Here is a 1,068,589-nt window from a genome sequence, read left to right as displayed (position 1 = left end):
TTCTTAAAATTCTATTAGGGCATCCTTTAGAACAGGGATAGAACCAGAACACAACAATGGTTTCAATTGAGAGTTGGATGAATTAATTATGCTCCACTTGTTTTGTATCCTCATGTTAGCACACATGCTACTCAGCGTAACACATGAACCTGACACTCATAGACAGCTACAGCAGAAATGGCCACAAACTATTAGGTACATATTGACATTCCCCTGGTAGCAGAAGCTGCTTCTGTATTCTTGAGTTGCCAGCAAATGCAGCTTTGTCTGCATGAGCAGGTTGTTATCGGCAACAAAGGCAAGACAGTTTGGTGTAGTGGTTAAGAGCGCGGGACTCTAATCTGGAGAGCTGGGTTTGATTCCCCACTCCTCCACTTGAAGCCAGCTGGGTGACTTTGGGTCTATCACAGCTTCTAGGAGCTCTCTCAGCCCCACCCACCTCACAGGGTGTTTTGTTGTGGGGATAATAATGACATACTTTGTAAACCACTCTGAGTGGGCATTAAGTTGTCCTGAAGGGCGGTATATAATCAAATATTATTATTAAAACCAGCGGAGGAGCATAATATGAATCAGTTCTCACTCACTAGTATCAAGAAGGCATTTTCTTTTAACTGCTAAGATGACACAGTTGGTCATGTGAATTTCGAGTATGCCAAACTTGAGTTAGAGGGCCGAAATAATTTCTTTTGATAACCTCAGTCAAATGGGTCTTGCTTTAGTTATCTGGAACGTTTGTTTTCAGACACCTCTGACAGGAGGGGAGTACCTTATTTGCTTGTAGCAAATGGAGGTCGAATGTGACCTGAGAATGGGAGGCAACAGTGGTTACAAGTCAGGACTTGGAGAGGATATGACTTAGTAGGTTGTGGACCTGTCTCTCTTTAAAAATCACTGACTGAGCTGTTCATTGTAAGGTGTGTACCATGAGCCAGCAAGAGGTAGCAATAAAATGGGTGTTGGACCACAACCAGGAGATCTGAGGTCAGATTTCCGCTCTTCATGGGGTATTTCCACACTTCATCTAGTACCAGGTATCTGACAAAGGGAGTTTGACTCTCAAAACCTTATACTCTGGAAATTTTGTCGATCTTTAAGGTGCCACTGGATCTTGTTCTACTGCAGACCAACCTCAAATGGTCTTTACACTACAAATAACCAAAGAGGAGAGGACAGCAGCTAGAGTCCCCCAGCAACCTCATTTCTCTCTCTCAAATTAATTTTTCCTTCCTCCATGGATACTCTGTCCACCATGGCTTAACTTCATGTCAGGAATGGAAAGTAAAGAAATGGACATGCCCGCTAGACAGAAGCTCTTTCTCACAAGAAGCATGTCTGCTAGTGCCAGTGCAGAACTGGTGGCAGCAACTACACACAATCCAGGCTAGGCCTGGACACATCCCAGCTACTGTCGTATCACAGACTTCTTCATTTGGGGCATTGTCTCCCCCAGAGACCTTGTACAGTCCAAGCGTACGAGTTGTCGGTTTCTAATACAGACTGCTGGTTCTATTTATGTGTATATCCTGCTATTCCAACAATCCTCTTCCAAGGTAACTTGCATCATCCAAGAGAGATGGAGCCTGCCTTTAGGTTTAGAATCTGCAAAGACAAGACGAGGAAAGGAAGGGAGTAGAAAAAAACGGGGGAGTTGGCCTGGGTGCTTTCCCCCTGCTGGTACTTTTGTATGCATGAAAGTGGTGGAGATGCTGTGGCTTAGTGGGAGAGAGTCCCTTTTGCCTGTAAGAGGGCCCCAGGTTCAAACCCTAAAAGCTCCAGTTAAAAGGGTCTGGTTGTAGGTGTGAAATATCTCTACTGGAGACCTTGGAGCCATTGCTTGTTTGAGTAGACAACACTGACCTCGATAAACCAAGAATCTGACTTGGGGGAAGGCAGCTTCATGTGGCAATGTGTGTGCATGTAGAACTATCCTATAGCCTTTGACTGCTGGCTTTCCCCTCCTTTCTGTACTTCCTCTCTCCTCTACTCTCTTCTGTCTGAGCCAATAGCTCTTTCCTGTTTTGCACTGGCATTTCATGCTTATTTTACTCTTCTCTACTCTGGGGCAAAGTTAAAGTTCTGTTTGTTATGCATGGTGGAGAATGGAGAACTAAGGAACTGGGGAGCAGCAGGCCAAGAGATCCAATGGGTGCCACTCCAGGGATTTTCAGGCTGCATCTCTCTGGTGGTAATCCTTTGACACAATCCTTTGCTAAGTGGGTGGGCCTGAAAAGTACAGCTCATCTCCTTGGGTAGTATCGTTATCTTTTGCTGTGGAGCACTGAAAAGGCCTGGTCTGCCTGCTGTCAGCCCAGGGTTTAGAAGATGCCTGAAGATTCATTGTATAGGCAACCTGATGACTCGTGCAAGATTGAGGGTCTGGGTTTTATTCCCTGTCAATTGTGGACTGGGTGCCTCTTGTCCCCCCGTCCGGGAGGCAGGATATATTCCAGGATCTATAACAGGGGTGGCCAAAGTTGCTTAATGTAAGAGCCACATAGAATAAATGTCAGATGTTTGAAAGCCGCAACATGATGCATTGAAGACTTCAGATGAAGAAGTGAATTGTGACATCACAGGAAGGGGTGGGGTTTTAGTGCAGTATACTGGAAGTGACATCATTGGAAGTGGTGGAGCTTGGGAGGAGCCATCACCTGACTTTTGACTTGGAAGTGACATCATGAAAGTGATGTCACATCCTTGCTAGGCATCGCCCCCGAAGTCCCCCAGGTATTTTCTGAGTTAGACCTGGAAAACCCAACATTTTTATTGAAAATATGAAAGACATGGAAAGAAAGAAGGAAGGAAAAAGAAAAGGAGAGGGAAAGAAAGAAGGGAAGGAAGGAGGGAGGGAGGGAGGAAAAGACATGGAAAGAAAAGAGGAAAGGAGGGGAAGAGAGAGAGGGAAATAAACTAAACATAAAATGTATGGCCACGGCAATATTCAGAGACCTCCGGGAGCCGCACAATATGTCTAGAAGAGCCACATGTGGCTCCCGAGCCGCAGTTTGGCCACCCCTGTTCTATAAGAACTGCTCGACTGGCTGAACATTCAAAATAGTGACTTGATCATTTCCTGCTAACAAAGGTAAGGAGTAAATAATACTAGAAAGTACGTTTGCCAAGCTTGTTTGTACAGGTGAGACTAGACTGTGCTGACTAGGCAGGTATGACTTGCTCTTAAAAATTCCTGTTGCACAATGTATGTATAACACTTGGTGCTTCCAGGATGTCCCAAACGAATGTGGGTCACATTTTCCAAGCAAGCCATTCGGCCACTCGCAGTCTCTACAGGAATGTTTTACTCTGTCGTATGACATTTGTGTTGGGGGCAATTCACGCATGTCAAATGGCCTACATGAGTGCATGAAACCCACATGCAGAGCAGCCTGTATGTGCTTATGCAGAGGTGCCAGCATATGATGTACATGCATATACTGGGACTGCAGTTGGTCACAGCTGCATTGTTTCTATACTGACGGGTATTTGGGTAGGAAGAAGTGTTACGTGAAACTCATCCAGACAGGTAGGCAACCTGTGACATGCTCCAAACCGATGCCAGGCTATTTTGCTTGGCATACAGGACTGGTTCTCTGCCCAGGGGCCAGATTGAGATCAAGGATCTGTCACTGCAGTTGGGGCTCAACCGGCACCCAGTGGGTTGGAGCCAGCAATCCAACAGGGGGGGATTCTGGTGGTTGAGGATCTTTCCTCTTCCACTCTTCGCAGCAATCCTTTCTGATGGTCTGTGGCTAAATTTATTTTCAGGAACTGGGAAATGGCTGTTTCTGCCTCTTTTGTCTGCATGCCCCTTTGATGGAAGTAAGAGACAGAACAATCCCCCCCCCCTTTCCAGCTGCAGCTTCCCAGCTTGCATCCATGTGGGTCCCACAACCATGGAAATGTCCTTTTGCAGAAATGGAAAGAGACAGTGGGGGGGGGGGAAGGAAATGCAGGAAAGATGTAAGATGATCCTTGAGGCTATAGATGGTTGAACCTAAACCAGTCTGTCTGGTCAAATACAACTCTCTTCTCTCCCTTTTTTGTTCGCTGGCATTGTAGCATCTTCATTGCTAGACATTTTGGGCTTTCAACACTCTATCCAAATTCCTACCGCTGGTCTAGCATGAGGGACTGGATATGGGTGGGTGGGTGTATGAGAGAGGGAAGGAGAACTGGCCATAGGGAGGGGGTGGGTGCAGATGGGTTTCCATTTTGGGTTAAAAGCAAGATTCTCAGCAAACTCTAAAGGCCGTCTCCTGGAGACATGCACAAAGACTATACCCTGGAAAGAGTATACTTTTGACTGTTCTTCCATTCCTCAGGAGAGCTGTATCAATGATATTAAATCAGAAAAAAAGAATTCTCTCTCTCCCCTTTTAAGCAAAGGAACTTGTTCCTTTGATGGGTGTTAATGGCTTTGATACAAAGGACTTTTGCTTATATGAAAGAGTGTTTCCGACTTCTGTGGATTCCCCTGCCTGCCACATCTTACTGTATTCATGAAGACCTCCCTAGCTCTTCAAGTGTTGCTTTTCAGAAGGTGCAGTGGGGACAGTAAGGCAGGAACGGCCCAGTCAATTAGCAGAAAGCAACTGGTAGGATCTTTGGCTCCAGTCTAGCAACAATAGCAAATAATAGCAAACAGTCTAGACACAGTGGGCTGGCCAGAACTAGAGTTGGTCCTGCTGAAAAAATATATGCAGCCTGAAATGCCACTCCCTAAATCTCCTTCCACCTGAATCCAGATGGAAGGAAGCAGGTCCTTTATGTTTACAGGAACCTGATCTTCTGAAAAAGGTTCTCAGCCTAGCAATATTTCTGAAATCCCTGTTTTATCTGCTGTGTTCAGTTATTGCTGACACAAGCAATGGAACATGAAAGAACAAGGTGGTGAATCAGTCTAGTATCATTTCTTGTGAAAGTAGGAATGGGTGTGTACTTACCGACACAATAACTTCTGCTGAGGTTAACATTCGTGGAAATTTTTTTACAGTAATGAGTCTGTCTTTCCTACCTGTGGTTAACAGAATGTTGAAATGGAAAATCACCTAAGAGTGCTGCATCATACAGGAGTCTCCACTAAGGAGATCCGACCCACAGAGATCCAATTCCAGGACTGCATTATTTTGAATGGGCTCAGTGCCTGCCAAGGATTTTGTTTATTACGTTTTGCTCCCTATCAGCGATCGCAACTGGGGCAGCCTAAAAACATAAGGAATGAGAAAGACATTAGAATTAACAAGTTCGGCCAATGTAGAGTTGATGTGCTGGGAAATGTTTCTTTGTGAAGAGAACCTGCCTGCTTTCAGAATTTTTTTTAAGGAGAACAGATATATGGTATCACACGATTGGAGTGTGGAAGGATTGTGGAGATTGGTTTGCGCCCTGTCACACTACCCAACCAAGTCTGAATCTTTCCAGGGTGGCCCAAGAAGCCCTTCTGCTGGGGGAAAGCACCTTGGGCCAAAGCAAAGCATCAGACTTGGCTAAGAAAAGTGACTGGGTATAAGCCGCTATTAATGTTTCAAAAAATCCTCAATATCACATATTGGGTAGAATCTAGATAACTCAGGGCCAAACTACAAGTGACGCCTGACACAGGTTGGACACTTGTCAGCTTCCCTTGAGTTTTGATGGGAAATGTAGGCGTCCTGGTCTTGCAGCTTGGCTCTCTGACTGCTGTCCAATGGACTTTTCAACTGTCACTTGTCCAACATTCCGCCAAGCTGCCTACATTCCCCATCAAAACTTGAGGGAAGCTGACAAGTGTCCAACCTGTGTCAGGCGTCACTTGTAGTTTGGCCTTCTGAGAAGAGTTCTGTTCAAGTACCATTCCTACCTCCTCCTTTCCTATAACAGCCCCTGTGTCCTTCAAAAGTTTTGAGCATCAGGGATCATCAAGAATGGTCTAAGATTTGGCATTAGGCGGGGCTGCAATTGGAAAGGAAAGTCAAAGATCACCCCCCCCCCCCCACACACACACACTATTCACAAAGTACTGCCTTCCACTCACACAAGAGGGGTGTGTGTTGCGGAACCAACCGCATAGGAAATGCAATCATCTAGGATACAAGAAACTGCCTGAATTATTAATCTGGACAAATAGCATCAAAGGCTCCATACGTGAGTTTTATTTGCTGCCGTTAAAACATGATGAATCACCATATTGAATTGTGAAGAAACGGAGCGGGCTTCTGAGGTGTAATAATCTTGATGAGCATTGGAGCTGGAAAGCAGTAAATGAATGGTCCCCTGTGGATTTGCATGAGGTTCTTTAATCAGTGTTGTTTTCTTTGACCTATTGTGCAAATGAAATACGTAATTCATCAGTACATGTGCAGCTCCCATCCGGCCAAATGAGGCCCCTCCCTAGGGCCATTTCACATTGTGAAAATAGCACTAGGGAAGCCCCTCCATGTGCCATAGTCCCAGTCAGAATGGAGCCCATGAGTGCCTGGGAAGTGCTGAAGTTTGAAACACACCTCTCCACCCCGCTTGGGGATATGCATAAGAAAACAGGTCCCAAGGCACCCCTCCCCCTGGATAAGGTTTAGTTTACCCAATGTTCTGTGGGTGATCTTTTGGGCTATAGGTTGCTTAACCATGCAACTAGTATGGGCTGCGACATACAGGTCTTTTGCTACCCCTCCAAATATTCTGGTCAGTATAATTAATAACAACAATGTTTGATTTATATACTGCCCTTCACAACAACTTAATGCTGCACTCAGAGTGGTTTACAAAGTGTGTTGTTATTATCCCACGACAATCACCCTGTGAGGTGGGTGGGGCTGAGAGAGCTCTGAAAGAGCTGTGACTGATCCAAGGTCACTGAGCTGACTTCAAGAGGAGGAGAGGGGAATCAAACCCAGTTCTCCAGATTAGAGTGCTGCCGCTCTTAACCATGACACCAAACTGGTTATCCAAACTACTGTGTAATTAGTCCCTAAATGGGTGTGTGTGGGGGGGGGGGGGGAGACTGACTTTCTAAACATCAAGGCCGCCTCACCCATCCTCAGATCCACGGCAAATTATTATCAAAACCAGCCCGCTCTTTCCTCTTATCTGCGCATGGGATAATGTGTCAGATATCATGCAATGTGTCAATTGCTGACTTCCCATCACACTCTACTGCAATTCCCGTGATTCCAGAAATGCAGCTTTATCTGGATAAGGGCAGGTTGACACATTGTGAGATTCCATACCTCCAGGGATGGGTGAGAAGGCGTTCCAAGAGAAGAAACTTGAAATGTTATCTTAATTTGTGAACCATCCCTGAGGCTGAGAGTAATTTAGACGTCTCACAGCTGTGTGTATGTGTTGGCTGTCTGTCGCCTCGTCTGCTCTAGCCACCATTAGCCAAATTGAGACACAATTTGCAGCCGCCCTCACAGTCCAGCAAAACCTGAAATATAAATGTGGTTTAAATGCGCCCCCGTGTGGTGAACAAACGACTTTCGATCAGGCTAGACAGAAATACCTGGTGGGAAATTGATAGTGTAGGTGGGTAGCCGTGTTGGTCTGCAGTAGAGCAACCGGATCTGGTGTCTGAAGAAAGGAGCTCTGAGAATAACTCTACTCAAGACATCTTACACGAGTAGGATCAAGTGAAAGATCTTACACTGGTTCTCCCATTGTGGATACACAGGCAATGCTAGGGAGACAGAGTACACTTGAATATAAGACTACACAGAAAGTTAGTCACTTGAGCATCCCTGTATAAGAGGTCTTGTGTACAGAGATGACTCTTGAAAGCCGGCACTCTGAAAATCTTGTTGGTCTCTAAGGTGCCCCTGGACTCAAATCATGGTGAGAAAGGGAGTGCAGGATTTTGTGAAAGCAAGAATGGGTTTAGGAACAACATTTTTAAAAGGAATCAGTTTAAACACTGGTTGTTGTGGATTTTCCGGGCTGTATAGCCGTGGTCTTGGCATTGTAGTTCCTGACGTTTCGCCAGCAGCTGTGACTGGCATCTTCAGAGGTGTAGCACCAAAAGCATCTTCAGAGGTGCTACACCTCTGAAGATGCCAGTCACAGCTGGTGGAAAAACGTCAGGAACTACAATGCCAAGACCACGGCTATACAGCCCGGAAAATCCACAACAACCAATGTTCTCCAGCCGTGAAAGCCTTTGACAATATATAGATTAAACACTGTTCCCTAACTATACTTTAGCCAATATTTTGCCTCTTGGGAGAGAATAATGTAACAAAGGAAGCTGATTAGACATTGGCCATTTTCACACTGCCTTATTTTAGCGGCAAGTTAGCGCTGTTCTGCTGTTTTAGGTGCACCTGTTCACACTTCTTCACAATCGTGCCGTGCACAATCCATGAACAGCTCACTGTCCTGCCGCTTTAACTTGTAAAGCTCTTGTGCCGCTATTTCAAAGTTGTGGCAGCTTTTTACCGCTATTCGCTTCATGCATGAGAACGCATGAAACTGCTCCCCCCCCCCGAGTAGGGCCACAAATGGGTACTTAGCCACGCCCACTGTTGCTGACCTTGAGTCAGACCAGAAGAGACAGTGGGTTGGCGCAAGTTTACCTGGGAAGTGTAGGAGGCTGCTGGCTTCCTCCAGAAAGGGGAAGGGGAGTGTTATGACCTTTACTTTCTCTACGGTAGATTTTGCCTTTTATCTTTCCCTTAACACCCTCTGGGTAGTTTGCTGCCACCAGGAATATTATATTCCAAGTTATTTTATTTAAGTTCTCCCTTTGGTAACGTTCCTAAGCGTCAGGCTCCTTCGTGGTTCTATGTGGCCCTGAGGATAGGAATGGGATAAAGCAATGACAGCTACTCTGGGATATAACAAAACAAAATAAACTTTTATTTAGTCAAGAAGCGTATCGGTTTCATAAAAGTAGTTCTCGGTTCTTAAAGTTACTTCATTTACTCTCATTCACACAGATCTCTTCTAAGGCTTCACACACAGTTTGCCGCTTTCTCTAACTCAATATTTCTCTCACAGAAATGCTTAAACTTCTCAGGCAGCACACAGCTGGCCTCTCTGACTCTCATTCACAGAAATATTAAGCCTGCTCAGGCAGCACACAGCTGGCCTCCCTTTCCCTGACTGAGTGTCCTTTCACAAACATGCTCAGTTCAGGTTCCACACAGGTTATATTTCTCTCATAAATCCTCCAGTATTCTCAGGCAGCACACAGCTAGCCTGCTTTCTTCTGACTGAATATTTTCTCTCTGCCCTGTCAGTCTCAACTGCATTCACTCCGCCCACCCTCTCAGTCATCAACCAATCATATCACTCACTCTTCCCTCTCTCACCCCCTCTTTTCACCTATCTCACCCCAAGCACTTAAAGACACATGCACCCATTTACTTGAAATCTTTACAGGGAGCCTTGCTTGCTGAAGTCTAGGAGACTCCTTCCCCGACCCTTCTCCCTTCTGTCAGAGCAGCCTGCCAGCTGCAGCCTTCTCTCGCTTGCTGAAGAGCCGGAGAAAGTTAGCAGCTCCAGCGGACGGATCTGCTGCTGCTGCCGCCCTGACATGCTCTTGCTTCTCCTACTCGGCGTCTGTCTCCATAGCAGCTCCCTGGGGGCGGGCAGGCTTCTGAAAAGGGTTTCCTAGGCAACTGGCTGTTGCCAATTTTTTTCCATTCCTTAAAACTCTTGCGCTATTGCAATGTTTTGTAAGGAAGGGGGCGGTGGGTGATGTTTTAAGCGATCACAGAAAGATCGATATAGCACTATTCTGTCTTTAAGAACCCAAAACATTTGTAGGTGTTACTTTGCTTTCGTCAGCGCTGACGTTTCTGAATCGTCCCGAGGAAATGGCGCTCTTTTGAGCAGCGTGAGAACAGAGGGAAGCACGACAGAATCGGTATATTCCTGATGGTGTGGACACGATTGTGAAAAACGGGCATCAGGAATGGTGCAATACAAGCGGAAAAATAAGGTAGTGTGAAAATGGCCAACTTCTCTGCTGTTTTGAGTTTCTCTCACTATACTTGAAAAAATGTGCACAGTCCACATTTCCAGTACAGGGTCCTCCAGAGTTTTGTTGCAGGGGGCATAGGGTTGGGTCCCACAGAACTGCTCTGCACATGGAGCCTTCCCTTGATGTAAAAGGCCTGAAGAGCTCCACGTGCCAGAAAAGAACACCACCGTTAGCACTGTGCGGTATTTGTTCCAGATTAAAAATGTGTCTCCCTCTCCAATGAGTCAGACTGAACAGCCTTCTACTATTTTTAGGCAAGCAAAGACTTTTAAATAAAAGGACCAGGGTGAAATATTAACTTGATGTCAAAGCTACAAGGGGCAGGTGCCCAAGGCACTGGGGAACCAGGATATGGTGGAGGCGGCCCCGAGGACACTTGTCACAGGTCCCTTATGCAGCTGTTCAGAGCTAAAACGACACTAGACTTCATTCCTTTTCACTTGTACTTACATCAAAACAGACATGAGCAGTCAGCATCACATAGCGTTTCCTCTTTTTAAAAATAATTGTGGACATTTTTTCAACAACTGTGCCATTCAACAAATGTTATGCATTTGACCTCTGCTACCATCCAAGCAATCACAAATTATGAGATGAGTAAGCAATAAAGTGATATTTGTTTATCTCCTTCTATGACATGCAGCAGGGTGGGAGCCTGGAGTACAAATGTGGTTTTTTAAAGCCACATTCTTCAAAAGGTGAATAACTGGCTATGACAAAGATGCTTCAGGACTAGGGCACCATATTCATTTTTTTAACTCATTTTTATCCCACCCTTCATCCAAAGACCTGAATGCAGCACACCTGAATCTCCTCTCCTCCAGTTTATGCTCACAACAGCCTTGTGAGATAGATTAGGCTGAAAGAGAATGGCCCAAGGTCCCCCCCCCACCATTATGTTTCATGGCAGGTTGGAATTTGAACCCAGGCCAATTCTCTAACCACTAAACCACATTGCCTCTCCCACTATGTTAGCTATCGTGTATCTGGAAAGCCAGTTTTCCTGTATGGTAACAGTGCTATAGAGATGATGGTAGGTTTCTTTCTTTGTTTAAAGCATCTACATGCCTCTTTTCTCCAGCGGTTCATGAATGCACGATGTTGCTTTATACTGAATCAGCCACGGGTCCATCAAGGTCAGTATTATCTACTCAGACTGGCAGCTGCTCTCCAGGGTCTCAGGATGAGGTCTTTCACATCACCTACTACCTGATCCGGAACTGGAGATGCTGAGGATTGAGCCTGGGTCCTTCTGCATGCCAAGCAATGCTCTGCCACTGAGCCATAGCATCAGCTGAAAGGAGCTCTCCGAAACCCCCCTAAAAACATAATTTTACAATTGAATCACCAATGCCAACAAATGCAATTAAAACAACAAAAATGGGCAGAACATCACACCCCTAAGGTCCAAGTTCACACGGCTGCCCAATGCAGGCTGAGAGCCAAGGACCAAGACCCTTTCCGCTCTTTCCAAAGTTGCAGGCCTCTGGCCACACCCAGGTTTAAGTACCTGCGAGTAGAGGCTGCTGCTCCTTAGCTAGTAGTCTTTCGACAGGCGTAAGCCACGTTTTTGGCCCAAGATTTTATTCATTTATATATTGGAATTATATCCTGCCCTCCTCGTAAGCGGGCTCAGGGCAGGTCACAACTTCATGCTACAACAATCATATAAATACCATAAATTACTACAAAATGCAATTAAAAACCATATAAAACAGTAAAACACAGTCCAACAAGGGCCTCTAAAATGTGGCAGGGCAGTAACCCCAGTACATATCACTGTGGGTAGGCACAACAGATCTCAGGCTTCGGAAGCAGAGCAAACCAGGCAAGGGGCTGGCAGGATAGTTCGTCAGCTCCTCAACCATTTTCATTGGCCTGGTGGAACATCTCCGTTTTACAGGCCTGGTGGAACTGTGTAAGTCCCACAGGGCCTGGATTTCAGCTGGGAGAGCGTTCAACCAGGCTGAAGCCAGAGCTGAGAAAGCTCTGGTCTTGGTCGAGGCCAGGAGAACATCCTTGGGGCCAGGGGCCACCAGCAAATCTTGGTCTGCAGAGAGTAACGCCCTCTGGGAAAAGTATGGGGAGAGACGGTCCCATAGATATGTATGTCCCAGTCCACTAAGGGCCTTGAAAGTTAAGACCAACACCTTGAACTTGACTCAGAATTCAACTGGAAACCAGTACAGTTGGAAGGTGTGTCCTAAATGGAGTTCCCGTAAGTACACGCACCGCTGCATTCTGGACCACTTGCAGTTTCCGGGTCACTTTCAAGGGTAGCCCTGCATAGAGAGAGTTGCAGTAGTCCAATCTGGAGGTGACGATTGCATGGATCATTGTAGATAGGTCATGGGCAGACAGCTAGGGATCAAGCTGCCGGACCTGCTGAAGATAGAAAAACGCAGATCTGGCAACCAACGAGACCTGGGCCTCCAAGTTTGCAAACCCCGGTGATTTTTTAAAAAAGTTTTTCATTTATTTCAGATAATTAACTCAAACAAAAGCATCACTACATCATATGACCATCCAGATCATATCTCTGCTGTCCTCCACTACTTCAGTCATCAATAATAATCTGGATCAGATATGAATTGAAGCACAACATCTAAATCCTATATGAGAGTAGCGTAATGGATCAACTATGATCAATTAAATCAAATTGTCATTAGAACTTGCCCATATATATTCCTGATCTTTTATTGAAATATCTTTCTGTCTATCATCATATTTAATAATAGTTGTTCTTAATTATTCTTAGTTTTCAGCTACATAATCAAAAAATATTTTCCATTTCCCCTGGAATTCTCGGATTGGCCTATTGTGTATATATGCCACTGATGGCTATCCCCAATGATTTCTTATGAAGATGCTGGTGGGCTGGCAAACCAAAAAAGGGGGGTGGCATCGGTGTTGGCAGGGGGGACGACAAGGGTTGTATTTAACCAGACACATCAGGAACTAGTAGAGTTGCCAGCTTCTAGGTGGTGGTTGGAGATCTCCTGGAATTACAACAGATCTCCAGGTGGCGGAGATCAGTTGACCTGGAGAAAATGGCTACTTCGGAGGGTGGACTCTATGGCATTACGCCATTCTGAGGCCCCTCCCCTCCCCAAACTCTGCCCTCTCCAAGCTCTCCCCCCCCCCCAATCTCCAGGAATTTCCCAGCCTGGACTTGGCAACCCTAGGAACTAGTGGAACCCCAGCTGTCCTGCCAGTACCAGAGGGCCTCACTTCAGACCCAGCTGGTGGCTGCGTGGGGCCAGGAACCGAATCCATTCATTCTCCCACACAGCTGGCTTCAGCTGTTCCCCAGGAGCTTATGTGACTCTGTTCTTATATGCAAGATCCCACTCAGAAAAATACCTTGAAAAATTTCCCCACTTGGTGTGAACATATCAGATACCTGCTTTCTAAACAGCTTTTAAGGAGCTGAATGGTATCAAACAGGGCTTTTTTTCAGCGGGAACGTGGTGGAATGGAGTTCTGGAACCTCTTGAAAATGGTCACATGGCTGGTGGCCCCGTCCCCTGATCTCCAGACAGAGGGGAGTTTAGATTGCCCTCCGTGCCTCTGGAGCAGCACAGAGGGCAATCTCAACTCCCCTCTGTCTGGAGATCAGGGGACGGGGCCACCAGCCATATGACCATTTTCGCTGAGGGTGATTTAAACTTTTAAAAACTGCCCCCTTGTTCCAGCTGACCCAAAGTGCCATCATTGGTCCTGGGAGCGTGTGTGCACTTTGCAATTACCTCCCACCAAGAGTTGCCCCCTGTGCTGGCAACCCACTGAGTTCCACCACTTCTTTTCCTAGAAAAAAAGCCCTGGTATCAAATTACCCATAATTTGAATGCAATATTGAGTGTCCCCCAGTCACTGGGCTCACGATACAGTTCCGCTTCTTGCTACAGAATATCCCCCCCCCCTTCTCTTGCAAGAACAGACAGCTTCCTGGCAGAGGAAAAGGTGTGGCACCCACCCAATTCTGTTTGTACCGGTAGCAAATAAAACAGACTGGAACGGAGCTTGAGAAGACAGCCTTGGATCTTTGCAAGCTCTTCTCCAAATGTCCCAGGCCATATGCTGCCTCCACACACTCCTCATATAGGTCTAAGATCTCCAGCTTTAAAAAATAATACTGGGCCAAGTTAGCAAAACTCAAAGGGATAAAAACTGGCTCAGGTGCTTGTGTTCTATATGAAAGTACAGATGGGAGAGAGGGGAGGGGGGGCTTGCCAAACAATTTTCCTATCGCAGCTGCTGCAGCCGCTTACAATACAAAACTAAGAGGTTTACACCTAAATATGTGAAGGTGCAATTACAGACAGCGGCTAGCCTGGCTTAGTGGAGGGAATTGCTGCTGCTCTGGTTGTTTGTTCTTTCCTTTTGACGGATGTGTGTGAAGCTTTTTGCGTTGCATGCTCTTTGACTCTTAAAAAGGGAGGGGGCAGCAGCTAGAAACTAGAATGTTATAGCAACTCACTGGTGACAGACATTTTGCAGGGAGAGAGGAAGAGTGTAGGCCAAGGCCTGGAAGAGGCAAGAGCAGGAGCCCAGAGAGCCATAGCAGGTGGTTAAATACCACTGCGGACAGAACCAAGAGGGGAAAACGTCACCATCTACATGCATACCCAGTCAGTAGTTCCAGACAGTTCAATTCCTGCATGAAAATAGACTTTCCAGGTGTTTAACCTGCAGAGAATGAACACACATGGATGGGGGGACAGGACGGTCACAACCGCTTCTGTCTCATTTATGCATGCTCATTGGAAATTCTTATAGAGCCTATATGTATCTGTCTCTCTCTGCGATGAGATGAAGGCTCTGCACTTCCTGTTGGTTTTGCTGGAACAAAAACCTGACTGATTTTACGGGTGTTTCTGGATCTATTTTGGCTCAGTCATACCTGCTCACAGTTTCTCTCCCCCAAAACACAATCAGGCCTTTAACACCAGCGTTCGTGCCTCCTGTTTCTCCAAGCAGTGAGAAATTCAGGGACCTTGTGAATTACCTGGGCTGGTTCCTGTTGGAGGCGAGAGCACTGGGTGATCTGCAGCATAACTGGAGGGCTTGTTTAATTTACTAGTATATACAGGTAGAGCACAGATGGGAGACACAGAGGCACTCTTATAAGGCAGCAGATCTACTATTCCACATCAGATCCCCAGAGAGAGATCAAGGGATCCTTCACCCCCAGGGTTCTGACTAAATCCACACGCACATACTTTCTGCTTTTTCCATGCAATGACAGCATTTGTGTTGATCCCGATATTACCAAGTGGTATTCACATGCCCACTCAAACAGCATGGTGCCTGTGAAAAAGTGCACTATAGGGCGGAGCATTACTTGCCATCACCGCTGACAAAAGCACATTAATGCCCCCCCCTTAAAAAAATGGTAAAGATTTGCGCTATATTGATGTTGCAATAGCTTGCAGATGGAGCCCCCTCCCCCATTGCTGCCTGCAATAGGCTGTTATTTTGCCTGCCAATTTCATTTAAATTCCCTGTCGCAGGCCCCCCTTCCCTCTGCTCTCCTGTCGCTGGTTTCTTGTCTCTCTTCCTCTACCCTCAGCATCCGGGAAAGCCAGGCTTGTCCCGTAGCTCCCTGTCACCGAGCGGTGGAGCTGTGCAAAGGCTGCCTGCCCCAGCTGCGTCCCTCCCCCCTCCGCCTGGTTTGCTTGCGATTCAATGGAGGGAGGGGGGAGGGAGGAGCGCCCACTTTTCTTTGTAGTAAACACTATTTTGAAACAGTGGCAGGCTGGGGGGGGGGAGAAATCTTAAGTGAGTGGTCCCCCCTTTTTTTCTTCAGGAGAAATCAGATAAATCAAGCTAATTAAAACCAAGCTGTGAATTAAGCATCCATTTTTTGTACTACAAATTGCAAGTTCTACGCTTGTCCCTCCCTTGGTCTCCATTAAAATCACCATATACATTTTTAAAAGGAGGGAGGGTGTGTGTGTTTTGCCTTTAGCTGCCAGCTCTCCCCTTTCTTTTACATTGCCCCTCTGCTCCAGGATCGAAATTGCTTTAAATGGGAAATGCAATGGGTTCCTTTTAAGCGAGAGATTGCAGTAGTGCAATTAACATTTTTTTTAAAAAAAAAGGCTGGGGGGGGGAAACTTCTGCCGCATCAACAGAGGCTTGCAGGATTCTGGTTTGTGGGGTTCTGAGGATGCACCAACCAAGAAAGGAGGAGTGGCTGAGTGGGCATTTTCTGGAGAAGCGCTTCTAAGCATTCTCATGCATACAAAAATAGTGTGAAAGAAACGTTTCAAAGTGGGAAAAGCAGAAAAAAGCCACTCTCAATGGAAGCGCAACAATGACAGGAGAATGACGGGATTGAGTGGATCAATTCCAAGAACGTGTGAACTGCGGTGAGTATAGCGCCACAGTGGCAATAAAGTGGCACTAATATAAGGACCTGTGGATTCACCCTCAGTCCCCTCCATCATCATAGCCTGGTACATTTCCAATGGAAGCATATTGATTGGGAGCTTTTTGCTGTGAGCTTGCTTTCCCCTCTGCAAGTGTTCTTTCTCCACCTACAAGAGCATCTAAAAGGTTCTATTGATGTGCTTATGGTACCAAGGTCTGGGCCTTGGTAGTTCACTTCCTGAATACAGCTGATTGTATCTTTTTATGCTTCCTGGATTTTGTCTAGGGCAATCTAGTTTTGCTGTTTCTGAGCTTTGCTTTGTTCTCCCGAGCCCCTCTTCTCCCTTTGCCACCATCATCGACTGCTTTATGATCATAATGGCTAAACCGAAGTTTTAAACACGAGTCCAAGCAAGCACCTTCTGAAGATGCAGCGGCCAGCAGCCAAGCCAGGAGCGATACCCTAGCTTTGTAGACCTCTTTTCCCTTAAACCTTGTCCTAGCTTTGCTATGATGTCTAGACACAAAGTCAAGCCTATTGTCCATCCCACCTAGCTGGAAAGAGTAGGTTCTATGTAGGTAGTTTTTTATTATAATGTTGCATTTTAATTTATGGCTTCTGTTTTGGTGTGCAGTACTGTTTCAGCGCATGGAGTTCTCCCACATTTGGTGTGATGACTCGGATGCTGACTCACCAGTCGCTATTCCATAGTTTTCCTATCTTGCTGCCTTCTCCACACATTCCTGATTTTGTATGCCGCATATCTTTCAGTGGCTTAATGTAGCTTTAGGCCCTTTCTCCCATCATTATAGCAAGGGCTTTTTTTCAGCTGGAACTCGGTGGAATGGAGTCCAGGAACCTCTTGAAAATGGTCACCTGGCTGGTGGCCCCGCCCCCTGATCTCCAGACAGAGGGGAGTTTAGATTGCCCTCCGTGCCATGCAGCGTGGAGGGCAATCTAAACTCCCCTCTGTCTGGAGATCAGGGGGGCGGGGCCACCAGCCAGGTGATCATGTTCTCCAAGGGCAACCCACTTTGTTCCACACCCTCTTTTCCCAGAAAAAAAGCCCTGGTTATAGCTGTTGCGGCTCTGGGACTGATCCTATGCCAGCCAGGGCAGAATGAACATCGCAATCGCTACGCATCCACTGATGCCCCCTGCAGCCTGGAAGCAGCAATAGAGTACTGCTGATGCCGAGCAACCGCTTCATTCTCTTCCCATCATCTTCTTCCAGGACCTGAACAATGTCAAGTTCTAACACGTGAACTGTTGACATCCGAGTCGAATCATAAAAGCCTCGGCATGCAGCTCATCATTTCCATGCACAATCAGTGCAGTGCATAAAGCGATGTTACAGCGACGGAGAAACGTGGAGCAAGAGTTACACACACTTTTGAGAATGGCCTGCAACAGATAATTGTTAAATCATTTTAGCTCGCAAGGATCTTATCTGGCCCTTTCAGGTTTTGAGCCATTCATTACGGTGGCACAATTATTTAATCATGGCCTTTAAAAAAAGCTCTTAAAATCAGAATTGAACAGAATGATTAAAAATTCAATTTCTCTACCGCACTAAATGGCCACATTCTCTCTCCGTCTCTCTCTCTCTCTCGATTAATATAGCAAAGAGAATCCTCCTGATGGTGGGATACAGACTGTTATCCTCTGAAATCACATTTACTTTCTGGATGATAAGCTGCACTAACTACAAATAGGAGCCAGACACAGAAACAAGGGTTTGACCAACACAAGAAAGCATCATTGAAGAATTAGGTGTCAAGTCATGTATTCCAGGCTATGTGAAAAGAGGAGCTTGCCAGTAATTTGCTTGCTAAGTTCTGCTGTTGCTGTTATGCTTGGCTTTTAAGGACCAGACCTAAGCCCCCTTGCACCAGCACAGGTGGGCAAACTCCTTTACGTGTCTCCCCCTTTCAGATTTGGCAGCCCCTGCTCCTCAGAGTTGACTCACAAATCCATTTTCAATGTAGCAAGTGCACCGTGATGTTAAAACCAATGTCTTTGTTATCTGGTCTTGTGAATATGTTGTTAATACTTAACTATCTCAGGCTTTGAAGAAAATGCACTGCCAAGAATATAAGAAGAGCCTCACTAGTTTGGACAAAGGTTCATTGGGTCCAGTGATCTGTTTTCCACCCAGCAGCCAACCACATACTTCCAACTGGACAGGAATGCAACAGCCCCTGTGCCTGGTGCAAAGAACGGGTTTGAGATCTCCTAATGTGGAAAATGCAGGGTTTTTTTAGGCAGCTGGAAAGGATCGAGAAGAGTATGGCTTCTGCAGAGGAGCAACATTCCTTTTCTCCTCAGGGTCTCTGAACCATTTTAGCTGAAGATGTGGATGCTGTTGCTGTAAGAAGCACTTGAGTGATACATAGCAAACATTTGGGACATTCCTAAAAAAATCCATGCATCTGACTCACCTGCTCAAAACCCTTATCCAGATTTCATGGAGTCTGCATGGTCAACAGATTCTGGCTTATGAAAGATGTAGAGTGGCATGATTGGTAGCACATCACCTTCTTTTTGGCTGTTTCCGCACTGCTTACCGACTGTCAGGGCTTGTCGCTGCCGCCACTGGGCGGGGCACCGGCTGGGCCGGCCCTGACATCAGAGGGGCACCAGGGATGCTGCAGGACCCTGCTCTGTGGAAGGAGGGGTGGTATACATCACCCTGACTCCCTCTCAATCCACTCGCTGGCCTGCTCAACCTGGCCTGCTTACCCCTGCATCCTCCATCATCTCCTCCTCCTCCCAGAACTCTCCTCCAAGCCTCCATTCTTGCACTACTCTGCTCTCACTCCACACTATCACTCCTTACTCACACCCACTACCACAGAGCTCTTCCCAGCCACCTTATATAGGGCTTCCTTTCCCCGCCCCACCCTCCTTCTAGGCTTGTTCCCTCTCCTGACTTGGCCCAGCTGTGCCTTCCCTCAGGTGTTTCCCTCCTACCACTAATCCCTTCTTGGCTTCCTTGCCTTGCTGGCAGGGTGGGGTTGAATGCGAGCCATCCCCAGCTGAGGTCTTCTTGGCCTTGCTCACGAGGAGCTGCCCCAGTAGGCTTTTGAACTGCTGAGCTTGCCTGGCCTTGCTCACGAGAAGCTGCCCCAGCCGGCTTCTGTGCTGCTGAGCGTGCCTGGCCTTGCTCGTGAGGAACTGCCCCAGCCAGCTTCCGTGCTGCTGAGCTTGCCTGGCCTTGCTCGCGAGGAATTGCCCTGGCCAGCTTCTGGGCTGCCTGCTCATTGATGCTGGGCGGGGCTACCCAGCTCCTCCCCCAGAATGCCTGTGGCAGCTCCACCTGGAGGGGCTTGGCTCCTAGCAACTCCTGAGCCAGGCTGCTGTCCTCTAGCCGGGGTGTGGCTCTACACTGTAGTGGCTGCTTCTCCTCCTTGGCTGGTAAGGGCTCTGTTTGGGCTGCTGCTGGGTCCCTATTCCTCCTGCCTTGGCCCTTTTCCTCTGTCCTGCTTAGCCCCCTCTCTTCCCCCTGGAGGGTGGGACTGGCTGGTCTCTCCCTGCTCCCTCCAGCCCTCTGAGGCTTTGGCCTTTCACCCCTTCCCCCTGGAGTGGGCAGGTTCTGGACCTGGTTGCTGGCTGGGGTGGTAGGGCCACTGCCTCCCGGTTGCCTCCCACTGCTCCCTCCTGGCAAGTCTGGGGCCTGGGACTCAGGCCCCTGACACCGACCACAGAACATTGTGTGAAGCTCCCGGAATGACAGTGTCTTCCTGGAGCAATTTCACACGAGAACTACTGTTCTTGTGAGAAATTGCACCAGGAAGCCGCTGTCGTTCCGGGAGCTTTGCGCAATGTTCTGTGGCCGGTAAGCAGTGTAAAAATGGCCTTTATTTCCTTTGGTGCTGGAAGGACAGCCAAAGAAGACACACTCATGTTAGTTTAGCTCTATAAAACAATACAGTATGAAATGACAATACAAGGGGAGGCCTTGGGAAAGGAAGGTGCTGATTTCACCTGTTCAGCTAATGCATGGTGGGAGGACTGTCAGATCATAATGGTATTGGGTGTTATGGAATAAGGAGGGAAGGTAAACTCAAGTGCTTTGCATTTCCTGTCCCTTCTGCATCTGTGTACATGCCATCAAGTCGCAATTGACTTACGGTGGCCCCAGCAAGGGGCTTTGGAAGCAAGTGAGAAGCAGAGGTGGTTTGCTAGTGCCTTCCTCTGCAGAGTCTTCCTTGGGGGTTGCCCATTCAAGAACTGACCCTGCTTAGCGCCTGAGATCTGACGAGATAGGGCTATGCCATGCCTCCTTCCCGCCTCTGTCCCTTCTAGAGCTTCCAGGATAGAATGTTTGCAACTCCCCAGTACAGCTGTGATTCAGAGAAGGCTGGGGAAGAGGATGCAAAGGTTACCTGCAAGTTGTTTCCATGCCACATCTACAGCTGCTTCAAGCATAATTCAGAGTTGGGAAGCAGAAGTAGTTCCTGACCCTTTCAGAGCTTTGAGTCAGTGAGACCTTAGACATTCCTATTCAAGAAGCTTGGAGAATACATTTTTGTTTGTTTGCCAAGGCCTAGAGCAAGTGTGACTCATTCAATGGAACTGTGCCACTAAGAAGCCACCAGTGCTTTGGAGCCCAAAACAGAAAGGAGGAACCTGAGCGCAGACAACTTTTAATGGCTTTCTGTTGCTTATCTAAATGAGCAAAAAAGGTAAAGGGGAAAGTTATCTCTCGGAGCAAAATGCTGATCCTCGAGATTTCCCCAGGGACAAATTCAGCAAATAGGAAAAGAACAGGAACTTTCCTTCCATAAAGCCAAAGGGAATTGTCAGTTCTCAGGCAGAAATTGGAGAACCCATTCAGGCAAGAAGTGGATTAGGCTCTCGCCTATCGAAAGGCACATATGTGTGTGTGCTGGCCTGTTACGGTGACTTTCAAGGCTTTCTCCCGCCCCTTTCATTTCCAGCTGTGGGAAAGATTGAAAAAGAATACATATTTTATAAACCCCTTTAGGTAAGGTCTTTCAGACGGGGCCACGATCCACCTTTTGAACCTGCAACCATCAACTGTTTGTCAGCTTCTGATATAGTATTCTTTTTCTGTGGGTGCACAGTCTATAATTCTGAGACAAATATCAGTGGTGCCCTTGGGAGACTTTTTCACTCCCAGATAAAGGTGGAGATAGATGGCTGTCCCCCCCTCCCCGCAATAGTTTAAAGACAGCTCACAGTGGTGTATACACACCTTCAAATTCACTAACTTTAATCTCCAGATCGAAGAAGACTTCTATGAAAGCTGTCCCCCGCTATGCTGTGGTTTTCAGTTGATTCTAAGAAAGATGTTGAGCTATTATGAACCATTTCTTGCATGATACAACATACAGCTAAGTAGATGTGGATCTAGTGACTGCCTGGACGGAGGATTTCTTGGGTGGGGAACCCTTCATACACTGCCTTGTAGGCATGATGGGTGGAAATCATAATAAAAATCAAATTAATACAATTGTTGTTCCCCCACCCCATTATACCCATAAACGTTTGAGATTCTAGAAAGCACACAAAAATGCTCTAAATATACAGTCCTGAAGTCACTGGGAGAATTGGTGGTGGTGGAATCTGAGTTCGTAGATCTCTCAGATCACTTAACTCTTCTGCACTCGATTACTGGTTACTACTTGTGAATGAAAAATGAAAATCCTGCCCTTAAGTCATAGTTGACTTATGGCAACCTCTGGTGGGGTTTTAATGGCAAGTGACGAACAGAGGTGGTTTGCCATTGCCTGCCTCTGCAACCCTGGTCTTTGTTAAGGCTTCTCATCCAATGCTAACCAAGACCAACCCTGCTTAGCTTCTGAGATCTCATGAAATCAGGCTTATCTAGGCTATCCAGTTGTGAATAGACTTCTCCAAAAAGCACAGGAGGTGAGATTAAAGTTATGTCTTTGGTGTTAGATCTGTGATGGTTCTTTCATACATACAAGTTGTCACATGTTTTCCAAAATCTGAAAAGTCAAATTGACTTTACGATCTCACTTGCATGAGAAATCCCCTGTGAAGGAATTTGGAGATTCCGTCAGTTCCAGGGTTCAGCAAATTGGCTTGATTCCAGCTCTTTATCAATTACACATAGGCATTAATTGGCTCATATTGAGCATAATCTAACTCCTACAGAAGTCAATGGGAAACGAATCAAGCCAATTGCTCTTGATTGTGAACTGAAACAAAATCTTTCATAAGTAACAAGAAACCACTCAACTGCTTAAAGAGTTCCACTGATATTCTTAATACTTGTCAAGTTGTGATTAACTCTGTCATCCTTTCTTCTGAGGCCTTAAGCAGAGCAGCTGTAGTGCTCTAAGCTGGTGTAGCCCCTGGAAGAAAGGATAAAGCAGATTTATGATGCTGGAAGTCATCTGAAGCGTTTTATGGAGAGAGCAGCTAACAAATATTTTAAAGAAATAAATGATTTACTATTCTTATGGAAGCTAACAATCCCAATCCCCTTTCATTGCAAAGTCTTGGTAGTTCATCAGCTCAGCAGCCCTAGCCTGTCCGCCTGCCTGCCTGCCTGCCTGCCTTTCTTTCTCTCTCTCTCTCTCTCTCTCCTTCAAGGTTTCAATCTAGTGCCTTAAACATCTGTAATAGATACTTCTCCTTAATCATCAAAGGCAGCTTTTTTTCTCCAGAAGATAAGAGCCAGTTTGGTGTGGTGGTTAAGAGCGCTGGACTCTAATCTGGAGAGCCGGGTTTGATTCCCCACTCCTCCACTGGAAGCCAGCTGGGTGACCTTGGGTCAGTCACAGCTCTCTCAGCGCTCTCTCAGCCCCACCCACCTCACAGGGTGTTTGTTGTAGGGACAATAATGACATACTTTGTAAACCACTCTAAGTGAGTGTTAAGTCATCCTAAAGGGTGGTATATAAATTGAATGTTGTTGTTGTTATTGTTGTTGTTATAACATCTTTCTTAGGGTAAACTGAAAACCACAGCAAAGCAGGGGACAGCTTTCATAGAAGTCTTCTTCGACTCACCCACCTCACAGGGTGTTTGTTGTAGGGATAATAATGACATACTTTGTAAACTGCTCTGAGTGGGTGTTAAGTCATCCTGAAGGGTGGTATATAATCAATTATTATAATATTATTATTATTATATTATATAAATCTATTATTATTATTATTATTATTATTATTATTATTGAAACTAAGTATTGGATCCCACAGGTTTGTTCCACTAGGGGAGGCACTTTCCTCCCTCAGAAGATCCTTCCCTCGATGCCAGACCCTCTCCCAAGCATCTTGCATCTGTGAAGCCTCCTCCTGCCAAAGGGATGTGCCTCCCGTAGTACAACACATCCACGGGGTTCCACTCCAGGCTCTCTGAAACTCAGAAATTCGTAATTAAGACTGAATCTGCATTACATAATGTCCTCCACCTGGCCTGGATGAGATCATTCTGTTTATTTGAACGAGGTTATATTATTTTATTTACTTCATTGGACACTCAAGGTGGCTCACCTCATTCTCTTCTCCATTTTATCCTCACAGCAACCCTATGAAGTAAATTAAGTTGAGAGTGTGTGGTTGGCCCAAGGTAGGGTTGCCAGCTCCAAGTTGGAAAATTCCTGGAGATCTGGGGGGGGGGGGTGAAACCTGGAGAAAGTGGGGTTTGAGGAGGGAAAGGACCTTGGCATGGCATAATTTGGCATAATACCTCCCAAAGTAGCCATTTTCTCCAGGTTAACTGATCTCTGTGGCCTGGAGACCAGTTGTAATTCCGGGAGATCTCCAGCCACTACCTGGAGGCTGGCAGCCCTAGCCCAATGTCACCCAGCAAGTTTTCATGGCAGAGTGGGGATTCGAACCTGGGTCAACCAGATCCTAGTCTGACAAATATGAACTTGTCTTCTGCCGAGTTAAAATGTAAGTTCTTCCCCATGGTTTCTCTGATCGGCACCACAGTCTTTCCCAGTCATGCAATCTGAGAGCTTTCAACTAAGGACACCAGAAATTTGAAACACTTTCCCTGTTTCCTGAACTTGATCTTAACTCTAACAGCATGGTACCAATATTGTAAAAATTTGGTTAAAACCACATGTTGCATCGAAATGTTTCTGCAAAGGCCATTTGTTGCATATGTGGACCTGCCATAGCCAGTCAACTCCATTTTCTTGAGGGGAACTGATTTCTGAGGAAGTATTGTTTATATAGAACATTTTAATGCTGTCTCTCCAGGAAGCGTGCTTGAGGCAACTCGCAAGTCAAACAGGATTAAAACATGCACGCTAGTTTCTGGACTGGAGTACCTCACGATGCTGTTTTGCACATAGAAAACCGCATTTCTAAAAGAAAGGTTCTAGCCTCGGTTTCTACCGGCTGTGCTAGTTTTCTTTGTGCTGGGAACATTTTGTATGAAGGAGCATTCAGTTCAGAATGTCCTGTCTTTGTAACAGAGGCGCTAGTGCTCAGTGCGCATTGCAAACAAACATTTTACATGGGCTTCCCTACCTGCAATCCTGCTGCATATGTACACATTTAATGAACTAGGAACAAAAAAGTAAATTTGATTTCTGAAAGTACTACCGAGGACTATATAATGGCAATGGGCTGCTTGCCTTGCTCTAGGTACCAGACCTCCTTTGATTCCCCTGAGGCCTGTTAAATTGTGCCCCCCCCTCCCCAGTCTTGACCCATGCTGGTAGAGATCAGAATGTCAGATTGGGACCTGGGAGAGCTGGTTGCAAACCATTTTGCTATGATGCGCTCTTGGTCTGTCACACTGTTTCTGTGTAATGTATCTCACAAGTAACGTTTGGACAAAATGGCAGGGGCAGAGGGAACTATGTGTACTGGTGCTCTGTTCCTCGCAGAAAGGAGGACAAAAATGGGTCCACAGAGAGACCCCCTCAGAGGTTCACGCTTCTTTGGTGTTCCTCAGTCATTGAACCAGGATGAAAAACTAATGTTTTTATAGGAAAAAATCTGCAGCGACCACATTCTCTTCCATGTTCCAGATATATCATTTTATAATGCAGTATTTTGAAATACCACTGGAGGGCCACGTTTACTACAGAAAGGAGAAAATGGTTGCGCACAAAACAGTCCTGGTGGAATGGAAGTCTGAGTAAATTCATCGGTTCTGTTTAAAAACCGAGGGTGTGACATGACCTTGGTTATTAGCTGAATATACATAAGGAGAAAAGAACAAAGGGTAGCTATCATGCTGAATCGGGAGAAGATGCACTAAGACCTTCCATTTCATCTGATAATATTTGTAATGCGGGAGAACATCATTGATTTTGCAACGTTCAAGTCTAGTAGCGCCTTAAAAGATCGACAAGATTTTCCAGGGTATAAGCTTTTGAAAATCATGCTCCCTTCGTCAGACCCCTTTTTTGAGGTTGATTGATTTCCATTCCACGCAGCTGAACATGGTGCCTTCCACGAAGGGAGCTTCACTCTAGAAAATTCTCCTATTCATGCTGACAGTCACTCTGATAGGAATGACGGGTGGCCCTCACACTACGAACAGTGGATATTCATCCTCTTCTGTACCTCTTGCGGCTTGAGGGTTCCTCTAAGTCAGTTCTGCAGAAGTGAGCTGTCACTCATGAAAGCTCATACCCTGCCACAAATTTTGTTAGTCTTATAGGCAGGGCTTTTTTTCAGCAGGAACGTGGTGGAAAGGAGTTCCGGAACCTCTTGAAAATGGTCACATGGCTGGTGGCCCCGCCCCCTGATCTCCAGACAGAGGGGAGTTTAGATTGCCCTCCGCGCTGTAGCGTGGAGGGCAATCTAAACTCCCCTCTGTCTGGAGACCAGGGGGTGGGGCCAGCAGCCATGTGACCATTTTCTCCAAGGGCAACCCACTGAGTTCCACCACCTCTTTTCCCAGGAAAAAAGCCCTGCTTATAGGGGCTACTGGACTGGACTTTTGCTCTTTTTCTACTGCTACAGACCGACGAACACAGCTACCCATCTTGATCTATTTCCATGGAAGTTCTGGAATAGGGCTTTTTTGTGACTTAGGCTGTCTCTTTGCGATACTATGGCAAACTTTCTCCAAATGACCTTTCCTTTTCCACTAGGGGCACTCAGCATGACTAAACCTACAAATCTGTGGATGATGGTAGTCTCTGCAGTGGTGATAAGGGGCATACACGTATCGTTGTCGCTGACTGCCTGGTCCCCTGCCCTTTTGGGTTCTGGCAGCCTGCTGATGTCTGCATTCTAAGGTGTGTTTTGGGTTCCAAGTTGGATGTCTTTTGCCTCTTGGCCTGTGGATTCCATTCTATAGATTCTTTGTAAAGCTGTCTTTAAAGTCAAATCTGGTAAAGCCACAAAGCAGCGTTGAATAGCTAAGCATCCTGTGACCCACACAAGCTGGTCTTGTGGCATGTTCTCCAGCGCAGTTCCAAATGAACAAGTGGATGTAAGGTATTTAAGAGTCTCTCTACATGAAACGTCTTACCCAATAACACTTGAGCGTAGAGAGACACAATGTTAGCTGAAATGCGTAGTTTAAAAAGACAGAGCCGTCAAAGATTGCTCCTCAAAGGGTTTCTTCTCCTCCCCAAAGTGTTGCTCCCAAAGCAGTTTCCCCTTGGGCTCTGAGTCATGACTTAAGTTTAAATCATTGCACAATTACAGAAGTCATCATGACTGGCCTTTTTCTTTAAAATTTCAGCTTAGGATGTTTATCAAGGTCCTTCGGAGCTAGCAGGTCCCTGGTGATAAACCCATAAATGGAAGAGCCATAGACACTCAGTAAGATAGAGCTTTTCTTTTCATTACCTGTCACAGAGTAGGTTTTGAAGGCGTTCAGCGTGTCTGCTCCAAGTTCCTGGCTTAGGTCAAAGGCATCCATCTTCCCAAAATATGTCATGATCTGCAGAGACTGGTAATAGATCCAGAGGAGTTAGCCGTGTTAGTCTGTAGTAGCAAAATCAAAAAGAGTCTGATGAAGAGAACTTGATTCTCGAAAGCTTATGCTATAATAAAATTGGTTAGTCTTAAAGGTGCTACTGGACTCTTTTTGATTTAGAGACTGGTAAGTTCCCCCCTATTTTCTCTATATGATATGAACTGTAATTTTCTTTCTGGCTCTGTAGGGGGAGCTCACACTCCCTAGCTAGCTGCTGGGCAGATTTCAGGCAAGGTAAAAACTGAGTAGCCGCTTTACTGAGTTCTCAGAGCAGAAAACCCCAATGCTATACTTGTCTTGCTTTGCATATATTTATCGTTCACGCTTCCTCTTCCCTCCAGACATCAGCCACAGTAACAGGCCCAGTGGAATGATGCAAGATTTCCTTGGCTGATAGGGACCTATGCATCATTTGCACACTGGTGGTGGCTTCTGCTATAGTTTTTGCTTCTCCCCCTATCAATGCCTTTGCTGAGAGAGGAAAAATGGGAATTATTTTAACTCTGTTGCCATATGTTGTAAGCTGGGCCTAGCTTATGAGTATTTGGAACAGAGACCAGACCCAGCCTTCTGGTAATGTTTTAACCCCACTCCCAACAGTCTGGTATATCTCCTGTAGAGCAGTAGATCAACTTTTAGGTTACCTCAGTGACCTTGGGCCGGTCACACATGCTCAGCTCACAACCTATCTTACAGGGTTGTTGTGAGGATAAAATGGAGGAGAAGAAAATGATGTAAGCCACTTTGGGTCTCCATTGAGGAGAAAAGATGGAGTATAAAAGAAGTAAATAAACGGGGCTCTTTTGAATAACTGCTTTATTCATGGCTGCCAAAATGAAGAATAACAGATTCCATAGCATGCTGTCCAGCCTCTGAATAGATGAAGAAACATTCCTTTCACAAAGGAAAGGCACTCCACGAAGGTCCTAGGACACTTTGAAAATGTCTTGTTCTGGGAGAGGGAACCCCTGCATAGGGTCATATAATCAGAGGCATTTGATTTTTGTAAATAAACTTTTGCAACTTCCAGTTATGAGTGTGCAGCCATTGAAAACACAATTTTGCTCCGAGTCCTTACTTAAATAAAGCCATGCTTAGCAGTGACAGCATTTCAGAGTTGTAGAATATTATTTCTGTAAATTAGTGATCTTTAATAATGAAGCGAAGAATTCCTGCTGCTAAATATTCTCTTTTGCCTCTCTCTATAAGTCACAAAGTGATATATCAAATTATATCTAAGTAGTGCTGTTTTACTCTGCACAGGAGAAGGTATTCACCAAATCCTGATCATCAATCCTACATGGCAAAAAATGTAATTTTCTTTCCACTGGCGACAAGGATACTTGTAACAAGGACTCTTCTATTTAAAATATGATAGTCAGTGGATGTGTAGAATACTTATCCATGGGCAACAGACCATCCACAACTCAATATTAGATGCTACTTGTAGACTTGGTTATGTGTTACCCACTACTGTGAGATAAATTTCATGTCCTGAGTTTTTCCCCTATTAAATATTAAAATGTCTGATTTTTTTGACTTCTTGAGTAATGAGGGAATCTTGATCTACATGCATACAAATTTCAACTGCCTGGGAGTTGTGGAAGTACCTTCACCATTTTGATACATTCTTCAAGTCCCCCATTTTGAGGGAGAGGTGTCTCATATTCAGCCTTTTGGGGATAATCAGCGATTATCATAAGCTGCGGCTTTGTAAGGGTTGAGTGAAATATGTTGGAAAGTTCTATGGTTCTGGTGGTGGTTTATTTTAACAAAAAGTACCTGTGGGATGCCGAAAGGACCAATAGCAGGAAAGAGGGCCTACTTCGCTCTTTCCCTTCTTGTTCTTGGTTTTCAGAACTGGGCCGTTTCCGCACAGCTTAACCCGGAACATCGTGCAAAAAATGCGGAAGATCACGTTTTCTCGCGCGAGAAAACACGATCTTCCGTGTTTTTTGCGCGATGTTCCGGGTCGTTCCGAGGGAAGGTAAGCCGTGTGGAAATGGCCCTGGTCTTTCCAAGCTGCTTTTCTTCCTTGCAGAAAATGATATGTCCTCTGATCACTGTTTTTGTTTAAAGTGGAAAACCGTATAAAGAAAAATCAAGTAATTGGGTATATTTTGGCCTTGTGTGGAGGAACTCTAACAATTCTGATACTTCAATGAGAAGTCCAAAGTTTCTTTTATATGAATATAGGCGTGTTAGCTACAATGACCCCCTTCCACTAACCAAGACATCTTCCTTCACCTAAAGGAGTCACAGCAAAAATCCACAGGAGCCTTGGCACCTTAAAGGCTAACCATATTTTTATTCCTGCGCAAACTTTTATGGAATAGAGCCTGCTCCTTCAGATGCAATGAACACATTCCCCTCATTGCCTTTCAGGGAGTAAACTCTAGTCTGCAAAAGGTTAGGCTAGAACAAAATTATTTAAGTCTTTAGGGTACCACAAGAATCCTGTTTATTTTGACTGCAATGGTTGGCTACTCCTATGGAATTCAACTGGAATTCCTATTGGAGGAAAATCAAAAAGAGTCCAGTAGCACCTTTAAGACTAACCAATTTTATTATAGCATAAGCTTTCGAGAATCAAGTTCTCTTCATCAGATGCCTGATCAAAAAATATATGACTTAAAATAATGAGTTTTGATCAGGCATCTGATGAAGAGAACTTGATTCTCGAAAGCTTATGCTATAATAAAATTGGTTAGTCTTAAAGGTGCTACTGGACTCTTTTTGATTTTGCTACTACAGACTAACACGGCTAACTCCTCAGGATCTATTGGAGGAAGACTCTTTTCATCAGATGAAAATTCACTTAGGATGGAGTCAATCCAATCCACAATGTCCCTATGCCCAAATTAACCCAGTCTTTCTTTATTACAGAAAGCAGGATACTGGCAAATGTCGCTATCTATATTTAGTAATCAATATTTGCTAAATTCATTATTATAATTGGAAAGCTATTGTGATTGTGCTGATTTTGTTCAATTAATACTTCTTCAATTAATGGCGTGCAAATTAATTAATCTGTGCTCATTATTCATTTTCATTTCCCAGGGTATAAAAACATCCCAGATTCGTAAGATACAAATGGATCCTGTGCACTTTCACACACTTTTCCCTTTGCTTTCTTTAATTTTCATTGACTTAAAGAAAAGAATGTACAAGTCTCACAAAAACCAGTTCCTAAACAATAGAGTTGGATGACTGACAGCAATAAGGAGTTAAGTTTGCTTCTTAAAAAATACTTAGTTCCAGTTTCTCTATATTTATTGATAATATTTATATACCACCTTTCAGTGGGAAAATAATATCAAAAATCAAAACTAAAATTAAATATATTATTAAAAATTAATCCTATCTAAGTCTGGGCTTGACTCCACAGTGGGGATTGGAAAATCTGCAAAATGGGGCTGCACACAGAAAATGAGCAGATTTGCAGAAAAACCTGAAAAATTAAAAAATGTGAGTGGGTAAAAGCCCCTAATCTTGAAATAACCGCTGCACGAGATTTCATATGATGGTTCTATAGAGAATGAGGCAGGAGGCAATATGGAGATGTGAAGTGAGGGTAGACGGAGCTTCTAGTAGAGGCAGTGGGGAGATGGAAGGAAGGAACAAGGTGAGGGTGGCTGGGCTTGAAAGTGTCTTGCCCCAAGCACCCCACCCCTGCCAAATACCACAGCAGCCAGCCTTGGACCTGTGTCCTCAGAACACTGGGATGGATTGGCAGGATATAAGACAATATGATTTCCCCTCCCCTGCAAATCTTTGCTGATCTCACACCTCTCATACATTATTCCAAACCTTTGGATCAAAACATCTACACAATAGGACCAGAGATAGCAAAAGGGGGGGGGGGACACGGGTGAGTGCAAAAAAAAAATGAAAATGAAAATGAGGAGTGAGAAGGAGAAATATGACTTAACTAAAGGAAAAAGTTTCATGCTGGTAGCTATGTTGGTCTGCAGAAGAAAAGCAAAATTCAAGTCCAGTAGGAGCTTAAAGACCAGGGCTTTTTTTCAGCTGGAATGCAGTGGAATGGAGTTCCGGAACCTCTTGAAAATGGTCACATGGCTGGTGGCCCCACCCCTGATCTCCAGACAGAGGGGAGTTTAGATTGCCCTCTGTCTGGAGATCAGGGGGCGGGGCCACCAGCCATGTGACCATTTTCTCCAGGGCAACCCACTGAGTTCCACCACCTCTTTTCCCAGAAAAAAAGCCCTGTTAAAGACCAACAAGATTTCCAGAGTATAAACTGATAAAGGGACCCATGTGACAAAGGGAGCACTGGCTCTCAAAAGCCTTGCACCCTGGGAAATTTGCTGGATTCAAATCTTGCCCTTCCAAAGAAAAAAAGGAACCACAAAAGGATATGATGAGAATGGGATGCTTCAGAAGGTATGGAATGTTGAGGTTTATTTAAAGGGGGAAAAAAGGAGGGGAAAATAATCTGCTCAAACATCTGGGAGTTTAGAGAACCCTGTCGAGGCAGATATTGGGAGTGAGGGTATTTCCATACTCTCTTCCCTTTCCAAATTTTCTTTAGGGGCCCCTAGACTGCTGGGAATCTACGCACAATTCTCTCATCAACACACCTAGTTTGGCACTTCATCACTATTAACTTCAGATGGATTTAACATCCAGCAATCCCATTCTTTGCTGTCCAGCCCATGACACCTATGAACTGATTGCATCAACTCCAGGGCTACTGCTTACTTTCCAAGCAGCACATTATTTTGGCCCTGACAAATATGCCAGTGCAAATATTTATGATTGGGATGTCAGATTAGAATTTGCGGTTGATGATTAGCCCTGTTCGTTTTCTTGGGTGATTGCCTTTCCTTTTCCCATTTGAGGTGTCTTATTTTCCAAAGCAAAGCTCCAAACCTGTCTGCGCTAGTCCTGTTCATCACAGCCGATTTAGGCTGAGCTTGGATTAAGAAATGCCAGTCCATTAAATGAAATTGTATAAAGGGAAATTGTACTGTTTAGCAATCAGGCCTTCTCCCTGTTGAATAGTTACCAAATTGCAGTCGCTGTAAAATATTAATTTCTTCTTGATACTTGCTTTTAGGGATGCTGTACCCGGTTCCAGTGGAAAGCTCAAAAATTTCTAATATAATATGAATGTTAATAGCAATCTCTAAGGAATGACTACACAAATTTAATTTCCATTGTATATTACTGATGAATATATTTGTGCGCACGTGAAAGAAGAGAAGCTACACCCTCCACCAAGAGCCCCCTCCAGTTTCACGGTAAGGATAGGGTTGCCAGCCTCCAGGTGGTGGCTGGAGATCTCCTGGATTGACAACTGATCTCCAGGGGGCGGAGATCAGTTGACCTGGAGAAAATGGCTGCTTTGGAGGGTGGACACTATGGCATTATACCATTCTGAGGCCCCTCCCCTCCCCAAACTCCACCCTCTGCAGGCTCCACCCCCCAAATCTCCAGGAATTTCCCAGCCTGGACCTGGCAACCCTAGGTAGGGAGACCTGCAACCCTGTCCAGGTTGGACCGGGAGAGCTGCTGGAATGATAACTGAGGTCCCAACCCCAGAGATCAGTTCCCCTGGAAAAAATGGCTGCTTTGGAAGATGGACTCTATGGCATTATACTCTGCTGAAGTTCCTTCCCTCCCTAAACCATGCCCTCCCCAGCCCCCCCTCCTAATCTCCAGGAATTTCCCAACTTGAATTGGAGGGGGCTGTATTGGAACTAACCAGCCAGTTCTTTAGGTACGGGATTAATGTGTGATATACTTTTCCTCCTTGTATTCTGTTGGATGGCTAGAGATTCTAAAACATCTACAAGCTTCAGAAAATGAAGCCTGGTCATAGCACATACTTCCTATGATCAACAAGGCAATTTCCCATTAATTCACTGAAGAATTCTACGGAGAGTTTCTCTATTAGGCCATTAAGATGACGCAGGTAATTTCAAGCCAATGCATCGACTGCAAACGGTGAAAAAGAATGTCAGCAAAATAACCATTCATTTTTTTTTATTTTAGAATTGGGGGCTCTTTATCGTTTGTTTCTGTGTCTTTAAGACACATTGCAATCATATCCTCCAAGGTTTATTTATTGCCAAGATAGCTAAAGCATCAAATGAAAACTCTGAATTTGATAGTTTATCTCAGATCTTGCATTTCTAGGCACTGACTCCCCCGCCCAACTCCTGCACCTTGTGATAAAAATCACAAAGTCTGGCAAGCTTGATAAAGTTGCAAAGTAACAGCAGAAAATTGCACATGGATGAGATGGATAATTCAAGTTCAGAATCAGTAGGTTAACTTACTAAAAAATAACCCCAATGAGATGTGCAGAGTCTCTGCTAAAGGGCTTCTGTGGAGTAAGGCTCAGATCCTTAGTTACCAAAGTAGGAAAATGTCCTTTAACCATCTATTTCATTTCAGTCTCACCCTTCACAGAACCCAGGGGCAGCCTACACAGTTCTCCCTTCATTCAGTCCACAAAGCAGCCCCATCAGATTGGCTAGTCGAAGGTTGTGTGAATAGTCCATAGTGAGCCATTGAATGTCATGGCCAGAGTGTTGTAGCAGTTAGAATGTCAGACTCTCTGCCTAACCTACCTCACAGGGTTTTTGTGAGGATAAAATAGAAGTGGTTGACATAAGTCGCTTTGGGTCCCCGTTGGAGAGAAAGGCAGGTTATAAATTAAGTTATATAAATAAAAATGGAAGAGGTAGAATTTGAACTCAAACCTTCCCAGTCTGATATTCCAAACACTGTACCTCACTGGCTCTCTAACCAAGAAAACCAATGCCTGATTCCGTGCTCACTCTGAAAATGTGTTGTTTAGGGAAAGTGTAGTGAAAATGCAATTAAATTTTCCCAGTTGGGGAAGAACAATGAAGATGATGATGGGGCAGTAAAAGTGAATTTAACTGTGAGGCTGCGCCCTACAAAGAGAATATAGCAACATTCTCCCCAGCCATGATGTCCTTTCCAAGCTAGAAAAAAGGAGTACCTTGTTTGGCCACATTTCAACATACGTCAGTCATTCAGGGTTTGCACCCTCCTTTACAACAACCAATGAAAATAGGGCAGATAACGGGGATACAGAGGAGAGGGCAGGTTTGTGTAAAAATTGCCCTACGCTTTACACAGAAAGAAAAGAGGAGTGGTAGATAAAATTCCTGACTACCCCATTTCACACTTCTGGTTAGGGTTTATACCAGATTCCCCTCCTACATAAAAAGCTCTGTGCAGTAAACTACCATATTGAGGGGGAGAGCTTTCCCTGATGTGCTAGCTTTCTACATGTAAGGGATTTTTTTCCAAATAATGGGGAGCATGAAACATGCAATGTCTTCCCATTTGCAGCCCGAAGTAAAACAAGAACCCTGCCAAGTCACTCTGCCAACTCCGTTTGCATAGCACGCAGAACCGTAAACTACCTCTTTCCAAAGGTCATAGTTCCAAGTGTATTCCTTATACAAGTGTTGGGCAGTTTGGTGTAGTGGTTAAGAGTGCGGTACTCTAATCTGGAGAGCCGGGTTTGATTCCCCACTCCTCCACTTGAAGCCAGCTGGGTGACCTTGGGCTAGTCACAGTTCTCTGGAGCTCTCTCAGCCCCACCCACCTCACAGGGTGTTTTGTTGTGGGGATAATAATAACATAACTTTGTAAACCGCTCTGAGTGGGCATTAAGTTGTCCTGAAGGGCGGTATATAAATCGCATGTTATTATTATTATTACTATATTAAATGCTCTGTGACCCAAAAATTTCTGAGACACCAACTGATGTCAGGTGCCAATGCAGGAAGAATATACGCTAAAAACTTTTATCTTGTAGCCTTAAAAAAAAACCTGAACAATTATTATTAATTGAATAATAACAGTGACAACATTTGATTTATATACCGCTCTTCAGGACAACTTAACACCCACTCAGAGCGGTTTATCCTCATGACAATCACCCTTTGAGGTGGGTGGGGCTGAGAGAGCTCCTAGAAGCTGTGACTGACCCAAGGTCACCTGCAGTGATGAAGAGAACTGCAAGAAGACATTCCTTCATCCCTTTTCCAGAAGCGGAGCTGTGTGAGAGTAAGGGGGATTTTGCCCTCCTAGGTCACTGGGACTTTTTGTCTTTGCAGGTACTAAACACCAGGTGTAAGGGAGGAAGAGGAACACACGGAAAAATCAGCTCATGTTGCTCTGTTTGGTTGGATACAACCCAGTGTATATGGAAGGTTTAAGAGCAATTTATATGGTGAACAGAAACAAGTGTTTTTCCTGAACAGTAGCCCTTCTGCTGTAGGGATGTTCTAGGATGCACCTGGAATTTACACGAAGCAATAGTGATGGCAGCCCACAGGCTGGGCCAGCACTCGGTGTGGACTAAACATGCCCCCTAAAACATTACCCAGAATCCTCTGCAACACAAAAAGGCTTCTGGCAGATGTCAGTGAAGAAACGGAAGGCAGAAGATTTGCAAATCACCAGACGCGGGGATCTTTTGAAGTTCCTTCCCACCTGACAGGTCTTTAATTTTATATCAAACACGTTTCCTTCAACGTCTTAGAGCGTCTTTCCTTCAGTGCTGTTCAACTAAGTCAACTTGTTTTGCTTTTATGTTCCTCCTCGATGCTCATTACCTGATAACATTTATCCCTCAATGACAAACACCCTTTACTGAAAGACTAGGAAGATAGTAATCTATTAAGAAGGGAACGTTACATGTGATTATTCTTGGATATTCTCTTTCTGGACTGCTATAAACTGGTGACAGAAACACCTTTTACGGCTCTCTCTCTCTCCCCCCCGTCCCCTTCTCCCCCTCCTCCTCTGGGATAAAGATGTCTGTGAGAGACAGAGGCAACGGTGAGTTCAGGAGCAAGGGACTTATGTGACTTCAGTATATGAATCACAGTTGCTAGGCCTTCTCCATAAAGAATAAGGATTTTTTCCCCTCACTGTGAAGCAGAGCTTTTTATATCAGCGCAGTATTTTTCAAAAGGAATGAGATTGTGCGGGCCACAGTAATAATGAAAAGGTTTTCTTGCTTTGGGCTTCATTTTCGTTTTATGATTACCTGCCTGAAAAGGGAATCAGTCATATCAGCAGGAAACTGTTTCCCTTTCTCATTCTTCCCATTCTTCCTTCTGCCCTGATTCACACATCACAGAGTACACATGCTGAGACCGAGGTCCCCAATCTGTGTTGAATCACACGTGAGTTGTTGTGAGTTCTCCACAATGCCCTTGCACATAGTCCCCTGTTTGGATCATGACTGTGGTATGTATGGAGAAGGGCCTCTCGGTACCATTTTTTCCAACCTGCAGCAGTCCCCACGGTGTACTGTTTGGGTCATTGGGAATCCCATGTGTACATGGTATTTTCCCAATGGGCCAAAAGCACTCCCCTGGACTATTTCAGGTCAAGAAAATGGTATGGAGGGGAAAGCTGAAACATTTTTTCCATGTGCTCTGCAGTTACAGTCCAAACTGGACTCTGTGAGCTTCAGAACGAAGAGGAACCAGCAACTCACGTAACCGTAGAAAAGAGTAAGAGTCCCGTAGCACCTATAAGACTAACAAAATTTGTGGTAGGGTAGAAGTGAGCTGTGGCTCAGGAAAGCTCATACCCTACTACAAACTTTGTTAATCTTATAGGTGCTACTGGATCTTGCTCTTTTCTACTGCTATAAACAGACTCACGCAGCTACCCATCTTGATCTATCTCACATGTGATGTGACTGTAACACAGAAGCCAAGTCTGGGCTCCTAGACCCAACCTGTGTATACTGTAATGTGTGAATTGCTTTAAACACGATGGTGAGGCCAATGCACTCGCCTATGGGACCCTGTACTTGCATAGCATTTCTTTCAAACTGGGTCACTACCCATGCAAAACACTAACATGGCTGTATAGCTGCTCTACATGGGTTGTGGCACAGTTTAAACAAGATATCGGGTGAGCATGGGTGAGTTCTTTGGTCATGCCAGCATCAAGTTTAAACCAAGTTTTATATACCCAAAGTAAGGCTGCTTGATCAGCCCTGCCGCATGGAAATGGAACGAACCAATGGAAGACAAGTCACCCTGCTTTGATGGACTCAACAAGGCACCCAGTTGGCAAGAGAAGCGTGGCTTTAGTGGTTAGCCAGTCCATGCCGACAAGTCTATCAATGAGAAAGGTGTCATACACAGATTTCTTTTTAGTAGACCTTTCCCTCTCAGGCGTCTCGTTTATCACTGTCTCCCTGACAGGAGCTCTGCCCTGTTATCCTGACTTGTATGTCATTTATCAGCGTTAAGTACAACAAAAAGAACATCCCTTTAAACCCTCTTTAACTTTTCACATGCTTCTACCTTTGACTAATGGGAGCTGTCTCCATAGACCCAAATATCCCATTTTCTTCCTTTTCTTTTGATTCTGTTAGTCGCACAATCATTGATTAAAATGGCAATAAGGACTCTTGGAAATCTAAGAACGATTATATTCCTGCGTGGGTCACATCTTAAACAGAGAAGGAGATAGATTTGAGAAGAAGTGTTGTAAAATGGCCTCCTTTGATACCCTGCCAACCAAGTAACATTTTCTAGATCCACTTAGGCCTATGTTATCTAAGAAGTAGCATGCATATTTCTCGGACTGTGGAACTCCTATAACTTAGACATTACAATAGAATACTCGGTGGAGAAAATTCACATGGAATGCCTTACAGGTGCAAGCCACTTTTCTTGCTTGCCACTGCATTTGCACTTTTGGAAGTATTTTGTTTTATCTAAAGGACTTTCTATAACTTTTTTTACTTTAAACTATCATCCAGAGTCAAAACAGAAAAGGTAAATTGCACCCAAACCAGCTTCTTTAAAAAATGCCCTACATTTTAGTTTCAATTTTGCTGTCTCCAGCCATATTATTCCTCTGCACCAGCCATGATTTATCACCTCTTGCTACTCCTATGCTCTGTGGCAGTATTTTAAAAGAACGGAATCACAGCTAGTTTTCCATGTAAGCATGCTTAGGACTTTCAACACTGAAAGAACTTCTTTCCTCTATTTCCACAGATTTTAGCAATACAATGTTGGCTGTAGAAGCACACACACACATGGCGAGAAACAAGGGTTGTCAACTTTTCAGTCAACTCCTGTGCTTAACAGCAACTTGATCTTCGGTACTTACTAGGTGACCTTTTCCCTCATATTTGGAAATGTTGAACCTGTCAATTCCTGCACAGTATGCATTTCATATTCCAAATAGAACTGTAGGACCATTCAAAAGGGTGACAAAAGTAGGAGAGAGAGAAGTCACCGTGCCAGGCCTGGGGGCTATGTGACTTTGAGGAATATGGTGGCCAAATCAAAGGGCATCTTGGCTGGGGCAGAAAAACAGCATCGTTCTGTGCAATGTCACCTGATCGTTGTCATGACTAGACATTCTGGACCTTTTGGAAGCAAACTCCGCCCATTATAAGGAGCTGCAATCACCAGGCTTAGCTCAGCACAGATTCCAGAGGTGGTTGGGTGGTACCATCTTTGACAGTCAGGATTAGGGTTGCCAAATCTTGGAAGGTACAGATCTGGCAAGGGGGCCCAGCTGCTTCAAGTGGGTGCCCACCTACCGTTTATGGAATGGGAGGAGGAAGGGGGAGGCAGCAGGAGAAATTGTACACACTGTGTGTTAGGGTTGCCAGGGACCTGAAGTCCCTCTACAAGGGATCCCCAGGTCCCTGTAGTCTCCTGGCAGGGGATTGGGAGCTGGTACTTACCCTGGCTTCCTTTCTCCACATGCGTGCATATAGTGTGCATACATGCTCCCAGCTTGCATGATGATGTCACTTCCACGAGTGGTGTCATCACGTGGGGTCAAAGTGTGTCCCCAGATCAAAGGGGGCCCTTGTTGCCGCTGCTGGCTCTTGCTGTGAGCGCGGTGGCGGCCACAGCCACCGCCACACACTCGCTTGCATTTGGCACACAAGGGCCGCAGCGGCGGTGGCGAAACCTGGTGGTAGCGGTGGTGGTGAGAGTGAGTGGCCACGCTCGCAGTGAGAGCCTGCTCTTGCTGTTGCCACTGCCTGTTCTTGCAGTGCGGGAGTGCACCCCCTGCCTGGGGGAGTGCTGCGCCACCTGGGGAGGGGGCTCCCCAGGGAGCGTGCCCCCCACCAGTAATGTAAGTGGGCATGGGGGGAGAAGGGTGGGATCTGGGGATCCCCTGCCCCCTGTGGGGGAATGGCAACCCTACTGTGCATGTGTACCTGGAGGGTACATGTACTAGGAAGCAGAGCCACTTGCAGCTTTCCTGTGCATGTACAAACAGCAATACGTATATGCAATCATAATGAGAGATTATTGATGCATATGGGTTACATTTCCCCCCCCATATGGAAGCATTTCCTGTAGGAGAAGTATAACATGAGAATCAGTCTTCAGAGCAGCTCACAAGTCCTTAATTCTTATGCTGAATGCCAAAAGTTGATCTGTGCTATGTGGTCTTAGTGCCTCGGACTGATGGGCTGGTATGGTGCTGAATGATGCAGCTGTTTTCTTTGGGTATGGGATCAGAGGAGGAAGAATGCCAGGTTTGGTTGTCACATTTTTGATTGCACTTGGCTAGCAGAAGTCCAGGGTATGAGCTTTCAAGAGTCAAGCTCTCTTTGTCAGACTCCCCAAATCTTATATCCTGGAAATCTTGTTGGCCTTAGGTTGCTACTAGACATGAATCTTTCTGTTCACTGTAGACCAACACAGCTACCCACCTGAAATCAGGTTAGCAAAGTGAAAGCAGGATGAGTTTCGAGGGTCCAGAACACATTTTATATGCCCTCTTGTCTCTTACTCCATCACCAACTTCGTGGAGATAACGGCAGATCCCATGTCCCCCCCACCTCTTTCAAATTGTAATCTTTCTCCCTTAGTTGCAGCTGTGAGTGGGAGCAACTGCAAGCGTCATGGGAGCAGGAGTGGGCAAGCAACTTTAATTAAACACCGCTAGGCTGGAGTGCTGGGTTTTGTTATTCATGCGGCTTTATGATGCATTTTCATTTCGCCTACCAAGAAATAAGACGCATGCAGAAATAGAGGAAGAGAACATTGAAGGTTATGAACCAAGCCAATTAAAACCAAAGTGAGGAAATTCAGACATTTGGAAAACTAACAAGTACTTTTCGTCTTCAAAGTGATCTTTGGGCCTTAACTAATTATTCCTGGTCACGTTTCCTCCCAGGGTGGGGAAATACCACCTGATCTCAAAGACTAGGCAGCTGCACACCTTTCCGGATCATCTGGTATCTCCGGACAACAGCCCCCAAACCTCTCTTCCAGTTTCCGGGTTGCGCTTACTTGTTCAAAGGCTGAACACAAGGAAAACAAAACCAGGAGATTTTCATTTACTTCTTTACTGCTTATATGAGCAACAGCCATTTTTTAAAACAAATCAGGTATGTCAACCAATGTTTTTGCAGAGCAAGGTCTGAGTCCAGAAGCACCTTAAAGGCCAGCTAGAATTCCAGGGTATGAGTTTTTGAAAGTCAGAGCTCCCTTCATCAAATACCAGGAGTGGGAAAAGAAAGGTGTCCTTGTAATCCAGGCAGAGGGTGGGAGGGGTATTGTAAATTAGAGTGTCGGGAAGCTAGGTATAATACATGTAGTTAGCGTGATAAATCCTGGGTTCGAAGTGCCATTCATTTCTTTATTTACGGTCATTTGACGAATCATATAACACGGTTATATTCAAGGTATACAATGAAACAAATAAAACAGTTGAGAATTAAAATCTAGTTACAGTGACATATAATTTCTGAGACCAGTATATTACCAAGCAATATCTGGCTATTTGATAGGTAATCTTGGCATTCTTATTGAATATGAGATATTCAAGTCTAACTTTTTCAGTGAGACTAGAGATTTGTGTGAAGTGCAGAAAATTAGCATCTGTAATGCAAGAAAACTCCCATGTCCTAATTCAATTCTATGCCTCGATTCATTGTTCCAAATTTGCAAATAAACTCCATTTCAGCAATCTCCCATTGCAATTTTCCTTGGAAGTTTCTCTGCTTGAAAACGGCTACTCTTAGGTCAGCGATGTAGTTTAAAATGTTCTCTCACTGTTTTTTGAGCGTTGTGATTTTTGATATCAGATTTATATCCATTTATTCTTTTGCGAAGGGACTGACCTGTTTGTCCAATATAGAGTTGAAGGGTATTGCTGACACTTAATGGCATATATAGTATGGAAGATGAACGAGTGAATGAGCTTGAGATGGTATAACTGGTGTTGTTCGGTCCAGTGATTGTGTTGTTGGAGCAAATATGGGGGCAGAGTTGGCATCTTGGTTTTTGGCAGGCCCTGGTCCCAGAGTTCATCCATGTTGGGAAGTGCATTGTTGTGAGTGATAGATCCAGAGGAGTTAGCCATGTCAGTCTGTAGTAGCAAAATCGAAAAGAGCATCTGACGAAGAGAACTGTGATTCTCGAAAGCTTATGCTACAGTACAGTTGGTTAGTCTTAAAGGTGCTACTGGACTCTGTTCGATGTTGTGAGTGAGGAATTGTTTAAGGTTGGGGAGCTATCTATGGGTGAGAAAAGGTTTGCCTTCCAATGCCTGTCCACTTAGAATGTAGCGCTCTAGGAAAACAAAGATGAGTGAAGAATTCAAAACTGAGCAGGGCTGAAATGAGTCAACCGGGAAACCTTTAAAATGGTGCGAAGCAGCGTAAGACAGGGTGACCAAAGGGCAATGTGGTTACAGTTCCTCTCCAGGCTCCCTCTCCAAAAACACCAAGAATTTCCCAACGTGGACCTGGCAACCCTAGGTTTATTGTAGTTTTATTTAGGGGGGGGAAACCACAGTTTGTTTGGTATTTCTTAGCTACCATTTTGGAAGAAACGTGGAACCGGGACCAATGCATCCATTTGGGTTGCCACAAGGAGGCTGCTTTACACATATTTATTTACTGAATTGCTATCCCACTCTGTCCCCTGGGCTCAGTGTGATTTACAGCAGGTCCCCCCCCACAAATGCAAATACTTCTTAGATTGTGAAATCCCTGGGAACGGTAGTTTAGGGGATAAGAGGCCGATTGAAATAAAGTGACATTTTATAGATGCAAACTCTTCTATATAAAAAAGAAGAAAACCCTCAGAGATTCATGCTGTGCCATACATAACCAGTCCCAGCATCCTTCAGGGGGACCATGCTTGTCGGAGGCAGCCACCTGCTAAGGGGCTCTTTGTTGAAGAGGTGTGGCTGAATGGGCCAGGCTGGGTGTGGAGCAGAAATAATTTCCTGGTCGGTGGAGGTGTAATTCTGCCCAGGAGGAAGGAAGATCTCCAACCCCAGAATACTTTCCTCCCTGGTGGCAACACCAGCTGTCAGTGGGATCTGTTAGAAACAGTTCAGGGGAGTGGTCTGGTAGGGAACAGAGCTGTACCCCTGGGGTTGCCAATTCTGGGTTGGAAAATTCCTAGAGTTTTGGGGGGTGGAGCCTGGGGAGGGCAGGCGTTTGGGAGGAACTGCAGCTGGTTACAGTGCCACGGAGTTCACCCTCCAAAGCAGCCATTTTCTCCAGGGGAACTGACCTCTGTAATCTAGCGATCAGTTGTAATTCCAGATCACAAGGCCCTACCTGTAGGTTGCCCAACCTAATCCCAGGTGTGATGATGTTTTTGGAGCATCTGCAGCCTGTTTATGGAATACTATGGCCAAGAAACACCCTCATTCCTGGGCACCTGACATTGTCTTTGGTTGTAAACATGGCAATTTGGTTACAGGGAATTGTGCAAGGTGCACTAGCTTGATATGATTGGACAAGCTGCAGCATGGTTGCTACAGTTGTGAGCACTGGGAGTTTGTGCTGTGTCTCATTGGGGTAGAAAGGTGCGATGTATCTCTGGCTATGGCATAGAGTTTGGCTCACACTCTGCCTGACTTTTCTGTGTTGGGCTGGTACCTGTAGATTAAGACATGGGAGTTGGAGAACTGCATATATACTGTAGCAGAATGCACAAGATACATGACAAGGGACTCATTCGCTGAAGAAGTTAACCAACCCTGATGTGACAGCTAGTATGGTTCAAGTGACTAAGAATGTCAAGTGTCAAGGAGGAAGGACCTGGTTCACAGCTTGTATTATTGTTGGAGTTTTGTGTATGTTTAATCCCTTCTGCCAACTTGTTGCTGACCCAATAAGCCCTTGGGAGCTCATGGCAGCCAATATATCCAACGTCGGGGATGGGGAAGTTGTCACCTAAAGCCCCCTGGTTTCTCTTTGGCTGTTGCAGGGAGATGTATTTCAGCAGCAACGTAATAGCAGAGTTGTCTGGAGGATCAGCCTAGAGTGGCACTCCTGGTTGCCTGGTAACCACTTCTGGCCTCAGGCGGCTCTTAAGTTGACCCAGTAAGAACATGGGGGTTCAGGGCTGCTGGGACATCTATGTTTTTACCGATGATCTTACGCTTGCACTGTATTCACTTTTAATTTTGAAGAGCCTTCTTGAGTATGTTTTTCATGAGGAGGCAGCACAAAAATGAACCAGAGAAATAAATAACAAACAATAACCAAAATGTGGTTTATAACAACTTGGCTCTTGATGGTTTTTGTGGAACCAAGTTCTGTGCCTTAAGTACCATCACTGAATTTGGCCTTCATTGAATTTTGTGGCTTTCCATATCTATTAGTTGGGCAGGAATAAATTTAACTGGTGTGTACGCACGTGCTCTTTTTATATGGGCATTCTATGACACAGCAGTACAATTATGAATAATATCGTGTCTTAGCTCTTAGTGTATTATGACTGTTCTGATTTCCCACTTCACCTAAATGCTTTGAGTATTTTGCTTTCTCTGGTTTGTTTAATCTTTTGATGTTTCAGCTCACTGTTGCCATGATCTCTGCGGGGCAAGCTCTATAGGGCTCTGAAAGTCAACGCACACAGGCAGTTCATGCAGCAGCAGGGATCCGTGTGGATGACAATGTGAAGGCAGCCTATGTTATAGTTGCAAGCTGAAGTGAAGTTAAGCATTACAGAATCTACTTTAGAAGAGGTCCCCTCAAGTATTTTAAGAAAATTGTTTGCAGATCACGGTAATGCTATTTACTGGACATGCTGTCCAAAGCTGAGTATGCTTTTGAACAACTGATTCTCTCTGCAATTTTGAGGATCAGAGACCTGCTTTAAAATGTAATTTGGAGATTCTTAGGAGGCTAGCAGTTCAGTCCTAAACAGAGTTATACCCTTTTGAGGCCATTAGGGTTGCCAGCTGGTAGGAGATGGGGATGGGGACAGGGTGGGTGCGGTCATTGCAGTAGCATGACATCACATCCAGTGAAAACCTGGAAGTGACACCTGTCAGGAGGTTGGCATCTACCTTCCTCCCCCCCTCCCTCCAGGGGAATGAGACAGCTGCAGTTTCTTTTCCCTTTCAGAGGATGTTTAGCCGGGAGCGCTGGGAGCACTGACAGGGGGGGTCAGTACTTTGAACTACATGTACTACTGTATGTTGATAATGTGTCATTCCTACAAAGTCTTCGTTATACCATGAAGTGGATTTTTATAATAAATTTTAATTAAACCAACCAGTGGAGTTTTTTGTAAAATATCCTGGAAGGGTCCTTACAACACCATGCCACTCTAGGAATCACCAGAAACTCTATGGTAAAACCCATGGTAAACCCCATAGAGTTTCTTGCTAGAGTGGTGCGATGACATTTCAGGGTTTCTTCTGGAAGTGATATCATGCTGTCATAATGGCAGCAGCTTTGAAATTTTTTCTCTTGCCAGTCAATGGAGCAGCCAGAAATGGGGGTGTCCCAGCGGGAGGTGTCCCACCATAGCAGGAGATTGGACAACCCAGAGTCCATTGAAGTCAACCAGCTTAGAAGGGTGCAGCTTTGCTTAGAACTCCACTGTAAATTCTGTACCGGACAGCAGATTCTATGCATGTGTAGAAAATTTCAGGTTCACAGAAGACTTCGCAGTATGAAGTGGTTGGTTTACTGAGCAGCTCAACCCATGTAATCTTGTATTACGCTTCCAGGAAGGCCTAGGGTTGCCAGGCCTCTGCCCTCAATCCTTGGGGGCTTTTACGGGTGGGGCAGAGGGAAGTATTGATCAATGTTAGGATGTCAATAATACTGGGTTTTAGTTAAGGCATGTTAACTAAACAAATTGCGCACAGAAAGCTCTCATCCAAGTTAGAGAACCCAAAACTGTTTATTTATCTAAAGAAATATATTAACATAAGTTTAGTGGAGAGAAAGAACTAGTAACTGATCTAACTAGCTAGGATGGCTTTAGATTAAAAGTAGGCCATCTGTCTCAGGAGGAGACACCATGCTGCCTCTCCTGGTGCATGCAGGGAAGGAGAGAGAGAGAGAGGAGGGGGAGAGAAGGGAAGGAAAGAAGTTTCCCTGGCAGGAAGGAGACTGATGGCAGCCTATCTATCTGACTCTATGGTTGTTGCCTTCCTTCTTCTCTGCTGGTGGAACTAAAGGCCTGAGCAAGAGAGATCGCCAGTCCCTTCTTCTAACAAACAACACAATGCTTTAGGAAGTCCCCCAAACCCTATGGTTTTACTCTGTGGTTTTACTGATGCATACAGCTTTCCCTATTGACCTCACTATTGGCCTCCTCCCTATATATAATAAGTATCGTAAAGTCTATAGTGGAATATACATGTATTGCACTCTGTTTTAGCATATTAAATTATTCAGCATTCAGCAAATATTTTGCTTTTCAAATTTACCCTACATATCAAAAAGATGTGTTTAACTGATAACAGCTCCTTTGGAGGCAAGTATCAGTAATGTACAAAGAATTTTCCAAATTACTTACTACATGAACACGCGACTGCATCTGAGGGATCCCTCGGATCTCTGTTCTTGGAAATCCACTTTGAATGGGATTGCCTAAATGCAGGCTTGACCAAGGTGATCACTTGCTCCACAAATGGCTTGCATTTGGATAGCGTGTTCTCGTACCCAAATGCATGATCAAATAGGGGGCCATATTGTGTTATTTTGTACCGTTCTGGTCTATTAGGTAAATATTATCTTCCTTGTGGGTTTGTTATAGCTATACTGTATACACACTTTCCCGATAAGCCATATGGTCTTTTAGATAAATAAAATGTGTCTCCAGAAATTAGAAAGCCATGCAGCCCCAAAGCTGAATGGGATCAAGGAAGCCATTGTTTCTGTATCGGTAGAAGAAACTATATAATATATACAAACTGCTTTAACCCTGTGTTGCTATATATGCCTCTAAAATATATGTTTTTGTAATGCTTTATATGGGCTTCAAAATCCATCTTTCCCTAAGACGCAGATAACTTGCTTCCTGAGGATGTGAACAGTACTAAACCATCTAAAGAAAAGTGTGATTATAATTGATAGCATCATAATCTCAGAAACCTCTGAACTGGGGCATGATTAGACTGAACCGCACAATGCTGGGGGTAGAGGTTGCTGTGTGTTGTAGTCATCGCTTTATAAAAGGATATGAACCCTGAATTCTACAACTTCTGTAAATCATGCAAATGATGCAAATTAGCATAACTATTAGGCATAAATCTGCTGGTTTTACCTATGTAATGAAGTCCCTAACTGCTTGAAATCCTGCTGAACTGTTATCTTTCACTGTCTTCTGCCAATGAGTATTCAATTTCACTTTGCATTCTGATAGACTTGGAACTTTAAAATAAAAGGTGAGATTGTGTCGTCTGAGAGAGAGTGGCAGGCCGAAGGCACCCAGTGAACTTCCATGACAGAGTGGGAATTTGAACCTGGGACTCCTAGATCCTACACCTTGCTGGCTCTCCAAGTGTACAAGCTATAGATTGTGCTATGGAAACTAAAGTGATCCCGGTGCCTCACATATATGCCCTGATTTCTGGGGACAGAAGCACTAGCTAGCATTGTTGTTCCCACAGTTTTTTAAATCTATAAGCTTTTGGTGCAATGAAAAGTGAAGTTCTTACCTATTGATTTGTTTGTTCAACTCTGAATTGAACCATGGCCAGTGTCATATTAGGAAAACTGATGCTGCCTTGGCTCTTCCCTTAACATTATATCCACAGTGATTTTTTTTTTTTAGAGAAAATAAAAAATTCAAGACGAACTGAGAAAATCTGGAAGACGGGAAAAGGAGATCAAATCTGAGGTTGATTGTTCTTTCTGAAGAGTATTGAAGGCAAAAATATGGCTCTTGACTCTCTATGGTCAAGAAACTTTTCAATCCAAATATTTTCCATGAAGTGTGAGATTGAAAGTACACACAAGTTTATAATCCATAATCCAAGAAAATAATTAAATTCCTCAGCTTTACATCTGAAGAAAAATATCTTGTTAAGTAAGACTTTTAAGACAAATAAAGTAAACGAAGTGTCTTATAGTTTACTACATGTCAGAGAAAACTGTGAGGTGTGAGTTATAGATGACGATACATATTCGTTATGTATGATTTAAAAAGCACTCTGATACAAGAGCAAGATTCAGGTCTAACTACAGGCCAATATGGCTACCCACCTGGAACAACCTGATACAAGGAAAGTAAATGTGTATTTCTATGGGTGAAACTGCAATTACACAAGTTGATGAGGGCAATTGTAAAAAAAAAATAAAAAAATTGCTATCTATTTATTTACAGAATCATGTCCTGCATTTCTTCCCTTCCAATCATCAGGGAGTCAAGGGGGCTATTTAACATTTATAAACTTTGCTGCCTTACTCAACTTGCTAAAATTTTACAGTGAAAATCTGGACCAGAGAATCAACTGAAACCGTATGGATAAATATGTTCCAAAAAACATGAAGAGTCTTCGCTCCAGAGGAAGTGCGTTCTCTCCTAGTGAGATGAGTGATTGACATCCATTGTGTGAATCAGACTTCTTATGGAATGAGAAAGTATAGAAGTTTAAAGATCTAAAGGTTTAAATTAAAGTACCTTGGTATGCTGCATACAAAGAATAGGTTTATTGTTTGACCCTAACTTCTGAAACTAGCTTTGCTACTCCACAGTTAACAGGTGTGGGGTGATGAGTCTGAAGCAGGGCTTTTTTTCTGGGGGGAGAGGTGGTGGAACTCAGTGGTGGAACTCAAGACCGCACAATGACGTCACTTTGGGTCAGCTGGAACAAGGGGGGAGTTTTTAAAAGTTTAAATTGCCCTCGGCAAAAATGGTCACATGGTCAGTGGTCCCGCCCCCTGATCTCCAGACAGAGGGAAGTTTAGTTTGCCCTCCGCGCCGCTCAGCAGCGCGGATGGCAATCTAAACTCCCCTCTGTCTGGAGATCAGGGGGCGGGGCCACTGGCCATGTGACCATTTTTAAGTGCCGGAACTCCGTTCCACAGCGTTCCCGCTGGAAAAAAGCCGTGGTCTGAAGTTAACCAGAGCTCTTTAGGTCCCCCTAGACCAGCAGGGGCAATAGGAAGGAGAAGCTACTTGTACTGCATATGGAAGAAGGAGATTCCTAAAGAAAATGTGACTGCCTTCCACAGAACTCTTCCCAAACTACACGGTGCAGCCAGGTGCGTGGTAATCTGCCATCTGTACATATTCTTAGGAATTGTACAAATGTTGCATTTTTAAGAAAACGGGACTGTTTCTGTTGTCCTGTTACAGGTTCACTTTCTCTGTTGGCCTTCTTCCACTTACAAACTAGCATTTCAGGGGGATGCAACTGCTAGAAATTATAAACCTTTCCTCCCCACCCCTTCCTGAGTTACTGCTAGGGTGTGTTTATGTAGCTAGCGGTGACATTTATTGTCTAGTGCCTGAAACATCAATGAGATAAAATCCCTTCCTATCCTCTGCCCATACATCACTGGAACAATTTTTTTAAGTTCAGCAAAGGGGGAATGTGTATCCATATTACTGCACGAGAACCCATGTAGTTTTCTAAACAAGGGGAGGGGGGGGGGAAGAAACTATAAAGCTAGCTCTGTCTCCTGAGCAATATCCCATTTTTCAAAAATCTTTATTGTTCTTTGAAGGCTGTACCCTCTAAGATATAGTTTCAAAGCAACTTTAACACAATGTGTGTGTGAGAAAGTGGGGGGCTGGGTAGAATTTCTTTTGATGGGGGACTAAGTATATTGATAACAAAACTCTTCCTGGCTTCTGAAGAATATCTTGACAGATATTCTGTTCTCGGGTTCAGTTCACATTCTCAGTACCACTATTATAATTTTATAATTTATATGCGCCAAACAAAAGCACTTGAGAATATATTAATGCCCTTGTTATTCACTTGGTGCCGAACTTCTAAGGAGTAGTCATTATCTGGGGGGATTTTAATTAGGCAACCGGCTCTTTAATTGACAGGAAGTTCTTAAATTCTCCCTCTCTACTTTCCAAAAAGTATAAGAGAAGATTCCTTAAACGTATCACAAAATTGCAATTTGTCGATGTGTTGCAAGAGCTCCACCAGAGAGAAAGGATCACACTTTAGGATATAAGTGGGAACTGCTGTGCAAGAATTGCCGTGATATGGATAGAGATTGAATATCTCTTCGTGATCAAGAGGATTGGGGTGGAGGGGCGGGGAGCAATATAGCAGGTTCCTGCTACAGTTACCGAGCCGGTTTGACAAAATAGCAGAAATGGAAAAAGATAATCTTACATGTTATATGAAAGAAATGACAACTTACAAAAAAGACTACTATTTCCTGGGAGGACTGAAAAGTCTTGATTCAAAAATAAGATATATTTAGAGAGTTATTTTTCTAGAAGTCAATTATATCAGTGTTCAAAGCAGCAGGGCACATGTAGTGAGGCTCTGTGTGTGTGTGTGTGTGTGTGTGTGTGTGTGTGTGTGTGTGTGTGTGTGTGTGTGTGTGTGTGTGTGAGAGAGAGAGAGAGGGGGGGGGGATGGTTGCCAATTCCAGGTTGGGAAGTTTTGGATATTTGGAGTCAAAGCCTGAGAAGAGCAGAGTGTGGGCATGGGAGGGATCTCAGAGGTGTATAAAACCATGGTGTCCACCTACAAAACAACCATTTTGTCCAGTGGAACTGATCTCTGTCGTCTGGACATCTGTTGTAGTTCTGGGAGATCAGACCCAGATGGGAACCCTAGGAGAGAAGCATTTTTTTCAGATTCTTCACGGGTTTAGAAAACCTCCCCCAAATCTGCAAGGGTGGACTCAGGAGGAGTCCACCACTAGAGTTTCAACATTTCAGCTCCGTCTAATTTTTCCTAGTGGCTCAGTGCGTGAAACAGTCTGACCCAACTTTCAGAATAGAGACGGGTTGTGGTTAATAGACAATGGATTAGGACACCTGTTGATTTCCTGATTTCTAGCTCACATTCTTAATCCATTTGGAATTATATTAAATTGAGCTAGAAGTAGATATTTGCATATTTTTTTCATTTTGTTTTTATCTTAATACTTTTTAAAATGTTTAACTTTCATTCTTTGTTCTGTTTGTTGTTTAGTCCATTTATTCTGCAACATCTTTATTGTCTGCCCAGTTGGGCTGAAATTCTCAGAAATGATACCTCTCACACAAAGGATATTCCCTACTAAATTTTGGCCTAGTAGGAGACGGACAGAGTCCATGTTTTATAAGCAATTTAAAATCCTCACTTGCACAGCAGGGAAAGCAAAGCATTTGGCAGCCCAAGAAAATCACATACTGGAAGTGAACACAAATAACTGGGGACTTTCATGAAAATCTAAATATAAACACTGGGAGGGGGTCTATTCCAAATCAAAATGGATCACGTTGGCCAAGGGGGGCGGGCAGTAATCCCTGCTTCCCCCTATGCTAGGGTTGCCAGCTTCCAGGTAGTGGCTGGAGATCTCCCAGAGTTACAACTGGTCTCCAGGCCACAGAGATCAGTTCACCTGGAGAAAATGGCTACTTTTGGAGTGGACTCTATGGAATTATGCCATGCCTAGGTCCTTTCCCTCCCCAAACCCCACTTTCTCCAGGTTTCTCCAGGTTTCACTCCCCAGATCTCCAGGAATTTCCCAACTTGTAGCTGGCAGCCCTATCCTATTCCCTGCCTCTCTCTGCTCTAGCATGTGAAGCATTTTTCTCCCAGCCCAGCTCTGATTTTGGAAGTAAGCCAGACTGAGACAAAAATGCTTCAGACACCTGAAATCAATAAGATGGTGGGCAGGATGGGTCCGGGTTTAGTTCCTTTTGTCCATTTATTGCAATTTTGTTTAAAAACAGAACCCCTTCTTCTGCTTTCTTTACAGGTCTCCCCAACTGCTGCAAATCATTCTTTGGTGGATTTATATTCAGAAATGGCACAGGGAGAGTGGTTGAGCCCCCCCTCAACTGCCCCATTTGCGGCTACTTATAAGAAATATGGAAGAAGCCAAGAGATGCGGCTTTACCACTGTGCTGTTGCATGTCTTCTGGTTTGCCGCTGCTCTTTTTTGTTACGTTTCCCTCTTTGCTGATTGCAGTGCATGCACATTGACTGGCAGCATGATAGGGGCTGCCTTATTGCTGGCGGGGCAAGAGAGACATTTGGCCTCCCTTCCAGTCTCCAGCACTGCCTGCTTGTATGCCCATTTACACAACAAAAAAATTGCCCCTGTCCCTTGCAAGCATAGCTGGAGAGAGCACCCAAAAAGAAGCAAACAGGTGCCATTGAGCCTATTTGGGATCCAGTCAAAGCCCACCTCCCAAACCAGCAAAGTCATTGGTGTAAATGACACTTGGGAAGACTGACCTATCAGTGAAGTGGTGGGAATATCTGTGTAACTCTGCTGGTTGGTAAATCCCCTTGTCACTAGTATCTGCTCTTCTTACTATCCCCCCTTGTTCTAAACTTCTTGAAGCCAGAATGAAGGCCAGATAAAGATTTTTTTCCATCACCAAATGTTATTTAATGTTCCCATTTGGATTAGTTACAGTAACAATGTTAGAGAGCCAGTTTGGTGTTGTGGCTAGAGTCTTGGGGCCAAGCTACAAGTGACGAATGACACTTGAATGACAAGTGTATTTCTCCCTGTTCACTTGCGCTCCACTCAATCCACTTGCCGTTCAAGTGTCATTTGTCACTGGTAGCTTGGCCCTTGGACTAGGCTCTGGGAGGCCCAGGTTCAGTTCCCCACTCCGCCATGGAAGTGTGCTGGGTAGCCTCAGACTAGTCACACAAACTCTCAGTCTAACCTACTTCACAGGGTTGTTGTGGGGCAAGGGGAGAATGGAGGAGAGAAGAATGATGTAAACTGCTTTGGGCCCCCATTGGGGGAAAGGCAGCGTGTAAAGAAAGGGAAAATAAATAAAATAATTTTAAAAATTAAACAAAATGGTGTGATTAGTTTGGATTTTGATTAGTAAAATGTTTTGATTGCACACCCCTAGTTCAAAGCCTTTCACAGTTCTAGGATGGTTTGCACACTTTATACATTTCTCGGCTTGCCAGGCCCCTCCCCAATCTCCTTTGTCTGCCCCTAAATTGAGAATGCTCAGCTGGACCTTTCCTTTTCATAATCCCACTCCACCCACCCCCGTTTCAAAGGTGTCTTTTTATATGTATAGCTAAATTAATTTCTGCAGCACACATTGCTGAAATGGAAACTTAGTGCCACCTTGATTTCCCATGAAGATAGAACACATGCTGTTTGCTAAAAGAACATGCAAGGTTGCAGGACATTGTGGAAATCGGATGCTAATTACAAGCCCAGATGGGGAAGATGGAGAGAAAGAGGAACAATGGCTGGGGAGAGAGACGGGAGACGCTGGTTTCCCCCCGACCATTCTATGCAACTGTCAATCATTTTGGAGTATCTAAATAAAGTCAATCTTTCTCTTCCTAGATTTTTAAAAAAATTGATCACAATACTTAAAGCAGTATCTGTTTTATATTAAACTTCGTCATTTAAAAAAATGAAAACAGGAGAGGTGTGACCTGTACTGATAAGTATTGGATGTGCACACCTGATCACGGGTGGAGCAGTTCAGGATGTAGGGTTGAAAAGAGAAATGAGAATTTTTTTTTTCAAATGGCCCTTGTAAAAAATCTGCCACCCATTCTAGGCCATTATCAAGAGGACAGAGAAAGAGAGATCGAGCATCCTTGACTTCTGTCTCTTGTAATGTCTTGTTTGGTTCCCAGGACCTCGGAGGGCTGCTGCCGGAACAAAATAAGCAATGGGCTTACGTGGCCAGCAGTCTTGCTAAAGGTAGCTTTGTTTGTTCATAATTCAGAAAGGACAGCACAAATTCTGGAAGGGCATGGTATCAAGACTGGATGGTCCAAACTGCTGGAAGACTATGGCTGATTCCGCACACGTTGGATAATGCACTTTCAATGCACTTTATCAATCGTTTGAGGTGGGTTTTTTGTTCCGCACATGAAAAAATCTGTTCCAAATGATCTATAAAGAGGATTGGGAGTGCATTATCCAATGTGTGCAGAATCAGCCTATATTAGAAAAGGTAAAGTGAAAATTTGAAAAGGTTGCTGAAGGAAGGAAGGAATTGCTGAAGGAATCATTGAAGTGTCAATGCAGAATATCACAGTGCAAACAATCTCCCTTTTTGCACAATGCCTGTACCATATTTACAATGTTGGCATTTTTTTAAGGAGACAGCTGAAAATGTGGATGCAAAACTCAGCAGCAACGCTTTGCGGGGAAAGATTGAATCCAATGTTATCTACAATAAAGGAAACATTTGGGTTTGGTGGCCTTCGATGTTTTTCTCTTCCTACACTTTTTTTTTAAAAAGTCAAATCAATTTTATTTGAATGTGTACATGCGCGCCTATCTCACATTCTTCGATAGCAATGTCATGGTTTCCTCCCCCACCTTTCCCAAATTTTATCCTCAGATGCAAATACCTGATAGTATACTGAAAAGACATACTTTTCCCTGTGTGCACGTTTGGTTGCTTAAAAGGCAAACCAATTTAACCTGCCCACCTTCCCCTTTGGAAGGAAACCAAGCCCCAAAAAGGAGGTAATTAGCACCCACTTGATAATGCATAGGGGGCTATGTGAAAATGAGTTGGACCCTGTCCTTCTACTACTGGTGCCTTCCTAAAGTGAATGGACCCTTCCCCTGATACGAAGCTTTTCTGCCAGTGGAAGAGCCTTTTGTATCAGAAGAAGGTTTCTTGTGCCATAGTGAGAGCCAAGCTACAAGTGACGCCTTACACAGGTTGGACACTTGTCAGCTTACCTCAAGTTTTGATGGGAAATGTAGGCATCCTGGGCCGATTCCAGACGACTAACCTGAAGGCGCTGCATGCCGCCATGTTCTGGATTGCGACGGGGAAAACGCGAAATATCGTGTTTTCTCGCACGAGTTTGGCGCGACGTTGCGCCAAACTCGCGCGAGAAAATGCGATATTTCGCATTTTCCCCGTCGCGATCCGGAACATGGCGGCATGCAGCGCCTTCAGGTTAGTCGTCTGGAATCGGCCCTGGTTTTACAGCTTGGCTCTCCATTACAGCTGCAAGACTAGGATGCCTACATTTCCCATCAAAACTTGAGGGAAGCTGACAAGTGTCCAACCTGTGTAAGGTGTCACTTGTAGCTTGGCTCTTAGGCTGATCTGTTGAATGCAAACTTACATTTGCAACACAGTTATAGTGCAATCCTAAGCAGAGTTTTACACCCTTCTAAGCCTGCAGGCAGCAATTCTTTCCTGAACCCAGCTGATTTAGAGTAATCATCTTTTGGGGCTTTGTTTGGCGATTCATGTTATGACGGAAGAGATTGCTAAACTCTTTGAGGCATTGCAACCTCAAAGAAATAATTTCTGATTGTCTTCAAGGCTCACTCCACTTCTTGATCATTCCGCATGAAACAACTGTGCCTCTTCTGCACAATGTTGGAGGATATACAAGGGGCCTGCAAACTGTTTTTCCCCCCAGAGGCCACATTTGATGTGAGCCAGGGCACATGGGTCAGTAGCACCGGTTCCACTCACCAAGACATTCAACATGAACTGAAATGCTAGCAACGGGCTCTTTAACCCCTCTTGCCCTGAACCAGACAAGGGGAAATGGGTCATGTGAGGTGTGGAATAAATGGGGCCTCTGATGAAGTTTCTGTTGCTGTTATACTGAAGAAGAGGGTTAAAGGGCCATTTGACTATGCCACAGATTGAGTTAAGAGAACTGGTTGAGCTATATGGGGAGAAAGTCGGGGGGGGGGGGTCCTTGGAACCCAGAGTAATGCTTTGGGCCAGATGGGATGCCTCTGGACTTGCCATTTGCCTCCTCTCGCTTCTCCTTGTCTTCTGACTGACAACAGTCAGTCAGTGCTTTTGCATTCCTCCCTTGTCTTCTTACTCTAATGCTGTTACATATTCTTATTATCATTATTAATTAGATTTTTTCCCCAAAAAGGAAAGAAGCAAAGACTTGATTAGCAAACTTCTCAAATTGTATCTGCTCTTTTAAACAGAAAATTAGAATAAAGAAGTGGGTTAATTATAAAGAAGCAATTTGCTTAATTATTTGCTGGCAAGGAGAATAGCAGTCCTTCATCACACCCACTTCCTTTACAGAATATGAAAAGAAGGCTATTCCCCCCCCATCACCCCATGCCAGTTTTTTGGTTGTTTCTCTGCCTTCCGACTGCTCCATCATGGCAAGAAATGTGGCCTCAGTTCATTTATGCTGTAGGATAACCAGGGTTTTACCTTGTCCTATCTTGTGTCTAGCTTCTGAACGGGCAGGTGCTGTCTTCACATGCTGGTGGAAGACAATGTCAGAGGGACACAGGCAAATCTCTCTGGGGAGATGGACCTGGGCTCTGATTCAGTATAAGGCAGCTTCTGGTGTGTTTTGTATACGTACATGAAATTGCTGGAGTGAGGTCCTCCAGGATGTGGAGAGAGAAATGTCATCAGTATGCTGATGACACCCAGCTCTGTTTCTCATTTTCTGCTCATCCAGGTGAGTCTGTGGGCATTCTGAACAGGTACCTAGACCTGAGTAATGAGCAAGATTGGGATTTAGCAACTGAAACTGGGCCTAGCCTCTGAAGAAGGAATCAGTAGTTTTGTCCTTTCCTGGACAGGCCCGCTGCCCATCGAAAAGTTCAGGTTCATACAACTTGAGAATCCTACCAGCCTCAAAGACGGATGTGTCCCAGCAGCAACCTTGCTTTCACTTGATGTCCCAGCAGCAATTGTTTTGAGAAAGTTGGCTCCTTTCCCAGTGAGCCATATTTTGGTAACATCCAAGTTAGCCAAGTGGGTCTACCTATGAGGTCTGCAGTGAAACCATGGCCAGATAATTAATTAGAACCTGCAGAGCTGATTGCATCTTACCAGTGATTAAAGATTGATATTGGCTCTGCATTTTTTTCTGGGTGCAGTGCCTATAAAGCCTCTATAGCTTTATACGTATAAAACCTTAAACAGTCTGGATCAGGTATCTGAAGAACCACCTTATTTTGGGCAGGCTCTTCAGCTAAGGTCATATTCCTACTGCTGCTATCTTCTCAGGTGAGATGGTTGGCTACCAACAATGGTTTTTTCTGTTGTGGTGCTCTGCACCTTTGAAAGCTTTTCTGCACACCAGCTAGATTCTCAGGTTACTAGCTTTTTAGATACCAGTTTTTAAAGATACCTTTTGCTGGGATTTAATTTTGGAAGGTTTTTGTTATGATTTACTTGCTTTATTTCCCCTGTTGCTGCTTTTTTAATCTTTCTGTAATTTGATTTGTTTATATTGCTTTGAAATTGGCAGTTGCCTTGGGGGGCAGTTTGGTGGAAAGGCAGGATACATTTTTAAGAGTAAATGACCTCCGCACCACGACTTCATCTCTACTCTCCCACAAAGGCCCCGATCCTCTAGCCGTTTTGTAGCTTTCTCTTTTGTGAGCTGAAACATGAGCAAAGGGCTCTAACCCCACAGACCCAATGTGAGATGCTTTGGCAAAATCTTTCTTTTATTATATACCCACAGTTCAGTTGCATTTACATGTTATTTGACTTATGAACAGGAGTGAGCAGGTAAGTCTAGAAGGGGAGGACTCTCTTTGCCTGTGTCTAAGTTTATGCAGCAAGAAGGGCCTGAACCAGGGCTTTTTTTCAGCAGGAACGCGGGGGAACGGAGTTCCGGAACCTCTTGAAAATGGTCACATGGCTGGTGGCCCTGCCCCCTGATCTCCAGACAGAGGGGAGTTTAGATTGCCCCCCACACACACCGCCGAGCAGCATGGAGGGCAATCTAAACTCCCCTCTGTCTGGAGATCAGGGGGCGGGGCCACCAGCCATGTAACCATTTTATCCAAGGGCAACCCACTGAGTTCCACCACCTCTTTTCCCAGAAAAAAAGCCCTGGCCTGAACCATCTTATTTCAGCCACTGCAGACATTCAAATATGGCTTCTATTTTTAAAAAGTAGCTGCTGAGCAGGGATATGAGCCTTGTTGGAGCCTGTAGTAGTAAAAATAGATCTTTGTGAGGATAGCAGCTTGATTGGCCAGGATATGGAGTGCTATTGTATAGCCTTTTTTTAAAAAAAATCACATTTAAAAGCATCTAGCCAGCATTGTTCTTTTGATGTCCGGAAAGGCCCATGGGATATGAAGGGAGAAACATCAATGGAGGCTGGAATTTTTAATTCTTATCCTCTTGATGATGATTTTCCAGCAAAAGAATTGCCCTTTACTTGATGCTACATTCAGCCAAGATATTTGTAAGTGGCAAGGGAAAAGATTAAAACATAACCCTTCCACTTAATTCTGAGCTCTTTCCTTTAAGCAAACGCATTGCAACTTGATTGCATCTCTTCAGAGGGAGAGCCCTGATTTTGAACTGCATTGTCGATTTTTCTTGATTTGCAGGCTAAAGAGCTGAGGCCAATTCGTACTTGAAATGGGTTTACTTGTTTTTTGGGGACAGATGATTTCTTTCTCTCTGTCTCTCTAGGGAATGTAGGTAAACACTCCCCCCCCCCGCCTTTCCCCCCTAAGTTCTGCTGATCACATAGTCCTCAGCTCTTGGATCCCCCCTCCCCTTCAACCCCTGTGGCGAGAGAGATTGGAGTAAGAGTTATTCCTCCTGACCTCTCCTGAGCTCCCATTGAGCTAAAGGTCAAAGGTCATTTTCTCAGACTCCCTGTGGAGCAGCAAACCAAAGGTCATTGCTTCAACTCCCTCTCAGAGTGGGATGTGATGATGTATTTTTTTCTTTTTTCCCCCTCCCCCTCAAAAAACCTCCTTTCTTTTTTCTTTTCCCCTTTTTAAAAGAGAAGAGCCTGTTCTCTTCAGTGGTGTGTGGAGATCAGGAAATTGGAGCTACAGGCATGAAATATGTCCCCTTCACCTTGCGGCTTGAATATCATTTTAACGACGGTAAATATAGACTGCTCATCTGCTTGATGAGCCGTATTCCTCTTGTAGCATAAAAAGATACGTTCCAAACATAATTTGCCCCCCTCTATCTTCCCTTCAAGAGAGATAGGCCTAGTCTTTGCTATGGCCTATGAAAGAGTTGGTTTATATTTGTTTCCGATTCTTAAAAACTGGATTTACTTTGAGATTCTCTTTATGCAGAAAACTACGTTTCCTGCTATGCCCCTGTTCAGAGCTCCTTCTGCTTTGCATCAATGAGCTTACTATGAAGGAAACACTCTTTCCCATGAGGGAAGAAGAATCAAAGGTTTTTCTTCTCCCCTTCCCCCCCTTCCATGTTTAAATTTAAAGTATCTCTCCCACCTCTGCTTATGTAAAAAGGAATACGTAAATGACATAAGACTGTAAATTTTTGTTTTGTTTTGGCCAGTGGGGGAAATAGGCTGAACAGACGTTCTCTTCTTGAATAGATTCATTTGCGGAAGAAGGGTATCAACGGTTATTTCCTCTGATCCTCTCCTCTCAAAGACTCCATCAATGCCATAGCCCCATCTGCGATGGTACAGACAGGCAAGCTTCACCCATCCCCTGTCTTCCTCTTCCCCATCCCTCACACACAGAGAAAGAGAGACACAGAGAGGCTCATGTGTTGGTGCTCTTCTACCTCTCCTATTTTTCTCTCTCCTAGATGCGGTGAGAGGAACTAATCACAGGGCATTAATTACCTGAAGGGGCCCCTTCTCTCTTTTTGAAAGGACACAATGACTAAAGGGCACTCTTTTGTCCCTTCTGTGAAGGCTTTCGTCATTCTGACAGAAGCATCTAAGGCAGAGTGCTTTTGACCAGGGAAAGATTGTGGGGCAAAATACATTAAAAGTGAAAGATGGTGTGTGTGTGTGTGTGTGTTACAGTTTGCTTAGCCCAAAACTGTGGGAATTCAGGATGTTCAGCAGTCTAACAGCAATGTTCTTGTTTACTTCTGAGGTATAGAAATCAAGCTAGACAGACATTGTGTGCACAAAGGTTCAGCATATCTAGGTAGCACTGCAATATTATGAATTAACTTAAGAATTTTTGTGTTGGATCAGACCCTCAGAGTTTGGTGACTCAAAGCGTATGGCCTGCTCGGCAGATGGGAAAGGGCTATCCCCTATACACAAAAGTGAATGTCTTCTGAACGTCAAGTTTTCATTCAGCTATCTTGGCTGACATCTGTAGACTGGCCGGTATAAATTAGTGTATTCTTTTTTCAAAGTCATCTAAAGTAGTGGCTATCACCACATCCTGTGGGTAGTGAATTCCATATAAACAGGGAGCATGCACAATGTTGCATGGAAAAGGAACATTTGGGAATAAGGAACAATCCTTCAAAATAAGGTCCAATAGATATGTAATCTTGTTCACAGCTTGAGGTAAGAAGAAAGTCTGTCTTGTAACAGAGTTAGTAATCAAGCAAAGGAAGGGATGACCCTGTAAATGGCTAGAAGGATCTGTAAAAGTCCGGAGTAAATGAATAATATTCAGAATTTGGCATGCAGTTTCCAAGTTCTTGGGGAGCAATGAAAACCATTTCCAATACGTGAATCAGTTATAGGAATCAACCAAACAGTATGAATCTGCACCAAGAGACAATCCTTAAAATAATGGACATATGTTATTCGCACAACTCTTATTTTGGGGGGGTTGGGTTGCTTTTACACTGAACTGAAATTCTAAGACTCAAAAACATGTAATACATGAACTTCTTATTGTCCCATAGATATAACTGAGGCTTCTAAGAAGATGTTCAACATGTAGTTTTACATACCCTAAAAAGGGAGACTGGGAGTGGGGGGCATTGAGAAAAAGACAAGAGAACTACCTTATGGATGAAAAAAAACCAGTTTAATTCATGAAAGTAAGAAATTGAACTCATCATGAGCTGAAATGTACTCTTATGGTATTGAGTGAAATCCCTTCTCACATTTTACACTGCTCATATACACAGCACCTTTTACAAGCAATTAAATGCTCAATTAAGTGGCAAATAGTACATAAACAGGGACCTGAAAAAGATTCTCATGGGGGGACACGTGGGCCCAGGTTGAAAGGACATTCATTCTCTCCCTCCTGCAAACTCTTGTCCCATGTTCTTCTCCAGAATGAGCAAATGGCTTTTTCTAACCTGACCTTTATCCTCTCCAGCTAGTCCAGCCTCTACCATCAAATTATATTCATATATTTGTTAAAGTATTTATATTCCACCAACTGTTGTGGCAGAAGGCAACATTGAAAGACTAGTTTAGTCATTAATCCATTGCAGCAGCTTGACTTGAGCTGAGGGATGGGGGCAATGTGGTGGGGGAACACTCAACCAAATCAGTCAACTTTGGGGTAATGTTGGAAAAGTGATGACCTAATCTTACATCAAGGTGACCAGAGTAGCCTGTCTTGGACTGAGTGGAGGGGAACGTGCTATTCAGGGAAAAGGTGTTCCCTCCAAGATTCTCTAAATTATCAAGAGCTTGCATAGACTGCTGACTTTTTAAGAGCTGAAAGTGGCTTTGTTGGCCATCTTGTCCAACCTCCTGCAGAATGGATAATCCAAAATTATGGGCTCTGCAACAACAGCAACAGCAACAACGCTTATATACCACTCTTCTAGACAGATTAGTGCTCACTCAGAGAAGTGAACAAAATCAGTGTTATCATTATTCCCACAATACTGCTGGGGAACTGGGGCTTAGAGGAGCGGCTTACCTAAGGCCACCTGGTGATCTCATGGCAGTAGTGAGATTTTAACCAGCAGTGTGCTAATTTGCATCCTAACCACTTAACCACTGTGCTACAGCAGGCTGTACCAGAACGTTCAGTAAGGGGTAGTGCCCCCCATAATTGGTTCTACATATGGACTGTTTTCACCATAGGAAGTTCCTCCTAGTTTTCAACTGAAGTATACCCATTAGAACTAGTCTTGTCTTCTAAAACAGCAGGAATGGGTTTTGCCTTGTTCCATCAGACAGCCCTTTGGCTATTTTAAGAGTGCAATCAAGTTTACACCCTGTCTTCCTTCTCCAAGCTACACATATCCAGTTCCTTCAACCTTTCTTCCTAGGAAATGTTTTCCAGACTCCAACTTGTCTTCATTGTATTCTTCTGAACCTGTTCCAATTTAACTTGCTTCATCCTTGTTGAAGTGGGGCACCCAGAATTAGGCACAATACTCCGGCTGAGGGCTGACTAGTGCAACAAAGCCCTCTCCCTTCTTCTCCATTGCCTGATATTCAGCTGCTCTCTACATCCCATCCTTTCTAGAACAGTTTTCAACCTTTATTAGGCCAGTTTCTTTTTTAAAAAAAAACAACAACCCTCCCCCTGGTCTGTTGGGTAATTTTCAGTTGTGTTTTTCTGCATATCTAGGAAAGTCCTCCAAGCATTTTTATTATTTATTTACTTAAAACATTTACAGATCCATCCGTCTCCCAGAAAATGGGGACCCAAGGCAGGTAACAGCAATGCAACCAATAACACCCTCTACGAAGAATGATCAATAAAATAACTTTTAAAATAGGTTTCCTTTAGAGAAACACTCTCCCAGATGAGCCCAAAAGCTTTCAAAAAAGCTGTCATACCTCCCCTCCAAAGCTACACAAGGGACGTGGATCTTCTACTGTTCTATGGGAGGCGAGGCCATAGCATCATCATCCACACTCTTGCAGGGGTTGGAACCACAAAAAAGCATCGCTGTGCTGAGAAGAGGTGATACTTACAACAACAACAGCAGCAGCAGCAGCAGCAGCAACAACAACAACAACAACATTCGATTTATATACCACCCTTCAGGACAACTTAATGCCCACTCAGAGCGGTTTACAAAGTATGTTACTATCACCCCCACAACAAAATACCCTGTAAGGTGGGTGACTTGACCCATACCAGGAAAGATGGTCCTTCGGGGGATGGTCCCCAGGTCATGAAGGGCTTTAAAAGTAAGCATCATCACCTTGAACTGGACCTGGAAACCAATAGGCAGCCAATATGATCATAAAATAGGTAGACTGTATCCTGCCGTAATCCTGCTGAGTCAGTTGAACCTTGGGGTGGGGCAAGGTGAGATAGCTGAAGAAAGGAAAAGTATTGGTGGGTGTACGGAAGAATCCATTCCTGGGTTTGAAGGACTGCATGTCCATTCTAGAGTTTCATAATGTATAGGACTACTCCAACATATGCCATAATCTTAATTCAGAGCTTCTCGTGGCAAGTTCTGTACATTCAGCACTTTGGAGTAACGTGTCCAAGTACAGCACAAGTTGCTGTTTTCCTTACACTAACTTCTGATGTGCTGGCCTCAACTCTGGATCATGGTTTACATTAGAACGGGGATGCTCTTTGTTATACATTGGGGACATTAGTCATTTGCCACATAGCGCACATGCTCAAAATTTACTGGACTGAACTTCAGTTCCCCAGCAGCAGTGCAAGAATGTGTAAGTGTGATGTAATGAACCAGGGTTGCTTGATCACCTGGCAGCAAAGCTCACATCGCAGGTGGTGATCATGGTAACTGAACATTTGATACCCTGGTTACCTGTATCCAAACATGTCCAATTATGGGGGAAAGATGACTGTGCATATGCTGTTAAAACCAAAAAGAGTCCAGTAGCACCTTTAAGACTAACCAACTTTATTGTAGCATAAGCTTTCGAGAATCACAGTTCTCTTCGTCAGATACAATAAAGTTGGTTAGTTTTAAAGGTGCTACTGGACTCTTTTTGATTTTGCTATTACAGACTAAAACTTGTTTAAAAAAACTTTACAAGACTAAAAGTGATACCGCTCAGGGCTTGTTGCATTTGTGATGCTATGTTCCTCTCCTAGCACATACCACCTCCAGTGGCAACTAAAAGCAAACTTTACTGGAATTTCTCTCCAACTGGAGATAAATTTGTGCCAGTGTTTACCAAAGTCAGTCCCCTGTGCTAATCAAGATGATTACATTTGGCATCACTTCCACTATGTGCCTGGTATATAAGGGCCCAGGGATCTCCGTTGCTACTTGTATCCAATGAAGGGAGCTTGACTCTTGAAAGCTTATACCCTGGAAATTCTTGTTGGACTTTAAGGTGGTCTTGGACTTGAATCTTGCTCTTCTACTGCAGACCAACACCAGATCAATCATATAAATGATGCTTCTGATTGTGCAGGTGCAAAGAGGGGGTGATCTGAGAGTGATTCCGTGGTTCTCAGATCTGATCACTTTAATGAGCTGAGCATGAGCCTGGGGGACACATGCCACCTTCTATGGTGATCAAACAGCACAGGTTCAAGAGAAGTCACATATTGCAACATACAAGTTATACAGATAGCTCATATACCAAGGTATGACCTGGCCATGCTCTTGTAACACATCTGGCTACTGCACAGATGCCAAGCTGCTCAACACAGCATGGGAGTCAAATACTGAACCACAACTGCAAGGAGATTGGGCAAAGGAAGTTGACTTGTGTGTAAATGAAAAGTTTGATCAAGGTAACTTCGGCTGGTGACTGTTTGCCCCGAAGTGCGATGAACACAAACGAACCTGCTCCAGAACTGGGAGTTGGGAACAATACAGAGGGAAGCCGTAGGGCTTCCCATCCCTCCCCCAAAGACCAAAACATCTTTTTCTAGTTTCATAGTTTTTCCACACGTAACAAAAGCGATGAATGAGCTGTTGGGATGGAGAAAGTAACATTATGAATGTAGAGGTGCCGAGACTATTTGTGATCCCATTTTGAACATTCACAAAATGAATATTTTTCAGGTGTTCGGAAGCGCTGCTCACAATTAGCAAACAAACTGGTCCAAACTGAAGGATAATTAAGCATTCCTCAAATACAAGTGCAAGAAATGTCAGTGTGAGCTACTCCTGACTACCTTCTATTGGTTATGAATACCAATATCAATAGGAGGGACAATTGCTTTCTGTAACGAACAATTTCTACAGTGTCGCATTTGCTAATACGTTTCAACTCGGCGCTAATAGCCATCTGGATGCTTACCTATTTTCTTATCCTCAGCTTGAACTATAAGTAGAAAAAAGTCTTAATATGACATATTCATTCTCCTCACAACAATCTTGTAAATGGCCGCATCCAGCTCCTTACTGTTCAGGGAATGGAAAATTCTATGAAATTGGTAGGGTTAAAGGCACACATTCTGCAATAGACTTACATTTTTCAGTTCTGTGGTGGGTGTTCCTTGGCGTACTTTCACTTGATGAGTATTTAACTTTTTGCTATGATGAGATTACGGAAAAGGACACGTCCCCACCCCTAAGGAAGTTTATTCCAGTTATTATTGCACAACATCTCAGTGCGGTGCCATGGATTTTAGCTGCTATTGAGATTCTTTCTTCTCCAGAATGAGAAGTGCAAACCCACTTTTTTTTAGAAAAAAAGTTTAGAAGTTTAGAAAAAAAAGTTGGGATCCTTTTGACTTCTAACATTTTTTTAATCATTCTAAGAGGATAGGAAATTCATTAGCTTTAAGTTGTATGATTCTACCAGCTCATTAGAGTGCCCTGCGCTTTCCAGAGAAGGGATGGCTCCCAGCTCTACGGTGAAGCTGTCAAAGTTAAGGATGTGAAGGTATGGGACCACTTAACCATCCTGTGAGGCACTGTCTTATTTTTAAGTATGCAGACCAAAGGATTCATTAGATTAGCTTAATGAACAGTCGTGGGCCTGATGTACAAAATCCCCCATTTCATTAGTGTCTAATTGCAACCAAAATATGCAATTGCCAAATAGAGCTGCCCTAACAAGAAAATAAAATGTAAATTTCAGTTTATAGACAGCAATTATGCTTTCAGAGTTCCTGTTCCTAACTTTTCTTTTATAACCAGGTGGCATAAACATTTTGATTTGGGTTTGAACTCTTCAGATCTGTCACGAGATCTCTGAGCTCTGTGAAAAAGGATAAACACAATCATTAGATCGACTTGGAAGTGGAGTGATTGCGTCCAGAATCTTCCATTCTTTTCGTGGTGTTACGAACTACTTGGTAATCACTCTCTTTCATCTGTGGCATTGAAAAAGTCACTCCATGAAAAAACACATCATGTATAAAATATGTAGGGGAAACTGAAAAATGTATTCCAGACATTCCTTTGACAGTCTTTGCAGCTTTGGTCAATTTATACTTCATCTGGAAAGTTCTAAATAGGGCAATTGGTCCCCAAATCCATTTTGAAGCATCCTTAGCAAATCTTATAATCTCAGCATCGCTAGTGCAAGAATATGGGAACTCGAGTGGAATTTAGCAGCGACTTTTAGGCGAAGGACCAAGACATTCAGTAATAACCCCTTAGTATCTTAGCTTCAAGTAATGTTCAGGTAAAGATGAATGATTACTTTTCATTTTCCCCCAAAGAGATGTGATGGAAGATAAGCCATACAGCAGGATTTATATGTCTACAGTCCCACAGCCTACCATGTATATATGGAATGTTTGTTAAGGCTATTTGCAACCCAAGCACAAATATTTTATGTGGCACAGTTCTGTTTTTCTTAAGCAAAGTATATTACAGGTATTTCTAATGGAATAAATCTTGAACGTCTTTAATGATTAGGGGTGGTTTGGGGCAATATATTCTGAAAACGCACCGAAGTACTTGAACTTTCTAAAGAAAAAAATAGTAAAGAGTCCAGTAGAACCTTTAAGACTAACCAACTTTATTGTAGCATAAGCTTTCAAGAGCCACAGCACTCTTCGTCAGATGCAGCCAAGAGCGCGGGACTCTAATCTGGAGAGCCGGGTTTAATTCCTCACGCCTCCGCTTGAAGCCAGCTGGGTGACCTTGGGCTAGTCACATCTCTCTGGAGCTCTCTCAGCCCCACCCACCTCACAGGGTGATTATTGTTGTGGGGATAATAATGGCATACTTTGTAACAGGGCTTTTTTTCTGGGAAAAGAGGTGGTGGAACTCAGTGGGTTGCCCTCGGAGAAAATGGTCACATGGCTGGTGGCCCTGCCCCCTGATCTCCAGACAGAGGGGAGTTTAGATTGCTCTCTGTGGCTCGGAGGGCAATCTAAACTCCCCTCTGTCTGGAGATCAGGGGGCGGGGCCACCAGCCATGTGACCATTTTCAAGAGGCACTGGAACTCCATTCCACCACGTTCCAGCTGAAAAAAAAGCCCTGCTTTGTAAATTGCTATGAATGGGCATTAAGTTGTCCTGAAGGGCAGTATATAAATCGAATGTTGTTGTTATTATTATTTTGCTATTACAGAATAACATGGCTAACTCCTCTGGATCAAAGAAAAAAATGTGGCTTAGATCTGTTAGTAAACATCTTCCAGTGTCCCTAAGTAGGCAAAATAAAGCAGAGCAGCGTTTGTGGAGGCATGCATCTCCTTCCTTTCCCTTTTTGCCTAACTTTTTCTGTTTTAAACTTACCAGTTCTGCTCAGCTGAAGGGGATATGGATTATGATTTCACCTTATTTCCATATGTCTTTGTACAATTTCTTTTCTTTGTTCTCAGCAATGTCATTTCAGGACAAGCGCTGCATCACGGGAGGCTTGATAAACCATTAGCATCCCAAGGAGAATACCGCTAAATTGTAATTACTGTAGCAGCTTATTTTTTTCCTATATAAAAATGAAGGAATCAACATAGCAAGCCTTTCGAAAGCAGATCTCTGATTTGTAAAGTGTCACGTTTTGCATTACAGAAGTATGGTTATTTTGGCCTTATTGCTTGCCTGCACAATACAAGGGCACCGTCACAATTAAGGCTTCAGTAATGGATGGTACTTTTCCTCCCTTCAAAAGGGACTATTTCTATGGTTCTGTGGTGTGGCATAAACACATTATAAAATATTCTGAGAGCACTCCACAAACACTGATGGATGGCTAATGCCAAAGCCTGCATCCATCTTCAAGGTGTATGACTTAGAACGCCAACTGCTTTGGGCAGAACCATTGCGATTAAGCTCCATAGCAATTGTCCACAGAGCAGGCCTAAAATATCTTTTAATTGCTGCAGAGGGCTAGCAATTTGCACGAATGGAAGAGCTGACAGATTTCAAGTTTACATAGCATTTCATTCAGAGGGTTGACAAAAATAGCTTCAGACGTGAGTGTGCATATACAAAGGCCCTTCCCCTGTCTGTATATTCGTGTTTGGTGAAAATTCCAGTAGCATATGAGTTGAAAACCTGGCTCACGAGTCCGACAGAATTACCGGTTGGTTTGACAACATTTCAGTCTAGTTTCCCCTTCGCCGGATTGGCTCTCTGGCATCAGAAAGCTTGATGCTGGATTGGCTGCCTCTGCAGCTGTTGCTATGACTCTGTTGTTGCTAGGATCTATGCTGTCTCTAAGCCCTGCAGGAAACATGTAATGAATTATGGATGGTTGATTTTCTCAGAGAGGCCTGATCTGTAATGCAGATGAGCTTCAAAGACCCCCTTTTCTTCTGGGTTCTTAAAAAAAAAATCGGAGTTTTAAATCAGAATCTGGCATTTACGTAGACCCCGTCACAGTAGTAACTCCTGAATACTGATGCTAATTCTTATGCAAAGCGAAGGCCAAAAGGTCACTGTCTGTTATTTGTTCAGGAAAATCTTATAGGATTTACACTGAACTCTAAGATCATATGGGTATTTTATTTTTAATTTATTATTATTATTATTATTATTATTATTATTATTATTATTATTGCTGCCGCTGCAGAATGCTGCAAGCATCAGAAATGGATTTGTTTAGCAGTCAGAAAGAAAATGGCATTTTTTATATTGCAATGTTATTTTCAGCAGGGGCTCCAGGACTCGGTTTGATTGCAGACTAGCTGACCGAATGTCTACGTCTTCTGCTTCCTCAGTCAACAAAATGGTTGCCCAAATGTGACCCAGGATGTGGATGTTCCCAGCATGTGCTTTGATCAATAACATCCATAGCTTTGCTGTGGAGTAGATGTGCTCATTCAGCTATTGTGTTAAACGTACAGAACACACCTATTGTTGTGGGGTGGAATCTTCTATCTGATGCATGCAGTGTAAACAATATACTTGACACTTCAGATTTAGGAAGTGCAGAGATTTCTTTGATTGAGTCATTTCGTTTTCCTTACTGTTGACTGTTAAATAGTGGGGCAACTAATGTTTTCATTAAAATGATTTTTAAAAGCATTTGCCCTCATCTAATAATAGACTTCATATACTTTGTCCTTATACTATATCTTTCCAAAAGCCCTATGAGGTAGGATAGTATTCACCATATTGTAGATGAGGTACTGAGGCTGAGAAAGGCTAGTCAAACACCAAGTAGTGCGTGGCAGAGAGGACGCTCCAACCAAAAGCTTCCCAGCCCACAATATTCAGCTGCTATCTCCAGGAATGGATACATGTTGCAGCCAGGGCCAGATCTAGGGTTGCTGGTGCCCAGGGCAACCCTAGCCTGACTTCTCGCATGCGCGCGCAGTGCACACGCGCTCCCAGCACTGCGCGATGACGTCACTTCTGTGCACGGGCGGAGGCAATGTGCAGGGCTGGAAGCCGCCCGCGCCATTTGCCTCCCCACAGGACAGGGGGCAGCTGGCCACCCCCTGTCCTGCGAGGTAGGCAATTGGCGCGGGCGGCCTCACAGCCCCCGCGCTGCCTTTTGCCTGCCCCACAGGACAGGGGTCAGCTGGTCACCCCCTGTCTTGCGGGGAGGCGAACGGCGCAGGCGGCCTTGCAGCCCCCCGCGCTGCCTTTTGCCTGCCCCACAGGACAGGGGGAGCGTGGCAAGCCACCCGCCCCCTGTCCTGCGGGGTGGGCAAAAGGCAGCATGGGGGGCTTGGAGGCTGCCAGCTCTGCTGCCCGCGTGCTCTTGGCAGCTGGCAGCTGCTCCCGGCACCCCCTCCTTGGCGCTGCTGGGGGCAGACTACCCCCCTGCCCCCCTTGATCTGGCCCTGGTTGCAGCTACAAAATGAACATGAAGAAGGGGGGAAAGGAGGCAGCATTGTGCTTTCTAACCTAGTGCTTTATTGTGTTTAGTGCAATTTAAAATTTTGCATAACAGCATTATGGGCAAAGCTAGAAGTGACGAATTACACTTGAATGGCAAGTGAACAGACTCATTTGTATTCCTCCCTGTTCACTTGCACTCCACTTGCACTTGCACTACGTGATCGAGTAGAGTGCAAGTGGAGCGCAGGTGAACAGGGAGGAATACACGTGAGTCTGTTCACTTGCCATTCAAGTGTAATTCATCACTTCTACCTTGGCCCTATGTTAAACGTGAGAGTTGCTGAGGGTGTAAACCATAAACACATCTTGCTCTGTTGATACTGTCTCCCCGGTTTGGCCCAAGGTTTTCAGGGCTTGGGAGCTAGGCAGGGCTGGCCACAGTCAGTAATTGGATAGGAGATCACCAAGGAAGACTGGGATTGCTATGCAGAGGAAGGCAACAGCAAACCACCTCTGCTATCTCTTGCCTTGAACACCCAATGGTTGGGCTTGCCATGAGTTGGTTGTGACTCAACAGCACATTCTTCGTGCCTTGAGTTGGATGGCCCAGGCTAGTCTGATCTTGTCTGATCTTGGAAGCTAATTAGGTTCTAGTTAGAGATGGGCACGGACATAAAAAAATATGAACATGATGTTCGTTGTTCATTGCCATCCACGAACAGGGACTCACGAACAACCACGAACATGGCCCTGTTCACGAACATGTTCGTGGTTGGCTGTTCGTGGGGGCCAGCAGGCTCTCCTCCAGCCATCATCCAAGTTTGGTCAAGATCCCTACTGCACCACTCCCAGAAACCTGACCTGAGCATGCACCAGGAAAGGTACCAATAATAAATAATAGCTTGGCCTCAGAGCCTGGCAGCAGCCCTGGAACTTGAAGAGGTAGATCCCTACCGTACCACTCCCAGAAACTTTACCTGAGCAGGCAGCAGGAAAGGTACCAATAATAAATAATAGCTTGGCTCAGAGTCTGGCAGCAGCCCTGGAACTTGAAGGGGTAGATCCCTATCCCACCACACACAAAGAAAATTCAAGCTCCAATGCACTCTATCATAATGCCAACAGCAACTGTCTCTCCCTCTCCACTGCCTGCAAACTAAGCCAGAGCTGGGAGCCCCCCTCCCCCCTGTTCTTTGCTCCCTTGTAACAAATGTGGAGCTCCACACTTGAAAGGAAGACCTGCCTATCAAGCGAAATTGGGCTTAGATTGGGTTTTCCAGGGCAACAGCAGGAGTTCAGACAGAGTTCAGACAATCCCTGCCTAAGTTGCCAAGAGAATTGATTGCAGGTGCCAGACTGTCTGGCTTGACGAAGAGCAACGAATGAGGCTTGCAATGACCACCTGTTCGTTTAGAATGGGGTCTAACGAACAGCTTGTTTGTGAACAGCAGATTGGGCTGTTCGTGGCTTATTTTGGTTCGTATTGCTGTTCGTGCCCATCTCTAGTTCTAGTTAGTACTTGGATGGGAGACCACCAAGGAAGTCCAGGGTTGCTGCTCAGAGGCAGGCAATGGCAAACCACCTCTGTTTGTCTCTTGCCTGGAAAACCCTATATGGGGTTGCCATAAGTCAGCTGTGACTTCAGCACTTTCCACTACCGCCTCCCCATATCCCCTGCAATTGCACTAGCTGCCAAACCATAGACTGTGAAACAACCAACAGTGCTAGTATGCTGGTTGGAAGATGCCAAATACCCCATTACACAAATGGGGCAGGAAGGCAACTGTTCCAGTATCGGTTCTTTATGATAGCTGGATCCCACCTATGCTGTGGCTTAGCTACAGTGCTACTGTAAACATGATAAAATGGTGCCCCAGGAGACAGGGATGGATAGAGTTGCCAACCTCCAGGTTACAACCTGGAGGACGATAGCTTTGGAGCATGGACTCTGTGGCATCACAGCTCCACTCTCTTTCCTCCCCAAACTCTGTCCTCCCCAGGTACCACTCCCAATTTTCCAGGAATTTCTCAAGCCAGAGCTGGCAACTTTAGGCATGAATAGGGCAAGTTGTACTTTAGATTGTGCAACTGGTCTCAAAATGGTGGTGTCTTAAGGTTTAATTTCTCTGCTGGTGTTCCCCAGAACTACCTCCCTCCATAGTTCCCCTCCTGCCACCATTTGGTTCCTACTTTCACTGCACATTCCCCTATTTATAAAATATTCTCTTTTCTTAATATGCTTTGTTTTCACTCTACTTCTTCATATGCAGGCAGAGCAATGAAGGTGCTGCATTTCCATTCGCTGTAACTACTGAGACTAAGCTTTAAGAAGATTATTGAGCCTAATGCTTGTGAAATATTCTGTCCTACAGTCAAAGTTTACCTCAGTTTTACTTTCTCTGCTTACCTATATACCAAACCCTGCCTGTTCAATAAACCTGCTGTTTTCTTTTGAACTTTACTCAGCCTCTAGTGCCATTTCATTTAAAGAAGACGTATGCTCTTGCTTCTCCCCTACCAAATATTTGGGCTGGGATATAAGCAAAAATATATATGTTTTAAAGTGTGGGACAAAACAAACTTTAAATTATACCCAGAGACACGCTACTAGAGGCTGCCCAGCCACAGCAAGCAATCTTGACCATTTTGGAGGGAAAATCTGCCTCACAGTGGGGGAGTGAGTGGAGCTTATGTCATACCTCACATAGGGAAGAGAGAGAGCACTAAACCCTTCGGTCTCCATTAGGTTTTGGTAAATCCAAACGGGCTTCCTGACTTTGTTGGTAATATTTTATAGTAAATAAGACATATTTTTAAAGGACATCTTTTCCCTTTAAATGTCAAAAACAGAGCAGGGGGAGGAAGTTTCTGTTATCTGTTGGGTGAAACCTCCTCTTTCTTTCCCACATGACCCTGAGGCAGATTGAGGCAACAAGAGTCTTCAATTTTCATTTTATAGATGTACTGAGATATGTCTCGTTAAGCCTGGAACATACAAAATATTTTCAGGCACTCCGAGCTGTAAGAGGTTCTGGTAATTGGTTAGTAGGAGTTTTCATTTGTTCTGTGAGGCTGAAGTTAGCCTGTCTCTAATTTGAGGTGCAGCTGCATATTCAGGCGCTTCAGGTGTTATTAGCTCAAGGCCTCTAGTGCTGTGCAAATTTCCTCTCTTCTCTGCATAGACAGCTGCATTGTCTGCCTAAACCGAATTGGGATCATAAGGTTCTCCATTTTGATGGATGGTAGTTGGTTCTTTTTAGGTTTTATTTCATAGAGTTTGACACCTAGTACATGACAGTACCAAATTTTCAACTTGAACTTACATGCTCAGTCTTGGCCAATATACAGTTTAATGAACTTTTCCTTTGCACAGTACAACTTCTGGATGATTTTCCCGTGGTATTTGGTACTTCTTTCCTTAAGTCGTATGGTTCTTTGATTCTGTCATTATTTTTTTTAGAAATGAGTCCCTTGAGTACACTTAATTCCTCTTCCTAGTCACCTTAAGCTCGGATCTCTTGTGGAACATCTCCTCTGTCCAGCCATGCAAAATAATAATTTTTAGAATATGCACAAGTCCGTCATTTATAGTGGATATTTAACATACTTTCAGAGCAGTTCTGAGAATGGCTTCTTACTGGAATAGGAAGCATTGAACATAGAAACGAATTTTGAAGCAGTTGCATGGCGTCCACTTTGGTTGTGGGTTCACTTCAGGGTGATGTTCATTACCTTTAAAGGCTTCATAGCTAAGGGACCACCTCCCTTGAGATAGATGCTTTTGACTGTTGTTTCCTCTTGGGCACATCAGTTGACCTTGGTGAGAACATGTAGCTATTTTGTCTTCAGTAACGTGGTCTTGCAGTTCACTGCAGGCTCCTCAGAAGCAGAGATCTCCACTGCATCTACAAGCTGTCTGATCTTCACAGCAGCATAGAGGTCAAGTTCGCAGTTCAGCATTTGCTGGGTTGAGGTTCACATGTTAAGCCATAGCCACAGAGAGTATTGCTGGTTGAATCAGCAGTGCTCTCTGTTAGTCTCTGGCTTAAATATCCTGCAGAGGTACAGGGTTGCCAAATGAAGTCTGGAAAGTAGCAGGAGATGGAGGGGCAGGTGGAGTGGCAATGGTGACAGAGAGAAGTCACTTCTGGGAAAACCCATAAGTGAAGCCATGCCCCTCTAAGAATTGCAAGAAATTCTATGGTTTCCAATGATTCTAGAAAGGACCAATGTTATTTTCAGGTTGCCCCCAGAAGTGATGTCATGCCATCTCCCCGATGACCTCCTACTGTCATTCCCGGAGGCAGTGGGAACCAGGAACAGGGGACAGGAAAACTCCCACTCCTGGCTGGGGCCTGGCACCCCTGCAGAGGAAGAAGCCCCACCTATTCTTGGATTCTTTCCCTACAGGGCTTGATTGAGGTGAAGTCCTGTAGGGCATGAGCGGTGGCAGGAACACAGGCCACCAGCCCAGCACTTTGTCACCACTTTCCTGCATCCTTGTGGGTCTGCTGTCTTTATTTTTCCTGCTGGGTGGGGGAGAACCTTGGCAACAGTGGTCTGGGATCTGCCCCTACAAGGAAGGGGGCTGGCTGCCCTGGACTGTGGCAAGTTGGCAACATCATCTGTAGCAGGGCTTTTGACTAAGGCCTTGGATCATGGCTCTGGGGCTGGGGAGAATCCAGTGGTGCCAGATGTTCCCTGAACCCCTCAAATTTTCACTGGGTGGTTCCTGGTTCATCCTGGTCATTCTTGGACAAGGAGTCATTCCTAGATCTCAGTGTAGCTGAGGAGGGGTCCAGATAGTAGCTACCCTGCAATCATGCAATAGATTCCTGGTGGAAGTGTGCCCCAATCCCAATTTATTGGCCTTCAGAGAATCCTGGCTGTTCTGGAGGGTCTTCTGGTGATAGGATTTTGTATGGTGACTCTGAGATATGCTTTTGAGCGGTAACATTTTTAAAGTCTTTCTGGAAATGATGTTTTAAATATGTTTTTATGAGTGAATCTTAAAGCTATTTTTATACTCAAGTGTAATTGGTGTTTTTAATGGATGTTGTTAGCTGCTCTGAGCTTTTTGGAAGAGCGGGATGTAAATACTTCAAACAGATAAACAACTGAACATTTGCTTCCTCAAAAATTTCTTCCCTTTTCTAGTGAAGTGCTGGCTAGAGTATCAGCAGTTGTATCCTGGTGTGTATACCACTTGATGTTTCTCATGTTAGAACTGAAGCCATTTTTTAATTCTAGATTATATTGAATTACACAAAGTTCTTTCTGAAACTTGCTTTCATTCCTTAGTGATTGGTTTCTATAGCTGCTGCTTTTCCATGGAATCTTGGGCACCTAAGTCCAGTTGACATCTCTTTTCCCAGTTGGGTGCAGTTCTTTGGAGTGGTTGTTACTTTTGGGAATCATAAGCAACTGCTGAGTAGAGATGGGCATGAACCAGAAAAAAAACGAAACATGCGGTTCATGGGTGCAGAGGAGAGCAACCGGGATGCTCAGGGGCCTGGAGACGAAGCCCTACGAGGAAAGACTGAGGGATCTGGGAATGTTCGGTTTGGAGAGGAGGAGGCTGAGGGGAGACATGATTTCTCTCTTTAAGTATTTAAAAGGCTGTCACTTAGGGGAAGGAAGGAAGCTGTTCCCATTGGCAACAGAGGATAAAACTCACAATAATGGGTTTAAACTACAGGAGGGAAGGTACCCGCTGGACATTAGGAAAAACTTCTTCACATTAAGAGTAATTCAGCAGAGGAATCGGCTACCTAGGGGTGTGGTGGGTTCCCCCTCATTGGCAGTCTTCAAGAAGCAGCTGGACAAATACTTGTAAGAGATGCTTTCGTTCCAGCATTGGGCAGGGGGTTGGACTAGATGGTCTGTAAGGCCCTTCCAATTCTATGATTTTAAAAATGTCCTTTTGTTTATCCTGTACCTGTTGCTCACCAAGTACATTGGGTGGCCCCTAGTTCTAGTATATGGAAGAGACAAAAAAGGCTTCCTCTTTATCTACCCCCATGCATAATTTTATACACCTTTATCATACCTCCCCTTTCTTTTTTTTTAAACTGAAAGTCCTAGATTCTTCAGCCTTTTCCTTCTAGGAAAGCATCCTGCTTGCCCTCATAGGGTATTTTAATTGCCCTCTTCTGTACGTTTTCCAGCTCTGGAATATCCTTTTGGAGATACAGTGATCTGATAAAACTCCTCATCCTGAGCCAATAAGTCTATTTTTTAAAATTATCAGTATATAAAGATGCTATAAAAAAAGATCATACAAAATTACATGTTAAAATATGGCCTTATTCCATCAACAATTTAAAAAACATATAAAGAGGAATCATGTTTTCACAAATTTATCAGAGTGAGTGCATACATTTTTATATTGCAATGAGAATGAAACATTCTAAAATAGAAGCAACACATTTTGATATCCGATAGGCAGTTATGCATTATCAAGCAATTATAATTAGACTGACCACCAATTTGAAATCAGTTCTGAATACAGAAATCTCAAGCCCTAACTAGATACAGAGCACCTTGTTTTTTGTAGAGTGAGTTTCCTAGCACTGCAGGGGGCCAGTTCTGGCCAGGACCACCACCAACCCAGCAAGGGGGGAGAAGGGGGTCTTGCCTTTCCCCCATAGTGCTTTGATCCTAACCAGAATGGTGCTCCTTTGGTGCTGTTAAAAGGAATTCCACAGTGGAAACTTGCTACAAAATAGAGGTGCACCAGACATCCCTGGAACAGATTGGGGGGAATAGAAAAAGAAATTTGTATCCATCTAACTTCATCAGCTGTCAAAGAGAATTGTTAAAGCCATATTGTGCTGGTATTTAACTCCAGACGTGTTCGCTCACGTTTTTCCTATGCATTCTGATATTTGTTGGTGATATGGGACGTCAGAAACAGATCTGCAATTATTTCGTCATGTACTTTGATTTAGCAAAACTCTACGTTATCACACTCGGAATAACTTTGCTCGGGAAGTGACTGAGAAGACTGATAAATGGAACAGCCACTCAGCTGTTTTATCCCTGAGCCTACGGGAGCATTGCCCCTGCCTCCAGTCACCTTTCAGAGGGGGGATGGAACATTAGAGGGAAAGAGCAGCAACAGCAGTTCAATTCAGGGCTGCCTCAGCGAGAGAGTGGACAGTTTCAGGGCTTTTTTTCAGCGGGAACGCAGTGGAACGGAGTTCCGGAACCTCTTAAAAATGGTCACATGGCTGGTGGCCCCGCCCCCTGATCTCCAGACAGAGGGTGAGTTTAGATTGCCCTCCGCGCCGCGCTGCGGTGCGGAGGGCAATCTAAACTCCCCTCTGTCTGGAGATCAGGGGGCGGGGCCACCAGCCATGTGACCATTTTCTCCAAGGACAACCCACTGAGTTCCACCACCTCTTTTCCCAGAAAAAAGGCCCTGGTTTCATGTATGGCTGTGCCAGGTATTGTGGCAGAGTAGTTTAACTCTACCTCTGGGAGAGGATAGAGTTGAGAAGCCCTCATACCCCTTAGTCTGACTCTTGGGAAAGGGCACACTGTTGTGGGTGGAATCCAGTATGTGCGAAAGGTTTTGACGTGGTGGCTAGGCAGTGAAAGCCTGTTTGTACTTTAAAGTATTAAAGGGAATTAAAATCACAGTCTGAAGCCATAACTTGCTTACATTTGTGTGCCTCCGCAAGGTATCTCCTTTGAATGTTGGATGGCCTGGGCTGCTGATCTGTTCTTTGTTATTTTTGTAAACATCCTACTTCTGTGATCTCTGAGTTCTTCTTTACCACAAAACGTACCTCATAGCAGCAAACCCAAAGCCTTTACACTCACTAACATAAGAACATCTGGCAAGTGAGGGGAAAGTTTACATTCCAAAACAAACCTAGTTCCCCAAAATTAAAGGAGGTTGTGTGGGTTTCTCTCAGTTGGAAAAAAGGCCTGTCACAGTGACTTTCCCTTGAAATCTAGGGCTGAATTCTGTACCATCCAAGAAGCAGATTTTTTTGGAAGTAGTTTTGTCCCACCTCTCCAGAGGTGAGTTTAGGGTTGCCAGGCCATGCATGGCACCTGCTAGAGCTGGGGGGGGGGGGTAGGCAGAGGCATAAATGGCATCAGTGTTATATACACCGTTATGTCACTTCCAAGGAAAAACAGATGTGATATTACATTGCTCTAGGAATTATTGGAAACTCTATGGTAAAACTATAGAGTTTCTGGTGATTCCTAGACTGTCATGACATCGCTTCTGCGTTTCTCCAGAAGTGACATCATGCCATGTGCTGCTAGTGTTTTAATTTTTTCCCCTGCTGTGGCCCCTTGGAGTGGCAGTGGGCAACAAGGGTTGCTGGCAGGAATTCTCTCACCATAGTGGTAGACCTGGCAATTCTAGGTGAGTTGGAACATTACAGCAGCCTTGGAGCAAGCCGAGGCTGTGGCTACAATGACAATAGGTGTAGGCTCGACCACCATTGTCACCACAGTCCAGATCCAAACCAAGTAATGCCTGCAGCCAGCCATCACTGAATTCACTGAATGGGGCGGCGTTAGACTGGGCTTTCTCTTGGCTGCCAGTTGTTCTCCAGAATGTAACCTACCAGGAAATTTCATTTAAGATAAAGGGCTAGTCCCTCAGAAGCAGCCACAGAGCCTTGAAAAGTCAGTGTTGAGGAACCACATAGATAAAAATCTGAGGGAAATATAAAATTGCCTGTCTTTGCCACCTGTATCAGTGAAGCCCTCTTCTGGAAGCAAGAAGAGAGGCAATTTCACCTCCTTTTGCTATGTTGAGTAGCTTCTCATCCCTGCCAGTCCCCCACCATTTCTGAAACTCACAGGCAGCTGCTGAGAGAAGCACAAAAAACTCTTTCATCAGTCTTTTATGCCACTGCCCCATCCAGCTGAACTCAAATGAGTCAACTGTATTCTTTGGATTAGGGATCGTATTTTATTTGGATCCTCGTAAAATCTTTCTTTGGTCAGATATATCTCAGGGGTCAGATATAGCTCAGCATAAGAAAAACTGCCACCGTTGCCAGTTTTCCTTATGCTGTATTCAGTTTCAGCTTCCTCGAGGAACACCTGCCTGGAACTTGCTTCAGCCTCTCATTATGTTGTTGTCTGGATTTTCTTCACCACAGATTATAATTTATTTATTTATTTACGTCATTTGTAGTCCGCCTTTCTCACTGAGACTCAAGGCGGATTACACAGTATGAGGTTAATACAATCAGTATCAAGTACATTTCAATACAATACCATAAGGTAAAGTTTAAAAGACAGCATTAGCAAGGGTCCAAGACAGAGTAAAAAAATACTGGAGCCAAACATAATCAATTGTAGGACTAACATTAGACAACATGGAGTGCTGGTTGTACATAGGAGTACGTATTTAAAGCAGTAGATAATATATAAGGCAAAAATAGTGATGAAGTCTATGGTCCCTAATTCATTAGCGAAGCATCTTCCCTACAATACAGCCCTCCCATTTGAGTAAAAAGCCTTTTTGAATAGTTTGGTTTTGCATCATTTATGGAAAACCATGAGAGTGGGGGCTCTTCTGACTTCCTCAGGCAGGTCATTCCACAGGATAGGTGCCACCACAGAGAAAGCCCGTGTACGGGCTGCTGCTGACTTCACCTGTGTGCAGCCTGGCACCTGCAGGAGACCCTGTTCAGATGAGCGAAGCTGCCGTGGAGGGACATAGGGAGGGAGGTGGTCCCGTAGGTATGCCGGACCAAAGCCATGAAGAACTTTGTATGTAACACCTTGAACTGAGCACGGTAACTGATGGGTAGCCAATGGAATGACTGTAGGATGGGAGTGATGTTCATGCTCCTGCTCGCTCCTGATAACAATTGAGCTGCAGCATTTTATACTAATTGGAACCTTTATAGAACATGTGACACTGTCATCAGCACTCGCCAGTGTCTGGGGGAATCACCCATAGGTACATTTCTGGAGCTGAAGATTACCGAACAGCACAGCACTCTTGTAAATCTTACCTGCAAAAAACAGCAGGCATTTTCCTCATACAGTTGAATTTCCCTAAATCTGCTATTTGCATCAAAGGCTGGAAATGGTTTTGCTCCTGCTAACATTCTTCAAACAGTAGTCATTGAAAATATTCTCTTAAAATTACATTGTTCATGTTACTTGAATTCAAATGTATTCTTACCTAGAATCTACCAGATTTGTTTATAGATTGTATCAACTCACACTGTATAGTCTTTTGCCCTGATGGTCACATTCAGATAATAATAATAACAACGTTTGATTTATATACCGCCCTTCAGGACAACTTAACATCCATTCCGAGCGGTTTACAAAGTGTGTTGTTATTATCCTCACAACAATCACTCTATGAGGTGGGTGGGGCTGAGAAATCTCCTAGAATCTGTGACTGACCCAAGGTCACCCAGCTAGTTTCAAGCAGAGGAGTGGGGAATCAAACCTGGTTCTTCAGATTAGAGTCCTGATGCTCTTAACTAGGGCTGCTAATCCCCTGCCCGGGGCAGGGGATCCCCTTGTTCCCACCTCCTCCCCCCGACTCCACTTACCTGGCCAGTGGGGGGCATGCCCCCGGGGTGCTCCCCTGGGTGGCATGGCATGCCTCCATGCCCCGCCACGGTGTGCCCACGTGCCCTGCAATGGGCCCGATTGGGGCCGAATTGGGCCCTCAGGAGGGCGATTCAGCCCTTCAGTGAGCACACGAGTACATGCGGGGCTGCTCTTTGACCCGCATGATGATGTCACTTCCTGGAAGTGATGTCATTGCACATGCGCAAGAGGGGACAGTGACAGCTGCAGTGGGTGAGTGCCAGGTACCCAGTCCCCCACTGGGGGACTAAAGGGACTGGGCAACCCTACTCTTAACCACTACACCAAACTGGCTCTCTCAATTTTGGCCCCAACTGGGCTGAATTGGCCCCACCTAAAGCACGGGAACACACCTGCTGCCAGCTTGATATAATCACTTCCTGGAAGTGACATCGTTGTGTTGGTGCCAGGAGAGCACATGTGTTTTGCACACATGCCAGGATTGACCTCCCAATAAGTGCCAAGTCACCCCCTCCCGCTGAGAGGCTATAGGGACCTAGCAACCCAACTTTGTATGATATCCCTTGGTGTAGACTTGCTTGCCAACCACTAAGTGGGGCCTGGAGTTCTGGAAATACAGTTGATCTCCAGACTACAAAGATGAGTTTCCCTGGGAGAAATGGCAGATTCAGAGAGTAGACACTATGGCATCTTGCCCCAGCTGAGCTCCCCAAACTTCCCCCTCCCCCTAGACAGTGCCCCCAAATCTCCAGAAATTTCCCAACCCAGAGTTGGCAACCCTGGTGGAAAAGCTAGTGGGATCCAACCCATGGAAAGTTGTGGCAGTAAACAATCTAGGCCTTAAAACACATCTGTAATTTGTATCAGCTATCCCATTTATTTCTAGGGCTGCTTTTTTCCTTTTGAAAAATTAAATCAGTGCTTTTTGTATGAAATTGTCAACTAGTTACAGCCATTAGGCTCAGTATAGCTTTTGTATCAAAATCTACTACCTGGTATTCCAGCTGTCTCATCTCTCTATCTGCAATACAGATTACAATTACCAAACGTGTGCCGTCTTTTCTGGAGTGAGCTATCAATCTAGTGTTTGAATGAATGTTGAAGCAGTCCTGCTTGCAATGCATCACAATGTGTTTCTTTTTTAAAGACGTGATGTTAGCTAGTGCCCTGTGTCAATTCTGAAATTCACTGTTTTGTGATCATTTATTAGACGACCCCCACACGGCTCATTTTCCAGAACTGAAGCCTTTAGTTTAGTAATGAATAAATCAGGCAGGTTTGATTTGTTTCACCCAGTCTCTACCTTGAGATTTTCTTTTTCTATTTTTATAAGTTTTCGCAAAGTTTGCCATCTTTTCCGCTCCCCCACCCCGCCCGTTTCTGCTATTGCTGATACAGAAATGTAGCAGGCCTTTGCCACTGGTTGAACCCAAACCCAAAAGCATGTGGGGGGGGGGGTTATCAGGAACTTGGAAGTGTATTTCAGAGTGATTCCGCACACATTGGATAATGCACTTCCAATCCTCTTTATAGATCATTTGGAATGGATTTTTTTGTGTGCGGAACAAATAATCCACCTCAAATTATTGAGTGCATTGAAAGTGCATTATCTAACGTGTGCGGAATTAGCCTCAGAACAGCGTCGGATGCCCCCTGTGGAAAAACAGGAAGTAGCAGTTTTTGCCTATATGTGCAACTGTCTTGGGTCGCCTGCCCAGTAAGGCTTCTCTTTCTGCACTCCCTAATTCTCACACACTTTCTGGGTGTTGCCACCACTAACAAAGCCAATTATCGGGTAGATTCCACTTATTTGTATTTACTTGATTTCATTTATACCTTGCCTTTAACCCCAATAGGGAACCAAAACAGCTTTCATCAGTCTCCTCTCCTCCATGTTTTCCTCAGAACTCTGTGAGGTAGATTAGGCTGAGAATTTGTGACTGGCTCCAAATCACCCAACAAGCTTCCACGGAAGAGTGGGGATTCAAACCTGGGTCTCCCAGATCGTAGTCTAGCAAGTACACCACACTGGCTGTCTTGAGAACTTGAACTCAGTCACCCTCTGCTGTGTTGCTGCCTTAAAGCTCTGTTGCATTGCCGCTTCAAAGTGGCTGTGTCCCCCTCACTTCTTTATTCATTGATGAGGGGACAGACATACCTGGCTGAATGCTCGAAGGGAGTAGGGTTAATTGCTTCCCCTTCCCTATTTTCTCCCCAGTACCTGTGGCTTGGTGTGGGTCAGAGATTATACTGCACTGAAAACGAGAAGAAGTTGTAATGAGAAAATAACAAGCACGCACAGCATATGAAAACACATCAGACTGAGCAAGGATAAAAAGAAATGAGAATAAAACACCTCCTCTAAGCCTTAACTCTGTATATATCCCTATAGATGGTAATTATAGATAGGCAATATAATTCTTGAAGTTACAAGGAATTAGAAAACTCCCATTACCTTGGGTTCAGTATCTAGGGGTCATCCCCAGGTGATCATGTGCTCGTGGCTACTTCCTGGACTGAGGATAGACTCTTTGGTGAGTCAAAATCGCCAAAAGCGGTTAAGGGAGAAAACCTTAGCAGGGCTACTCACAAGTGAATGAGATCCAGCCCTCAAGTCAGAGTTGACTAATGGCAACCCCTGGTGGGATTTTCATGGCAAGAGACTAACAGAGGTGGTTTCCCATTGCCTGCCTCTACAATCTTGGTCTTTGTTGGAGGTCTCCCATCCAATTAATAACCAAGCCTGACCTTACTTAGCTTCTGAGATCTGACAAGATCAGGCTCACCTGAGCTATCCAGGTCATGGTATATGCTTCCATATTGTTTTTGTAATCCCATACTCTTTTACTGCTCCAGTCATTTTATTCCTGCTGTTAACTTGCATTTAAATTCTGTTTTTATATTGTCTGTTAGTTGTTATTTTAACTCTGCATTTTCTTTCTAATGGTTTAACTAAAGAATGGAGGCCTGTGCTTCTTTGAGTAATTGTGGGTCATAGTTAAAGTGGGGCTCATATGGCTTCTTCATGAGGAATTTGCATGCGCTCCAGTTATAAACATAATACAGAAGTGTGAAAATGGGTAGCATAGGCATGTTTTGCCTTGTGGGAGCCTTCTTTAATCAAGTCTGGCAGTGGTGGGCAGTGTGAGATAAATAAGAATTCTTCTGGCACTTTCGTCCAACGGGGGATGAGACTGATTTCGAAAGCACTCTGGTTAGATTCCTTTGTCCCCATTTCATTGTTGTTTCTCTCTCGCAAGAGTGAACTCATGTGTCTTTATTTATTTATTACAATATTTTATTCCGCCTTTCCCTTTGTGACCTAAAATGGCTTACAATGTGCAATGAAGACAACAGAATGATTCATTTAATCCTAATTTTTTTTCCTGTAAAAATTAACACATATTTTGATGGGTCTGTTTTTGTGACATTTATAGATACCAAGTGGATCAATGGTGTACCGGCAGCAGTAAAAACGAGACAAATTCAAACTAATGTCAACAAACAAATCAGAAAGAAATAAAAATGGTTGCATCAACTCGACACGGGACCTTTAGCTATTTCTATCATCTTGACATCCCTTAGTTACATTCGTTTCCCTTCCAACAATAGCTTTAGACATTGTTGCTCAGTCTGCTTGTGGCACATATAAATTTTCCTTGCCCATAAACTATACAAACACCATTTAATCCATTAGGGAATGTTCAGTATGGTTCATGTCTAGATCTCAGCATGAAGTTCGACTAGATTCCCTTTGAGGAATCCTTCCAGCTGTCAGATTCAAAAGCACCGTAACATATTTTTTTTAAAAAAGACGTCCCAGCAGTCTGTTAGCTTCTACCAATTTAAAGCTGTTGAGTATACAGCTGTAAGCTTCCAGCTCTATTTCTGTATTCCTAGTCAACAATGAGTGAAATGCATTTCCATTTTTAATCCAGAATGTCTGCCGGACTACATATCCCCCAACATGGTTACACTGTTTTGGGACTGCGGCAAATTTTTGCCTCCAGATCTCCAGATGGTTACCTATATGTTTTTTCTTTTTGAGGGGGGGAGTGATCACAAGGTGCATTTCCTCTCTCAGTCTCTGAAAATCAGTCAGATGGTATTTTTATGTTTCAGAAAGTTCCTCGTATTCCTTTTCTAGCACAGGTGTGGTCCTCAGTTTCATGAGCTAAAGAGAATTAGCCCTTTAGATATTTGTGGCTTGAAAACTAAAGTTAAAGTATGTGTGTCAGTACAGGGGGGGGGAGATAGATTTGGGGGGGGCATAGATGTTCAAAGGAAACTGATCTTCCTATCAAAGAGCCAATATTAGCAGCCAGACCCCTTCCTCTCGCTGAAGGGCAGTTTATAGATATGATATCATAAACTCCCTCCCTCATATGTCAGAAGCACAACGCACTGTATGGCACAAAATGGATGCCAGCCAGGTAAGAGCCTGGAAAAATATTTTACAAGGAGAGTCAGAGCAGCTGACTGACTAATGGCCCCCTCCACTCCTTGGAGAGATGCATAATTTAGGACAGTGAGGTTTCCCAAGAAACTCTTCACTAATCTCATCCATGCCCAGCCTTACTTCATATCACCCATTTATCCTAATTAAGCAACACCTAACACTATTCACTGAACATGGTAGCTTTTCCCATCTGTAATCAAAGGGTCATGAAGCACTATTTATACCTATCGGCCCCCTCAGGTGGAACCCATCAAGCCTCTCCCAACTCATTATCCACCTCCAAAAAACCCATTAAGTTATTGTTTGTCCCTGGGGCAACATATCAGTTTGCCCCAGGGAGCATTTTGCCATGTAACTGGGCTCTCTAACTACCAGTGGCTGTGTGTGTATCCTTGGATCCATATACCTGCCCCCAAATCTATTTGGGCCTTCTCTTCTTCTTTGTGAAATGCTGGTTGTGCCTCTGTGGACCTCTATCTTTGAGACTGGTAACTCTAGCTTTTCCTGAAACTGCTTTCTCACCCTTTCCTCCCTGATTTCCTCTTAGTTAACCTCGTATATGTGCTGTGTGTGATTGTATGTTTACCTTTTTATTTCTCTTTTAATTAAAAAAACACCTTTCCAGTTGAACTTCTGGCAGCTTTATTTCAAGAGTTCTCTTAAAGGAATAATCCCTGTAAACATAGGTGGAAAATCCCAGTTACCGCCCCCCCCTTGCTAGTCTTTACGTTAATTTCTCCAACTAATTAGGAGACTGCCTATTTGGGAAACACCAGTGTGGTTTAAATATTAGAGTGTGAGATTAGGATCTGGGAGACCCGGATTCAAAGGCCCACTCAGTCAAGTAAGCTTATTGGGAGATTGTGGGCTAGTTGCTGTCTCTCCACCTAACCTACCCCACAACATGGTTGTTAGGAGGAGAAAATGGAGGAAGGATGTAAGTATGTTTGGGTCTCCATGGGAGTGAAAAGAGGGGAATAAATATCTAAATAAATGAGTCATAATTGGTCTTAATATTCATGTTCTGCCACATACATTCTCCCAGGATAATGTATGCGGGTTATCTAGTTTGAGTTAGCTGAGCTTTCCTACTAGAGACTCATCATTTTTTGATGTTTTCCTTGACTTTATAGATAATATTTACAAGCCTTTTCTATTTTTCTTTACGCCTTCCAATTGGTGGAACTTAAAGCTCCATATGTTCACGATTCTTCTGCAGGAGGAAGTGGGTGACTAGTCAGAGCTATGAAATGGAGATAAAACACATGATTCATACACAGATGATTCATATGTCACACTTATCTTATTTCTAGATATATTAAACAAAATGGCTCTGTTTAGCACTAAACTGATAAGCACCAAATACATGAAAACATGCAATACTGTTTTCCTAAATGTGCAGAAGACGCTATCTCCAAACCGTTAGATGTATAGATGCTTACAGGAGAGATGTAGTTTCATTCAAACTGCAGATTTTTAATTTTTCCAAGAATACTTTGAGTTGCGGAAGGGCAGGAAAATTGGGGCAGATAGGAAGAACCAGCATACTACCATTGTTTACTTCCTTGCAAATTGGGCCTAATCTGTGGGTGATGCAAGAAGAGGCTGGTTGTGTTTAATAATAACATTCGACTTATATACTGCCCTTCAGGAAAACTTAACACCCACTCAGAGTGGCTTACAAAGTGCTTATTAATTATCCTCACAACAATCACCTTGTGAGGTGGGTGGGGCTGAGAGAGCTCCAAGGCTGACCCAAGGTGAAAAATCAAACCCGGTTCTCCACATTAGAGTCTTGCCATTCTTAATGACTATACCTTGTGTGTAATGCTTACACCAGAGGTGCCCTAGTTGCCACGGATCTATTCTGCTAGCGAAGGAGCTTTCCTTCAGCTGTAGCATAGTGGTTAAGTGGCTGGGCTGCAAGTCAGCACTCTGCTGGTTCCATGACTGCCATGAGCTCAGCAGGTGGCCTTGGGTGAGGCACTCCTCTCGGCCTCAGCTCCCCAGCTGTATTGTGAGGATAATAATAATATTGACTTTGTTCACCACTCTGAGAGGGCACTAATCAGTCCAGAAGGGCAATATATAAGCACCCTTGTTGTTGTTGTTCTTGTCCCTGATACAAGGTGCAGGGAAGCACTTTTGTGGTAGGAATGGTCCTCATGAAGCAGAATGGATCTTCAGCAAGAATGTAATGCCATAGAGTCAACGCACCGGGAAGCAGTCTCTCTACAGCACATCAAAAAGTCTTTCTTCCTTGTGTTTTCCCCATGTCCCTGGGTTATAGCAATGATAGCATACATTGGGAAGAGAAGTTTAGTCAACTGATGTTTCTCTGATTTAATTAGAATGTGACCATTTTTGGTGTGAAAAAAAAGTGGATATCATTCCTGCCCATACCCTTTTCCTTTAAAAGTCAAATTACAGCACAGAGTGGTTCGGATTAGCTAGGGCATGTGGGAATGGAAGAGTTTACCCCCTCAACCGTGGCTGCAATCTGCTCTGGGGCCCCGCGTGGCTCAACTGCCCTTTAACAATTGCTGAGGATCTTCTCCTAACTTGTCTTTCCAATGATTTGTGTTTTATCGCAAAGCCTCCAGCTTGGCAATCCATCTTGAATTGTTTCCATTTGCATAGCACCATCCTGGGTTTCCTTTAGCGGCTACACTGGTGTTATAGAATGTTAGGCCAAACACGTGACCGAAATATTGTTGGGAAAATGGGTTTGCATCATGGGCCCACCTGGTTATGAATTCTTTAAGAATACTGTGCTGGTATTCTAAGATTAATAACATTGTAACAACAGATTTGTTTGTTAAACAACAACAGAACATTACAAACCATTCTCAAATTCACTGTTGATCTTTGGTTCTGATTTCTGTCACCCTCCCCTTTCTATTCCTGGTCTGAGTGGGTAGACAAAACTTTTGCACAATCTGTAATTGCACAGTGCTGCAGCTGATGAGATTACAAAGAAGTAAACAAGTTGTTGGTATTAGAAGGGGTTTTTTTAACAGTAACTTTTTAAAGGCACACATTGGCCTCAGTGGGAAATTTACGTTGGGCAATACAAAAGGCAGGAAGATGCAACAGAAGCGCTCATGACCACTGCAGACGATTCTGAGTTCTATGATACAATGTTCTATGATACATTATTTTGAGTTTAGTGATGTTTCAGCAGAAGGCACTGATAGTCGCTATCTTTACCATGTTCCCCTGCTCTCAGCAGTCCATTTTGACCTTGAGGAAGCTGATTCTGCAGGGTCTAGGGCAGGGCTTTTTTCTGGGAAAAGAGGTGGTGGAACTCAGTGGGTTGCCCTCGGAGAAAATGGTCACATGGCTGGTGGCCCCGCCCCCTGATCTCCAGACAGAGGGGAGTTTAGAGGGGAGTCTAAACTCCCCTCTGTCTGAAGATCAGGGGGCGGGGCCACCAGCCATGTGACTTTTTTCAAGAGGTTCTGGAACTCCGTTCCCCCATGTTCCCCCTGAAAAAAAGCCCTGGTCTAGGGACTTGTGAGGACTTACAGCTACAGTAGTTGGAGGCTGCACTGAGAAGGCAGAAAGGGGCAAAACTGCCTCCTGTCTCTTGCATCAGCAGAACTGGTACTCAAAGAAGAGAGAGGAGGCAAACATTTTACCTTCTTCCCTCCTTAATCCAGTTACTGGCCTAGCTCCTGACTATTGGTCCCTGCTGGCTGGGAAGACCCCAGGAATCAACTTTCTGGGGGACAGAAGACGCTGCAAGGTCAAAGGGAATGTGGGAAGGATCCTTGAATTTTGTGCCTATAGCTGGTGGTTGCACCCTGGTTTCAACCCATAGTCCATGAATGTAAAGCATTGTCCCTTCCTATTGGGTTACCAATAGGGAACGTACTTTGGAGTGCACTCAACACTCTTCCCTTAAAATTGCAGTGTAAGATGAACAGAGCCTGTTGAGGAAGCTTGTTTGCCATTCTAGGTAGTTAGTTTGCCATTTGCATCCAACCCTTTGATTCCCTGGACCACAGTTTGGAAGCTGGGTCAGTTTTGCAGTTGACTTGGGCTGATGGGACCAGGGCTGGGCACTACTTCTTGCCAGATTCGTGCCATCTAGGAGCTGGCAATCCTAGACAGGATTAAAGAATGGATCAGGGATAAAACTGTTGTCGAGGGCAAGGGTAAAAGTGTCTGATTGAAAGGTTTGGAGGGGCTCTTAGCCTCGTTTATCTGGAAAGGGGGCCTCAAGCAAAGTTGGCAGAGTTTTCCTCTTATGGATTAAAGTCCTGATGTTCTGGGGGTTGGGTACTTATGGAAGGCACAGAAGTCAGTGTTGTAGGGCAGCGGAGAGACTTAAAACTAGGGAAACACTGGTAGTGCTAAGCTTGAAGATGGATGAGTGTTGAAGTAAGTGATCTTTTCCAATGGATATAGGGAGACGGAGGCAAAAGAGACTGAGACAAGTTGTGTGGATTACCTGCTCTTAACCCTTCCAGTGGTACTAGTAACAATATTTTTACTTTGTGTATATTCTTATCTGTCTGGCCTGATATGGGATGTTTCACTTGGGTACATAATTCCATGGCTCTTCTCAGTGGGTGTACTAAATTTTGAGTACCTGAAAATATGCATATTCAGGGAGTGAGACGGTGGTAGTGATAAGCCAGAGGAATTGTTCTGCAATTATTCAAGGTATGTTGGCCTACCAAATAAAATCAGGCTGGGGTTGGAGAGAAGCTGTTAGCCACACTTCTGATTTATGGTCTGTAAACATGAAAACATGTGCGGGCTGCCGCAAGATGGATTTGGAAGAAAATATATTGAGCATCTTTTCAAAGAGCATGCTCCTCACCAGATCCCACACATGTGGCTCCTTTGGCTTTTGTCTTGTCTGCTTTTTCCAGTGTGAAATGCTGTGGGGTTATGACAGTGGCGTATGTACAAGAAAGACCTTTCTAAAGTATCCTCTTGCTTACATCATTACTGGAAAACAAGAGTGTATAAAATCCTGTTCAGAAATTCCTTGATGAAATGGGAGCTTCTCTGTTGTTATTGTTTTTGCTTGTCACATTAGGGTGTATCCCCCCTTTTTGCTCCCTCCTCCTACCGTTCACCTCCCCCTTGCAATTGTGACGGCTTTACAGTCTGACAATAACACTGCCTACGCAGCTCAGCTGAAATGATAAAAAAGAGGATTGTGTGAGAAGGACTGTGCACTTGAACAGCCTCTGTGCAAAGGCATATTTTGTGTGAATAAGGAAGGTTAGGATTAATTATTAAGAGAGAAGGTGTTTTGTTGTCTTTTGTCCTCACTTTGGCAGACAGTAGTCACAAAAGTGCATTGTAGGAGAGGTTTGATACTGTGTGAGAATTTGCACCTTTCGCAAGCTAAGGCAGTTCTGAGCTTTTTCTTCTTCTTTCTGGCCTGACATTTCGGGACTTCCTTAAGGCACCAGAGAGAGAGGAAAAAAAGGGAACCTGAGAGGAAAATAACTGGAACCCCCCAGCTATTCCCCTCATATATACAATATTCAGGACATCTCCATAGATAACAGATAAAGGATGGTACAAAATGGCTGCTTTTCTCTCTCCCTTTTATTGATCGCTGCCGGCGCAGCTGGATTTTCCCTCCCTTTTCTAACAGTAACATTTTAAAGTGGTTCATTCAGGGGTGCATTAGAAAGCTTAACAAAGAGAAGGGGCAGCAATCCTTGTCTACCTTGGTATAATCTTGGAGGCTTTCCCCCTTTCAGCCCTTTTTGAAATTATTCCCTTTCTCTGCCTGTTGTACTGGCTGGAGGTGTGTTTGTTTAAAATTGCCTGCCACTCCATTGTAGACCCCAGTTTTTGCTTCGTATTGTTCCTTTCCCGGCTTCTTGTTGTCACATTGCAAGTTGTGTTCTCCTATCAGCACCTCTTGATCTTTGCTTCTCTCTCTGTTGTCTGAATAAAAAGGTTGTTGATAGAAGGGGGGAGGTATTCCCCAGTTGAGCTTCAGCAAAGAAATCTCAGCAAGTTTACTTTTTGGGGGGGGGGGGAGAATACTTTGAATGGTCTGGCTCTTTGCATTTTGCTAGCCTCATAATGTTTACATACAACATACACTTTAAGTTGCATTTCAGGTGTTTTCACTCAGCATCCAGTTTCTTGGAGTTCTGAATGACGTGCCTGGATGAAAAAGGCTATTGTTGATACTTGATGCTTTGTAATTCTCATGTCTCCAGATGGTCCCAATCCGCAGAAGCAGATTCTCCTCCCCCACAGCTCAGTTGTCCCTTGCTCTTATGCCCACAGCACCAAACCTTCTCCACCACCAAGCTGACAGATTGTCATTTTTGTCACTTGATCCTAAATCTATCTTCTTGTACAATTCTGGAGCTTTGCTTCAGCTTGTGCAAGATCTTACCCATCCTCCACGCTATGATCTGTACTTTTATGACTGGGGAGAAGAGGCACAGTTCAGGTAGAGCATGTACTTTGCACATAACAGGTCCCAGTTTCAATCTTTGCAATATCTACTCTGGGACCTTGGAACGGGAGAACTCTGCTTGAGATTTGGCTCGGGAATAACTACAAACCAAAGTTTGCAGCTACATGAATAAGCCTAGAAGTTCACTTGTGCAATCCTCCCTCCCCTCGTCCTTTAGTACAAAGAGACCATTAGTAACTTCCTCTTTCATGGCAAAAAAAATAGTTTTCTGCTATTGACTGAACTTGCAAACCAGGATTACAAACAGTACTTGGTTCCCAGTTTCGGACCCTAGTTTTCAGGGCAAATCCAAACTACTATCTGTTGCCAGTCCAGGGCTGGGAAGCTGAGGGGCCGGTGTGCTGGGACGTGGCCATGGGTCTATGTCTGATCTCTCAGCGACCACCTCCTCCTGCAGTGCCTCTGCAACTGGCCGTGGGTCTGGGTCTGGTTCGCTGGCTGCCTCTTCCTCAGAGGAGCCCTCTGTGTCTCTTTGCTCTGCTGGCCTTGGCTGGTCCACAGCACACATGCTCTTCTTTTTCTCTTCACTATAAGGTTTTACAATGATGGGCCTTTAGACTCGGGATAGACTAGGAAAATGGAGAATTCTGTTTACTAGCAAGTAACCTTCTTTTCTCCTTCATGAAATGCTTTGGAAAGAGGCTACCAAAGAACACTAATGAGCGGTAGCACACTCTTAAGATTTGAGGGACGCTTAATTAAATAAGAATCGAAGCTCGACTCTCAGCTATCCAACCAAGCACTGGGAATCCAGGGAGTAAAGGCATTACAGGCGTGTGAACAGAATGCTGAGTGAGAGTTAAATATAGTTCACAAACAGGCACACGGAGGCCACTGAGCATTCCAGACTTCTCACCGAATGCACTCTGCATCCACCTGATGCCAGCATGCCTGCTGATCGCAATAATCGGGGTAATTCATTTGGAAACATCCAGTTGAATAGATCTGCTGTTTGGGTTCTTCCTAAAAGCTGTAAACAGAAAGGTGCCCAAATGTCAGGATCCTTTATGCAGGCGCGGCTCATAATGAGAGGCCTCGCCTTTGCACAGGGGGATGTGAGGTTTAATTGTCCCAGAAGTTATTATAATACAGTGGGGAGTAACTAGGCTACACCTAGGGATCAAACTGGATGAGATATTGGGAGTTCCCTCACCAGAACTCACAGCTTTAAAAAAAAAAATTATCAGGTGAGTGAATCTGATTCTGATAGAGAATCTTAGCACTTGGGGGTAGGGTTGCCAGCTCCAGGTTGGGAAATTCCTGGAGATTTTGGAGAAGGCAGGGCTTGAGAAGGGAGGGACCACAGCAAGGTGTTATGACATACAGTCCACCCTCCAAAGCAGCAATTTTCCCCTGGTGAACCAATGTCTATGGCCTGGAGATGAGTTGAAATTCCAGGAGATCTCCAGTCACCACTTGGAGGCTGGCAACTTTACTTGGGGGACGGGTAAGCCTTTTTCCATCACAAATTTCTCTATCTGAAATGGGGTCATTTCAGAATGGGAAATCAGCACCGAGAGAAGGCTTAACCCCCCCTCCCGTCCTCTTTGAGTCGCAGAATGAGTCCCTTTATAAAAAAAGCTGGGCGCTCTAGTCATGGAACTCATCTCATCTGAGCTTCTGTACTCGAGACATCTTATATGAGGATGCTCAAGTGTAGGGAGACGCAATGTTAACTGGGAAGTGTAGTTTAAAAAGACAGAGCTGAAGGCTGTCAATTTCACCTCTCTACACAGAGCCCACAGAGATCCTTCCTCAGAGAGTTTGTTAATTTCATCTTCGCATCCTCATAGGTTGGACATAGGAAACCAGGACTTTTTTTGCCATCCTAAAGAGTAGGAAAATGCAGGACAAGCTAATGTACTTGTTTCTTCCATGCCTGAGCTATCCTCCTCGCTATCTGTTGCGTTGGTGCTGATAAAAATATTCCTCTAAGGGTTATGCCAGATGCTGGAAGATTTGTGAATGGAACTGCAGTGAATTTCAACGGCAGGGGTGGGAGTCACTCAGATTAGGCCCGTGGCATGAGGCAGTGGGGTGACTCTTCTTCCTTGTACTATTTTCTCAAGCTCAAGCACTCCCACCCCACCAGAGATGTTATTTGCCATGTTGGGGGATCATATAGGCAACCTGTATATTTCCCCCAGTGGGGCAAACAGCTTTGGGAATCTGCTTGAAGACAGAGCAAGCAGTAATGCCCCTTTAATACAGTGGGAAGGAAGGTTGCTGGAGGCAAAAAAATGCTGGAGATCAATTTATTAATCTTTCAGCATCCTGTCTAGAGAAGTCCTATGCTAAAAAAATTATAAGGACCTGTTTGCTTTGAATATCTAAGAGAGCCTTAAATCGCACAGGGAGCAAAAGAGGATGTTTGAGCACAGAACAGAGGCGCAAGTGGTCTAGCCATTTTAGTTTTAGTTGCCGTGTGCAAACTTTTTGTCTAAGTTTTTAGTGGAGTCATGTTTTTTTTTGGTTTTGCTGGTTTCTTTTGTGCGTGTATATGTGTAGTTACTATTGACATGCTGCCAGCAACTGCATGTGGTTGTAAATTATTTTAATGTGATTTTAATGGTTTCAAGTGTTTGTTTAATTGTGATTTTAATGGTTATGTATGGTGCATGCCACCTGCACTTATACTGGATATGTTTTAAAACCCAAATAATGCTAAGTTGAACAACTGCTACTTTCTCCAAACATCTTCATAGACCTAGGGTGCCTCAGGCACACCAAAGCAGTCTTCTCCTCATTTAAACAAAAGCCTCATGAATGATATAATTTTTATAACTTAGCTTTGGATCAGTGCAGCTTAAGATTGCCAGCAAAATGCTGGCAGCTGGCAGGAGGCTGGATGCAAATCACTGTCACTCGAATGGTACGATGTCACTTCCAGCGCAAACTTGGAAGTAACGCCATCACATTGGAGCAACCAAAGAGTTTCAGTGGAATCCTAGAACATCAGCCCAACATGATGACATCACTTTTGGATTTGTGTTGGAAGTGACGTTGTGCCATCAGAGTGATGGTGATTTCCCCCACATTTTTTCACCTGCTGCCCTACCAAGGGGTGGTGAGGGCTGGAGGGCTGCCACCGGGAGACTTGACAGTCCTCATGCAGCTACCTGAAGCCTTTCCCACCCATATAACTCTAGCTGCATAATTCTTCATGCAAATGAATGTGGTGCATAATTCCCCGGCTGAGGCTTAACATGCATAGCCCTAGTGGTTGCTGGGTATTTCCCTGGCAATTGGCACTATTTAAAGACTCTATCTGGGGCCTAATTGCCTGGTATAGAGCCAGTACAATGCAACAATTAGAGTGTTAACCTGGAGATTCTTGCTGGGTGACTTGGGACCAGTCACATATGAGTCTCTCTACATGAGACGACGCGGCGTGTGTTCGTCAAGTGCAGGGAGAGGCACGTGTTCTTCACATGTCAGATGTCTCATGTAGAAACACTGTCAGCCTGACCTACCTCACAGGGTGCTTGTGAGGATAAAATGGAGGCAAGAAGATGCAATAAACTGCTTGGGGTCCCCGTGGGAGAGCAAGGCAGGGAACACATGAAATAAATAAGGTTTTTACTCAGGGTTTTTAAGAAGAGCTTTGTGAGTCCTTTATTTTTGGAGGAATACATTGCAATTAAGCCAGGGAAGAAAAGCATTTCATGACAGCTGGTCGTTGATTAGAAAGACCTTGGTCAATGGTCTTTCCAAAACAGTTTAACCATAAGGCAGAAAGAAGACTTAAGAACCCTTAAGGGATATGGGTTAGGCAGTTAGAGCTGGCAAATTAACCTGTGCTGTTGATAAGAAAGGTGTTGGAGATTTGAGAGGGAGAGAGAGAGAGAGAGAGAGAGAGAGAGAACTGAGAGTGGAAGCAGCTTTAGTCCTTATCCCCAAATGATTGGATATAGCGGGCGGGGGGCGGGGGGAGAATTCTGCTTTCTCTTTAAAGTATATGACATCCTTGTGGGAGATTTCCTAGATTCTAGTAAGCTATTTTTACCCTGTTTGGAGAAAATAAAAATGGCCTGGCCCTTAGCAACCCAGTTTGCAGGCAGAAAAAAAGGTGTGTGTGTGTGGGGGGGGGGGGGATGAGGGCCTGTCACATGACAGGAAGAGAGATCGTCTCTGAATAAAAGGAATGGGAAAGGAATAAATACTGAGATAATCAATTCCTCCAGGCTTTATTGCTGCTAGCTGTTGGGGCTTCTCCTTAGAGATCTCTCACCGCATTGCAGGCTCGAGCTGTAAAACGCCTTGACATTTGGAAGGCATAGCAGGAAAAGCAAATGGCAAACCAGACCCAAGCTGATGTGCAAACTTAGGAATTTGGATCTAATATTGGGCTACTTAATTATAATGAGGTAGGTTTTTATCCTGCCTTTCCACCAAAGAGGTTGGGGGAGAGGCACTAGTTTGTCTCCCTCCACCGCTTTATCTGCACAGCTTTCTGAAGAAGAATAATTGGCCCAAGGTCACCCAGTGCTTTTCACAGCAAGGATTTGAACCTGGGACGTGGAACACTAACCATGCTCATTCTCTGGCTATAGTCTTAAGCATGCTTAATTTCAACGTATGCACCAATTAACACCCGAGAAAACGAGAGCAGGAAACGATTGCTTAAAGGACTCCATTGATGAACAACCTCAGTGAAACTGCAAAGAAGAAATAAAATAAGGAACTGATTGATTAAATGGACGATTATCCCTAATGGCATGAGGCAGGGGGAAGCATGGTTTTATAAGCAGAAAACTCCCAGATCCCTTTGCACAAAAGCAAGGTAAAAACAGGGTGCTTCTTATAGCATTGTTGCGCTCTCTCTGTCTGTCTTCTCATTATCATCCCTCTTGTTCTGGCTGAAGAGGTCAAGGTGGGGGAGCAGAAAAGGCAGGGGAAGAGAGAAGACAGAAGCAGTGGAGCAGTTGTTTCTGGAGGCATAGCCTCTGCTGAAAATGAAAGTAAAAAGAGGCCTTAAGGGTACCTCTTAAAGGCACTGTGCGGCAAATTCCTTTGTCTTAAAAGGCACTGGGGAAAAAAAGCTTGGAATTTTGGATGAATCTTAACGTCATTCCTGGTTTCTCATGGCTGGCTTGACGTCGGAATGCCCCTGTTGTTTCTCTCCGTTTTTTTCCTGCTGGCCTTTGAAATGCCAACAGGGAATGGGGGTAAGTGGTAGGTTGTTGATAGGTCAAGATGAGTAGCTGTGTTAGTCTGTCTGTAGAAGCAGAAAAGAGTCCACTAGCACCTATAAGACTAACAAAATTTGTCATCGAGTATGAACTTTTGTGTGTCACTCAGCTCACTTTCATGAGTTAGTCTTGTAGGTGATACTGGAGTCTTGCTCTTTTCTACTGGTGGGTTGTTGTAAGAATAAAATAGGGGAAGGGAGAACAATGTACGGAGTCCAGAGATCCTAATTCTTAGCATTTTTATCCATGAATGTTTGAAATAGTTCTCATAATTCTTGTTGTAATCCTTACAAACAGCCCATTAAGATAGGTCAGCAGTATTATTAGACAAGGAGATCTACTTGGGAGGTAGCTGTGTTGAGGCTGAGAGAGAGTAGCTTGCCTAAGGGCATCTAGAGAATTCATAACTGAGATGAGGGTCAAATCCACATTCACCCATTACCCGTATGTTTATCGGATATCTTCCGTTTGCCTCCAATCTGCGATTTTTTCCTCTTCGTTCACACTCCTGCTTCCAATCCGTCTTTCTCGCACGTCCCTCCGGTCACACCGCTTGAAAACCGCTTTTTGGGGCGGGACCTTTTTTTCCCGCCCATTTTTTTTATTTTTTTTAGTGCACTTTTCCGTTATTTCGATCTTGCCTTATAAAGAAACATAATTGAAGATAATGATGCCTCTCTTTCCCCCACTGACAGCACTGATGGCTCTCTCTCGTTTCTTTTTTGGAAATTTGGAAGCATGTGGGAAGCTTTCGTGGGCATTTCCTATGCAGGACAGTTCAGTGCCTGAATTTTACTGAAGTTTCACTTCCTTGGAGTGTCATTATTTCGATATTTTGTAATTTCGATATTACAGTAATATAAAATAAAAAAAATAAAAAACAGTTAAAGAGGAAGTTTCGCGAGTCCGTTCTGAGGATGGATTCACCCCAAAATGATTTTTCAAACTACCAGATTTGATTCAGAAACAGCATAATCAATAAATCCAATGCTATGAAGTCAAAAACAGTCTTTTGCAGACTACGGAGCACTTGCAAGTTGAATCAGCCAATAGGAACTCTCGGAACAGCCAGAGAGACAGGAAGGGGGGTGGTTTTTAAAAAAACCACGTAAATTGCGCATTGGCCCGTTCACGGCCACCGTGAAACTCCCGTTGAAAACCTGTGACCGCATATTCAGGAGAAATGCGAATGAAATGCGTCTGTTTAATGAGGTAATGTGACCGGCACTCGGGATTGCGTGGGGAATGCGGGGAACATGCGACTTAGAATGAGTAATGTGGATTTGCCCGAGGTTTGAAAAGGGGACGTAGCTGCTCCTGCACATAAGTGTCTCACTGCACCTCTGCTAAGAACACTAGCAGGGCCAGTAAAACAAAGAAAGCAATTAAAGGGCTTGGCAGATTTTCTGTCCAAGACCTAAACTGGGATACATAGCTTAAATCCATGAACCCAACTTCACTGAAATCATTGGAGGTGTTTGACAGCCCTAAATGGAGCTGAAGATATGGTCCTTTGCCCCAGAGCAACTACTAAGGTGTGACGTGACCTGTATATGCACCAGCCAGCCAGTCTGCCTGGGTTCAAATTAGCCAGGTCACGCACTGAGTAGGACACTTGCCCCCTAGAATGCCTATCTAGTTAATTCCGTTCATTGGTCCATTTGAGAGCCAGTGTGGTGTTTTGGACTAGGATCTGGAAGTCCAGGTATGAGTCTCCATTCTGCCATAGAAATTTGCTGAGTGACCTTGGGCCAATCACATACTCTGTCTCACCGACCTCATAGGGTTGTCGTGAGCAGGGGCGGTGCAAGGGTCTGCCATGCTCGTGGCCGCCACCGGCCCAATTGCTGCGGCAGGCGGCCTCCGAGTTCTCCCGCTCAGTTGCCTGTGCCGCCGCAAATGCCTGCCCGCGGTGGCTGCGCCTGGCCGGGGGCTTGTGCTGGCGGTGGCAGTGGCGCAGGGGGGAGGGATAGGAGGCCGCTGCTTTGTAGCGCGTGCTCCCGCCCGCCACGCCTCCTCTGGCGCTCCCTCCGGCAGGATAAAATGGAGGAGAGGAGAATGATGTAAGGTACTTTGAGTCCCCTTGGGTAGAAAGGCAGAGTGTCATTGAAGGGAAGAAATAAAAGCTCAGCCTTGTCAATTCCAACTGGCAGCTGCTCTCTAGCATCTCAGGCAAAGGCCTCCCTTACCGTCTTCTACCTTAGATCATTTATCGAGAGATGCTTGGAATTGAACTAGGGACCTCCTGCCTGTAAGCCACATGCTCCGAAACTGAGCTATGACTCCCTCCCCAGAGCTTTGCGGAAAGCTTCCTTTGCTACAGTTCTGTCTGCTAGGCAGCTGGTACAAGCATAGCAGCCCTTCCAGAAGAGATGCAGGCTGTGGCTCCTGATTATTTAAATATGCTGCCTACTTCCCCAAGCTGTGAAAAGCAATCGGTGCTATTTTAATAGTAGAAAAGTGGGGGGATAATGCAAAATTAAATGACTAAATGAAATCCCAGGAGCAGCACTAGTGAGTTTAGTTCCTTTTATTGGAAGAGTGCTGGATACTTAGGGTATCTGTCATATTTGGATTATTTGCAAATATGCAAGCAGAGCATGAGTGGAGGTAAACAGGCATTCCTCAAAGGCGGTGGAACTGGTACCTCGCATCGGATCCTGGAGAGAGCCCGTGCTTCATCTGCAGCTCTCACTGTTCCCTCCTCTGGCTCCACATTCCAAGCTGCCAAAACTGTGCGTGAGAAGCAGCAATGTGCCAAGCTCTCGTCTCAGGCTCCGCTCTTACAGGCAGATTGCCTGTTCAGGGGACCATCTGCAGTTCTCTGTCAAGGCAGGACTCCAGGCTTCACTTTAGGCAAAACTACAATAGCCTTTTCACATGACATGTTTGGAAAAAATGAATGTATTGGAGGGTGGTGGGTGGTGGAGAGCAGAGCTTTGGCATTAACCTGCACCCATGTGCATTGAAAGGCGTGTTTAGGTCCAATGCATATACAAGTGTGTGCCAATGTGTATGCGCATCCCCATGCAATCAGGGTGGAAACCTAACAAAGTAGATTTCTGATTGGGAGGGAGGGGATAGTCTTGCATACATACACTGTTAGTCTGTAGTAGCAAAATAGTAAAGAGTGCAGTAGCACCTTTAAGACTAACCAACTTTATTGTAGCATGAGCTTTCGGGAGCCACAGCTCTCTTCGTCAGATGCATCTGATGAAGAGAGATGTGGCACTCAAAAGCTTATGCTACAATAAAGTTGGTTAGTCTTAAACAGGGCTTTTTTTCTGGGAAAAGAGGTGGTGGAACTCAGGACCACTCAATGACATCACTTTGGTTCAGCTGGAACAAGGGGGGAGTTTTTAAAAGTTTTTTCAGCTGGGCCTTTTTTTCAGCTGGAATGCAGTGGAACGGTGTTCCGGCACCTCTTGAAAATGGTCACATTGCTTGTGGCCCCGCCCCCTGATCTCCAGACAGAGGGGAGTTTAGATTGTCCTCTGTGCCCTGGGCAATCTAAACTCCCCTCTGTCTGGAGATCAGAGGGCAGGGCCACAAGCCATGTGACCATTTTCAAGAGGTGCCGGAATGCCGTCCCACCGTGTTGCAGCTGAAAAAAAGCCCTGGTCTTAAAGATGCTACTGGACTCTTTACTATTTTACTTCTGTGCACATAGAAGCAATGCACATTTTCCAGTGAACATTAAGCTGGAGCTTGCTGACCCAATCTTCTGCCCTCCATGGATGATAATTCTCTCTGAAAATATTGCCAGAAAAGCCAGACTTGTTCACAGGAATCTGGTAGCGAATAATTCACAACAATATGAAAAGCGCTCTGCGCAAGCTTCAAAGCGCTCTGCTTTGTTAGTACTTGGGGTGCTCAAAGGCCAATCTCTTGTTCAGAGGCACGGTGCTTGGGGCAAAGTTCTGGCTTATAGTAAATGCTGAGTAAATTACCAAATCTATGTTTGATTGGTTGTTATAATGTAGATCTTAGAAGTTTAATTCTCACCTCTGTTACTTTACATTTGTACATAGTAACTGTTGTTTGGTACTTGTTTGTGTATTATTTATCACTCATTACTTGTTAAGTTATACTATCTTGTAATTTGTTATCTGTTTCTTATCAATAAAAATATTTTTTAAAAAAAACATATGCAAAGTGCACATGCACACTCCGAGCACTTGTGGGATGATGTCACTTCCAGGAAGTAATGTCATCACACAGGCCACGGGTGTGCTCTTGTGTATTGTATGGGGCTAATTCTGGCTCAGGAACACTCCTGCAGCTGGTGCAACAACATCACTTCAGGAAGTGACGTTGTCGTGCCCCACTAAGGGCGAGCGTGGTGCACACTTTGCCAGGTTGCCTGCCGGTGGTAGGTGATCTCTGGGGGGCTTGCTACCTCCCACTGATCACCAGAGATTGGTGAGTGACAGAGGAAACCTCCAAGAGATTTCCCATCACCGGCAGGCAACTAGGAAGCCTTAGGTGGAGGCTGTAAGCTTTACTACTGCATACCGTCTGTTGCTGTAAGTATATTTCTTTTGGGTAGTTTCTGCATTGTTTAATGTGTCATGTTACAATGCTTGTGTTTTGTTCCAGTATTGTTTCAGCTCTGTATCAGGTTTATACTTATTTTTTTTTCAAATTTCTGCAATCCATACCCTGTTGTATTGTTTATCGAATATCCCAGATATTGATTGTATTGACTTAATACTGTATAATCTGTCTTGAGTCTCTGCCGGACAACCCAACACTGACAGGTGAGTAGGTGTGGCATGTGGGCAACACTTTTGCTGCCAGTCATGCCCTTGCTGGGGATGGGGTGAGCATTATGGCCACTGAACAGGTGCCTTCCTCTATGGGCTAAGGGCCGTCCAGCAATATGCCTTCATTGCTAGCTCTCTGCCCTTGTGCACTGTTGATAGGTCTTTCCTCCCTGTCTGCTGGCCTCTGGTGGGGAGAGTGGAGTTGAGCTAAGGTCGAGGGGTGGTGATTGGCTGCCCTGTATGTGCCACTCACTGGGGCGTCAACCGCTACTCTTGTCTGGTGGGTGTTGTTGGGGTTACTATGGTTTCCAGCATGCTTGCTACGCCATCTGCGCCTTGTGGGGGGCACATGTTGTTATTTCCCTTTGTGGAATGTTCACGGGGGATAGAACAGTGGAATTGCTTTTGTGGCAGCAGCTGCCCCTCTGACTGGTGCAGAGGCTCTCAGGATTGTGCTGCCTGTTATTTTCTTTCTTTCATTGCATCTGAGGAAGTGAGCTCTGACTTATGAACTAGTAAAGAGTCCGGTAGTACCTTTAAGACGAACCAACTTTATTGTAGCATAAGCTTTCAAGAACCACATCTCATCTGACGAAGAGAGCTGTGGCTCTTGAAAGCTTATGCTACAGTAAAGTTGGTTAGTCTTAAAGGTGCTACTGGACTCTTTACTATTTTGCAACTACAGACTAACATGGCTAACTCATCTGACTTATGAAAGCTCATGCTGGAATAAATACTGTTAGTCTTTAAGTTACCTCTGGGCTTCTGTTTTGTTTTGCTACAATAGACTAACACAACAGACAAAGCGGAGCAGCCCTCAAGAGAGTAAGCCAAAAAAGCAAAATAAAAGGGCTAACCAATGAAGAAATATAAATGTTTTTCAATTCAATTTTGTCAAGGAATAAAGTGCATAAGAGTGCAAATTGCTAGAGAGACATACAGTCAAAATTTACAGCATAGCAGAAACAGCAGCAACCAACAGTAGCAGCCTAGGGAAACAGTCAAGAAATTCACACCAGGGCACAACCACTAAAGCCCAATGGTGCAACAATGAGAGGTACATGTATACAAAAATATCTCTAAACCATTTTTCTTATCAAACTCTTATAATTACAGGTGCAGACAGGCAAGAAAAGGGGAACACAAGAACCCTTTATTCCTTGACAAAATTGAATTGAAATACATTTACATTTCTTCATTGGTTAGCCCTTTTATTTTGCTTTTTGGCTTACAATAGACTAACAGGGCTTGGGAAATATTTATTTAGTGTGTTTTTATCCTTTGTTCGCCCAAGGATCTCATGATGGCACACATTGTTTCCTGCCAATCCCATTTTATCCTCACAACAACTTTGTGAGGCAGCTTAAACTGAAAGTAACTGGTCCAAGGTCACTCAGCAAGCTTTCATCGCAGAACGGGGATTCGAACTCAGACTTCCCAGATCTTATTCTGATACCCTAATCACATTCAACCCCAAAATGAAAATGTTTCATAGGAGGTTTTTCTTTTCATTATTCACTCAAACATCCAGTTTTTCCATTGGAAAAAATTTCTTGTGGGGGCACCTTTCTCTTGCCTCCTTCATATCTTTAATCCTTTCTACAGGAGAAAAAAAGTTGCAAAAATGTTAGAATGTATACAATTACAACTCAGGCAGCATGCAAAAGCCCCAAGACTTTTTATTTGGAAATTAAGCTCTGGCTGTCTGAGAAACTGATAAATATTTACATGGCAGAAATGGTTCCATTCCCGGGCAGTAATTAGTATACAAAGTGGTACATCCAGCTACATCCACTTAATGCTTAACGTGAAATCTGTCAGCTGGATCCGATTTCCTGAACGACCTTGCGGCTTATATCCTAACCTTAGCATTCTCTGAGCTGTAAAATGCAAGAGGCATCTTGTAGGATGCCTCTAAAATAGGCTCAGCTTGTCTAATAGCCACGGGCTAGTCTCCATGTGGACCGACAAATCTGCCCTAGGGGTCAGCAATGGCTACTATTTAGGGTTCTGCCAAGCTGGGTGAAGCCCCAGATTTTCAGAAAAACCTTCGTTTGTTTTTAAAATAAACCTAATTTGAATGTAAGCCCCTGTCCAAAATTTAATAGTGATATCCTCTCAGCCGACTAGGTTTGCCAACCTCCAGGTGGGCCCAGAGGCCTCCTGGAATTACAACTGAACTTCAAAGCCCAAAGGTCAGTCCCCCTAGAGAAAATGGCTGCTTTGGAGGGTAGACTGTATGGCATTATACCTCGCTGAGGTCCTTCCCCTCCCCAAACCTCCCTCCCCTGGCTTCACCCCCAAATATCCAGCAATTTCCCAACCTGGAGTTGGCATGGCAACCCTATCAGACACAGACCTTGCCAAAGTTTTTTGGGGGGGAGGGGGGATTTGGGCAGCATTTTAGGTTGTTGTAGCAACCAGAATTGGCACAGGAGAATATGGTGTCCAGTAGGAGGATATGGGGAGGGATATAGTTGCTACTCAGGGAAGGAGGTGGGGTGAGGAGAGAGCTGTCAGGGAGAGGCAAGCTGGAGTGGGAAGTAAGGGGTGGGAGAAAGTGAGATTTCAAGTCCTTGTGAGCTGCCACTTATCCAAGCTTAAACTACACGCTGTGTCTTGCGTGCTTGACTTGTCTCTCAGTCTGTGGCTTGGCTCACTGTCTTAGCTGCTCTGCGTGCCTTTTTATTAGTTCCTGATTTCTGCGCGTGGGACAGCTGGCTATGGATGATGACTGCGAATCTTAATTTTTTTGAGCTGTGCCAGGCAATTGGCTTTCACTGTTGATGTGGGATGATAAATGATCTTCCAGGCAGTATTTCACATCTGTGCTATTGAGAGGGGAACCCCAGTGTTTTTCCTCGAACGGCTTCAGCAATACGGAGAGTTTTCCTGTGTATCTGTTTTCTTGATCTAAGTTTTGTTTTTTTCTTCTGGAATCATTTTTTGTGCAGCCAAGTGTGAAATGTTCCTTTCACACAACTTGAGATAACGTTTCATATTTGAAATAACTACCAAAAAATGATTCTTTATCCGCAGTTTCTCCTACAGAATAGAACACCCATTTCAATTATGTGCACTGTGGGAAAGGGATTCAAATTTAGACTTTAGTTGCTGAAACAGGGAAATGAACTAACAAGTGCAGTCCCAAAAACACTTTCCTGGGAGTGAGCCCCATTGAATAGACCTGAGGAGGCTTCTGAGAGTCCCTCCACATGAGACTTCTGACACATGAAGAACATGTGTGGGAAGATGCAAAGGTGGCCGGGAAGGGTAGTTTTAAAAGACAGAGTCAGTGGCGGGACAAAGGCTTTGCTATACACTGGAGCTGTGTGAAGGGGTTATGAAATGCCAGAAGGGAAACTTCAGCCTATGATAACCTCTCCAGGACCAAGCCTGGCTCTGGAAGGCAACTCCAGCCCATTTCCATTCCTTGCTGCCCTCTGGTTGCCTGGAAAGGTGAAATTGATAGAGCCTTCAGGGAGGCAAAGATGAAATTAACAAACAGGGCTCATTTCGAGGGGGAACGCGCAGGAACGCAGTTGCGGCAGTTCCCCAAAGGGGTCACATGTCAGGTGGCCTCGTCCACCTGACTCTTAGCCATTTTGGGCCTGTTGCAGCCCGGATCGGGGCCAAAACGGCCCGGATCGGGCCTCTGACAGGTGGTGGATCATTCTCCCACTCAGCAGTGGACCGATCCTGGCCATTTTGGGCCCCTTTTCGGCCATTTTCAGCCCCCTGTTGCCATTTTGGGCCCAATTTCAGCCCTGAATGGGCAGGATTGGGTCCAAAACAGCAAGGATAAGTGATGTCAGGGGGTGTGGCATATGCAAATCAGTTACGCTAATGACACACTTCTGGTGATGTCAAGGGGTGTGACATATGCTAATGGGTTATGCTAATAAGTTATGCTAATGAGTTCCTCCAGCTCTTTTTCTACGAAATGACCCCTGTAAACAAACCCTCTGAGGTGCTTTCTTCACCGGCTCTGTCCTTTAAAACTACGCTTCCCGGCTAACATTGTGTCTCCCTACACTTGACGAACATGCACCAAGGCTTCTTGTGTGAAGAGAGACTGAGAGCGGAACTACAAGTGACAAAAGGCACAGGTTGGACACTTGCCAGCTTCCCTCAAGTTTTGATGGGAAATGTAGGCGTCCTGGTCTTGCCGCTTGGCTCTCCGACTGCTGTCCAATGGACTTTTCAACTGTCACTTGTCCAACATTCCACCAAGCTGCCTACATTTCCCATCAAAACTTGAGGGAAGCTGACAAGTGTCCAACCTGTGCCTTTTGTCACTTGTAGTTCCACTCTGAGTAGACCTGCTTAGGGCTGCTCTCTAGCAGAGCAATCCTGGTGGCTGCTCTAATAGAGGCAGACGGCCACCAGTGCATCTGAGGTTCCGCTGCTTCATTTCTCATGGACACATTCTGCAGGAGGAAATAATATGCACCCCTCCATGGGGCACAGATGGCATAACCGGCAGACCAGAGTCCGTAGCAGCCCCAGCAGCACCCACTAGCCAGGCAGTGGCGCACAAAGGTGCAGCTAATCGCCACTTGCCAGTCTGGCCACTGCCCCTTTATTGGAGGTGGGGGAGGGGGGGTGATTGGCTGCAGCTGTAGTCAGCATCTTGTGCTACGGCAGGCTTGTGGGGGCGGGGGGAAGGCATTTTGAGAGCCTTTGGGCCATGACATAAACCGGTTAATTCTTGATGATTGCCACTTCTGTGTACTTTTGGAACTATTATCATTTGACTGCGACTCTTTGAGAAAGATATAGTTTGAAACGGGCCAATAAGGATCTAGATATCCCATTAGAGAATCTACGACTTTCCACAGCCACTTGAGAAGATCCCACAAGCTTCACGTTCTCCTTGATACCCTGAGAAAGAATGCTTTTGGACTTTTCTCTGTTTCATTATTTATGACTCTTGGATGATATTGGAATATGTTCTGAGGATTTTCATTGTTACATGTTGCTCTCTATGCACTTTATATATCTTATGTGCAATATATTTACCTTTCAGTAATTAGCACTTTAGCACTTGCACTTTGATATCCTGTATGTACTTCCTTTTGAAGCACTCTTAGAATTCACTCTCTTATGGTGCAGAGAACTGTTGGGTATATTTATAGACATTATACAGAAGGGTCATATTGTATTATTCTCCGTATCAGTTTGTAATATATTGTATTAATTTCTATCTTTAATATCCTTAATTAGTACATCACGGGTCTCTTTGCTGCATTGTTTTTTATTTATTGGATTTTTAGCCTGCCCTCCCTGCAAGCAGGCTCAGGGAGGGTCACAATCACAAATAAGATACAAGAAGTAAAACCAGTAAAATAACATCTCATGGATATCCACATTCCAAATGGGACACCCTTCCCCCTTTCCCCGCCCACCATACACAAGGGAAGAAAAGGGTGGAGGTGTGGGTTGGTGAACCTCCAACTCCTCAAGCATGGGGAGGCAGATGGACCATATGCTCCCCCCCACTGACAGGAGACCAGCAGGGAGGCTAATTAGATGGATCCAGTGCTGGCCTCAACCATATCCCTGGCAGAACATCTCTGTCTTACAGGCCCGCCGAAAAGATACAAGATCGTGACGGGCCTGAGTGTCTTCTGACAGAGATGTTCCACCAGGTTAGGGCCAGGACAAAAAATGCCCTGGCCCTGGTCGAGGCCAGCCGAGCCTCCCTGGGGCCAGGGACCACCAGTAGGTGTTCAGGTCTTTATCCTGAAGCACTGTGATAGTTACTGAAAGCAATCGGACGATTCTCAGGGAGGGGGAGGAGAGAAATGTTCTGGCTTGTATCCTATGACAGTGCTGAGCCCAGTCTGAAGGCTTCTTCTGGCCCCAAGAGCTGACAATGGTGTCTTAAATCTCCTCCAGCAGGGGACGCCTCCTTGGCTTGAGGGACAGTTTAAACTTGACTGAGGAGAGTGGAGGATACACGACACAAATATTTGCATCTTCTGGTTGGTTTGGAAAACCAGACTGGATCTCATACTTTTCTTGCTATATTTCCAAATTTATGTAGCTCCCCTGTCGGAATACATTCTTTTCCTATTGAAATTAATTGAATTGAATTAAGTGATTAATGGTGCATCTTTCCAATTAGGGGGCTGTTTTTATTCCATCTCAATTAGACGTATCCTTGAAGGAGAATAAAAGAATCTCTCAAGGCAGAAGGAGCAAATAAATGAGTTATAAAAACTCACCATCACCGTTTGTGCTTAATGGTTATGTACTGCTTCTTTTGCAAGATTCTGTATTTGGAGAGTGTCATATTTAATTTTTTTTTAAAGTCGTGGCTGTGTAGAAAGGTCTTCAAAGACATTTTTGTTATTATTTTATTGCCTTTCCAGAGCTTGCATATTGTGAGAAGAGTAGAATTAGGGACTGGTGCAGGAGGTGGAAATTGGGCTGTTGTGCCACCCTAATTAGCTAGTTGGTGCCATTCTTGTTATAAATGGATGCCTTCCAGAACCCCAAAGAGAGACCCAGATGCTGCTTTTTCTGCCTAATCTGCACCCTAAAAATTATAGTATGTACAAGCAGTAAAAGAAAACAGTCCTAACACATCAGAGTTTTGTTTATATATTCTCACTTTAAGTACTAAACTATGCATGACATTGGATAGCTGTAGTCAATTCCCGGGAATGTAACGTTGCCTTAAAAAGCAACGTGTTGGAGCCTAGCTGGGAATAAAGAGAGAGACAAAGAACCCAGGATTTTTTGCAGAGGCAATTTGGCAGGTGTGGGAAAGATTAAGTGTCCTTTCCCCCTACCTATTAATTTTTCTATGCAAATACCCCTTGCCACTGTATTATTACTACAAGGGAAACGCAAGATAACATATATGCCATTTCCAAATGCCCACTCAGGGAACGCTGGCGACATCTCCATTTGCAAAACAGTTGTTGGCTGTTTGGCTTCCGTTTTTTGGCGCCTTTTTTGTGACCGTAAAAAGTGCGTTCCCAGAAAAGGCGCCAAAAAAATGGAAGCCAAACAGCCAACAGCTGTTTGGCAAATGGAGACATCTGGATTCCTGGAGAGAAGCCACCAGCATTCGGTGAGTGGGCCGTCCCTTTATGGGCATGTGGAAATGGCCATCATTCTGCCCTACACATTTGCAAGGCTTGAATACATGTATACCAAGTCAGATCGTTGGTGTGTCAAGGTCAGTGTTGTCTATTCTGATTGGCAGCAGACCTCCCGAACCACAGGTGGAGGTCTTTCTCATCACCTGCTACTTAATCCTTTTGGCAGGAAATGCCAAGTATTGAACTTGGGACCTTCTACATGCCAAGCAGATGCTGTGGCATTAGCCGTGGCCTTTGACCCATTACAGTGGCTCCTCCTGGAGGCAATTGGTGGATTCTATGGATCCATCACAAGTGGTCTTGGCAAATGTTAGGAGAGGTTTCCTGTCCTTATATGAATGTTTTTTGAGTTTCCTTAGATAACTGGTGTTTTCTGAATGAGCCTTGGGGTATTTATGGTTTACATTTGTGTTCCACCTTTCCTGTAAGGAATTTATCTTGATGAACAAGATTGAGCTGAGGTTGAGCTGAGAAGTGAAGGTGACCATGTCTGTTCATTGAATATCTTTACTGTTGATTATATTGTTATTTTGCTCAGTGAATGTCCTAGCTGTTTATTATATTGTATTATATTATATTGTCTTGTACTGTGTAATTCGCCTTGGGTCTCAGCGAGAAAGGCATACTATGAATGCATGCACGAATAGCTGAACAGACATTTGAATCTGGGTGTTCCTAGTTTCGGGTGGGTATCTGTGTTGGTCTGCAGTAGAACAGCAGGATTTGAGTCCAGTGGTACCTTGGAAACTAAGATTTTCAAGGTATAAACTGTTGAGAGTCAAAGCTCCCTTCTTCAGATACGTTCCTAGTTCTTCAACCTTCTGTTTACCATATTGGCTAACATGAAATGTTGATGATGTATGTTGCTTAGCTAGAATGGACTAGCTACCTGGGGACTCTTTACTTAACCCCAGGGCATATTGCTGGAGCCAATTCACACAAATCTTTTTATGTGCTTACAGCTTATGGTGACTGCTTAGACATTGCAAAAAGTGATGCCATAATGAACCAATCTGAAAAGTGGTTGTCGGTGCCTCCTTCACCTCCTTCACACATGGGAACCACTTCCCTGTGACGCTATCCTGTATGGCTTTGGCATATGAATAATGCAACTGTCTGGACTGAGCTGCTGGTATGGATTTTTGCCACCATCATCAGATTCCTTCCCAGGGGAATGGTTATCAAGTGTGGAACACTCAACACAATTGGGTCTTCCCATGTGGATATGATATTAGCAGACACATTGTATGTGAATGGGAACCCACAGTATGGAAGCAAGAGTCTGCTGCTGGGTGTGAAGCTGACTTTTAAGAAAAGATCCTGTACCACATTACATGAATGTGCTTTCAAGTTGCAACTGACTTATGGTGACCCCAGCAAGGGGCTTTCAGGGCAAGTGAGAGCGGGACCACAAGTGACGCCTGACACAGGTTGGACACTTGCCAGCTTCCCTCAAGTTTTGATGGGAAATGTAGGCAGCTTGGCGGAATGTTGGACAAGTGACAGTTGAAAAGTCCATTGGACAGCAGTCGGAGAGCCAAGCTGCAAGACCAGCATGCCTACATTTCCCATCAAAACTTGAGGGAAGCTGGCAAGTGTCCAGCCTGTGTCAGGCGTCACTTGTGGTCCCGCTCTGAGAAGCAGAAGTGGTTTGCCAGTGCCTTTCTCTGCAGTGTCTTCCTTGGTGGTCTGCCATCCAAGTCCTAAACCATCCAAGGCTCCTTCCACTCTGCTTAGCCTCCAAAATCTGATATCAGGCTATACCGTGCTGCCTTCCCTCCCCTTGTGCCACATTAACCAGTTCCTGCATTGGGCAGGGGGTGGGACGAGATGGTCTGCGAGGCCCTTCCTACTCTATGGTTCTAAGTAACAATGGCACTGTAGGATGAGCTTTGGTAGCAAAAGCCTACTTTTATCAGATGCACGGAGTGGCCGATTACCACTGTGGTTATTGTATACGTAAATGAGTCAGGGAGTGCACCCTCGTACAAGATGAGATGAAAAAGGGTCATATCCTGAACATCTGTTTTAACAGCCTTGTCCAACAGTTTGCTGTAGCCTTTTTATCGCCATCTGCTAGTTATTAAAAAGAAGAAAGATTGGACTTGGTTGCAATCTACCAAGTACTACTGTAGTGGATTCCTTGTTCCTTTGGGGTTACAAAACTCTTAGTTTCCCAGTCTTTACTTTTTTCCCATCAAAGATGGATTTCAACTGTAAGCTGCATTTCAGCTACCACCTCTAGCAGATCATGTTGCCTTTGTAAATATAGAAATCAGGGGTGAATTGAGATGTTAGGCCTGGAGAAAGCTGAGCCAAGCGCACCCTGCACAGGGTGAGCCTACACCCGTTGTCACTGTCAAATGGGCCCCCATGGTTTTGTTGGCAGAACAGTGGCTATTTCCTAGCCAATAGTGGCCCTTCACAGCAGTTCACAGGGAGCTTTCTCTGTAAGTCAATGGGCCAGTCTACCCACGCAAGACATTGCATTTTTAAAAATCAGAAGCAATGTTTACGATTGCTTCAGTAATTGCAATGCACCTTATTTTCCTTGGACTGCCTTATTTGAGTTTGTGCATTCAATTATAGGAAGTTCAATTAAAAATGTTTCGTGCCTCAGCCCACTCTAATGCTCCTTTAAGTAATGGGAGTTGCCACTTTGAAGCAGACCTGAATGAAATTGAAGTCTAAGCCTATGATTAACAGAATTAATTATTAAGCATTGGTACCATAAAACGGGGTCTCTGAATGTATTTTAAACTCTCCCCGTAACTATCATTGTTGTTATGCTGTAATAATTTTGTATTCTGCTTAGTGTTTTTGAAGAGCAGCACATGATGGGGAGGGGAACATTGTACACCCTGTCTTGAATGTTATGTTAGTACTTGTGGATGGTTTCCAATGAAGAGACTGGCTCCAACATGCTGGCTTGAGTAGTTGTGAAGTGAAAATGAATTTTGTATAGTTCATGGACTCTTCAGAAAATGTTCTTTTGGTAACCTTGGTCATTTTTTTCCAAGTTCCTAAACTACATAGACATAGACAGAGAGCTGTTGTAGCATGGTGGTTAAGTGGTTGGGCTGTGAAACAGTACTGTGGGGGTTCGAATCCCACTATACTACTGTCATGAGGTCAGGTGGTGGCCTTGGGTGAACCACTCCTCTCAGCTGTATTGTGGGGATAATAATAACTAGATTATAGGAAATCTCTCTTATACTATTCCTTTGAGAGTGACCTTGCAAAAAAACCCCAAACCTTAATGCTTCAGAGCTCCACCAGTGTCCCAGCCAAGCACACCCCTTCCGGTCGAAGGTCTAACGCACAAAATTGAAGCAAGCTGCCTCAAATAATAACAACACTGACTTTGTTCACTGCTCTGAGTGGGGCACTGATCTGTCTAATCTGTCTAGAAGAGCAATATGTAAGTGCAGTTATTATTCTAATATGTAAGACAAGGCACACTGTCAGAAAGTGATATGGCAGATCAGTTTTATTTATGTATTTAGATATGTATACCCTGCCAGTTCGGAGTAGTGGTTAAGAGCGGCAGGACTCTAATCTGGAGAAACGGGTTTGATTCCCCACTCCTCCACTTGAAGCCAGCTGGGTGACCTTGGGTCAGTCACAGCTCTTTCAGAGCTCTCTCAGCCCCACCCACCTTGGAGGGTGATTGTTGTGGGGATAATAATAACACACTTTGTAAACCACTCTGAGTGTGGCGTTAAGTTGTCCTGAAGGGCAGTGTATACATCGTATGTTATTTTTATTATTACAGCAATTCTTCCTTCTTCCATTTCATCCTCATAACAACCACCTTGTGAGGTAGGTTAGGCTAAGAGAAAGTGACCAGCCCAAGTGCACCCTGTGAGTTTCCATGGCAAAGAGCAGATCTGAAGCTGGGTCTCCCAGATCCTAGTCACCGTTGTGCCACACTGGTTCTTATATCTCTTGCTCATTCTTGCCCATGCTTGAACCCTTGCTCCTGGCAAGAGCTTGCTTCTTGCATCAGAGGAAGTCTCCACTGTGAGCAAAATGGATTCAACTCCATTTCTTTATGGGTGCTGATAACCATGGTTTTTGCCTGCCCTGCTTGGCAGCCCATAGTCATGCAGGAAGAGTTTGCACTGCCGAGCCTTCCCAAATCTGCATCACCTCCTTCCAGGAAACGGAACCCTGCTGGCATCTCGCTGCTCATCTTGACAGTAAGAAACCTCCGAGCGAGAGTCTGGGCATGAGGGATTGGGTGTACACTCTCCTCTGAGTGGTAAGAGCAGAAGGAACGCTTGACATCTCTGCGTGCTGTTTTAAACATTAGAAGTAGCCTAGCGTGGATGTATATCCCTTGGAGAAATTAAATCTAACCATTGCAGGCAGATGTTATGAAGTACGTGGGGGTGGTGAGAGAAATGAAAAGCATATAGGTCTAACATGGGTGCAGAAAAACATTTAGCCTCAGGAAGAATCCAGATCAGAACAATTCAGGGCAATTGTATTGCTGTATAAAACCTCTAACAATTTTTGGCAAACCAATATATTGATACCACACTCATTGTAAAGACATCAGCTATCATAACAAAAGTTGACATGGGGATACATGCTAAATGGCCTTTCATTGCTTGCCCTTACCATTCAGCATATGCTAGATGGTTCAATTTTTTTAAAGGACTTGTTTTATTTATTTTGGTAAACATTCTATTAATTTCAATTTAATATGTAGGAAAGCATGCTTCTAATCTGCTTCTGGCTAAATCTCTTTGAAACTGTCATTCTTTCTGAAAGTTACTAGTTCAGTGATCAGGATAGAAAGAGGACGAAGGTTTACATTACTGTTGTCACAAAATATAATCAACTCTCATACATATGTGTCTTGAGAATTATTAAAGCGTAGCAAGCAAAGTTGCCAAAATAAGAAATCTATTTCTGGTGAGAATCATCAAAGGATGTAATAAATGAGTAGGAAAATGCAGAGATGGATCTAATTAGCAAAACTAAAATTGCAATCCAATCCTCCAAATAATTGCCATTAGAAGCAAAATCACATTCCAAGCTTGAGACGCATCGCGGCATTTCCCCCCCTCCCCGATTGTGATTGGCATAGCTCAAAAGAAAGAGATTTGTTCCTGTTCCTTAAAAAAAAATTGCAATCATTTAACCCCACAATCAGTAGGATCTGCCCGTTTCAGAAACTGCTTTGACGATAAGGGCTGAAAACCTGCATGCAATTTCACTGTGGCTCTACAGTCTTGCAATGTTTTCCCCTTTTCATTTGCATAGTAGGGTTGGTTCTACTTGTTGTAACCCATAAGTTCCTGCATGAAGATGTGCCTTTTTTTTTTACATTTGCCAGCATTAAATATAATGGCCCAATTAATTTTAATATTTGCCAGCCTGAGTCTCTAAGTCCATCAGAAGAGATGTCATAGAATGAAAATACTAATGGGATGTGTGCCAATTTGCAGTTGAAGTAAGGCTGCTTCTAATATAAGCTGGAGAGCTTTTGTATTAACCTCTAACAATGGAGAAAAATCAGCCCATTGCAGCTGATTACTTAAGCCACCTCCAGTTACATTCACACAACAAATTTGAATTCCAATCATTTTGCATACTATTTCCACCTATGTAATTGTCTGCTGGCCCCTTATTATTTATTATGCAAAAGTGAGGGGCGCTGCCTCCCTCTCTCTTTTTGAAGCGTGAAGAATTGAATGATTTTGTATGCAAACAGTTAATACTCTCTTGTGTATTCCCGTTCTGTATGTGTTGATAAATTCACTTAGGATGACTGACAGTCTGAGGGTTTTGGGGGTCAGATCGGTCACTCTTTCCATGACACTGATGAAAATGATAAACTAAATGCCAGAAGTGTCCCTGGTGCCTCATAGGATGAAATGTGTAAAATGTCAGTGTCTAGCCAGTGTCTATTAATAACTAAATATGATTGCGTGTAATGAGCAGATATTTTCATGTTGATTGAAGTATGATTTCTTTTGATCTTCCAGATGTTGCTGCTTAGAAATTCATATTGCTCTTTTGCTGCTAAATGCATAATGACCTTTTAAAAACCTTTTAAACTTTTTTTGTTAAAAAAACCATTATTTTCGATGTGGAAGTCGACCCGGTGAGCTGCTGTTTCATGTAGGTTTGAAGTTCTCCCTTCTTTTCTTTTCTTCAGTTCTCTTTCCCCTTTTATGTCTGTGTTTTGAACATTCTGTTTTGCCCTTTCTTCTCTTTACCAACCTTGCTAAACTATGGCTGTGAACATGGAAAGTAGGAGGAAATGCATTTTGATTAATTCATTTGTTGGGTATTATATTTTTCATGTTGGCTAGAGTCAAAATGGGCCTCAAGATCTCCCTGAGGTTGGATCCTCAACAGATCACCACTAGGGCAAGAGATCTGGAAGATCAGAAGCTTCAGTACTCATGCTAGGAAAGTTGCGTGCTTTGGGCATGTTCTTTTTTTAAATTTTATTCACAGTTTAAACAAACCAGTTCCAATTTAGGCAAAGCAGGGTAGAAAATCAAGAAATGGCATAAGCAGTTCTGCAGCACAATCAATGCAAAACAACTAAAGGCCTAGAAAGAGAGGATTGTTTTCATCTGGCTCTGAAAGTTCAGAATGTTTGGAACCAGGTATGGGGAGGGCATGTCACAGTTCAGACGCAACAGAAAAGACCTATTTCAGACATCTTCCCCCCCTTGCCTCAAAAGGTAGCGCACACACAGCAGCATTTGCTGCCAACCCTGCTGAGCCAACGTAGAAGGGAGGAGGTACTCCTTCAGATGCCCTGGTCTCAGTCTGTGCGGGCTGGCATTCTTTCTGACCTCATTTACTACACTCCTTCTGCAAACGCAAGTAATGTGCTGGAATTTTTTCAGAGAATGTCAGCACATCTTTGTGTATGTTTTTTAAAAAAAAGTAATTTATTCCACATTAACTTAAAACATAACCATATGGGCATGTTCTACCAAGAAAAATACAGCCATTTTGGTAATACAGTGCATGCATTCCTATAGTTGTGTTATATACAACATAGCATTGCAGTCACATAATCCAGTGCAAAGAAGATTGATATTGTTGGGTGGCTGTTAAAATAGGAAACATTTTTATTGCCAATAGCAAACTTTTTCAACCTGTGCCACTTCTCTGTTTCCGATATATTCACACACTCCAGGCCTCCACCTTGCATTGAGGCAACTGGTGAGCAGGCGTGGCAGAAGGAACAGGAGTAGAAGAGTCTCCATGGAGGCATGACACCCTCCCTATGATGGGGAGCTGTCCATCCCACTGTCCATCCCAAACTTAATGGCCATATTTCTGCCATAATGTAAATGCTGATGTTTGTGATGAGTTTGAGCAGGCACAGAAGTCTACCCAGGGTCCATATCTTTGTAGACCTCACACCAAATTCTCCCAAACACCAGACAAGGTGGTAAGTGAGGACTGAAGTAGGTAGAGGCTCACCTACTGAAAAGTTCTCCTTCAACAAACATGCCTACAGAGCTTGTCACATGCTAAGATGTGCACACATATAGTTTGTGCACTTTTTGAGTGTTTGTGTGTGAGTGCATGCGTGTGTGTGTGAGTGAGAGAGAGAGAAACATTCGTATGTGGAAAATTTTCATCAAGGGATAGAGTCAGGCTGCTTTTATTAAAGCATAGATATAGTTTACTAGTGAATAACTATTCAGAGCAAAATCATCATAGCAAATCAAAGCTCAGAACGCCACACTTCTCAGAGATCAGGCCGTCGCAATGACAGCGGCTGGCAGTGGCTGCCTGGGGCTCCTGTCTTCTGGGTGTCAGGTATACATAAGGTTGGGGCTGTTCTTTGAGTCTCCAGAAGCAGGCGTGCAAGATCCCACTACCTTTTTATTTTTCTAATTTGTGCTGATTGTGATCAGTGGCCAGCCAAAGTAGCGTGTAAAACCTGTTCTGTCGTCTGCTGGCTGCCAGATTTTGCTCGATGCCACTCCATATCATTTTATGATTTCCAGGTATGTTACCTGACTTCTGTTCAGCCCTTCCAGTCTGATACCTAACACACAATTCATTTCTCTTTTTCCGTTTATAGTTCTGCCTTTGACCAGGCATGCCAATTCCAGCATCAATATTTGCCATATTACTTTTGTTCACGTGTCTTCTCAGTAACTCTGGGTAACTCATGGGGGGAGGGGAGTTAGGGTTGCCAATTCTGGGACAGGAAATTCGTAGAGATTTGGGGTGGAGCCTGGGGAGGGCAGGGTTTGGGGAATGGAGGGACCATTGCAGGGTATAATGCCATACAGGTTACCCCCCACCCCGAAAGAAGCCATTTTCTCAAGGGGATGTGAGCTCTATTGTTTGGACATAATTTGTAATTCTGGGAGGTCTCTAGGTCCCACCTGGAGGTTGGCAACCCTAAGAGGAGGGGAAAGGCCTGAGATGATTGGCGCTGTCACAGCTGATAATTAAAGTTGCCAGGTCCCCTGAAGGAGGAGGGAGGAGGTGATGGGGTGGGGGAGGGCAGCAGGCACTTAACCTTCCGTCTCCTCTTTCTGTCTACACATCATGTGCACGTGCTCCCGCATTCTGTGCGATGACATCACTTCCACTTGCATCAGAAGTGACATCTTAGTGTTCTGGGCTGGTGCAATGCCGTTGCTTTCGATGTAACCGGAAGTGACATCATTGCGCCAGTGCAGCCATTTGCCCAGCCTGCCTGCTGATGGCAGGCAATCTCTAGGTGGCCTACCTCCTCCCGCTCCTCACCAGCAATCAGCGAGCAGAGAGGCAAATTGCCAGGAGTTTGCCCACCGGTGGCGGTCATCTGGCAGTCCTAGCTGATCATTGTTTGGTGAGCGCACACCTAGAGGCCATTCTCACATGACAGTGCTTCCCTAAGGAGGGCCCAGTGTCTTTATCACTGCTGACGCAGTGCTGCAACAACAGGGCTTCCAGTTCGCAGCTTTCCCCGTATTTTCCCTTCCCCAGTCCCTGTGGCAGCCATTCTCCTCCCCACCGTGCTATGGTAGGAGCAGGAGGCACTTTTTTTTTTTTTAGTTTTTAAAAAATTAGTAATGGACATACAGATATACCATTATATCAATATGCCAAGTGCCAGTTAAAAGAAAAACCCTTGGGGAAAAAACCCATGCTGTTACACCAGGTTGTGGGGGGGGGGGAGCAATGGCTGCTGTGAGGACTGAGGCAGGGGGGAAAGCCGCTTGTGTGGATGGGGCTGGGATAATGCAGACTTTCCAGCTCACGCAACAGCCAGCTTGGCTTTGGCACAATCATTTCCAAAGCGTGCAGCAAAGCAGCATTCCGAACGATTGCACAAACGGTACGGAAAAATGGCAGTACAAAGAATCACCACTATGCTGTGGGAAAACAAGGGGGAAACCCCCCCCCCCACTTCCCAACATCAAACTTGAGGCAGATCGTTTATAACAGTGTGCTTCTAGACAGATTAGTGCCCACTCTGAGCAGTAAATAAAGTCGGTGTTGTTATTGTCCCTGCAATACAGCTGGGGAGCTGGGCTAAGAGGAATGGCTTACCCGAGGTCACCAGCAGAGCTCATGGCAGTAGAGGGAGTCAAACCAGCAGAGTGCTGCTTTGCAGCCCAACCACTGAACTGCTATGCTACAGTTATTATGTATGGAGACAGCTGTAGTCATGCGGACCAGAGACTGCTATGTATCTGGAACTGTGGGCCATGGCCAAACCTGTTAAAAGTTAACAGTTAAACATATGCAGAATGGTCTGCTCCATCATTACAAGCAAAATCAATAAACAATCTAAACTGAGATTTATTAAAAACGGTTAGGAGTAAATTCTGTTCCCTTCCCTCTCCAGTAAGGGGTAGGGAGGACAAATATTCTTTATATTACATTCAGAAGAGCTTTATTTCCTTGCCTTCTGCCGATATGGCTGTGGGGGAATTTAATAATTGTTTCAGAGTTATAGGAAACAATCCATGTTTAATTTGTTTCCACAAAAGAAGTCCTTGCGGTCACAATTACGTAAGGGATGCTCACATATTGTATTTTCTTTCCCCCCCTCTTAGCATTCCTAATCTTGCCTATCGGTGAAAAGGGTATTTAGATTTCAGAGATAGCTAAAAGCATAACTTTTCTTTCTCTCTCTTTTTCTTTAACAGATTGGTTCTGCTTCCCCCCACCCCCCAGTAAGAACTAATTTTAACAACAAAATGTTGAGATGCAGAGGTTGCACAAAGAGAAGCCACACAACTCAGGTTGTTGATGTGCACAAAGTTGAATGAGTCCATCTTGGGGGCCACCCACCACCCAGCCAGCTCTCAGGGATAGTCTTTTGGCTTTTGAGCGTGTGACGTTTCAGAAGTAGGTCAATGTGACTTTTCTGTTAGAAGGGTTCTTTGAGCCTCTGTTTGACTGCTCATGTTATGCAAAGCATAGGATCAGGTCAGCATGAGGGTGGAGAAGTTAGTGTTGGCCTAGAAACCAGGAGCCCATGTTCAAGTTCCTACTCAATTATTAGGCGAGGCATGCTCTTAAGCTACCCCATGCAGTTGTCACGAGGATAGATGGGGAAGGGAGAGCCATGTATGTTGCCCTGAGCCCCTCAGAAGAAAGGTGGGGCAGAAATGTAGAAGGTGGCTTTTTGTGTCCTCCTCGTGGCTTGGAGAGTGGATCTGTCTGCGTGCTAAAACAGCAGGAACTACCTGCGGCTCTAAGGGAGAAACAGAGTATCATCTACACTAAATGGCAGCAGCTTTCCAGGGTCTTCTTGAACTGAGAGTCATCTTCCCTAGTGCTTAGATCCTGCAGTTGGAGATGTCTAAGACTGAACCTGGGGCCTTCTGCATGCCAAGGACACGCCCAACCAGCAAGCTCTGATTCAGGGAGAGAGAAGCCGCCACATGGATGGTCTGCGGGGCAATTGAAGGCATCAGGGGGAATGAATGGAGTGGTTTAGGAGCCCTGTGGACTTCTCGGGTGTAGAGGGTGCTAGAGGAGAAAGGGAAGTGGCTGAGATTGAGAGACTCTGCTTTGCCTGCAGAAGGTCCCAGATTCACTGCCCGGCATCTCCGGTTAAAACGACCAGGTAGGACAAGATGTGAATGATCTGGGCCCTGCGGGACCTGTTCCAGTTCCACAGGGCTTGTAAAACGGAAATATTCCACCGGGCCTTTGGCTGAGAGCCAGCAAATTGTTCTTTGCAACTCTCCCCTCCCCTCATCTTGCGCTCCTCCGGTGGATGCCCTGGGCTGGCGCCACAGCTGTATTCGTGCTTTTTAGATATCTATTGCAGCCTATATTGTTCATGGAATCCGTTTTTAAAAATATTTTTGTATTGTGTTTAGCTTTTAAATATTGTTTTTTAGTTATTTAAATATGGTTTTAATGTATAATGTTTTCTTTTGTTGTTAGCCACCCTGAGCCTGTTCGCAGGGAGGCTGGGGTATAAATTTGATAAGATAAAATAAAATAAATGACCACAACCTGAGAACCTGAATAGCCTCTGTCAATCTGAGTAGACAAGACTGAGCTTGATGGACCACGGGCCTGATTCAGTAGAAGGCAGCTTCATGTGTGCGTGGAAGGCTATGTAGGTCTCACAATGCCTTTATTTATTCTAGTTACGTCCCCCCTTTCTTTCATCATAAAACTTAGTCTGAGAGATAGTATGGTGCAGTAATTTGAGTGTCAGACTAGGATCTGGAAGAGGCAGAGAGAAAGAGGTAGTCCCCTGTGCAAGCACTGAGTCGTTCCTGCCCCATGGGGGGAAAGTCGCATCACGACATTTTCTTGGCAGACTTTTATTACAGGGTGGTTTGCCATTGCCTTCCCCAGTCATCTACACTTTACCCACAAGAAACTGGGTACTCATTTTACCAACCTTGGAAGGATGGAAGGCTGAGTCAACCTTGAGCCGGCTATTTGAACTTGGCTTCCGCCAGGATCAAACTCAGGTTGTGAGCAGAGCTTGGGCTGCAGTACTGCAGCTTACCACTCTGCACCACAGGGTCTGGAAGACCTGCATTCAAATCCCTGCTTTGCCATAGAGCTTCTTGGGTGACATTAGACCGAACCTGTCAGTCTCTCAGCTGTAAGCTACCTCGCAAGTTTGTTATTGTGAGGAAAAATGGATGCTCCCCTCAGTTCTTGGGAGGAAGGGCTGGTTCAAAATGCACTTGATAGATTGGTCAGTCCAGGAATTGACTACTCTCAGACATGCTTTGCCTCAGCAAGGTGGCTGCATCAGGTGCACTCTGACGCCCTGGGACCCAATTGGACTCCTCCCTTCCTAAAAAAATCTGCGTGCAAAACAAATATATTTTGCACTCTGGCATCTGTCCTGAGGACAAAATGTCAACTAAGAAGCATCTCACAGCCCTGAATTGTAATTAATTAGTGCCATTATTGTGTTTTCCGTTTCACCCAGTTATAAAAAATACTCTCAGTTTTGAAAAGTACCATTCTGACCCTGAAAAAACAAACAAACAAACAAAAAACTCTTTTGCAAGAAGTTCTCACCGTTCTCCCTCCTTTCCAAAGCCATGTTCTGCATGAAAAAACTCTGGGCCACCTGGGAATTAGAAAGGCACTTAATTAGGTAGAATTCATGAAGCTGGCAAAGAATGAGTGGGTGAAGGTTAGACCCATGAAGAATATTGTTTTGAATGACACCAAGACAGAGAAAGTGAGCAATGCAGGGAAAGCCAGAGAGAGAGAGAGAACGCCTCAAGACTAAGGGCAGACCCCTCTGTGGGGAGGCATATAATGCACTATTAGAAATTGCTGTGCTCTCGTTGCACTGTTAGAAATGCTATGCTCCAATATCATGCCAAGGATAGCAGGGTATTGTCCTGTGGTACTAATGTCAGATTTTGCTTATGGACAGCCAATGACATGGACTGTAAAAATTACTGTGGCATACATGGCTTGGCCTATTTGCTGGCCGTCCCTGCTCACTACCCCACTGTGAGATAGATTTTCCCTCCAAAACCGACGAGGTTGTTTACTGGGTCTGGAAAGCCTTTGGTAGCTTGTATTCTGGTGTAACTTAGAGTTCCTGTTGTCCCACACTTCAAGTATGTATATATAGTTGGATTATTGCCCAGCCCAAGTTTAAATAGAGGAAAAGCAGAGGCCCACGTCTCCTTTAAAATGAAATGGCACCAGACGCTAAGAAAAGTTCAAAAAGATAACAGCAGATTTATTCACCAGGCAGGGTTGGTATGAGGATAGACAGGGAAAGGAAAACTGAGGTAAATTTAGGTTTGTTGATCAGAATACTTCACTAGCATGAAGCATAATAGTCTTCTTCAAGCTTAGTTTCAAATATTTACAGTACTTAGATGTGAGAAGTTGATATCTTAAGACTTAAGTTACTTAAAGCAAAGTTCCTCCAGAGATTTCACTTTACAGCTTAGGTGTACAGACTTCCACATACAGCACTCTTTTCCTTTTACTCCAGACCCAGGGTACTCCACAGAGCCAAAAATCCCTTTCCAGACACTGATCAGGAATTATTCGTCCACTAAAGACATAACCCTGTTCTCTTGGCTGAGAACAGGGTTACTACCCACTTCCTCTGCCAACCACACACTCCCAGTTCTAGCTTGTCTGAGTAAAATTAGGGCTGGCTTTCCCACTTTAGTTCTTCAACTAAAAGCTTTTTATTAACCATAAACTGTCTCAGTAAGGGCCAACTTTTCTTTTCCTCACACAGAGGAATCTCAGCCTGATCCTCCCTGGTCAGATTCCAAGCATCAACTCCCTCCTGACAATCCTGTCAGCTCCAGCTTGTTGCCTTCTTGCTGGCCAATCATAGAGAGGGGAGAACAGAATGCCGACCATTCTCCCTTCAGGCAGTTGTTTTAACCCCTCCTGCCTCTCTCTGGATGCAGCAGTTGGTTATCCTGGCATTTAATGACCATTCTGTCACACCTATGCTCAGTTGGAACAAGTCAGTGACTATCACAGGCTGATCAGATGCTCCTGGGAATCTCCTAAGTGGTGCAAAGTGTAAATAGCGACACCTATTGCTTGCCTCCAACATTTGTCAATCTCTGGTTGAGGGTAGCCGGCGAAATAGTTGCAGTGGAATTAAAGGCTTGTTCCCTGATGACTCGCCAGCCTCAGGATCTTCAAATGTTGCATTCTGCTTGGCTGATTCCTTGCATACAACTTCTGAATTCTTCTGAAAAGCTGCTGAGTTCTCCAGAATGGCCACATTTGTCTTCTATGGCCATGGTCCTTGCAAGCTGTGTAGATGCACATGGCACAACTGGGAGATCCTTTGAAGTTTCAACAGCTGATCTCATTGGCAAAGAGACAAGGAGCTCCATGCTTTAACGCTGGCAAGTGGTAAATACCTGAAAGAAATATCTGTTCCTTTGGCATTTTGCTCCTTATTTCCATGGTCAACCCAGGGACTAGGGGCGCCTAAGAACTAGATGATGATTTTGAGGAGGCAGCGATGATGATGATGATGATGGTTTTAGGAGCCCACCATGCTGGGATCTGGAGGAAGACTTCCTTTCATTGGTTCCCCTCTCTTAGTGAAACGCAATGAGATTCTGCAGTTTCCAGGTCAATGGGCTATTTATACTAAACCTGGGCTGAAGTGAATAATTGACCTATTAACATGTTGTTCATGCACATTGGCAGAGTTCACCTGATAGGGTCAGTTAAATATCTCAGACGTTCCTAACCCCAAAGAAATATGTGCTTTCATCCCCATGCATCCATCATCTCTCTAGAAAGTTTGTTATAAAGATTTCCTAATAGTGCCAAATCAGTAACTCCTGTTTGATTGAAGGTGAAGAATATTTCCAGAGACCCAAATAATCCTTGGCCTGTTTCCAGACTTTCGCCCCTCTGTCAAGCTGTGCTTTGAATTGCAAAAGAAATGAAGAGCTGTAGTTGCGGCTTGGGAAGCTGACTTCACCTTTTTCCTCCTCGCTTCAATACGTCCTATTTTAGGACGTGGGTGTGGGGGCTTCATTTTTTAAAAAAAGCTTAGGGGGAGTGAAGACTTTAGAAACGTGAATGTAAAACCTCAGGGCCACTACCTAGAACAGGGGTGGGCAAATTGCGGCCCACAGGCCACATGCGGCCCACTACAGAGTTTTTTGTGGCCCGCCAAGACAGTAGAAAAATGTGATAGGGTACATTTGTCTCATTAAACTGATTCTAAAATTAAATGTGCTTGCAGCTATAGATGATATGAAATTAGCACAATAAATAAATTGAATAAAACTACCACTATTTTATTTAATTTATATTTATTGATTTTTATGATACAATTTATACCTTTTCTGAAATGCAAAGTTAACTAATGAATGCAATCATTTTAAAAGGTGCGGCCCTCCGCTAACCTCCGCTCCCACAAAGTGGCCCCCGAGCCAAAACAATTGCCCACCCCTGACCTAGAAGATCACCACTGGTTACCTGTGCCCGTGGCCCTTTTGCCTTTTATGGGTTTCAGGGAGAAAGAAAGAAGGAAGGAAGAAAGGAAAGAAGGAAGTCCTTGTTGTGTGTATGGATGTTAAGGACTGGATTATGATGACCCTTGGTTGTTTCACATTTTTTCTGCCAGCATGTCCCATGCACAATGCTTTTCTAATATAGCACATGGATTTGTGTGAGAGAGGCCAGGGATGCCGGTGTGGTGTAGTGGTTAAAGTGCTGAACCTGGATCTGGGAGATCCAGGTCCAAATCCCTACTCTGCCCCCAAAACTCGCTGGGTGACCTTGGGCCAGTCATACACTCTGATCTTAATCTACAGCACAGGGTTGTTGTGAAGATAAAAAGGAGGAGGGTGATGTAAGCCAGTTTGGGTGGGGAAAGGTGGGTTATAAATGAAGCATATAAATGAATGACCTTTCCAGTTATTGCATTTGTCTGATTTCCAGGGGTCATTTCGTAGAAAGAGAGCTGGAGGAACTCATTAGCATAACTCATTAGCATATGCCACACCCCTTGACATCACTGGAAATATGTCGTTGGCGCAACTGATTTGCGTATGCCACACCCTCTGACATCACCTATCCTGGTTGTTTTGGACCCCATCCTGGCCATTTAGGGCCAAAAAGGGGCCCCAAATGGTCAGGATCAGGCTGCTGCTAAACAGGAGAGTGATCCACCACCCGTCAGAGGCCCAATCCAGGACGAAACGGGCCCAAAATGGCCGAGAGTCAGGTGGGCGGGGCCACCTGACATGAGGCCTCTTTGGGGAACTGCCGGAACTGCGTTCCTGCACGTTCCCCCTCGAAATGGGCCCTGCTGATTTCCCTTCCGATGTGCATTTGGCAAACTCTGTCCTCGTTGAAACTATTGTCTAGCACGATGCTCAAAGAGCAGAACGACATGGATGCGCTTGAGATGTTGGTCTCTTGCTACCTGGCTATATTAAGCCAATCCCATCTCTGCACATTTGTGGGCCAGTATTGATACAGGCAGAGTATCACAACATTCTTCAGCTACATACTATTGTTACTCTCAGACCTTTTCACAGATCATAGGTCTTTGGGATGCACACCTAAGGATGTAAACAGCAAACACAACAAGCAGAAGAAGGTAATTAACTCCAGTAAATAGAAACATCCAAGCCAGGCACCTGCAAAAATAAAGCTCAGATGCTAAGCGAAGTCATGCCGTATGATAGATGCCACCACAGAAACGGTCCTCTGACAGTGGGGGCATCTGAAGGGGGCTTTCAGTAGATGATGTCAGTTTTTGGATAGGCTCATAGAGGAACAGGTGGCCCTTTCAGTAATGGTCGGAAAAGGCCCTCAGGTTATGTGTCATGGATTATCAGCTCCACCTCCCACTGAATGCCTAAGAAGACTGCAGAGACAAATCCTAATTATTAGAGGGCCAGTATGCTGCTTTCATTTGCCTTACCCTTGACCCTGGGAGAGAAAGGAAATCGGAGACTGGAAGAACATTTAGAAGTGCTTTGTCTACACAGCTAATTATTCTGAGTGAGATGCAAAGTTCCAAGGGACTGAAATGTGGACCAGTTCAGGATTTTGTGTGTCCCCCCCACCCCGATCAAGTCATGCACAGATCATCCATGGCATTGGCAACTTCCTGGCATTAGGTTCTGGTCATGAACGATGCGCATCAGTGTATCAGTGAACATAGGCACCCATGCTTATTATTACAAGAAGTTCTGTAAACGGAACTGTTGTCCCTTTTCCAAGGTCTCAGGTGGCTGAGTGGTTTCAAAGTGAGTAAGAAAGACTCTTATAAAATAGAAAAGATGCTACCAAGGTACTCGCTTTTCATAAAACAGAATTATCTTCTTTTTTTTTTTTTTTGCGGTTTCCTCTGTTTTGTTAGAGTGAATGGTCTGATGCAACCATTGTCACACTGGACAAGTCACAAAGCTGGCTTATCAATGTTTGCACTGAAAATGAATACCTATATAAACCATCAGATAAGCTCATTCTTTCCTAAAACCCTACAAACAGCAGCAAATATTTCAGACCTAAGTTAAGCCATTGTTCAGTCCTGGAACAAGAAGTCAATGAGCATGTGCAGATTGCGTTTCTACACAAAAGACCTGCCATTCACTCATCTAAGTACCTTTCCCTTATAATTCCATCTGAGATCCATAGAATTTTCTATTGTTTGTTTTTTTACAAACCTGCCCATTTATCCTTCCACTCCGCTCAGCAAATCTTGGAGTTTTCCACCACCCTAGGGACCTTTCCAGCCTCCTTAGGCAGGCTTCAAACTTCACTGAGCAGAGTGGAAAAGTTACAAGTCGGCACCCCCCACAGAGCTGCTAGAGACATGACAAACAGGCAGCGACAAGCGGAAGTAACTCCCACTGTTGCGTTTCCTTCGTAATGTAGGAAGTGGGAGACACATGCACCTCCCCTCACCTTCATGTTTGGTCTGTGGAGCTCAGATGTCTTGCTGTGGGGAAGAGGCAAACGTTGCTGCAGCTTTGTGAGAGAAAGTGCGAAAGGAGGCCTCATCTGTCACAGCTCCTTGTAACATCCAAAACAGCTTCCATTTCTCTCTCTTTCTCTCTCTCTCTCTCTCCAAGCCTTCAAATCAGAGGCTGAAAAGATGCCCTGGTTTAATACCTAGACCCAGGGCTTTTTTTTCTGGGAAAAGAGGTGGTGGAACTCACTGGGTTGCCCTTGGAGAAAATGGTCACATGGCTGGTGGCCCCGCCCCTGATCTCCAGGCAGAGGGGAGTTGAGATTGCACGGAGGGCAATCTCAACTCCCCTCTGTCTGGAGATCAGGGGGCGGGGCCACCAGCCATGTGACCATTTTCAAAAGGTTCCGGAACTCCGTTCCACCACGTTCCAGCTGAAAAAAAGCTCTGCCCAGACCGTTGTTCAGACTATTTCTGAGTACTTTTCTTCTCCCGCCAATATACGTCCAAGTTTGCCGAATAATGTATGTGCAGATATTAACACGAGTGCAAGCAGGTATTAACCTAAAGGTCCCTTCCGCCTTTGTGATTATGTGTGTAATCAGTAAGAAAAATGCATGGTGAACTAACCCCCACAGGTCACGGTGCAATTGCTGTAATTTGGACGCTGGAGGTTCAAAAACCCAGCAGAGGTCCAGGGAAGGAAGAGTTGTACCAAGAAGGTAGGCGAACAGAGTAATCCGAAGAAGTAAAAGGCCCACTGAACAGGCCTCGGTGGGATTTCAAGTAGATCTGCTCTGGATTGCACTGCATGACGACTTCTGCTATGAGCATAAAGCAAACTGTGCTGAATCCCACCGGTGAAATAGAAGCCATTCTAGAACAGCAACATGTTTGCAGCATCATTGTTGTTATAATTTCCTAACTGGAGATCAAGTTGGAAAGATGGCAGGAAATGAAGCACAGAAGTGCCTGAGGTTTAAAAAAACAGTGTTTTATGAGGGTTTTTTTCTCCCCTTACTTGCCAGTTATTTCACAGCTACTTCGGCCCATGTTTTATATAAAGTGGTTGATGTTGGAACTCTTTGTGCATGTACCAGAAGAGAGGTTGGTGGAGGGTGAGAAGAGGTGGAGAGGGGAATCTCCTTAGCATACGGCTTATTAGTATCATCAATCATCAAGGGTGTCATTTCCAAACTCCCTCTCCCTCACCTAATTTGCTAAACCTAATTCTTTATCACACCACAAAAACCAGCATGAGAGATGGAAATGATAATGAGAGGTGGCTTGCTCATCCATGCCCTTAATGTATAGCAGCATTGCGACTTTGCAAGAGTGGGGCTGGCGGGCAGCGGGGGGAGAGGATTGGTTTCTTGCTGAGTCATATCTCTCAGGAGAAGTCTGCCAAGCTTCATCTCGTTGAGGTCACCAGCTCAGTCCTGGCTTCCACTTGGCTTTCCTAGGCAAGTCTGATCTTGTGGGAGTTGGAACGGGAGTGACGTCACTTTGGCATCATCATAACTCTTTCTTTTCTCCATGGGCCAAGTGGAAGAAATTGCTTGCTCGCTCCCCACGCCCTGGGAGCTTTCACGTGAACAAAAGAAACGGAGCAATGGAGAGAATATTGGGCTCTTTTGGTATCAAGAAGGGACCTGGATAAATTAAAACAAGAACAAGGTCCTTGAGATGTTCTGACTCATAATGAGATTTAGTTTGATGAGCTTCCACATTGGAGCCAGGTTAATGGTGCCATCCTAAGCAGACTCTTGTCCTTCTAAGTCCCATCGAAGTCGCTGGGTTTAGTGGCTTAATTTGGGTGGAAACTGGCATACATCCACATGCACCATCCTTAGGGCATTTAGTATGACGTTAAAAGTCGTTTCACAGCTGGCTTCCATAGGCATCGGAAGATGTATTTACGCAAAGATGATGCAGCAAACACAAGAATGAAAGCACACTTATCTGCTATGACATCATATCCACAGGGAGCACAGCCGAGCATATGTCTTTGAATTTTTTTGCTGGTTGTTAAGGGCAACTCAGTGCGCAGATTAATGCAAGAAATTTTAGCAGGAAGAGAAAGAAGTAGTTGCATCTCATTAACCAAGTAGTCCCTGTGTCTCCAGGAATATTTGCATTTGTGTCTAACAGGCAGGCAATAGTTTGATTAAAGGAGCGTGTGATGACAGTGAGTGCTAATAGACAGGAGAAACGCAAGCTGGTGCAGTTGGGGAAGTTCAACGCTTGTGATCCACTTGGCGCAAAGCAGCTAGAACCTCTTACAAAAAACAGTCCTTGCTGAATTCCCCATTAAGCCTTGAAAATAGGTAATACATATGAGGGGGGCGGATTTATGTTAACCGGGATTAGGCTATTGTCCAAAAATGAAAATGTCATTTTGTTCAGTCATGTTCAACAAGGGTCAGTTGGTGTGGCCAAAATAACAAAGTAGTTTGTGGCACCTTAAAGACTAACACCTTGGTTGTGGCAAAAGCCAGAATCTGCTTTGACAGATGCATACTTTCTCTGAGCGCAGCTTTTAAAAGTGGGCTTGGACTCTAAGTGCCATTTTTGATGTGAAGGAAAGGTGGGGCAGGGGACAGAAGCACCGAATTACATGTTCTGCAATTCTTCATCTCAACCTTTTTCTACAAAAAAGAAAAGTCATCACAGGAGGCTGAAATCAAGAGCGGAGGACAGCAGGGGTGACACACTTTGCAGAAAATCCGTCTAGCTGGTTTTCTTCTGCTTATGAGGTTGGGAAGAACTTCTCTGTGTGGTTAGGAAAGCAACTCAGGATTGTGCAGTCTTGAGCAAATGGTCTATTTATTTATTTAGATAATTACGGAGCTCTTTTCTCCCCCATGAGGATCCAAACTAGCTTACAACCTAACTTCCCCCTCCTCCATTGTATGTCCTCATAATAACAAACCATGTGAGACGACAGGTTAGGCTGAGTGTGTGTGGCTGGCCCAACGTCACCCAGTGAGCTTCCGTGGATTCGGACCTGAGTCTCCCAGATCCTAGGCTAACACTCTAACCACTATACCATGGTGGCTTTTACATGCTGGCCCTTTTCCCCCACTGCCCTCCGCTGTGTCCATCCTGTGAGGTTTAGAGCTCTGTCTCATCCTAAATAGATCTGAACTCTCAGGGCAGGAATGCGACTTGCACTGAGGGAACTGTGAAAGTGTGCTTTGGATGAGACGGAGTAAAAAAATAAGTTAAATGTGAAAGATCTGTGTTAAGCATCTCACGAAGCTTTGATTTGCAGCAAAGGAACTACTGGGGGGGTTGCAAATGAGACAAGAAGAGGGTTAATGGGGAAGGAGGGGATATTTTAACAGTCCTAGTATATCATTTTCCTGATCTATATCACCCTTGCTGTTTCCCTCAAAGCCCCCAAAAGACAAGTATCGATACTCTTTTATTCCCCAGTCCCTATCGGCAGAGCTAATAGCAGCTTCCGGGGGTGATTTAGATCCAGAAACGGTGCAGGGGAAAGGGGGTCAATACCTCTTCCTTCCCAGTCTCTCTTCTGATCTGAGGTCAAGTCCTGGGAGCTACTTCAGAGGATTTAAAGATTCACCATGCTGTCCTGAGCAGAGTTATACCCTTCTAAGCCTATTGACTTCAATTCTTGCAAAACGGATCTTGGGAACGCAATCCGTGTAGAAATTCCACTGGACAAAATGAAACAGACTAGAGCTCAGTTGTGCACTTAAGGAAGTGAAGAGGCTGATGTCTGTTCAGAGTTCATGAGGCCCTCTCAAACTTCTCTTCTGCTGCATTATTAATTTTTATTTGTTTAGGGATTGTATATATCACTTCTCCAGAGACCTGTCCCAGATGGCTTACAAGTAAAAACAATACTGCAAGTCCATAAAAACAACATAAACTATCAATATTCAAAACAAGCCACTAAAAACACTAATAATATCCATAAAACAGACCTCTTGAAACAGACCGTAAAACTGTTAAACAGATAAAACCTTTTAGTTAAAAACCTGGGTAAAAAGAAATGCCTTCAGAACAGTACAATAGGCTCCCTAAAATGCATGTATTCCAAAAGCGAGGTGCCACCACTAAAAATGCCCTGTATCTAGTTGTCATTTATCCTACCTCTACAGGCCTCACCTCTGCATCCCACCCCAACTGAAGCCTGGCTGCGGTATATTGGACTAGATGAAGTTTCCAGGCACTTTTCAAAGGCAGCCCCACATAGAGTCATCTAACCTGGATGTGACCAAAGCATGGCAAATCATGGCCAGATCACACTTTTTGTCCTAGCTTACTAGCTGAAGCTGATAAAAGGCACAATCATAAACAAGCCAGTGGCATCCCCAGGGCTTTTTTTCAGCAGGAACGTGGTGGAATGGAGTTCCAGAACCTCTTGAAAATGGTCACATGGCTGGTGGCCCCGCCCCCTGATCTCCAGACAGAGGGGAGTTTAGATTGCCCTCTGCGCCGCTGAGCGGTGCGGAGGGCAATCTAAACTCCCCTGTCTGGAGATCGGGGGAGGGGCCACCAGTCATGTGACCATTTTCTCCGAGGGCACTGAGTTCCACCATCTCTTTTCCCAGAAAAAAAGCCCTGGGCATCCCTAAACTACCCACCTACTACTTGTATGGCTCTGTTGCCCCTTTTCCTTCTGTTCCTTAAACAGGAAGAAGTCCATGTCGGTATTACAGACTCCTCAGATCTCGATGTCTTTCAGAAGAGGCCTGATAGGTTAGTGATTCTAGCCTCATCGGCTGTGTGATTGAAGGATTTCATGACCAATTAAGTCCCTCTCCCAATCCGTATGCATGGAGGCTGCCATCTTGGCTATGCAGAGTGTGTTAAAGTCATTCAGGGTCTATCAGTAGGCAGCCGTTCCCCCATCCAGTCTTGAAAGCTGCCCCAGTAGTACTAAGTGGCTTGCCAGTTGTGTCTCAAGGCTGCACAGCCAGAGGTTTTGACACACGGCACCTTGACGGACACAACCCTCCCTTGTTGGGCCTGGCAAAGGTACACTGGCCTGGCAAGGAAACAGAAGCCAACAAAACGAAGCCAGTCCTGAGGCCAGCAGGGGATGACCTTTGCAAGCTTGCATGTAAGTGCAGGCTGCCGCCGGGCGTGCCATTTGACCATCAAGACCTGCACCCAACAGTCAACATTTTTAACGCCAACACAAAGCATCCGTGCCAGGCACTATTAATAGGTCTGCCTTTCTGCACCAAGGGGGGAGAAAAGGAATAGGAACCAGAATACAAAGGAGCTGCTAATTAAAGAACACGGTTGCTAGACGCTCATCGTATATATTAAGGGGAAAAAATAACTGGAGAGAATGAAAGGTTTCATTTTAATCAAGCCGGAGCCTGATAGCAGACGTTAATGGGGAAAGAGTTTGAAAGGAACACGTGCTTTTAAATGTGGATTGCTTCTTGGGACCAGCCCCCATTTTGTGCTGGTGCAGTTCTTCATTATTTACAGGAAAGAGAGGGGCTTACTCCAAAATTAGTTGTTATTGAGGTGTGTAGTCTAGCTTAGACCGAGAGCTCACAGATGTGGCTGCGGTCAGACGTCATGAAGGAACCAAGCGAGTGGTGATGTGAGTTGCCCGAGATCATACCATTTCAGTCCTTGGGTTTGCATAGTCCCTGCCTCCTCCTCATTTTTTCTAAGTAGACTTGCCTTGGAAGAAAGCATCAGCCAAGGTTGGGAACCAACTTCCCTCGCTCCCAGTTTTCTGTTCTGGCATGTGGCTTGCAGATACACTGGCTTGGCACTTATTCCTCTTGGCCCAAGCATAAGTTCTCAGAACCTGATACAAACTTTTACCTCCCTGCCCTATCCTCGCTACCCCGCTAATAATCCCATCTCATGCATCATGAAAAAAGTTTCTGTTTTCCTTCTGTAGTGAAAGAAATAGATTATAACAGGCTTCATCCAATCAAATCTACTTTCCATGCCAGAGCCCTGCCTGTTGGCTGGTAGCAGAACTGACTACTTGTAGAGGGGAGCAGAATTTTTTTTTTTTGCTATGTAAGCATCTTGAGTTTTTTTTAACCTCTACCACCACCAGTCTTCTTGATAACCCGTTAAAGCATCTGAGAGTTCTATGGTGCACAGTTTAAAAAACCAAGGGGAAGACACCTGCTGAGCTCATGGCGATAGTGAGATTTGAACCAGCAAAGTGCTGATTTGCAGCCCAACCACTTAACTACTATGCTTCAGCAGCTCGCTCTGTTGTGGCACACTCGTGACTCCCAGAAATCTTGTCGCCTGGAATAAAAGTTTAGTGGCACTCAGTGTTTTTAATTTGTAGCTTTTAAGGTTTGAAGTCTTCATTTTATAGATTGTGTGTCTCCCCCCTCCCCGCCCAATTCTTTGAAAGGAACTCATTTGCTTGGCTGTGTGTAATGGCTGATTCCCTGTATTAGGGGCTTGATAAAACAGATTAGCCACAATAGAATGTTAATCAAGGGCATGTTTCAAAGTTAGTGCTTTCCAGATGTGTTCTTCCTTTCCCTCATGGTTTGTCGAAAATTTGTCGCTGCTTGTTGATCCACTGGTAGTCAGAGAGGAAACCAGGCAGCCTGAAAGATTAATGGGTGAGACAGTAAAGCAAGACAGAGTAATGGGACAATACAATTATATTTTGCTGTGTTGTCTTCTTGATAGCTGCGTCTAAGTGAGGGGTGACTGGGAGCGGGAATGTCCAATTAGATTTACAGGCTCTAGAGATGGTCATTTTATTGCTAGATTCATTGTCAGCTGAGCCACGAAGATTCCGAGGATGAGATGAAAGTGTGTAGAACACCCTGAAGTTGTAAAGGAGAAGCTGGTTTGTCATATCCAGTTTGCAGAGCTGTGGATACTGCAGCCAGTCTTTCACTGTAGGGATCAGCCCCTGGCAGCTTCTGGGTCAAATTTAACCTACCAGTAGGTAAAAGTAAAGGTAGTCCCCTGTGCAAGCATCGAGTCATTACTGACCCATGGGGGGATGCCGCATCATTCACGAGGTTTTCTTGGCAGACTTTTTTTACGGGGTGGTTTGCCATTGCCTTCCCCAGTCATCTACACTTTACCCCCAGGAAACTGGGTACTCGTTTTACCGACCTCGGAAGGATGGAAGGCTGAGTCAACCTTGAGCCGGCTACCTGAACCCAGCTTCTGCCAGGATCAAACTCAGGTCGTGAGCAGAGTGTCCGGGGTCAGCAGCCCAGCCCCTGGACTTGCCAGGAGGCAGCGGTGGGGGGCAGCCGGGAGACAGCAGTTCAACCGCTCTGACTGGCAAACAGAGCCGGAACCTGCCTGTGCCAGGGGAAAGGGGCCTGGCCCAGGAAATGCCAAGAGCCAAGCCCCTCCAGGTGGAGCTGCTGGAGGCACTCTGCTGGAGGAGCTGGGCAGCCAGCCAAGGGGCCACAGCTGGGCCTGCCTTCAGCAATCAGCTCAGCCAGGGAGGCCTGGCAGCCAGCCAGGGGGCTGCAGCTGGACCTGCCTTCAGCAATCAGCAGAGGCAGGGAGGCTTGGCAGCCAGAGAACAAGGCACAGCTGGTGCTGGTCAGTGGAGCCAGATCAGCTACCCCAGCTGCAACTACTTGGGGCAGCCCAAGACCAGGCTGGAAGGAGGGCGGAGCAGAGAAAGGAAGCCCTAGGATGGCTGGGAAGAGCTCTGGGGTTTGAGTAGGAGTGATGGAGTGGAGCAGAGCGAGAGCAAAGACCAGGAAGAGAGTGGATGGAGAAGAGGCCAGAGGCCAAAGGGGGTGAGTGGCACAGGTTGAGCAGACCAGTGAGTGGATTGAGAGGGAGTCTGGGTGATGTATACCACCCCTCCTTTCACAGAGCAGGGTCCTGCAGCATCCCTGGCACCCCTCTGAAGTCAGGAGCAGACTGCCCAGCGCCCCGCCCAGCGGCGGCCGCGGCAAGCCCTGCCACAGAGCTTGGGCTGCAGTACTGCAGTTTACCGCTCTGCACCATGGGGCTCTTCTTCTGCCCGGTGGCTCTTCTTCTGCCTTTACCTTTACCTTTAACCTACCAGTAGCTACCTCAAAAGTAATGGGTGGGGGTCATAACATTTGCTAGCATTCCACTTCAACCTTCTGGTAAAACTAGCTGCTCATTTAAGTATTACTTTAGCCAAATTTTGAGGCTAAGCTAAGATGTTTTGGGGGTAGGTCAAGGAGATGTAGAATGATGGGCCTAGAAGTTGACCATCAGTGGAGGAACAAAGGAGGGTCTCACGCTCATCCTTTGCCACAGACATTTTGCAGTACCAGAGGAAGAGGGTTGCCAAGCTAGAGGTGGGCCTTCTGATCTTCCAGGGTTACAACTGTTCTCCACACTCCAGACATCAGGTCCCCTGGAGACAATGGCCGCTTTGGAGGGTAGACTCGGTGGCATTAGATCCTGCTGATGTCCTTCCCCTCCCCCACCCTCCCTCCAGGCTCCACCCTCAAATCTGCAGGAATTTCCCAACGAGGACCTAACTACATGGCACATTTTTTCTGGATATGTCCCTGGGCCAGTAGGCATATTGTGGAATTAGGGTTGCCAGGTCCCTTTAACCTCCTGGTGGCAGCGGGATGGGTGGGGGGGGGGGATGACCCCGCACTCACCTTTGTGTGCATGCTTCTGGTGCAGCGTAAGGATGTCACTTCTGGGAGGCTGCAGAATTGCTCCCGTGTTTTGTGCTGGGCCAATTCTTAAAGAATTGATCTGTTTGGGGCCTAAATTAGTTGGGTACAAACGGCAGGGGCTCTCCTGCAACATGCACGATGATGTTATTTGTGGGAGTGATGTCATCGCGCAGCACCAGAAGTGCACCCTGGGAGGCCTGTTCCCACCCTTTCTCCTCCACCGGCCGGATGAGTGTGGAGCTTGGAGATCAGTTGTAATTCCAGGAAGACTCCCCTTGGAGGTTGGCAATCCCACTCCTAAGCATACTAGAAGTTCTTCCTATCAGCCCTTTGTGCCGTCCTGAAGAATTTTGGAATGCAGAGAAGCTGCCACCACGCTTCCTCTCCTACAAACAGCTTGAGAAGGGCTGTGCAATGCTTCAGCATCCCTGAAGCATGGAGACCATTAGAACAGAGCATTAGTTATGTTTGTGTTGCTTTTGTTTTGTTAGATTGCTCCCTACGTATTAAGCTCACAGAATTTATTAGGTTTTTTTGAAAGGGGGCAGCTTCGCACTTTAGTGACAGATGTTGTTTCTTTCCTGAGCTCTGAGGCTGTGATGAACCCGGCAAAGCCTTCTCGGGTGACTTCCAGAAGCCGAAAGCTTTTGAGCTGTCAGTCGTAACCAGCTTTTCGTTAATTCTCGTTTGACGTGGTGTCTGGAGCTGGGCTCTTGCCTTTGAAGAAGCGAGGGCTCACAGCAGGCGGGAGCCGCTTAATCGATCGGCAATCCTGGTCACCCAGAAAGAGTGTTAATTGGCCTGGTTGCTTCAAGCATTCGACATGGACTGACCTAATCACCAGCAGCGGAGGAGTCGATGTGCGATGGGAAGGGGGGAGGCAGCGAGGAAATTGGAGCTGCGTCCTGTGGATCTCTTTGTATGATGAAGGAACTGGCCAAGATGAGCTGAAGAAATATGACAGAAGGGGCAGAACTCTGGGCAAAAGGATGGGTCATGGGTGGCTACCCAACGGTATGGCTGCCAAAAGCGGAACGGGCAGAGGGAGCTCGCGGAATGTGTGGACATGGGCTGGTGGCAGTCTGCAGGCCTGGTTGTGGCCTCCATTTTTGCTTGCCTCTCCAATGTTAAACTGCTGGCACCGCTTCAGCTCAGTAGACTATAGCCATGCACCCCCCCAAAGGATGCAGTGGCACTATTTTGTACGCTGGTATTGATGCATCACACAGTTGCCACTGGTCTAAGCGTAGGTGGCAGTTTCTGGATTGTACACGTCCCAGGGAAAGACTAAGCTGCTGCCCTGGAACACCAGGGCATTTAGAAAGGCAGGCTGGTGGTCTCCTCACAAAGGGGGGGGAGGCAGGTTTTTGCATACAGTTGCCCGAGAGACCAGGAACACCTTTCACCCCAGGTGGAGATGACGTCCTGTGGGCACCTGAGCCCAGATGAGCATCGTGATAGCAATCGTGCCTCTGGATGCTGTCAGCTATGTGCACAACCTTGGCTGCAATCCCAAGAACATTTCTTTGGGAGTAATCCCTGCTGAATAACATGGGACTTCCTTGAGTAGAAATTCTTAGGATTGCCCCTTCTGTTTAGCCACCACCATTCTCAACGGATGCTGTTGAGTTGGGAAAGGATTTGTGAGCAGTGCAAGAAAGATGACAAGCGTTTCAGAAGGCAAATTCTGCCACCTCGATACTAGGGCACTTCTGATATGCCCGTAAATCCCCAGTACACTCAACATCCCTGTTTCTTTCCGTGAACCACATGTGCAAAGGGATGCTCGTGCGCTCCTGCCCTTTCCCTGAGAGGAACGGAGGGGGTCAGAGGAGCTGACAAGTTGGCGCTGTTCAGATTGTGCTCCTATGAATGACTGAAGCATTAACGTGCCTTTGCAACCTGTTCAGTCTGAAACTAATGTAAAACAGTATGAATGTGGAAACAGAATATAAAGGTATATGGCATATTTAAAATAATTATACGGGCATTAATTAAAAATGTCATAGTAACAACAATAAATAAAAGTCATAATTACAATCATAGTAATCGTTAGTTTATAGTTAGACTCGTCATTGTAGCCCCTTCTGCACTGTGGACATAACTCCTCACCTGTCCCTGAAGTCAAGTCGAAAGGCATGGCATCGGCTTGTAGGTGGCCGTTCAAACCTCTCATGTTCGGTCCGCCTGGCCCCGTCCCATTTTTTTGTCATATTTGGGCAGCTCCATTCCGGCTCCTTCTCATGTTGAGAGCTGGAGGGCAGGGGGATGGACGGATGATGACAACCTGCTTGCCTTCAACAAGGAGGCAGTTTAAAAAAAACTTTCTATTTGCAACACGTGGATGGAAAAGGGATGAAATTGACCAGCATCCTCTATTTAACTAGGAGGTGAAATTTACAAAGGCCAGTCAATTTCAGTTGTTGATCTCTCTGCAAAAAGAATGAAAAGGGAACTTCACCCTCTATGCTTTCAAACCAGCAATTCATCGCTCCTGCACTGGACTTAACATTTGAAAAATAAAGAGGAAAGAGAGCATGGGAGGGGAGATGGAAAGTAGGGGAGAGGGAGTGGCTGGATAGCCAAGAGTAGCCAATCACAATGAAGTAGGCTGGCAGGGAATGAGAGAGGGAGGAAGAGGGCGGAACACCCCAAAATGGAATGAGGAGTGTGCACTGTGCACGGGAGGGGGAGGGGACAGCAGACCACAACGTAGATTTTTTTAAAAAATGTTGTGGTATAAGTGCTTCCAAGAAAGTCGGGGGAAAGTCGCATAGTGGCTGGAGTGACTACTCATGGCGGCAAATCTGGTGCAGATGCTGTATGGGAACGGAACCTGTGAAATAGACCTGTGCAGACTCGGCTTGTGTCTAATATGCCCCACTGAACCCCTTGTGGTGCCCCTTTGTATGATCTGTTATCGGGGACAGGGACAAGGGAAGCGAAAGGAATCTTCCTTCTGCAATAGTTTTGCCTCTGGGCTGCCATTTGTGCAACGTCTAATTCCTGATTCAAAATGCATTTAGGGCATTGCATATTTATATCAGATATTTTAAAATGTTCATATATCCTGCCTTGGCTGTTTTGGTTCTCTGATTTGTGTTGTTTTGTAGATAGGGTTGTGTTGTGTTTGGATGTTGTAGGGTTTTTTTCCCCCTTCTAGTATATTATTTATACAAACTAATGTGCATTTTATGGGGAAATTTTGGTGTGATGGAACAGGACAGAGCATAAAAATACAGAATCATGAATTTGATTTGCCAAAGGGAGAAGCAAAATTTAAATGGGGATTTTCAGTTCGAAATACTGGAGATGAGAAATTCAGCATCACCTCTCATTTGGGCAAGCGCATGTGCCTTCTGGCATGAACCAAAGCCCTCCTACGAGTGCTTTTTCCTCCTACTCTTTAAACTTCCCAGCTACATTTTTAAGAGTTCTGGTTCTCATGGGAGTTCATTACAGTTCAGAACAGTCAGGAGCTTATTATATTTCACGGTGTGTTGCACTAGTTGCCTCAAACACTGCTTTTCCAATACAGCATTGTCTCTTATTAAGACATTAGTTAGCAGATTAATTAAGATGGCAGTTCGGTGCACATATATGTGCAAGGAAGCCCTGTTTGAACACAGAGGGACTTTCTTCTGGGTGAGCATGCACAAGATTAGGTTGAGGCATTTTTGGTCATCAGAAGTTGCATCTAACATAGAATTAAGGCCCGGTGAAGATACCAAAGAAGAACGATACCAAAGTGCTCAGCTCGGCATTGCAGTTATGGGTGGCACATCTCCTAATGGCATGAAATGGTTCCTAATGGGATGAACCTACATCTGTTTCCAGAGCTAGGTTATCTTGACAGGAACCACTCTGTTCAGAGAAGGCCAACGTGTAGTAATGACCCTGAGATATTCTTCAGAAAATTTAGCAACACATCCATACCTTCTAGGTGCTTAAGTACTGCTGAGACTCTAAATATCCCATGATCTCTGGCTCTCCAACTGGGAGATGGACCACCTAGCGTGAGTGTGGACTGCTCATCCTTAGGCCATTTGCAGTCTCAAGTTCACCATTTATGAACTACAAAACTGTGAATCTAGTTTCTCGTTATTGTTGGAACAAAGTTTGGGCTCATCTGTTGTGTGCTATAGTTGAAGTTAGACTAGAACGTGCCCTTCTTATATTTCCACCCACGCCCACCACGCGAAGCTTTGGAACAAGCTCAATCCGCGCCTGCAAAAAAAAGGGCTCCATGGTAGCTCCCAAATTGCAACACCAGATGTACAACTCCTGAGGAAGGGAGCACTGTAGGAGCATTGCGACGACTCCATGCGCATGATATACATCTCAAGGTGCTCTTCGCCATCTGTTGCATATGGCATTGCAGTCCTTTTTTTAAAAAGAAAAAAATGTACTGCTTTAGTTATATTTAGAATGTATAACTAACGACACTGGAGTCCTTGCCTATAAATGGGGAACGAAAACACATTTGCAAACTTTGTATTTGCAGTAAAAGGCTGTGACTGACAAATGTAGCCGATTCAGACAGCCTTTGGATGAACAGAGAGCAAAGATCTCTCTGGATTTTTTTGAAAAATTTTTTTTGCAGGGAGAAGGTTTTGCCTATGAAAGTCTTGCAGATATTTAATGGGGGATAGGAATAGATTAAGGAACTTGATCAAACCGATAAGACTGGAAGGACCACATATAACTAAATGGAAGAAACTCAACTGAAAAGCATATGAAAATGACATGGTCTTGCCCTGTAGCAAGAGATTAGACAGATTCATGGAGAGTAGGGCCATCAGTGGCTATTAGGGAATTGCTCAAGGGAACGCCCCTGGATAGAGGCAGCAAACCTCTGGATATACCAGTGCTGGGAGGCAACATTGAGGGGAGCTCCGGGCCTCCGTCCCCTGCTTGTTGGCCCTTCTGGGTAACTGGTTGGCCACTGTTTGAAACAGGGCGCTGGATTGGTCCACTCCAGCAGGGTTCTTCTTATGTTCATGTAAAGCTAATTCTGGGGAATGGGCACGTCTATGTCACAAATCGCCAGGAAATTAAAACCAAGATCCTAAGTGCCTGAGTGCACAATAATGTAATGGTTAGAGTGTCAGACTAAGATGTAGGAAACCCAGGGTCAAATCCCCACTCTGCCATGGAAGCTTGCTGAGTGACCTTGGGCCAGTTGCATACTCCCAGACTAACCTACCTCACAGGGTTGTTGTGAGGATAAAATAGAGGCGAACTGTGCAGGCTGCTTCAAGTCTCCTCTGGGGAGAAAGGCAGTGTATAAATGAAGTTTAAAACATTTTTTTAAATGTTGGGCTCCATATGCCATGGAGAACACCTTCCCTATTGAATGCTAAGTTCAGAAACCTGAGCGCAAGTTCCTGGCACTTTCTGTGTTTTGTATGGAAAAGCAGCATATAAAGTTTTTAAAAAATGATGGGGTGTGTCACGTTGCTGCTTTTCTTCTGCTGACCTTTCAGCAGCCTCTTTTGTTTGCAGGCTCTCCTGCTTGTCACTCAGAAAAGGAATGTGCCCCCCCCCCCTTAGACCACCAATTGCTCACTGGGTTCTTCCTCGTTTGACTAATGAATTGGTACCCCTCTCTCTCTCGGGTTAAAAGAGCTTGTCGTTCACAGATGTGATATTTTCATCCACAGCCCTCCTGCAGAGGGAAGGGTGAACACGGCTCCTAGGTGATCAGCTGTCTGCCAGCTTCCCATTGTTCCCGCACCTGAGACCCGTGCAGGACAGAGGGAGACTGAGGCTTACGAAGGCCGTCTTATTAAATCATTGTATCTGGTTCCTGTTCTCTTGCGGCTGGTTTCCTGGTTATATTTCCAGCTGGGGGACTTCTGCTTCATGGCATCGTTGACCACAGTGGGGGGTTTCCCCTTTCAACTTTTACTGGGGAAGTTGGATTCTGCACCACAGATCCTTCCGCTCCGCCAACAATATTGATTTTGTATTGTGGTCTGCTTAGTACGTTCACAATGCAATCCTAAACAGAGTTACACCCCTTGTAAATCCATTGACTTCAGTGGACTTAGGAGGGTGTACCTCTGCTTAGGATGGTACTATCAGTATGGCTTTACAGGATGGACACGAGTGTGGATATGGCCTGGAAGAAATGATTCGTGTTTACCTATAACGTCTGAGAAGGTATAAACTCAGGGACTTCATGCTTAAAAGATCCTGCAGGCGCAAGGCAGCAAGCCCCTCACTTCCCGAGATCCCCAAACATAGGAATGGCCCTTGGGTTCAAAGCACCTGAACAACACACTCTTTTTGTGTGCAAAAGCATAAAGCAGCTTTATTCTTCCACCATGAACTAAAGTCCACTAATGCTTCGAAGAAGGGGGCTTTACACAAATCTTACCTGTATGTCTGAATGAAAGTCAACTTGGCTAGAGTCAGGTGTCAGAATTAACTTTAGACTTAATTTTTCATTTCACGAGACATATATTTTGTGACTCTGCCCATCCTTAGAATTCTGTAAATGTGCATCTATTTTCCAAAAGCTTTCAAAAATGATTTAGGTTTTGTTTTACATAGGTAGGATGACTATTGTAAGGAAATGGTTCAGAAAGATGCTTTGGTAAAGGGACACTAACTGCAAACTATACTACTCTATACTGTCTGTTGCTGTAATTAACATGTCATGTTTTAATTGCTTATGGTTTGTTTCAGCATTGCTTCAGCACTGTATCAGATTTTGGCTTGTTTTCAGATATTATATTGACTTGCACTGTATAATCCACCTTGAGTCTTGGAGTCGAACCACACAATACGAATTACACGAGACTGAGCGAGTGTCAGGAGTCCTGTCTTACCCCAAATGCCCATGTCCAGCATTCTATCGACAAGCACGTGTCCTGGTCCAGGCACGCATTCAAAATTTTATTCTCCAGTATAGCCACAATGGTGCGTGTACGCAGTCACCATCAGTCAGCAATGCAGAGCATCCTTATTTCCTATATCTTCTGCTTCCTATCTGTGCAAAGTGGAGATGCATGATGGGATATCTTGGAGGTATGAGGAGAAAACCCGTGCCACAGCGAACACGGGTTCGATGGAGATCCTGCAGTCCTGGCGCATGTAGTTGAAAATAATGTTGGAACATGTGTAAGTAAGTTTTCGTGTCATTCACGTGTAATTCGTATCGTGTGGTCTGGGTCTCAGAGTCTCTCTACACAAGACATCTTACACAGGGACTCTCAAGTGTAGGGAGATGCAATGTTAGCCAGGAAGCATAGTTTTAAAAGACAGGGCTGGTGGAGATCGCTCCTCACAAGTTTTGTTAATTTCATCTTCGCCTCCCCAGAGCCTCCATCAATTTCACCTCCCCATCCCTGAGATGAAGATGAACTTAACAAACCCTCTGAGGGGTGATCTCTGCTCCTCCTAATGTGACTGGTAGCTGCAATAAACTATGCTTCCTGGCTAACATTGCATCTCCCTACACTTGAGTGTCCCCATGGGAGATGTCTTGTGTAGAGGGACTCTCAGTGAGAAAGGGGGACTATAAACAAACAAACCTCTTCAGCATAAAGGGGGCCATTTCAGATGGGTGAATTATTGTTTCCTCATGAAGCTGTGTGGTGTTAGTACCATCTGATCGAGTGCCATCACATTTATGGGTGTTTTGCTTGAGTCAGGGTGGTGGAGTAAGAGACTGTATCCATGGGGATACATTTCTTGGATGGTTTCTTTACAGTGTGTGAACTGTCCCCATATCTTGTTTTTGACCTAGCTCTTTTGAGAAGATCACTTTGAACATGGAAGGGGTGGTGGCACTTCCCGTAGTTTGGCACAATGCTCATCACAGCTGGTGCCAGATAATTCACAGGACTATGCAACATATGTTTCTCAAAGTCAGTGCATTCTGCAAGCCAAGAACTACAGTCCCAGCATCCAGCTACAGTGCACTAGATCTGGGGGGGGGGAGGGAGGGAGGGGGGTTATCCCTCATGTAACAGAGGCTAGAGCTTCTTAAACTATTCTAGGCTGAAACCTATGATTCTCTTCTACTGGATCCTATGACCCCATGTTGCCCCCAGAAGAAACTTTTCTCTCTTAGAGAATGGCAATTCACCATTGTGGGATGTCTTTCTCCTTTGAAGGAAGATGTGACAAAAGAGAGCCGTAGGATTTATTACAGCAGACCCGAGTCATAGGATGGAACTCTGAAATGTTAAGAACTTGCATGGGCTGCTGGTGCAGCCATCTTCTTACAACCACGGAGAAGCTTAATTGTCCTTCTCGACGGCAAGATTCTCAGGGGTATCTGGCTGTCTACTTTTGGGAGGGAGGGACCAATCCAGCAGGATGTGTCGTAGGGTCTGAATTGTCGAATCATAGCACAGCAGTAACAGCCCCGCTTCATAGCCACGGAGAGTTTGGAACCCTCAGCATACAGGTAAAACAGGAAACTCCACACACTTCTTTAGCTTCCTCGCAAGGCACCCAGGAAAGCCGCTCCCCGTTTATCACCTTGCCACCCACTACTACAGCAGCATGATTTGGTGTCATGGAAAGGTGGCCAGGGATGGAAGCTGCTCTGTCTTAATCTGGTTAAAACAGAGCATGAACAAATGTTCAGAAGACAGGCAAGATGAATGATTAGAAGAGGTTAAATACATCCCACTGTGGGGAAATAAAGAGATTAGGACTGTAGCAAGGAGGCAGATGAGAACCCATCTATCATGTTGCGATGACATAATGAATGGCACCAAAGACTGCAGGATAAACAATTCTGGGTATCTTCTGGCAACAGGAGCCAAGTTAGTCCTGTAAACTATTTGGGGTTTTCCCTAAGGGCCCACCTGCACTGTATGTTAACTCCTGGCTGTTTGGCAGTGTGTTTATGCTTGCAAAGACAGGGCAGCCATTGCTTACATTTGCCTGCTAGCCCAGGTTCTCTGGTTGCTGCAGCTACTGCTGCACCTGTCACTGATGATGGTAGCTATTTTATACACAAGAATTTACATGTGTGTTAGGAAAAAGCAAACCAACAACCTAGATGCCACAAGCAGCCATAGCTACAGGACCTGGGAGAACTATTGCAGAAGGAAGAGACAACAGGAGTAATTCCTTAAGCTTTTGGAGGAAGGAATGCTATTGGGCCTACCCATATGTATCCCAGCAAACAAATAATGTTCCTGGCACTGTTGGAGGAAAAACAGCTCAGGGAGGGGTGCTTAAATTCCCTTTTTCATTTTCTGTGGTCCTGTTTTTATCTGAGCACCACACATGCAGGAATTGAGGTGAACCTCTAACTCACGTAAGAGGCCCAGAATATTTCTCATGACAGGGTCTGCCTGCAGGCCTGTAGGAGCCAACCAGCTTTGTCTCCCAGAACCACCGATCACATTCTTAGAGGGCTATATCCATAAACCTGCAACTTCACCTGACACGTTACAAGAGCTACTGAAAAGTAGGGTTAGATCAGGATGGGTAGCTATGTTAGTCTGTCTGTAGTAGGAGAGTCCAGTAACAGCTATAAGATTAACAAAATTTGTGGTAGGGTATCAGCTTCCGTGAACCACAGCTCACTTCAGACACCATATATGAAGAAGTGAGCTGTGGCTCACAAAAGCTCATACTCTGCTACAAATTTTGTTAGTCTTATAGATGCTGCTGGACTCTTCTTTTCTACTGAAAAGTAGGGTGTGTGTCTGTTATATAGTTTCCAGTACTGATTTTCAGATAGAAGCTAGCAATTCCACTGGAGTTTTACAAAATATCCTGAAAGACACACAGATTCATGTGCAACTAGATTCTTGTCTACTTTGTTCAGTGGCCATTTTTCTGGCTGTTGCAGTTTTAGTGACCTGTCCTGCAATTGGCTGTTGCTTCTTTTTCCTCCTCAATAAAACACAGGCTAGGATCATGTTGGGAACAGGATGGCGTCATGTTATGCAGACATTCAGTTTTGCTTCCTCATGATGTCACGGAGGACACGGGGGGGGGTAGTTGTGAATTTCCTGCATTGTGCAAGGGGTTGGACTAGATGACCCTAGAGGTCCCTTCCAACCCTATGATTCTATGAAATAGACAAAGGTGCATGTTTTCCCAAGTGGTGCTTAAATATCTCTGAAAAGGAGAGCTGCTTCTTGACATTATCTAAAACATTGCCAGTGTAGTAGTTTCATGTGAGTTTTAGTGACAAGCGATATGCAAAGGATCTCATGTATCTGTTTCCAACACTTCCAAGTAACATGTAGGACACAGAACTTGCACCTCCTGAAGACATGTGGTGGTCATGCATTCCCCACCCCACCCACCTGTGGAACTATGCCCATTCCTTTCTTCGCATGTAACAAGCTGCATTGCAATTATCAGCACAGCGAATAGCCACAAGCATGATTTATTCTTACTGGAGCTGAGGAGCAGAGATAGCATCACATTAGTTGGTGTGCGAGATGTTTCTCCTTATCCACCCCCCCCCATGCACGACAAACAATTTTGGACAAGGCAGTATAGTATGTACTCCAATGCATGACTTGTTATGCCCAGGTATGCCATTAAAAAAAGGGGGAGGGGGATGCTATCTTATGTTCACATACAAGCAGTTACGTCCAGTAAAATTTGGGGAGGGGGGTGTCTTCCATTCAGTGTCATTTTTGGTTAATTTACTCTTTCGAGCAGGCAAAGTACTTTCCTATGCATCACAGTAGCAGTCATTCATGCAAGCATTTTAATCTCCATTCTGCAGATGAGAAAAATCAGGAGACAGCATAGGACATATTAGAAAGGTGCGGAATAGATATCTTATCAAGGGACTTCATAGAATCATAGAGTTGGAAGGGGCCATACAGACCATCTAGTCCAACCCCCTGCCCAGTGCAGGATCTTGATTGGACTTGCTTGATCTCAGTGGGCTCAGAAGGGTGTAACTTTGCTTAGGATGGTGCTTCAAGGCTTCTATACCTGCTAAAGATCCATCAATGATGCAGAACATGCCTTGGTCTGGATGGGGCAAAAAATCAGCTGGGAGCCCACCTACGTGCTGCTTTGCTCTCCTTTGGAGAAGGGCAAGATTTAGAAGCTATTGAATAAATAGCATCTGGGCACCTCTTGCAGAGGGATAACACTCTAGAGAGCAGATGATAACATGATGGTAACACATCACAGAGCTGTTATAAAAAGGTTTTAGCAGGTATATACAGAGGCCCGTGGCGCAGAGTGGTAAGCGGCAGTACTGCAGTCCAGGCTCTGCTCACGACCTGAGCTCGATCCTGGTGGAAGCCAGGTTCAAGTAGCCGGCTCAAGTTTGACTCAGCCTTCCATTTTTCCGAGGTCGGTAAAGAATAGATGACTGGGGAAGGCAATGGCAAACCACCCCATAAAAAGTCTGCCAAGAAAACGTTGTGATGCGACATCTCCCATGGGTCAGTAATGTCTCGGTGCTTGCACCTTTACCTTTTAGCAGGTGTATGTGACGACAGTTAAACCACACTGATAAGGAGGCTGCTGTTATTAAGACAGTTTGGCCTGTGCTAGCCCAATCATTTTAATGGACTCACAGACATCTAACTCTGTGAGGCAATCTGGGTAGGATCATCTTGCTTCCCAACAAGGCTACAGATCATTGACAAGATCAAAATCTCAGAGCTAAAGTTTCGGATTACTGAAAGAATGAAAGCAATTTTTGAGGCTGTGGCTGAAGACCAGCTTGCAAAAGCTTGGAACACCTGACTGGAAAGATGGCCAATTTTGTTAATGTGTCGAACTCTATGCTATAATCTCTGGGACTGTGGCACACAGCACAAGCCAACTCAGCAGCATGTTTCAAAACAGCATGAGACTAGCACCAGGCAGCACATTATTGTGTCAGGAATATCACCCATTACTGCCACGAGACTGGTGCTAGAATTTTGCCTCCAAACTGCAATATGTTCTTGTCTTCTCTTTGAAGTGTTATTGATGGCCACAAAACATTGAGAACTTCCCTCTGTCACACCCAAATGCAAGACATGCCATCACTATTGCAAGACCTATTAGCCAAGGGAGACTGTGCTAGGTGCAGGTTGCTTACAAACCACAATTATTAGTTTGTTCAGCACACACCATCAGTGCTGCACATCACTGAAGAATCAAAGAGCCAAGCTACATGACCAGTAGACATGCATGGTGAAGCTTTGACTGGAACGTGCCACGTTAGACTCCTTGGGGAAAATCAAGGTTCAAACACAATAGTAAGAAATTAAGGGCAAATTGAAAATAAGGAAAACAGGCTTTACCGTACGCATTTACCTGACGTGCTAATTTGTTTGTGCTTTTAATGCAGGAACGGATTCAAAACAGAGTCACCTGGTTACTTTATGAAGTGGCATAGTACTGGGGGGGGGATAGCTGCACCGTGTGATTCTGTCAGTGGTGCCCTTTGATTCGTTAGCAGGCAATTCACCTGTGGGTCTTTCACCTATCACATCCACTTGGGGGTCCTGGTGTCCAGTCCCCTGTGCATTTCCTTCTGCTGTTGCACTGGTGCAGAATGGCCACCATCTTCCAACTGGCAATGTTCTATTGCCACGCAAGCACGCCTGCAGAATTATAAGGAAAGACAGGCAGGGACCCGGGACTCGAGCAGCCACTGGGCATAGCAGATGCAACAGCAGTACAAGGAAAGGGAAAGCTAGCCATGAAGAGCAGGTGGATGCTTTTCAGGCAGTCTTATGGCGTCTATTGCAGTCTCGGATTATCGCAAGTCCATAAATGCAGTTTGAGAGCCCTCGATCTCCTCCTGACTTCAGAGCCAAATACCAGACTTTCATTTTGCATATTCATTCAACGCCACAGACAACGTAACTTTATTCACACATGATATTTTTACAGAGGTAGAACAAAATACTTTGTATAATATATTTTTGAAATTATATACAGATAAATAATCTCAACATATTTAAATGAGCAAAAGAAACCTTTTGAAAACTCAACAAGTTATGTGGTTAGGTACAGTACAAAGAGCATGCAGATGACCCATTAGGTGCGACCCATCCAAAGAGTGGCTGCTGTAGCAATGGAGGCTGTGCAGGAATTTGGGACCGGATGTGGATGGCTCAGCAGCCATGCTTAGGGGATCACACCCAGTGACAGCTAAACCCCTGCTGGTATCACGTTGCATTAGGAGGCAGCAACTCAAGAAACATGTACAATACGTTTAATTAGGCGAAGCATCTTGGGTTTTATTATTTTCTGAACTTGGGATATTGAGTTTTTCCAGAGGCCTAAATGATGAAAAGATTTTCAAATGCCCAATGAAATGTTTAGCAGAAAAGCATAACCACCCAATCTACAAAAGGTATGTAAAGCCTTTTGTGTAGAGTTTCTATGTAAACTCATAGAAACTCTACACTTGGAAAAGTGAATGATCGCAGCTGTCTCTCCAAGGAGAGTTTAGAGGGGGACATGTAAATGGAAAAGGCAGCTATTGTTCTGTAACAAAACTCATCAAATACTTTTGTTTTCTCTTCCAATAAACAGGTTTTGTTCCTTTTTAAAAATTAATGTCTATTTCAGTAATTATGAAGTAGGGTTGTTTTATATTAATGTTCTACTTGATTAATAAAGCACAAAACCACAAATTGCAGGTAATATTGCTGTCATTCCTCAGTGGGTTGTGCTGGGGTAGTATTATGCATGCAGTTTAGGAGAGATGTGCAATCAACATTTCCCCCTGGAGTTTTAATAACTTGGGGGGGGGGGGAAATTAAGCTTCACTCGTTTCTTGTTGTCTGGCTTTCATGGCTTTGCAACAAAAATCCATTCTGGGCAAACAATCGGCAACAGTCCCCAAATAAAATCTGTAGGTTATGGAGATTCACAACAGTTTTAATAAACTTTGATTTGGACTTTTGTGAAACAGATTGAGAAGTCTTGAAGGCAGATGTGATTCCTCCTGACAAATCTAGCATGAGAAGTCCGTAACTTCCAGTCAAGGAGTGGCAGCTCCATGAACCAGCCTTTAGGCCAAGCAGCAACCAAAACGAAACATTAAAATACTCTTCCCTTTGGAACTGGACTCTGGAATTTGTACACCTGACATATAATTACAATTTGTACACTGCCCTGCAACCAGAGCATTGCACATAGCTGGCTTGAGTCTCTTGCTCCTCTCTGTGCCCATGAGAGAATCTAGATGGCCAGCTAGCAAGTCTGGCAGGCTCTTCTTTGGTCATCCAGGCCAACAGATAACAGAAGGAAACTATGATCTGTGGGTAATGCTCACAACTGGCTGGAATTGCTTTTCCTATATTAAAATGTCTTTATAGCGAGATACAAAACACTGGCTGCAACAGCACACCTGGTTAAGGGATGAAGAACCACTGAAGTGGTCTTCATGCAACTAGGCAAAAGCTTGTGGCTGAGGGAGGCTGCATGTAAATGATACCGCTGCAAGGATGTGCTTTTGTCCTCTGCAATTGGCTCCCTAAATGTTGTTTAGGGATATATTTCTTTGATATGCAGCTGGCAGATGGTTGTGTGACCTTCACACACAACTGCCAACATCCCAGAAATGCAGAGTCCATTAAAGCTGTGCTGGGGGAAGGGACTTTTGGAGCCCCCTGACTTCAGTTCCAGAGGCGGGCCTCCCACTACTTTTGCTGAGTCTATCAAGAGTACAGCAACAGCTCTCACGGAGGATGCTTTGGGATGTGCCGGTTTAGGGTTGAGAGCCCACATTTTGTGAAAGCGAGAACCGCTTCTACTGGATCCTGCCTCCTGGGCCCCTGAGATGCTGCAACACTGCTGCAGTTTGAACTACCGGCCTTGACTCATCTTTGCAATATTTACCTGGTTTGCAGTAAGATGACAAGTTGTTGGAATGAAAATAAGTGTTGATCCACAAAATTGGGGCGGGGGGGAATTGGCAAATAAAAAAGTGGTTGTAAAATACAGATTGTAAAATACAGATTACAAAATCCTACCATCTGTTTTAATGCAATTCTCCATGATCCTAGGTTTATAAAAGGAAGACAGTTAAAAGATAACGCAAGATCAACACAATTACCATCCAGAAGAGAGACCAGAGGGAAAGGGTTATTGCTTCGGGGAGGGGCAATGGCTAAAAGGAAGTTTTAAGGGAAGCCTGAGCTTCTCAAACAAGGGAAGGGGCAACATTCATGCTTTGCTTGTGGGCTTCCCAGAGGCAGCTGGCTGCCCCTGGAAGAAACCGGATGGTGGACTAGGGAGGCCTTTCTCTTGACCTATCAGCTTTTGTTACCTTCTCATTTGTACTTATTAGAGGAACCAGGAAAGGAAAATCCCCAAGTACCTTGTGCTTTGCATTTAACCACTTGCATGGAAGTTTGAAATAATGCAAATTTTATCAATTTGCCAGAGTAGAAAAATCCAAAATATCCATGGTTTTGGATGATATCACAACTAAGAAATCCTCTCAGCCGCTGCAAGCCCAAACTGTTTTAAGACATTTAAAAACTAATCACACAGATTAGGTAGCTATTAAAAAAGTCAACTCTGACCATTAGTCTGAAGTCTGGGTAAACCAAACTTCAATCTAAATTGGAGATGCTGTAGGCTGTTCCTGCATTGGGCAGGGGGTTGGACTAGATGGTCTGTAAGACCGCTTCCAACTCTTACATTTTTATCAGTATCTGTCATACTCCTTGGACTCAAGTGTCCAATAAATATTTAGGCGTCAAAGTGTCAGTCAACGATGTCAAAAATAAGGAAATAATTAAACATTGGGTTGGATCCTACTAACTGCGACTGCCAAAAAGCTGGTGCTGGAAGTCATGGGAGCCTTGTGGACAGAAGACCAAAAGGCACCAGGGCCCTTCTTTCCCTTCCATGTCAGCAGGGCATCTGCACAAGTGAAAACTTCACCGTCAGAAGAAGGCAGAGGGCCGGCCTCCTCCCATCCTCTCTCTCCCCCCATGCTAGCCCCTCCCCGTGCTTCATGGCAGTGCATCCATGAGGTTTCTGCAACCACCATCACCCTTTGGGAGGTCTCAGAGAGCTACTAGCAGAAGAGGACAAGATCTGCCTTCTGCAAGGTGTAACCATTACATTCAATGGTGGGGAAATGAACAACGAAGCAGATAAGGGTTGTCATGGGTAGGATGAACAGGCATAGCATTGTTTTATACACTAACAGTGCAATCCTATGCAGAGTTACTCCAGTCTAAGCCCATTGACTTCTATGGATTTAGACTGGAGTTGCACACCATAGGACTGCACCGTAATAGTGCTGATCCAAACACTTTACTGCATGTATTGTCGAAGGCTTTCACGGCCGGAGAACGATGGTTGTTGGGGGTTTTCCGGGCTGTATTGCCGTGGTCTTGGCATTGTAGTTCCTGACGTTTCACCAGCAGCTGTGGCTGGCATCTTCAGAGGTGTAGCACCAAAAGGTGCACCTCTTTTGGTGCTACACCTCTGAAGATGCCAGCCACAGCTGCTGGTGAAACGTCAGGAACTACAATGCCAAGACCACGGCAATACAGCCCGGAAAACCCCCAACAACCAACTTTACTGCATATTTGTATAACACAGTTCATTCTGTGATCCAGCAGCAGATGCTTCACCTGTGCTGTCTTACCAAACGTTGATAATAGCATCTTTCGCTAGTTTAAGGGAGAGAGATGGGACTGAATATACCTCCCCTCCGACCCGTTTTTCTTTTGAATCACTGAACTCCTGATTGGTCCTATTGGCAACAATTAAAACTGGGTCGAGGTGTGCAAAGGACTGTCCACCCATTGCACCTGCCTGGACAGTGGATCGGATTTATGCAAGTGATAAATATGTGAAGCATCGTTCTGTTGGTGTATGGCTAGCTCTGCCTTACTGGTTTCAGCCACTTTGGGCTCAACTGGAATTTTGGGCCCAACTGGACCCTTTAAACCTTTGTGTTGGGAAAAAAAGAATAAAAAGTGCAGTAGCTCAAGCATGTTACCCTGCTCTAGGAAATTTTCTGGTTAGGTTTGAATACAGAAATATCAGCCATAACATCTTTAAAAAAAAAACCCCAAACAAATCCAACTAAATCAAATGTGGCATTTGAAAAATATGTAGAATTTATTAAATGTAAGGCTTGCTGAATAATGTGGGAGCAGATGCAAAAAGCAGTCAAGTGAATGTTAACTACTTAACTTCCTTCGGTATGTTCAGAAGTTTGTTTCTTCTCTGCCTTAGAGTGACATGCTCACCCCCCTTGTAAGCAATGAACAGCCACCCTTTTTAGCTTTACAGTTCAGCAAGGATTTGACCTTGGGATTCTCATCTCAAAACCCAATCATCTAGACAGTGCACCATGTTGGCTATTACTTAAACGGATTCACCTGGATTCAGTAGGCAAAATCTATACACAGAGCCCCCTGCCTGAACTGGACCTACACACCGGTGCTACAGACACCCAGGCCAAATGCCCACATTGAGTAAATTGGTGCATCCACACTGTTTCCATGCTACACTGAATAACGGTCAGGGCTTTCACACCTGATGATGCCAAAGAAGTTGGGAGAGGCTACTGTAGGGCTGGACTGAAGCTACCACCATTCCACGAAGGGGAGCCCAGCGCTGATCACATTTGAAGCAGTATGCAGGCATCTCATTTCAGTTCACCCTATGTCTATGCATCAGAGTTTTTGGGCTGGTTTGCATTAGAAAAGATCAAATAAAACTGAACAACATATGTTACTAACAATGGCAATGAAACTGCTATAAAACCAACTGAAGAAATGTCCTCTAAATGACAACATGGTGTACAGCCGGATTTTATACACGTTGACCTTGAAATAAGTCCCAGTCTCAATGGAGCTTATTCCCCAATACATATGCACAGAATCACAGCCAGATAATTTTGCACCTATGGTGCAACGGGAGTCAGACTCCTTAACTACAGGAACAAAAAGGCTATTCAAACATTTATTTGAATAGTTGGTTGAAGATAACAAATTAGTTTATGTGGACCAAAGAGATAACAGAGGGTAGTGTGCTCAAATCAGAGTTCTTGAGGGCCAGAAGAGAATCCAAGAGACTATATTTACTTTTTAAAAAGAACATGCGTGAGGGAAGTGAAACCCTGCTGGTCGTTGCTTTGCCAGAATCCATTCATTTTAGCATTTCCCCCCAATCCTCCTTGCTTCTTTTAATGGAACGAGGCTGGGTCAACAGTGCTTCTAATATTGGAGCACAGAAAGGTAAATGGTGGATCCTGGAATAGAAGACTGCCCCCTCCCCAACAAAGTCCCCTTCACTTTCATCATGGGAAGTCAGGCCTGCAACGTAAACAGACCATGCTGGTCCCATTTCAGCTGTGCTGACCAGCAGGGATAGAAAGGGGCTGGATGGTTAAGATGTGAAACAACAATTTACTAGCTGCCCCTCCAAATGTGAACCCTCAATAGGCCCTAAATTTATTGCTGTTATTTAATGAGAAAATAACAGGATGTTTCAAGATCATTCCATTTCCTAACACGAAGAGCCACATTTGCTTCTTTGGAAAGTGCGTTTGGATTTGCATATTGCTATGTAAGTTTGAACACCCCCGCCCCCCACTGCATATTGTTTATCTCCAGTAAATTTAATTCCAAATGCTGGCAGATACTGTTTCAAACGATTTTGCCTTCCCCAAACTCCTGTTCTGTGTCTGCTAAAAGTAATAAAATGAAACCTGTTAAGCTTAAATTACCTAATGAAAAGGCCATTTTCTTATTCATATCCCATTACTTTGTTTTACTTATTACAAAAGCAGCTCTAAAATGCTGATGCCACAGAATAAACATGAGGTTAAATGTACAGTGAGCAAATGGAATGGGGGGGGGAGAGGAGGAGGAGCCTGCCTTAATGGGCTTTACAATACTAATGTGGCGATGAAATGTGCAAGCCAAGCACTTAACATGTGCCAAGAAAAGTGAACAGAAGTGTACACAGGGAAGTTATAACAACACATTGGGAGCTTTTGGGAAACAATCCTTTTAATTCCTAGTAAGCATCTCTTGCATTCATGCTTACACTCAAAACATTGAAGAGAAGGGGTTCAAACCTGCAAGCACAGCCGGTTGCACATCTTTCTGTTTTTCTCAAGGGGATTTGCATGGGTAATGGAGACCAGATGCAACAGCTGTGCTTGGAACATGCCATGCGGAGAATGCTTTTGGACATTATTGGTGCATGTTGCAGGTCAGCTTGGTGGATTGTGCTAAAAAACTACAGACTTCTTTCCTTTCTGCAAGGCACTTTGCTCTTCCTGTTCTAGCCAAATTAAGCTAAATTGTGGATTTTTTAAAATCTTTAAAAGACATTGAGAAGTACGAGATCAATCCCAGCCTCCTAAAAATTAAAAAAAGCCTATTCAAAGGGAATTAATGCATTATTTTATAATCACAAGCAGCAATCTTGAAAGCAGTCACTGGCAAGTAAAAAAGGTTAAATTAATATGGCTACTCATAACAGGATTCCAAAGCAAGCAGCGATAGCTCTGAATTATTCTGCAAATTTAAATGTGCTGAAACAACTTCATCGTTTGAAGACCTGTGCTAAGCGATTTATTCTGATATCCCAAAAGCTATTTGAAGAATCCCTTTGCTGGTATTTAAAAATGGGATATAGTTTGATAAATGAATATTAAGAAGATAAACACACGGATAAATGCATTTTCTCCTCTAGCTCTATAAAAATAATAATAAAAGCATTAACATTGAACAAGCTACCAACAAGGGCTTTCCATTCCCATTGAGAAGTACCATTAATGCCCCTCCCCCCATTATGGCAGTGATACACAAAAAAAGTCTGCTGTGCTCTCTGGAACCTTGGGCGCCTGGCTAATGTGACCGACTTTGCCTCCAAGTTGTGATATGGACTCAGATTTGCCTCTATTCATTGCACAAAGTTGAAAAGTAAACAACAGTTAAGAAAAGCATCCGCTCGCCAAGGCGCAGCGTGAAGCAGCACAGCCTCTTTATGCGAGATGTCGGACCTGTGTTTACTAACATGCGTGGCATTGTTCTGTGGGCTTGCCTGGCCTTTGTAAGAACAATCCCATGGTTTTTTAAAAAAAATTAGGCCCCCTGCTCCTTTTATTCAGCTGTGAAAAGTTACAAAACGTAAGAGAACACTATGTTGCCAAAGATACATTGAATGCACTGCTTTGCCCACAACACTGCATATTTCCTAAGAACAAGGTGTACGTGTGCTTTTGACATGTGAAATTTAGGACTTCAAGGCTGTGAAAGGAGCCAGAGGGATTGTTCTTGTCAATTAAACCAAGGCCTCGATGTATTATTATTTTTGAATATCATAAACAAGAACAAAATACGCATGTTAACTGTTGAACTTTAACCGGCAATAGAAGTTTGCAAAGACCCTATCAATATGCGGTTACGATAGAAGACACACGGTTAAGGTCAGGTCACGGTTTCCAAGAACATTCACGGGGACTGAGGATAACAGAACAGAGAGATCCGTCCAGGAACCTCCAAGGACAACGAGCTGCTCACTGCGGAAGAGCCTTGAGGATTGCATTCACTTCTTCAGCCACTGCTGTCAAGGCAAACTCAAACTGCTCCTGTGGAGAGATCAGTCATAATCAAAGCTTCAGAGCATTTCCAGAAATCTTGTAGAATTATTTACCAAAAATAGCTAGGGCTAAGTACAGAACAAAGCCCAAAGAGAAAGGGACACAAATGGCCTAAACAACATACGAAGTTCAGAGGAATAGTTAACAGCAAGTTAAGTGGGAAGCTCCATTAGTATTATTCAAGAGAAGTAATCAAGACTGAACTTCTTCCAATGTGTACAGGGAAACTGGGCTGAAACTTACTTTCCAAATTCCATGAAGATAGTTTCTGGTGGCTATGTTGGTTTGCAGTAGAAGAGCAAGATTCGAATCCAGAAGCACCTCTAACAAGAATTCCAGGGTATAAGTTCCCTTTGACTCTCAAAAGTTTATACCTTGGAAATCTTGTTGGTCTTCGAGGTGCTACCAGAGTCAAACTCCTTGTTCCAAAATCCTTAATGCATATATATGCTTAATGTTTTATCCTGCATCCCAATTTTTACTAGAAAAGCTCTGAGTAGTTTTGTCGGACCTTTCTCTTAGTCACTGATCACACGAACTGCATCCCTTCCAAATTCAACAATTCTACAGTATCAGATATTTCCATACTACTAACTGCTAGGAGATATCTAGAAGATGTGTAACTTGTACGTTTTCCAGAAGCACTCTGTTCAACTCCCAGAAATGCATTTATTTAAATGGAGTGTGGTTTCCCTTAACCGCTAGAACTCAGATGTGTACCGACCCGTCAAGGGCAGGGACTGTTTTCATATCTGTAGTGAAGGGCTGCTGCTGCTTGGTTTATTTTTGGTTGAAAGTAAGCTAGCACTGACCAATCACCATTTGTATTTTTTTTAAAACCTATAAACCATGGAACATTTGAGAAGTATTTTAAATGTTTGTCAATTCATATGAGTGAAGCTAGTCACCCCACAGAATATTTTCCATAAAGATTTATTCTTTTCAAGTTTTGTCATATAACTCAAATGCATCTCACTGCACATACATCATTTCATGTGGGGACCCATGAGATTTGCAGGGGGGGGGATTCCCATCCCCCCCCGGCTTGGCCAGCAGCTTGCCAGCCAACCTGCCTACCTGCAGTGCTCATGCAGCGGTGGCTGTTGCCTCTGCCCACCTGACTCACATGGAGGCAGGGGAGCAGCAGCATCCACTCCTACCCTGTCTGCAGTAGCACGGGGTGGTGGTGGTGGTGCGTGGCTGCTGTTTCTTCTGCCTACTCACTTAGGTCATGAGGTGGCAGCAACAGCTCTCACTCCTCCTCTCTGCCTGCTTGCTTGGACAGCAGTGCCCACTCTCTCCTGCCCTGCTGCCCACTTCTGGCCCACAGACCCACATGGTCTGCACAGGATTTCACTTTCACATTTTTCTACAGACTCCTAGAGTAAAATACCCCCATCTGAACCTCATCATTCTCTGGGTTTATCCATCTCCATGGAGGCCTGGTTCAGAATTACATGTTGATATATTTCTGTGTCAGTCAAACTTAGAAACAAAATATTTATATTGTTATTATTTTCAGGAAGAAGGGTGTAATTATGGGAAAGAAGTGAAGGAAAAAAGGACTTTATCTAACCATAGAGAATGTACACTTTTGGTTAAAGACGTAATATTAAACAGAGTGTTTTCTGTGGGTTCTAGAACTTCAGATTTGATTTGATTTATTACATTTATAATCTGCCCTCCCCATGAACGGGCTCAGGGCGGATAACATCAATAACAAATTTATAATAAATTTACATAAAAACTGTAATTTGACAGTTCCATAATAACTCTATGAATACAATGTTTTCTCCATACTGTTTAATAATATTCCTACTGCATAGGAGAAGTAGCAATGATTTCATTAGCATTTTGTAGCCTATATGCCTGAGTCAACTAAAGTGAAACATGTTTAAGACTCAATTGGGTGTAAATTTCTGATGAAATCAGTGGGACCCAAAAATGCTTGTTTGGTTGGATTGCGCACTATAAATTCTTGTGATTACAGAAAACTACTTTGAATGACCCAAACATCCAGTGGACTATGTAAACATGGACTGTCGTCTGCTGGAAATTCAATGTCACGGCTGTTTATTTTGCCTAGAGACACACACTAATTGGCATTTCTAACCTGATTTTTAATCCATTGTTTTAAATTACTCCAAGAGGCTCAATCCCTTATTTGTATTCAGCTGGGAAAAAACATGGTTTGTTTAAATCTAGCACATGTGCAAGATTCTCTGGAGGCTGCACACTGTTGGCACACAGCCAGATATTCAAAGTTTGCAATGCCCTTGGCACAATTAAACTAGTTTGGGCAGTTTTAACAAGGGAATGAGAAGTCAACAGCAGACAAGCAAGCTGAGGTAAACTTTGAAATGTTTTATCAGATCATATTATCCCAATAACAGTACTGATAAAGTCCTTCCAAGCCCATTATAAAAACAGCTACAGTCCAGAGCTGACCCTGAAGCAGATTAATGTTAAAACTAAGATGAGCCCTTGATCTGCACGATGCTCATTAGCAATATTTCACATTACAGCATTTGGAATATTTTAGAAAGGAGTGCTGGTTCTATGGCTAACTGCTCCACTGCACACAGTTATTCACCACATTTAGACATTCTCTGTCTCTGTCATCAACTAACTTTACTTTTCCAAGTCATAGGCTGTTGAGGTTGTTATTACAGTTTCCACTACCTCAGTTTCCTCTGTAACACACATCAAAATCACTTTCCAGGAACATTACTACTTCCATGGCCTGAAATCTCTACCCATAGCAATGTATTTCATTTAAGATTTCTTACTTATTGGAACACATGCTGTCTTTGATAAACAATGCAACACATCATGTAAGGCAGCGACCCTCGCTATGGTGCCTGATGTGCCCACATTTCTCCCCTCAAACTATTTCTTTCTGAAACCATGTGCCAGTTCTGGCTTCCCCCCCACTTCTTTGGAGCAGTAGGCACTTCAGAAGGCCATAGGAAAAATTACCTTTTGGTCTACAAGAGCATCCACGCAGAAAAAGCTGCCTCCATCATAAAAAGGTGCTTAATTTGAAACCTCCTAACACTTTGTAATTGCCTGTCATGAAAGCCATTTTGTGATTTGTTCTGGCTCCAATGGCAGCCATTTTGTAGTTGCTGTAAAATGTCCAAGGGCTCAAAATGGTTGAGGATGCCCGGCCTGAAGTATGAACCACCAGAAGCTGGTGGTTTGGAAGTTCGTATCTGTACTGGCAATGGTGATTATACTAAAACTGAACTTTCAATTTTTGCAGATGAGATTGAGAAAGAATCAGATTAAAAACAGAAGTTGTAACATTGGCATTCACCTATGGGTGGTTTATGACTAAGTAAGAGTGAACATCCCAAGAAGTTAAGAAACAGTTTTAAAATTCTTAACCTCTTATTAATTTGGACTAAGTATCAATTACATTGGAGTCCACTAAAATTGGCAAAAGCTTACAAAATAAATGAGATTTATTGGTCACAAGAAATTTTGAATCTGGAAGAAAAAGTATATAGATACATTTTTGTTCATGACTGGATACATAAAATTGTACAGCAAAATTAAAGTTGAAATGAAGAGCTTGAATCTCTCTTGACTTGTTTTCAAATTAGGATGTATTTGTATTAAATTCAGACAACCTTTGAGAAATAAGCATTACATATTTTCATCTAAGGTTTATAATATTCTCGCAATGTGAGCTTACCAAGGTTAAAGAATAAATGGTAAAATAGGCTCAAAATATTCGTGCAAATATACCCATGGGTATTTTAGAACCTCTTTAGACAGCAGGACAATGGGTTGTAACACACAGATCTATTCCACTAACTGTCTCTCTTGTCATCCAGTGCGAGACAAAAAGGAATACATTCAGTGTTAAGTGCTGTATTAATATGCAGTGATTTAATATGCATTGAATGCAAAGAAGTATGACCTACACTTTCCTACTTCTGACCCTAATAATAGTAACAGTATTAACAACAACTACTACAATATACGGACTATTTATACTCAGCGAAGTTGTTTGTGAGAGAAATAACCCACTTTTTGAAGTTTAAAAGCATGAATTTCCTTTTGTCATCTGTGGATTGCTGTGTTTTATACTTTATAATCCAGCTTGACATTAAGAGACGTTACAAGGGAGAACAGCATGTGCCAAACAAAGCTCCCTGTGTTAAATTATGTCTTTTCATGCTTCCCGAAAGAAAAGAGTTTATATTATTTAAAACCTATGTGGATTAAACTGCAGTACCTTTGTCTGGACCATACCAGGTCTCTGGTCTCTCAAGTGCTCCAGGGTAGCAGCAATATCAATCTCTTTAGCACCTGCAAAAAGCAAAAAAACCCAAAATTTAAAAAAAAATCCTGCCAATTGGGCTGAGTTCAAAGCAGTGATAACGTGTGCTGCATCTGTCAGTCTCCTACTATTGGATTCCCTTTGGGCTAACAGCCCAATTGAAAATTATACAGTCATCTCTCTGCAGACTTGGCAGGCTGCTCCAAAATTGGCATTTGGAGATGGGGAAGGGTGGGAGAAGGAAGGGAAAAGCCAAGGACAGAGCTTTGATGAACACTAGTTATTTTTTTAAAAAACAGAGAGAATTCTTAAGATGTCTCAGAGAAGCATAAAATATATTTATTGTAAATTAAGAATGCACTTCTAAAAAACCAATTTGTAGTATTTCATTATTCCATTACTTGATTTAAGACTTGGCTGGTTGTTTACAAATTTCACTGGGTGTGTGGATATAAATAAACTGGAAAGATTCTTCAGTGATAATTTCTAGGGTTTTTTTCCCAAAGGTTATTGGATCGATCACTCAGGTTTTTATAACTTGGTGGTTTCTGGCACACTGAAAATGTCTTCTAGATACTATAACGATAACCTAGGAATTTTCTCATATTACAGATAAGTAAAACAAAAACTCCTTATTTGAGGTGGATTCAGACGGATAATTTATGTACATGATTAGGATACGGTAATTTCCTATTCGTGATCAATTTATCATGTGACAATTGAAAGCACCACTGCATTGTATTTGGTCACATAGACGAAGAGATTGTGTGGATTCACTTTTAGGCTTGTTTCACACAGTGCAAAACCCATGGCTTATTTTAACTATGAATGGCTTGTGAAGCTAGGATTCAGCTCACAGACAGTTGCTCCAATCCAGATGCCGCTCAATAAATCTTGACTTCTGTAGCCTGGGAAGGCACTGACATAAAACACAGCCGATTTAAACCGAGATTAAGCCAAGATGAGTGCGTTCAAACATCATGCAAGACCAGAGCTAAAACCAATTGTGGTTAATAAATCCAACCTGAGATCCAGGTTAAATGGGTCCTAACTAACCACAGATATTGGAATAGCTTGTATTCAGATAACCACCCTAACCATAGTTTAACTGAACTACTCTCCAGAGATGTCTAAATCAAGCCTGAGGAGTGAGCTTTTAGAGGAAGTTGGTGAAACGTATCAGAAAAACTCTATCAATGTGGGCTGAATTATTTTCCTATGAAGGGGGAAACAGTTTCACAAGTAAGCTCTCCTCACATTTCTTCTCCTCCCTGTGTAGCCATGAAGCATGAAAGGCTCACAACAAACAACAAGCTGTACTGCTTACAGTTCCCAGGAGAATTCACATAGTTGGCCAAGGAGGAGGGATTGTGTGCCAGGCAACCACATGGTACCTTGTGTAGCAGTTAGGTAATTAACCTGTGATGCAGAACTTTGCTGGTTCTAATCTCACTATGGCCATGAACTGACCAGGCGGCCTTGGGTAAGCCACTCCTCATAGCGCCAGCTCCCCAGCTCCATTGTGGGGATAACAACACTGACTTTGTTCACAGCTCTGGGTAGCCACTAATCTGTCCAGAAGAGCAGTATACAAATGAACTGTTATAGTACAAAATGTGTAAAACTCCTAGTGAAGCCTAACATCATTTTTAGCAATCTCAGTCCTTGACAGGAGCCAACTCCTCCTGTGGAGCTGGTGTGGTGGATAGTGCTGGAGGGAGACCATGGAGATTTGGGTTCAGGTCACCACTCAGCCGTGAGTTTCCACTGGGTGGCGTTTGGCAAGTTACTTTGTAACAGCCATCGTTGTATTGAGGACACTGGAATAATGCTACATAGGTGATCCTGAGCTTCACGAAGAATCGTAACCTCAGAAGCCTCCCTAAGGTAGGGGATTGAATTTGTTCTCAGTATCAACAAAAGACAGGCATAGGCATTAAGGAGAGAAAAGAGACTTTGTTGGGAAGCCTATGAAACACAGCCAGAGAGCCGCAACGTGTAATGACATCAGTGCCCTGTATGGCATACGGCTGCTCCTCTACACGTTCATTTCAAGGCCTTGGCATTGCATTGGTAGGACTGCTCATAATGCTCTTCCCACCATCCCAATTCCAGCTCAGTGATGATCATGGGAGCAACTGGTCCTGCCATATGTTACCAAGCCTTCCTCTGTTGGAGTAGAAGCACGGGATTTGCTTGGAACTGATGGCAGAGAGGACACTACACCACTGCTGTAAGAATACCACCATTACCCTTTATTCTGATTTTGTTTTCACAAAAGGATTAGAATTCAATGTTGAAATGAACGGCAGTAAAAAAAAAAAAAGAGCTCAGTTAGTTGCTTGCTATTCAGGTTATGCTAAGGGTGCATATTTTACTTACAAAGTAATTTTCAAATGCAGCTTCACAGACCTAGCAGATGTGGATCTGGACTCAGAAGACCTGGATTTCAATTAAATCCCAGCTCAGAGTCAGATTTTCCCATGTTTCCTGTCGCTCAATCTGCATTTCAGACAGCTGCAGAACAGTCCAAAGTGGTATCAAGCAAACAAGCTCTACTGTCAACACCAGAGTGCTGCTATTTTTTAGAAAATGTTCTTTTGATTTAAACATGTGGAAAATGGTAAAAAGGCTTCTGGATGGGCTTAAGTGTCTGTGTGATCACGTCCAATTTGATAACACCCCACCACACTAGTAAGCCGAAGTTGTGAATACCCAGCCAGCTAGCAAACAACACTATCAACACATTGACTGTTGGCTCAAAGGCAAGTGAAGGAAATTTTAAAATGAATGTGACCTTCCACAATATACAAGTTAAGTGTACATCTTTGTGTCTACTCTCGATAGTGATATGCTTGGTTCTCCACCATCATCACACCTCCAGATAACCATCCAGTGGAGCTTCTCTGGAGTGCGAGGTAGATTACTTCTTCAAGACTGCGACAACATAAACTCAGTGGCTCACTGTGACATTGGCAAAGCATTCTGCAGACACTGCTTGCACCCATTTGCCTCGGATGCTACTCTAGTGCAGTCTCAGGATGCTATCAGAGCAAAGCTGAATTTTATTTACTGCATTTGTTTGCCACCTTTCTACCCAAATAGGATTCCTTAAGGTGGCAAACATTTAAAAATTTAAAACATTTTAAACAATTTGAATTTAAAATGTTTTTAAAAAGTATAAAAATAATTCAACAAATGCACACACATACACACACCCCACCAAAACCAAGGAGAAGGGCCAACAGCAGTTACTGGGGGTATGCCAAATGATACAAAAAAGTTTTCACTCACTGGTGGAAGACAGCAATAGTGGGAGACAGACAAATTTCCCTGGGGAGGGAGCACCAAAGTTTTGTCATCACAACCAAGACCACCATTTCTCAGATTGCTACCTGTCTAGCCTCAGATTCATTTATTTATTTTCAATTTCTAGTCCGCTCTCCCCACACTGGCAGGCTCAGGGCGGATTACATTCATATCAGGGCGGATTACATTCAGGGGGCACCTGAAGCAGGGCCTCCAAAGATGAATGGAGTGTATAGGTAGGTTCATATGGGAGAAGGCAGGTATGGCATCTGAGCAGGTTGTGTTTGCCTGGATGCCTTGCAGCATCACAGCCTGAGAATGTGGGCAAACTCTGTGGAGGCTGATCACATCCATGCTTGAGCTTGCAGCAGTAGCTCAAAGTATTTTATATGTTATCACACACACGGGACTCCCTTGCCTCCTTCAGCACGCCTGTGTCTCGGCTGTGCTATGGAGGCTCTCTTTGGATCTAGCAGCTGTTGGCGCAAGAAGTGATACTCATTGCATCCTACGCTACCTGCCAGATGCGAAGTGAATTCTGCAGAGCACTGGCCACCCTCATTGTACCGCACCAATCCCTTGAGTGGGCAGAGAACTGGGCCCTTGCTCATCTTGGCCTCCTTACATCTGGCTAAAGGGAGAACTTGTTTGCTGGATTGCCCTTCACTACAGGAGAGTAAACAACCTACCAGGCCTGAAGGTGGTGCTGATATGATCACTCTACTGCAGATTAGTCACAAATATTCCCCACTACCTTGTGAAAGTGACTGTACAACTTAAGCCCCTGAGGGCTTAAAAAATCTAAGAGAAAAATTGGTAAATTTTCGGGAGCACTAAAAAAAAATGCTCTTGACCCATTTTCCTTTTTGATAGGAAGGAATTACTTCTTAAGATTTTTCTCACTCAAGAAGCATGATGTGAAAAAGTCTGAGGACTGGAAATTTTGGTGGAGAAGTGAAATCTTGGTTTGTTAAGAAAATACTACAGAACATTCTTCTAATTAAATTAATAAATAATGCAGATTTTATCCCCCTCTTTCCTCCCCCCCCCCGAATTTTCCAGAAATTTTACATGCTGGCTGGGTGCCCGTTTGTTTTGATTTTGTCTTTTGGGGCTTTATTTCTTCCTCTTATTTTCTTCATTTTTACTTCTTTAGATTATATTCACTAAATTTAGTAAGCTGCCTGAAGAATCCTGATGGATATAAATAGTTTAATAAATAATTAAAAGTTTATTCTCTATTTTCAGCTAGTAACTTGTACATGGATGCTTAGGGGTGGGCAATGGTCCAAAGATATTTTCTCAACTCTAGAAGCAATAGCTTTAAATGAATTATAGTCTTTAATACTTGTCATCATGAATAACTAACCAGCCGCTGTACATTAATTAAACACATGCATTAGAGAAGAGCAATTTCTATTTTAAAATATAAGAGGAATGGATTTTGCCAGTACACAGCATGCAGATGGTGTGGATTTTAGTCTCTAAGGTACATGCTACAGACTGGCACTATAAATTATTAGCTGTCTATGATGGTGCCCAGAAATCCTAGCTGTGATCTGCATACCATCCCAACAATAAACTGAATTCAGGCTGTAGCTAGGTAGGTAAAGACTGGCTTCTTTTTGGGTGGCTCCCCTTAACTCTATAGGACAAAGTAAATGTGATGTAGGTTTGAAGCTGCAGTGCAGAGCAACATGTGCTCACCAGACCTTTATGAACTGGGATACCAACGGGGGAGGAAATTAATGCCTGTACATCAAGGTGTGTGGGAGTCCCCCAACGTGAAGTTTCTGAACTTTAGCGATTCTCCTGCTTGCGTACACATCACCTCATAACGACAGTCATTTTACAAGAGAGAGTCCTGACCTTGGCACATAGACAAGAGAAAATACATGGCAGTCAAAGACTCTGGATGAGTCACAACTAGGTATGTGGAAGAGCGAAATAAAAACAGGCACCCAACTACGGAAAGGAACATGCAGAACCTGGCTTCTGCCCATGGATCATTTGCTGGATCAGGAAGTGGAATACAAATAAAACAGGCACGCAGATGTTTATCTGTAGTGCATTATTATCAGTTGGATGTACTGCCTCACCTACATTTCGGCGTAACTAGAACTGGAAGTGTTTACTGTCAAGTACAATCAGCAGCTGTGCTTATGCAGCAACTCACAAGAACTGACCAAGTCTTATCTTATGTACCAATGCAGCACAGGGTGGGGAAACGGGAGCTTGAAGGGAGATGTAGTAAAAAGAGGGTTGTAAGAACAGGGCTGTGGGGTGATGGCTAGGGAAGAAGCTGTGAAGAGGGGCTGGCAGAAGCCATGCAGAATGGACAAGCTGTGGTAGGAACTGCATGACGAAGCTCGCAGTTAGGATTTCGAGCAACCTCCGTGCTGCAGAAAAGCAAGAAACGTGTTCACTTTAGAAATCAGTGAAGGGCCACGTGGCCAGAGCTCCTGTCTTCAATCATCTTCCACAAGATCCTTTCCTCTTTTCTTGGACACCCTACCCCATCCACAAGCTCTGGATAAAGAATTCCAAAATTACACTGAATTTGGATTTTTCCATTGGTATAAAATCGAAAAATTTACATTTGTTTCCACACAAGAACTTCAAGTTTTCCTCATCTGTCTGGGTTGATGCATACAAATACTCTGGCTGCAGAATTCGGGACAGGAGTGCTTTGATCTGGATTTTTTAAAATACAACTGTTCAGTATGTTGGGAAGTAGATCTTGCTGCCATTTGGCACTCCTTATTGGCATACAAGCAGATATTCTATGAAAGCAGTCGACTTGGGGGGATCCTTCGTCTAACAATGACACTTAATTTACTCTGATTTCAAACTGTGTGTAGCCGAACTAACGGTTGGCAACTAGGTGGTGTTGGCAACCTCTGTGTAATGTTCACAGAATATGTCAATTACTTCCTCCAGGGCTGAATGAAACTGCAATCGGTTGATGTTCAATGGCGACATAATGCTTTGAAAAAGACTTGATTCTGTGAAAATATTGCGTATGCATGTGATTTGTTTTCCCACAGTTGTGATAACTAGAGGTATTTGCTTCTTATTAAATAGTAACATTTCTTAACTAGCCCTCACATGTAGCTCTTCCAGGCCACCCAATACCTGCTATGCAGCAACGCTAGTGCACTCAACTACCATAAAATTGAGCCAGGAGAGTGCAGGATTAGGGGTGTGTTCTGTCACCGGCGGACAGAAACATCATTCTTTAAAAAGGTTTGATTTGAAAATGCACCCCCCTTTTCCTGCAGTCCCTGACAACTAGATAAGAGAATCTCCAGAACAAATAAGGAACTACACAGAATACAAAATGCAGAAATTTTAGACAAACGCAGGTTTTAAAAGGAGCTATAAAATATGAACATTCATCCTGTTATTAAAAATGCCTAATTAAGTCAGTGCCACCAAAGCACACAGTATCTTTAAGGATCAGAAGACTATCTTGAGATCTATTCAATGTTCCCTTGAAACTTGATGGATTACAAGCCCAACGTTGAGAAAACTGTCTTCCCTTCTCCCTCGAACTTCTGCACAACTGCCTTCCACTAACAGCACACAGTTTCTTTTTTCTGCCTATTTTAATTTGCCTCATATTCCGACACTTCTTTGTATGAAGAAACGGTGACCAAATCCTTTACATGCTTGTCTGTTCTGTAGCTGGAGCCCCTTGACCTCTTGTTCTCAAATTTGTTACTATCTCAAGCAGCTTACTGACAGTAATTCATTCTTTTCAGAACCTTCTAAAGCTGTGTGACCCCCCCCCCCACCAAACCCTGCCAATGGTGCAGCCTACGTCTAATTAATTCGTGGTCCCCAAGCCTTGGATAAATAGGCATAAATAAATATAATTTCTTAAAGCTTATTTTTCTTTGAACATCAACAAAACTAAAAGGGAAATCTTGATTTCCCCCAAGAAATATCTGCCAATACAAACCTCAAAATTTAAAGAGGTTCATCAAAAAACTATTTGGTTTTGCTTCCAACCATTAAATACATGATGGCCAATGCTGCCTTTGAGAAGTTGTTGAAGGAAGTGCAAACTATTTATTTATTTACTTTTCTACCCTGCCTTTCTTCCGAATGGGGACCCAAATTAGCTTACATTGTTCTCTTCTCCTGCATTTTATCCTCACAACCACCCTGTGAGGTAGGCTAGGCTGAGTGTGTGTGATGGCCCAGTCTCTCCCAGTTGGTTTCCATGGAAGAGTGGGAGTTTGAACCTGGGTCTCCCATATCCTAGTTTGAATCTCTAATCACTACCTCTTACTGGCTCTCATACAGCTCTGAGGTTGATCTTTCTCAAATAATTCTATATTGCTTAATCTCTCTACAATTCCAACTCATGTTTCTGCAAATCTACTGGCTTCCCCATACATTTTTATCCCACCTTTCCTCTAAGGAGTTAATTTTATTCTCAGCCATCCTGTTAGGTGGATTAGGTTGTGTGTATGGCTGACCAAGTGTCACCCAGTGAGCCAATAGATGTGGGAATTTGAACCCAGGTTCCCTCAGTCCTAATCCAATGTTCTAGCAACTGCTATACCACAAGTGTCCTCTCCACTTTCTCCGTCTGAAATCACTTCACCAGCTGCAGCAGGAGGAAGACTGTCAAAGCTGAGAGGAATGAGATGGCAGTGGACTTTGCCTGCAGTACCTGGGCCTTTTCACTTGGGAAAGACCCTTCTGGGCTTTATCGCTATCAGAACAAAAGCACAGCAGTAAAGTTTCTCATCAAACATAAAAATAGGTCATCACTGACATGGGTGGTGGAAAGTCCTGTCAAGTTGTAGGCAACTTATGGTGACCCCTCCTGGAGTTTTCAAGGCAGGAGACTAATGGAGGTGGTTTGCTATAGCCTGCCTCTGCATAGCAACCCTGATCTTCCTTGGATGTTTCCCATCCAATTTACTAACCAAGGCCGACCCTGCTCGGTTTCTGAGATCTGACAAGATCAGGCTAGCCTGGACGATCCACATCAGGGGCATTATGACATTAACAACCAATAAACCAATCCTCCCCATTCTCTTCCTTTGTGGGTTTGGAAATTCTGAATGCACACCAGCACCCTGGGCCATGGTACAGATCCAAAACACTCCTATCTTTTGGGGAGCATCTTGCTAGTTTATTATTTAAGTATTCCATGGTAGCCCATCTGACACATTATCATGTGGAGATCTCACAGAAAGTATTATCTGAAGGCATGCTTTTAAACTACGGAAAAGGCTATTAGGAGTTTCTTTTCAATGGCAAACATGTCCTCTTCTATTAGGGGTTGTATTATTTAAATCTAAAACCAGCCTGCAGCTTCACTACTTGCATCCAAATATGGCTTTAGGCACAACTTTCATTGCAGCCAATTATCTGGTGGGAAAGCCTGCAACAGTCAACAACATTGCATAATTGTGTTAAACTGGCTTTGTCACCAGTTAACATTACATTAAATGCAGCTCATTGGCAAAATGGCCTCATAAATATATGTCTGGGTGTGAGTGAAAAAAAACCCTAGTTTTACTAAGCACAACCACAACATTTCAGACAATATAAAAGTCTTTACTGAAGAGCCCTTAAAAATGCCTAAATCCATGCTGCCCCCACTCATTTCAAAGATTTTCCACTGGATAACTGACTGGGTCTAATGAGCTACGAAGTTCAAGGCTTAGCAATTCAATAAAAATCAAAACCTAGAAGGCAAGACAGCTACTTCTTCAACACACCAGATTCTCCCCCTTCCTCTCATACTTCTCAGTAATTATGCCTGTGCCATCCCTTTGAAATATCAGATCAATACCGCTACATATCCTCCGCCCCCCCAAAAACCTACATTGTAAAGTATCTTACCGCCATAAAGTCTATATGGATGTTTATCTTCAGCCAGGAAATTGGATACATCAAGAAAAGTCCAAAAAGTTATTCTAGGTTTATACCACTGTGCATATTAATATTCTTTCATCAGCAGCATAATTCACTCATAACTCAAGCCAATGCACATGAGACAAAACCAGCATGCAATTGTATACAGGAACTGAACTGGGAAACTGGGAATCTGGCTTTTAAGTATTGCTCTTTCAAAATGAAGATTAAATATGATAGATTAACAGAATAAACATGTACCATGAATACAGCTGTGCAAAATTTCCTACTTCGCACAGGAGGTTAACTCTATTATTATGATTGTATTAATATAGCACTGTCACTGTATGCAGCACTGTACTGCATAACACACGCAAAAGACTGTGCCTTTGCTCAGAGGATCTATTTCAATAGTGCAGCAAACAACAAGGGATAAATGTGGACAAACGCCTTTGCACACACTTAGGCTTCCTTTCAGCAGGGAATGAGGATTAAGGACTAGCATCAAAGGCTCTGTGGAAAAGGTGGCTTTTGAAGAGGGATTTAAAGGAACAAGCACCACACAGGTATCCTGGGAAGGAATTGCAGGTATAAGGACAAGAAAGATGACAGAACTGGGTGGTAAGAGGCAAGTCTTGCATCATTCCACTGTCCATTTCAGTAGCTTAGCCACAGCCCAGATTTAATTGCAAATTTGGAATCTATGCTCTCATGCAACTAGTGTACAATGTAATCGGGATTTCACAAACTATGTGAATTGTGCTCTCAATATGGCTGTTTTCAGCTACAGAAGGAAGAAGCTGGAGTGGGAAGTTTGGCGTGGCTATGATGGAAAGTGCCCTCGAGTCACAGCTGACTTATAGTGACCCTTGTTGGGGTTTTTAAGGCGAGAGAAGTTTGGTAATAAGGTATTTATTATCTTGTCCGATACAGAAAAATAATGATATTGTTACTATGGTTGAGAATGGCAATCTGAATCAAATGCAACTCAACACAAGGAAAAGGCTGTAATGTTTGTAAACAGAAAGAATACTACAGTCCATCTGAATGAACCCAAAACTCACTCTCACACATTCACAGCCTGCAGGAAATTCTTGATACATTTAAAAGCTCTAGCTCTCCATAAACACAGCCTGCAGTGCTCTGAGTGACGAAGAAAACTAAACGTTTAGAGAGAATGTGTGTATTCAACAGAGCACTCCTCTAGCCATCAGGAGATCTGTGAAGGTACCCATTGCCTTTTCTCAAACACAACACAAAATACCCCCAATGCTTAATATTAGGGACTACTATGATTGGAACTAAGAGCCAAGCTACAAGTGACACCTTACACAGGTTGGACACTTGTCAGCTTCCCTCAAGTTTTGATGGGAAATGTAGGCGTCCTGGTTTTACAGCTTGGCTCTCCATTACAGCTGCAAGACCAGGATGCCTACATTTCCCATCAAAACTTGAGGGAAGCTGACAAGTGTCCAACCTGTGTCAGGCATCACTTGTAGCTTGGCTCTAAGTGTTCCTGCGTAAACTAAACATGAATGAAACTGAGTCATTTGCTTAAGAGAATAACTGGATGTGTAATATTAACTGAAATAACTTTTTAAAACCAGAAATTCTACCAAATGTGAAATTATTGAATGGTTACTCTTTTAAAACATAGGAAAGATAGGACTGACAATATAATCAACATGTTTTTCCTTCTTAAATGCTGCAAAGGAAAACAGGCATCCATACTTGTTTCCACTGCAGCCAGCTTGGAGAAACTACTTGAAATGTCGAAAAGTAAATCATTATGTGAAAAAGGAGCCCCTTCTCCTAAACATGTACTATTTAAAGTGCCACTGAACAGCCAAAGCATTTTATTGATTGCTTTTTACTTTCTCACTGCTGAAACTAAGTGGTCCCTTATTTACTCTGATTTTAAAATGCATTATTGTCTGCTTTCTAATAAACCAGAGTGTGGAACAAGAACTCAAATTATTCTAAGTTTATTCTTTAAAGTCCTTTAAAAAAACCTGAAGGCCTTAATCCTTAAAAGCCTTTTTACAAAACATGTTAGCAGATGCGGTCGTTGCAGCTGGGCCTGGATTGAAAGTGCACTTACATTTTTATGTTTAGAAATGAAGGGCTCTAAAGTTAGCGCAGGCACCACAGAAAAGCACTGGCAATGGCATTCTTTGGTACTCGTGCAATTCATTCTTTAAGAAAAGGAAATGGAAAGAAAGATTTTGTGTCCTGTACTTCAGGCCTTTGATCATTTGATGAACACTGGAACCTCAACCTGGGCCTCAACCTTCTCAGGCCAGACAAAGGGGGCCTAGGCCTCACAGACTGGGCCTAGATTCCTGTCAGAACAAAACCTTTGGCTGCCTCACAGTGTGACAGCCTGGGAAAGGCCCACCTCAGCAGGGCTGAGATGCCCGGTCTGCCCTTTGATCCTTCATTTAAGCGCCAGGTCAGAGATTTCAAATTGCACACCCCCAATGGCAGAGGGGAGCAGGTCAAGAACAAAATGGGGCTGACCAATCTAAAAAACCCTGCAACTCTTTTCTTTGGCCTGTTTCACATGACTTGCCTCACATTGTGGAACACTAAGCCCACACTTAAAATGGAATTTGACATTACATGGTACAATGGAGTCAATAAATGGCATTCTTTTGCAACAAAGTCAATCCTTCTCTTTAAGTGGCTGAAAGCATGAAGCTAGAAAATACTCTACATTTACTTCTCTATGCAAGAAAATTGTATGTATCATCCAGACTTGCTTTCATCACAGCCTCTTCTTGCTGAAGACTGAAATGAGCTCAAAAGTGGCATATCTGTATTTGCCTCCACCGTGACTTTTATTTAAACCTATCAAAATGTCACTTGAAATTTACATTTTCCAAGTTGCTGAAATGCCCTTTGAATGAATGCAAAAGGATTCTGAATGAGCTTTAAAGATGAGAAAAACTGTTGAAATATAGTCAATGCAGAATACTGGAATACAACTAGCTTTTTTTCCTGTGACTACCAAGTTTTGTGGGCTGCTTCTGGGCTATTCCCCCCACCCTATTCTCAAACAGCAACATGCCCTTTAACTAAAACAGAGAAAGCCAGTATGTTGGGTAACATAGGGTATGACTTGGTGGGTCAGAATGTGGACTCTGTCAGATCAGAGAGCACATGCAGAGTACATAAAACATGGGGGGAAAGGAACCTCTTGGATGGAATTTGACAAAGCAGATGGAATATTATCTAGTAACCTCATTAAGTGACTCTGAGAAGACTACCTGTGTAAAACCAGACCCTGTATTCAAGATAATCTCAAATGCCAGTAAATCTTAATTATCAAATATGTATGAATACATGAAGCTGAGATAGAGCATGTTAAACCACTGGAGAAATGGCGACAGGAGTTCAACAATGGAACCCAACTGGCTAAGAGGGAGGCAGGCTTTCCCTCACTAGAGATCTTTGAGCACTAGCTGAACAGTCATCTGTTGGGAATGCACTAGCTTTGAATTCTCTGCATTGACCAAATGGCCTGTAAGATTTTTTCCAATTTTAAGTATCTAGGTTATCATTGTCTACCCTGACTGGCAGCAACTCTGCAAGGTCTCAGACAGAAAAAGGCTCTGTCCAAAATCTGCCACCTGACATCCTCCAACCAGACATGCCAGGAACAGAAGCTGGGACCTTCTACATGCAATGTATCTGCTCTCCCACTGGGCCACGGCCCTTCCAAACAGTAAAATTTCCAGTAATGAAGAGGAAAACACTAGAGATGGCAACACACACAAACTGTATACTATTGCATCAGTGTTTCAAGTCATATGCTATGCATAATTTTTTTACTTTACAGAATTTTATCATGACATGAAGCAATTTCATGTAACCGAAGCTCTACCTATATGACTCTAACAACTGGGAGAGAAAAAAACCCTAATTATTCAGAAAGAAATAATAAAATAAACCAAGGGGGGTGGGGGAAATGGTTGGCTGTTGGTCCCACAAATAGATTTTACCACAGCAAACAATGAAGCACAAGAGGTTTCAAAATACAGAAAGCTTACTGTTGAATAAATTTAGAGAAAGCCTTACCCAATTTCACACAGATATTTTACTGGTTAATTGGAGAGAATCTGAGGGTGCAGAGGAGAGATTGAAACTGTTCCATGCACAGATCGAAGAGTAGATCAGACTCTACACAAACTAAGATGTCACAAACTATATATTCATCCTTTTTACTGTTTTGCAACCTGAGAGATGGCATACTCAGTCGTGGCACCAAGGTTATAGAGCTCTCTCTCCTGGGATATTTGTCTGTCCCCTTCTATCACCTTCTGCCAGTGAGGGAAAACATTTTTGTTCCACCAGGCATTCCCTCAGCGATCCCTCCTTCCTGTCTTCTGTTTTATTTTGCTATTTTAGGTTTTAGCTCTGATTTTAACTATTTTTATGATGTATTTTTATTGTGTTTATTCTCACTGTTAGCTGCCTTGGTGGCCCTGATTGAGTTAAAAGGCAGGATATAAACACTGTAAATAAAATAAAATTCACATGCATAATTTGAAAGTGTCTGCTTTTAAAACACAGAAAAAGAGCCACAAAAGAGGGGTTCCTGCGAACTAGAAACTGACAGGTAGGGTCTGCTGCTTACTTCAAGTGAATACTGTGATGGTTTACTACTTAAGCAAATACCTCATGTAAATGAAAATGGGGACAAGGGAGAGAGAAGCTGGAGAAATATGTCCCAGAGTGTAATATGAAAACATTTCAGAAATGTTCAAGATGTTCAGTTCTCCCTTGTTCATTTCTATCCCTCTTCAAGCCAGAGAAGCACTTGTATGAGAGTTACGATCAGGTGACTGTCAACTTGCTGCACAAGACATGGAGAGTTGAACACCTTCAGATTTATGCAGCACGAAATAAATGTTTATTCTGTACTTCAGAACCTCTCTGCCAATAAAAGTTATGTAAATGGTAAAGGTACAAATCCTGTATTTTCTAGCAGCGCATGTGTAAGACCCATTCATGCACAGATTAGGGGAGTTGCAATTTTCCTTCATTTTTAATCACTGTGGATATGAAAAAATAAAAAGCTCTAAAGAACATTCAGGCAAGGGTAAAATTTGCCTCTAATCTATTTGAAGCCCTTCTGTGAATACTGCGCCTGTGTTGCCATGACAACGCCACCACATCTCTGAACTCAAAAGCAGCAACCCTTTTGATTCTCACCTTTGGCCATTTTATTGAGAACCATGTCAATTAGGATGTAGGTTCCACTTCTTCCTGCACCATCACTACAAACAGACAGGGAAGGGGGGGAAAATCCTGATCAATGCCATGTGCACAATAATTCAGCAGAAATGCAGTTACTGTTGATGTTATATTGGAAGCATAACATAGGGAGGGGAGAGGTAATACGGTGAGCTGGAGAGAAGGACAGAAAGAAGATATATAGCTACACAGGGGAGAAGGGAAGAAATATTTCATTATCTGTATATGAACTGTATAGCTTTGCAAGATACATTTGCTTCTTTAAAGGCAACAGTGTGCATATTTTGGACACAAATCTCAGAACCAATAGTTTTAAATTGTAATGAAATTTAAAATGCTAGATTTTTGAAGACCAATTTTTAAAAATCAAGTCTGTCAACCAGCTAGAGAAAAAGTGAAGAACAGACCAGCATCTTTCTCAGATGATTACTTTTTCTTGTGTTTGAGCTCACCAGAATGGCCGTGGCTTCGCTAGTTGACCTTTCAATCACCTGCCTCTCCTTACACTGCGAAAAATCTTTTGTTATTTAAGGATCATATTATTTCCTTACCAATTAATTGGATACTTGCCACTTGGGCCTGAAAAAAATGCCACTTTTTTTCCTTTTCATCTTAATACGGGGTGTTGTGATGAGCAGAAAAATTTCATGCAGTGTCTGAAAGGATTGTTTAATCTTCTAAAGGCTCTAGCTTTATAAACAAGCACACTCAAGAAATCTGAATCTATGACTCGGCAATGTGAGGAAGCCAAGATCCCTCAACTGAACGCAGTCTGCTTTGCTGTCAGAAACCTGCACATGGTCGGCAATGTGAAAGTTTTGGTGTCCGTTGGTGGCAAACATAATCAAGATTTTAGGCAATCAATATTTCTTGCCCTTTCCTCTGGTTTTAAAGGATTATATTTGTAGGAAAAAATGAATAAGAGAAAGAGAGAGAACTTGAAAACAGTTTTCTTTGGATAATTTCCTTCACCAAGAGAAGTTATTGATGAGTTGACAGGTGAAAACGACATTTATGTTGCTACTATCATTTCAATTTTTTAAAAAATTTCAGAGTAATTTACTAGACAACATTTTTAGCCCTCAGAATTAATGAGGCTAGAGAATTCCTGAAAGCTGCTGGGGGATTAACGTCAACAGAAAAACCAAAGCTTGTTTTTAAAAAGAATGTGATGTATACGTTATAATTTACATAAGAGACCACATATCTCTCCAAGTTATAGTAAAATAAACTGACTTACAGAGAGAAAATTCAGTCATTGGTTTTACTGGATCCTTGAAAACAGCGTAATTCCAAGACTCTGCTGAGACTTGAAACTGACATAACCAGAGAATACTAAGGCTTTGTAAACAGTGTTATCCTTTCCTGTAACAATTTCTTAACAGGTTTACTATAAACGCATTTAAATTTGTCAGAAGTTCAAGTACCAGAATGTTGGGGGTGGAGGTATACTATTTCTAGCCCAAGCCACTGGTCAATGGAAGTGGCTTTGGCCAGTGGTGGGACAACACACAGGCAGAGGAGGCGGGAATACCCAAGGCCAAGGTTCTTTCCAGCTGCCCTGCTTGTGTCAAGGGCTTTGGCACCACCAGAAACCAAGTAAGGTCACTCCTCTATTCCTGTGTTTCTAACATCACTCTCTTATGGGGCGAAAAAATAAAATGGGTTGCGTGCATGAATTATTAAAAAAACGCCTTTCCCTCAAAGCAATAATACATGGTCAAATGGTGAAAATTCCTTTATGATTTGAAAAAAAATGTTTGAGGGCTCTCTAAGACAATGAGCCGCAGAGCATATACCAGTCTACAACTTGAAGAACCGCTGAGATCCAAATGCATAATTCTGAACAACATTTGCAACACTATGTTTTTCAGAAGAAAGCAAGTTTTACCCTTTGAAATGTAAGAAATCTCTGCATGTACTAAAGAGCAGCAAATGTAGCACACGTGGCCAAAACAATAAGGAATCTTTTTGGAGGGAGGGGATTGCCCTCCAAATACATCCATAAAATTAGTTACACCTTTAGTTCAAGTTGTATGATTTCTTTATTAGCCTCTTTGAGGCTAACTTTAAAATGGTACTTGCCTGCAATGAACTATTACTGGACAAGAACGACCCCTGTAGCACTTGTTTACTTTTCTGTAATAAAACAAACACAGGTGTTAAGAAATACATTACTTCCCAAGCTGAGACTGTAGGCAAAAATAAGTATATTTTTTTTACCACCCATAAAAACATGGTTTGAATTATTCACAAAACCCAACCCATACTATAATCTTCAGGTGAATCATCCCTGTGCAAGCTTAATTCGTTCACTGGGACAATGGGTGCCATCCTCCAAACACTGCTCCTACACAAGATCTATTGGAATAAATCAAGATTTCGCCGAAGGCACAGTGCTTAGTGAATTCTGCCCTACGCCAGGGTATGCTGTTGACAACAGTAGCCTTAGCAAAACATGTGTGTGTGTGTGTGTGTGTTCCATTTCCTACTGATCCTCCGTACAGTAATACAGACACACTTGTACCATATTAGACCCTGTGAAAGTTCACTGATACATATTGGGATATTCCAAGTGGACCTTTGCACATCAGCACTTCTGCTCCCGTTCTTATACTGAACAAAGTACTGGTGTTTCCCACACACGTCAATAAAAGCACTTTTATTATTTCTCACATCTGAATGCAAAAAACCTACATTGGCTAGAAAACATGTTCTTCTTGGCTCTAATCCAACACAGCATGGGCACAGCAGCCAAGATTGTTTACATGGAAGCCTTCCCCCTTTATTTGCAACACTATAATCCTCCTAACAATTATTTCTTCAGTAGGGAAGGGGGAGAGTAGAATCAACCTTCCTCCCCTGCGACCATGTTTGCTCTTCAGCAGGTGATTGGTGGGATTTGGCTTTTTAAAAAGGATCATGCAAAATTCCGGCTTGCTGGTTCAGGAAGGGGAATTGGGGCACACAGAATCCATTTTTGCATGCAGCTAGGTATAAGGCATGCAGAAACCATTTTTCATGCATGTATGGCCCCAGGTTGTATCAAGGCACTTCTTTCTGTCCCTCAAGAACTTCATGCATGTACACGGACTGTGCAGAAGAGGTTCAAAAATACTTCAGTGTGAACCATCACTGTCATGTTATTTCGGAATGAATACATTTTAGCTATTGTTAAAAAGGATATTTTGGGTGTTAATATAACAATGCTACAATGCTACTGAGGCTGACAGCTTTTGTACTCAAGTAAATGCATTTAATAACAAGCTATAAAAGCTATATTCATATCAGAGGGGAAAATAACAGTTGAATATTATAAAAACACTTCTTATACTAGTGAATTAGAAACTGGTTAAATATATTTATATGTACCCTTTACCCCCCAGCTCAGTGAGTAGCCTTTGGCAAGTCACCCTCAGGCTTATGTCCCACCTATAAAATGAAAGAGGTAAACTAGTTTACAAAGTTATTGCAAAGATATGAATGCATTGTTAGTTTGTTGTCTGTGCAGCTACCCCAGTCTAAGCTTACCAAAATCAAAGGGCTTAGACTCAAGTAACTCTGCACAGGATTGCACTACAAACATCACACACTTTAGAATGATATATAATGAATAGTAAAATTGAAGTTCAAGAGTTGAGATTTAAATGTTAAACAAGTTACTCATCTAGAAATGTCAATTATAAACCATACGTTGAGTAGGCAAGGCACACGCTACAAAACACCTTTTTGCTACAACGCTATTTCAAAAGAGGAAAAGAACACCAAGTTATATGAAGCAGGACTGAATTGTTTTGACTAGAAATTTTACCAGTGCTAATTCATTTCTACTGGTCAGTTACATAGACTTTTTTTGTTTCTTTAAAAAAATTACTTCCGGGTACCAACTGTTTTTTTAAAGCCTAAATACATTTATGAAATCAACAATCTTAATTCTCGTTGAATCCAAGTGTGGCAAAGTTCGATGGTTTTAAATAGCAACACTTGGAATTTCAAGAATTTACAACACAGGAAATGTCTGAATGTTTATTGTAAATAATCTTCATAACATACCTTGGATTTAGATATGAGCCTCCGTTTTAAAAGCTATTGCACTGAGGTAAGGATATCCAGACTACGGCTAAAACTCAGGAAAAACACCTGCTTTTACATCTCCACTGGACCATCCATCCCTCAGCTTTCCTAGTTTAGCTCATAATGCTTAAGAATTACTGAACTGTAGTTTACTGTTCACGAGTACTCTGTGGTCTCACGTGTTTCCTCTTCTTCCTCCCGTGGTTTTGGGGATTGGTTAGGATTACAAATACAACCATAATGACTTTTTCATTCACCATATTTAACCCAAATCAAAGTGAGCAATCTCACTTCTGACCAACATAACTGTGTAGACCTAACATTACTGGATGTAGACCTAACACTAAGCAGAGTTACCAACTACTAAACCGTGGATTATGATTGGGCAGTTTTACACCTGCACCAAGCTGCTTGCAAATATTTTCCTTATTATCACGACACTTTAAAAGCATCATCTGGTCTCATAAACATAACCCTGGATAAAGATGTCTCATTTTCCATTTGGTAGCCTGTTATAATAATAATAATAATAATAATAATAATAATAATAATAATAATAATAATAATAATAATAATAGTGTACTTATATACCACTCTTCTAGGCAGATTAGTGCCTCACTCAGAGGGGTGAACAGTCAGTGTCATTATTATCCCCACAAAACGGCTGGGGAGCTGGGGCTGAGAGAAGTGGCTTACCCAAGGCTACCTACTGACCTCATGGCAGTAGTGGGATTTGAACCAGCAGAGAGCTGTTTCACAGTCCAACCACTTAACCAATAAGCTACAGGAGCATAACAACTGCTCATTACCACAAAGTGGAAGCCAATTTACACTCTATGTGATGCTACAGTTATATCAATGTGTGTTGTGTTAAATGCCTAAAGTGAGTCTCCAAAGGCAAATAAATGTACAACAGGATTTCTCCCGTTCCATGAGTGTTTGTGGATTTGCATCTCCCCTCTGCACTTTACATGTTTACACCAACAAACAGCAGTCAAACATTAGTGTAACTGCAAGCACATGTGTTAATTGGGCAGCAGTGCTTCTTAAGAGTCTGGCTAGGGAGAGGCAGGCATTTTCCCTTATATTTGCAACTCCAATATTTCAATGTATTTATCCAAAACTGACATGGGACTATCTGTGGAGTAGTTAAGGCATTTAGTTGCCATGTTATCCTGACTTCCATTTTTATTGACACCCATTTAAATACCTTAACCACCATATATTTCAGAAAGTGCAAGAAAATGACAAAGGGTTTCACAAAAGATCGCCACTGAAAAATAGTTTTGGAACCTTGAGAAATATACAGCAGTGCTAGTTCATTCATAGTTTAGTAGAAGGGGGGGAAATCATAAGTAATGCTTCCGATTGTTTAATATACAAATAAAATGCATACATACATACATACACACACAGAGGAAGAATTAACTAGGAAAGAATGATTAGTAATACAAACCAACCCTTCGCTCATTGAGTGAAAAAGAAATCACCATGCAAACCATCAGCAAGCATAGGTCAGAGGTCGTTAGAGGCTCAGAAAAGGGGCTTCCCACATTGTCCCTGCAGCAGAGTCACAGTTTCCAATGATCACTTTTGTGACTATGCAACTGGGCTTATATTACTAGCTGCAACATCACAAAAATGACACTGGCAACCGCTAATTAGCTGGCAAAATAAGAATTTGACCATTTTTAAAGTGAGCAGTGTTAGTAAATGCCATTGCACACAGCAAGCAGTGATAGCATAATATATATTTTAAGCAAAGCCCTCACATGTGATGCTAATTATCTTTTAGCTTCGCAGTGTCTCTTTTAAGTGTAAATGTGCTCCCTCTGGGCTCAAGAAATATTTAATTACACATTAGCAGTGCGTGACTAACAAGCTAGTCCAGAGTTAAAGAGACTGGTCTATTGTTGAAAATAAAATTACGACCCTAGAACGATGAAAACTGACCAGTGTTTTGAGGAGGAGGAGCAACTTCACCTTTCGAGTGCTGCATTGTGCATGGCTATTTTAAGCTTAAGGAGTGAAGAAAAGTCTGTCTTCAGTCACCTACTGATACCTGAGAGCACAATATTTTTAACCGACAAAAGCTTTTAATGCCCTAGCCTTGATTCATCTACTCAACACAGGATCATCTGAAGCCCTGCCCAATACAGAGGCACAAAAGAAGTGTTACGCTCGCAGTTTTCAAAGTCTTGCCAAATTAGCTCCAAGTTAGAATGCAACATTCCCATCAGCAGACGCTGGGGCAAGGTAATTTGGGGGATCCAGGGTTTTTCTTCCTGGTTACAATGCAGGGTTGGTTGTGTATATCTGTAACTTCATAGGTATGTGAGTATATAAATATACACACATATACAAATATATATATTTGTATATAAACATGTTAGATACACATCAAAACATGGACATTTAGAGGATGGGAGTTATACTGTGTAGCATAGTGTAACTGCCTCAGTGTTTATTATGTGGACTTTTAATAAATAGTTTAATTTTTTGAAAACTGTAAAACATTAATCATCAAGATTGGCAAGGGCAGAGCGTTTACTCCTTTTGCCAGTGACAAAATAGGTTCCTTCTGTACTACTACTGGAAATAAGAAAATTAACAGATTCAAAAAACTACTCTCTCTAGTCTTAAAACACCTTGTGTATACAGGAAGGATCGCACACCAAACATCCCCAAAAGACTTTATATATGTAAAATGGTTTTATAGGTTAAAAAAAAAACAACCCTGTGGCTATCTTTTGGATGAAAAGCCAAAACATCAGCCGTCCTTGAACTAACACATTTACTGGTCTGCTTCAGGTAAAGAGCACATCGACAGAAAAGACTTTCAGATTACATCGAAATTTATTTCACTTGTAGAATTAACTGTGTTCTGACCATTCTGTCCACTCCTTAGTACCACTAGCACTGAGGTGTTCTAGTTCCCATGAAACTTCATTTACACATTAAATAACTCTGAATGACACCTTCTGGATTGTGCCCATTGAGGGCCATAGCAATACTGCTGTTCTGCATCTAAGCGATAGATAAAGGTTACTCAGTTAAAACAAGCACAATCTACTGGGGGGGGGGGTGGTAGGGAAGGAGATCAGGTAATGGAACACAGTGACAGACGGCAACCACTTCACTGCTGGTACTGCAAAAATGTAACCCATGCATAAACCGGAAGACTGTAGGTAGGGTACTACAGTGCAGGGAGCCCTGCTCCAAAAGTAGAGGCGTGTTCCACCAGTGGAAGGCTTCTTGTACCAAAAGAAGCTTCCACTGTTAATGGAAGAGAACTTTAGTATGGAAAACCATGGGAAACAACAAGAGTTGTCCTTACAAATGATGCCCAGGAAACTGCTCCCAGGCTTTAGACAAGCCTGGGGGCATCTCAACCCTACTAGGAATTTTGTACTTGTCTAACTATATTATGGGGGAGATGATGGTCATGTGACATCCCAGTCCATGGGAGGGTACCTAGTAAGTGCACAAGCACACCTTCAAATGCCATTCCAAGCAAGGCTTCACCCCAGCTGTCCTGTTGCTCCAGCTGGATCCTCCGTGCTGGGAAAGGAGCAGTGTGTGAGAGGTTGCAGGATGCCCCAAGAACAAGTAGGGAGGCATCGCCTTGTCAAGCTATGTAACCAAGTGCCATTGCTTTGGCAAGGGGGCTCTGTGCACGTATTACATATGAAGGCAGATACCTGCAATAGCCAGTCAAGATCTAACAGGCTCTGGTGACTATGAAAAATCAGTACCTATAACCTAATGCACACATGGAACACCGTTTCAGATTCCAGATGTGTGTGTTAATGATAGTGTTACAGATTCAGCTTGCCATTATGCATTGAAACACAGAACCCTGCACTGTCTCATCTTCCTGTGGCTCCCCTGTTCCCATCTCTGCAGCACCAGCTCAACACTCAAATGATTTGTTTGTCTGGGTCTGAGTTATAACAGGGGATTATATCCTGCATGTCACTTTAAAACGTGAAAACCCCAAATTTGGTGGGGATAGTAATAATCTCCCAATGCCACGATACAATCATAGATAAGACGGGTTATCTACGAGGAACCGAGTCTTGTGGTACAGTCCAGGACACATCTGCCCCATCAGCCCGCACGCAACTCAGTAATTTTAAAGTGACGCCCTGCACTTGTACGTGGCGCTCTTCCTGCACTTCAGCTATCCATACTTCATGCCGTACCTGCGAAAATCCAGTAGGGACCTTGTGGAACCAGGAACTTTCTGGTCATGCCAAGTAAGGAAGTGGAATTGGGTCACGGTTCGAGTCTCGTTGCTTTCGAGATTTTTCAAGTAAAAGCTTCTCACAAGGAAGTCCTCGCACCAGATGTGCTCGGAGACCAGGTTTACCTATACATCACATAAAAAGGTGCAAACCAAAATTAAATAAGGAATAAAGAGCTAATGTAGTATGAACTTCATATATCAGGCGTGGCTGAATTTACTGAAGAGCTTGAATGACGTAATTTTCAGAAGTTCTAGAGGTACAAGACATATAATCTGGAATGACTGACTGTCTTTACAGACTGCCAATCAGAAGGAGTGAATTTTTTTCCCGTTTCCTGCTGTAGTCAGAATAGCTACAATTAAATCAGTCTGTTCTCAGCTAATCCAAGGCAGCCACTGTTTGACAGAATAGAATTACTCAGCAGAACGGCCTTGGGATAAATCAGGAAAAGCAGGGTTACAACATTTCAAATAAGTAACCAAATACATTGCCCAATGCCACCAAATAATTCTGCATGGCCCTCCCAAATACGGTGGCCATTTCTATTTGCAAGGAGATCCCACCGCTGGTTTCACCACTGCTAACCCTGTTTCATAGCCTGGCTTCTGAGCACAGGTGGAAATCCTTTTAATTTCATGAATGGGTAAATAAAACAAATTTTAAAAAAAGCTTATGAGGTAGCCAAGCTGAAAAGGACTGCTGCTCTATTAATGCTTGCTTTTCCAGTTAAAAACGCGTCCAGGCTTCCAGTGAAATTAAGCCACCTTTCTGTTTGTTTTTCACCTCCCAAGTTTTCTGGTCCTGTTCAGGGTACTCATGAGTCTCTCTGATCCTCCCCTCTTCTCCCCTCCCATCCAGTTCTTTAAGCCCCTCCCTTTGATCTTCTCCTTCCAGCCTTGGCAAGAAAAGAGACCACAGCAGAACAGAAAGAGGGGTGAGCATCTCCTCAGCCTCAGTGGGTTGACTCCTCCCATGTCAGGAGCTGATTGCCAGGTCTCTTGGCATTTGTGGGAGCAAGGAGCACCACTGTAGGAGTTGCAGTTGTGTAGGCTTCTAAAATGAACTTTCACTGAAGACCAGCATGCAGCTTGTGAGCCAAGATTCAGTCACTATTGAAATAAATATATACAAGCTGATGAGCAATCCTTTGGGAACATCCCCTGCATAAGACATTCATTTCTATGCATTGGACTGTGCCACAGGACCTCTTTTGGACTGAAAATGTAATAGCATTTAATTGCATATCAATGTGGAATGTACTATTTATGGGCTATATAAGAACAATAGTTTGGATTTATTTGCTCAGCATTCAAATGTTTTGTTGATACTTCGCTTGGAGGAGAACAATAGCTTGGATCCTAACCCCACTCTTTTGTTTCTGCAGCACTATGAAGGCAGTGCTTCAATAGCGGGGGTTTTTTTTGCAACGCTACGCGTCTGCCACTTACTGCAATAGAGCATCACTTCCAAAAATGGAAGGGCTAGCATCCAAGTCAGTAGTCATTATTGACCACAATGGATTACTTGATGGATTGGGACCAGCCCTATTCAGCAGACTTATGTGAAAGCTGCTCTTCAGCCCTTACTTAGTGATAGCAGCTCCACAGCCTCTTCTAGAAACTGACTCAATAATTCCAATCATTTTAAGATGCCAATCTGGTATGTGGAAGAGAATGATAGAGTTGGATGATTTGATTCACCTCTGGCTTAGGTGTGAAATTCTATGAGCGGGGGGGGGGGGCCTCATGGGCATGTCACTATTAGAGAGCCAATGTGGTATTAGTGGTTCAACTGTCAGGCTAGGGTGTGAGTTGTAACATTATAAGCACAGTTACTGTTATTTTAAATCCCCACTCTGCTACAATGCTCACCAGATGACTTCCAGCCTCCTCGGCCTGACTTGACCTGACAGTGTTGTTGTGGAGATAATGGGGAAGGAAAACCTTGTAGGTTGCCTTGGAGGAAGGACATCACAACCCAGTTAAAACAGAATATTCCATTTTAATCTCTGTTTACAAGCAGATCACCACCTTATTAGGACTGAGCCGAAAGGCTTTAATATGTTTGGCCCACACTTTTGCCGTTGATGGAAGAACACATCTTTTCATGTTCAGGGTCCAGGGTTCAAGTGCCAACCCCTCCAATAAAGGCTCTTGGATAGCAGGGCTGGGAAAGAACTCTGCCTGGGGTTTGGAACACTACTGTAAACTGATAATACTGATCCCGAAGTACCAGTGACCGTTAGGATATGACAATTTCATCTTTTCATAGTGTAAAGTAACACCCTTAGTTAACATTGCTTTCAAATGCAGCACAGGCCACTAAATTAGACCAAAATCAAAATTAAATCTCCTTAGAATTGCTAAATCCAAGCACTCTACCTCAACCTGTTTACACTGGACAATCAGTATCTATTTAACAGACTACCAGGCAGCTTCCCCCCGCCCCACATCCAGGTGAGCCTGATCTTGTCAGATCTCAGAAGTTAGTAATTGGATGGGAGACCTCCAACGAAGATCAGGGTTGCAGAAGCAGGCAATGGCAAACCACTTCTTTTAGTCTCCTGCCATGACACCCCCACCAGGGGTCACCAGGGCACTCTCTACCACCGTTAAAATAAGCAGAAGTTGAGCATTATGGTCCTAAGAAATGGCTTATTACCCTCAGAAGCATCATCTTCCACATGAACATACTTATACAGGTTAGGAGGGGCTGTGGCTCAGTGGAAGAGCCTCTGCTTTGCATGCAGAAGGTGCCAGGTTCAATCCCTAACATCTCCAGTTAAAACGATCAGGTGATGTGAAAGATACCCTGGAGAGCTGCTGCCATTCTGAGTAGATAAAACTGACCTTGATGGACCAATGGCTGGTTCAGTATAAGGCAGCTTCACGTGCGTTCAAATACTATGACATTCTTGACAGGCCTTACTTCGAAGCATGTCTTTGGTTCCAGTTTGATTGAAAAAGGACACGGAGCTGTGCCCTCTTTGAAGTGATGTCCACATTATGGAACTCCCTTCTCAGGAAAGCTCACTGGGCAAACTCTCTAACAGCTTTCTGGCAACTTGTATGTTTGTCCTTCTAAGCTTCTGAGAGTTTGTGAGAAGGACCATCAGCCGCTGCTTGACTGGGACTGTGCATTTGCTTCTCTTTTTGCTGTCTTGGTGCTTTAAGAGTTAGAATGTTTTGTTTATTGTTCCTTTTACTGTATTATGATCCACTCAAGTGGAATATTGACCCCTAAACATATCAAAAGAGATGGCTGATATGAAGGCGAGACTGAGTGGGAAGGTGATTCTTCAATGCTATATTCTACTCGAATCATAGTCAGTATGGACTCAGTATATCTTAGTCAACTTCTGCACTGGGCTTGCATTGGGCCATCAGCGAAGCAACCTGGACCTGACCCTGCTTGATGTCCACAGGATGCTACTGTAGTTTCTCTCTTTGGGTCATCAGAGCTACATAAATCTATAGATTTGGGATGGAAAAAAAGCTAAACAACATTTAAGTTAACTATCAAAATGATAAGCAGGCTTTAAAAAAAATAAGCACTAGAAGCTGCAGCTGCTGATAAATATTTATAGGCATAATATTTTCTTATAATGTATAAATTTTAATTCCATCCTTGTTTGTATTTTAAAGTCTTAGGGGGAAAAAAGCATTCTAATTTGCAAGCCTCTTTGGCCATGTACATATTTAGAATCTGCATAGAACTGCTTCTTGGCTAACCATGCTATCAAGATACGCACAGAATTTTCAATGAAGCTGAAATGATTCAAGTACCACAAGATTGCATTTTATGGTAGACCTCGGCTCAGTTTGCAGGTCAAATCCCATTAAGCAATATTTTGCTCTGTATGAAATCAATCCACGCACTTACTGTCAGGTTTACAAGCAGATATTTTGTTTAAGTACCTCGTAGATATGGTAGAGGTTTGACCCTTCATCTGGCCAATAGTGGTAGCACTGTTTGACTCCGTTTTCAGCAATGGGTGTCAGCATGACAATAACGACACAGCCGTTTTCCCAGACCATCTGCAGACAAAGAAAGACACCGTGGCCACACTGTGACTGCCTAATTACTGCATGACATGTATAATTACTGCACTCAGACACACAATCGAAATTTATTCCATTCACAGGAAATGTATTTCATTTTCATTAGACATTTTTCTCTGCAGCTGCTTCCAAAGCTCTGAATAAACTGACATCATATTTTGCATGTTTACATGAAATATTAAAGAAGTTCCAAAGAATACATTCAAATACTGTTTCAATAGTGTCTATGCTTTTCTTTAGAATTATCTTAGGCCCTTTTCCCATTTTCATGCTCCCAATTTACAGAGGAAACAATGGATAACACTTTTTAAAAATCTGCTGCATCATTTTTGGTATGCAACCCCAATATGGATGTGTGTAATTAACAAGATAGCAATAAAATCTGTCATGCTAAATCAAATAGAAGTGCTGCTTGCATTCTTAGCTTCCTTTCTTCTAGATCCTTATTTTAAAAGGAAAGCAGTTGAGTCGTCCTATTAACAGAATTGCCATACGTTCATACTGAAACAAAACAAACAAAAATGCCCAGGAGCCTCATGGGGATATTTTAACTTTTAAATAACACCTCTCCAATCTGTACCATTCTAGCAGGTCAGTAAGTCTATTTATGAGCAAATTTAATCTACCAGTTTCAGATTACAATGGATATATACTTTCAGAACAGTAAAATACACATCTGATATAAAAATAATATAGCCAACTATCTAGACTATGTCCAAAATATACTGACATCATGAACATATAAAAACAGAACAATTTTAACAACGCTATGTTTAATAATTTAGCATGGTCCCAGAGCAAGCGAACAAAAATCGAAGGCACCTCCAACTGAAGGTCTGTTGGATGTTATTCACAGAAGCCGCAAAATAAGCTAGGATGGCATATCTGTGCTGCAAGCACAGCCTGCTGTGGAACAAAAACCCTCTTCTGAATTAATATGGAGCACATAATCACTAAAAGTCTTTATTATTATCGTGTACATTGATGCTATATTTGAATGCAACTTTCATTGTCTTTTTATTAGCATATAAAATTACCCCATGAAAAGGAAACCGATCTTTCTGCAAATGGGTTACTTTATTTTACAAAAATATTTATAAGCAAATGCATTGAGATGTAAATAGAGTAAACAAGGGGCATTTGGAGAAGCAGCACAGAGATGTTGCACTCAATTACAGGCTTCCCTCTTTGTGGTACATGGAGGTTTTTTGGTCCTAATTTCATTTGCTTTATGTATAAGAAAATGAATCCTCTGTTTTAAAAAAAACATACTAACATTTAATTGTATTTACACAAAGAAAAAAGGCACACATATTGTAATGACAGATTAATTTCACATTCTTTGTTGTCTTGAGATTTTCCTACTTTTAGGAGGGGAGAAGGAAAGACTCAACTTTATTTCTTGTTGTCCCCGAAAAGGCCTTCTATGACTACTCTTTGCTCCCAAATGACTTTTTTTAAATAAAAATCAATTTTCCCTTCAGAGACTTGTCTTAGTGATCCCACTCCCGAAAAAAAACTATATTAAAAGACACTACCAGTGCATTAATTCACACACTTCACAGTTTTAAACTATGTATCTCACTTAAGGTATCTGCGCTTCGCAAACCCCTCTAACGAATTGTCCCTGGTAGTTGGTGCCTCTATCATCTAGCAGTTTAATGTGCCTTTAGAAGGTACAGAAGCTCAATGAAGCCATTACAAAAATGAGGAGAAACACGGTTTTTATGAGTGTAATAAAAACACAATGATCTAGGTCATAAACTAATCATTGAGCAGTTGCTTGTGCCACCCAAGTGTAACATTATAAAAGCCCATTCGTTTAGAGGGAGGAAAAGGAACCCCTTACAGTCTGGCAAGCCCCATTCATTGGCTTCAAAAACATTTCATTACAGCGAAGCCATCTCAAATCTTTGAAAATTATCTTTAAACATAAATTCAAATGAAAGTTAATTTAAACAAACAATTTTAAAGTTACTCTAGGGTACCATTTTTCCCAAGTCGTTTTATGAATTACAGGCCATTCAGACTAGCAAGACAACTGAATTCCAGCAGTGGAATTCTAGGATATTATAGTCATATTTAACACTGGTATCAACAATGTTTTTCCATTTTGTCAAGAGAATTATTCCCCACTCATGCTGCTCTTTCCTTTGTGCACCATAAGGCTCTCTCTGGCTTGATACAAAATGATACCGCTCCATCATTTATTAACGGCACAGATTTTATTTATTAATTAAATTTATCTGTCACTCCATAGCAGCACTCTGAGTGATTTCACAGAGCAGACGGTATGAGGCCTCTTTCTCCTCCCTACCCCCCACTTTCTGCTACCTCAAAGTACCTGCTTCATATTGGTTCATTGTAACGTCGGTCTCTCTAATGCCTTCATTTTCTACAGGAGGGTACCCTCATCGCAACAGGGCACCAACTGGACTTTTCCCAGTCAGGCATACTAGCCGTTGCAAATTAAGAAAAGATGGCAGCAACTGGATACCATATTCTACTCAGATACTACATTCAACTCCTTTTGCTTCCTTCTCCCACCTCTAGCTCCTGCCGTGCTATTCCCTACAGCTAGAAAAACTTTCCCCTCTCTAGTTATCAAGCCACCTCAATCTGCTATTTTTTTAGAGTGAGTCCAAAAATGCTGGCTAGCCCAATTTGCTACACAAATGTACTACTTTGAGAAGGATAACTTATTAGAAAATACACTAAGGTCTTCTTGTGCACAAAGCAAACATCTTATGGAGAACTCAGATGAGGGGAGAATCTCTCAAACAATTTCTTAACACATTATCCAATCACACTTTGCATTTTAAAGGGGGTCAGTTCATAAATTCTCTCACCAAGTCCGCTCTGAAGTGATGTAGTTCAGGTGACCTCAGAGTAGACTTGATATGAGAATTTATTAAATGACTCTAAATTTAAAAGGTCATCAGATAATCTACAAATGCTGTCTGTGGTGTTGGCTCATATACAAACACAAGTCATCACTTAATTTTTCAATGCGTTTGTGAGCCAGTATCATAGACAGAACTCGAAGACTGCTTCATCAGAAGGGGGACTCCAGGGGTCTGAGGAAGGTCACCAAGGCTATTTCTCTCAGAGATTTCTACGTGTAAACTCACAAGGACCATGAGGCCTCCACACACACACACACCCCTTCTGTGTTTTCTTTCTCACATCCTCAGTAGAAATGTAAACTTTTTGGAAACATTGAAGCCATGGGGGAAAGCCCCACTGAAAATTTTTTGAAAAACCTTTAATATACGCAATGCTTATTTTCCTGTGAAGCCTAAACATGTCATTGCTTTATCATAAAATGCATAATGTGAAACAGTTTGCATAAAAATTTTTACTATTTGGTATATACATGGAATATGAAAGTATAAATGCCTTAGTTTTCTACAAGCAAAATTGCCAATATTTCCAATACTTGCGAGAGACAGAGAAAGAGCTGTAGAACTGCTGCACACCAACTCTAGAGGCAGCAGGAGACATAACATCCTACATAGTCCTTTTCACTGGAAAAGAGATCATATAGGGAGGTATGACTGAAGATATACATCTCCTTCCAAAGCTATTTAAAGCCTTCAGTAGGTTCCAAAAGCCAAGAAACACCACTCCACATTATCAGTTCCCTGTCTTAGGTTTGTCTAATTGGGCCTCATCTATATTCTTCCTCCACAGTACACTGACCAGGGCACTGAATTTGGAATTCCACTGCATATTTTGTAAACTTTCCAAGGATTCCTCTGTGCTTCCAGTAATGCCTGCTTTGCCTAAGTCCTTTGTCCATTTCTGCAGTAACGTCTTTTCTGAAGCACTTGAGCTGCACCTGCTCTGTCACTCAAGTGTCACCTGATGCTCCTCATTAGTTAGTTCTTTGTCATCCATTTATTATACAATTCAAATTCATAAATTATATATTCATATATATTATTGGGAAGAATGGTTTGCTAACCGTAACTGGTGTTTTCCAAGGGGTCATCTATTTAGTCACGTGGTTGTTGTGGATTTTCCAGGCTGTATTTAGTCACATGATTGGGAGCTCAAACGTGCATGGAACCTTGACTGGAACTATTAGAGCTGAAGATTTTTTGACACTTCAGTCCAGCCAGACAACAAAGGTACATTACACCTGCTAGAGTGGATGGAGCAGGCCTCTTGCTCAGTTTTTTCCACAAAAATGCAGCAAGCAGAAAAGTTCACCTCTTGCAGGAAACGAGGGCAGGACATACACAATAGAGGTGATCACCGGAACACCATGTGTATGCAACCTCCTCTTCTTCATAGGCTCTATGCATCAATCAGTTAGGAGAATATTATCAAACTACTCTTATCTGGAGGTCGGAACACAAAGTCATGCACAGATCAAAATAAAGACTGCACTCCCAAATGGAGCATCTCTTCTGGCCCTCACGTCCACTGCATAATTGTTTTTAAACACAGTACTCTGTAGCTGCTTTGCAAAGATTCAGCAATAAGATGTCTCTGGGGAAGTCACCATGGGCATGCTAGAGTGCACTCTATCTGCGGAAAGGGATGTTTGGCGAGTTTGTAACACAGCTGTATGAGAGCAACAACTCGGTAACTACAACGTTGCATAGGAAGTTTAGAACCCTTCCCAGAATCCTCCTATCTTTATTTATAGCCCACCTTTCTCACTGAGACTTGTGGTGTGGACTATGGAATGTAAAACAGTGCAATCAGGCAGCAGAAACCAACCAATGAAGAGCGCACTAGGACTAGGATTAGTTAATTAAAACAATGTGAGCAACAAACTATCTGCTATATACAGGCTGAAGGAGAACACTTTGTAATGAAAATGCCTTCTTTCCCTTGCAAAAATTTCTCATTTTTTTGTAGGTGACATTTGTTTTAATACTAAACAATGCCTCAGAATTGAAGGGAAGGTCTTGTGTTCTGCTGCTAGTTATTCAGATCAAACTGTATGTGATGCAAGAGTGTGATGTTGAGTTTCAAATACAGCAGCCAACTGTGTTTTCAGTTTCCAATGTCTTGAGATCCAGTGGATACTAATGGGTCTGAGTACAGGATGCATCCCGATTTTGACAATACAATGATCTCTATGAGTGGGCTCTGGAGTAGTTGGATGGGTCGTGGTCCCAACTTCTCTCTCTTGGAGCTGGCATTCAATCCCTGTTCAGAGTCCCGATTCGGTTTCGTTTTCCCAGCCATGTCGGACGCTCCTCTCTGCAGGTCCGGGAGGAAACGTCCAAGCAGCCTGACCGGGCGGTTGACCTGCGAGGGTTAATCCCCAGGACTCCCAGTGAGGGGGTCAGGGTTCAGAGCGCGGCGGGAAGAACCCCCTGAAAGCAATGCAGGGGGTAAATTGCCCATTTGCTCCAACGGAGGCCGGCAGACTTGCGCAGCACATTGCATGCCGCTGGGCCATGGAGAACGGCAATAAGCAGATTTAAGGTGAAAACCTGTAAGTAAGCGAATCCCTTCTGATTTCTAAGCGTATGCGAAGGATTGGTGGGAGTTGAAGCTAAGAAGGCTCGGATTTCTTCCCCTTCACGGAGTTTTGGAACTTAGCTGGCGCCCCCCCCTAAGATGGCGATGAAAAAGCAGAGCCCTGCGATGAGTAAATCGGTGATGGCGATGTTACAGGGGAAGGGGGAAATCCTGGAAGAGATGGTCAGACGAGCGGTCTTTGAAGCTATGCAGCCCTTTGCAGCGAAGTTAAATGAAATGGGGCAAAAGATTGATTCAGTGGAAAGCGAAGTGAAAACCATTAAAGAAACAGTGTCTGGAGCAAAGCAGTCTGCACGCGAAAACGTAGTACTCATTAAAGCAACAAGTAAAGAAGTAAAGCTCTTGGAGAATCAAATAATAGGATTACAAGTGGACCGTGCCGAAACGGTACTGCGTCTTCAGAATGTAAAAGAGGAGCAAAGTGAAAATTTAAAGGATTTGGTGTCGGAACTTTTGGCGTCATTCGCAAAGGCAACTAAAGAAGAGTTAAAAAGCAATATTCTGGAAGTCCGTCGGACATCTTCAAAATATGCAATGAAGCGTCAGCTGCCTCGCGAGATTATTATTGACTTTTCATCTAAGAAGACTCGGGACACCATCTTATATAATTCGTATAATGTGGACTTGGACTATCTGGGCAATAAGGTTAAGATATTGAAGGATGTTCCATTTTTGGCTCGTAAAAGAAGATTTAAATATAAAAGACTTGCGGCTTTCCTGAGGAAATGTGAAGTAAAATATAAATGGTTGTTTCCGGAAGGCATCTGGTTCAGATACAAGGATCAAACCTACAAGATAACATCGGAAGTACAGCTGAGGGACTTTTTGTTTAACCATCAGGAGTTTCAGCAAGAAGAAAGTCCAAAGTCTGAAGGAGAGAGTGGGGGGGAGGAGGGAACGAGCGCAGCCTTTGTAGCTGCGCAGAGAGAACTAAGACTGAGACGTGGGGGGGGGGGGGAGACCTGATCCTGAATGTAGTCTGTATTTTATAAGATCTACCAATCTGACAGCATATTAGAAAGTTAACTTTAAAGAAAAATTGCAGTATGAAGGGAATACAAGACATGTAGATGTAGTGTGTGTTTTCTGTTTATATGTTGCTCTTCCCTTTTCCCCAGTCCCCTTTTTTCCTTTATATTTTTGTAGTTTTTGTAGTTCTCTATGTTAGAAATTAAAATATATATATATATATATATATATATATATATATATATATATATATATATAAAATCCATGTTCAGAGTCCCAATATACAAGAAACAGACCATATTTTCAAGCAAGTAAGAATTACACGAGAAGTTAGAAAACAGGCCCCTCACTGATAAGCATATTGCCTGTAACAACCAGATTCTGGAGAAAAATCTCAGAAATGAAAGGCGCAGTGATATCAGTCTTGGCCATGATCCTGAAAGGGGAATCGCCAGGATGAGCATCAATTCAAAACACTGTACTGGGCTGACGGTTCAAGATACATGAATGTCCAGAGACATATCTTCAGTTAAACCCTCTAATACTGCACTCATAATTCTGTATCTCAATAAGCTGAAGTATGCATTCTGGGATTTGATCAGAAATTTCTAACCTCAATTGCAATGCGAAAACATTGAGGAAAACTGGGTTGGGTTTCTGTCACGGTAGATGGGGGCGGAGCAAACAGTCGTCCCATTAGATTCACTGGTATCAATGAGTTCAGTTGTGATGACTTAAATTTATCTTTGGCTTTCTTTTTTCTTCTTAAAATCCAAAGATGATTCTCCTGGCAGAAGAAGTTCCTTAGACATTTTAGTAATAACATCTGCTTTTGCTACATGGACAAATGGTGAGTATCAAAAGTTGGCTACTCCAGTTCAATAAGGTCTCATGATGTCAGGATCAAGACCATGTTCATTTCAATAGTCAAGAAGGGGCTGATGGAACTAAGTCAACCAGTGTCTAGGATGACTGAAAACGGAGAGCCTGGGAGAGTCTGGAAGAAGGAGCCCATTTCCAAAGTCAGGTTCATTGTCTAGAGGATGGATCTATCCTGATGGGGTTTGCTTAGTACATTTTTTACTATGTTGGCAAGTCTCAACAGGTTTTCCTCTTCTAAACATAGTAGGAAGAAATCATGATGCCCACGGTGGTTAATTCCCCACCCACACAAAATGAACAACATTTAAAAGTTGTCTGCAGCTCCACAAGGATGCAGAATACCAAAATGAAAGGATCTGAGAAGAATCGAAAATACCCCTTTTGTGCAGGAGAAAATACAATCAGTTTAATTGTTAGCTTTGGGACAGAAAGTTCCTCACAAAGCATCTGCTGCAACAGCTGACAGACAACTGGGTGGCACTGCTTCACCCACTCTGGGCATGTTCAGGGGAACTCTGCTGTCCAGATAGGCCGAGCCAGCACCAAAGAACCAACTGAAGTTCTGCACATTGTAGAAGCATCATGGAAGGCACAGAGACCAGAATTTATTATTCTCCTCCACGTTTTCCTGTACATATCAGTTCTACATGCACACACACACACACACATATAATCCCTAATAAAATTCTGCAGTTAATAAATGAGTAACATCAGAATTAGCCTTTAAAATAATCAGTTTACAAACAATTCACGCTGACAACTGGACCCACTGTTATGATGTTCCTAATACTGGTATTAGTAACTAAGCAAATCATCATCATCATCATCATCATCATCATGAGACCATCCTCTCCCCATCCTGTGACTGACCCAAAGTCACTCAGCTGGCTTCAAGTGGAGGACTGGGGAATCAAACCTGATTCTCCAGTTTCGAGTCTACCGCTCTTAACCACTACACCAAACTGGCTCTCAGCTTAAGGTACAGCTTAAGTAAAACGTTCTTTCTAGTAGGCTTCTAAGCCTTGATTCAGCTGTATTTAGCCAATGCAATAAATTAAACATGTTGGTGATCTCACTAAAGCATGCCTTGGATTAAAACTTACCAGGACTGAGCCCAAAGGCTTTAACCTACTTATAGCATGTGATGTGTCTTCTAAATATTTGTCTGTAGTATATGTTTTTTATTTTGCAACTGGTACTAAGCAGCATGTATAGGTGATCTGAGGGGATGCAAAAGGGTAAACAGATCTGGACCTGCTGCTCACAAACAAGATCAAGAGTGGAAATCAGCAATCAAATGGGTCATTATCTGGCCTTTACTCAAAGCTGTGTTCATAACCCTAGACTTGATCCCTCAATTTCTGCACAACCATGCGTGGTTGGCCTATGGGACCCATCCTGCTAAAGGGCTAGAGGAGCTAACAGGGCCTCGAGATTATTACATTGAATTACTAACAGAAGAAGAAAAATGCACTGCTCGTGGTGAAGCAGGCCATGAATTCAGGCATAACTCGGTTATTTAGTGCATCCCTCCATCTAATATTTGGAGAAATTCTGTCTGACTGAAACCATCCTCTCCCCCTGTTCTGCAACTCAGTAGATATTTCTTTTCCTGACAGACAGAAAAAAATATGGTCTCAATCTATTATCACCATGAAGAAAGGAGGAGGATAAACACATGATTTATTCATTCATTCATTTATGAACGAACAGTACAATGTACAATCTTTCAAAGCAGCTACACGAAACCCACCCTCTCACCTATTTTGAAGCAGGATTTTGATTTTGGAATAATGGCCTCATGAACTAGCATTTGTTTTGTTCATCCTACTTTAGTTAGCACAGGCAACTAAAGTAGGAAGATCATCTGGTTTTCCAGGCTAAACAGATCATCTGGTTTTCCAGGCTAAATGTGACAACAAGCTCACATTTTATATCAGTGCTCATAACTATAAGATAACAACCTGCAAGTAGAAATCTAGTTGGTCTTTACAGTGCTACTGAGCCCGGATTGCACCAGTGATGTCATTTCCCACAAGCTGCACACTGTAATACTCTCTGATGTCATCTTTGTGGTAATGTCCACAGATTGTGGCTTATTATTTAGGGTAACGACTGGACTTCATTGCATGGCCCGTACTGGAAGGTGGCTTTATGCTGACCTCATGCTATCAGTCTGAAACTTCATTAACAATACTATATATCCTGAACAGGATTTAAGCCATACTCTTAAAAGCAGAGTCTTTATGCACCTATATAATGTCCTAGTACGCACATGCAGGGCTTTTTTTCAGCTGGAACGCAGTGGAATGGAGTTCCGGAACCGCTTGAAAATGGTCACATGGCTGGTGGCCCCGCCCCCTGATCTCCAGACAGAGGGGAGTTTAGATTGCCCTCTGCGCCGCTATCTAAACTCCCCTCTGTCTGGAGATCAGGGGGCGGGGCCACCAGCCATGTGACCATTTTCTCCGAGGGCAACCCACTGAGTTCCATCACCTCTTTTCCCAGAAAAAAAGCCCTGCACACATGTAACACAACCCTACGTATGTTTACTCAGGAATATGCACCTGTGTTCAAACTCTCTTTTGTAACAAATTTCACAGATATCTCTTGAAGCAAACACAGTAATAAGTTTTGTGACACCTTAAAGATTAGTGTTTGTTGCCCCACTACATACATGTATTTTGGTGCAGAGAAAAATATGTGAAAGTGGCGTCAATAGACAATGGAACGCAAGTGGTATGGACTGAAAGATCTCTAGGCCCAAATACATATAAGATGAGTATGGTGACCATTCATAGCAATATCAAATTAGTAAAGCTGCCTACAACTGCACCCTTTACTGGAAAGTAAGCCCAAATGATATGCAGAAATATTTCCAAACAAGCGTGCTCAGGATTGAGAGCTTTACCTGACAAGGTGAACGAATAGAAATACGACAGAAATAAACTTTGCATTTAAGGTCCCCTTTCTTGTGCATAAAAAGAGATGCAAGTATTCTCTTTTGCATGAGAGAAAGCTTAAATCATATCCATAATATGAACGACTAGCCTAATTAGGAGACACCTATTCTGTACCAGAGGGAAGTCCCAGCAATGTGTAAATGTATCTAGTTTCCAACAGCTCATTATCAGTCAGCTTGCAGCAATGTGCTTGTGTTAGCAAATACTTGCAAAACTAGAACTCACAGTAGTGGTATGCTGATGACATTTTCCCACCTTGTGTACACACATAATCATTGGACAGGTACTATGCTAAGTGCGTACTTTAGCTATAAATGATTGTAGGCATGCATAGACTGGAGAACGCATAAACAGTAAGCCCGTGTCTTGAACAGAATCTCACACAAGGAGGAGTTTTACACAAAGGTATTCATAAACATCAGTGCCAAAAAAGCATGTCTTAAATGGCACCATACTCAAGGCAAGCTTGCTATTCTCTTTAACCTCCTCCTATGTGAAAAGCAGTCAAGTATTTTAACACTTTTCATAAAATCAATGCACAACTGTCTCTCCATATTTGCTGTTAGGGGAGTGGGACTGTGTCTGACGTTAAGCATCTGGACAACTTCTATAGCCAACTGAAATACCCAGGCAGATTGCACTATGTGGAACATGTCTGTGGTAGCCCCCAACTTACAGAATGGCCTGCCTGAAGTGGTCAGGAAAGCTCCCACTCTCCAGCCTTTCTGCAAACCAAATTCAAGAGGTTATAGGGCGGTGTCATAAGAAACAGCTTAAAGAGATGCCTTGGTAAAAGAAAAGGGACTACAGACTATGCTATTATGTACTGTCTGCTGGCATAGACATGCTCTTACTTGGTAGTTTCCACATTGTTAAAGATGTCACGTTAATTAGTTATGCTTTGTTTCAGAAAGGTTTCATCTCAATGTTCAGATTTATGCTTGTTTTCACATTTTCTGCAACCATATCCTATTGTATCTGTTCACTGAATGTTCTAGCTGTTGGTCATATTGTATTCTGCTCAGTGAATGTCATAGCCGTTGATTATATTATGTTGACCAACACTGTGTAATTCACCTTGGGTCTCAGTGAGAAAGCTGGCTTATAAATAAATTAGTTAATGATGGTGATTATGAGAATTATTTATTTGAAAGCAGTCCTACTTCAAAATCTCTTGGCATGAGGAAGGCCAGAGAAAGCACACTGAAGCACGTTCAGATCACAGTCTGTTTAAATTCTCTCCCTGATCATGTACTTTAGTAATCTGCCCCCGGCCCCTACCCCTTCCTTTCCCATCTTATAGAAGAACTCTGCTGTCATTGCTACACACCCCAAGATAAGATACACAATGAATAGGGTTGCCAGCTCCAGACTGGGAAATTCCTGGAGATTTGGGGTGGTGGTGGTGGTACAGCATGGAGAGGTTTGGGGAGGCACCTCAGCAGGGTATAATGCCAGAGTCGGCCCTCCAAAGCAGCCATTTTCTCCAGGATTTCTGGCCTGGAAATAAGTTGTACTCCTGGGAGATCTCCAGCCACCACCTGGAGGCTCAAACAACAAAGGGAGAGACTTGGAAAAGTTGACCACTAGTATGATAGTCTGGGGAACGACAATAAATACCAATCAAAGGTTAAAGTTAATTTTAAATTTTTAAATTTTCAAATAGTGCAAAGTGCAAAAGTGCAAGTGCATAATAAATACATTAAATAAACAGTACAAACAGGCAATACAAGAATATATACACGGTCTGTCAGTCTATAGATAACCATTCAGTATTCAACAGTAAAAGTTCCAACTGGTGAGAGAGGAGTTCGCAGATGTGAAAGAGATGAGTATATGCCTCCTGCGTGTTGTAAATAGATGACCATCAGTCCAAAAAATGTGCTTATATACCTCACTTCTGGACAGATTAGTGCCGACTCAGAGCAGTGAACAAAGTCCGGATTGTTATTATCCCCACAATACAGCTGGGGAACTGCTGCTCAGAGGAGCGGGCAGCTTACCCAAGGTTACCTGCTGAGGTCACAGCAGCAGTGGGATTCGAACCAGCAAAGCGCAATAAACCATATGCTCAGGACAATCATCTAACAACCTTCCTCTGAAATTCCAAGAGCTGTACTAAGCTTTGTGAAGAAGATTTCAGGGGAAGGTGAAAACACACAATCCAGTACTTGTCCGTTTCAAACTGACTGTGATTGTAATTGTACTGTCACAAATACTGACTCTTGCATAGAATTCATAATTGCACAACTATTCTGGAGGAATCTCCTTTTTTTTAAAAAAAAAAGATCTAATCACTGGTAGGATTGTGGAACTTAAGAAAAGTACACTGGCATATTTTGCTAAGAACACAGCATGTAGACACAGTGCAGGTACTGCGCGCTATTTCTCAGAGCTGAGACCAGTCTCTTCCGATAGCATCCAAACATGTTGGCACGTGTAGCTTTTCGGCATTTCTCTTTGTTCCTGCAGCTCCACCGGACTCCCAGAAAGATAATTCATGGGGTTGTGAAATCCACACAGAGTAATAACTGTGTGAGGGAGCTGCAGTGAGGAGGGGAGAAGGGGGAAAATGGCCACCTCCTCTCTTTTCTATCAGCAGAGAAGCGCTTCCAGAAGACACAGGAGGAGCAATTTTCTGCCTTCCCTCTTCTCCATGCAGTGACCCAACCTGCACACCCATTCCTCTGTGTTCCACGACCCTAGGGATGATCGTTCTAGGGAGTGGAAGAGACTGCAGGAACAGAGAGGGATGCGGGAAAAAACAGTGTACTAGGAATACATGGTTGGATACAGGCCGATATTCTATAGGATTAAAACCGAATGCAAAATTTCCTCATCTGCAAGGTCTACTTTATAAAAATTGCTAAAAGATAAAAGCAGGTTGCCCAATTTGAATAACTTATTACAATTGTCTTATTCAAATCTGGTTGTTGCCAAATGTGACATTTTAGTGATTTTAAGACACAGGGAAACAAGACTGAAAACAAAGCCAATGTCAATTTAGCTGCAGGGGAAAGAACAGACCACTTAATAGTTTTGATCATATTAGCCTCCAATTTGCCAGAATTTTCTGAAGGGAAAACATTTCTTTATCATGACCTCTCGGTTCATTACATGTTCTTTGCTAGACTAAATAAACAAAACCACGAGCAACTGCGTGGTTTACTGGGGGTGGAGAATGATATGGCCAATCAGAGGTGTGCTGTTGCTCTTGTGGAGCTTGGAAGTGCTGCCAAGCCTCTTACCTAATGCTAAAAGGGAGGTCTTCCATAGGATAAAAGTGCCAAACTGTGTTCTATGATCTTTCTAGTGAAGAACATCTTCTACGGGTCTTGGTGATGCTCAAAGGTTTGTGTGCTTGATGCTGTTTCCAGCAATGCTGTCCCATATTGGATGCACTTGGCCTTTTGTGGCATTTTTTCACACTTATATTCAACCACATTTGTAGGTTTACACACAAACTTAACACTGCATCCACGCACAAACTTTGATCTTACATATATACAGGTACAACCCCTTATTTCCTTTCACATTTACATAACTCTGGTACAGAAGAGAGAAAGAGATGCAAATAATAAAGTCTTTTACCTGCCAGAAGTCTGTGACTGTAGAAGGCAGGGGGCCTTGAGCAGCGACGTATGCTGGGTTCCGAGGGTCATGGTCCATCTGAAAAAGGGAAAAAAAAAATAAAGCTAGCATTCAAAGAAAGCCAGGCTAGAAGTTTGCTACAAGGCAGGGGAAAACAACATTTTCACATTGTCTTAGCTACCTATACCAAGGCATTGCCTTTATCTCCTGAAGTACTCAAGTATTTTCTTTCCCTAGAATAACAATTCCTTTCCCCACCAAAATAGGGCTAGTAGTCTAATACTAAGACATCTGACAAGCCATGATCTATGTTCCGAATATGTAATGTGAGATCATTTAAGGAGCATTTGTTAACAAAAAGCATTTAGTCAGAGATTCTAGTCTCATAGCAACCTACAAGCCACTTCAAACATTTTTTTTCTCAATACAGGGCATTAGGAATGCTGGGCACATTTAAGTATCTCTTCCATTTCCACCACAGCACTCAACAGCACATGCATCTAAAAACAAGCCAAAGCTGGAGAACAAACTCAATTCTGGCCTTTTCTGGTCAGTTCATTTGTTTAAAATGCAGGCTTCTAACCCTCCATAGAGGAAGTTCAGTTTAAAGACCTTAATTATTACATCTATTTCAAAGAGTGACTGAGCAGAAAAAAAAGAATCCTCAGAAACAAAACCATGAAGAGTAAATAGGATTAAGTGGTTACAATGAGTGTTTTCAAACTGATGGGTGGGTTCTCTGGTCCTAAATCTTTGGCCTCATTCTCGTGATAAGGATGAGATCTGCTGATGGGAATTTAAAAAACAAAAGCTACCACAGAACTCCTATTGATCACAACCCACAGCTTACTCAGAATTTTAAAAGAAAAACAAAGAGAACAAGGCCAACCTCCTGCATGAACACATCTAAATTATTTCAACAAGTACTCCTGACTAGCTGAATTCTCCCCCCCCCCTCCAAGTCACACAAAAACCTGCACCCTGGTGTTACCAAAATGCTGAGCCATAGTAACTGCCTGCATAATTAGCAACACCTCAATACAGAGTGGTTAGAACCATACAAGTCCATTCCAAGAGCCAATCAACATGAGAAATTTGACTTGATTAATTTATTTATTTTAACTGGAATGGAGCCACTGGGATTGCCCATGGGACAAACGTCAACCCAAGGAGGAAGGCTGACAGAGATTTTGATTGACAAATTGCATGAGGTGGGGAGAAAGGATTTAAACTTCCTTCCTCCAGTGCTATGGCAAGCAAACCAGCAGGCTCCTTCCATGTCTTCTGCAGTTAAGGGGGGACGAGATCAGGGAACACAAGCATCTCTCTTATAAAGTCTACCTCAGCCTTCACTCAAAGTTGTGTGACTCACTACTGTCAAAAACTTTTTACTGTTATTATTTATATAGCAACATCAATGTGCTATACAAGATTACAAGTCCCTGCGCTAGAAGCATATACTCTAAAAGTTTACCATCTCTTTATATATAAGAGCATCGATACAATGCTTCACCCTAGAGCTCATTTTGGCATGCTGGAGATTGTGGTCTGGAAACTTCTCTGCACTCATTACACTGCCCAGGATGCAAAGAGCCATTTTATGTCTCGAGCATGCTCAGTGGGATTCTATTACTTTGAACACTGAATCCGCATACCGCACCACAAACTTCTTTTGAAAATCTTCTCAGTCTAATTTGTTGTGCAACGTACATGCATGTCCACAGTGTGTGTGTGGTGCTGTTGCTGGAAAAAGCAAGTCTGCTACTCATTTGAATGGGTAGTTCCCTTGATTTAAGGAATGGGGAGGGGGGAACCAATCATGAAGCAGCTTCAGTAATTGATTATTTCAGAGAAGAGTGCAATTACATGCTGTGGCTTCCTACAGGCAATCATTTAATCATGTTTCAACTTCAATTTTAGCATATACATTTTGGGATAATCCTATTCCTTATATGCCCCTATTTGACTTCCTCCTAACCCATCTACCATCACCTCCCTGCCCAACACATGCTTCCTTAAGTAGATGGAAGTGATCGATGCAGAGGCAAAAAGTGGAAGTATACAGCCCCGGCTGAAGGGTGTGTGGGCCACGGAGAAGGCTTAGCTGGCATTGGAAGGTCAGGCTGGACATACTGTAGGGCTAATTATTTGTTTAGGAAAGTTCTATGTCATCTCATCTGAGTCCTACTTGATCAGCTTACAATTAAAATAAGTTAACCATTCATAAACAATCCATTAAAAATATAAAAAACATTATTTACAGTTTAGATACAACAGTTCATCATATGGAAAACTGCTCTTACAGTTGATCACTTCATGCCGCAAGCAATGGATTGGAGGTAAATAATTCTTACATCAAGGAAATTAGCTTGATAAGATTGTGTTCTACTGAAACATTTACTGTATGTATCATCTTACTTTAACTGCAGGGTCTTTGTAATCAACTCTGTGTATTGGTCATGGTGTATAATGCCTTAGACAGTTTTCAGTTTGCATTGTTTCCTAATTTCTGTAATCCTAGTTCTAATGCATTATTTAGTGAATGTCTCATGTTGTCATTTTTTAAAATATATTTTGTAATCTGCCTTGAGTCTCCGTGAGAAAGGTGTGTTGTAAATGAAGTAAATAATACACAAGCTGGTCTGCCCAAACCATTCCCCTCATGGCAAAGTGTTGGACTATGTAGATTTTTGTGTCTTCCTATGAATCTACATGTCACTGTTGCTTTACAAATATCCTAGATAAATGCTAATGCTTCCGAAGTATTAACCAAAATGAAAGAGCCAAACTTCTTATTAAAAAAAAAACATTCAAGCTGTGTGTGGACAATAAAAGAGGACAGGCAAAGCAGAATCAGCGATGAGCTAACTGGCACCGTCACCGAAGAAATACGTCTAAGCCCTCCAGGAAGAGGCCACTCTTGGCTGTACAGTATAAATCAACTGCTGTCAGAAAGCTGCTGTTTGGAGCACTGCAGACATCATAATGAGGAAGGACTGGTCAAATGTGTCATCAAGTTAACAATAACTCAGACGTTTGCAATTATTACACATTCCCCACACATTCTGTCGTACGGATAGCTGCTATGGAGAGGGCTTATGTTGGTAAGGATTGCTATGGTGCAAAGCAGTAACCGGGTCATTTTTTGTTTGTATGTATTACATCATTTCAATGAACGCAAATTTATAAATTGCCTGTTGTCTACTGCCAATGCTGAGCAAAACAAACAGGGGAAAGGTTATCAGCCTTGCTTAAAAACTAGCAGGGCCTGGTGTGCATATGTTCTCAGAGGAAATCCAAGATAGCAGAAAGCTTCCTTTTGTGTTAATATGCGAGTCTGCAGACTCCTGCCAAGATTAAAGTAACTGAAAAATGGACTAATGGGTGCCCTTATTAATTTCTGCACTGCAAAATTCCGAAGACTACATATATTTGGGAGGATTTGGAGATGTAAACTTTAACAACAGGCACAACCCAGTTCAGCAGAAATGTGAGGATCTCAAGGGATGGGCAGCCCAATCTTCTCAAATTCTTTTTGATCAACTTGCACAACGGCAGCTACAATGACACTAAATACTTGGCAAATCTGTTCAATTTTGTCCCAACTGGTATTAAGGTGTTTTTTTAAAAAAAATGGCAAGCATACATATGTGAATCTTGATACAGGCTGCAATGAGAAGTTCATGGCCCCAGGATGTTGCATCGTAAGCTGTGCCTGTTTTCTTTTATCTCTATTCCTGCCATCACCACATCAAGAGTCATCCATATTTGCTACTGGGGTGTTAGTGAAGCCAGCTGGGTGACCTTGGGTCAGTCACAGCTTCTAGGAGCTCTCAGCCCCACCCATTTCACAGGGTGATTGTTATTGTGTGGGTAATAATAACATACTTTGTAACCTGCTTTGAGTGGGCGTTAAGTCATCCTGAAGGGCGGTATATAAATCAAATGTTATTATAAACATCATCCAGCAAACTAGCACTCTAACTGGATCATGTCTAAGAGCCACCAGGATGGACAGGCAGGCAGCAAGCAAACAAGACAGACAGCAAAGTAATTCAGGACTAGCAGCATGCTCAGGAGAAAAGCCCAAAGTGGCATGAAGCAAGCAGGATCAAAAAATATATACAATGATCGGCTTCAAGGAAGCAGAGCTTGGGACAGTCAAGAAGTTTCATCCAAGACCTCCTGGCCAGCTTGCTAGTTGCCTCTTTCTGCTACCAGTATGTTGAAATAAAAGAACTGGATGTGGTCCTATCTCACAAAGGCAAGCAGCATATATATAGTTATCCTTACTGCATGAGAGAAAGGACAAACGAGAGAGAGTCAAAAGAGTCCTGGACAGGAACATGAGTCTCAACTAGACATGGGCACGAACCACAAAAAATCCAAACCATGTGGTTTCTGGGTTTCCAGGAACACGAACTCCCATGAACTGGGGCAAGTTCCTGAACCAGTTCGTGGTTCATGGGGTTTAAATGCCCCATTCCGGCTGCTTAGCAGCCGGGAAAGGGGCATTTAATCATTTAAAGGGCCCTTTCCTGCCACTTGCAAGTGGCAGGGCCCTTTAAACGGCCCAAATCCCACAACCCCCAGCCCCCCGCTCCACACTTACCTTGTCTTCTTCGCAGCCGCAGCCTCCTCCCCCTCCTCCCGCGAGGGGCGGGAAGGCCGTTTTCGGTCTCCTTTGCCACCCTGAGGGCCCGTGAGGCAGCGGAGAAGGCCGAAAATGGCCTTCCTGCCCCTCGCAGGAGGCCATGGAGAAGATAAGGTAAGGGTGGGGCTGGGGTGGGTGGGGGCTGGGGGTTGTGAGATTTGGGCGTTTAAAGGGCCTTGCCACTTGCAAGTGGCAAGAAAGGTTTAAATGGCCATTTCCCCGGGGAAATGGCCATTTAAACTGCCCTGTAATACAAACCAAATGAACCAGCAGACCAGTTCGTGGATGTTCGTGGAAATGAGCTTTCACAAACCACTGGTTTTTTAGGTTCGTTTTCAGGTTCGTGCCCATCTCTAGTCTCAACTGTACTTCATCTGGGGTTGGTGGGTGAGGACGAAGGCACAAGGCTCAGGGACCAGGGCTAAGGGCAAGTACCAGCAGCTGTACCACCACAGCCAAGCTCTGGTCCCAGTGTCAGCTGTGACCTCATACTGCTGATGTAATGAATCTTTCAGCCAATTTTTATAAATCACAGCAACTTTTCCCAGGCTGCTGGCCCCAGTTATGCCATTTTCCTTACATTTGGGTTAACCAATGTTGGAAATTTCTGTCAGTGAAAATCTAGGGTATGTATTCTGATTGTTAATAAATAGACTTTTGAACCATCACCAATGCTACCTCCGAGTGAAGAAATAGTAAAGAAAACATTAAAATGACAAACTGGAAATCATTTGCTTCAATAAGATGAGGCTCAGTGAAAAAAGTATCAACCATTTTCTGGTATAACACAGTCTGCACGTTTAGGTTATATTAAAAAAAACTGGTCAAGCCTGGCTATTTATATTACAAAACAGCAGTGTAATTATGAAGGTCCTGCCACAACAGAATTCTCATTTGATTCTGCAACACAGCCGTTACAACGATTAAGGTTACATTCAATTGCTAATTCCATGGTTCCACGTGGTAATAAACAGAATCAAGGATCACAAGAACCAAAGCACAATTAATGGCTCACATTTTACTTACTATTACTGCATTAGGAAAAAGAACAAACCAAAAGAACCATCTGTCTTGTTCCAGCGTATTAGAAGAGAACTCCTGCAGGGGATCAGATCAAACCACCCCCAAATCCAAGATGTTTTAATAGCAACTCGTCCAAGCTTCTCTCCCCTCCTAATTAAAGTTGATTGACAATTTCCTAAGATTGGAGGATGCCACACTGAATACAAATACACAGTTATAACCAGTCCTATCTGAATTTTAAAAATATGTCCCTTCTTTATGCATTTTTTATGTTCCCACTAACTTCATGCTAATCATGTTTTTATTTTTAATTGTTATTTTATTTTTATTGTTATTTTGCCTCTTCGTTTTAACACATATCCTGAATATGTTTTGGCACTGAGAAATGTCAGCTTTATTTTAAAGAATTCACTTACAATAAGGATAAGATTATTGGTTATTATACTGGAGAGGAAACTGAAGTATGTTATTATGACATCATTCCTCTCATGATGAAACTGTAGGCCAACAATATATTTCTTCTGTGTGATCGAACTTGAATGACTTCCAATTTTTTCCCAGTTATTGTATAGAAACTAGATGAGATCTTTTTCAAAAACTACTGTTCTCTCTTTTGGAGACCTGTAATACTTACGGCTAAGAACTGGCCGAGCTTACTCTTACATATTCATGTTGGCTTTCAAATTCATCTAACTCTCCCTGCAAAGGCTGTCCACCATCCTGTTTTAGTTTGTAAGGCTGACTGTATAATTAGAAATACGTTTTTATTTTAATGATGTTTTTAAATGTTTTATGGAAATGAATTTTATTGTATTTTAATATGTTGTGATCCGCCCTGAGCCCTCTTGAGTGGCGGGCGGAATAGAAATGTGAAAAACAAAACAAAACTGAAAGCATGTTTATTTTAAATTCATATTTACACTTAACAGGTACCAAACAAACACATTTACCAATCTCTGTCAAATTTGTTTTGTTTAAATCTTCTGGCAACCCCAAAGAGAGTTTGGCTTCCACATTGCCAGGATTTATCATTTTAAGATGTACAACTTCTAAGAAGTGGGGAGAGTCACAAAAAGCATCTCCAGCTGGTATACGACTGCTTAGTCATCACTTTCATCCCTCCGTTTACAATAAAAATGACACAGGAGACAGAACAATAATTGGCACCTGTCATTACTCTTGAATAAAAGTACTAAATTTTTAAATCCTTCTTTTTAAAAATTATAATGGATGAAAGAAAGAAATCTGGTTTTGAATGTCATTATGAATTTCAGTCTCTATTCTCAATGATAAAATTTGTATGCTGTGTTTGAGCAAACTGTCATGTTAATCACATTCCTCAGTCTGGCAGCTTCAATAATAAGTATGCTGACGGGTAGTATTTTTTTTCTTAATGTAGTAGATGGGCTCCCCCCTCCCTTTCCAACACCCTAAAAGGAAAAACAGAATTCCCATTTACTTTCATGACCTCTGATTTAAAAGCAAAGATTGCACATTATTTACTACTGGATGATTTCCCTGAAATTTAATGAGGGCTAAGTACAAATATGACAGATGTAATTATCACAGTTTTATTCTGCACAGTCAGGGTCTCCTTGTGTTGTAATTGCGAGCTTTTCATTGAACTGCTGGCAGCACAGTTATTACCGTAGTATTTTATGTTATTTTGGAGAATGAAAAAGAAGACTTCCAGCTCAAATTCATTCCAAGGAATTTCTAAACATTCCTTCTGCCCAGCTCTGCAATATAACACTTTAAAACACACACACACACGCACACGCACACGCACACGCTGTTTTTGAGTGTACAAAGGCTAACCCCTGGATTCTCATATGCTGGGAAGGATGGGAAAGTGGGGGTGATGGTGAGGGGAGAGCATTAAGGAGTTTTGAGGGGGGGGAAAGAACTATGTGGGCAGGTGGCCAACTCATTGTCTAGCGCAAAAAGGATTTTTTCCTAGCATGTATTGCTTTACTCATTTAGACTCAAGCCAAGGTTGAGTGAGCCCCAGCTGGAGGCTGGACCACTGACCCTGAAGCTGGAAATACACAACTATAAGCACACCCTTGGAAGCCTCCCTTTCCGAGGCCAGAACATAATTGCTTTATATTACACTCTGGCTTCATCAGGCAAACTCACATGCTGAGGGGTGGGGAATAAAACTTTCTAGTCCAATTCATACTTTATAACTCTAGCGTTATTAATTCTCCCCTTGGAATTCATGGCAATTTTCACTTCACATCCAAGCGCCTCATATATGTCATGTTATTGGTATGATAATTACTGGAGGCTACTTAAATTGAATGGCAACATCTTTATTTTTAGAGCAACTAGTATGGTAAGAATATAATCCTATAAGAATTCAGACATCTGCTATGTTTAGTTGGCCAGTTTCCCCCCTAACTATGAACATAAAAAGGCAAACTTTTTGTCCCATTAATTGGAAAGTAAATAGCTGTACAAAATTACATCATTTTGGACAATATGAAAGTTGTTCAAATTTTTTAGAAGACAGTCCTTGAGAACATACCAAAAATCATAGCGCTGAAGAGCTAAACTCCCTCCACCCCCAAGATGTAATCAAAACAATAAGGGCTGAATGTGTGGAATCCTTACTCTCTCCCCCAATGCATGCTATACTATGGGAAACAATTTCCAAGGAATGGGAGGGAAACACCACGATTAGTAGATTTCAAATCAAGATGAAGTCATTGCTTTAACATACCCCATTTAACCATTTGCTTGATACCATAATGGCCTGAAGAATTTTTATCCAGGTGCAACAAAAGGGGAGATAGGACCAACTCCATGTATATGTTTAACAGAAGGATTGGAGTTGTTTCTTGCAGCAATACAGGTTTCATCAGCTCGATTTTGATGGGTCTAACAACTATTCTGTCATGAAATAAATATGCAGTTGCTACTCATTTGTTGTAAAGGAGCCACGTTTTCACTAAACACTTCTGTTGAAGAGATACTAAGTTATCCTCCCTAATGTTTTGGGAAAAAGGTCATTCTTACCCCCACTATGGGGAAGATGAAGCCTAATGAGAACAGTCAAACTTAGCTTAATGATCAATCAAACTCTCAAGAATTTTAAAATCAAAGAGTCCAGTAGCACCTTTAAGACTAAGCAATTTTATTTTAGCATAAGCTTTCGAGAATCAAGTTCTCTTCGTCAGATGCCTGATACAGAGACTGGACAAACACAGAAGCTTCCCTCTCTTGCTCTTCTGTGTTTGTCCAGTCTCTGTATCAGGCATCTGACGAAGAGAACTTGATTCTCGAAAGCTTATGCTAAAATAAAATTGCTTAGTCTTAAAGGTGCTACTGGACTCTTTGATTTTGCTACCACAGACTAACACGGCTAACTTCTCTGCATCTATGACCATGAAGAATTTTAAAGGATCCTTATTATACCTAGCTTTCCTATCAGAAGCAGGTACACAACTAAATGGCAGACTGCGAGTCAATAAGTCACAGGAAGAAAAACGTGACAGGTGTCACCCTGGCAAAACAGTAATTTTAGAGTCGGCACTTAATGCCTGAAGTAACAAAGCTCTGCAGCAATCAAAAACAGTTTTGAAGGAAAAGGTGAACCATTTCCAACATGTCCTACTGGTTACCAAAACTGTTATCACATGGATGCAACACTGATTACCCACAAAAACATTTTCCTCAGCACACACTTTTTAAAGGATTGTGAAGAAACAAAGCTGCATAAAGATCCAAAGCACAGCTACCATACAAGAAACTTGCAACAGAATTAACCTTTTACTTCATAGGAGGGAAAGTAGTTTCATCTTAATTCTATACTTACAACTGGACTTGCGTTGATGTAATCTGAATTATCATGGCTGTTTTCAGCTTTCAAACATATCCTGCAATGATCATCTGTAGAAGCAAAGAAGTAAACTTATTTATATGCATGTGTGCTCATGCAAAGGGAGATCTTTCAGTGAATTTTTCCATCAGCACAAAAAAGCCCACATTCTTTGCTCTTAGCTTAGCCCTCTGTTATCAGCCTTTTAAGGAATTAGTGTGTCCCATTTGGTGCTAAAAAGGCATTTTATCAACAACTGCTTGTATCTTCAGTTGGATGCTTCCAGTTTTTGCTTCTTCCTTCTCAAAAGTCAAGGGTGCACCACTTAAAACTTGCATATCTACTCACAGTTTCACAGACAATGCTTACAAGTCAAAGCCTTAAAGATCATGTGAAACAGACAGATCCCTCCCCTTTTTTGTAAACATCCAGTCTGATGAAGCACTCTGGAGAAGTTGAACACTGTTTTATGCTAATATTGGTCAATACTAATAAAAGGTGTGACATGACTTATTTTTGAACTTCTAGAAGTAGACTCTGAAAGACAAGTCAGGTAACAACATTAAAACATTCTCACTATATCGACAAGTAATACCAATTCACCTGCTCTGGATAGCCAAATTTAATTTTAAAGCTCTACAGCTTCCTTCATTCTTGTTCTGTTACTCAAGCGCTAAATAGGATGTATAAGTTCAGAAATAGCAAAACATTAACACAGATGATCCACGTGCCACCACTACAATAAAATTGGTTAGTCTTAAAGGTGCTACTGGACTCTTTTTGATTTTACTCCTTGGGTAGAGCAATCTATAGGTATGTTCTGGCAACTTTTCTGTGCTTTTCTGGGATCTAATGAAGACTGAATAAAGATACTGCATGGCTTGTGACAATCTTCTGATCCTCTGAAAAAACCCCATGCAGATACACTGTAAGAAAAGGGATGCTTCAGCTGCCAGAGATTGCTCTTGAAATTGAATCTAAATTTGTTATGGGTATCCCAAGTTCCTAAGCTAGTTTTAGTGGTTACATTTTCTTCACAGAGCCTCTCCCAAACCATTTAACTCACTGTTCACTAAGGTTATTTGAAACATTACACTCATTAGTAAAAAAAAAATATCACTATTCCTTAACAAGAACATTAGCACCAACAAACTTATCTTATACATCTTTCCCTAGTCATCTGTTTATGAGCAAGAGAACATTTGAAATATGGTTGTTAGTAATGAAGTTTAGATTAAAAGCATTTCCTCTCAGAGCTCATATTTACTTCAGTCAAGAGGCATCTCAGGCTATATTACTATGTATTCTAAGATCTGATTTGTGGTATAGGTTTCTCATACCTAATGGGAGTCACTGAGATGTGCTACTCTTAAGTTTTACAAGAGCACAGAGCCTTCTAAGAGCATGTGCACCTTGGCCCTTCTTGGCTTTGCTTCTCATCTTAAGCCCAATATGGGGAAAAGCACCTCCGTAAGTTTATCTACAGACTACAGAGCCAAAAGGCACTAATTCAGCACAGCTGAATATCAGATGAATGGCTTGAGCCAGTTCTAATTACAAGCTGCTGACATTATTCACTTTTTGCATGGATGTGATTCTGTCCCAAAGTCAAGCCACTCTGAGCAACCAATATTACCCCAACCATATGCTGGAAGTATGTGTACACAGTTGAAATCTACACAAAAACATTATCTGCAATCATTGGATTGAGAAGCCGTGCAAAGGAGCCACGTAAATTTGCAAGCAGCCATAGCATACAGAGACAAAAAAGTATGTTAAGAAGTATTTACTGCTGGAATTGCCTTCCACACAATGACCAATATTTGAATACACCCTTCATCCACCACTTGTTGATAAAAATGCTCTGTCGGTCAAAGAGGAAAACTGTAAGCAAAGCACTCATGTTAAGCTATACCTACAGGCAACTACATCTTGCGACCGGTTCTTCTGGACATTTTCTTCCTTATGTGCAATGGTGGTTGCATTGGGCTCAGCCTGATAAGCACAAAGGGCTTCCCACTCTTTCTCCAGACGATTCTTGTTCTTTAAGTGATCTTCCATATATGACTGAAATGAGAAAGTTCCATTAGAAGCAATGCTCTTTATGTGTTGACACAGAAATGTTCCAATACACATATGAATGAGTTCAAGATCACTAAAATACTCTGGTCTGGTTTCAAAGAAATGTCTGACTAGCTTTGCACACCAAAGAGAGCTCGGGGATTGAATTTCTCAAACGGCATCAAACACATCCCTATGCGGCAAAGCACTTTTGAACCTGAGAGGACTTTTTATACCAGCATGTGATGCTGCAAGGAGATGTACTATTCAGTGTCAAAATTTCCAAGGGTATATATAAAAAACCTTGGGTGCATCTAAAGTTACATCTTGGCCTCCCAGCTTGTGTGTAACTTTGAAATAGATGCTAAAGTGATCCAGCTCTGTGGGGATACCCTGAAGTTCCAGGGCTGAATGCATGAAACTCCACACATAACAGTAAAAGCAGGGAAAGTAGAAACAGGACCCATTTGCTCTTCCAGTTTCTCCAGTTCCATGTTCTTTGACATTAATGCCAAACATTTAGTACATACTGGAAAGGCAGGAAGAAACATGGCAGACAAAAGGCATTAGTAAGGAAAAGCAGAAGAAAATGAAAGGAAAGATCATATGGCAGGTATCTAACACAGACAATGTGCAGTCCTCTGGTAGTTAACAGCAATACAAGAAATATTTATACTGCCTGGTAGGCTACCATGTTCCTACTTCCAGCCAAACAATTGATATCCAGGACCTTCTCCTTCATGGTAAGGATGTAGGATATAATGCCAGCCAAAGAAATGAGAAATCAAGTGCATCAACCGTTCTAATTATTAATTAATACAAAACTACCAGATAACTTTACATAAAAGTGTGGCGTGTGAATGAAACACATGACTACTAACCACTGTAGTCGGAAATTTCTTCTGATTACCAGATACTGGAGATTAACAATAACTGATGGATTAAGTCATAATACCCTAAAAACTGTACATCATTAGGCCACTGTTTTTGACCAAACATGTAATTATTATGCTTTTAACGATATCCCAGTCTTTAAAATATGCACTTAAAAATGACTACTGATTTCAATAAAACTTGCCTTCAACTAAACATGCTTAGAACTTGTCAGGCTCCGAGGTACAAACGTCGGAGCCTGGGGGAGATGCGCCCTCCAGGCTGGCCCCGTCTTCATGACAGCTGTTTGAAGGGGAGGCCTCAGAAAAAGAAAGGAGGTGGGTTCTGTGCACCCTGGTTCCCTCTCTCCCCCATGCTGGCTACTCTTGCTCACTCTCTTTCTCTCAGCTTCCTCCAGTCTCCGCTACTCACTTCTCATCAGCCTCCCCTCTCACCTCTGTGCTTACAGGAGCCACTCTGATTGGCCGCCTGCCTCCCCCCCAGGCTCTGACCCATCCCCTTCTGGCCAGGTGAGCTGACAGTGAATCCTCTCCAATGGGAGGGCCCCATTGGGCCAGCACGTCTCCCTCGCTTTCTGCCCTGCTGCCTAATGGGGTGGGTGTTGTAGAGTGGGGCTGGTGGGGCCCCACTACACCCGTCACAGCTGGGTCCACTCTGCTGGGACGCCTCCCATCTCACTCCCTCAGGCAGCCAATGGTGGCAGGGCTCCTGCGCCTACTGGTAACTTGAGAGGCTGCCTGCTGCTCGTCAGCCCCCAGGCTGCCTGAGGCTCTGCAGCCGCTGCCCCGGCTGGGTGGCCTTCCGTTGGTTCCATTGGTTCCTGCTGCCTGATGCAGCTTCTCTCCCTCTCCTCAGCTCTCGCCGAGAGTAGATGGGTCTTGGCCCCCTCTCCTCCCGTTGCTGGCTCTCCAGGTAAGTCCGGGGGAAGGGGGCTCTGCTTTCCCGGACAGAACTGCAGTCGATGTAGCTGTCACTCCACCTATGCTGATATATTTGGTATTCCCCCCCCCCCACATACACACACTGCCACCACTTCAGTAAAATTGTGATCACATCCTTGGAACAATCAAGGTGATTTTATTTCTTGCAAATCAAAACATGTGTTTGCTGGCATGAAAATGCTGTCTGATGTATCAGTCTAATTTTCTGTGAAACATTCAACCACATTTGTGAGCTGGTTTATGGAAATCATATCTGCCAAGGGCAGTCAAGCTAAAAACAGAGGCATTTGTGGAACTGAGGGAAATGCAGTAGAAGAGGACATTTAATGCCATTGAGCTATTTTGGATTATAAGATTTATTTTAGTAGAGGCTGGAAAAAATGCTAGTGCTTGGATACCACAGTGACAGGTACATCTTTGGTGTTTTAAGGTATCATGGTACCGCATTATTTTGATGTGAAAGGATTATCCTATTAGAATAAAAGATATTTGGCACACATAAAAGAAGAGACATTTATTAAGAGACATTTGCAGAGATTACTGAATGATCCTTTGTGAAAACAAAAAAGTTATATAATATTTTCAGAGCTTAAACTTCATCTGGCTTTCGTTGGGCCAGTAAGCTCCTGCATCTGTACAGCATCCTGTATTGCTATCAATGAAGGTCGGTGGTTGGTTCATTGAGAGCCAAACGTGTTTTCAAAGCTGTGAATTTCATGGATTGAATTATCTTTTTAGAATAGCTTGCTTTCTCTGCTTTCCCTCTGTAGTTTTCAGAGTTCGCATTTCAAATGTTCTTCATGCATGGTAAAGATTTAAATACTAGCAATTTTCATGAGGTATTTTAATAATTCAGTTTTATTTTAGGTGTCTGCGTTGTCAATATTTTAGTATAGGCTTGGTGGGGTGTGTATGTATATGCCCCTAATCTTATTTTTATTATTCACAATTAATGTTTAAGAGCTTAGTTTTACATTATTCACAATATAGGGTTAATGCTTGCATGTGCTAACAATATATTTGAAAAACAAAGCACAGAAATCAAAACTTTCCCACATAATGTGGCAAATTCTGATAATGCATACAGGAGTATGTTCTAATATCCTGGCATGGAGCAGGATTCACTGGGGCAGTGGGGGGGGGGGGAAGATAACTGTGAATTTCCTGCATTGTGCAGGGGGTTGGACTAGATGACCCTAGAGGTCCCTTACAACCCCATGACTCTATGATTCTAATCTCCATCCTTCCTTCACAGACACACAAATAATTCTGTTACTGTATTTTAAAAATTGTGGTTGGTGGAAAAAAACACCCGATTGTATCAAACACCCATGGATGGCCATATGGTGGGTGGAACCCCCAGGTTTGCACTAAGAACTTAAAGGGGGGGGGGTTCAAACACAAACCAATTTAAGGTCTCTAAGATCTCTAACCAGTTAGATTGTGGTTGCCATTTTGGATAGATGGGCCCCCCAAACCAATGAGAGAGATGCTGTGATAGCTCAGCACTTTTAAATTATTTTGTGTTTTATTTAATCCTTCTTGATGAGGAGGAAGGCCAGAAGAAAGAGCTGTGCACAGGAGAGGAGACAAAGCTGCAGAAGCTGAGAGAGGAGGAGGAGGCAGGGAACCAGGATGGAACAGGAAGGCAAACGTGGGAATAGGAGCTGGAGCAAAAGGGGAAGGAGAAGGAAGGGTGGGAAAAACAGCAGCTGGCAAGGGAGAAGGGGGAGAAGCAGAGGCACCCCCCCCCCGGACACACAGGGAGCCCTGTAGAATTTTGCATTGTTCATATTATTTGGAAACCAATGCAAAACACCATCATTCTCAGTATTTAACACATCCAGAACAGAATAAATTATCTACTTCTGCAAACAAGTAATTCGGAAACACGGACAAAATGCTGTAGAGGAATAGCCAGAACTAATATTGTCACACGTGTAATGGAATTAAGGATGGAGCAACAGCAACCACAAAGTATTACAAAACAAATCACAGTGACCTGTTTTAGCAGCACCTTTAGCATAAGTTTAATGTACCAAAATAATTCTCATTTTTCACATACGCATGTGGTTGTTTGCATTCACGTTCAGTTACATCTCAGAAGACTGTAGCTAGAAAGAAGCACCTCTCTGAAAGTACCCATTTCATACCACTTTCAGCCTGATTTGTTTCCACAGACCATATGTGCTCGCAACTTCAGTGCTGGCCTATTTCCACCCACTTACATGGTTCACAGTGTTCATCCTTAGAGCACAGGAGAAAACTGTACATGCTTTCCCTTGCTTTGTCCACTTTCCAAATTTCTGGTTGCAATGCAACATCAGAAGCTATCACACAGGCACAACTTAAGAGTAACCAAGACACCTGTCTTGGAAACTTTGCTTTTCTACAAGGATGAAGCCCATCCAGTGGTTTAGAGGGGGAAAATGCGTATTGCTCTGCATAGCCATTATGCTCTAAAGATAACTGATTACCAAGACAAGGATTTAAAATACATTCAGACTAAAATAAATCTGCAGAGATTTTTTAAAAATATAGTTCCAGATAGAAAAACAAAAGAAAGCAAACCTTTAAAATGACAAGAAAACATGCTTGTTGATAAATCGGAGACATTAATCTCTAGCTATCCAAGCATCCTCAACTCCTAAACTAATTTTGGCAGAGAGAAATTTTATCTATCCTTGTGGGAACTTCTGGTATTATAACCCTACAAGTCACACATCAACTTGAAATCCATTTGCTAATCAGAATGTCATCATCCATCTTTCCAAGTTCATTAACAGCGTATCAAAATACACAAGCCTGTTTCACGAAGCAGCTCACAACAGGGTGGTTTGGATACCATCATAAGGCTCCCCTGCACAGACCAATGCAGCTGGTTTCCCTAAAGTGCCTGCTTTGAAGTTCCTCCTTGGTGAAGGATTGCAACTGTTGCAGCTCTGCCAATCTCTAGAGTTCTTGCTATAAATTGTAGTTCAAGGCTAGTTATAAAATTCAGTTTTGAGAGAATATTGCCTTCTATCCAGCTAAGAATGAGTTATAATGAAGCTGTGCACGTATTACATCATAGGTAACAATGCTAAGACACATTGATACTGGTGACCCTGGGAAACAGATGGGGATTGGAGTCATGCTTCTTGTCCTCAGATCTGAATCTTTAGAGTGCTTCCAGACAGGAGGATGTGCAAGTGTCAGACACTGAATCAGCATGCCTGACATCTGCTAGCCACATGGGGACTGTGCCAATCCTCACGAAGATAATTTCAACTCCGGTGGATGAAAATCAGAACTTTAGGCTCTGGAAGTGTTTTACTACCATGCTAAACATTTCTGAGCTGGCAAATACGTTTTGCTGAGCTACCTTACCATTTCGCTGAGGAGGCTATCATTAAAAAGCACACTTTTTCCTGAACAAATAGGGATTGCCACAGCAGTGGACTCTGCCCAGTGTTAAGCAGGGGAGCTGTCCTTGGTACCAAACAAGGGAGTGAAGCTCTAGTTGAGACGGTGGCCTGCCAGCACAAGGGCAGCTGAAGCATTATTGATAGCAACTGTAGCAGAAATCATTTTAAAATCTCAAACAGATCCTGCTAGTTTGCTAGCAGTAGCTGAGTAGCATCTGGGCTGAGTTTTCCCCCCCTCTGCTTGTAGGTACTTAAACCTGGGTGTGGTCAGAGCTGCCAGCCCTCGAGTGAGAGTTGAAGGGCTCTTTGCCTTTGGCTGTTAGCATGTGACTTGTGGCCTAGCCCAATGAATCATGACTCCTCCTTGGATGTGTTTGTTTTATTTGTTTCATTTATTTATATTATATGGTTTAAACTGGTTGTTTTGGAAATTTCTGTTAACTACCATGGGTTCCTTTCAAGAGAAAAGTGGCAGAGAAACGCCCAAACAAATGAGTAAAATTGGCAGGGTTCAAATGAAATTGTATTGGAAGAGCCACCACAACGTTTTATGTGAGTGGGTAGCAAGAGCTCTGTATCTTAGTGCAGAACCTTTCCAGCTTCAAATCTTTGTCTAAGTTGAGAGGGGATGGGAAAGTATGTGATCTTAGGAGAGAGACTGTGTTCCACGCAGCAAGATGAAATTAGTGAATTATGTGGTGCTGCCTCTTTAAAAACTGAACAGAGGTTATAGAGGATACATCCAACCTTGGGGTGCTGGTTGGATCCAGGGAACATATTATACCAGTTCTCTGCAGCTGATACTGGAATGCTTTGGGAATGACTCAGTTAACATAAAAAGCCTGGTGTGCTTGAGAGAACATAATCTTCCCTATGAACCTTGGCAGAGGCATGACACAGAGCTTTTTCTGTTGCATGCCAATTGCAAGAAATGTTGAGTGGGGTAGAATTTTGTAATTGGCATTTTATTAGAAAAACATTTCACAGTATTATTTTACCACATGCAAGCTATTATCTAAAGTGCCACTTACTTTCTGTCTCCAAAATTGGTTTCTCGTATTTGTTACAGACCTCAGAACTCCCTAGAGTTTGCAGCTATCACAGTCAAGCAGTCCAAACTAACAAGAGGAATATCTGGGCTCAATATCACCTTAAAGACCAACTAGATTTCTACGGGTCCAAAAAAACTAAGAATGCATCGGACAAGAAACCACTCTTTCAGTCATTACGTCACGTTATGACCTTTGCATTCTGAGTCAAAGTAACAATGAAATCATTGAACCTGTGGCTTCTGCTAACTATAGTTATGGTTTCAGACCTATAGAGTTTATGACTCCTTGTCCGTTTCTTACTAAAATCCAAATTCCTTAGACATGCTAGACTACTGGCATAGTGTCAATACATACATAGACCTGTTGCTACTGTAAACTTTAAACACGGGGCCAAAAAGCTGATGGCTCACCTCTCCAGAGATCTTTGGTTTGCTCTGGTGCATTCATTCCACCTTAGTTCTGAAATTATGCTTTACCGTTTCTCCTATCCCATTCATATTCACATAAAATACTCTGGGGATTTTTAAAAACTTAATTGATTAAACCTGCATGATACAGGACATCACGGATCAGATGCCCAAATGGTTACTTATTTTTTTAAACCTGGGCAGCAACATCAGGGATGGAGTGAAGGCAAGACTGTGGGCAGGGTAAAGATGGAAAATGCCAGTAAAAGTCACAAGTGGTTTTCTTTTCTGATCACTCTGGATTCCCTTCTCAGTTGTTAAACAGCAGAGCAACATCCCACCATAGTCTGTTGGTTCAGACGTAACACCAGTCCACAGCTTAGCTTCCCTAACTACAATTTTGCTGAAATGTACTATACTTGTATGTTATGCACAGGGTTTCCACACTGCAAATTCTTGTGCTTCACAATTCCTTGTATTTTCAGGGATGAATGTGCACATGAATCCCAGATTGTACAACCATGATCCCAACATGACATGAAAGGCTATTTCAGGTTGACTGGAATAATACACTAAGAGACCCTGTTTAAACCCAAGTCCTAGGTTCTTCAGTCAACAGGACACTTCTGGGAAAAAAATGTTGTGATTTTATCCCTGTGGAGCATTGCTAATATTAGCAAAGTGTGATGTCCCAACTTCCCATATAAAAGTATGTCATGGAAGCATAGACAGTGCTCCTGCTTGAGAAGTTGTGTTTCTCCCACATCCAAACAAGCAACTTCTCCAGTTCCATTTTGAGTCTCTGGACAACCGTACCTGTTTCCACAAATGAATTACGTGGATCTCTTCTGATTTTTAGCCATGTGAAACATTTGTGAGAATGATGCATTTGTAGATTAATTGGAGTTATCTCTAATTTACTATTTAGAAAGTTCAAAATGTCCATTTGCGATCACAAATTATCGAGGGCTATTATAAAAAAGATGTTACATTGGACTATCCGTCTGACTGCATATAAGCATGTACGATCATTTGCACAAGAAAGAGGCAGCACACACTTTACCTCTGTAGAAAAGCTTTAAGAAATATCCCTAAGCTGCACATGTATTTATGTATAAAGAAGTGTGGAAATCATGGTTCACCCCTATCCACTTCCTTGAGGCACCACCATCAGATTTAGCAAGAGAAAGCAACTCTGAGGGAGTACTGGGTGATAAAAGCATAGTATTTTAGCTGTTTCCACCTTCACAGACTTGGCACAGGATACTAGCCTTGGGTAAGGCCCAAGATCCTGCTGGTTTCTGGGCTTTTTGCCAAACAGGAAAATCACCTGGCAGGTTTGGCTGCTCAGCCAATAGGGGACCAGCTCAGCCTGATTAATCCCTATTCAGAGACTGACCAACTCAACTAATAAAGATTCAGCACAGGAGGGTCTGGATCTTTTGCAATGGCTGTGGCTCAGCCACAGATTCCAGGAAGAGAATACTGTGAACCTTATCCATCCAAGCACCCAATCTCAATTTCAGGACTACCTACAGGCTAGCTCATTATATTATCACTTTCCTTAGTAGGAGTCTATATTTAATCCCCGCTTTATATGTTTTTAAATTTGGGGGAGAGCAAAGTACTTCCTGACAGAAAAAGGGGTTGAAAGATTTGTAGGACAGGCTTTGACAAGACTGTGCACTCAGAGGAATGGAAAGGAGGAAACACATCTCTGGATCGTGTAGAAATAGCCCAGGCTTTCTTAAAAACTTCAGCATGTTGCTTATCCAGAATAAAAGCTTACTTCCCTGGTAAACAAAGGAGGCTACTGCCAATTATTTTAGAAGGAACGCATGGAATCGTAATCATTGAACTTATTTGCCCACCCTCATGTAGAAAAGATTTAGTGCCTCCAATGGTGACATAAATGGCCTTGGGTGCTGATGTTGCCGAGGTAAGGTGAAACTGCCATAGTTCTGCCCAGAGCACCAAGCAGTTGATAAGACAAGTATGCAAGCATTGCTCCTCAGATGCTGCAGAATTTAAAGCTTCGAGCATCTTTTACTGCTAAGTAATATTTCAGTTTTCCGATTAAGACAAGAGGGGGTGGCAATGTTTATTGGGCTTCATGCTTTTCTGAGCAAGGGTTGAGCTAAAAAAATCTATTAAACAGGATTCAGACTGAAACCCATTAGCTCATCTTCTGCATCTCACAGATGAACTCATTCCCCAGAGGCAAATTCAGTAAATTAGCACTTTTGTCATAAAGTGTCATTCCCCTTTCAACGTATAATGCAGGCATTTTGTATAAACAGAAAAACCCTCCTCTTTCCACAATTTGTGCCTTCCCCACAGGACCTCCTGACCCTTTTACAGAATACATTAAAAGCATTAAAATGTGTATCCAGAGGTCACACCAGAAGATGTTATGTATGACAGCACAGTGTTTTCTGTACTCTCTAAAAAGCATCACAGACACTGACTGTTAATTCCGCCCACTGTTATCTGGAGAAATAGTGGCCATACCAAGCTTCAGTTTCACTTTGCTTATGATTCATTGTACCTGACCATCTTTAAAGCACAGTCTCAAAACTTGATGGACAAGCCAATATCTGACTAGTGACCAACCAACAAGGTGCCAGGAGATTCTTCGAAACAGCTTTAATTGTTAATCATCTGGGGGGGGGGGGCGTGAATCAGGGCCAAGGCATGGGGAAAGGGAGCTCGACTCTTTCCCTCCTTTTCCCAATCTCAAAAAAAGCCCCCAGCACTGCTAAAGCATAGGACAACATACTGGCAAAAAGTGTATCTCCCTCAACAGGATAGATAGTAGGTTGAGGGTTGGATGTTCAGTTGTATTATCCTATGTTTATTAGGGATGGTGATACGGATGCCTTATTAAAGTTATGACTTGATGATCATCATCATACTCTTGAAGGCAATGCCCTCCCCACCCTAAAATTCCTAAGCAGTCAGGTTCAAGCACACAAAATTAAGCAAGGCAACAGAGGAAGGAATTGCTCTCCTTAGCTTCTCTCACATCAGAAGGGAGCAACTGGGCTGTTATAGCTAAGACTGATTTAGGAATCAGGTAAATTTTCAAATGGGGCAGCACTGAAAAAAAAGACTACCATATACTAGTATCACCTATTTGCAGACACAAAGACTATTAAGTGAAAAGTATATTTAGGAAGCACCACGTTGCTATGTGGCCTTTGTTTAAAAAGCATAATTGCTGTGTCCTCTAGGGAAATCATGTTTTTATACTGAAGACATAAATGTAAAGTACATTCCAAACTAAACAACACAATGAAATATTTACGCTAGACGGCAACCTGTGTTCTATTTACCTAAATTAATATACTGGTGATGCTGCGGCTATTGCTGGCTCTGCTCTTCGTAATGCTCTGATAATAGAGTTTTGCAATGTGTAAAAGGATTATTTCAATCCAATCAGCAGGTGCTGGGATCAGTGTATGTCAGACAAACACTTACTAATCTCCTTTCTTACTGTTCCCAGCTGCCAAAGGTGCTCAGTGAAATCTAAATGAAATAGCTTGATACAACCTGGTTGGGGCTGGTGCAGGGCTTTGCCCACCCCCCTTCTGAATACCTGAAAATTACATTTATACTAACCACTATTAACAGTTTAAAGGTATGGCATTGGATAGATTTTCTCTTAAAAGGTGAAAGAGAAGGGGCAACTGCAAAACTTAGTACTTAAAAAATGCACAATTATAAAGCACTTACACTTCATAAATACCATTAAACAGGTAAGCAAATTATAATCCTTTTACAGGATTATAATTTGTTGACGTGAGCTATTGTTGATGGGAGCAATCCACCAGAAATATATTTTATACAAAATGTGGTTAAAATGAATGAGACTGGCACAAAAAAAAAAAAAAGAATCCCTTATTCATTACACCTGGTATCTCTCAGACCTTAAATAATCCAAATTATGCAATGAAGTTTTATCCCTGCAATTACTTTGCCTGAAATAAACCTTGTACAAAAGAGAAGACAATGATCAAAAAAGGGAAATACGTCTAACCTTTTACAGGCTTTTTGCAGTTCTTTTCATCTAACAATAAAAAAGCAAGCAAAACATCACTTTTAACAAAACAAGGCATTTTCCACAGGACTATGGATCAGGGAACCAATAAAAGAAAAGCAAATGGCACAAGATCTCTGAGTGGTCAGGGTTAAGCTATGATCCCAAACCGAACTTGGTTGGTTGCAATTTTATTTTAAACAATTATCTTACTCTTTCTTCTTAATTATTGTTTTCATGGCCAAAGTCATAAGCAACAAGCCATCACTACAATTATCTTACTCTGTTTATTTCCTAATTAAATACTAAAGCCTAATCAGGGTGGATTGATTTAAATCAAGCTGACACTTTTGAAATCCAGGGCTCATTTCGAGGGGGAACGCACAGGAACGTAGTTCTGGCAGTTCCCCAAAGAGGTCACATGTCAGGTAGCCCTGCCCACCTGACTCTCGGCCATTTTGGGTCCATTTCGGCCTGGATTGGGGCTAAAACAGCCCGGATCGGGCCTCTGACAGGTGGTGGATCACTCTCTCGCTCATCAGCGGCCTGATCCTGACCATTTTGGGCCCCTTTTTGGCCATTTTCAGCCCCTTTTTGCCATTTTGGGCCCAATTTCGGCCCTGAATGGCCAGGATTGGGTCCAAAACAGCCCGAATAGGTGATGTCAGGGGGTGTGGCATATGCAAATCAGTTATACTAATGACACACTTCCAGTGACGGCAAGAGGCGTGGCATATGCTAATAAGTTATGCTAATGAATTCCTCCAGCTCTTTTTCTACGAAATGACCCCTGTTGAAATCTATATATTTTCCTGCACAAGCGTGAATACTAACTGGCCACAAAAGGAAGTCAAACATATTCGTTTCAATACAGAATGTCGAGCATAACTCAGAACCTTGGGTCATGAAGCTCATATGTCCCCTGTACTGCAGAATTATTTCTGCTTAAAAACAAGAGATAGATTTCTATTTGCACATGTGCTATCAAGAATGCCAGCAAACTAACCTGCTTGAAAGGTAAGACCTCAATCCTCTGCATGCTTAAGTGGAAGCAAATCCCACTGAACAAAACATGTCTCATTCCTAGGTAAGCAGGCACAGAATTAGGCTACAAGGATCCAGAACTTTCCAGGAGTGAGGGCTGGTAGTAACAGGTGAGACAGAGCTTTGCAATGACAGTAAATATCCATGCTGCTTATTGAGTAAATAATAAGTATTCACAACTCAAGCGCCAAACAGATTGAACAGTTCATTCAGAGCCAAGCTACAAGTGATGCCTTATACAAGTTGGACACTTGTCAGCTTACCTCAAATTTTGATGGGAAATGTAGGTGTCCTGGTTTTACAGCTTGGCACTCCATTACAGCTGCAAGACCAGGATGCCTACATTTCCCATCAAAACTTGAGGGAAGCTGACAAGTGTCCAACGGGTGTAAGGCGTCACTTGTAGCTTGGCTCTCAGATGCCAGGAGGAAACAGAATAGGTGCATCTCCCATATGGGCTTTGTAAATGATCCAGGTGAAATACAGGGAGGCATCTCATGGATCCTGATACCTTTCATGAGTCACTGAGTTATATTAGGAACATTATAATCATTATAATGTGTCATTTCTAAAGCTTGACCTTATAAGTCAGATATCTTCTTTTCCTGTTCCCTCTTTGGCATTGAAAAGCAACCTTTACATCCAAATCTATACACACTAATGACTCATTTTCATTCTCTTAAAATTGTAGGCTGTGTTAACATTTAGATTTCCTTCCAAACTGGTGACTTTTTAAAAAGAGGCCATAATTAAAGTGTTAAAAAAAATCCAATTTTTAAAAAACCATCCACCCTTTATTTAGGATTTGCTTCTTTGGGGCTTCTACCCTGCCACTCTGGTAACATGTACATCTTGGAATTGTGGAACATAGAATAACAATGTGACTGTCCCACATGAATGTCACTCTCTCTCAGCCTGGAAATATTCAGACAGGAAGGACTACGTCACTGGCCATGTCTAACCTGCAGCAATTGTGTGAAGAAAATGCCATGAAGAAGCCGTTACCATGCTACTAAGAGCAAAATATAAAGCTCCAATCAACGTTTTTACAAGAGTTAGCTAAAATGGTTCTCAGCATGTATTCAAACCTCTTTCCATTTTACTTATGGCAATGTGATTTTTTTTTGTAGCCCATGCAAACTTATAGCCATGCAGCCACAGCTGAGCAGGTCCTTCTTGTGAGCGCCAGCAATATGTGCAGAACTCATCACAGATGAGGACGTGGCATTCACATGTAACTGCTTGAAAAGCTGCCGCTGGAAACAGCAATGGATGATACAGATATGTGCTATAGATCCACAGGGTGGCACATGGCAAAATTATGCACTACTTGATGCAAGATTTTGATCTTTGTACAAGAAACAAAACCACAGACACTTCCTCAAAAGTACAAATTATACAACTGTTTTGAAACCACTCAGTGATACAGAAAAAAATAACCACGGCAACCAAACAGAAAAAGTATGTAACAAGAAAAACGCTGGTATATTAGGTTGGAGGTGGAAAAATCATGTTTAAAGCACCACTTAACCGTAACTACACCGGGTAACTTTGATCACATCACTGTCTTTGTCAGAAGTACCTCATGAGGCTGTTGCAAGGGGGGAAAAACTGTGCACCATCCTGATTTTTTAATGCAACAAAATGATGTTTATTGAGGGTCTAGAAAATTGTTTCAAAAAGCCAGATAAGGTCTCATCTCTTAAGCCAAGCAAGCCCCTCTCTGCCAAATCCCTGCATTTGAGACTGTGTCAGATCCCCATGAATGGGGTTTTACGCTTCTGGAAGGAAGAGTGGATACAGATGTTACTGGAACACAACATATAGAACATTTGTTTTAATACTCTAAATATTTCAAGGAAAGGTGTCAAAATTGCAGCCTTGTAAAAGAGCCATGATCTGCGCTGAAATTTTCCTGTTAAAGTTTGAACAGAGGGACATACTACAAGTGATAGTGGCCACAGGTCTACTCTGGTGCAGTGACTCCCAGGAGCTCCCCCAACCTTTTCAGGTGCCGAACAGCCCCCCATTGTTGTTTCACCTGAAACAACATTGTTTTCAGCACCTGAAAACAAAAGAGGAGGAACAAGAGTACTTGGGGCCTCTGCAATCTGGACTGAGGCCCTGAAGCAATTTTTAAAGAACTACAACTGCTTTTAAAATGGCTTCGGCAGCCAAAAGGTAGACCTGTAGCTACTGTCACTTGTAGTTTGGCCCACAGTCAAGATGGTTGAAGAAATGGAACAAATTGTTTGCTCAATGTATTCATTTTGATAACCTGTAAATATATGTAAATTAGCAAAGTATGCATATAAAATGTGGGCAAGACAGAATGAACCATAAATACATGACACTTGATGTAAATCTGACTAATTCAAAAGGTATTCCTCCTACTCCAAGTGTTCAGGCAGGGATACAAAATAACATGATTTTGCATTATTCTCAAAAAGAATCCTAAAATGTAGATTTGACTGACAATCACTCTGATCCACACATAACTTTGGGCCTCCCTTCCAAGCCCAAGAGCAGCCTGAATAGCCCAGCTTGAAAATTAAGCAGGGTTAGCCATGGTTAGTACTTTGATGGTAGACCACCAAGTAAGTCCAGGGTTGCTATGAGGAAGGTGATGACAAACCAGCTCTGCTCATCTCTTGCCTGGAATGCCCCATGCCGGGAGTTGATTACAACTCAGCAGTTTGTTCTTCTTCTTCTTCTTCTTCCAAACCCAAACATACTGTGCACACATGAAACCAAGTACTTTGCATGGAGTATATAGCAGAAAAGCTTCATTCATTCATTCATTCATTCATTCATTCATTCATTCATTCATTCATTCATTCATTCATTCATTCATTCATTCATTCATTCATTCATTCATTTTTAGCTCACCCACCCCACTAATGGGCTCAGGGCGGGGTACAATAAAATGCTCAATGTGCATTTAAATATATATATATAAATAGATTTTAAAATGCAGAAAACAAAAATACATAAAAGAGCATATCAGATGGTGGCCCCCTCCAGTCTCCCCAATCCAAACATAAACAAACCAAGAGGAGTGGATGGGGGCCACAGTTTGATAATACTCTGGTGACAGCGCTTACAGGGGGCAGGTGATTTTGTCACACACACACACACACCCCCGGGCAGGAGACCGGTAGGGAGGCTCCTAAGCTATCAGAAAGTCAAAGACTGGCCTCAACCATATGCCTGGTGGAACAACTCCATCTTACAGGCCCGCCGAAAGGACAATGTCTTGGCGGGTCCAGGTGTCCTCCAACAGAGAGTTCCACCAGGATGCAGCCAGGACTGAAAAAGCCCTGGCCCTGGTCCAGCCGGGCCTTCCTGGGGCCGGGGACCACTAGCAAGTTGTTATTTGCTGATCTTAATGCTCTCCAAGACACACATGGGGAGAGACGGTCCCACAGGTATGCTGGTCCCAGTCCATTTAGGGCTTTAAAGGTTAAAACCAAAACCTTGAATCTAATCTGGAACTCCATGGGAAGCCAGTGCAGCTGCTGCAAGATGGGAGTAATATGTGCCCTGTATGTATATAAGTATGTCCTGAAAATAAATACTATTATCCCACGTGTATGTATCTGTATTGTGAAAGGTGAGAAAAGGTATAATAAAATAGCTTAGGCAACCATCTCCCCAGGTTATCAGCACACTCATTTCCAGCATTTCTCCCATGTTCTGGAAGTGTTCATTCAACTCATTATACATACAATGCAAGGGAGCCCCAGGACCTACCACAGGGAACAGCATTTGAGTTTTCAGAAGGAGCCACATTTGTGCACGTTACAGGGCAAGGAGAGAAAAAAAGAGCAAGGGACTGTCCAAAGCTTCAGTAATGAGCTGCTGCATTAATGAAAGAGGTCCTATCTCCCTACTGAGGTTAACTGTAATCAGAGTCCAACTTCTCTCCCCAAAGCAACAACCTCAAATGTCTTTCTGGACTGGAATACAACACTGTGAAAAATGTTGACTCTTGTTCTGCTTGAGCCATCTGGAACTGTTGGCAGAACAGGTACTGTACTTAGATCTGTTCTCTAGCTATCACACAGTATAGTGGGATCTGTACAGTTTGGTCTCCCGACCCACCTGAGAGAACTGCATATGCCGGTAGTCCTGCTCTGCAAGTAGCAGTTTTAGGCAAGATCCCTGTGGCTTTTTCCAGTTAATTGTTTTTATTCTACCTTCTACCTACTTTCAATTTGGAAACAAAAGAAAGGCAATGTTGAGTACAAAGAAAATGGAGGAATTAGAAAGCCATTTTTTTAACATAAAACAAGCCATAAATAAGAGGAAACACTGTTTTATGAAGGCAGCTGCTAACACACGTTAACAAAATATATTGTGTGAGCTAATCCCTTCCTTTCAGTTCCACTAGACGCAGAAAATACATTTTTAATTAACTCCAATTATTTAAATGAAAAAGTGGACTAGCATGAAAGAGAAGTTTCCCTCAAACTCAAAGCTTTTGTTTAAACCACACAGTAGATCACTTTTAAATATAAGATTCAATGGATTTATAATCTATGCCTCAGAATTGCTTGTGCTCTGTTTCCACACTTCTTCAACTCTGTATTGGACTTCTGCTGGCTTTATACCTTTGTAAATTTGTCCTATTGCATTGTTTATTGAAATGTCTTTGAAACTGACTGTACTGACTCACACTGTGTAATTTACCTTGAGTCTCAATGAGAAAGGCAGACTATAAATGACATAAATAAGTATGTGTTTATGTGGGGATATGGCAGATTTAAATGTTATGACTGCGGACAGAGGTTGCCAAGAGATGCCTTCCAGATGGGAGAAGCTCCCCACAACATAGACATGTTGTTCACTTGTATGTTGTTCACTGTCCACTTCCACCCAAAAAGCCAATATCATGCATGTAAGTGTGGATGAGTGATTTTTTCCCATTGTGCACCCTTTGAGACTGCAATCTGAAGCAAACATTCTTGGAAATAAATTCCATTGAAGTAAATTGGATTTCCAAAAACTGTACTGAGATCAGAGAGTAAGAGCTCTGTGCAATTTGAAGGTTTGCATGTGCTTTCACGACTTGACTCATTTTGTTTCTCTTTTTCTTCAACTCAACTGGCAACAGCTTTACATTAAACCAAATATAATACTGAATTCAATTTCTCAATTCAAAATCACATTTAATATTGATATATGCAATTACACAAATTATTATAATTATAGTTCAAGTTCCTCTCACTGAGTAGAATGCCAATTATTCAGACATCTAACCACAAAGATGGCAGCAGTGATGCTTTTTATCTGCACTTTTAAGCCTTGCACACACAAAAACAGAAGCATTGTCAGTATCTAGATTCATATTGCCCCAGAACTTTACTATTTCTCCCCCACAAAATTGGGATCATAATTTTTGGCTATTGTAGGGGTTTTCCTTCTACTTTAGCCTAGACATCTTTATTCCATACTGTGTTTCTCTCCTGCTACACATATTAATACACACACGCACAAACACACAAACACAGCAAGGAGCTCTGCAACAGAGCACACATGAACAGCTTCAGTCCCCATAAAATATTCATTCATTTGAAAAATATTTGCACCCTGCTGTCAAAGTTAGAAAAATGCATACTGAACAGTGGAGATGGTTGTTCTAATGGCAAACAGTGTTCCAGAAACCTCTTTCAGGCAAAACGCTTTCATCGAAATTATTTTAATAAGAAAGATTTAACAATTTCAACATTAGCCACTAATCCTCTTTCATTTGAAACTATGCTGATAACAATTTTTGCTTGTCATTCAAATGGTAAGTAATAATTACAGATTTGGGGCTTCCATCCCTGCTTCATTAATACTAAATTGCATGGAAGTCTGAAATGAAGTCAGATATGATACATCTCAAAATGCAATTTCCATAGCTTTCCATAGTTATGTATAATTAATTACAGAGTTAATAAGAATATGGTAAAGAAATGGAGTTTATTCACCCAGGATACCTTCTTTTATCAAATTCCTTTTGTGCATTTCTTTCTTTCTGAAAATCTAGGTGACAATAAGATCAGAACTGAATGTGTATATTACTGGCAGCAATATTCAATGATGAATTTGTTCCCTAATACAAGAATAATGAAAGGGGGGGGGGGAGAAAATTTGTACTTGACTGACAAGAAGGTCCACTAATTCATTCCAGCAAACTGAAAAGATATACTTACACAGTGCAAACCTAAGCACAATTTCCTGGGAGTAAGCCCCATTAAGCAGACTTGAGTAGGATTCTGAGTAGACCTCCTTAGGACTGTTCTCTTTGGCTACAGTCCTAAGAACACTTTCCCGGGAATAAGCCCCACTGAATAAAACAGGGATTACTTCTGAGTAGACCTCCTTAGGGTCTGCTCCCTAAATGTACTTACAATTTTAAATAGTGTTATTTTAAGGTAAAATATTAACAAAACAGAAAGTGTCTCTAATCTTTTTTTTAAAAACCCTCCAACTGGTTTCAATTTTGCCTAATTTTCTAGATCCAAAATTATAAAGTCAGTAACTAGAAGCTCCTGTGCGATGGCCAGCCTTGCTTAGCTCACTATCGACATTCTGAGGCTGAAAGAGGAGGATATTTCTGTATATATAAGGAACTGGCAGCCACAACAATAATTTGGGAGAGGAATCTTAGTCCACCAACCCCCATTTGCTTCTTAAAGTCATTGTCCAATAAAAAAATTGTGACAACCATAGTTACAAACTATTTTGTCCTTTGGGGATGAATACTGTAACCATAAGTTTAAAAGACTTGTACCCTATTTGTCCATCATTCCAAGCAGCTGAAAATGAAATGAGGCTTTCAGAAAAGAATGAGTAATTTCATCAAGGAAGTATCTTCCTACAACACCCCTATGGACCTCTGTCTTAGAGAATACCCCTTGACCAACATTCCTACAGCATTAACTTTGTTCCTTTTTCTGGTGCCATTTAAGAACACGTACCTTCTCTTCATTCCTCCCCATGGCATACAACACTTCTGTTCAGGATTTTTAGAAACCTTAGAACATCATCATGAACTGCTAACATTTGCAGACCTCATAGTGTATAGCTAATTCAAAAAGGAGACACATTTTAGAGCTGCTCGCAGAGCAATTTTTTATGATTAAAGAATCAAATTGGAACATGAAACTCCTCAAAAGTATTGCCAAGATTGCTCCTTGTCAACTTCTCCTGTGTTGGTAAAAAGAAAGGAAATGTAGCCTATACTACTGTGTACTATCTGTTGCAGTAAGTATGTTTCTTCTGGGTAATTTCTATCTTATTTAACATCAGGCATAATTGCTTATACTCTGTTTCAGCACTGTTTCAGCTCTGAATCCTATTTCTGCTTTGCAAATTTGCACTTGCTTTGCAAATTTGCATTTGCCTACCCTTTCAGAGGGGTCCCCAACCTTTTTGAGCCTATGGACACCTTTGGAATTCTGACACAGCATGGAAGGGGCAGCCCCAAAACGGCTAAGATTAGCTTACTGTGCAGGAGGTACAGCCAGCCACAAAATGGCCGCTGCAGCTTACTCATAGTCACACTGTGTAGAACCTTCTGCTACAGTGGCAGCTGCTTCCAAAGCAATATTTTAAAAAATCTACACAGCCAATCACAGCTCCAATGACTAATCAGAAGCCTGGTTGGGCAAGAGCCTGCTCACTTTCTAAAAACACCTGGCGGGCACCATGGTGCTCACAGACACCATGCTGGGGGGGGCCCCTGCCCTACAGCATTGTTTATTGAATGTCTCAGTGGTTGATCCTATTGACTTACACTATGTAATCCACCTTGAGTCTTTGTGAGAAAGACAGACTATAAATAACAAATAAATACATTTCAGAGCGGAAGATCAACTAAGAGCCGTTATAAGAAACGTTATTTGCATACCTGAAATTATAACTTACTATTACTGGTAACTGACATGATTAAAGTTTCTGCAAGCCAAGACTGGCTGTTGCAAGTCCTTTATTAGGAAGTGGCACACACAAGGCCTTTTTTAATGTATTACCATAAATATAGTCTGCCTTGAGTCTCAGTGAGAAAGGTGGACTATAAATGATATAAATAAGCAAGCAAGCACATGTGCATGCTTGGATTACTGGCAGTTGTTCTCATCTATCAAATTCTTTTCTGTAAGGTATCTCTAAGAAGCCCGTTAGTCCCATAAAAATCTTTGCCTACAATTCACTCCACATACCAGTTAAACTAGCATCCCACCTACCTCTCCAATGTATCTTAACGGAAAAATCTGATTTTTGTTTTTTAAAGAGCCGTATTTGGCTCTGCAGCACAGGTTGCAGCCCTGTGTATACTGTGCATGCATACTGTCATGATTTCAAAGTTCATATTCTTCAGAAGTTCTCATTCAAGTTATTTACACAGGACAGTAAAATCTTTCACGTAAGAGGAATGAGCCCCAACATGAATGACCCTTCTTATACAGCATCTAGGCTGGTATATGAATTAACAAGAAATACAAATTGCTATTTTACAGGCAACTACTATATGTAACAGTCGTCACCTAAGAGAACATCTATGTTTTAGACTACCTCCCCACCCGTGTCTGATCATCACCTCTTTAGTTTTACAGTCCACAACACAACACAGTACTGGAACCAGTAAAGAGGGTCTCGCAAGACATACGTGCAATTCAGGACTCCCTCGCTTGAGAAATAATATTCTGAAAGTTGCAGATCAGCTGACTTGGGGCCATCAAAGATGGAGAGATTTGGGAGCAGAATTCTAAGACTTGTTAGGTTTTATTTTGATATGTAGGTTTTAAACCCAATGAGCGCTGGCCAGCCAAAATTACGAAGTCGCGTCCCAATGATTTCAATCAGCAAGTTTACCATGTACTTAAATTAAATGGAGAGCCAGTATGGTGTAAGGGTTAGAGTAAGATGAAGATTTGGGAAACCAAATCCCCACTCAGCCATGGAAATTCGCTGGGTGATCTTGAGGCAGCCACATCCTCTCAACCTAACTAACCTCACAGAGTTGTTGTGAGGATAAAATGGAGAAGAAGAGAATGATGTAAGCTGCTTTTGGTCTCCACTGGTGAGAAAGGTGGGGTATAAATGAAATAAATAAATAAAATAAAATTCTGCCCGGGGAAATCAACTTAACTTAAAAGTGCTCAACTTCTATTGTGTTATACACAAATTTCATGGATGCAGCGAGTGCCAAATCCAATGACCTACCACTGCTTATCCCAGCAATCTTCCTTATACATGGTAAGTGGCTTTAAAAAGGTTGATTAGGTCACAAGTTAATTAGATCTTAGCAAAGAGGATGGCAATATGCTTGAGCCTGTTATTGGTGATGAGGCACATAATACCATCCATGTGCAAACTTCAAAAAAGGACACTCGTAAAAGAACTCCTAATGACTATGTCACAATCCTAGAACTGTCATTCTCCCAACTTTTGCCACTGACTGAGCATGTCCCAGAGGCAATCCAAGACTTCTCTGTTTCAGCAGGCATTTGGGGGCCAAGGAAATGTAATTTTTAAATAAAGTAGAAAAGCTGGAAAGGATTATTACTAATAGGCCTCTATAAATTGTGTTCACATCTGCTGTGCTACTGGTATACTCAAGAGACCACTTTGCTTAGTAACAGAAATTATGGTGGGGAACATAAAGAGATGTTTTCTGGTGTAGGGCTACAAGTTTCCCAGTATGAGAGGGAGCTGAACTCTGAAAAGGGAAGTGTTCTGATGCTGGGGAGAAGGACCAGTGGTGTGAACTGAATGGCAAAAGCCAAAGGGCTCTTGGCCCTTGGGTCACAGCCTGTGACCTGACAAGACCAATCTGGTAGGTACCAATCCAGTCAAGGATGTTTTCTGTACTTTTTGCTTGTATCTTTACAATGTCTTTTGTTTGTTTATATTTATTTAAATTTTGCTAGTATTTTACTAAACCATTTTGGGTACCATTGGGGAAAAAGTAGGATAAAAATATAAGAACAACAAGAAAACCAGTTGAAGTGGTGCACTGTTTTAACCAACAAATATAGAGGAAAGGAAAAAAAATAATCAACCCCACTGTGAAAAGCTGCTTGGGATCTATTCCTAATTGTAGAAGAAATTAAAAAGAAAAAGAATCACCATTAGGTTTATACTCATGAGGAAATGCCACAACTATTATATAGAACTAAATCAATAACCCTTTAGTCCTTAATTTAAATTTATACTGCTAAGCACTCTAAAAAATGTAGAAAAACAGTTACCTCCCACAATTAAAAATACAGAGTAGAGATGGGCACGAACCGAAATACGAACCAAAGTTCATGATGAACCGGGCTGGTTCATAGTTCACGAACCAGCGGTTTGTCAGAGTCCATGTCTGATGACCTGCCACAAACTTTAAGCTGGTTCAATTTTTGGTTCGTCACTGCAGACAGCCTGGCGCTGATCCATCAGTTTCCTAGGGAACAGGGGATGGACTTCCTGCAGACCTTCTGCTGACCCAGAAGTGGCCTTCTGCTGACTCGGAAGTGACAATTTGCTGACCTGGATGTGATGTTTTCACAAACCAAGCGAACTGGTTCATGAACCGGGGCAGGTTCGTGAAAGTTCGTGGTTAGTGAAATGTGACAAACCACAAACCGCACAGTTCGTTTTTTTCCCAGTTTGTGCCCATCTCTAACACAGAGAGAAATGACAGCTATTCCTCAATCTTATTGTGCCTCCAAGTTGACAGCCAAAGCTGCCAATTCCAAATAATGGTAGAAGTCAGTTTCCCTTTCAGGTAGATAAGAGCAAAGTATAATTTATTTCTGGGTCTTTCTGCTTGGCTATCAAGGCTATTAAAATACAATTTCAGACTAATGCATCCCTTGTATTCACTATATATTTCTATTTACAGCTACTAACCCCACCCCCACATACTAATGAGGTTTTAATTACTGCATGCTTTACAACATTTATATTATATAGGCTCTTTTCCCTGGGTCTACAGAATCATATTTTCAAGATTTTCCATTTCAGCTTTCATTAAAAAAACAAAAGATGTAAGTATATTTGAATATTACAAAACGTAAGCATATTTGAATTATTTTATTCATGTGAACAAGGTATGGGGTTAGAATATTACACCATTTCTTTTATCTAATTTTTAATCACGAAGACTTGATATTTTCAATGTTCAGTTTCAAATTCAGAAGCCCTCAAAATACTACAAAAAACGAACAAGTCTCAGAAATATAACCTCATTCAAATTTGTTATCAGCTATGAGAACAATATCTGCATATTAAATTCCAAAATCATCCCAGAGTTCCAAAGTTGGTACCTCTATGATGTGAAAGAATACAAGATATACTGATAATTAGGCAATGACTGGGTGATTTCCCAAGGGCAATGAACTGGTACACTGGTTTGTGGACTGGTCCAGTACTGCTAATGCAATGGTCAAGTGGTAAGTCTGTGGTCAACTGTCAGTTTCATGAAGCCATGAATATCACTGAGTTAGTATGCAACTTGCCCCTTATTTCATTTTCGTATCACTGACTAGGAAGGGCAAGAATCAGAGCTACTTACTCATAGTTCTGCAGCCACCAGGGCAAACCATTAGGAGAAGCATAGCAAAGCTTCTCCTAATGGCCAACTACAGTCATGTCCAAATGAACACAAAACAGTAATTGGTGGCAAGGCTCACGTCCATTACCATTTGGATTTGTTTTTCTAATCAACAAATATATCAAAGTTATTGATGTTAGTATCTCTTCTGCTGTTCTAATAAAATTAATGTTTTAAAAGTACTTCACCTGTACCTGACAGAGTTGCCCAAATCTTTTACCACTGGCCAAATACCAACTCCAGGTCAGTCTGGTGGGAAGGCACTAGCCGTAGAATCAAAGAAAGAAGCTGCGGGATTGAACCCAAATTTTTGGAGGGAATGATGCTGAAGTCTGTCTGTCTGCGGACCAGTAAGAATAACTCACTCTGAGGAAAAAATGCCTATTTGTGAGGACAAGCTGGAAAGAATGGCAACCTGCTGCCCATGTTTTGCTTGCCTGGAGAGAAAAACAAAGGCTTAAGGAGGTAAGGATTTCTTCAGTTCAGTGCATGCCACGAGCAATCGAGAATGGGCATACAAGAAGAAGAGAGGAAGAGACAAAGAGCTAATGTCTGAATTGTAATAAAAGTATGTGACGTACTGGAACATGTATGAAACATTCAGTGTATTGCAATATGCTTTAGGATAAAGTTCACTGGCACTTTAAAAACAATGTGATATTCATACAAAATAATAAAGTTACTCTTACATGCCTTTCAAAAGGATACTGGAAATCCCACCGCTGGGTAAAACACCATCGGTTAAACTTTGCATTTAACATTCTTCTTGGTACTGAAGCTAAAGAAACAATTTTGATTTTGACCTTTTGTCAAAAGTTGTTATTACTGGCTTGCAATAACATCAGATATTTTGTCTGCTATTTCCTTTTCCACACAGATCAAGAGATACCGAATACAAATTCCTTGAATTATGGATATTTGCTTCTTTTAGAACCAATTGGTTTAACTTCACCACCCCCACAAACAGACATTTTCCTTTGTAGTTCTAATTCCCCAGATGCTGCATCATTTCATCAATCCTTCTTTAAAACCTCACCTATCTAATGCATAACACATGTATGGTTGCTAAAAATAAATAAAACGTTACATCAGGTCATTCAAGGTTGAATTGCACCAGCTGAATGCTGGACAAAGAAACAGTGTTACTATATTCCTAACCATTTCTTAATACAAGAAACCTGAAAAACAGTTTCACTTCTAGTTCCTCACTCAGTTTTGTTGAGTTGATGTAATATTAACAGAAAACGTTAATATTGAAAACAAAACTGTAGGCAACAAAAAGCAACGGAGCGAAGAGAACGGTGGAGCTGCGGGCTTAAGCCAGCAGCGCTGCCGCCACTGGGCACTCCATTCGCCCGCTGCAGGAGTGGCCAGGGGATCCCATGGCCGCTCTCACAGCGGGGCAAAGGGAACAGCGGGGCTGCCGGCTTAAGCCCGCAGCCCCACCACTGCCGGGTGCTCCATTTGCCTGCTGGAGGAGCGGCCAGAGGATTCCCTGGCCACGCTCGCAGCTGGTGAAAGGAACAGCGGGCGCTCCATTTGCCCACTGTGGGAGCACCCAGGGAATCCTGCAGCCACTCTTGCAGTGGAGCGAAGGGAATGGCGGGGCTGCTGGCTTAAGCCTGAAGCCCTGCCGTTGGAGTGCGGAAAAGGCCAAGGGTTTAAATACCCCTTTCCATGCCCCTGCACAGTGGCACGGAAGGAGCATTTAAACCCTGCCAGCTTTGATCAGCTGGCTGGCGGGGAAGTCCCCGCCAAGCAGATGATCTGGGGGTTTAAATGCCCCTTGCTGTGCTGCGAAGCGGCAGGGAAAGGGGCATTTCACCCGGCCGGCTTGGTTTAACACAAACCAAACAAACCAGCAGAGCAGTTTGTGGAAGTTCATGAAAACGGGGCTTCCATGAACTGCAGGTTCATGAATCACGAACCGGCCCAGTTCGTGAAGAACTTTAGTTCATTTTGCAGTTTGTGCCCATCTCTACTGATGACAGATTTACAGAAGTTCTAAAAGTTTGATGAAACCAAGCACTGTTATATAGTCCACAAGTTATCCAAAAGAAAATGCCAAAAGGGCATGCTATACAGCACACAGAGAATCCCTTAAATAAAAGAGCAATGTTCACATATGGCATCGTATTCCAAACTTTTTTTCCCCTTCCTGAAAAGCTGGCACATTGCCCACCCCCCAATAACTTTTTGAAACCAAACAGAACAAGAAAGAGGGAAGGGAAAATGAAAAGAGAAAGACACAGGCAGGGAAAATGAAGGAAAAAAGACAGCAACAGTTGCGAAAGTAGGAAAGAAGGAAAAAGTGAAATGGAGGTGCCTTTGAAAAGAAGGGGAGAGTAAGGGAACGGTTTCTCCTTCCAAATGATTTGGGGCTAGTATTATTTTGCTTTCCTAAACTCTAATCAGGTACTGAGTCTCCCTCTACACCCCCATTATAATCAGTTCTGGGCCCTCTGTGACCAAAGGATTCTTGTCCTTATAAAATCTGCTGAAAGTTCCACTTCTAATTTACTGTTACAGATATGGATTTTCTGTACAATCAGCTTATGGGCTGTCCCACAGCCACAGCAACAAGCAGGTTGGAAGTGGGTGGAACAAACAAAAGCACAGGAAACATTACATATGGGAACAAATGCAGCTCAAAACTGGCTTTTAAAAAGATCGGGGGGTAAAAGTGATCCCCAACGAACCAAAGAACAAACAGGAAAAATGTGAGGTGAAAACCAATGGCTGATGTGATATGCAGAAGTCAGGGGATAAACTGAAGCAGTTTGGTGCCAGAACTGACATGATAATGCTGTGCAGAAATGCTTTATATGAGGGGTTCACACAGTGGCTGCTCTGTAACTTCACAGCTGTTGCCTCAGGAACTCTCATTATTTGCAATAACATTCTGGAATAAGGTCCAGAGTGCAGTCTTCATATCATCAATATACCTGACTTGGACTTCAGTTTGCCTGGTGGCCTTGTGTGCATTTGCTCTGCCTCAGTTCAGTCTGCAAACCCTTCCAATCTCTTCGGCCTGGCTGAGGCCACATCTCTGTCTGACAGCATTCCTGAATGTTACCTTCTGAAGAGCCTATGCTGAACTGGACCTTCCAGAAGAGTAGTATGGGACAGGAGTCTTCATCACAGGTTTGTTACTCAGGGTAGATGAAGAATGACACTGACACTAGCAAACAAGAACTAAAGCCCAAGAATCCAGGGAACTGAAGTAGGACACAACAGAGACCAGTTGTGTGCTGCAGCTGCCACTATAATGGGATTGAGAAGGAAGGACAAGAAGTCTTCACAAAGAATTGGAAGAAAAAACTGGGAACCTGTCCTGTGGTTTGCTGTGCTGCCTGCAGAAAAGGAGAACTGTGCTGCCAGGAAGGACTAAGTTCTGCAGGAAGGGCTGCCAGGAAGGGCTAAGGGTATAAAGAGAATTACTCCCCTCTAAGCCCATTTCAGTCAATGGACTCGGAAAGGTGTAACTCTACTTAAAACTGCACAGTAAGCAGACGTGCTTCCTCCAGTGGAGGAAGTCTTCAAACCGTGCTGAGCAGAATGGTAGGAAGAAGCCACTGTTTTGAGTAGAGTTCAATTTAAGTTAATAAATGCCTTTCATTACTTAAATAATCAGTGCCATTGTATATCCACAATATATAAGGTTATGAAGATTGCCCAAAAAAAAGCAACATGCATCATTTTATACTCCTCCTCATCTCTTCCTCATCTCTTATTTCTTTATCAGAAAACCAATATGCCAAACTGCACAAAAAAGAGTTCCACACTGCACAGAGTGTGTTTAGCTGCAGGTTAAAATATAAACCATTCCACAGCCCAAGAGTACAAAAACATCTCTGACACTTCTGAGCAATCATTCAGTTACCCAGGCAGATGGAGTTAGGCTGCAAATGGACTTAGACCTGGACCTTTTCCTTCTTTCCCTATGCCAAATCTTGAACATGCATAACACAAAACCAGGCAACCAATTTTGACTCTGGTGTTTAGGAATGTTAACATTTCTTTTACATCCCTGTAAGAGGCTGGCACTTAAAACTTTGAAACTGGATGTTAAAATACCTTATTCTAGATTCTATTTTTTTCACCAACAATGATTCTCAGCACACCCAGAGTGACCAACGAGTAACTGCAGCCAACCCACACACATTCCCTGGATGCAGAAGATGGAATATCAATTAAGTTCTCTTTTCAGAAATAAATCACTGGCTTTGGAAGCCTATTTGCTTACTTATAAGACAATTCCTTTGAAATCAATGGAAATCGCTTCAAAATAAATGTGGTTAGAACTGAGACGCTGATTTTCAGATGCAGTTAAACAAAGAATGTTTTAACCACAAAGCTGACACTTCCCATCTATTTCGACAAGAAGCTCCTTTAAAATGTCAATATTTTGTTACATATTCACAGCTCCTATAATATTCATAGTAAGAACAAATTTGTTCATCAACAGGTACCAGCCATGCCGACTAAATGGAAGTCTCCATATTCAGAGCCAAAAGCCTTGGCATGCTGCCATTAGGAGGACCCGCCCTCAGGGGAAGATATGAGTCTCTGCGCTGTCTGTTGGCCTGCCAAGGAAACCTCTTTGGACACCACCTTCAACAGGACGATGGACTAGACGGGCCACTGGGCTGCTGTTATGTTTTTATAATCACAACGGTGCATTTGTTATTTTTTAAAACCACTTAATTTTTTAAAATGTTTTTCCCCGTATTAGTATTTTTACTTCTTTAAAAAAGAAAAATGGGAGGTGAGTGTTGTTTATTTCATGCTTGTCATTTTATCGCTCACAATTCAGAATGGAAGCTATGGGTAAGTTGAAATCATCATTTCAATGGGCAGTACAGAAATCTTGCCTTACCAATATCATGTGACCTGTGGAGATGTCCATGTTGGACTGGACCGGTTCCTCACACCAGGATGAAGTGCTGCTCCGTGCAGAAGGACTTGGGATGGGCCCATCACTGAACTGAGAAGATATGCTATTGATACGAGAAGTATGCACAGGCTCAGAGTGATCTGATGATTTTACTGCCATACGCTGACGGCACAGCTCCTAGGAGAGAGACAGAGGGAGGGAGGGAGGGAAAGGGAGAGAACAGCGTAGGATTAAGATGCAGCATTTAAGGAATACATCTGTTAATATACGCGCTGAACAGACATGGATTTCAATCCTACACATAAATGCACTTCTGTTACTCCCCCTGAAGTCTATGCTCACGTTTATTTCTATTTAACTATTTGCATCTTGCCTTGGGAGAAAAAAAATCCTTCAAACCAGCATTTTAACTTAGCTTTATGTAAGTATTTCGGGGAAGGAAAATCCTGAAAGACAAATAACTTTATATACTACTCCTTATATCTCATTAACTTCACCCCATACTTTATGATACTACTGAAATTAACACTACTGTAAAGAAAGAAGAAAGAACAGGATTTAAGCTCAAATATGTAAAACAGCAAACAAGGAAACAAACAACTTCTCCAATGTGGATTCTGGCCAATAGGCAATTACATTTTTCTTCATTAAAGCAGTCAGAGCAATGGCCTTGGAAGTTGATGGTTGGCTAAGCATGTGGCATGAACAATCAAGAGAAAACTGACCTCTCATGTGGAAGAATAAAAGCAAGTCAGCCCACACCACTTCCAGTAGCCAATTATACTCAACATCCAGAGGTTGATTTACATATAAACAGGCAGTAAATTTTAGCAAAATACATTAATAAGACCTATTAAGAAAAAAAATCCCGTGCTGTTAAAGCCACAATGCAAGACATACTAGCCCAAACTTAAGCACTCAATGGCTTTGTTGAAGGTTTGTAACATGTTAGGTTCACATGACAAGTTCTTAGTTACTTGCCTTGGGCTAACAAAAATAAATTCTTTAAAAAGCATTAGTACCGCTAACAAATGTTGATTTTTTTAAAAAATCACATAATCACAACAAAGAACTACAATTCAGGAACCAATGGGATGGTTTAAAGTAACATTCTTGCAAAGAGCTTGTTTAATTTAGCTATGTGCTCAGTTCCTGGGCCGAATAACCTGCTCTGAAGCTTTCCAAAGAACAGCACGTAACAAAGACCTGACGCTGCCTTTCTTTTAAATCTTCCATTTCAAGAACTCATCATTCAATTCATGATACTTTAAATATTATGAATAATATTGACACTCTGAGGAAGTTAATTCCCTGGATCTAAATGGGAATTTTGCCATGAATTAACTGCAATCAGCACTTTATTGTAAAACATTTCTAACCCGCCATTCATCACATGCCCGAGGTGTCTACAAATAATTCACCCATGTATAGCTATATCTTCATATTAAAACAGTAAAGAACAGCAACTGCACAAATATCAAATACTCCTCAACAAAACCCACAAAAAGCCTTCTGAAATTGTTCTCATTCCCTCCCCGCCCCGCCAATCAAATGACCAGCAAGAAGAGCTCTATTGGGCCTTACAAGAAAGTTTACTCCATAACTGAAGGGCTGTAGCTGAAAAGGCTCAATAACTGGTTGTGTTCAGGCATGTCACTAAGACTGGTCCGCAGAACTTCACTGGCATGCAGGCTCCCAAGGAGAGAGGTGGTCTTTCAGAAACCATGGGTCCTAGAGTATGACAGCTGACCTTTTCTCTTTCCTGTCTGGGGAGATACCATGGCTCAGTGGCTGAGCTTTGCTGGTCCCAAGTTCATTCTCCAGCGTCTCCAATTGACACAAGAGATCTCTACCTGGGAACCTGGAGAACTGCTGCCTGACAGAATAGGCAATGCTGACTCTGACAGAGCAATGGGTGTGACTCACTAAAAGGCAGCTTCCTGTATTCATCAGCTGACGCTTACAGAAACTCTAAATAATCTCCAAAGGTATAGTTGTGTTAATCTACTGCTGACAAACCAACAAGAGTGTTCTGTGGCACCTTATGTACTAAGGAAGTTATTGTGGCAGAAACTTTCGTAAGCCAGAGTCCACTTCATCAGATGCAACCGCACTGAGTCAAGGGCATCTAGATTGCACACCATCACCATTCTTGAGGGAAATCTGTAGGCAAATATGTAACAGGCTCTCTCAAAACATATGACTTCCCAACTGAAAGCGATGTATTAGAGAAAGTTACACTTGCAATTAGGGGTATGTGCCCGAAAAATATTCAGGTTTCCCCAAAGCGGGGAAACAACCTAAATCCTAAAGTGGCAAACTGCTTTGGGATTCGGGTGTTTAAATGCTTCGGTATGCTCTGTAAAGATCTGGGAATCTTTACAGAACACACCAAAGCTCAAAGCAGCGCTTTTCTTGCCGTTTACAAATGGCAAGAAAAGTGTTGCTTTCAAATGGTGGCTGCTGTGGGAGGGGAGGGGATTCCAGTGTCATCAGCTGAAAAAAGCCTTCTAAATGCCCAGCATTTAATCGGCTGGGGCCAATTCGGGAACCCCCAATCTTTCTAAATTGGCCCGATTCTGAATCGGAAACCTAAAGCACACACCCCTACTTGCAACTGTGCTGTCTCCAGCTAATCCACTCACAGCCCATGTTGGAGTCCAGTACTTTTGTGTGGATTAGTGAAAGGTATTTATATGCTAAGGATCGCCATTCTTCCTACTTCCCAGATTGCCTGGAGGTGACTTCCAATAGACATGTGCAGGCATGCTTCAAAGCATTATTTGGACCCTTTAGTTACTGATATATATATCAGTAACTATTTTCAGATATATATCTGAAAATAAAAGCAAATTTTAGAGGATTCCATTTGTAATCTGTATGGAGAAACTGTTGCATGGTTGAACATTACATACTTTCATGGACAAATTACTGGGTGAAAACCAAATGGAATTTTTACAAGGTGAAGCTTATCCCATAAATAGCTGCAAAAGAAGATTTCTTACAACAAGCCAGTATGTGAGATAATTCATAATCAAACTGAGAACGGTCAGAGTGCAGTCCTGTGTGGTGTTAGTCCGTCTAAACCCACTAATTCTGTTAGGATTAGAGAGGAATAACTTTGCACAGGACTGCAGAGTAATGTAAGGGCATTTACTTCCATTTGTATCTGTTCTTACTGTTTATGTCCCGCCTGAAGTCATAATCATCCATTTTTTACAACAAGTTTCTCTGGTAATTAATATCTCGCATTTATACAAAGAATAATGGGGTTAGAAATAGCATGCTATCCAAATTTTAAGAAAGGAGTTCTATTCTATCTACAAATTTATCTGAAGAAATATAAATGAATTATGCTGTTTGGGTGGGACAAGGGAAGGAGTTCCTATTTTGTTTTTGCACTAGGTACAAATTAATCAACTGGTAACAGATATTTGGACAATTTATTTTCTTACTGTAAAGTTTCAAATAAAAATCCAAAATAAAAGTTTCTGTGCCAGCTCTCATCGAGTTGCATACACAAGAAAACAGAACCAGTCAGGAATAGAAAGGCCCAAAGTACAATGGATTACAACACAAACAGCACAATCCTGAACAGAGTTAAAACTTTCTAAGCCCAGTGATGCCAAAGGGCTTAAAAGGGTGTAGCTTTTTTTTTTTAGTACTGCACTGAAAGTGATACACAAGCTTTAAAGCAACAGGTATCATGTTTCCTCTTTTCCATCTTCATTAAAAGCAAAACAGGATCTCCTGTCTGAAGAAATATGAAATAAGATGTCCACAAATATCACTGACACGTCTTCCTTCCTGTCCAATGCTATCCATCTTGTCTCGTGTTCCAGCACAACCAGAGAGTTGAATGGCCATTGTCAAAAGCAGCATCTTCTAGAAGGCAGAGGCAGCAAAACAGAGGGGAAGAACTCCTGCCTGTTGCTCCATGCAACGCAATGACTGCCCCAGGGCAGAGGCGGGGTGCCCTCTGCCCGTGACTCGTAAGCCCTGCTCAAACTTCTGCTGCTACACAGCAGACAGCAGAATAAAACTCTTGATCTCTTTGCCTCTCTAAACTTGAAGGTTGATTTCTTTAAGGGTCAGGTCTCTCAAAATATTTTGAAGCAGCTACATTGGTTGGGAATGCTGGCCACTCCACGAGGCTCAAAGCCAACTGGGTGACCTTGGGTCAGTGACAGCTTCCAGGAACAATCTCAGCCTCACCCACTTCACAGGGTGATTGTTGTGGGGATGATAACAATATACTTTGAAAACCGCTCTGAGTAGGTGTTAAGTTGCCCTGAAGGGCAATATATAAACCGAATGTTGTTGTTGTAGGGGAAAGAATGCATTTTTGCTTGCAACATGCATGCAATATTACCCACCTGAAGAGGGAGGCAACAATACAGCTGAAGTAATATATTCCCGTATTTCCTATTGTGGTTTACACCTGTTCAGTATTTTAATGGTCTGATCATTAAAACCATGCCCTCCCTGGCAATCAAAATTGGGGTCATAATATCCTGGCAGGCTCTACCCATAGTACAAAGGCTGCACCCTATCACTATCATCAAAAGCCAGATTCTGCCCTGGTTTCATTCCTGACTTGCCCCAGTTCTGCCTTCCTGGCTCCACTAGTCTGTCCCTGACCGGGCACCATGTTCTCAAAATCATATATCGACAAACTTACTACTCTCAAAGAGATTTCCCCATTTCAAAAAAGTTAGAGTAATTATATGGCATGGCTGTGACCAAAACTCAGTTTCTGGAATAGCCAAAACCAGATATACTCTGTTACAGCCAGGGCAGCAGCTACCAACTCTCACTACCTGTGGCAGCCATGCCACAGGTTGGCCTCCTGTGTCTCTCCTATCCCCTGTAAACTACTGGATACGTCTCCACTGGCTACTCTGAAGTAACCCCACACAAGCTCAAGATAGAAGAAAGTTCACTTTTCCTACCTGATGCACTATGGCTTTAGTTAACAGTTGATGCACACCTGACCATTCCAACTTAACTACATTAACACATTACCAGCACTGCCAGTCTCTTCTATCTCACAGACTCACAACCTCTTTCAAGCAAAAAGTTCTGTTTGGTTTACCTTGCTATGAAATATATAACAAGAATACTTGGCTATCTTATACATACTCTTATTTGCATGCAGTTCATTTACAGGCATCATTTATGAATTAAATCCCATTATAACATATAATGTAAATTATAGTATGTAAGAACTAATGTTACTGTGTGGCAAAAACTATCACAATCAAATATTCTGGAAACTGCATTCAATGAGCATGGTGTTTCATTCAACTATAAAAAAACTTTATTTTAGATAAAGATAACTGGCAATATTTTTTTAAAAAAATGTCTGTCGTCTCTTTAGACTGGAAACTGAACGCACAACTGTGCAATTTTCCACAAAATTGATAGCTAGGCAGAAAGAAAGAGCTATTAAAATGAATTTCTAAATAAAGTGCAGCAAGCTTTATGCAACGCTGAAATGAAAAGTAGTCATCTTTTGCTCTCAGACTAATATCCCAACTTGTTTAAATATACTTAATCTGTAAGCTGCCCCCTTTCTTTGTTATGTGCAATTAAGCAATAAGACAACATTGGGATTGGCACTGGCTACTTTATAGTCTATGAACAGAAGCTCATGAGATTCACTGCCAGAAGGGACTGACAAGGACTAGGCAAGGCTACTATAAGCAGCCTCCTCTGAAGCCTCTTTCCCTCAAAAGATAGACAAGACTGCTTCTCTTAAGACACCGGAGAGAAATAGGATTAGCAAAAGCTCCCCTAATCTTCAGAACAAAATGGGCACAGGTTCTGTATGTTGCTGGTCAGGTGCTCTTCCATTCAGCTGCCACTGCTACCTCTCAGGCACAGTCTAAGTCTTCTGCTTTCATGACCTATATCAGCGCAGGCATTGTATGCACTCCCACAGCCCTCTGAAAGTGAATCTCATCATTTCAGCAAAGGTTTCAAGCCAGGTCCAATCTGGATGTGCAGCCTGCAGAATGCCACAAGCACCAGTTCTTTCAGGACGTCCCTGCTCCCTGACAGCAATGTGCTTTTAGCTGCTACATGCTTTCACAGTAGATGACAGCCATCAAGTTATCACAAAAGTGTGGAGAAAATGAGAAGGAAAAGGTAGAAAAGATTTTATAGGAAACAGACAGGGTTTAAACCTCTAGCTTCTGGAAAAATCCACTAAAACCACTTGGCTTACAAAAAAATATATTTATCACATACACTTGATTGTAAAATAGAGGATGGCGTTATTGCTGAAAACCAATCCCCCCGCCCTTGCTATTCTTAAATCTGAGGTTATACATCACAGGAACTTCTCAGCTCCATCCCTGAACAGGTTAAGCCAGAACATGTGAGTTTCAATCTTACTGATTTAAATGGGGCCAACTGCCCTGCATCCCAGAACTCTGGCTTAACTGGTTTCCACCGTAGTCTATAAAACAACATAGGTTCTCAGAGCTTATTCGCGTTAACGTTTTTTCAAGAAATCCGCTTAGCAAATGCTGCATTAAAGAGCAGCAGCACCTTGTGCTTCTGACATGCTATCAGTAATACGTATCACTAAAATCAATGTCTGCTTGGCACAACTAGGCAGAAGATTTTAGTAGGATAGAACCAGAAAAGCCTTCACATGCATCTCTTGCATATGAAAATATTTGTGTTCAAGAGGAGACAAGAGAATGTCGAAGAACAACAACAAATATCCTACTGAGATCCAGTTTGGTGTAGTGGTTAAGAGTGCGGGACTCTAATCTGGAGAACCAGGTGTGATTCACCACTCCTCCACTCGAAGCCAGCTGGGTGACCTTGGGCTAGTCACAGCTCTCTGCAGCTCTCTCAGCCCCACCCACCTCACAGGGTGTTTTGTTTTGGGGATAATAATGATATACTTTGTAAACTGCTCTGAGTGGGCATTAAGTTGTCCTGAAGGGCGGTATATAAATCGGTGGTGGTGGTGGTGGTTGTATGCAAGACACTGGAGTTGGGGCCTTGGCAATACTCATAATGTACTGGAAATTTCCCAATAAATCTTTTCCATTTGTATGCAAATGCCCCATTCATTTGAACCATGTTTGTACAGAACCAGTTACTAGTGATCAATTCAATCCTCCAGTCCTACACAAGAGTAATATTAGATATGGATATAACCCAAGCAAAAGCCATTTTAAAAAGAAAATCCTTAAACCAAGTTCTTCCTCAGTTGAATCAAATGTTCTCAGGCTGTACGGTCCTCTTCTAGAAGGAATGGAGACTCACAATATGGAATGAACTGTTCACCATCATCTAACTTGAAACACACACACATAGTTTTAGCCAAGTCAGCTTTCCAGTAGCCAGCCTCCTAAGATCAGCCTCCTAGCTGTCTCTCCAAAAAGAGCCACGCAATCAGCTAATCATGGATAGATTACATCCCTAAAATATTACTATAAATTTTCCTGCTGAACTATGCAACTACAATGTGATCTAATAGTTTTTCCATTCTTTGAGTCTGATCATTCTTCCATACCTCAAATGAGTATTTGCTGGTACTTACTAAGAGAGTTGTCTAACAGTTCTTGTTTCTCTGTCTTCTATGTAGTTTCTTCACACCGATTACATACAGATGTTCAAGCTGGTTGCTGCTTCATCCACACTAATTACTTATATGAGGTTTCAGCTGCAGGATCAAATCTTAATTCCTGTGATTTTGCTTCAGTGACTATCCATTTTCATTCTGCACTACATATAACCTGGGATGTTCCAAGATCTCACAGTAAGCAATGGGAAAGGTGCCCATCTCACAGTAAGCAATAGGCATGGTGCCACTGCCCATGTGATCATTCTGTCCAACTACTTGGCCATCTGTGAAGTGATCTCAGCAGTATGGAACTTTATCATAATGGAATTTCTGCTTGTCTGACAGCAAAATAATCAGCTAGATGTTTCCTATATTCTGAGGTGGGAATGCCCTTATGTCAATTTTGGGTATGAAGGTTATCGGTATGGCCTTTGAGCCTATCCAGATGATTGCATTTGCTTCATCACCTCTACTTCCCCCAAGAAGAATATTGAATATTCCCCTCTAAGAATATTGTTGAGTAATTCTTGCTGCATTCTTCTTGCATGTATTCTCCATCGTGGTTCCTCTGCTCCTTCGGCTTAAATGGCAGAGTGGTTAAAATGGCAGAGTGGTTTTCTTTATGGCAACTGATACAAATTTTCCCTAGAACTTGACACAAATCTCCCTTCACATGCTGCAGTGCACATCTTTTACAGAGTTTATTCTATTGTTTTGTATTTTTATCTTGTTACAGACCCTTGTTGTATCCCATTCAGTTTGGCTGTTATTGGGAAGCATTTTTTGTGCGTTTTAGATCTCTCAGGCACTCTATCTATTCTTGTGGCTTTTCCTAGAGTTAAATGGTCTTCCTTGAGCAGCCTTTCCTGTAGTTCTTTGGAGTTTGAACCCATAACAATGTTCTTCGTTCAGCACATTTCCCTCATCTCTGCAAGCACAGTTTAGTAATGGCAGCTTGGTCACCCATTCATCGTTGCTATTAGACCCTAGGCTTCTCTCAAAAGTTTTCCCTCTGCATTGAGGTGTTTTTCCTTGGTCTTCAGAAGCCCTCAAGAGTTCAGTTTGTCTGAGTTTTTGTGAGGGTGTATTTCCACAAACTTGCCATTTGAAGCTTTACAAATCCCTTCCCTCTTGCCCAAAACATGTGAGAAAAATGGCAGCTTTTGGGGGCTGCAGCCCTCTTATCTGCAGCTGGTCCTGCAGCTACCAGCTTTATTAAACCCATTCAGTCTTACCCAGTTCTCTGCTGGGTTTCCACTTTCCTAATCCAGAGTGACAAATTTCATATACTGCTCTGTGTGAAGGCCACAGTATGTCCCACTCAGATGCCATGAATTGTCTTTTGCTTGGAGGAAAGTCCCAACAGAACAGAATTAATAGAACTTTATTTAAACATCTGCACTTTTAGTTCCTAGTCTTCTTTGGCTAGGCCAAATGCAGCCTAATCCGTTCTCCAAAAACTAGCAATCTGGGTCATACTCCTTTCTCTTAAAGGAACCACACACCAGATAGTTATTGATCATATATAACAGCGCAAGCACTGCATTTAAGTCTCATCCAATAAATTATGTTTCAAGATACAAGCAAGGGTTTTATTTTTGTTAGCGTAACTCACACCGTATCTATTAAAAGATCCCCCAATCAAACTATGAGGTTTGTAATAATCCTACATTCATGTGACAAACTATGAGGTTTTTTAAAATGTCAATATACCATGGCAGATAAAGTACTCTATTCTAATTGCTTGTTTGCTAGCGCAGATAAGAAATCAGCATTACCAATGTTCAGCATTAAGAAATCAACATTACCAGAAATTCTAAGAAGCGTACCGTGCTGCCACCAAATCGTGTCATGATCTGATCCAGCCAACTGATAATGCCAGTGGAACCTGGCATATAATTCTTTACAAGCAATATAATTCTTTACAAGGAGGACAAAACTTTAGCAAATAGCCCAGAGCAACAGATCAGCTACCAAACTTGACTGGCCACAAAAGACACAAGTATGAAGAGGTGCTTTTGGAGAATGGCAGTAGTCTTAGGTTCACTAGTTTGGCACATCTGGCACTTACAAACTTTACAGTACCAATGCACTGCCTTGGTCTATCCATACTACAGATGAAGGAAAGAATGGGTTGTGCATGAGTTTCACAGTTCACACAAGGGAGATAATCAAAAGAACATAGATGAATCTACCATCTTGTTCTCCAAGGTACTGCTTTCTACATTTTCAACAGTCCACGTACGAACTGGAAAATCAGGAAGTCCTGGATACAAATATCCACAGTTTTTCCAGAAGTGTAATTATAGTCTAGGGCATTCTATTTATCTCTTCAAGATGCAAATGCCATCACTGGCTGAAAGCCTAACACAGTTCTCTGATGAAGCACTCAAACAAGAGGTAAGTCAAGCAAGAGGGAACAAAAACGCCAGCAGTCTATAAATAGTCTGGGACCAACAGGGCATACACATGAAGCCATTCTGGTACAGAGGTTAGACTGCTGGATGAGAAGGATCAAATCCTCAATCAGCTCAGCAGGTGACATGGCGCCAATCATGCTCTCAAATCAATCTCAGAGTAATTGTGAGGATAAAATGGAGAAGTATTGTGTAAGACACTCAGCATCTTTGGCGAAAGGTAAGATAAAATTGTGCTTGAAAAGAGACAGACCTTGGAATTCTGCCATACATAGAAATTTAAATCCCTTAACAAAAAAGTACCCCTATGCTATTTGCATATTTTCACTTTCATATTATAGTTCTAGAAAGTGTAAAGGCTGAGTTTGCATCTAAGAGTTGTGCTGTATGACTGCCAAGTTGTGCTGGAAGACAACTGGATATGGCTAAGAAAAACTCATTTTTTTATCTTAATTTAGGATTATAATACAGATGTCATTTGCTGAGCCACTAGAGAACAGTTACTGAATAGTATCACTAGGGGGCAGCAAGATAAAAGTTTAGGTATCTTGAAAGACATTTTTTAAAAGTGCAAATGTTAATCCAAAATTTCCCCATGTTTGTAATTTGCTCTGGTGGATATTTCTACTAGACATAATTATTTTCATCTCCCACCACATCACACATGCCATGAGCTACTGAAAAAGTATATAACTTAATTGTACAGGGTCCTGCCACCTTAAAGCCTATTTAGTATTTTTACATACAGAATTTTGCAAAATGGCAGCCACTATAATCAATTATTTGATAATCAGTTGGCACTCATTCAGGAACTGAGTAAAAGTGAGCCCATTCCCAGGATACCCAGAAGAAAGAGACTCTGCCTCCTGAAGGCAACCGTTTTTTAAAGATCTACATTATATTTCTTCTTCAGCGCCAGGTCGATCTAAGATGGATCCCAAACCAAAAGAAAAAAAACAGCAACAGAAGATATTAGAAACAAGAAAGATTTAATTGACAGGCATGTTTTTAGGACACCTTTTCTCCAAGCAGCACTTCAATACAATATGACTTCATTCGACAGCAGCTCTTTCGTATCTAAAGCAGAGAAAGTTTTTGTCGGAACTTGACTCCAGACACTTGAAGCCAGACTGTACCTGGGACCTTCTGCATACAAAGTGCCAATCACCGATCGACCATTTTTATAGTTTACCTATCACCAATATATGCCAAGGCTATGTAACTCTCTCCAATTATAGAAGGGACATTTCACAGGAAAACCCCAACCCAGCAGTGGATGCAACAATCCACCTCTCATGGCTCCTGCGTTTTTAATTAATCCACTTAAATCCCTACTTCCTCTCACTACACATGAAGAACCACAGCAAAGCAACTCAATTCCACATATACGTATTATAGTCCAAACATATATACCTGTATATGCATTGAAGATGCTTCAGAAACCAAAATCTGTAGCTACCCCTCAGCTAAGCCCAAGAGTTCAGTGCTTTCCCATTTAAGATACTTTGGCACAAACATACTGTCTTTTTCTTCTCACCTTGAAAAGTCCAAAAGCAAAACTCCTTATACTTCCCATTCCTCTTCACCCTCTAGGTCAGCATAGAAGCTGTCTAACTTTATAGGATTTTTACATGCACAGTCTTTCACACTGAATCTACCACAGATAGGAGGCTTATTTTTACCAATTCTCCTCATCTGCAAATATTTAAGCCTAGGCCTGGCTAGAGGCACTTCTAGCAGGGGAAGAAGTTGGGAACAACCTACTAGCATGCTAGCAGCAGACGAGTACCACCTTGGCTGACTTCTATCTGCAGGCATTTAAGCCTGGGTGTGACCAGAGGCATGGAGCCCTCTGATGTAACTGGAGTTTCAAGGCCAAGGACTCTTGGCTGACAGCCTGGAACCTACAATAAAGGAGGAACCCACACAAATTAAAGCCAACATAAGAGAATACACATGAGTGGGATACAATGACAAATACACAAATATAACACAGTCAAAACAATATATTGGAGTAGATAACTCTCAACATGAACCAAAAATCAAAGAAATTAAACGCAATACTGAATCGTACAATAGCGTCAAAGCCCAATATAACTATACACGTCACACAGAAAATCACAGTGTAACGAAATACACAAAGGAAGATATCCAACAGGTAAGCTCCCAATAAAAGATGGAACAGTCAATGTAAGTCCCAATAAACTCTATATTCTTTTTCTTTCCAGGTGGAGCTGGTGAAGGTGGGATGCCCACGATGCCCTACAGGCAGGGCCAGCTTGAATCCGCTGTTTCGTGTCTGTAACCTCTTCAGGGGCGAGAGACTTCCACCAAAGCAATAAATAGTAATAAATATTATTCAATGTTAATCATCATAATCAATTCCAGAATAGTCACATCCGGCGTCCTCACATCTTTGTTGGGTTTTTCCCCAGGGAGAAGAGCAACATACAAATAATAAAGAGTAAATACCTAAATAATTTCTAAAAGGAAAGGTGCCAGAGCTCAAGCCCATGTGCCTGCCTGGAAAATGTTTCCCTAGGTCTCAGATAAAGAGAAAATAATGGCTAGGTATTCTGAACACGCTTGTTTGACCAGGTTATATTGCTTCCAAATTTCAAGAACGAGCCCCAGTTTTGGAAACAGCCTCCAGAGCTAAATCCTGAGGAAACCCAGCTCAAACTGTGCCACCTTTACAAGGGCCAATCTACACAGCTATTTTGGAAACTTTATTCCTATTCTTGTAATGATTTTCTGCAATGGACGGAAAGAAACACCCAAATCAAGTTGGCTTCCTCTGGATCTGATCAAGTATGCTTGGGAACAGAAGACTAAACTGAGAACAGACATGTCAGAATAAATTTTTTCTTGATGTAACCAATTCCAAAGAAAGCATTTGTATCCATGGTTTCAAAAGCCAGAGGAGGGTTTTCCCTGGGGAGCTGCTTACACATGCCGGTGAAACTGCACTCTCTACTACGGCCTCTCACAGTCCACATTTTTGTAAGCACCTAACAAGGACCAGGCAGACTGCACAACCGGCTCATGTTTCTGCAAGAGAGGTTCCTGCACATCCCCTCCGTTAATTTCACACGATTTTTGTTTCATTCAAATAGAAAGCCCCTAGAATATATGTATCTAATTCATTTATACCCTACTTTTCTCCCCTAATGGGGACCCAAAGTGGCTTACAACGTTCTCCTCTCCTCAATTTTATCCTCACAACAACCCTGTGAGGGTTAGGTTAGGCTGAGTATGTGACTGGCCCCCGGTCAGCAAGCAAACTCTATGGCAGAGCAGCAGATACCAGATCCTAATCCAACACTCTAACCATCGTACAACACTGTCTCTCATATAGAGAAGTATGTCTGTTCTTTTGACCTCTTAACTCATGCATGAAATTGCTATATCTTTGCCTTAGCAATGTTTTGTAAAGTTCCACATAACCTTGACTTTGGAAAGCTCTTTTTGCCAATTTAGATAGACTATTCATGAAGAACAACATAAATATGCATAGCAAGCAAAAGAACTCAATCACAATACTACTTTCTAAGACATGATAACAGGATAGAAAAAAGAAGCATACATGCAGACCAGGAACAATCATGACTATCCAAATACATTCAACTCTAGAGAAAACTGTTTTTCTCTCTAGTTGCATCTTTTTCCCCCGTATGTTTTTATAGTGCCGCAAAACCACTTACAAAACCTTTCTGGATACAGGCATTTACATAAAATCAATAAAGATGTAGATGGAGGCATCATTGCCTGATCAATCAACTCAAAATCTATAATTTGTCTGAGCTCTGTTAACAATCTACCAAAAGTTGGGAGGACATGAGCAAAATGGGTTCTTATTCCTTGGGCAAGTGTTCAATGATTAGAGGGTCAAGAATGGAGGACCAGGGTTTCCAGGCCAAGGCTGACAACAAGTGGGAGGGTTGGGGGTGGGGACATGGCAGAGGGTGGCATTGCAAGCACCACAGAGTTTCCAGTGATTCTTAGAGCTACCCATCGTCACTTGTCACCCTAAATATTGGTGTCCATTGGTGTACTGCAATCTAAAATCGGAACTGTTTGCAGAAGAGAGATGGTCATTTAGAATCACAACTTCTAGCAACAGAAGAATGTTGAACTGGAAAGCTCTTTCCCCATCTACCAACTTAAAACAGACATCACAAAAGATAATAGCAAATGTGAGCTTTGACAACATCCTCTACACAGATGCAGAACAAACCAGGAGAACAAAGATTTAAAAGACAAAAAGCCACCGTATTCTAAACAGCACTGGACTGCAAGCTCAAAATTACTACCCATATAATAGAGAGATTGTTGCTGAAAAAAGTCCAGCCTTATACAATGCATACCACGCAGAAACAACAAGAGTATGTGAGAGTCTGGGGGTGGGAGAAATAAAGGAAACCTCCCAGGTTGTAATTGAAATTCCCAAGCTTGCTCTAATTCAACAACTCTCTATGCAATTAGGAACATAAGAAATTGCTTCAAAAAGCCATGAGCTGACCTTGTACTAAAAAGTGTCAGTCAAACTAAAAACAACTCCAAAACTGCCTGCTATACACTATACTGTGTTTTGTTTCATTTTAAATTCTGTTTCAAACTTGGTTTCATGTTCAGAAGACTCTGCATCACAGAATCAAAAGTCTTTCAGAGTATGAAATACGTAGATAAAAAAGATTTTGGACAGTGTTCTTTTTTTTTTAATGTTCCTATGAAGGACATGGGATTTCTTGCTTTGGTTTTCCTATGACATCACATTACAACCAGGCTCCCCCACCTCATCCCATATATCAGGATTTCCATCCATGGCAGGCTAGTCCACTTTCATTGCAGTCACACTCAAATAAAACCCACATGGCCTTCCATTCTCATGCCTCTTCCCAGATTTCATACTAGGCTCTGATTTCTTCTATGAATAACCTCTGGCCACCAAAACAGCGCATTTCTCCATATTAACCGCCTAAAGAACAGCAATTTCTTTAACAGGATATTCTGTTCTACTTAGTGGTTTCCCCTTTCCTTGTCCCTAAAATGTGCATGTCCAACTCATACAGGAATGAACTCAGAAGCCTAGTCGAGCAACTGGTACAGAATATGCTTACACTCCACACTGGAAAGGAAAATTAAATTCACCAAGTCTCTTTCTTCACTGATATGAACTCACAAGTGATGCTCAGCTAGCAAAGTAAATGAAGGTGGGACCACACAAGAGGGTTCCATAAGATGAAGCAAGTGCAAAAAAAAGTTCAACCATCTGGTATTATGTCAATGAAGCACTGCTCTTTTCTAGGAAAAGCGAGCATTATGTCACCAAGGAAATACTGTCAGGGCTGGGCTTGCAGCAAAAAGTCTGCGCAACACACACAAATTACCAGTTTTCAGAGGGATACAGAAAACCAGATAGTGGTTCAGAGGAAGAAAGCAGTGAATAAGAGAAGCCTTTGTGGTAGTTCCTGCTGCCGATTTGCAGGCTACAGTACAAAAGTTTCTGGAGCTTATAGACAGCTGCCATCTTTTTGGTCAAGCTGGACAAACTCAGGTTGTTTGGTTTTTTTTAAAAAAAACCACTTGGAACAGGTACTCAGTGGGATCACAACAGAAACCAGAGGAAAAGAAGCAGTGAACCCATTGCAAACTTCCAAGGCTGCACTGCCATGTAAGCCCCATTTCCTTATATTCTGAGTCGGCTGTGGTGGCAATGCAGAAAAGGAAGCAAATCTGATTGCACTGGATGTTAAAATAAAGAGGGCAGGCCCTGACAAGAACACCAATTTTTTTCACAAGGGAATGAAAAATAGCCTTAGCTTAGCAGAGCCAGTCTGGAAATGTTTTCATAGAACAGACACAAAATTCCATTTGGTTCCTAGCATTTGTATTCCTCGGGCTCAAGGCAAGTAACATGTTATAATACTCAGTTTCAGACATTATCAGTCTGAAGAATGAACTTTTTAAAAAGTGGCTGAAATATCCACTGGTCCGTAACACAATCCTTGCAAACAAAATGTCACATGTATGCCATAAATTCTCATTTATTTGTCTCCAGCACAAGTTACAGAGGCTAGCAAATTACTACATTCAGAAATGCCTATGTACAGAAAATCCGATTTATTTACCAATTTGGTGGTGTAATTTATACTAAAATAAATTTCCTTCTGCACAAACAAATACTGGTTTTCTCTGTACACTAGTACCTTATTCAAAATGAACCCAATTCTACCAATGCTTCCTCTCCCAAAATTTATTCTGTGTAGTCTTCTTGAATCCATTGTAATGTATTTGAATGATGATCATTCAAAACCAGCAGCACTCCACTACTGAATATAAAATACAAAAATAAAGGCTTCCTGGCCACTGGAGACAGTATTATACTGAGCATGTCTGGAATGTTTTAGCACAACACCCATACAAATGTAAAACAGAATATGTTTTTGGAGGGCGGTAAATTTTTGAAATGAACATATTATTGTATTTGCTTCTTAATGTTTTATTCCACAGAAGCACAGATTATCTAGATAGGATAATACTTTCTTCGTTGATTTGCTGGTGTCTCTAAAATACTTAACGGTGATATCACATAGAAATGGATTCTTTCTTACCAAAATCTTATTCTTCTCACTGACTGCATAACAACACCAATCACAAACAGAAAGCTCTGCTGGATCAGACCAAGGTGGCATCAAGTTCTAGCATTGTGACAGAAGATAAAAAAAATTCCTTCAATACACTCTCAAAGGAAGGAAATTTATGTGATCGACATTTTACTTCACATGTCCTCATGCTACCCTGCGATCAATAAGAACAATCTATGCACAGGTCTCTACAGCTGTTCAGCTATAGAAACACAAGACGGTGCACAAGAAACGTGTGTGTGTGTGGTGTGTGTGTGTGTGGTGTGTGTGGCGCTCCTCTGCATCCAGCATCCCATTCAATCCTGTGTATAACCGTAGGATCCAACTGCACAGCTGAAACCTGCTGCTCTCATGGAACCATCCTGCCTTCTTCATTCCTGTTGGGGAAGTGAGGAGAAGCCAAGGTGCCCATTTCTTCACTCCGGCAGCACATCTGTTAAGATGGTTTGAGAAAGGTGAGGGAGAGGTATGAGCACTCAGGTACTCGTGCATTTGGAGATCAGGCTTAGTTTCTGCAGCAGATCCAAGAACAGTGAGGACGTCTGGCAAGTCACCAATGGGGAACAAATGCAGCAAATGAACGATGAATAGGGTCACTTCCACCCTCTAACGCCAGAATCTGTAACGTATTCCCTACATCTCTGAATTCATGTTCATGGGCCATTTAATTTGAATACTGCTCTGTTATTTCTTTATCTTACTGGCAATAGCCAAAAGTGACACATTAGGAACCAACAAGATTTTTAACCTGCCTTTCCTATGACAGATGCCAAGCCCCACTGAAGTAGGAATACAAGCTACTTTTTCCAAAGGAACACGGCTGATGAAGCAATGAAGACTAGAGATTTTAAAAGGCCCTAAAGGTGATGTACACTGGAACCTGTGACAGGCACTCCTCTCTCGTTATCTTCTACTTCCTTTGCTGAAAATCAGAAATATACAAGTGCAGACATCTCATTTTCCCTCCTCCCTACACATCAGCAAACCAACCTTTATCTACCCTCCCAACCCTGTCTTCCCTCCCCCAAGCAGCCTTCGCCTCAAGCAGATGTCCCAAGTATGTCCCAGGAAATTTCCAGGAATTCTCCAACCCAGAGTTGGCAACTCTAAGAGTGGGTCTCCGGATCCCAATCTGTAAATCTAACCACTACACTGACTTTCATGGGGTGGCTTCTGTTAAACAGCTGCAAACAATCAGACCTGGATGAGTCAGGCAAGTTGTGTGGTACCAAGTCATCTGGTGGTTCTGCTGGGCCTGTCCCAGTGAATCTGCTTTGTAAGGCGAATATGGCCCTGGGAAAGTGCCCTGCCCCCTCGCCTTGTTTTTTACTGACAGAAAAAAGCTGGAAGGCTGGCAATACTGTTGCAGTTGCCTAACAATGGCCACTGAGTATTATTTGTTTCTTAAAGCCACAGGCACTGCTTTTATCATTTTGCAAGTTTTAAACCCCCATTTTTTCCTCCTGCAAACCTGGGACATTTTTTAGGTTTGTAAAAAGATCTGTCTTGTCTGTTCATGGCGCCAACCTCTAAATTTAAATATCCACAGATTTGGTTATGCTGAAAACTAGATATATTGACAAGCGGGGACCGGCAAGGACTTGTGGGGTGTGCATTTCCTCCTCCCTCACTATTTCCTCTTTCCCGGAATTCCTCAGAGCCTCTCTCGTTTTCCTGCTTCCTTCTCTCCTTCCCATCCATCAGCCAACCTACCTTTACCTGCCCATCTTCAGCTTTCCCTCCTTCCTTCCACCTGGCAAACTATGGCCCAACTGTGCAATGCTGGCTGCTGGATCAGGCCGAGTTCCACTCGGGGAAACCCACAAGGACTTGCAGGGGGCATATAACTTTCACCTCTACTCCTGCACTATTTCTTCTTTCCCTCCTCCTGGCAACATCCATATCTTAATCTTTCTCTGCTTCTTTCTGTCCTTCCCACCCACCATCTGTCCATATCTTCAGCTATATTTAGTATTCATTTATACCCCACCTTTCTCCAGAACGGGAATCCAAAGCAGTTTACATTGCTCTCCTCTCCTTCATTTTATCCTCGCAACTACCCTGTGAGGTAGGTTAAGAAGAATGTGTAACTAGCCCAAGATTGCCAGTGAGTTTAAACGACAGAGTTAGGATTTGAACCTCCCAGAGTCTAGTCTGAAACTCTGACCACTGCACTACAATGGAATGAATGCTGTTGAACAGTAGCAAGCAGCCAGTCCTGAGTGAGTCACGCAAATTTCTCGGTGGTTGCTGCTAGGCCTAGCCCTGATGGGTTCTCCCTCAAAGGCCAAAACAGCCATAAAAGGCCCTGCCCTCTCTTCTTGCTTTTACTTATAGAAACCAAGAATTATGGGCTGTACTATTGTGGTTATCCAGCAATGGCCACTGGGCCATTCATTTCTTAAAGCTACAGGTGCTATTGCTATTATTTTGGGTTTTTTAATCCTTCTCCATGTTTGTTTGTTTAGATTTCAGCTTTTTCTGCAAATCTGGGTGTTTTCCTCCGATTTATAGAAAGATCTGTCTTGCCTGTTCATGGCTCCAATCTCTGGATTTAAGTAACCACATTGGGAATTAGAAATACTGATGATCCTACTATGTTCTCACCATGGCCAATTAAATTTCTCCCCCAATGTCTCTTGGTATGACAAACACACTCTTCATATGTGATCTGCAGATCTGGCTAAACAGTATTAGGAAGATAATGGACAAAAGAGACCTCTAGTTTGACCTACCAGGCCACTTATTACATTTACGGCTAATACTGAAATTGATGTACAGACACCAGGAGGATGAGATGCAGGTAGAAATCCAACGCTACATGATGTCACTGTTAAGGATTTTGCAAAACAGTCCTAAGCAGAATTACACCTTGGTAAGGCAGATGAACTAAATGGGTTTAGAACGGTACAACTCTTCTTAGTATTGTATTATCGGAGTCCTATATAAAAGGTTTGTCAAGTGTGACTCCTCTCCACCCCAGTAACAGTTTTTCCTCCCATCTATGTCACACATTTCATGATGCTCTGCCTTGCCTTGTTACTAATGGCACTTACCAGGCAGCCAGAGCCTGATTACAACCACTCATACATTCTACAACAAACTAGGTACACTGTCTTAAATATACCACCAATGTATTTTAGTAGCTTAGACTTCTGTATCCTGTGGATGCAATGCAAGTTACTTTTATTCAAACAGGTTTAGAATTAGGAAAGAAAGGGTAGAATAATATATATATATATTTAGAATATTTTGACACCTGTCCATGAACTTGCCAGAAGCAGCTTACAAAATAAAAATAATAAAAAGAAATTTATTTTGGCTATTTACCCTGAGCCCTTGGGATGGATAAAATTGACAAAATAAAATGGTGGTTGCTTCAGGGAGCAGATTCCTCCCCAAGTCTGATCTCAATATCTCTTGAGTTGTACAAAGTTCCAGTTGAGAACATGATTTACTTTTCACTTCCTGTACAGAAGTGTTTGAGGCACCTCCCCTTATGCACTTTTTGAAAAATAAGTCTCTACCAGTAAAATACAATATGGTTGCTGTGCAAATACATTTTGTATCACATCTAAAAAAAGAAGTCTACAACTCGTACATCCTCCAGACTTTACGGTTTCCATGGAGAAGCAGCAAGTATATAAACCTCTCGTGCTTTGAGGCCACAGAACACACATTTCAGGACTTCCATTATCACACAAAGAAAAAGAGCACTGGGATAGGAAGAGGATGGGCGCAGGAGGACAACAGAGGAAAACAAAGAAAATAGGCAGAACGTGTGGAAAGAAAAGGAGAACAGTCCAGAGAAAAGTTACCTTTTTGCTGCGCGCAAGCAGGTATCACCCACAAACAGATGCCCACATATCAGTCTGTAACTTTGTTATTCAGACTGAATCCAATGTACAGAACCAGACTAGCATAGCAGAGGTAGCCTTCTATTCGAGACGGTGGCTTTGAACCACAAGAAGTATTTTTTTTTCAGTATATGAGCATTTGAATATTCAAGTCCCCCTGTGCAGTCTGAAGTAACAGCTCAGCAAAAGATATCATGTAAGGCATGTATTTATCATGTATTCTGTCTCCCAGTCAAATAAGAGGTCATTTGAAAGGGGGGGGAGGGGATCCAGAGTGATGCAAAGAAATATACCCGTTAACACAGACCAACAATGGACTATATGAATGCACTGCAGAAGCAATCACATTTCAGCCACTACCCCCTCCTTCCCTTGCCCCAACTTTGCTACTCAGTCCTTTCCATGTGATGCATGACATACATTATGAATGACCCCTCTACACACACGCGCGCGCGCGCGCGCGCGCGCGCACACACACATACACCGTTGTGCTGTAAGCAAAATCTTCACTGCCCTGTTCCTTAATAGCAGCTGCTGAAACAGTCACACAGATAGATAGGCAATTAGCCATTTGTGTCAGAAAGAGGGGGTTAGGGGCATGCAGAAAGCGTCAGTGCAATGAGCTAGAGCAGAGATCTGTCATCTAAGGAGCAGCCATCGAATCAAGCATAGAAATCAAACTAACAGCTATTGCAGAACAAAGTCCCAGTGGTTTCTGGCAAACTATTCACAGCCAAGACTATAAGTTGGCTACTCTAGCCTGCCTGGAGGAGGGAACAAAGAAGAATGCCAACTCGTCTCGTACCAGCTGCTTTCCCCTCCTGTCACCAAGAGTAGGCCAAATTCAGAAACAAGAACCTCAGAATGAGGGAATATTCTTTTATGAACAAAAAAATTCAAAGACTGACAAGCAACAAGCTGTACATGCCAGATGCAGAGACAACCGAGGGTGGGGGGAGAGGATTTAAGCTAAGATTGCAAGCCATGTTTTGGAATGCTGGGAATACCAGCAAGAATTAAATGTTATTCAATTCAATTTCTACTCCCGTTTGTTGTCCTTATGACATTACGTTCTTATACAACATAAATATTTATTTGTTCTGTGAGGGTCTGGCACTCACTGGGGATGTAAAGCACTATCTATGTTAAAATTGTTTTTGAAAAATTCAATAATAAATAATGCAATGGGGCAAAGCTGAGTTTCTTTAAAGTGCCGATCTCCAAGAGATTTGCCTCATTTGACTCGAGCCAATTTCTTTGTCCTAAAGAATACTCTCAATTTGCCTTTGAAAAGACTTAGAGAGAAGGCATTCCCCCAAGCTATCCACCTGCATGAATTCCCATGTTTTAACAGAAGGGTACTAAGCAGGAACTGTACCGAGAGCACACTGTGCACAGGGTAACACTGTCACCAAAAGGCAGTTTCTGTTCTCTTTCTGTCCTAACAGTTTGACTTCTTGCAGTTTCCTTTTATATCCTTCCTACTCTGGAGACAGAGGTCTGGGGGAAATGGAAGGCAAATGAGGACAGAAAAGCAACCTCAGGCAAACGTAATTCTCTGACCAGGGTTCAGTATATCTATGGACCCCATCCCTAACTGTGTATATAAAGCAATGGGTTGGAAGACTACCATGTTGCAGAAGTCTGGCACGCTACTGATATTTGGCCGTGTGAATAAGGTTACACAAAGGGATGAATGGCTTAGCAGAAGGTCAGGAAGTCTCTAGTCAAGAACCAATGGGCTGAAGACCAAATAAAATATATAGGACATATTTTCCTGTACAATCTTGAAATACAGCTATCTGCAGAGAACACCCATACTGGTACTTAACAAGCCAAATATTATTTTCCACTATAATGCAACAGATGCTTGACATATTACTGGTAGCTTTCTGAACTACTATAACCAATTGACACATAGTTTGGGGTTATCTGTGTCTCTATCTTAGTGTAAAACAAAACTAGACATACCCAGAGGCCAAAACTACACTAAAAAAACCAAAAAGTCTAAGTAGCACCTTCAAGACATTTATTGTAACACAGGTTTTTGGAGCCAGAGCTCATTTCATCTGAAACATGATGTCATGTATATGAGGAAGTGGATTCCAACTTGCAAAAACTTACGTCACAGTGCACTCATTCGACTTGAAGGTAGTACAAGACTCTTTAATAGTTTAGTTGCAGCAGACTAACAGAGTTATCTCTCTGGAATTAAACAAACAGTTTATATCCCAGAGCAACATGTAACCCTAGTAGCAATGACCTTAGCAGACACACACAACACACATCCCAGTCCTCCTTCTGAATGCTTCTCTGTAAGGTTTTCCATGGGCTCAGCTGAATTCATATGTGATTATTTGAACACCATCCATAATGCTGAGCTTTTCTACAGGTCTCCAAAGACAGAACAGTTCTGTGAATCACATGTTAAACATCAGCCATTTTGAATATTCCAGGTTGTCAAATGTCGTTAGTTCAAAATGCTATTTGAACTTGCCTGGTGATTTGATGCAACTGCCAAATGATCCTATTTTCTGTCCAAGTTTACACAGCTTATTAGATTCCACTGCTTTTACAAAGCTGTTTCACTTCTGTTTTAGCGCAAGCTGACGTTTTATCACACAAAAGGTATATAATTTGCTCTGCTCCTATGAAACACATTCAGTGGACTACTTGTAGAAAAATGGTGTTCTCTAACATAACAGGCAATATATGCATATTTGACAAATCAAGGCTGGTAAGAAGGTTAAACACAGAAAACTCAAAACAATGTATACTATTCTATGGATAAATTATTCTGCATGTTATCTGAAGAAGAGTGATAGCTTAGAACAAAATATTGAAGTGAGGACTGGCTATTAAATTTGACAAGAGATTTCATTTGGTTTTCAATGAAAACAACCCGAAGTACTTAAAGGCAATGTTATTCTGAGATCACTTCCCTATTATTTCCTTGATCAGGCAAGGATTTATAGTTCTGTATTACTTTGTAAACCCAGCCCCATTGAGCTAATGGTGCTGAAAAATTTTAGTGCATGAACTTAAAAAACTCAACTGAAAAATACTGATTGCCATCAAAGGGGGGGGGGCTATGACAGTAGCCTTCTTTTCACCAGCTCCGTTGGGAAATAAGAATCTTGAACACAGGCCTCTGGAAGTACAAAACGATGTATCAAGTTTCATGTGCTTAGATACGATATTTCCCAACTTCTATTAATTCATATGCTGTTTCCTTACAGAAGAAAATAAGTTTCTCTTTGCTGAAGCCCAATGGATACAAACAACCCTAAGAGAACTGAACCAGCATAAACATAATAAGGGAAAAGCTTAGTGAGTCCAGCATCATTCTATTTTAACATCCAGACTAATCTCTCACTGGAACAATGTTTCACTGCTAATTACTAGTTGCCTGAAAGATTATGCTCACTAATAAAGTTCTCCAGTACAAATATAGAGCAAGCTGGATGATCAGGCATCTCCTTGCCCTGCACAATGCTTCTCCGTGTAGGGGCCAACAGCCAGAGTACATCTGGAATCATGTTTCTTAGAACAGATCCAGCTGAGCATCCCTAAAAAGCAGCGATCACCAACAGCTTACTAACAACAAGGACAATGAAAATATGCACTTACTGAACATGGTTATATACTCCCTTCCTTGCACTTCTTGCATGAACGCTTCTCTGTCCTCCTACCTTTAAGCACCCAAAGCTTGAAGGCATGCAAATAAAGCCTGCTCAATGTGGTAAAATAAAGAGCATGCGCTGAAGATTCCTTTGATGCTTTCACAACAAAATCAGAGAAGGAAGACTGGAGTTCACATAATATTAAACGGAGCTCTTTCAACAGCCACCAGAAGACAGTTAGCAAGAACTTAAAAGAACTGTATGTATACAGTGGGGTGGAAGGAGGAAGAATCTTTCAGCGGTCTGGATGCAGTTCCGGACGTAAATCAGTTGTTATGTGTGCAATTAAGCAAAGATGTGGAAGTATTAAAACGGACACAAAAGTGGATGTGCCTAACACGCACGGCATTTAACACGAGTGTGATAATTCACACTACATATTGTGTTTCACATGGATTGTAGGAAAACTGGATCAAACCAGATTTTCCACTGGTGAAAAAGGACTGCTCCAAAGCCTACGGGATCATGAAACCGTCATGTACAAAAGCCATGTTGGATAGAGGGTTATTAGGGAAAGGAATTGGGTAAAATTGAAGAGGAAAAGCTGGCTGGATCCCTGCACATGAACTCAAACTACTTCTTGTCTACTCCCTAAAAAGACAAAATTTCTGTTACGTGCATCTTTATCTTAAACAAAGCAAGACAGACCAAAACTCAAGAACTATGTATCTGCCAACCTTCTGTTCTAAGAATACAGTTCCAAATGCTTAAAGTGTCATGTAACCCTGTGGTTTCAAACAGCAACAGACAACAACTTTCTGATGGTTTGCAGATTTGGTTTCTTTAATTTATTACTAAATAAAGTTTTAAATGCTTTGCACCTCATTTGCCAAAAGCAGCTGGATACAGCACATGCTATTTATGCAAAAGATTTCTGTAAGGGGAAAAATTCAACCAATCAGTATGTAGTAGATTTATGTTCCATAACATTTGTTATGGCTCAACAACTATGGTCTGTGTGTGTGATCATGCCTACAATTAAGCTACTGGATGCTATACCAATGTCTTAAAGATTTCACCCTAAAAATAAAGTCCTGAAATAGGAGCAGGGTAAATGTTCTTCCGTTACAGTTTGTCATATTTCTCTCTCTCCCTATTGCCACAGTACATGGGTTAGAGGCAAAATCTCCAAAAAGAATAAGGAAACTATGAACACAAGAGAACAAAGGTGGAGCAAAACCTCTCTGCTGAAGCCCCATGGCTGAATTAGGAACCCAGATGAACAGTTTTGTGGAGGGGGCACAGAGACACACACACACGTAATTTTACGGAGTTACTCCAATTCAGTGATTTAAATGTGCTTAGACTGAAGTAACTCAGCATAGGGTTGCACCGTAAATACATTTTGGAAGGTATCTGAGTGACAGTCACTCTAGCACTGTTCTTGCCAATCACGACGCAAGCACTTTACTTGCCATTTTCTACCTTATTTACATCATATGGAAAAACATGGATTAAATATTCAAGTGTGCTGCAGCTGTGTTAGCAAATACACATGAACACAAACATGCAATTCTCAGTCTGAGATTTATATTCTTAAGGACAGATAAATGAAGAATATTTAAAGATGCCTCATAGAAGGACTGGATTCATGCGTGTTGTTCCTAGATTTCAAGATTTCCTAGATTTGCATTTTCCTTGCTGCACCTATGCTAACATGCCTCATTTTTTCAACACCCCTCAAGGCAAAAACAGAAAATGATTACCTGTGCCTGCACTTCCTTCACTGGATAGAAACCCCATTATGCAAACATTCATTTTCCTATGTTCCCTATAACTTAGCTCACTGCATGTCACTCAAGTTGCCCCAGGTCAACATAAATAACACTCCCATTAATCCAAACTTCCAATTATGCAAATGCTTTGAATGGATCTCCCCATGGCTATTTGAATACATGACGTTGTTCTGTACTTGTTTTGATGGTGGGGATGGGGGGGGGGGGCGGGGGGGCGGGAAACGCTCTCCATTCCCTCCAGAGTTTCCTTAACATCAGGTCAGAGCAACATCACACAAAATTAGTAAATAAGAATGCCTGCTTATTAAATGAAGCTAATAGGATGTAAACTTTGCTACTAACTTTACCTGCGAGAGATTTTTCTAGAACACATTCCTGAACTATCATCTGATGGAAGCAGAAAAGGCATTAATGGATACCATGAAGACTCAAACTCTCTATCTGGGCAAGGTGGGAAAAAGTCTTGACCTCAGTTCAAAATTAATTACATTTAAATGCTAATTAAAAAATAGAATTAAGGACATTCATTCATTCTTAAATCTTATTTTAGCAATTTAAAAGAGATTATATATGGGACTGGAAGAAATGAAGCTTAAATTTCATTTAGCATCTGGATTACAAATTCCTATTAAACAAACCAGAGCTCATTATAAAATCAATATCAACTTAACCAGTGCGCCCCAAGAGAAATAGCAAAAAGGTCACTCCCAGAAATTCAAACAATTTTCCTGCTGGAAGAGCATGATTTTAATTACAGATATTATTAATTAGAACTGTCAAAGCAAAGAGTATCCTCTTACTTATCACAACTAAAAGTATGATTTTTCCCCCAGATTAAATTCATATACATTCAGAAGAAATTGTAATTCTTCTTTAATTGTGAATAGCAACATTTTCCGTTATAAAATCTTAGAAAATGTTTTTACAGGAAAAATAGTTCAGCAATTAGTTATTATGGCTACACACATCGTTTGAACAAAAGTGCTCTCACTGAAAAGTCACCCTTTTATCGCCTTTGATAAGGTATTCTTTCCATATTTTGACTTTAACTGCTTTTCTCCTCACGCTCAAAACTTGAATTAAAAACCTTTTCTTCTGAAATGCTAATATCCTGGAACGTGTTTGAATTCATCACTCTCACTAAGGATTTCAACAGGCATGCAAAGTTTTACACATATATACACCCTGTTCCAAGGGGAAATCGCACTTTCTAAAAGGTGACTTAAGGGCAACAACAACAACAACAACAACAACAACAAATAGAGGAAGAAAAGTGGATCCATCTCTTTGAGGTTTTATAAACTCAACTTTCTGTACAAAAAGACACACAAGCAAGTGTATTTGGTTTTCAGAGAACACAGCAGTAAAAATAAAAATGAACAGCTTTAGATTCAAAGAGTCACTAGATATTTGAATACACAGCTTATTGCCCCCAAAGCATACCCGGAGCATACATTTCTGAATCTCCTCACAAAACTAAGGAAAATTCTACAGGTATACTAAGATTTGTGGACATGAAACTGTATCATTTGTCCATTCATACATTATTTAATATTAAATAATATATCTTGTTTCCACACAATAACAAAACATTGACCATAATATTTTTTGAAATTATATTCCACAGCTTTCCAACAACAGTAAGCAGCTCCAGAAACAGCGTCCTGTATACAATTAACAATTTTAAACCAAGCAAAATGCCACACCACTAATAAGACAGGCACATAAATGTACAATAAAAAAATCATCCTAAAAGATCCAATACAAGATCTAAAGGTTAAAACTACCAAGATGTCAGTGACATAAGCTGCCAGTTGTTAACCAATGTTTCAGAAACAGCACCATCTTTATCCTACAAAGGCTGTGAAATTATTGTAAGCCATCTATAACGTTTCTATATATTACAGGCTTGGCACAGGTCTGTTGCCATTGTTCTCTGAGAAACAGGCCTGCTTTTAGCTCCTCTAGCTCCTGCAAATTTATCAGCATTATATTCCACTTTATCTGAATAATGGGAGAAACTGACAACAGCTCAGGTCAAAGGTTCTTTTCATATCAGACCTCCATGAAGTCAATGATTCAAACAGAGGAACACCTTCAGATAACTGTACGCCTCATAAATCGCAAAGATTTTTTTTTAATATCTACAAAGCAGTGACAGATTCTGGATATTAATGTTATTTTTTTCCAGAGGCACTGCAATTGCCAACTACTCCTTTTAACATTTCTAATTACAGGCACATTTACAGCGAGCCACAAGAATAGACAAGATTAATAACTAGCAATAAAAAGCTGTTACAGTCTATCTTGGGGAATATTAATGGACAGAGTCCAAGTAAGGCATTGTTTAAAGAAAAAAAAACCACCTCGACTATGAATAAACAAAAGCAGCACTCCCTTGTGTGTGGGACAATAAATAACACTTTTAAGCGTCCAAGGAAAAGAACAAATGGAAGTAGTGGAGAAACTGGTCTCTTACCTGATAAGCAGCAGTAGCATCTGACCCAGAATCAGAGCCCAGGCTTGTCAGCTTCTCCTTCAGTTTGTGATGTGAGCCGTGGCGGAGGCAGTAGATGACCCCAGAAGCCACAAGGATCCCAAAAATGCAAGCAATGGAGAGGAGGGTTAGTATGATGAATTTGGTGGCATCTTCTTCTTCTCCGGCATGGTGGGGCAAAAACTGCAGCTTGCTTTTCTGTGTAAAAAAATAAGGGAAAAGAAATGTTTTCAGATAACAGTAAGATAAAACCCCTATAACCACTGGCAGTGAAATTCTTTTCACCCAAGATGACATTGAGAGAAAACACCACTGTACCATTTTACTGCAATTCAAGCTTTCTCCATATTGCAATTTTTCTTCTGCTTTTTACATTTGTTGCAATGCATTCCTGTGCTCTGGAATGGCGTGCAACTTAGCTTGCAAGCCAATGTTAAGCAGGTTTACTTCCAAGTATATCCCACTTGCTTCCTACTCACTGGATGAGCGCAAAGAGGCAGCCCAATTTCACAGATGCTCATAAAGTAGTACCAGAATTCAATGATACTTTCTCCCAAGTTAAGCATACACAGTGCTTTAGCATTTAACTAACTGGAGCAAAACAAAAAAATAGCCAGCATCACCATCACACCAAAAAATTAAAACAGATTTTCCCACTCAGTTGAACATACATCTATTTCTTTAATGCCACATACCTTGCCATATTTCTAAAAAGCTAGATATACTGTCCAATAATACAATGGAAATTGGTATGAGGGAAAAACTGACTTCCAATAACAAAATTGCAGGGTTGAGATAGAGATAAATGTGTTCTACGGTAGCTAAGGTTCTTCATGATTTATGTAAAAATGAGAAGTGAGTTTCTTCTTCCTGGTAAGATCAGCCATCCTGAAAATCTCTCCAGCCAGCTCCTCAAGAACTTCTCCCCGTTCCCACTGTGCTTTCATTTCAGTATGGGGGGGAGGGGGGGAGACAGAGTTTTCAAATCGTAAGGAGGGAATCCAGAAGGCTTCCCCTTCCCCCAATAGAAACATAAGTTCAAGTCGAGGGAAAAAGTGGAGGTGGGGGGGAGAGGAAAACGTTTCCAAAGTCCTCCGGACTTTTTTTTTAAATTAAAACAAAACAACAGAGGTATAATTTTTATGCATGTGCAGCCATGGCAAAGAAATCCTGGCGCTGCTTTTCAGTCGTCTCCATGCACTCAAAAAGTTGTCCAATAATTTCCTCTCATTAGCTTCATTATAAGCTATATTAGCAACAATTAAAATCGCAGGCTGGCAATGAAAGGCCCAGCCAGGCAGGCAAGCTTGCAGGCGCGCTCATTTGGCCCGCGCTAGACAATTACCCGGGCAATGAATGGCAACGCACGCCCCGGCCGCGACAAGAGGCGAACGACTAGCCAAGTCCTCGTGGCGCGGGGAAGCGAGATCGAAGCCCGTCTCTCTCCTTCATTCTCGCTCCCCCCTCGCTCGCTCGCCGCCGCCGCCGCAAGCCCTCCCGGCCGGTCCAGCCATGTCCCGAGTCGGGCCCGGGGGGCGAGGGAGCGCTTCACGCCGCCGCCTCTCGTCGACGGAAGGGCGAGCCCGTCGCGAGCCTCCTAGCTGGAGCAGCGCGGGGCTGGCGGCACGGCATGGCTTGGCACGGCGGAGCGCAGTCACCCGGTTGCGCGCAGGAGCGGAGGGACGGGGCTCGCCAGCTGGAGAGCAAAGCAGCCAGCGAGTGACTGAGTGACTGGCGGCCGGCGAGGCGAGGCGCGCCCGCCCTCCTCACTGGATGGCTGGCCCCCCTCGGCAGGGCGGGGCTGCCTCCGCCAGCCGCGCGCGCCACTTTCGCTTTCGCGAGGAAAACGCGGCTCCGCAGCCAGACCGGCGGCGCCCGCTCGCTCGCCCGCCCGCCCCCTTAGCCAGCGGGAGGAGCCTGCCCCAGCTGCACCTGCCTTCCCTCCTTCACGCGAGGCGGGCGCCTCTCGCCCCGGCACGCCTGCCCCGCCCGTCCTCAGGGCCCCTTGCCCTTCCGAGCCCCGATGGGACGTTTCGCTTCGCAGGCTGCCGGGGGAGAGGAGCGCGCAGAGCAGTCCCCGCTGCGGATGCGAGTCGGGGGACCCGGCAGCCGAGGAGACCTGCCTCAGGGCAGGTCTGCGCATAAAGGCAGCTGGAGGCCTTGACCGTCCCTTACTAGATGGAGCCCGTGCTTTCAGCCGGCCGTAAGGCCTCGAGCCCTCTTGGGAGCAAGCCGAATCGGATCCATTGAATTCGAACGGGCTTCCTCCCGAGAAAACAGCGCGATCTGCGCGTGAGGCTGGTTCCCGCGCGCGCGCACTTCTAGAAGGCAGGACAACGCGGGGCTTCTTTACGCCGAAGTCAGTCCCGCTCTCTGCAGTGGAGGGCCTGGGGCCGCAGCCTTCGGGCGTGGCGAGCCACCGGCTAGACGATTTCGGCGTCCAGAAGCGCCCTCGAACTGTCCGCGAGCCGGGGCTGTTTTCCCAACCGCTAACAGCGCAGAAAGAGGGCAGCGGGGCCTCAGGCCAGGTTGGCGAGGTACCTCCCCGCCGTCCAATTGCAGACTCTCGAGAGACACCGCGCAGAGAGGCCAGCGCTTGCGCTCCGGCGGGTGGTGCCCGTTGGACGTGGAGTGTCCGTCCCGTCGGTAGCCGCTTCTTTGAGAGCCCCGTTAAGCTTCATGCGATTTACGCTCGAGTAAAGTATACATGAAAAGAGAGTCGCCTCAGGAGGAGCTTACCTTCCACCCGCGCCTTTCTTGGGGAGAGGCTCCACTAAAGACCCCTCCCTGCTGAAAGGCGCCCGTTGACGGGGCCCCCTCCGGAGCTCCAGGCCTGCCCTTGGCTGAGCCGTTCACATTCTGCTGAAAGGGCCCCGCAGCCCCCTCCGGCGGGGGAAAGGTCGCCATCTGCATCTCAATAGGGCCGCTTGAAAAATGATCCTGCCCCCGACTGCAGCCCCGGCCTCGCCCGCCGCCCTGCTCTGCCTCACAGCGCCCTTCATTGGACGCGCTCCTGCCCGCGCCAACGTCCACGCTTGCCGGGCGGCCCAGCTGCTGCCCAAACACCCCCGGCGCCTTCTGCAGGCAGCTGCGCGGGCCCAGCAATCCCCGCGGCCGGGCCCAGGCTGCGGCCGAAGGTCCCCTCCCGCGCAGGCCATGCTGTCCAGCCGGACTGCCTAAGCCCGGCCTTGGAGACGGGCAGCTGAGCGGAAGGGCCGACTTGGCGGAGCGGGCGGCTGCTCTTCCAAGGGAGCCGCTGCGCTTCCAAGCGTAGAGCTCGGTGACTCTGCCAGACCCACAGACCCTCTGGACGGGTCGTTGAAGGGTCTCTTCCTGTTCCAAAGCCCAAACACAATCTGATCCTCCCAGCAGAGCGGAGGGCTTCGAGCTTTCGACAGGAGGTAACAGCTTGCTTTGGAGAGGATCGCACCTAGCGCCAGGAAATTTACTGCCGCCTACAGGTGCATGAGATGGATCGGGTGAAAAATGGGCAACCCGGTCCTAAAAGTTTTAACTCCCTGCCCGCTCTACGTGTTTACTGGAGGCAGCGACTAGAACGTTGGTTACTCTCAACAACAGATTAACAGGATTGGGTTATTAACTAACTGCTGCTACAGCAGAGACTTTCCAGTAAAAGCGCGGGGAGGGGCGAGCCATTGTGGGTTTCAACCCCACATCCTTGCCTATAGGAATCATTCGCCAAGGGAAATTTTTGTCCTAGTATGGTGGATGCAGCCTTAGGCCCAATGTTGTAGCCGAGAAATCTGCACCAAATGGCTGCATTTGACTAAGAACTCAGAAGGGAGTCGTGTTGGGCCGCCACAGCGCAAATGTACAGAAGTCCAGAGGCACCATGTTAGTCTTTAACTAACCCTCTTGGTCTCCTGCTGTCTTCAGAAACCTTACAGAGGAGGAAGCTTTTGCTTTAGATATGTTTGCTTACTCTTCCATAAAGGCAGATATGTCAGTAAAAGCTGCCATCACAAACAATCCATCCCGGGACACTGCGACAGCGTTAGTTAAATCTTTCTCCCAGCATCACGTCTCCGTCTGCATACTGGTCCCAGCATGTTACCCAGCTGTTCTGAGAATCAAAGGTCGGAAAGCAAAGGCGGCTTTAAAAATAGATTATATTGGTTTGTGTAGGACAGGTCCCTGGATGGCTACCGGCGCAGATAACTACAGAAAGCCTCCACAGCCAGAAGCAGCCAACCTCTGAATACCAGGAGGCAGCATCGGGGAAGTTTCTTAGCCCTCCAGGACAACCGGTTGGCCGCTGTGGTTGCTGAACTAGATGGACCATTGGGTTTGATCCACTAGGCATCTCCTGGTTCTCATGAAATCGCTGTGCGAAGCAAACGCGTCCCACCCCTCATAAACCACAGTCATAGGAAGCAGCCCTTGTAAATGAAAAGCAGTCGCCCCCTTTTCATGGCTCTCCCTGTCCTACCCTCACACAATCCTCAGCACAATACAAAACAAACGGGTTTCTACCTCGCCCTTTTGACCACACAAAGAAACCCCGGAGGAAACACCTGGTTGGAGGGGATTGCAATTAAGCCAGGAGAATAAAGCGCTGCCAAAGGCACGAAGTAAACAGCTAGACTAGGCTATTTCTTTTCAGTCATTAGCTGAGTATTGAGAGCAAATCACTTTACCTCTTCCGAGGTACTGCTTGTAAAGAGCTTTAATTTGTATTATGCTGCCCCTCCCTCCAAAGCGAAGCGTTCAAATTGCTTTCCAGATAGACTGTTCCAAGGTTTAAAAATGAGGCCACCGCAAGTCACTTCAGGGCGTCAGATCGCCGCCGCGGGCACGCAGGAACGCTACTGCGAATTGCCCGGAAGTTTGAAGCGGCTTCCAAAGAATGAGGATCTTTCGAGTGAACCATCTGAGGGGGAGGAGGAAGAGCGGGAGGAGTTGACATAATTAAGCAACGTTTACTCTTGGATGCTGAAGGGAAAGTTTCCCCTTCCTCTGCCAGGCAGAGCGTCGGGGGAGGCACCTTGCGCCAACCCTTGAAGCTGCAGGCGCAGCCGGCTAAGAGGAGGTTGGAATCGGACCCAGTTGTGCATCTTAGAGGGCGAAATCCGTGTCAGAAAGGCGCAGCGTTTCCATCCTCCACCCACCTTTCCGCCTGAACGCCCGGAGTCTCCCCGTTGCCGGCCCTGTGTCCTGGGGCTTGGCACGTACACGGTCTTTATAAAATAAAAATCAGGTCAGATCAGGGCTCGTTCTTCGAACATTCCCTTCTAGGATGCAAACGGGGAAAACAAACACAACTGTGAAGATTTGAAGAGTGCGGTGCTCTCTGAAAGCCTCTGCCAAGTTCACGATAGCGGTTAGACGAACGCTGGAGGACAGCTGGGATAACCCGGGTTCAAGCCTATCCTCTCCCAAAGTTCACTGGGTGATTTTGAGCCAGTCACACGCTCTCTCAGCCTAGCCCACCTCACAGGGTTGTTGGGAGGATAAAATCACATATACAGCCCGAAGCTCCTTGGAGAAAAGGTGGGATTTAAAATGTACTCACACACAGACAGGGAAAAGGCTACTAGGGATCCCCAGCCCCCACCGCCGCAGCACCCCTCTCCGTCTGCTCCGCCCCTTCCCTCTCAGCCCGAGGCGGCTTGTTCCAGGTGTGGCTGCCCGGTTCGCAGGAGTCACCTGCACTCCACGAGGATCCGAGTCGACGCCTGGCTCTGGTTTCAAAGGAGCGCTCGCCACAAGAAAAATCTTCCCGACTTCCCGTTGAAACAGTCTATGTTGCAGCAGGGAAATGCAAGTTTTCCATTTAGGCAAAGCCCGCCAGAAAGGGTCGACCTCAGGGCTCCGGGAGTTACCTTCCCATTCTGCCCCAAGGGGATACTAGACGGGGCTCTCCTCTCCTTCAGAGTCTTACTCCCACCCAGGCCAGAAAAGTAGCACGATCCACCTCCCGCCAAAAGTTACAAGGCTTCGAGGTCTACTTTGCAGGTGAAGACGACTTTTGAAAGCCCAGGCCAAAGGAGGGCGGGAGGCTCATCTCCGGGCCCGGGTCTGCAGCGCCTCTCGAGCGGGATGGCCACCAGGCCAAAGGGCTCCGCTCCTCCTCCCAGGCCCGCCGATGTTGCAAAGGCGGCGAGCCCGGTTCCTTGTTGGGGGCCGTGCGCACGTGTCTCGAGCCGGAAGAATCCAAGCCTCGCCCTTAAGCGAGGGACTCGGGGACATGCCCGGAGATCGATCGGCGGGGTTACGTTTACTGCCAGGGTCGCGTCGCTCTCGGCCTTGGGCAAGGAAGCGCGAATGGGCGGAGGACACGAGGAGCAGGAGGGCGGCAGGAAACCTTCCCGCCAGTGGGAGGCCTCAGAGGCAGTTCTGGGGACGCTGAGGGCGGCCCTGCCCGCCGGACACAGCCCAGACCGGGGCCCCCTCCACACACACCCCTTGGAACACAATCTGGAGGACAAACAATTGCGAGGCCTCCGGCTGCGGCACTCGGTGCAGCAAGCGCCCGCCCCCCCCCCCCCAGCTGCGCGGGCTGCGGCGTCTGGCTGCCGAGTCCAGCTCAAGAGCCTCTTGGCTCAGGGCAGGCGAGGTGAGCGGGAGGGAGAAGACGGCCCTTGACCTAGGCGCCCCCCTGCCAACTAGCGGGTCTCAGCCCGAGGAGAGCCCCCCCCCTCAGCCTTTGCCTTGCAATGGGGAAGGGGTGGTGGAGACTCTTTCCATATGTATGACTGTGACAGTTACAGTGGCTGCGTGTGGCTAGCTGAGACTGGGGCGGGGGGGGGGGGGAGTCAAGGAGGATAGTGGTTGCATAAGGAAGCGGGGGCTCCACTTGCACTCTTTTTAACCTTCAGGCCCAACCAATATGCCCATCAGATCAGCACCCCAGCTGGCAAAGTCAAGCAATGCCAACAAGAATCACCTCCTAGTTGATTGGCAGGCCGTTGAATGCTTATCCTCAAGCACCTCTGCCTACATTTTAGAGCCCAGCCTCCAGGGATCTCCCCCCAATCCAGGATCAGAAGGTGTGGGTGGTATTCAATGTCATCTGCATTGGCGGGATCATAAATACAACATCCCTGCCTTGCATGGCAAAACAAAAACACTGGACTCCTCAAGGCCCTGCAGTTGACATTCTAGTCAAAAATTTCAATTAGCAACATTTTCTGCCAGGGCTTAGTACCTGGAGACACTCTTCCGCCCCACCTCACTTCCCTTCCCAAAATCATTTCCAAGCTTTGACTTCTACAAGGACAGGTCTTCAGGAGCTGAGCCAAAATTATTGAGCTTATAATCAAGCAAAGTGAGATACCTTCACCCAGTGCCACTGTGCTCCTGTAGGCTGCAACCCTCTCCCCCACAACTTCCTCAGGAGTAAAACTAAAGGACCTCAATGATGACTGCAATCCTCATTATCTCCACAAGCACTGCCTTCCAAGCCAAAGCAACAACTCTTGGAAAACACTGAACAGGTATTTTCACACAGGTGAACACATGGAGATTTGAAGAACTCTGAAACAACTCGTTATATTATGGATAGAAGATGTAGAATCTCACCTTACATATGTATCAGCATTAAAAAACAATTCCCTCCTTAAAAAAAATTTAAAAGACGCTGCCCTTCTAAGCAAGCTAACTTTATTAATGAAAATGCTATTCAGTGAAGAATGATAGAATTTCAGCCTTCAGACTTCAAAAGCCATTGCTAGGTTGAGATAAGGACAGTCTTGGTTGGCAGTTACTACAGGCAGTCTTTCTACTTCTGTCAAGAAAAATGCATTTCCATATTCCGCCCCCCCCCCCCCACACATACAAATTACTTGGCAGTAGAATTTAGCTGTACATATTGCATCAGAGGAGTTTTTACATTTTTTGATAATTCTCTGTTGATTATTCTTTACAATAGGTACAACTAAGATTTGAACACAAACAACAATGAGAAGTAGGAATCACAGTAAGCAGAGGTATAAAACTTTAGAATATGATTTATCTTAAAATGTGACAGTTCTTTAAAAAAACTTAATGCTATTTTTAATTTAAAATACACTCCAGAACCTAATAAATGGGAGAAGTCAGGCAGAAATAATCATGTATTAATTCTCTGCATTACAAAATCTTTTCAGAAGCTATTATCAGAGCAAGAGGCATTGTGGCTGAGATTCAGGGTGGGAGAAATCCTTTGTGCAACTGAAAGCTATTGTTCCTCTGTGCTGATGAAATTGTACTTGCAAATCTGCCATTCAAGGAGGCCCCCCAAAAAAGAGAAGGGGGGAAATGTCCCGAGCAGAAGAAAAGGAATGACAAGAAAATAATTATTCTTGACTATAAAATTGTATTAATATACATATGGCCTCAGCAGGATTTTAAAAAATCTTTTAAATTTTTTTTTAGAAAACTGACATTAAAAAAGAAACTTAGACATTATCTATAGGATTATTAATAATAATTTAACATCTAAGCATATTGTTCGGGAAGTTTCTGCAGAAATCAATAGGATTTACTTATTAGGACATTTTAGATGGAGTTAAATGAAGAAAAATGCCTGTACCTTAAATCTTTAAGCAAAGTAAGTAAAAGGTCAAGTAGTTGTGTAGACGGAACAAAAGTGCCCACTTAAACTTTTTTTAACAGTTTATGAAAGATATGTGAAATCATCCTTACAATAAATACAAAGAAAAATGAGCTCTTAATTGTCTGGCTTCTTGTTCTTTACATAAAAATATATTAGTATCTCCTACATGCATTTTCATCTGGCAGGAGATTAACCCATTAGCTTCCAATTGTTCTAAGAACAGCATCAACTGACAAGTAGATGCATTTCAGATAGACATACTGTGTAAGCAAGCTCTCATCACTTATACTTAAACAGAAAGATATCGTGGTTAGTTTATTAGCTGCCACATCCCTGAACATGAAATAGGGGTTTTGTGTGTGTTTCAGATGTGATGATTCTTTAGTATTGGCAAAAGGATTGAATGTAGGGTGGGAGAGAGCATCCTTATAGCCTTTCATTCCTCTGATGCTGCTTCAGAATTACTTTTAGCAGATGTCAGTTCATCACCTGAAACAAGGTCAATTTAACGCTTTTACTTGGAGAGGGAAAGAGGGAGACTGCAATTGGATGGGAAGGCACTCCCCCCCCCCTTTTAAGACTATCCAGGGGTTGGAAAGATTAGACAAAATCGACAGGCACAAAAGGCAGATGGATTTCTGGGAACTCTTGCTTATTCAAATCACTGAGAGAGGTCATGGTGAGCGCCACAGACCTATTCATTTGGATGGGCACAATGATCCTTCCTCAACCTTCAACCCCACAAAGCACTAAGGAGGGGGGGCTTCTCTATCTTTGAGAAGGATTAATATCCCCCAACAATGAAGGAATCAAACCCAAGGATTCAGCCAAGTTTCAAAGATTCTAGGATCAATGGGAGCTACTTTCCTCTTGCCTCCTAAAGGTAAATAGTATTGTTTAACAAGAGAAAGGGGGGAAAGGGAACACAGCTACAAACCAATGTTGTTAGTCTTTGTAGGGAACTGCATCTTGTTAGACAACAAAATGTAAAAATGTTAACAGCTGCCCAAAGATTTAACAGAAAGTTGGAATTGAAGGGTGGGGGGAGGTGACAGTATTGTGGCAGGAAGAAATTTCACACCCTCCTAGAAAAAGAGATGAAACAAAGAAAAAAGTATATAAAAGACAGGTGTGCATATATGTATGTGTGCAAACTCTAAAGCCAATCCATGATGTATTAAAGCCTTTGATTTCAGCTGAAGTTTCATAGACTTCATCAAGCCTAGATCTGTTAAAACTCCAGCATTTCTTAAGTGGTACCTGCTTCTCCAGCTGCTCATATAACAGATCTCTTTTGTCACATGGACTGCTACATTTTACTATGAAGTGTACGGAGACATTTCAGCATTTCTCCCTCCAATAGATCAGAAATATAGGTAAAGAGAATTTACTCATACTGCATGGAGACATATTTCCCATTACACACAGGGTGTGTGCTTTTATCAATACATGCCATTTGAGAGTATGTGCATATATACAGAGAGTAAAACTTGTAAATTTTACACACTTTGCAAGGACACATAACATTAACACAGAAGATACTCCTGATATCTGCTTTCATTATTTTCTGTCATCTTGTCAATATCTTAATTGCCTAAATATGCCTCTCACTCTTAAGATCTCTATCGGCAAGCATCTTTCCTTTTTAGTTTAAAAAACAGCTTGCCTTTTGCAATTTTTCTCTAAAATGGAGCTAGCAGGTGAAAGGCTGTATCTGTATGTTTAACATATAAACATGAGAGAGAAGGCTACGTATTTAAACCCCCCGGCCTCTCTGCCATTATTTGTGCATTACACATTCCCAGAGCAAAAACCTTTGAATGCAAATCAGCGGCAGGCGTTTTGTTCCGAAAGTAAAGGTTGCGAGTGGGCGAGAGTGGATGCGGAGCCACGGCCACGCCGTCTAGAGAGGCTCTCGCCCGCAACTCCCCGTTTAGCTCCCAACATGTCAGCAGCTAAATTTAAGGAGCAACGGGAGGGCGCCTTGGCTTTCCGTCTTGCCACGGAGCCACCAACGCAGCGGAGGCGGCCGGGCCGAGCCTGGGGCTTCTCTTCCAAGGCGGGACCAGAAACCCCGGGGTCAGCAGGGGAAGCCACACAGCTGCAGCTTCGGGGTCCCTCGCCCGGGGAAGCGATTAAAGTAAGAGCTGAAGCAGCTGTCGAAGACTCCTCAGCCCCTCCGCAGCCAGGCGCCCGACCCCCGAAGGAGGCGCAACTCCGCGCAGCCGAGGCCCCAGCGCCAGCCTCTTCCTTACGCGCCGCCCTTCGAGGACGAAGCCCGCCCGCCCAGCCCACACGCCTCGGGCCAGCTTTCGCGCCACACGTGGCAGAAGGCCCCAAAACGGCGCCCACCGGGAGGCCCGCCAGCGGCGCAGCCTGTGCGCAGTCCCGGGCTCCTCTTCCTGCCCAAGCGCCTCTTACCTGCAGCCATGCCGCCGCCGCCGCCGCCGCCGCCTCCTTTTCTTCGCGGGCGACACAAAGGCGGGAGGCAGGCGCCCCCAGGCCTTTCGCCGGGCGCCTCAGCCCTGCCCAGCCTCACCTGCCAGCCGGCCGCTGCCTCCGCTCCGGCCCGCCTTTATATCGGCCCGCGCACAGCCCCGGCTGGCGGCGGCGGAGCACATGGCCCAGCCAGCGATTGCCATGGCGACGGCTCCCTCCACAGGTTGCTGCCACCGATTGGCTGGCCAGGCCGGGACTCCGCCGGAGCCGGCGCGAGGGCCTCTGAATGGACAGCGCCCCTGTCACTCCGGGGGGGGGGGGGAGAGCGGCGTCTCCGGGCGGCCGCTGCCCGCCCCGACGCGAACCCCCCTTTTCGTTGGGGCGCCGCTTGTCGAACGGAAGCTGAAGGGGAACAATGGGGGAGGGGCACCGGGCTCCCCCTCAAAAAAATAAAATAAAAGCGGTTCCGGCGCAAACGCCAATTTTTAAATTGCGATTTGCGTGAAAATGTTGCCTCAAAAATGCCCGCGCCCGCAGTTCTCCTCACAAGGAGCTTTCCTCGGAGGGGGAAGGCGGACGAAGGAGGCATTCAAGCCAACCGCGCCGCGTCACGCACTGACGTGTTTTCACTGGGATACCAACCCTTCATCTGCTGTCAGAAAGGGGCTTCGCCGCCGCTGCATTAAAGTGTCAGGAGATCCGTTAGATCTACTGTTAGCGAAACTGTTCGATACTATGGGGCGGGAGGAGGGTGGGGGAAATCCACCTAATTTTATCGCTGCTTTGGGGCTGGTTAAATAATCCCAGAGGGCAAAACTAATTTCATTAGCCTTGGGAAAGCCATTCAATAGCGAATGAATACTACTATCTAATTGATGTAGGAAATGTCCTCAGCGAGGAGTTGTATTCTCAAGCCTTCCCTTGGTCGCCTTCCACACCTCTCTGGTCTCCACATATGACATTGCCAGCCCCCCCCCCCCCAAACAAAGGGGCCCAGGCAGTTGTCACTGTTGCCCATTGGCTAAGACATCCCCTGCAAACATGTATATTGTGGATTTGAGAATTTAATATTTAGTCTACTTATCCAAGCTAGCAGGAGCCACAGACTCCCATTAGCAGCTAATCAAGTCCAGCCAAGTGTGGGCTAATGCAGAGCTCCCTGGGATCCACCTGCATTCGAGGCCCAGTTTAGCCATGAATACTCGGGTGTAATTTTGAGCAAGTAACTCGCCTGGTCTTTTTCTCTAAGAGCAGGTCACTTAGGATAGGTTACTACTTAATTCCATTCTGCATACTTCTCAAAAGTCCCTGACTGTGTCCCCAGTCTGAACCTAATTTTCAAAGCTGTCCCACACTACCCTGGCATATTCTCACTAAGTGTTCTTCTGCCTCTGAATTGCTCTGCAACTGTGTCTAATGCCTCCTGTGGAGCATTGTGGCGCTTGCCAAACCAACAATGGAGGGGCCTTTGCTCAGCTGTGCTCCTCACATTGATTCTGCAAACTGGACCCAGAGTTTTCCCCAACCCCCCTCCCATCTATCCATAAGGAAATGTTTGGACAAGGGTGGAAAGTCCAAAGGCTCTCATCGTACCCTTCTTTTGTTATGTCTCAAATTTAAAGGGATTCTGCTCCTCGTTTTAGAATACAGCAGGATGAGAAATATTGGTTTCTGTCAGAGAAAATATACTTAATTTAAAAAAAAAAACTTCTACACAGAACATAAGTTGTTCAAGCCTCAATGATCCCACATGCCAAGTTATCCGCATTCATTGTGGCATCTATCAAGCAAACAGCATTTCCATACTTCAGAACATTTTGGGAACCCTGCAAGTTTCCCAGAGTGCAATATTCGGCCTTTTCCACCTCAGTGGAGTAGAGGCTGCCCCCATGATCACAATCAGTGGTAAAAGCCAAGATCAGATTTTTTTTCTTATCCAATGATAATGCTAGAGGAGTAGCTATGATAGTCTCCTACGACCAAATAAAATAGGAGTCCAGTGGTACCTAAAAAGACTGAGAAAATGTATTTTAGCATGAATCTCTGTGAGTCAGAGCTCACTTCATCAGATGCATGAAGAGGGGGAGAGCCACTGGATTCTTGTATTTTGTTATTCTTACACTGGCACTGGCGGCACTGGTCTGAGGGGGCTTTTTTTTCTAATGGGCTCACTGTTTATTCTGCACTTTGTTAATGGACAGTTTTCCCTAGTGATGTCTAGGTATGACTTTTAAACACATACCCTTTTTCAAGTTTAACACTTCTACAACCTACAATGGTGCAGGAGTGAAGGAGGGAGGGGACAGCTCCACAGGGTAACATCTGTTTGCAGAGTGCCTTTCAAAATCCCACAGCTGCAGCAAACAGGAGAAGAAAGGAAGAAAAGAAATGAAGGGGGGGGGAAGGAACTCTTGTCAGATGCAGATGACAAGTCTTTGGGAGGCCTCCTTAGTCTCCAGCACTCTTGAAACCACCGAGTTCCCCTCCCACCTCCCCCCCAGGCCTATTGTTTCCCCCCTTTGCTATGACAGCTGGAGATGGCAGGCTGGCAGGGCAAAGCAAGCTTCTCTCTAACAACCCCTCCCTCCTCTCCCCTTTGTAGGCCCCAAGCGGCAGGAGGAGGCATCTAGGCCGCCACCGGAGGACTCACCAAAGCTACTCTCTTCTCCACCATGCCCCCAATAATTAGCCAGCCTCCTTCTCTACGGGCAGGCTGTTGTGGGATAAAGGGGCCATTTCACACAGGCGACATAACCAGGTATGGAAAAGTGCAATGGGGGAAAGGGAGAAATCACAATTTTATCCCAGAGTTGGATTAGGGGTTTGTTTGGTAATCTGCATTGTTCTGCAGTTCTTACTGGTTGCTAAAAAACCATTCCTCAATTGACTGATGTGCAACTGAAGGTGCAAAACTGTTCTTTCTCTGTTCAAGGAGCTTGGCGAGCCTGTAAACAGGCTTAAACTTTGGCCCAAGTGTCTCGAGATGAGTTTGTTCATGTCATCACAAATCTAAATTAAAGGAAAAATCCAACATAAAAGTCTAAAGCTATGTGGAGGAATTGGGGAAAGAAGCCTCCAAGACACACTGGCAGTAGAATTTCCTCCAAGGATCTTTTTCGGCATAAAATATTCATCTCACAGAATCGCCTGTTTTATGTATGTGAGGAGACATCAGCCCTTGGCCATGCCTTAACAGCCCCAGTTGAGAGCTTCACTCTTACCACCTAATGCTCACACCATTTTGAGATAAGCGAATCCCAATAAAGTCATTTTATTTAATTTGTATTTATTTATACAATGAAATACATTAAAATGAAGTCACCTTGAGAATATGATTTATGTTTCTCACTCTGCAAGACCAACCTTATCAGCCCTAGAAACTGAGGCTTGGGGATTATCACAGTCAATATACATCACTATAAAGGATATTAATGCTATCAGTCAGTAAAAGACCTTGGTTGATTAGTCTACTGCTGTATGATCAATTAGTTCATTCGTCATTTTGTAATAATTATTTAAAGTCTCTTGAGGCAAGGGCCATTTTGAGGAGATTTGATAAAGGAAACAGTTTCCACTTGACTGAAAAACTCATATAAACAATGTGTTTGAAGTAACTATTTCAAGGTATTCTGGATATAGAAGAAGCAGATTCTTACAGTTCCCTGGCACTCAGCATTCGTTCACAGGGGAAAGGCTAGATTAAAATCCTATATTTAAAAAATTCAAGTTAAATCTACAGGTAATGAATCAATTGCTTAATCACATCAGACTAGTCAACTAATGCTTTCAGTCTCACTGATGAAGAAGCAGAAGGTTTGAATTATTAATAGGTGGTGTTTGCGTGCACATATGCACATGCATGCACACACATACTGCCAGCACATACTTGCAAACTCAGTGCAGAAACATAAACACACATTCTTCTGTTACTATCGCCAATAATGCTGAACTACCCCCCTCCTTCCTTTCTTGGCCTGTCATGCGGCACTTAGAAGGTAGCAGCCTTTTTACCAATGATGCCCTTTGCCCTCTACGGCTGATTTCACGTGTGCTATTTAGTGCTTCTGAGCATCTCTCTTGATGTTGCTGTACTGGTATGGAAGACAGAAATACCATTTAAAATATGTTTAAATCAGGGCTATGGCCATGTGGGAAGGTGGATTTCCAATCGCCTTCCAAGGCTGTTGTGCCTTCGTGAGCCTATCTGAAGCTGTTTTAAAACTTTCTACCACTGTTTCCCCCCCCAGAGTTGTATACATTTGGGAATGGCTTTTTAACTATTTTACCCTTTCCGTTCTGTCTGAAAGTGTCCTTTGGTCAATATTAGCAGATGCTTTATTTTAAAAGTTAGAAAACAGTTTCAATTTGTTTGTGCCACTATAAAAACAGATCCCACTGCAATATTCCCAGCTTGCAGTTCTTGAGGAGGGAAAGGGGCAGAAGAGAAAACACAACGTTGCCGCACAGAAAGGGAGCTCGGTAGTGGTGGCAGAAGCCGCCATCCCCTCTGGGTGCTGGCTATGCCCTCCGCAGGATGCCACTCCTTACACTGACGGTTCTCAAACTTTTTGAAGTGGGATCCAAAATCTATCATCAGTCAACAATGAACAGTTTTTTCTTCATGTTTAGTGTGTATATAAGTATATACACTTACTGATTGGCAGGCTGTATTTCACGACCATTTTGCACTTTATGCAGAGGCCATCCCCCCAACTTGCCTTTGAGACTCTCAGCGCTTTCTCTCCCAGCCCACATGCCAGTGAACCATGAGTGTCCCTCCCCCATCAAAAATGTTTAGGCTTGACTCCGGGGTTATTTTAGAAGGAGATGTCATTTTGCTGCAGTATTTTTCGAGTGGAAGGTGGGTTGCCACTTCCTTATCCCTCTGCAGAACAAGCTGCCATATCCTTCCAATGACATGTCACACCACTCTAATCTTAAAGGCTGTTATCCAATCATTCTCAAATCACTTAGGGCCAAACCAGATATTACATGGAGCTCTGAGTGCCCCTTTCCTCCACCTTATTTCTGTTAACCGAGAGCAAGCTCGCAGACTGAAGGAGGAAAGAGGGGTGGGGTGGAGCTGCTTAACTCTTTCCCCACTGATAACTTTAAAACTAAAATGTTCTTTTCCCAAGATGTATTTTCATCTGCAAGGAAAAGACAGGAATACCATAGACATTTTTCTTGTGGGTAGAAAAACGGCTTGGGAGAGGGCAATTTTAAGCTGAAAAATTAACAAGGGGGGGGGAGTTAAGCCACCTTTCTCTGACTGCTCTTCCTCTGCTTAGACCAGTAGCTTGCTTTTGATTTTTTTAAAAATGAGGAGGGAATTAAGGACTCTGTGTCATCTGGACTGGAACAGACCCATCAGCTTTGGTGAGGTTGCTTGCTCCATGAGAAGGTTGGAGAATGGCAGCAAAATGCCTTCATGACATCTTATTATTCAGAAAAAAACAGGGCGAAATATGTTACACCACTTTTGGGTAACACAGAAATGAATGTGTATTATTAATCTAAAGATGGTGTTTGCTGAAATAAATGCTAGCTTACTCAGGGTTAAATACATAATAGCAACAAACACACACCCAAACAGCAAATGTTTGTCTGTGGCAATGACTGTTTTAATAAAGGCTCCAAAACCACTTGACCAGTTTATACCAACAAGATGTAATTTGAAAGCCCGTGGGGTGTAGCCCTACATATTAATTTAACAGAAGCAGTATTCTTTCCAGTACTAAAGTCTCCCCGTTTCCCTGTAAATTCCAGCCACCTGCCTCTGGGCTGTACAGTTCTCTTTTGACATTCGAACTCAAAAGCCAACGGAGGCCAAAGGAGGTCATGATGTTTCTGTCTGCCCCAGCTTACAGCGATTGCTAGTGTGTAATATTTAAACAGTTTGAAATGGCTTTTAATTTTTTTTATTTTAAACTTGCAATTCAGTTGAAGTATATCACTGTACTCTAGATATTAGTGAGCATCTTCCTATCCACTGACCGCCCCCCCCCCGAGATGGTTGGCAGCTAAAAGCAGGTGATGCCTGCGCTCCCCCTCCGAGCTTCCAGTGGGGTGAATAGAACACGCTTCAGATTCTAGCTGACATTCAAGCTCAGTATATTCCTTTAGATTACTTTTCTGACACACAATAAGCATGCCATTTCCCTTAGTATACTGCATCTGCGCCACAAAACCATTATTCTGATGTAAACTTTTTTCTTCTGTACCAGCACAGACAGCCATAGCTCAGCAATGCTCATGCAAACCCAGGAACTATATGCTACCAACATGGAACCAAACCACGCTTCAGAAAATTCTGCAACCGGTGTAAAGGGGCCATTTACACGTGTGGCTTGAGATATTTAGCAAATGGAGGACCAGTCCACTAACTTACGTATTTTGAAACATTTACATTTTATATTAGAAGCTGAACTACAATTATTTGCCAGGAAACCTACCTACCTGTGGTGCAGTGCTTAGAATGCCAGACTAGGACTGAAGGAACCTGGTCTCAGACAAGAAGCTCGCTTGGTGACCTTGGCCCAGTCTTCTTCTGTCAGCCTAGTAACCAACCACCACCACCACCACCACCACCCAGCACTGAAGTCAAATATTTTTCTGGTAATCTGTTGAATGTGCTTCAGTTGTCAGAGGAAGAAAAAGTAATAATATGTTGACAACAAACGCCCTAACTGTTTGCTACTATAACTATCAGATACAGGATAAGGGGATGTTACTTTGGGGAGAGAAAGTATTGATTATGGGCAAAGCAGGCAACCTGTGTGAAAGCCTGAAAGGGGTTTTATTCTAGTTCGGTCAAGCAATCTGTGTGAAGCCTGAACTGTTTGTGTGTTTCTGGTCAAAACAGGCATGCTGTGTGCAGCCTGAGAGCATCTGTGTGTTTCTGAAAATAATTTATTCTGTCAAGTTCAACGAAACTGCGTGTTTCTGAGAGAGTCTGTATCTGTGTCGTATTCAGAGAAATTCTGTCTTAAGACCGGCAAACTGTGTGTGCACCTGGGAGAGAAAGTCTGTGTATATCTGAGTGAGAGACTAATTTATCTAAGTCAGGCAAGCTGTGTGGAAAGTCCTGTGTGAATCCATGTAAGTGTAGAGTTTATTCTGTTAGAGAAAATCTGTATGTAAAATTAGTCTGTGGGACTGAACTTGTGATTATATATCTGTCTCTGAAACCACCAAGCTTAAGCACTATTCTGAAATCGATATGCTTATCAAAACTCTCCAACCATCAAGCTCATGTAACTTCAAATAAATGTAAGATCCTTTATTTTCCTCACAACCCCCCTCACGTGCTAACCGTTCTTTCACACTACCATCTATAACAAAGCCTCCCTGTATTACAAGTTAAAACAAGGAGGTCTAAGGCAAAAGTCTTTGGTGGCAGCAAACATTTTTGTGGGAATCAGAGAGGCAGCAATATAAAGGTCACACAAACACAAAAGGGAAGTTGTTCTTGAGGTAACAGCTTGGATAAAGTACAGATCACCTAAGCTCGGTGTGAGTAGAAATATAAGGAGTGTTTATTAGGACCAGGGCCCTCCTGATGTATGAGATTAAGGTAAAGTAAGGAGAAGCTGAATTTAAGGTCCAAAGCCAAAGGTGCAAGGTGTAAAAGGCTTGAAGACAAGCAAACCAATACAGGGTGCTAATAAAAAATATAAGCAAAAATGGATGGATCCAAGGTTAGTTTCCATCAGTGGAAAGGGAGGTGATTTCACTGATTTTACCTTCACACTGTAGACCCTGAGTTCACACTTCATGATGTTCTTGAGTGTCTTATCCCCCCGGGATATCAGTGGGCTGCATCAGACGGGGAGAGGCAGAAAAATTCTGTTCTGCTGATGGAAATGCCTTCCATGAGAAGAAACTGGACTCTGGAACCAACCCACTGAGTAGGACTGAAAAGAACCGAGGGTGGTATCTGTAGTTCGCCACGAATAGTGTTCGCCGGGTGGATGTGTGCACTGCATTGTTGTAAGCGAACTCAGCCAAGGGAAGTAGAGCCACCCAATCATCCTGCTGGTAGTTGGAAGAGGGCAATTTTAAGCTGAAAAATTAACAAGGGGGGGGGGGGAGTTAAGCCACCTTTCTCTGACTGCTCTTCCTCTGCTTAGACCAGTAGCTTGCTTTTGATTTTTTTAAAAAATGAGGAGGGAATTAAGAACTCAAAGGCGGCTTTGATTGCAAGTAGCTCCCGCTCCCAGATAGTATAGTTCCTCTCTGCTGGGGTGAGGTGGTGGGAGCAGTAGGCAGCGCTCTGTGGCTGTGGGCAAGCCTAGGAGGGGGGGATTGGAAACTCCTAGCTGGGCTTTACCTGTTGTGTTGGAAATACCTGACTGAGCTTCCTCTAAGGTGTTGGTGCTGGAGGGTGCCGGTGGCTCTGCCTCAGCTGCTGGCTATAGACTCTGATTAGCCAGCAGCTGTTCTTCCTGATCACCGACTTCTGCTGAGTCAGGGCTGTCTACATGGAGCTCCTCTTCTCCTGAGGAGTCAGGGCTGGTTACACAAGGCTCCTCTTCTCCTGAGGAGACCTCACTTTCACTGAGCCCAGACTAGCCCATGACACTGTCTCTGTCCTCACTATTACACATCACAGGCACTTTCTCCCAAAATACAGGCTAAGGGCTCTGTAAATACCCACCCATGGATAGCCACAGACTCTTTGGTAGAGGCCTCCCCTTGTGTACTTCAGGTATTTATTCCTAAAACACCAGCACATGGGGCTGAGTAGTGAAGGAGCAAGGGCAGAATTCTGCAAAGCCTTTGTTGCCTTTTCAACTGAGAAAGGGGAAGGATTTAATATGGCCACAATGAGTTCTGCAGGCCTCTCAACTCTTTATTCAATCCAAAATGTGCCCCTTATTAAAAATTAGTTGCTGGTCAAGGCCCTGGACCTTGGAACCTGAGCCTTGTAGTCTGATATTTTAATCAAAAAGAGTCCAGTAGCACCTTTAAGACTAACCAATTCTATTGTAGCATAAGCTTACAATAAAGTTGGTTAGTCTTAAAGGTGCTACTGGACTCTTTTTGATTTTGCTACTACAGACTAACACGGCTAACTCCTCTGGATCTATGATATTTTAATCTGATCTTAGCCTAAATCTTTCATCCATTTCTGTTTTATTCAGTCTTCAAGAATGCCATATTATTTGAATAAACACCACTGATTCCCTGGCACTAGACAACAGATAGTTTCAGTCTACAAACATTTTCAAGAGATGCCTAACGACACGGAGATTTTCTTGCTCATACATGAAGCCGAAAGGCCAGAACAGCCCTTAAGCACCTTGACATTGTCCCTTGAAAGTAGCATTCTGATAAAACACAGCTTGGGGAAGATTGTCAGTGGTACACAATTGTCCTGTCTTTAGAGAGATTTCCCCCCCCAAAAAGGAATAGCTCCCCCCCACCCCTCCATGATCAGGGAGTGCAATCCAAAGAAATGTAGGCTTACAACCCATTGCAATCAGTGAGATTTACAAAGAGAGTCATGCATTATTTCCTATTGATTTCAATGGGAATTGGGTGCACATCATTTCTTCCAGATTGCTACCATGCTTTTCAAATTAAAAAAGGTCCGTTGGGCATCTGCTATTCCTTCCTTTATGAAATGACTTACAGGCTCACATAATGAAAATTTCCAAGCAAAGGGGCAAATTCTGGCCACGAGCCAGCTAAAGTGAACACTATTAGTCCCATTGATTTCCATGGCATTGGCTGTACAAGTGCTTAACTTTGACTGGCTCATGTCCAGAATTAGCTTTTTTGCTCTGAATTTTCATTATGAGTCTGTTTCATAAAAGATAGTAGCACACAACCCATGGGCTTTTTTAATTTAAAAAGCAAGATAGGATCGTGCCAACCTTGGCTGGATGGTGCAATTTGCTTTTAGTATTCTTTGTAATATAATATCTTTCAGAGGATTATACTGGTTATCTAACTTCTAGACCACATTTCAAGATGGAGGAGGTGTCTTGTTAGTAACTGAAACGTTTATTAAACAACACTTCAAAAATATAGTTTGTCTACAATACAGCTATAGTAGCTTTATGTAGCCCATCATAAACACTATAAGACTTACTAGCTTCTCTGATTGTATAGCTATATTATGCATTTTACAATAGTTACACTCCATGAAAAGTGTAAGATTGGGATCTGAAGAAACATGTTTAGAGCCCCTGGTGATCCCTTTGGTGGTAAAGGCCTCCTTTTGATATCAAAAAGATCCTTTTGCAGCAAACTGCCAAATGGAAAGACCAGTCATCTCTCTTAGTGGTGGCTCTTCGTGATTTTATTTAGTCAATATAATCCACCCAGACCAAAGAAAACAATTATGCACTGCTACCCTTCATTGCCACGCAGAACCACACAGAGAAACTACTCTAAAATAGACAGATTTTCCCTTGACAGGATTTTAGGTAGGGCTTGTATAAAACTCTCAATAACCTAGAGTAAACTGAAGGAGGCAGCATAGGAGGCGAAGAAGAGGAAAGGCAGGTCGGGAACAGAAAGTAAGAACCAGCTTGGGTGTAGGAAGAGTGAAGAGGTCCATCAAGGATTCTTAACCATGGTGAATGAAGGGAGCCTCCATATACTGAGTCCAGAAATCTCTGCACACCCATCCTGGGAGGCAACAATTAGGGGAAAGACATACCCTCTATGCCCGGTTTGGCCCTCCAGGGCAATGGGTTAACCACTGTGTGAAGCAGGATGCTAGACTAGATGGACCACTGGTCTAATCCAGCATGTTTTACTGGACGCACTAAATTTATGGAAAGGAAAAGAATCCCAGCTTCTAGGCCAACCGTGCAAAATGTGAAGTGGTGACTTGGGTTTTAATCCTCTAATTTTTACTTTAACAAAATGCCCAAATAACTGACGATTTGTCTGCTTAGGCAACTCAGCTCCAACATATGTCAAAGGTCTGCATTCTTAGTTGCCCATTCTGCCATTGCTGAACAAGGGAATCTATTAATCCTCCTGTAATCAAAAGGTGCCCAAGTCAGTCTCAGGGTACTTAGTGTGGAAGGCGGGGAATGTTAGAACTAAAGGCATATTTCTGGTCCAAGAATCTACTGAAAAGTCCACTGGAAAAGTGGGCAGTTTTGAATAACATGCGATTTCACATGGATAAGTGCTGGGTTCTCCACTTGGATAACAAAAATGCAAAGCATGCAGACTGGATTGGTGGATACACTGGGTAGCAGTGGGTGTGAACAAGAACTTGCGGAATGACTGGATGGGAAACTAAATATGAGCGGTCAGTGTGATGCAGCAGCAAAAAAGGCGAATGCTGTTTTAGAGTGTATCAACAAAGACATAACATCCAAACCACAGGATGCCATTGTCTCACTATATACCACATTGGTCAGGTCCCATCTGCAGTATTGTGTGCAGTTCTGGAGGCCTCACTTCAAAAAGGATGTGGACAAACTGGAATGGGTGCAGAGGAGAGCAACCAGGATGATCAGGGGCCTGGAGACCAAGCCCTACAAGGAAAGACTGAGGGACTTGGGACTGTTCGGTTTGGAGAAGAGCGGGCTGAGGGAAGACATGATTGCTCTCTTCAAGTATTTAAAAGGCTGTCACTTAGGGGAGGGAAAGGAGCTGTTCCTGCTGGCTACAGAGGAAAAAAACCTCATAATAGGTTTAACCTACAGAAGGGAAGGTACCGGCTGGACATTAGGAAATCTTCTTCATGTTAACAGTAAATCGGGTGTCTAGGGATGTGATGGGTTCCCCCTCATTAGCAGTCTTCAAGGAGTGGGCTCCTCCTTCATTAGCAGTCTTCAACGAATACTTGTTAGGGATGCTTTAGGCTATTCCTGCATTGGGCAAGGGGTTGGAGTAGATGGTCCGTAAGGCTCCTTCCCACTCTATGATTCTATGTATTGTTTAGGAAATAATTAATGGATTCAGGAAATTAGAAATAAGATTTAAAGTGTAATCTAGGAAAGAGGTAAAATGCAAGATTTATGTATATTTTAAAAATCTGTCATGTGCCTTGTTCCAATTGCTTAAGCTAGATCAAAGTCCCTAAACCCCGTAACATAATAAAATATGAATATTAAACAACAGTGAAATCAGTGGGTTGGAGAACACAGAGAATTTATGCATGACAAAGAGAAACTATCTGTTTATATGAACCTGATGCTGAATGAGGTTGTTTTCCTATTTTGGTGACCACAGGCAGTTCAAAGCTGGTTGACTCAAGTTACTATGGTGACACATGTTATACCATAATAGTGTGAGTTGTATGATACCAGGGTACAAGATGCCACATCCTATTATTACTAAGGCTGTCAAATTAATTAGCGAAGCCCAGATCCATGTTTCATTATAGCGTGTGGACTTTTGCACTGATAATAGCCCTTTATGGCAAGCACAACCCATTGCTGGTTTTTTTTTAATGTCAGAAGAAGGACTCGAATCTGATCAAGGATCAGTCATGGGTTTGATGTTGTGACATTCTGCACATCAGAAACAGTGGCTGCAGCAGGTGCTACAAAATCAATGCAAACAGTATGAATATGAATCTGATACTTGACAAAGGGATTTTTAAAAAAAATATCTGATTTGGATATAGCCCTTGAAAGCCTGGGTTCAAATCCCATATTTTCCAGAGAGACATTTTGAGGATACTCTGATGGTATTTCTCTTTCTTTCACCTCTATGTTTGGTGTGGGTCTTGCTTCCCAAGCAAGTGAAATTACTTAACAGCCCTGTGCCAGCTGTGTGACTGAAGTCCCCATTAGCCCCAGTGTCCACATGGCAGAAACTGGTGTTTTCCTGTTTTTTAAAAAATGTCCAATACTGCTTTAACATTTTTTTTTGGTTGCAGGAGTCACAAATTCAAGACCACTCAGTTCTCTTGACACCTATCAATCACAAAAGCATGATCTAGAGATGTTTCCTTCCTCTCCCTACATAAAGCAGCATATGGGTGGATGACATCGACACTTCTATTTCAAGGCAGTCATTCCTTATCATTAATTTAGTTACACATTACAAAACTTTTTTTTTTTAACCAACAGTCCATGGAACTGTTCCTGAGAGGGCAGACATGTCACAGTCATCTTTGAAGAAAGGATTCATCAGCCTAAAAATACCATTCTAAAGATGCTGATTTCAGAAATGCCATTGAGAGATTGACTTTAAAATTAGATGTCACCATCTTCTCAAAGCTAAATTACTTTTCTTATTCATGCTGGGGTGATATTAGAGTCTGACATCCCTTTTGTGCATCCCCTCCTAAACTATTAGTAGCTGAAAACGGAAAGCAGGACCTTAAGTCATTGAAAAGAATATTAGCAGAATAGCCTGGAACATAGTAAATAAATATTTGCCTCTTATTTCCTTCTGTAACACCTTTCAGAAATGAAAAGTGTAAAACATTTAAAGAATGTTTTATAGTTTTTTGTGGCAGAAACCAGCTCCTACATAGGAAAGAGTTGGCAGCTCTGTTGAGAGGAAATCGGTGCGGTGGGATTTTATGGTCAGTGTTGGACCTGGACTGCCAAGAGTTGAATGCTGCTCAGCCATAATGTTACCAAGGAACTTTAGGTCAGTCACTTTCTCACAGTGTAACCTACCTCACAAGGTTGTTGTGAAGATAAAATGGATAACATCATGTACACTATGCATCTTGAAGGAAGGACAGAACAAAAATATGATATATACTTACATTAACAACATTATTTTGGCTGTCGCCTCTCCAGATATCCATTTCAGGTAATTCAGAACAGAAATTAAGATAACAACAAAATGAAACAAAACCAGATGGCGCTCTTCTCTGTACAGCAGTATACAGTTATCATGGATCCAACCTGCATGAGCAGCATATAAAAATCCGAGCCAGTCAAAATAAAACACAAAAAAGTATAGGTAAGAGGGATCGACCTGTCTACAACAGAACTTGGGCCTCCCACTCCTGCCAGTCCTAAACCGTTAATTTTTTTTTAAAATGTAAGCAAACATAAGCAAACATAAGCAAAGCCATGTTGGATCAGGCCAGTGGCCCATCCAGTCCAACATTCTGTCACACACAGTGGCTAGAAATCCAGTGCCATCTAAAGGACTGTCAGTGAGGCCAGGACACCAGAAGCCCTCCCACTGCCTTCCTTCCAGCACCAAGACAACAGAGCACCACCTCCCCACAAAGAGAATACCATCTATCTCCTGTGGCTAATAGCCACTGATGGACCTCTGCTCCATATATTTGTCCAGTCCCCTCTTGAAGCTGGCAATGCTTGTAGCTGCCACCACCTCCTGTGGCAACGAATTCCATGTGTTTATCAAGAATCTGCCCTTTGAATTTTGCTTGTAAGCAAACTGGCACGCACTGAAGTTCTTTAAGAATAGGGGCGATAAGTTCTTTATAGTACACCCATTGATAAGCTTCATTTTGTACCAACTGAAACTTTCAAACAGTTTTCAAGTGTAGCCCCGTGTATTGCACACCACAGTATTCTAACAGGCTTATTATTGAACAAGTGATCAGAAATAATACATTTCTAATACAAATAATTTATAATTAGATCATAATTAATCATAAGGAGTCTTTCCCCCCAAAAAACAGATTAACTGTCTGCCAACATTGCCCGATGTATTTATTGATTTTAAATAGATATTAGTACAAGGCTTTTAAAAAATGAAATTATTTTATGTACATTGCTGTACATCATTTCCGAGGCTTTCAAACAGAAAAAAATCATGAACACTGAAAAAGTAACTGTATACTGACTTGCAAGATGCGTAAAATAAAATCCTTTTTTTTTTCTTTTGCCATATTATGGAAACTATTCTAAGAAGCGTCTACTGCTTTTGTCCTGTGCAGTTAGTTCCACAACTTGTCTAGCTTTGGGTGTCTTTTCCATCTGGTTTCTATTACACATCTTTTGCTGCAATTCACTTTTGTCTACTTACTTGCAAATCTCCAACTAAAATAAAAGAAACCAGGAAATTTGGGAGTGTTATTTATTCATTTTAGCATAATTCAATCTCAGTTTCATTTTTCAGCCTCCTGCCTCTCTCTTTCCCCATCATGCTGAAACATCAGATAAGTTTTGCAAAACCAGGATGTGAACCACTGATCTTACAGTAAGAGAGTTAAGGATGCTAACTAGTCTTGAATTGAAAAATAAAATGTGTCAATTACACAGATCTTCATAGATTCTTTTCTCCGACTCCTTTAGTGCAAGATTTACTCCTTATTTTAGTGCTTTACAACTTGATTGGTAGCTGGCTGAGCAATCTACCTCCTGGCAAAAACTTATGTACAGTCTAATCCCTGGGACATTCCAATAGCACCAATTAATATACAAAATCAGGATGATTTCTTTTACACATTTCATGAGAGCTTGGAGATAATGGCAAGAAATGCTGCTGCTCTAATAGCGTACGCCTAAGAACACTTTCCTGGGAGTAAGCCCCACTGAAGAGACCCAACTAGGATTTAGGATGGCATGGTAAGATAGCCAATTCAGATCTAGTGCTGTTCCATTCACCTACCTCAGTTTGGAGCCATCAGCAGGATCCAAGATTCAAATCAGATTGCATTCAAAGACGAAGCTTCAGAAAAATTAACATAAATAACCTAGCCCTATGTAACATTTCCGTATGAAATGCTCAAGCGCCAGCTTTAAAAAACCAATGCATGAGATAAAGGGGTCTCTCTAGAAGATGATAAAGACAGACAGTGGGGTTTCAATAAAAACTAAGAAGCAACAGGTATTTTTCCAGTGTTTGACAAACTCCAAGACTATGTGCAACATAAATTAATAGAAATACTTCTCATTGGTCACCACTTCTGGAGATGAAGCATGAACTGTTTTGTAAAGGAAAAAGGAGTAGACAGATTACGTGGGTGGGACATACATGGCTGATCATATGTGGGAATAGGGAAAATAAGATGACATCAGCTTAATACATACATCACCCCAGTTTTCTCCACCAATATATTAATGTTGTCTGCCCGCTCCCACCCCAGGGGATGTTTTTGGTCAGGATTGAGCAATATGTATTGCCACCAATTTTATTGTGAAACTGTTTTTTATGCTTTTAATGTTGATTTTATTGTAAACTGTGTTGTGATCCACTCTGAGCCCATTCACAAGGAGAGTGGATAACAAACAAACAAACAAACAAACAAACAAACAAACAAACAAACAAACAAACAAACAAACAAACAAACAAACAAACAAACAAACAAACAAAAATAAGCACTCCACGGGTGTGTTTTTCAAACCCCTTTCCACATCAATTTGTGGAAGCACACACATGAGCATGCTCGCACGCACATAAAACCTTAGCAAAGCTATAGAATCCCTGCATTTTCTGAATGATTTAGAAACTGTTTGTTTTTATAGATTGACATTTGAATTGATATTGCTTTTGTTTTTACTGTTTTTCTGCAATTTGCTTTTTGTTTTACTGTTTTAGTTGTGAGCCACCTCACGAATACAACTAAAATAAAACTGTAGCGTCATCCTTCTTGCATCCTGATTCTTCAAGTTTACTCAGAAGTAGCCCCTCTGAGTCCAAGGGAGCTCATTCCCAAGTAAGTGTGCATAAGATTGTGGCCAAGCTCTTGATTACAGGTATATCTTTTTGGAATGAGAAGTGCTATACTCATTTGAAAGAAGAGGATAAAACTTCAGGTTCTCCAGTGCTGGTCCTTCCCTGGTCTCCTTGCCCCTACTCTGTCCATCTTCTGCAAGTCCCACTTCGTGGAAGCAGAAGGCAGGAAAGAGACAGGGAGAAAGAGAAACTGTACAGTACAGTTATGCACATCATATGGTGTCTCCTGGTGCATTAGACCAAACAGCTTTAAAGTTCAAGGCTAATTCAAATTGGATATTAGAAACTCAAAGTCTCAAAACATTTGCACCAAAGCGAGGGGATTACACTCTTATCTTACCCTTAGAAAAGCCACTGGTTATTTTATTTTATTTAAATTCGGTCCTCCAAACGTGCCTGTCTGAGGTCCTGTTGTCTGCTTGGTTGCCTATTGTCAAAAGGTAAAACGTCTTATGGTATTGAGAAAAGGATTTGCATAAATTGCTTTCACCTGCTGGCCAGCCCAGGTTAATGAAAGTGAAAGGGGCACAGAGGAGAGAAAGACTCCAAAGGCTTTGTGAGACTAATCTATCGTAACTCTTTCAGCGCCACAGATTAATCATTGTCTTGAGTGTTTGGTTTTTAGTGTTAGCTTGCTACACCAAAATCAAAAGAGGCATCACTGCTCATCTCACTGGGAGCAAAGATTGATCAAACAGTCTTTGGGGCTTATTTTTTTAAAAAAATCCCAGATTTTCCTTATGGCTTAGTGTAAATGGGAGGCATCTCTAACAAATTGGCACTTGGTGGCTCAGGTGGATCTGAAACAGGCATAGGGAATGAAGCAAAAGTGATACTCAGATTCATATGATTCATACAGTCTAGGTTTCCTTAGACAAAGCCACTGCTGGGGTTGCCAGGCTGCAAACCAGAGATGCTCAATGCACCTTGACATTTCCCAAGGCAGCAGAAGGCCACACAGACATGGCTTTCCATCCTTTCTGCTGTCCGCTTTGCCTGCTATGTAACGTATCTAGTATGGTGTAGCAGTTAGAGTGTTAGAATAGGATCTGGGAGACCCAGGTTCAAATCCCTATTCTGCCACAGAAGCTTGCTGGGGTAACTTGGGTCAATCATACTCTCGGTCTAACCTACCTTATAGAGTTGTTGTGTGGATAACAATGGAGAAGAGGAGAATGATGTAAGCCCACTGGGGAGAAAGATAGGGTAGTAAATTTTTTTAAAATACTATCTGTTAACTACAGCAGCCAGGGAAGGGGGCTGCTAGGAGAAAGAGACAGCTAAGGCTTTTTCTCCCTGTCACTCCTTTCTTCCCCTCCTCCTGTGAGCAAGTCCTCCATTGCTGCTTGGCAGTCCTCACCTGGTTTCCAGTTTGAATTCTGAGCCCGTTCCCCAGTTGTAAGTATTATTCTACTGCTGCTGCGACAGTTCAAAATAGAGATCCTTATATTTGGAATGCACATAAAACTCTATTGTAGCGACGTCTGCTGCTTTTCTTCTGGCAGGAGTCCTATGTTTTTAATGACTGCCTGAATGGCTGTAGCTTTTCTCAGTATGGAGAGAATGAAGGGAAAATCTTCACCTGTCCTGGAGCAGTTTGAGGCATAGGAAGCCTGCCAAGAAAAAGTAGCATCCCTAATTTCGGTACTACTGATAATCTCCTCCTTTCTCTCCACAATAGCAGACAAAGAATCTAAGTTGATTTAACGCATGCCTGGCAAAAGAACCAAAGATTTGACCCATAGCTTCAGCCATCGACACTGATTACAGTTCATATTCTCTATATTTATTCCAGTGAATATTTACATGCAAACATCCAGTCCCATCCTAAGCTTGGAAACCACATCATACATACATCCCTTTATATTTACTCCAGTGCATCTGCCTCCAATGCCAATGTAATAATACTGCAATACTGAATTTTTAAAGCCACAAACAATCCGAGTGCACCTCTTGTCATGTCCTATTCCCACCTTAAGCACATGTTCTGCTGCTGCAGCCTCTAGAATCAAGCTGTAATCTGCATGTGCACAGAAGATGTGTGTGTGTGTTATAAATTCTAAACTCACGATTAAGTACCTCCAGTGCTAATGAGATCCAGTAGTGTGATCTGGACTCTGGAAAATGTATGCTGTACGTCAGGTACTGATTTACTGCGTGGCCTTAAGCAACTTAATATTTTCAGCTTCAGATTCCTCTCAGTAGGATAGTGAATGACCTTACAGGAGCATTTCAATGAAATCAACATAGTAAATGCAGTGCGTTATAGAAATGCCTTCTACAAAATGTATGGCTAGTAGTTTTGAATCACTATGTGAAATGTATCTCTTCCTTCTGCATACTATCTGACCAAGAACATTCTCTAAGTCTGCATGCCATTTATGAGGTTTGTCTTCACCTCTTTTCTTTGTTCTTGACCCATCCTCCGCTTCATATTCCTAACCTTCAGCCTCACCATACTCTTTCTGCCTAGGCTTCAGCATAACCCAGATTTCCCTGATCTAAAACCCAATAGGAAGTTTATTTCTCTGGGCCAAACTGACCTTTAACTTTTCTCACATAATCTGCACTATTTATCAACATTCTATGGCTGACTATTCCTCCTCTACTTTTTGAACAGTTTATGCACATTCACCATCACAACCAATGACAACAGAAATCTTATGGATAGAAGGCAACTGCCAATTTTAACATATTTTGTATGTCTATAATTCAACAGAAACTGAGGGACATATATTGGTCAGTTAAAGTGCCATCCTAAACAAAGTCACATGTCTATTGAAATTAATTGGTTTAGAAGGGTATAACTTTAAGACTGCACTGTCAGCTACCCATCTTACCCCTTTCTGTGTATTTCACTGATAGTTTTTCTTGTAATTTTGGGACTGTGTGATATATTATATAAATAAAAATCAGGGATAGAGTTTCATGCTGTGGACCACATATAGCTCTCCAGTCTCTTTTGTGAAATCCTCTAGGCTTTAGACAAAACTCAAAGAATCCCTATTGTCTTATTATCATTACCAACCAATGTCTGAATATTTAACAACTGTCAGAGTGATTTCTAATTAATTTTGAGCTGTATACAAAGGGCTCTATTTTGCAGTGGTAATGTTTGGTACAAGGGCTTTAAAGAACCCAGGAGTCAATTAGAGCTATCATAATAAGGGAGATTGTGCTGAGTGATTAATTCAATTCAGGTAATCAGAATGAAAAATCTGATTCCCCCAATGATGAAAGCTGATGCAGAAGCTATTGTGGGTTTTGTTAACTTTTTGGGTGAGAAGTGCTGTGGCTGACGTCTGCTTAGAAGTGAGATCACTTGGCCCGGTTGTCTTTCCTCTTGCCCCCCAGGGTTGCATCCCACAGATCTGTTGTGCTAGCAGAAGCCCTTTCCTGCAGCAGAAGGAGCCTTCCTCCAGGCAAGACGTTTTGGAAAGTGCTTGCAGAACTGGTCCATGGGAGCCAACTCCTAGACTTCTGCGACTGATGAGTGAGGTACGTATTGTGGAAATAATATCCCTCCCATCACTCTAATATGTTTAGGGATTGATTTGATGAAGCAGTGGCATTTTGCCCATGCTCAGAAGCATTTTCTCTTTCTATTCATACAGTCCAGAACTGGCACTTGAAAACAGATTCTTATGCTAAATACTGGTGACCGTCAACTCTAATCTGGAGAGCCGGGTTTGATCCCCCACTCCTCCTCTTGAAGCCAGCTGGGTGACCTTGGGCTGGTCACAGTTCTCTGGAGCTCTCTCAGCCCCACCCACCTCACAGGGTGTTTTGTTGTGGGGATAATGATAACATGCTTTGTAAACCGCTCTGAGTGGGCATTAAGTTGTCTTGAAGGGCAGTATATAAATCAAATGTTATTATTATTATATTATTAACTCAAATTAAGTCCCAATGTATTGATCAAGTATTTCTTTTCTTCCTTATCTCTCATGTTACCAAGAAGCAATATACCCAGCCAGTAAAACACATGTTGTGGGGCCAGCTCGAAGGTGAGGGGTGGGGCAAGGCAAAGACAGAGACAGAGACAAAGGCTGGAGAAACAAGGCCACAACTTTATTGTTTACAGTGGAAAGGAGAATTGGCATAGCGTAGGGCGTGCATCCAAGCATCGTCTGCCCCGTCTGCCAGACAATGACCCCCTTGCCCCCTAAACCTGCCAGCTGAGGGGGGGCACCAAGGGATGACAATAAGAAGGATTCCATGTGGGCGTAAACCATGTGGGCATAGGTCCCTTGTCTTCTGGGAGCGGACATGTCCTGACACCTCTGAGTGCGCCAATGGTCCTGCAGGTACATGCCAAAGCCTTCACTCCCAGTGGCATTGGAGTGCATCTGCAACTCAGCACTGGTGTCTCAGGTGTCCTGCCAGAAGGAAACACCGTTGTACCTACTACGGAATGACAACCAGTCCCTGAGATCCTCCCTCATGCCCTTAGGATCCTAGATATGATGATGTGGGGAGGTGGCCCCGGATATGACCTTGGCCAGGCAAGCACTGAAATCTCTCCCCGGGGACACCACCTGACAGGAAAAGTTTAGGAGCCCCACCAAGAACTGCAGCTCCTTGAGTCTGCATTTTGGACTAGATAGGGTGAACCTTCTGAGCCTCTGGAGGGCCTGCAGCTTGTCTGGGGGGAGGCAGGAGCACCCTGCCACAGAGTCCAACTCAATAACCAAATATGTCAAGCAGGTGGCAGGGCCCTCGGTCTTTTCCTAGGCCAGTGGGATACCTAGCTCGCCTGCGAGGCCTGCTAAGTAATCGGCAGAGGTCGTGCCACCCGCTGGCCCCACTATGAGAAAGTCATCCAGACACTGAGTGATGTAAGGGCACCCCATTCAATCTTTGGAGGCCTAAAAAAGGCCTGAAAGCCTTGAAGGCCGCACAGGTTACAGAGCATCTCATGGGCATGGCCTTGTCAGCATACTAGCTGTCACCAAATTTAAAGCTCAGCAGGCAAAAGTTGTTGGGGTGTACTGGCAGCAGCCAGAATGTTGACTGCACATCACATTTCACCATAAGGGCCCCCATGCTGCAGGCCCTAACCAGGTGCATGGCATGATCAAAGGCTGCATACCGCACAGAGCAAAACTCCAGGGAAATGGTGTCATTAACAGGTCCACCACAGGGATAGGAGAGGTGATGGTACTCCCCTGGGGCTTTTTTAGGGACCACCCCGGGGGGGGGGGAATTCGCAGGTTTGGGAAAGGTGGGAAGACTGCCCTGGAATCCATCCCCCCCAACTGCCCTGGAATCCATCCTTCCCCCTTCCCCGGCAGAGAGCACCAAGTAAGGACACCGCTGCCAAATGTAGTGGCCTCCTGGCAGCTGGTAAAGACCTGCCACTGGGGCAACCGCTCCATCCAAGCATTTGGCCAATAGCCAGGCACATTATCACTGCCACCGTCTCTTTCCACTCGCTGCAGCCCCTGCCGCTCACTGCCCCACCACTGCCATTGCTGCCTGCAGGACAGGAACCACTGCCTGCTCTGGCTGTTGATCAGCACCGACTGCAAGTGAGGCCCAGCCAGCTCCTCCTTATATGCCCTGCCAGTGGACTCAAGTGAAACCTGCACTTCACAGGTCCAGTGGCAGGGCCTGCCCCCGGTGCACAGCCAGCTTACCTCTGATTGGCTGGATGGGGCAATTCAAACCTTTGGCTCCCGTGGGGCCCACAGGGGCTGCTGGGAGCTGGCTGGGCCAGGCATGGCAGTGGCCGTTGCCCCACACCCCATTCCCGCAGCCTGCAAATGACAGCCCCCAGTGAGTTCCGGGGCCTGGCCATTACATTATCTGAAGCAGAAGCATTACCTCATAAGAAAACTGCCTCTGCAGAAAGACATCCTGCAGGGAGGATGCCGTTACCTAGCAACATCTGAGATGTGATTAACTATTTTGAGTTCCTCTCTTTCATACACACATTTGTACCCTTTCACACACATATGTGTACTCTTTTTTCCTTCTCCCTCCCAGATAAAAACTAGCTGTGACTTGCGCTCCGTTGCATCTTTCTCCTGACATATTTTTCAACCAAAAACAGCGTCAAGAGGCTGAAAATTAGAATGGAGGAACAACAGATGGAAGGGAATACTTAACCCTTTCCTCTGTTGCCATTTCTCCTGCTGAAGTTGCTTCCCTGCCTCTGCACAAATTTGCAGCCTCCTGGGCTATTTGAAGTTGAAAAAAAGTTGGAGGAAAGCTGTGCCTCACTTACAAACATAGTCAGGCTGGTCCGTAATGAAACGTCAATTACATCCAGAAGGTAAGAATTTCAGTGTTTGTGTTCTAAATGAGGGAAATGTGTTGACTTCTTGGACACATCTCTTTGTTATAAAAAGAAAACATAAAATATACATGATATACTAGTAAGAACGTTTACCAATAAACAGATCTGTCCATTGTAGCAGGTAATATACTTTATATAGCGGAAAAATTAAGCCTGCTCTAACTGAATGCCAGAATTGTTATGTTTTGCCCAAATAAAGTCTCTCTCTACCTGTATTTTTCCTGCCTTGGGCTACACTTGCCAAACATTGTGTAATTAATACAGCATCATCAGACAATTAATTAACTACTATGGCTATGGTGACTAAGATGGCCCTGTAATTTCTCTAATGTTAGGGATGCTTTAGGAGATATCAAAGCATTGTTTGGGGCAAATATTCAAAAACAAACTTCAATTACTACATAGCGATAAATTCATGTTCAGTCTTACTGTCTGTTAACATACCATGCTTATTTGAATAATGTCCTTAGGATTGCACTGCTAAGAACTAAGGGGAAAGGAGACCGTATGGTATCCACCCCCTTTATTTATTTATTTATTTAGACTTATATTCTTCTTGCCTTGCAAGTGGGCTCAGAGCAGATTACAACCATAATATAAAATAAAAACATGGTAGCATAACCAATCAATGTACAATATACAATCAATCAATATACATCAATATACAATTTGTTAAAAACAGCAGCACACATACTTCACAATCGTCCAGCATCAACAAACCTGTGGGGCAGGGTGAGCAGTTGCTAATAAGCAGCAGAACCAGAGAGGCATACGCCTACCCCCCAGGGCAGGAGGCCGGCTGGATGGCTCACCCACCGCAACCACCATATACTTGGTGGAACATCTCTTGTCTTTTTTTATATATAAATGATTTTTATTGGATTTTATAGTGGGGAAAAGGGTTACAACAAGACAAAAAGGTTTCAATAGCAGATTCGTGTACAAGACACATATCCATCCATCCATAAATACAGCAAAACATTACATACCCAGTTTACGCCTCTTCTACCTTCAAGCTTCCCTTTTAATCTCTGCAATCATTATTTACATTCTATGCTTTCTTAACCACTTTACTTTATTTCTTAATTCATTTCTAATAATTCTTTCCTTTATATATATTATGCATAAATCACATTTCCAATCCCTTACATTTTAACTGAAATTGTTAATCCCTTAATCATTCCAGGAGCAGGAGATAAAAATAGAAAAACAGAGTATAAGCAGAAAGATAAATGATTCTTATTATATATCAATATAGGAAAAAGGAACATTTTTATACCAGTTTTCCCTCATTCTCTCCTCTATTTTAACCCAGCCATCTTCACTTATAAATTGGAATTTTCATAATTGTGAGGTTGGGAAGACCAAATAAGTGTTTGGCTTAAACACTAATTTATATTCTAGAGAGGGTAGGTCTTTCATCTGTTTTATCCAAGCCATCTACATTTATATATTTGAATTTTCATAATAGTAAGACTGGGAAGAACAGGTAAGTATTTGGCTTAAGCACTAGTTTATATTCTAAATAAAATAGCTAAAGTCTAGGAAGGATTAAAGAATTCCAAAGACCCAATTATCACATTATCACTAATCCATTAACAGTAAATATACAAAATCTAACATGTTACAGAACATCTACACTTTCAGTAAGTCTGTATTACATATCATTAAGCATAGAGAGGGAGCCTAAATCATAATCTATGTTTCTCCTTCTTTCTCCCTTTCAAACAAGAAACAAAAAGAGAAGACAAAAAGCTCCATCGGCCCCCCTCTCTTATCCCTTAACACTATAACCGGTTAGAGAAACAGATAGATATAAAAAGGTTAAGCCTAAATTATTGCATCACAATCTGGATTTCATTCTCGTTTTTTCTTCTTCCTCCCTGTAAAATGGTACATCAAGTCTTTTTCCCATCTGCGCCCCCAAAGACGACTCTTCTTATCTTCTAACCAGTTCTGGAAGGGGTTAGTAAGAATAGTGTTAGGTCTCTGTTTATTCTTCTTCTTTAAGATATGTTGCATTCTTTTCTCCTTATTCAGAAACGGTACGCTGGGCTTCTTCTTCATGGGTTTGCTTCGTTGCCCCTCCTCTTTCTTGTTTATGCCTTGTCTTTTTACAGAGACGTACTGATGTGTTCCTCCATTTTGCAGGCTAAACTTTTCCTCATTCCGTTCTAGTTTTCTTTCAGCTAGGTCTGCCCCTTTAGAAATTTCTTCTGCCTTATCATCTTTTATAGTGTTTTTATCCATTTCCACTCCAAATATCATATCTGCTTTAGTTATTAATTCAGTCATCAATTTAGCAATTTCTTGCAAGTTGGAAAATACTTCTTCTGAGAAAGCCATTTCAAAGTTACTTCTAAGTGTTATGTCCAAACTCTTGTCAAAGTGGTAAAAAGCTTTGCTTTTATTTATATTTTCAAAGGATTTATTGCTTTCCAGCCCTCTGCTGAGAGTTTTCTTTGCAATCAATCTTCCGTGCCTTCCTCCCTCCTCCCAGCCTTCGCCGGGCAACTGCCTTGCAATCAAGCTGGTTAGCCCTCGTAAAGTCATAAAACAATCTTCTTACTTGTAGGGTTGCAATGCTCTGTCTTCCAGTTGTCTTTATTTGTCTTATCAGGAATCTGCTTTGTTTTCGCTTCAATTCATTTTCGCTTGTCGGACTTTCGGCTTTTGTAGCTTCATAGCCATGTTGGCTACTCCCATGGTCCTTGCTTTTCGAACCAGTGTGGGGGCTTCCCAGGGGTTGCCAGTCCCCTTGAGCTCTTCCACCTTGTTCCAGCCTGCCCCCCTCTCCGTGGGGGGGACTTGGGGGCCCGAATTCTTGAGTCCCAAGGAACCAGGAAGCTCACGGCAGAGAGCTCATAACTCAGCTGCCATGCCTTTGCTACTCCATCCTGGAAGTCGAACATCTCTGTCTTAAAGGCCCAGCAGAGTGATAACAGATCCTGCTGAGCCCAGGTCTCCACAGACAAAAAGGTCCACCAGGTTGGTGCCTAGACTGAGAAAGCCCTGGTCCTAGCCAAGGCAAGGTGAACCTCCTTGGGGCCAGGGATCACCAGTAGACATTTATCTGCTGAGCAGAGCACCCTCTGGGGAACATATGGTGAGAGGTGGTTCCACAAGTATGCCAGTCCCAGTCCACTAAGAGCCTTAAAAGTTAGAACCAAAACCTTGAACCTGCTCTGAAATTCCACTGGGAGTCAGTACAGCTAGAACAAGACTGGAATGTGACTGGAATGGTGTCCCGGTCAGAATATGCACAGTCACATTCTGGACCAGCTGCAACTTCCAGAGCAGACCCAAGGGCAGCCCAGCATAAAGCGAGTGAGTAGTCCAACCTAGAGGTGACCATTACATGGATCACCGTAAGTAGGTCATGGGTTGAAAGGTAGGGAGCAAGCTGTCTGATCTGGTAAAGATAGAAAAATGCCAATCTGGCAACTGCTGTGACCTGGGCCTCCATTGATAAGGAGGCATCCAGGACCACGTCCAAACTCCTCATTGTCAACACTGGCACAAGCGACACCCCATCAAGGGTTGGGAGTTGGATCCTGGAATCTGACAGCCCACGACCCAGGTGCAGGACCTCTGTCTTCGTGGGATTCAGTTTCAGACGGCTCTGTTTTAACCACATAGTCATGGCCTCCAAAGCCCTAGCCAGGATGTCTGGAGCGAAAGTCAGTTCTTTCAAGGCAACTGTCTCACCTTCTTCCACCCAGGTCTCGGTCACACATACCAGGTCCATATTATGCACTGCAAAGTACTCTTGCAGTGCTCTGGACTTGTTATTAATGGACCTGGCATTGCACAACATCAGTGTCAGAGAAGGGCTTAATTTCCTAGCCCCACAACCAGCATGCTTTGGGATGTGGCACAGGTTGAAAGAGCACCGAGTCATACCATATCTCCGTGCCCTTCCCTTCCATGACCTTGCCCTTCCATTGCCATACCTCCTGCGCCCCCGAATCATTGGGATTCCCAACTCTATGCCAGCCTCCTCACCAGTAATTGCCAACACCACCCACACCTACAGTACTAACCCATAACAATCCACCAGATCACACCACTCACTGTAATAACAGTAACCTACCTTAGCACTTTCACTCTTAAATAAAACAATTCACCCAACTCTCCCTCCCCACCCCATAGACCCGGCAACATAAGGCCACAACACTCACAGCTCAGCAACCAGTTGGACAAACCAAAAACAACGAAACCACCCAATCCATCCAAGTGTATACACAAACAAGAAGAGGACAATATATAACATCTAATATACATCCAACATAAACCAAAACGACAAGAACTAGGCACAAAAACAAGGCAGTGTCAAACCGGCGACACAAACAGATGAGACTAAAACCTCAGACAGCTGGAAGGACTCCACAGCAGCCTAACATGTCACTACTATTAATATTTTTCAAATATTAAGTAAGTTTTAATATGCATACTTGTAAATATATTAGCATATGCCAATGAGCAATAAACCTTTTCACCCAAAGGGGAGATGGCAGCCCTTTTAAGAATTCAAATGAGATTCTGGTTATTATTTATAAGCATTTTAAAAATGGCTCAGATTTCCTAACATGAATGCCAGATCTCTGGGGCTAATGAGAAAGTGAAGGAAGAAAATGCACCTGCCCAGGCTTTGTACGGCACCTAAAATGTAAAGAATATTAAAAGGAAGGAGGCAGCAACAGCACAGACACAGAGTGGTCTTGGGGGACTAGGCAATGAAAAAGGTTTGCATGAAACCCAATCTCTATAGAGCTGATGGCAAAACCAGTTCAGAGATTCCGTGTATGTTTTTTTAAAAAACACATTGGATTAGGTATTCTCGTCAAACATTTGTGATTCCAAAAAGAAGGGAGGAATGCAACCAAGATACAGCTTACGAATTTACAGAAACAGTATGGCCAGTGAAACATCCAGTACAGTCTGTGTGAATGGATAGGACTGGTCCAACTGCTTTGTGTAACATGAAAAAGACACAACCCCCCCAAACTTCCTACCTTTCTTTCCTAAAACTATGCATTAGTAAAAAACGAAGCCATCCTTCTAATTAATATCTATTTAGCACTAAAATTCTGTGAGGTGATGTACATATACTCATATTTAACACTATAACACCATGGCTGCTTTAGTTCAGAAAAGAGTGTTTTCACTCAACTACTAAAATACAACAGCAATGTCTAAACCACAGATCAGCTGACAGGATTAAGAATCACTGAAATGTCACAAATAGAGATTTTAATGTCCTTATACATGCTGATATTATGCCTCTGACATTGTCACAATTGTTGTTGGTGTTTGGTGTAGAAGCCAGTTCAGTGTAGTGGTTAAAGTGGCGGGACTCTAATCTGAACAACCGGGTTTGATTCCTCATTCCTCCACTTGAAGTCAGCTGGGTGACCCTGGGTCAGTCACAGAGCTCTCAGAGCTCTCTCAGCCCCACCCACCTCACAGGGTGATTGTTGTGAGGATAATTACACAGTTTGTAAACCCCTCTAAGTGGGCATTAAGTTGTCCTGAAGGGTGGTATAGAAATCAAATGTTGTTGTTGTTGTTAAACTCATGAAGGCCTTCCCCAAAGGAAGTCAGCAAATGTCTGTTTTACTTTTTTGCCAGGCCATTGGTCTGTTTGGCTCATTATTGTGTGACTGTACGTCTCTGGGTCATTCTCAACCCTGATGCACAAAATATCGTAACAAGTTAGCAAGGGGGGATTCAGCTCTAGTCCCCAGGCTTGGTCTCCCTCCCTCCCTCCCTCCCTAAGCCCAATAAAATGCACAACTTGTGCCACTTCTCATGTATCCCTGAACAAGCCTCAACTTCCTGATTTTGCTGATGTTTTTTTAATCCACAAACAATATTGAGCACAGAAACACAATAAGCTTGCTTCCAGTTCTAGCTGCCTCAGGAGCCTTTACTCAACAACATCCTGAGGGGGAACAAATGCTGCAATACATCTGAAGGTCAGTAACAAGTAAATGTCCTTGAAGGCTTTCCTCTCACATCTGTCTAATATGGCTGCTGCTAGTGAGCTTGGATGCCTAGCTGAGGCAGAGCTCTCGGTACATAAAATGGAATCTGTCACAAGAGAATAAACTCGCTCCAGGGCAAAAAGAGGCCTGTGCAGCGGTAGATTAAGAAGACCTCACACCTCTCTGCCCCCCTGGATCATGCTCCATCTTCACAAAGGGACAGGCAGGCACAAAACAGAAACAGACACCCGTCCTTTGCTTTGCCGATCCCACACCTAGAGTGCTGAAAAGCAGAGCTGCCAGGCTCGCCAGATCACACCTTTCAAAATGCCTGGGACTGTCACGAGCAGCATCCCTGATTTCAACCTCCTTTTGAAGCTCTTTCACTGGTTATGTATTTGCAGTAAAAATCTAAGCATAATTCTAAGCATGTATTCCTGGGCAAGAGCCATGTTTGCGGCAGCCAAGGGACAGAAAGGCCGACAGCACTTTAAAAGCTAACCTTTATAATAGATGGAGGTTTCATAAGCACGGCTATCTTCCCTTAGGGCAGAATGACATGTTAGCTGTAATTCTCTGGTTATTTTCCCCAAGGTATTATTATTATTTTTTAACCAATTGAGGCCATAGGGCTGTGATTTAACAGGACAGTTTGGTGTGGGGCTAGTTAACTCTTTCCCTATATGATTTTTTCCCCCACTGAAAATGACCCCCTTTACTTATGAACACTCAGAAAATTTTCCAAGTGAAGGTAACAGTAACATGGAGGTAGTCATTTGCAGGAGGAAAAGGGTGCAAGGGAGACAGAGCCCTTCTTCCTCTACAATGCTCTTCCCCTTTAAATCACAGCCTGCTCTATTAACTAATAGAAACCAGCCTTTAAAGAATAATAAGAGAGCTACAGGTTATTAAGATTACCTTTCTTCATAATTGATGTATTAACCATGGTTAACTGTCAGCGCTGGTCATGACCTGAAAAATCTGCTTCCCCCCTCCCCTTTTCATTTTCGTGACATCTGGCCTGATGAAGAGTCCTAGTGAACTTGAAAAACTGCACATTGTTGTGTGTCGTTGGGTTGGTCCTAATAAAAGACATGACAAGGTTTGTTTTCTTGGCTTCTTGGTCACCTGTCATCCCACATGGAACCAGCTGTGCAGTCTGGTTTCTGGCACCATAAACATGGATTTCCTTGGTACGATTCCAATGTTCACACTTGCATGCCACAACTCCCACTTGGGTGCAGAGGCATTGGCACCTTGGGTACTGTCTGCTGCGTCTGTTTCTCATCTTTGCTATCTCTGTAGCCAGATTCCAGGCATCCAAGGAACAACACCATACAGGTGGAATGTGGTAGCTTTTCATACCAGCACCATCAGCCCCTAGGGGAGTACGTGCTGGCGTGGCAGTGAACCTACATCCAGTGGTGAAGGCTCTGAAAACTGGGTTTCAAATCTAACAATGTAACCCTAAACAGAGTCATACTCTTCTAAGCCTACTCTTCTAAGCCTAAACAGAGTCATACTCTTCTAAGCCTACTCTTCTAAGCCTAAACAGAGTCATACTCTTCTAAGCCTACTCTTCTAAGCCTAAACAGAGTCATACTCTTCTAAGCCTACTCTTCTAAGCCTAAACAGAGTCATACTCTTCTAACTTCAGTGGCCTTAGAAGGACATGACTCTGCTTAGGCCTGCACTATAAAGAATTGACTTCTGCAAAATGTGGACACGAGTAACTAAGTAGAATATTACAGCAATGATATAGCCACCTTGATAAACTTTCTCCATCCAATAATTCTGCTATAACAGCAACAACATTTGATTTATATACCATCCTTCAGGACAACTTAATACCCATTCAGCATGGTTTACAAAGTGTGTTATTATTATTATCCTCATGACAATCACCCTGTGAGGTGGGTGGGGCTGAGAGAGCTCTGAGAGAGCTGTGACTGACCCAGGGTCACCCAGCTGGCTTCAAGTGGAGGAGCGGGGAATCAAACTTGGTTGTCCAGATTAGAGTCCTGCCACTCTTAACCATTACACCAAACTGGCTCCTACACCAATTAGATTAGAGTTCTGCCGCTCTAGTCTTATACCAAACTGGCCATGGAGTAGACTTGTAGAAGTCTGTTCCACACAAGTAGGACAAAGAGGCAAGGTAAGAATAAGCACAGGAACATGGAAGTCTGAGAGAAGTCAAGCAGAAAAGGGTGAGGGGGGGAAGAGCTTAGAGAGAAACAGGGCCTGGGAACAAGACATGGGCTGCGCTTTATTACTTACTTCCTACCTTACTATCTTTCTCACTAGACTCCAAGTAGATTACACAGTGTAAGTTGATACAATCAACATTAAGAGACCTATAATAAGCAATGAACAAGGACTAGGATTACAGACATCTGAATAAGCAAAGGTCATTAGAAAAAATGGTATTTCATCAGTAGAAAACATGACACAGAAACTGCAGGGAGGGAGAGAACGCTGAAGACTGGGCAGTGACAAACCATGTAAAAGGGAGGAGATGGAGCAACTCAAGAAGGTAAAGAGGTGCACAGCCTGTGAGGGAAAGAGGGTGGTTATTCTAGGGGCAAGATTCCAACTTCTGGAATGCCCTGGCTTGATGCCCCTTAAAACTGCAGGCTTGACACTGAGCAGGTTGTCAGTGTGTGTTCATCTGAGTACTCGCAGAGGCAGCAACGGGAATGGAAGACTCATTAATGCTAAATTAAGCTTTCTATCATGAATCTGAGTACTAGACTCCTGTCCTTTGCCATATGCTGTCCCCCTGGAGAGATCGCCCATCCTTAATACTCAGTCAGGAAAGTTCAAATGATAACAGCATCCCTTTTACCAACACTCCCGTTTTTGGAGCTCCAGGAACTGAACCAAGGCAGATTTGCCTTGGTTCCTACAAGGCAATGCTAACAGACGCTGGTGGTTTCTGGAGAATATGCACCTTCTGTTTCTACATGGCGTATGCTCTTGAATACCAAGAAACTAATCTAATACCACCTAAAGCTCCATTCACTCGTCAGCTTTACAGCTGTCCAATCAGCAGGGTTTCAGAGCCAATGTCATGCTGCCCTGCAAAGGAGGAAATCAATGGGGGTTAAAAATGCTCACATGGAGGCTTGGTGTTGATCCATGCTGCCATTAATTTAAGCCATTTGGGAAGGCTTAAAAAGCAAGCTAATTATTTTCTGTTTGCAATTCTAGTGCTGGGCTAATACACAGAGCAGTAGCTAGTCTATAAGGAAATGTAAACCTGTCAGTTGACTGCTAAGTGACCCAGCTTATACAGCCATTGCAATTAGAAAGTTATTAAGCTCCAGTTCCTTCAGCCAGGGCTACATCTGAATGGCTACGCTGCTAATACAATCCATTAGACTGTTCCCATTTACAGCTGGGCTGGAGCACTATCAATTTTTAATAGTATTAGCCCTGGACAATAAGCCAGTACAGCCTGTCTAGAGCATTAACCCTCAGCTTAACGATGACTAATTAAACACATACACTATACAGTATTTTCCTCCCCTCTTCAACATGTTCATGACAGTTTGCTGCTTTGACTGAAGAGGCAGGTCGCCTGTCCTCAGATGCGGGCCAGTATTAGGTCACAGTGGTGATTAAGTGGGAGCACCAAGCCCACTTGGATCTAGAGCTGCGCTGATCTTGGAGAATGTTTGCTTTCCACTATGCAAATACCTCTCTCGAAAGGTCCACATTTTCCCCTGTCAGAGCACCACTTGGAATTGCTCATGTTTCCTGGGAGCTGGTGTGTGTTGGAATGGACTGAGAATTGGTCAGAGATTGAACAGTTCCTCTCAGTAATGATGCTTACTCTCCCTGCGGCCCTAAACTGAGTGATGTCCCTCTAAGCCCACTGACTTTGATGGCTGTAGAAGGGTAGAGCTCTGTTTAGGATTGCAGGTGACCTCAGACCGGATTTCACAAGACTGATGTGAGGATCAAATGGAGGAAGGGGGTCCCCTATTTTCTGGGGTGGAAAGGCAGGAGAGAAATGTACTCCATAAATGGAAATAAATGTCAACAATAGGAACTGCAGCAGCAGGGGGCGGGGTGGGGGATCATTGGAACTTGCCGCTGAAATTTTGCTTTGGACATGCAGATTGTAGCTCTTGAGCTGATTTTAGTCTTTTTGTAAACTGCCTTGAACCTATACTGGGAGAAAGGCAGGCTAAAAGGTTTTAAATAAGTAAATAAGTGCATGATGGACATTTGAAAAATATTCTGGGGCAGATCATTCCAGAAACCAGGCTTCAGATTCATGCTAAAATTGGCCTGTAGTTAGAGCCAGGGAAGATGCAGTAGATCAAAGCTCTGTCTGCTCCGCAAGCAGCTTCTCAGCATAAAGAAGGTCTTTTTCTGAAGCTGGCCAAATAAACACTGAAGAGCAATCATTTCTCAAATGGACAATAAAATATCCCTTGGAACCATACGTGAACGAAACGCTTTACAAACGCTCCTTGATCGTCAATGGCAACGACAATCGCCAAGGCTGTTCAAGGATCCACCTTGGCTCCCATCAAGCATCCATAGAAATCCTGCCCATTCATGCTGCTTGCGCACTTATTTGCAATAACTGACCTCTCCACCTCAGAACGGCCTTTTCCTGTTCATTGGAAAACAAAGAATTAGCAGGGTGAGTGAATTTTTGCCATCCAGCTCTGCCCGGTCTCATCTGAATCAATGGAAGTGCTGTGTACTGGGGCTCGATGAGCAACTTCCTGCCCACTGAGCACCAAACATCAGCAGTCCAAGTCTCAAGAGGATTGCCCCACAGCACGAATGGCAGACATTGGGAAGGCCTGTTCATCTGGCCACAAACCTCAGTGGGACAGCACAGGAGGAGGGTCTTTTTTCCCTCCTCAGTCTATATGGGAGAGATCTTGGGGGGGGGGGGGGGTTGAGAAATGCACTCCTTACAGCAAACAACCCCCCCTCTCATTTTACCCCCTCTTCCAGTATACTATAACTTATTAGGGGTTCTGTGCCTTTGCAGCAATGAAGAGTGAGATTAATTAATATTACTGGAGAGAAATAGGTTGATTTCCCCAATAAGGGCATTTATTTAGGATCAAAGTGGTCAGTGTTCTTAAAAGAATATAGCATCATGGACAGGATGGGTGTGAGGTGAAAGCAGGAGGCTGCGTGCCGTACAGTGGGCACCCCCCAGGCCAAGGCAGGCCTGTTTCCTCTCCTCCGTCTGCTTTCCTTCTCCTCTAACATCTAACTTGCACCCAACTTTCAAAGCCTCCTGTAGGGTAATTGCCAACCATGTCCCTTCTAGCTTCAGTTGGGCTAGGGCCCTTAAATGTTTGTAATATCCTGAAAGGTGGGGAGGGGGGTTGGAGCCCCTTGGTACAACCCCCCCCCCACTCTAATCTCTGCTGTAAGGAGCTCATTCGGTTAATGTTTTATTTTATTTACTTCCAGGGGTCATTTCGTAGAAAAAGAGCTGGAGGAACTCATTAGCATAACGGATTAGCATATGCCACGCCTCTTGCCATCGCCGGAAGTGTGTCATTAGTATAACTGATTTGCATATGCCACACCCCCTGACATCACCTATCCTGGCTGTTTTGGACCCAATCCTGGCCATTCAGGGCTGAAATTGGGCCCAAAATGGCAAAAAGGGGCTGAAAGGGGGCCCCAAATGGTCAGGATCGGGCTGCTGATGAGCGGGAGAGTGATCCACCTCCCATCAGAGGCCCTATTTGGGCCGTTTCGGCCCCAATCCAGGCTGAAACGGGCCCAAAATGGCTGAGAGTCAGGTGGGCAGGGCCACCTGACATGTGACCTCTTTGGGGAACTGCCGGAACTGCGTTCCTGTGCGTTCCCCCTTGAAATGATCCCTGTTTACTTCATTTATACCCCACCTTCATCCCCAGTGAGGACTCAGAGTAGCTTATATCATTCTCCTCTCCTTCATTCCTCACAATAGCCCTGTGAGGTAGGTTAGGTTGACAGTCACCCAGCAAGCTTTCACGACAGAGTGGGGATTCAAACTTGGGTCTCCAAACCCTAGTCTGACACTGCTCCTTGCCATGGTCCTCCTTTCCAAAACTGATGTTCAACTGTCCTCAGTGTTGTGTGATTCATCAAGTTCAGTTGGCAAACATTAAGTTTTTCAGATATGAGAAACGGCACCTTCAACATTCTGATTTTTTAAAAAGATCTTATTAGCAATAGAACAAGACGTACCCTGATTAGCAAGAATTTATTAACCACAAAGTTTATTTGATGTTAAATATTTATCCTTCCCTTCTAGCGATGGTGTTGCATACATTTGCTGAGAAACACAGGGTTTTCAAACATTTCATTCCAATTTTAATTATTATTTGTTAATTACAATTCATTAGTATGTTAAAGGGCTTTCCTTTTGGGTAGATGCTCTGTTTTGCTTTGGTGGCATGATATAGACAAAAAAACTAATCTGTGTTTAGCAGTGAAAAACTTAACTAAGCCTGTATTTACTTTATTGTCTAAAATAATAATAGACAATCATTTGAGTTCTTGAAGATGGGCTTTTACAAGTCCTTTGAAGCATAATCCCATTAGTGTTAATTTGAATTAAATCAAGGGAAGGCTATGAGCTGGAATGGTTACCTCATTTCTTCCGGTTTTTTTCCTTCCCAAAGGGAAGCAGGCATGTGCATTCATAAACCAAGAAGTAAGAAGTTCCTCTAGGCCTCTGTCCAGTGACTAGTTTTGCAAGCAAGTCAATTTGAGGAACAGTGTGACAACAACTGCTGCCACCACCAGTCCCTGCATTGACCCTTCTGGTGAAAGCACAAATACAAATTCCATGCTGAGTTCTCAGAACTAAGAAGAGAGGCCTGATCAGTATTGATCCCTTTGTCTATTCCATAATTATAATGGCCCACACACACTTACACCCATGGCCTCTCGTATCCACCAGTGAAACTCCATTACCTGCCCTCCCTTTTATGGCTTCCTTCACCATAATCCTTCCCCCACTCCATGGGATTATTTTAAAATTGGAATTTTCTAAACATTAAATTATGCAGAATATAAACAAATATATGCACCACTACTGTAACATGCTTTATATTGGGCTGCCCTTGAAGACAACCCAGAAATGACAACAAGTTCTGAATTTTGGGACTCCAATTAGTGCCAGGAGCTATTTTACAAAAACAATCTCACCTATTTTAAAATAGCTATTTTGGCTGTTTTAATTCATTTCAAGGTGCTAGTTATAAATTTTAAAGCCCTTAATGGACTAGGACCCACATATTTGAAGGACTCTCGCTCCCCATATAGCCCTGTGTGCCATCTGTGCTCTTCTGGTTAGCATCTTAACAGATGCCAACTTGGCATGTGTCAAAGCCCTCTCCTCCATTATAGAAGTTCTGGCCATGAGAATAGGCTCCTTCAGGAGGCGAGGGGGGCACCACCTTTAGAAGTTTTTAGAAGGCACTGCAAGGCTATTTTCTTGGAGAGGGGGATAAATGGGCTTTTACTGTATTTTGTATGGTTTAACTTTTGGAAGCTGCATTGATCCCCAAGGGAAAGGAAGGGTATAAATAATTCAATCAATAAATAAATGCTCATGTGATAATATATCCTGGATTTAGAATGGGTGTTTGCTCGCTGTGACATTTGGGTATGCTTGGGTACAGACCTCTCAAAACTCCAGAAGGAGACAGAACTTTGAGACGTGGCTGTCGAGGAGCTGAGGCCATTCAGGCACATACTTTGGAAGGTATATTAAACTGGATAGTGGCCTAGAGTCCCCCCCACCACCAGCAGTACCTCTTTCACTTTGTCAGAGTATTGCAAAGCAATCAGATATACCACCCACATTCTTTCCCCTCTCTGGTCGTGGACACTGTCGAGTATGAACAATGTAACATTCTGAGCCAGTTACTAATGAATAACTTAAATTTTTATAACTTCCTCCAGCAGCACTTCCAAGGTTGCAGGATGGGGGGCAACCAGTGCAAGTCATTTCATATTATAAAATATGCATTAAAATACAGACTAAATGGTTTCGGAGAAGTGAGCACTACAGCACACAGCAGCAGTATCCTTCTGGATCCTGTAGAACGTTCTGTGCATGTAATTTCTCCCCCACCAGGCACAGGATCGTGCATCTTGTTGTCCTCCTTGTCTCTTAAGAGAGAAAAAATGATGGGGATGGGAGCAGGCATTTGTGGGTTTAGCATAAGACACAGAGGGCCTTGCGAGCATTGGCTGGCTTAAGGACTCTCTTCTTCAGGTTCTGTGACAGATGCAGGGCTTTTTTTCAGCTGGAACGTGGTGGAATGGAGTTCTGGAACCTCTTGAAAATGGTCACATGGCTGGTGGCCACGCCCTCTGATCGCCAGACAGAGGGGAGTTAGATCTAAACTCCCCTTTTCTGGAGATCAGGGGGCGGGGCCACAAGCCATGTGACCATTTTCTCCAAGGGCAACCTACTGAGTTCCACCACCACTTTTCCCAGGAAAAAAGCCCTGGACAGAAGTGATATGAAAGTAAGGTGTTTGTGCCACACATTATGCCATGTTTTTCCCTGAAAAAGAAACATTTATTTCCTTCCCACTCAAATGCTTAATAGTTTGGCAGCAATCAATCAGAGTCATACATAATCAATTTGAAAAACTAAGTCTAGGAAATCAGGATACATTTTAGCGAGTAGGAACAGGAGGCAGACAATAATCCCTTTTGCCTTTCTACTACTAATGCAGTGGGGTTTATTTTGAATGATGGCAGTATGAGTTTAAATTAAATGTCAAATATAATTTAACTTTAAAGCATGAAGTGGCTGACTGTGTTCGTGGAAGAACTGGCAGCCCTCCTGAGTGGTTAATTGCCATCCACCCAATAATGAGCTATAAAAAGATCACTCATTTTCACTAGTGAGCGTTCAGTCTACTTCAGGAGAACAATCTTAAAATATTTTTTAGAACAGAAAATAAGCCAGGCTCCAGACATCTTTGCTGCCTGAAGACTCTTCTACTACACTAACATTCCAAGTTCGCAAGAACAACTTTTACAAGTTACGGGGAGGGGATTCTTTAAGGTGACTAATGCAGGGATAGGAGGGTGGAAGGCACGATAGGGTCTCTGGAGGCTTCTCCATCAACGATCAGTGTCAGGAACTTGTGGAGGGAAGGCAAGGAATGACTACAGTTCATGACAACCTAAAGGGGTGCATGTTTCCTATTATTTCAGTGCAAATGTGACAGGAAGGTACTCTCAGCACCCTTTGTTCTTTTGAAACCACCAAGTGGCAATATAAACTGGTGCACGAGTGAAGGTTTTTGTAACAAACTTTCTGCTTTCATTTACTCCCAAGGGATTACCTGTACAAGATGTTGGGAGACCAATAACCAGCTTTTGATGGTTTGTTCAATGGCATATAGCAGCTGTGTTCCCTTGATGTGGCTTGGCCCAAAGTATCTGTGAGGGGGACTTAATCCTTTCCCCCTGTACTATTTTCCCAATTCAATTGCTCTTATGTATTTTTTATTTATGTATTCATTTAAATTCTTTATAGCCCACCTTTCTTGGTGTATGTTTAAAGAGTCTTTAAACATACACCAGGAAATGCTTTCATTTCCAGAAGGGATAAATTATTATCTCTGTGAGCTTCTGGTGATGGAAAGTGGTAAAAGATGGATTTTGCTTTGGGGGTGGTGGAACAGGGCTGAAGAGGTGAAGTTCTCATTATGGTCTAGTGACTTGGAACCTGAGCCAGTTGGGTAAATCTCACACCCTTGTGGCTCAACTGAGATGCCCATGAAGCCCATTCAGACCTCCCAATGTCTCATCCAGTTTGGTCTTTGTGAGAGTTCAGCCGTTATTCCCTCTGACTCCTGCCCATCTGGTTGCTCCACCCTGAAATATCTATGACATTTATTAATTAATATGTAAAACAACTCCACACTCTCAAGTATCTGTTATGTGATATTTCTTCCAGTTCCTTGTGTCTCCCCAAACTCAATAAAATATATATCTCACTGCACTTTTACTGTCTTTTTTTTCTGCAGATGACCAGCTTTTGATTTTTTTTGTCCCATCGTTTTGTCTCTAGTACTGAATTCCTTCGCTTTCTCTCTTTTAAGTTCAGAGCTTTGTCTCCTTTCTATATGCCTTTACCCATGTCCATGTGTTTTTATTCATTTTTTGGCTTTTATATGTTTCTTTTTTTAAAAAAAACAGGTGCCTATAAAGACAAAAATAGATAAGAGATCAAGGTAAATTAAAATCTTCTCTCAGTATAAAGTCTGGATCAAAGCATCAACAAACATAAAACTTTTGATCCAACTGACCATTGAGAAAGAAAAAGAGAAGAAAGTCAGATAGATGAGTAGAAATATGCAACTCTGTGAGTCTGCGTGTGAGCAGAGGGAAACCTTCAGGTTATTCCAAATCCTGCTGGGAGCTCAATTCCCCCAGACTAATAAACTAAGCACATGCCCAGAGCATTGAAGATGAAATTGACCAAGACTTTCACTGGCTTGCTCAATTTCACCTTCCATATACCAGGTGAGCAGTAGGTCTGATTTAAACCTGACACCAGCTTAGGCAAAAACCCTTACCCATAGGTCTTTGCGTTCATATAGTATCTGGTTCACACTGGGCTGTCACAGCATGTGCAACTGATTTGACAAGTAGTCAAATTTATAGTACTCCTTTCTCACTGAGACTCAAGGTGGATTACATAGTCAATACAATAAATTACAGAGACATTTCAATAGGGTATATAAATTTGTGAAGATTTGTGAAGATTTCAAATTTGTGAAGATTTGAAAACAAGCAGAAATTCAATTTAGAGCTGAGGAAACACTGAAACAGAGCATAAGCAAATTCTTAGCCTGACATATTAAACAACACAGAAATTACCCAGGATCATATTATTGTAAATTTCTTTATCATAGCCCAACCTGGAAATCCTTAGTTTGTATGGAGGAGCACTGGAGTGGTTCGAACTGGCTCAGTGATAGATCTCATATTTTGTACACAGAACCCCCTAGGTTCAAACTCTTCCATATACAGTTTAAAAAGAACCTCAGGTACCAGAGTTTGGGGGAAAAAATTTCTCTGCCTGAGACACTGGAGCGCCACTGCCAGTTGGAGCTCAGCATTCTGATCTACCAATAATCTTACATGGTATGAGGCAGCTTCCTATGTTCGAATTGCTTATACAATCTAGAAGTCACTACTGAAGTTCAGGAGACCAGCAGATCACCAGGCAAGTAGCCGAGTTCGGAACCTCACAGGATATCAAGCAGACAGAAAGTAAATGGGGATAGGCAGTCCATATTTGAGCACAAACTGCTTGTACAGAAGCCTAGTTTAAACTTGCTGCCGTACTCGGTGCTGAATTGGCCTGGTGTCTCGTTGAAAGTGACTTATTTTTGCCAGATCATGCATTGCTAGCATATTGTAGCCTGGGCAGGCATTGTGCTATCATTATATGCATAAGTGGTTGAAGGCCTAGTTTTAAAACTAGATGCTCTTGTGTGCAACACAATATGGGAAAGTTCTTTTTGCCCACCCAGCATCTTATTTATTTATTTATTTAAAACATTTGTATGCTGCCTTTCCACCCAAATAGGGTCCCCTAGGGAGCAAACACTAAAATGTTTTAAAAATTCATTTTAAATAGTTAAAAAACAATATTTAAAATAGTATAAAGTAATTCAATAAATACATACACAAACACACACAACACTAAAAAACATGGAAGATGGCCAATAATGGTTATTGGAGGGTATACTAAATGAAACAAAAAAGTCATCACTTGCTAGGGGAAGACAGCAATGTGTGTGTGGGGGGGGGGCAGATGAATCTCCTTGGGGAGGGAATTCCAAAGTTTTGTTGCCATGACTGAGAAGGCCCTTTCTTGGGTTGCGGCAGAATATGATGCAATACTCTTTCAGATGGTTGTCATCCGGTCACACCACCAACCGTCATAAGGTAGTACATAAAAACTACTTATCTATAGGGAGTGTATGAAATCTCTGCTGCAGAGAATTAGTCAACAGACTGCAGCAAGTCTGATGGAGAAGCAACTTTACCTTTTACACATCTTTATACAAACTATTTTCCCTCTTTTTTTCCAGTAGGCCCACACTTGGGAGCGAAAGAGTCTCAGCTAAGTATACACTGGTATAGGGTACTGGGCAGTATGTCCTTCTGTGGCTCTGGCGCACTGCTGGATTTGAGCAATAAAAGGAGAATTAATTCTGTCTCTCAAGAACAAAAAAGACAAATACCGCTAAGACACAACAAGACCCTTGGTAACCAGATATACCATGTGTGGTTTTTTAAAAAAGCAACAACTCTGTAGGAGACATTTGCCCTTCTTGAGTGGCTGCAATGTGCATGGAGTTGTGATGCTCTATGAGCAGCCCGGGATGCTTCCATTCACTCTACTGGTGAAGAATGCTCCATTCACTGAACACACCCAGATAATGGAGCAGAGCCTACAGAAATCAGTGTGTGTGTGCAGGTATGTGTACGCATGCAGATACACAGAACAGATCAGAGCATTATGTATAAGCCCTTGTGAGGAAGCAACAGAGATCTTTCTATTCCAGTGGTAGTCAGTTGTTGGGGAGCCACACATGATTCTTTGACATGGAGCCTGTGGCTTTTCTGAGCATCATTCCCCAATGTGGCACCTGCCCCGTATTTCAGGAAAGTAGGCAGATCTCGGCTTATAGTTGGCTTCTGATTCCCACCATGAAACATCCAGCCACCACTAGAGGAATAGGTAAGCCATGATCCAAGAGGCCTCAAGTCAGGGACGAAAGCAAATATGGCTCTTTGGGTTGATGGTAATTGTGAATGTGGCTCTGCACAGGCCACGGAGTGAATGCCATCACTGTCAGACAGTTTATGGATAATGGTGTGATCAAAACTTCTAGACTCAAGAAGAGACTTTATAGGGAGGTTACTTTATAGGGAGGCTGAATGCCCTTGGTCAGATGGCCCAGGAGCAGCTTCCCTAATAATAATAACAATAACAACAACATTTGATTTATACACTGCCCTTCAGGACAACTTAACGTCCACTCAGAGCAGTTTACAATGTATGTTGTTATTATCGCGATAACAATCACCCTGTGAAGTGAGTGGGGCAGAGAGAGCTCTGAGAGAACTGTGACTGACCCAAGGTCACCCAGCTGGCTTCAAGCAGAAAAGTGGGGAATCAAACCTGGTTCTCCAGATTAGAGTCCGGTAACTCTTAACCACTACACCAAACTGGCTCTCTAACAGGATATGATGTCATTGTCACCAGCATATTGTGTTGCTAGCCTAGGGCAGCTTAGCTTCCAATAGTAAAGAAACTAGAACTCAAACAGGTGTCAAGGGGATTTTAAAAATACGAAACTAGCATCAGGAAATGAGAAGTCGCACCACAGGGTTCAGTCAGATGAAACCTGAAGCCTTGCACCCCCAGTGTGGCATGGAGAGAGATGGTAAGAAAAAAACTGTATAAACATGAGCTTGATGGGGCCAGTGGATAAAAACAACCCTAGGGCAAGACCCCACTTTTTAAGGTGATATTTCATCACCTGTGCTGCTCTTCAGGCCTAGGATGCTACGTGTGCACAGCAGCACAAGTTCTTGTTTGCACTATCACAACTTTAGGGGGAATCAAAGGAACAGCGTACCAAGTTATGCTCTTAAGCATAGGATGTTTCTTCCACTGAAATCTCTGGGACTTCCAAGTAAATATGTGTTTAGTACAGAGGTGCCAAAGCTTTGATAGGGTGAAAGTATTAGGGGACTGCAGAAGATTACAAGGCAGAAAAACTCCATTCTCAAGCGATTAAAAGAGCTATTCTCTTAGTTTGTTTCTGCAGTAAATAAAACATCATTGGCTCCTTTAAACCATTCATTTGAATCAAAAGATTCATTTGCATTTGTTTATCTAATCCAGAAAGAGCCTACTATAATAGAGCACATTCTCACCCTCAATAAGGCTATTCTTTGGAGCAGAGCAGTGTGCCTCTGTATCGTCCTCGTGCTCAAGATAGCTTTTGGCAGAACTGGAATCTGCTCCACAGATGAAACCACTGGGTTTTCTTATTTTAAGTTTGTTAGTTGAAACAATATCATAATCTCATCAGCAGGAAGAATGGTGGATTAAGGGTTCTGGCAGTGGATCAGGGAGAATCCAAACAGGAATTATCAGTTTGATAGCACTGCATGAGGCCAGCATACTTTCAGACATTACAGTAGTCTAGATCATGTATCTATCTGAATGCTTGAAGAAGCCAACTGGGGCATACCAGTTTGATTTACATGCATTGTGGGTCACATTTGCACAGGGCACATCCAAACACGTATAGACGTAATCTGGGGCCCTCTTTTTCCCATGGAAACTCAGAGCCAAACTACAAGTGACACCTGACACAGGTTGGACACTTGTCAGCTTCCCTCAAGTTTTGATGGGAAATGTAGGCATCTTGGTCTTGCAGCTGTAATGGAGAGCCAAGATGTAAAACCAGGATGCCTACATTTCCCATCAAAACTTGAGGGAAGCTGACAAGTGTCCAACCTGTGTAAGGCGTCACTTGTAGCTTGGCTCTAAATCAGTGTGCAGTTCCCTGTGTACATCCAGCTGTTCATAGGTTCTGCACATGGTGCACCTTGAACACATGGAAGTTGAGGGGCTGTCCAAGTGGACACAACCCAACCAGCTTCCTCCTCAAGCTCAATGGAAAACCTGAACTGAGCTGGGATTTTCTTTGAATACAGAGCGTTTCCTAAAGAATTGGCCAGGCTTGAAAAAATTTGGTAGCTCACCTTTGAAATGTAGATTATTGGGAATGAATTTTCCTATAGAAGTCCTGCCTGCTTTCCAATGAAACGCACCTGCAGCCAACCAAATCACCTTACAACTGCAGTTTTGCCCTATGAGGAACAATATTGCAAGTGCATTTGAGAGTATATACAGTGATATTCTATCTCAAGTAATAGATACAAGGGGCAAATGGCTACACTTCAGAGAAGGTGGGCTTGCAAGAGGGAGGCAGGCTTTGTCTCTGAAGATCCCTTCTACCATTTGAACCATCCCTATTTTGAAAAAACAAAATCTGGCTCTGCTTTCATGCATGAGAGGAGGGAAAATTCACAAGTTTTAAAATTAGCCATAAAACAGGTGCATAAAATTTGCACCTATGGGGGGAATTATGTAATTTGCTACTAGAGACATAACCAAAACATGTATGTGCCTATAGTATTTGTACAACTAGAAATGATACAGTATTCACAACAGAAATGAAACCTTCCTTTGGGACATGCCCCATTTCTCCAGATATAAAGCAGAGTAGAGATGACCCCAAGAGGTAGTAGGTGTTCCTCAAAGATTTCCTGCCACCCCTTCTGCTTTCCCAACTTTCATTCTATTAATATCCTGAATTAACATTTGATTTGCCTCCATTCTATAACATAGTATTTAACATGCTTAGCAACGTGATTGCTCCTGAAACAACTGGACTTTCATACTCCTGCAAACTATGGACTTAGATCCACCAGAGTTTTTCCAAGGGTGCAAGGATTTCTACCTGCAAGCACAACCTGTTCCACAGCATCCTGAAATCCACCCCTCATCCAGTTCTTGTTCCACCAGCAGAACAATGGACCTAAGTCTATGTTTTGAGAGTCGCATCTGCTGCAGCACTGCATGTTTAGAAACGGTTGTACCGTCAAGACTGAAACAGAAGCTTAATGGAAAACATGCAGTTTCTGTGCAACAAGTGGGAAACAAGTGTGTTTTTATTACAAAAAAATTAAAATCATGTCGAAAGACCCAAAGTATTGCGGGGCTGCGACAAAAAATGTCAAAAAAATGAAAGTGTCTGCATGTGTTGGGGTATTCTTATTCTTACCCTGCCCACTTTCAGCTTAGTTTATATTTTAGGATATTGATATGATAACAATGCACTCCAGAGGATGGAGTTACAGTGAGGACTTCCACAGTATTGCACAGATGGAAGTTTTCAACCATACTTCACCCTGGACTGTGAAACTTCCAGTCCTATATAAAAGAACGTTTTGATGCCAGGTAGTGAGATCTTTTTTTCAGCCTTAAACGGTTGGCTTGTAGTAAGCAATGCATACTTCGGAGTGAGTGACAGTTGAGCTCCCATCTAACTAGTCTCCTTTCAGATATTGTACACTGATCTGAAGCACCCAGTCCTTGCTTGATTCTGGGGAGGATTTTGTGTTGTCTAAAAGTACCCAAACCTTACTTTGCCCAGTCACCCCTCCCAGATACACACTCTTGGGCAATGTGTTTTGAAACCACAGCTAAAAGAATGAAATTACAATGCAGCCATGCAGTTCTAAGGCCCCAAGCATACTGAAATAAAGCCACATACGATTCATGAGCAGTGTGGATTGCACTGCCATAGAGAAAACTCATGGAATTAGAGGCTGAAAGCTTCAAACATTTACTTGGGAGTAATCCCACAGTCTTCTATACTGTTACTCCAGCACAGCATGTAGAAAAGTGTCCTTATTGTGTTACTTATCTTGATGGGGTTTGTTCTGCTTACAAGAAGAAAAAAACAATAACAACACAGGAAGCTTTTGCTTTAATTGCCCGGCTTTCTTTGGTAAACAATGCAAAGTGATTAGAGATGTTTTTTGGCATGCACAAGCCCAAGCCACCTAGTGAGAGTTCAAAGAACAAAGCAAATGCTCATTGGAAGAAATTACTCAGCTAACTAAACTTGTGTATCCCGAAGCCAGCCATTTTTCCAGCATCTCTGCCCCATTTATCAATGCACAATTACTGTCACCATTGTGTGGTGTCATTAGGCGTAAGGTTACAAGTGCCAGTCGGAATAAAAAAAATTGCAGTTATGTTGGCATAATTTTTCATTATCATCTTCATTAACCAGAGCTAGTGGGACTAAGAGTTTATCCTTGCTCTTGTCATCGTCATGACAACGCTTCCAAAGCTTGTCTGCAGAGAGTCCACCCAATACAAAAAAACCCCCTGAATGTCCTCATTATTCCGCCTCTCGCACGCTCACCCATGCCAAGGGTGATACGAGTTGCAGAGGGCCCTTGATTTATCCCCTGTGATTTCTCTTGACAGCCTGGTATGGTGTCTCGGCTTAAGGCAATCGGTCTGATTTCACAGTTTAATTACTGCTAATCTGAGAGGGAGCGTGGCCAATGCTAATGAGCCAGTAGCAATCAAAGCAGTAATGGCTAAACTCGCCCTGTTTCATTCTCCCCCTCCCTTTTGAAACAAGCAAGACACAGCCCCACCCTGCTACATACGGTGATGAGGGAAGCAGCCTGACAGACAACGTGTTTGGAAATCATTTCAAGCTGGAGCGCGCTTCCTCTGGCACCGCCACTTCTCTTGGCATGGCACTGTTGAAGAAGAGCAGTGTGAACTGTTGTCAAGATGCTGCCCATATTCTCCAGGGCACACCCCCTTCTCAGTCTCACAGAGCCTAATGTTGTGGGCAGCCACTACTGAAGAGTGACGAGCTTCCATCGCTTCTTTACGGAGAAGCATTAAGGAAAGCGCATTACTGGTGCAAAGGACGGTGAGCCACGAAGGAAGAGACATTCTGCATATCCCAAGAAGTTTGTTTCTAACCTTTGGGGCACTATAAAATCACTGGCCATTTTCCGACATCACTCCTAAAATGTCTTTTTGAAAAACTGAACTGGGAAATGTGACATCAGCAGAGGCCACAAGTTACAATGTAGATGTGGAAGAGAAGCCCTGTGAGCCTGGCGCAGCAAAATAAAACAGGAGTCCAGAGGCACCTTAGAGACTAACAATAGCATAAACTTTCGTGACTCACATCCTACTTCATCAGATTTGACTTAGTCTAGTTAGAGTGTATGCAATGGTAAAAGACCACTTACTTGTAAGCAGGAGTTTGTGAAGCCCAGTGAGATTTTTTTTAAAAAGTCTACTTTTTAAAGTAGTCAGTAAACATAGACCAACGACGCTGCCACTCTTTTCCTCCTAGCATTGCCTGAATGGGGAGGATTTAGGCCTTGATCCTGTCAATCAGAATGCCTGCACGTGCTCATACTGATGCTGCAACCCAGGGTCAGCAGTCCAGACGGGTGTTGCTGGGCCTCTGGCAAAGTACGGGGAGCAGTCCTCCTCTATGCTTTTGCTGCCTTTTGGGGCATGCAAGCAGTGACAGAAACAAGGAAATGGTGCAGCTCTTGCTAATCACTTGGCCTTTGCCCGCTGAGCCTACAAGCAGATTGGGTCAGGAGGGAGGACAAACAAGTGGGCAGCACTGAGACTCACTCCCCCCCTTTCCTTCTCTCCAGGCGGAACATACTAAGAAATATTCTGGCGGTGGGGTGGGGGGGTTGATTGATCCCTTTCTCAAAATACCTTCTGCCTGAATCCCAGCAGCACTTGGAGGAAGATACCTTGATGGAATGGAATTCAGGCAGAAGGTATCAAGTAATTTATCAACAAAAGAATGCATTTCTTATTGATATGTTATTTTCCCCAAGTCTTAAGTTCCACCCCACAGCTCAGATGAATAGCATGTCTGAGAATCACACTCTGGCATGGACCTCTGCCAGCTAAAGGTAACTTTCAGAGTAGGTATCTGTCTACACTTATGTCACTGTGGTACCACCTGTATGAAGAGGGTCCAGCCAGGTTGGGCCATCAAACAATAACTGAAACAAACATTGTCAAAGGAATGTATAAAGCTACATTATACTGAATCCATTCTGTTCAATACTGTCTACTCAGTGACTCCCCAAGTCTCAGGCAGATAAAAGCCTTGCCCATCATTGAAGGAACTGGACGCTGGAAGGTCAAAGGAGTCTGATATGCAAATGCCTTCGAATATTTGCTATTTGTCAAAGTATAAAACAAAAGGAAGCTCCCTTAGCAACAAACTGAGTAATCAAAGTGGAAACCCACAACTAAGGGATACAGTCAGTCAGGTTCTGAAATTCTAGAGTATTAAAGTGGCGCAGTGCAATGAATAAATAACAATACTGTTATAAGCATATCAAATCACATAAACAAACAATGTGCAATAAACAGCTCAAAGTCGGCCAATACAGAAATATCAAATGGTGCAATCAAGTTCATATCAGAGTTCAAAGCAGAGATGAAACATAGACAGCAAACCAGAGAAGCCGTGAGGACCCCTCGTTCCTGTTCAAGGTAAGTTCTTAGATAGATGTACTCTTCTCATTTTCTTTCAACAGGTGGAACAAGGAGATGGAACACACTGCAGGACCGAGACCCGACAAGGAACCGGTCTTCAACAACGCTTGTTTCCAGATTGCATCAGGGGCCAACAGACCTCCTCACCAAACATCTCTGAGAACACTGCTGCCGCTGTTACAAACTTCAGCGGCAGTCTGTCATACCTCTCTTAATTGGCCATGTGCCAAAGTCAGGATTGGCCAGGACTGGAACCAATGAAGTCAGCCTCACCAGGTAGAAAGCTGAAACGGCAGGGCCAGAGGTGAAGTCTGACACAGCTACGTTGAGTAGTTCCTGAGGTCTGGAGACAGAGGCACAGTCACAGGCAGGCAGGGCAAGCTCAGCTCAGTGGGGAGTGGGCAAGAGGTATGAGGCACAGTTATAGGCAGGGAGGGGTTGAGTAGAAAACAGTGGTGGTAGCCAAGCAAGGGGTCAAGGCCACCTCTACAACAGGTTCAAGAGCAAGATCCTTTCACAATGAAGAAGCTACTAGGAGTGAGGAATGAAATCTAAAGCAGAGCTTATACAGCACCAGCCTGCTCTGACCAACTCTCCCACTCACATGCCTCTGCTAGTCTGGTCTGGGCTGCAGTTCCAGGAGTGGGCATTTGCTAGATGGCACTCCAAGCTCAGACTGGCTGTTTCAGATGGGGATATGTTGGCACAGGGACTGAGGCCTAAGGTGTTGGTCCTATGGGACCTGTCCCAGCACCTTACAGTAGCAGGACAGGGCCAATGGCTGCAGTTGGAGTGCCACTTTATCTTGCCTAGGAATTGGTTGAAATATATGACTTGACAGCTGTGATGAATTGCACATTTTAAAAAATAACCTGGGAAGGCTGTACACACTGCTGCAGGACTATTAAGGGTTAATCCCACACAGAATCAGAGAGCTTTGATTGACAGGCTACTCCAAGGAATCTGATTGGGTAGCCTGAGCTGGAAAGAAGAAGTTCTGTTTTCAGTCCTAGCACAGAGAGAGGTTGAGATGGAGAGATTGAGTGTGAAGAGTTGGAGACGGAGTCCAACAGAGAGCAGTTTTAACACCAGCAGAGCCAGGGAAAGTTGGCATGGAGGTTTGGGAAACAGGTGCAGACTCCTATTTGGGCCACAGAAAAGTGATAGATCATCTAAGGAGAGGAGATTTCCCCTACTCAGCCCAACGGAGGAAGCTCTGGAGAGTGGAGAGATCCCTGGTCCGGTGTGGTTGGAAACTGCCTGTGGAGACCTTCAAAGTCAGTTAACAACTGAAGGAAAGCACTGGTGTGTGAAGAGAAGGGAACTGGGATACTAGAAAGTGGGTACCAGCATCCCCAACTCTAAAAGAGAAAGGGAATACTAAAGAAAAAGTTTACTCAAGGGCTTGGGAAAAAACAAGGGAACCAAAGCCTCAAAACAGAAGCCTCAAAATAGTATCTGTGAAGCCTCAAAACAGAAGCCTCAAAACAGTATCTGTGAACAGCATATGAACTGAAGTCTGTGCATGCTCTGATTTGACCTCAGAGAGAGAGAGAGAGAGAGAGAGAGAGGGAGAGAGATGGTGATTTATCTCAGAAATTTTCAGCCCCCGATTTCACCTGACCTTTCCCGTCTACAATAAATAAACTAGTTAGTGATTTTTGGAATTTTAAAAAATGCCTCTGGTGCCATTTTTGTTGTCTAAGAGTGAGGGAACGTCATAACAGCATTTACTTACTTATTTATTTAATTCGACTTATACTCCACTCTTCCCGCTAGTGGACTCAGGGCGGCTTCCAACAAATATATTATTAAAAATACAATAAAACAGTATAAATAGTATAAAACCCAATATTGATACACAATCAGCAGCATAAAAATCCAGGCGCCACCAAACAAATCTGGCCACTACAGAGTCACCACAACCACGGGTTCCACCATGCTGTACCTCCAGAGTGGCTGCAAAAGGAGGGTGTGGCAGTCAGAAAAGGGGACAAAAAAACCCCTTTCAAAGGCCCGGTGGAACAGCTCCATCTTGCAGGCCCTGCGGAACTGTAAAATGTCCAGCAGGGCCTGGATCTCCATTGGGAGAGTGTTCCATCAGGCCGGGGGCAGGGCTGAAAAAGCTCTGGCCCTAGTTGAGGCCAGCCGAATGACCCTCGGTCTGGGGACCACCAGAAGCTGTTTATCCGCAGAGTGCAAGGTCCTACAGAGGGCATAATGGGAGCCTCACCAGGTAGTGGGCAAGAGGTATTATTTTATTCTTTTATATTACTTCATTCATATCCTGCCTTTCTCTTCCACAGGGACTCAAAGCATTTCTCCTCCATTTTATCCCCACAATAACTCCATGAGATAGACTAGACTGAGCGTGTGTGACTGGCCCATGGTCACCCAGCAAGCTTCTATGCAGAATGGGGATTCAAACCCGGGTGTCTCACATCCAAGTTTGATACTTGAACTGCTGCATACCACTGATTCTCCACACTTAAAGAATGAGAGGTTGTTTCTAGAATTCCGAAGTTTCTGGTTAAAAAAAATCAGTTGTAGCTGGTCCCACCACCAATGTTACAGTTCTCTACGTATACTTCGCATATGTGGTGCATTCTGTTCAAGGTTTCATTATCTCAGGGTGGATTTTTCAAGATCGCTGTCACCCATATCACTCCTTTTGCAAGCAAGACTTTAAACACCATAGTACACTTTGAAGGGTAAGAGGTTAAAAAGCTGTTAATCAAAGGAGATGTTCATTACAAACAGATAAAGCTTTTGAATTTAACTATTCTCATTCAGCTTACATGTTTCTGACCTTAAGAATGATCCATAATGATTAATACACAGTTAGACTTGCCAGCAGCATTACAGATGTTCCTGTTGGTTATTAAATAACTTTAATAAGCTCTTTAAAGCCCCTCTTGGAAATCTGGCAACTCCGCTGGGTGTGGAAGACCAGCTACAGTTCTCCTCATCAACTGCTCCTTTTACATGTGAGTGGGGTTGGGACAGTATTTCGTGATATTGCACTATAAACAATTCTGGTATTCTTTCTCTAGAATTAAACAATTGTTTTTTCCTTGGACTCCAAACTGCCCTTGTCATTAGAAAATTTGTAACAGCACCAAAAGGCATTGCAGGGTATTGCTGTTTGACACTATATTAAATAACTGTTCCAGTTTCCAAAGTACTGCCTGGCCCCTACGCATGTTTACTTAGAAATAATAACCCTTGCTTTGTTCAATGGGGCCAACTTCCAACCATGTATGGCTAGGACTGCAGCCTTGGAGTTAAACTGAAATCTTGCCCCCAGTGATGGATTCTGAGTTGATTTGAATTCCGCTACAGCCTCTGTTTCCAAAGTGCAGCCATGCAAAGCAAAGTATGTATAGTAAAATGACTGCGGTGGTATTACTCTCCCCTCTAACAGTCCCATATAAGAACAAAGCCCTACACTAGAATACAAACTATTTATAAACTAAATAATATTTGATGGCTGAGCTTTCATGCCTTTGCTTCTGTTACCTTTTGATAAATGATCTGTGAAGCAACTCTAACACTTAACAAACAGAATTAGTTTGCCACTAAATGTCTGCTATGGTAGATGATTCCTTCCACAGAGACAGCACATACCACTTTCTTATACTCGTTTTCAATTATTGGTTTCATTTTATCTTTCCATATCTGTATTGCTAGTCTCTTAGTGACTATTACATGTAACTCTGCTGAACCACAGTTTTTCATATTTATTCGGATTTCTCTCGATATTCATCAAACTCAAAATTACATGATTGGGTCACAGTAGAATTCTGGCTGATAAGAAAAATAAAATTAATTCCCCCAAGTTCAGTTCAAAACATAGAGTTTATTAAACAAATTTAATTAAATATTAACAGGAATAACAATCATTTCTGCATAATGCGCAAGGGAGTGAGATAACCAATGACACAACAGCCTTGCAGAAAATACTAATTAAAATACCTGAACAGAGCTAATATGATGAAAAAATCCCATCTTTCAATAAGTGCTTATTTTATCTAAGGCGTTCCCTTTTTCCATCTCTCTTTCTGGAATTAATTGGAGCTTCCCTATCTTTTTAAATGTTAGGAATAAAGAGAAAAGACTCTGTGGACGTGTTTCTTTTTGGGCTTGAGTAAACAAATGTTTTATTGTCTATTTCTGTAATATCATCTTAAGCAACTGAAGTACATCAAACTATTTTTCTTATCAGTCAGAATACTATCGTGACCGAATTGCATAATTTTGATGTTGATGAATATCAAGAGAAATACTGCCAACAAGAAGCAACCGAATGACTGATACCATTCAGGGCTGGCATAAGGTGATTCTTCTATGGATATCATAGCAAAAATATGCGGAAAGTTCTTGCCTTCTGATACAATATTTCCTCTCTAGTTCTGCTCGAAGAAGTAAAAATCATGGGACAGTCCTCAGCTTAACTATACGGTTTAAGTTTCGATTCCAAAATTCTGAATTCCTGAGTGGTACAAAAGGTCAGAACAGGAAAGGCCCAGTCACACAAAGACAAAGTGAGCGCTCAATTTCTGACAGGTGGCTTGGTCTAGCTTGGCAGCCTCATTCTTTCACACAGGTGCCTACACCAATGAAAACACACACTGGAATGTACACTGAGAAATGTAACCATCTATCTTCTGAAGTCCCACATGGCAGTCTGTTGGTATACTAACACATGCACATGAATTCACATACATGGGAAGTGATGTGCTCTTTGTCCCTTCTTTTAGTCTCAGATGACAGGGGAAGTGGAAGGCTAGAGCTCCTTCTCCTCCTCCTCTCCATGTTTTCAGCCTGTTGGCTTGAAAAGAGAACATCAGAAGCCTCCTTCTCAGAGCTAAGCTACAAGAGACAAATTACATGAGGACGCGCATGTGAAGGGAGTCGCAATGTTAGTGGGGAAGCTGAGTTTTAAGAGATCGGAAGACTTTGTCAATTTCTCCTCTCTACAGACCAGGGAGATCTAGGCTCAGAGGGTTTGTTAATTTCCTCCTTGCCTCTGGAAGGCTCTGTCAGTTTCACCTCCTTTTCTAGGAGGCAAAGAGGAAATAAACAGACCCTCTGAGGAGCAATCTTTGCTGGCTCTGTAGACAGCGGAAATTGACAGAGCCTTCCGATCTCTTTTAAAACTCAGCTTCCTGGCTAACATTGTGACTCCCTTCACATGCGCATCCTCGTGTAATTAGTCTCTTGTAGTTTAGCTCTCAATCTCCGACAGCTAGGCTTTAAATACAACTGCCTTGACCACCCCCACAAGACTTCTTTGTCTTCGGACTGCACCATTTCTGCTGCCTGGGCAATGATGGAATCATGTCCATCATGTTGCTGTTCCTTCCTTCAGGTAGCTTCTTCCCCAAATCATTTTTTTCCTACCCAAAACAGGACCAAAATGCCTAGTTTTCTCCTCCTCATCGGAGCAGGAGGCATTAGAAAAAGCTGCCTACCTCACAACCTCCCAACATTTTGTGATTGGCCTCAATACTTCAGGCAGCCATTTTGTGGGGGCACCCACTCCCTGTTCACAACATTCTAAAAGTGCCTGCAGGCTCACCAAGATTGAGAACCGCTGTAGATGATCTGTTATTACTTGGTGCATTTATCCTTCCTCTTTTAGTTGCCTTTTAAAAAAAGTTTCAGGGGCGGCGGGGGGGGGGGGGGGAGCCACATTGGTCTGCAGTTGAAGAGTAAGATTCAAGTCCAATTGAGTCTTAGAAACCAACTATATTTCCAGGGTATGTACTTTTGAGAGTCAAAGCTCCCTTCATTAGATATAAGGAGAGGAAAAAGGCAGGAAACTATAATCCAGGTAGAGGGTGGGAGAGTATTGCAACTTGGAGTGTCAGGAAGCTAGCTAAATAGTTAAAGACTCCAGTAGCACCTTTAAGACGAACCAAGTTGGTTAGTCTTAAAGGTGCTACTGGACTCTTTACTATTTTGCTACTACAGACTAACACAGCTAATTCCTCAGGAAGCTAGCTATAATACATGTTGTAATTAGCCTGATAGAGCAGGGATGAAATATACAGAAAATTAGCATCTGTAGTGCTAGTTCAACCCTGTTCCAGACTTACAAATGAACTCAGTTTCAGCAATCTCATGTGGTACTTTCCTTTTAAAGCTTCTCTTTTTGAGACCTGTAACTTTTAGGTTAGCCATGGAATGTCCTTGAAGATTAAAATGTCACCCACTGATTTCTGAATATTGTAATTTTTAATTTCAGATCTATGTCCATTTATTTGTTCATCTTCCAATGTTATATACACCATCAAGTGTCATTGATACCCTTCTACTCTCTTCGTTGGATAAACAGGTCAATCCCTATCAAGAATGGTCATAAATCTGACATCAAAAATCACAGCATTCAGAAACTAGTGGATGAACTTTTTAATCTTCCAAGACATTGCATTGCTGACATAATAGTTGCAGTTCTTAAACAGAGAAACTTGAAAGCGAAATTACCAAGCGAGATCGCTGAAATTAAGTTTATTTGCAAGTTTGGAACAATGGACCCCCCCTCCCCCGGACTGAACAGGGATATAGGATTTTTCTTGCACTACAGATGCTAATTTTCTGCACTTTGCAGCACTGCTTTATTAAGATCATTATAACATGTATTATAGCTAGCTTCCTGACATTCTAATTTGCAATACCCCTCCCACCTTCTGCCTGCTTTATAAAAACTCCTATGTTTTTCCACTCCTTGTATCTGATGAAGGGAGCTTTGACTTTAGAAACTTCATAGCTTGGAAATCTAGTTGGTCTCTAAAGTGCAACTACACTCAAATCTTGCTGTTTTAAAGAAAGCTTTTAAATAAATTTTGAATGTTGTTTCAGGGGACATTGTGGCATTATTTTTCTGTAAATAATGCCAGCCAGCCAAGGACAGTTGGGGGAGAAGGTAATATAAATCAAATTATAATTAGAAAGTAGAGGATGAAAACAGCATACAACAACTCCTCAGTAATACACTGTTGTCTACTTCCTACTACATCAGACCACAGACAGGAATAAGGTCCTTTCTTTGGTGTGCTGTTAAGATAGTTGAGGAAGTGGGACCTGTTCCCCAGGGATGTGGGTCTGAGCTAAGAGCCACCTGATCCCTGCATAGTTGATTATACAGGAAGCTACCCCACGGATATGCCCAAGGAGGCCTTGGTGTGCATGTACTAAAAGTGGTTTTTGAACAGGACAGAAATGTCCAACAGAGTCAACCCATGAATTGTCCCAGTGGATCTTGCCATTTTAGAAAACCTGCAATTTTATTCCCCTTTAATATTTCCTTTTTTCCAGTTCAGAAAAATCACTTCTTCAGTGCGCAGATATTCTTATTAAAACATTTTGACAAAGCTACTGGAGGAAGAGTTCACAGAAGCAGAGAGAAGTCATGGAAGAGTCAATGAGCAACCTGCCTAGCAGCAGAAATGTGAGAGCTCCTGGGAATCGGTTTAAAATTTGGAAGAGAGGGCGCAACTCACACTCTGGCGGAGGAGCCAGCAAGCAGATCTCTTTCAAGCAGTAATTTCTCAAATGATATTCTGCTCACTGGCAAGCTCTGGTGTTATTGAAACTGTATTTCTTGAATTGTTTGAACTGGTCCAATTTCTAACCTATAATAAAGCTGCCGCCTTCTGTTATTCTAAAGGAAAACTGCTGTTGTTTTTTTTCTCTAGGAAGGGGGTGAAATAGCAATGGCTCTGCCTCTCTCTTGAAATAAAGAAATCAGAGAAAATAGACAAGACAAAGAAGGATGGGGTTAGATTTGAGACAAACATAGTAAGGAACAATACCAAGAGAAAGCAGAAAGGGAGGGGGAGAAAAGCCTTCAGGCAAACAAACAAGAAATGCGCCAGAGGTAAAAGAAAAGGGAGAACAAAACAGAGTCACATTTCATCTCTGCAACTCCAGATAATTCCCTCTCCTGTTAGAAAAGGTCTTAAAGGATAACTGTACCAGAGAACTCTCAATTCAACTTGGGTTAGCAGTGCTAGAATGATTAGGAGAATTCTAATACAATTTCATTCATTGCAGTCAGTGAAGCCAGAAGCCCATTCGAGTTGGGCCGATAGGATACAATCCCTGAAAGGTAGAGAAAAGGATATCATCTAATATTGATATCCTCCACCAATTGGCATTGCATAAAATAACAGGAGTCACACGAGGGCTTGGCTTTCATTTTTACAGGTCACCAGATATCAGGCTATCATTTGCTTTAATTCGCTGAAATAGGTGAGGCGTGGATTTCAAGCAGAGGTCTCAGTGATGTGCCGTGATTAGGGGTTTTTAAATTTAGACCCCTTATAAGAGGACTGACCTTGCAGACTCAGAATTCAGCATCTTAAAGATATGTACATGTGACTTGGGACAGGGAATGTATACAAATCTATGTAAAGGCCATTTTGTGTCTTCACTTTCCACTTTCCAGTTGGCTTAGCTCTATTACCTTTAAAAACTTATCTATTTATTGCGGCCACTACTAAGTTTCTACTGGCTACACTGTTATTTTACTGAAAGCTAGGTGGAGCAAGCTAGGTACTTGCTCTCTTATAGGCGGTATATCTTACCATTTGGGGCACATTTGTAAATAGTTACTATTAACATTATCTGCCAACAATTAAGAATTTGCTTTTTATTAATTGCTTGCATTTTGTCTGATCAATCCATTTTTTTTAAAAAGTGCAGATATGGAAAAACTTCAGGAAGGTTCCAGTCTGAGAAAGTAGAAAGGCACAATTTCTTTTGAGCCTGGTGTAGTGGTTCAGAGCAGCAGGGCTCTAATCTAGAGAGCTGGGTTTGATTCCCCGCTTGAAACCAGCTGGGTGACCTTGGGTCAATCACAGCTTCTAGGAGCTCTCTCAGCCCCACCCACCTCACAGGGTGATTGTCATTAGGATAATAATAACACACTTTGTAAACCGCTCTGAGTGGACATTAAGTTGCCCTGAAGGGTAGTGTATAAATTGCATGTTGTTATTATTATTAAATATCAACTAATTTGCAATTTAATAAGCAAAGGCCATTGATAACAGCAAAGTCTGTTTTTAATTTTTTCCACATCATCCAGTTTGGGAATATGGGATGTTTTTGATTATATTAACACACCAAAATGCCTTAAAATCAGACTGTCTGGCATTACAGCCCTGGTGAGCTCCCTCTCCTCCCCAAGCTCCGTCCTCTCCAGGCACTGCCCTCAAATCTCCAAGAATTTCTCACACCAGAGTTGGCAACCCTAGTCCACCAGTATTGTGAAAGACTAGAATATACCAGACAAATGGACGGTGAACACATTCACTTGCCCTTAATCATATTAAAGCAGGCTACACCCACACTGGATTGGTCACATTACGAATTCAGGAGTTAAATGTCATGATTCCCCGATCTGGTAGTGCAGAGGGAAGGCAGGTTTCACCACAGTCCGCCACTTAATAAAATGGACGACTTTGTCGTCTTCATCCAGTAAGAGACTGAAACCCATCAAGGCTATATCCCTCATAAAGTAAAAGGTATTTGGAGGGCGTACTAAACATCTGGGATATTTACCTTATTGGGTGAACATATGGACTCAGCTTAATGTGGCTAGGAAAAAGAGTGCACAGTTCTCCTGGAAACTGTTTGTGAACCAGAAGTGGGATCCATACTCAACAACTATAAAGGTGACCGTCCAAATAAGGAAATATTAGTCAATTAATTGCATATGTTTTAGCTGATTAAATTCATAGATTAAGACAGTAATGCTAAACTAGAATTCTACTCAGGTTTATTTAGTGGGGCTTATTCCCAGGAAAATGTTCTTAGGACTGAACTGTAAAACTGTATCAATTTGTGCATAAATTTGTCCCCACTCCTCCACTTGAAGCCAGCTGGGTGATCTTGGGTCAGTCACAGCTTCTAGGAGCTCTCTCAGCTTCACCCACCTCACAGGGTGTTTTGTTGTGAGGATAATAATAACATACTCTGTAAACCGCTCTGAGTGGGCATTAAGTTGTCCTGAAGGGTTGAATGTTGTTGTTATTGTAAGGAAAAATAACACTTCTGATGAAAAATCTTACTTTGTTTTGACACGTGTATATTACAACAGGCACAGACTTAGAAGAGGCATTCATATCTCTGTAGGGGAGAAGGGGGAATGCCTCTATTAAGATGGAAGCTTCCACCTGCAATTTTTGTTTAAAAAATCCTTTGTAGTAAAGAAAAGCTACATTTAAAAAAAATCTGTTGCCCATTTAATTTAAACAATTAACTGACTAAAAATTTCTTCCCCAGAATTTACAGATGAAAGGACACAGGCAGCTACTTCAGCTAGAAGTCTAAAATGGTTACTGGAAATCTGTTTTTTTTTCACCCTCCTGCAGTACAATACTTAGCAGTTAGAGTGTCATACTAGGATGAGAGAGACCCACATTCAAATCTGTACCCTGGAAGTTCATGGGGTGATCTTAGGCCAGTCACATACTCCCCATTTTGCCTACCTCACAGGGTTGTTGTGAGGATAAACCAGAACATGGGGGAATGATGTTGTAAGCTGCATTGGGTGCCCACTGTGGAGAAAAGAGGGGTATAAATATCTAAATAAATAAAAAATAATAAAGGATGGTAGATTTAAGAGCACAGAAGAAATTATTTTAAAAAATTCAGCCAAGATCATTTTGTTCAATTATGAATAAGGTAAACAAAAGTATCGTTACATCCCAATGTGTAAGAAGTGGGATTATTGCATTGATTTTTTAAATGCCTGTATACAATAGCCATTTCCATTTAGAGGCAATTAAACACCTGTGAGAAGTAAGTCCTCTCCAGTTCCCAAGACATTCAGAAAAACAACCGTGACCCCAGAGACATTTTTATATTTCTGTATTACGCGTGGTGAATGCTGCCCTCTGAAATCTGCTGGGCTATATGCCAGTATGACGTAAGATGACTCGATGTTTTCATAAGAGCTGTTCTCTTCAAAACCTATCTTCCTCTGAATTCATCTTTCCTGAGAGAGCAGCAAAATGTCACCGCTTTTCATAGGACGTATTGATATCACCGACGACTTTGCTTTCCAAGTGTCTATGTGGAAATAAAATAGCCTGAAAGAAGAGCTGTGCGTGGCACAGCTGAGCAGCGCTCACATGGATCAGCAGCTGCACTGGAATAGCCAGAATTTAATTCTAATGTAATTAGAAAACAGCTGTGAAAGAGCAGGTCTATTGTTTTCCTGGCAGTAATGACCACTTTTCAACCAATGAAGAGGAGGAATCAAATCTTTCAAGTTTGTAATATCTGCAGTCAGTGTAACAGCTAAAATAATGCTAATGATTTTAAATCTCCCTTTTTGGCAGAATGAGTTATCGCCAGGCTCCTTGGAATCCTGCTACGCTGAGGAATCCTCACTGATTTCATCACCATCCTAACCCCTTGCTGCAAGAGCGAAATCAGTCACAGGGAGGCAGGAAGAAATGGCTTGCAGTGACGCCTCCCATTTTCTGCTAGAGGAGTGCCAGCTCCTCTCATCCAGCTCTTTCAAAGTTTTGAGGCAGGGTGACAAAAACAGCGCAGCTTTCCCCATGTGCAGCAGTGCCTCTTTGCTGAGGGTCTCCTTGCTGAGGGTCTGAGTATCTTGTCAAAGTTATAATATCTTTGGCAAGTAAACAACTGAGTTTAGGTGGCATGACAATAAAAATTCATATTGTATGGTTGACAACCATAGGATTGCCTGAAAGGAAGGAACAATTGAAGAACTGATGGCTTGGAAGCCTGTGGATTGCATTAGATCTGCCCAGATGGGCAATCTCTTTTGGCACCTGCCGCTTCCTGTTCCCATTAATGTGCTTAGCACCATTTCTCTGCAGGCTTCTGGTGTCTCCCAGAGCAGAAGTCTGTGTTTCCACATTGTATTGCATATGCATAAGGATCTCTGCACATATGTGGCATGAAAGAAAACATGGGATGATGATGATGATAACTGCACTTATATACTGCTCTTCTGGACAGATTAGTGCCTCACCCAGAGTGGTGAACAAGTTAGTGTTATTATTATCCCCACAATACAGGTAGAGAGCTGAGGCTGAGAGGCGTGAATTACCCAAGGCCACCTACTGAGTTCATGGCAGTAGTGGGATTCAAACCAGTGGAGTACTGATTAGCAGCCAAACCACTGTGGGGGGAGGAACTACTGGGAGGAGCAGATAATGGCCAGGTAAGCTGGATGGCTTGTCCCAAAATACAATTCAGTAAGTTACATCAGATCAAGGTGACTGAATTTACTAGCCAGGGAAAACACAAACAGCTGATGTGTCAAACAATTAAAAGGAATGTCTTCCATAAAAATTCTATTTCAAGTTGCTATAAAACCTCCAATATATTTATTGATTATTTATTCAGACAATTTTACACTGTCTCTTCATATAGCCTACTCAAATCAACATTTTGACCCAAAAGCTATCCCATAACAATTAGGAAAATAACAAAGAATAATTTCTTAATCAAATGATCTTTTGAAGGGAAGGCAACATGTAGAATTTTGTTCATAAAAATTTTCTGGAGTTGTATTACTAAGAAGTGACATTTATGCAACCTTCAGATGAGGAAGAATTTTTGGTTTGGCAAGGATCGTGGTTGCAAAAAGTTGGTGAGGGTCTTAGGTCTGAGAATTTTTTACATCTACATTTTATTAATATCAATATATGCATGTCAACCACTAAAATTTATTTTCAACAACTTATTACATACATTGCTTTCATCATCATTTAATTCCCTAATGTCCCCTTTCCCTTTAACAAAGTCCTTGCAATTACAAATACTCTGTACAATTCCTACCAATTAAAACCACTGGATTTTAAATGAGCCTTTTATACATACAACCACCACTCATACCTCCAAATGCACAGCAAAGAGATAATTACATACACTGGATGGATGGATGGATGGATGGATGGATGGATGGATGGATGGATGGATGGATGGAGAGTGAGGGAGAGAGAGAGAGAGAGAGAGAAAGTGAGGGAGGGAGAGAAAAAGGAAAAAAATACATTCCTGATGATCCTTAACAAAGCCTTATTTTTATGCTGCATGTGTTTGCACAAAGTTTTTGTGTATTTTGTTATTCCATATTTTGATTTTACATGGCACTTCACCCTTGGTTGCTAGGTCCACTAACTCTAATAGCTATGCCTTTTAGATACTTTTATCATTTCATTTCTGCACCACTGTCTGACCTTAAGCCTGTTGTTCCTTCTTTATATTTCAAATATCTGGGATACATTCTAATAGTAATACTTTGAAAAGTCATTGCCCACACATTCCTAGGGATAGATTAATAGGAAAAAAACCCTGTACACTTTTTTTTTAATATCAAAGGGGCTGCTGGGCATTAACTACATGTTGCTTTATGTATTTTGTTTGATTGTTTTATCTTGATATATTGTAAGCTCCCCTGAAGCTTGGAAGGGCATGATATATCCTTCCAAAGAAATAAGTGGAACTCCTGTGCTTCTTAGGATCTGGCATCTTAGAGCAATAATCGCTTCCTGGCTCATTCTGTTGCATTTTGTGATAGCGGCTCCACTGCCTCCGGTGAAGCAGAAATAACTGCAGAGGAAAAGGAGGAGGAAGATGAAGAGAAGGGAAGGGAGAAGAGAACAATATTCTCAGGTGAGTCAGAATGATGAAACAGATGAAACTTAACGCCCACTCAGAGCAGTTTACAAAGTATGTTATTATTATCCCCACAACAAACACCCTGTGAGGTGGGTGGGGTTGAGAGAGCTTCAGAGAACTGTGACTAGCCCAAGGTCACCCAGCTGGCTTCAAGTGGAGGAGTGGGGAATCAAACCCGGCTCTCCAGATTAGAGTCCCGTGCTCTTAACCACTACACCAATAGTTATATTGCGAGTTAATCTGCAACAACCACCCCAGAACTCTTTTCAACTTCTGATATGTTAAAGGTATGAACAAGGGACCAAAATGCAAAAGAAAAGTAACAATAGCCCTTGACATGATCAGAGGCCTTGAATTATGTCCAGGGGGATTGATAATCTAACCATAGCAATGGTATCTTCTGTAAGCGGAGATAACACTTAAATCCTTGTGCCAACTGAGTTGTTATAACAGAATAATAATTCTTGAACCCAGGGCTTTTTTTGGGAAAAGAGGTGGTGGAACTCCGTGGGTTGCCCTCAGAGAAAATGGTCACGTGGCTGGTAATCCCACCCCCTGATCTCCAGACAGAGGGGAATTTAGATTACCTTCCGCACCGCTCAGCGGCGCGGAAGGCAATCTAAACTCCCCTCTGTCTGGAGGTCAGGGGGCGGGGCCACCAGCCATGTGACCATTTTCAAGAGGTTCCAGAACTCCGTTCCACCGCATTCCAGCTGAAAAAAAAGCCCAGCTTGAACATTATCTGTGTAAATAAGACCTGTATGTCATGTACTGATGGGCTATTAAGTATCATCATGAAGATCTGGCTTCTCTCATAGACTGCCAAAGCATGTCTGATGAAATGGGCTGGAACTGCTATTAAAAACCACTCCAATCTTCTCTACATTTAATGTATCTTGATGTGCAAATAGTAACTTTGCTAACAGTATGGATGTACATTAACTGAGCACTTGCAATTTATAGGGGAACATCTGAACATTTACCCTTATTAGCTTCATCACTTTTACTTTTTGTATTCTGGAAAGCATAGTTCTGTGGCTAGACACTTTCCAACCTTAACAGAACTGACATGGGACAGGAACACCATCCCAAAGTAGATTAAATATATAATCTGGTAATCCACTCCCAGAAGGCTCTTACAAGAGAGCGGGAGAAAATGCGCACTGGGTACTTAAAGAAATTACCCAGAAAATGCCTGTCTGAGAGAAGAGTGAATATTATTTCATCAGCAAGATGTACAAAAGAGGGGGAAAATACAGAGAAATCTAAAAGGATGGATATAAGGAATGTCTTGTTGTTGCTGGACCAGAAAAATGAGCCTATGCCTGATCTGTATGGAAAGAAATCTCATAAAACAAAGAACTTACATTAAATGGAATTTGGGGGCATCTTGTTGTGGTGGGGGGCAGCAGAGGGACTGGGATCGATAGCTTCATGGTGACATTTATGAGTGAAAAAATGAAGTATTCTATGCTGAAGACAAATATTTCTTGAGAAAATTAATCAGAGAGGAGGATTGAATCTCATTTTCAGGAAACAGGTAAGATAGCTGAAGGAGAAGATAACTGGCAAGGAAATTGCCACAGACTGGGAATTTCTGGAAACATTTTCTTCTGGGCCCTTTTTTGCATACTGTTGGCTGCTTAGTCTTGCTTACAGAAGTCTGGTAAAGACAGTCAGTCTAGTAACGGAATTCCTCTTGTTCTCCAGCTGTGAAACTGCCCTTGCATTTTACAGAGCCTTCACTTACGGGTTGACACACTAGACCCAGAACAGAGATTGGACCAATTGCACTGGATCTAGGACTGCAGTTGGATCAATGTGGGTTTCCAGTGGCTATATCTGTCTCACAAAGGTCATCACCATGAGAAAAGAGGAAAGTTGTGTGTGTGAAGGACTTCTCAGTTTTAGGTATAGTGATTCAGTTCCTAATGGGGCTCAGATTGAGCCTTTAGCATTGTTCAAAATTACCAATCAAAATAATAAAGAGGGACTTACATGTAATTCTAGCAATAGTAGTAGTTTGGAAAGCCATCAGCTGGACACAACTGAAACAGCATTTGCTGGACTGTGAAATAAAAAATGACAAGCATTTCCAAGCGGAGAGGCACATGCTTTACTTTTCTATTGTTCTTTTCCTTTTAAAATATAAGGTCCCGTGTTTTGGAGAAACGCGGCTTGAGCTGGGATAGTGTGCTGGTTAGTGAAATCAATTCCGGCCTGGTTCCATCTCTTTGCCTTTATGCTGCTGGTTCAGCACACATGTTTGTGACTGATGGCAAAAATGAAAAACTGCAGCTTGGTTGCACAGACAGAAAACAGAGCTTGGCTGAATGCTAAGCCTGTGGCTCACAATGCTGGGCTCAGCTAGAGCAAAAAATGTCACCACTCTCTATCCAGGCACAAGACTCCAGATAAGACACTCACCCTGCAAAAAACTATTTTGTCACTGATTTTTGTTCCACCAGCACCTGAACCATCAAATGAGTATTTACAAAAGCAGCACTGCTGTTGATTTGACCACTCATGGCAGAAATGCCATTGGCTGCTAAGTATCTTTTGCAGCGTGGGTGGAAGAGAGTGACAATGAGTCCACATGCTCAAAACATGCTGTGAGTGTTTGAAGGACCAGGTGTAACGTATGCCCTTCATGCTTATTTTCGTTCTTGTTTATAGATTATATTTGGATCCTGCTTTGCAGCCAAAAAGTAGCTTTAAAATGGCTCTCAGGAATCAAAAGACAACACAAATCACAATCAAAAATTCAATTAAGAATGTTCCTTGGCAAGGGATTCTCAGCTAGCTGCCTTCTGCCTGCCCTCTGATGGTCCCTTGATGCCAGTTGGAAGCTGGAGCAAGTCCAAGCACAATGGATGCTGCTTCTCCTTTTCCCTTGTTCAGAGACTCATGCCTGACAGCTGGTTGAATTTCTCAAAATTTGGCCCTTTGCACACTAGGTTGAGGTGCTGCTCTTCTGCAACTGACTGGAAGCAGAATTAAAACTGTAGTGTTATCTTGCCATATTTCTCATTTTAATTGTCTAATCACACAATGAAAGCCTCAGCCATAGCAATCTTAAACAAAAAAAAGGGAAGGTCTGAGCATTTGCCTGTTAGTTTGTTTTTCCTTACCTTTTCTCCCCAAAGAGCTAATGCAAGGGTGCCAGTGGTTGCTCTTTGGCGTAGAGGCAGTGGTACTTAGTGATCTCAGGGCCCTGAGCAACAATTCAGAATGGCGCCTCAGGACCACTGCCACTCGACCGCTGCATCCCCACAGGGCCAAGAAAGGGGTGGCCCTCACCCCATGTGAGGTGGGCAGGAGTCCCAGATGGGAGAGGCACAAGTGGTGGAAGGACCCTGCTGTACTTCTTCCTCCCCTCCTCCTTGGGGAGTGGGGCATGGTTGGTTGGAGCAGCTCCCCCTGTTGTCCATTGGCTAAGACTGCCCCTGCTCAGAGGCTCCAAGCAAGGGAGCACAGGAGGGTAGAGAGGCAGGAGGACAGAAGGAGGGAGGTCACTGAAAGGCTAGAAGACAGGAAGGCTGTTTAGGGCAACAATCCTCCTTTTCTGCCTTAGTTGGTGCACTCATCCACTCCTTTCCTCCTCCCACCACCATTGCTACTGTTCCAAGGAGGACTGAGGATATTTTTAATAGTTTCCTATGGGCATGAGCAAGTCTGCACTTTTACTCATAATAATACTTTAATCCATTCACTTAGGCAACCTCTGTGCCCTGATCTCAGATTCCCAAGCCATTACAAATAAATACAAGTAAATAAAATGTTCACCTTATGATGGTGTGCTACATCTAATCTGTGGGAACAAACACAGTTGAACACATCAGAACTATTCAATACAAACCCTAGTCATTACTATCTCAGATTACTAAGTATGCCCCATGTAGACTTTTATTGATGTAACCCTGTAGAACTAGTGCCAGTGGGTAGCTTTGATTGTGGGGTCTGGGGTAAGACATGATGACCACCACTGTACCCCCAACCCTATATGGTCATGCACAAAGCTAGCACATTATTGCATCATTGTGCCTATATTTAACTGCATATCCAGTCTGCCCTCCACTCTCCTTCTTCCATGAGATTTCAGTAAAAAATACATCATTTCAAAACTTTCAATAATATTACTATTATGAATAATAATGGCTAGTAACATTATAGCCATCATCACATCTTGTAGCAGTAAGTTTCACAGTGTATGAGGTAGCATTGCTTTTGGTCTATCATAAATCTATTGCTTACCCATTTCATAAGTTCTAATGTTATGGAACAGGGAGTACAGTTTCTCTCTATCAGTCATAAAAAGTCTGGGGGAAATATGGGATACAAATACTTTAAATAAATAAATGTAAGGGCAGAACAACCCGTGTCCAGGCATGAGAGTGTTTGTCCAGGACAAAGGTGCAGTCCCTCCCAAGCCATAATATGGCCTATTTATGTCAGTTCAGTAGCAGACAGTTTTCTTTAACACATCATCAGGTTGTATGTTTGGGACAGAATCATTATTTTGTTAATTGTAAGGCTTTAATGTATATTTCTATGCATTTTATCTTGTTGTGAGTCACTTGTAATAGAAATAGGTGATAAAAAAATTCTAAAATAACTACAGAAATAAATTATATGTTCGAGCGCTAGCAGTTTGACCTGTCACAGAAATGTCATTTGGGCTATGAGAGCAACATTTTCACAAGATTGCCAGGACAGGATGATCGAAACAATCTTTTAGGCATGTCAGAAAATATGCCCCCCCTTTTTAATGCTTTACCATAAACAGAGATTGCAAGTTACCACATGACATCTGTGTGAAGCTCTTTTTAAATTTTGGGGTAAAATAAGGGACCGAAGGTGATTGAGTGAACAAAAGAATGAATAAACAAACGTTCCAAAATTCAATTGTACAAAGATGTGGATAATGTGTAATGAGGATTTCTATTTAGAAAGAGAATTGCAATCCAATAAACAAGAGCTTCTGATGGGTCCAATTTTTCACCAAGACAATGTGTGCTATTACAAAATGTCCAGAGAGACATTTTTTCCACTTCTTTTATTTCTTTTGTTTTTATTTACTTCATTCATAGCTCTCCTTTCTTGCTGAGACTCTCTGTTCATGGAAAAGATTAGATTAGTGCATTGCTTCTATGTTCCCTGCAAAACATTCTTTGGGTTGAGGTTGCTCTAACTGTGTATTACCCGATATTGTTAGGATTTTACTGTTATTTTTATTGATTACTGCTTTCACTGACTGTTTTAATATTTTTAAGCTACCTTGAACTCAAGAAAGGCAGTACAAGCTGAAAATAAACAAATCTAGAGAAAAGTTTCTTGGGGAAGCTTAATGGATGGCAGGATCTACTATCCTTTCGCCAGGCCTGCAAGAAAGAGTTGTTCTGCCAGGCATATGGCTGAGGCTGGGCCTCTGCCGGCCTGAAAAAAGGGGCAGGGCTTTTTTTCAGGGGGAATGCGGGGGAATGGAGTTCCGGAACCTCTTGAAAATGGTCACATGGCTGGTGGCCCCACCCCCTGATCTTCAGACAGAGGGAAGTTTAGATTGACCTCCGCGACGCTCTAAACTCCCCTCTGTCTGGAGATCAGGGGGTGGGGCCACCAGCCATGTGACTATTTTCTCCAAGGGCAACCCACTGAGTTCTGCCACCTCTTTTCTCAGAAAAAAAGCCCTGAAAAGGGGTGCATAAAATCTTAACCCTCCCTGTGAAGGCTGTCCACCATCCTGTGTAGATGAATTTTTAATTGTATTTTAATATGTTGTTATCCACCCTAAACCCGCTCGCAGGGAGGGCAGAATAGAAATTTGAAATAAATAAATAAATTTAGGCCAATAATGTGACATTCCTGCTTAAGGTTAGGTCAGCAAAGAACGTCCTGCAAACAATTAAAGCAATATTTATAGAAAGAAAGTCAAGAATCATCTTTGTCATGCAACAGAAACATAGCAAGAGACAGACTATCACCTCCACCCTGCCACCAGTCCTACTATGGAACTCTCAATTTTATGTTTCTCCTAAACAGAAGCAGGCTCATAAACCATTCTATCTGAATATTAATTATTACTTTTTTAAGAGAATGCTGAGGACACCTACACACTCTTGGCCCTTCCATAACTGATTCCTATTGATGCAGTCAAGTGTTGCTTTAAGGCTTACACAGGCTGCCAAATGAGGGCTGAATTATTCCCCGATGAATCCCAGATAAAAAGGGGAAGGCAAGTATCAAATTCCTTGTAGATTTCCTGGCAATAGATTCTAACTGTTCATGATGACAGCACACTGTTAACAGTGGCTGAAGCCAAGCAAGTAGAACATATGAGGGGAAAAAAAAAACAACCTTCTAGAAGAGAGAGAAATATTATTGGTCTATAACTACCACACTCTCTACAGGAGCCTTTCCCTTTATAGAGATAATAATCCCTTCCTTCCTACTTGTTGGCACCTTTCCAGAAGCTAAACCACAAGCAAAAAGCCAATGGAATGCAATGTTAACAGGCTCAAATAATTGCATATTTAAAACACTCAAGCAGGTTACAGCTGAGCCAAGCCATGTGAGGCCAATCTGCAGCTTCTATATAGCTCAGCAGATTTCTTCCAATATGGGCCTGTGAAGGTAAGCAGTTTCCTGAAGAAAATGCTCAAGGCTTGTTTACGCAGTTTAGTGAAGCCAGTTTACCGGCTGCAATTTGGTTGCACTGTTACTGAAAGGAATTTTTTTTAAAAAAGGTACAAGTTGGGTTTGTCTAAGTTAAATTGCATTTCTAAGAAGAGAGGCAACCATACCCATTATGCCTTAACAAGGTCCAGCAGCTGAGAAACATCTCACTTAATCTTAGTCAACTATGATGGATGCCACTCTGTCTGTTGCACTTTTCAAGGGATTTATCAGGTATCAACCATACCATTTAAAGTTTATACAAGACAAGCAAACAAATGGTTAAAGTTACTCAACTCTACTTCTCTGCAGCATTTATGTACTACTGATGCAAAATAGAACATGGTCTCAACCACATTGGGGGACAACTGCAATCACATTCCTGTTGAAGCGGGACAGAGAGGGGAAGAGAGGAACGCATCAAACCTAGTAGCAGATGACAGCTGAAGAAGATACAAAGCATGAAAGAGCAGGAAGGGACCGAACCCAGCATGTGTCATGGAGGGGAAAGAGGCAGGACAGAGATGGAAGAGAGGCTGTCAATGTAATTAGACATCCAAGAAATTATACTATGCTGTTGAAAACTGCAAAAATTAAAGAATACCCCTCATAAATTTCTTTGCTTGAAGGCACTTCAAAGTTGAAAGGAATTGTAAAAAATAATGGCTTGTTTCTTAATAGCTTCTTTTTATATTGTTACATTGTTTTAATTGTAAGCTGCCTCCAGCAGGACTCTGAAGCAGCAACATAGAAATACCATAAATAACATAAAGCAAAGGACCGGCAAGAATTTGTGGGGAGGAGGCATCTCATTTTCTCTTTCCCATTATTTCCTTTTTCCTTTCCCTGGCACCCTCCATAGCTTCTTCCAGTTCCTGTTTCCTTCTCACTTTCCCACCCACCAGCCAAACTACTTTTATCTGTTCCCTTGTCTTCAGTCCTCCCTCCTTCTCTACCCATGGCAGCCTTTACTGAAGAAAACAGTGATCAGTTACACAGTGCTAGTCGCTGGGCTGGGCCCAGTTGTGCAGTGGGGAACTTACAGGACCTTGAGAAAAAGGGCACCTCATTTCCCCCTGCATCCTCCTGCTCACGGTATTTTCTCTTTCCATCCTCCAATTCCTCATCCTTCTTTGATTCCTTCTTTCCTTGTACAATGTATGTCAATGAGCTTGAGAAATTGTATATGGCATTGCATGAAATTTAATTGTTATCAGTGTGTGTTAAAGTGATAGATATTGTTGGGTATACCTCCGGCTAATTAGAGTACTGCAGCTTGCCGGTGGCTGATGTAAAAATTGTTGTAACATATTGAACTATTTTGAAAAGCACTTATTGATTTCAGAGCACTTTGCGCTTTAATAGAAAAACAGAAAAATATTTTTGATATTACAACAGATTGTGTTAATTTCATTTACAGGGACCTTAGTAGTTTTGTAGTGGTTGCACAGTAGCAAGCAGCCAGGCTTGAGTCATGGAAGTAGCATGGCAGCAAGTTGCCTGGTGGTTGCTGCTGGGTCTGACCCTGATGAGTCCTCCCTCAAAGGCCAAAACTGCCCTGGAAAGGGCCTTCCTTCCTCTCTCTCTCTTACTAACAGAAACCAAGCCTTGGATACTGGCAAACTGTTGGGGTTGCCAAGCAATGGCCACCAACGGCATCCGTTTCTTAAATGTAGAGGCATTCCTTTTGTAATTTCTGTTTTTAAGCCCTATTATCTTTATTTTTTTAAAGATTTCAGATTTTTCTGCAAATCTCAGGGTTTTTCAGATCTGTCTTCTCCATTTACAGCTCAGTATTCTCAGATTTGGTGAAGTTGAAATTAGAGGATATGATATGATGTATGATATGGTATGATACATGCCTATTAATTCCAAGTTAATCCAAGCTTCTAAACCTGCCTATTAAGGTAAATTGATTTAGCCTGCTGTGACTTAATTTCCTTTGGGAAGTATTTTTATGAGTTGGTTCATAAAATGTTTTTGCAAGAGGATGGGTACATAATTCAAATCCTCATTTCCATCCGTTCTATCTGGATGGTCAGGTACAAAGATGGTTTAAGATCTGCAGGCTAACATTGCACAAGTCTTCAGTACTCTGTAGTGAAGACAAGCACTAAATCTAATACATGGTAAACCCTGGATTGGCTCCCAGATCAAAACCCGCGGACCTCAAAGTAGAATATGAGGAATGTGCAAAGTCACAATAATTAGTTTACTTAATTTGTTATGTATGCTAAACTGGTGAGTTCTGCATGCAGAATTGGGGAGGGGGGGCTCAGAGAGAATATACAATAATTTGCCCAGTTGTCAGAGGTCTCCATGCCTCTTGTGATATCCTCTACATCCTGTTATACTGCAGGCATATATTTTCTTACACGTTTCATGCAGCATTTGTTTTCTTACTGCTGTTCCATAAATTGCAGTGTGTTGCAAGTAAATATCACTTAAAATGTCCACGTGATGGTGCAGATTGTAGAAAAGTAAACTCAGAAGCGTGTTTTGCAAGCACAAAGTGGCTTTAAAATTTTGAAGCCTTAACTATTTTCTTTCTTTTCTTTTTAAAAGCTACTGCTGATATGAAGATAGCATTCCAAGAAAACTCTGATTAATATTCCTTACTCAAGAGATATTTACATGACACAACGTAATGGCTTAAGATAATACTGTTTAAAGTTTCCTTTAGCTCCCATTATCATGGAGCAGGGTTGAATAGTAGTCTTTAAACTTAATTCACTTGTTTTCATCATTGCATATAACAGGCTGGGTATTATCTAAGTAAATGCACTGGTAGATGCTATAATAGTTTAAGAGAATTCTGCAAAAACAAGCCACATTCCTACAGTGTTACAATTTAAATTGATATGATAAATATACTTTTCTATTAGGAAAATAAAGAAAAGAAAATATTTGCAAACTATGGATCCAGCCTTTGCCAAGGTCCGTAACCCAGAATCTTTTATAGTCATGGGAGTCATTTATCACAGCCATGTTTGGATTCCTGGGGTTCATGTGGGGACTGGTCAGGATCCATGCACATACCTAAAGCATTTATGTACAAGCATGAGGCTGCCAAGTTTTGGTTCCACTTGCATCCCTCAAACTGTACTGCTTCCTGCACTGGGGAATCTTCAGACCCTCATCTCTTGCAGAAGCTTAATGTTGGGAAGGAAACCCAATTTTGCAGATCTTTGGATTTTAGCTGCAACTTCGGGCCATGGTTCCCCTCTCAGATTCACGAAGGTGGAGGAGGGTGTCCTTGGACCTGATCCTTGCCTGAATCTCCTTCTCCACCAGTGCAATGCTTGGCACTGAGCAATACCTTGGATTCTGCTGTGGTGTTAGCAGTCTGACCCCTCCTCCCACTGAGGGGACAATAAATAGATATGAAATTATAAACACCCTTCCTCATATTCCATAAGTGCAAGACACTGCCTGGCCTGGAATAAAAGCAAAATGCATGCCAGTCAGGTAGGAGCCTGGAAAATATTTTAGAAGGAGAATCAGAAATGCTGGCTGACTAAAGACCCCTCTATGGCCCCTATAGATGCATAACTTAGGATAATGAGGTCTCCCAATGAACTCCTGACTAATCTCATCCACACTCAGCCTCACTCTCCCTCACCCATTTACCCTAATTAAGCAACATCTAATGCTATTCACCCAACCTGGTAGCTTTTCCCATCCAGTACTCACAGAGTCATCAAGCACCATTCACATTTATAGTCCTCCTCAGCCTAACCATCAAGTCTCTTCCACCTCATTATCCACCTCTGCAAAACCCATCAAGTTATTGTTTTGGGGGCAAGATTATCAGCTTGCCCCAGGGAGTATTTTGCCCTATATCTGGACTCTCTAGCCACCAGTGAATGTGTGTGTGCCTTTGGATCTGAACACACACACCCAAATCCGTTTGGGTCTTCTCTTCTAAGCCATGAAATGCTGGCTGTTTTGCTGCTGCCTCCGTGGACCTCTGTTTTTGAGACAGAGGTAACTGTCGCCTTCCCCCAAACTGCTTTCTCCCCTTTTCCTCCCTGATTGTCTCTTAGTTAGCCTTGTATGTGTGCTGTGTGTGATTTTTGTGTTTTCCCCTTTATTTCTCTTTTAATAAAAAATATTTCCAGTCGAACATCTAGCTGGCTTTATTTCGAGAGTTCTCTAAGGGAATAATCCCCGTAAACATAGGTGGAGAATCTGTTACCACCTCTCACTTTATGTCCTTTAAGCTGATTCCTCCCAACTAACAGTGGGTAACAGTGGTTCCTGGCCCTTCAACCATCAATTTTGGTGGTGTGCTGGGAAATGATGTTGACGTATACGGGCCCATTAAGAACAAGGTTTCTCAGGATAGGGGAAAGAATGCACTACGCTTGCTGAAGACGGGGGCTGGAGAAGGAGAAAGAGAGCAAAGGAAAAGGATGAGATAGGGTCTGGAAAGATTGCTGCTACGTGTCCTGTGGGAGAAGGTAGATGGGCTTCCTGGCCTTTGGAGAATCTAATCTCCTATCAGGTCCCACAGCCGTAACTAGGGACCTGAATGTGTACAGAAACTTCATCAAAACTGGCTTAAACCACAGAAACCAGCCTTTGTTATCTTTTGTGACATGGACAGTATGGTATCCCCCTCCCTGGGGGCATGTTACACAGGTAAATATCTTTTAGCTAAATTTGAAATACAAATAGACCAATGTTGAGAAACTCCCTACTTCCAGCTTCATTGTATTTTATAGTTGATTAGACACACAAAATTGCCAACTTTAGATGAGGCAGGCCAAAACAAACTCACAAACTTGAATCCAGGTTTTGAAATCGTTTTCATGCAGCTCTCTGTGTGTAATGTGCTGTCAAGTCACAACCAATGTGTGGCAACCCCATAGGGTTTCCAAGGCAAGATGCACACAGCCTCTGGATAATGGTCCTGCTATTCCTTAATGGTCTCCAATCCAAGTACTAGTCAGGGCTGACCCTGCTTAGCTTCTGAGATTGGACAAGACCAGGCTAGCCAGGACTGACCAGGGCAGAGCATTGAGCTCTAACAGTATAAAATTTGAAGTTGCACCTGACAATACGTTCATGTATTCTGATGTACCACAACACACAGACTGGAGAGCACAGAGGAACATATCGGCATGTCTTGAGGCTTGATCTCCATTCTGTGCACCCTGGAGCAGAGACAGTTGGTGGCTGATTCTGCACATGTTGGATAATGCACTTTCAATGCACTTTAGCTATCGTTTGGAAGTGGATTTTTTGTTTCACACTCGAAAAATTCAGTTCCAAATGATCTCTAAAGAGGATTGGAAGTGCATTATCCAACGTGTGCGGAATCAGCTCATGTCTGCTCCCTTTCTCATTTTTTTTTAACTAAGCAGCATCCAGGCAGCGATCATTTCACATTTGCACATATACCCACACTCATCTAGACACTTTGCTTCCTACATGAAAGAATTGCAGTGTTCACTTCATGCAGCATCTAGCACTCATTCCAAGTGGTCTCTGGAGCTTTAGGAAAGCACAGGATTGGTGGAGTTGAGCCATGAGCAACCATCAGGCACGTGCTTTATAATCAGAAAGTCCCACATTTAACACCTGGCATTTCCAGTTAAAGGAGATCAGGTAGCAAGTGTTAGGAATTACTTTTCTCTGCCTGAGATTCTGGAGAGCAACAGCTAGTTCAGAGTAGACACTACTGAGCTCGAAGACCCAATGGCCTGACTTGGCATAAGTGCAATACCCCTACACACATATAATGATGCCTGTCCCTTCCTGCTTTTTACTGCACTGGGTTCTTTGAAGAAACCAGGTCATCTTGCAAGTGTCTTAAGTTCTACACTGTAAGTGCACCTCGGGTGAAGCAGCAATCCTTTTGCTGTGAATTTGCCATCTTTCAATGTAATTATATGTCCCCTTGTTTTTGTGCTTTGGGACACAGAAAAGAGCATCTCTCAACCTATCTTCAGTACCATTCATCATTTTCTATACATTTATCATGTCTTCTCTTATTTGTCTTTTTTCCTAGAGTTAACAATCTCCAGCCTTTCAGATCTCTCATCTAGGACAGTTTCTTCAGGTCCTAAGTAATTTCTTTTGCTGCAGCTGCTATTGCCTTCTTCTGAACCATTTCTTTGTCAGCAATATCCCTTTTCTGGTGAACTGCAGCACACACTGTATTTCAGAAAAGCAAATTCCTGATTCTTCTAATGGTATTTTCATCATGCCCTTACTATATCCCAGATATCTTCCAAATAATTCAGCTTCCTTTTCAGATAGCAAGCAGACAGAAGTCTCAACCAAGCATTTTAAACAAGTTCTTGGGTCCCCTCAACTGAGTTGCAGACAGATATACAAAAGGAGTGATTCCCAATGAGGTATTCATGGCTACCATGGTGCCCTCTGACACGTCTCCTCGCTAGTGTTGTTAAAAAGAATTCTCTTAATTCCTCTTGATCCACTTTTTTCCTTGAAATCCAACAATCCATTATTGTTCCTCTTTTTAGGAATCCAGAGTCTGTTTTGATCACAAGAGACATTTGAAGACAGGAGGAGCAGGAAGGGAGGCTCTATACAATTTCAGAATTTCGTTCTGCAGATGTTCAGAGGCAGCCAATGTCTTCCCAAACCTAGAGCACGCTGTTGTGTGTAACATCAACAAAACAAAACAAAAACAAACAAAAAAAAACTCCCTGTAGGGGCTGAAGTTACAAATTTCCCGTAGAAGTGTAACATAAAACTACAAAAAGAAATAAAAGAAAATGAAAGAGAAATTCATCTTTTGAAAGAGAATAGGAGGAATCAATGGCTATTTCTAAATAAGTGAAATTCAGAAAAAGAAACTCCATTCCCTATAATACCCCGGCACACAGCTGCCAATTCCCCCAAAGCAAAAAAACAATCCAGGCTTTCCTGCCCTTCACTACACTGGAGTAGTAGAAGCTTCAGAAGAGCCCAGGGGGCAGAACTGTTGTGTGTGCGGGAAACACTCAACTGGAATTAGCTGCCTTCTTCATAAGACGGTCTGTGGCTTGGAACTTCGCAACGTTTTGTAGAACTTTCCAACATTTTGTGATTGTACCTAGACCCCGTGGCAACTCTTTTGTGATTGGTCCCACCCCAATGGTTACCATTTTGTTCTAATGTCCACAGCCTGTAATCAAAATTCTACACGTGTACAGGTTGGGGGGCCCTGCTCTAGGGCAAAGTGGAACTGGCCTGAGAACATGTTAATCCATCCCAGGATTTGTTTTCAGGGCAGAGAACATGTGTTCAAGCCACAATCACTACATTTAGAATGTCTGTCTTTAGCTTTAGTCTGGGGCCAGGATATTTAAAGGTCCAACTTCTCACATGTGAACCTGCCCGCCAGCAGGTTTGTTCAGTAGTTTTGGAAACTGTCACCACTCAGTAACAAAGAGCAAGAGGTACTGCTTAAGCATAGCGAAAATTACGGGAACTGCATCAAGACCTATGTAGTTTGCCTGATGGAGAACTGCACAGAGACGTGCAGTTGTATTTTCATGTAGCTTCCAAACAACTGTCTGCACATGCAAAAAGTAGGGGTTTAAAATTATTTCATTTCCGTGCATCACTATGCCATATTTGTATACATTTCATTGTACACATTTCAGCTGCCCCCAGTGACTCCAACTGGCAATAGCACTAGTGTGTGCAGGGCAATTGGAAAGTCAGTTTGGCAGGAGAGCAACAGCACATCACATTCTTATGCCCCAAACAACACAGAGGGGGAGAAGAAAAGGAAATGCTTGCTTCTGTGTATTTTGTTATCCAACAACACGATCTTAGGCTAATAGCTGTCTGGATAATTGGCCTATTTTTAAATTTAATTTTCCCTCCCTGTCTTTCTTGCATCCATCCTTTAGAAACACATAAAGACAGTGATGCCATTTATAGATAAATTCAATACAAATCTGTGGCGTTTTTGTATTAGATGTTGTTTTGAAAAACCCATTAGCGGACACACCACTGATTAAAGAAAAGCAGATGAAACTGAACCAACAGAGAGAGAGAGAGAGAGAGAGAGAAAATAATCCTCCAAGCCCCCTCTGTATGTATTCCCAGGTGAACTGGATGGACTCTAAAGAAAAATGTGTATTTTAATAACTTTTAAATCCCTATTGCTCTGACACCAGCTTCAAAACAAACAGCGAAAGAGGCTCAAGAAAGCACTGTAACCTTTTCAATATTCTTCATTAAACTCCACCACGTATGGCCCCCTGAGTGAACTGCATCATCCAATCAATGGCACCAAAGCCAGCTCTGATTTATGAAAGACCTCACCATGGAGTCTTCATATACTATTTATTTAAGCACCAAAATGTCTTACCTATAGATCCCTAAGTAATTACACACTGAGAAGGCTCACACAGCAGCTTTTCAGCATTTCAGAAACAAAAAGCCATTTGCAACTGAATTCAAGCTTATACGACAGACTTTAGGTGCATTTGTGTTGGGTTTTTAACCCGACTAGCAGCCTCGTTATGGGAGGGGGAATGATACACTCTGAAAATTGCTAGCAAAAAAAAGTGTGAGTGTGTGTTTGTGTATGTTACCATCACAGAACGGACGCAGTGAGACAAAATCTTTTTGATGCTGTTTGTCAACAGTTAAGCCTCCCAATTTTTCATTCCAATTTTCTCCTTTCCCCTTGCTTTGACTGTTTTACTTAGATTGTAAATCTTTTTGGTAGAAGGGCAAGTAATTTAATTGTTCTATAGAGCACCTAGCACACCTGGCCTTTAAACTAAATAAAAACTATTTCCAGCTTGAAGTACATACTTCAATAATAGGGGTGCCACACACAGAGAAGCGAGGACATGGGGGTGGGGGGGAGAGGGGAGCTGTTGGCAACAGTGTGACATTACTTCCAGGAAAACCTGGCAGTAATATCATGCCTTTCTAGGAATCATAGGAAACTCTTAAGATAAAACTGGAAGTGATGTCACACTCCTGGCCTGAAGACCATTAATTTTTTTTTTTTTAGAGTGGTGGCAGGGAACAGGAGCTGAGGTGAGGGATCCTCCACCCCACCCCCACCCCCACCCCCACTAGGGGGCTAGCACCCTTGTTCAAAAGTGATTATATGCAACTGGGTGGACCCAGCTCGCTCTGTCATTCTATCTTACCCAATGACTCATCTTACTACAGCCCATATCCTACATGACTTTTGCCCATCCAGGTCCTATGATCCTCAGTTTATCCCTTTTTTGTGGTAAAAAGGAACCACTCCTTCCTTTTTCATTAGCAGAAAAGCTGGTTGGATTCAACCAAATATAAGAAATGCATTCCAGGAGAACAGCTCAAATACAAAGAGAACATATAGTCTACTTTAACCTCTCACAACTTTAGTATTATTATTTAGAGTAATAGTACTGTGGCAGTACTATTACAGTACTATTACAGCAAATTGATCACTAACCACATTTCTGCTGACTCCAATAATTTTGAACTAGCAATTTTCAAACCATACAATAACAGTGAAAGACATATTTTACTGAAAAATAATATTTAAAAACTGCTGTTTCCCCATTATATCTTAATAATCCCTTCTCTTCTCACTCTTTGAGGTCCTTCTTGCTCCTCTGTTTTCCGGTAACTCATCTGTTTACCACCCTCAACCACATTCTCTCTCTTTCTCTAACTGCTATGGCAGGAGTGGCTCATACAAGTTTGTCTGTACGTCTTGCTGTGAAGAACTTATGCGAGCTTGGTGGGGAACTGTTTCCAAAGCACTTTTTTGGACTATGGACATAGTTAGCCAGCACCCTATTTTGTTTTCAGAAATAAGTACGTTTGCATTTCCCGCACCAAAGCATGACACTTTACAGCCAGATTTGTTCTTAGCTTGGTATATGACTGGCCATACCAGCCATGTTCATGTTCATTCCAGTACTGTTTCTACCAGGAGTGTGGTAACTACCCAAGCAGAAAGCTCCTCCCACTGGCTCTACCCACAACCCCCTTCTCTTGTTGCCTCCTTGACCTTGTTCATCCCCACCAGGAGCATAAGATGAAAGCAGAGGTGCAATTCACCACTCTGCTGTGACAAGCAGCAACAGATCACTGGCGACTGACTCCCAGTTGCCTCTGAGTCTCATTTCTGCTACCACTAGAGCCGGAAAAAAATTACACTCAAAAATCCTTTTTACGGTTCTTCTTTCCAAATGTTGATTTCAAATATTCTCCAGATAATTTCCAGCTGCTCAAATATTCTTCAAATATGTGATAACTGACATCTAGTGGTATTTGACTTCTCACTCGGGAGAGGTATTACAGGCATGCTAAAGCCCCAGAACCATTGCAAAGAAATTAGTCAGTGGCTCTCCTTGGCACCCTCTTCGTGGTAATCCCTGGCACCATGGGTTTGGTTTTAAGAGTAGGGAGAACCGTTTCCTGAACTGGAATTATTTCCTCCCATTTGCAAAGTGACTCATGAAACAAAGTAGGGAGAGAAGATACATTGTCGAAGGCTTTCACGGCCGGAGAACGATGGTTGTTGTGGGTTTTCCGGGCTGTATTGCCGTGGTCTTGGCATTGGCATTTGCAAGACCATGGCAATACAGCCCGGAAAACCCACAACAACCATAGGGAGAGAAGCATATCAGTAGAGGATAGGAGACATGAACCAAGTTGCTGGGGCTGAAACCTGAGGCCCACAGATTCTGTCCGGCTGCCCTATGTGGTGGCAAAGCCACCTGAGCGAGAGCTTGGAGCGTTCCTGGTCTTGGAGTTCTGGGACTCCAAAGTGAAGGCTTACAAATGCTTGCTGTTCAGGATAGGACTTTGCTTGGGCAACGGCGTTCTTCTTTTAAGCCTGACAAGATGAAGAGACAACGGGTAGGCAGAAGGACTGACCTGAGAACTAAGCTGTCCCCTGTTTGGGATGTGGTTGCACTTCCCCTAAAGGAGCAGGTCCAAAGTTGGACCTGGGCCTCCTGTTGGATAAGCAGATGGAGGCTGTAGCCCTGAGTGCCACCTGCAGCCTTTCCTGGCTGAAAGAGAGCCATGTCTTGGTAACATCTAGATCAGATTACTGCAATGCACTCTAAGGGATTGTCCTTGAAGAATGAGTGGAATCTACAACTGGTACAGAATGCTGGGGCCAGAATGTTGACTGGAATGGGTTGTGGGGACCATATCTCTCCAGTCTTGGTCCATCTGCACTGGCTACACTTTGCTTCTGGGCCCAGTTCAAGGTGCTGGTGCTGACTTTCTGTCAGGCTTCCCCTGTTCAGGATCAGAGTCTGGAGCTGCAGCCCCTCTGGGGTTTCTTTATCTAGCTTGGTTGTGACCAGGCCTCAGAAAAGGAGAGGAGGAGGGTACCGGATTCACTCTTCTCCCTCTCTCACTAGTGCTCTTCCCTCGCTCCAGACTGAGGGAAGGGTCTAGCTCTTCCTCCCCAGCCACCCTTGGACCTGCCCTTTAAGGCTTCCCCTGTGGGAGGTCCAACCCTGGGCCCAGGGCCGGCGCGCCCATGGAGGCCAGGTAGGCGGTGGCCTCGGGCGCGTGTGCACGGGAGGGGCGCTGGAGGGGGTGTTGGGGGTGGAGGCGCGCGCAGCGAAGCTGGAGTGACTGGGCTGCCATCAGCTACTGCTGCAGCCAGCCAGCCAGCCCCTTGCTGCCGCCGCCGCCACACATGCCAGCCGGGCACAGCCTCTGTGCGCCGCTCAAGCAGCGGCTTGCGGCTTCTGCGCCCAGCTGGGGCGTGCGGCGGCGGCGGCACGGAGCTGGCTGGATGGCTGCAGCAGCAGCTGTAGCCAGCCCACGCCAGCTCCGCTGCGCGCTCCTCCACCCCAGCTGGGCACAGAAACCGTGAGCTGCTGCTGGGGTGACGCACGGAGCAGCCTCCGCGCGCCTCCCCAGCCCCGGCTCGCAGCTTCTGCGCTCGGCTGGGGCATGTGGCGGCGGCGGCACGGGGCTGCCTGGCTGGCTGCAGCTACTGCTGCAGCCAGCCACCTCAGCTCTGCTGCGCACTCCTCTGCCCCGGCCGAGCGCAGAAGCCATGAGCTGCTGCTGGGGCGGCGCGCGGAGCAGCCTCCGCGCGCCGCTCCAGCAGCAGCCCGCAGCTTCGGCGGTCGGCGTGCCGCCCAGCCCCCCTGCGGCGCGTGATGACGTCTGCGATGATGTCATCACGCCGCGCAGAGGCGCAAGGCACGCTGCCGCAGGCGCCAAAACCTCTGGCGCCGGCCCTGCCTGGGCCTAACCAACCACCCCCTCCCAGGATGGCCTTCTGGGAAATTGGGCCAATGGATAAGCTTCCCTCAGTTCCCTCTTATTTCCCTGTCTCTCTCCATAGGATGGGAGGCAGGGCCTTTGTGGTCTTGAAGCCTCTCCAGGGGCTGCCACTGAGGCTTCCTGATCACCCTCCCCTGTTGGCAACATGGTGTGCCGCACCCCAAGTGGGCATGAAGGAACCTGCCTCTGGCTCTCCTCTCACTACAGCCTGACACCTGATCACAAACCCGGCTGTGGCATCAGCACCCACAGCTCCGCTTCTGCTGCTTTCTCCAGCTCTGCAAACAGAGAAGGGATTCCCTGCAGCTTGTTGCCACCACTGGCTGGCCAGGCCCTCACCTCAGCATCGGCCCTTCCCCCTGGCTCCCCTGGCACTTCTCCTCTCTGCTGAGTTTGTGCAGGACACTCTATTGCTCCTCTGGGTCTCTTACTGTAGCTGCCTCAGATGGGGGGCAACTGGCTGGTAAGTGCAGGGACAGGAGGGTCGCCCCCAAGTGATCCAAGAAACAACTCAAGGAAGGTCCTTTTTGGTCATGGCACCAAAAATATGGAATTCCCTCTCCAAGGAGAATCATGTAACCCCCTCTCTCCTGAAGTTCTGCCGGTGGGTGATGCCTTTTTGTTTCTTTTCCATACTGGCCTTTCTTTCTGTTTATGTTTTAATTGTTGATTTATATATATATATATATATATATATATATATATATATATATATATATATATATATATATTGCTTTTTAAAGTTGATTTTTAATGTCTTTTAACTGTTTGCTGACTTATGGCCCCTAATTAGTGGAAGGAATGATAATAATATTTTAAATAAACAAGTTCATCAGCTGATAACGAGAAATGAAAAATGTGTTTTGATTTTTAAAGCTCAACAAGAGAGGCAATGCAGTATACTGGTTAGAGAGTCAAACTAGGATCAGGAGACTCCAGTTAAAATCCCGACTCTGCCATGGAAACTTGCTGGGGAACTCTGGGCCAATCATGTACTGTCAGCCTAAACTTCTTCACAGCGTTGTGGTGAGGATAAAATGGAGGAGGGAAGAATGATATAAGCTGCCTTTGGACTGGGTTGTCACCAGTATGTGGGCGTAATCCCCAAATATCTCCGTGCTAGGCTGAATTTCAAAATATTTATATCTCTGTCATATAATTATGTATACAATTATGTTTACAATTACATCAGTACAGAATTTCTCCGCAAAATAATACAACTTTCCACAGACTGTTTGCTGTCTGTGGTAGTTGGAGGTCTCTAATTGGTGTATGTGTGGATGACACCCAGCTCTATCTGTTGATGGACGGCCAGTTAGAAACTCCCCCAGATTCCCTGGCTGGGTGCCTGGATGCCGTGGCAGAATGTTTGTGTCAAAGTTGCCTGAAATTGAATCCCCTGAAGATGGAGGCTCTGTCCCTGGGCCATGGGTAGGGTTGCCAGGGCCGCTCAACCTCCTGGCGGGGGACTGGCTCCTGGCACTTACCTCTTGTGGTGGGGGGTGCATGTGCACAAAGCACGATGACACATCACTTCCAGAAAGTGACATCATCATGCAGGCCCTGGGAGCGTGCCCATGCCCCGCAGGGGTTTGGATTGGGGCCACTGCAGAGCGTGGGAGTGCTCCTGTGCTCCGCAGTGGCTCCAAACTGGCCCATTTCAGCCCAAAGCGGTCTCATTTCGGGCCTGTTTTAGCATGGATTGGGCCCATTTTGAGCTGCTGCAGAGCATGAGAGCACACCTGTGCTCTGCAGCAGCCCAAAATGAGCCAGGGGTCTGGCATCCCTAGCCATGGGACAATGGATTTAGGAATCTGGCTCCCAACCCTTGACAGAGTGCAGTTACAGCCTTTGTCAATGGTGAAGAGCTTGGGTATACTCCTGGATGCCATGCTTTCTATGGAGGCCCAGGTTGTGGCTGTGGCCAGATCTTCATTTTTTATCTTCAGCAGGTCAGGCAATTAATAATAATAATAATAATAATGGTTGTTGTGGGTTTTCCGGGCTGTATTGCCGTGGTCTTGGCATTGTAGTTCCTGACGTTTCGCCAGCAGCTGTGGCTGGCATCTTCAGAGGTGTAGCACCAAAAGACAGAGATCTCTCAGTGTCACAGTGTGGAAAAGAGTCCACACTGTGACACTGAGAGATCTCTGTCTTTTGGTGCTACACCTCTGAAGATGCCAGCCACAGCTGCTGGCGAAACGTCAGGAACTACAATGCCAAGACCACGGCAATACAGCCCGGAAAACCCACAACAACCATCGTTCTCCGGCCGTCAAAGCCTTCGACAATAATAATAATAATAATAATAATAATAATAATAATATTATAATAATAATAAACATTTGATTTATATACCACCCTTCAGGACAACTAAATACCCACTCAGAGCAGTTTTCAAAGTATGTCATTATTATCCCCACAACAAACAAATTGGCGCCCTATCTCTCACCCCAGGACCTGGCTTCCACGTAACAGTCACCTCCAGGTTGGACTATGGTAACTTGCTCTATGCTGGGCTGCCTTTGAGCTTGACCCAGCTACAACTGCTCCAGAACATGATGTGCCTCTCCCATTAAGCCCCCCGCAGATCCTTGTGCTCTGCAGATAAGCAGCTCTTGGTGGTCCCCAGACCAAGGGACATTTGGCTGGCCTCTACTAGGGTCAGGGCCCTGCAAGTCCTAGTGCAGTTCCACGGGGCCTGCAAAATGGAGATGTTCTGCTGGGCCTTTGGCTGAGAGCCAGCAAATTGTCCCCTTTCGTGACCGCCAGGGCCCACCTGTAACTGCCCTGAGCCTATATCATGGCTGCGCCCATGGTTTTATAGTAGTTTTACCGTAGCCTGGTAATGTTAGAGGCACCTGGATTTTAGCTGTCAAATTGGTTTTATATTTTTATGATGTTTTAATTGTACATTTTGTTTTGTAAGCTGCCCTGAGCCCATTCATGGGGAAAGTAGGGTATGAATTGAATAAAATTGAATAAAATTAAATAAAATAGGGGCCCCATGGGGAAGAAATTCAGGGTATAAATAAAGTAAGTAAGTAAATAAATAAACAAAAAACTTCATATAAGTGTCTCTTCCCTATACTCATTTTGGAATTATGCCAAAAATCAGCACAATATTTCAGAGAATAACTAAAAGATTGCTATATTCTTACTCCTTCAGGCAAAGTATATCTGTTTCATGTTTCCAGAAGGAAAACATGCACCATAATTTCTTCCGATGTCTTGTATTTTTTTTAAATGCTCAAACAATTGGTTCTATGAACATGGACTCCAATAATATCACCTACTAACATGCTCGTCCATCACTTTGGAAATAGCAATAACTCTTTTTCTCCCATAACTAGAAGAACTGCACTGTATTTATCAACTTTTAAAGTGAACTTGCCAAAATGTCATTTTCTTGATTAGTTAAAAATGACAGACTCCCTGGTGTAATAGAGGTCCACAGCACTCTCGGTAATGGACATTTCCAGGAGACTAATCATCCCCAGGAAATGTGAACACTTTGTAAAGGGTTCTGCTTCGTATTTAGACAAAAAGAAAAGTTATATCACAATTGCCGACCAGGCTGCCTATTGTCCCCACTACGTCAATGTCTTCTTTCACGGTTTTTGGAAGTGCTTTTTTATTTAGTCAAATGGATTAGCAACCCAGTTGTTTTTTCGTGTTGGAGATACAGACAAACAATCTGAATGGAGCTTGTACTAACAAGACATCGGTCTTTTCCTCACTGGGCTTTATCATTGGTTCTGGCCCCATTCTGCACTGATTTCTCTCCAAGGTTCTTCATGCATGGTCAAAAGACCTTGGTTCTGTCTCCAAACTGCTTCCCAGGTTTTATTGTATTCTGCACAGTGAAAGGCTACATCAGCTGCAGAGCTGATTTCCCCCGGGTTTTCTGCACCCCGAGAAGTCAAACCGGGGCTTTTTATGAAGTGTGGAATGCTTTTTTCTGTGTGAGGCCTGCTTTTCACACTCCCCTTCATCCCCCGTGTTGATTGGTTGAACAGCAACCAATCTAGTTTTTTATTTTAATTTTTTTAAAGCAACAAAGTAGCAACGTTGGTGCATTAAAAAAAGAACCTTGCAAGTTTCCTAAACCTATCAGCTGCAATATGGCTAAGAGAAATTTTAAGAATGGGTTAAAATGTGTGTTGTGTGTACAAACTAACTTTGGCAGTAAGAAGTAGATCCCTTAAAAAAAAAACAGCCAATGTTGTAACATTTCAAGGTTGGTGCACTGAAAAAAAATCTTAGAAGTTTTCTTAGCCCATCAGTTGAGGAAACTGATGTATCTTTAGCTGATCAGCTGATGAAACTCCTCAGCCGATCAACTTACGAAACAGAAAGCCCACAGCAGAAATGGGGCATTTTTCTAGAGAAGAAGAAAAAAACATACACCACTTTAGTTCAACTACCTCAAGTATGAAATTGCAAAGGCCCAAAGTGGATCCAATCCTCGTGGATCGAATACCTAGACAACCGGTGTAAGTGTGCATCTTGAAAACACCATTTATAGAGTATGAGTCCGTTCTGATCAGAACACCTGTGCCTCCAAGAATGGTATGCAAGATAACCACTACCGGGGCGAACCATGCTGTTTGTTTTGTTTGTTTGTTTGAAATAAGTGTATCCCACCATTCTTTCTGAAAAGGGACCCAGGGTAGATAACAAAAAAAATTGTGTTAGCATATGACATCCTTGTCCACAGTTTCTCTGTTCCAAATCGCACCCTTCCATTGTGGGGTTCCAAATTTTGATCTCTTTAGAGATGGTTTAGGGGTGCAATTAGGATGGGGAACAATTAGAATAAGAGAAATGGTGTGTATGTGGAGGTGGGTGGGATGTTAATCAGCCTCTCCCCTTGCCACCTCTCCTGCTCCAATGTCCCCCACCTACTTTTCGTTTTAAAATAGTTTTTAAGCAATGAAATAAGAATACCATCACATCCGTGCTACCTACATTAATGTATCACATGCAGTTAACCCCTAAATCCTCCTTTTGACCTTAGAGAACCACGGCTGTTATGGGATTATGTGTCATGCCTTGCGCTCTGAGACCTGCTTCTCTTATAAACTGAACCCACAAATTTGAACTAGTAGTCGACAGAGCTAAAAAAAGAGGGCTACTGTGGAATTGTGGCTGGGCTGTTGGGCTGGCACTCTGGTTCAAATCCCCTCTTAGCTATAAAGCTTAAAGCATGATCTTGGACCAGTCATGCTGTCAGAGCTTAACCTACCTCGCAGGGCTACTGCAAGGATAAATGGAGGGAGAACCCTGTATCCTGTCCTGAGCTCCTTGGATGAAGGGTAGGATAAAAATGTGACTGCACGGGCAGAGCTACGGGGGACTTTGCTCTGCTTGCTCCTGGCTGCCAGCAGCTCTGCTAGGCAGCAAACCACCAGGAATTTCCCCAGTAAGTTAAACTACCAGTCCATCCCTGCTGCCCAAAAGGGGTAGGTTTGACACTGGCCTTTAACTTGCTGGATCATTTACAAGCACAGTGCCTCCACCTCTCATAACATCCTGATAATATCTGCCTTCAGAGATTTTGGGAAGCATCCCTGTCTACTAATAAATAATCTGAACCACAGCTGTTTATTTGTAAGGTTCAACAGTTATCCCCATAGCACTAAATGGTTACTTTTCTGTTGTACCACACTCACAACTGAATTTTATGAAATAATTTCCTACTGAAATGCTTGCATAGACTCTCTTTTATAGTGCACAAAATAATATTTGTGATTCATAGTTCTGCTAAGAAGTAGCTATTTTGTTGTTGCTGCTGCTGAAGAATTTATTAATTCTTTATACACAGCATATGGAATTGTAAGAGACTCCATAAATATATTTTTAGTATCTATTTGGCTCAATGCCATATTCAACCAAATGACTATGAATTGTGTTAAGCAAAGTAGATACTAAAAATACTATTATAAACTACTGCGTTGCCTGCCATCTCAACGGACTTCAGCTATTTTGTACATTATTATACAAAATGTGGTACATTATTGAACATTGCTGTATATTATTATATAATACATATATATTGTTGCCAAGTAGGCCCCCTCCCCTGCTTTGAAGCCTGCTATGAACTGTGTTAAAGTTTCCTGCGTTGCTGTTTTACTGCTACACCAAAGACTGCTTTGCACGTGTGTGTTCTGGTACACGTGTCAGTTTCCTGCCTGCGTGTCAATTACCTTGCTGCTGCTATAGACTGTGTAGTTTACTGACTCCATGTTTGGTTGACTGCACAAAAAGGACTCTCTTCCTGGGCAAGCCCTGCCCTGGCCTATATCTGGAATTCCCTGTGTGCGTTTGGACTCTGTTACAAGTGTGCCCCGTGCCTGCATTGCCATCTGCCACGGACCGTGCCTGTTCCCTGCCTTGGACTGTGTTTTAAAGTGTTGTTCCCCCTGCCTCCATGGAAGCCTGCCTCATATGGGCCCAAGCCGCTGCTAGCAGCCGGGCGCCTGCCGGGGAAACCTCCAGCGAGCCTGGCTAGGCGCTCCCTGGTCAGTTCCCGCCTGGAGCCTCCCGCGGGTAGGTTGCCGAGCTTGCCCTCGCTACCGGGCAGCCTGCTATCCAGCCCCAGCTATGCCCAGCCGGCATCCATGTTCTCAGGCAGCCAGAAGACCCTGGGAAGAAGACTGCTTTGAGAAGCCATTTCGGCGAAGCGGGCACACCACGTCCGCAGCGAGAGCCCCTCGCCCCGCTCTGCATATCTTAGGAGCCGCCCCGGAGAAGGAACTAAGTGCCGACCATCCCAAGCACTTAGAGAACGCATCTCAAAGAAACCTCCGCATTCCAAAGCTGATGACATCAGGACAAGCCCTGTCCGCTGGAACATCCTTTCAGCCCACTTGGATTTCCCCCTCCCTCTTTTGTCCCCTCTTCCTGAGGTGTCACTTATCACAATCTGATTACCAAAGTGGCCCATCCAAGCCATTCAGTTGCCCATTAGACCCTTTGTTTTAATCTGTGAGAACCACCAAGTACAGCACCAGCCCCAGGGTACGTTTTGGGGTATTTAAGCTGGTCTCTCAGACCACTCGGTGCTCAGGCCATTCCTATCCAGACTTCCTTGCTGTCCGTCTGTGGTCCCAGTGCTGGCATTGGGCCACCTCGCTGTTGTGTCTCTGCTTCGCTTCAGGATAAGTGAGTATTCCCCCTATCATCGTTGGGAACCAGCTAATGCGAACGTCTCTGTATTTCCTACTCTGTATTTCTTAGACCTTGTATGTTCTTTGTATGATTGTGCAAGCTAGGCTTACGCTACACTCAATACACGTGTTTGGACCTTACTCCTTGTCTGCCTCTTTTTCACTAGAGTGTCTGGGATCGGGACCTCCGTAAACATAGGTTATGATCCTCGCTTAATATTAATAGTTACAGACTGCTACAGCTAATTCCCCATTATAATAAAGAGCAGTTCTGGTAACAGTTTACTGGTGGAGAATGCGGGCATAACCCAGTTCGTGTGAATACACGTGAGTCGACACGCGTGTCTTCATCGAACTGACTTAGAGGAAAATTTTCCAGACCTCTGTGTAAAGAGTGCAATTTAGCTCAGGGAATTAAAAGTGTGATTGTGTGTGGCTCTAGCGAGCAATTCTATCTTGTGGGTTGGCTTTTCCCCCATTTCCTCCTTCAGCCAGCTTTGGACTACTTGCCTTTTGTGGTGCACCGCGAGGCCCTCCAGCCGTTATAACCGGTGTACTGTGGGTGAGGACCTCTGAACTGGTGAAGTTCCTGGCCACCTTCCGGGCCGCCTAAACGCGTCTATGTGGGTGGGATCCCAGAAGTAGGCTCTATAGATTTATATATATCCTGAAGCAGCACATATAAAACTCTTTTCCGCCCTCCCCCGTCTCTCCTAAGTCCGTCCAAACCCCGTTCCTGCCAGCACTTAGGCTTCAATCCCCGCTCCGGAGGAAACGTGAAGGGATCGATAGTCCGTTCGTTCGTTCAGTCAGTATAGCTTTGGGAATCTGAAGCCAGGTTCCTGAAGCCCCGCGGCAGCCGGCCGCACCGTGCTTAAGAGTTTTAAGTTAGACTCTTGGGCGCCTTTCCGCTTGCGAGTTTTAAGTCAGACTCGTGGGCGCACCTTGCTTGGGAGTCAGTGGGACTCTTGGGCACACTTTTGCTTGGGAGTTGTTAGAACTCTTGAGCGCACCTCGCTTGGGAGTACAGTAAGCTTTACTCCTGAGCAATTTTGCTTGGGGACTTGCAGAGGCAGTCCTTGAGCACATTTAGTCTTTTGGTCGAGGCTTGGAGACAGTTTAACCGTTTGTCTCTGAGCACGAGGCCTGGGGACACTTTGAGTTTAGTTCTTGGGCTGAGAGAGCTTGAGAGCATTGTTGGCTTCTAAGCAGAGGCTTGGGAGCATTTCTGGTTGCCTAAGCAGAGGCTTGGGAGACCCCTTAATTGCAGCTTCTGAGCAGAGGCTTGGGAGCACTTCAGTTTCCGAGCAGAGGCTTGGGGACACTTTTTGGTTTCCGAGTATAGGCTTGGGAGACCCCTGAGCTTTAGCTTCTAAGCAGAGGCTTGGAAGCACTGAGCGTTTTTGGTTCTTGGGCTTAGAGAGCTTGAGAGCACCCTCTGAGCCAGTACACTTTTCCTGGTCCCGTGGCTTGTAGGCAAGCTTGAAACGGGAATAGGAATTTTCTCTTCTCCCCCGGTGGAGAAGAAACGAGTGTAGGACCCTTAAAATACCCTGTAAACCCTAAAAGTAGAACCTTAAAACCCCCTGGTAAAAACCCTTGAGGACCTGAGGGAAGGATAAACCTCCCAAAAGGAACATAGAGAGGAAGAAGTTGTTAAAACCCTTGAGCAGCTTTAATCGCCCCACCCCTGGTGTCGCTGATCTACTCTTTAACCTCCCCCGAGATCAGCCTTAAACGAAAGTAAAATGTACCGGGCAGCCCCCACCGTGCCCCGCCTGGAGAAGTGGCTAGTTAAGAAAGGAGATTGCCCTTGGGAAGCTGGTTCCTTCAAGGGACCCGACCCGCTCCAGATAGTCAGAAGCGCCTTCCAAGATTTTTGCGAAAAGGAGAAACCTAGGTCTAGCAAGAAAGATAGATACGGAGCTTGGGCACTTTTCACCGCCCTACAGGACAGCGTGTCCCTAATTAATAAGCTACAGATAGCTCAGGAAGAACAGGAGCAGGAGATAGAAAAGCTAAGGAAAGAAAAGAAGGAACATGAGGAAAAAGCAGCCGAGTGGCGTTCAGAACGCGTTAACTTCATGCTGGAGAAGCAGGGACTAGCCGCTGCCCTCCAGGACGCCCAGCACAAGGCTGAAGTAGCCACCGCTCGTGCTGATATGGCTGAGCACGCAGTAATTGAAGGTCAGGAGAAAATTGCAAAATTAACCCATGCTGCCCAGTTCATGGCAGAGCAGAAAGTTGCAAAGATAACCGCAGCAGACCACTCCGCTTGTAAGAGGGAGCTAGAGGCCCTAAAACAGCACCTGGGGATGCAGCAGGCCGTAATTTCCGCCGTGCATCCCGCAGCCCTCTTGGCCCTCCCCGAAGGTAGTACCGACAGTTGGTCACCTCCTTCGTCCCAGCCCGAGGAAGCTCCACAGCCCCTCCATCCGATAGCTACCAAAGAAATTGTCACCACAGACGATGATGGCAGGAAGACAGACCGAATAGTTAAGGAAACCCGCAATTGGAGGCCCGATGAGCTCCAAGCCATAGCGGACCGCATGGGACCCCTGAACCGAGATTCAGCTATACAATGGTTTGCACACGTGACCATGTCCCAGCCCTCTGCCAGTGGCTCCGATGTAGCTCAGCTGGCTCGCCATTGTGCCAGCCCCGAAATAGTCACCTCTCTTAACGCATATATTTCCAACCGGAGACTAGCCACTCGCAGTCAGTATGGTGCCATGAAAGAATTGTGTGCCTTCCTGTGGCCCACCAAGAGTTTAAAGGCCCTATATATTGCAGAATCTCAAAAACCCGGAGAGGATCCAGAGGCATATTTAGCCAGGAAACAGCTCCTAGCCGAACTAGCAGACGAGGTAGATTTAGATTTAAGTGACATGCCGGACTTCGACGACTTGGAGTTCAGGAGAGCAGTCATAGATGGACTCAACAGCACCACTCGCCTAGCCCTAGCAGGAGTAGAGCCCGGGAGCATTACATGGGGAGAGCTGGAATCCCGCATCAGGAGCATTGCTGGCCTGTTGCGAGAGACCGGCGCCATCCGCCATGTGAAGTCCCCAGCCTCTCGTAGGAAGGAAAGCGAGCCGATTAGCGCGGTTACCTATGCCAATCATGGCCCTCACTCTCAGTACCGACCACAGGGACGCAGCCCGTATCCGGAGGCAAGGGGAGGAATCCTGAGGGGAAGGAGCAGCAGCTTTAACCGGGGAAGAGGACCGAGGGACTACCGTCCGGGAGTTTCCTTTGCGCCTACCCCGAGTTACAGTTCCTCCTCCCAGCAGGGACCCCACGAGCCCCGACTACAGGATGCACCCATAGCCCCTTCTCACTCGCGAGCATCGCACCCGTACCACCATCAGGTCTACCCGCCTCCAGATCAGTCTAATGCTTGGGGAGCATCGCAGGGTGACCACGAGGGCTACCGGGACCGCGGCAGCACGCCCCAGTCCAGGGACTCCCTCCGTTGGGAACTATGGATGCGCCTCAAAAATATTGGAGCGAACATGGAGCTCTTCGACGGAAAGCCCACGTCCGTTCTAATGAAGGCGATCATGGAATGGGAAGACCAGCAGCAGCCCCCAGTACCTCCGTCGGCGCCCCCTTTGCCGCCAGACCCTCCCTTCTCGAGTCCCCCGATAGCTGCGGTTCGGGAACGCCCGAGCCCCAACAACCCCTTTAGAGGAAGCGCCGCTTCCACCGACCAGAGTGCAGGATCAGCATAGGGTTGCCCCGAGTCCCAGTCTCCTTCCGTGGGCATAGTTGCCAAACTAAAGCTGGACACATGGGGGAGACCGACAGTAAAGGCAGGGATCGGGACTCCCGGGGAAAAGAAGAAGCCTGCCACTCTCCTCATAGATACCGGAGCTTCACTTAATATACTCCGGCCCACCTTTGTCACAAAGGGAACTCAGACCCCCACAACCATGCAGCTCGCCGGTTTTGGAGGCGGCACGCAGGAATCCCCGGTCTGGCAGGATATCCCCCTCTCCGTTGGGAGCCTGGCCACCCGGATTTCGGCGTGCGCAAACCGGGGAGAAGACGATGGACTTTTGGGCATGCCATTTTTCCGTGCCGAGGGACTGACCATTGACTTAGCGAACGGGCTCCTGTGGCGCATCCCGGGAGGCCCAGACTTTGTTAATGCAGTCCATCGATGCGCAGCCCTCAAGGCCCCCCTTCCTCTCGCCCCCATCACAGGAGACCCCTGGGTTCAGGACTTTCCCGAAGTGTGGGTGACAGACAAGGCCGAGTGTGGGATAGTGAAGGGCGCCTGCGTCCTGATTGAAGGAAAGGACCCCCCTCCCCAAAGACAGTACAAGTACCCAGCAGAAGCTGAGGCAGGGATAGCCAAGACTATAGAAGGACTCCTTGAGTGGGACGTCATACTCCCGATGCAGTCCATCTGCAACGCCCCATTGTGGCCAGTTCTGAAAGCAGATGGAGTGACCTGGAGAATGACGGTCGACTTCCGTGCCCTGAATGCCACCACCCCTCCAGTTGCCCCGGTTGTGGCCAAGTATAATGAGATCCTAACGGCCATTGCCGCTGGGTCACGGTTCTACTCGGTCATAGACCTGGCCAATGCTTTCCACTCCATCCGGTTGCATGAGTCTTGCTGGTACAAGTTCGCGTTCACTTTCCGCGGCCAGCAATACGCATTCAAGCGGACACCCCAGGGATTCCACTCCAGCCCCAGCATTTGTCATGCCCATGTAGTTCAGATGTGGGAACGCCTCCAACCCTCCTCGAGGCCCCACGTACTGAGCTACGTGGATGACATTTTAGTCCACGCCCCCACGGAAGAATTAGCCCGCCAAATCACCAGGGAAGTCCTGGAACTCCTCCGCGAGACTGGGTTCAAGGCAAGCAGGGAAAAGGCCCAATTGGTTCAGACCAGCGTCAAGTACCTGGGTCTGACCCTGGGACCCGAGGGTCGTACCCCGGACGCCCAGCGAATGGAGGTCATTTCCAAGCTGCCTGCACCCACCGATGTCCCCTCCCTCAGAGCCCTTTTAGGAACTTTTAACTTCTCACGAGACTTCATTGAGTCCTTTGCAGACAAAGCTCGCCCCCTTTATGCTCTCCTCAAGAAGAACACTCCCTGGGAGTGGGGACCGGAGCAACAGACAGCCTTAGCCGAGCTAAAGCGCAGCCTGGCCGCAGCCCCGGCCCTAGCCCATCCAGATGTTACCCAGCCCTTCTTTATCCAGCTAGCAATATCAGACAAGAGCATAGGAGCCACGCTCACCCAGCAGCAAGCGGGGACCGCTAGAGTAGTAGCCTATGCCTCTCGCAACCTAACCGCAGTAGAAACTAAGTTTAGCCCATGCGAGAAGACATGCCTTGCCCTAGTTTGGAGTCTGACCCATTGGGAATTTATCATAGGAGGCTCCCGCACCATAGTTCAAACTACCCACACGCCTCTCAAATATATTCTGTCTGGCAAGATACAAGACGGACAAGTTTCAAACGCCCGCATAGCACAGTGGACCCTGGCCCTAGTCAACCGCGGAGTGGAATTTAAAAAGGAGACCACCGAGCCACCAGCCCCCTATGGCCTATTGGTAACCGGGACCGAGCACGAGTGCCCCCTGGACCCGCCACCACAGGTTGTCTGGCCAGTCACTTGGGGAGTCCCGCTAGAGGAAGCCCGACAGAACGGCTTCACATGCTGGTTCTGTGACGGCTCCTCCTTTCACGTTGGAGGCTCCCCTCGGACAGGCTACGGCGCCGTGCGAGTGAGCGACGCCCACACTCTCAAAGGTCCAGCCCGCCCCCATTCCAGCCAAGCGGCTGAGGTGCAAGCGCTTCTGGCAGTGCTTGAGTTTGAGCCCCCAGAAAGCCCACTTGCCATTTATACAGACTCGGATTGGACGGCCAAAGCCGCCACGGTCTGGCTCCCGGTGTGGCAGAATCAGGGGTGGAGAGCCAGCGATGGGAAACCCGTAGCCCACCTACAGCTATGGCAGCAGGTAGCAGCACTCCTCCAGTCCCGCTCAGGCCCAACACAGGTGACCCATGTCAAGGGACACCAGAAGACAAATTCAGAGACCGCTTATTGGAACGACCAGGCAGACCTTGCAGCCAAGGCAGCCGCCACTGAAAATGCTCCCCTACCGGAATCAGCCACCGACTGTCCCCTCCGCCCTGTCACCACTCGGGCACAAGCCCGCAGCCAAGTTCAGGGAACCGCAGGAACACTAGACCTAGCACAACTGCAGCAATCTGACCCAGAAATAACTGACCTTCTAGCCGCAGGAAGGGATCAGACAGGGAGACTCATGATCAGAGAAGAGGAAGACATAGTTTGGGCAGTAGATGCAGCCGGCGAACGCCATTGGGTAGTGCCATTGGAAGTTAGGGCTGACTTAATTCAGTTTGTCCACGAGCAGGGACACCGAGGCAAGGATCTGACTCTGGAAAGGGTAAAAGAGGTTGGTTGGTGGCCTGGCATGCGCACCGAAGTAGCGCAATGGGTGGACAACTGTCTGTCCTGCGCTATGGTCAATGCAGACCCCACCGGACCTAGAGCTCCCCTCCAGCATCAGAGAATTGATGGACCCTGGGCTCGCATACAGATTGACTTTATCGGCCCTCTTCCCCCCACTGCTCGCGGCAATCGCTACTGTCTCACTGTCATTGACCCCTTTAGCAAATGGGTCGAAGCGTTTCCGTGCAAGAGCAACAATGCAGCCACCACAGCCAAACTACTGTTCAATAATGTCTTTTCAAGATGGGGCATTGTGAGAGTCATGGACTCTGATTTAGGCTCACACTTCATCGGAGAAGTAACACAGGAGCTTTGTAAAGCACTGGGCATCCAGCAACGCTTCCACATAGCCGGCCACCCTCAAGCTTCAGGCGCCATAGAAAGAACCAACCGGACCCTCAAGGAGGCTCTCCGCAAGATGGTTCGCTCCTCCGGGAGAGACTGGGATGAAAAACTCCCCATAATCCTAATGGCCATTAGAGGCACTACCGCAGTTCACGGGCTCACACCCCATATGGTAATGACAGGGCGAAGAATGCAACTCCCGGAGGCCTTCTGGCTAGATACGCAGCTCCCTTCCGATATGCAGCCTGTAGTGATTAATGATGCTTGGGTCCAGGACCTGCTCTCATCCATACACGCCGTCCACATGCAAGTGGCCCAGAAGTTGGGCACAGCTCAGAAGGATATGGACCGCAAATTGGGATGGGTCAGGAACCCCAGGCAGTGGGAGGAAGGACAGCTCGTTCTGTACAGGAAGTTTTCGCAAAAGGCGCATTCACTAGCAGCCAAATGGCAAGGCCCAGTCCCTATCACAAAAAGAGTCTCCCCAGCTGTCTATCAGGTAGCCATCCAGAGAAAGACAGGAGGAACGTGGCTAAAATACTTTCATGCCTCTCAATTAAAAGAATGGAAAGGGAAGCCGCTGCAAACCGCCCCCCCTGTGTATGACCCTGGGGGAACCACCACCAGCCCAGCCCCCCTCTGCCCAGTGATTCGCCAGATATCACTCCACCCTGGGCCAGAGATACCGTGTGTCCCCTTAGACCAGACTCTTGTAGCTTTAGAATAAAAGAAACAATAGAATATGTAGATATCGGTGTAAATGTTAAAAGTTTTTCCAGTTCTATTCTTTAACTTCATTAGGCGGGCCCCACAGTTGGGACCCTTAGGGAAAGACACGGCAATCAAAGCCAAATAGGACCACCACCGAAAGTGATTCTTAATTGGATTGTAAGCCGCATGTTCGGAAAAAAAATTGCACAGGCAAAAGAGATTTGCTGTGTGGAGGTGGTTGGAGAGGCTTTAGCCCAGAAGTGAATGCAGTCTTCCAACGTTGAAACCACCAAATAAGGTGATTTCTTTGTTTGAAAACATTTCACCCGCCGTGCTGGTGAAGATCCCGCATCTACGTAGATTCGGGGTCTCACCTGCCGGACCCACGCTTTCGCATGATGGTCGGCTTTGGCTTTGAGGGCCGTGCCTCCCCTGGAAAAGGTTCCCCAAATAGCCCAACATCCCTCTTTTACTAATGTTCATATTCGTCATGGTGAGTTGCTATACGGCGCCACCATCTAGTACGCTTTAGTGCAAAAGTAAAAGACCCGCCAGTATTCTGTAAATATGTGCCCTCTGGAATATGTTATTGGGGTGCGTTCGCCACGCACTAGGGGCAGCGTACCTCATTTACATAGCCAGAATCCCCCGCGCCAAGATGACCCCCGAATAACCCAGACCCAGTGGCGCCGGCAGATCTCGGCCGTCTCCGCCGCTTTTCGATAAACGCCGCCGAGCACCTTCGGCTCCATTTCGGCCCTTTCCGCCAGCAGCCGCCCGCCCCACGTAATCTTTTCCCTTGCCCGTACCGTATAAGGGAAAAGAAGGGGGGGAGACATGTTGAAGTTTTAATGAAGCCCTGCCAGGCCTTCCAAGTGAGGGCAACCCGAAAGTACCCCACACCCGTATGCTTCTTGCTCCTTATATTTTTCTTGCTCAGTGTATTTTTCCTTTTTGCCCGGTGTATCGTTTTTCTCTTAACCAGAAAATGGGGCCTCCCGAGGGAGTCCCTCCAAAAATTGCTAGTCCTGCAAACATATGACGAAAGCCCATTTTCGAAAAATTAAAACAAGGGCCCCCGTCTGCAGCAACCCTTATAGTTAATGTAAGCCGCTCTCTAGTTTTTTTCTCGCTTTAAAACGGCAAGGCCAGGCCGAGCCGGACCGACAGCTCTCAGCCCGCAAAATAAAAATAGCCCGCCACCGAGCAAGGGGCACCTGAAGGCCACATAGCCTAGGCACCCAGGGACCCCTGGGGCGAGTTTGCATAATCCCGCCTAACGCACAGCCGACCCTTGCTCGACGCAAAGACGTCCCCCCTGAAATATACATGCCTTAGAAAGAAACCTTCGCACAGGAGTTCCCCAGAGCAACAAGCTGGAAGGCTCGCTTAGTGCTCCGGGACTTCTCGTTCGAACCCCGCTTAATAGACAGTGCTGGCAGAAAAATGCCCTCCCTCTTTTTCCCTGCTTCACTTTATTTCATTTTGCTGCAAGAAACTCAGGGAACCTGTACTTATATCCGCAGGTTTCCCCAGGATATTCTCACCACAAAAGGAAAAGGAAGGCCAGGAGATGAGGCACCTGGCTACTCTGTGTTTGCTCGTACTGGCAGGCACCCTAACAGAGGGACGCCCGTCCAAATTAATGCCCTACCCCCACTGGAGATGTATCAATACCCTGGCAGGAAATGAAATGATGGTCTGCAAAGTTGTGCAGCAGAGCAATATGACCACCCCCACGGATCGCACAAACTTCCGCAGCTGCGAAGAGCAGTGGATCCGACCCCCAGAGCTTGTTATTTTATGTGTGGGAGTAAAAACTCTGTCCCAAGAATTAGTCTGTTACTCGCCTACTGATACGGTTTCACCTCTTGCTCCGATTCCTTGTATGTTTCTTCCCCGTATAAGGCCAGCCCCCACCGCAGTCCCGGTGGTAGACAAATATACCACCCCTGCCAATTTCGAAACCTCGCCATTTGTTACTGAGGCTCTCGGACCATACTGTGAAGTTATTTTAGTGTCGGCCGCAGTATGGAAGGCAGGAGACCCCTTTAGAATGACCATCCTACTAGGCACCACTACCACTGAATCTGCATCGGTCACTATCACGCCCCCTTCAGGCACAGTTCTCTCCTTCGCTATAGAACGCTGGGAGAACCTGACCTGGATTGTAAAAGAGGAAGACCTAGCCAAACATGGCCCACCCGATTGGATTCTGGTTCAACAGACGCCCGAATGCCAAACCAAGCCCCTAGTAGAGAAATTTCACCGGCTTGGGCTGCTCTTTGTAAATTTGACTCATGAACCAGGCAATTATTCCCTGCTGATCCAGACCCAGGAGACCCACACCATCCAAATTGACCCTTTGATTGCTAGCAATGAACAATTAAGCCAAGGCGGCACGCATATAGTGGGCTCCCATGTTTTGAAAACTGACATTCGAGAGAGAGTTCTAGTCCGCCCGCAAATGTCTTTAAAAGAGATCCGCATAGACTTAGCTGAACTAAATGCAACTCAGAGGCTGCCGCAGTGCGCTCCCTATCTGGAGGCCGGTAGCAAGGGTTGGAATGCATGGCTACAACTGTGGATCGATCCCTCCCCCTCTCTCTCACGTGCCAGACGAAGCATTGCCGACTGGACTGCTCCTGCAGCCGGAGGCTTAGCAATCATGGATTCGGTCAATATTGAGACTCTCGCTAATAAGTTTGCCCATGTCACGACTAGCATCTCCGACTTAGGTAAACCGGTGGTGCAGTCCCTAAATTCCATTTCGAATGGGCAACACGAGATCAGCTCCATTTTAGTTAACTGGGAGAGTCAAAGTGAAAGAGATTTTTCTCTGCTGCTCAAAGGGACACAGTCTTTTGAACGCAACGTGTCAATAGCCATGGCATGTATGCAAGCCCAACAATTAAATCAGGCTGTGGCCATGGGGCTAATTCGGCAAGCCACGGACGGGCATTTGCCCCTGGAAATTAAAAGATTGATTATGCCCAAATTGTCACCCATAGAACTGGAGCTTGAATCCTGGTGGTCTCTTGTAAATTCCTCATTCTCACCGACCACCCAGGAGCTTAAATTATTTTTATTAACGGCCAGTGCGCACGAGTCATTCCATGTGTATCCAGTCGTGCCTCTGGGACTCCAAGTCAGCGACACCGAAGTCCTCTACGCCCGCCACCCCGACCATTGGGCCCGCTTCACCCCGACCGGATGGCAGCTCGTCAGCCTCCAAGGGTGCCAGCATCGAGACCAGACCGGCTTCATTTGCCAGGACCAAGCCTTTGCACCTCATCACCCCTGTGTAGCCCCGCAAGTCGACGCCCTCAATGAGTGCCCTTTCGAGGTCGTCCAGGAGAACAGCTCCGCTGTGGTCTACATTGGGAAAGGATGTGCCTGCGTGCGAACGGCCTGCGACTTTGTGGTCCTGAACTTGTTCCAGCTCAAGCCCGTGATCCCGGGAGTCAATCGCTGCTTTTGCAACCTGTCTTCGGTGGCAGCCTGCGACTTCACCTACACGGTACCGGTCTGGACCCAAGAAGAGATCCTGGTGGCACCCTCCATCTATCGCTATGTGAAGCCAGTCTCCCTTGGCATCGGTCTGGAATTGATCCACGAGCTCCTGGCCCACCCGCAGCTCCACCGCACCCTCCAGAGCATCCAGAGGGACGGGGACACCACTGCTTTGGTTGTGTCCCACAACGGAAAGGAGATTTTGGATCTTGTCCAGCGGATTAAGACCACCGGCGAGCACTCGTGGTGGGAGACCCTCTTTGGTTGGAGCCCCACTGCCACTGGAATTTACAATTTGGCTTTGCACCCGATCGTTGTGATTTTGGCCTTTCAAGTCTTGTTATGTGCCTCATTACTTTATCTGGGCTGTTGGAGCCGCCGACAGCTCCAGCAACTCCAACTATCCCACCGCCTGGACCATTACAATCCAGACCTACTCTTGCCCTAATGGTGATTCTTGGCGCCCTCCTTTAACCCTTGTTTATTTGCTTATGTTATTATGAACTATGCTTGGATTTTGTTATGTGTACGGATCCTGCACCGGCCCCATGGACGCTCTGCTGCCGGACACCGCTCCAAGGCCCTCTTGTGGACTAGGGGGGGACGTGTTTCTCTGCCTCCCAGCCCACGGCCCGTCTCCAAACGACCGCCAGCGGCACTACCTCCATGAGGACTAGAACTGTGTGCCTGAAGCCCTTCTCGCCGCCTGCCGACCCTGCTCTGCGGATTGACGCAGACAGCAAGGGGGGGTGGAAGTGTGTTTTGGAGCACATGGACTAAGTTTGCTTGTTCCTGTATATATGCAACCCAGTCCAGCAGCTGTACTGCGGACTGAGCCGCCTGTGATCTTTGTTACTCTATGGTTTTATGAATTTCCCTCCACTGCTTTTATGAATTTTAACTCCCATGAATTTAGCCCCGAACTAGCCCCTCTCTCTATCTATTGCAAGTGCGCCCATGAACTTTATCCCTATGAATTTGATTTTAACCTCAGGAATTGCCTTTTTAACCCGACTCCCTCCGCCGAGGTAATTCTAGCATATCTATTATTTTATGAATTTGGTTTTAACCGGGACCCCTCCTGAACGGTCTCTTTTAAAGGTTATTTTATTTCTGATTTTAAGCTCGATGAATTTGGTTTTAATCTGACTATATGAGTTGGTCTTTTAATTGCAGAGTGTATTTTTCTGGCCCCCATGAACCCTTCCGCCGCTTACCCCCCCATGAATTATTTCTCCGCACTTGCTTTTACTATTGCTGCTATCATCTATGAAATCGGTTTTAACTTCCTGAATTATCATTTTAAACCCTATGTATCTATGTATTTATGATTTTAACCATTTATGAATTAGCCTACCCTCAATGAATTATGCCTTGCTTGCACATTTCACTTTACCTTGTATGAATTGCTTTTAATCCTACATTCATGAATTGAACCATGAATTGTCTTTGCTTTTAAATCCTATGCTTATGAATTAATCCATGTATATGAATTACCCCTGGTTTTAATGCTTTTAACCCACCATGAATTCCGTATGAATTACCTCCCGCCATGAATTGATCAATGTACCCAAACATGAATTGTTGTTGTTTATATGCATGAATTGATCATTGCTGCCTATTACTATGAATTACTATTGCTATGAATTATTACTATTTATTCTGACGGTTGCACTTAGCACACCCCCTGGTGTGAACCCAGAGACCTGCAGCCCATTGGCTGATCTAAATTGCACTTATTCGGTTAGGTGGTTCTCCAAACTAAATTTTTGAGTGACGCCTCCCCCTCCTTCCCTTCCCACTCCTTCTTCGCTCGAAGCTCGACCACCGGACATTGCCGACCACCTCACCTTTGAAGTCAAGTTCGGAGACCCGCGCGCCTGACGTCCCGGGGTCTCCGAGGGGGGGAATTGTTGCCAAGTAGGCCCCCTCCCCTGCTTTGAAGCCTGCTATGAACTGTGTTAAAGTTTCCTGCGTTGCTGTTTTACTGCTACACCAAAGACTGCTTTGCACGTGTGTGTTCTGGTACACGTGTCAGTTTCCTGCCTGCGTGTCAATTACCTTGCTGCTGCTATAGACTGTGTAGTTTACTGACTCCATGTTTGGTTGACTGCACAAAAAGGACTCTCTTCCTGGGCAAGCCCTGCCCTGGCCTATATCTGGAATTCCCTGTGTGCGTTTGGACTCTGTTACAAGTGTGCCCCGTGCCTGCATTGCCATCTGCCACGGACCGTGCCTGTTCCCTGCCTTGGACTGTGTTTTAAAGTGTTGTTCCCCCTGCCTCCATGGAAGCCTGCCTCATATGGGCCCAAGCCGCTGCTAGCAGCCGGGCGCCTGCCGGGGAAACCTCCAGCGAGCCTGGCTAGGCGCTCCCTGGTCAGTTCCCGCCTGGAGCCTCCCGCGGGTAGGTTGCCGAGCTTGCCCTCGCTACCGGGCAGCCTGCTATCCAGCCCCAGCTATGCCCAGCCGGCATCCATGTTCTCAGGCAGCCAGAAGACCCTGGGAAGAAGACTGCTTTGAGAAGCCATTTCGGCGAAGCGGGCACACCACGTCCGCAGCGAGAGCCCCTCGCCCCGCTCTGCATATCTTAGGAGCCGCCCCGGAGAAGGAACTAAGTGCCGACCATCCCAAGCACTTAGAGAACGCATCTCAAAGAAACCTCCGCATTCCAAAGCTGATGACATCAGGACAAGCCCTGTCCGCTGGAACATCCTTTCAGCCCACTTGGATTTCCCCCTCCCTCTTTTGTCCCCTCTTCCCGAGGTGTCACTTATCACAATCTGATTACCAAAGTGGCCCATCCAAGCCATTCAGTTGCCCATTAGACCCTTTGTTTTAATCTGTGAGAACCACCAAGTACAGCACCAGCCCCAGGGTACGTTTTGGGGTATTTAAGCTGGTCTCTCAGACCACTCGGTGCTCAGGCCATTCCTATCCAGACTTCCTTGCTGTCCGTCTGTGGTCCCAGTGCTGGCATTGGGCCACCTCGCTGTTGTGTCTCTGCTTCGCTTCAGGATAAGTGAGTATTCCCCCTATCATCGTTGGGAACCAGCTAATGCGAACGTCTCTGTATTTCCTACTCTGTATTTCTTAGACCTTGTATGTTCTTTGTATGATTGTGCAAGCTAGGCTTACGCTACACTCAATACACGTGTTTGGACCTTACTCCTTGTCTGCCTCTTTTTCACTAGAGTGTCTGGGATCGGGACCTCCGTAAACATAGGTTATGATCCTCGCTTAATATTAATAGTTACAGACTGCTACAGCTAATTCCCCATTATAATAAAGAGCAGTTCTGGTAACAATATGTTGTATATTTTGTACTAATGGTTTAATGATTATAGCTTAAAATATAAACATGAGGTGCCTGATTGCAAGAAATCATACTTATTGTTTTTCTCTAAACGTTGCCTATCACAGTCGGCAGGGCCAGCCTTTTCAAGGCTGAAGGAACTATGGCAAGACACCAGCCACCCCCTTCAGTCTGGGCCGATTCCACATTACCTTATCTCCCTTTTTTCTTGTGCAATGATTGCACCGTCCCTTATGGTGCGTTTCTCACTCGGTTGTCCACATCACCCTTCTAAAAGCGGCTCTCTTGCGCAAAACCATGTTCACATCCCCCTAATCAGCGCCTCTACCGTGCAAAACAATGATCACATCCCCATTTCAAAAGACGGGATAAGGGGCGGGGAAAACCCGACCGGTTTCGGGTTTTTCTTTTCTTTTCTTAAAAAAAAGGGGGAAAGGACGATATATCGATGCGCAATTATCTTGATTTAATGAAGACACGTTCCCTCCCTCGAATGTCATTGGTCAGATTGTCCCTATTACCACAGGATAATTAACGGCCAGCGTGAAGTGTGAAATAACCATGGGAAAGGGGGTTCGGTAAGGATGCCCTGCAGCAGGATGCCAGAGCTGAGCTTCATAATTTCTTTGCAAACTTGGGAGCAACGAAAAGATCGGCAGCACATTCCGTGTTGTCCATCACCAGAGAATTGATTTCGCTGACCCGTGAATGAATAAATATTCATGGTTTAACGATCAAAGTTACTACTGTGCTATTAGAGTTCTAGGCAGTACCTGAAAATGAAAGCAATATAATGAGATGTCGACCTATCGACACCGTAATTTTTTTTTTATTTTTAAAAAGGTTGGACAAGGACGGGGCGTAAAGTTGATCCTTAATTTGGAGGTGAGTCAGGAGAGGATTTGAAATCAACGGGGGGGGGAGTTCTTACTCGAAAGAAAAAAACCGGTGACAAAAGCGCAATAGGCTGGGGCGACGCAATGACGATTTAATGGCGACTTCAAAGACGACGCGTGTGAACTGATCAGGGAATGGCGTGGCAGAGGCGAAAAACTGACGAGATCTAAGGTGGTGTGGATTCGGCCCTGGTTTAATTAATCTGGAACAACTGCTGTCCATTAATTCCATGCTTGCCATCTTTAATGTAGCTTACCAATACACTCCACCCCAAAATATGAACATACTGATTTCAGTATGTTCATTAAATGGGTATAATTTCTCCTTCTGGATCTAGCTTCAGATGCAAATAGTGTTAAAAAGAGCCTCCCATTTCCAATGAGTTCTTCTGAAAAGTCCTTGTGGCCATCTCTACATTGTTTTGATGATATTCTTCAGTCTTTTATTCCCTTGCTTCTTGCTTCTTTTGGCACCATTTACCTTTTTCTTTCTTTATCCTTGCTATTATCAACAACATGTGTCCTTGCTGACATTTTACCTGATTGGTTGTAGTCAATCCTGCTTTTGTTGACAAAGCCACAATAGGAAGTGATATGTCAGAATCACATGTAAACAAAATCATGTGGGTAGCAGCAGCCAATTATATTAAAGGGCAGTGAAGGCAAACAAAGCTACACACAGTGAAGGCAAAGAAAACAGCATGAGAAGAAGAACAAGAAGGTGTTAGCAGAGGGCACTGAACAGCATCCAGAAACAAAAATGGTGAATGAGGTGAGCTTGTCTATATTTAATAAGTTGATTTCAAAATGAGTATAAAAAATAAGATTATAGATATTATTTTTAAAGTCCTTCCATAACCCGTTGCTGGAATGACAACAGAAAACTTGAGACTATTCAGCACAGTCTTTGTTGTGGGTATTTAAAATAAGCAAAGGAAATTTTTAAAAGTGCAAATGAACAGCAAATACTGCCATTTAAGTGGGCAGATACTTTGGAGTCATTCAGCCTAACAGCCTGATCCCACATCTGAGTGTTCTGTCTTTGAATTGCACAGGATCAACCTCTTACTGTTTCAATGTCAAAATATGGCATCATGACACTGAAAAACTACCCTTTGGCACTGCTGTGCCAGTCCTATCCTCAACTATGCCATATCCCCACACATCGCAGTGCAAAGGCCATTATACTGTACTGTCCCCTTATCTTCCCTAGCTCACATTTTGGGCCCGTAAGCGATGCAGAGGCTCTCAAGTATTTTGTAGCCAATGAAGGAATAGGAGTTTCCTGTCAAATAAAACAGACCTAGCAGAATTATTGCTAGCCAGAGTCCCCAGAAGTGTCAAAACAAATGTTCAAAGATGCATGCACGTTGTCGGCACTTAACATATTTGTTACAAAGAATACTGGTGTAAACTCCTCCTAAAGTCTGCTCTCAGCATAGGTAAGGGTTGAGGAAGGTCACTAGGACTGAGAGAAACACATCAGCCAGACTGGAGAACAGGAAGGACATGTCTTAATGGGCTGGGAGGAGAAGGACACGGGAGGAGGAGACTGGGTGGAAAACATTAATACAGAGATGAGCAACTGGAATAATCTCTTTACTTTTTCCTGACAATGAGAGTAGAGAGACATGGAGGCAGAAGAGCAACAGGAGGTCTCCAAGCCTGAGGCACGCAGAAGTCTTTTCCGCAGTCAACAACGCAAATCCCAAAAAGTCTGCGTAATTTGCTGGATTGTGACCATCCTCTATAGCCACGATGTATTTCAAAAGCACAACATGTCTTATTCTTATGTAGTCCTCTAACAGCTTTCTTCTGGTGTGTTTGTGGATTATCCTTTATTCTAGGTCTCAAATATAAAATATTCAACCCATTCATGAAAGAATTTTTTAACCTTTTTATTTACAAAGAATATAGCTGTCCGGTATGCATATTTTACATATAGCCATGATTGAATTTTTCTGTTCATAATCTTGTATTTAAGTGGGTCTGGATGATTTGTGACTATGCAATAGCCTAGCAACATGAGACCATATTTATTCTTTCCGCTTTCATTGGGAGAGTCCACTCCAGTTTCTTTTAAACAGACAAAACAGACACTGAATCTATTATATCAATATGTTTTAATCCTCTGCTTGGATAAAGTAACAATAGCTGTACATTTATTATTACTTAGCTTACAAATGCATATCATTAATCCACTCCAGCAAGGTATCATGGTCTCACTAGAATAGCAGTACCGCATGATACTTTAATGTGCATCTCTGTACGGGAAGAAGGAGAAATCCCCAGCACTTCACCTGCTATGCAGAGAAAATGGTGGGTAACCAGGTGCACTGAGAGGGCACATCTGTAGCCAGCAAGAAAACCAATGTTGTGATGGAAAAGGAAAAAAAAGAAATAATCTTCAGAAAAGCACACAAACCATCTTTTATCCCTAGCAAGAGAATGACTGCAACTTGCCATTTTACAGCATTATTGATGAATAAGACTGGAGGTACATCTAACTAAAACAGCATATTTTCGGAATGAGTTGAAAATGCAGGGAAGAGCTAAAGTTCAGCAGCTGCTTTATTCCCCTAAGAGATGAAAAGAAAACCCTGAAGCTCCAGAAAAGATCTGAGCTTTGGAAACAATAAGATCATTCCTTCCGCAATTTCACCAGGTGTTCAGTTTTTTTGGTTCTATTGGTGGTACAAATCCATGTGCTTCATAATATGACTAAGAAGGAATATGATAGAAGCTTATGAATTATGAAACATATGGATAAAGAGAACTTTCTTCCTTTTACATAAGACTGCAATCTGGGTCACCAAAAGAAGTTAGCTAGCAGCAACAGATCCAGGACAGATTTCTTTACACAATGCATAAGTAACATATGGAGTTTACCATGGTGGCCACACAGATAAATTTTTAAAAGATTAATTGATGGAGAACAGGTCTAGTAAAAGTTATTTACCATAATAGCTACATGGACTTTCTATGTTCCAGTAATGTATGCCTCTAAATCCAAGAGTGAAGATCAAATGGGAAAATGTCTTTACCCTCTCCAAATTTCACTGGAAACAGACTAATAAACTATGCTGATTATGTAATTAACATTAACAATTCCATGGCTTTGGAAGTTTTTATATGAAAAAGGGCATGGAAGCAAACATTGACGACAAAAAAGGGGCATTTCAGTGGGTGCCCTGGGAGTTGGATGCAGCATGAGGGGGAAGTTCTTCCACTTGCATGGGGAAGGGCATCAGCTTCTGCTGATTTTCTCCTGCCGCTGCCAACTCCTGCACTGCCTGGAGGGTTCATTTCCAAACAGCTTTTATGGGAGAGGGGCTACAGAGAGGAGGCGGCGGTGGGGAAATCAGATTCTGCAAGTGCAAGTCCACTCACAGTCCCCCCCCTTGATTACACTCTATCCTAGTATCCCCAAACAAAACTGAAATCTAGATTTTACACCAAAGTTTCAACGTTCTGTTTCGTTTTACATTTAATTCGTATGTAGGTAGCTAAAGCTTTCATTACCGCTTAGAGTAAAAATGTGACAGGCAGGGCTTTTTTTCTGGGAAAAGAGGTGGTGGAACTCAGTGGGTTGCCCTCGGCGAAAATGGTCACATGGCTGGTGGCCCCACCCCCTGATCTCCAGACAGAGGGGAGTTTAGATTGCCCTCTGTGCTGCTCAGCGGGTTGCCCTCAGCGAAAATGGTCACATGGCTGGTGGCCCCGCCCCCTGATCTCCAGACAGAGGGGAGTTTAGATTGCCTGAGCGGCGTGGAGGGCAATCTCAACTCCCCTCTGCCTGAAGATCAGGGGGCGGGGCCACCAGCCATGTGACCGTTTTCAAGAAGTTCCGGAACTCCGTTCCCCCGCATTCCTGCTGAAAAAAGCCCTAGTGACAGGCAATGGAAGGCTTGAGACTTTTATTCATTTTCACACTTTTTTTTTTGTACTGGAATGTCTCTTGGCACAAAATAAAAGGGGTCCTTTTTCTCTCCCTTTCATCATGGTTTCATGAAGACAGAAATATAAATATAGCTGCAGTTCAGAATTAAAGAAGAAAGGGAAAAGATGCTGCCAGACTGGGGGAATGAAAGGTGATTGTTCTTTCCCACACTATATCATCACATTTGGATAAAAGTTCAGAACATTTCCTCCATTATAAATTAAGAAATGATGAAACATAATGAGGGAGGTGAGAAAAAAAGATTTAAAACGTGTATCAAAATTTTAATGGGCGATATTAAGAGAAAATAAATGCCACAAAAAGACTTAAAACTGGTCCTTGATAGGTTCTGCTGTTTGATGTGTCTGCAATACATTTGTTTATGCTTTCACATAGGAATATATTGGCTGGCACAAAAAGAAATCATTCATACCCTCTGTTAACTGAACCAGAAAGACCAAGAAAACTGCTGCATTAGATTAAATATAATTGGATCATTTATATAAAACATTTAATTTCATCCTATCACCTCATCATTCTAATCATTATCTTCATCAGATCAATTTCATCATACCACTTATAAACACAATTTGCTAACCAAGCCGTTTGCGACGCAAATAATTGCACACTGAGACTGAGTATATGTGATTTTTAAATATCCAATCCTTCTGATTTTTCAAATGATGGCTGAATTCTGTTGGTTTAGGAGTATGCATGCTTTTGTGTTACATAGAACTCCTTCTCAGAGAGAATGGAAAATTCACTGAACAGAGACATTGGACAAAGCACAAATTGAGGGAAGCAGAGTATCATCCAATGTAAAACCTGATGGGGCTGGCCAGTGGGCTGGGCTAGGACTGGAGAAACCTACCTGCAAATCCCTTATCTGTCACAAAGTTCACTTGGTCTCTGAACTTCCCAGTCTGACCTTCCTCTAGATCAGGGGTGGGCAAATGGCGGCCCACGGGCCACATGCGGCCCGCTACAGAGTTTTTTGTGGCCCACCAAGACAGTCGGAAAAATCCGCCTTGAACTGAGATATAGATGATATGAAATTAGCACAATAAATAAATTGAATAAAACTACCACTATTTTATTTAATTTATATTTATTGATTTTTATGATACAATTTATACCTTTTCTGAAATGCAGAGTTAACTAATGAATGCAATCATTTTAAAAGGTGCGGCCCTCCGCTAACCTCCGCTCCCACAAAGTGGCCCCCGAGCCAAAACAATTGCCCACCCCTGCTCTAGATAGTTGTCATAACGATAAAATGGAGGAAGGGTGAACAACTTAGTGCCGCCATGAGTTTACTGGAGGAAGAGGAGAATATAGGATGGGATCCCAACTAAATTAGTAATTTCTACCAATCCCCCCTGCCTGTTGCTACTGTCACAGGGTCCCCTATCCCCCAGCATTTGATGCAAATCAATGGGCTGCAGTGGGAAAGGAGAGGCAGGAAAATTACATTATGCTAATGGGAAAATATAGTCTGGATCTGTGACAGAAATACAGGCAGTAATCTTATTTTAAATACTTATAATCAGGGGTGAGCTGGAGCTACTCAGCTTATATTACATTTTTTGGTGCTGCCAAAACCCACCGCTTTTCTATGATTTTTTCAACATTCCTCATGAAAAGGTTTACCTTTTCTTTTTTGCGTGCTTTTGCTCTTAATTTTAATTGTTTCATCATTGTTATGTGGCATTGCTCTGTCATCCCGTTCACCCACTGCAAAGCCCCTGATTGGGTGTGATGACCAGGAGGATGTCACTTAAGCACTACCCACTTCCTGAGGCCCTGAAGTCAATAATGATATAGAGAAGGGGTGGGCAAATTGCGGCCCGCGGGCCACATGCGGCCCGCTACAGACTTTTTTGTGGCCCGCCAAGACAGTCAGAAAAATCCGCCTTGAACCGAGATAAAACTGATTCTAAAATTAAATGTGCTTGCAGCTATAGATGATACGAAATTAGCACAATAAATAAATTGAATAAAACTACCACTATTTTATTTAATTTATATTTATTGATTTTTATGATACAATTTACACCTTTTCTGAAATGCAGAGTTAACTAATGAATGCATTAGTTTTAAAAGGGATGGGAGATGGGATGGGAATTTTAAAAGGTGCGGCCCTCCGCTAACCTCCGCTCCCACAAAGTGGCCCCCGAGCCAGAACAATTGCCCACCCCTGATATAGAGCTTGTTTGAGATTGGAGAGGTGCTTAACACTGTGATACTGTGAGTTTTATTAGAGTAGCGTGGGTAACTTACACAAGACCTGATGGGACTTCAACAGTAAAATTTATATGTATAGGTACTGCTAGTAATTTTATGGTAAAAATCAAATGCGCTATGTTAGAGTTTAATCACATTATGTATTTCATACGAATTTGCAGGCTTATTTTCACATTTTCATTTTGAAATCTTGCTACTTTCCTTGAGTCCATGAGACGGAGCAGGTAAGAAACATGCACGCTTTTTTTCTTTGGCTTATGCATGTCTTTAAGATGCATATACCATTTTGCTCAGTCATTATTTCTCAGTGGAATTAAAATCAAATTCAGATTAATACTTCAGTCAACATGAACTAAGGCCACCTCTTTACCAAAATGCATTGAAGAGTTAAATGAATGTTTTGCAAACACCGTGGGGTGGAGGAAACTGTTAAACAAGGAGCCTCTCTACACAGTTCATTTGCTGTAATAGTGATGGATGCTCCCTGGTCATATGAAGGGCTGGGACTGCAACTTGCAAGACAGTCAGCATTGACAATTTGCTCTATTAGTCTTCTACGTCTCCTGTGGTATGTATGAAGTACAAACATTCAGGTAGGATTTTAGCATATGTTTTATATCTGTGGGAGAATTCAAGGGGGAAAAAATGTGGTCTGAGGGGTCAACCATAATTGTCTTGAAGCTTACAAACAACTTTGGGACATGGTGGAAGAACATGCTATTCTCAGACTGAGCTGTAAGTCAACATTGCTAATATGGCAGGTGTTTTCTGCAAACATAACAATAACAACAAACAACAACAAAAACAGTGTGCTTATATACCCCCCTTCTGGACAGATTAGTGCTACAATCAGAATAGTGGACAAAGTCATGTTATTATTATCTCCACAGTAAAGCTAAGGAGTTGGACTTGAGAGGAGCAGCTTACCCAAGGCCACCTGCAGAATTCATGATAATAGTCGGAGTTAAACTAGCAGAGTGCAGATTTGTAGTCGGCCACTTAACCACTATACTACACAGAAAAACCTGTTCCCTCTTCAGCAAATGAATATTTATTTATTTTATGTCATTTATAGTCTGCCTTTCTCACTGAGACACATTTCCATAAACAATACCATAGGGTAAATAGATAAAAGTTCACAAAGACACAGCATTAGCAGGAATCCAGTACAACATAGTCTGAAGTCTATGGTTCCTAACTTATTAGCAGATCATCTGAGGTCCCCTCGTACAATACAGCCCTCCTATCTGAGTAAAAAGCCTTTTTGAATAATTAAGTTTTGCATTTTTTTGTGGAAAGCTAGGAGAGTGGGGGTGTTCATTCCAAAAAATAGGCACAAAAATCGCTGTTTGGGCTCATTATCGTGATTTTGTGGAACAGTCACACAAATCTGGGAATCTTTGGCATTATGAGAAACATTCACCTGAAAAATTCATGTAATTTTTCGTATTCGAGTGCTTACCATCAGCAGCAACTTGTTTTTCTTTGATCCTCCAAATCTCCCCAGCGTTTGCCCAGGGAAGGCAGAACCTCACAGAGCTGTGAGTTTGGCTAGCTTGTTCTGTTTCCTTCCCTTGTTTGTGGGCATGGCCCTTCTCTGCAGGTAGGATGCTTGGGGGCACCTTGTTCAGGGGCCCATGGAATTGGAACCCTTGGACCAGTCTGTTTGAAACTTGGGGGGTATTTAGTGGACAGGCCCCACGAGCTCCCCTGTAATGTTGATGTCAATTGGTTGAAAAACAGCCATTTCAGCCTGCTCCATGGGGGATAATGGAACACAAATAATTTTGGTATCACAGAAAACCTGAACCTGGATCGTGAAACGGTACCAGGGGACCCGAATACTATCGAATACCAGTATTTTTGCCCTTCCTGAAATCCAAATTTTAAAAATACTATTTTTTTCAGGAGCACGTTCCTAGAAATGATCACATCAAAAAGGGGTGAATGTATGTGTCAGTTCTCACCGAGAGGGATGCTTCCTAAATTGGTACTGTTTGTCCTCAATACTGTCAACATATAACCAATCTGATTGGCTATGTAGGATGGCATCACTATTCACTGCATGATCCTTGATCAGCTGGGACTGCCTTAACTGAAGACAATTCAATAAACACAAGAAGAAGTGGTGCCAAAGAAGTAGCAGAGAAGGGGGAAGAATGACAACTAATAGGTTAAAAAAAAGAAGAAAAGATAATGTGCTTTCAATTCGAAAATCGAAATGGAAACACAGTATCTGATTCTCATTGGCTTGGCATATCAAAAGGACTAATTAGATTTAGTTTTACTGGTTTGTAGCTCAAGCTGCATGGGCACCTTAAAAACATGTGTCTTCCCACTTGGTAATTTATCCGCTGCAGTATTACCCGTTAAGGTCTACACAGTCTTATAACCATATATATGCTGCTAAACATTAACATTAGTCTCTATTGTCATTGTTTTATTTAACTTATTTCACCTACTCATAGCATGGGTGCCTGAAAATGTTTTTACATATTTTCCTATTCATATTTCTTTAATTTCAAACATGTCTATGCCACCTTTCCACCTAATTCAGGGTCTACAAGGTGGCGAATTTAGTTCTTCAAATTATAGTGGATCAGATAGATGCTGCATCCAGAAAATGCATATCTTTAAGCTTCTTCCATAGAGAAACACAGGAATATTTTTCTGGGTAGAAATACTGTCAGTAGCAAACTGCTAAGAAGTTCCTAACTGATAAAACAGTCTGAATTCCTGAATATCTGACAGTCTAGATGACTCTACTAGGCCCCAGTGTCAATGTCTGAATATATTTCACATGTAGGCTTTGGATTTCAATCACATTCACCAAGCACCAAATGAGCAATGCTTGGGAGTAACCCTAAGCACACTTGACAGTAAACAACATCAGACACAGTGTAACTTTTTCTGAGGACTGTAGCTGCTTGACCCTTCTATATTTAAAAAAATGTTTATTGTCTTCATTTCCATTTTACTAGTCCACATTGTACAACATACCCAAACCTAGTGTTACCATAAGGGCTAACAAATGTATTCATAAAGGAAGTAATTCATCTTAAATGGTGCCCAGCTCAACTGTTTCACTTGCAAACTGAATAACAGGTAGTATTAAAAAACTGGCTTCATGTCTTTGTACAATTTGGATATGATGTGTCATGCTGATAAACACATTTATGCTACCATCTTCTGAACCATTATCTATACAGAAACCTCACTAAAGGGATGGCATTCATGCAATCTAAACTGGATGAAGAACTACAACCACATGGAAACAATAATGAATTTCTGCATCTCCAAACCTCATCAATACAATTGACCAGACTAATTCAGTTTTACATATTTCTTAGCTGACCAGAAAGATGCTTTGGGGCTTATATCAAAGAGCTATTTATGGGATATTCATGTTGTAGACAGACAGTATAATCTCCTTTCTCCGCAGCTGACAGCACACAGAGATGCTCAATGTGTAAAGCTCAATGATGTACAAGGAATTTGTCTGGTATGAGATAACCGGTCCTTTTCTGAACCCTCTCCTGATGGATTGTGGGAGGCAGGCAAAATAACAATCTGCTGCCCTACTGATATGTCATTTCTGAGCTCTAAAAAAAGGAGATCCAGGACGTTATAAAAGGTGAAATCATTTATAACAAAGTGGCCTTATTTAGAAAGAAAAAGGGAAAAGGGTAGATGTGAACATGACACATCAAATGACTGATGCAAGACTACAAAGGCATAGTTGATCAAAATGTGCATTTCCATGGGCTTTAATACCAGCAGCTTTTATGTGCCTAATTTTAGGTCTCTGCATTTGAAGAAAATTGTCATGATCCCATCCTTGACAGCTCAAAAGCAGAAGATGCCACCCAGACCGAGCAAACCCTCTGTGGTGTAGCATTAGAACAGCTCTCTAATAACAATGACAGTGTGAAGGGTTGTTTCAGAACATGTACAGAGTACCATTCTCTCAACCCTGGGAACTGCTACAAGCACTCTTACAACATTAGGATGGATTTCTGCAGCTGAGAGCATGACTTAGTATAGTAGCATGCATGAGCCTGGCCAACTCTCTTTTTAAAAAATCAGGCATCAGCTTCAAGAAAACCAGAGTCCTGTTTCTATTGTCATCCATTTACACAGGTGTTTGCTTTTACAATATCAAAATGTGTTAATCTTCAAACTTTCTCCAATTACTCTGAGTGAATATGACAGGCTACTTCAAACATATTTTCCTCTTTACAGGAGCTAGGCTTCAATATCCACTTGAAATGCTGAACTTCAAACCTATTTACAGTATTTCCCTGGTTTGATTTCTTATTCGCGCCCACTTCCTACACATACTTATTTATTTAGTACATTTCTAGACTACCTTTCAACCCTATCCAGTCCCCAAGGTGGTTCACATTACAATTTAAAACCAAATCAGAAATCATTAAAATAAATAATGGAAGCCATGTTCCCCCCAGCAGTAGCTGCAACATCTAGTACAGACCACTAACAATCTCCCATTCTAAACTAAAAATCATTTGGAACAGCTAGCTCTTTAAACCAGTCTAGATGTCCAGTGGGGATATGGTCACTCTCAACTCCTGTGGGAGGACATTCCCTAGATAAAGGGGCCAGCACCAGAAAAGGCCCTCCCTTAGGTTCTATCCAATCCACCCTCTCACCCCCCCCACACACAATGACATGGGGAAACAGTGATGCCGCCCCCCAAAAGGGAGGGGCTTGAACTGTGTTCATTGTTGTACTTGCTCAGTGAACATCCTACCTGTTGATTGTGTTGTATTTCACTTGCACTGTGTAATCTGCCTTGGATCTCAGTGAGAAAGCTAGACAATAAATTAATTAATTAAATAAATAATATTTATTAATTATAAGATTTATAACCTGCCTTTTCTGCATTTGAGGTAGCCATTTTGGTGTAATGGTTAAGAGCATGGGACTCTAATCTGGAGAACTAGGTTTGATTCCCCGCTCTTCTCCTTGAAGCCATCTGGGTGACCTTGGGTCAGTCACAGCTCTTCCAGAGCTCTCTCAGCCTCACCCACCTCACAGGGTGATTGTTGTGAGGATAATAATAACACGCTTTGTAAACTTCTCTTGAGTGGGGGTTAAGTTGTCCTGAAGGGTGGTATATAAATCTAATGTTGTTGGTCTTGTTATAACCACCATCATTAAAAATATAACATCTTGAAACCATAAAAAGAGCATGAAAACATCCACCTGTAACATGTCACAGAACATTACTAGGCTCATCAACTGAAAAATATACAAAATTAGGAGAGAACCTCAATAATCCAAGTGTCTTCTTGAAAGATTTGCACAGCTTCCTAAAAGATGAGGAGGCTTTATGCACCTCCTTAGGAAGTCTATTCCATAGTATTGGCACTCTAGCCAAAAAGGCTCTAGATTTTATGGAAGAAGTGTGAATCGACCAGGCAGAGGGACCAATTAACAGGCACCGCTTGGCACTCATGAGCAAGTGGGCCAGTGCAGGGAAAGGTGGTGTTGTGGAAAATAATCACTCAATCCAGGTAAAAGAAGGTGCAATGCTTTATTTAAGCAGCTGCTGTTCTACCAAAATGGAGACCTACAACTATGGTGCAGTTATCTTTTAGAAAAAGCAAGCTAGTTTTCCTTTGTTTATCAAAGTAGGAAAAAATGAAATCCTGCCCTCAAGTCATAGTTGACTTATGGCGACCCCTCGTGGGGTTTTTATGACAAGATACTAACAGAGGTGGTTTGCCATTGCTTGCCTTTGCAGCCCTGGTCTTCGTTGGAAGTATCCCATTTGATTACCAACCAAGGCAGACCCTGTTTAACTTCTGAGATCTGAAGGCACATCTTAATAACACACAGTTGGTTCATTCATAGTAAAGCAGACTTCATTGGCAGCATATGCTTCTGATGTCTGCTTACATGCAACTTAATACTTTATCACAACAGAAGCATAAAAAGGGGAAAACAGTAAGACCATATGTGGTCTACAGCCACCTGTTTATCTAATTTTCTCATACTGCTATCTATGCGACTTTCTCTCTTCCCCCATGAAATGGCTAGTTTCTAATAGATTGTAAAATGGTTTCTACAATGGTCTATTAAAGGGAGATGTAATGAAAAGTAGATTTCAGCAGGGAGAGAGGATTAGTTCTGTATCACCACACCAGCCCTTCCTGTCACTAGTCTCCAACACCACCACCTCCGACTTACTCTGATGAGAAAGGTGGTGGTAGAAAGACCGCACGGTAGGGTCAGCCTCATGCATCAGCTTGCACGCAAGGCAGTATTCAGTTGGTGCTGGGAAGTATACGCAATGCAATTCTCAGTGCCTCCCAGCTGCTGCCCCAAGGATTTGTGACATTGTACACCGATGATGGGGAAGCATGGGCATTACATTTTCTTCTCTATGCCAACACTAATGTTAGCAGTCAGGCTTTCATCTTTCAATCTGGAATTGCAGTGAGTGATTCCTACCAGTGTCCTTCCTTGCAAGATAAAGTTGGGGAAAGGAGAATGTGTAGGGGGACGGGACGGAGGCCTGACATGGTGCCAAAGAGGAAATGCAATCCTATTTGGAGCAGTGCTTCAAAGAAACGATTCAAGGGAAGCCCAAATTAATTATTTTAAGTCAGGGTCATTTTGAATGGGGCTATGAGAGCTTGCCAGTCACAAAGAGGATATGCTTTTGATTCACTATTAAATGACAATTGCCTTTTTAAAAGACTGGTAAATATCGCTATTGCGGTACAGTTTCCCCCACTCCTTCAAACCAAGTCTCTTATTTCCATGTAAACTGTAAGATGATGGAAAGACTCTGCCTTTTTAAAAAGAGGAAAAACCCTGTAAAGTGCCTAATTAACTATCTGAGGTTAGGAAACAACAATAGCCATTCTTAGGCTGAATCATCTTTTACCAGACTGAGCAACAGAAGAATTCAGTCCAACTCATCACTTTGCATACTCTTATGGTATAGTAGCAAACATTCAGTTGTTGTAGTCTTGCCAGAACTGTATTGGCTTTAGTATGTAGTAAGGGAATCACATTGTGAAACCATTTGCCACATAAACCCCCTACATGTAGAAAACTAGTGACAAGGGCTCCAAACCCAAACCAGCTTGTCCTTGACAATTCCAGGCAGACATGTCCATACTCAGGGTCTACTGCAATAAGTTTCCAAATTATTGGGATAAAAAGGGTCGCTCGTGTTGGAAATAGGCAGAAAACATTTAGGGGACAACTCCAGAAAAAGTGTTTTGACGGCCAAAGTAGTGTTGAAACGCAGGTAGGTTCCCTTTGAGAGAAACGCTATTTGTTTCACACTGGGGAGACAACGTTGTCTAAATTGAAGGTATCCAGCCTGTACTAGATAAGGTTGTACTCCCGCTAAGGACCAGGTTTGTAGTTTGTGGGTACTTTTAGAGCCAGCATTGCTTTTTGATTTACAGTTAGTATCTTCAGAGAAGAGTACATTTTTGCACCTTTGGTTAGTTTGCTAGCTGTGCCCACACCTGGAAAAAAATGATCTCGCTGCAGTTATCCATGTTCTAGTAACAGTCAGATTTCATTACAGTAATGCTCTGTACATGGGATACCTTAGATATTTTAGCTAGTTTGGACCACAGCTGTTAAATTGTTAACTGGAACTCATCATAATTGGGAGATCCATTTGGTATCTATGTTGGTTTTCGGGTTCTAGGCAAAGTCTACTGTTGTGCTGTAAATTCCTTTTCATCTTTCTTTTTTTTAGCAGCTCTTCAGTTTGTGTTATATTGTTTTAAGCTTTTTAAAATGACGACTTTTATTGGGGCTTTTAATTGATTGTTTGTATGTTAATTTGGATCCTGTAGTCAGGGCTGGCGTGCCCATTGAGGCCAGGTAGGCGGTGGCCTCAGAGCGCGAGGGCAACAGAGAGGCGCTGGAGGGGGTGTCGGGGGTGGAGGCACACGCTGCGGAGCTGGCGTGACTGGGCTGTAGCTGCTGCAGCCAGCCAGCCTCGTGCCGCCGCCGCTGACACACACCCCCAGCCAGACACAGCAGCCACGAGCCGCTGCTAGGGCAGCGTGCAGAACACGGAGCAGCCTCTGCCCGCCACCCCAGCCATCCACTGGCCAATGCCCTCGGCTTGCGTTGCGTGATGACATCATCACGTGATGACATCATCACGCAGTCCATGGCGCGCACTGTGCACGTGCACGTGGGGGGGGGGGTTGATGCAGGCACCAGAAACCCTGGCGCCGGCAGTGCCTGTGGTAGGAGAAAGGCAGCATAGAGTATTTAAAAAACATATATGAACTTATACAGATATAGTAGCAGAGGTCAGCTGACTAAATCCCCAGGAACTACAGTGTAAATAAATTCCAGACTTTCATTAAAGTTTAATGACATGGCCATCTCTGTTGAAAGAAGTACTATCTTTAAAGCCTGCATCAGAACTAGAACCCAACCACAGCATTTTATATATTTACTAGTAACAAAGCCCACTGTGGAAAAAAATACAAGGGGAAGGGAGGCAGGCAAGCATTGCCTCTTTCTCCGTGACTGATCCTGGCAAGGTAAAGGGGGGGGCAGACATTGCTGCCTGCTCTGCACCTGATTCCGTTTGGTGAAGGGGGGCAGGCATTGCCTGGGTGCTCCTGATTCTGGATGGGTAAAGGTAGGGGTGGGCATTGCCTCCTGCTCTGGGCTTCATCCCGACTGGGTGAAGGTGGGGGGGGTGGGCATTACTGCCTGAACCACTCCTGATCCCAGCTGGGCGATGAGGAGTTGTACATTGCCTCCTGCTCTGTGCCTGATCCTGGCTGGGTGAAGATGGGGGGGGGCAGGTATTGCCACTTCCTCCGCTCCTGATCCCAGCTGTGTAAACTGGGGGTGGACATTGTCTCCTGCTCTGCATCTGATTCCATCCGGGTGAAGGAGGGGCAGGCATTACTGCCTGCTCCGTGCCTGATTCCGTCTGGGTGAAGGGGAGCGGGCATTGCCATCTGCTCCACTCCTGATCCTGGCCAGGTGAATATAGAGGGTGGTCATTGCCACCTGCATTGCTCCTGATCCCGGCTGGGTGAAGAGGGGTTGGACATTGCCTTCTGCTCCATGCTTGATCCCGGTTGTGTGTATGGGGGGCGGGCATTGTCACTTGTTCCGCTCCTGATCCTGGCCAGGTGAAAGGAGGGTGGGCATTGCCTCCTGCTCCGTGCCTAATTCCGTCTGGGTTAGAAGGGAGCAGGCATTGCTGCCTGCTCTGCATCTGATTCCAATGGGGTGAAGGGCGGGGAGGCATTGCTCCACCCCTGATCCCGGCTGGGTGAAGGTTGGACATTGCCTCCTGCTCCGTGCCTGATCCCAGCTGGGTCAAGGTGAGGGGCGGGCATTGCCACCTGCTCCACGCCTGATCCTGGCTGGGTGAAGGGGGTGGGCATTGCTGACTCACCTGGGCTTTCCTCCACAGCAGCGCCCTCTGGAGGCACACCAGGGTAGGAAATGAGTTGTCTGGAACACAGAGAGCCTTTTATATAGTAGGATAGATTCTGAATAAGGACTAAGCTTCAGTAAAATGCAACTGAAGTTTCCCTTGCACTGAAAATACAAACAGGGAAAAATTAGAAAAATACAGTTCATTTTCCATTATACTAACCTTTTGGGATTCTGTGCTTCTGAATCACATACTTTCCTTGCTCATGGAGAATAAAAAAGCCAGCACTGACACAGAAAAAAAAATATTCCCCTTGACTCATGAAAATATGCCCTCTCAAGGTCATGCTCAGATAACTGGTATCAGCTGCAAACCTAAATCCACAGGAATTGTATTGTGGATAAACAGAATCTTTTTCATCAGAGCTCTTCTACCTCCTCCTCTTCCAGCCACTGTGTAAAATTCTTTGTAAAATTTCAAGGGGGGAAAGACATGCAGAGAGGTTATTCTCAATACAGAATAAAGCATCTTTTTTACACCAGGCCAAGCATATTGTAGGCACCACACACTAGACAAAGAAACACAAACTAACCCTGATATGAGGGTCCATCTATTGTCAGAAGTAAAAGAGAATGACTTAATCCTGAAATTAATTTTGAAGTTACAAAACAGAAACACCCTTTGCACTGGGTAGAGTGTCAACCCTTTCATCTTGATTATTTATTATGTGTTAAACCATTAAGTCACACCTCCCACTGTGCAATGATTGAGTTCGTGGTGACAAACACACTAGCAACAAATACAATGAAAGCAATTGATGTTGCTCTAAATATTTGAAGTTGGATTATCACATGCAAATTGTGAATGCTAGTCCATTTCCAATACATTTAATTCAGATTATAAATGGGAGCCCCTCCACCTTCGGAAGGTGACAGACTCGAAGCACACATTTAGATATTTTAGATAATCTGAATTATGTTTCCTATGGTAGCTGAAGCAGCACGTTTTGGACCAGCAGAACCTGTAATCTTTGGTGCAAAGGTTTTGACTGATGTGTTATTTCTCAGACTCACGTTTATTACATGGCTGTAGAAGCCATTTCTTTCCATCGTTTTATAGCCAATCTGAAGTTCAAGGCACCCGATGTTCTAGTTATTTGCTGGAGTCTCCCATTCTCTCATGCCAAAGTGTACTGGCTAATATTTACAAATTTTTGTTCATGGTCCACCTGTTTTTTTCAGCATTGGTATCTCCTTATGAAAGATGGTCTTTTGGTTTGTACTTCTCTGGCATTCTGTGCACATCCCAGCAGGTGCATTATTTTGGAGAAGAGCCAGAATGCTTGCTAAATGGACCCAGACAATGACGTAATCCTTGATGATCCTCCCCTTGCCAGGAAGTGCAAAGGATATGATCAAATGGTAGTCATAGAAGTTGCTGTTTTCCTCTCTTGACAACTAGAAGGGGTCCTTGTTTTACTGTTATAATTGAAAGTACAGGACTGTGGACAATGAGCACCATATAATTGGTGAACAGTAATTGCTTGATCAAAATGTGCCTCTGGTTTGTTCTTGGCTTTTAGTATTGCACAAATCTGACAGGCTTGCAAGTAATCACACAAATCCTAGTGGCAGCGCAGAAAACATAGTTCAGAAGCCCTGGTGGAAATATGCTAAAGAGCACTGGCACAAGGATACAACTTCATTTTGCTCCACCCTGGATTCCAAAGCTTTCAGACATGGATCCACCAAATTGTATAGAACTTTGCATATTGTTGCAAACTAGGGGACAATCAATCTTCCCAAGAACTTGCAGAATCCCACTCTGCTCAGTGTATTAAATACTTTGATGAACTCAGCAAAAGCAAAATAGAAAGGCTTATCCTGCTCTCTGCTTTTCTCCTATAGCTGGTACAGATGGAATAGCCTATCCATAACTGATCCCCCTCTGCTTTGAGATGGCACAGGACGTCCCAAGGTCACTCTAGTGTCTCTTTAGCAAATGCTTTCCCCACAGTGACAAGGAAGAAGATCTCATGGTGTCTTATAGTTTGCATGTGCCGCACTGTATTTAAAAGCCTGGCGTATGGAAATCATACTTCTGTTCACCCTCACAGAGAAAGATTGTGGACTCACAAAAAAAAGTTAGATTGCCACACTTAAGAACACCAGCAGTGATGTGACCATTTTCAGTTAGAGCCACTCATCCATGATAGATGGCAGGCACCCTTATTTCCTGATTAGACGTTTCCCCTGAAGGATAAACTGGATACAATAATGGTGACACTATGCGTTCAGTGCTGTCTCTGGTGTGACCCAAGTTAATCAGGGAGCTGCAGTTGTAACTGCAAATTTGTAACCCTCAAGTCCCAAATCTACACAGTACAAAGAATCAGTGGATGATTCAGCAGCACACTTCCTTATTATGTTGAGTGTATTGCAAATCACTACATTTCTCTGTTACCTAAACCAGTAATTCAGGACAAGCTCTCCAAAGTGCATCTCTAAGCTCAGGTAACTGCCTCCCTATTTAGCTTCTGGTTTTTAAAAACATGCATGTCTTCACCCAGATCAAGAACCTCACTTGCATCTTTGGAATAACAGGCTCATAGCCTTCTGGGTACGTACTTATTCCTTTGTTACATAGCTTGGATTGGTCTAAATGACAAGCAGCAAGCAGCCCCTGCTGCCTTACCTCTCTGGCCAAAGTTTTACATTGGTTCTTTAGATTAGTGTCATCTGTATGTAGACACACTTAGCATGTGAAGTACATTTTCCACAGGGAAATATAGCACATCACACAGAAAGTGGAAGCTAGCAGAATGCAGCAACGTCTTACAAGATTGTCTAGCTAACCTTACCTCAAGGAAGTAACTTTGCTATTGAGTCAAAAGAGTTAAGAATCACATCTCTATGTGGGGGAGAGACTGCTAAATATTTATTCAGGTACAAAATATTTATACTTACACATTTCCGCATGAGCATTGTATAAGGGATTTTTTAAAACAACTACAAAGTGAATTCACAAGGATAGGGGGAAATCATTTTGTTCTTGTTATGGATGGAATAATATTGAATATTGAATATTGAATATTGAGCCATGACGTTATGCTGCTTTCTTGAATAGTATTGATCATTAACTTGGCACCAGAAGAGACAGAAACTGGTCCACATGGTTAACCTACTTCTATGACTGCGACAGAACAATATGTAACACTATTCTTCTTGTAATTATAGTTAATGATTTATGCAACAATGGAAATGAGGTAGCAAAGCAATTTGTGCCTGGGCTTCAGCTGCAAAACTTTTCAAATTCACGTCTCAAATTGTGATCTGGCTAGATTAAAAAAGTAATGTAGTTATCTTCTCTTAGGTTCCATCTTCAGCCCAGCCTCTTCCTCACTATTATCCCCAACTTGTTCTTTGCATTACGAAGAATAGCACAGTGGGCATCTAAGAATGCTGTGGAATTTAAAAGCGTCATTTTAAGACCAGGCTTCCAAAGTATGAGTCATACTTCCTTGAGAAATGAATTAGTTACTGAGAATAGCGGGTGAGGGTAGCGTGCTCTTCTCCCTGACCCTGATCTTGGCCGGGATTTAGTTTACTTTCTGACCTACTGTGGCGTCATTTTGATGACACCCTCAGCAACAGGATTGTGAGACCTGCATGGAGTGCAGCTATGCAAGTCAGAAGGCTGCATTGGGGAGGGAGAGAAATTGCTCCCTTCTGCCCCTTCCAAGCTCTACTCAGGAAAGAGGCAGGAGGGCAATGTTTCACTTCTTCTCCCTCCACACTCCATCCTCCCAACCCCCATGGCTATTACTCCTCAAGGGTCTTGCAACCCCAGAAAAAAAAATCAGAAATGGCTGTGGGCAGGGACAGCCAGGAAGACCTGTGGCAACCAGCACATTCTACTCGAGGCTTGTGGGGTCCAACTCACTAAGATGTAGAAGGTAGCTCTGCTTTGGCTTTACAAGGCTAAAGGTAATATTAGAAAGGGCCCTCAGGTAGCTCTCCTTCCATTTTCTCCAGATGAGCGGTAATGGGTTCTATCTTCCATATCTTCAAGAGTTGATTGTTCAGTGTTTTAAGTCAGTTGGACAACCCTTTTTTATGAAAAGATGTTTTACAAGTGGGGGACCTGAGAGGACTGGCAGGAGAATTTCTTCTGCTCCCCACACTATGTTTATTTTCCCTCCTTCCCTCTCCCTCACAGCCCCCACAGTTTCCTCCCTCCCTCCATTTTCTCCTCTTATCTATCACTTTCCATTCAGCAGGACCAGTCCAAGAACTTTGGTGCCCTAGGTAGGGAAGCGATGGTTCATCCTCCTCCTTCCCCCACAGCCAAGGGCAATGAGAAGCCATGTTCATCTTCCCTGCTCCAGGGCAAGAAGCCACCACCTGCCTTCTTTAAGCCCCCACAATAAGGTGAGGCACACCATAGGGAAGCAGTTGCCCCTCTCCTCATCCCTTATACACCAAGTTAGCAGTGAGGCTGGGCAGTGGCAAGGCAAGGCGGTGCCTACCCTTCTTGTCCCCTGGTTTCTTCATTTAATTTGAAGAAACTTCTCCCCTTTCTGTACCTGGCTCCACTGGATGCAGAATTCATCCAGGTTCAGAATTAGATATATAGATTCCCTCAGAGTTCCAGTCTTGTAGGCCTTTGAAAACACAAAGAGTCCAACATGTTTCACAACAAATTAATATATAGTCCTCAGATACTCACTGGGTTTCAGCCTGGCCTCTCAAAGGTCTCGGTGACCTTTGGAAGACACCCAATTGTGAGTACTCTTCTGGTGACCTGCTGCCTGAAATCTATCACTCTCTGCTGGTAGCCCAAATGTGTTTAACTTAGCTTCTCTTGCTGGCAGCTTCTGCCTTCTGGACTGGCTTGCTCTATGTCATTAATTGTTACTACTGTTTCATACTATTTTATACCCATTATACTAAGGTGGTGGCCTCACTTGAAAATTAATGCAAAAACGTATTAGCCCAAGCAGACTCGGATAATGGGAGGGGGAAGAGATTGAAGATTTCCAGCACATTTTCTCACTCAGGATTGGACCTACTAAGGAGTTCAATTTCAAGGGCTTATATTTGAGAGAATGCAAATGTGGTATTTTTACTACTGATGAAATACCAAAGTCATATGCTAGCTAGCATGAGTGAAAAAGAGCATTGGTGTTCAGTTAAACATACTGGGAATTTGTGATATATTTTTTATTCCTAGGGATTGTACTTTGCTATGTGATCCTTGAAGTCAGTTGGCCTTGGGGAACCTTGACAGATTCATTATAACAAGAAAGATGGTAAATACCATCGGAATAAAAGAGAAAACATAAAAGAGAAGCAATGTCTAGGTAAACTTTTCAGAAAATAATGCATTTTGCATCCTAAAGACAGGCTTCTCTTTTTATACACAAAACATTACCGTACCATTTGATAATGACCTATCAGAACCTGTTCTTTGATTAAAGGCAGCTGCTTTTGATTACAATCAATGAATCGTTAATTTGCGCTCAGCTACAAAACAGTTGGATTCCATCTATTATTCATTCTTGAAGCAGAAATTCTATTTAGACGGGAGTTCTGAATTTTTACTAAAGCTTTTGCTCTCTTGGCTATTAATAATTTTGTTTTGAAGTTGGCTCTCTGAGGCTCCATGATGGCCTTCCTTTGTTATGCTGAAATTCTGAAATAATGCATTCAGCTGCTGCCCTGATCGGCGCATCCATCTCCCTGGCCGTATGTCTTACATGGTCCGAGTGAGGCTTCTGACAGTCATGTGATACTCTTTTGATGCTTTTAAAATCCCCAGCAATTCTGGTCCAGTACAAATGAGCCACTTTCACAAAAGACTGATGCATGTTCGTTTGTGAATAATTTGTCTCAATGGCACACTGTCTCACCAAATATCACAAAACAATAAAAAATACATAAAATGCATCTGTAAGATTCACAATGTCAGTCCCCTTCTGAATGTGATTTATTTATCCTGTAGTATTTTCTTCAAGTTGAAAAGATATATTGCTGCAGTCAGACCAACCATCTAACTCACCCTGCATACACACACTTCTCAAAATATCATCTTTCATTAAGAGTTCCTGTTCGTATGATTGGGGAGAATGCTTGAAAATCTGCAGGCTGTTTGTATGATAAACACTAAGGATCCAGAACAAAAATTTACACTGCAAGAGTTCATTGGCAAGAGTCCTTGGTTCTAATATATTCTGTGGGTGAAAACAGACAGCTAATTACTGGCTTTTCCCTTTTTAAAATCTTCAGTAATCAAAATGTGGAGCAGCGGCATTATTCTTAAATGTATTTATATATTTTAAAAATGCAAGATCAAGTTTCTAAAGATGTCCTTTAGCGATACCGGTATTTGTTCAATACAAGATGTGAAAAAATGCCAACAGCGCCTCCATCTGCCTTAGAGCCAAGCTACAAGTGATGAATGACACTTGATTGGCAAGTGAACAGACTCACCTGTATTCCTCCCTGTTCATTTGCGCTCCACTTGCGCTCCACTTGATCAAGTGGAGCACAAGTGAATAGCAAGTGAGCAGGGAGGAATACACATGCGTCTGTTCACTTGCCATGCAAGTGTAATTCATCACTTGTAGCTTGGCTTTAAGTCTGTCATAAAAGAATGGCAGGTTAAAAATTACTTAAGCAACAAGTGGTGAATCAAATTCCCTTCTTTATATTTATTTGATTTTTATTCCACTTTTTCTGCAGGCACCTCAGAGCGGTAAAAATGAACACCCCTCACTTTTATCCCTGGTTTGTTAGTCTGGAAGACTGTGATTGGTCTAAGGTTACTGATTGAGGATCCTGATTAAATTAGAATTTTAATCTAGGACTCCCCCATCTTAGTATGACACCGCACCCACAACACCACTCTGTCTCTTAGGATTCTAACAAGTTGATTTTATTTTTGCAACCCAATGGAGGATAATTGGGGATTGTTGCAGCCTCTTTTCCATATTAGAAAAGCAATGCTTGCCCAGCTGAAAGGTAGATGATCATCATCAGCTGCCTAATTTCTTGCGGACACATAGACTAATCTTCAAGTTCTTTTGTGGTGATGTCCATGGAGATGTTTGTATTTTTTTAATTGCCACTGATCAATAGCAGAAACACACACAGAAGGACAAAACTGAGATTTGTCTACTAAAACTGCAAGTCTTTCGAACAAACTGAGACTTAAAAAAAAACTATCTGTAACCTAAAAAAGGTCTGACTCACAGCAAGTGTATTAAAAAGCACAAACAGCATATTTTCCTCAGATATAACAACTAGGGTCCTAATGTGCCAGTAGATTCTGGAGGATATCTAGGCTGTGCGGAGGCAACTGCTCAAAAAATTTGGTGTAATAGTCTGAGCGAGTGTGCCTAGTGCCTGGAACATCTCATATTAGATAGTGCTACACTCAATACATTGCAATACTTCAAGAATTCAGAGGAATGTAAGAGCATAATAATTGCTTTGCTTGACGCATTAAGTACAACATTCTGCTTCCAACACTGGTCAACTAGATGTCTCCTCTGGGAAAAATACAAACAGAGCAAAATGGTGATAGCCTTCTTTTGTTTCCAGAATGTAGTAAACAGAGATATAGTACCGCTATGGTTGCCAGCTTCTACGGTTGCCAGCTCCAGGTGATGGCTGGAGATCTCCTGGAATTACAACTGATCTCCAGAGCCAGTTTGGTGTAGTAGTTAAGAGCACAGGACTCTAATCTGGAGAGCCGGGTTTGATTCCTCACTCCTCCACTTGAAACTAACTGGGTGACCTTGGGTCAGTCACAGCTCTCTCAGAGCTCTCTCAGTCCCACCCTCCTCACAGAGTGATTATTGTTATGGGGATAATAATGACATACTTTGTAAACTACTCTGAGTGGGCATTAAGTTGTCCTGAAGGACAGTATATAAATCAAATGTTATTATTATTGCATGTTATTATTCCAGATGACACAGATCAGTTCCCCTAGAGGAAACAGCTGCTTTAGAAGGTGGACTCTATGCCATTATACCCTGCTGAGGCCCCTCCCTTCTCCAAACCCTGCCCACTCCATGCTCTGCCCCCAAATCTACAGAAATCTCCAGGAATTTCCCAACCTGCAGCTGGCAACCTTAATGTCATGGTAGCAGGCAGACCAATGCTCCCTCAATTTGTCTAATTCTTTTTTTAAAATGCCATAGAATCTAGTGCCCATGTAAATTCCATAAGTGAATTAAGAGTTATGGTCTATCTAAACATGTATTGAACTATTCACAGGAATGGGACACATGTGCAGTGGTTACTTTGTGGAAGGGGCAGAGTCAACTTTAAGGGGATACTTGGTTAGTCTAAAGGAATCCTGTTGATGTGCAGAGTGGGACATGGTGGCCTTGCAAATCACATACAGCTCCAGCATTCTTTCTTTTAAAAGCTAGCTTGTAAGCATTTCCATATTAAAGGACATGCTCTCAGAATTAGAGATGGGCACGAACAGCAATACGAACAAAAAAAGCCACAAACAGCCCAATCTGCTGTTCCCAAACAAGCTGTTTGTGAGGCCCCATTCTAAACGAACAGATGGTCGTTGCAAGCCTTGTTCGTTGCTGTTCATTGCTGTTCGTCAAGCCAGACAGTCTGGCACCTGCATTCAATTCCCATAGCAACTCAGGCAGGGATTGTCTGAATTCTGGCTGAACTCCTGCTGTTGCCCTGGAAACCCCAATCTAAGCCCAATTTAGCTTGATAGGCAGGTCTTCCTTTCAAGTGTGGGGCTCCAAATTTGTTACAACAAGGGAGCAAAGAACAGGGGGGAGGGAGGCTCCCAACTCTGACTTTGCAGACAGTGGAGAGACAGTTGTTGTTGGCATTTTGATAGAATACATTGGAGCTTGAATTTTCTTTGTGTGTGGTGGGATAGGGATCTACCCCTTCAAGTTCCAGGGCTGCTGCCAGGCTCTGGGGCCAAGCTATTATTTGTTATTGGTACCTTTCCTGGTGCCTGCTCAGGTTAGGTTTCTCAGAGTGGTGCAGTAGGGATCTTGACTTGGATGATGGCTGGAGGAGAGCCTGCTGGCCCCCATGAACAGCCAACCACGAACATGTTCGTGAACAGGGCCATGTTCGTGGATGTTCGTGCGTCCCTGTTCGTGGATGGCAATGAACAATGAACATCATGTTGTTTGTTTTTTCTGTTTGTGCCCATCTCTACTCAGAATTCAAAATGCTGAACAGTTTTGGAAATTCTGATTGTAAGAGTCTCAGTGGAAACGTCTAGGGGCTGGGCACGACTTTTCTAAAAAACCAGACACATCAGTATTATTAACCATCACTTTTTTTGAGTGGTGGCAGTGGTACTCACCTGTACCGGCACCTTTTTTCAGGGCTCTGTCAAGTTCTGATCCTCATGCACTGGCCCACCCCACTCAGCCAGAGAAAGAGAGAGGGGACCCTCAGGAACAGCATAGTGGGGGTCTGCATAAGGAGGGGGGGGACCAGTGCAACCTTATATATAAGTACTAGAAAACAACAGAAGCACTGGTCTTAGATAAGTAGAAGTTCTGCCATTAAAGAGTCACCAGGCCTGCTGGCCACACTGGATTATGCAGAGGCATCAAGGACTCTGATCCTTACGAAAGAGAACATTTTGGATTCCACTGTGCTAGTTCCCTAGAACAATAGCTGTGTTACTAAATGAACCATACATTGAAAGGAAGAATAAATGTAGCAGTTCAAGGTTCTTTCATTTTCTTGAGGGAAAGCTACATAACTCTCTCATCTTATTGCAGAGTAACAAAAGAAAGGATGAGAAGAAACTGCGTTATGTGCTCAAAACACCTCTGGGAAACAGAATGGCTGAACGGAGCTGCACAGTAGTTCAGCTATAATGGACTGCAGCTTCAAAGACTGCATAGGCTGCGTAAATGTCAGATTTCCATTACTGGCAGCGTGAGGTCTTTGCAACAGAATTGTTTGTATTAATGCTTCACGTCACCGCTTGCTCTAATTACTGCTAAAATACCATCCATCATGGCAGGTATCTTCAGCCTATAAACACACCCTGAGAGCAGAGTACAGCACAGGTACATTCATGCACAGAAACAGTTATTGATGGCAGTTGCACAACCAAAGGAAAGGAGCATGAAAAGGTTGATGTAACACCTCATCAAGTGGCAATACGCTGGTTATACAGGTACTAGACAGGGTACAGTTTCATATTGCCAAATATCCAGCAAATGGTGCTTTTACACAGAACCACTGCAAGACAAGTCACAATAGACTCTAATAGCTGCATGGAAACAAGAACGCCCAGATTAAATACTTTATTGCTGCTAATGCATGCAAGTGAATAGAACTTACATGTTATTTTCAAGAGTCCCCTAGTGGCAGGACCAAGCCAGATGGCAATCTCTCTGTTGTTTTTCAGAGGGAGAAGATGAGAAAGGGTCTCAAGCTTTCATCTGCTGTGGAACTCTTAGGATGGAGCATCTGCCTGCTCATATTCTCGTATAGATGAAGCTAATTGGGGGGGGGGGGGTTGAGTCGTTTATAGATCCGTTTCTTTTAGAATATCCTGCATCTAGTTTTCAAAAGTTTCTAAATATTTGTTTCATTGTCATCTTTTTGGTTTTCATAAAGGTTGTTTCTTGACCTAAGCTCAAACAGGTCATGTTTTGCAGAGAAAGCTTATGCTAAAATAAAATTGGTTAGTCTTAAAGGTGCTACTGGACTCTTTTTGATAGGTCATGTTTTATATCCAGATAAATCCCAGTCTGCTTCTCCACTGAAGAAAGGGTTGTAGTCAGGTTAAGTGGAGAACTTAGCAGCATTAATCAGCATGCTGACATTATGATGCTCCAACCCTTTTGTGCAATCTCACCCAATAATCTAATAGTCTAATATAGATGATGAGCAGAAAGAAGAAGCTGTATATCTACTATATTTACCTGAAAGGAACATACTCCTGAATGTAAGACGACCACCCACCTTCTTTTTATAACATACTTGAAAAATAACTAGTCTTTCACTGGAGTATAAAACAAAAGCTCCTATTATATCTTTGACTGCACCCTGTATGGTGTCCCCCCATAGGGTTCCTCCTTGAATGCAGTAGGCACCTCTGCAAAAGAGAATAGAAATTCCATGCCTTGCAGATAAATTACTTTAAGGACATATCCAGCTCCTTTCTGAACCTTGAAAATGGCAAAGTACTTTAGGCATGATGTATTGTCAAAGGCTTTGACGGCCGGAGAACGATGGTTGTTGTGGATTTTCTGGGCTGTATAGCTGTGGTCTTGGCATTGTAGTTCCTGACGTTTCGCCAGCAGCTGTGACTGGCATCTTCATAGGTGTAGCACCAAAAGACAAAGATCTCTCAGTGTCACAGGCACTGAAGATGCCAGTCACAGCTGCTGGCGAAACGTCAGGAACTACAATGCCAAGACCACGGCTATACAGCCTGGAAAATCCACAACAATCATACTTTGGGCATGATTCGTTATTTGTGCTTATGTTTTACTAAACTGGGTGAATGACTACCTTATTCTTGAACTTGTCCTTGTAAAAAATAGGTACAGCTCTTAGAAAACCAGGTACTCATTCATGTTGATTATTCTTCAACAAGTAGCTCTTTGATTTGTGGAGGTTTGTAGAGACACTTACCTCCTCTGTCCCATTCTCACAGTCCTTTAAATATGTTTTTAATGATCCAACAGCCTAGTATGGGTAGTATGGGCTTGGGTGCTAGTGTATATTTCTGCCTTACAATATATGGGGTAGTTTGCTGCATAGGGTAATTTGTTCATGCGTGCAAACAACCCAGAGATGTAAATTTGTTGTTGCTGAAATAGCAATAAAAGCAATCAGGAGCCATAAAAGATGCAAGACAAAGAAGTGGCAGCCTTGAAAAATAGGATTCTGGTAATTGCAAACAGCAGGGAGGGTACTGGCCATGAGGCTGAAAAGAAACAAACATTTTCTATCACCGGGACTAGATAAGCAGTATGGCAAGGGATTGACAGACTGGCACCGCTGAACTGGTTTGGGAGGAAAAAATGGGTTGAGAGTGATTTATTTTATTGCAGCAGGGAAACAAAAGCATATGAGAAAAAAGCATAAGCATTCATGTGGCCGTTTGGGATTTTATATCTAATATCAAAGGAATGAATCACAGCAATAGTTCATGGCTTGGTGCGGCATCTTCATAGTACAGAGGTAGGCGTTTTTGTTTCTTGTTTAGAATGTCATCTGCAGATCTTGGGCTATTAGACAGGGACATCTTAGACTCACTTTAAATCTGTGATTTGACAGAAGGAACTGTACAGACTTGTCCTAAACTAATTTCTCCATCCTTTCCCTGTCTAATTAATAGTGGGGCTGAGAAAAGAGCCAATCGCTGGAGCCTCAGGGAGCAATCAAGGCACTAGGCTGTGGTCTTCTGGCTTTTCTGCCTTTTTCCCCATTTTAATTTGCTTTTCAAACAGGAGCTGCCATTTTGTCTCAGATCAGATGTCACGCAAAACCATGGTTTCATTAACACTAACTGTGGTTAGTCTGTGCATCCAGTTGTTGGTCACGCCACTAACTAAGGTTATTTAGGATCCAACATATCTTTGAAATGATAATTTGAAATTGGTTTATTAACCATAGTTATTTTAACTAATGTTTCACATGAGGCATAAATGTGGACAATCTGGCTTTATCTCCAGTGGTGTTCTTGACACAATGCAGGCTGGAATACAAACAAGGTCCTTCAGAGGAAACAGAAAATAAGGAAACGAGCATTTATTGACACAAACCAGGAATTGAATGATCGTCTGTGAAATGAATCTTAATTTCACAAACTAACTAGGATGCTCAAGAACCCACTGGTTTGGCTTATGTCCAGCTGGCTTGTCTCGAGCAGAGAACCAATTGCTTGGCAGGCAGTTTGGTTTGTTCACAGGCAGCTCAAGCCCATTTTCCAGATTACTTTCCTTGCATACACAGTGCACATTACCTCCTCCTGATATTACTTTTTAGAAAAAGAAGCCTTAACTGCTTGGTATTCATCTATGGCTGTCTGATCAAAGTTAATAGCTGCCAATCTAACTGAATTATTCGCACAAGCATATTTTCATACAGTCCTGTGGGAGCTGTAGTCTTACAGCAGCATGCCCGGCTGTCATTTAATTACCTGATCATCCACGATCCTGGGGGGAAATCAATTTGACCTACTGTGCAGGTGCAAAACCGGCTGCAAGGCAGAAGGCAATGAAACTCTACCACCACAGCTATTGCACAAATGCAAAGTTGTTTGGCGTGCTGCTTGAATTGGACAACTGTGAGATAAGATCCAAGGCTCGGCTCATGAGTGACTGTGGCTTTAGAAAATATATTTGTTTGTTCAACATGTTTGCTACAAAGTTCTCAGTATGCCAAAACTAGCCATAGTTTTTTGTTATGGCTAAACGGAACCTTTGTGCTCAGTTCAAATGCCTCTTACCAATTAGGGGGAAATATCATTCTCCTTTATAACGAACCTTTATTTATGTTTTGGATTTTTAGTTTTCTGCTAAGAAATGACTTGGAGATGATAAATAGTGATGAAAGAACATTGGTTACCAAAGGTGAAAAAATGTTTGTTGGTAATAGAAATAGAGCTGTGGATGAAGTAGTATTTTTATGTTTACAAATTGCAGAGTCAAAAACTTGCTCAGGAGCCCGGTCTTAAAGAAGAGCCTTAAAAGCTTTAAATAAAGTATGGCTACATCTTCAGAGGAACTGAACTCGTGCACAGAATTTTCATGAGAGATTTTAGGAGCTGACTCTTTGGAAAACCTAAGATCTTCTGGAGCCAAAGGACACAAAGATTAGGTCATCTGATCATCTAGATCAGTGGGATTTTTTCCCATATGTTTCAGTGGCGCTTGTGATTTCTTGTCATAAATATATATAGTCTAATATTTTCTGCAAGGAGTCCTGGCAAGAAAAAGTGCAATCTCAGAGAAAGTTAAGCATGCTGATGCCCCACAGAAATCAACAGTTGTGCTTAAGTGTGATTAAGCACACTTAACTATTTATTTAAATACTTTATTTATACCCTTCCATTCACTCCAACGGGGACCCAAAGAGGCTTACATCATTCTTCTGTCCTCCATTTTATTCTTGCAACAGCTTGTGAGGTAGCTTAGGCTGAGAAGGTGTACTGGCCCAAGGTCACTCATTAGTGGGGATTTAAACCTGGGTCTCCAAGATCATAGTCTGAAATTGTAACCACTACGCCATACTAGCTCTCTTTACTGTGGTTGTGCCCTGGATCTGCTCATCCCTGATAGAACTGATGTGAAAAAATATCCCTGCTGTGGCCCATCTTTTGGTTTATTGGAAGCTTAATCACTGCCAAGTTCCTAATTTTCTGGCCTCCTCCCACCCAGTATTATATACAGACCAAATCAGGGTCAGTGACAATAACTTTGCTTTCAGTCCAAGCTGCACAAGAAGAGGCATGAGTCTGATATAATTGTCAGTGGTTTCATTGCCTTTCTATGTAAAAGACAATAACAGGAGATGTAGAATACAGTGACGCTTCTCACTGGTCTATTGGTGGTGAATCAGAATGCAAGATCTGGAGCTTCAAAGAACTTCTGGGGGGGGGGGGTGGAATCAATACAGTAAGACACTCTGGCCATACATTGGTGTAGTGGTTAGAATGCCAGACTAGTACCTGGGAGAACCAGGTTCAAATCCCCACTCTAACATGGAAGCTCTCAGGGTGACCTTGGGCCAGTCACATACTCTCAGCCTAAAGTACCCCACAGGGCTGTTGCGATGTTAAAATGGAGGGAGAATGATGTAAGCCACTTTGAGTCACCACGGGGGAGAATGGTGGGGTATAAATGAAGCAAATAAATATTATATGTGTATATTTTTATGCATAGATTTGTTTTAGATGTATTTCCAGCTTATTTTATTACCCTCGTCTAGGAGAACAATCTCAAGTCTCAACACAAATAACCATTCACCGATGCCAAGCAAAGATTATAAAGAGCCTTGCGGTTCTTCTGGGTGGTTATGTTTGCAGTTATTAGAGAAACTGGTGTTTTTACTCACACGTTTGCTACTTGGTCACAAGCTTTTATTGCAAGTCTTAATTGAAACTAATAACCTCTCCCAACCTCTAGGGAAGATGCTTGCAATATACACTGTACTGTACCTCCATCTGCTAATAATGTAGAAGCCGTGTTCTCGATACATTACAGTGCAGACATACAAATGCCCCAGAGGTAAATGTAAATGGTTGGGTATGTAATATATCAGTAACAAACAGGAGACTATGAGATCAAGACAACATGTTCTAGTCCTCTTTTTGGTTAAAAATTGGTACTTTTATTTGCTTGAAATTAGTGTGGCATGTCAGCTCTCACCCCTAGACTGTACTTTGTTAATATGTATATATAATTGAGAAAAATAAGGTAAATATATCCCTGTGCCTTCATGAATTTAAAAAAAAAACTGTTTTGCCAGCCTGGAGAAGGACAAACATTTCATAGAACAGAACCCTGCAGGAATGTATGTGTGCTCATTCCCTGCAGTCTGCCTTGAAAAACTGGGAAGATCCTTTTAAAACAGAACCTAGAACCTAACGGCATGAACATGAAATGTAAGCTAGTGGGCAGGGTGGCAACTAGAACCTTTCCCCTTTCTTATCACATCATGGTAGTCCAGCACAATGCTATGATATCAAAAAGAAAAGCCAACAAAATCGCTGAACAAGTAAGGCGTGGAACAAGTGATGTTCATCCAATTCTACAAGGCAGTAACATATTCCCTCCTCCCAAGCTTTCCTTATCCATACAGGGGCTAGGCAGTAAGTAATACAAGGCCTTGGATTCAGTGGAAGGTTTACATGGGCAGAAGAATTTCTACCTGTGGAGAATGACTTTCTCATCTCCCCCCAAATTCTCTTGCTGGGCATTCTCTGTCCCTCAAGAGCCACAACTCCAGAGCAAACAAGAGTGAGGGATGGACTGGCACCCTGCCCACTGCCTCCAGAAATTCTTGGTCCCCGTCCTTGATTTTTGCCCTGGGCCCCAGAATCACTGACTGCCCCTGGGGGGAAGGAGAGAAAGTCATGCTTCATGGGCAGAGATCCTTCCCTCTATAGAACCACTCTACTGAGTCCAAGGCAGGGATTAGAAAATAGGCAAGGTGCACTTCAGTTTTTTTTGTTTTGCCTTGTCACATTAGACGAATGTCAACCATTCCATTCCTTAGTTGTTCCATCCATTTTTTTGCACCATGCATTCCCTTCTGTGTCCCTCCAATGAATCGCTGTGAAACTTTGTAAATGTGCACACAATATGAATTTGGTATTTATTTTATATAGTTTTATACATATTTCTATCTCTTAAGGAATTTAGAAGCATCCTTGATGTGTGCGTACATCAGATGTATTGAGGGATATAAGTTTAACACTGTACGCAGAGCTTTGTTTCAAGTGAGTAAGAGAGATACATCCTTTGACCAGTACTGAAAAAGGAGAATTACAGTGGGAAGAAATAAATTTAAGTCATCAAGTTGTGGCAAGGCTGACTTCATGTGCAGAACTCAGCATGGATTGGGTTTTTGCTCACTGTGGTGGTCAGTGGCTTTTTGAGGGCTGAGTTCTGCACATGACATCATGTACATGACATGGCTGAGGCGGTTATGTGGAGTTTTATTGTATTTTGAATATTGTATTATGAATTTGTAAGCTACCTTGAGCTATGGGAAAGGCAGAGTATAAATATTTTAATAAAACAAAATAAGAAGGTTATGTGGCACCCATGCCTGCAAATCAACACTGTACATATGTGTGATGTGCTCTCAAGTTGCTTCTGAGTTCCAACTACTATGCCAGAAATGCTCATGAGAACAGGTTGCCAATCATGAAAGCATGAACTTCCCTTCCAACAACTCCTTTGGCCTTTTCAGTCCTTTGAATTCCTCCATTCTCCATTTGAATTCCTGTCACAAATATATCTGCTTAGAAAAGTTTCTTAAAAAGACAGCCAAAATGAATCTTTAATTCCAAGTCATCTTCCTGCAAAACAGTAGATAATGTAAGATGTACTCAGCAAGGCCTAAACCTGTTCCAGGCCAAGAATTCTTCACTTGTTTTTAGCCAAATAAACAATATTGTAAAAAGAAGAACAGTTGTGAGACTAATTCTATTTGTATAAATAAATGTGAAGCTGTGGTCTGGAGATTAGCACAGCCATTAACTATCCAATTTGGACACCACAGCAAATTATAGTTAAAGGAAACCCAGAAATGGATAAAGGAACTGGCATACAAACCCATGGCACATTTCTGATCCTCCAAACCATACCCAGTCCAATGGATGAGATGGATACCATTTGAGTACAGTATACAAGCCCCAGTGTTTGGTAGCAAAACAGGTGGTAGAGAAGTTAATGTAACATGGAACTGAAAGAATCCTTTCCACTGCCTTACCAGCATTCTAGAACCAAATCTGGGGCTTATGTTGGCATCTTGTCCATTGCTCCCTCTTTAACTATAATGTGATAGAAATATGCAAGGGTGATGTAATCCAGAACACATGTAGAGCACTGAACATCAGGAGATACACTACCGGGCCTTTTTTTGAGCCAGAACGCTCCGGAACGGTGTTCCAGCATCTCTTTAAAATACCCATGTGGCTGGTGTTACGTGGGTATTTTGGCCATTTTGGGTGCGGATCGGGCCCCAAACAGCCTGGATTAGGCCACTGCTGGGAGGGGGAGGGTTCCCCCACCTGGCACTGGCCTGATCCTGGCTGTTTTTGCCCCAATCCAGGCCGTTTTGGGCCCTAAATAAGCCCCAAATGGCCAAAATGGAGCAGAAACGGCCTGGATCAGGGCTGAAATGCCCAGGATCGGGCCAGTGCCAGGGAGGGGGTCCCAAAATGGCCAAGATTGGGTCCAAAATGGCCAGGATCGAGCTTGAAATGGCCAGGATCAGATCTCTGCCAGGCAGGGGAACACTTCCCCGCCTGGCAGTAGCTCAATCTTGGCCATTTTGGGCCCAATTTAGAACCAAAATGGCCAGGATTGGGCCACTGCCCAGCCGGGGAGTGCTCTCTCATGTGATCCAGGCTGGTTTGGGCCCGTTTTGGCCCAATTTGGGCCAGAAATGGCCCAGATTTGGCTGCTATGGAGCAGCCTGTTACGGGCTGAATCGAATCCCCCCATGGAGCACAGGAGTGCTCCCGGGGTGGCTACACCCGCATGATGATGTCATTTCCCTGAAGTGACATCATCACACAGTCCTGGGAGTATTGTACTGAGAGGTGCACCACCTCCTCCCAGGAGTTGCCCTGGGTGTGAGTTCCCCCACCTCTTTCTCCAGAAAAAAAGCCCTGTACACTACCATTACCCTAAACAGTAGGTTAGAGTGACCGAGTTAATTTCCCTCTAGAGCTGGAGGTCTCAACTGAATATATACACACCAACTTTGTTCTTGTAGAAGGCAAATTTACTATTACCCCAGATCAAATAAAAAGTCACCCCATTCCACTATTCTGTTACAATACATTAAGGAGTAAAGAAGAAATCTATGGGCTGTACTGTAAGGGTTCTACCTGCTCATTTTCTGATTTTCACACAACACTTAATGGTACAGGAGACTAGTCAGAAGAAGGCTGGCAAGCTTATAACAACCAGCATTTTGTAGTTGGGAGGTTTCTTACCCTGTTTCTCTCAACTCTTTTCAGAAGGGAAAGAGATGGGAAGCAACTGTGCAGCCTCTCTCTATAGTTGTCAAAAGAAATTTTGAACATGTGTTACCTTTATGCCATTCTCTTCTACACAATTTCCTAATGCACCAGAAGACATTCTTTTTCTCCTTCAGAGATGGAAATACCACTACGTAGCTACACTTTATTTTAAGAAAAGAAGCAGAACTGATGCCAGCAGAAATCTCAGGAACTGTATGATGCAACTGCAAGTAGCTTTTAAAAATATACGACCACCTTCACCCTCTCTATTTTAATAAGGTGAGCAACATTTGTTTGCTTAGAAATGTGCTCTAAAGTCTGGCATCTAAAAGAGGGTCTACTTAAAAGTACGAGCCAAAAATCCAAGACTTTCATGTTAAATTGCTGAAGAAGATACTACTGAAAAACTCGAAAGTTTTCACCAATGATTTTTTATAAACTCTGCATTTGTGTGAGTTGCTTTAAAAGCAGCATTTCCATATCAAACAAATCCTGGCATGGAACCTTTCCTGCAAAACACAGAAGGCTGTAAATGCACCAATTTGGTACAGATTTCAAGCATAGCAGAAGATTACATTTATCAGTTGCTGAGCTGCCTTTTCAGTGAAAACACTGAAGTCCACAAGTGAGGTTGCAAATTGGAATGTGATGCAGGAAATGGCTTGTCAAACTCATCACTACTTTGTACCCACCCTGCTGGCATGGTACTACAGCTCCTCCAACGTTTGTTTTAGGAATGCTCCAAGCCACAAGTCTGCAGGACTGCGATCCAGTGGTTTAAAGCCCACCCTGCTTTAAAACCACTGCCGTGGGTGCTGGTATGAGTACTGGAATGCTGTAAGAAGTTACTGACAAGGAAGGGTTCCCTCCACCCCACGTTCTTACTTCCAGGTATCAAAAAGGTGGTATTAGAGACAGAGGAAGCTGGCAGAGCATCATTCAAGTATGCTGTTGGTCAGTCAAGTTGCTGCTCTGTACAAAGCTCATCAGCTCAATGCATAGAGACCACAGAAAAGTAGCTATGTACATTGCTCTGAGCTACTAGAGGAACAGTGGGATAATAATGTATGCGACAGAAGAACAAGGCCACAGAAATGGGGATGGAGCCCAGATGAAATGTTGCTGGCCCTGAACGTTATGTTACATATAAATGTTGTGTCTGTATACAAAAGAGTAACTTCCTTTAATAACAGTTAGTGGAGGAGTGAGGAAGCCACCAACAAAGAGTAGATCTGCCAGTGACACCCACAGCTGCTCAAAATGGCAGTCAGCATGTCAGCAAAGAACAGGAAAGGGTCAATTTCCCACATCCCCCTGTAATTCCAGGTATTCTGGCATGCGGGCATTTTCTTGGGACAGCAAAAAATAGACACAACTGACAGGAAAGGTAAGGTTGCATTAACTCAAACAAAAGAAGAATATACATGTATCTGTGCATTTGATTGATATATATTCCTCCCCTCTTCATATACACAGGATGAAACCGCATTTAGTTGGCTGGGATGATTGACTTGATCCAGGGATACCCACAGCCGAAATGGATCAAAGTTTGCATACTTTGACAAATCAATGCTGATTATATTATTATTTTTATAATAGTTATAAACATCTTTTCAACAGACTGTTCATTACAAATATACAACGATGTGACCCAAAAGATGAGTTGGAAGTGACTGATTTAAATCTGTTTCTGAGGCTGCGTTTCTCTGCTTCTAGTCAGTACTGGGCAGCCTGCCTGGGAATCACGTTATGTTCCTTGCAGCACATTTCTGTGTTTATTATAAATACACTAGTTCCTAAATACCTAACGTTCTCAGATTATCATGATTAATCAAATTGTGAAAACCATTAAGTATTACCTGCCCTTCGACACAGAAGAGGTTAACCTACATGTTTGTTATAACTGGATTTTATATTGAGAACAAGGACCTACACTCCCAGTTGACTTTTGTTTACTAGATTATCACCTACTTCAAGAAGCCCTTTGAGAAAAGACAGAAGCAGGATATCAATTTTATTTTATTTTATTTTAAACTGAAGGTTTCCTAGAAGTAGCTGCTCTTGTAGGTCTTTTTCAATTAAATGATTACTGAACAACATCAATTCAACCCCCACACCTCCAGCATTCCCGTGGTTGCTGCAGCTACAACGGGAGAACATTTGGCTTCTGCAAAGCTCACTAAGCACGTGTGTGCGTATAAACAATTCCAGACCTTAGGGAGACTGTTCACTAGTCATTTGTCATCAGTTATTTTTTTATCGGGGTTCTACGGTATAAAATGCATGGTACTTGCATGCCCTCAATGTTCCTCAGTTACGACAGACCCACTACACAACTATATTCACATCGGACACCGTGTCTCTTACAAGTCAAATTCAAAACCTGCCTGCAGCCTCTCTCTTAATTAAGAGTCAGTTATTTCTACAAAATTAGATTGCCAGAGACACCTGTGCCAACCCAGAGTGGGACAAGTCAGGCGCTGATAGCAGGATAAGTGGCTGTATCACCTATGGATATTTTACTTTTACTCTTGTGTAAAAGATACAGTGGCACAGCACCACTGGGAACGAGCCCACACTGCTGCAAAAAGCTTTGCCTCTGGGCCATAACAATGTGCGTGACAGAAAAGGAAGGGAAACAGAGCAGAGTTTATTCTCAAAGCCTCCTATGCTGTATTTTAACCAATTAGGACAGCCTCTTCCTTTCTGGAAAAGCTCTCCAAAATCACTCTGTCAATCTACAACTACAAGGGCTCATTTCAAAGCCTGCAAAAGCTGTAAGTTGTCTATGGATCTCAGAATGGAGAACTGCCTCCTGTTGCCTCATTGATACTGGCGGCACGGCCCATGCCTTGCAAGGCTTTCTTTCATATTACAGGCTATGACAGAGAGTAGTCGGACCAATGGCTGATTAAGGATTTTTTTAAAAAAAATATTTTATTAAAACAGAAAATAGCATTGAACTGTAGAATAAATATCAAAAGCAAACTATATAACAGAAAGTGAAATTAGACAGTAAACATAACATCAAAAACAAAATATGTAACAAAGTATTAAAACTACATAATAAAAATGTAACATTAGAGAATAGACATAATATCAAAAACAGAATACATAGCAGATTATTAAAACTACATAATATTTCTCCTATCCATGCCCCACTTTTTAAGTTAAAATATATTATACTTGCCATTTTATATTCAATCTTTTTTTTTTAAAAAACCCTATCTTTCAGCTACATAGTAAACAAAAACCCTTTCAATTTTTCCTGACATTCTGCAATTAGCCTGTTATGTATATAAGAAATTAATTTAGTCATTGATACATAAACATACAATTTATTCATCCATTCAGTTACATCTGGGCAAAGTTCCGCCTTCCATTTTGTTGAATATACTACTTTTGCCGCTGTCATCATATTTAAAGAGTTCACTGTGTTCCTTTGTAATATTACTTAGTATAATATTTAATAAAATATTTTTGAGTCTAGCACAAAGCAGAGCTTTAATATCTTTTGCATCTCTTCATGTATTTTTATCCAAAATCTTCTCACTTTCTTGCATGTCCAGCACATGTGATAGGATGTTGCATCCGTACATTGACATTTCCAGCACTTTCCACTATAGTTATTAGTTTTTGCAATATCCTTCAGAGTAATATACCATCTAAAAAACATTTTATACCAGTTCTCCCTTAACATTTGAGAATCCATAAATTTAATTTCTTTAGTTCATAAAGATCCCCATTGGCTTAAAGAGATATTTTCTTCAAAGTTTTGCATCCTTTTTATCATACAGTTTTTAACTTGTTCTGATTCTGTTTTATGCTGCGATAAGATTTTATATACTTTTCCTAACAAGTATTTTGGATTTCCACTGATTAGTTGTTGAAACACTGTTTTTTTCTCTTAGTCACCACCTTTGCTCTTTAACAGCCCAATCCTAACCCCCCAGGCAGCGTCATCGCTCATGCGCCGGTGTGAATGGGGTGGCACTGCACAGCTCCCTATGGATTTTTGCAGAATAGTCCCACCCACCACCCAAGCATGGCAAGGTGAGATACAGCGGCCTCTGGGAGGGCGCGCCCCCACCCACAGTTCCTGACAACCCTGCTCACACCAGCCAATGGCCACACCCCTCCTGACATTCAGATGAGGGGCAAACAGCACTGCAGCCAATGAAGAGGGCCAGGCTGGTGGCTGCAGCTTGGTGCACCTGCAAATACCCGCTGCTGCTGCAACCACCAAAAGAAAAAGGTTCCCCCTCCCTGAGAAGTAGGGCCACATAGTAGGGAGCTGATCTCTGTTGCCTGGAGATCAGTTGTAATTCTGGGAGATTTCCAGCTACCACCTGGAGACTGGCAACCCTAAGTAGTCCCCAGGTTCCGGAGAAGCAGGTGGGGAGGAGGCGGGGCCATCAATGAGTGACAGGAACGCCCACTGGGAACCATGTGGGAGGCTGGGAGGCCATTTGGAAATGAGGGGAATGCAAAGCTCACTCAGACTTGCTGCTGCACAACTTGAACACATTACTGCATCTCTACAAAGCGAGAGCGGGGGCCAGACCTTGACAGCCGTGTTTCAGTACTGGGGAGATGTCCCCCCCAGAGTGAACTGACAGACCCTCCCCATGCCAAGTCCATCCCTGCTTCCGCAAACACCCCCCCGCCCCCTGGCATCTGCTTTCCACCTGCAGCGACCATCTTCCTGACTTGTCAGATGCCAGCAACTCAGACTATCAGAGAATGAAAGTCCTCAGTGCCTCCCCCCCGCCTCCCCGCAGACATTCATGGGCCACAGTTCAATTCCCACCCCTCTGCCTGAAGTTACATTGGGGGGGGAGGAAGGGGGCAGGGAGGCTGGTTGGGGTGCCACTTGATACATTTGTGGGGATGTGTGAGAGGACATGTGTGACAGGGTGTTGAGAGAGGGGCTAATGACGACTTCCAGTTTGGGATTCATGGAGGTCTAATGCAGCTCAAAGAGCTGGGCTGTCTGTGCCATTGTTTGTGGAGGCTGGAGGGGCGCAAACTGCCTGCAGCCCCCTGTTCCCAGGCAGGGAACAGGCAAGTATGCTCAAGAACCTGACAGCACATTGATCTCGGGTGTGAGGGGGGTTCTACACAACAAGCCCCCTTCCACTCTTGAGGTCCCACCCGAAGAAAGGTTTGCTAAAATCTCTGCAGCGGCTCTGGAGTCAGTTTCTGGCATAAGACCTACATGCCCAAGCTTCAGTAGACCAGGAAGGGAATTGGAATTGATCGGATAATTGAAGCAGCGATTACAACCCAAGAGAAACGTCTAAGAAGGTAAAGATTGCTATCTCTCAGTACGGGACAGATTATAAAAAGGAGTAAAGAGATAAAGTCGATTTAAAAACTGCAAGGGACTTGTTACATATAGGAGAGAACTCCAGCAAGTTAAACTTTAAAAAAGTGACATTATAAAGAGAAATAAATGCGGAAAACTGATTATTGTTTACATACCTGCGGCTAAGAGGAGATAACAAACTGTGAGAAAGTTTTAACATCGCGAGAACTGCCGTGAAGAAAGGAGGAATAGGAAGTGCGTCAAATCATAGAGAGGCCGGTGAGAAGCGGTTTCCTAAAAGCGGAAGTAGAAAGTTGCCATCTTGAAGAAGGGCAAAGCTGTGGCTTCAAAGAAAATGGAAGTAGGCCATCTTGGATGAGGGTAAGGGTGATTACTTCAATATAAAACCATAGAGAAAAGACGCCCGACATTTTGGACCGCGCAAGCATTAACTTTTAAAGAATAAGCTGAATTGGGACATTTAAAATTAACAGAAAGGAGTAAATTAGCGCCACGGAGTTGAGGAAAAGAGCGAACTCGTGGGAGCGAGGCAGATCTAGCCCCATGATGTCAAAGAAGGAGTGGCAAACTGCGCTGGAAAACTTGGACAAAAAAGTTTCAGAAGGAAATAAAGAGCTTAAAGAAATGATGCAAGAGAACTTCAAAGATTTTAAAGAGGCACTCAAATCGGAGATGGCAGAACTCACAAAGAAAATTGATCAAGTACAGAACGAACTGCAAGCTACACAGCAGAGAGTAAATTTAGTAGAGAATACAGTTGACACCTTAACAGACGTGCAGAGAACAGAGATGAGAGGAATGAAGGGAAGAATGGCCATAGCTGAATGTAAACAAATGGAAAAACAACTTAGAATGCGCGGAATTCCGGAGATTACAGAAAAATCAGCTCAAGAACAGATTTCAGAAATTTTGGCAGGCTACCTGGGAAGAGAGGAAGAGGAGATTGCAGCTCTCCTGGATGTGGCATACAGAATTAATTCAAAATGTGCAGCACAGAGGAAGTTACCAAGAGATATGATTGTGCAATTTACGACCAGAAGTATAAGAGAGACAATTGTAAGCAAACAATTCCAAGAACCACTAGAAGTCAATGGGAAGGTGGTGAGAATCATGAAAGAATTGCCCAGATTGGTGTTGGTGGAGCGGAAGAAATACAGAGAGCTGGTCCAAATGTTAAAGGACTTGAAAATTAGATATAGATGGGAAATACCGGAAGGACTGGCATTTGAATTTGGTGGAACAAGGAAGAACATTAGATCTGGCCATGAGATGGAAGTTTTTATTAGGGACAATGAAAGGGACTTACCAAAAAGTATAAGAATGTAACCATGGAGTGTAAAATTATATCCTGGAATGTGAATGGACTAAATTCACCTTGTAAACGTAAGGCTATTTTCCATTGGCTTCTAAAACAAAAATGTAATATAGTATGCTTGCAAGAGACACATATTAGAAAACAGGACTTAAAGTATTTAAAATTGGCAAAACTGGGAAATGAATTTGCAGCTGCCTCCAAAAAGAAGAAGAGAGGAGTTGCACTCTACATAAAGGAGGAGCTGCAGCCAAAATTAGTTTTAAGCGATGTAGAAGCCAGATATTTAGCGGTGGAAATAATTTGGAACTCAAAAAAGATTTTGGTGATTGGAATTTATGCACCGAACGGCGCAAAAGAAAACTTTTTTAAGGACTTGCAAGGACAACTAGAAGAGTTGACTTATGACCAAATAATTATGGCGGGTGACTTTAACGGAGTTACAAGCTTGGAAGAAGACAAGAAATCTAAAATTGCACAGAAAAAAAGAGGACTTTTGCCAAAGTCATTTTTTGCAATCAAAGAGCAAGAAAGTCTGGAGGATGTATGGAGGAGACAAAATCCTAAAAATAGACAATATACTTTTTATTCTGCAAGACATTTTACACTATCAAGAATTGATATGATCTGGGCTTCCAAAGACTTGACGTTGTGGACTAGAGATGTGGAGATTATGCCTAAGGTAGGCTCAGATCATAACCCAATTATGTGGAGATTCGGGAAAAATATTTTTAAAAGAGGATGGAGGATAAATGAAGACTTGCTGCAGATAGAAGACAATATGGCGTTGCTGCGAAAGGAGACCAAGTTCTTTATACAATATAACATAAATAAGGATGTGTCAACTCACAAGGTATGGGACACCTACAAAGCGGTAATTAGAGGAATACTGATGGACTTAAACGGAAAAGATAGAAGGAGAAAAGAAGAAAAAAGAAAGGAAATAATGGAAAAAATTAAAGCCAAAGAGATGCAACTTAAGAAAAGACCAGGGAAGAAGCGAATATATCAGGATATAAAAATATTGCAGGAGCAATTGACGGCAATGAACAACAAAGAATTGGAGTGGAATTTGAAAAAAATGAACCAAAAAACATTTGAAGGTGCAAACAAACCTGGCAAATACCTAGCTTGACAATTGAAAAAGAAAAAAGAAAACTATAATTAAAATCCGAGAGGAAGATAGAATATTATTGGACCAAACAGCCATCAGTAAAGCCTTCTATAAATTTTATGCAAAACTGTACCAGAAAAAAGACGTGAATAGGGGTTCAATAGAGGAATACCTGGAGAAAATGAAACTACCAACGATGTCGGAGGAATGGAAAGAAAAATTAAACAGAGAAGTGACAGAGGAAGAGATAAAAGAGGCCATCCAATCAACGAAATTGGGGAAAGCACCAGGACCAGATGGACTAACAGCAAAGTTCTATAAAGTGATGGCTAACGAATTGGCACCTTTTTTGAGAGAGGTAATGAATGAAACTATGCAAAGCCAAAAAATTCCTGATTCATGGAACGAAGCTAACATATCACTGATTCTGAAAGATGGACTGGACTTGACCAATGTTAAAAATTATAGGCCAATTTCGTTATTGAACAATGACTATAAAATATTTGCAAAAGTTTTGGCAGAAAGAATAAAAGGATGGCTGGTGGAATTTATTGCAGAGGAACAGGCAGGATTTTTACCTAATAGACAAATTAAAGACAATTTAAGGACAGTAATAAATGCTATTGAATACTATGACAAGCATTGTGATAGGGAAGTTGGTTTCTTTTTCGTGGACTCAGAAAAAGCATTTGACAACCTGAACTGGGACTTTATGTTTGCCACTATGGAAAAGCTGCAAATGGGAGAAAGGTTCATACAAGCGGTTAGAGAAATTTACAGAGACCAAAGTGCAGCGATTGTAGTGAATGAGGACTTAACTAAAAAATTGAAAATAAGCAAAGGAACAAGACAGGGTTTTCCTCTGTCTCCATTGTTGTTTATTCTGGTTTTGGAAATATTGATGGTTCAAATACGAGAGGATGATACAATCCGAGGTATAAAAATAAAGGAATTTTCCTACAAGGTCAGAGCATTTGCGGATGACATAATGTTAATAGTAGAAGATCCAATCGAAAACATGCCAAAGGTAATAGAGAACATAAAGCAATTTGGAGATCTAGCTGGATTTTATGTGAATAAAAAGAAGTCAAAAATACTATGCAAGAATATGACCAAACAGAAGCAACAAGAACTAATGGTGACAACGGACTGTGAGGTAACTAACAAAGTAAAGTATCTGGGTATCGAACTGACTACGAAAAATATAGATTTATTCAAAAACAACTATGAGAAACTGTGTATACAAATAGAGAGAGACTTGATAAAATGGAATAAATTGAATTTATCATGGTTGGGAAGAATAGCAGCAGTAAAGATGAATGTTTTACCACGAGTGATGTTCTTGTTGCAAACAATTCCAATTATTCGAGACTCAAAACAGTTTGATAAATGGCAAAGGAAAATTTCAGACTTTGTGTGGGCAGGCAAGAAACCACGCGTGAAAATGAAAGTATTACAGGATGCAAAGGAAAGAGGTGGCCTCCAACTGCCCAATATAAGACGATATTATGAAGCAATATGCCTGGTATGGTTAAAAGATTGTATAATGTTAAAAAATCGTAAATTGCTGGCCTTGGAGGGACATAAAAAACTATTTGGATGGCATGCCTACATGTGGTATGATAAAGTAAAAGCGGACTCGATGTTTTTGCACCATTACATTCGGAGAATCCTCTTCACAGTCTGGAAAAAATATAAGGTTTACATGGAAGATGGAATTCCTTCATGGGTGGTTCCGTATGAAGTAATAGATCCGAGAACTGTCGATAATGAGCAGCAACGTCTAACCTACAAGGAGATAACGGGATTCGGTTTCGCTTTCTCAGCCATGCCAGACGCTCCTCTCGGCAGGTCCGGGAGGAAACGACCGGGCACCCTGACCGGGCGGCTGATCTGCAAGGATTAGCCCCCAGGACTCCCAGTTAGGGAGGCAGGGTCCGGGACGCTGCGGGAAGAACCTCCCGGAATCAATGCGGGGGGGGGAATTGCCCGTTTGTCCCTATGGAGGCCGGCAGACGTGCGCGGCGCCTTGAGTGCCGCCGGGCAACGAGAAACGGCAAATAAAAGAAACGGGCGGAAGCCTGTAAACAAGCGAATCCCTTCTGTTCTACAAGCGTTTGTGAAGGAGAGGTTGATCTGAAGAAGACTCGCTCTTCCCCTTCGGTGAGTTCCAGGATCTGGCTGGCGCTCCCCCCCCCCAAAATGGCAGCAAAGAAGCAAAGTCCCGCTCTCGGTAAGTCAATCTCGGCTACCTTACAGAAGGGAGAGTCGCTCGAAGAGTTGGTGCGCAGGGCGGTGGTGGAAGCCATAAAACCCTTTGTTGACAAGCTGAACGAAACTGATCAAAGGGTGGGCTCAATTGAAAGCGAAGTGAAAACCATTAAGGAAGTAGCGGGGGGGCAGAGAAGTCTGCTCTGGAAAGTGCGTCACTTGTGAAGGCTACGAAAAAAGAGCTGAAGTTGGTGGAGAACCAGCTGATCGGGCTACAGGTGGAACGAATGCAGACAACTTTGCGTCTCCAAAATGTGAAAGAGGAGGAAAATGAGGATCTGTGGGATTTGGTCTCGGAACTACTGGCGACACCCGCGAGGACAACTAAAGAAGAGGTTAAAAGCGCCATTTTGGAGGTCCGTCGGGCTTCTTCAAAATATGCAACAAAGCGACAGTTGCCTCGCGAGATCATTATTGACTTTTCATTTAAAAAGATTCGGGACACTATCCTATATAACTCATATAATGCGGATTTGGACTTTATGGGTCTTAAAGTCAAGATTTTAAAGGACGTTCCATTTCTAGTCCGGAAAAGACGTTTTAAGTACAAAAAGTTCGCAGCTCTTCTGAGGGACCATGGAATAAAGTATAAATGGTTACTTCCGGAAGGAATATGGTTTAGACATAAAGATCAAGCCTATAAGATACTATCAGAAGATCAACTAAAGGATTTTGAGGATAAAAACCCGGAATTCCAGTGTACCAAGAACAAAGAAAAGGAGAAGCCTGAGGGGGGGGGGAGGAGGAGAGCACCGCAGCTGCGGTTGCACAGAGAGAATTGCGTCCGGGACCCAGAAGGGGGAGGAAAGTTTAATTAGAATTTGGAATGTATAATCTGTATGATTAACCACCCCATCATCATTTTATTGAGCTATTTTTTTCTATTATGGCAGTATGAAGGGAAAACATTGAAGTGTAGTGTTGAATGTAGTTTATCCTTCCCTTTATGTCCCCTTTTCCCCGCCCCTTCCCTTTCTCTTCATCCTTTTCCTTTCCTTGTGATAGTCTTGTGTAGTGTTATTGTAGTGTTGTGTAGTATACTGAAAAATAAAAAATTTATAAAAAAAAAATAACCTACAAGGAGATAACACAAGTACAACATTCAATGTTAAGAATAAAAACAGAAGAAGAGTTGTCTCCTTGTTATGGATGGTTTCAATATAGACAGATCAGAGATCTTTATAATTCGGACTGCTTAAAAGGAGGTATAAGAATGGAAAATTCTGCACTAGAAGAAGTGATGTTACATGAAGGCAAGAAAGAAATATCTAAGATTTATAAATTACTTCTGAAATGGCATACGGAGGATGAAACAGTTAAAACCCAGATGGTGAAATGGGCAATAAACTTTCATAAAGAAATAACAATGGAGGCGTGGGAACACCTGTGGAAAAATACACTGAAGATTTCAACTTGTATGAATATTAAAGAGAACGTATACAAAATGATCTACAGATGGTATTTAACACCAAAGAAAATTGCGCTAGGGAATACGAATATGTCAGATAAATGCTGGAAATGCAAAAAGCATGAAGGATCATTGTATCATATGTGGTGGACTTGTGAAGTAGCTAAGCAATATTGGGGAGATATAATTGAAGTAATTAATGAGATTTTACAAATTCAAATAAATAAGAATCCTGAATTGTTGCTACTGAACTTGGGGATGGAAGTTGTTCCAATGCAGTATAGAACATTGCTATTTTACATGACTACAGCGGCAAGACTTTTGTACGCACAGAAGTGGAAAGCACAAGAAATACCAACCGTAGAAGACTGGATTTATAAATTGCTGTACATGGCAGAAATGGACGAAATGACAAGGAAGCTTAAAGACAATATATTGCTGATTGGGGGAAATTGAAACAATATTTAGAGAAAAAATGGGATGTGAAAGGAGAACTGTGGCAGTTTGAGAATTTTTAAAGGGCGGTGTTGTAAATGGAGGAGAGAAGTGACTTTACCATTAAGGGGGAAATTTAATTATAACAATCTAAGCTAATATTATGATTAAGAAAATTTGATTTAGATTATATAGTTTAACAAAGGATAAGTAAAATGGATACATTAGAAAATTTATACTATACATTACATATATTATGATGTTTGGTGTTAGTATAATACACTGTATACTATATTGGGATGTTATATTATAATGCATGCTAGGTTATATTGTATGGAATAGTATACAACAAATACTATATTGATAGTATATTTGATAGAGAATATGCATAAAAGAACTAGAACATGCTTAGAGTAAGAGATATTATGATCTATGTGTTGCAGATAAATATAGGTTATGTTATATTACAATGCATGCTATGTTGTATTGCATGGTATAGTATACAGCAAATACTATATTGATAGTATATTTGACAGAGTATCTGTATAAAAGAATTAGAATATGCTTAGAGTAAGAGATATTATGATCTATGTGTTGCAGAAAAATATAAGTGAAATAGAATTAAGCAACAAAAGGGGTAAGGGTTGGAAAGCTGTTGGAAGTCAATAGGGAGGGGGGAGAAAAAGGGTGGGGAACAGAACTAATTAGATATGAAGGGAATGTATGTATCAAATTTGGAAATTTAAACTCACCAATAAAAATTAAAAGAGAGAGAGGGGGGGGGGGCTAATGACAATGTCAGTCAGGCATGCAAACACAGAGATTTGTTGTTTTTCTACTTGTTTTATTAAACTGGAAAAAGTGCCATTGTTTCTAGGCTGGAAAGGGAGCCAAGGCATTTTGTGTAGCCCTCCTTCTGCACTCCTAGAGGTGAGGCTGAGATGTGGACTGCTTTGAGATATTGCTTCCTCGGCTGGATCCGAATGTCACTCGCAGAGGATTACCGGGGGGGGGGGGCGGGGGGAGGAAGCAGACGTGCTCGGGACGTGCCTGCAAGAGAAAGACACACGTGGGCTTTGCCTTGGTCCATGGCCGAGGCAAAGCCCACACTCCAACATCTGAGAAGATGCACATAGTAAAGAGCAGTAGCGGCAGCAGCTGTGACCAGCTGATGCAAGACCCTCTGGCAAGGATGCACTTTGCCTTGGGGTGCTTTTACCCTTAAGGGAGAAAGCGAGCAGGTAGTTACAAACACTTGGTCAAGAGTAGTTTTCTGGGCAACTGCTTCTGGGGCAGGCAGGGGCTGCCACCACCGTTCTCTCCCCTGCCAAGGCTAGCGGTCAGGCCAGTTCAGGTGATGGGGCAGCCAGCACAAATCAGCGAGATGGGTTAGCTCCTTCTTATCTGTAAGTGCTACCTCGCTCCTTACTGAGATGGAACTTAAAAGTTCAATAACCTGCATGGAAACTTGAGTGGTTATTGTTAGCCAGACATTCTGGACTTTGGTCTTCTTCCCTTGAGCGAGTGCAAAGTTCTCCCACTTTTCTTGCAAGGTCCATAAAGTGCACTCAGTGCCCGCCACTGTGGGTACCCTCTCTCCCGCCGCATGTTCAAAGTACCCATGGCAGAAGGCAAATGGGCAGAGCTTTCAGCCATGTGCTCTCTTACCTGAGGTCACGGGCAGCATGGCTGGATGTTTTCTAGGGTGCGTCTGCAGGTGATTGGGTGTGAGGAGGGGGGGTTCATCTACACTGGAAGTGCACACAGATTGGTTCAGCAAACTATGCTCTTTCAGGCCATGGGGGTGGGGCGGGGTGCTCGGAGAGGGGGATGAATTTTCCCCGTTCAATGGGTGCCTATGGGCTATGCCTTATGTTTTCGTGGCATAGCTCTTTTGCGCTGCTGGGGGTGTTCTGTCAGCTGGAAGGGCTTAGGAAGCGACCTAACTCTGGTCCCGCCCTCCACCCCGCCCCCTCCTATGCCGGTGCTGGGCCCTGCGCCACTTCTCCACCTCTGTCCATCCCCCTTTTGATCTTGGCGGCAGTGGCGGCCTGCCAGTGTTAGCACGCCTCGTGCCACCGCCAAAGGAAAGGCATTTACGCCCACCTAGGAGTTAGTTCCACCGGCGCTAGCCTTAGTTTGGTCCCTATTCACTTTCCCCATCCCCCTTAGGATTGAGCTGCCTATTTGGACACCACTTCATGGTACATCGACCATGGAATGTTTTTCCCATGAGCTTGAATTTTTGCCATGTTTTTTTTATTTTGCCATGCTTGTCCATCATATAGTCATAATTTACATCATAGTAGGCGTCTATTGGTGATGTCATTGGTGAAGTTGGTGGACTTATAGTGCATTCCTAAACAGACTTACTCCAGTCTTAAGGTGGAGTAACTGTTTTTAGGATTGCACTTGGTCTGTTTCTACATTGAAATCATATTCTTAATAGTGTATTTCTCAAAATATGAGTGCCATCTTGTCTTTGAATAGTTTTTAGCGATTACATAAAATCCATAAATAATTATGAATTCCTTCCTTGGTATCAATTAGCTCCAATATTATATGTCTTCTGTTCAGATATCTAATCCAACCTGTTATCCAAACGAATGCTGCCACTTACGGTACAATTTCATATTTGGTACCGTCAATCCACCATGGCTTTTTTCATCTTGTAATATTTTGAATCTTATCCTTGGTTTCTTCCCATTCCATACAAAGTCATTTATCCTTTTTTGCCACCTTTTAAAAATCTTTTCATCTATATGAATTGGCAACATCTGAAACAAGAAATTCATTTTAACAGCAGAAATTCTCTCTAGCCATGAAATATTCAATTTTCCCCATCTTTGTAAATCTTAAATGATGCCTTCCCAAACTTTTTGATAATTATCTCTGTATAGGTTATTGTTTTGTCCCTTCACATATATTCCCTGACTGATAAAGGGCTTGATACTCCAGATAGGTGGCTCACTTATAACAGTAACAAACCTAGTTGGATTTCAGGTGGGCTGTTGAAGGACCCAAGTCAGAGCAACTACAGGTCACTCAGCTACCCCAAGAAGGCTGCCTCCCATGCCACACTGGTGAGGTGAGGGGTAGCAGCCACAGCGACACAGTGAGAGGAATCTACTCCCATCCTTAAAACTGCTGCTCAGGTTAAAGGTGGGCTCCAGAAGCAGAATTAGAAGATTAGAAGAGTCTCTCCCAATCCTTGCCACCTCTATGAGGTGTGCTGGACCCAAGCAGCGGCAGCGGCCCCCTTAGGTCTGTGCCACTGCTGCACAGGTCCAGGACAGGCTAGAGAGGAAATCCTTGTATTTTATAATCCTCTTTCAGCCTTTTTTCTTCTCCCCAGCTACAATGAGGGACAGGGGTGCTACCCCATCCCCAACAATCAGGACGGGGTGGAGCTTTCTGAAGAAGTGTGGTCCCTCTCTGATTACAGTCAGCGATGGGGGGCAGGAAGCAAGAGTGCCAGCTGGCAGCAGACCAGTTCGGGGATGAAAGGTTTGCATTAAAGAACAAAAACAAAACCCTTTGACTCTCTGTTTGACTTGTCCTGGAGGCTGCTCTTGTTCTCCCCTTGACTGTAATCAGAGAGACTTAAGGAAACTCCACCCCATTCTGAAGTGGGTGGTAGTTCACAAAGGAAGAGAGCAGAGTCCTTCCCTGATTATGGCTGGAGGAAAGGAGGGAGGGAGGCTGGCTGGCTAGCAAGGTACAGCTGGGGTCTCAGTATATACTTAGCCATTGAGTTACATCTCCCAAATACTGCTGATCTTGAAGGGGGAAACAATAAAAAGAGATGGTTGTTGTGGGTTTTCCGGGCTGAGAGATCTCTGTCTTTTGGTGCTACACCTCTGAAGATGCCAGCCACAGCTGCTGGCGAAACGTCAGGAATTACAATGCCAAGACCACGGCAATACAGCCCGGAAAACCGACAACAACCATCGTTCTCCAGCCGTGAAAGCCTTCGACAATAAATCAAAAGAGAGCCAGTTTGGTGTAGTGGTTAAGAGCACGGGACTCTAATCTGGAGAGCTGGGTTTGATTCCCCACTCCTCCACTTGAAGCCAGCTGGGTGACCTTGGGCTAGTCACAGTTCTCTGGAGCTCTCTCAGCCCCACCCACCTCACAGGGTGTTTTGTTGTGAGGATATAAACCACTCTGAGCGGGCATTAAGTTGTCCTGGTGGTAAATAAATCGAATGTTATTATTATTATTATTAAAAGTTTTTGCCCTTTTTTGTTGGAAGAAAATCATTGGTTCAAACATAACCACTAAGGCAAAAAAAAATCTAACTATATTTTAAAAGCAATGTGATATTACTTTCCCTTCTTGTGACCACCAAATGGTTAGAGGCATATTTTACCGATATACTCTGATGGTGGTATATGTGGTCAATCTCAGTTAGTCTGCTGATTTGCTTCACACACTAGGAGGGGGATGGAGGTCATATTTTGTAGTACTGGGGGGTGAATAGTTAATCAAAGACTTAAAATGACATACTTCTACTGATGTCTATAATCTCTAAAATCAGCATATTATGTTATATGGAGCACAACAGGATCTTTTTTTTTTTTTGGATGGAGCAAACAAACCATTGTGCTCAGTGCAAGATCTCCCCCACCCCACCATGTTCCTAGCATTTTTGGAGCATGAATGGTAATGAGTTTGCTTTGAGGGAGCAGATGCTGAATTTAAATAAAGAAATGGAGTACTTTCCTTGTGACAATGAATCACACATTAAGTGCAGCATAGGTTTGCCGTCTTGCCAAGAAACCCTCAAAAGGAAAACTAGTCAATTATGAGGACGATGTGTGTGTTTCTGTGTGAGTTTTGTGCGTCTTTCAAAGATATTGCAAATCAAGAAATAGTAGCCAAGCAGTGTTGCCCAAGGTGTAAAAATGACAGCATGCGCATGGCTTTGGTTAGAAGGTAGCTCTGATATTAGCTCACATATTCCTTATTTATTCACTCCAAAGTAAAACTTTTCGTGAATGGTTAAAGGAGAAAGAGAAGAAGTAAAGAAAAGCATAATTGCAAAAAGTAGGCCTTGTTTCCATATGGAGGCAAATGCGAGAAAGCAGATGAAAATTACACAGATACACAACTCCCACTTCAGCTGTAAATGAAAATGATTCCATACTCTTTACAATGCAGACATAAAGAGAATATTACATTAGACCAATAAGGCATTTAAGCAGTTCCAGATATATTCTCAGACACTTGTTCGATTTGTAGAACACTCAGAATTGGTGGTTAACGCAAACACAAAAGCAGTCTGCAAGTTTTAATGTTCTGATTATATTGGTGCGCTTGTCAGGCCAGTTACATCCTGGCTAAGAGTCTTTGTATTTCCAGGCTGAACAAACTTTGCCTTCACCTCATGCATTATTCAACTGTAAGTAGGAAAATGAATGAAACAGATTTTTAAAAGTGAGAGGTTTTTTTTAAGGGGGAAAACCCACTATAGATAAGTAACGGTTACTCATTTTCTCCCTACAATTTATGGAAAAATTGCACCTTTTAGAGAGCTGGAGATGTTCTTACTTGTTATTACAGGAACACCTTCAATTTTGCACATTTCTCCTTGCTGACTTGCTGTCCGCAGGGTGCTAGTAGAACAGCATATGGCATACTGTGGCCTCACCTCCTCCTCTAACAGAGAGCCATATTACAAGCTCTGGCAAGCAAATACTGTAAGGATCACACAGAAAGCTGGGAATTTGTTTCTAGTCAAGGGTCAATGAAGGATATTTTAGAGTTCTAGGAGTCTTTGTATTAGTTTGATGGATCACTTAAGAAAGTGACCTAGATTTTCATCAATGCTAGTTTGGAAAAACTTATTTAAGTTTTATAGAACTTACTAATCACTAATTCTATTATTTGAAAGACTGGGAATCAGTGTCCCCAATGTGTATATTCCACAGGGACTCTCACACACTATTATTAGAGCAAAATTTGAGCCCTTAGTGAGTTGTGTTTGTATTGTCATTTTCAAAGAAGCATGGCTGGGGCTACATCCAACAGATGTACTGGTTTATATTTAGCTTGAAAATGAACTGGATGTTTCATGACTCCAGTTTTCCATGGTCAAAACAGATTTCAGCACATCTCAGAGCTGTGAAATCTGCCTGTTCTCCTTTAGCTCTAGAAGCTGATATTTCCTGAATTGTTATGCTCTCTATCTCCCAGGCTGCCCAAGACACTCCACCTGCCACATTGGCAGAATTTGCTTCCTGTAACTGAACACATGGCCTAATGGTTTGGAAAGTAAAAATAAAGTAACAGATACAGTTTTAATGCCACAAAGCTCTCTTCCTCCTACATTAGCAAATGTTTTATTTGTACTAATAAAACACCTACTCTTTTGAGGACAATGTGGAGTGTTATATACAAAATGATACAAGAATATAAAAGAGATCTACCGGGGGAAAGTATCTACCTTTTGGTGTCTGTCTGAAACTGAATGCATGTGGGAATCCTTATGTAACTGGGGTTTGTGGGAGATGAAGATTTGCAACCCCTGGAACAATCTGCTTTAGAGATATTGACACTTACCTTCAATATAGCTGGCCAAAGCCAACAGATAATGGTGTAAACCAACAGTAAATAGACTGCTGCCAATACCCTCCATGCACGCCAATGAACTCCTTAGCAGCCTGGAGGACCCTCCCAGACCATAACTTTTCATGCACTGCTAACTAGTCATGACTACATCGACACAGCAGGCATGTTACTTGACTAGGAAGAGGCACAAGGGCTGCAGGCTTAATCAAACAAGGCCAATTTAAATTCATAAGGAGGTTATGATTCATATTTATTATTATTACTTCGATTTATTACTTCGATTTATAAACCGCCCATCCTCAGGGGCTCTGGGCGGTGAACATCAGTTAAAATCAATAAAAACAAAAAAAACCAATAATTCTAAAATCAACATACAATAACAATAATAACAATAATAATATGTTGAAGGTATATTAGGCCATGTCAGTGATGCTATTTCAGAGTAACTATTAACTGTTGAGCAAACTGTCCTCCTAGCCGAGGCTCCTCTGCAAGTTCCTCTGAACATTTTGCATATTTATTGATATGCTGTGATAGTGATATGATATGACATGACATGATGGTGGTGTGGGTTCATATAGTCACAAAGAGACACATAACTTTATAAAGAAAACGACTAAGCTAGAATAACTGAGCGGCTGGCAGTACAAGAAGAGCTGGGGAGATGTGACAACTTCAACTAAGCTAACAGACGGGAAATCACTTGATTTGGTCTCTACACATCTTTAAAATCATGCTCTGTGAACATTGTTATGACAGTGAAAAACAAGATTTTTTCCCTGTAAAATTAAATGTCACTCTTGATAGCATAATATCGGAAACATCATCCTTCCAAGTCCACACCAATACGTTGCACAGAAAATTAAACTCTCTCTGTTTATTGAGTGGATAATGCAGTCTTCAAATGTGTGAGAACCCCTGCTAGGTGAGAAATTAAAAAAGGGAGTGCTATAAAGTCTAATGGTATGTATGAAATACAGAAAAAAGGTAACTTAATTGGTAATCAGAAGAAATCATAAAACTAATCATGCAATTAGTGTATTAAAAAGCCAGCATATGAGGTGTGTATAATTACCAGAAAACAATGCCACGGTGGCTTCTAGCATTAATGAATTAACAATTATGTTGGGGAGGGGAGGCAGGAAGGAGGAAAGGAAGGAGAGTTGTAGAAAAGGATATCCAGTTTTACATCCATGGAAACTATTTATTTGCTTCCTTCCCCAATTTCAATTCTATGTGAGGAATTCAGTGTTAAAAATATCTTCTTCGATCACTAGGCAAAATGCAACGGGCACTTGCCCTGCCAAAAGCCACAGGCAAGGGATTAAGACTGAAGCTTGAACCAGAATGTGCTCCTCTCATGCAGGAAGTGTTCTACAAGGACCACACCATTGTGTTGACCCATTTTTCTTTGGAAAGGAACAACTGAGTTCAGTCTGCCCTCTCTAGACACCTGCTTCTCTACCCTTATAAGTGAGAATTAGGGATGTGCATTCAGAAGATACTTCCAATCCAAATATATATTGGAAAAACATCGGAGTTTTTTGATATCTTGGGGTGTCCAGATTGTTATTTGGGCTCCTTGGAATACCAGTAATTGGGTCTCAATATATCTAGAAATATTTGGGAATATTCAGGAATACTCAGGGCTGGCATTTGAAGGCTCCTATGCCTGTTTTTCTTACGTTTTACAGGTTTCCTGGACAACAGGAGGGAAAGTGGAGGGAGGAAGCTATCCCAGGCGATGAGATCAGATGTTAGGGGGAGCACTGCTGTCTGCCCAATCTGGACAATTCTCTCACAGCCCTCTCTGGTTCTCTGAGCATGGGCAAAGAGGATAAAATGGAGACCCACCCTGCAGCTTGACTCCATTTAAGAGCTACAGTTTTGGAGACATGCTTGAACTTGCTGCTGCTCTGGTCAGCACCTTTTCTGCTGCCTGCCTAGGATCTGTGCCTGGACATCTTCAGGACTGGTTTGCCCACAGTGGACTTTGTTTAAAATATTATTTCAAGTTTTTCAAGTTGTAGTTGGAGAGGGGAGCCTTTGTTTTCTTTCTGGTTCTTTAAGAAAAATTCCTTGATCTTGTGCTGTTTTTAAAAGACCTTTAAAAGGTGCGTGCTGTCTTATTGGGTTCTCTTCTCTTGGCTAGTTTTAGAATGCTTAACTGCTTTGTATTTTCTCTGTTTCTAAAAGGTTTTTAATTTTGGGTTTTTTGCTGCAGGGGGCCTCCTGGTTGTTACTGCTTTGAAAAGTTTATCTTTTTGCATTCTTCTAGTTCTGTCTTTTAAGTTGTTGTTCTATAGCTGTTTTAAAGAACTTTCTGGTTTCTGTTTTTGGGGGGGGGAGCGGTTTTGTGGGTTTTTGACGTATTACTGTTAGTTTTTAAAGTTTTATTTATTACAGCAAGTCGTGGGGAAAGTTTCTGATTTGTTTATATTTATTTGTTTATACCCCACCTTACTCCCCAATGAGAAGCCAAAGTGGCTTACATCATTCTCCTCTCCTCCATTTTAATCCCACAACAACCATGTGAGGTAGGTTAGGCTGAGAGCATGAGACTGATCCAAGGTCACCCCACAAGTTTCCATGGCACAGTGGGGATTTGAACCTACTTCTCTCAGATCATAAGATGGCTGCCTTTCTGGACCCAGGTGTAGGATAAGCAGATATTCTTCCAACAGAGGCTGCAAGATGGTGTGGAACCTCATCAAGCAGTGTGGAGCCTACTTGGAACCTCATAAAGCAGAAGATCTGCATGTTGTCAGCCCTATGTGACTTGCACGTCAAGAGTAGCCTCACCAAATGTGTCGGCCAGCTCATTCACTGCAGAGGTGATCTCTCTCAGCAGGTCCAGAGTTGGTGGCTAAGAGGGGCACACTATCAGAAGGAGAAGGGAGGAAGCAGTTCAGCTGCTCCACCACTTTCTCTTCTGGGCAGCCTCCTCCCTTCATGGCAACTCACAGGATGGCCATGGTGATGGAGGCCATTGGGGAGGCAGTTGAGACCAGTGGAAACATGAGGAGCATGGGCAAGGCTTCAGTGGATGCAATGGTGAGGGAATACCTATCTGAACTATACAAGTTGCATTCCACCAGTTTGTTGAGCTACTGAGCCAAGAAAGAGACTGTCTAGGTGGACCTCTCTTTTCTTGTACAGCACCTTCTCTTGTGCCTTCTGAGAGCATGCCTATTGAGCGAGTTTTTCCCCAGACAGGTGACATTGCCAGTTCACATCACTTACACCTACTCCTCTGGATGGCTGAGCATTGGTCTTCCTGACGGTCATCTTGCTACCATTCATCTACCCCACACTGCTTTTTGAGAGCAAGTGAAATTAACACATGCCTGTACCTGAATCCTCTCAGTCTGTGTTGGAGACTCAGGGAAAAAAAACACTTTCCCTCAAACTTAAAAATTAAAACTCAGAAGTAAAAAGCAACAGCAGAGAAGTTGTCTAGTTTGACTGATATGCCATAAAATCTACATTCCAAATTGTGGTCTAAAAAACCCACTCAACTAAACCTTAGTTGCTGTGCATCATGGGGGTGGGGGGATGTGGGGGAGGGGGGCTCAGCACTCTTGGCATAATTCTGTGCAGAAACTAAATACTTTGCAAAAAAAAGCTGCTCTTGCCACTCTCCTAAAGAAAAAAATCCACAAATCCACTGGAACAAGAGATGTTAGGAAAGTGGAAGAGTTTCTCAATTTAAATGAGCAGCACCCATGAAAGCACCTAAAATGAAGCTCAAGCAGGCTGGACTGGTGTTGTGTTTCTTCTTTACAGGGTGTGGAAGAAAGAACATGAGCACCAGTGATGAAGGGCAGCTGCAGCTCCTGGGGCTCCTCCTGTAAGCCAGTGATGGTATAAGCTGCAGGCGAGGAGAATCTGCGTGCCCCTATCTCCTTCCTCTTCCTTTCTGAGGTCTTTGTTGGGGAAATGATGCTTGTGTTTGTGTGTCAGCTGCTTTGGTCCTGGCTTGCCAGGTTAGTTTGGCTTGGATTCTCTGGTTTGATGTTAGTTCTTGTGTGTTTGGTTGTTGGATTCTTTGCCTGGGAGAAAGCACGGATTCTCCCCTCCTGCCCCCAGGAAACAATGGAGACAAGTAGGATGGCTGGAGGCTCACAGAATTGGATTCTTTGATCCAATTTGCTTGAAACTTGCTGGGGGTGGACATAAAGGACTAGGTTCTTTGCAATTTCGGTGGCATTTTCTTAAGCTACTTGAGCTTCCCCAAAACAGTCCCACATAGGGAATAACATACCTGAAAAATTCCAGAATTCTGCAGAGAAAAACCTAAATCTGAAACCTGAAATTGTTTTGAGGATCTAAATAATCTAGAATACTGGTACAGAAACTGTTCCCATAATCTGAATTTTAAAATACTGATTTTTTTTCAAGTGCACATCCCTAATGAGAACAGCACCAAAAAGGAAGCTAAACTCAAACACCGCTCCCCAGAAATAAAACCAAACCACCAAACCATGAATCTGAGAAATGATACATGACCTCATGGTTCATCCAATTAATAAATGTTAAAATGTATATTTAAAAAACCCAGAGACTTTATTTCAGAATATGCCTTTAGGGCATGTGATGCTCATTATTAAGTCATTGATAATCTAATACAGCAAGATATTAATTTCTTGATATAAAAGGTGCAGAAGAAACTGAGAAAACTTACATATTCTCCCCACTATTCACATGCCAAATCATGTTTAAGCATTCTAGAGGATTCAGGGCATATCTTACACCAACAAAACCTGCTGAGAAAAATATCTAATAATCAGGCCTCAGAGAAATGAAGGCTCCAGACTTACCTGGGGCCCGGTTGCTGCCAGTGGATGGGAGGAATCGGGGGACGTGGTGGCTGCCATGTGCGCGGGCTTGCCCGGCATGTCCTGGGTGGGCCTGCGGCCAATCAGTTCAAACCCTGGGCCAACCAATCACGGGCAGCCCAGGGCCTGAGCTGAAGGGGGCGGGGACTGTAGCGGACCTCTGAGCCGCAGTCTTCACCTAGGTCCAGCCCAGACAAGAATCAATTCACCTGTATTGCATTGAGTTTTCCAGGGATGTTCTTTACATCAGCAGCGGCATCATCATGAGTTTCACCGTGGCTGGTTTTTTTCACACATGCATTATAATTTTGTAATGTCCCAATGCTGTGGCGTCCCTATTCCTCAATACTTTCACTATCCACAATTGTACTGATTGGACATTGCCATTCCCACAATAATATTTTCAAAATTATCAAGAGGTGGTTGGCTGTTGAATTCTGGAGGGAAACAAAAAACTACTTGTGAGCAACTCTTTACCTAACTGACTTCTCTGGCATCCACTGGAGCGGTTGAAACCTTTTTCGTTATCAAGGTGTCTACTTGGAGGTTATAGCAAATCATGGTGGTTCCCAACCCAGTTATGACATCCTTGATATAGGTTATCCTTATCTCTCCAAAGAGCACCACGGATGCCTGCTCTCTGTTTATGAGGCAGGTTTGTTCAAGAAAGCATGCTCTTATCGCAACCTCCTCCAGGACAAAAATAACACACACTCATGTGAACTGCAACCAGAGCACTCGCAGAACAAAGTATAGACGGTATGCTCTTGCAGGAGTATGTGTTCTCCATTGCTATTGGGTCAATCTGCAAAGCAAAAACTGGTAGGACAACCTTGTGCTTCAAATCTGAGATGACCAACAGTGGCTTGAAAAATTCTGGATGACCTAAATTTTATGGAGGTAATGGTTGCATTAAGAGGAATGTTACTGAGTGAGTCAACCATGATGCATAAGCCCATTCCTATGGAGGAATGCGTAGTGATTGCAATATGGTCCCTTGCAAATGCCAACATCTACACAGAAGTCAAACAACAGTTCTGGCAATCCTCAGTGGTTTTATACATGCATCTCCTCTGAGAATGTGATGAAGCTCACAGAAAAACAGAAATAATGCCAGAGAGTTGCCAGAGCAGTTGTTACGGGCCACAACCTACTGTACAAAGTTTATGCTTTCTTTTGTCATATATAATCACCCTGGCCATTTCTGCTGCTGTGAAAAGTCTATTGATGTCTACTAAATACCAAAGGTTGCTGGATGCAGAGTAATGTTTGAGTAAGGATAATGATGTTATAATGTTATACTTTTAATATTTTTTAAAGGAAGGGAAGGAGGGAGGAATGGGGAGGGGGGATGATGGGGTGGTTGAATACTGAGGATCCACCAATCGCTGCACAAGGAAAGGAAGGGGAGGGGGAAAGGGCAAGCTGAGGGGTGAACTGACCAAAGAATTCTGCAAGTTAAAAACAAGACTTTATAGTATTTTAAATGAAATTTTGGGGCAAATGTTGCCACAAAAAAAATTGGGGAAAAGCTGGAGAAAAAAATGAATATACAGCTGATGCCATCTTTTTATCGTGTGGAAATCTAAAGAGAAAGTGAAGCACAACGGACCCTGCGCTGCCATAAGTTGACTGGGCAGAAACCCCCTGGGTCTCAGGATCTAAGTAGACATATGTATTTCTGCAGATCCTAGCCTTTTCCAGACTTTGTTATCCAGGGACCTGATCCAGAGGGGGACCACAGGGCCTGGGGAGTTTAATCTACCCTTCAGAGCCACTTTCCTGACTAACAATAACCCCAAGGAGCTGCTATTTGCTTGGTTATATGTAGCCCTGTGAGAAAGCTTTCCCAGTGGGGCAAACAGCATGTAATGTTTTGCATCTAAATAGTTTGAATTTTATTTCTGCTTGCTAGTGGGGGGGGGGTTAAAATGGTTTCTGTGAGTTTAAATGCAGGCCTCTGAGGAAAGAAGGGAGGGTCTGGGGGGGATGGAATGTTATCTGATTGGACGGTGGCTGTACCCGAGGGGGCGGAGTGAACTGCAGTTTTTTTACTCAGTATGTTGAGGGGGAGGTTTTCAGTCAGCTTTTGTTTATCTGAGAGAGATATTTAACAAAAATGTTAAAAAATAGAATTTACTTATAAGAACATAACTGTGCTGGTTGCAGAGTTTTGGTAAGTGTATTGGTTTCAGAAGAGTTCTTAAGCTTGGTGGTTCAAAAAAATAATTATATCCTCTTAAAAGTATATTCACAGACTCAGCCACACAATTTAATTTTTCAAACAGATCTTATGTAGCAGACTAAACTCACTTTTCAGCCACACAGACATAGATTCACTCCGGCCTTCCCACACAGCTTTGCCTGACCTAGATAGATTAATCTCTCTCTCAGACAAACTGACCAAGGTGCACACACAGTTTGCCTGACTTAGCCAGAATCCTTTCTCTGAGACCCCCAAAGACTGACTGGAAATTCTTCCCTCAGTTCTCTGACTAAAAATTGCAGATTACTCCGCCCACTAGGGTACAGCTACCGTCTCATCAGAACAGACTGCATTCATCCGCCCAGGCCCCCTCTTTTTTCCCCAGAGACCTGCATTTAAACCTACAGTAACAAACATTTTAAAAATCTCACATTAACAAGCAGACATAAAATTCAAATGAAATACATTACATGCAAAACATGACACCCTGTCTCATAACTCACAAATCAGCTTAAATACAAGAACAGTAAACAGCTATTGTGATGGGGCTGGGGGGCTGGAAGTGAATGTGGCAAAGCCACATACTCCACTGTAAACTCTTTGAGCACCTGCGGACAAGTCTCACACTTAGCCTAATTTGCCTGTCAGGATCGTTGTAGGGTTAAAACACTGCTTTGAATTCCTTGGAAGAAGGAAAGGATATAAAAATAGCACAACATGTAAAAAACATCAATTCAATAAATAAAAATAACACAAAATGTAAAAGATGTCCCTTGAAAGTTGCAACGAATTTCTGGCACATCCTTTAAATTAAAATTCTCAATTCTGAATACAGAAATCTGTCTCTATTGTTTCACTGGTTGAATGCTGAAGAGGAACACTTACGCATGTAAGGGTGAAAGCAAAAGAAAAGATTGTGTCACTGCATCAAAGATGGGAGTAAAATGAAAAGTAACCAATGTAGAGGACGCAAGTCTTTGCAAATATAAATACATGCAGTGGAATGTTGGTATTCTGCCTGAGGATGTTACTCCTCTTTTGTGGGCTTTGTGTGAACTTTGATCTCCTTGTTTTTACAAGACTTACAAGCTTCCTCCTTGCCTACTTTACCTGCATTGTTGTTGCTGAGGAAAAGAATTTTTAAAAAGCACCACGCTTATTGGTCACACAATTGCCTACAAGAAGAGCTGAGACTATGCTGCCATCTACAGGAGCTGGAGAGATTTCCAACTACTGGTAGTACTTTGGAAATGTTTTTCTGCTGTTTATAGAACAGTATTCTGCCCCATTCACCTAAGGAGGGCCAGCACCGGTTACACCAGCGTGCAAAGATGAGCAGGGGATGTGTTTGGACTGGTCCGCCTGCTCCAACATTATCTGAATGGCTGGACTCCACCTACAGCACAGGCTACCCAACATACCTCAGTCATTCTACTATAGATAGGCCACAGTTGCTCCAGCCAACCACTGTAAGAATTTGCCACATTCAGGTTTCATCCATATGAATATGAACAGGGAGCTTGGTTAGCTCAAAGGCTGCCCAAAGCTTCTACTACTCTACTTTCATCTAGAATATATGACCAGTCTTTTGCATCTAAGATGTGTTCTGGTTATTGCAAATGGATATGAATGTTTTTCTCTGTTTTAAGACTAACCAACTTTACTGTAGCATACGCTTTCGAGAATCACAGTTCTCTTCATCAGATGCATCTGACGAAGAGAGCTGTGATTCTCGAAAGCTTATGCTACAGTAAAGTTGGTTAGTCTTAAAGGTGCTACTAGACTCTTTTCAATTTTGCTACTACAGACTAATACGGCTAACTCCTCTGGATCTACTCTCACTTACAAAAACAGTTTTGTTTAATCTAGCTGCTACTGTGCAACATCCTTAGGTGTCTCTGCCATTAGATAAGGCATGCCCACTGATGTCGCTGTGTAAAAGCTACAACAGAGAATTCCCAACAATGTATTTTTTTTACTAGACTGAAATTTGGCATGTGAACCAATAAGTCCTGCTTAAATAGTCAGTAGTTTGAGAAAGGTGTGTTGTGTGAAGTATTGTAGAACTATGGCAATAGAAAGGAGCCTGTTCTGAGGTGAAGGTCACACGTCAGTATATGCACCTTCTTGATGCCATGCAATATTTGGACATGCAAGGTCATTTTAATTTGGAAGAACCTTAAGTTATCCCACAATCATTTTGATTCGTTTAGTCTCATGCCCTTCCTGTACAACCATGTGGTTTCTTAGTTTCAGGGAACACCATGTTAAAGAGTGACTGCATCTAATGTTATGTTTTGGTATGAAATCTGTAAGCAAACATCCATCAAGTTTCCTTTAAGGTTATTGTTAAGTAAGGGTTGCGTTATGCAACTCAATGCAACACGAACACCGTCCCTCTTTGAGCCTAGAGCAGCTTGTTCGCCTTTGTGCAAGGACATTATGCCAATCACTTCGGCTTGAGATTTAATCACAAAGCTGATCCACTTCATGATGGCTTTTGAAAAGCTGGCCTTGCAACAGCAGGACCCCATCTCTACCATGGAGTAGTAACCCAGGGCCTAGGGCTAGATACACCGCACAGCAAAGCAAATTGATAGGGGTTATTTATTTATTTATTTATTTGTTCGCTTTTTAGCCCTCCCTCCCCGCGAACAGGCTCAGGGCAGGGTACAATAAAATGCTCAATGAGCATTTAAAGTATAAACATATATAAATAAGATTTAAAATACTAAAAACATAAATACATATATACCTAAAATAGCATATCAGATGGCAGCCCCCTCCAATTTCCCCAATCTGAATGTAACAAACCAAGAGGAGTGGGTGGGGGCCACAGTTGATCATATTCTGGTGACAGCACTTACGGGGGGCGGGGGAGATGACTTTGGTTGTCGAACATATAATTGTGGGTTTGAGCGTTTTTGTGTGGGAAGCCCTTTCCACCATCCTAGATATATAGTAGCTTTTTGTGATTATTCTACAGTTAGAAGGAAAGGACTCCGAAATTTTTTGGAGGTGTAGCCATGTTAGTCTGTTGCAGAGAAAAATATATATATATATATGTGTGTGTACAAGAGTCTTGTGACATTTTAAAGTCCCAACAAATGTTTATTCAAGCATATGCCTTTTGTGGACTAAAGTCTGCTTTGTTAGATGCACTCTGTGCAGCGCTATTTCTCTACTTTGGATGTTCCAGAGACCTGGCTGATCTCTTGGCACTGAAAGATATTCCAGAACTAAGCCACAGTGAGCATTGATTCGTGTTAAGCATGACGGGGGCTACAAATTGCCCATTTCTGCTATAAATGTTGTGTTTGGTTTGTGCCTTCATGACAAGGAGAATAAGCAAAGATGGCATTCTGGTTTCACCTGTGTCCTGGGGCATCTGAGGCAATGAGGACAGGCAAGAGGGGGTGGCAAGAGGCATCATACTGTTTGAACTGGTCAAACCTTATACGAGTTTGACCAAATGTGACGAGCTGGCAAAACAGATTATATTCAGAGTTGTGATGTGCCCCTGCCCCAGCCCCAGCCATCGAAGTGCAAGACATTTTCCTCCCAACACACTCTACTTTTGCAGCTACTTTGTACAGAGGTAATGAGAAGAACATAATGTTTACTGCAACAGAGGCTCAAGTCTAGGAACAAACCATTAATGTTTACACCCAGATGTGGATTCAGACTGGCAGCCACCAAGCCAGGAAGATATCGCTCTCTAAATCACATCGCGTGTAGGCAGAAAAAGACTGGGAGGCCAGATGAGAAGCCCTGCTGGCACAGAACGGGTAAAGGGAGAGAGATGGATTCTAAGTGGAGTGAGTTTCTTACCAGAAGTAAATTACCAGAGGCACTATCACGATGAGCAGGAATCATTGGTTGGGCTGATAAAAGAGAGGTGAGGCACAAAAGAAGAGCTTTATCATGTTAGAAGTTGTATTGTACTAGGACACCAAATTGGGGGGAGTAACAAACTCCCCTCAAGATAGGGATAAAATTCAACAAGATCTGAACACACTGGAAAAGTGGACAGATTTGAATAACATGTGATTTAACAGGGATAAGTGTCAGGTTCTATACCTTGGTAACAAAAATGCAAAGTATGCGTACTGGATGAGAGAGACACTTCTGGGTAGCAGTGCATGTGAACAAGCTGGATGGAAAGCTAAATATGAGCAGTCAGTGTGATGCAGCAGCAATCTTTGGATGTATCAACAAAGGCACAACATCCAAATCACAGGATTTCATTGTCCCACTATATACCGCATTGGTCAGGCCCCAACTGGAGAACTGGGTGCAGTTCTGGAGGCCTCATTTTAAAAACGATGTGGACAAAATGGAACGGGTGCAGAGGAGACCAAACAGGATCAGAGGCCTGGAGACCAAGTACTACGAGGAAAGGCGGAGGGCCTTGGGAATGTTCAGTTGGGAGGAGGTTGAGGGGATACCGGATTGCTCTCTTTAAGTATTTAAAAAGTTATCACTTAGGGGAGGGAAGAAAGCTGTTCCTGTTGGCAACAGAGGATAAAACTCATAATAATGGGTTTAAAGTACAGGAGAGAAGGTACTGGCTGGACATTAGGAAAAACGTTTTCAAATTAAGAGTAGTTCAGCAGTGGAATCGGCTACCTAGGGATGTGGTGGGTTCCCCCTTATTGGTAGTCTTCAAGAAGCAGATGGACAAATACTTGTCAGGAATGCTTTAGGCTGTTCTTGCATTGGGCAGGGTGTTGAACTAGATGGTCTGTAAGGCCCCTTCCGATTCTATAATTCTATGAGGATATCAATCCTGAATGCTATAATTAAGCTACCTAAAACATATTCAGTGCCAAATGGAGAAAGCATGACACATGGATAAGACACTGGATTAGCACCCATTCTGTCTCAGCCTGATACTTACATCTATCAGAGTAGTTTTCCTTTATATATTTGTGGCTTCCTCTCCTCTTCTTTGCTATGGTTGTAAGGAGTATCTTTTTGCATTTCATAGTGCTTAGAAAAATGAGGTCCATAAGGAGCCACAATGAGATAAATCAGCCATCTTCTCCGAGTGAGTATCTCTTAACATCCTGTTCCTCAAGTTCTCAATTTGTAATAAAGAATATCAGGCCCCAGTGGTGCAACTGGGCTCAGAACTAGGTCAGCTACCTTCAGGTGAGAAGTATTCAGGAGAGAGTTTCCAGCCGCTGTTGCAAATAGAATTTGCCAAAGTGAGAGAGCTTAAATGACCTTGCATGGACACCTGTTCTAACCTGCTTATGCCCTGCTGAATTTCACATCAGCTGACAAACCTAGCTCCTGGAGTTCAGACAGGGGCAGGAGAGTGAGTCAGAGGCAGTCTGTAGAAATAGCCGCCAGCACAGAATCCTATCATTGTTCAGATGAGTCAGAAAAGCCTGACCTGGAAGTATTTATAGGGGTCAGGAAGTATTACCTATTAGGGTAAAGAGATTTCCTTGCTAGCGTGGCTGATCTCCCAACATTTCCTCCCTTTGACCAGAGCTGGTTGGTGGTGTGCGAGGTGAATCTCTGACGCGCGTTCCTGAGCTTGTAATTCTTGATCTGCTAAAATATTGAGTCCTTCCTGACATCAGATGAAGCAGAAACTTTCTGACATTTTGCTACCTGTACACTGCATGAAGAGTTGGACAAAGGGGAATTGCAGGACAATGTACTGAAGAAAGACAACATCCTGCCCGGCTCTAATCAGTTCAAAGTTACCATAATGATAGCTTCAGTAACAGCAATGAATTTGTAGACAAATTCATTATAATATGGCTATGAATTTGAACTTGTATCAATTTCATACTTGAGAGTGCGACGTTTGGCTTTTAGCAATAAACTTGCTTTATATACAAACCCAAAATGAAGGATTAAAAAGACACACCGTCATTTACTCCATCCCCGCACAAGGAAGGGATTTCTGGCCAATGCAATATAAACAACATAGCAATATGTTACATAGCAACTGATACAAGCAGTGCAGGCTAATTATTCTGGGAAGAGGTACACCATATGTTCTAAAATGTTGTTTATTGTACACTGAAAAGGTCTCTTTATATATAACAGAGAAAATATTGTAGAAATGCTCTCTCAAAAATGCACGATCAGACCAAAGGTCCATCTAGTTCAGCTTTCAGTTTAAAATAGTGGCCAGGGCACAAAGAAAGCCTCCCTCCCCTACCGTTTCAACCACTTTCTGCAATTTCAGACAATGTATCATAAAGTTTTCTAAATAATGCATTTGAATGCAAATGAAAGAAACAAAACTACTTGAAGGTGAATAAAATTTAAAACGAACAAAAGCTGTTTACACTTCTAATAGGATTTACCTATCAATCAAAGCTTATATAGCATTATGTAGTGTGTAGTTTATGATGTGAAGTTAGTATAATGTCACATGTGCTGACCATACACTGCTATTGCTTTGGGGCATCCTGCCCTAAACAGTTATGTACTGGTACCTTCAGACTCCAAGTGGGTTTTTGACTGCATTCGTCAAGATCTGAACTGCATAACCATCCACACCCCAATATTCAAATGTTTAGAAACACCATTTTGTATTCTGAAAAGCTTTTTTTTAAAAAATGGCAGATATCGTTGTGGCAGATCCTCTGAGCTAGTCCATACAATCAACACTGTATATGGATGGATGCAAAGAAGGAAGCAAGAACTAGCTGTAGAAACGAAAAATAATGTTTTTTTTAAAAAAAGTAAGCATTGAATTTGGAGAAGACAAGGTAGGTATTTTGTTGGCCTAACAGAACTTGGTATGGTAAACATGCAAATATCACAGACCTCTTAATCAAGAAATGTATATGCAGGATGTCATATTCTTTCAGTAGCTAAGCTGATCCACTAAAGGATATTCTGTTACCTACTTTGTATATCCAGTCCTTTGGGACCAACATGGTGGCCTCTGTCTATTGAACACATTATTGTTGATCAATGCTGTATCCAATTAGCACACGCACTCAAGAGAGTAGAACAGAGATACAATCAAGAGGGAAAAAATGACAAGTTTATAGGCAGAGCAGCACCCACTTGTACTGTCCCCGAGGGATTTGCTACACAATGTGAAGTGACAGCGCTAAACCGCTGAAATCTCTCATGATGAGTTTCTACACAGTTCAAAATGAAATGCATGCAGTACAGTGAAATCCATATGCTACACAGTGATGCATAAACCCCCAGTATGGTGAAACCCATCTGTTGCATTCAATGGTTATATTTAATAACTTAGAGGTAAAGAAAAACTCTGTGCTCATCAGAAAATATATCATTGCCACTTTTTTATGCATTCCCAAGGATTCGCAGAAGTTGTTCAACTGTCATATTAATCTGACCTGACCCTTCTAATGAAATCAAAGCTTTGAGGCATAGTGGCAGTGGTAAACAATAATTACAACTCAGTTCCATGTACTACATCCCAATGCTAAGCAGTTCATGCACTCTATGCTATAAAAATAATTACAGCACATTTAAAGCATTACCTGTTTCAGCATATGATAAATTATATTTTCCTCTAAACAGCAAATGTCGCTAGGTAATAATGTCATTTAGTTGCATGACACACAGAAATTCACCAGTTACAGAGATTTTTCTAAGCAGCGTAAACATTTGAACATGGGCTGTTTTTCAAAGTGTGAAGTGCACACTGTCAAAATACAACCCACAAGATGCTTTATCATAAAAAGGTAACAAAATAAGTGCTGTATATATAATTGTTCAAACATTTACTTAACACAACCTTTATGCTAAACTATAAGTATACTACTATACTGATAATCTCATTTTTTAAATAGTTGTCAGGGAAGCCTTAAAAGACATCTGGCAGAATCTTAACTGATGTACATTGTAACCTAGGACTGACAATGTGGTGACATTTCCCTATCATTCCCATGTGATTGAATTTTGTTGTGACAATGCCCCCGTATTTACATTTATATTTTGCCATATTTTTGAATTTGAACTCCCAGCTGGCCAGCCAAGCCTCACCTGCTCTTTAAATGGGCAGGGAGATCCCTGACAAGCAGCTGATCATTTAAACAGCGGGGCTTGGCTGGCCAGCCGGGAACTCCTGGCCGGGCAGCCAAGCCCCGCTGTTTAAATGATCAGCTGCTTGTCAGGGATCTCCCTGACAAGCAGCTGATCGGCAGGTTTAAATGCCCCTTTCCCTGCTGCTGAAAGGGGCATTAGTGTTTACGAACCAAACAAACCAGTAGACCAGTTTGTGGAAGTTCGTGGAAATGAGCTTCCACAAACCACTCGTTCACGAACCATGAACTGGGCCGGTTTGTGGGAGTTTTTGGTTCGTATTTCGGTTCGTGTCCACCTCTAGTCCTGACGAATACACTGTAAAGGGCACATGTGACTCCAATTCTGCAGCAGCTGCACTGGCTCCCCGTGGAGTTCCAGATTAGGTTCAAGGTTTTGGTCTTAACCTATAAAGCCCTAAACAGACTGGGACCGGCATACCTAAGGGACCGCCTCTCCTTGTACATACCCCGGAAAGCACTTAGATCAGCAGAAAAACACCTACTGGTGGTTCCTGGCCCTAAGGAGGCTCGACTGGCCTCGACCAGGGCCAGGGCATTTCCGGTCCTGGCCCCAACCTGATGGAACTCTCTGTCAGAGAAAATTCAGGCCCGCCAAAACCTTGTGTCCTTTTGGCGGGCCTGTAAGACAGAGATGTTCTGCCAGGCATTTGGTTGAGACCAGTATTCAGATCCACTGATTGGCCTCCCTGCCTGTCTCTGCTAGTGGGGGACAATATGGGTCATCTGTCCCATGTAGGAATGGTGACTAATCGTGCACCAACTCACATCTCCACTCATCTCTTCTCCTTATGGACTGCAGGGAAGGGTGAAGGGAATCTCATCCTGGGATACTAGGAACTTGGTGTAGAGCTTGTTTTTATGCCTCTGAATCTGATTTTTATGATTATCCGATGTTACTGTTTTATCAATGTATTTTTATCTGTATGTTGTAATCCGCCCTGAGCCTGTCCACGGGGAGGGCGGACTATGATGATGATGATGATGATGATGATGATGATGATGATGATGATGATGATGATGATGATGTCTTCCAGGCACAATTAATGAGAGCCAGTAGTTATATCCAGGAGATGCCTATATAGTTTGTGCCCTACATATCTTAGAAATCAATTTTTCTGGTATACTCCATTATGATCTTAATGATCAGCACTGAGTTCCCTCTTGACTGTACTTCCTCTGCACCGTATATAAATAACAAATTGAGAAGTATGTCCTTGTGGGGCCTTGGTTCTGTAACTATGGAACTGCCTTCCCCTAAAAGTTCATCAAAGTTCAATACTGATTTTTTTCGGTAGGGCTATAAAACTTGCTTGCTTGGGCTAACTTTCCAGAAGGAAATGGGTGTGGGTAGTTGAATTTTGCCTTTAAAAACATTTATTTCTTTATTTTACAGTAAGGGTTGCTAGGTCCCTCAGGGCTGAAAGCCTCAATGATTCCCCTGGTGGTGGAATTATTGAGAGGGCAGGCCAGATGGGTCTTACCCCCCTCCTCCATGTAGTGCTGGGAATGATATCATTCACTAAATTTGGGGGCAATTTTTACTGAATTACTCCCCATCACAACCCATTGCTTCTGTGTTGCACCAGAAATGACTCCAATTTCAGTATGAGCATGCCCTGGAGTTTCCAGCCTCATTCCCATGCCTCCCCCCTTCCACAATCCAGGCCAGGTGAGAGGTGGTGGGGTGGAAGCTGAAAGCAGGGGATCTCCTTTCTCCACCAGGGGACCTGGTAACCCTATTTACAGTGTAACTTTTTAAGATTGTTAACTACCGCAAAGTACCAATAAGACTGGATAAAAAAGTATAATAAGAAAATAACTACAGATTGAAAGTACATTCAGGTTTCATGGTCATGGGAAGACTATGTTGAACTATACTGCGAACCTCACAAGACTTCTGAGTTATAATGTTCAGACAGCACGGCTACAGAGTCAGCAACTTTCAAACAATCCCACAAAAGCAGAAGAACATAGCTGTTCTGTTCTCAAACAGTAAAAGCTCCTAGTGGTTTTAATAACATGGCCTGTACTTAAGGCCGTAAGGGAATACTTACCATGCTGCAAAATAAACTGTGAAAAGGCTAATGGTAGAGGCACGCTCTCCACATATCAGATAATGATGATAATGCAATAATATAGATAATAACAGTACAGTTCAATAATATACATAATAGAGTGAGACTGTGTAGAACAGGGTTACCAACCTCCAGGTGGTGGCTGGAGATCTCTCAGAGTCACAGCTGATCTCCAGGGCACAGAGAGCAGTTCCCCTGGAGAAAATGGCTGCTTTGGAGACTGGAGTATATGGCATTATACCTTGCTGGGGTCCCTCCCCTTACCAAACCCTGTCCTTTCCAGGCTCCACCCCCCAAACCTCCAGGAATTTCCCAACCTGGAGCAGGCAACTCTAATGTAGAAAGGCATTATTTGGGAATGCTAATTAATAGCATACCTAACATGATGCTTCCTCTAAGTGAAGCAATGTACTCTAGCACAATTGATTGGTCTACTACTAAGAGCCCACATGATAGCTAAAAGGACTATTTTAGAGATCGAGCATGTAGTTGCACTTGTTTGTCAAGACCAATATCGTGCAAACACAAGACAGATTCCAGATGAGAAATTCATTTTAAATATAGCTCCTTGAAAAGTTCAGTCCCAAGTAATGTGCATTGACAAAGTTAAAATGAGACAGACATATTCCACATGCTGTGCCCCAAATTTATATAAATCATCATTAAAATTAGTAGAGATCATCCTGGATCTAGTAAATTGTGACTGATAGCAGCACACCTACTCCAGAGAATATCAGTCAATGCTTGTGGCCAGAACACATGCTGATAAAGAGTTCAGCATAAGGAACCGTTTTGGGGTGAAATCAAGCACCAAGTCTCTTTAAGTATAATTGTGAAACCTATAACCCGTGATGCCACAGACTATTAACTAATCACTCCACTTTAACAATTGTCTTGTACAGAGGTCAGGTAATTCCTGATGAGAAGCACAGGTTGGCTGAGTGAGGCCTATTAGAGAAGAGTGATTAGTTTTATTACTAACGCCCCTGTGGTAACATTTATTGTGCAGGAGTTTCTGTTCTGGCTGATTTTATACTAGGTACTAAATGCTGACCATGTTGTTTTTAGCCAGATTTAAAAAAAAAAAACCTTCAGAACACTTAATGAAAACGCAATCTCTAGGCACATCTTGTTTTTCTATTGGAGATGTAGCTTCATTTAATATTATGTAAGAAGAGACCTTAAGCGATGGGATCACAAGAAGCAGCCAGATTTGGCCACTGCTAAACAAAATTAGTAAAATAGTTCAATACACAAGAACAGTGGTGCAAATCCATTATAAAAATTATGGCTCTGATAATATGAAGATCAGGCAGGACTTGAATGGGAAGACTCTTCTTCACTGAGCTAACCCTTATGGCAAAATTGTTGAGATTGCAAAGTGGAGAAAGAAAGAGACGATGCTGACTACCCAGATACAGCATGGCTTTACCCCACCTGCTTTTATTTACGGTCTGCCAGTTTTCATTTACCCCAATATGTAGGCTCTTTCCTTTGCTATGTTGCTAGACTCATAAGGTTGGAAGGGGTTTTACAGACAACCTAGTCCAACCCCTTGCCCAATGCAGGAAACAACCTAAAGCATTCCCCAAAAGTATTCGTCCAGCCACTCCTTGAAGACTGTCAATGAGAGGGAACCCACCACATCCTTAGGTAGCCAATTCCACTGCTGAATTACTCTTAACCTGAAGAAGTTTTTTCTAATATACAACCAGTAGATTCCCTCCTGTAGTTTAAATCCATTGTTTCAAGTCCTATCCTCCATTGCCAACAGGAACAAATATCCTCCCCTCCCCTAAGTGACAGCCTTTTAAGTACTTAAAGAGAGCAATCATGTCTCCCCTCAACTTCCTCCAAACTGAACATTCCCAAGGCCCTCCGCCTTTCCTCGTAGTACTTGGTCTCCAGGCCCCTGATCCTGGTTGGTCTCCTCTGCATCTGTTCTAATTTGTCCACATCCTTTTTTAAACGAGGCCTCCAGAACTGCACACAATACTCCAGTTGGGGCCTGACCAATGCGGTATATAGTGGGACAATGACATCCTGAATTTTGGAAGTTATGCCTTTGTTGATACATCTCAAGGTTGCATTTGCCTTTTTTCTGTGGCATCACACTCACTGCTCATACTTAGCTTCCCCATCCACCCATACCCCAGGATCTTGTGCCCAGGCACAGAATCCAGCACTTATCCCTGTTAAATTGCATATTACTAAAATGTGCCCACTTTTCCAGTGTTCAGATCACACTGAATTCTATCTCTGTCTTCAAGGGTGTTTGCTACTCATTTGGTGTCATCTGCAAATTTAATGGGTAATCCTTTCGCACCCTCATCCAGATCATTTATAAAAATATTGAAAAGCACTAGGACCAGAACCAAGATCTGTGGTAGTCCACTGGACACCTCCCTCCAGGGCTACTAAGAGGACCCAGAGGAACATGAGAGGCATGAGAAAAAGTACCACTAATGTCTGACTATAAATTCAGTGGCTCTGTTATCGAAGAGATGACAGTGTCTGTCAAGATATTTAAAGTGATTTACAATTTAAAATGTGGAAAGACTAAACAATAAGCAGCAATGTGATTGTGAGACATTCACTACTTCTCAGCCTATCCTACTTCACAAGTTGTGAGGATGTATGCTGCCCTGAGCTTCTTGCAGGAAGGATTTATTTAAAACATTTCTATGCCACCTTTCCAGTCAATTCAAGGCTTTCCAAGGTAGCAAACATTACAACAAAACATTAAAATATTGGAGACATTAAAAGCATTTAATTTTTTCCTCTTTTTCATATTTAAAATATAAAACACAAAATAACGAACAATAGCAGAAATTGTCTCAGGTCATTTGTTCAAGTGCCGATGGTATAAATTCCCTGGCCTAAATAATGCTCTTGTTTTCCCCTTAGGTCTTTCAGTAGCCCTTTGGAAAAGTGCAAGGGGCTTGCCATAACTGCATTCTCGATCCTCTCAAGCCTTCTGAAGCTGATAGCAGGAGCATCCTGACCTGGACTTCTTCTCTCCTATATATCCTAGGGGAGAGGTCCACAAGCTTTTTTGATCCTGCAGGCATCTTTGGAATTTTGTCAGAAGGTGATGGATACCACCACAAAATGGCTGCTATGGGAGGTGGGCCCAAGCGCAAAATGGCAGAGGGAAACCCAAAGTGAGGGAGAAGAAACCACCTCTTTAGCCCACGCCTGACCCCTTTGTCAACTCAGATACCCCTCATCCACCTCCCTGCTACTAGCACACTCTGGCGTTGGGTGGGGGCAGCAAAAGGATGAATGAATTGCTTTTAGTCTGGTCGGCTGGCTTGCTCCAGGAAGCGAAGGGCTTTGGTCTCACCTTACATGCCAGCTGGATTTCTCTCATCCCCTGGAGCAGTGGCTGGTGCTCAGGACATGAGCATGCTGGCAGGCTTACTTGGGGGGAGGGTTTTTCTTTCTCTCTTGCCTGAACAGGGGGAAGGGCAGGTCTGGGGTGGGGGGAGACGGACAAAACTGCTACCCAAGGAATGGGGTTTTTAAAATCTTCCAGCAATGGCCTGCAGACCAACAGTCCCACCCACCCAAAAGATGGTTGGGGAACAGTGTCCTAAGGATTTCGCTGGTGCAATAGTGGCGGGGCGGTGGAAGGATTTCCCTCACAAAAACTTCATTGCCCTGCAAATGAGCTTTCTGATGAGTATGCTCAGATTCAAAGCAAGTCTTCCACTAAAGACAGTACCCTGTGTCTTCCAAATCTTCTCTAAACCATGGAACATGGGGACTATGAAACAGAGGGAAGGGATAACACAAAGTGATTCAATCAATTTTTCCCATCAGACATTCTGGGTTGTAAGAAGGGTATTGACCAAATCAAAGCCACCAAACTAATCCTTACTGGCTCGCCACATCTGAGAAAATTCACAAGAATTCGATAATCTGGCCATGACACCTGAAAATAGGACATATTTTCAATTTCACCAATCTCTTGCTCAGTGTTGAACAATAAATCCAGCTTGTGCTATGGTTGCTGAGGTAATCGAGAAGTCTTGACTTGACAAGGATGACTTGGCATATATATTGAAGTACCTTAATATTAATTTGAGGACCTCCAACACCAAGCTCAAGTTCACCTTCACCAGCTTAGCCAAGGGGCTTACCGGGAAGGTAAACTGATATAAACATCAGAATCCCTAATCTACACCGGGTACCTAAACAAGGATAAAGACTCCTGTAAGACAACACATCCTCCCCATCTCCTAATATGAACTTGATACTTGGATGGAATATTTTTTAAGCTGGTGAAATATCTGAGGAAAGGGACCCCAAATGTGGTTAGAAAAAAGACAGCTGCACCACTAAGGTCCAGTAAGAGAAAAGAAGAGCAAGATGCAATAGGAGAGTTATCTACTGATCCTTTTGGATGCAAACACGTTTCACAAATGGCTCTGTCAGGGGATCTTAACCCAAAACTTTTCCAACTCTCACCTTGCTCTGCTGACATCTTTCTTGTTGCCCACCCATCAAGTGTTTTTAGAAAGCGGGTGGGGTCAGGTGGGAGATCTTTTCCAGAAAGGCTTCTCGTTGGGCACTGGAGATCTGATTGGCTATGCAGACTAAAATAATGTTGCAGCAGCAGCTGCCACCACAGGGTTGGTTTTATTCTCCCTCATTCCTCTTTCCCAATGTATTTTTAAAATCACCTCTCTTCTCCTCTGCACTTGGGATTCCTTTGTGTGTGCATAGCTCTACCCTGGCAAAAGCCATTCTGTGGCTGGCTCCACTTCCTGCAGCAGCCATTTCGTGGTTGTGCCCACCACCCTGTGCCAGAATTCCAAAGGTGCTTTCAGGTTCAAAAAGATTGGCGATTCCTGTCCTAGGGCCCAGCTGCATGTGAGGATTTTTGACAAGTCAGGTCTGGGTCCCGCTTTTTCTAAATGTAGGCTGGCTGGCGCAGGAAGAAGCAAGTTATAAATAATAAAACATGCTTGGTATGCAAAAGGTACTTCTGAAGTCTGGAGGGGACTGTGGAGAGTGACCATTAGAACTTTTCCTCCATGGATATTTATTGTGAACTGCAGACAGTCTGAACTGCTAACACTATTGAACTGACTTTTCCCAAGCACATCCTGTTCATTAATGAAATTTGTGCTAGCAGAGTGATCTGAACTATCCATACCAGGCAGGGAATTTTTCTTCCCTAAGGACTAAAAGAGTTGCCATTGTACAAGATACAAATAAAAATAAAGGAAGATTCATTTTAGAGGCAAAGTCACAGGAGAGTTACAGATCCTTAACACAAAGTCAGTGAGTGCGGAAAAGAAGAAAGCCCCCTTTAATCACAGCAGGGGCAAATTTGCTCTTCCTGAAAACTGCACCATCAGCAGTGTTACCCTTGTGCAACTAGTATTGAATGGAAGATGAAAAAGAGGCGGTTTTATATGTAGGAAGCTACCTGCCAACTTTTGCTCAGAACATGGGAATTCTGTAGTTACTTAATAATAATAATAATAATAACATTCGATTTATATACCGCCCTTCAGGACAACTTAATGCCCACTCAGAGCGGTTTACAAAGTGTTATTATTACCCCACAACAATCACCCTGTGAGGTGGGTGGGGCTAAGAGAGCTCAAGAGAACTGTGACTCGCCCAAGGTCACCCAGCTGGCTTCAAGTGGAGGAGTGGGGAATCAAACCCGGCTCTCCAGATTAGAGTCCCATGCTCTTAACCACTACACCAAACAGGGACATTCTTCAAACTGTGTTTCTTGTAGAAGTATTCACCCTCCTGAGCTTTAGAAGTATTAAAAAAAGAAAATACAAAAATCTTCCATGTAAGAAGTTATGATTTACAATCTAAAAAGACATCAAAATCAAAATGCCCTATAATCCAAGGCCAAACAGTCTGTTAGGGAGAAGGCTAACGTAAACAAAACCAGTTCATGTGACGGGCAAAGACTAAGGAATCCTCGCTTGTAGACAGGTCTGTCAGCATTATATTCATACTAGATATTGTGACTGAGATAAAGACTGCCTAACAATACATCCAATGTACACCATTTTTGTAAAAAAAAAAAAAAAGTTCTAAATAAATTGGTTATTGGTAGAGTCCCATCCTAAATAGTTACATCCTTCAAAGTCCATCGAAGTCAATGGGCTTAGAATGGTGTAAATCTGCATGGAACGGCACTGTAATTTATCTGCATATGATTGGAGAGTGAGCAAAAACACATAAGTTATGACCACATTCCAACACAGAGCAAAACGTTCTCAAATTTGTGTTGAACTATTGCATAGGATAAGGGGTATTTAAGGAGGGCCTTGTGTGGGCTGTAGTCCTGCCTTTGCCCTCCAAGATAAAGGGGTGGTGACTTCCTAAATCTCACTTAACAATATTCTTGGAAAACTCAGGGCTTCTAATATGAACTGAGTGGGTTGAGCTTGCCAAGAAAACAAGACAGAACGTTGCACTGGACCAGATGGCTGAGGTTAAGTGGGCCTTCCTGCGGAAGAATTGGCTGCTCCTTACTGAGGTGGTAGAGTCTATGGACAACTGCTTTGACTCCACATCTTTAGAGAACCCCTGAAAAATATCTGGCTACGACGGCGCACCTAAGGAATACAAAATTAAACACCTGTGTGCCAAACACCTGTATGCTGGGGCTGCTGAACCATCTGCTGTACACACCACATGCTTTTTACTTTATTACCTTTTTTTAGGATGTGTTGTCAAGGGAAATCATTAGAAAGAGAAAGTCTGCAAAAAGAGATGCTAGACAGCAATGCCAGCACAGATTGTTCAGCAAAGGATGCCAGGCTTGCCAACAGACATTGCCTGTCGTTTTTCTGCTGAATCTACTTACTTATCAATAACCTATTTGCATATAGAACCTGGAAGAGCCATTACTGCAGTTGTGGCACAAAAAGAAGAAAGATATCCTAACAAGCAGATCTTCAAACTTTTTGAAGTCTCATTTGCACTTGCATCTTCAGCTTCACAAGAATTCAACACTTCCCATTTTCTGCAAAAATAGCTGACTGCCGATGACATTAGTCTCTAAGTACAGCTCTAAACTTGTAAAAGCTTATTTGGGAATCATTAACTAAGGCTGTCCTGCATGGCTCATTATTATTGGACTCCGCCAGGATCATAGCTGCCTGTCCCTAGCTGCTTGATTCTGAAAATTCAGGGCATAGCAATGTACCAGGTAGTAATAGGGAACTGTTCATGGCTTCTCATTTAGGAACACATTAATATCTTATGGCTTTAAACTGTTGCCTGTAGTCAGATCTGGATTTAAAAATAATTATGTGATTTATATTCCTGATCTGGATAGCCCAAGTGAGCCTCATCTTGTCAGATCTCAGAAGCCAACCAGGGTCAGTCTTGGTTAGTAATTGGATGGGAGACCTCCAACGATGATCAGGGCTGCAGAGGCAGACAATGGCAAACCACCTCTGTTAGTCTCTTGCCATGAAAACCTTGAAGGGTTCACCATAAGTCAGCTATGACTTGAATGCGCTCCCCACTACAACATATCCTACTATATAAAAGGCTAACCGTGTTCCAGACAACTCACTTCCTACCCTGGTGTACCTCCAGAGGGCGCTGTTGTGGAGCAAAGCCCAGAAAAAGCATCCCATCCCTCCAAGAGTGTGCTGTGGCGGGAAGCGCAGGCGCGGAGCAGGCGGCAACGCTTGTCCCTGCCTTCACCCAGCTGGGATTAGCAGTGGAGCAGGTGGCAATGCCCACCCCCTGCCTTCACAGAGCTGGGATCAGGAGCAGAGCAGGTGGCAATGCCCACCCCCTCCTTCACCCAGCTAGGATCAGGTGTGGAGCAGACGGCAATGCCAGCCCCATCTTCAGCTAGCTGGGATCAGGAGCAGAGCAAGTGGCAACGCCCGCCCGCTTCCTTCACCCAGGTGTGATCAGGCATGGAGCAGGGGGCGATGCCCACCCCCACATTCACCCAGCTGGGATCAGGAGCAGAGCAGGTGGCAATGCCCGCCCCGCGCCTTCACCCAGCTGGGATTAGAAGCAGAGCAGGTAGCAATGCTCCCCCTCATCTTCACCCGGCTGGGATCAGGAGCAGAGCAGGTGGCAATGCCCACCCCTTTCACCCAGCTGGGTTCAGGGGTGGTACTGACAAAACCAAAGGGCACAGCAATGTAATAGGACTAGGATTGACAGACCTTCCACGGAGAAGGTACAATGAACTGTAATTAAAGTATACCGTGCCAATTATTCACAATTATTCATTCATTCATAAATCCACGAAGTGCTAAGTTCTATCTGGTTAATAAATAGTAAAGAGTCCAGTAGCACCTTTAAGACTAACCAACTTTAGTGTAGCATAAGCTTTCAAGAACTGTGGTTCTCAAAAGCTTATGCTACAGTAAAGTTGGTTAGTCTAAAAGGTGCTACTGGACTCTTTACTATTTGCTACTAACACGGCTAACACACACATAAAGTGGGGTACACCATCCCTTGGAGAATACTGCATATTGCCTGTATAATTAATATCAAGCGATCTAACTAAATATTGATTTGGATGTGAACTCTATCTGGATAGGGAATCATTGGATTGTAAAAGGTTGTTTATATGGGATCAGGAGTGGAGCAGGTGGCAATGGCCACCCCCTGTCTTCGCCCAGCTGGGATCAGGCATGGAGCAGGAGGCAATGTTCAACCCCTCTTCACTCGGCTGGGATCAGTCACGGAGGAGGAAGCAATGCCCACCTGCCCGCCCTCCCCTTTCTAGAGCCCGTTGTATTTTTCCCCACAATGGGCTTTGTTGCTAGTGATTTATATAAGAATTAAAAATTAGTGATTCAAAGATCAGAAAGACAGGTTGTTATACACATTACTCACGGCACTGCTGGAGAGAACCATCTAAAACTACTTTGTACCAGAAACAGATAAATAGACTGTTGTTATCTTCATTTCGGCTAAGGAAGGACACATCAAACAATACTTTTTGCCTCCACAAAACCCACATGTGGTTCATCTTTGTACAACATTTGGTACAATTAAACAGTTCCAAAAATTGTTTTGACAGCTGGGTGGAGTAAATGGAGAACAGGATGCTGGAGAGTTTTGGCAACAGCTTGCATGGTAAGGGCATGGAAAGAGTTATGGTGAAGATGGGTAGGTAGGGTCACGTTATGGTGTGGCATGAAGAACTGACTGTGGTGAAAAGTCCTTCCCTCTGACAGTTGGAAGCTGTGCTCTCCCTCCTTCTCCCCCTCCATCACATCAGGCTACACCACAAATTGTGCCAGACAAAAGTGGAGACAACCACGTGCCGTCAGTCCCTGCTACTCTTCAGTTTGATGAAGGCCAACGTCAGCTTTCCTCACTAGGTGGAGCTGCAACATCTCCAAGGAGAAGAGCCAAGAATTCCCCCAGTCAGTTTGTTGGGGAGGGGAGGAGGGCAGTGACATCAAGGCTGAGGGAGTCCAGTTCCAAACAGCTTGGCTGGGGATGATTCAGCCAACAAAGTGGGTCATTCCTTGCCCTCTTTAAGCACCTTGCCATACTCCTAGTTTGAGTAGAACAGAATTTTAAAAACCCATAATTTATGTGAACATAAGTTGCCATTCTTTGAAGTGACATATCACAAATTAAAAGCTAGGGTTTTAAAAAAAAATCTTAGGTGGGGCAAAGCCATGTTTTAATTTAATTTAATTTATTGTATTTATATTCCGCCCTCCCTGCTTTCGCAGGCTCAGGGTGGATAACAGAATACAAATATACACATCATTAAAAACACCTTAAAAACACAATCATCTCATCTACATCTATTACATACAAATAATTTTAAAAAAATTTTAAAAGCAGCACGTAGCAAAAGTTTAGTGTATCACACAGCGGTGTTACCAGAGCAAATCCATACCGTAATAATAAGTGTGGCAGCAGCATCTGCGTTCACATGGGGGAATAGTTTAACCCCCCCCCTCCATGGGGGGGGGGTGAAGGAGTTCACCCATAGGCCTAAGTCTGGCTTCAGTCTTGCACATAGTCCTCCTGATCTCTCATCATGTTTGTCCTGTCTGTTTTAAGCAGCCCATCCTTCAACACAGAGGGTTGGGAGATAATTTTCTTTCTCTAGCATGCTTGAGAAACAGTGGCCTCTGGCACCCTCAAGACTTACAACAATTCATTGTGGCATAAGCTTCACAAGACACAATATGTTACTATCACCAAAAGGCAAAATCAAGAGTAAGAGCAGCTCCAACAACCATAGTGATTTTTTTCAGAAAACTCCATGCTAGACTTGTGAATTTGTGATACGCAGCATATGTCTAGGGGATCACTATCTCCACTGCTGCTTACTCCGGTCAGGAAAATTTGCAGACATGTATCCTCCCCTACCAACAGTGGACCAGAGGGCAAATGAATTGGATACAAGATAGAAGGAGCTGCTGAAGGAGATAGAAGATCACTGGTCCACCTGCTCCGCACTAACTGGCTGCCAAGCCTTGACCTCCGAGGTCCTCAGACTCCAAGAGGTCAGGATTGGAGGGCCAACCTGCACATGACATTGGGAATCTATGATCAAATCTCCTCAGGTGTAACTTACTTGCAAAGAGCAGTCATGTGGCAGGGTTCAGTGCAGATGATGCCTGAGGAGCAAGAAAACAGCCTCCCCCCCCCCCTTTGGACTGTCTTTCGTCACAGAAAGGGAAGGCACAACAGAACCCAGGATTTATGTTCTACCTGGACTAAAAGCATCCCTTGGGAGCATCCCTTGGAAAAACAGCACAGGGTAGGGAAGAGTTAAAATTCCCCTTTCCTGATATCACATCTATATCCTTTCCCCCTCAACAGCTGCTTTTTGAGGCTAAATATCAGGGGACAAATCAAAGATTTCTAGTGTCACAGATGCCCTACATATCTGCAACCTCATGCAAAGTGTGTGTCCTTTCAATGAGCTAAAGACAAAACATTTCTTTTTACACACAGGCTTTTAATTAGGGGTTTTACCTTTAGCACTGTTTTTACAATCTGCTTCTACCCCAAGAGCCTGTTAGGAGATTCTTTAGTCTGCCAATTTTTTATGCTTTGGGTTTTTATGTACTTTTATGCTTTGGACATTTATTAGTTGGCCTTTAAAGGTTGTTGATTTTAATGATGTTGTTTTAATGGTTATATTGTGTTTTATTTTGTGAGTGGTCTCAAGCAGGTCTCTGAAGAGGCAGCATATAAATATTTTAAATAAATAAATACACAGAGGCCTAAAGTAAATGGATGACTTTTTCATGGTATAACCATGTCTGCACATGGGCACACAAATGTGCATAGAGATACAAACAAAAAATACCCCAAAGCAAAAATATTGTTGTTACCCTCTCATTTTTAAATCATTCATATTTCATTAAGTATTGTGCAGGCTGGCTTTTTATTTATAGTAATTGTCAACAAACGCAGGTTAGGGAAGGAACATCCCCCACAAAATTTTTACTGTGTATTTATTCAAACTCTGAGCAAAAGAGGATTAATGCTACACAGCTCTGTATTTCTTTAAATACCTTGTGTTTCTAGGAAGTGGATTCTTGAAAAGTTAGCACTTTCTCCCAATAGAGAGACATGAGGAGAGAGAGGAAGCTACATAATATATATACATGCTCATGCATGTCTCTTTTGGGGGGGTGTGCGTGTGCGTGTGTGTGTAGTGTTGTCTGTAGTGTTGTCTGTAGCAGCAGATGCCAGCAGCAACATCTGATGCACTGGCCACCTCTAGTGTTATCCCAGCATGCTCATGGCCTCGAGGACTTGGAGTGGGTCTAATTTCCATATCAAACCCAATTTAGATGAAACATCTTGGTTTTAAAAAGAGGGGGGGGAGGAGGGAGAGAGCGCCACTGCATCAATAGCCCCTTGATTAGATTTTTATCTCCTGAGCAGACAAATATGAATATTTATTACCATGAATGCAGATTTTTTTTTTTGCTCTTTCCATTGCTCTGATCTTGAATATTATCCACCACTAATTTTTATGAAAATTTGGGCAACATAATGTTTTCACATAAACTGACAGTTCTCAAGATAATCCTATTATTGTCTGGTGGAAAAATGACAGTTTCCACTTATTCATGTGTTAACGAGGGATTAAGTATTGTTTTTCATCACCATAATCTACGATGGACTGAAAATTAAAAATTGAACATTGTATAGGAAAGTAGAGCTTTTGTGCACCAGAATTTGTTTGCATTCTCTTTAGGGGAATCTGTAAATTAGCAGTTGAACTACCTCTACTTTTTACATCCTAGCTGAAAGTGGCAACATAAAAACATCAATAGCATTTATAAAATTAATTCATTATTTTTCCTGCTCATTGAGAGCAACACACATGCACAAGATGCATGACTTCTCACAACAAAAAAAACTGTTTTTGGATGAGGATACCATTAATTTTCTTTCACATACAAAAAATTTGACGCTGGGTTACGTAATTGAGTTTGGCAGCCAAGTGAAGCCTCTCACATCACCAAGCCCTGCCCAGGGGAGGGAGTAACTCAGGAAGCAGCTGCAGCTGAGACAGGGCTCCAGGACGCTTCTTGATTGGGTGAAAGGGTGGAGGGGAGGAGCCAGCCATGGGAGGGGATTAGAAGGGTGGCCTATTTAAAGAAGGATCTGTAGCAGGCCAGAGAGGATAAAGTATTCCTACTCAAGTAATGTGGGAGAGCTGATGGTATAGAAAGGTGGAGGAATCAGGCTGCCATTAAGGTTGCTACTTCCCTGGCGGAGGAGCCCCTGCCACTGCTCATCTGGCTGACGGGGGGTGGGGAATAAAGGGAGAAATGGAGGTCTCACAAGCACACATTCATGCTAGTGCAGATGCTCTGCCATCATTTCCCTTGTCACATGAGTAAACTTCTGGTCACAGCAGCACAATGACTGTATTTCTCATGTTTCTTTTATGTATCTACTATAAACATATAACAGATATATTTCTGTAATCTTAAAGTAGTTTAAAGTTGTATAATAAAGTATACAATCATATAACAAATTTCATTAGAACAGCCCCATTAGCTTCTCTAGTATCTGACACAAATATCAAACAGGCGGCTTTGCCTCTTTTTCTAAAGGCCAGAAGAGACATAGGTCGTTTCTAGGGGTGTGCAATTCGGGTTTCTGAAACCCGAAAGAAACCCGAAACAAACTTGTTTCGGGTTGTTTCAGGTTATCCGAAACGTTTTGGGAAACCCGAAACGTTTCGGGTTAATCGAAAGAAAATAACCCGAAACGTTTCGGGTTGTTTCGGGTTTTTCAATGGGAAAATGCCTCCGTCTTCCCGGACGCCTGGGGGAGGCATTTTCCCACCGAATCATCCCAAAATTGGTGGGGACCTTCCTCTAACCCCTCTCTAACAAAACCCCAAGTTTCAGACCGATTGGACTTTGGGGGGGCCATGTTATGGCCCCCCAAACCAGGTCCCCCTATCCTCACATAAGAAAGGGAAGGATGAGCATATTGTTAGCTTGCTGCTGCTCATCTTCTTCTTCATTATTTCCTATGGGGAAAAAATGAAGAGGCAGGCTTCCTTTGCCAGGGGTGGCATTTTGCATGCAAAATGCCCCCCAACCCTCTGGCGGCCTTCTCCCACCCTTCCTCCCACCCCCCACCAAGGCTCAGCCTGCTCCCACTTGGGGGGGCATTTCATGGCCTCCCCAAGTAGGTGCTCTTTTCTCCACCAATTCCACCTGGGGGAGGCTTGTCTTGCCAGGGGTGGCATTTTGCATGCAAAATGCCCCCCAACCCTCAGGGGCCCTTCTCCCACCCTTCCTCCCACCCCCCTGTGTCTGTGGTTCAGGTGCTCTTTCACAGGGTCCAGCTGGCACTCAGAAGTGTGCCCACCATTGTGGCACCCCTGGGCTGTGCAGAATTGCCCAGGGAAAGAGAGTTTAGAAGTTCCCAGCATAGGGAACAAAGGGAGAGGGCTGGCCTTTGCCTGTTCCTGGGGTTATGGGTGTGGGGCTGCTGGGGGTGGATTTGGGTCTGTGAGGGGTTAATGTGGGGATTTGGGTCTGTGTGTGGCAGCTGGGGGGGAATTGGGTTTGTGTGGGGCTGTAGGAGGTGGACTTTGGGGGCTGAGAGCACCTACTTGGGGAGGCCATGAAATGGCCCCCCCAAGTGGGAGCAGGCTGAGCCTTGGTGGGGGGTGGGAGGTAAGGTGGGAGAAGGGCTCCTGAGGGTTGGGGGGCATTTTGCATGCAAAATGCCACCCCTGGCAAGACAAGCCTCCCCCAGCTGTAAGTAGTAGAGAAAAGAGCACCTACTTGGGGAGGCCATGAAATGCCCCCCCCAAGTGGGAGCAGGCTGTGCCTTGGTGGGGGTGGGAGGAAGGGTGGGAGAAGGGCCCCAGAGGGTTGGGGGGCATTTTGCATGCAAAATGCCACCCCTGGCAAAGGAAGCCTGCCTCTTCATTTTTTCCCCATAGGAAATAATGAAGAAGAAGATGAGCAGCAGCAAGCTAACAATATGCTCACCCTTCCCTTTCTTATGTGAGGATAGGGGGACCTGGTTTGGGGGGCCATAACACGGCCCCCCAAAGTTCAATCTGTCTGAAACTTGGGGGGTTGTTAGAGAGGAGTTAGAGGAAGGTCCCCACCAATTTTGGGATGATTCGGTGGGAAAATGCCTCCCCCAGGCATCCGGGAAGACGGAGGCATTTTCCCATTGAAAAAGCCGAAAGTAAGCCGAAACAAGCAGAAACAAACCCGAAAGCCGAAAGCTTTTGCCTGTATCCGAAACAGATTCTTGTTTCGGGTAAACCCGAAACAAGAATAACGAAACAGTGTGCCTTTGCACACCCCTAGTCGTTTCCACATGACCTTAATAGGACGGCCTGCTAATGGAACTTTGGTGGGTTATTTCACGCATTGCATACGTCATCGTTTCCCACGTGTGAGCAGGTCGTGATGATCCCGGTTTCTAAGCGACTTTTGTGAAACTTGTTTTGTTCCCTTTTCATTTTTGATGCTGGTTTTTTGGCACAATTATCTACTGTATCAATGCCCCTGGAGGCTTTTTTTGCTTCAGAAGAGCCCTCCCACAAATCTCCAACCCCTCCTCTCACCATTACCCCTTTTACCCCCAGACGCATGCAAGCATCTGGCTCGCATACACAATCGTATAACCCCGTCCCCCCTTTTAAAACTTTTTAAAACAGTTCTTGCGCTATTATGATAAAGGGAATCACACTGCAGTGCTTGCTACATTGGCTCACTTAGCAATCGTACTGTTAATTACAATGGGCCCTAGCAGCAGCAGCACCCCCCCGCACCTCCCCCAGCAGCATCGGTTAAAGGGGGGATTGGGGAAGAGATCAGGGGCTCCTCTTCCTCTGGCCGCCACTTGGCTTGTGCACAGCCCTCCCAAGGCCCTGCAGAGGTGGTGGGGAGCCATGCCCCTGGCTGCTGCAGGACCTTGGGAGGGTCTAGCCGCCGCGCTGAGCCTTTCTGTGTCTCTGGAAGCCCAAGGAGGCAGCAGGGATGCAAACCATTTTGTTCCTGACTCGCTTCTTATCCCTGTGTACTATGCCTGCACAGGGATAAGGAGTGAGTGGTGTTTGCTTTTTATATAGTAGGATATGGAATCATGTGATCGCGCTACTCTACTGTTTGCATATTTATGAAACACTTTTGCATTTAAAACTCTGAGTAGGAAATCAATGGTAGAGAATGCTGTACTACGCATGCCCAGTTTTTACAGAAGCTGAAAGATGGGACAATGCTATAGCACAATCCCGCATGTGTTCAAAAAAAAAAATAAAGGAAAGTTGGCCGGGAATGTGCCAACATCAGTTGTGATGAGCAGATAAAGAACACATTTTCTGTTCTGGGACCTTTTTTCCCTCAACAAACACCCACAAAACACGCAGGAGGACAATGCATGTGAAAGATGAGTTCTCAAAGCAGGTTGGGAAAACACAGCTTTGGGACAAGGGAAAACCTGAAAAAAATGGAGCATGTGGAAGGGCCCATATACTGGGAGGATTCAGCCATCATCATGGTTTGGCCACTGCATGCATAAACCTGGGCAATCCTGACTATACTTTTTTTAATTTAAGCAATAAACAGTAAACATAAAAGTTAAGAAAAAATGCAACAATCTAAAAAATCACACTAACAGTACATATACATATGAAATAACAAACTGGACAAGCAACTAATAATAATAAAAAGAAAATACAATTTAGAAATATTGGGTGGGGGGAGAATAAACTACAAGTTGAGTTCCAATTTTCTCCGTGACAAATATATATCATTTTCAAAGTCTTGCTTATTCTGTGTTAAACATAAGAGCTCTCTTTTTTCTATTGTTCATGATTCTTAATCCATAAATCCAGATACCATCAAATCACTGTTAACTATTTCATTTAAAAGTCTATAAACGGTTTCCATTCAGCCAAAAATGTAGATAATGTCTTTTCTCTGATCAGTGAAGTAAGTTTTGCCATTGACACAAACTCCAAAACTTTTTATCCACCATTCCTCCATTGTAGGCACTATTGGAGTTTTCCATTTTTGTGCATACAGTATGCTTGCTGCCATGATCATATATAAAAACCTATATCCTGCTGTTACAGTCCACTCTCTGCCTTGCAACAAAACTCTGTTTAATCATGGTTTGGAATCCTGAATGGGAGGGAAGAGTGCAAAAAGAAAAGATGTCATATAGACTAGGATTTGCTGTGAATATGGAACTGGACACATCCAAGGTGGCAGGGGACAAGGGGAAGATGTAAAAAAAAGCATGAGAAGTTCTGGGTTCATTATTATAATGCCAACATAATGCCATTTTTTTACTCCTTCAGGAAAACCATTCCACAGTCTTAGAGCTATCATTCTGCAGAATGTGCAAAACAGAATTATTTGAGGGAGCATTTTATAAAGGGATTAGAACTGTAGTAGAATGGAATAGAGCAGGCAGGGCCGGCATGCCCATTGAGGCCAGGTAGGCAGTGGCCTCAGGGCACGAGGGCACCGGAGGGGCGGTGGAGGGGTGTTGGGGGCGGAGGCGCACTCCGCGGAGTTGGCGTGGCTGGGCTCCAGCTGCTGCAGCCAGCCAGCCCCGTGCTGCCACTGCCACCGCTGCCACACGCCCCCAGCTGGGCGCAGCAGCCACGAGCTGCTGCAGGGGCAGCGTGCAGAGCGCGGAGCAGCCGCCGCCTGCCACCCCAGCCATCCACCAGCCAATCCTCCTGGCTTGCACTGTGTGATGATGTCATCACGCAGTCCGTGGTGCGGGGATGGCCACAGGCGCCAGAAATCCTGGCGCCAGCAGTGAGTGCAGGTGGGTGCTATTATAAAGGAACAAGATTACAGTCTACTGCAATGATTTTTCTAGGTACCATCTTGCTTTTACTGCATTGTCTTCTACTTTTATAATTTCATTATATCTTGCTGAGGCACTTGTGGTTCGCATTGCCTACTAATTCTGTAATCCTAGACCAATTGACTAGGATTTTGTTCATTGTTCATTGACAGTCTAATGCATTCTTTTTTATTCTGTAATCCACCTTGAGTCTCAGTGAGAAAGGCAGACTATAAAATGAACAAATTAACTAAAACAGTCCTCACCATAATTGGTCTTTATTATTAAAAGGGAGCGTGAAACATGGGATGAGTTTAACATGTGAAGAGGGAATTCCGAAGAGTTCTCTGAAGTACACATCGGATGAAACTTTATATGCTACTATCCTGGAGGCAATGATTCCCTAAAGCTTCATTTCAGTTATTTCCCCAAGGCTGGAAAAATGGCAGCAATGCCAACAGAACCATGAAAGTTGTGTTGTCTATTTAAAATCCAGATGCATTGATGCAGCTCCATGTAGCTAGCAGTTATGAGAACCATCTCTTTTTGAGGAGTTGGCAATTTTTGCCATGCCAGAATAAACTCTTGTTTTGGCTGGTGTGGTGAAAAGTCACCAGAATCCAGAGAGGCCCAAATTTAATTCAAGAATCCTTGCGGTATAAAACCATACATAAGCTATGATGGGCATGCCACATGGAACTACCAGATCACTAAATTCATTCACCCTGGAGATTCTCCAAAGACCAAGTCTGAAAATATTCCAAAAGCAAAGTAAGAAGTTTTATCCTTAACTTTTACCAGACAAGGATAAGGAAAGATGTTATGTTAATGTTACCTGTCTTGAATACTTAGGGAAATCAGACTGATGATAAGTAAAAGGAATATGCTACAATAAAAGTCTCTGTGTGTGTGTGATGTGCTGTCAAGTCACTTCTGACTTGTGGCAACCCTATGAATCAACAACCTTCAAAACATCCTATCATTAACAGCCTTGCTGAAGTGTTGCAAACTGAAGTCCATGCCTTCCTTTACTGAGTCAATACATCTCATTTTGGAGATACCTCTTTTCCTACTGCCTTCCACCGTTTCTAGCATTATAGTGTTTTCCAGTGTGTCTTGTCTTCTCATGATGTGACTAAAGTATGGCAGCATCAGTTTCATCATTTTAGCTTCTAGGGAGAATTAAGGGTTGATTTGATCTAGAACCCACTTTTTGTCTTTTTTGGCCATCCATCATGGTATCCATATCTAACACCACCTTTTAAAAGAATCAATTTTCTTCTTGTCAACTTTCTTCATTGTCCAACATTCACATACATACACAGTAATGAAGCATACCATTGTACGAATTATCTTGATCTTGGTTCCCAGCAACACATCCATTAAAATACTTTACTTTCATTAAAAATAAGGAAGTTTGCATAAGAATTCATAGAATGTCTGCCCTTATCTAAGGAGAGAACACAAGTTTGCAATTGCCAAAGAGTATTGCATGTTATTTTAATGAAGTTGTATGCAGGCACGACTTTTAATACTGAATGGCATGAGTACCAATGAGCATATTGTAGTGCAGCAAGCCTTGTTCTGACTGGTCTCTTGCCCAGGTTGATTTTGGTCTATGATGAGGTATGTGGGAAAAGTTAGTCTGCTTATTGCGAGCTAAACAGCATACTGGTCACATAAATCTAATGCACAGCCAGAGTCAAATTTCCAGGCATGTGCATTTGTCCTTAATGACAGCTAAGTAGAATTTAAGTGTGTTTGGAAATATTTAATGAGCATTAATTTTCTAAATGTCATTTTCAGTGTAATCCTAAACTCTGTCTCTGACTACTATGCCTTATACCAACATATGTTGCAGTATTCAGAGATATTCCAGCACCAAGCAGTGCAGGCACCAAACTGCTGCTGGGTCAGTGTTACCCTAGCATCATCATAGACGTAGGTGGCATTAGGGGAATGCTGGGAGAGGAGAGGGGCTTAGATGGCATCCTAAGCATCTCCAGTCTGCTCTGCATTTCCTGGTGTTGGGGAAATATTATGCCTCCAACAACCCCATTGTAACTGAAAAAATTCTGATAGAAATCATAGAGAATGAAAATACAATTTCCTCTCAGCCTGTCACCATGCCCTTCGGTCATAGCACAGCTTAAGATACTGTCTATGCCTGGAAGTGATCAAAACTCTCTCAAGCACTATATAAATCCCCATATCTCAGAGGAGAGGGCATATAGCATGGGGCTTCATCTGCTGTTGCTCACACTTAGAACTCACATGGAGGGACTTTAGTGGCTTCTTCTTACATGGCCCCTTCTTACATGCCCGGGGTAATGCCAATCACCACCTTGGGGGTAGGTAGCAATTTTCTCCAGGCCAGTTCGGCTAGGGATCCTGACAGTGTTTTGCCATCTGGGCATGGAGCAGGGGGCGTGGGAGGCATGGGAGGGAGGTGGTTGTGAATTTCCTGCATTGTGCAGGGGGGTGGACTAGATGACCCTGAAGGTCCCTTCCAACCCTATGATTCTATGATGCAAACTGTAGAAGAAGGGTGTTTTGTACAAACAGCCAAGTGATTCTCTGTGTCCCCATATCTATTCTGTGTATTGTCTCAACCACTCTCTCTCCCTCGACAGCTGCTAGTAGTAAGTATGCACAGTGCAGAAAGGTGGATCTTGCAAATATGCAAGTCGTATATTACCATGTTGTCAGCAGACTGCCATGCTGGTTTAATCCCCCCAGAAGTGGGGGACACATTGAATATAACCACTGTCTTGGACAACTATGTTACTTCACACTAACATTTCCTACTGCTCACAAGACACATCTATCTGTCTGTCTGTCCATTTAACCACATTTATATCCCTCCTTTGTCCCCAAAGGGGACCCAAAGCAGTTTACAACATTCTCCTCTACCCTGTGAGGTAGGTTTGACTGAGAGTTTGTTGTGACTAGTCCAAGGGCACCCAGCGAGCTTCCATGGCAAAATAGGGATTCGAACCTGGGCCACCTAGATCCTAGCCTGTCACTCTAGCCCCTACACTATGTTGACTGTCACTTATGATGCATATTGCCTTATAGGATCAGAACTTTATGGAGCAATCCCAACAGAATGTGCAGACAGAATGAACGAGAAGGAATGGATAAAATTAGCTCAGTGGGTACACTATGTCTCCCAAAATCTGAGCCCCACCATTTGGGACACATACACCCCCCCCCAAAGGAGAGCAGGGATCTGAGGGAACTGCAAGAGCAGTGTAAAGGGTTTTGGATCCCACTTGCTGTTTGTGGCTAGGAAAAGGGTTGCCAACACATCTTGCCCATTAAACTGAAGCTTAAAATGTGGAAATGGGCTGCTGAAGCTTTTCATAGCACAGAGGTAAATAACATCACTTGGTAAATAACATCCCATTTAGCCTCCATTAAGCCTACTGAGGAACATTACACATTACGTTCTCAGTACTCATTACTGTACTTACAACACAACCAATAGCTAGGGACCAGTCTGCAACTACCTGTTCTACTGTGGAGTGCCAACTTTCTTGTTCCAGTATGGTTACAGCACTGTGAAAGCAAGCTAGGTAAAAGACAGCTCTTTGACCTGCCCAGTTTCCCCTCCCACAGACATGCAGTGATCTTGCTTCCCCCCTCTTTTTTTCTTGTATATTTCTGAATTTTTATTATTCTTACTTTCCTCCCTTCTCATATTTCCTGCTTTAATTCTCCAGCTCTACTTGCACCTCTTGGAGTGATTCCTTGCAACTTGTGCCAGTAACGAGTATGTTTTGCTTAATGTAACAGATAAACTCTCATGGCTTCTCCTGCAGGATTCTGGGGAGTGCAATTTGGTGTAGGGACTAACAAAATACCTGTTCAAAATCCCCAGCCCCTCTGCCCCCCCCAACTGCGGGGTAGGTATGCATTAGAAAAACAGTGACTCTAACTCCATATTTCCCCAATCAGCTACAGAATGTTCTTGAAAAGTACTTTGATAACAATGGGATTTATGGTGGAGATCAAAAGCATAATATTGCCTTAAGAGGTCAGTTATTTCTCTTATTGCTGTAGATAGTTCTTATTGAAGCTAATAAGTGTGACATGAATGTTCTACAAACAGATTAAAGCAAAACCATCAGAGAATCACAAAATAACAAGACCAAAAATGCCTGTAGGATTATCAAGTACAACAGTGCCAGAGGGGATGAGTGAGAAGGATAGCCATTCAACACCCTTGCAACATATTTTCTATAATAGCATGTGGCCAAGACTGAAAAGTGGAGAGGAAAGGGTAGGGAAGTTGTCACCTATAATAAAGTCAAACTTTTGTAATTGTAATTTTAGTAGAAAATTTAAAAAAACACAACTCAATATGCATTTATTCAGTATCTGCCCTTCTAAATTAGACATTTACAGTGCCATTTTAAGCACAGTTACACTCTTCTAAGGCTGCTGAAGTCAACAGTTTTTGATGGCTGTAAGCATTTAGCACAGCACTGTTAAATTTTAAGGTCCTTGGGGTAGGGGCTTATAAGCATTGTACAAATGAAACAGAAGCAATCATCATGCCTGAAGAGGCCATGTGTATTTATATGGCACTGTATTACTCCTCCCTCACAATAACATCTTTGTGCCTGTGAAAACCGTTTCAGGAATCTTAAGACTCAATATCCCTCTGGGCTTCTCTCACCATCATGCTAAAACCACCACCTTGCAGAAGAACATTGGAATGTCTATCACATATCTGTCCTCCAATGAGCTTAGGGCAGCAAATATTCTCCATTTTGTCCTTACAACAACCCTGTAAAGGAGTTTAGGTTGAGACTGGCCCAAGATCACCCAGTGAGTTTAAGGGCTACGTGGGGTTTTGAATCTGGACCTCTATCTGATAATCTGACCACACTGGCTCTTAGCTCTATCTACACCATGCTGGAATTTTGGGACTTCAGTGGGAAAAAACTATCCATATGCTATACATCCTCCCTAACTATGCATAAGCATAGCTAATTTTAGAGGATCACAAGTTAAGCATCAATATTCCATGCTATCTTGGTTTTTAAAAGCAGGTCTCTTGATTTTAATTCTGCATTCATGCTCCAGCACATAGCTCAGATTGTGTGCTAGGTTTTAATGCGCTTTTCTTTTGAACTCTTTGCTTGCTTTCAGTTGAAAGCTAAAAACTAAGAGCGCAGTACAGCCTTAAGACAAAACAGCATCTTACATCAACATATATTGCATGTATTGATATTTTTTAAATTAAAAAAGCAAAACAGGATGTATGCATTCCTACAGCCACAAGGCATACCTTCCTTCGTTCATTTTACATGATACTGAATAAAAATTGAATTACTGTTGCTACCATAGCAACTGCTCAATCACTTGGCAATTCTGCTACTTTAAAATCACACCCCACTCCCGTACAGGGGAATTCATAAGCCAACATGACACTTCACCACTGGGCTTTTTACAGTGTTTCGAGAGCACAACATGTATCGAAATACATCAATAGCTGCCTGTGAATTTCAGGTCCCATTTATAACTTTTTATCACCACAGTGCTTTGTCATTTTTGTTATGCAAAATATACACCAAAGCAGATGCAGGGATATGGGAATCGAAAGATAAGAGCAGAGATTAAAGAAGACAACCAGTTACAGTGCTGAAACTGCAGCCTGTCAGTCACAAGTCAAAATACGTCATATGTGCAGTAGTTAAGAAGGATAAACACCAGGATAAGTGACAGAAGCGGTTGCCTAGGATGGGCGTGCAAGTAGCTTTAAACACAGTACAGTTATCTTGGAAGACACTGTCTCATTTGTGTGTAATATAAAGAAGCAACCTTAGTACTTGCAGGATTCTAGTTTTCATATGTCATTGAATGCATAATCCCTCCAAACTAGATCTCGTGGATTGAAATCACTCCGGTCCTATTACCAGTGCAATGACTGAGACAAAGGTACTTTCACATGTGAGCCTTATAGGCTGATCTTATGTGAGATAAAAACACTTCGCTGAATTGGGCTTACTTTGAGATAAGTGCAGATAAGACTACTCTGATTCAGCCCCCCTGGCTTAAATGAATTTTAAATATAAATAAAGAAACCTACATCAATTAAAACATAGATCTAATTTTAAACTAGCTTTATGTTCTCTTTTCTATGCTATATTAATCCCATTCACATATAGAATAAGAGAGGCTCAGCAGTACCAAGGGCTGCATAAGAAACTGATTTTTTTACCTGAAGCACCTCAGTTTACCAAGTGTATAGAGCAAGGCAGCTCTTGGTTAGTACCTTCATAAATTGTATGCTTCTGGCATATTGTTTATTTCTCATATTTCTATTCCATCTTTCTATTCTATGAAATTTCTAAATGGAAAACATTAGTATTCACATTTTAAATGGAGTAATGTAAAATACATCCCCCTCCCCCTGCCCCCAATCTGGAAGATTAAATAAACTGCGACTATCTTGTCTAATTGTTCCTGGCCTTTTCCTCTTCCATTTTTGTTTGGAGTTTTGTTTTATGACTAGAACTTAGTTCCTCAGTAAAGCTTTCAATCACGGCAGATGTATTAACTTCATTTTTACCAACATCTCTTGTAAGCAATAATAAAAAGGTGAGTTTAAACATCATCAACACTTATTGAACTTACATTTACAGTTCTGAAAATTCTGAAAATTGTCATACAGAATATTTGCACCAATTTATCTTATAGCCACAATAAGATTAAGCTCTATTTTTGTTATCATACTAAGAGTCGATTAAAAAAATTAATGAAAAACATGACCTGTCATGTGTAGGATCCAGTCTAAACTAACATACAAAGGTTATGGTATGCTAAACTGAGACTTATGAAAATAAGTCTCACTAGAGCTGACAGTATGGACAGCACTCTGGGTCTGTTGTTTTACTAGGAAATGTAAAGATGGGCTTACTTATGTTCTCATGGGGTTTACATAATAAGGTGCTGATACATGACTGTGACTTCTTATTATCCGTGTTAATAATTTTCAATGTGGTATAATACAGAATATCATAATACCTTGAACATATGCTTTCACAATTTTCTGCTATGATTCAGATTTCCTTGTTTAATTACATCATTGCAGCTAATAATCTGACAGTGTGTCTCAAGGAGACATATACTCCATCTCTGAAAATTCCTTGCTATCTCCTTTAAGCATAGATGTCAATTCAGAAGAGGTCTAAGGAGCGCTCCTATTGACTCCAACAAAATTAAGTATACATTGAAAAGTTGCTAATCTACTTAAAGGCCTGAGAGTTAATTGCTCTTCTCTCTGACACCCCAGTCCTAAACACATTATCTGGAAGCAAGGCCTATTGATTTCAGTGGGATTTGTCTTCAAGTAAAACTGTTTAGGATTGCAGACTCAAAATTATGTGCTTGCACACATATGACAAGAGGTGATTTTCTGATACAGAGCCTCTTATCCTAACAAATGGGAAGACAAGCAAATATCAGCCTCAAGCCATTTATTGTATTCTATATTTTAACATTTAAATACATTTATGGACAACTTCTATTTAGAACAAATAAGAAGAGACATTTATGTCTACTCTGTTTCCTGGAAAACACCAGTTAGGAAGAGTTTAAGGTCCCTTTCCTTCTTTCTGCTGTCTCTTATCCATCTGGCTATAGTAAACTCTGCAGTCTTTTAGCCCTTTAATAACCACGATCATTTCAACAACTACCACATTACAGTACAGAAGAGCTTTGTTTCTGTACTTACGGAAAATCCCCTGTTGGTCTATTCTCCTATATACACTTAAGTGGAAAGTATGTCCAAGAGCTAGAAAGACAGTTGATTGACTGCTACATTTTACAATCTCAGATGAAGACTGCCATTTTCCTATTTATCCCAGAAGGCTTTGGTGCAACTTGAAACTGGCTGAAACCTGTTATACCCAACACTATCTAACCCAATTATGTCTGCAACATAATAGCCCAGTCTAAAGATTACAAATGGAAGATCATAGATCTTTCAATTATGGCCTGAAACATCTTTTAATCTCTATCTTCCCTCCCCCTTTTTTGTATTGAAAAATCTAGCCTGATGGAAGAGTTCTGGAGAACCTGAAAGCTTGCACACTATATGGTTTGGGGCCAACATACCTGAAGAACTGCCTACTTTATGAACCTACCTGACCATTGTGGTCATCTTCCAAGGCCCTGCTTCTGATGCACCTGCCTTTTGAGATTAGGTGGGTGGCAACCCAGGAGCAGCCCTTCTTGAGTGTGGCACCCAAACTCTGGAACACACTCCCCAAAGAGACTCATCCGCTCCCTTCTGTCGCCATCTTTTGCCAGCAGGTGGAGACGTTTTTGGATCATTTGTTTGTCAGAGTCCACAGCAGACCTGCCTTACCCAAACCCTCCAACTTCACTGTCACTAAGTCCAACTGGCTGGAGATGCCACAGTGGAGTACCACAGGAGTATTAAAACTTGAAACGTGAGGATGGGCCTTCTAAGAAGCACTCCTTGGCATGGAATGGTGAAACCTGGTTGGATCGATCCGAGTAAGGCTAAAGTCCAATAGCTCTTTAAAGACTAACAACATTTATTTCGATATCAGTTTTCCTGAGTCCGAACTCACTTCTTCAGATAGGCAAAGAAAAAAATCATTCTGGGAATTTTGAGAGTTCTTATCGAGAACATTATGGGCTTGGCGAAGAGTTGAAGTAGAGAGCCTCTATCTGAGCCTGCTCCAATACTGAATACTTCATTCTGGCTATACTGGGAACCAGTTGTCAACCTTAGAGCTATCCAAAGTCCTGCAGCTTTCCATCTGCTAATCCTGACTCCTCTTGCGCAGTGATCCCACCTCTTAGGGTTCCTGCAAGAACTTGGGTTGTTCCTGAGGGCACTCAGCCGCATAGGATGCCTAACAGGATTATGATGATTTAAATGAGCATTTTATGATTACTGTACATTTAACCAAATATAAAAGCACAAAATGATTATTAGCTAATAGATAACCAACACTTTTATCCTTACATTTAAGGAAACCACCTCGAATTTAGATCTCTGTGGAACCGGGGAAATAATCAGATACTTTTATTACTTTGCTCTTCTTTGGGGAGATCATTTCTGACATATAAAAAAGCTTGGACAGCATTTCTTAAAGGCCATAGAGCTTTACTCATACAACTGGTGGAATGTGACACTATTATGACAGATGCAACAGTCTAATAATCAGAATTTTTAAAGCCCATAGGTTGATTAATGCAGACAGTTCACCTACAAACATCCACGAGAACAGGATTTCACAAAAGCATTTAGATAATGAGATGTACTGTCGTCACCTACCTCCCCCATGCCAATCTGCAAAATTTTCAGTCCTGTTGTTTTTTCAAGCTTCTCTTTGTTGTCAGCTGTTAGGAAAAATTAAGATTTGACACCGTTAAAAGTTCCCTGTGATTGGGCTGAGTTTGCATCATGCACATCACTGCTATAACAGTTAGGCGGTACAAAGTGTATTGCCTCATTTGCCCTGCAAGATGAGTTAGTATCACTTCAATTTTATAGTGAACTGATACAGAGAAAGAGTAGATAACTATTGAATTCAGAACTGAATCTCAAATTTTGCCTGGGACGAGCTGAGCCTGATTTGGTAACAGGACTTCAAGTAAGCTGTTCATTTGCTCATTGGTCCTGATGTCATTACCTGATGGAGCATACAAAGTGCGCACAAAAAAACCCAACCCACAGTAATGAGGTCTACAGACCCATACAATAATTATACAGTCGCACAAATGTAACAAAATAAGCCAAACACTTTATATATATATATATATATATATATATATATATATATATATATATATATATATATAGTGTTAAGTAAGCACTATAGAGAATGCACAAACCAAAAGTCCTCCCCTGACAGGGTGTAAACGTCCTAAAAGTAACTTTCAAATGTTGTGGAAGGTATTCCTTTCTTCTTGTCTGCAGTGGTCTATGACGGAAACGTTCCTGAGACCAATTCCCCACCAGGAGAAACCGCAGCTGAGATGTCCAACCCTCAGGGAAGACCACAGACCACCATGCGCTCAACAGGGCGCAAGCTGAACTCCTGTTTTGTAATCTCTTTTTCAAGAGTGCAGTGCAGTTGGTGGCTGTGCAGTTCTGCAAAGTTACATTCATTCCTCCAATTCCATCTAGATACCAGATACAAAGTGGCTGGTGAGCTTCTTATCAGGCAATGATTGCATGAAAGCTCAGAATGTATATACTGGACAGAGCTTTTTTTTCAGTGGGAATGCAGTGGAATGGAGTTCCAGCACCTCTCATGTCCAGTGGCCCCGCCCCCCTGATCTCCAGACAGAGATCAGTTCCCCTGGAGGAAATGGCCATTTTGAAAAGGGGCCGATGTGTTTCTCCCTCATTTCCCTCTTGAGAGTTCCACCACCTCTTTTTCCAGAAAAAAAGGCCTGATACTGTACTTATACATATGGCTATGATTTACACAATCATGGTAGATTGAATGATGGCTACAGCAGAAGATTTTTTCTCTCCTGTAAGTCATTGCAGCAATTTAGTGTTTTCCTACAATGCACTCTGTATTCTGAATATTGCTTCACCATTCCAAACCCTTGCTTGGATTCAAGGTGGGAGAGGATTGGCCCAGTAGGGACTAGAGATGGGCATGAACCTAATTCTGAACCAAAATTAAGCACAAACCAGGCCGGTTTGTGGTTCGCGAACCGCGGCTCATCAGATGCCATTTCTGACAAACCACCATGAACTTTAGGCTGGTTCATTTGGTTCGTTTTTTGGTTCGTGACTGCAGACAGCCTGGTGCCAATCAATCAGTTTCCTAGGCAACAGGGAATGGACTTCCTGCAGACCTTCTGCTGACCCAGAAGTGACCTTCTGCTGGCCTGGAAGTGATGATTTTCTGTCCTGGATGTGACGTTTTCACGGACCAAATGAACTGGTTTGTGAAACAGGGGCAGGGTCGTGAAAGTTCGTGGTTCGTGAAATTTGACGAACCATGAACTGCATGGTCCAGTTTTTTTCTGGTTCGTGCCCATCTCTAGTAGACAATCACAGTGATTATTTAATCAAGAGCAAGATGGCTGGATATTGAACCTGAACTCTTGTCAGCTGTCTCCTCCCTGTCCTCCTTGTGCATCCCACAAGCACTAAAATCCATGCAGGTTGTTTCTGAGAGATCAGTACATGGAGAAGGAAACAGCACACTTTTGCATAAACTCTATAAGGAGCACCTCTACTGCAAAGGCAGGTTGTGACTGGATTTAAGAAATTTTTATGCCACCTCTCCCAAGTCTTGAGGGATTGAGCCTGCTACACATTGAGCCTGCTACACATGCTAGAACAGTGTTGAGGAAGTGGCAGCAGGACTCGAAGTAGAGCTGAGCTGATGGTATCCATGCTTGGTATTCTAGGGCATTGATTAGCCTCACCTGCCTTGCAGCCAGCCATTCCATTCCCACCATCATCAGAGTCAGCCTCTGAACTGAATGGCTCTCTGCTTTCTTCACCGTGGAACTCGAGTGGTCACTTGCCTTGATTGGGCAAAGAATCAGTCCTAGGGAGCATGGGCCTCAACTGAAGCCTTCCAGTGATCCTCAGCAGGTCAGCAGAGGGGTGTCACTGAGCATATGAACTGGGTTTAACCATGTTATTAATTTCATCCAGGGAATCATTTTGGCTCTAGAGTCAAGAACTGGAGCTTTCTGAAATGCAGCTCTTTGCTTCTCCAGCTTTATTGTTCTTCTTGGCCCTATGGCCCTGTGAATAGTCCTCTCCCATTCCAGATCTTATGTTGTAAATAAGCACATATCTTAGTTTCAATTTTTCCCCTCGCTTTTGAGTTCCAAATGTGCCTGAGAGCTTTTCTGGACCACAGCCTAGAAGTGTAGATTGATAGATAATCCAATTCAGTATTGCTATTTAGTTATTTATATAGTGTTTCACATATTCAAATGCTAAACTAACATCATTTTATTTGTTTATCCTTATAGTTCCCCAGAGAGATAGCTAAGTAAATATTATTAAACCCTTTTGTTCAAAGAGAAGGGCAAACTGAGGCAGAGACATGCCTCAACGCTCCTTGGCTGCTCAGAATCAATGCTGGCACAGGGATTAGAAAGCTAGGCTTGTTGAGAGACTGATTTTCAAACCGTAAGCCTGTGAATGCTTTCATGTATTCCTTGTAGTGAACATCTATGCATTTCCATCTGTATCAATCAATGACCAATAGGTTTACTATCTTTACAAACAGAGGAACAACAGAGAGGAAGGTCCACTTAAGTCCCATTGATTTAAAATTTGAAATCCAGGCCAGGCTTCTGAGCATATCTGTAAGGAGGAGAACAGAGTCTCCAATACATTGTTAAGGAGATGAGGAATAAAGTTGTTTACATACATCTTTGCTTGAATGTTTTATTTCCTGGACATTAGTATTATACAAAATAATTAAATGACAATAATCATTCAAAGTCAGCTTCAGAGAACATTTGAGGGCACATATTATGCTCATAAATAGATAAAGCACAACATATAGGGATGTAAGAACCTGACTTTTGCCAATTTACTTCCAAAATGTGTTAAATTGGATGAAAGAAAAAAAACCCTTAAATTGTCTGTAAGCAGCTCTGGCTTCAATATCATCATCTCTCTAGATCTAATGGTAAAGCAGTTGTGCCGTATGCTGCTCAGAAAGACAACAAAACTTGGCCACCCACTGATAAAATAGGAACCTCTCCTGCCCCTGAATATGTTCCAAGAACATGGACAGTGGTAAGCAGTTGAGTCATGAAAAGGGAAAAAAGGAGGGGAGGGCACATTACTCCATTCAAGCCAATTCCAGAAGAGTCAGATAGGGGGGCTTTCAAAATGTCCCCCCCTAATTTCTCACAGACCCCCACTTCATACTTTTTACAATTAGTATGGATCATGAAAACAACACAATGGAAACAGACTGAAAAAGAAGGGAGGTAAGTGCATACTTGGAGGAAGTCCCAGGTATCCACAAAAATATTAGCCATGGAAATCCCAAAAATGGAGTTTAAGACAATTATGCCTTCACAAAGCCATCACACCACCATAGAAAGCTAGGCAGGGTGACAGAAAAACGCCAGAGCTAGCCATTCTGTGGGGCTTCACTTTATTACATTGCTCTGCATTCAGGGCCGGCGCCAGAGGTTTCAGCGCCTGCGGCGGCGGGCGCGCACGCGCCCCACGGGAGGCGTGATGACGTCATCGCAGACGTCATCATGCACCACAGGGGGGCTGGGCTGCGCGCGGACCGCCGAGCACAGAAGCTGCGGGCTGCTGCTGGAGCAGCGCGTGGAGGCTGATCCGTGCGCTGCCCCAGCAGCAGCTCACAGCTTCTGCGTTCGGCTGGGGCGGAGAAGCGCGCAGCTGAGCTGGCGTGGCTGGCTGCAGCAGTAGCTGTAGCCAGCCAGGCAGCCCCGTGCCGCCGCCGCCACATGCCCCAGCCGAGTGCAGAAGCTGCAGGCTGCTGCTGTAGCGGCACGCGGAGGCTGCTCCGTGCGCCGCCCCAGCAGCAGCTCACGGCTTCTGCACCCGGCTGGGGCGGAGGAGCGCGCAGCTGAGCTGGCGTGGCTGGCTACAGCTGCTGCTGCAGCCAGCCAGCCAGCTCCGTGCTGCCGCCGCCGCGCGCCCCAGCTGGGCGCAGAAGCCGCGAGCCGCTGCTCGAGCAGCGCACAGAGGCTGCGCCCGGCTGAGGTGTGTGGCGGCGGCGGCAGCAAGGGGCTGGCTGGCTGGCTGGCTGCACCAGTAGCTACAGGCGGCCCTGTCATGCCAGCTTCGCTGCGCGCGCCTCTGCCCCCAACACCCCCTCCAGCGCCCCTCCAGTGCCCGCGCGCCCGAGGCCACCGCCTACCTGGCCTCCATGGGCGCGCCGGCCCTGTCTGCATTGCCAATAGAGACAGGCACAAAAAGCAATACAAACCAAAAAAAAAGCCATGAACAGCCCAATCTGCTGTTTGTGAACAAGCTCTTCGTGAGGCCCCATTCTAAATGAACAGGTTGCAAGCCTCATTCATTGCTATTCATTGCTGTTCATCAAGCCAGACAGTCTGGCACCTGCAATCAATTCCCTTGGCAACTTAGGCAGGGATTGTCTGAATTCTGGCTGAACTCCTGCTGTTGCCCTGGAAACCTCAATCTAAGCCCAATTTAGCTTGTTGGGCAGGTCTTCCTTTCAAGTGTGGAGGTCCAAATTTGTTACAACAAGGGAGCAAAGACCAGGGGGGAGGGGGGCTCCCAGCTCTGACTTTGCAGACAGTGGAGAGACAGTTGCTGTTGGCATTTTGATAGAGTGAGTGCATTGGAGCTTGAATTTTCTTTGTGTGTGGTGGGATAGGGATCTACCCCTTTGAGTTCCAGGACTGCTGCCAGGCTCTGGGCCAAGCTATTATTTATTATTGGTACCTTTCCTGCTGCCTGCTCAGGTCAGGTTTCTGGGAGTGGTGCGATAGGAATCTTGACCTGTATGATAGCTGGAAGAGAGCCTGCTGGCCCCTACAAACAGCCAACCACGAACATGTTCACATGTTCATGAACAGGGCTGTCAGTCTAGGGAAAACAGGATACGTTGAAGCCGATTCCCCCCTTGCAGCAAGAAATCCAAGCTCTCTTGAATCAAGGTTTTTTATTGAGAAATCATAATTAAAGCGTATATATGTCCATAGGTTACATAGAAGCAATAAAAGTGTCTGGCTGTACACAGAACTCTTGTTGAGAATGACGTATGGCATGCTTGCTACAAAGTTCCAGTCCCTCCCTGCGAGCCCCCCACCCTCAATGCTCAACCAGCTGGGTATAGTCAGTGGGAGAATAGGAAGGAACTGTCCCAACGTTGCTGTGGTGAGCCATCCGAGATAAGAGCGCTGTCTTCCAGGAGCTGGATGGCCTATGTGAAAAACTACCCACACACAGACAGAGGATGACTGCAAGTCCTCAAAGATGGAGGGACTGTGGCAACAGACAAGGGCCATTTTTGTGGTTGTTTGTGAGTCCCTGTTCGAGGATGGCAACGAACAACGAACATCATGTTCATTTTTTTTTCTGTTCATGTTCATCTCTAATTGCCAAATCAGGTCAGATCCAAGGCCCATTATGTTACTCTCCCCCCGACCCCCGCCCGGTCTTGAGGAAGTAGTTTAGTTGATGGGGAAGATGAGGCACTTCTCAATTCCTGCTGCTGCTGCTGAGGGGCAGCTATGGTCTTGGTCCATGTCCAAGCAGTACCAGGTTAAGCAAGCAGGCAGCCCCACAGACATCTTCTGAGAGGAATAAGGAAGAGTTGTGGTCGGGTTGACATGTCTACAGCATGCAGGCTAAAGTGGGAGACGGCTGCAAGTTTCATGCACAAGCTCCCCCAAAGCCTTTTCTAATCATTCCCATTTTCTTGTGTTAAGAAATCCTTTTCATTCTCTCTTTTTTTTCAAAACCCTCCCTTTAAAAAATTGAGTATATTTGCATACAACCTATATGAGTGTATAGTTAAGAAACTGGCAGAATTTTCGCAGAGTTAGATAACTGCTTGGTGCTTTGTGTGTAAGAATGCTTTTGGCTGAGAGTTGTATGTTAATGACATATGTGAGTAGAGTAGTATATGAGCATTGCATGTGAGTAATGTGAATAAGTATATTATTCATTCATTTATTTATTTAGAAAATTTATATGCCACCACCCCAGAGACCAGACTGGGCTCACACAGTAGAGTAATAGAATAAAATAATAAAAACACCATAAGAAACCATAATCAGCTAGGGCATAAAAGCAACCCAAAACAATAGAATCAGCCTAAATAATGTTCAGAAAACAGTCTTTGGGCAAGAAACATATTGTAAAACTGTCAAAAGATGGAACCTCTCAGTTAGGAACCTCAAATGCTAAAGCACAAGTGTTATATGTTTCTGGCACATAACACAAGACACTGACCAATGGAAGCTTCTCAGCCATCTTCAAGGTTAGTTCCATGTCATATCCATTACTATAGCCCAAGATGGAAATGACATTAAGCACGGATCAGCATAGTTAGATCAACAGAGTCAATATAGGAAGACAGTCTATGTGCAAGATAGAATGCGGTGTGGAGAGGGCGCGTTTTCCTATTTTTTCCTTCAGCAGGGCAGGAACAAATCCTAAGCTCTTCACCTGGTCTATTAAAGAATATTGGACCCCACCAAACAATGGTAAGCAACAATTCTGCCTTTCCAACCAACAGTATCTCTGACCTGTCTGGATTCAGTTTCAGCCTGCTCCCCCTCAGTCACCTGACCACAGTCCCAAGGCTCAGGACAGTCACAGCAGCTTCTGGAGGCTCAGGTAAAGAAAGGCAGAGCTGGGTGTCATCTGCATACTGATGACAGCCAAATCAAAAACTATGGATAATCTTATTCAATAGTTTGACATTAAAGAGCATAGGAGATAAAACAAAGCCTTGCAGAACTCCACACATATTTCCCAGTTCGCTGACACTGCCTCTCCAGTGGAAACTCTTTGAATCCTATCTTTAAGGAAAGAGCAAAATCATTGGAGATATATCCTTTTCAAGCCTATCACAGATTCCAGACAATTCAATAAAATGTCATGGTTGACGACTATCAAATGCCAATAGATCTAACAGAATCAACTTTATCCATATGTAAACTGAGATCATCCACCAGAACTACTAAAGTCAATTCTGACCTATAACCAGGCTTGAAGCCAGATTGAAAGAGGTCAAGGGCAGCTTTTTTATCCCTGAAATCAGTCTGCTACCATACAGTCAATTATTAAAAAAGGAAATCAGACACTGCTCTACCACGTCCACTTTAAGCAAGGGAGGTATCTTGACAGGTCTTTCCTCAGTTGTTTGGAGTTTATCCCCTAGACCAAAGACATGATTTAGCCAGCCACAATGGGTGGGAATCTAATTTACAGGCGGTAGACTTCAATGCCCATAATATCCTGTCAACATCACCCAGGGAGACCAATATGAAACTCTTCTCAGAACTCTGACAAGTAAGTGCCACTGGCACCTCCAATATAAGTTGCTGGTTTCTAAGTCACACTGGACTTCAATTGTCATTTGTATTCAATTTTGCTTAGTGTGTGTCACTTTGGGAGCCAATTTTTGGTTGAAAGGCAGGAAAAAATATAGTAAATATCTCTTGAACACACTTTGGAAGAGTTGTAATTCTAAGGGGTATATTAGTAATTGTGAGAACAAATTATAACAAAATGGAGTGGTATTCACCAGCACAGATTAAACTATCAAAAATTTTAAAAAGCACAGTGCAAGGAACAGCTATGTATAAACTGATGAGTGATCTTGCGTTGTAGATTTCTTTCTGTTCCAATGCCAAATACATCTTAGAAGATAATTGTTTAGCAAATTAATTGCGAAAGAAAAACTATTCTGACAACCTTAAACTCCAACAAAAATAAAACCCAATGCTGTGGCGTAAGATTTTCTTAAACTTTTGAAAGTATAGTGGGGTGGTAGCAGCAGAACAAGCCGGGTGAGCTGCTATTTTAAGATGGCAGTGAACAACATATGAAGTCACTTTTTGTAATCTCCCCATGAGACAAAAAGAGTTTCTGAAAACACAAAAAGAAGTCCATTAAAATTAAATTCAGTAGATGAAGGATATGCAAATTACCTGAAGAAGTGGAACCCTATAATGTTCTGAAAATTCTGCAATAGCCTATTTAATTAGTATTTTAATTTATCAGAATAATTCTTTGCACTTGACAATTTATGCAGCATTCCATATAATTAAGCACGTAGCTATAGTGGAATAGTATCGCCTGCTCTCTCTATACCAGTTATTTTAACCTGAAAGAATCTGTAGAAGTCTCTTCTGTGATCTAAATTACAATGGGGACAACTTAATGGCTTTGCTCTATTAAACAGCACGACTAGAGGGTTACTGAGCACTGAGAGAGGTAGAGGTTGCCACAGCTCAGGGCTTCAGTCCCCTGAAAGAGATCTGAGAAGCACTTCCTGAACAACACAATTTATATTGGGTGAAAGAGACATTTTCCACAACAACAGCTTCAATCTTTAAACTGCTTTACATCATAAGAGTACTTCAGTGGGGCTACTCTGCAGTGGCCAATGCAACTGCCATTATCAACCTGGCTCCCTCTACATTTCGAAAAAGCATTTTTTCCCCTGCATAACTAACCAAGCAAAGCCATGCATTAGAGCAGGCAAGCAGACCTTTGCATCCCTTCCAGATGTAACTTCTATCATTCTATGAAATCAGCAGAAGTTTTAGTGTGTGGAAACTACATTAAGTAATGCCTCATCAAGCAGTTCTTGGGTACTAAACGCTCCGGGTCATGATAAGCAACAGGAGCTTCCTACCATATCGCTTAATCTGTCAAAACAATTCCATTTATGCCCTGCTGACATATTTGTGTAAGACTAGAATGAAATTCACACTCTTTATTGCAAAAGTGAAAACCAGGGTCAAAGAGAAGAGAAAGAAATCACTGACATTTCAGCATCCTTTGGGCGTTTACCTTGTAGGAGAAGCTGAAATGTTAGGTATATTTGCTCCTTTGGAGTAAACAGTTGACATTTGTATAGCACTGTTTATTTCATATGAGGAACTGAAATTGCTCGACAAACATCAACTTAAGCATTCAAGTCCCACAACATCTGGTGGTAAATGTAATTTAAGTAATACAAATTTGCCGTACCAAAATTTCTACTTTCTAATTCAAAAATCTGCTCAGGACTGCTCAGGTCACTTTTTCCCACTAAAGTGCCCTATTTACTTGAAAGGAAGATTAGATCCCCTCTCCAATGTGCCATCAAGAAAAAGAGGGGGGCATCTTAAACTTGCATACAAGTTCCAGTCAAGTACAGCAATGAAAGAATTTGTGTGATACATTTTTAAAGGGAGATCGATCACATCACATACAGGGTCTTCCTTTTAAATAAAATACAGTACATAATCGCAATGTCTCAGTCTGACCGTCTTCACTGAAAGTATCAACACAGGCAGCCGAATCCCTTAGGCACACTTGGGATCCAGAAAACCACATAGCCTAGTGGTTGCAAAACAGGCAAGGCTATGGAACAGCTTGTGGGCCTCAGAAGCAGTGAGAACTGAAGCCAAATTAGGGATTATGGGGCAGTGGCACAGACTGAAGTTATAGACTGGGGGAGAAAGTATGGGGGCCAATGGGGCAAAACGCCAGCTCTGGTACAGCACCCAACCACAGCTGTAGTAATTAATACCTCTATATATCATTAGCTTTCTCCTAAAGATTCGTTGTTGTCTTCTTCCATGATCTTTAGATTATCTGGATGTAGCACATCCAGATAACGTACCAAGATCAGTGCTGTATTACTGTGATTAATAATTTTTAAAAACACCATAAAGCTCTATGTTACAGATGCTGAAATGACAATGTGGCTGACTTAAATGGTCAGGACCAACGTCACAATGCTTCCTTTTTCTATATCCAAAGGGATTATTTGTCAAAGATGAGGCCAAAAGGTTGCAAAGGAAAGCTACCTGCACTCCTCACTTTACATTCAAGCCAAAGGAAATATGCAAGACCTTCCTCTCACTTGTCTGCTTTCTAATCTCTGGCAAACCCGCAATGAAAATGGTGGCACAGAAAGGCTAAGCCACACAGTAATAATGGTGACAGCCTTGTAAATGTTATGTCAAATCCAATTTTCGAGTCATTTTTCTAGTGGTTTTAATTAGATATTTTTTTCAGTATCTCTTGCATTAATATGTTTTTTCATAGCAATGCATCTACTTGCAGTGTGCTGAATTTTTTTTTGCTGTGTTATTTAAAATGGGATTTTTATTTACTGTACTTTTCAAGCTCTGTTCCTATAAAGGCTACTACACTGTTACTACCCTCCTCCATCATGCCTGGATCCCAAAGCTGAGAGCCCCAGTCCTCTAGCTGCTAACTGCCAGCTGAGAGTAGGTAACCTGCTGAGAATCCCCTCCCCAAGAAACATTTGCATTGAATTTTAATCACCATTTGCATTGGGGTTTTTTTTTTCAATCCTGTGAGCACCTTCAGAACCCAATTTGTGACTGAAATGTGGGACTTTTTTTAAAATGCAGGGATAGTTATAGAGAAATCCTTCCACTGCCATGCACCCTGTTTACACTTAAAACTTGAGAACACACCACAGTTTGCATGCCTTTCAGTGTTCCTTCCATATGCTCACACCTCAAAGCTCTCCAGCATGGACTGTTGCCAACTAGTTAAGAAATCTGCCAGAGGAAAATAGGACATGCACCAGGGAGCCTTTTAAAATGCCAAGTTAATAATGCTGGACAAGTATTGTATATATTTATTTAAAATATTTATATGCTGCTTTTCACTCAAAATAGGGTCCCCCAAGGAGGTGAACAACAAATAATTAAAACATTAAAATTACATTTAAAATATATAAATACAGTAAAAACCTACTGACGTATAAAGAAACACACATATACACACAACCAGGGAGGAGGGCCAATAATGAAACAAAAAAGTCTTCACGTGCTGGTGAAGCCATTTACAGAGGGAGACAGGCAAATCTCCCCAGGGAGGCAGTTCCAAGTTTTCAGTACAACAACCAAGAAGGCCGTTTCTCGAGTTGCCATGTAGCCTCAAATGGCAGGGGCATCTGAAGCAAGGAGGCTGGAGTTGATGGGTAGATTCATACCCAGAACGTGGACAGTGGTGGCAGAGGAAGCAAATACGTTATGCTGCCCATGTGACACCCCCTTATTCACATAAAATGTGCAAAGTATGCAGCTGCCTAATGGCAAAGTTCAGTCTTTATGCTAGTGGCTACCCCTAACAGCCATAAGTTCAGCTGTCAAAAGAGTGCTAGAACCTGTTGTGCCAAGGGCTTTCTTTGTGCATTCATCTTCTATGCAGGAAGCATACTTGTTCTGAGGCTGGTTCCCTTTTACTCAGTCAACAGACTGGTATGTGTGTGCAGTTGTGATCAGGCTTCAGTGGCTGAGGAGCAGCCACTATATTTATTTATTTATTTGATTTGTCTACCGATTTGATTCTTCTACTGCTTCTCGCACCTCACAACTTTTTCTAATATATACCAACCCAAGTGCGCAGAACAATAACCAAAGCTCTCTCACAATGCGCCTGGATGATTCAATCATAGACTCAGGAATGGCAGTCAGCCCATCTCATGGTTACTGTCAGATCTAAATCAAGTTGCCCCACATCCTAATTCAGAACCATCTCCGGTATCCTGTCCAGCACATTTCCTGGCCATTTTCAAATGCCTGTCACAAACCCTCATCTGACTCAGGCTTGGGCTGACCTTCCTCTACTTTAAGGTAAAACTTCTCCTCTCTAAGCCTATGAAGCTGAATACTGGGTTGGGAAGCCTTTAGTAGCGTGGTTGAGATTTAGCTTCAACTTTCTTTCTTGTCCTACCCTTCAGGAACATATAAGTGGTATGGTTACACAGCCAAGTCCAAGTAGGGGAAAGATCAGGGGTTTGCACTTCCCTTAAACAGAAACTGGAACACAAGGCTTGTGGAGATTCAAAATGAAACAGAAGATTTATTTACAAGTAGGTAAAATAAGAAGGCCATGTAGGCAGGTGTTTAAAACTGTGAAGTAACTTAGAGGTTAATGAACACTTCACTGGTGTGAGACACAAAATGGCATGGTTCTTAAATTGCTGGCTTGTATGAGAGATGTTGGTATTATCAAAAGTTGTTATAGTAAGCTCTTTCTGAGATTGGCACTCCTTCAAGTTAGGTGCTCCTATTTTCACACACCCACACAGCATGACTTCCCCTTTTCTGCAGACCTTAGGCTACTCCCTTTCAAGATACTGGGCAGGCATTATAGTTATGGCCCAGCTATAACCCTGTTCCTATGGCTGAAGGGGAGACTCCTTTTTACCTACTTCCTTGGCCCACTACAATTCCCAGATCTCTTGTGTTTATACAGAAGTTAGTGCTGTCTTTCCCACTTTAGTCCAAGGACTACAAGTGCTTCATGAATGTAATGATTTTTCCTTAAAAAGTACACCTTCCCCTTCCTTTCTCACACAGAGGACTCTCTGGCTGACCCTCTCTGGTCAGAAGCCAGACTCCAACTCCTTCACTCATCAGTTCACTCCAACTGTCAACCCCTCAACATTCCATCACCAACTGCCATTTCAGGCAAGCCACAAAGGGGGGGGGGAGGACCTGTCATCCTCCCCTCTTTACTGCCTGGCAATCCCAGCATTTGAAGCTGAGTCCATCACAGCCCCTTTTTACCACCAGAGGACTGAAGTACCCTATCACAACCTGTATCATAGATTCCCACAACAGAGATCTTGGATACTAAGACTGCACCAATCAGAATGAAACCAAAAGTTGCAACCAAAAGATTTGGCCCAGTACCATCACTCGGGTTGCCAGCCCCCTCAACCTCCTGGGGGGGGATTGGTGCCTGGCAGTTACCTTTCCGGGGGGGGGGGTGCGTGCATGCAAAGCACGCGTTCTCCCTCAAGCATGATGTCACTTCCAAGAAGTGATGTCATCATGCGGTGCCCCCCCCCCCCCCGGAGCGCGCCCATGCGCTGCAGGGGCTTGGATCAGGGCCGCTGCCTCCACAGCAACCCAAAATGGGCCCGATCTGCACCAAAAGGGGCCCAAAACAAGCCCATTTGGGCATGGATCAGGCCTGTTTTGGGTCGAGCGCTCCTGCCCTCTGCAGCGCCGAAAACGGCTCCATTTGGGGGCAGATTGGGCCCTTTTTGAACCACTGTGGAGCGCAGGAGTGCTCCCACACTCCGCAGCGGCCCCGATCTGGGCCAAACTTGGCCGATCCAGGTGGCTGCTGCGCATGGGAGCGCACAGCGCTGCAGGGGAGCAGGCACAGAAGGTGCACCCCCCGCCAGCCAGGTAAGTGGGGGCAGGGTGCACCCCCCTGCCAGCCAGGTAAGTGGGGGCAGGGTTTGAGAGGTAGGAGTGGGGATCACCCACTGGAGCGCCACTGGTGGTATGGTATCCCTAACCATCATAGACCCTCATTCTGCTCCAAGCTAGACCAATAGCAGCCTCTTCTGTTCATACCCTGGTAAATACAGTGCAGAAAGGGGTATCCCTCCATCTTTGTAGTTGGTACCCCTCCAGAACCTCCTTCTACCACCAAGAGCATGAATTCACTGGACACCTCTTCTTCAAGGCTGACAGAATCTGATTTCTTCTCTCGTATTCTGTTCTACTTCTCAAATTTAACCTGGCATGTCTTTCTGCTTGTTTTCCATGCCTTAACTCCGCAATATTTCCATTGTTTGTCAGTGTGCCTTACTAAGGAACAGCAAAGCAAGAGGGCTGCAACAGTGGGAGCAAAATAAATAAATAAACCCAGTGGAAAAATCTACACATTTCCTAATATACCATTAAAAACAGATAACCATAAATTAGCATATAGATATAAAATATTAAGAAGGCTCTTTTGGATTATGCCTCTTTTATATCTTAAAGTTTGCAAATTTCATGTCTTAGAAAATTGGTTTGGTGTATTCTGAATGCCCAGCTGAGGGTATTTCAGACGCAAAATTATTCTTTTCAAAGGCTGTTCAGCACCTTAACAATAGGAATAGCTTACATCTCTTTCAGTGCAATCCTATGCAGAGTTATTCCTGTCTAAAACCACTTATTTCAAAGTACTTAGAGTGGAGTGATTTTGTATAGGATTCCACTGTCTGGTTTTTATTTTAGGGGGGGAAACCCCACCAAATCTGTATATATTGCTATATTTGTGGGGGGAATCAATTATATATCTAAGCTCTAGGTTCAGCTTCAAAAAGCACTGAACACGCTGAGAAAGATAGATCCATACCTTAAACTGGAAAACAACAAACAATTTTCTTTCACTATTTTATTTTGCAGCTGATCTATTCCAAATTTCCAGGTCTGTTTCAATAACACCCTAACCCCATATTTGCTATTCATCTGTAAGAACATTTATTGTCATTCCTCTTGGCAACACCAAAATCAGCCAGAGCTGGGAAAACATTTGCAATATTTCAACTGACTGCTTTACTAAATCATGAATAACACAGTTAATGCACAAGGTCACCCACTTGCAAAATCTATTTGCTATATCCTCACAAAGAGAACAAAAATATTTATTACCGATGATGCCATGAGTAACAAAATCTGCCATAAAGCTTTTGGATAAAAAATGAAGATGAGTTGCAGTGTGCACGGTTTCTCAAAACACCTGAACATATTATTCCCCTTCCTCACAGCCTCACCTTAATAAAGACTTAAGAGGCTATTTTGCCAGAGTCAAAAGGATTTATTTCAAATCAACAAATAATGAAAAATTCAGTGTAAATGTCTTGCATTTCAGATGCACACACGTGTATCCTTGTTCTTCAATAATACATTCTTTATACATTTAAATACAAACTGACTCCCGTAAACACACATGCACAACTGCTGTTTGACGCTTAAGCCATAGAGGCCTCTTCTTCATCTCAGTGCATTTAGTGGGCTTTGAATTAAGTTGGAGGAATACATACAGGACACAGACAGGCACTGGGGCAAGGAGGGTGAAATTGTCACCAGCATATACATATATCTCCATATTCACTTCTATACACAAGTAACTATTCTAAGGAATAATTAAAGGTAGTGAGGAGTAATGGGAGATGAATACAGCTTTTAGGATGATTCCCTTCATTCTACTGAAAGCAACTGAAGAGTCTCGTCCACCCCCTGCCCCCCCACTCCCCAGCTGGTGTGGCAAGAGCTCCCCCTCCTGTTTTGTGTTACCTTCAATCATTTCGTACTGCTATAACCATCTGCAGCGATGTCATTTCACTGCAGCAGAAAAGCCCCCACATGTGGACTGTGCTGGACATTCAAATGGGAACTAGTCTTTAAAAGTCAGAACAAACAACACACGCAGAACTATTTCATTTAAATACAATTTAACTGGGGAACTAGTGAGTCTTTCTGTAAAGAATGTACAGAAATCACAAATTGACCTCAGGAACAAGGAAATGACCCAGATGGTAGACACACGATCGCTCCCAGACACCCTCTCTCAAGTGTGAGAACCTAGGTAGCCTCTTGATTTACTAAGGTGCTGTGAGCAATGAAAAAGCAAGGGAGACGGCTAGAGCGACAGTGGAGAAAGACTTCGGACTAATCTAGCAGGGTACAAGTGAATGCTTATTTTGAAGGGTACTCTTTGGTGATGGTGGTGGTGGCAAAGAAACAACAGTTTTCCACTATCACCACACCTATAGAAGGCAGGCCAGCAGAGCTGTTCTGGGCGGCCAGAGGCCTACTGGGATCGGGCCTTCAAGTAGGCTTACCATGCACCTTCTGATGGCAGGCAATCTCCTGTGATTTCCATCGTTGCTCACTGCCGCTCAGAATGGTGGTGGGAGAAAAATAAAGAAAAAAAGCCTCTGGCCAATGCCAGAGGATGTCACTTATAGGTACAACCCAGAAATGCCAATGGGTAGCTCTAGGAATTGCCATAAACTCTAAGGTAAATCTTCCTTTTCCTTTGACGTGCTATCCTTTATTTACACCCTGCCTCCTTTCTACACTCAGAGAATCCAAAGGATAAAATTTTGTTAGTATTTAATGGGCCACAAGGTTGCAACAGAGTAACATAGTTATCCCTGTGGAATTATTCCTTTGTAATTTTTCTTTCCTGTGAAGATTTTCCAAGTTTTAGTCTCAGAAAGGCTATGATTGTAGCATACAGTGTTTTTACATTATTAATTTTGATTGCCAAGTAAACACAAGTAAAAGTTTGTTCTATACTTATCACTTTCCTTTCTATTGAATTGGGGGGAAGCAAAAAGTCAAAGTCATCCAGGACATGAAAAATCCCCAGGCCTTTTCGTTTCAACATCAGAATGCCTATGTGCCCCCAAGGCACGTGGGGAAATAAGTAAAATCAGCACCCCACTAATACTCAAACCCTGAGAAGTTTTTAACAAGTGCCTGCCTAATTCTAAGCGCATAAAATATAAAGTTTACCATAGACAGAGTGACACATCTATCATTACAGGTCAAAAGATATAACAAATGGAAATCATGTGAACAGCAAGGAAACCTGCTCAACAAAGGTAGTATAAAGTTAGCTCTTATAGAAACCACAACTAAATACAAACCACAACTAAATACAAAATGAGGTAAAGTTTCAATTACAGCTCTACCACAAGGACAGAGTCCCTGGGGATGGCTAATACCCTTGCAGCAACCTGACAGTGCTGTGAGTGGTAAAGTGTTTCCTCTAGCCAAGAAAAAGAGATGATGAAAAGTTGGGACTGTTAAAAAAGTAAAATAACTCAGCAAAACAGGAAAAAGAGGGGCTGAAAAGCCCCAGAAAAAGGTAGAACTGTGTCTTCTAGCATCTAAATTGATAGCCTCCTGATCTAATCTCAGCGATTCCAAAACTTTCTCTCTAACACTTGATAAATCAGTAGAAGAAAAGGACAAATTAAACCCTAAACTCGACAGTTTATCCTCCATTAACTTATCCTAAAATGATTTATGGGAATCAAGCTGGGTCCATTTTAAAAGCTCAGGTAAAAGACTCACGATTAGACATGGGCACAAACCAGAAAAAACCCGAACCATGGGGTTCGTAGTTCATGGGGTTTCCACGAACCACAAACTGGCATGGAACTGGCCCAGTTACAAACCAGTTTGTGGTTTGTGGTTCATGGGGTTTAAATGCCCCTTTCTGGAAGGGAAAGGGGCATTTAATCTTTTAAAGGGCCCTTTCTTGCCGCTTGCAAGGGGCAGGACCCTTTAAACTATCAGATGGCAAGCGGGGGAATCCCACCCTGCCGCCTGCCAGCTGATAGTTTAAAGGGACCTGCCACTTGCAAGGCAGGGCCCTTTAAACGGCCCAAACCCAAGGTCCCACCCAAGGGAGGATACAACATCGATAGTGTCCTCCCTCACTACCGATGTTGTATCTGGGAACCCATTGCGGATGTTGATTGTGGAGAAAGGAATACACTGGAAGGTCAGACGTGGCAAATTGGCTGAATCTGAACCCTCTTGATAAAGCCCTGCGAAACAGGAGAATTGCTAGTGCCTGTTGAGTGTCTCTCAGCAGTTTTTGGACCCTGTCTACACTAACGTTGGTGGCCCTCCTCTACAGCGTTGCCTCATCAATTCTTATTGAGAAGAACAGAGGATAAAATCATCCAGCATAATCCACCTCTGACTCATGCCCAGTTCAAAGAACTCACCACTGCTGCACTACATGGTCAGACAGAGCCTCATATCTCTGGGCTCACTACTACAGAGGTGAAACGTAAGACCAGCCCTCTCCAATTGCAACACATATGTGCATGAGTTACCAAAGGGGGGGGGAATCAATTTTATGGTCCCATTCCTCATGTATCCCCTACACACACCATGCTTAGGTACTGAGTACAGGAAAGAGCAATTCTTTCTCCAGGTGAACTCACAGCAATTTACTGCATACTCAGGAACCCCTGTCACTATTTCAAAATCGCTGCTTACCAAGAGGCCTTCAGTCCCTCCTACCTATATTCTCTACTATTCTATTAGCTTGCAATTACTAGGTCTGGCACTTATAATTCTAACTAAAGTCAAATAGATTTGGTATACCTGATCTACTAAGTCTGATTTGATCAAATAATGGGTACTATGTGCAACATCCACTTTTTCTGCAATTAGCTTGCACAATTAGATACAGAATTGGGGTTTTTTAGACACAATTTTGCACTATTATAGTTCTAGGTTATAGTTTACCATTTACGTACATGAAGACAAGAATCTTACCTCTTTCTATGATCTTCAGGACTGGGAAACTAATTTTATCCACCATGATGAATGCAAGGGGAGAAGAGGCACTTCAACCACTTTTGGTCTAACCCCCCTACTCATATTTCAGCACACAAGTTAGGAAATAAATAAACCAGCAATCTGATAATATAAAATGCAATATGTCACCTTAAGTTAAAGTAGAGGAGAGACACTTCCTTTTTAAAAAAAATACAATTTAAGGCATGGATAATTCCAACAGGTCCTCTTGGTGTGGTGACTAGTTACTACTTTTTGTCCAGTGATAATAAACTAAATACAGAGTATTTGCAGAGTGCTGTGTAGAAGATACACCTTTAGACTCATCCTGCAACATTATTAGAACATAACGTATTTAAGAAATTTTTTTCATTTCTAGCTAAAACATTGTTTCATCCAATTTGAAAACTTTTTTTTTTTGGCAACTGCAATGTTAAAGTTGAGGGAAAGTAAAATTTTGATAAAGCATTGAAAATCTGGAAAAACGTGATTCTCAGTGACTCTCTAAATATGTTTTTAATGCACAGCTTGAACTTGAGTTGTTCAAAGTGAAGCCTCACCTTTGGTGTGGAACATAAGGTGCTTTAGATAGAAGGGGGAGCAGCATCAAAGGGGAAACAGGCTTTGATGGCACAAATTTTATGCAGTGATTTCCTGTTTTTGAAGGCTACCTCTACCTTTAGCAGATTCAATACAAGGTTTATTTATCTTTTTAAATAGATGGTACTGAGTAATTTTAAGTCCCATCTTTAAGAAAATGTAATCCTTAAGAGGACTATTACAAAGAAATTATCACCAAGCATGGAAGAGCAGCTCAGAGGCAGATATTATACAGTCCAGAGGTCACTTGGATTGGAGAGTCTTTATTCCCCAAAGACATATTAGGCACGCTCTATAAAAATATACAAAAGACTATGATCAAATGTCTAGTTTCAAAACAGGGATTTTGTTAAAATGCACTGAATACCTTGTATTAGCTTTTATTCCCATTCTCAGAAATACCATAACCTTTTTTCATTTTGGGATATTATCTTCATAGTGCTCGATGGTTAAGATGCTAATCCTTTTCTAGGATTTCTTTAAGGGTAGCTCATATCTTTATTCTTTCTTTTTTATTATTAAATTGCAATGAAGTATTACGGGCCTTCAAAAGACCTTCAAAGAAACTAAAGGCTTTGCTGCCATAATTAGGCATCTGGTTCCATTTTAAAAATGGTTAAATAATAATCAATAGAAACATGAAGTTTAAATAATTAAAAGAAATCTTTAAAGAAGTTACAGCATTCTTCATGTGCTGAATGTTTTATGTGAATATTCTCTATGTAGAGTTCTTACCCAAGTCTTCAACATGTAAATCCGGAGTACTTTGATAGATTAACTTTAGTGCAAAAAATACTGTTGAAGAAATTAAGAGTTTAGGGCAGGGTGCAACAAATTCCGAACCAGAAAAATGTCATGAACTGTGGTATTGCACTGATGTTGCAAGATGACCCAGTTACATACACAGCTAACTTACAAAGGGTGGCAGTGTTGTAGTGCCCACGGCAAAGTGAGGTAGTCGCTTAGTAGGGCACCCATTGCAGGCTTTTAGTGTCCACTGCTGTTTTACTACGTTTTTTAGTAACTATCCCCTCCTGATCTGAGCAGCAGCTGCCTGCTCAATATGTCTGCATCTCCACACTACGTAGGCGGCACCTTCCCTCTTCCCCATCATGAGTACTGTGAGCTGATGCGGGGAGGGAGGAATATAAATGTAATAAATTAAATTAAAAATTAAATCACTGGCTCTTTCAGAGAGCAAAGGTGACACTCAGAGCGACTCATTCTGGTCAACCGATGCATGGAGCTTCTGGAAATACTGGTCAATGGTTCATCTAGGACTTCAGCCCCAGGACCAGTGATGAAGAGCTAACCTGAACTGAAGGAAGTATATCACTGCCTACCAAAGTGGCATGCTTACGGTTCCATAGTACTGTGCTATTCAGTTGGGAAATGTTATTAGTTATTAGTATATTTTGTAAAACGATAATTTGTTTTTTATATTGTGTAATACAGTAAACTAAGTAATGATGAAGGGTTTGTGTCCTTTGCTCTTTTTTTTAGCTTACACAGTGTCAGTAACTATTCATCATTTTTAAAAAATGCATTTGCTCTACCTGCAAAAGGGAGGGTGAATGCAACGCAGGGGGGCCAATAAAATATCTTGTCCCAGGGCTCCAAAGCCTCGTTTATGCCACCAACTGAGTTACCAAAAGCTTTTGCGTAGTAAACAGTTGTGGCCCTGCACAGACAACTTGTTTGCATAGTGAGTCACCACCCTGGAGAGCACAAGTGCACTAGTCCTGTCCCCAGCCTCTGGTGCAATCACTGAGGGCCAAGCTACAAGTGATGAATGACACTTGAACGGCAAGTGAACAGACTCATGTGTATTCCTCCCTGTTCACTTGTGCTCTGCTTGTGCTCCACTTGATCATTACGTGATCAAGTGGAGCGCAAGCCAACAGGAAGGAATACACGAGTCTGTTCACTTGCCGTTCAAGTGTAATTCATCGCTTGTAGCTTGGCCCTCAGTGGCCCGCACGTTGCAAACACATGGAGGAATTGCATATTCCTCCATCCCATGATCCAAGATACTGCTTTGTCAAATTTCACTGATCATGGGAAGGGCACATGCATTCAGGCGCTTCCTCTGTGTGTTCATGCGGCAAAGACAACTCAGTGATTTCACAGAGGTAGGGCCAGGATGCTTGTACCTGTTCTTCCCCCGCATACGGTAAGTCAACATGCAGACAGGTCATCTGCACAGGGTTTAAGAGGGAAGGCAGCACAGGACAGGATGGCATAGTAAGGTAAGCTGAGATGGGGCCAGAAAGCTGAGGAGCACTCACCATATATGTATACATTCAATTGATAATTTAATGATCATGGAACTTAATAATTATATCTGGCCATGTTGTGGCACAGTGGAATTGCAACTGGCTGATATCATAGTCGAAGTAATTTCCCTCAGTGACAAAGCCCGTATCCATATGTTGGCACAAGCCTCTTTGTATGCCATTGCAGCTGCATGTATGTGTAACCCCGCCCTAAAAATAAGAGTGGATGGAGTAGTTCCATTTTCTTCTCTACCTTTCCCAAGACCTAGTTTTAGCGCCTGGTTTTCACTGCCAGCATAGCCCCTGGGGTAGCGCACAAATTCTCTCTACAGGAGTCATAAATGGCAGCGGCCATAGTACTGTGCTATTCAGTTGGGAAATACTAATTAGTAAGCCAGGCTGCCTCAATCCAGGAAGTATACAGACTGGAAATTATCGCTGCTGCTGTAGAACATCTACAGTACTACAGGAAAAGGATTACAAAAAATCAAATCTGTGCTAAAACACAGATTTAAAATATGTATTTTAAATATGCCACTGTTAAGTCACAGGCAGATAAAGGAAAAAACAACATAGATCTATCTCAAATAAACATAAAAGTTATTGAATTAAAGTCATAGAAATTACATTATAAATAAAAGATTTCTGGAGGCCTGCTTAAGGATGAACAGGAGGGAATGCCAGGATGCTGTTAGCAATGCTGTGAGAAACAGCATGATAGAGAAGGACCTCTGTCAATGCCAATGCAGGAACAGATAGAAGGAATCCTTAAAGAGGACAACAGCAGGAAACTGAAGGAATGTAGAACGCCATTTTAACAGTTAACCTGGAACAGCAGAATGCCTAGACTCATTCTGGACACACGTCTCCTATTTATTTGTATTCCTGAAAATGTCATTGTCTCTGTGTATTTTGTTCTCCTCAGAATTCTCCCCTTCAAACAGCTTGTCTCTTTTTCTCTCACTTTGCATTTCCTCTTTGGCCATTTTTATCCTATACACATTTTCCCAAACAAGATAAAAATCCATAAATTAGGCTTCCAAAGAATGTTGTGCCCTATGTCTCTGTCAAGAGTGATCACAATCAAATGCTTGTTTCTGGAGACAGCCTGTCAGCCAGTACAATTACAGAAACTCCAGACTCCCCCTACAGTAGCAGATATGGTGTGAGATAGATGATGGCTACTGCAGAGAGGAATGGTGCCATATTTCTTAATGGACACTAAAAGCTACAATCAATTATTTGGCATGTTTAATGGGTTAGTTCATTAATCTCAGATTAAAATTGCTAATGAGATTCAATCAAGACCTATCTCTGGTAAAAAGGTCTTCAGGGTTAGACCAGCATTTAAACAATCTATGCACATCTCTTGATTCAGATATATATAGGAACCGGAAAAATAACTGGAATAAGCCAGTGTTGTGGTTGCTTAGCAAAGGCCACTGAGGGCATCCATTTCTTAAAACTACAAGCACTCTTTTCATCATTTGGGGTTTTTTTTACACCCTCCCTCTCATGTTTTCGCGGATCATGGAGCCAGATAGACAGATAAGAAATCATATAAAGTACACAGACACACTTGAGCATAAGAATCTTATAGAAGTTTCGATTGCCTATATGAACATTATTGATTCTTTATTAATTCCTTTGAAGCCCCACCTGGAAGTACGGCAACCACACTGATGGGGCTGAATTTTGGACTGGCCAGCAATCCATACAGTAACATCAGGGCTGGCGCCTCCATTGAGGCAAGCCCGGTGATCGTCACCAGCACTGAGGTGCCAGAGGGGGCAATGGGGCCAGGGGCGCGCGCTGCGGAGCTGGTGGCAGCAGCATGTGGGCGGCTGACCGGGAGGGATGGGAAGCTGCAGGCACGCCGCCCCAGCCACCTGCCATGCCTGGCACGTAGCTACTGCAGCCTCCCAGCTCTCCTGGGCTACTGCCACCAACACATGCCTCCGGCCGGCAGCAGCAGCCACGGGCCAGGCATGGCAGGCGTCTACTGCAGCGCGTCGAGCAATGGAGCGGGAGGACTGAGAGGATGCACGTGCGCCTCCCCAGCCACCTGCCATGCCTGGCTGGGCCGGCAGCCTTTCAGCCCTCCCGCCCAGCTGCCTGCTGCCCCGCAGTCCAGGTGCATGCGCGAGCGAGAGGAGGCAGGAGCAGTCCTGAAGCTGCCCCCCCATGCCTCAGATGCCAGAAACCCTGGCGCTGGCCCTGAGTAACATCATTTCCTAAACATGAGATTTGCTCAACCATCACACAGCTATCTCTGAGAAGAAGACCTGAAAGCCCAACTCCATGGCCGTTTCCAGATGGCTTACCTGAAGCTGTTCCATGCCACAATGTTGTGGATTGTGCCGAGGAAAACGCGAAATATCGCGTTTTCCCCGGCACAATCCACAACACTGCGGCATCGAGCGGCTTCAGGTAAGCCATCTGGAAACAGCCCATGAGTTTTTGGGAAATAAAAATAGACAAAGCAGCATCAAGTGTTTACATCATTTCAACTCTGAACATCACTCTTTTACCACATTAATGAGTACTGGCCTGTCAACCACTAATATTTCCTAAAAATTCCTGCAACAGCAGCTGTGCTTATGTATCAGAGAAACAGGGTTGGTCTTGCTTTGTTAGAAGAAGGAACTGGCGATGTTTCTCGCTCAAGCCTTTAGGACTGTCAGCAGAGAAGAAGGAAGGCAACAACCATAGAGCCAGTTAGATAGGCTGCTGTCAGTCTCCTTCCTGCCAGGGGAACTTCTTTCCTTCCCTTCTCTCCCCGTCCTCTCTCTCTCTCTTCTTCCCTGCATGCACCGGGAGAGGCAGCATGGTGTCTCCTCCTGAGAGAGATGGCCTACTTTCAATCTAAAGCCATCTTAGCTAGTTAGATCAATTATTAGTTCTTTCTCTCCACTAAACTTATGTTAATAATATATTTCTTTAGATAAATAAACAGTTATTGGTTCTCTAACTTGGATGAGAGCTTTCTGTGTGCCATTTGTTTAGTTAACGTGCCTTAACTAAAACTCAACATGTTTATCAAGTATCGTATGCGGCTTTCATTTTACTGTACCCATAGCAATGGCTTTAGAGCTTTTCCTCAGATAGCATAAAAGTGTGTCTAAATTTTTTTGGATAAAGAATTTAAAACACAATGAAGTTTTTTCTATGGGTTGCACTTTATTTTCGTCACAGGTGAGCATGCGGAGCTTAGACAAAACTATGACTCATCTTGCATGGCAAAGTATCACATCAAGTAGGAGGATATAATGATTAACAGAATTTGAATAAACTGGTCAACTTTGTATTATGTGACCAATACAATTGTGTGTGGGTGTTTAAATTATAACCATAACATAAAATAATCATAACTCATAAATTAAAAAAGTCCTGTATACCTCATTTGGTATACCACAATTTGTATCCCTTTCAATAGTTATCTTCTGCACACATGACCAGTGCTAGAAAGAATACGCTGAGAATGAGAAGCTTGTTAATTCTTTATCAAGGAAGATAGTTCTTGCTTGCTTCTAACCATGAATACTGTACCAAAATGCTGCTTTTCCAGAATTATGCAAAACATTATGCAAAACATTTATCTCTGAAAAGGCAATCATCTCCACAATTTCTTGAGTCAAACCCTTTCCACAGCATGTTCGGTAGCCAGAAGGGGACAGGGAGGTCAAAATGGTCCCCAAAAGGCCCTCTCCCACCATCCTTGTCAACAGAAGGGAAGAGGGAAGGAGCAGGCTCCACGTAGCTCCCACCCATGCTGGTTCCCATGAAGCGTGGGCCACCGGCTTGTGGTAGCAGCAGCTCCCTTGCATAAGGTGAGGGCTGCCAGCTCACAGTGGCAGTGGCTTCTGCCCATCCTGTGGGGAGCTGCCGCACAGTTGGGGTGGCCCCAGCAGCCCCCTGAGACTTTTGCTGGGGGTCTTACTGGCAAATGTTATCATGTTGGTAGGGCACTGTTATTCTCTTTGTACAGAAAAGGAAGCGAAGATGAGCAACAGTAACATGGCCAAAGCTCATGCTAGAAGCATGACTTGAATCTAGTTCTCTCAGATTACAGTCATATTCTTGATCCTCTGGACTACATTGGCTTTCAATTTCCCCAAAAAACAAACTAGATATCATTTTTTAAATGCGGCAGTAATCTGTTTTATCAAACACCTCTAATAATGGACAAAATGAGTTGGCAGCAGTCTGTTTGGAATAAACGGAGCATATCATATGTGTGACTTCTTTCTGCATGGATGGAAACTCTGAATGGAAGATCACAACTGCTGCCCAAGGGCAGAGTTTGCCTGGCCAATTCATTTCTCATTTCCTGGATTTCTTGTTACATACAGGCTCAAACTGTTAGCAGTGTTTGCAGTGTCCATATGGGTTTTCTTTCTACTCCACAGTCACTCAGTAATCACCACGATTGGCAATATTATTAGAAATAATAGAAGTTGCTTATTTATGGTAAGCTACAATCAAACACTGCACAATGTCCTGACAAAATATCTTATTCGTAGTTTCTGATGTACTAGTCCATAAAATATTTCCAAGGACTAGATGAGACATGTATTTCCTTCTTAGATCTTAGGATGAAAATACAAGTCAGAGTTGCCACTGAAAATGGCATTCCCATGTCACAATCTCCCCATTACATCATTTCAGTAACATCTAATTTCACATCCCATGACAAGTCACATCATGCTCTTCTCTGCCCCAACCCCCAAGCAGCAGTTAATGATGTGGAGTGTGGGTGGGTACACATATGACAAGATGATGGAGGTAAGTGAAGTCATACATTACAAAGAGAGAGGGGAGAATGTGCCATGGGGGTGCCATTTTTGGCAACAGCTCCACGTTACATGTAATTTCATCCTTAATTTGAAGCCTGCTGAATGCATTTTGGGCCACGGTCTTGCAATAAAATGGATTTTACACAACTCAGATTTATGCAGTGCTTATCTTGATGATGATGTAAATTCACTGTGATTTGAAAAACCATAAAAAATTGTGACTCCAAACAGTAAACTGTGAAGTTTTCTTTGAAGCCTGCCTGTGAGGCTAATTTTATTAGCTTTATACATTCTGTTGTTTTGAGATATAAAGCATTTCTTGCTTGATGCAATAGAAACCTTAGTTTTATATGCTCCTACCCAGACTATATCCTGCTGTACTATTAATTTGCCAGGTTACCCCTGAATTCCCAGGTTAAGCAACTGGCCTTATACAACCTGTTTATTTCAATGGGATTTACATGGGAGTGGTGTTTGGTAAATTGCACGTGGAACCAGGGCCGTCGTCACACGGGCATCTCATCCATTAAATTTACAGCATATAGCGTCCTACCTGTTATCGGCACAGTAACGTTTCTTTGGGTCACCTAACGGCTCTTCGCGCTACCAGCTGTCCACACCGAAGCACTCTGTTCTGTTCTCTCTAACCGCGCAGAAGCAGCTCCTCCCCATTTTTTTTTTTATTATTCTGGCGTTTAATTCCGCTATAACGGAATAACAGCATATAAACATTCCGTTAGAGCAAAACATTACGACCTTTTTGTTTTACCAACTTTGAAATTATATAAATAGCCCTTTGCCCGCAGAAAACTCCCTGTCTGATGTGATCCCCATCGCTGAAGACTCTGCCATGGCGATTGAGTCATTTTTACTTCAGCAAAAAGTTTGCATTGTGTTATGGCGTTATGGCGTTATAAGGACATAATAAAATAAAAAAAAGGGGAGTCGCAGGAAGAAATGGATTCTGGGATTGAAGGGAGGGCATAGGATGTTGCGAGGCGAAATACATCGATGCGAGGCATTCACACTGAGGCACAAAATAGCGTGACTATCAAGCGCAAAGCAGAAGAGAGAAAATCGCTACAGTGTTGGAATAAGGTGGGTGTTTGCTGGGAAATAGCGCCATTTTAGCGCTAAATAAAAGCCCGTGTGACGACGGCCCAGATTACTTTTCCAGATGGGCTGCTGAGGCACTTGGTAATTCAGTTTTGTTTTTTGCACATCAGCACTTTACATTCTGATCAATGGTATGGAAGTGACTGATGTTTCAGAGTTTAAACAGTGCTTCAGGGAGCATATAAAATGTGTCCTGCAATTCTTACTTTTGTGAAAGTGATTTAGGTACAAGACGGTTGGTGACACTGGCCGTTTCCACACATCTTACCTACCTGTGGAACATCACACGAAAGACAGGAAGACAGCATCTTCTCATGCGAAATTGCGCCAGGAAGACGCTGTTATTTGGGAGTTTTGCGCGATTTCGCGCAAAACTCCCGAATAACAGCATCTTCTTGGCGCAATTTTGCGCGAGAAGACACTGTCTTCCGGGTCTTTCATGTGATGTTCCACAGGTAGGTAAGATGTGTGGAAACGGCCAGTATCACCAACCAGGAAATAGTAGTGTCTAGAACGGTATTCAACCTAAAATGGGAGTGTTTTGGCCGCATGAAAGGATTTAGACTGGCCTAAATTGACCTGTATAAATCTAAACCACCCTAGATTTCTAAGGCTGTCACAAAATTCAAATGTCTGTTCCAAAACTGATGATACCCAGTGTTAAAGTTTTCCTCCCAATGCTGCCTTTCTTCCAAGCTGCAAATGCACTTCCAGATGTCAGCAAGCAAAATTGCTGCAATGGGCCAAATTATCTTCCTGTCTTAGACAGATCAGTTTTGATCTCTGAATACGAGTTTCCCCACAGTTCAGTTGGTATCGTCACATTGAACTGAAAATACAGAAGGGCTGAGATGAAGTGCCTCTAAGAAAACAAGCTGTGGGCTGTTTGAAATGATTTCCAATATTCCACTCTCTTGAAAAGCAGACATTCAAAAAGTGTCCTTTACTGGAAACTGGGCACCATTTTCCCTAGACATCAGCTCTTTGTTGGACGTTGAAATTAATAATTTGCAATATGCCAGCATAGCAAAGGACAAGAGAAGCATAAATAAAAGTGGGATCAAGACTAACGTACAAGAATGAGGAGGAAGTCTGCTAATCCAACTGATTGCTATGGATCCAGCAGACACACCGCATCACTGGTTTTCAAATTTTCTATGATAAGGAAACATTTCTCATCATACCTGCCAAAGAACCCCTTACATATTGTGGAAGATACTTGAACATGTTGTAGAGTATTCAGTTGGCATAGAGAACTATTAGCCTAGTCTACTGTGCCTTATTTCTGGCCTGCATGAATGGAGAATGCCCAGGCAAGCCTGATCTTGTCAGATCTTGGAAGCTAAGCAGGGTTGGCCTTTGTTAGTAATTGGATGGGAGACCAGGGAAGGCCGGGGTTGCAGAAGCAGGCAATGACAAACCACCTCTGTTAGTCTCTTGCCTTGAAAACCCCCACAGGGGTCACTAGAATAGCAATTTCTACCACTACCATGAATAGAGAATACGAATATTGAACATTTTATTTATTTCACATTTTATTAAGCCACCTTTCCACCCAATGTAGGGTCCCTAAGATGGCAACAATAAAAACATTAAATCTGAATTAACACACACAAATATATTTTAAAAATTTAAAAACACATAAACTCATGAATTGGAGGAAGGGTAGATAAGAATCAATGAAAGAACACTAGACAAAACAGAAAAGTCCTCACCCACTTACAGAAGACGATGATACAAGGGGAGAGAAAATCATCTCTCTGGGCAGGGGATTCCATAATTTGGCACCACGACCAAGAGGGCCCTCTCTTTGGTTGCCACCCATATAGACTCAGGTGGCAGGTGCACCCAGAAAAGGGCCTCCAAAGATGGCCACAATGTGGTTGGGCATGTTCAGACAAGAGCAGAGAGCTATTTATCAGGAAACAGGAATCAAGCAGTTTGACCATTGGCAGGTAGCTTGAGTTTGTTAGGCAGGTTAACTTTCTGCCTGGCTTTCATTCACCTCTAATGGAGACTGTTCCCTAGAAAACATTAGGCTCTCCCACAACTGAACATTGCAGTTAAGATCAGTAATGTTGGGTACTTCTCAAGCTGTCTTTTGGAGAAGCCTAACTGCTATTTCTGGTCTTATCACTGAGGAACTCCTAATAATCTTCAAAAAAACCCTCAAGGCTCCCCAGAATAGTTTGAATTCCACTGGACCAGATGGAAGGCAACATAGCCAGCCAAGCTACTTACGTGGCATAACATTCTCCAGCCCATATATGAGGGGAAATCAGAAGGGAAAACAATATCAGCCAAGAAGAATAGGCTTTCTCCTGTAGACACTTATCCATCATGGCCCCCATGGTGGGGGCCATGGTGAGCGGAGCCCCCTCCTTGGAGATATTCAGGAGCCACTGCAGGGCTTGCTTATTTGCCAAGGCTTTCGAAGGAGTGTGAAGGGCAGGCATCTTTTAAGGGTGAGAGGGAGAGATTTTTATCTTGGTTTTAATTTGAAAAACTTTGAATATTTGTAAGCCACCTTGATCTACCTGGATGTAGAAAGGCAGGGTATAAATACTTCAGTAACTAATAAATGAATACGTTTTCTCCTGGTTGTATTCTCCTGGTTATATTCTAACAGGTGGCACTGTTAGAACACACACACACCCGTATTTTTTTGTTTAGCCTACTAAATTAATTCTGTATGAACTCTGGTTAGGATTCTAGGCACAGAATGGTCCTTATCGTTTCTTACCAACAATTGAGATCTAAGAGCAATGGAGAAGATGGCACAATGGCAGATCTTTCAAGATTGGTTCACTCACTCATCAGAAACTGCGTATCTCTGGTACTAATTCCCTTGCATTTCCCCAAACTCGACACATTCAGTTCAAGGCATCTTGCCTCAAACTCCCCTGTATGACATCACAGCAAGACCTCACCACTACGTCTCTATAGACAAGGTCGTGCATATGGTTGAAAACACGCCCTCGGGAAGTTCAGGCCCAACTCATAGAGGGGTTTCAAGAGAAGAATCAGAGGCATGACTTTGATAGGGGAAACAAAATGATAACCAGTGGAGCTCTTGCAAAATTGAATTTATGGGCTCCCAGCAACTGACATCTGGAAACAATTTGGTTTCTGCATTGAACCACCTGAAATGTCAGATCTGTCTTCAAAAGCAAACCCATAGGCAATGCTGTACCAAGGCATGCACCACAGTGGCAAAATCCTTTGTAAAACATCCTGTTAGTTTCTTGGCACTCAAGACAAACAATTGATTTTATCCAATACGTGGCTTCCAGTTCTTTCCTCTTTTCTTCACCTGACCAATCAGGTGACCCAGATAATTTAAGGTGAAAGTGACAACAAAAAGGACAATTATGGTTTTGTTTATTTAAACAGTGTCAAATGGTTCCAGCCAAAGGAAATTTGCTGCTGCCAGGATGAAAAGCTAACTATTTAAACTTAATTTGATATTTAATTTCCAACAGCCTGAAAAGCATTCTGTTAACTAAAGGCCAAGTGATACTCCAGCAGAAGGAAACAGAAGACAATATGGGTAGAGAGAGAGGCTTTTAAGTCCTGCTAATGTGAAAGGCTGTGAACTATACCATTCCAATTTTCACCTTTCAGTTCAGTATTCATGTAGATCTCTTTTGCAGTGCACTGGAAAGGGAGATGCCAAAGTCACTCTTATATACAGGTCTTTTCCCCACAGTAGCAGACTTCAAAGGAAAAGGTTTACAGATCTACTTACAGGTGGTTAGGATCGATTTAAGAGCATGTGAAGGCAATGGGCCTTGACTGACCTCACAGATTAATCATGCTGTTTCATTTCTGCTGCTCTGGAAATCTTTGATGTACCTCTCTCCCCTTCACAAATCTCATGTTCAGTTGACCAAGCAGCACATGGAAATTGACTGTCAGCAACTGGGTCGATAAAAATTCTTAATCATCAGATGATTTCTTCATCCACCGCGCACAATATAACATCCACACACTTACAGTATGCAACAGGAGTTAATTCAAAAGGAAAGTGACATGCAGAGAGGTAAATCATAACTGGTTTGCTTAGTTTTGTGAAGAGACGGTAAATTACAATGTACTGGTATTCCTTATTAAATAAAGTTGCTAAGTTCCTGCTGGTTAGCTAAACAAAAAGGGCCATCCGAGAACACTCTCAAGAAGTTCCTGCTGGTGGCAGGGGATCCTGGGCTACCAGCAGGCCCTTCCTGCCACCACTCTGCTGGCCAGTGGAAGGAAAATGGCAGCAAAATGTGGGGAAAGGGGGGGAGATGATGGACAGTGTCCTGATACATAGGCAACGGAGCTCCCTGTGTACCTGGAAGTGATGTCACCAGCTGCATTTGTTGAATAAGAATTTAAAATAAGAGCACCCCTGCTGAATCAAACCGAAGGCCCATCTAACACAGTATCCTATTTCCAACAGTACCTAAGCAGCCAAATAGTTCGGGAAGCTTAAAAGCAGTACATGAAGGCAACAGCGCTTTCCTTTGCCCCCCTCCCCTCATTGGTATTCTGAGATATAATGCCACTAAACATGGGCCTCCATTTCAGTATAGCAACAAATAGCCATTGATATGACTATGTAACTTACATTCGTCTAATCCCTTTTTAAATCCATTTGAAGTTAGTAACTATTATGTCATTATCTGGCAGCAAGTTCTATACACAAATTATGTGATGTGCAAAGAAGTTCTATCATGGGGTGATCCTCCCCCCGCCCCAAATCCTAGTTCTCCACACAAGATTCTGGATGAGCAGAAGTAAGCAAAAGGATTGGCACAATCCCAGTGTGACTTGGGGTTGCCAGTCTCCAGGTGGTGGCTGGAGATCTCCCGGAATAACAACTGGTCTCCAGGTGACAAAAATCAGTTCCCCTGGAGAAAATGGCTGACTTGGAAGGTGGATTATATGGTATTATATCCTGCCGAGGTCCCTCCCCAAACCCTGCCCTCCCCAGTCTCCACACCCCAAATCTCCAGGAATTTCCCAACATGGACCTGGCAACTCTATATCCTCTGAAAGAATTACTGAAAGAATTACTGAACGAATGTGCAAGCTTTCAAGTTCTGTCTTGTTTATCTCCTTCAGTCTTAAAAATAAAGCTACCAAAAATTATGATCCCATCTGTCCACAAATATCTAGTCATTTGTGGCACACTGGTAATTTTAAAGAGAAAAATTAGGAAATAACAAAGAAGACAGCTTCCCAGCCTAGTAACTGGGAAGCAGTTCTTATCCACCGCAGGATACCAGGAGACAGACTGTTTATAAACTTGCTTTATCTGTCAAGTGCAAGGGTCTAAAGTAAGGGTCCCCAAACTTTTTGAGCCCGTGGGCACCTTTGGAATTCTGACCCAGAGTGGTGGGTGCAACCACAAAATGACTGTTGCTCGAGGCAAAGAGAATTGCAAAACAGTAAGGACTGAAGTTATGCATAACTCTAATAATAACTCTTCAATATTTTAGGCAGAAACTTTGATTAACAGGATGCTTTATAAAATCAACATATTGTTTTAAAATGTTTTCTTGCATACACACAGCAAAGATCTTTGGGCTGTAGTGGCAACTGCTGCCAAAACAATGTTTTTAAAAATCTGCACAGTCTATCAGATCTCGAATGCTAATCAAAAGCCCTGCTGGGCAAAAGCCCCATCTGCCCCCGCCCACTTTCTAAAAACCCTTGGCAAATGCCACAAAAAGTGTTGGTCTTTAGATCCCTGGACTAATGTTACAGAGATATCACTTTGCAAAATCTATGTTCATATTCCGCTCTAAATAATGTTTGCAGGCAAGAAGAAAAAGAATAGAGCTGTTTGTTGTTTCAGAACTAGCTTGGCTGTAATATTAATTTCCTGATGAAGGAGGCTTGAAGGAGCAAATAATTATGATTTCCTGTTACTACTAATTAGATTTCATTTACCTTTCCTATTTAGCTGCTCCAGGCACGTCTTGTCATTTATTTGGAATTACCTTGCAGTACTTTTTCATATGTATCAATAAATTATCATACTTAATTAAGCTCACATAGGGTTTTTTTGGCAAATGAATGTTTGCAACTCCAGGGGTTTTGTGCTTGGGCTGGGGAAAGTAACAATGTTCTCCTACCTCTCCTATTTAGCAGGCAAATGAGAAGTGGTGGCTACATTTCAGTATGCAATATATGCATTTCATGTTAAGAGGAGGATGAAAATTAAAATGCTGAGTTACCTTTCATTTTCACCACTTGAATAACTGTTGAAAAACAACTAATTAACAGGATACCAGAAAGAACATATGTTTGCTGCCGGTAAACAAGAGTACATTCTCAAATCCCCAAAGGGAATGGTACAGAATTCCCAAAGCTGCACGTGAGCCTCCACATTTCTTTAATATATATATATACCCTTAAAGGTATTCTCAGACTAAATTAGAGGATGGCCGCAGGCGATCATTTTTATTTTATTTATTTTACAAAATTTATTCACCACCTTTCTGTCCTCATCAGGGCCACCAAGGCAGCTAGCAGATTAAAAACATACATTAAAATTACATTACCTTTGTTTTTTAGATCAAAAATATCCTCCATCTAGGAATTAATGAAAAAAATGTGCAAGCTATCAAGTTCCAGACAACTCTGTCTTGTTTACCTCCTTCCACCTAAGCCGTGTTGGGAGGGAAGGAGCTTAGGATCAATGATCTACCACCCGTTAGAGCACTCTGCACCCCCGGAAGGAGCCTCCGCTGAGGCTGCCTTGTCCATCTTACAATGCTTAAGAAAGGTGGAACAGAAAGACCTGGGCCGATTCCAGATGACTAACCTTAAGTCGCTTCATGCCGCCCTCTTCCAGATCGCGACGGGGAAAATGTGAAATATCGCGTTTCCTCACGCGAGTTTTGCACGACGACGCGGAAAACTCGCGCGAGGAAACGTGATATTTCGCATTTTCCCCATCGCGATCCGGAAGAGGGCGGCATGAAGCAACTTAAGGTTAGCCATCTGGAATCGGCCCTGGTGGCTTCCTGCACGTTTCATCAACAGGGGTGCTAGATGAAAAAAGCTGCTGATGTTGCCGCCACTTGAGCACAGGAAGATGCAATACTTCACATGCCTTGAAAATACATTGTCAAATCCAGGAGGCGACTGTAGCCTTGGAGATTCTCTTCCCCGATGTGGGAGTACTGTGACACACGAGCAAGGCATTCGAATTCGTAGGGGGTCCCTCCTCTTAGGGTAACGATGCAGGGCTCTGCAAACATACTGCTTGTACCACCATTTTTCTTTTTCATGTACTGGGTTTGGACAAATATGACTTGCTGGTTAACACAGAAAGAACAGCTGACCTTAGGAAAGAAGTGCAGGCTTAGGGGAGAACAATCACATCCTGCTGAAAGGTACGTAACTCTTCCCTCACTAACAAAGCTGACGGTTCTGAAGTTCTTCAAGCTGAAGTAATTGCTGATAGGAAAGCAACTTTCCATGAAAGTAACTTCAGTTCTATTTTCATTATAGCTTCAAAGGGAGGTTGAGCTATCACCTTCAGTACCCTGTTCAAGCTCCAAGTCCGAAACTTGTGGCAAACAAGAGGAGATAAATGAGACACTCCTTGCATAAAGTGTCTGATAAAACTGTCGGAACAGAGAATTTTTGTCATTGTTCAGCTTAAGAACAAACAACAAGGCTGATAATTGTCTTTTCAGTGTGTCTGGATAGAGGCCCTGACACAGTCCATCATGGAGAAAGAGGATTATGTATATCTCAGAAGGAGAAAGAGGATCCAGGCCTTTCTTCTACACCACCTGTGGAATGCCATCTAGGAGATCTCGTAAATGTGGATGGAAGATGAGTCTTGGAAAGTTAGCGTGACCTCCACTACTTCCTGGGGGAAGCCCGTGATTTCTAAATTTCTCCTTTCAATTTCCACAGGGTTAGTTGTAGCCATTTGGGTTCCAGGTGAGAAAGAGGACCCTGTTGTAGTAGGTTTGGTGATAGCTGAATCCTCCAAGGCCAAGTTACTGCCATGTTGACTAGATCCAAAAACCATGGTCTTTGGGGCCAGAAGGAGGCAATAAGAATTACTAGGGCCCTCTTCCTCCAAACCCTGTTGAGAAACTTGGTAGTCAATGAAAGGATGGAAAGGCTTACAGGAGACCCACTGGCCATGGATGAGTTAAACCAGCTTCTCCTGATGCTTGAGATTTTGAATTGAGGTGGAAACCTGGGAATTTTGCAATTTTCTGAAGTCTTGAAAAGAACTATGCAAGGATCCCCAAAGTGATGTACCACCAATCTGAACTGTGGAATTCAGTGACCACTCCCCTGGGTCTATCTGCTGACTGCTCAGCCAGTTGGCTTCTGTTTGAGGCGCTCTGGAGATGCTGAGATTGAATTCTTGCAAGGTATTTTTCTGCCCAATTCAGGAGTGCACGGTTTTGCTGTGACGTTGCCTGGCTTGACTAGGAGGTGCCTTCCAATAACTTAATGCTTGAAAGCAGCAGTGCCAACCTGACTGAACACAGCTCCAGCCAATTGATGCTGCAGTTCCCTCAACATCCACTTCCTCTGGTTCAGCTGACTCAGGCAAAGGGCTCCCCAACACCAGAAGACTGTCATTGGTTGTTAGAACCAGGGGAGCTGAATGAAAGTCACTCCCTTGTCCAAACTATGCTGGTTGCACCTCCAAGTCAGGGATCTGTGTGACTCTGGTGAGATTAGCATTCTCCTGTGATGATGACTTAGAATGTCCTGTTGGAAAAGAGAGTCCATAGAAGGGGACATGGATAGAAATAGACCCATTGAACCATGTCCACGGCTGAGGCTATGATGCCCAGAATATTGGGTAAAACCATAACATCCTCTGCCTTCTTGGAAGCAGGTCTCTGAGCACCCTGGATTAGTCTGGCCTGTTTCTCCTCTGTAAGGAAAACCTTCCCCTAAGAGGTAACAGATAAGAGCCCCGTGGCGCAGAGTGGTAAGCTGCAGTACTGCAGCCCAAGCTCTGCTCACAACCTGAGTTCGATCCTAGCGGAAGCTGGGTTCAGATAGTTGACTCAAGGTTGACTCAGCCTTTCATCCTGCCAAAGTCAGTAAAATGAGTACCCAGTTTCCTGGGGGTAAAGTGTAGATGACTGGGGAAGGCAATGGCAAACCACCTCGTAAAAAGTCTGCCAAAAAAAATGTCGTGATGCGACATCCCCTCATGGGTCAGTAATGACTCGGTGCTTGCACAGGGGACTATCTTTACCTTTAAGAGGTAATAGTCCTTGCTTCCAAATGGATAATGTCTTCTTGAGTCAGCATTATTTATGCCAATAAAGGTTGCTGTGCTGTGTGAGTCAGCTTCAGATGGCTCTTAGGGACATTTCCTAGGAAACTATGTTGAAGCAGAAGGTGTAAGGTCTTGCCTAGATCCCACTGAGTGCTCTCCCTAGACAAGGATCATATCTTTTTTGAAAACCTAGCAGATGAAGAAAGGAAACGCACTGGTAGTGCAACACCTTGGAGGTAAAATGAAGAAACTGCCTAAAAGTGGGGTGTATTGGAACATGCAGATGCATGTATATTTCTCTGTCGATTGAGATCAAAAAGACACCTTGGTAGGGAGCTTCTAGAATGGATCTGAGGAATTCTATTCAAAATTGTGTTTGACTATCATCTTATTGACAGATTTCAAATCCAGGATTGCTCTCCATTCCCCTGATTTCTTTGGTACCGAGAAAAGGATGGAATAGATTCCCTTGAAGAGCTGATCCTGAGATCGGTTCTGCTTGAGATGCACTATGGCCTCAGACTTCAGGGAGTGATGTATTTTAAAATAAACAAATAAATAGTATCACAGAGGATTCCTGGATCTGGGAGAAGGGGCAAACGTAAAGAGAAGATGGTTTGTAACCTGATCGAATATTTTTCCTGACTCATCTGTCCTGTGGTGCTAGGCATGGCTGAATCACTTCAGCTGCGCCCCAATAGTACAGACAGGAGGAGCTGTACTTTTTGCTGAACTAAAAATTGTCTGTTCAAGGTTGATTTGTTCCTGTTCCAAGGTGGCCTGTATTGGGTTTTAGTTAAGGCACATTAACTAAACAAACTGCATGCAGAAAGCTCTCATTCAGGTTAGAGAATTAATAACTGTTTATTTATCTAAAGAAATATATTTACATAAGTTTAGTGGAGAGAAAGAACTAGTAGCTGATCTAACTAGCTAGGATGGCTTTAGATTGAAAGTAGGCCATCTCTCAGGAGGAGACACCATGCTGCCTCTCCTGGTGCATGCAGGGAAGAAGAGAGGAGAGAGAGAGAGGAGGAGAGAAGGGAAGGAAGGAAGTTCCCCTGGCAGGGAGACTGATAGCAGCCTATCTATCTAACTGACTCTATGGTTGTTGCTTTCCTTCTTCTCTGCTGGCCGTCCTAAAGGCCTGAGCAAGAGACATCACCAGTCCCTTCTTCTAACTGCCTGGAGCCTCTGTTGTCCCTATGTAATTCCCCTTGAAGGAGGAGTGAAAGGGACTAAGAGAATTTGCAATCTGTTCCAAGTCCTGTTCTCTAACTGAGGAAGAGGAGCTAGCTGGGACAGCCTTCCTTTTCCTCCTTGGTCTCAACTAACACTTTCCCCAGAGCTAGATCCACAAAAAGCTTCTGGTCAAAGAATTTTTCTGTGGGGAGACTGGACTTTGATAGAAAGTCAGCCTTCCAATGTTTAAGCCATAAATTGTGGCGAATGACAATCCTGTCTGCTTGAGCTTAGGCACTAAAGTGAGGAGCATCCTGAGAGTCGTGTGCCACGAATTCTGCTGCCTTATTGATTTTTAGTTTATGCCTTTTGTGGGTGAGGGATCTGGATTCAGGTTTTGCAAAAAGTTTTCTGCCCATATTAAGAATGGCTCTGCAGAAATTAGAGAGGACTGCAGAGGTCCTAATAGCCAGGGAGGAGGCTTTACAGTATTTCTTCAGCTCAACTTCATTTTTCCTGTCTGTGGGATCTCTCAAGGCATTGTTTTCATCTTTAGATACAGCCACTAGGCATTGTTCAGGGGAACTTTTAGGTCCTCTGTAACCGAGTCAGACAGGAAGTAGATTTTTTTGACTATCACAAGCAAACTGTTGCTTGCCCCAGGAATGGCCCATTCAGACCTCACAAACTCCTCAAAAAGCTCAGGGAAGGGGTAGATAGGGAAAACTACTACAGAATTTTTAAGGCCTTGTTTACCCTGGTTAGAAGAAGCAGATGATTTAACTTTATCTATGGGAGCTTGAATGAATGAATTGGGGCAAAAGTCTGGGGAAGTACTCTGTCTGGAACAATCAAGTAGAGGTCTCAGGGGTCGCCCTGACCACTCCCCTTCCTCCTCCCCAGAAATTATAGATTCCATTTCCATTACAAAGAGATGTTTCTCATCATGGCCTGTAGATGGCAGTAGCGACTCCTATTGTCAGGTTCATGTTGCTTTCCCACCAAAGTGGAGGGTGACTGAAATCCCTTTTGGTAATGGCCCATTCTGTTGGTGACCATCCTGGGGCCTGGAGAAGAGTCTGTAGAATCAGCCAGTGAAGAGGCTGAGAACACAGCACCCCTCTGTGTGTCTGCTGAGGCTTCTTTTTCGCATTTGGGAGACCTCCTGAGGAGGAATCCAAACATTTCTCTTATGGTGCCTGCTGTCCCACTTTTATGTCATGGATTTTTCCTGATGATGAGTGGGAAATTGCCAAGGCAAAAATCCCTGGAGGCCAAGAGCTGCTTATGAAGCAAGAGGATTAGGCAGGCATGGTAGAAACAGCATTTGAGGGAGACCTCTGAAACCCTGCTGTGACCAATCGAAAAGGTACTCAGAAAAGGCAGGCCAGTGTATTGAGCAAACGGCAGCGTTCCCATAACTTTGGGGGGCAGCCCTGAGGAAGTTGTCATGGCTGTGCAGCTTTGAGCCACCTGCAGAGGCCCTGCCAGGCCTTAAGCCTCTCTGTTTCCAGGCTACACTCCCAAAATCTCCAGGAATTTCCCAATGTGAGAAGACTCTCCGAAGAAGCAGCAACAGGCAGAACATCACCTCATGATATAATCCAAGAGCCTAATGGGTTTTGCCAGCATATTTTGGGGGCGGGGGGAATCCCATTTCGCAATAAACTTCCACAAAGGCTCATAAGATCATGTCACCTAGCTGGTGTGGCTATGACGGTCAAACGCCGTCATGTGATGATATTCTGCCTGTTGCAGCTTCTTTGGAGTCTTCTCACATTAGGAGGAACTTTACCTGAAAATAAAGACACCTTTTATAAACAGACTTAACAGCATTGGTATAGGACATCTACTCCACGGAGGTCTTATGGGATTGTTCTTCACCAGTTGGGATTGTTCAATTTCTATATAATTGTTGCCGGTTATTTATTGTATTGATGGTGATATTTATTGACATATTTATTGACATGAGTAGTATTTATTGATGTGGAATAACCTGTAAATATAGTGGATATTTATGTGTATATGTACACATACATTCTTAACCTCCGGATAGTTTGTGAGATGGGAACATTTTTGGCACCCGGAGGAGCCCTTCTATAGCGTTTGTGTATTTTCCAACCCTACGGCTTGGCCTGGCATGGTTCTGAAGTAGTGTGCTGCAAAGAACCTGCCTTTGAACGAATCTTGGCCTTCTTCCTCTTGGTCACTGCAGGCAGCTGAGGTGGTCAATGGATTTCAATCTTAACTGCCTTTGGCCCGGTAAACGGAGAAATAAATCTCTTTCGCTTTCTCTATCTTCTTTTTGGCCTACAAGAAGGAGCTCTCTAAGCAAGCCTCGCCGGGAGCACACAATAGGCTGGGGAAGGTCCGCCTCCCACTGATCTTCTTAAGGATCAGCTTAATTAGCATAAACCCTTGGAGCAAGTAGGACGCCTTGTCCTGGAGGTTGACTTTTCCCCACTGCAGGAGAATATCTTTGCAAGCTTCAAAATGGCTGAGGTCTTTCGAATCAGTCTGCTTTCAGCACAATCATTCCTTAGAGGGGCATTGGGAGCGCATTCCTCCATCGGCCCACCCCCAACATCACCAGCAGTGTCAGCTACTTTCCATGAGATGACTCCCAAATGATAGATAACAACTGTGGCATATAGAAGGGTTTTTCTGTAGAGGCCTCCAACAATGGTCTGCCTTTTCCCTGGTGGCTTACTTAGTCTTATTATTTTATGAAACATTTTAAGGCACTTTGGGTTAAGGCCTGTAAAGTAATTAGGGTTTTAGCATATGTGATGTTTCAACAAAATTTTAACTAGAGAGGCGGGCAGATAGCCCATTAGTCTCACACAGAAGAGGACCCAGACACAGCGGACACTTATGCTTCTTCATTCATTGGTTCCAAAGAATGTTCAAAGTACCTCTTATAGATAGGACGATTTATACATTTTATGAAAATTAAACTGATTAAAGCCAGGAGAGAAAATTCTGGTTTTTGAGCAACGAAATCAATGACAGGTAGAAACAGATTAACCCCTTTTTCAACAGGATCTGCTTGCCATCACACCCCGAGTGCATAAAGTCCCCTGTGTCCCAAGAGCACACGGTAACAATAACTGCTTTTCTACCAACAGTCACATCTTTTTGCTTTCTCCCTCTCTTTCTCCCTTCTTCTCTCGTTTTGCAGTTTGTCTTTGTACAGAGCCCCAAATGAGACAGAAGCAGAAGAATCAAAGCTCTGGATTCAAACACATTTGTAAAGTCTCCCTTGCACAAACAACAATTATAGCAAGGGAAATGTCTCTCTCTTTGATATAGCGTTGTGGAGCCTGTCTATCGCTTTCACTTATTGGATGAATTGTCAGCTAGAAAAATCAATGAATGGACGGACCTTTTCCGTAAACAGCACAAACTGCCAAGTAAATATTTCATATTTGTATTGCCCCAAAGAAAAATAACCTACTGTACCAGTAACACGCAGACGTTTCTTTGATTGGTAAAAAGGAGTTCATAACCAAACTGTTTAAAAACTTTTAAAAACTTTTGAATGCATAGTTTGTGGTATTTTAAAACTTCATTTCTCATTACATCAGTTCCCCAATTTCTGAAAAATCTGAACCCTTCTTGACACCGTTCTCCTGACAGCCAAGCATTGAGGCCAAGCTCATCTGCCTTTCTAGTTGGCTCTTTGAATGGAACAAGCACCATTTCTTAAAATATTCCTTTAGAGGCCATTCCTTTAGAGGTTTTAAAGACAAACAAAAATTGAAAGCCTGTATAAAATCTTCAGCTTCCTTTCTCTTCTTACCCCTTTAATTTATTTAGGTTTCAGTTAAAGTGGAGTTAACAGCCATTAATGTTGCACTTCATTTACCATCACTGAAATCAGTGGCAAACCTCCTATTTGTAATTGTCTTAGTTAAACCAGCCGAGTGTCAATCTCTTGATTTAAGGAGGATCACCATATCTCGGAACCTTTTGCTGTAGCCAAACTGATTTAAACAGTCTGAAGGTACAGCTCAATAACAAAAATAAAAATATGTATTCTGCAAATTAATTCCCAATTGTGCTGTTCCAGTAGTGATGAGTATGTTATTTATTTATTATTTCCTTCATTTCTTGTCCATCGCTTTCATAGAGATTCAAGACAGATTATAGATAATGCAAAAAACAGTATACTGCATATAGTGAACTATGTGATCAAACTGGATTACACAGATTAAAGGAAAATGATATAGAAACAGTATAATTTGTTGCATATACTGGAATTTGCAATTAGAGAACACTGAAGAACAGACAGTATAATACATCCAGTAAATAATGCAATATAAAGGGGAAGGGGGCAAAAAAAGAGAAAAACTGCCTAAAGGTTTCTCAGGTGATTAAATTAAAACTTACAATGCTGTAAACCTTCCCTTTTGAGTTTAAGCCATAGGTGTGTGGGCCACGGTTCTCTGAGGGCCTCAGCCTTAGGCATACCACCAGCAACACTGCTCGTCAACAGAAGTAAAGCTCCCTCAAGGGAGCAACCTCACCAACAAGCATCGCCTCTGCCTTGTGTGAATTGAGCTTCAGCTTCCTCTTTGCCATTTGACCCGGGCATTCAGGCACCAGCCTAGAACACGACGCAGCAGCAACTGGTGGCTTGTTTAACGTAATATACAGATGGGTGTCATCGATATACTGATGACAGCCAACCCCAAGGCTCTGATCTAATTGAGGGGCTCAACACAGATGTGAGACAGCATGCAAAAGCAACAACGGTAGTGCAGGCCCCATGGTTCTGACTCCACATTGTCTATTACCGCTTTTTCAGTTTGATCCAATAAAAAGAATTCAAACCGCTTCAACACAGAGTCTCGTACTTATCTCCAGCTGTCTCAACCTTATGACATGATTCATTGTATCAGAAACAGCAAGAACAGGGAGGCATTTCCCTTTACCCAGTTGTAAATGGAGATTGTCCACTAGTGCTGCCAAATTAATTTCTTCCTGAAGCCAGTCCTAAAGCAAGATTGGTCAAGGGCAGATGTGTCATCCAGATAGCCTGGGAGTTGCTTAATCTACTCAATAATCTTCCTGAAAATGGGAAAATCAGGTCTAGGTAGCTGTGAAGGCTCCCTTTTGGATTTTTGGGATGATCTGGATCTCTGCTCAGGAGCTAATCTATAATAGGTAGACTATAAGCCTCTATTTCACACTCTAGCTGTACCCCCTTGGACTCTGGCCTCTCCTTTTTGACTGATGACCCATTGCACAAAAGATGTGGGCGGTTGCAATATTTCCGTTTAATGTGGGAATTCTAGTATTTGGCGGTAACTGTGTGTACCTGATATTAGCATCGCTGCCTGAATGGATTACTATTCCCCTCAACGAAACAATCTATGGGTTCACTGTATTCCAGGTCTCAGTACTCTTTCCAAATATTCTCAGGAGCCTCATCATTTTGTAACTCGTTATGTGTGTCATCCTCTTAAACCAGATGCAAAACTTAACTCAGCAGATTTCTTCTTTAAGCTCAGGTTTCCCCACAGTAAATCTGAATCAGACTGGAAAGTAAACCTCATATATGTTTTGAGTACACTGGTGTCTTTCTGATAGACTTGGTAACAAAATTCTACAAACCAGAAGCCTTCCAACCAACACTAGAGCACAAAAGGAAGGACTTGGGATAAATGCCTAGCCCGCATTCTGACTTGAAAATATAGTCACAACTAGACATGGGCACGATAAAAAAAAAATCCCGATTTAGCTGATCGTGATTCCACGGCGCCGCTGAACCCAGCTACCTGAACCTCACCGATCAAGTCCCGTTTCCGATACAGAATCGGGAATTGGGAAGGCCGACAAGGGAGGGCGCCCCGCGGCTTCCAGCGCTAAAGGAATGGTGGGTGAGGAGGATGGTGGCCGCCGGGCCCGGCAGGCCCATGGCGGCGGCGGTGAGCCGCCTCTCCTCAGGGGGCGGGGGGTCTGTCCCCACAGGAGTGTGCCGGTACTGTCATGGGGGGGGGACCAGAGGAGATAGCTCCCTATTCCCTAATTCCCTATCCGCTGAAGCCCAAAGCTAAAGCTCCCTCTCTCTCTCTCTTGCACTTTCTCTCTCCAAAAGCGGCAAGCGAGAGCTTGCCTTTGGCCCACTCCACCCGCGAGTGGAAAGTGAAACTTTGTTGCGCAACACATGGCTATTTATAAAGCCTGGGTCTGCTACGCAGGAGGGCTGTGTTTGGCCGTAAGAGCTGCCTGTCAGGCTTTGCAGGGATGAGATTCGAGTGCCCATGGCTACCGAAGAACACCCCCTTCCCCCGCCCTCCCCTCTCTTCTCCCAAATGGACGAGATGGGCGCGCGCTTTTCTGGCTGCTCCGTGGTTGGAAGGAAGCCCTGCTGATCAAGGAAAGGTAGGCTTCCATTCGCGTTTCCAGGGCGACAGAAGGAGGGCAAACAGCGGGGGACTTCCTGTTTCTGAAAAACAGCTCCGGCATTCCCCAGGCTCCGTTCCCTTGGGAACAGATGGCTGGCGCCAGACTGTCTGCAGACTGCAATCCCGAACGTAAACCGATCGATCCGATCGAGACCCGATAGAGCGCTCCACCCGAGTGCTGAACCGTGAGCCATGGACGGAATCGATCAGCCCGGTCCCGATGGCGCAAACGCCAAAATTGGGGCAATTTTCAGTCCGTAATTCCGATCGTGCCCATGTCTAGTCACAACATTAAAACACCACTTTTTAAAAAGCATGTTTCATATTCTACTGTGTCAGCCGGTGGAGTTTTACTGGAATCACATTTTTAAAAATGTCTTGACCTCAGGAAATCACCACTTTCCTGCATCATTCTGTGAAACACCAAATGAGCTGTAGCCAGAAGTGGTTTCTTAATTTGGTCTCATCCTTCCCATTCTTATTATTCTTTTCTTCTGGCATATATTTTGCTTGGCATCTGTATGATTTTCATTTTTATATAGAAAAATTAAACTATTCAACCAAAATTCTAATCTCTTCCCACATTCTTCCTCTCTGCCTCCTCATTTTCCTGGAAACTGAAGAAGCAGCTTTCTCATTAAATATCAATTTACAACTCCAAAAACAGGAATAGATCAATGCAAGTTATCTGCATCTTGCAAGTTCTAACACATCTTCCTTTCGTCGCTTTCAGACAAAGTGGAGGATGTTATGCAGAGCATGTGGTCTGCTTTCACAAATAATTTCTATGGAAAACAGCAGTCAGGCAGTAATACATACCCAAGGTGACCTCATTACTAAAATTTGTTCCAGTTGTCATTAGACATATCACACTGTGTCAGTCAAATCGAGAAAGAAATAAGAGATACTGACACGTAGCACCAGTGATTAGAGACGAAAAATACTGTTACATTTTAAGAATCCCTTGGTGGGTGAGGAATCTGAGTTTATGATTCAATCACCCCTGATCCCTAGGATCTTCTTGCTCTACCTTATACCCATTTCCCACCAGCTGTTTCCACCCTCCACAAAAAACAGCATTTCCTTCAATGGTGCCACATTTAGGACAGGACCTTCTCTTGGCCAAGGCTATCAACTTCCCAAACCAGTCCTGCCTGGCTAGCTGGTAAGATAATTTTGTTGGTGCTTAATTGAGTTAATGACGTACAATGTGCCTTGAGGAAGAAGACTTCTTCCCAGGAAAGAAAAGGATTGTGCACAGAACGAATGATAAAATGTTGAGTCTATTACCACTGCCTACTGTCCCTTCTCGGGGGAAGAAGCACTAACAAAGCACAAAGGATTTTTCAGTTAACATATTTATGTCTTGCCTTTCACTAAAAAGTCCCCAAGATGGTGAACAAATTCAGTTCCAAAAAATATCACAGATGACTACAAAACTGCAAACAATAAAATACTCAAAATATGATCAGAAAAACAAAGCAGCAAATAGCCTTAGAATAAGTCCTCCTGTTTAGAAGGGAGGAAGTAGCAGCACTCCCTTTCTGCCTCACTTCTGCCATTCATGCAATTCACATAGTAGAAAAGAGGTCGCCTTAACAAACCCACGGATGCCCCAAGCCAAAATATTCAAGCATCTTTAGCTTATTCAAGCAGTTCACTGAAGCCAACAGATGCAGCCCCTTATGATCCAGAAAGCAGCTGATCATGCACGGAAGAACAGTGTAAAGGATAAGGGCCAAGCTACAAGTGACGAATGACACAAGTTGGACACTTGTCAGCTTCTCTCAAGTTTTGATGGGAAATGTAGGCATTCAGGTCTTGCAGCTTGGCTCTCCAACTGCTGTCCAATGGACTTTTCAACTGTCACTTGTCCAACATTCCAACAAGCTGCCTACATTTCCCATCAAACCTTGAAGGAAGCTGACAAGTGTCCAACCTGTGTCAGGCGTCACTTGTAGTTTGGCCCTAAGTTAAGAACTCTAACTCAAGAACTGACATGGTTCAGTTGCTCCTGGGCATCTCACTACCTAATAGCCTATTTATTGTGATTGCAGACAAACAAATTAACTTATTTTTTGGCTTTACCTCTCATGTTTAGATGCATTTTTAGGGAGAGAAAAAATCTACACTTCAAAACTGCCATTTGTTTGAACTCCCGGTTGAAGCTATCCAGTGTACAATCAGAATTGCATTCAGATTAGCTGGAACTGTGTGGATGAAACTGTAAGTTCAATAACTGAAAACTGAGCAGAGGACCAATATGTGCTGAATCTGTTGCTGATCTGGATGTCTACAGGATGAAAATGGCCAATCAAATATTTGTTTGCTTTCCCCACATTTAAAAAATAAAGATTGCTTACACATACAAAAAGAGCATGTCAGGGGGAAAGCCGGACTTCTAACCTTTTCCCTGGCATGCTTATTTTGCACATGCTTTTCCCACAGGCTCATTGAGACGCTCAAAAAAATATATGGCTTAATTTCCCTTTAGGAAACTTACCAAGAGACTTCCCTAATCCCTAGTATTTAACTGTACATTGAATCTGTGTTGAATTGTTTGAACTTTATGGTAATGTTTTGCCATATAAGTAATTTGTGTTTTGTTTCTGCTGTTAATGCGAGTGTTTTGAATATTTGTTTCTGCAGTTAAAAATGCAGGCCTCTAAAGCAAGAAGAAGGAAGGGTGGATGGGTGAGTAAAGCATGCTATGAATAGGTGGTAGCTGTACTCCGGGTGTGTGGGGGGGGCAGAGTGAACTGCACTTTTTAGTCTGAGTGCAGAGGGGAGGTTTAATCAGTCGAGTTCAGCCTGTTAGAGTGTAGTTCAGTGAGTCTGTATGGAAAAGCCTGAGGAAACCTGTGTCTGTGTGGGTGATGGAGTGTTTATTCTATTAGTGAAGAATTGAGAGAAATAAGTCTTTGTGACTGTCTGTTTATTATTTTTAATCTAAGTAGCAATTGTGTGTAAAATTAGTCTTTGTGAATCTATCTGTGAATAAACATTCAAGGCAGGGTTCCCGGATCCCCCTACCCTCCTGGTGTGAGGTAGGAGACCTGGTACTCACTGTTCTCTTCCCCCCCCATTGTGTGCATGCTCCCGCCCTGTGCAATGATGTCACTTCAGGTAAGTCATCATCACACAGGGCAGAAGACACCCCTCAGAGCACTCATGCGCTCCACAGGGGGCTGAATTGGGCCCGATTCTGCCCAAATCCAGCCTTATTTGGCCCAAATCCAGCTTAATTTGGAGCGTGGGAGTGCTGCCGTTTTCCATTGTGGCCCGATCTGGCCTGATTCACTCCAAATCCAGCCTGATTCAGGCCAAATCTAGCCTAAATCAGGCCTGAATTGGGCTGCTGCAGCACATGGGAGCTCACCACACCACCTAGGAGCGCCAGCCAGGTAAGCGGGGGTGGCGGGGGTGAGCGGGGGATCCCCCACCCCCAGCAAGTACTGGCAACCCTAATTCAAGGATCAATACGTAATTTGAAACCTGATTAACCTATTCTGATACCAATATATTTATCAATACTCTGCAGCCATTACGCATATGTACTTATAAATAAATTCTATTTCTGATTAAGCAAAAAACCTGTTTCATCTGGAATATAGGGTCCCTCTTTTTTTACCTCACAGCTACTCCACATGCTGACTGTTCTGTCATACTACCATCTTTAATTTGTCTTCCTATAAATTCAAGACAAAGTGAAAGAGAAGGCAAAAGCCCTTGGTGGCATCAGAAACCATTTTAAAACAATAAGGAAAGCAGGGAGGCAGCATAACAGCAACAACAACATTCCATTTATATACCGCCTTTCAGGACAACTTAATGCCCACTCAGACCGGTTTACAAAGTGTGTCATTATCATCCCCACAACAAAACACCCTGTGAGGTGGGTGGGGCTGAGAGAGCTCCAGAGAACTGTGACTAGCCCAAGGTCACCCAGCTGGCTTCAAGTGGAGGAGTGGGGAATCAAACCCGGCTCTCCAGATTAGAGTCCCGCGCTCTTAGCCACACATAATACAGGCCATTTCAGACCTTTATAGCGTGGTGTCATTATAGGAGATACAATACATAGGTCACAAAAAGAGGGCAGAAATGCCACATTTACCATTATTAATTTCAGGTTTTCTATCAACAATCACTTTGGGAGGTTTCTTTTTTAAAGTCGTAGTATTCATGCACTACTGTGCATGAATAATAAAAATCATATTCATTGTTCCATTATATAGGTTTTTTGAGGTGAGCTTTGAGAGCATTGTGATAATCTGTGTTTTAAGTATCTGGATATTGGGAGGTAGATTTTGATGTGCAGACTATGCTTGAGCGGGTTTTATGCACATACAGAACATTGTCTATTTCCATGTACCTTTCTTTTCCAGGGTGCATATGACTTTCTTAAATTATTTCCCACAGATACTGCTGCAGAGTTCATGATTTTGTTGGCTAATGAAGTAGTTTCCCTGGATGTCATTGTGGTGTCATTGGGCTTGGTGTGGCCTAGTGGAATGCTGGAAAAGTAGAAGATTTTGTTGCTGCTTACTGGTTTTTGATAGGGTTGTTGTTTTGCATTTCCTGACAATACACACAGTGTACAAAGCTTCAGTGATATTACTATAAAAACAAAATAAAGGGTTGTCCGCTAGTGATTTTTATATAATAAGATTATAATATTCCTTTTTTAAAAAACAACAGCCTAATGCTACTATATACAAGCATAAGATGTTGAAATCTCAAAATTAAAAGCATTTTTAAGAGGCTAAAAACTGTACATCAAACAATCTCAAAATTAAAAGCAACTTTCTGAGGTTAAAAACTGCGTCAAGCAATAAAAAAGGGGAAACAATTGTTCACTGGATACAAACAAGTTGCATGCTCAGTTCAGACCTCCCCAAAGCTTGTTTACTAACAGCTAGGTCTTGTTACAGCAATTTCAACCTTTTGTGAATATATGCAAAACAGAATATTTGCATTTGGCCTTGAGCGATATACCTGCTGTGCAAAAGTGGTCTCTCCGTAGTTTTGAACATGCTGACAGTCTTCACTAACTAAGCCTTTGAGAAAGCATAAAATGCAAACAAATAATAAACCAATGACAAATTATTACAGATATTAGAAGTAACAATGACATAACAAACAGTAAAAACTTGAGGAAATCCTAAGCTGTCAAGTGACCTTTAAGTAACAAGGAGAAGATTTCTTAATCGGAGAGGCATAAGAGATTTCACATCAACATAGTGGCAGAACTAGAGTGCCAACTACATTACAGCAGCCAACAGAACTGCCCACAGGGAGATGTTTCCTACAGAGGTCTTGCTCCCCAAATCTCCTGTCAATTTTATTGATGCCCTGTGAAGAGTAGAACCCGTACCCTCTTACGTAATTTCCCTCAAGCTTTTCAAAATACTTGATCTGTTTGAGCGATTTATTTGTTAAATGAAGCAGACCCAGCAAGTCATTCAGCTGTGGTATGAATCTGGCTACACAGCAATCAGTTTTAAGCTCCCATGCATCAGAGAGACTCTGATGTTTTTAAAAAGAGCCACATGTGTCTTTATGCAAACATGCATTCTTTCTATGAAAAGAAATTACAAACATTATAAAAACATTACAAAACTGTTCTAGGGATGTTGGGAAAAGAGGTGTGCTGCTGATGACTCATGGGTACTAACCAATAAGCAGCTTCACAGTCAACTTTTCCCTGGTTTGCTTTAGCCACCAAAATCCTGCATATCTGGGGTATTCTTTCAGAGACCATGGCATGACAGAATCTGGGTTTTAATGGCAACAACAGCCAACAAATCATTATCATTCTTAAAAGGTTACATCTGTCTGCTTCTCAAGCATTCTCCCTTCCCCCTAGTATTAGTATTAGTATTAGTATTAGTATTAGTATTAGTATTAGTATTAGTATTAGTATTAGTATTAGTATTAGTATTAGTATTAGTCTACTACTGGAAAAGATGTCTCACAGTAAGAGTTTAAACCACTGGCATTACTTCTGGTTGTCACGGTTATTTGAGGGACTGAGATTTTTTTTTATTTGTATTGTATTACTTTCGGCTGTTACCAAGAATATCAAGAACTAATACCAACTAACACAAGAGGGTATAGAGTTACAAAGTATAGACAATACCAGAAAAACAAGCTCAAAGGCACATGATTGCTTTATATTTCCATAAAACTGCAATCAACACAGCCATAAGACAGGACCCAAAAGATTTATGTTTCAAAAAAGGATGTTGCTTAGAGGAAATGCCACTTATATGGAAAATGAATGGGTACCTCTTTGCATACAAGATGTCAGGTTTGGATATGCCTCTAAGTATGTATTTATATTTGATGGATTAATTTTTCCATCAACAGCAGATCCCCTATCCTTTGATATCATATTGTTAAGATAAATGAGTCACTACATTTTCATTGTCTTATAATTTCTATATGGTGTTGTCTCCAGTTTGTTGATATTTCTTCCTACCATTTACACTAGTCAAATGGCCTTTGCCAGATTCAGAATGGTCTAACGGATTTACAGAATCTCTAGGCAAAACAGAGATAGGCTAATGAAAGGAAGATGAGGCTGGAACTAGTCTGAGCCCCCTGAGACAATGGCAGGCTCATCAGTGATGGAACTAATGTACACAAGAACTTTAGACTAGAAGAGTCTAGTACAACCAAGGCACCATTACTATTATGCTGTATATTGTGACCTAATCAAGTAAGCAAGGCTATAGTCTAGGCAACACTGACTTTTTCTGTTAACTCTAAACACCAGCTCTCATTCAAACAGGCCAATCAAGCCTCTTTCATGTCTTGAACTCCACCCCCTTCCTTTTCTGATTGGAGAAGAGACAACCTACCACTCCATCTTGCTCTTCTTACTAGGCCAATCAGAAGTGCTTTATTTCAACTTTCCCAGACTTTATAAGAACATAATAACATTCAATTTATATACTGCCCTTTAGGATGACTTAATGCCCACTCAGAGCAGTTTACAATGTATGTTATACTGAGCACATTGTGTATAAGGAAACAAGTATTTATGAAGCAAAGTTTTGAACGATCTGGAAAAATGCCCAGTAGGATGAGTCTAGGATCAGAGAAGATGGTTTGACCCATTATTTTGTTCATTTCTTGATCCTAGAACACTCGGTTTGAAGAAGCCATGTGCTAGAAATATTTATATTTGAAAACACAGATTTACAACTCTCTTGTAAACATCTGGACTGGATTGGTTTGGGGAACACCTGCTGCTACAACACTGCTAAAGCTATCAAAGTCTGGGCCTGGTCTGGAAGGAAACCCATGTAACAGAAGGATAGAAGCATTAGATACTTAAAAGATTATTTATGTCCATGTACTTCAGTAGGACAGGAGACCTGATAATTAAATTCAATTTGGTTATGAACTAATTGATTAGTGTAGGACCAGTCATTCTCTCTGAGACCTGGCACTGAAACCTGGAATAATGAAGGGCTGTTATGAGTGTGGATTATAAAAACAGTGTTGCACTTACCTGTAACTGTTGAGTATCTTCTGTGCAGACACACATTGGGACTGCGCATGCACAGGCCAGCTGTGGATAGATTTTTCTAGCTTAAGATCTGTTAAGGGGGCGCTCGCCCCTACTGCGCATGCGCAGTAGCATTCTCCACAAAATGCGGTTGTTGTTGGAATAAATCACTGTAGCCCAATTTGAATAGAAAGAGTGAAGAGTACTTGCAGAGGGAAAAGGGGCTTGATACTTTGTATAGTGTCAGTTTGTTTATCTATTGCTATTGAACTGGCCCCTACCTGCTGTGAATGAACATTCCTTTTGTGTCAGTTAAAAAGGTATGTTACTGTAACTGTCTATCTTATGTTCAAGTCATGAACAAGTTTTCTCTCATTGTTTGTTGTTTGCTTTACTGTATATAGTTATTAAATGAAGTTCAGTATTATCTGAACAAATACGTCTAAGAATGATATTCTCACTGGATTCAACTATTGACTCTGATATAGATATATCTCAGAGTCAATAGTTGAATATATATATATATATATATATATATATATATATATATATTCTTCCTCTATATATAGAGAGCGAGTGAGAGGAAGAAGGTGGAATATCTTGCACCTGGTGAGTGAAGGGATAGTCCCCCATAGTATTCTATAACGTCTTCCTCTGGAATTATGGGTGGTGGGGAGGATCTGCCCCATTTGCTCTGAGAGGCTGAGATCAAACATTTCCTGTGCTTGATCTTGGCTTTAGCCTTTTTGGGAGGGAGCTCCAAAGTAGCCCGACCCATTTCCTTCGGATCCGAAGGGTGACATTTCCTACTGTCAGGAGTCTTTCCACTCACTAGATCACTAGTTGTGGACCAAACTTCCATTGGGGATCTGCTCGGAACCGAGGGCTGTTTCTTCAGATCTGATCGCTTCAGAATGGCTGATGCTGACTATGGCTGAGGAGAGTGCCCTTTTACAGTAGATTTTTTCTTCACCGGTTTGTCAGGGCTCAACAAGGATTTCTCCTACAGGGCAGCTTTTAAGCAGGAAGCCTAATCACTTCTGGCCTTGGGGGTGAAACTCTGACAGAGTTTACAAGTAGAAACATTAAGTCCTTCCCCCAGACATAAAAGACAAAAATCTTGGCCATCTGTGTGAGTCATCTTTGTCCCACATTGTTGGCACTTTTTAAATAAGAAAGATTGAGACATTTTGGAAACAAGACAACTAAACGCTAGAAACAAACCTCTTTCGAGGGCAGTGAAAGAAGAACTGAGGGAAGCTGGAGGCGCTCGCCCTAGCAACCGTGTTTTAGCGGGAACGCTACTGTGCATGTGCAACGGGCAAGCGCCTGCTCCCTTAACAGATCCTAAGCTAGAAAAATCTCTCCGCGGCAGGCCTGCACGCATGCAGTCCCAATGTGGGGCTGCATAGAAGGACGACGACAAACAGTAAGGTTATTTGTAGCAGGCAGAGCACAGTTCCAAGTCTTACATTTTCCCAAGAGTTTAATGAAGGTAGTGACATCACCTCAGAGATAGGATATGAAACCGAGGGATTTCCCAGTACCATTCCCATCATTAGGAAGGCTGTGCAGGAGAAATCAGAGCTGAAGTATTGCTCTGAGTAGCAAGCCTTGTCTCTCTGAAGCCCCATGGATCCAAGAATTAATAGAAGTAGCTTTGTACCAGGAGTAAAAAAGTTTGTGCTGATTAGCCTCGAGAAGGGTACCAGTATAACAAGGTTTGTTTCCTTTTTCTCCATGGACTCTCTGATAGTTGTTTGCTGCTGAAACTGCTCTTGAAAGAGCTAATACTAGCTTTTAGAGCCAACCTGATGGATTTGGTGGTCCTCTTAGACTGGAGATACTCCCTTTCCAGACTATGACAACTTGCTGAAATGCCATTCAGTCAGGATCCAGAGGCACATATGCGAAAATGCCACATACATGGCATATTAATAAAAACACAGATAGTGGCTGTAATCTAAATGAAACTTATCATCATCATTATTATTAACAGTAATATCAGTATTACTATATCTAATACAGAAAGAGATGGCTTGTGCCAGTTACAAAAGTAATCCACATCTGATGGTGGCTTCTACACCCCCAGCTGTACAGAAAATATGGCTTTTTAAACTAATCAAGGAGAAAAAAAATACTCTACAAATAGACTAAGTGTGATGTTGAAGATATAGAATACTGAGAGCAGTTCAGCAGGGGTCAAAAACACACAGGGAGATCAGGAAATTGGCCAAGACCCAAGCTTTTAGGTATCCAAGACAGCAACAAATGTTTTTTTCCAGCTGCTAGTTAGCAAGCTGGCTCTCTATTTCCAGACATTCAGTCCTGCCACACTGATCCAAGCTTCAGATATCCTGAGGCTATAGTACTATAACACATTCTGTGTGGAGCTGCCCTAGAAGCTGATCTGGAAACTGCAGCTGGTACAAAATGTGGCAGCCCTTTGGTTATCTGGAACTAGCTAGTGGACTATGCTAATCCTATTCTGAGATCCCTTCACTAGCTTACAATTTGTTTCTGACTCTAAGTCAAGCTTCTAGTGCTGCTAGTGCTTAGCTTTAACGCTCTTCATGACCTGGGGCCCACATATCTGAAAAACCGCTATTCCCTGCATGTTCCCTTGTGCCAGCTTCGATCTTCCCAGCAGGCGCTACTGCCGGTACCCGCTTTATCCAAGGCACATTTGGCAACAGCCTCAGCTTGAGCCTTTTCAAAGGCCGCCCGAGGCTTCTGCCCTCCTGGTTTTCCAGCGAGGCTGCCAAGAGCTTTGGGGGCAGAGGGGGGATACAGTGAGTGGGTGGCATAAAGTGTTTATAGACTGGTTTAAATGTTTTTATATCTTTTTAAAATGTTTCTTTTATTTAAAAAATTTACATTATTATTACCCACCTTGAGTCCCAAAGTGCTCAGGAAAAAGGCAGGCATATAAATATTTTAAATAAATCAATAAATACATTTGTTTGATTTCAAGCATATTGAGTAAGTTATGAATTGTTCTGATGATCTGTAAAGTCTAGCTCTGCAACTTGGATTTTTGTTTGTAATAAGCAAGTCAAACATAGTTTAGGTACAGCTAATCACTAATCATTCTCTCTGTAGTGGGATCCTTTTCAAAAGTAATTTTGCTTCCTCACAAGACAGAAGATCCTTCTTCTGTTTCAGGGACACTGTAGTGATATATGAGCAAAGTTGCACCATGCCAAGAGATGAGTGGCTGGCAAAAATGTACGAACAAGTGAAGTGAGGAAACTAAGCAATATTCCCCTTATGAAAGTAATACATTTAGCCATGTCCAGGCCTGTGTAACCCTCATGGATTCTTTATCACAATATTGCTGTATCTAAAAAGCATTCAGAGAGTACTGTAGAAAATTGTGAACAGATTTGATTTCAAAATGCTACGATTCACCAGCTCACGAGCAGTTTAATAACTTCAAATGCACAGGGGAAATTCTCCCACCTGCTAAACTTTTTAGAACATATTTCCAACATAGAAAGAAAGAAAGAAAGAAAGAAAGAAAGAAAGAAAGAAAGAAAGAAAGAAAGAAAGAAAGAAAGAAAGAAAGAAAGAAAGAAAGAAAGAAAGAAAGAAAGAAAGAAAGAAAGAAAGAAAGAAAGAAAGAAAGAAAAGGGGGGGACATATGGGATAATCCTTAGACAGGTGCATCCTAAACAAGATGTCCGGAACAACTCTCTTTTTCCCAGACTCAGCAGCATTTCCAGAGGCTTTGTGAAATTTTTGGAATTAATCCAAAATATCAAACACTTTGAAACTCAGAGCCAGTTTGGTGTAGTGGTTAAGAGCGTGGGACTTTAATCTGGAGAACCAGGTTTGATTCCCCACTCCTCCTCTTGAAGCCAGCTGGGTGACCTTGGGTCAATCACAGCTTCCAGGAGCTCTCTCAGCCCCACCCACCTCACAGGGTGTTTTGTTGTGGGGATAATATTGACATACTTTGTAGACCGCTCTGAGTGGGCAGTAAGTGGTGTATAAATTGAATGTTGTTGTTGTTATTGTTAAAGTATTCTTTTGACCAAACTAAACAGCAATTTCTTGGTTTCTAGTACAATTTCCAGTGTACATAAGTTGCAACCTGTTCTTCTCAACATTTTCACATTCGTTTGCTTGCCTTTTGTCTGGATTAGGACCTTTCCAAGGCTTTATTCCTTTCACATACCACAGAATATAAAACGAGGGAAATTAAGTTTTTGTGTTTTTACTTCATGTTCTTAAGTGTTGTGTGTAATACTGACCATTGTTAAACTGCTTTTCAATTTCTCCATAGGAACATCCTTTCTTCAACTGCAAAGACGCATGGAAATGTTTAGGAATACTTCTTACAGGAAAGTACTTCTAAGTAAGAATCAAACAACTGCAGTTGACATGTGTGTGCTTTTTGTTTTGTTTCAGTCATTTTTTTAGCTGAAAATAATCTGAAAATAAACTCAGCAGCACTACAGCTTTGATGTTACAAATGCAAGCTTCCTGCTGGGTAGCCCTTTACAATGTTCTTCTGGTAGCAGTTAATTGCCAAGCGACCAAATAGTTATATTCATACAGATTCCTCTCCTATCTGTCACAACCTCACAGAATGGTGAACACAGATTAATGCAGACAAATTTTATTCTATTCACTTGTCTCTAAATATTCTGCATCAAAGGCACCATACATTTTACTGGACCAAACCAACACTCTCCCTACTCTTTCTGGATTATGATGACTCTGGGAGGCACCCAACTTTCAGGAATGAATAAAAAATGATCTCAGTATTCTTGCTCATCTAAAGCTTTGGTCAGAAAGATGTAGCCAGGACCTTTCCCATACTCAGTATGTTCCCAAGCTCAGGATACTGTGAATATTCACAATGGCCATCAGACAACCCCATCAAGTACAGGGAATCCCTATACTGACTGATGAGAAGGATATACTCTAGAGGTGGGCACGAACTGAAATATAAACTGAAGTTCATCACAATCTGGGCCAGTTCATGGTTCGTGAACTGGCGATTCATGGGAGCTCATTTCTCATGAACTGTGACAAATTTTAGCCCAGTTTGGTTGGTTCATATTTCGGCTTGTCACTGCAGACAGCCTGGTGCTGATCAATCAGTTTCCTAGGCAACAGGGGGGATGGGCTCTCTACAGACCTTCTGCTGACCTGGAAGTGACGTTTTCATGAACCTAATGAACCGGTTTGTGAACTGGGCCAAGTTCATGGTTCATGAAATGTGATGAACCATGAACTGCACGGTTTGGAATTTTCCTGATTCATGCTCATCTCTAATAAACTCTACACAATCCTTACATTTCCCCACTGCAAACACAATAATTTATTTTTCCTAGGAGCAAAACAAAGCCCCCATATGCATAAGCTAAATTTCCACCTCTTTCCCCTATACTTCTCAGTACTTACCTGAGTCCACACCAACCCAAAAGGTGAGGTTATTATGATACTGTAAAACTGATCCTATATTGAGGAAGCATTTGATAGAAAAGAATACATCCCTTGTCAAGAAACTCACAAAAGGATGCCCATCTTTCAAGACATTGAAAAATTCTTAAGCCTTACAAGCTCAGAAGTGGCCAACTAGTCACTGCATATAAGCTCAAGTTGGTTGTCAAGTAGCATCACAAAGAAGAACAGCACTAGAATGAAAATAAATAGGCAGTGAGGCCCTCACTTATCTGTTCAGATACAATAGAAAGGAATTACCAGCACTGGGACAGTACTATATCTAAGTGACTTCTAGCAGCTTTGCAGCACTGAGATTAATACTGCTTTCAACAGGCTGTTGCAGTTTTCATCTCCTGGCCTACCAACATAGGGAGAAAAGAGCAGATCCAACAAGAAATCTAGACTTGCCCAGTGCACAGCTATTAGACAGGGAATCAAGGCTTCTAAGCTATTGATCAGGCAACCAATGGGCTTAGGGCTGCTTATGACTGCACTTCCATCCACAAAATATTTTTAGCCACATGAATCCTTTGCCAAAGAGCCATCCCTTGCATTATTTTTCATTAAAAGAGTCCTCAATTCACGTGCAGTCTGTTCTTGCTTGGTGCACATGAATGCCACTTTCACGGGAACTCCCTTTGTGTGATTGTATCTACAAGTGAGTCCAGAGGGCAGAACACCAATTCAGCTCTGTTTTTGCTGCAAGAACAAGTACTGCAGGCTTGCTTGCTTGCTTGTTTGTTTGTTTGATTGTTTGTTTGTTTCACATTTGTATTCTGCCCTCCCCGCGAGCAGGCTCAGGGCAGAAAACAACATATTAAAATATGAAATACAATAAAAACAACATATTAAGATACAATAAAAATCCATACACATTTAAAACAGGATGGTGGACAGCCTTCACAGGGAGGGTTAAGATTTTATACACCCCTTTTTTTTCAGGCCGGCAGAGTCCCAGCCTCAGCCATATGCCTGGCGGAACAACTCTGTCTTGCAGGTCCGGTGGAAAGATAGTAGGTCCTGCCGGGCCTTGATTTCAGCAGACAGATCGTTCCACCAGGTGGGAGCCAGGACCGAAAAGGCCCTGGCTCGAGTTGAGGCTAGGCGAGCCTCCTTGGGGCCAGGGACCACCAACAGCTATTTTTCCCCTGATTGGAGTGTCCCCCGGGGAATATATGGGGAGAGATGGCCCCATAGATATGCTGGTCCCAGTCTGCACAGGGCCTTATAAGTCAATACCAGAACCTTGAATCTAATCCGGTACTCCACTAGCAACCAAAGCAGCTCGCGTAAGAACGGTGTTATATGTGCCTTATTTGGCACTCTTGTAATAACACGCACCACTGCATTTTGTACCAGCTGTAATCGCCGGGTCAGGCTCAAGGGCAGCCCTGCGTAGAGTGAGTTACAGTAATCTTTGACTTGCCAATTTGCATTTCTTTAAGGTGTGAGAAAGTGTCAAGATCTGCATTTCAATGAATGGATGTGAGGGAAACTGGGATACTTTAGCAGTTGAGGAGCAATTGATATCTGTCGTGAGTCAACCTCAGCCTCGACTGGCCACCTTACCTATTGCCCCAGAGTCCTCCTCAGAAGATGAGCAGGAAGAGCCAGCAGAGGCTACTCTAGAGCCAGAGCCAGCCATGGAAGAGCCAGCAGGGTCTATTCTGGAGCCAGAGCCAGCTGCTGCTCCAGAGGAAACTCAGCAGGAGCAGCCAGAAACCTCTGCGCAGAAACAAAGACTCCTCCAGAGCAAAAGAGAAGCCTGAGCTTCCTGGGCCAGCAGAGAAGAGGAAGAATAAAGCAAAGGCAGCTCTGTGGGAGCCGCGAAGGAGTGCTCATTTGTTGGCTCAACACCAGCTGGAGCTATCAGGCAAAGAGACAACACCTGCTCCTCATTAGGACAGTATAAGAGAGAGAAGCTGAAGAAGCCAAGTGTGGAAGCAAGTTCATTCACCACTCCCTGCAACCAGAGCTCTGTGCCAGGAAGCACCTTGTATCTTGCCCTGCTGAATAACTTACCAGACTCTGACCTTGGCCTGCCTCCTAGACTCTCCCTGCTGCCTGCTCCTCCATCTGATGGACTCCTTGACTCTGACCCCTGGCTTGTTTGTTGGACTCCTGCCTGTCTGCTCTTCTGCTGGAATGACACCTTGGCTCTGACCCTTGGCTTGCTGTGACTACTCGCTTGCCTGTTCCTCAGTTGGACTGCTGCCTCTGGCTAGGTTGCGACAATATCAAACCTGTGAATATATTCACGTGGAGCAAATTGAAGAGTGACTGTGCAAGGAAGTGCATGGAAAGATGGAGTGGGGACACATGAAATGAGATTCATTTGAGCATTCCTAGGTATTTAGGAATGTGTATTTCCACCCTAAGTTTACAACGATAGGCATACCTGATGTAGAAGAAAAATCCTGCCACATACCCCCCTTTCCTTAAGAGCCACTACTTAGCACACTAGTCAGAAGAATAATGTTTATGAGACCAAAAAATAAAAAGATGAGATGTAGTAGAGCCCTATTCCATCTAAGGGTTAATTTGGAAAATAAATGCTCAGCTTTCTTAACAAGGCACACCTGGTTCAAGATACTGTTGAGAACAGTGTTAATTTCAGGCTTGAAGGAAGAAGAAAAGAACAGTGATATGGTATTTCTGGAAAATTTACTGGTTAACTTAAGGCATTCATTGGTTAATTTAAGTCATCTGGTAGAGTAAGCAAAACCTATATAAGCAGGAGTCAGTTTGTATTTTTTCCACACTCATCAGACACACATACCTTGTTTTATGGGACACCACCTCTATCTCAACCAAGGGTTACACCTTGTTGGCCTGCATGCTTATCTTACCACTCAATGTACTGCTCTATTTTGTGGGGTAATTTACCAGCTGAGCTCCAAGTACTCACTGTGTTATCTGGACAGATAGCCTTATTGTTTTTAACTGCTAAATGATATGCTGAGATTGTACTGGCTTTTAAATGAATTTGTTTAATTGTTAATTAATAAAGTTTTCTTTATTTCTGAGTTAGGCCACCTTGGGACCCAGGAAGGGTTTACTGGTGTCTTTGCCAGGTTTAGAAAGGGCTCCTCTGGATTGCAGGCATTAGAACCAAAACAACAGACCTTACCCTTTGGAGAGTTTAGACTCTTCCAAGGGGGAAAAGTCTTCACAGGGCATGACAGGACTCAGTTTTATTGATTATCTGTACCTCTAGCTCAAGAACTCATTTTACATATTGTAAAGCAACACAGAGGGTTATTGGCCACATGTAGAAACTGAAAGCATGTCCTCACCTCTGTATGATTTTATTTTGTATATTTTATCTCCTGTTGTGACCCGCCCTGAGCCCGCTTGCGGGGAGGGCGAGATGTTGTTGATGTTGTTATCATTATCATTAACAGATTAACAGTTGTGCTGGTTCCAGAAAGGAGGCTTTCAGGAGTCCCAACATTTTTCCTTTCAGGAAATAACATTTTTCAGAAGCATATGCAAAGTGGCTGGGGTTTACCACTAATGGTGCAATCCTATGCATGTTGAATGTGTTCCTCTGGTATCTCCACATGACAGGGAAGAGCAACATGCTGAAGCATCTTTAGAAGAGGATTCTGCCTTGCATTTTGTTCATGCTTCCTTGGGCCCTTCATCTAGCCTTTTTTTCAACACCATGCCTTTAGGCACTCAACAGTACTGTACCATCCCCCCCTCCCATGGAGACTGGTTGCATGGCAGGAAGTAACTGGTATGATGCTACGTTCTAATTTGCTGGAGGTGTTCAGCTGCTACAGCTTGACCAGTAAGTACAGTTCTTAAGCTTGTCTCCCCTGCAGGGAAGTCACGATGACTCGATTTACTGATGTCAAGAAGAAAGCTGCCAAGCCAAAGATCTGCTTCTTGCCAAGCTGTTGCCACTGAAATAAAAACTGCAGATCTGTCATGCACTTTTTGCTGCTTCAGTTCACATGGAAAGACTATGACTGTTTCCTATATATGCACCACTACACTGAACCAACATCTATGGCTTGGAATGTGTTTTTTAATCAGGCTCCCTGCTGTTGCATGTCACATCCTCTTTCATTCTTCTATTCCATTTCTATGCTGTCTATGCATATGCATCCAGATGAAGATGATTAAGCCTTAGCGCACACAGGTACTGCAGTTCTTAAAGAGTGAAGGTATTTCTTCGACACTTACAAAGCTGTATAATACTCACTGTATATCACAATTGTTCAGAGCATAGAAACATCACTGGCTGTTGTTACAATTGAATCAAAGGCTGTGTTCAAGTATGTGAGTAGGAGGGGGAGGGTCCCCTAGCATGCACACTGTACATGTGTAGCTTGGCTTGCTGTGTTGAAATGCTCACTGTTATTATAGAGTTACTTCACATCTTGAGTTTAAACTGCAATGTAAAAATATCCCATTGAAAAACTAGTAATCTTACCATCTTCATCTTACATACATGACTAAATTTCAATTGCCAGTTGTAGACATACCCTAACAATTTTGATAGGGATGTGCATCTATGGGGAAAACTGGTTTTTTTTTTAATTTGGATTTTAGGAACAGGGATCATACTAGTTATGCTAGAGCATTTAGATTCCTCATACTGTTTCGGCATTCTGATTCAGGGTTTGGAGAGGGGGGGGTGTTTCCAAATTTTTGGACATCCATTATTCCCTGTGGGTGGCTGGAGGTGATGGCATTTGAAGCTGGATGGTTGGAGTGGCTGTTTTTGAAGGAAATGACACCACAATTGCAGGGAACCTAGTCCTGCCTGTCCATCAAAGAATCCTCATGTTTCAAATAAATCAGTTCAATCAATCAGTTCTATGGGTCCCTGAACAAGGTTCTCTCAACCATTCCGTCTCCATTGTTTCCAATGGGGGGAAATTCCATGCTTTCTCCAGGGCAAAGAAGTCAATAGCCAAACACACCAGAGCAACCAAAAGCAAACAGCAACAACAAGGCCAAATGAAGCAACATCAAACCACAGAATCCCAGCAGAACTATGTGCCAATGGCAAGCCCAGCAGAACCAATGTCAAACTGAAGAATCTACCTTGGACCCCCAAACCCCCACCAAATGCTTTACAAATGAAAAACCTTTTAGAAATAGAAAAAATATTTAGCAGTTAAAAATGCTAAAACAAGCAATAAAAGGGAACCCAACAAAACAGCACAAAAGAGAACCCAAGAAAACTATTTTTAAAAGGAGCCAGAAAGAAAACAAAGCTCCCCTCTGCCAACTACATCCCAGCAGGCCAAAAAAAAACCCAGAAAAACTTGAAACAATGTTTTAAATAATATTTTAAAATAAAGGGCAAAACTGTCCTAACACAGAACAAGAAGAAGGTCATCACAGGCAGAAGAAGACAGCAGAATTAATCCAAGGTATAGATAGATCAGTGCAACGGCAGCACATCATGTCAAAAAACATCATCCTAAAATGAAATAGAGCTGCAGCCAGATCTCCTTTTTATTTATGCTCAGAGAACCATGGAGGGCTATGAGAGAATCATTGTGATTGGGTATACAGTTCTGGTGCTCCCCATAATGTGTGATCCTATTGTCTGGGAGAGCTGTCTCCCTCTCCCCTGCCTCTCATTGCCCAGAAATCCTGTTAAATGGGGGAAAAACCAGGCCAGAGAACCTTGAAACCCAGGATATTCCTGAACATTTCCCAAAATATCTGGGCTCGAATACCCAGGAAACCTGACACACCCCAAAAATACAAATAAGGAATTTTTCAGATATATATTTGGACCAGAAACACCTGAATGCACATCCCTAAATTTTAAATAATGAAAATTTGAGTACATCAGAACTCTACATGCACTGCCAACGTCAAGAAGACAACTAATAAATGAGCTGTGCTTGCCCCAGTCTCAGAATTAACTTTATAACTTCTCTTAGCTAAATTAGAATTCCAGAAAAGTAGAGCATGATGTAAACTTCTGGAACAGAGGACAGGAAAATTCACTTTCCTGTGTACAGGGCTTAACTATACATTACAAGAGTCACAAAGCTGACACCATTTCATATCTTTTTGCTCCCTCTTTCTCATACCATCCAGGTAAAAATACATCATGCAATGTCACTGTGATCTGTGCTTCCCCCACACCCCACCAATGATGTAAAGAACAACTCTGTTTCTGTCATAATGTCTAGTTTAGTCCTCAAAATGGAAGCAGAGGAGCTGTGTATGTGTGTGTGTTTGTGTGCAGGTGAAAGTCTAATTTTGTTCAGTAAATACCAGCATCCTGGCACTCCTGTAGCTACACAGCTTGCAGCTTATAATATTCATCCAATAGTTACCTTTTGAGATTCTTTTAAATCCCTTAAGTGTAATTACTAAATTTTCTCACCGAACTGAAAGCGAGAGCATCCTAACAGGAGTGTGAAAGGCTAACAAGCTCGAATTCTTTTGAGGCAACAAGCAGCATGCCACAATCTCTTGATGTCAACGAGTTGGTGGAATTGTTACCAGTTCAAGAAGGCACAGACCCACAGGGTCTTTCCTTTTATACATTCCCTTCAACTAAGGTTGTAGTTAAGGCCTCATATTCCAGCTGAGGCAAGTGGGATGAAATGTCAGAATTTCACTCACTGGGCCCAGTAACAGTAGAGATGAGAGCTTTTCTGTACAGCAAGCAAGAATTAACATTTAATAAGGAGAGTTAATGCCTTGATGTTCTTGATGTTTCAGAGGGGGGGTTTTGTGTGTGTGTGTGTGCGTGCTGTAAATAAAGCAATAGGCACACCAAACTGTGTCCTGAAGTGAGCAACTACATATCTAATAAGAACTCTACTCTTTATACAGCGGACATGCCTGTTGTAGGCACACCCAAGTTACATGACATATGTGTATCTTGAAACTTTAGGGTTAAGCCACAAAGGGAAGCCCGTTAAATGTGCTACATTTGTGCTCAAAATGTTCATACACAAATGTCTGGAACAGCCCTATTAAATACCCATGAACAAAAATCGGAGACAAGCAGGCAACACGAGAGAAACTATCCCTGCAGAATCTCTTCTTCTGCAGCTCTCTCCACCAACATTTTCCTAAACAGCATTTTAAACATATCACATTCCAACTTCCCAATCATCTTCAAAATTCTTCGAAAGGTCAATTAATTGTACAAATTATCAAATTTACATTAATATGTATGAGCACTCTGACATTTTCCATTTCGGTACTCCAAATTTCAACACTTACCAATTCTGAGTCAATATTTTTTCAATACTTTGTGCAATTCTAGTTGTTTAAACTCTGTGAGGCACAATCAACTGAGAAGTTCTCTTTCAGACGATCCCCATTGTTTAACAGAGCAGAGTGTTCCAACAGAAGAAGTACTTGGGAGAAAAGGGACAGAACCCAGCAAGCTGATATGATGGTAACAAATGCAACCAGATATGTTTTAACTCAACAGGAGGTAACAATATTAACAACATGAAAGCTGTAAAGTATGACAAAAGCAACCCAAGTAAAAGCCATGACTTGTTTTAATAATAATAATAACATTCGATTTATATACCGCCCTTCAGGACAACTTAATGCCCACTCAGAGCGGTTACAAAGTGTTATTATTACCCCACAACAATCACCCTGTGAGGTGGGTGGGGCTGAGAGAGCTCCAGAGAACTGTGACTCGCCCAAGGTCACCCAGCTGGCTTTGTGGAGGAGTGGGGAATCAAACCGGGCTCTCCAGATTAGAGTCCCGTGCTCTTAGCCACTACACCAAACTGGCTCCTTTTAGAGGTGTGACTCCAGTCTTTACAACAAAGAAGTCCTTTCCCTAATCCACCATCTCCGCTTCCACAAGGCTCCTTGAATGCAGCACAAACATGGTAACCATGAAAGTAAAAATTTTGTCCTAATAATATAAACAATATATTCCTAAATTGTTAGTTTTCAGTCATTTGAAAAACAAGACATCATTCCAAATATATATTTTATTTTTCATTCAATAGTTTGTAATATCAACAACCCTAGGAAACTTTGGACCACCTTGTTATAAGCTCATGAGGATTGTTTTGTAGTGGATCTGAATTGGGTCTGTTGTGAAATGGCAACATGGATTCTCCAGTATTTCAATACCGATAATTAGGGAAATTATTATTTGCATTTTTAAAGATCTGGGACCAAATGAACAACAATACACTTAAAATGGCCTTTTCAACGACAGATACGTTCTTAGAAAATGATTGTGCCAGGCAATTATCACAGTAGCACTGGGTATCTGACCAGGAGCTGCTAGGCCAGGCAGTGATGACACATTCCATCTGTCTATAAGGTTTGTTAGTAAGCCTGTTCCCTGATCCACTCATTCAGTGTCCACAGCTAAACAAATTCATCCCTGTAGGAGTCCTAATTTATTCTTTTCTATATCAAAATGAATCCTGGTCCGCCTGCTCACTTTCTTATCAACCTATGAAACTCCGCCCCTGCCTCTGACATGTTGCTTCATCTCCCTCCATTAAGATCAGGTCCTTTCATCTTCATCATCTTGCAGCATCAGCTGTTCCTGAGTAACTGAATAATGATCACCGAAATGACAACAGAGTCACTTCCTTCTGCCATTGAATCAAAATTATACCCCTCCTCCATTGCTGTTCAACTAACTAATATGATGGTCAGCATTGGCTCTATAGCTATAGGTTGTAAAATGTGGGCAGTTTATGGCTGTCATAACAACTACTATACAGCAAAACAACTGTTAGTGTATTGACTTCAAGATGTGGTTGCAGATTTTACGAATGCTGACTTTTATGTGGAATCATGTTACCACCACTCCTACACTGCCCTTAATTTGCATGCACTTTGTTTCCGTGTGCTGATCTATGCAAAATATTACAATTTGTTCTTTACTTAGTACTCCACATTCTCTCTGGAGGTTCCATAAGGACTGCTGATTTCGTGTTCTTTCACAAGAATCCACAGGATTACAATAGCTGAAGAGAGGAAACACATGGGACTTAGGAAATCAGACGTGTGTTTCTTTCTGCTCCATCTGTATTAGTCTGAGTCCATAAATATACTGTTCAGTAAGGTTAACTGAGCTGCAGATCTCTCAGTAGCTCCTGAGGATAGACTTGCAGTTCCGAAACAGATGGTAGGTTAAATAGTCTCAGCTGGTAAGACTTATGACTCTGGCCTTTCCCACTTTATTTCCCTGTAGTACAATGCATGGCCATACTGTGACAGGCATGTTTTCAGTAATGTTCACAGAGCAAAACAAACAGACATAAGTCCTAAGCACAAAGATTCGTCTTCTCTATACCAAAATTTCAAGCATTCTTTGAACAGCAGCCATCTTTCTGTGCCAAAACAAGCTTGCTAAACTCACATCTTGAAAATAATATATTTAGATTCACAGTAATAATACATGGTGTTTATAATGTATTCAGAGAGTTCAGAGTGATTCACATTTGTTATTTTCAGTAATGTGCTTAGTTGATTTGTTCCAATTAATTACTTAATTAATTAATCGAAATGTACCATATTAACATACTTTACCTTATAATGTTAAGTATACAGAATCTTAACGGTGATTAATCAGAGTGCACATAGTCACCCAGAAGAACCTGCCCCATTAATATTTACCAAAGAAAAACTTTTTCCACATTAGCATCCCCCATAGAAAGGTTTTCCCACCACAGACTTGCCATCATAATAATCAAATCGGACTGTTAGAACTTCCCCAACAAAATTGCCCATTTCCACCATACCAAGAGTGCCTCCAAACACTGCCAGTTCCACCTGGACGCCTTCCCTCTTTCACCTTATTCAAAGGTTTTCTGAGGATCTAGAACCAGACACTCCTCCCCTTCACCCAGGCAAGTTATACATAAGAACTCCACAGCTTGCTCCCTTTTTCTTGCGAAGGGTGGGGAAAATGCATCCTTGTTTTCTGGCATTGCTGCCTATCCTGTAACTGAGGCTGCCGTCCGCTTCCAAAGTGGTTGCCTGATTAGGATTTCACCTGTCTTTTGAGCCGTGGCATGCTTACTGGCATACATTATATATACCTACTTCTTCTCCTTTTAGGTCATTTGCTCCCTAGAGCCTTGGATTCCTGCCTAAAGATTCAGATCTATGTTTGGACCTACATTTAGATCACTATAGCCATTTCTGGTGTATTTCTCTTGTTTCCTCATTGGCCTCTGGCCAACCCTCTTGAGTGGAGTAATTTGGACAATGTTTAGATGCCATTAGTGACTGTTTGCTAATTCTCCAGCCCAGATATTTGTACTGCTTGCATTAACTATTTCTCATTTCACACTATTTTGATTAGCAGTGTTCTTTCCAAACTTATAGCAGATCCTATCCATTTAGTCTAAGATCCTTTATAGTGTTGTTCAGGGCCTCATCTACATTTGATGGTATTGTTTAAAGCCTCGTGTAGAACTTAAGCCAGCAGCTCTTAGAAGTGAGAGGTGTCAGAAGGAAGGTTTACTTCTCACATTCATGCTACTATTCTGCGAATTTGGACTTGAACTGGGAAATGGTTCATATTCACACTGCTTCACATCTAGGGCAGACACGTCTTCCAACCACATACACTAATAGGAACTTCTGCATGCAAACCATGTTCTCTACCATTGACAGATGGCCTTTCTCTTGCTAAAACATTTTTTTAAAATACTTTATTCCAGCATATGCTTTTATAGACTAGAGAAACACTTCTTCAATTTGCTTTTAAACGTACAGCCTTTGGGCCACAACAGACAAGATGCTATGAGTTCTGTAATCAGGCTAACTGCAGCTGCTCAGAACCCCAAATTAGACTGAGCGGGGACAGAGAAGGGGTTTAACCTTAGTCTTGTATGGTTTTACCAATCAAAACTCTCTCTTTGCCTGACATTTCCTACCCACCCCTCACCAAGGCTATTGAAATCATGTAGAATTGGTCCAGAGGAGTTAGCCGTGTTAGTCTGTAGTAGCAAAATCAAAAAGAGTTCAGTAGCACCTTTAAGACTAACCAATTTTATTGTAGCATAAGCTTTCGAGAATCACATTCTCTTCGTCAGATGCATGGAGGGCAGAAGGAAACTGGCCCTCTTTTCTTTCTGTGACAAAGCTCAAATTGGTATTATAGCCTTACATGGCAAGCTTCTAGAACACTAGGAATATTTCATTATGGATCTTTTAACACCACATCATTTTCTCCTTATCTCAGATCCATACTTGATTAAGTTGGAATTTGAACTAGGGCCTTGTGACTATATCAGCCCTCAGTTTTGAGTATAGGTCTTCTGAACACCCATTGTTTTTACCATTAGGTTAAAAGTCAGACATTTAATATTCACAGTAGTGTGTGATGTGCAAATTGTTTTCTAGTTTTCTGCAGTGTGCCCTGCTTTGTATCCCTAGAGAATAGAATATTTGGGGCACAGCCTGATAAAAGTCTGCTCAGCTAACTGCCTGCCTGCCAAGATCAGAGACTTTAACATATTGCACTAAACCAGTTTGGTAATGATATAATCTGATCTCTGTGTGCCACCAGAATAAATTCAGAGCAAGCAGGGACAGTGTCATCCCTGTTTAGTGGGTTGGAAGAGCAAGTTGCCATATTTTAACCCTTCCTCCTGAGATCTATTTCCTAATCTGAAAGAGATTTAAAGGCCTTAAAGGGAAACAAGCAGCTGCTATTCTCTACAGTTTTTAGGGGCTCCAGGTCATAATGGTCACTTTTCCCTCCACGCATTAAATAAATAGCAAAGCTTCAACTTATTATTCCCAAATTTAAAATAGTTTTCTATGGAGACTAAACAATTCTGCAATTTGAATTCTTTATTCAAGCGTCGATCTCACCACAGCTTTCCTCCCACTTTTCCCCTCTCCTTTTGCCTTGTTGCTGATTACTTTACAGTGGCATATGCTGCAGAAGCATTCCACTAAACAAGCTCACACTGTGTGGCTCCCTCGGTTTGAGTGCTCACCAGGCACCTGTACTGCATGGGGTTCTGAGGAAATCATGCTCTGGAAAAATATCCAGTCTATATCCAGTCTATTATCTATACTATCAAAATCGAAGGAGGAGATCTACCGCTTGCAATTATTGCTTCAGAGTTTGCTGTTGCCTCAGTAATTGTATATGATGAAGTTCTGTTAATGGTTGTTCTGCACAGAACCACAGCAGAAGTGAAACTCTTCTTAGAATTCAACATTCACTTTGCAGTCCACTGCAAGAAAACCTGTGTAATTCAAATTGGTGCCAGCAGGAGCAGTGTGGAGTTCAAAGAAAGCTCTACAGAACAAGTTAATTTCAAAGGAGAGAAGATGGAGGTCTCATAGAGCCCCACCTCTGCAAGGATCTGGCTTTCAATGATCCCACATTATATCTGCCAAGAGCCAGAGAAAATGTGAGAATTGAGGACTCAGAGAAAAGCAGCAGCATCAGAAGCACCCTCCCTTCTGTTAAATGGCGGCCGGGGGGGGGGGTTGCTTTCTCCCTCTGCCTGGAAAGAGGGGGAAAGAGGTCCATTGAGCCTATGGGATGCCTTCTCTTCCAGTGTGGAAAAATATGCAGGGAAAACTGTCCATTAAGCCGATATCTCAAGCTTATCACCAAGTTACATATTTCTATATTGCATACATGGGGGGCCCACCCAAGATAAATCCTGCACAACTGTAAATAACTCCGGTAGCTGACTATTTGTGCACAACGCAAAATATGCCTGTAGTTCTACTAAGGGCTTCTTCCAACCTATCTGCCTGTACCCAAACGTTAGTCTACCAGCCAAGAGAGCTTCCCTCATCCAATCTCCCATTCAAAAACAGATGATTAAAACACATCAATTTGCTTCATGAATGCAATGTGTGTGTGTGAGAGAGAGAGCCAAGCTACAAGTGACGCCGTACACAGGTTGGACACTTGTCAGCTGGGAAAAGACATACAGGCAGCCCATTTATTAGAACTGTATGTAGAATGTTATTCCATTGCAGCCCAAATCCACCAAGAGACCGGTCACGATGTGAAAAATGACATTGGACTTGGTGGGCCACTGGTCTGATCCAGCAGGCCATGTCTTACATTCTTAAGAGTCTTGCAGCACCTTAAAGGCAAACAATAAATTTGTTAAGATGTCAGAAGACTCATTGTAGATTTATATGAGTAATTTGGGGAAAAATCCAATGTAATTTCCATGACAAAACAAATGTCAGTGTATATTTCTTACCTACTTCCTCAGTAATTAACAAAACATTACAAAGATTGATTCAGGCAAGGTATTCTGCTCCACATTTACTATCATTTTATGCATGTATAATGACTAGAGCTTTTTGAAATATATATAATGACATTCAAAATTCATAACAGAAAGTATTAAGATCCATATAGATTTTAAAAGGATGTTGCAAAATCTCCGAACACCAGAATCCATACTATAATGCACAAAGAGATTGTGTGGTGGCCAGTGAAACCTCTGACAGAGACTGGCTGAGCCACCTGATGCCACAGAACATTCATAAACATTCATTGAAGAAATTCAGCTTTCAGTAAGATGTTTGCATACACACCGGCCTCTGTGAATTTGGTTGGGAAAGTTTTTCATGTTATGTTCTAGAAAAGCAAATTTCCTGCAGAAGAGAATTGTCTTCACAATCCTGAGCAAAGAGTTGTGTAAATGGTGATGTGGTGTCACTGACAAAAAGTGCCCTTAACTCATACCACCCAGCATACTTCAGAAGAGAAAATGCCTGCAGAAGGGGTATCTTTAAAGGGTCTACAGTACATGGGGGGACATTTGGTGTCGCATTATGAATGGCTCTGTACTAGAGAACAGTTTCCTGCAGCGATACAGACATCCCAGGACATAATATGACACTAGTAAGTCAACCACTGCTGAGGGCCGGGAACAACACTGATGAAATATCATCGCTGCTGTAACTGTTCCCCTGGCAGGGTCTTGTATATATGATCCCTTGCTCTCATACCCTTATAATCTACTGAAAGATTTTGACCATTAACAGCAAAGAATCTCAAGTCTTCTATAATTGAACCCAAAGTGCAAGATCTTGCCAAGTATTCCTCGGGACTCAGTTTGGCTTCAAGCAAAACGCCCTCCAAGAAACATAAATCTATACGCAGCAAAATATATCCACTTAATGAAAAAAGGTTTGTGTTCTACTCGGGCAGACCAATGAATAACTGGAAGATTTTTCAGACTGAAGGGGGAAAGTTCCAATCCAATTCCCTTCTTAGACAGATGCCAGTAAGTGGAAGCTGATTACATGGCAGTGTTCCGATTTGGTTTAATTTTTGAAAAGGAGTTGCTTCACGGAGACACAGAAATTGCCCTCTTATGACTCTTTTCCCCCCCCTTCTTTTGATAGAACATTTTCTACTTTAGTCTCATGTAATCAAAAAGGATAGAGAATTGTTAAGGGCCGCAGACTGGAAAACCACAAAGAGGGTTTATATTCAATTTACAAAGTATAAAACTGGTGATTTATTTTGTGTTTTATAAGAGGCAAGGAATAGCAACTAGCTAGCACAGCCCCTAGTTTTGGACAGACACCTCAGGCTGTGGTGAAACATGACCTTTTTAGATATCCAGCTCAAAACACAGAGGGAGCAAATAGAAGAACATCTTGACCTTTTCCCATACATATCACTAAAATGACTGTGGGGCAAATGTCTTCCTCTCATGTACACCATCACCCACTATGATACATAGAGCGTAATAAATAGAACTATTATAGGGCTGCATTTGTGGCAGAAATGGGAAGAGAGGCATTATAACAAGAGTCTTTTAGTCTTTCCTATACTGTCAGTCCTTGAATCTTGGCACGGTGAACGCAGTAGTTGCAAAAGACCAGGCTGGGGAACATGCAGAGATTATGCGTATTGACATGCCCAAGTGCACCACATGCACAATACAAACATTTGGAGATGTGCACTAAAGCTCCCAAGAATACACCATATATTGTTCCCAAAGATCCACGACTTCTTAAAATGCCTTTTTGTGTGATCAAGAGGCACCCAGAGAAGGCTCAGAAGCCTTGGAGGACAACCTAAGGATCTTACCCAGTATCTCTCTTCTTATACAGCAAATATGAAAGAACTATCATGTTCATAGAAGAATTCAAATAAATGGAATTTATCAAAAGCTTGATTCATGTTAGGTAATCTGGTAGTAGATCATCTTCATCCCTAAATGGAAATACAGAAGAAATGGTTTGTACACACATTGCCCTGAAAACAAATGCCTAACAGCACAGCAAATTTATGCTGAAACCACTTCCACCATACTTATAGAGCATCCATTTGTCTTCACCCAGCAATTTGGCCTTCACATGCAGCAGATGAGGTGACAGAGTGCATAGCTGAACAGGCTACACCATTTCATATCATATTTTTAATGCACTGCTATATTAAAACCTCTTTGCAAACAGTAACGTAGCACAACAGGCAAAGAGATGGGCTAGAACTAGATATACCAGCTTTCCTACTTTGGCAGCCTGAGGTCCCTGCCACCACTTGCTAGGGTAGAGGGGGGAAATGGGAGGAATGCTAGAGCACAGCCTGAAGAGATGGTACAATTCTGGAGGATGCCAGACAAGTAGGTCCCTCCTCCCAAAACTCTCCTGCGGGTTGTCAGCCTCAGAGCCAAACTACAAGTGATGTCTTACACAGGTTGGACACTAGTTGGCTTCCCTCAAGTTTTGATGGGAAATGTAGGCATCCTGGTCTTGCAGCTGTAATGGAGAGCCAAGCTGTAAAACCAGGGCGCCTACATTTCCCATCAAAACTTGAGGGAAGCTGACAAGTATCAAACCTGTGTAAGGCGTCACTTGTAGTTTGGCTCTCAGGCTGATAACCCTAGCTAGATCCCTTTCTCCCTGTTAAGCAAGTTTTCTATTTGCAGGGAGGGTTTTGTTTCTGATTACATAAAAACTGAAATCCACTACGTCCAGTCTCTAATGGTTCAACTGCAATCCATTCTTCCATTTCAGCATTCATCACCTCATTTCCATCTTATTGTTCTGCACATATAGACCTTAGATTCAACATTCATCCTATTTACTCACAACTACGGTACGAAAGAAAAAAAACCAGTGGTAATCTTTGCCACTGTCTGGCTCAAGAACAGCCATATTCTTCCTCAAAGGTTTTTCTTACAATCCATTATCAGATATGCACATGAGGACTCATAACAATATGCCAGCTCGACTGTCAGCAACAAGACTAACTAACATTGCTTATTGAACAGGGGGGCATAAAAAGATGTAGGAGAGGACTGCAAGTAGGTTGGTACTGGTGTTACAGGGCCATATATCACAAAATAGTACAGTCAATGGTAGGAAGTCCAGGGGAAAGTCTCAAATGAAAATAAAGCACTGCGATGGATCTCATGGCCTTAGCAAAAAGTGGTCCATGAGTACCAGTAAGCATCTTGATTATTGTTTCTTTTCCTATAGTCTCATATTTCAGATTGCTTTAAAAATCCTCCCCATTTTCTACTTCTTTTCTTTTCGAATGAAAAGGCAGGATGCATTTTTCCAATTAAAGTTTTGAACTAAATGAACAATAAGGACATATCTGGCTGCGGTAATTTCTAAAGATTAAATATTCTCATTAAGAGCACATGGACTTAATTTCAAATAAATATATGTGAGATTGGAGTGTTAAGAGAGATTTTGTGGTTACATACCCTGGGGCATTCTTGATGAAAAGCAGGGTACACCATATGCAGCTAAGCTAATGGAAGAGGTCAGAGGTTCCGAGGAGAGAAAGAAATTTGTGTTCCTGTTCCCTGAAAGGAAAATAAACTGGTACTTGCTGCTGTCTAGTCATCTGCTTGGTTTCAGGATTGTAGCTTTTGCTTGCTTCAGAGTTCTGAGAATACAGCAGATCACTCCTTTGAAATGCTCAATCCTGTTACTCTTTCAATGCTAGGAATAAAATGAAACTTTTCATGAAATATATACCTGTTCTTAACTAAAGAAAGTTGGGTCTTTGATCCTCAAAACACGGGTTCAAGTCTCAGCTTTTCCATTGCTATTCAATTGCATGGCCTTCTTGAAGTCAGTTAGTTGTTATTTGTACAACTAAGGAAAACAGTGACAGACAGACTGGCACAACAGTTTTTCTAAGAGCCAAACATGATGTTGTAAACTGCTTTTGGTCCTACTGCAGAGAAAAGCAGGGTATAAATATCTAAATAAAATAAAATATATAATAAAGATTACAAAGTACATTCAAAGTGCTGTATAATTTATTTAAATTATAGCCTGAGGAGTTATATGCTTCTTTTTTGAAATGCTATGTTCCATGCTGGGACAGCCTACATTGTTCTCCTCCCTTCCATTTTATCCTCATAACAACCTTATGAGGTAGGTTAGGCTGAGAATGTGTGATGATCCAAGCTCACCCAGCGAGCTTCCGTAGCCGAGTGGGGAATCAAACCCTGATCTTCCAGATTCCAGTTCAACATTCTAACCACTAGGGGTATGCACCAAAAAAATTCTGTTGATCCAGATCTGGGTTTCAGGGAAGCCAAAAAAACAACAACACCAGTACCCCTGAAATAAAGGGTAAAATTCTCTAATCCAGTTCTGCAAGATTAGAGAATCCCAAATTTATCTGGCCATTGTTTCCTATGGTGAAAAATATCCAGGTGGCTGGGGTGCGTGTGGCATTCTTCAAGCAAACTCCACCAAGTTTGGAGGGAGCCTACTCCTGACTGTCCATTAAAGACCCCCCACATTTCAGGAAGATTGGACCCTGGGCTCCAATTCTATGGGCTCTTGAACAAGGTGCCACCGGCCACTCTCCCTATGGTGGGGGAAAAGTTCAAAGCTGGCTCTAAGGCAAAAACACACAGGGGCAAGGCAGCCATTGGCCAAAGGTACAATCCCAATGCAAGCTGAACCAAGAGAAATCCCCACAGAACAAAACTGAACCAGGGGACCCCCACCAGACCATGTGCTGCCTGAATCCAGCCACTCCATTGTTTCCTATGGCAGGAAAATTTCCAACCTGACTCACAGGCAGAAACACACAAGGGAATGGCAGTCACTAGCCAAAGGCACAATCCCAAATACAAGAGAAAGCCCAACAGAACCAAACTGAAGCAAGGGAATGGAATCCCCCCCAGAACCTAAGTGGAACAAGGGAACCAACATCAAACCAGAGAATCATGCCAAACCAGCGAATTCCACCCAATCCAAACTGAAGCAACAGACATTCTTGCAAGCCCAACAGAACCAGTGCCATTCACAGAAACTTCACAGAATCCAGGGCCAATGCGGGAACACCAGAGAACAGAAGCAAACATGTACCCAAACCATAACCTGCACAGCACCAGAGGCACCAAGCACAAGGCAATGGCAAACACAGAGTTGTAACCTAGAATAAGATGGATCCCTCTTGATTTCAGATGAGAGGGGTAATTTTGAGAAATCCAAGTTTCCCTGTCTCTAGTCTCTGCAGTCTGCTCTGCAGAGGAGCCTTAGTGCTGCAAACTGTGCCTGCAGCAGCCCTTCATCACTGGCCTTCTGTTCTCTCCCACCCCTGCAATGAAAAACTTAACAATACACACAAGAACAGACAGCAAAACCCAACTCTTATCAAGTTAACACAGTAAAGCAAAGCACCCCCTAACACCAATTAATTAAAACCCAACACAAGGCCAGCCAAACCCCTACTCCCAAAACAAGGGGGGAGAGTCTTAGGTGACTCAAAAACCAGGTGAAGCCAGATGGTCTTCCCCAAGCAGGCAGCACAGCAGCAGCAGCAGGACCAGGCAGCAGGGCAGGCAGGCAAATCCAGTAATACAAGACAAAGAGAGCTGTCCAACATAAGCAAGAGCAGCCAGCAGCCATGCTCTCTCCAGTTTCAGATCCTCACAACATGGAGTCTGTTCTGAGCCAAGACTGCTTCTTTAACTCTTTGGAGGCAGTCTGAAAAAGGCTCTCTCTGATTCAAGAATCCCTATTGGCTAGACAAGGAGAGCACCTGCACTGATTGGCCACTCAGTCCCCCTCCCTGCCTCATTCCCCCCTCCCTCCTGCCTCTGACTCATCCTCTCCCTTCTTCCCTCTCTGCTGCTGGAAAGCCCAGGAAAGAGTCAGCCAATCGGCTGAAACTGTGTTTGGCTGGGTTAACTTAACTTGGCTACCTTGACCTGGCTTCCTGGATCTGATTCCTGGATCCCACACTTCTACTAACCACTACACCATTCCAGCAATGTCATGTTACAGCTAATGACCAAAATTCTAACAAAACCAAAATTATAACTGGCCTCATGACAGATTCCAAATAATGGATGGAGAGATCCCTAAAGTAAATTCCCTGGTCAAATTTTAATTCATGTCAGTGCACGTGGTCTTTTTCTTCCCTTGTAAGTATGTATTTCCATGAAAGAGAATACATCTACTATTTTTAATTTGTTCTAATATCATTGTTACTGCTGGTTTTATTGATTATGGCTTGTTTACTAATTAGTTATATTCATGTACACCCTTTTGTGAAACTTTAAAAAAAATCAATCTACAGCAGGAGAATGCTAGTACCATCTATAATATATGCTTAACTCTGAGGTATAAAGCAGCATCAACTTTTTCTGAAGCAAAGTAGCTGCATCCAGACCAATGGGGTCTTCTTCGTTTTGGTGGGGGAGGGTGCAATTGTTGTCAACATTTATGTGATCGAAAATGGCATTCGTACTACGTTCTGCGATTCATCCCTGGTTATATTATATCGTCTAGGTGAGGGGAGAGTTACACAGAAGCCTATACCTAAGAAAATAAATAAAAAGAGATACAATTTTTGTGTTATTCACTTCACTTCTCTCTCTTCTTGCTTATTATCTCAGCCTTCCTCCTTCAGTATCACATCTCGTTTATTGCCTTGTATTGAATTCATTTAATACATTTGTAGCCCACTTCCTACCAAAGGGTTCCAAAATGGATCAAAAAAAGAATTCAAAAGAAAATTTTTAACAGCAATATATCTAGAAACCATTGCTAGTACTACTAACCACCCTTATTTTTTAAAAAAATATGAGTTTGCATTAGTTCATCTGTAAGCTCATCTAAACAGTTTTACAAAATCTACATTTATTAAGAAAGAAACCCTGTTTTTAAAACCTTAATCCACAATTCTAGGAAGCGTAAAGATAAAAGGAAAAACATAGATCTTATTCCTAGGAAGCATTTAAATTAAAAGAAATACAACTAATATTCTGGTCTGTATATACCCTAAATGGGCAAACCAAGAATGAGGACCCAGTGTAGCATAGTGATTTAATTGTTGGACTAGAACTGGAAAAATGTGGGGTTTGAAATTCTTGGGCTAAGAAATTCATTGAGTGGCCTTGGGTCAGTCACTTTCAGCCCATTCTACCTCACAGGGTTTTTCTGAGGATAAAATGAAGGAAGAACCATGTGACCAATTCCTGGTGGAAGGGATAAAAATTAAAGGTAGCCAAACACATCCGTTTTGGTCTTCCCTCCAGTAAAAAACACTATTTTAATTAAAAGTACAAGTCTGTCTATGAAATTCAAACCTAGAGAACAGGAAACCCTTTAACTGAGCAAACTGAGAATTTGTTCTGAACTTTACATACAGAAGCTGTGATCTCTGAACCCTAGAGAAGACAAACATCCTGGTGTCACAAATTGCCATTTCTACTCTGTGCAGCAGGGAATGACAATTTTTTTTAATAAAAAAAAAATCTCAAGCGACAATAACAGAATCTAGGATATAATCACTTAGCTGCTGCCTCTGACCACAGAGGCACAATAGTACTATCCAGCTGAGTTAGTCCCTGAAGATCATTAGAAATGAGTACCAATAAACATACACACCACCATCAGATTAGCAGACAAAACGGTAACCATGGTAACCATGGGTCAAGAGAGCTCGCCTGCATTCAACATTAATTTAAATTTTTTCCCCCGTGTCTCCTTGGAGTCAGTCCTGTGAAACACAAGTACTTGCAGCTCTCTAATCTGTGGCTGCCTTTGAAAACCCATCCAGCATACACTAAACCTGAGCCAATTAACATTAACAGAACTGGGTGAATTGCAGAGAATCTGGCAAGGCTGTGTTTACCAATTAGCCCCCACCCCACTCCCCTGCAATCCAAATCTTGCACACCATGCAACAAAATAAAACAGCTATGCTGAATATGAAACCGTTAATTGCATTTCCAGAGACGCACAGCTACAAGGTGAAACTAATCATACACATGATAACTGAGTTTTGCCACCTACAGTGCCTCAGCACTGGAGTTCACTAATCTATTTCAAAACAGCCCTGGAATCTCTTTCTCTTTTTATATGGAAGCCAGGCCTTGGCACACACTCCGGAACATGTGAGAGGGTCACAGCTCTTTAAAAGAAAGCCCCCAAAGAGTTACATGAGTTATTTCAGCAACCCAGATAAGCATCCAAGTGGCGAGATTGTGAATGTGCTTTTTAATATAATATATTAGTATGTAAACCAAGAAGACATTACACTGGACAATCCAAAGGCAGCAAGCAACACATCAGCACTTTTCGTTCCCCTGACTAAGAAGCACATACCAAAAGAATAAGGTATTATGATACAAATGCTATTTGTATCGTGGACACTACAGGGGAATCTTAAACAGCCTTGTAAGAAATCACCTCTTAAAAATCCACAGCATCCATTGCTGTTGATAAAAGTTTACAAATATAACAGCATCTCACATTTAGTTCTCTGGGCTTCTTTGCCAGTTTCCTCAGATTAAACTAATTTTGGTGCCTGAACTCTTCCTAAAAATCACAGTAGATCTCCATCACTGAATATGTCCCATGAAGAGGACCTGGTACCCAACTCAGAGAGGCTGGCCTATGACAAAGTAGAGAAAAGTAGAACACGTGACTCTGTTCCAGACCCAGTACACATTTTATTTATGTCAGAGATTACTAGTATGAATTTATTTGTTTTAGGAGATGATTCTATTTCCTCTTCCATAATAAAATGCCTCTGTGTAACAAAACCAGATATATTCTGAACTGCATGAAAAATATGATTCCTAGAACACTGAAAATTGGATCTGTAAATAAATTCCTTAATTTTAATATGACACTATGGAACTCAAATCATCATAAGGAACAGCTCTTGAAAGAGCGTGGGTGCCTAGATAACACAGCAGCTAAAAATGTTTAGATCTTTATATCTATATGCTGTATCTCTTAATATTTGGCCTGTTTGTTTTATTGCTGCTGATTCTTTTAGTGCCAATTAATTTCAATTTATCATTTTACTGTTGTTCTTGCTATTTTATTTTAAACTTTATTTTGTTGTTCTGAAGCTGCTGAGAAATTTACTGTTCTTGTGGTTATTTTAGTGTAAATGATGTCTGTTTTACTGTAGATATTTCAATTTGAGGTTATTTTATGCTGGTATTTAAAAAAAAAGTTTGAATCATCTTTAAACCAGCTTGAATGCCTTTCATGGGCACAAGGGAATGGAAATAAATATAATAAACAAACTCTTTTTTCAAGAATATTAAACATTGTAAAAAAGCATGGGGGCTTCTTTAGGTTAGCAGTCAGTTTTACAAGTTTTAATGCTGCATTTTATTATAGAAAAAAATCTCAGCTGATGAAGGTGTTATGTTCATATCCAGTCCCTGTGCACTCACCATCCATAGCTGGGTATCCAGTGGTGCTAGGACTCCATTTGAAGCCCAAGTGGTTTCTGTATCCGAGAGTATCAGAGGGTATAATTTGAATGCTCTGATTTTATAAATCAAGCACTACTTTTGCTCCTGGTGCCACTGCCAACGCAACATCCTCATTGTCATCCTATCCCCTCAGTGAAGTCAGTGTGAACAGGACTCCCACAGGTGTTGGTGAAGCCATTCAAGTGGCTGTAACTTGCCACTAGCCTTTTAGGACACGTGCACGTGAGAGGTCTTTTGATGGTTCTAGATCAACAGCGACCCAAATCACAACTAAACTTTACTGCTTCAAAGATACATAAAACCCCACATGGAGTCCCTGGTCAGATGTTGATTTCTGTACTTGATACAAGGAGGGAACAGCTACTGAGCTTGCCCTTGCCCTCCCCAGCCCCCCCCCCCTCTGCTCTTAACCCAGTACAGTGATGACGACGACGACGACGACAACAACAACATTCGATTCATATGCCGCCCTTCAGAACAACTTAATGCCCACTCAGAGTGGTTTACAAAGTGTCATTATTATCCCCACAACAAACACCCTGTGAGGAGGGTGGGGCTGAGAGAGAGCTCCCGAGAACTGTCTATGACTAGCCCAAGGTCACCCAGCTGGCTTCAAGCAGAGGAGTGGGTAACCAAACCCGGCTTTCCAGATTAGAGTCCCATGCTCTTAACCACTACACCAAACTGTACCTGGGATCTCCCAGAACCTATCTATGCCCCTATTCAATCCTGGGATACACAGTGTGTCATTTCACTCCCAGCCCCAGATGACTTATTTACATCAAACTCAAGGAAGCATCTTGGCTGGTAAAGAAGAAGGAAAAAACTTGATGTTTGTCTCAGTTAAGCCTGAGGACTCTACTTCTAAGTGAGAACACAGAAAACAGGGTTGCACTTACCTGTAACTGTTGTTAATTGAGTAGCCTTCTGGACAGACACACATTGGGACTGCACAAAAGCCATGAAGATGAACCTCTGTTTCTTACCCGTCACCAACCAACTAAGGGCACTCCCTAACTTGTAAATGTCTCAGCACAAAAGACAGAAGGTGTACCTGGAGAATACCCAATGATGTCAGATGCAAGGCTCTCAGCCATGGCTTTGTTCTTTTAAATTCCTGTTAAATTCAGCTAAGGGTAGACCTTAGCACTGCTGATGGTCCTTATTAGGATTATCCTTAGCACTGCTAGTTTGATAATTTAACTCAGGGCTTCCACTGAATCTCTCTTAAATGGGAAGCTCAACTAGCTCCCATACATCTCAACACCTTCCTGCTACTGGGATCTAGCTTCCTGGAATATGTTTACTAGTTTCTCCTGACTAGTACTAGTCAGCTCCATCCAAGCCCCATTCAATTCTTCTTCAGTACTCAGCAGGCTCTCATCTAAATTGACGCAGGACAGAAAATTCACAAACCAAGCCTTCCTGTTGGAAAAGCAGATTGCTGTGGTGAACAAGAACATCTTCTATCAGCTGCACCTAGTTTGACAACTGTCAGGATCGTGTTTGAGCTACACTAATTCTTGTTTTTATAAACTTGTGGATAGACTAGTGTAATGCTCTCAGTATGGGCTCCCCTTGAAGAGGAACCTAGAAACTTCAGCGGGTTCAGAATGAGGCAGCCCAATTATTGTCAGGAGTTAGCTGATGAAAAAATATCTTGTGATGCTTAAAACAGCTACATTGGTTGCCAGTTTACAAAGTAAACTGTTTCCAATACAAAGTGCTGGTTATGACCCTTGAAGTCCTTTAGAGTATGGTTGCCTGGACCCCCTACCCAAAAAGCAGATGTGCAGGGGTGCTGAACCTCTTCTCCTGGTAAGCTAGGCTTGCCAACCTTCTGTCCCCCATTTGCTGCCCCTGGCCCCACTCACTTAGCCAGTTGGGGGGGAGACAAGGGGGGGAGAAACACAGGTGTGCGTTTCCATGCTCTTATGTCACATTAGAAAATGTTGTCATTTTCCAGTGTGATGGAGGAGCCATGGGGTGCACTGAAGCCCAGTTCAGGAAAAATCACCTCCAAATACCACAACTCGCAAGTGCAGGAGTGTTCTCCTGGGAGATAAGTATCCCATTGCCCCCCCAGGGTCGCCAGATCTACTTCCCCTCCCAACAGGAGGGCAGGGACTAGGGTTGCTAGATCGAGGCTGGGAAATTCCTGGAGATTTTGGGGGAGGAGCCTGGAGAGGGCAGGGTTTGGGGAGGGGAGGGGCCTCAGAATGGTATAATGCCATAGAGGCCACCCTTCAAAGCAGTCATTTTCTCCAGGGGAATTGATCTCTGTCACCTGGAGATCAGTTGTAATGTCGGGAGATCTCCAGCCACCAACTGGAGGCTGGCAACCCTAGCAGGGACCCAGTGCTTACCTTCCCTGTACTGCTGGGATTGTGCATAGCCCTGCACAAATGAGTTGACATCACTTCCAGGAAATGAAGTCATCACGCAAGACTGAGGAGCTCGCATGCACTTCACAGTGGGCCAATTTGGGCCCCAAATGGGCCCAATCAGCTCATTTGGATCCAAAATTGGCCTGCTGCAAAGAGTGGGAACACTCTTAGGGCAACGTGATGATGTCAGTGACATCGTTGTGCCAGCCCCAGGATTGTGCCTGGGAGGCCCGTTCTCTGCCTTTCCCTTCGCTGGCCAGGTAAGCAGTGGGGGCAAAAGGTAGGAGTGTGGGGTCCCTTGGCCTCACCAGGGGAATGGGATCCCTATTGCCCCCCCCCAGACGCTGCACAGAGGCTTGGCAGGCCTGATTGCATCACTTCCAGTTATCTCAGCAGGCATAAAATACAGCATTTTTGCTATATTTGGCATTGCTGAAATGCCGTAGCTTCAAGTTTAAAGCGGAAGTGATGTAATTGGGCTTACAGAGCCTGCATGCGGCATGATTCAGCCTGCCTTCTGGGGGGCAGAGCCTGGGGGATCCCTTGCCATTGTGAAGGACCTGGCAACCCTACTTCCCAATCTAAACCCACATATTTAAAGGACCATCTCCTCCCATAGATCCCCATGTGCCAGCTAATGTCCTCCGGCTTCCAGTTTCTGGTGGTTCTCCCATTTAAGGTAGCTTGCCTGGCATCAATCACAGCCTGATTTTTTCTCCATTGTAGTTTCCACTTGGTGGAACAGGCTCCCTGAGGAGATAAGAGGGGTGCTGTCTTTAGAAATATTCAGGAGGTGATGTAAGTTCATTTTATTTGCAAGAGTTTTTAACGGGCAATAAACTTCAGGTGTCTTTGAGGGGAAGGGGTTATTTGGTGTTTTAATCTTGTTGGTTTTAAATTGTGATGCTTCTAAAATATGATTTGTAAGCCACCTTGATGTAGGGTATGATATATCTTAGGAATGGTCTTGAGTCTGATTAAGGAGTGAATGAAGAGAGTTTATTCGGGAACTACAACTTTGATAGAAAAAGAAATAGAATATATGCTAACTACTTCACTAAACTAGGAGAGAGGGACTTCCGGGAAGCAGCAGGAAGTAGCCTAAGAATACCAATCTGGAGACATGCAAGAAGGACAGAGGAGAGGCAGAAAGGAGGATTTTATTTTGCTATCTAACTGTCAGATTTGCTGCCCCCTGCAGGTATTCAGTGTCTTCTGCCTTCTCTGTACACAAGATGTATTGTATTTTCAATATTTGAGCCATGAGGAAAGGAGGGATATAAATACTTTAATTAATAAATAATAACAATGTATGCCATCCTCCTCGCCTTGAAGGAAGGCAGGATAAAAAATCCTTACTAAATAAATAATGAATCTGGTTCTGCAAGTGTTATTTTCTAGCTGGAGAAAATGGGGTTAAGATGAAAAGAGGCACGAACTGAGTCGCCACCACGGCCTTTTGTACTGGGCTTGAGAAACAGGCTACAAATGACTGAAATGATATTTGCACTAATACACATTCTTAATGTATGCACAGCTGAGCATTAGGTTCACTTCTCACATTATGCATTTACAATAGGCTGTTTGTTTAAAAGGCTTTAAAGAGTAATGATCATCATAAGGGTCAGAGAATAAACGTGAGGAGCTAAGCAACAGCCTCAGCGTCAAGCAATAATTACACAGCCAGGCCGTACGGAGTGATGAAACGCAACCAGTAATTTAAAATCCAGAACAGAATTTCCCCTTCATTTTATTCACCACTTTCCTCGCTATTCCATTGTCTTTCATTGTGGGGAGGGAGTGATCATTATTGACAATTTATATGGCATTTTGATGTCAATAGCATTTGGGGGGGAAAGCTTCTTTCAAAAGATCCTCTGCTGCTTTAAAGCAAGTTTAGCTACTTCAGTATGCCAAATGCATATCACGCTGTGAGCCATCACAGCAGTACACTGGTATTGATTTAGATAGAGACCAGAAGATTGGCAAAGATAGAAAGGGCACAGTGTGCTTTCTGATGCTTATGCATTATTTAGCTTTCATAGTTTCATCTGAAGTTAGTGCCCACATAGATTTTTAAAAATGACAGAAAAGCTATGTCTATAGGCAGTAAAGCTATATCAAACGAGAAAGGTATCCTGTAACTTGCTTGTTTCTGTGGCTCCTAGGAAAATGCGTCTTGAACGGCACATTGGCTTCATTTTCTTGAATAATATATTCCAAGCTAGTGCCACATTGTGAAACCAAACCAAAATAAAATCTGGACAATAATGATGAAATAATAAACCAATGAGAACAGAATTGTCATATATGCCTGTCTGCATATCTGCCATGAATGTATTCTGTGTTATGTGCTGGTCTTCTGAGGGCATGAGAAGTTTCTTACTGATGTTAAGGCAGTAGGTTATTTCACAAGTATTTACTGTCTCTTTCCCCGCTGCCTCCAGAAGTGTCCTTGAAGGCTGGCTGTGGCCAGCTCGAAATGTATCCTTCTTGGGAACTGAGATTTCATTCTTTGTTCTGTCTAGCCTAAACCTAGCTTCTCCCTTTCACCCCACCCTGGCTCTTTTGCGCCCAAAACTTTAACAGTCCTTATCCTGATGGCAGGAACCTTCCCTATAACTAACATCACCAACCCCATTTACGGCACTTCTGCCAATTCACTTGTCTGAGCATGTTGAACTTGATGGATCTCTAATAAAGTTACTTCAACCAATACACTTGCGTGTTTGTTGTGGAGAACTTGGGGATTCTACCTGCCAAGGACTGACAAGAATCCTGGTAGATATATGGAGAAGAGAAAAAGGGAAAGGGGGTTCCAGTTGTATTTACTGGGGCCATGAAGCTCTGCAAGAAGTTCTACAGACAGCAAAGGAAAAGGAAACTACTAAAAAAGAAAGAAAACAGCAAAATACAGTCCTTTGCAAGCTTTTTCTGCCTGACATAAAATGGGGCTTTTGCTACTGATTAGTACAGAACTAATTCTTTTCCTCCCATTAATCTGTTTTTTTAATTTTTTAAAAAAGGTTTCCCCCCCTTATTTGCTGTCTATAGAGCTTCCTAAAGTGGATGCCCCCATTTGGTTTCAGATTGGGACCAAGTCCTCTTGTGATACTGCTCTGGAGATGAGACCCCAACTGCACTGGCAGACATTTGTCATTGTACTAAACCCAGAGGCTCCTCCACAGAAGATAATGCTATTAAGCTACAAGAAAAAATCTCCCACTCACTCTATTTATCATATATTTTTTCAGTGTTCAAAGTGCAATGTGCTTCTAATAAGTAGTACAAAATACATACAATAAATAGCGTAAATACAACTTACATAAATAACATCAATACATTTCCTAAAGCATAGTAGCTTAAGATAAATCATCAGTACAATCCGTGTCAATTTCAATGGTTGTTCCTTGCTAATTCTTATCAAATGGCATCTGTCAATGGAAGAAGGACGTACATCCGGTGGATGAATGTATGTTACAATGATATAATTGCCCTTGAAAAAGCTCCACGAGTGAAACAAACATGGCTAGCAGTTTGTTGGGCAGAGCTTTCACTGGTGGTGTGCCACAGATTGAAATCTACTGAGATACCTGAGGACACAAAGAACTGTTATCATATTGATGTTTGAAGGACTTTTAACTGAATTAGACCGTGGGAGCTACAGGAAGAACTTGGATTGTGAACCTTATAGTGGATAAGTAATAGATAATTTGGTAAGAATTAGCAAGGAACAACCATTGAAATTGACACGAATTGTACTGATATTTATCTTAAACTATTATGCTTTAGGAAATGTATTGATGCTATTTATGTAAGTTGTATTTAAGCTATTTATTGTATGTATTTTGTACTATTTATTAAAAGCACATTGCACTTTGAACACTAAAAATAATATATGTTAAAGTGGGAGATTTTTTCTTGTAGACATTTGTCATTATCAAATGCTGATGGGATCCCTTTGCCAGGTGGTCTTGCTCAAGCTACCATTGAAGAGTTCTGCATGTTCTTGTTGACAGGAGACTCCATTTGTGCTGCCTACAAGCTATGAGAACTTGATAGGACAGCAGCCGTTTCTGGAGTGCTCTAGCAACAAGTCTTGCCCTGTAATCACAACTTGGATGTGTCCAGGAAATGTGCCATGGCACCAACATCAGTTTGACCTGTGAGTTTCCTTCTGCCTGGTTGATCATCTCCTTGATCATAATCTGCCCTTTCTTTGGATAGAAATACCTGGCTGAGTTGTGTACTGTGTTGATTTGTACATCCATAGAGAGCTTAGGAACCTCAAACCTAGATGGAAAACTGCAAAATCAGCTGGTTGGAACAACTCTTCCTCTCCTTGTCTGAAAAGCTAATGACCTCAATTGAACAACTTCTTATGCCACAGAGTAAGAGAAGGTGTGGTAAACCAGCTACAAGAGGCTGACATCAAGCACTTTCTAATGTAGAGGGACTGGATGCTGCAATGGGCATCTAGATGTACCAGGTATTAGATTTCTACTTTTTTAAAAAAACTTTTTTTAAAAAAAGGATGATGTGGACAATTATAGGCCAGTTTCCAAAATGCTGTTTGGGGAGAAGGTGATGGAATAGCTCCAGAGGTTTCTGGATGACACATCTGCCCTTGACTTAGTTCAGTTTATTTTCAGACCAGGGTTTGGTTTGGTTGCATGGATGATCAAGGGCGTATGAAAGTTAGACTGGGGACATTGACCCTGTTAGAATTGTTAGAGCTATCAGTGGCCTTTGATATAGTTATTATTCAAGATCATTATTCATTGGTTGGAATATGGAGCAGCTCTTTGGAGGTTTGGCCCTTTGGAGGTTCTGCTGCTCTTTCAGCTGGAGCAGCAAAACTAATGGGATAGAATCTGTCTTGGGGAACACCTCAGGGTTCCATTTTGTCACCCAATATTTACATGACCATTTTGAACTTTGAGGTTGGTTGTCATCAATAAGTAGATGATACCCAACTCTATATTTCATGAGTGAAGCCTTCAGATGCATTTGCGTTAGCTAATGAACTAATGCTTTGAGGCTGTGGTCCAGTGGCTACAGCACAATAAGTTAAATCCAAACAAGACAAAGCCAATGCTGGTTGGGAAGACCGATACTTTGGAGAGAATTAATCCATTTGTTTTGGATGTGGTAGAGTTGACATTTACATAATAGGTTAAAAGCTTGAGGGAGCTCATGGACCCAATCTTGCTGTTTGAAAAGCAGGTTGGTGTGGTGGTCAAGAGTACTTTCTATCAACTGCATTTGGTTCACCAACTGCCTCCATTCATAGACTCAGCTGACCATGCCAATCTATGTTTTTTCTCACCTCAAAATTTGATTACTGTAACATGCTCTACATTGAAGACAACCCAAAACCTACAACTGATTCACAATGCAGCAGTTAGGGGATTGCCAATAGGAACACATCTCATCTATTTTAAAACTGCTCCATTGGGTGGTATTTGTGCCCAGACCGTCTCCTGGACTTACCCGGGCTTCAGTAGAGGGCCATAACCCTGGCCCCATTGTTCAGGCCACCAACCGCTCCTATGGCCACCATGACAGCAAGAGGGCTAGCACAGCTGTGCCTAGCAATGTGTCTGCACATCGCTGAGCAGTAGCTTTAAGGAGCTGCCAGCAGCAGCTGCTGCTGTGACAGATCAGCCTGGATGTCAGGGAAGGCTGTTGGGCATACATGTAAGAGACCAAACAGTAGGCCAGGGAGGAGACTCCAGGCTACAGAGCAGAGGTTTGGGAAGAGAAGAAGAGGAGGCAGAGCAGCAGCAAAGTACAGTTAACTCCCACCCCTCACTGCATCTCTGGCCTTTGCCATATCTGGGGTCTCAGCTGGAACCATGGAGATGGACAGGGAGGACCTGGCAGTCACGGCCTCCTGGATCCCCACAGCTGCCAATTTGTTTCTGAGTTAATTCAAGATGCCAGTTATGAACTTTAAAGCCTTTCATGCCCTAGGACCTATATATCTGCAGGATTGTCTCTCCCTTCATGCCTTTGTGCCTCAAATGTGGTCTTGTGTTGCCACCTTCTAGTTATTTCCCAGCTTAAAGTGGCCTGCTTGGCATCTGCTAGAACCCACTCCTTTTCTGCAGTGATTCTCATCTTGGGGAATGGGCTACTGGAGGATGTGGGGAGCGCCATCTTGAGAGGTTTTTAGGAGATGCTGTGAGGTCATTTTATTTTCAAGGGCTTTTAATGGGGGTTTTTTTGCTGCAAGCGTTTTCTTGGAGGAGGCATTAATGGGGCTACATTATATCTTCTATATTTTTAATTCTGGAACTACAAATTGTCTTAAAACACAAGGCAAAGCTGGGATGAAAACATTTTAATAAATAAATAAACAGAATGCAACAGCAGTTTCCAGCGTCAACGTATGTGCTGCCAATCTTGTCTCTTTCAAGAATCTTTCAACGATATGTACAGATTTTCACTGTACACACATATATAACTTTAATAACAGCCTAGAAGTATTTCCTCCTTGCATTTGCTGTACTGGCAGGGCAACATAAAATATATAACCTGGAAAAATAAGAATATGATCAATTTTAGGGTACATATTTTGGCAGAGTAATTCAATACCCATTTTGAATAGAATGTCCTGAAGCTAACATTTCCTGTTACATTTTCCCACAACAAAAGTTGTGTTCTCTGTGACCAAGGAAAGCTATTTCATATGTCCCACATTTACCTTTATTGTCTTAAAATATTAAAATATTCTTAATGCATGAACACAAAGAGTGATGTCTGCTTTTGACTCTAAAGACTTCAGATAAAAGGCAAGCACGTCATTCCCCCCCCCCCTTGGACCCCTACAGCAGCTATGTGTGCATGTGCCTTCCAAGTGGTATTTAATCTCAACTGGAGGTGATGACTAATTTGTTAAAGAAAAGAGTTTAAGAAGCAATAAATCAAGTATACAGGGAGCTTCGTTACAGCAACTACCCTGAAACAGCAGTTTGTGGAAAACAAAGATGATGACACTGTTTACAGTAACAATATTTTAAATGTATTAATTAAAACAGAGTAAAACTACAAAAGGGAGAGGTCCTTTGAAGCTGGAAAGCTCTGAATGCCACAGGAAGCTTTGAAGTTTCTCAGCTGCGTTTGTTTCTCACTTATAATACATGAGGACACGATGCAACAGCTAAGCTTTAACTTCCAAGGGCCATTATCTACTGGTTCCACCATTAATGAGAAATTCAGTCTCAAACTGAAGAGCAGAAGGAAGGGTCATTTTAGGTACTAGGCAGTCCTCGGATTGTACAGAAAAGTCAATTTTACCACATATGTGATTTTGTCGCAAATATGACCATAGACATTCCTGGCTGCCACAGCAAAATCCTTCTCTGTGCCAACTCATACATCCCTCCATTCCCACTTCATCCATCCTGGATCTCTTTGTTCCTGGTCTTTCTTTCCTGTGAAAATGTACTTTCTCTAAAGCAACAGGCCCTCCTTTTACAGAATATACTCTCTTATATTTATTTTACACATATATTCATTGCCTTTTCAATAAATGTGCTGTTCAACATGACATGCAGCAATTTTTAAAAACTCAGATATGGATTAAACTTACATAGCAGCAACATAAATAAAGCAAAAATAAATTTAAAATGTAGCTGTCACAGATGCAGCTCTGTGGAGATCCCATGTGTTGCCTGGATAGTTTTAAAAACATTTGAAGAAATCTGACTAGCTTTCCATATTTAAAGATTGTGTCCATTTTCCCTCTGACCAAGGTGACCTAGCCACTCTCCATTATTCCCTATGGTGGGGAAAATCCCAACTTGTTCTCAGGCAGAAACACACAGGGGAAAGGCAGCTAGTCCCAAATGCAAGTTCAGCCCAAAGAAAGCCCAACAGAACCAAGCTGAAGCAAGAGAGTGAAATCCCCCTAGAACCAAACTGAAGCAAGGGGACCAACATCAAACCAGATAATCATGTCAAACCAGTGAACTCCACCAAAGCCAAACTGAAGCAAGGGGCACTGTTGCAAGGCCAACAGAACCAATGTCACTCACAGAAGCCAGGCAGAAGCCAGGGGAAACACCACAGGACAGAAGCAGGCAGGTACTCACATCATCAGCCACACACCAACCAACAGAAGCGCCAAGGACAAGGCAATGGCAAGCAAACACAGTTGTAACTTAGTATAAGATGGATCCCTCTTGGCCTCATAAAGTGATAGGGAGGGATCATTTTGGGAAACCCAAGTTCTACTCTCTAGTCATTGCAATCTGCTCTGCAGCTACACTGCCATTCTCACTGGCTCAGAGGAGCCTTGAGACAGAGCCCTTCATCACTGGCCTTCTGTTCCATCCCACCCCTGCACTGAAAAATGTTAACAATACACAGAACAACACAACAGCGTTCAATAGCCAGTAGCTTCATTCTGGGTGTTTCTGCGGGTTTGCCTCTGCTTGCTATGGCACATGGTGGGTCAATTTCTCTACTTTCCCTAATATCTCTCTCTGAATCTTCCTGTTCCAGTGGCAAAAGAACATTTCTTGTACTGCTTTTCTTAATTTTTCTACAGATTTCTGCCAAGATCCATGACTGTGCAGACTAGGCTGGTGCTTTGGGAGTTGGGGTGTTCCAGACTGGAGTGTGCATTTTACAGTGTGCCAACTGAAAGACCAACTGCTCAACTCTCCAGGGGAGCAGGTGAATGTGATGAGGGCTGACAGTGTCACCCACATGAGAACAGATATGCTTGTTCTGAATGCTCGTCGGAGGACATGAGAGGAGCCTATGAGTTCTGAGAGAGACGTCTGGCCAGACTGCCTCTTTGTCGGCCCAGTAGCTCAGAGGACAGATGGAAAGCAACCCTCAGGACTCTGCCAAATCCTGGCTCACATGCTTCACATTCTCACAGGGGCCAAACACCTCCCCAATGGCATCCATCTGCATGGACATCTCAGTAGTGGCCATGGGGGGAACCTGCAAAGAAGGGGCAGTGCAGGGACCAGCACAGCTGGTCCCATGCCCATCCCCTCTGCTGGCAGGGTACTCCAACTGGCCTGGGCATGCCATGTCCACTGAAAGAGCTTATCTCTCAAGCTGGTGAGCTTCTCAGCTTGTTTGGCAATGCCACCTTTGATGTGTGGGTTGCACATAGTCACCAACATGTATAGCTCCTTCTCAGTGAGAGGTTGAAGGTGGGATCAGACGCCTTCTTGCAGCCTTAACATGAGGGCACACATTGCTGGAACAAGGTCTGCATGTCCTGTGTCTGAGTCCAGAAAGGAGGCCATTTTCCTCTGAAGTCTCTAGATCAGAGGAATGACTAGATTCAGGGTTGCTGTGTCAGATGAGACTGCATCAGTGAAGTCCTTAAAGGGCCTAAGGACTTGACTGTCTGGGATACGGTCAGCCACTCTTCTTGGCTCAACTGACTCTCCTCCCTCCCAGTGTTGCTCTCTGAGAGCCACATTGTGAAGGTGGCCTCCACCAAAAGCTCGAGCATGTATGAGTGGAAATCCAGCGAGTGCTCACTCAGGTGATGCTCCGGTATGCTTGTCAGACTCAGGACTTACTTCTGGCATAGTTGGTGAGTTGCTTTCATACTGCACGAGAAGTGACCTGTGATGCGCTGGCATCTCAGTAGGCACTGGAACTCAAGAGTTGCAGTGTCCAGTCTAGTTTCCACAGGCCGAAACTGTATCTGACAAATTAACTTGATTAACCTGGATTACTCTGGCCCTTTTGATCCAGCTCTCTGGATCAAATCCGGGGTCTGTCATCTGACCTGGCAAAGCCGTATTTAGCCAAATCAGAATAAATCCAGTTACAAAAGCTGGTTAAGAAAGCCAGATCTCACACCCCTAATTATATATCTGTGGTTTGCAAGGTGGACGCAAGCCTCCAGTTGGATGTCAAAGGCATCTGTAGCTGATGCAGTGGGGACAAAAGGAACTCCTGAGAGAGCACAAAGATATTTGCCCACTCTCTTCTTGAAATGGTGAATCTGACCAGCTGCACTTATAATTAAGAATTTTTTTCCTAGTATCAAATAAAAGCATATTGCTGTGAAATTTATACACATCCCCTTGAGTCTTATTGATTTGGCAGTATATTACCGTGATTCTCTTTCTTTTTAATATTGAATTACAATTTTCTCTTCACTCTTATTTTCTTAATAACTAAACACAGTTTCTTTCAGGTTTTTCACAAAACATTTTTTTTAATTCTAGGGATGAACAATAACCGTTCTCTACTTGGGAAAAGGGCCCCCATTTGGATACTTGTTGGAGGGTATGCAAATAGGGTGAAAATTTTTGACTCTTTAATGAAGTCATCAACCCCCCCCCTTTAAAAGAGGCATTCTGCAGCAGGATACATGGCACATTCCCTCCTCCTTTCTTGGCAAAGAGGGAGGAGGAATAAAGATTTCACCATGGAAAATGAACTTTTGTACCTTCCTCACAAAGACACTTTTCCTTGCAAAAAACCAAGCCCCATGAAAATTTGTTGCAATTCTTATTAGACTCAGTTGTTGCTCCTTTCTAAACCTCCTTAAATTCAAGCACTATTTCCTACTACTCACTGCTGAGAGTTATCTTTAGTCATAGATAATCACATTTTATTCAGACATGCAACTCATCACCTCTAGTTGCCATGGTTTCAAACTGACCCCCCCCCTCACACACACACACACCACTGCCCCTTACCTCCATTTAACATGGCCCGGTGTAACAAGCTCTGGGTTACTTTTTAATGTGACTGAGAGGAAATTCACAAACAGGAGAATACCTGGAAGCATTTAAAGGATTAAAATCCTTGGCAAGATAGTGTTTGAAATGTGTATACATTATCTCATGTTAATATAAAACATTTTTTCATAAAAATAGCTCCTATTCAATTCCATTTAAGCTACATTAAATAAAACTTCTGATTTTCAACAGAAATCTGATAAACACCGTCTGCAGAAAGTTGGTTGTTTAAATCCTATTGATTTGCAATGAAAATCCAGTGTGACTAACATTCTCTGGATGGCACTGACTATTTAAGAATAAGTCTTCTTCTTTAAAAAAAATTAGGAACTACCATTCTGGTACACAACACAAACATCTGGGTCCAATAGCACCTTAAAGACCAACTAGATTTCCAGGGTCTGAGCTTTTGAGAATCAGAGCTCCCTTCATCTGACGAAGGGAGTGCTGACTCTTGAACTTACACCCTGGAGAACTAGGTGCTGCTGGACCCGGCTCTTGCTCTTCTATTACAGACCAACACAGCTACGCACCTGAGACACAAAACAAACAAAACCTACAGAATTCTCAAGTAGTCACATGGCAGACTCTAGAATGCTGCCAAAGGCTGGGTAGCCACCATGCTCACAGGAAGCTATAGAAGTTTGTCTCGCTGAAATGTAGTGGTTTTGGCTTCTATAATACGTTCACCATTTTAAAGGTTCCAGCTCAACTTGGCATGGCATGGAGAATATTGCCTTTAATTAAAGCACTGGTTGAAATAAATATTTTCCTTTTTTGAGTCTGCAATTAGTTTGAATACAACAAGGAATAAAAATTCCTATTGGTGCTTCTATCTTGGCTCTTGCAAGTTTTTCTTGAGATGATGCAGTCAATAATTTTGGGGATGTGATATTTTTTTGAACGGGTACTTTTTTTTTTGCTTGTAAGTGCCATTCTTTAATGGACAATGGCCTTGCCCAGCTGAGAGTTGTCTGGAGTCTGTGGCAGGGAACTCCTTTTGCTTCCAGTTCATAACTTCCAAAGAATTAAGCCATACTAGGATAGTACAAACTGTCTTCTGATTAGGGAACAATCAGAAATGCAAATCAAATACCTATACTGTACCCTATTTAGTATAACAGGAATTGTGGAAGTGGCGGGGAGGGGGCGGGTAGGAGGAGATTCCCTACTGGCCAGAATCCAGCATTTAAATTAAGAACATTTAAGCCCACTGAAATCAGAATTGGATTGTGGCCATTACGTAAACCATGAGAGTTCTTTTGTTCTCGTCTTTGTCATCATTCTCAAAGTTCTGAATGTCTGCAATTCTTCATATTTACGCATTTGAATGAATGTAACATACCAATTATAAAGTGTCTCAGCTGGTATATTCCCTTCATTTCCCCACTCACCCATCTCCAGTGCTTTTTTTTTAAAGAAATGAAGTTCACAGAAGAATCCAAATTGTATATCATGCTGATAAATTAAGGATGCCTCCTGTAAACCTTCACAAAAAATACATATGGAACCATAAACAAACAGACAAGGTGCCAATCTTCAATAAACAGATTTTCATGCATAAGCTAATTCAGAAGCACAAAAGCTTAAATTTAAATTCTTCTCAATGACTACCTGAATAAAGATAGAGGAGAGGCAGAAAGGTAATGTTACTCATGCATGAAGTGAGAGAATGAATATAGACATTTGTCTCTCTTTGTCTCTGAAGAAAAACTATTGACAAGAGATTCCCCCATCTGCATATGCAGCTGTCACGTCAGATTAGCTCATCAGGTAATGGAAATTTGGCCTCTGATCCAGAAAAGGTCCCTTTGCACTAAAGAATTGAGACTGTTTCAAAGAGATTGTATTATCTTAGACAGCAGGATTAAATTAATATGGGAATGACTGCTACTGTAGGAACTTTTTTGTTAAATATATCCTAATGGTTATTATGCATAGCATCCACTTCTCATAAGTGATCTTATGCGACATCCGCTCAGTGCTTTTTGACCTTCTTCAGAAACCAAAGGGGAAAAAATGCAAAATATAATATATTGTGGCGGTGGGGGGAGTGAGAGAGGGGAGTTCAGACAGCAGAAAATATTATGAAAACAAAGGTTCCATACAACCCCAGGTTTCATACAAACATGTCAGTAAGAGACAGTTTACCAATGTTACTGAGGCTGGCAAGTAATGAAAAATAAAATCCAGATTGCCAAATGGCCAGATACTGAAAACAACATGTTTAATTCACAGCCAGTGTCATTGTAATATTTCTCAATTTGGGCATTCTAAAAAGTAATCTCAGGATGAAATGCATAAAAGGAGGTGCACATACACAGCAGCCCTCTCTACAGAAGCGATGGGGAAAATATCACATGCTAGATAGAGTCTGCAGGGCACATACAAGGCCCCAGATTAGGAGGACAGCAATCTCTGCTACAGTTTCCTCACAGCAAACGTCAACATGCAAGACTGAATTGTGTGAAGGCAGGCAATTCCTTGCATTATACTGGCAAATCAGGGATACTGTACACAAAACGAAGGCCGTTTCCCCATGTCCTAAAAATAGCGCCCTATTCACTGAACACTGGCGGCTTTTCTGCACGATTTCTGACATCACCGTGATATCAGAAATCGCGCAGAAAAGCCACCAGCGTTCAGTGAGTGGGGTGCTATATTTAAGACGTAGGGAAATGCCCTAATAGAGCATACCTAGCAAGAATAGAAATGTCAGACAATTGAAGAGGTTTTTTATTTTGTGAGTACATATAGCTTAAGATTTGTTTAATCTAAAGTACTAGATATGAAACAGTGATTGTTACTGAACTGCTTTATGCAATATACTTTTTTAATTATGAAATTTCTCCATACTGCATTATCTAGGATCAGCAATTTAGAATAGTCTTCTGCCAGATTTCATATTAAAATTTTGAACGTGCTTTAATTAATTTCCTCTGCAAATGAAACAAAACCAGTTTTAGAACAGTTTTGGCTGGACAGCTTACTCACTAACAATGATTTGTAATCAATATACAATAACATTTTCAAAAAGCTGACAGGAGCGGCATTGGTTTATTGTTGCCGTTCTAATTGCTGCCAGAAAACCAATGACTGTGATAACAGTAGCAATGATAAATGACAGTGGCCATATTTTTACTTAAAATGGCTAAACGACAACAGATTAAATATTGGCCCAAGCTCATCAAATCATTTCAAGGACCACAAAATTGGATAATTATTAATATTGTTCGTGTAAAAGGGATAGTTAAATGTGATCCATGACAGTGAAGATCCCTTTAAGATAACTTATAATGAACAATGCAGGCCTTTCCACTGTGGGAGGAAGGCCAAAGAGCTGCAATCATTTGCTAGCAGAGTCCTAAAATTTTCCCTCCCAGTGCTTTTTATTGCAGAATGCAGGATACCACCTTGTGCCCATCCATTCAAATGTGTGATTCATCCTTTCAGAACAAAATGGAAGAGATGAACATTATGTAAGCCATTTTGGTTTTCCATTGGGAGACAGGCAGGATATATGAAGCAAAAAAAAAATTATTGATTACATGGCAGTGATGTTTAAGGGACAATCTCCATCAACTTCCAACTATGTTTGCATATTTTCATGCCTGTTCACTTCCATTCTTCTCCAAATAATCTTATCCTCTGGCACCAAAGAAAACAGTATCTTCAGTAGGTAATCCCAAAGACAAAGTTCATACAGAGAATGTAATGGCATTTACATCAGGGCACTACAGTTTGGTGTAGATAGACGTTTAAGAGTGACAGGACTCTAATCTGGAGAACCGGGTATGATTCCCCACTCCTCCACTTGAAGCCAGTTGGGTAACTTTGGGTCAGTCACAGCTTTCTCAGAGCGGAACTACAAGTGACAAAAGGCACAGGTTGGACACTTGTCAGCTTCCCTCAAGTTTTGATGGGAAATGTAGGCAACTTGGCGGAATGTTGGACAAGTGACAGTTGAAAAGTCCATTGGACAGCAGTCGGAGAGCCAAGCTGCAAGACTAGGATGCCTACATTTCCCATCAAAACTTGAGGGAAGCTGACAAGTGCCCAACCTGTGCCTTTTGTCACTTGTAGTTCCACTCTCAGAGCTGTCTCTGCCCATCCACCTCACAGGGTGATTGTCGTGAAGATAATAACACACTTTGTAAACTGCTCTGTGTGTGGCACTAAGTCGTCCTGAAGGGTGGTATATAAATTGAATGTTGTTGTTGTTGTTTTTGTTGTTGTTACATAGCCACTGGATATAACTAAGTGGTGATGCCACCGAATACTTAACACATATTGCTTTGGGAGATATTTCTGTCTAGTGGTAAAAACAAACATCCCCACCATTTTTTCTTTGCAGTGTCATAGGTCATTGTGTTTCACAATACTAAAAACATCCAGAGCTTGAAAACACACTCCCAATATGAGAATGAATATTTCTTTTGTGTAGATTCATCCCTCTCCTTTTGCATACTGAATAACTCGTACCAGTATGGTTCCTTTACAAACCTACAATGCATTTTTAGTTTGAAACAAAAAATGTTTTGAACCTAAGACATTAGATAACTAACAAACTTTCATGAATTTTAAAGGAAAAAATTGAAAATTAACTTTTAACATTTTTGTACCTTGGAGTATTTTTTAATTCCATGAATATGTCTTCCTTTGGTGAGGTAAATATTCTCCAGGGTAACAGGATGAGTCTTCAAGTCGTCATGAAGGGCTGTAGATTCAGGTCCAGTAGCACCTTGAAGACCCTCTAGATTCCAAGCTTTCGAAAGTCAAGGCTCCCTTCTTCAGAAAGCCTTAATTCTTGAAAGCTCCTGTCTTGGAAATGTAGTTGGTCTTTAAGGTGCTACTGGACCTGAAGCTTCTCTCCTACTACAGACCAACACAGCTTCCCACCTGAAACTATCATGAAGGGTTGTATCTCTGCAGAGCATTTAAAATGGTTCCCTGGATAATAAACTTATGGGATAGAAAAACTACCCAAAGATACTGGAGTGGGGGTGGGGGGTCTACCATGTTAAATTTTTTTGACAGAAAGTAAACTGTATGCATTAAGTCACTGTACTATGGGGACATTGTTTACTATTGTAATGTCCTAAGAGGAAAAGGTTCTCTTTTCTCTGCATTCTACCAAAAAATTACAAATGAGGTAGCTAATTCATCCCAAGGGCAGGTAGAAGTTAAAAACAAAGGGCAAAATCCAGACAAAGCAAAAGCTCTTTTGTGTTTCACTTTAATAGAAGAGCACTCGTTTCCATTGAATTCATGGGTTTAACATTGGCTGGAGAGCGATTAGAGGAAAGTTTCTAGGAAAACATTGCTTGTATACATGGCATGCCTCTGGTTAACTGAAGTGTTCATTATGATTAATGCTTTTGCCATGAAAGCCAAATTAATGACTAATAAATGAGATTTTTAAACTGAACTGATATTGTGAACATCTCTAAGTCACACTCTCTCTGTAAAATCAAGTCACAATTCACAAGGACCTTCAGAGAATAACAACTTGTGGATTTAATTACAGATAAAAAATGGAACTGGCTTCTGTTAAAAAACATGAGAAATCATGACCTAAAAAAAAAAAAATTAAAATGGAACAGAGCTTGGGAAATGATGACGACTGTCCTCAAAAGAGTCAATTTGTTTGTCATTTTCTCCTTCCTGAAAAGGTTTTCTCTCAGGGTGGGATTGTAAATGAATTTGCCAAATTTATTCATGAAAGGTTTGCTTATTTTTATGGCATACTGGCTAAAGAGAGAACTATTTTGTACACTGAAGATACAGAAGCGGTGAATCCAGCTTTATACACGCAGCCTTGGATTCAAATTGCCTCTCGTGTGATTGGAAGGCACCTCTGCTCCTACTGGAAGGGGGGGCATCACTGATTTTCCTGCTCTGCTCAAAGCAGCTTGCGCCATGCTGCATGCACATAATTCTCAAGAGCATTCTGATGCTCTGAAGGGGTTAGTGGGGAAGTTCCATCAGACAAGGAGTCCTTTTTGAATTAAGCCGACATAAGCCATTTTCACACGTCTTACCGGCCACGCAAAATCGCACAAAACTCCCGGAACGACAGCGTCTTCCTGGTGCGACTTCCCATCATGACTCCGGTTTGTGGCGCGAATCGATTTTACGTGGCCGGTAAGACATGTGAAAATGGCCTTATTGTCCTGAAGGGTGGTATATAAATCAAATGTTGTTGTTGGAAATGTGCACTCAACGTGTCCTCTGCTTCTATACTGTTAAATTTGCCTTGGATTAGGCCATTTCCACACTTCCTTATTTTCGCGGCAGGTTAGCGCTGCTGTGCCATTCAGGACGCATGTTTCCACACGTTCCCGCAAACCATCCACGAACATCCCATCTCTCCCTCGTGAAACTCCCATGATTAATTCGTTCTCCCTTTCTGCGTTTTTTTCCTGGTACTCACAGGTTTTTGCCACTTTTTCCACAATTCGTGAGAAACCTTTGTTCCACAATTTTTTTAAAACCGTCACAAATGGGACGTTTCCCCTCCCTTCCTTTTTTCTTTGCCTGATCACTGCCCATGGTCAGCTCATTAGGGCTGTCATGGAAACCTTCAGGCACCAATCCGTTTGTGTCCACTTGCATTTTTTAAAAAAAGGGTTAGAATTGTGCTACTGCGTTTGGTAGTTTGCCCCCGCTCATTGGAAAATTATTTTTTTAAGGGGCTAGAATTGCGCGATCGCGTTCAGCCATAAACAGACTACGTTTTCCAGTCCCCCCGCCCCCCAAGATCTCTCAGTTGCTGGTGATGGAGTCTGCTACCTCTTGCCCTCGAAAGAAAAAAAAAAAGCATGCCTGGGATTACATCGGTGCTGACAACACAGCGCCATCTGAAGAAAATGGTGCCATTTACAGCGCTGTGGGGACAAAGCGAAGCGGGAGAGAAGTGGCATATTCCTGTGTGTGAACTGCTGTGTGTACAAACCGCAAAAACACACATGGGAAATGGTGAGAGAGGAGAGTGAAAATAAGGTAGTGTGGAAACCGCCTTAGAAAACTTTCTTAAGCAAAAGAAACAGCAAATCCAGCATGATTATTTTCACAGTCCTACTGAGAGAGTTCACATGGCAGACTCTCTAAACGGGCCAAAATATAATCAATTATCAACATAATCAGTACATGAACATTATCAATTGTGGCCCCATTGCAAAAGCTAACACACAATCCTGAACCTATGGTTGCCAATCTCTAGGTGGTAGCTGGAGATCTCCCAGAATTACAGCTGATCTCCAGACCACAATGATTAGTTGCCTGTTTTGAAGCTTACAAATGATTTTTCTAATTTTTCATTGAGAACTCTTCAGATCTCAGCCTTTGTTGCTGTTACCAACACCTCTTCCTTATAATGATCTTTAAGCAGCCACACATATTGTTACAGTTTTTTTAAAAAAGTTTCTTATTATTCAGGAAAATTCATTAATTAGGAATACAGAGCGTTATTTTATGCTAGGTTCACCTTTACATATTTTACAATTGTAATGAGGCGGGTGTTGATTGAGTGCAAAACGTATTTAAATTTAAAAGAAATAATGGCACAATCTACCTTTAATAAGTGTTAAAGTGTCACTACACACTATTCCACTTATTGATCTGCCTGTGTGATGCTGAGAAGAATACGCATGCTAATGTTACCCACACAGCGATCCCAGCCAACCCTAGGGCTCTCTTATTCATATTACTACGCCGTGGTGGCTTATTACTGAATATATTATGTTTCTAATGAGTGTGTGAAAACTGGCATGCCATTCAGCAGAATGTCCTAACAACATATGCTACAAAATATATATTTACTGAGAACCAAAAACCTGCTTCTGCTATAGGGACCTTCTAATCTGTCACTTTACAATGAAGAATTTTATGTCATAAAACAGTCGTCACTTTTTAAGGGGCAGGTCCTCTGCTTGGAGAAGATGGTAAAATCTTAGCAGGTAACAGAGACAAGGCTGAACTGCTTAATTTATGAGAAATGCAGAACAAATTATATTAAGAAGGAAAGTTTTGAGCAGAGTGCCTGCAAGTCCCTGCGCTAAACCCAGTAGTATTTAGCATTTTCACAAATGATGAGAAGTCCAGGATAAGTAAGGAGATAGTTTTCTTTGGAAGCGGGATCTATCCACTTCTATCCTGACAGTTTTATGAATATCACTAACATTTTTTTGTGTTATCATATTGTTTTGTTATTGATAATTTTATATTGTTTTATTATTTTATTGTGTGAGCTGCATTGCTTTTCTAACCCAACCAAACAAGCAACAAACAAATAAATATTAAATCAGTTCAAGTCTCAGGGACAGATGAATTACATACCAGGGCACTGAATTAGGTTATAGATATTATTTCAAACCCCAGTCTTTGAGAATTTTTTGAGAATAGGCAAGCTGTTAAAAACAGGAGATTTTTATCCCAACCATCAAAAAAGGAAAAAAGGTTAATCTGGGAAACAACAGATCAGCCAACTTGTCAATAACTGGTAAAATTCTCGAGTAGAATATTAATTGGTTAATCTGTGAGCATCTAGAAAAGAATGTGCTGATTATTAAGCACTGGCATGGGTTTATCTAGAATAAGTCATGCCATACCAACCTTCATTGATAAAGTAACCAATTTAGTAGACCAAGGGATTGGTGTGGATGTCTTGATTTCAGCAGATATATCCTTAGAGACAAGATGGTTAAATATGGAATGAATTATACTACAGTCAGTGGACTCATACTTGAAGTACTGTACCCGATGTATGCTTCTTAAAGGCTTTAAGTCCACTGTGAGGGAGGTCTTAAGTTAGGGCTGCCAATATCCCCTGCCCCCACCCTCCATCCCCACTCAGTTTACCGGCAGGGTGGTGGAAAGTTGGGGGAACAGGCCTCCTGAGATGCCATGATGATGTCATTCTCAGGAATGATGTCACCCTAAATGGACCAAATCAGCCTGCTGTGAAGCACAGGAGCGTGCTTGGGCCCTGAGAGATGATGTTTCTTTGGTGTAGTGGTTAAGAGAGGGGGGACTCTAATCTGGAGAACTGGGTTTGATTCCCCACTCCTCCACTTGAAGCCAGCTGAGTGACCTTCGTTCAGTCACAGCTTCTAGGAGCTTTCTCAGCCCCACCCACCTCACAGGGTGATTGTTGTGGAGATAATAATAATATACTTTGTAAAGCACGCTAAGTGGGTGTTAAGTTGCCCTGAAGGGCAGTATATAAATCGAATGTTGTTGTTGTTGTTACTTCCCAGAAGTGACATCATCATACCACACCAGGAGGACATAAAAATGTAATAGCCTGGCAACCATGTCTGCCCTATGATGGTCAAATTTTTTTATAAATGACTTAGACAAGGACATAGAAGGGATGCTTATCAAATTTGCAGATGACACAAACCTGGGAGAAACAACTAACAATACCAAAAAAGACAGAGTCAAAATTCAAAATCATCTTGACAGAATGGATCACTGAGCCAACACACACAAAAAATGAATTTCAACAGGGATAAATCTGCAGTCTTACATTTAGATTGGCTGGAGTCTGAGGCTCAGCCCCCAGACTTGCCGGGAGGAGGGGACAGGAGGCAGCCAGGAGACAGGTGCCCAGCCACCCCAATGGACACCCAGGGCCAGAGTCCACCGGCACCAGAAGAGGGAAAGAAGCACCCAAGCCTCAGAGGGTTAGACGGGGCAGGTGGAAGCCAGCTAGCCCCACCCTCCAGTGGGAGGCTAAGAGCCCAGGCAGGGAGAGTGGGGACAGCCAGGAGGGGATCAGACCAGAGAGAGAAAGCGCAGGAAGCAGGGACAGCCAGCTAGCAGCAAGACAGCCAGCAACCTTACCTGCAGTAGAGGAAGGGCAACGCAGGGCTGCGCCCCAGCCTGCAGGCAGGCTAGAAGAAATCAGCCAGAACCAGGTGGGGCTGCCTGAGGCCCTTAGTAGAGAGAGCTTGGCAGCTAGCCAAGAGAGCACAGCTGTAGCTGCCCAGGGGCCTGAAGCTCAGAGGAGGCTTCGCAGCCAGCCAAGACAGCATATATGCCCAAAGCTGCCAGACTAGCTACCCCAGGTGCAGCTGCTTGAGGCAGCCAAGGCTAGAGGGCAAACGAGGGGTGTGGCTGGCAGGTGGAGCCAGGAATGAGGGACAGGATATAAGGGAAGTCCACCCACAGGGTGGGGTGGGTTGTTTGTTGTGTAGGAGTGGAGTGTGGAGTGTGGAGTGTGGAGTGTGGAGTGTGGAGTGTGGAGTGTGGAGTGTGGAGTGTGGAGTGTGGAGTGTGGAGTGTGGAGTGTGGAGTGTGGAGTGTGGAGTGTGGAGTGTGGAGTGTGGAGTGTGGAGTGTGGAGTGTGGAGTGTGGAGTGTGGAGTGTGGAGTGTGGAGTGTGGAGTGTGGAGAGCGGAGAGCGGAGAGCGGAGAGCGGAGAGCGGAGGAAAGAAGACAAAGATGGAGAGCGGAAGTATGACTGACAGCTGGATGGGGACAGCTGTCATGGAAGGTAGCCGGGACAAGGTCAGGTTGAAGGGACCTGCAAGTGGACTGAGAAGGTGTGAGGGTGAGGTATACCCCCCTCCTTCCACAGAGAGGGATCCTGCATATTCTCTGAAAGTCCTTTAAGGCTGAAGGCAGGCCGGCCGGCATCGCACAAGGCAGCACCCTTGGAAGAACCTGACATACATAAAGTCAAAGGCATAAACAAGTATAGGATGAGAAAAACTGACAGCCATATATGTGAAAAAGATCTAGGTGTTTAGATCACAAACTAAACATGAGCCAGCAGGGTAATGCGGTTGCTTAAAAAGCTAACACAGTCCTAGGCTACATTAATAGTAGTATCCAGAGCAGAAGAACTAAGTGTTTCACTCTGTTCTGAATTGGTCAGATCTTATCTGGAGTAAAGTTTCCAGCTCTGGGCATCACATTTTAAGAGAGACATTGACAAACTAAAGTGTCCAGAAGAGAGCAACCAGTATGGCAAGAGATCTGGAACCCAGGATCTACAAGGAAAGATTGAAAGAGCTGGGTCATATTTAGCCTGAGGAAGAGAATACCTGATCAGTGTCTTCAAAATATCTGAAGGGCTCTCACAAAGAAGATGGAGCAGACTTGTTCATTTATGCTCCAGAAGGCAGGACTAGAACTGATGAGTGGAAATTACAAGGAAGTAGATTTTGGCTAAATGTTAGAAAAAACTTCCTAATGGTAAGAGCTGTTTAACAAAGGAACAGATTCCTTTGGGAGGTCCTTTCCCAATTTTTTTGGAATGTGAACAGCTGGCTTCAAGTGGAGGAGTGGTTTTCCCAATGTGAACAATCCATAAAATCATGAATGGGTACCAACTCACACTTTAAGTGTTGTAGCACTGCCTCTAATGACGGAGTCTTCATGGGTTTCATTTTATTCCTTTTCAATTCTGAGTTCTAAAAAGACTGAGTGAAGTCTAGAGGAGGAATATGGGCAGTCATTCATTACTTAGCTCTTCTCTTATGGACTGGGAATGAAAGAAGGAGCAGGAAGAGCTGACAAAAAAAATCATCTTTAATATCTGAGCAAAACACATGTGCCAGATCACCATATATATTAACATGCAGGTCTCACATGTTTTCATACAGAGAAGTATGATTTGCCTAAAGTGGTCATAAATATAAATAAATCATGTGTACAGATAAAATTAATCTAAAAAACTTTATCTAGGGCCTAAGCATTTTTAATTTCTCAATCATTCTCTCATCATGAAATATATTGTTACTACCATCCTGTTCTCTTCCTCCAAATGAGGCAGCCATGTCAACTATAACAAATAAAATAGCACCATATTAGTGACTCTATTTTTTGCAGTGAAAACATATAATGAAAAATGGTTTCCACAACTTCTAATTACAAAAACATTAGCTACCTGGGTCTTCTCCAGCTGAGCAGATTAGCATAGATCTTATATGCTGACAGATATGACCTTCTCTCCAGCAAACACTTGTCAAAAGTAATTACCTGGATGTTTAGGAAGGAGTAATGGGGAAGGCACTTCTGCCCACCTTTTCTTCTTATTGATCTAAAGTAAGTAGAAAGCTTTGCCAAAAGGCACCTTCTTGAATTTGGCATACAAAAATTTGTTGCCAGTCTGTTACAGTTTTAATGGGGTATTATATATTAGCTGCATGATCTCCTGCCAATCAAACTTGCCTTTACTAAGGGAGATGGATAGGAAGACCTACTAGCTGGTCCTTCAAACTCAAATGACTGTATAGTTCTATGACTGCTGTCATCATGTTCCTGCACAATTGAACTAGGCAAGAAAATGAGCCTGGAGCAATTCATGTAATTATATCTTACACTTCTGTACGCTACAGACTTCAACCTAAGAATCTTTATTCTGTAGATGTTTTTTTCTTCCTCCTACAACACCCTTGTACAGTTTCATCAAGACCCATCTTGCAAATTATTGTACTGCAAGAAGAAAATAAGGAGTGACTTTTTTGAAAACATACAATTAACATGGACATATTTATAAACAGAGCACTTTTACATGGCTACACTGAACTGAAGGGGCATCCAGTGAAGCTCAATAAGTTGACACTTCAGATAACTAGGATTTGAATATTCCATGCTGAGCTGTTCAGTTGTCCATTTCAGGCTACTGTCCAGATGTTTTCTTTGCTAAGCATGATGAATATTCCTTATTGGCCTTGGACCCACATACCGGCAGGACTGCCTCTCCAGCTCTGCTCTGCTGCAATGCCTTCACTCGCCTGAACCAAACCTTCAGAAGCTGCTACCCTGCAAATGGGTAAGATCAGCAACTGCCTGTTCAAGTGCATTCTCTGTGGTGGCTCCAGCCTTATGGAACAGTCTGGCCAAGGAGGCAAGGAAGCCGCCCCACCACCACCATTTCTGTCATTTTGCATAAAAGTGCAAAAAAGAAAAGTTTAGGAGGGCATTTTTAGCAAGCAATTTGAACTGGATTATAACGGAACAGCTCTGGAGGCCAATTTTATAAGGGAATAGGGTTGTAGTCTGTTGCAATGTTTATTGTATGTATGAGATCCCTTTTACTGCATTTTATTCTGTCTTTGTTACCCACCTTCTACGTTATGGTACGTCATGCCTTACCCAGTTTTTTGTTTGCATTTTTATTTCAATTCTGCCATCCTCTTCCTACTGCATTGTTTATTGGCAGTCTTTCCTGTTTGTTTGGACTGATGTTTATATTTTGTGATATGCCTTGAATCTCAGTGAGAAAGCAAATAAATAAGCAAATAAATAAATTGATACCCTTTTTCTGCAAGTGTAACCAGCTCTTGTAGTGAGGGATATTGCTCTCCATTAAAAGGCCAAAGATCGTAGAAGACTGTGGTGCGGTTAGTAATTTGGGAGCCTCTGATTCTGTTGAGGCTAGTTGACTATAGACCTGGTTGGGGTTTTTTGGATGAGAGACCACAAGCAAGATTAGGATATATATTTAATAAATATCTGTTAAAAAACTGTAGAGGCATCTCCTTAGGGAAACCTGCCAGTGCCCATCCCTTTCCTTTTGATATTTATTAGTTTACTGTGTATTTTTCCTTTTATATTATTTATACACACTTATTTTATTGTAAGCTACTTTTGATACATGTATAGAAAAGCAAGGCAATAAATCCCTAAGTAAGGCAATAATGCAATATTGAAATGCTCAGGATTGCAAAGAGAGACAGCAGAAAGCAAAAACAGCTGGTGGCAAATGCTGGGGGGATGTGGAATAGATTGGCCACACTGCTCTAATTGTTTTAGTCACTATCCAGAAATTCAACTTTCTCTTGTTTTCTATGAAAAACTCCTAGGTACCATGTCCAATCAAATTATTATAATGAGAAATAAGGTTTTGGTTTCTCACTCGGTATCATCACACTTGTGCCATCTGTTTTAGTAGCAGCTTGACTGCAATAAGTCCTTTAGCTAATGGTTGTTAGTGAAACTACACATGGGCAAATTGTACTGCAATGCCATTTTAGGAATGAGGCTAATTAGGCACCACCACACAAAGATTCTGCAGATGTTGCTTATGCATCCTTTAAAGCAATGTTTCAGTCATATAGTTTTATAATATGTCTGTTATTTGCCCAAAAACTTTTGGACACATTCATCAAAGTCAGATATTTACAGGCAAACTTCCAAATACCTAGTAGGCATAACGTGCCACAACTCAACCAACCACTAGGCACTGCCCTTGCAATGTTCTGATTGGAAGGGAAAAATTCGCCAGGAAATCAGTACAGATTCAAACTGAAATGCAAGCTCATGCTGTATTGCTGGTAAATATTGGAACTTGGGAAAAAACACGCAGATTTTTTTTCAGAGAAGGGTTTTTGTAACTACCAAGCAGCCAGGAGTAGTGTTTCTCTTCTATAGAGTCTCAAGTAAGACCTTGAATTATTTTTGAGATTTTTATGACTCATGATTTTTATTACGCACACCCCTATTCAACACAGTTACACTGATGGATAGTGACAAGATCCTGGCATCTGTGAAGGCTACTACTTGTGCACTGGATTCTTGCCCATATGGCTTCTAAAATCTTATAAAGACCACATATATGAACATTTAATGTCTATCATAAGTTAATCACTAACTCAGGGCACCTTCCTTCATCCACTCAAAGAGGCGGTCATCTGTCCACTACTTTAAAAAACCATCCACAGCCTTATAGTAACATCTTTTAATTGCTGTATCATGTTCTATATCATGGAATGTTATTTGTTTTGCTAAAATGTGCTTTGCTAAATCGTTTCAGTAAAGGACTGGTTACAACTGTTTATGATGACAACAAAAAGTTACAAGTTATGTTCTATTGTGATAAGAGTTAACTTACTAAAAGTAGGGCACAGAAGAACTAAAAGGCAATAGATTAAGTTGCTATTAAATCAAAACAGTTTTGGTCAGATAAACAGGGGACAGAACAAGGAGTTTGTAATCTATAACATAGAAGACAGAGGGTTGAGAAAAGCTATCTCTGTCATGCTCAAATTGTTTTTCAATGCTTCTTTGTCTGCAAAGAGTATATAATGTGTTCTGAGGATGCATTCAGGTACCTTAGCATCTTTCCAGTTACTCATATGCTGGCTTAAGAGGCAAGGTCCACAGCTGCGTATCTTATAGCCCCATTACTCTGTACATATCTCTGCTTCTCTGAATAAAGGTTTTTTTCAAAGATTGCTGTTTCTGGGTTCCTGTATTTAAACTGCCACTACACTAGAAAAAATGACGCGGCCAGCTCTGTATTTCTCTATCCAAATCCCTGTGATGCAGTAGAGGTCCTGAATCTCTGCTTGACAGCTGTGGTCAAACGGCTGAAAGCAAACAAATTGAAATTGAACCTAGACGTGATGGAACTGATGCTGGTCGGAAAGGAAGAGATCTTGAAGGACGTTGCACTTCTCACCTTTGATGGGGTTCAGTTGACCTTGCAGATGTGGTTAAGAGCCTAGGGGTTATACTGGTTCCAGCACAACTGCTAGAGAAGAAAATAAATGCAGCTGCAAAAAGGCCTTCTCCCAACTCAGACTAGCCTGGAATATAGCCCCCTACCTTAACACAGCCAATTTGGCTACCCTGATTCACATCACAGTTACAAGAAGACTAGACTACTGTAATGCACTCTACATAGTCAACTCAGATACTCCAGCTGATACAGAACAACACCGCTCATTTACTATATGGAGCTAGGCAGAGCATGCATATTACTCCCCATTCTGCACTCCCTCCACTGGCTACCCATCAGTTATCAGTCTCAATTCAAAGTTTGACTATCACATACAAAGCCCTTCTTTGCCTTGGCCCTTCATATCTGCAGGACTGCCTCTTCGCATATTGTTCTACCATGGCAGCTTGTCTCATCTGAACAGGGCCTTCTGCAGATACAACCTTGCAAGTGGGTGAAATCAACAGAGCAGCCTACACATGCACTTTTTCAGTGGTAACCTCTACATTATAAATAGTCTGCTTGAGGAGGTCTGCTTGAAGAGGGCAGGAAAGCTCCCATTATCCTTGCTTTCCACAAACTATGCTGAGTTATTCAGGAGGGCTTTTTTAAGACAGATAATAGGGCTGTGCTGTAAGAACGGGCTCAGAGAGATGTCAGATAGGGACACTGTCTGTAGACTATTCTACTGGGTACTGTCTGCTGATATGGGTATGCTGCTGCTGGGTATGATGTTGGTTTTAACTCAAATTTTTGTGTGATTTTAATGGTTGTTTATAAATTGATGTATACTAATGATTTTAATTATTGTTTATAAACTGAAGTATATTAACATTTTTTATTGTTACTGGGATTGCTGTACTATAATTCTGATGTTGGTATTTTTGGCTGTGAGCCAATACAGTAAAGCTTATGATGATGATGATACTTCCTCCAACTGCTCCTACTGGGTAGTTTCTAGCATTAAAGATGTTATGCTTGATTACTTGTGCTTTGTTTCAGCAATACTTCATCTCTGTATTTCTCATTTCTGCCCATTTCAAATTTCTGCAACCCATATCCTATCATATTTGTTCACTGAATGTTCTAGCTATTGATCATATTGCATTTGTTCATTAAATGTCCTAAAAGACTTGCACTGTGTAATCAGCCTTGGGTCTCAGTGAGAAAGATGGACCATAAATAAATTAAACAAACATTAAAAATGCTAGATAGATGTTGTCATAAAAACAATATACTGCATTCAACATATTTTGTGAGCACATAAAACAAATAGTACTAGATGGCAAAAAAACAGAAGAAAAATGTAAAGAAAAATGTATAGCAGTAGCTTTGTTTTCATCATTATCTTCATGCCCTGCCATTTTAATTATCTAGCTGTACCAGGGCAATCTTAATAAGCTTATTCTCTCCTTGAAAGTAGTTGCAAACTGGTATGAAGAAAACATACCCCTAGGTGACACAAACTTCAATCCAATATAATTTGCAGATACTTAGACTGTTTAAGGATAGGATTCCCAAATGTAACTTCTATATATGGAGCAATTATGAAAGTTATAATTACACATAATACATCTGTGGGATCTGTAGGGCTGTCTCAAATGGAGAGAAATTTTGTCTTATTGACAATAACTACCAAGTTACATTATTTTAGCCATGAAGTGGAACAAAAGGAAATAAAAGCCACAGGCATTATCAGAATGTGTAATTATATTTATTTATTTGATTGTTGCAGTTATTCATGACACTGTCTCCAATCAGATCTCAGGAGGTAATGTTAGGAGTCAGACCCCCCTCCCCACACTGAAAGGGCAGTTTATAGATATGGAGTATCATAAACCCATTTCCAGAAGTCCTAGGCACTGCCTGGCCCAAAGCAGAGCTGATGCCAGCTGGCCTGGAGACTAGAAAGTTACCAAGATGCAAGTCAGAGGCAGGATGACTGACTGACAACGCCATGCAGCAGAGACAATGAGGCTTCCTGAGAAAACTCCCTGCCTAATATCATCACCACCTTCCTTTACCTCCGCTCACGCACTTATCCTAATCAAAGCTATTCAGCACATCTGATACCCTTTCCATCAGGTACTTACCAGGTCATCAAGCAAGTTATTGTCCTACTTCCAGACAAGCCATTAACCTATTGTTTTTGGGAGCAAGATGTCAGCCTTGCCCTAGGGAATGTTTTGCCCTATAACTGGGCTTCCAAGCCACGTGCTTTGGATCCATACTCCCACCCTCAAGGCGCCTTCTCCTTCTCCCCATGAAACGCTGGTCATTTTGCTGCAGCTCCCACAGACTCCTCCTTCTCCAGGACTCCCTAACTACTTTCTCCCACTTTCCTCCCTGTTTTTCCTAGTTAGCCTTGTATGCATGCTGTGTGTGATTTTCTGAATGTTTGCCTTTTATTTTTCCTTAATCAAAAACCTTTCCTGTTGAACATCTGTCTGACTTATTTGCAAGGTCTCTAAGGGAATAATCCCCACAAACTTTGGTGGAGATTCCTAATTACCCCCTCTCGCTTGTCTCCTTTAATGCTAATTCCTCCCATCAATTCAGGAAACCTCTAATTGGGCAACAGTAAGGCTGGTGACGATTTCCAAGATCTGCATTTTTCATGGGACCAGTCCCATGCCTGAAAACCTTCTCTTCTTCCCCTACAAAGCAAAAATGTGGGACTGGATAGCAGCAGAGATGGTTCTTCACACATACTGCAAATCCTGGAAAATGTCACAATCCTGCATACAGCAGCCAATCTGCAGGGCCCATTGCCAAAACCAGGGGCTGGTGAGGTTCTAAGGATGAATGGAGGAGACATTGTAATTAGACATGGGCACGAACAGAAAAAAACTGAACATGGTGTTTGTTGTTCGTTGCCACAAACAACAAACTAACATTGATGAACATGATCCTGTTCACGAACATGTTCATTGTTCGTTGTCTGTGGGGGCCAGCAGGCTCTCCTCCAGCCATCAAGATCCCTACTGCATCACTCCCAGAAACCCTACCTGAGCTGGCAAGCAGGAAATGTACCAATAATAAATAATAGCTTGGCCCAAGAGCCTGGCAGCAGCCTTGGAACCTGAAGGGGTAGATCCCTATCCCACCACACACAAAGAAAATTCAAGCTCCAATGCACTCACCCTGTCTCTCTAACAGCAGCTGTCTCTCCCTGAAAGCCAGAGCTGAGAGTTCCCCTCCCCCCTGGTCTTTTCCTCTTGTAACAAATTTGGAGCTCCAGTCCACACTTGGAAGGAAGACCTGCCTATCAAGCTAAATTGGGCTTAGATTGGGGTTTCCAGAGCAACAGCAGGAGTTCAGACAGAGTTCAGACAATCCCTGCCTGAGTTGCTATGGGAATTGATTGCAGGTGCCAGTCTGTCTGGCTTGACAAACAGCAACGAACAAGGCTTGCAATGACCACCTGTTTGTTTAGAATGGCCATCACAAACAGCTTGTTCAAGAACAGCAGATTGGGCTGTTTGTGGGTTTTTTTAGTTCGTATTGCTGTTCATGCCCATCTCTAATTGTAATATTGCTTGCCATCCAATATTAAAAATATTTATTGTACATAATCCTGATATGTTTTGAATGGTGTGCTTTGTTTTTTATGAACGCATCTACCCATAATACAATCCAAATTATTTTCAAGCATCCAGCTCAATGCTGGCAATAGATGACATCCGATATGCTGGGAAGATGAAATATTTCCTGACGCAGTTTAAAAATGCTGCCCTTTCCTCCTCCATAGCCTTTACAGTTTAGTGTAATTAATTTTATTGAGATGTGGTGGCTATCTAGGGTTAGAAAGCTTGGTCTTTGAGCAGAGAACAAATTAACAAAATGCATACAAGTTATATTTAAAATCTTCAAGAGCTTGTGAGCTAAAAAGCACCACCAACGAATAGTTACTCCATTTCTTAAGCAGTATCTCTATACCAGAAGCAATATCAAGTTCCTAGAAGAAATTCTACCCCATTGCTGGGGTGGGTGCGGAGACTCTGATGTAAAGAAATAAAACAATACTTTGTACAATTTTTATTGTTTCATTCGTCTGTAACAGAGTTGCACTGCTTGGGACCCAGCATGCCAAAAATACTCCGCAAGCCATGTACTATATGGGCTGTTTTCACACATCTTTTCCCCTCACGCAAACCCTGTTTCGTGATGCGATGGCATCAGAAACTGAGCCATGAAACAGAGTCATGACAGGGAATCGCGCCATGAAGATGCCGTCGTTCAGTGTGTTTTGTGCGATTAGTCTGCTAACTACTTGGCTGCCCTCTAGTTTTTGCCCTTTCTGGTGTCATCAGAAGTAAGTTCAGCAAGCCCTTGATGGGCTGGTGAGTTAAGTGACGCTTGATAAGTCACAAGTTTGTTCAAAGCTAGGGTACAAATAAAGAGGTGCAGCACTCTAGCACAAGAGATTTTTAGCAATGGAATGGATGCACAATATTATAAAGATTACAACTGGCAGCAAGAAAAAATAACTGGGAGGGTCATTAGCTACATTTAAATGCTGTATATATTTGTTTATTTATAGTCCACTTTTCTCAAATTTGCAAAGATTTAAAACCAGCAGAAACCCACTACAGAGTTGAAGAAATGCTGAAACAGAGTACAAGTAATTCTACAATTGACATATTAAATAACATAATCAAAAAGAGTCCAGTAGCACCTTTAAGACTAACCAATTTTATTGTAGCATAAGCTTTCGAGAATCAAGTTCTCTTCATCAGATGCATGATCCGAACTGGTCAAATACAGAAGAGGAGGGATGAGAGGGGAGAAAGAAGGGGACATATATTACAAGGAGACAGAATGCAATTAGCGTGGAGGCAGTCAAAACATTCCTTTGCACAGGGAATCTGTTACCTGTGATAATGTGATAACCATTCATAGTCTCTATTCAGTCCCAGCTTGACAGAGTCAACAGATTCCCTTTACAGAGGCATGGTCTGGGGGAGCCCAGTGACGCCTGGTGTGGGCTTTCGGGGATCACAGTTCTCTTTGTCAGATGCAGCTGGCAGGGAGAGCTGTGGTCATCGAAGGCTTATACTACATAGGAATTGGATACTTTCACTGCTACAAATGAATACAGCAAACTGACTGCACACCAAAAGGAGATGTTTACATTTCCAAGCAAAGGAATGTTTTGACTGCCTCCACGCTAATTGCATTCTGTCTCCTTGTGATATATGTCCCCTTCTTTCTCCCCTCTCATCCCTCCTCTTCTGTATTTGACCAGTTCGGATCATGCATCTGATGAAGAGAACTTGATTCTCGAAAGCTTATGCTACAATAAAATTGGTTAGTCTTAAAGGTGCTACTGGACTCTTTTTGATTTTGCGACTACAGAGTAACACGGCTAACTCCTCTGATTAAATAACATAGGAACTGCTCAGTAAGATCATACTTACAGCAATAGAAGTTTAAAGTCTATAGTCAGTCACTCCCTATCCCTTTACTAATGCATCTTTTTGAGACCACTTCATTATATTACAGCCCTCCTATCTGAATAAAAAGCCTTCTTAAATCAGTTTTGCATAGTGTGCAGAAAGTGAGAAAACAGGGTTAACATACCTGTAACTTATGTTCATCGAGTTCTTCTGTGCTGACACACATGGGGACTGCGCAGGCGCAGGCCAGCCGCCGGAGAATTTTCTAGAGCTTCCAAGGCTCCGAAGGGGCCGTCTGTCGCGCGCCTCAGCGACCGTCTTCCCGCCCAAACGGTCACGTGATCCTACAGCGACCAACGGCCCCTTCCCTCAGTTCTCCTTTGCCGCCGCTTGACCAACACACTTCAGCCATAACACCTTAAAAACACCAATATCCGTTACAGCCATCACAGTATTGTGCATTGGAGTTCACAGCGGGGTAGGAGGGAGGGTTGTGTGTCAGCACAGAAGAACTCGATGAACATAAGTTACAGGTATGTTAACCCTGTTTTCATCTTCGTTCTTCTGTGCCTCCACACATGGGAGTGTACCAAGCTTCACACAACAAGGAAGGCGGGGGTGAAGTCCAACACAATTTTATTGAACAAACAAGAACAACAACAAATAGATATGCATATATACATCTATGTAAAAAACTGTGTAAGGACACATAAATACTCAATATTTACATATATATACACCCCCAGGTACATATACACACACTTTCACTCAAGGGTACCCAGCAGGTACGCCAAGAAAGTCATCCCAAAACTCCCTCAGGAAAAGAGGGAGTGTAAGACAGCCTTGGCCACAGATACATCCTGCTCCGCATTGACATCAACGGCGTAATGCCTGACAAAGGTGTCTGCAGAGGACCATGTGGCTGCTTTACAAATGCTAACCAGGGGCACCCCCCTGAGGAGTGCCGAAGAGGATGCTTGGGACCGCGTGGAGTGGGCTCTGACATGGAGCGGGCAAGCCACCCCTGCCAGGGAATAGGCCTTGCTAATGGCCGTCACAATCCACCTAGACAGGGTCTGCGAGGAAGCCCTGTTACCCTTGTCCTTGGCCCCAAAACAGACAAACAGGTGAGGACAGGTGCGGAATCCCTTCGTCCTATCAAGGTAATAGGCTAGGGCCCTCTTCAAGTCTAGGGAATGGAGGGCCTTCTCCCCCTTAGAGGAAGGCTGAGGAAAGAATGCAGGCAGTGAAATATCCTGCGAGAGGTGGAAGGCGGACACCACCTTGGGCAGGAACCCAAGGCAGGGACGCAGGACCACCTTGTTGGGATGAAACACAAGAAAGGGAGGGTCAGACCGCAGTGCAGACAGCTCACTGACCCTTCTGGCCGATGTGACGGCCACCAAGAATGCTACCTTGTAGGATAGCATATCCAAGGGACATGTAGCCATAGGTTCAAATGGAGGCAACATGAGACGTGAGAGCACCAAGGACAGCGGCCACTGAGGCACTGGCGCTGATACAGGTGGGTAAAGATTGTACATGCCTTTAAGGAACTGGCGGGATTGTGGGTGAGAAAACACCGTAGCACCCTCAACTCGGGTGTGAGCAGCTGATATCGCTGCCAGGTGGACCTTGAGGGAGGAAGCCTTCAAGCCTAGGCCACGCAAGTGGCACAAATACTCGAACACAACCCCCAAGGGACTGTTGTCAGGCACCACTCCTCTGGCAAGTGCCCAGAGCTCAAACCTGCGCCACTTGGCCGCATAAGCGCGCCTAGTGGATGGCCGACGAGCATTCAGGAGGACCTTCTGTACCTCGTCAGTAAAGCCTATCGGGGAGGAACGATCCGCCAAGCCGTTAGGTGCAGCTTCCTGGGATCGTGGTGGACCAGGCTCCCGTTTAGGAGAAGGTCTTGCCGAGGGGGCAGACTCACATACGTCCGTTGGGACATCTGCAGGAGCTTCGGGAACCAAACCTGCCGCGGCCAGAAGGGGGCCACTAGGATGCAGTCCGTCCCGTCCTCCTCTATCTTGCACAGAACCCTGGGAATCAAGGGGAATGGAGGAAACATGTAGTGCAAGCCCTGCGTCCACGTAAACTGGAAGGCATCCCCAATAGAGAGGGGGTCGCTCCCTGCCCTGGAACAGAACGTGTGGGCCTTGGTGGTCGCCGCAGTGGCGAACACGTCTATCACCGGATGACCCCACATCCGGAAGATCGGCCCAATGCACTCTCCGTTCAGTTCCCACTCGTGGTCTAGTAAAGGGGCCCTGCTGAGGGCATCTGCCCGGGCATTGTCTGACCCAGCCACGTGTATAGCACGGAGCGACACGCCGTTCTTGATAGCCCACTGCCAAGTGAGTGTGGCTTCCCGGCACAGGGCCATGGACACTGTGCCCCCCTGCTGATTCACGTAGTACATGGCAGTCGTGTTGTCCGTCTGCACCAGGACATGACGATTTCTCAGCAGTGCTGTAAGAGACACAAGTGCGAAACGAATGGCCCTTAGTTCAAGCACATTGATATGGAGGGTCTTTTCCCTGTCAGACCAGACATCTTGCACCGACACATCACCACAGTAAGCCCCCCATCCCAACAGAGAGGCATCAGTGGTAACCGTGATGTCATGGTGTTGATACCCGAAAGGGGTCCCTCTAAACAAGTTGTCATCAGACAGCCACCAGTCCAAGGAGGAGAGGATGACCCTCGGGATAGAGAATTTGAGGGACGGAGGGTGCAGTAGAGCATCATACCTCCGCACAAACCAGTTCTGGAGAGGGCGCATACGCAGCCTAGCGAAAGGCACCACAGAGGTGGCCGCTGCCATATGCCCTAGTAAGCACTGGATAGTGCGCACAGACTGGAACCGGTTCCTTTTAAACATGGACACAAGACCCCTCAGGGACCGAGCCCTCTCCAAGGGGAGCAGGGCCTTACCCTCTACAGAGTCTAAAAGCGCACCAATGTAGGACACCTTGCAGCTGGGCACCAGCTTGGATTTCTCCAAGTTCACCAGGAGCCCCAGGCGTTGGCAAGTGCTAAGTACCAAGCCAATGTCCTGCACCAGCCTAGACTCTGATTCAGCCACGATGAGCCAGTCATCGAGGTACGGAAAGATGGTACAGCCTTCTTCCCGTAGGAAGGAAACCACAGGGGCCACACATTTAGTGAACACTCGTGGGGCAGTGGACAGGCCAAAGGGGAGCACCTTATACCGGAAAACCCTATGCCGGTAAACAAAACTCAGGTACTTCCTGTGCTCCTCCCGTATGCCCACGTGAAAGTATGCGTCTTTTAAGTCAAGAACCGCAAACCAATCCCCTTGCTTCAGTAAGGCGATCACCGCCGCCAACGTAACCATTTTGAACTTGGTCACCTTGAGGAAGGCATTAAGGCCCCTCAGATCTAAAATGGGACGTAAACCCCCATCCTTCTTAGGGACCAGGAAGAACCTAGAGAAGAAACCCTTTACAGAGTCCTCATAGGGCAATTCTTCCACAGCACCCTTGGCCAAGAGCGACACGATCTCCGCATCCAGCTCGGCCATAGTGTTATTGACAGCTGTCAGGGGTGAACTGCATCTAGGCAGCTCAACGAACTCCAGCCCGTATCCCAGTTCAACAATAGTTAAGACCCATGAGTCAGATGTTATTGACTCCCACTCAGAGAGGAGTGGACTAAGTCTGTCCGAAAAGTTCGGGGATACGGCTGGCGCGACCCGTCAGTACTGCCTCCCGGCGCCCTGCTGATCTTTCTGCTGGGCCGGTTGCTGTGCCTGACGAGGCTTGAAGGGCCGACGCCTCCTCTGCTGTTGTGCGGGAGGGTAAGGCCGCTGCTGGTAGGCAGGATACTGATGGTAGCCCGGCCGCTGCTGTTGGTATCTGCCCTGGTAGTGGTAAGGGCCAGACCTGGGAGCGTACCGTGACCTGGAGGAGGGCTTGTCCGCTGGAGCCAGACCCAAAGACCGCGCCGTCTGCCGGTCCTCCTTCTTTTTCTTCAGGGTCTCGTCGGTCGACTTGAAGAACAGCGAGTCCCCCTCAAATGGCATGCTCTCCACCCTGGAACGTACCTCTTGGGACAGGGCCGTAGACCGCAACCAGGAGTGGCGCCTGAGGACCACCGCCGACGCCATACCTCTAGCAGCAGTGTCAGCAGCGTGGCTCCCAGCGTTCATCTGCTGCTTAGACAGCCTCACAGCCTCTGTCTGCAGCAGGGACACCACAGCCTTCTGCTCAGGAGGGAGGTCTCGTGTATAGGATGCCAACTTCTCCCAGAGGTACAGCTGGTACCCTGCCATGATGGTCTGATAGTTGGCAATCCTCAGACCCAGGGAAGAAACAATGTACTGGCGCCTGCCCATGGCATCCAGCTTCTTGCCCTCCTTATCGGCAGGCACCGAGGAGTGACCCGATCGCCTGGGGTTGAACTCCTCTGTGACCAAGGAGGAAGGTGGAGGGTGTTTCACCAGCGCCGGCCAGGTACCCTGCTTGATCTTGTAGAGCTGCTCAATCCTCTTGGATGTTGGAGGCTGATCACAGGGCACCTGCCATACCTTCTCCACGATTTCCTCAATACCCTCGAGCATGGGGAAGCCAACGTACGCCGGGTTGTCTCCGTAAATGCGTTTGAGGAGCTTGTCCTTGGTCTGGGGAACTGCCGAGGAGATGTCCATCTCGAGAGCCTTGGCCATCCTTGCCATCTGGTCGGCGTAGATGCGGAGGTCCTCGAATGGCGAGTCCGCCGATGGCACTAGCTCCTCAGCCGGCGATGGTTCGGACCAGGACTCCGACTGGTAGCCGCCAAAGCTCTCCACATCCTCCTCATCGGAACCGAGCTGGGATTCCGGAACCTGGAGCGGAGGGGGAGCCCACGCCGACCTCGATGTCGAAGGCCTCGGTTCCGACACGGAGAAGCCCGCAGGTGCCCCCTCCCATTGGCAACGGTATGGCGAGGGGAGGTAGGAAGCCTGCCGATGCCGGGACGCAGTGGACCGAACTGATCGGACACTGTCCCCGGAACCATGCCGCTCACGACCGACCGGAGGTGGAGACGGACGGGCAGGCGACGGACGGCTCCGACGAGGAGACGGGCTCGGTTCCAGCCTCGGCGACCGAAGGGGAAGCGATGGTCGGCTCCGACGGTGCGGGCTCGGCTCCGGCCCCGACGAGAACTCTGCGGGCACCGTCTCGAAGGCCATCGGATCCGGCACAGGAACGGTGATGTCTTCTGGCTCCGGGGAGCCCAGGTGAGGGGAAGGCGTGTGAGGAAGCACGATGACCTCCTCCTGAGGAGCGGGACGCGGTGACCGATGGTGCTTGGTCTTTTTCTTCTTCTTCGCTGGTTCCGAAGAAGACCTCGGAACCGACACGCTCCTCACCTCCGAAGGGGACCTCGGCTTCGACCTCTTAGGCTTCATCGGAACCGATCTGGACGTCGGTTCCGACCGGGGACTCGGTACCAGGACCCTCGGTTCCGACGTAGGTCTCGGATCCGACCTGGTAGATGACGCGCTACGGGGCGGCCGCACCAGTCCCTGCGCTGGAGAGGCCGCTCTCGACGCCGAGGTACTCGGGGGACGCGGTTTCGACCCCGACCTCGCGGAGGCCACTGAGCCAGCTCTGGAATGCCGTTCGGCAGAGGGGCTTGGGCCGGCCTTGGAGGAGGGCAACGGAGCGCCTCCGGACATGACCTTCTGCCACAGGGAGGAGTTAAGACGGGCCTTGCGCTCCTGCCGGGCCTTGCTGGTGAAACCCTGGCAAATTTTACAGGCCGTCACATTATGGGTCTCCCCCAAACAGAACAGGCACAGTTCATGGCCATCGGTCTTGGCCATTTTCGTGTGGCATTGGAGGCAATGCTTGAAGAGAGCCTTTGAGGCCATCTTCAGGGGCACGCGAAAGGAAGGTCAAAAACAGTCCGAGTCAAATTACCGAGTCCACAACAAAGTCCAAAACGAGATCCGAAGAATAGTCGAGGTCACGAAGTCCGAAGTCAAAAAGCCAAGCAATCAGTCAGAATAAAGCACGAAGCACAAAAAAGCACAGAGCAACGAAGCTCACGTTCTCTCCAAGCGGCGGCAAGAAGAGAACTGAGGGAAGGGGCCGTTGGTCGCTGTAGGATCACGTGACCGTTTGGGCGGGAAGACGGTCGCTGAGGCGCGCGACAGACGGCCCCTTCGGAGCCTTGGAAGCTCTAGAAAATTCTCCGGCGGCTGGCCTGCGCCTGCGCAGTCCCCATGTGTGGAGGCACAGAAGAACGAAGATGAATAGAAGCTTTCCTAACCTCTTCAGGTAGACCATTCCATAAAGTGGGGGGAGCACCACAAAGAATGCACGTTTACAGGCAGCTGTTGATTTGCCCTTGTGCAGGGTGGCACCTATAGAAGGCCCTGTGCAGATAAGCAAAGTTGCTGTGATAGAACATAGGGGAGAGGCAGTCCCATGGATATGATGGACCTAGGCCAGGAAGAACTTTGTAAGTGATAGCTTCTTTAGAAGGTACTCCTCAGCTAGCTTAAAAAGGGCTACATTCCTAGGCCCAGAGGTGACCCAGCCACAGAGGCCAACAAGCAATCGTCTAGGACTCCAGATTTCTAGAGGGAGGGGGCTGGTGCAGTAAACAAAGGTCTTAGAGGGGGAAGAGAAAAAGAGAAAGAGAGAGACCGCACTGCTACCAATCATTTTGGAAAAGATCACATACGCAGTTTATGACAGACATTAAAAAGGAAAATATAAACACAGTAACCACATCAATTTTTGATAATTTAATATGACATTTTTATGTTACTCAGCAAGCATATGATAAGACATAGGAGATGGGGTGAAGCTAGGCCGGCCATTCTTAGACAAGTAGAATTCCAGGCACGATTTCTGGTAGGCACAACAATTTACAATCAAGGCTAGACTCCAAATGACTATAATCAAATCTACAGTCCTTTATCACAGCTGTTTTTTTAAAGAACAAGTTTAGTTGTTGATCTATAGTGCTTACTGTCTATGGGTCATGGGAATTGTCAAATTAACTTGACAGTACAAACTCATTTGTATCCTATTCCTAAAGTCCGGAAAGAAAGGCTTAATTGTAGTAATACTCCTTTTGTGCCATACAGCTAGCTTGCAGTCACTGTTGTCAAATATTCATTTAAGAATATTTAGACTACATATTTTCTCTCTCTCAAACACAGCTCCATGAGCTCTTTCACTATGAAGTCCTGGCCTTATGCTCTGTTTAATTCTGTTCTTCTGCAAACAAGGAAGTGTCAGGCAGTTTTAATTGAGCCAGAGATGTTACACTTAAGTTTCCCATTGGGCCACCTCCCTTTCAAACGTCTATTTCATTAAATGTCAATCTTCTGGTGAGAAGAAACCTTCCTGTTGTTGGGACTGTCGCTCTTCATTCAACAGTCGGTAGAGAAAAGGATGTATTTAACAATATGGATTCTTACCTGCAGCTTTGGCAACATCAGCAGTGGTGATATTATGACCATTTGAGTACATTTTGAAGGTCACCGCAGGCCCCAGAATGCTACAACAAATTGAGTTGAGAGACAAGATTGGTAACCAAGAAACACAGCACAGATTCACATGTTTTCTCCTTTTATTTTGCTTTATTATGCCCTGTTACAAAAAAAAAAATTAAAAATTCAGTCCTTCTGAAACTATGGTGGGTTCAATTAATTTTTGTTCAAAAAATGTACTGGCTTCCATTGGTACCTTTTATTGGGAGCTGTTATGGTTTAGTGATTAGAGTACCAAACAAGGATCTGGGAGAACCAAGTTCAAATCCCCACTGGGCCATGAAAGCCAGTCAGTCTCTCCATCTCACCTTCCAGGACATTAAGTTGCTGACCTAAAAGCAGCAGTTATCCTGCAGAGGAATTTCAAAGGGAGATTAGAAAGAGAGACTGCTGAGTTGCAACTGATAGCAAAGCTCAAGACAATGCATCAACCTGGACTGAATCGAGACATTGGCTTCCTGTCTCATTACCGATGCTAATTTCTCCACACCCACTACCCCTCTGCATATCCCATCCTATTCAATCACGCTTGCCATTGTCATTCCTGGCTATTATCATTTGGCTTCTGCAATCACTCCACTCTCCAAGATATAAGGACAGATGGACTCACATTCTAACTGTATCTGAAGAAGAGACCTGTGGCTCACGAAAGTTCATACCCTGCCACAAATTTTGTTAGTCTTATACGTGCTACTCTTGCTCTTCTTTATCTCACAGGAACTGTGAAAGTTCGTGCTCAAGGGAGGCACCCATTCCCTCCTCCACCCCCAATCTATATGCAGGAACCTCTTCATACTGGTCTTCTGGTGTGTATATTCCCCTTTCAGGAGGGGAGAATGCATTGCAGCTTCAATCCAGTGTAGCCCAGAGATATACTGAACAGGCACACACGTAAGATTTTCATGACACAGTTCAGTTCTTGCAAAAAAAGGAAACAGCTAAAATTAGTGTTAAAAACTACTACAGGACTAGTCACAAATGACCACGTGCAGGGCTCCAGCCAGAGTCAAAAAGCCAAAATTAGGTCAGAATGCCTTATTTCCAGGACATCAGAATTATGTCAAATAGCATCTGATTCCTCAACAAGGGCTCAGCAAAAAAGCTACATCAAAAACTGATGGTAAGCCAGAGGTCTATGCCTGATGTACATGTTTTATCTACAGCTAACATTATTAGTGCACAACGTGTATTAACATAGTGGCTACTAAGCCACAACTGGTCATTTTCTGGTTACTATTCCCTGGAATTGAAAACAATGGAAAAACTGTCAATCAACTAAATTTGGTAAGTGCTCCAGATGCCCCAAATAGATGCCTCAAATATGAAAAGAAACAAAAATCAGCTCAAACCTCCCAGCCTGCAAAATAAAATAGAATTGTGGGAGGAAAGGGGCTTGACATAACCCCTCCTTCTTTACAATAAAATGGGACTGGAAATAATCAGATTTTCTTAAATTGTGGAGTACTCAAACTTCTCTTTCAAATCACTTCCGATTTTGGAGTCTTTCTACATAACATCATAAAATATATTTTCAAAATCACAAAAACTAGCATTGCATTTATTTGTTAAATGTGTATATATATATATATATATATATATATATATATATATATATATATATATATATATATATATATATATATATATATAATGTATATATGACTGCACATGCTCCAATGTCCCCATTTACCAGGGACAATCTGTATTTCTTGTTAACTATCCATGGTAAATCTCTGTCTCTATTTTGTCTCAATATTTGTCTTTGGGGGAGATTTGGAGGGTGCCATTTAAAGTACCATTACTGTGAGTTGTTAATGTTATCTTCAGGATTCTGCTCCCTCTCCGGGATCCCTAGAAGTTACATTTCTGAGAGAAGAGATGGTGGGTGTACTTTGTCTTTAGCATGCATCTATGTAACCAAATGCATATGAGACACTAAGGTGCCGCACACATACTGTACAGCCTGCTATTTCACATGCCGATGAGACAGGTTATTAAAGGGTATGTGAACATAAAGTTTTTTTTAAATATGTCTTTCCCTTTAAACTTTTCACAACAGCAAGTACAGCATGTTCTTGATTGGGGAAACTGAGGAGAGGCTGAAGTTTGAATCTCCTCTCCCCTTCTCCCATAGCACCCATCCAAATTGGGGTGGGGGGAGAATAAACTTTTTAAATTAATAATTGGTCTAGTGTAGCATAAAAAATAGCCATATTTTTATTGATCTGTAACAGAATATTTGAACAAAATAAAACAAATGATTGACAGAAATACTATCAGCCCCTTGAGGTATTTATTCATTTATACACTGAACACACAGAGAGAGGAGCCCCACTCCAAGTTTCACACATTCAGTGAGAAATTTGAACAGACTCCCACAGGCAAATTATGTGTTTTAGGCTCTGTTGATGCAGGTGGGAGCCCCACTGGGGAAGACAGTACCTGATTACATGGAGGAGCCTTGAATCCTTCTGCTGAACACACAGAGGTCGGGGCAGGGCCACTGGATAAGATCCTGGTCTCCTCTATGCGCATTCATTGCACATTCACTGTACATGAAAAGAAACTGTTCTGAACACCTGGTTTTACAGCCTTTGGCACGTGCTATCTCTTGGCCTGGTGTGAGGTGCGGTGGGCAGCACAGTCACGGGGCCTTGCATGCTGTTATTGGTTTTAGATCATATATGTTAAACAGCAGTATTTTTGTCACATTATCCCTGCCCTTCAGTCAAGGAATGACATTTTTCAACTTCACAGCAATCCTGTGAGTTTTTAAGCCATAAGATTTACACAATGTACTTTACAGCAGAGTAGAGATTTCACCACAGTTAAAACTTGAACTTTACTCTGCCTGATGATAATTCTAACACTGCTGGCATTTGACAGATAATATGTATGAAGAGAGATTGATGGAATGATATCACTGAACATTGTTTACATTGACAGTAGCGATATGTGAAACACTGCTGCTCACTGGGGCTACTACATCACTGTGAAACCAGGTTAATATTAACCTCTTAAATATTAAATCTCCCTTAAACGCACGCGACGGTGCACGACCTGATGCACTTTATTGCAAACAACTCATCCTGCAAATCATCCATGAGCCTGCTGGTTAGTAAAGAGCTTTCTTCTTATTTGTGAAAGCCTGTATCACACAACAGTTGGACAAAATGTGCAGATGAAAACAGATTGTAAATTTAAGACAACAACACAGAGTCAAGACAGTCAAATGAATTGAAACACTCAAGAAGCATGGCACTGCTGTGTATTTGCAATGACAACTAAAGGACCGTAATTATGTCTGTGAATTGGATGGCAATGTCAGATGCATTCATCCATATCTGCCATAAAACATTTTTTGATTTTCATGAGTTTACACCCATTTAACAAAGGCAAGGTGTTTCTTTTTTAAACACTCCTAGCCTAGATTATTGTGCAGCACATCATTCTGACTGCAAGGGCGATAAAGAAGTAGCCCTTCCTTGCCTGTTCAACATGCCATGTTTGTTTCAACGATCAGCTAAATACGTTGCTGGGCATGCACAGATGAATTACCCCCTCTGTTGGTGGAATTGCTGCTCTTTTAATTTCAATAATGTTGCCTTCAGCCATGTTTTATTTTTTAAACAAAAACATCTGAAACATATTGCAAACAGTCACTCTTACACGTGGATGGTTTATAGTCAGTTTGTGAGAGATGACGTTTATGCTGAAATTACTTAACTCTAGAATCTAGAGGAAGGATATCATGCTCCTCCCAGTTTTCTCCTTTCAAATACACATATGAATAAAATGTATATAATAGTAGTAGTTGCTATTATTATTATTGTTATTATTTCACTATTTTGTATATGGAATGGAAATATATGAGGTCTCATGAACAAACAAATGAACTGGGGAGAAAGAGAAGGAGTTCTCTGACATAATCAATATGGCAATGCCTGCATTGCTTTCATTCGCAGGGTGACAATTACCATAATGCACAAGGGTATTTAAATTCTTATGGATTATAGATTGAACTTTACATGACCACACTTTCCCCTCTCATAGCTATTAGTCCTTAGTTATTAGTAAATGTAAAAGAAATATCACAGTGAAATGCAGCTAATGTCTGCCGTATCTCCTGCATCTCTCCCCCCTAGGGAATATAAGGATTTGAGAAGCAAGAAGGGTGGAATAGTCACATTTGTTATAGGTAGGTAGGTAGAAATTTTGTATATGGCCATTGGCCTTTACAAGTTAAAACATACAACCAAAAATTTAAAATTTGGGGGTTACAGACATCTTTAAAAATTTCTCAATTCACAATCAAATTCAAAATTTACCATTCAGTTCTATTAAATATTTACTTGGAAATGAATATTGTTATATCAGTATAATGGTATAGCAATATGTGTATCATTTTCTGTGAATTACAGCTTTTATAAACATGTACGTCTCTAGCATTTTTCCTTGAGGAGATATAAGGCAAGTTTCCACAATGAAAGGGGCTAGAGATTTTATTTAATGAAAGATAAGAATTCACAGGAAATGGTCTACAGATTGTCATAATATCATATCAATATAACAGTAGTCATTTGCAGATAAAAACAAAAACAAGAAGTCCCCCCGGGGTGGGGCAAATGGCTGCCAAGGAGCCAGGGACCATGGCAGCCAGGGGCCATGGGGCTGCCATACAGGTAGAATCTGAACGTTCTTATCCACGTAGCAGTCATCCAGGCTTCACTGCAATCTTTCCCAATTTTTTTCAGAAAACAGGCAGGGCTGCTGAGAGCCACCATGGGCCCCAGACAAAAATTCTATCTGGCACCCAAATCCTGATCCAAAAAAACCTACCATAACAAAACAAATCACTTGGTTTTCTGTTACTGTGAATATAATAATAATTTTTCACTAGGTAGGTAACATTAATGGAAAAGGGACAGGATTATTAAAGAATAGTTTTTACATAACATGATATTTTACACAGTGCACATTGCAATGCGATCAGGGCCGGCACATCTATGGAGACAGGTCCTGCAATTGCCTCGAGGCGCAGAGCCGCCAGAGGGGCGCCGGGGGCGGGGGCGTGCACTGCGGAGCAACTGAGCAAGAGGGCTGGGAGGACACATGCACACCAAGCATTCCCCCAATCTCCTGCCTGTTGCCTCACAAACTGAATGTAGCATCTCCTACATTTCCCAAGAAAACTTGCATGACCCTCATCTTGTTTGATCTGGCTCTAAGTTGCCCCATGCTGCCACCAGCACACAGCTGCGGGCTAGGCGCGGCAGGTGGCCGAGGCGGTGCGGGGCAACTGAGCAGTCTGTGTGTGTGTGCGTGTGCGCACATGCGCATGGGGGCGGCGACAGCCCTGAAGTTCCCGCTGGCCTCAGGCGCCAGAAACTCTGGCACCAGCCCTGAATGGGATACGGTGCCAAACAAACATACCAACAAATAACAAGAATAAGCAGAATCTGGAAGACTTCCCAGCCAAGGGACTCAGCCAGAACACTAATGTCCACTATTAATTAAAAGTAGGTAAAACACAATTTGCCTGGGAATAAGCTCCATTGAAGGAATTTAGGCATCAGTCTCTCTTGAGAAGTACTAAACTGCAAAAATGCTTCAAAAACATTTATACTAACTAGAAACAAAAAAGCACACTTACAACAACCTAAGAATGCTTAATCAGGGTAGTGGGAACTGAGGAAATGTGAAAAGTCAGTTTTATCATCCAGGGAGAGGAGGCAGGTGAGCCAAAAGGGTGATCTTCCTGCAGCTGCACTAACTTTAGAAAGCGATGCTAGTCCCCGGATAGTCAAATCCAACTAGATCCAGTTCTCTTTTCCTGGCCATCCCCTCCCTCCTCTCCTACTGCTGCCTCTGTAAAAAGGAAAAAAGAAAAAACAGGAAAGCAGGGACTAACTGAGCAACTGAAATTACCCTGGAAATAATGTCCAGAGTGGTCCATTCCCTGCTCCTGATCAGATTGAAGGTACAGAGACTCAGTAGATCAAAGGGTACAGAACTGACTACTTGTTTTGGGAGCAATCCTAAACAGGTATCCTTAAGTAAGTTCCATTTTATTCCATAAGGCTTACCCCCAGTTTACTATTTCCTTTGCATATGAGCTTTTTAAAATTTAACATATAATATTAATTGATTACATGGTACCATAGCATTTTAATGGGAATTACAACTGCTTTTCTTCCTTACTAACACACATTTTTTCACGCATTTAGCAATATCTGCAATTTGAGAATTCACTTCATGCATCTGATGAAATAGAGTCTAACCATGAAAATGGGAGCCACAACACAGGCGCAATCCCAGGCAGGTCTACTTAGAAGTAAGTCCAATGTTATTCAGTGGGTTTTACTTTCAGGAAAGTATCCTTAGGAGCGCCACCTACATCTGTTACTTTTTTTTAATGGTGGCACTAGAGTCCTTCTTGAGTTTGCAACAACAGACTAATATGGCTATCCCTCTAGAATTCCCCCCCCCCCCCAATTTCCATTTGTGCCAAGATTTCACTAGGACTTCGCCTAAGAGGTGTTTTTTGGGGGGGGGGGCATTAATAATTCAGTAGCACACTTAAAGATGCAGAGGAAGCTGAGGGATTCGCTGAATAATATTTTTAATTCCCTCTGTAGAAATGAGGATTGGATAACTACATGCCCTGTGCCTTTCACAAAAATAAGAGCCATGCAGAATCACACCAGCGGTTTCTCTAGTACAGCGTGCTATTTCCCACACTGGCCAGCCAGATGCTTCTCACCAGCAGGGAAAGACAAGAGCCACCCCAAACAATCGCCACCCAAAATTGGTATTCAAGAGTATACTGCCCCCTGAACACAGAGCTATTTAGTAATAGTTAAGCTAGAGTATTATTTGCTTTGACATACACTAGAACGAAGACATTCACTAATATTCACAATACATGTAAAGGGTGGAAGGAGGAGAATTGGGGGATCATTTGTTGATAGATCCTTGGGAAATTTGATCACCACCACCCCCTTTTCGGTTCATAATATGAACAGTCTTTCTTTTCTGTTAAGTTTTTTAAAAAAAACTTTCCAGCCTAGGAAGAGATAGGAAGGAGTGAGGCTGGAAGGGGAAGGGGACAAACACAGAATTATTTTTAAAAACGGGCAGAGAGGAATGAAGACATACCAGGTTGGATGATGGACTTAGCAACATCCCATTTCCCTTCAGGCTCCTTGTACTTTGCAACACCTGGAGAACTTTTTAAGAAAATTGCTGGCTGTAAAAAAGAGCAGCAAACACCACTAACCAGAAAGTCTTATCACTCTGCTCTGTCTGATTGTCCTGCTCTGCCCCAGTGACAGAGCACAAAAAAGCTTAAAATGCATTTGCTGAATGCAAGATGATTCCACTTCAGGGGCTCTCAAGAGCTAATAGGCCCAGGGAATTGTGTCCCGTTAGCCTTCCTCTCTCAGTGGCCCTGCAAACAGGTTGGGGGAAGGAGCCAAGAAAAGCCATGGAAATCCCAGGAGGTGCACACATGCACTATAATGCTGTAGAGAAGCAGGGAAATCTCCACTTACCAACAACATCTAATCTAGTGTCTTTGTGGAAATGGCCTGATTGAAACTCTCATAATATAGTTACATTACATAAATTCACACCTCTGTAAAACAATTCAAAAAGTCAGCAATTCAAGAAGGTCTGTGCAGTATCAATATCCCCCAGTCAGGCCTTTGAGATTCCATTTTATGATGGACTAGCCTTATCAGTTCCTCCTACCTTATCTCAATAGAAGGAATCACCTTGGAAAAGCAATTGCAGTATTTGAACAGATCTGTGATCCCTTGAGCCTGATATTACTGCACTTTTTGCAAATGAGTTCCTCAGAGTGACCTATAAAGCAGCCTATTAATAAATAATTTTGGATGTAATTAACCACCAGAGACAATTAACACTTGCCATATTTTCCTAGTTCACCTATTAAAATTAAGCTAGCTGCCACAGTCTGCATTTTAAAAGACAACTGCGTTGTATATTTGACACATGATAATTTAAACATGAAATGAACTGACATATCAGTTATGTATTACCATTCCCAGATCCACTTACAAGGGGCTCTCAGTGGTCAGTAACCCAGGCATGGGCCAGATCTATACCTACTACTAAGCTTCAATAATGGAACATCAAATGCTCCCAGACTAAACCAATTGCCAGTCCTCTGAAGTGTATTAATGCTTCCAAGTTCTTAGGGAATTTTTAAAGCTAAGAATATATACCACACAAGACAACTCTATATGGTTATCTAATAATGCCATGGTGGGGAAGTCCATATAGCTTAGCAATTTATCACATTTTGTATTCGGGTTCAGACCTTGACATCTCCCTTTAAAAAGGATCTCTCATAAGTAGGGCTACAGCTCTGTCTGAGACTCAGGACAACAGAATATACAATACTATATAAGAGAAGCCAATGGTCTGGTAATGCAATCTGGTATGTTCATATGTTTACAAGAAATAGGTTACAGAAAAGATCCAGCACAAGTTGAGATGCCAATGCAAGTTTGTCAAATCTAAATGTGAACATTTTAGGCTTCCCAGACTGACATCAGCCATGAGTTTTAGTTATGATGTAGTGCCTCAGGATACTCTGTTGCCAGATGTACCTGGAGTGCAGAGATCTTTGACTACACAATACTGAGATCTCACTATGAAGGGAACAGTTTGGATAACAGATTACTCTGAACTGCCTGTGAAGGCCGTTCTATAAAACTGAAATCTCATCATAAGTCGATCGAGAGTTAATTCTTCATGTTACTAAGTCCATGTGGCAGACACATGGCCATCAGAAGGACTCTGGATCAGACTGTGCCTGGGGTTCCATGCTAAGAACTCGGTTCCCCAATACAGGGGCTCAGTTTGGATTGGGACTGCAGTGCACAAAGAGAAGGGACTTTTTCTTTCCTTAGCGAGCTGCTATTTGCCAGTTGGAGAGTCTTATATGTACTGCTGGTTACAACACAAGTTTCCCCAATGAGGCACATAGTGCTGTTTCAGGTTGGTTCACCTCATGCATCATGGTCCTGATCCAGTTCAGGTACCTTCATCCCTTCATTGCTATATAAATTATGGAGGTGCAAATTCAGTATATCCAGTTTAAAAATATACCAGAAAAATACTTGAAGGGCTGCAATATAGAGGATGGCTCAGAGTTGTTTTCCACTACCCCAGAAGCTTGGACCAGAACCAACGGCTTGAAATTAAATCAAAAGAGCTTTTGGCTAAACATTAGGAAGAACTTCCTGACAATTACTGCAGTGGAACAGGCTTCCTCAGGAGGTGTGGTCTCTCCTTCTTTGGAGGTTTTTAAGCAGAGGCTAGATGGCCATATGACAGCAATGCTGATTCTGTGAGCCTGGGCAGATTGTGAGGGGGACAACAGAAGGTGCTGTATCAGTGCTTGGTTTTCGTGGCCCTTCTTACATGCCCAGGGTGGTGCCAATTGCCACCTTGGGGTTGGGTGGCGTTTTCCCACAGGCTGGTTTGGCTAGGGATCCTGGAGGTGTTTTGACATCTTCTGGGCATGGAGCAGGGGTCAGTGGGGCAGTCGGGGGAGGGTATTTGTTAATTTCCTGCATTGTACAGGGAGTTGGACTAGATGACCCTAGAAGTCCCAATTCTATGATTCTATACCTATTTGGTATTATTTGGGTGTATCTGGATATATCTGTTTTATTTGGGTATATTTGGATAAACTGGTATTTACATCCTTGAATTATAGGATATATTTGCAAATATCCAGGAATTGCATTGTAAAGGAATTGCATTATTCCCCCCATTTGCAGGTTTTCCCAGGCAAAGGGGGAAAGGGGAAGGCATGGCTTGCCAGTTTGGCTGCTCGGATTCTTTGGTTTGATGTTGGTTCTGTTGGGCTTGCATTGGGCCTGGCTTCTGTGAGAGACACTGGTTCTGTTGGGCTTGCAACAGTGCCCTTGATTCAGTTTGGTTCTGCTGGCATTCTCTGGTTTGACATTGGTTCTGTTGGACTTTGTTGGTCTTGTTTGCATTGAGAGACATCATGCTTGCTCTTGTATGTTTGAGCAAGACTCTTTTTACCTGGAGAAAGCGCTGGATATTTTCCCCCCATTTCAGGGAGGACTAGGCTCCCTGCAATTTTGGTGTACTTTGCTTGAAAAATGCAACCCCCAGCCCCTTGGAAATATTCCTCATAAGGAATAATGGAGCAGAATATATTTGGAATTCTGAATAAAACCCAAATTCGACTACTATACCAGTATTTTTGGACCCAAATATCGGGAATACCAAATACACATGGTATTCCAGAATCCAGATACCCAAATCAGAAAAATACCATTTTTTAAAGCGCACACTCCCGATTTAAACTTCTTCAAAGCAGTATCAAAGAATCCACAAAGGTCTCTGTATTCAAATAAACTCTGTCAGAAACTGGAAGCTAAGAAAATTGAAGACCTGTTCAAGCATCATACCTGAAACAAAATTATGTCGGGAATATTTTCTTCAAGGACAGGTAACTCAGAATACATATGTATCTAATACAATATATTTCCAGTTACATATAACATATCTGTTGAATGTTCTCATGTGAGTTTGCAGTGTATAAAAGTATATTAAAATTAATCAAGATATGAGTGCTATTATAACATATTGGCTCAGGTCAAGAACACCTGCAATTTCAATAAAGTAAAATATTAATGAATACCAGTTTATAAATTGAAGTTCTGGTCTAATTTTTATTCTTCTCTGAATGTAATGTCTTTGATGATCACTCAAGCCACATAAATAATTTGCAGGGTTTTCAAATGATTTTTCTATTAATCTCTGACAAGTTATAAAACTTGACATTTTCATCACACTGAAAGTGCAAAATTTGTCAACATTGCTGTCATGAAAATTAGGTTCCTAACAAACAAAACTTAAAGAACAAAACATGAAAGAATGGGCTTTGATAAATATTTTATTATCTCTAGAACTCTAAAGCAATGGCACTTGAGCCACTTAAGCACCATACATTTACCATAATGGGGGAGGGGGGCTTGTTACATTATTGTTGAATCAGTGTTCACGTGGAATGGGTGTCAGCGGGGAAGAAAGGTAAATGCTAAGGGAACTTGTCATGGGATCAACATGCACACGAGGAGGAGAAAAGGATACAGTGAGGGACTGGGTTGTTCTCTTAGAGTTTCCGCTTAGAACAATCCTGCTACAAGTCTGGCTTTTTCCTGTTTTAATAAGAAGCTGGTGGCAATTCTGTCAAACCTGAAGAGGCTGAGATAATCTTGGTTTCTCTCATTTCAAGTTTTGTTTGTAATCCATGACAGCCAGGTGCTGAATTTGAAGGCAGGAGAGATAACTTTCCCCAATCAGCATCCCTATTTGTGAAAACAACACATCCAACCTGCTCTTATATGCAGAGACCAGTTTTATTTCCTGTCAATAAAGTTTGGCCAATTTTTCCCCATCTGTACGGTGTCTGGGGTGGTTCTTGCCGCGCCGCTGCACTCCCTGAACCCTTGCAATAGGCTGCAACCCAAAACAAAATTAACTTCACCATACCTAAAATGAACAAGATGCAGCAGGAAACACTCCCACCTCTGATCTTCCAAATTTGCATGCTGGCTTAAATAAACAGGTTTCTTACCATTCTGCACTCAAGCTACTGATAATTTCCTTAGATGTTCACCTTTACAACCTACACTTGCCTCATGTCATAACCTCTTAGCATGATGAAGTGGAAACACCAAGCACTGCAGCAGTGTTTAGGTGCCAGATAAGTGGGTCTGATTAAATGGCTGATTGGGTTTTTCAGGTGATGGCAACATAACAAGGGAAAACAAAGAACACCACCACCAAAGGCTTTATGCTTCCATTCAAGCCACTTAGTGCAATCCTAAATAGAGTTATTCCCGTCTAAGCCCACTGACTTTGATGGGCTTAAACTGGAGTAACTCTGGTTATTGTTACTGTTACTGATTTGCCAGTTCAAGAACATATGACTCTTTCACAGAAGATCAGGCATAAGAAAGGAATTATACAGTTAGATGCATATCTCTGTGTAGTCCAACAGGCTGAGTCAATTATCTATATATAACATTTCCCCACATATCCTAAAGGCATTTCATTAAATGCAACCCCCAGTGATTTAAATGGGACTTCCAAAGAAGTACTTAAAATAAGAATATTGTACACAAGTTTTATGTTCATTTTGTCATTTGTACTGTTCACAGCAGTACAACATGAAGCAGGATTAGATATAGGCAAGAATCTGCTTTTGATATAGCTATTACCAATTTTAAAAGGTCCCCCTCCCCCCCCCAAAAACCCTTCCAATGGAGAGGGGAAATGGCAACTGCTGGGACTGAGGTATGGAGAATGGCATCATTGAGGGCAGGACCTGAAAAAATAGACACCTTCCCATCCACATAACATCCCATCCAAAGATACTTGGCTGTCATATTTCCCAAAAGATACTATTATATCACGTTATGGAAAGATCCCAGAAAAATGGTAAAAATACAGAAATAGGATGACTAGAATATGACATCATGTGTATATTCCCAAAAAGGGTGCTGCTGAAAAGAAGCTAAAGCAAAGCAAATGTCCCAAGAGGAAACAGCCCCTGACAGTGCAGTCCTAACCAGATTTACACCCTTCTAAGTCCATTGAAGTCAATGGAGTTTGAAGAGTGTAACTCTGCACTGGATTGCACCATGAGCAATTGTAGCACTTCAGGCTGGAACCCTTTACTGCTCCAAATGAAAGGAGAGATGTTGGGACAGAGCCTGTCATATATTCTGAAAACCAGGCTCCTTGATGTTAAGTGTCAGGAACAGGATGCTGTTAAATTATTGTGAAGGAAAGGTGTTCTGAACATGGCTGGAGGTAGGGAGTGACATGAACACATTAGGTGATCTTAGGTAAGCTGCTACTTCCTAGCCTCAACCCCCTATCTATAATATCAGGACAATCATCATGGCCTCTGTATAAACTGTTATAAAGGTTTATGAGAGAATTATGTAAGGTGGTTAAGTGTTGCACAAATGCTAAGGATGATGATGGTAATTCCTCCTATTATTGAGATGTAGAGGTGGGCTGGGAAAAACCCCACAGGCTGTTGGGCCATGGGCCATCACATTTTATGGACCATGGACCACGAACTTTTCACAGATCCGCCTTGGTTCATGGAGCGGTTCGTTGGTCCGTGGTCTGTCACCTCCAGGGCCTTAGCTGAAGTCAGCCCCGCAGGGGAGCGTCCATTTCCGTGCTGTGAGTGAGTGAGGGGCGTAGAAACAAGTGCTTTAAACCCTGTGCCTTGCTTCAGCTGTCAGGCAAGGAAGTCCCCACCTGTCAGCTGAAGCCAGCCCCATGGGGGAGCACCTGGTTCTGTGCCCCTTGCGAGCAAGGGGCACAGAAATGGGTGCTTTAAACCCCACACCTTGCTTCAGCTGGCAGGTGGGGAAGTCCCAGGGAAGGCGCTGGGATGTCTGGATTCACGGACCAAAGGACCGACTCAAAAGTTATTGGGTCTGTGGAAAATGTGCATCCCACGACCTGCCGGTTCGCGAACACCGAACCGGGCCAGTTCAAATTTTGGTCCATTTTCCAGTCTGTGCCCACCTCTGTTAAGATGACCATATGCTGAAGCAGCCAAGCACATGCATATTCATTACTCTTCTGCGAAGATTCCTAAGGAGTACTGTTAGGCTGAGGAATTGTTTATAGGACTATGAATGCATATTGATTATTTTATCAGCTAATACAAACTAAACACAAGCATACAAGAAGAACATGGGGAAATCCTTTCTGAGCTTAGTGCAATAATAAAATACGTAGCCAGAAAGGCAAGATGACATAAACTGCTTTTCCCATAAATTTTCTCATGCCATCAAAAACATACATGCAATCATCAGCAATATCGATGAGGTCATTAAAGCCAAAAGAGTCTTTAGTGGGAAGGTGAACTCTCTGAACACCTCACTACATATATTCCATCAATATGAACACTTTTGTCATAATGCTTTTGCTACCCCTTAGATAATTTAATATGTTGTCAATTATTCCAGTATCATTTCATCCCACAATCTAAGATTTAGGGTTGAGTTTCAAGATCAATGCCAAACAATAAAATCATACAACTATTTCAGGCTGTACACATTCGCAGAACAGATCCACTCAGTCTTAATCCCAACACCCCATGTTGCCACTGTGCTAGTACTATTTATGACATTTATTACATGGGAGACCCAAGGTGGCATACACAGGTTCTCAGACAATGACCAGACACAGATTTGTTAGCTTAAGTAAAGTTGCAGCAACTATACCTTGGGACCATATCAAACAATGTCAGAAGACTTTTATTACACAAAGTTCAAAGTAGGTTCATCCAGTCATTGACTGTACGTGAGACAAGTAATAGCAGTGCTTGGGAAGAATAATTGTCCAACACCTATTCCAAATCAGTATTAACAGAGTTTGATGAGCCTATTGTGAATTTTCAGGTGGCAAAGATAGAGTTTGCTTTGAATATCTGCACAACTCTTTGTTCTTTAATGGCTTTTCATCAAATTCAATTGACTTTACCATTGTATTTTAGGATACAAAATGCAGCCGAAACAAAATCCTATCATAAATCCTATCATAGTAAGATCTAGAAGCCCAGCTCTAACAAAAGAGAACACAAAATGATTTTGCAGTCCTACATATTGCACCATTCAATGTTTTACATATATTTATATATAATTATACATATTTATCAGTTCATTGTATGATGGCTGGAGTCAAGAAATACTGAGAAGGGGATAGTTATAATGCAACTTGCAGTGAGAACCGCTGCATATGAACTAATAAAATATTTCCTGATCTTGCCACCTACCTTCATTCCATATTGTACTGGCCTAGCAATCAATCACCAGAGGCCACAGACACCCATAATTGGATTATAAAATCAAACTGATTGTTGCTTTATGTCTGCTCGCATAATTACATCAGCATGTTAATATTCTTTTAATGGTCCCTAATGATGTAATACAAAATAATGGAATTTGTTTCACAGCTACATAACCATTAACAAAACAAATTAAGCATAACTAGTACTTCCATTTTTTTAAAAAAAAATCTCCAGAACTGTCACCTAAGATGCTGGACACTTGTTTCCACCATCTTAATTATCTGATTATTTATTCCCCAAATATCTACATTATCCATTCCACAGGACAAATGAAACACACGCAAGGAAAAACCTCAAAATAACCTTTGAGGGCAATAGCATGCTAGAGGCATTGTCTAAGAATCCAAGCCATCAGTTAGATGGCATGTTTGAAAAAGAAAGAAAATATAAGCTGCTCACCAACATACTGCCCCAGTTTATCACCACAATCAATTAGGAAGGAAGGAAGCAAGAAGGAAAAAGCAAGAAAGCAAGCTAGAAAGATGATTCTGTTCCTTTTCTGTGGCAAAATATATAGGGGCAATAATTAAACATCAGAGACATGACACCAAGTAACGTTCTTCCCATTTTAATTTCTGCTTATGGCAATAGCCGTAGGAGCAGTACTAAATGATAGATAGATAGATAGATAGATAGATAGATAGATAGATAGATAGATAGATAGATAGATAGATAGATAGATAGATAGATAGATAGATAGATAGATAGATAGATAGATAGATAGATAGATAGATAGATAGATAGATAGATAGATAGATAGATAGATAGATAGATAGATAGATAGATAGATTGTTGAGAGGGAACAACAGAAACACATACTATAGCACAATAGTCTTCAGTTTGAACTTTCTGTTGATTATCAACTACTTTATTGTTCTGTACCAGTTTCTATTTGCTTCCTCTCACCCCAGTCTCAGCTGTTTTTTTCTTGCTGTTTCTCAATTTGCTGCCTATTGCCTCAAATCTAAGCTGTTGTTTTCTTTGCTGTCCTAAATTGTTGCTTCTCATATTCTTAACTACGCTGTGTCTCCCAATCTTTTTCTTTAACAAATCTCCAGTGTATAGTATACAGCCTATTTCTAGGGTTGCCAACGGCTTGGAGAAAAAAATGTCACATCCCCTTAATAAAGGCTTAATGAAGTATAATTTACTAGGTGATCTTATTTGTGCCCATGCCATGAAAAGCTTCAAGTCTGCCCATTTCCACACATTAATCTCTATTAAAGGAACAGGGCATTTTTCTCTAGGTCTGTTGGCAACCCTGCCTATTTCTCCACAGTCAGCTAGGAGAAAAAGCTATATTCCCTGCTGGTGTCATTATATACTTGAATATAAGATATGCCTTGCTGGAGCAGGCTGAATGGCCACACAGTCTAACACAAGGGTCCCCAACTGTTTTGAGCCTGCAGGCAACTTTGGAAATTCTGATACAGGCTGGTAGGCGCAACCACAAAATGGCTGCTACAGGAGGTAGAGCCAACCACATAATGTCAGGGACTGAGGCTATGCATAACTGTGACAGTTGCTCTTCAACATTTCAAGGAGAAGTGTTGTTTAACAGAATGCCTTTTTAAATTGACATATTGTTTAAAATATTTTCTTGCATACAAACAGTAAGTATACTTATTGAGCAAACCCAGAAACTTTCATTTGGCGGTATCTGTTTTCATTTTGGAGGCATCTAATGAAACTTTTTCTAATGAAAAAGGAAAGGAAAAAATATTTCCTTTTCTGGCTTTCCCTTTTACATGAGCCCTTCTATCACGAGACCAGCCGTTTTTAACCTGCACTATTACTTGTAACTAGAGATGGGCACAAACTGAATGATGAACTTCAAAAACCCATGAAAATGGCGATTGCACAATCACGATCCGGTGGTTCGTGATCGGCCACGGCCAACAAACCAGCGTTCGGAAGAAGGCTGGTTCAGTGCATTCGGTCATGGTTCGGGAAGCCAGACACTCAGGTGCCAGCAATCAATTCCTCTGGCAATGGAGCCGGGGGAATGCCTGAACTCTGTCTGCGCTCCTTCTGTCACCCTGGAAACCCGAATGGAAGCCCAGCTTAGTTGATCGGCAGGTCTTCCTTCCAACCACGGAGCTGCAAAGTGGTTACAAGTTGGGAGAAGACACCCAGGGGAGGGAGAGGGAAGGAGGTGTCCTGCAGCCACGGGCACTCCAATCTCATCCCTGCAAACCCTGATAGGCAGCTCTGATGGCCAAACACAGACTTCCTGCATTGTTCAATGGGACCTGTGCTTATAAATAGCTATGGTCTCCCAGGCTGGGTTTCACTTTCAGTGAGCAGTGGAGTGGGACAGAGCTCTTGCTTGCCACTTGCTAGCCTTTGGGGAGAGAGACTGAGAGTATAACTGAGCTTGGATTTTTGTGGGAGTTTCCTGGGGGGCCTTGGATTGGGGAGAGTATAACTCCAAGATCCCTTTTGCAATCTGGTCCAAACTTGGGTGATGGATGTAGGAGAACCTGCAAAAGACTCCCCGGGAATATGGGCTCTGTAAGTGCCATGGGGGCCGTTCCGCACCCCACGAACCACGAACCGGTTTGGCAACGGAAAATGTTCGTTACGGTTCGCGATCTCGGGATCGTCGTCGGCACCGAACCGTGAACGGCTGGTTCATTAAATTTTTTTGGTTCTCGCCCATGTCTACTTGTAACAATGACAGTTGGTCCTGGGAGAGCTCCTTGCACATGCGTACTGCAAGAGTGAAATTCTGGTCAGATTTTGATAGAATGAATGTTAAAGAGAGACCAAAATTGGATGTAGTGATGTAGTGAATTATAAAAATGCATTCAAATTAGGAAGATCGGATGACTTTAATAAAAGTTCCAGTTAGATTCATTAAAAGTTTTAGCCATACAGCCATATTATGTTTCATCCCACTGTGTTTTTAGAATATGTACTTATTTATTTATTTTAAAAACATTTGTATGTCACCTTTTCAAACTAGGGTTTCCAAGCCAGTAACAACAAATATGAAAACATTAAAATAACTTTTTAAAAACATATATAAAGACAATTAAAACATACAGACATATAAATAAACATGAAAACCAGGGAGGTCAGTAAAAGTTTACTGGGGTTATGCCAAATGAAACAAAAAAGTCTTCATCTGCTAGCAGAAGACAATGACATAGGCACAGTCAAATATCCCTACGGAGGGAGTTCCAAAGTTTTGGTGCCATTACTGAGAAGGTCAGTTTGTCACCCATCTCAGATGGCAAAGGCAACTGAAACAAAGCTTCCAAAGATGACAAGAGTGGATAGGTAAGTTTGTATGGAAGAAGGCAGACATTAAGGTATGCTAGTCCCAAGATATATAGGGCTTTAAAGATCAATAACAGCTCCTTGAATTGGGCCAAGAAGCAAATTGGGAGCCAATGTAAATGGAACAAGACTGGAGTGATACGGTTCGCCATAATGCTCTAGCTGTATTCTGTCCCAAATGCAGTTTCCAGTCAATCTTCAAGAGCAGCCTCATATACAGTACGCTGCAGTTATCTAATCTAGATGTTACCAGGTCACGCACCACAGTGGCAAGATCTTTCCTGCCCAGGAAGGGCCACAGTTGGCTCCCTTGGCTATTTGCACAGGTAATGTATTTCACATAAAGCCAGCATCAGCATTATACCATAAACATTTTTAAAAACTCAAGAAGACTCACTTGGCCTCACACACTTTCTAAAAATATTTGGTGGGCACAATACTAGTATATAGTACTATATATATTAGTATATAGTTAAACCCCCTCCAAAAAAATGGGGGGGGGGGTATTCACCATCTGTTGAGTCAGTCTGGTCTACTTCCCCCCTTTTCCCTTCCTTTCTTTGTGGGATTTATTCCACCTAACCGTAGTGGCAGTTATCTTGACTGCTGGATCTATCGTGTCCCATTACTTTTTACTCTTCCCTGGGATCTCCTTGCTTTCTATAAAAAAATGTAATCTGTCCCATTGAAGTTCCAGCGGAGGGTATCCCATAGACTCGTAGAGTTAGAAGGTGCCTCCAGGGTCATCTAGTTCAACCCCCTGAACAATGAATTTCCTGAACAGGAAATTCACATCTACCTCCCCCTCACTCCCCCAGTGACCCCTGCTCCATGACCAGAATATGGCAAAAATACCCTCCAGGATTCCTGACCAAACTAGCCTGGAGAAAATTGCTTCCTGACCCCAAAGTAGCGATTGGCATTACCCTGGGCATGTAAGAATCTCAGCTGCATTTCTCTTCAGGACAGGTTATATGGTTGTCCTTATGACACTGTCACTTATACATTAGCACACCCAGGGAACACACACATCACCCCCCCTTCCACATTCTGGAATCATGGGTGTATGGTAGGTCTATATCTATCCTCATGTTTGTACAAGGGAATGTACCAGTATTCGTCTATGTGTTTTTCAATGTATTCTTTATAGTTTGCACTCTGATTTCCATTCTGCTTTTCATTTATGAGCTTGTAGTAAGAAAATCTCACCCTGTTGTAGCTTATGGTATGGGACTTGGGAAGGCTAGTTCATTAAGTGTGTTGTTCTGTAACGTTTGTAGTGTGTTGTCTAGCATGTGTTTTTATTGCTCTCATCTGTCTGACAGTAGTAAAGCCTCTTTATGATCACTGAGTGTCATGTCTCGTAAAGTCTTTGGTTTGGTTAATTTCCCACTGTGTTAGTGGAGTCACAGGATGCCAGCAAGCCTAGGGTTCTCCTTCCCCTCCCTTCCCCACTCCTGCTGGAATTTCCCAGTAGCGAGAATAGGACCCCCCACTGGTCTCCAGTATATATAGGAAGAGAGCCCTGCTTTATGTTAACCCTTTGGTTACCATCCTGCTTCCTAGACGTACTCCTGTCATTAAAAGAAGAGGTGCAGACATGGGTAGCTATCCCACTATCATTAGACTTACCATCTGCCTGCTTATGGCTGGCAATCTCCTGGTGATTCTTTCCACCACTGCTCCAAGTGGCAGTGGGAGAAAAAATAAAGAAAAAAACATTGCTGGCCCCCTGTGCCGGTACTAGGAATCGCCAGAAACTCTACCATAGAGTTTCAGTGATTCCAAGACCTACCCATTGACACTTTCAGGTTGTACCCAAAAGTGATGTAGTGACATCACTGATGTCACACACAAATGCCCGCCCTCCCAAACCTCCTCCTGGTTGCCAGGTTTTGCCCAGCAACCCTAACTATATAACTCATAAACTCTATGAGTAAAAGTATACTTACTTAAAGTTTGTCTGCATCATCAGAAATCCTTGGTCAATGTACATTCTAAATCACACATACATATTCACTTCTATGTGTGTAGCTTCTTGCTCACAAGTTATATCAAATGTGTGGAGACGAGGGGGCAGGGTCAGCAGTTCTGATTCTGCTCCTCCCCTATGCACACGTACTCTTGCCCAATTATAACTTGTACACTATCCTCTTGTCATTGTCACTTTCACAGTATGTAGTATGAAGATACACTTCCTTGACCAGAGACTGCTTCCAATCAACTTCACTAAGTGAACCTGAATTCAAATGGGTACCTTCCCTCCATTATGAAAAATGTATTTATTTACTTCATTTACTTTCCCTGCAATGAAGAGCCAAAGCATCCTTCATAGTTTATCTTTCCTCCATTTTATCCCCACAACAACCCTGTGAGTTAGGTTAGGTTGAGAGGATATGACTGGCCCAAGGTCGCCCAGCAAGCTTTCATGGCAGATGGGGATCTTCCAGATTCTAATCTGACACTGTAACCACTACACCATGCTGGTAAGGAGAAAAAATTCTTTCTCTGTACCATATACAATAAAAACCAGTTCAGTTCAACACAATTGCATGATGAGCGTATTGTCTCTCGTGTTCAGGACAGCTTCTAGTCCTAGAAGGAAACCAGACATTAACAAAGGCCCCAGTCTCTGTGTACATACTTGACATCAGCAAAGGCCATCATCTGCAGCTTCAGAAGGTCCGCAACTTCCTTTATTAACTCCAAACCCTTTTCCTCGCTCAGAGGGCTGTTGAAAGGAAGTAAGAAAACACAGCATTACAAAAACGGAACTCATCAATACTTGAGAGGCTAAAAGTCCCAAAAGAGTTATCACCTTGGCCTGTTAGGTAGTTTGAAAACTAGCGCTTACTGTATTCCTGTCACATAGCAATTGTGATATCGAGGGAAATGGGATCAGGTGCTTCCTCAGGCATGATGAATCACCTGAATTTTCCAGCAATAAGACAAACAATAAGGTGTAAATGGAATTGTTAGGAAGTGTAATGGGCCCAATGATGCAGGGACCAGTTCATCTTGGTCCTCAATAAAAAATGTAATACAGTTTTTTTTAAAAAAAAGAAAAGAAAAGGAAGAACAGGCTAGGGGAGGAAGACAGCAAGATGAGGTTGGAAACAAAACAACGAAAGTCAAATTGCAGGACTCGGACACAAATGGACATGGGAAAACATTTTTTTTTCGAATTCATTAGTTTCTGCAATGAATTCTTGCCTAGTGAAAGGATACAAAAACATTAGAAATTCAAGAGTAAATAACAGAGCTAACTTTACCATCCAGAAGGGGATGATTCAAAGAAGGGAATTCGTTTGTCTCTGTGCATGTCGTGCTCAAGCACTTACTTTCAATCCTGTTAACCCTCCTCTACATCACATTTTCTTGAGTTAACATTTTAACTGGAAAATGAGATTGTAATCAAACATAAGAAACATTTTTCTATTACTGCTTAAGAAACAGATTTAGCTGCAGAACAAAACTTGCACGAGTAACCAAAAACAGACAATTTTGGTGAATGTCCGTAAACTCAGAGATAATGCCAGAGAATGCTGACAGTCACCTAATGAGATTCCAGAGCGGTAGCTGCATCGCTCTGTTGTAACAAAAACAAAAAAGGAGTCTTCTTGAGGCATCTTAAGAGAAACAGATTTATAATGGAATAGATGCCACAATAAATCTGTTCATCTTCATGGTGCTGCAAGACTCCCTTTTTATTTTTTTTTTCTAAATGAAAAAATAACTGGCGCTCACCTCTATATGTTTGACAAGCGGGGATATATATAAATGCATCCTGAAAGTTATATTTTTCAGACATTTTTCAACTTGAATGATAGAATGCTTCACAAAATTAGCATAAAGTGATCTTCAGGAAATAAAATCTTGAAAATCTTGAAACAGGAAATAAAATCTTGAAGTACTTAAGGCACAGTTTCAGTACTTAAGGCACTGAAAATTGGATCTATCTATCGCAAAAATGGTGTCAATGTTTTATAACTAATGAGAATAAAAGCTATAAAGAAAAATATTTTCTTATTTATTACGCAAATTATCCATAAGGCATGAGGTCAAAACAACAAGGCTACATCTTTGTATATTCAAGCTCTTATTTTTAAATGATTGCTATACAAACACCTCCCACAATACCACCAACATATCTTTTCATGAGCAAAACACATTACATCGGCAGCACTGAGTGCATTTTGCTTACTAGCATGCACTGTGTTGATCTCAACATTTCGTTTAAACCACTTTAAAACAAACTTATATAGTAGCCAGAGGGTATGCCTATTTATATAACAGGATGTTTTATTTGGACCCTGGTTAGCAGAGCAACACTCTTGCTTCCTTCCAGATCTCATACAGCCCCCTACCCTAAAATACTTAAGGAACACCCTGTTGTATATGCACAAATGTCCCCCAGGGCATTTTAAATTAATGCATGTGCTGATTGTATTATACAGTGAGGTTCTTGTGTTTTGTTTTGTTTTTTAAAAGGAATTTGAGTACTTTTGTAGGGGAGAGTACCTGGCTTGTTCAAAAGCCACCCTTGAATTTCAAGGGTTGGTGGTGGGTAGAATTCTGATTCTTCACAAGTCATCATGAAAGCAGGCTGTCAAAATGGCTCAGAGGTTTGTGTGTTAATTAGATACTTCACTCTGAGGACAGAGGTTCAAATGTGTGGGAGATGAGAAGTGTCAGAAATTGGAGTGGGCTTCTTCTTCTTTTGTTAACACCGTAATAGTATTTGTACCCAAAGGTGTAAGGAAAGTCATACAATATGTTAGTGGCATTTTCCTTGTTCTCATATGTACACCATAAAGCTCATAACTATAATAATTCTGCAGTCCAAAAAATCAAAAGCGAATGTTAAAATGACTTGCAAAAACAACAGTGGCAAACCTTATCAGAGCATTTTGGTGCTAAAACCCACAGGGTTTCCAACACCCTCAGGAAGACAAGAAGAAATGATTACAGCACTACAGCTTCACTACACTGAAAGCCATGGTGTCCAGTCACCCTTACAGAATACAAGTAAGTGTAAATTAAAGACACACACAAGCAGATGTACTCATGTCTCTCTCTACAAAAAAAAAATCACAGCTGAGGAACCATCCTTCAGTGCTGGGCAACAAATCCTCAGAAACTCTTCTGTTACATTTAGAATCAAGCGGAAACAAAATCCTCATTCCCTCTGATCCCATTTGTGAACATATAACACAACGGCTGGCTTCTATGCAACCATTTTTTCATTTCAACCAGAGCTAGTTCCATGTTTGGGGGGAGCTATCATCAAGATGCTGTCCAGAACACCTGCTTCCAAGTGAAACTCTGGCACAGTAAAGGAAGGTAGCAAGCAAATGGTGACTACTGTTCTTAATCGCCACTGCTTCCCACTCAATAGGGGTGTGCAACCCGAAAAGATTCTGAAGTGGGGAAAAGATCCAGAAATCCCCAATCAGGTTTCCAGGTTGCTTCGGTATGCTCCGTAAAGATTTGGAGCATACTGAGGTGACGGGGGAGGAGGGAGGCTGCCCCCACCCTTAAACACCCACACCCACCCTTTAACTCCATCCCCCACCCCCCACTCCACTTACCTTGTGCAGCCAGCCAGGGCCTTCCCTGCCACCACAGCCGGCACGGCTGGCTGGCAGACAGGGCCTTCCCTCCTGTCAGCACCACAGCCGGTGTGGCTGGCCAGCAGAGAGGGCCTTCCCTCCTGCCAGTGCCGCGCTGGTGTGGCTGGCCGGCAGAGAAGGCCTTCCCTTCTGCTGGCGCTGTGCTAGTGCGGCTGGCCAGCAGAGAGGGCCTTCCCTCCGGTAGCCGCTGCGGCCGCCATGGCCAGCCGGCAGAGAGGGCCAGCCTTCCCTACTGCCGGTGCCAGGTAAGTGGGGGTGGGGGTGGGGGTGGGGAGGAAAGGGTGGGAAGGACTGGTTAGGTTTAAAGGGCCCTGCTGCTTGCAAAAGGGCCCTTTCAACCTAACCCCCTGGGTCCCCCAAAGCTTCCCGAAGCATTCTGAATGCTTCAGTAAGCTTTGCTTCGGGATTTCCAAATCGGGGCCAGCATGTTGGCCCCGATTTGGAAATCCTGAAGCTTTCTGGATTGGGTCCGATTTGGGTATTTTACCTGAATTGGATTCCCAAAGTGCAAACCCCTATCACTCAACCCCCTACTGCTAGGAGCAGCAACTGCTACTTGCTTGCCTGCTCTCCCTGGTTGGTAGCAGCCATCCTTACCACCTTGAGTAGATAGCAGCATTCACCTGCTACTGCTGCCTGCTCCCCTGCAGAAGCAGCAGAGAAGAAGCAACCACCTTTGTGGTGGTGACAAGGGTTGCCAGCCAGCCCCGCCCCCCCACCCAGCAACCAGTAGGATGGTGAGGTGGGGCAGCACACATTCATCCTGAGGTCTTCTTTGCATGTATGCATTAGCATGCATGCACTCCCATATCCCGTGTGATGATGTCACCAGTGATCAGCAGGCAGAAAGGCAAATTGACACTGAGAGATCTCTGTCTTTTGGTGCTACACCTCTGAAGATGCCAGTCACAGCTGCTGGCAAAACATCAGGAACTACAACGCCAAGACCACGGCCATACAGTCTGGAAAATCTACAACAACTAAAGAAAGGCAAATTGCCAGAAGTTTGCCTACCACCAGGAGGGAAGAAGGAAAGGCAAGCCATATAATAGCCAGTGCCAGATTAGGACCTGGGAGACCCAGTTGAAATCTCCATTTTGCCATGGAAGCTTGCTGGATGACCTTGGGCTAGTCACACACACTCAGCCCAACCTACCATTGTGAGGATAAAATGGAGGAGATGAGAACAATTAAAACCACTTTGGATCTCCATTGGGGTGAAAGATAAGGTATAAATGAAGTATAAGTAGTCCTTCCAGTGGGGCACAATGTCACAAGTGCCACCACCCTAGGGTCGCCCAAACCGGGGCGGGGGTTGTGGGGGAAAAGTGCATGACGGGAACTTATCTTGCAGTGACGCATGCACAGACTCTGCAGGACTTCCTTGTCGCGCCAGGAATGATGTCATTCCTGCCATGATAAGGGAGTGAATGCCCTGTGTGGGGGGTAATTTTTATCAAATCGTCCCTGCATGGGGGCTTTCACTTCCTCGTCACATTGGGAACTCAACAAGGAAGTCCTTTGGAGTGAGCAGGAGTGCGTTCCAGAGCTCCCAGGCCCATTCCCTGCACCTTTTCCCCCCTGCCAGCCAGGTAAGCAAGGAGGGGGAAGAGGCTGAGAGAGTAGACCCCAGCTCCCATTGGGGGAACTGGATACCTGCACCAGAGAGAGAGTGGGGGGGAGAGAGAGAGAGAGAGAATATGCACACAAGTGGTAATCACCTCTGCTGCATAACAGTAAGCCCTCCTCAAGGCTATGCGGCCTTGGCAGTTGTCCAACAATGCCTGTAATTGATGGTGGCCTTGCTTTTAACATCCACACAAGCCTTTAAAAATAATATTGCTCACAAAATTGTTTATTGGGTTATATTTTTACGTCTTTTGTCAGCAGAAGGAAAAAGATTTTTGCAACCCCCCCCCCAAATCCAACAATATTAAGATCTATTAAAATTGTAGGTTTTGTGTTTGGGATTTTGCCAAAATTTCTATTGGTAAGTGAATGTACAAGTCCTCCCAGTAAAGAACTAAGAAACCATCTCCACCTGCTACCACTTTTGTTTTGTGCTAGATTTTTTGTCTGATATAGTGATCATATTGTGTACATTGTTCCACTGAACGTGTAAAATGGAATATTTCAGAAGGGTACTTTTATTCAGGCGCAAGGTTGTAGTAAAATGGGACAGCACTTTTATAAAGGGAATATGAATGTAGTCCCCCCCCTCTGTTTATTGTATGTATTACCTTAATTTTATTGCAGTGGTTTCTTACTTCTTTATTTCTGCATTTTTACTGCCTTGTTTTCTAATTTTTCAATCAAGTCTTGTTGTGTTTACTGTATGTCTTTTGTAGGTTTTGTTGCACTGCTTATACATTTTGTAATCTGCCTTGAGTTTCAGCAAGAAAGGTGGATTACAAATAATGTCTATGAATACATAAATATTTCTAAGGTGAATTAGATTGAATTCTGACAGTTGCCTTGCTTTTAACTAAACTGCTGCTATTACACCAACAAGACTGGTATTAATATTTTTTTAAGGAAGAAGGAGAAGTAAGAAGAGATGGAAAACACATAACAGAAAGGAAAATAATATTCACATATTGATTTTGTGATATTGTGGAAACTTTACCACTCACTATATATAAGATCACTCTTTAGCATGCTCAATAAGAATCTCTGAAGTCACCATCCATTTTCTTAAAATACATTTTCCTTTCTGCCCAGGGGTTATTATTGTGTAGCTCAGTGTTTCATTACAGAAACAACACTCCTTAGCACCACTCCATTATCCTCTAATACATTCCCTCTGTCACTAACAGTCAAAACATATTTCCAGTAGAAAGGCTGAAGACTAGCAAATAATTTATACTGAACCAACAAGAGTATATGTGGAAGCTTTTATCTTCTGTGATTTTAAAAAAATGTATTTGGTTTAAACCACTTAAAATAAGAAAAACAAAGATGTAAAGCAGAGTACAAAGTTTTATAATACATATGAGAAAGAGAAGGGGTGGGAAATAGTGACATGGACTGCATTCTTTATCATGTTTCCATGTAAACATGGTATTAGAAACATTTTCTTACCATATTTTTCCTATTGTTAAAATATTCTGCAAGAAAGTCTGATCTACCTTCTATTTTTGTATCACATAAAGCAACTTTGGATTCTATATAGCTACATGGTTAGGCATATCTCTATGGTAAATAGATATCAAAGCATATATCTATGGTAAATAGATATCAAAGCATATATCTATGGTAAATAGATATCAAAGGGGAAGAGATTTTTTTTAAATGGACACACAACATAGCTCAAATGAACTATCAATATATCTCATTTTCAACATGGCCCCACCTATGGATATTTAAAACTGGAGTTTGGGACCATGAACAGACAAAACAGATCATTCTATTAACTTGAGAAAAGTCTCAGGTTTGGAGAAAAAAATCTTTTAAAAATACATTGTGGGGTTTAAAATCCCTCAAAATAAGAGAAGCAGCGCCAGTACCTTTAAGAAAAGAATGCCCTCTAATGGCCAGGGTGGAACTTGCTAGGAAGTCACAACAATATTGCCAGCCTTCAAACCTTGGTTTCTGTCAGTAAAAGGCAGAGGGGAAGGGGCCGGACCAGCAGAAACCACTGGGCCAACTACTACCATGCAATTTGCACAACTCACCCAGGAGTCACAGTGGCTACATCTTGAGACCACTCAACTTCATGAGCCCAGCAGCTGCCTCTACACAACTAGTGTAACTTGGCTGGGCCCAGCAGTTACCACCACACAACTCACCTGAGCAACTTGCTACAGTACAACTTTTACAACTTGGCCAGACTTTTCCCAGGGAGAGACTGCCAGAAGAGGGAAGAAAAGAAAGCTGAGAGCCAGTGTGGTGTAGTGATTAAAAAGCACATATAAATTCCTCCCCTTTTTTCACAGCACAACTTTGGACTTGATTTGCTCAATCAGCAGCCTGGGCAAATGGAACTAGTCATACGGTTCTTTGAATCCAGGTTGACACATACTTAAAACATGGAACATTATCCAATAAAGAATATCCAACAAGGAATAACATGTTTGGGGGGAAGGTTAAATACCACTGGTATGTAAGTAAAGGTCCAATTTGGAGATAGAGATGTGTAAGCTTTTCCACAGAGAATGAGAACAAAACATAAATATGAAAAAGGAAAGATGGCTAGAGAGGCATTCCAGAGCAAGCCTGGCAGATTTTACTGCCCAGTTCTCAATATCTACTGAATTATGACAAAAAGGGGGGGGGGGAATATAAGTGAGTATAAAGCAATGCCAAGAATGGCATTTTCCCTGCATTTCCCAACACACTTGTCAAAACTGTCCAACGTAGTCATCCATTTGGTAAGGGAAATACTCATTCAGTTACACAGATGGCTTGATTGTTAGCGTATGCCAAGCCTGCTGTCGGTCCAACAAGAACAACTCACAATTCCGAGGAAAGGTTTTACGTGCAGACTAACAAGCAGGGGCTCTCATTTGTTTTCCCTCCTCTTGATTGCCAAGTGACTTCCCCAAAAGCCACTCGGTACACTGTAAAAAAAAAATCTCCCCTAACATCCTAACTTGAATTTCTCTGCCGTCTTTCTCAAACCATACGCAGATCCTGGGGTCTCAGTGACAAAACAGAGAATTACACCTCCCGATAGGTCTGTCAGGTCAGTTCGAATAATTGATTCCCTGAAAAAGTGAGAAGTAAAACCAAAACATAGAAATAGATGTGACATTGAGCTTTATTCTCTTTCATCTTTATCTGAATTCTTCAATGTCTGTTTGCACTCAAAAGCCTGAAACATTTTTTAAGAGCAACTAGATTGCAATAATGTTTCAACATAGTTTGCCATATGCAAAACAATATGTTTTACTGGCATCAGCTCTGAATGCAAAAACGTTTATATTGCGTCTCATACATAATTGGCTCCACCCTCTATAAGACATAAGCCTCAAATGCTGCAGGGCTCTCCTCTACAGCATCTTTCCAGCGAGAGGAATGGTATTTCTGTTGGGCTTGTCATTGGCCCTATGATTAAAAACTCAGAAGCAGCCAGAACTTTGAGAGAGTTAAAGAGGAAGATGGAAAAATCACATTCCCAGTGCCTCCCTTCTGTCACCTCAACTGATTTATTTTAGCATTTTAATTGTGAATTTTTACATTGTTTTTATTATAATCTGTGGAAGCTGTTATGGCTGAAAGATGGTCTATAGATATAACAAGTAAATAAATAAAAAGCATAATTGCCCACCCCACACAAATAATGATAAAAATAATATCCCCTCCCCCCTCACAGATACAGATAATATGCAGCCAATAGATTTTCATTTGCACATATGCAATTGAACTGGAAAACATCTCTGTTTTCTTGTAAACATTTTAAGAACTCCCACTTTCATTTCTAAAAGCATTAAGTATGTTTCTAGCCCTTATGGTTGCAGATTTTTTTTTTAAATCCAGTTGAAAATGCACCTCTAGTCTGAGTATATACTTTTGTAGATCACAATCCTGAAGAATTTGTCTAGTCATATTATGAGTAGACATGGGCACGAATGGGGAAAAAACCCTGAACAGGCTGTTTGGTGTTCGTTCCCGACGACAAGCACAAACAGCCGACCGGACCCAAACATGTCTCGTTACCAAATGTGTTTGGTGTTCGGTGTTCGTCGGCACCAGGGCGGCCCCCTTAGCACCTAGAGAGCCCATATTCACAGGAAATGTGCAGCAGACTCTTCTCCAGCCACCACCCAAGTTTAGTCAAGATTGCAGTATGGATCTCAGAGTTATACATTCCTGGAGGAAGGGGGTAGAGCCCTAGCCCAACACTCCCAGAGATCTGACCAGATCAGGCACTAATAAGCAGGGTGAGCCCTCAGCTGAGGTGCCCACTGAGCTTGGCCTCAGGGCCTGGCAGCAGCCCTGGAACCAGAGGGGATAGCTCCCTTTCCCACCCACCACACACAGAAAAAAGCCCAGCTCCAATGCACTCTCCCTCTCTCTCTCCCAACAGTCTATTAAGAGCTCTGTCCCACTCTACTGCTTGCTGAAAGTGAAACCAGAACTGGGAGCGCAGCGCCCTTTTTTAAGCTGAGGACTGATTGAGAAACGCAGGGGGCCTGCGGTTGGCAGTCAGAACTGCCTAACAGGGTTTGCAGGGATGAGATTGGAGTTCCCATGGCCACAGAACACCCCCTCCCCCTCCCTCCCCCCTGGTGTCTGCTCCCACATTACCAATTGTAACCGATTTGCAGCTCCACACTTGGAAGGAAGACCTGCCCATCAAGATAAGTTGGGCTTTGATTAGGGTGTCTGGGGAGACAGAGGGAGTGCAGACAGAGTTCAGGCACTCCTCCCCTCCATTGCCGAGGCAATTGATTGAAGGCATCTGAGTGTCTAGCTTCCCGAACGGCAGCTGAGCACAATGAACGAGGCTTGCACCGACCGCCTGTTCAGCTGAAATGGCGCATCACGAACAGCCCGTTTGCGAGCAGCCGAGCGGCCTGTTTGTGGTTTTTTTCCGTTCGTAATGCTGTTCGTGCCCATGTCTAATTATGAGCATCCATAAGAAGAGTCATAGCAACATAGAGCTGGAAAGGATCTCAAGGGTCATCTACACAGTGCAGTAGTCCTTCTGGAACAGACCAGTGGTCCATCTAGTAGTTCCACACAGTGACCAACCAATTGTTGTGAATGGTCAACAAACAGGATACAGAGGCTAAGGTCTTCCTCTGATATTGCTCTAGCACTGGTATTCAGAGATTTACTTCCTCTGTATGCCTCTTTAGTCATCATGGCTAATAGCCATTGATGCATATCCTCCTGAATCTGTTTAATCATGTTTCAAAGCCATCAGTGCTATTTTATGTATGTATGTATTTATTTATTTTGTTTGACTTATATCCCACACTTCCCGCAAGCAGGCTTAGGGCAGCTTCCAACAAGAATATACAATTAAAAATATACAATAAAACCTCATAATAATATAAATCAGATAACATGAAAGAGAATCCAGATGCCACTAAACAATCAGGCTACTATAAAACACCATAACCACGGGCACCACCATGATGTGCTAGTGGTCTGTGGACATGAGTTCTATTGTATGAAGAAGTACTTCCTTTTTGTCTGTCTGGAATCTATTGCCTATCAATTTTGGGGGTACCTGAAATACAGTGGGAATAACATTTGGGAAGGCTGCAAGTGTTATCTTAATTTTTAAATTTTAGTCCAGAAATCACAAAAAAATTCTTGTAATACTCTGAAATAGCCTCCCTAACACAGCTATGGGACCAAAGCAGTTCATTAACTTGTTTAAAGATGAGGTTTGACATATTTATCAAGTATAATTTATTATCTCTATACTGAAGCCTCAGTTGTATATGCTGCACAACTAGTTCAGCATATTCATTGTGGGTAAAGCACCGATTCATTACTGACCCATGGGGGATGTCGCATCACAACATTTTCTTGGCAGACTTTTTACAGGGTGGTTTGCCATTGCCTTCCCCGGTCATCTACACTTTACCCCCAGGAAACTGGGTACTCGTTTTACCAACCTCGGAAGGATGGAAGGTCAAGTTAACCTTGAGCCAGCTATCTGAACCCAGCTTCCGCCAGGATTGAACTCAGGTCATGAGCAGAGCTTGGGCAGCAGTACTGCAGCTTACCACTCTGTGCCATAGGGCCTGGAGTTTATCATACACTTAATTAGGGTGTTTTAAAATGAGCATTTTATCTTCCAAAGTATTGGTTGGTTTGTTCTGATTGTGACACAATAAAATATGAGCTTTGTGGGATAATTAGAGGGTGGTTGATATATAGGAGATGTGGTAGCTTCAAGGACCTCCAGTTCAATGGCTCTAATTGACAATTTGGAATATTTTAGCATACAGTTGTTCTGCCACACAGCTTGTGCTGATATCTTGTTTATGCCCCTCTCTCCACATAGGATCATTCAGGCACATCTTCAGTCCACAATGATGGCAGCACAATGTCGATATCTATATTTGCTGTTACAAGCTGTGATGACTGCCCTTTTAAAAAGCTTAGAAGTGCTATACAAACAGCTGAAGGACTGTGAAGGGTTAATGCTTCATAAAAACAAAAAGCTTTGAGTGATAGACTACTCCAAGGAATCTGATTGGGTAGCATGAGCTGAACAGAGAGACTTCTGAACTGGATGTTGATTGATTTAAGTTCTAATTGAGAGAGGTTGAGTACTGAAGATTCAGACCTGACTGAGAACAATTCAATACAGACAGGAGAACTGGGGGAAAGTTGGCAAGGAAGTTTGAGAAGCAGGCGCAGATTTCCATTCGGGCCAAAGAAAGGGGAAAGATCTTCTAGTGAGAGTCAAACAGGGAGTTCGCTCTGAGAGAATGAGATCCATGGTCTGGTATGGCTAGAAACTGCCTTTGGAGACCTTAAGGGTCAGTTAAAAACTAAAGACGAGTGTTGGTGTTTCAAGAGAAGGGGTTTGGGTACTGAAAAGAGGGTACCAGCCTTCTGGAAACCTTTCATTGAGAGACTACTGAATGAAAGTGTATTAGTGTGTTTGGGAAAACACTGGAGCAAAAGCTTCTCAACATAAAAATGTAAGTAACTGTGACGAGCTTAAGAAACTCTCATTGGTCTGAAACATTAGACCTTAAGTCTTTTCATGTACTGATTTTACCTCAGAGTTATCTATACAGAGTTACCTCAGAAATTTAAATATTTTGTTAATTTTTGAATTTAAAAATGCTTATAGTGCCATTTAAATTGTTTAAGTCAAGGGGGGGGAGTTTATACAAGCACTCAGGCATCCAATAAGGCACACCCAAGTTCTTGCATACATACAACTGATGACGATGATGATGAACTGAAATATTTGATTTGAGTGCCCCTGTATCACAAAAGCCTTTTGAAAGGAATTCAATTCCAAGACCATGAAATGCCCTGTATGCCAGTCAGCTAGTTCTACAGGTTCACTATGCTGCATGTTCAGGTCTTTATATTCAAGGCAACTTTGTTTTGCAGCTAATTCTTCCTGCACTCTCAATTTAGCATTAACACAATGAACTGCCATTGAGATGCTCCCAAGGAGATGTACCTGCAAACAAGCACTTTTTATATTTTCCACTGACTACAGCTTTTAGTTAAAGCAGACAAAAAGAAGCCTATCACAAAAAAATCAATGTTGAACTTCATTATGAAATTAATATTCCATCTAACTCATCTTAACTCATAGTAACAAAAACAAAATGCTAGCGATTTCCAGCTTGATCTACATATAACCTCCCATTTTCTACACTAGTTAAATCTTGATACATTTTAAATTAAGAGTTAAAACAGTTATTAGATGCAGCCCTTCACATTTTATCAGGATGTTCGTTTGATAACTTAGTTGCGCCACAGCCAGACTTCTATTACCTAAGATCTCAAATAAGTCTATGGTAATGATTTTAAGAACTCTTCAATTTAGGTGCATTTGACTCCAATCCATTTTTCTCCAGCCATGTTCTCTCTAAGGCTTTATTAGCTACTGAACATTCATAAGCTTACTTCTGTTTTGACAAGACAGCAAATCTCTGCTCGCCACATTTTGTGCTCCTACCTTCCTTCTCTTCCTTCCCTACCACAAATAGGTGTGAAATTTAAACCTTTTAACTCAGACAGATTCAAGTCCAGACCAATTTATAAAGCAGATGACACTTTGCAAAAATCAATTTCAGTGGTCAGAGTATGAAGGTCAATGGAGATTACGTATCATGGAAAAGGGAAGAGGAATGCAGGAGGGAAGGAGGGATTGGTTCCCCTGAGCTATTATGGAAATGTGACACCACGCCAAGGCAGGCTGTGCTTGGGATTCTCACTTCAAACACAAGCTAGCTCCACCTACAATGCTGGCATGATTAGAGGAGTAAAATGGGAATAATAACAGAGGACTTTATTCATAGGATTTTCCTTTGCATTCTATTATTTATTTCCAGTCATGTAAAACATAGAGCAAGGGCCAATGTACCTGACTGCCCTGATCACAGCAGCCGCATTTCTCCTGGGCTGCATGGCAGGATGCACAGCCACAGCTGTTGCTTCCAGCAAACAAGTCTGATGAACTGATTCACCACAAGTGGGGATCTATCATGGATGAAGACAGGCAAAGGGGTTTCCATGATCAGAGCAATCAACCCTTAGAACCTTATTTTATATATAACTATCACTAGTAACAGGAACGCATAGTGGAAATGTTTATCTGCCCATTGTCCTGTAAGATTTTTTTTAAAGGATAGGCTAGCCAAGCGTGGTCCAGTTTCTTATGAGGAAACATATGCTTTAGACCCTAGTTGCTCACAGACCCCAGTTGTTAGGGTTAGGAAATCTTTAATCAAAACTCAATATAAACACTTTTATATTCAGGAAAGTCTGCCAAGAAAACATCGTGATGCGACGTCCCCCCAGGGGTCAGTAACGACTCGGTGCTTAGGTAAAGGCTTTACCGTTACCTACATTTGACAATATATTTGAGACCAAAAACATTTCTTGTTGGTTTCCTATCATGGAAACCTGCTTGGTGACCTGCAGGACGGTCAGGCAAATTCACCTCATTGGCCTCAACCAGCCAACAGGCTGCTATCTGGGAAACTCTAGTTTAGCAGGCTATTAGACAAGGAAGACATACCCTTGGTGAAGTTCCATTCCGTTAGTGTAATCTGTGTCATACGGTCACAAATGGAAATATTTGGGAGTAGGCAAGGATTATATTTATCAAAGGAAATGTGCTACACACAAGGAGAGCTTGTTCGATGATATAAACATGATGTGGGACTATCTGCAGTTGGAACAATTCCGTAAATCTGCATGGATCAGACAGTGAAATCTCACGAGTCTGGTTAACAATTGGTTTATTATAAGTGGGAGGAAATCCTAATACTTTAAAAACATTGTCCTTAGTTTATAATTGTTTTATTATGTCAACTGTCCTGTGTTTTCAAAGGGCAGGATAAAAAACTAGGCCTGGAAAAGTTTACATAAATTACTCGACTTTAAGAAGTTTGCTAAGGAAAGTTAGGGAAAGCTTTAGTCTCGGTATTCCCAAACACCATTGCCAGGCCATTGCCAAACAGTAAGGATGAAGTGAGACCCTCAGTAATACAACTTCAAGTCTTCTATGGGCTTCCCTTGCTTTCTGGGGAGATGCAAAAAATATAAGCTCTTCTTATTCGATGTTGCAAGAATACAGTTCCTCTTTAATTGTTCTCCTGGGGGGTGTTGCTATTTATCTAATTTATATGAGTTTGTGATAAAAGAGTTGATTTATTTTGCCACGAGTAAACAAAATAAAATGTATTCCGTTAACAAAAACAATACCATAATATATTCAAGTAAACAGCACAACACTACTGTAAATATCTCTAGACTGCAGAGGACTGGAGGCATGCAATCAAAGGTTTGGTTGGTTAGTTCCATCAATATGAGAACTTCAGCTTCTTTGCTTCTGCAGCATTCTGGCCACTTGCACTTTTCTCTACTAAATTTCTCTCTCTGATTTCCTTCACTGCTCTGTTTGCTAATTCTAGCCTCTTTTTATTTCCTCCATTTCTTTGTATTATTTTTTCAAACTCTCCTCTCCCTGCCTGCCCTCTTGGCTGGCTTTGGCCTGTTCATTTTTGGGGCACTTTTCTGCTATTTTCCCAGGACCCAATTTTTTTCTGCCGATGTTTCTGCCAGCCTTACCTACAGAATCAGAGAAGCTCAGGCAAGGTCCTTCTCCCTCTCACACTGTGAGAAGAAAATCTGTGGGTTTTAACTTCATCACCACCACCAAACAGCTTCATTATTACAATACAGACATTTGGCTAACATACACAGTGGCCTTTACCAATGACTAAAGCAGGGTTACAAGGTCTCTCACTATGGTGGGAGACCTCCTGCTGGCAACCCCCACTGCCCACAGCCACTGGCATGACAGCATTACATCAGAAACTCTATAGTTTTACCACAGAGTTTCTATCAGTTCCTAGAGTTATTATGACATCACTTCCAGATTTCCCCCTGAAGTGACATGACACAGTGGCGCTGATGTTGTCCCCCGTGTCCCTGCCCCCCATTTAGAATTAATCATGTATACATTAATAGTAGTCTGAACAGGCATATAGTCACAGTCAGCAAATTCTGTGCATGCCCCATAATTTTCCAATGAATTCCAGGATTCTATGACAAAATTTGATTCCACATGGAGGGTTTTTTCCCCTTTCCATTTTCATCTCTAGTCATGCACCTCCCCTTTTTTGTTTCCTCACAGCATCTTTACACAATTCAAGAGCACCCTGTTTGTTTCTGTTCGTTTGCAAAAAACTCTACTTTTTCTAAAACCTAAAACCCCCTGATATTTCCTGGCATGGAATTGTTGAGATGTTTTTTTCATATGTTCAGAAGGAAAGGTACACCTTGTGTTTGAATGGAAGAAACACCCCCTTTCCTGTCTGCATTTTCACAGTGAACTGCACTGCCTTGGTGCCATTGCCAACACCAACAAAACTGAGCTTTTAGTATTTTTTTTGTCTTTGAAGAACAGGGCAAAAATAGTGCAAGAACTTTGCCTCGGTAGGATATTAATTTATGAAACACTACTTTTTTAATTTCACAGTTGTCATAATACATAGAGTAACCATATAATGGAAAGAAAAAAGAAGAATCCATACCATGAACATGGAAAAACGACATCTGCAGGAAGCAGCAGCAAATATAGGAAATTACCCATTTTGAGTGGTGTTCTACCCTTAATAAAGTGCTGAGGCAGCACCCGAGAGGATTTGCCAGACAATTGCCTACACTAAAACTGTCAATTCGTCCCTAAGATTAGTGCTGATGGTTAGTATGGATCTGTATGGATCACACTGCTCTAAGGATCTGAAAGGTCAATCAGCAAACAGCAGGAGTAACCTCTTGTTCTCACTGCTGCCAAGAAGGCTGCCATTTTGACAAGTCTTTATACTATCACAAATCTTTTCTTTGAGAACTACAAGAAAATATTTATCTCTGCTCCATGACACTATTAAAATCTTTGGTCTTTACTATACAGTGAAGTAATCTTAAATATCTCCTTGGAGCATGATGAGTCCGGAGCCAACACAAAAGACTGAGAATCCAACCGTGAATGAATCCCCTCTGACATCTTTCTAACTATACTGCTGAGCACAATTTTTTCAGTCACATTTGAGATCACAAGGTAAAAAGAACTCCGAGCTATTAACCTCAGTGCATGAATATATACTTTTGCCAACAGAGGACTATTTTCTGCTGGAAGAGTTTAGTTTCTTTATTAAAAACAGCTTTGTAATAAAATCCTGACAGGCAGAACCACAAGGCACAGCTTCAGTAGGGCAACAGGAGGTGATCCTAGGAATAACAGTGTTAAAAATGGAGACACTTTATCTAGCACTGTACTTCAGAATGTGTGTTGGCTGCACATGTTATTGCAGTGTTAAAATATATTTTATATTTCCAGAATTCTGAAAAATTAAAACTCTGCCAGTTTTTAACTCTGTGCTTAGTCCTGGAGATAAGAATCATATTTGTTTGTTTTAGATCTTTCTCATGTCATCTACCAGTGAACTCCAGTGAATTCCCAGTAGTATTCTTGCGATTTTAAAATCAAACCACATCCTCTCCCTGTTCTATCCACATAACTTTGGGATACTTTACAGATTTAGCATGCACAATCATGGTGTACTTTGTAATGTATTGAGAAATGGGGAAAGATGATGCATAGACTTCTTTATTCATTTTATATAAGATGGGAAGTCAATTATGGCCTCCTAAATTGGAAGAAAAGTCTGCCTCTTTCTCACAGATTTCTCTCAGGTATACCAATTGTGCACTCTATTCCATAACATCTGATGCAATCCCTAAATTGAAAAGTGGTCATAGATGCAGAGGAGTTAGCCGTGTTAGTCTGTGGTAGCAAAATCAAAAAGAGTCCAGTAGCACCTTTAAGACTAACCAATTTTATTGTAGCATAAGCTTTCAAGAATCAAGTTCTCCTCGTCAGATGCATGGTACAGAAACTGGTCCAGTTTCTGTACCATGCATCTGACGAAGAGAACTTGATTCTCGAAAGCTTATGCTACAATAAAATTGGTTAGTCTTAAAGGTGCTACTGGACTCTTTTTGATTTTCCTAAATTGAAAAGATACCAGAATATCATTTATGGCCACTAAACATGCACAATATGATAGCTAAACAAATATTAGATAATTAAAAATTTGAGAATTCAGTTTCATTCCTACAGTAAAACAAAGATTTACCTAGGAGGCCCATTTGTGGGCCATGGAGTGTGAGGATGTGATACAGGGTGGCTGCCATTTCCTCAAGGCCCAGCAGCTCCCAGCAGCCTCTTCCGGGTTGCACAGGCAGTCAGTAAATTCAAATCACACAGCCTGCCAATCAGCAGTGGGTTGGCTGGGCTTTCGGAGCATGCCCTGCCAATGAATCTGGAGCTCACAGTCTCCAGTCAGGCCTGCCAATCAGGGATAAATTCCTGAGCTGGCCAGTCCCCTCCAGCACTCAGCTTTGACCAGATTCCCATTTGTCCCTCCCTTGGCTCAGAGTTTTGTTTTCAGAACTTGGTGTGGCTGAGATAATTTATTCATGGAGGGGAATCTAGGTTCTTCAGGCAGTTCTGGAGATTCTTTGGGATTGTTTCTCTTTGCTTTTTCACAACTTCATAGGCAGTTTTGGCATTGGGCATGGATCCTTTTGGGGAGAAACATGACCTGCGAGCCCAATTTCCCCATACTTGGGGATCCCCTTAAGGGATCTTGAGGGTTACGCATTGCAGAGACAAGCCCAGAAGGGGGCCTTCTGGGTTTACTCACTCCCTCGTGGCAGGGAGATCCACAAAAGGTTTCTGCCCATGTGGAATCCCATGGCCTGTCATCCCATGGTTTCCCCCTTTAGCAGGTGGGCTGAAAGGGTGAGGGTGGTCATCAATCAGCAGGTGGGTCGGCCAGTGCAGGGATCCAGCCCCTTGCTGCACCAGGGCTCCATAAGCTGTAAACCAATAAAGTTGTGACCTTTTTAATTCCAAGTCACCTCTGTGTCTTTGTGCAACCCACCCTCACCCCCTCACCTTTGGACCCACAAACACAAGCCATCATAAAATGGTGATGATTCATCCTGCTATATTTGTTTTAATTGCTCTCTTTACTTTGCCATTGGTATTAAATTTTGTTTTAATTGCTCTCTCTGCACTGCCATTGCAATTAATTTTTTCCTGCAGTTTTAGTATTGTGATCTTTTACTACTTTTATTGTGACACTGATGTTTCTAACATTTCTAACATAACTGCCTTGACAACCTACTAGAGGCTAAAATTAGTAGCATATAAATCTGACAAACAGTACACACACAGACTCATAAACACGTCATATTTCACGCACATGCACAAACATATTCAGTTCAACTGCACTACGACACTTACTCTTTTTCTGTCACAATGTAGCCATATTCCTCTTCTTTAGAAGACTTTACATTGAGCTGTAGGTCTTCTCCCAGGTTATTTTGCATTTCTTCATAAGTTCTTTCATCTTGAATCAAAGTATTCTTAATCCAGTGATGATGCTCCATCAGCTCTTTAGAGTTTGGTTCCAACTCTGCTTTCTTTTCAGCTATCAGTTCCCTTGAGAATGTTTCACTCTTTACATTTTCAATCCCAGCCTTCACTTCTTCAGAGGAAGAAGAGGAGAAATCTAAATCCTCTGACTTCTTGATTTCCATTTTAAAGGATTCTTTGGGCAAAGGTTCTGTAGGTAAATTTTCCTTAGCCACATTCTTTTTCAGGAAATTGAGTAATTTTGCACCCAAATGGTTCTCCTATATTAAAAACAACACAGTGATATTTCCATTTTAGTTCCTGAACATGTATTCCGGGGGATACTGATGTGTAATTCATGGATACAGTCCTGTAAATCTCATAGTGACCCTATAGCAATACTAAGTATATGAACACTTATTTAAGGTATACTGTTGCAATATATGTTCTTAGATTAGGGTGTATATTTAAAGATTTGACAACTGTTGGATTCCCTAGTTTTGAAACAGAAAGTAAGAACATCTGGGAAAGCATTAATATTAACTCTTGTCTTGGTTGGACAGTAATATGCAGGAGTCCTTGACTTCTCTGGCTGATCCAGTTCCAGTCCTGCTGGCCCCAATGGTATGAGCCCCAGGCTTTCCTTCATTCAGACCCTTAATTTCTCTGTCTTGTTGGTCTTATTCAGCCCTGTCCTGAAGTGAACTCTCAAATCTTATCTTAGATCTTATCTCAGGGAGTAAATAATTAAGATTAAACTCAGATTCTTTCTTTCCTTATATGTTTAAAAATGATTTTAATTCAATTAAAATGCAGTGTGAAGTTCCACCCTAGTGACACATGGTGAAGTCAGACGACTCCTAGGAGGGGACAGGCACAGCAGGGAAAGAATGACCACCCAACAACCTATTCAGAGACCTTGGCTATTCCAAGGTATGTTGACATTTCCTATCATACCAAGTAACTGCAACCCTTTCTACTTATTTATTTATAGCAGCACACTGAGATTTTCCAAAGAAATCTGCTGCCTACTCACCTCCACCAAGAGACATCATCTCTACTTAGATCTCTTTGGCACACAAGGAAGCAAATGAATACAATGTAATTTTGGTAAATAAGGGATAGAAATCAGACAAGACACTGGGAATTTCAAGTCTGGAGCTTCCAGATGCTTTCAAAACCCAACTATCAGGCTCGTAGGGATACAATTTGGATTGGGACCATGGTGTGAGGGGAGAAAGGTTTAAAGCCCTCTCTGTGCTATTTTCCCAATCTAAAATAGTCATCAGGAGCTGCTATCTTCCTCACTGGGATAAATACCAGGCTCACATATCTACATTTATGATTTCTCAACAAGGCAAAAAGCAGCTGCTGTGGATAATCTTAGATTGGGAAAATACTGCATTGGGCTCCCATGCATCTTATAACTGAATTTTTTAACAACTGGAAGCTCCAGACCCAGAAGTCTCAGTGTCTCATCTCCTTTGACCTTCATAGGGCAGCAAGAGTCATTTATTTTTATACATCAAGTCTTGGATTTACCATTCAAGAGCTAGAGCGGAATTACATTTAGCATAATTTGCAAGACTAACACAAGTTTGTTTTAATGAACTGCGAACATATATATTACCTCCTTTTTATTCTTGACATTTTCTTTCTGTGTTCCGGCATCTAAAGGAACATTGAAAAAGCATTTACTGTACAACACAGAACATTATGTTTAACATAGATGCTAAGGCTGCTTTGCTTTCTATACCTTATACTTTTTTTTTACTGTACATTAAACATTAGGAAGTTGTAGCCAAAAGATGAAAGTAAAAGCATAGATCAGGTTTGTCACTTTGACTCCATTTGGACAACTTGCTAATGGAAGATCAATGGAAACAGTACAGTAAGAGTGCATTATATTAATTAGTTCAATAGCACAGCTGACAATTTACCTCTGTTTACCAGCACCTTAAAAAAAGATCAATACCATGTCTTTCACTAGCAAAGAAATGATGTTTACACAAATAAATGTGAAATGACAACAGATTTACAGCTCAGGCTCTTTTCAGAAAAATGGGATTGTGTGTGTTCTGATCATTTTTTATTTTAATAAAGACAGTACTTAAAACAAGGATTGGGCCACAAGAATTATACACTGCTAAATACTGAGAGACTGCCAGTGCCTGATCTAAACCCATTAATTTCAATGAGTTTAAACTGGGGTAACTCTGCATTGGATTGCACGGTCAATTGCATATTTCAAGGTAAGAACAGCAAACCTTTGTGATAACTGCATGTAATAAATGTGGATTTTAATGCACCTGGGTCCAATATACTTCCATGTTTTCCAGAATGACCTACCAATAGCCCTCTTCAAAATCCATTACATATTGTATTAGCAGCAGATATAGGTTTATCCTCTGGCCTCTGTCCAGAAATACTGTTCTGGATCCTGGCACATTAAGATACATGTACCTATTTGATCAATGTAAGATCAGAGCTGTAGATTTTAATAGTATCAATCAACTTATTTGGGAATGAGATGGGAGAATGAATTCAGGGATATAGATTACTACCGCCAGGGTGTAGAGGTTTGGGAGTTGGTTTGTTGCTTAAACCTCATGATATATCAAACACATTTGTTCAAATAATGTATCTGCTCTGCTATTAAGTGATGAATTAAGTAGCTAATACATACAGTTCCTTAATTATTTTAGCAGCTCATCATAAAAACAAATCCTGACTCAAGTGAATAAGTATGAAAATCTGGCTGGCAAAATGCATTTTAATACCACAGCTATAAAATGAATTAAAATGATCAGTAAGTTATTTCAACCAACTAAAATATGTCTAGACAGCAAAAGAGAAATTTACATTCTGAGAATAATATTTAACTTAGGGCAGAGCCCACCCACCCCCACTCCCTTATGGAATAGTGATGGTGGGAAAAGCACACAAAGGTGTGCTATTGGAGGGAGTTGCTTAGGTTCCACCACTTGCTGATTCTTCTTGGCAAGTGCCCTCCCAAATAGTTTTATATAATTTTCTTCCAAGACAGACTTCAGAACTGGGTGTGTGTGGGTGTGTGGCACTCTCTGTGTCTGTGTGTGAGTGAGTGTGTGTGTGTGTGTGAGAGAGAGAGGGTATGTACAGAGGAGAATAAATGAGTATATTTAATTCAGCTTGTCCATCTTCCAGATGGGCGAGATGCAGAAATTGTAATCCAATCTGGGAAGACATCGTTTTTAACCAGAGAAGCAATTTGTATTGCCTGCTTAGCTAGAGTGGCAAGTGCAACTTAGTTGGACCCTGCCCTGGTAATACAGTGCAACAAATGCCAGAGATTGCTAGCTGGCAGGAAGGCAGAAGAGGTCAGCAAGTAGTAGAAGAGCGGGGCAGTGAACAAGCAGTGAGAAAGATAACCAGATAGGCTTTCCTTGTTTGAAACTGTTTTAAGGATTGTCAAACAATTTAATTTCTTTAGAAAAGCCAATAGAGGGAATCTACCCTGTTGAATCTAGTACCTTGCATCTGATAACCTTCTTCCATTAATCCTGTCTCATATTCAGCTTTTCCTTCTGCATTCACATCCTTTCCCAATGTCTCTTCTTCAACATTCCCAGCAGCATTTTTCTTTTCTTCATCTGCATCAACAGCCTCAATGGCATCAGCAATTATATCAGCCATCTCATCCAGCTCCAGTGGGTTCAATTTATCTACATCCACATGATGTTTCTTCAAGTCCCTCAGAACATCTTGAATAAATATTTCTTAGAAAAGGGCAGCGGGAGGAAGACAGAAACACGAACATAAAGATCATGTACAAGGGAAAAGAAAGGCAAAGCATGTTCTCTCCAGCTTCAGTCCAAACTGATTCTCTTATTGACTATTCTCAGTGTATTCATAAATATTTACTTGGAAGTATTTTTTAATTTTTTTCTATTTCTTATTCAAATTTAATAAGTTCAATTATTCTGTGCATACAAGTTTTATTAATTCATGGAAATGTCTTCTTATATAAATCTTATACAACTTATTGAGTAAGTTATCTCATTGGACCAAGCATGGCCACTGGAATCACTGATTTAGGATAAATCGTTGGTGAAACAACATTTCTTAGATAAAATGTCACATACCAGTATGTCTTATCTAGGTGTGACTATATCTCTGGGACAAAACTGCTGCATTTAGTATTGTCACATAACTGAAGTCCTTCTTTTCACCCTACATCATGACTTGCAAAAAAAGATTTACAAAAGGAGCTAAACTGTAGAAATAAATCACAGTAATCCTCAACCAACATTGCTAGTACAGATTAAAAAGTAGAGACTGTATTAGAGCAAATACATATAAGGAGGATGGCCAAACAATGTACAGTATGGCTGCTGTAAAAATGGGCCAGAGTTCTTTGTATTAGATCAGTTTAAAAGACTATTAAGTAAAATTACAAACAAGCTGGACCCATTTTATACTGAGCAGTCACTGGGTGATTCCACATGAATGGTTTTCCCTGCTTCAGCTTCTAAATGACCTTGATTTTTTCTTGTGTTTCCACACGTGGGAAGGCAATCCTAGCAGCAGATTCGAAGTCACTGCACGTTTTATCTGTTTTTTTTCCATCCTGCTTTCCCCGACTTATTCGTCCATGCGCAGCAGATTAGGGATTTTAATCATGCGGAATTCTTTATCCGATGTTCTCCCCACCCTTGCTCTTTTCTCTTGCCCTTTGAATCAACTTAATTTGATTGGCCAATCATGTTTTCTAAGCTACACCCACTACCTTTTCCCTTCCCCTCTTTTTTTTTAAAAAAAAATGTAAAAAAAAGTTGCAACGTTTCTACAAATCTATGCAGAAACATATCCTGTGTCACATGACAACAACTGACTAATAATGGGTCCATTTTACAACACGCCAAATTTGTTACTTGTTGCTTGCTGACAGCTGACAGTTTCTGAGGTAGAGTGAAAGTGTGATGGAGGGACTTCAGTGTTCAACTAGTGGTCTAGGCATTTCATGGAGGGAGAAAGAGACCGTCCTCAACACAACACCTATCACTAAACCACACCGCGGGAAAGCGGGAAAGATAGACGCGGGGTCATTGGTAACAATTTTCTCTCCAAATGTCAATAGCCAATACTCTTCCGCAATATCGGCGGGAAGTGCTCTGGCCTATCCAATATGTTTATTTGATGCAACGTTTATGTGTAGCAACTTTTTTTGGGGGGGGAAATAAAAAAAAATGAAGATGTGCATCATTCGACACTTCCCCCGGAAAAAACGATGAGGAATCGATTTTTATCCTGTCAAAAATTCCGCATGATGGACTTTGAGCCGATGAAATGTGCGAAACAAAAGCCTAATGTGGAATCGGGGAGAAGTGGATTCGTAGGACTCCACCGTGGCATGACTGCTCAGAAAGTCTGATCAAAATTGATCATGCGGAATCCCCCACTGAAAAAACAGAAAGCAGCAGGAGGATTTCTGGATATCTCCGCCCAGCTTCCAGGCACCACCAATTGTTACAATGAATTTCAGGAATCTGCCCCAAAGGACACACAGCTTCCAATTCTGCCTAATATGACATCCCAAGAGAAGCATTCCAACAGACCTCTCTCAAAAATAGGCTGTCAGCATCTAAACCCAGAACTAGTTCTTTGGAGCTCTCAAGTAAGGAGTCCAAAATCCATGCTACATCAGTCGAACAACTACCTAAGATCCCCTCCAAGTCCCCAGCTGCGCAAGACAAGCAGCACAAAAAGAAGCTGTTCAACTGAGACTTCCATGCTTTAACCTCATGTAGTTTCAGTTTGTGTCCTTAGAGTTTCCAGCAGTCATTACGCTTGCCCAGAATATATTTGGAGCACCTTTGGAGCTATCAACAGAGTTCTCACGCAGCGCTCTCCTGGGTGCTGAAGACTCTGCTGTTGACCATGGAATCTACTACCCTTTGCAGTCTATCTGCTAATGCTTTCCTTATTCTGTCTCAGATGTCATCCTCCATTTATGTTCTTTGGTATCACAAAAAAAAGTTCCCCCATTCTAGCCACAGTTCAGCAGCTTTGGCATCATGTCACCTTGGTGTCTGAGCCCTCTACCAGCTGCTCATCAGCTTTGCTACTTTGGCTGAGCTACCAAGATGTTTTAAAATTATATTATTTTAGTCTGCCTTTCTCATTGAAATGCAGGTAGGTTACAAAGCATAAGTCAATAAGATCAATGGTTCAGAAATTGAAAAAACAGATTTCTGGATTGCAGAAATTTGAAAATAAGCAGGAATCAGATACAGAGCTGCAATAATGCTGAAATAAATCATAAGCAAGTTAACATGGCATTTGAAATGATGCAGAAACTACCCAGTAGGACCCACTTGCAGCAACAATATGGTCTACAAAGCATATCTCTGAACCATTTCCTTACAGCACAGCCCTATGACTGGTGTAGAAAAATCCTCCTGAATAATTCAGTTTTATGTAATTTGCAGAAAGCCAATAGAGCGAGAGCTTTCCTGATCTCTTCAGGCCAGCTATTCCATAAGATGGGGGCCACCACAGAGAATGCATGTGTACAGGCAGCTGTTGATTTTGCCCATTTGCCAGGTGGCACCTGCAGAAAGCCTTGTTCAAATGAGTGAAGTTGTTGTGTTGGGAGCATAGGAAGAGAGGCAGCCAAGTTAGATCCAGCTAGGTACACAAAATCTCCAGCCCGGCTAGGACATGAATCTCGATCATGGAATTAATGTAAATATCTTGGCTTTTTTTTCCTGTAAAGCGATTAAACATAATTAAATGTACAAATTGATTATTATAACCTAATTTTCATCAGTGTCCACAAATAAAATATCAGAGTGATTATTTCTAACCAGGTCCTTCATAGCGATTGGTAATACTAAAATCCTTTTAAAAAAATATTTCTGGACTAAATTGGCTCTTGCTAAAGAAGACTTTTCAAATGAGAATTTTAGCTACATTTTGCTCTGATATGTCAACTGTAGATGGAATGGGGGAAGTGAGTTTATCAATGACACCAAAGAACATAAATAGAAGATGGCATCTGAGACAGGATAAGAAATAGCAGGTAGATTGGATTTCTTAGAAATGTATCTACAAAGAAAATCAAACAACAGACTTCTAAACATGTTATTAACAGAAGTCTGAATGGGAAAATACTAAGATACTGCAGATGAAATATATGTTAAGTAAACAAAAGTAACTGCAAAACTCTTAAAAACTGTGGATTAACTGTGCAAAAATATTGATACTAGACTGGGGATAATTTGGGTTCTTAAACTCACCCACATTTTAACTTAGAGTAATTGCCATTAATCTTATATAATTCTAGAATCATTTTTAATTTGCAGTCTCTTCTTTGTACTATTAATCTAGCTGATTTTCAGCAGAATGGTGTAAGATTAAAGAACAAGGGAGTCCTGCTCTGGGCATGTTTGCAAATATACACACTTGCTTCTACCTGAATTCTTGATATCTTTCTTCTCTCTTTTAATATTATAGATATAGTTTGCTGCAAATAATAGAATTAAAGTGAGTCTTCATTTTAAATCTGGCACATAAAAGTCACTTTAAAAGGTAAATTTTACCATGCAATTAACATCCCTACTGAAATCAATGGGCTAAGGCTGGAGTAACCCTGTTTAGGATTGCACTGTTACTTGTCCCTCAGAAAAAAAGCACAAATGTATAAAGCATATCTGCCTGGTCACTAGAAGCCAATTCTTTATTTTCTATAGGAGAGCAGTTATCTGCCAGAGTCTCTGATAAATAACACATTGCTAGGGAAAGACTTTGGGCTTCAGCCACCCTGACCATTTGCTCTGCATATAAACATAGAACTTCATAAGGAGACCCTGAGGATGGTGCCACATTCTCATCCAGTGATAGTTCCAATACTTTAGATCCATTGTCAGATGGTTCTGGATGGTAATCAGCATCCTCTTCTTCAGAATCATAAGAGTGCTGAAGTTGAGAAGGAGACAGAGGAGGGAGCCAAGCTTTTCCCCACAATGTGGATGGCCTTGGATCCAATGCATCAAACCCATGAGGGCCTCCAGCCCAATGACAGTGATATGGGAGGGGAATACAACAGGACAAATGGTGCTTACATTGAATCAACCGCTTCGGCTCCGAAGAATGAACACGCTTGGATCCACACTCACTGTTTTGACTTGGAGTCGGGGACTGTGCTATAGGAGTAGCACCTTGGATCCAACCAAAAGACTCACCCACTGGAGCCAGTTCGGCAAATGAGGTGGATTCGAAGCCATCTTCGATGGTCCACAAGCTGGACTCCACCCCCAACAAAGCCTGATCCAGCCCTCACGACTCACTTTCCAATGCTGAGAGTCCTGAAGAATGAAGGTGTGGCAAAGGAATCCTGGGAGGAAGCATAATGACTTTGTCCTCCGAACAATGTTCCTTGGATCGGCTCTGATGCTCTCAGCTCCGTTCTTGGCTTCAGGTAGACTTTGACGAATGCTTTGTCTTCTTGGGCTTCTTTGTAGGCGATTCTGACGAGGACCTCGGTTCCTAGGTAGTATGCGGAACCAAAGCTTTCAACACAGTCGGATCCAATCTTGGAGTCAACTGCACAGAGGTCACGGATCCTGCTCTGGATTGTTGATCCAGCGTCACTGTTGCCTGGTCAGCTCTCTTAGAAGAATCAGCTGAGTGCCCTTTAGAGGCCGATTTCTGACCCGTTATCGGGTTGGCTCTGGAGAAAACCTTATTCCACAATGCAGCCTTGAGGCATTGGGCCCTCTCATTCCTGGCCTTAGTTATAAATTGTTGGCAAAAGGAGCATGCGCTCACCTTATGCCCCTCTCTCAGGCACAGGAAACACAGGTTATGGTGATCCGATCTGGTCATCTTAATACCTCACTGGGTACACTGCTTGAACAGCAATTTCTCCGACATTATGGAGGACTCACCACAACAGCTCCCGACTTGTTCAGCTTGAGACAAACCATGGTCCAAACTCACCAAGGCAGAATCGGGATTCTTAAACAAAGTTAAAGTTCAGTCCAAAGGTCATTAACTGAAGATATATGTTAGAAGATTGATGAATTAGAAGAAGCACGAACAAGCTCGAAGCAAAGTTCCTCTCTTTGCAGCAGCTAAGAGAGAACTGGGTGGGGGTGGGTCGCTCCTCCTAGGTCACATGACTCGTTTTAGGTGGGAAAACCGGTTAATCTACGTGACCAGGGAGAAGTGGCCCCTAATGGAGCTCTAAAGAAGCTAAGTTTCTCCATCGGCAGGCCTGAACATGTGCAGTCCTAATGTGGGGATGCACAGAAGAATGAAGATGAAATGTTAATTACTTGTCCCTCAGAAAAAAAGCCCAAATATTTATAAAGCATATCTGCCTGGTCACTAGGAGCCAATTCTTTATTTTCTATATGAGAGCAGTTATCTGCCAGCAGGGGCGGCGCACCTATTGAGGCCAGGTAGGCGGTGGCCGCAGGCGCGGGGTGCCGGAGGGAGCGCTGGAAGAGGCGCGGGGGGTGAGAGCGCGCCCCCCAAAGCAGAAGCCTCCTATTCCTCCCACCCCGCGCCGCCGCCGCCGCCAGCACAAGCCCCCGGCCGGGCGCAGCCACCACGGGCAGACATCTGCTGCGGCGGGGGCAACCGAGCGGGAGAGCTCGGAGGCCGCCCGCCGCAGCTATTGGGCCGGCGGCAGCACGTGCGCTCCCGTGATGACATCACGCATGACGTCATCACGCAGGCAGGTGTGCACGTGCTCGTGCATGCGGGGGGGGGGGGGGCGCTTGGCCGGCCAGCCGCGAGCGTGGCAAACCCTAGCGCCGCCCCTGTCTGCCAGAGTCTTCAATAAATAATACATTGCTATGGAAAGAATTTATCTCACACAAAAAATTTAAATCAGGCTCAATGTAGAATGTCACCATTGTGTCCTGTCAACAGTCAGTTAAGGCCAACAAGGCAACCAGTCAGGTAAGTAAGGATAGATAGTTTTAGAACAACTCAATCTGCACTTAAGCAATGGATTGAGCCAAATCACAATCTGCTTTTGAGAAACTATATTGGCCCCTAGTGTTATCTTTTTATGCTGTACTTTTTATGCTGTACTCTGAGTAGCTCATGGCAGCAATGCATTCCTCCACTTTATCTTTACAATCACAGTGTAAAGTAAATTAGACTAAGAATGATCTGCCCAAGGCCACCCAGTGACCCTCACGGTTGAGTGGGAATTTGAACATGAGACTCCGTAGACCTAGTCTGATGCTTCAACTACTACTACACTCTGAACTGGTACCATCCTTGGGCCATCTACAGTAGTGATACTGAGATGTGGCAGAGAGCAGCAGCTCCTTCCATAGTGGTATCAAACAGTGAGGTGGCTAGATCCTGCCACCAGAGTCCCAGCTTGAGATTCAGAGTGCCTTACACATCTTACACCAAAGACCAAGTGCATACATTGTTCAGTACAGAGAACGATGCAGGATTTTTTTTTAAAAAAAACATTACTTGATAGTGAGCTTTCTCCCCTGCAAATTGGTTTCAGTAACGTTGCATCATCCCAAAAAAGCTGGATTGCTGAAGAAAAACCTATTAGTACAAACTTGCCATTTCATTTCCCTTCATTTTCAACTTATTTTCCATTCTTTCTATCAGGCTTATCAGTCTACTTCTGCAGGTTCCATAGTGTACAGCAAAGCACAGTCACAGTCTCAAGCAAAATGAAAATAAGGGAAAAGAAAATCACACAGGAAAAAATGAATTGCCAACGGCCCAACTTCAGAGTCCACTAAAAGACTTCTGGTGGATTTTTCTGGTTCATTTAATATAAAGGAGATAGAAAAGCTGCCTGCCTTCTCTGATGTATGTGTTTTTCTCACTCTAGGCAGCTGCCAGGAGTGCCTGAAAAAGAAACACCCTCCTGAAGATAAGCTCCTTGTGAAAGGTGACTGGCATCTTAAGGAACCACTAGGTCTATAATACTGGAGTTGTAGCCATGAGTTGCAAAAACAACAAACAGGAGTCTAGTAGCACTTTAAAGACTAGCACATTTATATCCCAGCATAAGATTTATGGACTAGAGACCATTTCAGATACATATTTTAAGGTACCACAAGACTCTGTATGTTTAGACTTAGAATATTAAATACTGTTATCTGCTGTACAACCACGGTTTCTGATCACTGAAAGGCTAAGAGCAACCAAAGATGCAACTGAGAGCAGTTCTGGACAATGTAGTGTATTAAGTATACCAGAAAATATGGTAGAAAATGACTAGACTAAAGGTTTCAAAAGAAAATAAACTATTAAAGTATAAAGGGACTTAAAATCTAATGAGTTTCGTAGTATTTTCTACAGATGATTTGTCTGGAAATTCCTTGGGGATTTTGATTAAAAAAGATAAGCACTTTATTTTAACTATGGCTAGGTTAGTATTCACTTGACAGATGATCACACACAAAGGTGCATATCCCACTGTCATTTCCCCTGTCTCTTGCATAGACACCCAGCTGGTATCTTGGCCTGCATTATGGCAAGGACAGCACCAGGTAACAAGCAAGGATTAAGTCAAGATCTGTTCATCATGTAGAACCTACTTATAGCAAAAGGAATCTGCTAGTTAGTTTTGAATTTACTAAAAATGACTAAGTACCCTTTAAGCTATTGTTTAGCCTTAGAGAAAATCTCATCTATATCTGGAGGTAAATACATTGGTCGCTTAGGCACCCAAGAGACAAAACAGAATATGCATGAAAGAATTTCAGATGGTTTATAAGTTTGTATTCAAAAGAAAATGTTAAATATTATATTCACACAATGAAAAGTTACTCCTGGATACATTATACCCATGGAAGCTAAATTGGGAAAATCCAGTATATTTTGCAGCACATATTGTTCAGTGTGAGTGTTAAGTACCTGTTCTCTATTGATTCCTGCAAAGAAAGGAGAAGTAGGAGCGGGTATGATAATGAAAGCAATATGGACTGGTTTGCTTTAATAGCAGTCCTCTTTCAGAGATGTGCAGTGCCACCTAGACTTTGCATAAACATTTGGTTTTTGAAACCTATTACTAGGCAGGTACTCATCTATGAATGCTGTCACTTTGAGCATGAACACAGTGGGCTCTCTAACGAAATAGCAACATTTCTGTAAGTTTCATATTTAAGAGAAAATAGATGTGTGAAAGTGGTATGTAAAAAAGCCTATTAAAATACAGCATACGTAACACACCATTTTGTGATGAATGAACTAAAATGTCACACATCATATTAATGTTAATTTACAAACACTGATCATCAGTTTTTCCAACATTCTGAACCATAGCATTAGTCCTTGGTTGAGATCTAAGAGAAGTTCCAACAGCCAGAACTACCCAGGCTCCCCGTTTTCTCTCTGCATGTCCCATCACTTGACATTTGATTCTTCATCCCTTCTGTCGATGCTGAGTGTATGAACTGACCCCGTTGAAAAGAACTCAACTTAAGAGGAAGTCAAGTGATGCTTGGTGTTGTGTACAGCCTCTAATGGTGGCTTTGCATATGCAAGTTATCCCTTAAAATTGTAGTCACTGGCTGAAGAGATGCGCATGTGGAGCAGCTTGCTAAAGTAGTCCTTGTGATTTTTATTTCAGCAGTGCTTTTTCCACTGTACAAGATGTTCTAGAATCCTTCATTCATCTTGATGACAAACCATGTGAATTAGAGTCAAATAAAATGTGATGACAAAAGATATGAGAATATTCTCCCCCCTTTTTAAACTTCAAATTGCAAGTATGCAATTGCAGCTTTTATAATCTAAATTCCCTCACCCCAGGCTATTATTTGTGCCACAGAGAAAAGTGTATAGGTACCCATATAGTACCAGTATCTATCCCCCCCCCCGCCACCCCAAATCAGGCAGCCCTAAAGGGACTCAGATTTCAAAAACTACATGGGAACAAAGACCTAAACTCACTTCTCACCACACAGCAGCCTGGTATTCTCCTGCAAAGAAATAATGCGGGGGGGGGGGATTCACATGGCAAAAATAGTGCAGATGCATAGAGTTAAAAATCTCTCTACAGGGCTGGAGCTCCTGTGCAACTGCATTTAAAAAATTAAAAATAGCAGAATTCCTATTCCTGGATCTCCGATTGTCACATCTAGCTTGGTCCACAGAGACTTCAGGTATCTGAAGAAGGGTGCTCTGACTCTTGAAAGCTCACATTTTGAATATCTTGTTGGTCTCTAACATGCCACTGGACTCATATTCTGCTGTTCTACTGCAGACCAATATGGCTACCCACCTAAAACTATTATTTTCTAGTATTATTATTATTTTATTCAATTTTATCCCGCCCTCCCTGCAAGCAGGCTCAGGGTGGGTTACATCAAAATAAGATGCAAGTTAAAATCCAGCTAAAAATATACAATCATAAAATACAAATTTCAATCCCCAAGATGATAGTCTTCATTAACACAACAGTCGCCCCAACTACACAGGGGGGAGGGAAGGGAAAGGGGGGAAACAACATTCCAAGAGAAGACTGGAAAGGAGGCTCAACAGATAGCATAGAAATGGCCTCAATCACATGCCTGGCAGAACATCTCCATCTTACAGGCCCGCCAAAAAGATAGATGGTCTCGGCAGGCCCACGTGTCAACAGACAGAGAGTTCCACCAGGTGGGAGCCAGGACTGAGAAAGCCCTGGCTCTGGTCGAGGCCAGTTGAGTCTCCTTGGGGCCGGGGATCACCAGCAGATGTTTATCTGCAGATCTAAGTGCTCTCCAGGTCCATACAGCGAGAGGTAGTCTTGCAGGTATGCTGGTCCCAGTCCACTCAGGGCTTTATAGGTTAAAACCAACACTTTGAAGCCAGTGTAGCTGCTGCAAGATGGAAGTAATGTGTGCCCTATATGGAGTTCCAGTTAGGACACGCGCAGCAGCATTCTGAACCTGCTGCAATTTCTGGGTCAGACCCAAGGGAAGCCCAGCATACAGCAAGTTACAATAGTCCAACCTGGAGGTGACCATTGCATGGATCACTGTCGAAAGGTAGGGGGCAAGCTGCCTAACCTGCTGGAGATGGGAAAAGGCAGACTGGGCAACTGCCGTGATCTGGGCCTCCATGGAAAGGGAGGTATCCAGCATCACTCCAGGGTGCCTGACTGCTGGTACAGGTACAAGTGGCACCCCATCAAAAGTTGAGAGCCAGATTCCTGAACTTAATGACCCCCAGCCCAAGTACAAGACTTCCATCTTCATAGGATTCAGCTTCAGTCGACTCTGCTTCACCCATCCAGACACGGCCTCCAAATTAATACCTCCAGGGCCGAGGGGCTGGCCATTCATCAACAGATACAGCTGGGTGTCATCAGTGCACTGATGGCAGCCCAGTCTGAAACTTTCTGCCAACTGAGCGAGGTGGCACATATAAAGATTGAATAGGAGAGGGAAAAGAATCGCCCCTTGCAGGACTTCACACACCAATGGGTGGCATGTTGATAACTTCTCCCGAAGCGCCACCCTCTGTCCTCAACCGTGGAGAAAGGAGACAAACCACTGTAAGGCCAACCCTTCTATCCCTACATCAGTGAGGTGATGAGTCAACAAATCGTAGTCAGCTGTGTCAAACGCTGCTGAGAGATCTAGCAGTACCAACAGCACTGGCCCAACTCAGTCCAGGGTCAAATCCGCATTCACCCATTACCCGCATGTTTATCGGATATCTTCCGTTTGCCTCCAATCCGCGTTTTTTTCCTCTTCGTTCACATTCCTGCTTCCAATCCGTCTTTCTCGCGTGTCCCTCCGGTCACACGGCCGATAGAAAACCGCTTTTTTGAGCAGGACCTTTTTTTCCCGCCCATTTTTTTAAATTTTTTTGAGCGCACTTTTCCGTTATTTCGATCTTGCCTTATAAAGAAACATCATTGAAGATAATGATGCCTCTCTTTCCCCCACTGACAGCACTGATGGCTCTCTCCTATTTCTTTTTTGGAAATTTGGAAGCATGTGGGAAGCTTTCGTGGGCATTTCCTATGCAGGACAGTTCAGTGCCTGAATTTTACTGAAGTGTCACTTCCTTGGAGTGTCATTATTTCGATATTTCGTAATTTCGATATTACAGTAATATAAAATAAAAAAAATAAAAAACAGTTAAAAAGGAAGTTTTGCGAGTCCGTTCTGAGGATGGATTCACCCCAAAATGATTTTTCAAACTACCAGATTTGATTCAGAAACAGCATAATCAATAAATCCAATGCTATGAAGTCAAAAACAGTCTTTTGCAGACTACAGAGCACTTGCAAGTTGAATCAGCCAATAGGAACTCTTGGAACGGCCGGAGAGACAGGAAGGGGGGTGGTTTTTAAAAAAACCGCGTAAATTGCACATTGGCCCGTTCACGGCCACCGTGAAACTCCCGTTGAAAACCTGTGACCACATATTCAGGAGAAATGCGAATGAAATGCGTCTGTTTAATGAGGTAATGTGACCGGCACTCCGGATTGCGTGGGGAATGCGGGGAACATGCGACTTAGAATGAGTAATGTGGATTTGCCCCAGGTGTCTGCGAAGATCGTCTGTGAGGTCGACCACTACTGTCTCCGTCCTGTGGCCTGGACAGAAGCTGGACTGAAATGGGTTCAGGGCAGAGGAATCCTTCAGGAAAACCTGCAGCTGTTCTGCCACTGCCCGTTCCATCACCTTTCTCAGAAACGGGAGGTTCAAAACTTGGCGGGTACTGGATGGGTCATTGGGGGCCTAGAGAAGGTTTTTTCAAGAGCGGTTTCACCACCACTTCCTTAAGCACTCTCAGAAATACTCTGGAGCTCAAAGATAGGTTGACAATGGCCTCCAAAGGCCTAACCACCAGAGTTTCACCCTTTTAACTTCATTGACTTCAATGGACTTAGAAGGGTATAACTTTTCTTAGGAATGAACTGTTAGCAACTTACACTAATTTTCCTTTGTCTGCAACAGCAGGTTTCAAACTTTCTCCTTGCAGTTTTGTCATTGATTTCTTAACTCCTAAGAAAACTTTGTGAACCTGCCGCATAACCCTTTTGGCACCTCTTAGATTCTTAGATATGGATTCATGGAAGACAGGTCCATCAGTGGTTACTAAGCCATGATGACTAAAGCAAACCCTCACATCCACAGACAGTAAACCTTTGAATGCTAGGAGGCAATATTGGGGGCATTAGCCTCTATATTTTGTTTGCTGGCCATCCAGGGCAACTGGTTGACTGCTACATGAAACAAGATGGACCACTGGTCTTATCCAGCAGGACGCCTCTCATACATTCTTATACTTTCTGTATTGTGGAGGATTCTGGGAAGAATCCTAGGGTGCAATCAGAGGCATTGGTAAGGCCTGTTCAGCATCACCAGCACCCCATGTGGACTGACACTGTATACTCCAAATCACGCCCTGTCCCTCTTGTTCAACTGTGCACTGAAAGGGAAGGAAAGATGAACAACGATGGCAAATTGTCTTTTGAGGATGTTTGTCTATTATTACTCATATTCTCCTTCACTCAATAAACTTTCAAGAAATCATAAAGTTTTCAGAGTGTAAGCTTGTGAGAGTCAAAGCTCCCTAAAATCTTGTTGAACTTTAAGGTTCCACTGGATTAAAATCCAGCTGTTCTACTGTGGACTAACATGGTGCACAGTTCCCTAGAACACAGTTTGAAAATCTCGGGTCTAGGACATCAGATAAGAGATTGATAAATAACTAAAATAAATAGATCCCTTACCATCCACTCCAGTTAGAGGGGCTCTCACGTCACCCTGTGCAGAGCCAGGTACTATCAATACAGATCCAGGCCTTTGTTGAAATGATGTTCTCATCTTAAAATCTCCTGTCTTCTCCTTGGGCAATGTTCCATCAAGGTGGTCCATCGGGGGAGGCTTGAGCATATTGTTATAGGAGGAAATTGCTTTAGTCCTGCTAAGAGAAAAACTTCCATCAAGGTTGTTAGCTGCGACCTTTTGACTGATGTATGCATTTAATGCTGACAAGAGTGCCTTTCTATCAAACTCTTCTTCTGGCTTCATTGGAAACATATCTTTCTGTGGTTGGTTGAAGGTTCTCATTGGGAGGTTTTCAGTATATTTCAAGTGGGCTGCCGTTGAATGTGTCAAATCAGATGCTCTTCCTTTAGAATTATGTACCATATAGTTAATTATAGGGTCAGGAGGGATGGTATCAACCTAGAAAGAAAAAGGCAAGTTGCATTTTTCTATGCAGACCATTTCTAATTAGTCAGCATGAGAACTCCATAAAAATACCTATCATTGATGCTCCCTGTTTTAATCACATATTTAAGCAACGTCTAGTTACATGTTACATCAAAGTACAGCTGGATTCTGCAACCTATCAATTATGCAAATTGTCTTGATTCCTAATTTGTAGTGGATCACAGGAATATTCTGCTCCTCCTCTTCAAATGGACATTTGCCCTGCTTTCTGGCTATTAGAAACCTTATTCAGTCTTATCCATGGTTTTTGAGGTATCAACAACAACAACATTTGATTTATATACCGCCCTTCAGGACAACTTAATGCCCACTCAGAGCGGTTTACAAAGTATGTCATTACTGAGAGAGCCGTGACTAGCCCAAGGTCACCCAGCTGGCTTCAAGTGGACGAGTGGGGAATCAAACCCGCCTCTCCAGATTAGAGTCCCGCGCTCTTAACCACTACACCAAACTGGCTTTATATACCATGCTTTGTATACATTACCAAATCTATCTTGGCATACATAAGGACTATGAAGTTACTTTAGAAATAATGGAAGCTAAGCTTTGCAGTGGTCATGCCCACCTTCCTTAGAATTGAACAACACAGCTGTACAATGCTGGGGAAGGGGAAGAAGAAAAGCATCAATATCCTGGCTCCGTTCTAGTGCAAACAACATATGATCTCTGTGCACCAGTAACAAAGGATCCTTACATTAAACTCTGTGATCAATGTCATACTATATTCAGCAATTTTTAAGAAACCAGAAGTTCAAGCAAAACATCCCAATAGCTATTAGTGTGATAAATAATACATGATCTATAATAATAAACAATTTCTCAACATTTTAAAAGTATGAAGTGTTTTCTTATTTCTTTCCTCTCTATTCAAAAATGTTATTTTCAGCTGACAGTTGAACCAAACTAAGTGCGAGATCTAGTATACACTGTACATTGCGGGGAGGGGGTGCTGCAGCCATGAAAACACACTACTATAACATTTTCAAGCCAAAGATCCAAACATTATATGCACTGGGAAACAATTTAGAAGTGTACAAAGTAAAGATGTCTCACACAGGGAACCAAGGAACCACATGTACAACAGTTTCTCTTTAGCCTTCCTAAATGGTGCTCATGAAGATAAAGAGACTTTCCAGAAGGGCTTTCAGTGCTGTTGGGAAGGAAACATGGCAGGTACTTTTTACCTACCCACAAGGCTTTTTGGATCCTTTCAGTGCTCTGAGTGCACAACTTTAAATAGCCAGCAGAAGATGTGGAAACAGTATCTTAGCAGAGAATTTACAAAAGATACATGCTAGTTAGAACGTTGGATTTTAAGCAAACCCTTTTTTTAAAAAAAAAAGTCTGGGTACTCTCAGGGCTTGGGTGATTAGTAATTTCTCTACCTCTCTTGAAAGCAAATAAGTCTCTCAAGAAGAATAACAAAAGAATCATCTTATACAAATTGGGTACAACTGTCAATCACAGCCCGGATTGGTAACAAGAATGCTCCAGCAGTCTCTTACCAGGCTGATAGGAAACAATTTATGTTCTTTTTAAAAATCCGTATTAAAAATATGCTATTAAGAGCAGTAGCCCTAGTCTGAAAGCATCCTCTCTTTGGTAGCCAATAAAAGGTCACAGTCTAGAATCATACACAACTGGAACTTCCGATATTAAATTTAAAGCCGCTACTAGCCATGATGCTCTATGGATGGAGACAGCAGCATTGTTCTGTTCCTTGGCATCTTTGTAGTGAAAGCTCTAAACAACAGTCTGGAAAACAGACTGGAAATCCAGTTTAGCTGAATTCAGAAATGTCCAAAAAAGACTTAATTGGATCATACCACTCTGTCTAAAGTTAGCCAAGTCTGACTTATTTAAAATCAGGAGTGACTTTGTTTCACAGCAAGTCTCCTCCTCAAGGCCAAAGAAATTCCTAGGATAAAAGGACAAAATCCCCATGGGATGCATATAAAAGATGCAACCTGAAATCCCAGGTAAGACATAACATGGGTAAATGATGCAATCCTAATGTGTTCTTAGACCATTAAGAACAATAGTAATAATTGTGCAGCATGTTACATTAATCAGCATTTATTAGAATTTAGCATCGTATTTCAGGCAAAGACGACAGTATAGAAGAACCATTGTATGGAACCTAGACTCAACTTCCAAACATAGTTATTTTTTAATCAAAGAAATGGGATCACAGCCTTTTTGTGCTAGGGCCATTTCAGCGTTGCTTTATGGTAGCTGAATACTTTTGGACCCGACTACTCTGCCTTACTTCAAAGTTAAAGGGGTTTCACAGGATAACCCTGCAGCAGACCTTTTCTTTTTTCTTTTGCAGTTCTGAATTGCCATTGATGACAGGGATTTGTGGATTCCTTTTGCTGGCATCTCTGGTTGCATGACAATGGCAATAGCTAACCCTACTGGATGAGGAAGCAAAGGCAGGCTGGAGGGAAAGGAGGGAGAGGAAAAGCAAAGAGATATCCTGTGAGCAGGCATCAAAAGAGTTTGGATTTTTGAGTCAGAGAGCAAAGATATCCGACAACGGGGTGGGTGGGGGAGCAAAGCAGTTCTAGTCCTAACACGGAAGCTACTCCAAATCCGATTGCACCTGAACAGAAACAACTTTCAGGTTCTTGTTCAAGCAAAAGACATTCTTTTGCAGAGAGAGCTGCTGTTCAATCACATTTTGCCACCATCTTAAGATTTTTTAAAATTGTTTGTTACTTTTGAGTTCTTCATTGTATTGACCAAGGACAAACTTTAAACCTCTCATTCTAAAGAATGGTCAAGATGGGCAGCTGTGTTAGTCTGCACTCTGCAGCAGTAGAAAACAACAAGAGTCCAGTAGCACCTATAAGACTAACAAAATTTGTGGAAGGGTATGAGCTTTCTAAGTCACAACTCAAAGTGAGCTGTGACTCACAAAAGTTCATACCCCGCCATAGTTCGGTTAAGTAAACTGACCCTTCAGAAAGAAAGTGTCATCGAAGTGCACAGTACTTTATCCCTTGCAGACTATTGAATATTAGACTATCCACATCTAAATGGGAAAAATTGATTTTTTTCCAGACACTATCAACTACAATTATGGTACACAACATAAAAACTGTTATTACCAACAGTTAGCCTTCTGAAGTCTCTACAGATCATTGAAGCCAGCACACTTTCATTAAAAATGCCATGAGTTAGAATCATAAGCATACCTAAAATTAGTGGCAAGCAAACTAAATCAATGTGACTTCTGAAAAATCATGGTCAAGATATTCCTGTGGTCATGAATATCCAGACCCACAAATGTTGGCTTTTCGTCAGCTCCTATGAAGACTCAGAGTGCTTTATCACAGAAAAAGGAGTTCCATGCACAAAGGCTGTATCCAGATTTCATGTACAAATCGGAGTTTATTTGTGATGGGATGAAACTGGTTAATTGTGAGGCTTGCATGTCCCCTGTCCAATCCCTTCTCTTTCTGCATGGCATACCAAAAGTGAAAACAGAACAATATTTTGTGAAATCTAAACATAGCTACCTTGACAAACTGAGGCTTGTTTCTTTCCCAGTAAGTAGGATCCTGATTATAATAATAACAGTGTGCTTATATTATATACCACTCTTCTAAACAGATTAGTGCCTCACTCAGAGCAGTGAACAAAGTGAGTGTTATTATTGTCTCCACAATACAGCTGGGGAGCTGGAGCTGAGAGGAGTGGCTTACCCAAGGCCACCTACTGAGCTCATAGCAGCAGTGGGATTCAAAGAGCAGAGTGCTGACTCACAACCCAACCACTTAACCACTATGCTACAGCAGCTCTTGATTACTGGGGGAAGAAAACAAACTTCCATTTGTTAAGGCACTTGCATTCAGATGTATTGTATGATTTGTATATGACAAAGGAAGCTTGCACTCTTGAAAGCTTATACCCTGGAAATCTTGTTGGTCTTTAAGGTGCTACTGGACTTGAATCTTACTATTCTATTGCAGATCAATGTGGCTACATTCAGATATTATATCCAGCTGGAGGTAGGTTGAAGACTTCCATCTTCAGTACTGGTGCATTATGCAATAGGAACAGGCACGGGAGCACACCAGCCCAACAATAAATCAACTTGTGCTTGTCTCAAACTATAACAATGGACTTCAGCTGAACTAAGATGATTAATGTGCAACCTCTGTGTGAATCAAGGCCACAAGGACCCAAGTTGTCAAACTACTGTTAACAAACATTTGATCTAGGAAAGGTTTGAGATTAGCTACCTGAAGCACAACTGGATTTATTAATAAGGTTTCAGTAAAGGATTGCCTCACTGTAGGTGGATTATTAAAACTCCCTCTGGAAAATAAAGCACAGAACTTTTTATTTGATTGAACACAAATCTCTTTTTCTGTGGGACCAGCATAATCACCAACTCTAAGAAATTCTGCCTCTTTATAAATCTCCAGCATCCAAAATATGGAAGATGTTCACCTATAGGCATGCAGTGGCCATTCTTCCAGCAGTGAAGAAATGTGATTTCCCATGCTTTATTTATTTAGATATTTATACACTGCTTTTCTCCCCAAACAGAATACAAAGCTGTTTGCAAAATTATTCTGTTCTTCTCCATTTAGCTTCACAACAACTCTGTTAGATAGATTCGAATGAGTGACTGGCCCAAGTTCACCCAGCAGCCTCCCATGGCAGATTGGAGATTTGAACCTGGTACAGTGTGGCACATGCGGAAGACAACTGTGAACTCAAGGAGTTAGTGGTGTGCCACAGTGTGTGCGCCCAGAGTGCTTTGCAGGCCAGGCCTGAACATTCTGTTTTGGCAATGTAAGATGTTTTTCTCTCTTAAAAACACATTTTCCATCTCAGTATCCACCTTATCAGATCACAATGTCCTGTCATTGTATTGGGAAGTGGGATGTTTGTGAGTTAAACCATGCACCTGATAAGAGGATCTTTAAAATAAAAAAAAAAAAGAGGATCTTTTAGGATGTTTGCCATGACTGTATCAGTTGGCCTTGAATATATCACTTCTCTCCAAGTCCAGTTATTGGGAAACAAGTACACAGCTGCAGCCATACAGCTTCTATATAAGGCCAAGTCCACACATCTCAAGTCTGCCACTTTTTTCCCGTCCGTTATTCGCTTCTCAGAGGGCTGTTCACATACTCTTACCTCAATCCTGCCATTCTCTCGCGCCTTTCGCGTTGTGCCTCAGATGAATTTGTCATGCGTTCAAATGCTTCTTTTGCGCGGTTCTTACCATGGACTTTGTTCATATTATATGACTCATATAAAGACTAGCAACTGTTTCCTTCTACTTTTCAACAAGGGCCGAATCCACGCTTCTCAATTTTTCCGCTTTTCCCCCACCCATTATTTGCTTCTCAGAGGGCTGTTCACATACTCATTTCTCAATCCCGCCATTCTCTCGCGTCTTTCGCGTTGCGCCTCAGACGAATTTGTCATGCGTTCAAACGCTTCTCTTGCGCGGTTCTCACCATGGACGTGGACAAATAGAAGTGTTTCACAAGGAGAGCGCCCCCTTCAAACCACCCCACTTCCGTGTTTGCAGCCTTTCCGGAACACCATCCCTGTTTGCCGTGCAATTATCGAGCTTTTCCACTCTCTCCACAGCATGCCTGCCTGCCCGCCCTTCCCCCCTTTTTTAAAAAGGGGACTTTCCCAGCATTGTTGCACAATCCTGGCCATAAATCTTAATCGGGGTGCTCCAAAATCCCCGCGGAGACATCAAGGGGTGGCGTCATTTCCATTTCCGTGTTATTTTTAGGATGCTGGAGAGTTGGAAATATCGGTGGCTGTTAAAATTAATTTTTTTTTACTGTTGAAATTACTGTTATAGCGGAAATCCATCATTCTAACATTACATTCAAGTGTCAAATAATTAGTCTGCCCGTTTGGAGAGTTTGGATCACCCTCACCTTAAATATCAGTTCAAATTAGCCCGCCAGAATAATGGTCCAATGGATTTCAAAGAAGAAGGCATAGAATAACATTAACCAATCACAGGCATCATAGGGGTGTGGCCTCGCCATAGCAATTTAGCAAAAAACCGCTATAGCGGAAATCTGATGAATTTTTTTTAAAAAAATGAACGTGATGTCATCATCTGTGACGTCGTATCTAAACCCGCCCCATATTGCACGATTCTACCAGGGATGTGGATGAAGTATAGTGCGAGGCAGCAGCAGTAAGAGAAGGGATGTGAACACGGACTGGGACACTGCGGGATAGATAGAATCCAGCGCGATTAATGCACATGAAAAGCGGAAGGTAAGGAAGTGTGGATTCTGCCAGAGAACACAGTAGAACCCCAGATTGTGATGAACGAGGGGTGCACTTGTGGTTGTTTGCTGGGGTTCCTGAGAGCAGTACAGGGGTGTAAGCATACTATCTGTTCTGTACATATTCATTTATTTCTTGTAAAATCATTGGAAGGATTTAATAAATCTGTTTTCCTTCAACACTTGTGTGTCTATTGTCTTCAGTCCAAAAGAAGCATTGCCCCTTAGCAACACACCTGGGTCTCTCACATCCTAGTCTAACTCTCTAACAAGTATACCATTCTGGCTCTCACTTTTGTGGCATGAGGAGCAGAATTACCATTCACTCTATTATGCAGTGTTAGAATAGAAAACCCAAGAGAACATAAACTCCATTAATTTTTACATTTGCTTCCTTGCCCCTCCATCACAGTGCTGAGAACAGTGTTTTAATCCCACAACAGCCCTGTAAGGGTGGAGTTGAGAGGCTACCAGTGAAATCTGAAGCAAAGTTCCTCCAGTCTAAGCCCATTGTAAACAATATGCTTAGACTGGAGTAACTCTTCTTCAGATTTCACTGTACAAGAGCAATCCTTAAAAGAGGATTGAAGCCTATGGGTTTAGCAGGGTATGACTACACTGTATTTTAATCAGATTACCTAGGGAGCAATCCTAACCAATTCGACTCAGAAATAGAATTTTATTCAGTGGGGACTAATCCCCAGGAAAATGGTCTCAGGATGTCAAGAACTGTGCATAAATTCCTATGTCTTGCAAATAAATAAATGTAGTGTGTTTACCACATGGTTGAACTTTTAGGTTTGTATTCATGTCCACATGTGCAACCTTGTAAATCTCATAAGATGCAATCATGGATTCCTTGTGCAAAGCTTCCATCTGAAGAACTGGGCAAAATTGCACTCTTCTACAGGTTTTATTTTTACTGAATTGCTGCTGTGATTCTGAGAACTGTAGCTCACACGGTTCATATCTCATCTTCATGGCTACTTACAAAAATGCTGATTGCATGAACTAGTCTGGACTAAATTTTAATTAAGCAGGTTTCTTATTATCTCTAATTGTTTCATGCAAACTTCAGGGAGTGGTATAACATTAAACAATGAACAGTCATATTGAGCGATGGCAGCAAGGAGATCATTAATATATCATGAAACCACTAGTGGTTTAGGAGAGAAGACAGATCATCATACTAAGAATCTTACATAACCTTTCTCTGTATAAGATGTACTGAAGCTTTGAAATATTTTAGAACCTACTTCAGAGAAGCCCATATGATGAAGGTTGTTAATTAACACCCTCTAGTTAAAAGTGTTGCAAAGCATATAGATGATCAAGCAAAAAATGGTTCTAAAGACTCTCTTTTGATCAAAACTAGTAATGCTTTCGCCTCTGAAGCCTGATTGTGCAACTGCTGCATAATGGGATGTACTGGAGGCTGATTGCTCATCACTTGGTAATCCACTCTGCTATAAATTGCAGTTAGACTAAGATTCAGCTGGGAACCACTTGCTCTATCATTTGTCCTGCAGAAAGGAAGGCACATAAATACAGTTTGCTTTCTAGAGTACTGCCTCTACACTGTTGAACTGAAAAGCCAATATATCAAATTGGCGGTCCTCCTGACTATTCTTCTTTTAGTATTCTGGAACATTTGCATCAATCAAATTCTTCTGGGTTGTCAAGTCTTCTCCTCTGGAAGTTTGGATTATTGCTACCCCACCCCCACCCCCGTCCCCAGCCTGACTACCATCTCCTACTGTGAATTAGGTTTACTATACAAGGTATTCACCATCCATGTACTTGAGCCAGCGCTAGAGAGATAATTTATGTAGGACTGCTATAAACATCACTAGAGAACTGGGGGGAGGGGGAATCCATTTCCAGTAACTCAGCCTTGCTGTTAGCCTCTCACTTACTTTTCCAAGTAACTTGCCACATATGCTATTCAAATATCCTGGTCGGTGGATATGTATAATGTTTTTCATTCATCTTTAACTGTAGCATCACCTTATCATTTGTATGTATGAATGAATCATCACAGATTAAGCTCTACAAATGATGGGCAGGTAAAAATGTGTGTGTACTGATAGATTTTTAAAATACTTATCTGTAATGTTGGCCGTCGTCACACGGGCTTTTATTTAGCGCTAAAATGGCGCTATTTCCCGGCAAACACCCACCTTATTCCAACACTGTAGCGATTTTCTCTCTTCTGCTTTGTGCTTGATAGTCGCGCTATTTTGTGCCTCAGTGTGAATGCCTCACATCGATGTATTTCGCCTCGCAACGTCCTATGCCCTCCCTTCAATCCCAGAATCCATTTCTTCCTGCGACTCCCCTTTTTTTATTTTATTATGTCCTTATAACGCCATAACGACATAACACAATGCAAACTTTCTGCTGAAGTAAAAATGACTCAATCGCCATGGCAGAGTCTTCAGCGATGGGGATCACACCAGACAGGGAGTTTTCTGCGGGCAAAGGGCTATTTATATAATTTCAAAGTTGGAAAAACAAAAGGGTCGTAATGTTTTGCTCTAACGGAATGTTTATATGCTGTTATTCTGTTACAGCGGAATTAAACGCCAGAATAATTTTTTAAAAAGGGGGGGAGGAGCTGCTTCTGCGCGGCTAGAGAGAACAGAACAGAGTGCTTCGGTGTGGACAGCTGGTGGCACGAAGAGCCGTTAGGTAACCCAAAGAAACGTTACTGTGCCGATAACAGGTAGGACGCTATATGCTGTAAATTTAACGGAAGAGATGCCCATGTGACGACGGCCGTTGTGTTAACTGGCATCAAATTTCCTTTCCATTAAAAGTGGAGAACAACTGTTTGTCTTCCCTTACCAATTCAACAACTGTGGGTGATGCCTAATTTATGCTTGGTTCCTGTTGCTGAGAAGGAATTGGCAAGTTGGTCTGCCGGATAACTGCACAGTTCAGCTGTTTATCTCCTCCTACTCCTAATCTAGCTAGGTTTAGACACCTGGGTAGAGAATACATTTTTTTTTAACATAAGCCATTACACCTGAATATTATCCAGGGACTTACTACTTATTAATTAGATGGTGCTTTTAATCAGTGCCCAAAGCTACTACTTAGCACTTATCATACTTAGCCTGTGCATCACACTATGTCTTTAAAACACTTTACAAACTGCACTTCACAAATTCCCTGTGAGCCAAGGTATGTTATCACCCCTCCTTTATGTCTACATGAAGATTAACTTGTACTGTGTATATCATTAGTGCCACTTAAGGCCCATAAAATGAATTTTGGGGAAATGTATACTGCAAACAGAATCAATTCTCAATCTAGACAGAGCTCTTCTGCAGGAAGAAAAAAATAGTGCTGCTTGAAAACTTGTACACCACCACAATGGCAGAAGTGTGTCTTGTATTAGACCAAGTCTTCTCTTCCACATGCTTCTCAGAGAAGCTTTCTATGTCAAATGACAAAACCACAACAGCTCCTTCAGGCATATTCCTACCAGGATTCCTCACTTTTTCAACTCGCCAACAGCAATTCCTTGCATTGCGCTGGAGGTCACTTGTAAGGCTTGCCACAACTTCTGAGGGTGGCTTATTATTTATTCAAATCATTTCAATCCTTGCTTATGCACCAAAGGTGCTTAAGCAGGCTTACAGACAATTAAAATAATTCAAAAATATTAAAATATCAATATATTATTAAAATTATTATTATATTATTAAAATCACATTTTAAAAAACAATAATATTGGGTGTTACAGGGATCTTATGACATGTGGAGAGGTTAGAGTTGCCAATATCCAGGTGGTGGCTGGGGATCTCCCAGAATTACAACTAATCTCCAGATGACAGAGATCAGTTCCTCTGGAGGAAATGGCTGCTTTGGAGGGTACACCCTATAACATTTTACCCTGCTGAAGTCTCTCCCTTCCCCAAACCCCATCTCTCCAGGCTCCACCCCCAAAATCTCCAGCAATCTCCTAACCTGGAGCTGACATCTCTAGGAGAGGTCTCCAAAGCACATGCAGAGCTAAGTGTGCAGTTCTTTGAGGTACCGCCAAAGGGTACATACCATTCCTCAAGTTTCCTTTCACACATTTTGCATCATTAAATCTAGGTATATCACCTGTCCACAAGTGGCAAGTCACAGGAGCTGCTTGCACAAGGAAGGGGGGGGCATACTGGTATGTCATCATTTCTAGCTTGCCTCCTTTACCAGATTTAGATGGAGCGGGTAAATACAAACTGGGTAAGAGGAGGGGGAAGGAGAGGGGAAGCAATAAACAGGAGAAAACAATAGATAGACAATGTTAAGGTACATTCACTGCTTCTTCCTGTGCTGCTACCATAGCCATAGCCACTGGCAGCTGTTGTAGCATAGTGGTTAAGTGGCTGGGCTCAGAGCCGGCACTCTGCTGGTTTGACTCCCATGACTGCCATGAGCTCAGCAGGTGACCTTGGGCAAGCCACTCCTTTCAACCCTGGCTCTCAGATGTATTGTTGGGATAATAATAACACCAACATTGTTCACTGCTCTGAGTTGGGTACTAATCTGTCTAGAAGAGTGGTATATAAGCAAACTGTTGTTGTTCTTGGTTCAGGTGCTGATGGCCAGGAGTTTTTATCATACTTGTAACCTAACTCGGACCCCAGTGAGAAAGGACGGCTATGCATGAAAATAAATAAATAAATAAATAGTGGTGCCCACCTCATTGTGCCTGTATCTGGTCATACAAGCCCTCCTTTTGTGTGCATGTGTGTCTTTGCCATCATGGACTGCACTTGAAATTATAATCTCCATGTGAAGAAAAGCATGTACTCTCACTTATAAGCGCAAAGCAAGTATTTATTTTGCAGCAAGGGTCAGGATGGAAGCTGCAAGACGAGCAGCAAGAGGTAAAAGGTTTTCTGTCACAATTAGACATTAAAAACCCTCAGGTGCTGTCCGGGCTTGCCAGATCAGATGATTAACATGAAACATTCCCATCAAAACCAGGCAGAGTGCCCAGCTTTATCTTTTTTGCAATGCAAAAGCTGAAGTGGCAGATAAGATATTTGTGTAGCCTTGGGGAAATTCTCTGCAATTTGGGTCAATAATATTTATCATCCTCGTATTTATTTTATGCAGAGTTTTCATTCTTTAGTACCCCTAAGCAACTGCAAGCAGAAATGGATATACTTGATAAATAAGAACTTCTGGTTTTAAAGTTGTCTGATGCAGCCATTTACCAGGAGACCAACATAATCCAGACTTGGTACCAGATTTGTCTGCATTAGATCAAGTAGAGTAATGCTGCTTTACATTAACATTCCAGATTTTAGATGAGCAGGAGTTTTATACTCTGTGAGTTCTTTTATTAACATATCACGATAAGCATCACTTAAGAAAAGTGCATTTCAAACTAACATAAAAGCCAATTTCTTATCATAGAACCTAGCAGCAGCAGCAGCAGCAGTAGTTTACAAATGGATCCAACATCCAAAGAAAACACAGCCTCTGTAATGCCACAAGATTAGGAGAGTATTAAGTTAAAAAACAAACATTTAAATAACACTGGGGTGATTACTACTGAGGTCAAAGATTGCCCAGCTTGACATTTTTTTCCATTTAAATTATTCTAACCTCATACTGTAACTCTGTATTTAACCAAGTTTTGTGCCACTATATTTTTCAATGAATTGTTCTTGTATTGATAGAATTAACAATCTGGACTAGAGACATTCCCCTAGATTTTACAGTATGAAGGAATGTGTAATTTGCGGATCTGCTCTTGACCTTTGTTCGAGAGAGAACAAGGCTTGGCAACTGATGTACAGGATGCTTTACTTGCTCTTCATACTGAAGTTGTTTTCAGCCATTCCTCATTCTGGTGGTCTTTATCTGCTTATCCAGAATATCACAGAATATCACACCATACAATTTAGTAGTCCCTTCTCCCATATTCCCCTGCCTGCCATGGAGAAAAACAAGACTTCTGTTTCCCTGGCAGGTGGTATCAGAGAATGGATTGCTAACAGAAGGGAGGAGAAAGTTTGCCTGAATCTCTGCACGGGAACTTGGAACTGCAGTATTGCAAGGCTTGCCTGAGACGGGACCTGAAAGCCAATGTTTTGGTAAAATCTCAAACCTTGTGAATGTTCACAGCATTTCAAATCTCTAAATTAAGTTATGTGAAAGGAGAAAACTCACGAAGGTTGGGCAAATAATAGCAGGAACAGTTTGAACTCCTACAGTGTAATACTATTTCAAGAGATTCTTTTTATTTCCTTTTTGCAGCCTTTGTGTCCCAGCTGCAGCTACAGCTTCCCAGTAATCCATGTTAGGGGGGAATTTTGCCCAATGGCTCTCCCAAAAATTGCAGCAATGAGACTCATTAGCTGAGTCAGAATGTACCACAGTAACACATCAAGATGGTTGTTGTGTACAGCAAAACAACAGCACGGACATTTTCCTTTGGTACTCAAAAAAGCTTTAACATCTTCCAACAAGATCTGGATTTTCTAACCCAACAAAATAAATATCCTAGCTATTATTCCAAAGGGAGGCTCACTCCAAGAAAGGAGTGGAGTTTTCATACATATTTTGAAAATATGGCATCTTCAATCTGACCTAATACTTTCACAAGCTTCCCATCACTGTATTGTTTATAATGGCCCCAGATAACCCAGGTTGCTTTAGGGTCAGCCAGAGGCAAAACAATAATGTTTTCCATTGAGGACCTGGTGCATTGGCTCTGAGTCCATCCTGTAAGTTTATAAAGAGCTATTTACAGATGGGCATGAAATAATGGGAGCCAACACCAACACCTGGATAATTCAGGAAGAACATCATATATTTTACAGCAATCTATGGGTGCGCAGTGCCCCAGGGCAAAACACACTTAATCACAGAGCAGGCAACCAGTGAGATGCAAAGAGTCAGGCGTCCTCAGTCTGAGCGTCCCTGTATTCTGGGTGAAGCCACCCTGGCTCTGAGCTCTGAGTAGGGTTGCCAGGTCAAGCCTGACAACTGGAAGGAAGGTTGAGGATAGGGACATGATGGGGCTGCCATTGCAAGCATGACAATGTCACCTCCAGCTTTCTGCCATAGAGTTTCCAGAGATTCCACAGCTACCGATCATGACTTCTGAGTTTTCTCCAGAAGTCACGCTCGCAATGGTACTATTTTTCAGATTTTTCTGCCACCGCAGTTCCAAGCAGGGGTGGGCAACAAGAGTTTGAGGGAATTCCCCACCCCTACTTGGGGTTTGGCAGCCGAGGTGTCAAATTGCAAATTGCTGAGGCTCCTCCTTGCCAAGCTTTTACTGGTATTCAAGGGAGTGTACCATGTCCCTTCTCCCTAGCTACAAGGTCTTTGGGTCAAGGATAATAGGACCCCTCAAAGGGTTCCTGCCCCAGTTACATGAGGCACTATAGCCCAAGCTTCTGGTATCTTTCATCCATAAATTGATGCCTCAGCATGCTCACATAACCTATGAAAAAAACAAGTTTAAGTGGTATGTATAATACCACTTAAACTTGCTTTTTTCATACTGATCTTGCCATTAGATGAAATTGATGCCAAAAGCAACTACCTCACTAGGTCCTGGATGGGTCCACACTTGCAACCTTCAGAGCAGAATATGCAAGAAAACCTCACTAGCTAGCAGCAAATTGGGCAGGTGAGGCAACCTTCCCCCCAATGGGCCCCCAAACAGCTGACCAGCTTCTGGCCACTCTGAAGTGTGGGAATGGAGGTTGGGTGCCATGTTGGAGGTGGGTCAGAGAAGCAGGGAGCAACATGCTGGTATTTTTAATAAGCCTTTGCCTGCATGCCTCTTATATGGTGCACCTGCATGCACTGGAGCTGCAATGCCCACCGACTCCCCTGCCAGCAATCCCCACCCACCAACCCCTATTGAGGGTGGCAGTTTTAGCACTGTTTTCAGCTAGACAGCAAGCTCAGATTTTTGAGAAGAAAAGATGCTTAGATCGTTTCTGTGAAAGCCCAGGGAATCACAAGGGAGATGACAAAAAGATCACCAGGCTCAGCTAACATAACCACCAGAATGCCAAATCTCAGTGCCTGTAGACTCGTAGCAAGTGGGTGAGATGGAGGAATAAGCTGTTAAAAACCGATGTACTTCAAAGCTAGGGATGATCAGAGCCAAGAGATGCTGCTCTGAAAAATAATAGACCTAGGAATGGATCAATTCCACTCCATCAAAGCTCTGGGGAGATTATTGGGTCTGAAGTGGACTCTGCCATCTACTCTGAGCAACTGGATTGCAGAGACTGGTACAGTTAGGATTTTTAAAATACATACTCCAGAACAATAGGCAAATCAAAGGTCAGAAAGAATCCTCAATTATGCCCCTTGGGGGATAATTAGAAACATAGATACAAAGACTGATGTTTCCATAGGATACCCCATTTCTATACAACATACTATTTTTATAACAAATCCAAAATGCGCTATATGTAGAATATTCTGGTTCTACCCCTGAAGCGGTGCCATCCATATCATTCTATTCCATCCTGATTTGAAATCAAAATGTAATTCAGTACATTTGGAACCTTAAGGGAGACGACTGATGTAATAACAACACAGAGCTGAACTGGAAAACTGTTCTCACTCTCTTGAGATCAAATGTACTTATTCCTCTCCAAGGCTAAACTCTGGCTGCTTTTGCAACAAAAGCTAACTGCAGAGCACTTATTGCTGTCCCCTCTTGACATCTTCAAGAAAGCTCACACTCCTCCTGAGGATTGCTAAATCTGGCTTTGAAAATTCCTGGAGATTTGGGGGTGGCGTCTGGGGAGAGTGGGCTTCTGGAGGGAGGGCCCTCAACAAGGCAAAATGCCATAGAGTCCAACCTCCAAAACAGCCATTTTCTCTAGGAGGTGAACTCTATAGTTTGAAGATCAAGAGATCTCCAGGCCACATCTGTAGGTTGACAGCTCTATTCCTTCCTCCCCAAATTTTAAAGTTTTATACTTTTACAAATGTTAAAAGCTAATAAATATTTCAGTGAATAAGATGATGAATGTGTGATCAAATATGCAAACCAGCTTGGCATTATGGTAAGAGTGTCCCATTAGACCTTGAGAAATTCAGATTCTAATTCCTGCTCTTGGGCCTCTCATTTTCTCTCAGTCTAACCTACATTACAGTAGGCTTTTTACACCACGTTTTTGTTCCAGCTTGGCTTAACTGTGTTGGTTTCTCCCCTTCCTTGTGTGTATATGTGCCATGAAGTTGCAATAGACTTACAACGACTCCAGCAGGGGGCTTTCAAGGTAAGTGAGAAGCAGAGGAGGGTTTGTCAGTGCCCTTCTCTGTAGACTCTTCCTTGGTTGTCACTTGTTCCATCTAAGTATGGATCCTACTTAGCTTCTGAGATCTGACAATGCAGGCTCCTCCCCGCTCCTTACAAATATAAAAAGGGGGCAGCCATCTTTAAATATAGGGGAGAGGCAAGACTGGCAGCTCAGTCTTTGGTTCAATGATGTGCACATCTGTCATTTCAGCTGCATAATCAGCTCATCCTATGGCTGAGGATAGTGCTATAGTGCTGTGAATTCTGGCCCTTTTCACATTACTTACTGGCTTCTGAAAGATCGCTCAAAACTCTCGCGAGAAGACGCTATCTTCCGCGTTTTTTGCACTACATTTCGTGATGTTTTGGAAGCCAGTAAGTAGTGTGAAAAGGGCCACACTCTCTCTTTCAAATTCATCCTAAATGTAGTGTCCAATTAATCAATGATTTCCTTGGTTTTCACTTTCTCATTGAACAGTCTCAGAGTTATAGAGTGACATCAAGAGCAGGCATTTCACAGGAGCTTCTCCTTTACATGCTTTAGTTCCACTCTTAACCAGTTTATTTCTAAAAAATTATGTTCACATTCGCATGATATCAATTAGAAAGCAAGAATCCAAAAATCAGCTTGAAAAAGAAATATGATTTTTGTATCATGGGATTAAAATCAGGAAAATTCTTGAGGAATTCACCATTTAGAACATACTTTTTCTTTTCCACTGGAGGAAGGGAAGAGCAAGATGATCCTGTTGTCTCAAACAGATTGCTTTATTCAAACCAAGACATGTAGTTTGCATTTCTAACATATTCTTCTCTTTTGTTTTTATCTATGTTATTACTACTGGCACTACTGCGAAAATTCTGGGCATCCCATTGTCCATATGTTTTAAAATGCTCATCAACAGTTAAAAAAACTACAGGATTTTTGCTCTTCATTCTCATGCCTTCATGCTTCCAGGAGCTTGTCTCCACGGCAACACACAATAATGCTGGTGAGGGGTGCCATCACGGCACTCTTCCCCACCAAAGATCTCAGTCATATAGATTATTTATGAATTCATATGACATCCCCAGCATCACTGAAATACCCCTTGGACAAATTCTCACTTTCCAATTGCTTCAAAAGAACAACATCCTTAGTAAGTGTCTCACTACTGTTTCAAAAAAAGCTGAGCAAAAAGCACCAGAGGTGAATGGCACCATTAATTAATTCCTTCAAAAAAAAGACTCCAGTATTTCTCAAGTTTCTTTAAGTACTGTAAGCACACCTGTTGTCTTGCTCCAAAAATCTCACTCTATGCAAGCTGTTAGAAACATTTCTTATACCTAGCAAAAACAGCTTGTTATACCTAACTGTTTGTAAGGATATTTACACATAATAATAACATAACAAATGAAATATGTGAATGTGCCCTCTCCCTCTAAGCCAGATCCAAGTGCTCTGTGCCACAGCTACTCCCCTCATTTATGGGCCCCAGCTACTCCCTTTCCTCTCCCTACTTCCCCACTACATCCCATTAGTTTATTAACACCCAAGACACTTCTCTGCTCACCCCTGCTGTGATAAAAACAGTAAAAAGAAAATACTCTTCTGTGTTTACCTGGGTACTATTTATTTACTAAAAGTTATCTGGAAGATCCAGATCAAACTCAGAATGTGAATGAAACAATGAAACAAGTATTTCCAGCTTTGCCTTTGGGCCTGGTCACTCAATCCTTGAAATAAATATAACAGCTAGCTACTGACCAGAAAGCAATGGGCCTCTTACTAGCTTGCAATGCTGCAAAACTGCTGTAAAGTACCATAAAGCATTATGTTGGAACATGTGTACTTCCATTCCACTGTGGATCCTGACATAATGCAATAGCCCATCTAAGTCTCCCTCAAGCTGCAGAAGGGCAGAAAAACTTAAAGGTGAGTAATATGTAGTCAGTATAGGGTTGCCAGTCCCCGCTGGGGGCAGGGGATCCCCTGTTCCCACCTCCCACCCTGCTTACCTGTCCAGCAGGGAGGAACCCACCTCCTGGGGCTTCTGCATGCCGCAGCAGCCTGATTCAAGCCAGATTCAGCCCAAATTGGGCTGTTGTAGAGCACAGCAGCACTCCTGCATGCCACTGTAGCATGATTCAGTCCAAATCCGGCCAAATCCAGCTACTGCACAGCGCAGGCTGAATCGGGCCCAATTCAGCCCCCTGTGGAGCACGGGAGCTCTCCCAGGGCAGCACATGACCCGCGCAATAACATCACTTCCCGGAAGCAGCAGCATCACATGAGCTGGGCGCACATGCGCGCAGAGCATGCACAAGTGGAAAGATAAAAGGTAGGTAACAGACCTCTGACTTTCCACCCAGGGGGTCGGGGGGACTGGGCAACCGTAAATCAGCAGCAGCTGAGGACAGGGAATGAATAGTCCTGGGATAGAGAGGTGAGAAACAAAAGCCACTAAAGCCCAATAACTGTGATTTAATTAACATTACTTACACTGTGTCCAGCTTTTCTCTGTAGTCATTAGAATTACACATTTTGCCCTTCACAAATAAATGAAAACTAAGATTTGGAAGGTACCAAATTCTGACAGTATTTATACAACACTTTACCTGTGTGCTCACTCAGAGCACTTTTTAAACTTAATTTCCATAATTCTGCCAGCAGCTTTCTGGGTTTTTTTCTATGTAGTTTATTCAATGTTATTTTGATAACTGAAGAGACATTTCTAGTGTTTTTGTTGAGTACAGATTGCAGTCAAAGAATTTCATTTCACAACTCAGGCTCTTCACTATTGTGATACACCAGCCCTGACTATCACTCTCTCTTTTTTCAGTCGCTATTTTTATTTTTGTTTTTTCTGTGGCTTTACACCAATATTGGAATCTAACAGCAGCATGAAAGAAGAAAGAAAGAAATGGAAAGAGAGAAGAAAAGGAAAAAAACATTTTTAAAAACTTTAAAAGAACTCTCTGAAGATTTCACCTTGACTTTGTTGCCCTTGATCCTTGAATATAAATTTGGAGCTCCAGACTGAGAGAGAATATCCAGGTAAGCAAGGTATTGCTGAGGTGACTTAGCAAAGTTCACATCTTTATCCAGACCCAAACTTCTTCTGTTGCTGTCTACATTCTGCTTTGAGGTCCTGCACATCAAAATCAAAAGAAAAAATGTTATCTATCTAATGAAAATATAACAGCGCATAAATTAAAATGATCATCACTTTAAAATCTATAGACCCTAGCTGTATTTCACCAATATTTTCATATTTCAGCAAAAGCAACAATTTCAATCAATTCTATAAATTATCTACCAGTAAGCAATTTAAGAGACGATACTGGACAGGTGTGTTTTAACACTGGAGGGTTGATAATGGACATTCTTAAATGCAAGAAGGAAGGCTTTGTGGACTCTCTGCAATGAAAGACATTTCCAGTATCAAACGGGTTGTAGTAAGGATTGTAATTTAGAGACACATCCTTATAAAAAATAAGGATTTGCAAAGGATCCCTGCTGGCTTAAGTGAGAGGAGCTGAGACAATAGAGTTGGGAGCATCTGGAGAAGCAGGGAAATACAGTTTGGGCAACAAAACATTACATTTACTTTTTCTTTAGGGAGTCGATCATATATTTGAACCCCTAATTTATCACAAGAATTTCAACTGAGATTTAGTTCACACAATGAATATATTTTTTTATCTCCAATAGTAACAAGAAGAAATACCTACTAGAGGAGATACTATATCCTAAAGCTCTCTCTTTGAACAAAGAGGCAGAACAGAAAAGCATATACAAGTGTATTGAAAAGAACTATTACGTTGTTTATCTGTGACAAGAATTTTTATGACTGCTTTATGTATGCCTGTTGCGTGTGTCCATGTCTGTCTGTCTGACTACCTTTTATTAATCCTGTATTTCCTACACCTCCTCTCCTCTAGGAGACACATACACAGTAGAAAACTAGCCTAATAAATACACAGAAGAGACAACGCTGCTTTCTATCCAAGTTTTAAGGACCACTATGATCTATGAGGAGCCCCAGTATCCAACTGTACCTTTTTGTTCAATTAGAAAGAGGAAACAAGGCTTTATCTGGACTTTCTTCCCCTACCCCACAAGAGAATGTCACAGCCCATTTTAGAAGAAAAAGTGAAGACTTTTAAAAATTCCAACAGGTATTTTCAGATTTTTCGAACATGGAGGTGAGCTTTGAATTTGTTGTGATGGTAGGGTTGCCAGCTCTGGGCAATTTCTGGAGATTTGGGGGCAGAGCCTGAGGAGGGCAGATTTTGAGGAGGAGAGGGAGTTCAGCAGGGATGTGATGCCATATAGGCCACTCTACAAAGCTGCCATTTGATCTCTGCAGTGTTGGGAGACCATTTGTAATTCCAGAAGGACTCCAGGCTCCACCTGGAAGCTGGCACCCCAGCTGATGGAGATTTTACTGTATATTTAAATACATTGATTTAATGTTGCTTTAATTCTGGTGTTGTATTTTTCAAAAAAGGTATACAGTGTTTTCATTTTTAAAGACAGGTAATTAATACTTTTTGGACAAATAAAATTAATAACTAGTTCCAAGATGCTATGATACCTTGGACAAGAAAACACTGCAGGCCAGGAAGGAAATATGTTGCATCTAAAAGGCAATTTCCAAGCAAAAATATCTATCTTCTACTCAGTTTGTCTCTGATAGTCACACTTGTCATTTCTTCACCATCTTAATGGTTCTTCAGTTCACCATCTTATGAACAGTGTTTTGGTCTTGCAAGATCTGTCTCCATAATCATCATCACAGCATTATGGTACATAAAATCATTGAACATTTACCTTGGCGCATCCGACTCCTCTGATGAAAATGTCCCAGAGTGCCAGTCATGGATCTTATGGAGATTTGAGAGTTCACGGGCAATAATGTGTTGTGTGTAATCATCTTGCCAGTTAAAACCTGGAAAATAAAGCCATACTAAATACAGTTTTAGACACTTGATATCTAGGCAAAATAAAAAAAAATTAAAAATCTCAACCTTATATTACATATGAACTAAATTTAGTAAAAGTTCTGATGGTTAGAATATTATTTTTGACTTTCTACTTTTTCAAAGAACTACAGGGTCCCTTCTCCGGGAAGTCATTGTGCTAATCAGACCTTTCTAAGTACTGTACTGTAGTACTGACATACTGATGCTTTTAAAATGCTCTCTTCCAAGAAGACAGTAGGTGTTGTGATGAGGATTAAAAAGGAGATTATATTTCATGGAATTTTAGTGTTGTTTAGTCACTAAGGACCTATAAATTATCATTATAGGGATATTTATATCTATTTACAGAACTACTTGACAATCCCTGAGCCAGAAATAAAATACAAGGAGCTTCAAAATTGAGTTCTGATAGATAACAAAAAGTTACTTTTCAAAGATAACTAATATGCTATCAGCTTCATAATATAAATTCCAAATATTGTCATTCCTGTGTGGCTTCCTCAGGAAAACGTGTATACTTTTAATAACTCAATATGGAAAGCATTGTTCTAGTGAAAACAATTATAATGGCCTGTAACACATTGTATCTGGGGACCAATTTGTGTTTTCTTTACACTCAATTGTTATGACAAAGAGCTTTAAACAAGGGCAAGGTATCGTTGTGAAAGCAAATTCCATGCAATTACGCATTAATTACATGCACCACTGCTCACATAGTAATTATACTTAGAATAACCCTATAGCTCTAAAATAATTGTTAGATTTGTAAATGTTATGATTAATACTTTTAGTTTATATAGGCTTACCACCTCGGAATTATCTATAATTATTTTGTATCTATCTGTATTACATCACATAATTGCAATTATTGACATTCTACTTTTTAGCCCACAGTAAATTATTACTCTCTAGTACAGGTATTTTGGGGTTAATTTTCTTTTGTCTATTGATCTGAAGAAAGCATTTGCACTTTATAAAAAATTACCACATAAGCAATGCTACCATTCTAGTTTAATTGCTCTGAACAAGCACCATAGATTACCTGGAAATTCATCCTATTGATTCCATTGGGATTTATTTCTAGGTGACCACAAGACAGTTCTATACCTTTTGGCTGATATGCTGAAAAACAGCAATAGCCGTCTCAGTGTGCTCCGCCTTATAAAATGTGAGCAGTACATGATGATTTCATGTATATCAGCTACATGATTTCATTGCTTCAGTATACATGCTTGAGCAATAATTCAGGCACTAAATTCAGAAAGTGGAATCAATAGGGATTACTTCCAAGTACATGTGTTTCAAAAGTATACAATTACTTTTAAAATGTAACTTTCATTCAATGAGTTGTTGGAGCAGATTTGTATAACGATATTTCAACTAAAACCTTCATGGTGTCTAACAAAAAGTTCATCAAGAATCAAAATGCAAATTAAATGACAATAGCAAACAACAAAAGAAAGCAGTTTGGCTCAGTCAGAACAGACAATAACACTGCTATCGATGCTACAATGTTGCCAAGATTAATACTGCTAAACAGCTACCCCCTTTTTAAAACAACTATCACTTTTTTAGCTTCCTATTTTTAAATTTGGCCTTTCCTCTGAGAAGCTCAGGCTTATCAGGAGTCATCCCATTTTACCATCACAACAATGCCATTAGATTAATTAGGCTTGTTGTTACTGGTCCAAATTCACTCAGTAAGCATTGTTGCTGAGCTGGAATTTGAACTTTCTTGGTCCAAGTCTAGCCACTACCCCACAACGGCCTGCCTGTGGATGCGATCTTCTCTCTTCTTCACCACCATCTACTGGAAACAGCTACCTATATAGATTGCCATTAAAATATCTTAAATACGAGGTTGGTAAAATCTTTTTTTGAAATGTGTGAATTTTAATTTCTATACTCAAAACTATAAATCAAAGCAAAAGTAATCCTTTTTGGAGAGAGAAATATATTTCTATAAGCATCACTTTTACAGCCCCATCATCAACATATAACTTGGAAAGTACATGTTCCACTGAAAATATCACTAGGATTGCAGCGACGCCTAAAAGCTATCATGAATGTCAGCTACATCCTTTCATTGTTTCAGTTAGAAAAAAAATATTACTCATACCATGCTCAATAAAATAGCTCACACAAGAGCATTAATACCAAGTTGGGAACTGCACTAAAAATTAGGGCTGAGAAACAGCAAATGACGCTGCTTGGCAATTTCCTCTCCCCTTTTGTCTCTGCTACTGCTCCTAGTGGCGTGCTCCTGGCCCAGGACTCAATTACAACAATTTAACTCCGACGGCTGAGCAGGATCACAGTAGTGCTGTTGTACACATATTATTTCCATGTCACTAATGTGGAACTGTACAGTGGGACACAGAACTACCAATTAACTATCCCTACAGGAGTTCCACCTACACTGTACATTTCCCAACTGGGAATTCCCACAGATGAACAGTGCAAAACTACATACGGTGGGATCTAGTTAAGACAATGGTTCTGTCAAGTTATTAATTGTAACAAAAAGTTTAAACCAAAATACTGCAGTTAAGCAGAGAAGCTGAAGAAGGAAAAGAAGAGAAGGATGTTAACCTCTAACCTTAAATCCAAGTGTGTGATGTTGCTATATAACTTTCACTGCCCAGCCTTATGTCTTTTGTGTCTTGGCTTGCTCTGTGGAGGAATTTTTACTTGTATTTTGGGGCAAACTTTATGCCCCCATTGTATAGCTAACATAGAACCGCTTATCTGTAGGGGCGACTGTGACAAGTTGGGATAACAGGAGCAGGTGCTGAAATATTTTTGGTGAGAAAAACCTCATTTAATCCTGGGCTACTGCTCACACTACACCAAGTAGGGGTGTGCAATCCGAGTTTGGCAACTGGTTTAAAAGCCATATTTATGTTGATCTGGCATAATCCAGCTAAGCCAGATCAAATCTCAGAACCTCAGATTGGATCCTGGCACCTTGACTTGCTGGGCCAGATTATTCAGCCATAGCCTGCCACAACAGAGGCTGAGCAGCAGTGAGCAAGAGGGCTGCAGAGTGAATGGAGGCAAACTCCACACCACGGCAGGAGAATTGGGTGAGGCTTATGGGGCGGGGGGAGAAAGCAGCAGGCAGAGTGGATTTCCATCCCATCCCACCCCTTCATCCCTACCCAAACTCTCTTCAAGCCACTGCCAGTCACCTTTTAAATTCCGCAGCTCAGCAAGTTGCACCCTCCCTTTGCTTGAGTAAAGGGATTAGCCATGGGATCCACTGGTTCAACACTGATTGGGATTCTCTGGTTGGACAATTTTCCCTAGGCCAGTTTGGCTAGGGATCCTGACAGTGTTTTGCCATCTTCTGGCCATGGAGCAGGGGTGACTGGGTGTGTGGGGGCGGGGAAAGGGAAGGGGAGGTAGTTGTGAATTTCCTGCATTGTGCAGGGGGTTGGACTAGATGACCCTGAAGGTGCCTACCAACCCTATGATTCTATGCTTCTATATGCTTGAGAGGGAGTTTTAATGTTGAACCACAGAATCCCAAGCAAGAAGGGAGGGAAAGCCACAGAGTTTAAAAGCCTTGGAAATGTTTCCTCCGTATGTAACAATGAAGAATGGCCAAGGGTGGTTTGTTCAGGGGACAACTTGGGATTCATTCATTTTCCCCAAACTGGAAAATTCATTTCCAGATCGGGGAAAATGTGTGAAGATCTCATTTTCATTTTGGTAGATGATGTACTTTGCATTATACATTATCATATTTCAGATCTCAAGGTCATGGAGCAGTACTCAAATTATTTCAGTACCCTTCTCAATGAGGGAGGAAGGGCTGAATGTCTTATTTCAATACTTATTTTGAATTTCGGGGGGGCGGGAACCCTTGACACTACAACTGATTAAAAGATCTGATTGCTGAGGAAAGAAAGATTAGGAATCTATTAAGTTCAAAATGATATTACTCGATCTTCTTGCCATGGATAGATCAGAAGCATTTCTCCAGTTTATGTACTCTTCAATCTTCCTTTTTTTAAAAAAAAATTTTTATTGGTGAGTACATAAAATATTATTCAGTACACAAATTCCCCATCTTATCTAAATTATGTCAGCCCCCCTTCCCCCCCTCCTTACTGACTTCCAACAGCTTTCCAACCCCTAACCCATCTTATTACTCAAATTACTCTTAACCATAATTTTTCTAACTCTTATGTATGTTATATCACTTATTCTAAGCATATTCAAATTCTTCTATATCTCCAATTTTCTAATATATCAATCTGCACTTCACTGTTTAAACTATCTATTTTTAATACAATCTCCTTATTACTAATATTAGCTTAGATTAATTAATAGCTAAGTTTCCCCATTAATGGTAAAGTTACTTCTCTCTCCCCTTTATAAAATCACATATTAATAATTCTCAAACTGCCACAGCCCTCCTTTCACATCCCATTTTTTTTTCTAGATACTGTTTCAATTTCTCCCAGTCTGCAATATATTCTCCTGGATCAAGATCTTTGAGTTTTCTTGTCATTTTGTCCATCTCAGCCATGTACAGCAATTTGTAAATCCAATCTTCTATAGTTGGTATTTCTTGCACTTTCCATTTCTGCGCATACAAAAGTCTTGCTGCTGTAATCATGTAAAATAACAGTGTTCTGTACTGCATTGAAACATCTTCCATTCCCAAGTTCAGTAGCAACAACTCTGGATTCTTATTTATTTGGGTTTGCAAAACCTCATTAATTATTTCTATTATATCTCCCCAGTATTGCTTAGCTAACTCAGAGGTCCACCACATATGATAAAATGATCCTTCATGCTTTTTACATTTCCAGCATTCGTCTGACATATTTGCATTTCCAAGCGCAATCTTCTTAGGCGTTAAATACCACCTATACATCATTTTGTATACATTCTCTTTAATGTTGGTACAAGTTGAAATCTTCAAAGTATTTTTCCACAAGTATTCCCATGATTCCATTGTTATTTCTTTATGAAGGTTTATTGCCCATTTCACTATCTCGTCTTCCGTATACCATTTTAAAAGTATTTTGTATATTTTTGAGATATCTTTTTTGCCTTCTTGTAAAATCACTTCTTCTAACTCCGAGTTTTTTAGTCTTATTCCTCCCTTTAAGCAGTCTGAGTTGTAAAGATCCCTAATTTGCCTATATTGAAACCATCCATAGTGAAGAGATAACTCTTCTTGTGTCTTTATTTTTAATGTTCTGTGTCCTATTGACATTATCTCTTTATAAGTTAAACATTGTTGTTCATTATAGACAGTTCTCGGATCTATTACCTCATATGGTACCACCCATGAAGGGATACCACTTTCCATGTAATTCTTATATTTCTTCCAGATTGTGAAAAGGCTTCTTCTAATATAGTGATGCAAAAACATAGAGTCCGCTTTAACTTTATCATACCACAAATAGGCATGCCATCCAAACAACTTTTTATGTCCCTCCAAAGTCAGCAGTTTACAGTCTTTTAGCGTTATCCAATCTTTTAACCATGTCAGACAAACTGCTTCATAATATAATCTTATGTTTGGCAGTTGCAGCCCCCCTCTTTCTTTCGAATCTTGTAATGCTTTCATTTTCACTCGGGGTTTCCTGCCTGCCCACACAAAGTCTGAAATTTTTCTTTGCCATTTATTAAATTGTTTGAAGTCTCGGATAATTGGAATAGTTTGCAGCAAAAACATCACGCGTAGTAGCACATTCATCTTCACTGCTGCTATTCTTCCCAACCATGACAAATTTAATTTATTCCATTTTATCAAATCTCTATTTGTTGCCACAGTTTCTCATAATTATTTTTAAATAAATCTATATTTTTTGCAGTCAACTCAATTCCTAAATATTTCACTTTATTAGTTACCTCACAGTCCGTTATATCCATTAATTCTTGCTGTTTTTGCTTCGTCATGTTCTTACACAATATCTTCGACTTCTTTTTATTCACATAAAATCCCGCCAAATCACCAAATTCCTTTATTTTGTCCATTATTTTTGGCATATTGTCTATTGGGTCTTCCACTATCAACATTACATCATCCGCAAATGCCCTGACTTTGTAGGAAAATGCCTTTATTTTTATGCCACGAATTGTATCGTCCTCTCGAATTTGAGTCAGCAAAATTTCCAAAATCAAAATGAACAACAATGGAGACAATGGGCAGCCTTGTCTTGTACCTTTACCTATTTTCAATTTTTTAGTCAAATCGTCATTAACTACAATCGCTGCACACTGGTCTTTGTAAATTCCTTTAACTGCTTGTATGAACTTTTCTCCCATTTGCAGCTTTTCCATAGTGACAAACGTAAAAGTCCCAGTTCAAATTGTCAAATGCTTTTTCCGCATCTACAAAAAAGAGACCAACTTCCCTATCACAGTGCTTATTGTAATATGTCAGGTCCAGTGTGTATTTAAACTGTACTGACTCCATTTTCTAATGTTTCTAGTGTCTAAGTGCTTTCCCCGCAGGTGCACCAGTTCCCAGGCAGCTCCCAGGCAGCTTTCCCACCGGAGGAGACTGTTTTGTCTAACACCGTTCCACCAAGCATTGGCCTTGAAGGAGAGCAGCTTCCCAAGACTGAAAGATGTTGTTTTGAGAACTGTGGGGGGAGGCTGATGCAGATGGGAACTGTTACTCTGTACCTCATGCTTTGCCCTTCATTGGTAACAATGACTGTGTACCATCCTGAGTCTTCTATTCAGGACAGTGGACTATAATGGACCTTTTCTGCAGTAAAGTTTCCTTATTCAATCAATGGACTCTTGTTTGCTTTTGAAAGGGAACCTGTAGGAAGAGCCTTATCTAGCCACAAGCTGACATTTTGTTACCAATCATGCCTGAGTCGGGCCCAGCGGAATCCAAGGTAGTCCCGGACAGGGATCCTTTGTTTGATCCGTATGCGTCCCCCGACAGTCAAACAGCGCAACCCCAAGAATCTCAGGAACCGGTGCCAGCCGGGGCCGGAGCTTCGACTTCTACACCGCCTCTCATCGACCTCGGCAGTGAGGGGACAAGGCCGACGGCTGCCACTCTCCCCTTGATCTCGCTACCCACCCCGTCGGAGTGGGGAGCCAGACCCCGAGAAACGCGAGAGCGCCGGGCCGGAGGACTACATCCAAGAGTTTCGATGGACGGACGCCGAAGCCTAGGGACTGTCCCTGAGCTGGATAGCAGCCAACCGTGGCTGTTTTGGAACAGGACGACCGAACAGACGGACGGGAACACATCCCGCCGCGGCGCCCTGAGTTGGGATTATTCGGAACTTGCCCCATGGAAAGAGCCAACGGAAGTTCCTGAACAAAGTTGGGTGCAAATGCAAAGTCGCACCCATGCTGTAGATTCCGGCATCTCGGCAGTGACGGGTCTAGCCAAAGGAATTCTAGCAGCGAGATCGCGAGTCGATCAAGGAGATCCTCCGCCTTGGGGGCCGTTTTCCCCGGTGAGTACAACCGAGGGAGGTTCCGTGATGGGGCAACCGGGTCCAAGCCGAATGCAACAATTGGAAGCTAGGCTGATCGATATGGAGGAAAGTTTGGCTCATGCCATTCACCTAATCTCAGCGATGGGGGCAGGAGAGAGAATCTCACCTGAAGAAATGGCTGTACAAATCGCCACCCTCCAAAGCGTTATGTCTTATCCAGTGGAGGACGCCCCGCAGCAGCCGCTGCCTTCGGGAGAGGAGGAATCCTACCCTGGAGAACCGGGAGAACCGCCCGCGGAACTCCCTAGAATAGACGAAATTCCGTCTAGCGGGGATACTCCAGCTGAGGTGCCTGGAGAGACTCCAACGGAACCCCCTAAATCGGACGGGGATCCACCTCCCGAGGAGACTCCAGCTGAGGTGCCTAGAGAAGGGGAAGAAGGGCCAACCCGTCCAACCGAGACGACGGTGATACCCCCTCCCGCTTCTCCAATAACAGTTCGGCCGGATCAGACGGAAGAGCCTCCGGCCCCTCCTGGGGAGGAATTGCCGCAACAACCGCTAGAAGTGGTTCCCATTCAGCAAACCCCGAGGGACGGTCTACCAGCGCCACAAGACCAGCCTCTGCTTCCCAGAGTCACGACGCCGGGAGGGGCAAGCCCGCGCGGCCCACCACCCATCAGGCCTTCGCCGCTGCGGCCCCTTCCGCTTCGACCGCAACTAACCCCTTTGCAGCAACCGATACGTTTGCCACTTGATCAGCCAGTATTACCACCTCCGAACCAACCGGTGGGGCCTACACCACTACGACCCCACCAACCCGCCCCTCAGCGGCCGGTCATCACTCAACCGCACCGGCCACCTCCACCTCAACCGCTACTGCCAGCACCTCCGGTATTGCCGCCACCAGCCCGACCAAGGTTGCAGCCGCCTGCCCGACCATGGCTACAGCCACCGGCCCAGCCGAGGGCACCACCGCCAGCCCAGCCGAGGGCACCACCGCCAGCCCAGCCAAGGCCACCACCGCCAGCTCAGCCGGTGATGCCGCCGCCAGCGCAACCAGCGCCGCTACCACAACCGGGTCCCCCCGTACCTCAAGTGCCATTGATGCTTCCGACGGACTTCTACCCAGCACCGGCTCCGAGGCAAGACCTCCCGATGGGCTGGGTGAAACTGGAAGCTACTTTTGATGGGGATCCCTCCAAACTGGGATTTTTCCTAGTGCAAGTCGTGCAATTCTTCAACCGGTGGGGACACCTCTTCGGCAGCGAGGCCAGTCAAATTGAACATCTCGGCTCCCGCTTACAAGGCAAAGCAGCGGACTGGTATGTAGGACTATACAATATCGGGGCCCCGGAACTCAATACTCTCCAGGGGTTGGTGGATGCTATTCGAGCGCAATATGAAGACCCCTTAGAGGAAACCAGGGCCCGAACAGAATTGCAAGCCATTAAACAGGGCAGCATGTCGGCGAGGGACTATATTACGAAATTCCGACAATTGGCTGCCAAATGCCCTAGGTGTGAGGAGTCCACCAAAATCATCCTGTTCAAGCAAGGGCTAAACCCGAGACTTCTGGACAGAGCCCTTATGCAGGACAATCCCCCTACGTTGTTAGGTTGGATCCAACTTGCATGCGAAGTTGAAAATCGCATTTTGGAAGTCCGTTTGGTTGAACAACAACAACAAACGGGACAAAGAAGACCCTTGACTTTACAGAAGGCAGGACGGGGAGCTGGGTATGCCACTCGTGGAGCGAGAGATGCTAGATGGCAACAAGGGCTGTGTTTGCAATGCGGACAAGCCGGTCACTTTGCAGCACAATGCCCCTACCGGCCTGTGCAGAGACCTCCGCTTCAACTACGGCGTCCAACCCTTGCTCCATTTCCTACTCTCCAACGCCCGATTCCCGCGCCACGCGCGAACAGAGGCCGTGGCGCTTCCCAAAGGCCCGCCTCAGAAAGAGGACTGGAAGCGGAAGAAGTTATGGAATACGACCCCACTTCCCCAAACGCAGAGGTAAATCCAGAAAGCCCCCAGTCGGGAAACGAGATGGATCTGTCGTAAAAGGGCCCAAACGACAGATCCACCCCAAGCCCGTCCCTGCGCGGAACCGGCCACCTGGGTCCATTTTATTCATGCCAGTGACTTTACTTAACCCGGAGAGGAAGATGCACATCCGAGTGCAAGCCCTCATCGACTCGGGTTGCTCGAGAGACATCATTGCCCCAGCCCTAGTCAACGGACTAGTTCTACCAACTCGTGAATTGCAAAATCCAGTGATTTTTGAACAAATGGATGGCACCAATATGAACCCTGTTACCACTGAAACCATTCCAGTAATTACCGGCATGGGCCAACACTGGGAGAAAAGGTCTTTTGTCATCAGCTCCACTGCCAAATACCCGTTAATTCTAGGCAGCAAGTGGCTATGTGATCACAATCCCTACATAAATTGGGCAGAAGGATGCATCACTTTCAGTCACGCCAACTGTAAAAACCATCGCTGGAACCAAAACTGGGGTAGTGATCCAACTCACAACGAGAAGGCTCTTCTCACCCAAGAAGAAATAAACCAAATACCCGAACCGTACTGGCCCTTTCTGAATGCTTTCTCCGAAGAAGAAGCTGATACTCTACCCCCGCACCGACGAACTGACTGTGCGGTGGAAATTGTACCTGGAGCCTCATTGCCCAAAGGACGACTCTATCCCATGAGTCTCCATGAACGAGAGGAGCTCCGAAAATTCATCGACACCAATCTTCAAAGAGGGTTCATCCGCCCAGCCAATAGCCCCCATGCCGCTCCGGTACTCTTCGTGAAGAAAAAAGATGGGGGACTTCGGCTGTGCACGGACTTTAGAGGACTTAATGCTGTGTCTACCAACAACGCCTATCCCATCCCGCTCATCCGAGATCTTCTCAACGTCGTGGCCCAAGGTAAGATCTTTACAAAATTAGACTTAAAAGATGCTTACTTCCACGTCCGTATCAGGGCAGGGGATGAGTGGAAAACCGCATTTAATACACCCCTCGGACAGTATGAATATTTAGTTATGCCCTTTGGATTGGCGGGAGCCCCGTCTGTATTCATGTCCATGATAAATGAAGTTCTGCACGAATTCCTCTATAAAGGTGTAGTGGTGTACCTTGATGATGTATTAATTTATTCGGACTCGGAGGAGGAACACGTCCAAATGGTGCAAAAAGTCCTGTCCACTTTGATGCACAATAAACTTCCCATTAAGCTGTCCAAATGTGAATTCCACAAAACTGAACTCACTTACCTTGGGTACTGTATCTCCCAAGAGGGGTTAAAAATGGATCCAAGAATGGCAAACTCCCACCACCCGCAAAGAAGTGCAGTCCTTCCTGGGCTTTGCCAACTTCTATAGAGACTTTATAGCAAACTTTGCTCAAATCACGCTCCCCTTAACCGAATTGTTAAGGACAAAAAATAAAGGGGACCAGGCTAAAAAACCCTCCTCCAAAATACAATGGACATCCGATTGCCAAACTGCTTTCGAATGCCTAAAAGAGCAATTTGTAACAGAACCCATCCTCTGCCACCCCAACGAAAATTACCCTTTCATAGTGCAAGTCGACGCCAGCGATGCGGCGATAGGAGGGGTATTATTGCAGAAGGGGGAGGATGGGAAACTACAGCCTTGTGCATTCCTGTCAAGGAAATTTTCAGAAGCAGAAAGGAATTGGAATGTGTGGGAGAAGGAAGCTTTTGCAGTAAAAGCGGCCCTCACTAACTGGAGACATTGGCTGGAGGGGGCGCGATATCCCTTCGAGGTCTGGACAGATCATAAAAATCTGGAGGCCCTTCGCAGCCCTCGCAGACTGAATGCCAAACAATTGCGATGGGCAGAATTCTTTTCCAAATTCAACTTCACTTTAAATTACCTCCCGGGCAAAACTAACTTTCTTGCAGACGCCTTATCGCGCATGCCCCAACACAAGAGCAAACGGGAGGAGACTGTAGACACGGTCTTCTCCCCTACGCAATTGGGAGGCGTGGTAACCACCCGCAGCCGCGCAAGACAGCCCCTCCCGCATAACCAGGAGTGGAAATCGAAACTTAAAACTGAGGTGGAAAAGGAGGGGGATAAAGTGCCTAAAAGCAAACTGGCTCAATCCCCACAGGGGGACTGGCTAGCTGGAAGCAAATTTTATGTCCCAGACAGCCTCCGACGGGAGGTATTACAACGATGTCACGATGCCCCCACTGCTGGTCATTATGGGTATCTGAAAACGTTGCATCTAATACAACAGCAATTCTGGTGGCCGGGCATGCGCAAAGACATTTCCCAATACGTTAGCTCCTGCCCCATTTGCCTCAGCGCCAAAACCCGGAAAGGGAAACCTCCAGGCCTCCTACAACCATTGGAAACGCCTAACAGACCGTGGGAAATAATATCTATGGACTTTATCACTGATTTACCCCTTTCGAAAGGACATAATTGCATTTTAGTCGTGGTAGATCTGTTCTCCAAACAAGCTCATTTTATTCCATGTACTGCTATACCCACCGCTCGAAAACTAATCAGATTTTAGAACAGTTCCTTCGTTGCTACATTAATTTCCAACAAGATAATTGGCTGGACCTTCTTCCTTTAGCCGAGTTCTCATACAACAACAGTGTGCATGCTTCCACTGGGGAGGCCCCTTTCAAAATTGTATATGGAACTCACTTCAATCCCTTCCCGTTGGACACTCCCCCCCTCCGTTCCTCTAATTCGCCTGATGTATCTTCCTGGTGGGGGGAGGCCACGCAGCAATGGACTCTTATTAAAAAACACCTCGAGAAAGCCAAACTGGATTACAAAAAGTACGCAGATCGCCATCGTGTGGCCGAATGGGATTTACAACCTGGAGATCATGTTTATATTTCCACCAAGAACCTGAAATTAGCTCAGACAAGCCGCAAACTAGCATTAAAGTTCCTTGGGCCTTTCCCTGTGCGCAAAGTAATCAATAAAGTGACTGTTGCTATAAATTTACCCAAGAACTTGCGCCATGTTCATGATACATTTCATGTCAGTCTCCTTAAAAGAGCTCCCACCGACGACAAGTGGCACATCAAAGCTCCACCCATTCCAACTTTGATAGACGACCAAATACACTACGAAGTGCAACAAATTTTGGACTCTAAATTCAAACGGAATCAGCTTTTTTACCTCATTAGGTGGAAGAACTTTGATTCTGGATACGATGAGTGGGTGAACTCTATACATGTTCATGCTCCTAGATTAACCAAAGCTTTTCATACTCGTTACCCATATAAGCCAGGGGGGGATCTATTTTAAGGGGGGCAGAATGTCAGGTCCAGTGTGTATTTAAACTGTGCTGACTCCATTTTCTAATGTTTCTAGTGTCTAAGTGCTTTCCCCGCAGGTGCACCAGTTCCCAGGCAGCTCCCAGGCAGCTTTCCCACCGGAGGAGACTGTTTTGTCTAACACCGTTCCACCAAGCATTGGCCTTGAAGGAGAGCAGCTTCCCAAGACTGAAAGATGTTGTTTTGAGAACTGTGGGGGGAGGCTGATGCAGATGGGAACTGTTACTCTGTACCTCATGCTTTGCCCTTCATTGGTAACAATGACTGTGTACCATCCTGAGTCTTCTATTCAGGACAGTGGACTATAATGGACCTTTTCTGCAGTAAAGTTTCCTTATTCAATCAATGGACTCTTGTTTGCTTTTGAAAGGGAACCTGTAGGAAGAGCCTTATCTAGCCACAAGCTGACATAATATTCAATAGCGTTTATTACTGTCCTTAAATTATCCTTAATTTGTCTATTAGGTAGGAATCCAGCTTGTTCTTCTGCAATAAATTCCGACATCCATCCCTTTAATCTTTCCGCCATAATTTTTGCAAATATTTTATAGTCATTATTCAGCAACGAAATTGGCCGATAATTCTTAACGTTGGTCAAATCCTGTCCATCTTTCGGGATCAATGATATATTAGCTTCATTCCATGAATCAGGAATCTTTTGGCCTTGTAATATTCCATTAATTACCTCCCTTAGAAACAGTGTCAGTTCATTGGCCATCATTCTATAAAACTTTGCTGTTATTCCATCTGGTCCCAGTGCTTTCCCTAATTTTGTTGACTGTATAGCTTCTTTTATTTCTTCCTCTGTCACTTCCCTATTTAACTTCTCTTTCCATTCCTCTGAGATTACTGGAAGCTTCACTTTCTCCAAATATTCCGCTATTGAATCTCTGTTCACTTCTTTTTTTTTGGTACAACTTTGCATAAAATTTAAAAAAGGCTCTACTAATGGCTGATTGATCTGTCAATGTTTTATCCTCCTCTCGAATCTCAGTTATGGTTTTCTTCTTTTTTTAAAAAAAATTGCCACGCTAAATATTTCCCAGGCTTATTTGCCCCTTCAAATGACTTCTGTTTCATTTTTTTTTAAATTCCACTCCAATTCTCTATTATTCATTGCTGTCAATTGTTCCTGTAGGATTTTCATATCCTGAAATATTTTCTTTTTTCCTGGTCTTTTTTTAAGTTGTATCTCTTTGGCTTTAATTTTTTCCATAATTTCAAGTCTCTTTTCTTCCCTTCTCCTCCTAGCTCTTGCATTCAGATCCATTAGCGTTCCTCTAATAACAGCTTTGTATGTATCCCATACCTTGTTAGTTGGTACATCCTTATTCAAGTTGCACTGTATAAAAAATTTGGTCTGTCTTTGCAACAACGCCATATTTTCTTCCGTTTGCAGCAAGTCTTCATTTATCCTCCATCCTCCTTTTTTTATTTTTCCCAAATCTCCACATAATTGGATTGTGGTCTGAGCCTACCTTGGGCATTATCTCCACATCTCTAGTCCATACCACCAGTTCTTTGGAGGCCCAGATCATGTCAGTTCTTGATAGTGTAAAATGTCTTGCAGAGTAAAATGTATATTGTCTATTTTTCGGATTTTGTCTCCTCCACACATCTTCCAGACTTTCTTGTTCCTTAATCGCAAAACACGATTTTGGCAAAAGTCCTCTCTTTTTCTGTGCACTTTTAGATTTCTTGTCTTCTTCCAAATTTCTAACTAAGTCACCTGCCAAAATTATTTGATCATAAGTCAGTTCATCTAATTGTTTCTGTAAGTCCTTGAAAAAATTTTCCTTTGCCCCGTTAGGCACATAAATCCCAATCACCAAAATCTTCTTAGAATTCCAAATTATTTCCACTGCGATATATCTAGCTTCTGTATCACTTAAAACCAATTTTGGCTGTAGCTCCTCCTTTATATATAATACAACTCCTCTCTTCTTCTTTTTGGAAGCTGCTACAAATTCATTTCCAAGTTTTGCAAGTTTCAAATATTTCACATCCTGTTTTTTGATGTGTGTCTCTTGCAAACACACTATATTACATTTTTGTTTTTAAAGCCAGTGGAAGATAGTCTTACGTTTAAAAGGTGAATTTAGTCCATTTACATTCCAAGATATGATTTTACACTCCATGATCAAATTTTAGCTCCTTTTGGTAAGTCTTTTTCATTGTCCCTGATAAACCTTTCCATCTCCTGGCCAGATCTGATGATTTTCCTTACACCACCAAATTCAAAAGCCAGTCCTTCAGGTATTTCCCATCTGTATCTAATTTTCATGTCTTTTAACATCTGGACCAGCTCTCTATACTTCTTCCTCTCCAACAACACCGATCTGGGCAGTTCTTTCATGATTCTCACCACTTTCCCATCAACCTCTAATGGGTCCTGAAATTGTTTACTCACAATCGACTCTCTTGTCTTTCTAGTTGTAAATTGCACAATCATATCTCTTGGTAACTTCCTTTGAGCTGCAAATTTTGAGTTAATTCTGTATGCCACGTCCAGAAGCGCTGCGATCTCCTCTTCTTCTTTTCCCAGGTATGCCGCCAAATTTTCTGTAATCTGCTCTTGGGCTGTTTTTTCCAAAACTTCCGGGATTCCACGAAATCTCACTTGTCTTTCCATTTGTTTACATTCAGCTACGGCCATTCTTCCCTTCACGCCTCTCAACTCCATTCTCTGCACATCTGCCAAGATATTGGCCTCTTCAATTTTCCCTTTCCATTTTGGATGTAACTATGGTCAGCATTTGGTCTTTGATGGCGCTTTTGCTAACTGCTGTCAGCACAAAATCACTGTTCACAACCATGCTTGGAAAGGTGTTTGCAGATTATAGGAAGTAAAAATATTGCCGCTCACAGAACACTAAATGATTACTTTCAGAACTGAAATGAAGGGGGAAACATCCTTATGAGGCAGAAGGAAAAGAAGCATGCAACACTAAAGGGGTCTCCCACTTGCTTAACCATTAATTTGATTCCACCAATTTTTGCCAAGAGGTTCTGATTAGTGACCTGCAGATAAAGTGAGGAAAAGTGGGCAATCTCTTTCCTTAAAGCATTTATCACCTGAAATCATAATCATAAAATGTAATTTTTACGTTAAGTAACAAAACAACAGTTCTTCCAAATTCAGACCAATATAAAATATCCCAACCATGATCTAAAATGCTTGAATGCAAAGGTTGTAATCTCATAAAATAGCAATGTCAGTTTTCCCTTGTTATCATGGGGAGGGGAATGATATGTTAAAAATCATCATCAATCATTGTGCGTCACCAAAATGTAGCCACCGCCTTCCGACACCAAAATAAAATAGCACATGTCCCTCATTTGATTTCCTTTTGGAAGTTGCTCCTTAAATTAGCTTTAACTTTTTAATACGCTTTTCCTTTTCATCCTGGCTGTGGCATATTGGAACAGAATTTCTCCCCCAGAGTTTTCCCCTTTCTCCACCTGCTATTTTATTTCATCCAGGAAACTCTCTGTTTTGAAGCTTAGAGAGTTTCAACCCCTATGTCATGTGTGTTGTGAATTGTTAATGCCTCTGTTAGCTGTCAGAATGTCTGCAGAATTATATGTGATTGGCTTTCTTCTCTGTTTTCATAACAAACAGGTCAACATATAGATGTGACTTTCTGCAGGCTGCCCGCTCAGATTCCCTAGAGAAGTAACATCCATTCTTGTCTCCAATCTCCATTTTCAGGCTTTAAGAACAACAAACTCAATGGTGGTTGCATGCTTATAGGGCTGGCTGACTCAAAAAATGGAGCTCTTTTCTGCCTTAGTTATTTCTCAGGCTGGAAAAATTGTGTTAAATTTTAACATCTCTTTAAGTCCAAGCCAAATTCTCCTTGTTTGTATTCTTTGAATATTTTCCAATTCTGTCATCAAACCCTCAGCACAGGCTGAAGACCACAGTAATTATTATGGAGAAGCTGCCCATTCTCCATTATAAAGGACAACAGTTCAGACAGATAGGAATGTTATTTACACAGAGAGAGGATTAACATGCAGGACACAAAGTGAATTTGGATAACAAGGTGTTTTGAATAACCAAGCTGCTGATAATAGGGAATTCCACTATAGGCTGTTAATAGTTCCTTCCCATTTCCAGTACAATGTACAATCCTTATTGAAACTCCTGTCACTTGGGCAAAACATCTGCTAGCTTTATTTTGTAGGTAACAGAGAAGATTTCTGCACAATTTGAGTTATTTCTTAGCATAACATTATCCTAATTTGAAATAGTGACCTTTACATAACATGTCTGATCCTTCATTTGGAAAAAATAGAAACGTATGTGCCTTGCTTGAGACTTTGTATTTAATGAGAAGCTAGTCCACACAATTATTGTGGGGCATGGAGCTCTTGTTTCCAAACAATCCACACCATGTGTTTAACAGGTTCTGCTTGACATCCTTAGATACAAGGCCGATCTTTTTAAGAGGACAGAAAAGTAAATTCAGCCATGAAATCAAAACACAGCTCTTCTAGATCAATTTCTACTATTCAAAAGGCCAAACAGAAAGTGTCCAAATTTCCATAAAATTCAGTGAGCAGTTTAATTGGGGTGAGCCAGCATCTCTTTAATAAAGTGCAATTGAGCATCAATGGACTGGCATTTTAGTAATGATGGATCTCTTACCTGAAATGATAGGGGAATGTTAAGAAAGCCTTATAGGACCAGAAGATGCTGGTAAAGGGAAGTAGTATTGCACTATTTCAGGTAACAAATCAACCAGTCTTCAGGCAGCAAATGCCCGCTACAGGCTACTTAATTTAAAAGGGGGGAGTTGTGCTAGAGGCTTTGAATGCAGCTCATGCATGCCATAACCATGTAAAGGAAGCCATAGGAGACGGCACACGAGTGCCTGTTTTATGCATACACCAACTTAGCTGTGATCATTGTTGCTGCATTTAATAGTGGTCAGACTGGAATCATTTTTTAGTGGAGCATTTAAGAAAATAAAATGGAACAACCCAAATAATAATAATAAAATAGAAGTTACCCCAAATAAGTTAGTAACAAGTATTGGACACATCACTAATACTATAGCTCTTCCTTCTCCCACTGGAAATTTGCCATTCTAAAAAGTTTTTAAATTGTGACCATAGAAGGAACATGAGCATCCAGTATGTATGTACGTGTGTGTTTGGTTTTAACATATTAGTACTTTCTCATTTCTATACAAGGTACTTTAAGTTGTTCTGACCTCAAAACTCATATATTGATCCCTACGTATGTTTGCATTCATATAATCTGCAGCCCCATGTTACAGCTACTTAAAAGTCTTATATCGTGGACGAGAGTTGCCAGATGGGGGAGGTGGGAACTTACTGGGGAGCACAATCTGCATGATAACATCACTTCTGGCATAACCCAAAAGTGATGGAGTTGTGCCAGGGCTAGTTCTGTTTTGGGCTGAAAATTTAAAGAATGGGCCCTGGCGTGACATCATTGCGTCTGGGTCATGCCTGAAGTGACATCATCGCCCAGGGATGTTGATCATATGTCTTCCCCCTTTGTCAAGCCTATTTCCATCTGCTGATCAGCTGAAGATTGGAGGGCAGAGGCAGGGATTCCTGGGAGATTACCCACCATAAGCAGGCATCTGGGAATTACTGCAGGGAAATTTATCTTTCTGCTGTCTTCAACATATGGTTTATATTATAACCTGTCTGCAGTTGCTTGGAAATATAGAAAATCAAAGGAGTTAGAACGGTGATCTTAAGACTATGAGTATAAGCTATAAACAACAACATCCATATGTATTTAAAGGCCACATGTTCGTGGCTATTCTCTGAGTACTTGTTCTCTTGAGTCCACATTAAAAAATATGTTCAGCTGTTTTTGTTTCCAATCTTTCATACATGTAGCAAGACACAGTGTTTTTAAAAACATTACTACACATTAGAGATGGGCACAAAACAAACTACGGAACAAAATTCCGTACAGAACAGCCGGTTCGTAGTCAAAGAACCACACGTTCCGTGGGACCGCATTTTTCCAAACCAAATGATTTTTTCTTACCATTCCATTGCCAGTTTGGACACTTTGGGCACCAAATACTCCCCCACCCAGGCAACGGTGGCAGTCTTTAGCTTGCCCCCAATCTGAGGCATCCAGGCTTGATTGGCAGCTGTCCCTGCCAACTAGAGAGCTCCCACTCTGGCCTATCCAACCAGGAAAAGGGGAGGAGGGTTAGAATCTTCAAGGCAACTGAGGAGATGGGCCTTCAGCGGCCATGGTAACACCAATCTCTTCCTTCCAAAACCATGTTAGGCAGGTTTTTCTGCCAACCAGAGTGCTCCTGTGTTGTTCAATCTCTTGGCTTTTTCCATAAATAAGGGAAGCCGTGTGATTCCTGGTTTCAGTTTCTCTAGAGTGGGAGAGGGAGGAGAGCTTGGTGACTTGGTGGCTGGCTGTGGTGTTGGGATTGGGATTGGAACTTGGATCTCTGGCCTGTACTTCTGGCTGCTGGAAAGGGGGCTGAAAAGCCTCTTTTCTTTTCTCTTGCTTTCTTGTTTTTCTTACTGACTGGGGACTGGAGAGGTGTTTGGGAAAAGTGTGCTTTTTTCCTTTCTCTCCCCCCCCCTCCATCCTAGTATTCCCCCTGAACCGCGAACTGGTTCAGAAATTGGGTGAGTTAGTTACGTTCGTGTTCCGTGGAAATTAACGAACCATGAACTGAGCAGTTCATTTTTTTTCATTCCGTGCCCATCTCTACTACACATTCAATAGTAGAAGACAGCATAAAGCATGCTGCTTTTTTCCTAAGGAATTCTTACTGTCTTATGCCAATCATCTACTGATCTGAGACCCTCTTTAATATCAATTTCTTTTTTAAAAAATTTGTACAGCTGGTCACATGGTAGGTGAGGCACAATCTCTCCCTTCTGGACCACTCCGAAGATGTTGATTTATTGAGTGGCACTAATACTTTGTCAAGAGAGCATTCCATCTGGTCCCTAGGTAGCTGCCTCATTTCTAACTTCTATATTGGTTTTCAACTAGCAACTGTCTACTCCAACTGAGTATTAAAAATAAAATTGGACAGTTGCTTTATAGCTTTTTAAAGGGGTCCTTTGTTATCGTCATGCAACAGCAACTCAGAATAATTTCCCACTGTACCCTTTCAGTCCTGTGTCAAGCTGACCTGATCTAGAGCATATGGCTGTAGTCCTATAACCACTTCCTTAGGACTAAGGCCCACTGAACTCAGTGGAGCTTACTTCTGTGTAACTATTCCAGTGTTTCCCAATCTTTTTTCCATGGAGGAACCCCTGTTTTTCAAATCTCAAAGGATCCCTACCTATGGAAGTGTTTACAGGCAATAAAAAGTTGATGGTTGGGGAGCCCAATTCAATTACTACTGAATTATTGTGAAGAAAATTTATTTGTAAAATGCTTCTATATCTATCATACATCAGCTTACGTTGTAAGAAAAAATGAAGCATTTCTCTGTCTTTTTTGTATTATCTAAACTTTTTTGCCAACTATCAAAATATCCAAAGTAAAGTTTACTTAAATATGAAAATCAAGTTCACACCCAAAGTTAATATAAGGTTTACTGTCAGTGTAATATTTGGTCTTGTTTATCTTTGCACAAATGTTGAATTCATGGCTGATTTCTCATGGAACCCCTGGCAATGTCCTACAGAACCCTGGGAACCGTTACTGGGAAACACTGAATTATACAGTGGACTGGACAGCAAGGAGGCACACCTAGAAGTCTCCTTGTTTTTACTAATTTTTTTGACCAAATTAATTACAGAGCACATAATTATGTGCTATTGTTTGTTGGTCAAATTGATCATAGCCTGGGTAGGCCTTTAGACATGCCTTATAAGTATCGGCCATAGACATCTGGCCACAGTTAAGGGAAAGTTAAATGTACCTGTCTCAATGAAATAAAAGGGACATGAGAATTCTTTCTCTCTTAATCACACATAGACTATTTAAGAAGCAAGTGGTTTGAATAAAACATCCTAACCTGATAACCAAACTGAACATTTTTAGACTGGGGCCAGGGTCAGTCAAGTACCAGAGCCAATTATTCTTAGAGAATGGGAGCCCAACAAAATGTGAATAGTCCCCATAGAAACTATTCCCCATGAAGAAACGTATAATAGGCAATCCAGGGGACAGACTTGTTAGATCAAATCATCATGCCAAAGGGTCGTCAAAGTCAAGCAAGAGCTCAAGTTTAAGGTTAATAGTAGCAGCAAACAGACAGAACAAGGGGCTACAGCAACTACTGATGCAACAGCCTCTTCCTACATCCTTAGTCATGTCTGGAAAATAAGCCAGGAAGGATGCTACTTGACCATGATGATTCCTTTAGCACAGGAGCTACAGGTGAGACTGAGCCCTGAGAGTGTGGGTAACAGAGCTAGTACATTTAAGGTATAGTGCATATGAGCACCCTCTTTATGCTGGTTGCCTATGATAGCTCCCTGCTAGTAATGTTGTCTGACTTATTTGGCTTGAACAAATTTATCCATACCTGGCCAGTCACATATACCAGCTCTGCAAACTGCTGTCCCACAAGATTTGCTGAGCCTCATTCAAACAGTTCAATGTGAAATTCAAAAATAAATAAACAAGTGTGTGCTGCTACAAACATAATGCATTCAACAGATGCAGGTATAATTCAATCTTCATGCCCCCTTCTGTGTACTGAGATTGCCAGAAATGAAGCCAATTAGCACCAGTTGGTATGGTGGCCTTTGAAATGGGCACCAGTCTGCTACCAAATGGACTGAGGCCATTGGCTAATTTCAAACACTTTATGAAAATAAAATGGAAATTTGGCAAAGGCTTCAAACCTAACAGACAATTTCTAAAATATATGGCTTGGAAACACATTCAGATATCTTCAGAAATGACATCACTGACAAAAACTTCCAGCTTGTGATCATGTTTATATATGTATATTTTCCTTTCTTTTAATTTTCATGTATGATTAGAAACATCATTTTTATACCACATATTGACTTTGAAATATTTGTTCTCATTTTTTTCTTTCAATGAAGTTTTAGGTTGTTTTTATGCCATTTTAATGGATTTTATATGCATATTGGCTTGATATCCGTGTTTTGCTACAGTATTTAACTACTTTAAATCCAGTTATAATACTTATGGGTATGTAACATTTTTGTTTGTTTGTTTTTTAGTTGGTTTTGTAGTATAATAGCATAGTACCCAAGCTTCACAAAGGTATTTGAATAAAATGAAGCATGTTATTCTTATTGGGGACGAATCTTCTACCATCTTTCTTCAATTGTCTGCAGTTTCTTTGACCTGATTTTTACCTCAGAACATAAGAGTTCCACAGCTGACCAATCAGAGGGAGGGGGGTGCAAGAAGGCAGGCAAGAGCCTGCCAGCCACACAGGAAAGGCAGGCTCCACAGGGAGATTGGCAACCCTCAGGAACTTTGAGGGGAAGACTGGGAGGTGCATTTGACCTCAGGACACATTCAATGACTCCCAATAGCAACTGCAGACTGTTTAGAATGGCAAGAACCAATCAGGCCACATATTCAAATGACATCTGTGTTGCAACTGTCGGGGGGGGGAGGTGTGGAATGTTGTGAGCCCCAATCAGCCTGCATATGCAAATGACCTTGAAAGGCTGGCTCAATCAGGGAAGAGTGACCGAGCTGGCAGTGGGCAGGGGCACAAACAGGCAGCAGCCTGCTAGCCACACAGGGAAGCTGTATCCCTTTGGGAAAACACATTTTACCCACTTAGGGAGCAAATTCCTTAAAATCCCTTCTTAGTGGGTGCTTATATTATGAAAGGAATGTTCTTCAAATTTCACGTTTCTAGGTCCAGGGGTTTGGACTGGATGTTGATGAGTCAGTCAGGACTAGACATGGACACAAACCAAAAAAATTTAACAAACCAGCAGTTCGTGGTTCGGTGCTGACAATGATCCCAAGGTCATGAACCGCAATGAACATTTCCGTGCTGAACCGGTTTGTGGTTCATGGGGCGTGGAACGGCCCCTGTGGCACTTAGAGAGCCCATATTCCCAGGGACTGTTTTGCAAGTTCTCCTACAGCCATCACCCAAGTTTGGACAAGATTGCAAAAGGGATCTTGGAGTTATACCAATCTCCAATCCAAGGCCCACAGGAAACTCCCACAAAAATCCAAGCTCAATTATACTCTCAGTCTCTCTCCCCAAAGGCTAACAAGTGGCAAGCAAGAGCTCTGTCCTACTCCACTGCTTGCTGAAAGTGAAACTCAGCCTGGGCACCCACGGCTATTTATAAGCACAGGTCCCATTGAGCAATGCAGGAGGTCTGTGTTTGGCAATCAGAGCTGCCTATCAGGGTTTGCAGGGATGAGATGGAGTGCCCATGGCTACAGAACACCCCCTTCCCTCTCCCTCCCCTGGGTGTCTTCTCCCAACTTGTAACCACTTTGCAGCTCTGTGGTTGGAAGGAAGACCTCCCGATCAAGGTAAGCTGGGCTTCCATTCGGGTTTCCAGGGCAACAGAAGGAGCACAGACAGAGTTCAGGCATTCCCGTGGCTCCGTTACCAGGGGAATTGATGCTGGAGCCTGACTGTCTGGCTTCCTGAACCGCAGCCGAACGCACCGAACCAGGCCTCTCACGAATGCTGGTTCGTTGGCCATGGACAATCACGAACCACCAGATCGCAATCACACGATCGCCAATTTTGTCGGTTTTTGAAGTTCGTAATGCGGTTCATGCCCATCTCTAGTCAGGACACTTGGTCTTTATATATATATAATGCCATTTATACATTGCATACCATTTATATGCTAAAAGAACAAAAACTGGTATGGGGAAATGTCTTTAATCGGAAAAAATTAAGGGGAGGAAACAGAAAATGTCATGAAAATATTCAGGAGTTCAATGCAACCTTGAAAAAAAATTGAAACAGGAATGTTTTAAATGAACAGTCAAGCTGAGAAATTCAACAACATCTATAGCCTCAATGAAAAGGGAAAAGCCATCATATAATGTTATCATCATGTCATTCAATCTACCATTCAAATTAAAATAAATATTTTGGCTAATAGGTTAGAATAGTTTATTCTTAAAAATACTTTTAAATCAACCTGGACTTCACTTACATGCAACCGTTTTAATGGCCATATTTCTTTCAAATTTGGTAAATGTGGTTGGGAGAAAGGAAAAATGTAGTTTTGTCCCTAGTGTGAAGAAACCATAAAAGAAGTCTGTATTTTCAAAGTGCATCAGAGATGTCTCAAAACTTGGTAATATCCCTAGTTTAGAGGGAGTCTTTTGTCTACTGCACCATGGGAATGTGGTCCTTCAATAACAGCTTTACGCCTTTATAATAACATTTAATCCCAACTCACGCAGCAGATTTCAGCAGAAAGCAAATCCTCTGTTGTACATAAATTAGTTACCATGGAAAAAAACTGGTACACTGACTGTGTAAACATTGCCATGCCAACTAGGCTGGAGAAGAGCAACTGAAGACAGAGGGGTTGATCTGAAGGCCCTCAACAATGGCCATCCCGTCTGACAGGGGACTCTACCCACCCACTCCAACAAATTATTAAGCATATTATTTACTTTCTCTGAAGCTGAGACAAAGTCAAAGGGCTCTAACCCCCTCTCCTGTGAAGTGAACCGCAAGAGGGTTGCCCAGCCTCCCCTTTATTATGTACCTCTGCCGCTCACACCTGTGTGCAAACTAAGATAGCAATGATAGTGGGGTTAATGCCTTCGTGAACACTGGGGAAGAGAGCCCCTTGCCTATGTCTTGCGTAACGTGGGTAGAGCCAACACTGGCAACTCCAAAACGTTGCTCAATGGAAAACATGTTCCTTCTTAAAATTAGCTGCCAACCAGGGAGTAGGCAATTGCTAGTTCTTTGGACCCATTCCCATGAATTGAGAAGCCTGGGGGAAATACCCATTATTGGTAAGGGAAGAATATTGTTCTAGAATGCAGTGGGGGAAAGAAACCATCTGTTCCACTGCAAAGTTGCTTGTATTCATGCTAGCTCCAAGCACTGCAACCTGCAAGCAAATGAGTTGCAGCAAAAAAACCTCCTGCATTTATGTTTCTAGAGTTGTAGCTAGGAAAAATAAACCGTATTAACATACTTTCTAAAGGCACATTTACCTGTCACGGGGTGAAGTAAATTTAGTGTTCTGCCAGCATTGCTGGTTTTTTTTTTAAATTTAAAAAACAGTTCACACATATTTAAATGCTATAATTAGGCCATTCATTCTGTGTAGCTTTTATTACAGTGGCTTACATTTTAATTCTAGGAGTGACAAAAAAGTGAAGAACTCTCATAATGATGTATAGGGTCCTATATGAGGTCAAAACTGTTTGAAAACAAACCCTCTATATTCTTAGGAACCCTAACAGACAGACAGACAGACAGACAGACAGACACAGACAGACAGACAGACATAATGGTATAGCTCAAGCAAATGTACAGAGGCTTCCCTCTGCCAAGTCACCATTCATTGCAGTCCATTAAAAATGAATATATTAACATTCAATTATGATATGGAACTAAACCATATCTAAAATTTATTTTACTTCTTTTGAAACTGTGTATCCTGGCTCTAATTGCACATGTTGGTTTATAAAAATGTATCACAATAAAACGACATAACAGTGACATTCAAAACCTCAAGAGTAAGAGTAGCCTAGATATCAAAACAACAGCATTCAAATTAGAACATACTACCCCCAAACAGCAAGTACTGCCAAACATCAAAACACAGCCCAAAGAGTTCAGAAAGAGACAACTCATTGCAATAACACAATCACACAATTTGCAGACTTAATCAGAGATGGAACTCTTCACAACTTCACTAGAAGGTTATTCCACAGAACAAATTTGAAGGCTGAGGCTCTGACGGAATCAGTTGGATCTGAACAAATAGTCAAAAGATAGGCCACCATATTTCAGACAATTCCTGTACTGACAACCAGAGACACCATTTAAGCAATGGCAGAAGGATGTATCGAGATTTATATGGCAAGGCAAAAAGCCAAGGGTTAAATTTAAGGTTCTACAGGATGCAAAAGAAAGAGCAGGTTTGGGCCTCCCAGATTTGAGATTATATTTTGCGGCTGTTTGGTTTGGATGAAGGAATGGATACTGTTAAAAAACAGAAGATTACTGGACCTGGAAGGGCATGATCTAAAATTTGGGTGGCATGGGTATCTATGGTATGACACAGTTAAAGCCAACACAGTTTAATAATCATTATGTAAGGCATGCAATCCTGAGAGTATGGAATAAATACAAACTTAGGTTTTGTTCGAAAATACCTCTCTGGCTGTCATTGCAAGCTCATTTTAGAAGGGAAATGGTTAGTCCACCTAAATGGTTAACTTATCAGGATATATTGGAATTCTCTCAGGACCAAGTTAAAATTAAATCAAGGGAGGACTTAGCAGCAGAAGGGCACGCCTGTCAGTGGTTTCTATATATGCAAATTTTGGAGAGATTCAAACTAGACAAGAGTCATTATAACTTTGAGAAATCTAACACTGAATTTGAAATAGCCCTTTGTACAAATGATGAACATGTTATTTCTAAAATGTATAAACTTTTGTTGAGGTTTGAGATGGAGGAAGAGCAAGTAAAAGAATGTATGATTAAATGGGCAAAAAATTGTGGACATGAAATATTAATGGAGTAATGGGAAAATATGTGGACGAGAGGGCTGAAATTTAATACTGAAATTAAGCTCCAGTATTAAAGAAAATTTTTACAAAATGATGTATTGTTGGTATATGACTCCTGAAAAATTGGCTAGAATGTATAAGGGGGCATCAAATGTATGTTGGAAATGTGAAGGGACATTTTTTTCATATGTGGTGGACATGTAAGAAAGCAAAGAGTTTTTTGTTGCAGATACAATCATCAATTCAAAAGATTTTGAAGATTAAACTTCAGCTGAAACCAGAGACTTTTCTGTTGGGAATAATGGACAGCCAGTTGGAAGAAGTTTTAGAACACTGTTTTTATACTTTATTACAGCAGCAAGAGTACTTTATGCACAAAAGTGGAAAACTACAACATTGCCTACAGTAGAGGAATGGTTGACAAAAGTTTTGGAATTTGCATTAATGGCAAAACTTACTGCATTAATTAGAGAAAGGACATGAGTTCACTTCTTGACTGAATGGAAACCGTTAATAGACTTTTTGCATGGAATGGATAACAAGGATTTTATGACATCTGGATGTATGGATTAAGAAACAGTAACAATAGAAAAAAGAGAGGTTTTGTGACTAACTTAGAATAAGCGGGACTCTAGAAATGATATATACTTGTTGTGGAGAAAATCAGAACTCAACTTGTAGTGTAATTGGGGGGGGTCTTTTTTCTTTTCCTCTTAATTTTATAGATATATGTATTGTTAGTGCGTTATGTTTAGAACTGTGTCTTTTTTCTTGTTCTCTCTGTTTGTTGTTTATTGTGTTGTGATGTGTAGTTTATAGTTTAAATAAAGAAAATTTTAATTAAAAAAAAAGATAGGCCACCATATGCTGCACAAGTTGAAGATTCTGAATTACTTTCAAGGGCAACCCCAGATAGAAAGTGTTACAGAAGCCCTGAGCAGCCACAAGGGTTGACTGCCCCACTGTTTTAGTGTCCCAACTAGGGCCATAATGCACGACTGTCATGATGCCATCCTGCATACAAACTAGAGGTTGTATGTTGGGCAAGTTGGCATCATACCATCCATATTATGGGAATTTCTTTATTTTTTAAATACTTCATTTATACCCCGTCCTCCTCCTCAATGCAAAAACAGGGTTGTGCTTGCCTATAACTGTTGTTAATTGAGTGGTCTTCTGTACAGGCACACATGGGAACAGCACATGTACAGATCAGCTGTGGATGATCTAAAGCTCCTAAAGGCACAAGACACTCGCCTAGCCTTTTTGTGCATTTTTCTCCCAGGTGCGGCTATAAAAAGTGGGGCAAGCAGCTCCCTCCCTCAGTTCTCTAAGCCATCTGTGCAGAAGGAAGGTAAAAAAAGAGCACACAGCAGGGAAGGAGGGAGAGATGTGTGCCTGCACAGAAGACCACTTAATGAACAACAGTTATGGGCAAGTGCAACCCTGTTTTCATCATTGTGACTTCTGTGCAGTTCCACATGGGTGATTAGTGAGTTAACTTACCCAGGAGGTGGGCATGGAGCTCTTTAATGGAAAAGACTCTTGAAGACAACCTTGCCCACAACTGCATCCTTTCTGGAATCAACGGTATAAGTTTTGGTGAATATGGAGAGCATAGACCAGATGGCCGTCTTATACAATTCCACTAGAGGGATGCCCAAATTGAAGGCTGACGAGGTGGATCAAGCCCTTGTAGAGTGAGCTGTTATGTGTAATGGGCACGTTTGTTTAGATTGAATATAACACTCCTTAAGTCAAACTATCCAATTTGAAATGATCTGCACAGTGACCTTCAGATCTTTTGGGGGGGCCCTTTAGGGTCCAAGATTAGGGTCCTTTTGGAAAAGAGCTGTCCTGTCCAACGAAAAGCACAAAGCTCGTTTAACATCAAGCATGTGCAAAAGTCTCTCTGTGTCAGTTGTAGAAGTAAGGAAAAATACCAATGTCCAGTTTAAATGGAAAGTGGAGACGACCTTTGGCGGAAAAGGAAGACTCGGGCAGAGGACAACCTTATCTGCAAATATCTAATTGAAAGGAGGGTTATGTCTCAGGGCTTGCAGTTCACTCACCATCCTAACTGAGGTTATAGCCATTAAAAAGGCTGTTTTAGCTGTCAAAAACTTAAGAGAGAAGGTAGCTAGAGGCTCAAAAGGTTTATGCATGATTGATGAGAGAACCAAAGGAAGACCCCACTGGGGAATCAGCCTGGATGCTGGAGAATATAGGTTTGCTAAACCTCTAAGAAAGAGCTTCCATTATAGCTGAGCAGAGAGATTTTCCACTTACATCGTCATGGTAGGCTGAAATGGCCACTAGGTTGACCTAAATGTAGGAATTAGCCGAACCTTGGTCCTTTAGCTGGACCAGATAGTGTGAAACAGATGGTAATGATGAGGCCAAGACCAGGTTTAAGTTGTGGTCTGCAGCCCAAAGCAAAAATCTTTTCCATTTGGATAGATATGATTTCTTGGTAGATGGTTTCCTAGCTTCCAACATGATTTCTGGAGAGGAGAAATTCAGTCCTGGGAGGATATGAACCAGGCTGTCAGTTTCAGAGTGCCCAGGTCATGGTGGAGGACCACATTGTCCTGTAGCAGGTGTGGTGTTAGAGGAAAATGGTAGGTTCTGCACTGCACTATTTAGAACAGAGTAGCAAACCAGGCTTGCCTTGGCCAGTAAGGGGCTATTACAATCACTGAGGAACCTTCCACCATCATCTTTCTGTCAGCATCATAAGAGGAAGAGGGCGGAATGCATACAGGAGGGTGCCTGACCAAGGGATCTGAAAGGCATCCCTGAGAGAGGCCTTCCCTTTTCCTGCCTGTGAACAATATCAGGCACATCTTTTGTTGAGGTCTGTGGCAAACATCTATGGCAGGATATCCCCACATTGTAAAAAGAGGGCGTAGGAAGTACATGTGGATGGCCATTCATGGTTCTGGGATTTAGAACAACTTAGTGCATCTGCCAGAATATTGTCCTTGTCCACTATGTGTATAGCAGAGAGGGAGACTTGATGTTGGCTAGCCCATTCCCAAATCAGTGAGGATACCCAGGAGAGAGCCAGGGAAGCTGCACCCCACTGTCTGTTCAAGTAATGCATGGCAGTCATATTGTCCATGCACATTTGAACATTCTTGCCTTCAACTAGGCAAACAAGAGTCTTTAGAGCATAGCTTATTGCCCTGAGTTCAAGAAGGTTGATATGCATGGAGGATTCTTGAGGGGATCGTGCTTCTTTTATGTTATGGGTGGTCCCATAACAACCCCCTCCCCATCTTGACAGAGAGGCATCTGTGTAGAGCGATATGTGAACTGGAGAGGAGCTGAAAGGGGTCCTCAGTAAGAGGCTCTGTGTGTTGTTCCACCACTTCAGGGACCTTTGAATGAAAGGATAGAGAACTGCTTGTATGTGTTCTGTCAGTGCGGGCAGAACACTCTAATAAACCAGTTCTGCAGGGGACGAAGCCTCAGTCTGGTGAACATAACTATCAGCCAGAGAGGCCATAAAATCTAACAGTCTTTGAATTTGTTTTGCACATTGGTGCATGTATGAAAAGACCTTGTTCAGAGTAAGAAGGAATTTCCCTGTCGTTTTTGTGGTAGGGAAGGCAAGGGCTAAGGAGGAGTCTAAGACTGCCCCTGCAAATATTACCTTTTGCGGAGGAACCAGAGATGACTTCTCTACGTTGACTCTCAACCCCGGTTGGTGGAGAACTGCAAGAACCACAGATGTCCACTCAAAGCCAATTGTCAAGATAGGGAAAAATGATACACCCTTTTTTCCTGAGGTGGCTTACCACTACTGCCATGACTTTCGTAAAAATATGAGGGGCAGAGGAGAAACTGACAGGAAGAACCTTGTATTAGTATTTTCCAGAGCCATATTGAAAGCAAAGGAACATTCTATAGTGAACGTTCATTGGAACATGAAAATATGCAGCTTTTAAATAGACAGTAACAAACCAAACTTGATTTTGTAACCGGGGCAAAACATCCTTTAACGGCAACATTTGAAACCTTTGGAAAACCATATACTCATATAGGGAACCAAGGTGTAAGATGGGGCAAGAACTCCTTGACTTTTTCTCCACAATAAAATAGTGGGGAAATACTCCATTAGTAGAACTGGATGAGACCAGTTCTATAGCCTGTTTCTGCAGCAATGATTGCACTTCCTCTAATAGTAAAGCAGGAGGAGGTGGTTGGACAGGGGGAATGTTGAACAGAGTTGCCTTGAATTCCAGCCAGTAACCTTGGCTGATTATGGACAGCACCCAAACCTCCTGGGTGATCAACTCCCAGGCCTGTAGAGGAAATGAGTGGTTGATTGACATGGTGCAAGATGTCTTGGTGTCAAAAATCTTGTTTATTGGACCCAGACTGGTCCCTTGGAGATCAGGAACTATCCTTTGATTTGGCTCGAAAGTACCTCCACTGAAGTGGAACAGAGGCTAAGGAAGAAGGCTGTTGAGAGCCTCTGGCAATGTGTGCAATGGCTGGGGATGGAACTAATTGTATTTATGGCCATAAGATGCATATGCCCTTGGGGAAATTTTTGTCTAACAGGTTTTGGATAAAGAGGTGTGATACCCAGCAACTGTGCTGTCACCTTATCATCTTCAATCTTTTTCAGCACTTCATCGATGGTGGACGAAAAAAGTCTGTCCCTTCAAAGAGAAGTTCTTCTACCCTCATCCTATGGTGAGGCGCTAGTGCCGTGGTTCCATGCATGCCTACATATGACAATAGTGGAGGCCATAGCTCTGGAAAAGCAATCTCCAATATGTCTGGCCATATTAATTTGTTGTTTGGAAAGCCATAGAGCTTCTCCTTGCAAAATTTTCACAAGATGTTTATCATCTGGAATTAGACTTAAGTATGGTCCTATCTTTTCCCATGGGAAAAGTTGATAGTAGGCCATAATGGCCTCATAATTCCCAATTCTAAAGGTTAAGGCTGCAGAAGCATAAACCTTTCTGCCTAGTATGTCTAGTTTCCTGCCCTCTTTATTGATTGGAGCTGAGTGACCTGTGCTTTTTGGAGGCCCTTGCCTTGGAGGGTCTCAATGACAATGGAATTGGCAGGAGGGTGAGTAAATAGAAAACCTGAATTGTCTTGTTTGGTTTTATACATATTGTCCAGCTTTTTCAAGGTCACCAGAGTCGAGGCCAGCCTAGACCACCTGTCTGTTGTCACATCAAGCATGTCTTGATGATTGTAAATGCTGGTCCAGCTGCTTCTGAGTGTAGGACCTTGAAGACCAGATCCAATGAGGTCAGAGCAGAGCAGGTCACCTCAATGTTCAGGGATCTCACCACCCAAACTAACTGCTCAGTGTACAAGCGGAGATCCTCACTTGGGGACACAGTAGAATCCTCAGTAAGGAATTCTGATGGAGATGGTTCTGATGCAAAATTGGAGCCAATCTCAGACTCCTCACCAGACTGAGAAGTGTAGCTCAATGCCAGTTCCAGGACAGCATTGTTTTCAGGAACCATGGTTGGAACTGATGTAGGTTTGGTTTTACTTTTAGGTTCCAAGCAAAATGCAACCTAAGGGTCTTCTTCATAGAAGAAGTAGTGACGAGACAGGTGCATGCCCAATGACCCTTCAAACCAGTAAGCATAATAATGATATGGGGAACCATATGGAGATTAATGGAACTGATGGCATCTATGATGAGAAGTCAGTTCCAAGCAATTGTCATTCTCAGATGGGCCTGAGGAAGTCCTCTGCCTTCCCACAAGATGTATTGATGACAGCAGTAATGGAGAAATGGCTGTCAACAATTCTGGAATCTCACCCTCTGAAAGGAATGGAACTGAAGCAGAATGCCATCTGGGGGTTGGAGATGGAGTTCTCTGAACCCTGGGCGGTCTTGATGCAACCAATGTGGTCAAAGCTGAAAAGGAGGATTTTTTCCTCTTCTGTGACTTTGAAGTTGATGGTTTAGCAGCATGCTTCGCTTTGAGCTTAGCCTTTTTTGAAGATAGCTCTGACTGGCACTGAGGTGGAACTGTTGAGTGAGCAACTGGAACCAACTGTTCCTTTTCAGCCGTAATAGGCACCGAGCATGCTGGAGGAACTGAGGAGTCCCATTTTGGGCAATGCAGTCCATTATCTGTGGCATTATGCTCAGAGTTGGTAGTGCCTTTCAGGGTTGGCTTCCAAAGAGCCTCTTTCAGTCATGACACCCTTTCATGGTGCACCTTGGGCATAAACTGTTTACAAACCACATACACCGCAAGGTGTCATAGCCCTTGCTCAGACATAGCAGGCGTTTGTTGTGCCCATCCAATCGAGCCATCTTGGTTCCACAATGTGAATACTTCTTGAAGAGAGCCTTCGAAGCCATGGAGCCTAAGGCCCTAACTCTCAATCTACTGGAGTGAAGATACATCCTTCTTCAGTAGCAGCTAAAGAAGTACTAAGGGAGGGAGCCACTTGCTCGACCATTTATAGCCGTGCCGGGGGGGGGGGGGGGGTGCAAAAAGACTAGGTGACTGTCTTGTGACTTTAGGAGCTTTAAAAATGTGCATGGCTGGCCTGCACATACACAGTTCCCATATGGGACTGCACAAAAGACACAATGAAGATCCTTTTGATCATTACTACAGCTCCGTGAGGTAGGTTAAGCTGAGACTGTGTGCCTGGCCCAAGGTCACCCAGCCCGTTTCCATGCCAGAGTAGGAACTGGGACCTAGGTCTCCTAGATCCAGGCCCAACACTCTAACCAGTACACAACGCTGCCTCTCAAACAAAAAACAAGACACAAAATGGTATAAACTGATAAATGATATAAACTGAGAATCTCTTACATGCTTTTGGCTCTGAACTCTAAACTCATTACATGGCACAAGGCATATCTTAATCAGTGCTGTAATTCTCTTTCTGTAAAACAGTAATTAAAATTACCATCCAATAATGTTATGGGGATGAGCAAGACAGATGAATTAAAAGTTTTGAGCAATCAGGAGCTATTCCATTCTAGCTGGAGAGAAAACTGTCCCCAAATCTCCAGATATATTCCAAGTTGGAATTAGCAACCCCCACCTCCAATGGAAAAAAGCATTGCAAAACCAAAGAGAACTGCAAGTGCCTCCAATTGTGCTGTCTCCTTTTTAGTTTTATATAGGACTATACGTAGACTCCCACACTTAAATGATAAAAGCAGAAAATATCATCTCAAAGATTTACATGTTACAACGTACAAATACAGGAGGGCTGCTTTGCCAGTGGTATCGCAGCCACTATCCAATAGCTAACCATAGTATTTGCACAACTCAACATTTACTGCCCCAAGTGGCTTGCTTAGCTGATCAAAAGTAAGGCATGGCAGTCTGAGTGTGGTGAAAAGGAAAAATCCCCTCAGGAAGACACTTACACGTCCCTATAACAAAATTAGAACTGGGCATTTGCTGTGCTTTACATTAATAATCTGAAGAGAGGCTTCGAACTGCTGTACATTTGACTTTAGCAGCAGAAAGACATAGTTTTAGTACTTGGCAAATGGAGCACATTGTATGACCCAAGCTCGTTTGATGTCACATCAGGATGTCACATCAGCCACGGTCTACACCAAAAATGAAACAGTAAAAAACACATTACTACTCTCTTTCCATGAAAGTTGGAGTTGTTGATTGCCCTGCTCCAGGTCATCGCCCACAATGAGAAAGTTGGGTACTAAACCAATAATTATCCATTTCCAAAGCCAGGAACATTGTATATATAGCTTCAACAGTAGCTCTTACAATGCTACTCTCCATCAGTGCAAATGAAGAGTGCTCTTGAGCAGGGCCTGAATACCAAAATAAAAGTGATCTCTTTCTAGACTATAAAGTACTATCATATTATCATGCTTTTGATGTGTCAGAACAGCTTGAATCTTATTTTATTGTCTCCGTTCAAAACAACACAAATATAGATTATTTCCCTCGATTTTAGCAAAAACATTATTTAACTGAATTATAATGGCATTATAATACAAAAACAGGAAGATAAGTATAACTGTGATTTAACCAGTTTAACCAGTTAATTCATGGTCAAAAGTTATTTTTAAAGTCTTTTTACATAACCCTACACTTTACAAATTTGTACCAAAATGTCTAATTAAATATTGGATGGGATGTTGCATCTGACAAAGAGAGCTGTGGTTCTCGAAAGCTTATGCTACAATAAAGTTGGTTAGTCTTAAAGGTGCTACTGGACTCTACTATTGGATGGGAATAATTTATGAATTTCAATTCACATTTAACAGCTGTATCGCATCAACAGTACAATTCTGAGAGGAGGCGCTGAAAGCACTCAAGGTGCTTAATGGCTGCCTCACCAGTGTATCTTCAAGGTACTCCAGTATAGCCATGCACCAGCAGAGGTGGACATTTTGCCTGCCCAGTCCATCTGCTGTGGAGTGTGTTATCTGGGGCAGGAAGGAAGGGGTCCCAGGGTAGGCTTCCAGGTCTCCTAACCTGCCGGCAGGAGCGGGGACCCAGCACTCACCTTGTTCTTCTGCCTCACACATGTGCGCAAAGCCCAAATCGGGCAGCTGCAAAGCACCAGAGCGCTCCCTGGCCCTGCATGATGATGTCACTCCTGGGAGTGATGTCCTTGCGCTGCCCTGGGAGTGCACCCAGGAGGCCTGTTCCCCTGCATTTCCCCACCACCAACCCTTCCATTCAGCAAAACGGGCCAGTGACACAGGCTGCAAATGCTGGGGCACCATTGCTGGGGCACCGCATGTCACCCCATGGACTTGACCTCACCACCTACCATGGAACTGATTCACCACCTACTGCTGTTCTCCAGGGGTGCCCTGCTGCTGCTTCACTTCCATCCTGTGACCAGAGAGGGACAGGGTGGGATTCCACAGACTGGTGGTTCCCATGGTGCCTGCCCCTGCCATTGCATTCCCTAGTGGTATGTTAGCATGGCCATTACTGGATCTGCACGTGGCAATGCCCATTGCCAGCCAAACTGGATCAAGGTAAGAAAGGTGCTGCTGTATGGGTTGTTGTTGGAGCATGCCAGTTTGGGCACTGTCACCATCAAGGGCAGTTCTGCTATTGCTTGCCACTGTGCCTTCTAGTGCACTGTGGTGGAATAGGTCTCTGCCCTGCAACACAATGCTCAGACAGAGATGTCTGCCCTGAAGTAATGGAACAACTCCTTCTAGATAGCTTGCCAGCATGTGTATGCCCTTAGAGCTGAGGATGTCCCCTACAAGCACATGTTGGTGGCGGGTCTGCCTGGTGCCAAGGCCTTGCTACATGCAGTGGCCCTGTCCATTGTGTTGGGTAGCCATGTCGTCCAGGTTTTGTCTGATGGATATATGGCCTTTCAGCCACAGTGTACCCCTGGGGTGACTGCAGAGTTGGTTCAACCTGCCTTTCCCCCTGCAGGCAACTCACTCAATGGAGAGGCTAATGACAGACCAGTAAGGGGCTGAGCCATACCACAGCTTGGAGATTGTGCACCCAGGTGAAGAGTATGTTGATGCCATTGTAAGGCCATCAACCACCCCAGCTGGCCACTACATCAGGCCCCTAGTGGGCTGTACCTCCACTACTAATTCCATAGAGATAAACAAGGAGGAAATGGAAGTCAGCAGTGGGGCAACCACCTCCCTTGTGGCAGTTGCAGGGGCAAATGGGGATGAAAGTGAGGTGAGGTGACCACAGGTGCAAGGAATGGCTGTAGGCTCATGTATGGTACAAGCAGATCCCACCAACTGATGTGTTGCTTGGCACTCTTCACTGGGGTCATGGAGCATCTTTGTCTCCTCAAGCCTCCTCTCCCTTTGTGGAGGCTGGGTTGGTTATCCTTCAGATCTTGGGCATCAGGGACACCCCAGGCTGAGCAGTCGTGGATGAGGCGTTGTAGTGGGTGGACTCCACATCTTTGGTGGGAGTGGGGAGCTATCAGACAAGCACTTTTTCAATGTGCAGCACACAATGATTGGGCCCCTGAGGATTTAGAATAAAGCTGGAATAAAGACTGATTCACTGTAATGTAATACTGAAGCCTGCCCATAAATTATTTTTTTCAGTATTTTTTTATATTTGCTTTTTCAAATCCTTTGTCTCACGAAGATAACTTGTAACCATTCTGATTTCACTACTAGTATGAAAAAATCTTAATACTGTGTAGGACAAAAAGTTAAAGGTGTTTATGTCACAGAATAATTTGTACCCGCTCATCTGTCTTCTGTTATGGCATTAACTTTTGTCCTATATCATGTCTATCTCTACTTAACATTTTACAAGGGCATAAATAGAGCATGCTTTAATCTGGGATTGTTTTTATTATGTGTACCAATATTGCAATGCTATATACAGTCACCAGATGTCACTACAAGTAAAGCACCACTGGAGAATCTTGCTTTAGATGACATAAACATCTTTTGCAGGGAGAACTTCAGTAGAACCAGAAATGAAATCAGAATGATATACTGGCGATGATAAGTCATTAAGGAATCCAGCAAAATATCACCATGACTGAAGTACCAGAAGGAAAAACACAAGTGAACCTAAGGGAAAATAGATCAAGATGGGTAGCCATGTTTGTCCATAACAGTGGAAAAGAGCAAGAGTCCAGTAGCACCTATAAGACTGAAGAATCTGAAGTGAGCTGTGGCTCATGAAAGCTCATACTCTACCACTCATTTTGTTAGTCTTATAGGTGCTACTGGACTCTTGCTCTTTTCCAAGGGAAAATGTTTAGAGAACTTTATGGTATGAATCAGCCTTTTAAAAATGCTACAAAGATGTTCATGTTTCCTTAAAAAGTTGCGGTGGTGCTCTGATTTCAAGCTTGTCTTTCAATAGGTGCAATCAAGACCATGTGAGCGGGTGATCCCTTGCACAGTAAATCACAGAATCACAGAGTTGGAAGGGGCCATACAGACCTTCTAGTCCAACCCCCTGCCCAATGCAGGATGAGCCTAAAGCATCCCTGACAAATATTCATCCAGCCTCTTGAAAACTGCCAGTGAAGGGGAGCTCACTACCTCCCTAGGCAGCTGATTCCTCCTTTGAACTACTTTGACTGTGAAAAGGTTTTTCCTAATATTCAGCCGGTATCTTTCTGCATGCAATTTAAGCCCATTGCTTAGAGTCCTATCCCCTGCTGCCAACTGGAACAGGCTCTGAAATGACAGCCTTTCAAATATTTAAAGAGAGCAATCATGTCCCCTCTCAATCTCCTCTTCTCCAAACTAAACATCCCAAGACCCTCAGCCTTTCCTTGTAGGGCTCAGTCTCCAGACCCCTGATCATTCTCGTCACTCTCTTCTGCACCCTCTTGATCTTGTCCACATCCTTTTTGTATTGAGGCCTCCAGAATTGCACACAGTACTCCAGGTGCAGCCTGACCAGGGCAGTATAGAGAGGGACTATGACCTCCTGTGATTTCGATGCAATGGCCCTTTTAATACAACCCAAGACTGAGTTTGCCTTTTTTGCCACCACATCACACTGACTGCTCATATTTAGTTTACAGTCCACTCTTACTCCAAGATATCTTTCACATACACTACTACCCAGAAGTGTGTCCCCCATCCTGTATTTGTGCTTCACATTTTTGTGGCCCAGATGTAATACTGTGCGTTTGAATTGCATCCTGTTCACAACCACCCACTTTTCCAGAGTATTCAGGTCTTCTTGAATTTTAACTCTATCTTCTTGGGTGTTTGCCACTCCTCCCAATTTGGTATCATCAGCAAATTTAATGAGTAGCCCGATCACCCCTTCATCCAGATCATTGATAAAAATATTGAAAAGTACTGGGCCCAAAACCGAGCCCTGTGGCACCCCACTGGACACCTCCCTCCAATCTGATGAAACGCCATTGACCACCGCTCTTTGGGTGCGGTCCTCTAACCAGTTCCCTATCCACTAAACTGTCCTATAGTCCAGTCTGCAGTTTTCCAGTTTACCCATTAGAATGCCATGGGGAACCTTATCAAAAGCTTTACTGAAATTAAGATAAATCACATTGACAGAGTTCCCATGATCCAGTAAACTCGTCACTCAATCAAAGAAGGAAACCCAGTTGGTCTGACAAGATCTGTTGGGGACGAAACCATGTTGACTTCCCCGGATCATTAAGTGGTCCTTCAGATGCTTAAAGATCAGTCCCTTTAAAATCTGCTCTAATATCTTCCCAACAACAGAAGTCAGACTGACCAGCCTGTAGTTTTCTGGGTCATCCTTCTTCCCTTTCTTAAAGATTGGGAGAACATTCGCTCTTCTCCAATCTTGTGGCACACCCCAGTCCTCCAGGAGACCTTGAAGATGATGGACAGAGGCTCTGCAAGTTCTCTAAAAAGTTCTTTGAGCACTCTTGAGTGCACTGCACACTATCCGGCCCAAGGGATTTGTATTTGTCCAGTGCTCCCAGGTGCCTCTCCACAACCTCTCTGTCAATGTCAACTAGTCCCCCAGTGTCCTGTCATGTCTACAACAATCTCTAGATGGGCTCAAGTTCTCCAAGGAGAAAACAGAGGCAAAAAATCATTAAGCCTGTCTGCTTTTTCTCTGTCCTCCATCAGAGTTTCTCCTTCCACACCCAACAGCGGACCAATCGCCTCTTTTACCTTGTGTTTGTTTATCACATATCTATAGAAGTTTTTTCTTATTCTAGCGAGTCCCCTGGCCAGACCCAGCTCATACTGAGCTTTGGGTTCTCTAATGGCTGATCTGCAGTACTTAATAACCCTCATATATTCCTCTTTAGCAGTCTGTCCTCTCCATTTCCTGAACATTTCCTTTTTCTCCCTTAGCTTATTCTGGAGCTCTCTGTTCATCCACACTGGCTTCTTGGAGCCCTTACCATGTTTCCATCTTGCTGGAATAGTGAGGGCTTGAGCTTGCAAATGCTCATGTTTGAGAAGAGCCCACCCTTCACTTGCTCCTTTTCCTTCCAGCACACTCCTCCACGGAATGACTCTCATCAAGCCTCTGAGTTCATTGAAGTTGGTCCCATGAAAATATAACCTATGAGTCTGGCTACGACCTTTCTTGGCCCCCCACAGCAACTGGAATTCAAGGAGGACATGGGCCGAATCCACACTTCCCTACCTTCCGCTTTTCATGTGCATTAGTCGAGCTGCATTATGTGCATTAATTCTATCCCGCAATGTCCCCGTCTGTGTTCACATCCCTTCTCTTATTGCCACTGCCTCACGCTATACTTCGTGTACATCCCTGGTAGAATCGTGTAATACGGGGTGGGTTTAGATCCGACGTTGCTGATGACGACATCACGTTCGGGTTTTTTTCCCCCATTTTTTCATCAGATTTCCATAATAGCGTTTTTCTGCTAAATTGCTATGGCGAGGCCACACCCCTATGATACCTGTGATTGGTCAATGTTATTCTATGCCTTCTTCTTTGAAATCCATTGGACCATTATTCTGGCGGGCTAATTTAAACTAATATTTAAGGTGGGGGTGATCCAAACTCTCCAAATGGGCAGACTAATTATTTGACACTTGAATGTAATGACACAGAAATGGAAACGACGCCACCCCTTGATGTCTCCGCGGGGATTTTGGAGCACCCCGATTAAGATTTATGGCCAGGATTGTACAACAATGCTGGGAAAGTCCCCTTTTTTAAAAAAAAAGGGAAAGGGCGGGCAGGCAGGCATGCTGCGGAAAGAGTGGAAAAGCTTGATAATTGCACAGCAAAGAGGGATGATGTTCCGGAAAGGCTGCAAACATGGAAATGGGGTGGTTTGAATGGGGCAGTCTCCTTGTGAAACACTTCTATTTGTCCACATCCATGGTGAGAACCATGCAAGAGAAGCGTTTGAATGCATGACAAATTCGTCTGAGGTACAACGTGAAAGATGCGAGAGAATGGCGGGATTGAGGTAAGAGTATGTGAACAGCCCTCTGAGAAGCGAATAATGGGTGGGAAAAAGCAGAAAACTTGAGACGTGTGGATCCGGCCATGGTCACTTCCCCCGAAGGTCCCCACCACCTTTACCCCATCTACCAATTCTTCCTTGTTGAATAACATTAAGTCTAGTATGGCCGAGCCCCGTGTAGCTTCCTCCACCATTTGAAAAAGGAAGTTATCGGCCAGGCAGGTCAGGAAGTTGTGTGAGTCTTGTCGCTTTGCTAAGCTTGTCTCCCAGAACACATCGGGGAAGTTGAAGTCACCCATAATTATAAGGTTCTGATGTATGGATACTCTACCAATCTGTTCAAGGAGGGCAGCATCTATTTCCTCTCCCTGGTCAGGTGGTCTGTAGCAACAACAATTCCCTTTGCCCTTCCTCCCCTTATTTTCACCCATATATTTTCCACCAGGCTGTCAACCACATTCTCCAGAACTTGCTGACTATCAAGCCCTCTCCTCACATACAATGCCACTCCGCCTCCTCTTCTACCCTTCCGGTTTTCCTTGAACAACTTGTACCCATCCACTACCACATTCCAGTCATGGGAATCATCCCATCAAGTCTCAGTAATTCCTACTATACCATAGCCCTCTGTTTGCAAGAGAAGCTCAAGCTCTTCCTTCTTATTACCCATACTTCGAGCAATGGTATATAGGCACTTGTAGCCTTGTACCTTTGATCTGTCCTACTCAGGTGGGCCCCCGCTGTTATCACTTCTTCATTGAAATCTCCTTGTTGATCGTCTCCTTCCCCTTGTGGTATCAGTTTAAAGTTCTCCTGATGAAGCTCTCCAAGTTCTTTCCAAACATTTTCTTCCCTGACCTTGAGAGGTGAAGCCCATCATGTGCTAGAAGGCCTTCTCTAAGGAAACTTATCCTGTGGTCCCAGAACCCAAAGCTCTCCTGCCAGCACCACCACCTCAGCTAATGATTCACCTTGAGTACGGTCTGCTCCCTTTGCATTCCTCTTCCTTTGACAGGAAGGATAGAAGAAAATACCACTTGTGCCCTCACTGTTTTTAACTGACTTCCAAGAGCTTCATAGTCCTCTTTAATTCTTGCAGTGGTATTTGCGGCTGTGTCATTAGTTCTCACATGAACCAGCACAAACGGGTACTGATCAGTCGGTCTGATCAGTTTCGGCAGTCGGTCTGTAATATCCTGAATTCTGGCTCCCAGCAAGCAACACCTCTCCGAGTAGGGGATCTGGCCTGGACACACAACGTTCCATACTCCTGAGCAGAGAGTCTCTGATGACCACCACCTTCCATTTTCTTCCACTTCCGTGTGGCCCCATGCCCTCTTCACTCCAGGTTTTTGTGGTTCTTCCACTCTTGTCTCCATCACCATCTCAAGCACCTCAACACGATTCTTGAGCTCCAGTGGACCAGAGCGTTGACTTAGTCCACGTCTTCCGGTTTGTACTGCAGAACTGAGAGGAGGCTCAGAAGGGAGATCGACTCTTCCTTCTTCTCTTGGACTTATTTCTTCATGCTCGTGCAGAGCCCCCAGGCTCTTCTCAATAAAATCCTCCCCTTCCTTGATTTCCTGAAGGGTGGTGATCCTCTCCTCTAGACTCTGAATCTTCTCGTCCAAAAGCCTGACCAGCTTACACTTCTGATAAGTTAAGTCCGTCTTCTCTTCCGGGAAGAAAACAAACATGGCACACTCCATACAGGTGACTGGAAAGGGGCCTTCTGTCGACATCCTTGCCTTCCAAGTATATTCTAAGAGTACTCTTCTAGCTGCAGGTCCCTTTCCTTCTTCTTCTCAGAGCCCAGATGGCTGTGATGTGCCTCTGGTAAGGAGAAGCCTAATTCAATCAAGGCTCACTCATTAGAGGGTGGAGCCAGCAGTTAGCCCCAGGCAAAACAGACATTCTCCAATTAGTAACAATCCCCCTCTGCAATCAGCTCCAACTCAGGCAAAAAAGACAAACAGAACTGGCACCACTCCACAGCAGGCTCTACACTCTCACACAGCCCCAAACACTGTTCTCCCACACAGCAACTCCAGCAAATTCCCCCAGCAGTTAAGGAGGCAACAGAAAAAGACTCACCTCTCCAGCAGCTTCCCCTCCTGCTCCCTCTCAGAGCCCAGTACAAACCTTATATCTTCCTATTAAGGAAGATAGTGTCATGGCTCCCATATACAGATAAACAGGACTCAGCCTTCAGTTCCTAGGATGTTCAATGGGCTTAGAAGCAACTACAAGTATCCATCACCATTGTGGTGGTCCTTTCAGATGGCACTTCCAACCAGGACATGGAAGTCATCTGGGTCTTTCCTGCCCACATAACATCATTGTCGGTGTTAAATAAGTGTGAGTTAGGATTCATTCAGGCTAAGCTAGCTCCTGCTCAGTTAGCTCTCTAATGTTCTTAAAAGGTGTGCCCACGTCCTGGAAATGTCATCTGTACCCAAAGAGCTATGGCTGATCAGCCGTATTAGTGAAGACTGAATAACAATCCACCTAACCTCTATAGAATCTTTTCTCAATTTGTGATGATTTTTTGTTTGTTTCCATGGTCTGAAAATGTAAATGATGAAGTGTTCATCTGATTGGTCCACTGAAAATCCAGATCATGATTTACCATTACTGATTTTCTTTTTGGATTCAGACTGCATATAACATGGGTATCTGTATTTTCTTTCCTTGAATTTTTAAACACAAAATCAGCCAGTACAGGATGCAAGTTAGGGTGGAGGTTGAGTAGTCAGGGAAATGGGGCAGCTTAAGCCCTTCCCCCCCCCCCCGGTCATCTTTCAGCACAAAATCACTCTATGCTTCTCAGCTGCTTTCTCACCTATGGGAGAAATGACATTCAGAGCTACAGCAACTTTTGAAGTCTGGTTTCAAAACTAAAAAATAACCAGAGAGGAAAGCATTCGGCAGCCATGGTCACCCTTCTCTCCATCTCAAAGCCTTCCCAGGCTGATTGTTGTTTTAAAAATTGCAGAGAAATAAAATGGAGCTACCTCTAATGGGTAGTTTGAGCCTTAGAGAAATGTTCCAGGAACGTTTTCTTCTTGAGAAACTGTATGTGAAAGAGAAAACATCTCATGCTGGAGATCTAAAATAGTTATTGCTTCTGATGAAAAGTAATATTTTACACATGAAACATGTCACCAGAGCAAACGTTCGGTGTGCTTCTCTAATTTAAAGAAAAAAGTTTTCATATAATGCTTTCCCCAAGGTTGCAAAAGCATCAAGTTTCTAGCCTAGTGGACTGAATCTGCAGATTTAAGTATTGGGGGAGGGCACTTGGCTATTTGTATATAAGATAATTTTTAGGTGTATAATGGTGGTGGAAAGTGCCATCAACATAGCTAACTTATAGCAACCCCTGCTGGGGTTTTCAAGGCAAAAGACTAACATAAGTGGTTTGCCATTGCCTGCCTACCAGCCCTGGCCTTCACTGGAGGTCTCCCATCCAATTACTAACCCAAACCAACCCTGCTTAGCTATTTAGATCTGACAAATTTGGGCTTGCCTATCCAGGTCATGGTAGGTATATAATAGACATACAATATTTTCAAGATTAACAATTAATATGATATAATGTGTTTAATAATAGATTATTAAAGAGTTCAGTGATTTCATTTTTTATGAAACTTTAGTATACAAATATCCTGATAGTTCTGCTTATTGTGATTGGTTCTGTCTAAATCATACACTTTCTTTTGTTTACTACAGATTTTGTTTTCTACCTTCAACTTTTCCAATGCCTCTCAGATGGAAGAAATTAAGATATATATGCTATGGTAGCATGGGATGAAGCAGATAGAAATTCTTTCTCAAGTATTGGGTATACTCGTAATTTTCCTCACAGAAAATGAAGAATTTAAAATTCCATAAAAATGTCCAAGACTACAATTTTATATGCTAAATTATAAATGATGAGTTTTATGTTGTTAAATTAGTAAAAAAAAAAAAAGTTTAGGTGTGATACGAAAGTATTGTATATATTGCTATCTTTTCCCTAAAATTTATTTCCAGGGGGAAAAATTCCCCATGGCTTCAAAATTTTCAGAAATTTAAACATCAAGATATGCTGATATAAACAATATATCTATATAAACTGTCCCATATTTAATGAGTTGAGGGCTAGCTTAATCTCCCCTCTACTTAAAAATATGGAACTATCTAATATGACAGCCCAGGTGATGTGGTTTTTATTGGATACAAATAATTCTGTTACCTTTCTGTGGCAAAATATATATAATTACATATCAAAGAAATAATATTAAGTAAGGTTTTTCCCATTTCAATTTCTGCTTAAGGCGATAGCTGTATGAGCATTACTAGATACACAGACAGACAGAGCAAACAAAAAGGGAGAGGCACCTTCACCCACAAGCGGTATACAAACAGGTAGAGTGCTACACGTGAAGAAAACTAAATAAAATATACAATAAGAAAATAATTCAACTGTTGTAATGAAATTTACTTAGGCACAATAAAGAAACATGAATGAATTCAAAATCTAAGCAAATAATGAACAATAAAGCAAATGTTGCAACAACTCAAGCCGCTGTTGTGAACCAACAAAGTATGAAGTCCTTATGGTCAAAACAATTTGCTATGGTAAAGTCCACATGAGGAGAACATCCCACAGGTAAGTCTCCAAGGTAAGTAACCATCAAATATGGAGGCTTTAGTGTGTCCATCTTCCTGGCCCAGCAAAAAAGGGGGAAGGACGCACAGACACATGTATGAATTTACTCTTAAAGCAGCCTGCAAACTTTGCCCACAGGGGAGAAATGAACCATCTTAGAAGCATTGCAATAGCCATTCACTTGATACCACAGAGTATACAGCAAGCCACTTGTACTAAATAGCCTACTATGCCCAGCCCACCACCTGGGCTGGGCATAGTATGAAGTCCTGGCTCCCACCTGGTGGAACGCTCTGTCTGCTGAAATCAGGGCCCAGCAGGACCTACTATCCTTTTGCCAGGCCTGCAAGACAGAGTAGATGAATTTAATGTAGATTAATTTTTATTGTATTTTAATATGTTGTTATCTGCCCTGAGCCCGCTCGTGGCCTGCAAGACAGAGTTGTTCCGCCAGGCATATGGCTGAAGCTGGGCTTCCGCTGGCATGAAAAAAGAGGTGTATAAAATCTTAACCCTCCCAGTGAAGGCTGTCCACCATCCTGTTTAAAATGTGTATTAATACACTGTTGTTTTAATGTTTTAATGTAGATGATTTTTATTGTATTTTAATATGTTGTTATCTGCCCTGAGCCCGCTCGTGGAGACGGCAGAATAGGAATTTGAAATAAATAAATAAATGACACAAACCGGCAAAACACTCATCCCTCCCCACTGGCTTACATCACATAATGGAAGTCTAATTCCTGTTGTAGTGAGGGCAATCATCTGTCATCCTGAGGCATACTTTACTGAAATCGCTAACTTAACTGCAGACTACAAGCACATATGAGTTAAATTTTATTATGTGTGAGCAAACAAGATGACCCACATACTACTAGAATAAAGTGTAAAGTGAGTCGCAGCTGAAAGAACAGAGGATATATTTTAGATATAACCAGCAACAAGTTATATAAAAAGTTAACAAATTATTCTATTTGCCCTCTTAAACTTTGCCTGATACCATAATTTATCAGATTCAGCAGACATATATAATAAAAGGCTACCTTTCCTTGAAAGTTTTAACATGCAAGTCAGCGAATAATGTGTTATGGATTCACCCTGTCCACACAGCAGATGTCAACCTTTTAATGGAATTGAACAGAAATGAAGGCACACTCTCAATAAAATGTTTAGTGAGTATCTGCTTTGCCTTAGATGACTAAGTGCTGGTGTGGTGAATCTTTCTGCACTTAAGCCCATGGTTACGTGTTACAGCATAACATTTACTGAAACAGCTATTCTTGCCAAGGATATATTGTGTTAATAAATCTTCCAAACAAGCCCTAGTAAATGTCACTTCTGCTTAAATGTTCAGCAAAAATTGGTGACAAGTGACATTTTCTTTGCCCTTGCAGAGCTTGGGTGTTTGGATGTGAATTCTAATAGAGTTTCTGCCAGAATCAGCCCTAAACATCTCTCACCAACCTGGCTCAAAACACAGACAAAACAAAATAAGAGCAGCTCAAGAAAGCACCTATAAAAATGGAACTGGCAGACCCTTTAAAAGGGCAGAACTTTCAGTAAACAGACAAAAGGAGTTACCTTATTCAGTCCTTTACAGCCACTATAAGACACATCTGGGTGGCTCAACATTTTCAGTAAGTAAAACTTTGGTTATGGCCATTGTATGTAACATTTATCTGAAGAGTCGGCAGGGCATCTAAAACATGCTGATGCCCAAAAGTTCAAGGAAATAGGTGCAGAGGTGTTAAAAACTACACAGAGACACAGAATGAATTCTGGTAACAAAACTTAAAATAATGAGCTTTCTACAGTTCTGCAAGACCTGTCCTCAGTGAGTATTATGTTAAGATTTTATTGTAAACTTAATAAAGATAATACGATGGCTAGCTCAGTCTAGTATTAGAACCACAATCTATTTCAGTATAATAAGAGGAAATGAAAAATGGTAACAATTTAAACTGTCCAGGCATAATGTCCTTATGATATGGTTATGAGTTTTTAATATTTTTTTTATTTATGTAGAAAGAAGATGAAAAATGAAAGTGTAATGAAAGCAGGGGGGAAAGTCCCATGAAAAAAGATTTCAAACCTATTTCTTTTGGAAAAACCAGAATCAACCCTCTGAATTCCATAAAATATTTTTTTTAAATGTCATATAGAGCAAACTGAAGGGGCCTGTCTGAAATTAGAATTATCCATTATGGAACAAAGTAAAGCACCATACTACCTTTTCTTGAAAGTTTTAACATGCAAGTCAGCAAATAATGTGTTATGGATTCACTCTGTCCACACAGCAGATGACAGCCTCTCACTGGCTGCCTACTCATTGGTGGTGATGGAAAGTCCTGTCAAGCTGTAGCTGACTCATGGCAATCCTTCATGGGGTTTTCAAGGCTAGATATTCAGAGGTAGTTTGCCGTTGCCTGCCTCTGCAATGCAACCCTGGACTTGGAAGTCTTCTATCCGAGTGCTAACCAGGGCCAACCCTGTTTAGCTTTCAAGATTCCAAGATCTGACTAGCTTGGGATAGCATAGACCAACCAGGTCAGCATAGGGCTGCCAGCCTCCAGGTAGTGGGTTGGAGATCTCCTGGAATTGCAACTGGTCTCCAGGCCACAGAGGTCAGTTCACCTGGAGAAAATGGCTACTTTGGGGAGGGGGGGGGTGGACTCTATGGAATTATGCCATGCTAAGGTCCTTTCCCTCCCCAAACTCCACCTTCTCCAGGTTTCTCCAGGTTTCACCCCCCAGATCTCCAGGAATTTCCCAACTTGGAGCTGGCAACCCTAGGTCAGCACCTACTTATTACTGGGCACAATTCAAATGCTGGCTCTTACCTTTAAGCCCCAAATGGCTAAGCAGCACCACAATACTAGTAGGACAGTCACCACCATCCCCTGCTGTTAAGCACTACTCTTGGTACTCCAGCCTATGAACAGGAGCCTTCTTAGTGGTGGTGCCCCACCTGTGGAATGCACTCCCCTTCAAGGCACCTACATTACTGGCTTTTAGGCACCAGGCCAAAATGACCTTGTTTACTCAGGCTTTTAACTAATTTTTTTAATTTTTCCTTCGCTCCACTATTATGTTGATTTTATACTACTGGTTTTACTGCCTGGTATTTTAAAATATTGATTATTAGTTTTACTATTGCTATTTTAGTTTGCTTGGTTATTTGCTTTAACTGTTATTTTTTTAATTCTAAAGATGCCTCAGGCAGATTAGGCAGTGTGTAGGACATAAATCTTTTAAACAAATAAAGTTGCTTAATATTTTGTAACTACCTGATTCAGAATGTAGATTTATCCAGTTCATGATATTGGATGAAATCGTAATCAAACTACATTTCCCTGAGAAGTTCTTGCATAGCTAGAAATGTACAAAGTGCTCCTGCCTAAGTTGCAGTTTAATTGGACTGTTTTGGTTCCCTGCGATAGTTGGTCAGAAAAAATAGTGGAGTGCATGGCTCCCTTGTTCCCAGGTATTGGGAACTTCCCTGAATATGCTGACAGTTCTCTATCCTTAAACATCACTCCTTGTAGGCTTCTGAACAGCTGTGTTCCATCTATGATCGGTGACCCAAATGTGTGTGTGTGCAAGTACAATCCAAAAAGGCAATGTAATACAGTGCTGCTTTCAATTGCTAACATAAACACTAGGCGTGCAATCACCTGTCTTCTTCTCCAGCACACATCATATGCAAACAGAAGAGATGGCATATTTATCTGGTTGCAGACAAAAATCCAGAGCACTTCATAAAGTCCTCTTCCATGACCATAGCCCCGGTGTTAAGAACAGTCACTACTGAAAACACCAAACAAATTCCTTCAGGCACCTTAATTGGCCAGAGAAATATACTGCCACTTCTATCTGCAAACATAAATCCCAATGACATGCACTAGAGAAAAAGACAGGAAATTGCACTCCCAGTGTTTCTGTTTATTGCTGTGAAATGGGAGACGGCTTAAAGCAATTGAAGGTTCATGTAATCAGCCTCTGTTGCCTCATTTCCACACACAGTGCTATGTGATGGACTTTAAGTTGTTATGCCTCTGAACAAAATATAACTTGGTCAGTTTATACAATATATCACTGAATGGGTTTGGTAAGCAATAGCATTTCAAAGACCTGCTATTAACTTTCTAATGTGCCCTAAATATTTTTTAATTGTTTCATTACTGAAGTATAATCCTGAAATACCAAGGATCAATGCCAACTTAATGGAATGGTTACAAAGAAAGCAGATGTAACCAGTAAAATACACACACTCCCCAACACACACACACAAAATCCATGTAATACATTTTTCTGGAGCAACCAAAATGACACAGAACACCATGTGAGATTTTGAGCTCACCCCACCAGAACTGCTCATTAGACTACATGTAAAGGGGGGGGGGGTTGCTAAATGGAGGGGCAGATTTTTCCTGCCATGGTCCTTAGGCCTGATCTTGCTCACATTCTTTATAAGATGCCCAGCAGGTATGTTACTTTGAATTGCTGCTGGTGTCAGATTGCAGCACTTGCATCCTGGGAAGAAGGTAGTAAATAATGGAGAGTCACCTCACTTTAAAAAAAAAAAAAAGGCCAGCAAAATCCAAATGTTTCTCAAAAGCCAGGCAGGAAGCACAGTTCTTGGCCGAATCCACACTTCCCCACCTTCCGCTTTTCATGTGCATTGATCGCGCTGGATTCTATCTATCCCGCAGTGTCCCAGTCTGTGTTCACATCCCTTCTCTTACCGCCGCTGCCTCGCGCTATACTTCATCCACATCCCTGGTAGAATCGCGCAATACGGGGCGGGTTTAGATCCGACGTCACCGATGACAACATCACGTTCATTTTTTCATCAGATTTCCGCTATAGCGGTTTTTTGCTAAATTGCTATGGCGAGGCCACACCCCTATGATGCCTGTGATTGGTTAATGTTATTCTATGCCTTCTTCTTTGAAATCCATTGGACCATTATTCTGGCAGGCTAATTTGAACTGATATTTAAGGTGAGGGTGATCCAAACTCTCCAAACAGGCAGACTAATTATTTGACACTTGAATGTAATGTTAGAATGACGGATTTCCGCTATAACGGTAATTTCAACAGTTAAAAAAAATTAATTTTAACAGCCACCGATATTTCCAACTCTCCAGCATCCTAAAAATGACACGGAAATGGAAATGACGCCACCCCTTGATGTCTTCGCGGGGATTTTGGAGCACCCCGATTAAGATTTATGGCCAGGATTGTGCAACAATGCTGGGAAAGTCCCCTTTTTAAAAAAGGGGGGAAGGGCGGGCAGGCAGGCATGCTGTGGAGAGAGTGGAAAAGCTTGATAATTGCACGGCAAAGAGGGATGTTGTTCCGGAAAGGCTGCAAACACGGAAGTGGGGTGGTTTGAAGGGGGCGGTCTCCTTGTGAAACACTTCTATTTGTCCACATCCATGGTGAGAACCGCGCAAGAGAAGCGTTTGAACGCATGACAAATTCGTCTGAGGCGCAATGCGAAAGACGCAAGAGAATGGCGGGATTGAGAAATGAGTATGTGAACAGCCCTCTGAGAAGCGAATAATGGGTGGGGGGAAAGCGGAAAAATTGAGAAGTGTGGATTCGGCCCTTGTTGAAAAGTAGAAGGAAACAGTTGCTAGTCTTTATATGAGTCATATAATATGAACAAAGTTTGAGATAAACTGAAGATGATGCACAAAGTATAGTCCATTGAAGCCAACTTTTTCTTGGGTTTGCTCCTATCCTTTTGATAGAAAAATCAGAAAATCATGTAATTTGTTCTAATGATGTAACTTGCAAAAAGTATTCAAGCTGCACTTTGCAAACTAAGCTGGCGGTTAGAAAAGTCTGGGAAATTCTTGATTTCTGATGAGGCCAGCAAGTTTGGGTATTCTTGGGATTCCTGACAAATCTAGAAAGTCTGATATCCTTGGAATTTCTGCAGAAGTTAACAAGGAAGTCAGAAATATTCTTAGAATATAGCTTATCACAAGTGCTCACCGCAAAAGCAGAACTGTCTGGTTTAGCTTGCTTAGAGCATACACAGAAGCCTTAGAAAATTCCATCGTATCCTTACTTAATAGACATGCGCAGAAATATTGTTTACCTTATTATAAAAAAGATTTGACAACCTTCCTGCAGGCAGGTTTAGAGTTTTTGCAGACTACTGCCTCTGATCCTCTATTCTAGTAGAATGAAGCTGAACTGTCCTCGAGTTCGGCCTTGTGTGATTAATTGATTGGCTAAAGTCACACCAAAGGAACTCATAGCAGTATTTTTGCATCACTTTTGACAAGTTCCTCTCTTTCGCAGCTGAATTCTACTACCAAATGCTTAGGCACATCATATAATTTAAATTAAATAACCAGAATTATTAGGAAATGGAATGGATCCAACAGAAGATTTCTATATGTACTAAAGTCCCTCTGCAAGCAGAAATGTGTTTTTAAAAAACCATCACACTAACCCCATGTGCTAAGTTAAATATACTGTATCCCAAACATTTTTTTCACTTGTGTTAGATGTTATGTAAACAATTTCTGGGCAGTATAAGATATAGGCAGGAAAATGTCATGAATTAAACAAGATCTTGCACAAGCCTAACTGTATTAAGTCTCATTGCATATCACTAGATCCAAGTCAATGTTTCATATTTATCACACCTCCCTACAAGATAGACAAGGGGTTGGATCTAGCCAGGTTTTCATATAAACTCTTCTTCATCTTTTCCCTTGATTTTTTTTCCATTATGGACTTGTGAGTTATCTCAAAATTCGCCATAGTTGTAGGACCACTGCTGAGGTATCACTGGGTTAGGCCTTTTTATTCAGAAGACATACCAAATATGATAAAATACATACGGTTGCCAACTCTGAGTTAGGAAATTACAGGAAATTTGGGGGTGGAGCCTGGGGAAGGTAAAGTTTGGGAAGGGGAGGGAGCTCAGCGGGGATGAGATGCCATAAAGTCCACCTTCCAATGCTGCCATTTTCTCTAGAAGAACTTATTTCTATAGCCTGGAGAGCAGATGTAATTCCAGGAGAACTCCAGGTCGTACCTGGAGGCTGGCAACCTTATATACAGTATTTGGAGAGCTTGAAGGATGAGGACCAGTCAGTGCACCACATGCTAACGTGATCATAGATCTTGGAAGCGACCTCCAGGACCATCTGGTCCAACTCCTTGCACAGTGCAGCAAATTCAGAACTATCTCCCCTGATTCAGCCCGTTTGGGGCTGAAATCAGCCCGCTGTGAAGCATGGGAGTGCTCTCGTGGCAGCACAATGATGTCACTCCTAGGAGTGACGTCGTTGCACCACCCCCAGGACCGTGCCCAAGAGCCCATTCCCTTCCTCCCTCACCACTGGACAGGTAAGTGGGGGGTGGAAAGGTGGGAGAAGGGGAATGCCCAGCCCCCACTGGGGGAATAGGATCCCTACCCCCAGGGCTCATTTTGAGGGGGAATGCACCAGAACAGCAGTTCCCCCAAGTCAGGTGGCTCCGTCCACCTGACTTTCAAACATTTTGGGCTGTTTAGGTCTCAATTGCGGGTAAAAGGGCCCCAATTGGGGCCAAAACAGCCTGAAATGGGCCCAATCCTGGCCGAAACATGCCCGTTTTGGAGGCAAAATGGCCTGGATCGGGGCCAAAATGGCCAGGATTGGGTCGGTGCCAGGCCGGTCCCAGCCTTTTCGGCCCTGATCTGGGCTGAAACAGGCCAAAAATGGCATTTGTCGGCCATTTTGTATCATTTTGGCCTGGATTGGGCCCATTTTGGCCCGGATTGGGTCAGTGCCAGGGCCCGTTTCGGCCCTCATCCTGGCCGAAATGGGCCCAAAATGGCCCAAAATGGCCATTTTGGGCCCATTTCAGCCCACATTGGGGCCAAAGGGGCCTGAATCAGGTTGGTGCTGAGCAGAGGAAGCATCCCCCGCCCAGCACCATCCTGGTCCTGGCCTTTTAGGTCACAAATCGGGCTCAAATGGGCCCAAAATGGCCATTTTGGGCACTTTGGGGCCCGGATCTGGGCCAAAACAGCCTTGACCAGGTCAGTCCTGGGCAAGGGAGGGTGCCCCAACTTGGCTCCGACAAGATTCCGTCCTTTTCAGCTCCGATCCTGGCCCAAATGCCCAAAATGGCCACTTTTGGACATTTGGGCTGTTTTCTGCCGGGATTGGGGCCAGAACTGCCGGGATCTGGTCACTGCCAAGTGGGGGAACCCTCCCCTGCCCAGCACTGATCTGGTCTAGGCTGTTTCAGCTGTGATCTGGGCCCAAACGGGGCCAAAAAGGCCATTTTTGGCCAGTTGGGGCCCTTTTTGGCTGGGATCAGGACCCAAACTGCCAGGATTGGGTCGGTGCCTGGTGGAGGACCCCTGCACCAACCCAATCCGGGTTGTTTTGGGCCTGATCCAGGCCAAAACGTGCCCAAAATGGCCATTTTGAGCCATTTGGGGCCTTTGGGCCTGGATTGGGGGTAAAACAGCCCTGATCAGGCTGCTGCCAGGCGGGGGAACCTGAGCATAACTCATTAGCATAATGAGCTATGCTAATGAGTTCCTGCAGTTTTAGGGAAAATCCTGGAAGTAAAAGCAGTCCCTTACCTGACTTAAGAGAAAATTTTAAAGTTATTTAGCATGTCCAGTATGATAATCCATGTCTATTTATATAAGAAGAATTTGGGATGTGTTAAAGCAGCGGTCCCCAACCTTTTTGGCACCAGGGACCAGTTTCGTGGAAGACAATTTTTCCATGGACCGGTGCACTTTATATCTATTATTACATTATAATATATAATAAAATTATAATATATAATACAATAATTATACAACTCACCACAATGCAGAATCAGTGGGAGCCCTGAGTTTGTTTTCCTGCAACTAGACGGTCCCATCTGGGGGTGATAGCCGACCACCTACCTCGCCTGCTCCCGGAAGCCGACTCTGCACTCGCCCGCCACTCACCTCCTGTGCAGCCCTGTTGCTAACAGGCCACAGACCGGGACCGGTCCACAGACCGGGGTTGGGGACCCCTGTGTTAAAGTGTATAATTGCTTACATGTAAGTTCAAACCTATTCATCAGTATCAGTTAAGAATGAAAGCATTATATCTTTTGAAACTTGATAATTTGGATGTATGTATGTGTTTTTTTAATTAATTCTTTGTGTTTTTAATTAATTCTTCAGTATGAACATTTGTTATATTTTCCATGGAAAGTTTTCTTCACAAAATACTTTTTCATGCTTCATTTTGCTTTGGCACGGAATCCAATCCATTCTATTCTCTGATGTCAGAAACCATGCTGCTGCTTCCAACTGATAAGCCTATGGAAATATTTACATGCACAAGAAAGATATATGTGACTTTTATTTACTTCTGCCTCACAACATCTGTAAATTTTGAACATCTGCACTTTTTACAGAAAACTTCCTTATTCTCAGTATTCATACATTAGACTTAAATTCAAAAGTAGCAGGAAGCATTATAGTTTGGCTCCAACTATCTTGGTTTCATGAAAATTAAGACCAGTTCAATTCTTTGTTTTATGGTCAAGGTAAATATCGCATGCCTAAGTACTGGGAGGTAGATGTAAGAGGCTAAATGGAAATTCTGCATTAATCAATAGAAAGAGATGCAGAATCAACTGGGGAAGCCATTTGATGCATTCTGCCTGCTCAATCAGTGTCACCTTAAGGCTTCTACCTGCCATCTTCTGTGATTTAACCCATGCCTGCAAAAAATGTGACCCATTAAGTCAAACTCAGAAAATCAGCTATATTTTTACCCTGCCATATGCTTAACCAGATCCCTTTTTTCCCACTCTCAGGCTGGTGGCAAAGCTGGGAGGTTTATCAAGGCATTGGTAGACAACCATACATGGCTGGTAGCTGGGTTTGGTCTTGTGGGTCATACTGTACAAGCCTACATTAGTAGCTCCCCTTGGTATGCAAAACATTAAGAATTTGTTGCCTTTTCACTGTGTTTGAAGGAGAATTCTGTATAACTTCATCACTTGCATATTTTTTCACTGCCACCAACTGGCCAATAAAGAAATGATCTTATTTTCCACTGCTTCTCATTCTTTGGAACCAACCATTTTTTAAAAAGCAAACTATTTTATTCAGCCAAGACAGCCTATGAAGACAAAGGTCTCTAATGGAGATACTGAGAAACTCATCAGCGCAGCAACAGAAGGGATAGTTATTAAAGTAAATGCAATATTGTGCTTTCATCAGCCAAAGTGACAAAAGCTTCTGCTAATTTTGAAGACTGAATTCATATTCAATTCAGGAAAATAACTCAATGTATCATTGCCCGACACCATTAGGAAATGGAGGTCAAACATGCCAACTTGGGAGAAAATGCATTCAGTGGCCACACAAAAGAGAAAATGGGATCAGATCATTATGGAGTGCAGTGACATTATTTAAATGTCTTTGTTAATCAGGTTCCTGACAGAAGAAATGAGACTTGGAGAATGTGTTCCTCAGACTCTTCTCAGCATGGGCCAAATCTGCTTAATATTCTAAACTTGCTGAATGAGCTGAACTGCAGAACCCTTTCACAAGTCCCTTCTCTCTCTTTTTTTCCCATTTGCCTTTGAATTTGAGATGCGCCAGTACTTCAAGCTTTTACAGCTTATGAAGGGCAGGAAAGCTTCAGTATAAACACCGGGTTTCCTTTCAAGCCATGTTTATAATGATTTATACATTATACAAGGGCTATACCTGCAGAAGCTTTCACAGAAAAGTCAGGTTTTGCTTACTAATTTAAAAGAAGGTTGTTATCAGCATTCACCGCTGAGTTGGAATGCAGAGCATTTGATTTTCTCCATTTAACCACTCAGAAAAGACTGTATAACACATGTAAATAAAAGGTGATCAGGCTAGCCAGCCTCAAAACTCCCATGCCACTATCCAACAAAGACATAAATGCACTTAAAGTCCATTGAAACGCACTGGTTCAAACACACTTTAGCCTGCATTGGATTGTGGTTATGTTTAGTGCTAAGTTCCTAAACATGTTTACCCAGAATTGAATCATATGGAATTAAATAGAACTCGCTTGATTATTTAATGCAACCTAAATTTTTGAAAAAAAATTAAATGAATGCATATTTGGGTTGTCAGCCCTGCACTGGCAAATGCCAGTAGATTTTTGGCTGGTGCCTGAGGAGGGTGGAGTTTCAGGGGATGTGATGCCACATTCTTAAAGTTGCCAGGTGCAAACTTCTGGCAATTTGCATCTTTACCTGCTGATTGCTGGTGATCAGTAGGAGAAGACAGGCCGCCTTGAAATTGCATGCCATTAGCAAGCAGCCTGGTCAAATGGCTGTCAACACACTTCCATGAATAATGTCATTTTGGGTTACACCAGAATAAGTGGCATCATGCTTGGGATTCAGGAGCTAAATTACAACGATCCAAGGAATCCTGGACTAGGCAATGCAATAAAATTAAGGATTATTAATTTACTATGGTTTCAAAATGTTTATATATACCATTCCAACAGCAGTTTATATGCATAACAGAATTCATTCAGTAGCCATTCTTTGGGAAAACCAGTCCTTATCTAGTATGTTTTATTTGATCTACTGTATCCTGTCATGCTAAATGATCTTCAAAAAAATATTCTAGCTGTGTTTCAATAGTTCAGCGTTCTTAAAAACTTTAGGGATATTATGAATATTTGTTTGTTCAACATTTCAGTCCTAAACTCTGAATTAAATGTTTTCTAATGTTGGAAAACAATTTGCTTTATGGGAAAAACTTCAAGACTTTAGCTTGGTTAACGCCTAGGTTTTCATGGGCATAAGAGGAGAGTGGATTTGGGCTGATTATTTCATCCCACAGCTCCCCAAACACCTGAAATGCTGCTCCTGGGGACAGGGTTGCTAGATCCCCTTATCCTCCCAGTGGGAGGGGGGAGACCTGGCATTTACCTTGTCTTTGCTCCTCACACCTGAGTGATGACATCACTTCTGGAAGTGAGGCCAAATTGGCCCACTGCAAAGCACAGGAGTGCTCTCGGGGTGGTGTGATGATGATGTCACTTCAAGGAAGATGTCACTCCTGGGAAATGACATTGTTGGGAGTGCGCCCAGGAGGCCTATTCCTGTGCCTCCTCCCCACTTGCCAAGTGAGTGGTGGTAGGGGGCGGAAGATAGGAGTGGGGGGATCTCCCACCCCCACTGGGGGACTGGAAACCCTACCTGGGGAACAGGAGGATCTCTTGCAATAGCCTAGCGAGAGGAAGTGGAAGTCTCCCACAGGGCGGGAGGACCTGCAAAAATCCCTCCCTTTGCATGCATGGAAAGCTAAGTGAGATCCAAGCATTTGTACTTATGAAATTTTGATGAGATACACAACAAAGTACAGATTTGAAAAAACTATAGGGAGATCTATTAAAGTGAGCATTTTGACTTTTTGCCAAAATTAGCACTTAATAATTAGCTGTAGTAGAATGTAAATACTTATTATTTTATTTTAAAAATCTCTCTCATATTTCTAGCTCAATAAAGCAGCTTATAAGTAAAATACAGCCCAACAAGTGTTGGAAGCTACACTATCTCTTAGTCTCAGGTTTCAGAGGCGAACTACAAGAGAGTTAGCAAGGCAGAGCGGTCTGGACTTGTGCATCTTTCCTTTCTACTGTCCTGGCGATATCCCTTTGAAGTGCAGATTGTTGTTCTTAGGGATTCTCCCATCCTTCTGGCTACCCGTCTCTCCCCACCCCCCATTCATCTTGCAACTATGAGGGCAGGACAAGCATCCTGCATCCTATGGTTAGACAGATTAGAACACTGTCACTGTTTCCCAGTCTAGCAATACAATCCTAAGCAGTTACTCCAGTCTAAACCCATTGGTTTCAATGGGCTTAGACTGGAGTAACTCTGCTTAGGATTGCAGTGGAGTTCCTTAACTAAAGGCATCATATTTCTTTACTAAAGATAAAACCAGGCTCTGTGTAGATCTTTGTTCCTGCAGCACCTATCACACATATTTACACTGCATTCACTAGGCATTCTGTCCTTCAACAAGAACATAAAATAATTACACCACAAGAATAAAACCAAACAATATTAAATAATAAATTTACACAACTTATAACCTCAACTATACAACTCAACCCATTAGAATAGATTCATTAGTCCTCGTAGTGGAATGTACCATCAAGTCATAGCTAATTTATGGCTATTTTCAAGGCAAGTGACATTCGGAAGTGGTTTGCCATTAACTGCCTCTGCATAGCAGCTCTGATCTTCTTTGGTGGTCTCCCATCCAAGTATTAATCAAGGTTTAACTAGCTTTCAAGATCTCATGAGATCAGGCTAGCATGGATCATCTAGGACAGAGTCTTACAGAGTCATCAGCTCTACACAGAGTAAAAACAACCAGAACCCAACAATGACAAATTATATCTGATGAATATTTTCTAACTCTTAAATAAGTTGGAAAGTATAATGTTTTGGTCAGCCTGTCAAAAAGGCCTTGTTACTAAAATAGATGAGATCTTAGTTGAGACTGAGAATTTTTTTTTACTTGGGTCAGATCATATACAAATATTTAGATGTATTCATTAGACATTGGAGAAATAATAAAACTAATGTGCAGGTATTAATATACACCTGAGAAAATTGCCAAAAGGGCACCAATGGCTTCTAAATTTTGCTAGAGATACAAAAAGCATCTTGGCTTATTACAAAAAAAATTGGCAGGAAATTTTTAAGACTATGGAAGAAGACATTATTAATGATAATGTGGTTCTTCTGGGATATTTTAGAAATGAAAGTAAAGATTTAAGTCTGATCTTTTGACAGTGGCAAGAATTCTAATTATGCAATATTCAAAGCAGAAGTTACCCAATAAAGAGGCCTGGTTTCACAAGACAGGGTTTATTATGTATATGGTAATGTTACTACTTATAAACATATGCAGGATAGGAAACATTCTTCTCAAGATTCTTTTGTCAAAAAGGTTTTGGAATAGGATCAAACCAGAAGGAAATGCTAAGAAATAAATTTTATATTGTATTTATGTATAATTTATATAAGATTATGAAGCTGACTTTTGGAAAGATTGTATATTATATGTTCACTTCTGAAAATTAAATTTAAAAACTTTATCCAAAGTGTATTTCTGACAAACTGACCTCAGCAGTAGGTGAGTAAATTTCCATAGACGGGAACAGAAGGGCCCTACATCATTTTCTAAGCCTTGTCAGAGATGGTATCCCCTCCCCTCCAAACCTCATCTGGTAGACTATTCAACAAGAAGGCCACAGATCTTGTGGAGACCAAATACACCTTTCCAAAAGATGAAGTCTAATATGAGGTAATCGGATGATCTAAGTTAGCAAGTTTGACTGGGGAGAGATGGTCTTTACATCTGTGGCTCTCAGGATGGGAACGTGTTTAAAAGTTCAAACAGGTAACATGAATGGCACCTGTACACAAACAGGCAACCTGTAAACAAATAGGTAAAATTGGTGTTATATGTGCAAAATCCTCTGTCCCAATCAAGAGGTAGACCTCTGTATTCTGCACAAGATGAAGTTTCCAAGTTACCTATAAAGGCACTCCTACGCAAAGCGTGCTGTAATAATTCAAGCTGGAGTTTACAAAAGCCATGGATAGACATGACAGGGTCAGTAGGATCATGAACTGGAGAGACCTTTCAAATCATATGTAAATGACGGAAATCATTTCTGGCAACAACACCAAACTCCTTCTCAAACAGCAAGCTAGGTCCAGAAGCATACCCAGGCTCTTAACCTGCTTAACTTGACCCCACAGAGCCTAGGCAGAGATCAGCCCCTCAAGAACATCTGCCTTCCCACCTAACAACACCTCAATCATGTCTGAATTCAATTGGAACTTGTTCACCTGCTCCCTCACAAGAAAGGCAGATTCAGAAGCAGTAACATAACAGCCATTTGAAACCTTACATTTTTAAACCGCAGACTGGAAAGAAAGAAGTAATATTTTCAAATCAGTCATTCTCAAATATATTAGGCATGGGGATCTAAATTTAGAGATCTCAAATTTGTTTTGCTAAATAGAAAGAAAACAGCTACAAAACAAAAGAGAAAAGCAATGAAGAAGCCATCCCTAGTTTCCACAGGGCTTTTTTTTCAGCGGGAACGCGGTGGAACAGAGTTCCGGCACCTCTTGAAAATGCTCGGCAATAGTGCGTGAAAATAATATTCTTTCAAAGAATCCTGTGTGTTTCTTCCTCATTTCCCTCTTGAGAGTTCCGCCACCTCTTTTCCTAGAAAAAAAACCCCTGCATGTAGGGAAAAACAAGAGAGTGGAATGGGAAAGATTATGTTGCAGATAGGGAGAATTTAGAGCAGGACTATATGAAGAAACAAACTGAAAAAGGAGAAATCACTGTTCTCCCCCTCCCCTTTCTTTCTTCCCTGCCTCTCACTGTTTTTATGCCATTCTGTTTTTCCTTTCCACAATTGGCTGCTGTTAATGAAGTAGCAAAGAATTAGAGGCAGGCCTCTTAGTCATAGTGGCCATTTCACCTGGTGAAATGTTGACAGGTGCTGTACATTTACAACATGTATTTGGGAAGACACAATAAATACAAGATGAAAAGGTCATGTCTCATACAGGTACCTTTGACGGATCAGGCAGAACCTTCCTTAAAATATAGCTCAGAAATAGCACTGGTAACATACTCTAGCCCTCTCCCCTCCAGCATATAGGGAAGTGGAATTTCAAGGAACATTTTAATTCCTTGTTAAGGACCCTGACTGGAGAATATCTGCTGCTTCATTATACTGGCACCCAGAGAGGCAATCATCATGTGGTGAGGAATATGCCACTGACTGTTCCATTTGAAAAAAAATGGAATCTAGGAAATATGCAATTATTCTTGTTTTCATCAAAAGAATTAGAACACCACTTTTTGATGAGAAAAAAAGAGCAATAGCCTAGCTGTAGCTGCAAAACTGCACCTACCTCCCTTCATTTCCGCCAGTGTATTTTCCATTAGCATAATAACAGTGCATTCATACACCAAATACAAAAAGAAGGTTAAAGGTTAAAACAATCCCAAGAGATTACTACAATTGCATTCTATATTGTCTCATTACATATATGTGGTATGAGATGATGCAGGGTACTAATTAAAACTCTTGCACATAGCTTCTGCTCTCATTAATTATCTTGGTATTTTCCTCTTGCAAAAATGAATATTTCAGAAGTTAATGATGCTACATCTTCTGTGTACCAATTCACTCATGCATATGACCACTTGATTACCTAGTATAGAATGTTTAATCTAATTACTGTTTAATCCATTGTTACAATAGGCTTTACTTTTCTAGACCTACATGCTAGGGCCTTCAGTTTCATAATGTCACATGCTAGGGTAAAATCTAGCCCCTCTCTCCATTCTAAATCACAACAGGCTACCTCAAACCCTTTTATGTTCTTTCATACTCTCTGACTTAAGGGCTTATACCAGTGCCAAGTGATTCTTACGCTCTACAAAACTGCACCTGTTCTTCATTGTTTCCTGACCTAGAAATTTCACAAGGTATCAGGGCTGGGTTGGTAAGTTCAAACAGCCCTGGAGACCATGCTATGTGACTGGCCGATACCAACGATGTGTCACTTTTGGCCCAGGCCGTGTTTGATAAGATGAAGAGTTGACAAACTGTTGCAGTGCATTATTTCCTCTATTGGGGGAGCATTTCTCTCAAAATAGACACGTGGAAGAAAATAGTCTCCGTCTGCTTCAAAGCAAAGTTCTAACCACTAAACAACAGGGCTGTATTGAAATGGCTTTTCCTCAAGCCTCTTTCTTACAAGCTAACAGCCTTCTGACTGAAGAGAGGTATATTTATTTCTACGTGTGAACTGAAAACTATGTATTCTAGCCAATCATCACTCAATGTTGTCTTTTAAGACTTTTAAAATCAGTCTAATTAATCTTGAAATTATCAAATGTACAAAGATCACAAAAATATGAAATACAGTTGCATATGTCAAAGATATCAGAAGCAAATAATCATATATGTTATCATCCCTTATTCTATCTATCTTAAATTTAAAAGATAAAATACAATTTTAAGTATCTTGCCAAAGAACTTTCAGAAAGATTGGATAATCTCATGTAACTCAAATGTGAGAGACAGGAGTCTTTTGGATTGGTTATCTAATATAGGCTCAAACACATGAAACCCACATGACCACACCAAAATCCTCCAATGGCATGACATGAAGTTCCTTCCTGAGATAGAAAGACATTTCCTAAAAAATAAATGTAACAAACTTTGTAGTTGTTTAGACCAGGGGTGGGCAAATTGCGGCCCGCGGGCCACATGCAGCCCGCTACAGAGTTTTTTGTGGCCCACCAAGACAGTCAGAAAAATTGTAGAAAAGTGTGATAGGGTACATTTGTCTCATTAAACTGATTCTAAAATTAAATGTGCTTGCAGCTATAGATGATATGAAATTAGCACAATAAATAAATTGAATAAAACTACCACTATTTTATTTAATTTATATTTATTGGTTTTTATGATACAATTTATACCTTTTCTGAAATGCAAAGTTAACTAATGAATGCAATCATTTTAAAAGGTGCAGCCCTCCGCTAACCTCCGCTACCACAAAGTGGCCCCCGAGCCAAAACAATTGCCCACCCCTGGTTTAGACCAAGTTGTTGAGAGTTTATTCTGTGCACCCATGCAACTACTGAAACTTATCTCTTTCAAGGATGGAACATCAAGGACTTAGCTGAACAACAGGATTTGAGTCCAGTGGCACCTTAGAGACAAACAAGATTTTCAGAGTCCATGCTTTCGAGAGTCAGAGCTCCCTTCTTCAGACTCCCAACGAGCTTTATGGTTGGGCAGAAATATAAACCTGTGTCTCCTCACCTCTAACCTGACACGAACCCCTAACACATGCATAGGGAAGGGGAATTGACCTCTCTCTTCCCTGTAGTGCCTAGCAGATGTGGGATAGAGAGAGGGAGCCCCCCTTCTGCAGGACCGCCTCTCCCCATATGTGCCCCAGAGGACACTCTGATCAGGAGATAAATAACTCTTGGTGGTCCCTGGCCCGGGGAGGCCTGCCTGGCATCGACCAGAGCCAGGGCTTTCTCGGTCCTGGCTCCGACCTGGTAGAACTCTCTGTCTAGTGAGACCAGGGCCTGACAGGATTTACTGTCCTTCCACCAGGACTGTAAGACAGAGATGTTCCATCAGGCATAAGGTTGAGGCTAGGCTAGGCCTCCACTGGCCTGGATAGAGGAGGAGAAAGGAAGACCAAATCCCTCCCTATTAGAGCCATCCACCATCCAGTTTTAAAGTAGCAGATTGACTCCCTTCAATTAGCTGATTGCTCTGTATATCTTAACTACATACTGTATTTTGTGCTGTTTGTTGATTTTAACTGTTTTTAAGGTGTAAATTATAATTTGGTTTATTTGATGTAATCCGCTCTGGTCCTGCTTGTGTGGGAAGGGTGGAATAAAAATCGAAAATAACAAATAATAATTTAAAAATAATACTCTCGAAAGCTTACACATGAGGGTCTGAAGAAGGGAACTCTGACTCTCAAAAGTTTACATGCTGAAAATCTTGTTGGTCTCTAAGGTGCCACTGGACTCAAATCCTGCGGTTCTTCTGCAGATCAACATGGCTACCCACCTAAAACCTAGCTGAACAAGTAACTTGTACAAGTTTTGCAAATATGAAAAATTAAGCAATTGTTAAGCCTGCTTCTTTTGTTCAACCTATATCTGTAAAATAAGGGTCTGTGACAGAAGCATTGGCTGATGATACATGGAGGTGTTGGTAGCCACCGCCATCTCCTCCTCTCCGTCTACAGATATAAAATTTGATTCCTGACTACCTCTTTGAGTCCTTTTTCAAAAGAACAGATGCCCTATAGTACCTATGGAATTCAGTATTAACACATTGTTTAGCTACTCTTAAAGCAGGCTTATTTGTATATAAAATGTCAGGTCTTTTCTCTCCTGTTTAACAGGAAATAACTTTTTATCACAGCAGCTGTGAAAGGTGAAGAGAGAGAAAGGTTTATAACTGAAAATATATTTCTGCCTACTGTATCATTCCCTGGCTGTTGTATAAACTATTTCTTAACAGGAAATAAATATGTAAAAAGGTGACATCAATTATTAAAAGTTTCAATTACAACACAAAAAAGGCAGGAGAAGCCATGCATAGCGGAAATGACTAATTTGAAAAGGGAATAAAGTGTATCTGTTCAGATAAACTGAATGCCATTTCATTTCTGGAGAATTTAGGCAGGATATTTATTCACATCTCAACAAAAGAGAAGCCGGAATTGGTATATGATAAAATCTTCTCGCTTTCTCCTTTCAGACAAAGGTTTAGTGACAGGGATGCTTTTCATATTCAGATCCCTCCATTATTAGCTTTACTAACCCCTTCTGTGTTTGACATTGCACCAAGCTCTCCGATATTGCTCTCTACAGAACAGACCCACTCCCCCCCCAGTATTTTGGCCTATTTAAGAGTAGAGAACAAACAGCAATTTATAATTTTCATAGCTCTATAGAAATAAAGGGGACTGTACCATATTTTGGCTTTAAAAATTTGATCATAATAGAAAGATATGGCCTATGATCTGTACATATCGTATGTATATATATGGTAAGAAATTCTGAACAACAATGGTAATAGTCCTCCCTCCTGTAGTTTACAAAGTCCGACAATAAGGACTATTCAGAGTTTAGGGTTTCCACCTGGCCTAGTCTGTGACACCTCCCCCCCACACACACTATTTTTAAAATCATTGTTTCATAATAATAGTAAATTGTTCAATTTTTAATTTGCATATATTAAAAAATTAGTTGGCTTGTACAATAATTGCTGCTTTTTCCCCTTTAGAACTGATGGAATGCTTGATGCCACTGGCCAGAAATCCTGGGCATTAAACATACACCTTGACCTCCTGTATGTGTTTCCCTCCTTGTGGAGTACTTTCTAACCCTAGGAATCAATCAGTTAACAAGTTTTAGATACCATCCATAAAGATTTAACTAATTATTTTTACAGATTATTTATTCACTAGTACGTGCCAAAATCTAGCTGAAATATCTCTCACTAGAATCTGCCCCTGTATATACTGAGGCCAACTTCTGGGATATGTACAAAGTGGGAAAAGAGTAAGAAGAGAATGGACAGCCGAATCCTGAGGCCCGTAAGAACAAATGAGGGGCAACACAGAGTATACCAGTGAGGAGATCAAAAGACCTGCCATGGTAGAAAGTAACTAGCTTTGTACCCTTAAAGTGCACTGTGCAACAAATATTTTTCAAGAGTGCTCAGAAACAACAGTTGTCTTCAGAAAATGTATAATCAACCATAGTACAAAACATGATCCTCTGCTAATTACAATATTCCATAAATAAATTATACAAAATATTACTCACAACTCCAATTGATCAATATTGTTTCTGACTCCTCCAAAACCGTAATAGGAACCCAGATACAACATAGGGATAAGGACAGCTTCGTGCCAAATATATACACGTCACACTTAATTAATTAATCAGACACATCAAAATTTAAAGGTACAATGAAGTCAGACAGGAGGAAATCACAACAATTCATAAATAACAAGTCAAGTCTAACATTTGATTTAATCCCTTAAGGGTAACTGTGTTTAACTCAAATATCCAAAAAGATTCTTGTCTCAGAAGCTCACGCTGTAAATCAAGAACTCTAGAAGTTTTTATCACCTGCAGTACAGAGAATCTAAACACTCTTGGCTCTCTATGTCTGTTCAAGAAATGCTGCACTAAAGGTGCTTCTAGTGTTTTATTTTTGATATGGGAGACATGTTCTTGAATTCTTACTTTCACAGGTCTACAAGTACTCCCAACGTACAGAAGCAGACAAGTACACTCAATGACATATACGACTCCTGCCGTATTACATGTTGAAAAATCCCTTAACATGATAGTCCATCCGGTTGACTGTGAATTCCTTGCCAGCTGCCACAAGATCACAAATGTTGCACCTACCGCATCTAAAGTGGCTCACAGCATTCTCCCTACCAACTATTTTAGAACTGAAGTCTGAATGCACAAGAGAGTCTTTAAGATTTCTGGTGCATCTAAACCCAATGGAGAGTACTATCTCAGAACTGGAAATTTCACTCACAAGATACCAATGTTTCCTAATGATGTTAGTAATGTCTTTAGCAAGGGGGGTATATTTGATAGACTACCGAAGCCATTAGTCTCTTTTCCTTTCCTCAGAGCTAAACATGGCATCCCTAGATATATGTGATACTCTCGATGCTGCTATCTCCACAACCTCCATAAGGTATCCCCTGTTATATAGATCCTTACCAAGTCTATCGCTCTCACTCATGTAGTCCTGCTCCCTAGAGGCATTTCTGGATAGCTGAAGAAACTGACCATAAGATAAGTTATGTCTGAGGTGTGGAGGATGAAAAGTCATATTGTAAATAAGAATTTCTATCTGTTCTTTTACAAAAAGGTCTAACACTGATGGCATTCTGATTATTTCTATAAGTAACCACATCCAGATAATTAACACTAGTTCTACTGTACTGCCAGGCGTACTGTATACATGGGTTCATCGAGTTTAACCAATTCCCCATAGCCTCCACTGTATCAAAATCCTTGTACAAAAAACAGAAATCATCACTATACCTCCTAAAAAAGAGGATATTGTGAAAGAATGGATTCATGTCTTTATTCATAATACACAGTATCTCCTGTCTGATCATATATAAATTCACAATGCTTGGGGCTATAGAGCAGCCCATCACAACTCCTTTTGTTTGAAAAAAGAATTCTTCATCAAAGTGAAAATAATTCTTCTCTAAAACAATATCTAGCAGATTCATCAAAAAATTAATAGAAGGGACATTATTGGCAGTCAGCACTTCCTCCACTACCACACGAACCTCTTCATGTGATATGGAGGTATGAAGAGCAGTCACGTCCATTGTGACTGAAGCTGCATTAGAAGGGATTGGTACATTTTCAATAGCTTTGATGAATTCTCTGGTATCCAAAATAAAAGATGCAGTCCTTCTGGCTAGGGGATGTAAAAAATAATCAAGATATTGAGCAAATGGTTCCAAGATGGAACTCGACCCTGACACAATAGGTCTACCTTTTGGTGGGAATCCACCTTTATGAATTTTGGGAAGGAGATAAAACACGGGGACTCTTGGGTACTTGTTTATTAAAAAGCCATGAATGGCCAGTGTAATGTCTCCTGCTCCCAACACTTCATCCACTGTCACTTTAATGATCTTCCCTATATGCACAGTGGGATCCCTGGGGATGGGGATATAGTTGGTACAATCCTGTAACTGCTGATTAACTTCAAATAAATAGTCCTCAGTGTTTAGGATAACGATCCCACCTCTCTTCTCAGCCAGTTTGATGATTATACTCGAAACTTCGGCAAGACGTTTTAAGGCTACTTTCTCAGCCTTGGACATGTTATCCCACCATTTCTTCTTTTTGTTTTCAAGGGCTGTGATGTCTTTAAGGATAACTCTTTCAAGCGTTTCTATGTTAGCATCCTGAATGTTAGGAATGAATGTAGACTTAGGTTTAAAAGGTACACGGAAGGAAACATCCTTGTCCCTTTCACTTGCAAAAAACTTTAATTTCAATAGTAGAATTAATTTAAACACATCAATACAAGTCTACCATGCATGATGATACCATGCTGCTGCTGCTGCCAAGGGAGCTGCTTCCATCAAGGGCTGGGCTTTCCATCTGCCCGGCCCCGCCCCTTGTTGCTCCAGCCTACAAAGGTTGTTGTAGCCTGCACTGCTGCTGCTGCTGCTGCCAAGGGAGCTGCTTCCATCAAGGGCTGGGCTTTCCATCTGCCCGGCCCCGCCCCTTGTTGCTCCAGCCTACAAAGGTTGTTGTAGCCTGCACTGCTGCTGCTGCCGCTGCTGCCAAGGGAGCTGCTTCCATCAAGGCCTGGGCTTTCCATCTGCCTGGCCCCGCCCCTTGTTGCTCCAGCCTACAAAGGTTGTTGTAGCCTGCACTGCTGCTGCTGCTGCTGCTGCCAAGGGAGCTGCTTCCATCAAGGGCTGGGCTTTCCATCTGCCCGGCCCCGCCCCTTGTTGCTCCAGCCTACAAAGGTTGTTGTAGCCTGCACTGCTGCTGCTGCCGCTGCTGCCAAGGGAGCTGCTTCCATCAAGGGCTGGGCTTTCCATCTGCCTGGCCCCGCCCCTTGTTGCTCCAGGCTACAAAGGTTGTTGTAGCCTGCACTGCTGCTGCTGCTGCTGCTGCTGCCAAGGGAGCTGCTTCCATCAAGGGCTGGGCTTTCCATCTGCCTCGCCCCGCCCCTTGTTGCTCCAGCCTACAAAGGTTGTTGTAGCCTGCACTGCTGCTGCTGCCGCTGCTGCCAAGGGAGCTGCTTCCATCAAGGGCTGGGCTTTCCATCTGCCCGGCCCCGCCCCTTGTTGCTCCAGCCTACAAAGGTTGTTGTAGCCTGCACTGCTGCTGCCGCTGCTGCCAAGGGAGCTGCTTCCATCAAGGGCTGGGCTTTCAATCTGCCTGGCCCCGCCCCTTGTTGCTCCAGCCTACAAAGGTTGTTGTAGCCTGCACTGCTGCTGCTGCCGCTGCTGCCAAGGGAGCTGCTTCCATCAAGGGCTGGGCTTTCCTTCTGCCTGGCCCCGCCCCTTGTTGCTCCAGGCTACAAAGGTTGTTGTAGCCTGCACTGCTGCTGCCGCTGCTGCCAAGGGAGCTGCTTCCATCAAGGGCTGGGCTTTCCATCTGCCTGGCCCCGCCCCTTGTTGCTCCAGCCTACAAAGGTTGTTGTAGCCTGCACTGCTGCTGCTGCCGCTGCTGCCAAGCGAGCTGCTTCCATCAAGGGCTGGGCTTTCCATCTGCCCGGCCCCGCCCCTTGTTGCTCCAGCCTATAAGACTGCTGCTAGGGGACTGCTCGCCTTGTTACTGTTTATTGTTTTTATACTATGTGTGTTAGTTACTGTAGTCTATGTTGTTAATTTGGTAGGGTATTGGGGTTTTGTGTATGTTTGATAGCTTAGTCTATGATAGTTGGTGGGCTGTTGATTTTGTGAGGGTGGTGGGTTAGCACTATGTTCATTGGTGAGGAGGCCGGCTTGGGGTCGGGGATCCCAGTGATCCGGGGACGCGGGAGGTATGGTGGTGGGAGCAGATTATGGAAGGGAAGGGCATTGAGACATGGTAGGGCTCGGTGCCCTTCCAATCTGCGTCCCATCCCAAGATATACCTGTTGTGGGGCTAGGATATTAAACCACTCTCCGACACTGGCGCTGTGCAATGCCAGGTCCATAAATAATAAGACCAAAATGCTGCAAGATTATCTTGCAGCATTGAATGTGGACCTGGCTTGCGTGACCGAGACATGGGTGAGGGAGGGCGAGACGGTCGCTTTGAAAGAACTAGCCCCCCCAGGTTATACGGTCCTCCACCAGTCCCGGACAAGTGGTCGGGGGGGAGGCGTGGCTTTGCTCATTCGGGAGTCTTTCTCCTTCAGACCACTCCCCACCCCAAAAATTACTGGCATTGATTGTGTGGGCCTAGTGTTGGACGCCGAGGAGAGGTTGCCAATATGCGTGGTGTACCGACCGCCTACTGCACCTGCATCTTCCCTGTCTGGTCTCTTGGAGGCGGTGGCCAGCTGGGCCTTGGAATTCCCGAAACTTTTGGTTCTCGGGGATTTCAACGTCCATGCTGACGACGATGCCTCCATGCAGGCCATTGACCTGGTGTCCTCCATGGCGGCCCTAGGACTCTCCCAGTTTGTTTCGGCTCCCACGCATCAAGCAGGTCACACGCTGGATTTGATTTTTGGGGCAGGGATGATGGTGGTCCTGGATGCCTATGATGCAGTACCATGGTCAGATCACTTTGTTCTGAAGGCTCGTCTGAGCATGCCGCTCCTTTCCCGGGTGGGCGGTGAGCGGATTTACGCTCGCCCGCGGAGGCTTATGGATCCAATTGGTTTCCAGGCGGCTCTGCGGGATCCGATGCCCCCTGGCAGTACGTTAGATGAGCTGGTGGATGATTGGCATGGCCGTCTTTCCGAAGCCATTGACGCTATTGCCCCCTGCCGTCCTCTCCGAGCCCGCAAACGGGTAGCTCCTTGGTTTACCGAGGAGCTTCGCCAGATGAAGTGGTCTCTGAGACGACTAGAGCGAGTGTGGAGGCGGGGGCGCGACGAAGAGGCAAGAACATCTTATAGGACGTTTATGAAAGCCTATGAGGTGGCAGTGAAAGCAGCAAAGAGGGATTTCTTTGCTGCTTCCATTGCATCCGCTAGCTCACGCCCGGCTCAATTATTTCAAACAGTTCGGTCCTTGGTCTCCCTCTCTCAGGGAGACCACCAAATTCTTAATTCAACTATTGGCTGCGAGGCTTTTGCGAGCTATTTTGCGGGTAAAATCTTGTCCCTTCGCCGTGGCCTGCCACCCACTGTTGATACAGTAAGGGAACTGGAGACCCCTTGGCCGTCTTCTGGGTCCGTATTAGACCATTTCAGCCTGCTCTCTCAGGACGATGTTGACAGGATCCTGCAGGGGATGAGGCCAACCACCTGTCCTCTGGACCCCTGCCCATCCTGGCTGGTGAAGGCCAGCTCAGAGGGGCTACGGGACCATCTGGAGGCCATTGTTAACATCTCCCTGAGCTCTGGGGTTTTTCCAGGAGTGTTAAAGGAGGCGGTAGAGCGGCCCCTCCTGAAAATACCATCTTTGGACCCCACCGACCCGTCCAGTTACCGCCCAGTGTCGAACCTCCCGTTCCTGGGCAAGGTGATTGAGCGGGCGGTGGCGGTACAACTGCAGGAATTCCTGAATGATGCTCTAGTCCTGGACCCATTCCAGTCTGGCTTCCGTCCTGGCCATGGGACGGAGACAGCCTTGGTTGCCCTCACAGACGACCTTCGCAGGCATCTGGATCGAGGCGGGTCAGCGCTGCTTGTGTTACTTGATCTCACAGCAGCGTTTGACACGGTTGACTATGATTTGTTGGCCAGCCGCCTTGCCGACGTGGGGATTAGGGGGACAGTCTTACAGTGGCTGGTCTCCTTTCTCCAGGGTCGGGGACAGAGGGTGGCGCTCGGGGGAGATCTATCGGCCCGTCACCCTTTGGTGTGCGGGGTTCCCCAAGGGGCGATACTCTCCCCAATGTTATTTAGCATCTATATGCGCCCCCTTGCCCAGTTGGTGCGGAGGTTTGGGCTGGGTTGTCATCAATACGCGGATGACACCCAACTTTTTCTGTTGATGGACGGCCGGCCAGACACGGCCCCAGACAATCTGGCCAGAGCTTTGGAGGCTGTGACGGCATGGTTGAAACAGAGCAGGCTGAAATTGAACCCAGTGAAGACGGAGGTCCTGCAGCTGGGACGGGGGCTGCCAGATGTTGGGATCCAGCTCCCTGCCCTGGATGGGACACCACTGGCAACTTTGCCAGTGGTAAAGAGTCTGGGTGTGTTCCTGGATGCCTCCCTATCGATGGAGGCCCAGGTCACGGCGGTTGCCAAGTCTGCATTTTTCCATCTTCGTCAGATCAGGCAACTTGCCCCCTACCTGACGCCCCAGGACCTGGCTACAGTGATCCATGCAACGGTCACCTCCAGGCTAGATTACTGTAACTCACTCTACGCTGGGCTACCCCTGGGCCTGATCCGGAAACTACAACTGGTCCAGAATGCGGCGGCACGGGTCCTGACTGGTATACCTTACCAGTCACACATCACACCTGTCCTGCGCCAGCTGCACTGGCTTCCAGTTGAATTCCGAATCAGGTTCAAAGTGTTGGTTCTTACCTTTAAAGCCCTGAGTGGGTTGGGACCGGCATATCTTCGGGACCGCCTCTCCCTGTACGTTCCCCGGAGATCGCTCCGATCAGCGAATAAATATTTACTTGTGGTCCCCGGCCCTAAGGAAGCCCGCCTCGCTTCAACCAGGGCCAGGGCTTTTTCAGTCCTGGCCCCAGCCTGGTGGAACGCTCTGTCAATGGAAACCCGGGCCCAGCGGGACATATTATCGTTCCGCTGGGCCTGTAAGACAGAGCTGTTCCGCCAGGCGTTTGGTGATTGAAGGGGGCGGTGCCATGTCGGCCTCCCACCTTTGGGGTGGGGAAGGTTCTCCCCACCACTGCACCTTGTTAATTTGTTTTATTATTTGTATATTGATTTTAGTTTTTGTTTTTATCAATTTTAACTGTTCACCGCCCAGAGCCCCTGGGATGGGCGGTATATGAATAAATAAATAAATAAATAAATAAATAAATAAATAAATAAATAAATAAAATGATACCAAGGGGTGGGGACGAATCCAAAACTTTTATTAAGGATCTGCCGCTCTATGGGACTCAAGATCCTCCGTGATAAATTAAATACAAGATCTACCTTTTCCCTTTCTTTTGGGGACAGGAGCCCTGGCCTAAAAAAATGCTTCTTATTTCCAAACTTCACATCTCTATTTCTCAATATCCTGGTTGAGGTGCCCTCATCACCTGAAGTGTCAGGGTCCGATGGGCCAGTGGTCTCCATATAAGATGCTGTATCCATATTTTTTGCCCAGGAAACTCGCTTCAACTCTTTTTCCAGATCTGCAATTTTGGTGTCAAATTTTGCAGCTGCCATGGTCCCCGTAAGACTATCAGTAACTTTCCTAACCTCCACTTTAAGTTTCTCCATTTCCTTTTTAGAAGTCCCAACCAACAAAACCATTACATCCATAGAACATTTGTTAAGTATGGTAATCAGGGCTTTTTTTTTTAGCAACATCCGGCACCTCTTGAAAATAAGTCACGCGTCTGGTGGCCCCACCCCTCAGTTCCCCTCATTTCCCTTTTGAGAGTTCCACCAGCTCTGGAGTATGCTCCCCATGTGCTTTTGGCCTTCCTTTTTCACATGATTCCATGGCTCAGTATCTATCCAATCTGGTAATTCTCTCTCATCGCAGAGCCTTCATGTTGGCCAGGTTCAACCTCTTTCCCTTGGCTGTTTCAAAGTATTTCCTATAAAGAAAGAGTTTGTACTTGCTCCTACAATGAACCTGACTGTGCAACATATCCTTCTTCGCTGTCCTCAGTACTCCTCTCTGTGTTTCTACCTGATCTGCCCCCTTCTGCTTTCTGCAAAGACCACGATAGCTAATGAAACTAATTTCTTGCTATCCAACAAGTCCCCTGAAACCACTGCATCTGTTGCCGAGTTCCTGGCACATGTATGTAAGCTAAGAACATGAGTTTATAATACTTAGTTTTTATTGTACATTTGTATTTTTACTTAGTGTGATCTTAATGTGGGTTCTGACCAGTGGGGATCCCTTATTTTTCTGTCTTATTGTATTTATTTATTTATCTACCTATTTTCTTTTCTCCCTTTTTATTGTATGCCAATAAAGGTAATTGAATTGATTGACTGAGAGTTCCACCACCTCTTTCCCCAGAAACTCTTGAGAGTTCCACCACCTCTTTTCCCAGAAAAAAAGCCCTGATGGTAATCCACTGAATTTTAAAATCTTCATCATCCCTAAACATCCCAGGGGGCTTGTTTATCTTCAAGCCCCTGGGAATTTTGTTAGTTTTATGATATTCCATTAGAGAACCTGCATGTGATTGCATCTTAATCTATTTACTTCATAGAGATTGTATCATGTTCCAGACCTCACCCTGACTGCCTGAAGCTTCATTCAAAAAGGATGGAATATCAGCAAAAATCTTATGTATTTCTTCTGCCGAATAGGCAAAAACACCGGCATAACTCTGGCACCACTTGTCCACGCCCTATGGACATTGGTGGGTGAGCCACAGTGGGCACCAAGCCTGGGAAGGCCTGGTGTGGTTGCTGTGGCAAGCACCCACACTGCTGTGCCAGTATCCACCAACGGCTGCGCTGCCTCCATGAAAGTGTGCAAGCTGCAAGCAACAGTGCAGCTAATGGGCTCCCTGTGATCCCTACGACCTGCAAAACCTTCCCCTTTCCCACAGATCTGGCCGTCATGAATCAGGCAACCCTAAGGTCACAGCACCCACACCGGGACACCCAGCCAGGGTTGGCTGCCCAGGTGTGTGACAGGCAGGGTGCACAGGCCAGGGCCCGTGCTGCTGCAGGCTCCCAGCAAGCATCTCATTGAGGGAAGGGCACTGGAGGGGCAGTCCCACCTCCAACCGAATGATTGGCCAAATGATCAACCCTCGGGGGACAGAGTAGGAGGCGTGGCATGGGGCAAGGCCAGTAAGGTACCTCCTTGAAAGGGTTATCCCAGTAACTCCAGCAATGCCGGCTGGACTCACCCATTAGGAGCTGACTGCACATGCCGGTGCCATGATTGGATGGGAAAGGTGTGTGGGCCCCCCCCCACAGGTTGTGTCCACTCCTCAGGGCTGGGTTGAGTCCAATGTACCATCCCCAGACATGTGACTGGGCAGCCCCCCATGGCAATAATGGGGGACAGCTCCCACACACTGGTGAGGAAGCATACTAGGAGGCTCCTGGTTTCCAACGCAAACTTTATTTATCCACATGAAGCATACAGGTTGCCCAGACAGTGGTTGGCCAAGCAAGGAGGCAGGGACATCCACGCAATGGCCCAGGGCCTTGAGCCATTAAACAAGGTGCCAGGGTACCTCCAGGCCCCTACTGTTCTGCTTCAGGAAGGAGCTAGTGCCTGCAGTGTACTGTTGACAAATAATGAAAGCTGGCTGGCAAAGGCAGAATTAACAGAGTCTGTAAATCAAGAATGTTGTAAAAAGCAGGCCAAGGTCAGTAGACAGAGAAACAGTCCAAAGCACAGGCAACAAGGCAATAGTCCAGGAAACTCATTAAAGCCATGCTGAAGGGCTCCTCCCTCGTGCTCTTATGCTCTGTGAGTGTTACCAGCTGGCAACAGTTGCTTCAATCTCCTCCGACGAGGCCCCTCCTTCCTCTGGAAAGGCCAGCCAGTTCAAAGCTCGGAGGCATGCTGACCTTTGTCAGACCTGTAAGTCTCCTCTGTGCCTGCGCTGACATTGCTCTCATGGGTCTGGGGGTCCTGGAGGGGTTAGGGAAGCTGACTGAGTCTGGCCTGACGGCGCTGGGCATTATGCTGCTCCACATGGCGCCTCTCAGGGGGTGTGTGGGGCTGTAGGGTACTGTGGGAGCCGCTCCTGGGCTGGGGATCGCTTGGCTGTTGGGAGCAGGAGGGCACCGATGCTCCCTCTCCTCAGTGATGGGTCACAGCCAGCCTGGCCAGGAAGGAGAGAAACGTTTGCCACGGTGCCATGGCACAGCCTGACTCCAGTCATGGCCCACTCTCTTGCATCCCGCCAGCATGTCTGTGGCTGGAGGCAGCAGTGGTGGGTGCAGAGGGCAACCCCTCAGGCTGGATGATCCACTGACAGCTGTATGTTCTGCTCCTGTGGCGGCTTGCAGTTCAGAACTTGGGGCGGAGAAGGGAGAATGAGGGGGGTCAGTCAATCTCACAAACTTTATGCAAGGTTGGGTACCCAGTCACTCTCCAACTTGGGCGCCTCTTGCCTCTAGGGGGCAGTGGGGACTGCATGTGGGGAGCCCTGCCTATGGCAGCCAGCAGTCCTCCCCATGCTGAGTCCTGCCAGACTCCATGGCCAACGGCCCCCATATTAGCCGTGGTCCGTTCCAGATTGCAGCCACTGGCCATACCCCCTGGGAGCCCTGTCCATGAGGGCAGGGCACCCATTAGGGGAGGGAGACAGTTGGCATGCATATTATTATTACTATTATTGATTCTATGACTTGGTTGAAGGAGGGGGTAATAGGTAGAAGCATGAGGGGCTCCCCTGTGTAAAAGAAATAACTTGTGTGATACTAGTTGTTTGGATTTGCCCATAAGTGTATTTTTATTTAGCTTAAATAATTTAAGAACTGGTTATTAATGTATTTATGTGTATGTAACACAGAAAAAAAAACTGGGGCAGGGATACCTTATTAAAGTGCCCATAAACACTTCTTTATTTTTAAATAGCAATAAAATTTACAGCATTGGAGGCTGGCGCGCTAAATATCTTTATCATGAAGTAGCACAGGTAATACAGTAACTTATTCTTCTAGAATGCTTTTAATCTTAAGGAAATTGAAACAATATAAATGATGCATAAATTGCCACAGAATACTGTACTTCCGAACCTACCCAACCTGAAACCAGCTTTAAAAGTACACCTCTCATAAAAAGCAGACTATATTTCAAAAGACTGATGTGGTTTCATTTTGACTGATAACACCTTCCAGTCTATCTGTAAATTAAAGACTGGTCCCAAGATTGACATAAGAACATACTAGGACAGAGCAGATGTATCTCAGAACAGTCTCACACCCATTTTTCTCTTCAAACACAAAATATTCCAGATTGATTAATTTCTAGTTACTTGGCTTTAAGGGACAATCTCTATCCTGATTGGTAGTTAATCATTTTCTTTAGTAATTAACACATTAATCAAAAGGATTAACTTCAAAACTAACTTTCTCTTGGACTGTCACAAAATATGAAAATGACTCTAAAGTTCAATGCCCAGGTTTGAATGACCAAGAGCCCCATAGAAAAATTCTACCTAAACGTGTTATTTTTATAAAAGATAACACACACACCCTTCTGTGTGGGGGGGGGGGAGGAGAGATTACCATCTTGGGAAAGATGCTTTCTATCATGATTCATCCCTACATGCCTTTCCACTTTACAATATCAATGATTAGAAGAAGAGTAGGTATTGGGGTGTTTGTAAAGATTCCACTGTTAGGGTAGCGGTAATATTGATTACATCCAAATCCAGAACATCCAAATCCAGAACATTCTCTGCAAAGAGGTCTCTATCATAAACTTGGAAAGGCTAGTGAAACAACTTTGTGATAAATACCAGGAGAGTTTTTTGTAAGAGATTTTTTGTAGATTTTTGTAAAAAATCTAAACTCCCCTCTGTCTAGAAATCAGGGGGTGGGGCCACCAGTCATGTGACCATTTTCATGAGGTGCCGGAACTCTGTTCCACCGCGTTCCAGCTGAAAAAAAGCCCTGAGAGTAAGTATCTGCCATCAGTCCCAAATATTAAGGCGTGAAATTTTGGGCAACAGCTTGTATGTTTACATCAGCCAATCTTCAACCTAACCTCTAAGCAGCAACTAAACATAATTTACAAGAGTTGTGGTAATCTACTGAGGTTGTTATAGATAACATCTAGCATAACCTCGGGACAAACAGAAGGTAATCTCAGGCCATTTTCACATAAATATAATGGATCAGAAACACAGGGTGGACCTAAAGCCATCTACACTACGAGGATTTTACCATACTCCACTGGCAACGTCTATTTTTAGCGCTTCATGGTATAAGGCCGTAACTTCCACCCACAAGTAAAGACTTCTTGGTTTCGTCTGCTTTTCCCTCAGTGATCCCTCCTTCTGGCGCTATGCTGTTATGTTTATGTTTTTGTATGTTTATTTTAGCTTGGTTTTAATTGGTTTAACTATGTGGTTTTGTTTGGTTTTAATGGTTATTAAGATGTGTTTTTATTATGTATGTTTTAAATTTGTTTCAATACCTAATCCCTCTTGTTGGGTAAGGGATCATCTCCCTCTAATAGAAACTTCTATGCTACCTAGTTCCTGGGAGAGAAGAGCCCCTCTCACTCTACAGTAGTTTATATGTTCGCTCCCAAAGCTCAGCCTGCTCAACAGCAATTGGCTTATCTTTTTCCTCCAATTCCACTTCGCTCAACACTAGGCATGGAGGTATCTGGGGAATGTAGGCACGGAAATATACAGTAAGGCCTCAAGCCCGTGTGTGAGAAGAAGGTTGTCTGGAAGTCTATAATTGGCTGATCCCCACTGCCAACGAGTAGGACAATGGAGAGGAAATGCAGAAAAAATTGCCTTTGTGTTGACAGTGTGACATTATATCTGGGGGTCAACCCAGAAGCAGCATCACATAACTCGAGGATTCAGCAGAAACTCTATGATAAAACCATGGAATTTCTGCTGAATCCTAGAGTGGTGTGACATCACTTTCAGGATTGTCCCAGAAATTATGATGGGGGGGTTGCCCCCCATGCTCCCTCCCACCCCCCAGTCTCCTGACAGGTGCTAGCCACTTGCTGGCAACCCTGGTCTATAGGCCATTCCACTTTTCAGCCTGAGACCTAGGATCATGACACAAACCAAGTACTAGTTGGCTCTCATGTTGCTTTTCACAGAAATAATTTAAGCAGCTACATTTTAAATAGTGGACAAAGGAACTGAGATTACAATTGATTTTTAAAAAATTCTGCTCCAAGTCTACTGGACATATGTTAAGTTTTATAATTTACATATTTCTGAAAATAACACTTGTTAGAAATGTAAGATATTTACTGGTACATTTCTTCATATGCAATGGTCTTGCCCAATAGTTCAGCCATTTTGGAATATTGTTATAAAGCATATTAATGTTGATTTAGACTCCTTGCTTTATTTGTTTATTTAAAACATTTCTATACAACCTTTCCAACCAAATAGAGTCCCCAATGTGGTGCACATCAAAACATTTCAACATTGAAGCATCAAGACATTAAAACAGCACAGCTGGCAATCCTACAGGTGGTGGAAAGTGCCATCAAGTTGCAGCTGACTTATAACAACCCTGTAGGGTTTTCAAGGCAAGAGACGTGCAGAGGTGGTTTGTCATTTTCTGGCTCTTTGTAGCAACCCTGGATTTCCTTGGTGGTCTCCCATACACATACTAACCAGGGTTGATCCTGCTTAGCTTCCAAGATCTGACAAGTTCAGCCTAGCCTGGCCACCCAGGTCAGTGCAGCAATCCTACTAGAGTCTTAGTATTTGGTATTGATGATGATGGCACATTCCATACTGACTGCAGCATCACCTAACATTTTACCCCCAAAGTATTACACTATTCTAGGGTACTTTGCATTGGAACCTCTTAAAATATGCTATAATTGATATAACTATAGGGTTACAGAATTTCTTTTTGCCTTTAGTTCCAATTGTTTTAGTATTGTTAATGGAGCTACACAGCTGAAAATACACATTTCCCTTTTCTACAGTACGATATCCTTTTTTAACATCATCCCCCGCCTTTCGTTCCATCACAGAATTCCAACTAAAGAGCTGCATTACTTCTCATTTGATGACTTCTCTCTTAAGAAAAGCCTGTCATCTTTGTTCTCTTTCTCTCTCCTTCACCCAAACACCAGCCATCTTTATTCACTGAAGCCATTTTCAACTTCAATTACTTCCCATTTAACAAATGGTTTGGATATGAGAGCTTCTGGAGCAAGAATAAAGGTTGGTGTTCCATAACAACCTTTTAATTTTGTATTGAAGAGGGATTCTCAAACAAGAAAGCCGCCTCACCACAATTTCTCAAACACTACATTGTTGCTATGCAGCTAATTGTGAAAGACAGGTTCATAGGACTCCACAAGTTCTGCAAAATAAAAAATAATAAACCAACAGTACCTTTCAGGGAAACATGGTTCAAGACAGAAAATGCTCCTTTGCAAAAGGGAACTGGTATTCAAGCCTTGAAACTTTCAAAGAAGAAAACAAATGACTCTGTATCCCTCAGGACTTGTTTACACTGTCATTATAGTGAGGTCACAACAATTCAGTTCATTTACTCATCAGATGCCTTGAAAAAGGGAGTTAAAAATCAGAAAAAAGCCCCTTGGAAATCAATGGCTCTCTTGCCACCTCTGTAATTGTGCAGGTGAATAATATACAACATTTTCTAAGATTTTCTTGGTTGTGAATAATCAAATGGTACAGGAACTGGGTGAGGAATGGAGGGAAATGGGGGCAGGGAGCATATAGGAAAGCTTGATGAAACACTTGAATTACTATCTCTCAAGCATAATGCTGCTACTATCATGCTGTGGCAGACTACTGACGCTGCTCAGTACCACCACTACTACAGTGTAACAGTGCTGTTGACTATAAGCAACATGCAACTGAATAAACTATGTAGAGTAGGGAGAGCGATCGGGGGCTAGCAATGAACAATACAGCTTGGGAGAGGAAAGAGATGCAGTGATGGAGTAGTGAATGAGATTAATAATCATTGCATAATTTAAAAAAAAAACATTTGCTTATCTTAAACCTGTAATTTAAGGGATACTGATTAATTACCGTCAACCATGGACATTTACTGACCAGGAAACAGATGGGCACTGGTATTAGTGGGATACCAAAAGCTAAACTCAGAACAACATTCAAAGCACATAGACTGTATATCACAGGTCCTGAGTGCGCTTCTTGCTTTGCCACAGGTAGAAGGGGTTTCGACATAATAAATACTAGTCTGCTGATTGATTAAGGCCCTTGACAATTACAGAAAGGTACCCTGAAGTATTTCTCTATTTCTTATTTCAAGAATTGTCCTTCCTGTGTTCTCATCATACTTCTGCTGTCTCTCCACCCCATCTCCACTTCAATCAAACAATAGCAAGAGAATGTTGCAGCTCTTCTCTGTTTTATCATGTCCTTCTGTTTCTGGCTTCCCACTACACTGAACCACTACCTCTCTGTGGTTATTGACTGTTAATATTAACAATTGTTTGTGTCTGAAGCAATTCTAGGAGACTAACCCTGCAATCCTAACCAGACTTATTCCGTTGTATGGGCTTAGACTGGAGTAACTCTTCTTAGGATTGCACTGAAAGGGTATAAATGATGTAACTAGACAAAGAATGAACCCCAAAGTTTCTTGGGCCTCTTCATTTTGAGACTTGGCATAAAGTATCTGAAATGTTGCCCCTCCCAAGCCAATTCAAGCCTGATTCTGAAGCTGACTTTATGAGGCTACTTTGACCTCAATTTAGAGACTATGCCAGCCAGATGCCTACTTCATTCACACCAAGGCAAGGTTGGGTAAGCAAATGGAATTGCAACAAAATGTTCTCCTACAAAGGGCAAACCTAGATAAGCTAACAGTGTCTGGTTATTATACTCTAGCATCATCCCCCCCCAGAAGATACTTTTCTGATCATCTCTAGTGACTATACCAATTTCAAAACGGAAGAGGAGTCTTGCACTGTGCATCAGGAACAAAATCCTGAATGTGAAGCTTCTTCATTAAGAAGAGATGGGGAAAAATAACATCACCTCAACAACTTTACCTATAGATATTAAAGGCATAGTAGTTCTATTCAGTCTTGGAGTCTGCAGCCCTATTGGTTGGAAAACACTGCTAAAAATATTTGACAATGAGTAAGAATTTCCTTCAATACATCAGAAGCAGCCAAGGAAGCACTTGCGTCTTTGGACAACAACGGGATAAAAGGATTGTTAAATAAATATTATTATTAAATAAATAATAGAAACACTGAATTAATTCTGCAGAAGATTAAATACTGCAGAAAACAGGGTTAACATACCTGTAACTTATGTTCATCGAGTTCTTCTGTGCTGACACACATGGGGACTGCGCAGGCGCAGGCCAGCCGCCGGAGAATTTTCTATAGCTTCTATGGCTCCGAAGGGGGCCGTTTGTCGCGCGCCTCAGCGACCGTTTTCCCGCCCAAACGGTCACGTGATCCTCCAGCGACCAACGGCCCCTTCCCTCAGTTCTCCTTTGCCGCCGCTTGACCAATACGCTCTAGCCATAACACCTTAAAAACACCAACTCTCGTTACAGCCATCACATTGTCGTGCATTGGAATTCACAGCGGGGTAGGAGGGAGGGTTGTGTGTCAGCACAGAAGAACTCGATGAACATAAGTTACAGGTATGTTAACCCTGTTTTCATCTTCGTTCTTCTGTGCCTCCACACATGGGAGTGTACCAAGCTTCACACAATAAGGAAGGTGGGGTGAAATCCAACACAATTTTATTAAAGCACAAGAACAACAACAAAATAGATATACATATATATATCTGTGTAAACTGTGTAGTGATACATAAGTACTCAATATGTACAGAGATATACACATAAGTATACATATATACACTCTTTCACTCAAGGGTACCTAGCAGGTACGCCAAGAAACCCCTCCCAAGACTCCCTTAGGAAAAAAAGGGAGTGTAGGACAGCCTTGGCCACCGACACATCCTGCTCGGCATTGACATCTATGGCATAATGCCTGACAAAGATGTCTGCAGAGGACCATGTGGCCGCTTTGCAAACGTTAGCCAGGGGTACACCCCTGAGTAGCGCCGAGGAGGATGCCTGGGACCGCGTAGAACGGGCCCTGACATGAAGCGGGCAAGCTAGCCCTGCCAGGGAATAGGCCTTGCTAATGGCCGTTACAATCCACCTAGACAGGGTATGTGAAGAAGCCCTGTTACCCTTGTCCTTGGCCCCAAAGCACACAAACAGGTGAGGGCTCGACCGGAGTCCTTTCGTCCAATCCAGATAATAGGGTATGGCCCTCTTCAAGTCTAGGGAATGGAGGGCCCTCTCCCCCTTCAAGGAAGGGTGAGGGAAAAACGCAGGTAATGCAATATCCTGCGAGAGGTGGAAAGCGGACACCACCCTAGGCAGGAAGCCCAGGCAGGGACACAAGACCACCTTGTTTGGATGAAAACAAGGAAGGGAGGGTCAGACCGCAACGCAGAAAGTACACTGACCCTTCTGGCCGATGTTACGGCCACCAGGAATGCCACCTTGTACGATAGTATGTCCAAGGGGCAGGTTGCCAGCGGTTCGAATAGAGGCAACATAAGATGTGAAGGCACCAGGGACAGAGACCACTGGGGTACCGGTGCTGACACAGGTGGGTATAGGTTGAACATGCCCTTAAGAAATTGACGGGATTTTGGGTGAGAAAAAACTGTACCACCCTCATTTCGGGTGTGAGCAGCAGAGATAGGTGCAAGGTGGACCTTGAGAGAGGAAACCTTCAGGCCCAGGCCACGCAGGTGGCACAAGTAATCGAATATAACCCCTAGGGGGCAGCTGGCAGGCACCACTCCTTTAGCAAGTGCCCATATTTCGAATCTACGCCACTTGGCCGCATAAGAGCGCCTCGTGGATAGTCTGCGAGGATTCAGGAAGACCCTCTGCACCTCATCTGAAAACCCTACAGAGGAGGAAGGATCCGCCAAGCCGCCAGGTGCAGCTTCCCGGGATCGTGATGGACTAAGCTCCCGTTCATGAGAAGGTCCTGCCGAGGGGGCAGACTCACATATGTCCGTTGGGACATCCACAGGAGCTTTGGAAACCAAACCTGCCTTGGCCAAAAAGGGGCTACCAGGATGCAGTCCGTCCTGTCCTCTATTTTGCACAGGACCCTGGGAATCAAGGGGAACGGAGGAAACATATAATGCAACCCCTGGGTCCACGTACACTGGAAGGCATCCCCAATAGAGAGGGGGTCGCTCCCCGCCCTGGAACAGAACATTTGGGCCTTGGTATTCGCCGCAGTTGCGAACACGTCCATTACCAGATGACCCCACATCCGAAAGATCGGCCCAATGTACTCTACGTTCAGTACCCACTCGTGGTCCAGCAAAAGGACCCTGCTCAGGGCATCCGCTCGGGCATTGTCCGACCCTGCCACGTGTAATGCACAAATTGTCACGCCATTCCTGATTGCCCATTGCCAAGTGAGCGTGGCTTCCCGGCAGAGTGCCATGGACACTGTACCCCCTTGTTGATTTATGTAGTACATGGCAGTCGTGTTGTCCGTATGTACCAACACCTGGCGGTTTCTCAAAAATGCTGTAAGGGACACAAGTGCGAAACGTATGGCTCTTAGTTCAAGCACATTGATGTGGAGGGTCTTTTCCCTCTCAGACCAGACATCTTGCACACATACATCACCACAATAAGCCCCCCAGCCCAGCAGGGAGGCGTCAGTGGTCACCGTGACGTCAGGATGCTGATAACCAAAAGGGGTCCCTTTTAACAAATTGTCATCAGACAACCACCAGTCCAAGGAGGACAGAATGACCCTTGGGATGGAGAGCTTGAGGGACAGAGGGTGCCGCATGGCATCGTACCTCCTCACAAACCAGTTCTGGAGAGGGCGCATACGCAGCCTAGCGAAGGGCACTACAGAGGTGGCCGCTGCCATATGCCCTAATAAGCACTGGATAGTGCGCACTGACTGGAAACGGTTCCGTTTAAACATGGACACAAGACCCCTTAGGGACCTAGCTCTCTCCAAGGGGAGCAGAGCCTTACCCTCTACAGAGTCCAACAGTGCACCAATGTAGGAAACCTTGCAGCTGGGCACTAGTTTGGATTTTTCAAAGTTTACCAAGAGCCCCAGGCGTTGACAAGTGCTAAGTACTAAGCCAATGTCCTGCACCACCCTAGACTCTGAGTCAGCCACGATGAGCCAGTCATCGAGGTATGGAAAGATGGTACAGCCCTCCTCCCGAAGGAGGGAGACCACAGGGGCCACACATTTCGTGAACACTCGTGGGGCAGTGGATAGGCCAAAGGGAAGCACCTTATACCGGAAGACCCTTTGCCGGTAAACGAAGCGCAGGTATTTCCTGCGCTCCTCCCGTATTCCCACGTGAAAATATGCGTCCTTCAAGTCAAGGACCGCAAACCAATCCCCCTGTTTCAGCAAGGCGATCACAGTCGCCAATGTAACCATCTTGAATTTGGTCACCTTAAGGAAGGCATTAAGGCCCCTCAGATCTAAAATGGGACGTAAGCCCCCATCCTTCTTGGGGACCAGGAAGAACCTAGAGAAGAACCCCTTTACAGAGTCCTCATAGGCTAATTCTTCCACAGCACCCCTGGCCAAGAGCGACACGATCTCCGTATCCAGCTCGGCCATAGTATTATTGACAGCTGACAGGGGTGGACTGCATTTAGGCAGCTCAACGAACTCCAGTCCGTAACCCTTCTCAACAACTGTTAAGACCCATGAGTCAGATGTTACTGACTCCCACTCAGCGAAGAGTGGACTCAGCCTGTCCGAAAAAATCTTTGGGGATACGGCTGGCGCGACCCGTCAGTACTGCCTCTCAGTGCCCTGCTGATCTCTCTGCTGGGCCGGTGGCTGTGACGGGTGAGGCTTGAAGGGTCTACGCCTCCTCTGTTGCTGTGCAGGAGGGTAGGTCCCCTGCGGGTAGGCAGGATACTGGTAGCCTGGTCGCTGCTGCTGGTATCTGCCCTGGTAGTGGTAAGGGCCGGACCGGGGAGCATACCGTGGCCTGGAGGTGGGCTTGCCCGCAGGAGCCAGCCCCAAGGACCTGGCCGTCTGCCTGTCCTCCTTCTTTTTTAGGGTCTCGTCGGTGGATTTGGAAAACAGCGAGTCCCCCTAAAAGGGCATGCTCTCCACCCTGGAACGCACCTCCTGAGACAGGGCGGTCGACCGCAACCAGGAGTGGCGCCTGAGGACCACCGCTGAAGCCATTCCCCGTGCAGCAGTCTCGGCAGCGTGACTCCCCGCATTCATCTGCTGCTTAGACAGCTTCACAGCCCCCGTCTGCAGCAGGGATACCACCACCTTCTGCTCAGGTGGGAGGTCTTCAACATAGGACGCCAACCTCTCCCAGAGATAGAGTTGATAACCAGCCATGATGGTCCGGTAGTTGGCGATCCTAAGGCCCAGCGAAGCAACTGTGTATTGCCCTCTGCCAAGCGCATCAAGATTCCTGCTCTCCTTGTCAGCCGGTACAGAAGTGCGGCCTGAACGCCGGAGGTTGAATTCCCCCGTGACCAGAGAGGATGGTGGAGGGTGTTTCACCAATGCTTGCCAGGTACCCTGCTTAATTTTATAGAGCTGCTCGATCCGCTTGGATGTCGGAGGCTAGTCACAGGGCACCTTCCACACCCTTTCCACGATTTCCTCAATACCCTCGAGCATGGGGAAGCCGATGGATGCCGGATTGTCCCCGTAGATCCTTTTCAGGAGCTTGTCCTTGGTCTGGGGGGCTGCTGAGGAGATGTCCATCTCCAGCGCCTGAGCCATCCGTGCCATCTGGTCCGAGTAAATCCTCAGGACCTCGCATGGTGAGCCGGTGCTCGGCACCACGTCGTCGACCGGTGAAAGCTCGGACCAGGACTCGGAACGGTAGTCCCCCAGGCTCTCCATGCCTTCCTCCTCGGAACCGAGCCGTGACTCCTCACCCTGGGTTGGTGGGGGGAACCACGCTTGCCTCGACGTCGAAGGCCTCGGTTCCGATCCGGAGAACCCGGCGGGTGCCCCTTCCCACTGGCAGGGAAGGTAGGAAGCCTGGCGATGTTGGGACGCAAAGGAACGGTCGGAGCCGACACTCTCCCCGGACCGACGCCGCTCACGGCCGGTAACAGAGGGGGAATGACAGACAGGCAATGGTCGACTACGACTCAGTGGCGGGCTCGATTCCGGCCCCGGGGAACGACGGGCACGTGATGGTCGAATCAGACGCGGCTGCGGGCTCGGCTCCGCCCCGAGGAAAACTCGCCCGGCACCACCTCGAATGCCATCGGTTCTGGCACCGGTTCCGAGACCCCCTCCGGTTCTGAGGAACCCAGATGAGGAGAAGGTGTGTAAGGAAGCACAATGACATCCTCCTGCGGTGCAGGACGCGGCGACCGGTGGTGATGCTTGGCCTTCTTCTTCTTCTTGGCCGGTGGCTCCAAAGAAGACCTCGGAACCGATGCGCTCCTCGATTTCAAAGGGGACCTCGGCTTTGACCGCTTCGCTCTGATCGGAATCGAGCCGGTCGTCGGTTCCGAACGGGGACTCGGCACCACGATCCTCGGTTCCGAAGCTGGTCTCGGATCCGATCGGGTGGAAGATGCGCTTTGGGGCGGCCGTGCCGAACCCTGTGCCGGTGAGGCCGCTTTCGACGCCGAGGCACTCGGGGGATGCGATTTCGACCCCAACCTCGCGGAAGCCACTGAGCCAGCTCTTGATTGCCTTCCGGCAGAGGGGCTAGGGCCGGCCTTGGGGGAAGGTAACGGAGTACCTCCGGACATGACCTTCTGCCACAGGGAGGAGTACAGTCAGGCCTTGCGCTCCTGCCGGGCCTCGTTGGTGAAGCCCTGGCAAATTTTACAGGCCGAAACATTGTTGGTCTCCCCCAAACAAAACAGGCACAGTTCATGGCCATCGGTCTCGGCCATTTTCGTGTGGCACTGGAGGCTCGAAGTCAAAAGCCAAAGATCAATCCAGAAGTCAAAAGACACACAAAGCACAGAGCAACGAAGCTCACGTTCTCTCCAAGCGGCGGCAAGAAGAGAACTGAGGGAAGGGGCCGTTGGTCGCTGGAGGATCACGTGACCGTTTGGGCGGGAAAACGGTCGCTGAGGCGCGCGACAAACGGCCCCCTTCGGAGCCATAGAAGCTATAGAAAATTCTCCGGCGGCTGGCCTGCGCCTGCGCAGTCCCCATGTGTGGAGGCACAGAAGAACGAAGATGAAGATGTGGGGTACTTATCCATGCCAGAGCCACTGTTTTCAGGAAGAGTATTGGAAAAACCCAAACAGGGATGACCAGAGATGAACTTTTATGGCTGATGGACAAATTAAAAACTAGCAAATTCAATATATTCTGATGGGATCTGACCTGGTATTGCTTGACCAGAGAGATTGTGGTGGATAGCTAAAATGTCAGCACAGTGTGTGGCAGCCTTGAAAAAGGCAAATTCCATGCTAGGGGTTATTAGGAAAGGGACTGCAAACAAAATGGCCAGTATTGTAACTGTGATGCTTTTGTATAGATCTATGGTACAGCTGCATTTGGAACACTACATATAATTCAGTTGTCAGATTTCCAAAAGAATATCGTCACACTAGAAAAGATTCAGAAAAGGGCAACCAAAATGACCAAAGAGTGCACCTTGCCTATTAGGAAATGCTAAGGCGACTAAAGATTTTTAGTTTAGAAAAAACAATAATTAGCGACAGACAACACATAGGTTTATAAAATTATACATGGAGAAACCAAAAAGAATAAAGAACATTTTTTATACCGTGATACTAAAACTCACAAATACCGAGGTAAATTGATAGAAAGTAGATTCTACATGCTTCTTAATTCAAATTAACTTGCGGAATTCACTGTCACAAGACATAGGATTGCCACGGGTTTTGTTGGCTTTAAAGGGAGATTAGACAAATTCATGGGGAAAAGGTCCTTCAATGGCTGTCACAATGACTAAATGGAACTGCCATGTTCAGAAGCTGTAAACGCCAGTGGGGGAGGAGGCAACGAGGGGAGGCTTGGGCCTTCACGCCATGCCTGGCATGCCATGCCAGGAGCATCTGGTTGGCCATGTTATGGAGCAGGATGCTAAAACTAGAAACACCATCGGTCTGATCCAGCACAGCTGCTCCTGGGTAAAATTTAAGAAGCAAAAATGACTGCTGTTCTAGTAGGTTTATCCACATTTGATGCACAGAAAGCAACAGCAGTTCTTTCAATCATCATTCTGTATGGTGGGGATCCTATTTTCCTGGACCATTCTCTCTATGTAGCTTGCAACAGGATTGCATGAAGAATTCTATCCAACAACTCAGTAACAAAACCACTGATACAAAGGAACAGGAATATTTAAAAACAAAAGCAAAAAAAATGCCTGTCAACTCGCACACACTTCCCATGCTTTCCAAATGAGATTTCAAACCTCATTTTTGTTCCATTACTTTTATGTATATAAATGGATACATCAAGAGAGCTTTCCACCACTTTTTCTTTGTAAGCAGGGCTCTAAGAATTTTCATTATCTGAAATGAATTACCAAAAAAATTAGCATTGAAAACAGGTTACCCCACCAAACACACACACACACAGCACACACACACACACAAAGAGAGTCATAAACCAGAAAAAAGGACAAGAAATGTAGAAAATAAACAGAGTCATGAATGATGCAGGGAAACAAACCCATTTCATTTTTAACTGACAACTTCTATGAGGTTCACAATAAAGTTTTTTGTACTGCTTGCATAATTTTAGATCATTTAGAAAAACAATATTTGGAACAGTAATTTTGAAATGTAAGAGGAGAGGCATAGAAATAAAACAGGGTTAACATACCTGTAACTTATGTTCATCGAGTTCTTCTGTGCTGACACACATGGGACTGCGCAGGCGCAGGCCAGCCGCCGGAGAATTTTCTAGAGCTTCTATGGCTCCGAAGGGGCCGTTTGTCGCGCGCCTCAGCGACCGTCTTCCCGCCCAAACAGTCACGTGCTCCTCCAGCGACCAACGGCCCCTTCCCTCAGTTCTCCTTTGCCGCCGCTTGACCAACACACTTAGCCGTAACACCTTAAAACACATCAGATTCAGTTACAGCCACCACATCTTTGTGCATTGGAATTCACAGCGGGGTAGGAGGGAGGGTTGTGTGTCAGCACAGAAGAACTCGATGAACATAAGTTACAGGTATGTTAACCCTGTTTTCATCTTCGTTCTTCTGTGCCTCCACACATGGGAGTGTACCAAGCTTCACACAATAAGGAAGGTGGGGTGAATTCCAACACAATTTTATTGAACAAACAAGAACAACAACAAATAGATATGCATATATACATCTATGTAAACTGTGCAGTGATACATCAGTACCCAATATTTACACATATATACACCCAAATATACATATATATACACTCATTCACTCAAGGGTACCTAGCAGGTACGCCAAGAAAATCTTCCCAAGACTCCCTCAGGAAAAAAGGGAGTGTAGGACAGCCCTGGCCACAGATACATCCTGCTCCGCATTGACATCAATGGCGTAATGCCTGACAAAGGTGTCTGCAGAGGACCATGTGGCTGCTTTACAAATGTTAACCAGGGGCACCCCCCTGAGGAGTGCCGAAGAGGATGCTTGGGACCGCGTGGAGTGGGCCCTAACATGAAGCGGGCAAGCTACCCCTGCCAGGGAATAGGCCCTGCTAATGGCCGCCACAATCCACCTAGACAGGGTCTGCGAGGAAGCCCTGTTACCCTTGTCCTTGGCCCCAAAACATACAAACAGGTGAGGACTGGAATGGAATCCCTTCGTCCTATCCAGGTAATAGGCTAGGGCCCTCTTCAAGTCTAGGGAATGGAGGGCCTTTTCCCCCTTAGAGGAAGGTTGAGGAAAGAATGCAGGCAGTGAGATATCCTGCGAGAGGTGGAAGGCGGACACCACCTTGGGCAGAAACCCGAGGCAGGGACGCAGGACCACCTTGTTGGGATGAAACACAAGAAAGGGAGGGTCAGACCGCAGTGCAGACAGCTCACTGACCCTTCTGGCCGATGTCGCAGCCACCAAGAATGCCACCTTGTAGGATAGCATATCCAAGGGGCAGGTAGCCATAGGTTCAAAAGGAGGCAACATGAGACGTGAGAGTACCAAGGACCACTGAGGCACTGGCGCCGACACAGGTGGGTAAAGATTGTACATGCCCTTAAGGAACTGGCGGGATCGTGGGTGAGAAAAAACTGTAACACCCTCAACTCGGGTGTGAGCAGCAGATATAGCTGCCAGGTGGACCTTGAGGGAGGAAACCTTCAAGCCCAGGTCACGCAAGTGGCACAAATACTCGAATACAACCCCCAAGTGGTGTCAGGCACCACTCCTTTAGCAAGTGCCCAAAGTTCAAACCTGCGCTACTTGGCCGCATAAGCGCGCCTAGTGGACGGCCGACGAGCATTCAGGAGGACTCTCTGTACCTCGTCAGTAAAGCCTACAGGGGAGGAACGATCCGCCAAGCCATCAGGTGCAGCTTCCCGGGATCGTGGTGGACCAGGCTCCCGTTCAGGAGAAGGTCCTGCCGAGGGGGCAGACTGACATATGTCCGTTGGGACATCCGCAGGAGCTTCGGGAACCAAACCTGCCATGGCCAAAAGGGGGCCACCAGGATGCAGTCCGTCCCGTCCTCCTCTATCTTGCACAGGACCCTGGGGATCAAGGGGAATGGAGGAAACATGTAGTGCAAGCCCTGCGTCCACGTAAACTGGAAGGCATCCCCAATAGAGAGGGGGTCGCTCCCTGCCCTGGAACAGAACGTGTGGGCTTTGGTGGTTGCCGCAGTGGCGAACACGTCTATCACTGGATGACCCCACATCTGAAAGATCGGCCCAATGCACTCTACGTTCAGTTCCCACTCGTGGTCCAGCAAAGGGACACTGCTGAGGGCATCTGCCCGGGCATTGTCTGACCCAGCCACGTGTATAGCACGGAGCGACACGCCGTTCCTGATAGCCCACTGCCAAGTGAGCGTGGCTTCCCGACACAGGGCCATGGACACTGTGCCCCCCTGCTGATTCACGTAGTACATGGCAGTCGTGTTGTCCGTCTGCACCAACACCTGACGATTTCTCAGCAGTGCTGTAAGAGACACAAGTGCGAAACGAATGGCTCTTAGTTCAAGCACATTGATATGGAGGGTCTTTTCCCTCTCAGACCAGACATCTTGCACAGACACGTCACCACAGTAAGCCCCCCACCCCAACAGAGAGGCATCAGTGGTAACCGTGACGTCATGGTGCTGATACCCAAAGGGGGTCCCTTTAAACAAGTTGTCATCAGACAGCCACCAGTCCAAGGAGGAGAGGATGACCCTCGGGATAGAGAATTTGAGGGACGGAGGGTGCAGCAGAGCATCGTACCTCCTCAGAAACCAGTTCTGGAGAGGGCGCATACGCAGCCTAGCAAAGGGCACCACAGAGGTGGCCGCTGCCATATGCCCTAGTAAGCACTGGATAGTGCGCACAGACTGGAATCGGTTCCTTTTAAACATGGACACTAGACCCCTTAGGGACCGAGCCCTCTCCAAAGGGAGCAGAGCCTTACCCTCCACAGAGTCTAAAAGTGCACCAATGTAGGACACTTTGCAGTTGGGCACCAGTTTGGATTTCTCAAAGTTCACCAGGAGCCCCAGGCGTTGGCAAGTGCTAAGTACCAAACCAATGTCCTGCACCAGCCTAGACTCCGATTCAGCCATGATGAGCCAGTCATCGAGGTACGGAAAGATGGTACAGCCTTCTTCCCGTAGGAAGGAAACCACAGGGGCCACACATTTTGTGAACACTCGTGGGGCAGTGGACAGGCCAAAGGGGAGCACCTTATACCGGAAAACTCTTCGCCGGTAAACGAAGCTCAGGTATTTCCTGTGCTCCTCCCGTATCCCCACGTGAAAATATGCGTCCTTCAAGTCAAGGACCGCAAACCAATCCCCGTGTTTGAGCAAGGCGATCACAGCCGCCAATGTAACCATCTTGAATTTGGTCACCTTGAGGAAGGCATTAAGGCCCCTCAGATCTAAAATGGGACGTAAGCCCCCATCCTTCTTAGGGACCAGGAAGAACCTAGAGAAGAAACCCTTTACAGAGTCCTCATAGGGCAATTCTTCCACAGCACCCTTGGCCAAGAGCGACACGATCTCCGCATCCAGCTCGGCCATAGTGTTATTGACAGCTGTCAGGGGTGAACTGCATCTAGGCAGCTCAACGAACTCCAGCCCGTATCCCAGTTCAACAATCGTTAAGACCCATGAGTCAGATGTTATCGACTCCCACTCAGAGAGGAGTGGACTCAGTCTGTCCGAAAAGTTCGGGGATACGGCTGGCGCGACCCGTCAGTACTGCCTCCCGGCGCCCTGCTGATCTCTCTGCTGGGCCGGTTGCTGTGACGGACGAGGCTTGAAGGGCCTACGCCTCCTCTGCTGCTGTGCGGGAGGGTAAGGCCGCTGCTGGTAGGCCGGATACTGCTGGTAGCCCGGCCGCTGTTGTTGGTATCTGCCCTGGAAGTGGTAAGGGCCGGACCGGGGAGCGTACCGTGGCCTGGAGGTGGGCTTGTCCGCAGGAGCCAGCCCCAAGGACCGCGCCGTCTGCCTGTCTTCTTTCTTCTTTTTCAGGGTCTCGTCGGTAGACTTGGAGAATAGCGAGTCCCCCTCAAAGGGCATGCCCTCCACCCTGGAACGCACCTCCTGGGAAAGGGCAGTAGATCGCAACCAGGAGTGGCGCCGGAGAACTACCGCTGAAGCCATCCCTCTAGCAGCAGTGTCAGCAGCGTGGCTTCCAGCATTCATTTGCTGTTTAGACAGCCGGACAGCCTCTGTTTGCAGCAGGGACACCACAGCCTTCTGCTCAGGTGGGAGGTCCCGGGTATAGGACGCCAACTTCTCCCAGAGGTACAGCTGGTACCCTGCCATGATGGTCTGGTAGTTGGCAATCCTCAGACCCAGCGAAGCGACAATGTACTGGCGCCTGCCCATGGCATCAAGCTTTCTGCCCTCTTTATCTGCAGGCACCGAGGAGTGACCCGACCGTCGGGGGTTGAATTCCTCCGTGACCAAGGAGGAAGGTGGAGGGTGCTTCACCAACGCCGGCCAGGTGCCCTGCTTGATTTTATAAAGCTGCTCGATCCTCTTAGATGTTGGAGGCTGGTCACAGGGCACCTTCCACACCTTCTCCACGATCTCCTCAATACCCTCGAGCATGGGGAAGCCAATGGACGCCGGGTTGTCACCGTATATCCGCTTGAGCAGCTTGTCTTTGGTCTGCGGGGTTGCCGAGGAGATGTCCATCTCAAGGGCCTGGGCCATCCTCGCCATCTGGTCGGCGTAGATGCGGAGGTCCTCGTACGGGGAGCCCGTAGATGGCACCAGATCATCAGCCGGCGATGGTTCGGACCAGGATTCTGACTGGTAATCGGCCAGGCTCCCCACCTCCCCTTCCTCGGAACCGTGCTGGGAGTCCTCACCCTGGACTGGAGGGGGAAACCACGTTCGCCTCGACGTCGATGGCCCCGGTTCCGACTCGGAGAAACCAGCAGGTGCCCCTTCCCACTGGCAACGGTATGGCGAGGGAAGGTAGGAGGCTTGACGATGCCGGGACGCAGTGGATCGGGCAGATCGAATGCTGTCCCCGGACCGGCGTCGCTCACGACTCACAGCAGGCGGAGATGGACGGGCAGGAGATGGACGGCTCCGATGAGGAGACGGGCCCGATTCCAATCTCGGCGACCGAAGGGCAAGAGATGGTCGACTCTGACGGCGCGGGCTCGGCTCCGGCCCCGACGAAAACTCTGCGGGCACCGTTTCGAAGGCCATCGGATCCGGCACCGGCACGGAGAGTTCCTCTGGTTCGGGGGAATCCAGATGAGGGGAAGGCGTGTGAGGAAGCACGATGACTTCCCCCTGGGGAGCGGGATGCGGCGACCGACGATGTTTGGTCTTCTTCTTCTTTTTTGCCGGTTCCGAAGAAGACCTCGGAACCGACGCACTCCTCGCCTTCGAAGGGGACCTCCGCTTTGACCTCTTCGATGTAATAGGGATCGAACCGGTCGTCGGTTCCGACCGGGGACTCGGCACCAGGATCCGCGGTTCCGATGTCGGTCTCGGATCCGACCTGGTGGATGACGCGCTCTGGGGCGGCCGCGCCGGACCCTGTGCTGGAGAGGCCGCTCTCGACGCCGAGGCACTCGGGGGACGCGGTTTCGACCCCGACCTCGCGGAGGCCACTGAGCCAGCTCTTGAAAGCCTTTCGGCAGAGGGGCTAGGGCCGGCCTTAGGTAACGGGGTCCCCTTGGACATGACCGACTGCCACAGTGACGAATTCAGTCGGGCCCTCCGATCCTGCCGGGCCTTGTTGGTGAAGCCCTGGCAGATCTTGCAGGCCGACACGTTGTGGGTCTCCCCCAAACAAAATAGGCACAGCTCATGGCCATCGGTTTTGGCCATTTTGGTGTGGCACTGAAGGCAGTGCTTAAAGAGAGCCGTGGAGGCCATCTTAAGGGGCACGCGAGAGAAAGGTCAAAACAGTCCGAGTCGTATTACCGAGTCCACGTCAAAGTCCAAAGGGAGATCCGAAGAATAGTCGAGGTCCGAAGTCCGAAGTCAAGAAGCCAAGATCAATCAGTCAGAAAGGCACGAAGCACAAGCACAGAGCGCGAAGCTCAAACGTTCTCTCCAAGCGGCGGCAAGAAGAGAACTGAGGGAAGGGGCCGTTGGTCGCTGGAGGAGCATGTGACCGTTTGGGCGGGAAGACGGTCGCTGAGGCGCGCGACAAACGGCCCCTTTGGAGCCATAGAAGCTCTAGAAAATTCTCCGGCGGCTGGCCTGCGCCTGCGCAGTCCCATGTGTGGAGGCACAGAAGAACGAAGATGAACACAGTAAATTCAGCATCCGCTACATCATACGCTGTCTCAGAATCTTAAGACCCCATATGTCACACTTCACAGCAAGAGAACTTGCAGGCACTTCATACAATAAATCAACTTCTCTGAATTGACCATAGGCAGCAAGTTCTCCCTTACTCACTTTACGCAATGGGTCTTTATACGTCACGGAGTAGTAGAATCACTGAGCTGGATGTAACCTGTTCAGGCCATCTTGTGAAAGTCTGAGGAAACAGCTTCATAAACTATTTTAGCTGTGTGCAGGACAAAAATATTTTAAATAAATAAATATAATAACATACACTAGTTTTAGAAATCCATTCATGAGGAACAATCAGCATAGGCATGGGCAGAGACCACCTTCTGTACAAAAATGCTCACATGCTTTCTGTCCCTCCTCGCCTCTCACCCACTCTTTCCAGTAATCCAGTCTTTCTTGTCCAAATTTGTAATGTGAATCCCTCACTATCTGCAAATGGTCTATTTTCTTGAGGAGAGGGGGCTCCATAGCACAAGCATGTACATGGAGCATTGGAGGACCAACTGTTGGTGTTGGAGTGGCCAGACCACATTAGATAAGGGGGAAGAGAGAAAAAATAACTGAGAGCTTGGGGGGGGGGTACCTGTACTAAAAAGGAATCCTCTCCATCACTGACTGACATTGCATCCTTTTGCTCCTCTTAGCAGGTTTGGAAAGAAAGACAGCTGCTCTCATAAAAGCCATCTGTAATCCCTCTCCACGATCCCTTTCAGGTGCCCCCTCCCTCTGATATTTATTGTGATCACATATGTCCTATGTATTGTCTATTATGACTCAAAAGGTCTAGCTAGAAGTTCGACTCTACCCTCTGCCGTTCTGGAAGGAAAGTTTAAAGCTGTCCCTTACTCTCTTAGGCTTTGCTCCTGTCCCCTAAGAGAAATTGACTCAATGGAGCACATCTTCTTTAACTGCCCAAGTCATAGTAAAATTAGAGCAGAAACCATCAGTCCATTAGTAGAAAGATTCCCTGGAAGTTCAAATAAAATCAAACTTGATTATCTTTTGTCTGATCGGAATCACCAGACAACACGTCAAGTAGCAAGATTCTGTGCCCAGGTCTACAAGCAACGTAAATCGCACAAGGCAGACTCAATGTATTTTAACCTTTTAAACAACCAATTTATGATGATCTTATTTTTTTTTACTGTTATATTTATTCATCATTCTTCCCCTGTATCCAGTCTCAACTGTTTTTAAACTGATTTGCAAACGGTTTTATATGTACTGGTCGCAGACTGTAATAATAAACTTGACTTGACTCAAAAGGTTGCAACTGTGTTCTGTCAAAACACCAAACACAATAAAATTGCATCCTCTGCCTTCTCCAGCAGACATCACCAGCCTTGGATGGTTGGTGAGGTCATTTTGACTCCCCACTCAAAAAAACTGACTCTGTTTCAGACCCAGAGTCTGGCAACTTGTCCAACAGATTCTGGTAGTTAAGTCAGCTTCTTCAGTCTAAAACCAACAATTACCCTAATGTCTGATGAATTTCGTGGTGTGATACCTCCTGAGCAGATGATCCACTTGGCTTACCTAATATGCAGGCTAGACCTTGTGTCTCTCTAGCCACAGCAACATGGTGGTTCAAAAGACCTAAAATGCAAAAAAGCTGGCTAAGCTTACTTGAGGGGCTTTTGGCAATCTAGTACAACTTCTGAACCATTTTCTTTCAACAATTGACCTCATGCCACATTACAAAATATCTGCCATGAGGTATGAGTGGCTGGCTCTTGGGGGGAAAACAAACCTAAAACCTCTTTTGGCTCACAGAACTTCTTTCAAAGATCTTTGGATTCCAGCCACAGGAAACCGTTATCACCTATTGATTATTTTAAAAAACATTTTAAGTCCATTTATTAACAACTCTTTTTTTGCACTGTACTTTGGTATTGGAACTATACAGTGAGCAAAATGCACCACTGTGTGTTCAAACGCTCTGTGCCAACAGCCTTTTTCTTTGCCATTATACATTTCATTTCAATGCTGGCTTTTGTACTCGGCCTTTCTTTTATGTAGCCTTGTGGCTGAGCACACCTGAACAGCTCGCCATAATAGTAGTTCTTCAGTAGGATGCAGGAGAAAAAAAATCATAAGAGGCTTTTTAATGGGGGTAGAGAGTTGGGGAGGGGAGGGATGGGGAAAGTAAAGGTTTTCAGAGCCATTCCCAAAATGAGAGATCAAAAAAAATCAATTTGTAATTATCTGCCAACACAAATCTAAAGGCTTTTCTTTGATAAGGGTGGTAATACACAGGGCTGTAATGTGAATTATTTCAAAGAATAAAAGGCTGATTGTCTTCATGACCTATATAGCTTTTAGTGAGCTTTCAATCAAAATTACATTTTATACAGCTCATGAATGGCTTTCCCTTCCTCTTTTAAAAGTAGGGAAGGGGCTGTTCCATTCAGTAAGCTTTCAGGCTTAAACAGGACTTGGGTTTCTTCCTATGTTGATACATTTTGTCCTCCTGAAAATGAAGGTGCAGGCTTTGCTAGAAAGATAGAGCTTTGGATAAATAAAAGGCTGCCCTTTCAGATATAATCTAAAAGAGAGTGTAAGTTGTCTGGGTATTTATTTTTCTGCAAAAGCTCAATGCTGTAAGGAAATTACTTTTTTTGAAGGAAAGTGTTGGCACTTTTAAGAATGTGATTTAACAAAATTATTTACAGCATAAGGTAAAAACAATCCGAATGAGCAGCAGAGAGAAAGCTCAGCAATACAAAACCTCTCTGCATACACTCCGTGGGCTTTTGACCACTACAGAAATATATATGGTGCAGAACCTAAATTCAATGTTTAGAGTACTGAAGCCTAAAGCTTTGCTCTAAGGATCACTTTATGACTTTTCAGACTGATTTTTCCTAACAAACACAATGGCGATTCCCAAACAGCCACATCAGTTGACTACCACTGAGATTACATTTGCAATCCCCATAATGAAGCAGAAAGTTTTTACAACTTAATGAATCTTCCATAATTTGGTGTAGAAAAAAAGCATGAAGACTGGAATTCTGAACAGCTATGAATGTGCCACTTGGTGTGCAATTATGTCCTCTCATCTAACAATTTCATTTTATTTTAGCCATTTCAGCTGCTGACCACATCCTGATTCCCCAAAGTGACAGTCATCAACTGAGAAGAAGCAATCATACCTGCTCAGAGCTCCTGGACAGCTCCTGGACAGCTCAGTGTATACTCCATTGGACACACAGAGCTCTTTTGTAAAAAGATGCATATGCAGAATGCTCCTTTCTATTTAAGTGAACAAGGAAATCCACTTATACAGGAGCTGATATGTAGTTCAAGCTCCTATGCATGTCATGCCGGAGGAAGAAAAGATATAAGAACCAGTTTGGTGTACTAAGACTACATCTGTACTTATGTCTGTCTCTGTATATGGTTCCATATGGGGGATTTAGGATTGCTTCTCCCCCATCCTGTAAGCCATTCTCCCCTCTCCCCATGGAGGCATTCTGAGGCTGATTTGGCTCTTTATTTTTTAACAGTCATTCACCAAAACTTGTATGATTGCCAGGAACCCGAGTTGGGGAACCCAGACCCAACTCGTTAAAAACCTGCACTTCTAGCTTGACCCTAAGATGGTTTAATTGATAATTAACTAATACCATGAGATAAATTGCATGTGACTAGGTATAGGAAGCAATGCCTTACAGTAATTTCATGCCTACTTATCAGGTAGGCAGAAGTTGATGCTGGGCAATTGTCATGCAAAATGATGTTAATGGCAGACAACATGGAGATTTGCTTGCCATGGGGGTTTGAACAGGATTACATTTCCTCAACAAAATCTGTTACATATCTTAGGAGTACTCTTGGACTTATCTTTGCTCTTAGATTCCAAGGCAATAGCCAGGGCCTTTCACCAGCTTTTGCTAGTTTGCCAAATCTTGCGATTTCTGCAGAATAACAAGTTGGCTACTGTGATATAGGTTTTAGCGGTCTAAAGGACAGAGTAATGGAATGTGATTGGAAGACTGTCCAATTAGTCAAAATGTAGCACCTGCTTAATACTAGACATAGGCATGAATCGGAAAAAATTAACTATGTGATTCATGGTTCATCGTGTTCCACGAACCACAAACCATTAACTTTCTCTGGTTCATGAATCAGTTCGTGGTTTGTGGCATTTCAAACACCTGGTGCCGGCTGCTGAAGCCGGTGTGGGGTGTTTGAAACTGACAGCCCCCTTCTCCTGTCACCCAGAAGCAGCAGGAGAAGGCTGTCAGTTTCAAAACACCCTGTGCAGGCTTCATCTGATCAGGTGAAGCTGGCGTGGGGCGTTCGAAACAGGCAGCCCCCTTCTCCTGCCGCTTCCAGGCAGCAGGAGAATGGGGCTGTCAGTTTCACACACCCTGCGCCGCCTTCAGCTGATTGGCTGAACCCAGCACGAGGTGTTTGAAACAGACAGCTCCCTTCTCCTGCCACTTGTGGGTGGCAGGATAAAGGGGCTGTCAGTTTTACACAAACTGTGTGGGAATTAATGGATCGGTGATGCCAGCCTGTTTAGCTTCACAAGCTGCTCACGACTCTCACAAACCAAGCAAAAAAGTCGTGGAGTTCGTGGAAAATGTAGCCCCACGAACTGCGTTTTCACGAACCACGAACTGGCTCAGCTCGTGCATTTTTTTAAATTTGTATTACGATTCATGCCCACCTCTACTTAATACTGGAAGTAGGCTGATGGGAGAATACTGCAGTGATGCAGGAACAGCTGCACTTCCTTCTTTCTGGAATTCCCTCTATAACACCCTTCCCACCCCCAAAACACATTCCAGATATTAGTTGAGATTTTTTTAAAAAATTAAACAGACATAGGGAAGGTAAGAAAGATTTTGTTTGCTGGTGATAACTTTTATTTATCTGCTCTGCAGGGTTTGGTGTTTTATAATGCTAATGCATGTACTGTTAAATTTTACATTACTGGTATCTGATTTCTCTTTTTATTGTTTGTTAGCCACTTGGAGGGCCTTCCAAGTATATATGGGATAGTAACAGGAAAATAAACAAATATTACTACTCTTGCAGTTTCTCATCAGTTCTATAAAGTATTTTTTGCAACTGTTGAAGAATTTAAAGTTATTTATAACACAATAGCTTTAAATAGCACTTCTTTATGTTAAAGTCTCATTCAGTATCATGTCTTGTTAACAGAGGTGGAGTGGTAGAGAGTGCCCTCAAATCATAGCTGACTTATGGCGACCCCTAGCAGCATTTCATGGCAAGAGACTAACAGAGGTGGTGGGAAGAGGTGGGAGCATACACACACACACACACACACACACACACACACATTCTATATGTATAATTTATGCACATTATGTTTGAGCATGGAAGAGGGCCTTACAAATAATACCCCCTCAAAGCAAATTATATGAACTCTCATTAAGTAGTATTAATGATGGATGCGGCAAACAGCTTTAGGCCTTGGGAGCATAATCTATGGCTAGTAAAAACTATTAGTGAGAGAGAAAGCTCATTTATAGCTTTCAGAACGGAGCAGCTATCAGTCTCTGCCATGTAAATGATCTGAAAGTAGTATTCTGGGATGCAAAACATTCTGCAAAGTGTAAATGCTGGTGTACTGCTAATCATTCCTTTCCCCAATGTGTGCTTTAGTTTTGCTATGAATGGTGTGTATAGTTGAATTAGTTATCTAGTAATAACACTTTATTCCCTTAGAGATACAGAGAGTGGGGGGAGGGACATTGATTTATGTCACAACTTTTTAAAATTCACATTTTCAAAACCAGCATTATTTTCTCTCTTGCCAAACGTTTCAATAATCGTGAATAGGAATTTAAACTCACATTTCCGCATCATCTTCAGTGGATGGTATTGTGTACATTGTTCTGTACAATATTCTCATACAGCACAGAAAGGATATGACCCCAGGCCAAACTGGTACTGCATACAAGCAGCAAACAGAATGGACAAGGAAAAGAGGACAGCACAGAAACTTTCAGGGGGAAATTGCCCAGAATGTTTTTATTAATATAAACATTTATTAATATATTTATATTTATATTCTATTTTTCCTTATTGCTCAAAGTGGCTTACAATTCAAAATTAAAAACATAATTTAAAAGCAACACATTAAAACCTCCAAATATCCCCTTTCCTTGAATTAAATAAGAAAGAAAGAAAAAAGAGAGAAAACTTCTCACCCTGCCGCTTTTTTGGCCCAATGGGAGGGGTAGGAGGGAATCCCCTCTTCCCATTGGGTCAAATAAACGGCAGGGCTGGAAGTTGAAATATCTTTTCGGTATGCTCCGAATTTTTACAAGGCATACTGAAGCTGTTCAATAAGCAATTCCTGATCTTTTTTTCTTGCACACCTCTAACTAGCATGACTTGCCCAGGCCTTGCTGCTTGCTCTTGTTCGATAGCAGCCACCTCACAAAAGCTAGTGCTGTGTAGTGGCTAGAGTTTCAGACTAGGATCTGGGAGACTTTGTGTCAGTCACACACTCTCAGCCTAACCTATCTCATAGGGATGTTGTGAGGATAAAATTAATGAGAAGAAAATTATGTATGCAACTTTGGGCCCCCATTGTGGAGAAAAGCAGGTATAGATGAAGCAAATAAATAATATAGTGGAAGATGGGGGAGAGGGCAGGTAAAAGGTGAGTTGGTGAGTGCACGGCAAGGAGAGAAGGAGGAAAGGAAAGTTGAGGATATGAGGGCTACCAGGAGGAGAGAAAGAGGAAATGGTGCAGGGAGGGAAATACAGAGTAAAATAAGGTACCCCTCTCAAGTCTTTGTGGGTTTTCCACTGCACAACTGGGCTTGGTTCAATGTCCAATACTGCACAATGTTTTCCCAGTGAGAGGTTGCCACGGGAAGGGAAAGAGGAAACGCTAAAAATGGGGGCAGATAAAGGTAGGTTGGCTGGTGAGTATAAAGGTCAGAAGACAGCAAGAAAAGGGGAAAGGCTATAAGGGCTTTCAGGGAAGAGAAAAAGGAAATAGGAGAGGAGGTGAAATGAGATGCACTCTGCAAGTCTTTTCAGGTCTCCCGCTTGTACTTTACATATGTTACACCCATTTCAGGCTAAACAGGCCATTTTCTTTCTACTTTACACACTGAGTATGAACTCATGTCCCATGCATTCAGCTTCTCTGAAATAATTGCTAGGATGGAACTAAGATGTACCTCAACAGAGTTTTTAAACCACACCTCCCATTTTCACTTTTTGCAAGAGGTCATAGATTTTAATCTACCAAAATATGTATGTATCATCTGCCTGCTATAGATTCAGGAAGCTCGTGCTCTATGAATTCAGTGTAAGCTGGAGTTTTCTGAGTGACAAACTACTCACAGACTTTTTAAAAAATACAGTCTGAACCGCCACCATAAATGAATAGACAACATGGCTGGAACATCACCTGATGTTTTTTCCATGGGAGAAACTGCAATGTTTGAAAGCAGGCTGTCTGTTCAAGTATTGACTTTTCTGCAATGATTGACAACACAAAAGACCTGACATAAACTGTCCATGTTTTTCTCCAATATCAAATAGCATTAACAACCCACATCAGCACAGCTTTGGGAAAGACTTTATTAACTTGTCTCTCTGTAATGGTTAACTTCAACAAACCATTTGATAGTGACAAAATTAGTTCTCCCCTGTCTAATGTGCTTTTGGGCTAATGGTCAATGTTAATGGTATGTAGGATCAGTTATTGCACCTGACCTGGATGCATTTACACACACTCATACACACTTCCACTTCACCAGTTCATTAAAGATGGTTTCAACTGATGATGGCTTTAAAAATGCAGATTTCCTTTTTCTATGTCAACTGAGAAATATTTCCTGTAGTATGGAAATGCAAAAATGATATTTTGTGCCCATTTTGCATGATCTGTCACAGCTACAAAATGTAGACTGCCCTCATTGTGTTCAGTATGATTCCCCCACATACAAAACCATCGAGTACCTTTCTTTAGTACTGACAGGTTATTCTGATTCTGAATGCTGGTTCATCCTGGTCACTGTTATCACACATATACCTATCTCAGCAGGATTTCTAAAAGGTCTGTTGCACGACTTGACAGGATATCTGAACATAATCGGGCAGGAAGAGAATGTTGTTGCTGAAAATCTTTTAAGACACTCCAATGCACATGGAAAATCTGTCACTTGGCTCCACAGCTACTCACCATGCTATTAGTACACATGCACACCTATACAGCAATCAGTAGAGACAGAGAAAAGAAGGGAAATACATGGTATACTCTTTCAGAGGAAAACAAAGTTTATCCAAAAGTTAAAATACAATTTATCATTGCCCTGGCATTATGGTCACATTGCATTATTGGCTATATAGGGAAGGAATCCATAGATGTTTTCATGACAACAAATTGTATGTCAGCATGACATTTAAATGCTGGACTTTAATGGCTTGTCAAATGAAATAATTATAAAAGAAATGATCATCATAACTCATTGTGTCCTATAAAATGGTTCCCATGCATGAGCTGAGCCTAGATATAGTAAGTTGCAATGATAAGACAAATTCTACAGACAAGGGAACTTGTGATTTCACCAGAGTTTATTGGCAGTTTTAACAATACTCATTGTGGCAAAGTGTGGTTTGATTCTTTGCAAAGCCTGGCAAGGAAGAAGCATCCAAGCACCCACCATGCCCTGGACAGAATCTAGGTTATAAATATCCTCTATGAAAATTGTTGGAAGAGCAGAAAGTAGAGGAAATGTACGTTTCCACCAATTTCCCTCAAAAACAACTATAATTTTTACCTGACTCCAGTTTTCATCTTCAACTTTCCGTCACAACCAATTCAAAACAAACTGATACCATCTTCCCTACTGTGCTTTTTATTTCCTAGTATTTGCCATTGTGTTAAACAATCAGTGAAGCATACTTTACATTTAGTAGTCTGGTGTATTTTTAGAAAATAATACACACACGTATTAGATGTATAGTTCAATACTTCATGGGAGTATTGCCAGGGAAGAAATCCATAGTTGTTTTCATGACAACAAATTACATGTCAGTATGACATTTAAATGCTGAACTTTAATAGCTTGTTAAATGAAGTGGGTTTTTAAAAAAAAAATACACGAGAGAACAATGTTCTGTCTATAAAATAACTGTATTCGTAGTAGGCGTGAATAGTAAATACGATAATGAACATATTCTTTTCCTCACACCACATCTACTCACTTTTGTTCACAAATAAGAGAAAATCTTCCTTCTCTGCCTACATGATAGAGCGTCACTTGAGACGGGGCACTATCCACTCAGTACTGATGCTTTTAAGTTAAGTGACTGTGAAATAATCATCCATGTGAACAGAAATTCCAAGGACAGTTTCAGGGGACTGGAAGGAAAGAAAAAGAGACTGTGTTGGGATCAAAGTCAGAAAGAAGATAGTGCCACGCCCAGTTTGAACAGAGGAGAGGGAAGCAAATAACTTTCATTCTGGGGACAAGGGAAACAAGATGAATAAATTGAACTCTGAAGAAATATTAAGGTAGGCTGAGGAAAAAAAAACCCCACATGATGTGGAGTAGAGGGAACTCACAGAGAGGCCATGCAACAGTCTGAAAGGCCAGTAGGAAAGAGGGTGGCCACAGAAGCATATACAAGATGAGAGAAAGGGAAAAGACGCTGGAAACGGGGAAAGGTGGGTAAGTGTGGAATCCAAGCTACTTGAATATGAACAGCAGGCTGGGGAGTGAAAGAAGAGAGATGGGGCTGTGATCAATACTGGGGGTAAATAACATCACAGAACAGAAAAATGTAGTGAAAGGCGATGTTTTAAAAGGGAAGATGAGGGAAGAATAAGGGAACATTTGGGTTAGGTAGATCAATGGCAGGAAGAAAGTTCATGATGAGATGATAACATAAACACAGGGAAAAAATGATTTATAGTGAACTCCTAAGCAGAGTTACTCCAGTCTAAGCCTGCTGAAATCAAAGGGCTTAGATTGGTGTAACTCTGCTTAGGATTTCACTGACATTCAAGGGCAAATGGGGAGAGAAAGCTGAGCAAACAAAGAAGTCTTTTATGATTTATGCTGAGAAAAACATGTAGGTTTAGAAAAGATGCACACAGTTTACCTTATAATTCAGTTGTCAATCTTCTGGAAAAATATTGTTAGCTCCTTTTAAATTAATGAATTTAAATGAGGAACCTCTTTTATCCATTTCTTAAATCAGCTGAAAAAATTTCTAGTTAAGAACCAGTACCATACTAAATACTAATTAAATTCATGTTCATTAAGTTCTTTGGATTCAGGGTTTATTTCATCATCGTTCAAATTGCAAACTGTGTTCTGGTGTCACCCATCATTCTGCTTGAGAAGTTCAACTCCTGATGAAAGATGCAAGCCAGAACCAGCCAATTAAAGCAGCAGCGACCTGACAAAAACATCCTCTTTACAACCTCAGCTTTAAGCATTGTTTCGTGAGGTTTTTTTCTGTTGCGCTGTAACCTACACAAAGGCATTTCAGCAGTTCAGATGAAGCGCTGTCATTACAGTGACATTTGAAAACATTTTTGATGCGCTCCCTCACTAAACACCATCAAATGGGGTTTATTAAAAGTGGCTTATGACATATTTAGTGTTATAAATAAAGGGATCACGTTTAGTTTTGTTGTTTAAGAAAAAATCATTCTGCATAGAACTGTACTGTTAAACTTGACAATTTCTTTCCAAATATTTAGGATTATTTTCAATTATTTTAGAATACAGCAATTTCCAGGTGTTCAGTGGTAACCCAGTTTGTTCCCTTTTACTGACAGTCTTGCACAGTGAACAACCTACAATAGAAAATCTATACAAGAGGTATAGGTTACCTAATGTTCCAACAGTCTCATGATCAAATCTCCTAGCGAACTTCATAAAAGATAGAGTTTACATTGGTTGTTGTGGATTTTCCGGGCTGTATAGCCGTGGTCTTGTCATTGTAGTTCCTGAAGTTTCGCCAGCAGCTGTGGCTGGCATCTTCAGAGGTGTAGCACCAAAAGACAGAGATCTCTGTGACACTGAGAGATCTCTGTCTTTTGGTGCTACACCTCTGAAGATGCCAGCCACAGCTGCTGGCGAAACGTCAGGAACTACAATGACAAGACCACGGCTATACAGCCCGGAAAATCCACAACCATCATTCTCCGGCCGTGAAAGCCTTCGACAATAGAGTTTACATTGCCTCCAATCTTAGGCAACAGGTAGAAGGCAGATTAACATGCTGTTAATCTATGCTGCTGTTTTATGTGATTTTATTGTATGATGTTTTGAGGAAATCGTAGTGAACCACTTTGAGCGCTTAACTGAAGTGGTATATAAATCAAATAAATAAACAAATGTGATATTTCACTCGTAGACTGGAGTTAGTTAGGTCTAAATCTTTGCTGCACTACAATTTTTTTGTGAAAATCTGAACACATCACATTGTCTTCCTTTGTGCCCTGTTATTCCATCTCTACAGTGTTTGATATCACTCAAAGAATGGTTGAGTCCTATAAGTAGTGTAAAGAAATTCATTTATTTCTTTTTCAGTTTAAACATCTTGGCTGGCCTTTTGAGACCTTTTCCCCCCTTGGGGGAGATTAAGGCCGGTCAATACTGTCTGTTCCAGCCAGCTAAGAGGCCTTGAGCCACAGGTGCAAAGCTGAAACAGCATGAAAGGGCAAAGCTTGATGGAGGCTGGCACCAACCTCCTGGCTTGTTAGCATGTAGCATTTTGGGGGTGGAGTGATGAGTTCTTTCCCCTCTCCCTTTCCTGTGAGGACAGGCTATGGCCAGGCTTGTCGTCAGAGGTTTTCTTTAATAAATTACTTTGTTATATTGGTGTGGAGTTATTAAGAGTTGTGGCTTCAATACAACTGCAGTTCTTTGGCCACTTTGCTACATGCTACCCAATTAATTGGTTTTGGAACTCAGCCTGCTAAATACCTACCTTGCAAGGCTGACTTTTGTTTGTTTTGTGCCTTGAGGGCTGGAGACCTGCCTTTCGGTTTCTAGCTGTGGGATTAGTCAGAGAGAGTGGTGGCTGTTCGTTACCTGGCAGCAAGGCTTCACTTGCCAGCGAGGCTTCACTTGTCAAAATATTTCTCTCACATTAAAAATAGTCCATAAAAATCTGAACCTTGAGGAATAAAAACTTTATTTTAGATAAGAAGGATGTACAGGGAGCAGTATCTCTTTACAATACACTATATCTGTGAAATAATGATTATGTCAAAATTGTGGTGCTCCCATAAGCCCTCCCAAACATAGAGTAACATAGAGTAATTTGCCCTTTTACAATAGTTAGAAAAGGAATTCTTGTCAACTTCAATGTATATTAACTGACCACTTTAGTTATCCAACCAACTCCCATCCAAAAGAAAGAAAGAAAGAAAGAAAGAAAGAAAGAAAGAAAGAAAGAAAGAAAGAAAGAAAGAAAGAAAGAAAGAAAGAAAGAAAGAAAGAAAGAAAGAAAGAAAGAAAGAAAGGGAGGGAGGGAGGGAGGGAGGGAGGGAGGGAGGGAGGGAGGGAGGGAGGGAGGGAGAAACAAAGACAAAGGAAAAACCAGTGGTTCCAGCCATTGCCAGAACTGTAATGATGTTATTCTACTAAGTGAATCAGGGAAATTTGTCCATATATATAGCTCAGATCTTTATAGGGTGACACACACATAACACAAAGGCACGTCTTGTTCCCAGAGCCTGTAATGCAAACGTAAAGCCTACATTGCCTAGCCTGTGTATCTGATTTAATAATTATTCTCTCCCACTGACTATCCCTTGGCAACATTTGCACATATGAATAAAATGCTTGAGAGGGGATCTATGATGATTTTAGTGTCACATGTGCCTTAGGCCCACATAGGTTGTGGATGAAGATGAAAGACATTAGAAAACAGAAATGCAGAGGCACCTTCACATAGCTGATTTCATTTTAGAAAATCGAAGGTTTCAACTACAGTTACAGGCAGGGGTTTTTTTCTAGGAAAAGAGGTGGTGGAACTCTCAAGAGGGAAATGAGGAAGAAACACATGGGATTCTTTGAAATCATTTTATTTTCAAGCACTATTGCCGAGTATTTTCAAGAGGTGCCAGAACTCCATTCCCCCGCGTTCCCCCTGAAAAAAAGCCTTGGTTACAGGACACCTAAGAAATCCCTTTGGCCAAGTAAACTGTTGCCTATGTTCTGTGTTTCTGTGCATAAGAGACAAGAGTGATGGTCTGGAAATATCTTAATAACTCTACAATGATTTTATTTTTCAGTATTATAGAACAGAGCTTATAATCATGCTCCAAGGAAAAGCAAAACATGAGAGCAGATCACTGTGGAGAATGCCCTGGAGAATTACAGCGCCAGTGCCAATACAACTCTCAGCCTTCATCTGTTGGGACTGTGCAACAGCACAAAAGGTGTAATAAATATTCAACAAATGCACTTCCTTCCCCACTCCTGCTAGAAACAAATGCACAGTGCATACACATATCCTTATCTCTCTCTCTTCTTTATTCTTCTATTGATTCTCGCAACAATAAGCACTGCAATTTTACTCAAATATAGCAATTGTGCCTCTAAATTGTGTCAATTCCAGCTTTTGATTCAGCAATGATGACCATCTCTCCAGTAGTGCTAAGAATCTTTTATAAGACCTCCTGGATATTATTGTAAGGTTGTATCTTGGTTAAGGTAAGCATGCAACTCTGTTTGTGGAAGTGCAAAATTTGTCTTGAACAACGTGAGATATTAGGTTGATAAAGCAATGAGAAGAGGTTTTCTGAGGCAGGAGAAGAATACAATGAGATTGTAGTTTCCATAAAGCACAACAAGAGGTTGAGTGGGCAGAACTCTCCTACCTTTCCCCCCAGCAGTGTTCCCTCTCAGAAGAACTCCTCTTAAGGGACGGAGGAGCCTTAGAGTGGTGAGCAGCAACAAGAGGAAAAATTGGCAGAAACGCACACTGCATTCACATTCTGGCACAAGCATGTTCACTATTCACAAAAGAGTCTGCAAGAAAGGAGGCAGTAATTTCTGCTGATTTCCCCATACTACACTGCCCCCCAACATGGCATCCCATTCTGTTTCTAAGGGACTTTCAACCCTCAAAAGCAGCTTTACTGGGAGAATTGGTGGTAGCTGGGGAAAAGGCAATGTAGGAAGATTCGTTCCTTTAACAGCTTCCATTCACATTTTATAGAATCTGATCCAACACATGAGTTAGAGCCAAATTTATGTTACATTTTACATAGATCAGGAAACAGGTGTCTGATCCAACTCATATTCAAATGTTCAAGCAGGGCCCGTCCTTTAAAAACCTTTGAAAATGTCCTCAGGGAAGACACAGGACTAGATTGCATGAAGTTCTGGTATAATTCTCACAATCCAAAAAAGATGCACATGCCTTGAGATCAGAATGCAGGCATAGTTCAAATCAGAATGTAATCCTCCATACCTTACCACTCATCGTGCCATAATACATCCAGCATTTTCTCTCTTCTCCAGATACACAAATACTCTCACAAAAAGCTAAACTAAACCACTTCAGATAACATACTTTAATACATGTTTTCAGTGCTTAAGACTAAATATTAAAGTATTAAATTTGCAATCCTATACACATCATTAAGCCTTGCTGAACAGAGAGGGACTATGAACCTCTCTACATGAGACATCTTACACAAGGATGCTCAAGTGTAGGGAGAAGCAATGTTAGCCAAGAAGCATAGTTTTAAAAGGCAGAGTCAAAGCTTCTGTCAATTTCACCTCTCTACAAGAGGGTAGTTTTAAAAAGACAGAGCCAGCAGAGATCGCTCCTGGGAGGGTTTGTTAATTTCATCTTCAATTCCTCAAAGGGGAGGTGAAATTGACAAAGCCATCAAGAAGGTGAAGATGAAATTAACAAACCCTCTGAGGAGTGATCTCCGCCTCCTGTAGAGAGGTGAAACTGACAGAGCCTTCAGCTCTGTCTTTTTAAACTACGATTCCGGGCTATCATTGCGTCTCCCTGCACCTGAGTGTCCTTGTATAAGAGGTCTTGTTTAGAGAGACTGTTACTTCCCCATTAAACGGGCATGGTCCTTAGGACTGTGTTGTAAGTCATTTGGAAATATGGCAAATGCATCAAAACATAAATGAGAATCCAGCCCACTGCTTAGCCAGCACCAGAATCATTTTGAGAAAATTTGAGAGGCTCTTGATTAATTAGTCTGGTTGCATTTTTTTTAGGATTTATTTATCTGAGACTCCACAATCACTAATTTGCTTTAAGATCAAGATCAACATTCCCATTATTAGTTAATGATTATAATAAGCATTTCCAGTATTTTGAAGAATGTAAACTGCCACATAATGATGGTTTGAATTTAAAACAATAGATAAAACAAGATGAATAGAGCACAAATCCTTCAGCAAGCCTGAAAGCACCAGCTATTGAGATCGATTGTTGCTTACTTTCTCTCTATCTTCTATTTGAGTTCAGTATCTTCTATTTTATAGAATATATTGACTGCTCACTCACTCACTCGCACAAATGGATTCCTGATGAACTCTGATAAAATGCAGAGCAAACATGAAGAGCCCAGCTCTTGTTAACCAAGCCTCACAGTAATTTACAGTGCAATCCTAAGCAGAGTTACTCCAGTCTAACTCTGTTGATTTCGATGAGCTTAGACTGGAGTAACTCTTCTTAGGATTGCACTGTTTGTGAACTAGATGTCGATTACACAAAAAAAGGAAATGTTTTGTGATTCGATATTAGAAAGTTTAACAGGCAGAACAACAGTTTTCTTGCAATCAGGAAGCAAATGTACAGTATTAGCTCTGGGTCCTGGTCTTGTCTTAAAAATTATTGAACAAAAAGAAACCAGCAGATATGTCTCTTGGAATTGCCAAGAGTTGATATATGGAATTTTCTGCATCTTCTGGCCTGGATTCAAAGAACTCTCCAACCATTCTGATGAATCCAAGGAGGTATAAATGTTTATTTCAAACAGCATCCTTCTTCTGCCCACCCCCCGCCCCCTGCCACCATCATGATCACCATCAATGCAATATGGCAAACTACTTCTGTAGCGGAGGGGTTTGTGATATGGAAGAGGGAGTAAGCTGACAAAAAAAAATAAGATCAAACACTTTGCTGGACTATTACAACCACCTGGGTGTGAGCCTAAGCAACTCTTCAGACACCAGAAAACAGTACATTAGGTCTAAAATTCTAGCTGTTCCCCTGAACTCATCTTGCAGCCACACTGCTGGCTACTGTACAACCAAAATATTCAACTGAATTTCATGCAATAGTTGTGCACAACTCCTTAACCACACAGTACCTTAATTATTACTTAGTATACATTATAAATAAATTTAACAATAAAAGTATGCGTGTAAATAGGCATAAGGCAACTGTGCAGAAATGTGTTCATACTTTTAATTGTTACACCCAGATTTTTATTGCAATGTGAATTATGTTACATTGCTGGATGAAACATGTGCCTTTCACCCATTTCAATCTGATTTCCCACTTCAATTCAGGACTGAAACTGCATTATTGGCCTTAGTAAATGACCTCTGACTAAAGAAGATCCTTTGCTGCTGATTTTGTTAGATCTATCTGCAGCATTTGATACACTCTACCAAAAAATACTGGTGATTAGCTACAATCAGTGCTTGGGGTAACAGATACAAACCTTTGTTGGTATAATTCTCTGTTGGTGGGAAACAGTGTCCATAGGAGAGGCAGAGCCAGCTAATTGGGACCTAACACATGGAGTGCCATAAATATACATCCAAAACTCTTTAATCTCTAAATTAAACCTTGGCCAAATAATCTGGAGTGTCAGAGTAGATTATCAACAATATGTAGATGATGTGGGCATCATCTTAACGTCTCATTGTCTAGGCCTACAAAGGCAGGTGTGAATAATAACTGCACTTATATAATAATAACCACACTCTTCTAGACAAATTAGTGCCTCACCCAGAGTGGTGAACAAGTTAGTGTTACTATTATCCCCATAATACAGCTGGGGAGCTGGGGCTGAGAGGAGTGGCTTACTCAAGGCCATCTACTGAGCTCATAGTAGTAGTGGGCTTTGAACCAGTAGAGTGCTGATTTGCAGCTGAACCACTTAACCACTGTGCTACAGCAGCCTGTGCCTTGAAGCTGTGATCAAGTAGCTGAGAGCGAATAAACTGAAGCTTATTCCAGACAAGATGGAGTGGATGCTGGTTGGGAAGCCAGAGTGTTTGGCTAGTAATGTTTTACCAAACAAAAAAGGAAGAGTGTTGCAGTAAAAATGCAAAAAGGAGCTTCCTAGTTTATTTATTTATTTACTGGTTGCAGTTGGCTTTTTAATAATGATTTACCAACCTTAGATTTGCTTTTTTAGTAGATCAAGAATTTGGGGCGTTCTTGGTACTGGCCCTTGTCAGTGGAGAACTGCTGTTAGCAGCACCTTCTTTCAACTATTCTAACTCATAAGCTGGCCCCTTATTTAGACTCGGCTGACCTAGTCACACTAAATCACACCATTATAAACTCCAGATTAGACTATTGTGATGCATTCTGGGGGTGACTGCACTGAAGATTCAGATTCAGTTGATTCTTCCTCAATCACTGCAGAGCTGCTGCTACAGAGTAGGTAGGTGTTTTTTCAGGGGCTACACAGTGAGAGCTCTATGCATACATACAGAATGTATGTATGCATAGAGCTTGATGCTGGGACAGAGCTTGATGCTGGGACAGAGCTTGATGTCATAATCTGTGCACATACATACACGTTCACTGCACACTTTGAACATGTACATGTTCACTGCACACTTTGAACATTTTAAAGGGACTCATGTCCCTTTCAATCCTTCCTAACCCTAAAATTCTTGAAACAAACTAGTTCTGTACAGAAATAGAAACTGTAAAGAGATCATTAGGTACATGTTTTGACTACAGAAAAACCATCTCCCCCAGCATTACTAAAATTCAGAATCCTATAAGCCCTTCCCCTTAATACAGGAAAACAGCTGTGCTATGGAAGAGAAGGAGAAAGCATACACGGTGGCTAGCTAATGTTGTGCTGGAACTCAGCCTGGAGTTATTTCTCCATGCTGCCATGAAGGGACAAAATGTTCCTTATGGGGCAATAGGGCCTGTACCTTTGATCTTCAGAACTTCTACCAATCTTCAATTTTCACTGAATGTGTGTAAAATAACTACAAAGGAAATATCCAGCTTTTGGGGGGGGGGACCAGAGGGATCATGTGATTTGTTCCTTAACTGTACGGAAAGCACTGAACTTTAATAGTGTGGTGCCAGTGTGATGTAGAAGTTAAAGTGTTGGACTAAAATCTGGGAGATCCAGGTTCAAATTTGTAAGATTCGAATCCAGTGGAACCTTAAGGAACAACATTTTCAGGATATACGCTTTCGAGAGTCAACGCTCCCTTTGTCAGATACCTTCTCTACTGAGCTTTATACCTTGAAAATGTTGTTGCTCTTTAAGGTGCTACTGGACTCAAATTTTGCTGTTCTAGTGCAGATTAACATGGATACCCACCTGAAACTATTGAGGTTTGTATATTTGTGTCAGGTTCAAAATGCAGCCTGGTATTTCTCAGCCAGCAAACAGTCAATGTACCTTCAGAGCCTCCTGCCAAGAGGGTGTGCAACATCAGCACAGCTCCTCAGCACAGTCCAGCACTCATGTTGCCCACCATCAATCCAGCTGGGTAATTTCACCCTACTCTACCTCCACTCCAGCATTACATCTTGGAAGGCAAACCTGAGCTTGTCAGATCTCAGAAGCTAAACAGGGTCGGCCTTGGTTAGTAATTGGAAGAGAGACCTTCGAAGAAGACCAGGGTTGCACAGGCAGGCAATGGCAAACCACCTCTTGCTTTGAAAATCCCAGTAGGGGGTTGCCTAAGTTGGTTATGACTAAGTCAGCACTTTCCACCACCAATGCTTCTTACCCAGAGGTTTGCCAGAAAGGGGGAAAAGCAGAGAGATTCAGAGGTTATAGGGTGTAGCCAGCTTATATAGATGCTATTATGTAGGCTAATACATTTTACCAAACCTTTTGACTCATGCTCATATGGACCTGTATATCATTGTGGTCAGGTCAAGAGGAACTTAATACCATGGTATTGTATATCTGTAAAAAGTCAGGTATTAAAAATACCATAAGCTTTTGCTTTACTTGCTGGACAACATACATGTGAATTTACAAAGGCTCAAGAAAACATTTATGGCTTGGCATACAGAAAGGAGAGACTGTTTCAGTCATTAGGAGAATCATGAAAGTATGCAGAAAGGAAAAAAGAACAACGGGGGTTGAAGAAATGTAGTAATTTTTGCATTTACATAGATTAAAATATTGCAGGATACATCAGGCACAGTACAATAATAAGTGAAGGAGAACAAAGAGATAATGTATACAGAGAAACCATCAGCTACTGAATGTTTAGAAGAAACTGAAACATTTCACACAACAAGTGGAAAATTCTTTGATGAAAAAATAGCTTAATAGCAACAGCGGGCAGTATCAACCTTGTATTATATTCAGCAGTCTCCTCATGTAATCTACCTAGGTCTTCTGAATTAATAGCAAGGTTGTGCTAATATTTCTACTTTACTTTATTGATACTGAATCTAACACCTCTTTGATCTATGCTTTGATCAAAGATATAATTTGAAAGTAATCAATGGCTGTATAAAAGAACGAAAACCACAGATGAAGATTGTAATAGTAATAAAACAATGGAAGTGAATATGTTATCACAGAAAAAAATGTCGAAACAGCAGAGAATAAAACAAGTTTTTAAAAAATTGTTCCAAAAATAGACATTTTGTTGCATAACATTTTAAGATCTAACACCCTATGTGTTTTCTGGTGGCTGCATAACAGAGATCTGACTAGCAACATTGTTTCCATTGGACTTGATAGCCGAATTGAACAAAAGTTTTAAGAGTAAATGGGGTTGGATGCAAGGAATTGCTTCCACAAGGCCAGAATTAAAACACTATAATGGGCTGAATTAAGACCACAACTTTAATAATTACATGACTGGTATGCAACATGATTAACTCTTCAAAGCAAACTTCTCCTAATTCAGTATAGGTATATTTTTTATCTAGGTGAGAACTAGGGAAACCGATTTATGTTGCTTGCCTTGTTTGGGCAACCCCACTGCAGCTTCTAGCATCTGATCAGAAATCTCACTATTTCTTACCTTAAATGTGTCAACACACTCTGCCATCAAGCAGGGGGTCCTTGACGCATGTAAAGTAAGGATTAGAGAGCTCTCTGAGGTCAGGGTCCAAGAGGGGGAGCTTCCTTCCCCTGATCCCCCAAGCTGATAAGTTGTGGGAAGTTTAGGGAAGCCTCAGTTCACCATATAAGTCAGAAGGCGCTCATCAATGTCTCCTACTTCCCTTTGATCTTGCACTGAAATTGCTTCTTCTGATTCATTTACACAGGACAGGACTGAATGCAACTGCACAGAATGGGTGAAAAAAGTCCTTCTTACTGCAGGAGCAAAACCTTCCCAATCAGCCTCATTAGTGACTGTCTATTGGATATTGACTGGTTACAGGGTTGCTGAAGCTACCAGCTTCTGTGTCAAGGAGTCATGATGTCTGTTTTGAACGCATGCAGTCATATCTACCTCCTGACTGGGTGACACAAGACCGTGCTGCTGGCCCAGATTCCTCCCACAAAACACTAAACCCACCTACCTGCCCTCCTCTTGAGGCACACTGTGAGATATCATTATTCCTGCCCAGCATTGAGATGAGCATTTCCAGACAGAATTCAAGATACAAATGTTAATCTTTTAAAGCCCTGGGACCTTTTAACCGATTGGGAGCAGGACAACTGAAGGCTTTCTTCCACATGAACAGAGACCTTTCTCCAGGTCCTCCCTACATTTGTGGTCAAGCTGGTGGTGACTATAGAAAAGATCTTTTCACCAGTGGTGCCCTGTTACTTTTTCCAGACAAATTCAGGATGTGCCTTAAGGCACTTTTCGCCTTTTAATTTTTCAGGCTTGTTAGTATGTGAGCCATGCTTCTGTTGTTTTGTAGTAATTTTACAGTAGTTTTACAATGCCTTTTCTGTTCCCATAGCCATAGGTATGTTTTACTGTAGTTTTCATTTATTGTTTTACACATTTTTACTATTTTCTGGATTTTTAAAGTGGAAAAGTACTTTATATATTTTCTGACTAAATAAATGGGGGAATATATGTCAAAAGCTATGAACGATGCTAAAAGAAACGGGGGTGGCACAATATCTGATTGTTTTGATGCGCAACCTGTACTCTGGACAAGAGGCTACTGTTAGGACAGAATGTGGAGAAACAGAATGGTTTCCAGTTGGCAAAGGTATCAGATAAGGATGCATATTATCTCCCCAACTGTTCAAGCTCTATTCAGAGCATATCATACAGAAAAATGGATTAGAAGAATGTGGAGTGAAAACTAGTGGATGGTACATTAACAATTTGAGATATGCAGATTACACCACATTACTGGCAGAAAATAGCAAAGACTTGAAATGACTACTGATGAAAGTTAAAAGAGAAAGCACCAAAGCAGGATTACAGCTGAACATCAAGAAGACAAAAGTAATGACTATTGAGGAATTATACAGTTTTAAAGTTGAGAATGACAAAATCGAAATGGTTCAAGATTTTCTGTTCCTTGGTCCAATCATCAATCAAAAGGGAGACTACAACCAAGAAATCAGAAGATTGAGACTTGGAAGAGCAGCCATGAGGGAATTAGAAAAGATCCTTAAAGATAAGGATGTCTCTCTGGGAACCAGGATCAAGATAATCCAAACTATGGTATTCCCCATTACTATGTCTGGATGTGACTGTTGGACAATGAAGAAAGCGTGCATGTTCCCAGCGGGCATGACAATATCACTTCTGGAAGTGACATCATCACGCTGGTGCCAGGAGCATGTGCACGCAAAGCATGCATGCAAAAAGAAGAAAGCCGGTAAATGCCAAGTCCCTCCTCTCCTGCCAGGATGGTAACCGGACCTGGCAACCCTAGTCATAATGGCACATAACACAACACGCAAATTTCAGCTATCCCGAAGCATAAGAACAAAATGACAATGAGAGCAGGAAAGAGAGGCACACAGTTATTTGGATGATATGTCCCCAGAAGCTTATGTCTCTTCTCTTTATTTGCTTTCTAAAGCTGACCTAATATACCCCTCACAGCTGAAATTGCTATGAGGGCCTAAATGCCTTGCTGTAATGTAAGATATTGTATTTCATTTCTGTTATGCTGTTTTCATATGTTACTGTTATTTGTCACTGCATTATAAGATTTTTATAAGTTACCTTGAGTTTGGGAAAGGCAGCAAAGATACATTGCCCGGTGCATGCTATCCCCCCACCCTGTCAGTGTTGCCTTCCTAGCAGTGTTGGCCTGGGCTTGAACACACAGGAGGCTGTACAAAGAAAAATGGTAGTAAGAATGGATGGGGGAAAAAACATGAGCATAGAAAGGGATGTGGGTTGTGTGGCCATATGCATACATGGAGACAGAAAGCTATGAAAGCAAAGGCACTCTTTTGTTGTCTAAACTTAAAGGGGAAAATTGCCTAATTGCTGAAATTAGGGCTATGGAGGCTGAAGAGCCAGAACTCTTTTTTTTCCAGACCAGAAAGATGACAAGAAGGATATATTGCTGTACTAGATCATGGCCATGGTGAGGGTATAGTTAGACAAGCATGGCTATCAGCATTTTCAGATAGATCAAGATGGGTAGCCATGTTAGTCTGTCTGTAGCAGTGGAAAAGAGCAAGAGTCCAGTAGCAAACAAAATTAGTTGTAGGGTATGAGCTTTCATAAGCCAGTGAGCTATAGCTCACAAAAGCTCATAACCTACCACTAATTTCGTTAGTTTTATAGGTGCTACTGGACTCTAACATTTTCAGAGTTTTACAGTAAAATTTTACTCTAAACATTACTGAACCCACACTTCTTTAAATCATTTATACTTAATACATTTTACAAGACTCTTCTTATCCTCTGAAAAAAATAGCCATGGAAAGCTTAAACAATGGAATAATGGCAGCCTGGTAGTTTATCGTCTTAAAGGAACAAGTCTCCTAAAAGAGGAAATTCCAAGCCTAGTTCAACCTTCATCAAATAATAATAGTGCCACCTTGTGGACAAACCATATAATGATTATTTCTGCACATAATCTTCCTTTTAAAGCAATAAATAGTTAAACACAACACAGCATTTTACACAACCTGGCAGTTCAGTGTCATTCTCTTCTAAATCATACTGGCTTCTGGATAACCCAACAGCAACAGGTAAAAATCTATTCACAGTCATGACAATTCCAGAGGAGGTAGCTGTGTAACAACTATCATGGTCAGACATGCCATATGACTCTGGCATGACTCATCTTAGTGATTGTTGCTTCTTGAATGAAACGGTGAATGAATTCTGTTACACTGTCCACTTTCAGTCTTAATTGAGTATAATCTGGAAGTTACTTAGGTCTGCCATATCTTTTGGAAATAACTGATCCATAACTTGTTAGGGTTCAGCTCCATGAAATTTCAGCATCTTTACAAACAATGGACCGTCAGAAAAATTGGTCACTTTTTTACCACTTTTCTACCATCAGAGTATAACACACAACAGCATGGTGCTTCATTTTTGAAGATTTTCAGAATTTGGCACCTCTAGCTGAATACTGTGGTTTTTTAAAAACATCTTGTATATACAGTTTGAATAGATGAACTTTTTGCTGCATTATATTTTAAATGGCTAGACTAGTTTTCTGAACTTTCTTTTTTGTACTTTCTATGAAGATAGTTTCAGGTGGGTAGCCATGTTGGTCTGTAGTAGAAGAGTAAGATTAGAGTTCATTGCATCTTAAAGCCCAACATGATTTTCAGGGTATAAGCATTCCAGAGTCATAGCATCTGATGAAGTTTTGATTCTGAAAGCTTATATCCTGAAAATTTTGTTGGTCGTTAAGCTGCTACTTCTTCCACACTATTCAAGATGCCTCTAGCTTTTGATCTAAATTTTTATAAATTGTAACTGCCTATTTCCGATAGGATTGCCAACTCTAGGTTAGGACATTCTGGATATTATCGGGTGGAACCTGGGATGGTAGGGTTTGGGAAGGGAAGGAGCAATACATAATGTAGGGTTGCCAGGCCCCCTCAACCTCTGGGTGGTGGATAGGGGCCTGGCACTTACCTAGGGGGGAGAGAGGGTTCATGCACACAGAGCACATGAGTGCACCCCTACAGGCACGATGATGTCACTTCAGAAGTGATGTCATCGCGCAGCCCCTGGGAGCACATCCAGGCTCTGCAGGGGCTCAAAACAGGCCCAATCTATGCTGAAATGGGCCCATTTTTGAAGCGCTGCGGAGCGCAGGAGCGCTCCTGCACTCCATAGCGCCTGAAAACGGGGCCAATCCGCAGCAGAACAGGCCCATTTTTGGGCACTGCAGAGTGCAGGAGAGCTCCTGTGCTCTGCAGCAGCCCCAATCTGGGCCAAAATGGGCCCAATCCCGGTGGCTGCTGTACATGGGAGCATGCAGCACCACGGGGGAGCCTGCAGGGAAGGTGTGTGCCCCCCCCACCAGTTAGGTAAGTGGGGGTGGGGTGGGGTGGGGGATCCCCTGCCCCCACCAGGGGTCTGGGATCCCTAACATAATGCCATATAAGTTCATCCTTGAAAGCAGCTATTTTATCCAAGGGAGCTGATCTTTTAGTCTGGAGATCAGTTGTAATTCCAGGAGATCTCGACGCCCCACCTGGAGGGTGGCAATCCCAATTTCTAAGAAATTCCCTTTTTAAGATCAGCCAGCTCACAGTATTTAACTAGTTCTTCCAGGACCATTACAAATTATTCAACAGCGTCTCTAGGTTTCTTTGATAAAAATAGATTGTGTTTTATGCAGGTAAATAAACTTCATCATTGCATTCTCTTTACTTTACCTTGAGCAGGCCCCTGAAAAGGCAACATGTTTTCTTTTGTTTGGCATTCCCTTTCTGACCATCCTTCATGTTTATGTTTGTAATTATTGTTACATACGTGTGTGCGCACACACCTGTGTGTATGTACCGTTTTTAAAGTTTTTTTAAAAAATTTAATTGGTTACCGTTTTGAGAGCCCTAATTAGATAGAAAGGCACAATTAAAATGTTTTAAATAAATAAATATACATTTTCTAAATAAATAAACTATTGTACATTTCATAAAACATATACAGGCTTATGACTGTCTTCAACAAAGGTAAAGGACTGATCAATGTGGGTGGCTTCTTGCCCACTACATAAAAGAGTATCCTCCCTCTCCACAATATTTTTTTTGTACAACATTCTAACAGGGTAAAAGGAGATAAAAAAGGCAAAGCTAGCCATTTCAAGAAGTTTTAAGAAAGAATGGATGTAAATATTTTAAATGAACAAATATATTCAAGAAATACATTTTTTCCCATTTAGGCTTCAGGGCAGGTTTTTAGAGCCAGTGTGATATAGTAGGTAAATGTTGGACTAGGAAGATCCAGGTTTAAATCTTTTCTGAGCCTTGAAGTTCTCTGGGTGACTTTGGGCTGAGTCTTGCTCAACCTAAGCTATCTAACAGGACTGTTGTAAAGATTAGATTAGGATTAAATGAAGGGAGCGGAGAACTATGTATGCCACCTAGAGCTCCTTGGAAGAGGGACTGAATAAAAAAAATCCAGAGCAGAGATGTTAGAAATTGTTCCACAGTTGTTCCTTGAAAGACCTGGGAGTTTACAGCTTAACATCTGATACTATAGCATGGAAAACTTATACAATTTTGTCTTAGAGGAACAAGATCTATATAGAAAGATGAAATTCCACAATCAGTCCCAACAAGACTGTTACACACACACACTAACACACGTAAAATTACTTAAAAATGCATCATTGAAACCTTCAGACTTGTTCAATCAATCCAACGGTACATGGAGTTCAATTGTGCTCCTTGCAATAAATATATACCACTGGTAAAAATATCTGTGGCCAAATATATATTACAGATGTATATATTTGTGAGGAAATAGTGCAAAGTTCTGAAAGCTAAAAATAAAGACCCCTATCGCTGGAAAAATATGGTACTTCACCGAAATATTTTATGAGCATTCTTCAGAAGCTTCAGCTTTAACATAACTTAAACATTTTCAAGCCTCTTCATATGACTGAAGTATATATAGTGAATATATACAGTATGTATAGTACAGGAGGTAGAAAGATTACAATAGCGAGTCTGCCACCAGCTTCTGCACATTCACCGTTTTAAATACTTTCTATGTGCATACAAATATAGGCAAGCTTATGCATATACATTTGCATGCATGCAGGAAGTGTGCAATCTAATGAACAGAAAAAGGTCAAGGGCATCCTGGAGGTGTGATCCCTCTCCCAAATTCCCCCTCCCTAGGTATGCATTCACTGTATGCCCATCAGTCATGTGAAAAGGGCTCTCTCACACACACATATATACATATACACTGACGTAATTTCTTCTCTCTCAACACATTCACGTGTTATAGGCCAATTCTATTTTGTACCATACCTCTGTGCAACAGCTTCTCTAAGACAATTCTCAAGCGTTGATAGATGGCTGGCGACACTTCATATTTGTATACATCTATCACTGGTACCTGCTGACACCTCCCAAACACTCCATCTGAAGAAAAAAAAAACAGAGAAAAAGTAAAGTCACAGTACTGTATGAAATCCTTCAAATACCCAATAAGATGCTGTGACAGACAGAACAAGTTCCATCTCTGCCTCTTCCAGGGAACAGCCAATGAGAGCTGGCAGAATGCTGGGGCTAGTGACAGTTAAAAGTCTGTTGGAAGATCAATTAAGGGAGTTATTGAGAGAAGGTATTGGAGGTTACTGAGGAATGGCAACAGAGATACAGCTGGCTGCTGACACCTGTTCTGATACATTATAACATTTTTGATTAAACCACAATATAGATCTACGTCATTATTCATACCAGTGTTCTATCTTGTAAATAAAAGTTATTCTTTTATCTGTTTTAACCCTGGATGGCTTGAAGTTGTTTGCTGAGAGGAAATAAAACACAACTCAAATATTCTGGTCACAACAAATGGGCTAAATTTGATTGAATTGTGACAGCGTATACAGAAAGCAAACACCTTTCCCAATAGTGGTTGTACTTTCCCCAATAGCCGTGGGCAGTAGCTGGGGGGGGAAGTAAATATAGGAAAGGGTCTACCTGTCTAGCAGAGCCTCTGGGAAGAGGAGAAAGGGAACCCTATACGGATTTGAGTCAGGGCTTTCTACCTGATAAACAGAGGTTAGACAGGTGGCATATTGTGGCTGCCCTTAACTGCCTGTGAAGCCCCAGGCCCATTAAAGGAGGTTTATGGTGGTTTGCAATGTGTAAAAGGAAGTCGCATAAAGTGTTGGATCAGCAGTGGGATACAAACTCCCCAAAAGCAAAAGGTGTTACTGAAGTAAAAGCCTGGGTAAGGTAGAGAACACCTGCAGTGTGCATATGGAAAGAAATTCAGTGTGGCCAAAAAGCCCTTCTGAGATAAAAGTTAAAGGTAGTTGTAAGAAGAACCTGTGGAGAGGTTCACAGAAGAAATTAAGAGAAAGGGGTGATTTAATAAAAAGGGGCTGCTCTCCTGAGGTAAAAGTTTACAGTACAAAGTTTCCAGGAGCTTCAGCAAATACACCAGATCATTTAACAGAAACTCAACAGGCATGGAAAAAGATTTGAAACTCCTGAGATAAAATTGGAAAAAGTGAAGTGTAGGGAGTTGTCACTAAGATGCCAACAAAGAAAATAAAGCCAGCTGCAGAAAAAGAGGGTGGTGCTGAAGCCACAAGCAATGACAGTGAGGTTGAGAGAGAACAAAATCCTTTAGGAATGCAGAGAAGTAGGGAACAACTTGAGTTAATCAAGCTAGCTGCGCATAAATAAGAAAGAGAATTTGCAATAGCCAAACTGGCAACTCAAGAAAGAAAAAGGGAAAGAGAATTTGAATTAACAAAAAGGCAATAAACAATGGAGGAATGCAAAATGGTATGGGAGTGAGCCAAACTAGATAAAGAACTGGAAAAACTCAAAAGAGAAAATGAGTTAGCCAGACTGCTGAGGGAAGAAAGAGAGCATAACAGGAAAGAATTCCAGAACTTGAGAAAAGAACCTGGGGAAGTAGTCTGCAAATTAGATCATTTTTGAAGCAATGGTGGCATGGAGACAAAACAGAAAGCCACCAGGATGCTATTAATTTCATAACATTGAAGTAGCTTTCCAAACTGTTACATACTGAATATTGCTGGCTACTATGGTGTCATGTCTGCACCTCATCCATGCCATTATTTTAAGCTGAGCTGTTACAATGAGCCATTGCTATTACTGTGAACCATTATGAATGCTGCACTTTAATGTCATATTGCAAATGCCATAAAGTGCCTTGCTTTCACAGGCTTACTGAACCTGCAGGTGCCTTATCTAACTGCTTTGAAGCTCCCAGGGCTTCTGACCTTGTAAACTGTTTGTTCTCATGAATCACTATGTTTCAGCTTTAATATTATGCCTTCCTAGTGTCTAGATGTGATATGTAAACTATGCAAGGAGTACTCAAGACTATGGATGTGCGCTTTGGGTTTCTGATTCGGGAAAAATACCCAAATTAGACCCGATTTGTAAAGATTTGGGATTTACAAAACAGCCCCAGCTTTGTATAGCTTTGGGGAGCTTCAGTGCAAGGGGTTGAAATGTCCCTTTCCATGCAGCAGGAGGGAGAGGGACACTTAAACCATGGATCAGCTGTTTGTCAGAGTTTCCAACAAGCAGCTGAGTACTTTGAAGAGAAGGAGGATCTTGGTGCGGCTTGCCGTCGCTGAGATCCTCCTTCCCTTCAAAGTCCCCCTCCCTCCACCAGCCGGTTGGAACGGGGGAGACTTTGAAGGGAAGGAGGATCTCGGCTAAGCCTGCAATCCGCACCGAGATCCTCTTTCCCTTCAAAGTCTCCTCTGTTCTAAGTGGCTGGAGGGAGGGGGGACTTTGAAGGGAAGGAGGATCTCAGCGTGGCAAGCCATGCCAAGATCCTCCTTCCCTTCAAAGTCTCCTCCATTCCAACCGGCTGGAGGAGGGAGGGGGGGCTTTGAAGGAAAGGAGGATCTCGGCTTGGCTTGCAAGCCATGTGGAGATCCTCCTTCCCTTCAAAGTCTCCTCCATTGCAACCAGCCGGAGGAGGGAGGGTGACTTTGAAGGGAAGGAGGATCTCTGCGCGGCAAGCCACGCCAAGATCCGCCTTCCCTTCAAAGTCTCCTCTGTTCCAACTGGCTGGAGGAGGGAGGGCTGGGGCTGGGGAGTGGGGGGCTGAGGCTGGAGGTTGTGGGGTTTGGGGTGTTTAACAGGCCCTGCCACTTGCAAGCAGCAGGTCCTTTTAAACTATCAGCTGGCAGCCAGCAGGGGGGATTCCCCACCACCACCTGCCAGTGGATAGTTTAAAGGGACCTTTAAAGGGCCAGGTAAGTGGGTTGGAGTGGAGGTGGGGTAAGTGGGGGGTTGAGGGGTGGGGGTGGGTTGGGGTGCTGGGGGAAAACCCAACCCCTGAATCACTTCAGAATGCTCCAAATCTTTACAAAGCATTCCGAAGTTACTGAAATACCCAAATCCAAAGCAGCTTACTGCTTCAGGTTTGGGGTGTTTCCAAATGTTCAGGTAAACCCGAAGCAGGAAATACGAATATTTTCAGGGTGCACACCCCTACTCAAGATTGCTTCGCGCCAAAAGTTATGTTTTACTGTTGGGAGGGGGGACGAGTATTGTGCTCTATAAGAAGGATGGTTTTCACACATTTAGGTATTCCTGTCAACTTGCTTGTTTGCTTGCTTTTCTTATGAGCAATCCTATGGACATATCTGTGGATTTGATTTGATTCCTAAATAAAGCCTTTCAACCAAGATCATGGATTTCTTGCTGTGAGGGTACAGGGCTCTATTTGCCACAGCCTGTCATCCATAGACTGACATATGGGATAAAAAAACAAGAGCTGCTAGAGCTGCTGAGATCATGGATGAGTTGATGTTAATAAGGGGCAGGGCTTTTTTTTCTGGGAAAAGAGGTGGTGGAACTCAGTGGTGGAAGTCAAGACCACACAATAACATCACTTTGGGTCAGTTGGAACAAGGGGGGAGTTTTTTAAAGTTTAAATTGCCCTCGGCGAAAATGGTCACATGGCCAGTGGCCCAGCCCCCTGATCTCCAGACAGAGGCGAGTTTAGATTGCCCTCCGCTCCACTCGGCGGTGCTGAGGGCAATCTAAACTCCCCTCTGTCTGAAGATCAGGGGGTGGGGCCACCAGCCATGTGACCATTTTTAAGAGGTGCCGGAACTCCATTCTACCGCATTCCTACTGAAAAATAGCCCTGATAAGGGGAGAACCAAGAAAGGAAAATTTCTCCGTGAAAAAGTATTTTAAATGTAGGTGGCGAATACATAAAGAGCCTCACCTGCCTGATCATACAGGAAGTGACAGCAATATGGCTAGAGGAGCACCGCAAGACAGAGAGGAAGGATCAGTCCTTAGCATCAGAATATCCAGCAACAACTGAAACTCAATAATAAGAACTTACCTCGGAATGGCTTAGTTGGTGACTCTGAACCAATTGTAACAGGAAAAGGGAGAAAGGATTAAGTGAATTCTGACTGTGAACATTCAAACCAGTATGTGCAACACTTAAAGGAAATGCCAGAAAGATGTTATTTAAGCCTACAGTACATCTTCTTAAGCAGCATGAAAAAGTAGGTCAGTCTACTTCACATTTTGCTCCTGTGGAAAAGGAGAATGGGCCAAACTCTGCAAAGAAAGTAGCAGAAATCCCGAGTTTATGAAAACCCGAACAGACTGAAAATCATTATCCAGTACCAAGACACAGAGGGAAAGAAGATTCTGCATCCAATGCTAGTGCAAGAAAAGGAAAAATTCCTGTGCACAAATAAAAAGACTTTGTAAACCAAGCTAAAAACTGCTATCCAGAAGAGGAGGACCCGCTTCAAGCCTATCTGAATAAAAAAATGATAGCAAGACTTGCATATACAACATTGAGTGTTCCAAGAAGAAAGAAAGAAGGTCCTTAGACTGCATCGTGGAAGAAGACTCAAGATTCAAGCTGCCGAGGAAGATCAAAGAAAGATTCAGCAAAGACTACTTGATACAAACGTTGTAATGTATACCAGCAAGGACCAAGAAAAGTCAAGGGACAAACATGTTCCCCTGTTAAAGCCATATTTTAATGGGAAATGGCTGATCCTGTGTGCATGTATGAAAATGGGGGAGGAGGAACAGGTATGATCCCTATGGGATAATCCAAACTCACCTGAGAGCAAGTTATGGGAATGAAACAATCCGACTTGCCAAAGAGCATGCAGGTAGTGGGTGTTCCTGGGAACTATAAAGTTTCTTTTATACCAATCCCAGAGCAACCACAGCTCATCAGTAAACTGGGAAATATGGAACTGGTGCATCAGATTTTTACCTCTTCATACAGGGTAACGAAAATCTATTTGGGTGATAAATTAGTTCCTAAGAAACCATGTGTTATTAGTGTGGACATTAAGTGCTTGGTCATAATATGGGCATTAGCAAAATGGAAGCCATACCTAAGGAGAAGAAATCTACCCTTCATATTGATCACTTACCACTTGGGTAGACTGCCCAGCAGACTGCACCACTGATTATGTTATGGCTTGGGGATAACATGAAAAGGGTAGCCCCTTTCATGTTATTCCTTCTCCAAAAGAAGGAGGTCAATAATAAAGTAAATATAGAAAAGATGTAAGTATGGTGTAATGATTAATGCATTTAATATGTTTCTTTTACAGGAAAACCAAACGTTGTAATGTTTTGTAGATATGTGTAGAAGATAGTGAAAATGACATATTATAGTATGATAGTGAAAATACTGAATTATAGTTAGTGTTTATCTGAGTTGTGTGGATGTGTGTGTATAAAAAATGTATTAAAATGTGTATAAATAAATGTATCTGGAGGTAATTGGAAGAAATTTCAGAAGTCCCAAGCGCCTAATTCTCAAGGAGAAGGTAAGAGACCCCATTGTTGTTGGCAGAGACCTAAAAAACAGTCCTCCACCTTGACAGATGTGTATTACCATTTTCAGTAAGTCTTCATTATATGACCATTACATTAAATGTGTCCATGTGTGTATAGAAGAGGAGCTTTTGCACACTCTTATAGACAGCTTCATTGCACTTGTGTGACTACGGCAATGTTAATAGCAAACAAATAAAATAAACAGTCCTCATGAATAGCAGGCAGCCACAAAATATGAATATTCATCTGCAAAGGCAGCAAGGGGTGTGTGTGTGCGTGCGTGCGTGCGTGCGTGCACGCACACACGTTTTAAAAAATCTTTTAACACAGGAGGCATGTAGTGGTAAATGGGTGTTGAATCGATAATGGGCAGCAAAGGCTAGTTTAATGCAGTACCCTCTAATGAATGCAATAAAAGAGTGTTGCTCGTGCAACAATGAGATATTAATGGAACCTAATTTATTTAGCTCCATTCCATTCGTCTAAAATGACAGACTCTTCTCATCAAGCTCTTTTCATATCACACCTTCTAATTAATTTAGGTCCTAATTAGTCTTTATTTAGAGAATTATTCATTGCAAGGCAAGCTTCCTGTGGGGGAGGGGAGTTCAAACATTCAAATTACCTATCTACCTTCCATACAAAAGACTAATTCAGAACCGAGGTGCTTATAATACCCTCTGACCATCTGCAGCTCTGGGCTTCAAAAATAAATAAATAAGAGGGGGACATTTATTGTTCCCTCCTGTCCACAGGATCCAAAGGAAACCATTCAAATGCAACAAGTTTAATTAGCATACTTGTCTTCATATTGCTTGTTTTAATTCAGTAATTACTCCATATATTGCATTTATAATCAAAAGGGACAGTGCAATTTGACTAGTAGAACATAGCATTAAGAATTAATTTACAAGCACCTATTTATGGGGTTTCAATGAGCTGAAAGAATACAGAAAAAAACAGGAGCTCAGTACTTGTGTGGCAGGGTATGTGCTTGACAAAATGTAGTTTCTTTATTTCCATCATAAATCGGAATATTAACCTACATTTTAACTTTCATCTATTTAAAATTAAGAAATCAACCAACTTTCAAGTGTCATTTCTGTCTCACAGGTTGAACACAGAACGGCACACACTGAAGTTTATAATCAAAAAGTAAAATATATTCTGAAAGACATTTGACTATTTAATTTGAGATCTTGTCATGCAGCCATAGTCTTTGTTTGCCATGTCTATATTCTATGAAATAATCCTACAATGACAAGAACAACACCTCTGTACAGCAGGCAATAATGCACCAAATATCTCCATATTCTGCTAACGGCAATTTCTACAAATGGAATACTTTATATTAATTATATTTATGTTGATTTAATTTCTCCAGTTTATCCAGTTGCAAAACTTTCTTTTTTACAAAATGTTGCTTGACCTGGAACAAGTATGACATACTTTTATTAACTATGAAGAATACAAAGTGCAATACAGATGTCAATATAACATCTGACATTTACAATATCCAGTTTTTTTATATTTCCTTTAACACAATATCTTTCAGTTGAGTCATCTACCCAAGAAATCCATGTGATGCACATGCATAGGTAAATTAGACCCTGGTGTGGCTCCCTTCCTTGATTTGAAATCTTGGTTTCAATGGAAGGTTGGTGAGAAACAGCTAATATATGAATGGTCCAGTCCTGAGACTGGCAGACGGGCAGCTGGGCCCGCCCCCCCCCCCCCGAGATTTTCTATGGACAGATTTTCACTCACAAAGTGCAACTTTCTCACTTCCCCCTTCTGCAGCAGCCTGAAATGCCCCACAATCCTTTTCTGGGGGGGGATATTTTGTCCCCCATAAACAAGATTTTAGGGGGTATTTCAGGCTGCTACAGGAGGAGGGGGCAAGATCAAAAATCTTTCTACACATGAAAACATTCAAGGAGTATAAAGCCTGAATGTTTGCCACTGCATAAGGTATATAAAGGATGAAAAAGTCAGTCATTCCAGTGTGCAGAGAAGTTAGCCGTGTTAGTCTGTGGTAGCAAAATCAAAAAGAGTCCAGTAGCACCTTTAAGACTAACCAATTTTATTTTAGCATAAGCTTTCGAGAATCAAGTTCTCTTCTTCAGATGCCTGATACAGAGACTGGTCAAACACAGAAGAGCAGAGGGAAGAGGCAATTAGGAGGGGAGGGGGAGGGAGCAATCAAAACATTCCTTTGCTAGTATATGTAAACATCTCCTTTTGGTGTGTGTATCAGTTGGCTTCAAAGGAGTTTGCCCTGTTAGTTTGTAGAAGCCAAACAGCTAGACCATCCAATTCCAATGCAGTATGGGCCTTCGATAACCACAGCTCTCCCTGCCAGATGCATCTGACAAAGAGATCTGTGGTTCCCGAAAGCCCACGCCAGGTACCACTGAGCTCCCCCAGACCCCACCTCTGTAAAGGAAATCTGTTACCTGTGGTAATGTGATAACCATTCATAGTCCCTATTCAGTCCCAGCTTGACAGAGTCAAATTTGCATATGAATTCCAGTTCAGCAGCCTCCCGTTGGATTTTGTTTTTGAAAGGTTTCTGTTGAACTACAGCGACCTTTAAGTCTTTGATGGAATGTCCTGGTAGGTTGAAGTGTTCTCCCACTGGTTTCTGGACGTTTCCATTTCTAATGTCAGATTTGTGTCCATTTATTCTTTTGCGTAGAGGTTGGCTGGTTTGTCCAATGTACAGAGCAGAAGGACATTGTTGGCACATGAGGGCATATATCAGATTGGAGGATGAGCAGCTGTAAGAGCCAGAGACAGTGTAGTTGATGCCATTGGGTCCTGTAATTGTATTCCCTGGGTAGATATAGGGGCAGAGCTGGCATCTGGGTCTGTTGCAGGGCCTGGTACCTGTGCTGGTGACTCTGCTGGCTGATTCATGGTTGTGAGTGAGAAGTCGTTTAAGGTTGGGGGGCTGTCTGTAGGCAAGGAAAGGTCTTCCACCCAGGGCTTCTGAGAGAGAGGTATCATTTTCCAGGATGGGTTGTAGCTCACTGATGATACGTTGGATGGGTTTGAGCTGGGAGCTATAGGTGACAACCAGTGGTGTTCTGTTGTTAGTTCCTTTAGGTTTGTCCTGGAGTAGGCTGTTTCTGGGTACTAGTCTGGCCCTGTTGATTTGTTTCTTCACTTCATTTGGTGGGTACTGTAGTCCCAAAAATGCTTGTTGTAAATCTCTTAAGTGTGAGTCTCGGTCGAGAGCATTGGAGCAGATACGGTTGTAACGTAAGGCTTGGCTGTAGACAATAGACCGAGTGGTATGTTTAGGGTGGTAGCTGGAGGCATGTAGATATGAGTATCGGTCTGTTGGTTTCCGGTATAAAGTGGTATTTATTCGTCCATTATGTAGTTGTACAGTGGTGTCCAGGAAGTGTATCTGTTGTGTAGAGTGGTCCAGGCTTAGGTTGATAGTAGGGTGAAAGTTATTGAAGTCTTGATGAAATCTCTCAAGAGCTTCCTTCCCATGGGTCCAAATGATGAAGATGTCATCCAGGAATCTTAAGTATAGTAGTGGTTCCAGTGGATGGGAGCTGAGGAAGCGTTGTTCCAAGTCCGCCATGAATATGTTAGCATATTGTGGTGCCATGCGTGTGCCCATGGCTGTGCCATTAATCTGTAGATATAAGTTGTCACCAAATTCGAAGTAATTGTGAGTGAGTACGAAGTGACAAAGTTCAGTGGCGAGGTGTGCTGTGGTTTTGTCCAGGATAATATTCCGTATGGCTTGCAGTCCATCCGCATGTGGGATATTGGTGTATAAAGCCTCCACATCCATGGTTGCTTATGCTAAAATAAAATTGGTTAGTCTTAAAGGTGCTACTGGACTCTTTTTGATTTCATTCCAGTGTGGAGAACATCAGAGCTTTTCTCTGTTGCTTTCATGAGAGCAACAGTTCTATTTACAAGTAAATGGAAAGAAAAGGCAGATACATGGCCTCTTCTCACCTTTGCATCTTCAGCCACAGAAAAGAGTTGCTTTTTATTTGCAAAATGGAAGCGAAGAGGTCACAGTGGCACAAAATATGACTAGAACCTGTATGGAAAATATACTGTAAATAATTTTGGAAGAGAAAATGAGTACTCAAACCATATCTGGACTTCAGATTTCATTCCCAGATTCTGAAACAACTTGCAGTGGAGCAGAACTGTCCTTCCGCAGTGCTGTCTTTCTGTTCCATGTCCCTCAATTTCCCATTGCTGTTTCTGCCCAATAATTCAAAACTGTACAAAAATACACTTCCTGTATATAGAGTTCTTGTGTGGTGGCCCATTCACACACGCAAATCACGAATTTTCATGTGCAAATCTGCCATAAGAAACAGACTATCTTAAGGCATGCACCAAAAGCAATTAAACAACTTTAGAAGAGTTGCTCTTTACAAGAGCAGTGAGTCTGGTAGCTATTAAGGGCCGTAATAACTTAGGCAGACTTGATACATTCTTCTTTACATGAACTTCAGCACCATTACAGCAACAAAAGCTAATCTGAGAAAAGGTTTTATCTGTTTTGTGCCTCTTAGACTTGAGAACTAGCCCAGCAACAATTGTATTCAGTAGCTATCAAAAGCAGATAGGCCCAATGATATGAGGGGGGGGGGAATCCAAGATGAATGCCTTCAGGCCTAATATAAATTTTCTTAAGGCTAACTCAATCTTCCTGATTGCTCTGCTTAACAAGCTGGATCTTACAGAGAATATTGACTTCTTGGGTGAGCAAACTTTAAAAGACTGTTTAATGTTTTCTCCATGATCAGCAATATGGTGGTTTCAACAGCAATAGTAAGGAAGGACACTCAATTGTCAAGATTTGGTCATAACAACAATATCAAGCATTTTAAAGGAGCATATTGTTGTGGAGTTGCCTTGTATATATAAAAGAAAACAACTAAAATATTAAGGAGAAGTTCTGCATTTATATGCGGGAAGAGAGGAATTCCTACTATATGCCACTGAATTTGAAAACACTCTTTAATTAAGAAAAAAGAGCAATACAGTCTCTGAATAATGGAATACTTGATGAGAAAAAATCCATTCTGTAGAATGCTTTTGAGGTGAAATTTGATTGTGTTTAAGAGAACATTATTCCGACCGATCTTCTTCCATGTCGCAGCTTTTGTTCTGGCACAACCTAAGCTCCTCTTCTTAATGAAGTAAGCCTGTTCTGGGTCCTCATTGAAGACAAAGGTGGAGTATAAATGAAGTGAAGTAAATTTCAGAGCTCTGCATATGTTCAGGTTGCATTTTTGTGTCCTGACTTTGAGAGGACTTGCTACAATTTAAAGGAGTCAGGGGGTTTCGCTTATTTTAAGCCATAAAAGTTGTTTTTTCAGTAAATCCCTTCTGAACTGTCATTTAATTTATAAATCCGAAATGATTCAGTAAGCCATTATTGGCTGCAGTTGCCTTCTTTGTACAGCTGGATAGTACCATATCATAACAAAATTCTCCAGCTAAGAGAACATTAACCCAGAAATTATCAGCTAGTCTCATGCAGTTCAGGACAATGGAAATATCTTTCTCCTTTCAAGAGGTGTTATAAATCCTAAAGTAACAACAAACAAACCAGTTGAAACATCTGATGCCATTCATGCTTTGATGCTTCCTCCATTTCACTACACATGGCTCTCTCCAGTTCCTGTTGCTTAGGCTGAAGTCGTTGGCTATAGGCATCACTCATTCTTTCAGTGGCTTGGTCTTGAAGGGAGATGAGGGCTGCTTTACATGAGGCAGCTGGCTTAGCAGAGTGATGAGAGCTGCAATATGGTTGGTTCCAGTTCAAAGCAAACTTGCACCATGAACTCGCATGAACATGATTGTCTTAGACAATCCATTCTCTCTTAACCTTAGCCTTTCAGCCTCAACTCCCTCATCTGCACTATGCGGATAAAACTGGCCTGCCTTACAGAATTAAAATAACTTCATGTATATAAATACTAAGCATTTTCAGAGTTGTGCAGTTACCAAGCTGAGAAGCACTTGAAAGTGGTTTCTTTGATCTCACCACATACATAGGGCTTGACTGCACTTGTTGCTTTCCATGACACTGCAAGACTCAACATGTTTTTGTTTTTGCTGCCAGCATTGTTTTTCTTGTTTTTCTTGTTTGTTTTTGGTTTTGCTTTGCACTAATAAATAAAAAAATAATTTTTAAAAAACCCATAGAGGCATGGGGGGGCAGCTGAGGTAATTAAAGAATAGCTATATAAAACCTCTGTGGCTATTGAATCTGAGGGAGAAGGGATCAGGAACCTTTGCCTGATTCTTGAGTTCTGTTGTGGTAGGCACAACCTAGGTCACCATTTTTCAGCTCAACATTTTTGTTACCTGTTAAAAACAGAACAAAGTCTACAGCTTAAAGCACACGAAGGTGTGGCCAGCATGAGACAAAATCAGCTTCAATCCAGTCTGCCATCAATAAATATTAGTAGTCATTCCCTTAAATTGCTCACCAACTTTTCCCTGGGTGGGGGGGGGGGGCGTCTCTCTGTTAGTACATTGGCAGCAACTCTCTTCATTGCTGTTAGTTAATTTTTTTTTTACTTCTCATATTCATTAGATTGTGGTTTTCTCATCTCAAATGAAAGCATTCTAGACAACAGGAAGCTCATTACTTTCACTAGGAAACAATTCTAGAGCTCTTAACCGTTGAGATTCCCACAAAGTTGATATGTATATTCCTATTATATTCTATTTGCAGCTTTACCTAATTTCTCCTAACAATGTTCAAATAAACCCTCTCAAGTGTTGGAATAATTTGTACATCATTAGAAGCTTCAGAAACTTCTCACACTAGGCCATAATCAGTCCTCTTGGGTCAGGTTGGAGACTTATACTTGGGGGGTGGGGGTTAACATTTTTTCTTTACTGTAGGTAGGTTGAGAACCTCCACTGAAGATCTCAAAGAACATAATTTTTCCTGAATGATTCTTCTTGAATAGAGCATAACCCACAGAGCACATATGTATGCATGGACACACCCATGCAAGTGCATAAACACATAAGAATACATTCTTATAATTCTTTGCAATAGAAGGATGAGGTCAATAATGCTTAGTGTTTATAATCCTGCACCTTATTCCAGAGTACCACAGTTTCTGGTGTGATTATGGATAAACTGAGGACAATCTTTTGATTTAGCTCGCTGTCATTTTATCCCAGAACTGCAACACTTGACATGTTATTTTATTAAGATATTTTAACAACTGGAGTAACTGAATGTTTTATGTTCATTTTTTCATTCCTTCATTTGTTGTGCCAACATGAATCAGAACCAAGTGTTGTATTATTTTCTTCCTCTATCTCTGTATGAACCTTGAAATCTATTCTCTGGAGTGGCACCAATAGGACTAACCTGAAATGAAATGGGTTTAGACTTCAGGTTCATGGTTGTAAAATGGTAATAGTTCTTATCATGAAGTCTGGATAAACATCCTTCCAAAAAGTAAACGTTTTCTCTAGAGCCAAGGAAGAAGAATTTCATCCACAATGCATCCAATTTAAGGGAAGTAAAGAGTTTTAAGGCAGTCCCCTAAACCTGTCATGCAAACATGGTCTGTGGTGAAGTTTATTCTTTCCAGCTGCCGTCATATTTGGAACTACCTGTTAAGGTTGGAAAGATAAGCAGCAGCAGGGCAGCAAAACGGAGGAGGTTTATCTATGGCAGCTAATCTCCTCAATCAACAGCACTCAGCTCTGCTCAACAGCCGTTGCCAAGTAACAGACCAGGTTTCTCTTATCAGCTTCCTAATGTTTCATTGACTATTCAGACAAGAATAGAAAGCTGTGACACTCAGGGTTATAAGCAGCACAAAATGAAAATGGCACATTATGTGGGAGGAAGAAGGGAAATCTTTTCGTCCTCTTTTATGTGGACAGTCAGTGGCTATTGCTCAGAAAGAGAGGGAGTAATTTTCTGCTTGGTTCATTTTAATACTACAAAAAACAAACAGGAAAAAATACATAAATGTGTACAAAAAAAGATTATTGTAATCTTCTTTGATGAATGCTTAGCAATTCATTGACACCACCAACTCCCTTTATACCAGACAGCCATTTCTCAGATATATGTAACATTGGCACATAGGAGTGTTTGCGGTGAGGAGGAGGAAGAATTGGAATCTGTGTACATTTTACACCCTGCTTGTAATAAAGGCAATACATGCGCCAAACCAACAAACTTTTATCTACAGCAGCATCCTTTATACACAAACACAGAATGTGCAGATAGAGGAAATAACAGGAATTTCTCACTAACTGATATAGACTCAACATTTTCTTTTTGCATACTCTTTTGCATACACTTTTTGCATACTTTTTGAATAGGAAATATCTTGCATTAATACTTTGCTTTAAACTATAATGTTCAATATACAAGCATTTGTAAAAAAAAATCAAGGAACTAAATAATCAATTTTCCTGGTACATTCTTTTGCTTATTATGTTATTACAGTGCTAGCACTATACATGAACACTTTCTGGTTCAGAACGCTTAAACTGTAACATTTAACATACATTATAGATTATCTGATTGCATGGTAATTTACTCAGAATTCGTATTCCTGTAAAGGGAAAAAATAGCTCCAAAGTTTTTGATTAACAACATGGATGAGGGTATGGGTATGTGTGTGAGAGAGAAAGTGTGCACACTCGTGAAGTGGAACTGCCATCTGCAACAACAAAAGTTAATGTTCTATTTTACAGGGATTTTAAATTGACTTCCCTTATGTAGAATTTTTGATGCAAATTGATTTTGTTATTTTGACTGAACCAAAGTAATATATATGTGAAAGATTTACTGTGTATCAGACAGCAAGAAGGATGACAAAATGTGATAGTAATTATCTATAGTTCCTAGCACATGTATGGATAACCCACCAAGACAGGAGCCACATATGGCAACTCACTTTGTAAACCACCTTTTTTGTTGCCCATCTCAGACATCAAAAACAGGATAGGTTGTGCAGGCTTATCTGAGATAAAATCCATTCCAATATTTTTTAAGTAATATGAGACATTCTCAAGTTATCATGATTTATGGACAGACCTAACCCATCATGAAGTCTCCCTTTCTGATGAAGAAAGCCAAGCATTATAAAACAGGGTTAACATACCTGTAACTTATGTTCATCGAGTTCTTCTGTGCTGACACACATGGGGACTGCGCAGGCGCAGGCCAGCCGCCGGAGAATTTTCTAGAGCTTCCATGGCTCCGAAGGGGCCGTTTGTCGCGCGCCTCAGCGACCGTTTTCCCGCCCAAACGGTCACGTGATCCTCCAGCGACCAACGGCCCCTTCCCTCAGTTCTCCCTTGCCGCCGCTTGACCAACACACTTCAGCCGTAACACCTTAAAAACACCAATTTCCGTTACAGCCATCACATTATTGTGCATTGGAGTTCACAGCGGGGTAGGAGGGAGGGTTGTGTGTCAGCACAGAAGAACTCGATGAACATAAGTTACAGGTATGTTAACCCTGTTTTCATCTTCGTTCTTCTGTGCCTCCACACATGGGAGTGTACCAAGCTTCACACAATAAGGAAGGCGGGGGTGAAGTCCAACACAATTTTATTAAGCAAACAAGATCAACAATAAATAGATATGCATATATACATCTATGTAAAAATACTGTGTAAGGACACATAAATATTCAATATTTACATATATACACACCCCCAGGTACATATATACACACTTTCACTCAAGGGTACCCAACAGGTACGCCAAGAAAGCCATTCCAAAACTCCCTCAGGAAAAAAGGGAGTGTAAGACAGCCTTGGCCACAGATACATCCTGCTCCGCATTGACATCAACGGCGTAATGCCTGACAAAGGTGTCTGCAGAGGACCATGTGGCTGCTTTACAAATGTTAACCAGGGGCACCCCCCTGAGGAGTGCCGAAGAGGATGCTTGGGACCGCGTGGAGTGGGCTCTGACATGAAGCGGGCAAGCCACCCCTGCCAGGGAATAGGCCTTGCTAATGGCCGACACAATCCACCTAGACAGGGTCTGCGAGGAAGCCCTGTTACCCTTGTCCTTGGCCCCAAAACATACAAACAGGTGAGGACTGGAGCGGAATCCCTTCGTCCTATCCAGGTAATAGGCTAGGGCCCTCTTCAAGTCTAGGGTATGGAGGGCCTTTTCCCCCTTAGAGGAGGGTTGAGGAAAGAAAGCAGGCAGTGAGATATCCTGCGAGAGGTGGAAGGCGGACACCACCTTGGGCAGGAACTCAAGGCAGGGACGCAGGACCACCTTGTTGGGATGAAACACAAGAAAGGGAGGGTCAGACCGCAGTGCAGACAGTTCACTGACCCTTCTGGCCGATGTGACGGCCACCAAGAATGCTACCTTGTAGGATAGCATATCCAAGGGGCATGTAGCCATCGGTTCAAATGGAGGCAACATGAGACGTGAGAGCACCAAGGACAGCGACCACTGAGGCACTGGCGCTGACACAGGTGGGTAAAGATTGTACATGCCCTTAAGGAATTGGCGGGATTGTGGGTGAGAAAACACTGTAGCACCCTCAACTCGGGTGTGAGCAGCTGATATCGCTGCCAGGTGGACCTTGAGGGAGGAAGCCTTCAAGCCCAGGCCACGCAAGTGGCACAAATACTCGAACACAACCCCCAAGGGACTGTTGTCAGGCACCACCCCTCTGGCAAGTGCCCAGAGCTCAAACCTGCGCCACTTGGCCGCATAAGCGCGCCTAGTGGATGGCCGACGAGCATTCAGGAGGACCCTCTGCACCTCGTCAGTAAAGCCTATCGGGGAGGAACGATCCGCCAAGCCGTTAGATGCAGCTTCCTGGGATCGTGGTGGACTAGGCTCCCGTTCAGGAGAAGGTCTTGCCGAGGGGGCAGACTCACATACGTCCGTTGGGACATCCGCAGGAGCTTCGGGAACCAAACCTGCCGTGGCCAGAAGGGGGCCACTAGGATGCAGTCCGTCCCGTCCTCCTCTATCTTGCACAGGACCCTGGGAATCAAGGGGAACGGAGGAAACATGTAGTGCAAGCCCTGCGTCCACGTAAACTGGAAGGCATCCCCAATAGAGAGGGGGTCGCTCCCTGCCCTGGAACAGAACGTGTGGGCCTTGGCGGTCGCCGCAGTGGCGAACACATCTATCACTGGATGACCCCACATCTGGAAGATCGGCCCAACGCACTCTACGTTCAGTTCCCACTCGTGTTCCAGTAAAGGGACCCTGCTGAGGGCATCTGCCCGGGCATTGTCCGACCCAGCCACGTGTATAGCACGGAGCGACACGCCGTTCTTGATAGCCCACTGCCAAGTGAGTGTGGCTTCCCGGCACAGGGCCATGGACACTGTGCCCCCCTGCTGATTCACGTAGTACATGGCAGTCGTGTTGTCCGTCTGCACCAAGACATGACGATTTCTCAGCAGTGCTGTAAGAGACACAAGTGCGAAACGAATGGCCCTTAGTTCAAGCACATTGATATGGAGGGTCTTTTCCCTGTCAGACCAGACATCTTGCACCGACACATCACCACAGTAAGCCCCCCATCCCAACAGAGAGGCATCAGTGGTAACCGTGATGTCATGGTGTTGATACCCGAAAGGGGTCCCTCTAAACAAGTTGTCGTCAGACAGCCACCAGTCCAAGGAGGAGAGGATAACCCTCGGGATAGAGAATTTGAGGGACGGAGGGTGCAGTAGAGCATCATACCTCCGCACAAACCAGTTCTGTAGAGGGCGCATACGCAGCCTAGCGAAAGGCACCACAGAGGTGGCCGCTGCCATATGTCCTAGTAAGCACTGGATAGTGCGCACAGACTGGAACCGGTTCCTTTTAAACACGGCCACTAGACCCTTTAGGGACCGAGCCCTCTCCAAGGGGAGCAGGGCCTTACCCTCCACAGAGTCTAACAGTGCACCAATGTAGGACACCTTGCAGTTGGGCACCAGTTTGGATTTCTCCAAGTTCACCAGGAGCCCCAGGCGTTGGCAAGTGCTAAGTACCAAGCCAATGTCCTGCACCAGCCTAGACTCTGATTCAGCCACGATGAGCCAGTCATCGAGGTACGGAAAGATGGTACAGCCTTCTTCCCGTAGGAAGGAAACCACAGGGGCTACACATTTAGTGAACACTCGTGGGGCAGTGGACAGGCCAAAGGGGAGCACCTTATACCGGAAAACCCTTTGCCGGTAAACAAAGCTCAGGTACTTCCTGTGCTCCTTCCGTATGCCCACGTGAAAGTATGCGTCTTTTAAGTCAAGAACCGCAAACCAATCCCCCTGTTTCAGCAAGGCGATCACAGCCGCCAACGTTACCATTTTGAATTTGGTCACCTTGAGGAAGGCATTAAGGCCCCTCAGATCCAAGATGGGACGTAAGCCCCCATCCTTCTTAGGGACCAGGAAGAACCTAGAGAAGAATCCCTTTACAGAGTCCTCATAGGGCAATTCTTCCACAGCACCTTTGGCCAAGAGCGACACGATCTCCGCATCCAGCTCGGCCATAGTGTTATTGACAGCTGTCAGGGGTGAACTGCATCTAGGCAGCTCAACGAACTCCAGCCCGTATCCCAGTTCAACAATAGTTAAGACCCATGAGTCAGATGTTATTGACTCCCACTCAGAGAGGAGTGGACTAAGTCTGTCCGAAAAGTTCGGGGATACGGCTGGCGTGACCCATCAGTACTGCTCCCGGTGCCCTGCTGATCCTTCTGCTGGGCCGGTTGTTGTGCCGGACGAGGCTTGAAGGGCCGACGCCTCCTCTGCTGTTGTGCGGGAGGGTAAGGCCGCTGTTGGTAGGCAGGATACTGCTGGTAGCCTGGCCGCTGTTGATGGTATCTGCCCTGGTAATGGTAAGGACCAGATCGGGGAGCGTACCGTGACCTGGAGGAGGGCTTGTCCGCTGGAGCCAGGCCCAAAGACCGCGCCGTCTGCCGGTCCTCTTTCTTTTTCTTCAGGGTCTCGTCGGTCGCTTTGGAAAAGAGCGAGTCCCCCTCAAATGGCATGCTCTCCACTCTGGAACGCACCTCTTGGGACAGGGCCGTAGACCGCAACCAGGAGTGGCGCCTGAGGACCACCGCCGAAGCCATTCCTCTAGCAGCAGTGTCAGCAGCGTGGCTTCCAGCGTTCATCTGCTGCTTAGACAGCCTCACAGCCTCTGTCTGCAGCAGGGACACCACAGCCTTCTGCTCAGGAGGGAGGTCTCGCGTATAGGATGCCAACTTCTCCCAGAGGTACAGCTGGTACCCTGCCATGATGGTCTGATAGTTGGCAATCCTCAGACCTAGGGAAGAGACAATGTATTGGCGCCTGCCCATGGCATCCAGTTTCTTGCCCTCCTTATCAGCAGGTACCGAGGAGTGACCCGATCGCCTGGGGTTGAACTCCTCTGTGACCAAGGAGGAAGGTGGAGGGTGTTTCACCAGCGCCGGCCAGGTACCCTGCTTGATCTTGTAGAGCTGCTCAATCCTCTTGGATGTTGGAGGTTGATCGCAGGGCACCTGCCACACCTTCTCCACGATTTCCTCAAGACCCTCGAGCATGGGGAAGCCAACATATGCCGGGTTGTCTCCATAAATGCGCTTGAGGAGCTTGTCCTTGGTCTGGGGAACCGCCGAGGAGATGTCCATCTCGAGAGCCTTGGCCATCCTCGCCATCTGGTCGGCGTAGATGCGGAGGTCCTCGAATGGCGAGTCCGCAGATGGTACAAGCTCTTCAGCTGGCGATGGTTCGGACCAGGACTCCGACTGGTAGCCGCCAAAGCTCTCCACATCCTCCTCATCGGAACCGAGCTGGGATTCCGGAACCTGGTGCGGAGGGGGAGCCCACGTCGACCTCGATGTCGAAGGCCTCGGTTCCGACACGGAGAAACCTGCAGGTGCCCCTTCCCACTGGCAATGGTATGGCGAGGGGAGGTAGGAGGCCTGTCGATGTCGGGACGCAGTGGACCGGACCGATCGGACACTGTCCCCAGACCGACGTCGCTCACGACCGGCAGCTGGTGGAGACGGACGGGCAGGCGACGGACGGCTCCGACGAGGAGACGGGCTCGGTTCCAGCCTCGGCGACCGAAGAGCAGGCGATGCTCGGATCCGACGGCGCGGGCTCGGCTCCGGTCCCGAAGAGAATTCTGCGGGCACCGTCTCGAAGGCCATCGGATCCGGCACCGGCACGGAGATGTCCTCTGGCTCCGGGGAATCCAGATGAGGGGAAGGCGTGTGAGGAAGCACGATGACCTCTTCCTGGGGAGCGGGATGCGGCGACCGGTGATGTTTGGTCTTCTTCTTCTTCTTCGCCGGTTCCGAAGAAGACCTCGGAACCGACGCGCTCCTCGCCTTCGAAGGGGACCTCGGCCTCGATCTCTTAGATTTTACCGGAATCGACCCGGTCGTCGGTTCCGATCGGGGACTCGGTGGACGGATCCTCGGTTCCGATGTCGGTCTCGGATCCGACCTGGTGGAAGATGCGCTACGGGGCGGCCGCACCGGTCCCTGCGCTGGAGAGGCCGCTCTCGACGCCGAGGCACTCGGGGGACGCGATTTCGACCCCGACCTCGCGGAGGCCACTGAGCCAGCTCCGGAATGCCGTTCGGCAGAGGGGCTAGGGCCGGCCTTGGAGGAGGGCAACGGGGCGCCTCCGGACATGACCTTCTGCCACAGGGAGGAGTTAAGACGGGCCTTGCGCTCCTGTCGGGCCTTGCTGGTGAAGCCCTGGCAAATCTTACAGGCCGTTACATTATGGGTCTCCCCCAAACAGAACAGGCACAGTTCATGGCCATCGGTCTTGGCCATTTTAGTGTGGCATTGGAGGCAATGCTTGAAGAGAGCCTTTGAGGCCATCTTCAGGGGCACGCAAAAGGAAGGTCAACAAACAGTCCGAGTCAAATTACCGAGTCCACAACAAGGTCCAAACGAGATCCGAAGAATAGTCGAGGTCACGAAGTCCGAAGTCAAAAGCCAAGCAATCAGTCAGAATAAAGCACGAAGCACAAAAGCACAGAGCAACGAAGCTCACGTTCTCTCCAAGCGGCGGCAAGAAGAGAACTGAGGGAAGGGGCCGTTGGTCGCTGGAGGATCACGTGACCGTTTGGGCGGGAAAACGGTCGCTGAGGCGCGCGACAAACGGCCCCTTCGGAGCCATGGAAGCTCTAGAAAATTCTCCGGCGGCTGGCCTGCGCCTGCGCAGTCCCCATGTGTGGAGGCACAGAAGAACGAAGATGAACAAACCTGTGACACTTGATCTGCTAAGGTAACACTAAATTCAGATATTAGGTTGCGCATAATGAAAATCATAAGCAGTCAAAATCACAAAAATAGCTGTTTCTGATCTTACTCTGGAAATATTAGTCCCAGCTGCTTTGTAGTCACAAAAACACTCCCTAAAAATTCATGGGTTCCCCCCGCCCAGGTTTTAGCACCAGTAATACAGCAGGAGCTCACATTTCACTTTGAATCTGTACTGAATTTCTCCCTTCCAATCAGATTATTGCAAGGGAGGAGCAAAGAGTATTCCCAGCCAATCCACACAGAGACCTGTCATTCTCTCTTCCCTCCACCCCCTTCCTCCTTAGCCCCTCCTTGTGGGCTGGAGACTCTTTTCTCTTGTGAAAAAGCCTTGACTTGTTGTGAGAACCACAGAATTATTTCTAGCATTTTGTCCAATTTGCTTGAAATCTAGCGGTTCCTTGAAAGACAGGCAGAAGACACTCTGCTGCAATTTTGGTGACATTTGATTGAAAAACAACAACGCCAGTTCCCCCCTCCCAGCATCAATGGCTGGAGAGGCTTTTTCAGGGACCCACAGAATTTGAACACTTTGCCCAATTTATTTGAACCTTGGGGGGTGGGGGTAAGGACAAACGGAAGATACTCTGCAGCAATTTTTGTGAATTTGGTTCAAAAACAATTACTCCAGCTGAACCAGAAGAAAATAATAAAAGTGCAACAATGGCTTCAGGGGGATCCTGCAACAGAAGCCTTCCTCACTTTCTGCAAGGAAACAAACAACAAGCCACAACAAGGAAGGAAGGAAAATGCAGAGTTTTCAGTAGAAAGGCAAAAAAAAAGTTAATCTCTGTAAGAGTAGGGAAATGAAATGGATGCAGACAGGGATTTGTTTTTTTAAATGCTGGTGGCTGGCTGGTGCTTGATGGCCATTTTAGGAATTAGTAGAATAGGGGTATGCAAACAAGATCTATCGGGGGGGGGGTGCTCTGTAAAATCACCCTATCTTTGTTTAATCTGATTGAAATTTAGGGGTTCTTTAGATTAGAGCGTTGTGTTCTGTGAGATTTTGGTGCTGTTGGATGAAAAAGCAGCTGCCCCAGAGCCTCCAGTTGGTCCCCCTCCTCTTCCCCTTTGAAAAGAATGGCCAAAAAAATCATAAGAACGATGAAATGTCAACTCTGAACCAGTAACACCGTACTAGAAGACTACCCAATCACATTAAATATTTCACTCACCAGCACCTGTTCCAAAACCACAACAAAAATTTTCTAGATGCATGCCCCTATCAGATAGAACACCTTCCATACCATCAAGGTGTTTCTTGAAATGTCATCACCTGCCAAAAATGATGTACCATTGCTTACCAAACATACACTGGATATTAAAACATAGGAATGCACTAAAGCTGTTGGGGAATATTTCAGTCTTCTCACCCAGTAGGTTCAACACTAAAAAAGTTATTTGAACAACAGCCTGGAGAACTGGAATTAAAAAAAAAAAAGATATCGCTGCTTAGTCTTGAAATAAAAAGTTTGTGGTTTTCTCAACAGTAGTTTGGGCATTATCATAATTCTTGCCTTTTTAGCATATTGTCCACTCTATCTTAATATGTGAACTTGCACACACCCATCCTTTTCAGTCTGCACAATAAAATAAACTAGTCTGCTAGGAAAGTTAACACAACAATGAATCAGCTATTCCAAAATAAATCATTTCAGCTCAGGAGCATATGGAGCTATTTTCCGCAACCTTTGAGCAGAAGTATGGATTGCATGAATAGTTGCTTATTTGGGGTGCATTGCAAGCAGTTGCTACAATCTTGGCAATAGTTAAACCTATTGTAAATGGACACAGGGAGAGGAAAGAACCATGTATGCTAGCATGAGCCCCTTGGAGGAGGGGGAGGATAAAGATGTAATTGATAGATTATAGGAATTGGGGGGGGGGGGTGCAGTTATAACAGACTCATTTATTCACTCACTCGCTCACTCACTAGTTTTTTACCCAGACTTTCTGCTCTCACAGGGCCACCAAGGCAGTTTACAAATTTAAAACACATACATTAAAATATCTTCTTAAAAACTATTTATGTTGCCTTACTTAACTGCTGGGGGAATTTGCTGAGGTTACTGTGTAGGAAGACAGTGTTTGGGGTTGTGTGTGTAGAGCCTGCTGTAAAGTGGTGCCAGTTGAAGTAAGTGTTTCTGTCTTTTTTGCCTGAGTTGGAGCTGATTGCAGACAGGGATTGTTACTAATTGGAGAGTGTCTGTTTTGCCTGGGGCTAACTGCTGGCCCCACCCTCCACTGACTGAGCCTTGATTGAATTAAGCTCCTCCTCACCAGAGGCACATCACAGCCATCTGGGCTCTGAGAAGAAGAAGGAAAGGGACGTGCAGCTAGAAGAGTACTCTTGGAATATACTTGGAAGGCGAGGATGTCGACAGAAGGCCCCTTTCCAGTCACCTGCATGTAGTGTGCCATGTTTGTTTTCCTCCCGGAAGAGAGGACAGACTGCACTTGTCAGAAGTGTAAGCTTTCGGAGAAGATACAGAGCCTGAAGGAGAGGATCCCACCCTTCAGGAAATCAAGGAAGGAGAGGATTGTATTGAGAAGAGCTGGAGGGTGGGGTCTGCACAAGCATGAAGGAATAAGTCCAAGAGAAGAAGGAAGAAGTCCCTTCTGAACGTCCTCTCAGTTCTGCAATACAAACCAGAAGATGTGGACTAAGATGATGCTCTGGTCCATTGGAGCTCAAGAACCAACTTGAAGTGCTTGAGATGGTGAAGGAGACGAGAGTGGAAGGAGAACCACAAAAACCTGGAGGAGGAAGTGAAGAGGGCATGGGACCACACGGAAGTGGAAGAAAACAGAAGGTGGTGGTCATCGGGGACACTCCACTCAGGAGTATGGAATGTCATGTGACTTCCTGATTGGGACTGATGGTGACCTGATGCTGCCTGGGGAGCTGGGCAGACAAGAGCATCTGTTTTGGCAGCCCAGGTGCTTTGATCGCCTGCTGCCATCCCTCCTCAGGTAGGGGGGGTCTAGAATGCTACGTGATCCTGAGGGTGTGTGATCTCGGCGGAGGAGGGGTTCTGAATATTTTCCCCACCGCCTTGAGGTCCCCTCTGAGAAGGATGAGCTAAAATCTCTCCAGAGCTCTTTGGAGTCGAATGTCGACATAAGATCGCCTGATCCCAAGCATCTGTACTGAAATTGAACATCTTTAAACGGAAGAAACAGCACGAACAGCCCAAATTTAACAAGAAAGGGTAAAGATTACTATCTTATTTTCCGGACTTAAAAGTGAAAGAAAAAGGATAAGAGGAACAAAATAAAAAGACAAGGCTGCTAGCTGAGTAAAGGAATAAGGCAATTTTGGGAAATTTGGCGAATTTGAAAGAAGAAAATGGCGTTAAAAGAGAAAAAATAAGTTTTGTTTATACATACCTGTGGTTTAACAAGAGATAACGACGGTGGGAAGGAGGAAGAATCAGTTGGAACATTGTGAGAATAGTGTGAGAACAAAAGGGACATTGAGAATAGACGACCTTCCTGCCTAGAGAGGAAATAAGTGGAAAAGGAAGTGGAGGAGGAGAGTGGAAAAAGACTGCAGGAGCAAAACAAAGGAATCATCAAGAGGAGTTGAGACTAGATGGTCAGCAGGAAGCAGAAGTCAGCCATTTTAAGAAGGCAAGGAGGAATAAACTGGACAAAATACCATAGAGAAATTGCGCCCGACATTTCGGTAAGGTCTAAAATATTAATTTGAGAAAAAAAGTTAATTTTTAAATGAAAGAACTGGAAATTAAAGGAAGCAGACATGAATATTAAAAATGGAGCTTAGAAAGAGAGCAGACACTTGGGGTGGCGCAAAAGCTAGCCCAGGTATGATGAAGAAAGTGTAAGTATTTACCTAGGGACATAATTTTACCTAGGGACATAACCCATATTAAAGAGCAAGATTGTAAGTATCTAAAAAATGGACAATTAGGACAGGAGTTTTGGGCATCTGCTAAACAGAAGAAAAGAGGGATTGTGATGTATATAAAACAAGAATTGGACCCTAAATTAATTTTTAAAGACAAAGAGGGAAGATATTTGGCAGTAGAGACTATTGTGAATTTCAAGACCTTGGTTTTAGGTTTTAGGTATATATGCACCAAATGGAGCTAAAGATGATTTTTATAAGGAACTAATTCAGAAAATGGATCAGTATTCATATGAGCAAATTATAATGACTGGGGATTTTAATGGGGTGACTAATTTGCAACTAGATAGGAAATCCAAATTACAGTACAAAAAGGCTGGGAAGTTACCAAAATCCTTTTTTGAATTGGTTGGACAGGAAAATTTGGAAGATATTTGGAGGAGCTGGAATCCTAAAATAAAAGACTTTACATTTTATTCGATAAGACACCAGTCGTTTTCAAGAATTGATATGATCTGCGCGACAAAGGATTTAAATTTGATTACAAAGAAAATAGAAATTATGCCAAGGGTGAGCTCGGATCATAATCCAATGATGTGGACAATTGTGACAGGAGTCAGGAAGTTTAGATGGAGATTAAATGAAGATCTTCTACAGAGCCAAGAGAATGTTGAAATAATTCAAAAAGAGACAAAGGACTTTTTTCAACTGAATGCTGGTCAGGAAGTCCCAACACATACGGTGTGGGATGCCTATAAAGCCGTGATCAGAGGGATCCTGATCACATTGAACAGCAGGGGAAAGAAAAGCAAAGCAAAGCAACTTCAGGAGATACAAATTTCCAAAAAAGAGAAAGATTTACAGAAAAGACCAGGGAAGAAATCAATAATCCAGGAAATAAAGATACTACAAGAACAACTAAGAGCTTCTGCAAATAAAGAGTTAGAATGGCATTTAAAATCTCTGCAGCAAAAATCCTTTGAGGGAGCCAACAAGCCAGGGAAATATTTAGCCTGGCAATTGAAAAAGAAAAGGGAAAAAAGAGTTATAGGGAAGATAATAGAAGAAGGAACAGAAATAATGGACCATCAAGGGATAAAAAGAGCTTTTTACAAATATTATGCAAAACTATTCCAAAAGAAAATGATAGATTTAGACAAAATAGAAGCATATTTGGAAAGAGCAAAATTACCAAAGATTTCAAGGACAATGAGAGAGATTTTGAATGTTCCAGTAACAGAAGGAGAAATTTTAGATGCTATAGAATCAACTAAAATAGGGAAAGCACCGGGTCTGGATGGAATTTCAGCAAAATTTTATAAAGTAATGAAAAAAGACTTGGTGCAGCCTCTACAAAAGTTGATGAATGAAAGTATTAAGAAGAAAAATCTCCCGAAGACTTGGAATGAAGCAAATATCTCACTGATCCCAAAAGAGTCACAAGATTTATTAAATGTCAAAAGTTATAGGCCGATATCTCTATTAAACAATTATTATAAAATTTTTGCAAGAATTACAGCGGAAAGGCTCAAGAAATTTTGAATAGAATTTGTAGGGGAACAGCAGGCCGGATTTTTACCGAATAGACAAATTAGGGATAATCTGAGAGTGGTGTTGGACACCACTGAATATTATGATAAACATCCAGAAAAAGAAGTAGGCCTGTTTTTTGCTGATGCTGAGAAAGCCTTTGACCATTTGAATTGGGATTTTATGTTTTTGACGATGGAAAAGATGGATATGGGGCAAGATTTCATTAATGCAGTGAAAGCTATATATTTTGAACAAAATGCGTCACTTGTGGTAAATGGCGATTTGACAGAAAAATTTGAGGTACAAGACAAGGATGTCCACTTTCACCGTTATTATTTGTTATGGTGTTGGAAATACTTCTGAGACAAATGAGAGATGATGACAATATTAAAGGTATAAAATTAAAAGGGTTTTCCTACAAGTTCAGAGCATTTGCAGACGATGTAATGTTTATAGTAGAAGATCCAATCCAGACATTACCAATATTGTTAGATAAAATTAAAGAGTTTGGAGATCTGGCAGGATTTATTATTAATAGATCAAAATCGAAATTGCTCTGCAAAAATATCACAAAAAAGAAACAAGAACAACTAATGAATGTTTCAAAGTGTGAAGTGGTTCAGAAAACAAAATATCTGGGGATAGAAGTATCAGCTAAGAACAGATTTATTTAAAAATAATTATGAAAAACTGTGGTCGCAGATAGAGAAGATCTGTTGAAATGGAACAAATTGAATCTGTCATTGTTAGGACATATCTCAGTTGTTAAAATGAATGTACTACCAAGAATGATGTTTCTGTTGCAAACAATTCCAATTGTCAAAGAAATGAAGCATTTTGACAAATGGCAAAGAAGAATTTCAGACTTCATTTGGGCTGGGAGAAAACTGAGAATCAAGATGAAGGTACTGTGTGACGCAAAAGAAAGGGGAGGTTTGCAGTTACCAAATTTGAGATTGTATTATGAAGCAATTTGTTTGGTCTGGCTGAAAGAGTGGGTGAAATTATCTAATCTAAAATTATTAGCTTTGGAAGGGTTCAATAATTTGTTTGGTTGGCATGCATATTTATGGTATGAGAAATATAAAATGGATGGTATGTTTCAGCATCACTTTGTGAGAAGGAATATTTTTATGATTTGGCAAAAATATAAGAAGTTTTTGGGTGAAAAAAGACCTATGTGGATTGTACCAGCGGAAGTGGTGAACCCAAATATGTACTATAGACGGGAAGACTGGTTAACTTACAAGGAATTATTGAGTGGAGAGAAAGACACCCTTAAGATAAAAGGTAAAGATGAGTTACCATTTGAGTATGGTTGGTTACAATATAGGCAAATTAAGGATATATTTGAAACTGACAAAAGAAATGTAGGTTTTAGAATAAAAAATACAGAACTAGAAGAGATTCTGTTTGGTGAAGAAGTGAAAATGATTTCTAAAATGTATAAAATTTTGCTGGCATGGTATACACAGGATGAGGTTGTTAAAACACAGATGGTGAAATGGGCAATAAACTTTAACAAAGAAGTAACAATGGAAAGTTGGGAATTTCTATGGAGGAATACTTTGAAGATATCCACATGTAACAATTTGAAAGAAAATGGATATAAGATGATTTACAGATGGTATTTAACACCGAAAAAATTAGCAAATGCAAACAGTGGAATGTCAAATAAATGTTGGAAATGTAAAAAACATGAGGGCTCTTTTTACCATATGTGGTGGACCTGTGAAAAGGCCAAAATGTTTTGGTCTAGGATTTATGGAGAAATGTTGTTAATTATGAAATGTAACTTGTTGAAGAGCCCGGAAATGTTGTTGCTAGGATTGAACATGCTAGAAGTTAACATGAGGGACAGAACTTTGTTATATTATATGAATTTTGTATGCACAATACTGGAAACAAGAAGACATACCAGAAGTTGAAGAATGGATTCAAAAACTGTTGCATATGGCGGAAATGGACAAATTGACAAGGAAATTAAGAGAGCAGAATCCAAATGAATTCTTAACTGACTGGAAGAAGTTTAAGGACTATGTGGAAAATAAACGGGATGTGAGAGGACAACTGTGAACTTTAGATAATTATTAAGTGATAAGAATGAATATGGACTTTACCTTTGATTATAGGGAGTATAGAGTAATTAGAGATGATAAGAAATTAAGTGGTTTTAGTGCTGTTGGAAGTCAAAAAGGGGAAAAGGGGGAGGGGGAAGGGATGGGGGGCATATACTGTAATTATAAGGGTAAATGAGTTTGTATTGTGTATTATGTAATATGTTAACCCATTCAATAAAATTTTTAATTTTTTTTAAAAAAGGAGTATGGAATGTCATGTGTCCAGGCCAGATCCCCTACTCCAACAGATGCGTTGCTTGCTGGAAGTCAGAATTTAGGATATTACAGACCGACTGCCGAAACTGATCAGACCGACTGATCAGTACCTGTTTGTGCTGGTGCATGTGGGAACGAATGACACAGCTGTGAATACCATTGCAAGAATTAAAGAGGTCTTTGAAGCTCTTGGAAGGCAAATGAAGACAGTATTTCATTTATGTATTTTTGGGCATTTATATTACCATTTATCACACAAATTCTGCCCACACCTTTTGATGTCATACAACCCCATATCATAACACTAACTGGGTGTTTCACGGTAGGTGTAATGCAATCAGGATGCAAATCTTCTCCGATTCTTCTTCTCACGTATTTTATGCCATCACTACCAAACTGGGAGATTTTGGTCTCATCACTCCAAATAACACTGTCCCATTGTTCCACTGTCCAGTTAACATGGGTTTTAGCCCAGTTTAATCTTTTCAACCTTTGTTTGAGAGATAACAATGGTTTTTTTCGTGGAATTCTAGCATTAAGTCCAAATTCCTCCAGTCTGCGCCGAACAGTCCTTGCACTCAACATCACATTGAATTGCGCCATTTCGTTCTGTATGATTTTCTTCTGTCACCTAGGCTCAGTCTCTCAATTCTTCTATCATCCCTTGCTTGTGTGCACCTTTTCCTGCCTTTACCAGTCTGCTTTTGTACTGACTGAGTTGCCTTATACCTCTTCAAAAATTTAGAAATGCCACCTTTGGTTAAGTTTCCACCAATTTTTCTTCTAATTTCTTCATAACTGTAGCCTTGTTCACTTAATAGTACTATTTTACATCGCTTTCTGGGTGACCAGTCAACTCTTTGTGTCATTTCTTTAATTTTATTACGTTTTACAAGCTCACTAAATGAAAGAACACAAAACAAAACAACCAACTTGATAGCAATCACATAACACACTGACAAATGACCTCCTCTCAGCTCCAATACATTACATCAATAGCTGAATCCTAATGTGACCTGATTGGCTCACTGCCAAAACAAGATGACACCTGATTGGCTCTGTAAAGACTCATGCTCATTGGCTACATTCAAATGAAGGAAAGCTACTTCATATCAACCTAAGCAAGTTGTGCTTCCTTTACCTGGTTATTTGGCTATAACATTTGATAGAATACAGATAATTGAACAAACTTTGTTGCATTACATTCTTGATTAAATTATCTTTCCATTGATATAAAATGTTATGGTATTACTCCCCAAAAAGTGGTGTTATGAGCCATCAAACCTCAAAACTGCACTTTTTCCAAAAGGTTTCCCCAATTTTGGCCACTAGTGTACAACAATGTAAAATTAATACAAACGATAAAAACAAGTAAAAACACTGGGGAGAGAGGAGGGATCACTGAAGAAATGCCAAGTGAAACCAAAGTCTTCACCTACTTGCAGAAGATGGCAACAGAAGGGGCCAGAGAAATCTCCTTGGGGAGAGAATTCCAGAGTTTGGTGCCACAACTGAGAAGGCATTCTCCTGGGTTGCTACCTGCTTAATCTCAGAAGACAGGGGTATTCAAAGGAGTACCCCAGAAAATGATCTCAGTGGATGGGTAGGTTCTTAAGGGAGTAGGCAGTTCTTCAGGTATGTTGGTCCCAAACCATATAAGACAATTAAGGTCAGCACCAGCACCTTGAACTGTGCCGAGACAAATTGGAAGCCGGTGTAGATGAGACAAGACTGAACTGATATGTTCCCTATGAGCCACTCCAGTCAACATCCTGGATACAGCATTCTGCACCAGCTGAAATTTCTGGACACTTTTCAAGGGCAGCCCCATGTAGAGGGCCTTGTAGTAGTCTAACTTAGATGTACCAGTACATGTACCACAGTGGCCAGAACTTTCCTGCCCAGGAAAGGCTACAGCTGGTTAGCCAGTTGAAGCTGGCAAGAAACACTCCTGGCCACAGCTGCTACCTGCTTATCCAGCAGTATTTAGTGCATGTGGAGTCCCACAGCAGGGCAAAGAAGCCCCTCCCTCCAAGGCTGTTTCAGTTCAGGAAAACCTTGCAGGGAGAAAGTCTGAAGCTCCTCCTCCCCCTGCACAAACGCCCTTAGCCAAATTGGGCCCCAGAACACTTGGGAATTTGGGTTCCCTGATATCACATTTGGCCAGGTTGGTACTCAGAGCCAGGTTGATACTCATGCCAGAGTATCTGTCTGCAGGGCCTCATTACAAACCATTTTATTAATGACATTTTAAAACATGACTTTCTCCCCATAAGGGATTTAAGGCAGATTACAAAATTAATTTTTAAAAATACCTTACAAAGAACAATTCTGAACACATTTCAGATAGCACCAGATTCTCTCTATATGCAACATACACTTATTTAATTTGAGAGATAATTCAGGCAGGCATGCTGCAAACTTCAACATGAACATGATCACCAGGAAAGCTTACCTCATTTGAACGCCTTTAATTAAATATGTCGCCTTAAAATTCCCCATGGACTTTACCTCAAGCATAGCACCATGTTGAGCAGCTTTGTATCCGCACAGTAGCTACTTGGTTACTGCAGCTCATAGCTGTTTTGCCCAGTTCAAGAACTAAATAAGTGAATTTACCAGATAAAAGGCAGTATCCTCTAGGGTATATTCAAGAAGTGATTACAAAGTTAGCTGAGTTCACGGGCAGACAATGAAATAATAATAATGATAACATTTGATTTAAATACCACCCTTCAGGGCAACTTAACACCCACACAGAGCGGTTTACAAAGTATATTAATATTGGTTGTTGTGGATTTTCCGAACTGTATCGCCATGGTCTTGGCATTGTAGTTCCTGACATTTCACCAGCAGCTGTGACTGGCACCTCTGAAGATGCTAGTCACAGCTGCTGGCAAAACATCAGGAACTACAATGCCAAGACCACGCTGATACAGCCCGGAAAATCCACAACAACCATCGTTTTCCGGCCATGAAAGCCTTCAACAATATATATTAATATTATCCCCACATAGGGTTGCCAGGTCCACCCAGCCCCCAGGAGGGAGGCTTGAGGCCTAGCACCTCCCTTGCCTTCTCCCATTCTTGCGCACGAGCTCCTGACCTATGCAGTGACATCATTTCCAGTAAGTTACATCATCACGCAGGCCGCAGGCCGCCCTGGGAGTGCTCCTGCACTCTGTAGGGGCCAATCCAGGCCTGATTCAGGCAAATTTGGCCTGGATCGAGTTGCTATGGAGCATGGGAGCGCTGCTGCGTTCTTCAGCAATGCAATTTGGGCCCAATCCAGGCTGATTCGTCCCCGATTCGGGCCATTTTGTTCTGGATCAGGCATTTGCAAAGCATGGGAGCACTGCTGCACTCTGTAGTGGCCTGATCTGGGCCTATTCAGCCCCAATTTTGGCCATTTTGGCCCAGATTGGGCTGCTGCAGAGCACAGGAGTGCTGCTGTGCTCTGCAGCAGCCTGATCCAGGCCAACTGGGGCCCATTCTGGGCAGTTGTGGTGCGCAGGAATGCACCGCACCCAGAGGCGCATTCCCTCACCTTTTCCCCCTGCAGTCCAGGTAAGTAGGGGTGGAGAGCAGAAGTGGGGGATCTCCCACTTCTAGCAGGGGACTGGCAATCCTATCCTCACAACTAGAGATGGGCACGATCTGGATTACTATAAAAAAAAACCCACGATAATGGCAATCTCCCAATCGTGACCTGGTGGATCGTTGTCTTCCACGGCAAACGATCCAGCAGTCAGGACTCCGGGGCGATCGTGATAGGACCAGGAAGCTAGACATTCAGGCGCCAACAATCTGTTCCCCTGGCAACGGAGGCAGGGGAATGCCTGAGCTCTGTTTGAAACTTGATAATATTTCCCCAGCGAGGAAAAGCTCTTCTCAGTGTTAACTCTTTCAAAAAAAAACTTGCTTTGAGAGCAGCTATCAAGCTGTTTTGTGCTCCTCTCCTGAGTTCGTTCAGTGCTGAAAGAGTTAACTAAAAATAGATATCTCTCTCCTCCTGGCTTCTCTCTCTCTCTCTCTCTCTCTTTCTATTTGGAGGCAGGGACGGGTTAAAAATGTTTTCCCCCTCTGCTCTAAGTGCGTGCGTGCATGTGTGAGAGAGAGAAAACGCCGGGTTAAAAACTTTTCCCCCCTCTGCTCTAAGTGTGTGTGTGTGTGTGTGTGTGTGTGTGTGTGTGTGTGTGTGTGTGTGTGTGTGTGTGTGTGTGTGTGTGTGTGTGTGTGTGAGAAAACGTCCGCCCACACTGAGGGGAGGCGGCTTGTCGCCGGGTTAAAAACTTTTTTCTCCATCTGCTCTAAGTGTGTGTGGGGGAGGCGCCCCTTCGATCCCAGATCCCAGATCGGAAACGGGACTTGATTGGAGTGAATCAGTGATCTGGACTTGTCACCAGCGTGGATCCACGAACAGCTTGATCGGTATTTTTTTTTTGATCGTGCCACAACAATCACCCTGTGAGTTGGGTGGGGTTGAGACAGCTCTAGAAGAACTGTGACTGACCCAAGGTCATCCAACTGGCTTCAAACAGGGGAGTGAGGAATCAAACCTGGTTCTCCAGATTAGAGTCCTGCCGCTCTTAACCACTACACCAAACTAGAGTATTAAAAAAAACGATATCCAGAAATTTCAAAGTGAATGAACTGGAATGAACTGGAATTTTTTTAATGAGATATTAGGAGTAGGATTAGAATTGAAAAATCGGGAACCATCCAATTTGGCCATCCACCTGGCTTCAAGCGGATGAGTGAAGAATCAAACCACAAAAAGATACATAACCAGTAAGTCTCATCTCAAAAAGCTCAAACATTTTTCTTTTACTATGTGCCTTTTAAAATAGCAGTGGCAGATGGGTGGCAAAGGATAAGTAATCTAAGAAAGTCACCTAATCAAGTAAGAAAATAGTGTAGTGGTGCAAATCAGACATATCTGGATTTGCTTGGACACATCCAAAAAACTGCAACTGGTGAGCAGCACCTGAGCCAAACTCGTTTCAGAATACTTTCAGCTGCTTCTCCCACTTTATGGCAACTCTGTGTGAAATTGGAAGCTGTATCTGAAATTACTCTGTGCCATGTGAATTATGAAACAGATCCAACCGGACATCATACAGTTTAGGGGGAAATCAATAAATTCTTTTAGCAATATTGGGAGGGAATCACAAGGGATACAAGTGCTTTCTTTTATATATACATAACATGGCTGTGTTAGCCAGACATTTATTATCCATCTTAATTATCTAAATTCCTTATACATTCACATTCGGTACCATGTCAAGGCAAATCCATCTAAACTTCATCCTTGCTTAATCAAACTTCTAATTATCTGAAGGTTTTCAGTTGTTTTCCAGACCATTTAGATAAACTAGATTGGGTCTAATGTGCAAATCTCAATGCCATGAAGATAAATCGAGAATTGAGAACCAGCAGGTCTGTCAATTATAACAAAATAATACAGTTTAATGGAAGGATACAGAATAATGTAGGTCTTTAGGTTACCTAAATACTATTAAACCACTCTCCTTCTCATAAACAACCTAAAACATTAGGGGGGGGGGTTCCATATATTTTGATTCATTCTAGCTGCACTAAGTTTCTGGCATTTTTAAAGGCTTCAGAATAATTTCTGTAAAACCAACATGGATCATCTTTAATTACTGTATTGCAACCATGGTTATTTAAAACCCCAGTCTCAGAATACTAGATGACAAACATTAATGAGCAGTAATGCACACATGGTATTGTAAATGAAAGGATAATGAAAGCAATTTATTTGAAAATTAAAATATGATTAAGAATGGCAGACTGAACTAGGGCCCAGATGCGTGGAAAAAAAGCAACCAACATGCAACCAGACTCTCATTAATTTAGGGACCTTATGAAATTGCTTTTCTTTCTCTGACAGTTTTTAATATACAGTAACTTAACTAGCAGACCGTGCATGTAGTCCAAAAGTCCCAGCCTCCTTGGAGAGATTCAGAGAAGTTGGGAGTACAATACTAGGAAATTCTCTGAAGAACCAAGCGGTTGCTTAGGTTGAAATAAATCAACTGGCATACTGCCATCTGCCATCCATAGTGCCGTAAAGGTTGTGATATCAAAAACTAATTCACAAGACAAACCAGATGAACTTGAGTCCTTATTTTTAAAGCAGGATGTTGTCAAGCCAACCCGTTTTTCTGTACATTTCTAAAACTAGACCAGATCAATTTTGATTCAGACCAGGTCCAGTTTGGTAATGGGCCTCAGAGCCCATAAACTTGTTTAAAAATATAAAAGACTAGTATATTAAATTTTGATCCAGGTGGTGCATCTGATAAAGCAGGCTCTTTGCACTGGACTAAAGTTCTACCTAGTCCAGCAAGATACCACATTATTTTACTACATTTAGTCAAAAGGAAGACAGCCATGATGACTGTAAGATGACTCTCTAAAAAATTTACACACAAAAAGAATACATTATTGGACATAACTCGTATGTGAGTTTAAGACAACCCCCTTTACTTTATGGCTGACTTGAATTAAAAAACTAGTTTTGCATTTGAGTAAATACTGTACATCAGCAGGTGAATAGAACTCCTCTTTTGTACTAAACACTGCATATGGACTTTGATTTGCATAAGTGGGTGGAGGAAGGTCTTTCTTTTGGCCAGTTACATAAGCAATAAAAACTCATTTCAGCTTGATGAGCAAAGCCTGGCCTAATTTCAGAAATTTATTCTATTTGGACATCATTTATAGTCCACTTATCTCACTGAAACTGACGGCAGATGATATAGCCCACTATATAGTTAGTACTGTCAGTTTCAAAGATATTTCAATCAACAGTGTAATAGGACAAATTTGCAAAGTGAAAGCAGCAGCAGAGGGCCACTGAATGGGCAGCAACCTGGTCTGCATGCCTGGGTCCTCCTCAGTACAGCTCTCCCTTAAGAATTCTTTATTATTTCCAGTTTTCACCCTCATCTGCATAACAAGAGCCCCCTCTCTTTAAACCCACATGAAGATATATCTGACCTGGATAATGGTGGCCACTGGCCACAGAAAGAGAAGGATCAATCTTTAGAGTGATGGCCCTCTACTTTCTCTATTTTTCACTAGGTGCCACTGCAAGCCAACCTAAGATAATAATCCAAAGAGCACTATGAGACACTTCATCTTGCCCAGAAAAGACTTCTTCATCCAATTAAAACAATTTACTTGGTATTAAATAAGTAGGAACAACAGGGCTGTGCACTCTGCCCAGGTCCATGGGGACACCGAACTCTTTCCAGATAAGGATTCTACATGGACTCACTTCATTTTTTTTGGCTTCAGTTTAACTACTTGTCCATCCTTTAGCTTGGGGTTAATGGTTTCAGTCAGACAATAGAGACCGGGCAACCCATTAATGACCCAAATGGATTTGATCCAAACTGGCACCAGCCCACCCGGAACAAGCTAATAATGGAACAGAGTTCATTCAGAAACCCTGGATTCAAAACAGAAACAGATTTTTTTTTCAGTGCACATCCATACTAGAAACATCTCCAATAGAAATGGGCACGAACCACAAAAAAAAACAAACCATGAGGTTTGTGGGTTTTCACGAACCAGGAACCACGAAGTGGCACGAACTGGGGCAAGTTTACAAACCAGTTCGTGGTTCATGGTTCGTGGAATTTAAATGCACCTTTCCAGCCACTTAGCAGCAGCAGAGAAAGAGGCATTTGACAGTTTAAAGGGCCTTTTCCTGCTTTGCAAGGAAGGATCCCCCCCACCGCCTGCCAGCTGATAGTTTAAAGGGACCTGCCGCTTGCAAGCGGCAGGGCCCTTTAAATGGCCCAAACCCCAGCCCCCACACCCAGCCCCCAGCCCCACACTTAACTTGCCCAGCTGCCCTGCGGGCCCGCAGCATCCTCCCCCTCCTCCCATGAGGGGCAGGAAGGCCGTTTTTGGCCTCTTCTGCTGCTGCATGGGCCCACAGGGTGGCGGAGGAAGCCGAAAATGGCCTCCTTGACCCTCAAATGGCCGCCGTGGCCCTGGGGAAATGGTCATTTAAACTGCCCCTTTAATACGTCCCAAATGAACCAGTAGACCAGTTTGTGGAAGTTCATGGAAACGGGCTTCCACGAACCACTGGTTCACGAACCACAAACTGGCCTGGTTTGTGCATTTTTTGGGTCGTAAATTGATTCATGCCCATCTCTAATCTACAACCCCAATGTCTAGCTGAAAGATCAAAGTAAAATGTGGATGTATCAAGTCTAATCTGCAAGTAAGCACAATATGTGAGCCTGCACAGCATGTATACTACTCAACATGGCATGAAAGTTAAAGCATGGCTTAATTTCCAAACTTTTTAGAGATAAAGTAATTTGGTTTTGGTCACAAAGCTGAAGTTACCTGTACAGAAGAGCCCATGAAACATGATGCCATCTATGATCAGAAACCAAGATCATCCTAACAATTCTTTAAATATTGCCATTAATTATTGGAGAATCACAAAAATGTTTCTCATACAGGAAAATAATCTCAATATAATATTTCCCATTAAAAGGAAAAAAAGTCTATAAAAAGTTTCAGCTATATGGAACTGCCCTTGAAAATAACTTGGAAATGTCAACAAGTGCAAAATTCAGCAGTCTCTGGAAATATGCCCTGTCCACTTTGAGAATGAGAATGATATACTTGTTGCCTGTTTGTCTCCAATTCAATTCAAAGTGCTAATTGTTACATTACACCATGGCGTAGGACTCACATACTTGCAGGACTGCCTCTATTAGTATGAACTTGTGTGGCAGCTTTACTCTTCTGATTGACACCTATTGGTTATTCTCTCTTGTAGGGCTGTTAGGTTGACTACTGCAAGATTTAAAGACTTTTCAGTGGCTGCTCCTGCTCTATGGAATAACATTCAGGAAGCTGTAAGTAAAGCTCCTTCACTGAGATTCTGCATGTTGTATAAAGAGAAGTTATTCAAGAGGACTTTTGACCCTGCCACCTGCTTCTTTTTTGATGATCGTTAGATTTTATGGATTTTTAATTGTATTTATTATTGCCATTGTAACCCACACTGCGTCCTGTTTTGGAGAAAGGAAAGCTAAAAATGCTCTAAGCAAACAATTTCTTTTATAGTAATACTTGAATACGCGCATTCAAAAGTCTGTTAGATTTCCTTATAAAAGTGATATTTACAAATATCTTATTTCTGTCCCCTAAGCCAGTGGTTCTCAACCTTTCATATCTTATGTCCTACTCTGTCAAAGTACCTGGGTCCCATTCCAATAAAAGCAAAAAGCCACCTTTTCTGAGAAGAACATTTATATGTTTACTGGCGTCCGTTGTTATTACTGGCATACTGAAAAGTCATAGATGGATAATCCACGGGAGGTAGGGTATGCAGGAGAGAGCATGTCACATTCACAGGTGGACATGAGTGCTGTAAGAGACTTGAGTGTTAGTCACAGTTGTGAAAATCCTGCATTCTACCTAGACTACTTTTCTGTGCCACCAGTTGAGAGACACTGCCCTAAGCTGCACCGGGCATTATTTATACAGATCTCTGAACTGCTTCACATTAAACATTTAAATATTTAGACATATATTTTCTTTTTCTGCAAAATCTGGGCTGTCCCCACACACAGACTGGCCAATCTAACAGAAACTGAGCAACATCTAACCAGGGCAAAACAGAGAAGTGCAATTGACTAGCATTCTATTTAAATCTAGAAACGCAACAGGAAAACTTACATATTACGTAAATTAAGTTGTCATTTAAAACATTTCCATATATAACATACCAAATAAAGTTTAAGATCGACATTAAAAATCGCCTACATAAAGAATCTTAGGTGTTTTAAGCGATAGTCTGCTGCTCTTCCATTACTAAGAACCATTACTGCTCTAAAGAAATCTAATAGAACTATTTTACCAAAAGCTGTTTTATATCCTTTGATATCTCAAAGTCTGATCACAACATAGTTCAAATCAACCGAGAACAAAGATATATGATTACAAAACTGATACCAAAATATACTTTGGGGAGCATCCTTTAGCAAACACTGACAGGATTGTCAGGTGCTCAGGATCAGGATCACCTATCATACTCCTGCAGCTAAGGCTGATGCTGTTGGGGGCTGGGAAACTGAGAACAGGAGGAGGAAGCCTTAAAGACCCTGCCAAAGAGCATGGGCCCAATGCAGGAGCGTTGGCTGGAGCTGGAACTGGCGTGAGGCCCTGCACTGGTGTTTCCTTGCTGCCTCTGGACTACAGCTCCTGGATGGAGGAGACCCCAGTGCAATGGACCCCATGAGTGATATCAGCCAGGAGGGAGATGGAAACCAGAGATCGTTGTAGGGCTCAGCTCCACAGACTGAGTCTGCTCCGATGGGATGAGTTCTCTCAGAAGGAGGGGAAGGGGATGAAGATTACACAGGGAGAGGAACGGTGGAAGCGCCCTCCACTGATGAAGTGCAAGAGATCTGAGCCAAGATGGGGGAAATGAAGTGTGACTTGTATGCCTTCATGGAGAATATCCAGCAAATGCAGGTGGTCTTCCAACCCAGCCCGCCAGATCAAACCACCCAAGTGCTGCCTGGTCAGCTGCCCGCCCTTCCCCTGGACAAGCAAGGAGTCCCAGGGCCGGCAGGCCAACTGCCAGTCCTCCTAGATGGGCAACGAGTTCAGGTGCCACCAGGCCAACTGCCTGTCTATCCCCAAGATGGGCAAGGAGCTCCAGTGCTGGGGCCCCAACCCGTGCACCCAGCAGGAGTCCCAGCTGGGCTGATGCCTGAACACCCACCTCAGCCACCATGGGGCCTACAGAAACTAGAAGTCTGCTTTGAGAGGGACCCAGAGGAATTGGGATACTTCCTAGTGCAAGCAGCAGTTCTTGAGAGAGTGGGACCACACTTTCCCAAATGAAGCCAGCCAGGTGAGCAACCTGGGCTCCTGGTTGAGAGGAGAAGTGGCCAAATGGTATGTGACTCTCTACACAGGGCGAACCCCAGAGCTGCAGAGTGTGAGAGACTTCATGCATGCAATGCAGGCGCAGCACAAAGACCCTCTCAACGAGGAGAGAGCGAGAACTAAACTGAAGTGCATGCGGCAAGGGAAGCAGCCAGTGCACAAGTCTGCAGCTGAGTTTAGAGTGTGTGCTGCCAAAATACAAGACTGAACTGATTCAGTGAAGGTGCTGACTTGAACCCAGACATGGTGGCCAAAGCCATGGTGCAAGATAACCCACATACCCTGCTAGGGTGGGTCCAGCTGGCGTGTAAGATTGAAAACAGAGAGGAGGTTGTAAAGCTGCTTTGCTTACAACATTAAGCTGGCCAACACCAGAGAGCTGATGAGAGCAGGAGAGGAGACAAGCCTCGCACGAGAGAACTGATCCCATCAGGCGAGATGGAGTGGAGGAGGAGTCAAGGTTTGTGCCTAAATGCAGCAGGGTGGGACACTTCACTGTGGAATGCCAGGGGGTGAGAAGAAGTCCCCCTGAGAGAGAGCCAGGACCCCAGAGTAGCCCAGCCTGGAGGGCGAGGCAGGGAGGAGCGGCAGTCTCAACTCGCCTGAGACGGGGAAGAGAAGTATCCCTAGAGTGCAAGAAGGCAGCAGCGGCCGGGAGCAGAGAAGCACCTGAGGAGCCAGGAGAGGGATCTCCTTCCAGCAGTGAGGAGGACATGCCAGCGGGAAATGGAGGACTGCTGTGACAGGCACTCATCAGCAGGTCACAGGAGAGCAAGTGCCAAGCATGGTGAGAGAAAAGGGAACTATACTTTTCTTCCCCATTATCATAGTACAACCTAGAAGGAGGGCACATATCAGAGTGAGAGCTTTGATCGATTCCAGGTGCAATTAAGACCTAATTGATCCTGTCCTCATAACAGGTTTGGGACTAGACCTGGTGAAATTAACAGAGCCTATTAAATTCAAACAAATGGATGGCTCTGCTATGAAAGGGACCCCTGCACCTATGAGACTGAACTAACCCAGGAGGAAATGGGGAGTCATTGGTAAGTAATGGGGAGTAAGCCCAACTGCAAACTTTCTAGTAGTTTGGGGAGTCAGATGGCTTTATGATCATGATCCTTACATACAGTGGAAAATGAGCCGATTATGTTTCCCAGTGCCAGAATGTCAGAAGCACGCATGGAACCCACAATGGGGTGGCCACTCCCCTTCCATGCCTGAAACCGTATGTTTAACAAGGATAGAGTTAGCTGAGATACCTTCTGAATACCAAGATTTAAAGAGGGGGTGAGGAACAAGAGGCAGACGAATTACCCCCTCACAGGGCAACAGACTGTGCCATTGAACTGATCCCAGGGCAGAATCTTCCTAAGGGGAAGCTGTACTCTATGAGCCCAGCTGAGAAAGACGAGCTCCACAAGTTCATTGATAAAAACCTGGTAATGGGTTTTATCTGATCCACAAGCTCTCACTATGCCACCCAGGTGCTGTTCCAGAAGAAAAAGAATGGAGGATTGAGGTTGTGCACTGATTCCAGAAAGCAGTTTCTATTTCAAATGCCTATCCCCTCCCTCTCATTAGAGACTTGCTTGGAGTAGTGGCTAAAGGGAGGATCTTTACCAAACTGGACTTAAGGGATGCTTACTTCAGAGTTCATATTCGAGAGAGGGATGAGTAGAAGACTCCTTTGGGGCAATTTAAATATTTGGTTATGAACTTTGGCTTGCAAGGGGACTCTGGGATCTTCATGAATCTGATCAATGAAGTGTTGCATAAATATTTGTACAAAGGAGAGGTTGTTTATCTGGATGATGTTTTTCTTTATTCCAGTAATTATGAAGAGCATGTAAAGTTGGTGTGGAAAGTTCTAAGCACTCTAAATAAAAATCACCTGTATGCTAAATTATCAAAGTGTGAATTTCACAAATTGGATCTGGACTTTTTGGGATATCCAGTTTCCAAGGATGGGCTGGGAATGAATCCAGCCAAGATTAAAGTGGTGCTGGGGTGAGAGGCTCCCAGAACAAGGAGGCAATTACAATCCTTTCTGGGTTTTGTGAATTTTTATAGACCATTTATTAAGAACTTTGCACAGACTGCCCTGCCTTTAACTGACTTGTTAAAAACAAAAGGGAAAGGGCCAGAAAAATTAAAAACCAAGTGCCAAACTGGAGTGGACAAATGAATGCCAGCAGGCATTTGAAAGGTTAAAAACCCTGTTCTCCTCTGTACCTGTGTTATGTCACCCAGATGAGAAAACGTTCATTGTGCAAGTCAATGCAAGTGATATCACGATGGGTAGGGCGATTCTACAGGAGGGCTCTAAAGGAGAGCTACACCCCTGTGCCTATGTATCCAGAAAGTTTTCAGAGACAGAGAGCCACTGGTCCGTTTGGGACAAAGAGCCTGCAGCTGTTAAGTTAGCCTATCCACCTGGAGACATTGGCTGGAAGAAGCAAAAGTACCCTTTGAGATTTGGACTGATCATAAAAATCTTGAAGCACTTAAAACACCTTGCAGGTTGGGGGCAAAGCAACTCCAATGGGCAGAATTCTTCTCTAAGTTTCAATTCACCCTCAAACACCTCTCAGGGAAATCAAATTTCTTGGCAGATGCTCAGTCCCACCTCCCACAACATGAGAGTCAAAGGGAGGAAATTGTTGACAGTGTCTTCACCCCCGCACAGCTGGCAGGGGCAGTACTGACATGTTGGCAAGCACAGAAACTCCTCACTTCCCCCTCCTCCTCCTGGCTGGAGTCAGTCAAAACAGAACAAGAAAAGGAGGGGGAGGAGGGTTTACAAGTATTTATGTAGTATCTGGAGAAGGGGCAGGATGGGTGCTGGTACAAACAAGGCAAATTAAACATACCAGCAGCACTAAGAAAGGAGGTTTTAATAAAATGCCATGATGACAAAACAGCAGGTCACTTTGAGTTTGTAAAAACTTTGCATTTAACACAGGCAATTCTGGTGGCCGTGAATGAGAAAAGACGTATCCCAGTATGTATCCAGCTGCCCAGTTTATTTAATGGGAAAAAGACCGGGGAGGCCCCAGGTCTCTTACAGCTGCTAGAGACCCCTCAGAGACTTTGATCTCCATGGATTCTATCACTGATCTTCCCCGCTCTGAGGGGAAAACTGTAATTTTGGTCATAGTTGATTTATTCTCCAAACAAGCACATTTTGTTCCCTGCTCCAACCTCCTTACAGCAAAGAAACTAGCTGGGCTGTTCATGCAGAACATGGTACGGTTACACTCTTTTCCAAACAAGATAATATCTGATAGGGGAGGGGGTGCAATTTGTTGCCAACTTTTGGCAGGAGCTCATGGAGGTGACAGGAATCAAACAGGGATTAAGTTCCAGTAATCAACCCAAGACGGATGGACAGACAGAACACACTAATCAGATACTAGAACAATTTCCGAGATGCTATATCAACAATCAACAAGATGACTAGGTGGAGTTCTTGCCTTATGCAGAATATTGCTACAATAATAGCCTACACAGCTCCACAGGGAAAAAAACCCCTTCCAAGTGATTCAAGGGTTTGAAGGAAAACCTATGCCAGTACTCAGTTCAGACCCAGATGTGAAGGGGGGTGATTTAAATGATTGGTGGAAAAGAATTGTGTCACAATGAGATGTAGTAAAACAAACCTTGAAGAGAGTTAAATGTGCTTACAAAACCCAAGCAGATAAGAGGTATTCACCTCCTTGGGACCTGAAGACAGGAGACAGTGTTTACATGTCCATGAAAAACTTGAAAGGAGCACAGCCCAGTAAAAAAACTGGGATGGAAGTATTTGGGTCCTTTTAAAGTAAAACATAGAATCAATGACATCACTGTTGGACTGGAATTACCAAAGAATTTGAAGCATGTGCACCCAGTTTTTCATTTCAGCCTCCTCAAGAAGGACCCAGGACCTGACCAGTGGCACCCCACCTCTTGTAGCCCCACCTCCTATCTATATAGATGGGCAACCACATCAAGAAGTCGAACTCATTTTGGACTCTAAGTGGAAGAGGAGGGTGCTGTATTATCTAATCCAATGGAAACATTTTTCAAAAAGCCAAGTTGAATTGGTTAAGTCCTCTGATGTGAGAGCTGCGAAGTTGGTTCTGGCTTTCCCCTGGAGAAACCGGGGGGTGGGGACTGAGCTCCAGGAGGGCAAGATGTCAGGTGCTCAGGATCAGGATCACCTGTCATACTCCTGCAGCAAAGGCTGGTGCTGTTGGGGACTGGGAAACTGAAAACGGGAAGGGGTTGTTGATTCCCGCTGTAATCTCCCTAGCCTGGGAACCTGGCCTTGAGAAGTCTATGAATCGCAAGCCTAGTTTCCTGCTTGTAGAGTCCAAAGACTATTAGAAGGAGGGGGGAAGTAGCTGCAGGGAAACTTTATCTGCTTTAGGCTTGTCAGTAGCCATTAGTCCTGGCAAGGATGGCATAAGAGCATAAAACAGGCATCTTATCAATAAAGAACTTTAACTTCTGGAGTGAAGTCTTTTGAGAGCTGCCTGGCATTCTCACAAGGATAACTGTTTAGCCTTGTAAATGCTGGAGGCAGGTGGTGTTTTTCTTTACACGGATCCGTTTTTTAGTTATGTTCTGCCAATTTAAGAGGGAGCAGGGAGGTGTACTTTTCTAGTGCATTATTATTTCTATCCTTCCTGTCCCAAACCAGAGCATGTTTAAGATATCCTGAATATTATTTAGGATGTTGTTTAGTAAGTCAGTCTTGGGATTTAATTCTAAATAAACTTCACAAAAATGCTTGTAGTCTGAGAAATGTTTAGTTTTTTAAAAAAATCTTGAATGACAGGACCCGTCAACCACATTTAGTGTAACCTTCTCCAAAGATTATTAGTGGACATGTCCACCACATGCAATTTATCCAACAATTGTTAGCAGTCTGTAAGCAGCACCTTTGGTGGTGGGAAGTGCCATCAAGTCATAGCTGACTTATGGTGACCTCTGCTGAGGTTTTCAAGGCAAGAGATTAACAAAGGTGGTTTGCCATTGCCTGCCTCTGCATAGCAACCCTGGTCATAGAATCATAGAATCACAGGGTTAGATGGGTTATCTAGTCCAACCCCCTGCAAAATGCAGGAAATTCCCAAATTACGCCCCCCCCCACACACACACAATGACCCTTACTCCATGCCCAGGTCTTCCTTGGAGATCTCCCATCGAATTAGTAACAAAGGCTGACCCTGCTTAGCTTCCAAAATCTGACGAGATCAGGCTTCTTTAAGGACATTCAGATAGTTATATAGCTATGAATTGGATTCAGTTAATTTATTCATTCAGTTTCTCCAAATTTTCCTCCTTATTATAGCCCCATCACACATGGCATTTGTTCGTGCAGATCCCATGCTCCCCAGCACAAATCTTTTTGTGGTCAAGGGAAAGCTGGTTGGATCCAACACTAAACATTTTATAAAGTTGTGATTTTATCGAGTTATTGAATACACTGTTCAAACTCAGCGACTTTCTAGATATATAGAATCTTGTAGTATTTAAAGTAAAGTTGAATAGCTAGCCATTTTAAGTAAACTGGTAAGGTAAAAAAAGGTAGAGGTAGTCCCCTGTGCAAGCACCGAGTCATTACTGACCCATGGGGGGGGGACATCCCATCACTATGTTTTCTTGGCAGACTTTTTTTACGGGGTGGTTTGCCATTGCCTTCCCCAGTCATCTACACTTTACCCCCAGGAAACTGGGTACTCATTTTACCAACCTCGGAAGGATGGAAGGATGAGTCAACCTTGAGCCGGCCACCTGAACCCAGGTTCTGACAGGATCGAACTCAAGTCGTGAGCAGAGCTTGGACTGCACTAAACAGGGTTAACATACCTGTAACTTATGTTCATCGAGTTCTTCTGTGCTGACACACATGGGGACTGCGCAGGCGCAGGCCAGCCGCCGGAGAATTTTCTAGAGCTTCCATGGCTCCGAAGGGGCCGTTTGTCGCGCGCCTCAGCGACCGTTTTCCCGCCCAAACGGTCACATGCTCCTCCAGCGACCAACGGCCCCTTCCCTCAGTTCTCTTCTTGCCGCCGCTTGGAGAGAACGTGTGAGCTTCGCGCTCTGTGCTTGTGCTTCGTGCTTTTCTGACTGATTGATCTTGGCTTCTTGACTTCGGACTTCGGACTCGACTATTCTTCGGATCTCCCTCTGGACTTTGACGTGAACCCAGTAAAACGACTCGGACTGTCTTGACCCTTCTCTCGCGTGCCCCTGAAGATGGCCTCAACGGCTCTCTTCAAGCATTGTCTTCAATGCCACACTAAGATGGCCAAAACCGATGGCCATGAACTGTGCCTCTTTTGTTTGGGGGAGACCCACAACGTGTCGGCCTGCAAGATCTGCCAGGGCTTCACCAACAAGGCCCGGCAGGATCGCAGGGCCCGACTGAACTCCTCATTGTGGCAGTCGGTTATGTCTGAGGGCGCCCCGTTACCTCCACCCAGAAGGCGCGCGACAAACGGCCCCTTCGGAGCCATGGAAGCTCTAGAAAATTCTCCGGCGGCTGGCCTGCGCCTGCGCAGTCCCCATGTGTGGAGGCACAGAAGAACGAAGATGAACTGCAGCTTACCACTTTGCGTCATGGGGCTCTGGTAGGTTTAAGTAAAGGGTAGAACTTTCTCCCCGGATGAAATAAAATACGGTTGCACTTATCTGTAACTGTCGTTCATTCAGGAACACTAGTCTTATTTAAAGACATGTGGTCCTGGGAAATGGTGTATTTTCAAGCACACGGAGAAGAGGACTTTCCCTACTTTTCAAAGAGTCTCCTTACTCAAAATAACTAACAACGCAACTTACAATTTAATAGACAAAAGCTACCAGTACATGTTAGAAGGAAAAGCCATCCCTAACATTTTGTCTTTTGGCAGGTTTTAAAATAACATACCAGATCCAAAATGTTTTTAAAGTTCAAAAGCATTTTGAATCTGAGCTCAACAGATTATAATTTGCCCTCACCAATTATTCATCTGAAGCTTTAGCTGACTAGTCTACCAATTAAATCAATTAAGGCTTGCAGTCCAAACAGAATGTGTTCTTCTGTTATCTTTAGACCGCACCTTGTCAACATGCCTTTTTCTACCACAGGATTTCAACACATAGAACCATCTCTTCCATCCTCTTCAAACATATAAAAAGGAGGCTCTTCTGTATAAAATCTCATACCACAACAAATAAATAACCTTTAAACTACCACAGAATCATTTGTCTCATTTGCATCTATTTTATTTCCCTCTGTCAAAAGAAGAGTAATATGTATACAGGACAGGTACTACTACAAAGATGTCATGTTAATTACTTACATTTTAATTCAAAAAGGTTTCATCTTTGTGTTCGGCTTTATGCTAGTTTGCAAATTTATGGCTACAATATCCTATTGTATCAGTTTTCATTGAATGTCCTAACTGTTCATCATATTATATTTTTGCTCTGTGTATGTCCTAGCTATTGATTATATTGTATTCACTTGCATTCTGTAATCTGCCTTAGATCTCAGTGAGAAAGGTGGCATAACAACAACAACAACAACAACAACAACAACAACAACAACAACAACAACAACAACAACAACAACATGAAGTGTTATGTGATAATCCATTCTGTTTGCAGTATCCCTTTTAAAAATGCTTTTCAAAAAGCATTTCATATCTGCAGTTAGTATGCAAATTCTCACTTTTAAATGTGGAGTGGGTGGGAAATGAGAGATCTCCAGTCTTTTAAACAAATAATTTTGTAACTTAAATTTTCTAATGAAAGGCTATATCCTAGGCAAAAATCTTTTCTTCATAGGCAACAAGACTCTAATTTATTTTCCAGGATGCTTCCACATTTTAAAGCCTTATACACATTTGCAGATTCTAATCATGAGCAAATATATTTTTCTGTCACTCAATGGATCTGCTCCATTCTTCAGCTAAACAAGAACAATGCTTTGCATGGGTGAACGACAGGAAGCAAGCATTAATGATAAAGATATGAAGATGTAAAGCGAGTCTCAGCTTTGCTTAAATAGTGGATTTTAATTCTTAAGAATACCCCTGGGATAGTGACAAGAGATGTGTTTTGTCGGTAAGGAAAGCATTAACACAACTCCATAAAAAACTCCTATGAGGAAAAGATGACAGTTTCAGGAAAAATTCCATTATGCTGAAGAACAACATTATGGAAATGGAAATTGGAAACCAAATTGATGAGTTGACCTTGGAGTCTTGGCTTATCTGGGATGAAGATGACTTGTGAAATGAAAATTTGGCCAGGCTTTTCTACCCTGGTTGAATAAGAATGCCATTAACTTCACAGCTTTAAGCAGGATGTTCTTAAAATCCATTACTTTAGTGCATTCAAATAAATGTTCAAGACTTTCCCTTAATCCTCAGGAAGAACAAAGCACTCTTTTGCTTACAGTGAGAACTGGGTTGGGTGGAAGGACTGAAGTGTATAATAGAATATCTTTTCCCTTGTAATTGACTTTTATGTTCACCTGAGTCAAAAATACATCATTATAGTTCAAGAATGTGACTGGTTTGGCCCTTATTGTTTCATTGTGAATTGACACAACTCTGAACTGGGAACTCAAAGGCTAATCAGATGTTACCAAGAGAGATGATACCAATTAATCCAATTCCTATACATGAAATGCCCACTTCTACTTGTGAAAAGAGCTAATGCAGTAAGACAAGATCTCCACTAGCAGCAACTTCCATCATTGTACAACCTTACTCCTTACACAACACATATACATATACACATAAGATTCTTAAAATGTGTACACCTAAAAAGTGAAGCAAAAATGTGACAAACATCATATCAGAAAGCCAAGAGTGGTTATAGCTCCCTTTTCACAGTATACCTAGTGACAAATCTAGATTTCTTACCATGCTGTGTGTGAAATGGCCATTTGGAATGTCACAATGTAAACAGTAGGTGCTCAACGCTAACATTTCCATAAACCATAAATCAATTACAAGGAGCACCTAACCATTGAATGTGCACACTATACAAGTAGAGTGTAATGAACATGGGAGAAATTCTTTTAAGAGGAGAGCTGGTTAAAAAGAAAAAAGTTTCCTCCACTTCTTTAAGTTTTCTGCTACTTAATCGAAGCTAGCTTTTAAAGTAAAACAAAACTGATAATTTCTTGAGCAGAAAAAATGAGAAGACAAAAATTGACAAAATGAATGGGACTTAAAATGAAAGTCTCAATTCTTTTTCCTGCTCAGAATACTTAATTAACATATTTATTGAATTACATTGGCAATGAAGACAGGAATACATTGAAATGAATTGATTTGTCCCCCTCCCTCTCAACTTCAAAGCAGCACAGATACTTATTACAAAACAGCAGTTCCTCTTCTTGTTATTATCATCCCCTTTTGAAAGAACCCCCGACACTGACAATTTGAAACTTATTAATTGTATATTCAGCATATACTGTCAATGACATTAGTTACATAGATCGCATCAGAATTCAGTGAGCTCAAAAGGAAATCACGTGCTCACCTTACAAATTTAAAATCAAACAAGAAGCTCTGTAGACCCCCTGACTTTTCAAGCTGTTTATCAACTATGCACTAGAGATCATTCTGAATGTCATTATACGTCAAAAAGATGAAAGACGTGCCTCCCCTGTCATATCTGATATACCATTTACAGAGCACAATTTAATTGTATGTTATAGCAAAGCCTGCCAAGATCCACTTTCATTGAGGATACAATATATTGGTACTGAATGCTACAAAGAACTGGAAAAGGTACAGAGGATGGCAATGAAAATGATGGAGGGTGCACTGTGCAGCACTGTATCTACCACAGGAAAAGAGGCATACGTATTAGATCTCTTCAGTACAGAATAGATGCAACCTAAAGAGAGATTAGAAAAGTATGAAAGGTTTGGAAGAAAAGAACAGCTGTTGATTGATTCTATGCTTTCCTCTAAAGCACTAACAAGATGTCACCAATGAAACACACACCCAGTGGGCTTATAAAAAGCAAACAAAATAATTGACTTTTCCTCCTTCTTTTTCTCCACTGAGCAAAACACCTTGAAATGTGTGCAGTTGGTGTCTAAGAATATAATTTGATTCAAAACTACATTTTAAAAAGGTTAGACATGGCAAGATTAGATAAAATGATCACAGGACAGATCCTCCTACAATGCAATCCTAAGGAGAGCTAAACCTTTCTAAGCTCCTTGACTTCAATGGACTTAGAAGGGTTAACTCTGCTTGGGACTGCACTGTTAGACTGTTAGAGCAGTCAATTACTGGACAATTCTTCTGTCCTGTAATCTAGATAGCATAAGTCAATGTCCATATTCACCAGGGATGCTTGATCATGTATTTGGCTTGCAGCTTGTTCACAAGGAGCAATCATAGGCACAGAACATTCATCACACTGTTCATCTATATATAAAGAGTTCAAGCACATTTGAGTGTGAAAAAGATAACTGCACATTAAAGATAATCTACTACTTTGCCACAGTTCCCACCCTGCCCATGTATGCTGCATCCTCCAGTTGCTAAAAGGCACATTGTTAAAAGCAGAAAAAGGAAGTTTCATATTTTGAGATGTGATGTAACACTTAAATGTCTTTGCTTCCCTTATGACAGTGTCACTCAGTGTATGTTAACAGTTGCTGAGCTGTGTGGATCCAGATCACTCACATGTGCATGTGCTCACACTGCCACATGGGAACTACAGTTACCGCCCACCCCCCCAACCAATTTCCACAACAATCTTTCGCCCAAAATTTTAGACTAATTTAAAAAAAGACATGACTCAGGGCTTGCTGAACACAGTTGCTGGAAAAGCAAACAAACTGTCATGATTGGGTCAAACATAAAGCAGTATATCCATCGTCATTTAAACAATGCATCCAACAGCACAAGCACAAAGAGTAGATGAATGATCTGGTACTCAGTGAGTAGGACATGACTCTGTGGGATTTGTGCCTTCTCTTCTAGTGATCAAGAAAATTTAGTTGGATTTATATATTTATTTTATAAACTTTATACTCCGCCCTCATAAGCACCACCAAGGCAGCTAATAAATTAAAACATACATAATAAAATCACATTTAAACTATTAAAACTAACAAAGCACACCATTAAAACAATTAAAATCAGAGCTAAAATACATAAAAACCACAATAAAAACATAGGGCAGGAAGGAGAAATCCCTGAGGGAATGCCAAATGGAACAAAAAAGTCTTATTGGCAGAAGATGACAACAGAAGGAGATAGATTAGTTTCCCTAGGGAGGGAGTTTCAGAGTTTGGGTGCCACTACCAACAAGGCCCTCTCCAGAGTTTTCTACTCATCTAATCTCAGAAAGTAGGGCACCTGCCTGGAAGCAGGGCCTCCAAAGATGACCCAAGTGATCGAGTTGATTCACAAAGGGGTAGGTGGTCTTTCAGGTATGTTGGCCCCAAACCATACAGGGCTTTAAAGCTCCATACCTTGAATTATGCCCTGAAACAGACTGGGTCCAAGACCACCCCCAGACTATAAACCTATTCTTTCGAGGGGTGTGCAATCCCATCCAGAATGAGTTACACATTAATTCCTGGGTCAGACCTTCCACTCACCAGTAGCCAGGGCTTTTTTTTCTGGGAAAAGAGGTGGTAGAACTCAGTGGGTTGCCAGCACAGGAGGCAACTTTTGGCGGGAGGTGGTGCCCCTGGTACCACATGTGCGCGAACAAAGGGCACGCCCAGGGCCAATGACGTCACTTTGGGTCAGCTGGAACAAGGGGGTAGTTTTTAAAAGTTTAAATCACCCTTGGTGAAAATGGTCACATGGCTATTGGCCCTGCCTCCGATCTCCAGACAGAGGGGAGTTTAGATTCCCCTCTGCACTGCAGAGCGCAGAGGGCAATCTAAACTCCCCTCTGTCTGGAGATCAGGGAGCGGGGCCACCAGCCATGTGACCATTTTCAAGAGGTTCTGGAACTCCGTTCCACCCCGTTCCAGCTGAAAAAAAGCCCTGCCAGTAGCACTTCTTTCTTGTTAAGATTGAGCTTCAGTTTATTAGCCCACATCCACTTCAAAACTATCTCCTGGCACCAATTCAGAGTTTCTACAGTGTTCTACAGAGATCTTTGGAGGTTCAACCAGAACCACAAGATAGAGCTGAGTGTCATCTGCATATTGGTGACAACCTAGCCCAAATCTCTGGATGACTTCACCCAATGGTTTCATGTAAACGTTAAAAAAAAAATAGGGACAAGATAGAACCTTGCACCCAAAGCTCAATGGGCTGAGCAGCAGTCCCCCAGCACCACTGTCTGAAACCTATCCTCCCAATAAGACTAAAACCTTCACAATATGGTGCCTCCCAATCCCAGCCCAAAAAGGAGGTAAGAACTCTGAGGCAATGTGGTGAGGCAATGAACAAGCAAAGCATTGGATCATGAAAAGTTTGACTGGAGACAACATTTTGAATTGAGGTTCTCACCATTTATAAAATGCATATGTTTCTGGATCAGTTCAGCTACCCAATCTGGTGTAATGGAGGTTAAATGTTTTTTTAAAATATTGGTACTGGTGTCTTTGAAGTAAAGCTAGGGATAGCTGTAAATAGGGCAGGGAAGGATGTGAGGCAGGTTTTGTGCAACATCTCCCATCAAACCGCTTTTGTTGTTATTAAACTGGTTGCACAGTTTTTGATTAACCAACTGTGCATTTATGGAGCCCAGCATCTGTTGTGGCCTCTGAGTCCTCAGAGGATGAAGACCTCGGGGACGACGACAGGAGTGGGACTATTCCAAGCCCCTCCAGAGGCAGCTGCTTGGAAGACCAGCAGGGAATGGAGCAGCAGGAACCCTTGCCAGAGCTGGTTGAGGAATCCAGGGCAGACTCAGGGACAGAGGCTGTTCCCTTACCTGCACCAGCTCCTGAGTCCAGGGCAGAATTTCCACCCAGCTCCCCTGAACCTGGTAGGCAGCGCAGAGGGAAACAGCGTCTTGCTGCACAGGAAAGGAGGTGAAGTGCAAGGCTTCAGGCACTCAAACGACGACCTTGAGTTGTAACAGGGTGCAGCACTGCCCTGCAGGTGAGAGCTCTTAAGCCAGGATGCCCTTTCCCTCGTTGCAGAAGCACCTGTGCACAGACCCGCCCGGTTCTACTGCAACTCAGTTCTGCTCTGACTGCTCTTTGGCTCTGACCCTTGCATTCGGCTCCTTGGACTACGCTTCCTGCCTGCTCCCCCGTCGGCTTGGTTGAACTCCGGACATTCAGAGAGGCTCGTGGCAGACTCCCTGCCTGCATTCCAGCACAGCATCCCAGTTATAGAAGCACAAAGTCAATGACCAGAAAGATAAACTCCAAAGGGCTCTGTTTCCCCAAAATGACTTATGCAGGAAAACTGTGCTCCAGTGAATGTAACTGAATCATTTGAAGTACCCACTCAAATTGTGGTTAAGTTAAAAATGGGCACATTAGACTTTATTTCAGAATATGGCCAGATTTAAGAAATAGGAATATATATCAAGATTTGTAAATTCATGTTTCTATCTTCTGATATATCTGTCTGATAGGGCTGATGAATGGACTGAAAGTGTCCAATGCAGCTTCATCTTTAAAGCTAAAGATAACTGGGCCTGACCAGCTCCTGTCCAGGCATTACATGTAAGACATCTTTGGATGAAAGTGGTATACAAATCAATATCATATTTTAAAGTACTATCTTTTTACTTTATAGCATAATTCAAAATATACCCCTTCAGGAACTGGCACATAACTGGAGTTTCTACTAGAGATGGGCATGAACAGGGGAAAAAACCGAATATGATGTTTGTTGTTCATTGCCATCCATGAACAGGGACTCATGAAAAACCACGGACTGGCACATAACTGGAGTCTCTACTAGAGATGGGCATGAACAGGGAAAAAAACAAATATGATGTTTGTTGTTCATTGCCGTCCATGAACAGGGACTCATGAAAAACTACGGACATGGCCCTGTTCACGAACATGTTCATGGTTGGCTGTTCGTGGGGACCAGCAGGCTCTCCTCCAGCCATCATCCAAGTCAAGATCCCTACTGCGCCACTCCTAGAAACCTGACCTGACCAGGCAGCAGGAAAGGTACCAATAATAAATAATAGCTTGGCCCAGAGCCTGGCAGCAGCCCTGGAACTTGAAGGGGTAGATCTCTAACCCACCACACACAAAGAAAATTCAAGCTCCAATGCACTCTCTCTATCAAAATGCCAACAGCAACTGTCTCTCTCCCTCTCCACTGTCTGCAAAGTCAGAGCTGGGAGCCCCCCTCCCCCCTGGTCTTTGCTCCCTTGTAACAAATTTGGAGCTCCACACTTGAAAGGAAGACCGGCCTATCAAGCTAAATTGGGCTTAGATTGGGATTTCCAGGGCAACAACAGGGGTTCAGACAGAGTTCAGACAATCCTGCCTAAATTGCCAAGGGAATTGATTGCAGGTGCCAGACTGTCTGGCTTGACGAACAGCAACGAACAGCAACGAACGAGGCTTGCAACAACCACCTGTTCGTTTAGAATGGGGCCTCACGAACAGCTTGTTTGCAAACAGCAGATTGGGCTGTTTGTGGCCTTTTGTTTTTCGTTTTGCTGTTTGTGCCCATCTGTAGTCTCCACTACCAATTTTGAGAGCTTGTTGTACACTTGTGAATTGCTGTCTCAGATAGGGTCCCTACAGTTTTTACCTACTGCAGAGGGTTTCAGATTGCTATATAAGGCAATCTAAAAAAAGCATATCCGTTAAGGGTAAGCCACTTCAGTTGGCAGATGTGAATACATTTGCACAGACACAGGAACAGTGGAGCATGAAGTGGGAGGGGCACAAAAAATAGACTGAGATGACATTTTGTACCATTTTTTGTCATCTCTTTCATGACACATCAACTAACAATTAAACTTCTCACTGGCTTACGTTGACGCACTCCAATATCCTACTTATTAATTCTTGTCTTATACAGTTCAAGAGCTTGTTCTATGTCAAAAGATACAATTTTCTTTCGTTTTCATTTTTCCATAAATTCACCTGCCATTCAAAGTATTCTGTACTTTAAAGTCATCTTTTCTGCACCTCTAGCTACACAAACACAGGTGAGATGAATCAGGAAAGGCAGTTTAAGGAATTTGTTACAGTTTTTTAAAATCTGTGATATATGATAGTTTTTTTGTTTTGTCAATAACCTTGGGTGCTAATGCACATAGTGGAATAGTGGGGTATAAATACTATAACAAAGAAGCAGCAATGAAATAAATGATAGCAAGTGATACTTAACACTTATGTCTATCAGAAAGCTTCCTTAAACTGCCTTTCATGATTAATCTCGCCTGTATTTGTGTAGATACTGGGCTCTATCACCAAACAATACTACTTCTGTATTGTTTGGATTAAATTTGTTGCTTTTATCCACCCTAATTCCATACAACACTGCAAGATTTCTACTGCCTCCCTGGAATCCAATGGAAAGAAAATATAGAGTTATGTGTAATTTGTATACTGAAGGCACCATATCCCAAACTCTGGATGACTTTCCCCAGCATTTCATGTAGCACCAAACATAGGATACACGGCTGTGGGACCCCATCAGCTGGGGACACAGCAAAGAGCACTTTCTGTCTACCAGGAAGAACCACAACAACCACTGCAAAATAGTGCTGCACATTCCAACTGGCTCCAGAAGGATGGCATGGCAAAAAAAGCCACTTAGAATTCCAAAAGCATCAACACAAATGCACTCCCCCTTATCTGTGGCCCAGTATAGATCACCTAGAAACAAGACTGAAAGGAGTCTATCACTGTCAGACAACATTTAAATGCTTTTCATTCCTTTAGAATGCACATAACAACATACTTAAAATACACACAAAACTACTGCATCATGCAATGGCAACTGTACATTGACATTAACTTTTGTCTGTAAGACAAACTGCTGATGGAAATGAAAACTCCTCATGTTTGCAACCACTGGGTTCACATACTGCAGTTAGGTGATACAGAAACTGAAATGCAAGTGGGTGATATATAGCACATCCCGCATACCTTGCCAAAGTGCTTGATCGTCAACTGAATTTTGCTACATCATTCTTTCCAATACACTAGTTTATAACAACACAGTACTTGCACAGCATAGCAAACAGTATGCTTGAAACAAAGCTGTTAGTAGTCAGACCCTGTTTCACACGGAGAGGGCAGTTTATGGATGGAATAACATACACCCCTTCTTCCTATGCCATAAGTCAAAGGCATTGCCTGGCTCAAGGCAGAATGAATGCCAACTGGCCGGGAACCTGGAAAATTACTGGAACATGAGTCAGAGGTGATTGACTGATGGATGGCCCCTCCACACCCCTGAGAGAAACAGAGATAACAGGGTTTCCTAAGAAAACACTTGTCTAATCCTATCAATGCCCTGCTATACTTCCCACTCACCCACCTATCCTAATCAAAGCTTTTCAGCAAACCTGAGAGTGTTTCCCATCCAGTACTTACCAGGTTATCAAGTAATATTTTCATCTATAGCCTATCCCCGATAGTCACTCCAAACCTCTCCCGAATTATTATTCTACCTCTGGACAAAACATTAAGTTATTGTTTTTGGGAGCAATGTCAGCTTGCCCCAGGGAATTTTTGCCCTATAATTGGGCTCCCCAGCCACATTGGTTTGGGCCTTCTCTTCCCTCTTCTTCTTTCCCTGAAACGCTGGTTGTTTTGTTGCCTCCTCTGGCCTCTGCTCTTCAAGACTGGTAACTATCACCCTCCCTGAAACTGCTTTCTCCCATTTTCCTACCTGGTTTTCTTAGTTAGCCTTGTATGTGTTCTGGGCACATTTGTGTCATTGTGTCACTTTTTATTTGTCTTTTAATAAAAAAATCTTTCCTATTGAACATCTGCCTGATTTATGTGAGAGTTCTCTAACGGAATAATCCCCGTAAACATTGGTGGAGATTCCTAGTTATCCCCTCTTGCTTGTCTCCTTTAATGCTAATTCCCCTAACTAATTAAGGAGACCTCCTATTTGGGTAAGAAAGCAAAAGTTCTGAATGGAAATAGGGGAGTTGCAAATATAAATGTATTATTAGCCTTATAACAACACAGAATCTATATGTGCAGTGCCTGCTTCAGCAAAGAGTCAGCAAGGTGCTGTGGTTAGAGCATGGTGCTTTGGTTAGAATATAGTCTGCAAGTCACTATTCTGCCATGAAGTTTGCTGGGTGATTTCTGTCATCCTAACATACTACATAGCATTGTTATCAGAATAAAAGGAAGGAGAGGAGAACAACGTACTGAATTCTTTGGAGTAAGGGCAGGACAAAAATGTACCCAATTTAATAAATAAATCTGCACAGACAGATCTCCCACTAGTAGTCTGATATTTAGTGTTAAACAGAATGCAAAGAAGAAATGTCCTGCTTTTTCATTTTAGCATGGTATGCACTCACCTTGCTATAAGCCACCTCTGCAGTGCAAAAGACTGGCCATAGAGAAAACTGAACTTGTTAAAGAGAATAGGAAAAAGTATACTCCTAATGAAATTATTAGCTCCTTTAAAATAGCATGTTTCGATATCTATAACAGACAATTTTCATTTTTTTTAAAGACAGATGTGTAGCAGTTAAATAATACAAAGTCAAATTAATAGTTTTATTGTGAACTCACTAAAGAATGCATATGCCTTATAGGACATGAAAGGGCCTATAGCCACAACTCCTGCTAATAATAGGGTTATTTAAGTACAGCTCAAAGTTCTATTGCTTTAAAAATAGACCAGTCAGATTTTTACTTCAAAAACATTTTAGGTGTGATCAAATCAGCAACAAGCCAATTATGCATTCTTGCTGGTGACAGGGTCAGCCACAAATGAGGAACATCCGCAATTTTGCACTAAATTGGCTGTGTAGTTTTGAAAGCTAATGTCGACTTCTTCAAAAATGATCATCAGACTGAAAGGGCAATTGCTTGTACAGTGCAGACAATAAGAATCTACACTTGTTCCCATTTCAGTATAGTGTGCATACACATATACAAACTAGAAGATAATTTCACATGCTTTCCTCCATCTTTGCAACAAGATATCTGTGATGTGTCTCTGTAAGAAACACATCACAGATATCTGCAACAAGATCTTTGCAACAAGATATCTGTGATGTGTTTCTGTATTCACCAATAGGTGAATTCGGGAACTCAGATAAGAAAACGTTTATACTTTTCCACGCAACGCTGAGAAAATAGGAGGATCTACTAAACAAGGCAGTTGGAAAATGGCCTTCACATGTCCCATTTGGGTAAACCCATTTGGGTAAACCCAAAGCAGGAAACCCGAATTTTTCTCTGGTGCACACCCCTAAACTTAATGTCTGGAGGTTGGACAGTAAGTTGGGAGACGTTTGATGGGTTCTATCTGATGTGAACTATAGGTGAAAAAGTACTTGATGACCCTTTGAGCATCGGATGGGAAAAGCTACCAGGTTTGCTGTATAGCTTTGATTAGGGTAAGTGGGTGCAGGGAAGTGCGATCGAGCATTGACAAGTCAGGCGTTTCCTGAGAACCTCATTGTCCTAAGTCATCCATCTCTCCAGGGCAAGGAGGGAGCCATTGGTCAGTCAACTGCTCTGACTCACATGCTGGTAATTTTCCGGGCTTTTGACCTCGCTGGTATCCATTTTATTTTATTTCCTGCCAGGCAGTGTCTTCCACTTAACATATATGGGGAAAGGGGGTTATGATATTCCATCAATAAATTGCCCTTTCTGCATGAGGAAAGATCTGACTGCTCTTAGCAGTCAAAGTACTGTTAGCAGTCAGTCCCCTCCTCTCACTGAGGGACAGTTTATTAATATAAAACCATAAACACCCTTCCCCAAGTATCCTAAGTGCAAGACACTGCCTGGCCTCAAATGAAACAAAATGGAGGCCAGCCAAGTTAAGAGCCTGGGAAAATATTTTAGAAGGGGAGTTAGAGTGGCTGATTGACTAAAGACCCCCTCCATGCCCTGGAGAAATGCATAGTTTAGGACAATGGTTCTCCCAAGAACTTCTTAACTAATCTCATCCAACCCCTGGCCTCACTTCCCCTCACTTATTTATCCTAATTATGCAACACCTAACACTATTCTCCAAACATGGTAGCCTTTTCCATCCGGTACTCACAGAGTCATCAAGCCTCTCTCAACTCATTATCTGCCTCTGGAAAACCCATCAAGTTATTGTTTTGGGGGCAAAATATCAGCTTACCCCATGGAGCATTTTGCCCTATATCTAGAATCCTTAGCCACCAGTGATAGTGGTCATACCTACTCTCACAATAAAAAGGCAACTTATGATTATGGAATATCATAAGCCCCTCTCCTCATGTGTTTAAAACACAGACAAGCTGCCTGGTTTGGCAGGAGATGGTAAAGTACTGCAATGTGAGCAGTGAGGTAAGACTAGCTCTTAGCCCCACACCCCGGAGATGTGCAGAACCATAGAACAATGGAGGTCTCCAGAAATACTTGAATTAATCCATTCACACACCCTTCCAATCATACTTTATCTATTCTCCCATTTGGGCTATTCAGGGCTCCGATAACCTTATCTATCCAGCCATAGCATGTCATCAGTCATCGATAACTTTAGTTTCATCCAGGAAGGCTTTATGAAACCTTCCCAGTTTCATTGTCTTACCCCAGAGTCAGCCTTCCAGTTTATTGTCTCACCCCAAAGTCAGGCATTAAGCTATTGTTTTTGGGAAGAAGATGCAATCCCACCCCTGGGGATGTTCCGCAGTATAATTTGACTTCACACTGCCTCAGTTAGTGTGTGTGTGCTTTGAACCCACTTGTGCACCCCCGGACTGCATGTCTGAGCTCTTCTCCCTCTTCTTGTCACAAAGTGCTGCTCACTGAAGCTACTCTTCATTGGACGCCCTCTTCTGGACTGGTAATTATAGCCCAACCCTGCAACTCTCTCCAATTCCCTCCCTGTTTTTCTAATTAGGTCTGTGTGTGTGCTGCATGTTTTGTGTGCAATTGATCTTTATTACTATTCCACACAAGATGGAGCTGATGCTGGTTGGGAAGCCAGAGTGTTTGGCTAGTAATGTTTTACCAAACAAACAAAAAGGTAGACCGTTGCAGTGAAAATGCAAAAAGGAGCACCAAAAAGGAGCTTCCTGGTTTGTTTATTTATTTACTGGTTGCAATGGGCTTTTTAATAATGATTTATCAGCCTTGGATTTGTTTTTTTAGTAGATCACCAAGACAGCTAACAAATTAAAACATACATGATAAAATCACATTTTAAAACTAAACCAAAAAAACTCAAGACATAATTAATGTGTGTTAATTTTCATTACAGCATTCATTTATATTCTCACTAAAAATCCATGGAAATATATTCTTCTTCTCCTCTTTCCTCTAAAGCAGCATTTACTGAACTGCTGATTTTTTCTCTCTTATTGCAATTCGGTATTTCTGGTCTGTACTAAGTGTTCCCTTTGTGCAAAAATCTCCAGCACTTTGTTTTTCTAATATTCACGTGTTGATAGTAGTGATAGTGAATATTTGATATTTAGTTCCAATATTTGATATTCAGCAACTGACATTTGACAGATTGAAGCAATGAAATTTGATTATACTCAAAATCCAACATACAAAAGTATTAACTATTTGTCAGCTGGCATACAACAGATGGAACTTTGATAGCATTTGACAGTTGACAGTTCATAGTGTTTGATTATACGAAACCTAGTCTAGAGGCTGCCAACAATTCTACAGGTATCAAATTTTGTATTTTGAAGTCAAAGTCAAAATGTTCAATTATAAGATCAAATTTAAAACTGAAATTCTGAATTTCTGGAATTTCCAAATTTCATTTCTATGAACATTTGATCATAGCACTGCTAGAGACTGGAACATACAGCTATTGAAGCATGCTAACAGAAGTGTGTAAATAGAAAATTAAACCCTGTGAAATATAACTTGGCAGTACTGAGGATTCAAGGACAAACCCACACAGGTCTTATTGCCATTATTTAAGCCCTTTAGAAAATACACAGCTACTCTGTGATTACTCAGCATTTCTCAAAAACAGAGCTGACCATGCCATTAGACAAAGCAAGGCAGTCGTCGCAACTAGTAGATGGTCACTAAAACAGCAAGAAAAACTCCTGTCTTTAATTTATCATTACATTTTTGCAGAGAGGGATGGGATGTGAAGAATGTAGATTTTCTAGTTCAAATACCAAAATGTATTTTGCAGTTCAGCCATCCAGTACATCTGTCCAATTGACAGGGCACCAAGTGCCAAGTTTATTTCAGGTGACTCCTCACCTGAAGATACCCAATCATATCCAAGATATCAAGATATCCGATCAAATATCCAATCAACCTGGAGATATCCAATCATATACAAGTATATATACAGACACTTTGGTAAGTATTCACAAACTGGATATTTATGAAGACACAATTTGATAAAGTAGAGAAAGTACAGTACTTCCACTTTTCCACTGAGACCTGTTTTCCAAGCATGCAGACCAATTTTGCAAAAACTTGCATATGTAATTTTAATTTACTCACTATGAAGATAACAGCATTCATTGTTCTTGATTAACTGTCCCCTCATGAGAGAAAGAAGCAACACAATTAAACTTTTCACATATTAGAGAAACTTTCATTTTCCTTTGGAAATTACTATATTATATACAAGAAACCTAACAACCAGATAGAATCAGAACACAGCTTTACTTAAGGAAGCCATTCTCAGTTTAATTCCAAATGTTTATTTGATAGTGTAGTAGGACTTGACTATTACAGTTAAAAATTTAATATGTATTTTAAAGAATAGCACCATGTGTTCTGTGATACCATGACAAATACCTTCTATTCCTGACAAAATACTCCCTCTACTGTACAATGCATAGAGTTACAAAAAAAGATACTACCACAGCCTATACAAACTACTACTGTAGCAAGGGGTAGATCACCGGTGCTGAAATACTACATAAGGGCAAATTGCAGCTCAGAAGTGTCTATATTTAGATTTCAGCAGGAAAGGAATATTGTAATCTGATTTTATTCAACTGATGTACAATTTGTTTTTATGTATTCCATAAACCCTGATACAGGCTAGATCTGAAACTGTGAAAATATCAGTATATATGTCTGCACAAGCACAGAAACGACCTCATAACAAGTGCAGGGAGGGAAATGACTCTTGGATCTAGTTTGGAGGCTATGAATAGGTAATTTTTGAACTGCTCAGTCAGGCATATTATGATTTTGCCTATGCTGAGCCAAAAAAATAACTTGTCATGAAAAACTTTGAGTAGGCTTCTTGCATTCACTTCAACATATGCACAGAATTCTATTCTCTATATAAGTGAATGCTTGCAAATTAAATCCATATTTACATCAGAATTGTCAGGAGTCAGACCACAAAGAACAATCAAAGTGGAACAAATATTTGTAGTCATGCATACCAGCAACATCACCACATCTAATAAGGAGGACCTGCAAGGACTTGTGGATGACAGAAAGTCACCATTGCCTCTACTTATCCTGACATCTTCTCCTTACCTCATTCTCCTTTGTCTTCCCTCTGATTGCCATTGCCTCCCCCACCCCACTCACTGTCATGATCCTCCTCTTCTACCCCCCTGTCATGGCTGCCTTTGAGGCACCACACCAAATATTCCAAGCAGGTATTATTAGATCCAACCCATTGTGGGTTGGATCTAAAGTTACCAGCTCTGGATTGGGAAATTCCCGGAGAATTCCTGGGGGGGGGGGCTGGAGAGAGTGGGGTTTAGGGAGGGGAGGGGCTTCAGTGGAGCATACTGCCATATAGTCCACTCTCAAAAGCAGTCATTTTCTCCAGGGAAACTGATCTCTGTTGTCCAGAGAACAGTTGTAATCCCGGGAGATCTCTAGCCACTATCTGGAGGCTGGCAACCCTAGGATCCATCAGAAGACGTCACAGAATGTCTTTGCAGAGTAGATCTTTCCCCACCTTTCCCTGCCTCAAGCAGCCTGCTGTTTCTTCCTAAACTCCTCTCTGAGGTTTGAGAAAACCTAACAATCCAGGGGAGGCAGGGTACAAGGCAAAGGCAGGGTACATGGCAAAGGCACAGGCTTCCAGGCACTAGGCTTAGGTCGCTGGGAGTGGCAAGCTATGTTGCTTCCACGCTGAGCTCTGCTCAGCATCTCCCTTTTATGCTCATTCTTGGTTAAGGGAGTGAGGGTCCATGTTTCCTCTCCCTCTGATTGCCGCGCCTCGCACTTGGAGGCGGGCACTTCTGCATCTTTCCCAGATGACTGCCCTTGCTTGATTCCTCCATTTTGAGGTGGGCTCATCGGGCGCCGCCTTCTCGGGTCTCGCTTTCTCCCCCATTCTGCTGGAATCCTCACGCCCCGACAACCTCCCTTAAGGTCCCTGGCTGTGCTTCAAGTTGCTACACCGGAGGCTTGTTGGGTACTGCAACTGGCTCTTGTGCAGCTTCCTTTGGTGAAGTGACCTGCGCTGCCGGCCCCTCCAGCTCTTCATCCTCCAATGAGGACTTGTTGCCAGGAGGTAAGGTGGTGGTCCGGGGCTGACTAATGACTAGAGGTGGGCACGATCCAAAAAAAAATACTGATCAAGTTGATCGTGGATCGGCGCCGGCGACGATCCCAAATTAACAATCCATACCGGTCATCTCCCGTTTCCAATCCGTGGATCGTGAATTGTGGATCGTGGAGGCAAAAGCAGAGGGGCGCCCCGCTGTTCCCAGCGATACAGGAACAGTGGCTGATGCCGGTGGCATCTGTGTTTGTATTTGGTTGTCTGTGTTTGGCCATCAGAGCTGCCTATCAGGGTTTGCAGGGATGAGATTGGAGTGCCCATGGCTACAGAACACCCCCTTCCCCCTCCCTCCCTTGGGTGTCTTCTCCCAGCTGGTGACTGCTTTGCTGCTCCGTGGTTGGAAGGAAGCCCTGCTGATCAAGGAAAGCTGGGCTTCCATTCGGGTTTCCAGAGCGACAGAAGGAGGGCAAACACAGCTCAGGCATTCCCCTGGCTCCGTTGCCAGGGGAATAGATTGCTGGCGCCTGAGCGTCTGGCTTCCTGATCTGAGCACGATCGCCCCGATCAAGCCCCGATCTAGCCCCACTCCCAACCGCTGGATCATTGGCCGTGCCCAAGCACGATCCGCCGGGTCCCGATCGCACGATCGCCTTTATCGTGGGTTTTTTTCGATTGTAATGCGGATCGTGCCCATCTCTACTCATGACACCAAGCGAGAGGAGTTAACTGGGATTCTCTGCCTATGTTTATGGGGATTATTCCCTTAAGACAACTCTCAAAATAAAACAGGCAGATGTTCAACTAGAAAGGTTTTTTGAATAAAATGGCAAACGTACAGAAAACCACACACCCCACACATACACGGCTAACTAAGAGAAAATCAGGGAGGAAAAGGAGACAAAGCAGTTCCTGGGAAGGCGATAGTTACCAGTCATGAGACAGCAGCAAAACAATCAGCATTTCATGGAGAAGAGAAAAGGCTCAAATGGATTTAGGGGCATGTGGACAGATCCAAGAAGACACATACACTCACTGGAGGCTAGGTAATCCAGATATAGGGCAAAATGCTCTCTGGGGCAAGCTGACATCTTTGCCCCCAAAACAATGACTTAATGATTTTCTCCAGAGGTGGACAATGGAGTTGGGAAAGGCTTAATGGGACTTACAGAGGTGGACTATAGGTGTGAATGGTGCTTGATAACCCTTTGAATACTGGATGGGAAAAGCTACCAGGTTTGCTGAATAGCATTAGGTGGTGCTTCATCAAGGTGAATGGGTGAGGGAAGTGAGGCAGGGCATGGATGAGATTAGCCAGGAGTTTCCTGGAAGCCTTGTTGTCCTAAGTTATGCGTCTCTCCAGAGCGTGAAGGGGGTGTTTAGTCAGCCAGCTGCTCTGACTCTCTTTTAAAATATTTTTCCAGGCTCTTGCCCTACTGGCATCCATTTTGTTTTATTTTAGGCCTGGCAGTGCCTTGCACTTATGCTATATGAGGAAGGGTGTTTATGATTTCATATGTATAAACTGTTCTTCAGCAAGAGGAGAGGTCTGACTGCTAAAACTATTATTACAGTTCGCATCCTCCCAGTTTTCATTTATGTTACCATATCAAACTGAGGAGCCTCCCTTACAAATGAGTATCTTTGCCATGGAATTCTACCCGTATTACTCCCCAGGTAACCAGACCTCTGTCTCGTCTCTGCCATCTCTCCCACCAGTCTTGTGCCCCTTATTTTCCTGTTGCATCCTTAATGATCCAGATTTTCAATCACCTTCAGAATTAGTTGACTTAATCCAAACCTGATCAAGACATGTACCAAGTGTCTATATTAATTATCCTAGTTTATATACTATGCAAATGCATCTAGCATAAATATAGCACTCAACCAGGTGCAAGTGGGCTTTTTCATTCTAAACCTCCTTTTGCATTCAATTGTGTTGTGCTTTTGTTTTCTCACATTTGTGCTTTTGGAGTGTTTTGGACATCCCCTCCTTGGGGCAATGCTCTTCAGGACAGGCTGTATGACTTCTTATTGCACCCACACTTACACCAGGACATATAAAATGATCAGGTTCATTCGGTGTAGTCAGTATTTGTATTCCCTTCAGTAATATATGTGTACAATTCCTGATTCTTTATGATATGGAGTGTGTAAAAGTGAATATTCCTCATTTGTGCCTTTGTAGCAATCCCATTATTTATTTGTTAATAATAAAACCCTATTATAGTGTTCAAGAGTCTGTCTGGCTCTCTCTCAAATCTTTATAAAAAAGGAGTCCTTCCCTGTAACGATGATAGTAGCTCGCCCCTTGGGGCAAGATCCTGATATAAGTTAACCCTAGTGGTGCCAGTTTGCACTCTGGAGGTGCTCAAAGGAAAGCTTCTGGGACCAGAGGATAGACACACGTAGCCTTTTGGGTAACATTAGTAGGATAAGCTTTTATTCACCTTTCTAAAGGATGGAGTAAAATTATGGCACAGGATCCTAATTTAACAGTGTAGCAGAGGAGCTAAACGCTTGTGGGGTATAGTGGTAAAAAGATTTAGCTGCAAATCAGGAAGTCTCAGAATATAAAGGTAAGTAGATCTTATGGTGTTTTTTAAGTACTGCATAGGTTTGAACTTGTCACATGTTACCTTGACACTAGCAGAGGTTACTCCTATAAGAGACTGCTTTATTTCTGTTGCATTTATAAATTGTTAAGAATAACATAACTGTAATTGGGAACTGATATATATACAAGTAGTTATCTATTGTTTGCAATAGAACCCATTTAATTATTAACCTGCTTTCAGGATTATATCCTTTATATGGTGAAAGACTTTTTACAATGTGCTTGTTTTATTTCTTTTGTCATATACAGAGAGTAAACACACCACCATCATGATAATGTTTATATAAGGTATGCTTTAGATAAGAATTGATAAGGTCAACATATGCAGTACTTAAAAGCAACCACATGATGGCAGAAAGAGCAACTGTTAATTTCATCCACCTCATAAACTCCCAGGATGCTAGTAAGCGCCTGTTAAAACAGATGCATCTAAATATAGCTGTGTGGAGTTACATATGAATTGCAAATGCCAACTCTGTGGGGCCCTCTGCTGTGGAAGATGAGAGAATATTGCGGAAACCTGGATTTTAAAACACCACTGAGTATTTTTACTGTCTGAATTCTATCTCAAGACATCTGCTAACAGCATTTTCAGTGGGTTCTCTGCCAACATTACTTTTCAGCTGAACAGCCCAAATCATAACCTGTCTATCAAATCCAAAGCCAACAACAACCCACATGAGGAAACTTTGCCCCTGGAAACTAATGTATGAAGGTAAAAAACAAATCAATGTTTGAATCACTTCTTGCTCTAAAAAAATGCAGTGCTAGAATGAAGACAGACATAATGGATGTTGGAAATAGATTTGATATATAGTACATTGTGTTCAGGGCAGATAATATGTGTGAACTTGATCGGTCTCTTACAAACACATTTGTCATCTGTGCTTGTACTAAAGCAAATAATCACTTTATCTCTGAACTGATATTGTGTAGTGGGTAAGGGACTGAGCTGCAAACCAGCAAGTCTGACACAAATTCATTAATTTGCCTTAGGCAAGCCACTCTCTCTTAGCATCAGATCCTTATCAGCAGTTGGAATTATGATAATACTTACCTACCTTACAGGGTTGTATAAGGATAACAAGATAATATCATGCAACTTGGAAACACTATATAAATGCTAGCTATTATTACCACAATTGTTTTTAACTCCACAAAGGTAAAGTCAGTGACAGTCACATTCTAAACTGTGAATTCATGTGGGGCCACCCAGGGTCAGGGCAGCTGCCCAGACCATCAGCCCACCAGGACCAATCCACCCCTAATTAGCAAGATTCACAATGTAAAACATAATTTAGTAGGAATCATTATGAAATTCATCTTAAAACAACCCAAGAAAAGGATCGAAATCAATAAAAGACTTTTATAATTGCAAATTTGCATTTTTGTAGCTGCATGTTTGCCCTCAAAGAATGCCTTTCTGCATGTTAATAATCACTAACATTTATATAACAACTTATTTGAGAAACTGCCCCCCATCCTTTCCAAAATGTCTGCCACAGTGTGAAAGGGGGCTTAAGGAATTTGGCATGAGAGAAAGAAGGAAGAAACAAAGGTAATGACAGAGAGTGTGCATGGCTCAGCATGATCCATCTCTGAAAGGTTTCTGTGAATTTAATCACTACAAGAAAGGTCAGTTCTGACAAGCAACTGACTTGCACAGTGAAATATAAACAATTCGCTTCAACTAATAAAATGTTTTCACATGAGACATTAAACTAAAGACCACAATTCTTATTTTGGTCAACAGTTGCTAATATCAGCTCTTCTGTAAAATAACCAACTATATTTATTTATTCAGAAAATCTCTATGCCACCTCTCCAGAGGATCTGTTCAAGATACCTTAAAGGCCGTTTTCACACATCTCACCATAGTGCTAAACTCACAGAATGAGGGCATCTTCATGGCACGCCACGATGTCATCACGCCACGATGTCATCACACCACGATGTCATCATGCCACGAAAATGGAATTGTGGCGTGATGACGTCAGAAATCACACCATGAAGATGCCCTCGTCCTGTGAGTTTAGCTCTATGCCGAGACGTGTGAAAACGGTAGAAGTGAAACATCATAAAAACATAAAAGAATTTTAAATTAACAACTATTAAAAACTCAACATGACCATAAAAATAGCATAACATTTTTGCAGTTTAAAATGAGTCTCATAAAATAATTCTCCGGCTAGAAGCCGAATGCAGAATCAATTTAAAATACTAAACCTTTAATTAAAAGCCTGTATAAAAAAGCCTGTTTTCTAAAAAAGAGTATGGTAGGCACCAGGCAAACCATTCCTCAGGCATGGCACAATACTCTTGATAAACAATAAACTAATAAAGAAGAAACCTACAAAAGGTCACTCACATCTAAAAGTAGCTCCAAATTCAAAAATCAGTTGGAGGGTCAAACTGGGATTGTCAACCACCTGTTGGGGCCTGGAACTCTCCCGGAATTACAACTGATCTCCGTACTACAGAGATCCGCCCCCCTGGAGAAAACTGCAGCTTTAGGGGAGGAGGACTCTATGGCATTATACATCATTGAAGTCCCTCCCGTCTCCAAACCCTGCCCTCTCCAGGCTCCATCTCCAAAATCTCCAGGAATTTCCTAACCAAGATTTGGCAACCCTAGGCTAAACTCAAATTGCAACCTCAAGTTAGATACACAAGAAAGGAAAAAATGAAGGTTAAGGAATTTGCATCTTTACCCTCTCATAGAGAAAGGCAGTTAGACAGTGATTTTGAGAAGTAAAAATGGTTAGAAATGAAAGGTTGAAATTGCACTTCTCCCCCCTCCCCCGCATGGTCCTCTGCTCTACCTGAAGCCTTCCAGGGAAAGACTAATGGTGATAAATGCAACATGTAGTGCCACGAGAAACCAGTTCCTAGAGTCATTCTCCTTCAATATTCTTGCTCCTCCATGCAAGAAGAAAACTATGGCAGTGCTTGCCCCAAGAGTGACACATTGTCAATGCCACTTTGATAGGGGGAAATCTCTTTGGTTGTTTTCATGGCCCCACCAGATAAAGATATACTCTTCAAAACAAAATCCATGTTTGATTGCTCAAGTATACCATTTTCAACAATATCTGGCACTAATGGTTTTGTAAAGCATAAGTTTATACTTCCTTCCACTCCTTTCATTTCAACCCTTCTCTCCTTTACTTTCCTAACTGAGCTGAATTGTCTCCAGGTGGCTTTTAAACACTCAAGCCAGTGACTGTTGATAAAGATGGACAGATGGCTTCAAAAGAGAAGGAATAATGACAGTGGCCATTACAAAACAGCTTACAAATGTAGTCTTCTGTTGGAATAAAGACGCTCAAAGGAGGTCTAAAATGGGCTAAGTAATCTAATTCAAAGAGTACCTAAATCTGTGATTCCAGTTACTGTTCTGCCAATTCTTTAAGAGTGCATTGATTGGAGCAGGGGAGTGGGGCATAAACAGAATCTCTTAACACATTGTTCCAGATGGTACAGTGTAATGTTCCCTTATGTTTAGGGCTGCCAGCTCTGAGTTGGGAAACTCATGGAGATTTGGGAGTGGAGACTGGGAAGGGCAAAGTTTGGGGCAGGGAGCTCAGAAGGGATGTGATGCCATACACTCTGAAGCTGCCATTTTTTCCAAAGGAATTGATCCCTGTCACCTAGAGATCAACTGCAATTCTAGGAGAACTCCAGGCCTCACCTGGCAGTTGGCAACCCTGCTTCAGTCACATTTCAGTAATTTGATCCACACTACCACCCACTCAGAACTCAACAGAATTTGACTTGCCCAATTGGATGGTTCCATATTTTACCATTATAATCCTACCCCTAATCTTTGTTTTAAAAAAATTCCAGTTTATTCCAGTTAACACTCTGAAATTTCTGGATATAGTTTCTCAGTAATCTAGTTTAGTGTAGTGGTGAAGAGTGGCAGGATTCTAATATGGAGAACCAGGTATGAGTCCCCACTCCTCTGCTTGAAGCCAGCTGGGTGACCTTGGGCTAGTCACAGTTCTCTGGAGCTCTCTCTGCCTCACCCACCTCACAGGGTGATTGTTGTGGGGATAACAATAACACACTTTGTAAACTGCTCTGAGTGGCCGTTAAGTTGTCCTGAAGGGCAGTATATAAATTGAATGTTATTATCATTATTATTTTAAAACAAAAGTAGTATTAAAACAGAATTCCCATTCCTCCCCCCCTCATCCTATAAGTTAAAGAAGATGCTTCTCGACAATTTGTTTATTTTTATTTATTTATTCGATTTTTAGCCCTCCCTCCCTGAGAACAGGCTCAGGGCGGGGTACAACAAAAGCTGAATGAGCATTTAAAATATATAACATATATAAATGAGATTTGAAATACTAAAACATAAATACATAAATACCTAAAACAACTGATCAGATGGCGGCCCCCTCCAGTTTCCCCAATCTGAACATAACAATCCAAGAGAAGTGGGTGGGGGCCATAGTTGATCATATTCTGGTGACAGCACTTATGGGGGGCAGATGACTTTGTCGCCCCCCCCCAGCGGGAGACCAGCAGGAAGGCACCTAAGCAATCAGAAGGTCAAATACTGTTAGAGCATCATATTCTAATAACAATGGGACCCAAGAACCACCAAACAGACAATAAATGATCTGAGGTTCATGATAAAAATCCTATAGAACCTAAACCTCTGAAAAACTGACATTCCCAGGCAGGGTTTCAAAAGATAATAGCTGCTTCCATACAAAGACTTCCATATGGCTTCCCAAACTGAAGCACTTTCTTTTGGAGCATTCACATGATATTGTACTCGGCTTGTCCTATTTTCAAATTACCCCAATCCTCAACACACTCTTTCCCAAGCCTGCTTTACTCTGACCTTTTTCAAAAGAAATCAGTTCAAAGTTGTTAGCACACTGTGTGGAATTTTAGTGCACATTTTCCCACTGCAAAGGGCCCACCCATATCAGTGCCATTGTCCTGACATCAGCCTTTGAGAATATCATTTTCACAACTTTTTTTCTTCCATGCTACCACAGGGATTTTGCACAATTAAAAAAAATAGTAATTGCTCTAATGATATAATTCTGTTTCAAATTTTGTTTCTCTGAATTCCTCTGAATCTTCTTTTTTAGCAAACAAAGACTCTGGCACTTTTTATTCCAGAAATTTTGTCTCAGTTATCCAAGGGAATGCAAAGGGGAAGCTACAAGATGGCTGGAGGAATACTATTTGTATCCCAATATTTCACTATAGAATATTGCACCATAATGATCTCTTGCCACTTATCAATTTAAAATTTTAATAGAACACCTTCAGCTTTATAGCATATGCATGAAGAAAAGAACAAAAAAGATTGGCAAGTCACTACATAAGCAGTGATGATCATACCCCCAAGAAACAGTGTATGCAGAGCAGAATATGGAAAATTTGTTTTAAAAAACAGGACAGGGCACGCGTGGAAGCCCTACTGCCAACACTCATGCCACTGGGAGTGCAGTGAAATCCATGTGGAGAATTCTTGTCATGTGGAAGCAACTGGCAACTGGGAAGATCTGTACAGGAGAAGGCAGTCCCTCAGATTTATTATTTATTCTATTTATATTTCACTTTTGCTTTTCAAATAAAAAACACAAGACAGCTGAAACATGAATGAAAGTCATCCTGGCATGTATCACCAGGTTCTGATTGGATAAATCAGATGGTAGTTTTTCTCTTTAGTGTTTTTCCGAATTGTTGGTGTTGCATTAGCACAAACTCAGGGAGGCAAAGATGATGTAGTATTTTGGAGTTCTATTTCCATTTCTTTCTTTCACACATGGACACCAACAGCAGGAGAGAAGCTCAAATGTGTTTTAAATGGCACATGAGAAATATGTCTTAGTGAGTCTGAGGAATTGTATCTACCTCTCAATTCCAGTCACATAGAAGTAGCTTTGTAATTACAGCAGAGGCAGATAAAAATTTAGGCTGCTTGCAACTCAAATTACTTAGTCAAGTCCCCATTCCAACAGGATTTCTATGAGGTTATGCAGACAGGCTGCCTTCAATCACACTTCAGCCTTCAAAATGTATTCAGCACAGTCAGCTCCAGCCATTATGGTGTGCATTTAAAGTAGAAGCCATAATTACAAGAAGAAATGGGAAGCACGTCCTTCTCAGTGCTATTTGCTGGATTCATGATAATACTTGTGAGCCTGAACCTAAACAATGAGAATTTCTGCATTTGAATATAAGATTTATTTCAATCTGGGTTTTTTCCCTCACAGAAGCTTTATTCTTCAATGTACTTTTCCATACTCTGTCAATTGACTATTCAAACACCATCAACTCATTTCCCATTATATGGTCCTAGGAAATTTTTCCAATAACCGCTATTGTAATGGTTGTTGTAATAGTCATACCCTATAAGATATAGCTACTCTCTGCATAAATTCTAAGACACATCTGGTGATTAACCACTACTTAGAGCTTTAAATGTTTACAGCTACCTAGCTGTAGCTGTTACAGGCAGTAGCTGTTACAGCAGTAGCTGTACAGGCAAGTAAGGGGTAAATTGTAATGTATGGTAATGTTCCATATACCTCCTAAAAGTCATTTCAGTTTTGTGTGTGTGAGGTTCCATGATTTGACTATGAATTCACACAGAACCTTCTGCATCCTTCTGATTTTGGTGCAGGGTACTTTCTCACTGTGAGCTATTCCATTCTGCAATGTGTCATGAATCTATAATTGGGTGTTTGCCAGTGAATATCAAGATACATTTTTATGTATTTATTTTATTTATGTCATTTATAACCCGCCTTTCTCACTGACACTCAAGGCAGTTTTAAGTGCAGTCTTTGTCATTCTGTATCAGGAGTTATTTTGCCAATTTACTAATCCTCAAGTAAAAGCTTGATTGGTGGTTTCAGGAAGGTTAGGTCACCTATCAAAGACTATTAGCTGAGGCTATTCAATAGGACTTCCATGTTCAAAGGCATTTTACCTGATGCAAAAGAATTTCAATTTTAAAGAAAATTAAAATAGCTTTCATAACCGTTAACACAGACACACACCATTTGGAACTGCTGCATCATTTTGCCTTAATAGTTCAAACAGTTTTTCAGGCTGCTGACCAAAAAAGGAAGTTATTACTTAGCTACAAAATGACCACCTATAGAATAAATATATTTTATACATATTTTACAAATGTATACATGAAATAACTTAAAGGACAGTCTCTATCATGCCTACTTGTTTATAAAATGAAAAAAAATCAAAGAGTGTATGAAAACTGCTCTAATTCCCTCCCTCCTATTTTTAATGGATAAAACAGGGTTGCGCTTACCTGTAACTGTTGTTCATTGAGGTCTTTTGTGCAGGCACACATGGGACTGTGCTTGCACAGGCTTACCAACCGGAGGATTTGTAGCTAATTTTTTACCACTAGAGGGCGCTTGATGCCTCCCAGGGTGCAGGCGTGGCTGTTTGCCTGCTGAAACAGCCTCTACCCAGGAGGCACAGCACCCTCTGCCTCCAGTTCCTCTTGAACCCACGCTCCTCAGCATGAAGAGCATCAGCAGGGAAGGAGGGAGGGCATGTGTGTCTGCACTGAAGACCTCAATGAACAACAGTTACAGGTAAGTGCAACCATGTTTTCATTGTTGGTTTTCTGTGCATTCCCACATAGGAGAATACCAAGATTCTCACCTGGGTGGTAGAATCCGCTCTTCAGCAAAATATGGATTGCAGCACGGCTGTGCCCACCGTTGTCTCTAGTCTGCCGAGGACATCAAGGGCATAGTGCCATTTGCTTGAAGTGCGTGGTTTAGCAAGCAAATGGCTACTCCAGAAATGAAATCAGAAGAGCGAGTAAACCAAGGATAAATCAAACAACTAAGGAAAAACAGTCTCCCACAGGAAAAGTGTTTTTGCCATATATCAAAGGAATCACTGATCAGATGGGAAAGCTTATGAAAAAGCACAGCTTACAAACGGTATTCAGACCCACCAGAAAAATACAACAGATGCTACGATCAGCAAAAGACAGGAGAGACCCCCCTTACCTCTGCAGGAGTATACCGTATACCCTGCAGCTGTGGACAAGTTTGCATCGGGACCACAAAGCGTAGCATCCAGACAAGAATAAAAGAACATGAAAGACACTGCAGACTTGGCCATCCTGAAAAATCAGCAGTGGCTGAACATAGCCTAACTCAAACAGGACACAGTATCCTATTCCAGGACACTAAAATACTTGACAACACTTCCAACTACTTTGTCAGACTGCACAGGGAAGCCATTGAAATTCACAAGCATAAGCACAATTTCAACAGGAAAGAAGAGACTTTAAGACTGAATAGAGCATGGTTTCCAGTCCTGAAAAACACCAGGCTAACAAAACACTCTATACCCAACAATAGCCCTGCAAAGAAGATTAGCACATCAAGCACCAATCCATATGCAAAAGAACCTCCTCAGGATACAGTGAAGCCTCCCTCCATTAGCATTCTACACCCTGGGAAACTCTTACAGGATGACTCAGCCCAACCCCAACCCTCCTGAGTAGATATAAATGACCTGCCAACATCTTTTCCACACTGTGACACTGAGAGATCTCTGTCTTTTGGTGCTACACCTCTGAAGATGCCAGCCACAGCTGCTGGCGAAACATCAGGAACTACAATGCCAAGACCACGGCTATACAGCCCGGAAAATCCACAACAACCATAGTCCTAATAGCGTTTGAATCTGCCTGGCAGACTGGAACCTCTACCTCATGAACATTTTAATCATGCCCTTGATCTTTAAAGCCCAATCAACAGGCAAGAAGCCCTTATTCAGGGAGGCATCGAGGACTGCACCTATAAATTGGACTTGTCTAGCTGGTACCAATCTAGATTTCTTATAGTTAACCATCAGTCCCAAGTCTGAACAATTGGTCAGTGTCAATGACACCTGCCTCTGTAGATCCTCCTCCGACACGGCGGAGATCAGCCAGTTGTCCAGGTATGGATCGATGGAACAGCCCAGCCAGCATTCTAAGGTGGGCGACTACTACCGCTACACACTTGATGAAAACCCTAGGGGCTGTAGAGAGCCCAAAGGGAAGCATGCGGTACTGAAAAATGTTACCTGTGCATATAAACCTAAGATATCGCCTGTGGGAGGGGTGAATGGCTATGTGGAAGTACGCATCCTTCAGGTCGATTACTGTGAACCACACATTTGGGGGTAGCAAGGTCATTACCAAGCTCAATGTGGTCATCCTAAATTTCTGTAGCTCTATGAACTCATTTAACTGTCTCAAATCTAAGATGGGTCTGAAACCCCCATCTTTCTTCTCCACCAGAAAGAAGTTTGAATATAAGCCTAAATGCTCCTGTTCATCAGAGACCTGCTGTACAGCCCCTTTCTTAATGGCACCTCTAACTCGGCCAAGAGTTCCGACTGTGCATCAGGAAGTGATTGACCAGGAAGATGCAGACACGGTAAGTACAAGAACTCAATTTTATAACCATCCTCAATAATGCTAAGAAAACAAACATCAGTAGTTATACGAGACCAGGCTGCATAATAAGCTCTCAGCCTGTCCCCGAAAACTGGCTCAGAGTCCCAGACTAGTCAGAACTGTTTTGGTACATTCTGCTGCTGATCTTTGGCAGGTTGAGGCTGGGAGCCTGACTGAGCCCTGTATCCGTGCTTTCTCTTGTAAGAACCCCCTTGGTTCGCTTGGTAAGGGCGATTTTGCAGATACATGTAAACCGGGTAGGGTTGGTATCGATGTACCCTGCCCTTGTAGTAAGGCTGATGCCTATATTGTGGCTTCCCTGAGCTGTTGCAATGGAGGAAGGACACCGTATGACCTGGCCGTCAGTCTATCCTTTCTTTTCTGTGAAAGGTAGTTGTCGGTCTTTTCAGAAAAAAGGGATTTTCCCTCGAAGGGAAGGTCCTCCACTTTATTCCTGGTGTCAATTGGAAGCACTGTAGACCGAAGCCAGGCTTCGGAGGACAATCGCTGAGGTCAATCCCTTGTTGCAGAATCAGCCATGTTCTGACCGGCATTCATCTGGTGCCTTGCTAGTCACAAGGCCTCCTCCTGTATAACCTTGACTAGTGGCTTTTGGTCTTCAGGGAACCTATCATGGAAGGCCGCTGTCTTTCCCCACAGGAAGATCTGGTAGGCTGCCATCATTGCGGTGTAGTTAGAAATTTTGATGGCTAGGGCAGTGGATGCATAATTCTTTCTCCCAATAGCATCTAGCTTCCTCCTTGTCTTGTTCGAAGGCACAGAGTGCGATCCTTGCCTTTGGTGAGACTGCATCTGTTCAGCCACTAATGACGAAGGAAGGGGATGCACTGAGAGAAAAGGACACCAATCATCCTTAGTTTTATAGAGTGCCTCCACCTTTTTAGCCGAAGGTGGGTTAGAGGCAGGCTTCTCACACAGGGAATTCATGAGATCCATGAATCCTTCGATCATAGGGAAAGTCATGTTGGCCGCAGATCCCAAGTACAGATAGCGCAGGATCTTGTCTTTAGGTTTGGGGTCCAGAGATGTTATGTGAATCTCTAGCGCCTTGGCCATTCTCTGCAGCAATTCAATATAGGACAGAAAGTCCTCAGTAGGAGACTTCCCACCAGAATCTCTCAGATTCTCATCAGGGGATGGATCCGAAGGACCTCCTGCTTTCTCCCCAGAATGGTCAGGGTCCACATCTTGGAGCTGATATATCATAGCAGACTCCAGAACAGAGTGGGGTCTTCTTCTTGGCACATAGAAGGATCTGTAGGAGAACACGGACTCTGCATGAAAAGGCTTCCCAAGATCAACATATGGATAGAATCTCGAGAAGCACTCACTGGAATAGCCCTGTTCAGTGCTAGAGTGGTGACTATGTCGTCTACATGACTTGTCCCTCAAAATCTCGCCTTCCTCCATCAAGGATGTCAGAGGATGACCTGGACCTCGGTGATGGGGTTCTTGGAGGCTGCACTACCTCTGGATCCGACAACTGTCAGTTCCGCACCACTTCAATCCTGCTCAACTCTTTGCTAGAGCAGTAGCTTAGCCTTCTTCTTCCTCAGTGGTTCCGAAGCGGTCGGATCCGATGTCGAGGCCGAGGTTTGAGCCTGCGCCGGAGTGGATGTTGAGGGCGCTAAACGAGTCAAGTCTATTGACTTCGAATGATGACTCCACGCTGTCTGCGGGTTCCGAGCATGCGGGCGATCTCGGCTTCAACTGTTGCTCATGGTTCCAACCCGAGTCAGACTGGCCCGATGGTTCACTCGAGGGCATTCAGATCCAAGCAGGTGACGTTCCGACTGAGACAGTCGGCAATGGGTTCGGGGTTGGATCTGACAGTCCTGCAGAACTCTCGGCCGGGGCAGCTCCCGCAGCCTTAGGCTTCGGACTTTCCACGGCCATGGCTTTCTTCCAAAGTGCCACTTTTAAACAAGAGGACCCTTCTGCCCTTGCTTTCAGGATGAAAGCCTGACAGACCTTGCAAGCATGATCATTATGCCCCTCACCCAAGCAGAGAAGGCAGAGGCAATGCCCATCCGTCTTTGCTGTTTTATAGTTGCATTAAGAGCAACGTTTGAATAAGGCTTTATCAGCCATGATTCTAAGCAAATCTATTTCTTTTCTTTCTTCTAGGTAAAAGAAAAACTCACGAAAACAGCTCCACCTACTGAACCTCTCACGGCAGTGGTAAAAGAGGAACGAGGCAGAGGGCACCACACCTCCCAAGTAGAGGCTCTTTCAGCGGGAAAACAGCCACACCTGCACCCTAGGAGGCATCGAGCACCCTCTAGTGGTAAAAAATTAGCTACAAATCCTCCGGTTGGTAAGCCTGCGCAAGCGCAGTCCCGTGTGAGAATGCACAGAATACTGACAATGAACTTTAATTACATTGCACTGTACAGACAACTGTAATTTGAGATATATTCGTAATATAAAAAATAGAAAGTACATCATAACAATCCAATGCAACAGCATCACTCACAAGTAGAGGAATGCCATGTAAATCCAGAAATACTGTTCAGATATCCCTGCTCCGCTCTGTGATTGGGATATAAATGCCAGCTGAAAGTGAAGGAGGAGGAATGTATGCATGCATGTGCAAAGCCGCATCATAGGTGAGTCCACAGTCATCCTCCCACCCAGCGAGAAGTTTCTGCATTTGGTTGTCAGTCTCTGCCTTCAGGATTATTCCAGATAGAAATCACTCAAACCTTTGAATGAGCTTATTATGAAATTACTATTGAGATCATCCTCAGCAACTGCTACACCCTTGGAGAAACAGCAAGCAAGACTAGGGTGCTTCTCACCTACCTTCCACATTATATCCTTATACTTGAATTCAGAAGCAGCCATATAAATCATACTACAGACAAACTACCGGTTTTTAAAAGTCAACTCTATGTGAGATGTCAACTGGAGCTACATACCTGAGCTCTCTCTATATTATCTTTTTTCTAGCAAGAATATTATAAGGAGCATGGTATTGACAGCACTGCCTGTTCCAGGTAGGCTTGCCATTCCCCGCCCAGAGCGGGAGATCCCGTGCTCCCACCTCCCCCACTTTCACTTACCTGGTCACTGGAGGGCATGACCCCAAGGTGCGCCCCGGCAGTGTGGTGCACCCCCGGGGGCACAGCGCACCCCCACACCCTGCCATGGCATGCTCCCATTCCCTGCTGTGGGCCCGTTTTGAGCCAAATCAGGCCTGTGGGGGGGCAATTCAGCCCTTTGACAAGCATGGGAGCGCTCCTGGGCCACCCTTTGACCCATGTGATGATGTCACTTCCCGGCATGCGTGCACAAGACTCCGAAGCTGGCACAGGGAAAGTGCTAGGCTCCCAGTCTCCTTCTGGGGGACTCAAGGGACCTGACAACCCTAGTTCCAGGAAGTAACTTAACTGATAGTGTTGCATCATGAGGTATGTCTGCTCCACTGCCATCACGTCCTTGCATTTTCTTCTCTCTATTTAAATGAGCAATAATTTGAGGCAAGCGAGTTCACTCAAACTTCTGCCCCCTTGCTTACCTCATTAGTGTCCAATGCTGCCTGTATGGCTGTGAGCCTCCATTCCCCTTTGGTAAGGTTCTTTGGAAATGAATGGCATGGAGTGCTTAGGAGGTTGTCTTCCCCCTCCTCTTAGCCCCACAGCCACCTCCTATCTGCTGCCTGGAGAACAGGAATCCTCCTTTATGCAGATTCCTAGCCCAGGCTCATCATTTCCCCACAAAACAGCATTTGCACCACTTGCAGTCCACATCAATCTATGTCAGTTGGTTTAGCAGCTAGACTCTAGCAGCTATGCTAGGAATACCGATCCAGCTGCCCGTCTCCTTGCATTTAAATAAAGACAGGAGGAGGCAGGCTTTTGTCTCATATAAATAATATACCAATATTAGTGAGGCAAGAAACTATATCCCTAATATTACATAAAATCAGAGAATAGGCCTATAGCCTGAAATACAAAAGGGGGAAAATCCCTCTTCAAACCAAAGAATTCAGAAATACTCTGCGAATAAAATATCATCGGTGGCTTTAAGAAACGGAACACCTTTCAAGACAATAATTCTATCGAAGGAGAAGGAAAGTAAGCATGAAGGAAAGATCAAATAAAACCGAAGGCTTAGATAAAAGTAATGCATTGGAGCACCAGTAAGAACTCCTAATCTCAGATTTCATGGTAAATTGTTAAACTGAAACTAGCAATAACCTAGTTTTCCTGCAACAGTTTACATCAAAACAGCAGCATAATAGTTTCCTATTACTGGTTACCATTTCTTTGAAGGTAAAATCAATATCATTACTCATTTCAGCTCTCTATTTAAAATGTTTTATGTACACAAGGGAAAAATTAAAAAACAACATGGAGAAGATTCAAAGAAGATGAGTATATACTTTGTATGGGTAAGTACCATTCCAAGCATGTTATTTTATGGCAACAACAGAGGTTGTCATGTTTGGAGAGAATGTTGTGGGCAAACCTGATCCCAAAGTTCAGAACAAGAATAACTTTAATAGTTGTGCAGATTCAGAAGGGAATGAAACAACTAACAAAATTATTTTTCTCAGACTTATTTCCAAAATATTATTAAGCCATTTTGATTTTATCCCATTCTGGATGCTGCAGAGCTATTAAAATACATCATATTGAAGATTATAAGAAAATTTACAAAAATTCAGTTTTTAAAGTATGTTTTCAACCAAGCACTTTAATAAGCAATACCAACACTTAATAACAAAGCATTAGAACAAAAGTCTCCTGAGACTAATACTATTCCATTTATAAAGGCAATGAAATGAAACATTTTTATATCCACTCAAGCTTGTTCAGATAAAAAATCTTGTTCCAATTACCAGATAGGGATCAAATGCTCAAAAGTTGAAGCCTTTAGCCTGCAGAAGATTACTGCGTTTTCTCCATTCAAAATGTGAATTGGACAGGATTTACTATAAGTCGTTAGTGATTTTCATTCCAGTGGTGCTTTTCCTGAACTTCAGAAAAATGAGATCTGAAAAGTGGGCTTTGATCACTAGTTTAGAATGCTGCACTTCCTTTAATGCCTTTTGGATGCTACTGTAAAAACTCCTTTTTGGCATGTGTCCTTTTTCTACAGAAAATCCTTTAAGCAGAAGCTATGCTGCAATTTGTTCCATTTCTGAAGTAAAGTGAGATGTAAACAGATGGCCTGGTTTATATCTGAACTAACATTAATTATGGAGTATTAGGACAGCTGGGGCACTTTTTCAAAAAATAAGTTTCAACAAAAGTAAAGTGTTTTTTGTATATTATTTTTAAAAATATCAAAGATAGCTTTGCCGTTTTTTCTTTTGTTGGTTGTCTTCTGATATGAATATCTAAATTGGTTTCAAATGTTCCATCAAAGTTTTATGAGGCACTCCAGAAGGTCCCATTGTTCCTTCACAAAATTAGGGCCAACCACAGTGGTTTCAAGAGGAATCTGAAACCAATATTAGTTTATTTGCCAAATTTATATCCTGAGTTTTGATCATAGTACCCAATCAGTGCAATTCTAAGAAGAGTTACTCCAGTTTAAGCCCATTGATTTTAATTGGCTTAGACTGGAGTAACTCTAATTAGGATTGCACTGATAGAGTGTCACAATAGTTGTAAAATGCAATGGATTCCACACAGAAGGGGCAACTGCGGAAGATTTAAATCATAGGGTTACTAATGCATCCCCCAGTGACTTGCTGACATTTCCAGGTGCACAGAAAATGACATCAGCTCACTGGGATGATAATTACGTCACCCCTCTTCCTGCCATGCCCCTTCTGTCAGCCAGCTGAGCAGCAGCAGGCAGCCCTGGTCTGAGGTCAGGATTCCTCGCCCAAACTGGGGGAATGGTAAGCCTACCACCAATTGAACTCCAAAGGGCCTGCATGCCCAGCCTCCCCGGTAAGGGGATTCCCATAAAGCCTGCCTGATCCATGGCCGTCCTCCTTGCCGCTGCCTCCCTCGCCGCCAGCCTGGTTGCTCCCTGGTGCTGCTACCTTGCCATCCCTTCCCCATCCCAAATATAACTTAGCATATAAAATTGTATTCTTTGGCATATTTATGAAATTTAAAAGTATAAATGAACATGCTCATAGAAAAATACTCCCTATCTGGACATGACCCCATTGTGCTGATTTTTTGATCCACACTCTGAGCCTATTATTAGATATAATGATATTCAAATGGGATACTAAAATGGAAATTACAACCAATGACTCTATTTGAGAGATGCTTTGTTATATTGCTCAGGTTTTCAGTGATACGGAAAAGACATTTGGGTTACTGCCCACCACTTCTGTAATAGACAGATGCAATTAATGTCAATCTCTAGCTTGCAGCACACTGGCCTCATATTTCCATGAGTCCCCATTACTTGCTGCATGAGATCCTCTACTAGTGGACCCTCATCCCTCCTCAGGCCTACTCAAGGCAGCACAACAATGGCCTCTTGCCCAGACATGCCACTGCCTGATCGTCCTCCCCTCTGTTCCCTTCTTCAAGTATCTGAAGAAGGGAGTTCTGAAAAGCTTATACCCTGAAAATCTTGTTGGTTCTCTAAGGTGCCACTGGATTCAAATACTGCCATTCAACAATACTGAGCGATGTGGAGTCCAGTTTCCTCAAATATGGAGGAAAGTGGTCTCTAGTATAAGTGGTCCATTTTTGTGCCTCATAGACAAGATTGCACCCTTGTACATTAAATCTGGCATAGCTGCCATCTCTTGTTTCTGAATGAATCACATGGATTAGAATCCCCACATATGTGAAATGCACTGAAAGGCCATTTCTTCAAATGCAAACCAATATTAATAGGCTTGACAATCTGGGGAAAAATTAATCAAAATAGGGGTCATCAGTCTGGGGTCATCAATAGGGGTAACAGTCTGAGAACCAATGGTTTAGGCTATAGGAATATTTATTGATATGCCAAACTCTTCCATTATTAGTAATTCTGAATTGTGTTTCACTATGATAATAATAGTGATAATAATAAGTGTAATTTACTTTTATTAGATCTCCAAGTGTCCATACTCTTGTATTTCTTTATATTATATATAGTATCACATGTGCACACGCACACGCACACACACAAATAATGATCAAGAGTCAAACAACTCCCCCCTCCAGATGCACCAAATATCTTTTGCATCAACAGATATGTTCTCTTCCAGTATTTAAACATGAAGAAATACAGCCAAACAGTTCTGCACTATACTTATAACTGAACAAGAAAACCCACATTTTTAATAAATCCTCTTCTGTATTATTAGCAACAATTATTTTTCCTTTTATATTAAACACCCCCATAGGCATAGCAGTAGACTTATGAAATAAGAGGTCAACTTGATTTCCCAGAGTTGTAATGGATCTCAGTTGAGAAACAAAGTGCAGTGTCAGTTTCATTAATGCCGCCTATTAATTTTTGATTGCACTTAAACCTACTAATTATAACATATTAACAGCAAATGCATCACTGAGTAGCAGTTCAAATTCAAACAATAACAATGTTCACATTCATGGGAAAAGAATACAAATTAAAAGAACTTGGGTATTCTCAGTGCCAGATCCAGGTGCGTGGACACCCGGGGCAAACCTTGCCCGTGCCCGGTGCTGCATGATGATGTCACTTTTGTGACATCATCACGCAGGGCAGGAGCCATGCATGGCAAGCCGGCCGCTCCAGCGCCCGGTGAGCCATGGAACTGGTGCCGGCGCCGGCGTGCGCTGGGGTGGCTGGCTGGCTTGCCGTGCCACGCAGGGTGGCTGGCTTGCCGACCCCCCAGCCCTGCGCTCAGCCACCCTGCGTGGCAAGCCAGCTGCCCCAGTGCACGCTCTCGCTGCCGACAGCTCCGCGGCTCACCAGGTGCTGGGGTGGCCGGCTTGCCGCGCGGCCAGCTGAGCGCAGGGCTAGGAGGCCCTCTGCGCAGTTAGCGTGCCCCGCTGCCCTGTGCCACCCGTGCGGCAAGCCGGCCGCCCCAGCACACGGTGAGCCGCGGAGCTGGCAGCAGCGAGGGCGTGCGCTGGGGCAGCTGGCTTGCCGCGCTGGTGGCTGAGCGCAGGGCTGGGAGGTCCTGCGCGGCAAGCCAGCCCTGCCGCCCAATCGGCGGGGCTGGCGAGGGTCTCCCAACCCTGCACTCAGCCTCCCGGGCAGCTGGCAGCCGCGCCCGGCACCCCCTTTTTGGCAGCACCGAGGGCAGGCTACCCCCCTGTCCCCCCCTCAATCCGGCCCTGGGTATTCTGAAGCTTCCTGATAAACAGCCAGTCATATTAATATGCAACACTAGAGGTATGCAATTTGGTACTCATAAACCAAATATATACCCAAATAACGCCTTACCAGTATTATTCAGGTCAGGAATATTTGGCATACCCCAATATATTCAGATATATATCCTGGAAGGATTTCCTGACAGTTAGAGCAGTCCCTCAGTGGAACAGGCTTCCTCAGGAGGTGGTGGGCTCTCCTTTGGAGTTTTTTAAGCAGAAGCTAGATGGCCATCTGATAGCAATGCTGATTCTATGAACCTAGGCAGATTATGAGAGGGAGTGCAGTGCTTAGTTCTCGTGGCCCCTTCTTATATGGCCTGGGTAATTCTGATGGCCACTTTTGGGTCAGGAAGCAATTTTCTCCAGGCCAGTTTGGCTAAGGATCCTGGAGGTGTTTTGCCATCTTCTAGGCATGGAGCAGGGGGTGGGTGGGCGGTAGTTGTGAATTTCCTGCATTGTGCATGGGGTTAGACTAATTGGCCCTGGAGGTTACTTCCAACTCTATGATTCTATAATTCTAAATACTGGATTTCTGCATATATCCAAATTATTCAGGTTTATCCTGGAATCACCACGCTAGCCATTTAAAAAGTTGTATGGCTTTTCATTTCTTGTTTTTCCTGGGCTTTCTCCCCCACCCCCAGACAGCAGGGGGAGGGGGAATTAGGAAAGAGGGAGGGGGAGTGAGTGAGTGGTCAATGGGATGTGGAGCTGGAGGAGTTCTATTGTCTGGCCAATCAGGGATTCTTTGATGGAAGAGCCTTTTTCAAATTCGTGCTCATAACATAAAAGCAGGCCTGGCTCAGAACCTGCTTCTTAGAGTGAGATCTCTGAAGAGTGCGCTGTTGTGTTCTCTGAACCTCTGGCCACTTTAGAATTCTGCCATTTGGATTCTACACCTTTGGAATAGTGCCTGAAGGACCACTTGAGGAACTGCTGCCTACCTGCCTATAGGATCACCTGAGGAACAGATATCTGGTTTTAGAGTCCTTTTTTCCTGTTTTTTGGGGGGTGGGGAGGGAAAAGGGCAACCTTTTCCCTTCCTTTTAAACTTTGAAAAACTTTATTAAATTGCATTTGTTGGGGGTTGCTTTTGCTAGTTTTCTGGTGGCTGGGTAATACTTGATACTGTTGTTGGTGGGAGGCAGGGGGCGTTTTTTTGCTTGTATTTGAAACTTTATATACTTTAACAGTTGCTGTTGTGGGGGAAGCAGATTGCTTTTTGCTTGTTGATGTGGTTTAATATTTAAAGAATTGTTTTGTTATATAATTTGTCTTCTGTTATGTTACTACATTGGCCCTAGGTTCTGCCTGGCTTCTGTGAGTTACATTGGATCTGCTGGGCTTGCAACAGCGTCCCTTGCTTCACTTTGGTTCTGCTGAGAATATCTGGTTTGATATTGATTCTGCTGGGACTCTTCGGTTTGGTGTTGGTTCTCTTGAGCTTTGTTAGTTCAGCTTGCATTGGATCTAGCTTTTGGCCATGGGTTGCCCCTGTGTGTTTAGTTAAAAGTTTGATTCCCCACTTTTCCACTTGAAAGCCAGCTGGGTGACCCTGGGTCAGTCACAGCTTCTCAGAGGTCTCTCAGCCCCAGCCCCATCACAAAGTGATTGTCGTGAGGATAATAATAACACTTTGTAAACTGCTCTGAGTGGGCATTAAGTTGTCCTGAAGGGTGGTATATAAATCAAATATTATGTTATTGTTATTAGTATTATTATTATTTGCCCTGGAAATCCTTGCAATTTTCTCCCCATAGGGAACAACGGAGAGTAGCTGGGGGGCACTTTGTTCAAGGGGTTCATAGAATTGAACCCCTTGGTCCAATCTTCTTGAAACTTGCAGGGGTCTGTAGTGGAAGGGAAGGAACAGCTTCCCTGTGATTTGGTGGAGTTTGCACAAAAAAACACCCCAGCCCCCCAGATAGATCTCCCATAGGGAATAATGAAGCCAAATATATTCAGATTCCTGAACAAAACCTAGATCCAAAGACTATACTGATATTTTTGGACTCAAATATCAAGAATATATATGGTATTCCAGATACCTGGATCCAAATAATATTTTTTTTTAGTGCTCAGCCCTGTGCAACACCTATCTGACAGAGCCCACATCATACAGCAATGCTATCTACTCATATAGCAAAACTGGGTTGCACTTACCTGTAACTGTTGTCCAATAAACATTGTTTATTGGATCCAGACTGATCCCTTCAAGATCAGGAGCCATCCTTCAATTTGGTTTGGAAGTATATCCTCCGAGGCTGAACAGAGGCAGAGGGCTGTTGAGAGCCTCTGGGCAATGTGTGCACCGGTTGGGGATGGAACCAATTGTATTTACTATTGTAAGGTGCATATGACCTTGGGTGAAATCTCTGCCTAAAAGGATTTGGATAGAGAAGTCTGATACTCAATGACCTTGCTGTCACCTTATCATCCTTAGTCTTTTTCAGTGCCTTCTTTGTGCTGGACAAAAATAGGGGAAGGTCTTCTACCCTCATCCTATGGTGAGTGGCTAACGCTGTGGTTTTGAGCCACACATGCTTATGTATTACAATCAGGGCCGGTGCCACCATTGAGGCGGTGAGGTGGGCGCCGCAGGCACTGGGGCGCCAGAGGGAGCGCCAGATGGGGTGCCGAGGGCGGAGGTGTGCGCCAAGGAGCTGGCGTGCCTGCCCCATGGCTGCTGCAGCCAGCTATCCCTGCGCCGCCCCCAGCCATGTGCAGCAGCCACGGGCCAGGCACGGCAGGCATCCAGGGCAGCGTGCGGAGTGCGGGCTGCCTCTGCGCGGTGAGGCGGGCACCGCAGGCACTGGAGCACCAGAGGGGGCGCCGAGGGCGAAGGCGTGCACCAAGGAGCTGGCATGCCTGCCCCATGGCTGCTGCAGCCGGCTAGCCCTGCACCGCCCCCAGCCGTGTGCAGCAGCTACGGGCCAGGCACGGCAGGCATCCAGGGCAGAGTGTGGAGTGCGGGCCGCCTCTGCGCGCCGCCCCAGCCACCCGCCAGCCAATGGGCCCGGCTTTGCTGCATGATGACATCATCACGCAGGCCGGGGGGTGCACTATGTGCTCGCACACGTAGGGGCAGCCGTGGGCGCCAGAAGCCCTGGGGCCACCCCTGATTACAATTGCAGACGCCATAGCACTCAAAAGTAATCTCCAATATGTCCACTGGTATTAATTTCTTGTTTGGAGAGCTTCTCCACGCAAAATTTTTGCAAGCCTTTGCTTAAATATAGGCCTATCTTTTCCCATAAGAAAACCTGGTAGTAGACCATAATGGCCTTATAATGACCAATTCTAAAGATTAAGGCTGAAGAAGCATAAACCTTTCTACCCATTATGTCTAGTTTCCTGCCTTCTTTATCAATTAGAGCCAAATAACCTATGCTTTTTTGGAGGCCCTTGCCTTAGAGGGGGGTCTCAGTAACAATAGAATTGGCAGGAGGGTGAGTAAACAGGAAACCTGATCCTTCTTGTTTGGTTTCATACATATTATCTAGGGTTTTTTTTAAGTTGCTGGAGTCAAGGACGGTCTGGACCACACATCTTTGGTCACATCAAGCATGCCTTGTGTTATCAGAAATGCCACCAGTCCAGCCACTTTTGAATGCAGGACTTTGAAGACTGGATCCGAAGATGTCAGAGCAGAGCAGGTCACTTCAATGTCCAGAAATCTTACCATCCAGACTAACTAAAAGCAGAGATTCTCACTCGAGGATACAGCAGAATCCTCAGTAAGGAATTCTGGTAGAGATGGTTCTAATGCAAAGTACGATCTGACATTGGAGTCATTATCAGACTGAGTAGTGTGGTTCAATGTTGGTTCCAGAACAGCATTGACTTCTGGAACCATGGCCAGAACTGATGAACATTTAGTTTTGCCTCTTGGTTCCAAGCAAACCAAAAAATAAGGGTCTTCATCATGGAAGAAGTAATGAGGAGGTGGGTACATGCCCAGCAAACCTTCAAACCAGTAACCATAGTCATGGTATGGGGAACCATATCGAGAAAGATGGAACCAATGGCTTCTATGGTGAGGAGCCAGTTCCAAGTGATTGTCATTCTCAAATAGAGCCAAGGAATCCTTTTTTTTTTCTTGACAAACCTCTTCACTCTCCCACTGTGAGGTATATTTTCCTGCCAAAATTCAGTTTGCCTGCTTTGGCTGAGCATCCCCAATTGGCATATTACTCTTTGTGATTTGAAAGTCTGTTTATCCCACCCAGACAGTCAGATATAATTTTGGCTTTTTCACTCAGCCCAGAAACTTGATGGGGTGAAGCAGGAGCCCTCTTCCTTTTTGTTGGATATGGCACTAGAGACTGTAAAATACCTAAAAACAAATAACTTTATTTAACAGGCAGGGACTGAGTAAGTGTAGTCAGGGAATTAAAGTGCTGAGGTAAAATTTTGGGCAGTGTAGAATACACTTTGAGAAACAGCCAAAATAGTTTCCTTGAAGCTTAGTGTGACATAATGGGATTTTAAATGAAAGGTTTACTAAGTGCAACAACCGGCGAGTGGAAGGGGAAGGGTTTAAAAACTGCCTGAAAGGAAGATCATGTCATAGGGCTTGCAATTCACTCGCCTTCCTAGGGGGAGGGGAAATGAAACGTACCTCTGCAAGTCCTTGTGGGCCCCCCACTTGTAATAAATAATTTTGGAGCTAATCCAATTGAAACAAAAGTATGATGTTGAAATGAAGTATAGTTGTATTGAAGCAGAATGAAAATTCAGTCTTACCCTTAGTGATATCCAAACTGAATTTATATTGCAAAAGCATGAGTCATAACCTGATTAATAAATATTTACATGCTGCTTGAAACTGAATTAAATTCTTTATCATAAAATGTGCTTACATCTCCAACTCTTTTAATAAATCAGTATCTTGGGAATAAATAAAAATGTTGTCAACTATTGTCCACCTCTGACAGGAGTATATTGTTTATTTTTAACACATTCCTTTATAAGGTCTTGCCCTCTCAATTAATGCCTGTCTGAGGACAGGTGCATTCTGCCTATGTGTTTATTTGGATAAATGTGTTGGATGAAAAATGGCAAGCTGCCCAAGGCCATTGCTAGCTTCCATAATAATAAAAAAGGACAAAAAAATAAAAACCAAGCATTGAAGACACATCTTGGAGGTTCTAAAGCTGAATTAGACAGTCTATTTTGGAATGGGTGCCAGTACAATTTCAGAACATATTCTTACTGTAAAGAGTTTTGAATGAATTTGGAAAATAGAAGACTTCAGCATGTTCCACAGTTTGAGGAATATACAGAGTTCTTGAAGGATTATAATAGAGAAAGAAAATAACTTGTAAGATCCATATCTGGTGAGAATGAGTATTCAGGGCTGGCAAATAAAAAGTTATAGGGTGTCAGAATTTGATATCATAACAGGACTAGGACCTCAGAAGTTTGCCAACCTCCAGGTGGGACCCGGAGATCTTCCAGAATTACTTCAGAGATCCACTGGAGAAAATGGCTGTTTTGCGGGGGGAGGGGGTTATATAGCTTTATACCCTGCTGAGGTACCTCCCCTCTTCAAACCCTGTCCTCCCCAGGCTCCAACCCCAAATTTTCAGGAATTTCTCAAGTAGGCAAATCTATCTAACTTTGATGAAGGAGGAGAGATATCAGACTGAAAAAGAGGTAAGACGAGGCTAACATCAAACCAGCTGATTAAAAAGTAAATATATTCATAGCCCAGGTTAAGCAACTTTTTCTTCTCAGAAGAAACTGGTTAGATGAGGCAAAAGCAAATAAGGCTGCAAAAATTGCCCAGTTTTCCCCAGAATTAATTGTGGAGTTTTCCCCAAAATTAATGACTAGTTTGTGATGATCCATCACTGAGATATTGTGCCCAAGGTTTTGCAATAGCTGCTGAATAACTGCTCAGATTGACAACTGCTTGGTTGGATGTGTTCATCCCAGTCCTTTTAGATCACTTTGCATTTTGTTAACAGCTTTGTCAAATTGGGAAAAATAAATATTCATTAGCTATTTTTATTTTATATGAACCAGTTTGTTTTAAAGACAGTAAAGTATTATTTCAAAAGGCTACTATGAAACACAAACGGTACGTTTTGATACACAGTATCATAGGAAAAGCATGATAGAACAAAGAAAACCCAGTGCATTTTTATGAAAGAAACTAAATGCTATGGAAATCTGTTGAGGAAACCAGCTGGCATATCCTCCTGCAATGAAGAACAGTCTCTTCCAGCAATAAACTGATACTTTCACACATCACATAATCTGCCCACCAATGCAATCTCACAGCCAATTGTGTCAGATGCAAAAACAGCTGTTCCTTGACAAAAACTGGGCATGGGTGAAACCAGTAGAGGTAATTTATCCTAATTTTTCAGAAGCACTTGCCCATATACAGTAATGTCAATACCTTCTAATATGTTTGCTTTATTATTATTAAGACCGTTCTAATAATAATTGTCCAGTTTGTCCCACCAACCAGAGCACATGCAAAAGACAATCAAAAGGTCAAAACACACAACACAGTAACAATGATACAGAATTGTCAAATATTTATCAGCACTGATAGATAAATGGTTTAATACTTCATTTCCCTACATGTTTAAGACAGTTTTCAATTCAGTAATGCCTCCCACCCAAGAAATTCTTTTACTCAGTGGCAACAGGGCTAACAAATAATCCTCAGGACCCTCATTAAACTAAAATCTCTATGCTTCTTTGAAGTCATGATAATGAAACTACTTTCAAATTGATTTACATTGGTAGAGAAGATGAACCTGCTGGTAAAGGAAATAATTTTATTTGAAGCCTGAAACTAGCATCTAAAGTTAGTTAATTTGTCTCCAAGAACTGTCAGAGGACACACACACATACCCATGGAGGGAATTTAACAATACATTTAATTTCTCCTTCAGACTTGACCTGACCACTGCTACCATTCCAACACAGAACTACAGATCAAGTAAAGTATGATTTAATCTTTCTCCCTTCCTCTTACCCTAAGCACTCTCTCCCCCCCCTCGCCACTTCCACCACCACATCCAGTCCAAGAGCCTCCTACCAGTCCTCCACAATAACATCCTGTTCTTTCTTCTCTGTTCTATCACACCACCAGAATCTTATATCTTACCCCCTTTCCAGGCACTTTTGCAGTCCAACAACTCTCCTGCATTCCTTTCTTCTGAATCCTCCTTAAGCACTGTTTCCTGAATTAAGTATGAGGTGTTTTCTAGAGCCCATCGATTGCTGCCTAAGTCTCCCCCCCCCACCCCCAGTCATCTCAGCAGATCCTTTCCTTTGGTCCCTGCCAGGACCTAGCACCCAGTTCCCCTCCCTCAGCTGGGTCCCTCCAAATGGAATCAGAGGAGGGTAGAACATTACTTAAAATAAGGGAATAATCACACTGGGATTGAGATTGTCATTATTAAATTTATGAACTGCCATTAATGGTGTTACTTTCCTTCTTTGATCTATTCCCTTATTAGTCAAAGAAGTTTACTACTGTTTAATATAGTTGTCTTCCTTTCCAACTATTTTGAGGCATAGGCATGCCAGAACAAGACAGTGTGTACGCACACCTAAAACAATCCCTAGAATCCATGTCACGGTGCACATTTCCACCTACATGCATTAGCCTCAGATTTTGGATCATATGGGTAACTAGGTCATCCTCAGAGTAGGGCAAATTGGGGTGACTGTTCCAGAGCTGTGCTCTGAGAGTCCTTAGCGGCTCAAAACCACGGCCAATCTTCTGAAGGTGAGGTCTGTGGAAGGTAGGGTCTATCATCCAGCTGACAGGAGGTGGCTTTGGGGCTGAAAGTACACAGCAATGTGGGCATTTGATAACACACACGCCTGCTTCCCTGCATGCTTTCAGCCCAAAAGTCACTACTGATCCCCTGGACAATAAGGCCAGTCCACCTGCCCAAGTGATAACTGGGGACAGACAAACACCACCTGAAGATGCCTCAGTCTACAAGGAGGAAATAGCCCTGCTGTTCGGGTGATCCGCAGGAGTTTCAGGCCTGATCCTCAAAAACACCACTGAGCAACTGGATAGCAGGGCATTAAATGGCTGCTGCCCCATCATATCTATTGAGCCGGTTGCTGAGGTAATAAAAGCCATGCAAGACTGTGGGAAGAGCTTGCCCCAGTCCCTATATCCCTCTGGGATTTATATACTTATTTATTTACTTACTTCATTTATACCTCATCTTTCTCCCCAATGGAGACACAAAACAGCTTACATCATTTCCCTCTGCTCCATTTATCCTCACAATGACCCCGTGAGGAAGGCTAGGCTGAGAGTGTGTGGCTGGCCCAAGGTTACCCAGTGAGCTTCTGTGGCAGACTGCGCATTCAAACCTGAGACTCCCAGATCCTAGTCCAACACCCTTAACCACCACAGCACACTGGCTCTCCAGTAGGATTGCCCTGGATAAATGATTCGCTGAACCAGAGGACCATCTCAGTCACTTTATGGAGGATGCCATGCAACTATTCTTTAAGAAGCCTCCCTGGATTTTCTAAATTATTGGCCAGTTGCAAATATCCCATTTTGGGAGCAAAGTGCCTGGAGTGAGTAGTCACGGTACAATTCCAGACTTTTAAAAATTGAAACAGATTGCTTGAACCCATTTCATTCTGTTTGCCAACTAGATCATTGTTTTGTTCATCCTGATAGATATTATCTGTTGATACTATTGACCACAATATACTTTCAGACCAATTGGTGTGGGTATCGGCAGTTGAGTTGTGTTCCTTGGTTATTCTATTCCTTTCAGGCTGACCGTGTAAAACAATGGTGGGGGAGGCAGATATTGCTTTGATTTGCATCAGCTGAAATACAGTATTCTGAAATTCTGTCTCTCGTGCTGTTTATCCCGTAGCACTTGGCACTTAGAAGCAAATCAGTAGCCAACGAAAAAAATTTAAAATTGGCAAGGTATTATTACTATAACTTACATAAATGTATTCCCTGTTTTTCATGTTAGCAATTGAACTAATCATTATTATTATTATTCTGAATGATGAAAGAAACTCAGGTGTACAGTTAGGAAAATCTTAGTCTAAGATTTGCCTTTATACAGACAATGTGGTATTAAGTCTAACTAAACTGCTGGAAGTGACACTAAATAGTCTTCAAATATTTGGAAGAGTTTCTCGATATAAAATTAATCTTAGTAAATCTGGTTGGTAAGGCTTGAATATGAATATCTCATAAAAACTGAATAGGCTAAATTTTCTCAATTTCTTGAAGTTTGCCTCCAATTAAATATTTGGAATATGAATAAACTATGATCTTCTTGACAGTTAAGTAAAATTTAATCATTGTAAATTGTTGGCAGAAGTTGAGATTGAATTAAAAGTCTGAAAATCTCTGTCTCATGGTTGGGCAGAATTGCTTGCCCTACGATAAACATCTTACCAAAATTTTGTTCCTCCTTCTAAATATGCCTCTTCTGATTAACTTGAGACTCCCATGAGTAGCCATTTAGGGATTAAAAAGACAAAGGACAGACTGGGAGCTAATTTCTACTGGTCAGAAGTGGGAAAGGACATTACTCAGTTTTGCAAATCACGTGTAACCTGTCAAAAGGTGAGGAAGCCACAAGGCAAGGCAGGGGCACCCCTACAGAATTTTCCAATAATTGGCACTCCATTTGAAAAGGTAGCCCTCAGTATCACTGATCCCCTCCTCTGACCAGAGAGGAAATACATTTATTCTAATTCTGATCAATTTTGCTTCTTGCTACCCCAAGGAGACTTTATCATGTATCATAGTGGTTTAGTAATTGGGCTATGAATCAGCATGCTGCTCGTTTGAGTCCCACTACTGCCATGAGCTCAGCAGGTGGCCTTGGGTAAGCCACTCCTCTCAGCCCCAGCTCCCCAGCTGTATCAAGATAACAACACACACTTTGTTCACTGCTCTGAGTGGGACACTAATCTGTCTACAAAACCAATATATAAGCACAGATTATTAACATGCTCAAGCCATTTTTTAAAGGGAGCAACCAGCTCTTCCTGGCATGAGTGGGGTGAGGAGGAATGATGCTGTCCAAGGGCTCTGAAGTATTGGTTTTTACCCTATAATTGCCTAGATGTTTTCTGTACTCTGTGCTGCTTGTTTCTTGTATTCTGAAATGTGCTTTTGTACTATGCTCAGAAAACCCTTTTCCTTGTTCATTTTGTGCAATATTTTTGTAACAGTTCTAGAAATGCTTTGCTGCTTTATAGAGTGTACTGGAGTCTACTGTTTCGGTAGGCAAAAATTGCTAGTATTTCCGCTCCATCATCTAGCTTAATGGGGGAGGGGCAAAAGACTGGAAGGGAGTGAGAAGCCCCCCTCCCCCCACAAGTTATAACACCCTAGGATGTAAATGTGGCCTAGGGGTCCCTAATATGTATTATAATTTTGCTAGCAAGCCACAGTGAATGACTGATATAAATGCAGCTGAATGAGATAAGTCAAGCAACTCTCTGAGTACAACACACTTTTTGAAAGACTGTATCTGGCTCCAGGAGAGAAAACTCAAGTTGAATAATCTAATTAATTCTAGTCTGGAGCTTCAGCAGAAATTCAAGAACAATCTCCATATACCTCCTTTTTTATAATGAACAATGATGATATTCAAGTGTGAAGAAACTATGATGGTTCAGATACCCTCAAAGCCTTACTGCAAGATAATCATGTACTTTCACCAGATAACATAATTTGGAGAATGCTAAGATATAGTCCTTTATTCTTCCAGTGCTTTCATGGAAGGCACATTATCAATGGCCGTTTTCACACTGTCTATAAATCGCTTGAGACTCACGGAAGGCGGCTTTCTCCTGCGATTTTTGAGGCCATCTGTTTACAAAACGCCACAAACAGTGATTTAAGGCATTTTGTAATCGGATGGTGTTAAAAATCACACGAGGAAGCCGGCAGCCTTCCGTAAGTCTCGCTCGTTTTATAGACAGTGTGAAAACGGCCAATAATCTGTTGTGTAAATATAAGAATCCAAATGTTAAAAAAAATGGGAACAGATCATTATGAGAAAAACTTCTAAAGAAATAGTGTCTGCAATTACTGTTGCAAAATTTAGATAACTAATTTGCATTATGTAAATAAATGGAACAAAGATTTAAATGGTGACTTGTTAAATGAATAGTATTGGATCTGGACTAATGTTTTATTAAATTTAAACTCAGAAAGTTTAAAAGAAAATTTTGTAAAAGTCAGCATGTAAATATCAAATGGCTGCTACAGGAGGTGGAGCAAAACTTGATTACATTTGCAAAAGGGGAATAAAAAGAAAGGGGGGAAGCCTGAGAGACAAGGGAGAAAACAATTTTCCTCCTAAACAGAACCTGGATATTTGAATGTCTTAGAGTTTCTCTACACGAGACATCTTACAGGAGGATGTTCAAGTATAGGGAGATACAATGTTAGCCGGGAAGCGTAGTTTTAAAAGACAGCGGCTCTGTCAATTTCACCTCTCTACACAGAGCCCATGGGGATCGCTCCTCAAAGGGCTTGTTAATTTTGTCTTCGCCTCTCCAAAGGCGCCGTGAATTTTACCTTCCCTTCAGGGAGGCAAAGATGAAATTAACAAACCCTCTGATGAGCAATCTCCCGGTGAAATTGACAGAGCCTCTGGCTCTGTCTTTTTAAACTATGCTTCTGGCTAAGATTGCATCTCCCTGCACTTGAGCGTCCTCCTGTAAGATGTCTCATGTAGAGAGACTCTTAGTTGAACCAAGTTCTGTTTAGGAGGGAATTGTTTTTTCCTTAGTCTTTCTGTAGTAAATATGCAGCTTCATTTCTCCCTCAAGCTTTAAATTCGTTTAATTCTCTTTCACCCTCCCTCTCAGGTTCTTCCTTCCTTCCTTCCTTCCTTCCTTCCTTCCTTCCTTCCTTCCTTCCTTCCTTCCTTCCTTCCTTCCTTCCTTCCTTTTTTAAAAAAATCAAGTTTTCAATTCAGAATGTTTACAGTTAATCTTACAGGGATAACCATGTTGAGAAGACCATTGGAAAAGTGGGGAAGAAATGTAATAATTAATATTAGAAAGGCATCAGTGTTGTGTAATACAGTACAGGCTGTCAGGGTCAATATGTGACAAAAATGCAGTGCTATTGTTTGCTGTGAAGTGCTATTGGCTAAAAATGTAACAATTTAATTACATCCCCTTGGGTTTCAAATAGCACACAAAGGCAACGTTATAATAGGTTTGACTAACATACCAACTAAGTGCTTCACTGTAAGCATTCATTGCTCCTCGCTAAATGGTTAATTGGCTAAATTCATTCCCCAAATGACAATTTCTGTTGGCATAAAAGAATTCATGCATGCAAACAATAAATAACATCACACATTTTAAGGTCGTTCAGTTGGACTGTTGCAAGATTTGCCTCCTGAGCTGTTTGTATTAATGTTAATGGGTCTCAGCATAAAAATGGACCCTAATGGGTCTCAGCATAAAAATGGAGAATTTTCCTCTTTAGAGCAGCCTGTATATTTTTGAAAATGCAAATCATAGTACTGAATATCTTTTAGATCCAGCAGGTGCTTTAAACTGCAGCTTAATGAAACAGGGACTCACATAGGTCTAGTTTTGTCTAGTAACATCCTCCTTCCCACCCCTCTCCAATAAACAGAAACCACCTGCTCAGGTGATTAACTGTCTTATAGACCTCTAAGGCACAGTCATTTATGAAGCAAGTCAAGAAGAAAACAGCTCCTCTGAGAAACCTACATTTAGCAGAACAATGTTATGTGGCTAAAAGAGCAAGAATTGCGAGCTGGGACATTTATACCAAGTGCCATCATTTTACTTGTAAACCTCTATGGTTTCACTCTTAGATAAATTGCTCAGATCCATAACACATTGAACAAATACATGTTTAGTTTCTGGTAAAAGAAACATTTTTCCACATTCCTTTTCGCTGGTAGTGCTTCTTTCTTGCAGAGTTAATGCCTTCTTCAATATTTCACTCATTCATAGAATTCAGCATATATTCTTTCGCTTTCCCATTTTCAGAATTCTTTGGTATGCTTTATAGCAGAAGAACTTTGGTGGATTAGAAATGGAGGGTTTTCTAACAGAATATCAGAATGTACCATTTTGTGTGAACAGGGCAATGTGCATATTTTCTAGCTTCAGTATACAGATAAGAAACCCAATTTTAAGTGTGTACGTGTTTGCATGTGCCAAAGCTGTAAAATAGATCAAGTCTATATAAGGCTTAAAGCCATGTCTCATTGCTTTGGGAGAACTGGACAATCTAGCTCACTATTCCATTCATCTCTAAGACTCTGCGTATCATATTTCTTACCTGACATCAAATATTTATAAACAAATATTGTAGATCTTGTTTTCTCTGTTGATTCAATCAGAGTTTCTAAAAGTAAGGGAAATTCCAAAACACTCAAAGTTGCAGGGCCATATTTGACCAACAAATGTTGCAAAAGGTGGCAAATCATATCTCAGTTGAGAAAATGACAAAAACTCATCATCATAGCCTATCAATAGATCTAAAGTAAAGATCCCCCTGTCTGTGCAACTTTCCATAAAAAAGATTTCCTTCCAATTTTTAAATCTGGATTGGCCCATAATGTCAGTTCAGCATGTGAGAATGGCTCAGATTGATATTGTTATTATAATATTATGTGCCATTCTTCCCTAACTGCAGAAATTGCAGGAGGAACAGATCCATTTTAACATAAGTAAACTCTAATGCATTCCATTTAAAGAGTGACTCCAAGCAAGAAGCCTCCAAACAAGCCCAAAATGGATAATCCAACTGAGAGGAGTGATCTCAATAATTTTAACAAGTTAACAAATATGCCTTATATAAACAAAGATCAGTAAAACCAAATCCTCCTTCATTAATTGAAAGCTGTATCCTCTTTAAAGAAATTCAAGGCGGTGATGAAGCCCACAAATTTCTGAAAAAAGTATTAATTTTATGAATCTATCAATAAGGTATATTGAAAGGGACTGCATGCAGAATATATATAATTCAAGGTACAATATTCATTTTGAGTGTATTTACATTAACCCATGTTTTCGATTCTAACATATGGGCCTCTTCCACACACTTAACTTTACAGCAGGTTTTCTGCATATTTGGCCAGAATGGATTGGATCCACTTATTTGTCACTTATGGCTAGGGTTGCCAACTCCAACTTGGGAAATTCCTGGAGATCTTGTGGGTGAAACCTGGAGAAACCTGGAGAAAGTGGGGTTTGGGGAAGGAAAGGACCTTGGCATGGCATAATTCCATAGAGTTCACCCCTCAAAGTAGCCATTTGCTCCAGGTGAACTGATCTCTGTGGCCTGGAGACCAGTTGTAATTCCGGGAGATCTCCAGCCACTACCTGGAGGCTGGCAACTACTTATGGCCCCGATAAAGCTCCAATTCTTTAGTTCTGCACTTGAGGGAGTCAAACTGAAGTGGTGCCTTTTTTTCCCCTGCACTAGAAGAACACCCCATTTCTGCTGCTTGTTTTCTGGGAGAAGACACCACATCAGCAGTTTCATGAGTGTGAGGTTTTTTATTATTTCGTGCATGTGTTGCAACACTGTAATGTTTGGACATCAGAGGGGGTTGTATGATTTGCTGAGGTGTTCTTGAGGGAAACTTTAAAATATTAAGCAGAATTCAGGGCTTTCTGTTAGCCATTGCAGCATTTCCACAGGCACACACACACACACACACACACACACAAGTTGCAATGCTTAAAAAAATTGTTAAAACAGCTACGCTGCAACTTGTTTGTTTTAAAAAAATTAAAACCAGGAAAATCAATGTGTGGAAAGATGATTTACTGCCAAGGTAAATCAGGGTATTTTAACTGTGTGTACAGAACTCAGAGGAGACATCGAAGCAGTATAGAGACTGAACCAGAGAAAAAGGCCCATGCAGAAAAGACCATGGTTAGTGCAAAGCAATTTGGTGTGACTTCTAAACTAAGATACAATCACTCTGAACCATAATTATGTTTCCTGAAAAAGCTACAGAATTTATCTTCAGAGACAAACTTTATATCTGACAACTGGTTATAAAAGAGCTATCAATATAGACAGAAAATGCTGAACTTGCACATGGAATAAAAATGGTATCAATTCAGCTTGTATAAAACTTTAAAAAACAGGACATACTGGGCTGGATCCAACTGTTCCCTGAGAAGTCTTTCTGTTACAGAGTTATCCTTCCTCCAGAGAAGGTTTCATATATAAAAGAATACACAGTAATTAGAAAGATATTAAGAATCAGTAGAAATGAGGAATTTTAAGAACAGTACAAACATGCAGAAATAAAACTGCCAATGCAAAACCAAATATGAGTGACTGAACAAAAACAGTTGCATTCAATAAAAATATTACTGAATGAGACAAGAAGATGGATTATTATTCAATAGTGAAAAACCATAATAAGCCAATGCTTATTTTCTAAGATGATAAAAAACTAGGAGAGAGAAGAGATATATTTATTTGGAAATTTAAGAATGGCAGATAGAATGGAACAAATTGTTAAATCTAGCAATGAAAATCCCATCACTAGAAAATATATACAATGTAAAATAGTGTTGAGTTAGAAAGTGATGTGCTGAATTATTTCAGTTCTATGTAATGGAGACATCTAAATATCAATAGCACTTGAGCAGAACTTGTTCATTTGATTCTGCTTCTTATGAATTAGGCTGTGAAAGGATAGTTTAATTGACTGGTGTCTGAAGGGCAGATAGAAAGTAAGCACAGGGGATGAGTTAACCTAAATGGGAAGGAACTGCACTCATTGTAGAAAGAAGCAGAAAACTACTGGAAAATGAACCCATAATTTTTCTAACTATCAGGAAGCAACTGGACATATTAACATATGATGCTGCCTTTAGCATCATACGGCTCCATTCAGACTCCCTTGGCCAGGCTCCCCCCTCAGGCAGAGGAGGGAGTGCAATTGCGGGTTGTAGTAATTGGATGCTTGCTCTCATAACTCCCATGTCATCACATGCGTAACCCCATGACTGTCTCCCTCACACGATCAGAACTCCAAGCTGCTGTGGGAATGAAATAGCCAGATGTGGATGAGGAGCACTTTTATACTGAGGGGCATCTCTCATCTGACTGCCAACAGCATCTGTGACAACAAAGCTGCCACCACTGCCCCCAGCCATGGACACCCTTCCAGGATGTGGCAGACCCAGCTGTGGCCCATGTGAGGTTGGGTCCCTTGCCACGTATGTGCCTGTTTTCCTTTCAGGCCAGTCACATTCCATTAGAGAAACCAAGGAGCATGGCTATTCCAGCCCCCAACAATCCTTCTTGACCACCACCCGAGTCAGCCCCAGGAATGGTTTCCCAGACAGCCCACAAGTCAATCCCACTCCTGAGACAGCAGCATGAGGAATTCCTCCTCTGTCCCTGACTGCCACATTAACAGGCATGGCACCCTTCTTGGGCGAAGGGAGTTGGCACATGTATCCAGACATCCTCTTCACTTTTGGCAGTACAATAAAATCTGTGTCGAACAACAACTCCCTCCATGTCAGTTTGCTTGCCTGTTCATGACAGTAGCCACCCCTCCACATACCTGTAGGGTTGCCCTTTCACACTTCCCAGTAAATGCTCTAGCTCTGGGCTGGGATGGATGAGGTGGCTCTTGGTGCCTCTGTGCCTTTGTGTGGCTCTGCTACCAAAAGGAGCAGGTGTCCAGCAACATCTCAGAGGCTTCAGTCCTGGCCAGCTTCCCACCCTTCTCCTCCTCAGATTCACTGGCGGCAGCAGGGTGGAACTTGGAGTGTTGCCCATGTGTGTCTGGCGGAGGGGGGGGGTGCCACAGAGGACTCTCATTCCCCGACAGCACTGCTGGAGACTGATATGCTAGGAAGGAGACTGCTATATGTGGGGAAGAAGGTGAGGGACGGGGAAGTGACATCCTGGGATCTCTGGGCCTCCTCCTCTACAAGATCAGATGACTTTTTGCTGTTTGTGGAGGCAGGGATGGACCTTGGGAATCTGGCATGGAGGATGGGATGATGGCCCACAGAGCCACAAGTTAGCTGTCAGCAGCACCCACCGTCCCCAACATTTTGCTGCACCAGCCTGAAGAACCTGCAATCAATACAGCTGTGGCTTGATTAACCTCCAGTCTAGGGTATCTGTGTGATCTTTTTATCTTCCCATCGGTCTAGTCCCCCCACTCCAGGCACAACAGTGTATTTATTGGTTGTTTTGGGTTTTCCGGGCTGTATTGCCGTGGTCTTGGCATTGTAGTTCCTGACGTTTCGCCAGCAGCTGTGGCTGGCATCTTCAGAGGTGTAGCACCAAAAGATAGAGATCTCTCAGTTAAATAGTTAAATAGCTGTATGGAAAGGCCTTTATGTTCTAGCCATAACGCTGTGATGACACAAAGTAAGATTTGTTCCCCAAAGTAAAATAGATAGAACTTTTGTATCTGATTCTCCAATCAAAATCTATTGAGTATAATGGTTGATTATTCATTTACAGAATCTCACAAAAAATGGCAATTGCCTCTTCTTAATAATTAGAAAAACATTGGTATTAAAAATAGGTTTTTTAAAAAAAAATAAACTTTGATGCAAGTGAAAACCTTTAAAGCAGTTTTAAGCAAGTTGACTCTGGTTCTCCTAGCCCAACAAGAAGGAATCAAGGAAGAGCTTCAAGTTGGAAATACTAATAGGTTTAACTCTGTAAGACATGTAAACAAGATCTGAGAACAGGCTGCTACATTTCAAGAATAAGAGTTCAGAGGCTTTACACCATGAAAAATAGTAAGCAAAAATGTAGAATAGCATAGATCAGGGCTGGATCGAGGGGGGGCTCCAAGCCAGCTGCCCTCTGTCCTGCAGGGCAGGCGAAAGGCAGCACAGGGGGCTGCGAGTCCACCCGCGCCATTCGCCTGCGGTGAGGCAAATGGCGCAGGCAGCTTCCCAGCCCCACACGCTGCCTCTGCTGCTCTACCCTGCGTGATGATGTTACCGAAATGATGTTATCATGCAGTGCCGGGACCACGCACACGCGAGTGGTCGGGCTAGGGTTGCCTGGGCACCAGCAACCCTAGATCCGGTCCTGGCTTAGATACACATATTCGTTAAATAATATCAAGTGTCTCAGTCTTAAATCTCAGAGCACAACAATTAAGTATAAAACACCCGTTCTATAAGCTTAGTTTCAGGTGGGTAGCCTGTGTCGGTCTGAAGCAGAAGAAGATTTGATCCAGCAGCAACTTAAAGACCAACTGTTTTTATGGCTTGTAAATTACCACATGCAATCACTAATATCCTGAAACACATGGTTAGCTCAGTATCCAGTGGCCAACACACAATTGCCTCTAGGAGTGTGCAGGGCTGCAGATAGCCTGTAGCCAGGAGCTTCTCATGCATAAGTGACATTAAGAAAACTCAGGATTTCTAACTAGAGGATATTCAAACGGCTGATACAAATAGTATGTACTTGATAATGGGCTACAATTATTTATGCAAATCATAGCTCTCACTTTGAATTGTGGTTTATCAAATGATCCATATGAATGCCTCCTGGCTGCAGAATTGGCCAGATGAGACTGCATAGGTGTTTGAGAGGTAAACAATCCATGAATTGTGGTTTAAAATTCTAGAATACTTGGAAGTATTCCCAAATTTTTGCTGGTACATTTGGAAGACTTTTGTATATTGCACCAACCTATGTCCCTTCTAAAAAGTACATCTTGAATATATTATGCAGTATTGATTCAACTGTTTATTCAGTCTTTGGGGGACAGAGTGTCTTTAAATACAATTCCAGGTATTAAACCATGTCTTCCTACAAGAGGGTTAGTGGTTGTCAATGAGGCTTGACTTAATGATACACTCAGTGCATCAGCCAGTACATTTAATTAACTTTTCTTGCTTGGCCTCACACAGTTATTTCTGCAATCAGATCTTGGCTACATAATCCTTGTCATGATTCATACTGTAAAAAAGATTGTCTGTCAGCAATTGCACCCTCTATAGATAAAAACTGTCCTAGAATTACAACAGAAAAGATGAATAGCGTGGCTCTTAAAATATAAGACATTAAATTAACAACAAAAACCAGAAAAGTGAATTATTACCATGCTCCATACTTATAGTTCAATTATTTGTACATTTAATATTTTTCTACAAGCACACAAAAATCAATATGCAACAAATACTAAACAAACATGAAAGTCATACAAAAACCACATATACATACATCAGAACAAAAAGGAAGAGAAATTTTCTAAAACATTACTTTTTGTGGAGAAAAAAAGCAAACAAAATCCAGGTCACAGTTTTATCTTCAAATGAATATACTGTCATAATTTACCTAATAATTAGAGTCTCATATGGAAATAGTCCTTCTAGTACTCTGGTCCCCAACTATTTAGAACTTTAAAGATTATAACCAACATATTCAGCTGAGCCCAGAAGCAAATTTGCAGGCAGTATAGAAGATGTTCAAAATGTCTATGTCCCTACCAAATCAGTGGCAGGTATGATTATTTTTCTAGCAAAGTTCCCCCACAATCAGAATCAAAGTTTGCTCCACAGCCTAGTTAAGTCAAAATCCTGAAAGTGAATCAGTGAGACTAAGCTGTTGTAAATATTTGTACTCATCACTTAGTGAAAATATGGGTAAACACTGTTAGCAGAAATATATTCCACTGTTTCTTAGAGGTCTTCTACAAACGTCTTCTTTCTAAAGCATCCGTCACTTCCCTGATAATCTGTCTCGAACCTCCTTTCTTCTACCTACTCTTTTTTTTTTTATAATTTTTTTTTTCATAACTACAAAACACTACACAGCACTACACAAGACTATCACAAGGAAAGGGGAGAGGGAAGGGACAAAGGGGGGTGGAAAAAGAAAAAAAGAAAAAAGGGGGGGGGAATGAACTACAAACACTAAACACTACACTTCAATGTTTTCCCTTCATACTGTCATAATACAAAAATAGCTCCTTAGGATAATGATGGAGTGGTTAATCATACAGAGAATAAGCATTTCAAATTCTGATTAAACTTTCCTCCCCCTTCTAGGTCCCGGACGCAATTCTCTCTGTGCAACCGCTGTTGCGGTGCTCTCCTCCTCCTCCCCCCCCCTCCGGCTCCTCCTTTTCTTCGTTCTCGGTGCAGCAGAGTTCTGGGTTTTTATTCTCAAAATCCTTTAGTTGATCTTCTGATAATATCTTATAGGCCTGATCTTTATATCTGAACCATATTCCTTCCGGGAATAACCATTTATACTTTATTCCATGGTCCCTCAGAAGAGCTGCAAACTTTTTATATTTAAAACGCCGTTTCCGGACTAGAAATGGAACGTCCTTCAAAATCTTGACTTTCAAACCCATAAAGTCCAAATCCGCATTGTATGAGTTATATAGGATGGTGTCCCGAATCTTTTTAAATGAAAAGTCAATAATGATCTCACGAGGCAACTGTCGCTTTGTTGCATATTTTGAAGAAGCCCGACGGACCTCCAAAATGGCGCTTTTAACTTCTTCTTTAGTCGTCCTCGCGGGTATCACCAATAGTTCCGAGACCACCTCCCACAGATCCTCTTTTTCCTCCTCTTTCACGTTTTGGAGACGCAAAATTGTCTGCGTTCGTTCCATCTGTAGCCCGATCAGCTGGTTCTCAACCAGCTTCAGCTCCTTTTTTGTAGCCTTCACAAGTGACGCACTTTCCAGAGCAGACTTCTCTGCCCCCCCCGCTGCTGCCTTAATGGTTTTCACTTCGCTTTCAATTAAGCCCACCCTTTGATCAGTTTCGTTCAGCTTGTCAACAAAGGGTTTTATGGCTTCCACCACCGCCCTGCGCACCAACTCTTCGAGCGACTCCCCCTTCAAGGTAGCCGAGATTGACTTACCGAGAGCGGGACTTTGCTTCTTTGCTGCCATTTGGGGGGGGGGGGGCGCCAACAAAATTCTGGAACTCAGCGAAGGGGAAGAACGAGTCTTCTTCAAATCAACCTCTCCTTCACAAACGCTTGTAGAACAGAAGGGATTCGCTTGTTTACGGGCTTCCGCCTGTTTCTTTTATTTGCCGTTTCTCGTTGCCCGGCGGCACTCGAGGCGCCGCGCACGTCTGCCGGCCTCCATAGGGACAAATGGGCAATTCCCCCCCCGCATTGATTTCGGGGAGTTCTTCCCGCCGCGTCCCGGACCCTGGCTCCCTCCCTGGGAGTCCTGGGGGCTAATCCTTGCGGATCAGCCGCCCGGTCAGGGTGCCCGGTCGTTTCCTCCCGGACCAGCCGAGAGGAGCGTCCGGCATGGCTGAGAAAACGAAACCGAATCTTCTTCTACCTACTCTTGAGAACAAGATACTGTCAGGTGTTCCACATGGACGCCTCCAGAATACAATGTCCAAGTTGGTCCAGCAGCAGCTGTTTTACAGTGGCAGATAAAGTGAAAAGAGATCACTGGCATGATCAGCACTTGTGGATGAGAGTTTTAAGTGTCCTGAGAATTATGATCTTATACCAATATATACTAGCTTCTTTCTTATTCCTTCCTTCCCATTAAAACTGGTTATTTATCTATTTACTACAGAATATAAATTTTTCAACTTTATAACTGCACCAGGCAGTTTTCTATTAGTTCCTCCTGGAATTGAAGTATATGAAATCAATCTCTAAATGAAAAATGTAGAAACATGACACTATAAGATAGCTCATTTGGTGAATCTTCTTACTATTAAAATAAACAAAAAACAACACACCATTGTTTAACAAACTCTATTCATACATATTTCAGAAAAATAATAAAACACATCATGGAAGAAAATTAACGCTATGTAGAACTTTAAGAATGTAGCTCTTGGGCAGAGCAATGCAAATACCTAATATGCAATTGGGAGGAGTATACAGAATAGCCAAGTCCCTAGGGGGGCAAACCAGGAAATGAGGGGCATAGGGAGAGTCATGTATGTGGGGGAGGGGGATTTTCACTCAATTTGCCCTTGGTGTAACCCATTACTTCCACATCGCGCCAGGAATGATGACATTCTTGATGCAATGTGGGCATGTGTGGAGGTGCTCTGGAGCACATGGAAGCATGCTTCATCCCCAGCATGGCATTCTTGCACTTTTCTCTCCCCTCCCCTCCCCCGCCTGCCAGGTAAGAGGCAGTGAAGGGAAGAAACTGGGAACAGGGGATCCCCTGCAGGGGGAATGGCAAGCTTAGGAGTATATGTAGCTATTTTGCTCACTGTAATGTTGATGGAGCATGAGGGCAAGACATTCTTGAATAGGGAGGGGGGAAAGAGAGGGGGAGCCTATTAGAAGCCCCTCCAAGGAACTGCCTTAATGCTGAAAGGTCTCTACTGAAGAAGCAGAGGCAGAAGCTAGGAAGAGAGCAAGTTCACATAGCTAATCTGATTTCTACAGGTACATGCCCTCCCTACTAACCTCTGTAGGCTGAAATCACTTTCTGGGGATGATGCTGGCTCTCATAACTTTCCTTCAGATTAATAGCCTTGTTCTGAGGAACTGCAATTGGCTGTATTCTGCACGAAAACAGCACTTCCAAAGGCCTACAGAAGCCACCATTTGCCAAAGCAAATTTTGCCAGAGGACAGTACTGTCAAAACCTAGGACATTAGCTGAGAGCTACTCTAGGGTTGCTGGGTGCCCACCAATGGCATGCAAACTCCCATGAGTTTGTACCTCTGTGTGCCAATCACCAGCTAATCAGTGGGAAGAGGCAGGCCAGGAGGTAGGTGAAGAAATGAGCATGAACATACCCACGTCCCCAGCAGGTGACATTGGCTTGACCCAGAAGTGATAGCATTGTGTCAAGGGCCATTTTCACACTGCTTACTGGCCATGGAACATTGCACCAAGCTCCCAGAACAACAGCATTTTCCTGGGGTGATTTTATGCAAGAACTGGAGTTATGACGGGAAATTGTGCCAGGAAGACGCTGTTGTTCCGAGAGCTTGGTGCGATTTTCTGTGGCCAGTAAGCAGTGTGAAGAACAAGGTCAACTGTCTGAAATAGGGTTGCCAGTACCCCACTGGGGGCGGGGAATCCCCCGCTTCTACCATCTCCACCCTGCTTACCTGGCCACTGGGGGATAACGTGCCTCCCGAGGTGTGCTCCCGGATGGCGAAACCCCACACTCTGAAGCAGCCCAATTTGGTCCCAAATTGAGCTGCTGCAGAGTGCTGGAGCACTCCAGGGCCCGTCACGCTGCCCCAGCAGCACTCCCACACTCCACAGTGGCCCAAGTCGAGGAGAATCTGGCTTGATTAGGTTCCAGGGGCGGCATGATGACATCACTTCCCAGAAGTGACATCATCGCGCAGGCTGAGGGTGCACATGCATGCACAACAGCACCACAGAGATAAGTGCCAGGTCTCCCACTTCTCGCTGGGAGGGTAAGGAGACCTGGCAACCCTAGTCTGAAACTTGGCCCCAAACATAGCAAAACACTAGGTTTGGGGCCAAGTTATAGAAAATTGTCCATGGTGCAATGCACAGGGATAAATCACAGCATCCCCCTCTCCCCCCACCACAGGTTGCCAGCGGGGTCTAGCAACCCTAAGCTGCCCTCTTAATGAACCATAAGTAAGGCTGTGACTTGACAGGCCATCACTCATCTTCAGACTTTGAACATTTAGTCTGGGAAGAGAGAGGAGTTTGGGGGGTGGGAAGAACCATCTAACAGTACAAGTTGTACTTCCCTTTATTACAATAAATATAGTTGTTTTGCTTTAACCAAGGTGTGTGAGTAGAAAAAGGGAGGCCTTGACCTCATACTCGCCTTTGGGCTTAGCAGCTGGGTCACATTTACCTTACTGCTACCACCACAAACCATTGGGGACATGTAAATAAGTCTGCAGTGGACAAAAATAGCCTTTATGGAAATCATTTCAATACTGTTACTCAACACTTATTGCTATGCACATCAGCCTTCACAAATAAAAGTTTATATGAGGCTCAACAAAAATGTATGATACAGTAAGTATCTCCTGTCATCTATTCTGACAAAATCTGTGAGGGGCTTTATGCCCTTTTAATAATGTATTACTTCTCAAACAAAGTTTACCAACACTTTAATATAGAATATGAATCGGGTTTAATATGGATGTTGAATTTTTTTTAACCACTGCTTGAAATATAGTTTTTTTCTTTGCAGTACAAGCAAAAAGTAACCCTTCAGATAACATAGTGTAACATCCACAAATCCTGTGATACTGCCACTGCTGAAATAACTCTGCTAATATTTTTTCAGAATGAAATAAACTCATGATAATGCTACCAGAGCTATAGAGGAAGTACGTGTACTGAATATATCAAGATTTACCATTTTCAGTTTCAGGGGGTTTTTAGCCTCTAGGGATGAATATTTTTATTCTTTACTAATAACAGGACAAAACTTCCTTTGTTGCTTTTCAAATCTATTTCTAAAGATCCAATCAAAATGATCAATTCAATTCTTTTTTCCATTTCTTTGTGAAATCAGATGCTTTCTTTGATTTTCCTAGTAATAAATTAACATTTTGACAATTCCTTTTTATCTACTTTAAGCTTTTCCCCCCTCAGATACTGAATACTGCAAATTACCAGATCTGGTAACTGCATAATGACACTTTTAACTTGAATACCTAAATAAAGATGATCCATTATAATTTATTTTCAGTAACTTTATCTAAGGAAAAACATAAACATACTATCAGATAGAAAGCATAATTTTATTTGGATAATCCCATATTCCAGCAACAGGAAATCAGGGAAGGAGGGTTCATATTGTATTGACGTGTACAAGACTGAAAGCCACCTACTTACAACAGCCCAGTCACCTATCCCATTTTCTTTATTAAACTGTGTTAAGGCTAGGCTCCATAAGAATTATACAGTTTTTTGCCAATTGTTATAGGTAGTTACTGGCCTAAGGAGCCTTACAGCCCTACCAACAAGATCATGATTACAGAAGAAATTAGGAAATGCTAGAAACATGCAGCCAAACTAAACATACCAGAGTCCGCGTGTCCATGATGCCATTTTAAAGTGATTTATAAATGCTGTGACATGCTGATTGATCCTGCAGCACGGAGAGCTGAGTGCTCTTGTCCCCTTCCTCACCCTGCATTTTTAAGTACCAAAATGGCGACACACAATCCATGGCTGTTTCAGCACATGAAAAAATGTGCAGGGGGAAGAAGAGCACCTCAGCCCACTGGGCAGCAGCATTATTAAATTGCTTTAAAACAGCAGCAGCATCCACAGATTGGACCTGTGAATGTCCTCACGTCCAATTTGGCCCATAGACCATGCCACTCCCAAAACAGTGTGTCAGTTTGAGATTTCATAGAAATCTCTACTATCATAGAAGGAGCACAGTCTAGTAGTCAAACAGAATGGTGTAGTGGTTAGTGTTAGACTAGGATCTGGGAAACCCAGGTTCAAATCTCTGCTTACCCTGCTCTGCCATGGAACCCCACTGGGTGACCTTGAACCAGTCACACTCCCTCAGCCTAACCTATCTCACAGGATTGTTGTGGGAATAAAATAGAGGAGTGAATAATGAAGTAAACTGCTTTGGATTCCCACTGGGGAGAAAGGTGGGGCATAAATGAAGTAAACGAACAAACCATTGCTACATAATTCAAGACATAATATTCCTGCTTTACTTGCTGAGATACTGAAATTGCTTGAGTTTTCAACAGGCTATGTGTCAATAAAAGGAGTCCTTCATTGTGAGACTTACCATTTATGCAGATCTCAAAAGATTTGCAAAGGTCATCCTCAAATAAGCATCCTAGAAAGTAATGAAAACACAAATTCAGTATAGTCTCAAACAGGTCTACAGTCAGATACTCGATGTCAAATTGGAGACAACCATTTTTGTTCTGGATTATTCTGGCCAGGTCTGATTCAGATATAGGCATGCATTTAAGAAGCCCCTAAGTGTCTAGTTAGCTTTCCTATATCAAATCATTTAACACCTGGCTAGAGGGACACCACAGATAATGTCTTAGGTTCGTTACACAAGTAATACAATTATGGAGTCTCTGTTTCCATTTTAAGCATTTATTATTACAACATGATTATTTAGTATTCTTAGTAACAACCCAATTAACAGAAAATCATATTATCCACTATAACTACATAGATCATTAAAGGAGACCAATTACATGAGCCCAAAAAAGTATCTTACCCCAAGATAGAAAGGTCACAGGCAAGAAGCACCATCTAAGAAGAAGCTTTTTATCAGTTTAGCTTGTCATTTTTATCAGGTTTCAGAACCTTCTCTTAACCATAGCTGTCTATCCTGCTTCAAAGACCCAAATTCATGACTAACTTATTATCTTATGACTTCACACACCAAACAAGGTTATCCATATTTGAAACATCTTCTTAAAACATGTAACAATAGTTAGTTCATTCTTGCTACTTCATGTCTTAATGAAGTCTATGTAGAATTAGTGATTAGAAGTAGGAGTGTGCAATTTGGGTTTCCAATTCAGGATAAATACCTGAATCTGACCCAATTTGTAAAGATTTGAGATTTCTGAATCTGGCCCAGCATGCTGGCCCTGGTTCAGAAATGCCGAATCAAAGCTTCCCAAAGTGATTTGGGTCACTTCGGGAAGCTTCAGGGCTTTGAAACTTCAGATGGCTCTGGCTGACCTGTGGAGGATCCCCACGGGCCAGCTGGCATTTAAAGGGCCCTTTCCCTGCCACTTGAGTGGCTATGGTTTCAAGCAGGCCAGTGTATAATATTCTGAAGGAGGCATTATTGTTAAAAGATGTGTACCATGAAGTATATCCGCCAGCCCTAATTCCCATCTACCTATTCCTCAGAACTGTATACGATGTTAAGGGTTCTGAGGCTTTTGAAGCATTTTAAAAAGCCTTGGAGGGGGGGATTTATTCAAATTGGAAGAAAAATGCTTTCTGTGATCATAAAAAACAGTACTCCCCAAAGACTCATACATCTATAGAAAGGACAGAGTTCCTAACAGGTTATCAGCTCCTGGAGTAGTGGGCAAAAATATCTCCTTCCCCACACTGTGCTGTTCTGGTTTGGGGCTAAATCATCAGCTTCCTTCTCACCAACCTTCAAACCACAGTTATCAGTGCTAAGAGCAATTGCATTAAAGTGGTAGTTTACCAAAATTCAAAATTAGTTCAGAGTAGGGGTGTACACTTCGGGTATCCGATTCGGGTAAAATACCTGAATCAGGTCCAATTCGGAAATCCCAAATCAAATGTTCCCGAAGCATTCGTAATCTTTGGGAAGCTTCGGGGGTTAAGTTTAAAGGGCCTTTTCGCAAGCGGCAGGAAAGGGCCCTTTAAACTTTTCCATTCACTACCCCCCACTTACCCCCCACTTACCTGGCACCTAATCCCCCACCCCAATTTACCTGGCACTGTGCTGGAGGAGGTGGCCCTCCCGCCTCCCTGCTGGCCTCCGGCAGTGGCGGCAGCCCTCTCTACTGCTTCGGATTTCAGGTTTTTCCAAAGCTTTTTCCCACAGCGGGAAACCTGAATATTTTTCTGGTGAACACTCCTACTTGAGAGGAAGCTATTGTAGCCCTGGAGTTCAGCACTATTGCAATCTTGCCCTGTGAAGGATTCTTTATTCCCTGCTCCATTACTTATGCAGTCCCAATTTCCAAAATATTTCAATTTTGTTCATTTTCTTTTGCATTATTACTTAACATGTACTCAGCAAGAATAGGTATGCAGGAAAAACCTGATTATATAATGCCTTATTTTCTGTGTTTCAACAGACGTTGGCAATTACATGCTGATTAGAGTGAGGCATCTGATGCAATTAACCCAGAGGATCTATGACTTGAATAGCAAATTAATAATTTTGTGTATGGCAACCCTGATGCTTGAGTTCTGCAAAAAGCAGATTAAAAGGACCTCCAAATCTCCTTGAAAAATATCTGATATTTCAATTGAGATTTTATATTACTGAAGCTCAGGGCTATGCATGCTTCACTCAGCAGTCAAAATGCTAATTTAAACACCAATTTATTTTTTGTTATTATTTGCTGTAACATTATGAAACATATTTCATTTTAAATATTATCCACCTACAAATGTTAATGACAGCAATAAATCACTATTAAACAACAAAGCAGTATCATATCCTTCAGATTCTTTATTCTGTTCACAGATTCTATCTTCTACCAAAGCAATCCTTTTCACTTAACTTCCTGCTAAACAAATTAAAGAGTTTCCTAGCTTCCAAAGAATAAGCCACACAAAATTGTTTTCCCACAAAATATGTCCAATATCAAGATCATATTAAGAGCTATTTGGGCCACTTTGTGATGCTCAAAATCCTGAAGCAAGTTTGTTACATGTAGAGCTGCTGTGGTGTCTTACTACATTTTAAACAACCAGTTTATGGTAGCTTTGCAGCACTTACAACCTTGTAAGTCAGGAGATACAAACTGTGTCCTATTGTAGCCGGTTGACTAAAATAATTTGAAGGACTCAGGAAGAAGCTGGGCCCAAAAACCAAGTTGATTATTTGTGATTATTATTACTAAGTTTGCTCTGGATCTTAAAAATAGTATTTCTTTTTTTGTAAACAAATAGTTTATATTTAAGCAAAGAAATGTCAGTTTGTTGTACTGTTCTTACAATATCATAACATTAAAGACATCTTAGTCAAGTAATATTTTTATTGATTAATAAAATATTTGTCAATTTGCTTTTTTCAGAATAGAAAAAATACTGCTATTAGAATAGAACTGCTAACTCCAGGTAGGGGAATTCCTAGAGAGTTGGGGTAGGGTTGCCAACCAATGGCTGGTACCCAGTGGGAGACAGGAGCTGGGATATGGGAGGCACCATAAGTACAATAGCATGACATCGCTCTAACAATTTTTCACCCACCAGCCAACAGTGTCATCAGGAAGCAGGGGTTGCCAGCAGGAAGTCTCACACCACAGTGGATGACCTGGCAACACTATTTGGGGGTGGAGCCTGGGAGACAGGATTTGGGAAGGGACGGGACCTCAATGGGGTCCACTCTTCAAAAGAGCCATTTTCTCCAGGGGAATTGATCTCTGTAGTCTGGAGATCAGCTGTAATTCTAGAAGATCTTTAGCCCCACTTGGAGGTTGGCAACGCTATATTAGAATCATTTAACCAATGAGTACATCTTGCAGTTAATACCATAGTGTCCTCTCAGTAGTGGGTAGGGGTGAGCTTATCTAGACGGCTTCATTTCAGAGCAGAGTTCCGCTCTGAAGCCAGCACAAAGAAAACTCTGTTAGTTTCAACGAAGGTTCTCTTTATTGCTAATATATACACAGTGAGAAATTGCAATCAACACCAAGAAAAAGACCTAAGTGAGATTCCTAATGCCTTGAGGAGGAAACAGAAATCAGTTCTTGAGGGCTAACTTAATACCATGTACACACACACACATGATAGGCACCATTTCAGAAACGACATTCCCTTCTATGTTACGGAGGAGAAATGCCTCTTATAAGGTTGTACTTGCCACCTTCAGTTTTTGAGAGCACTTTAGGAAAGCAATTAACTCTATCTTTCAAATCTAAAGCCAGGTTAATTGAGGGCACTTTAATCGATCAAAAGGACTTTAATTTATTAATCTACTTTTGTAATCCTATCTGCGAAGTGTCTGCTGTTTCAGTTCCTTCTATAATAACAAGAGCGTTTAAACATGGAAAAAACACTCCACAGCCTCACTCTACGCTTCATCTGACTCTCCACAGCAGAATGAAACAAGAAGAGCTCTGCCTCTTTAAATCTTTTAGGCTGCTGGAACTAGTGGCTAATCTGCTCCCAGAAGTGAGTGTTGTTCATATTCTATGGCACTCTGAGGGGAAGAACAGAATGAGTACAGGCAGTTAGTTTTTTACAAAATTTAGATTGCTAAATTCATCAGGCAGAAACTACAATTTATTGAATAATGTGGCATACAAAGAAATGTGAAATAATAAGAAATTTAGGAAGAGAAAAATATGTTTCTGTAAGCTCTAGAGAAGACTTTAGTATAGAGATGGGCACAAACAGCAATATGAACTAAAAAAAACCACGAACAGCTCAATCTGCTGTTCACGAACAAGCTGTTCGTGAGGCCCCATTCTAAATGAACAGGTGGTCGTTGCAAGCCTCGCTCGTTACTATTCATTGCTGTTCATCAAGCCAGACAGTCTGGCACCTGCAATCAATTCTCATGGCAACTCAGGCAGGGATTGTCTGAACTCTGCCTGAACTCCTGCTGTTGCCCTGGAAACCCCAATCTAAGCCCAATTTAGCTTGATAGGCAGGTCTTCTTTCCAAGTGTGGACTGGAGCTCCAAATTTGTTACAAGAGGAAAAGACCAGGGGGGAGGGGCGCTCCCAGCTCTGGCTTTCAGGGAGAGACAGCTGCTGTTAGAGTGACAGGGTGAGTGCATTGGAGCTTGAATTTTCTTTATGTGTGGTAGGATAAGGATCTATCCCTTCAGGTTCCAGGGCTGCTGCCAGGCTCTGGGGCCAAGCTATTATTTATTATTGGTACCATTCCTGCTGCATGCTCAGGTAGGGTTTCTGGGAGTGGTGCGGTAGGGATCTACCCCTTTAAGTTCCAGGGCATGAACGTGTTCGTGACAGGATCATGTTCATCAGTGTTCGTTATTCGTGGATGGCAACGAACAACAAACACCATGTTCGGGTTTTTTTTCTGTTCGTGCCCATGTCTACTTTAGTATAAGAGAAACATTTGTTTCTCTTTATTTTATAATGCTCTGTTTAGCATCTTTAATTTTGTATCAGAGATAATTGATGTAGTTAAGTGGACTGGTGCAATTTCAGGGAATTCTTAGAAACTTCTGTTTAGTTGAGTGACAGAGATATAGACAGGCTCCAGGCAGTGATTCTTATCAGATTCTTGTCTCTTGCTACTCTCTCTCACTGGAGTCTATTAAACTGGTACTTATTATAATGCAAGATTTTTTTCTCTGCAGCCAAGTTCAGACATTAAGTAAATTTGATTGGCATCTCCAAAATTTAGAAAGTCAAATCAAGGGGAGTCCGGTTAAATAGCGCAGCAGCAAAAAAACAAAAAACCCTCTCTCTCATATGCATTTACACTCATTCTCTTTCTATCTCTCTAAATAGACTAAGGCATACAGCCATTTATTTAATGCAGTTGCTGCAACCATACTGCAATGGCATATTTTTTACAGTACATTAGACCTTGATAGGGTTATGTCATCCACTACTGAAATACAGCAAATTATTATTAGTGTAGCATATTGCTTTCTGCTAAAGAATGCTATTGTTCAAAGAAATCCAGACAGCAAACTTTAGAGCCCCTCGGGTAAAATAGTAAAAATGCAAATTAGCACATTAAAAACACTTTCTGATCTTGAACTCATCTCTCTGTTCTTTTATATCCTACATCCTGCTGTACCCCAACTGTACATGTATCTAACTTACTCTTGAAAGCTCATACTTTGGAAATCTAATTGGTCTTTAAGATGCTACTGGACTTGGATCTTGCTTCTCAACTGCAGACCAACACAACTTATCCACCTGAAACTAATTTCCCTGTTGTATCCAGTTCTCAACAATCTCCGGCCTCTGGCTATCTATGCATTATCTTTACAGAAATTTCTTGTCATAATGTAAGGAGAGAAATTATATAACAGTCAGTATAGAACCTTCCACAAGTAGCTAAATAAATGGTCCCATATAATAACAACATTCAATTTATATTATACCCCTGTTCAGGACAACTTAATGCCACACTCAGAGTGGTTTACAAAGTGTGTTATTATGACACTCACCCTCTGAGGTGGGTGGAGCTGAGAGAGCTCTGAGAGAGCACTAACCCAAAGTCACCCAGCTTCAAGCAGTAGGGAATCAAACCTGGTTCTCCAGATTAGAGTCCTGCCACTCTTAACCACTACAGAAGACCAAAGATGCAACCTGATACCAGTTCCACCTAGCAGCACTATTTGTTGCAATGGATCTGGAATTCTTCTCAGGATGCAGACAAGAGATCTTAAGCTCATGACCTAAAGCATCTTTTTTCTTCTTCTAACTTTTTTCTATTTTTCATATCCAGCTTGATGATTAGTTCAGAGAACTCAAAAGCTTGCACACACGTTTGTGTTGCTTTCAGTTAGTTTTAATAAAAGATTTTTTTTTCTTTTTGGACCAACACAGCTAACTGCTATCTCTGTTGCGTAAAGGGGGAAGAGTGAAGAAAGACTTCAGAACACCCAAGTCATAGGAGCACTGCATATTGATTCAAAAAGCAAAGAGTTAGCAAATATATTTAGGCCAAGTACAAGCAAAGTTGGAAACAGGATTTCCAGTAAGTAGATGCTTGATGACTGCTATTGTTTAACTCCTACTGGTGGAGTCACAGCTCATGGACATAACTCAGAGTTCCTTAGAGGCACACAAGGGAAATGTGTTAAAGGTGTCTATATGCCAATGCTAGAAGCATCTGAAGTCCTGGCTCTGGGACAGCTGGAGTTCTTGGTGCTAAATGACAATTTAGATATAGGGGGTGTCTCAGAAACATGATGTAATAGGGAAAATCAATGAGATACAGTCATAAATTCTACAGGCAGAACAAGGAAGGACATGTTGGGAGAGCTGTTGTGTTGTATATCAAAGAGAACAGAATCAAATAAGCTAGAAAACATTATGGGAATGACAGAATCCTTATGGATAGAGATAGTAGAGATAAAGCTTAGGTGTACTATTGCCCTCCTGATCACACCCTTAGAGCTGATCTTGAGATGAAGAAGAAAATAAGGGTGGTGACTACAGCTGATAATGTTGTGATACTGATTGACTTCCACTACTTTCACATTGGCTGGTTAAACATGGCCTCACATCATGCTGTAGAAAGCAGATCCTTAGAGATTTATTTTATTATTACATTTATAGTCTGCTCTCCCTGCATAAATCATAAATGACTGAGCTGGTTGCAGAGCCTACCAGAGGTGTATGAATCTTGGACATTGTCTGTCTAATCACAATGATTATCTTTTAGACCATGAGAAAATCATCTTGATTGGATTCTCATGGACTGGACAGACAGTTGAGTTCTCCCTAACTTGCTGCATTCACTTGCGAGAGTTGCCTCCCCTTCTTCTCCCTTCCCTCCTTTTGCTCAAGGAAAAAAACCTCCAAAAGCCTAAGGGAAAAAAAGCTGCTGCAAACAGCTGCAGTTTCAGGAGTGAGCCCCTTCTGCTGCAAGGTTGGTCCTGCTGGTTTTCTAGTTCTGTTGGGCTTTGCTAGATCTTTTTGAAGGTTTTGGATTAGTGGTTGCTGTTTGTGTGTTTGGCATTGGCTGCTTAGCCCTAAAAACAGCATTGGATTTTCCCCCCATAGGAAACAATGGAGAGTGGCTGAGGGCAAGTTCAGGGACCCCAAGAAATTGGATCACTTTACCCAATCTTCTTAAAAGTTGGGGGTGGGGACTTTAGAGGGCAGCCAACCCTCACTTGCTGAAATTTTGGTGCCATTTGTTCCAGAAACTGCTCCTCCAGCCTCACAGAAAGATTCCCCCATAGGGAATAATGGACCTGGTTATTTCTGAATATTTTCAAATATTCAAATATTTTCAGAAATAACCAAGAACATACATACCAGTTTATCCAAGAATACTGGATTTGATTGGGATTCCAGAATATACCTGAAAAATACTACTGTTATTTTTTTGAAATATTTTTGGACGAGATATACTGAATCACACACCCCTAGGGCATAGGTTTGTGGCAATCTTACACCAGTACTAGCTCCAGAATCACAACTGCTAGTGTTACAGTACAATCCTAAGAACACTTTCCTGGAATAAGCCCCATTGAAAAGACCTCACTAAGCCTTTTTAGGATTGCTCTAAGGATTATAATTGTAGCCAGCCTGATGACATGTTGGAATTGTAAGTTGCCTTGAGCCAAGGGGAAATGCAGGATAGAAATATTTTAATTAACAAATTGCACATGCATTCAAGTCAGTTGGCACAAGTAACCATCTGAATATATATTGGCTGTTTCCACACAGCTCCCCGCTGCTCGTAACAACCCGGAAGATCACGCAAAAAACGTGGAAGATCGTGTTTTCTCGCGCGAGATTTGCGCGACGTCATGTGACGTCGTGCAAATCTCGTGCGAGAAAACATGATCTTCCGCGTTTTTTGCGCAATCTTCTGGGTTGTTACGAGCAGCGGGGAGCCATGTGGAAACGGCCATTGTCCCATAAATTACAATACATGTAGATATTTGATACAAGATTAAATGACAAAAACAGCTAATAAGTAGAACCAGTTCTCCTTTTCCCCATTCCCATCACAGCCTTCTTTCTTATCATGTATATATGCAGTGCTTTTTTCCCTAAAAAAAGAGGGAGGGTGCCAGTACTCATGATGTTACCCCCCTCGGACAAGTCCCAAATGCTGGTACTCCATGAAGAGGTGCCGGTACTCTTAGTGCATATCCCTGGATGAATTGATGGTGCTTTCACAAACCAAGATAGAATTGAAGAGAGTTTTAATAGTTACTGTTATAAGAAGTTCCTAAGACTTTTAAAATAATTTTTTCCTAAACAATTTCCTAAACAAAAAGTTTGTAAGCAATTTTTTAAAATTTTTAACTTTCACGGCTTTGGGCTCTTCCAAGAATATTTGGATTCTAAATGAACACCTAATGAATCAGATTAGCCATTTTACCTATTTGTGACTAAGGTATTTTGGTGTCTGGGATAACCATATGGCCTAAGTTACAAATAAAACTAGAAATCCCGAGCAATATTAAGAATGTATGGCAACAATCTGCTGGTACTCCCATTAAAGTTTTAAAATCTACATTGTTAATAATTAGTAAATGTCCACACTGACTAGGATTTTGATATTCATAACATATATAGCAGAGTCTGTAAATAATAGTAGCAAACCAAATTCTAGCCTGCTATAAAAGCTTGTTAACCTGTATCAATCTGAACAATCCAGTTTTTAATTAAATGTTGAATCCATTTGAATACAAGAAAAGTTCCTGAATAATTAGGTATTGACTTGTCACTGAATCATCAAGTAAGCAGATATGCTAAGGGACCTCAATTCAAAGCGACCAGTTAGTGACTTGACAGTGATCTACATATAAACAAATACAAATTCCCTAGTTATGCTAAAAAGATGGTTCATACAGGAGTCACCATGACTGCCTCTAGAGTAAAAGATGTAAAATAAGTTATTCTGATTTATGGAACAATACGAGTATATTAATTGTTTAGGCCTCCCACCATGGTGGTGGAGAGTGCCCTCAAGTCAGAGTTGACTTATGGCAGCCCTCGGTGGAGTTCTCATGGCAACAGACTAACAGAGGTGGTTTGTTATTGCCTGCCTCTGCAACCCTGGTCCTTGTTGGCGGTCTCCCATCCAATTACTAACCAAAGCTGATCCTGTTTAGCTTCTGAGATCTGATGAGATCAGGCTCACCTGGACTATCCAAGTCAGGGGCCCTCCCACAGTTTCCAAAAACGACTTGTTATGCTGATCACCAAATTCAAATCCAAGAGCACAGAGAAATGTGCTCTCTTTGGTTGTCAGTTACCCAGATATTTGCCAAAGTCTGTGCATCTTTTGTTTTTGCTGACTTCCAGTGATTAGTGTTGAGTGTAATACAGTTTACATTTTAATAGTCCTTGTACCAAGACAGAATGTTTTCCATATGAATAAACAAGCCTCTGAAACAACCTGGGCACCCATGATTGCATAATACATTTGAAGAAAATAGGTACTGTGTGCTAAAGACAAACCTGTTTTGCTTAGTTTGGGGTGGGGGCAAGTATCAGGATGAATTTTCATTTGACAGATAATAAGATTCCTTTCCTCTGTGCCTAAGCCTAACTAAACCTTTGTACAGGGCCAGCAAGAGAGCATATTCTAAATGCAATATTCATGTACCTTGAAAGCTTTCCAGGAGATTGATTGCATCTCATTTCCAATCTGCTCAGAGATGCTAGAGTTAGATTACCCTTTCAGTTCAACAGCTTCATACAGGTGAACATGACTTAGCTGGGATCTGGGTGTGTGATGCAATCAATAAGGATATAAAGAGAGCAGTAGCCTCAGGTGGCCAAGAGTGAAGCAGAAGGCCTTTAGTAGGGGAAGGGGGGGGAGGCTGCAGAGCATTCCAGCGCCTTCCAGCCAGATGCCAGAGACATGCACAATTCGTTAACATCTGACAGTACTAAATGAATGAAAGGACTCATGTTTGAGCCATGAAGAGGGAAATAGGTTACATTTGTTTTAACAAGAATTGTAAAACACTCTATTTTGCATCTATCTGACAAGGAACAAGCAATTGTATTTAAACTGTCCCAGCTGTTGATCATGTTGACTTACGCCGTGTAATAATGTAAATAAATAAAAATAAACAAGCATACACGCACATCTTACTTTTGCTCAACAATTCAAGTTATAAATCTATTTTGTGAAATCAATGAGAATTGTTTAGCAACCATTGCAGAGGTGTTATAATAAACAAGAATGCTACTTACACAGGAGTTATCATCAACTTGAGGATATGCAATGAATTTTGATCATCTGAAGCTGTAGATAATTTAAGTTGCAAAGAATTTCCCAAAAAAGTTTAAAGCTTTTGGCTTGTAACTGTTTTTGGAAAAGTACAGAAAAGGATTTGAGAAATTAACATCCAGGCACAAAGCCAAAAAAGTAACAATGAACGCAGTATGAGAGCTGTTCAGAAACTAATTCATATTTTCTTCTAATGATCCCTTTTTAAAAATATCACACAAGATATTCTGGTTTTTTTTATTCGGAGGGGGGGGGAGAGTTAAAAAACAGTTGCAGGGTTCCGTAGGTGCTATTGCTAAAGTTGACAGATATTTACTGTTTTTCCCAGAAACCGATAACATGTTAATAATACTGGATACATACAGTTTCAACTTTTTGGAGAAAATATTAGTGACTTATTTTTAAAGGAGATTCCATGAAACTTTTTACTCTGAAATCATTTTTTGGCTTTCCTCCCTATACTAGTGCAAAACTGCAGATAGTATGCAGAAATATTCTATGATTTAGTCACTAGATGGCACTATGAATTCTGTAGCAATTCAGAATGTACTGGTGTTCCCTCTTACTCCATATTGTAACATTATTTGTTAATCCTAACAAAAGGCATTGCACTATTTGTGTTTTTGGATTGCCTATAATATTTTCTGTTTTTTTAAGGCAATGATGATTTGGCTACCATTGCAACAGTTCTTGAAACAAATCTTATCAGACTCCCACAGTGATCTGGGAACCTTGCTCTTCCTCCTTGCAACAGCATACAGGTACATATATTGGACTACCACCTCAGTGCCTTTCAGTGTGAGCTGCAAGCTGAAGACAGCTGAGGTCAGCAACAAGCTGGGGCGGGGGGGCAATCCCTACCTATTAAACCTCAATCAAACAAAGACACAGTTTTAGAGAAAGCCACACATTTATTGAACAGCTTCCATGATAGTGAAAATAAATCAGATGCATGGCCTTTCCAACACTCCAGTTCCAGAATGGCTCTTGTGACTTTGCAACCTGCACTGATAAACCATGCAGTCACAGACAGAGCTGTCCCATGCAGTGCTTGCCCATGACAGGGACAACTGTGCTGATCAAACACTACACCATGGTGCAAGAGCCAAGAAAGAACATGAGAGTTGGCAACCTCCAACTGAGCAAACACCAGACACTGCAGCTCTTGGTTGTATTGTAGGATCAGCAGATGGTTGGCACTGTACTGGAAATAGAGTCCTTCCTAGTCTCCTTGGATTGCTTCCTGCAAAGATTCCAAAGAGACACAAGGACAGTAATTATTAAAGTGCCACAGTAACAGCAAAGAGCAAATGGACTCCATGGTCTGCGCATGGTACTCTTACTGGGTCCCACTCTAACTTGAGAGTTCCCATATTGTAGGCTACCTCTTTTGGCGATTGGAACATAGCCATTGACCCAACACTTGCTCAACCCTGGCAGAAAGCTGCAGCTTGCCTGTGTTTACACTATCAACTGGGGCTCCTCAATGGGCCTCTGATCCTGCAAGACACCAGGCATCATGGTGTTTGGTTAGCGACAGTGCAGATTTAAGCAGAGTAGCTGACAGTCAGCCCCAGATTATAGTTGCCCTTCCTGTATTCCCCCCTTCCGTACTGCCCATATTTATTTAGCAAAGTTGTGGAAGCAATATACAGTACATATGAGTGAGAGTAGGAAGAAACAGTTGCAGCTCAGTCTGAAGTAGGGACTTCTCCCTCTCTTGCTTACCTGTGTGATGTGTTTTGCCTTTCCAACCCAGTTGGGGGAGTGAGTAGAGTCTCCTGTTTGATGTGTAAGATGGAGTGCTTTTAAGGATTCTGCACAGTATGTAGCATTCATCACACTGGAGCATGCTCAGAGCTGAAAGTCTTTAAATACAGTTTCCAGGTAGCAGTGCAAGAAGCTGTTGCTCCAATGAAAACAACCACACAAACATGCTGTTTTGGAAGTCATATAGAAAAGCAAAGCAGAGTCTTAATTCTAGGGATGTGCATAGGGATGTGCACACACACAAAAATCGGTAAATCCGATTTTTTTAATCAAATCTGAGAAAAAATTCAGAATCCCCCAAATTCCGAATTAATTGTCTAATTTGGTTTGGATAGCCCAACAGAAGCAAACCAAAGCAAAGGAATGCCTTGTGCTTGTGGTTGGGTACTGCTTGGTTCTGTTTTGTGGTGTTTACCTACTGGCTGAACCCAGTGTCTGCTTGCTGTGAATGACACTGGTTCTGTTGGCTAAGTTGCAACAGTGTCCCTTGCTTCAGTTTCGTTTGAGTGGAATAGATGTGATTCTCTGATGTGATGTTGGTCCCCTTGCTTCACTTTGGTTCTAGGGGGATTCTATTCTATCCCTGTGCTTCAGTTTGGTTCTACTGGGCTTTCTCTGGGATGAGCTCAGCTTGCATTTGGGAGTGTGTCTTGGCCTTGGCAGCCTTGCCCAGAGTGTTTCTGCAATGGGAGTCAGTTTTGACTTTTTCCCTATAGGAAACAATGGAATGTCTGGGGGCACATTGTTCAGAGGCTCATAGAATTGGTCCCCTGGGTCCAATCTTTCTGAAACTTGAGGGGTCATTAGACGACAGACAATAGTAGATCCTCTGAAAAATTGGTAGAGTTTTCATGAAAAATACTACCCTCAGCCTCCTGGATATCTCCCACTTTCTTTAGGAGACCATAAAATTGCCCCCAGGGTCCAATCTTCATGAAACTTGGGAGATCTTTAGAGAAGAGTCATGAATAGGTTCCAGCCAAAATTGGTTAAGTTTGGTTAAAATATGACCCCTTCAGCCCACTGGATATCTCCCAGAGTGATTTTCCTATACAAAATAATGGCCAAATTTTACAGATTTTTTTTAATTTGGTAAAAATTCAAGATACCTGATTTTTGATTTGGCATACCTGATTTTTACTGAATCAGTCAAAATTCAGTATTTTAATCCAAATTCTGAACCAAATTGCACACCCCTAGATGTCTGTACTTCAAAAAAAATGGTTTCAATTTCAGGTTGGGTTTTTGTAACGGGCATGATTTTCAGCATGCTGAAATTTTGTTATTGTCATTATTTTCAGCTTCTCAACCACCCTTAGGAAATAAAGGCCCCATAATTTCCTTTGGCAGCAGACCCAGTCTCTGAGGCCAGATCTACTTTCAGTGCTTTCCCCCTCCCAGGTGTTCGGCAGCACATCATCCCTTTGAATTTTATTTTATTCATTTAAAATGTTTATAACACCCTTCAAGCCAAATATGGTTCCCAAGGTGGTGAACAGTAAAATATTCTACAAAATTGAAACATTTTAAATAATTCAAATTTTAATTCAAAACAACATTTAAAATAGTATAAAAATAATTCAGTAAAAACACACAAACACACAACACCATGAACAGGAAGGAGGACCAATAACAGTCATTAAGGGTATGCCAAATGAAAAAAAAAAGTCTTCATCCACTTGTGGAAGACAGCAATAGAGGAGAGAGAGTTCCAAAATTTTAGGACCATAACCGTGAAGTCTGTTTCTCAGGTTGCCACCCATCTGCCACCCCTCCTCAGATGGTGGGAACATCCAAAGCAAGGCCTCCAAATATGTTGTTATCCGCCCTGAGCCCGCTTGTGGGGAGGGTGGAATAGAAATTTCAAAGAAAGAAAGAAAGAAAGAAAGAAAGAAAGAAAGAAAGAAAGAAAGAAAGAAAGAAAGAAAGAAAGAAAGAAAGAAAGAAAGAAAGAAAGAAAGAAAGAAAGAAAGAAAGAAAGAAAGAAAGAAAGATTAGAGAGCATGAGTAGGTTCATATGGGAGAAGGTGGTCCTTAAGGTAGGCTGGCCCCATGCTGTATATGGCTTTATACGTCAATATCTGCACCTTGAATTGAGCTCAAAAGCAAACTGGGAGCCAGTGTAGATGCAACAAGGCTGGAGTGATACGGTCCCTGCAACCCACTCAAGTCAGCATTCTGGCCTCAGCATTTCAAAGGGTTATCATTTTATATGAGTAGTCAGGAGGTCAGGTATATTCCCATGGTAAATAATAGTCCTTAAAATTTAAGGGACATTGGGATGGGGTCCTTAGAAAATAGATCTACTGCCCATAGGACATAATGGGGCCATTATTTTCTATAGGTGATAGACATAGCCTCCAAGCTGAACATCTATGTGGCACTGAAGGCAGACCTGGCCTCAGAGGTTAGGTCTACCATCAATAGAAAATAACGGTCTCCGTCTTTTCAGTGGTTGATAAAAAGGCCAGGTCTACTGCCCATAGGAAATAATGGGGACATTACTAGGAACCTTTGAGTCCTCATCTACATTCACAGCTCTCTACCTGTTTGACAGTGCATGGTCCCTTTAAACTTTAAAAGGACATTATTTTCAATGTGAATAGATTTGGCCTCCTGAGTCCAGAGGTTAGATCTTCCCATACAAAATAATTTATTGATTCATACTCTGCTTTTCTCCTTCCCTAATGGGGACCCAAAGTGGCTTACATCACTCTCCTTCATGGTACCATGGACCACTAAACAGCTGAGAGCTGAGTGTGGTTCCTCTCTCTGAAACACGAAACACTCCCCAAATTCTGTAAGATAAATCATCATTACTCCTGGAATTTCTGGAGTTTGAGGGTCATTTTGGATATCCCCTAGCCAATCCAAAAAAACTAATTTCAGGTTTAATTTTGGCTTTGGGTGTATCCAAATGCACATTCCTCCATGTCTCACCCCAGTAGAATCAAGACAATTAAGGAAAGTCAGAGGTGGATTTACATGAAGGCTTGACTGGTGCGATGTGCCTGACCTCAAAATCTGACTCCCGTGGCATTTAGCCATTGGGCTCTGGAGGGTTATGCAGGGGTGGGCTCCCTGCATGGTTCAAACAGGGACTCCAAGTACTGTCGTGCTGAACACACATCCAAGAGGCTTTTGACAGGCATGGATAGCATTGTCCCCCTCTTCTTGCCTTATAATTATCTTTCCCTAGTACTACCAAGAGGTGGATTTTCAGCAATGCACACCAATGCTGCACCAAGACCTGAGAAATCTATAAACAATATAGTTGTGGCCTTACTTTCCCATTCTGGTGTTCTGTTTCATCCTTCTCACCTTCTCTCCTGGCTGTCTCCATTCCAGGAACAATATACATTTTTGGTAATGCTGCAGTACTTCTTAAAGTTAACACAGTTTAGGACCTCAGCAATCTTAATCCAGGCATAAGGAAGTTGCTGATATTTCCCATTGCATGCACTAATGGGGGACGTGGACATCCATAACAAAGTATTTGTGATCTAGATCCAACAAATGTTGAATGAGCCAAGCAAAATGGGCACACTTAGAAAAGAGAGACGAGCTGCACAAAGCTTATCTCTCCACTCAGATTTTAATCACCTTTTTATTATTTGTAACTAAAATGATGAATGGGGAAGGGGGAAGCAGTGTGAAAGCACACATGTTCAGAGCATTTTCAATCCAATTTTCAAGAACTGAGAAAAACTTATTTTCAATTATTCAGCAGTGCTATTCACAGTTTACAAACAAATTGCAATCCAAATGCAACAAGCAACCCTGTTCTAAAGCTAAACAAGAAAGGTGGATTCAGTAGTCAAGATTTTCTCATAGTTACACTCACCAACCCCTACAATGTGTATACTAGGGGTGTGTGATCTGGGTTCGGCAACCAGTTTAAAAGCCAAATTTATGCTGATCCAGCTTAATCTGGTTAAGCCAAATGCTAGAACACTGGATCAGATCTGGGCACTCAGACTCACTGGGCAAAATTATCTAGTTGTAAGCAGCCACAGCAGAGGTAGAACAGCAGTGTGAGCGAGAGGGCAGTGGTGGTAACGGAGTCAAGCTGTGTGCCACTGTAGGAGCATGGCACAAGGCCATGCTCCTACAGTCAGGAGGGGTATTCATTAAAGCTCCAACCTTGTTTCCCATTGGCTGCATTTTGGTTGCATTACTTGCAATTGCTTGCTTGACCGTCGCGGCCCGGATTGGAGGGGGAAAAGTCCTGCAGATGCTTTGCAACTGTACCATTTTGCTTCTTAGTCTTCTCATTGTGCTTCCCCATGTGATTTTCATTATGAGAAGATGTGGATTTTAGAGGAATCTGGAGCGGGGTGGGACGGAGCTTGGCTCTCAGGCATCTATCTTTTCAAACGTTGATACCACGCCCCCCATAATGACATACTTTATAAAGCGCTCTGAGAGCCAAGCTACAAGTGACAAATTACACTTGCCTGGCAAGTGAACAGACTCACGTGTATTCCTCCCTGTTCACTTGCCATTCACTTGCTCTCCACTTGATCAAGTGGAGCACAAGTGAACAGGGAGGAATACACGTGAGTCTGTTTACTTGCCAGGCAAGTGTAATTCGTCACTTGTAGCTTGGCTCTTAGTGGGCATTAAGTTATCCTGAAGGGCTGTATATATATATCAAATGTTGTTATTATTATTATTTCCAATGTTTCTGTTGTATGGACAAGATGAAGCCCTTAGGTAAAATCTTAGGCCATCATGACTTGTGCTCCCAAGATCAAGAGTAAGAGAACTTTTTCCTTGTGTCCTGAGAAATTATATTCTGCCTTGGGGAGTCCATCCCACTTGGGAGGTTGTTTGGATCTTCCTGGGCCAAAAAGAAGAGTTCACTTTCTCACCATTTGGCTCTTAGCAGTCTCTGTTCATTTTGTGTGAGACCTGACCATTACCCTGCTTCAGCCAAACTCATTAGCATAAACAAGAGCTTGAGCATTCTGTACTGGGAGCTTGATGGCTCCTTTCTTCAGCCCCCTCCTTTTTGCCAGTTACTTGCCTGCAGCTGAGCTCCTGTGCATAAGACAGAGAGCAGTCACAATAATTGAAATGTCTGGGTGAATTACTGGATGGATGGCATTTCTCCACAGCTTGATTATCCCTTGTTCTAAATCTGACTTCTGCAGAAACCATCAGTAACAGCACAGCAAAACTCTGGTAACACACCACAACCAGAGTCACCTGCTTCCCCTAGAAATTGTAGACCAAATAAGCCATGTACCTTGTCCAAAAAGGAAAACACATATAGTGCTTATAATATCTAATAATAGTATAGTAATTTAATGGATTGGATCCAAAGTTTGACTTCCATTAATGTAAGGCATTTCTATCAATAGAACAGGGTTTTTTTCTTCCCCCCATCACTCTGCAGTCCAATGAGCCCCAAAGTAGTACCCTATACCCCAGGAACAAAGTTTTGGGGAAATCAGTGAGTTGCAGTGGAAGGTAGGAAAGTTTCATTGTGTTGACAAAAGTGCCTTTCGATAACAGAAAATTCTCTCTTAACTCTTGGACCAACAATCAATTTAACAGTATATGGAAAAAACAGAGTATACCCAAAGAAGATCATAATTTCCACATCAAATTATTTCTCTAAGTCCAAGTCTCAGAAAAGACTAATTATCTGTGCCCTTGAAATACTCTTTGGTCGAACAACAGATATGTTTGTTGTTTTGTTAAATATTTAATGCTATTATGCCAAGAAGTGTCATATGCACAAAAAACAAGCTATGAGACCAGTGTTCTATGGAGTTTAGAATATCAGATTAGGATCTAAAACAACCAGGCTCAAATCCCCATTATGCTGTGAGTTTGCTTCATGATCTTGGGCCAATCACTCTCTCTCAGTCTAAACTACCTCACAGGATTGTTGTGATGATAAAATGGAAGAGAATGATGTGTACTGCCCTGAGCTCTTTTGAGAAAGGGTAGGAAAAACGTACTAAATACATAATAATCTCAGCATAATAGACATTAACCAGAGCCATATATACTCACCTTCTCCCATACATAAAACTTTTAAATGCCAAAAGAATGTAGTCTATCATTTTGCAAAACTCTAAATGATTACCTGACTTAAGGAAGGGTAGATTCTTGAAAAAAAGTTTTCCCCCTCCCCAATCTTTGCATTTGGATGCTCTCCTTGTACTGCTACATTTTATTCATAAAACCCATCTATTGCTTCTGCATTTTCCAATTCATCCTTTTTCTGATACTAAGTTTGTAATTCCAACAACTAGTATTCTGCTTTAAAAAAAAAAGTCAGCCATGCTTGAGAAATGTGACAGGAACCACAGAGCTGCAGCATCTTATTGTGAGGCTTTCTGAGACAAAACAGAAGAATTCAGTTCATAACTGTGGTGGGTTATTTCATTTGAACTTTCCCAGATTTTTAAATCCTTTTTAATAGCGATCGTTTACAGGAAACCAAGATTAACATGTAAATACTATGAGCAATTGATGGAGAAAGCAGTCAGGCACGGATTCGGTTTCGTTTTCTCCGCCATGTCGGACGCTCCTCTTCGCTGGCTCGAGAGGAAGAGGCCGGGCACCCTGTCCGGGCGGCTGATCTGCAAAGATTAGCCCCCAAAACTCCCAGTGAGGGAGGCTGGGTCCGGGACGCTGCGGGAAGAGCCCCCTGGAATCAATGCGGGGGGTTAATTGCCCGTTTGTCCCTACGGAGGCCGGCGGACGTGCGCGGCGCCTCGAGTGCTGCCGGGCCATGAGAAACGGCAAAGAGCAGAACTAGGCGAGAGCCTACAAGTAAGCGAATTCCTTCTGTTATTACAAGCGTACGTGAAGGAGAGGTGAGATCTGAAGCTAAGAAGGCTCACTCTTCCCCTTTGCTGAGTCTCAAAATTTGGTTGGCGGCCCTCCCCCCCAAAATGGCAACAAAAAAACAAAGTCCTGCCCTTGGCAAGTCAGTTTCGGCTGCCTTAAAGGGAGAATCGCTGGAGGAAATTGTACGGAGGGCGGTTGGTGAAGCTATAAAACCCTTTGTTGACAAGCTGAATGAAACAGATCAAAGGGTGGGCTTAATTGAGAGCGAAGTGAAAACCATCAAGGAAGCAGCGGGGGGGGGCAGAGAAGTCTGCTCGGGAAAGTGCGTCACTCGTGAAGGCTACGAATAAAGAGCTTAAACTGGTGGAGAATCAGTTGATCGGGCTACAAGTGGAACGAACACAGACAATTTTGCGCCTCCAGAATGTGAAAGAGGAGGAAAACGAGGACTTACGGGGTCTTGTCTCGGAACTATTGGCGACACCCGCGAGGGCAACTAAAGAAGAAGTTAAAAGCGCCATTTTGGAAGCCCGTCGGGCTACTTCAAAGTATGCAATGAAGCGTCAGTTGCCGCGCGAGATCATCATCGATTTTTCACCTAAGAGGATCCGGGACACTATCCTATATAATTCATACAATGCGGATTTGGACTTCTTGGGCAACAAAATTAAGATATTGAAAGACGTCCCATTTCTAGTCCGGAAAAGACGTTTTAAGTATAAAAAGTTCACAGCTCTTCTGAGAGAACGTGGAATAAAGTACAAATGGTTATTTCCGGAAGGAATCTGGTTCACCCATAAAGATCAAGCCTTTAAGATATTATCAGAAGATCAACTAAGGGATTTTGAGGACAGGAACCCAGAATTCCAGTGCACCAAGCAAGACGAAAAGGAGAAGTCTGAGGGGGAGGGGGAGGAAACGAGCACTGCGGCTGCAGTTGCGCAGAGAGAACTCCGTCTGGGACCCAGGAGGGGAAGAAAAATTTAACTTGAAATTAAATTGTAATTTGCATTTAGTAAGGTCAACCACTCCATCAATATAATATAAAGCTTTAACTTTTGAATAATGGCAGTATGAAGGGAAAACAGAAATGTAGTGTTTAGTGTTTAGTGTTTGTAGGGTACCTTCCCCTTTTTTCCACCCCTCCCTCCCTCTCTCTTTTTTCTCTCCTCTTTCCTATCCCTTGTGTTATTGTAGTCTTTTGTAGTTACTGTTCTGTAGGGTATGTATGTATGTAGTAGTTGTATGTTAGATAAAAAAAATAAAAATACAAATGAGAAAGCAGTCAGGCACCACTGTATCATGCCTGTCCTGGGCCCAACTCCAGCAATAGATGCTCTCTGCTGAAAGAAAGGGAGGATAGCAACTAGAGGTGGGCACGAACCAGAAAAAAACGAACCATGTGGTTCATGGTTCGTCCCATTTCACGAACCACGACGTTTCACAAACTTGCTTCAGTTCACGAACTGGTTCGTGGGGTTTAAATGCCCCTTTCCATACTGCTGCAAAGCGGCACGGAACAAGCAGCTGATCAGGGGTTAAAATGCCCCTTTCATTGTTGCTTCACAGCAGCACAGAAAGGGGCATTTCACTCTGGCAGGCATGGATCAGCTGCTTGTCAGGGAGATCCCTGACAAGCAGCTGATTCAGGGTTTAAATGCCCCTTTCCCTGCTGCTGTGTGCAGGCTGTTCTGCTTCCCATGTTTGCAGGAGTTTGCTTTAAAAGCCAGGAAAGGGCTAAATGGCTGGTTTTCCCTTCCTCCTTTGAGGTATGCACACACTCTCTTTTTTCAACGGTAAGAAAGTGTTGCAACATTGCAACATTGTAACATAGCAACATTGTAACATTACTGCAAGCATTTTGCACAGCCCTTTGGAAACAAAGTGGCAGGGAACTGCTGCTAGCTTCCCTGCCACTTTGTTTCCAAAGGGCTGTGCAAAATGCTTGGTTTTTATTCCCTTTGGCAAAGCCTGAAACATGCCTGGGAGGGAGGGAAAAGCATATATTTAATTGTATTGTCGAAGGCTTTCACGGCCGGAGAACGATGGTTGCTGTGGGTTTTCCGGGCTGTATTGCCATGGTCTTGGCATTGTAGTTCCTGACGTTTCGCCAGCAGCTGTGGCTGGCATCTTCAGAGGTGTAGCACCAAAAGACAGAGATCTCTCAGTGTCACAGTGTGGAAAAGATGTTGGCAGGTCATTTGTATCTACTCAGGAGGGGTGGGGTTGAGCTGAGTCATCCTGTAAGAGTTTCCCAGGGTGTGGAATGCTAATGGCGGGAGGCTTCACTGTATCCTGAGGAGGTTCTTTTGCATATGGATTGGTGCTTGATGTGCTAATCTTCTCTGCAGGGCTATTGTCGAGTATAGAGTGTTTTGTTAGCCTGGTGTTTTTCAGAACTGGAAACCATGCTCTGTTCATTCTTAAGGTTTCTTCTTTCCTGTTGAAGTTTTGCTTATGCTTGTGAATTTCAATGGCTTCCCTGTGCAGTCTGACAAAGTAGTTGGAAGTGTTGTCCAGTATTTTGGTGTCCTGGAATAAGATACTGTGCCCTGTTTGAGTTAGGCTATGTTCAGCCACTGCTGATTTTTCAGGTTGTCCAAGTCTGCAGTGTCTTTCATGTTCTTTTATTCTTGTCTGGATGCTACGCTTTGTGGTCCCGATGTAAACTTGTCCACAGCTGCAGGGTATACGGTATACTCCTGCAGAGGTGAGGGGGTCTCTACTGTCTTTTGCTGATCGTAGCATCTGTTGTATTTTTTGGGTGGGTCTGAATACTGCTTGAAGGTTATGCTTTTTCATAAGCTTTCCCATCTGATCAGTAATTCCTTTGATATATGGCAAAAACACTTTTCCTGTAGGAGACTGTTTTTCCTTGGTTGTTTGATTCATCCTGGGTTTGATTGCTCTTCGGATTTCATTTCTGGAGTAGCCATTTGCCTGAAGTGCGTGGTTTAGATGATTTAATTTCCTCATTGAGAAAGTGCGGCTCACATATCCGTCTTGCGCGATCCACTAATGTTTTCATTATGCCTCTTTTCTGTCGGGGGTGGTGATTGGAGCTTGGAGTAATCAGATTTTCCCAGCGGATGTAACAGCCTTATTCCATCATTGTCTGACAACCAGTTACTTCCAATGGGATAACGAATTCTATGAACAGATGGATGGGGTGGCCATGGGGAGGCCTCTCAGCCCAGTTATAGCAAACTTCTACATGGAACATTTTGAAAAAACAGCTCTAGAATCAGCACCCCATAAACCTAGTGTATGGTTCCGGTTTGTGGATGATACATTTATCATTTGGAGCCATGGGGAGGAAGAATTGATGGGGTTTTTGAATCATCTCAACAACATCCACCGGAACATACAATTCACAATGAAGAAAGAAATCGAGGGAAAACTCCCATTTCTGGATACCTTGGTCATCCGCAAAGCAAACTTTCAGTCAGGTCACAAGGTCTACAGGAAACCAACTCACACTGATCGGTACTTACACAAAAACTCCAAACTCCAGACTCCAAAACTGCACAGAAGAGATGCAACTCTAAAAATATTGACTGTACTAATCACACACTACATAATCCACCTTGAGACTCGGTGAGAAAGGTGGACTATAAATGCCATAAATAAAATAAATATACATAAATTTCGATAGGATTTCCAAATGGTTTTGCAAATGGTACCCATGACGGGATTACCTGGTTACTTGCATAGTTTCTGGGAACAATACAGTAGAAACTAAATAGGCATCACTTCAAGGTAGACCACAACTTACCACTGTGTCCTGAAACAAAGTCAAAATTTGATTTTTAGGTCCAAAAGATAAAATGTTTGCAAGAAACAATGGTTAAATAGTGAAAGGAACGTGCATCCTGAACTCTCCTCTATTTCTACCCCAAATATCTATCAAAATCTCACTCTTCTTCCAAAGAGGTGAAGGCCGTATACATGGCTCTTCCCTCCCCATTTTATCCTCACAACCATCTTATGAAGTAGGTTAAAGGGCTGAGAGACAATGACTGGCCCAAGGTCATTCACACTGACTGCTACACCACACTAGCTTTAAATAGATACGTACCCTCCCATACCTGAAAGTTAGCACTGTATTCCTATTACATAAAATCACAAACTTGGAGCACAACAGTAAATTACCAAGAGTAGCAAATTTTCATTACTCCACAGAGAGGTTTTAAAATGTTAGAGTTGATGTTCTATGCTCTGATGCCAATTTTCACATTAGGCTAGTATTTTAACAGAAATATCCTCAGAAATCAAATCACAGTCTGTGCTATTATAACCCAGTATAACCATGGCTAGTTAAGTCTTTCTCTGTATGCTTCCAAAAGATGAACTGGGGATGGTTCAAGTCAAGAAATGACAACATCTCTTGTGAAGTTGCTTCAAGAAAAAATTCCAAGACAGTAGGTTTTCATATTAACAGGTTTTATAAAACCTTGAAATATAATAATTTTATAACCACATGTATACTGAGACCTAAGTGCTATGAATATAGCAACATTTGCAAATACAAAGGTGCTCTTCAGAAAGGGTACTCTGAACAGAGATAAAAATTCTAATAAGTAGCGTCTAGTAAAGTAAAGAAAAAAAGTCCACAAGTATTCACTTGAAGACTTCCCTTCCATGCTTTTCAGACTCGGGTTGCCAGGTCCCCTTAGCCTCTGGGCGGGTGGTGGGACACCTGGCACACACCTTTTCTGAAGTATTCACGTGCACGTAAAACAAGTGCTCTCAGGCTGCATGATGACTTCACTTCCAGGAAGTGACATCATCATGTAGGCCATGTTCTTCCCCTGGAAGCACTCCCATGCGCTGCTGCAGTGGGCCAATTTTGGCCCATTTGAGGCTGAATTGGGCCTGTCATGCAGCCTGGGAGCACTTGCAAAGCATGACAACTTCACTTCCAGGAAGTGATTTCATCATGCAGGCCATGTGCTTCCTCTAGGAGCGCTCCCATGTGCCACAGCGGGCCAATTTTGGCCTGTTTGGGGCTGAATTGGGCCCATTTGGGACCAAAATCAGCCTGCTGCAGAGTGGCAGTGCTGCTGGGGCAACATAGTGGGCCCTGGAGTGCTCCTGCACTTTGCAGCAGGCCAATTTTGTTCCCAACCGGACCCGATTTTGGCCGTTTATGGAGCATGGGAGCACTGCTGGGAGGGCCCTGGTGAGCTCCTGTGTTTCACAGCACGCCCATTTAGGCCCCAAATGGACCCAATTCAGCCCATTTGGAGCCCAAACTGGCCCACTGAGGCACACAGGAGTGTGCCACACTGCCCAGGAGCATGCCTCAGGAGACGTGTTCCCCCACCTTTCCCCCCACCAGCCAGATAAGCTGGGGCAGGAGGTGGAGGGTGGGAGACCCCACCCCCAGCGGGGGACTGGCAACCCTATCAGGGACTCCCTGCTGCTGTTAATTGCTTGATGTTTTTTATTTGGTTTGGGCTTGCAAAGAAATTAGCAGTTCCCTGAAACAAAGCTCCAAGTCTTCTCTGTCTTGCGTCTAGCCAGTCTGACTCAGAGGGTGATAAGCTAGGCACACTCTTAAATAATATCGTTTTCAAGCAGCAACTTGAAAAAACTCTTATAATACCTCCAAAAAAGGGGAGGAGTTCTAATCTGCAACTTCTCCCTGTTTGGAGCCACCATGTACATGCCTCTCAAGGTCCGGGCCTTTTCTAGGGTTTCCAACCTCCAGATGGCTCCTGGAGATCTCCCAGAATTGCAACTGATCTCCAGTACACGGAAGTTAGTTTCCCCGGATAAAATGGCTGCTTTGGAGGGTGGACTTAGTGTCATTATACACTGTTGAGATCACTCCCTTTCCTAAACTCTGTCCTCCCCAGGCTCCTCCTCTATACATTTAGATTTTCTGTTAAACATATAATCTAAATGTATATATCTAAATGTATAATCTAACATATATATTGCTAATTTCATTTTTAAATAACGGAGAAGAGAAGGCAACATTTCCAGACTGTCAACAGAATCTTATTTTGTAACAGGTTTTGCTCCATCAAGCTGCTCTCAAGCAAGCCTGTTATTTTGTGCACTCTTTGAACGCCTACCCACCATTCACACTTTGCTCCACAAATGTCCTTTTACATAAGTATTAACATACAGATATGTTATAAAATGTAGCTTATATAAGGCACATTTACACTGCTTGTATTTCATATACAATATCTGCCTTTGAAGAATGGGTCTCCTTGGTATGCTTTGAATCCTCTGAATTCAAATCCTCTGAATTCAAATCCTCCCTCTGGCTACAGACCTCAGACTCCCCTCATGCTCTTCCCATGTGGGGGTCTCCTGTCCTACAGGAACAGAATTGGGGGTTGGGGACTGCAGTGGAAGGGTAGAGGCGATGATATTGTGCTCCTCTGACAGAAACCCCTTCTGTCCGTAATACTTAGTGGTGGATCCAATCTCCTGTTTTTAAAGCATCCCACATAGCAAAGTCCAGCCTGAACAGGGTACTACATAAGAGCAGGCAGAACATATAAATCTGCTGAGGTAAGTTCAAGTAATTTGCAACAATTAAAACAAATGCAAGAAAATCCACATGTATGGAATTCATCACACGTCTTCCCATATTGGAAAGAATACTGCTACCTCACAATTCAACCCTTAGAAATATAAAACTGAAATCTTTCATGATAATCCCAATAATCCTGTCTTAAACATCAGGGATTGTGGTCTTTAGTGATATTTCCATCTGTTCCCTACCTCCTATACCACCATGACAACTGCTTTATGGATGTGTAAGTTGAACTATCCATTCTTCAAGTTAGCTGGGTCTGACTTGGGAGAATAATGAGCTAAGTAAAGAACTTCAGAGAGGAATATGGACTTCAGTGCCATAATACTCAGTGATCAATCGATAGGCAGACACCACCACATCCACAATAGATCTCTTCAGTTCTCTGACTTCAGTCTATTTGTGTGTGAGATAGGGTTGACAACTCCAGCTTGGAGATCCAGGGCCAGTGCCTGCAGAGCACAGAGTTTGAGAAGGGGAAAGAGCTCAGCTGGGATATGATGCCATAGAGTTCACCCTTCAAATATGCCAGGTCCTTCAGGGGAAGTAATCTTTGTATCCTAGAGATCAGTTGAGATTCCAGGAGAACTCCAGGCCCCATTAAATGCTGGTAAATCTAAAATGAGGCTATTTTGAAACTTTGTTACTAACAAAACCGATGGGCACAGTTCTAGATTTTCTGCTATATTCCATTTATGTTGTCATGTGGTCTAAAAAGCATTACAGAAGTATTTAAATCAGTACAAATGCTCTGTTAGACCTTCAGATTCACCAGCATAATTCTGCTGAAAACGTGACATGTTATTTTCTGCAAATGTACACACCAATTCAGTAAGGAATTATTTAACTGTGGAGGTAGGTTTCCAGACACAGTCTATGCTACCATATGCACGAGAAGATACTGAAGATGTTTTTCATCCTGCAGTTGTATTAGTCCATGTTGTTCTGGGACTAATCCAATGTTCTGTCTGTAACTGTACAAGCAGGCCTCACACCAACAACTGAACCAAGAGATCCTAGACATAATTCAATGTTCATGAAACAATTGTTTGTAACCCAAATTTACCTGTTTGCCCTTGTCAATGGAAGCCAAACTGGGCAGTAAAAAAATTAAATGAAAGGTGACTTTTGTTTTTGGATTTTGCTTCGGACCACCATGACTGCCTAAACCTCTTTCTACTTTAAGAATGTTTGGATTCAGTCAATAAAGAGATGGACTTGTCAACTGGGGGAAAACAGAACAGCGCTTATGGGTTTTCCCGACTACATGAAGTAATAGCAATCTAGCCACCCTTTTTTCTCAGGCCCTATACTAAAATTAATATCCAACATTGTTATACCGTGTCTAACACATTCTTCCATTGTTCCCAACCTTCTAAGGTATCTGGTGTTAGACATTTGATCAACTCCTGGTTTTTGCATTTTCGCTAGGATTTTGCTTCTTTTTCCCAGAAGGCCAAGGGAAGTAACCTCACTCCACCAAGTGTGGGGGTTTGCCCACCACAGGCCAGCTAATGGCAAGCCTAAGAATGTGTATATGCACATTTTCAATTTGAGCACTTTTTAGAAGTTCAATGGTATTGCTCACAATTTGCAAACAAATTGCAATCTGAATGTCCCTGATCTAGCTCACTATCTATCATGGCATATTGCAGATACCCCTACCAGTCAATTATCCATCCAGCACTGGATGAGAGAATCCATAAGCGCTACTGTTTTATTGGTGCAGGATCAGCTCTTTCACCTTCATCTATTTTAACACATGATCACTAGCCCATTCACTTAGAGGGGAGCATCATTTTCCAAGATTAAAACTTATTAAATTTCTATATTATACTGATCTATGTATCAATAAATTTTCTCTTAATTTAATTCCAGTGTGACACTGTTCAGAGCTGAACTGACTGTACAAGCAGTATCATTAAAGTAAGTAAAATAAAGTCTTTACATTTATTTCAAAGTTTTCTATACCTTCCACCCACAGTGTTACTTTTCTAGGCTACATAGTCCTAAGGTTCATATCTAAAGAAGTAAAATAATTTGGAAGTATAAGGGAAAATGAGGATTTAAGTGCAACGTTTTTCTTTTTTAATAACAATCATAGCATAGTGAGAGAGCTGCAGGAAGTTCTTGAGTGAAGCCTTGGGAATATATTTTTTTCAATAACTTTTGCTGTCAATTAATCATTTTATGAAAGAAATAGTATCTATCATCTACTCTTGCATAAATCCTTTTCTGTATGAATCATTCAGACTATGACCTCTTTCCAGAGCATTAAAATTATTCATCACAAATGTACGTCAGTGGAAAATGCTATGCATATTTATATTATAGGTATGTGTGGGTGAACATAATGCAACAAACATAATTGTACAAACATTAAAATGTATATACAGTATACATATGCAACACTATGAAATAAAAATAAAATCATTACCCAAGATAAAAGGTTATTTGAGTTAATCATGTTTCACAGACAAGCCTAAAAGATCTATTTCCTAAGAAATATGATGTTAGCATCAAAGCACACATGGTGGTAGTAGGCAGTCCAGCTGCTGGCATTTGAAGAAAATTTTTCAAGGATGATCCCTAGAATTCCATTTTCTCTATGCTCTTTTAAATCCAGTATTTCCAACCAAGAAGATGAGGGAGAACCAAAAAAAAAATGTAAATACCACTAAGGTTCAGGTGCATTCACTCTGTGTGAACTCATTCAACAATCAGATTAGACTAAAATAAGAAAGAAATTAAAGGTCAGAGATATTTATACATTCAATAGGGATAGTATTATATTTAGAAAAGGAAATCTTAGTTCAAAGTTTTGTTTGGAATTCTTTCCAAAATGAGGGCACTGGGCTCTGAACAGGTGATGGTGTTCCCAATGGATCTGCAATTGTGGGAGACACAGAGTGATCAGAGTCCTCTGCATTCTGTACAACAGGAGAAACAGTTTTTTCCAAATTCTCAGCATTAGTTGCTGGGCTCACAGTGAGATGTGTAGTTGGACCTCCTAAGTCCAAAAGTGATACCAGATAGTTTGGGCTCATGATTTGGTGCTTCGATCCAATGTTAGGTACAGTTGAGGGAAAGACAACTCACCTCCTCAATTGATCAGCATGTCTTTGCACAATCCGTCCATCCTATAAGGTGACAGAATAGGACACTGGGCCTGTCACTGTTTGTACTGTAGCAAGTATCCACAATGGACCCAAGCCAAAGTTTTTAACATAAATTGCATCTCCTAGCAGGAAAAAGTCTCCTTGCTAGCCTGTCATGTTGTCGTTTCTGTTTTTTGTGGTGGTGGTGGTGGTGGTGGCAGTGATGATGGCGACAACAACTTGATTTATATACCACCCTTCAGGACAACCTAACGCCAGCTCAGAGCAGTTTACAAAGTATGTCATTATTATCCCCACAACAAAAATCACTCTGTGAGGTGGATGAGACTGAGAGAACTCCTAGAAGCTGTGACTGACCCAAGTTCCCAGCTGGATTCGAGTAGAGAAGTGGGGAATTAAACCCAGTTCTCCAGATTAGAATCCCATGCTCTTAAACACTACACCAAACTGGCTCTCATGCATCTGATGCATGCTGTCCGGGGTCTGAGTCCCAGACTCCAGAGTTGCCAGGAGGGAACAGTGGGAGGCAACCGGGAGGCAGCGGCCCTGCCACCCCAGCCAGCAACCAGGTCCAGAACCTGCCTACTCCAGGGAGAAGGAGCGAAAGGCCAAAGCCTCAGAGGACTGGAGGGAGCAGGGAGAGACCAGCTAGTCCCACCCTCCAGGGGGAGGAGAGGGGGCTAAGCAGGCCAGAGGAAAAGGGCCAAGGCAAGGGGAATAGGAACCCAGCAGCAGCCCAAACAGAGCCCTTACCAGCCAAGGAGGAGAAGCAGCCACTACAGCCCAGAGCCACACCCCGGCTAGAGGATAGTGGCCTAGCTCAGGAGTTGCTAGGAGCCAAGCCCCTCCAGGTGGAGCTGCCACAGGCATTCTGGGGGAAGAGATGGGTAGCCCCACCCAGAATCAATGAGCAGGCAGCCCAGAAGCTGGCCAGGGCAATTCCTCGTGAGCAAGGCCAGGCATGCTCAGCAGCACAGAAGCTGGCTGTGGCAGCTCCTCGTGAGCAAGGCCAAGGAGCCCTCAGCTAGGGATGGCTTGCATTCAACCCCACCCTGCCAGCAAGGCAAGGAAGCCTAGAAGGGGTTAGTGATAGGAGGGAAACACCTGAGGGGAGGCACAGCTGGGCCAAGTCAGGAGAGGGAACAAGCCTGGAAGGAGGGCGGGGTGGAGAAAGGAAACCCTATAAAGGGTGGCTAGGAAGAGCTTTGAGGTGGTGGGTGTGAGTAAGAAGTGATGGTGTGGAGTGAGAGCAGAGTAGTGCAAGAATGGAGGCTTGGAGGAGAGTTCTGGGAGGAGGAGATGATGGAGGACGCAGGGGTGAGCAGGCCAGGTTGAGCAGGCCAGTGAGTGGACTGAGAGGGAGTCTGGGTGATGTATACCGCCCCTCCTTCCACAGAGCAGGGTCCTGCAGCATCCCTGGCACCCCTCTAACATCAGGGCCGGCCCAGCCGGCGCCTCGCCCAGCGGCGGCAGCAACAAGCCCTGACACATGCGTCCTGTTTGGTATGGGTGTAAAAAATTCAAACCTGGATCTCAATTTCTGTCCCACCAACATTTCAGCTGGAGATAGATTTGTAGTAGAATGTGGCATAATCCTAGAATTGAACAAATAACCAGTAACCAGTAAGCTTTATATGGAGACTAATTCATATTCCATCTGGAAATGCCTTCCTCAAAGAACTGCACTGGATGTTCCACTAGTCCATTTGATGCTGAATGATATAGTGCAGAAGTAACATGCTGAATGCCATTTTGTTCCATAAATCTTTTTAACTGTTGACTAGTAAAGGAACTTGCATTATTCATCACAATAATTTCAGGCAGTCCATGCATACTGAAGCACATCCTTAACTGCTCAACAGTAGCTTTGCTAGTTGTTGTAAACATAGGATAAATCTCCATCCATTTAGGATGCGCATCCACCAATTTAGGGAACCAGCATAAATAGGACTGGCATAGTCTGTATATAATCACCTTCAAGGTTGTTTTGGCCACTTGCAAGGATGCCACAGCAGGCATTTTACAGCTTTCTTGGCACAACTCACACACCTGTACCATATTTCTTGGTTCATTCCTGGCCACCATAGGTAATTTCTAGTGAAACTTTTCATCTTTGTGATTCCAGGGTGAACCCCACAGTACATATCCATCATAGACACACAATTCATACCCACATTGATAAAATTACAAGTTCTTTGTTTTTCAAAATATGTGGCTATCCCCTCAAAATAAATTCCCTGACTCTGGCTAATACATGATCTGTATCAGTCCATGCCTTTATTGGAGCCAAGCTAGAAGTGACTTCTTTCACGTGGAGAACACTTGATGGTTCTCGCAAGTTTACTTGGGAAGTGAAGTCGGAGACTCCTTCCCCTCTCTGTGAGAATCGCTGGCTGAAAGGCCAGAGAAAGCTGGCAGCAGCAGCAGCTTTTGCGAATCGTTCCTCCAGTCACAAGCCTGCTGGACACGAGGGCCCCCAAAGATCATTTGGGGAAGGGCAGCTGCTAGTCTCTCCCTGGGCATCTTGCGGGCTGCCTGCTCCTAGGGAGCTGCTCTGGAGAAAGCCACCATGTCGGTGAAGCTCCAGCTGCAGTGACAGCAGAGGGATCTGCTGCTGCTGCTCTAACATGCCCTCACTCCAGTTTTTCTCCGGGAGCTCAGGAGCAGGGAAGGGCATGTTAGAGCAGCAGCACCAGATCCCGCTGCTGTTGCGCAGCTGGAGCTTCACCGATGTAGCGGCTTTCTCCAGAGCAGCTCCCCGGGTCCTTGGTTTCTCAGACCCATCCTCTATCCAATGAGCCAGAACTGCTCCAATTCCATAAAGTAAAGCATCACATGTTTTAAAAAAATCATACTCTAATTTAGCCTATGTTAAATAATAGCTCTTCCTTTTTTAAAATATCAGTAGTTTGTTATAACTGCATGGAAGTTAGATACATTACTTCACTCTTGCTTTCAATTATATTTATATTTTCAATTATATTTTCTGGGACTTCTTTATTGATCGCTAGGTTTGCCATCCTCATTGGCTTTGTAAACTGAGTAGAAAGTCCCATTACATGTTACTTACTAACACACTGCTTTTACAACTTTGAATTATTTCTGTAGTTGAAACACTTAAAATGCTATACAAATGTAATTCAGACTAAGGGAAACACATAGGGATCCTCTGTGTTTTGCAATTAATTTCTTAATTACCCCAAATACTCTGTTTGAAGTCTCAGTTTATCATCCTTGTAGCAATTCTGCTAACTTTAAGATATGTGAAAATTCAAATTCTGCCATTATACACTTTTCTGTAGCTTTAAAATGGCATGTTACAAAATTTCAAGCAATTCTTTTCTGTATTGTTATATGCAAGCTCCATTTATAAAGCAGATTGCTGTTTCAGTGGTAATGACAATAAAATGGGTTTCTGCTATAATGAGAATATAGATCACTAGTGTGCCAGAGCAACCAAAATAGGAGGCCAGTGCTGAAGGAGCTCCAGTGTTAGCAACCATTGCTAACTCAGCTTCCAGTCGAGTTCTGGATCCAGTTCAATGTTTTGGTTCTAACATTTAAAACCCTATACTGATTGGGACCCTCGGAGAGTTCTGCATTCTGCAATGAGTTGCTAGTGGTCCCCAACCCAAGGGACATTCACCTGGCCTCAACCAGGGCCAGGGCTTTCTCGCCCTTGGTGCCAGCCTGGTGAAATGCTCTTCCAATTGAGATCCAGGCTCTATGAGATCTGTTGCAATTCCACAGGGCCTGTAAAATGGAGCTGTTTCTCCAGGCCTTTGGCTGAGGCAATTCATCCCCTGGACTGCCTGTATCCCGCCACACCTGCCCCAGGTATGATTTAATCTATCAACTTCTTTATGGCATTTTCAGCCTTAAACTGAACTTGATAGCAGACGCCTGTTTGTATGATAATTGTTGATATTGATGGTTTAAATTATTTTTTAATGTAAATTGTTTTAACGTAAACTGTATTGTACATTTAATGTTGTGATCTACCCTGAGCCTGCTTGCAGGGAGGGTGGGATATGTCAGGATGTTGGCATCTGCCATGTGTCCCAAGGGTGGGGGGATGGTACAGCTGGGTTTCTCTTTCAACGTTGTGCAGCTAGGAGCCTGGCCAATTGGCCTTGAGTTCTCTTAGCATGAATGCCCAACCCCCAAAAGGGGGGGAAACTGGTTATCTCTGAAGTATGTGTGTGACTGTTTTTTTCCTGTGCCTTATTCCTAACAAAGCCTTCATATCATGACACTAGGTCTTACAATAAAGCTTCAACAAACCAACCAGCGGAGTCTTTTGTAATTCCTTGGCAGGATCCTTGCAGTTTGTTGGGAATCATCCTTTTCCTTCTCCAACGCTGCATACATGAACTCCAAAGCCTGTTGAATCCTGCTGCCTGAGCGATGGCTGGAAGAGGAGCGGATGCTGGGAATGGGGGACTGCTAGAGGACAAGTTGGGACCTAAAGACCCTGCCAAAGCATTGGAAATGTACAGGAGCTTTCAGGCAGCCTATCAACTATCGAGTCTTGATGGAAGGGACTCCAGTGCAATGGGCTCCCCGTGTAACATCTGCCAGGAGGGAGCTGGATTTGAAAGGTAGTCGGAGGGCTCAGCTCTACAAACCAAGTTGTATCACGAGAGCAATGTCCAACCTCCACGTGGATGAAGAGGATGAAGAAGTAGGGGGAGAGGGAGAGAAGGCTGCAAAGGACATACACCAACTTCAGGCTGAAATGGGTGAGCTGAGAAGAGACATGCACACATTCATGAGGAATGTACAGGAGCTGTTACAGGTGGCCCTCCAGCTAGCACAGCCAAGAGACCTGGATGACCAGCAGCAGCAGCCACCCCCCCCCCCCCTCCATGGGCAGGAAGCCCCAAGACTTCCAGATGGAACAGTTCAGCCAGGTGGACTGGTGCTGTTGGGACTGCCTGCATAGCCTGTCCATCCTGGTCCATTGCTGCCTCTGCAGCTGCCAGGAGGGCAGGCGCCATTGGGACCTCCTGTGCCGCCACTGCAGCTGCCCCAGCAGTTGTAGGGCGAGAAAATTAGAAGCCTGCTTTGAAGGAGACCCAGAGGAGCTCAGGTTTTTCTGCGTACAAGTGGCTGAGTTCTTACAAGAGTGGGAAGCAACCTTCTCTGATGAAGAAAGCCAGGTGAGCTACTTGGGTTCCAGGCTGGGGGGAGAGGTGCAAGCTGCAGAGTTACAGAGTGTGCTGGGCTTTCTGTGTGCCTTGCGACCACACTATGAACATCCCCTGGAGGGGAGAGAGCAAGGACGAAGGTGAAATGCCTGTGACAAGGGAAGCAGCCTGTGCAGGAATATGCAGCTGAATTCAGGGGATGTGCTGCTAAAGTTCCCGAGTGGGATGGATCAGTGAAAGTGGAGTTCTTTCATGTTGGACTAAATCCAGAATCAGTGGTCAAAGCTATGATCCAAGAACCTTGCTTGGATTGCTCCAACTGGCGTGTGAAATTGAGAACCGGGAGCAAGTTGTCAAACTGCTTCGCCTTCAGTATCAGGTTGGACAGCATTGGAGAGCTGGAGAAGCCCACAGGGATGTTTACAAGTCAAGAGGGAGAGAAAATCTTCGCTTGACTGAGCAGGAGAGGAGGCTGGAACAAGGGCACTGTTTAACGTGCGGTGGAGTGGGTCACTTTGCAGCTGAATGCTCTAGTGGAAGAAGGGCACCAACGGCAGCAAACCTGGTGCCCCGGGCCCAGAGCTGGCGAGGGCCAAGCCGTTCTATCTGGAGAGGGGAAGCACCACCAGCCAACGAGAAGGGTGCAGTGGCGAAAGCCAGCGTGGAGCTGAGGAACTTAGAAACCTCGAGGAATGAAAGAAGCAAAGAGGAAGAAAAGGTGACAGGAAATGGAAAAGACCTGCTGTGAAGGGCACCTGCCAGCATGTCCAAGAATCACAGGTGCCAACAACCACGGTGAGACCCAAAGGGGCCTTATTCTTTATCCCTGTCACCTTAGTGCATCTGAGGAGAGGAACTCACATCAAAGTTTGAGCCCTCATAGACTCAGGGTGCAGCAGAGATCTGTTATCTCCTGCCCTAGCAACAGGTTTGGGACTGGACCTAGTTAAACTATCTGAACCGGTCCAGTTTGAACAAATGGATGGCTCTCATATGGAAGGAGATCCATGTCCTTATGAAACTGAGTTAACCCCTGTGGGGATGGGGAACCATTGAGAAGAAAGACTCTTTGTTATAAGTCCCACAGTGGTGCTGGGAGTCCAGTGGTGTCATGTCTGTGCCCCATCCATGCCACTACTTAATGCTGACCTGTTGTTTCTGAACCAATGTTTCATGCTACAACTTGATGCCATATTGCCAATGCCATAACTGTTTCCTTTCACAGGCTTATTGAAGCTGCAGGTGCCTTATCTAACGGACTGTAGAAACTTTCAATGCTTCTGACCTTGTATACTGCTCACTCCCATGCACTGCTATGTCTCAACTTTGATCTCTTGCTTTCTCAGTGTCTCGACTTGATAGTACAAATATGTGAGACGTTCTCAGGATGAGTTCGCACCAAAAGTCCTGTTTTACTGTCGGGAGGGGGAAGGAGCAAACATGTGTGTTAAGAGGAAGGATTTTCCCACATTACTATTCCAGTCAACCTGTTCTTACTGCTTAGATGCTTACCTTGCTTCTGAGTAATTCTATGGACATATCTGTGGAAATGATCTGATTTCTGAATAAAGCCATTTAACCAAGAGCCTGGATTTCTTGCTGCAATGGTACAGGGATCTGTCTGCCATAGCCTGTCATCCATAGCTTGACAGGTGGCTCTATGACCACGATCCCTATGTACAGTGAAAAGCTGGATGTATATGCTTCCCTGCAGAGAGATGCTAAAAGCATGTGTGGAATTTGGCATGAGGGCCCACTTCCCCCCATACTCGAGGCGGTATGCCTGACCCAGGAGGAAGTGGCTGAAATTCCACAGGAGTACCACAATTTATAGGAAAGTTTCTGAAGAGGAGGTGGCAGAGGACCTTCCTCCACATCGCTCCACTGACTGTGCAATAGAATTGATCCCAGGGCAGTCTCCCAAAGGGGAAGTCATATGCCATGAACCCAGAGGAGTGGGAAGAACTTAGAAAGTTTCTTGATAAAAATCTGCGGAGGGTTTTTATTTGCCCAGCCACTTCCCCCCAAGCAGCTCCGGTGCTGTTTTGCAAGAAAAAGGATGGGGGACTGAGGCTATGCATGGATTACCGGAGGCAAAATGCAGCGTCAGTGTCAAACGCCTACCCCTTACCCTTCGTAAGAGATCTGTTGGGGGTGCTTGCCCGGGGAAAAATCTTCACCAAACTGGACTTGCGAGATGCCTATTACAGAGTGAGGATAAGAGAAGGAGATGAGTGGGAAACTGCCTTTAATACTCCTCTGGGTCAATATGAGTATCTGGTGATGCCTTTTGGGTTGCAGGGAGCCCCAGGGATCTTTATGACTTTAATAAATGAAGTTCTGCATAAACACATGTACCGAGGAATCGTGGTTTACCTTGATGACATGTTGATATACAGTCAGGATTATCATTCACATGTCCAGTTAGTTAGAGAAGTACTGACCACCCCGCATCAAAATAAGATGTATGCAAAGCTCTCAAGATGTGAATTCCCCAAAACAGAGCTTGATTATCTGGGATACCAAGTGTCCAGAAAATGGTTAAGTATGGACCCAGACAAGGTCCAAGTTGTTAAAGAATGGCACTACAAACCAGATGTCAATTACAATCATTCCTAGGCTTTGCAAATTTTTACAGACCTTTCATTAAGCATTTTGAGACTACTGTCCTGCCTTTCACAGAGCTGTTAAAAACCAAAGGTAAAGAAGCAGCTGCTGCAAAGCCAGGTGCTAAATTGAATTGGTGTGAGGAATGCCAACAAGCCTTTGAGAAACTGAAGGAACTATTTACTTCTGAGCCCATCTTAAGTCTTCCTGACGAGAATAAAAAATTCATTGTCCAAGCTGATGCAAGTGATTGTGCAATGGGAGGGGTGATTCTCCAAGAAGGTTCACATAGGGAGCTACACCCATGTGCCTATGTTTCAAATAATTTTTCAGAAGTGAAGCACCACTGGTCAGTCTGGGACAAAGAAATCACGGCGGTTAAGCTCAACCTGGAGACATTTACTGGAAGGGGCCAAGATTCCCTTTAAAGTATGGACAGATCATAAGAATTTGGAGTATTTACGACTGCCTAGGAGCTAAGCGCTAAGGTGGGCTGAGTTTTTTTCTAAGTTTCATTGCACACTTAAGCATCTTCCTGGGAAATCAAATTTCTTGGCTGATGCTTTACCTAAGCTTCCACAGCATGACAGCCAAAAGGAAAAGGTCATTGACTATTCACACCCAGCCAGTTGGGAGGAGTTGTAACCTGATCCCAGACCCATTCACAACCCCCCTGCCTGCAACCTGAGCATTGGTTGGAGAAAGGGAGGGAGGAAATTGAGGAGGGAGAGGGCGCTTTACCAGACTGCAAAAAGGTGAGAATGGATGCTGATACAAACAGGGACAATTATATATTCCAGAAACCCTACGGGGGGAAGTATTGAAACGTTGCTATGATGATAAAACAGCTGGTCGTTTTGGATTTGTTAAAACTCTCCATCTAACACAAAGGCAGTTTTTCTGGCCAGGAATGAAGAGGGGTATCTTTCAATATGTGGTTCACCTATTAAGTTTGTGTGATGGGGAAAAAGAGGGGAGGAAAGCCGCCTGGATTACTGCAACCTTTACTGGCCCCCTTAAGACCATGGGAAACTATTTCCATGGATTTCATCACAGGCCTCCACCCCTCCAGGGGGAAAACAGTGATTCTGGTGATAGTGGATCTATTTTCAAAGCAAGCCCATTTTGTTTCTTGCTCTAAAATCCCCCCGGCTAAGAAGCTAGCAAACTTGTTTATGCAACATGTAGTGCATTTGCATTCTTTTACAACCAAGGTAATCTCTGACAGGGGGCCCCAGGATATAAGACTAATAAATGAAATGAAATGAAAATGCAGGGGGATCCAGCTATCATACTGACATGTTGCTAACAAATAAGTGGTTTCATAGACATTACTGCATGGCAGAGGCCTTGCTCTAATGTGCTATCAATCATAGCTGGTTTCAGCCATAGCATACAGCCCCTTTTGTTATTGCTGCTTCTAGGCTGGAATCACCAAGAAGGCAGATTAACTTAAGATTGATATTTTCCCCATTTGGATAGAAAGGTAGCATAGAAAAGTTTTAAATAATAAGAAAATCTCCTTTAATAGCTGACTTGATTTTTTAAGAAGCCCAAAGAGGAGCACTGAATCTCCAGTAGTTTCAGTGGGAGAGACATACAGCCTGATGTTATGCATCTTTACTGAAAAGTAAATTCCACTATACAGATGGGGCTTATACAGTGTACATTTGAACTTTAAGCTCAGATCAATGGTACTTTGAAATGTTTAAATTTGGCTTTGTCATGCCCAATACTTTTTCGCACCTGCATGCATTTAAACCCTGTTAGGAAATATAAGACCACTGTAGTGTTACATTAAAATATAAAACATAAAGTGACAAATTGGATAAGTTCCTATTTTTGTTCTCTTATCACCCACCCAGGAAGGGGCTTGGGTTGAAAGGACTATCATAGTTTCTCTGGTGGGTGAGCAGTGGACTGATGTGGCGAGGAAACTGACAAACTACAGGACAGTGAGCTGAGATGATGGAGAGGGAGCCAGTGGCCCAACAAGCCCCTGCCAGGGCAATCCAAGACAATGGCAAAGGACTAGGCAGCCCAATGAGCCCCTTGCTCATGGGTGACCTGAGTGAGGCCCTAATCTCAGATGGTTAAAAGAGGTGTTGGTACTAGGGATGTGCAATTCAGGTTCAATATGTGGTAAAAATTACCAAGTTTTACCTGATTTGGTAAATTTGGGTGTTACTAAACTCAAGTATTTATTATCAAATAATTTAAATATGTAATACCAAATGAACTTAAATATGTAATACCAAATTTAAGTTACCCAATTTATTCGGTAAAATTCAGGAAGCACAGCTGTCTGTTCCTTTGCTAATCTTTAACTGAAACATTTTCAAATCTTAAAGGCCATCAAATATGGCAATGTTAGCTTTACTACTCTTAAATCATGTAATGCTTTGGAAGAAAAGGGTTTTTTTTGTTAAACACATTCCTTCCAGCATGAAAAACGTTTAGTTTATTCGGTGTTTAACCCGCCCTCCCCACAAGTGGGCTCAGGACGGGGTACAACAGTCATAAAATACAATTACATAGCAGATTCTACAATAAAATACAATAAAATGTCCATAATTTTTTTCCTTCATTTATCTTTTATCACCTGCACTTTCATTTATTATTATTTGGACTTTAATCACTACATAAGCATGAGAAAAATTATTTTCCAAGAAATTACTTCAATTAAAAAAAATTACTAAGTATGTGTTGATGAGGTTTTATCCTGAATATGGCTCCTTTCCTCCTTTCATTTATGGCTGATTTTATACTAGTGGTTCAATCTGGAATAGAAATAATTCAGACTCTCAGTGTTTATGGAGAATCCATTGCTTTCCTATGTTTTCTGTCTTGTTTTTATATCTTTGTTCACACATGATTTCAGATGTCATTTTAAACTTAAAAGTTCAATTATACTGGACTTACAAACGAACTACTGAGGCTTTCCTGAGCTATTGTTCCTTTAAATTTTCCTGTTTCTTTTGAAGCAGCTTCTGCTTAATTAATTAATTCCTTTCATTGAGGTGCCACAGTATTCTTGAATGAATCTTTAATTAGTTTGGGTAAGACATTTTAATTACAGTTTTTCTTTGTGTGATCATAAATGCACAATTAGGTGATTACAAACATGAAAAATTAAAAATAATTAGAGATTCATTTTGCTAAAAGAAAATGAACTGATCCATTTACATGGCACTGGAGAGAACAGGAAGTAATTAATAAAGCAGAAATAGTTGTGTAACAGAAAGGCAAAGATAATTGCAGAGAGAAGTGGAATTTTTCAAAAATAGGACTTATCTTCTAACAATGAGTAAAATGGGATTATTCAGAAAGGTATTCTGTAAAGGTAATAAAGCTGAACTAATGTGCCTGTGGAATTTTAGGCAGTTCATGGCATTGTACATTGCATAAAGTAATTTTATATTATCTGGAGAGTGTTGTTCGTAACCTTGCAATGAGGCTACAATGCATAATGATAGTATATTATTGTCAGTGAATTGTTTTTAATTGTGTCTCAGTGAGAAGACTGGACTTAGGTTTGCCATAGCCCCTCAGGGGGCAGGGGAACCCCCCACCCTCACCTGCTGCCCCCAGCTCCAATTATTTGTCCAGCAACAGGAGGGAAGGCACAGGAATGGGAAGAGGCACATGTATGCACTCCTGTGCTCCCCCATCTTGCTGGTGATGAAGGAATTGCAGTATACACTGAAGCCAAGCTCTGTGAAAACAGCCCCACTGAAGGGAGTTTTTACTCAGCTCCACTTCAGTGCACACAGCAACTCCTCCATGGCACTCATTTTCCAATGCGACAAAGGAGTTGCAGTGTATGCTGAAATGGAGCTCAGTGAAAACTGCTTCAAGAACGGCAGTTTTCACAGAGTTTGGCTTCATCATGCACCACAATTCCTCTATCGTGCCAGAAAATGACATTATTTTCTAGCACAACAGGGTTCCCGAAAGCACTCATGCTATGCATGCTCTTGGGAGGTGGGTACTGTCTCCTGCCCCCCAGCCCACGCTTGGGTCCCTGGGAATCTTAGGTGGACTATAACAGAAGTGGTTACCATCCTAAACAGAATTACTCCAGTCTAAACCCAATAAAATCAATAGGCTTAGACTGGAGCATTGCTGTTTAAGATTGCACTGTAAATGAGTATCTTGTCTGTGGGACCAGTCATTGATGTATTTTTATGGGGAATATAATGCTGAGTGAAACCACCCTTCCAATCCTATTTGCAGCTGAACGTAGAAAAGTGTTCATTCAACAATATAAAAAGTTCATAGCATAAAACTACCTTATATTTAGAAGTTCACTATAGGAAACCTGAAGCTTTACAAGATAATTCATTCTGTATACCTTGAAAATATTTTCCTACTGTTTCTTGATGATGTATGTCTATTGCCACTAACAATCTACAGAAAATGGGTGGAATGTCTTGTCTTTTTAATTTCAGTTTCAGACCCTTTGAAAATGACATCATCAACAACTTATTGATATTTCTAAAATGTACTCTTTTCTCTATTAAAACCCTTGTTACTTTTAAAATCTAAGCTTGATTGTAATACCCTTTGTTGGTCTTCTTTTATCCCATCTGACATCCCTGGTCTTACTACTTTCTTACCCATAAATGTGATCATATTTCTCCTCTCCCCCCGCCCCGCCATGTAAATAGAAATAGAAGGCAAATTGGTGCAGCAGGGTGCAGTATTTAAGTTTTCCCCCCTAGTCCCACTTATAAGCATCTTCTAGTCTTCTTTAAGACCATTTGAAGTGTTGATTGTTGGTAGGAAAACATAAAAGGAAAAAGTTCACTCCCTCTACATTTGATTCCTATAGCCCTGCAGGTACAATTTATAAAAGAAAAATTCAGGGGGAAAGGACTAAATTATGTGTGGTTCTACATTTATTTTCAAATCTTTTTGCACTGTTGGCTCCTGCTTATCTTTTCTCTTTAATATCTCTGCATACATCTTCTAGAGCTTTGTGTTCCTCTAATACGCAGTATGTTAGTTCAAAAGGTACTTCTGCTGTCTGTTTTTTTTACCAGTGTGTTATCTGTGGAACTGATTGCTTCCAAGTATTCATGTGATACAACACAAACAAGTTAGGAGTTTTCTTGGAATGGTGAACTATTATAGAAGGTTTATTCCTAATTTTGGGGACCTAGCAATACCCTTACATGAACTGACCAAGAAACAGAACCCAGATAAAATAGTTTGGAATGAAAAATTCCAGGAAGCATTTACCTCTCTAAAACAAGCACTCACATCCAAACCAATTTTAAGAGCACCAAACTACAAGAAAAGGTTTTACATCACCACAGATGCTTCACAATTCGCATTAGGTGCACTGTTACTGCAAAAGGATAATGATATAAAACACCCAGTGGCTTATCTAAGCAGGAAATTAACAGACAAGAGTGAAGAACTATAGTATGGGCTTTAAACAAGTTGAGAAGTTATATATGGGGACAAGAATTCACTCTATTAACGGACCATCATTCTTTGACGTGGCTTCAATCAATGAAAAATACCAATACACAATTACAAAGATGGTCTTGGTACATTCAGGAATTTAATATTAACATCCAGTATATCAAAGGCAAAGATAACGTAGTAGCTGATGCCTTATCCAGATGTGAAGTCAGGCTAGAACAGAATATTGACAGAGAAACTACCAGAAGAAGCAAACAACGACCTAGTAGAGAAGGGCAACTCCAAGATGACCTCAGCCCAGCAGTGGAACATCCCAGAGGGTAAGATGACATCCCAGCAGCAGAGGAATGCAGGTTAAAGAAACCCAAGACTTTAAAACACAAACCACAGAAGAGTGAAAAATGGACTTAACAGGAACTGCAGAGACAATAAAACATTCCCTAAGCCAGAAGAAGATGCACACAACTCTTCCGGAAAAGAGATGTGTTCCGCTTAAGGACAGGGGTGGGTGGGATTTGTAATGATTTCAAGTAAATGTGTGCATGTATCTTTAAATGCTTAGTGTGAGATAGGTGAAGAGTGGGGGTGAAAGAGAGGGATGAGTGAGTGATATGATTGGTTGATGACTAAGAGTGTGGACGGAGTGAATGCAGTTTAGACTGAGAGTGGAGAGAAAAGATTCAGTCAAGAGAAAGCAGCCAAGCTGTGTGCAGCCTGAGTAATTTTAAGGAGTCTGAAAGAAATACTGAGACAAGAAAACAGAGGCAAGCTGTGTGCTGCCTGAGTAACCTTAAGCACATCTGTGAGAAATATTGAGTCAGAGAAAGAGGCTAACTGTATATGAAGCCTTAGAAGAGATCTGTGTGAATGAGTTTAAATGAAGTAACTTTAAGAACCTAGAACTACTTTTATGAAACCGATACGCTTCTTAAAAAAATAAAAGTTTATTTTGTTTTTGTTATATCCCAGAGTAGCTGTCATTGCTATATCCCATTCCTATCCTCAGGGCCACATAGAACCACGAAGAAGCCTGATGCTTAGGCATGTTACCAAAGGGAAAATTTAAATAAAATATCTTGGAATATAATATTCCTGGTGGCAGCAATCTACCCAGAGGGTGTAAGGGAAAGATTAAAGGTAAAATCTACCCAAGAGAAAGTAAGGGTCATAACACTGTCCCTCCATTTTTTTTAAAAAAGACATATTTCCTAATGGATCCTTTTTCACTAGAACAAGTCTGTTTCTATGTAACCGTTCCAAGGTGCTGTGAAAGCTGGGAACCTGGCTGATAACATGGTTAAAGGTGGCAGTAGAGATGGGCATGAACTGAAATAAGAACCAAAGTTCCTCACAAACTGGGCAGGTTAGTGGTTCGTGAACCAGCAGTTCATCAGAGCCCATTTCTGACGAATCGGGACGAACTTTAGGCTTGTTTGTTTGGTTCATTTTCCATTCATCACTGCAGACAGCCTGGCACTGAAAAATCAGTTTCCTAGGCAACCAGAGATGGGCTTGGATCAGCTGCTTGTCAGGGAGATCCCAACAAGCAGCTGATTCAGGGTTTAAATGCCCCTTTCCCTGCTGCTGCGTGCCAGCTGTTCTGCTTCCCATGTTTGCAGAAGTCTGCTTATTCTCTCCTGGCTTGAAAAACCAGGAAAGGCCTAAATGGCTGGTTTTCCCTTCCTCCTTTGGGGTATGCACACTCTCTCTCTTTTTTTCTAAAGGCAAACAAGTGTTGCAATGTTGTAACATTGTAACATGGCAACATTGTAACATTACTACACTTTCCTCCTGGCTTTAAAAGCCAGGAAAGGATTAAATAGCTGCTTTTCCCTCCCTCCCAGGCATGTTTCAGGCTTTGCCTAAGGGAATAAAAACCAAGCGTTTTGCACAGCCCTTTGGAAACAAAGTGGCAGGGAAGCTAGCAGCTGATCAAGCCAGCAGGGAATAAACACACTCCTGCAAACATGGGAAGCAGAACAGCCGACATGCAGCAGCAAGGAAAGAGGCATTTAAACCTCAAATCAGCTACTTGTCGGGGATCTCTTCAACAAGCAGCTGATCCAAGCTGGTGGGGTGAAATGCCCCTTTCCATGCTCCTTTGCAGCAGTATAGAAAGGGGCATTTGAACCCCACGAACCACGAACTGGTTCGGGAACTAAGGCAAGTTCATGAAAGTTTGTGTTTCATGAAACGGGATGAACCATGAATCACATGGTTCGTTTTTTTCCCGGTTCGTGCCCACCTCTAGATGTCAGCGAAGGTATGGCATAGCCAAAACAAAGCTAAGGCTCATGCTGTGAAATGGTCTCAAATAAATGGTACTTTCTATTGGAACACTGAAGACGTTATGTGAGCACCAGTTATATTGTCCTCTAGAATAAAATGGAATAAAAGAAATAAAATAAAAGTATTGAAAAATGTCTCCAAACCTCTATCCATATCCCTTTAGAGTGGGTTCTGACCAAAGGAAAAGCATAGCAGGTATAGCATTGGCTGTCTGGCCTTGCTCTTTTCTTCCCTGGTGTTTCTGGGCAGAGGGGAGGTCTTGGATCAGTGCTTGAATAGGTAGCTATGGAAACTGTTTTTGAAACTTAGAGTAATTTAAAAGACCTAGCTTTTAACTAAATTGGACAAAGATGGATAGATTAGGATAGAATTCTAGAGATGCTATTATTACATAACCATTTACAACCATTTACTCCTACATTTTATTAACTACTTATACTATTAACTACTTTACAATGCATTTTGTCTTTTACTCCTCCCTATTCCTGTTATATTTACTCTCAGCCTTAATGACTTCATTTTATATGTGATTGTTCAATGAACAATGAAAGGAATACTTCTTTGTCAAATATCAGGGGACAAGTGACTATTTTAAAGCCATTTTAGTGCAGCCTATTTGCCATGACAGCCGGTGAGGTGCAGGGGTTAGAGTAGGATGTGGATCAGATTCAAATCTCCATTCTGCTATGAAGGTATCTGGGTGACTTTCAATGCAATCCTGAACAGAGTTACTCCAGTCTAAGCCCACTGAAATCCCTAACTCTGTTTAGGATTGCACTGAGTGACTCTCTCATACCCTCACAGGGGATACAATCCTATGTACACTTACCTGAGAGTAAATCTGATAGAAAAAGTGGTATTCACTTCTGAGTAAACAAGCACAGGATTGCACTGAGCATTGTTATGAGAATAAAATAGGGATGGGAGAACATCTTGAGCGCCATGAAAAAAGAGCAGAATAAAAATATACTAGATAGATAGCTTTTTATCACCAAACCAAACAACTGCTGTCAGTTTTTCAACGTCTTTATAAAATTTAAATCACTGCAGACTCTTCATAGTAATTTGTCATAAAAATTATATTAAGTAAGAGCATTTCTGGGAGAAAAATATATGCTTTCAACTGCACTGTACTTGTTTTCATAAACTGAAGTATTGCTAGCCTTCACTTATTATACCACAATGCTGAGTTCTTCCTCCTAATCAGAAAATTAAATCAATACATCATGTGACAGCTATGGCAGTGCTTTCAGGTGTCCTTCTTGCCTGCTAACACAATAAATTATTTTCACGCTCTCAGCTGGATTCCAAAGCAACTTTGTGGTACAAGAACCACAGAGATGAAATTCTTAGACTGAATTTATGATAGTGCAGAGTTCAAAATAGAAGAGAATGACAACATCAGCAACAACTATTATTATTATGAAGAGGTAAGGGTATATAAGATGAATATAGGAAAGAAATGGTGGAAACCGACATAAAGGCATGGCGAAGTAAACCAATGCATTGTCAATACATGAAGAATACTCCATGTAAAGTCAATAAAAGTAACAACTGGAAATGGCTAATAAAAAGGATATTGAAAAAGGAGATAGAAGTACTTGAAGTACTTAGTCACACAAGAACAGACATTAAGAACCATCAGTATGAAAGCGAAAATTGAAAAGACCACAAATGAAGGCAAGGGAAGATTACGTAATGATGTTGATGAAACAGTTGACCATCTCATCAGAGGGTGCAGTAGGTCACACAAACCAAATATAAAAATCACCATAATAAAGTAGCTAAATTCTGCATTGGAATTTATGCAAAAAGTATGCGCTACTGTTCATCAAATATTGGTGGGAACATAAGCATGAAAAAGTTGTTGAAAATGAGAAAGTTAAGATCTTGGATTTCAAAATCCAAACAGATAAGGTTAGAACATAATACTCTGGATATTGTTGTGATTGAAAGTAAGAAAGTCAAACGGATCGATGTGGCAATCCCAGGTGACCGTCAAAGAAAAAAAGATTGAAAAGATAACAAAGTATCAAGATTTAAAGTTTGAGGTTCACCGTCTCTGGGAGAAACATTCAACAATTATTCCACTAGTGATAGGACCACTAGGTGCAATTCTAAAAGGATTAACTAAACAGCTAGGTGATATAGGCATAGATACGATAACAATTGAACAGCTGCAAACAGCTGCACTACTTGGAACATGCCACATATTAAGACAATATCTTACTGACTCCTAGATTCTTGAATAAAATCCAAGTCTGTGAAGGATCAAAGAATCTTATTCCAGGACACCAAAATACTGGACAACACTTCCCAACTACTTTGTCAGACTGCACAGGGAAGCCATTGAAATTCACAAGCATAAGCAAAACTTCAACAGGAAAGAAGAAACCTTAAGAATGAACAGAGCATGGTTTCCAGTTCTGAAAACACCAGGCTAACAAAACACTCTATACTCGACAATAGCCCTGCAGAGAAGATTAGCACATCAAGCACCAATCCATATGCAAAAGAACCTCCTCAGGATACAGTGAAGCCTCCCGCCATTAGCATTCCACACCCTGGGAAACTCTTACAGGATGACTCAGCTCAACCCCACCCCTCCTGAGTAGATACAAATGACCTGCCAACATCTTTTCCACACTGTGACACAGAGATCTCTGTCTTTTGGTGCTACACCTCTGAAGATGCCAGCCACAGTTGCTGGCGAAACGTCAGGAACTACAATGCCAAGACCATGGCAATACAGCCCGGAAAACCCACAACAACCATCGTTCTCCGGCCGTGAAAGCCTTCGACAATACATCAGATCAAAGAATTCCAGCTCAAACATTTGGTGGACTGTTGATAACATCACATAATAATACAGCTAAAATTAAGTATAAATTTCAGTTGGAAATATTTAAGCAAGTCCTTATCTTATATTGATATCAAAGGCATTTAAAAACTCTTTACATTGACAGGATTGTTTCTATTATCATTATAGTGTATATATAGCACCATCAGTATATGTACCTCTATGCCATCTTAAAAAATTTTTAAAAATTCAGCACATAATTCTAAATAGTTCTCAATTCTTTTCTGCATTTTAATCTTTGTCTACCTCGTAAAAATCATAAAGGATAGCAATCATTTATATCCAGATGAGAGAAAAACATTTTCACATTATTGTAATTATAAAAGGGCACAATAAGTAACAATCATGCATTATGGCAAATCTCCTTTAGAAAAGAGAGGATTCTGTGGGGAGAAAGATCTAATCACTGGGTGTCTCCTATTAAGTTATGTGACATTTTCCAGACCTTGCTGCAGTTTAGCTGTGAGCTCCTGAAACTTCAAAGCAGGCAGGTATGGTTTTATCTGCTCTTTCAAGGCAGATATTTGGGTTACATTAGAATATCATAGTGTCTGTGAGAATTCAAGAACACTACAGTGAACCAATTCAGTTGTTATCTAGTGCTTTTTCAAAGGTAGGTTACAATACTAAAAGTGAGAAAAATGAAGTCTAAATTAGCTCTGCAGTGTAATGTGATAAAAAGACCACCTAGTTCCAACACATTAAAAAATCCCAGCAGATCGCTCCCTTAACCTGGAAATTAATGACTAGAAATCCAAAGATATTGTTACTTTTAAGATCTGTAAATTTAATTTGATGGAAACTAGAAATGGATAATAAAATGTCCCATCAAGCTAGAAATGGATAATAATCACCTAATTCTCCTTTGGATACTTACTGTAGACCATCTACATCTAGATACTATAGATGTTAAATGAAAGCAAAAAAAACACTGGTAGTTCACTCATCAGTGATCACTCACATCATTTGATAATATACTGGAATAACTGGCTCAAAAGAACAAAGAAATGAGGCCAGCTGTATGTAGAAACTACTTTTAGTATGCAAATCTGTATTCTACACAAAGTATAAAGACAGGTAGAGCATGGAGGAAAATGCATACACCCAAAAACTTCATTCACCAGTGTATTCAGCATGCAAGGGCACCATCCCTTCCATAACTGGTAACCAGTGCTGTCAGATACTATCAAATAAGTACAGAGAGACTCTTCACATGCAACAAGAATACAGTCCTTCACTGAACTCATCTGTATTAGGACAAAAGAATTCACACTTCTGCAAATTGTCCTAATTTGTAGTAAAAGTGCCACAACAGTGAACAAGAGTGTTTTCTTAGTCTTGTTTAGTAATAAGTAATGTTAAAAGCAGGAAGATCCAATAAAAAGGATTATTAATAAAGTGTAAGACAGAGAAAGTATCATTTAAGCATTAAGCATTAAGCATTTAAGCATTAACCATCTCTAACAACCCAAGTTCCTCCCATTCCCTTCACAATTCTCTCCAAATTTCCAGATAAATCAGTGCAATGAAGTGAACTTTCTTAAAACTATGCCACCACATAGCTTAAGTTTCTTTGCATATTCAAACTAAAGTTCCTGAATCCTAATACAAAGACACAATCAGTGTAGTTGCCTATGGAAACTATTTGAGGAAACCATCTGATTACTCTCAAGAGTGTGCATGCAGGCGTACATCATACCTCCAAATTTTGTATTGGTTTCTTTTATCCTCCCAGACATAACTGAAAGAGTTGAACTGCTTGTCTCAACAGAATCATTAAATCTGATGAAGAAAACTCTTAGTATCATTCTCGCACTATATGTGAACAGCCAGGAACTGTAGGCAGGGCTTTTTTTCAGGGGGAATGCGGGGGAACAGAGTTCTGGAACCTCTTGAAAATGGTCACATGGCTGGTGGCCCTGCCCCCTGATCTCCAGACAGAGGGGAGTGTAGATTGCCCTCTGCGCCGCTCTCTGAGGGCAACCCACTGAGTTCCACCACCTCTTTTCCCAGAAAAAAAGCCCTGACTGCAGGTACCATTCTTCTTCTTTGCTCAACAGCCATGGGACAAAATGTGAGACTAGAATGGACAGTTGGTCCTATCCATTACAGCTCTTCTTAAGTTCTAATTCTCTTTCTCTTGAAGTTTATAAAAACTAATGTTAGAGCAACCCATTAAGCCTGTATTAGTTTGAAATGACTATACTCAGTCAAGTTCCATGGATTTGTTCCACTAACAGTGGAGCTTTCCTCAAGCACATGGAGCCTTCATCTGACTCTTGCATAGTCCAGGTCTCCAGTCACAGGGGAAGCTTGGCAGAGGCACTTAAATTTAAGTTAGTTATGGCTTCAGATTGTGATTTAAATTCATTTTAATACTTGCAGTTATAAACAGGCTCTCACGGCCTAACCACCAGTTTGGATCTGCTAGCACACAGGATTCCATCCACACAAGCTGCCCTTTCACAAGTGTCAGACTAAGTGGTACTAAGGCCGTCGTCACACGGGCTTTTATTTAGTGCTAAAATGGCGCTATTTCCTGGCAAACACCCACCTTATTCCAACACTGTAGCAATTTTCTCTCTTCTGCTTTGTGCTTGATAGTCGCGCTATTTTGTGCCTCAGTGTGAATGCCTCACATCGATGTATTTCGCCTCGCAACGTCCTATGCCCTCCCTTCAATCCCAGAATCCATTTCTTCCTGCGACTCCCCTTTTTTTATTTTATTATGTCCTTATAACGCCATAACAACATAACACAATGCAAACTTTCTACTGAAATAAAAATGACTCAATCGCCATGGCAGAGTCTTCAGTGATGGGGATCACGCCAGACAGGGAGTTTTCTGCGGGCAAAGGGCTATTTATATAATTTCAAAGTTGGAAAAACAAAAGGGTCGTAATGTTTTCCTCTAACGGAATGTTTATATGCTGTTATTCCGTTATAGCGGAATTAAACACCAGAATAATAAAAAAGGGGAGGGAGGAGCTGCTTCTGCGCGGTTAGAGAGAACAGAACAGAGTGCTTCGGTGTGGACAGCTGGTGGTGCGAAGAGCCGTTAGGTGACCCAAAGAAACGTTACTGTGCCGATAACAGGTAGGACGCTATATGCTGTACATTTAATGGAAGAGATGCCCGTGTGACGATGGCCTAAGTCTGCTCATCACCAGAGAGAGGCCTCACAACTGGGTACTCTGTCCTCTCCCAGAGGTAGAGCAAAACCACTCTGCCACACTACCAGGTAGAGCTACCCTTAATACCATCTACTCTTTTGCTGAGGTGGACGGCAACTGAACACTATTAATGCATAATTACATAAATTCATGCTTTTTCCTCTGAGCAGAGATGACTACAGTCAGTGAATAATTCACATAACTACTTTTTTCTGTCATAATAAATCTATTACTCCTTAAGATTCCTCTAGACTCTTTATTATTTTTACTTTACTACAATCAGACAAGCTCAGCTTCTCATGTGCAAGCTCAGTTACGTGTCTATCCTAATTGATTGCATGCAATGTTTAACAGATTGTCTGCTAGCCTGATCAGGTGCTTTGGATGAGATATTATTATTTGTATATTATTATTATTTGTATATTGATTTTAGTTTTTGTTTTTATCGATTTTAACTGTTCACCGCCCAGAGCCCCTGGAGATGGGCGGTATATAAATTGAATAAATAAATAAAATAAATAAAATATGGCTCACTGACTTCAGTTACCTGGATTCACTTATTTGTTCCCCAAAAGTTACTCAGAGACAATTGTTATTTTTATGTCTGTCCAATGTTTATAGATGATAGATTTTCAGAGACTTGGAGATGGTACTATAGAGAAATCATCTTTTCTGTGCTGCTTGGTCAAAATGGCTTTGTGGGATTTGGTAATACTGGAAGGGACAAAACTAACCTCCAAGAGTGTGACTGGTATATGCAGCAATAAATACACTTGGCCCAACTGTCATGAGAAGAAGCTTATTGGTAAAGCATTTCAACTGTCTTTCTCAATTTGTGGAGCTGCATTTTTAAAATGTTTAAATTCACTTTCTTTTTTTACTACACAAATATTAATGAAACATTAAGGCATTCTGCATCATAGTACTGCCATTAGCACCAGTCAAGCACAACAACTGCACTCAAGGACAAACCACAGGTCTAAATCAGGCACAACTATATAATTAAATAAGTGTCCATACATATTCTGCTTTAAAGAAAGAATGTTTATAAAGAAAGTTTATAAAATAGGTTTCTAAATGCCATTGTTTGTTGAGGGAATTAGCTTAAAGGAGCCAAGCGAGAGGGGATAACTGGGATTTTCCACCTATGTTTATGGAGATTTTTCCCTTTAAGAAAACTCTTGAAATTAGCCAGGTGTTCAACAGGAAAGGTTTTTTATTAAAAGAGAAATAAAAGAGCAAACACACTCACACACAGAGAGCACATACGAAACTAAGAGGAAATCAGGGAGGAAAAGAGGAGAAAGTAGTTTTGGGAAAGGCTATAGCTACCAGTTTTGAGGATGGAGATCCAAGGAGGCAGCAGCAAAATGACGAGCATTTCACCGAAAAGAAGGCCCAAGAGGATTTGGGGGCATATGTTCAGAGCCAGAAACACATATACACTCACTGGTGGCTAGGGAATCCAGATGTAGGACAAAATGCTCCCTAGGGCGAGCCGACATCTTTGCCCCCAAAACAATGACGTAATGAGTTTTCCAGCAGTGGATAATGAGTCGGGAGAGGTTTAATGGGTCTACCTAAGGTGGACTATAAGTGTAAATGATGCTTGATGATCCTTTGAATACCAGATGGGAAAAGCTACCAAGTTTTCTGAATCGCGTTAGGTGATGCTTAATCAGGGCGAATGGGTGAGGGGCAGGGTGTGGATGAGATTAGTCAGGAGTTCTTGGGAAAACCATTGTCCTAAATTAGACATCTCTTTGGGGCAGGGAGGGGGCTATTAGCCAGTCAGCCACTCTGACTCTCTTCTAAAATATTTGTCCAGATTCTTGCCCAGCTGGCCTGCATTTTGTGCCAGGTAGTGCCTTGCGCTTCTGATATACAAGGGTGTTTATGATTTCATATCTATAAATTGTCCCTAAGTGGGGGGAGGGGTCTGACTGCTAACAAAGTAGCTTGTTGAAATTACTGTAAAACAGAGCTACATATGGAAGGGGAGGGGTAGAGGGTATAAAATATATTTTTGATAGATAAATAACCAGCTGCATTCATAATTTTTATGCCTTTGTACAGCTTGATTCCCAAGATTTAAGTTTGGTGAGGCTTGTACTGGAAGAAAAGTTTAATAAAGTATGCTAAAGTGTATTAATAGTGATTGTGTCATTTTGATTTGGATTTGTCTTAAAATTAAAAATAAGCACTTTACATAATTTATTTAGGAATGTTTAATACTAGCTGTAGATACTGCAAAAAGATTTCACCCTTGGATATGGAATTACATCAATAAAAACCCTTTGTTAAAGAATTCTATTAAAAGTCTCAAAGACTTTTAATACAGAAAATGCATCATTCGTCAACAACTAATGAAGAAAAAGGTTTATTGATGTAACCTTAAGGTCTAACTAGTCCTGAACAAAATATTCATTCAGTTTGCCTTTTGCATTCTATGTTGCCCATTCAATAACTTTCAATTTTAAAAAGAATATAAAGGAAATTAATGTGAAAAAGGTTTTCAGAGTTGTTTCACTGGAAGAGGGGTGCTTTCTTCACAAAACTAACAGTTGGAAAGCACAGAACTGGCAAAGGACAGGGTCTGCCAACCCACAATAGAGGAGTTGCTAACATGAAGGCGATAATATTATGACTGAGCTAAAGGGGAAAGAGTGGGGAAAACCAGGCTAGCATCATGGACCAATTCTGTAAATCCTTTCTGTCCTACTCATTTCCTTCATTGATTGGGATAATCAGATAACTTTGGGTGATATTGGAGGGGTCCCTCCAAGCTCACCCAAATTCACCAAGTTGATCCAATCATGAAGGAAATAATAAATAAAGAAATAAACCATGGCTTTGCTTCTATTCCTTCCATTTAAAAAAAATAAAAAGAAAAAACTGTCCAGAAGGAAAATTTGATCATACTAGCCGAAAACTAGGCAGTTGGCAACTCTGTTCAGGAAGCTCTTCAGTCTTGGGTTAAAAACATGTGCTCATTTTTTAAAAGCCAGCTTAAGACATCTCCCTAAATAAAACATCACCTTTTTAAGATGTTGTACTGTTTCTTACAGTCATGTTCAGAGAACCCCCTAGTCTCAGAGTTTCTGTACACAAAACATCTGGCATGTGTTCTTCCAGTGTCAGGTGATGCAATGTTTCCTGGGAACTGTAGTTTAAAAGAGTCACTCGGCATCGCTGAGGAGAAGGTTGAAAAGACAAGCAAAATTAGGTTAGAAGCATTTTTTCTAGTGCAGTTTATGGGTGCAAGCCTTTAATCTCCCCTTCCCCCACTCTGAGTGGAATTTGCCACATCTTAAAATAAAAGTTTTCAAAGATCACAGGAAGAGAGGAGCTTTGGAATCCGCACCCCACCACACACACTGGGTGGAATTGCAAAGTTCCTCTCTCCCAGCGATTCGACCGGGGGCAGGGGGATGGGGAGACTAAAGGCTTGTGCCCATAAACTACACTAGAAAAATGCATCTAACCTAATTTTGCTTGCATTTTCAATCTTCCTCTCCACAGAGATCCCAAGCGACTTTTAAAACTACAGTTCCCAGGAAATATTGTGTCACCTAATACTTGAAGAACATGTGCCAGACGTCTTGTACAGAGACACTCACAAGCAGAGTGGGCCCTGTAACCTTCAAGGCAGCCCAAAACAATCAAGTGTAAAGAAACTCACTGGAACATTGAGCTGGGGACAAGTAGTTTCCATTTATGTACCTGTGTAAGCCAAGAATTGATTATGGGCAAGGCCATTGTGGAAGTGTAACATGAGTTAATGGAAGATCCAAACAGGATTTATAAAGGGAGCTCTGTCTTGGTGTTAGGGCTTGAGAAGCCCTGAAGTTTTGCCCTTTTATCCAGAAGGACTACCACAGTTGTCCTCAAGTGCAGATGTTTTAGATTTATGCCTTTAATGCATGTTAAGGACTGCATTGCTCTTCCCACCATCTGAAGATTTCAACAAGCTTATCCTTCAAGACTAGGACTTCCTCAGGGACTCCACGGAGCACAGAAAACAACAACAAAAATATTATGTTTGCTATATGCAAAGACTAAATAATAACAACAACATTCGATTTATATACCGCCCTTTGGGACAACTTGACATGCACTCAGAGGTGTTTACAAAGTGTGTTATTAGCCTCACAACAATCACCCTGTGAGGCAGGTGGGGTTGAGAGAGCTCCGAGAAGCTGTGTGACTGACCCAAGATCACCCAGCCGGCTTCAAGCGGAGGAGTGAGGAATCAAACCAGATTCTCCAGATTAGAGTCCTGCTGCACTTAACCACTACACCAAGCTGTATGTATATAGTTTATCTGAATTATTTTTTTTATCTCAGAAAATGTAGGAAATACATATACAATGCTTCTGTTGGACTAAACTCACCTGCTGATTTCATGTAGTCCATATATTTATTTATTTATTTATTCAATTTATATACCGCCCATCCCAGGGGCTCTGGGCGGTGAACAGTTAAAATTGATAAAAACAAAACTAAAATCAATATACAAATAATAAAACAAATTAACAAGGTGCAGTGGTGGGGAGAACCTTCCCCACCCCAAAGGTGGGAGGCCGACATGGCACCGCCCCCTTCAATCACCAAACGCCTGGCGGAACAGCTCTGTCTTACAGGCCCGGCGGAACGATAATATGTCCCGCTGGGCCCGGGTTTCCATTGACAGAGCGTTCCACCAGGCTGGGGCCAGGACTGAAAAAGCCCTGGCCCTGGTTGAAGCGAGGCGGGCTTCCTTAGGGCCGGGGACCACAAGTAAATATTTATTCGCTGATCGGAGCGATCTCCGGGGAACGTACAGGGAGAGGCGGTCCCGAAGATATGCCGGTCCCAACCCACTCAGGGCTTTAAAGGTAAGAACCAACACTTTGAACCTGATTCGGAATTCAACTGGAAGCCAGTGCAGCTGGCGCAGGACAGGTGTGATGTGTGACTGGTAAGGTATACCAGTCAGGACCCGTGCCGCCGCATTCTGGACCAGTTGTAGTTTCCGGATCAGGCCCAGGGGTAGCCCAGCATAGAGTGAGTTACAGTAATCTAGCCTGGAGGTGACCGTTGCATGGATCACTGTAGCCAGGTCCTGGGGCGTCAGGTAGGGGGCAAGTTGCCTGATCTGACGAAGATGGAAAAATGCAGACTTGGCAACCGCCGTGACCTGGGCCTCCATCGATAGGGAGGCATCCAGGAGCACACCCAGACTCTTTACCACTGGCAAAGTTGCCAGTGGTGTCCCATCCAGGGCAGGGAGCTGGATCCCAACATCTGGCAGCCCCCGTCCCAGCTGCAGGACCTCCGTCTTCACTGGGTTCAATTTCAGCCTGCTCTGTTTCAACCATGCCGTCACAGCCTCCAAAGCTCTGGCCAGATTGTCTGGGGCCGTGTCTGGCCGGCCGTCCATCAACAGAAAAAGTTGGGTGTCATCCGCGTATTGATGACAACCCAGCCCAAACCTCCGCACCAACTGGGCGAGGGGGCGCATATAGATGTTAAATAACATTGGGGAGAGTATCGCCCCTTGGGGAACCCCGCACACCAAAGGGTGACGGGCCGATAGATCTCCCCCGAGCGCCACCCTCTGTCCCCGACCCTGGAGAAAGGAGACCAGCCACTGTAATATAGCAGAAATCTACTTATTGAGAGCTAGCTTTCAAATAAACATTTATAGGATCAGGCTGTAAAGCATTTATTGTTCTGAACAACATTTAAATTTTCAATTACAAAACTCTGAGTTATTCATTTATTCCAGACTCAGTGAAAAACGTAATGGTGCTGTTAATCCTATTTCTATTCAGATCAATAGAGTTTGCTTAGGAAAAGGTAAATGGACTTTGTACAAACAAAAGTTCCTGGTAAATCATGCCCACCTCACAATTGCCCTGTTTCTGTTTTTAAAAGAAGTATTAGGTATGGAATGATAAGATTTTGCTAAAATTGTTTTTTTTAAGCCACTAATTTGTACCCATTCTTTTATGAAAAACTGTTGCCAGGCAAACATTTTAAATGTCAACCAGTAGAAATGCAGAAAATGACATTATTTTCTTCACTGATCCTTGTAACTTATGAAACCTCTTTTATGGGTTGCACTTTCAAAGATTTCTGTGCTACTTCTACTGACCAAGTATGATAATGAACGTTTACTGATCTAATATTTAAATCTTTTTTTATTATCAAGAAGAATATAAATCATTCTTACTGAACACAAGGAAACAGACTGCAGAGAACTGTTTACTGGAGCACATACAACAGCATTATAGTTAGGGTTGCCAAGGACCTGGAGTCCCTCGACAGGGGATCCTCAGGTCCCTGTAGTCTCCCGGTGGGGGATTGGGAGCTGGTACTTAACCCCGGCTTCCTTTCCCCGCACACATGTGCAGTGCATGTGCGCTCCTGGCTTATGTGTTGTCACTTCCACCAGTGATGTCACGCAGGGTCAAAGGGCATCCCCAGGTCAAAAGGGGCCCTTATTGCTTTCACCACCGTGCCACCACCACCACCGCTTGCTTTCGCTACGACTGCGGCCCACTCTCATTTGGCGCACAAGGGCCATGGTGGTGAGAGGCAGCAGCAGTGGTGGGAGGCGGCAGCAGCGGTAGCAGTGAGAGCAGCCTGCTCTTGCCGCTGCCACCACTACCGCCCGTTTTCACAGTGCAGGATTGTGCCCCCTGCCTGGAGGCGCACCGCACCACCGCACCACCCAGGGAGCATGCCCCCCTGCCAGCCAGGTACATGGACGTTAGGGGGGGAAGGGGAGATCTGGGGATCCCCCGCCCTTGGCGGGGGAATGGCAACTCTAAATAGAGTCTGGTACCCTGAGATTTACTGGGATATATGACTCCAATTCTGAGGTGTCATCAAAAAAGTTCTTGAAAGCAATTACATATGCCTTATTGCTATTAAATGCTATTACTACTCATGCCACTCGAATCTATATAACTTTACACTGGAGTAAGTCACATTAAGTTCAATAGAAGTTAACTTGTAGCCCTCAAGTGATATTTATCCAACCCTCAGGATCTTCCTTTCTTCTTCAATAATAAAATTAAAAATATTCTCCATAACCTTTTCCTCAGGATTTCACCTATGCCAATCCTTTCTTCCTTTTCCCCAGAATATCATGCAAGATTATTAACCTGTCCTTTTCTCAACTCCTCAGCGTAGCCCTTCAAACAATATCTCTTCCTGGTTCCTGGTTGCTGGTCTTTCATTGTTATCCCTTTCTTTCATACACCGTCAATATATAACTTTCTCCCTTTGCTTTTTCCCAGGCATACTATGTCTCTCCCAATCTATGTTGTCCCTATAACTATCCTATCTCCCTCTTACTCTTTGCCTCCAAACTCCTGCAACAAGCTGTTTACTCATGATGTAAATTCCTCTCTTGACCTTCTGCAATCTGGTTTCTGTTCTCTACTCACCACTAAAAAGACTCTCTATAAAGTTACAAACTTCTACTAAAAAATATAAAATATTGGTTAACTCTCCTTGACTTCATCTGGAATGGATTGGTTAAACAAAGCTATTGAGCTGCTGCAGAATAGTGGTTAAGTGGTTGGACTGTGAATCAGCACTCTGATGCTTCGAATCCCTTTACTGCCATGAGCTCAGCAGGTGGCCTTGAGGTACTCTCAGCCCCAGCTGTATTGTGGCGATAAGAACACTGATTTATTTATTGCTCTGAATGGGGCAGTAATCTGTCTAGAATAGTAGTATATAAGCACTGTTGTTGTTGTTGTTGTTGTCCAAAAACAGAAACCATCAGAAATTTAGCCTTTTTTTCCTGAGCCCTGTGGATTTTTTTCTGAATCAGGACTCTTGCATTTTTGATTATATTATTGAGAGGCCATAGCAATAGTGGTTAAGTAGCTGGACTGTGAATCAGCACTCAACTGGTTTAATTCCCACTACTGCCATGAGCTCTGCAGGTGGCCTTAGGTAAGCCACTTCCCTCAGCCCCAGCTGTATTGTAGGGATAAGAACAAACACTGACTGTTCACAGCTCCGAGTAGGCACAAATCTGTCCAGAAGGACAGTATATAAGCACACTATTGCTGTTATTGTTGTTATATTCCCAAACCCTTCTGCATGTCCCTGAATCCCTCCCCTTTAGGATGTTAACCCCTGTCCTACCTTTTCCTTTCCTTTCTTACTAACTTGCAAGGTGGTACTAGTGAGGCAGCATTGGTGGCCACAGGGAGCTCTCATGCAAAGCCAAAGGTTTTCTTTCCCTCACCCAGATGTCTTTAAAGCTGCAGCAGCAAGGACCCAACCAGTTTCTTATGTCTGATTTCTTCATATGGCCATCAGGCATATGACTAGGGATTTTGTTGCACTTGGGGTTCTGCCACTGCAACATTCCAGTAGGCGTCAGAGAGACATGGATTCTCTTCTCAGAGCCAGAGAAGAGGTCTTAGGACTCTAATGCCCACTTCAGATTGCAGACAAGCACTACAAACTTCATAAAGAAAGCTATCTAGATACAAACTTCATCGTCATCATTACTGTACAATATCCTCATTTCCCGGATCCTACTATTCCCTTTGAAACATCTGATCCACCTCTCTTGCCTGATTCCTCACACCTTAAGTTTCCGTGACACTGTCCAGGATTCAGAGAGGTCAGAAAGTGCAAAGAACATTCATGCAAGAACTGGGTGGCAGCTAATTTTACTTGCCACAGAAGCCCCTTGCACATCTCCAACTACCATTTCTGTTTAAATGTCTTATTACCTTCTCGGCCTGAATATGACTAAGACTGAACTCCTAATTTCTCTCCATCATTCTGTAAAACTTAATTTATGTCCTGAACTATTCATAACACTTTGAATTATATGTAAAAACTGTTTCTACCACAGCAAAACAAGATGTTTGTTTCCTTGACCCTTCCTCTATTTCAAACAGACTTTTGGGATTATAAATTGCTTCCACATAATAAAAAAGAATTACTGTTACTCCTGAACTTCTAAACTTTTTTTCAATTCAAGGACAGGCTTGTTCTTTAAACTGAATTTAATACTTGTTCAAATAAATCCTGAGGGATCTTACTGCACATGCTGTTCTTCTAAAGCAAAATGGGGAAAAATCATGTACTAATTTTGTGTGTGTGTCCTTCTTGTGATCCCAAAAGCATATCCAATAGATGTTCAACAGTACCATGAACCAAAAACAAAAGGAAAAGTGCATAGCTAGATTTTTGTTTATAATTGTCCACTACATGTATGCCTCTGGTGAAAGGCATCTTTTTACAAGATCTAGGAGAGAAAGGAATCTATGTCAGTCGTAACTGTGGTAATAGTACCTCCAGTCAACAATCCTTCTTAAGTACCTGCCCCCTCCTTTATAAATATGTAGTTCATTATGTGTTAACCTTTACATTGAATCCTCTTGTAAAAAGTATTAACTTGATTCCAAGTCTTTTTCAGCTAAGTCAGCAAGCACAGAAAACACCTGACTCACTTTTTAGTTTATTCTTATAAACACAGAACTTTTACTAGAGACTAGTTATGGATGTTTATCTGATTCCAGATATCAACAGTGATAAGCAATACAGATATGCAAGCTGGGTCAACAATAATAGAAAAGACAGTGATAGGTTGGCTTATAAATCATTATAAAAACTAGAAGTCCTCAGGTGGCATCTCAGTGAAAACAGTTTTACTACAAAATAAGGGAAGTCTAGGATGAACAAATCAATGACACCGATTCAGCTTCCCAGTATAAGTCTTTTAGTTTTAGAAAATATTTTTTAATCTTTTTGTTTTCTGTATTTGTAAATCTGGTTTTATTGGCAATGTAGAGTTTCAGTGAAACTGTATTTAAGAGAGCTTTATCTTGATAATCTTTGAGGCAAGATAATTGTTTAGAAAAGTTTGCTTGTCAAGTGTTTAACATATATTTCTATCCCTGTTCTGCCATGAAGTTTGTTGAGTGACCTCAAGCCACTCTCACTCTTTCTCTTAGCCTCACATATCTCACAAGGTTGTTGTGAGGATAAAATGGGGAAGGGAGGACTACGCATGCTGCCTTGAGTTTCTTGAAGGAAGGCTGGTATATAAATGCACTAGATAGCTTGATTAGCCCAAGCTCATTGGAACTTGGAAGCTAAGCAAAGTTAGACATAGTATTTGGACTGGAGACCACCAAGAAATACATGGGTTACTATGCAGAGGAAGGCAATGGCAAACCACTTCTGCTCATCTCTTGCCTTGAAAACTCCCTTGAGGGGTCACCATAAGTTACTTGTGACTTGATAGCAGGGCCTTTCAAAGGTTATAACAACATTTGATTTATATACCCTCCTTCAGGACAACTTAATGCCCACTCAGTGTAGTTTACAAAGTATGTCATTATTATCCCTACAACAATAATCACCCTGTGAGGTGGGTGGGGCTTGAGAGAGCTCCTAGAAGCTGTGACTGACCCAAAGTGACCCAGCTGGCTTCAAGTGGAGGACTGGGGAATCAAATCCAGTTCTCCAGATTAGACTCCCACACTCTTAACCACTACACCAAACTGGTTGAGGCCCAGGCCACTTTCTTTTTTTGAGGCTCCTGGTATATTAAAATATTTAAAAATGAAGGGATACCAAAATAGGGTTACAAAAATTGTAGCATATTTTAAATGTTTACATTTAACTAATTAACACTTTTAACACACTTTTTAACAGGTCTCAGCATGTGTGACCAGGTTATTCATTGAGACGACGGTTTGATAGCTATTGAGGTGATGCCAAGATCAATTTGTCTGGAAGGTTCTGACCTCTACAAGGCTTCACCTGGGTGACTTAGGTTACAAAGGAAAATGTTCCATGGTATAAGTATAACTGTAGAGGATGTTATTGGAATAATACAAGCAGGATGATATTTGGGAAAACAAATTCCATTGATTTATTTTTGGTAGTAAAAAACTGGGGCAGTAAAAGTCTCTTTAGGATGAAATTATGACTCTCCAGGACAAAACTGTAAATAGGGTGGAGGGCGTGACTGAAGCTGGGTGACCAATTTAAGGATGAAAACCGGGGATATGTCAAAGGAAGCTTCTTGGTGAAGAATTCAGCATAAGGAGTATAGAACAAATCAACTTTGCTGCAGAGTAAGTGGGTAAGATGTGTCAGATGGAGTGACTGTAGCAAACACATCCATTCATCCGAAGAAATGGGCTCTAATTCATAAAAGCTTACACTGGAATAAAATGTCATTAGTCTTTAAGGAGAGAAAAGACTCCTGTTTGTTTTAGCAAACCCACACAACAGTTCAGTGTTGTGAATGCAGAAGCTAGTTATCTGCTTGGGCAGATATCTTACACAAGTCCCAAAGAGGTTGGTTGTAAGAAGTTCAATTAAGTGCGTAGGCATGAGCAATGTTAATTAGGCTTCTCTAAGGTTAATGTTAATTAGGGTTCTCTGAGGTAACTGTGGCAGGCTGATATGGGGGCTGCACAAAGGTGCTAGTAAGCACACGTGGAGCCGCCAAGTACAAGGGCAGATGCTCTCTGGGCTGTCTTCTGAAGTGAGCGCTGCTTAGATTTGGAAAAGGATATTTTAAGAGGTTGAGTATGAGGTCCCTTGGCTCTGCCTTAGGAAGGGGGACAAAATTATGTGTGGGGTGACTATGTGCCTGGGGGGTCCTGTAGTCCCCCTGGAATGGGCAGTGGGGATTTCAACCCAGGTAGACAGCAGCAGCTGATATCAGAGGTGGATGCAGGTGCTTGTGGGGCTTATTAAGAGAAGATGCCTGGGGACCTCTGCAACCCTGTGGGGCAGGGGGAATGGTGGTCCCCCAGAAGGGACCAATGAAGGAACGATTTGCTAGGCGTGTGCAAGAAGGGTCTCCTCGTGGTAAAGATGAGGGGCATTCCTGTGCCAGGTCCCCGTGGGGAGAAAGCCTGCCGTGGTGAAGGCGACCGCGGTGGTCTCGCGCCTCCTCCCAAGTTACCTCACGACCTCCAGGATGGCGGCGCCTCCGCCCTCCCCTCCCCTTTCGCCGTCACTTTCCCGCCTGCGGGCGGCCCTGGCGAGCTCACCTGTCCGTGCCCGGCAGCCTCTCCCCTTCCCCGCCCTCTCCCGCATCCGCCACCCCGACCGGCTCCCACTCACCGAATCTGGCCTCTGCTCCGGCGGCAGCTCCGGCTCTGAGGAGGGGCGGGTGGCGGGCGACGACGAGGAGCAGGAGCAGCTGCTGCAGCAGGCGAAGCGGGAGGCTGGAGCCGGGAGCCCCCATCATGCGTGGCCCATGGCAAGCGCCCGCCCGCTCGCCTGGCCTTCTCGGTCTCCGTCTCCCTCGGCCGCCTCAGTCCATGCCGGGCCACCCCCTGGCGGGCGGTTGGCGGGAGCTCCCCGACTCCTTCAACACCCAGGACAGCGACCAGCGCCGTCCGCTCGCCCGCCTCAGCCAGCCAGGCGGCCCCTCCCTTCCTCGCTTCCTCCTCTCCCGGCAGCGGCAGGCGAGGCGCCTCCTCCTTGCACTCCGCCGCCTGCAATCGCGGCTTGCCCTCGCCGCTCCTTCCACGCTGTGTCCTCTGCGCCGGCTGGGGCTCCCCTCAGAGAGGGCGGCCGGCCCGGAGCCGCCCTCAGCCCTCTTCCCTTAGCTGCCCGCGCCTCTCCCTCCGCTTTCCCCCCTCAGAAACGCCGGCCTGGCGACGACGGAGTGAGTCTGCCTCCGGGCGAGTCGCCTTGACAGCCCAAAATGGAAGCGCCCCCAGCTCTGAGGCGAGAGCCCAGCACCGGGGAGGTGTGGAGGAGGCGCGAAGCCGGCCGGGGCTGCCTCACTAGCCTGTGGCCGTGGACTTCCACGAGGCTGAGGCGAAGGGCGGGCAGTTGGAGCAGGAGGCGGCCGCGCAGCCAAGGCGCAGTTGTTTTCCCGCCTGGAAGCCTCAGGGTTATCCTTTGGTCTCTCTGACTTTTCAGCTAGTCGCCCTCCGTGGCCTGAGCCCACGAGGCGCTTCGTGTGAAGTCTCCCTTTGTGGACATGGAAGGGCGATCGCCCTGAGCTTAGAGGCCCGGGAGGGCGCCCTGAGGATTGGGAAGGCATTCTGCACATGCTTAAAGGCGCACTCTCTATTGCTGTTCCAGATATTCCAGAGAAAACTAAAAGTCGTTGGCCGCCAACGGTGGTGGTAAAAAGCGCAATGAAGTGGTAGCAATAACAACAACAACAACAATTTGTTTGTCTTACTTCATTTCTAGTCTGCCTTTCCTACTGAGACTCAAGGCAATTATAGTGTGAGTCACTACAATCAATTTCAAGAACATTTCGATAAACAATGTAATAGGGTATATATAAATGCAAATTTGCAAAGATTTAAAACCAACAGAAATCCAGTATACAGAAGTCTGAAACAGAGGGCTTACATACCACTCTCCTAGACAGATCAGTGCCCACTCAGAACAGTGAACAAAGTCTATGTTACTGCAGCCTGGATCCAGAAAGTTACTCATAAAGGATGGTACTAGAAGTGGCTGGGTACATATTGTAGTACAGGATCTGAGAAACAAGGAAAACAAACAGAACAAATAGACAATAGAGCAGCTCAGTACTCCAGCCCCCCCTTGCTCTTTTCAGAAATGCAGCAGAAAGCTGGAAAAGATTCAGACAAGAGTTTGACCTCTTTATGAAAGCGAATGGAGCTACAAGGGGTAGCTATATTTTTAAATATTCGTGGATCAGAGTCATTAGATTTATTTAATAGTTTGCAACTTGAAGAGAAGAACAACAAACTAGTTATGAGACTGTGTTACAGAAATTTCAAGAATATTGCAACCCACTTCTGGAACATGTAACATTCTTTATTAATAACTTTCTGGATCCAGAATGCAGTACAATATAAGATGAACTTTTGTTAACTATTTACATAACTTAGAAAGGTAAGGTAAAGATTTAGAAAGCAGTCTTAGAAAGAGAGCAAGTAACCAGCTTCCCCAGCCAGATCTCTTGGCTTCTTGTTCTAAAGCCCTCTGGGTTGTGTAGAACCTGTTAAGCATCACCCACTTAAAGTCATAGTGTTCTCACAATGATTACGCCTGCTGGGATTTTCTAGGCAAAAGACCATTGCATGCTTCCGCAAAGTGACCTGGCTCTTCTTTGGAGGTCTCCTATTACTAACCAAGGCTGACCCTGCTTAGCTTCAGAGATCAGACTAGCCTGGACTGTTACCAATAAAGCCCCCAAAACTCCTTTTTGCAGAAACAGCTAAAGATGAAGCTGCATAATGAGTCAGACCGTCTGTTTGTCAAAGTCAGTCCTACCTGCCTGGACTGACAGCGGCTCTCCAGGGTCTAAGATGAAGAACTTCTTTCATACCACCCACAGTCTGATCCTTTTAACTGGAGTAGCAGACAATTGAACCTGTAGTCTTCTGCACACAAAGCACATGCTCTTCCACTGAGAGACAGCCCCTCTGCAAGCTCTCCCTAGTAGGACAAACAAAAGCCATAGCACTGAAGACTTATTCACACACACATCCAGTCTCAATTTTGTCCTGTATTAACTGTTGTAAACTGATGCAGCAGCCAAGATCACACTATATGTAGGATAATTGTAATTATTTGGTTGCATGTTCACAGTAGTTAAATCATTAGAACCTAACTTTACCCAGGAACTTCCACCAAAAAGATGAGAAAATCTACCCTTTTTAAAGTATAGACACATACTCAGGATTATTCAACAGATTAATTTATTGTCAATACACTTTAACTAGCCCTTGCAAACTGTATCAAATGTGGTACCAGGTTATATTTTGTACTGTATTATTTCTGCTATTCCAGCCATTCCAATGTTTTAATGAAGGGTAGCTGAACAGATTAAGACCCTCAAGCTCCAACCTTTCTTGACCACACAAACTGCAAGTTACTGAACCTTTGGAGCTGGATTCTGAGCTTCTTTACCCTTCTCAATAATGATCTTTAACATCTTAAACATCCTTGTAAAACTGAAAATGCTGTTTCCATTTATTAGAGGGTCTAGACTTCAATATAGAACTAGACAACTCTACTAATTGGACACAAAGATGACAAAGTAGCTAGAACAAAAGACTATCCAGAGTTAGTAATTTTGCCTTGAAATTTAAAGTGTAACATGGACATTACATGACTGAATATGGTTGCATATGTGCTACCTCGGTATTTGCTAGATACCTTTACATTCCTTATTTTAAATGAACTGCAACACTTTTTTAAAGAAGAGAAAGAGGGAGTACAAATTAGCTGTATGTGGTCCAAAACTACCACCTTTGGAAACTCATAGAGAGATTTAGAGATCTCAATAAACAGTGCCATTGCAATCAAATGATTGACAAACAAACAGAAGTAGTTGCTGGAAATATTTATTTTATTTATTTATTGATTTGATTTGATTTATACCCCGCCCTCCCCACAGACGGGCTCAGGGCGGCTAACAACATTAAAAAAATACATTAAAAGTCACAAAAACATAAAATCAATAATTTTTTAAAAGTCATTAAAATAGTCCAGGAGCAGGCTATTTAAACAAATTGGGAGTCCATATATGGGCATAGCAGATGGCCGAGAGCAGCCCCAGAAGAAGTGGTAGTCTTAGATGGAAGAAGGAGGACACCAGCTGGCACTCAGCCAAAGGCCCGGTGGAACATCTCCATTTTACAGGCCCTGAGAAACTGTAACAGGACCTGCAGGGCCCAGATCTCCAGCGGGAGAGCATTCCACCAGGCCGGGGCCAGGGCAGAAAAAGCCCTGGCCCTGGTTGAGGCCAGACAAGCAACCAGGAGTTGCTTGTCTGCAGAGCGCAACACCCTGCTGGGAACGTAATGAAAGAGGCCGTCCCACAGGTACAGTGGGAGGAGTGCTGGACAAGGTTCTAGAATACCCAGATTCAAATCCCCACTATGCCATGGAAGCTCACTGGGTGACCTTGGCAGGGTGACAAATAATTTGTTCCGCCATATTATGTCTGGATGCATTTATAAGCCACTGTGAGAGTTCCCCTTTTTAAGCTTTGTTCTTATTTGCCATGGTAGCATTAGATACACCACAGGTGATTTAAACTTCCAGGAATACTTAATTGCCGGATATGCAGACAGTCTCAAAAGTAGTTTGTTTGTAGTAAACAGTTTGTGAATTGTGAAAGGAGCTGGAAGTAATATGTAAAGTAGGCCTCAGAGCTATAATTTATGTATTCATTTATTTATTTACTTCATTTATACACTACCTTTCCGTCCCAGAGGGACCCAAAGCAGCTTACATAATTTTCCTCTTATCCATTTTATCCTCACAACAACCTTATGAGATAAGTTAGGCTGAGAGTACAAGACTGGCCCAATGTCACCCTGCCAAGGTCACCCAGTGAGCTTCCGTGGCATAGCGGGGATGTGAACCTGGGTATTCTAGAACCTTGTCCAGCACTCCTCCCACTGTACCATTCAAAGCCCCATCCCCAACAACTAGTTTACATTACCCTTTTTCTATCTTGGGGTGGACTGGTAGGATCACTGCACAATGAAGATTGATGGATATTAGAGCTCTGATAATTCTGAAAATATCAGAATTAGGACCAAAGTATCAGTTTCTAGGGATCCCATTCCCCCATTGAGGAGGTGGTATTCCCCGCTCCCAGCTTCTGCCCCCCCCCCGCCACTGTTTGTATCACCTATTTTTGCATTTTTTGTTTCTACTTCATACTATTTTCAATGTTATTTGCTGAAAATTACATCCCTTCCTATAGTAGATTTCTGGAAGGAGGGGGGGTAGTGTGAGGAATGGGTATAAGAGCTCCAGTGCGCACTCCTGCATACTCCGGAGGACTTCCTTGACATGCCAAGCATGATATCATTCCCAGCACAACAAGGAAGTCCTCTGTAAAGTAAGTTCCTCCTGCATATCCCCCATGACCCCCCCACGTCCCAGTTTGGGCTTACGAGAAAATAACTTTTCTATTATTGTAGAATTCCTGTATTAGATACAGAAAACCTGCTATTTCCAAAACTGAAAGGTAATGGTGTTGGTCTATTAGAAAAGATCTTTGAAAAAAGCTTTCTTTGTTGAGTCAGGCCATCTAATTTTGGGTCTTCTTTCTGCCCTACTGCCTTCCATTTTTCCAAGCATTATTGACTTTTCCCAGTGAGTCTTGTCTACTATGATATGACCATAGTAAGACAGTCTCATTTTTGTCATTTTAGCTTTTAGGGAGAATTCAGGCTTGATTTGATCTGGAACCCACTTGTTTGTCTTTTTTGCTATCCATGGTAACTACAACAGTTCATCTAGAAAATGTGACTATGTATCCACTGACTTTAAAACCTATGCCACAAACACTCCAATGCAAACCAATTATCTGTCATACACTCAGGATTAATACCCGAAGGTTTTTGTACCAAAAACATGTTTGAGAGTCAAACTACATGTTATGTTTAATATGCAGCCCCAGCAGGGACTTGTAGCAGTATGGAAGCTGCACGTTCTCGGTGGCAACTCCATTTAGAAGCTCTACAGGGCCTGATTCTGATTGGGAGCTCCATTTCCATCCGCAGTCTCCATTCAAATCAGGCCCCTACACCACTTCTAAACTGAATTGACGTAGGGAACTTGCAGCTCATGTATGATCATGGTGTTAATAATGTGCAAAATGTACTGTGTAGAAAAGAGCAAGAGTCCAGTAGCACCTATAACACTAATAAAATTTGTGGTAGGGTATGAGCTTTCATGAGTCACAGCTCACTTCTTCAGATATCTGAAGAAGTCACAGTTCACCTTTTCAGGCCTCCCAGCCAGAGATATCTGAAGAAATGAGCTGTGTGACTCATGAAAGCTCATACCCTACCATGAATTTTGTTATTCTTATAGGTGCTACTGGACTCTTGCTCTTTTCTGCTTCTACAGACAGACTAACATGGCTACCCATCTTGATTTATCTTAATGTAATGTGTAGTTTGAGCCTTTGACTTTGCCAAAGCATAAAGTGTTCTGAAAAAAAACCCTTTAAGAAACATGATTTGTGGTTTAAAGAAAATCTACTATAGGAAGGGATGTAATTTTCAGCAAGTAACACTGAAAATAGTGTGAAGTAGAAACAAAAAATGCAAAAATAGGTGATACAAAAAGGACACAATGAAAAATGGAATTGCTGAAAGGTAAACTGGTAAATTCTCCTGGGCTATGCAAGCCATATGGCTGGAGAGGGAGCAGAGGGAAGTAAACAGCAAAAGAGGCCATACTGAACATGAATTCCAAAAAAATAACTCAGATTAAGACAAGAACATATGGTAGAAAGTGATAAGAGGAGACACTGATCATTATCATTATTTATCTTTAATCATATATTATTACAAATTAAATGTAGTTTGTTAGCTAACTATGAAGCTACTAAGCACCAATGTAATGCTAAAAAAGTGTTGCGTAGAAATAATGTTTGAAGCAACCCAGATGCTAACAAAATAAAATTAGCAGCCTTTGCCTGAAAGAGGAGTCAAAATGAATCCAAAGTGAGAGATAACATTTTGTTTATATAAATTTGTATAATTCAATACTCCGTGTATTTCTCAGTCTTACTGAAGTTAGTTGCTCTGTAATATCTCATGCTCATCATAATTTTTTTTAAATTGCAGGATATACACTGATGGTTTGGGGGCTCTTTTTACTCATACCACAAATGGAAAGTAGAAATAGACACAGAGGGTGAAAATGAAAAAAAAAATCTGAATATTCTTATATTTTCTCTCTGGTATGCCTGCTGCTGTTCTGTACCACCAAATGGAAATACAACTTAATATAATTAAATACAGTTTTTCCCCTTTGCAGCTAGGTATCAAGGTCAAGGTTTTTCATTATTATTATTTCTATAACTTATTTCAGGGTCTATTCAGTGCCCCCCATGCATTAGTAGTGTAGTTGTTTTGTTCCCTCAAAGGTATAACCATTTTCAATCCTTCCTCTCATCCTCTAAACGGCCACTGCCAATTAGAGCAGGTGGTACTGAATTGCTTGATTTGATTCTAGTTAAAGGAAACTTCATGTTTTCATAAGCGACCCGAAAGTGCCCTCCCTGTGTCAGGTGCCATCAAACCTTTCTTCTCATGTACATCCATGTCCATTGTCTCCATATTAGTGCAAGGCATATAGTTGAGCAAGCATGCACTTATAGGATCAGAGGCTCCTGAAAATTAAGCCCCGGGAGTGAAGACAACCTTCAAAAGGAGGAAGGCTCCAATGTTTAAATAACAGCCTCTCTCAGAATCACTAATAAGAAAACAGAGTCGCACTTAACCTGTAACTGTTGCTCATTGAGGTCTTCTGTGCAGGCACAGACGGGACTGCTCACGAGCATAATGATGATGATGATGATAACAACATTTGATTTATATACCACCCTTCAGGACAGCTTAATGCCCACTCAGAGCGGTTTACAAAGTATGTTATTATCCCCACAACAACAAACACCCTGTGAGGTGGGTGGGGCTGAGAGAGCTGTGACTGACCCAAGGTCATCCAGCTGGCTTCAAGTGGAAGAGTGGGGAATCAAACCCTGTTCTCCAGATTAGAGTCCCACACTCTTAACCACTACACCAAACTGGCTCTTTTTCATCTCTAATATCGCCCCTGATTAGTTGGAGTCAACCAACTTTGAAGATACTGGTAGTAGGGCTGGCTCAGTCGTGTCTTGTGCTCGGCCCACCCACCTCACCCTATTTCAGTGCAGGATCAGCCAGTCACCTGTTTTGGGGCCAGGTAGGAATTTTTTCTCCTTCTTCCTAAATTAGCCTCTGGGAGGGGAGTTTTGCACCTACTTTGCACTGTTAGTTGAGGGAGGTAATTGGTTTGGTGGCGCCAACTTCCCTTGGGGCAGGTGAGAAGTTAGGGGGAAATTAGCAGGCCGGTGAGCACCCTTGGCATATCCCCATTGGTGGGGAATCGGGGTCTGCCAGGAGCGGCTGGCTGCTTTACGGCCCAGTTGCGAGGACAGATGCCCTGGTGGGGAATCCCTGGAGAAGCCAGTCTCCCCATGCACTTTATGGCCGGGTGGGGGACCTTTAAAGGGGTAAACCACTTAGCCTGGCCAGGCCAGGTCCCAGCCATAAGATGGATGGCTCGCACCCGAGGCAGCGGGTGACTCACTCAGACAGGTCGGGGCGGAGGTCCAGGAGTGACCCCAGGGCCTGACCTGTACTGCTAGTTTAGGCCCTTGCCATGTTTGATAATATGCTGTTGTTTAGTTAATAAAGTGTTCCTTTAAGTTCCCAACTTACGTTTCTGCCTCTTCTTTCCAACTGTGGTGGCAATCAGCCACATTACAGCCAGCATTTATTTGCTGCTGCTTCAACAGCCTAATAGCCTCCTCTTGGATAACTTTGGCAAGCGCCTTTTGTTCTTCCAGTAAATGCTCATTGTAAGCAGCCATTTTATTCCACAGGAATATCTGGTAGACTCCCACAATAGCAGCATAATTCACTATTTTGATGTTTAACACCAACAAAGCATGTGCCTTCCTACCCAGCACATCAATCTTTTTTCCCTCTTTATCTGCTGGCGTAGAGTGTGGTCCTTGCCTTTGCCTTGTTTGCTCATCCTCAGTAATTTTGCTCACTCCTTCTGTCTCTCCACAGGTGGAAATCAGCGATGCGAAAGACAAGATGTGTGAAGAATGGAGAAGCTCACACCAACAATCCTGACTGGCCAGCGGCAAAGAAGGAATTGAGGGTCAGGGGGTACACTCTGTCCAGAGTGCGGATGTTGTTCAGTGGAAAATCACTACACAGGCACTATGGGAAGAAAGTCCTGTCCCCCCCTTAGAGGAAAAAAAGCTGAAAAAATCCTCCGGCTGGCAGGCCTGTGTGTGCGCAGTCCCATGCAGGACTGCGCAGGAAGACCGATGATGAATTTGGAGTTGCACAAACTGTTTGAAGTTGACATTGGTAAACATAGAGATCTAGAACAAGAAAAATCTCGTATCAGTATTAGAAACTGTAGAAAGCAAACTTAAGTTTACAAATGTCAGTTATGTTAACAAGCACAAGTATTTTCAGTACTGAAGGTCAGAGTGCAAACCACCAGAATAGATTATGCAACTTTAATATAATTCAAAGCTCTTCAGTGAATGGGGTTGTTTGTTTGTTAACAAAATGACTACAAAAACCCCAAGCAATCAATATTTATGTCGGCCTGGGTCATTTTTGTGCAACGTAAAAGTCAATCAGAGAATGCTGTGAGATTCTTGAAGAAGAGAGTCAATACAAATCAAAAGAATGCAGATAAGTATACTCACCCAAGGGCAGACTAATGGTAGCAAATCAAAGTATTATTTAAAAGAAAATATGTGCTCACAGCTCTTTAGCAGATGGAATTGATGGAAAGGATAAAACTTATAAATTTATTTAGGCAACCTTAACTATGAAGCGGTGGGTCTTTATTTTTGATTCACTACAAGATCACTTCCAATTAACTTTTGTCATACTCCCATTTTCTTTCTTCTAGAGGAGGGCAAACACTACTCCACAATAATGATCTGTGTGTTTACAGGGTGTAGAGAAGGTTCAGGGTTTACATAGAGTATAACTCAAATATATGCACATACTATTATCCTTGTATATTTCCCAGGCGAGGCTGTTTCACCCCAGACGTCACTTGCTGCAAAGTAAATCCAACTAATCTCTTGCAGCAAGTAAGATTTACAAAAATGGCCATTTTTAACTGCTTGCTGGTATGCCAAACTTTGCCAAATTTGATGGTGAGTCTTCAAGTTAAGGAATTTTCCCTTACACTTTATCATAGTTTAAAAATGGCAGATCATTAAAATACTGCCAATCGATATATTGAGACCTCAGATCTTTAGTTTATCTAGTTCATTTAGACTGATTTAAGAACATCTTGCTTGCTAACAGAGAATATATGCTTACTGGTATGAATGTGACCATCACTTACAAAGGGAATTAATGCCCATTCTGGATGGCAAAACCCCATCTTTTATAGGTGGCGGTATAATTATGGCCTTGTCATTTAGATTCACATCTTCTAGGGACTTTACATGTAGAATCTCAGTCACAGAAGTGGCTCTGGGCACTTCCTATTTAATTCAATGTGTCAGTTTTAACATATAAAACTCTAAGGCACCGACGATTAAATGAATCATCTTGTTTTCTGTGTTCTGTGATCCTCTTCAGGCAGCAAAGGCATAATATGGAGACCGTATGCAGGCTGACCATATGCAGAGTCACAGTGGACCAATAACTTATCCTGGATCTACATGCAGGTATAATTTTCTGTATTTTTTCCCATTTCCTTAATCAATTTTTCTGATTTAAATATTTCACACCCTTGCCAAAAAAAATCCCCCAACAACTCCGCCCCTCAGGTTCATTCTCTGTTTGCCTACTTCAGAGCAGCAGCCTCGTTTCTGGCTGTTGTCTATGTAGTACTAAATCATTTATCTTTCTCATCACCCAGACTATTGAATAGTGCTTTAAGACCTTATGCTGGCTTCTTGTACAATCCCATCCACAGCACAAACACTGAATTTGTGCTTTATTATATGCTTTTTAAAATTATGGCTATATATTTTGTATTTCTTGATAGATCCCCCTGACGAAGCTGTTGCAAAACATGTAGGGGTTATATAAACATTAAATACTTCTTTTGCACCATTTGCCCTTTTCCCCTTCACCTTAAAAGTGCACCATGACTTGATATCTTATCGCACTATGTCCTTTCCTGTTATGATTGCTCCTCTAGCTAACCACCCACAGCTCTCTCAAGGTCTTGTGCTCCCTTACTTGGTTTGCTTCTTGTTGTTCTTTGTAATTATTTACTTAGTTTTCAAAACCTTTTACACCCTTGCTTTTGGACTTTAAATTCAGCTCATCTTTATGTTACCTTAAACTTATACCTCAGGAGGACTCTGGTCGCATCCAACACTCTTCTCTTCCCCACTCACGCAGAGCTTCAGGTGTTCTCTACATTACCCAGGCCTTTACCACAAGAACATCTTCCCTTTTGTGCTTGTGTGACCTTCATATTTCTGCCACCAAGGGCTTTTCTCGTTAGACTTCATTGGTTTAACTGGTAATATAGAAAGGCTTTGTTATAGCTGGTGGTTTGACAGAATGGTCAGTCTGTCAGGGTGGCTGTGAGGTAAAAGAGGATTTCCCCCCCCTTAAACAAAAAAATATATATTTATAAGTACATAAGTGTGATGGTTGCAGAGTTTTGATAAGTGTATTGGCTTCAGAATAGCTCTTGAACTTGGTACTTTCAAAAATAATTATATCTTCTTAAAAGTATATTCACAGACTCAGTAATAGACAGCAATTTTCCAATTTCCTCACTAGCTGACTAAACTCTCTTCTCGTCCAAACAGATTCATTCAGACCTTTCCCACACAGCTTGCCTGGCTTTGAATAATCTCTCAGTCAGATATGCAGAGACGGATCCAGGCACACAGACAGTCTGCCTGACTGAGACAGAATCAGACTCTCCGCTTCTACGCAGTTTGTTTGCATTAGTCAGAATCCTTTCTCGGAGACATCCAAAGACTGACATAACCAGAATCTCCTGGCTAGTTAACTTTCTCAGAAACTCAAAGACACAGGCTCTCGCAGGCTCTACAGAGTTTGCCTGACTCAACTAGAATGAATGCTTTCTCTCAGCACAGACTCCAAACTGCAGTTCACTCTGCCCCCTAGAGTACAAGTACTGTCCCATCAGATCACACTCTAGAGATCTGAGGTCCCCTGGTGTGGGGAGGGACGCAGGGGTACAGGCCTCCTGGGTGCACTCACAGGAGTGATATTACCGTGCCACCCTGGGAGCATTCCGGCACTTTGCAGCGGGCCAATTTGGGCCCCACGTGGGCCAAATCGGTCCTGTTTGGGGCCCAAATTGGCCCACTGCATAGTGTGGAAACTCTCCAGAAGTGACGTCATTGTGCCTCCCCAGGAGCATGCACACACTTTGTGTGAACACATCAAGAAAGGTGAGTACCAGGTTACCCCCCCCTCCTGCCAAGAGTGTAAGGGGACCGGGCAACCCTATCACATGTTATTCACCCATTCAGCCCCCCTCCTTTTCTCAGACACCTGCATTTAAACTCACAGTAAACATTTTAAAAACCTGACATTAGTAAGCAGAAATAAAATCCAAATTAAATACATTATATAAAAAACATTACACTCCTCCTGTCTGGAACTTCCTCCCACGCACATAAACAACACAAACTCACTTTTTTCAAATCCTCCTTCAAAATTAGTCCTTATCCTCCACTGCACAGAATATAGATTCTTACCTGATCTCCATCTTTTCCCTTGGAGTTGAATTTTAGATTCAGGGGCAGGGCTGTTGAGATCCACCACTGGCTCCCAGAAAAACATTCCTGCTGTTCCCCTTTTTATAATGCACAGTCATCATAAATAAGCAAGCCACATGACTCCATGAGGCCCAGGGACCCCAAAATCTTGTCCCACTATCCTCTACAAGCCCCACTGAGACATCTGCATCTTTTTTGTTTTGTACTGTTAGTCTTGAAGTCCCATGCTCATTAATGGCACCATAACACTATTAATTGCACATGCATAAATACTTGTGTGCGCACTCCTGAAGTTAAAGCAATTGTTATCATTTGAAGAAGACAAAACACATGGCACAAGAGGAAACCAGCTTCTTCAGATGTATTGCTGCCAAGGAAAAGGTGCAGGTGACTGGAACTCTTCTAGGCTGCAGTCTATGTATGGAACAGCTGCTGTGTGTGTGGAACAGCCACTCTAGCACCTTCCAGTACTGTCAGGATATTTCCTCCTCCTCTGCTCCTGCCATGATCTCCTGAGGTTACACCCATGGACTTAAAAACCTGTGCTGGTTGCCATCACGTCTATTTGCATAATTAAAGGTTACTTAACAATGTAACATGCCAAACATTGTAAAACGTATTTGAACAGTGACTATGCCACTGCCACGTTTTGCCCACTAGGCACACATTTAGAGGTTTGGAAATATCTTTGATCTGGGCATCATAATGAAGCCCAGAGGAACACTAAGACACACACTTCAGCTCTAAACCTGTGCATCCTTCTAGGACTGCTGCTACAAATGAAGATGAATGCATTCATCTCCCTGATGAGTAAACATTGCAGAACTGTTTTTGCAAACACAGCAGTAGGTTGAGATTTTCAATAATACCTGCAAAGGAAGTCAGCAGCAGTTAATATCCTGCTTAACTTATTAAAAAACACAACTTTAAGGATTTTTTTTCCTTGCAGCATAAGGAGCCAAGTATACCTGCAATTTACCACAGGGAAGAAAATGGAGAGTCTCCTCAGCTGAGCCTAAGAGAAGTATTACAAATAGATTTTTGGTGGTGACTAGTAGATTGTAAGGTGTTACTTTATCCCTTAGACCCTAGCTAAATGATAGTGGCTTTTACATGTTGCTGAAGACCAGCTGGAAAGAAACCTTAAAAAAAGGTGCAATCTTGATCTTGGAAATTTCAGTTAGAGATTACCTGGGAGACTAGCAGGAGAGGCGGCTTGCAATTAATGAAAATGCTAATGCCAAATAAGTTAACTGGAGACAGAAGCAGCTGTTTAGAGGAGTGTTTTCTTCAGCATATTTTGACCTGAGCTGATGTTAACAAACACTCTGCAGGAATCAGTAGTCACAGAAACCCGTGTTTCTTTCCAAAGTAATTTGTAGGCTTGTATCCTCCTTAGAAAACTAAACCAATACTATGGCAGTTATTCCAGAACAGCCTGCTTCTCTGATCTAGAAAGTAGTTTGGGGAAATACTTACTGGCAGACACCAGATCTTTTGGCATAATGGATGCCATCCTATGGCCTCCCAAATATGCCAGCCCTGTGTGCACACGTTTTTTCCTGGGAGTGGGATTTGCATACTGTTAGCGTCAGCAAAGCTAAAAGGAGATCTGCTACTTCCACTTGGAAGAAGTTCCTAGCCAAGACAGCAGGGTATCTCTTTTTGGTGCCAGTAGAGGTTCAGAGTTGCATCCATTGCCTCCTGCAGCAGGAAAGCTAGAAGTAGCACATAATTCCTTCATGTGCCTTTAAGTCCTGTGGGCAGTAAGGGATTAAAGCAGTGTGGGGGGGGGGAGGTGTGAATTTACTGCATTGTGCAGGGGGTTGGACTAGATAACCCTAGAGATCCCTTCCAACCCTATGATTCTATAAGTCATGGCTCCACTGCCTCCCCTCCACAAGGTGCCCCTCCACAAGAAATGGGAGATTTCCCACAGTATTATGTAGGTCTCTGGGTCAATCTTTTGTCTGGTTGGATAGGCATTAGAGCATACCCTCTAATGTGAGAGCTATGCCATACTGCCTCCACACTGGAAATGGAAAGTGTCTCCAGAGACATCTGTGCAACTGAAATCTCATTTGTACAAGCGGATGGGCCATACCTTTCTACTCAGTGGCACATCCTCTGCCAGGCTGAGGGTCTTGGCAGATATCCAATCATATCTGACCCTTAGGCCAGCCCCGCATTTTGAAACAAGATACTTGTGATACTCTTTGCCGAAGCGTAAGGTCACATTTTTTTTCTCACAAAGCTAGAGTGTGGGCCACACAGTGAGTGTGGTTGCAAAGTGGTTATCACATTAGAACTGGGAAGGACCCTAGTTCAAATTCCTACTCCTACATGTAGCTCTCTTTGGGACAGACATACTCTTTCAGCCTAACCTACCTCACAGGACTGTTGTTAGGATAAAATGAAAGGCAGAACATATACACCTCTAGTCTTTTAGGAAAAGGGCAAAATAGAAATGGGTAGATAGCACTTCCAAACTTTTTAAGGGTGGACCTCCCCCAGTATCTGAATATAGAAGTGCCACAATAGCACTATAAAGCTATTTTGGCATCTAGATTCTTTGCCCTAACTTTTTTAGCTTGGATGCCCGTGGTTGCAAATCTCATTTCCAGTATTGTCTTATCTGAAGCATTTCCTAAAAGCTCTCTTGAGAGAACAGCAGCACATCTAAAAACTAGGGGAGAGGACTTTTCCCATCATCAAACAGCCCCGTGCCTCCATCTGTCATAACTTTTTTTCAAAGATTGTTTATTGAAACTTCACTTTTTCTTATTGTGAGCTGTCCTTTGTCAGGCAGGAAGGCACCATTCAGAGACCTTGGATAAACAGCCTGCCCACAAACTACTTGCAATGTTTTCAGTTTGGATTGTCCAATATACAAGTAACAAGATGTTCTAAACTTTAGCAGAGTCCTGCCTTGCAGCTGTTGTTAATTTGACCTCTTTCGTTTCATACCTGTATCACTTGGGCAGCTCATCTTCAGTAAGTCATAGAAGTATCCCACACCTAATTCTAAAGGACCCAAACTGACTTACATTGGCTTCATGGTTATAGGGGCCAGTTCTGAAATTAATATTTTTGCTTGCAGTTTGTAACTGATTCCTTCAGCTGTGTGCTGACGTAGTCATGACGGGGTCTATGCAGAGTTTTGACTGATACGTATGTTGGGAAGAAATTGGATTTTGACGTATATCCATAAAAGACAAACACTTAAAGGAGTATGCAGGGATCTGCAATCCACCCTTCATTGTACCACTTACTAAAATAAGTATGGATGCTGAGCAAAATTAACAAAACCATAAATATTCCAAATAATGTTCCGAATAAGCCCTTTTCATTGCCCTCACCAACCCAAGTAAAAATGCCAAAGGAATTTCCCACGTGCTTCCATTTAGAATATAGAAACAGCATGATTAGTCCTACAAATCTGCCGATAATGCTCCTTCTTGACACCATGAACAATAGATTCATTTTAAAGCAGAATGGTCCCCATTAGTCATTCAAAGGAACAAAACCAAAAAGGGGAGAGAGGCATGCTGTGTAACACTTATATGGCAAGAAGAATTTCAGGGCATTTTATTTTAGATTACTGATATCCTGTTGGAAGCAGATTTCTGACATTTTGTTTATATCAGCAAAAGGCTGAAGGAGATAAATACCAAAAAGACAAATAGGATAGTCCTGGAATATTTCATGCTTCCAAGAAAAATTAAATGTGACAAACAGCCAGATCCTACTGATATATGCTCAAATCTATCTGCCATAAATTTCAATGGCTTCTATCTCTAGGTAGACATGAACATACCTTATACTAAGCCAGACCAGTGGTCCATTTAATTCAACACTGTGTCTTGACTAGCAGGAGCTCTTTAGGGTCACCATCTCTCTCAACAGTTTGGTGTAGTGGTTAAGAGCGCAGGACTCTAATCTGGAGAATCAGGTTTGATTCCCCACTCCTCCACTTGAAGCCAGCTGGGTGACCTTGGGTCAGTCACAGCTTCTAGGAGCTCTCTCAGCCCTACCCACCTCACAGGGTATTTGTTGTTGTGGGGATAATAGTAACATACTTTGTAAACCGCTCTGAGTGGGTGTTAAGTCGTCCTGTAGGGCAGTATATAAATTGAATGTTGTTGTCGTTATTATCATCATCGCCACCACCACCACCTGAGTTCCTTTAACTGGAGATGCCAGGAACAGAACCAGGGATCTTCTGCCTGCAAAACATGCACTCTACCAATGAGTCAGTTTGTCCCCTAAGGCGAGTATGATGAGGATTGCAACCCAAGACCACTTTAAAATGTCTTTATAGCACAATTGCAGGAAATACAAAAGCTGTTTTAAAGTCATGCTAACTTGACATTGTGCATGTACTGATTTTAGCTGTTGCTGCCTGAAAAGCTGTGGAAAGACTCCAGAGAACCTGTGTGTATCAGAGAGGACAAGAGATCAGATTATGGCAGATTCATGGTCATATAGAAAACAGACTGAAAGCCATACAGAATTTCTACTATAAACATCATTTGGTTCCCCAGTTTTTGGCAAAGTCTCAAGAGGATAAACTAGAAATGACTGAAAACACTCTGACTAGGCTAGATGTTTAGAATCCTCTTGCTACATAGGGAAAGTGATGCCAGAAGCCCAACAAGAACACAGAGTCTAGTAAGAAGTTAATTTTCACAACTACACTCTATCTGCATGTGTGATTCTGGAAAAATGCATTGTTCCAAAAGGAGAAAACCCATGCGCAGAAGGAGGATGCTCTAAACAGCAGCACTGTTTTAAAAATGAAGCTGCCATGAGATGTCGGTTTCAAGAGGCCGAATGCCCTGTTTAGGTTTCTGTTAACAGAGGAATTAGGAAAGCAAGCAGCATCAAATGAAAGGGGATTTATTCTCTACCACATTTTATTCAACCCTTCCTTCAAGGTGTATGGAGAAGCATACTGGAACTCCCATCCTGTTTTATCCGTACACCAACCCTATGAAGGTAGGTTGGGAGAGTGTAACTGGCCCAGAATCATCCTTCATGGCCTAGCAGAGTTTTGAACTCAGGTCTCCTCAGTCCTAGTCTAACATTCTAATCACTGACGCTTCATCTCCTCCCCCATTTTACCTTTACAACAACACTATGAGGTAGTTTAGACTGTGAAAGAGTGACTGACCCAAGGATATCCAGTGAACTGACCGAGATAAGATTTGAAGGTGGATCTCCCCCTTCATAGCCTGACACTCACAAACCCCAATACTTCACAAGTTTTAGGAGTACTCGTCAGCTTTGGGTAGCCCATTTCAATAATGAGATGGAAAAAAGGAACAATTCAGAGAGCTGAATGAAACACAATTTAGCTGACAAGTTATACAAGAAAAGGCAATTTAGATGACAAATTATAAAAAAAAGGCTGAAGAAAAAGGTTATGCATAACCATGAGCTGAAGTATACACATTTTGACACATAAAAGATGCCATCATAATCTAGAGAAGAGGTGAAGGTTGGGAAAAAAACATCTTTGAAACTGTGAAGCCAGCAGTGAAGCCAACTGCCTAAAGAGGCTGTATAGCAAAGCCATCCCCTCTGAAAATTTTAGGGAACACATACACAGCACACATCAGTGCTGTTTTGGGCACAGATAAGGTGTCATATTCCATCTCTAAGAGAGCATGTGAATCAAAAAGATCCAACACAAAATGGGCAATGCAATTCTCCCCTAATTAATGCTACTTAGAAAAACTGCATCTCTTCATTTTATTTATTTATTTAAAACATTTATTAACCAACTTGCTACCTTGCAGGAACTCAAGGCAGCTTACAATATAAATAACAATAATAAAATGAATAATAACACAGTTTTAAAAAAACAGTTTAAGGGTGCCAGTTAGAGATGGGCATGAAACGAACCACAGAACAAAGTTCCAGACAGAACTGGTTTGTAGGCAAAGAAAAACAGGTTTTACTTACCATAACTGTTGTTCATCTAGGTCTTCCGTGCAGGCACACATGGGACTGCGCACGCGCAGGCCTGCCGATACCGGAGATTTTAATAGCTAAACACCACCAGGGGGCGCTCCCGCCTCTCAGCGCGCATGCGCGGCCGCTTTCCCGCCGAAACGGACCTTAAGAGGCGGAGTGCCCCTCACATACCCTCAGTTCCTCTTTCGCCGCCCCCTGCAAGGTAAGTACCAAGAGAGTTAGCGGGGAAGGAGGGAGGGCATGTGTGCCTGCACGGAAGACCTAGATGAACAACAGTTATGGTAAGTAAAACCTGTTTTTCATCTACGGTCTTCCTGTGCAGTCCCACATGGGAAGATTCCAAAGCTAAATATCTGGGTGGAGGTGACGCCAAAGCATCACTCAAAGATGGAGTGCAGAACTGCTGTGCCCACCGCTGTCTCCTTTCTATCTAGGATGTCCAGCGCATAATGCTTCACAAAGGTATCCGCCGAGGCCCACGTCGCCGCCCTGCAGATGTCCTGGAGTGGAACACCTCTGAAGAGAGCCGCTGACGACGCCTGGGACCTGGTGGAGTGGGCATGCACTTGCAAAGGACAAGGTAAGTTAGCAGCAGAATAACAGGTCAGTATAGCCTGGACCACCCATCTAGAGATAGTCTGAGCCGAAGCCCGGTTACCCTTCTTCGGTCCAGCAAAACAAATAAACAAATTAGAGTCAATCCTAAATGGTTTTACCCTATCTAAATAAAATAAAATGGCCCTGCGAACATCCAAAGAATGAAGGGCCGCCTCTGCCTCAGAAGCCGGAGTCGGAAAGAAAACCGGCAGAACCAATTCCTGAGATAAATGAAAACGGGATACTACTTTAGGTAAAAACTCAACCTTTGTACGAAGAACGACCTTCTCAGGGTGAAATTTCAAATAAGGGGGCTCGCAAGATAACGCTGCTAGCTCCCCAACCCTCCTGGCTGAAGTAGCCGCAACCAAAAAGGCCACTTTCATGGACAAAAAACGAAGTGGACAGGAAGCCAAGGGTTCAAACGGCTTAGACATCAAACGAGTCAGAACCAGGGGCAACGACCACTGAGGGACCAAAGCCCGCACAGGGGGAAATAAATTATTCAATCCCCGCAAAAATAATTTGGCAGAATAGTGGGAAAAAACAGATTTTCTATCCACTGGAGGGTGAAAAGCAGAGATGGCTGCCAGATAAACCTTGACTGAGGAGTTGGCCAAACCCTCCTGTTTTACCTCCCACAAAAAGTCCAAAATCTCAGAAAGGGTGGACTCAAAAGGATCCAAACCCCTGCGACTACACCACACAGAAAATTTGTCCCACTTAAGGGCATAAGACTGCCTGGTAGACAAACGTCTAGCATTTAAGAGAACATTAGTCACAGCCTCGGAGAAGGCAGCCCCGGCCTGATCAACCACGCTGTGAGTTTGAGTCTCCTGATGTCGTGGTGAAGAACCCCCCCGCAGGTCAGGAGATCGGGAACCACCGGGAGACGGATCGATTGAGTCTGTAGACTCAGAAGGGAGTGAAACCAGGGTTGCCTCGGCCAATACGGGGTCACCAGGATGACGGACGCCCTGTCCCTCTGGATCTTGCTGAGGACCCGTGCCAGAAGCGGGAACGGAGGAAAGGCATAACACAGGGGACTTGACCAACTTAACTGAAACGCGTCCCCACTTGATTCTGGGCCTACTCCTCCTCTGGAACAATAAGCTAGGACCTTGCGATTTTCCACTGTCGCAAAGAGGTCCAACTCTGGAGTCCCCCATTCCGAGAAGATAGGGGCGAGATACTTGTCCTGGAGGGACCACTCGTAGTTTTCCCTGTGGAGTCTGCTCAGGTGGTCCGCCATGGAATTCTGCACCCCCGGGATATGAACTGCATGCAGCCAGACAGCATGATCTATGGCCCACTTCCAGAGTCTCATCGCCTCTGTGCAGAGAGCCACAGACGCCGTGCCACCTTGCTTGTTGATGTAAAACATCGCCGTCGTGTTGTCTGTCAGGACCTGAACGGACTTGTTCCGCACGACATCTGTAAAGGAGATCAATGCATATAAAATTGCCCGTAACTCAAGAACATTAATATGTTCCTCACGTTCAGAGTCAAACCATAACCCATGGGCATAAAGGCCAGCACAGTGAGCCCCCCAACCGAAAGGGAAAGCATCGGAAGTAACCGACAGATGAGTTTGACGAAAACCAAACTCCATCCCTTTAAATAAATTAGAACCATCCAGCCACCACTCCAGGGAGGACAGCACCCCTCTAGGGACGGAAAGCCTCCTATTTTGAGAATCACGGGCCGGTGAGAATACTGAATTGAACCACAATTGGAAGGGTCGCATAAATAACCTGGCCAGCGGAACTACAGCCGTAGTAGAAGCCATGCAACCCAAAAGGGTCTGGATAAAGCGAACAGATTGGAAACGACACCTCTGAAGGGTCGAAATAAGCCTCTTAATTTTCGCAGCACGCTCTGAAGGCAAGAAGCCTGCATCCCGAATACCATCCAAAACCACCCCAATAAATTGGATGGAGCGCACAGGGTTCAACTTGGACTTCTTCTGATTAACAAAAAGACCCAGGCGTAAACATAAATTTAAGGTGAGATACACCTGATTAGACACAGAGTCAGCAGAATCACCAACCAAGAGCCAGTCATCCAGATAAGGAAAGATCTGGCAGCCCTGGAGGCGTAAATGAGCCACCACCACTGCCACACACTTGGTGAATACCCTAGGTGCAGTGGCCAACCCAAAGGGTAAAACATTGTATTGAAAAACACGTTGACCATAGACAAATCGTAAAAACTTCCTGTGTTCAGGGTAAATTGAAATATGAAAATACGCATCCTTCAGATCCAGGACTGCAAACCACGACTGTTGGGGCAACAAGGTCAAAACCATCTGTAAAGTAACCATTTTGAATTTACGAACTCGTATAAATTTATTCAAACCCCTAAGATCCAGGATAGGCCGAAGCCCACCATCCTTCTTCTCCACTAAAAACAGGTTGGAATAGAATCCCAAACCAGCTGAAGCAACCGGAACCTCCTCTATAGCCCCTTTCTGCAATAGGGCTGAGAGCTCTCCCAGGATCTCTGAACGAGGGGGGTCAGAAGAAAACACAGGGAGACGTAGGTAAGGTAAACCAAGAAATTCAACTTTATAACCAAACTGGATAATAGACAAAACCCAAACATCGGAACAAATTGAACACCAGGCATCCAAAAAAGCAGTAAGCCTGTCCCCAAATGTGGGGTCAGGTCCCTGTGATTGTCAGAATTGCTTATGCAATTGGTCCTGGTCCTTGGCCTGATGCTGTTGGGAACCAGGCTTGGGACGTTGGCCCTGCCTCCGTCTGGGAAAGGCAGATTGTGGGCTCTGGTAGCTCCTGCGCTGCTGGTAAGCATACCCTTGATAGGGCTGATAGCGGTGTTGTCTGCCACGCTGGAAGGAGCGATAGTATGGGCGAGAAGGCTGCTGCGACGGCTGGTGTAGAACCCCATACGAGCGGGCTGTCAGACGGTCGGTCCTCTTCTTAGAGAGGAACTCGTCAGTTTTCTCCGAAAACAGAGTGGTGCCCTCGAACGGCAGGTCCTCAACCCTGTTCCTTGTCTCAACTGGCAGGGCGGTCGTGCGAAGCCATGCGTACCTGCGCAGTACCACCGAGGAGAGAAGTGATCTAGACGCAGTGTCAGCCATACTTCTCCCAACATTAATTTGGTGTCTGGATAGGCGAACAGCCTCCTCCTGAATGACCCGAAGCAGAGTGCGCTGATCTTCGGGAAGCTTAGGAAGAAAAGACGCCACCTTCTTCCATAAAAACAGCTGATAGGCCGCCATCATTGCGGCATAATTCGCCACTTTGATGCCAAACGTAGCTGAAGTATACAACTTCCTACCCAAGGCATCGATCTTTCTACTATCCTTGTCAGTTGGAGCCGATAGCGAGCCCTGTCGAGGCCGAGCTTGCATCTCCTCGGTGACAAGTGAGGATGGAGGAGGGTGAACGGCCAGGAACGGATGAGCATCATCTTTGGTTCTGTACAAGCTCTCCACTTTTCGATTAGTGGCGGTAGCAGACGCAGGTCGAGACTGCAGCTTCTTCCATAAATCAGCAAACCCCTCAATAAGGGGAAAGGCAATCGAGGGAGTAGAACCTGAATAGATATGTTGCAATATCTTATCAGTAAATTTAGATTCAGTGGAAGTCACTTCAAGGTCCAAGGCTTTCGCCATTCTTTGGAGCAACTCGTTGTAGGCCCGAAAATCATCAGTGGGCGAGGCCTCATCAGATAGCCCAATCTCCTTTTCAGGTGACTCCGACAGAGGAGAAACACTATAACGGGCCCGGGGTCGTGGAGAGACCCGATCCGACGGAAGGCGGGACGGGTCATAGCCAACATCGGAACCGACTCGAAATGAGGGAGACAACGAAGCACCTCTATAATGCCGGTCAGAGTAGTATGAACTCTCTCTACTAAAGTAACGAGGGACAGGATCATCCCGGCGTCGACTCTCTCTGGATCGGCTCCGATAGGACCGTGGTGGGGTCCGACAGCTAGAGCGACGGGTAGACCGACTCTGTCGACTCCGAACCGACCGAATAGAATCCGATTCGTACGAGGCCGATCGAGCCCGACCTGAAGGGGTAAGAGGCTTCTCGAGGAGAATGACGTCGTCCTCCTGAGCCACCCGGTCCGGAGGAGTCTTGGACTGCGGACGATCACTCGCCTCTGCCTGCTGCTCCACTTGGACAGGAGCGGAGTCGACCGGAACCGACGGGGAAGGGGTGAGTAAGCCTTCCAACACTGCCTTATCATGCTTACTGGAATGCTTATGCTTTTTCTTTTTCTTTTCAGAAATGGCCTTCGATCTCACAGAAGGATCCGAAGTCATCGGAACCGTAGAGGCGGTCTGAGTTGGAGGAGTCGACCTCGGAACCGACGGAGTCGAACTTCTATGGGCTCCACGAGCAGGTGAAGCCAAGACAGCCGACGAGATCGAAGGAGGTCGACTTGCTAGATGTCTCGGAACCGAAGCGGTCGGTTCCGACAAACTCCGACCCGAAGGGATCCTCTCGGACCTCGACTCCGAGCGACTCGGAGACGGTTGAGAACGAGGAGTCTTGGAACCCGACGTTACAGGAGGACGAGAGGACGCAGACGGAGCAGACGAAGACTTCGGTGGAGGGTCCTCGACCGACATTGCACGCTGCCAGAGAAAGGCATGCAAACGATCCGTCCGTTCCGCCCTGGCCTTGGAGGTAAACGCACGGCAATGCTTGCACGCCTGAGTGTTGTGAGTTTCCCCAAGGCAATATAAGCAAATGGAATGGCCATCCGACCTTGTCATCTTACGATTGCAGGTCTCGCAACGCTTAAACAAGGCCTTCTCAGACATCGCGAACGAAGAAAGCTGTAAACCTCAACGATCGGCGGCGAAAGAGAAACTGAGGGTATGTGAGGGGCGCTCCGCCTCTTAAGGTCCGTTTCGGCGGGAAAGCGGCCGCGCATGCGCGCTGAGAGGCGGGAGCGCCCCCTGGTGGTGTTTAGCTATTAAAATCTCCGGTATCGGCAGGCCTGCGCGTGCGCAGTCCCATGTGGGACTGCACAGGAAGACCGTAGATGAAACATGCGTTCTGTGGGGTCAAGTTTTTACGAAACAAACACCATTCCGTGGCCGGTTCAGGAAGCCAGACACTTTGGCGCCATTCAATACATTGCCCAGGTAATGGTGGCTAGTCTTTTTGTTGCCAACCACCCCCCGAGCCTGTGAGGAGGGTGCGGCCAACGACATGACCCACGTCTGAGGGTCCATCACTTCAAATGGAGCCATATGGCAATTGGCATTAATGGCTCCAATTCTATTGAATGGGACTTTCCTGGGGGCACCAGCTTTGGGGCTCTGTAACTCGGAGATCCATATTGCAATCTTCACCCAATTTGGAGGGTGGCTGGAGGAGAGCCTGCTGAAAACTCCCTTTTGGGCTCTCTGAGCATGAAGGGGGCTGTTCTGGGCTCCCACGAACCGGTTCACGAACCAGCTCAAATTCGTGCCCATGTCTAATGCCAATAAAACACAGAACCAAAGTTAATTAAAAGCAATCCTAATCAAAACATCTTCAGAGGCCTTCTGAAGATTGGCAATGAGGGGGCCAGATGTACTTTCCTGGGAATGCTGTTTCATAATACCCCAGTCTCGAGTCATGTAGTGCTTTCAAGGCCAAAACCAACACCTTGATTTGTGCTCAAGAGCAGATTGGTAGTGAATGTAATTGCTGTAATATCACATTTGCATGCACCCAATACCTGGCCCTAACCAGCAGTATAGCTGCAGCATTCTGCATTAGCTGCAGCTTCCAAATGTTCAAGTGTAGCCCCAAGTAGAATGCATTGCAGTAGCGCAGTCTAGATGTAACTGAGGCATTGATCACTGTGGCTCAATCTGACTGAGTCAGGAATGGGCACAGTTGATGCACCAACCAAAGCTATTAAAAATACCCCAAACTATGACACCCACCTGGTTCTCTAAGGTGACTGCTGTGTTGAGCAGCTCTCCCAGGCAGCGAAACTGGCTTTTCAAAGGAAGTATAACCCCATGCAAGATAGGAAAGATCTCAAGTTCCTGTTCTGTCTTTCAATTAACCCAGAGAATCTCTGCCTTATCAGGATTCAGTTTCAGATTGTTTACCCTCAGCCCATTACTGACTCCAAGCCGCAGTTCAAAACAGCATTCTTGGATTAGGTGGAAAAGAAAGGTGATGAAGTAGAGAAGTAGGAAAGTACTCTTCCATCTTTCTGGACTCATGCAAAGGGCAAAACCTTCCTTCTAGACAGATGAAGCATGAGCTGCAGACAGATATACCTGTCATAAACCAGCTGATCAAGGCAGGCAATGAAAGGGCAACTCATGGATGTCTGCAGGTGCTCATACATGCATGCAAGAGGCAGGACAACAGTAATAATTTCTATATATATGACTTACTTATTCTGCATGAACCATAAGGCAGAAGGAATGGATACTTTAATCTTGGTGAATGTCAAGCAATATGGTATTCTGATGGTACTCTGTGCTTAATACTGATATAGTAGCAGATCTTGCTGCCAAAGGAAACCATGTTGCTGCTAAAAGTAGACCATATCTGAAGGCCAGATATAACATTATTTCATTAACTCTCTGCATTAAATTGCTTGCACTACCTATGCACTTAATACAAAGAGTCCCAAAAACATTTTATATGAAGGCTCAGGCTGTTTATACTCAAGGAAGCAATCAAGGATTTTAAAAAAATTATTCAAAAGGCGTTTTTACAAAAAATGTATTAGCATATTTCAGCATTTATAAAGCATTTCTACACAGTTGTTATGCAAATACACAATTCTGATTTTTGTTTTTATAGAACAAGCTGTCACCAAACAGCATTCTAAGGAAGCATCAATCAAAACCACATTATTTCCTTCTCCCCATCTCATAGCAACAAACTATACAGTTAAGTGGTTTGGCTCCTTCTGAAAGGGTCCAATGCATCTTCTTTTGGGTTTCCTTGACTTGTAAATACTTTAGTGGTCAAGGGCGTAGTATTTCATCCAAAACAAGCCAAGCAAATTCGTACAGGGTTCTGAAAAGAGAGAGCAGAGAACAGCTGCAGGAACTGGACAGACGACTGGCAAACAAACACTGCTTTACATGAAGATATGGAGAGAGAGAGAGCACTAGCTATGGCATTTCTAATATTCTTATGCAAAAGGTCTGACATCAAATTTAAATTAATTTTATACCAAGATTAGCAAAACTTCTTACTTGATGTTTATTTATGTTTATCTTCCCTAGTGAAGGTCCCACCTAGCACAGTGATTTTCCTATGCAACAGCAGGTCAAAAACCACTAGGGAATATTTCTCTATGGAAAAGGCCATTGCACCTCTCAGCTGATGAAGCCTGCCCGGGAGAATATGAGACGAAGAGGATCTTATCTGCAGCCCCATATGCTGGAACTTTCCCACCTCTGCCCAGCGCTCTCTTTTTTCCACACACGGGGACTGATCCAGAAGAGGTTCTGTACAAGACAACATGTTTCCACACAGAGATTGCCCTTGAGGGAACACTACCTGACCTTGAATCTATTTTAGAAATTTGGATAGCTTTACCATAAGAAAAACCTGGGACAAATGATCTCAGCTTTTATTACTTAGTTCTGAAGATTAAGGACATCAGTTGTTTATTATCAAGAGAAACAGAAACAGTCGTAGTTTGTCAATGGCATTACAGCTGGTGTATTTTTGAATACCAACCATTAAACAGATGGGTACATTACTTGATCTTTGCTTCGTTGTACATATTTGACCTACTACTCTTTTCCAAAGCTCCTGTCTCATTTTGTTTATTGTTGAGTGACTCAAATACAAGTTAGCCAATAAACTAAGAAAATCTTTTATTTGACTTAATGTCAGTTATATGTAAAGCCAGAAAATGTATTAAAAAGCAGCTTTGTCATATGCTCAATCCATCTATAATAGTACAGATGGTTGAATATTTGGAAGTGAAACCCTTTTACTGTTACAGGAAAATCAACTTAAAGATGGGTTCAAGATCCTGTGGATCTGTTCTACTAGTGGGGGGCTCTTTCCTCTGACAGAAGGAGCCTCCCCCTATTGAGAAATCCTCTTCTGACCCTCTTGCATCAGGGAACGGCTCCTTTCACTAGAGAAAGGTATTCTACTAGCACAACACACAAAAGAGATCCAGCCCAGTTATTCTAGCCCAATTATTAAAACAGAACTATTTTAAGAAAACAGAATTCTCTTCCTAAAGTTTACCGTTCTATGCTGCTAACATCTTCCTTGGCAATTTCGCTGAATGTTGTGATCTTCCTCTGAAGGACAGATGCAGTATCTTTGATGTAAGAAGCCTTGTGCTTGCCTGTTCAAAAACATATTGAAGACCTATTTAGCCTCATTTAAAAATAGAAACTGGCCTGAATGTTGACAAAATTAAAATACTACTCTGGCCACATTGTAAGTAATAGTTCTGGTTGGAGTGAAAAGGGTTTTTTCCCTTCTGTAAATGCTTGGCAAATATATATATATTTTTAAGGAAAGCATCCATGTAGCAAGTGTTAGCTCTTGAACTTTAAAACATTACCAAGTATTTTGGCAGAGAAAAATCAACCGCACTGGAAAATACCAAATTTTAGCAACATGTTGTTTTTACAACCAATGCGAAGAACAGAGTCCTGATATAACACTGTGCATATTTTACAAACACAGCACTTCTGAAAACAGAACATTTGCACTAAATCAAAGACCAACACTTTTGACTTGAATCTTGAGCATAAGAAGGTGCCTTGTACTGGGCAAACCAGTGCTCTGTCTAGCCCATTCTCTCAAATAGAGATTCAGGGGAAAGCATTTTGCTCAGCCTTTACCAGGACCCTTCTAACTAAAGATGTCAGGACAAAACCGGGCAGTTTCTGCATGCAAAGCACATGCTCCATCACTGAGCTACACTCCCTCCAAGATGCAGGTTAAGTTTATTCCAAAACCTTTGTCAAAAGCTTCTGAAAGCCCAAGCATCAGAACTTGTGCATTTTTAATGGGTTCAAAAAGATTTTTTAACTCACCTTTAATCAAAGCAACAATATACACAGCTGATGTAATGCTAAGAATTCCTTCAATTTCATCATTCACAGTGCTTTCCATTAACTCATTTAAAAAAGATCTAAGAAAGAACAAAACATGTACTAAATATTCAAGACTCAGCTGAGCTATCCAAATAGGAATTCAATTTCAGAGTTTTTAAGTCTAACAGCCATTTGCAAAAGTATTCATAAGTTCAAGATTCAGCATTACCCTTTACCAATCTCTTCCCAACACACTCTCACAGCCACTTTCCTGTTTGCATTAATTCAGTTCTAAATGAATGATGAAGATCCAGGGAAAATAAAGCCCTCTCCCTATCTTCCTTGTGCAGATAGATAGCTCATCACTGGAATGCCAGTGAAGATGGATACCAAGCTAGTTTCATGACTTTCAAGAAAAATATGCTCTGAGAAAACTTGACTATAAAGAATTTGTAGCTTTTCTCAGGGCTTTTTTTCTGGGAAAAGAGGTGGTGGAGCTCAGGACTGCACAATGACATCACTTTGGGTCAGCTGGAACAAGGGGGGAGTTTTTTAAAGTTTAAATCGCCCTCGGTGAAAAGGGTCACATGACCGGTGGCTCTGCCCCCTGATCTCCAGACAGAGGGGAGTTTAGATTGCCCTCTGCACAGCAGCACAGAGGGCAAGCTAAACTCCCCTCTGTCTGGAGATCAGGGGGTGGGGCCACCAGCCATGTGACCATTTTCAAGAGGCGCCAGAACTCCGTTCCACCGCGTTCCTTCTGAAAAAAAGCCCTGGCTTTACTTATTTCTTTCCATTTTTATTCTACTGTTCCTCCAAGGAGCTCACAGATAGGGTATCTTGTTCTCCCCCACCCCCAATAATGATTACACTTGGTAATCCATGTTTGACAAAAATGATAGTTTCAAAAGGAACAGGGGAAAGTTAATCATTCAATACTAGAGTTACAACAGGCAATTTTTTCAATAAACATTTTTAATTGAGCTTGAAAGCAAATACAGAAATGTATCATATCATAGGTCAATATATTTTCTATTATCCCAATTAAAAATGGTCACTGACTATTGAAATCCCACAAACAATTGAAGGAGCATCAGTATATACCCAAGTAAACTCAATTTCCTAAAGAAAAAAGGTGTTCTGCATACATAAAAGTACTGAATAAACTTTTGCAGACCATCCTCAATTTATTTAGGAAAATGTGTAATTTCCACTTCATTATAAAAGTACACACAAAGTGGCTTTCAATAACACATGAAGTACACATAGATGAAAATCAACAGAACATAATCCATAAACACACAAAACAGAATCGGATTAAAATCCCAGGTGGAACATTTAACAGTATCAACCATTACAGAAGGCCTTCCAAATAAATAAATATACAATAAATTCTTATAGAAAGCGTGCAAAACAAGAGGACTAATGTCCCTCTTCTGAGGGAAGGGAATTCTACTATCCAGAGGTGGGCAGCTGAGAAGATTAACAGTGAATCACTTTGTATTGCTGCATTCAGAGTCAGTGTGATGTAGCAATCAGCATGTCTGACTAGGAGCTGGGAGACCTTCCTATGCCATGAAAGTTTGATGGATGATCCTGGACTAGCCATGTACTCTCAGCCTAACCTACATTACAGAGTTGTGGTGAAGCTGAAATGGAGAACAGGAGAATGTTGTGAGCCACTTGGGGTCTCCATTGGGGAGAAAGGAGGTGTATAAAAGCAGTAGGTAAATAAATGGTGTCTAAAAAGAATGGTAACAAACGTAACAAAGAAAATTATATTTGTGTTCAGACTTCGTAACAAAAAAAGCATAAGGCTGCAGGAGCTATTGATAATTTATGGCTTGTAAAGTTAAATTTTAAGCCAAAACCACATAGCCTACAAATTAGCTTGGTGGTTACATGATGATCTGGATGAATACTTGTCAGAGATGCTTTAGGCTGTTCCTATATTGGGCAGGGAGTTGGACTACATGGTCTGTAAGACCCCTTTCAACTCTATGATTCTATGATCTACCACTGGATATTCAAGTGTTTATAAGGAACTGAAAAGTTAACTCCAGCTTATATTTTACTTGTGGCAACTTTTCTTCGTATTTTATATTGTCTATTTTACTTTGAGGATAAACAAAGAGTTCATTCACTTGCTGAGGATGTCCAGGGCATACCGGCTTCTTCCCCACATGGGGAAGTGCTCTGGTAATAGAGCAGACAGCATATGAACCAGGCCATGTTGTTAGAACAGGTTTTCATATGCATCAGAGGAGAGCTTACCTAACAACGTTCGTTGATTTATTCACTATTCCCATTAAAGTGTATGAAAGTGGCGGAAGCTCTGAAAAAGACTTAGGAGGAGATAGTTCTTCCAGACAGGATGCCTAAAAAGAAAAGTCTCAGATTCAAACTATGGTAATACAAAGGCACTGAACGTCAACAAACAACATGGAGAATGATCTTAAGGTATTTTAATTAATCCCCAACAGCTCTGTGGAAGAGTTAACCCCTTAAAAAAAGGGGGTTAACCCCTTAAAAATATTGCAGCCATGAAAAGAATAACCATATTTTGCAGTATAAAAGAAAGGAAACAATACAAAGCTAAAGCACTGAAGGAGCATCCAGCTTCTATTGCCAAAGCAATTTTTGTGCCATTAGTAACAGCCAAAGCTAGCTAAATTCCTGTTCTGCTCATTCATACCAACATAAAAAATCCTGGACTTTCTACAGCAGGAAAGGTAGGCCAGGTAAATATCTACATAATCTAAAAGGAAATAGAGGGTGGTCCTCAGGGCAGCTTTCTATTTGCCAGGCCTGCTGTTGGCAGAGAGAAGAACCAAGTGCCACGGCACAGGAGGGCCACTCAGGACAATCCTCCATTTGCTGGACCTTCTTTGGCCATTTGGCATCGACAGTTAGCAGCAGCTGAGGGCAGTGCTAGCCCCCAGGGTTCAATTTGAATAAACTTTGCCCCAATACAATTCTGATTTCCCTAAGTAGTCTTAAGCATATTAAATGGAAAGGTAGGCTACAAATCTAACAGCTAACTAAACCAGTGTCTCCAACAAGTTACATGTACCTCACCAGCTGCTGCAGAGTAACTTGAGCTTTCCCTGGAGCACGCATAGAAAGACTGTAAAAAATCTGCTCAAAATAGGGTTTTTTTTAAAGGTTTTAGTTCATAAGACTTTTCTCTGTGCTGTTTAGCTGGAAGCTTCTTTTCTGGTGTTCTGCCTAGTCCATGTTCTGTTTCTAGGATAGAAGAAAACTTTGGGGGGTGGACACTGGGAAGTATCTCTCATTTTAAAAAGTTTGGCAACGCCTGAACTAAACTAAGAATGAAAGGATAGTGGGAAGGTAGAACCGCAGACTACCTTTTGGTGGGTGTAGGAGGGGTCCCAAGAAAAGTCATTGGAAACTGTGGCCCTCTCGCAAAAGGGCGACATCACCTTGAAGGTGTATGTCAAAGTGAGTAATCAATGCGAGTTCTCCCACATACGCCATACCAGCTGGAAAGACTCTGAAGGGCATTAATTCAGAGTTGCAGGAAGGCCTATGGCAGATCAACACTAGATTTAGTTGCCAGGACTGGGATAAAATGCAAGGATGCTGACAATTCTTTCAAGCTGGATAAGAATAAAGCGATGAAGGAATGTCTACTGGTTACCCGAGTGTCAGAACTGGCAGCACTCTGCTGAACAGGCCAGAAGCCCTCACTGAAGGGCTTCGAAGTCTCTTGCCGTTCTCAGTTTAATTTACGTTCTCCAACAGCCATTGTTACATTTTGTTAGGGAGGGGAGGATTGGGACGAACATCTATGCCAGCTGTAGAACGCCTGATTTGAGCTTTTTTCCTCTTCTTGTTCCAGGTATAAGAAGTGTGGCCCATGGAGCAAGCCAGTGGAGAGAGCTGTAGTGCTGCTTATGGGCCTGTAGCCCTGGATGAGCCAGCCCTCAAGAACCAAGACCAGCTTAACATGTAGCCAGGTACGTTGCTTATTTTATTTATATTGCATTTTTGTACTTCTGTAAGCTTGTTTGGGTCCCATTTTAAGGAGAAAAATGGGGCATAAATATCTAAATAAATAGTCTAAACCTCTGATTAAATTACTGTCAGATGCTCATGTGGTCTTTGACGCAGACGTGGTGCTCTTGAGACAGTTTCTGTGAATGCTTTGGAAACATGGCCGAGCCAATGGCCAAGACTGCTCTAGGGGACTGGCAGTGTGCAACAGAAATATTCCTTTACAGAGTTCTCACATGTAACTCTTTCAACTGCACTTGCAGTTTGAGCGAATGGCTAGTGAGTAACGAAGAGGAATATACGAAGTTGTACAATATTTTAAAGCATTGAGCTATCATCCAACTATATGTATTTGGATCTCTAGTTGATTATAGGTCAGAGAATCATCAGAAGGCATGACACAGTTCTACTGCTGAAGCTAAGATGGCTTGGTCCATGAGCTGCCCAGGCTGAAGGCTGCATGAGAACTATACATATGCCAGATCTCTTCAGGAGAAAGTATGTAATCAATCAATCAATCAATCAATCAATCAATCAATCAGTATGGGTCCAAGCAGACCATTGCACTAGCTATGATGCCAGTCAACACCTTTCTTGCGTGTCAATGCTCAGATAATCTGAGGATTCACTTGAGAAACATCTTGCATGCTTGGAATAGGTGCCTCTCCACACAAATTTTTAAAAGCCTTTGTCATCTATAAGACTTTAAGGCTCTACTTCCAACTCTGCTACATATTAAAACAGAGTTGCAAATTCTTATGAACTCACTTTTCCTTTAAAAAGAATCCTTCTATTTAATCTTACTTGGAAGATTTATCTCCAAATAAGAGTGGCGTTTAAAAAAACACACACAAGGTAGGAGAAGAGAAGCTTGAACTTATAGTTGTGGTCATTTATAAAAAAAACACTGAAAGAGTGATGACCTGCATGTAACTTAGAATAAACATTCAGCCACCTCTTTTCCAAACCCACACATTCCCAGTGGACATTTCCCCTTGTCCTGCATGCACATGGAGCCCACTCATGAAGACAGTAAAATGAAATATTGTACCTTTTGTTGCAATGTATAACATATCTCCACCACAACTGCAGCTAACAAGGAAGAAAGGACTTCATGATGAATGACTGGACAAGTCACAGCACAACCCTGGACGATGCGTATGAATTCTCCAAGAGGCTCCTGAACAGAGTGAATTAACTGAAAGAAGCAAAAATTATTCTTGCGTGATCTATGCGTTTTAAAGATTGCTGAATTTTTCCCTAGTTTTTAGTGTGGCTCCACAAGATTGTTTCTAAACAAAGGAAGGAGGAAAGAAGTTATATTTTATATGCTCATAGCATAGCCCAGTAAAGACTAGTTTACAAAAAAATCTAAAGCAGAAAAAACAGATTTTTTTCTAATGGAAAATTTGGGAAATTTAGGGGATCAGTGAAAAAACCTCCTAGAAATACTTTCTCTTTTAGAGAAATGCTAAGGAGAATTCTTTTTAAGGCAAGTTCTTTCATTAGGAGTTTTTCAGTTTTCCCAATGGAAAAATGGAGACATTTGGGAGAATACCGAAAACAACAACTATTTCTTTTTCTTTTAGATTGAGTGAAACGAAATCAGTAAGTTTCAATAGGAAAGTAAATAGAGCATCTACTTCCATTTCTCATAAAATTTCCATTTTTTTCCTGGGGGAGGGGGGGGAATCAGATTCTCACCCCCATGGGCTTCAAAATGTTTGGAAATCTAACATCTCTAACCATAGAAGAAGAAATAACAAAACCAAGGGGATTCCAAATCTCTCTGAAGAACTCAGAAGTAGTTATAAATCAAACTCACAATCAAAATGGTTCAAGAAAAAAGCAGAAGTCTGTATAATCTGAAAAAGACTCAAGACTGATGCAAAGGACTTGGCAATTATCGTTATGAACTGAAAATACCACGGTCAGGTAGCAAATGACAGCACACCAAGATTTGGATGATATGTGGCACAGGTGCTGAGAGACTCCAAAATCAAATGTGTAAAAAATCGAGGCTTCTGAACTAGCCTTCAAACACGCACCTGCAGTTAATAACATTACTCTACTAAGAGTAACAGCTTCCAGATATTTTAACAATTTTAAACATTGTGATATAAACAGGCTCTTCAGAAGAAAAAGGGGGGAAAGACATCGAACAAGAGCCCTTGGGTTGGCTCCATGCACCACTAATAGAAGACATTGGGGCAGGGATCTTACCCATCCCCTACTGGCCCCCAAAAGTCAGATGCCAGACATTGGAGGGCCTGCTGACCATCCTGCCTCTTCCACTAGCAAAACCTTCTTTCCTACTAATGGAAGAGGCCATTTCTCCAGCTCCTCCTTCCGGGATGCTCCCATCTCTGTTTTGTGGCTATTTTTGTCCACATGGGTGCCCCAATCCACAGCTTTATCTTTTGGGGGCTCCAGAGGTAGGAATGGTTCACCTACATCAGTGCCCTATACACAGGAACCAGCCCCTTCAGTCTTGGGAAACTTTTGAGCGTTATCAGAGCTGAAATGCTCATACCCAAACAACCAAAATAGTTGCCCAACAAAAGGAACAGTCACATTAGACATTTAATTGATATGGCTTGCCTGCCATGGTCCTTTTGTGAGAAGATTTTTTAAAAGGAAAACTAGAAAATTTCATACAGACATATTTCATCTTCCTATTTGAAGAGCAGTTCTTCAAATGAAACTCTCAAATTCTCAGAGCTAACCACATTGTAATTCATTTGCAGGATCACAGTTTTAACAAGCTCAAACAAGATGGATGCCCTTTTAAAAAAAATAAGGAACCAGTAGCAATGGTGGTAGGAAAAACTGTTTCATATAGAAGAACAGGGTACAGGTGGAGTGTATTGAAAACATTCAGTGCAAAAATGAAACTGAAATAGAAATTGTTCCCTGTGGAGATGGCTCCCCAAAATTTAAGTTGCTCATGCTTAGTTTGCCAAAACAGCTGTGCATGATAGATGCCATATCTCATTAAGACTTCCTTCCCCACCACCACAGATAAAGCCATCCATTCAATAACAACCAAGCTGGCTAGCTTTAAATGCAACCAGTACCTGAATTCCTTTTTCCCGCCAACTTCTAAGCCTGAGTGCCAGACATTCTAGAATTCTCTGGAACATTTTCTGCATGCTGTTGAGCAGTTCAGTCTCATGCCCGCTGCCTTCTAGGTGATGACCTAAAGAAGCTTCAACCATCTCTTTCAGAATGCTAAGTAACATTGGAATGAAGATGTAGCCTCTATCTAGACAAACAAAAACCAAATTAAGAATCAGAATTCAGAAAAATAGCCCAGCTGGATCAGACCAGTGGTTCCTTCTAGTTCAGCATCCTATTTCTCACAGTGGCCAACCAGTTGTCAACAAACAGGGCACAGGAGCCAAGGCTGATAGTCAGGTTTACTGCATCTGAATCCCAAGGTTCCCTTTAGTCATCTTGGCTAGTATCCACTGATGGACAGCCTCTTGGAATATGTCTAATTCCCTATCTGTGCTCATGGCCATCACTACCTCCACTTGTAATGAATCCCACATTTTACAGTACAATCCTAAGGCTTAGACTGGAGTGACTCTACTTAGGATAGGATTGCACAGTTAATTAATCATTCCTTAAAGTATTTCCTTTTCCTATCCTGAATATATCGCCATCAATTTCATTGTGCACCTCAGAGTTCTAGAATTATGGGAGGGGGGAAAGGTTCTCTCCTGAAATACCCTCCCCTCTCATATACAGTTATTCATCCCTGTGGTAAGTTGATCTAGTAACACTGGACACAGGCATTGTCTGACCTATTGGCTTAGCTCCTGTATGACTGTACAGTACCATTCCATCAGTTGTAAAAAACGCCATGTATGCCCAGGGCCCTAGCACACACAGAACAGTTGTTCTTCCAGAAGTAATGGTGACAAGCAAATACAGGAACTGGCTCTTGGTAGTCTTAAAAAAAAAAGCCTCCCAAATCTTTTATCGGATTACAAAGTCAGAAAAGCATGTAGAGAAGCTGCAGGGCATATATGCCATGCATTTCCCCCACCACTTTTTGCCATTGGTATATCATTGATAAACTCATGAGGCATTCTGCTGAAACAGGTCACAATTCAGAATATTAGAAAACGTACTCTGGTGGGCACTCTTTTGAAATAAGACTTTGTGCACTTCTACCGGGGGCATCTCATTGAAGTCCTCCAAGAAGTTAGCACACAATTGAATCCTATGGCTGTTTAAATACCAGCAAATTAATTTGCAAAAGGTTCAAAAGTTACTTTTTTGGAAGTAAAAAATACTGCAGTATTTTAAATGGACATTATTATGCATGTATTACAATGTATTCTATTTACATTTGCAAATTTTCATCTTTGATAGTATAATTTATTTCCAAAGTATCATGCTGCAAGTATCAACATATATTATACACTTAAAATACTGGCATATGTGATCGCTTGGATTCTAAGCAACATAAGCAAAGTTGTGCACGAGGAAGGAAAGTTCACCACACACCCCTCCCTTGCAACCTTCTGTGCCCCCCTAAAATTGTGCCCCTGTGGGTCAGTGGACCCCTATGAATATTGTGGGAAACTGCCCTACCCTGTTCCACGAATAGAAATGCTGTTATGCCGACAGAATAGTTAACTTATTTATTTATTTTACACTTTTCAATGCTATTTACTCTTAAATAGGGTGCTTTGAGGTGCTGAACATTAAAACATTTGAAAATTAAAACAGCATTTAAAATAATATATAAAATAACAACATTCAATTTATATACCGCCCTTCAGGACAACTTAACGCCCATTCAGAGCTGTTTACAATATTATTATCCCCACAACAATAATCACCCTGTGAGGTGTGTGGGGCTGAGAGAGCTCCTAGAAGCTGTGACTGACCCAAGGTCACCCAACTGGCTTCAAGTGGAGGAGTGGGGAATCAAACCCAGTTCTCCAGATTAGAGTCCTGCGCTCTTAACCACTACACCAAACTGTTGAGAGAGATGGTGACCCTAAAGAGCTGCTAGTCAAGACACAGTGTTGAATTAAATGGACCACTGGTCTGGCTTAGTATAAGGTATGTTCATGTCTACCTAGAGATAGAAGCCATTGAAATTTATGGCAGATAGATTTGAGCATATATCAGTAGGATCTGGCTGTTTGTCACATTTAATTTTTCCCACGCTTTTAACCAATACACCAAACTGGTTCTCCATGTAAACCCCATATAAACACAAAAATACACCAAAACCGTGTGTGTGTGTGTGAGAGAGAGAGAGAGAGAGAGTAATAGTTATTGGGGGTATGCTAAGCAAAACAAAAAAAGTATTCATCCCCTGGCAGAAGACAATAATAGAGGGAGACAGACAAATCTTCCTGGGGAGGGAGTTGCAAAGTTTTGGTGCCATTACCAAGAAGGCCATTCTTCAGGTTGCCCCTGCCTAGTCTTAGATGGTGGGGGCACCTGAAGCACAGCCTCCAAAGATGACCAGAGTAGTCGGGTAAGCTCATATGAGAGAATACAGTCCCTTAAGGTATGCTGCCCCGCCCCCAACCACGTAGGGCTTTAAAGATTAATACAAGCACCTTGATTTGAGCCCAGAAGCAAATTGGCAGTCAGTGTAAACAGAACAAGACTGGAGAGATACGGTCCCTACAACCCACTCCAGTCAACATTCTGGCTGTAGCATTATGTACCAACCGTAGCTTCTGGACCATATTCAATGCATGCATTACAAGTAATCTAATCTAGATGTTACCAGGGAATGCACCACAGTGACAATATCTTTTCGGTCCAGAACAGACTGAAGCTGGAGAAAGGAGGCCCGGGTCCACCAGCACCCTTAAGGTATGAACCTGCTCCTTAAGGAAGTGCAACTCCATCCTAAACAGGAGACAGCCATTTCCTGGGTCAAACCTTCCCCCACCAGTAGCACCTCCATATTTTCAGGATTAAGATTCATCCATTCCAAAACTGCCTCTGAACCACCTGTTCATGGTATCCACAGTTTTCCTGGGATCTGTTAAAAACACAAGGGAGAGCCGAGTGTCATCCGCACACTGCCCAAAATCTCTGGATGACCTCTCCCAGAGGCTTTATGGAGATGTTGAAAAGTGTGGAGGATAAGATAGAACCTTGCGGAACTTAGGATCCAAGCCAATGTTGGAAAGAACCTCTTTCCACGGGTTTTATTTTCTGCCAATAGCCTTAGTCCAGTAGTATTTGTGGACTGCTACTCATGATGACCTCATGATTCTGCACAAAAATAAAGGCAATATTACCTAGATGGAAATCTTTGTTCTAATCTAGCTGCTTCTTTAAATTAGAAGGGTAGGAACACACAGCATAAGCAGTATACCTTTGCATGTGAGCGCAAGTGCCATTTTCAGAAGCCGTACTTGAAACTCCACATCCGCAAGACCAACAGCTACTAAATCCTTGCATACTGTCAGGTAAGTCTACACGTGAAAGGATAAATGTCACCATATGTTAGGCTTCGTGCTTGATGAATTCTTCACATTTAAATACTTCTAGCATGTGCCCAATCAGGACTGAACTGCTTTTAAATTGTCTGTTCTATTACTTCCAAATTATCTGTTCTTTTACTTTGTGATCTATGAAAGAAACTGAAGAATTCTAAGTAAAATATCTGGCAAAATTAGCATTAATTTTTCAATTAACTACAGTTAACCATCTTTACCAGATTTTTAACAAACACATTCTTAGTACTCCTTACTGGTAACTCTAAAAAAAAAAATCTAAAGAACTCTAAAGACACAGGATCTTGCTATTTACCAACCGTCATTTCTTGCTGCAGCCTTCTGTGTTCCCCCTCCCCATTCCTAAAGGGGGCTGCAGTGGGAATAGGGGGTCAGCAGAAACCTCCCCACCTTCCCCCACAAGCACCCTCCCTATTTGTACAAGCTAGGTGGGAAAAGACAGACCATTTGATTTCAAAGGCTGTACTCTCTCTACCACCCCCTGGCTTTAACTTATTTTTTATGATGTCTTTAGCACAGAGGAACTGACCATCAAAAAACAAGAGGAAAATAATATGCAATTAATCGACCTAGGGGTTCAATTCAGGCATCATAAACCCATCTTTAAGGAGGCCTGCATATTTTTTTAAAAAACATGGCTTTGCAACCTATCAGTGAAGTAGAATCAGGCAGTAAATGAGGTGATAAGCCAAATTTTGATTATTATGTCCAAATTGGCAATCCATACTTACAGACATTGCTCCAACTCTGGAGGCCATTGCTCCAAACAAAAAGGAGTGCCAAGCAAATGCAAACAAAAGAAAACTAGTAGCTGTACATTATGCATTGCCTGTATGTTTGGAAATGGAAAGTACAGCTTGGGTTCTAAACTATGTTAGTACAATCCACAACTTGGTATTATGTTTGAATTGAGCCAATACGGTATTTGTACAGCAGCTTAAATATCACAACAGCTAGAGGAGAGCCATGTCTCTCTCTCTCTCTCATTCTCACACATACACACTACCTGAATAACCAGCTGAGCAATTTCACCGGACTGATCCAAGTTGTCTTCTTCTGTTAAAAAAGTAGGTAGAACTGTATTTCCCATCCAAGCCCCTGTTTCCTCCAAATCTGAAAGGAAATCCTGCCCTTCTGAGGCAAACTGTTAAAAATACACACACACCACAACAACAAAAAATTATTATGCATAGTTTGAGACAGTTTTCCAATTAAATGAACGGTAATTTTGAAGAACCAGCTGTATGAACTTGTTCAAAACCTGAGGTCAGCTGGTGAGGGTCTAACAAGAGTAATTGACCGCAAGACCTGGGAAACGGCTTTTTCCATAAGTGTTCCAGAGTAAGGAACCCCCTCTCCCCACAAGGCAATCAAGAATGTTGTATTGGCAAGAATATTGGAATAAGACTGGTGAGGCCACAGTTCACAATCCCACTGTCGGTTAGTAGAATGCACAAAAAGGGGTAGAAAACCCTCAAACCTTACCTGTGACATCTGCACATACGCAGATATTGCACATAACATTTTATCCCACCTTTCCACTCAACTCAGCCATCCCCCCGCCCCCCGCCAAGGCAGCCACAATCAGAAACATTAAAACCAGCTTTAAAATATGCATATATATATATTTATACATATTTGTTTTCAACAGTTTGATGCTTTCAGATTAGTGTGATTATTATTATGTTCATTTATAGTCTACTTTTCAAGCTGGGACTCAAGAATTACAAATACAATAAAAACATTTCAATGAGAGTAAGCGAAATATAGCAATATGGTAACATCAATTAATCAGGAAACAGATTACAAGATATAGTCACATTTTAATCTGATATCCGATAAGCAAATATATTTAATGAATTATCATTCTGATTTTGGAAACCTAATGGAACCCCTATGTCAGGGTCAGGCAGGTCCATCAGTGGTGTCGGCAGGGGGTGGGCCGTGCTGGGCTTGACGCACAGGTCCGTTCTACCTTCCCTGACTTCAGCCGCCTGGTCAGCCTGTATTATAGTCCTTGGGGGCGAGGGAGGGCTCTCCCACAGGCCTCAGAATGGGAGTGCTCTGGTGCTAGGCACGATGCCTCCATGTCCAGCAATCACTCCAGGAAGCTGCCTCTTGTGTCAGGGCAGGCTTCTTCTCTCTCCCTCCTCCCCAGCCAGGGTATGGAGTCCTCTTTTTATACCTCCCCTAGTGTCATCCCTGCCCTATTTCCAATGACCCCATCCCAAAGGTGAGGCCTAACACCTGGGCCAGATGTGGCTACATGCCTCGGCCCTGCCCCTGGGGCTGCCAATAGGGGCCTTCCCCCACCCCTCCTATAGCTCTCCTGAGCTAGCCAAGCTGCTGGCAAATTGCCAGCCTTCTGTTGGGCTGTGGGGGCATGTTGGCTCTGTGGGCAGGTCTTCCCTGTTCAGGATGGGGCTGTAACATAGTGCTGGCTCAGAAGCCTGGAGCCGGCGAGAGGCTCTGCAGCGTGGCCATGGCTTCCCCCTAGGCTGGTGAGATCGGCAGGGCCACGGTGTCATGGACTTGCCTCCCTCTCCCCCTTGGCCTTTTCCCAGAGTTGCTGCACTCCTCTGCCCCTGGGAACTGGTGGGGCCTTCCAGGCACCACCGTGTCCCAGCTGGCACCATTGGGAGCCGCTTCCCAGCTGGTAAGTAGGGCCAGTGGGAGAGGGGTTTGAGGCTGTTGCTGGCCACTTGGAGGGCTGGGGAGGTTCTCCCTGGACACCCTATGTTAACACAAAAAATTGAGCATGGAATTTGGATTACATTTTGGGTTGCTGCAGCAATCCCAAAAGGCATATAAACATTGGTGGTGATGGTCAGAAGTCAGATTAGAAAGAGAAGGAAGTAGCCATTTGAAGATTGAGGCAAGGGGCATTTCTAGAGATGTGCAATCTGGGTCCAGGAACTGGGTAAAAAAAGATGGATTATGGCTAAATCTAGTTTTCCCAGATCAAGTGAGAGAATCCCGGATTAATCCAGGTAAATCTGGGAAATGCAGTTTAGCTTCTTGACTGGTTGTTTCTGTCTTCTGTGGTTTTACTTCTCAAGAGGGGAGATGGAGGGAGTGGACAATCCATACAGGAACTCTCCTTGTCTGTATGGGTTACGTGAGTAGAACTGGTTCAGTTAGGCGAAACAGCAACAACGTCCCTTGCTTCAATTTGGTGTACGTAGAATTCTCCGTTTAGACATGATTCTTTGGTGTGATAGTCCCCTTTCTTCACTTTGGTTCTGGGGGAATACATTCCCTTGCTTCAGTTTGGTTATATTGAGCTTTCTCTGGGCTGAGCTTGCATTTTGGAGTTTGCCTCTGGCCAGTGGCTGTATGTTTCTGTCTGAGAGCCTGCTTGGAAATTTTCACACAATAGGAAACAATGGGGATACATTGTTTACGGGGCACTTTAGTTTGGTTCTGTCGGGCTTCCTCTTGCATTTGGGAGCATGCCTTTGGCCAATGGCTGCCAGGGTCCAATCTTCCTGAAACCTATGGGGTCTTTGGTGGACAGTCAGGAGTAGGTTCTCTGAAAATTTGGTGAAGTTTACTTGAAATATGCCCCCAAGCCTCTGGATAGTTTTCCCCATAAGGAATAATTGCCAGATAAATCCAGGATTCTCTAATCTTGCTGAACTGGATTAGAGAATCTTTCCCGGATTTCACAAATCCTGAATTTTTGGGGGATCCCTGAAATCCAGATCTGGATTTCCCACAAATTTGGGGGTGGGGGTGGATGCACACCCCTTGTTGTTTCCCCTTCCAGGCAAGTCCTCATGTCCCCCCCTTCCCCCCTCGAATCAATCTGTTTGCAAGCTGCCTTGGTATTGGCAGGGTATAAATCTTGAAATTAAAAAAAAAAAACTTTTGAAAGAACTGTACCTTGTATTGAAGATGAATACTTAATCTGCAATGCAGACTAAAGGCTCTCAGAGCAGTTGCTTGATGAAAGCCGGGCAATCTTGCATCAGTCCCTCTAATATTCAAATCTAAAACATCCTGAAAAAGTATTGTACAAATACAACTATGAAGAAAATAGCTTGCATATTCTGCACTGAATTTAGATGAGAGGCACACTGACATCTTTTAAAAAATCCTCTCTCGTATCCCACCTATCCACAAACTAGGATCTTGCTCCAAAGCTAAGCTATGGATGCTTGATGCATCTGAAGTAGCAAACATCCAAACTAAGGTTATAATCTTACATGTTTATCTTTAGGTAAACCCTATTGAAACCAATGGGACTCATTTCTGAATAAATATGGTCGGGATAGTGCTGTGTTACCTTTCTTAACCACAGCAAGCTACAAAACACTGTCCTAATATAACTGAGACCCAAAAGGGCCACACCACATGCTCTTCTTATGAGCTGTGTGGTCACCCCTTTCCACAGCTGCTCCTCATTGTAGGCCCTCCTGACACAGCACAGTGTGCAATCTGGAAGGGCAATGCCCTTGGGAGCGGGCCCACTTGCCACTGGATTGCTCCGAACTGTCCTTGTTCCATCTTTTAACAAACAAACAGGTGAATGCTGTTCTCTGTCCAAGTCCCTATTTCCTCCAGTGCTGGCAGGTAATTCTGAGCTGGGTCCTCCTACACTGTTCAACAAGGTGTGGATCCTTCCCTCAGTGAAAGGAAACTTCCTCTTCTGCTCAGATATACAAGACGTCACATCACCCTTTACATTCCAGTGTCATATAAATTGGCACATTACGTTTTCTATTGAAACCAAACCTAAAAAAAAATCTGCATAAAAGGCAGTCTGCAAAAAAGAAAGACTGCCCTCTGTTACCATGCATTGCTCTGAGCAATAAGTGCAATTCTATTGTAGAGCTTCTGCAATAAAAAGGCAAACTGAAGTAGACTCAAACAGAGAATTGGAATACTTGAGAACAAACTGCAGTTGCAGCAGGACAGCCACAGCCAGTGTGGAGTAATGACTTGTTGCCTGTAGCAGCTGGACTTAGGCATATATACATGAGCTGTGCACAGCTTGGTATTGAGGTTACCATTCTGGCATAGCTATCCTTTGCACCCAGATCCGTGTGCCTGCTGCCAAGATGCCAGCCATTACTGCTGAGACTCCTATAACCGCTGGGGCCAGCAGTGAACCAAGGAGAAGCTATGTTCCAGAGACAGCTTAACAGGGCAACTATCTTCCTGTTGGAGCCATAACCTGTAAGCGCTCCAGTCACGCATCCCTCGCATTTGATATACAGACTTTGACGTGCAGATCGGGTCATAAAGGTCTTGCCTCTGATATGCAGAGAGTGCCGGACTATCTAGAGATTTGATCAGTTCTCACTCATCCTTCCTTATTGCCCCTCTGACCATTCCGAGGTGTCACCAAGCCAAATGTTAAATAGTGCCCTAAACCAATGTATCAATCGTTCTGATCACCCTAGCACAACACATCAATTGTTTTCTTTGTCAAAGTGCCTGAGAACCACTTGCAAGGCACGTACCCACCCTGGGTCCTGCCTCCAGATAGAAACTGGCTATTTAAGACCTAAGAGAGATGCTCTCTAGAGAGCAGGTCTCTCCCGTTCCTACCTCACCCCACCTCGTGTAGTGCAGGCACTTCACTAGGCGTTTCTTCCCTCGCTGCTAAATCTCTGCTTCTCAACAGAAAAGTGAATATCACCCAAACAATAATCTTCCTGCTTATGCAACCATCTTTATATTTTCCCACTTTTTATTTCCTAGTCTTGTAATGAATGTGTGTGTGTTCCTTGTATTTTGTATACTCAAAGTTATTAAGTAAAGTCTTTGATTCATTGAAGTATTAGTCTCTTCTCTTGTCGGGCAAGTCCCAGGAACTCTGACCCTGGTATACACAGGTCATAATCCCTTAATATAAGCCTACTTCTATTAATTTCCCATCTTTGAGGCAGTTTGGCTAACAGACTGGAGCAGTGGACTAGGCCTGGGAGACAAGATTTCGAATCCCATTCGAATCCCAGTCATATTCTCTTTCACTCCAAAGATCATGAGAGGATAAAATGGGGGTGGGGGTGGGTGGGAGAAGAGAACTACTCTGAAGAGGAAATGCAGGATAAACATGTAGTTGATGATAGAGATCCTTCTCACAAACAATTGGCACAACCTGGTTCTTCCTTGCAAATACAAAACCTTAGACCATGAAATTAGTGACATCATCACAAATCCATGGCAGGGCATCCCTGTCCTGCGCTGTCTGAACCAACAGAGGCCTCTATCACTCTATGTTCATTCTGTATTTCACTTTGGCCACAAAACCTGGTTCAGAAGGAACCTCAGGCTCAATTGTGTGATGCCTCTTTCTTCTGTAAGCTGATTAATTCTTTTGTAGCTGATCATGTTTATTCTCTTCCATGCATTGCATCCAAAACAGCAAATGATGGCTGTTTCCTCTGACAACCATTATTGCAAAAGTGCCTCATTCACATAGTGCCAGACCACCATTTAGGGTTACATCTACGCTAAGGCAGTCAGGATTATAAAAGCAAGCTTTAGACAGCACATGAAGCCTTTTCTATGTTCAGTGGAATTAATTGCTTCAGAGATTTATAGGCAATGATGTCATGCAGAAAGATCCCCCTACAGAAAGACAACCATGATTTGGAGCAAAAATGATAAAAGCTATGCTCTAGCGGTGAGCAAGTTATTCTCATCATCATACAGTTATTCAAGGAAAAGAAACTTTACCTTTGATGTTTGAAGAACTTTCAAAAGCTGACTCAGTTTCTCTATGGGGAGTGAGAGAAGACAATCCCGATTCATGTGATGAGTCAATAAATATTCTGTATAATCAAGAGCCAATTCTGGTTTTGATTCACGTGTTTCTTGGATACGTACCCGACGTTCAGAACTTCCATTACTCTAAGCATGGGTAGGAGAGTCCATTGTTAAGCAGCACAAACATGCCATGGAAATGTTAAATAAAGCAATCAACTGAAATATTTGCATAAACCAACACATTTGAAAAACCTTTTTTGCCTTATAAATATAATTTTATATATACACACTACATTGAAAACCCCTTTCATACCTCTCTCGTGCTTGGCTCAGGAATTATCCAATCATAAATTAATTCAAGAATGTGTCCTGCTTTCCCCCAACGACACAGGCAGTCTATTAGAGTAGAGTATTTCTCATCAGTGGCACCATTTGCAAGATTCCTCAGTTTGGAGATCACACCACAACTGGAAATAATGCAAAAAAAAATTATTTTATCTATTTACTTAATTTAGATTCCACCTTTCTCACCAACAAACACTCAAAGCAGCTTACATCATTCTCCTCACCTCCATTTAGCCTCAAAAGAACCCTGTGTGGTAGGTGATGCTGAGAGCATGGAATTGGGCCACGGTCACCCAGCAAGCTTCTATGGCAGAGTGGGGATTTGAACCCAGGTCCTCCCAGATTTCAGTCTGCTACTCTAACCCTTCCACCACACTCTCTGACACTCTGACACAGTAGACACTCAAAGTACGCAAAGATAATAGACCAGAGAACTTTTCACTGTCCTTACAGAATACTCAATACCCTTATCAGAATTAAACCTGTGCAGTACATGATTGTCAAAAGTTTCTGTCTACTTATGTTTTTTAAACTAAGCCGTACCTGAATGCAGGAATAGCAGCAGGTGGCATGAAAGAGGCCAGGATAATCAGAGGACAGATACAACGATCATCCTAGGGATAAGCAAGAAGACAAACAAAAAGTCACAATTAGTAAAGCTTTATTTTAAAAAAATCTATTCTAAGAAAGTGCTACATGTTTCAAGCAAACTCCCTTTCATTTTCACAAGGAAAAAAAATGCCTGTTCATTAAGTGCACAGCAATACAAAGTTTTGTCAAGATCTGGGTCAACCTTATCAATGCCTAATCTTGTGTAACCCCTAAGTCCCATAAGCTTGAGTTGCCATATCTGTATTTATACATACACACACAATAAAATTAGATACTATAAGAAAAAAATATGAACTATATTGGAGATTCAATGTCTTCACAACTTAAGAAATGCCTTACGGGGTATTTGCATACATTTTTATAAATTTTCTGACTGAGAAGATTCATTCATTCTGCTCTATGAGTGAAAACAGAGTGATTCTCGGGTACATTTAGAGGCACAAATGCTGAAAGCAAGCAAAGGCCCTAAAATAAATCAGAGCAAAGGCTGTCATTGGCATCCCCACTATTAGAATACTAAAACAAGGAAGATTGAGTTTTCGTGTGACAGTGTCTCTTTGGGTCAGTTCAAATCAGAAAATCCTCCAAACCTGGGCTGAAGAACTGAAAGCTAGCCATGGGCTCTGATATTACCTCCTCTGTTCTCTGTATAGGATATCCCCTTCAAACTGTGCTTTCCAGTTCTAACAGAGCGCAAACTACGATGTTTTGGAGGATCGTCTGAATGGAGCATCTATATGGTTGATTATCGGTTTGCAGCTATGGAGCAATATAACACTGATCTGAGGCAACATTCTTACACATCAAAGAGACGTGCTTTTTGCTTATTCCAACTACTCTTCCCCCCTAAATTGCCCATTTCTTTTCAATACTCTGCTCATTCCTTTTCCTGGCCCTAACCCATGCCTATTTATGGATCTCCTAGAACACAGAATAAAGCTCAATGGAAAAATGTTACAGTATAAGAATATAGCTAAAGCTTAAAGGATTTACCTTAAATGTTTTAAAATATTCTCCAAGCACAGAAGCAAATTTTCTGACTACATGATTTTTGGCTCCTTCATTGCGCTCAAGTACTTTATGAATACTTCTCCAGAGAATTACAATAACCTCCAGTAAGCCTCCCATGGAAGGTACGTCATCGATCGACAAAACATTATTTGGAATCTGAAATGCAAATATTTGAGGATATGTATGCAGTTTTGCCTTGAATCATTTATCTCAGATTAGGCTTAAAAGAAATGAAAGGAGCCATTCCAAATACCTGCACATTTTAATACCACTGGAGATATAAGTTTAATTTCTAGAAAGAGAGAGCAGTGGAAAAAGAGGAGTGCAGATAGATGTGGACACTGGAAGAGGAATGAAAGAGAATGCAAGCTGGCATTGAGGAAGGAGTCTTCCCAATAACTACAGAAGGCAATGCATTTATTAACTAATTGATTCTCACTTGGAAGACATCTAGGTCAAATATACCAAGCATGTAACTTAATTTAGCTTTGCGTGTGAGTTGTCAGAACTCAGTCTACCGTCACTTCAGCCAATGCCAGCAGCAGGCATCTTACACAAGGTAGATTCCGCCTCAGAACTGTGTCACCGCACTACAGATGTAAAATTTCCGGAAATTTTGAAGCCATGGGGGGGGGGGAATTGGAGGGGGGAGGGAATACAGAAATACATGCAATGTGTACTTTCCTAACAAACTTAATTTCAGATATAGATTGTTAAAAACCTGGCTGTACATTTCAACATTTAAAATTACTGGAAAATTTCAACAAAAACCCATTATTATGATGCAACCCTGATTAGATTATTTGTAGGGAGGGGGTCTCAGTTGCTCCGCTAATGAGTTAGGGACCATAGACTTCACCCGTAGGTGTCACCACTATGTTGCCTTACGTGCCATTATATTGCCTTACATACTCTCTGTTGCTTTACATATGTGCTCCTGTGTCAGCCCTAGAAATGCTTATGTTCTGTTTCAGCATTTCTTCAACTCTGTATTGGATTCCTGCTAATGTTACGTCTTTGTAAACTTGTGTTTATTTACCTTACGGCATTGTTTATGAAATTGTCCTTAATACTGACTGTACTAATCTCACACTGTGTAATCCACCTTGAGTCTCAGTGAGAAAGGCGGACTATAAATAAATACATACATAAATAAATAAATAAATAAAGCACTTCTAACTTAACCCTAATTTATCAAGAGTCTGAAATGGAAGGGAAACAAAAGTACTTCGAAACATTTTTGAGAAACTGGGATGTGAACTAACATCTGTAACCTGTCTTGAAGAGCAAAGGAGAAAAAAATTCCTATGCTGACTCCACAGAATGAATCAGCATTTTAGAGGACAGGTTATGGTTGCATTCTTACACTTGTGTTTTCTTTTTCACTGTCTTCATCCCCACTGTCACATGCCCTTAATCGTTCATGGATGCAGGCATTTATACAGCTTTGAATGGTAAGCATCAGCTTAGCTAAAATTAAGAACAAAGAGTTTAAGTACAAAATATTGTTTGAATCATTTAAGCAGTGGACAACAACGATCAATTCATAACAATTGTATATCAGATTATACTAATTATGTTACTTTCAGATACTGCTTCATAAAACTAAATTTTCAATTTAATGCCTTCAATTTAAATTAGCAAAAAAAGAAAGAATAAAGTAAAATATGCTGGGTAGAAGTTAATACTTTGTTTTGTAGTTTTAAAATATTTGCACATTATCTTAAGCAAACTTGCAGAATCGTGGCCTATATATACATTAAAAATTTTAAAAGAAACTATGCAATGTTAAGACCCTGTATTACTCAATAGCAATTAAAAAATTAGCAGATACTACCTTTTATACATGCATTTTAAGATCAGGAACCCAACCCCAGAAGGTTGCATCTCTCCCTTCTTCCACATAGCATAGAATTCTCTAGCAGGCATTACAAATTCTGTAGGCATTAGCTACAAAGTTAGCAAACAGTTCCGCTAACTTAGTTTCCGGCAGGGAGCCACGTTGGCCTGTAGTAAAAGAGCAAGGTCCAGTAACACCTTAAAGATCAACTAGATTTCCAGGGTAAAAAAATTCAAGAGTCAGAGCTCCCTTCATCAGATATGAGGAGTGGATAAAGGACAATACCCAGCCCGCTTAGATTATAAGGACCTCTTCCTTTTATCACACCTCATATCTGACAAAGAGAGCCCTGACTCTCAACAGCTCTTACCCCGGAAGTCTAGTTGGTCTCTAAGACTTTACTGTACCCAAATCTTGCAGTTCTGCTAATTGTGTACAGAGAACTCCACAAAAGCAGAACTACTGAGCATACCAATAGACTCCAGTGCCAAGTATTAAATATCCTTCATTCTTAAATACATTTAAACAGGAAGCAGACTGTCTAAGATGGCCCAACTCTGTAGCTGTTCATGGCTCAAGGAAGAACTGAATCTACAGAATGAAGTCCAGCACAGAACACACCACTATCATCCTAGAGCATAAGATGGCTCTGCATTCAATCATTTAGAAACGGTATCTCAGAATATTCAGTTTATATGGAAATGTCTAGTCGTTTCAGCTTTGCACAAGCTTCACTATCTGCATGGCTGGCTTCCAATGCTCACCCAAAACTTTGTCTCCACTTTTCCTGGGGATATTTCCTAACCTCCCGGCTACAGTACCAAACCAAGAGGAACGGAAGTGCACACACACACATGGAAAGATCTTACAGCTCTCATGGCTATGAACTTAAACAGCTTGAGAAAAGAAAAGGGATACTAATCAATGCAGTGACTGCAGCAGTTTTTGAGATCTCTGGCATGCACCACACAAGAATTAAGCAAGATCTGCTGGGGGAAGCCTACAAGATTCTGCTACAGTTTATACAGGGATCAGCTTTTCATGGACTGGAGCCTTTAGGAGGATTCTGTCCTGTTAACCCTAACAATATGAAGGAGAAAGTTTTTTTTTTAAAAAAAGAAAAGCAGTTAATCAAATGAGAAGATTGTTTCAGAACTTCACCTATGTTGGCTGGACTAGTATACTCGTAAGCATACTGATAGAACTTTCTTGCCGCCTTTGGATTCATTTGGATTAGAGTGACACATCGTTCACACCACACCTCTTCAGGTTGATCAACAGGAAAAAAGGAACTGAACAGAAGATTTACTAGGCGCCGTGACACAGGCCGCGAATCAATCTCAAGGCGAGTCAAGAGATGCTCTATCGGACAGATCTTCCAAAACTGATTGAGGGAATAAAAATAAGTTATTGTGATAACATTTTATACCTATTTGTGCTTTTCCCTGTTGACGTACTACCTGCAAACTCACCAGCAATTCCTTCTGGCCAGTTCTCACACTGCTGAAATCTTTATTCAAAATACACCTCTGTAAAGCCCTCCTTAGCTTCACCTTGCCAGCATTTGCCCTCTGCCTTGCCCAGGTAATCCCTCTCCATCTGTACTCTGTCCATGTAGTTTAGGTGCACAAGCCGGCCACAGGCACCAGCAATGGTACAACATGAGCCTTATCAGCCCTGAAAATAAAAAGTTCTCCAAGCTTTGCATTTCTGTGCAAGAGCCAGGAATTAAGAGCCTTGTTTAGACATTACTCCCGTGTCACACCATTCTCAGCTAAATGGGGCTGCCAGACCAGGAGAGGACCTTCCCATCCCTCCAACCACACGCAGACAAGAATAAACAAAACAAGGACCCCACGCTTGTGTGATGAAGGGGGTCTCCCTTAACTTCCAACATTCCAGGTCAAGAGATTTTGCGTTCTAGTAATGGCAGAGCTCTTTACTTGGGCATTTATTTCTACATGCAGAAAAGAACAGGAAGGAAGCACATGAGCCGGAAGCCCATTCCCCATCCCACCACACAGAGAAGCAAGGTGAGGGGGAACGAACATTCTGGACCCTAAATTAGTAGTTCTTTTAAAAAGGAAAGCTCCCCACCCATCTGTCAAGCAGTAGATAACTTGTCTAGCCACGGCAGCACGATGCCAGAAAAAGCAAATGCCTTTTTTCAAGCCAAAATGTAAACAGGTAACTATGTGGTTTTTTAAAAAACAAAACCCTCCCTTTTTAAGTGCACACCACAGACAAATACACAATAAAAACAGACACCGTTTAAAATTAAAAAATCCAGTAAGAGGTACATATGCAAACCCACTCTCACTCTTATCACTACATGTTCTCACTCTGGTCTTATCATCCCTGCCTTGAAAATAAAAAGTTCCCCAAGCTTTACATTTATGTGCAGGAGCCAAGGATTGAGAGCTCTGTTTGTACATTACTCTCTTGTTACACCACTCTCAGCTTAACGGGGGAGCCAGACCAAAAGAGCTTCTCTCACATGGTTGGGCTGTTAATCAGCATTTGCTGGCTCAAATCCTACTACTGCCATGAGCTCAGTAGGTGGCCTTGGGTAAGCCACTCCTCTCAGCCCCAGCTGTATTGTGGGGGGATAATAACAACATGGACTTTATTCACTGCTCTGAGTAGGGCACTAATCTGTCTAGAAGAGTGATATATAAGCACACTGTTATTATTACTTATTGAAATAACTGATTTTCTAAGAGGTCCCCCCCACACATCTGCATTAGCTTTATAACAAAGAAGCTATTAGGTAATACACAGTACACTCCATAGATTACATATGCCCTAGAGCCTGCCTGATACAGCAGTCAGAATGAGCAATGGACTGGGGAGATCTGGGTTCAACCCCCCACCACACCACACAGCTTACTGGGTAACCTTGCACCAGTCACTCTCTCACAGTTTAACCTACCTTCCAGAGCACAGCTAAACTGGGCTGGAGAGCATCTCGAGCTCCTTAGAGGAAGGGTGGGGATAAGAATGGGAAAAGCACAAATAGTCCCTCTTAATGTTAAGTCCTCCCATGTGATTTTCTGCCTTAGGTATAAACGGCATTCTTTCCCCCTGATGTTTGCCAGAAGGCTGCCGCTCCTCCTGCCTCCATAGCCATCCTAACCAATTCAGCCACATTCCTGATCCCCAGTCACACATGGCCAGGGTCTTTTCAACTGAGAGGCAGTTTCTTTTTTGCGGCTACAAAAACCACCGCCATTCATGACTCAATTCAGAATGAGGCCATATGATTTTTAAAAACAGTCCAGAGATCAGTGAATACCACCTTCTCAGTTGTTACTTAATTTGAAGGCTGGACCTACAATCAAGATAATTATTGGAAATCCTTAGAAAAAGATGTTTCCATTTTCTAGGCAATGATTAATTTAAGATGCAACAAAAAGTTAAATAGGTTGGAGTAAAACGTTAATGCGTTCCTTGCACCTCCTTTCCTTTTAGGATTGTTGCAGTATTAATGAATGCACATCTTGCAAAATAAATTGCCTTGTTCTATGCAGCCTAGCAAACCTAATTTATCCTACCTTAGCAGCCCTGACAGACTTAATTTTCAGCAACATATCAACAAAAGCCACTCTAACTTTCTCAGAATTGTCATGGAGATTGTATTTCAGGGCTGGCAGAAGCTGTTCCAATAACGGGTGGCTTAGGACGTTGTCCAAAATTATAGGCAAGCACTACAATAGAGAAGAGAAACCACCATTTAAAAGGTTATCATCAGAAAACAGGGAATACAAAACTGAAAAGATTCTAATTGCTAAGCAAAAGCATTAAGCAGCTTGGGGTTCTGGCTTCGAGAATGATGGGGGAAAGCAAAGCAACACATTTTACTAAAACGTGGAGCTTAATGCAAACTGGCATAGAAAATTCCCCATTTAATATTCCTTTTATGAAAAAGTACTGCTGAAATGGAACAGAGGCAAGAAAAAAATTATATATTAAGGCATAGAATAAAAGTTTTTAAAATGGCTTGATACACTCATTGATGTTTTCATTTCAGTTTAGGTATATAATTCGATTAAACAACATTTCTTTTCTGGACATAACTTTACCATTAGTTTCTTCATTTCATCCAGAAATAATCACAAAGTGATCACTAGCTCACATATGAAAACAGCATAACTGCATTTGCATGATCTTTGCAGACCATCTACCATAGACCTGAAAATGTGTGTTGCCCATGGCCTGTAGAAAAAATGTCCTGCCCTTTAATAAAGGCTTAATGAGATTTATTTATTTACTTGACTTCTATACCACCTCTCCATTGTGTTTAGAACTTGAGGCGGTTTAATAACCAATACTTTAAAATCAATAGTCTAAAATATAATAAACAATATATTAAAATAGCAAATACATTTAAACCCATAAATCAAACCCATAAATCAAAGAACCGCACCATCATTATGTCATCTTCATGCTGATCGTCCGTAATGTGCAGTAATGTGCCGTCAAGCCAATGAAAATATGAATATCAGCATCCAAATGTCAGATTAAACATCTGTGCTTTGCAAGCCCTCTGGAATTTCATCAATTCCTGGAAGGAGCAAGTCTGTTAATGCATTCCAGAGGGAGGAAGCGGCAACTGTAAAAGCCCTCCCTCTGGTCAAAGAGAGTCAAATGACCCTAGGGCTAGGAACCACCAACAGGCCCCGAGTTGCAGATCGCATGGCATGTAGGGGGCTACACTGGGAGAGGCAGTCCTGTAGGTATGAGGGTCCCATACTGTTAAGGGCTTTAAAGGTTAAAACCAACACCTTGAATTCAATTCAGAAACCAACTGGAAGTCAGTACAGCTGCTTCAAAATCAAAGTGGCATGAGCTGACCATGGTATATCGTTCAGAAGCCAGGCAGCTGCATTCTGTACCAACTGAAGTTTCCGAAGCACTTTCAAGCATAGCCCCACATATAGTGAGTCACAGTAGTCTAAACGAGAGGTGAACGTAACATGAATCACTGTGGCAAGGTCAGACCAAGACATATACAGGGATAACTGGCAAAGATGGAAAAATGCCCACCTTGCCACTATGGACACTTGGTTGTCCACGAATAACATGGACTCCAGCCACACTCCCAAATTCCTGACAGAATCCACTGCTGTAAGCTGGACCCCATCAAGTGATTGAAGAGCAGGGTCCACTATCATGGCAGACCAAGCCAGCCTCATGACTTCCTTTTTTGATGAATTGAACTTCAGCCAACCATCCCTCAACCATCTAACCACAGCATCCAGGCACTGGGCAAAGATCCAGATCTCAGCCTCTGGTTGCTTATCCAGCAGGATACAGAGCTGGGTGTCATCAGCATATTTTTTATCAGATGACATTATATACCTGCGAGCATAAAATCTGTCCACATGTTATGCCTCTGTTAAGGGAACAGGACATTTTTCTACAGGGCAGTTGACAATCCTACTGCAAACTCCATCTTCCTCCCCCACTTAAGATACACAGGGGCCATCTGAAAAAATAGAAGGTGGTGGCTACAGAAAGGCAACAAAAAGTAAAGGACTGCAGGACATACTAGTGGACTGACTAAGGAAAGCATGAATATTTACACAGCAGACTTGGCCAACTGCCCCATCAGTTGGCCTTCATCCTTGAAGCAAACGGAAGCCTGCTGCAACTGGCTTCCATCAGCCCAGCCCAAAGCCACAGAGAATGAGTGGCACTGCCTTATGTAGAGTCATTGGTCCATTGACCTCAATATTATCTGTTCTGACAAGGAGTAGCTCTCAGGCACAAAGGTCTTTTCCTGTACCTGCTATGCAGGATCCCTGAACTGGTGATGTCAGGATTAGACCTAGAACCTCCTTCATGCAAAACAATGTGTGTGTGTTGCGGTGGGCAAAAGGAGTGCACCACTCTGGGTCCCTATTTGCCTGTCACATTCATAAACAGCAGTCATTCTGTTTCACGAATGATTTTACACGGAATGTAATTAATAAGCCCAGAAATCGATGAGGAATTAAACACAGCAGACAGTCTAAATGAATCTTACTTTAAAAACAGAGCAGCGGACATCAGCCGAACTTGTATCAAAAGCAAGATCTTCAATAAGCTTTTGTAAAAGGTCAGCAAGCACAGACGCAGGAATCAGCTCCCAGTATTTGAATGCTATTTTACTAACACCAAGCACCCCTGTAGAGCGGACCAGAGGCTGAGGATCTTCCAAGAGAGTCTACAGGCAGAAAGAATAACCAAGAACATACCATTTTCTTACATATTGCAGCAAACACTATCCTTGCATGTCATCACAACAAAAACTTAGCTAGTACAATCTTCTATACTTATTTCATTAGTACCAAACTGGCAGTTTAATAATGCAGTCTTACATAGACTTTATGCAGTATCATTGAAATCAGTGCAATTAGACTAGAATAACTCTGCATAAGATTGCATTTTCACGTCAACTAAAATGAATGGGAACTGCCCAGGTGCACTCCACTGTGCCTTGTATGCCTCATATTAATATTCAAGCACAGCAACCACCAGGCTCAGTGAGTTGAGTGAGGCACCTTATAAAGAGCTGCACACCAGTCAGTTGATCAATGGCCACTAGCCCTTTAAGAGTCAAGCATCTGCTGACAGATGGCCCTTTGACAGCCAGCTTTTGAGAAACTCTACCCTGGGGGCGGGGAAGGGGAGTAACAAGGCAGAAGATGCACAGGAGGCGCTATTGGTCCCTCCCAGGCTAGGCCACACCCACCTGAGGCTTCTGGGTAGGCCATTGGGCATGCCCCAGGCCTGGCTAGAGCCTTCAAAAGGCTTGAGAAAGCAAACCAAGGGGGATGGATGAGATTTGGCTCCCAGTTCAGAGGGAATAGAGAGAGGGACTAGGGTGGTATCCAACCCCCCACTCTTCTCTGTCTGATGCCAAGGGAAGGCAATGAAGCCTATCTGGGTCCTGGTGCATGAAGGCTGGGGCCAGGATTCCTACATTAACTGATTCCTCCAGGCCTAGAATATGAGCTTCAGCATTTATCTAGGATTTCATCACCACTGCAGCTGTTTATTGTCTTAATTCATGTGCTGTGCTATAAAGTTACATTGTAATATCAAGGAGGAGACTTTATCAATATGCAGCAGCATGCATCCAATGAAACATCAGTCGTGTTCATCCCTAAGTGGAGCCTTGTTTCCTCAAGGGCCATTGCACATGCGGCAGTTAGGCACAGACTGATTCTTGTGCAGTTTGAATGCTTACCATGTCTCATTTGGAAAATGCATTAACTTCATTACTGAGATAAATTAAGAAACCATAACATATTAATAAAAAGACAAATGTTATAAAAAGACAAATGTTATGCCAAGACCACGGCAATACAGCCCAGAAAACCCACAACAACCATCGTTCTCCAGCCGTGAAAGCCTTCGACAATACAACAAATGTTATAGATGCTAATTTAACTAGTTTACTGCAGCATGTTGAAGTGACACTAACAACATTCTTTCATTCACAGTCCATTCCCCTTAGCCCAGTGTGACTTTGTGTAATACCCATATTTACTCCAAAGGGAGATAACCCTAAAAGTAAGACCCCTCCTCCCATTATACACAAAACTCTTTTTAAAATTGGATATAACTGTAACTTATATGCAAGCTTAAGATGACCCCCTCTTTTTTTTCCAAGAAAAATCCTTAGTTGTGCAAATGAGTAAATAGTGTAGTTGACTGATGAGCTGGACGCCACCCCCTTTGTGTACTGACAGCATTATGCCTCTGTGCGACTAGAAATAAATCATAGGAGACAATAAGATTTTCTGTGCAAGAGCTTACTGCAACTTTAAAAAGAAACACTTCCACTAATGGCCTTTACATTAGCAGACATCAACTGTGGACGAATATTGTGCCACTATTCTGCAGTTAGCTCTATAGTATCATTTGATCTGATATGTATTCATCGCAGTTTTCATTTCTCCGTTGTTTTATAAGTACAAATAGTGAAGAGTCTAATGAGGCAAGTTTTCAAAAAGGAATGTGCTTAAACATCTCAAGTTTTCTTACTTCTGAGCAGATTTTGCTAATCTTAAATGACCAGCTTGATGGAGAGGGATGGTAGGTTGACCAGACACAAAGAACTTACAAAGAGTTGATCAAATTGCCTTTGAATTTCACTATCAGTTTCTTCTTTGCTGAAATGTGGATCCAGAATAGGAAATGCATCAACAAATAGCAACGCTGCATTTGAGCGGACTTCTGAGTTTCTGGCCTGTTACAGAAAGGGAGATATGGGAGGAGAAATAGTTATATTTGTTGACCATTATAAAAGAATGTTTCTTTGCACATCACTAATCATACTGATGTGCTACAATCAATTAAGCTTTCCCCAAGACCCTGCTCCCAGCTTTGGAGGCAAAGATGAGCGGTGATCAGCAGGACCTCTCATGCAAGGGTGACGAGAATCTCCTCCATGCAATGGTTACCTTGATACCAAGCTTTAGGTGCCAAATGGAGAAAACTTTGCTTTCTTAGATTTCCTGCGGTCTTTTTATTATATTTTTCCTCTCTCTCTCTTTCATTCATAGTTTTCTGCTTTAATTGTCCGCACTCTAGTTTTTATTATTTAAAATACTGTTTTTATTTGTGTTAAATAGTGGGTTGACATGAGGTAATTCAACAGCTCTTTATTTAGCAGGAACACAACAGACACTGACAGACTGAACAGAAGCCCTCTATATATACAGCAGCTCCACCCCCAGAATAACTGATAGCCAATGAGAATACATACTTTAGAATACCATCATTTGCATAAACTATATACAATGTTTGAAGTAAACAGGCCACTGATTGGTCTTTATTATAGAGGACCGATTGGTTGCTGTCTTGAGAAAGTAACCAGTGATATTGCAGGGATTATGGACCAATGAGAATGCAGGCTTTGGGAGCCTTGACTGAACCTCAAGCTCAACACAGTATAGTGCATTACAGTCAATACAGTAACTACTTTAGAGGCCTTGCTCGGCCCAGTACAACATTTGTGGCTGCTTTTAAGAGTGAATTGTATTCTGCTGCTGTTCAAAAGTTTTTAATGCTAATTTTCATTTATTTTATTGGTACATATATTTTTATAATGCATGTTTTTAACTGAAGGTGTGGATTATAAAAGCCATATAACATTTTAAAGTGTAAATACTAAACTGTCCATAATCCTTCTCCAGTGGTGAAGATATAACTTTCAAGAAACCCAGAGCCCTTAAGAGAAGTCGACGTAGCAACTGAGCCTGATCTATTCTCTGCTGCAGGGCGATTATGAAAGTAATACTTCAGTGTCAAGCCTGGCAGCGTTCGATTCCGCTTCCTGTTAAACTGCCTGCTGCTGCTGAGGAAGACCAGATAAATAAACGAACTCGATTATTTTAAATTAGCATGCTTTTGGTATAGCAGTGATCTGTGCAATAAGCTGGAACAAGTGTTTGGAAATAGCTAATTCCTCCTACCACTACAATACAGAAGCTCTCTTAAAGTACCCTTTAAGAAAGAATCAAAACTTGGTAAACAGCCAAAGTCGGAAGGGGAACGTGTAATTTGCCACCTTTTAATATTTTTTTCTCCTAGAAAAGGTACTCTCTCATTTCAATGCCACCGGGGGAAAAAAACCCTGACAGATGCAGCACTGACAGTGGTAACAAATGCAGGACCCCACTAAATGACTTCAATATGTGGGTAGGTTCACATTGGAAAATGCTGTTCCTTCAGGAAACCTCGCCCCAGATTATTTAGGCTATGAGAGATCAAAAACACCTCTTTGAACTAGATCCAAAATGAGGGAGAAGCTAGTACAGCCGGATCAAGAGCGGTATACGATCAAAGCGACTCACCTCAGGTAACGACAGGGCAGCTGCATTATAATCAGGCAAATTAAATACATATTTCACATAACTTCCTTTGGTCTTGCTAATTATGGGAAGAAGCGATAAGGTATAAAGGGAATTCCATCTCCTCTACCACCTCAGTGCAGGAACTGCTTCAGAAGAGCCCAGAAGACATCACCGCTGTGTCTGCAGACAGCACCTATCCAGAATAAGCTGCATCCGTCGCATGAAGATGCTTGGTTCTGAGACCTCACCTGGGTTTTGTGATTGTCCCACTTGGCATAGCACCCACTACCAGCTCTCAAAATAGCAGATACAGGCTCAGCAAGATTGGTGACCACTGTTTTTAAAACATGTTGGTCTTCAAAGATGCCACAAGATTCTTGTTTGCTAGTACCCAAATTAGTAAAACTTTTGAAAATAATCCCTGGTGTTTAAAAGAAAACCCAAATCAGGTGAATTACCTTCAGAGCTCTCCAAAGAATCGGCTGATAGAGTTTATAAAGTACCTCCTCTACTCCCTGGCGGCATTTATTTTGTTTGTGGAAATAGCTCAGCAACTGCCAAGACAAAAGTCAATGCAAATGATACAAGAGGTCCTTCCAAAAGCTATTAAAAGACAAAAATGCATGTGTGCAAACAAACAACCTTATTTCATCCATTTATTAATTTTTTACAAACCGAGAATTCCTACGCTTAGTGTAAAAGTGACAGAATCACATTTATGCTTATAAAGTATATGGAATGTACCTACAAAAACAGATTGACTACCTGCAATTAATGTTCTCTGGCCATCTGTATAGTTACATATACAGGCTCCATACTGCAAAGTATTTTACAGTTCCAGCCAAAGACTTGGTGCTCAAATCTCCCCCGCATTGAGAGGCTGTATTAAGGGCAATCATATGTAAATGCGTAAAAAAAATTGCAGGATCCAACCTCACAGCCTCTTTAACAAGAGAAATTGTCCGTGCCTTATGGTAAATCTACTTCTCTCATCCTCAGTTCAGCATGAATGTGGTTATAAATTCCACATCCAATACACAGCATTTCCTTCTACTGCCTATTTACAAGAAGTCACCCAGTCTTTTTTCCCCCAAGCCAAAAAATAAGTACTTTACTGTATCCCCTGGGTAGAGAGGGAACACTCTCTTGATATATCCATAAAACTAAACACTTTCAGAAAAGCTTCTTCAGTACTAGGCTTCATCCCACTGTCCACCTAAGTGTGTGACATCCGTTATCTCTTTGTGCCACTGAAGGAGACTCTGCCCCAAGCTCAGAGCCCACTCAAACACTTTTGCTTTGGTATCTGCCTAACAAAGGTGTGTCCCTTCAGGAATCCTGCAAAGCTGCTATGTGGCCAACTGCCTTCTGGCTAGAGTTCTAGAACAGATTGGAGCTGCTTTGGCATCAGAACAAAACCCATGTGTGACTGCAGAGACCAAGGAAGGAGAGCATGCAGTTAATACCACGTCATTCATTCGCTCACACACACAGTATCTCATCTTAATCAACTACTTGAGAGCCAAACACCAACGCACGCTAGTTTCGTATAACTAAGAGCTTTATATACCTCAAATAGCAGCTGTTTCCTACGTCAATGATAAATCATTTTTGAAATCAAGGTATCTTTGCTTCAAATGGAAAAACATCAAAAATCCTAGTGAGCATGACATCTGATGCACTGAAAGTAACTCCTTAGGCCCAGCCATAGCATTTAAGCCTTCATTATTTTGTATTTTCAAAACAGTGGAGATTTAAATTTGTCTGTCTATTCAAACTTTACAGTTTCTATTTACCATTAACCAAGGCACTCAGATGATCCCATCTAATCCTCCCTGCAACACTGTGAGATGGGCCAGTCGTTGACTCTCAGCCTAACCCAAGGGCATCCGGTGAGCTTCGCTGCTAAGCAGAGGTTCGGTCTCAAGTTTGACATTCCGTTCACAGCACTATAGTGGCTTCAGCAGTGGAACAGGTATCAGAGCAAGTATGAATACAAGAAAATGTACACTCTCGATACAACATTCCATCTTTTTTCTATCATTGGTTTTCAAATTGTTCCAGTGAGCAAATTGTTCTGGATCTCTGGAAGACATCTTGCCTATAACCAACAGTGCTGCCCTGTCTGCATAGCTATGAGGGGGCACAGGAAGCATTCAAAGGGGCACAGGGAACCCCAGCTAAGTATGTGAAACACGTACATGCCCCAAGAATCCTCTGCATCATTCAAAAGTTCCATGTGCAGGAATCTCTCTACAAACAAAACCTTGTAGAAAGAGCCCCTGAAAACAGGAAAGTTGAAAACCTCTGCTATAGATGGCCAACATACCTCTCTCGTTTTAGGATGCAGCGGGGAATTTCTGGGAAGATGAATTGCATGATGCATGAAATCCTGAATACAATTATGCTCGATCACCTGAAACAAAACAAGACGCTGAATACACTGAAATAGAAACATTTGTCTATCATATACGGCTGCCATGCACGGTTGTTGCAGAAAGGCAAGCTTTCCTTACACATGCATGTGCAGCAGCAACTACCAACTTCCCCCCATCAGAATTACTGCTTTATTCAGATACATAATTATGCAAATTTAAAATGCTTATAATTAACTGACTATGATGTCTTGAACGTAATGACAAGCCTCATAAACTGTAGCTCAACTGTGAAGCAAACAGAACTACATCCTAAACACCAAGCATTCAAAAACAGATTCAACTTTTATTTTCATTCTTTTGGTACCAGCTTTCCTTCTCTTGGCTATCTCCTATTATATTTCTCTATAAATAGAGAGCTAGCCCATATTGTGCCTTCAGGAAGCAAAAAACTGGGTAATTAAAAGCAACAAGAGACTGTTCAGTGTTGGTATTTTGAGACTGGAAACAAATGGCTCCTCTTTATCTTTGTACTACTGAGGATAAAGATTTAAAATGTAGTTCCCTTTCCTGAGTTCAGGGAAAAGGGCAAGATAGGAAATCTAAATAAACAAGGATTTAATTCAAGGCTGTGATGCTAAGGCTGAGATGAGATGATACAGGAACAGTATCTTAACCCCACTGCAATAGCTGAGCCAAGTTTCTGCATATCTGTGCCCCTAAAAACATACATGCGGCTCCTGCTAACCAAACCGTGAAGTCAGTGACGTCCCAGAAAATTAAGACAAACTGGAAAGAAGTGACAAGAGCAGAAATGAGCGATGAAGATAGAACCCTAAACCAAAGACAGGCATGGCAGCCTTTTACTTCTCTGCCCTGCTACTTGGAGATGCAGCTCAATGTAACTTTAATCTGTACTTTATACTGGAGCAGAAGAAAAAAAGTCTAGATCAGTTCTAGATTGTCAATAACTTGATGAAGGCAATGAGTGACAGTTTCCCTGAAAGCTGTTGCTCCACAATAGGCTACTAGCTTTATATGCATGTATCAGTGCCAAGATGCAAAACTGCTGTTTGTATTTAAGCATCTAGTAGAGGCGCTTTTTGCATCAATAAAGCAGCATCCAGCTACCTAACCATGGCATGGACACAGCTGGATTGCCTCTCCTATGCACAACTGAAAGTAGAAACAACAGCCTAAAAGATCTATCTTGAAATAAAGTGTTGCAAGTTTAAAACACTATACCTTTAATATCTCCCCTGAAGCTTTTTTCCAGGCTCTGAAATAAATTTCTGCAATGTTTGTCATCAGGGACCTGTGTTAGCGATTAAAAGACAATTAAATTTGGAAAAAGATTCAGAACAATGAACTTATACACATTTCTTTATCATTTTAAAAGGCTTCCAGGCATTTTGCAGTCTTCTCCTCTGAATAAACACACACACACACACACACCACACAGAGAGACAAATCAATTTCGGCAGTTTGCCTTTCAAAAGAAGCCATGAAGCTGCAAGCTACCGAGTCAGATCCTTGGTTTCCAAGGATCAGTGTTGTCTACTCTGAGGGGCAGCAGTTCTCCAGGGTCTCAGGCTGAGCGCTTTCAACATCGCTACTCCCTGATCCTTTTAAATGAAAATGGTGGGGACTGAAGTTTGGACATTTTGAGTACAAGGCAAATGCTGTCACTGCGTCATGGAACCTTGACTGTGCAGTCAATATGGTTTAAACCACAGCATTTGTTATCCAAAGGTACGCCAATGCTCTGTTCAGTGACTGTGGCTAACCGGCACTGATAAACTGACCAAGTAGACTAAAGCATGTCTGTTTTTTAAAGCCATCTAAACTAGTGGCCACCGTCACATCTTGCAGCACTAAATTCCATTTTTATCTGCTGTGAACTTACATCCGATGAGCAGATGTTCACCACTCTCTCTCTCATCCCAAGGTCTCTCTCCTGGGTAGTCACACAGCCAAGATAGGCTCTATGCAGCATGCATGTGAAAGTCAAATTTTTCTCTCCAGGCACCACTTTGGATTTATACAGAATTTCGCCTGCCATTCTGCTGTCCTTTCACTCAGCAGAGGCAATGCTTTTATACTGGAAATCCTGACTGGAAAGCTGAGAAGACACTGTTGTTTCTCATGCTGGGGCTTCAGCTGGTAAACAATACGGCTGCTTGTCTGCTGATGAGAGCCCAAAAGAGGGAGCGTATTACCATCCAGAAATAGCTTCATTGGCTATTCATTTGCTTCTGAGTTCAGTTGAAGCTGCTGGTATTGACTAAAGGTTCATATAAAACTTTAAAGGTCCTATACCCGAAACCTGAATACCTGAAGGATTGCCTCTTCCAACACGAACTTGTACAGCACCTCGGTGTCTCCTATTCTTGAAGCTCCTCTTTTAAATCTATGCATCTGGCCACCACCCCGCTCTCTTTTACAGCAGAGGCTCTGGAATAGTTTGCCTGAAAAAGCAAGGAGGGCCCCTACTTTGTCCTGTATTTGCAGGCAGTGAAAAGCTCTTCCTTTCAGACTGACCTTTGATGGGCATTAGATTAGGGGGTGGGTTTTATTTATGGATATGAGGGGCTGTTGTTGATATTTTAAATTTAATTTTGATATCTAGTTTCTAGCTTTAGCTGACTTTATAAGCCACCTTGAGTCACTGCCTACAGTGAGAAAGGCAGGATAAAAGTGTTTTAATAAAGAAATACAAGCGGAGAACACCCCTAATGGATGGAAAAGATATGTTCATGGAACAGGCACACATTCAGCAAACAGTTGTATCACTCAGAAATCCAAACACTGGGGGAATTATACATATGAGTAGGGTTAGCACACATACAAGACCAGCACACATACAACAGCAATCACATACAATAAAACGTACCGCGGAAAACACTGCAATTGATTTTTAACAGTCCCATGTATCATTTTAATGAAATTTACATTCCACGTGAAGAGAAAACTCAGGAATCTTCTCCCCTGTAAAAGACAACAATGTTCCTTCACAAGAAGCCATATGGTCTGCTTAAATCGCAGTGTGTTATAATTAGCGATGCAGGATTTCCAGAAATACTGAAGTCACAGAATAGTTTTAGTTTTGGTACAAAAGTGAAATACGTACAACCGTTACTTTCCTATCAAACCTAAACTTCTTTTACTGATTTAGCCACATAAAATAAATCATTTAAGAGCAAGCATATAAAATAGTACTATTCGGCATACTTATGGAATGTAAAGGTATATCTTCATTTTCTGTAAGAAAAACTGCAAGTACACCCAAGAGAAGGAGTTGCTAACTGCTGCACCCTATGCTACTACAGCACATGCATCTTTTTTGCCACCTGAGAAATAAGAAAAAATAAAAGTTGACAGTAGAGAACCAATTCTGTGTATTATTTAGACAGAAACTCTCATATAGAGACAGAAGAGGCAAGATTGCCAGAATGTCTGAATAAGCTAAACATCAACACTGAAAACACTTCGTTCTTTAATAATGTATTCTCATTAAACGAATATTAGTTGTTGCTAAAATTATTTATATTTAAACAAAAAATATTGAAAGTGCTGTATATGTTTACAGTATAAATTGTTTTGCAGTGCTCAGATTTCCCACTTTTTCCATTGGCAAGATTGAAAAAATCGTTCTTCACACTTCATTTTGGGTGTGAAAAGCCTTGCTTTAGGAAGCACCTGACCCCCCCCCCGACCCCCGGGTATGATTACTCTTTTGGCTTAACCAATTTTACCACAAAATGTGATTCAGTTTATTAATAATATGTTATTCAGGAACCGGATCCAAAGATAATTATATTAGGTTATGATATGTAATAGGACTAGTACCTTCTTCAGACATCAAGTTACAGTGAAATCCCAAGCAGAATTGCTCCAGTAACTCTGCTTAGGATTTCACTGTTAGTCTCAACACTGTTTGCAACTATTGAGATAGTTATTGTGGCACAGTGGGAAAAAAAACAGAACTTCTTTCTATAAAATATTAGAATGAAGCTTTATTAACTAAATTTACATACTATCAAAGGTTGCAAAGAAATACTTTCTGTGAATTGTTGTAAACACCATTCTTCCTTTTAATTAAGCTATGATGAAATATATTCAATAATAATAATTTCCACATAAAGCTGTAAACTTGTTTAAATGTACCACTCAAACACTTTCTTTTCCCTCCTAATTCTCTGTTCCACCCACCTCACAGGGTGATTCTTGTGAAGGTAATAATTATAACACACTGTAAACCACTCTGAGTGGGCGTTAAGTTGTCTTAAAGGGTGGTATATAAATCAAATATTGTCGTTAAATTTTGCTAGAAAACATGCATTACTACTTGAAACATTTTCACATGCAAACACTTTATATGTCATGGCGAGAAAACAATCCTTTAAAGTTTTCTTACTTTATTAGAAATATTCTTATATACTGAAGGAGCAGCAAGAAATCCAAACTGGGCTCCAGAGAATTATAATATAGCAGACATAAACATCACATTAATATTTCTCAAGTGCATAGAGACCAAGGTTTGAATACACTACAACATGTTACCAGTTGCGCAGATAATGACTAATTGCTACTGTCCTTGACAGCCCTGTCCTATGCATGCTTGCGTAAACAAACTCCTGTTGAGCACAGCGGCGCTTGCTTCCCAGTAAGTCATAGAATCATAGAGTTGGAAGGGGCCATACAGACCATCTAGTCCAACCCCCTGCCCAGTGCAGGATCAGCCTAAAGCATCTCTGACTAGTATTCATCCAGCCTCTTCTTGAAAACTGCCAGTGAGGGGGAGCTCACCACCTCCCTAGGCAGCTGATTCCACTTTTGAACTACTCTGACGGTGAAAAAGTTTTTCCTAATATCCAGTCGGTACCTTTGTGCATGTAGTTTTAGCCCATTGCTTCGCATCCTACCCTCTGCTGCCAACTGGAACAGCTCTTTGCCCTCCTCCAAATGACAGCCTTTCAAATATTTAAAGAGAGCAATCATGTCCCCCCTCAACCTCCTCTTCTCCAAACTAAACATTCCCAAGGCCCTCAGCCTTTCCTCGTAGGGCTCAGTCTCCAGACCCCTGATCATCCTCGTCGCTCTCCTCTGCACCCTCTCGATTTTGTCCACATCCTGTTTGAAGTGAGGCCTCCAGAACTGCACACAATACTCCAGGTGTGGCCTGACCAAGGCAGTATAGAGAGGGGCTATGACCTCCTGCGATTTTGATGCTATGGCCCCTTTGATACAACCCAGGATTGAATTAGCCTTTTTTGCCACCGCATCACACTGACTGCTCATATTCAGTTTACAGTCCACTCTTACCCCAAGATCCCTTTCACATATACTACTGCCCAGAAGTGTATCCCCCATCCAGTATTTGTGCTTCTCATTTTTGTGGCCCAGATCTAATACTGTGCACTTGTCTTTGTTGAATTGCATCCTATTCACAGCTGCCCACTTCTCCAGAGTATTCAGGTCTTGTTGAATTTTAATTCTATCTTCTTGGGTGTTTGCTACCCCTCCCAATTTGGTATCATCAGCAAATTTAATGAGCAGCCCTTCCACTCCTTCATCCAGATCATTGATAAAAATATTGAAAAGTACCGGGCCCAAAACCGAGCCCTGCGGCACCCCACTGGACACCTCCCTCCAATCTGATGAAACACCGTTGACCACCACTCTTTGAGTGCGGTCCTCCAACCAGTTCCCTATCCACCGAACTGCCCTATAGTCTACTCCACAGTCTTCCAGTTTGCCCATCAGAATGTCATGGGGGACCTTATCAAAAGCTTTACTGAAATCCAGATAAATCACGTCAACAGAGTTCCCCCGATCCAGTAAGCTGGTCACTCGATCAAAGAAGGAAACCAGGTTGGTCTGGCAGGATCTGTTAGGATCTGTTCTTAGCATTGCAGCTTGGGTGTGTGGGAGAGAAACACGGTCCGACTGATATCCCTTTTCTTTCCGACAGAGTACTGTCATCATTTGGCAAAGTAGCCCAATAAAAGAAATATGTGTACCAGCAAATGGCCTTCCTTAGCCTCTTTCCCCACATATGTTCATCATATTTAGGCACTGAGTGAGTGTTGAGTCAAGAGATGGCCCCATCTCCAAACATGTGAATACACACTATCAAATTGATAATTAATGTAAGTACCAATTTTACACAAAGTTGTAAGAAATATACAGATGTAGGTGCTGTCTTAGATCATTTTTTGGTACTACAATCTCTAAACTTTAGGTTCAGAAAAAAGCATCCAATTCTTAAATGTGCTGAAAACTATTGGTTCCCTACATCCTATACCAAAAGCACCTCTAAAAAGGGAAATGTGTTGGAAGGAAGAGTTTCCCAGACACAACTCAGTCTTCCACAACTTATTTGATAAGCACCTGGGTTGAATAACCCCCAGGGGAGAGGAGACATGTTGAGGATACAGAGCAAAATCCAGAGTAATTTCAGATGCCTTCTTCCCACATTACACATCCCAGTGCTGAAGGCCACGTCTGAACTCCCTGATCGCCTTCCTTCTGCAAAGAAGGCGAAGGTGCGTAGATGTTTGGCTCTGTTTTATCGAAAGCAGAACAGGACGGGAGTCAGAAAGCCAAAAGTCCACATCAACCACAAAAATAATGGTTCAGGAAAAAGGGGCTACGAAAAACTGTGATAGGATTAGAGAAGGGCAGTTTTAGGTAGGCAGCCGTGTTGGTGTGCAGTAGAACAGCTGGATTTGAGTCAGCCAGCAAGAGAATGAGGGAACTCCCAGAATCAAACCCATATTCATGGCACCGCTGGGAGGTCTTGCCACCCTCATATTCCCAACAAGATACACCAATTGTGAGAAATCTCAACTCTGCTCCCACTCTCCACTTCTGACATGTTTGGTTAACCATGACAAAGAATATTTAGACAAAGTATGCTTACCTCTTCTTTTTTAATATGGCTGACACTCATAAAGCACCGAAGTAACAAATCCTTCACTTCATTACTCTCTTCAGAGTCGTAATCAAAACATAATAAAGCCCGGTGTATTTGCCACAGATGGATTATATCTGCATCCTGAGGGAGTAACAGTCAATTATACTTCCATGGGGATTACAAAGGAGGACAAGGGGATGAAGAGATGAGAGTCAAGGAAGCAGAAGCAGATGGTCAGTCAGACTAATGAAGGTACACTTTGTTCCTAAAGTATATAAACCCATATACTTGTAAATGGAGAGTACTTTGATATGTACTATTATTCTGGAGTGGTGGTGAGCGGTCAATGTTTAGAGGCATACTAACTCTATAAACATCTTAGCCGGAGATATAAATGTGTCTGGCTAACAGATGAATAAAGACCTCTGTTGAGAGCAAGTGAAATGTTCACAGAGTTTGACTTTTAAATAATTCCTGTACCTTGCTGTTTTTTTCCAACAAGATGCAAAACACTAGACCTGACAGCTACAGCTCATGATGAACACATCTACTCCCTCCATACCAGAGGCTGTATGCCTCTTTCTATCAGTTGCTGGGGAACACAGGCAGGAGGATGCTGTAGCAGTCTTCCTGTTTGTGGGTTTCCTAGAGGCAGCTGGTTGGCCGCTGTGTGAACAGAATGTGGGGTTCAATTTGGTCTGATCCAGCATGATTTTTGTCATGTTCTTATTGGAAAGCATCTCAGTGAGGTCCTAAACAGCTAAGCCTGCAAGCCTCACAGGACTGTGCTGGAACACTATGCAACACATTTCTTCCAATTCAACAGCTTGCATACAGATTGTTAGAACCCCCAATGTTACTCCAGTCTCCATCCTCAGAAAAATCAAAAGCTCTTGAAGCCAACTGCCTGGTTATGACAACAATGACTGGCTCACACAGTGTTAATTAGATTAAAAATAATTATTTTTAAGTTTACATACAACTTTATAAAAAGGTAACGTACCACAATGGTTTTCCTCTCAAAGTTTTTTCTCAGAACCATGAGGAAAGCAGTTTTCCCAAACCGTTCTTTCCCTTCGAGGCCCTTCTGCCACCACCTTTCACAAAGGTGCCGGATGGCCCCAGCCAGAGATTTTTCAGAGCCAGGTAATGCATAAAGAATCTCTATAACAAATTGAACAAAACTGCAAGAGTAAATACATTTCTTTGACAACAAGGTATTTCCCAAGTTTAATGTGTCTCTTGAAACCTTTCAAAGCTGTGTTCATTATAAACAGTTTCAGTATCAAAGTCATAAGGGTTAAGCAAACAACATAAGAAAAACAAAAAGGAGAGGTGAAATCTAAAAATGGTACTTAAAAGTTTCCCATTGAAGGTACTCCAAAACATTTTAGTACAAAAAAATTACTTCAAGAGCAAAAAAAAAATTTTTTTTGCTGCTAACATGCACATGCAGAGAACAAGAATGGCACAATTCTTATTTGTTTATTTGGCACATTTTTACCCCTCTTCCTCCAAAGACCTCAGGTGGTGTACAGTTCTCCCCATCTTCTACTTCATCCTCACAACAACACTGTGAGGTAGGCCAGACAGAGTGAGCAACTAGACCAAGGCCACCTAGCAACCTTCCATGTCAGAGTGGGACTTTAATTCAAATCCCTCAGCTCCTAGCCTGACACTCTAACCACTAAGCCACATTGGTTCATTATGTTGTACTTCCTGGTGCCTGGCCTTTGTTGCCAATCTGGCATTCCTGCTCTGTTGCCCACTGTCCTGGCCTTGACACCGTGAGACAAACTGTGGGTCTTCTGTCATATGATGCCAAGTGCTTACAGCTTAGCTGGTCCCACACTATGGACTGAAGGGGGGTCCCAGGTCTAGAAAGGTGGAAGGCTACCATTTTAAATTATTAGTTTGCTGCTTTGAGAAATCTGCTATTAAATAAGCAGTAATGTAAAATAATCTGATTTTCAAACACCATGGCAGAATTACATGTCAAGAAATAGCAGATTAGACACTATAAACATCATGTAGTTTGCATAAAATTAAAAGCCAGCAGACCAAAGTTATGTCTGCTGACATCTGGCCTTTTTGATATTTTAATTTTTACCTGCTCATGTGGAAAACATTTCACATTTAAATGTGAAAATTCACATTTAATTTTAGCTTTAGCGTGCTGCATACAAGAAACATACCATTTAATATCAAGGCACATTCTAGGAGATCTTGGCAGTTTGTATTTTCATCTACTGTAGGTATGGAGACAGTAACTACCGTTGTCACACCTTGGATTACAGCTGTAGTTTGTTCCTGAAAATTAAAAAAGTAACATTTTAAAAAGAAAAGAGGCTTGATATCTGACAAGGCTACAGAGCAGAAGCTGCTACAACACAGACCGCAATCCTGAAGTTCCAGGAAATAAAATCATTCAGTAATAAAATAAACTGGTTCTGCTGTATGCAAGGCCAGCACAAAGCAAGGAAGGACCTCTCTCTTCTACCCACACACCGTTCTCTGCAATCCATGGAGAGCCCAGGGGGAAGGGGGGCTTGGCACAAGGCAACTCACCGCAGGCAGTGAAGCCCTGCCCTAACTCAGAAAAATACCAGAGGCTTTCCGGCACATCTGCTCACTGCCCCCAGTAGCACCAGCTTATCTCTGCTGCTTGGCTGGCTACACTGTCAGGCTGAAAAACAAGGACTGCCCCAAGGTCAATCTGCGACTTACATGTGAAAAGCGAGATCTGAACCAATATTTCCCAGTCCTCTAACCCCTACACCACACTGGCTCTATCTTCATATTAGCAAAGTGTCTGAAAATCTCAAACGCAAGCTGTGAATTGTCACCATACAACCCCCCCCCTTGCAAACACTTAACTATGGATCTAAAGTACTAATTTATCTTTTCACAGTAATTAAAAGGCCTGCAGGACTTTTTTCACTAGATATACGAAGGTGGCAAAAAAAGGAGGAATTCCAGGCCTCGGTACAGGAAACGACAATATGGATATATTCTACAACTTTACACTCCTGGACTCAGAATGGTTTGCAAGTACTTGCTGCAAAAAAGTTAAATAGGTCTCAAAATGGTCCATCTCTGGATGAAGGGCTGACTGAGAGGCCAGTACAAGCCTAATTGAAGTAGTAATGCTGTTATCCGCCCTGAGCCTGCTTGCGAGGAGGGCGGAATATAAATACGATAAAAATTAAATTAAATTAATGGAGGATACAATGACACGGAACACGAATGAAAGGTATCCCAGTACTGAAGACCAAGGTGGGAGCCACAAAATGTTTACATCAAATTTAAAAAAATTAACCCTTTAAGCCATTAAAAAAGGAAAATATATATTTCCCAATATAACAAGTGACACCATAAAATATTTAATACATTAACACAACAGCTTTTTCTTAATTTGGTTCACAAATTATCCTCTCGTCTTGACTCTGCTGACCCATTCGTCTGTAACCTCAAGGCTGGATTACTGTTATGTGCCCTATAAGGTGCTGCCCTTGAAATTATCCGGGAAACTTCAATTAGAGCAAAATACAGCTGTCCGTTTTTTGACAAATGCAAGCCTCTGTAAGCAAATAAGGCCACCTTTGAAATGGCTGCACTCTGGACTCATTCTCATCTTTAAAGCGCTTCATAACCTGGGAGCGTCATGTGTGAAAAGACCAATTCTCCATTCTACTCACCAGGTACAGGCATCTTCTGCTAGATCGCAATCAGATCCTCCAGAGATCATCTGGGCACCCTCCTTTAGGGTATTTTGCAAAAGGTGAAAACATTCTTTGCAAAGGGGTCAACGTTTACTACAGAATGCAATGCACTGCCATCTTCAATTAGCTTCTAATCTGCTGATTTAATGAGGGTAGTGTGCTGTGGGGGTTTTGACACACCGCCCCTTTGTACAGTATTTTAATTTTAGTATATTGTAAATTGCATTAAGCGTATGGAGAGGTAGGATAGAATTTTTTAAATAAATAAATAAAAAACAACTAATTGATTGTTGAAATAGAGAATCACCTTTTGGGGAGCTCTCTCAATTTCCATGTCATCATCACATTCTTCTCCAACTCTCTGCCATTCTTCTACCGGATCATCTACCAAAACCTGTGTTAACAAGCCTTTTAACTTCGCCCATAATGCTTCCTTCTGTTTCCTTGATAGTTCTTGAAGTAGCTCATTCAGATCAAATGAATCAGCTGCATCCTTCTGTGAAACAAGAAACAAACAGTGACAGTTTACCACCGAACAGAATGTTTCCTGCTCAATGCCATACAGCAGAAAGACAAGCGCTTCCTTTCATGTGCCTCCAGTTGCCAAATTAAGAGATTCAAATAAATAAATCCATCTAATAAGAGCAGGGAAAGCAACTTACTCATAACTCTACCAAAAATTGGATTTAACAGTAGAACACAGAAGCTGGGAAGCTAATCAAATGAAATGACGCTACAAAGTTGCCTTCCTTGAATAACTGAATTACCCACAGCAGATCCTTCTACTTACACCAAAAATCATCCTCAAGAGATGCTCGATCATTTCTACTCACCATTCCTCTGAAAACATACAAGAAAGGCAACTCTACAACCTCCCTGAGGCTTAACTGAACAATCTCTTCCAGTGCAATCACGAACTTTTTTGCTGTTTCAGCCTGTCTTCAACCTCTGGCAACAGGAACAAGCTGGACCAACAGGACCAATGCGCGCGCACTCACACCAAGTTCAACACCATTTTAGAACTGATGACCAGGAAGAAGTCTTTAAGACACGTTTTCACAGAGGGAGCATTTCTGCCCTCAAATTCGATTGCCAGCTTAGCCCCTTGAAAAAGATATCAGCTTATACAATAACTTCTTTCTCACTATCCCACAATGCTGGAATTCACAGGCACCTAATGAAGTTGATGGGAAGTAGATTCAGAAGACGAAAGGAAAGTCTTCTCTACCCAAAGAGTGAATGGCTTGTAGCACCAAGTTCCATTAGGATACAGTGATGGCCACTAGTTTAGTTGGCTTTAAAAGGGGATTAGATTCATAGATAATAGCTCTTAGCCACAATGACTAAGCAAAACCTCCCATATACCAGTACTGAGGTAACAGCAGGCAGACACACTGGCCTCCAGGCCCTGTTTGTAGGCATTCTGGGAGATCAAGCTGGCTGCTGCATGAAACAGGATTCCGACCTAGATGGACCATTAATCTAATCCAGCACTGTTGACTTCAGACACAGCGGTAGAGCACGTTTCACATGTGGAATGTTCCTGATTCAATGTCTGGCACCTCCAGTTCAAGGATTCCAGAGGTAGCTGTTGGGAAAGACGCCTCTCTGTCCCATAGTCAGTCAGAGCAGATGGGCCCTGTAGTCTAACTGTTAGACAGCTCCATAGAAGAATAGACGTTTTTGTTCTTTGTTCTAGACGGTTATTACACTGTTCTTGAACAGCTTTCAAACCTTTGATGGCTTGCTAAGGACTGTGCCCTCATGCACTGCCCCATCAGCATGGGAAAACAGCTTGATATCCCACTTTTTGGACAACAGTGGGTTCTGGAATGAACCAGCAAAAATGGACAAAAGATGACATGTCGCTTAAGGTACCCTCCTACACCCACATATAGCTTTGGCAAATCTTTTACTGTGGACTAAGGTTGGCTGCCAGTTGACCAAATGAAGATAAAACATTTTTTGTATCACCTGAAGGGCCTTGAGTTTTTGCCTCACAATTAATGTTGGGGGGGTTTTGGGTGCTCTTTACAGAGATAAGAGTTACTGCTGATACTTTGACTAAAACAAGGAACTTGGGTTTAGATGAGATAAGCACTTGGGGGACACCTCACAGCCCTGCCCCCCAGTATTTGAGGGAGGGAACCAGGGTGGATTTGATTTAAATCAAATTGATTTAAATCATGATTTAAATCACTAGTCAGTAAGACTAGATTTAAATCATCGTTTTCTACATAAAGACTCATTCTTGCTGGTATAACCTTAATATACAACTAGATGAAGATTTCGTTTTTAGAATAATAACTGTTCATATTAGTTTTACAGTTATATAAAAATATTGATTTTAATACTATTAGAAGCACTTTATAGATAATTATGAAATTATTGAAGTGAATTATCTCCAGTTTCACTTTCGTTTTTATTGCTTGCCCCTCCCTCCTCACACTTAGTTTCTTCTTGTGCAGATCTATTCCACTCCAAACAATCTTTTTCTATTTATTGAACTTTTTGAAACTTAGCACTTCAGGGGTTGATTCTGTGTACATAGGTTTGTAGAACAATGAGATTAAGGTTTTTCTCAACTCTGTTCATTTTATAACATTTTTGCTGCGAAGAAGAGGCATGTGATCTCTGCAGACACAAATTCACAGTTTTGAGAACTGCAAAACCAAGCATCTGTGATATCTTGTAACCAGAGAAACTGCCCAGTAATCTTACAGAAACCTCTGGAAGAGCATGACATTGTGAATGAATTAATGGAATTTATTTACCAAAAAATTTAAACATATGCAGCCTTATGCTACATAATTAAAAACTAATCCTTATTTCATGATGGAATAACCTTTGGATGATAGTACATTTTCCTCAAAAAGCATTTTATTTAAAAAATCCTATTTAAATCAATAAAATCCTATTTTTTTAAAAAAAATCTGATTTTTTTGATTTTTTTAAAAAAATCATTGATTTTTATCCACCCCAGAGGGAACTTAGGAATTGAGGGCTGCAAAATGATTCTGCAACTGGGATGGCCAATTGTCACACCTCCAGAGTAACAGCTAATGCATTGTTTTCTGTCTTGCACCACACACTACTACACTCTTCCCCAAAGGTGGACTGGGTGCAATTTACTCAGGAGGCAGGCTGGGCGCCTAGCCCTCTTAACTAGAAGCTGCGCTACAACAAAACTGCAGTGTATTTTCTTCCCACCGCCCACTGGGAGAATAAATACATTTACTTACATGAAGCTGAATAAAACACAAAAATTCATCAATGGCACCCTTAAACACAGCCTGTAGAAACGATTCTCGTCTTGTCATGTTGTGGCGTTTTGCAATTCACAAAAGCCTACGGTGAAAGAAAACAACGGAGCAGAAAATCCAATTTAATGATCGAACAGCAAGTCAGACTGATACAAATCAAGGTTGCTAGATTAGCATTTCAAAAAATAAAAGTCTCACTATAGAGATGTGGAATCCTACTTCAAGTTTCACCCCTTGCATTGCTTTAAAATAAAGTGTATTTTAGGAACCCCGCTGTGACCTGAATATTTGTTAAATTCTCTTTTCTAACTATTAACATTATATTAGTGACAATGAATGTTTTATTGATGTATGTGGTTTTAGGTCATTTTGTACCCAGCTCTCAGAGCTGTTACTTGACAGAAGCTATGAATTAGGGATGTGCGTTTCGGCATTCAGAATGCCGAAAGAATGCCGAAACAAAAGTGTTTCGGCTTCTTTCAGGGAATGCCGAAACGTTTCGGGGAATCCCGAAACGTTTCGGGTAGCCGAAAGAAAAAAGCCGAAACGTTTCGGGATTCTTTCGTCTTTCATTCGGCTTTTCATTGGGAAAATGCCTCCGTCTTCCCGGACGTCTGGGGGAGGCATCTTCCCACCGAATAAGCCCAAAATTGGTGGGGACCTTCCTCTAACCCTTCTCTAACAACCACCCAAGTTTCAGACAGATTGGACTTTGGGGGGCCATGTTATGGCCCCCCAAAGCAGGTCCCCCCATCCTCCCATAAAGGAGCATCTTCTTCATTATTTCCTATGGGGAAAAAATGAAGAAGCAGGCTTCCTTTGCCAGGGGTGGCATTTTGCATGCAAAATGCCCCCTTACCCTCAGGGGCCCTTCTCCCACCCCTCCTCCCACCCCCCACCAAGGCTCAGCCTGCTCCCACTTGGGGGGGGCCATTTCATGGCCTCCCCAAGTAGGTGCTCTAATCTCTACCACTGACAGCTGGGGGAGGCTTGTGTTGCCAGGGGTGGCATTTTGCATGCAAAATGCCCCCCAACCCTCTGGGGCCCTTCTCCCACCCCTCCTCCCACCCCCCACCAAGGCTCAGCCTGCTCCCACTTGGGGGGGCCATTTCATGGCCTCCCCAAGTAGGTCCTCTCAGCCCCTAAATTCCACCCCTTACAGCTCCACACAAACCCAATTCCCCCCAGCTGCCACACACAGACCCAAATCCCCACATTAGCCCCTCACAGACCCAAATCCACCCCCACCTGCCCCACACCCATAACCCCAGGAACAGGCTGGCAAAGGCCAGCCCTCTCCCTTTGTTCTCTATGCTGGGAACTTCTAAACTCTCTTTCCCTGGGCAATTCTGCACAGCCCAGGGGTGCCACAATGGTGGGCACACTTCTGAGTGCCAGCTGGTCCCTGTGAAAGAGCACCTGAACCACAGACACCCTCCCTCAAATTCCCCCACCACCTACAGAGATGGCTGGCCAGCCAGCCCCATTGTTCCCTATGATGGGAACCAACTGCACAACAAAGAATAAAACAAGAACAACACAAAATAAAGTTTTTTAAAAATTATTTTCTCCCTTCCAAAGTACAAGTAGGCAAAGCATTATGACACATAACACCAGCAGTCCCCCACACAGAAAAATAACACAACTCACTTAACATCAGAGAATCACAAAGCACGATTCCTGTCAAAAACACTTTATTTCTTGAACAGCTTTAGGCTACACAGCAGGGGGGGAACACCAAAGGGCATGGCAGCAGTATCTTACACAAAAATAACACAACTCACTTAACATCAGAGAATCACAAAGCACAATTCCTGGCAAAAACACTTTATTTCTTGAACAGCTTTAGGCTACACAGTAGGAGGGCACAAAAGGGCATGATAGCAATGTACTACAAAAAATAATACAACCCACTTCACCGTTTTTGACAGCAATTGTGTTTGTGTGATTCTCTGATGTGAAGTGAGTTGTGTTATTTTTGTGTAGTACACTGCTTTCCTGCTCTGTGGTGCCTTCCTACTGTGTAACCTAAAGCAGTTACAGAAATAAAGTGCTTTTGACAGCAATTTTTTGGGGTGATTCTTTAATGTGAAGTGAGTTGTGTTATTTTTGTGTAAGATACTGCTTCCATGCCCTTTGGTGTCCCCCCCCCTGCTGTGTAGCCTAAAGCTGTTCAAGAAATAAAGTGTTTTTGACAGGAATTGTGCTTTTGTGATTCTCTGATGTTAAGTGAGTTGTGTTATTTTTGTGTAAGATACTGCTGCCAAGCCCTTTGGTGTTCCCCCCTGCTGTGTAACCTAAAGCTGTTCAAGAAATAAAGTGTTTTTGACAGGAATCGTGCTTTGTGATTCTCTGATGTTAAGTGAGTTGTGTTATTTTTCTGTGTGGGGGACTGCTGGTGTAATGTGTCATAATGCTTTGCCTACTTGTACTTTGGAAGGGAGAAAATAATTTTTAAAAAACTTTATTTTGTGTTGTTCTTGTTTTATTCTTTGTTGTGCAGTTGGTTCCCATCATAGGGAACAATGGGGCTGGCTGGCCAGCTATCTCTGTAGGTGGTGGGGGAATTTGAGGGAGGGTGTCTGTGGTTCAGGTGTTCTTTCACAGGGACCAGCTGGCACTCAGAAGTGTGCCCACCATTGTGGCACCCCTGGGCTGTGCAGAATTGCCCAGGGAAAGAGAGTTTAGAAGTTCCCAGCATAGGGAACAAAGGGAGAGGGCTGGCCTTTGCCAGCCTGTTCCTGGGGTTATGGGTGTGGGGCAGGTGGGGGTGGATTTGGGTCTGTGAGGGGCTAATGTGGGGATTTGGGTCTGTGTGCGGCAGCTGGGGGGGAATTGGGTTTGTGTGGGGCTGTAAGGGGTGGACTTTAGGGGCTGAGAGGACCTACTTGGGGAGGCCATGAAATGGCCCCCCCAAGTGGGAGCAGGCTGAGCCTTGGTGGGGGGTGGGAGGAGGGGTGGGAGAAGGGCCCCAGAGGGTTGGGGGGCATTTTGCATGCAAAATGCCACCCCTGGCAACACAAGCCTCCCCCAGCTGTCAGTGGTAGAGATTAGAGCACCTACTTGGGGAGGCCATGAAATGGCCCCCCCAAGTGGGAGCAGGCTGAGCCTTGGTGGGGGGTGGGAGGAGGGGTGGGAGAAGGGCCCCTGAGGGTAAGGGGGCATTTTGCATGCAAAATGCCACCCCTGGCAAAGGAAGCCTGCTTCTTCATTTTTTCCCCATAGGAAATAATGAAGAAGATGCTCCTTTATGGGAGGATGGGGGGACCTGCTTTGGGGGGCCATAACATGGCCCCCCAAAGTCCAATCTGTCTGAAACTTGGGTGGTTGTTAGAGAAGGGTTAGAGGAAGGTCCCCACCAATTTTGGGCTTATTCGGTGGGAAAATGCCTCCTCCAGGCGTCCTGGAAGACGGAGGCATTTTCCCATAGAAAAAAGCCGAAAGAATGCCGAAATAATGCCGAAAGAATCCCGAATCCCGAATCCCGAAAGAGATTCTTGTTTCGGCTTTCAGCTTTAACGATAGAGAATTTTCTTTCGGCTTTCTACTTTCGGCTATAGCCGAAAATTTTTGGCTTGCACACCCCTACTATGAATGTACAAATAAACAGTTGTTCTTTATGATTAAATACAGAGTTTTTAAAAGCTCACTGATGGCTAGTGATAACTGTAACCCCCATATTGTCTTGCACAGGCATTTCACCATTTTGATATTGAAGATAGGACTAATTTAACCTTGCTCCAAAGGTAGAATTCTGTTTCCACTGAAAAATATTTACCAATTACACTTTCATTACTCCTTTCAAGAAGCTTAGGGCGGCATTATGTGGTTTTCCCTTCCTCCATTTTGCTCTCCTCCCCACCCCCAATAAAGAGGCTGAGCTGAGAAAGACTGCTGGCGCAAAATGAGTTCTCCCTCACCTGTCTCAAAACACTAACCCATATACTGACCAGTCTCTCTAATAATTAGTTTTCTACTTGTTATGTACAAAGCTCCTCTTAAAATATGACAATTTCATAAAAAGTTATGAATGGCTGGCAAGCTATCCCCCCAAACACATACATAAACACCTCCTAATGGAGCAAAGTAAGTAATGGGGTTCCTCAGAGATCAGCCTGGAGAAGGCAGCTACTTTAACTTTAACTTTAATTGAATTTTTATACCGCCCATCTCCCGAAGGACTCAGGGCGGTGTACAGCAAAAATAAACATACAAATATAAAACAATAAGAATATAAAATATAAACATATTAAATAGTTTAACTCAGAAACAGAAACTTGCCTATTTATGATCTGAAATCAGAGGTGAATAGTGGTAAAGATGACACCAAGTTATTCAGGAAGGTGATTATCAAAGCAGGTTATGAAGCATTCCAAAAGGGGGAGACGGCAACAATGTAGCAAATGAAGTTCAGTGTGGATAAGTGTGAGGTGGTAGACACTGGGGCAAAACATCATCTTTATTTATGTCAACGCAGTGTGTGGCAGCAGTGAAAAAGGCATGTAGTAATCCATGACAGGGATTACTAATAAAGGCTCTGAAGACAAAATAGCCAGTATCGTAACGTCCTTCATGTAGATCTGTAGGGTTTACTCTCAGGAAAGTGATCTTAGAGTTGTACTCTTAATGAACCATTTATCTGATCACACATAGCTGCTCTTATCGTGCTTTCAGTTTCCAAAGCCCGTTACATATATCACCATGGTAAACAGGTATTATTACCCTCATATTGCAGATGAATAACAAGTTGAGAGAGTAAGAGTGACTTTCCCAATCTCAGCTTATTCTCTTATACCAGCTGGTGGTGGTGGAGAGTGCAATCAAGTCATAGCTGACTTATGCTGACCCCTGGTGGGGTTTCCATGGCAGGGGACTAACAGAGGTGGTTTGCCATTGCCTGCCTCTGCAACCCTGGTCTTCACTGGAGGTCTCCCATCCAATTACAAACTGACCTTGCCTAGTTTCGGAGACCAACCATGCTCAGCTTCAGAGATCTGACAAGATCAGGCTCACCACGGCTATTCAGGTCAGGGTCTTATACCAACTACTGAACTGGAATCCCCTGTACTGATCAGTCACTATCCATCTTTGTCTTAATACGAAACTGGAAGTGACTAGCTCACTACAGAATGCAATTATCTTTTGTTATGTATACTAGTCTCCACCAGTTGGAAGTGGTCTCCCCCATTTTGATAAGATTACATCATCCACCATTAATCTACTCTGCCACTGACATCAGCTAGCGAAACTCTGCTGTGTGTGATACCTTTTCAATCAATGTTAATGTGTGACAGCCTTTTCAGTGGTAGCACCAAGACTGCAGAAAGCCCTGTCTTGAGGTGCTTGTGTGGCTCCCTCCTGAATAGTTTTTGGAAAGGCAAACAAAATGCATCCAATCTTCCTAGTTTTTTTTTTTACTGGCCCTAGAGCATTCTTCCCATTTCAACCTTATGATTTAGTGTGGGTTATTTTATTGTGGTTGTTTGGTATAATAGGCTTTGTGAGCCTCTCCAGGAGCACAGCAATCTGAAAAGCAGTGTATATAAGTGTTTTAGATAAGTTAATAATTTAATTGTTTGATTAGATCTTGTTTTCTTATGTGTATCACATAAAAATGAATGATACCAGTCTCTTGGAGTACTGGGCCTTCCAGCCTCATGTTTTAGCAGCATCACCTCTATATTCCCCTCACCTGTCTACATACTTATCTGACACCAAGGGTAACATTTCATGTAGTCACTGAAATGGGCTCTGACTCTCAGTTGCCAGCTCCAGCTAGGGACATTCCTAGAGATTTGGGGGGGGGGGGGTAGAGCCTGGAGAGGGGGGATTTGGGGAGGGGGTCTCAGGGGACACAAATAAATTGATAAAATACCATAGAGAACACCCTTCAACGCAGCCATTTTCTCCAGGGGAACTGAACTCTGTGGCTTGGAGATCAGTTGTAATTCCAGGAGATCTCCAGCCACCACTTGGAGGCTGGCAAATCTGACACAGAAGCTTCTGCAGACATGCCACCGCTTAAGGAACTACCATAAAGCTCGCTGTATTGGCTACAAAGGGTTAACGAGGCTACTCCTGTGGGATGTGACACACACCCTTCAGACCTCCTCACCGAGAGAGCCCGAATACGTGCCACATCCCTTTTCCTTACTTTGCTAGACCGCAGTTAAATTTACAGATTTGCCCTGCAACAAAACAAACATCTCCCGGCGCCCGCCAAACTCACCACACAAACTTCGTCCGCTTGGCGCTCGCCAAACCCGATTCAAACTCTCCCGCGGCCGCCACCGCCGTTAAACGGCTGCACCCTTCAGCACTCATCACGCATGCGCGTGCGCGGACTCCCTCACAGCTGCTTCCGAGAGACTTCTGCGCCCGTCTCTTCCGGCCTGCCAGCGATCGCCGGTGCGCGTGCGCAGCTGCACTGTTATCTTGGGTTCGTGTGATTTAATCATGCGTGTAAGCGCTGCTTTGGGCATCCCGGGGAGAAGGCTGAGCGGCCTTTTTGGGGGGCGGGGGGAGGACCCGCCCAACGCAGTCCAAAAACTGCCCTCTCCAGGCTCAACTCCCGGAATCCTCAGGAATTTCCCAACTTGGAGAGGGCTTTCTCCAGGTCTGATAACGGAGGATACTGTTATTGTTTTGTATAGCGCTTAAAATGGAGCATAACACTTAAGAGAGACTGTGTGTTTAGTGGTTAGAGTGCAGAACTGGGGAGACCAGGGCTGCAAGTGCTGACTGCAGCTCACTGGATGATCTTGAACCAGACGCTGCCGTAGAAGATGTTGTCAGGAAATTAGGGTTGCCAGTATCCAGGTGGTGGCTGGAGATATGGTATTACAGTTGTTCTCCAGATGACAGATCAGTTCCCCTGGAGAAAATGGCTGCTTTGGAAGGTGGACTCTATGGCATTATACCCTGCTGAGACCCCTCCCCAAATCCCAGCCTTCCCAGACTCCACACACACCCAATCTGCAGGAATTTCCAAACCTGGAGTTGGCAACTCTAATTAGAGGGGGGTATTGTGCTTCTTAGAAAACCAGATAAAATGCAATATATAAAATTACAGACCAGTAACATGACAAGTCCCTGCCTACGAAGGATAGAAAGGGAGAGTTTAGAACACAATAAAAGTGTCCCCCCCCCTTAATAATAAAAGCTGCTGTGACTGGCTGATGCTATTGAGATCAACAAGAGTCCAGTAGCACCTTTAAGACTAACCAATTTTATTATAGCATAAGCTTTCGAGAATCAAGTTCTCTTCATCAGATGCCTGATCAAAACTGGGCAGATACAGAAGAGGAGGGGTCATAAATCACAAGAAGGCAGAATGCAATTAGCATAGAGGCAATCAAAACATTCCTTTGCTTGGAAATGTAAACATCTCCTTTTGGTGTGCAGTCAGTTTGTAGCAGTGAAGGTGTCCAATTCCTATGTAGTATAAGCCTTTGGTAACCACAGCTCTCCCTGCCAGTTGCATCTGACAAAGAGAACTGTGGTCCCCGAAAGCCCACACCAGGCGCCACTGGGCTCCCCCAGATCACGTGATCTGGGTGTGATCTGGGGAAGCCCAGTGGCGCCTGGTGTGGGCTTTCGGGGACCACAGTTTGTCAGATGCAACTGGCAGGGAGAACTGTGGTTACCGAAGGCTTATACTACATAGGAATTGGACACCTTCACTGCTACAAACTGACTGCACACCAAAAGGAGATGTTTACATTTCCAAGCAAAGGAATGTTTTGTTTGCCTCTATGCTAATTGCATTCTGCCTTCTTGTGATTTATGACCCCTCCCTTTTCTCTCTCTTTCCCCCTCCTCTTCTGTATCTGCCCAGTTTTGATCAGGCATCTGATGAAGAGAACTTGATTCTCGAAAGCTTATGCTATAATAAAATTGGTTAGTCTTAAAGGTGCTACTGGACTCTTGTTGATTTTGCTACTACAGACTAACACGGCTAACTCCTCAGGATCTATGATGCTATTGAGAGGTCTCTCCTGGCAGCTGATGATCTAGCTCGGGTTGTGGGTCATGAGGCTAACGTTAAATAGACCTGTCACAAAAGAAGCCCCTGTCAAGGAGGCTCCATGCATCCTTGGTTATTGCACAGTTGTAATTGTTCACCTTCGGGGTGTTCTTCCCTGACCAGGAAAATGGAGGAGAGGATTACAATGGCGCAATATCCAGCAATGTGTAGATCCCTTACAACTCTTCATGTTTATATTGCTGTAAAGCACCACTGATTACAAGGGGATTTACTTCCAGAGATGTGTATAGAGGATCTCAGCCTTATAGTTCCATCGTAAGCATGCCTGTTCAGCTTTTCACCAAAAGGCCAAGAAAAAAAAACAAAAAATGTCTTGCTCTGTACAAACAACATTGATTTAACAAACCTGCAGGGAGCCAGGATTACACTTCCTCCTGAGCAGAACAGCATGGCTTCCTCATCTGAGTTTGCTCTAGGGCTTGTTCATGTTCTGATGAATGTTTGGACTGGGTATTTGAAAAAGCAGTTCTTACCAAAATGAAAAGAAATGTTCATTTCACCTCTTTTTTTTGCGCAAAATGTAGGGGAACGGAAAATGTAAGGGAACGGAAATAAAATGAAGAATGAGTAACATCACCAAGAGTGGGTTGCATTCTTGTATCCCACTTTTCCAACAATAGTTTCCTAAAGCAGCTTGCATCAGTAAAAGAGACAGGCCCTACTCTCGAGTTTACAGGAAGAAAGACAGTAGAAGGGAAGTAGATAAATGAGAAATACATGCTACATGTTGGGGTCCTGCAAGGATACGCTGGGGAGGGGATATCCTATTCCGCCTTTCTAGCTTTCCCAAACTTTCTCCCTCTTCTCTGACTATGCATCTTCTTGCTGCCCTCCCACCCCCACCCACCCCCCGCAACTATCTGCCCAATCTGGCCTCTCACCAGACCTACCCAATTTGCCTTTCTTTCAGGCAGTCCCCATGCCAGCTGCTCCCCCCACTTCCTCACAGTTGGGAGATTAACTTTCCTTCCTTCCCACTGGCTGTTTTCTCAGTCCCATTCACTCTTTGTTTTGTGGTGCCCCAGTTTTCTCTTAGTCCTCATCCTCCTGTTACACTACACATGTGCAGAAACACACATGTATGTGCTGTTGGGTACCATATGGTTTGCTCTGACTACTCAAAATGCTCCCCAACGTGTTTTATTTGTGGTGTGTGTGTGTTTACTGTTGGGGGGGGGGGGTTAGCCTCTGATTAGGGGGAAAAACCTTTGAATATTTTTTTGTGTTTCCCCCCCCCTCAGAAGCACACCCCCTAGCATTCTGGATTTTTTGATCCATGTAGGGGACTATCTTTAGCTATTAGCAGGGCTCATTTCGAGGGGGAATGCACAGGAATGCAGTTCCAGCAGTTCCCCAAAGAGGTCACGTCAGGTGGCCCCACTCCCTAACTCTCGGCCATTTCGGCCCGTTTTGGCCTGGATTGGGGCCAAAACGACCTGGATCGGGCCTCTGATGAGTGGTGGATCACTCTCCCGCTCAGCAGCAGCCCAATCCTGACCATTTTGGGCCCCTTTTCAGTCCCTTTTTGCCCTTTTGGGCCCAATTCCGGCTTTGAACAGGATTGGGTCCAAAACAGCCAGAATAGGCGATGTCAGGGGGTGTGGCATATGCAAATCAGTTATACTAATGATACACTTCTAGTGATGGCAAGAGGTGTGGCATATGCTAATGAGTTATGCTAATAAGTTCCTCCAGCTCTTTTTCTACGGAATGACCCTTGGCTATTAGATATACGATGAGCTTGATCATGTTTTGATGAAAGTAGGGGCCGGTCCTATAGTCCTTATTCTTGCAGCCAGCAACAGAGGCCCACTGTTGTTCTTCCTCAGTACAATTGGCAGCAGGAGAAGTGTGCAAGGGTCAAGGGAACGAGCGTCTTCCATCTGCTTCTACTCAGACTAATGGCCAGGGCTTGGCTTATATATTTTTATGTAGCATCATCAATGAACATGATGTTCTACAGAGCACAAAACTACAGGTCCCTGCCCCAAGAAGCTTACAACCTAAACTGCAGTAAGACAGATGACAAAATAAAGATAAACAGAAGAAGAACAGGTATTCACTACTGCTAACACATGCTTGGACATAGGCGTAGTAAAGAAGGGATATTTATTTTCATTTTATTTATTTACATTATGTCAGATTATTGGTACTGTGCGTGGTTATACAGCCAGGTGCCTGGGTGAGAACCTTCAGTACACAGTCTGACATCTTTAGAAGGAAAAATAGATCTTTGTTTGCCAACGTACATTTCTATTTGTCTGGGAGCACAGGACACTCATCTCACACCCTTGCCCTAAGCATTACAGTAACTAATCAAAAGAAACAAAACTGAGAAGCTAAGTAGGTTATACGAGTCATTGTTTCTACCTTGGCCCGCTGTTCCTCAGAATGGACACAAGCAAAACTGGAACATTAAAATAGAGGCAAGTCAAGGCAGACTTCATTCCATTTCCCTTATCTTCCAGTTTTTGGCTTGTGAACTTTTATAGAGTGTATTAACCCTTTAAACTCTTTACCTTCCAGCTGGGAGGGGTTTTTTTTATTAGAAACATAGAAATATAGACCTGGAATGTACCCCAAAGGTAATCTAGTCTAACCCCTTGCACAATGCTGGAAATTCACAGCTATCTCCCCTTCTCATCTCCTCCAGTGACCCCTGCTCTGTGCCCAGAGGAAGGCAAAAAAAAACCCCAAACCCTCCAGGATCCCGGGTCAATCTGGCCTGGAGGAAAATTCCTTCCTGATCCTAAAGTGGCAATTGGCATTACCTTGGTTCGTCCCTTCAAGCATTCCATCTCCTGATCTGTGCCCATTCATATTAAGTCAGAGATGTTCCGCCAGGCATATGGTTGAGGCCATTCTGTGCTATCTGGTGAGCCTCCCTACCAGTCTCCTGTTGGAAGGGGCTGTTATCATCTTGGCCCCCCATATGAATCAGTCCGACTTGAATGTTGCCACTTCCTTCCCTTCCCTGATTTTATTGTGATTTTATATTGTGTCTATGTCTGTAATTCGCCTTGTGCCTGTTCACGGGGAGGGTGGGCTAAAAATTGAATATAATAATAGTAATAATAATAGTAGCAATAATAGCACATCAAGTAGTGGAAGAAGAAAAGGGGTGCCTGAAAGATTACATCAGTAGAAGCACAGAAAAATTACTTCAGGCTGTGAAAACAGAGAACATATTAAAAACAACCAAAAGAAAGGCTGAATACAAGAAGAAACCGTTTAAGAATAGATTAAATGGCTGGAAGAACAAACCCTTACATGGGCAACATCTAAAAAATATTGAAGGAAAAAGTGACAACAGCCTAACTTGGGCATTGCTGAAGATGGGCACAATCAAGAAAGAAACTGAAGGTCTGGTCTTCACAGCACAAGAACAAGCATTGCAAACGAATGTTATGAAAGCCAAAATTCAGAAAATCAGTGAAGATCCAAAATGTCAACTTTGCCAGAAAAAAGATGAAACTGTGTCCCACCTTATTTGTGAATGCAGCAAAATTGCACAGACAGACTACAAAGCTAGACATGACAGGGTTGCAAAGCTGTCATTGGTCATTGAGTAAAAATTATAATCTGCCAATATCAAAGAATTCATGGGAACATCAGGTAGAAAAGGTGTTAGAAAATGAACAAGTCAAGATCTTGTGGGATTTTAGAATACAATCTGATCAACACCTTGAACACACTACACCAGACATAACAGTTGTGGAAAATTGAAAACCTTGGATAATAGACATTGCAATTCCGGGGGATGCCAGAGTCGAAGAAAAAGAACAAGAAAAAATGATTAAATATAGACATCTGGCAATAGAAACCACCCAACTATGAAAGAAGAATGCAACAGTAGTCCCCATTGTCATCGGGGCACTGGGAAGTATTTCAAAAAAATTTGCAGCTTAGATGGAAAAACTGCAGCTTTCTGACATAATACCTACAGAATTGCAAAAGACGGCGCTACTTGAAACAGCGTACATATTGCACCGATACCTGGCTGATACTTAGGTCTCTGGCGGAAACTTGTATCAGCTCAGCAAGGCCAATCGATGATAACGTGATCTTTATTTATTATTGGTTGTTGCATGTTGTTGTTGTTAATAATAATAATAATAATAATAATAATAATAATAATAATAATAATAATAATAGAATCATCATAGCTGTCAGATGACCATCTATTATTGACCTATCCTGAAACGGGATTTCAATTCCCACACATGCTGCTCTGCTCTTTTCCCCAGTTTTTATAGCCCTAACTCAAGATATCCAAACAGTGATCTATCTGGCAGGTGAGCAAATGGTCATTTCCATCCTGCTTATTTGTCTCCATAAAGGGAAATCATCTCCTCTCAAACTGAAATCCAAATAGTTGATTGCTTTATTTCCAGGAAAGAAGGTGACCTATCCGGATGTTCAAGTTTTCCTGCAAATTTCCTTATCACAACAGCGTGTATTATATGCATCTATAAATTTGCCTTCTACTTGTTTGCCTGATAGTAGTCCAGGAGCCGTGGCCAGTTTGTCTGAGCCTGCACAGTTTGGTTATTGCTCACAGCTATAATTATATCTGGGAAGGAAGTTTGTCAGATGGATATCTTCTAGAGCTGGAAATGTTAATTTATAAACATGCATTTTTATGTCTTTTCGCAGCATGCCAAGGGGATTTGTCCGTTGGGGGTCTACCCTTGTGTTTTCCAGACCTGAAGGTAGCACGTCAGTCCCTTTTGCAAGTTGCACCAGGGCATAACATTGCAATAGTTTATAAATTAACATTTCCAACTCTAGAAGATTCCCATCAGACAAACTGACTGTAACTCAGCTCTTGTGAAGATTTGATTTGGCACGGCATATGAAAAACTGCCTTTTTTATTTCAACGTTACTTTGCAACAAAAATGTGACACAAAAAATCAGAGCTGGTTGAATAATGCTAACAATCAAATCTGAAGCAATACGCCAGAATGCCAAAGAGAAGGAGTGTAGGGCTTTGTGACTCCTCTAAAAATCACTTTGTGCTCGTAATAATGAGCCTACCAGCCAATTGTCAGTTTGGGTAGTGTGCCCCCTCAACAGAACCTAAATTGCACGCCTCCATTTTGACATGTCTGCACGTCAGTTCAGAATAATCTATACCTTTTATATTAATCTCACACTTATTATCGCTCTCCTGTCAAATCTAGTTAAAGCAGTCTTGAAAAGCAGGCCTTTCACACTGGGTTGCCGAGCAACAGCAAATTCAGTTTTGCTTCCATGCTGTCCTTTCATCAAACAACCTCTCCCTTTTCTTTCTTTTAAGAGATCCCTCTCCCTAGCTGGTGTTGCTTAGACCGCCGGAAGCAAACCATTTTAATTTTGTGTATTACCGCTGTTATCAACAGTAATACAAATAATGTATTCCTGGAATGTGATATTATATTGAGCACTGCTGATGAATCCTTTTGACTGTATACCTTCCATGCCCCTTCAGTTTTATTTTATACATACTGTGTAGCAAGAAGATCATGTGGGAATAGTAATTTATACTGGGCAAATTTATTTTATACAAACAGTGGGAACTTTCCTAATACTTTAAATACCCTTGGATTTCTATTTTTCACTTAATTACAAAGCTATATAACATTGGAAGACCTGTGACTATTCTAGTTCTTTTTCAATTTTGCCCTCTGTTTCCCTTTGGCAAAAGGGTAATTGGTCCCACAGGCGATGGGCAAAGGGCAGTCAATTAGCTCACCACTTCTACCATTGGCTTTGGGGTACACCAGTGCCAATGACAACCCAGCCTTTCTGAGAGAGTTTTTAAAAAACAGAGCTAATCTGTTTTGTTCTTACACAAATGCTAAAATGGCAGGAGCAGAGTTTTCAGGTTTCTCAATTACTAGAAGGTCCTAATTTGTTATACAGGTAGGGTTGCCAGCTCCAGGTTGTGAAATTCCTGGTGATTTTGGGGGTGGAGCCTGGTGTACATGGCTCCAATTTCTGAATTTAAGTATTCTCAGATCTTTGCCATTTGGCTGTTAGCATATATTGATTATATGTGAGCCCTGTCTGGTGGGCGTTAGAATAGGATCTTGAAAACCTATAAATATGGGAACCTGGATGGATTAGCACCTTCTCTTTAGAAAAGGCTCCTTGCTTGTGACCTGATCATTTTTGGGTAAGACGTTTTTATAGGCTCTCCTTTTATTATTTATATAGAATCAATGTATCTTGTTTTTGTTGGTCAGTGTTAAAAATGTAGATCCTTATATCTGAGTCAATAGATAATATAGAAGCAAAGATTCTCTAGTATATTTTTACTTAAGTACAATACCCGAAACAAACCAAACATTTGGTGAAGTGTACCGCTTGCCAGGAGATTAACAATCTAATAAAGGAAAGCTGGCCAGATGCCGAAGGATTCTTAAGTGCACATCTGTATTTGAAACAAGCAAGAGTACTTTGACGTACAGAATGACTACTGTCATTCAAGTTTGCTCCTCCACCTGATAGTTAGGATAGGCTCACACACATCTGTCCCTGTCCTAAAACAAAACAAAGTATAGATCTCAGGATAGCACCGAGACTGCTGTGGCTCTCATGCATTATGCCACAGAGGACGGGGTGGGGGTGGTACTGGAAGGGAAATCTTTGTGCAGGACTTGCCAGGAGAAACAGCCTCCCTTTCAGGTAGCTGGCATCATTTGCAGCCGAAATGGTGTGGAGACCAAAGAAAACGAAGGCAGCAACTGGACGGGCCCCATAGGCCATCTGTTGCCTTTTTTCAAGCTGACTTCCTTTCAAATTATTCTTTATTCCCTTTAATGGTTCTGCAAAACTCACAGGCACTGTGTGGCTAAAATGGTGAAGCTTTACAACACTTGCTCTGAGACGATAGCATTTGCTGAGGGTGAAAGGATACTGTTAATGGTACAGAGAAGGTAAAGGGCTTGATGAGGGCCAATAAACTAAAGCTCGTTCTGAACAAGACTGAGATGCTGTTTGTCGATGGAGAAGGTGCTGAGAAATGGTACAGTCAGCCTGTCTTGAAGAGGATACACTTCCTTGAAGGAGCAGCTTCGTAGCTTGGCGGGTGCTACTAGATCCTACAGTTGGAGGGTCAGGTCTCTTCCACAACATGTGGTGCCTTCTGTCAGCTCTGGCTGGTTCGTCATTCCTTGAAAAGTGTAATTGGGCCACAGGGATCCATGCTCTGATCATATCCAAGTTAGATTACAGTAATATACTCTTAAGTGGGGCTACCTTTGAAAATGGTTCGGAAACTTCTGTTAGTCCAAAATACAGCAGCCAGGCTACTGCTGGGTTGGTTACAGGGATTGCATCACCTTTGCTGAAAAATCTGCACAGGTTACTCATCTGCTTCTGGGCACAAATTAAAATGCTGGTTCTTATACCTTCAAGTCTCTAAACAGCCTGGGCCAGGATACCTGAAGGACTGTCTCGTCCCATATTATTGAACCCACCAGTTCAGATATGCCTCTCAAGGCCTGCTCTGCGCTCCCCCATCTTTAGAAGTGAGGTGAGTGACAGCGAGGGGCAGGATGTTTCTTGTGGTGACACCATCTCTGGAATGTCCTTTTCCTTGAAGCTCAACCGGCACCTGTTTACTTAGGCACTGGGCCAAAACACATCTGTTTACCCAGGCTTTTAATTAGGGGTTTTATCTGATCAGTTTTTAGGGGTCTACTTCTGTCTTACGGATAGTTTTTATCCTGCTTATGTCCACTTGTTTTTTTAATACTGTAGATTTTAATTGTAAGCTGCCTTGAGCAGGACTCTGAAGAGCTGGCATAGGAATATGCTAACTAAATAATAAAGGCTGCTATAAAAGCAGTGCTTTAGCTCAAAGTATTAACACTTTTCTGTTGCACTTGACCTCTGTGTAACCTTCATAAATTCAATTTTATTTTTACATGTGGTATTTTATGAAGAGTGTTCATCCTAAGCAAGAGAAAAGCTTCTCAACTCAAAAACAAGTCTTTGTTCACCTTATACGTTCCTGATACTAACCAAACAGAAGCATACATACGTAAGAGTTGAGCATTGGGTTGACCCTGAGAGTTGGGTTTGGCCACCAGCAGTGCTTTTTTTCCTGGGGGGATGCAGGGGTACGCTTACTCCTAAACATTTTGTGAATCTAACGGGAGAGAGTAAAAAAAGAATTAAATTTTGGAATTCCCGCTAAACCAACTCCAAATGTATTATGGATATTTATGTGATTTGTTAAGTTTTATGTAGAGTATGTTGGCAACAAAGATGTTTAGTTATATTTAAACTCACTAGGAGCGCTGTTCTTACAAAAAATGGAACGTCTTTGAGCATTGAACATGTCACCAAGCTCGCTGGCATAATCAGTGATCGTTAGGGTGCAGACAAATACAAACAAGTCTTCTCTAAGAGCCAAGCTACAAGTGACGCCTGACACAGGTTGGACACTTGTCAGCTTCCCTCAAGTTTTGATGGGCAATGTAGGCGTCCTGGTCTTACAGCTTGGCTCTCCATTACAGCTTGTAATGGAGAGCCAAGTGTCCAACTTGTGTCAGGCGTCACTTGTAGCTTGGCTCTCAGCCACTTGGAGCTCTGGTAGTTGGAATATAGCACGGTGATTGGTCAGTCTGGTTGCTACCCCTGATGGTGGCGACCAATTTGTGTATTTTTGTACGTTTTGCACAAAGAGTGCAAAGAGTTTGTCTATACCGAAACTCTTTGGTTGTGCACAGGTGTCACTATAGAGGGGCTTGGTTGGCAATATGGATACCCGTAATTCTCATCACCGACAGTCTTCTGATGTCATTTCCTTTCACGGTGTTTCCTGAGTCTCAGATGGAAGTGAGTGTTTAATCTGTGAAGTAGTGTGGTGTTTTACTGATGAAAGTTTGGCCTATAACCTCATTGAGTGGCACAGTGAGCTGTGCAATATGAGGTAATGCATGTTCTTGGTAATTCTGTCCATTGACTGCATTTATTTTTTTCCAATTTGAACTATAAAATGGTGATTTTCTTGAGTCAAACAGAGTACCCCTAAACATTTTTTTTAGAAAAAAAGCACTGGCCACCCGTATTGTGAGAAAATCACTGATTTTTCATTCCTTGCTTTCAAGGTCCGTCCACAAATGCAGCAGCCCTTTGTAGTGAGGAAGACTGGCACCTGCCTACTCCCTCAGGAATCATCTCTTGCCACAGAAAGCTTGTCATGGACTTTTCTCACCAGGGACTGTATAGAAACAAATAACCCATTTCCCTTCTTTAACACTGTAGTTTTACTCCATTGATTTAATAGTATAATGAAAATCACGAGGAGTATTAAGTCACATTGAAAGGCTAAGAAAAAATTGTCATACAGCGCTACACATTGATTGTGTCAAAATACTTATTCCTCTGACTCTCTGATCAGTGCAAATATGTTCCAGGGGGATGGGCTGCAGACCTTCAAAAGCTAACAGAAAGGATGCCATTGAATGAGTCTGTTACAGCAGATGGTTTTAATCCATTTCCGTTAGAACATGTCCACAGGATCAGTCTCTTTCTGCTCTAGCAGGAAAGGTATGAACTTGCTTTATTTTCCTTTATTTATATCTCACACTTCTCTCCAGTGGGGACCCGGAGTGACTTATCAGATTCTCTTTTCTCTGTTTTATCCTCATAACAATTGCATGTGGCCTCTGAACATGCTAAAAAGCTTTTGAGTTTTCAATGCAAATGTTCTAAATTAGCTCTCCTTTTTTTGTTCATAATCATAATAAATTTAAAAGCAGGCACCCGCTGCCCTTGCACTTTCCTCCCTACACGATTTTTTAAAAAAACCTTCAAAGCAATAATCTTGCGCAGTTGGAAAATAGGGAAAAATTACTTCCACAGACATGTTTAATGCATGCTTTCAAAAAGAAAATGCCTATAGGAGTATCCCAATGTCCCTACCCACTTAAAAAGTTTAAAACCTTCGACAGCAGGAAAAAAAGTGCAATAGAAATCCCATATCTACAGGAATTCACCAGTTCTCCTGTGCAATTTAAAAGTTATATACAGCTTTTAAAACCAGCTCATAATATTCTGTTTAAATTGTAAGCAGATCATTATCATACAAATTTATACAAGTTTGCATATCAAGCTTGTTATGTTGTCTCCATTATTATTAAAAGCTGAGGAGAGTTACATCTGAGATTTCATACGCACATCCTCTCCCTTTTAGCTGGGTTATGGTTGCTTTCCCAGCAAAACGTCTCGTTTTTATTTGCATGGGCCTCTTCTAACACAATTCAACTAATTCCATAGGGTCATCATGCTTGATTTTCATCATCCAAATAGCCTCTTTAAATCCCCCCCTTTTGAGAAAGCTTGTAGAAGAACTATATTGCTATTTGCTATTATTGTGCTTACTTTTATACACATCTTTTTTTAAAAAACAATATTATCTTCCATTTTCAAAACTCGCCAATGTGGGTTTTTCAGAATTATGCCATTTAAAGGAATATTTAAGCCCAAATAGCAAGCAGGAGAGTTTGCAATCACTGGAAAGTCTCTACGCACAGCTGGCAGCCATGACATCCAATTTGTGAGATTCCTGCCTACAACAATTTTTGTTGTGCAGTAAACAGCTGGAAAATGTGGCTATCTTTAGGCTGGTTACATTCTCTGGAGGCAAAACAAGAGCTATCCAGGCAGTAGAAGTCATATGCATGTAACATGCACGCCACAAATTAGTAAATAACCAGAAAAACCTAGTAAAGAGACAGGTCCTTTATCCATAAATATTAAAGAAAAAACTGGAGGTGAATGTGAAGAGGGCTGGCTTCTCAGAATCTGCAGCACCATCTAGTGATATTTATGAATTGTGTTTGTAAGGAGAAGACTGTGCTATTTCCATGAGATACGATCTTTGCTTAAAACAAATTATTAATGTAGTGTAAGCAAAAACAAGCAATGACATGTTGTAAGATAAAGCTTTACAACAGGCCATGGTAAGTTATTTTGTCTGCATTAAAAAAAAGTATTTGCTTGAAAGAGTTCAGTCAACTGTTTGAACAGTTTTTAAAAGCAAGCAATAGTCTTCTAAATTGTTTTCTTAGCCAACAAAGAGTAATTTTGTTCTGCTGTTTAAGAAACAAAAAGAATGAGGACCTTGTGAAAAGAACAGATCTATGGAGGATAAGTTGGATATGCCAATTCATTGAGGTCCACCACCATCATCCCCACCCAAAGCAGGCTTTTCTCAAAAAATGCTAATTAGCAGCACATTGGGGTAGGGAGTCATCAATATACAGCCTACAGGTGCCTCTCTCTTAGTTCTGAATCTGTGCTTAAGGCACTGTGGTCATGTGGCTAAGGCAGAACAAGCTGAACTTGAATCCAGACAAGATAGCCGTAATGCTAGTTGGGAAGGCTGATACTCGAGGGATTGGATCCGCTTGTATTGGATGGAGCTTGTTTTTGCAGAACAAGTTAAAAGCTTTTGGGATGCTCGTGGACCCAACCTTGCTGTTTGAAAAGCAGAGGCTGAGTGCCTTATATCAGCTGCACCTGGTTCATCTTTTCTGGACTCTGCCAATCTGGCCATGCTGATACTTTTGTAACTTCATGGTTGGATTACTGTGATGCACCCTACGTTGGGCTGCTCTTGAAGACAACCCAGAAACTGCAGCCGATCCAGAATGCAGCAGTTCAATTATTATCAAAGGTAACCCAAACATATCTTGTTCATTTTGAAATAGGAACTTACCTTGCTCATCTCAAAACAGTTGCATTGGCTGCCAATTTGTTTGAGTTCAAGGTGCTGGTTGAGACCTTTAAAGCTCTTCACAGCTTGGATCCCACTTATCTCAAGGATGTTCACCTCCCACATGTTCCAGCGTGCCAGCTACAGTCAGGTTGCCACCGGTTGGCTGTTCCCCTACTCATTGTGTCCTGCCTTGCATTGACCAGCGCCTGGGCCTTTTCCATTGCAGCTCCTACCAGGTGAAACAGGCTCCCAAAAGAAGAAAGGAGATCCCTTTCTGAAAAATCAGCAGTGGCTGAACATAGCCTAACTCAAACAGGGCACAGTATCTTATTCCAGGACACCAAAGTACTGGACAACACTTCCAACTACTTTGTCAGACTGCACAGGGAAGCCATTGAAATTCACAAGCATAAGCAAAAGTTCAACAGGAAAGAAGAAACCTTAAGAATGAACAGAGCATGGTTTCCAGTTCTGAAAAACACCAGGCTAACAAAACACTCTATACCCAACAATAGCCCTGCAGAGAAGATTAGCACATCAAGCACCAATCCATATGCAAAGGAACCTCCTCAGGATACAGTGAAGCCTCCCGCCATTAGCATTCCACACCCTGGGAAACTCTTACAGGATGACTCAGCTCAACCCCACCCCTCCTGAGTAGATATAAATGACCTGCCAACATCTTTTCCACACTGTGACACTGAGAGATCTCTGTCTTTTGGTGCTACACCTCTGAAGATGCCAGCCACAGCTGCTGGCGAAACGTCAGGAACTACAATGCGAAGACCACGGCAATACAGCCCGGAAAACCCACAACAACCATCGTTCTCCGTCCGTGAAAGCCTTTGACAATACAAAGGAGATCCCCTTTGAAGGATGTCTTTGGAAGATACTGCAAAGCTTGTTTGTTTGCCAGGGCGTTTGATGGGATATGAATAGGCATCTTTTAGGAAGGAAGGGTTTTTAAATTTTATTTGGTTTTAATTTGTAATGTTTTAAGTATTTTCTTGCAAGCTGCTTTAACCCAAGAGGAAAAGCAGAGTATAAATATTTTAATAAATAAATGTTTGGGTCTTGGTATTAAAAGTTAGTTTTAAGTTCCACACAGGTGTGTGAAAGTGGCTAAAGACAACACCTCTACTTGCTTCTCTACTGTCCATGTACATAAGGTAATAATATTAACATCATCTCCAAGAGACTTCGATGGACACGGTTGGAGCTCTATCACTATGTTGAACCAATGTATCACAAGTCCCAGAAAATTAGTAAGCACAACAGAGCGCAACAGATGTAAAACTGATTCTTTTACTCTATTGGTGGTAAAAACTGGCTAAAACCCTAAAAGTAAATGTGTATGATTGTAGAACCTTCACTTGTATACAAGATCATATTTGGACAACTTCTGCCCAATACTAAAGACCAGACAACTGGGTTGCAAAAAACTATGCTATTTCTTCATATGACTGGAACTGGCCTTTAAAATTCTGTCCACGTTTATTCAGTTTTTCTTCCCTCTACCACCCCAAGAAAAAGCCCTTCGAAATCTGGTAAAAGCTTGATGGATCAGACCAGTAGTCCATCTAGTCCAGAATACAGTTTCCCACAGTGGCTCACCAGCTGGCCTGGAGGGCAAAACAGGGCCAAGGCGGTTCACATTGCTGCCTCACAGCATATGTATTCAGAGGTTTGCGGCCTCTGTAGACGGGGGCTCTTTTCAGTCACAATGGCTGGTAGCTGCCGAGGGACCTTCTTCCATGAATCTAGCTCTTTGAAGCTGTCTGTGCTCATGGATCAGTACCACTACCTCCAGTGGCACAGTTTGTTTATACGTTGAATAACTATTTCCTCATCTGTCCTGAACCTACTGCTCAACAAGTTCTTTGGGTGCTACTGTATTCTAGTATTAGGGGAGAGGTCCCCTCTGTCCACTTTCCCCCCTCCATGCATCACTTCATAAACCTCCGTCTCCCTTTACTCACCTTTTTTCTAGATTGAAAAGTACTAGACACATCGTCTTACAGTGTACTACTCCCAGCAACTTATTACTGCTATTATCAGTCTGTAGCTTGTATGCTCTTAAAATCTTGGTACAGCAAAGGGCATACAGCGCACCTGCACACTTTGGACCCATAAGGTTATTTTTCATTTCTTCAACATCAGAAAAACCGATGTGCCAATTACCTTCTGTGTAAGTACAAAAGCATGTACATGTGGCATTTTAATGGACAGGCATTTAATAATTTATTTGGTTGAAGTACCATACATTTATTAAGAAGAATCAAAGGAGATTATTTTCTTAATAGTTTAATAGTGGTTATTTATAGTCCTTTATGCACTAGCATATCCAAATTCAACAAGGCAGCTTCACTTCACAAAATTGGGAACTTAGAGATATGACGCCTTATTTTTTGCCATTTACTATTTTCTGCCTTCAACTATCTTCAAGGATTGTAATATTCTTAACAGTGGAAGACAAGTCTTGAAGAATGTTTCTTTTTCAGGCAGTCCAGTGGCACCTTAAAGACTAATGTTTATTTAAGCATGAACTTTTATGAGTTTCAGATCGCTTCTTCAGATGCTATGAAAAGTTCTATAGCTTTTTATAAAGAAAATTACAAGGAAATCTGTATGGAAAAAATCCTTTTCATCTCAATATTAGAGAAAAACCATCCACACAGAGATCTGATCAATGAAGGGTTTTTGGAAATAACCAACAGCTATTTCCTAACTGGAGCTGTTTTTATCACCGAGTTCGATCCCGGCGGAAGCCAGGTTCAAGTAGCCGGCTCAAGGTTGACTCAGCCTTCCATCCTTCCGAGGTC

General features: G+C 42.9%; 2 protein-coding genes and 2 long non-coding RNA genes across 4 annotated transcripts; 1 reads left to right on the top strand and 3 right to left on the bottom strand.

Moving 5' to 3' along the window:
- Positions 1-6,111: 6,111 nt before the first annotated feature.
- Positions 6,112-9,515, bottom strand: LOC129337459 (uncharacterized). The gene is made up of 3 exons (XR_008597824.1): positions 9,343-9,515; positions 7,209-7,408; positions 6,112-6,301 (listed from the first exon to the last, which is right to left on the bottom strand). It is a non-coding gene; the product is annotated as an uncharacterized LOC129337459 (long non-coding RNA).
- Positions 9,516-9,642: 127 nt separating this feature from the next.
- Positions 9,643-12,528, top strand: LOC129337279 (uncharacterized). The gene is made up of 3 exons (XR_008597807.1): positions 9,643-9,919; positions 11,019-11,097; positions 12,446-12,528. It is a non-coding gene; the product is annotated as an uncharacterized LOC129337279 (long non-coding RNA).
- A 141,814-nt stretch (positions 12,529-154,342) lies between these two features.
- PTPRN2 (protein tyrosine phosphatase receptor type N2) lies at positions 154,343-971,185 on the bottom strand. Its single transcript, XM_054990963.1, has 23 exons — positions 971,062-971,185; positions 908,355-908,405; positions 799,151-799,264; positions 677,365-677,482; positions 675,520-675,679; positions 656,468-656,924; positions 643,266-643,511; positions 641,384-641,424; positions 639,643-640,034; positions 621,173-621,259; positions 600,216-600,295; positions 479,006-479,070; positions 268,285-268,500; positions 239,860-240,054; positions 211,465-211,612; positions 209,543-209,616; positions 200,046-200,123; positions 185,992-186,111; positions 182,030-182,196; positions 175,836-175,889; positions 173,709-173,773; positions 159,258-159,331; positions 154,343-154,999 (listed from the first exon to the last, which is right to left on the bottom strand). The coding sequence occupies exons 1-23, from the start codon at positions 971,183-971,185 to the stop codon at positions 154,928-154,930; spliced, it is 3,198 nt and encodes a 1,065-aa protein (XP_054846938.1). The 3' UTR covers positions 154,343-154,927.
- A 25,274-nt stretch (positions 971,186-996,459) lies between these two features.
- Positions 996,460-1,052,320, bottom strand: NCAPG2 (non-SMC condensin II complex subunit G2). The gene is made up of 28 exons (XM_054991557.1): positions 1,052,233-1,052,320; positions 1,045,983-1,046,088; positions 1,043,048-1,043,236; positions 1,041,214-1,041,328; positions 1,040,022-1,040,182; positions 1,039,025-1,039,159; positions 1,034,993-1,035,087; positions 1,033,345-1,033,414; positions 1,032,054-1,032,140; positions 1,030,183-1,030,278; positions 1,027,990-1,028,115; positions 1,025,905-1,026,084; positions 1,023,431-1,023,583; positions 1,021,038-1,021,260; positions 1,019,403-1,019,506; positions 1,018,019-1,018,192; positions 1,016,957-1,017,027; positions 1,016,382-1,016,535; positions 1,016,039-1,016,212; positions 1,013,234-1,013,350; positions 1,010,355-1,010,492; positions 1,009,207-1,009,306; positions 1,005,920-1,006,107; positions 1,003,894-1,004,040; positions 1,001,100-1,001,203; positions 998,826-998,923; positions 998,023-998,125; positions 996,460-996,825 (listed from the first exon to the last, which is right to left on the bottom strand). The coding sequence occupies exons 2-28, from the start codon at positions 1,046,058-1,046,060 to the stop codon at positions 996,774-996,776; spliced, it is 3,432 nt and encodes a 1,143-aa protein (XP_054847532.1). The 5' UTR covers positions 1,046,061-1,046,088; positions 1,052,233-1,052,320; the 3' UTR covers positions 996,460-996,773.
- Between the last annotated feature and the right edge of the window lie 16,269 nt (positions 1,052,321-1,068,589).

Source organism: Eublepharis macularius, chromosome 11 (assembly GCF_028583425.1).
Source record: "Eublepharis macularius isolate TG4126 chromosome 11, MPM_Emac_v1.0, whole genome shotgun sequence".
Taxonomy (NCBI): domain Eukaryota; kingdom Metazoa; phylum Chordata; class Lepidosauria; order Squamata; family Eublepharidae; genus Eublepharis; species Eublepharis macularius.
The sequence above is the reverse complement of the archived record's forward strand: the minus strand, read 5'-3'. Positions and strand labels throughout refer to the sequence as shown.

Excerpts from the sequence above, each read along its gene's own strand:
- PTPRN2 (XM_054990963.1), bottom strand. The coding sequence starts at position 971,185 with ATGGGGGCTCCCGGCTCCAGCCTCCCGCTTCGCCTGCTGCAGCAGCTG. Across the intron at positions 479,071-600,215 it reads TGATGTTGCCAAAGCTGCAG|CTGACAACAAAGAGAAGCTT; the intron begins GTAAGAATCCAT and ends TTTTCCTAACAG. Across the intron at positions 159,332-173,708 it reads TCTCAATAAAATGGCCAAAG|GTGCTAAAGAGATTGATATT; the intron begins GTGAGAATCAAA and ends TGCTTTTTGCAG.
- NCAPG2 (XM_054991557.1), bottom strand. The coding sequence starts at position 1,046,060 with ATGACAAGACGAGAATCGTTTCTACAGGCTGTGTTTAAGGGTGCCATT. Across the intron at positions 1,018,193-1,019,402 it reads GTGAAAAAGAAAACACAAGT|ATTCCAAATAATGTTTTGTC; the intron begins GTAAGAATGCAA and ends TTTGCATTTCAG. Across the intron at positions 1,004,041-1,005,919 it reads GGCGGGAAAAAGGAATTCAG|TTAATTCACTCTGTTCAGGA; the intron begins GTACTGGTTGCA and ends TGCTTCTTTCAG.